A 1,045,000-nucleotide genomic window follows, 5' to 3' on the forward strand; every position below is an offset into this window, starting at 1 on the left:
TTATGTTGAGGTATGTTTCCTCTTATGTCCACCTTCTGGGGAGTTTTTATCATACATGGATGTTGAATTTTATCAAAAGCTTTTTCTGTATCTATTGAGATGATCATATGTCTTTTATTCTTCAGTTTGTTAATGTGGTGTATCACATTGATTGACTCGCGTATATTGAAAAATCCTTGCATCCCTAGGATAAATCCCACTTGATCGTGGTGTTTGATCCTTTTAATGTATTGGATTTGTTTGCTAGTATTTTGTTGAGGATTTTTGCATCTATGTTCATCAGCGTTATTGGCCTGTAGCTCCCAGCAAACAGAAGTCCAGGACCAGATGGCTTCACAGGTGAATTCTACTACACATTTAGAGAAGATTTAACACCTATCCTTCTGAAACTATTCCCAAAAATTGCAGAGGTAGGAACACTTCCGAACTCATTCTCTGAGGCCAGCATCACCCTGATACCAAGACCAGACAAAGATATCACAAAAAAAGAAAATTACAGTGCAGTGCTTTGGAACAAACATCTCCTCGACTCCGTTCAGGATGCCTTTCTCGTACGTGTTGGTAACTACTCCCCAGCTCAATGCTGTGCTTGAGTTCTATTCCAGTTAAATACCCGACACTCACCCAGTTGCAAGGGAAACCAGGGAGCTCCCTGCTGGCCTCCCTCTGCCCACTGCCCACCCAACATGCGTGCATTTCCATCAGTTGCCAAGTCCTCGTGCCGCGTCCCAGATATCTCCAGACTTTGTCCGCTTCCCCTTGCCCCCGCCTGCAACGACTCCAGACCGCACCCATCAATTCGGTCACAAAAACTGAGTCAGGCGTGGGTGCCCCGCAATCCACCCTGGACGGCAGGTCAGGTTCACCCGAAACTGGCACCAGCTCTGCTGAATCCTCTTCAGCAGCTCCCTTTGCCCAGCGGGCATCATTCAAACTGCCCAGCACGTCCCAAGGGGACCTGCACACCAAGGCCCAGCTGATCCTAAGGGCCCTTCGCCTCTAACTCCCCAGCCCCGCACATGCCCTGGCCTTCCAGCCTCCAGCCTCCCTCTGAGTCCTGCTCTTCCTCTGCATGTGCCCCCTGCCCCAGCAAGATGCCTCCTCTGCAAGGCCCTCACCTCTCTGTGACCTGCAGCTGTCAGGGCTCCGGATGCAGCCGCAGAGGCCCGGCTGGCACGGCGACCCCGGCCGCGGATGAGGCCGTATCCCGGCGATTTCCCCCGTGCCCACTCCCGCTCCCTCCCCTCTCCTCCCCTCCGTAGTGTGAGCCCCCTCCTCGGTGAATGTCCTGCGTGCAGCCGGGTCTATCAGGGAATCCTACCTGGCCAGAGGCTGAGGTCACGGGCGCAGCTGGGTGCTGGGGGAGGGGCAGCAGGTGTGAACCAGAAGCGAGACCGTAGTCCAGTCACCCTGGGACACCAGCGCGCAGGGTTCCCTACCCTGGGCAGAGAAGAGGCCGCGAGCCTTCCTCGGAGGCTGTAGGTGGAGCAATGGGAGGGGAAATTAGGATGTACACCTGTCTTCCTGCGATTACGCAGCTCCTGCCCACAGGACGCCCTGTTCTCACCTTTGCGCGTTCACCTTACAGGTGTATTCACTTATCTTGTATTGTCTGTGTTCTGAGGTTTTCACATCCGGGGCCTGGCTGACCCCGCTGGGACTGCCCCCCTCCCAGGGCAGCCGGGTCCTAGAGATAGTAAACAACTCACCTGTGAGCACACCTTTCCAATACAAACCAACCAACCCAGAGCCCACACCCCACCCCCTCCTCCATGGGGCTCCCTCACTCCGGGCCACTGTCCCCCTGCTCTCATCGCCCAGGGCAGGTACCAGACAACCAGGGACGGACCCTGTGCCCCAGAGCCCGCTGGAATGATCCAGACCAGCCTATCCTAAGCCTGCTCACCCTGGTCAACCCTGAGGGGCGAGCAGATGTCTGACTGTGCCCGTTAGACCAGCAAGCCAAGGACCCACATGCGGCAGCTGTCCCAGAGGGGGACGTGGCCTTGGGAGACACAGTTCCTGAAGGGCTCACAGCGAAAGGCTATCTGCCCGCAGCACTGCCGGCGGCTGGAGAGACAAGTTCCTCCCTGAAGGGGCGTCTGGGTGGCCCACAGCACCCGTCACGGCCCCATTCCCCCTCCTCTCAGACGACTCTTCCATCAGTAACCCTCCATTATTAAAACGTCCCCTTGTTCATTTTATTTTGCTAAATCTTATCTGCATTCACTGCGTACCTTTAACATATTATTTTGCCATTTGCTGATATCGCAGGGTACGTTCATTGCAATAAAGGAGAACAGTACGGTTGAGTGTGCACACACGGCCCCTTGAGTGAGTGCACGGAGTTAAATAATTAGGCTACTGATGGTTTTTTTTCCCCTGTTCACCTTTTACTTATTTTTTTAACATCTTTATTGGAGTATAATTGCTTTACAATGGTCTGTTAGTTTCTGCTGTATAACAAAGTGAATCAGCTGTATGAATACATATATCCCCATATCCCCTCCCGCTTGCGTCTCCCTCCCTATCCCACCCCTCTAGGTGGTCACAAAGCATCAAGCTGATCTCCCTGTGCTATGTGGCTGCTTCCCACTAGCTATTTTACATTTGGTAGTGTATGTATGTCAATGCTACTCTCTCACTTCATCCCAGCTTACCCTTCCTCCTCCCCGTGTCCTCAAGTCCATTCTCTACATCTGTGTCTTTATTCCTGTCCTGCCCCTAGGTTCATCAGAACCTTTTTTTTTTTTTTAAGATTCCAAATATATGTGTTAGCGTATGGTATTTGTTCTTCTCTTTCTGACTTACTTCACTCTGTACGACAGACTCTAACTCCATCCACCTCACTACAAATAACTCAATTTCGTTTCTTTTTATGGCTGAGTAATAGTCCATTGTGTATATGTGCCACATCTTCCTTATATTGATGGTTTAAATGCCTGATATTATAAATACTCAGTGGATTATTTCATGATTGTTGGAGAGAGTTTTAGTAATTTGGGGGACCTTGGGCTTTTCGAATGGGCTGGGGATGCATTATGATATTACACCACTTAAAATAATGGAATATAGTTTCCTATTAGCTAAAATGTTGCTCTCTGACCCATTTTAAGGAGCAGCTTAGGTTTGTTTCTCACTCAGCAATCCAGCATGTAGAGCTGTAATTTGTTCTTTAAACTGTTGCATGATATTCTGTAATAAGGATTATAAAATTTATTCAGCTCCTCTCTATTGATGAAAATTTAGTTTGTTTCCATTTCCCCCCATTAAAAACAATCCTTTAACATCCTTGAATTGTTTTCCTTTTTTCTCCGTTACAATGTCGGAATCCTTCATTCTCCCTGCCTTGAACAATGCTGCCACAAACAGTCTTGGACACAACTTTCACGCACTGCTGATCTGACTTGTGTAGGATAGGTTCCCCAAAGTGAGGTTGCTTGTTCAAAGGACAAGCATTTTAAATTTTAATAGCTGTTGTAAGGTTAATTCCTGTAAAGGTTGCAGCAATTGAACTGTTTCACATGGTGCGTAAACACCTGCTTTCCCGCAGTCCGCCAGCATTGGAGGTTATTGCCCTCTTAATCACCTGTTAATCTAATTGATGAAGAACGGTATCTCATGATCAATTTAATTTGCCTTTCTTTGGCGGCTTGTGAGTCTGAGCAGCTTTTCCTAAGCTCGATCAACAATTTTGATTTCCTCCTCTGTGAATTGTCTGTTTCTGTGTTTTTGGACTACTTTTCCCTAAAGTCTCGGTTTTCTCATCCATAAAATGGGGGAGTGATAGTACCTACCTCTTGGGAGCCGTGGAGATTTACTGAGTCAATGCACATGAGGAGCTTGGTGAGGCCCCTTGCGACAGAGGAAGTGCTCTTATTATCACTGCATGGTGGGCACCAAGCCTGGGTGGCTGTTCTGCTCTCCACCTGGTGGGTGGGGCCAGGTTAGGACGAAAGTACATTCGTGGACCGGTGGAAGGCAGGAGCCCGCAGTGCTGGGACCTAGAATAGGAGCCCAGTCTGGAGAACTGAAATGGGGAGCAGCATTGGTGGGAAGTTTTGGGGTCAAGAAAAATGGGGGGCTGATCCTGAGCAGTAGCCATGGGGAAGAGTGTGCATGGAGCACCTACCGCAGTCCAAGGACTTTGCCTCAACAGCATCCCAGTGAGATGGGACCAACTGTTTATCCCCATCCTGAGGCTCAGAGGCGCTAAGTGATTTGCCCAAGGTCACACAGCATATGAACGGCAGGGCAGCAACCTGAACCCAAGATTGTCTGGCCCCTGACCCCTGAACTCCCCGCTGTCCCGGCTTAAGAGATTGAACTGACTGGTTTCCAAGTGACCCTGCTCTTAGGGGAGGGACCCCGACCACCTGGGTCTGGCCATAACACCCTTATGGTTGCCTTTTCTTGCTTTCTTGGCTAGAATTTTAGGAAGAAAATCGAAAGCTCCCAAAATCGTTGTGCAGCTTCTGCATTTCTATATCAAGCAGGCGATGCATTTGTTACCACACTAATTGGAGCAGAAATTAACCGAAATGCTGAGTTTTAGTAGAGAGTGATTCTGCTGCAGGTGTCAGTAATTAGCGAAGAATGAGTCATTTGATGTTTGTAGACACAGCCTTCTCAACTTTCTGTTCAAAAATAAACTTTGTGGGCATATTGTTCTGAACGGCTCCTGCTAATGCCTGTGTCTATCTGATGCTGTAATTCAGTATAAATATTTTAAATAAATCAATAATGTTGTTCTCCAGTGGCAGTACACAAATGAAAATTTCAGAAATGAAGGGAGAATGAAATATTTTTCAGTGAGAAAAGCAACACCTGCAAGACAGCAGTACAGAAATTACCGTTTTCTTGCTCTTTCTTATTTTCTCTCTCTCTTTTGGTTTCTTGGGGGTATAAATAATTCATCTCCAATATCCTGTCCTGAGCGGGGGCTGAGCAAATAAAGAGAATGCCAGTGGAGATCTGCAGACTTTGGAAATGGCAGAAGAAATTCCACTTAGACTAGACATTCACTGGGAAGTCCAGGATGTCACTGATTGGCACAGCCCGAGTTCTGAGATGGGAGGAGAAGAAAAGGAAACTTACATAGACATTGAGGTGCTTTAAAAAGAGAATCTGCCCCTTTATCAAACCAAGTGAGTTGGCCAACTCTGAGATATGAGAGCATCTGTGTTTTCAGCAGGTGGAAACGGAGCCTGGAAAGGATTTTCCCTCATGAGCAGTAGTTCTGTGCATTTGCTAGGGTGATGTGTGTGCATGTGTATGTGCAGGTGTGGTGTGTGCATTTGCAGGCTTAGAATCAGTGTCTTCATCAAACATAACCCAACAAGGCACACCCCTCACCATGGGCATCTGGGTCCAGGTTTCTCACTCTTGACCATGAATGGTGCCTGGCCCTTCCTACCACCTGGCTGGGTTCTAGAACATTCTCTGCTTATAGCTGCTCTGTGAACCATGCATCTGCACATGGACAGACCGTGGATTGACCAGGTGGGATGCTATAGCCTGCGGCAAGATGAGGGGATCCCATCCTTCCCCAACCCTGTCAACCCTGATGGCTCTTGTGCTAGAAGCTGCCAAAAGCATAGGGGGAGTTGGTCCAACGGATCCCCTTCAACAATTCAGCATCCTTAAGGATAACTAGCACAATGGATCAAAACACATGGAATATGTTTAAATCCATGAATCCATGATTCCTAAAGAAAAAAATCCCCCACTGACCACCTTTGGAGGATGTTAGTGTACCAACTCATTATTTTTAAAATTGACCCATGAAGCGGGAAAAAAATCAAGCATTTATCCTGCCTTTCCTTAGCAACTATACCTCAGGCCAGGTGGCCAAATGGCGGATGAGAGGAGGGTCCTCACTACAGAAGTATTCCAGCAAATTAATGAAGAGGAAGGTAGAATTCAGATATGACCATTTTGCAGCCTCGAATGAATTAATGGATCTAAGCAATGACCATTAAAGTCCATGAACACTCCCCCACGCCCCCAAAAGAGACACAAACCAAGCATTCTGTGCCCCAGTGGAAGAGCATGGCACTACATAATGAAATATTCTTGCCCCAAATCAAAACCTGAATCTCATTAACCCTCTAGACCCAGCTACCAATTTACATAAAAAACAGAGGACAGAGGAACTCCTTAAATGACACCACGGGGATGCAGTCATCAAAATCTAGACTATGGCAAAGTCTATAGGACAGATGACTCATTTTCATTAAATAAATTAAATAATTATTTAACTAAATAATTGCATGGAAAAGGAGAGGCATATATTGGAAGAGACATAGCAGAAAGATCAACCAATCGCAATGGATGGGCCTTATTTAGATACTAATTTACATTTAAAAACAATAAAAGAAAAAGTATCTCAGACAATTAGAGGACTTTGATGATTGGCGGGATTTTTGAGGATATTAAGGAATTATTGTGAGTATTTTTAGCTGTGATAATAGTATTGTGTTTACATTTTTTAAAGATGCCTACCGAAATATTTACCGATTAAATGACAGAATGCCTGGGACTGGCCTCAAAAGAATTCAGGGCCCACCGGGAATGGGTTGAAGAGTGTGTGGAACAGGATAAACCGTGAGCTGGAAATTGTTAAAACTGGGTGAGGGGGTCACAGGGGTTCAGCGAGTGTTCTCTGTACCTTTGTGGATGTTTCACATTTTCCATAATGAAAAGTCTGTCTCTCTGGAAGGTACTCATTGCTATCATCCAGGACTCCCCCAGGAGGCAGTAATGCACAGTGGTTGGAACATAGGTCTTGGCTTCAGAAAGACTGAAGTGTACCCATCTATAAAATGGGTTGGTAACAGACCCTCTCTCACATAACTGTCAGGAAGATTCTGCAAGATAATGTCGGTCTGTGCTTGGCATAGGGATCAATACATGATTGTTGTATGGTCTCTGGATTATTTCACTCCAAAGAGTCCTGTGAAGTTGATCTATTAGGACAGATGTGATGTCTTCCAGCAGCTAGAACAGGCGAGGGGGTGGGTGGAGACAGAGCAGGAATAAAGCTGCTAAGACGGAACAGAAGGAAGAAAAAAACCATCCTGTTAGTAAAAGAACTACACTTCTTTTCTGGAAACACACACAGGCAGGTGTGTTCAATGGATCCCACTAACCGGGAGAAGAGAGAGGAGGGATTTCTGTGGTTTGAGATCATTCTGGGCCTCTGGATGATACTGAACAGCCCTGAGTGGAACTAGAGATTCAGTGTCTTCTAACGCAGGGATAGGCAAAGTTTTCTGGGAAAGGACCAGATGTTTAAGGATTTGTGAGCCATAAGGTCTCTGCTATGCTTGGGGCATGAAAGCAGCCCTAGGCCATGAATAAAGGAATGGGTGTGGCCGTGTTCTGACAAAACACTGTTCACAGAAAACAGTCAGGGACTGCATTTGATTTGAGGGCTGTGGTTTGACCAGCCCTGTTCTCCTGTCCTATTACTGTCCAGCAGGACTTTGTGACCATGAAGTGTTCTTTCTGTTCTGTCCAATATGGTAACCACTCCTTGGAGATGGAGATCCGGACTCTGGTCCTAACCACACTTCCCAGGCTGTGGGACTTTGGGAAAGCCACTGGACCTTATTTGTGTCTTGTTTCTCTATTGGTACAGTGGGGCCCTTCACCTTAAACTCCTGTTACCGGCCTCTCCCATTTGCCCCTAGGGTTGCCCAGAAGTTCGCAGGAGACAAGGTAAGTAAAGGCCCTTTGAAAACTTCAAAGCGCCCAGGAATCTAAGGATGTTTTGCATCCATTTATCTCACCCAAGGTAGAAAAGGGAAACGTTGGATATGAAAGGCTGGAGAGGAGCTGGGTGATTCATCACCTCATTGAAACCCTCCCAGGTTAAATCTCTTTTTCAGAGAATTTCCTGGGGAGAATTCAGGGCTGTGTTCCAGCTAACAAATTCATTCCTTTGCTTTGACTCTGAACCAAAGTCTGGGACAGCATCAAAGCCAGCCTCCCAGGAGCCAGCCTGGGAACCATCTGGGCCCCTTGCCCTCCAAGCTGTCCCCAACTTCAGCTCTGCAGATGGTGCAGTTTCCCCCCTCCCCCCGGCAGACCCCCCTGTACCCCGCTGTGCTCCCCGCAGCTGAGCCTGGCTTGGCTAGGGTGGAAGTCTTGCTCATTAAATCAGGGAAGGGAAGCAAGTCCCTTGCCTCACTCTTTAGCCTGGAGGAGGGTGTAGGGGATGGGGGGTGGAGGGGGCAGAGCAGAGAGGCTGTACCTCCTGTCCTGAATTGGGTACCCTTAAGAAAGAAGAGAGTCAGAGGGAGGAGGAGATGAAGTGGGAGTGGTGAAAACATCCCTAAACTAAACAGGACAGTAAAACCTCAGCAAGCCCCTCAGGCTGACTCTCCCAGTCAATGGTCAGGCCTGAGGAGTATTCTTAAGAAGCAGGCTTTTATTTCCATTTCTCTAGGAGGTGGGTCGAGAAGGATCTTGCTGTGATTTATGTCATAGAGTGTTCTGCCTATGTTTTCCTCTAAGAGTTTGATAATGTCTGGGCTTACATTTAGGTCTTTAAAAAATTTTGAGTTTATTTTTGTGTATGGTGTTAGGGAGTGTTCTAATTTCATTCTTTTACATGTAGCTGTCCAGTTTTCCCAGCACCACTTATTGAAGAGGCTGTCTTTTCTCCATTGTATATTCTTGCCACCTTTATCAAAGATAAGGTGACCATATGTGCATGGGTTTATCTCTGGGCTTTCTATCCTGTTCCATTGATCTATATTTCTGTTTTTGTGCCAGTACCATATTGTCTTGATTACTGTAGCTTTGTAGTATAGTCTGAAGTGCAGGAGCCTGATTCCTCCAGCTCCATTTTTCTTTCTCAAGATTGCTTTGGCTATTCGGGGTCTTTTGTATTTCCATGGAAGCAACCTAAGTGTCCATTGACAGATGAATGGATAAAGAAGATGTGGCACATATATACAATGGAATATTACTCAGCCATAAAAAGGAATGAAATTGAGTTATTTGTAATGAGGTGGATGGACCTAGAGTCTGTCATACAGAGAGAAGTAAGTCAGAAAGAGAAAAACAAATACTGTATGCTAACACATATATATGGAATCTAAAAAAAAAAAAAGGTCATGAAGAACCTAGGGGCAAGACGGGAATAAAGACGCAGACTTACTAGAGAATGGACTTGAGGACATGGGGAGGGGGAAGGGTAAGCTGGGACAAAGTGAGAGAGTGGTAGTGTATATATGGACATATATACACTACCAAATGTAAAATAGATAGCTAGTGGGAAGCAGTCACATAGCACAGGGAGATCAGCTCGGTGCTTTGTGACCAGCTAGAAGGGTGGGATAGGGAGGGTGGGAGGGAGGGAGATGCAAGAGGGAAGAGATATGGGGATATATGTATATGTATAACTGATTCACTTTGTTATAAAGCAGAAACTAACACACCATTGTAAAGCAATTATACTCCAATAAAAACGTTAAAAAAAAAAAAGAAGCAGGTTGCTTCCCACTAGCTATCTATTTTACATTTGCTAGTGGGAAGCAGCCGCATAGCACAGGGAGATCAACTCAGTGCTTTGTGACCACCTAGAGGGGTGGGATAGGGAGGGAGGTAGGGAGGTAGGGAGGGAGGGAGACGAAAGAGGGAGGGGATATGGAAATATATGTATACATATAGCTGATTCACTTTGTTATACAGCAGAAACTAACACAACATTGTAAAGGAATGATACTCCAATAAAGATGTTAAAAAAAAAAAGAAGAAGCAGGCTATGATTCTTCTTTCGAGATGAGGCTGGTTCTGAGGGGAAAGGGGACTTGTTAAATGGAAGTAGGTAACGCCATGGGGACCAACCTGTGCCGTTTATACTCGGTCAAGTTCAGTGCTGGGGATATTTCATTTTTTAAATGGAAGGAAGCTCTGCATTCCACCAGGCTGCTCCGCCCCCTGATGTCATTAAACGAGAAAGAATTGGGACTCTTAAAGGGGCCGAATGAGGGCCGTGGTCACAGATGCTGGTCTGGAAATGCTTGGCTAGATGCCAAGAACCTAATTCAGGTCTAGGCTAGCTTCTAGAGATGATTTGATTAACAAGAGGGGATTAAACTCACCCTGTGGGCAAAGGAATTCTGTCGGATCCCCTGCAGGGAGAGGACTTGGAAATAATGTTGGAGGGATGGGGGGAGCCTCCCGCAAGGGTTTGGGGCTTCTGCGCGAGGACCTTTCTGGATCTTTCCTTCCCTCCTTGCCAACAGGAAGCCGGGATCACCCAGGGGACGGGTCCAGTTCTGACCTCCTTCTTGGGAGCTGCCATTTCGGGGGGTCGCTGGTGGGCATCCATGAGACTGGGCCCATCTCCATAGCCGGCTGCCTGGCTTCCTGCCTCAGAAGCCGAACCCGCCACCTTTGGCTCCAAGACATAGCTGTGGCCAGCGGGCTGTAACAACAGCTCAGACAGGAGAGCAGCTCGGCTTAGAAACGCACCGTGAGCAGGCCACCTGCCACCCGGAGAGGCAGTGGGTGGCCACGGGGCTTCCCGGGTCAGGTGCCAGCGGGAACGGCTCCACGTCCCACCTTCTAGAACTCTCCTGAAGCAACTGGGGTGGCTGCTGTTATTGCCACCAGCCTCTTTTTCATTTGAGGTTCATTTATTTCCAGAAGAGTACGAATGCTTGTGGGTCACGTTTCTCATTTCACAAAGGTTTTTGGTTTTGGTTTTGTTTTTTTGTGGCCACACCGTGCAGCTTGCAGGATTAGTTCTCCGACCAGGGATGGAACCCGGGCCCTTGGGAGTGAAAGGGTGGGGTCCTAACCACTGGACCGCCAGGGAATTCCCCACAAAGTTAATCTTTTTAAATTATTTTTAGATATCACAATAAACTGCATTTATACTTCGCCATGTCTATTTCCTTGAAGTAAAACACTAAAGGATTTTAGTTTAGTTTTTTTTTTTAATTAAAAAAAATTTTTTTTTATTCAAGTGTAGTTGACTTACGATGCTGTGTCAGTCTCTGCTGTGCAGCAAAGTGACTCAGGTACACACCTAGAGACGTTTTTTTCAGATTCTTTTCCATTAGGGTTTATCCCAGGATATTGAATATAGTTCCCTGTGCTCTACAGTTAGTTTAAGTTGGCTAATTACAAAAAGAAAAATACTTAACCCACTGCCTGACGTTCCTAGAGTAGTGAAAGTCATGGCCACAGAAAGCAGAAAATACATCCCCAGGGGCTGGAGGAGGGGGTGGTGAGTTTGCGTTAAATGGGTGCAGAGTTTCGGCTTGGGAAGATGACAAAGCTCCGAAGATGATGTTGGTGATGGTTGTGCAACAACGTGTATTAATGCCACTGAACTGTACCCTCAAAATGGTTAAAATGGTAAAGTCTATGCCCCATGTTTTGAGTTTTACTGCAAGGAAATAGGCACGGTGAACCACAAATGCACATATTACAATCTTTAAGAGATAATAAAAGTCTCACGGGGGGTTGTGAGAATTCAATAGGTGAGTATATAAAGACCCTAGAATAGTGCCCAGGACTGAGCTGTCCTCAGGAAATGTTGGCTATCATTATCCTGTCTTTGTTATTGAAATAATTAAGGGGTCTGATGGTTGTCCTAATACAGCTCCCAGTTGCATTTCTCATAGAGCCCAGCAGAGGGCGAGAGCTCAAGCTCGTCACAGGCTGGGGCAGGGGGAGTGGTATCCGTACGTGATCAAGGGAGCGTTTGGTTTCATCTTGTGTTCTCAGGGCTCTCGGTTTCTCTGCTGGGGTCACCATGTCCTCCCAGAGCTGTGGGGTACACCCTGCAAGAAGCCCAGCTCAAAACGCAGCTCTTTCTTTTCCATGTGCAAGGGAGGCTGTCTTAGTCCGTTCAAGCTGCTGTAACAAAATACCTTGGACTGGGAGCTTAGAAAGAGCAGACATTTACTTCTCATAGTTCTGGAGGCTGGGAAGCCTGAGATCAAGAGGCCAGCGGATTCAGTGTCTGGTGAGGGCCCTCGTCCTGTTTCATCTTCTCTCTGTGTCCTCACGTGGTGGAAGGGGCGAGGGAGCGCTCCGAAGTTCCTTTTAAAAGGGCACGGATCCCATTATGGGGCTCCACCCTCCCGACCTCATCCCCTCCCCAGAGGCTCCATCTCCCAACACCATCGCACGTGACTTGTGGGGGAATACAGACATATTTGATCCATACAGAGGCCATGTCCATGATCGGGTCCTTGTTTTCTGGACTGTTCCTTCAGACTCCATAGACCTGGAGATTTCTTCCCTCCTGCCGTCCTGCAGGGAGATCAAGGGTGCCGTCCAGGTTGGAGCACCTCAGAGAAGTGCTTCTCAAGCTGTGCCCACAGGGGGGCTGAAGACCTGGGTAAAATGACTGACTCAGTGGGCGTGGGTTTCTGCTGGGCCTTGGAACACCCCTCCAAGGAGCAAGTTCAAGACTCTGAGAACGCCATTGGCAACGGCCCCAGGGAACCAAGTGGCCTGGTGGAGAAAAGACTACAGCGGGATCTCCCTCCAGACACTATCCACAGGGCTGGTGGGGACACGTCCAGCCTTGCTACAGCTCTGGTCAGCGGAGAGACCACACTGGCCATGGCAGCCGCATGGCTCTTTTTATGGAGAGAGAGGAGCTGGTGACCAAGGAGGATGGGGTTTAGCTGTCAGTAGTTGGGGAGCAATTAGGAGCTCGCCTCAGATCCCACTGGACTTCACTGCCTGGGGCATCAATAAAGCCCCAGGGAGCACCCGGGGCAGTAGAAAGTTCCAGATGCACCTCCCAAAGACCCTTCTGCATCTCCTTCCGTGGAATGTTTTCCCTCCTAACAAGGAAGAAATAACGACTTGCCCTGTCTCTGCCCAGCCCAAGAATCTAACCAGAACTTTCTTAGGCACACTCCCAGGGGGAGCAGGGCAAGTTCTTATTTTCTGTGGGGAGGGGGAGGTCTGTGTGCTCAAGCCCAGCTCTGCGTGGGCCGCACCCCCAGTCCTGTCTCTCAGCCTGTCCCTCCCTGGCCAGAGCGAAATGGTGGATTCACTATGGCAGGTGATCACCACGATGGAGGGTTTGTCTCCCTACCCTTCCTGCACCTCTCAGCATACTCTCCCTTGGCTCTTCTAAGAAATCTCTGGAATTCACTGAGACCAGGGTCTGGTCACCGGCTCTGTCTGCCCCAGAGCAGAAATTCTGATCCCCTAACATGCAGGGGAGCTGGCTGGAAAGCTGCCGTGGTGCCGTCAGATATTCCACCCCTGCCCAGAGTGAAGGGTTAAACTCCCCAGGTAGCGAGCGAAATCAAAGACCTGCACGCTCTCATTATCTCCTAAGGCACAGAGCAGGGTCACAGCTGTCACCGCCGCTTTACATGCCGTCCTGTATCATTGTGTTTCCCGAACGCTGGCATCGGTGTGCTTTTCTTCCCCCGTATCTGTAACTTGACAGTATTAATAGCCGTTTGGTACCAGAAGTTTCTTTAAATGTTTTGCACACTCTCTCCTGTGTGCTGCCTCAAAGGATTTTAATAATTACCGTGTTTAATGGGAAATCCTTCCCCTCTTTTAATCCCCTCCTGCAGAGAACTTGGTGGAGGGGCCAGCATGCCTGGGGCTCGTCTGCGTCTTGGCAAGGCAGCCCCTTGACTCGTTTATTTGCGACAGGAATGAGCGCAGAACCACCCGAAGAGAGAACCCACGTGACCTGAGTGGGCAGGACACATGGGTGGGTTCCTGGCTCTCCGAGACCACCCCTCCCTCTGCCTTCTCCAGCCTCCTCTCTCTGGTTGGCACCGGGAGCTCCACCCTGCGCAGGATGGGCTGGGGTGACAGAGAAAGCCCTGGGAGGGTAGGGACTGACCATGGGGGCCCCAAGAAGGCACGTCAGGCCCCCTCTTCTGGACAAACCCTGAGTGATGCCAGGGTGCCTGGGCTGGCGCTCCCGGCCTCAGGACACCGGGAGGGTCTGAGAAAGCCTCTGATCCCGACGTCCTCAGGACACGGCCGGGGGAGAATCCCTTTGGCCTCACTTTGTTCTGCTGGCTGCCGCGGGGCCAGGGGTGAGCAGGGCAGCTGGGGGATCTGGAGGGAGGGGCTGCTGTACCAGGAAGAATCGCCCTGAAAACCTGCCCCTGGAGATTTGTTCAAACGTGCAGTGAGCCCTGAAATCCCACAAAACACCAGTGACACACGGAGACGGCAGCCTCCAGGAGAGAAGCGCTGAGGCTTGCTGTAGGCTCCGGCTATGCGTGGCCTGCCCCGCCTGCCCCGCCCCGGCTGGCCCCAGGACTGGGACACTCCTGGAGTCAGAAGCCCCCACATGTAAGACCTAGAATCTCCCCAAACAGCACTGCAGTTAGCCACCTGGCGCTGAGGTCGGGTCTGGGTTGTAAATCCAGCTGTCACACTTAGCAGCTGTGTGACCTTGCATAAGCTTCCAAATCTCTCCCAGGCCTGGTGATGATTCAACTCGTGTCCCCAGCAAGAGATGCTGAGGTCCTCATCCTGGTCCCTGTGACTGTGACCTTACTGGGAGGTGAGGTCTTCGCAGAGGTCATCAAGTCGAGATGAGGTCATCGGGGCGGGCCCTGATCCAGTAGGACGGGTGTCCTTATAAGAGGGGAAATCTGGACTCAGAGACACACAAAGAGGGAAGAGGATGTGAAGACGGATGTGGGGGACACAGTGTGAAGATTGGCCTGAGGCCACCACAAACCAAAGGACATCTGGGGCTTCCTGAAGCCGGAAGAGGCAAGGAAGGGGTTCTCTGCAGGTTTCGGGGCGAGCAGGGCCCTGCAGACCCCTGGACTTCGGCTTTCTGGTCTCCAGAGCTGTGAGGACATCAGCGTTGTTCTAAGCCACCGAGACTGCGGTACCTTGTGACGGCGGCCAGAGGACTGGATCCGTCACGGCTAAGGAGGTGATGATAGCGACTCCGGGGTTGTGGTGGGATCGTGTGAGACTCTGGAAGACACTTGGCAAGCTGCTGGCCAGCGGGGAGGGCTCAGAACTGGCAGCGTCTGTTCCCTGGGGACCCAGGGGCCTTTTTCCCAACCTGCTGAATATGAGCTTGACCTTGGAGTTGCACTACTTCCATTTTATTTCGTGATATTTTATTTTGCTGGCTGGGAGTGAGGGAAGGGCAGGCAACTCAGAGACCCTGAATGTAAACGTACGTAAACTTCCAAACGCAGTTTAGGCTGTTGAGCCAAGAGCCCTGGACCTCTCGCTCCATCTTGTTCTCACTCTGTCTCCGCCCCTCTCTCTGCCTCCGTCTGTCTGTCTGTCTCTACATGTGCACACACACACACACACACACACACACAGGCATGCACACACACAGGGATGTCTCTCTGGGCGAGAATCTGGCTGCCCGCCAGAGCTCCTAAGAAAAGGCAGAGGGACAGGACCGGGCACGTGGATCTGGCTCCTTTTCTGCCTCTTACCAGGGCAGGAGAGGCTTGCAGATGCCTTTGTAAATGAACGGTCCCCTCTCTATCTGTCGCTTTCCCCGCGTCCCTCTTCCTTCCCTCACCCCATCCACCTTGCCTTCCTAACAGTCCGGACTCCTGTGTACCTCCTGCAGCCTACTAATTAAATGTTTCAAAGGGTTCTTATCCATAGTTAAGTGAAGATAAAATTTTAATGGTTTAATTAGCAAGCTCAAGGAAAAAAAAAATCATAATGAAGAAAGGCGTTTGCAACTGTCCTGGGCTTTGAGCGTTTCCTACGATGCTGCATTTGAGTTGCAGGAGGCTGCGGCCTGAAACGTCCCCGGCCACCCTTCCCTGATGCAGAGACCCCCGCTCGTCCCCCTGCCAAGGAGGGCTGTTGGGAGCAGGGCTGGCTCTCATCTGTGTCAAAGGGGCCGCCCCCAGGAGTGCTGGGGAGAGGGCGTCCTGGAGAGGAGAGACAGGCAGCCTCGTTGGGCCCGTTAACGTGGAAACCACTGGAAGCACCTGATGCTGTTTTCCAAAGGACACTCTGGAAACCGGTGCATTTTCTCGTGCCCTTATGACTTTTTTCCATTTTCCTTTCGGTGTGCTGCTCTGTTATTTTCACCGAGGGACTGATTGACTTCCAGCCACGTTAATGTTCCAAGTTCGCTAAAAGACACCTCTCGTAGTTTGGGGATGGGGGTTGAACAGGAAAACTAATTGCCTTGTTTGAAAATGTTTGATGTTCCCTCTCTGGAGGCTCCCATATTTTAATGTGGAATATTATTTTTAATGCAAAGAAGCCAGCAACGAGAGCCCGCCTCCTAGAAAGATCTTCCTCCAGGAGGTGCTACCCCGTCCCGCCCACCCCGATGTCCCCCAGGGCACCCTTTATGCCCGCTTTCCCACCTCCCATGCAGACTCCACCGATTCCCCGAATGGCCTTGTAGTGGCCGTTCAGCAGAAAACATCGTGTACTGAAAAGCCAGCGGATATGTCTCCCTGGCCTCCTCTGGCAGAGGGAACGGCGGGGTGTGTGCTCAGCCGCTTTGAGAACTGGCTCTGGAAGTGGACCCCCGGTGCCCACTCCCGGCACTGAATAGCTATAGGACCACAGGCGTCCTCCCTGGAGCGGACAATGCCTGCACGCATGGGGGCTCACGTTCCACCCGCTCTGAGCTGACGTCCCCGTGTCCGCATCATACGCGTGATGGTGGCAGGTACCCAGTGCTTCCTGGAATTCTTCTGCGTTTAGCACAGGTCTTTATACACTGGAGGTTCTCCTAAAAAGTCGCTGTCACTACCTCCTCCCCTTCTGAACCTCTATTCTTCTTCTCTGGTCTCACCATTTATATTAATCATTTCTTTTATTTTCTGTTCTGATGCTTTGACATCTTGGGGTCTTGCTGACTCCATAGGGACTGTCCCTCCAGGGCTGGCTAATTCCTAAAGATAACAAACAACTCACTCATGAGCACAACCTTCCAATGCAAACCAGCCAGCCCAGAGCCCACACCCCACCCCCTCCTCCATGGGGCTCCCCACCTCTGGTCCCCTGTCCCCCTGCCCTCATCACCCAGGGCAGGTACCAGACAACCAGGGATGGGCCTTGTGGCCCGGAGCCTGCTGGAATGATCCAGACCAGCCAGCCCTCAGCCTGCCCACCTGCCTTGTCCACTCCTTCCACGGAAACTGCAGTGAAGTCTCTGGTCCACACTGCCCCTCCCTCTGCCTCCTGGCCCACCTGGTGCTTCCCCGTGTGGCCCTGCCTGGCATAAGCCTCCTCTTTCTGGGGATATGTGAGTATAAAATCTTCCCCTTTCATGACTGTCATTTCCATGTCTGCATGTTTCAAGTGCCTTTGAATCCTTCTCAGGATCCTTTGTACATAAGTACAAAGGATTAAGGATTCCATCGTACATAAGTACCACAACTTCTTTATCCATTTTTCTCTTTCCTGGGATATTTAAGGTGTAACCAAGTCGAGGTTATTGTAAACAGAGCAGTGCTAAACTTTGGGGTGCCTGTGTCCTGTTGATTTTTGGTTTTCCCAAGATATACGCCCATGAGTGAAAGTGCCGTATGCTCTGTAGCTCTGTTTTTTAGATGTTTTAGGAAACACCATACACTTCTCCATACTTTGTGGAGAAATCCTTCTCATACTTTGTGGAGCCCAGCCCTGAAGAGCGGTCCTGGGGTTTGCAGAAGAGCTACAAGTACCCAGATCCACTCTCCACTCTTGTTCCCATCACTCTCAGCCCAGGAGGCTGATCCGTGCAGATGATGTCAACGGACTAACCTGTCCTTGGCTTCCCGTTGGGAGTTCCGAGGGACAGAAGAGGGTAAGGCTGGTGTGTCAATCTCCCCAGCTCCCTTCTGTGTGGTTGCCTTGGGCCCGTTGGGCTCCTCAACTGAAGTTATAAGTCACCTCGAGGTGGCTCTGTAGGTGACTGTCGCCCCCTTGGTCCCTGTCGTCAGCTCCTCTCTGCCCCTTTGGGCCTGGACGTGGCGGCAACTCCAGTGTTACTAGCCCTGGGACGCTTCATTTCCCCTGTGGTTTCCCAGGAGACTTCTCATCTCTTTCCTTAAGCCTGCCTTGAGTCATCTTAATTGAGTGGCCGTCTTTGCTGTGAGGGTCCTGTTGGAGTCATTCCTTTTCCTTGAGTTACCCTGTGTGAGCCCCTGTTCCTTGCACCCAAATTGTGTGACTTTGGGGTTCAACAGACAGATGTGTGTCTGCCTCTGAGACCTCACACTCTGAAACAACATTGGCGAAATCCAGGATCTTTCCAGGGGGCGTTGGTTCTGTTGAGTCTGCTTCACCTCCCCACACAGCCCCATTCCTTCCTTTCAGAGAGGAGGACCCAGGGAGGAGTTCTTTCTGCCAAAAGCCTTTTCCCGTCATTAATATGTTAACAAATGCTGTCAAATAACAGTTGCAGCCGACGGAATTTGCTGTTGGCAGAGATTGCCTGCTGCCAGACAAGGCTGCGTCTGTTCCACAAGAGCCCGGCTTCTTCTGCCAGGAGATCTGGCACCGGAGGTCACCGAGCCCGCTGTGGGGCTTACCTACCCCATCAGCGGCGACAATATCTCGTGTATGAATAAGGCCTGCACAGAGTGTTTCTAAACGCCTTCCTGCAAAGAGGGCAGCAGAGATTCCAGGGAGAAGGTGAGCACCTGCCCAGTGCTAGGAGGCCGGGAGAGATGGAGAGAGCAAGAGGGAAGGGCAGGAATGGAAACCAAGTGCAGGGGAGGAGGGGACCAGGGCAGGACCAGCCAGCTCCACGTGCCAAAGGTGCTGCAGACCTGAGAAAGATTCAAACATGGAAACATCAATACACGGGAAACTGGTAGACTGGAAAATCAATGGTGGTGCCAAAGGGTCTTAGGGAGTCGATATTAGCACACAAGATGCAGGGCAGCAACTGGTGTGGGAGGCGTGAAGCTGCAGACGGGCTAAAATGTGCGGAATGGGGAGAACCGAGCAGTTCACGGAAGCGAGTGGGTCAATTAGCTGTTGATATAAAATCGTGGCATAACAAAAACGCCCCCAAGCTCAGTGGCGTAAAACCATCATTATTCATGCTCACGGGGCTGAGGGTCAGCCGAGGATTGGATGACCCAGACTGGGCTTGGTCAGGTTGGCTCTAATCCACAGGTCTCTCATTCTCCTCTGGAGACAGCAGGCTAGCCAGGCCCGTCCTCTCATGACGCTGGCAGAAGGATAAAAGGACAAACGCAAACGTGCAAACACTCGAGCCCCAGGCTGGGAGCTGGCTGGGAAGGAAGCCTCATACACTCCTCGTTCTATTGGGCAAAGCAGGTCCCACGGGTGAACCCATGGACAGGATGTGGGGAAATATTCTCCCCCGCTTTGATGCCAGGAACTTCAGCGTCCCACGGTGAGGGGCAGGGATACAGTGAGGGGCCGGTGGTGGGTGAGTGGCAGAGAGGCAGGTATGAAATAGGACTTGAGGGCTCCCCAGCAGAGCGTGGACCTGCCTGGTCAGCTCCGTCCCTTCTTTCCTCACCCTCTCTTTCTTTTTCCAGTCACCGGATTGCCAATTCTCTGAGGACAGGACTCAGTGATTTCCTCCATCTGGCCGGTTCTGCACTGGGCCGCCACCAGCCAGCGGTTCAGGGGGTCTGCAGATATTTACTATGAACCTTCTAGTGTCAGGTCCTGTGGAATGAGAAGACAATTCCTCATTCCTTTATTCACTCAAACATTTGGAATTCCATAAGTTTATAACTGGTCGAAGGAAGAGATGCCTGGAAGACAATTTTTAAACTATTTTAAAATTTGAACAGCAATTTTTAGCTAATCTGATGGTGAACTTTCCTCAGTGTCTGAAAAGGACTCTGATTTTAAAAACAAAACCAAAAAACTCTCAGTGTCTTTGGACATTAGGAGGCGGAGGATGCGAATCCAATTTCAAATTTAAACCTTCAGAGTTTCCCAGAAGAGGTTTTTAAAGCTTCTGCAATTTCAGTGAGCTCACCTATTACTCTCAGACTCTCCACGTGAAATATCTTGCCCCCAATGTGCATTTTCCCAGAAAGCATGGTTTCTTTTTTAGGGTCCTCTCTGTAATGCCTCTCTGAATTTGCAGTTGTATTCCAAGAACCAGAATGGCTCGAATCAGATGGGCCTTTAATTCCAGACCTCACAAGTCCAGAAGCCAGGAGGTGAAAACACTCTCTTTGCCCAGGTCCACACTGCGTACGACACATTTTTACCAGAATCCCGATGTGACCCGCAAAATGTAACTCAAGTAACCCGCCCCACAAGGCTCTGTTCAGTATAGGGTCATGTTGGCAGAAACAAGCCATCAAATAACACTAATTACAAATAATTCCAATATTGGATCACGTTTCTCTTGAAATATTAAAGGAAATAAAATTGTAAGCAGTAATAGCCTTCTTTTAAAAAAAAAAAACCTTAAGAAAATCAATAAACAACTTCCCTGATGGGAAACTCTGGCAAATCGAATTCCTCACCTTGGTACATTTATCAGGCACTGGTTGTGAGCCTTGATCGCGTTTGGTGTTTGGGAGGAACCTTGAACCCGCAGCAATACATTCTGCGGTGGGAGGACTTTTCTCTCTGGTCGTCTCTCTGGAGCAGGCAACGTGTTTGGGGGGTGACCCCCTGTTTTCTGAGCAGCGTTTGGAAGATTTTCACACGGCTTCCAGCCCCGTGCCGTTCCGGGTGGGAGACTGCCTGGGAGAAGTAAGTCAATAAATCAAGAAATGTGCACAACGCTTGCATTTGCTCCATGTAAGCTGACGTGCACTGGGGAGCCCACCCCGCTCCTCCATCACAAAGGCGCGTCTTTAAATATCATTTAAATGGAGTCAAACACTTAGGATCCTCGTTAGGAGACAGGATAATCGGATGGAGAGGACGGGGGATTTTCCCAAAGCAAATTCCCTCAGTCCATTACCTATTTCTTCGATTGGACGCGGGGTTCTCTGCATCTCTGTCAGAGCCCCGGGGAGGCTCTCATTTTTCCTGCCTTTATACTCCCCAAGTCACAGCCATCTTCCTGGACTAGCAAGCAGGGTGGGATGGGGCAGGATTCCCACAACCCTGGCCCTCACTTTCCCTCGACGTGAAGGTGCCGGCAAGGCTGAGGGACCCAGGCTAATCACCAGGGCGCTGGCCCCAGAGAAAATGGAAAGAGGGCTAGCAGGACTGCCGAGAGGGTCAGAGGCACCCTCTGTGCCCCTGGGGGTCACCAGTCCTCTTCCGGAACATTCATCTTGCTGACAGACTGCAGGTGGGGATTCCCTGTTGGCTGAGCCTGTGCTCCAGGCACTAAGCGCTTTCAGATTTTTTCCCTTCAAAGCTCAGCCGAAGGGAAGAGGGAGACTGAATAGTGCACTTCCTCTCCGGAGGCAGAGTTCATTCAAGGCCTTCCCTGGACGGGAGCATCCTTCCCTGAGGACAGAGAAGAAGCATCCCATCACCCCGTCACGCATAAGGGGGTGACACAAGAGGGGCTCCCAGCTAGACCTTGGCCTCCGTGGACCATTCTGCATTGCCAAACGCAAAGCCAAGCAAAAGTTGGGTAGTGGCTTTTGAACATCTAAGGGGCCTTTCCAAGCATAACTTTGACTACATGTCATTTTTACTTTGCAGAACTTTAGAATTTAAGCTCCAATTAAATGTGACTCCACTGGACCAGGCATCAGTATTGGCGAAACTCCCCAAGCGGTCCCAGGTTTGGGAGATGTGTGGGAACATCGTAGGACAGCACTCCCCATCCCCCCACCCCTCCCACCTCTCTACCCCACCCCACCCATGAGCGAGCTTCGGGACGCCTCTGCTAAAGGCAGACAGAGGACTTCAGGTGTCAATGGCGCTGAAAAGGCAGCCAGTAGGGTTAGGCGGAGCCGCTGACTTGTTGGGATTTCCACCACTGACTTGACTCTTTGCTGTAAAAATTGCCGGGAGTCTCTCACAGTGTCCAAGATGGAAACATTCCATCGTAATTCTGTTGCAGATTGTCCTCCCAAAAGGTACGTTGAAGTCTTCACCCCTGGTACCTGTGGATGAGACCTTATTTGGAAATAGGGTCTTTGCAGATGTAATCAGTTTATGACATGGTCATACTGGATTAGAGTGGGCTTTAATCCATCAGCTGGTGTTCGTAGAAGACAAGGGAAATTTGGACACGTGACCCGTAGGAGAGAGAGGTCTTGTGAAGACAGAAGCAGAGATTGGGGCGATGCATCTACAAGCTACAGCATGTTAGAAACGCCAGCAGCCACCAGAAACTAGGAAAGAGATATGGAGCAATTCTCCCTGGGCTTCCAGAAGGAACCAGTCCTGCAGACACCTTGAATCTGGACTTCTGGCCCCCAGGACTGTGAGAGAATGCACCTCTATGGTTTTAAGCCACAGCTTACAGTCATTTTTTTCAGCAGCCCCAGGGAACTGATACAACTTCCATCTGGGGAATGATGGCTCTCATACCCTGGGAGTCGTGGCATAGACACAAGCTCTTGGGAAGGCGATTTGGGGAGACCTATCCAAATGCCTAAAGCCCTTACTTCCTGACCCAGCTTTTCCTCTCCTAGGAATTTATCCCACAGATGTATTCACATAGGTACCAGAGCATTTGTACAGCATATTCTTTCCAACATTGTAGAAATTAGCCAAAAATGGAAAACAACCCAAGTCAATAGGAGTCTGCTTGACTAAATTATGGTACTTTCACTCTATGAAAAAGAATGTGCAAAACAAAACGAAAAAGAATGAGGAAGTTCTTTTTTTTTTTTAATAAATTAATTAATTTATTTATTCATTTTTGGCTGCACTGGGTCTTCGTTGCTGCGTGCGGGCTTTCTCTAGTTGCGGCGAGTGGGGGCTACTCTTCATTGCGGTGCGTGGACTTCTCATTGCGGTGGCTTCTCTTGTTGTGGAGCATGGGCTCTAGGTGCGTGGGCTTCAGTAGTTGTGGCATGCAGGCTTCAGCAGTTGTGGCTTGCGGGCTCTAGAGCGCAGGCTCAGTAGTTGTGGCACATGGCCTTAGTTGCTCTGCAGCATGTGAGATCTTCCTGGACCAGGGCTTGAACCCATGTCCCCTGCGTTGGCAGGTGGATTCTTAACCACTGCGCCATCAGGGAAGCCCATGAATGAGGAAGTTCTTTAACTGCCGAATTGGAACAGTATCCAAGTCGTATTGTTACATGAAAAAAAATCAAGGTGCCAAAGGAAGTATGATTCACTGTTGGTTTTGGAATTAAAGGGATTACATATATGCATGTGCATATAAAAAGCATTTCAAGGCAGAGTTACAGGTATGGCTCTCTCTTCTGGAAGGACACGTGAGCATTGGTAACAGCCTCTGCCTCTGGGGAGGAGGAATGGGTATCAGGAAGGGTGATGACTGACCTCTCCCTGAACCGCGCCCCCCTGCCTTGTACTGATGAAATCTTTCCTTTCTGTGAGTAGTACCTAATTTTTTTAAACTGACTTTTTTGTTTTTAAGTTCTTGCACTCTCTGGTTGGTAATATTATTCTTGGTTCATGAGCTGATTTTCAATTTGCACAATTTGAAGATGAATTTGGTGATTGTTAAGTGAAAAAGAAAAAGCTATTTCTTGCAAGTTGCTAGCCGCAGGGGCTGGGGCGAGGGTTTAGGGTGCTTTAGGGGGACAGTCCACAGAGAGAACACCACGCAAGCCATCCTACTTGTGAGACCTTCCCTGTTTAGCTTGACAACTCTCCTTGCAGCTCAACTCATGTTCCAGACACAGCCTCATGTGGGGTTAATTCAGATGCTCTGACACCACACCCTGTCTTGGCTCGAGCAAGGAAACATAAGGGCAAGGAGTGTTGGTTTCACTCCTGCCCCCCCCGCCCCACCCCCACCAAAAGCTGAAGAGCATCTTTACTTTCACAGCTTTGCATGTCTGCATTTCTGTAATCTCAGCTCATGCCAGTTACTAGTGAGGTGGGGAGGGCTGCCAGACTGTCCCCATTTGACAGATGGGGAAACTGAGGCAGAGCAATTTAAGTGGCGTGTCCACATCACAGAGTGAGGGCTTCTACCCGGGTCCCCTGACTATGACTTTGTGCTTTCTCTACGGGGTCCAAAATGAAATTGGAAAATCAAAGACTGATTTTCCAGCAAGAACTCTTTGAGTTCGATTTTTTTTTTTTAAATGTTGCTTTACCCTGTTACAGAATATTCTCCACACGGCAGACACCAAGGAGGTCAGGTCATGTTGCTGCTTTGCTCTGAACCCCCTCCCCCAAAGGTTCCTCGTCGCCAGGACTGAAAGCCAAGTCCTCCCATGCTCTGCAGGCACACACGACCTGTGCCCCATAGTTGGTCTGACCTCATCTGTCTTCTCTGAACTTGACTTGCCCGTGTGTCCACCTCTCCTGCCAACTGGCCTCCCTGCCACTCCTTGACATGCACCTGTGCTCTGCACCTGCGCTCCTGGTCTCTGCAAGGCTGAGTGGCTTGTTCCATTTAGGTGTCGCTTCTCAGCCAGGCCCATATGACCACTTTCATTAAATTTGCAAACCCACCCTGCCCTCCCTGCTCCCCTCCCCTGCTTCCTTTTTCTTCATGGCAGTTTCCTTCTAATATTTGATGTAATGGACTTACTCTTTTGTGTGTTTCTCTTCCCCTGTTATGGACTAGGTTGTGTCCCCCCTAAAATTTACGTTGAAGCCCCAACCCCCAATGTGACTGTATCTGGAGATAGGGCCTTTCAGGGGGTAATTAAGGTTAAATGAGGTCGTAAGGGTGGGGCCCTGATCCAATAGGACTGGTGGCCTTATAAGAAGAGGAAGAGATGCCAAATCTCTCTCTCTTTCCTTGCCCAGAGGAAAGGGCACCCAGAGGACACAGCAAGAAGGTAGCCGTCTGCAAGCCAGGAAGAGAGGCTTCATCAGAAACCAACCCTGATGCCACCTTGATCCTGCACTCCAAGCCTTGAGAACCGTGAGAAATAAATGTTTGTTGTTTAAGCCGCTAGTCTGTGGTCTCTTGTTATGGCAGCCGGAGCCGACGAATACGTCACTAATAATGCCCATCACCCCGTAAGAATGTCAGCTCCGTGAAGACAGGAGTTTGGATCTCCTGTCTCTTTTGTATGAATGACTCCTGCATGGGTGCTTAATAAATATTTCTCTTTGAGGGCATAAGTGAGTTTGTTTCTGGCTCTTACGGGGAAAGTAGGGACAGGTCTTGGGGCTCCTGAGTGTGTCTGGGCACCATGGGGACAGTGAGTCCACACCTGGTTGGTGACAATCACTGCTTTTCCCAATTCTTTCCTGAGCAGTGTTCGAGGTCTGGCCTGTGACCCCACATCTGTTTCCATGAATCTGTCTCCCTGCTTCCACCTGTGGGCAGTGGCTGAGTCTCTGGCTAATTCAGATACTCTAGGTCTGTGTCACCAGATGTACCAGTTACCTTTTTAGCGTTTCGAAGGTGAAAACTGCCGAGAACTGCCAATTACCGAACTGCTGGGTGCCCATTCCCCGGTCTGATTCCAGCAGCCCCACTGTGGGCTCCAGTACGTTCAGATGCAAACCCTGGGGACGCCCCCTCTGAGCTGGGAACCCGCCACATCACGTGAAGTTGAGATAGCAAAGATGCGCAGGTCACCCCCTGCCTGACCCTGGACTGCACACACCGTTTATGTTCTCTGTCTGGCCAAAACCTGAGACACACGCCATACGTCCACTAGTTTCCGAAGACTCTAGGATTCTAGACACCTGGGCGTGGGGAGGTGTGATCATCGCCGACACACGGAGCCTGTGTGCCAGGAAGCTCCACGATCCTTCGCGGCCACATCAAACAGACACATGGGGTGTTGGAGGTGTCATCATTCTAGACACATAGCATATGTCCTTGGAGCAGACAAGGCGCTGAATTAATTCTAAACACCGCTTGTAAGTTTCTGGCTGAAACGCTCCCTCACTGTATAAATAGCTTTCGCCTTCCACATTTCCTACCGCGGGCTCTCCGGAAGCCCAGATATGCAATTCTGGCTTTATTTTTATAGCGCTGAGCATTCTTCAAAATAGCCCCATCTCCATAAAGGGAAATTGGAAAAAAAGAGATTAAACGCTAAGCAAAGGGGCATTTGCTGTATCCAACTTGGAGTCCTTGCCTCCTGCTTCAGCACCTCGGCCCCTGAAGGATGCTCTTCCAAACCTTCTAAGGAGGGACATCTATGTCCTGATTCTTTCCTTCTCTTCTCCAGGAGAGGCTGCGTCCTCACTGAAGCCTGGAGTCTGGCCCAAGTCCTGCCTCCTGCTTCTCTTCTGAGTTGAAGGTTTGCTCCATGTTCATGTTGACCCATTGGTGACATCCGGACCTCCTCCGTGAACTTGAGGTGCACCGGATTTGGGACCACAACAAAACTAGAATCCTGGCCAGAGGATGACAAAATAAGATGGAAAATGACTTTCTGGGTGTGTGTGTTTGGGGAAGGGTCGGGGGATGATGGCAGAGGAGCACAGCCCCTGGTCTCAGCCTGGGTCTCCCCTCACCTCCTGTTCCAGCCTCTCGTTCTCCTGCTCACCTTCCCCAGGACCCCGGCCGGTCCATATGGTTATCTTATGGGTATTAAGAAAGTGTACCCCTCTGGTGCACACAACCCGGTGGGTGCTCACCTTAGCCAGTGGACAATGCCCTTGGAAAAGGAAAAGTCTGCCCTTCCCCTGAGCAGATGCAGCTTCGTGCATGAACACAGAGCTCATTGAATGGAGGACCGCATGGATTTCAGCTCCCACTTGCCCTCTCAGTTGGGCGCCTTTGTGCAGTGCACAACCTGCACGACAGTCCCAGTTGACCCAGGAAACATGTTCCTGGAAACATGTTCCCTTCCCCTTAGTCTAGAGGATACACTTCCTGTTTGCTCTGGCCTTTGTGACAGATTCTATTCCCCCCCAAAATGGCAGCAACGATATCTCCCATTTCACATGATCTTATAATGACAGTTCTTTCATCAAGAGGTGGAGTCTATGTTCCATGCCCTTGAATCTGGGAGAGTGTATGACCACGGCAGAGGTGACGCTACGTGACTTCTGGGGCTAGGTTGACAAAGGTGATAAAGCTCCCTCTTGGTTCTCTTGGGTGACTCTCTCTTGGGACCCAGCTGCCATGCTATGGGGAAGCCCAACTAGCCCATGTAGAGAGACCACAGAGAGGTCCTGGGTCAGTGTTCCAGCCGACAGGACAGCAAGGTCCCAGCCGACAGCCAGCACCGACTGCCAGGCATGTGAGTGAAGACACCTCCAGATGATCCCGATCCCAGCCATAGAGCCCAGCCTTCACGTATCCCCAGGTGAGGTCCCAGACACTGCGGAGCGGAGATGGCCCATGGATCTGTGAACACAATGAAATGATTCTTTTCTGCCACTAAGTTGGGGTGTTTTTTTAATTACACAGCAGTGGTAACTGGACAGCCTTCAAAACTCAACTCCCTGCTCCCTCCCTCAAGAAGCCCTCCAGGATGCCCAGGCTAGGTCAGATCATCCTTCTTCTGTGCCCCCTCCCCCTTGCCCCAGGCTCCTTGATCACAGCCCTTACACTGTGCATTAATCCTCACAGCAACTCCTCACAGCCAGGTCTCACCAGCCCCATTTTACAGATGAGGTAGCTGAAGCTTGGAAGGTTAGGGGACATTATCCAGGTCCACAGCTGCTAAACAGCAGGGCCGGGTCTTACAGCTGGAGGGGCTGTGCAAAATGTGGAAATACATAAAATAAAATACAGGAGATTACCCGGTACCAGGTTCTGGACCTTCTGACTTGTACCTGTGGAACTCTTGGTTAAGGACCCCGGACAGAGGTGAATGAAGCCCACAGCACCCCCTGAAGTCAGCACCCCTCCCACAAGGTAAGATGCCCCCCAGAGCTGTCAGGGGCCTCCAAAAGCAAACCTGACAGTGAGAAGGTGGATTTCCAGCCACGAGGCAGCCAACCAGGAACGTGGCTCAGACACGTGGCTGAGGCGGCTGCAGCCTTTGGATCTGGGGCAGCTGGCTCCAGGCTGAGGCCAGAGCTCCATGGGAGACACCAGGTAGGAAGAAATCGGGGGTTGGGGAGTGACTGACGTTTGCCCAGGTGGAGGCCTGGGGGCTGCAGACAACAACTCTGTTTTCAGGCTCCTTCGGGGCCCAGGCTGAGAAATTGGAGGCACTGGCTTTGCTTTGGTGGCCTCGGAGCTGCTGCAGTTTCCTCACTGGCAGGGAAACGCCTGCATCTGTGAAATGGGGTCAAGCATCGGAGGAGTAGGGGGCAGGCAGAACCACCCCTCTTACAATGAAACCCTTTCTTTCCATAACACAACCCTTTTATATATTGCTTTTGAACATCATGAGTGTCTTGCATTTTAAAAAAATCACACAATGCAGCAATACATTGTAATAAATGTTTTTCAAACAGAACATAGAATGAGAAGTTAAAGTTTCTTCTCATTCCCAGCTCTCCACGTTCTCTCTACAGAGGAACCATTGTTAACCCTGTAGCCTATTCCTTTATGGCCTTTTCTCTATGAATTTGTGTATGTATACACACACATACGTATACACGTTCAGCTACAAGGTTTGACCTAAATGCAACTATATTATTTGCATTATTCTGTGACTTGATTTTCACTGGACTTTTAAAATTGATTGTCTTGGAGGTTTTTCCGTGCTTGCACAGTTCATGGCAAAACTCATTCTTTCTACAGCTGCATAGTTTTCCACAGTGTGACTGTGTCATGATTTATTTAACCAAGTTCTTGGAAGCCATCGGACGGTTTCCTGTTTTTTTTCCTATTACCATTGCTCCAGACCATCTGCTTGTTTCTCCTTACTTCTTTGTGCATTTGTGCTAGCGTTCCTACAAAACAGGTTGGCTTGGCATCGTGAGATTAAAGCGTAGGTGCATTTAAATTTTTAGTGATACTGCGCACAAGGAACTTTTCTCAATACTCTGTAATGACCTATATGGGAAAAGAATCTAAAAAAAAGAGTGGATATACGTTTATGTATAACTGATTGACTTTGCTGTACACCTGAAACTAACACAACATTGTAAATCAATTATACTCCAATAAAAATTTTTTAACATCTTTATTGGAGTATAATTGCTTTACAGTGTTGTGTTAGTTTCTGCTGTATAACAAAGTGAATCAGCTATACATATATATATGTCCCCATATCTCCTCCCTCTTGCGTCTCCCTCCCACCCTCCCTATCCCACCCCTCTAGGTGGACACAAAGCACCGAGCTGATCTCCCTGTGCTATGCGGCTTCTTCCCACTAGCTATCTATTCAATAAAATTTTTTTAAAAAGATTTTAGTGACACTGAATTGCCCTCCCCAAACGCGGTTCTAGGGGCCACTTCCTCCACTCGTGTATAAGAGCGCCTACACTACAGCATCACCGACGTTACCAAGTATCAATCTTTTTACTCTTTACCAATCTGAAGGGCACAAACTATCGATGTATCAGTTATTGCAATTTGCATTTCCTGATGTAACTACTTAGGCCGAGCATATTTTCCTATGTTTATTGGCCAATCATACCTCATCTATAAAAGTACCTGTTTCTATCTGTAGTAATCAGGGTGCTTGCGGGAGCAAGGAACAGAAAACCATGACTCAACTGGCTTGGATGATAAGGAATTTATCTTCTCATATTAAAAGAGCTGGAGATGAGAGAATGTAAAATGGTGCAGCTTCTTTGGAAAGCAGTATGTCTGTTCCTCAAAAAAATAAACAGAGAATCACTATATGACGCAGCAACTCCATTTCTGGGTTTATACCCAGAGGAACTGAAGCAAGGATTCAGAGATCTTCGTTCACACACGTTCATAGCAGCATTATTCCCCGCGGCCAAAAGGTGGAAACAACTCACGTGTCCATCAATGGATGAATGGGTAAACACAATGGGGTCCATCCATACAATGGGATGTTATTCAACCTTAAAAAGGAAAGGAGGGACTTCCCTGGTGGTCCAGTGGTAAAGAATCCACCTTGCAACGCAGGGGACGTGGGTTCGATCCCTGGTCAGGGAACTAAGATCCTGCATGCTGTGGGGCAACTAAGCCCGTGCGCCACAACTACAGAGCCCACGCACCCTGGAGCCTGTGCACCACAACTAGAGAAGAGAAAACCCGCACGCCACAACTAGAGAGAAGCCGGCGCGCCGCAACAAAAGATCCCACGCGCTGCAACTAAGACCTGAAGCAGCCAAATAAATAAATAAATAAGTACATAAAACAAATTAAAAAAAAAGGAAGGGAATTCTGACACGTGATACAACATGGATGAACCTGGAAGACATTGTGTTAAGTGACATATGCCAGTTGTAAAGGGACGAATACTGTATGATGTCACTTACACGTGGTCCTTGGAGGGGTCAGATTCATGGAGACAGGAAGTTGGGGAGGGGGAGGGGGTGGGTTGGAGGGGAGTTAGTGTGTGATGGGGGCAGAGTATCCGTTTGGGAAGATGAACAAGTGCTGGAGATGATGGTGAGTGATGATTGCACAACAATGTGAATGTGCTTATCGCCACTGAACTAAACACGTAAAAATGATACACTTAATTACTACAGTACATTTTATGTTACATGCATTTACCACAGTTAAAAATAATTTTTTAAGTAAAAAAAAGCACAGACTAAAAGTAGCTCCCAGATTGGTGAACTCAGCAGTCCAGTGATATCAGGGTTCTTTCCCTTTTTCTGCTCTGACATCCTCAGAGAAATCCTCGCCTTCAGCCATTTCCTCTCCGAGTCCAAGACCTCTGCAGCCTCTTCAGGATTTACATCTTCACAACAGTGACTGCAAGCGGGAAAGGGGGCCTCTCTTTCAGCATCTCTTTTTAAGGTTGAGGAAGACCTTTCCTGGAAGCCCCCTTCCCGTCCTCCCCACGGTGCCCAGCAGATGGGACAGGTGACATCAACTGCCCTTTGCTCCTGTCTGGGGGTCACAGGCAAGGAGCCTAGCCCAATGCGACTGGCCATGATGAACCCAGATTCCAGGGCACTGGGGATGGGCCCTGCCCCAAGCACATGTCCACGTGCAGGTGGTGACCTGAGCAGCCCTGGGGCCCTGGGATGGGGACACAGGGGTGGCTGTCCCAGCAGGCGACCAGCACCGCTTGCAACAATGCTGTCCATTTTTCTACTGGGTCATTTGTCTTTTTGTTTTTGATTGGTAGGAGCTCTTTATATATTATCAAAAGTAATCCTTTTTGTGTGATGGGTGTTAACAATATTTTTCCTAGTCTGTTGCTTTTCTTTGAGTGGATTGTATATATGTAAGGCCAGAACTCAGCTGGAAGTATTATATGTTTTTTTTCTCCCCAAATCTTGACTTCATTAATGATACAGATGCTTTTCTCTTGCTGAAAATCAAAGTTGGAGGTAGCTGAGGTCGTGAGGTCCTCGTTATTGGCTTTCAGGCTTTAGATGTTTCCCACCAGAGCTGAGCTGAGTCATTTGGGGGCTGCAGGTAGCCTGGCACTCCTGCGTCACCTGCTGATGCAGGAGGACAGTGTGGTGACAGAGCCATTGCAGCCACACGAGGGGGGCAACACTGGAGAGGAAACGGCCCTGTTGGCCACTGTCTTCATCCCAGGGGTTCTCCTAGAAGTGAGGGGCCTTTTCCTTGCATCCTGGGGACACAGGTGGCTGAACCCTGTCCTGCACCTGCCCCGGGGCAGTGTCTCCTGCCTGAGCCCAAACACAGGACCTGGTGGGGGAGTACGCCCTTGGCCCCTCCTTGTGTTGCCAGTTTATTGATCACAAACAAACCAGTTCAATGGAGACCATTAAAGAACTTTAATTGAAAAAGAGAAAAACCAGGTGCAGCTGAGATTGTGTTGCTATATGGGGTCCACGTGGAAGGTTCCGCTGATGAGGTTCACTAGAGGGCAAAGCCAACTCCCAGGGGGTTGGCCACAAATATGCAGACACATCTCAGACCACGGTCGCGACCAGGAGCCACGCAGACCTGTGGCTGGCACGATGTCACGGAGAGCAGTGCCTGACCATGGCCGAGAGAACTGCCCTTCCCCCATCCCGGCCTCCTGGCCTCCGCACGCCCCGGGGAGGTGGAGGGGCGCACTTTAAGTGCATGAAGAATGAAGGGGATGCTTTTCTCTCTCACTGGTCTCACTCGACTTGTTTAGAGCCCAGGGGAAGGAGGGGCTGTTATTTAACAGGTATTCCCTTGCAACCCCAGGACCCTGTCACCTGGTCTCTGTGGACACAGGGGCTGGAGTGACAACAACTCCCGCGTATGTTGTGAGTTCTGTGCTCCAGGTGCTGTTCTCCGTGCTTTGCAGGTTAATGACTCTCTGAGGGTAGAATTACCATTGCCCCCATTTTACAGATGGGGAAACTGAGGCACGGGAGGCCAAGTAACCACAAGCAATGCCGCTGCTTTCTCCCCAAGCCCCAGCTCTCTCCTCCTGTTAGTGGAAGGCAGAAGGCCTTTTGCCGAAACCCAAGTGGGGTCTTCCACGTCCTGGCCCCTCTGCAGCTGGTGGCTCATCTTCCTTACCAGTTTTCTGACTCCAGGATGTTGACAACCAAGTTGTAGAATGGAAGGTCATGAGAGAGGGTCTGTGGGAAGAGAAGAGAAGCGGTCGTGTGATACCGAAGAGGAAAGGTCCTCTCCCGAGGCTGGGGGGTGACACACAGCCTCGGCCCACAGGGGTTCACCGAGCAAAGGTGAGGCCAGGTCTAACATGGGGTGGGGAGGGGGCACACCTGGAGGTGGGGAGCAAGCACATGAAACAAACACGTGACTCTCCGATTCCTTGTCCGGGGTCCCCTGTCCTTTGGTCACACTGCTTCCTCTCACAGTGGTCTATCAGCTCTCGAACCACAGGTGTGTCAACATATTACCTTGAAGGTGTTTGCAGTATACCAGGCTGGGGAGAAAGCGCTTCACCTGCAGCCCACAAGCTATACTTCCATCCCGGACACGCACAAACACCCTGAAATTGTGGGCGGAACCACGGTGCGTGTGCCTGCCTGCGGGCATGTGCACTTTTCTGCAGAAAGAATGTGCAGCTTTTACCAGCCTCCAGAATGCATCCACCATGAGGTCAAAGCCATTGTTCTTCGTTAATGGCCATCTTGAAAGTGGGCGATGGGTCTGGAGTGAGATGCCTTAATCTCAAGATCCCAGAGCTGCAGGCTGGGCCTGTCTGTGTAGGACTGCGGCAGGAGAAGGGGCCCTGGCTCAAAATCACCCACCCAAATCCTTTGTGATTCCAGGCTGGTTTCCTACCCCTTTTGAATCTTGCATCCTCATTTGTAAAGATGAGAACCTCCTTCCATTTGCGAAGACTAAATACAAGTATGCACTTAGAGCCTCTGCCCGGGTCTGAACCGCACGTCCGGTTCCTCTCCTGCCTCCAGAAAGTCTCTCTCTTCTCGTCGGCCTCCTCCTCCACCCGGTGTATCACCTCTGTGTCTCCCAGGGCAGGAGAAGGGAGGGGTGAAACCTTCATCATTTTACAACCTCTGGGCAGCTGTAGTTAATATTTGGGAGAGAAAGAAGCTGGAATTATCATCTCGTGCAGATCTGTGCTTTCAAGTATTCCCAATGCCTCTCTCCTCTGCTGAGCCCTCCCCGGCCATGAATGTTCGAGAGCCTGACCATGGTCAAGTTGTTTAATGCAACCACTTAAAGCAAACATCTGGGGGAAACTAGCTTATGGGTCCCAGAGACACCACATCCGGAGGATGTCAACAAGACAGGGTGGTAACAGACACACATTTCCTCTTTACCACATCCCAGCCTAAGCCAGCCGTCCCCAAACGGCCCCCATCTGCTTCTGGCCCACGGAGGTGAGAGCGGGTGAGCTCTCGGGGCCTCGGCCCGTTAATCTCACTCACGGCCCTAATGCCGGAGCACATTTATGGCCCAGTCAGTCCTTTGCCCCATCTCCTTGCAGTCTCTGCTTTTTTAACGTTCAGCTTCCATATTTTCTGGTGACAAACTAGGTCATATCCATGGCAAAGGGTACTCTACAATCACATCATGTCATCGTCATTAAACGGAATACATACTGACCTCAGATTGCTGATTCATTCCTAATGTGGAGGGGAAGAGCAAGACCAGAAGTGCAGAGAGTAACAGCCCCCCACCCCCAGGTTTCCCAGCCACACCCCCTGTGCCCAAGGGACACCACGTGTGTGACTGGCTCTGCCCAATGGGTGGTGAGCGGAGGTGGCCTGTGCCACTTCCGGCAGGAGTAGTGAAGAGCTGGCGCGCAATGTTCCTGCTCTCTTTTCCTTGCCACAGAACGTGGGGGCCGTGTGACGTGGTGAAGCGGTGGAGCTGTGTTGGGAGCACCCCGGAAGGCTGGGTCACTGGATGGAAGGCTGTTCTAAAATGTCGCGCACTGATAGAAAACTCGAGGTACAGGAAGGTCAGCGGATCAGGAGATGACTGCCTTGGAAAGATCGTTTGTTACTCACAGATCCCAAGGGGAGGGAGCACGTGATGCCGGGCAGGGCCACACGGGGAAGCACCAGGGTGGGTGAGGTGTCAGAGGGAGGGGCGGTGTGGACCAGAGACCTCACTGTGGTTTCTGTTGAAGGAGTGGACAAGGCAGGGTGGTCAGGCTGAGGACTGGCTAGTCTGGATCATTCCAGCAGGCTCTGGGGCACAGGGGCTGTCCCTGGTTTTCTGGTACCTTCCCTGGGTGATGAGGGCAGGTGGACAGTGGCCCGGAGTGTGGGAGCCCCATGGAGGAGCCGGGGGAGGGGTGGGCTCTGGGATGGCTGGTTTGCATTGGAAAGATGTGCTCACGGGTGAGTTGTTTACTATTTCCAGGAACTAGGTAACCGTGGGAGGGACAGTCCCTTGAGAGTCAGCAAGGCCCCAGATGTGACAGCATCAGAACAGAAAATAAAGGACACGGTTAATACAAAGACAACTCACATTGGGCTTTGTGGGAGGGAATTAACCTGCATTATGTTAAGCCATGGAGATCTGAGGTTGACTTACCACATCAGTGCACTGTTGTAGGAACACAAGGAGAAGCACGGGAACGTGGTTGTGGAGCTGAGTCTCAGCGCCAGTATGACATCTGTGAGGTTTGTTCATTCACTCACTGACTCATTCATATATTTAACCAATGGTCATTGCACACCAGCTGTGTGTCAGGTCCAGTGCTGGGTCTGGACTGACAGAAGTCAAACTGTAGCCCTGCCCTCAGTGGAACTCTCAGCCTTATGAGAAAGTGAGACACATTGAAGGATAGGGTGATAGAGGGTGAAGACTGCCAGGCAGAGGCTGGGTCCACAGTGAGTAAACAGAGGAGGGAGTGATGATTCAGGTGGAGGAATCAGGGAGGGCTTCTCAGAGGAAGTGATGTTTGCCTCAGGTCTTGATGGAGTTACGTAGGAGTTCCCCTGCGGAGACAATGGGCAAGGATGTTCTAAGTGGTCTAGGAAAAGCATAGATAAAGGCACATCCAGGCTTTGCAAAGAGTTCAGTGGTGCAAAAAATAAAAACCCCAGTTTAAAAATGGGCAAAGAACCTGAATAGATATTTTTCCAAAGAGACCTACACATGGCCAAGAGGTATGTGAAAAGATGCTCAGCCTCACTAATCATTAGGGAAATGCAAATCAAAACCACAATGAGATATCACTTCACACCTGTTAGGATGACTATTATCAAAAAGACAAGAAATAACAGGGTTGGCAAGGATGTGGCAAAAAGGGAACCCTTGTATTCTGTTGATAAGAATGTAAATTGGTACAGTCATTATGGAAAACAGTATGGAGGCTCCTCAAAAATTTCAAAATAGAACTACCATATGATCCAGCAATCCCACTCTTGGGTATACACACCAAAAGGAAATGAAATTAGTATCTTGAAGAGATATCTGCACTCCCATGTTCGTTGCAGCGTTATTCACACCATGGCCAAGATATGGAAATACCCTAAGTGTCCACTGACAGATAAATGTATAAAGAAAGTGTGGACTACCATTTAGCCTTTAAAAAGAAGGAAATCCTGCCATTTGCAACAACGTGGAGGAACCTGGAGGACACCGTGCTGAGTGAAATAAGCCAGACAGAGAAAGACAATTACTGTAGGGTCTCACTTACTTATATATAGAATCTGAAAAAGTCAAACTCACAGAACCAGGGGGTAGAACAGTGGTTACCACGGGAAATGGGAGAAGTTGGTCAAAGGGTACAAACTTCCAGTTATAAGATGAGTAGTTTCTGGGGCTCTAATGCACAGCATGGTGAGTATAGTTAATAATACTTGAAAGTTGCTAAGAGAATAGATTTTAAGTGTTCTCACCACCCCACACACAAAATGGTAACTATGTAAGGTGATGGATGCATTAACTTGATTGTGGTAATCAATTCACATTGTATATACATATCAAATCATTGCATTATACACCTTTTAACAATCACATTGTACAGCCTAAATATTTAACAGTTTTGGGTGTGTGTGTCATAATACATTGAAAAGCTCGGAAAAAAAGAGTTCCATGAGGTTGGAACAGAAAAGCACCAGGAGTATGGTCAAACACATGGCTGGAAGGTCAGGTGGGTTGACATCTGAGACAGCTCTGAGAGCAGGGACAGGGCTTTGGGCTTCCAGCTGCAGGTTCTGAGAGCCTGGGGCCATGGACAGACCAGGAGGTGACATGATGAGATTAGCAGTCTCAGCCCTTTCTTCTTACATCCCTCCTCCAGGGACCTCCCCACCCCCCATCAGATTTTCAGTGTGTGTCCAGCCCCTCCTGTTACAGCAGGGGAAAAAAATCCCTTAAGCTCCTCTGCCCTAAGGCAGGGAAAGTAAATACTCTCCTCCCTTCTTGCACCCATGGCAGACATAACTAATCAATCGACATTCTTTGCATCAGAGGCCAGATAGAGCCTCAGAGGTTTTCTCAACACAATGCTTCAGGCAACTACTACCCATGGGTGGTAGATTGGCCTGACAGATTGGCATGCATGTCAAATTATGTGTCATTTAAGAGATTAAGGCCATGGTATCCTCTTTCTGCAAGTATTTTCATTTGGGAAAAAAAGAAGAACTGGCCTAGGGAGGGCAACGTTTAATCAGAGGAATAAATCTCTAATGGTAGAATTTTAGCCAGCAGAAGTTTGGGGAAGAGAAGGGATGTCTACACGATACCATCAAATCAGACTTGCCTCTCCCACTCAGAACTTTGTCCTGTGTGGAAACCGAGGATGTCCTTTTTGTTTTCTCACTTTCCTGCCTCCATTGTCACCAAAAAGATTCCTTTTGTTTGTTTTCCTGGCCATGGTGAACACCACAGAGCAGACAGGACACGTTTCCATGGTAAGCTCCTCTCACATTGTCTCCCTTTGTGTCTCCACAATGCCCACGATCTGCAAGCAAACAATAGACTCTCAACAAACATTTATTGATTGGATCTAAATTGCAATTTTGTCTACTGCCCTCAGGGAAGCCGAGTGGAAACAAAATTCACCCCCATACCGTGCTGAGATGCATTGATTACCAAGAAACCAACATATGACAGCCCAGACTGCAAGATCGTAGTTTTCAAAAGCCACACGACTCAGGACTCATGAGGCCCCTCGGTCACTTGGGGATTCACACACTTGTTCATCTGTTCCCCAGCGTGAGCCCCGAGAGCAGTAACGGGTCATTTTCCCTGCTCAGCGTCCCATGACCTGACCCAACACAGAGAATGCTCTCAATCAACACTTGTGAATGAATGAGTGAGACAGTTACCAGCACAGCGAGGAATGAGGTGGGGTTCCCACCTCCCACCCTCCTTCCCAGTCAGCAGGCGAGGCAGGGACAGTGCAGCAGGGAGCGGGGGGCGGGGCACCTGGAAGGGCAGGGGGGAGGGGTGGGGGGGAGAGGGGGACATGATGAGTTCAGATCTGAGCTCCGTGAACTTGACTCGTGGGGCCTACTGGGGGAGCTCAGGGTTTGTGGGAACAGACATCGCTATCCTGGGACCAATAGGGTACCCCCAGGGGTGGAGACTAGCTGGGGAAAGAGCGTAAGGAGAGAGAAGGGAGGTAGCCCCGTCTGTTTCTGCGGCAGAGGAGGAAGCAAAGCTGGGGGGAGAGTCGGGGACGGGACCGCTGGAGGGGAGGAGAACAGGGAGAGGAAAGCAAGGCTTCCAAGGGTGCCTTCATCACAGAGCAGCGAGGAGGAGAGATGCCCACAGGGTGTGGACGCCAAGTGTGGACGCTGTGGCCTCGTCCAGCCGGTCCTCCCAGGCCAGCCTTCGCACAGTTAAAGTTGCTGAATTTCCACAGAGAGCAAGTGCCCGGAGAACCGAAGACTTTCTTCCACTGACGACCTCTTTCTTGGGGTTGTCCAAGGACCACCCCCTTCCACGTCCCACCCCCCAGCCCTGGGTCAAACCCTCATGGTGTAATTTTATCAGAGGCTCTGACGCCACCACAAACCCAGGCCAGCATGTGTGATTTCGGCTCATGCCTTCTCTCCACCCTGCGAGACCAGGTCAGAGGCCCCGCGTGTTTTCACCGACCCAGGGTGGGGAGGTGGATCCTGGACATATTAACTCACAGGCACGGGCCCAGCTGTAGCTGATCTGACAGGCTGGATGGCGGGGCCTCCGGGCGATGGGACTGGGGGCAGAGAAGGAGCCCCGGACTCTTCAGCGTGTAGAGACGCGGCTGAGGGCGCGGGAGCCTTGACACTGGGCATCTTGGGCCAAAAGCTGCTGAATGTTTCCACCCTTTGTGCTGAGAGCGGGCAAGCAGCCTTCCGCTGGGGGCCTGCTTCTCATGCTATCAACGTGGACGGGAACCTGCCCATGGGGGGTTCTGTCCTCCCAGCCCTGCAGGGAGATCCGGGAAATGACGCACAGCCCCTGCCTCAGATGGTCCTGGGCGCGGAGAGAGGGGCTGGGGTACTTGTACCCCGACATGGACGTAAAGGCTGCCCCTGGGGGGATATTGATTCCCGGCTAATCCTGGGAATTCGCTGCCATTTTCCAACCACTATCCAACAGCGGTGAGGTTCTAGCCTTTGGAAATCAGGCTGCTGTGCTTGGGACAGATGAGGGCGGTCCAGGCGCCGCTGGAGGTCAGAGAGCGACCCCAAAGCATTGCAAGGGGTCCAGGACAGCTGGGGGTTGAGAGTGGGAAGATGCTGGTAGGAGGTGGGAGAGGCTGGCAAGGGCCGGACCGTGGTGTTGGTGGCAGGCTGGATGCAGAGCTTTGTCCTGTCTGCCTGGGGAGCCGCGGAGGGTGCAAAGGTGGCCTATCTGAAAGCTCATTTCAGGCCGTGGTGGGGAAGGTATGGAGGGAGTGTGGAGAGTTTGCAGTTTCCTGGCGGAACTCTGTAGCCCGTTCCCACCCACCCCACCTGCTGGACTCTGGGCTCCAGTTCTGAGCCTGCTGTTATGTTGTGTGACATCCACCTTCTGACCCCAGGGGTGGGGTGGGTTTGATTGTTTGCAAAACTGTATACACCCTTCTTTGCAATGTGACTTCCAGGCTCTTCCCACCACGGGGGGAATCCATTTCCCCACCCCCTGAATCCTCCAGGACTTGCGTTGGCCAATAGAATTTGGTGGAAGTGACACGTGCTGACTCTAAACCTGAGCCTGTGAGGTCTTGCATGCTTCTGCCCTCAGGGCTCTGCAGCCTCCGTGTGAACAGGCCAGGGCTAGCCCGCTGGATGATAGACGTCACCACCTGTATTCGTTATCGCGTGCTGCATGACAAATGGCCCCCAAACTAAGCAAGACGACACACATTTCTGATCTCGCAGTTTCTGTGGATGGGGAATGAAGGCTCGGCTGAGCTGGTCCTTTGGCTTGGAGTCTTGTACAGCTGCACTCAAGAAGTCAGGGAAGCCAACGTCATCACGAAGTTCACCTGGGGCAGAAGCCGCTGCCAGCTCAGTTAACAGTTAATGGTAGATTCAGTTCCTCTCGGGCTGTTGGCCAGAGCCAGGCCCCAGGTTCTGGCCACGTAACTTTGCCATATGGTGGTTTCACAGCATGGCAGTTGGCTTTGTCAGAAGGAGAAAGTGAGAAAAAAGAGAGAGAGGTCAAGATGGCAGTCAGACTTTTGTAACCTCATCTCAGAAGTGACATCCATCACTTTTGCTGTAATCTAGTCATTAGAAGTGAGTCAGTGGGTCAAGCCCATTCTTACACTTGTTGAGAACTGCCTCTCCCATGAAGCTTCCTTGGACCTCCTGCCTTGGAGACCTCGCTTTGTGTGACCCCATCGCATCCGGAGCCTGTGCTACCGCGTGGCATCTCTCACGTCCCTCCAGGAAGAGCTGATCTTGTGTTTGGCATGGCCCGGTCTCGGTGGCTCCTTCTGCTTCCCGTGAGATCTTCCTCACCGACCAGGCCAGCTCCGCCTTCCCCGTGAAGGACGCTGGAACACAAGTTCTGGGCGTTGTTCCAACTCTGCGTCCGCTGGCTCACCCAGAATCATATCTTCCATTTCGCAAGAACATCGGGAATGACGTAACTTTGGGTTCCCTCTGTGTATTACGCAGGTGTGACCTTATAAAAAAACCTTATTTTGAGGTCATAGTAAATATGCAGATCGTTGTAAGAAACAAGCAGAAGGATCCTGTATACCCTTCACTTACTTTCCCCTAATGATACCAACTTGCGTGACTATATTACAATATCCCAACAGGAGATTGACGTTGGTACGATCCACCAACATTGTTCAGTTTTGCCAGTTTCACAGGCTCTCATTTGGGTGTGTATACGTGTGTATTCAGCTCCATGTGATTTTATAACGTGTGGATTGTGTGACCACTACCAGCCACAGTAGACACAGTTCCATCAAAAGGATCTCTCATGGGACTTCCCTGGCGGTCCAGTGGTTAGGACTCTGCGTTCTCACTCCTGAGGGCCCAGGTTCAATCCCTGGTCAGGGAACTTAAGACGTCACAAGCCACACAGTACAGCCAAAAAAAAAAAACCTCTTGTGCTGCCTTTTTACAGCCAGAGCTACCTCTCCTTCCCCCCTCCCCTGGAAGTCCCTGGCAACCACTAATCTGTTCTCCACCTCTAATTTTATCATTTCAAGCGGGTTATAAAAATGGAATCGTAAGCTATGTAATCTCTTGAGATTTGGCTTTTATCACTCAGCACAATTCTCTTGAGATCCATCCAAGTTATCGTATGTATCAATAGATTGTTCTTTTTTTTTAATTGCTGAGTCGTATTTCATGGTATAGAGGTATTGCCATTTGTTTAATCATCCACCCTTTGAAGGGCACTGGGGTTTTTTCCAATTTGGGGCTATTATGAATAAGCCGCTACGACCATTCCTGGATAGATTTTAGTGTGAACATAAGTTTTAATTTCTCTGGGATAAATGCCCAGGAGTACAATAGCTGGGTCGAATGATAAGCACGTGTTTAGTTTTATAAGAAACTGCCATACTCTTTTCCGGAATGGTTGTACTGTTTTACGTTCCCACTGGCGTTGTATGAGTGCTTCATCATCTCCACATCCTCACCAGCACTTCATCTTATCACTACTTTTCGTTAGAGCCATCTGATAGGCATGTAGTGATAGGTCATTGTGGCTTTAATTGCATTTCCCTACTGGCTAATCATGGTGAGCATTTTTTCTGTTCTTATCTGCCTTCTGTGTATGTCTTTGGTGAAATGTTTGTCTATGCCTTTTGCCAATTTTCTGATTGGATTGTTTATTTCCTGTGAAGTTTGAGAGATGTTTTTATACTCTAGATATGAGTCCTTTGTCAGATATGTGATTTGTAAGTATCCGCCCCCCCCCATCTAGAGCTTGCCTTTTCACCCTCTTAACAGAGTCTTTCACAGAGCAAAGTTTTTAATTTTGATGAACTCCAATGAACCAATTTTTCCTTCCATTAAATGTGTTTCTGGGGCTTCCCTGGTGGCGCAGTGGTTAAGAATCCGCCTGCCAATGCAGGGGACACGGGTTCGATCCCTGGTCTGGGAAGATCCCACATGCCGTGGAGCAACTAAGCCCGCATGCCACAACTACTGAGCCCACGTGCCACAACTGCCGAGCCCATGCGCCTAGAACCCGTGCTCCACAACAAGAGAAGCCACCACAATGAGAAGCCCACACACTGCAACGACGAGTAGCCCCCGCTGGCCGCAACTAGAGAAAGCCTGCACACAACAACAAAGACCCAACGCAGCCAAAAATAAATAAAAATTACACACAAAAAAGAAGCTTTAAAAAAAAGTGTTTCCAATAAACTCTTTATCTAGCCCTGTATCGCAAAGATTTTCTCCTATTTCTTTTCCTAAGAATTGTATACAGTTGACACTTGGATAACACAGGTTTGAACTGCGTGGGTCCACTTACAAGCAGATTTTTTCAATGGTAAAAACTACAGGACTACGCATCCTCAGTTGGTTGACTCCTCGGATGACAAAACCACAGATGGGGAGGAAACTCCTATACAAAGGGCTGTCTGTAGGTGGATATTCTATACATGGATTTTTAAATACATGGAGGGCTGGTGCCCCTAACTCCCCGCATTGTTCAAGGATCAACTGTAATTGTATTTTTACATTTAAGTCTGTGGCCCATTATGAGTTAATTTTTGTATAAAGTGTGAGGCTTAGATAGAGGTTCATTTTGTTGTTGTTATTTATGGGTGCCCAGTTGCTCCAGTACTGTTTGCTGAATGAACTGTCTTTTCTTCCATTGGATTGCTTTTCCTCTTTTTTCTAAAATCAGTTGGGCATTTGTGTGAGTCTATTTCTGGGTTCTCTATTCTGTTCCACTGACATATGAGTCTAATCCCTCTGGCAAAACTACACTGTTTTGATGACTGTAACTATATAGTAAGCCTCAATATTAGAGAAATTTCTCCCAATTTAATCTTTTTCAAGAATATTTTTGGCTATTGATATTTGAAGTCCTGTGCTCTTCCATAGAAAGTTTAGAATAAGCTTATCTATAAAAGAAAATCTTGCTGGGACATTAATAGTACTTGCATTAAACATTTAGATCAGTTTGGGAAGAACTGGCATCTTTACTATGTGGAATCTTCCAGTACATGGATGTGGTATATTTCTCCATTTATTTAGGTATTTTTCTATTTATTTTATTAGTATTTTGTAATGGTCAAGATACAGATCCTGTACATGTTTTGTTAGTTTATACCTAAGTATTTCATTTTCTTTGAAGCAATTGTAAATGTTTTCAGTTTCACTTTTCACAGGTTCATTGTTAGTACGTTGAAATGTGATCGATTTTTGTGAATTGATCTTTCATTGTGCAACATTGCTGAACTTCCTTATTAGTTCTGTGCGTTTTTTGATAGACTCCTTAGAATTTTCTATAAAGGCAATCATGCCTTTTGTAAATGGTGACAGTTTTATTTCTTCTCTTCCAAGCTATGTATCTATTTCCTTTTCTTGCCTTATTGTACTGGCTAGAACTTCCAGTACTAAGTTGAATAAGTGGTGAGAGAAGATATCCTTCTTTTGTTTCCAACCTCAGGGGGAAAACGTTGAGTATTTTAGCATTGAACATGATGTTAGTTGAAAGCTTTTGGTAGATGCTGTTTATCAAGTTGCGGAAGTTCCCTCTAGTCCTAGTTTTCCAGGAGCTTTTATAATGAATGAGTGTTGGATTTTACCAAATGTGGTGGGGTTTTTTTTGCATAAATTGTTAAGATCATATGATCTTTCTTCCTTAGCTTGTCAATATGGTAGATTACATTGATTTTTGAATATATTGAACCAGTCTTGCATCCCTAGAATAAAATTCCATTTCATTATGGTGTAAAATTCTTTTTTCTATATTACTGAATTCAATTTGCTAAAATTTTTGTTGAGGACTTTTGAGTCTAAATTCATGAGAGATACAGATTTGTGTTTTTCTTTCTTTTAACTGTCTTTATCTGGTTTTGGTGTCAGGGTAATATTAGCCTCATAAAATGAGCTGAAAGCGTTACTTTCTCTTCTATTTTCTGGGAGAGATTGTGTAAAATTATTGGTTGCTGTAGGGATTACACTATATGTAAACAACTTTTTGCAGTCTAGTACTATTGATGCTTTACCACTAGAGTAAAATGTAACCTTACTTCCACTTAGGTCCCTTTAACCTCCTCATTAAAAAAAAATATATATATATATATATAATATGTGTATATACATATACTCATATATATATAATTGCCTTAAGTATATTCTCTGCATACATGAATATCACTTCAGATGTTATAATTATGTTTCAATTATCAAATACAATTTAAGATACTCATGAGAAGTATAGTCATTATATTTATCCTTATTTCTATACATTCCAAAGTTCTTTTTTTTATCCTTTCTGAAGTTCCAAGCTTTCTTGAAACAAATGAAAAAAATAGAAATTCTCAGTAAAGAAACAGAAGTTATATTTTTAAAAGCTTCTGTTTAGACCACTTCTTTTACCCAATCTTTAAGGATATGTTTGCCAACAATAAATTCTCTTGGTTTGCCTTCATTTGAGAATGTCTCTCTTTCCCTTCATTTCTGAAGAATATTTTTATCAAATATAGAATTTGCAGTTGATAGTTCTTTTCACAGCACTTGGAAAATGTTGAACCACTTCTTTTTGGCCTCCATAGTTTCAGATGAGAAATCTGCTATCATTCCCATATGATGTTTCCCAAATAAGTAGTGTGCTGTTTTTGAATGCTTTCAAATTTTTGCTTTGTCTTAATTGGGACCCAGAAGATATAAACGTTAATTCTTTTCTTTTTGTCTCAAGGTCCCTGAAAATATTTTCTTTTTTCTTTTTTTTCCAGCTTATTTTTCTGTCTGTTATTGAGATTGGGAAATTCTATTGCTCTATCCTCAAGTTTGCTAATTCTATCCTTTGTCATTGCCACTCTACTGAGCCCATCCTGTGAGGTTTTGGTTTTTTTTCCTGGTTATTGTATTTTTCAGTTTTTAAATTTCCATTTGGTTCTTTTTAATAACTTCTATTTCTTTACTGAGAGTTTCTATTTTATTTGTTACAAAAGAATTCATAATTGCTTGTTGAAGCATTTTTACCACGGCTGCTTTTAAATTCTTGACCATTCCAAGCTCTGATTCATCTCTGTACGATGCCTGTCGACTGTCTTTTTTCATCCAAATTGTGATTTTCCTGGTTCTTGATATGAGGGGTGATTTTTCCATCCTATCCTGGACATTGGGAGTGTTATATTACGAGACCCTGGATCCTATTCCAGTTTTCTTTTTGAGCAGGCAGTCTCCCTGTTGAGATGTATTGGGTTGGCCAAAAAGTTCATTTGGGCTTTTCCCATAAGATGTTATGGATGAGGGCTGGACGGGTTGCATGATCACTTCCCACTGAGCCCCTGCCACCATCCTAGCAGAAGTGAGTGCTGACTCTTCCTCATTGCAGCCGCGTAGGCAGCAGTTAGCTTTCCCCTCGGCTCTGCTGACACCTTTCCAGTGAAAGTGGAGGACCACCTTGGACCACCTTGTTGTCTCTGAGCCCCCCGGCTAGGCTCCCCTGGCCCAGGGACGGGAGAGGTGGAGCTCTGAATCCCACTGCTTTGTTGTTGCAGGGTAGGGGGCAGAAGCCCTGCTCACACCAGGCAAGGGGAGAGGGGAACTCCTGTCTTCTGCTTCTTTGTTCTGTCATGTCTAGGGATTTTCAGTTGTAAGGAGGAGGACCTGGGAGGAATGGGCATATGCCATCTCGTCCAGAGCTGGAAGTTCAGGTGTGACATGACCCTTCTATTCTGTTTCTTTATGTGTAAAATGGGTGTAATTATACCTACTCTACCTGCACTGCGGAACTGTTTTGAGAATTAACGAAGATGTACAAGTGTATGCAAGTACACTGGTGAATCTGATGCTAGCAGAGAATGTTATTATAATGATCGTTATTTCTGACTCTAGGTTCTGGTAAGATGTAGCTTGAGAAGAGACAGGATACACAGTAGGGCTTCCTCCATCTCCATCTTTCAATTTAATGTTGGTGAGAGCAAACTTGACAGCCAGAAGTCAGCCTTCTCTTGCCCATTTCCCTGTTTCTTTTGAGTCTGCGACGACCTTTGTCTTGACGATCAATAACCCTGGAGGAAGCTAGAGGAAAAGTGAAGATTAAGGGTGTGGCAAGGAGAGAGCAGCAAAGTAGCTTAAAGAGCCTAATAAACCAGGGTAGCTGCATGTAGTAAGGACCATGGCTGGGACAAGGGCCGTGTCTGCAGCACCGTTACCAGGAAAACAGTCACAAAAGGGAAATAACGCCGGACCTGGGAGGGAAGAAACAAGTCATAAAGGGGACCCAGAGTGGGTAGGGATAGCCATTCAGGATGGCCAGGAATGGTCCTGCCTCACTTAGGGGCATGGGACAAGGGTGGGAGTGGCCGCAATATTATCAACCAGGATGACCTGGGTCTCGTGTGTCCTTGGTCCCCGTCCCAGGCAGGCGAAGAGCTGTGGACCTCCTGTGTTTGAGTCTCAGCTCTGCCACCTTGTGTCTGTGTGATTTGGGGTAAGTTCCTTAACCTCTCTGAGCCTCAGTTTCTCCTTCCATCAGTTCAAGTTGGCAAAGGTGCCAACTCCACCAGGTTGTGTGAGGGTCAAATGTGAGGGAGAGTATGAGTCATCCAACCTGCCCGTAGTAGGGAACCGACGTAGAAGGTAGTTCCCTTCCTGGCTCCAGGCCCAGGAGTTTTCGCCTCAGTCTAGGCTGGGCTCTAGCTCTTGGAGGCACCTCTTCAAGAGCTTACCTGCTCTGCCATTGTTTCTTCCATGGGTGGCCCAGATTTCTGAATGGCAAGCCAAGGTCATCCTTCCCTAATCTCCTCTCCAAAATTCTCTTCGTTCCAGACTCCTGGTTCCTCTTCCTCCCCTCTCCTGGTGGGTCTCCACTGACCTCACTCTGTGGGGGGCTCTGGAGGCCCAGTCCCTGGGGCTGCAACTGGGGAAGGGGTTTTCCTAGGCCAGAGTGGGCACCAGAGCAAACCGAGGGCCAATTTCATTTCCCACCCTCTGCCTTTAGTCTAAGGGAAGCTGGGTTTAATGAAGCTCAAGATCCCTCACTAAACTGTAAGCTCAGAAGATGGGGGCCACGTCTGCCCCGTGCGTGGTTAAAACCCTACCCGGTGCTGCATTGGAGGCAGCTCCTACCAGCTTGGGAGAGCCAACTGTTACGTTTTAAGGAATATTGTAAGCTGACATTATTAAAAATTAGATTACAAAAACAAATTATGCTGCAAAGATAATGAATACTCAAAACTCATCGCTTTCTAATGATTGTACTATTACCTCTGCTCTTGAGGTCGTTCGTGTCTATTTATCTGTAGAGGGGACACACCGTGTAGTGGTGTGCTGTGTGACATCGTGTTGGCATGGTGGCCACGGTGGGGTTATTTACACTGCAGGAATCAGCAAACACCACAAATCAGAGCTTGATTTACTGTTTGGTTGATTGCCTAGATTAAGACAGGTGGAGAAAAGGTTAATAATGTAGATTAAATTATGAATGTATGTATGTCATGTTAAATTGTAAATAGCACAAAGAATTAAAGAGATGTTCTTCCAATATTTGGTAACTGTTATCGGACTCAGCAAAGAAGTCGCTCAGGTCATTGGTGAAGAAGTAAAGTTCTAGTATGTGCCTTTGTTGTCTTACTTTCGTCTTAACACAAACGAAGATACTAACACCAATCATGATGGAATTCCTCCCCTAGAGCCAGTTGTTAAACATTAACCAGCACACCCCTGTGCCCCATGCCTACAATAGTACCTTGCTGAAAGGGCACACTCAATAAATACTTTATGGGTGACTGGAATCAATGAACACCAGCCGCGAAGGACGTGGGGGGCCGTCTCACCCATTCTGCAGCGGTGGCCCTGCATGTTTGGGATGCTGTGTCCCTCCCCATCCTTGTTCTCTGCCTCCTTCGCTCGCGTTCAACTGTACTCTGTCCCAGGGTTTCTCCAGCTGTAATGTGTGCACAAATCACCCAGGGGTCTTGTGAACGTGCAGGTTCTGACCCAATGGGCCTTTGGCAGGGACCAAGCTCTGCGTTTCGGACAAGCTCACAGGTGATGCCAATGCTGGTCACGACCTCTGCACCTTAAAAACTTCCCCAGCAACACTGCATTTATTAAGTCATAATCCATCTGTTTTCCTATGTTTTATTTATCAAAGACCTCAGTAACTGTCAAGCAGAACTTCTTATCAAGCAGGAACTGACAAATGGACAAGTGTTACCTCCCGGGCTGATTATAAATCGTGGGGAGCTGGGGAGCCCTGGAGTTTTAATTAGCTGGACATTCTTATCAGCAGTCAATCCTGAACGTGGCATTTCCCATTGTTTGTGAACCCCTAATTGGGAATCTCTGATTTGGTCCCTCCAGGGCCACTTCTTCACACGGGCTCCTCCCCGTTATTTCACTCTGGCGGCTGCCTTTATATTATTCAACAGACATACCGCCGACACTATCAGAGTGAGTGGGACCTCCTCCACATCTGTGCACGGTGTAGCATCCTGAGCTGCTGAAACTAAAAAAAGAAAAAAAGGGGCTTCTGTGTGCTGCTGCAGCACCAGCGAAAAAGAAAAACAGAATTTTTTTTTTTTTTTTACGTGAAACAAATAATTACTCCAGACCAAGCAAGCCAGTGGACAGATTTCCTCTTGTTTGGGCTCGTGGTGAAACTGCGGAATTTTGTAGGGGGGGGGTCTGTTCCGCGAGAAGTCACTTTCAGTTACTCTTAATGCACCACATAAAAGAGAAAAGGACGAAACAAGTGATATCCTGGGAAAGTGGAGAAATAAACAAATTAAGCAACTGGGGGTTGAGTTCATGCTCGCTTCCAAAGAATAGTCGGTTTTCAGTTGATAAGAGGCCTGTTGACTTTCTTGAAGCCTCCTTGCGGAGCTGGAGTGGAAATATCCATCATCGCTGGCCCCGCCTGGGCCCCTTTGAAGAGAAACGCCTCCTGCTGCCTGGGGCACGGCTGTCTGAGCATCTGTGGTTTTCATCAGGTGACCTCACCTGGCTTAGCAGGTGGGACCAGAGGTGAGGACTTGACTGCAGGCAGCCAATCCAGAGGGTGACCAGCCATCTGCCAGGTCGTGTAAGTTGATGACAGACCAGAGGGAAGCTGACAGCTGACGAGGGCTCCGCGCTGCAAGGCCGTGGGGCGTGTAGGCGGCCTGGCCACCAGGTTCTGGCTGAAGTTCTGGAGCTGCTGGAGCGGAAAGAGGCAGAGTCGGCGCGAGGCGGGAGGAGAGGATGGAGGAGCCATGCGGGAGAGAGAGACGGGAAGAGCAGCTGCTCACGTCTCAGAAGCCTCCTCCGTGGGGACTTCCCTGGTGGCACAGTGGTTGAGAATCCGCCTGCCAATGCAGGGGACACGGGTTCGAGCCGTGGTCCGGGAAGATCCCACATGCCGCGGAGCAACTAAGCTCATGCACCACAACTACTGAGCCTGCGCTCTAGAGCCCGCGAGCCACAACTACTGAGCCTGCGTGCCACAACTACTGAAGCCCGCGTGCCTAGAGCCCGTGCTCCGCAACTAGATAAGCCACCGCAATGAGAAGCCCGCACACCGCAAGGTAGAGTAGCCCCCACTCGCTGCAACTAGAGAAAACCTGCTCGCTGCAACTAGAGAAAGCCCGTGCACAGCAACAAAGACCCAACACAGCCAAAAATAAATAAATACATTTATAAAAAAAAAAAAAGACGGCTCCTCCGTGGAGACTGGGGGGCGGGAGGGATCCTCTGTTTCTTAAAGATTGAGAAAGCCACCAGGAGCAGAGAAAGAACTAAGCCTTCTAGAAAACCACGGCTCGGGAGGTCCCACGCAAAGGTTTTCCCCTCTGTCCAGTAAGAAACAAATCCAGATTTTGTAAGGCGAGGCTTTATTTGGCAGGATTATTGTGAGCAGGAAGGTGGGGCTCAGGGACCCTTGCAGTTTGCGGAACGCTCTGACCATAGATCTGTGAGTGTTGAAAGGTTAGGCGCAGGGTTCTTCTTTTATGGAAAAGAGTAAACAAGGCTAGGAAGAGTGGGTGTGGGGAAGTCGTCTGAATGGGAGTGGGAGGGAGAGGGTCGGGCAGCAGATCAGAGAACGTCTTACCCCAAGGCCAGCCTGTTCTCAGCAGGCGCTCTCCCCCCCCCCCCGCCCCCCTCACCTGCGGGTGGGCCAGGGTTCAGGGACCTGAGGAAGGAGAGACGCTTAACCCGAGTTCTGTTAACAGGGGTTCGTTCTGGTTGATCAGTGGGGACGAGCAATCCAGCAAATCATTTATGAAGCAAAAGATGGGAATTTGTGGGGGGAGGGTCTGAGTCTGGCCTTGTGTTTGGCAAATAAGGCAGCGGCATCTTTGAGTCTAATCCAGGTCGTATTGGGGGAGGGTGTTTCTTTTCAGTAAGCTGTTTCCGGAACACAAGAGGGTGGGGAATTTCTTAATCATGCTGTTTTCCCAGAACACAGGGCTCAGATAAAATTCAACATTTCCACCCCCAGGGGTTACCTCAAACACTTCATGGCTTATGAATACTTTAGAATACTGTCACCTTTGCCTAAAGCCACATGATGGTCCCCTGGGCCTACCCCTTCTAGAACCTTCCCTTCTACCCCGTCCCACCAAACAAGCTGGTCCCTCAAATTGTGGAAGAGTTTGGCAGTAGGAAGCAAGGGCTGAGCAGAGGGGCTGCCGGGAGTTTGAGGGAGGGTCCTCCTGAAGTCCGTCCATCCCTAACCCCATCTCAGGCCCTGTTGTTAGGAGGGGACCCTCGGTCTCTACCCCTCTCCTGACCTCTTTCATCCTAACCTCCCACCAGCTCTTTCCCCAACAGCAGACTCTGACCCTCCCTGCCAGGTTCTGTTGCAAACCTGAAAGCTTCTTGATTGTGCAGATCTGCCTGTAAAAATATTGCCAGGAGCTGGGTGGCCACAGAATGGTGGAGAGTTCAATAAAACCAATATTCATTGTTATCATTATTATGACAAATAATATAACTCCTGAAAGTCCCATGGGCGTGACTACATGCCAGGCGCTGCTGGAAGCACATTACACATGTGAATTGATTCATCAGATCCAAGCAACAGCCCTGCAGAGGTAGGGAGTCTTGTTATTCCCATTTTACAGAGCAGGAGACTGAGGCACAGCGAGGTTGCTACTGAGCTAGGGTTTCAACCCAGGCAGCCTGACCCCACGGTGGGCCTTTCACCACCACCCTCCACCACGCTCAGGGCTCCAAGGCAGCACCATCTGGTTTCCCATAAATGATTATTTTCCACTTCTTGGCAGCTGGAGCGAAAGGATTACCTGCTGTGAAGTTAGGGCCGGTGTTTGCTGCCGAGGCAAGTGGGCGGGTCTGTTCCCTAGAGCTGGCTGATGACAGAAGTGCTTGGTTACCCAATGCCCTCTTTCTAGACCAGAGTCGGGAACCTGGGTGCCTTTCCTTTCAAGAGGCTCTCGGATAGAGTTAAAGGAACTTGAGATTTCATTAAGATAGCTATTGCGTAAGGAAACCGGGCAGTCTGGCTGAACAGGTTTTGGTTTTGTTTTGTTTTGTTTAAAAGAAGTACCTATTTTATTTTTCATTTTTTTAAACATCTTTATTGGAGTATAATTGCTTTACAATGGTGTGTTAGTTTCTGCTGTATGACAAAGTGAATCAGCTAGACGTATACATATATCCCCATATGCCCTTCCTCTTGCATCTCCCTCCCTCCCACCCCACCCTCCCTATCCCACCCCTCTAGGTGGTCACAAAGCACCGAGCTGATCTCCCTGTGCTATGCGGCTGCTTCCCACTAGCTATCTATTTTACATTTGGTAGTGTATATATGTCCATGCCACTCTCTCGTTTCGTCCCAGCTCACCCTTCCCCCCTACCCGTGTCCTCAAGTCCATTCTCTACGTCTGCGTCTTTATTCCCGTCCTGCCCCTAGGTTCTTCAGAACCATTTTTTTTAAGATTCCATATATATGTGTTAGCGTACTATTTTAAAATAAGATGAGTATCAGTCGGGTGACCCTCTATCTGCAGGCGATTCACCTCTCCCCTAAACCTGGCTAGGAGGGGGTGTCACTGTGGCTGTTGCCTGCAGTGCCGTGATTTGGGGTTCGCCCTGGAGATGAGCAGGACCAGCGCGAGGACAGTAATCATAATGGCAGTGTTACATATTGATGATTGAGTCCTACTATGTGCTGGGCACTGGGTTGAGCCTTCAACATACATTGCATCTAATTTTTACAATAACCCTGGAGATGTATTATGATTAAAAGCCTTGCATTGGAGTTACCCCGAAACTGGTTTAAATCTCTGCTCTGCCACTTAATAAGCTGTGGCCTTTGTAGGTTACAATACCCTCTGTAAATTTCAGTTTCCTCATCTAAAGGTGGGCATCCTGATAGAATCTGCCTAACAGGGCTCTTGTGAGAATTAATGAAATCATGCATATAAATAAATCATGCATATAAAGTAATGACTAAATAAATAAACATTATTTTTTAAGTGGGCAGAGAGGACTGTGCACAGAGGACACCAAAGTTCAGAGAAGGGACATGACATGACATTTCCCCACATCGCAAAGCTAGTCGGTGGTGGAGATGAAATGGGCAGATCTGGATCCGAATTCTGGCCGCAGTAAGCAATTCACAAGTAGGAGAGTATTGGTGGTAATGGTGAGTATTATTATTACGACAAGCTGGTGGCTTGGGGTCCCCGGAACCTGAGCTGACACCCCACTGTGACTAACAACCTGGGAGAGTGAGGCTTATGGCTGATGGTAACAACCACCATTGATGCTCTGATGGGGATGGGGCTTGCAAGGTGATTATTAAAAACAATTTCCCCTCACGCCTTGCTTTGTTCTCTTTATGTGCCAGTGAACCAGAGGGTAGGCTAAAGCTCACTTGACCCCTCAGAGGTGACGATGCCCTCCCCGCCTGAAATTTAAAAACCCAGCACACGTACTCAGGGATACACGTCAGGAATCCATTAGATCTTCCAGAGATGTTGTGGGACCACTTGTCTTGATAATAATAATAATAATAATAACAACAACAATGACAGAGAGGCAGTGTGTGCACTGGTTACAAGTATAGACTGGGAGAGTCAGCTCCAGTCCTGGGTTCAAAACCTGGCTCCATCATTGGCTAGCTGTGCAACTTTGAGCAAGTTCCCTAACCTCTCTGAGCCTCAGTTTCCCCATCCATAAATGGGGACAATAAAAAGTAACTACCACTCAGAGTTGGGGTGAGGATGGAATGACTTACTGCTTGTTAAGTGCCCAGTACATAACAAAGCCCACGATAAAGTTTAGCCATTATTTGGAAAGACAGGTCCTTCTCGGTTCCCAGGGAGGCTGAGGTCATATTTGTGTGGGGGGGTGGGCTGATTCTGAGGCACTGTGTTTGTGTTGTCTTATCTTCGAGCACAGCATGGTGGCAACTTTGGCCTCACGCCCGATCTCTCAGGAGGAAGTAAATAAACGAAGACCTGGCAGGTCCCACAGACAACCAGCCAAACCACCACCCCTGCCCTTGCTCTCCCCTGCTTACCTGCCCCCAACACACATTTGACCCCTCTCTTCGGTGTGTCTGAATTCTACTGCATCCCGGGGAGAAAGCCAAGTTCTTAGTTGTGACATTGGCCTCTTTTCCCTTTTGTTTAAAAAAAAATGGTGAGAAATCTTCCCTTCTTGCATTCCTGCACCGTCTCCTCTTTCTCGCCCTCAATTTCTTAGGAATGAAATCACCCAAGATATAAATAAAATGTTCTAAATACATCTCTGCTCTACTGCAGCATAAGACATATCTGCGTATGTATGTGACTGTCAGCCAAGATAAATTAACCTCCAATAAAAGTCATTTTCACGTAATTAATTATTCCTATATCAGCTGAAAGAGACAGGTGCACCACTGGCCTGCTTTGCCTGGACTTCTCAATGAACTTTTAAAGAAGGTTACACTTAAACATGCTAAATGACTGGTATGCAGCTATGGCTTTTGTTCTGATACTGTTTCCTGACTTGGAACCTTCACTTCTCAAATACTGCAAACGAAAAACAGAAGAACTGACATCAGAGGCATTTTTAAAAAAATAAATTTATTTGTTTTATTTATTTATTTTTGGCTGCGTTGGGTCTTCGTTGCCGCGCGCGTGCTTTCTCTAGTTGCGGTGAGCGGGGGCTACTCTTCGTTGTGGCACGCAGACTTCTCATTGTGGTGGCTTCTCTTGTTGCAGAGCATGGGCTCTAGGCGTGCGGGCTTCAGTAGTTGTGGCACGTGGGCTCAGTAGTTGTGGCTCGCGGGCTCTAGAGCACAGGCTCAGTAGTTGTGGCGCATGGGCTTAGTTGCTCCGTGGCATGTGGGATCTTCCTGGGCCAGGGCTTGAACCTGTGTCCCCTGCATTGGCAGGCGGAGTCTCAACCACTGCACCACCAGGGAAGCCCGAGAGGCATTTTTGAAGTACAGGATGTGCTAAATTAAGCAGCAGGAATGCAGTATCCTCCATCAGCTGATGTTTTCCTTCTCCACCTTAAGAAAGGGGTTTGAGTTGTTTGGGGTTTTACAGCAAAACAGCTTGTGATGTGGTTAAGTCTGTTATTAGCGAAAGTTTTCTCAGTGTCTTGGTGGTCAAAGCCCTGGCATATTAAGATATCTGGATAAGCTGGGGAAATAGCAGGATGAATGAGAAGATGACCAGGTGACTTTGCAACTTCTAGAATGAAAGTGTCCAAATAAGGACTAGTAGGGAGTTGGTATCTCTAGTGGAGTGCCTTAGGGCTTTTTTCTTAGCCTTTTTCTAAAACCATTCAAGGCTGATCAAAGAGGGACATGTTATGAAGCAGGACAGAATCAGACCAATCAACCCCAACAGACTGGAATGATAGGCCTATTGAACAAACTGTTGTTTTCCAAAATAAAATTCTGTGCTGGGGGTAAGAAAAATAAAAGCAACTACAGGGTACAAAGAATTAACTTAACAGCCACCTTATGATCTTAACCTTTCTGAGTCGTTTGGTTTTAAGTGTGCCTCTTGTTTATAAGCAGCATGTAACCCTATTTTAAATCCAATTTGATATTTAATATGTGAGTTTAACCCAATCACATTTATTGTGATTACTGATACATCAGGATTTAATTCTGTCATCTTATTTTGTATCTTTTCTATTTGCCTTGTTTCTGCCCCTTCCTTTCCTTTCTGCTATGGATTGATAAATTTTCTTTATTTTCTTTCGTTTCTTTCACTGTGATGGAAATGATAGCTTATATTTCTGTTCTTTCTAAGTTACTCACAAAAATTTCTAACACAGATACTTTGTGTATTTTTCTCAAAAGCCTAAAGGTATACAGTGTCTCTGTTCTTCCCTCAAGCAAGAAAAGGGCTTTAGCAAATTCAGCCTCTTCCCTCCCATTTTCCATGTTACTGCTCTATAGAAGTTCATATCTATCTTTTGTAAACACAAAAATATCTTTTCTTAGAGTCAATAGTTAACAAGACTTATCAAATTACTTAATGATGTTTTTGTTTGCTCTTGTTTCCTGTGTCCCACTCCTTCATCAGAAGGTCATTTTCTTTCTTCTGAAGTACATCCTTCAGTAGCTTTCTTATGGGAGGGTGGGGCCATCTGTGGAAATAAACTCTTTTAATCATTTTGGTGTGTGAAAATATCTTTGTTTTGCCCTCACGCTTGAATGATAGCTTATCAGGGTGTATTATTCTAAATTGACATGTTTTTCCCTCAGCAGTTTTATGTTTCTTGGTATCTGATGTTGCTGATGAGATGTCTTCCTAACTGTGTTTGCTTTGTGGGCAATAAATATCTTCTCCCTGGCAGCTATGAATCTTTTTCTGTTTATCCTTAATACTCTGCGGTTTCACTAAAATTGTCTGTGTGAATTCGTTTGTATTTATCCTACTCAGCGCAAGATGTGAAATTTCTAATTAAGGATCCAATATCTTTCTGCAAAAATAAACTTGAGCAAATGGAAAGACATTTCTTATTCTTGTACAGGATGGCTCAACATTACGAAGATGTCAATTCTTCATAAAAACACCAAGAATTGTTTTGTTTTCTGCAGCTAGACAAGTTGATTTGAATGTTCAAATAGAAAGATAAACATGCAAAAAATAGGAAAACCACAAAAAGGGCAGTAAAGGCTAACTATTCTTCCAGATATTAAAACATTATACAGCCTCTATAACTAAGAATGTAGTGTTGGTGCATAAACAGGAAGAAAGATCAGTGGGAAATCTGGAAATAGACCCAAGAACATATGAATATTTATTATGTGATAAAAGTGGTATCTCAGATCACTGGGGATAGGAAAGACTTCTTTTTTTTTTGAAGTATAGTTGCTGTACAATAATTTATAAGTTACAGGTGTACAATATAGTGATTCATAATCTTTAAAGGTTATACTCCACTTATAGTTATTATAAAATATTGGATATATTCCTTGTGTTATACAATATATCCTTGTAGCTTATTTTATACTTAAGCTTTATAGTTTGTACTTTTTATTCCCCTACCTTAATACTGTCCCTTCCCCTTTCCCTCTTCCAACTGGTAACCACTAATTTATTCTCTAGATCTATGAGTCTGCTTGTTTTTTGTTATATTCACTAGTTTGTTGTATTTTTTAGATTTCACATCTAAGTGATATCATAAAGTATTTGTCTTTCTCAAGACAGACTTTTAATAATTTTTTTATTTTTTTAATTTTTATTTATTATTTATTTATCTATTCATGGCTGTGTTGGGTCTTCATTTCTGTGCGAGGGCTTTCTCTAGTTGCAGCAGGCGGGGGCCACTCTTCATCGCGGTGCGTGGGCCTCTCACTATTGCGGCCTCTCTTGTTGCGGAGCACAGGCTCCAGACGCGCAGGCTCAGCAATTGTGGCTCACGGGCCCAACCACTCTGCGGCATGTGGGATCTTCCCAGACCAGGGCTCGAACCCGCGTCAAGACAGACTTTTAAATAAATAGTTTTGTGATAGGTATTTGGACATAGAATCAAAATTTAATCCATTCCTCATACCATAAACTAGAATAAATTCAAAATGGATTAGAAGTCTAATCTAAATAATGAAACCACACAAGTGTTTTTCTTTAAATTATGGATGAATTCCTTTACAACCTGGCTGTGGAGAAACCCTTTCTAACTATGATGAAAAAATCTAGATGTAATAAATAAAAAGACTGGTACATTTGATTGCATGAAAAATATACTTTTTATGGTTAAAAAATCAATGTAAGCCAAGTAAAAAACAAACAACAAAGAGAAACCAGGGAACAGGAGTATAACCTGTATAACAGATAAAGGGCTAATATTCCAAATATATAAAAAAGCTTTTTTAAAGGGAGGGGTGAAGGACCACAAACTTGACTGAAAAATGAGCAAAAGTCATAACCACATACTTCATAAAAAGCAATACACAACTAGCCCTTTTAGACATATGAAAAGGTATTCAACTTTACCCTCAATAAGAGAAACAGAAATTAAAACTACACTGAGAAATGGTACTGAGGTACCATTTCTTACCTTTCATTTTAACAAAAATTCAAGAACAACTGAACAACACTCTATGGGAAGATGCAGTGGGGTGCAAAATAACTAAACCCTCCAGAAAGGAATTGGACTATATTCAACCAAATACCAAGCATCTACTCTTTGACCCACCAATCCTACTTCTAGGAATTCACCCTGAAGACACATCTCCACAAATATGAAATGACATATGATTTAAAGCCAGTTATTGCAGTCTTGTTTCTAATATTGGGGACAACCTACTTACCCATCCACAGGAGGCTGATTGAATAAATTAGGATACATCCATTCAATAGATTATTAGGCAGCTGGAAAAAACAATGAGGAAAACCCCCAAGAACTGATAGAGTGATTTCCAGAATATGTTGTTATGTAAAAAAAAGCAAAGTGCACAAGAGTGTTACAATATGCTTAGTTTTGTATGTATGTATGTATTTGATTTTTTTTTCCTGTAAGACAACACAGGAAATATAAACCAGAAATTCATGAAAGCAATTACTTAAAGGGTTTAGGGGACTGGGATAGGAACTGAGACTTCTCTGAGTATAACTTTTTACAATTGGGTTATGTAGCTACCCTATTTATAATTGTCTTCTTTTCACAGCCCTTCTTCTTTCCCTCTTTCTTTTTTTTCTTTTTCTTTTCTTCTTCTTCTTCTTTTTTTTGAGTCTTTGTTTCTTTTTCTGCCTTCGCTGACTTGAATTAAGCATTTTATGTGATTCAATTTACTCTCCTCTATTAGTATGTCAATTATATTTCTTTTAAGAAATGTTTTAGTGGTTTCAATATGTACTTACAACTAGTCCAAGTCCACTTTCAAATAACAGCACGTTGCTTCCTTATAACAAAGTATTCCCAATTTCTGTTATAACGTTGGTGACATGCATGTCACTTATCTATTAGATATAATCACCCAGTACATTTGTTGCTATTATTATCTTGAACAGTTACCTATCAGATCAATTAAAAAATTTTTTTCAAATTTTATCTTCATTTATTCCTTCTCTACTGTTCTTCCCTTCTTTATGCAGATCTGAGTTTCTGCTCTACATCATTTCCTTTCTCTCTGAAGAATTTCTTTTTAGCATTTTTTTACAAGGCAGGTCTACTGGCAACAAGTTCCTCACTTCTTGTTTGTTTGAGAAAGTATTTCTTCTTAACCTTTGAAGGATAACTTTGCTAGATACAATTTCTAGGCTGGAAGTCTTTTTTTTTTCCTTTCAACACATTAAACATTCCACTCCACTCTCTTTTGGCTTGCATGGTTTGTGAAGAGAACTCTGATGTAAATTCTCATTCTTGCTCCTCTGTAGGTAAGGTGCTTTCTTCCTCTGTCATCTTTCAAGATTTTTCTCTTTGTCTTTGATTTTCTGCAATTTGAATGTGATTTGCTTAGGTGTAGACGTTTTGGTATTTATCCTCCTTGGTGTTCTCCTAATTGTAGTTTGGTGTATATCATTAATTTTGAAAAATTCTCAGTCATTATTACTTTAAATATTCCTTCTTTTTTTTTTCTGTTTCTTTTTCTGTTATTCCCATTACACAAATGTTGTACCTTTTGTAATCGCTCCACAGCTCTTGGGTATTCTGTTCCTCATTTCCCCTCATTCTTCTTTCTCTTTGCATTTCAGTTTGGGAAGTGTCTATTGACATTTTTTAAGCTCAATGGTTCTTTCCTCAACCATGTTCAGTCTACTGATTTGCCCATCAAAAGCATCCTTCATTTCTGTTACAGTTTTTTTTATAGCATTTCCTTTTGATTCATTATTAGCATTTTCATCTCTCTGCTTACATTACCCATCTTTTATTACATGTTATCCACTTTTCCCATTAGATCCCTTAGCATATTAATCATAGTTATTTTAAATCCCCAGCCTGATAATTTCAACATCTGTGTCATACCTGAGTTTGATTCTGGCTCTTGTTTTGTCTCTTCAGACTGTGTTTTTTCCTTGCCTTTTTTCATGCCTATAATTCTTTGTTGAAAGTCAGACATGGTGTATCAGGCCATAAGAACAGAAGTGAGTAGGCTTTTATTATGAGTTTTCTGTTTACTGGCTGGAGGTTAGGCTGTGTTAATGCATGCTGCAGCTTCAGTGTCAGAGGCTTCAATGTCCTCTAGTGTCCTTGTTTTTTTCTCCGTGTTGTCTCTGGGTTTCCCTGGAAACTTCTTTTTAAATAGAGTCTGTGTCTTGCAGATTTCTCAGTTGTAATTCCCTATGATTATGCTGGAGCCCTATTGATGTGGTGGTGAGGTACGGGGGAGGAGAGACATTCTATCATCTTATATTAAATCTCAGGGCTTTTTCAGTTTGGGTTTTGGTTGTTTTTGTTTTTTAGTGGACCTGAGTCCCTGAGCTATGACCTTCTCAGAATTTCTCAGCCTTTTTCCCCTCAACTTCTGTAAGATAGGGAGGCTAGAATGGGATCCAGTTGTCTAACTGCCTTTCCCCTAGATTGGTGAAGGTTCTGGAAGTTTCTGTTGAGAGCAGGCCTGTGCTGCTGAGAACTGAATGTTCTCAGTGTATTTCAAAGTTGTTACTTTCTGCTTCCTCCTGAAGCATGGGGGCATTTTTCTCCTTTCTTCACTGGGAGAACCTGGTGAGTCTCCTGGAGATAAAACTGTGAAATTGGGGGCCTCCCAAAACTGGGCCCCCAGGAGTTTAAATTCTCCAGTGACTTCTGTTCTCCACAAGCTGTGATTCTCTGTATTCACCCATCTCTCCAAATTTCAAGGCAGAGGTTTGTCCTATGACCTCAGTTCTATGAGGAATCTAAGAAGAGTTGTTGATTTTCAGTTTGTTCAGTTTTTTCTCTTCTTGGGAGGATGGGAGCTGAAAGTTGGAAATCAGATTCCTATTTTCTTTTTCTTGCTTTCTTTTCACCATTTTTTTCTAATGCCATTTCTATTTATTTCCAGTGCCTTTGATGAATACATCTCTTTTATAGATTTGTTAGTTGTTGCTCTAGGTATTATATTAGGGTCTTTGCAAAACATTTAACAGTCTACTGGTGTCCATATTTTAGCAGATTGAGCAAAATGTAAAAACCTTATTTCTTTTTAATGTCCCTTTACCCTCCCCTATTTATAATATAATTACCATTGAGAATCACATCAGACGGTGTTATAATTTGTGCTTTAACCATCAAACATAATTTACAGATTTCAAGAGGAAAAGTCTATTGTGTTCTTTCTTCTTTCCTTGTGTTCCAAGGTTCCTTCTTTTATCATTTCCTTTCTGTTTATAAAACTTCAGTTAGCTATTCTTTTAGCATATTTCTACTGGTGACAAATTCACTGAGCTTCTATTCATTCCAAAAAGTCTTGAGTTTTCCTCCATTCCTGAAGGAATTTTCACTGTATATAGAATTCTGGACTGGCAGTTCTTTTAGTTCGGCACTTGAAAAATGTTGTGTCACCTCCTTCAGGCCTCTGTGGTTTCTGATGGGAAACCCACTGTTGTACGAATTGTTTTTCCCCTTTAAATAAGGTCTCATTTCTCTCTGCTTTCAAGATTTTTTTCTTTTTCTATTTTCTTTTTCAACCAAAGGGTTTTCATAAATTTGATTGTGATATGGATTTCTTTTAGTGTATCCTGTTTAGGGTTTACTCATCTTCTTGAATCTGTAAATTTGGGTCTTTTGTCAAACTTAGGAACTTTTTAGCCATTATTTCTTTGAAGACTTTTTCAGTCCCACCCATTTCCTCCTCTTCTCCTGGAACTCAGATAACATGAATATTAGATATTTTGTTATAGTGCTGCAGGTTCCTGAGGCCCTGTTCTTTTTTTTTTTTTTTTTTTTTTTTGGGTGTATTTTCTCTCTGTTGTTCAGACGGGGTCATCTTTATTATTCTTTCTTCACATTCACTATTGTTCTTTTCTCTCCATTCTGCTGTTAAGCCCATCCATTGAGATTTTTAATTTGGTTGTTGTATTTTTCAGTTTTTAAATTTTTATTTTATTTTAAAAAATATTTTCTATTCTGTGCTGAGACTTTCTATACTTTCATTTGTTTCAGGTGTGTTCATAATTGTTCCCTGAAGCATTTTATGTTGAGTGCTTTAAAATCTTTGTCAGATAATTCTAACATCTGCGTCATCTTTGTGTTGGCATCTGTCTTAGTTTTCTAGGACTGCCATAACAAATTACCTTACACTGGGTGACTTAAAGCAACAATACTTATTCTCTCCCAGTTCTGATGGCTAGAAGTCTCAGATCAAGATGTCAGCAGGGTTGGTTCCTTCTGGAGGTTTGAGGAAGAGTCTGCTCCAGGCCCCCCTCCCAGCTCCTGGGAGCTGCCAGCCTGCTTGTCATTCCCTGGCTTCTCAGTGCACCACTCCAATCTCAGCCTCTGGCTTTCTTTTGGTCTATCTATCTGTGTCATTGTTCCTATAAGAATAGGAGAGGAATCACCTAAATCCATGGTGATTTCATCTTGACCTCCTTAACTGATGACACCTGCAAAGACCCTATTTCCAGAAAAGGTCACATTCTGAGGTTCCAGGTGGGCATGGACTTTAGGGGGATGCCCTTCAACACAGTACAGCATCTGCTGATTCACTTTCCTCATTCAAGCTGAGTTTTGCTGGTTCTTCATATGATTAGTAATATTTGATTGAAATGACGTTTTGAGTATTTGTTATGAGATTTTGGATTTTATTTAAACCTTCTGTTTTAACATTTTTTTCTACATTTCTTCAGCTGAAGGAGGGGATCCTCCCCTTGTTACTTCCAGGTGTTGGGGTTGGGGGAGGGGATGCAGGTTCCCCACTTGGTCTCCAGGGACATCAGAGAGAGCCATGTTCCTCGTTAGTGCTGAGTGGAGGGGTGGCTTCAGGCTCCCTACCAGCCACCACTGATACCACCCTGGCTGGTGGGCACATGGGTACTTCCTTACTCCTTTCTACATGGTGTCCACTGTCATCATGTGAAGGTTACCTTGTTTCCACTGAACAATGCTGCGTGGTCTGATACTCCACTTGGCTCTTCGGACGCACTCCAGCAAGGAGGTGGATGGGCATGTTATCCTACCAGGCATGGGTGGAAGTCTAGCGCCAGCCCCCCCACCATGGTCTCCACTGACACCGTTGGGTGAGGCCTCATACCCACTCAGTGGGGATGAAAGTTCTGACTTTCACTCAGCCTTTGCTGGTGGGAGTGTAGGTGGGGTCACAGTATTTTCTGTGATGTTTGCCTGCAGCAGAGCGGCTATTGTCTAAAAGTTTCGTCTTTCTAGGCTGGCGCTTTCTTGGTTCATTAGTTAGAGAAAGCAGGCTTTCCTTGAGACTTTCTTTTTTGTCTGTGCCCCTTGGTATTTCCAAATTGCTAGCTTTTCTGATGGGATGTATGAGGAATAAATGAGGCAAAAGGAAACTAAAGAACTCAGTTCTGTCTCATTTCTTCTTTCCTAGGAACACTGCCATCTTCTCCGCACCTCTCAACATTTTTTGTGTTTGTTTTATGTATGATCTCCAGAGTTTTTAGGAAAAAGTACCTGAATTCCATCTTTCTGTGAGTGGAAGTTCTTATTTCCAGGATTTTTAATTTTTTAAAGTCTTGCTTTTTTGTTCATTCTTATCTGCTTTGTTTTTGTTTGTTATCTTGGTCTTGTTCAAGGGGTATTGTTCCTCCTTTTATCTTTGAGAATTGTAATCATACTTATTTCAAAACCATTTTGCATTACCCTAATGTTTTCATTTCCTTGGGATTGATGAATTTGTTGGTCATCTCATATAACAGCGGTCCCCAACTTTTTGGCACCAGGAACCTGTTTCGTGGAAGAAAATTTTTCCATGGACTTGGGGTGGGGATGGTTTTGGGAAGATTCAAGTGCATTACATGTATTGTGCACTTTATTTCTATTATTATTACATTGCAATATATAATGAAATAATTATACAATTCACAATAATGCTGACAGGAGGCAGAGCTCAGGCGGTAATGCGAGCGATGGGGAGCAGCTGTAGATACAGATGATGCTTCATTCTCTCACCGCTCACCTCCTGCTGTGCAGCCCGGTTCCTAACAGGCCACGGACCGGTACCTGTCCAGACCCCAGGATTGGGGAACCCTGTTGTAAAAGATGTGCTTTGGAATTTTAGTTTGAAAACTCATCTTGAATAGAAGTTCTGTGTGTATATGGGTACATTTCCCCTCCCTGGGATCACCCCACTGTGACCAGCAGTTTTGCAGGGGCCTCCACCAAGCCCACTGGGTTTCTAAGTAACAAGAAGGCTTATATTGGGGGCTTGGGGTTTTTGTCCCACAGGGACATTGACAAGGTGTGATTTGACATAAGTTCTGCAGGTGCCTATGCTGATTCCTACCACCTCAGGCAATCACCCTGGGCTACGGTTGCAATGTTTTAGCCTCCATTCATGGGTGGAAGAGTCCTCCCCAGACTGGACCCCATCCTGGGATAGGTGGAGACAATTTGCTGTTTTCTTTACCTTGCAGGATTTAGCTCCCAAAGAATCTATGTGTTTTTCAAAGGACGTTAAGTCTTAAAACATATGTTTACACTTTACTCATTATTTCTGTCATTTTGGAGATGGAAGGGGGAAGCGTTGTGTGAACTCATGTTGCCATTTTTATGGGAGGTAACCTCCTCTCCCCACCTACAGCTTTGAAAAAGCAGCTCGGCTTCATGGAGCATGGATTGCCATGATGTTTCAGTTGCTGTCTTAATTAGCTTGGAGTCAGGCGTTGGCTTGATAACTATATTAAGCCTGAATAATGATAACAATCCTTTTAAAAGATTATTGACTGATACTTTAGCTTTTTCAATCAAAAACCTTAAATTGCAAGATGACATATTTCAGGCATGTATTAACTTGGGAAACAGAAGTAAAGAGGCTACATAGAGTCTTTGAACACCACTGAAGTTCCTGCTCTGGTGCACGGTTATAGTATTTTTGTAAAATTACAAAGAAAGTAAGAGGATGTGCTATTTCTCTCTGAAAGGCACCTTCTTTTTCCGGCACAACCTCAGGCCTGTAATCCCCAAAGCCGGGCAGGGTTTCTGCTCCCTGGTCGTCCTGTCTGTTCACCTTCAGTCAAGGTGATCAGCCAAAATGCGTTTGAACAAAAATAGCAATTTTGCCCGCCCCCAATCCACTTTCTTTTCTGTCCCCCATCGCCACTCCAATTTGGCCATAATTGTACTGTTCCCATAACAACAGCCAAATAACTGGAGCTTTGTGGAGGGCTTATAACAGGGTTGTACACAAAGCTGCTGGCAATGCCGTGCAGACCCTGCATATCAGCAACTCACAAAAGAGACAGCTATCGGGGCGAACGCTTCTTGGCAGCTCCAAAGCCAACTTGCAGCTGATACTGCTGCTGCATTTCTGAACGGAGGCCCAGCACCCCATCTTTCTCCTACATTCCTCACATGCACAAAGGCTTCAGATCGCCATTCCCTTGTGGCCTGCCTGGGACAGTTAAAAATGCACACACAGAGAGAAACACACAACAAAAACTCCTCTGTATATATTTCACCAAACTGCAGCAAAAATCAAAGAATCACATTCTCCATGAGGTCTCAGGGGTGTGCTTCAGATAATGTGGTAGCACGACACCAGTGCCCAGAATCAAAACACCTTTATGTGCCTCTCTCTACAGATAGATGGAGATACACACACACACACACACACACGCACACACACACACACACACACACACAGAGGGAGCTTTCCTTTTTGTTGAGCCACTGTGTGATTTCAGGGAGCAAATTTGTCAATCAAGGTAGAAGAGCTGGCTGAATAGGAACTTTCTTGTCATGGCCTGCAGGTACATAAAGCTAGGTGAGATGTGTCTCTACCATCAGCTATCTCGCTCTCTCAGTAATAAACGAGACGACCACTGCTGGTAAACTGGGAGCAGAATCCCACATTGTCTGAACTTAGGGCTGGGACTTTGCAAATTGACAGCTCCCGTACCCTTGCTGGTGTGTTGCTGACACGTGAATTGGCTTCATCAAAATCTGGGGTGCAGGGAAGCAGCAAGAAGTTGTGAGTCCTGTTCATTTCAATTGCAGACTCTCAGGGTTTGGTTATAACGACGATGACACACCAGGAGCTGCAGGGGTAAAAGCCATTGGAGGGAAATTAAACAGACCCCAGGGTCTCCCTCCTACAGAACAAGATTGTGGCTGATGGCCTCTGGTGTCCCTGGGAGCTGGGGTGGGCAGGGCTGGGACAGAACCTGACACCTGGCAGCAAAGTGGGCTCTGGGAGCTTCAGGCCTCAGGTTGGGCCCTTCAGAGGAGGGTTTCAAATGCATCACTTTAGATGAAAATGAAGTTTGTAACCTGACCAGGGGCAATGCCAATATTTTCCCTTGGCAGGAACTATCTAACTTTCTAAGCAAGTTCTTGTGTTTTGTTAATGATCCAGTCGATCCCATGTGCATCGAAATATGCTCGGATGTTTGATCACAGATCAGCAGCGCTGGCATCACCTGGAGCTTGTGAGAAATGCAGACGCCCTGGTCCCACTCCAGCTGTCCTGACTCAGCACCTGCATTTTGACAAGGTGCCCAGGTGGTTCACTGCACATTAGGGTTTGGGAAGCACTATTCTGGGTTCATCCTTGGCAAGTCCTTTCCGATGCTCTTGTATTTGCATTTCCTTGGGAGGCATAAATTTGTTCATTGTCTTTTATAAAATGTATTTTGGAATTGCAGTTGAAAGCTTATCTTGAATAAGTGTGTGCACACACACGTGTGTGTATGTGCATGTGTGAGCATCCTATGTGCATGCATATGTGTGTGTTTCTTTTTCCCTTGAGGTCCTGGTGACCTCAGCTGAGAAGAACACAAGGTTCACAATCCACTCTGCTTGAGTGTGGCCCCTGAATGCAGAAGTGAGAAGGTATGTGGCCCTGGACAAATGGCCTTATCTCTTTGAGCCTCAGTTTGCTTAGCTGTTCAGTGGGGAGGATGGTACCAAACTCACCCGTTTGTTGTGAGGATGAAAATAATGTCTGTGAGGTCCCTATCCTAGTGCCTTACATGGTGAGTGTTTAATCAATGGTCATTCATTGTTACTGTCTTCAGTTTTTACTGAGGTGAAGTGTGAGATAGTAAAATGGACAAAGCTTCAGAGTAGAGCCCTGTGAATGTTCACACATGTTCACACCTATGTAACCACTGCCCTGATCAAGCGTTGAATTTTGCCAGCCCACCAGAAAGCTCTCTTACGTCACTGTTATTTAAGAGAAATGAAAGATGCAGTCTTTGTCCTCAGGAAGCTTTAAAATTCCTCTGGGACAAGAAATCTGAAATACCTGAAATTGTTAGTGAGCAATCATTAGTGAATGTCTACTCAATACTGTTTTGGGCTGGTGTCTTACTTAGTCCATTCGGGCTGCTAAAACAAAGTTACCGTAGACTGGGCAACTTAAATAACAAATGTTTATTTCTGTTGTGGAGACTGCAAAGTCCAAGGTCAAGGTGCCGGCAGATTCAGGGTCTGGTGAGGACCCAATTCCTGGTTCACAGACGGCTGTCTTCTCCCTGTGTCCTCACATGGTGGAAGGGGTGAGGGAGCTCTGAGGTCTTTTTTATAAGGGCACTGATCCCATTCATGTGGGCTCCACCCTCATGACCTCATCACCTCCCAAATTCTCCACCTTTTCACACCATTGCCTTGGGAGGTGGGATTTCAACATATGAACTTTGGAGTGACATAAACATTCAGTTCATTGCAGCTGGGGTTTTTCAATGATGGAAATGGGGGTTATGAGAAGCTAGAATTCAGGAAGCTTCGAGGAAGGCTATACGGGGTGAGAAGCTGAATTCTCTCCCTGTCAAGGTGAGGCAGGAATTCTTCCCCTTCTCAGATGAAGGTCCTGAGTGTTAAGTTAGGAAAAGAGGTGAGATTAGATTTTTTCATCTTTCAGTCCTTGTGCATCCTTCTCTGATTTAGGACTAGATAGTCATTAAGCATGGAGGATGGCTCAGAATTTCATGCTTGCTTGTCAGAAGTCCTTTGTAGGATCATCATGAATTTGAGAGGTAGGTAGTTTCACAAATGAGTTCAGGGAAGGCTTCCTGGAGGGGGTGACACTGACTTGCTTCTTGAAGGATGAGGTAGCAAAAGGAGACATGGGAACAGAAACAGTCTTGGTTCCTACAGAGCAGATCCATCATGCCCAACTCTGGTGAAAACCTTGATTTTGATCTCTATGTGTTTACGAGCTATGGGATGCAATACATTTAAACAGTCTGAAACTCTGGATCGCCCTTAGATGGGCATTGAGTATTGTGGGTTTGGTAAGCCCTCAGTGCTGTGTGCTGAGAAGACAACATGCCAGCCCGCTCCGCATTGCCAACTCCTGACAAAGAGATGATGGCTCTGCTGATGGAACAGTTAGTCCAACTCACTCATGCCTCTGGCAGTGTCACTGCTCCTGAGTTGGACCAGCCAGACGTACACACTAAGAACAGGGACATCTGTCTGAAGGCAACAGAGGAACTGCCTCTTCCCTCAAGCTTCTCCAAGCCAACCAAGACTGCTGGTTTACTGACAGGGCACAGACTGAGGAAATGGAGGTCCATTATTCAACAAATGAAATGCCACCAATGCAGACCTGTTTGATTCCATTCCACCAATACTTGGTGAGGGTCTACCTTGTGGTGGGCGGTGTGTTAGGCGGGAATGTCAAAGAGAAGATCTCTGCCCTCACAGACCCTACAGATTTTTCCAATGTTCTTGCTGTAAGAGGCTACCTTGCCAGTGGTTCAGTCACCCTCTGGCTTGTAACACCAGTATTTATTGAGCACCAGCTGTGTTCCAGGCATTGCACTGGAGTGTACTGCCAAAGCAAAGAGAGGCTGGGTGACTTATTTAAAGGAGTGTGAGATGCAAAGCCCAAATCTCCCAGAACTTTAAAAAAATTAATTAATTAATTAATTTTTGGCTGCGTTGTGTCTTCGTTGCTGCACGCGGGCTCTCTCTAGTTGCAGCGAGCGGGGGCTACTCTTCAACGTGGTGTGTGGGCTTCTCATTGCGGTGGCTTCTCTTGTTGTGGAGCATGGGCTCTAGGCGCGTGGGCTTCAGTAGTTGTGGCACACAGGCTCAGTAGTTGTGGCTCACGGACTCTAGAGCGCAGGCTCAGTAATTGTGGCACACGGGATTAGTTGCCCCGCGGCATGTGGAATCTTCCTGGACCACGGCTTGACCCCTTGTCCGCTACATTGGCAGGCAGATTCTTAACCACTGCACCACCCGGGAAGTCCACCCCAGAACTTTTTTTAAGGACAAAGATAGTAAATGTTGTGGATTTTGCGACTACTCAACTGGGTTGTTTTGGCATGAAAGCCACCACACGCAGTATATAAATGAATGAGCATGGCTGTGTTCCAGTGCAACATTATTTACAAAAACAGGCATCAGGCTGCATTTTGCCTTCTGGCTATAGTTTGCCAACACCTGATTCAAAAAGATCATACCCGCAGTACCTAGAACATACAGAATCAGAAGGAACCAGATAAGTCTTCAACTCCCTATAGTAATTGTCTCTAAGTTGCCATATGATCCAACAATCCCACTCCTGGGCATATATCTGGACAAAACTATAATTCAAAAAGATACATGCACCCCAATGTTCATAGCAGCACTGTTTACAATAGCCAAGACAAGGAGACAATCTAAATGTCCATCAACAGATGAATGGATAAAGAAGATGTGGTGTATATGTGTATGCAATGGAATACTACTCGGCCATAAAAAAGAATGAAATATGCTATTTGCAGCAACATGGATGGACCTAGAGATTATCATACTATGTGAAGTATGTTAGAAAGGGAAAGACAAATATCATATGATATCACTTATGTGTGGAATCTAAAATGTAACACAAATGAACTTATCTACGAAATAGAAACAGACTCATGGATGTAGAGAACAGACTTATGGTTGCCAAGGGGGAAGGGGGTGGGGGAGGGAGGGCTTGGGAGTTTGGGATTAGCAGATGCAAACTATTATATATAGGATGGATAAACACAAGGTCGTACTGTATAGCACAAGGAACTATATTCAATATCCTGTAATAAACCATAATGGACTCAGTTATATATATATATATAGCAGAAATTAGCACAACATGGCAAATAAACTATACTTCAAAACAATAAATTTTTAAAAATTGTCTCTGAGACATCTCTAAGGAGTAATTGGCTAGCTTCTGCTCAGGCATGGGGAGTGTAGAGTGTATTCCATGTGAAGCAGCCCATCTCATGTCTGGACAGTTCTAGTCATTAGAAAGTCTCTACTGAGTATAATTTGTACCTGAATATAGAGAAACTCTAGTATCTCTGTTCCATGTCTATCCCAACAGAGTTTGCTTAGTGAAAACTTGGAAGTAATCTAAATGACCATCAGTACAAGAATAGATAAATAAATTGTAGAATATGCATATAATGGAATATCATAAGCAGTTAATAAATAGATCCATGCTTATCAGAATGAATAGATCTCATAAAACAAATATTTCAGAATGATGTGAAATATATGATGCCATTTGAACAAAATTGTAAGATACACAAAGCAATACCTATATTATTTATGATTGCACATATATGTAGAAAAATATAAAATCAAGAATTTAATGTATTTATACCAAATTTTTGATGGTGGCTGCCTCCAGAGAGGGGAGGGAAATAATGGAACCAGTAAAGGAGGTAAAGCTAACTTTATTTTCACTTGTAATGCTTTCTTTCTTTATTAAAATTTTGAAGAAAATGATAAAAATACAGCTAAGAATGGATTGCTGCTTAATCTCTGTGATCAGCTAAGTACACACGGATTATAAAAATATTTAGATTATCCTATTTAGTTGATAAAAATATTCTTTCTTCAAGGGTTGTTTTTAGGAGTGCATCACAATTTAAAGTAATTTTTTACATGCTTAAAGTAGTTGAGTGTTAATATATATAACAAGTCTTTCAGTGGAGATATGAATACAGCAAGGGGACTGAGATATGAGTCTATGACTGCTTCGAGCCTGAAATGCAGTATATCATAGCCATTACTTTGTTCCAATTTTAAACCCTCCAACCAACTTCACAACCTGAAAGAGGTAAATGGGACAGTTCCTGGTGAACATAAGGTTCATTCCTTCCTTCCTTCAAGAAATGTTTATTGAGCGGCTCCTCTGGGCTGCCCCTCCCCAGGCTCGGGGGCCCATGTTGGTGGCATTCCTGTTACCAATATGGAGCTTTTACCATTTAGGGTGGTGGATGCTTGCTGACCAAACAGTCCCACCAGCAAACGGGAAAGTACACGCACGGCAAACAAAGTAAAGGAGCTGCTCTATGATTCTACAGTGGGAGTGCTGAGCTTACCTAGAGCAACATGAACTGAGAGTTACCTGTTCAAAGAGAGGAGGAAACAGCTTTTTGGCTGGAGGCCAGCATGTGGGTCGAGGAAAGATGGCAAGAACAAAAAACTGAAAAGATTGGTTTGGAGCAAAAAGAGAAGCTGATGAGAGATGAAGCTAGAGAGGTAGGCTGGGCCTTGTGCGCTGCGATAAATAACTTGGTTCTCATCTTGAGAGTGCCAGGAAGCCACTGGAGAGTTATAAGTGGGCTCTGGGACATGATCAGATGTTGAAATGATCACTCTGCAGTGGAACAGCTGAACTGGAAGGAGTCAGGGTGGGTGTGGCTAGAACAGTCAGAGGCTACTGTGGGTAACATGAGGGTAGGTTGGACAAATGCAGTGGAGGTGATGGTGGTGGAGGTGGTGGTGGTGATGGAGGTGGTGGTGGTGGAGGTGGTGGTGGTGATGGAGGAGGTGGAGGTGATGGAGGTGATGGTGGTGGAGGTGGTGGTGGTGATGGAGGTGATGGTGGTGGTGGTGATGGAGGTGATGGTGGTGGATGGAGGTGGTGGTGGTGATGGTGGTGTAGGAGATAGAGCTGATGGTGGTGGAGGTGATGGTGGTGGAGCTGGTGGAGGTGATGGTGGTGGTGGTGGTGATGGAGATGGTGGTGGTGATGATGGTGGAGGTGACGGTGGTGGAGGTGATGGTGGAGGTGATGGTGGTGGTGGAGGTGATGGTGGTGGAGGTGGGGGAGGTGATGGTGGTGGTGGAGGTGGTGGAGGTGGTGGAGGTGGTGGAGGTGATGGTGGTGGTGATGGTGGTGGTGGAGGTGATGGTGGTGGTGGTGGAGGTGGTGGTGGAGGTGATGGAGGTGATGGTGATGGAGGTGATTTTGGTGGTGGTGGTGGTGGAGGTGGTGGAGGTGATGGTGGTGGTGATGGAGGTGATGGTGATGGAGGTGATGGTAGTGGTGGTGGTGGTGGTGGAGGTGATGGTGGTGGTGATGGTGGTGGTGGAGGTGGTGGTTTTGATGGTGATGGTGGTGGTGGTGACAGTGTTTGTGCTGGTGGAGATGGAGAGAAATGGACATGTGCACAATATTTAGAAGGTAAAATGATCAAGATTTAGTGATTCTTGGAAATCACTTAGAAATGGAGAATGAGGAACACGAACAAATCAAATGTATTTTGTAAAAAGTCTGGTAATGACCTTAAGTTGCTCTTGGTTTAGTTGAACATGCGTCTTTTTGTTAACCTACTTTTCATAGTGCAGTGTGACAATGTGCCTCAAACAGTAACATTCAGTCTCCAGAACAGCCACCACCTTGCACGTGTTCTTGATTGCCATGGGTGGTTAAAGATGGCTGCACATTCTTTGACAATCTTTTCATCGAGAGATGGGGTCTCTTTCCCTTCTCCTGAGATCCAGGCTGGCCTTTGACTGTTCTGACGAACAATTTACGGGAGAAGTGATGTGCATAACTTCCTCCTGCAGCATCTTGCCCCTGAAAAGGAGTCAAGACTCCGGTGACTGATGTTCCATCCGATGGCCTGGTCCCTGAGGGTGCCATGATGCCTTGTCTAGTCACTGAGCGTATTTAAATTGCTCAACTTGAACAGTCCTCCCCATGGAAGAGATTAAATCCCAACGAACAGAAAGATACATGAGAAGCCAGGGGCAAGCGTCTGTCAACAGTGCTGTTCCTCATCAACCCTCAGCTCATGAGAACAATGCCTCTTAAGTGACTGTTCAGATTGTGAAAGCATGTGCAGTTTTAGAACTGCACAAAATGGGTAAAATAAGTTGATGATTTCACGTGGTAACTCTTAAAAAGTCTGAAGAGTCCAGTTATGTTATTAACATTTTCATTGTAAAATGGCATTTCTTCCCAGGATAAAAGCCCGTGGAAATGATCCCTTCCTAGGAGCATATGTGCAAAGTTTACACTCTGCTAATTTTATATCCGATTAAAACTTAAATGCATGAAGACATCCTTTGGAATAATTAAAGACACTTCAGTAGAGGCATAGAAATGGGTCCGACTACATCTGAAATCAGCGGAGATGGAGCCAGGGAAATCAATATGGCATTATGTCATTTTACAGTAATTTAGAAGAAAGCAGAATTTGGCTTTCAAAGGATATACTTTTTCATTTGAGGTAAAATAAGGTGCACTCTCCATTCAGAATAAGTGCCCCATTTGCGTATAGTTAATGTATGAAGTAAAATTCATCTCCAGGTTGTTGAGAGAAAGCAATCATTTAAGGGGCACTGCTGTTCCCTGGGAAGGGAGCCTCCAAGACAGTTTTGATCCACTGATGAGCGCTGTCTAATACGCTCCCCGAGGTACAGTTTCCCTAAATCTATTAGACTTTTACAGTCTTCCAGGATGTGCAGTCTGGAGATGTTCCATCACGCTGTATTAACTTGACAATGTAATGTACTGCTCTCTTTTTATTTTCATAGGAAGTACTAGGTTTGACCTTGAAACTCTTAACCACACTTTATAATCCTCAGCCCACCCTGGCATAGAGGGCCCCCTAAGAAAGATGCCCTGGCAAGATTTGAGTCTGTAAAGCTTCGGATTTGAAGGACTGAAATAGGGGAGGTATGGGAAAGTAGGGGTCCTGGTAGCTCTGTCTGGACGGACAGGGGCACGTGAAGTGGGGAATCGAGTCACAGGTAATCTAACAGCTACGGTTGACTGAGCTCTCACCTTGTGCCAGACACTCACTTCACAGGATTATCCTATTTACTCCTCATGAAGTTGACATTATTTTTGTTATATGGATGAGGAAACTGAGGCTCAGTTAAGTAACTTACCCAAGGACACCCAGCTACTAACTGGCAGAGCCTGGATTCAAACTCAGGTCTTTTTTTTTTTTTTTTTCTCATGGAAAGACATTTTATTTTAAATATAGCAGTGTGTACATGTCAATCCCAAACTCCCAATCTATTCCTCCCCCCAACTCTTTCCCCCGGTTAAGCTCATTCTCTAAATCTGTGAAACTCAGGTCTTTTTGACTCAACAGCTGGAGATCGTAAGCATGATGTTGTAAAGGCTCATGCTGGAATAAAATCTCTGCTTTTGAGGAAAGTAAGGTGGCTTGGGCTGTGCTTGTCCACTGAGTGCCTTTGTATATCATCCCTTAATCTTTCCTTCACTTGTCCAAAGCCAATGGCTGAGCATTTCCTTCCCAGGTTCTTCTCTAGGAAGACACAGTCCTTCCCTGGGGGCTGAGGACAGTCTGCCAGGTTTTATTTCCTGCGCTGGGGATACCTATATGTCTCCAGAGCAAGAAATTAAAAGGGGCTGAAATGGTACCTCCATGCAAACCTCCAGGATGCTGAGCCCATTCAGGGCCATCGTTTTGCTTCCCTGGACCAATCGGTCCAACTCAAACCCCAGGGGACACCTGAAAGTGCCTGAATGCAGAGAGCAGTGCCTTTGGATGGCTGAACTGAGATCCCAGAGACCACGTTGGTGAACCGTCAGCAGCCCATGGTGGATGTAGTCTTCGGCTGGCAGGAGTATTGCCCAGGCTCATGGTTGGTGCTCCCAAATTTGCTTCCTTCTGCAAGCCATAAAGTCTTTTAATTATTGAAGAATGATTTCTGCGTCTGGCCAATTTATCAGCCTCTGGCAAGAATAAAGAGTCAAGCAGCTATGAATCCTACCCGATGACTAATAAGAACTACCTAAATGACCCCAGTGCTGAGGAATGTTCTTGGTTGGGCACCAGCCAATGCAGTTGTGGGTTGGATGACCCCAGGTGAAGACAGCTACTGCTTTCCTCGGTGGCGGCCCTAAGCGGGCATGGAAGGCAGAGGCTCCCCAAAGGCGGATGTTCACAGGGACATGCAAGGCTGGGAAGCAGACAAAGATGGTTTCCAGTGGGTCCCCAAGTGGCCCCTCCCCATCTCAGGAGCAAGCTCACTCCCTCCAGGCAACAAGGGTAACCCTGAAGCCCTTATTCACCCCAAGGACCAAGCCCTGGCATTCTACAGGAGTCCACGGCAGGGACTTGGAGCCAGGATGCCTGGGCTCAAATCACATGATAAATAACCCAAATGCCCAGCAATGGATGAATGGACAAACTAATTGTGGTATATCCACACAACAGAAAATTATTCATCACAAAAAGGAATGAAGTTCTGGTACATGCTACTGCGTGGGTGAACCTCAAAAACTTTATGCTAAGTGAAAGATGCAAGATGCAAAAAGTCATGTATTGTGTATGTCCATTTATATGAAATGTGTAGAATAGGGAAATCCATAGAGACAGAAAGCAGACTGGTGTTACCAGGCGCAGGGGGTGGGGGCAATCAGGAATGACTGCTTGGTGGGTGTGGGGTTTCCTTTTGGGGTGACGAAAATGTTTTGGAACTAGATAGAAGTGAGGGTTGCACAACAGCGGTAATGTACTAAAGGCCACTGAATTTCTCACTTTAAAATGGTTATTTTGTGTTATATGACTTTTAATCCAAAAAAGAAAAAAGCAAAACAAATCAGATCATAACAATCCATTAAACAAGCTGGGGAAGTGTTTTGTCTCCCAGCAATGGCCAGTAAGACACCTTGGTTCAGGTTCAAGACCGGGGCTGGGTTCTAGGGAAGCCATTGCATCCCCGGTCAAGGTTCAGACAGCTGACCTTACATCTGCTCCCTATTTCTTCCTGCCTTGAACATGGCTGCACTGTCTAGAGTCACTGGAGCCATTATGTGGTGATGGGGCTTCAGCACGAGGGAAAGCCCGATAGGACCTCGGGGAGGCTGGCCCTGCCTCTGTGCTGCTGAATCAATGCTAGTAAGGACACCTCTTGTCTTTTTGTTGTTGAGAAGAATCAATTCTTATTTGTTTAAGGCACTCTTAAAAAACAACAGAAGCAATCATCTGGAGAGAGCTTGCTGTTGGGCCCTCAAGAAACTCACAATATGGCAGGAGATGGATCTATAAATGAAAACTGACTGAGGTCCCCCCCTTATCCGAGGGGGATATGTTCCAAGACCCCCAGTGATGCCTGAAACTGTGGATAGTACTGAACATTATATAGACTATGTTTTTTCCTATACATACATACCTATGATAAAGTTTAATTTATAAATTAAGCACAGTAAGAGAATATCCAAATTGCCAGCATTGCTACTCTTGCGTTTTGGGGCGATTATTAAATAAAATAAGGGTGACTTGAACACAAGCACCGTGATGCTGTGACGGTAGCTCTGATAACAGAGATGGCTACTAAGTGACTAACAGCAGGATACGCTGGACAAAGAGATGATTCGCATCCCAGGAGGAACTGAGCAGGACGGCGAGAGATTTCATCACGCTACAGAGAACAGGACGCGAATGAAAACTTAGGAATCGTTTATTTCTGGAATTTTCCATTTGGTGTTTTTGTGTTTTTTTCTTTTGTTTTGTTTTTATTTATTTATTTATTTATTTTTGGCTGTGTTGGGTCTTCGTTTCTGTGTGAGGGCTTTCTCTAGTTGCGGCGAGCGGGGGCCACTCTTCATCGCGGTGTGCGGGCCTCTCACTATTGCGGCCTCTCTTGTTGCGGAGCACGGGCTCCAGACGCCCAGGCTCAGTAGTTGTGGCTCACGGGCCCAGTTGCTCCGTGGCATGTGGGATCTTCCCAGACCAGGGCTCGAACCCGTGTCCCCTGCATTGGCAGGCAGATTCTCAACCACTGCGCCACCAGGGAAGCCCCCATTTGGTATTTTTGGATCGTAGTTGACCATGCAGTTGAAGCCAAGGAAAGCGAAACCAAGGAGAAGAAGGGACAGCTGGGTGGCAGTATCGCGTGGTAACCACTATACGTGAGTTATGGTCGGGGATGCTCAGAAGCCCAGAGAAGAGGTCCCTGAGCCTCTCGCCCAGGTGAAGGGGTGGGTCAATCAGGGAAGGCCTCCTCCCTGGGCCTGAGTGGGCAGTAGGGCTTGAGGAGGAGAGTCATGGGAGAAGGAGGCTGTTTGGGGCAGAGAGGACTGTGTGAGAAAAGACCTTAAGTGGCGTGGCCTCTGCAGGGAAGTTATCAGCAGTTCGGCTTTGCTGGAAATGCAGTGTGAATGGGATAAAGAAAAAAACTGTCATCATCCGTGTTTGCAATCTTCAGACCTCCCTCCCCACTGGGCTTTGCCGTGCTAACCTGGCAAGGAGTAGAGAGGACAGGGTAGGACGCCAGGGCTGGCCACACTCTTCCCTGGAGAAAGGAGAGCAGGTGCATTGTAGGGAGAGGAGAATAAGGGGGTGACATTTGAGAATTAATGAGGGAGAAAAGGAAATGAGATGAGCAGCTCCCATAAGGATGAGGGCTTGTGGTGAGAGGAAGGGAAAGTGGGTTTTTAGGACATTCCTCCGTGTGTTAAGACCGTCCATAAGATATTGCCAGTAAAGACTGTCATTAGAGTTCTGTGCTTTTGGGAGGTTGGATTTTCTGTTGGTTGTGCTGCTGGCTGTTGGAGCTTAGGCTCCCTTAAGGCAGGAAATAGAAGGCTGGATTTGCCTTGGGTTACAGTGAGGTACAAGGTAGGGGATGGAGATGAGGTGGATGGATAGAGGGTCACACCATGACCCTCTTGGGTCATCTTTTGGGTCTTTATCCCGGTGGCAGAGGGAGACTTTTTGGTCTTGGACCAATTATTTATTTCCCCTAAAGACATTACTTCTTCTGTAAAATGGAGATCATAATGATACCTGTCCTAGAGTTTTGTTTTGGGTACTATACAAAACCACACATAAGAATAGACCTAACAAATTTCCTGGCACATAGTAGGTTCTCTATTAATGCTTATTGAATCTGGACCTTTATCTGCCCTACGTCCTATTCATCTAAGACCAACCCTCTCTCTAGAGCTGTTCCAAATCTTGGATCACGGTATCCACAGGGTGTGAGTAACGTGGTAATATCATGTTTCATAGCAGCCTTTGCTCCTTGATCCAAAAGAGGGAGCAAACTGGACATTTTCGCGGGCAGAGGAGAAATACACACACGGTCTATTTCATTCCAAGGCTCTGATCCTTGAGCTGGCTCTTTATGAGATCAAGGGCCTGAAACGAGGAACAAAAGGCCCAAGGGACAGAGATTAAATAAAAGAATAGCAAATATGTTCTGCATGTTTACGTGTCTCTGCACAGTATTTCCCTTAATTTTTGCCATAGCCCTATGACGTAGATATTTGTTTCAGCTCCTCTTTACTGATAAAGAAGCAGCCCAGAGAGGTAAAGTAATTTGCCCAAGGTCACACAGCCAAGGAAGCAGCAGGTCCAAGACTTGCTGAGTCCAGACTGTTTGCCATCAGTCTGAGCTCTTGAATCATCTCTCTCAGGAAAGCCAGGAAGGCTCTTTGCAAATCCTGGTGGAGGAGTGAATATCCAAAAGTACATAAAGCACAGTCATAAACTGACCTTGAAGGGCCCGATGATGAGATTCTATAGCGTCACCATTAGAAAAAAAAGAGGTATTTATATGTTCATCCTCACCCTCATAAGCCATTCTGTTCAGATTAATTAACTGTGCTCAGCAATGCAGAGAGGCAGGGAGCAGCCCCAAATCAGACGGCTCTGCGCACACGCCATTTCTCTTGCAGGATCAGTCTTGGAGGGGCTTCCTGCAGCCAAATAACTTCGAGTGTGACCACTGCAAAGTGCAAACAGGATTAAAAGGAAAACATCTGTGTTTTGCAAGGCTGCTCTAACTCAAGACAAACAAGCTGTGTATATACCCAAATGCTCAGTGACTTTTGCTGAGGAGAGGGTTGATGACCGTCTGGGCTGGGTGTTGATTAGAAGAGATGCAGATAATACTCTGGCATCCTCATGCCTGAGTCTTTGGGTGGCCCAGGGCATGAAGACATATGTTCAATTCCATAATGTCAGAGGAACTTGGAGACCATCTTTTTTTTTTTTTTTTTTTTGGTTAAAGTCAGTGAGTCCTTATTACATTTCCCTCCTGGGATGAAGTCTTTGGGGTTGTAGAAATACTCCAAATATGTACTACTATCTTATTAACGAGCCTTGGATCCCATACAGGGCTCTGAACTTCAAACAAAACTAGCCAGGATTTGATCTTCAAAAGAGGAGACAGGTCCCTATTAAGAGGCTTACATGCTTCAAGCTATGTGTTGGGTCCAAAAAAGTCTAATTTTTGTGGGCGAAGAGAAAACTTAATTACCAGTGAATGAAGCAACTCTCAGAACATATGGTTTTCCGTTTTGCCAAGATTCAAAGCCAATTTGTCACTTTATTATTATCATTGTTGTTAATCTTCACTTGAAAGATGTGTTAAGCCACTCAGTAAGTCCCTTTCTCGAGGACGCAGAAGCTGGAGAGTCTCTGCAAGGCAAGGCCTAATGGCGGGCTGCAGATCAAAACAACATTTTTGTCATATATCAACATTAAAGGGTGACTGTCAAGTATGTCCCAGGATGGCTTTTTTCCCTCCTAACAAAGAAATAGCCACTCTCCTTTGTTTGGAAAACCTACTTTGATGCCTCGAAAACCAATTCGCTTTTCTGATTCTGATTTTGTTCTTTTCCTTTGGCAGCTGTGTCCTGCCTGCATCTGCACCACTATTTGGAAGGGGTGTTTTCCTCTGTTTACACTCCCATGTTTCAGAGAAGACGTCATGGCTGAAGGAGACGCAGTTTGAGAAAAGGCCTGTTCACGAGCCAAGGAAAACAAGTCTTTAAAATCTCGCTAACACATTAGCTTTGGCATCTTTAAAACTCATTTTTCTCCTCTTTTTGTCTTTCTCCAACATGGCTGTCCGTGACCTGTGTGGTCTTAAGAGTGACCGGGGCAGAGATGGGCCCTGGAGCCCTGCCACCCGCTGCTAGAGGGTGTCTGTTACAAGATGACTGCCCTCCGATCTAAAGGGGGTGGTTTGAGTTGGACGGGGGGCTGCCTGTGTCTAGAGAAACCGCCTGCAGTTGGGACTCTACGTGTGTGAGACCGGATGTTTGAGAATTGTTAGACTTGACCAGAGCGTGGCGAAACACAGCAGCCTACTTGGGTGTGGTGAGCAGGGTTTTAGGGCCGATGAACGGACTAAAGGCTTTATGAATGACCCTCTTACACTGTTGACACACAGGTGACCCCTTCATCCTCAAATGGTGCAGACCAGGCGTCTTTTCCGAGTCCTAATAGTTCCTTCTATTTTATAAATGGCTAAATCGAAGCGCATTAGGGCTCTCAGGGGGCTAAGTCTTTAAATGCCTCCTGTACCATGGCCTCAAAGGCCCCTACCTCCTTCCTAAATGGGCCTTTCTGCAGAATCCTAGTGCACTGTCCTCACTGACACCACAGCAGCAGCTGCTGAATATTTTATCAGTTGCTGTGCGAGTCCGTGCCGTCTGCATCTGGATGTCATCTTTCCTGGTGTGACACCCTTTTCCTTTAAAGGAGCCACCAGTGATGATGCATTGAAGTCCATCTAGAAAAGAGGACTCAGCCGGGCTCCCAGCTAAGCTGGAGAACATTCTCCTTTCTGTGAATAGATCTTTGAAAGTTTGTGCAGATTTGGTAAAAGGGAACACTCCCTTTCGGAGGAGGGTTTCGCTTTCATGAAAGCTCCTGTCTACTCCCAGTTCCCTTGCAGCTAACCCCAGAGAAGAAATTTCAAAAAGAAAATGTGAACCCAGGGGATTCCAAAGATTGCCTTTCAAAAGGCACTGATTTCTAAGACTACTGTCCTTAGGCTCTTGTTTTAGAACTAGGGTGAATTCATTTATTCCTTCAACAAACGTTTATTTAGTTACTACTGTGTCAGGCACTAAGCAAGGCACTGGGACTCAGCCCTGAAGAAGAAGACACCCACCTTGCTGTCAGAGAACAGAGGACCCAGTGAAGGATTCATTCATTCACTCATTCACTCATTGCACACTGTTTATTGAGTGCCTACTATGTGTCTGGCATTGCTCTAGAGACTAGGATACACAGTGGCGGACAAAACAAACAAAAATCATTCTGGTGGGAGATAGACATTTTTCAAATAATCACACAATGTGTATAATTATAAAATGTAATGAACACAATAAAGAAAATTTCTTTAAAATGCCTTCCTTGGGATTCTATACCCAGCTAAACTACTATCCAGCAGTCAAGGCTAAACAGAGACATTTTCAGACATACAACAAATAAGAGAGTTTGTTATCAGCAGAGTCTCAATACCAGAGGAAGCAAACAAAGAAGAAAGGCATGAAAATGAGAAACAGCACAAAAATTCATGAAATACATTGGAAAATGCAATGAACTACTGCTTTTTTAAAAATGCTATTTTTTTGTTTTAACAGAGAAAAATTAATAAATGTTTTAATGAAAATAAGTGAAATAGAAAACTGGGATCAAGGAGAAAGTATTTTTTTTAAGCTGCCTTTTTAATCAAACAAAATAGACAAGCCCCTAGCAAGATTTAAAAGTGGATCAAAAAGGCATAAATAAACAATAGGTATAGAAAGGGGTAAACAAACACAGATACAGTTGAGATATTTTTTTAATCAGGAGGATACAATGAATAACTTATGCCAACAAATTTAAAAACTGAAATGAAGTGAATCATTTTCTAGAAAAATATAGACTACCAAAATTGATTCAAGAAGGTTTAAATACACCAAAACTATTAAAGAAATGGAATCGACAATCAAGAATACTCCCACAAACCATACCCCAGACACCGTACACACAGGCAAAAGGCCTGGATTCTGTTTTACAGGTGAGTTCTAACAAAACTTCAAAGAAGAGAGAGCCCTCATCTCATAAAAGCTATTACAGAGACTAGGAAAAGAAGGTTAGCTACTGAAACAATTTTATAAACATAGAGTAATCATGATAGGCAAACAAGATCCTCATGATGTCACAAGCAAAGAAGGTTCAAGCACTTTTGTTCTACCAGCCAGTGCCCTGTTTGTTATCCTATAAAGGGAGGTGTCAGTTACCTGGTGTGTAAAAAGAGTCAGGAAAAAAAAGGTGGGTTATCATTGGTTGTCGCTCACGCTAAACCATGTGTTAAAGTGAGAATTGTGTTTACTGCAGAAAGACCCGGATTTCTCAGACGAGATGTAGGCAAGACCATTGCAGAAGCTGGAATTACAAAGATGAGGTCTACCGTGTCCATTCTGGTTCATGTAAATGCAATTGCTAATAATATCACATTAAAAATGAGGGACCTGACAGTCTATCTATCTCTTGTAAAAATAAAATACAGTGTGTGTGTGTGGAAAAAAAAAAAAAAAAAAAAAAAAAAAAAAAAAAAAAAAAAATGAGGGACCTGAGACTAATGCTAAACCCGATGGGATCCCAGGACAACAGGTATAAACCAGAAAACTTAGATTCCATACTAATAAGAGATCAGTAATGTTTGGGATATAAAATCAAAATGCAAAATCAATAGCATTTTTCTATAACGATAGAAACCAGTTAGAAAATGTCATAGAAGGAAAAGACACACAAAATGTAATAGAAGGGACTTCCCTGGTGGCGCAGTGCTTAAGAATCTGCCTGCCACGGGACACGGGTTTGAGCCCTGGTCCAGGAAAATCCCACATGCCCCGGAGCAACTAAGCCTGTGCACCACAACTACTGAGCCTGCGCTCTAGAGCCCGCGAGCCACAACTACTGAGCCCGTGAGCCACAACTACTGAAGCCCGTGCGCCTAGAGCCCATGCTCTGTAACAAGAGAAGCCACCGCAGTAAGAAGCCCGGGCACCACACCTAAGAGTAGCCTCCGTGCCGCAATTAGAGAAAGCCCACGTGCAGCAACGAAGACCCAAGGCAGCCAAAAATAAATTAATTAATTAAAAAGAAAAGTAATAGAAGGAAAATACAACAGCAAACAAATGACTTACACCAACTGTGAATAGATAAATTTTACAAAAACTTTATGAAGGAAGTACAAAACATGACCAGAGGAAAATTTTTTTTAAAAGCATGGATAAATCATATAAAAGGTTGGGAATATTTAATGTAATAAAGACATTAATTCTCCTCCAATTTAATTTATAAATTGAATTCAATCCAAACAGGAATTCTCAAAGAACTTTCCCAAACTTATTCAAAATGTCATGTGAAGGAGAAAAGGCCAAGAATAGTCTACAAATTTGTTGATGAAAGGAAACAAATAACGTGGAACTTGTCCTACTAGGTATCAAACAGAGCTTTGGGGTTTAAAATAGTGCAACAGTAACACAAAAATAAACTGATCGGGCAACAGAATAGAAAGGAAGAATAGAGACAAACCAGCATATGTGGAAACTAACTAATGTTCACATCAGTGGGGAAAGAATGCAGGCCAGTTGATAATCCACATAAAAATTAGTTGCCTCTCCACAATGTATACAAAAATAAAATCCTGATGGACTAAAGACTGATATGTAAAAAACAATATTAGAAAACTCTTAATAGAAAATATAGAAAAATATTTTTATGGCCTCCATGTAGGAAAGGATTTCTTAAGCAAGACACAGAAAAGTATAAACTGTAAGGGAAAATATGGATGGATAAATTTGACTACAATAAAACAAAATCTCTGGACAACAAGAGACAAAGTGAAAATATAAGACACGGATGAGGAGAAGTGATAACTGATTAAGATGAGGTTTCCAGAATATATGAAAAATTCCTACAAGAAAACAAAAAACTCAATAGAAGGATGGACAAAGAAAATGAACAGATAATTCACTGACAAGGAAAACTGAATAGCAAATAAATATATGGGGAAAGAAAAGGTCAGTCTCACTAGGAATCAGTGAAATGCAAATTAAACAAGATACTAAAAATATATATATATAAGACAATGTTTCATACCCATTAGATAGGCAAAAATTTTAAAGTTTGACAATACTCAGAGTGTCAAGAATGGAGAGAAACACAAACTCTTATATATGCTGTGCAAATATAACTTGGCATAAGCTTTGAAAGAACATTTGGCAGTGTCTTGTAAAACTGGATACGGGCATGCCCTACCTCCCTCCAGGTCTGTTTCCAGGTGTGTGCCTGAAATGTTTTCACCAAATGTGTGGTTTTTTCCCTCACACCAATCAGTTCTCCAACTCTCTGATACCAACTGGGTGTCCTACAATTCAATTCAGTTCTGACACCAACTACCCAGAGTTAGTGCAGAACCCCACCGGTGAAGGGCTGAGTCCCTCAAGACGGCCCCCACCCACTTCAGATGCCAGTCACAAGTTCCAGGTTACCACCTGTACTTCTGACCCACTGTCTATAAACCGGAGGTTCCCGTGATCCCCTCCTCAGGTTCAATAATTCACCAGAATGACTCACAGAACTCAGATAACAGCTTTACTTACTGTAACTGTTTGTTATAAAGGATACAACTCAGAACAGCCAGATGGAAGAGATGCACAAGGCAGCGTATGGGGGAAGGGGAGCAGAGCTTCCATGTCCCCTCTCTCTCGGTGCACTACCCTCCTCAGTGTGTTCTCCGAAGCTCTCTGAACCCCATCATTTAGGGGTTTTATGGAGGTTTCATTACATAGTCATGACTGATTAAATCATGGCTATTGGTGATTTGACTCAATCTCTAGCCCCTCTTCCCTTCCGGGAGGTCTGTACGTAGGGGTGAAAACTCCAACCCTTCTAATTACTTGATTGGTCCCTCTGGCAACCAGCCCCCATCCTGGAGTTATCGAGGGACCCACCCTGAGTCCCCTTATTAGTGTAAACTCAGGTATGGTTGAAAGGGGCCTGTTAGATGCTCCTATCATCCCTGTCACTCAGGAAATTCTAAGGATTTTAGAAGTTCTGCATCAAGAACCTGGAACGAAGACCAAATATGTATTTTTTACTGTATCACAATGCCTTACTGAAACTCTCACACAAGAGCACAGTAAGACAGGTCCAAGATTATTCATTGCATTATTGCTTATAATAACCCCCCAAATTCTACCAGTTAGTAATGACAATGAAATGTTCAGCTGGTAGCAATAGAGACCTATCTATGTAAGGGTTCATTTTCTCAGATTGAAAGAAAAGCTCAGGGTTGGGGTGAAGGCTACACAAAGTCACCAGCGACCCAGTTCTCTTGTGTCTTCCTGCTTTGTCAGACTTAGCAAGTGGTTTCAATCCTCACCATCACCACATGGTTTAAGGTGGCTGCTGGAGCTCCGGCTATTAAGTTCACATTCCAAGCAACAAGAAAAGGGAAGGGGAGGAAGAGCAAAAGGGCATGCCCCAGCTTGTCCCTCTTTAAAGGAGTCTTCTCTTAAGTACCACCCAGGAACCCCTGCTTATATTCTAGTGGCCAGACCTGGGAGCAAGAAACATGGGGAAATCTATCCTTTTAACTGGGCACATTGCTACTCTGAATAAATGTGGGGTCTGTTACTAAGAAAGGAAGAAGGGGCGTTGGGAAGCAACCATCAGCCTTTGTCACTCAAATGTCTATCTTTAGGAGAATGGACAAATACATTGCAGTATATTTTCACAATGGAGTACTATATAGTGGTTAAAATGAAGGAATTAGAGCTACATGAATCCATACGGATAATCCCCCAAACAAAACCTCTTGCCTGAAAAAAAAAGATTGCAAAATGATTCAAACTATGTGATAACATTTATGTAAAGTTTAAAAGCCTACAGAACAATACAATGCATCTTTTATGGCTATACAAAATACTTATGTTGGGAAGATATAATGAATAACACTACAGGCAGGATGGTGCTTACCTCTGGAGAGGGAGGGAGACAGGGGGATTAGAAACAGACATATCAGGGACTTCAGTTCTACCTGTATTGCTTTATTTCTTCAAAAAGAAAAGAAAAAGATTTGGAGGAAACAACAGAATATTAAGTCTTGTTAAATTGTGAATACACAGCATTTGAGCTATCGTTCCCCATACAATTCTGTATGTGTGACGTTTTTCATTGTATATGAACTAGAAGGAGAGAGAGATTATATAAAGGCATAACTAATGAGGTGTAACTAACATACAGTGAATTAACCCATCTCAAGTTTACAGCTTGATAAATCTTTACAAGGTAAATACAGCCAGAGCACAGTATAGAATCCAGCACTGCAGAAGGTCCTCCCAATGATAGACCACCTCAAAGAATAACCACTGTTGTCATTTCCATCACCATCAGTAAGTTGTGTTTGATTTTTTACGTTTGTATCAAGGAATCATGCCGAATCCTACGGGATATTCTCTTTAACGGCTGACTTCATTTTCTCAGCGTTATCTGTGAGGTTCATCCTGAGGCGTTGTTTTCTAAAATTCCTCGGTGCTGATCCAATCAGAAGGCAGGGCCTCCGTGTTAACGTGAGGAAGAACGCCACTGTTCCCTTCCTGGGCCCTGCAAAGCAGCGGGAGGTAGATCTAAGTTTGGGGTGGTTTTCAGAATCCTTCTGTACCTGTGGTGTTTAGGGAGCTGGTGTCCCGCCAAAGGCTGTAGGTGGATTTGACCATGCTCCCAAACCCCCTCCCGGCCCTCCGTTTCCTGTTCCCCTTGCCTGATGTCTGCTTTAAATAAAGTAACAACCAAGTGTCAAGGACTGAGGGAGAGGCTTGGGAGAGCTTCCCATCTCAGCCTTCAGACAGCTCACCAGGGATGTAAAAATAATTAAAGCTGCAAAGGGAGACGTAGATGTTATTTTTAGACATATGTCCAAGGTTTGCCTCTCTTCAGTGCCCCAATCAGATCCCTCACTCGCAGCCAGAGTTTTTAAACGTTAACCCTTCACGTCATTTTTGTCAAAAATGTTAACTTACACAACAGAACTCGGAGGTATGTTATTTTAAAAGGGAGAGGCTTCAGATGCATGCTGGTGGGGTCTCGCAGCTGGCCTGGAGGGATGCAGCACTTTGAAGTTTCCTGACACGTGATCTGTTTCCTGGTGTTGCACGTTGGCGGGCTGTGCTCCATCTACCTGCTTCCAGGTGTGCGAGGACCATCCAGATGCTCCCACTGACTGTTCGGTTCACTGGAATCTGTCATGGAAATTAATGGACTGATGGAAGTCTCTCCTTAAAACTAGAAAAATAATGGAGGTTGGTGTGAAACACACGTACACACACACTCGTGCGCGTGCATGCACGCACTACAAAGAGCCCAGCAGAATTCTACTTCTATTTTAAAGGAGTCATTTTTCACTTCCGTATTATCACTTTGCTTTGTCTGCAGCAGGGAGGTTAATCAGAGTTACGTACACTCTGTGTGATTTCCCTGGAAGATGGATCGCCAAGATGACAGTCTGAATTTGATCACCAGACCCGTTACCTACATGTTTAGACCCCATTCCTAACTCACCTAAAGAATCTATACCATAATGGTTTTGTTTTTGCACCAAACAAGAGCATGGCACTGATTATCTAGGTAAAACAGGGCATCTTCAAGCTCAGAAAACTCTCCCGGTGAGGACAGATTTAAGAGCCTCATCTGTGAGTGGGAAATGCCGAACTGTGATGTGGACCAGGAGAAAAAGGGCAACATTTGCTGCCTTGGTGAAGCCGATTTGCTATCTGTACAAGGGCGATATTGAGCTTATTTCAACAAAGCAAAAACGTGGTAGAGTTCATTCCCCATTCGGTTTAACCCAAACTGGATGGTGTCTATTGGCTTGTTATTCCTCTTCGACTCGAGGGACAGGAAAGAACCAGGACTCTGGAGGAAGGAAGGATGGAGGATCAGCGAGGCGCTGATGAGATGCCAGCTGAATTACAGAGAGTCTGTCCAGAAAAGCGGGGAGTTGGCGTGCTTGAGGATTCAGCCAAGGAGAACAGTGGAAACCAATAAATTATTTTGGCTGCTGAGAATAAAAATCTGTTGGTGGAAAAAGCACAAAACCGAGTGACTGGGAAGGAAGGAAAAGAGTGTCGAGTTAGATTTCACTTTGGTGCCAACACCTCTAAAGTTGTAGGAGATAGCTGGCGCGGAGGCTGTGCACGAATCCTCGTTGGCAGTTCCCTGGGGCCACCCGATGCAGTCCAGCTTTTGTCTTTGCCACCTGGAGTTCAGAGAGAAAAGCTCCTTGTTAAAACTTGAGCCACTTGTACATTTATCACATCTCGGATCTTCTGGTTTGTGCCCACACCAGGGATCAACAAACAACAAAATGCCATTACAAGCTAAAAAAAAAAATTTCTTTTTAAACCCTTGGAGGGATGCAGGCACCTTTGCAGAGTTCCCTCTGAAGGAAGTCCATGGACTTCCAATCTTGTCAAAACCACTACTAATTAATACCGTCTCACTTCCAGCTGAAAGCAAAACAATTCACAATTAAGTCAGGCGGCCTAGGCATAATCACTCTAACACCTTCTATGTATGTTTTGAAACGTGCTCTCACATTTCATGATCCATTTATTTTACAAGATGGGTAAACAGCAGACAATTATGGTGATAATATGGCTGAGGTGTTTGGTTTTTATCTCTTTGCAGTAAATTGTGGTTGTTCAAGCCTTCACAGTAACGGTTTCCAGGTCTCTCTCAATTTCTTCCTATCATCTGACAATAAATATGCATTTAAAAAAAAAAAGAATGTTAGTTTATTATAATCACATCACCTATTCAAATAGCAATACAATTTAAAAAATTACTTGGTAGGCACGACTGAATTAAATTAATTATACTAACAAAGATATTCTATGGTATAGGCCTCTGAAAATAGAATATTAAGCATATTAACTCTGTTGTGTATCCTGTTGCTCTGCATAGGCAGAAAGCGCTATCTGAACAACTGGGCAGGCAATTTTGTTTTTGAAAGATGCTATCAAAGGACACAAGGATTTAATTTCAGATATTTTATTAGAAGGCAGTGGTTCCACATGTGATTCTCGGCACAGGATCGGGACCGACAGGCTTCAGAGATTCCCAAGCAGTTGGAATGAACATTAAAAATCAAAGCCAGGGCAATGGGAAGAATTGGACCCACGAAGAGCTTCCTAGCATCTTAGACCTGTTCTCTTTATTGCTCCTTCCCTCTGAAATGTCCTTAGTCTACCTTTGCCAGAGGCATTCTCAGACTTCAGAAAAAGGAGCCTGGTAGGGCTGTTTGCAGAGGTCCAAAAAGGATTAAATTTGAAGGTGAAAGCCCTGTTAGGATAACCTCCCTCAAAACTCTCTAAACAGTTGACAGTAATATCCTCAAACCTTTTGCCCGTCGGCTCTCTCCTGGGAGTGGTCTCAAAACTTTCTTGAAAAAAAGTGTTTCAAGAAAATAAGCAATCTGTTAGTGTGATTTGGAGATTACTTCCCGAATTCTCCCCTCCGTACAGCGCATCGGGAAACTATGGTGATGTCACAGTGAGCCTTCCTCCACTGTGACACGAGTGGTCTCCCATTAATTAGGTTACAGAAATGCAGAACCAAACTGCCATTTGGGGAGAATAAAACGAAATACTCCATTTTTTCCTACATCCTGTATTTTGAATGCATTGAACATGGCCACAGCCAAAGCCATCCTTTAAGACACTCTGACATTTGAAAGTAAGAAATCTGGGGTTTAACTTTATTCTAAAGCCTGTTTCCCCTGTCCACCAACAGTACTCTAAATTTTACAAAGTGTCTTTGTAAATATTAGCTCATTTGTTTGTGACCGAGATCCTTAGCAGTTGGCAGTGGTGGTGGAGGGTGGGTGGGAGGCATGCTGGGCTTGACTTATTTTTTTCCACTGTAACAGGAATTGAAGCAAAGGGAGATCTAATCATTTCGCTTTGTAGAACTGTCTCTGCCCATCTCTCGTCCTCTCCATGAACTTCAGATCTGTGTCCAGCTCTTCAGACCCACATCATATTTTATTTGGGTGTTAGTCTTTATGGCTAATGAACTTTCCATAGCAGTTCTGAGAGCCCCCTCAGAATGCCAGGAGTTGACCCCTTCCTGCGGCTCTGGGGATCGCCCGTTCTGAAATGTGATCTCCAATCGTTAGCACTGATAGGGGAGCAGATTCACGCTGCAGAGCTAGCACAGCTGTTTTGTGACTCATGGGAATATCATATTTAGCATGTTTTCCCCAGTGAAATGTATTTATTTAGATGACACATAATACTGTTGAAAAGCCCAGCCTGCTTTGCTCTTACACTCAGCCTTATGGAAGAGAACGGAGGAGTGAAAAAGGCAGAAAGAGCTCATTTGGGAGAGCCAGCTGGCTGGAGAGTCCTCTCGGGCCATTCATGCAATGAGCTCACACTGGAGATCTAAACAACAGGGAACTCGACGCTGGGTACTGAACTCCAGGGCACAAGCTAGAGGAAGTAGCTTTGTAGCCAGCTTATCCAAAGCATTTGCGGCTCACAAATATTGCCACCGGGCCTGGGAGATCGCTGATCGCACACAAGCATCCTGGAGAGAAAAACACCGTCATCTACCACTTGAGTTGGTAGGGCATTTTGAGGAGTGATAGCAGCATTACGGCCTTTTCCTCTCTGTAGGTCATCCTCTGGAAGGTAACAAGGCTGTTAGCACTTGAACAAGCCAGATGGCCCACTCAGCAGATAGCGGACTCCCCCCTTGACCCAGTCCCCCAGTTCAGCTGTTCCCAGCCTTGGCATTACTGTGCTGGAGCTCAGAACGTCCCCCAAGCATAGGGAATGTGGGGGAAACGTGGATATGAAATTAACGTGTAAGTGACGGGCAACCTTCCCATGCTGTTTGTAAGGTTCCTCTTGGTGATGTCTGAAGCATGGTGACTTTTCTAGAGCAGTCCAAGACCTCCCATTTTATTAAGAGTATCACCTTGAATGTGCTCACGTTCCATCTCACCTCCTTCCTTCCTGCTCACCTGCACAGAGTCTTGAGATCTTCCTGTTTTCCTGCCATCAATTTCCAGCCCTTTTCCTTTTATCTGCTAACCCTGAGCTTTCTCTGCCGTACACCCTACCCACTTCCTGCAGGCCTTGCAAAAGAATATTAAACACAACTGGGGCTGGTGCTGATCTTTCAGGAGTCTTGCTGTTTACACCTCCCTGTGGAGAAAAGCCTCTGTCCCTTTATTATTGGCATATGTTCCCTACTCTCTATCATTCCCTGACTGTGTCAATATAGCCCCCATCTCAACTGGTCAGTGGCTCAATTATTTCAAAAGGTCTTTAGTGAATAAAATTCCTTGAAGTCTTGAAAGTTTATGTAGGTGTTTTTCGAACCTTTGTAGCAGCAAAATCCTTAATTACCCTACTGTTGTGCCACCACTGGACATCTAGAAGGGTGTGAGTGTATTGATCAAGACCAGAAAAGGCACTCAGTCAATGGGTAGCTGATTATGAATAGTAACAAGGAGCCCAGGGAACGGTGCAACACAGAAAACAGCCCTTTCCTGCCTGGGTCACCTTTCAGTCTTTGCAGAATTGGCCTCAGATATAGGCTATAGGGGAGCCTATCTTTTTCATAGGTCACCCTCCATCTTCTCTTTTCAACCCACTCCCCTGTCCAGAGTCCTGATCTCCAGCTTCTGGCTCCCTGCTCAAAGTCAGGGAATATCTGTTCTATCCTGTAGGGCAAAAGAGAGCATCACAGTTTTCTGTGGGTGTAGTGATGATGGTGGTGATAATGAGGAAGATGATGGTGATAATGAAGATCATGATGAAGATGGTGGTGATGGTGATGATGGTGGTGGGGACAGTGATGATGGAGATGCTGGTGCTTGTGATAATGAAGATAACGATGGTGGTGACGATGATGATAATGACGGTGGTGGTGGTGGTGGAGATGATGTTGATGCTGCTGATGATGTGATGATGGCATCAGTAGCTAAGAACGCAAGGCACTGTTCTTAGCAGTTTGTATTTATTAACTCATTCAATCCTCAGGACACCCGTATGAGCCAAGTATTTTTATTTATTATTATTATTATTATTTTTGACTGTGTTGGGTCTTCATTTCTGTGCGAGGGCTTTCTCTAGTTGTGGCAAGCGGGGGCCACTCTTCATCGCGGTGCGCGGGCCTCTTCACCATCGTGGCCTCTCTTGTTGCGGAGCACGGGCTCCAGATGCGCAGGCTCAGCAGTTGTGGCTCACGGGCCCAGCAGCTCCATGGCATGTGGGATCTTCCCAGACCAGGGCTCGAACCCGTGTCCCCTGCATTAGCAGGCAGACTCTCAACCACTGCGCCACCAGGGAAGCCCCGAGCCAAGTATTTTTTATGATCGATCCCATTTTACAGGTGAGCAAATTGAGGCACAGTGTTGTTAAGTAACTTGCTTAAGGTGACAACAGCCAGTAAAGGCAGAGCTAGGATTTAGACCTAGGCAGTCTGCTCCAGAGCTCCTGCTTTCAGCCACTGTACAAAAGGTACAGACGCTTCAGACTTTGGGGTGGTAAATCTAGAAGCAAATGAACTTGTATTAGTATTATGTTGAGCTATCATTAATTATGTTAAATGACCCCACAAGCAGTGAGGATGAGATGTGAGGAGAGGGGACAGAGAATCCCACTATGCCACACATTTTCTCAGAAAGAACCTTAGGTAGAAAATAAATACAAGCAGAGCTGTTTGGGAAGAACAGGTAAGGAGGCCTGGAGTCTTGTTAAAGACCTTCCCAAAGACCCTCCAAAGTGGCTCTGAAGTCTTTGCCCCCAGATATACTAGATGCTGTAGAACTCAGATGAAAAATCCCTTGGTTCCAGGTGTAGTCAATATACTGGCCACTGCTTATTACCTACCTGCTACCTGCCAGGTACTTTTTTTTTTTTTTTTTTTTTTTTAATTTTTTTTTTAATATTTTTAATGCTATTCTTGTCTGCTTACATTCTTTTTATGTATGTATGTATGTATGTATGGCTGTGTTGGGTCTTCGTTTCTGTGCGAGGGTTTTCTCCAGTTGTGGCAAGCGGGGGCCACTCTTCATCGCGGTGCGCGGGCCTCTCACTATCACGGCCTCTCGTTGCCGAGCACAGGCTCCAGACGCGCAGGCTCAGCAATTGTGGCTCACGGGCCGAGCCGCTCCGCGGCATGTGGGATCCTCCCAGACCAGGGCTCGAACCCGTGTCCCCTGCATTGGCAGGCAGATTCTCAACCACTGCTCCACCAGGGAAGCCCTGCCAGGTACTTTTTAAAAAATGCAACGTGTCTTGTAGCACAAATTCAATTCTACGGAAGTTGCAGTAAATTTTCTTTGGATGTTAAAGGAATCAATTTAAATCCTCAACGCTGCTTTTGGAGTGAGGTGTGATTATCCTCATGTTATAGGTAAGGAAACTGAGGCTCAGTGCAACCAGCCCAAGTTCACCTGGTCTAAATTGGTGGCAGAGCTGGGGTTGGAGCCAGGACGACGAGACTCAGAAAACGTACTCTCCCCCGGCTAAGTGGGCTGCTGGCTGTGCATCACCGAATGGAAATGAGAGCCTTCGGCTCTCTTTGCGCATGCGCCAACTCACCCCCTCGGCCCCGGAGGTCTGCAGCACAGCCCTCAGGTGTGATTTCTCTGGGCAACACCCGGTTGGCTGCCCTTTCTCCCACACCCCGTTCATTCCTTCCCCTGTGGGTTATTTCCGAGTCCACAGCCTTCTCTTCTTTATTCCAGTCGCCACCAGCTTGGTCCAGATGGAGGCTGAGGGCTGACTCCTCTGTGCTGTAATTCCCCGGGCCCTGCCGTGCCGCTCTGACGGCTGGGGTCACATCTGTGAGCGGCCATCCTCTCCAGCTCAGCGGTCCCACACTCCTGCCAACCAACCACTGCGATTTCATCCATGAGCTCCTGCAGCTCTCTCAGGTGGATGGCATCTGCTTGCAGTCATTCATCTGCCCTTACTTCCCTCCAATCTGGCTTAGAACTCCTGGTTCAATCCTGGTATTGACCACGGTTTGATCTAGTACCTGTCTGCTGTAGAAGCCATTCTAATAGCCTCTGTAGACCAAGGCTGGAAGTTCATTCAACCCGTTAGTTATTTTCTTTTCATCCTTTCCCCTGTCGAGAACATCTATTAGTCATTCCATCATTTTCAGAAACGAAGCGAGCAACGGGGTTGGTGGTTTGCACCGCCCTCCTAGCAGGGTGCTGTCCTTATCTGTGATCAGGAAGTTGTGTTGCCTAGTGACTGAGAGTATCAACTACGGAGTCATACTGACCGGGGCTGAAGCCCTGGTCCCATCACTTCCCATCTGGGGAGCTTGCCTGGCTAGTACCACTTCTCTCCCTTTAGGGAGCTACACCTCCACACTCCATCGTGGTGGCTGTGCTGGGGTCGCCAATCACAATACACAGTCTCCTTGGCTGCAGTGATTGGTCCAGCGATGGGTCAACCAGAATCCTTCCCTGAAGTTTTCCAAGTAGAGCCTGCTGGGGAGGCCATTTCTACACATATAATCTAGAGCTGCTAAGGTCCTCCTCTCATTTCTCCTGTAGGCGTCTGTTTGAAGCAGGTAAGTGTGCTGCCGACAAGCTCAGAGAATGAGAATCAAGAGATGGGGAGGAACTGGGAAACAGGGAGTGAGTAGGAGAGTCTGGCCCCCCTAGAGCTCAGTTTCTGAGGTCTCCAGAGGCAGCAGCGTCACCTGCCTTTCAGTTACATGAGTCAATGGGTCCTTCTTCCCCTCTTGAGCTGGTATGTGTTGGGGTCCTGCTGATTGCAGCCAATGTGTCCAGACTAATCCAGCCCCCAAATGAGTTTCCTACTGAGTCTCTAGAAGTCTTTCCTCTTTAATATCATTAAAAGGCCACTTTTCATGGGACTGGTATGAGAGTCTATTGCAAACTACACAACAAAATCCTGGAGGCCCAACTGTGCCTGGCTATGCCTCAGGGGATTCTCTACTTCCACCTGGGCAAGCTTTTCTTTCTCTTTCTTCTTTTTCTTTCAGTGATCCAAACTACTTACAAAGCACTTTTGTACTTTATGCCTCCTTAAAGGCTGTCAGCCACTTTTTGAGATAGAAATCTACTCATTAGGTCAACAAACCTACTACGTTCAGTCATTGTTCTTGGCACTGGGAATACACAGGTGGATAAGACAAAGCTCTCACCTTCATGAACTTCCATTCCAGTGGGAGAGACAAACAAGTGAATAAATACACAATATGATTTCAGGTGGCAGTAAGTCCTATGAAGACAAAATAGATCAAGTCAGAGAGCGACTGGGGGCTTGGATGCCATTTTAGACAAGGTGTTCCTAGGTGATTGTAGAAGGCCTTTCTGAAGAGTTGACATTAAACCAAAGACACGAATGAACTCAGGGAGCAAGCCACTGGGAAGAGGATTCCAGGGCTGTGTACAGCATGTCCATCGACCCTGAAGCAGGAATGAGATTCCTAATAATCTAAGAATGCAAGGCCAATGGTGTGAAAGTGGGGGGCAAGTCTGGGCATTTATTAGCCCATATAGTACCTTCATGTTAATTAGAAAAAGGCATCCTCTTCTGGGTAGCCTAACACCAGCCGTCATTGTGTAGGACACAACCTGGACAACTGTACCTGGCAGTCATGAAGGAAGTCTTAGGAGATAAGGTCACAGAGAAACAGGAACCAGATCATGTAGGATATCTCGATACATTGAATTTTACTCCAAGTCAGCACTACTCAAGAGAAATAAAACATGAGCCACATATTTAATTCAAAACTTTCCCATAATCACATTAAAAAAACAAAAAAGAAACAGGTGAAATCACTTTAATAACGTTTTATTTAACCAATCATACAGAATATTAACCTTTCAACATGCAATCAATATAAAAAAATAATGAGCTATTTGAAGTTCTTTTTTCATACTATTTTTAAAAATCCAGTATACGTTTTACACTTATACTTGCATGTCTCAACTCAGGTGCTGAATTTTTATCATAAATACTTGATCAGTGTTTAGATTTCATATGCGTACAGTGAGAAAGTAGATGCACATACCCAGGTTGTCCCAAACACGCTGAAAATGTTCTCTAATATCTGAATTGGGCATCAGTTTTTAAGCTTAAATTAATTAGATTAAATTAAAAATTGACTTTCTCAGTTGCATGAACCACACTTCACGTGCTCAACAGCCGCCTGTGGCTAGTGGCTGCCATACTGGACAAGGTAGGTCTAAGTGCTCTGGAAACCACTGTAGGCTGGACAACAGGCAGGGACATGAACTTCCTGACCTTTAAGAAGGATCTTTCTGGAAGCTATGTGAAGAACAGCCTTGTAAAGGGCCTAGAATGGAAACTGGGAGACCAGCTGTAACCGTCCAGGTGGCGGATGAGGGAGCCTTGCTCGAAGGTGGAAAGGTGGTGGTGAGAATGGGCAGGTTTGGAATACATTCCGAAGGTTGGGCTCATAGTCATCACAGGGAGAGATGAAGAACGACTGCAGGGCAGACATTCTGGGATATTGATGAAGCTCAGCCTTCAGGAGCCCTCACTTATGTGGGCTTCTCTCCAAGGTTCGGGTTTTGTGCTGTGTGTGGTATTTGTCAACTTTTTCAAATGTGCTAATTTGTGATGATTTATTTTTTCTCATTCTAAATAAATATTCACCTTTGTTCCTGATTTTATTAATAATCTTTTTTTTTTTCTTATTCCGGATTGAATAAGCTTCAAATCCATTAAGACCTGGATCAGCCTCCGCTCTAGGATGTACTAGCCCATTTTGAAGATGAGCAAACTGAGCCTTGAAGAGGTAAAAGTGACTTGACTAAAGCAAATTGATCAGCTCTGATTGCATGTTTTCCTGTAATGAGGCACTTTTCCTCCAGTAAGTTGACTTAAGACAATGCTCTGGATTTATAGAGTTATTCATTCTTTTTAATGTTCCCTTCAAATTTTCTGAAAGCCCACTTTTGACCGTATGATCTGTATCATCTTTCTGAAAGGAGCAGGTAAGTAGGCAAGCTAATTCTTGGGTATGTGCTCCCCCCACTTTCCCTCAGACAATGAATTTGTTCTATGATTAGGAAGTGGTCTAACCTGATGGCTAAAATGGGATTTGCAGTCAGGTGCCAGGTGTTTGAACCCTGACTCTACTGCTACCTCACTGTGTGACCCTGGGCAAATCACTGTCCCTCTCTGAGCCTCATGATGGTAAAACATGGATGGTGGCACCTACTGTACGGGGTAGTTATGAGGGTTAAATGAGATGCTCCATGTAAAACAGTAGCCATTTGCCTTACAGGCAGTGTACTCAGTAGTTAATTGCTGCTATTATTATTACTGTTTTTATTAGTCTATCTTTTGGTGCCTTTCCTCCATGGCTTCCTGGTCCAGTCACTGTAATCAAGGCCAGGGTCCTAACCCACCTGTACCAGAAAAGAGCCAGTCAGCCCGTCATTCCTTATAAAAACTTGATCTTTGCACCACCTTAACCAAGTGGTCAAACTTTGCATCACCAGCGGTGGGAGAGCTTGATGTTGTGTGCCCTGATGAGATGCACTGAGACACCTATATCATCTGTGTTCTTGTCAAAGTGTTTAACCTGAATGTCATCATGAGGAAACAATCAGCAAATCCAGAAAGTTCTAAAGGACAACCGGCCTGAACTTTTCCAAACAGTTTATGTCATGAGAAACAAACAAAAAGAGGTGGGGGACTATTCTAAATTGAAAAAGTCTGGAGACACAGAAGAACCACGTACCATAGGCTAACCCTGATTGGTCCAGGTTCAGGTGAAACAAAACAGCTACAAGAAAACATTCAGGGAACAAATGGGGAAATGTACTAGGTAACTGAATTAATGTTAGTTCTTATAGGTGTGAATTGGGATCAGGGCTATTACCAGTAAAACATGGACAGGAATACCTCCTGTACAGGGTGGTGGAGAGGATTAAATGAGATACTCCATGTAAAAAAAATAGGAGAAGTTACAGAAAGACAGAGAAGATGAAAAGGCAGAGGGCTATGTACCAGATGAAGGAACAAGAAAAAACCCCAGAAAAACAACTAAATGAAGTGGAGATAGGCAACCTTCCAGAAAAAGAATTCAGAATAATGATAGTGAAGATGATCCAGGACCTCAGAAAAAGAATGGAGGCAAAGATCGAGAAGATGCCAGAAATGATTAACAAAGACCTAGAAGAATTAAAGAACAAACAAACAGAGATGACCAATACAATAACTGAAATGAAAACTACACTAGAAGGAATCAATAGCAGAATAACTGAGGCAGAAGAACGGATAAGTGACCTGGAAGACAGAATGGTGGAATTCACTGCTGCGGAACAGACTAAAGAAAAAAGAATGAAAAGAAATGAAGACAGCCTAAGAGACCTCTGGGACAACATTAAACGCAACAACATTCGCATTATAGGGGTCCCAGAAGGAGAAGAGAGAGAGAAAGGACCAGAGAAAATATTTGAAGAGATTATAGTCGAAAACTTCCCTAACATGGGAAAGGAAATAACCACCCAAGTCCAGGAAGCGCAGAGAGTCCCATACAGAATAAACCCAAGGAGAAACACGCCGAGACACATAGTTATCAAAGTGGCAAAAATTAAAGACAAAGAAAAATTACTGAAAGCAGCAAGGGAAAAACGACAAATAACATACAAGGGAACTCCCATAAGGTTAACAGCTGATTTCTCAGCAGAAACTCTGCAAGCCAGAAGGGAGTGGCATGATATACTTAAAGTGATGAAAGGGAAGAACCTACAACCAAGATTACTCTACCCAGCAAGGATCTCATTTAGATTTGATGGAGAAATCAAAAGCTTTACAGACAAGCAAAAGCTAAGAGAATTCAGCACCACCAAACCAGCTCTACAACAAATGCTAAAGGAGCTTCTCTAAGTGGGAAACACAAGAGAAGAAAAGGACCTACAAAAACAAACCCAAAACAATTAAGAAAATGGTCATAGGAACATACATATCGATAATTACCTTAAACGTGAATGGATTAAATGCCCCAACCAAAAGACATAGACTGGCTGAATGGATACAAAAACAAGACCCATATATATGCTGTCTACAAGAGACCCACTTCAGACCTAGGGACACATACAGACTGAAAGTGAGGGGATGGAAAAAGATATTCCATGCAAATGGAAATCAAAAGAAAGCTGGAGTAGCTATACTCATATCAGATAAAATAGACTTTAAAATAAAGAATGTTACAAGAGACAAGGAAGGACACTACATAATGATCAAGGGATCAATCCAAGAAGAAGATATAACAATTATAAATATATATGCACCCAACATCGGAGCACCTCAATACATAAGGCAACTGCTAACAGCTATAAAAGAGGAAATCGACAGTAACACAATCATAGTGGGGGACTTTAACACCTCACTTACACCAATGGACAGATCATCCAAAATGAAAATAAATAAGGAAACAGAAGCTTTAAATGACACAATAGACCAGATAGATTTAATTGATATATATAGGACATTCCATCCAAAAACGGCAGATTACACGTTCTTCTCAAGTGCGCACGGAACATTCTCCAGGATAGATCACATCTTGGGTCACAAATCAAGCCTTAGTAAATTTAAGAAAATTGAAATCATATCAAGCATCTTTTCTGACCACAACGCTATGAGATTAGAAATGAATTACAGGGAAAAAAACGTAAAAAAGACAAACACATGGAGGCTAAACAATACGTTACTAAATAACCAAGAGATCACTGAAGAAATCAAACAGGAAATAAAAAAATACCTAGAGACAAATGACAATGAAAACACGACGACCCAAAACCGATGGGATGCAGCAAAAGCGGTTCTAAGAGGGAAGTTTATAGCTATACAGGCCTACCTAAAGAAACAAGAAAAATCTCAAGTAAACAATCTAACCTTACACCTAAAGAAACTAGAGAAAGAAGAACAAACAAAACCCAAAGTTAGCAGAAGGAAAGATATCATAAAGATCAGAGCAAAAATAAATGAAATAGAAACAAAGAAAACAATAGCAAAGATCAATAAAACTAAAAGTTGGTTCTTTGAGAAGATAAACAAAATTGATAAGCCATTAGCCAGACTCATCAAGAAAAAGAGGGAGAGGACTCAAATCAATAAAATCAGAAATGAAAAAGGAGAAGTTACAACAGACACCGCAGAAATACAAAACATCCTAAGAGACTACTACAAGCAACTTTATGCCAATAAAATGGACAACCTGGAAGAAATGGACAAATTCTTAGAAAGGTATAACCTTCCAAGACTGAATCAGGAAGAAACAGAAAATATGAACAGACCAATCACAAGTAATGAAATTGAAACTGTGATTAAAAATCTTCCAACAAACAAAAGTCCAGGACCAGATGGCTTCACAGGTGAATTCTATCAAACATTTAGAGAAGAGCTAACACCCATCCTTCTCAAACTCTTCCAAAAAATTGCAGAGGAAGGAACTCTCCCAAACTCATTCTATGAGGCCACCATCACCCTGATACCAAAACCAGACAAAGACACTACAAAAAAAGAAAATTACAGACCAATATCACTGATGAATATAGATGCAAAAATCCTCAACAAAATACTAGCAAACAGAATCCAACAACACATTAAAAGGATCATACACCACGATCAAGTGGGATTTATCCCAGGGATGCAAGGATTCTTCAATATACGCAAATCAATCAATGTGATACACCATATTAACAAATTGAAGAATAAAAACCATATGATCATCTCAATAGATGCAGAAAAAGCTTTTGACAAAATTCAACACCCATTTCTGATAAAAACTCTCCAGAAAGTGGGCATAGAGGGAAACTACCTCAACATAATAAAGGCCATATATGACAAACCCACAGCAAACATCATTCTCAATGGTGAAAAACTGAAAGCATTTCCTCTAAGATCAGGAACGAGACAAGGATGTCCACTCTCACCACTATTATTCAACATAGTTCTGGAAGTCCTAGCCACGGCAATCAGAGAAGAAAAAGAAATAAAAGGAATACAAATTGGAAAAGAAGAAGTAAAACTGTCACTGTTTGCGGATGACATGATACTATACATAGAGAATCCTAAAACTGCCACCAGAAAACTGCTAGAGCTAATTAATGAATATGGTAAAGTTGCAGGTTACAAAATTAATGCACAGAAATCTCTTGCATTCCTATACACTAATGACGAAAAATCTGAAAGAGAAATTATGGAAACACTCCCATTTACCATTGCAACAAAAAGAATAAAATACCTAGGAATAAACCTACCTAGGGAGACAAAAGACCTGTATGCAGAAAACTATAAGACACTGATGAAAGAAATTAAAGATGATACCAACAGATGGAGAGATATACCATGTTCTTGGATTGGAAGAATCAACATTGTGAAAATGACTATACTACCCAAAGCAATCTACAGATTCAATGCAATCCCTATCAAATTACCAATGGCATTTTTTACAGAGCTAGAACAAATCATCTTAAAATTTGTATGGAGACACAAAAGACCCCGAATAGCCAAAGCAGTCTTGAGGCAAAAAAATGGAGCTGGAGGAATCAGACTCCCTGACTTCAGACTATACTACAAAGCTACAGTAATCAAGACAATATGGTACTGGCACAAAAACAGAAACATAGATCAATGGAACAAGATAGAAAGCCCAGAGATTAACCCATGCACCTATGGTCAACTAATCTATGACAAAGGAGGGAAAGATATACAATGGAGAAAAGACAGTCTCTTCAATAGGTGGTGCTGGGAAAACTGGACAGCTACATGTAAAAGAATGAAATTAGAATACTCCCTAACACCATACACAAAAATAAACTCAAAATGGATTAGAGACCTAAATATAAGACTAGACACTATAAAACTCTTAGAGGAAAACATAGGAAGAACACTCTTTGACATAAATCACAGCAAGATCTTTTTTGATCCACCTCCTAGAGTAATGGAAATAAAAACAAAAATAAACAAGTGGGACCTAATGAAACTTCAAAGCTTTTGCACAGCAAAGGAAACCATAAACAAGACCAAAAGACAACCCTCAGAATGGGAGAAAATATTTGCAAATGAATCAACGGACAAAGGATTAATCTCCAAAATATATAAACAGCTCATTCAGCTCAGTATCAAAGAAACAAACACCCCAATCCAAAAATGGGCAGAAGACCTAAATAGACATTTCTCCAAAGAAGACATACAGACGGCCACGAAGCACATGAAAAGATGCTCAACATCACTAATTATTAGAGAAATGCAAATCAAAACTACAATGAGGTATCACCTCACTCCTGTTAGAATGGGCATCATCAGAAAATCTACAAACAACAAATGCTGGAGAGGGTGTGGAGAAAAGCGAATCCTCTTGCACTGTTGGTGGGAATGTAAATTGATACAGCCACTATGGAGAACAATATGGAGGTTCCTTAAAAAACTAAAAATAGAATTACCATATGACCCAGCAATCCCACTACTGGGCATATACCCAGAGAAAACCGTAATTCAAAAAGACACATGCACCCGAATGTTCATTGCAGCACTATTTACAATAGCCAGGTCATGGAAGCAACCTAAATGTCCACTGACAGACGAATGGATAAAGAAGATGCGGTACATATATACAATGGAATATTACTCAGCCATAAAAAGGAACGAAATTGAGTCATTTGTTGAGACGTGGATGGATCTAGAGACTGTCATACAGAGTGAAGTAAGTCAGAAAGAGAAAAACAAATACCGTATATTAATGCATGTATGTGGAACCTAGAAAAATGGTACAGATGAGCCAGTTTACAGGGCAGAAGTTGAGACACAGATGTAGAGAATGGACATATGGACACCAAGGGGGGAAAACTGCGGTGGGGTGGGGATGGTGGTGTGCTGAATTGGGCGATTGGGATTGACATGTATACACTGATGTGTATAAAACTGAAAAAAAAAAATAGGAGAATGTCTTTATTTTTAAGAGACGCATGATGAAGTAACTGATGGGGGGCAGGGTGATAGGAATGGTTGCTCAAGGAGAAAGACAGAGATGAGATGGGGAGGGAGAGAGAGAGTGAGAGAAGGAGGGAGGGCAAGGGAGAGAGAGTTAACACAGATAAATCTAGCAGAAAGCTACATGTGTGTGTTCATTGTACTAGTTTTTCAACTTTGCTGTAAATTTGAATTTTTTCCCCAAAAAGTAAAGCCGCTGACCTTCAAAGCCATTGACCTTTACTTTCTGTTCAATAAGATATTTGGCCTACCTATGCAGGGCAATGGAAGGTTTCCATCAATACCAGGTCTAAATTGGCTTCTTTGCTAATACTGTTAATGTTGCTCTCTAATCGTGGTCATCCCCATCCAGGGCATGGCTGTGTGTGGGTGGTGAGTGTCCCAAAGCGTTATCACGTGAGATGGAGTTTCCACTCACTGGGATTCCCTAGCACACCCTTTTCCAGGTGAGTCAAGGGGCCCCGCTGCTATCTGCGTCATCCTTCTCCAAGCAGCTTTTCTCCTCCCCTCTGCTGTCTCTCTCCTTCTTGTATCATTTTTGTCCTGGAAGCCCATCTCATCAATTGTTTCCCTGCCACTGGGTCTCCGAGATGCCAGCTACATTAAGATCTCCATTTTCTGCCAAGGATCCATATGAGCTGTCTTGTTATGTAGGCTCCTGGCATTGGGATATATAATCTGGCTTTGTTTATTTGGCTGCCTTCTGCCTATATAATGTCTCATTCGATGGGTCAGCTTCTGTCTCTTCCATTTATTCTTTTTAAGAAGGTTACAAGGCTTTGCTCCTGGCCTCTATAACAGAAGCCTCGTCAATCTTTATCACTTTCTGGCTTCCTCCCATTTTATTTTCAGTTTGGAAAATCCAGTAAAGGAAATGGTGGACCTTTTAAAACTCCTGTAATAGAACCTGTATTAGTTGAGCTGTGATAGCAGGAGAATCATTTGTATTATAATTAATTGTTTCTCTGTACGTATCCTACTCTAAGCTATAAGTTCCTTGAGGGCAGGGGCTGTGTCTTATTCCCTAACCCCAACCCTCAAATTGTGTCTGGTACATAGTAGGAACTCAACAAATGTCTGTTCAATAAAAGAAACATTCCTATAGCTATAATCATAACCCCTTGTTAACTGGACAGTCATTCAGAAGGAACAAGCCATTTTCCCTTAGACATCAAAAGGCTAACAATTCAGAAAGACCTCTCTGCCTTTTGAGTCTTCAACACCATCGTTAAGCAAAGGGAGTGTTTGCAGGGGATTTTTCTGGGCTCAGGGCTTGGGAAAGAAGAGTGAAGGATTCAATACAACGTATATTTATTGACCTGCTACTGCCCAAGGCCTCTGCTTTCATTCAATAAACCCTATTGGGAGCCAGTGTTCCAGGAACTCGTGAGGACCAATGAAAAAAAGATGAAGAGCCATTGACTGCTCTTAAGGAGCTCCCAGTATCTTAGGGAAGGAGGACCGAAGTACACAAATGCTAATCGGACAAGACAAAGAGAAATAAGTGCCACGAGAAGAAAGATGAAAACATGACCCAGAGTCCCGCTTCTGAAATGATTTCAAAAGCTCTCGGGATAAGAAATCGGCAAAACAGTAAGAACAACAATATTGGTGGTGGTTGTAATTACAGAGCATTTTGACAAGATGTAGATTCTCATCTACCATGAAGCATGAAACAATTCCTCATTTCGTAGAGGAGGAAACCAAGGCTCACGGAGGAACAGTGACCTGGCCCAGATCTCCCAGCCAGGGGGTGGCCGAGCTTGGACCTCTGCCACTGCTTTTCCTCATTTATCTCTGAGGAACTGGTGTGAGGTGCTGGTTCACAGTAGACTCACCTCTTTCTCCCACAGTCTGACTCAGTTGGCCTGGGGTCATTGTGTTTCAAAAGCTCCCTGAGTGATACTAATGAGAACCATTGTGTATTAATCATATATTTTATTCTGTCTTTTTGATGCTTTGCTATCTTGGGAGCTTGCAGACCCTGGAGGGACTGCTCTCCCAAGGTTAACCAATTCCTAGCGATGGTAAACAACTCCCCTGTGAGCGTGCCTTTCATGTGCAAACCAGCCAACCCAGAGCCCACACCCCACCCCCTCCTCCATGGGGCTCCCCCACTCTGGACCACCGTCCCCCTGCCCTCATCACCCAGGGCAGGTACCAGACAACCAGGGATGGGCCCTGTGCCCCAGAGCCTGCTGGAATGATCCAGACCAGCCGATCCTAAGCCTGCCCACCCTGCCTCACCTGTTTCTTTCCTAGACAATAACGATAAAGGCCTTTGCTACGTTTTCCCCTTCTCCCTCTGCCTCCTGAACGGCTCTGGTGCTTCCCTGGGCTCCCCCATCCCCCCTTGGCGTTGGTGTACCCCTTCTCTTGGGAACTGTGAGTATAAAAAACTGTCTCTCCAATAGCAGTTGTCTCTGGATCTGATAGCCTTGCCATACCTAAATAATAGAAACATCTCCTATATTTTAAGAACGGTGATATAAGGAACGGAACCAATAAGGGCTTTGCAGATCCCCGGGAGCTGGGGATCACCCCATTGAGAGGTCTCTTCTTCCTCTTCCCTCCAGACAGAGTGGCTTCCCTATTATCTAGTTTACAGAGTAACCTTTTCTAACATCATTCAGGTCATGGCTCTCTCTGGGTCAAAACACTGCCACGACTCCTCAGAGCCACAGTTGTTATGGCCCCCTCGCCCTGTGGACCAGCTGACCTCGCCCTGGCTCAATCTCTTCCACCAAACTGGCCTCTTGGCTGCTCCTGGAACCCTCCAGGCAGGCTCCCTCTTTATAGCAGTTCCCTCTGCCTGGAACACTTTTCCCCGGATAATCCCCACAGCTAAGCCCTCCCTCCCTGCAGTCTTTGCTGAAATGCCATCTTCAGGGGGGATACCCTGTCTTCTCCGTTCTACCTTTTTCCCCCCGTCACACTTACTACCCTTGAATATAAGATGTAATTTATTATGCTTCCTGCTTTGTCTCTCCTCTCCTCCCCTCCCTACCCTTCTGCGTGTCAGCCCCGCAGACCAGAGCTCTGCTGGCTTCCTTGATCTATTCCGAGGACTCAGGAAAGGGCATGGCACCGAGAAGGCACTAAAATGATTATTCGTTGAATGAATACATTTCCACCTAAGATTTTGTTGCACAAACTTCCTTAATTAAAAGAGTTGTCAAATGACTTGCCTGGATCTCTTTGACCATCTTCAGACTGAGAACCCCCTGGATCTGCAGGGCAGGGGTAAAGGGTGTTTGTTAAAATGTCAAGGTAGGGGGTGGTCTTCTAGCCAGGACTTTGAGGACAGCCAGGAGAATGTCACTTCTGCTCTGGGCAAGATGGTGTCTCAGTTATAAATAGTAATAATCTTCGAACACCAACCAAAGGAAATGAAAGATCCTGGGGGAAAAGCGTCATTATTTTGATGTAGGAAATCGAGCTGTTGACATCTCGGTTAGGGAGTAAATGAGTAGAAGAGGGTACACGTGGAAATAATATTTTAGATTTTCAAAGAGCCCTTGACAAGTTTCGGCACCAACATCTATTCTTAAATCTTTAGTTAGCGTAGGATGGGGTGGGCAGTGTGGGATGAGAAAGTGACTTAGAGACAGGGAGGAAAGAACAGTAATGAAGAGGCAGCTCTGGCAGGAACAGTGTCACCTGCTGGGACCCCAGTGAGGAGCCCTGGAAATGGTCCCTTGTGGTGTTTTTGCAAACGATCTGGAAGAAGACATGCCCAGTGAAGTCAGCTCTTGGCAGGTGACCTTGGACCTTCCTGGGTGGTAGAATGTCAGGCCAATGGAGTTGAACGGTGGGAGGTCTTCAGGGCTGAGTGCGTGGGCAGGGAAGTGGCAAATGAGCTTCAGCGGGGCAAACCCTGGTCATGCATCCAGGGAAAAGTAACGTGGAGCTGTCAGCCAGGGCCCAGGGAAAGGTCCAGGCAGGCACTGTGCACTATTTCTGAAACACATCAGGCAAGACACAAACAGAATACTGGATCTTCCCAGGAAGGGCATCAGGTCGTTGAAGGACATAGTTCATTATCCCACTGCTTCATGAAACCCCTCATTTCCCGCCGTTCTCCCCCGCTGTGCCCTACCCACCTTTGCTGGGGGTTCCTTTTAACTTTCCTTGCTCCTCTTTCATAACTCCATGCTTTGGAACGTTGTGTTGCCCTCCGCAGAGAGTGTAACACCATCTTGTGAGTTCCTAGTACCCCTGTAATCCTGACGCAGATGCCTTGAGACCTCCCCCGACTATGGGTCCCCCTGTCACTGCTCAGAGTTAATCTTGCCTTCTCTGTGTTCATTCCATTCTCTGCTCAGACCCCTGTTGAAAGTGTGTAAAGATGATCTGCTGAACGTTGGCCTCTTGCAAGGTGAGCTCCTTACAAGTGAGAAATGTTTTATATAGTAGGTGCTCAGTGACTATTTATGGGGTGCACAAAAGGAGAGCAGACCTATGCTGTGTATCTCAAGACAGACACATGGAGATGGGAGACGTCCCAAGTCAGCCACTCTGACCCTCGGGAGGGAGGGGCCGCGGTAGGGAGGCAGGTGTCTTCAGCCTGGAAAGATGACGGCAAAAGTGGACACCAGTAACACGTCGAAATCCTTGAAAAGTATACAGAAGATCAACAGGGCCCTGCTCACCAGATCACAGAATATTGGAAAGGGGAGGCAACCCTTGATGTTTAAGAAAATCTTAAAAATTTTTTTTTCACATAAAAGAAAGCTGCCTTAAATCTTTCTGGCTAACGAAGCATCCTATTTTTTAAAAATCAACTTTGTTTTGGTAAAATTTGCATACAATTAAATACACCCATTGTGATGACACAGTTCAGTGAGTTTTGACAAATGTATACAACCATGTAACCTACCTGCTTTCTATCACTGTAGACTAGCTTGCCTGTTCTAGAACCTCATATGTATATTTTAGTGTCTAGCTTCTTTCCCCCAGCTGTGTGTTTTTGGGATTCATCCCTGCTGTTGCCTGTATCAGTAGTTGCACATTTTCCATCGCTGTATAGTATTTCATTGTGGGGCTACGGTACAGTTTGTTTATCCATTTAGGTATTGAGGACATTTGAGTTGCTTCTAGTTTGGGTCTATTTTGCACAAAACTGCCGTAAACATTTGTGTCCAAGTCTTTTTGTGGATAAGACACAGCGTTCATAAGTAAAATAAAAGAGACAGAATCCCACAGTTGGGAGGGAAAGTTGATAGGAATCTTAACTGTTGCTGGATCCAACCCTCTGCCTGCCGCTTTTCCTTCTCTGTCACATTCCTGAAATCCACCTGCTTGGTCTTCACTTGCTCCATTGACAGGGAACTCACTACCTTTCAAGGCAGCTTATTCAGTGTGGGGAGAGCTCCAATTGCTAGGAAGTCCTCCCTTAACTGAATTTCGACTCACCATTGGATTGGCCCCCCACAACGGGTGCTGAAATTAAGTCCAATAACTTGTCCATACAGTCGGATATTTAAAAACAGCCACCAGATCCACGTCAAGTCCTCCCGTTTTAGTCTACATGTCCTTTGTTCTGCCAACATTTTCACTTGAGATTTATGGCTCTAGCTTGCGGCCATCCCTCTTCAGCTGCATCACCAAGAAACGAACACATTGCTGCAGCCGTGGCCAGGCTGACCCAGCTCTGGCCAGCTCGTCCTGCTCTCTGCACACCACACTGACCCCACACTAGCCCAGGACCACCACCACATGTTGCCCACCTCCCCCATAATGCTCACAGGCACCCAGAGAGCAGCCTGCAGCCTTGCCTCACACGTGTTGCTGTTAAACCCGTCCTCCCCATCCTCTCCAGTGGGGAGCAGATTTATGGAAACCATACACTTGAAACTACAAATAGCTTTGAAAATGATTCGGACAACTTCATGGCTGAGAGACTCATAATGGCTTATTATGGCAAACTGGGATGTTCTGTTGCACATTTCATGCTTTTCCAGCTGACAACAGGATAAATAACTGTGTTGAACTAGATGGTTTCTGAGGCCCCTTCCAGCTCTCAAATTCTGTGATTCTTGGTCCTCCCACCAAACGTTCTTCGGTGCCACTGTTGGCCCCAGAATGAAGCCGACTGGGCCAGGAAGCTGACTCAGTTGTAATGGTTTTTGAAAGGAAAAGAAGGGAGAGGAAAGAGAAAAGATGCAGAGGTAGGAAAAAGCAGCATTACTAAAAATTCCAAACATCTCCCAGTGTGAGTTGGACAAATGCTGTCCGCCCCTCATGTGGTAGGAGAGAGTTGCGGGTACCATCTCCACATTAAAACACAACTTATTTTCATTTACTTATTATTTATTATAAAGAGAAATGTATTCAGTCTAGAATTCCTAGCATTTTTAATGAAAAAGTCACCTATAATCCTCTACAGGAATGACCACCATTAATATTTTGGGGCATTTTCTTCCAATCGTTTTTTAGTATTTATCTGTCTTTACAGCCAGCCAGCCATCCGTCCAAAGTATACCCGTGTTTTCCACATTTAAAAAAAAAAAAGAAAAGAAAAATGACATAAACAATTTCCCCCACTTTTCCTGACCATTTTCCCATGTCATTAAATATTCTTTGAAAATATAGATCTAACAATTTCACAGTATCCCACGAAGTAGATAAGCCATAATGTATAATAATTTCTACTTTCAGACATTTAGGATGCTTCTGATTTTTTTCCCTATTACAAACAATGCCAAGATAAGCATTCTTTGTGCATGAATCTTAGCATTTTCAATTATTTTAAAGATATATTTACTGGAATGTAATCTTGGGCCAAAGAATATGAACTCTCTCAAGGATTTTCATATACATGTATTACCAAAGTACTTTCTGCAATCTCTATGTGACGCTGCAGTCATGCACCTCCTTCATTTAATAACTTTTCAGAATGATGGAGTTGATCAACTCTGAGCTTCACTTCCTAATTGAATAGAACACAGGAGAGTGAAAGGTAAAAACACATAATAAATGTCCCATTTGGGGCTGAGATGTCGAGGAGCACAGGTGGTCAATGATGTCCCTGAAGCAAGACTGTGCCCGTAACCATGATACCTAGTCATTCATTGTATCAATTTGCTAGGACTGCCATAACAAAATACCAGGTTGGGTGGCTTAGACAACAGAATTTAATCTTCTCACAGTTCTGGAGGCCAGAAGTCCAAGATCATGGTGTTGGCATGCTCCTTCTGAAGTCTCTCTCCTTGGCTTGCAAACGGCTGCCCACTTGCTACCTCTTCACATGGTCTTCCTTCTGTGTGTGCATCCCAGGTTTCTCTTTGTGTGTCCAAATTTCTCCATCTTATAAGGACACCAGTCAGATTGGAATAGGGCCTGCCCTAACGACCTCATTTTAACTTAATTACCTCTTTAAAAGCCTTATTCTCAAGTATGGTCACATTCTAAGGTACTGGATGTTAGGGCTTCACGTATGAATTTTGGGGGGACACATAATGCCTAGTAGTAGAAGGAATGGTTGATGTGGAGGGCTGTGTATTTCTAATCCGAAGCACGGCTTTCTAAGGCAGGACTTCCGGCCCTGCAAAGTACCTGTTTTCCAGGTATCTCCCAGAGTCCTCAGGGATTATCTCTGGCAGACTGTATTGTCCAAAATGGCTACACCAGTATTTCCCATCTTGCCTGCTCTTCTGCAATGTGACTTTGCCCCCCACCACCACCATCAAGAGGGAGCATCTAATTCCCCCTCCTCTTGAATCTGGACCGGGCTTAGTGAATCTCAGCCAACAGACTGCAAGGAAGTGACGCTGCATGCCTTCCAAGGCTAGGTCATAAGAGGTCATGCAGCTTCCAGACACGTGCTCTCAGATGCTCCCTCTTGGAACCCAGCCGCCATGTTGTGAGGAAGCCCAAGTCCTACAGAGGAGCCACATGTATGCAGTCTGGTTAACAGTCCCAACCGAGCGCAGCCTGCATGTAATCCCGACTCAGGTACCAGACACTGAGTGAAGAAGTTCCAGTCCCCAGCCATTTCCCGGCTGTACCCTGATTAACTTCCTGACCCTCAGAACCTGTGAGCAAAGTGATTTTTTTATACCACATTTTGGGACAATGACACTGAAGCCAAAAGAGGGGCTGTGACATATTCGAAGTTATTCCACTGGTAAATGATGGAACTCGACTAAAATCCAGCCTTCACAATTTTCAGTCCAGAGCTCCTTCCACGATTTACTCTTTAACAAATGTTTATTGTTTACGTGAACCACACACATCTTGGGGCACCAGGGAGAGAAAACAGTGACACTTGCATATAGCTCCTGGGTGCAGAACAAGGACCAGCAGATGGACATCACAGAAAGGCTGATTACAATTCAGTGCAAGTGAGACTAGTAACCAGAGCTTTCTCCAAATGGAATGATCTTGTGGGTTGACAGAGAGGCACTGAGTCCCTTGGGCAGACGACTGGACTTAATATGTGTTAAGGTCAGTTACAACTCTCCCATTCAGCTCTGAGATTCCATCACTTCCATGCCTTATTCCCAGAGGGATTTAGAGCTTTCTTTTATTTGACTTAAAACTTCCTCTTTTAAACAAGATGTTCTTTAAGGTCCCCTCTAATCAGTTTTCATGATGCTGTCTGTACAGTATTTGTCCTGCCTGCCCCCAAAGCAGGAGACAGCATCAGGACATAGGTTCAAATTCCAGATCTACCACTCATGGCTGGGTACCCCGGGCAAATGATTTAAGTTTACTTGGCCTCAGTAAAGTGCAGAAACACATTTCCTATCACACAGGGATTGTTGTGAGCATTAAATATAGTGCTTATGTGAAAACCAGGTGGAAAGATATCTATTGAATCTGTTGCTAAAGTCTCTCCCTTTCTCCAAGGTAAATATCTCAAAATTCCTACACTCTATACTCTCAAAGTCAGCCAATTCCCCTCCTCTTTCCATCCCTAAAATAACTAGGTCCCCTGTTGAAGAGAGTGATGAGAGAGAGAGAGAGAGAGAAAATATCAACTGTATCTTCCTTAACTTTCTCCAACTGCTCACCAAATAGGCTGTGCCCACTGCCCCGTCCCCAGTCTCTCTTTACAGAGGACTGGATGTCCCTTCCCTGTATAAGATCAAGTCTTCACTTGCCAGAACATTCCCAGGGGTCTTCAGGGCCCTGAGCTATTGATTACCACTCTCTCCTCCTGGGTCTCCCTTTCTACAGAAAAGAAACTTCCCCCAAGCCCAAATCTTCTTGCCATCTTCTGCCCGCACCTTCACACTAAACCCGTTGAAAATGTCACCTCCATCTCCCACTCACTCCTCTACCACCTGGGGCTGGCATGGGCTCCCAATGAAACTGCTGTCACAGGTCTGGGAGAACATCCTTGTCAGTAAATCCAGGGATCACTTTTCAGTCCTGAGCTTCTGGACACTGTCGTCTTTGCCATTGTTGATTCTGTGAAGTCACCCGTCTCCCCATCACTCGGACACCACCATCTTCTCCTGCCTTTCCCCTTACCTCTGTTGCCTCCTTCTCAGTTTTACCCCCCAAATCCACGTGTCTAGTGATCATATCTGTGTGAAGATGTCCCACAGACATCTCATATCTAACAGATTCAAAACTGAATCAGGTGTTCCTCCCACCTTCATCCCTGCAATTCTGTTCCTCTACCTGTGTTCGTCACTCTCTTAAGAAGCAAAAGGCTGTTTTTCTAGCTGCCAAAGCCAGAAAACAGGTGTCATCTTTGACACCTCCCTTTCTCAAGTACGGATCCTACCTTCTAAAAAGCTCCTTAATCTGCCTCTTCTCTCCCATCCCAACTGTCACCGTCACTTCCTATTTCAATTGCTGCAACTGTCTCCTTGCAGGTCTCCTGGCTTCCAATCTTGCCCCACTCCAATCCAACCCACCACCTGAATGATGTTTCTAAAAATGTGTCTGATTATGTAGTTGCCTGTTAAAAACCTTCAGTAGATGTTCGTTGTTCTCATGCTAAAGTTCACACTCTGGGCTTCTGCATGTGGTACTCCCTCTGCCTGGAACGCCCTTCCTTCTTCTCCTGGTTGTTGATTCAATTCCCACTTATCCTTCAGGTCTACATTTATTTGTTTTGTTTTTTTTTGTCATTTTTTTTTCTTTATCTTTTTTTTCTTCAGGTCTACATTTAGACTTGACTTCCCCTGGAAAAATTTCCCTGATTCTCCAAGGTGGTGAGCTCTTCTTTTCTCAGCTGTTCCCTTAAGTGCTTTCGCTTATCATGTAATTACTGTAATTGTTTGTTTCTCTCTTGCCTAGCACTGGGGCTGGCACAAATCAGGAATTTAATAAATACTTGTTGAGAAGTAAGAATGGATGGAATTACTTTCCAATGGGTCTCCAACTTGAGCATGCACCAGAATCACCTGGAGAGCTTGTGAAAACACAGCCTGCTGGGCTCACCCCCAGAGATTCTGATTGGAGTTTGATCTTGTAGTCTGGGGTGATGCCCCAGAATTTGCATTTCCAAGCAGGTGACGATAATGATGCTGGTTTAGGACCACACATTAAGAACTTCTGCTTCATACAATTTAAAGCAGTCTGAAAGGTGAAGGACAATTACTCTTAAAGAAGGCTGGTAGAAGTTTTTGGAGGCTTGGTACATTTCTGGTACCTCTCTTCTTTGCTGCTTTCTTAATAGGAGCATTTCATGAGAGAGTTTAGTCTCTGAACAGATTCTCAGGAAACTGGGTAGGCTCTAAGGTAACCAAAGCACACGCCCTGTAGGGATCAAAGGCAGCACCTGGTGGTTTGTTAATGGGTTGCTAGGCAACAGAACAAAGGTGAGGGTGAGGGTAGGATAAGCAGGTGGTGGAGATTTTCCAGTGATACTAAGACATTCAGAGGGTGTCTATCGGAAGACCATGGAAACCAGATGTAAGGAATCCCCTTGATCTTTGCCTTGATTTGCATGTGGATGGGCCCGGTATCCCCGTGCGGAGAAGTTCGTGCTGTATGTTACAGCCTCTAATAGGATCGGGGAATATTTTTCTCAGAAGAGCCACTGAGAACCCATGAGGGACATTTCTTAATGAATGATAGGAAAGAAATGACTTGGGCTCATCACCATCTGCTTTTTAAAAATAAGCTCTTTATTTATTATGAAATATATATTCACATTTGAAAAATTTTAAAGTAGAGAAAATCATATAATTCCATAACCCCTAAAGGAAACTTATTAAAGTTTGGCATTCATCCTTTCAGAAAAAAAATAAAATGAACATAAAAGGGATTATTCTATTTATACTTGTTTTATAACTTTATAAGAGAACACTTAACTGAATATTGTGGACATTTCTGTATTGATACTTTTCTTCATTTTTTTAACAGTCACGTGGGATTTTATTGTGTGGATGCACCGCATTGTACTTAACCTTCTTGGATGGGGATTAGGTTGCTTTCCAGTTTTGCTATTATTAGCAATGCTGCAATGGACAACCTTAAACACACACTTGTGCATTTGTGAGGTGGAATGTCTAGACTAAAGACAATTCTTATTTAAAGTTTAGCTACAGATTGCAGGTTTCTCTCCAGAAAGACTGTTTAATTTATATTTCCACCCATAACATGAGTACCCATTTTCACATACCTTCACCAACACTTGCCGTTATCAGTCCTTTAACATTTTAATAAGCCCTATTACTTTAATTTTTCATTTCTTTGGGCACTCTTCAAAAATTGATTTTCACTTTGTATTTCTCCCAGACTTGCCTGTTCATGTGCTTTGCCCATCTTTATATTAGGAATTGTTCATCAATTTTTCATACTGACTTATAAAAGCCATTTGTATAGAGTTTGTTGCTTGTTTCCCTTGACTTTTTTTTTCACGGTGTCATGAGTGTTTTTTGGTTTTTAATTTGTATACAGTTGAGGCTATTAATGTTCTAGGAAGATGCATATTTTCCTTTTAAAATAAAAAGTAAAATTATAATTCCATCTTTAAAAAAGCTTCCCTTTTATTTCATGGCCCATTATGGGCAAAAGAAGAAGGAAGAGAAAGGACAGAGGAAGCAAGGAAGGAATATAGGGAGGCAGATAAAGAAAAGAGAGCTGTATTCATCATGTTTATTAAATTCCCAGGAGACAGGGAGTGATTCTCAAACTTTAATTTACATGTGAATCACTTGGAGATCTTGTAAAACTGTAGGTTCTGATGCAGTAGGTCCAGGAAGGGACTGAGATTCTGCATTTCTCACCAGCTCCCAGGTGAGGCTGATGGACCATGGACCACACCTGGAGGAGCTTTTATTTATGACGAGTGGAAAACATCGGCCATCTCAGTGAACAGTCCTAACTCCACTTAAATTATCATTTGTTTTGAAAACCCCTTCTCTAAGCAAGCAGGGAAAACCCTAACTTCTTGTTCTGGAAAATAGTAAACCACCATAGCTCTTTTTTGAAAGAAAAATAACTCTGCTTTCATGGCGTAACATGCCTCCACTTCATGGTCCTTTAAAATACGTATACGGCTCAAGATTTTTAAACACGTATAAAATGTTCACTTCTTGAGACCTTCTCGTTGGGCTGGATAAAATTAAACTGAGAAATTAATTGGCCCTTTTGGGCAGAAATATTCCAGCTCTGCGCTGGCTACCTCCTCTCCCCAGCATTATAAAGGGGTTTCTCTGTATTATTTTTTTGAGAAAGAATACCTACAGTCTACACATACTCCCTAAGACCTAATGGGTCATGTAAGAGGCAACACCATCTGGTGTGGAAGAAGTCTTAGAATTGGACTCAGGAGAGCCGGATTCCTGCTCTGGCTTTTATCACATCTACTTTGCATCTATTAAACTTCCCTGGCTTGGTTCCTTCAACTGTAAAATGAGACACCATTAGAGCCTCACTTACCCAGGATGATATTGGAATAAAAAATTTCCCAGAGGTGTCTCCAGACCTTTTGGAGTAACGGTGATGTCAATGCTTCTGTGACAACCTACAGCATACTGGCTTGGCTTTCCAATTTCCAAGCAAGTTTCCATAAAGGTTTCTCTGAACTGCAAAATCAATCCCAGCAAAAGAGGCTCTGGGCATTTTTTGAGTGTCCTGATGTCAAGAAGTTGCCTGAGCCATATCCATGCCTATGCTGTAAGGGTATGTGGGCATGGGTTGCCATTTGCAAGGAAAGTAATGGGCATATGTTTCTCGATGAAAGGAAAAGGTTAAATGTGGACTGGACTCAACTGGTGGGCATAGCAAGGGTGGTTTGCTTCATAACAAGGTGGTATGAGGAAAGGGAAACTAGCATCTACTGAGTGTGAATTACCTCACTCCTTTGCAAGTACCCTGTGAGATGGGAATTATTCCTAACTTTTTACAGGAACATAGAGCCAGCAATTTGCCCAGATTTCACTACTAGAAAGAGTGGAGCTAAGACGTCAAAACCCTCACCCGCTCCACTGGTGCCTCACCCCCGTCTCTGACCAAAGCAGAGGTGCTCAGCAGTGAAGCCACTTCACCTCTTTTGTCCTGTTTCCCCCACTGCACCTGGGACAGCCCCTTTCACACAGCAGGGGTGGGGTGGGGATGAGTGTGACGCTACCGCACAGGGCTGGCCCACAGGAGGGTTCAACACACCGTAGGCATGGCTCATTTCCTCCTCTAGACTCTCATATAACCCTGCGAGTTAGAAGAGGCCAAGGGCTGCTGCCGTGGAAACTGCAAGAAGACCCCTCCCCCCATCCCCCTCGTCCACATGTCCTTAGGACACCACTGGCCCACAGGGCTCTGCTGTGTTGTTGGAGTTGGTGCAATACGGTCCCAGAAAACACGCTGGCTTTGGGTTGCATGTCACTTCCCGCCCTCCTGGCATGGTGTGGGAAGCAGGCAGAGGGCAGGCCCTGGGGTCAGATCCAGTTCAGAATCCACCTCCTCCAACTGGCTGCTGTCCTCGGTGCTCAGTTTCCCTATCTTTCCTCATCTTTCCTTCACAGGGTCATTGTTCAGACTTAGCAGAGGTTGGGTAGCGCACAGTAGGTGCTCTGGAAGCGGGAGCTGGCTCCCACTCAGGAACCTCGGGCCACAGTGACCCGCTGTCCACTCTCCCGCCTGGGGCAATAAACGGAGTAACAGCAAACCGGCACCCAGTGCTTCCTGGGGAGCCAGCACCGAGCGAGGCGCACGCCCTGACCCGCTGCCATCACCACTTAGTGATCTCACTCAATTATCACACGCCCCAGGGTCAGACTGTGTGTCACCTTCCAGGCCCTCCTCCCACAAAAATGCTGGCCTCCCAGCCTCCAGAGCGCTTAGTTCACCCCATAAACTCCGCTAATGCTTACCACATGCTGCTGAGCTCCGGGGACCGCCCCCACTGCCCTTCGCGGGGGCCCCAGGCCCTGCGCCAGGAGACTCTTCCCACCGGGAGATCCACCCCCTAGAAGACCCTCCCCCAGGGGACCCTCCCCCTAGGAGACCCTCCCCCTAGGAGACCCTCCCCCTTAGGGGGACCCTTCCTCTAGAAGACCCTCCCCCTAGGGGACCCTTCCTCTAGAAGACCCTCCCCCTAGGAGACCCTCCCCCTAGGAGACCCTCCCCCTTAGGGGGACCCTTCCTCTAGAAGACCCTCCCCCTAGGGGACCCTTCCTCTAGAAGACCCTCCCCCTAGGGGACCCTTCTCCTAGGAGACCCTTCCCCTAGGGGACCCCCCCTTAGGAGACCCTCCCTCTATGAGACCCTCCCCCTAGGGGACGCTTCCCCTAGTGGACCCATCCCCTAGGGGACCGGCCCACCCCACGGTATGAAGCGGCCGGCGCTGTGCTCCCCGCAGGCCACCCATGACCTTGGACACCCCTACAAAGCCTGCGTCCACTCCTCTCAACAGGCTGCGGGTCTGCACCCACAGGTGCCTTTTGTTGTTGGGAATTGAGAACCCGATCAGGCGTGTTTCTCGTTTGCAATCCCCGCAACTTGGCGCGTAAGCAGGCGAACACGGAGCCTGCCGGTGGGAGGGGCGCCTCCCGCGGGCGGCGGGGAGGGCGGGCCCGGGCGCCGGGAGGGGCTCGCCCAGTGGTCCCGGCCTGCAGCCTGCCTTCCGCCGGGCCCTCGGCCGCACGTGCGAGCCCACCTGCCCGCAGGCACTGCTGGGCGGGGCGACGCCGGAGCCGCCCCAGCGGGAGCAGCTAGGGGCTCGCGTGCCGAGCCGGCGCCGGCCTGCAGTGCCCGCCGTGCGTCCCTAGGGGGCGCAGCCGGCGCGGGAAGCCGCCCGAGTCGAGGCCGGGGCCCGGCGCGAAATTCCAGGCGGGCGGGCGCGGCGAGTTTGAAAACAGTCGAGGGAGTGGGGGCGGGACGTGGGCACCGCCGGCCGCCTCCCCTCGGCCAATCAGCGGCGGCGGCGGGCGCGGGCGGGCGGCGCGTGCGGCCGGGCTGTGAATGGGGCGCGGCGGCGGCGGGCGAGCGGCGGCGCGCGGGCGGGAGGGCGCACTTTCTCCTCCGCGCGCGGCGGGGGCGGCGGCGTCTCCTCAGCGCCCGCCCGACCCTTCTTGAGAGGCGGCGCGGCCAGGGCGCTCAGGCCGCGGGGGCGGCGTGACAGGTTGTCATCTCCCCGCTGACAACTTCTCCCCCGCCGCTCCCCTCAGCGCCCGGCGCCCCTCGTACCTGGCCGCCCGGCCGGGAGGCCACCGCCCGCCGTCCCGCTCACGGGGCCCGAGGCCGGGGGCGGCGGCTCCTCAGCATGGCCGGGGGCGTGCGGCTGGCGGCCGGCGGCGGCACGGCGGGCCCGGGGCGGCCGCGGGGGTCCCTGCCTGGCCCCGAGCGGCGGCGGCGGCGGCCCCGGGGAGCCCGCGCGGCGCCCGGGAGCCTCGGCGAGGACGAGGGGGAGCGCGCCGGGAGGCCAGCGACAAAGTTGAGCGCGGGCCGGCGGCGCGGATGGTGGGCGCTCGCGACGCTGCAGCTGCACTTGCTCCGGGCGCTGGCTCAAGGTAGGCGCGGGCCGGGGAGCGGGGCGGACCGGGGCCGGGAGCTGGGCGGACGCGGGCCGGGGAGCGGGGCGGACGGGGCCCGGGAGCTGGGCGGACGCGGGGAGGCGCGCCCGAGTGCCGCTCGCTGGACCTGAGTGGAGCCGGGCGCCGAGCCTCCGAGTTGGGAGCCCGCCGCTCCTCTGCGGGCTCAGTGGCTGACTCTCGTCGGGTTCCAGGTGCTGGGCACCTGGAGCCGCTGTCCCAGACCCCGCATCTCTCCGGTCCGGTGCCTGACCCCAGGGGGAGCCCGGCAGTTGCTAGAGCAGAACTTTGGGTGCCCGCGGCCTCTCCCCTCGGCTTTGTCCCCCCGCCCCCGCCGTGGTTTTTGTTGCGTCGGTGCTGGTCTCTGAGTAGATGCTGTCCGTCTACCGGTGCCAAATGGCCGTTTGAAAAGGGAGGTGGCATCTCTCCCGAGCCGAGCTGTCCCCGAAATCTGGGTTCTTTTAACGACCCGGCACGTACCCCCTGCCTCTGAGCATACCTCCTCGCTGAAGTTTGCTTGTCTGGAAAGAATAAAGGTGAAAGCAAGCAGCGAAAGGTGGAAGTAGCTAGCTCCACGCGTCCTTTTGGTGCGGTCTTTTAAGATCCGTGTACCTGCGTGGGCAGCTTCAGGGGAATTGGCTTTGGTGGTCCTTAGCGTCGTGGGATATGGAAGGAGACAGGTGGACGGCAGATGGGAGCCCTAAACTTAAATTAGCCGTGTTCAGTGTCCAGGGAAGGTGATGTGTGTGTGGCGACGGATAATGATTTAAATGGAATCACATCTTAAAGGTCTGAGCTCAGAACTGTCATCGATAGTTTAACAGATAACTCATCCTTCTTTTGTTAGTGTTAACCTAATCGATGTGCACTGAGGTCCTCCCCGCCCTCTCCCAAAGGCTTTCCTAAGTGCCCGCTTTCATGTTTTGCTACATGGAAGCAAATTGCCGTATTTCTGGTTAATTTAACTCTCCTCCATTACTTGGAAAATTTTCGTTTCGCTTGTTTGTGCTTTTTTGCTTAATGACAGACTTTGGTAGAAAAGCATTAAGTCGTTTTGTAAAATGGGATCTGTAGATTGCCAGAGAAGCCAGGTTCAAATGAAGAAATCTAAATCACTTAGGGATGACCTTTAAGATAGAAAAGGGTGTTAAGTTTTACTTTTTTGTTTTTTTCTAAAACAGTGACTTGCACTTTGCAATAAGCCCTGTACATTTATACATCTAAAGATTAGTGCACAAATTCAAATGGTGGGGAAAAAATCTGGCTTTGTTTTGAAGTATATTATGCAGATTTCAACTTTTTATCAGTTTGAAGGCTGTCTGGCGTGTTGCTTTTTACAATTGTGTTAATGAAAATTTTAAAAAAGTACTAAGGCAACAAACTTTGTTAGGCAGGAGTATTTTATTCCTCGTTACCAGTATAAAACATGGGTACCTATTTTACATTTACATGGTTTATAGAGTGAACAGATCTTTTAGTGTAAAATTTCAAATAGGTTGTAACAAATTCTGAATTCATTGACAGGTTTCTGTTCTCTGTGCTCTGTGAAATGTGTAATATATCCATCATTTTTTATATTATATTGAAAATTCATATTACAGGGGAGATGTCACCATTTCACAAAAGCTCATGTATCTTGAAAATGAAAATTCTGGTGCTGCTATAGAGATTTCTGATGGGATGATGAGTTGGTCATATGCATGGGGAAGTATTCTCTTGAATCTTATCAGATAAAATGTAACATTCTAAATGGAATACCTACCACTTGGTTGGAACTGGTCATAAGTACTATATTACTATGTAGCTAGGTGAAGCAATTACTAATTTCTCTTTGTTTCCTTCTAATGGCATTTCATGTGGCTAGGTTTGGTCATGATATCTTGGGAGAAAATAAGTGCAATATTAACCAGTAAAAGTTACATAGAGTTACATAGCCCAAGTTATAAGCAGAGTGCGTAATTGACCATTATGTGAAACAGGTTCACATCTTCCCAATGTAACTTTAATAGTCCTGGGTTTCTTTCTACATGGTAATGGGAATTTGAATTATATACTCTGCTTATTAGTGTGTTTGTAACTTTTCTAGATTGCTTTCTAATTGTGAAAGGCAGGTGGCAATGCATACTTTCGGTATGTTGTCCACTAGGAGCCAGACGTGAGTGTTGTAGAAGGGTGCCTTTTGAGGCGGAGGATGGCGGGATTGCAAGTGTCATGTGTGTGAGACCTGTGGTGCCTTAGCTTTACTGCTGGACCTTTACAGGTGTATTGATTCTGGTAGTGTTCAGTACAGCCTCATGTTAAGTTGTATTCATCAGGTGCAGAGGGGTAGGAACGCTCTCAGTTACTGCTTGGGGTGGTTCATAGTTCTTAGTTTCTCCTTTGGTGTTATTTCTAGCCACTTGGAACCATGGTTCTCCAACTTTGGTGTGTATCAGAATTACCTGGGGAATTGGGGGAACCTGTAGAGGGCCAGCTCCTTCTGTTCTTCAGTGAGCCACATGGAAGAAATGAGCTTGCTTCCAGGTGATTCTGATACACACCAAGAGTTTGAGAACCACCAACTTGGATTGCCTGGATTTTCCTCATTCCCTTCACCTGCTGATTTCCTGGACCCTCTCTTTCCCAGTGTTTCTCAAACATATTTGCACATTTGAATCACCTGGGAGCAATACTGAAGCTTGGATCTCATTCCCAGAATTTGTTTTAATTGACTTGAGGTTTGACCTGGGCATCAGGAGATTTAAAAACTCCTCAGGTGGTTCCAGTGTTCAGCCAAGTTTGAGAACCATTGCTGTAATCCTTTTTACGTAAGATCACATGACTTGATTTTTCTTTTAACCTTGTTTCTGGCTGGTCTTGTGGTTCTATAGTGTGTGTACCTCCCCCCCTCCCCCCAATTCCAGTGAGCTTTCTGCACTTTGAGCTGATTTTCACTTGTTCCATGTTCATGATCTCAAACTTTGAAATTTCTTCCAGACTTAATTAGCTTTTCAGTCGCTCATTCTGTTTATTCCTACTGACATTGTTGAGCTCCTGCTTCGTGCTAGTCTGGGGTTTGCATCAGCATCACCAGTGCAATTTAAAAATACACTCATCTGGGCTCTACCTCCAACCTGGAGGTCGTTGGAGGGAGAATTTGTGCATTTAAAAACTCCACATGTGATTCTTGTATCTTTGTGTTACAGTTTTATCCTTGTTGGCCAATCCCATAATCGCACCCAATTCTCTGTCATCCTTAGCCTGACTTGCTGTGACCTGGACTCCTACCTGGATCGTTCTTCTTGGGCCGATCTCAGCCTTGAGTAAGGTCTACTAATCAGGCTTCTCTGCCACTGGTTTGCTGGAGAAATCTCAAAACAGTGCTAATTGGGTTCAGTACAAATCTGGCTTCCTTTTGGGCCCTGGTTGCTTCCCATTCTCCCTGCAGTGGTTTGTTTCCCCTGTTCCTCGTACCCCTAGACCCCCTTCTCCTCACATCTTTGTAATTTGAGTTTCAAGTGGAACTTGAGTTCCAGGCTGGCAGCTTCACTAGAGAGTCTTCATAGAGAGTACTACACTTAGTAAGTGTTCAGGTACTTACTGATTAAATTTTATTAGACCATTGCATGTTTAACAGGTGGCAACTGGCCGCTTGGTTGGTAACCATCTTGTAAATCTGACAATAAGCGATCATCCTCTCTGCAGTCTTATGTATGGCCACCTGTACCTCACCTTTACTGAGCCCTTATTACGTGCCACGCACTAAGTGCGTTACAGGTAGGCTCATTTACTCGTCACAGCAACCCCTGAGAGGCAAGTAGCATTTTGTCCTCATTTTACCTGTGAGGAAACTGAGGTACTGAACTGTTAACTAATTTGCTTAAGGTCTCAGGACTAGTGGTGGAAGCAGACTGGAAAGCAGGCTGCCGAATCCACAGTTTATGCTCATAACCGGTGGGCTGGAGTGTCTCCCGTGCAGCCTGTGGCTTCATATGGGGAGGGAGAGCAATCTGGTCAGTACCAGAGGGAAGATGGCAGCTGACGTTTTCCAAATGCTGTATTGAGTTACATGACCTCAAGATTCGGGTTACCTAATTTACTGTTACCGTAAAACAATAAAAATTACGTTAAACGATTTGGAAAATACAGAAGAATATGCATAGCCCCCTGTATATAACTATCCCTCTCCCGTAAGAAAATGACTTGCCATTTTGGTTTTTCTTTTTGAAGAATTTTTTTTTTTCTCATAATGTAAATGTCAAATTCCAATTGAGAATGGGGTTGTGGCAGTCAGTTGGCAGATTTGAACTCCCCAGAATTGACCACTAGGAGCATACTAACCATTTCTTTGAAGAACACTTGGAAAATTCTTTTATTCTCACTCAAGTACATGCATAAGTCCTTTAAATGGAAAGAGAGGTGGGGTTTGTAAGGTACTGATCTTTTGTTAACATGCATTTTATCTAACGAGAGTTAAGTGTAGCTATATGTTGGGATTATATCTAGCCAGGAAGTTTCCTTTGTCGTCAAATATTGGAGTAAAACAAAGTCATTCTGAAAAGTTAAGTGGGTGATGGAGTGGAATCAAACAAGACATCGTAGTTAAATTCTATCTCCCAGTTGCCTTTATGTTCTATCCTTTCTTAAGAGTCCTTGTATTGTTTTTGTTGGGAGACTCAGGACCTTCCTCCAGGTGTCCCTGAGGTCAGAGACCATAATGTCTGCTGACTAAATCTAGAGGATAGAACAGACACAGAGTGAAAACTCAGAAGCTGGATTTTGCCTAGGTCATGACTTAAATTTCTGTAAGAAGTAAGAAAAGCAGCAGTTTTAAGAGTACACCGTTTAAGTCCAAATCAATGGAAGTTGAGTAAAACTGAGGGTGGGGAATGAAAATCAGGTTGAAAGGTATAGTGTAAAGAGGAGTTAAAGTAGAATTATCTTTAAAAAAAAAAAAAAAGTAAAGGTGTCGATGTAAGTTTTATGATCTGGTGAATACCGTAAGCGATGGTACATATTTACCTAATGTAACTGATCGTTTTAATACGTGTAGTCTCTTTCATTCTAATTAGTAATTTGACTTCATCAGTTCTATAAGGCATTTTCTTAAAATTTCTCCTCAATTTGGAAATCTCTTTTAACAAAACAGATCATAAATATTTGTACCTATGATCCCAAGAGAGAATATATTTTGTCAGCTGGGACTACAGTGATGGCCCCTCGTGTCATCCTTTTGTGGTAACGCATAGAAATTAGTCTTATGTCTTTTGATGATTCCCTGAACTACAAAAGTCTGTCATAGTTTGATAGATACCTACCTGCCAGTTATTGATCCCATACCTGAGACCTGTTCTGGAGAAATACATTATTATTAGTCTTACAGCTTCATTATTTTAACACTATTCTTACCATATCCAAATACAAAAATTAAAAATGTAGGGGAGCACTGCTTCAGGAAACTCTTGTTTCTGTTTGCTCTTCTAGTATTTAGGTGGTACGACTTCTGGCAGGCAGCTTCTAAAGCCAGAGATTCACTGCCTTAGCCTGGCTCCAGGCGTCCCATCCCCAGGGTCTCCTGTAGGTGTTGTGGGAATGAGAATGTTTACAAAGCTTTTCTAGAAACAGGGATGAGGTGAATGGAAGAAGCATTGGGATAAGTGTTACTAGACCTGGTTTCGATTTTATTCTGTAACTAACTTGCAATATAAGCAGGTCTGTTAGCTTCTGAGTTGATTTTTCTCACCTGTAAAAGTTGGGGGTTAGACTAGATCTTCAAAATCGTTCTGCTCTGATTCTTTGATCTGTATTTTGTCATATCCTTTCTGCCCTTCACCAAACTCTCTGTGTCTTCTACCTGGTGATTCTATAACTCCATATGTCTTGGCTCTTAGAACCTGATTCTCTTCATTTTACTTTTACCGTGGTATTTACAATGTCGAAAACAACGAAGATACAGTATAACATTTCTCCTTAGGGGCTGCCATCTTACACACGATATATTTACTCTAGCCTGAAAGTGGTTCATGCTCAAAATGTTAGGTTCTGTAAAATGAATTAGTGCCGTAATTTATCAGTGTAAGCCTGAAGTTTGGGGGAATAAATTTCTTTAAAATGCGAGATGCTTATTTATTTAAACGGCTGGAAGGGAAAGGGCAAGGCTAATTGAAATCTAGGAGGTACTTAATGCAGTGAGAAATTTTAGAACATATGAAATAGTGATATGAGAATGTTTATGTTTACCGGACAGTGACCATCAGCAATCGAAGAGATTAGTAGGTGGTGTTCTCTTGATGTTTCTGGAGGCAACCTAATGTTATGTTGGTTAATTGTCTTCATTAGGGACTTTCAGTAAATCAGAAGGTCCTCAAAATTAACAAAGTAATTACTTTTCACTTTAACAGGCTTAGCTGGCACTCTGTTGATATACAGACAATGTCTAGTGAAGGTAACAACTATCAATTAAATGATCCAATTTCTTGATAACAAATATGGCAGCCAGGTAAATCTATTAACTTACTGATCTTTGGAGATTAGCTTGTTGAACATGAGCTAAGACTGTAGTTTCTGCAGTGTTTTTGGGTTTGGTGTGTGTGCGCATGTGTGTGTTTAACTTTGGAGATGTGGACTTTAGAGAATTGGACTCCTGGGCCCATATTATTACATAGATAAATTCAGCCTTTGGTGCAATGTTTTGTTGCTTTTTCTCCCTTTCAGAACTCTACTCTGTATTCTAGACATGATTCTTTATTGTGAGAGTTTTGGAAGCTCTCAAATATGTAAGCTTGATTTTTATGAAGATGAATGATCTCTCCAAGAAAAAGAATACAGGGAGGTAACTAAAGAATGACTATGGCAACTGGAAGAGGAGTATGGCTACTCAGAGTGCCGTTAGTTGCCTTTATTAAGAATTTTACCAAACCAAGCAGGCTAGTAAGGAAGAAGTTAGATTTGGGGTAAGGAGGGATATCATAGCTTATATAACATAGGTATAACCTATTCATATGTAGATAAGGATGATTATATCCACAGGTGTCTGTGGGTTTTTCTCTTTAGTGTGATCCTTAATTTTGTGTGTGTATTTATGGTTTCGTGAAAGAGGGACTATTTTCAAAGCGAAGGTCAGTTCTTTCTTGCCTTCCCCCTAGGTGTTAAACGTGATGCAAAAAGAATAGGAGGTTTTGATTTTGTGGACTGAGCCCTTCTGTACAATGAGTGTCAGTGTTGATTTAATACATGAACCACCAGATGGCAACAGAAAAAGTATTTATATAGGATGTAATCTCTAGTTTCCATAGCTATTTTTTTCCCCCTTCCATGGTACACTGCTTTTCGGCACTTCATGCAATATATAAAATTCTTGTGTATGAGCAAGGTGAGTTTGTAATACCTTACAATGGAAATCACAACCAGGAAATAAAGTAGTGGTAAAGTATTACTAGAAAAAGACATTTTATTTACATGAGTGCATATATAAACTGTTCCCAGAGGGAGTGGGTTTCCAAGGATGCAAATTTATGATTTATATTATCGTACAGTCATGCTTTTACTACTAATTTTTAATTCAGTATTTAGCTCTACAGTAAGCTGTGATGATTTGCAGAACATAAAAGAAAACATGGCTCTTACCCTCCAGCATTTTATGTAACACCTTTAAAAGGCAGAGATACATGAGATTACAAACATTGAACATATTTATATATTTTCTGGCCAAAGGTATTTTTACTTTATGTGGAATTTGTTTTATTTTTGCCGTGTAGGTATGTCCCCTTTTTCTAAGTGTGTCTTCTTGGCTCTTCTAAGGTTTTTTGGTTTTTTTTTTTCCCCTTTGCTAAGACTCTCTTGGTTGCAAACTAGAAACTTAGTCTGAATGACGTTTTAAAAAAAAAAGACTTTATTGGAGGCATCTTGGGGTATCAGTGTAACAAGAAGAATACTTTGAAACTTGGCAGATGTAGGATTCAGCTCCATCTCAGGGATAACTAGAGCCAAGTATTTGAAACCTCTCAGGTGCTGTCCTCTTTGTCATCATCTCTGCTTCTGTTTCTGTGTTGGGGTCCTTCCTGACTCTCACTGAAATTGCCTTTCTCTTTGTGACTAAAATGGGGCTATTGCCAGTCTTTACATTCCTGTTGCTTCAGATCCTGAAATAAAGATTGACTTAAAGCTTTGGTTGTGAAATTTGTGAAATGGTTAGGTTTGCATTTTAAAAGCATTATCTTGAGAAGAAAAGAGCACTTTGGTTGCAAAATCGAGAAGGGGTTGGGAGAAGCCAGAATGACTATAGACAAGTTAAACTGTGTCATCTGTTGAGAGAAAGTAGTAGCTTGAGCCAGGGTGGTAGGGTTGGAGGTGGAGAGAGGAGGGCGGATGGGTAGGGAGAGAGACAGGGGAAAAGATGGACAGGACTTGGCAGTAGGTTGGATATGGAGGGTGAGTGAGAATATGTCACGGGTGGTACCCAGGCTTCTGACCTGCATGACTGGTTGATTAGGGGAGTCATTCACTGAGGTTAGACCACCTCAGTTTGGGCAGCAAGGTCATGATTTTGGTTTTGAATGTATTAATGTGAGGTACCTTTGAGGCATCCAGAGAGACCTGTCAAGAAGATGTTTGGATATATGCATTTTGCAATCTGGGCTTTTGGTATAAATACTTGTGGAGATAGTATAGCATGTTTACAAGGATGGGCTTGGCATAAAATAAAACTGAGTCATAAAAGCTAGCTGTGCTTCCTTGGGTGGGCTACTTAATCTTCTTTAGGCATTATTTCTCATCCCTGAAGTGTAATTGTCCAATTTTACCTTCTTAATAATTGTACCTATTTCATATAGCTATTCTGAGGATCAGTTGATACGATCACAGGTAAGGTATGTAGCACCTTGCCACGTACATAGTATGTATCTAGTAAGTGTTAGGTGGTGGTATCGTTGTTTACACTTTTGTGAACAGGAATCATGCCTCATTCATTTCATCTTTTCTCGTAGTACTAGGTATTAATAAGCCACTAGGACAGAATGAGGAGTGTGAACAGTTGATGTGTAGTCATGTTAATGTGGCAGTGACTTACTGGATAAATTGAAGGAGGAAGAGATTGGATTGATGAGAGTGAATTTGATATGAAGACCAAGGAAAGGCCATTGGATTTGTTGATAAGGTGGTAAATGTTGATCCTTTTTAGTATAATTTCACTAGAGTTGTAGGACTATAAAGCAGATTGAAGTTGATTAGAGAATGAATGGGCAGTGAGAAAATGGAGTCAGTCAACAGGCGTTTTTCTCATACTGTTAAAATTCTCAAGAAAAGAACTATGAAGGCATTTGAAGTGTGTAGTGACAAAATGATCTTGAAGTACCTTGGGAATATTTATTTTTTCCAATTTAAAAACTGTTCTTGAGGCTGAAAAAAAATATGGGCTGTTGTCATCTGGCAAAATTGTGAGTAATCATCACGATTCTCTGAAGTGATCATTTCACAGTTTCCTATTCTGCAACTCCTGGAGCCTTCTGGTGACACTGCTGCCAGAACTGTTAGAGAGGACTTCCACTCCCTCCCTGCTGCAGACGCATCGAAACTGCGGACAAAACAGAACAAGGAAAAGCAAAAGCATTCCTGAGCCTGGTAAACCAGGAAATCCCAGGTGCCACAGGTGAAAAGAGAATTCAAAGCGAGGCTGTAATTGGGAACTCAAGGCCTGTCGTGGTTTCAGATCTGAGTATAGGCCCCAAGGGCATGGACCTGAGGGTCTCATGGAGAAACAGGAAACGTGGTCTTAGGTCTGTGTAAAGAAGGAAGGTGGAGTTGGTGTCCTCCTGTACAAAATCTTGAAGCTGTCCCATCTGTGAAAAGAAGACTAGAAAAGCCTTGCCCACTGGTCTGAGGGAGTGCAAAGAAACGTGCTATCCTCCTGGGGCTGTGCATAATTAGGAATAAGAAAAGAGAAAAGCTGTACCTCACACTGGCGGTAGGTTAAAATTTAACACTTCTTGCAGTGCAACTAATCCTCAAGCTAAGAAGTTAGCACAAAATCTGGTCCAGAACTGTGGGAGCCAGTGGAGCCCTCAGACGTAAGTGTACAACTGTCCTGCAGAGCAGATGAGTCTGGGGACTCTGATAGAAGAAACAGCTCATGCTGAGGGTGAACTTGCAATAAAACATCGCAGCCACATGAGGAAATGAATCACTATGGAGGAGCTTTGGCAGATGTTGTAAATAGGAGAAAGGTGCTCCTGGGACATAGGACAGAAATCACTTGGTTAAAATTACTAGAGATAAAGGGGGTAAGACTGCAATGAAAAAACATCACAGGTTGTAAAAAGAACACATGGATTTGGAAAGGAACCAAATAGAATTTCTAGAAACCTCAAGTAACCTCAATGGACAGGTTAAACAGCTGAGTGGATATAAATGAAGAGAAAACTATTGATCTTTGAGGAGTTCCAAGGAAATTGCTTGTAATTCAGTACCGAGAGATAGAGGTGGAAAATGAGTGGATAAGACCCATGAACTTTAGTATGAGAAAGTTCACCATTACCGATTTCTGTGAGCTTCTTGAAAGAGGAAATAGAGTGGAGGAGAGAAACTCTCCAAAGATACAATGGTTGACAGTTTTCCATAATAAATGCAAGGCTTGAGTTCTTAGGTCCATGAAGCATAGTGAACCCAAGTAGGATAAATAAAAACAAATCCACACCTAGACACATTGTACATGAAACATTAGAAACAAGACAGAAACAACCCGAAGAAAGTCATTGTCTAAATATCTGGAAGACATTTTGTTGGTAGCAGAAGATGATAGAATAATATCTTCAAAATGCTTTGGGGGAGAAACAAACATCAGCCTGGCATTCTGTATCCATATGAAGTAATATTCAAGAGTAAAAGTGAAATGAAAGCTTTGTAGATAAAGACAAAATTGATCACTTGTAGACTTTTGCTGATGGAACTACTAAAAGATGTATTTCAAGACGAAAGAAATTGAAAGTCGAAGGAAGGAGTGGAATACAAATAGTGAAGTGCTGACAGAGGGTTCAGAACCTAGGAGATCAGCTTAAACAGAATCCTAGTAGGGCTGCAAGTAGGCAGGCCACGTTAGAGTCTGGGCATTCAGCTTAGCACTTGGGAACGCAAAGATGAAGGATTCAGGTAAAAGAAACTAAGCAATAGGAGTGAGGAATTCATTGTCTGGATAATAGCAAGATTCTTGCCAGATAGAACCAAATATCAAGACCTTCATGTTTAGCCAACACATTCCAAAATGACCTCCTTTACATTCCGAATTGGGGTCTTAGCTGTGGAAAAATAGGACTTGGATCTTAGCTATCAGAGATTCAGTGCACAAGGGTAAACTACGTTTAACAACATTTGAGGGAAAGCATACATATTGAGGGAGGACAGTGGTTAAGACACGAAAAAGCTCAACGGATGAGGGTAAATGGCAGATGAGAATGTAGACGTTTGCCGTTTTGTGTCAACTTGATATGACTGGCTAGTTGTTTTTGACCAACTCCTGGACTTTGAAAATTACTTAAACCTAGTATCACAGTAGTATAGTTAGACAACAGTCATCTGCATCTCTAACTTTGCTGTTCTCTGTGGGATCAAAAGTGTGAAATGTAAGTTGTGGTATGCCTCTATTTAGATGGATACTTTGTAGCAATTTAAAATCTACAGTTTAGCATTTTATTATCTGAAAATACAGCTTAAGAGGGTTTTTTTAAAACTGCAGTTCTTTGCGTTAAAACTTGCTCTTTCTTGGGTAAATAAACTGAATTTCATCATAGATACTATTGACGATAAAAAACATTAAAAAAAAAACCACAAACAGCCAAACCCCGTTTGCCCTGTGACTTCTCCCAAATCAGCTCTTGAGGAAACATTGGGAGTCTTAACCTCTGTGACGCCCATTCCCCCCTTTTAGGGGGCAAGCTGGTTTGGTTGGAGTCCTCTGCCCTGTGTGTGAGTTAGCGGCAGGTGACGCTGACCAAAATGGTGAGGGTCTGAATTTTTCTGACATCTTTTCTAGTGGCTGATGGAGCACATGAGAAAACTACTGTACTATGCTGGTATTAAAAAGATGTTGTAGATAGAAGTGGATCTAATTGACATGGAAGGCTGTTCAGAATATATTAGGTGAAAAATGAGGTTATAGCACGGTTTGTACAGTGTAATAGTGTGTCTTTATTGAGTGCTTCTCATGCATCAGGCAATGTGCTAGGGTCTTGCTATGCAGTATCTTATAATCTTGTGACAACCCTATTTTATAGATGAGGAAATTGTGGTACAGAGAGTTTAAGGTCACCTACTTAGTAAGTGGTGCAGCTGGGCTTTCAGTGCAGTGCTGGCTGACTCCAGAGCCTCTGCTCTTGGTCCTTACACTGTGCTGCCCATTGTGTGTGACATGAGCACATGTGGTGGGAAGTTTCTGACATAGGGTCATCCATATATAGGTCAATAGGAAAGGGTCTGGGAGGCAATGCACCAGGATATTGATAGCAGCCGTTTCTTGGTGACTTTTTTTCCTTTTCCTTTTCTCTAATTTCTGATTTTCTGTAATGGGCTTAGATTGCTTTTGAAAAGTGTAATAGACTAAAAAAGTATTGGGGATATAATTTTAAGTCAGAAATGGATAAGAAATTACTGTTTTATAATATATGCAGCAAGTATGGTTGAAGGAATAGACGAGCCTGCTTAAAGTGCTTATCTCTGTTATGGGAAATTTTTCTTTTTTTCTGAAAGTTCTAAGTTTCAAACAACAAGCATTTATAACTTTAAAAAAATTGTGAAAGCAATTGTTATTTACCATAATGTGATATTAGTGGATTTTAGGAGGAATATGGTATTAAAGTAGTTTAGTGGTTCATGCTGAGATTGCAGTAATGGGGACTTGAGATTTTGGTGGTTTTTTTCTGTTTGAGGAAACTTAAGTTACTGTTTTGGGCCTTATTTTGTTCATCTACTTGGAAAACGGCATGCAGTATCTAAAATACAGGCTCATTGTAAGCACAAAAAATCCTTTGAAAGATGGGTTGATAAACACATTTGTACCATCGATTTTTAGTTAGTGCTGTTTAATCTTTGTTTTATGATTCTGGTGTCACATTCTCCCAATAACAACTCTGATATCAAATAAATTTAATAAGTTCAAGTTTTAATGATATATTATGTACAAAAACTTTGAAGCATGTAGTTTATAAATGAAAATTAGTGATTTTAAATTTGTGTTTTACATAAATTATGAATTATTAATAAATTTATATTAAATATAATGTAAATGCAAATTAGGAGAGTATTATGTATGAATGAATGCAGTAGTGTACAGAAGGTTCCATTTTCTGAGAATGACCCTGCTACACAGCAGGGGCCCCCATTGGCCATTTCTCTGCTGTGTCATCTCTTGACTTGTTTTCGTGGAATTCTGCAAATCCTGCAGCCTCAGAGCTTCTCTGGTTCTCGCCCATCCCGAAGTGTGGACGTGCAGCTTTCCTCAAGTCTGTTTTCCAGTATGTCTCCCTTTTGCTTAGGCTAGCCAGACTAGCTTTTTCTTCGAGCAAACGATATCCAAACCTTTTAAAATGGGAGGGCTTAATAAGCGCTGCCAATAATTTTGAATTGTATTATAAATTAAAAAAAATTGTAGAAGTTCCAAAAGTAAATATTTCAAGACAAGTAAAGAAACATATATTGATTCTGAATGGGAGTATTATTCTTTGAATTACAATGAAGGGGATGGGTCTCTGCGTGTTTTGATCTTGTTTTCATCTTACCACTTTCCAGACTGATTGGGAAGTGAGAATGCCTTTCCCTTACCTTGCTTAAGGTGCTTATGTGCCTTTATCTTCTTTGCCCATTCCTATGGCTTGGCTTCGTTCACTGGCAGTGCTTCCTTGGGCCCGTCAGGAGTGGGCTTGCCTCCGCCTATTCCTGTCTCTCTTGGCTTACTGTTTTTGAGTGGCCGTTGTTCTTCCCTTCCTCACCAAGGTTTCCTACCTGCAGTCTCTCCTCCCATGTTCACCAGCATTTCTTTCTATGGGTGGCAACATGTGTGGTCCACATTTAGGATGTGAGCAGTGTTAATAGGTACCCTTTGCTTGTGGAAACATCTAGAAAAGATGCTTTATTAAAATCGATGTGCCTTTGTGGTTCTTAAGCCTCTTTATTTTATTTAGCTTTGGTAAACAGGAAGGCTTAAGGTATCCTTTCATGACAGGATTTTAGTCTACAGTTATATTTTATTATGTAGCACTTATTCTCTATGAAAAAATACATGAGTGGGTTAAAAAGTTGTATCATACCGAAGTATATGTATGAAAAAGATCTGCTTTCCTGATCCTCATTCCCCTGGTCCTTTCTACTTGAGGTCATCACTGTTCGCTGTTTTGAGTATTCTTTCAGTGATATGTGTAATGCAACCATATACGTGTATCCTTTAGCTTTATATAGATGGTAGCATACTGTTACATACTTTGGAGACTGGCCTCAGCACAGTTCTTTTTTCACTTAACAATGTATCTTAGATATCATTTTGTATTGGCAAATACAGATATATCTCGTTTTTAAATACGTACATAGAAAATGCGCTTTTAAGTCATTGGCTGTGGTGTATTGGCATTATAACATGATGGTGTCTTGAGTCTTAGAGCTGGATTCAAATCCTGGCTCTGCCATTTATAAGCTGTGTGACCTTGGGCAAGTTACAGAACCTGTCTGTTTCAGTTGCTCATTTATAAAATGAAAAGTTAATATCTCTTCACAAGGTTTTTGTAAGGATTAGAAGAGATAACTATGTAAAACATTTAGCACAGTGTCTTGCTTAATAAATCATAGCTGCTATTAGGTTCATGAATTTATCAGATCAAATGAACCCCTGATGTGTTTCTCCTTCTTCAGCTAAAATAAAATACACAGAAGGCATTACATGTTTCTTGACCTCATATCTTACCTTGGTTGTCCTTTTCTTCCAGTCTATTGTTTATAGTCTCTCCTCCTTTCCTCCTCACCCTCTCCCCAATAAATAATATTCTTTTACTTTTGAGGTTTCTTGGCTTGTTGATGACTTTACTGACCGATGATATCCTCCTGCCATTGCATTGGGTACCATCAGTTGTGGTTTAGTATAAACCTCAACAGAGAAGGAATATTTCTGTTGATGATACTCTGGAATGAATTAAATATTGGCAATCAAATTTAGTCAAGTCACTAGACAGGATTATTCTTTTTGTGGTTGGGATTTCAGCTGGGATAGAAATGAGATCTGGATACAGATGGCAATTGTCAGAGAGTATTAAGTGTGGGCCCAAGATGCCACAGGAGCACTTCAACTGTGGGCCTGTCTGGAAGCGGCCCTAGGAGGTTGGTCCACGGGGCTAATTATGAGGGGGCGTGTGGGTGCGTGGGTGGAGGGTGTGCATTGACACATTGTTCATTAAAAACTGTCAGGATAAGTCAGAGGCGGTGGGTCTTCATGGGGAATAGTACGCGGGGTGTGGTGTGTTTAAAAAATAAATTAAAAAATTTGGTGTGCATAAACTAGATGAGCTATCTTACTGAGCGGTTTTTTTTTTTTTTTTTTAAAGGATTTTCTTATTTATTTATTTATTTATTTATTTATTTATTGGCTGTGTTGGGTCTTCGGTTCGTGCGAGGGCTTTCTCCAGTTGCGGCAAGCGGGGGCCACTCTTCATCGCGGTGCGGGGACCGCTCTTCATCGCGGTGCGCGGGCCTTTCTCTATCGCGGCCCCTCCCGTTGCGGGGCACAGGCTCCAGACGCGCAGGCTCAGCAATTGTGGCTCACGGGCCCAGCTGCTCCGTGGCACGTGGGATCTTCCCAGACCAGGGCTCGAACCCGCGTCCCCTGCATTAGCAGGCAGACTCTCAACCACTGCGCCACCAGGGAAGCCCTACTGAGCGGTTTTAATGTTCTGCTTCAGGGTACAAGCAGTCTAGCTGTGGGAAGCCCCACCCTTTCCCACAGGGGAGGCGTGAGTCTCACTTGACGCGGTCTGCCAAGCTGTGATGCGTGGAGGACTCAGGGTTGGTGCACCTGGGAATTCTGGTGTAGGGCCTTTCCAGGGGGTTGAGCATCTTGAAGAGCATCTGGGGGCTTAGCTGGCTACTTGAAGGTTCATGTCAGTGTGATGTCATCTATACCTACTGGCTGGTGTGGCCTAAGCAAGCTGCTTACATTTGAGAGGTTTCTTTTATCCTCTCTTCAAGATTGTGTTTTCTGGCTTCTTGGCCTTGCTAGGTTTTCACTACTTGGATGATACATATGTGTACTGTTTGATCTCCTGAATGTTTTCGTCCCTACTGAGTTTCTATCACATGCTGTGGTGACGAGTGAGGATCTGTTACCTTCTCCCAAGGTGTCTGGTGATGGTCTGCATGTCCTTGGTCTGTGTATTGCCAACTCAGCCTTTCTGCCGTAGAACTGTAATCACTGAAGGAAATATATAGAAATGTGGCACATGAGAATACGTTTGAGATGTTCCGTTCAAGGAGTTCGTTTTTGTTACTGTTTCTTTATATTGTAAATCTGATTTCCTCCATTTGTCTAGATATCTCGCGTTCTTAGAAGTCCTTTTTTTTCTTTTCATTTAATTTTCTGAAAATTTGAACGTTTAGAGAGATGAGGGCTCAACTCCACACCAGTGTTTCCTGAGAAAGTGAGGAAATGAATCCCACCTCAGACTCGCTCAGAAGTGGTGGAGGGTGTGATGTGGCAGAGCCACAACTCTTCTGCCTTTTGAGGCAGTTCCTCCGGCTTCATTTTCCCTGCCGCCCCATTCTGTTCTGAGATGTGGGCTTAAGAAGCGCCAGAAGGTTCTGCTTCATACACAGTTTCCCCTCTCTCCCTCCTCACCCCTCATAGTTGCACGTGTACACTGGAAGAGGTAGGCGTTCTAGCTCCAGACATCTTTGCCCTCCTTTGCAGTTGGAAGTTTTCTCCTATCCCACCTTCTTACTTTACACACAGTACCTTGGACTCTATAGAGAAAGCTACAAGTAAAATTGAAAATAGGTATTTTTGGTACACAGAATAAGAACTCATGTTCCTGTAGGTTGCTGCTTAGCATTCAGTGTCAGAGTTCCTTCTTTAAAAAAACTGGCCTTGTTTTTCTGGCCACGCGGTGCGGCATGAGGGATCTTAGCTCCCCGACCCGGGATCGACCCTATGCTCCCTGCATTGGGAGCATGGAGTCTTAACCACTGGACCACCAGGGAAGTCCCAAACTGGCCTTGTTTAATATTGATTTTTTTGGGGGGGGGGGTCTCGGTTGGTGTATGAACACCCTAAAGATAGAGGAAGCCTTTTGACTAATTTTTGTTCTTTACAAATAAGTCATCAGAAATCTAACCGAATCTGTGGTGCCAGTCTATGGTTTTTGTAGATTTTTGTCAAATATTTTACATATTTTAAGCAATTTCTGTTTAAATAATAATTACAACCGTCCCAGAATAAGTCCTTCTTGAGGTACAGAATTTCTTCAACTTCTTATCTTTGTTAAGAGAGGAAATAAGACCTTTCATATATCTTTTGCTGCTTATAGAATAAGACCAAACTTTATATATGGTATTGAGCTTGACAAAATATGTTTAAAATAATTTTGATCTCAGGAATTAGAAAAATGAGTACCTTGGTACTGAAGGAACAGTGTGGCTTAAAAATATCAGCCAAGGCTAAGCAATCTTACTTTAAACCTTGTACTTGATAAAAATTGAATGTAGCCTATAGACTTTGACAGAGAAGATCACAAAGTTCTTGAAGTTTCTGTATTTTTCTTCTGAAATGTAACTTTTGCTAATGTAACATAGGGTATAGGGATATCTTGCTGTGCTAATATTTTCAGGTATATCAGAGCATGTCTACTGAAGGCTCTTGAAAACTATTAAGTATTTATTGTACATAAAAAATCTTTTATAAAACTCAAAAATCTTAAAAAAAATCCAGAAGAAAGATGATACTACAGAATTTTTTGACAGATTGCTTAGAAGCCTCAAAATCAAAGTCAAAATGAATTAGAAAATCATCTTTGATTTTCCTGGGTCATTTAATTTGTGTTGATTTCTTTGTCACATGTAAGCTTTCTTAGAGTGCAGTTCTAATGATGGGGTCCTGGGTGGTTAGGCTGCAGGCAGTGAGCTTTGGCCTGTTCTGCTACCCCTGGCTCTGGAGGCTCAGCCCAGGAATGTGAATCGATTGGGTGAGGATATCAGAACCTGTTGTTAAGAAGAACTCAAAAAAGCCGTTTTTTAAAAAGGTATTATAAAGATCTATGGTATCTGAAGAAGTTTATGCAAAGAAATACCCTTCATGTTGTGACAAAGGTTATTTTTTAAACCTTAGATTTAATAAAACGAATGTGGAGTTGTTTTTGACTACTTTGTGAGCATATTTACAGGATTCAAAGGTCAAACCGTGTAGGAGTGTATATAGAGAGGTCTTGCTTATACTCTTGCCCCCCAGCCTGTTTGCCCCCTCCCCCTGTCACAGGAAACCATATTAGCTTCTTTCTGTTAAAGATAATTTTAAACATTGAGGTAAAATTTACATAACATAAAATTAACCATTTAAAAGTGAACAATTCAGCGGCATTTAGTGCATTCACAGTGTTGGGCAGTCACCACCTCTACCTAGTTCCGAAACATTTTCATCACCCCCAAAGGAAACCCATACCCATTAGCAGTAGCAAACCCCCGGGCCCCCCAGCTGTCCCCTCCCCATTAATCCGCATTCTATCTGTATGCATTTATCTGTTCTGGGTGTTTCATGGAAATGGAGTCATACAATATGAGAACTTTTACATATGGCTTATTTCTCTTAACAGTGTTTTCAGGGTACTCCATTTCTTTTTATGGCTAAATAGGAATCTGTGGTATGCATGTGCCATGATTTGTTTATCCATTCTTCCATTGATGGACATTTGCATTGTTTCCACCTTCTGGCTATTGTGAATAATGTAGCTATGAAAATGCATGTACATGCGTTTGAGTACTTAACTTTCATTTCTTTTGTGTATATTCCTAGGAGTGGAATTGTTGGATCATGTGATAATCCTATGTTTAACTTTTTGAATATTTGCCAAATTGTTTTCCAGAGTGGCTGAACCATTTTACATTCTCACCAGCAATGTATGAGTTTTCCCACATCCTTGCCAATCCTTATTATTCTTTCTTTTCTTTGTTCCTTTCCATCTTTGAAGGGTCAACTAAGATGCATTCTCCTTGATGAAATCTTCCCTAATTTACCCAATTTAGAATAGTACCCCAACTTTCATAGCATTTTTGGCAACTTCCCTATAGTACCCATAAGTTCCATCCATCTAGTATTGTAGTTATTGTACATATAAATTCGTATTGTATTATGTAGACTCCTTGAGACTGGAGAGTGTATCTTTCAGAACTTTGAACTTACATCATGCTGAATCAATTGTAGCTGAGCATTTTGAGTGAATTAATGTGTAAGGTTTTATGCTGTTTCCTCTCCTTCCTTCTTAACTGCATAAGTGTAGATGTCCCCAGGGTTTCATCTTTGGCTTTTTCTTCCTTTTCATCTTATCTACTCTTTGTCAGCTGTCATTCCTAAACAAATGACTTCATCTGTATCTCCCCATTCCAGCCTCTGATCTGAGCTTTGGGTCTGATTCATCCCACCAGAACCTCAAATACAGTAATCCTTCAAGCCAGAGTTGACATCGCATTATCTAGCACCATATCTGACCTGTATATAGTAAGCATTTGTAGTTTTGGAATAAAAGCATAAATGAACACATTTTTTCATCTTTTCCTGACTTCCTTTTAAAAAATGTTACCCAGACCTTGCTTTGCCTATCTATAAACAAAATAAAAGTGAAAGAGAAATAACAACTGATACCACAGAGATATAAAAAATCACAAGAGAATACTATGAGCAGTTGTATGCCAACAAATTGGACAACCTAGAAATAGACAAATTTCCGGACACATACAACCTTACAAGACTGAATCATGAAGAAATAGACAGTCTGAGCAGACTGATTACTAGCAGTATTAATGAATTTGTAGTTAAAAAAACTCCCAGCAAACAGAAGTCCAGGATTGGATAGCTTCACAAGGGAATTCTACCAGACATATGAAGAAGAGCTAATATCTGCCCTTCTCAAACTATTCCAAAAAATTGAAGAGGCTGGAACACTCGCAAATTCATCCTATGAGGCCACCATACCATGATACCAAAACCAGACAAAGACACTATGAAAAAGAAAATTATAGGCCAATATCTCTGAATATAGATACAAAAATCCTCAAAATGTTAGCAAACAGAATTCAACAATATAGAAAAAGGATCATACACCATGATCAAGTGGGATTTATTCCACAGTTGGAAGGATGGTTCAGTATTCACAAATCAATCAATGTGATACATCACATTAACAAAAGGAAGGATAAAAATCACATGATCATCTTGACAGATGCAGAAAAGCATTTGACAAAATTCAACATCCATTTAAGATTAAAAACTCTCATTGAATTTGGTATTGAGGGAGCATATCTCAGCATAATAAAGGCCAGTTATGACAAAACCACAGCTAACATCATTCACATTTTCAGTGCTGAAAAGCTGAAAATTTTTCCTCTAAAATCAGGAATAAGGCAAGGATGCCTACTCTTACCACTTCTGTATAACATAATATTGGAATTCATAGCCACAGCAATCAGACAAGAAAAAGAAAGAAAAGGCATCCAAATTGGAAGGGAAGAGTGAAAATTGTCGCTCTTTGCAGGTGACATACTATATGTAAAAAACCCTAGAGTTTCCACCAAAAAGCTATTAGAACTAATTAGGTAAAGTTGCAGTATACAAAACTAACATACAGAAATCTGTTGCTTTTTTAAAAAAAAAATTTTTATTTATTTATTTATTTTTGGCTGTGTTGGGTCTTCGTTTCTGTGCGAGGGCTTTCTCCAGTTGTGGCAAGTGGGGGCCACTCTTCATTGCGGTGGGCGGACCTCTCCTGTTGTGGGGCACAGGCTCCAGATGCGCAGGCTCAGTAATTGTGGCTCACGGGCCCAGTTGCTCCGCGGCATGTGGGATCCTCCCAGACCAGGGCTCGAACCCGTGTCTCCCGCATTGGCAGGCAGATTCTCAACCACCGTGCCACCAGGGAAGCCCCTGTTGCTTTTTATATACACTAATAATGAACTATCAGAGGAAACAAAACAATCCCATTTAAGATTGCATTAAAAAAGAATAAAATACCTAGGGATAAACTTAACCAAGGAGGTGAAAGACCTATATTCTGAAAACTATAAAACATTGAAGGAAACTAAAGATGATAAAAAGAAATGGAAAGATGTTCTTGGATTGGAAGAATTAATATCTACACTACCCAAAGCAATCTACAGATTTAACGCAGTTCCTATAAAATATCTATGACATTTTTCACAGAGCTAGAACAAATAATCCTAAAATTTATGTGGACCCATAGAAGACCCCAAATAGCCAAAACAGTCTTGAGAAAAACAACAAAGCTGGAGGTGTCATGCTTCCTGACATCAAACTATACTGCAAAGCTACAGTAATCAAAACAGCATGGTACTGGCACAAAAACATGTAGATCAATGGAACAGAATAGAGAACCCAGAAATAAATCCACGCACTTATGGTCAATTAATCTATGACAGAGGAGGCAAGATTATACAATGGAGAAAAGACAGTCTCTTCAGTAAGTGGTGCTGGGAAAACTGTACAACTACATGTAAAAGAATGAGATCGGAATGTTTCCTCACGCCATATACAAAAAATAATACCACTGTTTCTACATGGAAATATTTCATATACATCCCCTGTTTTTCTACTGCCTCAGCCTGAATGTGGACTCCACCTACTGTCTGGGCTATTATAATGACTAAGAATTTTTTCAGTGAATACCTTGGGGATTACTTTTTAGTCTTCGAAACTTTATTCGGCTCTCCAAAGCTGACCAACTTGAGCCTAGCATTAAAAGCTCTTCACCTGCCTCTAGATGTCACTAAACACCTTTCCAGCCTGTTCTCTTATTCTTCTGTAACCTAGTCTGTGTTTCAGCCAGTATCTTCTGTGTTTTGGTGTCACCATCATCCACTGAGTCACCTCAGCTAGAAACCTGAGACTCATCTTGAGTCTACCTCTAACTTCCTGACCCTTCCCTTGCTATATCCAGTTAGTCAGTTTTGAAATCCTGAGGGTTTTACTTCTCTAATATTTCTAAAATCTTTCATCATTCTTACTGAATTTTCTGCCCAATTCTTTGTCGAATCCATCCTCCACATAGCTTCCAAAACATGAATCTCACCATGAGTCTCTGCTTACAGTGGCTCTTATTGAGGCATTTGGAGATCATAATCTGAGCCTTGTTTTCCTCTGCTGTGTAATCTCTTCCTGGGTTTCATTTGGCACTCTCAGAGTACTGAATTGCCAGTAGTTCCACTCCTTTGCTCCCTTCTCCCCAACACACTGTGTTGTTTTTACCTCCTTGCCTTTATTTTGCAAGTCCCTTTAGCCCTGAATGCTGTCCCCTAAGCCCCCTCTCTCATCCCACCTTTGGCCAGGCAAACTTCAGCTTATTCCTTGAGTCTCAGCTCAGGTATCACGGCCTCCTTGTAGCCTTTTGGATTTCTGTGTCCTCCACACAAAGAATCATCTTGATTTCCACAGTATCCTGTGCATCTCCCTATCTTTGTATCTTCCTCATTATTGTTTATTATGTCAGTCTCTTTCACCAGTCTGAGAACCTCAAAAGATATGATTGTTTTATTTTATTCATTGTTATATTCCTTGCACCTGGCACAGTGCCCAGTGTATAATAGGAACCTGATAGATACCTGTTGAATGAATGAATACATTGTGTAATTTTTCCTTTATCACCATTTATGCCTGTGCTTATTGAATTTCCAGAGCTTGCTATAAAAGATAAGAAGAAAAAATATGGTTAACATGGGCCAGCGTTTGGGTGGCTCATAATATAGTTGGAGATTCTAGAGGAAAACCCACTTCCAAGTTCATTCATCTGTTGATCAGGTTCATGTCCTTGCATTTGTAGGACTGAGGTCCCTTTTCCATGTTGGCTGGGGCCACTCTGCTTCTAGAGGCCTGCCTTCTCACAGAGCCCCTCCATCTTCAAACCAGTAACAGCACCCCACATCCTTCTAATGCTCTGAAAATCTTTGACTACTGTTTTTAGCCAGAGAAACTCTCTGTTTCTAAGGGCTCATGTGCCCAGATCACTGCCTCCTTGCAGGGATAGTCTCCCTGTCTGAAGGTTTAAATGTGCCGTATGTCACAGTACTCACAGGTTCCAGAGATTGGGGTGGGACATTTTTGGAATTCTGCCTCCTGCAATGCTCAAAGTTTTGTGATGTTTTGACAGATTGGGTAAAGGTTCTGCTTTAGCCAGTAAAATACGTCTTTCCCTGCCTTTTAACTTAAGGGTTTATATGACCTGTTTCCATTTCTTCAAGCCCTTGGTCTCATATTGCTGCATAAGGATTTTAATCATGTGATGTATCTCATAATGTGGAAATAAGCTCGAGAGAAGTGAGTTTAAATGGACTGTTGGTCCCCGTAATGAAATCTAGTATGTATTGTTCTGGGGAAATGTGATTCATGTTTCTCTCCTTCTTCCAATTGCAGTTTTAGGTTCAGATTGTTTTTCTTGCCTTTCTTCTCCTCTTTTATCTTAGCATTTGAAATCATTGAGATTGTTTTGATTATATGCATAATATTGACTATAAGCATAACACGGTTTTTCTAAAGTAAGCTTCTTATTGAAATAGACATACAGAAAGGTACACAGATAATAAATATATCACTTGATAAATTTTCACAAATGGAACACATGTAATTAATACCCAAATCAAAGCATTAGAACATGTATCAGTATTCCAGTAAGCCTGACTATCCTATGGCCCCTTTGAAAGCAGTGTTTTATTTGCCTATTAATTTGATGAGCTTTTTGTCTATTTAATCCTTTAAAAATCTTATTAAAGAAGCAGGTATAAAAGATAATCCTTAAACTGTTTGGAGCATGGAATATGAGTAGTTAGGAGGTAGCTCTTGTAAGTTTGTTTGCTACAGAGGATGGGACTTAGTGACCAAAGGTGATGTGGAGCTAGGTTCCTTATCTTCTCAGTAATAGGAAATAAACTCTCATTGTATAACTAACTTTTAGTTATAGAAATGGATTTTGCACTCAAAGCAGTAGTAGGCTCTTTTGCTGTTAAAATAGAAACTGGAAAACTGTTCTTTAGGAAAGTCAACATAATGGGGTCAGTTTGAAGTGGTGGTTGGTTTTATATTTTATTTTTAAGACCAGAGATTTTAGTTTTTCCCTTCTATAATTTTGTTAAACCTGTGCCCAGAAAATAGTAAAGGGCAAGATTACAGAATTTATATGTTTGAAAGTTCTTGGGGGCCAGCGTTCAAAAGGAAGTCCTTTTTCCATTCTTAATTTTTGTATTTTAATATACGGCAAGTTTTCCATGTTGAACTTTTCTTTTTTAAGAGAACAAGCTTTAGGAAGCTGTATTTAAGCCCCATATGATGTGGTAGACTTTGCTAATGGGATACCTATTCGTTTGTGTCCCTAGACACCATTACCAAAAGAATTATCATCACCATTACCAAAAGAATCCTACACCCTTTGGGAAGGACAGCTTCTTAAACTTCTCTACCTATCCACAGTTGGGTGATGCTTGAGTCTTACGGGTCCGTCTTAAAACACAGATTCTGATGTATTCTTATGTAGAAATTTGACAACTTAAAGCAGTAGACCATATCATAAATACTGATACTCGAGGGTTCATGATCTGAGCATCAATAGCCTATTTTTCTAATTACATATATTATAGCACTCCTAATCTTATGTATAATATCCTAACCTTTGTATGTATCATCTTAACCTATTACTCTGTATTTCTCTAACCTCATGAATTATTGCATATATCTATACATAAGTAACTTTACTTATTTTCATTAATATTCAAAGAATACTAACGTTAAAAGAAGAATATGGATACATTTTAAAATGTGAATTTCAACATTACACTTAAAACTCTTTATTAATATCATACGAAGAAGCTCTTTTTATGTAATCCTCGTTCCCAGGTACCAAAATGATTTTTATTGTAGATGATATGAATGTGAAAGTAACTATTTCCATCACAAAACCGTCTTAAGAGATTAAAGTGCATATCAACAAAATAAACCAGCTTCTCGTAAAATTATTAATATTGCTAAATAATATAGTTTTATATATCTTTGAAAGTGTACTAGAACCATTGCTGAGTAAAGTCTTACACATTTTTTAAAAAACTACACGAATAGTCTTCAGACTGCTTGAATTTCTCATGTTTTGTTCAACTAATTTTTCGTGAGCAGGAAGATCTTAGAGATTGGTGGTTATAATAAAAGTGGCAGGCTTTTAGAAATCATGACTAGATTGCATGAGTCAAGTATATCCCCTTTGAGAGACCTAGGAAAGGCCACCTCACTTGGTTGTATCCGTACACATTCTCATCGTGAGAGAGAGCCAGCCAAAGAAAAAGTTACATACTTAGGCATTTATATATGTTGTTAAATGTCTCTTAATATAATTCCAATAAGGTGATTAGTTTTTCCCTCCCGGTGGCTTAGGATTTGTGAAAATGTTACTCGTTCATTAAAAAATGTAGAGTGTAGAAAACTATAAAGAAAGTAAAAACTAAACTGGGAAAGAAATGGGTGGTGATTGGTTCAAGATGGCGTAGAAGAAGGACATGCGCTCACTCCCTCTTGCGAGAGCACCGGAATCACAATTAGTGCTGAACAATCATCGACAGGAAGACACTGGAACTCACCAAAAAAGATACCCCACATCCAGAGACAAAGGAGAAGCCACAATGAGACGGTAGGAGGGGCACAATCACAATAAAATCAATTCCCATAACTGCTGGGTGGGTGACTCACAAACTGGAGAACACTTATACCACAGAAGTCCACCCACTGGAGTGAAGGTTCCGAGCCCCACGTCAGGCTTCCCAACCTGGGGGTCCGGCAATGGGAGGAGGAATTCCTAGAGAATCAGACTTTGAAGGCTAGTGGGATTTGATTGCAGGACTTCGACAGGACTGAGGGAAACAGAGTCTCCACTCTTGGAGGGCACACACAAAGTAGTGTGCACATTGGGACCTAGGGGAAGGAGCAGTGACCCCGTAGGAGTCTGAACCAGACCTACTTGCTAGTGTGGGAGGGTCTCCTGCAGAGGCGGGGGATGGCTGTGGCTCACTGTGAGGACAAGGACACTGGCAGCAGAAGTTCTGGGAAGTACTCCTTGGCATGAGCCCTCCCAGAGTCCACCATTAGCCCCACCAAAGAGCCGGGTAGGCTCCAGTGTTGGTTCGCCTCAGGCCAAACAACCAACACAGAGGGACCCCAGCCCCGCCTATCAACAGACAAGTGGATTAAAGTTTTACTGAGCTCTGTCCACCAGAGCAACAACCAGCTCTACCCACCACCAGTCCCTCCCATCAGGAAACTTGCACAAGCCTCTTAGATAGCCTTATCCACCAGAGGGCAGACAGCAGAATCAAGAAGAACTACAATCCTGCAGCCTGCTGTGGCGGGGGGGGGGGTGTGTGGAAACCCCACACATTCACAGAAAGATAGACAAGATGAAAAGGCAGAGGGCTATGTACCAGATGAAGGAGCAAGATAAAACCCAAGGAAAACAACTAAATGAAGTGGAGATAGGAAACCTTCCAGAAAAAGAATTTAGAATGATGATAGTGAAGATGATCCAGGACCTCAGAAAAAGAATGGAGGCAAAGATCAAGAAGATGCCAGAAATGTTTAACAAAGACCTAGAAGGATTAAAGAACAAACAAACAGATGAACAATACAATAACTGGAATGAAAACTACACTAGAAGGAATCAATAGCAGAATAACTGAGGCAGAAGAACGGATAAGTGACCTGGAAGACAGAATGGTGGAATTGACTGCTGTGGAACAGAATAAAGAAAAAAGAATGAAAAGAAATGAAGACAGCCTAAGAGACCTCTGGGACAACGTTAAACGCAACAATGTTCACATTATAGGGGTCCCAGAAGGAGAAGAGAGAGAGAAAGGACCAGAGAAAATATTTGAAGAAATTATAGTCAAAAACTTCCCTAACATGGGAAAGGAAATAGCCACCCAAGTCCAGGAAGTGCAGAGAGTCCCAGGCAAGAGAAACCCAAGGAGAAACACGCCGAGACACATAGTAATCAAATTGGCAAAAATTAAAGACAAAGAAATATTATTGAAAGCAGGAAGGGAAAAACGACAAATAACATATAAGGGAACTCCCATAAGGTTAACAGCTGAATTCTCAGCAGAAACTCTACAAGCCAGAAGGGAGGGCATGACATATTTAAAGTGATGAAAGGGAAGAACCTACAACCAAGATTACTCTACCCAGCAGGGATCTCCTTCAGATTCGATGGAGAAATCAAAAGCTTTACAGACAAGCAAAAGCTAAGAGAATTCAGCACCACCAAACCAGCTCTACAGCAAATACTAAAGGAACTTCTCTAAGTGGGAAACACAAGAGAAGAAAAGGACCTACAAAAACAAACCCAAAACAATTAAGAAAATGGTCATAGGAACATACATATCAATAATTACCTTAAACGTGCATGGATTAAATGCTCCAACCAAAAGACACAGGCTCGCTGAATGGATACAAAAACAAGACCCATATATAAGCTGTCTACAAGAGACCCACTTCAGACCTAGGGACACATATAGGCTGAAAGTGAGGGGATGGAAAAAGATATTCCATGCAAATGGAAGTCAAAAGAAAGCTGGAGTAGCAATACTCATGTCAGATAATCTAGACTTTAAAATAAAGAATGTTGCAAGAGACAAGGAAGGACACTACATAATGATCAAGGGATCAATCCAAGAAGAAGATATAATAATTATAAATATATACGTAGCCAACATAGGAGCACTGCAATACATAAGGCAACTGCTAACAGCTATAAAAGAGGAAATTGACAGTAACACAATCATAGTGGGGGACTTTAACACCTCACTTACACTGATGGACAGATCATCCAGACAGAAAATTAATAAGGAAACACAATTTTTAAATGACAGAATAGACCAGTTAGATTTAATTGATATTTATAGGACATTCCATCCAAAAACAGCAGATTACACTTTCTTCTCAAGTGCGCATGGAACATTCTCCAGGATAGATCACATCTTGGGTAACAAATCATGCCTCAGTAAATTTAATAAAATTGAAATCATATCAAGCGTCTTTTCTGACCACAATGCTATGAGATTAGAAATCGATTACAGGGGGAAAAAATGTAAAAAACACAAACACATGGAGGCTAAACAGTATGTTACTAAATAACCAAGAGATGACTGAAGAAATCAAAGAGGAAATCAAAAAATATCTACAGACAAATTACAGTGAAAACAAAATGATCCAAAACCTATGGGATTCAGCAAAAGCAGTTCTAAGAGGGAAGTTTATAGCAATACAAGCCTACCTCAAGAAACAAGAAAAATCTCAAACAATCTAACCTTACACCTAAAGGAACTAGAGAAAGAAGAACAAACAAAACCCAAAGTTAGCAGAAGGAAAGAAATCATAAAGGTCAGAGCGGAAATAAATGAAATAGAAACAAAGAAAACAATAGCAAAGATGAATAAAACTAAAAGCTGGTTCTTTGAGTAGATAAACAAATTGATAAACCATTAGCCAGACTCATCAAGAAAAAGAGGGAGAGGACTCAAATCAATAAAATTAGAAATGAAAAAGGAAAAGTTACAGCAGACACTGCAGAAATACAAAGCATTCTACTACAAGCAACTCTATGCCAATAAAATGGACAACCTGGAAGAAATGGACAAATTCTTAGAAAGGTATAACTTTCCAAGACTGAACCAGGAAGAAATAAAAAATATGAACAGACCAATCACAAGTAATGAAATTGAAACTGTGATTAAAAATCTTCCAACAAACAAAAGTCCAGGACCCGATGGCTTCACAGGTGAATTCTATCAAACATTTAGAGAAGAGCTAACACCCATCCTTCTCAAAGTCTTCCAAAAAATTGCAGAGGAAGGAACACTCCCAAACTCATTCTATGAGGCCACCATCACCCTGATACCAAAACCAGACAAAGATACTACAAAAAAAGAAAATTACCAACCAATATCACTGATGAATATAGATGCAAAAATCCTCAACCAAATACTAGCAAACAGAATCCAACAACACATGAAAAGGATCATACACCACGATCAAGTGGCATTTATCCCAGGGATGCAAGGGTTCTTCAATATACGCAAATCAATCAATGTGATACACCATATTAACAAATGGAAGAAGAAAAACAATGTGATCATCTCAATAGATGCAGAAAAAGCTTTTGAGAAAATTCAACACCCATTTATGATAAAAACTCTCAGAAAGTGGGCATAGAGGGAACTTACCTCAACATAATAAAGGCCATATACGACAAACCCACAGCAAACATCATTCTCAATGGTGAAAAACTGAAAGCATTTCCTCTAAGATCAGGAACAGGACAAGGAAGTCCACTCTCGCCACTATTATTCAACATAGTTTTGGAAGTCCTAGCCACGGCAATCAGAGAAGAAAAAGAAATAAAAGGAATACAAATTGGAAAAGAAGAAATAAAACTGTCACTGTTTGCAGATGACATGATAGTATACATAGAGAATCCTAAAGATGCCACCAGAAAACCGCTAGAGCTAATCAATGAATTTGGTAAAGTTGCAGGATGCAAAATAAATGCACAGAAATCCGTTGCATTCCTATACACTAATGATGGAAAATCTGAAAGAGAAATTAAGGAAAACACTCCCATTTACCATTGCAACAACAAGAATAAAATACCTAGGAATAAACCTACCTAGGGAGACAAAAGACCTGTATGCAAAAAACTATAAGACACTGATGAAAGAAATTAAAGATGATACCAACAGATGGAGAGGTATACCGTGTTCTTGGATTGGAATAGTCAATATTGAGAAAATGACTATACTACCCAAAGCAATCTACAGATTCAATGCAATCCCTATCAAACTACCACTGGAATTTTTTACAGAACTAGAACAAAAAGTGTTAAAATTTGTGTGGAAACACAAAAGACCCCAAATAGCCAAAGCGGTCTTGAGGGAAAACAATGGAACTGGAGGAATCAGACTCCCTGACTTCAGATTACACTGCAAAGCTAAGGTAATCAAGACAATAAGGTACTGGCACAAAAACAGAAATATAGATCAATGGAACAGGATAGAAAGCCCAGAGATAAACCCATGCACCTATTGTCAGCTAATCTATGACAAAGGAGGCAAGGATATACAATGGAGAAAAGACAGTCTCTTCAATAAGTGGTGGTGGGAAAACTGGACAGCTACATGTAAAAGAATGAAATTAGAACACTCCCTAACTCCAAACACAAAAATAGATTAGAGACCTAAATGTAAGACCGGACACTATAAAACTCTTAGAGGAAAACGTAGGAAGAACACTGGTTGATAAAAATCACAGCAAGATCTTTTTTGATCCACCTCCTAGAGTAATGGAAATAAAAACAAAAATAAACAAATGGGACCTAATGAAACTTAAAAGCTTTTGCAAAGCAAAGGAAACCATAAACGAGACGAAAAGACAACCCTCAGAATGGGAGAAAATATTTGCAAATGAATCAACGGTCAAAGGATTAATCTCCAAATTATATAAACAGCTCATGCAGCTCAAGGTTAAAAAAACAAACAACCCAATCAAAAAATGGGTAGAAGACCTGAATAGACATTTCTCCAAAGAAGACATACAGATGGCCAAGAAGCACATGAAAAGCTGCTCAACATCACTAATTATTAGAGAAATGCAAATCTAAACTACAGTGAGGTATCACCTCACACCAGTTAGAATGGGCATCATCAGAAAATCTACAAAAAACAAAGGCTGGAGAAAAGGGAACCCCTTGTACTGTTGGTGGGAATGTAAATTGATGCAGCCACTATGGAGAGCAGTATGGAGGTTCCTTAAAAAACTAAAAATAGAATTACCATATGACCCAGCAATCCCACTACTGGGCATATACCCAGAGAAAACCATAATTCAAAAAGACACATGCACCCGAATGTTCATTGCAGCACTATTTACAATAGCCAGGTCATGGAAACAACCTAAATACCCATTGACAGATGAATGGGTAAAGAAGAAGTGTGGTACATATATACAATAGAATATTGCTCAGCCATAAAAAGGAACGAAATTGGGTCATTTGTAGAGATGTGGATGGATCTAGAGACTGTCATATAGAGTGAAGTAAGTCAGAAAGAGAAAAACAAATATTGTATATTAACACATATATGTGGAACCTAGAAAATGGTACAGGTGAACCGGTTTGCAGGGCAGAAATAGAGACACAGATGTAGAGAACAACTGTATGGACACCAAGGGGGGAAGTGGCGAGGGGGTGGTGGGATGAACTGGGAGATTGGGATTGACATGTATACACTAATATGTATAAAATGGATAACTAATAAGAACCTGCTGTATAAAAAAATAAAATTCTAACATTCAAAAAAAAAATAAACTGGGAAAGAAATGAATGTAGACATCAACAGAAATCTTCCTCCGCACAGATAATCGTTGTTAACATTTTGATGAACTGGTTTCTAGAAATCTCTCTGTACTTCCATTCATATGTAAAAGTATACATATCCCCAATGAAGTGGGATCAAGTTGTGTCCTTTTTTGTTACCTTTCACCCATCAATCTATTTTCAAATCTGTAAATATAGATATGCAACCGTTATTTTCAGTGGATGGATGCATACTCTTCCAGTGTGAGTCAGATTTTCCTTAACTCTCTGATTAATAGACGTTGAAGTTGTTATAGTTCTTCATTTTAAATCATGATGTGATGAATATGGTTAGGTATACATCTCTTCCTACTTGTCTGATAATCACCTTACTTAGGGTAAATACCTTGGAGTAGGTTTGCTGCACCCCAGAATATTTCCATTTTGTTCCCTATCACCTGGTTGCTCTTGAAAAAGGTAGTGTTAATTTATACGTCACTAAGTGAAGTCCTCATTTCCACATCTTCTCACCAACACTGCTTTGTGGTCTTTTAAAATTACAAATCAGAAATAGGCAAACTGACGGCTTCTTCTTTTACACTTTTTCTTTCTTTTTTTATTGCTTTAACTTCTTATCATGAAAAATGTAAACATGTGCAACATTAGAATATGCACCCATCACCCAGTTTTTTCACCTAGTGATTTCAGCTCATGGCTAATCTTGTTTCGTCTACATCCCACCTGTTTCCCTTCTGTCCATTCATTTGAAGCAAGTTCCAGACATTATCATTTAATCTGTATCAAATTATTATATAGTACCTCATTTTTATTTACATCTCTCTGTTACTGAGAATGAGTATCCTTTTATATACATATTGGGTACAAAGTGTTTATACATTTTAATTTAGTAGTGAATTAGTTGATCTTCTCTCTGATTTTATACCAATTGCATTAGTGTGATTTAGCACTTAGGTTTAATAATCTTAAGATGTTAGATGTAACGATAATACTCAGTTCCAGGAAAGTAACTAGATTTTGTGCTGGTCAGATAACACCAGCATTTGGTCCTGGGCGTGACATTTTCAGAAGGATATTGACAAATGAGTATATCCACAGGAGAGTGATCAGTGTGGGAAAATTAGGGAGTAGTGTCACACAGAGGATGGTTGAAGGAGCCTGGTGGGGATCTTTAGTTTGGAGAAGGCAAAACTGAAGAAAGAAGGTGATGAATGGGGGCAAGATGTGTCATGTGGAAGGATTTCAGGGAGATAAAGAGGAAGAAGCTGCTAATTAAGTAGCAATAAATTATATCTCCTCTCTGGCTCTCATACTTGAATTTTACTGATTTTGTTTATATACAGCTGATGAAAGCAAGTGATTAGTTATGTGGCGCAAATGATGCTTTTGTGTTTCCCGGAAAACCTGAGATGATCTTTGTCAGGTTTTACTCCACACACCCATCTCTCCAAAAAAGGATTTAACTTTGAGATTTAAAGTGATTTTGCCATACAAGAAAATACACTTGAGTAGAAAAAAATAATTTTCCAGCTAGAAAACTGCCCAGTATAGGCCCAGAATTTAATATCATATCACTTCAGAATAAAAGTTCTAAAATGTTTTTTATAACTCATTGGAGGCAAAACTTGACCTGCACAGATGTGTCTTTACCCCACTTGGTGTGAATATTCATACATTTCTTTGCAGAAATAGTAATGTGTTAGGGTATATTGTGCTTTGCCATACCCTGGGGGGTGTTATGTAGTGCTGTATTATTACTGTTCTAAAACCCAAAGAAGTCTGAATTCTCAAACACTTTTGGCCCAAAGAGTTTTCGTACCTATAATATAATGGTTGTTTTTTTCATATATTGAATGATATACTGTGTATTTTGATACCTGATCACTATGCATATATAAAAAGAGGATAATAGTTTCCCCCATTTATCCCTTTGGAGGCTGTGAAAATAAGGTTAAGATGTAGATAGAACATTCAGAATAGCATTACCTAAAAATAACATGTTATAAATATAGTATTATTATTCTGTACATGTTTAACATTCCTTCTGAAAATGGGAAGAATAAAGTTAAAATGTATAGTTGAAATATTACAGGTGTTGAGCAAAGAGATGTCTTCTAGAGGCAAATGACATATTTCAAAATGTTTTCACTTCGTCTTATTTGATTAGTGCATTATAATGTTATTTTGAATTGTTTGAAATGAAGTAATGTATCATAAAACAGAATCAGGCCTATTTTAAGGTCTACATTTATGAGCTCTTTGAATTTGCTTTTAGGCATATATATTGAAGTTACTTGTAAATGATGATGATGATTTCATTTTAGATCGTGCTAACATCGTAGTTCAAGTAATCTAGCTTGCTTGTATTGTAAGCCACATCCCAATGTCACACAGCAAGGCAGTATGGTTTAAAAATTTATTTATAAAAACAACAGCTCACTTGGTAAAAAAAAAATCAAACAGCCAAAAAACGTATTACGTAAAAAAATATCTCCTTACTCTAATCTTTCTACCCAAAGGTAACTGCTACTAAAATATTTTGTGTATTTTTAGCCCCCAAAATCTTTATTCATGTTAGTATATATGTGTATTTTTTAAAAAATGATACAGGGCTTCCCTGGTGGCGCAGTGGTTGAGAGTCTGCCTGCTAATGCGGGGGACGCGGGTTCGAGCCCTGGTCTGGGAGGATCCCACATGCCGCGGAGCGGCTGGGCCCGTGAGCCACAATTGCTGAGCCTGCGCGTCTGGAGCCTGTGCCCCGCAACGGGAGGGGCCGCGATGGAGAGAGGCCCGCGCACCGCGATGAAGAGCGGTCCCCGCACCGCGATGAAGAGTGGCCCCCGCTTGCCGCAACTGGAGAAGGCCCTCGCACGAACCGAAGACCCAATACAGACAAAAATAAATTAATTAATTAATTAAAAAGAAAATCCTTAAAAAAAAAAAAAAACTTAAAAAAAAAAAAAGATACAAATAGGATTATATATTCTCTATACTGACCATCGCTTTTTCACATGTGTCTTTTAAGATCTTTCTATAAGTGCACACACTGATTTTGTAGTCACTGTGTAGTGTTCCGTGTCTATCATAACTTCCATGACCAGTTCTTGAGGGACCTTTAGGTTGTTTCTTTTTTGTTATTAGACGTGATCATGCACTGGCTATATGTGTAGTTCAACATATTTTTTTTGCAAGAAAATCCAAAAAGTTGACTCCTACCATGGAAATGCTAGATATGTACATTTAAACATACTGATAGTGTTGAATTACCCAAACAAAATGTCGCACTGATGTATCTTCTTACTGTGTTCATGAATGCTATTTATCCCCTCTCTTGCTGCTGCTAGGTGTTATTTTTTTTTTTTTAAAAAGTACTCGAACTGTATTTTTTCTTTTCTTTTTTTTTTTTAAAATTAATTAATTAATTAATTTATTTTTGGCTGTGTTGGGTCTTCGTTTCTGTGCGAGGGCTTTCTCTAGTTGTGGCAAGAGGGGGCCACTCTTCATTGTGGTGTGCGGGCCTCTCACTATTGTGGCCTCTCTTCTTGCGGAGCACAGGCTCAGTAGTTGTGGTTCACGGGCGTAGTTGCTCCGCGGCATGTGGGATCTTCCCAGACCAGGGCTCGGACCCGTGTCCCCTGCATTAGCAGGCAGACTCTCAACCACTGCGCCACCAGGGAAGCCCCAACTGCTAGGTATTATTTATGTAGGTATGTTTTACTTTTTTCATTTAAATTAATTCATATTAATGCCAATTTGAAAAAATTTACATTATGAGCCATGTTGCAGACAATGGTTGGTACTCATGTAGGTTCTCAGCTCCCATGCCTTTGGACTACCTTCTTGAGGCACTCTTATGACATTGGGGAGAAACAGATTCTTTGTCCTCTCTTCGTTTTGAGCTCCTTGTTCATATACTTCTAAAATTAAACAGCTTTATTGAGATATAATTCACATACCACATAATTCACTCATTTAAAGTGTAAAATTCAACAGCTTTTTAGTATATTCAGAGTTGTGCAACCAATCAACAGTCAATCTTAGAACATTTTCATCACCCTTAAAAGAAACCTCACACTACTTAGCTATAATCCCTTCATCCTTTGAGTCCTGGGATGGGGGTGGGGTTAATTGTTTTAACCCCAATCTCATCTAATTAGCAGTTAGATTAGCCACTAATCTACTTTCTGTCTCTAGATTTGCCTATTCTGGACATTTAATATAAAAGGAGTCATGCAGTATATGTTTGGCCGTTTGTGTTTGGCTTCTTTCATTTAGCATCATATTTTCAAGGTTCACGTACCTTGTAGCCTGTATCAGTACTTTATTCTTTTTTTATAGCTGAATAGTATTCCATTGTATGGATATGCCACATTTTATTTATCCATTCATCAGTTGATGGACAAATATTTGGATTGTTTTTATCTTTTGGTGGTTATGAATAATGCTGCCATACAACTTTTTGTATGGCTATGTTTTTGTTTCTCTTGGGTATATACCTAGAAGTGGAATTGCTGGGTCATATGACTCTGAGGAACTGTCAGACTGTTTCCAAAGTGGCTGCATCATTTTATATTCCCACCAACAGTGTATGAGGGTACTAACTTCTCCAAATCTTTGCTAATACTTGTTATTTTCCATTTTTAAAAAATTAAATTATAGCCATCCTAGTAAGTGGGAAGTGTCTCATTGTGGTTTTGACGTGTGTTTCCTTGATTGCTAATAAGGTTGAGCATCTTTTCATGTGCTTATTGGCCATTTACATATCTTTAGAGGAATGTGTATTCAGATTCTTTGCACATTTTAAAGTTATTTAGTTTTGAATTGTAATGTTTCTTAACTAGTATATGATTTCAAAATATTTTTTCTCATTCTTTGGGTTTGTTTTCACCTTTTTTTAAAAATAAATTTATTTATTTATTTTTGGCTGTGTTGGGTCTTTGTTGCTGTGCACGGGCTTTCTTTAGTTGCAGAGAGTGGGGGCTACTCTTCGTTGTGGTGCGTGGGCTTCTCATTGCGGTGGCTTCTCTTGTTGTGGAGCACAGGCTCTAGGCGTGCGGGCTTCAGTAGTTGTGTCACATGGGCTCAGTAGTTGTGGTTTGCGGGCTCTAGAGTGCAGGCTCAGTAGCTGTGGCGCATGGGCTTAGTTGCTCTGTGCCATGTGGGATCTTCCCGGACCAGAGCTTGAACCCGAGTCCCCTGCATTGGCAGGTGGATTCTTAACCACTGCGCCACCAGGGAAGTCCTCTTTTCCCTTTCTTGATGGTGTTCTTTGAAGCACAAAAGTTTTGCACTTTGATGTCCAATTTCTTTTTCTTTTGTTGCATGTGCTTTTGGTGTCATATCTCAACATACATTTTTAGATGATGAATTTGCTTGATGAAACACCTTTCCTTTGGATACTGGTGCAATGTGTTATCTCAAACATTCCTTGAACATCTCAGGTGCAGGCTATTTTAAGGTGGCATCAACTAAGTTGACTTAGATATTTTACTTGGCAGTATTTTAAAGGCATTTTCATAAGAAAATTAATCTAGGTTTTATAATATGTGACCTTGCAATGTAGTTCTGCATATTTATGGTAAAACACTTGTTGTTACTTACTTTTATAGGTACTAAAAAAATCTATTTTCAGCTTAAGAATGTGGCTTTCTCGCACCTTGTTTTGATTAGCAGTAAGCCTCTTTTTTAAGCTAAGAAGATGGTGATTAATTTATTGCAGATTAAAAACCACTTTATCCAAACTATTACGTTTAAAGTTAATATCTCTAACTTTTTTGAGTAACACTAATTGATATTGAAATTGTTTGAGATTTTAAGTTGTTATTTTTGGTCATCCACAGAAAGTTAAAAAATTTTTTTCTTTATTGTAGTTTTAAATCTCTTTCTTCTGGATAATTAACGTACAGGGCATGGCTTACTGATAAGTATGACTAAAGTTGTACAAGTTAATGCTAGCAGGGTTCCATCCTTAATGTCAGTGCTGTAAATTGTTCTCACATTCTTCCTGTTATTCTGGCGTTATATCTTATGTAGATATAAATTCTTATTTTGTGGGTGTAAAGGGATATGGGTCAATAGGATTCAAGAAATTAAAAATTGCCCTCCTTCACATTTCTAATAAGTAATTACTCTTTTAAAGTGAAGTTAGAGTAATTATAAAGGATGATAATGGCATCTGTTACCTACTTGGAGAAACAAATTTTATAATAAATGTAAATGGCTTACCATTTATTTTAGAAATAATATATTTCTAGGCCCTAGAAAGACTCTGCATTTCATAATTAAAGTTAGTAGAAGCTGGAACAGTTTCTGGGAATGTCATAATATTCTGTAGAGACAGTAATACTTTTAAAGATTCTGACATTTAGCCAATAAGTTGTTTGTATTTCCAAATAACTCCCGCTCCCCTAAATAGGTAAGAAGTATTTTTGGTAAATCTGTGAAGCTTTTTTGTGGTACTCATTATATCATTGAAGGTGCCTAGATAATAATAACATTTTAAGTTAAACAGTTAATTCAGCTTACCACTTTGACATTACCACTGATTAGAACTGAAGGCTAAATTGAGGCTGGGGACTGGGTTTCATTGTCCAGAAAAGGCTCTTATATTTCTCCTTGTCAGTATGTCATAATCTTTTATAAGAAGAGAAGAAGAGGCTCCTACTTCAGGCAGTGTATTTGACTGTGTCATTCTCAGGGGTGGGCTCTCTGTGAATGAGTTCAGATTTCTTGCTTAAGAAATTGGGAGCCTTGGTTCTGTTGCTCTGAGGGTGGCTGATTCCTAATGAAGGTCAAAATGCACTGAGCCGATGGGGCCAGTTACTGGCAGAATCATGATGCTCAGAAACTACTTGTGAGATGTCTGGAATTTCTTATTTTTAAATCTCTCCTGTCATGCAAATCCCTAACCCAACATAAACTCACGTTATCCGCTCTTCTGGCCACAGTGCTCAGCACTTTGGGGTGAATTAGAACAACTTTGAAGACTGTGTTGGTCAGGGTTCAGTTGTAGAAAATAGAATCTAATTCTTTCTACTTTAAACAGAAAGGGATTTATTACAGGGAATTCAATGTCTTTCTGAATTGTTAGTAAGAAGACTGGAGTAGCTTTGAGTGAGTCAATCTACAGTATTCTCCGTAGGTGTTTGGTTTCTAACCATAGCTGGTTCTTCAAAATTGCTGTACTGTCCTCTCACTTGTCCTTGATTGGGTGATTCTTCTGTTCCTTAAAGTGGCAATTCCTACTCTACTTCACTCTGGTCCCTTTTAATCTTAGCAGATACTACAGCCCAGGCATGAAAGAAAAAGAAGCTGTGGTGTGAACTCTACTTAATCATTCTTATACCTTCTTTCCTGTCCCTTTCAAATTACTGTGAGTAGCTTGCAGTACTTAAGGAATGTAGGGAAAAGGAAGCAAGAGTCAGCAAAGTTCCTAGGGACACAGAGACTCTTGGAATTGGGGTCCAGGAAGTGAGAAGAGTAAGTATGAGGAAGAAAATAAAAACATTCTAGAGACTCCAAAAACAGCCTCTCAGGAGCATTTGATACCATCAGATTACTCTTTGCTTCTTGAAAACCTGTCTTCAGAGTCTAGGACATTCCACTCTCCTGTCTCACTGACTGAAACCATTTCTCTTCCCTTTGTTGAATCCTCTCCTTGCCTCAGGGCTCAGTCCTTTCTTTCTTTTCTTCTCTCTTTGTGGGTAATCACCTGCCTAATTTGTCTCTAGCCTCAATCTTCCCCAGAGGTCTAGATTTATAATTTCAGTGGCCTACACCGATCTCCTCTTAGACATTTAATAGGCTTCTCAAATCGGTCTAAGACCAAACTTTTTTTCCTTCTCCAGCTCTGCCCTATACCCAGTGTCCTCTATCTTAGTAAATGACATTATAATTTACCCAGTAACTCAGGCCCAGAACCTTGGCATTATCCTTTGTCTTCTCTTTCACATTCAGTCCATTAACAAATTCTGTTGGCTCTACCTTCAAACTAAATCCTGAAACTGACCACTTGTTTTTTTTTAAATTAATTAATTAATTAATTAATTTTTGGTTGCATTGGGTCTTTGTTGCTGCACACGGGCTTTCTCTAGTTGTGGCGAGCGGGGGCTACTCTTCGTTGTGGTGCACAGGCTTCTCATTGTGGTGGCTTCTCTTGTTGCGGAGCACGGGCTCTAGGTGCATGGGGTTCAGTAGTTGTGACACGTGGGCTCAGTAGTTGTGGCTCACGGGCTCTAGAACACAGGCTCAGTAGTTGTGGCGCATGGGCTTAGTTGCTCTGTAGCATGTGGGATCTTCCCAGATCAGGGATCGAACCTGTGTCCCTTGCATTGGCAGGCGGATTCTTAACCACTGTGCCACCAGGGAAGTCCCTGGCCACTTGTAATTGACCCTACTATTGAAACTTTCAAATATGCAATACAGTATCATTAAATATAGTCACCATGCCATACATTACAACTCCAGGACTTTTGACTGGCATTTTGTATCTTTTGACCACCCTCATGCCTTTCATCTACTCCTTATTCTCATAGATGTGTTTTTTTGGTGTGTGTGTGTGAGATTCCGTATACGGTATTTGTCCTTCTCTGACTTACTTCACTTGGACGTAATGCCCTCAAGGTCCATCCATGCTGTCGCGAACGGCAGGATTTCCTTTTTTTAATGGCTGAGTAGTATTGTATATATACCACATTTTCTTTATCCATTCATCCATTGATGAACACTTAGATTGTTTCCATGTCTTGCCTATTGTAAGTAATGCTGCAGTGAACATGGGTGTGCAGATATCTTTTTGAGTTAGTGTTTTCATTTCCTTCAGGTAAATATCCAGAAGTGGAATTTGTGGATCATATGATGGTTCTATTTTTAATTTATTGAGGAACCTCTATACTTTTTTCCATAGTGGCTGCACCAATTTACATTCTTGCCAGTAGTGCACAGGGATTCCGCTTTTTCCACATCCCTACCAACATTTATTTCTTATCTTTTTGATAATAGCCATTCTAATAAGTGTGAGGTTATATCTAATTGTGGTTTTATTTGCATTTCCCTAATGATAAGTGATGTTGAGCACCTTTTTCATGTACCTGTTGGCTGTCTGGTTGTCTTCTTTGGATATGTCTATTCAAGACTTCTGCCTGTTTTTCAATCTAATTGTTTGGTGTTTTTGTTGAGTTAAATGAGTTCTTTATATATTTTGGATATTAACCCCTTGTCAGATACATGATTTGCAGATATTTTCTACCATTCCATAGGTTGTCTTTTCATTTTGTTGATGGTTTCCTTTGCTGTGCAAAAGCTTTTTGGTTTGATGATATCCCACTTACTCATTTTTGCTTTTGTTGCCTTTGCTGTTGGTGTCAAATTTAAAAAGCCATCATTAAGACCAATGTCAAGGAGCTTACCACCTATGTTTTCTAGGAGATTTACAATTTTAGGTCTTATGTTTAAGTCTTTAATCCATTTTGAGTTGATTTTTGTGTATGATGTAAGATAGTGGTCCAGTTTTATTCTTTTGCATATGGCTGTCTAGTTTTCCCAATATCATTTATTGAAGAGACTGTCCTTTCCCCATTGTGTATTCTTGGCTCCTTTGTCGTAAATTAATTGTCCATATATGTGCAGGTTTACATCTGGGCTTTCTATTCTGTTCCATAGATCTATGTGTCTGTTTTTGTGCCAGTACCATACTGTTGTGATTACTGTAGCTTTGTAATATAGTTTGAAATCAGGATTCATGATGCTTCCAGCTTTGTTGTTCTTTCTCAAGATTGCTTTGGTTATTTGGGTTCTTTTGTAGTTCTGTACAACTTTTAGGATTATTCTATTTCAGTGAAAAATGCCACTGGAATTTGGGTAGGGGTTGTGTTGAATCTGTAGATTGCTTTGGGTATTATGGACAGTTTAACAACATCCTTCCAGTCCATAAGCATGGAATACCTTTCCGTTTATTTGTGTCTTCAGTTTCTTTCATCGATATCTTAGAATTTTCAGCATACATGGCTTTTACCTCCTTGGTTAAATGTATTCATAGGTATTTTAATTTTTTGATGCAATTGTAGATGGGATTGTTTTTTAATTTCTCTTTGTCATACTGTAGTTGATTAGTATATAGAAATGGGACAGAATTTTAATATTTTTGTACCCTGTGACTTTACTGAATTTATTAGTTCTAACAGTTTTTGGTGGAATCTTTAGGATTTTCTGTATATAATGTCATCTGCAAATAGAGACAGTTTTATTTCTCCCTTTCTGATTTGGATGCTTTTTATTTTCCTTGCCTCATTGCTCCATCTGGGACTTCCATTACTATAGTGAATGAAGGAGGTGAGAGTAGGCACTTGTCTCACTCTCCATCTCAGAGGAAAAAACTTTCAGCTTTTCACTGTTGAGTATATTGTTAGCTGTGGGCATGTAATATATGGCTTTTATTATGTTTCCTATATACCCAGTTTGAGAGTTTTTATCATAAGTGGATGCTAAATTTTGTCATATGCTTTTTCTGCATCTATTAGATGATCATGTGATTTTTATCCTTGATTTTGTTAATGTGATGAATCACATTGATTTGCAGATGTTGAACCGTCTTTGCATCCCTGGAATAAACTCCACTTGATCGTGCTTTTAACGTATTGTCGAATTTGGTTTGGTAATATTTTGTTGAGTATTTTTACATCTATGCTCATTAGGGATATTGTATAATTTTCTTGTAGTGTCCTTGTCTGATTTTGGTACTGTATTAGGGTAATGCTGGCCTCATGAAATGAATTTGGAAGTGTTCCTGTTCTTCTGTTTTTTGGAAGAGTTTGAGAAGGATTGGTGTTCTCCTTCAAATGGTAGAAATCTCCAGTGAAGCCATCTGGTCCTGGACTTTTGTTTGTTGGGAGATTTTTTGATTACTGACCCAATTAGCTTTTGAAACCTCAATCAGAATTTAAAAATTAATAATATTAAAATTTGTGGAAGTTCTGCATTTCTAGAGATGGAGCCCGAGGTCACCTTTGAGGACAAAATGCTGCTTTGGGAAATTCACTTAAGTAGGTCTTCTGGTTACATAGAAGAACACAAGATCTCATACTGGAATGTGGAGCCAAACTGTTTCGCATAGTAAAAGCCAAGGGCTTTCCTCCCAATTCCCCCACTGGAAGAAGTGTTGCCCTTCTAGATTGTTTTCTGTAGGTCTTTAGGGATGTCAGAGTACTGGGTTTCTGGAAGATAAACATTCTTAGAGGTTTGGTAAGACTGGGCTTCCCATAACACGTGGAATGTGGACTGTGAGCAATTGCTTGTCCATGGCAACATTCTGGTCTTTCAATGGGAGTAGAAGAACTAAAAACATGCATCATAGAAGAGCAGCAATATTATTGAAGTAAGAGACTGTCTTCAAAGAAAGAAACCTAAGAATAGTGAGTACTGGTAAAGAACAACCAAGCCATACTAAGTAAGGCTAGTTATATCTTTGTTAGAGATTACATATGGCAAAAATATTAAAGGAGAACATTGATAAGAACATCAGAATCAGTAAAAAGAAGAAAGCTGGTGAGACCATACATGGAAAGAATTAGGGGTGAAGCTGAGAGAAATCTTTGTTCTTCTTTACTGAAGAAACTGGAGAAAGTTTCACTTTAGATACCGAAGTCTACAGTTAAATTTTTTACTTGCTACTCCCTGAAAGACTGTCTTCTCATTCTGTTCATTTGCTTGTGCCATTGCTTCTGCTCTCTTTTTGTTATCTCCATCATCTAGATGTTAGCCTGTTTTTTTTTAAGTTTTACTTGTCCTTATGGACCCACTCCCTCCAAGAATTCCTCTCCAGTTGCACAAAACAAAACTGATTTTTTATGTTCTTGTTTTTCTTATAGCTGTTTTGTACTACTCTGATAACATATGAAGTAAGTAGTCTGATGTTCTATAGTATATGGAGCAATCACTTTGTAGGTTAAAGAGTGTATTTAATGTGACATTAGTAGTGTTTATTTTGTCTTGAGTATACAGTATATACAGTGAGATTTAAATTGCTGGAGACTTAATGCTGATGTGCTGTTACCGTGAGACAGTGACAAGGAGAACTATTGCTGGAAGACAGACTGTGATAGGTTAGAACCCCCAAATGAGGAAGCTGTGAGAGAGAATGGGAAGATAGTGGGGCCAGTTGGAGACCTGGCGATTCTTCCTAAAGCCACTGCTCTCACTCTGTCTCTCCCAAAAGTACCTGATGAAACAGGAGCAAGATAACTTTTTCTGTCATCTGCTCTCTGGTGACTATAGTCAAGTCTAGCCATTGGGCCCAGATACTGTGTCCAAGGTGGTTTCCTATCCAAAAGACATAGATATTTCCAACCTCCCTTTAGTTTCATTTCTGCCAAATTCTTGAGGGCCAGGGGTCAATTCACTAGAACAATATTTCCCTGTAGCTTGTTTTTTTAATTGTATTCTAAATTTAGCTTATATTTCTAAATGGCTTTACAGGTTTTTTTCTCCCCATACCCTCAGAGGAAGTTATGTTTTTCTGAACCTCTTGGGTACCATATTAGTAAATTAAGAATTCAGTTCACTGAATGATACGACCTGAAAGAGTTAATACAAGTTTCTTAAGTACTGTATTAATTCCTAGGGAACAATTTATGCATTAGAGTGTAGCTTAGTATCTAGCCAGTTACACACACACTATGGAATTTTTTTCCCGTTTTGGAAAGTAGATTTAAGTCCTTGAAAACAAATGGAGATTGAGTTTAAATCTAGGAATCCTGCTTTATAAGTAGCTAAACATGTGTAATGTTTCAGTGAGAGAAGGGGTATATTATAATAATAAAGATGAAGCAAGTTCATATTGTAGTTCAGCACTGTACTTCTGTGAGACTTTGGTAGATTAACCTGTCTACTTTTTTCTCACCTTTAAAGTGGGGGATGATGCTGTGTCAGGGACAGCATAGGGCAGTTGTTAAGCACTTAGGTTTTAGTGTATAACCCAGGTGCACTGAGTTCAGTTCCTGGCTTTACTACTTGATAACTGTGTGACCTTAGGCCAATTAATCTCCAACTCAGCCTTTTTCACTCATAAACTGGAATAATACTAGTGTCTAACTCATAGAGTTGTTATGAAGATTAACAACTCGGTAAATGTGATCTGCTATTTTTATTACTCATCATCATGACTTGGTAAGTGATAAAAAGCGCCAAGTCCTGTGCCTGGGACATGGTAGCAAACACTGAATAGAGGATAGCTTTTGCTGTTAGTATTATTGATTGCAGAAGGTTCATCTGCAGAGAGTTCCAGTTTTAAGGTACAGATGGAGTAAGCCACTCACAGAACAGAACATTTTGATGCTCTGCCCCTTGTTTCTCATGTTGTTAGCCTCTGTCCTATCTCTGGAATGCACTTCTCACAGTTTTGTACACGTCACTGTAGAGTTTGTGGCTGGCTTGCTCTTCCACCTCCTTTTTGCCCCCTAGGCAGAAGTAACTTGAAAGTGAACTTTAGTTCTGGCATTTTCTTCATTTCCCTTCTGTATCCTTGTGCCTCCACTACTTCTGCTGCCTCTTTCCTCAGTCTTCAGCTGCCCTGTGATTGCAGTTAAAAAAAAAGAAGATCCCATTTGTATGTGTGTGACTTTGACTTCATGAGGGCTGTGGTTCTGTGATAAGGGTGTGGGCTCACTCTTATCAGACTGTGGCTCATTATCACTTAAGGGGAAAGTCATTCTTGGAGTTGCGCATCTGAAAAAGAGGCTAGCTTCCCAGACGGGAGAGTGGCACAGGGGCTGGAGAGCAGGGCGGTAGGAGGAATTCTGGGTTTCCTCCAGGTTGAAACTCTGCTTGACTCTTGGACCTGAGTGTGACTGACCAAGATGTCCAGGAGGGAGCTGCCCTGGTGTGTGTCTGGAAGGGACTAGCTACGTGGAGGCAGATAGAGGACTAAGAAGTGAGGAATATGGGTACACAGCCTGTGAAGGTTTACCTGCCCTTTGGGATCTTAGAGAGCACCCTGTTGGTAGAGCTAAGGAATTTACTTCTTGAGCATTGCCAGGCTGCTGATAAAGCAGCAGGAAGAGGATGAAGTTCGACTTTTTGTCCTTTATGTCTCGTGTTTATGCCATTTTTTTATGTAGCACAACAACGTAAGTTCATGATGTTGGTGCTATATGGGTGAGGTGCCCCAATAACAGTAAGTTTGGTTTGCGAGGAGTGAACTATTTGAGTCAACCAGTATATAACGGATCAAAGGGGAGAGTGAGAGACCCCCAGCCTGGCAAATAGCGTGATCTAAAAGTAGTAACAGGATGAGTGCGCCGTAAAGGGAAGAATGGGCGTTCAGCAGTGGACGCTGAGCCTAGAGACTAAAAGTTGTTAGCATCTGTGCGTAGTTTTCTTAATGTCCAATTTTTTTATAATCCTGTATTCCAGAGATCTCCAGTATTTTTGAAAATTTTCCTTTCCCTAGAGGCTAGTGATCCTCTAAATGGGATTAGGAAGTAAGTCTCTGAGCTAAAGGGGGAAAAGATCATTCCTGCTGGTGGCAGGAGAGTGTACCTTGACCAAGAAATCTGTGGATTTACCAGAAACAGGGTATTTACATGAAGGTTTAAGTTCACAGGCCGTGGTCCCTGTTTTCATTTACTTAGAGCTCTGGAGACCAGCTGAGCCTATAGTGTGACTGTGGGCTGGACATTGAAGGAAATTTGAGGCTCAGACAGGCTGAAGTAGATTATTTCTAGTTCCATATTTAAACGATGGTAGCAGAGGCACCTGTAGGCCTTCACAGATGCACGAGTTTGGGATTTAACCATCCCTTCCCATGTCCATTTCTGAGGATAAGAGAGAAGAGGCATTTCAGATTATTACTGATTGTTGGTGATCTGGAGAAACTCCCCCATCCCCCCTTTTCTTTTTAAAAAGAAAAAGAGTAGCATGAAAAGATTCAGGCATTCACTACTTCTTAAAAGGAAATGAGTTCTGGCCTATGTTTTGAGAGAGTAAGGATCTGAAGTAAGACAGACACCAGGCTGAAGAACTAATTTGTCATGTCATGGATGCAGGAGCACACTATATATGGAAATAGCTTGTTGAAATAGGATTTGCCTTGAAGAACAAGGCATAGAAGGGTAGGTTAAGTGTCAGGTGGATACATGTGTTTTTCTGGTGATCATATCCCATTGGCTCATTAGTTTTTTGTTTTTTAAAAAACTTCCACATTATCCCAATTTACAGTTTCTTTTCCTGAGGCAGTTTCTCTAATTTGGATCCTGTTATTGTTACCTTTTTTGAGTAGAGGCTGGATATCTAAGTGATGCAGATGATGGCATGGAAAAATTCAAGACCATGACGTAGATTACAGTTGATCCTTGAACAACACTGGTTTGAACAGTGCGGGTCCACTTATATGCAGATATTTTTCACTAAATACATACTACAGTACTACACAACCTGTGGTTGGTTGAATCACAGATGCAGAACCACATAGAGGGCCAACTAGACTGTAAAGTTAAATGCAAATTTTCAACTGTTTGGGGTTGGTACCCCTAATCCCTGCATTGTTTAAGGGTCAGCTGTATATCCTCTTTTACTCTTCTTAAGGTGCCTGGCTTAACCTCGGATTGGTGCTTACACATTTTAGTGAATATCTTTCATTTGGGGGTTGTTTTGAAAATTGCTGGCATTTAGAATAAAAACTGATATAAACTTAGACCACATTTGGATTTATAAAATGTACTGACCATGACTCCCAATTTTTGAAATACCCATAATTTAAAAAAAACACAAATTGAGAGAAGTTAAATTTTACTACTACTTGGAATTAACAGCTTAACCCATATTCTGTTTCTACTCCATAAAATTCAAAAAGTATGTAGCTCTAATTAGTTGTGCCCTTTGTGTAGTTTCCTTAATGGTTCACACAAGAATTGGCTATAGTCCATTTCTGAATGCCCAGTGGGGCTGCCCACCACTCCCAGACCTATTGTAAATATTATCACTCTGTCATGAATAGAAACCACAATAACTAGGTTAGCATACACAGACCATGTGATTTGTAGTTACAGGGGCCATGTTTGTCATTGTTGGGTGAAGGACCATTCACAGTGGACTCCATACAAATGATGAATGGAAGCATCAGTCTAATGTGCTTGAGCAGATCCTGTGTCAGCCTCTGTGCAGAGTGCTTTCCGTAGGGTGGAAAGGGCATAGGGTGCCTGTGTAGTCCTCACATTGATCCCATGAGGTTGAAGATAGGGAACCAGCCCACAGCGAGGTTGACCAGTTGCCCAAGTAACACATTTTGCGGTAGAATTGGGTTCTGAATCAACATTTTAGACCACTGTCCATTTCACCAAGGTTCAGATTATTTTTTTAAGACAAAAAACCAGAGCTGTGAACAAATCGGGAAGGTATGACTTCATTTTAGGTCTTATGTTTATGCCTGCATAAATGAATATAAGGAAGAGATCTTTTAAAACAATGTTTTTCATTGGTAATTATCATTTTAGAAATTAATTTTCTGGGGAAAATGTTGGTAAAAGCAACATCAGAAAAGTTAAATTTAACAGTCCTCACATTTCATTTGCAGGAACATTTTTTGTATCATTTAATGCTTTAAAAGCTCCTGAAAAGAATTAACTCAAATGATCAATCTGTATTTTTTCATGCATATCAAAACCACACATTTATTAAATCGCATACAGTTAATTACATTTCATTGGCTTTCATATTGGCTTTGTAAGGCTGGCGTACACTGTTTAGCTCTGCTAGCTAAGGCATTAACCCTTGCTCTTATGAAAAACATATCCTGAAGGATAAGGGCAAAATGTTATTGACTATATTGTGCTTAAATATCTCAAAATGAAATAGAATGAAGCAAAGTTAAATGAAGAAACTGTTGAACTTAACTATATTTAGTTGACTACGTTAAGGAATTCTCTCTGCTATGTAACTATAGATGCTTAAAATAATTAACCAAGCAACACTTAATGTATGTGGTAGTGGTTTACTTTCTTGTATCCATTGGGAAGTTCTAATTATATGATTATAACTAAGTTTCAGTTCGTTTATTTCCTCATTTTCTCTGATTTAAATTGGAAGGGACCTATCTGGCCAAATCTAGTCCTTTATCAGTCATGTTATGTGATAAATCCATTGATGCATTTTATTAAGATATAAGGTTTTTAAAAATACTAAGGTAACTGAAGATTTCAGAATATCTCATATCTAAAATTTGATTTTGAATATTCTCTGAAATTAGGGCTAAAAATCTTTGTTAAAATATAAATGAGTCATTCATATCAATAATGGAGTTATTTTTTAATTTTTAATTTAGTTTTATTCTTAATTTTCATTGGGGTATAGTTGGTTTACAATGTTGTGTTAGTTTCAGGTGTACAATAAAGTGAATCTGTTATACATATACATTACTATATATAAAATAGATAACTGATAAGGACCTACTGTATAGCACAGGGAACTCCACTCAATACTCTGTCCTATATGGGAAAAGAATCTCAAAAAAGAGTGGATTTGGAGTTACTTTTAAAATATAGACATCCATTGGTGAAAATGTACTCTTTGCCATTTGCAAATTTAAATCTTAAAATTTCCACTATGTTTCCAGTCAGCCTTCTCTTCCATTCTCTGCATCAACTTTACCCCGTCCTTCTCAGTCCCCTGGTGTCTCCCTCCTCACAGGTGTCCTTCATAGAAGAAATAGAAGCCATTAGTGGAAACACCCTCGACTTCCTACCCATCTCTCCACATGTTTATACTTTTAGGCATGCATCCTTACCATCTGAATTTTAAGGGCTTCTGGTCCTAATTTCAGAAACCATCCCCTGAATTCATCTATCATGCCCAAGTTCATTATCCGTGAAATCTGCTGTTGTATGCCTTCCATATTCTTACCTACACATCTTGAGAGGACAGGACATAGACCTTTGCAGCACATCCCAGAGTCCTCTCTCTAGAGTGAATTTGATCCGGTAATTAATTCCCTTTATGTCTGGTTCTTCAAACTTAGGAAATTACACAACAGTTCTAACATTCAGGGCACTTCTCCATCTTACCTTGCCCCACTCCCTTACCATGAGGGCTGCACTGTGTGAGTAGGACACCTCATAGCTCTTACAAGCTATAGTTGCTGACAAGTAACACTGTTGAAAAAGGAGGGTTTCATGGCCTTGTAGTGTATGAATTCCCATGACATCTTCATTAGCTTTTACAAACTATTCTCTTAGTTTGTAAGACTCTTGGTAGGGATTCATATTAATTATGTCTGGCTATAGTTCTTGAAACATTTGCCCTTCCCCAGCCATCTGGTACCTCTTAAATTTTTTAACCTTTATTTTGTGTGGAATACAGCACATAAAATAGTGCATAAAGCTGATGTGTACAGTTCATCCAACTGTAAAATAAACACCTGTGTAGTCACCACTGAGATCAAGAAGTAGGACATTGCCAGCTCCTAGAAGCACTCATATTTGTTACCTCTCTTGAAAGATTAAGGCAGGTATTCCATGAGCTCATCCATAAGTTCCTACGTAGTAATTTGTGCAAGTTAGGAGGCTGCAGTTTATTTAGAGTATCTAAGATTCACTAATTCACTGTCTTCACCAATCTTTGGATTTTAGTTTACCTTTTTCCAATGTTTAGTTTTCTGTATGTATTCTGAAGATTATTTTCTTTGACCAAGAAAGTATTTGTAGAGTTATGTTTTCTGTAATTGTTAACAGTGTAGTATAACTAAATGGAACTTCATTTTTTACAAACCTCATTTTATTCTGACATTGTTTCCTGATAATAATTCTAGAGATTCATGCTATTCTTTTATACACGACTTGTCTTTGTCTTTTGAACATTTCTGAGCTTATCAGAAAAATACCTGCTTGATCATGTTAATCTCTTTAAGTATCTCTTCCATTTCTTTCTCCTTGAAATCATGTGTTTGTAGTCAGAATGTAGTCTCTCTTTGAGAGACTCGGGGCACTCTTGTAGTTGATGTATATGTGGATACTCGTGGTCTTAGAAAATGTGATGTTTTTAAGTTTTTTTCTCTTGCTTCACCTCTTTATCGGGCTCTTTCCTCTTTCTGTTTTTTCCCTGCCTCCATGTCTGTCCACTTTTCTCTCCTACCTCTTTCTTCCTCTTACTTCAACATGATACAGAAACCAGAAAACACAGAACCAATTTTTAAAACATAGTGGCACAGGTGCTCAGATGACATAGGTGTCACATAGCTATGACCTGAGGGACTGAAGAGAAAGCAAACAGATATTAATGAGTTAAGTGTTAGCATGTTGAGGATGGTCTGAGAGGTGCACATACTATTATCTGACCCCTGGGCATATCTTCTGTGATGACAGTACCTTCTTAAAAACAAAATAGATGAGCTGAACTTTCTCTGCTGCTGTATTTATGATTTGTAATTAAGTGTATCTTTTTTTCCTCTTTCACACTCTGTTGTAGTTATGGACAGATGTACTTCTCAATTATATTTGTTTTAAAAAAAACTATAGTAACACAGAATGTAGCTTAATAAAACTTTAAATCATTAGTGATGTTCATGGATTGATGTGTAAGCTGTACCTATTCATTTCTGGTGCTAGAAATGATAATTTTTGACAATGTGTTTCATTACTAAGTTATTTTAATGAGGGAGGACATTTGGAGCAATTAGCTAATCTGATCATTAAAATGTTCTTTCAGGCTTATGGCATAAGCTAAGGTATGACTCATAAAAATTTTTTCTATAAAAGCAATCTCAAAATGTTGTCTGGAAATACTATGCAGCTAGAATTTTCTGTAGGTTTGAAGGTTTTAGTAACTCTGAGCATTGATATTGATCTTGACAATTAAACCAATTGGCAGTCATCCCTGGAGGACTTGATTTCTGAGACCTTTATATGTGCTTGCACTACAGTAAATAAGAATGCATCCTAGATGGAGCCAAAATGTGGTGGGTTTTAAGCATTTAATAAAATCATTAAACATTTTAACTATTTAATTTCTCTTTGCAATTGCAAATAAGGATTAAATAATGATCGTTATAGAAAGGAATATGGTGCAACATTTCTAAGGCATGGTTTGGGACATTAGTGCAGCTTTTCCCCAAAAACATCTAAATTAGAGCCCTGGTTTTAAGACTGCTCCTCAGAACTCCAGGAGTTATGGGAGTTCCCTCAGGTATCAATTTGGGGGTAAGGGAGGTATGTAGTGGTGGGGGGAAGACACTGTTCCTCCCCACTTTCCATCCAGCTCTGCTTTTCTCTCTTTGTTTGCCCTCTGTACAAAAATAAAATGTAAGATTTAACTTAAAGAAAGGCTTACTTTTGTAAAGATGAAAAGTTGAAAAATTTGGTACAGTGGGCTATGGCAACTCTAGTTTGCTATCTGGAATGGTTTTCCTTGTGTCTAGTTTTTTTGCAAGCCCCCCTTTTTTCCACACTGCGTGCACATGCCGGAACACAGTTCTTCGGGGGAAGCTGTTAGTTGCTGTCCCCTCACCCCGGCCCCCTCTTCCTCCCACAGAACTCTACAGCATCATCTTGGAGAACAGCGTTAGTTCAGGGGATGGGCATGGGATCAACTAGGCCGATTGGCATCCCGTTTGGTACTTTTCTGCGGGACTAGCAAGGCAAGACTGCCTTTTCTTTCTGGATTGCTGCTTGTGTGTGGGCTGCCAAGAGGCTGCCTTCTTGGCTCTGTGGGAGAGCTCCTCTGAGGAATGCAGCACTTGGAGGGAGCAGAGCCCAGGGACTCAAGCCCTGATGACACTCTAGGAGCCTGGGTCCCTTACAGGTAAAAGCCTTCCACTCCAGGGCTACTTACTTGCATTGTGGGTACATTCTCTTTTTTGTTTAAGCTGTGGGATTTTTTTCCACTTAGAATTGAGAACTATGAGCAGTACTACCTTAAGGAAGATGGCAAATTAGGAATGATACTGTCAGGCCGCTGTTGTCGTTTTCTTGAAGTGGGGTTGATTTACAAGGTTGTGTTAGTTTTAGCTGCACAGCAAAGTGATTCAGTTATACATATATCTATTTTTTCATGTTCTTTTCCCTTATAGAGTATTACAAAATATTGAGTATAGTTCCCTGTGCAATATAGTAGGTCCTTGTTGGTTATCTACTTTATATTTAGTAGTGTGTATATGTTAATCCCAAACTCCTAATTTATCCCACTCCCCTCTTCCCCTTTGGTAGCCAGAAGTTTGTTTTCTATATCTGTGAGTCTATTTCTGTTTTGTATATAAGTTCATTTGTATCTTTTTTTTAGATTCCACTTATAAGCGATATCATATGACATTTGTCTTTCTCTGTAGGGCTTACTTCACTTAGTATGATAATCTCTAGATCCATCTGTGTTGCTGCAGATGGCATTATTTCATTTTTTTTTTTTACAGGCCATTGTTATTAAAAGAATCATAGTCTAGGCTTTTAGGTTTTAATTTTTAAGTTTATCATTATATTTTTCTTGCTCGTAATGAGTGACTTTACATCTGGCTAGGAATGCATTTAAATAAAACATTTTGGATACCTTCTCAACACAAGATTACTATGTGGTCCCTTAGTGCTGACATTCTACTCCAGAGGATTTGGGGGCTCCCTGTTTGGAATACTGTGAGAACCATAGAGAAGAGACACCAGTTCCACAGCAGTTCCTGCTGTCACTCTTCAGTTTAGGAACCTCACTTTCAGGAGTTTAGCAATTTCAAGACAGTATCTTTAGGCTTCATGGAACTCTTTGGGGGATGCTACTATTCAGGGCATTCTGGAGGTTACTGTAAAAAGGAATAATACTCAGTAATTAAGCCCTGGAGATAGGAATTTTTACTGCAGCCCTGATTCTTTGGGTCTTAGGGCAAATCGAGGAAGGCTCTTTGGCTGAATGAATCTTGAGGCTCCCGCTTTGCCTCTGGAGTTATTGCCCTCATTTAGAGCAATAGATACTTTCATAAAGAAATTTTATAAGCAAGATATTACCACACTTTCTCCGTTTTACTTCTGGCTCTGCCATTCTGCTGTCATCTTTGCAGGCCACATAACATCAGGGGCTGGAGGAGAGGTGTTCCTTCCTCTTTCATGGCCTTCTTAGAATGAAGCACCCTTTAACATTCCCACCACTTGTTAGTTTGTTTCTTCAGTGTTAGAATGTAAACTTCAAGAGGACAGGGGGCCAGTTAGTTTTGTTCCCGATAACGTTCTTCACTAGACCCAGTGGAGTGCCTGGCACAGCAGGTGCTCATTATACAATCTGCTGAATAAATGAATGAAGCTCCTCAGTTACCTAAATTTCAGTGGCTGGTGGGGCTGATTCTCATCAGACCAGTGCAGAAAACAGCAGGTATTTTAAAGCAGTTAGACCTTAGAGGAACACTGTCATGCAAATGTGTAGCTCCGGGTAGCCTACTCAGATGCCAGGCCCATAATGTCAGTGAATGAAGGGGGGGTGTGTTCTGGGGGCAAAACAGATTTTACTCTCGATTCTTTATCAATATTAGGTCTCGTTAGGGTTACTGACATTCTTCAGTGGGAATAACTGCTGAAGATTCCTGTTGAAACATAAGCTTTTCTTTGCTATGTGTTTTAGAACATGTCAAGAGTATGTGACAAGTTAGTGTTGGCTTGATTGTCCCAAGTTTTGTAACCCTGGCCCAGTGCTCCCTCCGCAGCCCCAGTCACCTAGGCTGCTGTTTCTGGAGCAGTGGGAGGAGAAGCTGCCAGGTTAGCTACATGAGAAGCCCCCGAGGAAGGGAAGTCTGTCCTCTGCTGTCAAGTTGTGAGCCCACTGGGAGGAGGGGCGAGTTTTACTTTGGGGAATTTCCGTACTGGAAATGGTTCTGCCTATGTGTTACTCCATGTACTTACTTACACGGAGTAGCAATTCAGCACATTCGAATAGTAAGACCTGCAGTTGCCATTTATAGCATATGTACTGAAGAAACAAAATGATGGGTTGGCAATCATATCTGCTATCTTCTCGCTCTGGTTGAATTTTAAAGTGACAAATGTTAAGAAATTTAATAGGATCAAAAGATAATCTTAAACATATACCAAAGTCTTAGAAAAAATATGTGGTCAGGTATCTCTGATACCGTCGTTATTTCCATAATTACTTAATTAAAAAAACCTTTATTGAAACTAGTGCTAATTTTCTGGATGTTTGTGGTAAGAATATTTGTATTTCTCTTGTTGTACCTCTGTGTTACTTATTCTTTGAGTCCGTTTTATGTCTCACCTACTAGTAGGTTCTCTTCTCTTTTTTTCTACTTCAATGTCCAGGTCTGGTCTTTTCTCCATTTCCATGTATCTCTTTCTTCCTCAGGTTACTTCTCTCACATCTTCATTTCCTCATCTTCTCTGTTTATCTTTTGCTTGATTCACTCCATTTAAATATACAGTTTGACTATCTCTCATTTATTTATTTTTTAAGTTATTCATGAGTGTCAGTAGGAGGTTTCAAATAGGCCAAGAGCTAGCTATGCTTCCTGACCACCTACCCTGTGGTTGCTTCCTTCTTAGAATTAACTGTTGGCTAGAATTCTCCTTTGGTCATGAAAAGTATTTAGGCCTTTACTTAATATTTATTAGAGGAAAGATATGTAGCTGGGCAGGTTTCTAATCTCAATCAATTAAAAATAACTAGTGAATTTTTCAGGGTGATTATTTAAAGTGCTATACTGATAATAGATACTGAAACTAAGCCATATGCACAACCTGGCATCTTAAAAAATCTGTTTTACGTATTCTAGATCTATCCCTTGGAGCAGATTAATTTTTCAATGGCAGGCCTCATTTTCTCTACATTGAGTTATGACTTGGTACCACGCTTTATTGCAAAACTCTCAGACCTAAAGGATTTAAAGTTGATTATTGTAATTTTAGAGCAGGATAGAAAGGAAAGAAAAATAATTTTCCTGAGTGAAAGGACCTAGTTCTCACAGTAGCCTTTTGATCTGAGGACTATACTGTGATAAATAACTCTCACTGTAGAACCTCGATGAAGTTAACCTTGAGAGAACTTATATACCCCTGAGGCATTAGGTGGCTGATTATGACTTTGTATAATCTGTTTTCACACAGCGTAGTACATAAATATGTGTGTGAGCTGAGTGTAAATGCAACCTTCCTTTACCTTTTTTTTTTTTTTTTGACTCTATGGTGACTCCTTTTAGAGAGGATTTATCTAACACTGCTTGAATCTTCTCTTTTTGTCATTGTGGTAATCTTATTTGAGTAGGATTTTGGTGACTGTGTTTGAACATAAATATACAGCAGTAGAAAATTTATACACCAAATTCAAAATCATTCTTGGATTTATTATATCTAAAGAAATGCCCTTTTTAATATTTTCTGGTATCTTTACAAACTCCATTAGAATACTAAGGTTTAAAAAATTAAGTATAATTACTTTTTTCTTTTCAGACTATTGAAGGAATACACAAGATTTAAAATTCATTAATTTTTAGAAAATAAAAAATTTGCATTTATTTTTTAAACTAACACTCTGCAGTGTAAATTATAGTGTTGAAATATATAATTAAGAAAAACAGTACTTATTAACAATTATATGCATACACTGGTTTTTCTCCCTGGGAGACTTTTTTTTTTTTTTTTAACTTTTCATTTTGTATTGGAGTACAGTTGATTAACAATGTTGTGTTAGTTTCAGGTGTACAGCACAGTGATTCAGTTATACATATAAATGTATCTATTCTTTTTCAAATTCTTTTCCCATTTAGGTTGTTACAGAATATTGAACAGAGTTCCCTGTGCTATACTGTAGGTCCTTGTTGGTTATCCATTTTAAATATAGCAGTTTTAAATATAGCAATATGTACATGTCAATCCCAAACTACCTAACTATCCCTCCCCCAACCTCCCACCCTTTCCCACTGGTAAGCATAAGTTCGTTCTCCAAGTCTGTGAGTATTTTTCTGTTTTGTAACTAAGTTCATTTGTATCATTTTTTTTTTAGATTCCGCATAAAAGCAATATCATGATATTTGTCTTTGTCTGACTTACTTCACTCAGTATGGCAGTCTCTAGGTCCATCCATGTTGCTGCAAATGACATTATTTCATTCTTTTTTATGGCTGAGTAATATTCCATTGTCTATATATGTGCCACATCTTTATCCATTCCTCTGTCAACAGACATTTAGTTTGCTTCCATGTCTTGGCTAGTGTAAACAGTGCTGCAGTGAACATTAGGGTACATGTATCCTTTCAAACCATGTTTTTCTTCAGATATATGCCCAGGAGTGGGATTGCTGGGTCATATGGTAGCTCTATTTTTAGTTTTTTGAGGAACCTCCATACTGTTCTCCATAGTGGCTGTACCAATTTACATTCCCACCAACAGTGTAGGAGGGTTCCCTTCCCTCCATACCTCTCCAGCATGGAAGACATTTTCATGTACTGTCTAAAAGGTACTTTAGGGGATTATTTATAGTTTATACTTTTCTTTTACAGTTCTCTATGCTTGTTTTACTAGACTTCTAAGAAAAACTTGGGTAATTTTAGGAAATAAACATTTGTGTCTCATTTATTTATTTAATTTTTTATTTTGAGATAATTATAGATTCCTATGTTGTTCTAAGATACTGTATAAGGGAGATCCTCTGCCCCTTTTACCAGGTTTCCCTCAATTGTAGCATCTTGACAACTATAGAACAATATCATATCCAGGATATTGGCATTGATACAGTCAAGATACAGAACATTTTCATCACAAGGATCCCTCTTGTTGTTACCCTTTTATAGCCACACCCATTTTCCTCCTGCTGACCTCAGTACTACCCCTGGCAACCACTAATTTGTTCATTTCCATAATTTTATTTCGAGAACTATAGAAATGGAATAATACACTATGTAACTTTCGGGATTGCCTTTTTTCACTCAGCATAATTCTCTGAATATTCATCCAGATATCACCAATTCATTTTAGAAATGAGTAGATTGTTTGCTAGAGAATGGTGGTAGTAGAAATGCCTCTTGATTTTAAGGACCTTTGAAGACTTTAAATATTTCATTTATTTTCAGTTTGGATATATTCTGTTTTCATCTTGTTCTTTTCCAAGACCTAGAGCCAGCCTTCTCTCCAAGAAGCCCTGGTTTCTTTTAGGGGAGAATGATATTTAGAAACCAAGATCTGGGCTCTATTGTGACAGGTGGCCATTGCTTCAAAATAGCTAGAAAAAACAGTGGTCAGAGCTAGGAAATGAAAATAATTATGAGTTCACATTGATATTTCAAAGTCAAATTTAACAGCAGATGGTTTTTAACTTTTTAGCTCCTTTCACTTTAATATTTCTGTCCTTTTTCTCTTACATTGAAAATAATTGTTTCTTAATAATAAGTTATTTGCTTTATCCTACAATATACATAAAACATTTTTTTTTATAGATTTTTTTTAAAAATATTTATTTATTTATTTATGGCTGTGTTGGGTCTTCGTTTCTGTGCGAGGGCTTTCTCTAGTTGTGGCAAGCGGGGGCCACTCTTCATCGCAGTGCACGGGCCTCTCACTATCGTGGCCTCTCTTGTTGCGGAGCACAGGCTCCAGATGCGCAGGCTCAGTAATTGTGGCTCACGGGCCTAGTTGCTCCGTGGCATGTGGGATCCTCCCAGACCAGGGCTCAAACCCGTGTCCCCTGCATTGGCAGGCGGATTCTCAACCACTGCGCCACCAGGGAAGCCCTACATAAAACATTTTAAAATTACAGTACCAATATTATTAAGAATAAAACTACTGAATAAAGTTCAAGATTTTTTGCAGGTGTTTTTTTAAGGTTGGAGTCCTTTCAATGTATACTACCAAGGATGTACAGAGAGAGTACTGAGTTGAAAATTTTCTTCAAACAATTCTGTGTGTAGATGTTTTACCAATTTGATATAAATGTTGGTTTATTTAATTCCATTTCTTTACATATTATGTGTTTTGATTTAATTCTGTATATATATATCTATATGTATACATATATACCCAAGTACATAGATGTATATGTATTTGTATATATGTATGTATAGATATATACACACGTATATATCAGTACATTAAGTTCAAAAGTCAAAATTAAATAAAAAGCTATCTTTAGAGATGGCTCACTTCCATCTCTAACCCCTTCACCCATTCCCAGTGTCTCCTCCATTTTTATTAATTTTTTTCATAAAAATAAGTACATATTTTCTTATACAAAAGGTAGTATTGTATACTCTCTGTTCTCCATCTTTTTTTAATTTCACAGTATATCCTGCAGATTACTCCATAATAGTACATAAAGATATTCCTTACTCCTTTTTATGGCAGCGTAAGTACTGGATAATTTTGCATGTGTAATTTTATTAGATATTGTAGGATTCCCCTTTATGGGGATTTTATTTTGTACTTTTATCAGCAGTGTTTGCCATTTTCAGTTACTTCTCAACCTTGCCAGGAGAGAAGGTTTTTGCCAGGTAGGTGAGAAGTAGTGTTTCAGTGTAGTTTTACTTTACATTTCTCTTATGAGTATAATTGAGCATTTTAAAAATATTTAAGAGCTTTCTTTTCTGTAAACTGTTGGTTCATCTGTTTTGCCTATTTGTCTATGAGATTTTTGGTACTTATTGCTTCTATTTTTGAAGAAAAAGAAAGATTCTCTCTTTGGGAGATGAATTGTGACTATTGTATTCTGGTTTTCCATTTGTTTTAGGATGATTTTTTTTGGATGTATAAGTTTTTTTTAAGGCTTTTTATTTATTTATTTTATTTATTTCGGCTGCGTCGGGTCTTAGTTGCGGCATGTGGGATCTTTCGTTGCGGTGCGCGGCGTTGCGGTGCATGGGCTTTTCTCTAGTTGTGGCGTGCGGGATTTCTCTTCTTTAGTTGTGGCACGTAGGCTCCAGGGCACGTGGGCTCTGTAGTTGTGGCGCGTGGGTTCCAGAGCACGTGGGCTCTGTAGTTTGTGGCATGCAGCCTCTCTAGTTGAGGCCCGCAAGCTCAGTAGTTGTGGCATGCGGACTTAGTTGCCCCACGGCACGTGGGATCTTAGTTCCCTGACCAGGGATCGAACCCATGTCCCCTGCATTGCAAGGCGGATTCTTTACCACTGGACCACCAGGGAAGTCCCATGTATAAATTTTGAAAAATATCTTTTTTAAAGTTGTAATTTCATGTGCTCTAGATCTTTATGCATATGTTCTACATAGATGGGATAGAGAAGTTAGAAATTTCATGTCTGCATTCTCTAGCTGCTCACCTTTTGGGGGTATATTTCAAACCACCTTGTCAATAACAATGCATTATTCCAGCTCCTTTGTTGATTAATCTTCTCACCATATACCAGAAAACCACAGAAAGCCTCTACTGGCTTTTTTCTATCATAAACTTGTCATTTGTGAAACATTTGCCTAGTGATGTTAATTCTTTTTGTGGAACGACATTCATGCCCTTTTCCCCCTTTATATTTGTTATACATTTCCATAGTCTTGTTCCTTACATCTCTTGCCTAAAACAGGGGTTTACAATACCTTTCTGCAAAGGGCCAGAAGTAAGTGTTTTAAGCTTTGCAGACTATATAGTCTTGGTCACAATTACTCAAATTTGTTTTTGTTATGTAAAGGCAACCTTAGACAATACGTAAATGAATGTCGTGGCTGTGTTCTAGCAAATTTTTATTTGCAAAAACAGGTGATGGTGGAGGGAGAGGGAGAAGAGTGGGCAGATTTGGCCCATGGATTACATTCTGCTGACCCCTGCTCTAGGCCATTATAATTAAACTCCCCTTCAACGTGTTTAACTGCTCACTTCCTTGCCATCATTTTGAGTAAGTGAAAAGCTATTAAAAAAACTTAACTATAAAATCAGATAGTAGAGTCATCAACCTCCAGGGAATTTAGTATAGTGTTTGGATGATGATGGTGATAAGATTTTATTTATTTTTGATACACTATTATTACAGGACAAATATGCAGAAAAATTTTTAAAGAAAATCAGAATAACTAGAAGATGCTTTAATTCCTATTTATTGGACGCTAATGTTGCTGACAGTACTCCCTTTGAGGATGAACTTTGTAGAAAGACAAACAGTGATACCATCACACTGTCAGATCTCTCTGTAGAAGTGATAATTCTAAGAGGAAATGATCTGCATCGGGAAGGAGTCCTGTCACATTATTGCCAGCGTTATTGTCCTCAACTAAAAGTAAACTTAATAATAATGGCTTCTATGAGTAAAAAAAAAAATCTGAAACAGATAAAATACATAAAAGTTAGTTAACTGTTGAGTCAGTTGTGTAAGTCCTGATCATTTCTAGGTATTACAAAGAAGAAAGTGTTCCCAAGCCTCTCCTTTCCTGAAAGAGTGTCTTGTGTACCTGCTCTTGACAAAGATATTTGTCCTCTTGTTAGGCTAGTGTTTAAATGAACATTTAAAATCACCTACTTCCCAACTCACTTTTGTGGGAAACATTTATTCAGTTCCAAGTCTTATCAGAGGGATTGCAAATCCGGTGTCTCTTACTACCATGTTTCCATCCAATTTTCATGGTGTTGCAGAAGCACGGTCAGTAATAGGGTATTAGGGGATTGAGTGAAATTGATAATTTGAGAATTAAAAGCAGTATGTAAGGGTTTGGATCATGGGATGGTAGAGTTGAAGGGATAAAGCAGTAAGGACGGCAGGAGAGAAGACCCACTGGAAACTCTCTAGGACTTTGACAGTCTGTTATTTGAACCCAAAGCATGTGGCATTTGGACCTTGCCATCCCAATCTTCCCTTCCATTCATTTCCACTCCTAGAAGTGAAAAGGAGCCTGGTATGACCTGGCATCTCCTCTATATCATAACACCCTGATTCAAACTTCTTCGTGTTTTTATGAGAACCAAATGAGACAGTTAATGCAAAGCACTTAGAACAGTACTTGACACGTAGTAAGAGCTGAATAAAAGTTAGCTATTACACGTAAAATTTGAATAAATAATAAATAATATAAATATTGCCCCTTGCTTTCTCTATTTTGTATATAAAAGTCAAGAAGTCTGTAATTCTTTGAAATCGTGTTGTCCCACATTTTTATACGTCATTGCACTACCTCCTGCCTCCTTTAATAATGTAAATAGTTTGATTGAAGCACACTGATGCTCATTTATTTATGTATTGTCTACATCTGCTTTCACTCTACAGTGGCAGAGTTGAATAGATGAGACAGAGGTTATGTGGTTTGCAAAACAAAAATTATTTACTCTCTGTGCGTTACAGGAAAAGCTTGCCAACACGTGATACATAGGGTATTCTGATCCAAAGTAAGAGTAAATAGAAAGAACTCAATTATAGAACAGCTTTCTGAAACCAGCATTTAGTCTTCATTTCTCTTAATCTCATATTGAAACAAATGATGTTGTATAAAAGAGGATAGCACAAAGTAAGATGTTTATTCAGGTTTTCATTTATGTTGCTATCAAAGAGCTGGTCTTGAATTACTGTAAATTATTGAAACATTACCAATTGCAGTAAACTATGTGAATTAATTTAAATGCTTGAAGTTCCTTTTTTTTCCATAATAGATGAAAACCTGAACCTATAAAATTTGTGGTACATTTCTTTCCACTTACTAAGAATAAATACTTATATTTATGCTGTTCAGTAGTTTGCTTTCCTAAGAATTAGTATTTCAAGGCAGCACTGAGCCTCATCAGCTCACAGTACCAACTCAAAACATTACTCTAAACATGGGGAGTCAGTGGTATCACCTTCATCCACAGGAGACAGCATGTTGCTACCCATTGAGAAGGACTTTTAAAACCAACCTTTGTTTTAAAATGTGTCTTTACTATTACCTGAATCACTTAGATTCAAGCCATAATAAAGAGTACGAACATAGGCCTAAGACAAAATTTGAATTTAGATCTGACTTTAAATTGAAATGTGTATATGACTTTAGAGAGTATGGTTTTGATAGTGTGATCATTAATTTCTCAAAAGTGAATCTGCTTCTTGAATATGTGGGTTTTCAGAGCAGTCTCCTTACTGGCAGGGGAATATCAGACAAGTGGTGTTTTTCAGACAGCAAGGCAGATGGCTCTTTTTCTTCAGTACAGGGTGTGCCAACCAAAGGAGACAGCTACACGAGTGTTAACCCCTGAGGGAGTGAGAAAACAGTTGCTGTCAGTTGTTCTTTATAAGTCTGTAGCTTGACTTCAGAATGATGTGGGAAAAGAAACCTTTTAAGCAAAGTAGGCATTAGATGCACAAGTGCAGCCTGTAATCTCAGTTCTCACCAAAACAGTGGAAGATGATGTAATTTAAAAAGGAAACAAACTCGTAGGTCTGACGTTTCTGAGATAATGTGGTGGCATACTACTTGGGCCTGATGGATCGCTTCCCGATTCCTGTTAAAACATCCATGCAGATGGCAAACACGGGCAATGGCGCTATAAAGCAAATGCCATATACTAAGATCTGGGTAGAAGCTTCCTAAATGTGGTTGGTGGGATGGATTGAGACTAGTTAGGGATTATATAGCACGTGTTCTGCTTCTGAACTAGAATAGGGCATATGGCCCCACCCAACGTAGGACACAGTGTAAAGGCTGATTTGCACAGCATGCCTAACTTCAGGAAGCATGTGGGTTACGCTGAGTGGCAAAAGTTTGCCATTGGTAGACTTTTTTTTTTTTTTTTTTTTGCCTTAAAAAAGAGAAATTTATTTTCTCACAACTCTGGAGCCTAGAAGTTTAAGATCAAGGTGTTGGCAGGGCAGGTGGCTGTTTTCTCCCTATGCCTTCACACGATCTTCCCTCTGTATGTCTGTGTCCTCATTTCCTTTTCTTACAGGGACACCAATCATACTGGATTAAGGCCCATCTGAATGACCTTATTTAACCTTAGTCTCCTCTTTTTTTTTGTTTGTTTAACGTCTTTATTGGAGTATAATTGCTTTACAATGGTGTTAGTTTCTGCTTTATAACAAAGTGAATCAGCTATACATATACATATGTCCCCATATCTCTTCCCTCTTGCATCTCCCTCCCTCCCACCCTTCTTATCCCACCCCTCTAGGTGGTCACAAAGCACAGAGCTAATCTCCCTGTGCTATGCAGCTGCTTCCCACTAGCTATCTGTTTTACGTTTGGTAGTGTATATATGTCCATGCCACTCTCTCACTTTGTCCCAGCTTACCCTTCCCCCTCCCCGTGTCCTCAAGTCCATTCTCTAGTAGGTCTGTGTCTTTATTCCCATCTTGCCCCTAGGTTCTTCTTCATGACCATTTTTTTTTTTTTTTTTTTTAAGATTCCATATATGTGTGTTAGCATATGGTATTTGTTTTTCTCTTTCTGACTTACTTCACTCTGTATGACAGACTCTAGGTCCATCCACCTCACTACAAATAACTCAATTTTGTTACTTTTTTATGGCTGAGTAATATTCCATTGTATATATGTGCCACATCTTCTTTATCCGTTCATCTGTCAATGGACACTTAGGTTGCTTCCATGTCTTGACTATTGTAAATAGAGCTGCAATGAACATTTTGGTACATGACTCTTTTTGAATTATGGTTTTCTCAGGGTATATGCCCAGTAGTGGGATTGCTGGGTCGTATGGTAGTTCTATTTTTAGTTTTTTAAGGAACCTCCATACTGTTCTCCATAGTGGCTGTATCAATTTACATTCCCATCAACAGTGCAAGAGGGTTCCCTTTTCTCCACACCCTCTCCAGCATTTATTTGTAGATTTTTTGAGGATGGCCATTCTGACTGGTGTGAGATGATATCTCATTGTAGTTTTGATTTGCATTTCTCTAATGATTAATGATGTTGAGCATTCTTTCATGTGTCTGTTGGCAGTCTGTATATCTTCTTTGGAGAAATGTCTATTTAGGTCTTCTGCCCATTTTTGGATTGGGTTGTTTGTTTTTTAATATTGAGCTGCATGAGCTGCTTGTAGATTTTGGAGATTAATCCTTTGTCAGTTGCTTCATTTGCAACTATTTTCTCCCATTCTGAGGGTTGTCTTTTCGTCTTGTTTATGGTTTCCTTTGCTGTGCAAAAGCTTTTAAGTTTCATTAGGTTCCATTTGTTTATTTTTGTTTTTATTTCCATTTCTCTAGGAGGTGGGTCAAAAAGGATCTTGCTGTGATTTATGTCATGGAGTGTTCTGCCTATGTTTTCCTCAAAGAGTATGATAGTCTCTGGCCTTACATTTAGGTCTTTAATCCATTTTGAGTTTATTTTTGTGTATGGTGTTAGGGAGTGTTCTCATTTCATTGTTTTACATGTAGCTGTCCAGTTTTCCCAGCACCACTTATTGAAGAGGCTGTCTTTTCTCCACTGTATATTCTTGCCTCCTTTATCAAAGATAAGGTGACCATATATGCGTGGGTTTATCTCTGGGCTTTCTATCCTGTTCCATTGGTCTATATTTCTGTTTTTGTGCCAGTACCATATGGTCTTGATTACTGTAGCTTTGTAGTATAGTCTGAAGTCCAGGAGCCTGACTCCTCCAGCTCCGTTTTTCTTTCTCAAGATTGCTTTGGCTATTCGGGGTCTTTTGTGTTTCCATACAAATTGTGAAATTTTTTGTTCTAGGTCTGTGAGAAATGCCAGTGGTAGTTTGATAGGGATTGCATTGAATCTGTAGATTGCTTTGGGTAGTAGAGTCATTTTCACAATATTGATTCTTCCAATCCAAGAACATGGTATATCTCTACATCTGTTTGTATCATCTTTAATTTCTTTCATCAGTGTCTTATAATTTTCTGCATACAGGTCTTTTGTCTCCTTCAGTATGTTTATTCCTAGGTATTTTATTCTTTTTGTTGCAATGGTAAATGGGAGTGTTTTCTTAATTTCACTTTCAGATTTTTCATCATTAGTGTATAGGAATGCAAGAGATTTCTGTGCATTAATTTTGTATCCTGCTACTTCATTGGTAGACCTATGAGCCAGTCAATCAGTGTCCTTAACCTGCCCCGTTCTCCATCTCCACTGGTTCATTTCCGTTCGTTGTCCTCTGAAAGCTAACTCCCAATGTGCAACCCAGTAGCAGGAGCTAGAGGGAGATGGCTGAGGGTGCCCTACACCCTTGAATGCATGTCACTTAAAGAAAAGCTTTTTAAGTAGGAAAAGCCGTGGGTGCCCATGTGTTTCATGTATTATGTACGGTGCGTGTGACAGCTGACAGGAGTACCTGTCAGAGCAGGAAGAGTTTCTCTCTCCACATGCTCGCATTGGAAGGAATGTCTGTCACACATCAGCAGTTGAGCTGAGAGTAGAACGCATCTCATTTCAATCTGAGTTTCATTCTGAGAGGGAGAACCTGCCAACATTTAGTGGACATTGAGCAGACTAAAGACAAGTTACCTTGTCTGCAAAAACGTTAGATTTAAATAGCCCTCTCCTCTACAAAACTACGTATAGGGAAGATGTCTATCATGTAGCTTTGAAAAGATTCTCGAAAATAAGGGAAACGAAATAATGACTTTGAAGACACAGTGTGTCTCTCCAAAAATGATTGCATTTAAGAAACACATTTAGTATAAATTTACAACAAATTTAGTGTAAGTCTCCTGGGATCTTAAAAGATCATGGCCTCGGGCAAAAAGGAAACCAGAGAGCCCTAAGGAGAAACAGGATGAGATGAAAGCAGAAGTGTCAAAGCTGGTTGAAATAAAAGAATGCAAGAAAACCAGAATTGGAATAAAATTTAAAATTAAGGCAATCAAAAGAATACTTGATATGCCAAAACAAGGAAGTGTATCATGGATGACAAGCTTGAGAACAGAATGCAGAGAAGAAAAGGATAAAGGTATGTAAGTATGAAAAGTAGATATGGAGGACAGATAACACCTCTTCAACCCAAGAGGTGTTCCATAGCAGGAAACTAAAGCAGTAGGCAGGGAAATCATGAGTGAACTTTCCCATGCCAGAGAGAGTGTGAGTAGAGATCAAAAGGGTGTCCTGAGAACCAGCCAACAATAATGACTAAAGGTTCTTACTTAGGCCTATTCTGGCAAACTATTTGAACTTTAAGGATAAAGCAAACCCAGGAAATAAAGCAGGTACCTACAAAGGAACATACTAAGTCTGTGGCTCAGTAATTGTGTTCAGCTGAGTTTATATATATATATAATCTTGTTTGTAAATGACTGTTTTCAGATGTAAAACAACAGCATTCATGTTCCATCCCTTAAAGAGCTGCTTAGATACATATTTCATCCATGGAGGAGACCACTCTTGGGTTTTAGCTTATTTCTCTGACTTTGAAAGGAGAGCATGGAGTTGTATAGCTTCCTGACCTTTTGGGAAGTTGGAATATATTTATGTGTCATGTCCTTTGATTGGAGTTTAGCAGTACAGGCCATCAGACTAGTCTAGCTCATCTGGAAACCCACCAACCAAACACAAAACCAAAAACAATTCAGCTGTATTTCCTTTGTAAAAGCTATGTGTCAGAGGCTTTGAGTCATAGCCTATGTGTCAAAGACTATGACTAAAAGGCTTTAAGGAAAGAACTTGGTAAATGCTAACAAAGAGAATATAAGTTCTGTTACCCTAAGACAAAGCATTAAAATGGGACAAAAGTAATCATGAAGATGAAAAGTACAAGCCACAATAAAGTAATGACATTAATTTTTATGGGATAAATTACATCACAATAAACATTAATCACTGGGAATGCAAAGGAAAGCAAAGAGTAATGAGACACTAATGTTTCTTTTTGACAGATCGTTAGACAAGAAGTCAGGATGATAGAGGGCATGAATATTCTAAGGGTGATCTAAGATGCGTGTTGAGAGCTTTACCCTGAAAATAGAGATGATTCCTTCTTTTCCCAGGGCCCCAGGGAATTTTTTTTTTTTTTAGATCATAAAACCTAAACTTCCAACAAACTGAATATAATAGAAAATGCATTCCCTAACCACAATGAAATTTCAAAAATGTTGTACATGAAAATTTAAAACAAAAAGTGCTGATTTCCCCTCACCCCACTTCAAGCCATCTCGTAAATAACTCTTGATTGGGTCAAAGAGAAAAGCAAAACTAAGATTAAAAAATATCTAGAAAAAAGTATAATGGAAAGTGCATATTAACACTGAGATATGGTCAAAGCAGTACATAGAGGAAAATTAATGTCCTTAAATAGTGACATTTCTTAGCAAGAGGGAATAAAAAGCATTTCAGCACAGACATAAAAGAAAAAGAAGTTATTAAAAAATATGCGCTAGAAAACAGACAATTGATAAATTTATGTTAGTTCTTTGGGAAAAATGCTCCAGTATATAGGTAAGTCTTTAGGTAACCTAATTGAGACAGAACAAAATATGAAAAAGGGGAAAAATATATATATTATGACTATATTCATAAATTTGAAGCCCAAATGAAATGGATGCTTTTCTAGTAAAGTGTAAATTACCCAAATTGACTAAAGTAGAGGAGAAGAACCATAAGGATAACAATATTAATAGCAGTAAGTGAGGGTTGTTGGAGAGCTAGCCCCATGTGCTCCCAACACAGAAATCTATACCCAAATAGTTCCACTGGTGAATTCTTCCAAACAAATCATACTTATGGTACATAAATTGTTCCTAAACATAAAAAGATGGGAAACTTTTTTTAAACCTCTTTACTGCCCTATTGGTTGCCTTTTCAGCATCTACTTGTCCTTGCTGCCTTTCTAAAAAGTTTTCTGATTTTTGTCAGGGATCCATTCCATCTTCAGCTCCATGGGGTGGTCTGTGATTAGTGTTAGAGCCAGTTGATGGGAAAGTAATTGTCCCAGTGCCATTTGTTATAAAGATTGTTCAGTGGGAAAGAAATAGGCTTTTCAACAAGAGGGACGATTGGATATCCACATGCAAAAAGATGAATCCAGAGCTGTGCCTTACACCATACACAAAAGTTAACTCAAAATGTATCACAGACCTAAATGTAAGAGCTCAAATGACAAAACTCTTAGAAGAATACATAGCTAAGAAAGCATTTGCCTAATCCTATGTCATGAAAAGCACAAGAGATAAAAAAAAATTGATAAATTGAACTCCATAGAAATTGAAAACTTTCATGCTTTGAAACACACCCAGTTGCGTCTTACTACCATTTTGAAACTGAGTTGTTTTTTTTTCTGCTGGAAATTTTTTAAAATTAAAAAATTTTATATAATTTTTAAAGATTACTTTCCATTTACAGTTATTACAAAATATTGGCTATATTTCCTGTGTTATACAATACATTCTTGAGCCTCTTACACCCTGTGGTTTGTACCTCCCACTCCCCCACCCCTGTATTGCCCCTCCCCCTTCTAACTGGTAACCACTAGTTTGTTTTCTGTATCTGTGAGTGAATCTGTTTTGTTATATTCACTAGTTTTATGTTTTTTAGATTCCACATATAAGTGATATCATACAGTATTTGTCTTTCTCTGTCTGCCTTACTTTACTTAGCATAATGCCCTCCAAGTCCATCCATGTTTCTGCAAATGGCAAAATTTCATTCTTTTTTATGGCTGAGTAGTATTCCATTGTGCGTGTGTGTGTGTGTGTGTGTGTGTGTATATATGTGTGTAATCACATCTTTATCCATTCATATATTGATGCAAACTTAGGTTGTGTGCATATCTTGGCAATTGTAAATAATGCTGCTGTGAACATTGGGGTGCGTGTATCTTTTTGAATTATACACCCATATACCCAGGAGTGGAATTGCTGGGTCATATGGTAGTTCTATTTTTAGTTTTCTGAGAAATCTCCATACTGTTTTCCAAGAATCTGAGTTCTTGAGAACGTCATTTGGCTCCTGAACAAAAGAACCCTAAAACTAGCTCTGCCTCTGTAGTGATCATTATAGGAGATGGTCAGTTTACTTTTCGTGAAAGTTTGAGTTGGAGTTTTTGTTACTTGCAGCTGAATACATCCTAAGTGATAAACACTGAAATGAAATAAACTAACCTCCAAAGATAGCACATGATGTAGGATAGTATACGTTGTAGGCTGTATTGGCAGAATTGCAAATGTATTAAGGTGATGGATTTTATTTCAAAATACAGAATTACCTAAATTCTAACATTCTGGAAATGTCCTTTTATGTTTTGGTTACATTCCCAATTGAAAAATACTATAATAAGGAAACACACGAAAAATAAAATTGCAGGATTTTGATGATGAAAATTAAATTTTAGAAACTAGAATTCAGCAGTTAATTTAAAAAATATCAAGTGGAATTTATTGGTATTAAGAATATAATTGAAGTTATGAATAAATCAATGGAGGAAAACCATATGGTCTAAATAGATGTTGTGAAGTTATTTGATAGTTTCACATTTATTCCTTATTTTAAAAAGGAAAATCTTTAGTAATAGGAAAAGAAGGATTGAAGGGTGCTTTCTGATCTTAACTTAAAGATGTCTCAAAGTAATAGTTTAACATCATTTATTATAGTGGAAATTCTAGAAACACTTATTTAAAAAACCCAATTAAGGGTGTTATCAATTCCATTAAAAAATGTTTCCTTTTGGAAGTGTGACATAATGTTATTTGACACTGAAAAATAAGTGGTAAATGACAGGAGGAAGCAAAATTATTGTAATTTTGAAGATATGATTAGGAAAAAAAAGGTAAACTGACAAACTATTAGAAGCACTTTACTAAGGTGCTTATTTACAAATTAAGTGTGTAAATTTCAGTAACTTTCTTTTACACCAACAATAACCATTTAGAATAAATAACAGAGAAAACCCCATTCACAGTCACAAACCCCAAAACTTGAAATACACTTGATAAGAATTGTATATGATTTATGTGAAGGAAACCATAAAACTTTTTAAAGGGACAAAAAGACTTGGAAAAAAAAGTCACACCTTGTTTTCACATGAGAATAGCCAACTTTGTAAAATGTCAGTTTTCCCTTGGTCTGTAAATTCAGTGTAACCCCAATTCAAATTGTAGTAGAATTTTTTTTTTAAAACTTGATGTTATGATACCCATGGAAATTGGAATGATGGAAGTCTTTAGATTCATGTCCACTTATTATCGATAACTAGAGGCTGGATGATTGGGGGAGATTATCTGAGTCTGGTATCAAGAATCCACTATTGCCTTAAGTGGTTCACTCTTTAGGAGCAAGGCCACCTATTAACTGGTCTTAAGTTCTCTACTTGGGACTTGTTAACTCTCTGGAAGGTGTATGACCTTTTCCCCCCTAGTTGTGTACAGGACAGATTGTCATCAGCTACTGTGGCTACCCAAAAGATTTTTTTCCACAATTGACTTTCTACCTTCATCCTACTCTCTTTGGGGAGTTTAGCTGCCTTACTTTAATGTCTTAGCCAGTCATAGCCCTGGCACCAATACAGTCTAACTCTTTGTCTGAAAGTTGAGGCAGTATGCCTCAACATATTACCTGAGGCAATATATGATCTTCCTCTCGCCTACTTCCTTGGCCACTATACTTCTCAGGTCACCCCACTCTCCCTACACTATAGCTTTACTGGCCTTTATTTTCAGTGCTTGGAACAAGTCAAGTTCTCTCCTCATCCCAGGCCCTTTACTTACGGTGTTCCCTCTGTCTGGACCAACTCCTGACCATTCTCCTCTCCCTGTCTCCCCACTCCCCCCACACACATCTGGTCAACTCTAATTCACCCTTCAGGTCTCTGATTAACTCTGCAGAGAGACTTCTCCTGACCTTTTAAAATTGATTTGATCCTGTTGTTACGCTCACTGTTTCGGCCCCTGAGCTTTTCTTTCATAGCACTTAACACTTAATCATGTGTTTATTTTGTTTATAGTCTGTCATGCTCATCAGAGGACAGAGACTATGTCTGCTTAGTTCACCATTGTAGGTCCAGCACCTAGATGGTTCATGCCATGTAGTAGACATTCAGTACATATTTGGTGAATGAATAAGTGTACAATAACTTAAAACGTGTTTTCTGAGTAGCATAACATGTTTAATGATGCTGTATAGGCATTTTTCTTGACACAGCTTCTACAACAACTCTTAACACTATTTATCACAGAGGCCAATCTGTCTCTCATGTCTAATAAAGTAAATTGGAAGTTCATTTTCAAGAATAGATATTTGTGAGTTGTTGAAAAAAATTTTAGAAAATGAACAGTAATGAGGGCAGGCTTGCCTTTACATGTAATAAAATTATGATAAGGCTGCGATTATTAAATCACTGCAATATTGGCCCAGGAATAGACAGAAAAATGAAATAAAGTCTAGAAGTAAACCCAAGTATATATGGGGTTTTAGTATAGGTCCAACATATTTCATTTTAAATTAGTGGAAAACTGAAAGGTGGTAACCAGCTTATAAGATGGCCCGCAGTGATCCTTGTCTCCTAGTATTGTCATCCTTCTTAGGCCCTCTGACATTGGATAGGGCTGACCTACATAACCTAAAGAACATTATGAAAGTGACAGTGTGTGACTTCCAAGGTTAGGTCATAAAAGACATTGCAACTTCTGTCTTGTGTTCCCTTGGATCATTTGCTCTGGGGGAAGCCAACTACCATGTCATGAGAACACTCAAGCAGTGCTATGGGAGGATCATGTGGAGAGGAGCTGAGACCTTGGTCAACAGCCACCATCAACTTGCCAGCCATATGAGTGGGCTCTCTTGGAAGTGGATCCCACCGCCCCAGTCAAGCCTTTAGATGACTGCAGATCTGGGTGACATCTTGCCCGCAACCTCATGAGGATCACCAAACCAGAACCACAGAGCTAAGCTGCTCCTGAATGCCTGATCTAAAGAAGCTGTGTGAGATAATGTTTATTGTTGTTTTAAGCCACTAAGTATTGGGGTAATTTGTTATACAGCAATAGGTAACTGATCAGATGGATTCTTAAATAAATGGTGTTGGGATAACCAGTCAGCCAGCCAGTATTTGGGGAAAAAGATAAGCTGGATTCTTACTATATTTTTTTTATCAAGAAAATTCCAAGTGGATCAAAGATTTCATTGTAAAAAATGGAACTATTAGACAGCAGAAGCAAGAAAAACTACAATCCTGCAGCCTGTGGACCAAAAACCACAGTTAGAGAAAGATAGACAAGATGAAAAGGCAGAGGGCTATGTACCAGATGAAGGAACAAGAAAAAACCCCAGAAAAACAACTAAATGAAATGGAGATCGGCAACCTTCCAGAGAAAGAATTCAGAATAATGATAGTGAAGATGATCCAGGACCTTGGAATAAGAATGGAGGCAAAGATTGCGAAGATGCAAGAAATGATTAACAAAGACCTAGAAGAATTAAAGAACAAACAAACAGAGATGAACAATACAATAACTGAAATGAAAACTACACTAGAAGGAATCAATAGCAGAATAACTGAGGCAGAAGAACGGATAAGTGACCTGGAAGACAGAATGGTGGAATTCACTGCTGCGGAACAGACTAAAGAAAAAAGAATGAAAAGAAATGAAGACAGCCTAAGAGACCTCTGGGACAACATTAAATGCAACAACATTCGCATTATAGGGGTCCCAGAAGGAGAAGAGAGAGAGAAAGGACCAGAGAAAATATTTGAAGAGATTATAGTCGAAAACTTCCCTAACATGGGAAAGGAAATAGCCACCCAAGTCCAGGAAGCACAGAGAGTCCCATACAGGATAAACCCAAGGAGAAACACGCCGAGACACATAGTAATCAAAGTGGCAAAAATTAAAGACAAAGAAAAATTATTGAAAGCAGCATGGGAAAAACGACAAATAACATACAAGGGAACTCCCATAAGGTTAACAGCTGATTTCTCAGCAGAAACTCTGCAAGCCAGAAGGGAGTGGCATGATATACTTAAAGTGATGAAAGAGAAGAACCTACAACCAAGATTACTCTACCCGGCAAGGATCTCATTTAGATCTGATGGAGAAATCAAAAGCTTTAGAGACAAGCAAAAGCTAAGAGAATTTAGCACCACCAAACCAGCTCTACAACAAATGCTAAAGGAACTTCTCTAAGTGGGAAACACAAGAGAAGAAAAGGACCTACAAAAACAAACCCAAAACAATTAAGAAAATGGTCATAGGAACATACATATCGATAATTACCTTAAACGTGAATGGATTAAATGCCCCAACCAAAAGACATAGACTGGCTGAATGGATACAAAAACAAGACCCATATATATGCTGTCTACAAGAGACCCACTTTAGACCTAGGGACACATACAGACTGAAAGTGAGGGGATGGAAAAAGATATTCCATGCAAATGGAAATCAAAAGAAAGCTGGAGTAGCTATACTCATATCAGATAAAATAGACTTTAAAATAAAGAATGTTACAAGAGACAAGGAAGGACACTACATAATGATCAAGGGATCAATCCAAGAAGAAGATATAACAATTATAAATATATATGCACCCAACACAGGAGCACCTCAATACATAAGGCAACTGCTAACAGCTATAAAAGAGGAAATCGACAGTAACACAGTCATAGTGGGGGACTTTAACACCTCACTTACACCAATGGACAAATCATCCAAAATGAAAATAAATAAGGAAACAGAAGCTTTAAATGACACAATAGACCAGATAGATTTAATTGATATACATGGGACATTCCATCCAAAAACAGCAGATTACACGTTCTTCTCAAGTGCGCACGGAACATTCTCCAGGATAGATCACATCTTGGGTCACAAATCAAGCCTCAGTAAATTTAAGAAAATTGAAATCATATCAAGCATCTTTTCTGACCACAATGCTATGAGATTAGAAATGAATTACAGGGAAAAAAACGTAAAAAAGACAAACACATGGAGGCTAAACAATACATTACTAAATAACCAAGAGATCACTGAAGAAATCAAAGAGGAAATAAAAAAATACCTAGAGACAAATGACAATAAAAACACGACGACCCAAAGCCTATGGGATGCAGCGAAAGCAGTTCTAAGAGGGAAGTTTATAGCTATACAAGCCTACCTAAAGAAACAAGAAAAATCTCAAGTAAACAATCTAACCTTACACCTAAAGAAACTAGAGAAAGAAGAACAAACAAAACCCAAAGTTAGCAGAAGGAAAGAAATCATAAAGATCAGAGCAGAAATAAATGAAATAGAAACAAAGAAAACAATAGCAAAGATCAATAAAACTAAAAGCTGGTTCTTTGAGAAGATAAAATTGATAAGCCATTAACCAGACTCATCAAGAAAAATAGGGAGAGGACTCAAATCAATAAAATCAGAAATGAAAAAGGAGAAGTTACAACAGACACCGCAGAAATACAAAGCATCCTAAGAGACTACTACAAGCAACTTTATGCCAATAAAATGGACAACTTGGAAGAAATGGACAAATTTTTAGAAAGGTATAACCTTCCAAGACTGAACCAGGAAGAAACAGAAAATATGAACAGACCAATCACAAGTAATGAAATTGAAACTGTGATTAAAAATCTTCCAACAAACAAAAGTCCAGGACCAGATGGCTTCACAGGTGAATTCTATCAAACATTTAGAAAAGAGCTAACACCTATCCTTCTCAAACTCTTCCAAAAAATTGCAGAGGAAGGAACACTCCCAAACTCATTCTATGAGGCCACCATCACCCTGATACCAAAACCAGACAAAGACACTACAAAAAAAGAAAATTACAGACCAATATCACTGATGAATATAAATGCAAAAATCCTCAACCAAATACTAGCAAACAGAATCCAACAACACATTAAAAGGATCATACACCACGATCAAGTGGAATTTATCCCAGGGATGCAAGGATTCTTCAATATACGCAAATCAATCAATGTGATACACCATATTAACAAATTGAAGAATAAAAACCATATGATCATCTCAATAGATGCAGAAAAAGCTTTTGACAAAATTCAACAGCCATTTATGATAAAAACTCTCCAGAAAGTGGGCATAGAGGGAACCTACCTCAACATAATAAAGGCCATATATGACAAACCCACAGCAAACATCATTCTCAATGGTGAAAAACTGAAAGCATTTCCTCTAAGATCAGGAATGAGACAAGGATGTCCGCTCTCACCACTATTATTCAACATAGTTCTGGAAGTCCTAGCCACAGCAATCAGAGAAGAAAAAGAAATAAAAGGAATACAAATTGGAAAAGAAGAAGTAAAACTGTCACTGTTTGCAGATGACATGATACTATACATAGAGAATCCTAAAACTGCCACCAGAAAACTGCTAGAGCTAATTAATGAATATGGTAACGTTGCAGGATACAAAATGAATGCACAGAAATCTCTTGCATTCCTATACACTAATGATGAAAAATCTGAAAGAGAAATTATGGAAACACTCCCATTTACCATTGCAACAAAAAGAATAAAATACCTAGGAATAAACCTACCTAGGGAGACAAAAGACCTGTATGCAGAAAACTATAAGACACTGATGAAAGAAATTAAAGATGATACCAACAGATGGAGAGATATACCATGTTCTTGGATTGGAAGAATCAACATTGTGAAAATGAGTATACTACCCAAAGCAATCTACAGATTCAGTGCAATCCCTATCAAATTACCAATGGCATTTTTTACGGAACTAGAACAAATCATCTTAAAATTTGTATGGAGACACAAAAGACCCCGAATAGCCAAAGCAGTCTTGAGGGAAAAAAATGGAGCTGGAGGAATCAGACTCCCTGACTTCAGACTATACTACAAAGCTACAGTAATCAAGACAATATGGTACTGGCACAAAAACAGAGATACAGATCAATGGAACAAGATAGAAAGCCCAGAGATTAACCCACGCACCTATGGTCAACTAATCTATGACAAAGGAGGCAAAGATATACAATGGAGAAAAGACAGTCTCTTCAATAAGTGGTGCTGGGAAAACTGGACAGCTACATGTAAAAGAATGAAATTAGAATACTCCCTAACACCATACACAAAAATAAACTCAAAATGGATTAGAGACCTAAATATAAGAAAAAAAAATGGAACTATTAATGTATTTAGGAGAAAATAAAGCTGAATATTTTTATACTTCTGGGGCAGAAAAGCATTTCCTGATTATGAATATGAAGTTTCCAAACCATAAGGTAAAATTCAGAACTTTTTTTTATGACAAAGAAACCTTATAAGCAAGGGTAAAAGGTAAACTATGAATTAGGGAAACATGTTAGCAACCTGTATTATGAAAGTTTTTATCTCTTAAATATTGACAGCTCTTGAAAATCAGCAGTAAGAAGATTCTCTCTGTAGATGGGTTGGCCAATAACATGAATGAGCAATTCACAAAGTAGAAATACTAATTAATGCATGAGCAGTAGTTATCTGAGAAATATAATTAAGAAAAATGAACAATCACATTTTACCTATCAGATTGGTAGAGATTAAAAAGATTGAGATTGAAAAGATTCCTTTATCTGCAGGAAGGTTAGAAAATGTGGGTGGGAATATAGATTTGTCTGACTTTTTTGGAGGGCAGCCTGACGTGTCTCAAAATGGAAATACAAAACTTTTCTACTTGCATGAGTTTATCCTCAGGTACAGAAGGATGTATATATTATGAAATCCCCAAGCCTGATTCTTGGCCTAGTCAAATTTCCTTCTGCCTTTGTCTCTGTCTTCCACCTCTATGAATTCTGTTTCCTATTCAGAAATTCCTGTTGAGCCCTCCTGTATCTACTCTGTTTCTCAACATTATGCTCTTATTTCTCAAATGTTTCTTCTCTATATTAGTAATTTCCTTAACTTTTAACTTCCATGTTGCCAACTCCTTTTTCTTCCATGTCTATTGTAACTTTCAACCCTGCTTTGAAAATTTTATTTTGGCAATTAGTTTTATCTTCCAAAAATACTTTATTGTCCTTGATAAATTCTTTTTTCTAGGAATCTATTCTGTGATGGGTACAATAGTTCTTGAATGTCTCTGAGGATGCCAATTAGAAACTTTTTAAAGTTCTCTTCAGATTTCTTGATTATGGCTGTTTGTTCCAGAGTTAATTGTGTGTATTCATCTTGCTCCTTTCTTCCCATGCTATTAGACTATCTCCAAGTCCTGGTGCTTCTTGGCTAACTACTTGTACTTACGAGTAAAGGACTAGGTGAATTGGTGCTGGAGCTGCTCCAGGTTTCCTCTTCAGGTGAATAGGTCTGTTTTCCTTTTGAGTGGGAGGGTTTACTGCAGCCTCCACGTGGAGTGGGGACTGTGCTGCTTGGCATGCTTCCCTGTTGGGTGCTGTGTGGGTGGGGAACCAGGCAGCAAGCTGGGTCCCCTCCAAGTTGTCACTGTAGGAAGGGCTTCACTGTGTCATGGGGTGTGTCGGTGTTTATGTTATGAGGCGGAGCTGCTGCTCTCCCTCCCCACTTTTCCTCACCGCCAGTCCCTGTCTTTTCCAGAGGTTCGGAGTTTTCTTTCTCTGTTCTTCTCTCTTACATTGTAACATCCACACTTGGATCCCTCCCCAGGTAAACCATCTACTTTGAGTTTCTCTTTCACTGCCACACGGAGGACGGGGGGTTATGGGTGGGGTGCTTACGAGTCCAGCTATTCTCAAGTCTCCTTTTTTTAAAAAATTTTTAAATTTATTATTTATTTATTATTTTTATTTTTGGCTGTGTTGGGTCTTCGTTTCCGTGTGAGGGCTTTCTCCAGTTGCGGCGAGTGGGGGCCACTCTTCATCGCGGTGCGCGGGCCTCTCACTATCGCGGCCTCTCTTGTTGCGGAGCACAGGCTCCAGACGCTCAGGCTCAGTAGTTGTGGCTCACGGGCCCAGTTGCTCCGCGGCATGTGGGATCTTCCCAGACCAGGGCTCGAACCCGTGTCCCCTGCATTGGCAGGCAGATTCTCAACCACTGCGCCACCAGGGAAGCCCCTCAAGTCTCCTTTTTAATCAACTTATTTGTCGAGCTACTCTTGCTTTTCTGTACTTGTTGAGTCTGAGCTGGAAACTTCTCTTGGATACTTTGGGAATCCTCTAGTCTTCTGTTTGGGGCCACAATGAACACTGCTCTGTCTTCGGGAGTCCCTCATATTTTTGGTCCTGCAATTTTTCTGATTTCCAGGCATCCTATAAAATATTTAACCTGATGGCACCATTTTTTGTGTCCAGGATTCTTTAATTTTAAAAACAAAAGTCTTTTCTGTCAGTGCATGAGGCCTTGGGTGGGAGGGGAAGTAGACACTTTTGCTCAGATGCCCTGGTTTTTGGGGTTTTTTATGGGTGTGTTATCTCCTTGAAGTTGTCTGAGTGTGATTATTTAAAAACTTTTTCTGCTTACTGTATTAACAGTTTAGTGAGGGGTTAGGAGTGTGCACGTATCCCTCTTACACATGAGGAGACACTGAAGTCACGGTTAGGATTCAGACCAGGCTGGCTGACTTCAAGGCCCATCCTTGTAACTGCTTCACTGTCTTTTCTGGGTGTTAGTTAGGTGCCTCTTTTTCATGCTATTTGATTACCTCAAACATCCGGTGCTTCTTGTATTTCTGTTCACATCTGTAGGTAAGGATCTATGATGGAGTGTATTTCTTCAGCTCAAGAGAGAATTCCCCCCATACCACTGGCCAATGTAGGTTTAGTATAGGAGCTTGACTTCAGATGACTTTTCAGGGGCAGGTAGGGGCATGTTTTGGGGCAGGGTATTCACTTAGCTGTCCTGCTGGGTGAGGCGGCTCTGCTCCATTTTGTTTGTCCCTTTGTGCACCTGGCTGTCTTCCCTGTTAGAAAGCTGTGCTCACGCCCACCCACCCCTTCCCTGGAGCAGACGTCAGAGTTCAGCAGTTGAAGTAGGGGGACTAACTCAGCACTCCCACCCTCTAGTTAATTATTTGGCCAATTGTCTGTGGCCAGCTCCCTCTCCTAGCCTGTGCTGTACTGATAATGGGATTATTCTGAGCTTCTGCTGGGGAAACTTGTCAACTGTCACAGGTTCCTTGTATTTCCTTGGATTTGCCACTGTGCTACCATCAATCTTAGTTTTTCCAGAAGTTCACTCATCTATTCCGCAAATGTTTATTGTGGAGGGCAGTGTGCTGAGCATTAGAAAATAAAGGTGAACAAAAAGAGAAACAGAGCGCATCATGATGGAGTTTATACATAGTCATGTGGGGAACATAGACATTAAACAACTGCCTCACAGAAAAGGTCATGTTCTGTGAGGAAAGTTGCATTGTGCTTTGGGAACATATGGAAGGGCTACTTAGTGGAAGAGGGATTGTTATGGAATTCTACCTGGAGTAAGTGACAGTTGACCTAAGCAATGGGAAGAGAAGGAAGGATAGGAGATGAGAGTCAGGACATGTGGAGGGAACAGGAGGGGAGGAGGCCTTACAGATGAAGGGGAACATGGTCTGCTGGGTGTTTACTGTTGCTACGGGTTTGTTTTCATTATATATTTATTCTCCTATTTCATGGAGTTTGGGAGGGAGAAAAAGTTAGATCAGCTGTCTTGATTGAACCAAGAAGCCTCAAAGAATAATAACCTGGGAAAAATGTATGATATAAGCAATAAATGAAAAAGCATAAAAAACTTACATATTATATGTGTTATGCCATATATATATATATATAAGTATGAAGGCACTATACCAGTACCAAAAATGTTATCCTTGGGAGGTGGGATGGCATGATTTGATGACCTTTTTTATACTTCTATTTGATGTTCAAATTTTCTAGGAGTGTGGATTGCTTTTAAAATCAGAAAAAAATTTTCTTAAAAGAAACTGTTTAACTTACAGTTTGGCTTATAATGATATGTAAAAAAAAAAAAATGCAGTTTGTGAATAGGTCAAGGGAACATCAACTGCAGTGTCATGAAGATGTTAAGAAGGGATGACTGAGAGTGATCACCTGGTGGGTGTGGTGTTTTCTAAGCCTGAGGAGAGGCAGGAAGACAGCTTATATTGCCATGTGTGCTGGTGAGTCCAGTATGCCAGGAACTGAGGCAGGGACTTGAGGTTTGGCAAAAGCAAGCCATCGGTGGCCTTGGAGAAAGCAGTTTCAGTGGTGGCCGTGGGTTGTGGAGTGAAGAGGGATTAAGTAGTGACAGTGAAAGTAAATGACACTCAAAGGGTTCTAAGTGAAATGGAGGGGCAGGGAAGGGAGAGGAGTGATTGGAGGGAGATGTGCGTTCGAGAAGTGATGTGATCCTAGAGCATGGTTAAAGGTCGAAGATATTTAGAAATATTTTCCATGGAAGAATTATATTTCTCAAGGGACGTGGAAGGTGTTGAGATCCAGAGCCCAGGGGAAAGGGTAAGCTTTGAAGGAAGGAAAGGTATATGGACACAGAGGGACTTTCATAGTTTGGGGGCAGGGATATGCGAGAGAACCTTCTGATGGCTTCTGTCTTCTCTGGGAAATGAGAAAATACATTATCCTCCGAGTTAGGAGAGAGATGGCAGACATGGAGACTGAGGAGGATGGACAAGACCATTGATAAATGTTGTAGAGAATTTGGGAGAGTGAAATGTGGGTAGGTGGGTTGCATTAAGAGCCCAGTCATGGTTAGGGAACCTGAATTAAATTGAGTTCAGCACTACTGACCTGTGCAGTGCCGTTATCTTACAGGGAAAGTATTTTTAAAAATCTAGCTGACGTTTCTGACTGATAACCTACAAGCACTTTAGAGGTATAGAACCATAGATTTGTACAAAAAGCTGTTAGAACATGTTTAGTAGTTTTCTTTGTCTCTAAGACAAGTAATTTTTAATAATAATAACTAACATTTATTGAGGGCTCCACTCTGTCCCACATGAAAAGGTAAGCACGTTACCTGCATGATTTATGCAAACTTCACAAGAAAAACCTAGGAAGCCGGTATATTATTGTCGCCATTTAAAAGATGACAAAACCTAGGCTCAGATAATTAAATAACATGTCCTAGATCACAAGGCTAGTTAGTAGTAACAACAGGGTTTGACCTGCATCTCATTGACTCCAGAGTGGTGTTATTAACTACTATTGTGTGGATTGAACCACATAAAATTGCCTGTTTTGTAGGTTAAAAAATGACAGAAGATTGGCAATTTTATGGTTCAACCCAGTACTCAGTACTTACCCAAATAATTGCCAAGGTCACTGGACTGCTTTGTTCCAGGCATTGCCCTAAGTATTTTAATTGTCATAGTCTGTAACATTCTGAACTATTTATAATCTTAATTATCCTGATTTTTAAAATCATCACATTAGTGCTAATTTTTGAATAACATCCTTAGTTTTACTTTTTTTTTTTTTTTTGGCCACTGCACACGGCTTGTGGGATCTCAGTTACCAGACCAGGGATTGAACCTGGGCCACGGCAGTGAAAACACCAAATCCTGACCACTGGACCACCAGGGAACTCCCCAGTTTGTTTTACTTTAAATGAGTACGTTTTGATAGTGATGTTACATAAATGGTATTTGGTGGTGTTGGGGATCTGCTGGGAATATTGGCAAAAATATAGAAGAAAACAAACATTACAAGTTTACTTTCTCACAACATAAAAGTTGACTAAATTGGAATAGGTGTAAGCCTGCTTATTTAGTATTCATTTCTATTTATTATCTATATCCATAATTTATATATTGTATATGAATGCATATAAAATCATTATAAGCCAAACCACAGGATAAATATCAGTTTAAGAGTTTTTAATTATAAAAGCAATCCATACTCAATAAGTTAAAAATCAAATATAAAAATTATATATAATAAAATACATATAAAGTATATATAATCAGATATTATATATATATAAAAGTCAAATAATTATATATTTGTGTTCTCCACAACATCTGATTCAGTGAGTGGCAGTCACTCAAGAAATGTGGATTAGTTTTTAATTCAGTAGGTTTCCGACTTACTGTGTATTTGTTGACTGATCAACCTGATTCTTTATGAAGCTTGTTTTGGGTAAAGGGAAGGAATTCCTTCCTAACTTCTCGCTTCATCTCCAATTTGCAAACACCCACAGGTACCAATGATACTAATTAAAAGTAAATCACCCACTCTCTCATACTAATAAAATATTAGTTCTTAAATTGTATTGTTATACTTCAGTTAAAAATTCCAATTTAAAATTATGAGCTTAGAAATTGGATGATTACTTTTTTCAAATTAAAGTCTTAGTCAAAAGGATAAAAAGTTATGCTTGTTGGCAGTGTTTGGTTTACCAAGCTAGTGGAGGATATTCGACCTCTTTTATCCGCTTCCATACATAATCAGTTAGATTGCATGCATATCGAAGCACTTTAAGGTACTATTTGTACTCCATGTTGGAGACCTGATCTTAAACTGTATAGTCTTAGTATTTTCATATAACTTTTAGTTCAGGTACAAGAATTTTTAAAAGATGGCATGGGAATTAATTATGTGACTGAGAAAAATAATTTCCCCCAAGTTAATTGCACAAATTACTGTAGCCATAAAAGGTTAATGATTGTCAAATATCTTTGATGCATGGAACCTATTAAATGCCAGTATCATTTGAATAAGTAGCTAGACTAGTCCTCTTGGGCAAATGGTCTTAGTCAAAAGGACAACAGTACATAGTGCTTTTTTTTATGTTTTAGAGAAACATTTTTTAAACTCTTCAGGTAGAGAACTTAAGTCAATCTTATGAGCCACAATAGACTCTTATATTTCAAATTAAGACAGTTTACATATCAAAAGGTAATTATGATCATTTATTATCCACACTGTACTTCATAGAACTACTGAGTTATTACTTGATGTTTATAAATAAATTTATTTTATGCAGACTCAGCATAGGCCTTAAAGAATTAGATAGAATTAATGCACAGTTATTAAGGTGGATATCTGAAATGAAACTTCCTTTACGGTTATTTATAGAAGAAAACTTTAATATTATATGGTTAATACTTTAATTTTATTTTAAAATGCCAAACTTCATTATGTGTTTCTTAATCTTTGCCTGTTAATCTTTCCTTTTAACGTATACTTTTTAATGTTTTGCAGTCATTAGCCAGTTCCAAAGGAGTTAACTGGAATGTATTTTTATTTTCAATAGCAATATATCCTAAAGGACAGTCTGAAGAATACTAATTCCTTTAAGAGATGCTTTTCCGGAAATGATTCCATGCTTTAGTAACTTTGGGAAAGACTGCATACTATATCCTCTCCTTAGAAAGGTCACAAGGTACATTAACATACTGAAAGATCTGAGAAAATCTAGAGTAAATAAATAAATAAATTTAGCACTGTTGAATTAAGTGTTTCCTAAACTTGATGACAGAAACTTCTCTTTTGTACAAAAAAAAAAAAAAAATTTATTGAAGTATAGTTGATTTACAATGTTGTTAGCTTCAGGTGTACAGTAAAGTGATTCAGTTATACATATATATATCTATTCTTTTTCAGATTCTTTTCCCTTATAAGTTTGTTTTCTGTGGCTGCGGGTCTATTTCTGTTCTGTATATAAGTTCATTTGTATCATTTTTTTTAGATTCCACATATAAGTGATGTCATGTGATATTTGTCTTACTACACTTAGTATAATCTCCAAGTCCACCCATGTTGCTGCAAATGGCATTATTTCATTTTTTATGGCTGAGTAATCTTCCATTGTATATATGTACCACATCTTTATCCATCATCTCTCGATGGATACTTAGGTTTATAAATATAGAATTTTTAATAGTTTGCATGCTACACATATATTTGTATATCATATAAATATAATGTAATATTTATGGAATATAAATATATAATTAAAGGGAATTCTATCATATATTCATTCAACAAATATTATTGAATACATACTATGTGTCAGGCACCGTGCTGGATGCTGGAGTAGAGAATGATAAAGAGAAGGTAACTTGCCCAAATGGAGTTTATGTTCCAGTGGAGAAAGCAGAAAATCAACAAGTAAACCAATGAGTAAATAAAATCAGTAGAAGGTGTGATACCTCCTGGGAGACCAATAGCAGCATGCTGTGATAGAGAATCACTGCTGTGGTAGAGATGGGTCAGCTTTTAGATCAAGCAGTGTGGAAAGGCCTCTCAGAGGAAGTGGCATTTCAGTGAAAAGCTAACAGAGGGACGGGGGGAGCCAGCTCTAGGAGAAATGAGGGCAGAGGGAGCGGATCGGGGGAGAAGAGCTAGGTGAGTGTGGAAGGCTGAATAATGGCTCCCAGGGGTATCCCGGTCCTAACCCCTGGAACGTGTGAATATGTGATTAAGTTGAGGATCTTGAAATGGGGAGATCATCCTGGATTATCTGGGTGGGCCCCAAGTATAGTGTCCTTATAAAAGGCAGATTTGACTTCAAAAGAGAAAAAGGCCACGTGACAGAAGCAGAGGGAAGTAGAATCAGAGAGAGAAGACGGTACACCCCTAGCTCTGAAGATGAGTAAAGGGGCGGGGAGCTAAAGAATGCAGATCTAGAAGCTGGAAAAGGCAGGGAAATGGATCCTCCCCAAGAGGCTCCAGAGAGAGTGAGGCTCTGGCTGACTTTTGCCCTTTTTTAAAAAATTTATTTATTTTATTATTTTATTTTAATTTTTATTTTTTGGCTGCGTTGGGTCTTCGTTGCAGTGCACAGGCTTCTCGTTGCGGTGGCTTCTCTTGTTGCAGAGCACAGGCTATAGGCGCCAGGGCTTCAGTAGTTGTGGCACGCAGGCTCAGTAGTTGTGGCACGTGGGCTCAGTAGTTGTGGCTCGTGGGCTCTAGAGCGCAGGCTCAGTAGTTGTGGCGCATGGGCTTAGTTGCTCCGTGGCATGTGGGATCTTCCTGGACCAGGGCTCGAACCCGTGTCCCCTGCATTGGCAGGCGGATTCTTAACCACTGTGCCACCACGAAAGCCCGACTTTTGCCCTTTTATACTCATATTTTGGACTTCTGGCCTCCAGGACTGTTAAGAGAATAAATTGCTGTTGTTTTAAGCCATCAGTTTGTGATAGTTTTCCACTGCTGCTATAACAAATTAATACAGATTTGGGTACCTGAAAGAGGGGTGCTGCTGTAACATATACTTAAAAATGTAAAAGTGACTTTGGAAATGGTCAGTGGCTAGAGGATTGAATTTTGATGTGCATGATTGAAGAAACCTAGGTTGCCTTGAACAGGCTGTTGGTAGAAATACGGATGTTCAAGGCTCTGCTGCTGAGTGCACAGAAGGAAGTGAGAAGCTTGTTCTTGGAAACTGGGGGAGGCAGATTCTGGTTATACAGTGGCAGAAAGCTCAGCTGAATTATGTCCTGCAGTTTTATGGAAAGCAGAACTTGTGATGAACTTGAATATCTAGCTGAGGACATTTCCAAGCAAAGTGTTGGAAGTGCTGTTTGGTTTTTTCTTGCTGCTTATGGTAAAAATACGAGAAGAAATTCTGCCTGTGGACTGCAGCTTCAGTGCATGCCCTAGAGTTCCAGCCTGCCCTTTCTGACAGCCTGCCCTAACGACCACACTTTGAATAGCAAGGTTGTGGAGAACCATGTTTGTTTATTTAGAGTGTCAAACGTGTCATATGTACAAGAGTTTGAATTTGCTCATCAGTTTTCAAAATGTTTACCACTGACAGTAACTTAACTGATCTAATTGCAGTGATCTAAGCCAGTATATAAAAACTATGCCTTCTCTTATTTTGAGAAGCTTTTTGGCGTCTCTCCTGTACTAGGTTGAATAGCGCTCCTCCCCCCACCCCCCAATTCATGTTTACCCTGGAACCTGTGAATGTGACCTTATTTGGAAATAGGGTCTTTGCAAATATAATGAGGTTGAGATGAGGTCATACAGGATTAGGTGGGCCCCAATCTAGTGACATTCCCTTATACAATGAGGGGAATTTGGACCCCAGGGACACACAGGGAGAATACCACATGAAGACAGAAGCAGAGAGAGAAGTTATGCTGTCACAAGCCAAGGATTGTTGGCAACCACCAGGAGCTAGGAGAGAGGCATGGAGCAGATTCTTCTTCTGAGCCCCCAAGAAGGAACTGACCCTGCCAACAGTCTTGATCTTGGCCTTCTGGTGTCCAGAACTGTGAGAGAATAAATTTCTGTTGTTTTAAGCCATCCAGTTTGTGGTATTTTGTTATGGCAGCTCTAGGGAACAAACTCATCATCTAACAAGTAAAAATTAGATAAGGGACTCTAGCAAATTAATTTAAAAACCCAATAGAAAATGTCACTCTTCCACAGAGCCAGTGCCTACGATGGCTGTTTTCCAAATTTGGAATTCTGGAGGTTTAAGTTAGCTATGATAGCTCCTTGGGTACTTCTTAAACCTTTTGTACCAGGTGAGATTTAGAATGGAGTGAAAAGACCTTGATGAACACAAAATCAAACTTAATATCAAACTGAGAAAGGGACAAGAAAGAACTAGAAGGAAGGTTGCATAAAGTGGCACCATGTCTTTTGCAATTTGTTTCTTGTAATTTTTGCCCTGGGCCGGCCAGGGAAATAACAGGCTCTACGGAAGTCAGCTCTTAAAATGTCTTTCCTGTCATTCTTTTCCTCTGTCCTGTCAACTCCCGCATGACCTTTATTCCTTGTGCAGGACTTAGAAATGCACTTTGAATAGAAGCAGTTTGCTTATAGCAATGTTGGAACTAAAAGGATGCCTCATTTTGTGGAATAGAGTTGTCCCTTGAAATTCTGCTTTAAAGTACATTCTATGAAGTGAAGCTATGTTTTCTTCTTTTTAGTTTTTCTATTGTAGAGTAAAAGATTTCTTCCCACAAGGAAATAATTGCACCCAATATGTATTACAAAAATATTTAAAAGCAGTTATGTCTCCAATAAACAAACAACAGAACTATTTTGTAAAGAATATTCTATATTCAAGATAGCATAATATATATATTACCTAAGGCTAAATTAAAAAGAAAAACTTGCAAAGCCTTCACAAAGACATAAAAGGAGACATCAGTAAGTGCACTGATGTACCATATTCACCATGGAAAGTATAAATATTACAAAGATGGTAGTTGTCCCCACATTAACCCCTAAATTCAGTTCTAATCGATAACTGAGCAGTTACAACATTTTTCATAGCAGACATTTTCAAACTTCACAGAAGAGAACAGTATAGTGAACCCCCGTGTACCTATCATCCAGCTTTGATAGTTACCAGCATTTTGGCAATATTGTTATAATTGCAGGAATTTGAGGGTAAGAGTGTGTTTTATTTTCCTGGAGAATTTTAAAGCAGGACTAGAAATCATCATGCCATTTTGCCTGTAATTACTTCAGTTTTCATCACTAAGTACTTATTTTTTAAAAAACATAACTACTATTCCATTATCATACCAAAAGAAATGAATAGTAACTCCTTAATATCATCTAATTTTCCATCCACATTCAGATGTCTCAGGTTGTATCCAAAGATGGCTTTTTCCACTTGGCTTATTTGAATTAGCATGTAAACAAAAGTCCTTACATTGTATTCGATTATGTCCTTTAAGCCTCTTTGGTTGTATAATGGCTTCCCACTTTTTATTTCCTGCAGTTTATCTGTTGTGTGTGCTTTTGTGTGTGGGGTCGTGGGGATGTGTTTGGCGGGTGTGCGTGTTCTGGTGGTATGTGCCTAATCCTTCTCTTAAAAACCTTCCACCTGAGGTTTTATAGTCCGATTATTGCCTAGAACCATGATTTCCTCAGGGGTTGAAAAACAGTGCATTTCTAATGATATCATTCTTTATGCTTTTATTAGCTAGAATTCTTCCCTCATCAGCTATATAGTTACCCTGAAATAGTTATACTAGAAGGGCAGGTAAATGGCTTGATTTTTTTCCTTTATCAGTTTTCAGAGTAATAAGCTGATACCTGCTTGGTTATCTGCTGCTGCATAACAAATTACCCCAAAACTCAAGGGGCATAAAACAACAACTTTTATTAACATCGTTATTTGATAGGTCAGGTATTTTGGAGGGCTTGGCTGGCAGTACTGTTATATGTGGAAGAAGGTGGATGGGCTGATCTGGAGGGTCCAAGACCGATTCACTCACATGTCTGGCACCTTGGAGGGGATAGTTAGAGGGGTAGGCTCACCTGGGACTACTTATCAGAGAGCCTAAACATGTCCCCTTAGGCATGATGGTCCCAGGGTAGTGTTGGGCTTTTTCCATGGTAGCTCAGAGTTCCCAGAGGGAATGTTCCAAGAGTCCCCTGTGTAAGCTGCAAAGCTTCTTATGTTTTAACCTTGAAGTCTCAGAGTTTTACTTCTATTGCATTCTATCAGTCAAGTAAGTCACTAAGGCCAGTCTGGATTTAAGGGTAGGAGCAGGAAAGAATTTGCAGCCATCTTAATCTACCACAATACCCTAGCAAATTCTACTGGTGACCAATGATTTTAAAAAATTTAATAAGATTATTGATTCATGAATTTTTATGTACTTGGTGTTTATTCCATGTCACTCATTAGTTTTTACTGACACTCAAATTGTCACATTTTTGGCTAGTTGGGCCCCTTTAAGTTGGATCTTGTGATCCAACTTTTGGCAAGACTCAATTAGTTTTTTAAAAAATTATCTTATGGTTTAAAAAACATATATAAAATATAAAATTTGACATCTTAACCATTTTTAAGTGTGTAATTCATTGGCATTAATTTATATTCACAATGTTGTGCAACCATCACCACTATCTATTTCCAAAACTTTTTCATCACTCCAAACAGAAACTCTATAGCCAGTAAGCACTAACTCACCATTCCCTCCTTCTTCAACTTCTGGCAATCTCTTATCTATTTCCTGTCTCTGTAAATTTGCCTATTCTAGATATTTCATGTAAGTGGAATCATACAGTATTTGTCCTTTTGTGATTGGACATAGCATAATGTTTTCAAGGTTCATCCATATTGTAGCATATGTCAAAATTTTGTTCCTTCTTTGGCTGAATAATATTCCATTGAATGGATATACCACATTTTGTGTATTCATTCATCTGTTGATGGATAATTGGGTTGTTATCGCCTTTTGACTATTGTGAATAATTCTGTGAATGAATATTGGTGTACAAATATGAGTCTGTTTTCAGTTCTTTTGAGTATACACCTAGAAGTGAAATTGCTCAGTCATATTTTAATTTATTTATTTATTTATTTATTTATTTATGGCTGTGTTGGGTCTTCGTTTCTGTGCGAGGGCTTTCTCCAGTTGTGCAAGTGGGGGCCACTCATATTTTAATTTTATGTTTAGTTTTATAAAGAACTGCCAAAACTGTTCTCCACAGTGGATGCATGATGGTAGTACACTCCTACTAGCAATTTTTCCACATCCTCTCCGCTTGTTAATTTTCTTTCTTTTGTTTTAAACTATAGCCATTCTAGTAGGTGAAGTGATATCTCATTGTGGTTTTTGACTTGCAGTTCCCTAATGACTAATGATATTGAGTATCATTTCATGTGCTTATCAGCCATTTGCATATCTTCTTTGGAGAAAAGTCTATTCAAGTCCTTTGCCCACTTTTAGATTAGGTTGTTTGTCATCTTGTTTAGGAGTTGTTTAGATATTGTGGATATTAAACCCTAATCAGATAGTGTATTTGCAAATATTTTCTCCCATTCTGTAGGCAGTTTTTTCGCTTTCTTGATAATATCTTTTGAAGCACAAATTTAAAAATTTTTGATCAAGTCCAGTTTTTTCTTTTGTTGTTTGTGCTTTTGGTGTCGTGTTTAAGAATCCATTGTCAAATCTAAGGTCATGAGGATTTACCCTTATGTTTTCTTCTAAGAGTTTTATGGTTTTAGCTCCTATACAGTATTTAGGTTGTTGATCCATTTGAGTTAATTTTTGTATGTTATGTGAGAGAGAGGTCTAACTTCATTCTTTTGCATGTGGACATCCATTTGTGCCAGCACCATTCGTTGGAGAGACAGTTCTTTTCCCATTGAATAGGATGTGGAAACCTTGTCAAAACTAACTTGGCTGTGGAGGTATGGATTTATTTCTGGACTCTCAATTCTATCCCATTGGTCTATATGTCTGTTCTCATGCCATTACCACACTGTTTTAATTGTTGTTGTGTTGTAGTAAGTTTTAAAATTAGGAGTGTGAGTCCTCCAACTTAGTTCTTCTTTTTCAAGATTGTTTTGCTATTTTGGGCCCCTTGCAATTCCTTATGAATTTGAGGATTGACTTTTCCATTTCTATAAAAGACTCCTGGCATTTAATAGAGATTACATTGACTCTCCAGATCACTTCAGGTAGTCTTGATATCTTAACAATATTAAACTTTTTGATCCATGAATATGAGATGTCTTTCCTGTTATTTAAGTCTACTTTAATTTATTTCAGCAATATTTTATAGTTTTTAGTGTACAATTCTTGCACTTTCTTGATGAAACTTATTCCTAGGTATTTTATTCTTTTAGATGCTATTGTAAATGGAATTGGTTTCTTAATTTCCTTTTCAGATAGGTTATTGCAGATGTATAGGAATGTAACTGATTTTTCCATGTTGATTTTGTACTCTACAACTTTCCCAAATTAATTTGTTAAGTTCCAGTAACTTTCTTATGTATTCTTTGAGATTTTCTGTATACAGGATCATGTCATCTTTGACTAGAGAGAGTTTACTTCTTCCTTTCCAATTTGGATCCCTTTTTTTCTTGTCTAAGTGCCCTGGCTAGAACTTCCAGTAGAATGTTGAATAACTGTGGTGAGAGTGGGTATCCTTTTCTTATTCCTGATCTTAACGTGGAAAGCTTTCAGTCTTTCACCATCGGGAATAATGTTAGCTATGGGTTTTTTGTAAATGCCCTTCATTATTTTGAGGAAGTTTCCTTCTATTCCTACCTTTTAAAGTGTTTTTTATCATGAAAGGATATTGAATTTTGTCAAATGCCTTTTCTTGTCAATTGTGATGATCATGTGGTTTTATTCCTTTGTTCTATTAATGTGGTATTACATTGATTTTCTTGCGTTGAAGCACCCTTGCATTCCTGGATAAATCCAATTTGATCATGGTGTGTAATCTTAATATGCTGTTGGGTTCGGTTTGCTAGTGTTCATTTTGAGACACCCATTAGTTTTTGGTAGTTTTGTGGATCGCTGGAATAACAAGTGTCTTAGTCTCATGTACATTTCGTCACCTCACTGTGGAATCAAGCATTTTGGAAAGTAGCCCTTGTTCTCTTTAGTGGAAACAATATTTAGAAACCACAGTTTGGGTTATTGCTTTTTGGTGTTTACAGTGGTTAGATCTAGGAAATACACACAAATATACACATACCTATCTCTGAGGTCATATATACACACATACATATTTGTAGTAATATGATAAGCATATATTTATTTTAAAGTGAAAAACTTATGCTTCTAAATCAAACGCAAGAGTACTAGCTCTTCTTTGATTTTATATTGGAAAGTCTGATACTACTCATTTGATTTATCCTATGATATAACTATGATAGTTAAAAAATGATGATACCACAGTATTTCTATTTACAAAAAGACTATAGAATGCTATTTGATATTTCTTTGCAGTTCTCTTCTTCCCCACACCCGCTCCTTCTCCTCCATCCACCCCCCACCCCGCCACCCCCCACCCCACCACTGCCTTAGGCTGTATCCCTCTGGAGAAATGTGTAATCAACATTCAGCAATTTTTTTGGCCATATCACACTGCTTGCAATCGCGTGGCTTGCAGGATCTCAGTTCCCTGACCAGGGATTGAAACTGGGCCACGGCACTAAAAGTGCCACATCCTAGGTACTAGACCACCAGGGAACTCCCCAAATTCAGCATTTTAAAGTAACTTGAAGGAATTATTTTCTCTGTGTGGTTATGCCACCAACCTGTTGTGCAGTTTAGTTCATTTTCTATTCAGTGACTGCCTTTTGCTTGTTTTTGTTTAATTTTGTTTTTAAATTACATAATAGGATTACATGGTTTCAGTGTCAATGTTGTAAAACAAGACATATCCAAAGAGATCAGCCCATGTTCTCTTCCTGTTTGTATTATTTTTACTTTCTCATCTAAGTTGTTGCATTTGTTGGCATAAAGTTGTTCATAGTATTTCTTCATAATTCTTTTAATTTCTGAAGGGTCAGAGGTAATCTTTCATTCCTGAATTTTGTGGTCTGTATTTTCTCTCCTTTTTCTTGCTAAGGGTTTGTATACTTAAGGGTTTGTCAATTTTGTTGATATTTTTAAAGAACTTACTTTTGGTTCTTTAAATTTCTTAGAAAATTTATTTTTCTGTTTTATAGTTCTTTAATTTCCACTCTCATCTTTATTATTTCCTTTTTTATGATTGCCTTCAATGTGTTTTCCTTTTTTTTCCCCTACATTTTTTTTTTAAACATCTTTATTGGAGTATAATTGCTTTATCCCCTACTTTTTTTTTTTTTTTTTAATCCCCTACATTTTTAAGGGAAGTGCTTAGATTATTGATTTGAGGTCGTCTTCTTTACTAATATAGGCATTTAACACTATAAAGTTTCCCTTAAATCTTGCATTAGCTGTGTCCCATGCATTTTGACCTGATGTGTTTTTATTTCTGCTGATATCAAAATCCTTGCTAATTACCATTGTAATTTTTTTCTTTGACCTATTGTTATTTAGAAATGTGTTGTTTAATTTCCAAATATTTGTGGAGTTTTCTAAATTTTCTTTTATTGTTTATATCTAATTTAACTCCATTATGGTTGGTGAATATACTTTGTATAATTTCAATCCTTTTAAATTTATTAATGCTTTTTTTTTTTAATTGGCCTAGCATGTGGCTTATCTTGGATAATGTTCTATGTGTACTTGAGAAGAATGTCTCTTTTTTTGTTGTTGAGTGGAGTGTGCTATAGATGTTTGTTCAAGTTAAGTTGGTTGGTAGTGTTTTTCAAGTCTTCCATTTCCTTGTTGATCTTTCTGCTTGTTTCTATCCACTGTTGAAAGTGGAGTATTGACATGTTCCACTATTATTGTTGAATTGTCTATTTCTCTCTTTAGTTTTGTCAGTTTCAGTTTCATGTATTTTGGAGCTCTGTTATTAGGTTCATAAACATTTATAATTGTTATCTTTCCTTCTGAATTGACCCTTTTATCACAAAATTTCCCTCTTTTTTTCTAGTAACATTTTTGTCTTGAAGTCTATTTTGTCTGATATTAGTATAGCTCTACTTTGCTTACTGTTAGTGTGATTCATTGTTATCCTTTTGTTTTCGACTTACTTGTGTCTTTCAATCTAATTTGAGTCTCTTTTGATAGCATGTAGTTGAGTCATTTTTTTAAAAAATCCATACTGTTAATCTGTTTTTTGATTTTAGTGTTTAATCCATTTACATTTATTATAATTACTGATAAGGTAAGATAAATGTCTGCCATTTTATTTGTTTTCTACATGTCATCTTTTTGGTTCATCCATTGCTCTCATGCCTTTTGTGTTAGATTTTTTTTTCTCCCATATATATGTTATTTTCTTAGTTGTTATCTTGGGGATTACAATTAACATCTTAATTTAAAACAATCCAGTTCATATTAATCCTCACATAATTTCAGTAGTACAGAATCTTGCTCTAATGTAGCTCTAACCCTTTCTCCCAACTTTATGCTATTTTTATTTTACAAATTACATCTTTATACATTGTAAGCCCATTAAAGTCTTTATAATTGTTGTTTTATACAGTTGCCTTTCAAATCAAATAGAAGAAAGTCATTACACCTTCTATCCCCCCAAAATATAATTATCATCTTTTATATTTACCTTTGTAGTTTCCTTTACTGGTGTTCTTTGCTTGGATTTGAGTTTTCATTTAGTTTCATCAATGAAACTGCCATTCCTCCCCCCCTGCCATATGGGTGAATTTTAATAACAAGTGAAACAATAAGTCCATGAATATTACATATATCATGTACCCATTTTATAAACTTAGAAACAACTAAAAGAACATAAATGCACATAATATACGTAATACACACACACACACACATATATATATATAAAATATTTGCATCACCCAGAAATACATGAGTAGTTCCAGATGGTGGTCTCCTAAGGTGGAGGCAGGCCTAGGAATGGGATGGGGGTACATAAGAATATGTATGTTATAAATAAGGGCCAGTTTTATTTTGGAGTAATGAGTTCATGGGGTTTTATTACATTATTAAAAACATGTACACAAACAAAAAATTTTATGGTTGTGGTTACTTTCACACTAACACATGAGATGAGGAATCTATCAATATTATGTAATAGAGTTTTATGAAAGAGTTTGACCTCAGCTTTCAAAGCCATTTTTATGACCAGAGGAATTACTTAGGGAGGATATCTCTGCCCAGTCCCACATGGGGCTGCCTCAGCTTGCCCAGACTCCATTATCAGGACAAGATGGGGTAATGATGAAAGAATTGATGGCCATACTGCTGCTTTGAGACAAATGGTTGTCTCACACTGCCCCTCCCTATGTCCCTGCCACCATCTGCAATCTCACAGCCCTCATCTCCATAATGTGCTCTGAGGGCTTTAATAAATATACAGGAGCTGTCAGCAAGAGTCCGATAAATATACAGGAAATTCTGCCCTCACTAAATCCATATTTAAAGCATGATGTTCTCCAGTTGCTCAAGCATTCAAGAGATTTTTTAGAATAATCAAGTGGAGACTTTGGGAGAATACCCAAAACTGCCATCAAGATGACTTGAGCATAATATCATGCAGACAGGATCAGAAGGGAAAGGAAACTAAGAAAATGAAAATTTAAACAGTTGTAGTTTTTCTCTTTTAAAGAATGACTTTTTAAGATAGAAGTGTCAGCACAGAGTGTTGATAATGGGAGTACCGCCGCTGGGTAATTTATATTACTGGAAAACTTTTTTGAGAGGCAGTATAGGTAGAGTCAGATGGTACTCCCAAACCTTTTCATGTGGGATGCATAGAAAATGGCAATTTTATGGTTTGTTGGGAAAAATAGCAAGGCTGCTTATGGGCCACAATAGCTTGAACCAGCCACAGTTCACTGGTTGTGAAGACCCAACTTTGATTTCTGGATTTACTTCCTATACTTTGGACAGTTACATTACTCCTCTGAGCCTTAGTTTACCTATCTGAACTATGGGAATAGTTCTGCCAATTTGTAATGATTTTGTATCTACTAGTTTTAGAATATAAAAATTACCCCTTAGTTTCTCAAATACTTAAAATGTAAAATAACATTTGAATATTGACCAAAGTCAGAGCAAATGGCATTTGTACAAATGCATAGCCATTCAATTTTTATTTAACTATCTGGATTTGAAAACCAGTACATGGTATTTGCTAGGAATTGTTATTGATGCTGTCATATATTTGTGTGGCTGTTTTTACCGCTTTTGTCAATTAGGAGGTATGAACACCTGCTGTACATGTACCTTGTACCAGCTATTGTGGGAGATATAAAGAAACAGAAAACTGGGTCCTACCCTCATGGACCTCAGTCTGGCTCATGATCTATTGCTTTTATGTGAATCATAAATGACAAAGTTGTGTCATTTACAGAAAATAATATTCAGAAAATAAATGTAAAAAGACCTTAAAGAAGGGAAAGCTCCATGTGGCTTAGTGTCTTGCACTCAGTAGGATATGCAAGGGATATGTGTAAGGTCTAACTGAGATTCTTAGGAAAGGATTTAATGAGGACTGAAGAACTGAATGATCAGACATAAAGGATGGTGAAGTCTGCCTATGCAGAGAGTTTTTATTGTGTCTTCCCAAGAAATTTACTTGGAAGCACAATATTCATTTCTGAAGAGACAAAGAGTAAGTTTTAGAAAAGAAATTTCTCCTAGATACTCTTATAAAGTTTGAGTGTTTCTATTATGATTTTATTACTTCCCATCTGTGGTAGATGTTTTATTGAAATTATTTGGTTGTTATCAAGCTGTGACAATGATGCTTTAAAGGTCATACATGAAACACAATTAAATTTTCCAAGTGAAATAAGAATATGCATTGTGAAAGGCAAATAATTTGAAGTAGTTTTTTTTTTTATATGGGCCATTTTATGATGACATTTTGAGGTGTTTAAATAGATCACTATGTTGTTTTCTTCTTGATTGCAATTTTCCCTTCACTATTTGTGTAGCTTAAAAATAGAAACCAATGTGTTTAAGTTTCAACATTATTGAGTCTTATAGTTAATATAAACTTTATTCTAAATTCAATACTAGATTTTATTATAACTCTGTGTGGAAACTTACTAAAATTATTTTGTTCTTATGTAAATGTGATGGCTTCTGATTGATAGAGATTTAATTATGTACACTTCGGTTTATTATAAATTAGGTAAACCAACATTTCTGTATCTCTGTCATTAACTTACTCATTAGGAGATCCCTAAGATTCCCTCTGTCTAAAATTTTGTGATTTTATTTTATTTTACTTTTTTCCCCATAATAGTAATGAATGATTGTTTCTTTCAAATGTTTGGAAATTAATACTGGAAAATTTTTAGTTATTATTGCCTACTGTAGGTTATTTTAATTTTATGACTATTTGACAGTGTTTTCTGTTTGATTTGTGGTGCTGACTCATAAATGCCACTGGAAAAAAGGTATTTTGGTTCTAATATAAGGAGGAATTATTTAGGTAACAGCAAAATGACTTAGGTAAACAAAAATTTCTTTGTACTTATGAGCAAAATGACAGATGACACCTAACTCTCTGAGTAAGTGTGAAAAGAGCACAGGTATATTAAAAAAGGGAGACTCAATATTATATCAGTTTTTTTGATGTAAAATAGCCCAGTGGTTACTATCTGTTAAAATAGTCTGATACTGTTGTGTGTTTCCATATGGGATGCTCCCTGGTGTGCTCTTTCTGAGAGAGCAGGAGTACTGCACATCTGTGTGGGTTCTGGAGGAGTATATTTCAAGTTGAATTAAGGTGATATATGTGTGTGTGTGTGTGTGTGTATCTATATCTACCTGTTTATCTCAGGTAATAGAGAATTGATAGCATTACTGTTAACAGAGTCTGTTGACTTTTCTTTGTTTATCTAAACAACTGATTAGGCTGCTCTTAGGCTTGGCATTATTACAGGGATACAGTAATATTCAGTGGAAAAGGAGTTTGAAATGATTAAAATTATTAAATACTTCTGAACTGGTTTTGAAAGCTTCTCTGGGCTGAAAGCCAGTTGATTCTTGTCAGCGTTTTTACATGACTGAGTTCAGTTACTTCAGAGCTAGAACAATTGCAGCCTTGGTAAATGGTTTAATTCTGCCTGGTGGTACAATATAGGATCCTTTTAAATGCTGCTGTAATTGGTGTTTAAATAATGTGTTTTGACTGGACAAGAATGGAAGAGCTATTTTGGAGTATTTTCAAAGGTAGAAATTTAAAATAAAGTAACTTGTTAATTTAGTGTTCCGTAATGTATATAATAAGATTGAGGTTTCAATGTTTGTCTTAAGTAAATGAAAATATTCAAATGAGCCTTTTATATAAGAGGAATTGTCTATATGTGAAAGATTCTGAGCAAAAACAGTTGGATTTAAAAAATTGAACTAGTTGATAAAAGGCTTGGGTTCTGATCATGGCCTACCTATAAGCAACCTTTATGACTTTGGGAAGTTTTAATATCCTCACTGTTAAAGAGGATCTGTTCCAACTCTCTCATTTGTAAAACTTTCCTTAGTCCTGGAATTTCTTTTTGAAAGAAATAAGTGTGGTATTAGTGGCTGTATGAGTATTCTGCTATCACGGGAGCTTGAAGTTTGAGGGAGAGGGTAGAGTAATTGGGAATAAAACTTGGACATGCCACATCCAGAGGACCCAGAGCCTTATTGCTAGACAAGGCTGTACAGATTTTACGCCATAAGTGCACAAATTAGAAACAAGTAGCCAGTGGGCTGACCACTGGTTTTAATGCTTATCCTGAACATTGTGTATCAAAAACACCCTTACAGGTGTATACCCTCTCCATTCCCCACGATTTCTACCTTTTCTTAGTCTCATACTAGACTGTTGTACCTGCCTTTTGCCTTTGAAATTTTTTGAGTTTATCCCATGTTGGGGTAATATGTAGACATAGAAGGGTTTTGAGAGGAGAATGACATCATCAGATATGCTTATAGGAAAGCTTACTTTAGCGAAACAGTGCAGGGTTGGTAGAGCAGACTCAAGGGTAGTGGCTGGGTAGCTAACCCTGTAAGAAAGTTAATGGCAGTATTTTTGATTTTGTTTCATTACTGTTTTCCTCAGAATAGTTTTGAATGTTAAAATTTTTAAACAAAATATAGAACAATTTAATCCAAAATTTTTTTGCTCTCATTTAAAAGCTGATGCATTGAAATACGAACTCAGTCAATTACCATCTCACTTTGCTTATCTTGGCATAGAACTTGGATGTGTGTATTACACTGAACTCTTGGCTTAAATCTCTATTAGATATAGATATATGTATAGATATATCTATATAGATATATCTGTGGGAAAGCTTTTCAGATAGCCCAGACAATATAAATAACACTAGATTTGTACTTAAGTGGCAAACGTGTTTCTCTCTCTCTGTACTGCTTGTCTCTGAGGAGAACTTGCTAGGTTATTTTTTCCTCTCCTACTGCACTGCCTTGGTGTATTATTGTCAAGTCAAGATCAGATACTCTGGAGTCAGACAGACCTTGTTCAAATCTTACCTCTCTTTCTTCTTTGGGCCAGTTCATTAACGTACCTAAGTTTTGGTTTCTTACTTGATTTGGTTTCTTACTTGATAGATCGTTTTGTGGACGTCGTACTAAAAACATTCAGCTTTACCATCCGGCCTAGGGTACTAAACAAGGATATAAGCCAATCTCCTAGTGTATGGATGTGTTTCATAAGGAGGGATATTTAAGGGAAAGTCATCAAAGACTTTTTGAATGATTGAGAAACCACACACAACATCCACATATAAACACACACACAGAAACATAAGGAGATTTATGTGTGCATGAATACAAACATTGATATAAACACAAAAAGAATTTAGAAAGTTAATGAATGGAGGAGTTTCCATTTTGTAGAATAAGAGCAAACAGGACATTTGTAATGTAATACTAACACAGAAAAGCAGAAAATACCCTCTTCTAATTTTACCTCTTTGTGGGCAAGATTGAGTAAACTGCAGAGTTGGTGAGGCACAGAGAATTGGTTGCCAACAGGATCAAGAATCCTAGAGGAAAGGGCAGAGATTATCCTTTCACCTGAAATTGCTCTCTCTCTCTCCATATGGGTAGAAAAAAACAAAAACAAAACACACAATGAACAGAGACAGGGATACTGTCTGCACTAATGACGCTCAGGGTGAAAGAAGTCCTTACAAGTTGGCTTTTGTTTCTCCCTTAGTTTTTGACCTACTCAGAATTCACTGGGCTTCCTGGAACTTCATATTAAAATTTTCGTAGATCACAGAAGGAATCTTCAAACAGCATAATCTTTGCTGATAGCCATTACCAAACACTTGTTCTTTCAATGACTGATTGAAAACAAAGCTTCTTTGAGCCCTCTTGCACAATGCCAGTCTTCACAGATTTTTGCATCCTGCTAAGTGGTATTTTTTTGTGCCCAGTGCCATGGTTGATTGGCTTCAGCAACCTGCTTAAGTATCTGTGATTAAAAGATGCGAATGAAAGAACAGATAAATGGAGGAAAAAATAAACATAGCAACAGTATGATTACATACAGAAATAAGTTTATCCCAGTGTGTGACATTGGTCAGTCTGTCTCCTTTAATAAAGGAGATTTATTTTCAGGAAACCAGCTTTATGTGAGTGATGTATATCATAATAATTTATTTACCTATATTATAAAATTTCAAGCTGGATATAAATTGAAAATGAAGATTCTTCATTTAGCAAACATTTCTTGGGTGTTTATATGTCAGGCACTGTTCTAGCATTGGATATACAGGGATCTGTAAGAATTGGTTCTTCCCTTCAAGGAGCTCCTACTTTTGTGGCATAATTGTAACAAATCCTACAACTAGTCCTTATTGAGTGACTACCATGGGCCAAGCATGGTACCAGGCTCTGGAGAAAGAGGCAGACATAGTTGTGCTCTCAGCCAACACTATCAATGTTCTGAGAAAGGTAGAGGCAAGGGGATGGGAAGCACAGACAGAACCTACAAAGAATCAGCTAAAGGCCAGTGTACTGTGATGACTTGGAGAATGCCGTAGTTCATGTTTTGGCTCAAATAAATTCACTTTATGACTAAAATGTTACTTTTCCTCTATTTAATATTATTACTTATCAATCCTCAGTCTTTAATTATGAGCATTGGCTTTATTGATTTTTAAAAAATATGTACACTCTGGTTATTATTTCTAAAGGAATTTATGAACAAATTCCATACAGCATGCCATTTGACAAATTACTGAAAAAATAATATTTAAATAATATATTTGAGTATCTCATTAATCTTGGTATTCAAGGAGGTTTTAGCCAATTACTCTGTTTCCTATATGTTGAATTGATCATTCTTTTTAATCACCTGTTTGTATAAGCTTATTAATTTGACCTGTACTTGAATTAACTGCTTACATTTAATATGTTGGACAGACAGTACTATGTATTGCTCTATTTATGAATTGTGAGTTTTATTTTAATAGCATTTCTAAATTCTGCTTTTAGAACTTTATTTGCTTTTGCATACTCAACTATATTCACTAACATTTGATAATAGTAATGCATTATAGAACGGCAGTGCCATTTATTTACCAAGGCTTTACAATATTTATTTTGCAGTTTCGAGTTTTGAAATAATTAAGCAGTGCTGATGTACAGTTCCCATTGCATTTCCAAGACCTAGCTAGTTAATTAGCTTAAGTGATTCTGTCAGCCCTAGTGGCAGTTGGAGGCACATAGTGCTGGCTTGTCAGGCTGCTAAAATGGAACCTGTAAGAATGGAATTCCCGTGGTTAGCTCCGTTCCCTCCCTACCCTTGAGAGATGAGTTGGCTTTCCTTTTCATGACATAAAAACAGAACCAGATAATGTAAACTGACACTTTTGCTCATGATTAACATGGGCCTTTTCATTCAATGTGGGTTGGTAGTTTTCCAGTTCTTTGCCTGGCTGAGGTTTCACCAAACCTCATGTCCTTCATCCCACCTTTCCCATATGATGGTCTCTTTTAAGATTTTATTATGTGTTTGTTTTGGATGCATTCAAGGCCATTTGAATAACACTCATGGTTACTCCAAGAGCATGAGTGTTATAATAATATTCAAGGTTGTAATCTGATCACATATTTGCCCTGCGTGTGCCGTCTGGTCGCCTGTACAGTCAGGTGGGTGGTCTCGTTCTGCTTCTCCTGCCGTTGCCTTTCAGGCATCCTTTGTGGGTGGGGTTTGAGGTGTTGCCGCGTCCTGTTTTCATCAAACTTTGTATAAATTATGGAATTCCACAGCATACATTTAGTACAGTTTGATTGGCTTCAGGATCTAGCACTTTGGCAGGACAGAGGTGAAGGAAGTTGAAATGGAGGGGAGAGGAGGAGTACAAGTAGGGAGAAACCCAGACTGGCGCTGGACTGAGACAGAGCAGGACAGCAGAGCGTCAGGGCGACTGTGAGTTGAGCCCCGGCAGCTGCCGACGTGAAAGGCATGGACAGGAGAAGGGGGCTTTATGTGGGGCTGGGCCGGGAGGAGGGGAGTGGAATGTGGAGTTTGATTCTTGATACTCTTAGGTTTATGTTGGTGAGACACCGTGTGCAAGTCCCCTAGCAGAGTTTAAGTGAATGAAGGTATATATTTCGTGGGACGTGTGTTTGAGAGTCACAGCCTAAAGGTAATCATAATAGCAGCCCCTGTTTATTGAATGCTTGTTAGCTACTGTGATAAGGGCTATGTGAACATGCTCTGTGAGCCTAAATTTTCTCATCTGTAAAAGGGGTACAATAGCATTCTTGTGAGGTTTAAATGAGTTAATATGTGTAAAGTGCTTAACAGTGTCCAGCACATAATAACTAATATTTAAATGCTAGTTAGTTATCATCGTCATCACAAGTTAATCCATCATTTGCTTGGAAAGGTATTTTTATCTAGTTGACCCTTGAACAATGCAGAGGTTAGGGGAACTGAACCCCTGCTCAGTCAGAAATCTGCGTATAACTTTTGACACCTCCCCCAAATTAACTACTGATAGCCCACTACTGACAGGAAGGCTTACCGATAACATAAACAGTCGATTAACATATATTTTGTGTATGTATTAAATATTGTATTCTTACAATAAAGTAAGCTAGAGAAAAGAAAATGTTTTAAGAAAATCATAAGAGGAAATACATTTACAGTACATATATGTACTTACCGAAAAAGAAATCTGTGTATAAGTGTACCCATGCACCTCAATCCCATGTTTAAGGGTCAGCTGTACATATTGTACAGAAGAGGGATCTGTGGCTCAAGCAACTTAACTACTTAACTGCTCTGCTAGAGGTCACATAATTGGTAAGTGGTAGAAGAATTTGAACCCAGGTCAAACCGTATTCCTAACTTCGCTTGTCTCTCTCCTTCCTTTGTGAAAATAAACTCTTCAACAGAGGCTGTATGGTGTAGAGAAAAGATAGAAGACAAAATACCTAATGCACAGAAAGTTGTTTTGAGTATTAAATGGACAATGCCCTTCCAAAACACTATAAGGAGAGCTTTTTAATAACAGTTATTGTAAGGGAGAAAATCTTACAGAAAGATGCAATTGAAGCTTGGCATTTGAGAACTGCTGGGGAAGAATGAAAGGGGAAAAGGGAGGAGATCGTGTAGGACAAAGCAAAGTCAGAGAGAACGAGAGAGTAGAGGAAGTTCATGTAGTTTCTGCATTTAGGGACAAGAGAGCTTAAAAAGTACCTGTTGGTTGACATTGTCAAGTGCTGCATGGAGGTCAAGGAGAATGAGACCGGAGAAAAGGCAGTCTGAATCACTTTTTGGTGTTAACAGATTAAATTTATTTCCATTTGAGCTATAAACAATTGACTAAAAATACAGTGATAAGAAACAAATATAGGATCCAATGATGTAGATGAACCAGCTAAAATTGGGAGTTAGATTTATTCTTTTGACCCCCCCCCTTTCCAGTTCATAAGTTTTATCAATAAAATATTCTAGTAGCATGCATTGTCTGACATGTATCAGCTTAATTAGAGATCTAGTTGGAAAACTCAGCTATCTCATGCGTCTGTGATGCTTCTCCACAAATCTGAAATGCAATAGATACACTGCCATGAAATGATGAACATTGTGCTAATGGTAACCTGGAGAATCTCCCTTTTAATGCAGTGATTACTCTTATTCATACTAATTCTTCCCATTTTTTCTTAATTCTTTGTGTCTGCTTTCTCCACAATCAAAAAATTGTGAGATGACTTGACCATGTTTTGAGAGCAACAGGCTATGAACTCTGCAGTTTGACTTGTCTAACATCTGTGAGGGATGGATGGGGCTGGAGCTTTGCTCACCGTGTATGAACCCATTGCCTAGAATAGTGCCCGGAACATAGTAGGTCCTTAATCAATGTAATTTAAATAAGGAATGAATGAACTCTCCTTGGAGCTTCATAGTCACAAAATTTACAAAAAATTTATGACACAATATAATGATGTACATAATTGGTGTGCTTCAAAATTAACCAAAAATAGAAAACAGACTATGTAATTTGCCAGTAAGTATAATTTCTTTTAATATAATAAAATCAGGCTTTTCTACAGTTGAGATTGTGCATGTGCGTGGGTGGTATGTGGGAGGGTTCTGGAGCCAAGCTCAGGACCCTGGGCAGGGGAGGGATTGTAGACCCCCAGCCTGACTGAGCTCCCTGAGATCCGTTCTTTGCAGATTTTCAGACACTGTTCCTCAAGAATTATAATTTGGCACACTGTGACCATTCACTTGACTTATGATAGCATGGCCTCCACCCTCTTTAATAAGAACTACATGTCATCTTACTGAAAGGCAAAGATTAGATAAGAATTGGTATAGTCTAGGGATGAAGTTTCCAATGAACTTCGAGTGATGAATGCCTGTAATATTCCTGTTGCCCATAATATTGATGTAGCAAATATAACTTGAGAACCTACTGTATACAAAATATTTTGGGGAATGCAGAGATGTGTAATGCACATTTTGTATCCTGGGGAAGTTTATAGCTTTGAACTTTTTTTGAGATATAATTAAAATACCATAAAATTCACCATTTTAAAGTACACAGTTCAGTGATTTTTAACATATTCACAAGGTTATGCCAACACCACCGCTATCTAATTCCATAAGATTTGCATTACCTCAGAAAGAAATCCCATACTGATTAGAAATTACTCTCCATTTTCCCTCCACCCCCCTCACCCAGTCCCTGGGAACTACAAGTGTTCTTCCTGTCTTTATGAATTTGCCTATTCTGGATATTTCATATAAATGGAATCATACAATGTGTGACATTTTGTGACTGGCTTTTTTCACTTAACATAATATTTTCAAGTTTCATCAATGTTGCAACATCTTTTGCTACTTTCTCTCATTTTCATTGCTGAATAATATTCCATTGTATGGATATACCATTCCACATTTTATTTATTCATTAGTTGATGGACATTTGGGTTGTTCCTACTTTTTGGACATTATCAATAATACTGCTGTGAATATTCGTGTACCTGTTTTTGTGTGAACGTGTTTTCACTTCTCTTGGTTATGTATCTAGGAGCGGAATTGCCGGGTCACATGGTAACCTGTGTTTAACTTTTTGAGGTTATGTAGAACTTTACAAAGTGCTTTGTATCCTTTATTTATCACAGTGACTGAGAAAGGAAACTGAAGATCTGAAAGATTAGGTGGGCTAGAGAAAAGCTTGCATGTGTCACAAAAATATATTTAAAATGAGGTTCATCGATGTATTGGTTACTTTAGGGCGGAACTGAAACCTAAATATTGGTCAGGAAGGGTAAATAAAATGTGTGCTATTCACATAGTAGCAGACGGTTGCATCTAGGTTTGTGTGTACAGCATTTATGTACATAGCAGAAGAACATATGCACACATAACGGCTCAACAGGAATAGATTTAAAACCATAGAAGAACATAATGCCCAGTGAAAAAATGAGTTGCAGAGTAATAGATACAGTATAACATCATTTACTAAGGTAAGGAAACCATAGAGAAATACTATACATTGTTACCCACATGCAAAAGTATAAAAATGGGTATGGAGGACATTCATCAGTCTATGTAGTGGTTGCTTTGTGTCCCTACTTCTGAGCTTTAAAATTCCTGCCATTACTCCTTCCTATATATTTAACAAATTATTTCCATTACAAGACTGTCGATTTCTTTAGAATAGGGGCCATATTTTCTTCACTTTTTTATTTCCATTGTCTAGCACAATGTGCCTAGCACATGGGCGTAAAAACAATTTTGAATGGCTAAGCAAATGAATATGAAGCCACTTAAATTATTTTGGGAAGAAGGTAGGGCAAGACAAATTAAATTCGCCCTTCTCCCTTTCTGCTTATTGTCTCTTCTTTACCTTCATATTCCCCTAGTGTTATAAAATGAGGCCTGCAATTACAAGAGTAGTTCTTTGTGACATGACATGCTAATAAAGCAGATGGTGTGTGCAAATAAGCAGGATAAAAGATATCTTTGCTGCAAAAGTCATTGCTGTCTCCTTTAACGTATGGAGTATTTTATGATATCTCAGTAGATTTTATCTTCCTTGTCAAGGTAATGATTATGTATCCTGTAAATCTTGATGGCTTTGTTGTATCAAGTATCGGGTTACACAGCTTAGTCAGGTAGTTGTAGAAAGAAAGATGTCTATGATCAGACTTGGATGTAGTATTACTAATATTTTTGCCTTTCAGGAATATGTTGGTTTCACGTCTTTGTGTTTATATGGAGGAAGAGAACTCCGCTTCCACTTAGGGTCTGTACCTCCTTCTCTTTTTTTTTTTTTTTTTTATAAATTTATTTATTTATTTATTTATTTATGGCTGTGTTGGGTCTTCATTTCTGTGCAAGGGCTTTCTCTAGTTGTGGCGAGCGGGGGCCACTCTTCATCGCGGTGCGCGAGCCTCTCACTATCGCGGCCTCCCCTGTTGCGGAGCACAGGCTCCAGACGCGCAGGCTCAGTAATTGTGGCTCACGGGCCCAGCCGCTCCGCGGCATGTGGGATCTTCCCAGACCAGGGCTCGAACCCGTGTCCCCTGCATTGGCAGGCGAACTCTCAACCACTGCACCACCAGGGAAGCCCCCCTCCTTCTCTTTATTATCTTCTCCCCACGGGAAAAAGAAGGACAAACTGTAAAGTTGGGAGCTTGACAACAATATGGGTGAAGTTTGTGGTCTCCATGTCTCTGTTCTGACTCTCTTTCACCGAGTGCTTCATGGTGGTAAAGATGTTCTCTTCTCCCTGCCTGCTTCACAGTACTGAAAGCAGAACAAGGGGTCGGCCCTGTGAGGCCTAGCCTGATCTGCACATGTCCGGTCCTGTCTCAGCCTTCCCTGGGTGAGTGAACCCATTAAGGCTCTCTCTGTGAATCAGGTCAGGAGCAAGGACAATAGGGAGCCTCGTTTTGACCTTAGGCTCAAGCTACGTTCTCCAGCACGGTTCACCCGAAGCGGTGAGGGTACTGAAGGTAGCTGACGCTGACACTTATGCTTTGATCCCCATCTGTCTATCTGTGGTTATGCTCAGTTGTTTAGAACCAGGAAAGGTGGTGGAAGTGAGCCACATGTTTCCTATGTATACCCCCTCCCCCTGCCCCCGTAATGATGGTAGTCTTGATTTTCTCCATCCTTTACAATTGTTGAAACTTTTTTCTTTATGTCTCACAGAACCTTCAGCCAGCATCTTGGCATTATAGGAATTTACTCAGCTTTTTAGAAGCAATTTGACCTATCTGAACCCATAAAAGCAGTTAAAATCCTAAGGGATCCTGACAGAGCACATTGTTGATAGTTGCTTTTATAGGTGGTGAAACCTTTTATTTTTACTTGTGAAAGTACCAAAACAGTCTATCTTCCTTCAGACAAATACCTACTTAGCACAGGAATATTTTACTTAAAAAATGTAGCTTTTATATTTAATTAAATCTAAGATGCCAATGATTAAAAAAATGCACTGTTTTATGTCTCACTAAAAAAGATGCTGCCAATTAACGGTATGACGCCGCTGGGTATCAGATGCTCCCCCCACTCCACAGTTACTACAGTACGAAAGAAAAAAGGGGTATGGGATAAATGATTTAAAAATGAGTGACTCGGGCTTCCCTGGTGGCGCAGTGGTTGAGAGTCTGCCTGCTAATGCAGGGGACACGGGTTCGAGCCCTGGTCTGGGAAGATCCCACATGCCGCGGAGCAGCTGGGCCCGTGAGCCACAATTGCTGAGCCTGCGCGTCTGGAGCCTGTGCCCCGCAACGGGAGGGGCCGCGATAGAGAAAGGCCCGCGCACCGCGATGAAGAGCGGTCCCCGCACCGCGATGAAGAGTGGCCCCCGCTTGCCGCAACTGGAGAAAGCCCTCGCACGAACCGAAGACCCAACACAGCCAAAAATAAATAAATAAATAAATAAATAAATAAATAAAAAAGAAAATCCTTTAAAAAAAAAAAAATGAGTGACTCTTCATTTGCAGAATAGTTCCATAGGGGCAGGTTGGTGTGAAGAAACATTGAATGGTGAACTGAATGTCTGGAGACTGAGATTCTAGTTTTGGCTACAGGAGAAAATATGTATAATTTTACTTTTAAAAGGATAGAGCTCATAGAGTTTGGAACAAGTCTGGCCTCTCCCTGCCTCCCCAGCATCTTCTCGTGACACTTAGTTTGACCTTCTTTTAGTTTTTCAGGCTCACCAACCTTCTTTCAGCCTGTATCCTTCGCATATGCTGTTTTCTCTGCCTAAACCCTTTCTTGCTCCTTCCTCTGGTCAAGTCCTACTAACTCTTCAAGCTTACCCTTAAATATTACCTTTTCTGACCCTCCAGGCTAGGTTTTCCTGCTTTAATATACAAAGGCAAATATACTGAGTATAGGTACTAACTGCCCCTTGTATTTCTTGTTAGTCACATTTGTCACGATGGTAACAAAATATCTATGCAGTTATTTTCTTGTTGCCTTTCTGCCTTTCATGATAGTCTTGCTCATGCTGTGTCCCCCATGTGTCTTCAATGCCTGGCACGTATCCCCGTGCCTAACAGAGATACCTGGAGTTAATAAAACGGCAGCGTCCAACAGTGACATATACTGCTGAGGATGGCAAGTCAAAGTCTGAAAGGTGTCCATTGGGTTTGGCAAGTAGAGGTCACTAGATATTTTAGAAGGCATAGTTTTAGTAGAATGTGGTGGGGGGGGGTGGATAGAAGCAAGATTGCAGAATATGTTAAAAAGAAAAGCAAGACTATTCACTATAAAACATTGGAACACTTGCAAATAATTTCTCTACTGATAGCACCTTTTCTTGAGTTTTTCTAATTCAGCAAACACTGTCAGAATCCTCCAAATTATAATAAGATAAAAAATAAATCCCAAGACATCCTACTATGATTTCCTTTCTCAGTGGATAATGGATAGTATGGAATATTCACTTCAGTGCAGATCATCACAGGCGGGCAGTTCAGAGCATTCTGCTCCAGAGAGCAAGGAGTAACCCAGATGTTTCTCATCCCCTCTGCTTATCACTGAGCCAAAAGTACAGTCTTTTTTTTTTTTTTTTTTCCAGTACCACTGGCATTAAAAAATCTGTACTCTTTCATTGCTGTGCCCAATAGACCTTGAAACAGAACCTTAGAAGACCAACTCTTCACATAAGCATGAAGTAATTTGAAAATTCTTGTATGATGGAAGTGGCCTTGTGAAGACATTTATTGTGAAGGTCTTGCAGACTGTACTGTGCAGGGTACTGTGGACAGACCCATGGGCAGTGCTGTGCACAGTCCTGGTGTGTTCTACTTTGAAAAGTAGTAAGAGTAACAAGTACATGCAACACTTTGGGCAGGTCACCTGTTCTAAGCACTTTACATATATTTACTCATTTAATCTTCACAACAAATCCTATGGGGAAGCTGCCCTTATTCCTTTTTTTTTCTTTTATCCGTCAGGAAACTGAAGCTCAGAGAGCTTCAGTAGCTTGCCCAGGAGGTCAGAATTGGCATTTGAACCCAGGCATTCTGGCTTCCGAATCCACGTTCTCCCCTATTGTAATGTGCCTCTGAGGGCACTAATTATGAAGTCAGGACCTAGAGTTGACTGCCCTTCCCTTTTCTGCCTCCGTCCTGCCCTCTTGCTGAGCACATGTTCCTTCTTCACTTCTAGTGTGAGTGTCTAGAGAAACAGCAATGCCATGCTCTGCCACCAGGGCAGTTGCTGTTTTGGAACGTATCAGGCTCCCTGGACACCGTCACTGACTCTGTATGATTCTTTTGCACTAGGAGCTTCATTGTGGATTCAGTCGATTTTTGAATGCTGGTCACGAATCCTAGTCAACCTTCACAATGTTGATCATATGGGAAAGTATATTCCTAGTTCTGTTTCTAGTTTTACATGTACACTTTTGGAACATAATCTGTTTTGAAGTTGATAACTACCTGTGTATCCATTAAGTACTGAAGTTCCCAGTGTTCAAGAAATGTACTACGCTATTAAAAAAGAATTAACAGCTTTCTCTAAAGAACAGAACTAAGCTCAGTGTGGTCTGGTATTAATCCCTGCCTAGAAGTTCCACAGTCAAAAGGGCAAAATGTGCAAAAGCAAAGATAAATAAATAAAATTGGAAAATATGCGAAGCTGTTAGAGATGTACCAGTGACTCAGAAGTAGATGATACAGAGAGACGCATCCAACCCCTGGGCTGTGAGCGTGCCACCAAAGCGTTGGGCGTTTGAAGTATTTCTGTGACGTTCAGACCTCTTTGTCAGCGGCGCACTGTAGAGCCTTCCAGAGGCTCTATTATTGCAAAGAAAAACAATGCCCTAGAGTGAAAACAAAACAGAATGCTATTTAATATTCAATTTGGTGTTCTTTACATTTAAAAGTGTTAGTAGTAATATTATAGCTGGATTAACAGTATTGTCATATTAGTGTTAAAATTTTCCCATTATTTTTTTGGCTTGGTGAATTTGAAAGTATTGTTTAACCTAAGAGATTTTTAAAGGTTAGGTGAAATAGCATTTATTTTGCACAGTTTGATGGATTGCCAGCAGCAGGGAAGGCTTTACAGCTCAGATGTTTTCAACACCCTTCTGATCCTCTTTTTGCGTTTTTCCTTTCTCATTAATTTTTCTTTCAGAGCAGTGACCATATTTCACTTTATGTAGAAGAGATGCTTAAGTAGTTAGGTGTTAATGAACTTCTGTGCATTTTATGTCTGTGTGTCTGCTTTATCATAGCTCTTAATAGCCTTGCTAATGTTTTGGGGACGGATGGGGGAGGTTTTGCTTAATTTTGTGATACACTTTGTCTTTTACACAGAGTTTGGTATATGGCTCAACAATAAGTAGGATTATAATAAATTACTGTTTTAGAGAATCTGAATGTTATCTCATTGTATTTGTTTTAATATAAAGAGAATCTTTATGGAAGAATTTACCACATCTCAGGAACAATTATTTTTTAAGCATAATACTTGGATTGCTTTACTGCATTGTTGCTTAAGTGGTAGTCCAAAGGAGAAAGAGTAAAACCTTTTACCAATGATTTTTTTTTTTTAACAACAAATTTCCTTCTCTGTACTCCCACCTTTAGTTGTTACAATGTTAAATTTACTGTTTGTCACTAAATAATTGTGATGTTCACAATTACTAAAGCTCTGAAAATTGCATTTTCATATTTGCTACTTTATGATAGAAAACCTTTTGACCTAAATATTTTACAAATACTTAAAAATTTCATATTATTGATTTTAGTTTAGATGTGTAAAGTTTTAATTTTTAGTATTGAGCTACCATATGTAAATGGATTATGTTGTGAAATGAAATCAATGGAGAATTGACATCTTCTACTTTACGTGAATGTCCAAAGCTAAAGAACACCTCTAGGCAATGAGGTGTAGCTTTCCATGTCTACACCTCATTTAAATTCACCTTGAAATTAGGGGAAGGGAGTTGTCTTTTGGTATAACATCCATTGTCAAGTTGTGAGAACCTGCTCTCAACCTTAAATAATAGAACTGCTCCAGGAGCTGCATCTTTCCTTTCTGATTTCTGGGTACTTGAGACTATTTTGGAAAGTGAGCAAAGTTTTTCTTAAGGTAAGTTGACTGAATTGGTAAGTTAAGATTCCCTAGGGTAGTGGAGCTTCTCCTGTAGAATCTAAGTACTACTTCCTTGCCTCTGTAGAGCGTCCCTAGTTTTTTTATGACTAGCCTGAAATAAAAACTAGATAGCTTAGGTCTTAGTATACAATGTAGATCTAAACTACAGGAATAACATTTAAGCTGAAACCTGATAACTAAGTTTTTAGTGAAATTTTCAATGTGCTAAATCTACAAGAGACTGATATGAAAAATAATCTGAGCATGGAAGAGAATTCTTGGAGATGTAAAGTGTGGTTGCTGATTAGAGGAATTAAATAGACTGCATGGTGCTCAAAATCAAATAGTAAATCAGAAGACATAATGCCTGATTAACAATGGTAACAGGGATATAATGAGATATATGTATATATTATATTGAGATTTCTGAATTTCAAAACAGAAAATTCTACAAGTATCTAATCAGTATAAAACATGTTAACTTCAAGTGTTAGTCAGACAGACCCAAGGATTCTATACCCAGGCAAACTACTATTATTTAAGTGGTTAAAGGATCAATATTGGCAGACATGCTGTTCTTTTAACTATGAATCATTTCAGAAAAAATTAAGAAAATATTGAAGGCAGTGGCAAAATCAAGGGTGAAAAATGCACACACCATTGTAGAAAAGAAACAGTGGCTTGTATGCAAAGAACTGAACTTGATTTAATCTAAATAATTGTTAATAGGTTGTGAAGCTAAGTGGATTCATTGCATGCAAAATACTGTAGAACATAGCCAGTTTTATTTTCTTAATAACACTGGAGTTCTTTTACAAAAGTCAAATTATTCCTTTCTATAGCTCTGAGTTCACATGCATTTCTAATTAATTGACTGAAAAATCTACTCTGGCAAAACCTGGGACCAAGGGGTTGAAAGATGGGGGTAAAATGGGGATATTTAGAATGTGGGAGAGGAAATGATACAAATATGATAGACTGTCAATTCCAGGGAAAAATACCAGAAACGATCTGATTTTCAAAAGTAATCATAAAAATAGATAGCATTTATTAAGTGTTGCAGGGTCTTGTTTTAAGTACTTCATTTTGTTATCTCATTTTACCCTGCATATTATCAGGGTTATTAATGGACAGGCCAATCTTATATACCTGCTAAAGTGTAAAAAGCATTCATTAATATTATAGACACCTTAATTTTAAAGTCTTTTTTTTTTCTTTTTTTTACTATTTCCCCTTTACTTTTTTTCAATTAATTAATTCTTTTTATTGGAAAAAATACATAAGATATACCATCTTAATCATTTTTAAGTACACAGTTCAGCAGTGTTAGCTATATTTACATTGTTGTGAAACAGATCTCCAGAATTTTTTCACCTTGGCGGAACTAAAATTCTGTACCCATTAAACAACAGTTCTTTTGCTCCCTCCCCCCAGCCCCTGGTAAGCACATTTTACTTTTATTTCTATGAATTTGACTACTTTAGATACCACATGTAAGTGCAATCATGGAATCATACAGTATTTGTCCTTTTGTGACTCAATTCTTTCTCTTTTTTTAAACTGTCAAGAGCTAATCATAATCAATGAGGAATTGAAGGAAACTATTGTAGATGCAGCATGTAAAGAGAAAATAAATTGGTTGGTGAGAGCTGCCATCCTTTCCATGAGAAAATTTAAGCACAGACGATGCCAGTAATTTACATTTTTTATTATGGCACTATGGTTGGCTTGGTTTACATCAGATGGCAGAGAAGAGTAAACTTTTTATTGAGGAACCAAGACCCGAGTTTTCTGCCTTAGGAAAAAAAGAATATGTAGTTAATCTTCGTGATCCCTATCAAAAGAACAATGAACTTTTGAACAGATTGGCTGAGCAAAGGGAGTACAGAGCAAGGCTAATTGAATCTTCAACAGGGAGAATTTCTGGAGATAAGTAGGTTTCTGTGATTTCATATGATGGTTTTTTTTTGGGCAGTGAGAACATAAAAACAGTAAATTCCGGAATGAAAAGTCAATCGATAAAGACCCTGAATTGTGTTTTAATCATGGAGTCAATTGCTTTCTATACTTTTTTGCTTTTATTTTCCATACAGAGAATCCCAAATACAAAGGAAATATATTTCTAGGTGGTATTGTATTATAGAACTCAGTAACTTGAATTGAATTTACTTTTGCTTTTGATATCTGAATGGATTAGGAAAATTCATTTTGAGCAACCAGGGACCAGATGATCAGACACCATATCGTCTTCTTTGCTATGAAAATTATAATTCAACCTTGTGAAATTTTTCTAATGTTATATTTTCTGTAAGTAATATAGAGAGTAAAAGTAAGTAAAACCATCACTCTGTTTTTCTCCCTACACATTCTGAACAATAAGCAACTGGTTCTTGGCAAATACATATTAATTTAATTTTAAGGATGTTATTTTATAGTTCATTTTGATCAAAGGTGTAAAAAGATTCATTGTTTTACGCTCGAACGTGTGCTAACCGAGGTTTCATTTATGCATCAAAATTTAATTTTTCTTTTTGCTGATAGTCTGACTGATAAGCAGTTTAGTTAACCTTTCTAAGAATTTCCCTTCAAAATTAATCAAACCTAAAATGTTTAAGATGAACAGCCAAATATTTTTCACTGTTTGAAATGGCCATGGCTGATTAAAAGTATTTCTAGCTAAATCAACTGTATATTAATTTACTTATTACATCCTCTATATGGAAAAAGTATCAAAACCTTGAGGTCTTTGATTTTCCATTCTTGTCAGTTGTAAAATTGTCAGCTTTTTGCAAGCGGTAGAAGAGTTGTAGGAACTATGGAACTAAGAATTACCTTTTCTTTTTACACATAAGCTGCTGCTCAACAGCTGAGTGACCTCAGGGAGGCTGGCCTGTGTTATCTTCGCGTGGCAATGATGTACACTTTCATAGAGAGCAAATTTATGGCCTTTTTCTGTGGAAGACTTTTATGAATGACTGGTGTAAATCAAGAATTGAATGACTATTTTTCTCTTTGAGCATAAATCTATGATTTGGAGATTGATTTCTGAGTAACTTTTTTGTAACCCATTTGAATTACCATTTTCGACCAATTTTCTATATTTTGGCATAAACTGAAAATCTAAAATATAACTTAATACCAGTGACAGGTCTGTTTTTTTTTTGTTTTTGTTTTTTCTGTTAGGTATATGTTTTCTCATATAACTCAATAAATAATCTCAGCTAATAGAGTAGAAAACAAATTTATAATATGAAGTGGGAACCCCATGTATGGGATTGACCAAAGCAACCATATCCACCGTTTAGGTGGGAGAGGGAAAATGAAATGTATGTTTAATTTTAAAGGTACTTATGATAAAATGTGCCATTAATTAGGGAAAATAAGTAGAAAGAAAAAGTCATTTCTGGGACATTTGCAGAGTAAATAACTTCTATTGAAAGTCCTAGAAAAGTGTAAAAATATGTTAGCCCACCATCTTTTGAACACACTTTCCCAAGCGGCTTTCCTTCAGGAAGATGAGTCTTTCTAAAAACAAGCTGGGAGACGTAGGAGCTCACATGGAAGGGAAAGCTAGAAATCAGGTGGGTTAGAAAACGGTTTCATGAACACTATTGTCCTCACAAAAAATTTTGATCTGTAGATGGTAACCTGTAGATGGAGGGATTACAAACTTTGTGAAATTATATTATTTTCTTCTCAGATAAATGGCCCTTTCTTTATCTTCCTCTTGTTCCATGCAGTTGTATGACTTAAACAGTTAACAACATGGAAGAAATGGTTGGTCAGGAGATAAGCAGTTGATCTTGGCTGTTTTAAAGGGAACTTTCGTTACAGTAAGAAGAGAAGGGCAGTGCTAGTCACACAGTGGGTGCTTAATAAGTATTTGATGAAGGACAGAAGGAAGAGAAGCAGCCTGGTGGGAGGGATGACACCAAGAGAGGGCTCTAAGTGCAGTGACGGCGCCCTGGATGAAAAGAGGGTGACCCACGGGGTGAGTGGGTTGAGGATATGTTCAGATTGGCTCTGGAGTTGGACAGCCTGGCCCCAGATCCAGCCACATCACTTATTACCTGTGTGATCCTAGGCAAGTTACCTTCTCCATACCTCATCTTCCTTTCTCTAAATAATGGTAATAAGAGAACTTACCTCCTGAATTTGTTAGGAGGATTGACTGAGTTAATATGTAGTTGTAAAGCCCCTAGGATAGTACCTGGCACATGGCATTCAACAAATGGCAGCAAGTATTACCTTGGTTAGACCTGTGCAGCCATCCTCAACTCCTGTCTCCAGTTAGTCATCACCTTTGGTCAGTTCTACATTTAAATATTTCTTAAAGATGGGTTCTCCATCCAAGGGCCATAGTCTTAGAGACTCTTAATCTCTCATATTAATTCAGTTACTTTTTTTAGTGAAAATTTCCTAAAATCCATCCTGCTCAACATGGCCAGTTAAATGCAGATCTTGCCCTAACAATTCCCTCAACCCTTTCAGTGGTCCCTTGTCATACTTAAGGAATTTATAATTAATCTTTAGCATGCAAGATTCTTCAGAATTTGCTTTGTTTGCCTTTCCAACCTCATCTCCCAGCAGATACTTTATGAACGCCATATGATTTAATTTTACTACAACCTCCCAAAGGTTGTGCAGGCATCGTCACTTTGCAGGGCAGTGCAGGGCTGTAACAACAGCAGTGCAAGCTGGACCCATGCAAAGCAATCTTAATAACCAATGGGAGTGTATATATGTCCATTATACACTGCCAAATGTAAAATAGATGGCTAGTGGGAAGCAGCTGCATAGCACAGGGAGATCAGCTCGGTGCTTTGTGACCATCTAGAGGGGTGGGATAGGGAGGGTGGGAGGGAGACGCAAGAGGGAGGGGATATGGGGATATATGTATACGTATAGCTGATTCACTTTGTTATACAGCAGAAACTAACACAACATTGTAAAGCAATTATACTCCAATAAAGATGTTAAAAAAAAAAAACCAATGGGAAAACTTACAGTGGTTTCAGGACCTTTAAAACTTTTTGTTAAAGCACTGAAAACTCTTACTCTCTGTTATAAATGTGTAGGGAAGTGAAAAAATAGTAAAACGAACATTGATTTAGTACACTGTAATGTAAAACATTAGAAACATTGAGAAATAAAAACTTATCAAGAGCAGTGTGAACAGTTTCTCCCTCCTTCATCTTGTTGTGTGACATATGGAGTACCTTTTCTGTGCCTTGGTAAATTGTCATACTCCTTTCTAAGTTTGGATCAGCTTCCAATATTTTCTCCTTTGTGGTTTCGTGGTTGTGAAGTATCTCCTGGAGTTCCTTCAACCTGAAGTTTTTCACTGGTATTACTTCCTCTTGGGCATCTTCATCCTTTTGCTTGTTTACCTTGATAAGTTGCCTCCCCAGCTCCCTGTGGCTGCACATCCAGAATCTTTCAAACAGCAGTGGTGCCAATACTTCCATGGTCAGCAGCCTCTCTATAACCCCCATTTACACTAGATTTAAATTTCACTTCCAGCTTTACCACAGTTTGTTTCTTTGCTGCACTTTCATCTTTGTTTTGACCAATACTCTGGTTGGGTTACCAGTTTTTGTAAGATGTCCAGCGCATTTATCGTTGGGAGACAAGGAGGCAAAACAGCGACGCACTTTGCTGTCTGTGCGTGAACGAACAGATGCACAGTGACCAATCACTGACAGGCTTTGAAGGAAGCGACCTAATTGGTCATGGACCATGATACACATCTGTTACTTACTTGACGATTCGTGGACTGAAGAGCTAGTGCAGAAGTTTGTGCTTTATGTAATTATTCATGTTAACATGGTATGGTAACTGACATTTGAACCCTGTTATTAAAGGAAATGGTGTTATTTAACTAAAATGTGGTAACTGAAATGTATGCATCTTAGAACCGTGCAAAGCAAGGGCTGTCTGTATGTTATAATCATTCTGCAAGCAAAGAAACTGAGTTTTGGAAAGATTAGGTAACTGCCTAAGGTCACATAGCTAAGAAGTGTCAGAAACCCATTAACAAAACTTTTTAATGTCTCTGGATTTTAATGCTATAAGGATGCACAGCCTGTCTATTGATGTTTCTGTCGACTACTGATGGAGCTTGTATTACTAATGGATTGTCTTCAAAAACTCATCTGCACATCTAATCAGGCCTGCAGCCCTCTAGGGCCTCTGTCCCTGCTTAGCTGGGCTGACCATGTAATATTGCCAGGGCTCGCCTGAAAAATGGAGTATTGTACAGTGATTGTGCAAAGCTTCTGCAAGCTAGTGACACACTTGACCTTACATGAGATTGTTTCTTGGAATGAATCAAGAGTCCTTAGTCTTAGAATGAAGGAGAGACCAGCCTAGAACAAATGAAAAATCCCTGAGAAGGAAAGGAACATGCCAGTAATTGAGTGGAGAAAAGTGGGCTAAATAGTTAGCAGTTGAGATCCCTGGTTAGGTTGGGAGATAAGCAGGGTGGGTAGCGATGTTAAGTGACCGACCTCACCTTCAGCTCCTGGCATTCAGGGATGGCTTCAGCATAGTCTCTGCTTCATTCATTGGCCCAGCTGGTAGTAGGAGCTCACACTGAGTAGTTAAATCTGAGTGAGTCTGATTCTGAGATACAGTCCAGCTTCTAAAACTGAGGAGGTCCTGTTTGGAGCATTTAAAATTATTCAGGGTAGAGGAGAACTATGATACAGAGATGGACTAAAAGGATTAATACTAGGCCTGGAAAGATGAAGGCTGAGAAAAAATTTGATTAAAGAAAAAAAGTGACATTATTTAGTGCCTCTAAAATGCCAGGTCTTGTGCATGGCTTTTACTTATTAATTACATAATTATAAAAATCCTGTTAGCAGGCATTGCAGAGATAAGGAAACTGAGACTCAAAAAAGTTAAGTAACTTAAGTACTAGAGCTAGTAAGTGGTAAAGCTGAGGTTTTCTTTTTAAACCCAGACCCATTTTAATATATCACATAGTTCTTAAGTAAAAGATACCAGACTAAAACATTATTAAAAGTAAGTAAGACATTTAGGGAGCATATGTCTCATCTTTGATCTTTTTTTTTTTAACATCTTTATTAGGGTATAATTGCTTTACAGTGTTGTGTTTCTGCTGTATAACAAAGTGAGTCAGCTGTATATATACATATATCCCCATGTCCCGTCCCTCTTGCGTCTCCCTCCCACCCTCCCTATCCCACCCTTCTAGGTGGTCACAAAGCACCGAGCTGATCTCCCCATGAGATGCAGCTGCTTCCCACTAGCCATCTATTTTGCATTTGGTAGTGTATATATGTCAATGCTACTCTCTCACTTCGTCCCAGCTTACCCTTTCCCCTTGCCGTGTTGTCACGTCCCTTCTCTATGTCTGCATCTTTATTCCTGTCCTGCCCCTAGGTTCATCAGAACCAATTTTTTTTTTTTTTTAAGATTCCATATATGTGTGTTTCAGCTTTGATCTTGAACGAAGCCTGTTGTAGGGACCTCATAATTCATGTTTCTGTAGAAATAATGTTTTGTGATTTGTTACGTGGACCATACTGCAAAAAAATATTTTATATGCATATCTCTATGTTTCTGTGTCTCAATATGTATATTTCTTTAAATATAGCTTTCTGTACTATTTAAAATACATGTAATTATTATATAAAACAGTACATCTTTGAGGTACAACTTAGGAACCCTGGGAACTCGGCCCCTCGCCCGGAGGGCAGCCCTGCCTGTCAGCAGCACTGTTGAGGCACAGGAGCACTGGTGACTTGTCAGGTGTTCACACCTGTGCAGGAATGGCAGCTGTCTTCAGCGCTGTGTTCATAAGAGAAGCAGCATTTACAGTGAATCACTTCTCAGGTGTTCTGAACTTGAGAATAAACGGCACTTGATACATTCTATGTTCCCTTTTTCTTATCATGGGCGTGTTCTTAATAAATTGTTTTTGTGTATTGGGACTTGTCTTAATTAGTAATTAAAGTTCTTTTGATAGCAAGTAACAAAAACAGACTCTAGCCTACTAAGAAAGACACTGATTCTAAGGCTGCAGTGGGTATTTTCACATTTGGAATCGCAAGGTCCCCAAGGACCAGCGACTGGAACTCAGCCACGGAGGAGCTTCTCCCTTCGTCTGGCTCTGCTCTGTCTCTACCTTCGCCTCTCTGGCTTTAACGTCACTTGAAGCAGCCTTTCCTTTGCGTGTTGACTTCCTTCTCTCTCCGTTCACTGGCTTGCTGAAGGCCTCTGAGCACACGGTCCTACGTGATTGCCTCCCTGCTCATGGTTTTATATCTCCTCAGTTTCAGTGATGAGTAGATTCTAACCAGTCTCTGAGACCTGATTCCAGAATCCCAAAGACAGAGTGACTTTGATTGGCCCACCCTAAGTTAGGTATCCATCACTAGATAGGTGATGTCCATGTGATGTCCACGGTCTGGGGGGCCGAGTCCTGCCCTCCCCAAGTGCTGCTGTGGCTCGGGCCTCTACTGGACGCGAGCAGAGGGCGATTGGGAGGTGCCTCATATGGTGCGTGACTCATTAATTGTATTTGGCTTTTTTGCTTCTGGCTTTCTGTAGTTTACTACTTTTAAACTAAGGAAACAGTTACCACCACACATTCTGTATTTTCAAATTAAAATTCACATCCAAAGTATGCCCAGTAATAAAGGGCTCCCAAAGAACTGTGATAGAAGAAGGACCAGGAGCAGACTTATTCCGAAAACTAGGGAAGATACTTTAAAGCAAACTTGTCTGTTTTACTTCATCAGAAACCTGCTAGCCTGCTGATTGTTTAGATGAGTAATCTGAAGACACATACAGTGGTTTGGTCTGTGAGTAAGACTATGCCTTTTAGTCACATTCTTTACTGCTTCACTGCAATGAAAAATACCAAAGGTGAATGCCAAATCACCTTTTCAGTATCGTACTTGCAAAGGCAGTCCATGAAGTGGTCAACGGAAGAATCAAACTTTTATGGTAATCTTTTATTGTAATCTATTTTCAGTTCAGTCAGAGAAGCAGCATGGCCCAGTGGACTAAGGGGAGGCCGGGGAATTTGGAGCTCTGAGATATAATCTGTTTTGCAACTGACTAGCTTTGTGACCTTGAAAAAAAAGCACATTAACCTCTGTCTATTTCCTCATATGTAAAATGGGATCTACCTGATAGAATAGATCAGAATATAGGTACATTCTGATTTGAGCAAACTGAATAATAAGAAAGATTTTATAAAAATCAGGAGTGACTTTTTTCATATCAGAAGACTGTGTTTTTTAAAAAGATTCTCCCTAGAATTCATTTAAGATCCAGCCTTTTCTCAGTCTTTTAAATTGTGATTAACTGACAAAAGTTAAGTTTATATATATGAGTTTAAAAAAAAACACCCATTGGATAGAGTGAGAAAAAAAAAATTCTGGTAGGGTTATGATAAAAACTCAGTAAATCTATGTGAAATACTTCAAAAAAAAATGTTTTGCAGGCAGCAGTAAACAAAGACTATTCTCATAGCTTAGATTTCAGGGTGATTTTTTTTTCAGTATGAGAATGACATTAGTGCCAGTTCTGCCATGTTTTTGCTAACTGGTTGACATGGGCATCACCGTGTTGGTCTTGGCATTGTGATGCCGGTGCTGAGTCGACATTCACACTGGCACCATGTCATCTTGCTCTAGTCGGGAACGGCTGTAGGCAGTTTCAGTTTTGCTGCTGCTACGAGAATTTTGATGTAGCAGGGCTGGAGGTTTGATTTGTACTGTGGCAGTCTTATGCCTGCTTGTGAATTTATTCTCCAGAGGGCAAAGTATCCTAAAAGGTAACATGTAAAACAAGCTCAAAGGATTAAAGTAGCAGGAAGAAATAAATAACAGATTTTTATATATTTACGTTGAATTTACATAACAGTCTTAGTTATTTAGAAGTATATTTTGTAAAAACTTAGTTTGTAGTATCACAAAAGCTTGTATATACTTATTTAAAAGTATATTTTGCCGGGTTTCACATAGAGAAACTCCTGAAGTTGAGAGATTCAGTGGCTAGAGACACAGTATCCGAATCTTATTAAGAACCCAGGTTTGTTACCTTTCCAGTCCAGACTGCACCCTGAACTGTCTGTCACAGAAGGGTGCTGGTGGATTGGTGTGTGAAACAGAATGATGTTTGCATTTGAGTTGCTTTGGAAGGGGTCGCCTCCCCATAGGGTAACAAAATTTGCTTATAACTCCCAAATAAAATTGTTTCCTCCAGCTAAAAGAGACTCTCCCAAACCAGCCTGAAGATGAATACTGTGCTGCCACCTTTTCCAGAAAGAATTTCATGGCTGAGCCTCACTGTTGTATGGATTCATAGCATGTTATCGCTAATGTGTAAATATTCATTTACAGGAAATAGTGACTAGAATCTTGGAGTTCTTTTATACCGTTGTTGAGATTTCTGAGTTAAAACCAGTTTTCCATTCATTTTAGAGGAAGGTTTTCCACAAAGTTTCATCTTGGTTGCAAAACATATCCCCAGAGATTCCAGTCGACATAACTCCTGCTGACTGGTTGATTCCAAGTGTGACAGCACAGTGTTCAGCAAGTCCAAGTGAAACCAGGTGGAGGCCAGAGAATATGTCTGCTTTTGCCTAAATTATCTGGTTAGCTGCTTTGATTCTCAATTTCAGCTGGTCTCAGATGAATGGTAAACCAGAGATAAATTTTGTAGCCTTTTGTGATACTACAAATGTTTTGCCATTGCAGTTATTGGTTCATAGTCACACTTCAAAAGGTGCGTGCCAGTTGATGTTTGGTTTAGTCATTTTAATACATGGGAGAAAGGGTTAGTTGGATTAGATTTCTGTTATTTCTTTTCTCTTGAGAGAAAGGTGAGGTAGGTTCTCAGATTATTGTATTCGATTAATAAACTCCCCTCTCCCAAGAATCCCATCACCATCTCTGTCTCTTTCTATCTCTGCCTTCATTTTTATTTTTTTAATTTATTTTTATTTTATTTAATTTTTTAATTTATGGCTGCATTGGGTCTTCAGTGTTGCATGCGGCCTTTCTCTAGTTGTGGCGAGCAGGGGCTACTCTTTGTTGTGGTGCGTGGACTTCTCATTGGAGTGGCTTCTCTTGTTGCAGAGCACGGGCTCTAGGTGCGCGGGCTTCAGTAGTTGTGGCATGCGGGCTCAGCAGTTGTGGCTCACGGGCTCTAGAGCGCAGGCTCCATAGTTGTGGTGCACAGGCTTAGTTGCTCCGCGGCATGTGGGATCTTCTTGGACCAGGGCTTGAACCCGTGTCCCCTGCATTAACAGGCATATTCTTAACCACTGCGCCAGCAGGGAAGTCCCAAATATGGAAAGACTTTGAATTGCATCCAAAAAATAAGACAGATAGATGAAAGGATAGAAGAACGTGTAGATGAATAGAGATGTGTTAAAGCAAATATAGTAAAATGTCAGTTGTAGAATTTAGGTAGGGAAACCCTCTGTCTTCATTTTTATCTTTGTTGCTTCTTTTTATCTCTTCTTCCCTATTTCTTCTCCCTTTTCTTTAGGTGTATATTAAACAGAAAAAAAAAAATTTCCGGCACAATGACTGAGTGAATTGCAACATTAAAGATTGCTTGGCCAAGAAACTATTACTCTTTGTATGAAAGCCTTTAGGGACCAACATCAAATACAAATATGTTAGAAATCTTTTGCCATTCCAGCTCAACTGACCCAGAAAAATTTTAAGAGCAATAGTCAGTGCTTAGCAGAAAAAAAGAGATACTATTGTAAATTTGAAAAACTCTCATCTTTAACACGGCTTTTAGGTATCACAAGCTTGATAACCTTATAGATTACATGCATGCTCCAGTTGACTTCAAAAATTTATGTTTTAAACACAATTTTACATCAAAGTTTTCTGTGTACTTAGTGATTTATTCATAAGTTTAACTTTTGTTAAATAGGTTACTTTATATATAAATACTACAGCGCATTAAGGAAGAGTTAAGAATTGTTACTCCACATATCTGACAATTTAAAGCAGTGTTCCTTTTAAGCAGTCAATTGAAGGCAGTTTAATAAAGGAATAATAACAGAAAAGAAGCAAAAACCATAGATGTGGGTCCATCTTATAATTTGTTTTTTGCTGGTAATTTTGGCCTATTTTGTGATGGACTGTTTTTTTCACTTTGAAGACCTAGAGTTAGAAACTATGCATGCTGTGCTACTCACCTTACCAGGAGAGAACCAGCATGATGGAGAGAAGATAAGGAAATCACGTTTTCAAAGACTCATTTCATGAAGATTAGTATGTTAATTTGATTTTTCTTTTATCAAGGATCTGTAAGAGAATTTGCACTTTGTTCCCCTTGATTTTGGTGTAGGAGGTGGAATTTTTACTCAAGTCCTCTTTTTGTTAATTTTCTTGAGGGATGAGTGGCCCGGCTGTGCCACCTTGCGCTTACCTTGAGGACGTTTGCTTAGCCATGAGTGCCGCCCAGTTCTCTCAGAGAGGGTGGTGTGCTGTAACTAGAGCTACCGTTTATTGAAGATCACATGTTCCCCCATTTTATTTCTTAAAACAACAAAAGTATTTCCATTTCATAGATGGTGAGTAGCTTATCCAAGGTCATTTTTCCAGTCAAGTGACCAAGCTGGGATTCCATCCTGAGTCAGCTGACCCAACACAGATGGTCCTCCCCATGAGGACCATCACCAACCCAAACTGGCTGCTTTGGGGTTCTGAATTGCAACTCCTTCTGGGCGGTAGTGATGGCAGCAGAGTAGATGGGAATCAAGCACATCCTGGTGGAGCCTCCCATTGCTTCCATGTTGACCCTCAGCAAACTCAGATACAGGTTAGAATTGACCCATTTCATAGCACTGATTATTTTATGTTCTCTTGTTTCATAGCTGATTTCTCTGTAAAGATGATGGGCTAAAATTCTAGATCAGTTTTTGAAGACTTTTCCTAATTGTTAAGTCTCCACCTAGATCCCACTAATAAGATACGAAGTTATAACCCAAAGAATAAAATACCAAATTATATAATTCTTACTCTGATCAGTTAATTGCAATCTATTTGGCTTCACGTGAATTAAAGATTTCTAACTTACAATCAGTTTATTTTTGTGATTCTTAATATTTTTACAAAAGCCTCTGTATTATTATTGACATAAATATTTTGTTTTTCTCACTATTTTATGGAAGACAATCACTGGGAGAAAACCAAAGCATTACATTAAGAATCTTTTCCAGTTTGAGTTCCAATTCCACATACTTTGACACTTACTAAGGGGGATACTGTTCAAAGAGGGACTAAAGGGTAACTGATCTCTGTGCTATTCTACATGCTCCCCACCCTCATACTTGTCTCTTCTGTAGGTGTTTTCTGACTAGTTCTCTGTTTCTCTGTTTGTTCCCTCCCCTCCCTTAACCTCCCCTCTCTCTCTATTCATTCTCTGGGGACCTCATCCTTTCTCATGGATTTATGGTGATTACTCCCAAATTTAGATTTCTAGGCTGTCTCCCCTCTATTTACTTGTTAGCCACAAGATTGTATAGTGAAAGTGACAGAGTTTTCTCTCCACTAGAAATATGAAAACTGGACTGTTGCTCTTGACTAAATGTTAGCTTTGGAAATTAGGTCTGAATTTTGTTTCAGGTCGTAAATGAGGTTAGCATCATGTGGCTTGCACGCTAAGTTATTTTAAAGAGTTAGTCCCGAAGGAATTATAGATGGCGGAGTAGAAGGACGTGCTCTCACTCCCTCTGGTGAGAGCACCGGAATCACAACTAACTGCTGAACAGTCATCGACAGGAAGACACTGGAACTCACCAAAAAAGATACCCCACATCCAAAGACAAAGGAAAAGCCACAATGAGATGGTAGGAAGGGTGCAATCACAATAAAATCAAATCCCGTAACTGCTGGGTGGGTGACCCACAAACTGGAGAAGACTTATACCATAGAAGTCCACCCACTGGAGTGAAGGTTCTGAGCCCCACATCAGGCTTCCCAACCTGGGGGTCCGGCAACGGGAGGAGGAATTCCTAGAGAATCAGACTTTGAAGGCTAGTGGGGTTTGATTACAGGACTTCAACAGGACTAGGGGAAACAGAGACTCCACTCTTGGAGGGCACACACAAAGTAGTGTGTGCATCAGGAGCCAGGGGAAGGAGCAGTGACCCCATAGGAGACTAAACCAGACCTACCTGCTAGTATTGGAGGATCTCCTGCAGAGGCGGGGGGTGGCTGTGGCTCACCATGGGGACAAGGACACTGGCAGCAGAAGTTCTGGGAAGTACTCCTTGGCTTGAGCCCCCCCAAAGTCCGCCATTAGCCCCACCAAAGAGCTTGGGTAGGCTCCAGTGTTGGGTCGTCTCAGGCCAAACAACCAACAGGGAGGGAACCCAGCCCCACCCATCAGCAGTCAAGCGGATTAAAGTTTTACTGAGCTCTGCCCACCAGAGCAACAGCCAGCTCAGCCCACCACCAGTCCCTCCCATCAGGAAACTTGCATAAGCCTCTTAGATAGCCTCATCCACCATAGGGCAGACAGCAGAAGCAAGAAGAACAACAATCCTGCAGCCTGTGGAACAAAAAGCACATTCACAGAAAGACAAGATGAAAAGGGAGAGGGCTATGTACCAGATGAAGGAACAAGATAAAACCCCAGAAAAACAACTAAATGAAGTGGAGATAGGAAACCTTCCAGAAAAAAAATTCAGAATAATGATAGTGAAGATAATCCAGGACCTCGGAAAAAGAATGGAGGCAAAGATCGAGAAGATGCCAGAAATGTTTAACAAAGACCTAGAAGAATTAAAGAACAAACAAACAGAGATGACCAATACAATAACTGAAATGAAAACTACACTAGAAGGAATCAATAGCAGAATAACTGAGGCAGAAGAACGGATAAGTGACCTGGAAGACAGAATGGTGGAATTCACTGCTGTGGAACAGACTAAAGAAAAAAGAATGAAAAGAAATGAAGACAGACTACGAGACCTCTGGGACAACATTAAACGCAACAACGTTCGCATTATAGGGGTCACAGAAGGAGAAGAGAGAGAGAAAGGACCTGAGAAAATATTTGAAGAGATTATAGTCAAAAACTTCCCTAACATGGGAAAGGAAATAGCCACCCAAGTCCAGGAAGCACAGAGAGTCCCATACAGGATAAACCCAAGGAGAAACACGCCGAGACACATAGTAATCAAATTGGCAAAAATTAAAGACAAAGAAATATTATTGAAAGCAGGAAGGGAAGAACGACAAATAACATATAAGGGAACTCCCATAAGGTTAACAGCTGAATTCTCAGCACAAACTCTGCAAGCCAGAAGGGAGGGCATGACATATTTAAAGTGATGAAAGGGTAAAATAGATAGATAGTGGGAAGCAGCCGCATAGCACAGGGAGATCAGCTCAGTGCTTTGTGACCACCTAGAGGGGTGGGATAGGGAGGGTGGGAGGGAGGGAGACGCAAGAGGGAAGAGATGTGGGAACATATGTATATGTATAACTGATTCACTTTGTTATAAAGCAGAAACGAACACACCATTGGAAAGCAATTATACTCCAATAAAGATGTTTAAAAATAATAAATAAATAAAGTGATGAAAGGGAAGAACCTACAACCAAGATTACTCTACCCAGCAAGGATCTCATTCAGATTCGATGGAGAAATCAAAAGCTTTACAGACAAGCAAAAGCTAAGAGAATTCAGCACCACCAAACCAGCTCTACAACAAATGCTAAGGGAACTTCTCTAAGTGGGAAACACAAAAGAAGAAAAGGACCTACAAAAACAAACCCATAGGGCTTCCCTGGTGGCGCAGTGGTTGAGAATCTGCCTGCCAGTGCAGGGGACGCGGGTTCGAGCCCTGGTCTGGGAGGATCCCGCGTGCCGCGGAGCAGCTGGGCCCGTGAGCCACAATTGCTGAGCCTGCGCGTCTGGAGCCTGTGCTCCGCAACGGGAGAGGCCGCGATAGTGAGAGGCCCCGCGCACCGCGATGAGGGGTGGCCCCCACTTGCCACAACTGGAGAAAGCCCTCGCACAGAAACGAAGACCCAACACAGCCATAAATAAATAAAATAAATAAAATAGTGTTAAAAAAAAAAAAACAAACCCCATAACAATTAAGAAAATGGTCATAGGAACATACATATCAATAATTACCTTAAATGTGAATGGATTAAATGCTCCAACCAAAATACACAGGCTGGCTGAATGGATACAAAAACAAGACCCATATATATGCTGTCTACGAGAGACCCACTTCAGACCTAGGGACACATTCAGACTGAAAGTGAGGGGATGGAAAAATACTCCATGCAAATGGAAATCAAAAGAAAGCTGGAGTAGCAATATTCATATCAGATAAAATAGACTGTAAAATAAAGAATGTTACAAGAGACAAGGAAGGACACTACATAATGATCAAGTGCTCAATCCAAGAAGAAGATATAACAATTATAAATATATATGCACCCAACATAGGAGCACCTCAATACATAAGGCAACTGCTAACAGCTATAAAAGAGGAAATCGACAGTAACACAATAATAGTGGGGGACTTTAACACCTCACTTACACCGATGGACAGATCATCCAGACAGAAAGTTAATAAGGAAACACAAGCTTTAAATGACACAATAGAGCAGATAGATTTAATTGATATTTATAGGACATTCCATCCAAAAGCAACAGAATACACTTTCTTCTCAAGTGCACATGGCACATTCTCCAGGATAGATCACATCTTGGGTCACAAATCAAGCCTCAGTAAATTTAATAAACTTGAAATCATATCAAGCATCTTTTCTGACCAAAATGCTATGAGATTAGAAATCAATTACAGGGAAAAAAACATAAAAAACACAAATACATGGAGGCTAAACAATACGTTACTAAATAACCAAGAGATCACTGAAGAAATCAAAGAGGAAGTCACAAAATACCTAGAGACAAATTACAATGAAAACACGATGATCCAAAACCTATGGGATGCAGCAAAAGCAGTTCTAACAGGGAAGTTTATAGCAATACAAGCCTACCTCAAGAAACAAGAAAAATCTCAAACAATCTAACCTTACACCTAAAGGAACTAGAGAAAGAAGAACAAACAAAACCCAAAGTTAGCAGAAGGAAAGAAATCATAAAGATCAGAGCATAAAGAGATGAAATAGAAACAAAGAAAACAATACCAAAGATCAGTAAAACTAATAGCTGGTTCTTTGAGAAGATAAACAAAATGGATAAAGCATTAGCTAAACTCATCAAGAAAAAGAGGGAGAGGACTCAAATCAACAAAATTAGAAATGAAAAAGGAGAAGTTATAACAGACACTGCAGAAATACAAAGCATCCTAAGAGACTAGTACAAGCAACTCTATGCCAATAAAATGGACAACCTGGAAGAAATGGACAAATTTTTAGAAAGGTATAACCTTCCAAGACTGAACCAGGAAGAAATAGAAAATATGAACAGACCAATCACGGTAATGAAATTGAAACTGTGATTAAAAATCTTCCAACAAACAAAAGTCCAGGACCAGATGGCTTCACAGGTGAATTCTATCAAACATTTAGAGAAGAGCTAACACCCATCCTTCTCAAAGTCTTCCAAAAAATTGCAGAGGAAGGAACACTCCCAAACTCATTCTATGAGGCCACCATCACCCTGATACCAAAACCAGACAAAGATACTACAAAAAAAGAAAATTACAGACCAATATCACTGATGAATATAGATGCAAAAATCCTCAACCAAATACTAGCAAACAGAATCCAACAACACATGAAAAGGATCATACACCACGATCAAGTGGGATTTATCCCAGGGATGCAAGGATTCTTCAATATATGCAAATCAATCAGTGTGATACACCATATTAACAAATTGAAGAATAAAAACCATAGGATCATCTCAGTAGATGCAGAAAAAGCTTTTGACAAAATTCAACACTGATTTATGATAAAAACTCTCCAGAAAGTGGGCATAGAGGGAACCTACCTGAACATAATAAAGGCCATAGAGGACAAACCCACAGCAAACATCATTCTCAATGGTGAAAAACTGAAAGCATTTCCTCTAAGATCAGGAATAAGACAAGGATGTCCACTCTCACCACTGTTATTCAGCATAGTTTTGGAAGTCCTAGCCACGGCAATCAGAGAAGAAAAAGAAAGAAAAGGAATACAAATTGGAAAAGAAGAAATAAAACTGTCACTGTTTGCAGATGACATGATAGTATACATAGAGAATCCTAAAGATGCCACCTGAAAACCACTAGAGCTAATCAATGAATTTGGTAAAGTTTCAGGATACATAATTAATGCACAGAAATCTCTTGCGTTCCTATACACTAATGATGAAAAATCTGAAAGAGAAATTCAGGAAACACTCCCATTTACCATTGCAACACAAAGAATAAAATGCCTAGGAATAAACCTACCTAGGGAGACAAAAGACCTGTGTGCAGAAAACTATAAGACACTGATGAAAGAAATTAAAGATGGTACAAACAGATGGAGAGATATACCATGTTCTTAGATTGGAAGAATCAATATTGTGAAAATGACTATACTACCCAAAGCAATCTACAGATTCAGTGCAATCCCTATCAAATTACCAATGGCAGTTTTTACAGAACTAGAACAAAAAGTCTTAAAATCTGTATGGAGACACAAAAGACCCCAAATAGCCAAAGCAGTCTTGAGGGAAAACAATGGAGCTGGAGGAATCAGACTCCCTGCCTTCAGACTCTACTACAGAGCTACAGTAATCAAGACAATATATTACTGGCACAAAAACAGAAATATAGTTCAGTGGAACAGGAGAGAAAGCCCAGAGATAAACCCACGCACCTATGGTCAACTAATGTATGACAGAGGAGGCAAGGGTATACAATGGAGAAAAGACAGTCTCTTCAATAAGTGGTGCTGGGAAAACTGGACAGCTATATGTAAAAGAATGAAATTAGAACACTCCCTAACTCCATACACAAAAATAAACTCAAAATGAATTAGAGACCTAAATGTAAGACTGGACACTATAAAACTCTTAGAGGAAAACATAGGAAGAACACTCTTTGACATAAATCACAGCAAGATCTTTTTTGATCCACCTCCTAGAGTAATGGAAATAAAAACAAAAATAAACGAATGGGACCTAATGAAACTTAAAAGCTTTTGCAAAGTAAACTACAAAGAAGACGAAAAGACAACCCTCAGATTGGGAGTAAATATTTGCAAATGAATCAATGGACAAAGGATTAATCTCCAAAATATATAAACAGCTCATGCAGCTCAATGTTAGAAGAACAAACAACCCAATCAAAAAATGAGGAGAAGACCTGAATAGACATTTCTCCAAAGAAGACATACAGATAGATGGCCAAGAAGCACATGAAAAGCTGCTCAACATCACTAATTATTAGAGAAATGCAAATCAAAACTACAGTGATGTATCACCTCACACCAGTCAGAATGGGCATCATCAGAAAATCTACGAACAACAAATGCTGGAGAGGGTGTGGAGAAAAGGGAACCCTCCTGTACTGTTGGTGGGAATGTAAACTGATACAGCCACTATGGAGAGCAGTATGGAGGTTCCTTAAAAAACTAAAAATAGAATTACCATATGACCCAGCAATCCCACTACTGGGCATATACCCAGAGAAAACCATAATTCAAAAAGACACATGCACCCCAATGTTCATTGCAGCACTATTTACAACAGCCAGGTCATGGAAGCAACCTAAATGCCCATTGACAGATGAATGGGTAAAGAAGGTGTGGTACATATATACAATGGAATATTACTCAGCAATAAAAAGGAACGAAATTGGGTCATTTGTAGAGGCGTGGATGACTCTAGAGACTGTCATATAGAGTGAAGTAAGTCAGAAAGCGAAAAATATTGTACATTAACGCATATATGTGGAACCTAGAAAAATGGTACAGATGAACCAGTTTGCAGGGCAGAAACTGAGACACAGATGTAGAGTACAAACGTATGGATACCAAGGGGGGAAAGCGGCAGGGGGCGTGGTGGTGTGATGAATTGGGAGATTGGGATTGACATATATACACTAATATGTATAAAATGGATAACTAATAAGAACCTGCTGTAAAAAAATAAAAATTCAGAAAATAAAAATAAATTAAATATAGAGTTAGTCCCACAATGGTTCCAAGTGATTACATCATTTTATTTTCTGTATTATATGGATTTTAATTGTAACACTATTGAGCACTGAAGACACTTTGCATTCACTCACGTAAAGTGATTTGATGAGTTGAAGTGAGGTGACATTTGATGGATTCATTGGAAGTTTAGATCAATTTGCATGTCAGTTGTATTTTATGGCTGACTTTAGAAAACTTTTTTAGATAGCATTTCTTGGTAAGTTAAAGGATTTAGGGCGATGATTATGAAGTAATTGAATAAAAAGTATGCAATATTACTTTTCACTGAACTTAAGTTTGTATGAGTTCAATTTAAAACCTAATTCAGTACTTTTAAGGTTTTATATTTCCCTGAACTTCTTTTGAAGTATTAATTTTGTCATGCTTGTCATTCTAACCTAATGATGATTTAATGTTTGCAAACCTGAATTAATTTGTATGCAAGGAGTTCTGTGGTTTTAATCAATGAAGATTAAAATTTGGCAACTGAGATGATAAAAAATGAAAAATTTTAAATAGAAAATGAAAATAATGATTTTACCTTAGAAATTATTTTATTAATATTCTTGTCTATGACCCACATAATACCTTTCTCTTCTTTTAATTGAGTAACATTTAGAAGGTGATTGAACCTTAAAAGAAGTAATTACTTCTAAATTGCGAAGAATATTTAAATTAGAACAGAATCTTTGTGCTCACATTCTTCCCCCTTTCCCTGAAACCTATAATCTAGAGTTGCAAATAAAAACCAGGAAAATGCTAGACTACTTTTAAAAAGTCATCTACCCCCCCCCCCCCCAAGGAACCTGCACAGACAATAGAATGTTTTCTAAGGAAAGTATATCTTTTTTTTTTTTTTTTTTTTTTTTTTAATAGCTACTTTATTTATTTATTTATTTATTTTTGGCTGTGTTGGGTCTTCGGTTCGTGCGAGGGCTTTCTCTGGTTACGGCAAGTGGGGGCCACTCTTCATCGCGGTGCGGGGACCGCTCTTCATCGCGATGCGCGGGCCTTTCACTGTCGCGGCCCCTCCCGTTGCGGGGCACAGGCTCCAGACGCGCAGGCTCAGTAGTTGTGGCTCACGGGCCCAGCTGCTCCGTGGCATGTGGGATCTTCCCAGACCAGGGCTCGAACCCGTGTCCCCTGCATTAGCAGGCAGATTCTCAACCACTGCGCCACCAGGGAAGCCCTATCTTTACTTCATTATTACTTATTGATAAAAAATGTAGAGCTTAGAATGTCTATTAGATCAGTTACATGAAAAAGTCCTGGGTTAGATATCCAAGGGGCAGCAGCCCCTCTTCCAGGAGAATCCAGGAAGAGAATCCCCTCTTCCCCAGCAATCCAGGAGAGCCCAGTCTGGTTTAACATTGCTTTTCTTTCTCAAAGATCTCATGACACTAAAAGACAATTAATACAATCCTTAAAAATGCATACAAGACATTTTATTGTAGTCCTTCACCTTTATTGCTCATTGCCCTTCAGGGATGAAAGGAGATATTCCAATGCAAAAAACAGATCTAAAAACCTAACTGAATAATAAGTAATAAATGATTCTTTAAAAAAAAAACTTCTCACATTGTTATTTCTCAGAATTGAGAGGTGGCTTTTGAGGTGGAATAAAAGATGAATGTGGTATTTTCAAGGCTAAAATTTGACTTTTTAAAAAGGATGATTTAGCATAAAAACACAAATGTTTAATAGTATATGAAAAGTAAAACTTAAATATGGAAATTTATGAAACCTGAAGTTCCCTATCAGATGTCAGCAGTTAAAATTACATATGATTAATTCAAAAAGAGACACGTACCACAGTGTTCATTGCAGCACTATTTACAATAGCCAGGACATGGAAGCAACCTAAATGTCTATTGATAGAAGAAGATGGAATATTCCTCAGATGGACTATTACAATGGAATATTACTCAGCCATAAAAAGAAATGAAACTGAGTTATTTGTAGTGAGGTGGATGGACCTAGAATCTGTTATACAGAGTGAAGTAAGTCAGAAAGACAAAAACAAATATCATATGCTAACACATATATATGGAATCTAAAAAAAAAAAAAGATACTGATGAACCTAGTGGCAGGGCAGGCATAAAGACGTAGACATAGAGAATGGACTTGAGGACACGGGGAGGGGGAAGCTGGGGTAAAGTAAGAGTAGCATCGACATATATACACTACCGAATGTAAAATAGATAGCTAGTGGGAAGCAGCAGCATTAGTACAGGGAGATCAGCTCCATGCTTTGCGATGACCTAGAGACGTGTGATAGGGAGAGTGGGAGGGAGGCTCAAGAGGGAGGGGATATGGGGATATATGTATGCATATGACTGATCCACTTTGTTGTACAACAAACTAACAGTATTTTGAAGCAATTATACTCCAATAAAGATCTATTTTTTTTAAAAAAAGTAAAAATTGGATATGATTAAGCAGAACCAAAAGTTATTCACATAGGTTTGAGAAGCTTTGGCTGAATAGAAGCTTCATCTTTTGTAGTACTGGAAGTTACTAGTGAAGAAACCACATAGTTGACACCCCTGAAAGAGGTAATGTGTTGACAGTTGAGAATACCCCCTTACAAATGTGTGAGAGACTTGACAGTTTTCTTTATCATCTCATTTGATCTTCTCAATCCTGAGATATTGTTAGGGCAGGTGGAATTATTCTACATTTTACAGATGAAGAAATAGACTTAGAATAATTGTTATCCAAAGCTACATGGTCAACATTTGCAAATTACCTTCCCTCCAGATCTTTTGAAACCCTCCTTTTCCCCACAGTGCTTTTAAGGTGCTGCATTGTATAGTCTTTTGATTCCTTTGATTTATGCATCATTAACACTAAGCCAAAAATTTGCTACTGAGATCTATATGGCATTGTTATTTCATTTTCTCAATGAATAATGACTTCTGCCTAAAACATGTAACGAGGGTTATCATTTTATAGTTATCTGTCTTCCAGCTAAATTGGACGCCTTCATTAAAAGACAGAAGATAGAATGTGCCACGTATTCTGAATAATTTCTTTAGTCATAGCATATTCTAGACCCTCAGGTTTCTATATGAAAGAAGCCTCGTAAATGTGTGTGTTTCCTATTGTTGCTGAGTGTGTCCTTGCTGCCTGTGCCATCTGTACAATGTGGTCAGCTACAGAGACAGCGCCAGCCTCATGAAATGTCTGTTGGGAAGGCTGCTAGCCCATATGTTGGTTTAGTGTCGTGATCAAGAGTCTGGCTCTGGAGCAGGCTGTGTCTGGGTTCCACTCCTAGCCTGTCATTTGGTTGGTGCGGGGCCTCTCATCTTCACTGCCAACACTCATCTTTGATTCTTTATTTCCCCCCTCAAATTCTTAATCTTCCTCTCCAAAGAATCTTCTCCTCCCCCCTCAGACAACCATCATATCCCCGTTCTGAAAAGTTTATTCTTCACTAATTCCCTCTTTGGCAGCAGTCCTGTTTCCCCTTTGCAGTAATTGTTGAGCCTTTTGAATGTGTAGTTTTCAGTTGAGCCTCAACTGGTTACATACAATATAGTGAACCCATTTTTTCAAAAGATAAATAACGTTAAATTTCCCCTGAGTAAACATTCCATCCAAAACATATGCCACTTTCTTGCTTAAAAAACGGTAAAACCAATGTTTCTGCAGCCATGATTATACGTGAGGAACATGCAAGCTCCGGATCCAGCTTTACACTAGAGACCACTATTACACTCCTTACAAACCTGTGGAGAAAGTCATGAATAATATCAGATTGTTTGGGGGTGTAGTCAGTCTTTCCCAGGACTGACTCAGTGGACAGAAATCAGTTGTGTGCCAAGATACGTAAGTGAAATCCAAAATTCCACATGTCAATACTCATACTGAATCTGTACAGGAATGCTACTGTGAGTCAGTGTGGCCAGGAATGTCCTGTATTGGCTTAGTTAATACTTTCCAGTGGGGTAAAAAAAAAGTCTATCCTACTTTTTAATTTGTTTCTTAATGATCTCATACACTTCTGGATGAGTTATCAGAGTTTGCTTTATAGAACAGAAAAAAAAAATTTCATTCATACATTATTTTTATTATCATGACTTAAACCTGTCAGTTTCTTGAGAAGAAGACTGTCAGAATGGCCAGCACAGCTCTAACTACACACATGAAGACCTCCTTCCCCACCAGACGGCCCTTTTCTTGTGCCAGAAGCATCTGAGGTGGATCAGAATGGGACATGAATTAAAATAACTCCCAAACCTATAGTGTACATTTTTTTAAGTTACAGCTCTATTGAGGTGTAATTGGCATACAGCAAGCTGAAAGTATTTAAAGTATACAATTTGGTAAGTTTTGATGTGTATACATCATGAAATCATCACCACAATCAAGGTGGTGAACATATATATCCCTCCCTTCAAGTTTCATTGAGCTGAGTTGTAATCCCTCGAGCAGGTTCTTTGCACATTCCCCCATCATCAGACAGTCACTGATCTGCTTTTAGTTACTATAGTTTGCATTTTGTAGAGTTTTATTTAAAATGAAAGCATGTGGTATGTCTTCCTTTTGTCTAGCCTGATTATTTTTAGATTCATCTCTCTTGTGTGTATCAACTGTTCATTGTTCATTTTTATTGCCGTGTAAATATTACACTGTGTGGGTATACCACAGTTTGTTTATTGGTTCATCTGTTGATGGATATTTGGAGTATTTCCAGGTCTGGGCTATTATAAATAAAGCTGGTATGAACATTTTTGTATAAGTGTTTATTTGGACTTAGGTTTACATTTTTCTTGGGCAAAACGTAGGAATGGGTGGTGGGATCATATGATAAGTATACTTTTTAAGGACACTGTTTCCAAAGTCTAGTTTCTTCACATCCATGCCAACACTTCATATGGGCAGTCTTTTTAATTTTAGCAATTATAATAAATGTGTAGAGGTATCTCGTTATGGTCTTAATTTGAATTTCCCTAATGACTAGTGATTTTGAGCATCTTTTCATGTGCTTGTTTGCCATACATATATCTTCTTTGGTGAAGTATCTGTTCAAATCCTTTGTCCAGTTGAAATTGGGTTGTTTTCTTTGTTGAATTTTGGAAGTTCTTTATTTATTTTGAAAGCAAATATATCAGGTATGTACTTTGCAGAAATTTTTTTCCAGCCTGCACCTTTTCATGTTCTTATTGTCTTTTGAGGAGTAGAAGTTTTTAATTTTGATGTGGTCCAGTTTTCCAATTTGTCCTTTATAGATTGCGCATTTGGTATCATATCTAAGAAACCTTTGTCTAACCCAAGATCACAGATATTTTCCCCTAAGTTTTATTTTAGGATTTTTTTAGTTTTCGGCTTATGATCCATTTTGAATTAATTTTTGTATACGGTGTGAGGGATAGATCTCCTTCCTTCCTCCCTCCCTTCCTCCCTTCCTTCCTTCTTTCCATCCTTCCATGGGTATCTTCTCGTTCCAGCACCATTTGTTGAAAAGGCTCTCTTTTTCTCCACTGAATTGCCTTTGTACTTTCTGAAAACCATTTGTCCATGTGTGTATGGGTTTATTTTGGGACTCTCTATTTTGTTCCATTGATCTATTTGTCTCTCTGTATACCACTACTACAGTGTTTTGATTACAGTAGTTTTACAATAATTCTTGAAGTTAGGTAGTGTTAGCCTTCTGGCTTTGTTCTTCTTTTGTACTCCTTTTCCAGGGTTGTTTTGGCTATTCCATATGAATTTTAGAACCAGCTTGTCATTTTCTACCTAAAGTTCTGCTAGGATTTTGATTGAGATTACACTGAATTTATGAATCAGTTTGGGGAGGATTGACATATTAACAAATATTGAGTCTTTCAAACGATGAACAGGGTCTCTGGATCTCTGAAATTTAGAACAGGTATCTGAGTTTAAAATGTAAAACACTCAGGATCACTGATCAGGAGACAAAGCAAAGGGATACCTCAGGTGCCTCATAGTTAGATTAAACAGGACATTGGGAATTGGTCTTTCTTCACCTTAGTTTTGTTAGATATAATTGACATATAGCACTGTATAAGTTTAAGGTGCATAGTATAATGACTTGATTTACATCATGAAATGATTACCACAATAAATTTAGTGAACATCTATCATTGCATATAGATACAAAATTTAAATAGTAGAAAAATATATTTTTTTCCTTTTGATGAGAACTCTTAGGACTTACTCTTAACAACTTTCATATGTAACATATAGTAATGTTACTTATATTTATCATGTTGTACATTATATCCCTGGTACTTATTTATCTTATAACTGGAAGTTCATACCTTTTGACCACCTTCATCCAATTCCTCCTCCCCACCAGCTTCTGGTAACCACAGATCTGATCTCTTCTTCTGTGAATTTGTTTGTTTGTTTTTTGAAGTATAATTGACCTACCTCACTATGTTAGTTCCTGGTACATAATAACACAGTGATTTGACATTTCTGTACATTTCAAAATGATCACCATGATTAGTCTAGTTACCACCTGTCACTATACAGAGATATTACATAATTGACTGTATTCCCCACACTGTGCATTTCATACCCATGACTCATTTATTTTATAACTGGAAGTTTGTACTTTTTAATCTCCCTCACCTCTGGCAACCACCTGTTTGTTCTCTGTATCTGTGACTCTTTCTGTTTTGTTATGTTTGTTCATTTGTTTTATATTTTTAGATTTCACATGTAAAGTGAAATCATATAGTATTAGTCTTTCTCTGATTTATTTCACTTAGCATAATGACCTCTAGGTCCATCCGTGTTGTCACAAATGACAAAATTTTGTTCTTTTTTTATGGCTGAGTAATATTCCATTCTTTATCCTTTCATCTATTGATGGGCACTTAGGTTGCTTCCATATCTTGGCTATTGTAAATAATGCTGCAGTGAACATGAGGGTGCAGATATCTTTTCAAATTAGTGTTTTCATTTTCTTTGGATAAATGCCAGGAATGGAATTGCTGGATCACATGGTAGTTCTGTTTTTAATTTTTTGAGGAATCGACATACTGTTTTCCTTAGTGGCTGCACCAATTTACGTTCATTTATATTTACATTCCCATCAACAGTGCATGAGGGTTCCCTTTTTCCACATCCTCACCAACACTTGTTATTTGTTGTCTTTTTGATAGTAGCTGCTCTGACAGGTGTGAGGTGATATCTCATTGTGGTTTTGATTTATATGGGAATTGGTCTTTTTGCTTGATTTGCTTAACCAATTCTCCACAAAATTTTAATTTAATATGAAATGTCTAAATATTCGACGTCTTACTCAATAGAAACCTCAAGCCCTCCACAAGCATCCTTGTCCCACAGATGCCAGTCAACCATAAATAGGTATACTCAACTAGCCTGCTGATACCACACCAGATGGTGAGCACTTTGGGTGAGATTAAGAGGGATTTAAGCCAGAGATCCAAGAATATTCAAATCCTTCCTTGATCAACTACCTCTCTTGGGAATTTCCTGCAGGAAAGGCAAAGGAATACATGCAACAAAGATTAAGCCATTAGTAATAAGAGCAACATAATTCTGGTTATGAAAGAAAGAGGTCAGATACCACAAGTATTTAGATAACCGTGCCTTTTATAGAATATAGCTTTTCATATTGGGGCTTCACATTTTTCTGAAGGAGTGTTGACTATAGTATGAGGCTAAGCTGTGACTCAGGTAGTGGGATTGTTTATCACCACCATAACTGGTACCCACAATCCTGCTTAGTCAGTTATATAAAGATAACAAATGGAATGGTGACTGGTCATTGCAAGTTAACCACAAGTTCTTCAAGGACAAGTCAGAACCTATTTGTTGTTGAATATGTGCCTATGCTGTCCTCTTACATGTAGAATACATCTTTTCGAACTAAGGTAGTGTTGTGGTTGAGGGCATGAAGTTAGCTTGCCTGGGTTCAAATTACCATTCTGCCTTTGCGCATTTGGGGAGTCAGTTTCTCTATGCCTCTTTTCTTTAAAGGATACAGAAAATTGTAATCATAGAATGGAGAGTTTAAAAGTGAATATTTGGGTTTAGTGTGCTTGGTACATTTTGTGTTTTTAGCATAATATATTTTTTCAACTTTTTATCTTTCATTTTGTATGTTCTTGTTGCCACTGACTACCTGTGAAAATGTGAACTGCGTGTTCCGTGAACGGCTTTTGCTTTACTTTCTGTAAATTATTTGTTCTACTCACCCTGTCTCACCTCTTATATACCCTCTTACTTTTTTGATCTTTTCTTTTCACCTCAGTCAGCCTTCTCTTTCACTTCAAAACTAATTTCTTCCAGGAAGCCTGCCCTCCTGCACCACAAATGACTTATAGATTAGAGTCTATGCTATTACTTACATAGCCACACGAACAACCTATCCATATCTAACCTGTAAAAATAAAAAGCCAAATGCTTTTTTCTACTCCAAAGCAAAGAGAAAAGTTTTAGGGTTCTATCCTTAACATGTAACTTAGAGTTCAAAATATTTTTTGTCCTACATAGTAATGCTGAGAGTATTTAATAAACATTGACAAAAAATTAACCATGTGGTAGATAGCTTTCTGCCAATTAATAATTTATTTAGCTGCAGAATGAACTGTCAGTTTAAGAGCTAACAGTACTTATTTCTGACAATTTTAAAATAGGAATAAGACAAAATACTAAACAGAGATAAGAGTAGCTTGAAAACCCTTGATGTCAAATATGTTAAATTTGAAATAAGTTGAAGGCTAGAATCCAAATTCAGAAGTAATTAACCAAAATAGTTGACAGATAATCAGCCATGCTAATAAAATTTGTATACCCTGAATATTTTCCAGCTTGTAATTAACTGTACAGATGATGTGATCTGATTTTGTCACTAACTGCTTATTAATGAAGGAGATAGTGACTAGTTACAAAATCCATAGTGCTAAGATGAATACCAAGTTTAAATATTTCCCATACAGCTGGCATAAGTAAGAGCCTTGATACTGGTTTGATTTGTGCTTACTTTCTTCCTCTGTGATTGTCAAGGGGAAAACTGAATTTGTTAAATTCAGCTTTGAGTGACCTTGAAGATAGTAAATCTACTTCTGTTTTTTGCTCAGCAAGCATAATGACTTTTATTTTTAGATTCTTTGTTATAAATTTAATGTCATCAGGCTAGGGATATCACCATTGGGAGTTTAAAAGAAAGTGCAAACAGATAATGTCAAGTTCAATTAAAGCTAAGCAGAACATGATCTGCCAATATGACTTGAAGACCTGAATGTAGAATGCTATTAACATAAATAGTTTAATAACAAAAGAGCATTATTCATTATCTTCATATAATGTGGCATTTACTTTTAACACAGAAGAGAAATACTATTCGGATGGTGAGTGAAATTCTAAGCATAAACAAAAGGCTGTATTAGGTGTTTCACTTCAGGGCACGTACTCGCTAGCCATCATGAGCCCTTGCTTTGGGTGTCATTCATCTCTTCTATCAACCAGTGCTTATTGAGAGCTCACTGTATGCCAGGCACTAAACTAAGTGCTGGGGATACAGTAGTGAGCCAGAGGGTTCCGTATCTGTAAGCAGCTAATACTCTAGAGGGAGGTAGGGAAATAGTCACTCCAGAGATGCTAACTGTGGTGGGTGTTGTGAAGGGCTGGAACATTTTATTGTCATTGCTGCTGGAGGTCAAGAAAGGGTTTCTTGAGGATGGACTGCTTAAATTGCAATCTGAAGTGGACCAGGTGAAAAGGGAGGGAAGAGTGTGCAGGAGAGGGAACAGCTCACGTGGAGTCCTGTGGTGGGAGAGAACAGCCAGTGCACTTAGTATCCGAGGCACTTCTTTGAGGCCCTTAGGGAAGACCCGTGAAGCTCGGAGCAGAGAGCAGGTCAGGTGCAGATGGTTCTGGGGGGTTCGGTAAGACCCTCAGCCTGCAGGGCCCAGAAGGCCAGTTTCAGGAGATGTGTCTTTATGCTGTAAGAAGAGCAAAGGGAATCCATTGGCAGGGTTAAGGAAATGAGGGAACATGATCAAACTTCAGTTTTGATAAAGATCTCTATGGCTGCAATTGGAAAGTGGATTGAAATGAGCTAAAGTAGACGTGGACCAGAGCAGTCAGGAAGCAATTACAGTTGTTTTGGCAACAAGCATGGAAGCCTGGCAAGAAGCAAAAAGGTTCAGGAGATACCGTGGTGCAGCCTTCCCATCCGTGTCCTCTGTCTCTCTCATAGGCTGCTATAGCGCTCTCACCTCTGCAGAAATCTGTACCCTGCACTGCTATTCTCCTACATACTTTTTCCCCTGGAAAGGACAACTTAGTCTAGTTCTGTCCTGATTTATAAGATGGAGATGATTGATATCGCCTGGGCCCAGGCCCCAGCTCTTTGCTTTTTCCTTGGATGGGCTCTCTCTGTCTCTGCAATAGAGTAGTTCCTCCAGTAGTTATGCTTGTCTGCCAGCGAGTTTTGCCTGTTTGACATCTCCACGTGGAGGTCTCCCTGACCTCTCCAACTTCACATGTGCTTAGTGCCCCTTTGATTTTCCTTTTTCCAAACTGGTTTCTCTACCTCCTCCTCATCTTTTCTCTCTTACTCATTTTTGTATCCCTGTGTTTAGGGTAATACATATTCGTTGAATGAGTGGCTGAATTCAACATATAATTTCAGTAGTAGGTAGTTCTAAGAAGAGGGAAGGCTCTTTCCTTACTCCATCCAAGAATTAGAAAACCCCATTCATTTTACAAGAAAACTGTAGTTTTTCAAAGTTCTGTAAAAAGTGCGCCACTCCGAACTGGGCACACTCTTATTGTCCCCTGCTAGTTCTCCTTAGATGATCCCACTGCCATGCTCCTCTCCCTAGCTGGGTATATTTCTATTCTACAGTCAGTTGTTAGATTGCTATCCTTGATTGATATTCCATTTTTTGATAGGCCAATATCCAGCTTGATTGGGGGGAGGTGCCTTATGTAAAGCAATGATCCCCATTTGCACAGATGACTCATTGAGGGGAGGCTGGAACTTGTTACTGCTGAATGGTGATGAAAGTCTTTTGTCTTCTCTGAGATCACCCCAGAGGGATGGGAGGAATGGTACCATGGTACAGGGCAAGGGTGACAATCTAGGCAGCCCACTTGGCTTCTGCTTACAGGAATGTGGTTTTTTTCCTGAAGTATTTTGCTGGAGTAGAGTGGTTATTGTCTAAAGGTTTTCTGTATTGTTAGGTTGTGTCCTTCCTTGTGCTTTGGTTATTAGAGATAAGATTTTCTTGGAGACTTTTTTGCCTACTCCCATCGGTTTTTCTAGGTTACCATCTTCAGCGTCTGATCTGGGATGAGGAGAAAAGAAAACCAAAAGAATATACTGCTGTGTCATTCTTTGGGTCCTGGGGTCCCTAGCCAATCTTACTTGTTCTTTCCACCTTTCTGAGGCTTTTATGATTGTTTTCTATATTAGGTTCAGAGTTTTTAGCTGCACTTAGCAGGAGGAATAGGGAAAAGTATGTGTGCTCCATCTTGGTTTGGAGCTGGAAGTCAGGAAGCTTTCCTTAATGATTATATTTCTTTTAAATAAAGTTTGCACATTAAATCAGAATATACTCTTAGGGTAAAGGAATGTTCAGCCAGTTTAACTTATACATGTTTTATGCATATTTGTGTGTATTTTGTTTTGTTTTTGGAATTTTTAATAGCCTTGGTATAAATCTGAAATTTTGCTAATAATCACAGTATCAGTTACTATAATTCATGGTGCAGCTGCTCTGTGCTTGACATGCTGTGTGCTATTTCTAATCTTCTCTAGACCTCCATGCATTAGGTTGTATTATCTTTGTTTTGTGCATGAAGAGCTGAGGCTCATGGAAGTAGATTAGCTTAGCCGAGGTCACAAAGTGAAGAAATGGTTGCATTAGGTATGGACCAAAGTTTGTCTAATTCTAAAATATTTGCCCATTGCCTTTATCATACAGTTGCAGAAAATTGGATTAAAATCTTAGAGTTAGCAAAATTTCCACTAGCCTTCCTCCCCCTCGAAATTAAAATTACTTTCTCAGTGCTTTGTTTGACTTACAATTAAAGTAGGATTTAAAAAGGAGTAAAAAAGAGAGTATGAGTGAGAACAACCAACTTTCAGAAACTTTATCAAGTTAAACATTTTGGATCCGTTCAACTCTATCAAGTCTCTGCTTTTAATTTTCTCTAGTAGATTCCTGACATTGTATTGTAAAATAGCATTTGTAGAACAAGTTAACAATGACTTTAAGCAATACCTGTTTTCAAACAAGATTAAACTGTATTTGAATTCAATCCTTGAGGAATAAATAATATTAAATCAGTGGCACTGTGTAGGATTAGGTTAATATCCCAGGGTATTGTTTTAGCCACAAGTACAATATTTTTGGATGTTAAACTCTACCGTCAAGTGCATTTGCTTATGAGATTATTGCTTTACCATGAATTTATTCTCTTCAAATTCTTTTTCAGACTTTCAGAAAGTCTTTATGTGGCTCATCTTTTTAGAGACCATGTAATCAATAGAACAGCTTTCAAGAAAAAAGTTGAGAAAAAGATGAATTTCTTGAAGGGACAGTTAATGAAGTGATGTGAAATATGAATAAATCTGGTGTGCTGGGTTTTAAGTCCCCTTTTTGTGCAAGTGACAGGTTACAGAGCTCGGAACTTGAAATCTTATTGAAATCTTAGAGGATGGAGATAGACTCAATCTCATTTTAAAAGTGTTCTCAGCAGGTTTGTAATTCACTATTAGTTATATCTGTTTTAATATATTAAATATTATACATTAAACTACATTAGAGGAAACAATTTTTATACTTAATATTTTCTTTAATTGCAAGAGTAAAATAATTGTAACATTTGAAGCGATTAACATATAATGAAGGAAAAGTTACTTTTCCCCAGCAGCCTCCTCTTCATCCTCTCTCCCTCTCCCCAGCTAATGTTAACATTGGAGGGTTTATCTTTCCATATCTTTCTCCACGTTCAAGTACACACACACACATACTTACTTTCATATACCCATATACATTTCAAATGTACTAGACTTCATTAATAGTAATATGTGATCCATAAATGGGATCGTTCTCTATACTTGAGTCTTTAAATTGCCTTTTTCCTCTCCTTCTTCCAGGACAATAGCTATACATCAAAGTTATTTAAAATTAACTACAGTATGTAGTGTCTGTAGTATGGATGGCCAGTTTATGCAGTCGTTCCCTATCGTTGGGCATTTCAGTAGTTTCCTGTGAGATTTTCATTTTTGCTTTAAGTGACATTTTCTGACTGTTGGTCATGTTGAACATCTTCATTTTTTATTGGCCACTTTAGTTTGGTCTTCTGTGAATTTCCTCTTTATGTTATTTGCCTATTTTTACATTGAGTTTTTCTTTTTCGTTTGTGGGAGTGCTTTCTGTATCAGGTATTAACTCTTTGATCATTTATTTTGGAAGTATTTTTTACCAGTCTATACATTTTTGAAGTGGTTTGTTATTATTTTGCTATAGAATAAATACAAAAAATATGTTATCACAGTTATCTATCTGTATTGTGGAGAGTTTCCTATCTTCCCTAGTTCTACAGATATGCTCCTAAATTCTCCTAGTCTGAACGTTACTGTCTTATTTTTTTTGGTATGGAAATCTTTAAGTCATCTGGAATTTACTTTTTAAAAAAAAATTAATGTATTTTTGGCTGTGTTGGGTCTTTGCTGCTGCGTGCAGCAGTTGTGGCGAGTGGGGGCTACTCTAGTAGTGGCGAGTGGGGGCTACTCTTGTTGCGGTGCATGGGCTTCTCATTGCAGTGGCTTCTCTTGTTGTAGAACACAGGCTCTAGGCACACAAGCTTCAGTAGTTGTGGCACGCAGGCTTCAGTAGTTGTGGCTCATGGGCTCTAGAGCACAGGCTCAGTAGCTGTGGCGCACGGGCTTAGTTGCTCCACGGCATGTGGGGTCTTCCCGGGCCAGGGCTTGAACCCATGTGCCCTGCATTGGCAGGCGGATTCTTAACCACTGTGCCACCAGGGAAGTCCTGGAATTTACTTCTGTGTATGGTGAGATACAAGGGCCAAGCTTTGCCTTTTTCTTGATAGCTAGCCATTTATTATGCTAATGGCTTTTAGTAAATAAACCATCCTTTCCCCCTCTAAATTTAAATGCCATCAGTATTCTTTTAAAATACTTAAATGATTACATTTCTTCTCTAGCTTAACCCATTTTCAGAAAGGTAATGACTTTTTAAAAGCAGGATTTAGTAAATTGGAAAGGTTATTTCTCTGTGCTCAAATGTCAAATGCTACCTGATAACTCTTTATTGTTGCTGACTAAAATTGCAAGCACAAGAAGGATTACTGCTGTGAACAAATCCACCAATCAGGATGTAACTTAACAATTTTAAGACCCTGGGTAACAAAGGGAAAATTTGAGATACTCATTCAGTGCCTCTACAAAAGCAGTAACATATAAGCACTGTAAAGAAAATAATTTATTAATTATAAGAATGAAATCTCTTTTTTTCTTTTCACACATACACAGAGAAGTTAGGTTCACAGAAGCCTTTCTCTTCCTTCATGGCGTAAGCTACGTAGGGATGGCTCTCCAAGAAAGACGGTTGCGGTTTGGGCTCGGGGCACCTCAAAGCTGCTCCTCCAGAGGGTTCTGAAGGCAAACCCTCTACCCCCAGTTCTATTTGGGCTCATCTTTTAAGTGTGCGCTGCACAGAGAGGTCAGATCCGGGCATCTGTTACTTTTATTCATTGTGGAAATAAGTCCTTGGGCTTGGTGCTACAACATCATGCTTTCTAAAATCTTCCTGCTGAGGAATGCTGATTGGATTTATCCACCATCATACAAGGAATGAAAGAGAGGCGAAGGTGACTTCAGTATCTCTAATCAGGAGGCAGCAGCAAGAATCATATCAATTACAGATTTGAGAAGATTTGGTCATATATTACATTATTGTGATGATAGATCATCTTTAATTAGAAATAGGCTATTGAAGTCTGTTCAGAACACTTTACTGAACAGCTTAACTATCTGACAGTAAGGACCTAAGTAAATAGAATACGCTATATTCCTAGGATGGAACAGTATGTAAGTATTAAATATTATATTTTTGATGAATATTTATAGTCGATAAATATTCTCACATTATGTTTTATGATAAATTAGTATCTACAGTAGATATCCAGCATTTAAACTCAAAAGATACCAAGTAGCAAAGAGACTTGTGTGACTAATTTGTTCATTTTCATTTACTAAATAAAACTGACTGAAATGGAATAGTCAGAAAGGTAAGAAAACAGGAGGAGAGCAGTTTTGTGGAAGCCAAAGGAGGAGAAAGTTTTCTAAGGGAAGCAGTAGTTAGTGTGGTCAGTTGACACAGGAGTTCACGTCAGCTCAGTCCTTAAAGGTGTCTGTTGGATTTGGCAACAAAGAGGTTATCAGTGGTGTAGGCCAGACCAGGTTCCTGAAGTGGCACTGAAAGATGGTAGCTTAAAGGGACTGAATAGAGGATGGGAGATGAAGTGGAGACAAATACACTAGTATTTTATTTCAGTAGGTTGGCTATAAGAAAAGTAGACAATACAATAGCTAGAAGGAGATGATGTAGGGCTGAGGGAGGGGTGTGTGTGTATGTGTGTGTGTGTGTGTGTGTGTGTGTGTGTGTGTGTGTGAGAAAGATGAACAAGACTTGAGCAATGTCCTAAGTTTCGGGAATAGAGAGTGAAAATAAAGGAGATGACGGAGGTAACTGACACAAGGTCCCTAAAGACATGAGGGAGCATGGAGCTCTATTAAAAAATAGGGGCCTCTTTCCCACTGTGTCTGGAGAGACGGATGAAAAGATGAGCACGTAAGGTGCAGGCAAGTTTGAGTCAGAGGCGAAGTAGGCAGGAGGAAGAATGAGGACAGCTGCATTTTCTGTTGTGAATTAAGAGATGCCATCTGATGCTTGGGGACTCTGGGGCAGCGAGGGGAGCTGCCTGGCAAACGCGCCTCAGCACAAGATCGGTCTCCTCGCTCCTGTTGATGTATTGACGTGGAATTGGAATTAAGTAGATTTAATTTAATTTCCATTATCTTTCACGGCATAAGATGTTTGATACTGAGAATTTATGTTTAATGTAGGACTGAGTAATTTACTGAAATTTAAGCTAAAGTAAATATTTGATGAACAAAACACATAAAATTAAATAGTTCCATCAGAGTTCAGGAACTCTGCTCTACCTGATTACTTTCCGTTTTCCAATATTAACAGTTTTTCTCTCTAACTATGAACCAACTGTATATGGCCAGTCAGACCAGTGCAGTAGGGAAGAGACTTGGGGCAGTATATGGAAGGCATTGCTTTGGGCAGTTGCCAAGAAAATGGGCCCCAAGTAGGGGTGTTAACACAGTGTATAGGTGTCTCTGCTTATGAGCTGTGAATAATATTGATTTTTTCGTATATAGTAAAAATAATTTGTTCAAAACTCATTAACATTAGTAAACTGGTGTCTTAGAACCAGGAACAGAGGACTAAACTTTTTACTGAGTTAAATTGTGTAAATTTGTCAAGGGTCATTGAAACAGACTCACATGATTAAAATTAATTAAGTTACAGACATTTTTGTATCTATCTGTTTAACATATTTGGGGCCTTTGTCATGTCAGCTTTCTTTAGAACAGGTAGAATGTCATCTAAGCTCTTCAGAATAAGTAGTTACTTTCCTAAGGATTCTAGAATGATGTTGCCATCTCAGAGTCTTAGATGCTGGCTGTACGTTGCCTTTGCTAGGCATCTGGTTTCTTTCTGCCACTCTCTAGAAGCAGGTGATTGATACTAGAAACTGGCAGGTTGGGAGTTATGTACCTACGTATCAAGAACATGGATTTATTAATTCATTTTGAATCATAGGGAAATTCTTAAAATAAACATCCCTGGAATAAAGTTAACCTTGTGATTGTTGTATCAAAAGTAAAAAGCAAGAAAGTTATTTGGAAAAGGCATAAATAACAAAATAAAACATTTACTACTAAAATGTCACATTAAGAAAACTCTTAATTTTGTGTATATTTGCTTCAATACTTAGAGCTCATAATGCTGTCTTGCAAATATTAAAATAATGAAAATATTTGCCAACCTGCTGTGTTATATTAGAGAAACACTTCCTACAGTATTGTCCTATTTATGGTGACATTTAGAATTCAAAGGAATACATGTAGTTATGTGAATTATCCTTCTTGTGGGAATTTCCCTTTCTTCATCCATCACCCTGTTAGAACTTCCCATTGTTTACTTTTTCCAAAAGTCTTGTAAGCTTTTTGATGAATCAGATTTCTGTTGCTGTTCCTGCTGAGATATCCCTTTCTTCTCTCCCTGTTTTTGTTTTCTGGCTCTTTCTGTTTTTGTTTGTTCCCAGCACAGAGCACGTTCCATTGTGAAGCCCTTATTGATGTCAGTTGCCCCATTCCACCTCATTCAACCATGAGAAAACTACACGCGACTGTTATTTTTAATGCTACCACTCCCTTTGTCGCAACATTGCTTCCTCAGCTCCATCCTGACCCCATGATAGAACTGATCCTGCATCACTGCCCCTCTGTCCACATCCTACTACTGGTGTCTGGAACTGTGGCAGAGCTTAGACCCAGTGTACTCTGCCCACTTCTTCCAAACTTGCTGAAGCCCCTGTACCAGCGCCTGAGTAGGGTGAGTGCCTTGGCCCTGTGGGAGTCCCCTTTCCTAGTACTTAGGACAGTGGCTCTGAAACTTGACTATGCATGAGATTTGCTGGCATGTAAAGAATGCAGACCCCTGTTCCCCACAGCCAGAGATCCTGATTCAGTAGCTGTGATAGGCTGAAAAATGTCCCCCCCCAAGATATCCCACATCAAATCCCCAGAATCTGTGAATTTTACCTTATTTGGAAAAAGGGTTTTTGCAAATGTGAATAAATTCAGGATCTAGAGATGAGGAGATCACTCTGGATTATGTAGGTGGGCCCTAAATGCCATCACAAAGTACTAATAAGAGAGACATACAGAGAAGACAGAAGAGGGGGGTAGTGTGACCAGGCAAAGGTTAGAATGATGCTACCACGTGTAAAGGGCTGAGAGCCGCCAGAAGCTGGAAAGGGCAAGGAGCAAAATTTCCCTTAGAGCCTCCAGACGGAGGGCAGCCCAGCCAACACTGTGATTTCAGACTTCTGGCCTCCAGAAATCTAAAAGGGTGCATTTCTGTTGTCTTAAGTACCCAGTTTGCGGTATTTGTTATGGTAGCCACAGGAACTGATATGATAGCTTTGGGTAGAGCCCAGGAATATGCATTTTTAAGCAAACACCTGGGTAATTTCAGTGCAGGTGTTCATCTCACTACACTTGACACATGTTGGCTTAGGAAGGGCTATCAGCTTGTGTTCTTTGACCTTCAGCTAGTGTAAGATGATGCCTTGCATCTCAGGTGGACATTGGGACTGTAGTATTTCTTAATAGAGCTGAGAGACAGTGGTATACTCTACAGTTCTAGAACTGTAATTCAGGTACATTTGGATTAACTTATTTTGGATTAGTCTAGATCTATAAAGTAATTTCATTCATTATTCAATTTTGCTACGAAGCATGGCTGTGAGATAGGAGAGGAAGAAAGGGAAAATTTAAGAATTTTAGGTTATGTGGCTTTTTTATGTTGAGAACTTCATCATTTTCATTAAAATGCTAACTTTTTCATTGTAATTTACTTCCTATTTGTAGTAATTAACAACTGCTTTCTTTTTTCTTATATAAACCTGGAGCGAAGGTTGGTTGGTTGTCAATTTATTTATACATGTTTTTCTGCAAAACTTTGAGGCAGTGTGCAATAAGAATGTGTAAATACAATATGCATAAGAGAAAACCAAGTCCCAAGATAAAATTGATATAGCCAGATCATAAAAATCAACTCACTTTCTGGAGTTTCATCTTTATCATGCTTTTTAATGTTACATTTTATTGTTTTTTTCTTTTAATTTTCCCTTTAAAAATGAACTTTTGTTGGTATTAATAAATGTATTTAGATTTTTTTCAAGTTACCCCAGATTTACTTGTCATTTGTGTTGTGTGTGTGTGTGCACACACATGCACACATTCTATGCAATTTCATCACAGATGTAGGTTTGTGTTTCTGTAGTCAAGATACAGAGTAGTTCTACTACTACAAGGGTCCCTTGTTGTGCTTTCATAACCATCCCCTCCCCAATCCCTAATCCACGGCAATGATGAATTTGTTTTCCATTTCTATAAGTTGTCATTTCAAAAATGTTATAGTATGTAACCTTTCAGGATTTTCTTTTTCAGTCAGCATAATTTTCTTGGAAGTCATCTAAGTTGTTGTGTTTATCAATAGTTCATTCCTTTTTATTGCTGAGGAGTATCCCGTGATACTGATCTGCTATGGTATGTTTAACCATTTGCCTGTTGGAGGACATCTGGGTTATTTCTAGTTTTTGGCTATTGCCAGTAAAGCTACTGTGAACATTTATGTGCAGGTTTTTGTGTGGACGTAATTTTTCATTTCTCTGGGGCAGTGCCCAAATGTGCAGTTGCTGTGTTGTATATAATTGCATATTTAGTTTTATAAGACACTATCAAACTGTTTTCCAGAGTGGCTGTGCCATTTTAGTGTTCCGCCAGCAATGTGTGAATGGCTCAGTTTCTCTGCGTTCTTGCCAGTACTTGGTATAATCATTTTTTAAATTTAGACATTCTGATAAGTATGTAGCAATATCTTACTGTGATTTCACAGTGCTCTAATGGTTATTGATGTTGAACATCTTTTGATGTCTGTTCATGTTGTTTGCCCATTTTATGATCGGGTTGGCTTTTTTTCCTTTTTATTGTTGAGTTTTTTTTTGTTTTTTTGGTTTTTTTGGCCCCATCGTTCAGCTTGCAGGATCTTAGTTTCCTGACCAGGGATTGAACCTGAGCCCTCGGCAGTGAAAGCGCAGAGCCCTAACCACTGTGCTGCCAGGGAATTCCCTACTGTTGAGTTTTGATAGTTCTTTATATATTCAGACACTTGTTCTTTATTGGATATGTGGGTTTGCAAATATTTTCTCCCAGTCTAGTTTTTTTCATCCTCTTAACAGGGTCTTTACAGAGCAAAAGTTTTAAATTTTGATGAAGTCCAATTTACCGGTTTTTCCTGTATGGATTTATGTATTTTTAGAGTCAAGTCTAAGAATTATTTTCTTACCATTAGTTCCAGAAGATTTTTCCCCTATTTTTTCTAAAACTTACAGAGTTTTAAGCTTTATACTTACATCTGTGATCCATTTTGAGTTCATTTTAGCATAAGATGTGACACTTTAGGTTGAGGTTCTTCTTTTTTTTTTTTTAAACCCATGGTTGCCCAGTTGTTCCAGCTCTATATATTGAAAAGACTGTTCGTTCTTTCATTGAGTTGTTTTTGCATCTTTGTCAAAAGTAAGTTGGGCATAGTTATGTGTATATATTTCTGGGTTCTCTATTTTGTTCCATTGATCTGTGTATCCTGCTGCCAATATCACACAGTTTTGATTAATGTAGTATCATAGTAGGGCTTAATATTGGGTAATGTGATTCCTTTCATTTTGTTTTTCTCTGTCAAGATTGTTGTAGTTATTCGCCTTTTCATGTAACTTTTTGAATAATCTTGTCTATGTCTGCAATGTCTGTTTGTACTGGGATTGTGATAGAAGTCATGTTAGACCAATAGACCAGTTTGGGGGAATGATTGACATTCTTCAAGAAAAGGTTTATTAGTCATGAATACTTTCAGTTTTCCTTTGTCTCAGAATGTTTTTATTTTTTCTTCATTTGTCAAAGATAATTTTGTTGATATAGAAGTTATGGTTGACAGTTCTTTTCTTTCAGCACTTGAAAAATGTGTCACTTCCTTCTGGCCTTCATGGTTTCTGCTGAGAAATCTGTCATTTGAGTTGTTATCCCTCTGTAAGTAAGGTGTTGTTTCTCTCTCACTGATTTCAGTAATTTTTAAGTTTTCATTAATTTGTCTTGATACGGATTTTTTGGCATTTATCCTTTTTGAGATTCATTCAGCTTCTTGAATCTGTAGGTTTTACGTTTTTTTGGCTAAATTTGGAAAATAGTCATTATTTCTTCATATACTCTTTCTGCCCCACTAGCTTTCACCTCTCCTTCTGGGATTCCAATGATACAAATTTTGTATCTTTTGTTATTTCACTACAGGTCCTGAGTCTCTGTCATATTTTTCCCCTGGTGTATTTTTTTCTCTCTTGTTCTGATTGGTAAATTGTACTGTTTTATTTTCAAGTTCACCAGTTCTATCCTGTGATCTACACTGTCCTATTAAGCACTTGCAGCAAGTTTCTTTTTTCATTTCTATTATTGTATTTTTCAATTCTGTAAATTTTGTTCAGTTTCTTTTTTATAACTTCTATTTTATTTTTTGCTGAGATTATCTTTTCTTTTTTAAAAAAATTTGTTCCAAGAGAATTTGTAATTGCTTATTGATGATGCATCTTTATGATGGCTACTTAAAAGCTCGTTAGGTAATTCTAACAAGTGCATCTTAGTGTTGGCATCAGTCAATAGTCTTCTCTCATTCAAGTTGTGATTTTCCTGGCATTTGGTGTGATGTATGATTTTTAATTGTGTCTTAGACATTTTGCCTATCATGGTGGGAGACTCTTGGTCTTGCTTAAACCTTTTATTTTAGCCAATAGTCACCTTGTTTAGGTTCAGCATTCAGATTCTAGTCTACTTTTTTTAGTGGTTCCAGTGACACCTTACTTTTTAGAGCCTTGGTCTTGCTGTTTCGATCTGTTTTGTTCTTCTGGTGCCTGCAGGACTTGCACTGATTCCTGCTGGTGCCTACTGAGGGTACAGAAGGTGTTTCCCCAGTCTGGGCTGCATGGTTGCTTTGGGGAAATTGAGTCTCAGACCTGGTAGGGAAGAGGAGCATTGCTTCTGGCTGCTTATTCTCAGTGAGGTTCTTAGTTGAACCCCCTTTCTGGTGTTGCTGTGCTTGCCTGGTGTCATTGCTGAGATTCTTACTGACCAAGGGAAGGAATGAACCCACCTTAGCTGCCTTCTTTGCTAGTTTAGAGATTGGGAAACACCAGGCCTGGTTTGTTTTTATCTGTTAGGTGGGTGTTCATAACATGTACTGCCATTTTGCTGTTCCTCCAATCCTGGCATCCCTAACCAATTCATTTCTTCTTTTTATCTTTCACAGTTCTTGTGGGGTGAGGATTTAACTCTTTTAGCTGATTCTTGTGCCTTTCCCCAGCCTATTGCCACACATATTATACACATTGTCCTCTCCCCTCCTTTCATCCTCCCAATTTCACAACTTTTGGTTGAATCTGAACATGGTGCTTACATTGTTATGACTATAATTATTGTCCATAGCTGGCCCACACAGTGTACTATGGAGGATATTTCTTTTCTTCACAGGTTTTCTATATACCTGTTACTGGTTTATTCTTGAACTCTATGAAATTCAGCTTAATACAGTCAAACACATCAGGTGGCTTATCAGTTCCTTTTTCATCTTAGAGATGTTCCCCGAAGAGCCAGACTTCAACCTGAGCTGGTTGTTTTCTGGGCCTTCTGTGCAGCTCCCATCTTAGAACTTCACATTACCACCACTCCACCGGCTTCCTTCACTGGTCTCCTTTGTTGTCTCTAGTTCACGGGATTCCACGTCTCCTTTGTTATTTTGCTTCTTGCTTGTTAAAACATACCCTCTAGGAGTTCCCTGAGAATGCACGTGTGAGATGTTCATTTTTAGACCCTTTTGATCTTTGAAAATACCTGTTTTACTCTTACACTTGTCTAGGTATGAACTTCTTAATTGAGAATTATTTTCCTTCAGAATTTTCAAAGTGTTGCCATTGCCTTCCAGCCTCCAGTGATTCTCTTGGGAGATCAAATGGTGTTCTGATTCTTGTATTTGACATATAAGAAGATTAATACTTTAAGATGTCTCTTTATCTTTGATGTTTTGAAATTTTTCATTGATATACCTCAGTGTGGTGTTGTGGCATTGGGCTGGGTCTTGGTGGGCTACTTTAATCTGGAAACTGTTTTTCTTCCCTGGGAAAATGTCTAATATTATCTCTTTGGTAATATCTTTCCTCTTGTGTCTCTCTTCTTACTTTATACAACTCGGCTAGAATATAAGCTCTAAAACTAGAGAGAGTTTTATCTCTTTTTTTCATTGTTTTATCCCAAGTGCCTAGAACACTGTCTTTACAGTATAAGTACTCTGTACAATAAATATTTGTTGAATGAAGGAATAAATGAACTTCTTCTATATTTCAGTTAAATCTGGATTTATCTTCTAGCTGTTTTTCCCCTTCTTTTGTACAAGTCTTTTCCTTTTTGTTCTGTATACAGGGAGGTTTTCTTAATCGATCTTCCCACTTACCTGTTCTTTTGTCTGCTAATATAGTATTATTTTCAAGAGCCCTCCCTCCTGTTTTCTTCATTTTTTTTTGTTTTTGTTTCTGTTTTGTTGTAAATCACCTTTATGGTCAGAGTACTGATGGGAAGTAGAATAATCTACAAGTATACGGTCTGTCTGAAGTTTGTTTTTATATATGGTATGAGGTAGAGCACAAGATGTGTTTTTTTCCACATGTATGTCTGTTTGGCGCAGCATCATTACGATCATCTCGTCTCCAGTGCACTGCAGTGTCACGTTTGTCCTAAATCAAACGACTGTATATGTGTAGGACTCTTTCTTTTTGCTCAAGCAAATAGGGATTCTGTTTCATTGTTCTCTTTTGTCTGTTGTTGCACTGTTACCACACTATTTTAATTACTGTAGTTTAATAAATAGGATTTACACTTGAAAATGAAAGTCTCTAAATTTGTTCTTTAATTCTTTTTTGATCATTATTGACCTTTCTGTATTTTCATATAAGTTTGTAGAATCAGTGTGTCAAGTCACACACACAGAGACATACACACACACACACACAAATACTCTGCAAAGATTTTGAATGGGATTGTATTGTCTACAGATCAACTTGGGGACAACTGACATCTCTACAGTACTGTATCTTTTAATCCATGACTTTTGTATATTATTCTTTCTATTGTAATTTTCGCATTTAACAGTGACTTAGAAACCTGAACTTTGACATATTCCAGGTATGTGGGCCCCATAGTTCCTCTTTTATACCACTCCAGGCATCTGAAAACTCAGGGCCATTTTCCCCATCTTTGGAGCTTTTGGACTCAGAGGGCCATGCAGATGTAAAATGTTCCTCTCTTTTTCTGGTAGCTTTAATCTAAAAACAAACAAATGCCTTTTAGTATGTTTTAACTATGACTTTTTTTTTTTTTTACCAATTGTAAAAGTCATTTAAAAATATTTTATGTACTTATTTCTGTGTACTGTTACACTGATACATTTTTCTCTGAGTGAAATACATAAGTGCACATTTCATGTATATAAAGCAATTTTTGGGATAGAGAAACTGTTTTCCTATGTTAAAGCAAGATAGAAAAGTTAAAACTTGAAATGTCTTTTCCTTCTGTCAATTACTTTTTTTAAGAAAAGTTGTTTTTTAAGACAACATTTAGAATATGATAATAAGTATTTGCTTAATACCTGCTTCATAGTACATTTTTAACATTCATTGTATGTGTACATATGCATATACTTATACACATCAAGTATTCTGGCTGAAATATATTTCAATTTTACGACATATTTCTCAGTTCAAGTTTTTTTTTTTTTAAATTTTATTTATTTATTTATTTATTTATTTATTTATTTATTTTATTTATGGCTGTGTTGGGTCTTTGTTTCTGTGCGAGGGCTTTCTCTGGTTGTGGCAAGCGGGGGCCACTCTTCATCGTGGTGCGCGGGCCTCTCACTGTCGCGGCCTCTCTTGTTGCGGAGTACAGGCTCCAGACGTGCAGGCTCAGTAATTGTGGCTCACGGGCCTAGTTGCTCCGCGGCATGTGGGATCTTCCCAGACCAGGGCTCGAACCCGTGTCCCCTGCACTGGCAGGCAGATTCTCAACCACTGCGCCACCAGGGACGCCCTCAGTTCAAGTTTTTAATAGCAGATTATTACAAGATAAGTCTTGACTTTATATTGTACATTAAATTAGTCCTTATCTGGAGAAAATATACATTTATATGATTTTCCTTTAGTATTTGACACTGAACTATAGTATCTGTTGAGTATTTTAAAAATAATATACTTTGTGTCGCCAAGTCTAACATTATTACTAACTGAAGGTACACTTAGAGGAAGACTTTGGAAAGGAAGGGCACAAACTCCTACAGAAATCGAGTCAGAAAATTTGAGTGTGGTGGAGACAACTGTATAAGTGAGGCTACAAGTAGGGAGCTCCCCAAAGCAAATTGGAATTGGGCCTCCAGTTCAAAGTGATTAGTGGAATTCTAAGGATGAACTCTGTAGTGGACTTTTTGATTTGTGATATGGTTCGGCTTCTGAGATGAAGCAGAGGCCCTCATGTCCAGTTTGTCACTAGTGACAATGGATGGCATTCTCTAGAGATTATCATAATTTTTTTCAACATTTTTATAACACATGCAAATTCAACTATGAATAAAACTATTTAAACCAAAAATGAAAATTAGGAGAAGTAGGTACATAAAACATAATGAGTAACCTCAGCATAATTTGAGATCTCAGCAATTGAAGCCTAAGTTTGAGAGGAGATATTTCTAGTAGAGATACTCTGGTGTCCCTGACCATTGTTTTTCCTGTCATAGGTATTACTATGAACAGTTTCCTTTCTTCTTTGAATGGCTTTTCATCGCTCTAATTGCTGAAGTTTGTATACTGTTAGGTTGTTGGTGGAATCAAGCCCCCCCATACACTGAGAACATACTCTTCCTGTTTAACCATTTAATGGAGGATGGGAAAGACCCACAAAGGGAGATGGACCCATTTTTTCTTATCATTCACTTATCTGACCATTCAGGCACAGGACTTGGAAGGTCTGGAAGGAGTGCCTGGTGAGCCAGCTTAGAGCACTGTGTTGGTGGTTACTGAAGCATTTTACATCCTACGACGGAGCATTTCAGGGAGTCAACACTGAGTTAGCCATAGGTCTAAATACCCAACCAACCATAGGGACATGTTGAGGAGAATTTTGTATTAACCACACCTGAGACATGTTCACATGGACCAGTCCTTCCTGAATAAAAGTTGTTGCAGTAATTTTCCATCACTCTTTTTTTCTTGGACTGATAGTAAAGCATAGACATGGATCCCTTTGAATGAATTCCACTTTCAGGAGGTGTGCTGGCTTTTCTCTCCTCAAATGGACAACTGTGTTAGAAGGTGAGGTTTTGCTACCGGCTATGCCTTGACTTCTGCCTCATAGAACGGGACTGTTGGACACATTGGCAGTCATGATTTGACACATGGAAACTCATGGGAAACTAACTTTTGTTTAGTTCTTGGGATACGGAGAGAGCCTGAGGGTCCTCAGGCGGATTCTTCGCTTTATATGCCAGTTCTGAGAGCTGTGTTCTGCAGGGTATGAAACAGACAGTGAGATGTTCCATCATAGATGCTTCTTCCCAGAAGAGGGACTAATGGGAAGCACGGCGGTATCACATTACACTTTCTCTCTGATAGTGGGTAAATTCTGGGTGCTCACCCGCAGAACAAAGTGAATGTTTTTCTTTCACAGACAGGATTCTTATCTAGCTTGTGTCCTAACCTCAAGAATTCAGTTGGGTTGTGTCTTGTCAGTTGGATTCTTTAGCCTGGGCCATGAGCTCAGCCTTGCACTGTTTCTGGCAGGTTTACCCATCTTCATCCACTCTTATCTCAGAATGAGTATATCTGTTTTTTGAGCCATGTTCCGTATCCACAGTTCATATGAAATTGCTTGTCATTCTTGCTTATTACATAAAATAATAACTGGCTCCTTTTCTATTGTAGCATTTGTAGTAATGGCAGAACTATCCAAATGATTATGATAATCTGTCAAGAGGATTACACAAAGTATTCCCCCACCCCCGTTCTCCATAGCAGAGTTGAATTGAACAACATAAAGGGAATTTTCATAGCTTAGGATTTTGACTAATGATTTACTGTGTCTTTAAATTGATGTGAAATGACTGGAGGCGTTGAGTTTTTTAAGTTGGAAATACTCACGAATCATCCATGGTAAACATTACGTACCATTAGTGTCTTTAGTTCCTTGATAAATATGCTGGTAAAAATCTGTCTCTTTCTCTCTCTCTCTCCATATATATATCTGTGTGTGTGTGTGTGTGTGTGTGTGTGTGTGTGTGTGTGTGTATAGTCAGCTATGTGAAAACAGCAATACATGTAGTCAGTAAGGAAAGGCACAAAACGTTGATAAATGTGTTTATACCTGGGTGGTAGAATTTAGGCTACTTTTTACTTCTTTATACTTTGATCTATGCTTCATGGAGACCATGTGTTATTTTTAGTGAAATCAGTAAAAAAAATTTTCTATAAGCACATGTTACTTTCACGGTAGAAAAAAATACTTTTAAAAATTGCCAATAATTGACAACAGTAAAATTTGTATATTGAGCAACATTTGAATTGAAGCTAAATACCACTTACATTCCGTTAAAAAGGAGAATATTTTTACTCATGAATTTAAGAGCCATATTCACAGGCATTTAAGAATTGTTGCCCATTGTACTTTTGGTATAGATAAAAACTATACCTGGTAAAACAACAGTCTTATTGGTGTTTGGAGAGACGGGCTAGATGTTCCTTTCCTTGAGTGAGTTTATTTGCTTTTAGGTAATTCTTTATTATAGTAAGTTTTTAAAAAATTGTTATCTTTACTAAAATACAATGGAAATCATAGCGCACATTTTGTAGCTATCAAAGAACAAAGAACAAAGTTTGCTGAAACCTTTAAGAATTTGGCTTATAACCAGTTTCCTTATTAGTGATTTTTTTCTACTTTTTTTGGATTTGTAAATAGAGGTAGGATTAAAGATACATCTAATTTTACAGTAAAATTAATTGGACAGTGTTTAATTAAAACTTATTCTCCAAATGAAAATTTAGTTACTTTTCCTTAGTATTAGATTTTGTTTATTAGCTTATGCACTGAAACAGTGCTTGGAAAAATCTGAAAATGCATCACAGGTTTATTAGAGATCTTGCTTTTGCATAATTTTTAGGCTTCCTGGCTTTCTAATTGTTATACATAGATGACGTTATCATTACTGTTACTGTATTTGTTGAGGATTTTAAGCAGTTCTTTGCCTCAGACATTTATAATGATGTATATCCAAGAAATGAATAATTATCTTAATATTTTAGAATGGAAAAAATAAAGCATAGAGAATCGTTGTTCAAGTTGTGAAAAAGTTCAGATAAATGTTCAACATTTTTTAATTCTTAACCTCATGTGATATTCATGTTGTCCAAGAGAAGAATGTTTTCCTTTAGTACTAGTGAAATATGACTTTCTCATGCCCAATGATGTGTTTTCTGGAAGGATATAAACAGAAATTAGTTTATGGAATTTTGGGGGCTGTTTACACAATTTGGGCTTTTCTCTAATTACATGAAGTTATGAAATAGTAACAATATGTTGTCAGGTTTAAAGACTGATTTTTCTGATTATGTGATTATGTATAGGCTGATTTTAAATTTGGAATTTTGTGTCAATTAAGTGATTCCATCAGAAATTCTTTAGAAATTAAGACTTTCGGTAAATAGCATCAGGTTACTGTATGTAACTGTATGTATGTAACTGTTACTGTATGTATGTTACTGTATGTATACTTCTTTAGTATTTTTAAATATTTATGAAGAGCTTGTCTACTTAATTGTGACTAGTTTCCCAGGTAGGGCTTATTTCTAGGTTGGTTTTCCAAGGAAAGTTTTTTGTGTGTGTGTGAATGCCATGCTTTTCCTTATCCATTGACATTTCTGAAGAGCTTGTATTCTCTATTTAATGCCTAATTGTTTAAGGATTCTCTGAGCAGTTTGTTTAAAGTCTGTTTTTCCCCCATAGCCATTGAGAGCAAAACACATCTGCCTGAGTGAGGCCCCTTTGATCTTCAGAGAGCTTTATCTAAAGGGAGATTAAAAAGAAGTCTGTCAGGCATATTCCCAAGGAAATTGAAAGTGCTTTCTAAGATTTCAGATCAGGTGAAGCTTCATCTCTGAATTAAGACCTAGGAAAATAACTGTGCTGATCAATGGTTTAATCATTGGTTAGAGATTTCAGAGATTTGCTTGACTTGGTATGAGAGAATATTTTAAATTTCACCTCAGGCACAAAATTCATGCAATAATATTGACGGCCAGAAGCAACTTCTTTTCATTAATTTTACCATATTTAACACTACTCATGTCCATGGGGAAGAGACTAGCAAGGTTGCGTTTGTTTTCAGCCTTGTCGGGGCCTGGTGTCTTTGGAAGAATTTGCAACTGGGCTTTTCTGAATCTCGTTGATAATTTTCAAAAATGTGTATGCCAGCCCCCCTCCCTCCTTTTAAACAAAATACATATAGAGTGCTTATTTTGTGCCAGACTCTGGGTTTGTACTATTTACCAGGATCTATAGGATCTAATAGGCAGTGGGCTTCAGAGAGAGTCAAAGTACTGTCCTCAAAACACTGTGTACGACTATTTAAAGATCTCTTGACGGGCCTCAGTTTTAGTAAAGAAATATAAAGTCTGTAATCAAACTAAATTTAATTTCTGACTTACTATTAATTTAGCCTTTTAAAAAGTTAGAGCTAGGGACAGCTAATGAGCTGTTAATTTATAATATAAAACATGTCCGTAAAAAGAAGTCTGCTTTGAGGCTCTCATTCAGTCAGTAAGAAAACCTTGGGGAGGAAGCCATAACTGTGTATAATGGAAACTTTTTATTGAGTTTAGGATTGTGGAAGGAGAGGAAACAATATGAAAGTCTAACGAACGGTTACAGTCTGATTTCTGAAATGAATGGTTGAAAGGACATGGAAAATAGGACTGACAGGAGAAACAAGCTTTCCAAATTTCTTTTCAGAAATTCCAGGCTTTTTATGAACTTTTGAGAAAATGGCTTAGCCTTATGTTCTTCCATTTTGAGCTGCTTGGAAGAAAGTGTCATATAAATGCAAATTTCTACTATAATAATTTGTTCACCTTGTATTATGTGCCTAAAGAGTTGGGAGAGTCCAGAAGCTGTTTAATATACAAAGCATTGCCTATAAAATATTCCTTTATCACATAAATAGTTTGCTGTATTTGATAAGCAACTACCTCTGCTTCCTTCTCCTCACTTCATCTCCTCATTCCTTCTCCTCATAACCTTCACCCCAGGTTAGTCTCTGAGTTGACCAAAAAGAACCTGTCAACCTCTGGCAGCTATTATATCTGTTTGAGGACTATTGGTATATGGGACTTTAGTTGCTATTAGTTGATAACATTTTGATGTCCTTCATTTCATTTATCAGTTTAGGAAAACAATATGGATTTCATATTCAAGTGCATGCTAATTATTTGAGTCATGAGAAGACTGAGAGAGGTCCAAGTGTCCTATTAATTCCTTTGAGTCCAAAAATTTCTCATAATTGGTTTGGCAAGAAGAGTAAGTGAGATTAGTTGCTAATGAGACAAGTATGTAATTTTAGCATGATATAAAGCTGTGATTGTCAGTAAGTGGTATTAGGAATCTAGATTATTTTTATTAGACCTTGTTTCTCTCTACAAAATCATTATCATCTCCTGATATTGTAAATTGGGTTATTTCACACTGTTATTTTTAATATGTGTTAATCCTCAAACTATAGGTACTTAAAACCTTGCTGATTAAGGAGTCATTAATAAAGTTAACCATATGAGCAGTCAATTTAGATTCTCCAGCTAATTCAGATGAAATTCAATTTTACATATTTACACTTTGTTTTCAATTTGCCTGAAATGTTTGAAGTAAGTCAAGAATAAGAAATGTTGTCAACTTACTTACATAGACCAATTTAGTTTGTGTTCAAGTGAAGGACTGGTAACATTGCTAAGAATCAGATAAAATACTACTTTTACTAAGTAGTACTAAGAACAAAATGAGTGTTGTGTGGTTTTACTTTTTATAGTCCCTTTGGCTTTCTGTTTTTAATATAAAACTTCCTGATTATATTATAGTAGTTTAAAACACTCTGGGACTTTAAACTTCAATTATAACATGAAATGTCTCTGAAACAAACATTGAAGTGTTTTGCATTTGATTTGTGAAAAAGGCTTTTTTTCCTCTTAAAAAATATCAGGCTCTTCAAATTATTCATAACCACAATCACTTTTACTTGAAGCATGTGTTGTAGTCTTGAGCATTTTTTCAGTTTTTCACTTTTGTAATCTTTATATCCTTCTTTTGTATTTCGGCTTATGTAAAAGTAGTGTTACAGTGAACATGAGTGCTTTCTTATCCTTTATCCATGTCTCCTTCTCTACTGTGTTTTGAGTTAGTAAATTCATACTTCCCTCCACTACTTTTTGTTGGCAAAAAGGATTGTAAAAATATTTGCATCTCTTGTTTTTTAGATATACACAGAATTCCATTTTTAGCTATTATGTTTTCACAATTTTGAGACACCTTTTGCTGAGGGAGGAAGGATTGTAAAGAACAGTTGAGTTTCTACATGTTACACATTTTGCATAAATTTTACTGAGTGTCTGGCATATGCCCAGTGTGTTACTAGGTACTGTGAAGGACATGAGAAGAATTAATAATCTTTCTTACCTGAAGAGCTTTTTATTATGTTGTTAGAGGGACAAGGCTAATAAGTTAGAAAACAATACAAGCTAAAGATAATATATAAGTATGTTTTGAAAGAACAAATAAATAAGATTATTTTTATATCTTAGCAGAATAATTGTAATTGATAATGACTAGTTCTTTATTTAGTTAAAAATGGTTACTTCCCCATCACAGGGCCTTGAAATGAACAGGATACTACCATTCGAATTTTAAAGAAAATGAATCACTACCTTATTGAAGTGAAGTTTGTGGAGAACCAGAAAGCTTTGAAAACTTAGAACTTTAGCTTAAATTACTCAATTTACATTTGAAGAAATTAAGACCAGTGACTTGCCTAAGTTACACAGCTACCTAATAGTAGTGTCAGCATTAGAACATGGGCTAACATATGAGTTTGAGTTGTTGGCCATACTTACAGAAGAAACTCTCATAAGCATTACTGATGTAATAAATGAAAGGTCGTTATATTTGACCCTTTCCCTCCCTCCTCCTTTTCTTCTCCTTCTTCCTCTTGCTACTGTTCTTTCTCCATCATTGTCAACATCAGTGTCATTATGCCTTCTATTTGAATGGCTCCTTATGGTTTAAAAAATATTTTTATATATACCAGTTTACCTGAGCATAACAGAAACCTGTGAGGTATGTCAAGATTGACTGATCTAAGGTGAGAAAACACACCTGCAAATCAGTGAAATAATTTGCTGAAGCAAGTGAAACAAGACCTCAAACTCAAATGTCCTTCTGCAAGCCTTTCCCACTGCTTCTCAGAAAGCTGGTTCCATCCCAAATCCTTTCCCAAACCAGGGAATCATTTAGAACATGTGGAAAATGAGGAGTGAAATTGTGATTAAATGCTTATTGTAATTACTTGGCTTGTGCCTTTTAAAAATGCTTTATAAATTTACTTCTTTAATAATCCTTGTAGATTTGTGTTATATGTACTATTAGTAGTTAGATAGTATAAACAAAAATCTAGGCTGGTTTGAAGAATAGCTTTGTGGAGTTTTTAAACCTGAGGAACCATGTATCTCTAGATGGGATTCTTGCATGAAGTGGGATGTTTGCAGTCCTAAATGACTAGAAAAGCCTTTTGAATTCAACCGTGTGCTTCCATGTGCTTATTGATTACTACATTTTTCCTCTAGGTTCAGCTGCTAATATATCTTCAATTATTGCTTTTTTTTTCATTTTATCTTTTTTTAAGAATTAATTTATTTATTTGTGGCTGCATTAGGTCTTCGTTATTGCGTGGGCTTTCTCTAGTTGTGGCGAGCGGGGGCTACTCTTCGTTGTGGCGCGCAGGCTTCTCATTGTGGTGGCTTCTCTTGTTGTGGATCACGGACTTTAGGCTCACAGGCTTCAGTAGTTGTGGCACGTGGGCTTCAGTAGTTGTGGCTCGCGGGCTCTAGAGCGCAGGCTGAGTAGTTGTGGCGCATGGGCTTAGCTGTTCTGCAGCATGTGGGACCTTCCCAGACCAGGGCTCGAACCAGTGTCCCCTGCATTGGCAGGCGGATTCTTAACCACTGTGTCACCAGGGAAGTCCCTCATTTTATCTTTCTAGTTACCTTCATTCTACTTCTAGCTTCTTCTTCCTAAACCCTGGCTCCCAAAATAAGGTGCTAACTTATAATGTTTAGGAGTGTGATAGAAACTAGGTGATCATTTTAGACCATTGTATTGTCTTCATTTATTTTTCTTAGGCTATTTTTCCAAATTCGTATGTGTTCTGAGCTAGCACAGCAGTGAAGGGTATTGGAAGGATCTGGTCTTTCAAGTCAGACTGGTTTGGGTTGAAAGATTCTCTCCACCACTTGCTAGCCATGTCATGTAGTCACAGGGTCCCTTGAATGTTGGGATAGGGAGGCAGGAGGAGAGGTCAGAGTGGTGTGGCGTGGGAAACACTCCATCAGCTTTGCTGGCTTTGAAGATGGAAGCAGACATGAGTCAAAGGAGGCAGGCAAGGCAGCCTCTAGAAGCTTAAAAAGGCAAGGAAATATCTTCTTCCTACAACCTCCAGGAAGGATGCAGCTCTGCTGATTGTAGCCCAGTGAGACTTGCATCAGGCTTCTGGTTAGTATTTCCCCGGTGTATCTTTTTTCTTTATCTTTCTACATTTCACTATGTTTGTGTTTTGTGTCTCTTGTAAGCATTATGTATGTGGATTTTGAATTTTTTACCTAGTTAGACAATATTTGTTTTTAGTTGGAGAACTCAACAATTATACTTACTATGATTACTATACATTTGGAACCATTTTTACCACTGTATTTCTATCATTTTATTTTGTCCCCATTTTGATTTAAAAACCTTCTCCTTTTCATATTTTCCTCCACTACTTAAGATTTAATAAATTATATTTATTAAACATGTATTAAACATGTATTAAACATATTATTACATGTATAAACATATAAAGGTTTAACATGCATATTTAAAGTCTAAAAACTTTGCCCTAACAATCCAAGGACCTCTAAATGACCTCTTAATTCTGGTCATTTCTCTTCCACATTCTTATTTTCCAGTATATTTAGTTCTGTCTCTTCTTTCTTAATCCCAAATGCAGTATCCTTATTGTTATTTTATATGGTAATATGTGTTTGGGATTAACCACATGTTTACTCTTTCCTGTGGCCAGCTTTTCATCTTGCATTCTCAGACCATCCTTCTGGGTTTGCTTTCTTTTTCAAGTATATGTCATTCAGAAGTTCCTTTTCACATTGTTTGGTTTTGTTTGCCTGAAAAAATATTTTTATTTTTGCATTGCATTTGAAAGACAGTTTTATTTGCTATAGAATTCTAGGTTAACAGTTATTTTCTTTCTGCATCATAGAATATTCTGTTGTCTTCTGTCTTCCCAATATTGCTGTTGAGAATTCTGTGTAAATTGACATGCTGTTGCTGAGATGGTCTGTCTTTGATGGTTTGTAGTTTCATGGTAATGTGCCAAAGTATGAATTCTTTGTAATTATCCCAATTGAATTGGGATTCATTGTGCTTCCTGAATCTGAGGATTTATGTCTATCATCAACTCCGGAAGATTTTTAGTCATTATTTCTTCCCTCTTATCATTTTCTTTGGGAATTCCTATTACATGTGTTTTAATACTTCTCTATCTGTGTCTCTTCACCTTTTTTTTTTTTTTCCTGACTATTTGCCTTATGCCACATTCTAGTTACTTTTCTATCTCCTACTTCAAAAGTTCTCTTTTCAGCTATATCTAATTGTCTGTTTAGTTAATTCTATTTATTTTTAGAAGGTGTATTTTTTACTTTGTAAAATACACTTGTTCATACTTTCATTGTCTCTTGGTGCTTTCCTGTGACTTTAATTGCCTATTATTTTTCAAAACGTATTGAGTACCTTACTTTGTTTTCTATATCTCAATGTTATGTGTATCTTAAGTTTTTTAATGAGTCTCATCACATTTGCTCTTTCTATTGACCCTCACTATGATGCTTTCTTTTCTTATATGTTATCATTTTTATTATGATCTCATGTGTATGGAGATTTTAATTGTAAAAATTCTGTGAGGGTTGTGTCATGGGGAGACTTTCTCTAGAGGCAATTATGTTTTCTGTTTCTTTGGAACAGCTACCAAGATGGGACTACTTCAAATTAATTTCTCTATTTGGAGTGCTTTGGACTGTACAGATAGGATAAAAGTAACTTTCAATCATTCATTAAGGTCAATTTGTGATTAGAATTCAGACTTTTTTTCCCTCCTTTATCCAGAATTAAGACCAAAAAACGACAAGCTTTTTTTATCTTTTCACAGTAAATGTAGGGACCTTTAATGGCTCTGTCTTTATTTTAGTTTCCCACCCTATATAGACCTGAGGTCTTGTCCTTGTTTTTTGTGCAGTCATTGAAAACAGAAGCTCTAGTTCCTGGGACCACCAATTTAAGCTGCTTGGGGTCTGTGCTCCATCTCTATGTTTCATATTTATTTGTTCTATCCTTTGAAAAGGAGTTCCCTCTCTTCTTTGCAAGCTAAGCTATGCACATAAAAGGAGTTCAAATATTCATCTTTCTTTGTGTATTTCATTGCAACAAAAAGCTTTTGTTGAGGGGTCTAGATTAGTTTATTTTCTATTTTTTATAATATACACAGTTTTAGAATGTGAACATTTATGAACAGTGTTCACTACTTTTTGAATGTGTTATTTAAAAAAATATATAAACAATATAGTATGTTCTTAAATGCTGTTTTACTAATCATATTTTTTAGATTTATCCATGTAAATACATACAGATATAGTATATACCTTTTAACTGCTACATGAAATTCTGTCTTATGAATAAGCAGTGATGTGTTAGTTATCCATTCCCTATCAATAAGCATTTGGGTTGTTTTCACTTTTTTGCTGTTATAAACAAAAATATTCTCATGCATTTATTTCTTTGTGCATATTTGGGAGAGTTTCTCTAAGGTCTGTAATTAAAAGTGGAAATGAAAACAGTTAAGTTGGTAAGGTGAGCCATTCCATGTTTCAGCTGGTTTGGTCTCTTCATCAACTCTGTCATGAAAAAAAATGTTGGTGACTACTTGAGATTAAAATGAGATTAGCTCACATGTAAGAGTGAGCTAATGACTGAATGCATTCTGTTGCCTTTGACTGGATCCTGATGTGAACTAACCAGCTGTAAAAGTAATTTTTTTTAGGCCTCTGTAGAAATTTGAATATGGACAGAGGGTAAGATGAAATTAAGGGATTATTGTTAATTTTGTTAGCTGTGACAATAGTGTGATTATGTAGGAAAATATTTTTTAAAATGCATGCTGGAGTATGCATGAGGCTATGTCATGATTTCTAGTATTTACTCAAAAATAATTCAACAAGATATTGATAAGACAAATATACCAAAATGTTCATATTAAACCTGGACGGTGGGTATATAGATATTCATTAGACTGTTTTTTTAAATACTTTATATTTGAAACTTTCACAATAGGTAAACAAATGAACAAACAAAAACAAATTATTCTTCGTTCTGTATTAGGGGTTGACAAACATAGCCATACTCATTTATGTGTGGTCTGTGGCGGCTTTTGTGCTACATGGGTTGAGTTGAGTTCAGCACACCTCAGAGATATTGCAGGTTCAGTTCCAGACCACTGCAATAAAGTGAATATTGCATTAAAGCGAGTCACGTGAAATTTTTTGGGTTCCCACTGCTTGGAATAGTTGTTTACACTATCGTCTATTAAGTGTGCAGTGATATTATGTCTAAAAAGTGTACATACCTTGATTAAAAATACTTTATTTTTTAAAAATGCTAATCATCTGAGCCTTCAGAGAGTCGTTATCTTTTTGCTGGTTGAAGGTCTTGCCTCAGTGTTTTTGGCTACTGATTAATAAGGGTGGTGGTTGCTAAAGTTTGGGGCGGCCATGGCAATTTCTTAAAATAAGACCATAATGAAATTAGCTGCATCGATTGACTCTTCCTTTCACAAACGATTTCTCTGTAGCGTACAATGCTGTTTGATAGCATTTTATCCACAGTAGAACTTTTTTCAAAATTTGAGTCAATCCTCAAATCCTGCCACTCCTTTGTCAGCTAAATTTATGTACTATTCTAAGTCCTTTGCTGTCATTTCAACAATCTTCACAGCATCTTCACTAGGGGTAGATTCCATCTCAGCAAACCACTTTCTTTGCTCATCCATAAGAAGCAACTTCTCATCCTTCAAGTTTTCTCATGAGATCGCAGCAATTCAGTCACATCTTCAGATTCCACTTCTAAATCTAATTCTCTTGCTGTTTCTGCCAGATCTGCAGTTACTTCCTCCAATGAAGTCTTGAACCTCTCAAAGTTACTCATGAGGATCGGAATCGACTTCTTCTGGACTCCTGTTAATATTGATTATTTTGACCTCTTCCCATGAATCACAGATGTTCTTAGTGATATCTAGAATGGTGAATCCTTACCGGAAGGTTTTTGATTGACTTTGCCCAGATCCATGATAGAATCACTATCTCTGGCAGCTATAGCCTTATGAAATATATTTCTTAAATAGAAAAATTAGTTGAAATTACTCCTTGATCTGTGGGCTGCAGAATACATGTTGTGTTAGCAGGCATGAAACTACATTAATCTCATTGTCCATCTTCATCAGAGCTCTTGGGTGATGAGGAGCATTGTCAGTGAGCTGTAATGTTTTGAAAGGAATCCTTTTTTTCCAAGCAGTAGATCTCAACAATTGACTTAAAATATTTAGTAAACCATGTTGTAAACAGATACGCTGTCATCTAAGCTTTGTTGTTGCATTAACAGAGCACAGACAGAATAGATTTAGCATAATTCTGAAAAGCCCTAGGATTTTTGGAATGGTAAATGAGCACTGGCTTCCACTTAAAGTCACCAGCTGCTAACAAGAGGGTCTGCCTGTCCTTTGAAGCTTTGAAGCCAGATATTGACTTCTCCTTTCTTGCCAAGAAAGTCCTGGATGGCATCTTCTTCAAATGTAAGGCTGTCTCATCTACATTGAAAATCTGTTGTTTAGTGCGGCCACCTTCATGAATTATCTTTTCTGGATCTTCTGGATTACCTGCTGCAGCTTCTACATCAGCACTTGCTGCTTCACCTTGCACTTTAATGTTATGGAGATGACTTCTTTCCTTAAACCTCATGAACGAACTTCTGTTAGCTTCAGTCTTTTCTTCTGCATCTTCCTCATCTCTCTCAGCCTTTATAGAATTGAACAGAGTTGAGGCCTCATTCACTGGAGTAGCACTTATAATTTTCTTCAAGAACTTATAGTTTGAGCTCACAACTTGGCTAACTGAGGCCTAGCTTTTGGCTTATCTCAGTGTTTGACATGCCTTCCTCACTAAGCTTAATCACTTCTAGCTTTTAATTTAAAATGAGAGAGGTGCCACTCTTCCTTTCACTTGAGCTCTTAGAGGCCATTGTAGTGTTATTAATTGGCCTAATTTCAACATTGTTGTGTCTCAGAATAGGGAGGCTCGAAGAGAGGGAGAGGGACAGGGAAATGGCTGGTCACTGGAGCAGTCGGAACACAATGGGCGTTTATAGATGAAGTTTACTGTCTTATGTGGGCATGGTTTGTGGCACCCCAAAAGAATTACAGTAGTAACATCAAAAATCACTAATCACAGATCACCCTAACAAATATAATAATGATGAAAATGTTTGAAATAGTGTGAGAATTACCAAAATGTGACACAGAGACACAAAGTGAGCAAATGCTGTTGGAAAATGGTGTAGATAGACTTGCTTGACTCAGGGTTGCCACGGAGATTCAATTGTAAAAAACACAGTATCTGTGAAGTGCAATAAAGTGAAGAGCAATAAAATGAGGAATGCCAGTAGTTTCGACTGAGGCTGTTTGTCCTGTACATCCTAAAATATTTACTATCTGACCTTTTACAGAAAAAATTTGCAGACCTCTGCTCTATATATTTACCCTAATTTATTTTTCTTTATAACCCTTAACTCTCTGCCCTTCCCTCTCCCCTTAACATATAATTGTTTATTACTTGGCTCTGGTCACTATAATATAAGCTTCAAAACAGACTTTATGTTTTCACCAAAATAATACCAGGTATACTTAGGAGCTCAATAAATATTTTGTCGAATAATGAATGAGTTAGCAACATGTGAGAGTTCAGTTTTCCCACATCCTTGTTAGCACCTAGTATTATGAGATTTATAAATTTTGCCAATCAAGTGGGTGCGGTGGTATCGTGTTGTTGTTGTTTTTTTTTTTTTTTTTTAATTTTATTTATTTATGTCTGTGTTGGGTCTTCGTTTCTGCGCGAGGGCTTTCTCCAGTTGCGGCAAGTGGGGGCCACTCTTCATCGCGGTGCGCGGGCCTCTCATTATCGCGGCCTCTCTCGTTGCGGAGCACAGGCTCCAGACGCGCAGGCTCAGTAGTTGTGGCTCACGGGCCTAGCCGCTCCGCGGCATGTGGGATCTTCCCAGACCAGGGCTCGAACCCGTGTCCCCTGCATTGGCAGGCGGATTCCCAACCACTGCGCCACCAGGGAAGCCCCGTGTTGTTGTTTTTATTTGCATATCTCTTGCACCTGGTGAGATGATGCATCTTTTTCTGTGTCCTCTGTTTATTGACGATGTACACTTTATCTTGTGTGAATTGCTTGCTAATCCTTTACCTGTTTTTCTGTTTGCTGCCTTCAGTAATGCTTTGAATCCTGGGTTGAAGCTGCTTGCCTCCAGAGAGGATTTGTATTTGCTTTTGCCAGTTGCCTGGGGGCACAGCTACCTGAAGGGTACATTTAAAAATTGTTAGCTTAAGGTTGTTTTGGCCTTCCTGGTAGTGTAGTGGGAAGTTGGACCTCAGACCTGCATGAGGCCCCCTGGTGGTTAGAAATTCTCGGGGAAGAGCTTTCCCTTCTAAACCAGTAAGTCAGACCTGTCTTTGCCTTTTTCTTCTATACAGGGGTTTATTCCTCATTCACCTTTACACTGTGGGTGAAGGACTTTGTGATTCCAACTTTATTCAGAAGTCTCTTTTGAGCTTCCCACCTTGTAGAGACCATAGGCTTTATTGCTTACCTCTGATGCCCCATGCGGTCCTCAAATCAGAGGCTGCCGGCCACCAGAGTTCAGAGAGATGGTGAAATCTCACTGCCGTCCTAGAGTACAGCTTTCACTTTTTTTCCCTGACAATTTCTTACCCTCTTGCCTGATCAGAGATACATTTTGCAATACCTTTTAAAAAATATTTCATCTAACATTTTAAATTGCTGTCAGTAGGTACATAGTTTAGGGCATCTGATCTGTCATAATACTGTAAAATAAAACCTGTCTCTTTTTTACATTTTATTGCTGTAGTTTTACAATATGTCTGGTAGAATATGTTCTTTCACTTTACTGTTGTGTGGCTCATCATTTTTATGGGTGTTTTGACATCCTTTTTATGCCTTAATTATTAATCTTTTCTTATAAGTTCTGACTGCCAAATCTGTTGCTTTTTTTTGTCACACAAAAATTTTAATTTTGATGTCATTAAATTCATTAAGTTTTTCTCTTATGTGTTTTGAGTTTTTTGTCTTTTTAAAGAAGGAATTCTTACCCAGGGTTATAAAATATTTATTTTCCTGTACCTTCTATTAATATTTATATAGTTTATTTTGAATATATTGATCTTCAGTTTGTCTATAATTTTTTTGTGTGACTGATATGAGGTAGGCTTTAACCATTATTCCCCCCAAAGATTAGCTGATTTGATTAACTGATCCTTTCTCAGTGTATCAGTCAGGGTCCTGGCAGAAAACAGATTGGTCAAGTAAACAGGGATAGTTTTTGAAGAGTTTAATAAAAAGACTTTCACAAACGTGTGGCAATTGAGGGAAACCGAAAGGAATTCTGCCATACTCTGGAGCAAGTGACAACTGCTTTTTCCACTTTAGGCCTTTAGGGATAATGTCAATGGAAGTGGAAAATAGATGTTGAGAGGGCTGAGTGGAGAGGCCACCTGATAGGAGCTGTGACATTTTGCCGAGGGATGTAGTGAGCTTTGTGGCAACCCTATGGAAAGGGAGCTGATGTGTATGTGTGTGTGGCAGGGGCGGGCAGTTGGGGCTCAGGGGCCAGAATAAATATCTTGACCTAATTATTTACCCTTATTCCCCATTGGGTGAAACCAACTGGAAGTCATAGGAGCCCACTAATATAGTCCAAACAGGCCAGCGTCTTGTGCACAGAGCAGGGTATGCTGCAGAGGTATGTGGAAGATGTTAAACGTGTCTGATGTTTGGAAATTTTACCTTTTAAAATTCTCAACCTCCATAAACGATATGGCACTGTACCAGGATAATATGGTGGTTACTGTAGTCGGATATGCTGGATTTGAATCCCAGTCTGCCAAGCATTAGTTGTGGGACCTTAGACAACTTACTTAACCTCTCTGAGTCTTAGTTTCCTCAGCTATAACGTGGGAATAATAAAAGTATACCTACCTACAAGGATTGTTGTAAGAATTAAATGAACTAATCTATGCAATAAATTTAGAACCATGTCTGGCACTTAATAAGTGCCAAGTAAATGTTCGCTATGATGATGACGACGACGATGGCAGCAATGATGACATTCATGATCTCAAGGCTTTTTAATTCTCTGCATTGCTTCCTCTCTTCCTGTGTTACTGTCACACTCTTTAATTAAATACAGCGCTATTTTGTTTTGTTTATTATTTCGTATAGCTCAAACTCTTTCATTGTTCTTTCTAAAAATTTTCTTCCATATGTTTAAATTTAATGTAAGTTTTAGGATTAACTTGTCAAGTTCCTGGAGAATCATGTTTGAATTTTGATAGAGATAGGGATTACATTTATCAATGAATTTGTTAAAAAGTGACACTTTTATAATGTTGAGTCTCACCATTTCTTGAACAGAGTGTGTCTTTTCATTTATTCAGGCTTCGTTTATGTCCTTTAGTAAAGTTTTACAGTTGTCTTCATAAAGATCTTGCACATTTCTTTTAGTTTTATACCTACTTTAGTGTTTATGTTGCTTTTTTCTATTAGATTCTTAAACTGGCTGTTTTGGAGGTGGAAGAAAGCTATTGATTTCTGTGTTGATGTTGTATGTGGTACACTTGCCAAAATTTCTTATTTTTCTATTGCGTCTGATTTTCTAGGTGAATAATCATACTGTTTATGCATTATGATAATCTTATCTTTCCCCTTCCAATATTTATAGTTCTAAATTTTTGTTTCTTATTGCAATACCCCAATCAGGTATTGAGATGTGGAATATTAGCAGGTAGAACCCAGCTCCTTGTTTTACTTTTCCTTTAATGGATGCTTCTAATATTTTACCATTACATATAAAATTTTCTCTAAATTTCTGGTATATACCCTTTATCCGAATTTGCTAAGCATTTTTGTTAGGAATTAGAGTTGGATATCATCAAATGGTATTGCAGCGTCTATTTGATAATTATATGATTTTTCCCCCCTTTAATACATTACTACAGTAAATTCATTGGGGCTCTTTATTTCTTTTCCTTTTTTTTTTATATTATTGAAACATATTTATATACCTTGGAGAAATGCCACATGGTCACAACACTTGCCTAACTTTTACACTTTAAGATAATAATACTTTATTTTAAAAATGTTACATCTATGTTCATAAATGTTATTTCCATCTAAGTTTCCGTTCTCATATTTATTGTGTTTATGAATTCAATTATGTTGGCCTCTTAAAATATGTTAGGTAGCTCTTTAAAAAATCTTTTTCTTTGTCCTAAGACATTTTATATAACATGGGAACTATCTGTTCCTTGAAGATTTGGAAAACTCTTCCAAAAACCATCTGAGCTTAGTGCCTTCAAGGAACTCTTGGTTTAGTTTTCCAATTCAGCTCTTTCCCATATTCATCTATTTATATCTTTCATCTTTATTTTGCTTGTTTTTCTTTGCTTTCTAATATCCCTAATTGAATGATTACTTTGTTTTCTACTTCCCCTCCCCCTAGTTTTATGCTGTATCTTTTTTTCTGATATAAATCTGGTTATATTTCTTTTTTTCCCCATCTTTTCTTTCTCTTTTTGGTATGCAGTATTCTTGAATTATTTTCTGAAGTTTTTATAATTGCATCTTTAGCTTCTCGTTTGTTTGAGAAATGATTTAGTATTTGAGGAGAATTTAAAATTTTTCTTTTCCTTATTTAGCTGTTTTTGTTTTATATTTTTGTCATGAATTTCAGTTTTTATTACGTCATCTTCAGAGAATGTGATCTCTGTAATTTATGTGCTTTTGAACTGAGGCTTAGTTTGTGGCATAATATGTAATCAAGTTTTATAAGGGTTCTATGATCACAAAATGATTTTTGAAGTCTATCACAATGATCATCAGTTAGGGTGCTTTCAGCTACAGGTAATGGAAAACCAGCTGAAAATGGAAAACCAGCTGAAAATGGCTTAAGCAGAAAGGAAATTTATTATTTATGTCGGGGTCCCTAACCCCTGGGCCACGGACTGGTACCAGTCCGTGTCCTGATAGGAACTGGCTGCACAGCAGGAGGTGAGCGGCGGGCGAGTGAGAGAAGCTCCATCTGTATTTACAGCCACTCCCCATCACTCTCAATACCGCCTGAGCTCCGCCTCCTGTCAGAGCAGTGGCGGCATTAGATTCTTATAGTAGCATGAACGCTACTGTGAACTGCACATGCAAGGGATCTAGGTTCGCGCTGCTTATGAGAATCTAATGCCTGATGATCTGAGGTGGAGCTGAGGTGGTGATGGTGATGCTAGTGCTGGGGAGCGGCCGCAAATACAGGTTGTCATTAGCAGAGAGGTTTGACTGCCCAGAGACTATATAAATCAATTGCTTGCAGACTCATATCAAAACCCTATCAGTGGCTTCCCTGGTGGTACAGTGGTTGAGAGTCTGCCTGCCAGTGCAGGGGACACGGGTTCGAGCCCTGGTCTGGGAAGATCCCACATGCCGCGGAGCAACTGGGCCCGTGAGCCACAGCTACTGAGCCTGCGCGTCTGGAGCCTGTGCTCTGCAACAAGAGAGGCCGCGATGGTGAGAGGCCCGCGCACGGTGATGAAGAGTGGTCCCCACTCGCCGCAACTAGAGAAAGCCCTCGCACAGAAACGAAGACCCAACACAGACATAAATAAACAAATAAATAATAAATAAATAAATTTATTAAAAAAAAACCCTATCAGTGAGTGGCAAGTGACAATTAAGCTGCATCTGCAGGCTTTATAGTGGCAAATGAGTTGATGTACTTCAATTGTATAGCTGCATCTGGTGCAGGCTTTAAGTCAGAATCCGAAACTTATTTTAGTCCACAAGTGGCCCACCCATTATTTTATTTACCACTTCCATCCGTGCCTCTTTCCCACACTGCACACTTGTCTCAATCACAGTTTTGGTAAGCCCACAAGCTAAACCTAGACAAAATGAGTAAAAAACAAACGTCGCTGGAGAGCTTCTTTGAAAAAGGGAGAAAGACCCAATGATGAGACAGCAGAAGACTCTGACTGCCAACAAAAAGAAAGCTGCATTTAAAAGAAGACACCAAGAGTCCTACTTAATTACAGGTTCATTGCAACAGGTGATTCACATTCTCCAAGTCTGCTTTGTGTAACATGTGGCGACCGGCTATTCAACGAAGCTAGGAAACCTTCAAAACAGCTTCGCCACATGGAGACCAAGCACTCTGCATCAAAAGACAAGCCCTTGGAGTTTTTCAAAAGAAAGAAACGTGAACATGAAGAGCAGAAGCAATTATTGAGGGCCACCACTTCATCACATGTGTCTGCACTGAGAGCATCGTTCTTAGTGGCTAACCGCATTGCTAAAGCTAAGAAGCCCTTTACTATTGGTGAAGAGTTGATCCTGCCTGCTGCTAAGCACATTTGTCATGAACTTTTAGGAGAGGCTGCAGTTCAAAAGGTGGCATGTGTTCCTCTTTCGGCTGGCACCATAACTAGACGATTTGATGAAATAGCAGAGGATATTGAGGCACAATTGTTAGAATTAATGAGTCACCATGGTATGCAATCCAGGTTGGTGAGTCTGCAGATGTTGACAACAAAGCAACAATGCTTGTTTTTGTGTGATATATTTTTCAGGAGGATGTGCATGAGGATATGTTATGTGCACTTTTGTTGCCAACCAACACCACAGTGGCAGAACTATTCAAGCCTTTGAATGATACATATCAGAAAAAATGAATTGGTCATTTGTGTTGGTGTATGTATGATGCAGCAGCTGCCATGTCTGGATGGCTTTCTGGTTTCACTGCTCGGGTCAAAGAGGTGGCTTCTGAATGTGAATCTATGCACTGTGTCATCCGTAGAGAAATGCTGGCTAGCCGAAAAATGTCACCTGAAGTTAACATTTTGCAGGATGTGATTAAAATTATCAACTGCATTAAAGTGCATGCCCTTGACTCACGTCTGTTCGCGCAGCTCTGTGAGGAGATGGACGCAGAGCACACATGTCTTCTCTTATACACAGAAGTGAGATGGCTTTCTAGAGGTAGATCACTGGCCGGAGTTTTTGAGTTATGACAGCCGCTCCAGAGATTTCTTTTAGAAAAACAGTCACAGCACATTTCAGTGACACAGAATGTGTTGCAAAACTTGCTTACTTGTATGACATATTCAACCTGCTCAGTGAACTCAATCTGTCACTTCAGGGGAGAATGACAGCTGTGTTCAAGTTGGCAGATAAAGTGGCTGCATTCAAAGCCAAACTGGAATTATGGGGGCAACGAGTGACCATTGGGATTTTTGACGTGTTTCAAACATTAGCAGAGATTTTGAAAGAGACTGAGCTAGGGCCTTCTTTCTCCCAGCTGGCGCATGATCAACTATCTCAGTTTTCAGAAGAGTTTGAGCGTTACTTCCCAACCACAAAAGACCCCCGAACTGGGAAGGAATGGATCTGCGACCCATTTGTGAATAAGCCAGGTGAATCGACTTTGTCCGTGCTAGAAGAGGATCAACTGCTTGAGACTGCAAATGAAGGTGGCCTTAAAAGTATGTTTGAGACAACTTCAGATCTCCATACGTTCTGGATTAAAGTCAAGGCGGAATATCCTGAGATTGCCACAAAAGCACTGAAAAGCCTGCTTCCATTTCCAGCATCCTGTCTTTGTGAAGCAGGGTTTTCTGCAGTGACAGCAACCAAAGCGAGATCACGGAGTAGACGGGACATAAAGCAACACACCTCGGGGGTCACTGTCTCCCATCACCCCCAGATGGACCTTCTAGTTGCAGGAAAACAAGCTCAGGGCTCCCACTGATTCTGCATTATGGTGAGTTGTGTAAGTATTTCATTATATATCACCATGTAATAATAGTAGAAATAAAGTGCACAATAAATGTAATGCGCTTGAATCATCCCAAAACCATCCCCCCCCCCCGCGCCCAGTCTGTGGAAAAATTGTCTTCCACGAAACCGGTCCCTGGTGCTGAAAAGGTTGGGGACTGCTGATCTATATAATAAGAAGCCCTGAAGTAGGGTAATTCTAGGGCTTGTTAACTGCGGGCTTCAATAGCATCATCAAAAACCTGAGTTCTTTCCGTTTTTCCATTCTCCCCTTCTCAGCTTAGGTTTATCCTCTTAGGCTGGTTCTCCCCATGGTTTCAGGATGGCTCTCACAGATAACGACCAGATAAAGAATAAATGCCCTCATTTCAGTGCCTGTGGTGTGTGGGTGGGTGGGGGGAAGGCCTTCCCAGAAGCTTCCTGTAGCTCCAGCAAGCTCTTTGAACGACCGGAATTGTGTTACAGGCCCATTCCTAAAGCAGTCATCGGGAACAAGACCACCATGGGTAGTAAGTGCAGTAATAATTTGCTGCTTGAGGGTAAGTCCGGATTGGAGGCACGAAAGGACAGCTGCCTTTCCCAAAGAACCTGAGCCAGAGTGAACAAAATCAGGGTTCCACAAGTAAGTTTAAAGGCAGGTGTGGCAGGGAGTGCAGGGAAGGTGGTTGGGTGGGAAATCAGTATTATGGTCTCCACAGTGCAATACTGTATCAGCCGTAAGATTGCACAAACAATCCATATGCTTCATTTGGAATGTTTTTTTCGGGTGTAACTTAAGCATCTTTTTGGCTATAAATAATTGAGTTTATCCTGGAAAGTTCGGTGTGATTTTTTTCTTTAATAAGTAATTGCTGCCCCCGAAAAATGATTACTATAAAATTCTCTTTCTATTACTATGAGTATGTCAGATATATATATATATATATATATATATATTTTGCTATTTTGTTTATAATTCAGAACCTTAGGATTTTGAGCAGACATTGTGTCTTCTTTATTGTTCATTCAGCAGTGAGCACTGGATTTCCAGAAACTCATTATTAGTAATAATAAAAGATACATATCTGGAGATGGATTGAAATGTAACTCAAGATGTGATTAGCTACCTAGTTTGTTATTATTAAAATGTTATTTTTTTCCTGCATATTTGTAATCCAGGGAAAGCTTCTAATATGAAAAATAAAGTAGATTTATTTTAAGGCAACATAAAAAATAATTGGTTTAACAACATTGTGTGAATACAGATGAGATAGTCCTATTAAAATCTGGTCACAAAGTGTATATGGTAATGCAGCAAGATTCATGCCAAATAATTACTAGTTCAAGTTTGTTGTAAAATGCTGAATTGATGTGAAGTTGTAGTGTCACTAAATGAGTCCTGTCATAAAGAAGTGATGTTGCCAATTACACATAAAGTAGTCAAAGGCTAATATATTTGAATAACTAAATGTCAGGATGAGCTTTTTTACCCCCCTTGTGCTTACTGTTCATTTGTTTATTTTCAGTTTTGTTGAGAGGATACAAAAAATGATATATGGTCACTTGCCTTCAACCTGGAATTATTTCTCTTGATGTTTAGATGTAGGTACCAATTAAGTAAAAAGAAATCTGTCTTTAGTAAAAATTATTACAACTAGTATAGGTATCTTGTAACTGTTTAATCTTGTAACTGCTAGGTTCTTTACTTTGCATCCAAGGTATCTTGTAACTGTTTAATCTTGTAACTGCTAGGTTCTTTACTTTGCATCCAGGTAATTTAATATGAATGATGGATTATTAAATTCTTTTTATAGGAAATAGGCATACTTTAAGTTAATAGTCCTTATCACTGATACTGATTAGGAAAAGAGAAATGAATTCCGAGGATTTATATTTCATAATAGCTCTTTCAGGATTGTTTTGTTACTCTTGGGGAAGGTGTATGAAATTTGGCCTAGGAATCATATCTGGCATAGAATAAATTTATGTATTAATTCAACAGTACTTATTGAGTATCTGTGATTGCCAGCCATTCATGTGTTCTGTACATCATTTTATAGGTTGCTATTCCTTGTCTTCTTGTATTTCTTTAGAGATCTTATTTTGTGTTAAGAATTTACCACGTAGAAAGCTAGGACTTCCCGTCACCTCCATTTAACTCTCTGTCAGGAATACAGTTCAGTGTGAACATATGCATGAAGCCCTACCTGCTCAGACACTCAACTACGTGAAACGGCTGGTGAGGGGAGAACACTGCCTGAGCCCACATCCCTGACTCGGGGGTTCTGTGAGCACTCCTTCTTCAAACAGCTTCAGGATATTGCAGGAACCCTTGTTCCCTGCAATTTGAGGGCAGTCTCCCAGATTTTTGCAAGACACGGAGCTTCCTTTAGGCTTTGATGAAGTGCATTCTCCCTAACTTCTTGGGGCATTCTTGGAACTTCAGGAGAAGACTAGGTGAGTAGTGGACTCCCCCTGTCCCTCGCTCCCACAGGCAAATTTTCTTCTCTTTGGCATTTACTCCTGTGTAGCATTCATCCTGGGGCCACAAACTGCAGATGTGAGAATAGCCACCATCACCAGGTTGATCAGCTTCTGCACACCTTGTGCTCTATGCACTCTCGCTCTCAGCTGCACATTACCCCCCTTTATAGATTGCAGGACAGAAAGGACGAGGATCTTGTTTGGATTGCCTCATAGAAGTTCAAGCATATGCTCATGAACTTCATTTTACAGGCATATGTAGCCTTAAGTGAGCAGGACGTCTCCCTGGTTGCTAAGGGGCCCACATTGGCTTCTGTTCATGTTGACACCGTACAATGAGACTGCGTCATGGTGGGTCAGCATATCTTCACATCATAATACCACAGTATGGAGTGCTGTATGTAGATCCCTGTCAGAGCCTCTGGGGTGGAACCCAGGCCATCAGGATTTTGAAAGTGTCCAGGTGATTTCAGTATGCAGCCAAATATGAGAACCACTGGTTTAGAGCTTTGAATAATGCAGTTGTTGCAGTTTTAGGGTAGATGTTACTGAAAAATGTTGAGTTGTCTATAAAATGAATTAAAGATTAAAGCATTTCTTTTCCCCCATTCATAAACCATTGTGATAACAGTCTTCTGCAGAATTACCTAATTTTGCCTGATGAGATTTACTTATAAAAAGAAATAAACATATAGCTGTATCTCTCCTGAAGTCTTTTTGCAGCAACTAATTAAGGCAATAATTAGTAATAATTAGGCATTCTTAGCTGAGGTAGAACTTTAGGTATTGTCTCATTGTTCTACTGAAAGTTACCTGAGTGTTATGGCTTTTTAACTGGATCAGAGCAATAAATCCAACATTGTTTGCAAGCCAACTACTATGTGCCAACAATTATGTAATCAAAGTATAAAGTAGCCATTTAAAGAGTTCTTACTCTTGAACAGAATTTAAATTTAAGAATGAGAAATAGTAATTAGCATAGATAAAAGTATCTTATTGACCACCACTTAGTTGATGCAGTGAATACAGGTCCTCTTATGAAACATATAGGCATTTAAAATCCTCTATCCATATGGAACACATTACCTTTTGTTCCATTTTACATTGACCCCCTGTTGGTTTCTGGATACAACTCAAGGTGTTGATTTCATTTTCAAAGCCAAATGTGATTTGGACATTTGGTGGGATAAAACTTAAATTTTCTCTAATAGACGCTTTTTAGGAACTTAAGACATGAGGAGAGTATAATAACTGCTTATTTAAATCCTGAGCATTTCCAAGAGTCTTTTCTGTTCATCTCAGACTTTCTTCCCTGCTAAAATTTATCATGTGTGAGGGCAGATTTGTGAGTTAAAGGGTAATGTCTCTAATTAGAAAGCTTGTGTCTGACAGATGTCTGTGAACTCGGGTGATCTTACCAAAGGGATGGGTGGACAGCAGGCGTGCATTGAGTAGTTCTTCATCAATGCTCCTCCTCCTCCTCCTCAACACGGCAAACTTCATCCTGTATCTCAACAGTTCACATTTAACAAGCGCCCTGTTGCTTTCTGGTTGACTGATGTTCTGTTAGTTACGTAACATCCTGACATCCTATTAAGACTGTAATTATAAAACAAAGTTCCAACTCATTGACAGAAAGATGCAGCTGTTTAGCCTGCTCTTCTTGATTGAACATAGAACTTAATTCGGCCTTTAGTTGCCTAATGACTAAAATTTTTATGTTTTAGATGAGCCAGGAAAACACTGGGAATTTAATGGGATTCAAATAATAAGTAGTTTATGCATGTACTGTGTTCCAAGAGAAGATTTAAATATGTGTCTGTCTACCTGCCTACTTAATATCTATTTATGCATCCTTGACATTACTTGAGAGCTAAAACTGAGTTTTTAGTCTTCAAGTCTAGAGCTGTGTTCATTCAGTTAGTGTAATAATCGTATTTTAATGATGCTTATGGATTTTGTTCTCAAAAAAGAAAAATATTTCTTGGGTAGTGTGCTGTTCTCACTACAGAATATTGTTTCCTTTATTTCTAATTTATACATATTTACAGGGAAGTGCCACACAGATAAAATAGTCATAATTAATCAAGAAATTTGATTTTCTTGGGATAATTCTTTTATTTAACTAAAGACAAGGAGGGATTATAGGAAGAATTTTATGAATTTCATCTTCATGAATCAGGGCTTTTGTATTGTTAGGGCTTTTCAGTTTGTTTCTCTCTTGCAAGGTTAAGAGAATTATTCTTGTGTTAGCTCACAAATCCTGCATTTGATCATCCTTTCTCACTTATGACATAGCCTCTGGCTTATGGAACATTATTTCCTATAGTAGATCAGTCTGAATCTGTCTGTACACGGAATGACCAGATTGAATTGGCACCAAAGTTCCATTACAAATCTTTCATCCAGCCTTCTAGTTTGAATTGGAAGTATCAATTCAAGCTTCGGTATTATCCTTAGGTGAGTTTTGAAAAGTTAGATTTTTTGCTGAGCTTTAATCCCATTTACTTAGAATTCAGATATATTTCAAGGACCTAGGAGAAAGCAAATAAACACCTCCTTCTCACTTCAACATTCAAAATAGCTATTATAAAATCTTTTTTTCTTATTGCGTAAGGAAGACTTTTATGCTTTTTTATCTTGAATCAGTATACTTACCTTATATACGATTTTAACGAGCTTTGCTATATGTTATTCTATTATAGTCCAGATTAAAGATAGGAATTTGGAGGGAGGTGATAAGTAGTGCAAGATGGAGCAATGAGAAATGATGGGGGAATCATATCTGGAAGAGAGGGAAGGAGTTACAATAGTCCAGGGATATTTAGGGTGGTGCTAAATAACTCCGAGCCAATAATAACTTATAAGAATATCATAATATTATGTTATAGTAAGAATATTAGTGTTAGAAATTATAAATTTATGAAAAAGGGTTAAGTTTTATGTACTTTATTAAAGAAGACAATATATTGGGAAGGCCACCAAAGTCATTAAAATTTTAACCTAATGTTTAAAACGATAAGAGCAAATGTTTGTACAGTTCACCTATTTGGATTACCTCATTCACTGATTATGCTGCATAATTCAGAGATTACTGCATATACTTTATTTGGGAAACATTTATCATATGCAGGAAGTCATGTGGGGATTTCTCCTCTCACCAGGTGCCCACTCCTTGGTCCTGTGGTTTCATGTGTGTCTCTCTCTCTTCATCTGCAACCCAACCTCTTGCTTGAGTTCCAGACTATTGTTTCTTATAGGTTAATGTTTAGCGATGTTTCTCTCTTGTGAGAACCTGAAACCTTAATGGCACTCGAACACATTTGTGTAAAAAGAGATAGAGAATAATAGTAGTATGTATGGGGAGAATACCAAGGGCCAGTGGGACAGAAAAACTCAGTATCACCTCGGGTGGAAAACTTGGGGACTGATACAGGAGTGTCTTTTGGAAATAGTTTTTTCCTGTTGAACCATATAAATTTTATCCTTCCTTGTTAAGTGTAGGAATTAGCCCATAAATTCTGGATGGTGAGGCAGGCTTACTAGCTTTGGTACTGTGCACTGCCTAGTAGAAGTTGGACTGATGGCTGTGAGTGTCAGCTTTTACCTATTCATAAACGATGTTTTAAAATACAGAACTTGCTCTGCTGTCTCTATTTATGAACTCTTTGGGTGGGAAAAAGGACTTCCCCAGATTTAAAATTTGTAATAAAGGCACTTAAAACAAAGAACACAAACTTCTCCTGTCTCCCTGAAGTGCTACTACTCAGGGGTGTTTCGTGATTTGGTTAATGGGGACACCACCATCGGTCTCTCAAGTTTGAAGCTTTAGGGTCTCTCAATGCTTTTCTTACTATCCACAGCCTGTTGATCACAACATTATGTTTTCCTCAGAACTGTCATCTCAGTGAGACCCCTTTCTCCCTTTCTGTTGCCTTAGTTCAAGCCAACAGCTGGAACATGTAACAGTTGTAAATGTTTTCCCTTTGTTTCGGCTTTCCACAGTGTTGACATAACTATTCCCTTTAAAATGATAGTGATGATGTCGTGCTTCCCACAGAGACCCCCACTAACTACTCTGTCGTCTGGTTCCTGCATCCCTCTTTCGCTCTGGCTCCCTCCACTGCCTTCCCCCGCCGTGCACCACCTTGGTCTCTGCAGTGGGCTGTGTCCTACCACAAACCTGTGCCTTGGCACCTACTGTTCTCAGTGCCTGGAGGCTCTTTTACATACTGAAGCCCAGGAAGTAACAGACCACTGTCTCTCGAGTTAACATCTTCTTCTAGTGTGGATGTAGTAAGCTATACTTCTCAAAATTTCAATTCATACATTCCAGGAAATTTTTCTACACAATTAGAACATACTTATCATATTTTCTCAGTGGACTGTTGCTGTGAAGATCAAATAGGATCTCAACTGTAAAATAAAGTTATTGATAAACTTTTCCCAAGGAATAGAGACAGTATAACATAGTGGTTAAGAGTTTGGACTCTGGAGTCACACGGCTTGGTTTTCAATTCCTGCTCTAGCACAGAGTAAGTAGCTGCATGACTTCAACCTCTGTTAGACCTGCTTCCTCGTCACTAAAGTGGGGGTGATATGGTACGTATCTCACAGGGCTGCTGCAGGAACAAACAAGTTAGCATTTCTGGAGCTTCAAAGATAATGTCTGGTATGCAGTCATGTGCTGTATATTTTAGCTGCTGCTGTTACTGTTTTCATGGTTGTAGCTGTGTTTGTAATCCCCACAGTTTATTTATGGGAATTCCGAATAAAGCTGTTCTATCTTTTTTCAAACCGACACTTACACGTACATACTTTTTTAGTTTCTATAACTTGTCAGAGTATCAAGTCCTATTTTTAACATTATATTTTCAGCATTATAGAAGGAAGCTGTCTTACCTACTTTATCTTGTTTTGCTTCCTAATTATAATATATATGGAAAATAATACTGTTTTACATTAATGAATGAGTTAATTGGATATAGGTTGCATGGTGAAGGTGAAAATTTAAAATAGTGAGGATTCAGGTCAAGTATAATACATTGGTTTATGCTCAATAAATTTCAAAACAGTGAATTTTCACATGTTGAATTTCTCTGTTTTGCGAAGAATATCTGTGCTTTAAACATTTTGCTTTTCGATTCCGTTTCATTTGTTACATTCTGAGAGCATAAAGAGTGGCCCATTGGTTAATTCATTTCTTGTAGTGAAGGTATACAGATCCAAGCTAAATGTGGCTGATTTCTTCTACAGGCTGGAAGATAAAAATCCTTTTACCTCTCACAGTTAGCTTAGTAGTGCCTGACCAGACTCCTCTTCAGAGGTCACCTGATCTAACTGTGGGTGTGAAGCAACCAAGCAATCTGAGTACCCGTATTCGTATTTCTGTCCCTTTATGTTCTCAGCATGGAATAATTAAATAATTATTGGTGTTGGTCATGCCATTTTTCCAGTGAAAAATGTCCACAACAAATATGTGAGAGTTGAAATCATTCTAGATAAGAATGTTTATTAACAGACAAGACAGCGCTTATTCTTGAGGCTTTATTTTAATCTATGACTTAAAAGAGAGATCCTGAATAATGCTCCTGTAAGCACGTTACCTCTACATGAGCGCAGTGGTTACTCTTTTATTTTTTAGATTGTTTTGCCCCGAAGATAGGCATCCCTAGGGCGGAAATTGTGAAATAGAAACGAACACAAGGGGACTGGGGCTATAGATCTGTGTGAAAAAATATAGTATTTGTGGGAAATGTCAAGCTACCTATTCTTCTTTACATTTTATTTTTTGATAGATGATGTTTAACACTCTATTTGTAACTCTCTGCTACAGACATCATTGCACCTTTATTATGAAAGTGCTGTAGCTTTCCAGTCATTGCTATTCCAGAGTGAGTTTCTGAAGCAGCAGGAGTGAGATGATTTTGCAAATTGCAATATAATAATACTACATATGATCTTGTCTCAACCTGTAACACACATATCCTCACAGAAAAAACGTTTAATTATGGTAATACCCTTCCTGATATCAGACACAGTGTGGCGCCTGTTAAGATTATATTGTTTGTAGTAAGATGGAGTAAAAAGTGGCTTTAAGATGAAGGAATAAAATCACATACCTTGATAATCCCCTTAGATGCTGTTTAGGCTGTGGAGAGCTTTTGATTTTGTTTCCTTTCTTTATTCCCAAAATAAAAATGCAAACAATAATTTGACAGACAAACACTGTCAAACGCTGTAACCTCATCTAATCCCCTCACTGCACATCTTAATCCCTGATGGACTTTTCTCAGATATATGGGCTGTGAGGTTTTTGAGTTTCTGGATGTGACACTTTTTCCAAAGTCTCCCAGTGACAGATGCAGTGACCTTATCATGCAGACAGCTCTATCCAGTTTGACAGTCCAGCCATCTGGTTTATATCGATCATAATTGATTTAAAGGAACCAGCGCTCTGAAAGTTGGTCATTTGAAACCCTGAGGCTAAACTGGCCTACATTTAATTTGAAGTTTTAAGTCATTATTCTTGAAACTTGTTTTGAACTGATTTGTAAAATTAAGCCTTGTTTCTTGTCTGTGTGAGGTTTGGGGGTGAAAATACTTGTGGCCGGCCTTGAAAAATGTCAGCTTTTGTGAATAATAGTTTATACTCTGCAGACTGTATATGAATGTGCGCTTATAGTTTGAATTTATGTCTCTTTTTAGATTTTGCAAGAGCTGAAAACGTACGTGGAGTTTGGTGTTAGGGTCGGCTTCCTTATTTACCAGCTTTCTAGATTTGAGCTCATTACTTAACCTCCCTGAGTCTCTTCAGTCTAGAACGTGGGGTGATGATAGTACCCATTTCATTGCATTGTTGGGAGAATTAAGTGAAGTAATATGTCGTGTGCTTAACGTACTGCATAGCGCAGTGTGAGGAAAACATTTACTTTCCTGCTGATTACCATTACCGATTACTCCTTCCTTTCTTGAGCTTCTCTCCTCTGTTGCTTCTGAAACCTTCCTCTTACCTTGTTTTCCTCCAGTATCACTGACACAGTGGCTCAGTCTTTTACCTGCCTCTTCATCTGTCTGCCTGCTCAGTACTGGAATTTCTCCTGTACGCATTATCTTTTGTTTACTTTACATGCTCTTGATAACCTGAGCCACAGCCAAGACCTCAGCTGTCACTTGTTTGTGTGCTGGCAGCTTCCACATGGTTATCTCCAACCCAGACCTCTCTTTTGGGCTCCTCTGAAGGGCACTTCTTATCCTGCTTCCAGGGCATATCAGGGGACCCAGTGGCCATAAGGGCAGGTAGAGATCAATTGGGGAATGAATACCATTGATCTGGAGCCAACTTTTATTGATTAATTTAAAATATGTGGAAATTCAAAGTTTAATTAAAATGCAGGTGTTCTGTACTTTGTTTTTTAAAATCTTTTTAAGATGTTGCATGTCACACCATAAAATAAGTAAAATTTAGTCAAGTGTTCCATTTCTACAGTTCCTGGTTACGATGATGCCTCTGCAATTATTTTGGAAAACCTGGTTTTCTGAATTGCTGAAATTGTACCCATTGCAGCACTAAATTGGTTCTTTAAGATGGACATCTTTTCAAATTTATCTTAGGCCTTGATTTAATTCAACAGTCATATATACAACATTAACTTGGATAAATGCCTTGTCAAGCTACCTACTCTTTTTTACATTTTGTTTTTTATTTTTTTGGTAGATATTTATCACTCTTTTTGTAACTCTCTGCTACAGACATCATTGCACCTTTATATGAAAGTGCTCTAGCTTTCCAGTCATTGTAGCTTTTCAGTCATTTTAATAAAGCACTAACTTGCTTTGTTAAAATGGGGTTTATTAACCAATTATTCTTTAATGTCTTAGCCTTTTTTTCTATTTTTACTTTCTTTTTTTTTTAAATTGTGAGACGTATACTATATGAGGAAGCATGTGTAAAATGTGTATTATAGTTTAAAGAGTAATAGTAAAATGAACACCTAAGTAATCAACTTCCAGTTTAAGCAAATAAGATTATCAATGTCTTAGAAGCCCCCTGTGGACTCATTCTCTGTTGCTTCCCTTTCCCTCACACCCAGAAGTAAACCCAAGCTGTTTCCTTGCTCTTCTTTACAGGTTAACCACCATATTGTTATTTTGCATAAAACAATTTATTGTTGTTTTGAAAAATTGAGTAACTTTTGTACATCCAGCTGTGTAAGGGAAAGGCAATGTTGCCACTGTGGTCTCCATAATTAGGGAAACTGAACTGAGTCTCTGGGTCATAGCTGCGCTTCATTTTTCCTGGGAGTTTACAGAGCCCCTTCTGGGGAAGTTAATGCTCAAGGTCATGAACGAGTTCTGGGAAACATAAGGTTTACTATAATCAGAAAAATTGGCAGGGCTGATGTGCGAGTCATGTGTCAGATGCCTGGCAGAAATATGGTAAGAGAGGATGCGTGCTTCTCTATTTTCTGTTTCTAAGTTCACCATGGCCACCACGGCTCTCCAGAGTAGATGAACGTAGCCATCATAGGGTGAAAAGAAAGTCCTCAGTGGATAAAGGCTTCAAGGTGGGATTGGGAGTTGGTGGGAAATTGAGTAGGAACTTCATTAACATGTGGTTAGGATGAGCCAAAGTACAGATAAGAGTCTGGGTCTGGCTCACCTGGGCATTTTGTATTCAGGTTGAAAAGGTAGTTAAAAAAAAGGGGGGGTGGGGGTGGGGAGGGAGTGGGGTTTGTGGTGATAGCCCTCAGCATGTCTATCGCATTAGTCACGTTGCTGAAATTGGATTAGTTCTCTGTGTATTTGTTTCACGGTTCTGATCCAATGATCATTCTTCACTGTGTTTTGATGTTTCCGTTTGCTTCTTCTCTGTGCTAGATCTTGTGCTTCCTGAATCCCACATTTCCCTCTTCTTTAGATTACTTTCTTTTGGTGGAACATATCCTCCAGTATTTTTTGAGATAAAGCTGCATGGGAGATGACTTTTTTGAGATCTTATATATCTTAAAAACGTCGCTATTCTACCCTCATTCTTAGATCGAAGGATAGAGAATTCTCAGTTGGAAATAATTTTTGTCAGTAGCATGAAAGTGTTGCTCCATTGTCTTCCCACTTCCATTGTTACTGTTGAGAAGTTAAAAGCCATTCGGTTTCTTAATTCTTTTGATGTGATCCTGTGGTTTTTCGTAGGCTATTTGTAAGAACTTCTCTTTTCCCCCAATGAATTGAGATTTCACAATGATATACCTAGGTGGAATCAGTTCTGAGTTTTCTTGAAAAATTTCATTAATGATTTTCTCTCCATTTTTTTTCTTTCCTGTTCTTTCTTTCTGGGATTCCTGTTATTTGGATGCTGCACCTCCTGGACTGGCCCTCTATTTCTTTTCTTTAATTTTGCATTTCTTTGACTTTTTGCTCTACTTTCTGGGAGATTTCTTTAACTTCATTCTCCAGCTCTTCCTTTTTTCCTGCTATCATGCTGTTAATTTTTAAGAGTTCTTTTCCTTTTCATAGCAGCCTGTTCTTATTGGTTAGATGCAATATTTTTTCATATCTCTGAGAATTTTAATGATAGATTTTTAAAGACGTTTTCTTCTTTCTCCATAGCCTTTACTTTCCAAAAGTTGCTTTTCTTTTTTTAATGATTGTTTTGATTTCTAACTTCTCTGTTGAAGTCTTTCCTTAGATGACTGTTAATCCTATATATGTGTTTATAATGCCAAATAGCAGGCTAAAAAAGTTGGTTGAAAGTGCTGAGCATGTGGGTGGGACATCTTAACTTGAAGTTTCATTGCAGGGTGATCTACTTGAGCTCTTTTTGGGTCACCTTTGACATTAGTATCTTTAGAGAATTCCTGTTGGACTGATTAGATTCCCTAGAGAAGATTACTTCAATCACTTGCTTGGAGTTGAGCTGTTGTCACTTTTTCTTCCTTTCCCTTTCTCTGATTTGCTGTTTGCAATTTTCTATAAGCTAGGGAGTCAGGGGGAAGAACCTGATTGTTTGAAATTATAACAATTAAATCCTGAGTGACAGCCTAAGGGACTGGCCTGTGCATAAAATGCTTTAAATGTGTGGATTTTTTGGCATCTATTTTGGTAACCTAGAAACATGTTTTTGTTTATTTTGTGTTCTTGGATGTATTCTGGAAACATGATGTATTCATGTAACAGAATTCTAAGTAGATGAAGTATTAATGCAAATTGTTCTGGAGTAATTTGTTTTTTCTTAACCATTTCAGTTGATCCAGTATGTGTACTTTTCTAGCTGATTATAAAATGATTTATTTATTAATGTGTTCTCTAATCTTCCTAGTTACTGAAGTAAATACTACTGGTCCATAATTATCATAATCTTCCTTTTATTTTTGTTGAAGTAGAACAGTCATTTGACTTTTTGCAATTATAAACTATCTACAAGTTCTCAAAAGTAATGGGAGACTGTGTTTGAGAAATACTTCTTACTTTTGATGTTCTCTAAGGTTCATATTATGATTTCCTTTTGATTTACAGACATTTGGAAATTTCAAGTATTCTGTAACCATTTTAACTTATCCTTATTCTTGCTTGTTGTTTTGCCCTCCCAGGCCAGAGATGTTTTTTCTTTATAACTTTATATGTTTTTATATAGTTGGATTTCTAGTGATAGAAGAACCTTTAGTAAAAATTCCATTTATGCATAAGCTCATTGTCATTTGGTTACTATGAATTAACCAATTAATGTTAAAATTATGGTTTAGTCACTGCCATTAAAACAAAACTATGAAATGAAAATTCAGGTGTACACAAGGATCATTAATTGGAGATTGCTGCTTCAGAATTTTAACATTCATTGTTTTAATAAATTTTTTTAACAAAATGTTTCATAAGATGATTTATTTTAATAGTATCTTTAATACATTTAAATCCTGATTATATATACAAAATTTGGACTCACATGCATTTTCAGGACAGCATATGTTGCATGAGCATACACCTATATTTTTTGACAAATGAAGGGGCTTTTTAATAGAAATCAGCTCCAGCTTCTGATTTTCTGAGAGGCCTTGAACAAATTGTTTATTTGTTCTATAACACACTTTTCTAGGCTATAAAGCTGAGATGAAGATGTTAATCCTGATTCTACCAAATCATTGCAGTATTGTAGGGATTCATGAACTAATGTTTGTGAAATATTTTGTTCTTCTTAGAATTGGAATTACCTAAATAGATGATAGTATCATTAATATTATGTATTATGTTCAGTACAGTGGACTAGATAATTGTATCATCCAATGTTTTGGATTTCTTTTCATTAAAATTACATGGAGATAGTGGCATGCTTGCTGCAATCTTGTCCTCTGCAAATGGCAAGTGAATATGAACATAAAATATTTAAATTATACATAATTACAAGGTTCTGAAGAATTTATCAGCTCTAGGGAAAAACAGGGAGTAAGAAAATGTTAATTAAGATTCAGGAATTGCAGCAATTGTATTTGGAAAAATTGGATTATTTGGCCTATGGTATTCATAATATTTCAGTACATTCATTTTCAGCCAGTGATGATTCAATCTTGTCAAACACAGTATACAGCAGTGAATAATCCACAAATGAAGTTAAGAAAACAGTTACATTTATGATAACAATAAAGAGTGAAGTACTTAAGAATAAATATAAAGAAGTGTAAGACTAGTACACTGAAAATTATAAAGCATTGTTAAAAAGCAATTAAAGAACATCTAAATAAATGGAAAGGCATGACATGTTTATAGATCAGAAGACTTAATATTATTAAAGTGACATTATTTCCCAAATTGATCTACAGATTAAACACATTCATATCAAAATTCCAGCTGAATCTTTCTGTCAGTGTTGCAGAATTCACAGGCTGATCCTAAAATCACATAGAAATACAAGGGATCCAGAATAACCAAATAATATTGAAAAAAAAAAAGTTGGAGGATTTGCACTTCCCAGTTTCAAACACTGCAAAGCTACAGTGATCAAGACAGTGTGGGATTGGCATAAAGAAAGACATGTAGATCAATGGAATAGAGTTGAAAGTCCAGAAATAAACCTTTACATTTATAGTCAATTTATTTTTTAAAAAATAAATTTATTTGTTTGTTTATTTATTTATTTTTGGCTGCGTTGGGTCTTCGTTGCTGTGTGCGGGCTTTCTCTAGTTGCGGCGAGCAGGGGCTACTCTTCATTGCAGTGTGCAGGCTTCTCATTGCGGTGGTGTCTCTTGTTGCAGAGCATGGGCTCTAGGTGCACAGGCTTCAGTAGCTGTAGCTCAAAGGCTCTAGAGCACAGGCTCAGTAGTTGCGGCGCACGGGCTTAGTTGCTCCGCGGCATGTGGGATCTTACCGGACCAGGGCTTGAACCCGTGTCTCCTGCATTGGCAGATGGATTCTTAACCACTGCGCCACCAGGGAAGCCCTAGTCAACTGATTTTTAACCAAAGTTCTAAGACAATTAAATGGAGGAAAAAATAGTCTTTTCAGGAAATTGTGCTGAGACAGCTGTATACACATGTGTAAAGAATGTTCAGATCCCTACCTCACACCTGTACAAAAAATAATTCAATATTTTTCTTATAGCTATAAAACTCTTAGAAGAAAACATAGGAGTAAATCTTGAGACCTTGGGTTAGGCAGTAGTTTCTGAAAGCAAAGGAAACAAAGGAAAAACAATCTCTCATGCATTGCTTATGGGAATGTCACTTTGGAAAACAGTTTGACAGTTCTTCAAAATGTCAAAGATACAATTAGCGTATAACCCAGCAATTGTACTCCTAGATGTGTACCCAAGAAAAATGAAAGTATACATCCATTCAAAAATCTGTGCACAGATGTTCCTAGCAGCGTTATTCATAATGGCTTGAAAGTGGAATCAATCCTAATGTCCATCCACTGATGAATTGGTAAATAAAATGTGGTATATCCATACTGTTGAATATTACTCAGCAATAAAAAGGAATGAAATACTGGTACATTCTATAACATGGAAGAACCTTGAAAACTTTATACTACGTGTAGAAAATAGACACAAAGACCACATATTGTTTGATTCCACCTATATAAAAGGTCCAGAACAGGCAAATCTATATAGAGAGAAAGATGCTAGTTGCCTAGGGGTGGGAGTGAGGTGGGGAATGGGAATTAATTGTTAATAGAATTGAAGTTTCTTTTGAGGTGATGAAATATCCTAAATTGCATTGTGATAGTGATACAACTCAGAGAATTTACTAAAATCCATTAAATTGTACCCTTTAAACAGCTAAAATTTATGGTATATGACATATCTCAATAGTACTTTATTAAAACCCGGCTATTTCGTAGTTGTCAGTAAAATGATGTAAAACAGAAGTTTTTGGACTGTGCTTCATGGGCCAGTTTTGTTTCACAGAGATGTATTTGGGGTTGCCATGGGTGATAGGGAAGATAAGTGACAGGGACCTCAGGTGCCCCCAGGCCTTCTTCCAACTTCTAACGAAGTCCCTCTTCTTTTATTCATTATATAGGTTGTAGTTCCACATATGATTTTGTTTGGAAAATGTATTGTACTGCTTTAAAAAATAAATTAATGGGGAGTAGATATTTAGGGCATGAACCACCATTTATAAGAATTTGATTTATTTGTTCAACTAGTATTAATTGAGCACCTCTTATATGCCTCACATAATAATATAAGTAAATAAATAAACAAGTAAAATATATAACATTTCAAGGGGTGATACACCTCTAGATGTTTAATTTGGCTCTTTTTCTATATGGTAAGACCTTTGACCATTAGAATAATTTTCTTTAAAAAGCACAGGTTATACGTAGTTGAAAAAAATAAAGTAGAAATTTTCCTTTTTGCTTACCTTCCTTTGGTTTCAGAATTTTAAAGTATTACCTGTTCTCTTTTGCCTTATTAACTAATGCTCTTTAATTTTTACTGGTTAATCTAGGGTTTACAGTACACATATTTAATTTATTGTCTATCTTTAAATATTATATCCCTTCATGTAAAAGATAATAAACCAAAGCAGTATACTTTTATTTCCCCCTTCCTGCCCTTTATGCTATTACCATCACATATTTTTTACGTATGTATAAGCTCTGCAATTATTTTTTATTTTTGCTTTTAACTCTGTCTGTTTAAAGAAATTGAAAGAATAAGAAAAATTCAATTTAAATTTATCCATATTTACCATTTATAGTGCTTTTTATTCCTTTTTGTAGTTCCAAGCTTTTATTTTATAACATTTTTCTTTTACCTGAAGAACTTCTTTTAGCTTTTCTTGCAGTTCAGGTCTTTTGAAATCAAATTATCTCAACGTTTTTTTGGTTCTATTTTTGAATGACATTTTCATTGGATTTAGAATCCCAAGGTCATGGTTTTCTTTCTTTCTTTATTTTTCTGAAAGAGAAGGATTTTCTTCCATTGTCTCTGACTTGTGTTGTCTCTTATGAAAAGTCAGTAATATCTCTTATCTATTTTCTCTTTTTTTCTTCTGGCTGCTTTGCAAGAGTTTATCTGTCACTAGTTTTCAGAAATATAATTATTAATGCCTTGGTGTGTTTTCTTGGTTTTTATTCTGTTTGGGGTTTATAGGCATTTTGGATATGTGGATTTATGTTTTTAATTTCCCAAATTTAAATACTTCACCTTCTTCCAGGACTCCAATGACAGGTAGAGCATATTGCTTGATTACTGTGACTATGTCTTTCATTCAGGCTCTTTTTCTCCCCGTGCTTCAGTCTGTACAGTTTTTAATGCCCTGTCTTCAAATCTACTGTTCTTTTCTTCTCCTAGGTTTATGTGCTTTTAAGCACAATCAGTCACTTTTTCATTTCAGGTGTTGTATTTTTCAACTCTTTTTCCCTATATTTTCATATAAATTAATTATGTTTGTTTTCCTTTAAATCCTCATTTGAAGTCCTTGTCTATTAATTTCATCCTCTCTGTCATTGCTGCATCTGTTTATACTGTTTGATTTTTCTTCTGGTTAATTACATTTTCCTTTAAAAGCATTTATTTATTTCTGGTGGCAAGCTAAATTACACATGTGTCAACTTGACCTCTTCAAGTCTGGCTTTTGAGTTTTGATTGGTGGGTGAACAGTAGTCTGTACTATAGCAGTGTTTTAGCCCTAATTCTAATTCATGGTCTTCAGAGGTCTCTACTTAATGCCTCTGGTGTTTAAGGAGGTTCCAGTGGGACTCCGATGTCGTCCGACCCTGTGTGCACTCCAGTGGTGTCCAGCTTACTGCTCCCCAGTTTTTGTTTTTTGCCTTGTCTCTTCTAACCTCGCCCTACACATGCACAGTTTTGTATTCGGACACGGAGTCAGGGGGATCGTAGGCAGATTTCTGGACTTCTTTCTCTGTAAATCTCCTCCTTCTTAGTGTTCTGCTCCACAGACTCCTCTCACCTCTGTCTCCTCAGCTGACAAGACCAGCTTCTTGGGCTCCCATCCGCCATAACGTAGTCCAATAAACGTCTCCAGGCAGAAACCTAAGGTGACTATAGGGCTCACTTCGTTTCCTTTTTCTGGGGCATCATAGTCAGAAAACAGTCATTTCTCGTATTTTGTTTTGTTTTCTAGTTTTTTTTACTCCAGGAAGACTGGTCCAATGCTAGTTATTTTGAAATGTTTAGCAGTCCCTTTATTATTACTATTTAACTTGCTAATATCTTGTCACCTTGATTAATGCAGAGACTTTCTCCTGTCTTTCTTGTATCATTGAGTCTGGAATAAAGCCTAATACACAGTAAGTGCTTAATAAATATTTGCTGAATGTTTTATTGAATAGATGATCTCTCCCTTTCTCCCGTATGTTCTATTTCTCCTACAGGGCTGATGTCCTCCAATTAGCATTTAGATATGCTTTAATCTCCCCTTGTCTTAAACAGCCATATCTGGACCTGCTGTCACTTAATTCTCAACCTATTTCATTCTTGCATTCACCTAGTAGTTCTCCTGCAGTAGCATTTCGCAGGGTTACTCATGGCTCCCCTATTGCTTAAACGAGCAGACTGTCTCAATACTAATCTCACTTAATTTCTGGTGGCATTTGACACTCTTGAAATTCTTTCTTCCCTTTTTTTGATATCATAAGTTCCTACTTTTCTTCTTCCCTTTAAGGCTATCCCTATCTTGTCTGATTTACTTTTATCAGGCATAAAATTCTGGTGATTATTGGAGTATTGTCCATGGTCTTTGTCTTTTCTAATTCTGCACACTCCTCCTTAGCAATGTCACATAGTTCCGTAACTTGAATTATCATCCATAAGCTGGTGTTCTCCAAATATTTTTTTTCTGGCCATACTTTTTTCTGAGCTTAACTGGCTGTTGCCTTCCCTGTCCATCAGACTTTCAAACTTAGTGTACCCCAAATTGCACTAATCATTGCTCTTGCTCCTCTGACATTATCATTCTTGAGATTGCAACTTAGATATCTAATTCCAAGAATCCTTTCTTAATTCTCCGAAGCATTCTGTACTTTTTCTATCTTAACACATAGAGCTTTTGTATGGGAATTGCCTTGTATTGCATTGGCCTTTCCCCAAACTAGTTTGTTTCCCAAATTATGTTGTAAGTAAGAACTGATTCTATAAGTAGGTACTTAGTGAGTATATATTCGGTGAACAAAGGAAGAAATAAGATTTATAGGAAGTGATTATTTCTTTTATTGAATGTGGCATGTAGTTTATTCTTTTGCTCTTAAAGAGTAAACACATCTAAAATGTTTTAGTAAATCGAATATTCTAGTAATAGCTGTAGCAGTGATGGCAGTCATAGCAGGCCAGGAGCAGTGATGAACTCAAAATTTTATGGTAGCCTAAGGAATGAGGTCTGTGTGCATGTGTGTACATTGTGTTTGTGTGCATGCTTGTGAGATAATGTGCACACATACATACACAGTCCATCCTAAAGGAGCAGTCAGTATATTAAGTAAGATTAAGTCGTATTAAGTAATGGAATTGTGCCCAATGACTTGACCCCCAAGGTATCAGCACTGGCACATATGCTTGGGGATAGATTCTCAGGCTTTCCTAATTGTGCTGTATTTCTAATATTAGTGATGGGAGCTTCTCAGGCTGACCCTGGAGCCAGAGCTACTTGGGTTTGAATCCCAGCTCTGCCAAGATGTGACCTAAGGCATTTCTTCACCTTTTCGTGTTCAGTTTCCTCACATGTAAAAATGGGAATGATGATTTGTAAAGCACTTAAGGGTGCCTGGCACATAATCATTGCTGTTTAAGGGTTTATTAAATAAATGCTTAAGCCCACAATATTAGGGGTTATTCTGTCATCTTTGTTTTACAGATCCAAAACTATGGGCCAGTCAGCCGAGTGTTCCAAGGGTTCCTCAAGGAGCAGAGCTGATCTGTCTCCAAGTCCTTTTTCCCACATCATGCCTGCTTCTTCACTCACCACGTGACCCTCCATTTAACAGTGCGGGCAGGCTCCCACAGCAACCGTCACACAGGGCATGTGTCCTCTGCCGTTGGCCCTGGGTAGGATTTCTGTAAGAAAAGGAACAGGACGGGTAGAGAGCGCCCCCAGTACAACTGGGGAGTGAGCATGTAGAGTCTAAATCTTAGAGAGTAGAATGAGTTAGATCAACGCAGGCTGCACATGAGGATCAGGACCTCCAGCACTTGTCACAGCTCCCCAGGTGGCCCCGCGGTGCAGGCATGGTTGAGAAGAGCCACTGATGTAGGCTGGGGGTTGGGGGGGGCTCAGTTACAGCTTGTGCCTCCAGGGTTTTCAGGAGACAGCCTTATCAGAAGTAGATCTCACAGTGTTTTTGCAGTGTTTGGACCTGGGGATTTTTTTTTTTTTTTTTAACTGCAGCTTGAATTCAACTTTGCAGACCACTATGTGTTGCTAGTCCCGAGGTGAGAGAAGAGCAGTGTGTGAGGTAGAGAGGAAGCCAGTGTATCAAGGAGTGTAAAATTTCACAAGGAAGCAGGGCCTGAATGCTCAAAGTGTAATCGATTTGCACAGAAGACTGTTGCACCATAGGTGTCACTGGTCATGTCTTGGCTGCTTGAAGTTTTCACTTCACCTGTGTTTGCTGACCATGCAGTGCTTGGTTTTTTATGTCCTGTGACAGTATTGAAACTGGGCACTGATATTCTGATGTTTTGCTTAAAAAAAAAGAATTAACATGGTAGATGGAGGAATAAGTGAAAAACTGAATGATTTCCATGCTTATTTGTATGAGTAGTTGAGATTTGGGCTAAATATAATTTTGTGACTATTTTTTTCCCCACTTAGCATCACAATAAAAGCTTCTTTTCCTGTGTTGTTGAAAATGCATCATGTCATTGTAAGAGCTGTGTAATTGTAATGAGATTTAATATTCACCTCTTCTTAGAAATCTTGGTTGTCTTCACCTTTTAAAAATTATAAATAGCATTGCCATTAAAATAATTGTGCATAAAAACCTTTCCTGTATTTTGGATTATTTTCTTAGAGTACATTCCCAGAAATTAAGTAACTGGTTTGGAGAATAGAAACATTTTTGAGGGTCTACATACACATTATGATGTTGCTTTTCAATAGTTATACTAATAAAAATGATAGCAGTTAACATTGAGCCCTTTTATTCCTAGTTTTTCTGATGTTTTATCTCATTAAATCCTCTTAAACACCCTGTTGGGGGGGTTAACATTGAGCCCTTTTATTCCTAGTTTTTCTGATGTTTTATCTCATTAAATCCTCTTAAACACCCTGTTGGGGGGGTACCTGTGATAACCCTGTTCTGTCCCTGGGGAAACTGGAGCCCAGAAAGATGGCAGAAGCAGAGCCAGGATGCACACCCAGGCGGCCTTTCTCCTCCAGAGCCCTTGCTTTTGCGTCCTCCTAGCTGTACTGCTTTGCACGGCAAGAAGACACTGCGCTGGTTTTCAACCCTAGATTGCTAATACTATAAAGTTTCTGTTTTTAAAATCGCACTAATTTTATAGCTGAGACATGGCTTCTTGTTTTGGTGTACTTTGAAAAATTAATGGAAAATTATTCAAATATGTATTATCCATTTGTATTTCTTGTTTTCTTCCTTGTCTTTTCATGTCCTTAAATTGTTATTAACTTGCTATGAAATTAACCTATCTATATTGTGTCATATTTGTTACAGATATTTTGTCTAGGTTTGTGATTTGCTTTTGGATTTTAAGTTGACTTTGCAAATTTTCAGTTTTAAAAAATATGGTCTGAGTAGATAAACTTGTTTCTTTTATGGTTTCTTCTATTTCTTTGAAACGTAGAAACATCATCCAGAAAGCTGATAAATATTTACATCTACATTTTCCCTTAATTCTGGGATTTTGTTTGGAATTGTGCTAATCTTATAAATCAATTTGGGACTGACATTTAAAAAATAGTCTTCCTATACATAGCAAATCTCTTTATTTAAATCTTTGTCATGTTTAATGTCTCTTATTGAAGACTTAAGACTCATGTGACTGAAACATGAAATTATGGTGTACAATATAAAGAAAACAGTATTTTAGAAATAAGGAAAAAGAAGACGGACAAGATAGGTTTCAGAGCAAATGTTTACAGACTTACTGTCTGGAGTTTTTTTTACCAAGTGTGACTTTTTTTCTGCAAGAGATTTACAATTGACATTTCTGCATTTTATAAGTTGAATATGTTGTATAATCTTCTGTTGTTTCTTGGTCATGTTTTTATGTGTTAATGTGTATTTTCTGCTAATGCAACAAGGAAACAAATACGTGGTTGAAACTCACAAATATATTTGTAGAAAATTTACATATCAGGTAGATTACCTTTGGTTGCTTTCAATAGACAATCCATGTGGCTTAAACAAGAGAGAGGTTAATTTTCTCTTACACTGTGAGAGGTAGGTAGTCCAGGGCTGGTGTGGTGGGTCCACAGTCATTAGGACTCAGGCTCCATGTGACTCACCACTCTGCCACGAATAGCATATCGTTGTCATAGATGGATGCTCTCATCCAGCTCTCATGCATTTCTGCTTGCAGGAAGGAAGAGAGCCAAGGAAAACAGAGCAAATGGTATAGGCTTAGCTTTCTGTTAAGGAGGTGTCTGGAAGTTGCTGTACAGTACTTGCACTCTTTCTCACTGGCTAAATGTTAGGCCTGTGGAACAAGATACGGTGTTTTGTGCCCAGCTGAAAATCAGGAGCCTGTTATTACTAAAGAGGAATGGAAGAATGGATATTGGGCTAGATAAGTAGCCATCTCTGTTCCACCTTATTTACATTTCTTTTCTTACATACATACAAAGAAGCATTTATTTCATGTGTAATAAGAGCAAAGGAAACATTTCTAATCCTAATAAGAAAAATAATCCCTTAGGCCATTTTCACCAGTGAATGTAAAGATTCAGGATGAGACATTATCAGGCTTGGAAGGTACCTTTAACACTGTTGTTCCCTTGACATCTCTGTATATCTGGGGGTTCAGGGGGCAGGTGAGACAAGGGGCACACTGGACTGGCCAGGAGGAGACTGGAACTAGAGGTGTAGCAACTTCTCGTTCTGCTGTGCTATTGAATGATCTTGGGAAGTTGAGCACATCTTGGACTGAGAGCTGACTCTTAACTCTTGGGACCATCCTGAGAAATAGTCCCATAGGAGGAAAGACTTCTGTATTTTAGGAAAAGAAGAAAATTTACTATTTTTTTGTTGTGTCTAAATTTAATTCAGAAGGAGAGGTACCCCTAATCAGCAAAATTCTGGAAGGCAAAAATTGCATCCTTATGAATTGCTTAGCACAGGTCCATGTGCATAAGGCCCAAATTACCAATTACTTTAAGTTACAAATGCATTATTAAGAAATCCCAATAGTATAGTCTCAAAGCTATAAATCACAGTATTTTGATCAATTTTTAAAGATTGAAACAAAACTAATGAAAAATAGTCTTCACTAAGTATAAGAAACTTAGCTGAAATTTTTCATTTTTGACCTTTGGAAATATTCATGTAGTGTAATTAGAAGGGCTTTCTGCACATGTAATTATTTCATTACTCATTGTTATTTTATACCTGTAATTCATTAGATGAGAACTAAAGTATTAAGTCTTCAGTGATAAAAGTTGGAAAAATGTAAGAAATTTTAGAACTCTCCTTTGTTCTTACCCTTTCCTTAAATAAATATTTATTTATTATTTATTTTTGGCTGCGTCAGGTCTTAGTTGCGGCACACAGGATCTTTCGTTGCAGCACACAGGCTTCTCTCTAGTTGTGGTGTGTGGGCCCCAGAGCGTGCAGGCTCAGTAGTTGTGGCGCGAGGGCCTAGTTGCCCTGCGTCATGTGGGATCTTAGTTCCCTGATCAGGGATCGAACCAGTGTCCCCTGCCCTGGAAGATGGATTCCCAACCACTGGACCACCAGGGAAGTCCCTGTTCTTACCCTTTAACTCAAAAGATATATTCTTGTTTTTTGGTCCACTCTCAAAATAGGTATGTGTGTGTATAATGCTTAAGATATATATACAAACTCTCTCTCTATGTACATATACACCTATATGATATATTTATGTACCTATATACTAAAGTTATATAGCTTATACATATTATATATGTACATATTATGTATACTGTAAATTATATATATAATGTTTATACATACATGAACCTATAAATAATCTCTCTCTCACACACACACACATACACACACACACACAATCTATGTCAAACCATCCTGCTGGATGATTCTATATTCTTTTAACCAAAAACTGACTTTTATGTGTTGGAATTATTTGCCACAGGCTAATAATTGAAAGTACAATAAGAAATTTTAAAGTATTTTACTTAAAAAAGCTATTTTATATTTTAAGAAATAATTTGACAAACATATTTGTCAAACCTTTAATGAAAACATTCTCCTGATTTCTGAATGAAGTATTTTTAGAGCTTCCCTGACCTCTTAAGGAATTCATTTTTTAGTGTACCAGTAACAATACTTTTGCAAAGTGTTCTAAAAATATATTAATTAGGGTGTAATGGCCTTTCAAGTGAATTATTGTGGGTTTGTATAAATGATAATTTGGGAAAGTCCATGGAAGACTTTTGTGAAAAACTCTGGTTATCTTCTGACAGTTAACAATTTGAAATATATACAGTATTATATATTTTTACTTTAAAAGAAATGGATACAAAAATCATTCAAAGAAAAGTGCTTACTTTCTTAAGAATTCATTAATTTTAACAGACTTCATTACCCATAATTTGGGGACATGAAGAAGTACTCACTTAAAGAGCTGTGAAATGCTGTGTTGGGTCAGATCAGCCTGCTAGTAGCTCTCTGATGTTGAGAACCAGACACTGTTTTTTGGTATGTTTGCCAAAAACAAACATATGGATTATGTCATCTCAGAAGATTAGGGTTATAAGCAAACAGCCCTGATATTTCTCTGTGACCTGTATTGTATACATCATTCATAAATGTATGAAAACTCTTATTGAGCCTACTTACATTTTTAGTCTGAACCATTTCTGGAAGAAACTTATTCCTAAGCAATTGCTTCTGAAAGAATATCAGCAGTTGCTCTGGTGGTCAGGAAATTACAACTTTTAGGTTTATGAGAGTGCCCCATAATTCAAGCATCTTTACATAAAAACTTCCATTATGCACAATTTACTCTTCCATTTTGTAGAGCACTAACGTTTTTAGTCTATCTTTATGTGGGTCTCTTTTGCCCTCTTTATTATTTTAGCTTACTTTTGTTTTATTTCCTACGTCTCCTCTTGATTTGTACCCATGCAAATTCAGTACAGTGTCAGAGGCAGAAATGCATCATGGTTCCACAGAAGAGGAAGTCAAGTGATGTTCTGGGTCTCAGATACTCTTCCTGATGATACTTGTCACTTGTACATGCTTTCTGCAGGAACTTACTGAGCCCTTTTCATTATAGGAAATGCCCAGGACAACTTAGGGAGCCACGAAAATGTCACCCTCCATGATTCCTAGCTCAGAGCCTATCACCTCTGGAGTAGGTTGTTCTTATCTGGACTGTGTTACCTGCAAGTTGTCCACGTTGATACCCACCACTCTTCTGATAAAGCTGTCAGCTTTTTTGTGTTGCATGATCTATTAGCCTGGAACTTTACTACCACCCAGTGCTTTCTCTTCCTAGCTCATCTAGAGAATTTCTTGTGCATTTCTTCTCCTAGGTCATCATTAAATAAGACCACTTTTCTAGCACCTGACACAACAGTTGAGATTGCTCTTTCCAGAAAACAAATTTCTTGTTATTGTGCTACCTTTACCCAGTGGCTAAATATTTTTTCTTAATCTAATGGGTAATTCATTTTGTATTTTGTTAGTCTGTTTTAGTGCCCTCACTCTTTTTGGTGCAGAAGCCTAACAGGGTATTTAAAGAGCCAAATTAAAGTTATAGTTTTAGGCCTTTGCTTTGTCAAAGCATAATTAATATTTCAAAGTGTTTTGGTGAGGTATTTATGCTTATACTTAGAGTATTGTTTTTGCCTAGAAGATGGGCTGAGTTTATATAGTTTACCCAGTGTTGATATGAGGCAAGAGAATATAGTTCTTTAGGTGAAAGTTTATTTCATACTATCCTTTCTGGGAAAAAATTAGTAATACATATTAAGAATTCTTAAAGTGTGAGCCTGTCTACCCAATAATTATACTTCTTGGAATTTATTGTAGGAAATAATAACAATAAGAGCTAACATCTCTCTACCACTTGCTGTGTTTTAGATGCTGTTTTAAAGCATTTTACATATATTAACTTATCTAACTCACCATAACCCTAGGAGGTAGGAACTGTTGTTATATCCATTTTTTAGATTAAAAAATTGAGGTACAGAAAGTTAAGTAACTTGTCCAGTATCACTTAGATAGTGAATGGTGAAGCCACTGTTTTATTTTGCCTCTGTTACTCTCAGAGGTGTGCATTAAAGTATGTGTAGAAGATGAAAAATTTTGAATCCACTTGTATTTCCACAAATAGAGGTTATTATTGAATAAAAGAATCATACAGTAGAATTCTATGAGGAGATTAAAAATTCAGTTTGTGGAAAATGCCTTCCATAATGCTAAACCTTAAAGTATGATACTGTTTTTATAAAAAGGGTATTAATACACATAAATTTGAATAAAGATATTATATAAATAAACTGGGAAATCATCTAACAGAATATTAATAATATTGATTACCTCTAGATATTGGGATTATTGATGATTTTATTTGTGTATGTAGTTTTTCTGTTTCCCAAGTTTTTTCCATTGAGCATGTTATTCTGCATTTGGAGAAAAAAAAGTTTACTTAAAATTGAAAAGGTTTTTATTAGATTAAAAGTTACTACCTTTGATTATATTTTTGCCATTGTGCCAGTTAACTTGATACTTAGCATTTTTTTTTTTTAACATTTTTATTTAGTTATCAGACTCTTCTCTAGAGCCCGCCTGTGGGGGTTAAGTTCACACTCTACCTGCATTTGACGCAGTGACCTTGTAAGTTACACGCTGTCAGGATTTGACCACCAGGTTCATAGTTTCACTGTCTGTTCCTCTAGGGCTTCTAGATAAATGCTTTGTGGCTCCATTGATTTATCTATATCTATATCCAGTTTGTGTGTTAAGAACATCAGGTGCAGTTATCTGTTTGCTCCATTGAGCCTTTGGATGGTTATCTCGTTAGTATAGGATTTATAATAACAAAGCTGTGTGAACAATCTCTCTGCAGGCTATTTAACTTTGCTGTGTTTTGTGTTACTGTACTCCTAATCCTGTCAGAGAAAAGGGTTTTGCCTTTTCTTTGAAACATTTTACCTGAATGTTTAGAAATTTTGTATAAACTTCTCACTTTATTTCAAAAGCAATTGGAGCAAATAGCCTTATCATATACTATAGTTCTAATATATTTGACCCAATTATTTTAACACCCAGTTTGACTATGGGGATCTCTCCAAGTTTTCCTTAATAAAAACTGAAATACTGTCTGCTCTTTACTTTTAGCTCTGTTCAAGTGGGCATGTTTATCTTTAATCAACTTACCAGCATTTAGCTTCTGTTTGGATAGCTTGTCTGAATTTGCATTTTGGCCTGTGTTTGACCTTGAGCTGCCATATTTGTTTGACCTTGTGCTGCCATATTTGTGAGCTGATTAGTTCCTTATTGCTGCCATAATAAATTACCACACATTTAAGAACTTGAAACAATGCTCATTTATTATTTCACAGTTGTGTAGATCAGAAGTCTGAGTACATCGTGGTTTGACTTACTCTTCTGCTTAGAGTCTCACAAGGTCAAAATCAAGGTGTCAGCAGAGCTATGTTTCTTTCTGCATGCTCTGAGGATGAATCTGCTTCCAAGCTCATTCAGGTGTTCCCTGAAATCAATTCCTTGCGGTTGTGGGACCGAAGACCCCGTTTCCTTGCTGGCTCTCAGCCAGGGGCTGATCTCTGCTCCGAGAGAGGCCACCCACATTCCTTCTCTTGTTTTCCATGTGCCTCTCTCCAGGGACAGCAGCTTGAATCTCCTTCCAGGGAATGTTCTACTTCCCTTCTGCTACACCTCTCTGCTTTAGGAGCTCATGTGATTAGATTGGACCCATCCAGATTATAATCCAGGATAATCTTCCCATTAGATCTGCAGAGTCCCGTTTGCCTTGTATAGTAACATAAAGGTTCTAGGGATTTAGGGCGTGAACGTGTTTTGCGGGCTGATCTGTTTTCCACAGTGAGCCTGTTTGTTTTCATGGCTGTAAACACATTCCTTCTATGTGTTAACCATTGTTATCCAGAGTAGTGAGCACCCAGAAAATAAGAGATAGAGTCCTAACACATGAGTTGGTAAAAACTAGTTGAGGATTTGTGATAAACACTTATACTGGTATTTTAGGATTTTAAAGGAAAGTAAATTCAGTGAAGATGGAAATAAGGAAGGCTTTATAGAGGAGGAAGCCGCTGAGTGAGCCTTTAAGACTGTTTGAATGTTCACGCTCTAAGGACTGTGGAGTTGTAGAAGACGGGAAGAACTTGATCAACTTGAACAAATATGATGTCGGATTGGACATGGTATATTTATGCGACAGCAAAGAGGCTCCATTGACTATGTTAGAAATACTGGTAAATAATATGTACAAATTGTATAAAGTTTGGAGAGTCATGCAATGGAATTTAGGTATGATTTCTTAAAATGGGAAGCCACTTTGTTTTGAGTGAGAGAGTAGTATAAGGAAATGAGTTTCCGAAAGATTATTCTGGCAGCAATATGCAGGATGGACTTGACGGTGGAGGAGGTGGAGTTCGGACAAGTGGGGCACAGGATCTGGACCATCGTCATCAAGCACCTTGCTTACTGAGCACAGTCTTGAATACTGACATCGTAGGACTTGTTATGATTTTAAAGCTTTAAGAGGCAACTTCATTAACTCCTTCACTAATGATGCTATCTTTTGGTTTTACTGTATACAGTAAATCTCCCTATCTCTTTGGCTGCTTTGATGTCAGTAAGAGTGATAAACTTTTCTCCTGTGTCAGACCTTTAGTGCTTCACATACTTTTCTGATAATAGTCTTCAGAATGCGTTTGGGATAGGAAGAATTGCTTTTTCTATTTGAATATGAAGAGGTGAAATTCAGAAATCTGAGGTTACTTTATCAAGATCATTCAACATGTCAGTGTCATAAGTAGAAGTAAAATTCTGGGCTTTAATTCTGATCCAGTGCCCTATCCTGGCAGCTGTTCTTGGAGATAAGTTGAGAGAATCTTCAGATATGCAGTTTGAACTAAACTGAATAATTTTCCTGCTAAATAAATATATGTATTTAGTTACTGGTTTTTAAGCAGATATCTTAGATGAGGCATATGATAAATACTTAGGAGCTGGTTGGATGCAGAGACTTGATCATTTTGTTGCTTCAGGGCTTATTATGGGGCCTGGCTCATAGAAGGAGCCCTGAGATGCTTATTAAATTAATGATTGATAATTGGGATCACCTCGGCTCACCTTTGAAAAGCTTCTTATTTCTTTTCTTCCACATTTCCAGAGGCCTGAAGGCCAGTTGACACCCTGGCCAGATCAAACCCTGAGTGCTCGATGCATGGGCTCCAGCTTTGAGGCTCACAGCACCCTTTGAAAAACACAATCTTGTTTTAAAATAATTTCCATGTTGATCCTTTTGATGGGAAGGGAATTCACGAGTATTCACATCAGAGAGTATGACTAGCCTTTTCTAAGGAGATCTCATTAGTTTGTTAAATTCAAACTAGCATTTTCGACATGACTTCAGTAAAGGTTACAGGCACTCTTTGGCTCTAAAATTTCATTTCAGAGTAAGAGGTCCCTAAGGGCTAGTTTGACTTATTTAATTATACCATATAAGACTTGGGTAATAGTTTTATAAAAACCCTCTTCAAGGCAAATTTGTAATTTAATACAAAGTGGTAAATTGGTATACCTTTAACATTTGTATCATGAGACAGGTGATGTAGGTCAGGATTAAATAAAGGGGAAAAATTTAGGTATCACATTTGAATTAGAAATGATAATATTTGTATATTTTTGAGAAAACTTGGAGTGAAATCTCCTGAAAAACACTAAATGCAATTGACCTGAATGCTGTAATTGTTAAAGAGCCACCAAAATTTGCAAAAGCATTTGTAAATCATAAATGAAACAGCTTATTTTCTTCTCTGTTAACAAACGGTTACTACTGTGCTTGGCACTGGGTCCTAGAGATGTAGCCTGTGCTGTCCCAGGGCTTCTAGTCTGGTGGGGAATGAGACACAGACTCAGGCATACGTTTCCAAGGCGGTTCACTGTGGGTGCAGAGTGATCATGCAGTAAGTACTCAGTACAAAGTAGGGTATCACTAAGTATTGGATTAGTGAATGAAAGTGACCCTTCTTCTAAACGTGTCTGCCTGGTGAATGGCTACTAAGCTTTTGAAGTTTAGCTAAGACCCATAAGTGTCCTGTAGAGGGTCTTTTTTGACCCTTTACCACCTTTATGCAGTGTGTGCTTCTGTCACAGAATTTATGATACCCCAACAGGTATAGCCACCAGAATGAGTGCAACATGGGGAGCCCGGAGGGGCCCAGTCTCCCAGAGCAGGAGGAAAACTTGTAACTGTCAGAAAATCAGAATCATCAAATATTAAATAAGCGGTGACAGTTGTTAACAACCAGTCAGACTTTTGATTTGCAGCAATGTGAAAACTTTTTCTTTCCATCAAGCTAGAAAAAAACAAACGAAAATTAGAATCCCTTAGCTCACACAGGAGTCAGCTGTGCTCCAGGGATAACACATCTGCCTCCCCACCCTTCTCCCTCACCCCGCCACGTGCTGTGCTCTCGCAAGTGCTCAGTAAATGTTGAGGAATATTGTGGGGGGAAAGCATTCCAGTTCGAAGGAAACTTTTTATTGTGCTTATTGTTTTTATCATAAGTGATTGGATTTCTTAGTTTTCATTTCCTTTTTTGTATTCTGTTGCAGAAGTCTACTTCCGTTTCACTAGCTTTGTCTGATGGTAGGCATGTGAATTTCTGGAACAAAGCTCATTTACGTGCACCACTCAGAGTCGTACCATTGTGTTGTGTCCTCTTGTTTAGGAAACATGTACTTCTTTCTCCTTTTTTCCAGTTGATGGCCTCCAGATTTTCTGTCACCTATAGTTCACTTACCTATATACAATGAATTCATTCATTTATTCAGTAGATGTTTATCGGACAACTACTGTGAGCCAGGAACTACTGTAGGTACTGGGGATAAAGCTATTCTAGAATTCAGACGTAGTGCTTGCCCTTACAGATGTTACAGTCCAATAGAGAAAACAGATAATTAAACCAATAATTATAGTGTAATGAGATGGGAACTGTCTTAGGGGACATACGGAGTATTGAGGGGTCTGGGAAAAGAGATTATAATGTTATAATAGAAACTCTTTGATACCGGAAATCTCTCTGAAAAATGGTTAGTAGAATCTATATGCCAAAGACAGGATTGTTGATCTCTAAGAAAAATCTTTAGAAAGTAGTCACCAGGAAGTAGTAAACCTATCAATATCAGTTAAAAGAAAAACTTAAAATTTCCAAATCACGATATGTTATGGGTATATGCTGTCAGGAGAAAATTGAATAATTTGACGTAAGGAAAAAAAAGACGGAATGCAAGTATTAATATTTTTGTATATATTTAAAGGAAGAAATATTATCCAGTAGGTAATCAGGCACGTGTTATAAAGGCACTCCTTATAGTGGTGCTTCTCAAACTATCTGTGGTGAAGGAGCAGTGTTTTCTTTTTTATAAAGTTCTAATCCATTGTAGACTAATGAATGGCCTTTCTGCACATGAGTAGGATGTCGCTCACACCACATGGAACCCAAACGATGTGTACCTTGATCACATTCATCGACAAATCACAGCCAAGTCAAGTTGCCTCAAAGTTGAAGCGCTTGCTCTTTCTGTCCTGACAGTGTGCAGACCAGCAGTGCTGGGTCACGTTTGAGCAGCAATTCTACAGTGTGACTGGATGATTAATTTTGCCTGTATTCTACTAGATAATTTAAGTCTCTTTGTTGTAATGTTATCATCACCAAGCAGTCTTGTAGTTGTGTGTTTGGTTTTCTACTTACCTTAGTGGCAAAATATTGCTGTGATTGTGGGTGCAGACCCCGCTGTTGGCTAACGACTTGGTGTCTATACAAACCTGTCTCCTTTGGGTCTGGATTCTCACCCCTGGCCTGTGAGTCCATCACTGGGATTAGAATCCTGTAGTTCGTGGCCTGAGTCAGCACATCAGCTTTGTGAACAGCATTCATTCATTCATTCATTCAGTAAATATTGCCTGAGAAGATGACATTTGAGCAAAGGCCTGCAGGAAGGAAGGGAGTGAACTAACCAAATATGTGAGGGAGAGGCTTTCCAGAAGGAAGGAACAGCAAAAGTAATTGCTACGAGATACGAGAGATGAGGTCAGGGGCACCGGATCGTACATGATCCTACAGGGCTTTCTGGAGTACTTTAAAGACTTTGGCTTTTATTTGCAGTGAGTTGGCAAACCATTGGAGAACTTTGAGTAAAGGTAGAAATGACAAGATTCTACTTACATTTTAACGAAGTTACTCTGGTTGCTGTGTTGAGAACAGTTGAAGGGGGCAAGAATGGCAGCAGGGGGACCAATTGGGAGGTGATTTAAATGATCAAACAAAGGTAATGAGATAACTGGACTAAGTGGTAGCAGGAGAGACGGTGGGGAGTGTAGGATTTTTGTATATATTTTAAAGGTTGTGCCAGCAAGGTTTGCTGACAGATTGGATATGGAGAGTGTGTGAGTGTGTGTGTGTGTCTACGCCCACACGTGCATGCGTATATGTGCCCATAAAAGAAAGGAAAAACAGAAAACAGAGCCAAGGATGACCTCAAAGTCTTTGACCTGAGAAATTATGTTTCTGTCCACTGAGATGGGGTCACTGAGGGCAGCAGGTTGGAGGATGAATTTCAGGAGCTTAGTTTTAGGCATGTTCACTTTGAGACGTCAATTAGATGTCCACGTGGAGTTGTCGGATAGGCAGCTGGATGTACAAATCTGGAATTGTGCTCTGGAGAGGTCCAGGTTAGAAATAAAAATGGGGGTTTATAAAGGCCTGAAAGTCACGGGATTGGATGAGATCACTAAGGGAGAAAGTGTAAGTAGAAAAGAGAAGAGGTTGTTTGAACTGAACACTGGGTTCTCCGACATTTAGAGATCTAGGCAATAAAGAGGAAACAAGCAGAGCAGCAGGAGGAGACCAGGGACCATGGCGTCCTGGAAGCTGAGGGAAGAAAGGAGGTCAGCCGTGCCAGCTGCTGCTGCTGAATCCAACAAGAGGACACTGACACTTGAACACTGGGTTCAGCCACTTGGATGTTATTGGAGACCTTAGAAGAACAGTTTCGATGAAGTGATACTGATGAAAACCTAACTGGATATTGATGAAAACCTAACTCTCTCTCCAGAGAGTCATTGGGAAAAAAGAAATTGGAGAAAGTGAAGATGGAGTTTATTGTAAAGGAGAGGAGAGAAAAGAGGAGGAGAGGAAAAAGAGGAGGGAAAAGTTAGTGACAGGGAGAGACAGGGCAGGATTGCTGGAATGAGGTCCTTGATCTAGTGTGCAAATGCAGGTTTGGTCTTAGATGGGAGTATGGCCCATAGTAATAGGTGACAGGGCAGACTATACAGGTACAGAGACAGGTGGGAGGGTAGATGAGGTGGTGGTGTTTATGCAGAGCTCTTCTGATCACATGTGTTCTTAGAGAAGCAGGAGCAAGCTGAAAATGAGGAAGAAGGAGGTGACGTGGGAGGTCTGGGGAAAGGTGTATGAAATTGTCGTGTAGGGGATTGGGAGAGGGAACGGAGCAGACAGTGGGACTGCCAGACGGCAAGAAGGGCCCCGCTTGAGGCTTGCGATCTTGAGTTTAAAGGGGGCCCAGTCCATATGATTGTGTGTCTGTGTCCAAACACAGTCGGTTGCCTGGGAGTAGAGTGGAGTTCACACATGCAGGAGAGTGGACTGCTTCTGTAGCGATGGCGGGCCTCTCTCCATGGAGTCAAGCCATGAGGAGGGGGTTCTGGGTACAGCGGGGCACTTTCTGCCTCCTGCCCTTTCCTTATCTAGTGAGTTTATATCAGGCAGTTTGTTCACTTGTACTTGGGGAAATGCCTTTTCGCTCCTAATTTTGTTTAGACCCCACGTCTCCCTTTTCTTATCTTCTGGAAGGTTGATGGCACAGTACGTTCACTGTGAGTGTGGCTGGTTAGTAAGAGAGCAGAACCGACTCAGTAGTGTCCCCTGCACCCCAACCTGGAAAATGCTTTTGTAGCTGTTGTGTGTACAATATACTTCTGATTGCAAAAGCCTCTATCCTTGTATTGGGTCAGGCTTTATTCCTGTCACCTCTGTTTCTCTTAGAGGAACGTTTCTGATGAAGGGATGGCTTGTGGACAGGTGATATCAACATGGAAGCCATATTTACAGTTGGTCTTCCAAATGGCTTTCCCCACATGCCCTGTTATTTTCTGTCTCAGTTGCTTTGTAGATTTCTTCTGCCTGAAATTCCCTAACTCCCTATTCCCTGACCAATAAAAAACTATCACATTTAAAGTGATAACTTGTTGTATGTAATTTTGTTCACTTAAATAAAATTCAGATTTTACCAAGGACTTAAGATGGGGTTGGGATAGAGATTAATGAGATAATATATCCCTGCTATCAAATAATTCACATTTTGGCCTTTATAGGATTTGTTATTTTTACCATCCAATTTTCCATTGTAGGATTTACCATGGATTTTTATTATGGTACCTATTTCACTGAAACTGGCAGTATTTTTCATACATTGGAGAAAATTTTTAAAGTCAGTGTTTTCCCCTATGATTTTGATATAACTTCTATTTAATAATCATTGTTTTTAGATTAAAATTTCTCAGCCACCTTTTATATTATATATTTTCCTTATATGTTGTCATGTGAGTGTATGTATTCCATATATATGTATATATATATGGAATTTTTTTCGTTGTCTGCAGATAGTTTTTAGGTTGAATTTTTCTTTTTAGTTGTTATACTTTCCTCTATCACTTTGCTTGGGAATGCTGGATGAAATGGTTGCTTTCATTTCTCTTTTTCACTATCATGATTGTTTCCTGCAGTCCCATTTATTTTCGTCAAGTTCTCCTTCATGCCATCAATCTGCCTCATTTGTGTACCGGTTCAGTTTCTTTTCCTTTTTTTCACTGCCATGCAGAGCTATGGATGGTCTTTATTTGCTTGATTTTCATTCTTGATGCATATACAAACCACTGGAGTATGCAGTTTTGAATCCTATATATGTCTTCCAGATTTAACTTTATATTATTATGAAGATATTTGTCATTTGGGCAGCTCTGAAAGGCTTCTTCCTTGAGCCTCTCTCTACTTACCTTTTCTAGTGTTCACATGGCAGGTTGTCAGTTGAATTGCTATAAATCTATTTTCAGTTTCAGTATTCTATAATCACGTAAATTCTATTATGAACCGCACACCTCTGGTTTGGTGGTCTGTCCCTGATGTTGCTAGTGGGTAGTGTCACTAACCCTGTTACTTTCCCATTTATAGTGAATCCACATCTTCAGATGATTGTATTTCTCTTTTGTAAACGTTTGTTATACGTACATTTCTGTTAATGTGTCAGTTTAGCAAATATTTATTAAACGCCCACCACGTGTTAGGCACGTAGGTAATGGGGATACCATGATGCGTAGGATGCCCTTGTAAGAATTACACCCTCACGTAGGAGGCAGACAGTAAGCAAGTAAATACAAACCTTATGGAGTAACAGGTAGTGTTAAGTGCTTCAAAGAAAACAGAGCAGGTGCAGGGGTGGAGCTGAAGACATTTGGTGTGGTCAGGGAAGGCCTCTTGGGAAGGGTGACATTCAAGCCGAGTCCTGACAGATATGATGGAATGAGGGCAGTTTAGAGAAGGGAGCAGCACACGGAAAGGCCCTGAGCAGAACTAGCTTGAGTGTCCTAGGGAAGTGGATGGTAGTAGCTGGGGTGAACGGTTGGAGCTGAGGTTGGAGAGGCAGCAGGGGTGATCCAGAGGCTTTAAGGGGCAAAGTAGAGAGTTTGGATTTTAAGTGGAGGCTCTGTCCTCCTTAAGTAATGGAGGATTTTTTTGTAGGGAAGGGCGGTGAGCTTGCATTTGTTAAAAACAACAACAACAAAAAAAACCTGAAACAAAAAACAGGAACACTCACCTACATCAGCACAATATAACCATGTGAATCAGGAAGTCAGTGTTAACGTAACAGTGTCAGTCCTGTCCACAGAACCTATGCACATTTGACCAACCATCCTACCGTCTCTTTCTGCTTCCTGCTCCAGTATCCATGTTACCTTTAGTTGCTATGTCTCCTGTCTTTTAGTCTTTATTGGTTTTTTAGTCTTTTCCCGTCTTCATAATGTTGACATTTCTAAAGAGTTCAGGTTTATCATCCTCCAGGATGTCCCTCAACCTGAGTCTGTCCGGTGTTTCCTCATATCCAGCCCAGGGCTGGAATTTTGGCAGAAATATCACCTAATTGATACTGTTCTCTTTTCAGTACTGCTCATCAGGAGGCACGTGATGTCACCATATCCCACCACTGCCAATGTTTGCCTTGATCACTTGGTCACCAGTTTTCCCTTTGTAATTTAAGTATTTTGTCGGGAGATAAGCCAAGACTACTCCAATATTCTGTTTCTCATCAAACCTCCCCCACCAACGTTAGCATCCATTGATGACTCCCACCTCAATCAATCACCACTACAGTGGTTGCCAAATGGTGATTTTGTTTTTTTTTTTTTACTTCATTATCCCTTCCTCATTTATTAACAGGCATTCTGCTGTAAGGAAGAACTTTCCTTCTCTCCCATTTATTTCTATGTTTATTTGTATCTATTACCATCATTATTTATTTTGATGATCAAATTGCCCAAGATTTGGACAGTGAGAGCCCCTTCAGGCTGGGTCCTGTAGCTTTTGGACATGCCCCAATCATTCTGAGTACTTTCTTGCTTTCTGACACAAATACATTTTCCAGGATCATCTTATGTTTATGCTGGAATCAACTATTCCTTCAAGGAGCCGTGGTTTTCTTTTAGTGGAAGATGGAATTTAGAAAATAAAACCTAAGCACTTGGTGTACTCATTGCATTTAGGAATCTAGATTTCTAGAAATTATGGCTGGAAATAATTTTAGGATTTATCATTGCAAAGATGGCATTTAAAGTGAGATTGAGCCAGCCTGGTTTTGTGTTTTTCACAAACCATGTTCAGCTGTTTGTGTGCAGCTGAGGAGGGGGTAGAGCATTTGGTTTAATTGGTATTGGGGGTTTCCAGCTGTCTGGGATACAGGGCGAGAGGACAGGGAAGTTAGGAGTGCTTATTAGGGCATGATTATAGTGACGGACAGTGGGATCTAAACTGTGTAGGGCTGAGGTAGGACATGAACAGAGGAATGACCAGTAAAGATGTTCTAGAGGTCAATGGCTTGAAGGTCTTGATGGAGGTCAGTTGTTTGGCAGTGTATGAGCAGGACTGCCTTATTGCACAGCTCCAGTTGTACTACAAGGAAGAACTCTCAGGGGCCCTGATAATGAGAAAGTGAGCCTGGGACATAGCAGGATACTTGAGGTTGAGATTTTGTCAAGGTCTCTAGAGTATAATCATGGAAGGAGGTGATCAAGTTGGGATGGAGGAAAAGTTCTTCAGATATGATGACAGCAAAGAAATGAGAGATGAGTGTGAAGGATGGATCATCTGTGTGCATGTTGAATGATGACAGAAACTGTGACAGTATGCAAAAGACAGTTCCTCAGTGCTAACATTTTCATCATGGAGAGGAAGGGGTGGCCAGGAGGTAAAGTCAGAGAAGGAGATGTGATGATGGGGGCAGAGTCTGGGAGGTTGAAGATGCTGTGCTGCTGGCTTTGAAGATGAAGGAAGGGGCCCCCAGCCAGGAGCACAAGAGGCCTCTAGGAGCTGGAAAGGCAAGGAAATAGATGGGCTGCAGCCCTGCCGACAATCTGATCTTAGCCCAGTGAAACCCTTTTTGAACTTCTAACATCCATAATGGTGAGATAATAAATTTGTGTTGTTTTAAGCCACTGATTTTGTGGTAGTTTGTTATAACAGGAATAGGAAAATAATACACATGATTTAAGGCTAATTCTTTAAATTGGCTGAAAGTTTGAGTGAGGAAATAAGTCTGGAACCAGCCATGGCATATTGTCTTCAGGGCAATGGCATATGGGGTGTGGAGAAAAAAACGGCTGCCACCTACAAGGGGCTTCTGGGGACAGCCTGGTTTCAGTTAAAGGAAGAGGTGATGGGGCTATTCAGAGAAGAAGTTGAGGGTGTAGAGGCATGGCAGATGGTGAATTCCAGAGGGCATAGTGGTAGGGTATGGAGGGCAGGGCAGGTAGAATTCGAATACATTTACTGCATGGAGAGGGTTACATGGGGTTAGGAACTTGCATAATGTCAGATAACTAGAGTGCTTGAAGTTCTTTTGTGGGCAGAAGTTTACAATGAAATAAGCAAACCAACCAAACTAGTAATTTAGGGCATAATGGGATCGCTCCAGAGAAATGTAGGTAATCAGTGCTTAATCTGACCCCTGTGTTGGGATTGGTCTGTCGGGCAGTGCATGGTGGTGAGCACCTCATCAAGGCCCAGGGCAGCAGCAAGCCCTCCTCCAGCAGTGCTTCATTTGCTCTGACCTGGGGTCTTCACCTTACAGACCTGGAAGGCACTTCAGCGGTTACAGACGCATGAAGGTACTTTTCCTAATCACAGCCATTCAGGTACTCTGTTACACCACCAAAATAGAAAATAAAAGTCACTAATTTTTTAGCAATTATCTCTATTTTTTCCCCTAAGTTTAAAAGAAACCTTATAGAGATTATAGTAACGTATGAAGAAGAAAAGAGTGATTCACTCACATAATCAGCATTCCATTTTGGTATACTTCTTTACTTTTTATTTGTAGTTTTACATAGTTGAAATCATGCTATATATACAACTGTATGTCCTGCTTTTTAAACATAATTTACCTCATAGCTATTTTACCTTCTTTTAAACATTATTTATAAGCAGCTGTTTAATGTCAAGACATAGTATTCCATCATATAAATGAGTCATAATTCAACATTGTATAGTTTGAGTTTTAACTTTTCACTATGTGATGAACACTTTTATGGGTAGAATTCTATACCTAAGAGTATTCCTTGGGATAGAGTTCTGAGAATGTAATAACTAGAAGAAAGAGTAAGAACTTTTAAAGACTCTTAAAAAGTATTATTAAATTATATTCCCAAACCTAGCATCAGTTTATGCTCTCACTAGTGATTTGTATGTAAGTACCAATTATATCAGCTCAAAATGGCAATGAGTTTATTTACATGCATTTGAAAATAATAGTACAATAAACCATAGTCTTTTTTTTTGTTTGTTTAGATTTATTTTTTTTTAATTAATTAATTTATTTTGGCTGCACCGGGTCTTAGTTGCGGCATGTGGACTCTTAGTTGCAGCATGCATGTGAGATCTAGTTCCCTGACCAGGGATCGAACCTGGGCCCCCTGCATTGGAAACGTGGAGTCCTACCCACTGGACCACCAGGGAAGTCCCTAAAAATAATAATACAATAAACCATAGTCTTAGAATGACCATTTTGACTTGCCTAAGAGCAAGGATTAGATCTTTCTGTTTAAAAACATTTTCTATAGTATCCCTTACAGATGTTCATCACCCTCCTGCTTAAACACTTCCAATGAAATATCACGGATTTTGTTTCTTTTAAGGCTAAATGCTTATTAAAATTTTAGGCCTTTATAAGTTACTAAGAGGAAATTTGTCTTTTACCATATAATTAACCTATATTGTAGCTTATAGAAGACATCTACTAATGACTAGTTCTTAGAATGACTGTGAACCATGAGAGAAATAAGAAAACCAAGTCAGAAAGAATAAAGAAGGGATAGATAAAACATGAGTGAATCTTTAAGTTCTACAAAGGAAAATAAATGGATAGATTGAACAATAGAGGGAAATAGTATTTCTGTTGTTTATTTGTGATATTATTGACAGTGTATTACCTGTTTTCAAATAGACAGATCTATAAGGTCAATCATCTATTTCAAAATTACCTTGAATATGAAGTTAGCATATGTGCATGAATGAGAAATAAAAATGTAAACTATGGTAGCTAAATTCATACATGGAATATTAGGATTCATTTACTTCATGAGGAGTACTAGTGAGTCTGTGAAATTACATCTATGAACAAATTTGTGTGATAACATAATTTCTGAAAGAATTATTTGCTTGCTTTATTATTTCTCTATGTATAAAAACATAGACAACTATCCAGAAGGTCAAATCTAAATATTATTAAGATTTGTTTCTCAATGAAAAACCTTATTGTACAGTTGATCATCTCTGTTGGAAACATATGGCTGGTATTTGGAATTATGCCGTTAGAATGTTTTACCAAGATAGCTCTGCTTCATGTACCAGTGAATGAGTGATTCATTTAAGAGTCTAACAAGATTTGACTAATGTGAACTCTACTCTGAATATTGGATCTGCTCCTGATTGTCAGACCGAAGTGCTTACCCTCAAACTACATGGTTTTCAGTTGATATTAAATGTGGATCTTTTGGTAAGCCCACGTTTTTACTTGAATAATTCAAGGGCACATTTTGGAGTGATCTTAATCCATTCCCTATTTTAGTGCTTTGTGTAAGACCTTTATTTACCCTTAATTTTGTATTGAAATGTTCATGATTATTTTGACTTCAGTTACTTAACGGTAGTGAGAAATGTGATAGAGATTTAGTCTTTATTTGAATAATGGGTATTTGGGAAGGCTAAATTGAGGATAAATTTAACTTTTACTTTCTTAAAATTAAAAAAAAATGAATTTACCAGCTATTTGAGCATTAATCTGTCTTTTGAATTTTTTTCATAGAGACTCAAATTTTCCTAGCCATGTTCTGAGTCTAGCCAAAAGGGAATGTAGGTTAGTTAAAACATACTTAGTGTGTAAGTAATTAAATTTGTCATTATCTGAGTTTGTCTCAGTCAAATATAAGTGATTTTAATATATTTAAAATTATTTGGATCATCCATACTATTTTATCCCTGTTAGTGTAGATAATTAAATTAATTTCATTATTTTGATTCTTCCATTTGTACTGGGTATTGACATTTGTTAGAAGTGATACATGGCAGAGTTTACTCTTGAAAAAGAAATGATTTTGGCTTACTACTTACGATGTTTATCTGAACAATGCAAAGTGTTACACATTAATATTTTAAACATATAAGGAATTCACAGGAAATACTTTGCAGTTCAGGTAAAATAAGCTGTCTAGAAATTAAGTAGGCTTTTGTTTTAAACTTGATTCATTTATTTGTACTAAAGTAGCACATTCAGTAACACCCCATTTATCTGGTCATTTTCCGTAATAAGATGGAATTTTCCAGGTAACTGATCATAAATTAGTTTTCCAGGTAACTGAATCTTATACCTTCAAGGACTAAAATCTTTTAAATTTAACCATTTTTGATGGAAATCTTTATAAATTTATTATACACTTTCTACCTTCTTCCTTTCCTATGTTTTCTTAGTCAGAGGATACTCAGTGTAATTCAGTCTTTTTTTCTAATGACTCAGGACCACTATTTAATTTAATTAATTTATTATTATTTTTAAAATCTTTATTGTAGTATACTTGCTTTACAATGGTGTGTAAGTTTCTGCTTTATAACAAAGTAATTCAGCTACACATATACATATATCCCCATATCTCTTCCCTCTTGCATCTCCCTCCCTCCCACCCTTCCTATCCCACCCCTCTAGGTGGTCACAAAGCACCGAGCTGATCACCCTGTGCTATGCGGCTGCTTCCCACTAGCTATCGGTTTTACATTTGGTAGTGTATATATGTCCATGCCACTCTCTCACTTTGTCCCAGCTTACCCTTCCCCCTCCCCGTGTCCTCAAGTGCATTCTTTAGTAGGTCTGTGTCTTTATTCCCGTCCTGCCCCTAGGTTCTTCATGACCTTTTTTTTTTTTTTTTTAGATTCCATATATATGTGTTAGCATATGGTATTTGTTTTTCTCTTTCTGACTTACTTCACTCTGTATGACAGACTCTAGGTCCATCCACCTCACTACAAATAGTTCAATTTCATTTCTTTTTTATGGCTGAGTAATATTCCATTGTATATATGTGCCACATCTTCTTTATCCATTCATCTGTCAATGGACACTTAGGTTGCTTCCATGTCCTGACTATTGTAAATAGAGCTGCAATGAACATTGTGGTGCATGACTCTTTTTGAATTATGGTTTTCTCAGGGTATATGCCCAGTAGTGGGATTGCTGGGTCGTATGGTAGTTCTATTTTTAGTTTTTTAAGGAACCTCCATACTGTTCTCCATAGTGGCTGTATCAATTTACATTCCCACCAACAGTGCAAGAGGGTTCCCTTTTCTCCACACCCTCTCCAGCATTTATTGTTTGTAGATTTTTTGAGGATGGCCATTCTGACTGGTGTGAGATGATATCTCATTGTAGTTTTGATTTGCATTTCTCTAATGATTAATGATGTTGAGCATTCTTTCATGTGTCTGTAGGCCATCTGTATATCTTCTTTGGAGAAATGTCTATTTAGGTCTTCTGCCCGTTTTTGGATTGGGTTGTTTTTATGATATTGAGCTGCATGAGCTGCTTGTAAATTTTGGAGATTAATCCTTTGTCAGTTGCTTCATTTGCAAATATTTTCTCGCATTCTGAGGGTTGTCTTTTCATCTTGTTTATGGTTTCCTTTGCTGTGCAAAAGCTTTTAAGCTTCATTAGGTCCCATTTGTTTATTTTTGTTTTTATTTCCATTTCTCTAGGAGGTGGGTCAAAAAGGATCTTGCTGTGATTTATGTCATAGAGTGTTCTTCCTATGATTTCCTCTAAGAGTTTGATGGTGTCTGGCCTTACATTTAGGTCCTTAATCCATTTTGAGTTTATTTTTGTAGGTGGTGTTAGGGAGTGTTCTAATTTAATTCTTTTACATGTAGCTGTCCAGTTTTCGCAGCACCACTTATTGAAGAGGCTGTCTTTTCTCCATTGTATATTTTTGCCTCCTTTATCAAAAATAAGGTGACCATATGTGTGTGGGTTTACCTCTGGGCTTTCTATCCTGTTCCATTGATCTGTATTTCTCTTTTTGTGCCAGTACCATACTGTCTTGATTACTGTAGCTTTGCAGTGTAGTGTGAAGTCAGGGAGCTTGATTCCTCCAGCTCCGTTCTTCTTTCTCAAGATTGCTTTGGCTATTCGGGGTCTTTTGTGTTTCCATACAAATTGTGAAATTTTTTGTTCTAGTTCTGTGAAAAATGCCATTGGTAATTTGATAAGGATTGCATTGAATCTGTAGATTGCTTTGGGTAGTATAGTCATTTTCACAATGTTGATTCTTCCAATCCAAGAACATGGTATATCTCTCCATCTGTTTGTATCATCTTTAATTTCTTTCATCAGTGTCTTATAATTTTCTGCATACAGGTCTTTTGTCTCCTTAGGTAGGTTTATTCCTAGGTATTTTATTCCTTTTGTTGCAATGGTAAATGGGAGTGTTTCCTTAATTTCACTTTCAGATTTTTCATCATTAGTGTATAGGAATGCAAGAGATTTCTGTGCATTAATTTTGTATCCTGCAACTTTACCAAATTCATTGATTAGCTCTAGTAGTTTTCTGGTAGCATCTTTAGGATTCTCTATGTATAGTATCATGTCATCTGCAAACAGTGACAGCTTTACTTCTTCTTTCCCAATTTGGATTTCTTTTATTTATTTTTCTTCTCTGATTGCTGTGGCTAAAACATACAAAACTACATTGAATAATAGTGGTGAGAGTGGGCAACCTTGTCTTGTTCCTGATCTTAGTGGAAATGGTTTCAGTTGTTCACCATTGAGATCGATGTTGGCTGTGGGTTTGTCATATATGGCCTTTATTATGTTGAGGTAAGTTCCCTCTATGCCTACTTTCTGGAGGATTTTTATCGTAAATCGGTGTTGAATTTTGTCGAAAGCTTTTTCTGCATCTATTGAGATGATCATATAGTTTTTATCCTTCAATTTGTTAATTTGGTGTATCACATTGATTTGCGTATATTGAAGGATCCTTGCATTCCTGGGATAACCCCCACTTGATCATGGTGGATGATCCTTTTAATATGCTGTTGGATTCTGTTTGCTAGTATTTTGTTGAGGATTTTTGCATCTATGTTCATCAGTGATATTGGCCTGTAGCTTTCTTTCTTTGAGGACCACTATTTTAAAGAAATGAGGTTGTTGAGTGTTACGCCTACTTTTAAGTGTTTTCTTCTTGGTTAGATTATTAATAAGCTGCCATTTCCTCTGCTCTTGTATAACATCTAATAACTTTTCTTTTTCTCTTAGTGGTTTTGTGTTTTGTTCTCCACGGCTTGTGAAACCAAAGTTGTTAGGAATTACTGTTGATGGTAAATCAGAATCCAGGAGGATCAGGGTGAGGACCTCAGCTGGTCGGGCATTCACACTTCCGCAGTGCTTCTGGACTTGGAGCTCTGTCCTGAAAGGTTGATTACTGAGAGGTCACTGACTCATGGTATGTTAGGGCCTACCTGGTACCTTCACCTTTCCTTAGAGGTGAGTAAACTGAGCCCTAAGTGAGTATCCTGGGAATCACCCCAGCTTACACACACTAAATAGTAACAGAACTCTGGGTTTAAGTCTCAGACTCTTGTCTCCAAGCTCAGTGCTTATCTACTGTAACTACAACCTTAACTCCAGGTAATTAAGAGCATTGTCATCAGTCTTGATAAATAAAAAAGCCTGTGTTCTTTCTTTTTTTTTTTTTTTTCCACACACACACACTGTATTTTATTTTTACAAGAGATAAATAGACTGACACCAAGCATTGTACATGGATGACCACAACAAAAGCAACAATGATTGCAATTACCAAACATGAAACACACTCATACTATGTCATAATATTGACATTCAGTCCAGTAATCCTCCACTGTAACAGCTCCTTTACTTTGCAGTGAAAATTGATTTGTATATTCTTTGCCTCTGAGTCCTTGTGGGATTTTTTTTTTTTTAATTCAGACAGAAAGTCACAAAAATTATACTCATCCTCATCAGTTCACTCAGTCCCATGTAATTAATTTTTTTTTTCATCTTGATCTTTTGTTAGCACTTTTATGAGTTCATCAGTTTTTCATTAGAGTTCTGAAAATGCTTATTCATTCAGTTCAGCAGTACAGTCAGTTACCAGAAACCTGTACTTGTCAGAGTCTTTTCCATGAATTTCTTGAAGATGAAACCCTTTTATAGGAACATACTTGCAAAATCATCAGAGTACACCCAGAACTGTCTGTAAATGACAGAAGACTTAAAAATGACCATGGTTAAAGATTTGATGAAAGTTCATAATAATGCAGTTGACAAGAAAATTAGTTATTTCTGAGATATACATTTTAAAGTAATAACTAGGATTATTACTTATAACCTTATACCAGAACATATAAGATTTTTAGAAGTTTCCTGTAATGTCTGAAACATTTATATTAACATATTTCCATGCATATTTCCATACAAATACAAATATAAGATTTTTAGAAATTTCATGTAATGTCTGAAACATTTATATTAACATATTTCCATACATATTTCCATACAAATACAAATATAACATTTTTAGAAATTTCATGTAATGTCTGAAACATTTATATTAACATATTTCCATACAAATAACCCAATGAAAGTTTAGTATTAGTTGTTTTGTTTGTTTTTTTATACTGCAGGTTCTTATTAGGCATCAGTTTTATACACATCAGTGTATACATGTCAATCCCAATCGCCCAATTCAGCACACCACCATCCCCACCTCACCGCAGTTTTCCCCCCTTGGTGTCCATATGTCCATTCTCTACATCTGTGTCTCAACTTCTGCCCTGCAAACTGGCTCATCTGTACCATTTTTCTAGGTTCCACATACATGCATTAATATACGATATTTGTTTTTCTCTTTCTGACTTACTTCACTCTGTATGACAGTCTCTAGATCCATCCACGTCTCAGCAAATGACTCAATTTCGTTCCTTTTTATGGCTGAGTAATATTCCATTGTATATATGTACCACAACTTCTTTATCCATTCGTCTGTTGATGGGCATTTAGGTTGCTTCCATGACCTGGCTATTGTAAATAGTGCTGCAATGAACATTCGGGTGCATGTGTCCTTTTGAATTATGGTTTTCTCTGGGTATATGCCCAGTAGTGGGATTGCTGGGTCATATGGTAATTCTATTTTTAGTTTTTTAAGGAACCTCCATATTGTTCTCCATAGTGGCTGTATCAATTTACATTCCCACCAACAGTGCAAGAGGGTTCCCTTTTCTCCACACCCTCTCCAGCATTTGTTGTTTGTAGATTTTCTGATGATGCCCATTCTAACAGGAGTGAGGTGATACCTCATTGTAGTTTTGATTTGCATTTCTCTAATAATTAGTGATGTTGAGCATCTTTTCATGTGCTTCGTGGCCGTCTGTATGTCTTCTTTGGAGAAATGTCTATTTAGGTCTTCTGCCCATTTTTGGATTGGGGTGTTTGTTTCTTTGATATTGAGCTGAATGAGCTGTTTATATATTTTGGAGATTAATCCTTTGTCAGTTGCTTCATTTGCAAATATTTTCTCCCATTCTGAGGGTTGTCTTTTTGTCTTGTTTATGGTTTCCTTTGCTGTGCAAAAGCTTTGTAGTTTCATTAGGTCCCACTTGTTTATTTTTGTTTTTATTTCCATTACTTTAGGAGGTGGATCAAAAAAGATCTTGCTGTGATTTATGTCAAAGAGTGTTCTTCCTATGTTTTCCTCTAAGAGTTTTATAGTGTCCAGTCTTATATTTAGGTCTCTAATCCATTTTGAGTTTATTTTTGTGTATGGTGTTAGGGAGTATTCTAATTTCATTCTTTTACATGTAGCTGTCCAGTTTTCCCAGCACCACCTATTGAAGAGACTGTCTTTTCTCCATTGTATATCTTTCCCTCCTTTGTCATAGATTAGTTGACCATAGGTGCATGGGTTAATCTCTGGGCTTTCTATCTTGTTCCATTGATCTATGTTTCTGTTTTTGTGCCAGTACCATATTGTCTTGATTACTGTAGCTTTGTAGTATAGTCTGAAGTCAGGGAGTCTGATTCCTCCAGCTCCATTTTTTTGCCTCAAGACTGCTTTGGCTATTCGGGGTCTTTTGTGTCTCCATACAAATTTTAAGATGATTTGTTCTAGCTCTGTAAAAAATGCCATTGGTAATTTGATAGGGATTGCATTGAATCTGTAGATTGCTTTGGGTAGTATAGTCATTTTCACAATGTTGATTCTTCCAATCCAAGAACATGGTATATCTCTCCATCTGTTGGTATCATCTTTAATTTCTTTCATCAGTGTCTTATAGTTTTCTGCATACAGGTCTTTTGTCTCCCTAGGTAGGTTTATTCCTAGGTATTTTATTCTTTTTGTTGCAATGGTAAATGGGAGTGTTTCCATAATTTCTCTTTCAGATTTTTCGTCATTAGTGTATAGGAATGCAAGAGATTTCTGTGCATTAATTTTGTAACCTGCAACTTTACCATATTCATTAATTAGCTCTAGCAGTTTTCTGGTGGCAGTTTTAGGATTCTCTATGTATAGTATCATGTCATCCGCAAACAGTGACAGTTTTACTTCTTCTTTTCCAATTTGTATTCCTTTTATTTCTTTTTCTTCTCTGATTGCCGTGGCTAGGACTTCCAGAACTATGTTGAATAATAGTGGTGAGAGTGGACATCCTTGTCTCGTTCCTGATCTTAGAGGAAATGCTTTCAGTTTTTCACCATTGAGAATGATGTTTGCTGTGGGTTTGTCATATATGGCCTTTATTATGTTGAGGTAGGTTCCCTCTATGCCCACTTTCTGGAGAGTTTTTATCAGAAATGGGTGTTGAATTTTGTCAAAAGCTTTTTCTGCATCTATTGAGATGATCATATGGTTTTTATTCTTCAATTTGTTAATATGGTGTATCACATTGATTGATTTGCGTATATTGAAGAATCCTTGCATCCCTGGGATAAATCCCACTTGATCGTGGTGTATGATCCTTTTAATGTGTTGTTGGATTCTGTTTGCTAGTATTTTGTTGAGGATTTTTGCATCTATATTCATCAGTGATATTGGTCTGTAATTTTCTTTTTTTGTAGTGTCTTTGTCTGGTTTTGGTATCAGGGTGATGGTGGCCTCATAGAATGAGTTTGGGAGAGTTCCTTCCTCTGCAATTTTTTGGAAGAGTTTGAGAAGGATGGGTGTTAGCTCTTCTCTAAATGTTTGATAGAATTCACCTGTGAAGCCATCTGGTCCTGGACTTTTGTTTGTTGGAAGATTTTTAATCACAGTTTCAATTTCATTACTTGTGATTGGTCTGTTCATATTTTCTGTTTCTTCCTGATTCAGTCTTGGAAGGTTATACCTTTCTAAGAATTTGTCCATTTCTTCCAGGTTGTCCATTTTATTGGCATAAAGTTGCTTGTAGTAGTCTCTTAGGATGTTTTGTATTTCTGCGGTGTCTGTTGTAACTTCTCCTTTTTCATTTCTGATTTTATTGATTTGAGTCCTCTCCCTCTTTTTCTTGATGAGTCTGGCTAATGGCTTATCAATTTTGTTTATCTTCTCAAAGAACCAACTTTTAGTTTTATTGATCTTTGCTATTGTTTTCTTTGTTTCTATTTCATTTATTTTTGCTCTGATCTTTATGATATCTTTCCTTCTGCTAACTTTGGGTTTTGTTTGTTCTTCTTTCTCTAGTTTCTTTAGGTGTAAGGTTAGATTGTTTACTTGAGATTTTTCTTGTTTCTTTAGGTAGGCCTGTATAGCTATAAACTTCCCTCTTAGAACCGCTTTTGCTGCATCCCATAGGTTTTGGGTCGTCGTGTTTTCATTGTCATTTGTCTCTAGGTATTTTTTTATTTCCTGTTTGATTTCTTCAGTGATCTCTTGGTTATTTAGTAACGTATTGTTTAGCCTCCATGTGTTTGTCTTTTTTACGTTTTTTTCCCTGTAATTCATTTCTAATCTCATAGCGTTGTGGTCAGAAAAGATGCTTGATATGATTTCAATTTTCTTAAATTTACTAAGGCTTGATTTGTGACCCAAGATGTGATCTATCCTGGAGAATGTTCCGTGCGCACTTGAGAAGAACGTGTAATCTGCCGTTTTTGGATGGAATGTCCTATATATATCAATTAAATCTATCTGGTCTATTGTGTCATTTAAAGCTTCTGTTTCCTTATTTATTTTCATTTTGGATGATCTGTCCATTGGTGTAAGTGAGGTGTTAAAGTCCCCCACTATGATTGTGTTACTGTCGATTTCCTCTTTTATAGCTGTTAGCAGTTGCCTTATGTATTGAGGTGCTCCGATGTTGGGTGCATATATATTTATAATTGTTATATCTTCTTCTTGGATTGATCCCTTGATCATTATGTAGTGTCCTTCCTTGTCTCTTGTAACATTCTTTATTTTAAAGTCTATTTTATCTGATATGAGTATAGCTACTCCAGCTTTCTTTTGATTTCCATTTGCATGGAATATCTTTTTCCATCCCCTCACTTTCAGTCTGTATGTGTCCCTAGGTCTGAAGTGGGTCTCTTGTAGACAGCATATATATGGGTCTTGTTTTTGTATCCATTCAGCCAGTCTATGTCTTTTGGTTGGGGCATTTAATCCATTCACGTTTAAGGTAATTATCGATATGTATGTTCCTATGACCATTTTCTTAATTGTTTTGGGTTTGTTTTTGTAGGTCCTTTTCTTCTCTTGTGTTTCCCACTTAGAGAAGCTCCTTTAGCATTTGTTGTAGAGCTGGTTTGGTGGTGCTGAATTCTCTTAGCTTTTGCTTGTCTGTAAAGCTTTTGATTTCTCCATCAAATCTAAATGAGATCCTTGCTGGGTAGAGTAATCTTGGTTGTAGGTTCTTCCCTTTCATCACTTTAAGTATATCATGCCACTCCCTTCTGGCTTGCAGAGTTTCTGCTGAGAAATCAGCTGTTAACCTTATGGGAGTTCCCTTGTATGTTATTTGTCGTTTTTCCCTTGCTGCTTTCAGTAATTTTTCTTTGTCTTTAATTTTTGCCACTTTGATTACTATGTGTCTCGGCGTGTTTCTCCTTGGGTTTATTCTGTATGGGACTCTCTGCGCTTCCTGGACTTGGGTGGCTATTTCCTTTCCCATGTTAGGGAAGTTTTCGACTATAATCTCTTCAAATATTTTCTCTGGTCCTTTCTCTCTCTCTTCTCCTTCTGGGACCCCTATAATGCGAATGTTGTTGCGTTTAATGTTGTCCCAGAGGTCTCTTAGGCTGTCTTCATTTCTTTTCATTCTTTTTTCTTTAGTCTGTTCTGCAGCAGTGAATTCCACCATTCTGTCTTCCAGGTCACTTATCCGTTCTTCTGCCTCAGTTATTCTGCTATTGATTCCTTCTAGTGTAGTTTTCATTTCAGTTATTGTATTGGTCATCTCTGTTTGTTTGTTCTTTAATTCTTCTAGGTCTTTGTTAATCATTTCTTGCATCTTCTCAATCTTTGCCTCCATTCTTATTCCGAGGTCCTGGATCATCTTCACTATCATTATTCTGAATTCTTTTTCTGGAAGGTTGCCTATCTCCACTTCATTTAGTTGTTTTTCTGGGGTTTTTTCTTGTTCCTTCATCTGGTACATAGCCCTCTGCCTTTTCATCTTCTCTGTCTTTCTGTAACTGTGGTTTTTGGACCACAGGCTGCAGGATTGTAGTTTTTCTTGCTTCTGTTGTCTGCCCTCTGGTGGTTGAGGCTATCTAAGAGGCTTGATGGGAGGCTCTGGTGGTGGGTAGAGCTGACTGTTGCTGTGGCGGTCAGAGCTCAGTAAAACCTTAATCCTCTTGACTGTTGATGGGTGGGGCTGGGTTCCCTCCCTGTTGCTGTGGCGGTCAGAGCTCAGTAAAACCTTAATCCACTTGACTGTTGATGGGTGGGGCTGGGTTCCCTCCCTGTTGGTTGTTTTGCCTGAGGCAACCCAACACTGGAGCCTACCGGTGCTCTTTGGTGGGGTTAATGGCAGACTCTGGGAGGGCTCACGCCAAGGAGAACTTCCCAGGACCTCTGCTGCCAGTGTCCTTATCCCCACGGTGAAACAGAGCCACCACTTGCCTCGGCAGGAGACCCCCCAACACCAGCAGGTACGTCTGGTTCAGTCTCCCCCAGGGTCACTGCTCCTTCCCCTGGGTCCCGATGCACACATTACTTTGTGTGTGCCCTCCAAGAGTGGGGTCTCTGTTTCCCCCAGTCCTGTCACAGTCCTGCAATCAATTCCCACTAGACTTCAAAGTCTGATTCTCTAGGAATTCCTCCTCCCGTTGCCGGACCCCCAGGTTGGGAAGCCTGACGTGGGGCTCAGAACCTTCACTCCAGTGGGTGGACTTCTGTGGTATAAGTGTTCGCCAGTCTGTGAGTCACCCACCCAGCAGTTATGGGATTTGATTTTACTCTGATTGCGCCCCTCCTACCGTCTCACTGTGGCTTCTCATCTGTCCTTGGACATGGGGTATCCTCCTTGGTGAAGTCCAGGGTCTTCCTGTCAATGATTGTCCAGCAGCCAGTTGTGATTCTGGAGCTCTCGCAAGAGGGAGTGAGTGCACGTCCTTCTACTCCGCCATCTTGGTTAATCTCCTGTGTTCTTTCTTGAACGGACTCATATTACTCACCCTCTTACATACACTAGAAACCAGAGAATCATCCTAGACTTTTCTTCACTCTCCATTCCAAGAGTTACTGAAACCTTGTTTGGTTTAAATCTCACTGGAATCTTCCCTCCTCTCCATCTCTGTTACATAGGCCCGGTCCATGCCTTGTCATCTTTTGTCTTTTTTCTCTCTTTGTTCTGCACCCTGCTTCTGGAGCCATTGTCCTTAAAAGTATCATCCATTCAGCCAGTATAAACAGTCAATAAACGGAGAAAATGTGGGAGAAGGAGGGAGATGGAGAGACTCTGAACAGACATAGGCTGAGGACACCTGGAGGGCAGAGAATGAGTTCCAATGGGTAGAAAAATAGAAATACCCAAATACAGGTAGAAAGTAATTGAACTGTGTATATAGAGGTGTGAGAGGAAATGATTCGCGTGTCCCAGCCAACCAGAACTTTGTGGTAAATGTGGGGTAAGACACCATGAAAACCCCGGATGCATAGTGGCACGTAACATTGACCTCTTGCTTATCAAATACAGTACTTAGAGATTAAAGTTACTGCTGTTCAGGCTCTGATTAGAATCCCATTTCCAGTACAGGGTAATGCTAAATAAAAAGTGTAGACAGGCCTGAAGAATGTGAGCTCTAGTAACTAAATCGAAAAGTAGAATAAGAACACCCATTGGTAAAGACTTAAGGAAACGGAATTACTATGACTTGAAAAGGAAACGTTAAGGGGTGACTTATATGTGACTTAAATATATAAACTTTGTTATTCTGAGGGTGATGCCAAAATAAATTCTATATATTCCCCAGACAGTAAGGGATTATGGTATAAGCAGTGTTTTGAATTTTAATATTTTAATTTTTTTCGGCCTAACACATGTACTATATAAAACCAATTAGCACTGTAAGTCTGTAATGAAAACTAATGGTATCAGGTACTCTGTTTATCCTTAAAATGTGGAAATTCATGTTCTGGGAATTTTTTTTACTTTCGGTATTATTTCTTAGATAGTTTCTCTCTTTTTGTCTTTTATTTCTTTTTAGAACTCTTGCTAGTTTACTGTTGGACTTGCCAGGGTAATTAATCCTATTTTCATCTGTTTTTTTTCCTATTGTCCATCTCTTTGGCTCTGCACCCCCCTCTGCCCCGTTTCATAGCAGTTTTTTCTTAGCTATCTGAGGATATTCATTTTTTCCTTTTGCTTTCTTCATTGCTTCTGCTGCTAGTTGCGTCCTTTTTTACATTTGTTTGTCTTGGTCTCTGTCCTTCGTGTGGAGGCTTTCCTCAGATGCCTGTTGGTCATAAATTCCTTGCACATGGATGGGACCCAAATGCTTTTTTATAAGGTGATCTATCTTAACTCAGTGGAGTTCTCCAGGTGTCAGTGTACATAGTTCTCTTATATAAAGTTCTCCACATTTAACTAGCAAACCTAGAAAGCTATTTGAATTAAGAATAAGAAAAACTTAAATTCTAGGGATATTAGATATTGCATTGAATTATTATGGAAGGCTTTATAACTTCTGAAAGCTTATTGTTTTGGTTTTTAAATATTAATGTTATCTGTTTGCAGTGTGTTTAGTGTGGGAGGTTTTGTTGGGGGAATCAGGAGCAGGGTCCTCGTCTTTTTGTGGGTGAGGAAGGTGTTGTTTGCAGGAACATTACAATTCTACTTCCCCAAAGTGTACTGTAATTCAGTAGTAAAATTGGGTTTACACTAACAAATTACAACACACACTTCTTCTTCTGGTAGAATTGCTAGCCACTTATGTGGTTCAGAACTCCTCCTAAGTGATACTTTATTACTATGATCCTTAATTAGGATAAGATAATGTTTTTTTTTCATTCTTAAATACTTAGTTGTTGAGAAATTATTTCATGTGAAAATAATTTAAATATTTTAAACCAGTGTAAAAAAAAATAGGCAGATATCACAGAGAAAGTTCAGTGTTTTCATAGAAAGAGCAGTGATAGATATTTTCTCAAAATCATTTTACTAATAGTTGCTAAGGGTCTTGTAAAGTGAGAAAAAATGCATTTAGCCTTACAGTTTAAATTAATAAAATGCACCAGTTTATTTCAGAACTATCAAAGCTAATAAAATGTAAAAGCTTGGACATTAATTTTCATTAGTATGAGTGGGTTTAAGTGTGGGTAGTTCTTTTATTATGTTAAAACAAACTATGGTAGGCTATAAAGAATCCCTTTGCTTATCTCTTGGTTTAATTTAAAAGAAAAACATATATTATTCTAATTATATGCATTAGTGTTGAATGTCACGTTCATAAATTCATGACTCTCATTCTAAATTTTAAGAACATTTGATTACTTTATACCCTATGGCTACAGTATGGAAAGAAATCTGGCCTGGGAACCAAGAGAACTGTTCTCCAAGTTGAGTTTGACTACTTATTTAGCTGTGTGACCTTCTGCAAGTTACTTAACTTCTCTGCTTTAAAGTTTTCTCAGCTGTGAAATGAGAGCCCTTGGGTTTCCTCTATTTGTAATACTCCCTTATTGTATGACAAGTTATGTCATTATAGGTCTTTCTTATTAAATTAATGTATAATCAACTAATGCAAACAAAATTTTTTATATACATACACACACACGTACATATATATGTATGTATGTGTATCATGGTGAAAAATTAGGACATTATCAAAGTCTGTAAAACAAAAAGTGAAAGTCTGCTCCCACCCCCACTCAAAACAAAACAGATTAAAAGTCTACAGTGACAGAGCTAATAATTGCTAACAGTCTCTGTACATTATTGAAGAAATTTTTCATGTGTTTGTCAGTGTATATACATATAAATCATAATACAGGTACTATTTAGTACCTTACTTTTTTCCCCATTATATCTTGGAAATGATCTAATGTAAACATATTCCTGTACATATTTATTTTTAGTCACTATCTGGTAGCTATACTTTATAATTTAATAAGAAATTTAATTTTTAATTCTTTACCTCTTCTTAAATCTTAATTTTCCCCCTGCATGTTTGAATTGTGATAGCAGAATCATTTTTAAAAACCTGTATATAGAAAAATGTCTGGAGATAGGAACCAAGATGGTGGAGTAGAAGGATGTGCTTTCACTCCCTCTTGCGAGAACACCAGAATCACAAGTAGCTGCTGGACAGTCATCGACAGGAAGACACTGGAACTCACCAAAAAAGAAACCCCACATCCAAAGACAAAGGAGAAGCCACAATGAGATGGTAGGAGGGGCGCAATCAGAGTAAAATCAAATCCCATAACTGGTGGGTGGGTGACTCACAGACTGGCAAACACTTATACCACAGAAGTCCACCCACTGGAGTGAAGGTTCTGAGCCCCATGCAGGCTTCCCAACCTGGGGGTCCGGCAACGGGAGGAGGAATTCCTAGAGAATCAGACTTTGAAGGCTAGTGGGATTTGATTGCAGGACTTCGACAGGACTGGGGGAAACAGAGACTCCACTCTTGGAGAGCACACACAAAGTAGTGTGTGCATCAGGACCCAGGGGAAGGAGCAGTGACCCCATAGGAGACTAAACCAGACCTACCTGCTAGTGTTGGAGGATCTCCTGCAGAGGCGGGGGGTGGCTATGGCTCACCGTGGGGACAAGGACACTGGCAGCAGAAGTTCTGGGAAGTACTCCTTGGCATGAGCCCTCCCAGAGTCCGCCATTAGCCCAACCAAAGAGCCCAGGTAGGCACCAATGTTGGGTTGCCTCAGACCAAACAACCAACAGGGAGGGAACCCAGCCCCACCCATCAGCAGTCAAGCGGATTAAAGTTTTACTGAGCTCTGCCCACCAGAGCAACAGCCAGCTCAGCCCACCACCAGTCCCTCCCATCAGGAAACTTGAATAAGCCTCTTAGATAGCCTCATCCACCAGAGGGCAGACAGCAGAAGCAAGAAGAATACAATCCTGCAGCCTGTGTGTGTGGGGGAACCCCACACATTCACAGAAAGATAGACAAGATGAAAAGGCAGAGGGCTATGTACCAGATGAAGGAACAAGATAAAACCCCAGAAAAACAACTAAATGAAGTGGAGATAGGAAACCTTCCAGAAAAAGAATTCAGAATAATGATAGTGAAGATGATCCAGGACCTCAGAAAAAGAATGGAGGCAAAGATGGAGAAGATGCAAGAAATGTTTAACAAAGACCTAGAAGAATTAAAGAACAAACAAACAGAGATGACCAATCCAATAACTGAAATGAAAACTACACTAGAAGGAATCAATAGCAGAATAACTGAGGCAGAAGAACGGATAAGTGACCTGGAAGACAGAATGGTGGAATTGACTGCTGTGGAACAGAATAAAGAGAAAAGAATGAAAAGAAATGAAGACAGACTACGAGACCTCTGGGACAACATTAAATGCAACAATGTTCACATTATAGGGGCCCCAAAAGGAGACGAGAGAGAGAAAGGACCAGAGAAAATATTTGAAGAGATTATAGTCGAAAACTTCCCTAACATGGGAAAGGAAATAGCCACCCAAGTCCAGGAAATGCAGAGAGTCCCATACAGGATAAACCCAAGGAGAAACATGCCGAGACACATAGTAATCAAATTGGCAAAAATTAAAGACAAAAAAAATTATTGAAAGCAGAAGGGAAAAATGACAAATAACATACAAGGGAACTCCCATAAGGTTAACAGCTGATTTCTCAGCAGAAATGCTACAAGCCAGAAGGGAGTGGCATGATATACTTAAAGTGATGAAAGGGAAGAACCTACAACCAAGATTACTCTACCCGGCAAGGATCTCCTTCAGATTCGATGGAGAAATCAAAAGCTTTACAGACAAGCAAAAGCTACGAGAATTCAGCACCACCAAACCAGCTCTACAACAAATGCTAAAGTAACTTCTCTAAGTGGGAAACACAAGAGAAGAAAAGGACCTACAAAAACAAATCCAAAACAATTAAGAAAATGGTCATAGGAGTATACATATCAATAATTACCTTAAACGTGAATGGATTAAATGCTCCAAACAAAAGACACAGGCTTGCTGAATGGATACAAAAACAAGACCCGTATATATGCTGTCTACAAGAGACCCACTTCAGACCTAGGGACACATTCAGACTGAAAGTGAGGGGATGGAAAAAGATATTGCATGCAAATGGAAATCAAAAGAAAACTGGAGTAGCAATACTCATATCAGATAAACTAGACTTTAAAATAAAGAATGTTACAAGAGACAAGGAAGGACACTACATAATGATCAAGGGATCAATCCAAGAATAAGGTTTAACAATTATAAATATATATGCACCCAACATAGGAGCACCTCAATACATAAGGCAACTGCTAACAAGCTATAAGAGGGGAAATCGACAGTAACACAATAATAGTGGGGGACTTTAACACCTCACTTACACCAATGGACAGATCATCCAAAATGAAAATAAATAAGGAAACACAAGCTTTAAATGACACAATAGAGCAGATAGATTTAATTGATATTTATAGGACATTCCATCCAAAAACAGCAGATTACACTTTCTTCTCAAGTGCGCATGGAACATTCTCCAGGATAGATCACATCTTGGGTCACAAATCAAGCCTCAGTAAATTTAAGAAAAATGAAATCATATCAAGCATCTTTTCTGACCACAACACTATGAGATTAGAAATGAATTACAGGGAAAAAAACATAAAAAACACAAATACATGGAGGCTAAACAATACGTTACTAAATAACCAAGAGATCACTGAAGAAATCAAAGAGGAAATAAAAAAATACCTAGAGACAAATGTCAATGAAAACACGACGATCCAAAACCTGTGGGATGCAGCAAAAGCAGTTCTAAGAGGGAAGTTTATAGCTATACAAGCCTACCTCAAGAAACAAGAAAAATCTCAAATAAACAATCTAACCTTACACCTAAAGGAACTAGAGAAAGAAGAACAAACAAAACCCAAAGTTAGCAGAAGGAAAGAAATCATAAAGATAAGAGAAAAAATAAATGAAATAGAAACAAAAGAAAACGATAGCAAAGATGAATAAAAGCTGGTTCTTTGAGAAGATAAACAAAATTGATAAACCATTAGCCAGACTCATCAAGTAAAAGAGGGAGAGGACTCAAATCAATAAAATTAGAAATGAAAAAGGAGAATTTACAACAGACACCACAGAAATACAAAGCATCCTTAGAGACTGCTAGAAGCAACTCTATGCCAATAAAATGGACAACCTGGAAGAAATGGACAAATTCTTAGAAAGGTATAACCTTCCAAGACTGAACCAGGAAGAAGTAGAAAATATGTACAGACCAATCACAGGTAATGAAATTGAAACTGTGCTTAAAAATCTTCCAACAAACAAAAGTCCAGGACCCGATGGCTTCACAGGTGAATTCTATCAAACATTTAGAGAAGAGCTAACACCCATCCTTCTCAAACTCTTCCAAAAAATTGCAGAGGAAGGAACACTCCCAAACTCATTCTATGAGGCCACCATCACCCTGATACCAAAACCAGACAAAGATACTACAAAAAAAGAAAATTTCAGACCAATATCACTGATGAATATAGATGCAAAAATCCTCAACCAAATACTAGCAAACAGAATCCAACAACACATTAAAAGGATCATACACCGTGATCAAGTGGGATTTATCCTAGGAATGCAAGGATTCTTCAATATACGCAAATCAATGTGATGCACCATATTAAGAAATTGAAGAATAAAAACCATATAATCATCTCAATAGATGCAGAAAAAGCTTTTGACAAAATTCAACACCTATTTATGATAAAAACAGTCCAGAAAGTGGGCATAGAGGGAACCTACCTCAACATAATAAAGGCCATATATGACAAAACCAGAGCAAACATAATTCTCAATGGTGAAAAACTGAAAGCATTTCCTCTAAGATCAGGAACAAGACAAGGATGTCCACTCTCACTACTATTATTCAACATAGTTTTGGAAGCCCTAGCCACGGCAATCAGAGAAGAAAAAGAAATACAAGGAATACAAATTGGAAAAGAAGAAGTAAAACTGTCACTGTCTGCAGATGACATGATACTATACATAGAGAATCTTAAAGATGACACCAGAAAACTATTAGAGCTAATCAATGAATTTGGTAAAGTTGCAGGATACAAAATTAATGCAGAGAAATCTCTTGCATTCCTATACACTAATGATGAAAAATCTGAAAGAGAAATTCAGGAAACACTCCCATTTACCATTGCAACAACAAGAATAAAATACCTAGGAAAAAACCTATCTAAGGAGACAAAAGACCTGTATGTAGAAAACTATAAGACACTGATGAAAGAAATTAAAGATGCTACAAACAGATGGAGAGATATACCATGTTCTTGGATTGGAAGAATCAACATTGTGAAAATGACTATACTACCCACAGCAATCTACAGATTCAATGCAATCCCTATCAAATTACCAATGGCATTTTTTACAAAAGTAGAACAAAAAATCTTAAAATTTGTATGGAGTCACAAAAGACCCCGAATAGCCAAAGCAGTCTTGAGGGAAAAAAACGGAGCTGGAGGAATCAGACTCCCTGACTTCAAACTATACTACAAAGCTACAGTAATCAAGACAAAACGGTACTTGCACAAAAACAGAAACATAGATCAATGGAACAAGATAGAAAGCCCAGAGATAAACCCATGCACATATGATCAACTAATCTATGACAAAGGAGGCAAGGATATACAATGGAGAAAAGACAGCCTCTTCAATAAATGGTGCTGGGAAAACTGGACAGCTACATGTAAAAGAATGAAATTAGAACACTCCCTCACACCATACACAAAAATAAACTCAAAATGGATTAGAGACCTAAATGTAAGACCGGACACTATAAAACTCTTAGAGGAAAACGTAGGAAGAACACTCTTTGACATAAATCACAGCAAGATCTTTTTTGACCCACCTCCTAGAGAAATGGAAATAAAAACAAAAATAAACAAATGGGACCTAATGAAACTTCAAAGCTTTTGCACAGCAAAGGAAACCATAAACAAGACAAAAAGACAACCCTCCGAATGGTAGAAAATATTTTCAAATGAATCAATGGACAAAGGATTATTCTCCAAAATATATAAACAGCTCATACAGCTCAATATTAAAAAATCCACCCAATCCAAAAATGGGCAGAAGACCTAAATAGACATTTCTCCAAAGAAGACATACAGATGGCCAAGAAGCACATGAAACGCTGCTCAACATGACTAATTATTAGAGAAATGCAAATCAAAACTACAATGAGGTATCACCTCACACCAGTTAGAATGGGCATCAACAGAAAATCTACAAACAATAAATGCTGGTGAGGGTGTAGAGAAAAGGAAACCCTCTTGCCCTGTTGGTGGAATGTAAATTGATACAGCCATTATGGAGAACAGTATGGAGGTTCCTTAATAAACTAAAATAGAGCTACCATATGACCCAGCAATCCCACTACTGGGCATACGTGCAGAGAAAACCATATTTCAAAAAGAGACATGCACCCCAATGTTCATTGCAGGACTATTTACAATAGCCAGGTCATGGAAGCAACCTAAATGCCCATTGACAGACGAATGGATAGAGAAGATGTGGTACATATATACAATGGAGTATTACTCAGCCATAAAAAGCAATGAAAGTGCGTCATTTGTTGAGACGTGGATGGATCTAGAGACTGTCATACAGAGTGAAGTAAGTCAGAAAGAGAAAAACAAATATCGTATATTAACGGATATACGTGGAACCTAGAAAAATGGTACAGATGAACTGGTTTGCAGGGCAGAAATTGAGGCACAGATGTAGAGAACAAATGTATGGACACCAAGCGCGGAAAGTGGCGGGGAGATGGAGGTGGTGGTGTAATGAATTGGGCGATTGGGATTGACATTTATACACTGATGTGTATAAAATTGATTACTAATAAAAAAAAAGAAAGTAAATAAAGCAGATGTTAACAGTGCTTATGTTGTGTGCTAAATTTGAAGTAATTGTTTTCCTTTATGCTTTTCTGTATATTTCATATTTTTAACAAATGACATTTTATTGGGGGAAAAATCTATTTTAATAAAAAGTACCATGCTATTATGAAGTAATTAGCAATCAGTAGTTGTTTAATTGAATTATAAAACCATATTCTTTATTGACTATTAAATAGCACCTCATTAGAATATTTTTTGTCATTCTTCCTATTTTTATTTTTTAATTGAAGTATAACTTACATATAATAAAATGCATAGATTTTAACTGTACATTTTGGTGAGTTTTTTACCCACTGCACTTAAAATATAAAACATTCCAACAATCCCATAAAAGTCCCTTGAATCCCTTTAAAATCAACCCCTCTCCTCCATCCAGGCAATCACTGGTCTGGCATCTATCACTATGGATTAGTTTTTTTCTGTTTTGAGCATCCTTTGAATGAAATCCCACTCTCTGTACTCTTTTGTGTCTGACTGTTCTGTTTACATCATATCTTTATGTATCTTCATCACTATTTTAAAACACCTATTCTTTTTCTCAATGTTAAAGTAACTGGGCTAAAGTTGCAGAGCTAGGAAGTGTTGGAACCAGGGCTTGGTCTCAGGTTTGTGTGACCCCAGAGCTCTTTTCTCTGACCCTATGCTTGTGACTTTCCTAGGCTTGTGATAGGAAATAAAGTTGGAAAGGAGGATGGTGTCAAATTGTGAAGTACCTTGAATGTTATGCTAAGGAATGTGCATTTTATTCCTTATAATGAGTTCTCCACTACAATACCATGATGCTTCGGGATTGTGAAGTACAACAAACTGCATTCATTTCATATATATAAATATATATAATATATATAATATATATATATATTATATATTTTATATATATATAAAATCCCAGTTTTCCTTCAGTAAGGATTCGAGTCACTATTGTTCTAAGTAGCTTGCTGACCCCAAGCCCTGGCTGTAGGGTGACCTGGTGACCTGCTGAGTCAGGGAACTTGATTTTAGATGTTGGCATTTTTGTTTCCCCCTTGAGCAGATTAGTTTCTCCAGGGAAGATTCTATTTGTCGCCTGCCTAGAGGGTGATAGCCTGGCTGCAGCATTCAGGAAGGTGAGTTGGGGCAGATATGCATAAAATCAGATCGTCTCCCTGATTTCAGGAAGGTACTCGGCTACGTCTGTCCCAGAGTCTGAGTCCATGTACCCTTGTGTTACCCCCTCCAGAGAATAAACCTCCAGTGCTTGCCCAGAATGGCAGAGGGTGGCACCTGGTTATGCATAGTGGGAAAGAGCATCGAGATACTGGTTGTTTTTAACTACCTTTCATGTAATCTTCCTTGTCTAGCTCCTTTTCACTCCTTTATGGGGTAGCTCAGGCTACCCAAAATCCTTTGGGGATTTTGCATTATAAATCATCATCTCTGCTGTTAGTTTCCGTTTTGCCAATTTTGTATTCAGGCTTCTTTTGTCATCTATAGCATTTCCCACTGCTATAACATTTTCCAGCTGTCCAAATTTTGTATTCTCTCCTGTGTTCCCTTTACTTCTAGAAGAAAATCCTTTTACTGTCATTTCATGAAGTTTCAGAAGAGAGTTAACTATGTACTTTCAATCAGCCATCTTTACCTTGGAAATCCCTTTTAAAAAAAAATCAGTCTAGGAACAGATCTTTTTTCATTAATTTTTAAATTAATGTTTCCTTCTGTTAATTCTGAGGCAGGTTCAGAAATACTGAATTTTTGTTTTTTCCAAAAATCAATGTAATTTTGACTCCAAGCACCTTCCTGTTGCCCTGTCAGCAAGTTATCTTTATTCATTCTTAAGGTACATGCCCCCTTACCTGGAAAGGAAGATGGTGTTGGACTGTGAAATACTTTGGATGGCATGCTAAAGAATTTCTGCTTTATTCCTTTTATGTGGGAATCGACTAAGTCCCCATGGTCCCCTCATATCTGCCAGCCCAGCTACTTCTGTGCTAGGCTGAGGACACAGGATTTTAAAACACTTCTCACCCCAGAATGTGATGAACTTGGAGGAGGGCAAAAAGGCTCATTCGAGCCCTGATCAAGAGTAAATTACTTTGGTGGCTGGATAATGTTTTAAGGAACACAAGACGGGGGAAAAAAGAGAGACTCAGAGTGCATTATCCTGCTGGCATGATTTTATGGTTGTAGGAACCAAGAGACAGAAGGGATTCCTCTAGAGGTGTTTTTGCTGGATTCTTTTTCCTGTTTCTGTCCTGTCTCCCAAATTGGTATCATCTCCCTCTGCCTTTTCAACCTGGTCGCTAACTGGTGTGTCTCAGCTTGTAAGAAATGGCTCTGGGTTTGTTGTTTGTGAGTTGAATACTCCCCACCACCATTAGGGGGACAAGAAGACCCAAGGGAGAGGTTTTTCTGTAGGTCCTTTCTCTTTGTTCAAGTCACCTACTTCCCAGGTTGGTAAGCATTTTTCCGCAAATTAGGGCCTGTATGGGAGGGGGCCGCTAGGGCATCCTGTTACTTATACTTACCAAGAAGTTGGAGCTTGGCTATGAAGACCTTATCCAGTTGGTGTTTCATCTTTAGAAATTGCTTCCAAGACTTGATATATACATGATTTAAAACATTATTTGAGTGTTTATATGTAATTTTAATGGGAAAGTGAAAGAGGAATGTTGGGCCTTTGCCCTTGCCGCCTGCAATGCTCAGAAGAGGGCTTCTTGTGGGAGTTTTAGGCAGGACAAGCTGAGTTCGTGCTGGCTTTGGAGCATCCACGTGAGAGGTCCCTGGGGTCTAGAGACTGTGGGCTGGAGCTCAGCAGAGACTGATTTACTTGCCTGGCTCCCCACCTTGGACGGCAGGCTCATTTAGAGCAGGGCCGCATCTCATTTGTTGTTGAACTCCTGAGAACTGGCATAGTTCATGGCATGTAATAGGTGCTCAATAAATTATTGTAGGCTGATTGATTAGATGAGGCCGTTACCATCACGGTGATCATCCACACCGAGATGAGTCCTAGGAATGCGCTAGGTTACAAAGAATTATTGCGTGCGTCTCCATCACAGGACTCGTCAGCTCTGTGCGCACAGTGTCCAGACGAATGAGTGCAGGGCGGCCACTCTAGGATGATCGGCTGCAGCTCCGGCTCAGCTCAGTGTCGGTAGGCAGTGGCCGCTGGAGAGCACACACCTTATCTGATGGGGGCAGTTGCTGCTCAGCTGTAGCCAGTAGATATGATGACAAACCTCCCAGTTTTTCAGAAGACAACATGAACTATTCTGATTTTTAAATTTAAATTTGTAGTATGTTGAGGAACAAATAAAACACACATATAGGTCAGATTTGGTCTGTAGACTTTCACATTGCGCTCTCCAGAAAACCAAACAAGAAGAGGGCAGGGCGCCAGGAACCCTTAAGGGGCAGGCGGAAAGAAAGGAATTCCCAGCAAGCTTGAGAAAGGGCGATTAAAGAGCTAGAGGAGAGCAGTGAACTTGAATCTTAAGAAGGGAAGACTCTCAAGAAATCTGGGCAAGGTTGATGGATATCTGCAATGATATACGCTATGGAGAAGTCAAGTAATTAGAGAACACAGTGAATCATTCATGAATGAAGGGAGAATGCATATTAATATTATGCAGCTATTTTTGGTCTGCATAAATATGGTCCAGACTGTGACTTAGGTATCAATTTGACCAAAGTTGTTTTTAAAGTGATTTCCTTAAAGCTTTAACAAAAAATGAGTCCAAGTTCATATAAATTGATATTTTGAAAACCATTATTCATGTATCCATAATATAATACTTTAATGGAGTATTTAAAATATTTCAAGCAATTTACATGAAACTGTCAAAGGAAGCATTCTTTTTATATCTTCACCATGATAGGATGGGCCTTCGTCTTGTCTGTCTGGGTAAAGTTATGACAGTAGATCCTATTCCAGGAGGTTTTATTTTATTGGAGGGAAGCCCAGTTAAAATCTCAGTATTAATTTTCTGTCATGTTATCTACCAAAGAACAGATTTCCAAAGTCTCTCAAATATTTGACACAATCATTTCCATTTGTTGAACTTCATCAATGTTCTTCAAGTGATATATGCATTTTAAACCAAAATTGAACAAGGTACATCCTTGAATATAACAAAGTGTATCCTATCTAAGGTATTGGACTAATAGAAGGTGTTTTCATTTTTATTTGTTGAAATAGAAAGTTTATAATTAATTATAAATTACTCTAATGAGTGCTTTCTGCAAGTTGGAAATTGTCTCACGGAACAAACAAAACCCGTTTACTGAGCTCCCTCCATGTACTGCCATATGCTCAAAGCCATGGAGATTGATCTGTTATCATAATGCTAAAGAGGGTGTGGTCTAGGCCACACACTGATGATTCTCTGTACTTCCTTACCTCCATGACTTTTTCTAATGTGTTGCCCTCTGCCTGGAATGTGCCCTCCATTTCCAGTCTCCTGTCCTAATCTTTTTTGTGAATTCCTACTTACGCAGCAGGGACAGTTTAAAATGTCAGTTACTCTAGAGCTATCCTTAACGCCTCCTTATCATTATTCCCATAACACTTTGTATAAACTATTTCTGCATCTAGGCATGTATCTGACATGGGGTACTTTTCAACAAATGATTGTTGACTTGGATTGAATCCATTTATTAGGACAGGTATCACTCCAGTGCATGACTCAGGCAAATAAACCATTAACCCAATGTGTTATTAAATATTTAGCTTAACAGTGTGATGAACTAAATGATCTCACATATTATTATTATGTAATTCAAACGAAGGAACAAAAATAAGAATTTTCAAGGGAAGAAGGGCTAGATATATGTTTAAGCCTTCATAAACTAACTCAAAAACCCGGCCCTATTTTATTTTAAGATGGTTCACATTGATTTAAACATTTAATTGTTGGTTAAGAAGTCAGTGACAAAGCAAACTCTAGAATTTTCATTCAGAATGATAGGGATTTCTCTAATAATCTGCAATATATTTCTGTTATATCATAGCTTGATATTACATAGTTTAGATATGCCACAAGTAAACTCATCATTCAGAAATCTAATGATTGTGAAGATCTCACATAAGACAACTTAGAACATTATTTTTCTCCCAATACCAGTGTTGGAAAGGTGATCCAATATATCAAAATGATCCTTTTTGACCTCTGCTTTATGTAGAGATCATGAACATGACTCGTTTTATAGAGACCTGTATAGCCAACATGGCCCTAGCTCCCATGCTCCAGGGCAGAGCACTGGGTCTATAAGAGAGAAGGATCAGTGTATAGGGGCCGTGCTGGGAAACATCTGGGAATACCCAGCTCATATCGTTACCCAGCCTGGCGTATATATAGTAGGTTAGCATTTAATAAGTGTTTATGCAGTATTGCTTGATTAAAGTGGCATTGATATGGTAGTCAATAAAAATATTTGAAATATTTAAGGTTTTAAAGTAAAAGATATTTTAATTTATAAAAACACCTTGCAGTAGCTATTGGCAATGTGAAATTGTTTCTCTTTAAACCTCTCTTAGAAATGACATGGTAGGCTTAGTTTTATTCTTTGTTTACGAGGAGTACCTTCAGAGAAGGCATAGAGCTCTGAAAGGGGCCTTTTTTAAGAGTAAATGGAGAAATGAAGAAAAAACATCAAGGACAAAGGAAAATTTCTAAGGAGAGTAAAAATGGATTTACCCTTGCTTCAGAAGCTTCCCAGAAGGGGGGAGCAAGAAAAAAGGGGGGCAGACCTTGCTGAGGGCATCCTTCATTCCCTCTGTTGCTTGTCTTGTTCCCTGACGCCGAGAGCCTCTCTGGGGGAGATTAACCTTCATGGTAAGTTTGCTGCAGTTGCTCTCATCCCCCCATGCTGGGCAAACCTAGACGTAGTTCCTATTTGTGTTTCACAGTTCTCTGCCAAAGCATCTATGTCTCCAAGCTAACTGAGCTTATGCTTCATTTTTATTTTATTTTTTTAAATTGACAGACTAATGTTTCTACCACTAGCAAGAAAAAAACTGAGATATCACCATAGAGGAATTGTCATTGAGATGGCATTTGTGATAAGATTTGACCTTTTGAAGAAACAGATCCCATTTCCCTTGGCCTCCTGTTCTACCCTGAGTGTTTAATTTGATCATTATCTGTTGTGATTGTGAGGGTAAAGCCACAAGGCCAGACTCCTACCCTGTAGGTGCAGCCATTTTACTGACGAGATGAGCTCTCCAGTCTGAAAGGAGTCTGGGCAGAAGGGGCCCCAGGCAGGTCAGGTGGGAGGCTACTGCACTTGACTGATACGCTTTCCAGGGCCCACTTCTAATAGTGAGTAATAAAGATGACACATAGTCACATAAAGGCAGGTCTGGAAACATATAAGATGGTCATTTGCTTACTTCTCAGAAAAAGGTTTGGAATGGCATTCAGTATGTTTCTGTGTTATGCATGTTTATAGACACGGGCAGGACTTATAAGGACTTCATTGTTATAATGTGTTTTAAATTCTATTGATGTTTATTTATATGGTTTGAATTTCATTTTTGGCTTATTCTGTATAAGAGGATGATTTTTTTCAGAACATTTAATAAATATTAGCGTCTGTATTACCTCAAAATATTCAATTATTGGTTACCTGATAATAAAAACACCAATAGCAATCTGAGTTTTATAAACTTTTAGTTTTTATCATTAAGATGGGCTTGATTTTATTTTTGAAAAATGGTCATTTTTTGAATGAAATAATGCCATTTGCAGCAACATGGATGGACCTAGAGGTAGTCATACTGAGTGAAGTTAATTTAAGTCAGACAGAGAAAGAGAAATATCATATGATATCATTTATATTCGGAATCTAAAAACAATGGATACAGATGAACTTATTTACAAAACAGAAACAGACTCACAGGCTTAGAGAATGAACTTATGGTTACGGGGGCGGGGAAGTGTGTGTGTTGGGGGAGGGATAGTTAGGGAGTTGGGGATTGACATGTACACGCTGCTATATTTAAAATGGATAACCAACAAGGACCTGCTGTATAGCACAGGGAACTCTGCTCAATATTCTGTAACAACCTAAATGGAAAAGAATTGGAAAAAGAATAGATACATGTATATGTATAACTGAATCACTTTGCTGTACACATGAAACTAACACAACATTGTTAATCAACTATACTCCAGTATAAAATAAAAAGTTAAAATCGTTTTTTGCTCATAGATTGTTACTACTAGCCATCTGTGCTGCTGTTCAACTTGTTTAATTCCTTTCTCAACCATAACAATTGTATGGTTTTTATGTTTCCATTATTTTCCTCATAAATTATGTTATCCTTGGCTAAAGGCTTTTCTCTTTAGTAAATGCTTTTGACTATCTGGCCTTTATAGCATCAGTTTCATTTTTAAATGCCTACAGAGACATGCTTGACTGCTTATAAATTTTGTAGTGTAGTTCTGTAAGAATTCTTCACTTTCCAAGGACCATATGTATCCATCTTGGTTCCCAACAGCTTGACTGCCAGAATAATTTAAAAGACATTTTTCCTTTGCAACTTACTTTAGAGTAGAGTGCATTTTGTCAGCAAAGGCAGTGCAGGAGATGGCGTGGATCAAGCAGCACTGGACCTCGAGCAGCCTCAAAGGCAGGGTGGGGCGTCCAGGGAATGTTGCACTGGGAGTCTGGCTTTTTAAATTCCAGTTTATTTCATGCTTAGGCTACCCGTCCAGTGTGGGTAGGCTGGGGCACTACTGTTCGGCACGGTCCTAGGCTGGTAGAGGAGCCACCCTCTCAAATGCCGACACCTGCCGGAGTGGGAAGGCAGTGTGGCCCGTGTGTGTGTATACAGCTCACTGGGTGCTAAGCGTCTGCCTGGAGGTGAGCCTCCTGACTTCTGCTTGCATTTCATTGGCTGAAGCAAAGTGCCATACCCAATTCAGGGGGCAGGGAAAGGCAGACCCACCAGGGCCTGGGGGAACTGGGAATGTTTGCTGGGCAGCAGGATTACCACCCCACTTTACAGAGGCGAACTTCCAACCAAAGCCAACTTCAGGAGAAAATTTTGATAGGCAACAGATCTTTGCTCAAGACATTTCCACATTGTACAGAGTGAGGATGATGGCTGGTGAAAAAGGCATTAGACAGGAAGCAGAGACGTGTCATGGGATTGATGAAGGGTTAGAAAAATAGTTGTGGTGCACCAAATAAACAGAATGCCAAAAGGGGCTAGTGTTAACAATCAATTTTAGGCCAACGTGACATTGCACATTTGGGGGAAGAAAGATGAATATGGAGTTGTTTCCAGAAAGGTAGGGCTGTAGCCTTCTTCATAGCTCTTTGCTTCAAGAACTCTCAGCATCCTTTACTCCTCATCCTACATGGCTTAATTCAAATAGTAGTCATTTATTTGCATATATTTTTTCCCCACTCAAATACGAATTCCTCAGGGACAAGGGGCCATTTTTGTATACTGTGTTCCTAGCACATGGTTTACCGGCACTGCGAGATTATTGAATGAATGAATTAGAACCATCTGGCAACCCTCTCCCACGGTGCCAGGTACCTGCAATCCCTTTTGGCTGGCTCAGCATTTCACACACCTACACCGGGGTTGCCGCTGGTGGGAGCGGCTAGGGCAGGATGGCATTTCTGAGCATTCTGGCCTCTGCTCTATTCATCTTGGTAGGGCCAGTGCAAGTAGGAGGGGTAATAAAGTAGTATTTGGAGAGCTGAAAAGTGAAAGGGAAAAAGTAAATTTGTACCTAATACGTAATTTTTGTTTCGTTTTTGTTTCCTACTTTTGAGTGTATCAAAATGTATTAAAAGGAGGAAAACCTAAATTAATATGATCTAGTCATTTAAAGACTTTATAACTTGTGGTATTCTTGGCTTCACATTCTTTTATTATTACAAAATTACTAAACATAGTTAGACATATAATTTAACTTTTAATCCTTGTGATATAGAACAGCAGTTCTCCAGCTTGAGTGCATCAGGGTCACCTGAAGGGCTTGCTAATACCCAGATTGCAGAGCGCCAGCTCCCAGAGTTTCTGGTCCAGTTAGTCTGGTCTGGGGCCTGAGAATCTGTAGTTCCCAGGAGGTGCTGAGACTGCTGCTCTGGGGACCACAAGTTGATAAGCAGTGATGTTGAGGAAAATGGAGTAAAAAAATGTATGTGCTTGAGTCTCTGTGATGCTACTTAACAAATGTTTGGCTTTGTGTAAGTTACTCAGCCCTGTATTTCGGTTTCCTTCTTGTGGAAAATGAAGGTCATAATTGACCTCACAGAGGATCAGATAAGATTGTATAACAGAACCTTTTTTTTTTTTTTTTTTTTAAAGTAAGGCTCTGTGAAAATACCACCTTAGAATATCCTATATATTATGAACCATAGACATTTAATTTACAGTCAAATGTATACAGGGCACACTATGCAAGGCAGCAGAGAGTAGGACATAGAAAAAGAGAACAGCAGAAGTGTGAGCTATCCCAAATGCTAAATATGCGAAGTGGCTGTTAAGAATTCAGAGAAGGAGAGGTTGCAGTGGGCTGTTGCGGGTGACCTTTGCCCATAGTTTGCTGTTCAAAGACCATCATTTCACAGGAAAACACTGGGTGTTCTTTACTGTAGAACTGTCTTATCACAGAGGTAATGTCCCGAAGCCTGGAAATCTGTAATGTTGGCACATTTTGAGTAAAGTTTATCCTTTCAAGGACTCAATCTCAGGTTACCTACTTCTTAGAGTTTGGTGAAATTAAGAGTATAAAATTATTTGTTTTGCCTGCATTTAAAACTCTTCTTAGTAAGATAGTTGTAAATATAAATATCAGAAGATATATAATGTCATTTTCTTAGCCCGTTCAGGCCGCTGTAACAAAATACTGTGCACTGTGTGGCTTACAGACAACAGACATTTATTTCTCACAGTTCTGAGGCTGACAAGTCCAAGATCGAGGCACTGGCAGATCCGGTGTCTGGTGAGGGACCCAGTTCTGGTTCATGGGTAGCCACCCTTTTGCCGCTGTGACCTCACATGATGGAGGGTACAAGGGAGTTCTCTGATGTCTCTTTTATAAGGGCACTAAACCTCCACCCTTGTCACCTGTAACCTCCTAAAGCCCCCACCTTCTAATACTGTCACACTGAGGCTTAGATTGCAACGGGTAAATTTTAGGGGGATGCACACATTTAGTCTGTAGCAGTCTACCGAAACTTTTGATTTAGCCAAATGGGGAGGGTGAGGAAAATCCCTGAAAATCTCAATTTAAAAACTGTAGCTCATAATAGTTGATCAGCACTAGCATTTTTCTTTTATGATGTGTGACCTCGTCCATTCTTAGAGTTTCAGATATTTTTATTATGGTTTAACTCTAATTTTTAAACTTATACTTAATAGTAGGTTTAGAAATTAATATTGAATACAGAATATTAATGTATTTACTTTAAGTGGTTTAATAGCCTGATATTTAAGTTTAAAGTGATAATTTATCATTAATAATATTGATTTGAGTAGAAAATATGGACTAATTTTATAGGTCAGAGCAATTTATCTGGTAAATGAAAATTATTTTTGACAATAAAATTGAGATTTTAAAACTTATCTTGGGCAAAGACAGTATCTGAGCAGTAGATTGAGCTCTAGACAGTGAAGCGTAACTATATATGCTGGCTACCATTATGATTAATATGTTTATATAAAAGCTTGACTGCAATTGTAATAGATTTTATTACATATTTTTCAACCAGTGGATACCAAAAGGCCAGTTACTACCATATGGGTTCAGTTTAAATTCTTGGCATTAAAAGGGGGATCCTCATACCAAAAAAAGATTGGGAATCCCTGACCCAGTCCATGATACTATTCTGGCCCTTCATCTTGACTTGCTGTTTGGATCACCTTGTAGCATATGTTTCTTACATATTTCTTAGCCTTTTGGCTAGAACTATACCTTCTCTAAAGGAAGCAAGGATGGAAAACCAAGAATATTAACTTAGGATGTGAAGATACTTCAATACTCTCTTAAGACTCAGATACACCTCAGCCTTAGACGATGGCTTTTTGCTTCCCTCCTTTCCCTCTGCCTGGCTGTCTCCTCTCAGAACCTTTTCTGATCATGTCAACCCACATATTCTTGTTGAAGAACATATTAGAAAGTGTAACCAATTTTTCCCGCCGTCCTCTTTCCTTTTATTCTTTTAAAGATAACTTTTATTTCTAAAGTACCAATGGAAGAATAGATCCAAGAATTTGCCCCCCAAATTCTTAAAACATTTCAGTGTGGGGCAACTATAAACCATGTACTATGTACTATGAATTTCTCACAATTAAATTAGTATAAATTAACATTGAAATAGATCTGTAGAATAGATTAGAGGTCCAAGTATATATAAAGATCTGATATATGATAGAGCTGTAAAAATCAGTTCAGAAAATATGGTTTATTTAATAAATGTCATTGACACAACTGACCATACTTCCGGAAGAAAATAATTTTAGACATCCTTCTCTACTGTGTGCAAAAATAAATTTCAGTTACATTATTATTCTAAACATTCCAGATATAGAAGTTGTAGAGGCAGGATTTGAACCCAGGTCTGTCTCATGCTTGTGTGCTAACATCTTTAATATTGACAGATGTTGTCCTGTTACATTCCCTGAAGAGAGACACGGGAGAGAAATGTTTTCTGTTGCTCTTCATTTGTTTTTATAAATAATGCTTATAAATTGTCTAAATTGATAAGTGGATCCATGATTATTTTCTTAGAACCATTTCCTAGATGTGAAGTAGTTGAGTCAAAGGATACTCAGATTTTTGAAGGCTTTTGAAATGAATTTCCAAATTGCTCTTCAGAAAGACCATGCCAATTTAATGATTCAGCTCTTGTGTTATATTCAATATCTTACTATTTTTCTATTCCTAGACCATCAATTGTTATAGAGACGTACTTTTCCCCCATCTTCTTTTTATATTGGCAAGTTTTTAATTAACTTAGGGCTTCCTGTGAAATCTGGAGTTAATATTCTTTTATCCTTTTTATCATCTATTGCAGAGTAACATATCAGTAAGGTCAGGAAGAAAATATCACTTCTTTGACCCCAAATATCTTCTCTAGCATTAATCAGAGGCCTCTGTTATGATTCAGTCACATAGAACAGCAGTAGTAGGGTTTACTTTGCATAGTATCAATATATAAACGGTGTGGTGGCCAGAAACCCCTCCTCCTCACACTGTCAGTGAATTACATCCCTGGTAGAGCTTGCTGCTACACGATTTCTGTCACTCTCCATTATCTATTCAGTGGAAGTGCAGTATATTTCCGAACTGTATAAAAACATGTGCTGTATTAAGACTTACCCCTATGTTTAGTTATCTTTCATGCATACACTTCTTTTTCATGGAATCTAGAATTTACAGAGTTAATTCTGAAGGCCATGAAATGTGATTGGTATGAGTTCTGGTCTTCCTGTGTGGATGCATTCTCTTTGTGGAAGCTGCTACAGGGTTGATACAGTATTATTTATTTTTCTTCCATACACTTTTTGTACTTTTTGTACAAAGTAATGACATCTCACCAATTATTTGATGACATAAGAATTCCTTGTGTGTTGCCATTTTACTTAAAAATTTTAAATAATATATTGTGCTAAATATTACCCCTTGTGCCGAAGGAAAATAAAGTTCTTTTCAGAGCAGGGAGTTTTATGTCTTGCAGTATTCAATGTGAAATAGGATGGGAGATGTGTCATCAATCACAGTGCATCAGGCTGAATTTAGAGCGTTTGTGTCCTGTGATCAGAGTTACCGGGTCTCCATGCAGGTAAGAGGGGGTTTTGGTTTTGGTTTTACTCTTTAGCACAGACTTAGACTGTTATAGTATTAAATAAGGTGAAAATTATAGGAATTGTTTAAATTGACCCTGCAGAGTACCACTGACATCTTTCTGTAAATGGCTTTACTAACGCACATAGAGGCACTGCTCTTTGCTCTTGCCCTTCTTCTTACTGCAAATCATTTAATATGTAAGCGGAGATCTGAGTCATGACTCATTTTTCTTTGCATAGTCCAGTTCTTTCCTCAAGCCAAGTTTAGCCAGAAAGGAAAAAAATCCTATTTTGGTGCATGCAACACTGAAATAAAACAATGAGGCTTCATTTACAGTCTCCTTAAATCTGCATCTAAAAACATATATTTAGATATATGAGGTATATATGTTTATTAAACATCAGCACAATTATCACAATGATATTTGTAAAGTCAAGGTGAATTTTTAGCTTTACATATATATACATATGCATTCATACGTATATATCTCAATATATTTATGTATTTTGTATATCTCAACATATATATGTATATCTTAGTATATCTGCATATATATTGAGATAACACAAATAAATGATTTATCAAGGGGGTTACAAATTTTAGGTATCTTGTGATGTTTAAATAAACTCACAGTATTTCAGTGCCTGGAATTTTTTTAACCTTTACATTTTAGTAATTTGCACTTTCTTCCCTTTTCTCAAGTACTCTTCAGATGAATTAATATACTCAAAATCAAAGTATTACGGCAAAGTGAAAATGATGGATATTACACACATTACCAAGGATTGGCTCAGAGTAGTCCTGACGACCCCTTAAAACATCTCATCTCCCCTCTACCTTTAAAACCTCCCCTTAGTTATTATTGGATACTTATAGTTATTCCTTCTCTGATTTTATTGGAGTAGTATAAATTAGAATACTTCTTTGCCTGTCTATCATATATTAGTTTGGTTTTTCTCCATCCTTAACACTTGATGGATGACTCCTAAAAGTGGACTTTTAGGACATGTAGAAAACAAGTCAGCAATTTTCTTGTGCTGACTATATCCACTTGACAGATGTATTCTGAAACTTTCTTGTAGTCATTAAAATATGAAGTAAAATTTGAAACGCTTTGTGTGATATATTAGTGCTGTGACAAATAATAGTTTAAGAAGGAAAATATTTCTCATAAGAGCTCTCATCATATTTCCTTCTATCTTCATGTTTTGGTATTTCTAGGAAATGTTTTCCTCTATTAAAGATAAGTACTTATAATTTTTTTGCAGTACTGCTCTGGAGCCTAGTTGAGATGCACATATTAGCTTATTTTAAACCTTCCTTTATCATTTGTGATTGTTAAAAGAAGTAAAGGTTAAAATAAATTGTGTAAGTGTTGGGTAAACTCAACCAGCTTTTGATACTTTTTTTTAGCAGGATAGCAAGAAAGAACAACCTATTTAAGGACCTCACCTACTTTTAAATCACGCACACTAAATTTTCTTTTTTTTTTTTTACTGGTTTAAAAATCTTTTTCCCTTTTATTCTTTTGCATTTTATTAATATTTATTGTAACGGTAGTTTGCCAGGAGTAGATGTTTTTAGGGGGTACAACCCAGTCAAAAAAAACCCACAACTGTGTTTATAATGCAATATTTATTAATATAGGTCATATTACTTTAATACATCAGTACCTGATGGGTATGTGAATTATTTAAAATGAGCATCTGTGTACTATTTTATGGTATTTGAAATAAAATGAATTTTTAATGCTCCTGTGTAATAAGATCTGCCAAGATTATTCCGGTAAAAGTTTTCAAATCCATATGGGGAATCAGCCTCAGTGTTGCTCCCTCACTTTGTAGCAAGCCTAAAGCTGGACTCAACCTTCAGTGACGTTTTCCTACTTTAAAATGGGCTAATTATGTATATATGTATACACTATTATGTTAATAATTTTTGAGTCAGTTAAACTTCAAGCTCGCTTGCCTGCCTTTTCAGTCTTTTTTTTTTTTTTTCTGGAATTAAAGCTATCCAAAAATAAAAACAGAAATATCAGTTTAGCTGATCTCACTTTGCCCCTGAATTTAGTAGTTTTATATAACAGACAACCTTAAAGGTTTTCTTAAAGAAACTTTTTCTCAAGGGAATTATTTAGACCTAGAAATGCTGATTCATGTTATCAATCTTTAAAAAACTCTTACTGTAATCGAGAGCATTAAGTGCTGGTTTCACTGAGGTTTCAGTTTGGCAGAGCTCCTAAACGTGAGATCTTGCGCTTTCGGACCCCCTGGTTACTGAAGTCAGGGTCCCAAGCACTCAGCTGATGTCTTTTGAAGGAACGCTCACTGAGCAGCTCCATCCTCCAGAGGCTGCTAGCTTTTTACCTACCTATGCTCTCCCTACATCGAGGCTGACGTAGTCCGAAAGGAAGGCAGAATTTGCTGCTGTGTTAGTTTGTGGTACCTATTTTTACTTTGGAAGAAATTATTTTCGTTTGGGTGAGTCACACTGTAGAGAGCTCCTTGCAGTGAAGTGGATTCCGAGCAAGGTTTCTGAGCTGGACTAGCCACAGAGAAGGATCTTACGTTACTCGTGGCTGCGAATCATGTTAAGCCACTTACCTTAGCTGTCATGCAGTTTGCTAATTAAGTCATTCTAGGGGTTAAGGGAAGTGGAAGACTTTGAAGTAATCATTACATTCTCAGAACAAAGCAGCAGTGGTCAGTGCTCTTGCCCAGTCATTTTATTCTGATGTCTCATAAACCCAGAAATGAAAGATAAGTTTGGATCTTATTGTTGTATTCATCATCTTCCTCACTTTATCTGAAGATTGTGCAGAAGATATTTAAACAAGAAGTGATAAAGTATAGATTTAGGTTATAGTTATTTTAAAATTTTTATCATCAAACGAAAACCTGTTAATTGTAGAACACTTAGAAAATACAGAGAAATATAAAAGAAGGAAAATTTAAAATACCCATGATCCTACCATCTAGAGGTATAATTATTTAATGGATTTCACTCTGGCCCTTTCTATTCATATCTTTTCACAAACTTTAATTATTGCTTTATATTTTGTAACAATAGCTGACATTTTCTGAACGCTTATTTCATAGAAGCGGTGAGCTGAGAGCTTTATGTGTGTTATCTATTTAATGTTCACCACAGACTATGAGACAGTTTTTAGGAATGAATCTGAGACTTAGAGAGATTTTACTCAATGTCAAAAAATTAGAAATTTGAGATTCCCAGTCTGTACAAGATGGCATAGATCTGTTTCTCCCTCCTCCTCCCCACTAAGTACAACTATAAACCTTAGAACTAGTGCAAGGGGCCAAAAAGGAGAACTCTGAAAGGTGGTAAGAAGCAGGCCAGCTGGTTTGGGACCTCTGGAACGGAGGAACCGTGTACTGGTAGGACCTGTTATTCACACATTCCCCAGCCAACACAAGAGCTGGCGAGGCCTGGCGTCTTCTGACTCCCCACACTAGCAACATAAGCAGCTCCAGTAGGCCCTTTCCTTCCCTGGATCAAACAGGAGCAAGCCTGGCATCAGCAGCAAGCGGGATCAGTAGAAGCCCCTCCAACAATTGTTGGCCAGGGTATGCACTCTCCTTCCCTGACGGGGCTGAGAGGTACCTGGGCATTTAGTAGTTCCTGCTACAGGGGTCCTGCCACAACAAATGGCCCAGCCAAGTAGCTCCTTTGTCACTATGGGTCTGAGACTACCCTCCCCTATCCAGAGACACAAGGTAGCCAGGACACAGGTAAGGGGGATTCTGCCACAGTAAGTGCTAGGCCTGGGAATCCTCTTCCAGCCTGTAGGCATTCTCCCTCTTCCTCTGAGAGACAGCAGGCAGCCATACTTGGGGAAACCCCTTCCATCCTCTCAGCACCACTGGGAACCTCACTGGCACCAGATAAATGAAGCAGACCAAAAGAACACTGCAAAGCCTCTGAAAATTAGACTGTCATTGAAGCCACAGGCCGTAAAGGTAGACCATGACCTGTATGCTGAACCTAGACAGGGTGACTGCCTAGAGAGAAGATCAATAAGGGTATAGAAAGGCTGGACAACACAATCAGCCAATGACCCGATTGGCATTTCTAGAACATGCCACCTAACAGTGACAGAATGCAGACTTCTCAAGAGTTCACAGAACATTTGCCAGGATGGGAGACATCCCAGGTCTTAGAGCAGACCTCAGCACGTTTAAAACAATTGAACTCATGCAGAGTGTGTTCTCTGACCACAGTGGAGTAAAACAAGGACTCAGTAGCAGAAAGACAACAGGAAAACCTCCAGGCAGGTGAAAATGAGACAGCACACTTCTAAGCAATATGTGGATCAAAGACATCTTAGAGGAAATAATAATATGTAGAATTGAATGGAAATGAAAACAAACATATCAAAATATGTAGGATGCAGCTAATGCAGTTCTGAGAGGGAAATGTATAGCACTAAATTTTACATCAAAAATGAGGAAGAGTCTCAAATCAATAACCTAAGTTCCTACCTCAAGATATTAGAAAAAGAAGAGGAAAAAACCCCCGAAAGCCGCAGAAAGAAGGAACATTAAAGAGCAGAAGTCAATGAAATTGAAAATAGGAAAATAATAGAGAAAATCAGTGAAGCAAGAAGCCAGTTCTTTGTTAAAAGAAAAAAAAAAGAATAAAATTGATAAACCATTAGCAAGACTGAGAAAGAAAAAAAGAAGACACAAATCACTAATATCAGGAATGAAATGGGATAACACTACAGATCCTGAAGCCATTAAAAGATGTAAAGGACAACTTTATGCTCATACATTTGCCAACTAAGAAGAAATGGACCAATTTGTCAAAAACTACAAACTACCAAAACTCAATCAAGTTGAAGTAGATAATTTGAAGAGTTTTATAACCATTAAGGAAATTGATGCAGGGTAGTGGTTGTGGTTACAAAAGGGCAACACCAGGGATCCGTGTGGTGATGGAAATACTCAGTATATTGGCTGTACTGATGGACACACAAACCTACACATGTGCTGACATTGTAGAATTACACACACACACACACACACACAAGAACAGGTTAAACTGGGGAAATCTGAGAAAGAGCAGTGGATTATATCCATGTCAAATCCTGGTCCCAGTATTCTATAGTTTTGGAAAATATTACTGTTGCAGAAAACTGAGTGAAAGGTACTAAAAATATAATTTCTTACAAATGTGTGTGAATGTATAATTATCTCAATATAATTTTCAATTGAAAAAAAAAGCTAAGAACTTGTTACTTTGAGTTGACCCCTGGCAGTGTAAGTCCAGAACATGTGTCCCCAGTGACACATTTACACTGCCACGTGATTTGAGACATTGCATTACTAGTAGTTTTATGCAATCACATGGATTCATACTATGTGTAAATTTAAAAACGTGTATGTATATGTATAGCTGTATATATGTATTTGCATATATATCTTTATCTTTACTAGCAATGGTTAATACTAGATAATGTAGTTTTTTTTTTTTTCTATCACGTAGTTTGAAAATTCCATTCAATATTGGCAGCTGTGGTTACCAAAGACTCTTTAAGTTCCAAGTGGCATAAATTTGACATGACCTGTTAGGCAGATCCAATTGAAATTGCAAATATGGTTGTCAAATTAGACAATTTTGATTTACAGAAATGGCAGTTTCATATGGTTCAAAGAAATTGCTGGAGCACAGAGGATTTCTTGGAAGGATCTTGTAGTAGGTAATAGGATCACAGGAATTGTGGAGGGGACAAGAGAGCTCTGGGGGTCTCAGACTGGAACCTGGGGCACAATCTCTTTACCCATTTCTTATCTTTTCTTCTTAAATATTGGGTTCTACTGCAGATGAGCATTCTCCATACTGCCTGCAGTGGGATCATTGGTAGCCTCTAGGGTCTTATCCTAACAGTCCTTCAGTCAGAAGGAAAGGGAACCTCCCTCTTTGAGGATTTCTTTGAAAAGATCCCAGGGAAGATTGAGATTAGCCTGGTTTGGGTCATTCCCAACCTTCTCCAATCACTGGGGAAGGGGCAGTGATTGGCGAAGCAGCGTGGGCAGCGTGGACCAGGAGATAGAGATTGTTGCTGTATGAAGGGGGTGGGAGAAGGGAGGGCACTTGAGGGGCAGCCCAGACATGACCACTGGGAACCAGGAGCTGCTGCAGTCCATGGCAGTAGTTATCAGGGCAAGATATCTAAATGATAGTTAAATCGTGACTGTAAAAATAATTTCTAAAATATGCTTAATTGTAATAGCTTTTGAGTGCAGTAGACATTTCCCCTTCTGTTAATGACAAACCAATCTATATTAGGGATTATCAAAAATATTTTTAAAGTAGCATTTAAACAAGGAATATTGGTATGTTTTTAATATGCATTTTTATTAGGCAAATGTATATTCCACTCTAAATTCATATAATCACTTTTTCCTACTGTACTTGAAGTCACATATCTAAGATTGTTTGAAAGCAGGCTTTTGACTAATGGGTATGAGAAGCAACAGCTGAATGTTTTAAATTTTCCTGTTACATACAGGATGTATGTTTTTGAAAACTTAAGAATGAAAATAGAAAGCATGCCCTCTCCAACTGAAGGTGTTTTCTTTGAAGCTTTCAGTCTGTAATTGAGATGCTGAACCTAACTATGATATATAAATAGTTATTTTTAGTAATATTACAAAAGTCAAATGTGTACTTGGAAACAAAACCCCAAACAGTACAGAATAATGACTCTTGCAAGGATAATTTACTATTACGAAGTCTGACTTTATAACTCATCAGCACAGGAAGCATCAATTTGAACAATGCTGTTGTCTCCTTTGTAAAATGGTAGTGGACAGTCTTCTCGTCCACTCTGTTATCCAGTATGGCTTACATGAAGACCCATGTGAACCCCGCTGCAGTCTATTTCCAGGAAAAATATTTTCTCTGCCAGTGAATTTTTATGTTTCTTTTGCCAGAAAACGAAAAGATACATGCTTTAAGTTTTTCTTTAGTGCCAGGGCACTTAGGGGACCGATTCAGTGCCCAGATGTAGTAATTGGCATCCTCAGATGTAAGTCATTCATTTGTACTCCATTCTGATTCATTCCTAAGTGTCTTGGCAATAGCTTTTACTTTATCTGTCTGAAGTCCTGTTGTAAAAGAAGTGTCGATTCAATTTACCTGCATGTCTGTTTACAATTTCTAAACTATTTTCACAATCATAAATATTTGAACCTCCAAAATAACCCTGCATAGTTTAAATAGAGATGACACTGTGTTTTCCTTTAAAAACTCACCAAAACAAAAACAAGCACAGATGAACTTAGTATCAACATAGACTATAGACTTCACAAGGGCAGGGACTCTTGCCTTCGCTGCTGTATCCCTAGTTCCCAGTATAGTGTTTGACACTCAATAAATGTTTCAAGATGATTGATGTTGAATAAACTTAAAAACTACTGAGCTCCTCAGAACTTGAAAGAACACAGAAAAACCTGTATTGGCAGAAGAGAGAAATGCACAGCCCCAGGAGACCAGAGCATAGCTCAAAACAACCTGTCACAAGTACATTTCTTTGAAGTCTGTGTTTTATCTTAAAAACTCATACACATTTAAAATTCTACTTCATATTAGGAATGTTTGCTCTATTGCAAAAATTATTTTAAATGTTATCTATCATAAAATAATATCATGCTTCTGGAAAATGCACTGTGTGTGTCCGAATACCCCTAACTAACACATCTCTGTTGCTTTTGAGAAATACAAATGTCCAATTAATTACATTCTGTTTGAGCACTATCTGTATGCAGATGACATTCAAATGTATGTCTTTTGTCTTTACCCCTCAGTTCATCTTAGTTAATTGCAACTGTCTTTCCAGTTCATTGGACAAAAAAATTGTTGAGTCATCCATGACTTGCTTCTTTCTCTCACCGTCTACATCCAGTCTATTTGGAATTACTTTTGTCTCTGCCTTGAGACTATATTCTGAATTAGATCACTTGTAACCACCCCTACTACTACCGTCATCTGGCACCATTATCTCTTAAATTAATTGAACAAGGAATCCATTAGACTGAAGTGGCTCTAATGCTGGTGGCCTTTGTAAGCAAACCAAAACCTAAGCTTGTAAATACCTCAAGGTTACAAAATCAAAACACTAAGGACAGCTGATCACAAACAACCAGCTTGGCTTTACTGTAGCCAATCAAATGATTTCCTTTGCTTCCGCACTTTCTTTGTATAAGTTTTTACCCTGGCTCCTTTGGGGTGGTGTGCTTCTAACCACTTCCTCTTTGGGCTGCCTAATTCAAATTGATTTTTGCTCAAATAAACTTAACATTTTAAATATTGTCTCAGTTTGTCTTAGCATCTCTCACCTGGGTTTGTGCAGGAGCCTTGTAACTGGTCTTGCCATGTCTACCCCCCAGCTCCCTGCCCGCCTTTCTGCCCAGTGTCCATATGGGAACCGCGTGACCCTGTAAACACACAGGTCAGGTCATGGCCACACTTGACACAGCACTCTCTGGTGGCCGCCCCCTGTCTGGAGTGACCCTGCACCCCCTCTGTAACCTACCTCCTACAGCCTCCCCATCCTCCTGGCTCTCTGCCTAAGCCAGTCTGGCCTCCTTGCTGTTCCTCCAGCATGCCTGAGTTGGTGCTTCTTCAAGGCTTTGCAGTTGCTTTCCCTCTGCCGGACCAGCTCTCCCCCAGATATCCAGATGGCTGGCTCCTACTCTTCAGTTAGGTCTATACTCAAAAGTCACATTTGCAGTGAGGTCATCCCATCCATCCTATCTAAAATTTCACAGCTACCACCAAGCATATCCCCCTTTCGCACTTTATTTTTTTATACTTATCATATCAGCATACTATATATATGTTACACGTTGAAGGTACTTATTATCTCTTCTTCCCTCTGCTTCCCTCCCCTGCAAAATACAGTCCTGGACTGTAAACTTGGTGAGGGTAGAATAAGATGGTACCTGCTACATATAACAGGCATGCCAGGAAATCTTCATTTAATCCTGATCTGCCTCCAGAGTTAGCAGAATGCTCCCTTTTAACTCTCTCTCACTCATTTCTTGAGTCAGATCCCTAACACTCACCCTCAAAGTCTAAAGCCTACATCATGTCTTTAGGATATTAGGCCAGCTTTGTGTCAGAAATACTTCCAAGCCAGCTGTCTAATTGTCTGTGCTTGCTGCTTTCTTCAGGCATCAGGGACAGAGCTTCTAGTGGAGAAAAGAAAGACTCTGTCTCCTTTCTGGTCACTTCTTTATTCCCACATGCATATCCCAGTGTGGTTCTATATGTTAGAAACAGTAAGCGTGGTTGTGAAAGTTGGAAGTCCCCGAGAGGATAACTGTTCTCCTGATGACTTGTTTCCTAAAGAGACTTGCTCATCAGGATGTGTATGTGTTTTCCTAAATGGTAGTTATTGGTCAGACATAATGTCCAGCACATAGTAAGTGCTCAGTAAATCATTTATAAATCAAGACAGGGCCAAATGTGAATTTGATGATTTTAGTTTGTCCCTATATAGCTTACACGTGGTCTTCACATATTTACATTCTGAAGCTCCAGGAGATATTGTCAGAGGCCAGGCTACAAAGAGCATGTTTCCTTCCAGAATGCACTGTTTCTAACAAGCAAACTAAATAGGTTTTTCTGAATATGGATATAAACGAGATTCATTGTAGGGCTGGCCTTGCACTGGGAACTTATTTTTATAAGGAACCTGTAAGTTATGAATATTTCACTCTCTTTTCAAAGTTTTCTTCTTAAATTCACATTTGCTTTCATTTTCTTGTTAAAATGGATTGAGAAAGATTAATTTTAACAAAAAATGCCAGTGGGGGGAAATACAGAGAAAATATGCAGTCATAATAAATATTTTAGGTCTCTGTCTTTTACCAACCCACGGCTACGTTTACATAGTTGATCTAGGACAGAATGCAATGTCATATCTCTACAATATGCTGCCTCAGAGCCAGCGTTCACCTGGGGAATATAATTTTATGTTTGGGAAGCTGCATAGTGCCCTAGTGAAAAATGATTCCAAGTGCGAGGCAGATCCTATCACTCAGGATTTCAGACCATCGTGTAAAGTTTCCAAAAATAACTTGCCATTATCAGCTTTGACCCTTACCTTTAAAATAACATTTTCTGTTTGTTCAAGTAAAATGCGCTCATTGTAGAAAATACTTTGGCATAATCTTCTTTAGGTTTGACATCCAAGAAGCGGTGTATGGGCTTTTAGTGCGAGCCACAGGGTAAACTAGCATAGACTACTGACTTCCTCTTCCCACAGTAACTTCTGAGAAAGCACAGAAACTCAGGGAAATCCCGGCGCTGAGAACTAACTAACAACAGAACATGAGGACCCCCTCGCGGAGACCGAAGGCTGCTTGAACTTTTGCGTAGCTGGGGAGCTTGTGACTGCAGCCTGTGCGGGAGGCAGCCGGAGGTGTCACGGAGGAAAGCTTTCTTAGCTATTCTTTCTAACTGTGGTAAAATATACATAACATAACATTTGCCATTTTAACTGTTTTTCAGTGTACGGTTCAGTGGCATTAAGTACGTTCACGGTTAAGTTTTGCTTTCACCTTTCCCACTGCCTTGAATTATATTTTCAGCCAAATTGTCATGCAAATATGAGGGCATAATAAGTACCTTCAGCTGTACAAGGCCTTATAAAACTTTCCATATGAAGACCCACATTGAAATATTTTGGGAGAAGTATCTAAATATGTGGGGTAACAAACGCATGAGCAGCTCCAAGAGATAAGGGAAGTGAGGAGGAATCAGATGCCCTGGGAGAGTTTATTGAAGCTGTAAATGACAAAAAATGATATAATTTAATAGTGAGTTGGATGTGCTTTATTCAAGGAAAGACAGTCCTTGGAGTCAGGGAGTACAGTGCCCCACAAGCAGGGGAGTGTCGTTGCTGAGGGATACAGGGTAAGAACGAGGTTTTATGGAGCGTTAGAAGCAGCAAAACAGGAACAGGACAGAGGGGGCTAGGAGGCCGCAGAGTTCCTGGTAAGGCTAGCAGGCCCTGTTTTCTAGGGTCAGGGGAGCTAGCCAAACCGAGCTGGAGGATTGTGCTTGGTGTGCGTTAGGTTCCTTGACAGGTGTTTCCTGTAAGCGCAGGCTGATGTACGTTTTGATTTGTGACGTGGGCTGGACCAAAGTGAAGGACCAAAATTAAAAGAGAGAGAAACAGGCAAAATAACCCAGGACTAAAATTCTAGACATTATCTGCATTATTTGGTCGAGGGGAAACCAAAGGGACTTGACAGTAGGGGTAAATAAACGTAAGAATGGATCTTAAAAGCAGCCACTGTGCATACGGAAAACAGAAGGTGCAGCTTTTAAACCAGCAGAAGAAAACTTGATTTTTCTAATCAGAAATAGGAAGGGGAAGTGGGGTGGGGGAAGAAGACAAAAAGAAAGAACATTAAGTGGAAAATGTGAGAAAAGTGATCAGAGTCTAATATGACATTAATCACAATATATGTTACTGGCTTATTCATTATAAAGAGAAATCCTTAGACTGAATAGAAAAACAAGATGCAGAAATGAGTTATCTACAAGAAACATACTTCAAAAAAAAAGGCAGAGAAAGGTTGAAAATGAAAGGATAGAAAAGAGATATACTACACAAATATGATCGAAGAGAAAGTAGCAGTAATTTAAATATAAGGGAGAAAGGAATGTTATACACTGATAAAAGGAGCATTGGAACATCAAGACTACAAGAAGGTATAGTAATCAAAAGCACAGGTATCTAACAATACAGTCTGCAAGTATACCAAGCAGAAATGGACACAACTGCTGAGAGAGAAAATCAACAATTGTATTTGAAGATTTTTAACACACTGCTGTCAGAAACTTAAATCCTGAAGTTAAAAAATAAGCAGACATGGAGAAGTCCTGAACAACACAATTAATAGGCTTGAGCTATTAGAAATATGCCTAAGACTATATGCCTAACAGAGAAATGTGATTTTTGGGGGGGGGGGGTGTCTCATGTGGAATGAGTATATATTATGCTATAAAGGAAGCTCAGTAATTTCCAAGAATGTGATACAAATTACAAGAAGTGATGCAAATTAGGTTCCCTCAATATGTGCAATGTAATAAGAAATTACTCACAAAATGATAGCCCTCCCCCCAATTAAAAAATCCCTTATGATTACAAATTAAATAGCATATTTCTAAATAACCCTTGGGTTAAAAAGGAAATAAAAATGAAATTATGGTATATTTAGAATTGAAAGGTAGTGAAAACATTAAATGTCAGAATTGTGGGCTATAGTTGAAGCCGTGCTTAAAGGGATTTTATAGTCTTAAATACCTTTATCAGTAAACAAGAATGGTTAAAAAATAAGTGAGCCAAGCATTCAACTCAAAAGTTGGTATGTAAAAAAAAAAAAAAAAAAAAAGAACAAAGTTCAGGGAAACTAGAAGGAAGGAAATAAAGTACCGAAGGCAATAAAATACAGAACAATGATAATAATAAATGATAGAGAAGGTTAAGAAAATCCAAAAATGGATCTTTGAAAGATAGACCTCTAAGAGACTAAACATGAATAAAATAAAATGCAAACAGAAGATTAGGCTATAGACCAAAGACATTTTCAGATGAAAAAAGTATTGGAACAAATATATGCTAATAAATTTGGAGGGGGGAAATTAAATTAAATTAATAAATTTTCAGAAAAAATATAAAAGGTCAAAGTTGTCATGAGAAGAATTAGAGAACACGGTTTGACCAATGTATGATTAAACCAGGCAAGGAAATAGTAGTCAAAGGCCTTTTCTCCCAAAATCTCTAGGGGAATTTTTACAGGTGATTCTGTTAAACTTTTAAGAAACAGTCCCTTTTTCTCAGTTGTCCCAGAAATTAGAAGGTAAAGAAAAAAATGCTCAGCTCATTTTATGAAGCTACTGTAATCATTATCAGAAAATCTGTGAATGTAATACTGCACATTTAAAAGAATGGAGGAAAAAAATATCTCAGTGCAGCAAAAACATTTGATAAATTTCAACACCTATTTATGATTTTAAAAACACACATGCACGTAAGAAATTAGTAATGAAAGGGAACTTCTTTAAGGTTACATACCAAAAACTATATCAAAGATTGCACTTAATGGAGAAATATTAGATACATTTCCTCTGATACTGGGAACAGGACAAGTATACTGCTGTAAGTCACAGTTTAGCGTAGGAAATAATGTGTTGTTCCAGGTTGTCAAGTGGAAGGAGAGGTAGTATTCCGGGTCAGATACTTAAAGTTGCTGGAAGGGCTCGGAGGAGCAGGTTTGGGGGAAAGAGTTCAAGATCACATCACTGCGTTTACACTCAAAGGACAGAGGACAGGAAGGTGCTCTGCTACCACTGCTGCCACTGTCATTACATTTGCTCCTGGGCGAGTGTGGGGAACGGGTGGAGGAGGGAGTCTGTACATAAATCAACCCATACATATAAACGGTGGTTATATGACACTCCCCTCATGAATGTGGTACAGTTTGTGAAAGCTGCCCCTTACTGTTAGGTATTTAGATTGTCTTAGGGTTTTAAAAAAGCACTGTAATGAACATCGTTGCAAATATTTATTTGGTCACATTTGAGGTTATCTACTTAGAAAGAACAGTGCTCTGGCATTTACTAACTGTAACCTCAGCCAAGATATTTCTCCCCTTTGCCTTACTTTCTTCGTGGGTTATTGTGAGACCTGTAACAGGATTAGAAGAGTGTCTGACACATAATAAATGCTTGGTAAATGGTAGCTTATTACCATGGTGTTGTTCCTAGAAGCAGAAGCACTGGGTTAATTGGTGTTAACTTTCTTTTTTTAAGACTCATCATTCATTTGTTCATTCAATAAATATTTATTAAGTGCCCACAGTATGTCTTGGTACTTTGACAAAAGTGGAACTAGATTACCACGGTAACAACAAAAATAAATAAATATAGCATATATTACGTGGTAATAAGTGTCACAGATGACGATAAAGCTGTGGTTAGTTTTCATGGTACTCTGATTCAAGTGGGCTCAGCACTTGGATCATCTACTCATCACTTCATTCTTCATTTTGTCATTCCACAAGTATCAGCAAGAGATGGTAACCCCCTGAGGTTTTCCTCTTATTCATCATTGGTTCCTAGTCAAGGTGGGGGTTAAAATGCTTGGCCACCTGCTACCTGCTGTCACATGCTCCATGGTTCTCAAGCGGGTAAGAGATTTGCTGTTTGAACCAGTGTCGTAAATGGCAGCATATGGGCCATTTATTTACTATGTTAATCTTTGTTAGTCAGCGACTTTAGACAGCTCTGATAGACCATTCCTAATTTCTGGCTTCTTTCCAGAAGGAAGTGCATTCCTTCGTGGTGCTTCCATAACTCTTTGTACCTCTGTTAAAGCGATAATCACCATTCTTCTTTGCATGTAGTGTGCATATTTTTTTTCCCTCACTAGACTTCAGATTCTTCTGGTCAGGGACTATGGGTGGTTCATCACTGATTCCCTGAAGTGGTGAACATTCAAGGAGTTTTTGTTGAATTGAATTTTGACCTTCCCCCTTGGTATCCTTTGGACTTCTTTCTGGTAAATATTCAGCACGTCCGCCAAGGTTATTCATTACCACATTCCAAAGGACCTCAGAAATGATTTGCACCGACAGTTTATGACAAAGAGCAGACCCTTGGCAGACAGAGCCTTTATGATTTATGACCCCACCTCTGGTGACATATGGATATGGCCTTTGGCAGGCTCCCTGATATGAAATGACTTTTTCCTAAATTTACCTCATCTTGGAGTGTCTTTGATGCGTACTGTTGGTCACCATGTCCCTTCAAACACCATATTCCAACAGGTTTTGCTCCTACATAGGAGCATATATCCATTTTATGTTGTTAATAAAATAGAAAATATTTTCCCAAAGAAATTATAGACAGGGCTTCCCTGGTGGCGCAGTGGTTGAGAATCCGCCTGCCAATGCAGGGGACACGGGTTCGAGCCCTGGTGCGGGAAGATCCCACATGCCGCGGAGCAACTAAGCCCGTGCGCCACAACTACTGAGCCTGCGCTCTAGTGCCCGCGAGCCACAACTAGTGAGCCCACGAGCCAAAACTACTGAGGCTGTGCTCTAGAGCCCGTGCTCCGCAACAAGAGAAGCCACCGCAATGAGAACCCTGTGCACCGCAACAAAGAGTAGCCCCTGCTCACCGCAACTGGAGAAAGCCCGCACACAGCAACAAAGACCCAACTCAGCCATAAATAAATAAATAAGTAAATAAATTTATATAAAAGAAATTATAGACAAATTGATTTATTATCTTTTTTCACTATACAAACAGTTTACCTTCTCTAATTTATTACTGAATATTTTAGCATGGCATATGTTTTTTCTAGTACACATTACTGTTGGCAGTTCTTTAGACCTTAATTTTCTTACTGGAAAAATTAATGTTTGTATTTTTTGTACTTATTTACTCATTTAAAATTTATATCTTGTTTAGTTCTAAAATGCATTTAAAGTTGGTGAAAAGGATACAGAGAGTACAAAAACAAATGTATCAGTTAGAAGTGAAGACGAACAAGGAAAAAGAAAAGTAGGCCCTCAAACTAGACCCAGATGTGAGGCTGACAGAAGCGCGCGCAGAGCCCGCACGAAGAGCCTGGGTCGTTCGCCATGACTGTGCCTGATTTTAGTGATATGCTGTGTTGCAGCCAACAGGAAAAGGGAATCCTAGCCAGTTGCGTGGTTCCCAAGGCTCATCAGATAAAGCAAGTTCTTTGTTTCAAAGAAGCACAGATACTCAGGATGCTAGGACCCGAGGCTGTGTTTCTTGAGAAGTTGGAAGCGGAGGACACGGAGGCTTTTAGTGAGCAGTGTCTCGGTGGCGCCCTTGTACAGCCTCGTGAAGGGTCCCAAGGGCATCCAGTGCAGCCTCCCTCCACGTGGGCAGTGAGGTCCCCCTGACACAGGAGCCAGGATGAGGAGTGAGGGCTCTTCACTGGATGGTCTCTCAGGCCCGGCAGTTCTCGGAGATCCTCTGCCAGAGAGGCCAGGGTGCCTGTGCACCCAGGGATCATTGGCCTCTGCTTTGCACTTACGGAAGGAAATTTTCACTCTGTCAGCATGCATTACAAAGTTGTTATTTTCGGAGGAACAGTTTCGCCTTAGACTTGTTAGGGTCTGTTCTGTTCTTTGTGCCATACGGTTGACTCTTGGTTTACTGTTTCAGTGGGACTGTGTCCCCTTGTGCGTCTTATGTGCGGTATGCCACCATCTTCCTTTGCTGCTGCCTCCTTGGGGCTCAGAGTCCTTCTCTGCCTTCGGCCTTAGGACTGTTATTTTCTTATCACTGTCTTCTTCACAATTCTAAATCATGGACAACAGCTCCATCATTTGAGAGAGGTGGGGACGGAAACCATTGGCTCTTCATTTTCTGTGTAGCACTAGCATCCAGTTGGTTTGGGAGAAGCCTTAGGCTGCTTCTTCCCTGTTTTGTTTTGTTTTTCCCCCAGTATCACTTAATTAATGGTTCCGTTTCCCCAGACTACTCTCTGCCTCTCACTGGATGGTGAGGATTCCCATTTAATCCATCGCTCTCGTGAGGATCTCTCAAATTGTCTCTTATCTGGGGATAGTTCTTGTTTTCTAATGATGGTTTTATTTATAACAACATGGTCATTAACTTATGTCACAGTCACAGATGGCAGTGGCCTGGCCGTATCCTGCAGCATGGCGTGCTGTGGCATGTGAGAGCGGTGTGATTTACTGCGTCAGTGGGTCCCTAAAGGCATTTAAAGCTTTGCTCCACAAAGTGCTGTGTTTTAACACAAATTAATGTTCTTTATTTTGTTCAGTGATTTTTGTTAATACATAAATAGTTGGAATTCATTATAATCGCAGTTTGCTTGCTTTTCTTTCATGCTTCTTTAATCTATGGTGATTTATGTGTTTACCATCTGTAGTATGAATTTCTCTGTCAGAATATGTACTGAGATATTTGTACTTACAGTACACTCATTTGTTTTACATTTCCCCAGGGAGCTAATATATTTTTCTCAAATATATTTATTTAATGAAATTAGGATCTTCCCATTGAAATATTTATTTTAAAAATTCCAGTTAAGTATTCTATGTTATGCAATTTAATTTAGAGTTGGATTATTGAAGTTGATTATTTACTTAAAAGTAATTTCTGGAGCATCTTTATCTCTCTGTCTCTATATATAGAGAGATATATAAACTTATTTTAGATATTTTATATTACTGATCTACAAAATATTGGTTTTGATGGTATTGTTCTTATTATAGGCTATCTTTGCTGTTAATGAAGTAGCTTTTTGTTTTAGAGTTTGTTATAAGGGAATTCCCAAATTCACATCTTTTAAAAAGTATTAGCTCATTAAGACCCCTTTTTAAAATCAGCTTTGAGGAGTGTACGGAGCTCACTGAATACAGCATTCTTGGTAGTCAGAGAAAAGGGCCAAATTTTTAGCTTGGACAAGCAATTCCAGCATGAGTTATGAGGAAGTGTAAATTGACCTGTTTTCTTAATGTTAAGTTAAATCTGCTGTCTGTGTTTTTTAAAGCTAATCGGTAAACCTCTACCTAGCCCTTAAAAAGTCATCATTCTCTCTTCTCATCCTATTATTCCCTCCTCTTACCCAAGTAATTCCCTTGCTATTCTATTAGGAAAATCTTCAAAATCTACTTGTTGAACATCTAAGTACATAGGATTTACTGGCTAGCTACCAATGCCTAACCATCAAAGAAAGGGCACTCGACCCATTAAACTAAACCTTTAGATCAGCAAGAAGTGACTAATTTTTTTTTATTCAATTCAACAACCATTTACTAGGTACTTACTATGTTCAAAATACTGTGGATAATAGGACTAATAAGTCAGTACTTTCTAGTTTCAAGTAACTTTCATTCTTGCTTTTTTCTATTCCTTTGCTAGAACTTGTTGACCTAAAACAGCCACTTATTTTTACCAGCAAAATGGGTTCATTCAGAAACAGCAAAGAATTGCAATCGAGGACATGTGATCTCTGGGGAAGCACAGGCAATTCCAGAGACAAAGGAGAGGAACAGTCTTTTATAGAGGAGAAGGGGGAGTTGGGAGGGGCTGTTACAAACAAAAAGGCGGAATTGGAGGAAACTGGGAATTTTCATTGGCTGAGTTGTGACAGTCTCTCATTGGCTGGGCTGTTGCTGGGCAGGGAGAAATGCTTCCTTCCTCTTGCTGAGTGGTAAGGTAATAACCTTCTTTCTGTTGGAGATGCAAATGTACATCTCTTCCTGTTGTTTCTACAACTGATGTAGAGTAGTAAGGTGTGGCAGCTCTCCCTTATGGTCTCCTGACTCCAATTTAAAGAAGTTTCTGGGGCTTCCCTGGTGGCGCAGTGGTTGAGAATCTGCCTGCCAATGCAGGGGACACGGGTTCGAGCCCTGGTCTGGGAAGATCCCACATGCCGCGGAGCGACTGGGCCCGTGAGCCACAATTGCTGAGCCTGCGTGTCTGGAGCCTGTGCTCCGCGGCGGGAGAGGCCGCGATAGTGAGAGGCCCGCGCACCATGATGAAGAGTGGCCTCCACTTGCCGCAGCTAGAGAAAGCCCTCGCGCAGAAACGAGGACCCAACACAGCCATAAATAAATAAATAAATAAATAAATAAATAAAAATAAATTTAAAAAAAAACAATAGAGCTGAACACAGATTTAAAAAAAAAAGTTTCTGTTTATTGTTTAATGGTATTTCATGTATTTTTGTAAAGAAGTTTTTTTACTGACAGTCGTGGGCAAAAATGCCTCATTGGAGAGGATGTGGAGCTTATTTGGGATTAGGATCCTCTAGACCCTCAGAGGGCAAGATTATGGGCATAGTGGGTGGGCATCAAGACCTGGGCTTGGTGTAGACATCAGGTCTGACCGGACTGGAGTAATGTCTCCCTATGCTCTATAAGGTGCATGGACCACTGAATGAGCATAGGGGAGACAGCTGGAATGTGCCAGAAAGAGCACAGATTAAATGAGACACACATATAAAAGGGCCTAGCACATTGCCTCACAGCTCAATAAATGGTGGCTCTTATTATTATTCTGTTATTATTATTTTTTATTCTGATGAATATTCTTCAGTGAAGAGAGACAGCCATTCATTAATGGCTGCTTATCGAGTGCCTGTTATGTGATAGGCACGGTCCCAGGTAAAGAGGATTTCATTGCGAACTAGACAGACCAACTTATTGCCCCCATAGAACTTGTAGTTCTGTGGGGGATTCAGACGAGTGCACGGGCTGAACAGCATGTGTGATGGTGGCAAAATACACGGTGCCGTTTGGCGTGTGTTCTCCTGAAGGGGGTACGGGGAGAATTCCCACTGGAAGGGGTGTTTCAGCTGGAAGGTGGGTAGCAGTTGGTGAGGGGAGGAGGTGAGGGGAGCACTGTTCCAGCGGAGGCAGCATCCAGCGTGACCACCCAGAAGTGAGGGGGAGCACAGAGCACCCCGGAACTCGTGTGCAGCCCAGGTCAGGGGCCAGGCGGGCCCTGCGCGGGCAGTGCCTCTAGCTTGCTCTGAAGGAGCCTGCACTTTATCCCAGAGCAGTGCGGGAGCTATAGATTAAATATTGCTGGGATCTGACAAAATACTTAGAAAAACTTCTCTGGTCTCAAGGTGGAGAATGGTTTGGGCTGGTGGAAGAGCTGCTGCAGAACCAGAGGCAGTGGCAGAACTAGGGCTGGAACTGGGCCAGGGGCCGACACTGAGCAGCGGTGACCAGGAGGGGCAGAAGCGTGCACATTGTCCCACAGAGGTGTGGACAGTGGGAGAGTCAGACTCAGAAGAGGCTGAGCAGAGGGCCCTTCTCGGGTGGGCCGGTCCTGGGCTTCTGTATAGTCTTCGGCAGTGGGGAATGGGGTGGATCTGTTTGCTCGAGGGTCCAGGGAAGAACTGGCATTAGGGAGCCAGTGTCACTGGACAACAGAAGATCAGCTGTCCACGGCAGAACGGAAGAGGTGCAGTCACAGGGCGTCTTTCAGTCCCACCCAGCACCTGGTGAATGAGCGCTTCCTCCAAAGCCAGCCTTTGAATAGGAAGAACAATAATCAAGTGCTCCTCTCCCCAGGGGATGGTGCGTTATCACGATTTGCTTAGGGCCAAAGCTAAACCAAAAACCAAGGGCTCTCTGGGAACGCAGCTGCCTGTGGTTGCTGCGGCCACGGGCACTGTGATCTCTGCTCTTCCGTTTCTCTAAGGCGGCCAGGCACCCGTCAAGCCCCTGCAGTTCCTCCCATTTGCCCCCGTGCTCATTAAGGAGAAAAAGAGAGACAGAGAAGAGAGAAAGGAAAGGAGAAGAAACCTGAATGTGTGACCAGGTCAAACCTAGACGCTGCGTTTTTTATCTTTTTTTTTTTTTTCCTGATGGCTTCATCAATTCTACATGCATTTATTGAATATTTACTAAAGACAGGTTGTATTTTAGGTGCCATTCTTTGCGGAGTTGGTGCTCTGAAGATAGGGTGTGTTGCAGGATTCCTAATAGTTTACGTTGAAGAGTGGACAGACTTGGCTTCACAGTGAGGGCTCAGCGGTCCTTCCAAAGCAGACTCTGTGGTCCCTGAATTGACCTGGTTTGTGAATTTCTGCCGTGAACTGTTGCCAGAACCTGGGTTTAAGGAACCGGTGGGGCCAGTGTGCTGTTGCTGAGAGTAGATGAACCTGGGAAGGTTCCCGGCCTCCTCCCTGCAGCCTTGACCCTCACCAGCGCTGGCTTCAGGGTCCTACCATTTGCAAAGCGCGACCTCCATTGCCCTCCGTACCATCTCCCTCCACGCACACATTCCACGCAGCTAAAGCAGCTTATAAAGTAGTTAGTGCAACACAGTACTGCCTGGTTTCATGAAAATCAGGAGGAAGACATTTCACTTAAAGTTACGAAGCAAACCAATTACTAAACCAAATAAAGGAATAACGAAGGAACATGTGACAAAAGGTGAAAGAAAGCTGGAAAGAAAGTCTACTGAGATGAATAAGTTAGACTTCTAGGATTGAGAAAAGAAGCAGTTATCAGGCTCACTAATAATGTGAAAGGCACTTTCTCTGGATTATAGAAAACGTCTGAGTGTGAGCTGTCGTGTTGGAGCCACTTGGCATCTCAAAGTGCAGGAGGGCAATTTTCTGAGTTGCTCCTCCAGCCCCCTCCAGGTTGTTTGAATTATCACTGCTTTACATTCATGAGGAGCCCAAAGAACGCCCCTTTGCCTCTCAGAAGACAAATCCTTAAGTTTGGATTGACATTTGTCTTAGCTCTAGCTCCATGACACAATACCATAGATTGGGAGGCTTAAACAACAAATTTCTCACAGTTTTGGAGGCTCGAAATCCAAGATCAATTTTCTGGCCAGTATGGTTCCCAGTGAGAGTTCTCTTCCTGGCTTGCAGACGGTCACCTTCTTGCTGTGTCCTCACATGGTGGGGAAGGAGAGAGAGTAGAGAAAGCACAGGCTCTCAGCTGTCTCTCACGAGGACTCCACTCTCACGACTTAATCTAATCGTAATTACCTCCCGAAGGCCTCATCCCCAAATGCCATTGCGTTGGGGGTTAGGACTTCAACATACGAATTTTGAGGGGACAGAAACATTTAGTCCATAGCAACATCTCATTTAATATGTTTATTTAAGCTAAAAGAATACATTTATACATTTTCTGGAGGAAAAAAAAGCACCACATAGGCTATAAATAGTGGCTTCAGCTGGCTTTTGATATTTCAAGATCAAGAAAAATCTAGAGAGAAACAATAACATTCCATTAAGTAGGAGCTTCAAAGGGACCGTCTTAGTAAAGGCAATAACTCTGTTTAGAGAAAATTTGGGGGATCAGCTTATTAATAGCATTCAAACCCATCAAGCTTTCTTTGTTCTTTAAAGTTACGGGAATGAATTAAAAACAAACTTCCCAGTCTATCATGTATCATTGAAACCCAAAACACAATAGCATTTGTCTTGTTACAAACCAGGAGGCTGTAAATCTATTACTTATTTTTTATTAAAGGTGCAAGCTCCAGAGCTAGGCCTGTGAATAGCCAAGAGAAATAGGAGATGAAGCCTTTCATCTCTGCTCAGTTGCACCCCATGTGACCCAGGTCAGCAGTGATTCAGTGTTCCTGCTCCTCTTATGAATGTGTTTGTTTACCTGGATTATGTTCAAAGGTAAAGAAACAAGAAAGGGAAAAATGAGGAAAATCACAAATCTGACTTTACATTTAAGAAGAGAGTTAAAATTGTAATTAGAGACAGGTACCCTACCATTTCCAACTCTCAGCAAAATTTTTTATCAAACCAGTTGTGCTTTGGATCGCTCACGGATCATTGTGAATAATGTAGAACGGTAATGCTGCGCTATTCAGACTTCTCTTTTATGTCCATCATCCCCAAGTAGGTAGGTCTCTTGGGGTCACCACTGTTTACAGAGTAGGTGGTGTCCTGCCCCAGGTGAGGGCTTCTGAAATTACACCAGACACCTGGGTCTGACTCTGAGCTAGCTGGGGGCATCTGGAGCAGGTAGGCAGCATGTTGCCTGGTTAGAGAAAGCCTGCATCCTCCTTGGGGGACCAGTGAGCAACACAGAAAACATCGAGCAGAGGATCCCCACTGGGCAGCCGGGTGGCAGTGGTGACAACGGGAGATCCCTGGTGTCTTAATATGGTGGCCTTTGAGGGAACTGATCCAGTTAATGGATACCATGCCCTCAGCTATCCAGCAAATAACTTCTTTACTTGGATACTAGGGTTGCACTGTAGTAAAGCAGTCAGTATCTTTTAACTTGCTAGAAAAGAGCAAGTCATAATCAATTCTACTAGTTTTCTCCAGTGTAGGAGACGTTACTTATACCTGTGTGAATTATGCACGGTCATGCATGTGGCTGTGTTTTGTCTGCTTTAAGCCCATGTGAACAAACTAAAAACTGTTTTTTTATTGCCCCGGAAACTAGAGCTTTACATTTTGTTCCTGATGCTTCCTTGATTCAGGTGGAAGGTGTGTACTTAAGTTATATACATAGGATCTGCAAAGCTGAAGTCAGCTGCTGTTTGTTGGAACTGTCTAAACCTGCCTCTGGGGAAGGGCACATGAATTGCCCAGGTGGCTGGTGGGCATCTGAGCAGAGGGTAGACTTGGTGTGCATCTGTCTGCACGTGCCCGCTGCGGACAGACTTCCTCGTCTTCCCTTGGTGCCTCTGTAGCCACCTCCTGACTTGAGTCCTCGTGTCCAGTGCGCCTCAGAGACGGGGCCGCATGTCAGTGTCCCCGGAGACTGGCTGTGCGGGAGGGTTTCACCCGCCCCGAGCCCGTTCCATACCAAGTCCAGAGGCTTCTGCGTCTGGAATCCTAGATCCTCTGCAACACCCACAGACCGGCTTGGCATTTGCTTTCCTTACGCTTCTCTGCAAATCATCATCTAGTCCTAGTAGCAATCACGGCAGTAATAACAGAGCTCCAAGGCTGGTGCTGTTACTTGCACATTTTACAGACAAGGAGAAGGAGGCTGGGAGAGAAGGGTGCCCAGCCCAGGGTCCCCGACCAGCAGGTCCTGGTGTCAGCCTGATCCAGGCTGTCTGACTGCAGAGCTCTTCACTGAGGCACGGCGCGGTCCCTCGGGCTCCTGGGGGTTGGCGTGCGGGGTAGGGTCCTTCATGCTCTCCCGGCTCCCACACTGCAGCCACTCGCGCCTCAAGTGTAACCTTCTGTGCACCAGGTCCTCTTGGAGGTTTCCGTCCCTCTGCGTAACCCCCATGGAAGTCTTTCATTTTCCTGCTATTTACTGATCTCTCTCTGTGGCAGACCCCGTGCTAAGAGCTTTCCATGTCTGTTAAGTTAAATTGAAGTAAACTGAGCATTTCATTCTTGCAGCAGCAAGGAAAGCGTTCCCTATTTTACTAATGAGAGACCTGGCTCACGTTAAATTTTCATTTGGTTGTATCGTCCCACAATCATGTTACAAGCTTCTTGAGGGCAGAGTCGATAATTTCCTCATTTTCCGTGTTCCCAGGCAACCCCTAATATGTCCATACAACAAAGAGGCTTGCAGTGAGTGCCTTGATTAATTCAGTTTAAAGGAAATCTCAGGCTATAGAGAAATGATCAGAGGACGAAAGAGCAAGAGAAGTGGTCAGATGGATCCTTTTGACTCACCTTACACCGACCCGGGAGGTGGTGAGGTGCCTTTCTTCTCCTTCCCCTCCCTTTTTCTTGATTTCATCTTGTTTTCTTTCCCTGTAGTTTGCATTCTTTTCTGCTAGAAGGGAGGCTGTATGAAAGTAGTCTCAAGGCTGGTCCTTCCGTTCTGGTCGTTGTTCTGATTGTGCCGTGAAGGAAGCAGAGTCCCTTCCGTCTCTCGTAGGCCTTTAGCCGTGCCCAGCCCACCCCTCCCTCCCGTTTTCCCAGCGTCCTCTTTCTTATTTAGCTCTGTGGCCTGAGCGTGGCAAGGACTTTATTATCCAGGACCTCCGCCGCGCTGGGGAGGAAGACACACATGGCAGGTCGTGGCAGGTAATAAGGGACTTGCGTGGGTAGTGGGTGTGCGTTCAGGAATCCAGGAGCCTGAGGGAGACTGTACTCCGAGGCCCCGCTTCTGTTACTCAGGCCTAAGGAGGGCGTGCGGGTGGGAGTGGGGGATCAAAAGCATTTTGATAAAGAAACTCAAATTGGAGACTGTGGACAAATGGGTGTATACGTTCTCCAAGCCTCTGGTTGTTTCTTCCATTTAGGCCCTGGCCGTAGCCATGTGGGCCCTACATCAGCATGACCTTGTTTATAGTTCTCAGTCTAATGAGGATTATCACTTATGCTTGAGGGTGTGTAAATCTGGCAGTTCTTGCTCTAAAATAACAGTCTCCGTCTTTCGAGGAGTAAACTGCTTTCTCAGTAAACAAATTTTCAGTTCATTATGTTACCATTTAGAAACTTTCCTCTTCTTGCTCCAAATTGCTCTTAAAGGCGACTGATTCATAAAGGATATTTTATTTACCTTGAAATAAGATTCTGTTTAGAACAGTTTTAAAACACAAGGAGAGTCGGCAATCCCTGGCTAGAAGTATGCGAGGAGCTTAAAACACTGGAATCCACCTCTGTATTTGTCTTTGAGAGGTTGTTTCTATCCAGATCATGACACTTCTTTCTGATTCATTCACTGAGTCGCTATTATGTGCAAGACCCTCCACTTGGGGGTCTCCTTAAGATACAGAAATGAATAACATACAACCATTCTCTGTCCCTTGAACCTCTACACTTTGAAAGGGGAAATAAAACAAGTACTAAAATGAGAGGCGGAGAGTCCTCAGTGCCCTCTGAGAGGTATGGTGTGCAGAGGAAGGCACAGGTAGGAAGGCCACATCTACCTGCAAGATCAGAGGAAATGGCACAGAGAAGGTGGCGTCTGGGACAGCACATTTATTCAGCAGTAGATAGAAGGTGGGGCAGGCATTTCCGGTGGAGGGGCTGTTAGGGACAGAGGAAAGCATGGGGCCTGTGGAGCCCTGGGAAGTCTAGTCTGGTTGTAGTGAAGGTTAAATGCCAGCCGTCTATTAAGTAACAGGCTGGAACCCTGGTTTGGGGTCAGATACCAGCCACCCTTCACCATCCCGGGAGGAACCAAATGGTGGTCTGAAGTGGTTGATGGTGGAGAAGTTCCTAAATTTTATAGAGCAAGTAAAGTAAATTGATTTGAATAATTTTTCCAAAGGATGTTTTTTGAACGTAGTTTGGAGTGTTGTGAGGAAAAAAGGGTTCTGTGCTTTAATTAAGTGTGGGAAATAAGCAGGTCTTTATTATAAGATTGCTTAGTGCCTTCAATATGCTTTGTGACTTTCTGGATGGAGGATGTATTTTGTGCCGTTTCAAATGTCTTGGACCATAAACCTGAGTGGGACACAAGCCAGGAGCACCTTGTTGGTTTCCCTTGGCCCCCTCCTTCTGTCTTCTGCCAGGCACTCCCTGCCCCAGCCCCCCCTGGCCCTCTGTCTGGGCTGCATTCTGATTCAGTTGCCCCTCCACTCCTGGGTAAAATGCTTCATGACAGTGTTCCTGATGGGGCGACCAAGGGGTGGGGGTGATGCAACCTGGACTTCCTGGGGGAGTTAGCTTCCCAAGAGGTGACTCTTGATCAATAGGCGTTGGGAGGGAGCTGGGCTGGTAGAGTTCCTGTCCTTTGTCTCTTCACAGTCTGTTCTGTGGTATGCTTCTCCTGAGAACTTTTCAGAGAAGTCACACGTACCTGGCCATGTCTGCCAGGTGAGCTGGTGTGTCTTTGCGTCTGTGCCATCACAGCCTCTGGGGCGACCCAGCACTTTACATCTCTCCTTGCCTCAGGTCCTCTGACCTAGCTTGCACTTTGCAAATAAAATGTCAGCACTTAATCCTTGCCTCAGGCTCTGCTTTCTGGAGGACCTGGGCAAAGGCAGAATCCTGTTTCTGTTGCACATTCGAGACCAGTGTTTCACAGGGCTCACTTTGGGAAACAGTGTGACGGCTGCATGGGCTGGGCTGGGGCAGCACGCACCAAGGATGACCAGCCTCACAGTAGTCTAGACCAACAGAGCACAGGAAGGAGGGAGGAGGAGAGGATATGCCCAGCAGGTAGTTGATGAGGTAACTCAGAACTGGGACTAGAGGAGCCAGAGGAAAGGACTGGGGGGAGGTCTCTCAGAGACGACTAATAAAAAGATGGTGGTGTAGACTGCATACGGGGGTGGGGCGAGCAGAAAACGGTGAGAGATGGGACTGTCTTGGCATGGAAAGGGAGAGGATGAGACGCTCTTGAGAGAGAGAGGATGGCCGCAGAGCAGGAGTGGGGTGTGAAGCCCCTGAGAACACTGAAGAGCACGTGTCCTGACGACAGAGGGGACCAGGGCCCTGGACTCCGGGGGTCACACAGCGGTGGAATCATGGTTCCCGGCGGGTGCAGTGGGTGCTGCCAGGGGTGGCATTAAGACTGGAAGTTGGGTAGTGGAGGGGAGGAGGGTGGTAGCTAGAAGGTACATCTGGGTTGAGGAAAGGGAAGATAGATGAAACAGGGGAAAAAGCAAACTAAAAGCAAAACAGATTATAGCCACTTTTGCCTCTAAAGATGTGGTATAATTTTCGTCATTGGAGAAGTCTATTTTTCTCTACCTTTAGGTATTGGTGGCTCAGGGATTAGAGGGAAGGCTGCCATTGCAGGGCCTCTGCCATTTCCTGAAGGAAATTGCTGAACTGTTGCTAAAGGAAACAGAGTTTGTGGCTCTTTGTTTTAGAAGAAACAAGAATGAGCTTTTGGATATGCAGATATGGGCTCCACAACTGATTGGGTGGAAGAGAGCTATATTGCTGTCCTAAAGAAAGTGGGGGGAATTGACTTTGGAGGTGGGACTGGCCTGGAAGAGAGGCTTGAGTAAAATGGAAGCAGAGTCATTAGGGAGGGAGAGGGCAGAGCCACTGCTCTGTTGCCCTAACTTTCAGTGACGTGAGCCACGCACAGTAACCTTGGGCCAGTGTCTTGGGCAGGATGGAGCAGGGAGAGGAAGAATTTAAGTCATACCGGAAAAAAAGGGCTGCTTTCTACTGGGTCAGCATGGGTCAGCAAAAGAACCCAGCTGTGGGCCAGCAGCTGTGAGCAGGCGCAAGTGTGCCCAGCTGACGTGACCTCGAGAGCCTGTCTCTTAGAGATTAGCAGCAAAATCGAGGAGGGATTTGGACTTCCCACAGTACGTGGGGGAGGACAGCAGAGGCACTTTTATTACAGTGTCCGAGGACAGAGTAACCTTAGCTGTCATCTGGATGTCACGGGGGATTTCTTGCTGTTTGTGTAGGCAGCGGGGAGGCACTCGGTGGAGGCAGCGACGCTGCCACTTCTGCAGAGAGGGGACACGTGCTGGAGATGCTGCTGGACAGTCAGTGTGATAAGGGTTCCAAAGGAGATTTGTTTTTTTAAAGCAGTGAGGGTCCAAGTAGGGTTAGCTGGCCTTGTGGCGAAGCAGTCGGCATAACTGCTAGGTGTCGTAGAGGAAGGACGAGGAGGAGGAGAGGATGGGGGGCCCAGTGCAGAGGGTTGGGGATTGGCACGGTGGGCGTGGACTGAGGTTCCATCAAGGGGGGATTCTTGGACGTGTGTGAAATCGTGTCGAAAGGGCTGGTTATGGGTCCAGACCCAATGGCTAAGTCCTAACACACGCTCTGCTCGTGGACCTAGGTAAGAGGAAGTGATTGAGAATTTAGCAGTCAGACTGATGCCAAACTTAGAGAAGAAGGGAGGGAGCAGAGGAAGGAGATGACAAGGAATGGGTGTCAGAGGGGGTTTAGAGGGCTTGAGACTTTCAGCATTTGCTGCTTGTATTAGAGCTCTTCATAGAAACAGAACCAATGGGATATAACAATAGGAGAGAGAGAGAGAGAGAGAGAGACGTGAATACGGAGGCTGAGAAGTCCCACAGTGTGCATCTGCAGGCTGGAGACCCAGGAAAGCTGGTGGCAGTTTGAAAGCCTGAGGGCTGATGGTGTAGATTCCAGTCTGAGTCTTAAGGCCTGAGAACTAGGAGTGCAGAGGACAGACGATCAATGTCCTGGCTCAGCAGTCTGGCAGAGCGAGGGTGAATCCAACCCTCCTCTTCCTCTTTGTTCTATTCAGGCCCGCCATGGATTGGATGATCTCCGCCCACAGCAGGAGAGGCCATCTTTGCTCAGTCTACCGATCCAAATGCTCATCTCTTCCCAAAAGACCCTTACAGACACACCCAGAAATAATGTTTAACCACCTATCTGGGCATCCTTTGGCCCAGTCAAGTTGACACATGAAATTAACCGTCACATTGCTCCATGACCTTCCTTGGATGGTGACCTAGCTTTCCATGTGTGCACATCAGGTCTCCACATTCCGGTTATGAGTGAGCTCCTCCAGAGCAGGGTCCCTGTCTTCTCCTCTGTGTTCTCTGTAGCTGACACAATGCTTTCCATGTACTAAATACTCAATAAAAATGTGTTGGGTGGTTCATTGATCCAATAAACTTATGTCTATGCCAATGTAGAATTGCTCTTAAAAAGCTGTGGGTAAATCAATTCTTTGTAAATTGAATCTTATTTCAAATGTACAAGGGATCTTCAGCATTTAAAGGAAGCTTAAGTCAATTTTTAGGAATCCAAGGGTCCTTTACTCTGTTATTCTCATTTTACAGATAAGGAAGCTGATTTGCAGAGAAATTAAGTGACTTGTCCCAATCTGATTTGCTGGCCAAATATAAGGTTCCTTCAAGCAAAGTATACCTGTTATTTAGGTAGAGACTCGGTGAAAAGTCCAACTATGGGATTTATAGCATTAGATTAATAACATCATGTTTCCAGCATTATTTATCTTTAGTCTTCAGATACTTAGTAGATTTGTTTAAGGTAAAACATTATTTCAGTAATACACTAATGAGTGAAATCTATATTGAACAGTTTTGTATTTTATGGCAGGTTAATTAGAAAAGAAAACACACAGGAAAAGCTTCTAGCCAAGAAAATTCACTTATAAAAGGTCCCTGACTCAACACACTGAGTTTTTCTTTGGTGACTTGTGTGAGGAGGTGGACGTGCTGGGCAGGTGCATGGCCTGGGTCATGAGCGTGTGTTCCTGGGTTCCCTGTTGAGGTGATGAAAGTCCTTGCAGCCATGACTTCATGCTAAGTGTGAGAAAGATGTTGAAAAAGGTTTAGTGAAACGTTTTGGACACCTCACTGATTGAATTATTCATTTAAAATTGATCAGGTTTTATCAACATCTGTGTTGCATTGATTTAGTTTCTTCTTGCTGTGTTCTAGAATAAAGTAATTTATTAGATGAGAGAAACTTGAGAAAAAAGCAGAGGTACTGTGGATCGCTCTTTTGGATGATCCAAGCAAAGAAATAAAGGAATCAAAGCATGCATTTGATTTGCTCTCCTTTCTCTTCATGGTCATTTTCCCATGGCTTCTGCTTGTCAAAAATGCTTTTGAAGTTGTCACTTAACTACAAAAGAAGCTTCCTCTTCATTTGGGGTTTTAGTTTCCTGACACGGAACAGTGAATCAGATGTGAAGGACAGGAGTTACTTTGTACTGATATTCGATAGCAGTTGTTGTGCAGATATCACCTCACTTAATTCTCACAACTCTGCCGGGTGGAAGTTGTTAGCCCCGTTTTGCAGATCCCGAGACTCAGGGATGAACAGACTTGCTCATCCAGTTAGCGTGGCCTTTGGACATCAGTGCCTGGACTCTTGTTGGTCATTAACACTGTCTCCACAGCCAGAATGTCTTCTTCCAGTTTTTACATATACTATTAGTGTCAGGTGCTATGACCACTGTTTTTGGAAGACAATGTGGTATTATTTGCATCAAAGTCTCTTGAATAACTGCACTGTTTGGGCAATACAGAAAGTGTGGATAAATGGAATTCTTTGATTCTCCACACTCGCAGTCTTTGTGCCCATCACAGTCTCCACTTAACCAGAATTGGATGCTTCTGGAACTAGTTATACGGTGCTAGGCCAGGATGTGCACAAAAGTGATAGGGAGTGGAAATTTTGTTTTCATGTTGGCGTAAATACGTTATGGGATAGAGGGTAAATAAACTGTGCATGCGTTTATAAAATCGAAGACTAAGGCTGCCATGTAGAGAGCTTGCAGCAGGTAGCTTCAGGTTCTGCTCCCAGAACCTTGAGGGCACTTGTTCAGTTTCTTCACCTGTTATGGGTACTCCTGAGTAAAACTTGAACTTCAGTGGATTTGAAGTAGAAACAAATCCTGTTTCTTGAATTCTGAATTCTGGTTGGTTTGAAGTAAAAAAAAAAGAAATTAAAGGATCGATTTAGACTTTTTTACCTCCTTCCCTGTTTGTTTCCTTTGCCTTTCTTTTGAATAAAGATTTATATTTTTAAATTATATAACAAATTTAATGAAATTTAATGACAAAATTAATTGATAATTTAAACTATTCTGTTTAGCTTCTAAAAAATGAATATTAATAAGTTTGAAATCACTAAATCACAGTGATTTCTTGCTTTGAACAACGGAGTTCTATTAATTAAAATTGAAAGTCTAAACATATTTTGGGGAAGACCGCTAGTGTCAAATAATGGTGTGTGATATCCTTCACTTCCTTTAAACTGTTCTCAGCCTCAGCTGCACAATAAAATCACAAGGGAAGCTTGGAAAATGCTGATGCCTGGGCCCCACTCCCAGACATTCAGATTTAATTGGTCTGGGGTGTGGCCTGGGTATGGGCATTTTTTTAAAACTCCCCAGGTGATTATAATGTACTTCCAAAGTTGAGAACCATGGTTGTATTATAATCATTCTTTAATCACATTTGGTTATTTTTTTAAAGTTAGAGCTCTGTATTTTAATATTTTGACTTTAGGGTTGTACAGTTCTGAGGAAGGCAGCTCAGACCAACTTACAAGCAATTCAAAATCTTGACCTTTATCCTTAAGGTTTTTATATTTTAGTTGGCAATTACCGTAAAGATTACCCTTTTCCTTTTGCAGCGTCATAATACTGAGTGCCAGGACCTAAGTTTTTGAAACCTCCCAGTAGACCCTTTTTAAACTGTTCTGAGCCTGCCGGGTATGGCAGGACCTGGCTGTTAATTCAGTGCTTTCATCTGATTGACATGGGGAGGATCCCTGACCACCTAGGGGAAGCCTTACCATTATTAATTCCTTTCTGGACGTCCTTTATGTGTTTGCCCAGAGGCCTTGGCATTGGGCACGTTGTGAAAGTCATAAAATTAAAGGAGTATTTTGCACTGGCTGCTCGTACTGACATTCAGAAAAACAAGTCACAGTAATGGCTGGGGCTTCCTCTGTTGAAAGAACGTGCACTGAATGCCTTTTTGGTGTATATTTCTTGGTAGAATTTGCAGTGGGCCTACTGTGCGCTGATGGATAAAAAAGGGTGCATGTTCATGATGAGGCCACAGTGCTGGAAGCTATTTGTAATCTCTGCATCCATCTGTGTGTGTGTGTGTGTGTGTGTGTGTGTGTGTGTGTGTGTGTGTGTGTGTGTGTGTGTCCCCGTCCGTGCGCACATGGGCATGCTGGGATGTATGTATATTGCTGGGTTTTTTAAAAATTTGAAACATGAAGCTCAATTTTTAAATGTTTGCAAAATTTGTGCAAAGGGAGAGAAACCTTTAAATGGTTGATTCTCAAACTTTTGTAGGCATATCAGGATCAGATTTAGTATCAGATTTGGGGTCCAAAGTTTGAGAGGCAACGATTTAAATGAATTTCCCCCCAAAGCTGTTTTTCTTAGATGCCCTGACACAGATTACAAACAAGTCTATTGATGGTTTCATATAGAGACAAGTGAGTGTATTTTTACCATTTGTGGAAATTATAGTTTTGGAACTGGGAAGGCCTGTGTATCACTATCTGCTCTATTTTTGGAAGTAATGGAGGAAGTATTTCAACCTGATTACTGCCTGTGGAGTGAGGAACTTAGTATTTGACTGACCACCTGCTGATACTTTATTTCCTTAGAGCTCCTCAAGTCATTATAAGAATCACCCAACAGTTTGAAATCAAAATGATGTCTCACTATAAAATGTCAGCTATCTGTTGTAAAAAGATTACATGCCATTTTAAATATAATTGCCATCCCCCCTCCCCTCCCCCTTACATGCAAACATTTGAGAATAACAGAATCCTTGCAAAATGAGGAGGAGCGTTCAAGGTTCAAGCTTTGCAAATCTGAGAAACTGCCTTCTATTTTAAGGCTGTTAATAGTCCAGATAATTATAACTCCACTTACTCTCCTTTTCTTTCTCTCTACCTCCTGGTCATTCTTGCGCCATTTTCATGATGCTGTTTGTATATTGCTGCTGATGAATTCTGCCCAGTGAAGGTTATTTATTTTTTCCTAAGCTGGATTTTATCCTCTGTTTACTTATCTTGGTATTCTGTTTCCTTTCTGAACTGCTACCAGACATTCCTTTCCATGCCATTGTGTAATGCATAGCAGGCTGGTGGAGCTTGGGGACTCCTGCTGTGGAAGCCCTGTTTAGGTAAATGTCACTGCTTTAGACAAAGAAGAACTTGGCTAAATCGCACCTCTAGAAACAGCTTAGGTTGCCACCATTTAGATGTTTTATCTGGCAGTTTGAAAGCATCTGCTTACTGTGTACTTTGAAACACTAGCTGGTTTGGCACGGGGTTTTTAACTCATTGCTTATCAATATCCTTGGGGTGAAGGTGAAAAGTAGCCAATGGGGGTGAGCAATCTAGAGTCTGTTCCCTTCTGCCCGCCTTCCGTCCGCAGGCAGTTGGGGAGTTGAGACAGGCACCTAGGGAGAGAGAACTCGTCTGTAAAACATTGCTGGAAAGCAGTGTTGCAGCTGGAACTTTGTGAGGCTGCAGTAGAGAGTCCTACCTCGGTCTTACTGTTGGGGAGGGTAGTTTAGTTGATTCAGCATCTGTGACAGCAGGCTAGGGTCTAGGTACTATTTTGAGAAGTCTTACTCATCTTAAGGCTTATTTCTTGACATTAAGAACATGCTTGTGTAGTAATGCTTTTTTCTCAGCACCTCAGGGCTTTTGAAAGGGGCATTTGCCTTCAGTTATTTCTACCTGACAGCCGTTGCCCCTGGGCCTCCCTGTTGAGTGTAGAGGACCCGGGGACAGTGTAGACCATCTCCACCAGGCCATGCCTCCCTTCTTTTGCCCTTCAGGTCTGGGAATGGCACATGTTCCCAGTGGGCAATGGCCATGGGTCTGCTGCCCCTTTCCTTGAATCTTGCTTTGTTTACTCAGGGACCTTGGAGGCTCTGAAAGTACTCAGCTCATTTTTTCATAATTCTGCTTGTTTAGAACATGATTATTTTGAAGAAAACTTTGAAGACACCTTCTCATGATGGTTTTCCTTCTTATTCTCAAATTGAATCCATCAGCCTTGCCCAAGATCTTCTTACAAAGAGGCCCCCCTGTCTACAGGGGAGATCCTTCTGGTTTTCAAGAATGTATGTCCAAACTTAAGCCAACTGTCCTTCCATCCTTCTCTTGTTGTCCTCTCCTGTGTCCCCTCCAGTTTCCCTCCCCCTCCTTCTGCGCACTGACCACTGCTGACACCCACAGACAGAAACTGGCTCTTTTCAGGAGACTGTAAGGCAGAGTGGGTGAGAGCACAAACTTTGCATGAAGTTCCCTGGGCACAAGCCCTGCCTCTGCCACTTCCCAGATGTGTACCTTGGGCACATCCTTGCCCCTTCTGTGCCTCAGTTTCCTCATCTGTAAAGCAGTGAAAATAATAGTACTTAACATGCTTAGCACAAATAGCTATTATTGTTATTTCCTAAACATGCTACTTTAACAGCTTCGTTCAGATAATTTAAGGCCATAAAATCCACCTATCTATTGGGGTTGTTGTGGGAATACCTGAGATATTATTTATTAAAACATGTCTTCCTTGGTATGCAGTAAGTACTCAATAATTGGTAGGTAGTAGTCCTAGTAGTAGAAATAGAACTATAATCTTGTTGACTCATCCATCTGACTGAGAGATAAGATACAACTGAAGAGGTAAATGGCAATAGAATCAAAAGTTCAGTAACACATGGGCAATCTTATTAGCATAATAGTAGAGGAGAGTGTGTCTTAAAGTGCCAGTGACCATGCGGGTAGACGCCAGTAATTGATCTAAAGCAGCTGGAGGCCGTGACTGACAAAGGAGTGTCTCTGTTTCTGAGACAGTGGGCACATGTATGCCTTAAGGACTTTTGGTTGAGGTAAAATTTGTAAACTGTGAAATTCACAGATGTTAAGTGTACAATTCAATGAGTTTTGACAACTGTATAAACTCATGCAACTACCACCTCGGTCTGGAAATGGAATATTTCTGTCACTCCATCAAATTTCTTCATGTCCATTCCAGTCAATCTCTATCCCTGCAGGCAACCATTTTTCTGATTTCTTTTCACATAGATTAGGTTTGCCTGTGTTAAATTTCACATAAAGGGAATCACATAATATGGGCAAAGTTTCTTTCACCCAGCCTAATGTCTGCGAAATTCCTCCACGGTGTTGAGTTCATCAGTTCATTTTTATTGATGTCATCTCTGTTGTTTTCAGTTTAGGGTATTATAATTAATGCCACTGTGACTATTCATGTAAAATTATTTGCATAGACATTTGCTTTCTTTTCTCTCAAAGAAATATCTAGGCCTGGAATTTCTGGGTCATTGAGTAGGTGTTTAATTTTATAAGAAATTGCCAAACCTTATTCTCAGGTGGCTGTACTATTTTTACACCCTTAACGGTGATGGAGGAGGATGGTTGCAGTTGCAACACATATTTGCCCACATTCAGTGTTGTCTGTCTTTTTCAATTTAGCCATTATAGTCCCTAATGTCAGATGATATTAGCACTTTCCTGTGTGCTTGTTAGCTGTTAGTATTTCTTCCTTTGTGAAGTGCATGTTCAAGTCTTTTGCTCATTTTGTTTGTTTTCTTTGTCTTATCATTGAGTAGTAGGCATTCTTTATATAATCTGACTTCAAATCTTTTCAAGATACATGTAACCAGAATATTTTCTCCCACTTTGTGGCTTTCATATTCATTATCAGTGCATTTGTTTTAATGAAACTTTTTGAGATAATTTCATTATTTTGTTGATTAGGAAACTCAAGCGTAGGCGGTTGAGTTACCCAAGCTCACAGAGCTGGTCAGGGTAGAGCTGGGGTTTGAGCCTAGGCAGTCTGGCTCCTGAGCCCTTGCTCTAAGCTGCTATGATGTACGAGTGCTTCTCTTTGAGAAACCTTTATGGTTTGTAACTTCGCTGAAATCAATAGGCCTTATCTATTTGAATTTAGATATTCTTAAGAAGTTATTTTCCCATGTAATTTTCCTGGTCTAAAATTAAACCTTCACCATTTAGGTATCTTTTGAGTCCCAGTTTTTATGTCAGTACACATGTGACAAACTCAGCAGTCTGCATTAATCAGGGAAAGAAATCTCATCTGAGTTTCTTTTCTTGGACCTTTTGGCCTTTTATTTAACCTGAGTTGGAGTTTCAGGGTTATTTGAAAGAATATTTGAGAGAAATATTGTACCATATTCAAGAAAAACGTTGGTTACTTCTGATAACTCTTCTCCTTATTTTGGTTGGTCATACTTTTTAACGGCAAACCATAGAAATGACGATTCAGTGTGATTGTACTTTGAAATAAAATATTGGAGAGCTGGAAGCTTATTGCAGTCTGGAGAAATAGGGGAATTGCTTTTATTCCACTGCCTCTTATTATTAATTTATATGCTGAAATAGATTAGCACAGTGCAGGATCAAACCAGTACATAAATACAACCATTTATGTTTCTACCATCAGCTTCACTGTAGATTAATCTCACTGAAAGCTTGAATGGTTTCTTAGGGGAAAATATTGGAAGGGTAGTTTCACCCCATGAGTTCCCTTAAATATGCTGTTAATTCACATTGATTTTAGAGAAAACAGAGATAATCAGTTTGACTTCCCCCTGACTAAATGCATTGGCAAGCTGTTCACAGTACTGTTAGTGGAAATCTTAGGGACCCCTCTTGCTTTCCTCTTTTCACACACACAGATCCAAATACCAAGAGAACACTGCAGACCAGCTACTTTCCCACACTTTCTAGATGAACTTTTGAATAGAAAATGATGACTTTACCATGAGATCTAGGAATATGCGGTGCATGGTTTGATCTTCTTTCTCCCTCTGATTACGGTGCCCCCAGAGGACAGTGGGACAGACACTTGGAAGAGGGATGAACAGTTAGTCTTTTCCTTCCTCTTACAGGGTACTCAGGTGTCCTGTCCCCTGGCTTCCCAAACTCTGTCCCTAAGCAAGCTTAGTCGTCGCTGCCACTGTACCAGGCCGTTCCTCATCCGCAGAGGCCCCTCCAGGCATGCGAGGACGGCCTGCAGCCCTGCTGCTTTTCACAGCCGGGCCCAGGCACAAACAAACAAATGACTCATAAAAGTTCCCTTCTGAGTTGGGATGGAGGAGTGCATTTATCTAAAACAATTCTCATTTGTCATAAGGGATGAGACAGTTCCTTAACAAGCCTTCAGAAACCTTGGGAAGCCACTGTGTAGCTGCAGCAGCGCGCAGAGGTACCTGAGCCCTCATGGTTCCCTACGGCCTTGGGGCCTCAGCCCCTGTGAAGCCCGAGGCTGTCAGGTTGCTCTGGGCACTGGCGCCCCTTCCGCTTCTGTCCTGGCTGATATGCGGACCCTCAGCCGGGGAGGTCTTCGGTCCTGAACCTCATCAAGGGCCCTCTCAGGCAATGGCTTCCTGCCTCTGTGCTCTCACCTCCTGTATTGCCCTCGGCTCGTTGACTAGCCCCTTGCTCCCTGGGCTGTGCCTCCTCAGGGCAGGGACGAGCTGTATCCGCAGAGCAGCCAGGAGACGCTCAGCAGGTGCTTGAGGGAGGAGGGGGAACCTTGGTGATGTGGGGCAGGAACCACCGTGGGCCTCAGGCTTGTGCCTCCTCTTCGGTGCGAAGCTCCGCCAGCGGGGAAGGGCTGAGGGTCTGGCTGCTTGTTGCTCAGAGGTGCTGCAGCGCAGAGTGGAAACCGGGCGTACACCCCGGCCTCCTGTCCTGCCCCGTCGGAAGTGCTTAAGAGAGAGCGGGAACTGCAGAGCACCCAGTCCCTGGGCCTCGTGGTCACCGTAGTAGGTTATGATGCTTGAAATCGGGTCTGTATGTATTTGTTCAACTGTAGCTACCTTTAGCCCTGAAATGTCTGATTCTCGTTCATTTTACAGGGCAGTAGTAGAAATGTATAAAGTGGCATACAGAGAAGTTGGCTAACTTTTTTAGCCCCAGAATGTGATGGTACATCCTACTATATTTGACAGTCTAGCACTGGAAAATATTTACAAATATTTCTGATAAGCTAGAAGAATGAAGCTTGAGAATTAGCTGGGATGATAGAGCCACTGTCTCTTCCTCTTCCTCCTCTGTCTCCGCCTTTCCTTCTTCATTTCAGCTTAACCACCAAAGGGTTTACATTAGGTGGTCACAGGAAGTGCAGGTTGAAACGGCTTGTCCTAAAGCACGTAGAGGACTTTGTCCTGAGACTGTTATCTTCTAGGATCATCTTTCTGCATTGTAGTGAGACCTTTCCATATTTGCATATTTAACTATAAGAGAAAATATCTAATCATACATTTAAATTTTACCTCAGAAATACATTTACAATGCACAACAGTTGTTTTAAAAAGATTAACACTACTATTATGAAAAAAGCACAACATACTGTGAGATTAAATTCCCGGCTGCGATGGGTGTACATTATGACCTGCCGGCAGCTGAAATTTGAATGACTGTATTTACCAGAAAAGAATCTTCTACCCATATTTTTCAGAATAGCTGTTCACAAATGATGCATTATGCCCTGTGCTTTTGTTTTTCACTGGGGTTTGAAAAATTAAACTTTCTGCTAGTGGTAAATTCATAAGCTTGGGGCATGAAAATGTTTGAATTTGATATAAAAGAAGTTTTGAAGGGAAGATTAGTGGTTCAAACCAAAAGATTAGTTGCCCTGGGAGATTCAGTTGTCAAGAAAGCAGAGTTCAGTAACACAGGGCCCTGCTCCAGCTGACTGCGCCCCACATGCCGTGACTCCTAATCCTGCCCGCTGGACCCTCACCTGACTGACGGCGCCGATGATGATTGCTTAATAAATCTTACTGTCACCAGAACATGTGGGGCTCCTCTGCTTTAGACACCCCCCTTGTTTGTGGTAGGTTGATTCCTCTACTAAGTGGAAGTGATTATTATTATTTCTTAACTCGTTATCACTTTAAAATGGAGGGGAAGTTACGGAACAGATTGCAGTTATCGACTGTCATGGCTGAAGTTCTCTCATTGGCAGCCTCGCCAGAATCGCTTGAAGTTTGACTTTCCTGACACCGACTAGTTGATTCCTATCCATTCTGCCATGAAAGAGTATCTGGTAATAAATCCTCCATATTCCACTGGGAGCAGATAATTGAAACGCATGGCAAGGCCACTCTTCCTCGTGGTAGGAAAGCCTGGAACCCCCGGGCGTGGTCCTGCTTCAGAACATCTTGTCCTCTGGCTTCCCCGTGGAAATGACTTTTCCTGTGGCAAATGGGTCATGGTTCCTTTCTGGATGAGCAGAAGACTATCTTCATATTGGACAGGTAAAGTTAAGTCCATTTACACTATATCTGAAAACCTTAAAAATCCATTTAGGGAAGTGACTTATACATCATAAAATTATGATGTTGTCTTGAGAGAACATGAAGTCCATTCCTCTCCTTTGGATGGACCTTAAATCTGTATTATCCAGACAGACGAGACTCATTCTTTCATAAATGATTTATGTTCTATTTAATTGTATGTGAAAATGGAAATTTCACAGTTTTTCTTAGTAGTTCATTCAGGGTTCTATGAATGTTCATTATAAGAATACAGAAGCATACTTAATCTCTGCTCATTTTTCCTATTAGTTATTATTTGGGAAAACCACACACACATACACCTCAAAGAGCATCAGGTGGACCACTGACATGTCCCCAAATCAGAGTCTCATAATCTTATCTCAGAGTTACCTCAATCATTTTTGTCTTTATGGATCTTTTCAAACTCTTTTCTGTTCCATTTAAGATGTATAAAGATCACATGCTTTTGTAGGGGTCTGTGCAGACCTGAATACTATTCCTTCTGTTTCTCTTTCTCTCCCCAGAGCTTTTATGTTTTGCTACCTTTAAGCCCTCTTAATTTCATGATCTACTCTGTATATTTCAGTGGTAAATAGTTCTGGGCTCAGAGAGCTAACTATGTTATTCTGCACACTGGCTAATCTATGTTAAAATACTTGTGGCAGTAATTTTAACTTAGACCCTTAGCATTCCAGAACATTGACGTAGTTACCTCCCTCCTTCCTATAATGAACATCAGAGTCAGTGCCAACCGTGACTCTACACTATGGCAAGGTATTGGCTTGCCAGCCCTATGAAACTACTTTTTTTGAAAATAGTTTTTCCTACTAGATCACAATACCCAGCATAATTTGTACACGGTATAGGCATGTTTAGTAAACTATGAAGTCTAGGAAAAATTGAATTATTATGGTATTATTTACATTCGGAACCATCATGTATTAAATCGGTGATGCTCTGTCAACTGTAAAACCAAATTCAAATTCTTAAGCATCTGTCTTGAAGCCTTTTTCTTTCAAAAAGATCTATTTTTTTAGTGACTCACTCTTGTAGGACACTGGAGCCATATGAAGGCATTTCTTTTTCTGTTGTTGAATACAGTGCAAATGGCAGGGCATTAATAAAGCCAGTAGCTCAGTCAGTCCCAAGGTGTCAAAGCCGTATCCACCACAGTTCAGCTTTATTAGACTGCTTGGGTCATGAGAGTGCGTGATTTTAGCACATAGCAAAAAGGGAAATTGGACACACAGTTGACAATCAAAACCGAGGAATTCACTTGAATTGTAACTTAGAGTAGGTGATGTGTGGCAGAAGCGTTTGGAACTTTTGGGGTAGGACAGGGGGTGACTACTTCCTGCCTTTGCGTTAGGGCTGGGGTCACAGCACCTGACACTTTACTGTTTCTATTCCTGTGCCAGACTTAGACTCTAACCTCTAAAGGGACAGAAACTATGTCTTACTCTTGCTGTATTCCCCATGCTGATTACAGAATTAAGGTGTGTTTCTCGAACAGAAAGTTGTGCATGTCAGAGATCTAAGAATCCTTCTTGAACCTCTCAGTCCTTTACCCCCGTATTCGGTCCATCATTAAGTCTTTTTTGCCCCCTAGATCTTGTTTTAGAGCTATCCTTTTCTCTCTGTCTCCACCACCACGGTCACTACTCTTACCTTGACCCAACCCACTGTCACCTTTCAGAGCATTTTCTTGGGTTACTGCAGTGACCTCCTAACTGGTCTATTCCCACTACTCTGGCCCCTCTTAATTCCTTCTCCATGTTGCAGCCAAAATGAGCATTTAACTACATAGCCCCTTCAAAGCCTTTCTGCCGTCCTTTTATAATAATAGCTAATCATCATCATAATTATACTGACAGTACTTTTGACCAAGGCCTAGAAATAGGGTGGTCATATAATTTATCATTCACATGAGAAGAACGCTTTTGAATGTGAAGTGGGCACCATTGAAAATCACACAGGGATGATGTGGAAAGAAGACTTGTGTTTGCCTTGCCTGCGAGGCCCTGCTTCCAGTCATTCTCTCTGAACCTACAGAACTGCTTGTGTTTCAGTCTTTTGTGCTTTCCAAGGTTATTCGCCATGTTTGCTACCACCACAGGGCCTTTGCACGTGGTATTGTTGGAGTATTGACAACTACTGATCTTTTAGCTCTCAGCTCCTGCGCAGCATCTCATTGAGGTGGTTAAATCTCCTTATTATAGGCTCTTACTACACTCACAGATACAATTTAACATTTATTTATTTGGATAAATACTAGTAAGAGACTGGTAACATTGTATTACCAATATTACCAATTATGGAATACAGTGATCAGCACAATGGCAAAATAAACTATATTTAAATTCTATATATTCAGTACAGAAGAAACCAGCTATACGTACAATTTAATGTAAAAATATAGTCTCAATTTTGGCACTGTTAATGTGCTATTTGATTAATTTGAAAAATACATAATTTAAAAGTCCAGTTTAGTAATTCTACAAATTTATCAAAAATTTGAAGTTAAGATAAGGATTCTTTTTTTTTTAAATGTATATTTATTGATTTATTTATTTTTGGCTGTGCTGGGTCTTCGTTTCTGTGCAAGGGCTTTCTCTAGTTGCGGAAAGCGGGGGCCACTCTTCATTGCAGTGCGCGGGCCTCTCACTATCGTGGCCTCTCTTGTTGCGGAGCACAGGCTCCAGACAAGCAGGCTCAGTAGTTGTGGCTCACGGGCCCAGTTGCTCCGTGGTATGTGGGATCTTCCTGGACCAGGGCTCGAACCTGTGTCCCCTGCATTGGCAGGCAGATTCTCAACCACTGCGCCACCAGGGAAGCCCAAGGATTCTTTTATTCATTCATTCATTCATTCTGTGCTGGGTCTTAGTTGCGACACATGGGATCTTCGTTGCTTCATGTGAGATCTTCGTTGCCACATACAGGATCTAGTTCCCTGACTAGGGATCGAACCCGGGCCCCTGCATTGGGAGCGTGAAGTCTTAACCACTGGACCACCAGGGAAGTCTCATTAAGATAGGGATTCTTGAGAAGAAAATTTCTCTATTGAGAAACCTGTGACATTTAGAGTCATATAGGATATCTGGATTCTGGAACAGATTATCTGGGGTTTAAATCATGATTGTACCACATACTGTCTCGGTGGCCTTGAACAAGTTAGTTTCCCTATGCCTCTCTTTACCCATTTGTAAAATGGGTATAATAATGGCATCTATTTTGTAGGGCTTTCGTGAAAATTAAATCAAGTAATACATATAAAGCATTGGAACAGTTTCCAGCATAGTAGATACTCAGTGAACACTAGCTATTACTGTTAATTTTGTTATTATTATATTTACTCATTGAATGAATATTTATTCAGTATCTACTTTGTTCCTGGCATTGGTTTAGAAATTCAGAAGTGATTGAGATCGTGCATGGGAATCCACTGGGTATAAGTCACGGTTTGTTAGGGCGTGTTGGTGGGAGGAGCTTGGTGAACCTGAAGGATGGGAATGCATCAGCTTGCAGGGAGCTGGGGAGGAGCGCCCAGGGTGGGGGAGGAGCATAGGCAAAACCGCCCACCCCACCGGGGAGAAAGGGCTTAGCCTGGCTTAAGAGTGAAAAGCAGAGTGTGCTGGAGTGTTTATTCCTGAGTCGAGAGGGTAGGAGGCCTGAAGGATAGACAGACCTGTTTATGTGGGTGTGCCCTGGGGATTTTATTAGAAAAATGATAGAGCTAGAATTGGAAGTGTCTCCTATGTTCATATACTTTTTAAAAATTAAGGAAGCATCCTACAAAAATTGCACCAGTCAGATACAGAATGATTTTCTTTGAATTTTCACAAAGTGAATGGCCCCGTGTAACCATATTGAGAAATGGATCTTGATGTGCTCTCCACGAGCTGCCCTGTTACACACCCGCCACCATCCCCATCCCCCAGAGGTAACAACGCTCACCCTGACTGACCTCTAACACCACAGACTAGTTTCGCCTGGTTTTGAACTTTTCTGAACTTTTGCATGGAAGCATATGCTGTAATTTTTTCCTGTCTGGCTTCTCTCACTACACATACGTCTGTCTGTGAGAGCCATCCGTGGTGTTGTGTGTTTTGTGTTGTGTGTTGTGTGTAGCAATAGTTGGTTCGTTCCCGTTGCTGCAAGCTGTTCCACTGTATGAATACACATGGGTTTCCAGTGTGATAGCCCCCTGGATGTCACCGAAAGAGGCAGTGTGTGTGTGAGATGAAAGCTGGATTGTGATTCATGTCATTTATGTATATATGTTAATCTTGCTTATCCTAGTCACCTTTTTTTTTTTTTATAACTAAGTGAAGGTTATATTTTTCTTTTAGAGTCAAGGTATAGACCCTTGATGGTTACTTTAAGAATATAATGCCTAGTTAAAACCAAGGCTTGCATCCGCAGAGATTGCCCAGTATGCGATAAGTAAGTATTAATCACAAATGGAAATAACTTGGATGAACTTGTCCGGTGCTTTCACATGGTGCTGTCATAGAGCATTCAGCCTTTTGAAATATTGTCTAGGGTATTGCAGGTTTCTAGGGGGTCAAGGATAATTTGCTACTTAATTGGGCCAAATAGCCATCATTTCTGCTTTTTAAAATTAGGTCTGTTTAAATAAGTGATTGATTAATTGGATGAATGACGTATTTTCACGTGCACTTCATTCAGTTTTTTTCCTTTCTCTCTCTTTTCTCTTTCGTATTTCAGACGACGTCGCGCCATATTTTAAAACGGAGCCGGGCCTTCCGCAGCTGCACCTAGAGGGGAACCGTCTCGTCCTCACCTGCCTCGCTGAAGGGAGCTGGCCCTTGGAATTCAAGTGGATGCACGATGACAGTGAGCTCACCACCTACACCAGCGAATATAAGTAATTGATTGCTCGAAAATAAGATTCCGTTTCAGCTTGATGTGTTTAGAATATTTGCCTCTTGGCCATACTAGCGCAAGCGGGGGCGGGGGGGGGGGGAATATTGGATTTAATTTGTCATGCGTTAAGGATTAAAGGCATAGATTTGAACATATAATCAGAATGTGATTTACTATGCTGATACAGGTCGTATTCACACTTAGGAAGTCTGTCGTTATATTTGTAAAAGGAAGCCCGTTAGTGAAATCACCAGACCAAAGAAGCTATAGTTACAGAGGAATGCGAGTAACAGCTTTAGCCTGATAGATTTGATTTCTTGTGGCAGCCGCCCCACCCACCAGTATTGTTCCTGTCTGAGGAGCGTAAATGCTTAAACAGATACCTTTAGGTCATAGCTTCTGGAGCTCTGATTAGTCAACAAACACCTTCCTGGCTAACTTTCAGAGTTGGGATGGGAAAAAGTGGAACTATGGGAGGATGGGCATGAGTACAGCATCTACACTGAGCAGCAAAAATGAGTATTTATTGAACACCTGCCGTGTGCTAGGTACTGGGGGCTGAGTACAGAGGACTGAGATGGGGGAAACGGGAGGTCGGGTCACGTCTGAGGTGCAGCTTCGCCCAGGAGGCATCAGGATCAGCTTCCCAGCCTCATCACCTCCTTGCAGTGCTTGATGCTTTTCTGGTTTTGTATCTCTTTACCTCCTGTTCTGTGGGAGGATTATGCTGGGTGCTCCAGTTCTGAGTGGGACGGAGAATTAGCAGCTGCCTAAACCAGTCCCAGAGGCCCCCAAATCAGCAGAAACCAGCAATACCATGCTCTTATTTAAATGAAATAAGAAAGAGAATTGGCTGTCTAGAGAGATTTTATTTTTATTTATTTATTTATTTATTTAAACATAATCTTCCCTCTTGATTTATTTTTGGCTGCGTGGCATGTGGGATCTTAGTTCCCCAACCAGGGATCGAACCCGTGCCCCCTGCAGTGGAAGGGCAGAGTCTTAACCACTGGACCACCAGGGAAGTCTCTAGAGGTATTTTATGTAGAGTAATGATCTTCTCAACATGGGGCACAGCCCACCATGCACACTTTACCTCAGAAGTTATAATATGGTGGTCCATGAACCACATTCAGCCTGCCTGGAACATGGTGCGGGTATTTTAAAAATCAGTTTAAAAATATGTGTGGATATATGCACAGTAGATATTTCTTAATTGATTGCCAGCATTTAACACTTGTAAGACTTCACATAAAAATCTGCTTTTCGGTCCCTCTTGAAGAGTCAGCAGGCATGGCTTCCTGGGTTTGCAGCCCCACACAGAAGCTGGCCCTGGCAGTGCTGCCCTGGGGTACAGGCATGGATACCAGTTCTCAGCACTCTCTGGTCCCTGCCTTGTGCCCCACTTGCTTTGCCCAGTCCCATTATCCACCTGCCCTGTTTAGTCAGAGGAGTTTGTGTCCTCCTCTTTCATCATTAGGCCTGTACTGTCAGAGGATCTGCTGCTGTGAGAACAATTTACCCTAATAGTTAAGAGCTTGTTGAAATCAAACAGACCTAGGTTTGAATCTCAGCTCACCACCAATTAGTGTTAGCGGTATGACCTCGGGCAAGCAGCCTGTTAGCCCCACTTTCAGAATCTGCAAAATGGGAGTGATCAAACCTCATTTGTGGTGGTGTGAGCATTAAAAGGCTCTAATGTATGTAAAACAGCATATTTTCTGGCCCACGAGCAATCAGTTAATAAATTCTATTTTATCATAATATGACATGGGGATTGGTTTGTTAGAAGGGGTATTAGAAAGCACAAAAAAAAAGTGAGCTTAGAAATGAGAACCATTATGAACAGTGGGCTTTGATGGCAGATGACTTGAGTTCAGATACTTCTATTCAACTTATTATCTGTTTGACTTTGGACAAGTTATCTAACCAGCTTGATCTTACTTCTCCCATCTGTAAAATGGGTATAATAAAACCCACCTTAGAGGGTTCTCATAAAAATTAAATGATACCATGTTTCATATGCCCCAGGAGAAAGGAAGTGAGGTTTCAAAAGAATCCATATTTTTTTCCTCATAAAAAGAAGTAGTGATGTGGGTGATCTATAACAGTGGTCTTAAAACTGGGGTATATGCCATGGAGAGTGGCAAAGGAATAGTTTTCTAGATCTTCAGTTTCTACATGCATGTTTTCTGAAATTGAGCTACCTGAGAACGTGCCTCTGTGTTGGCACCTGCCAGTTCCCTTTTCATACCTGCTTTGCGTTATTTCTTCCACTTCACAAAAGAAGGACACACCTTTCCCAGTGAGTCTTCTGTGAAACCACACCTTCAGGGTGCAAGACAAGCACAGTTTAAAATATTGGGCTCGAAGAAGCCTCTTTTAAACATTCCATAGAAGAGCTCCTTGCCTTCACTCTATACGTACTACTTTTAAGGACAGAGTATGACACTAGAAATGGGATCTTTTGACCAATCTTGGGGTTTTCTTAGTTCAGATGTATAGGTGGTCAGCAAGAGCTGTACCATTTTTTTGTGAACAACCTTCCCTTTTCCATTCTCCATCCATCATCAAAGTATATATTGTGCCTCAAGGAACGTTTATGAGAACAAAGCAGAGAAACATCTGCAGGAATTACCGCAGGCAAGGCACCTTGTTTTATCCAGGCTGCAAGCTTAGTGTAATGCTCTGTGGTGTACACACTTACACATAATAGAATTAGAATTTTCAAGATTTGTTAGAAATAAAAAGCCCTTTGAGAAATACTCTTCTCTGAAACACACTTGTCTTCGTTTCACCTACCCAGAAGTGAAAAGAGCTCGGGGAGGCTTCAGTGATAGATCTCAACGAGGAGGGGGTGAAAAGTTCTGTTTACTTTCATCAGATCAATGTGCCCTCCTGATGTAGAAGGACCATGCACTATAGGAAAGTTTGTGCTTTATATTTTCTCATTCATTCGGAAGACACTTTCGTTAACTTTTGCAAAAAGATATCATTTGATATTCTAAATCCATATTCATTTTTATTACTTCAGTGTGTTTTGCTTGCTGGTACGCATCAGCCTCTTCTCTACTTGTCTATGTCTTCGTGTACTCATTAGATTTAAATTAACTGTATGCAAATATGTGGTCAATACCTTCTTTTCTTTTTGTAGTAAATTTCTATCCAATTCTGTTCATTCTGATAGTAAATAACTTTCCATTCAATAAAATGTGAAGTAATTGGATAAACAGCCACTTTCAAGAGACATATCTCCTTTCTAAGTTTTTAATGTTTAATAATTATTTTTCAAAATTCGTAATACATTGATGTTGTTTTCATTAGCTGTGTGGTAATAATAATTACAATCCACAAGTAATCCAGATGAAATTTTTTTTAAGTGCTTAGACTATTTTGACAAAAGGAAATTCTTTTTAAATTACCATTTATTTGTATATTTTTATTTCAGAGAAGTATGTTGGGTAATAAACAATAAGTATCTTTCAGGCATAGAAAAATGTTACATTAGAATAAAATTCTGTGGGATAAATGGATTTAATACTCAAGTTCAAAGAGTAAAAAGAAACAGTATGAAAGCTCTGTCAGTTCATTTTTAAGCAATAGAAAGTGTGGCTATCAAAATCATTATATTAACTTCCATTGGATACATTTAAAACAGTGTGTGACAGTTTTATTTTAAAATGCCAAAACATATACTATGCCATTATTGTATATGCAACTATTTAAACTTCTATATGACAGAAAAATTTTGGTGTCAACTTAAAAATATGCGAGGAGATTGAGCTCTGTTTTGCATTGCTCTTCGCACCAGCTAATTTACCTGTTAACCTGACACACCCTGGATAGTCCTCAAGAAGACAAAGCATTGTTGCTTGATTGAAGCAGGATTGAGAAGGTGGTTCATTATATATGCACCATTAAAACAGGGTAGATGCTTCACTACCATTTCACCAGAAACTCGTTAGGAAGATATGGGTTATTCTGAAGCAAAATCGGTTTAGGTTAGACGTGATAAATTATATTCTGTTCACTGAGGGCTTCAGACACTGAGATGGGTTATCAAGGATCCATTGTATTTTGTCATCATTTTTTTCAAGATATAAAACCTGTCTAAAAATCTTACGCTATTTTTTCAAATTACTCTTTCATCTGCTTCCTTCCAATAAGCACCTTCAGCTGTCATATGTTAACCTTCACGAGGCTGCTGTAAGTCTCAAATTGGAAAACATACTCTATAAAAACGGTAGCTGTTTCCTAACTCCACCCTTTGGTGTCAGTTATGAAAGTGCTAACCCTAAAAAAAGCAAATATTTAATATAAATTCAGCTTTTCCATCTTTGACTAAAAATAACATTTTCTTTGCTGCTTGTGTTATAAACTGAACAATGAGTTTTAGTAAGTTTCAAATGTTATATTGTTCATAGTGATGCTTATATCCATGTTTAGGCACAGATGGCTACACTGGGAAAATGAGAGTAGTTCAGTAATTAAACAAAGTTGCTTAAGTGTCATAGGCAGATTTGTCTCCATTTTTTTTTCCCCAGAAAATATTTACTGTAAATTATTTTTTCTACTATGGGATAAAAAATATTTTGTAATTATATTCAAAATATATATATATGCCCAAAATTTCTAGTGCTAGGCACAATACTCGTTCCAGCAGGAGGAATAATTGGATACTCTAAATAGTCTCCTTACATGATCTGCCTCTGGTTCAATTTCTGTTACAGTATAAACAGTAGAAATTTGATGGATATTTATCTTTTTATTTCAGTAAAAAAATAGGAATGGTTAAGGGAAAATTTACTTTTTCTTATGTCCTATAAAAGAACGAAAATTCTACAATATCAGTAAAATTTATTAAATACCTGGGAATAACCTTTATAAGAAATGAGTAGAACATGCAGAAAAATAGAAAACCTCACTGAGAGAGTTGAAGGAGAATTCTAGATAGGCAATCTAAACAACCATAACACTGGACGAAGTATATAGAATAATTGTTTTCAAGATACTGGACATCAGGCAACCGAAGGTGTGATGGCTGAGAGATGGAAAACCAACAAGGTGAGCCCTGTGATTGCTCGGCTCACTGCCCTGAGAGAATTTCCAGGCTGTGGCACAGAGAGGGAGAACACAGGTGAAACCTGGAGGGATCCCTGCGGTGAAGGGAGCTGAGAGTTCAGAGAGATCAAGGCAGAGTACTGGAGAGGAGAGAGCTGTGTAGAGGGTGAACTCTGGAGATCCTCAGAGGTTCTTTGTCTAGTATTTAGCAGATTATTCACTGGCACATTCATGTAAGGAGACTGCCCAGGGACCCAAAAAGTGGAGGCAGTAGTTCCCCAGGTTCGCACAGCATGGGGTTCAGTGCCTCTTCTCAGCAGCCAGACTGAAAAACCTTGTAATCCATGGGGTTATTGGATAGGGTACACAGAAGTGTCCTGGGTCTGTAGTGGGGGTTACTAACCCCGGACCAAACACAGCTCTGGTCCTGCCTAAGAAATCTTAAAAGCAAGACCAGAAAGGATCAAACCATTTCCAGGTATCTTTGCAGCACTGGAGAAGAAAGCTCAGGAATATTTATAGGAGTACAAAAATATCCAGCACCAAAATTTACAATGTCTAGAATCCAATCAGAGATTATCAGGCATGTAAAGAAGAAGGAAAGCGTGACCCAAAATGAGAAAAATCAATCAATTGAAACCAAACCAAAGCTGACACAGATGTTAGAATTAGCAGAGAAGTGCGTTGAACCATCGTAACTGTATTCCATGTGATCAGATGAAACATATAATGTCTGAGATGAAAAACACATTGGATGGGACTAGCAGATTAGATGTTGCAGAAGAAAATATTAGTAAACTTTAAAATATAGCAATATAACTCTTCAAAATGAAAGGCAGATAGGAAAAAAAAGAAATCAAACACAATGAAAAGACCATTAGTGAATTACAGGACAACGTCAAATGGCCTAATATATGTATAACTGGAATCCCAAAGGAGGCAGGGGTGGAAAATTATTTGAATAAATAATACTGAAAAAGTTTTACATTTGATGAAAACTACAAACTCATCAATGCAAGAAGCTCAACAGATCCCAATAATGGAGTTACCAGCCAGTGCAATAAGAAAAAGAAATAAAAAGCATCTAGATTGTAAGAGAAGATGTAAAAATGTATTTTATTGAGGGTTACATGATTTCAGAAAATGATATTATCTTTAAAAAGCTGCTAAAATTTATGTGTTTAGCAGTGTTACAGGATGCAAGATGAGCATACAAAAATCCGTTATATTTCTGTATACTAGGAAAGAATAATCTGCAATTTATTAAAATCTATAATTTTTATTAAAACTATCTTATAAATATATTTTTAAAATATCTTCAAAAATCTTAGAGATAAATCTGACATGGAATTTGCACATTTTTACACTAAAAACTATAAAGCGTTGCCTAAGGAAATAAAAGAAGACCTAAATAAATGGACAGATATTCCATGTTTGTATGTCTGAAAACTCAGTATTACTGCCATGTCAAACTTTCCCAGATTGATCCCTTGGCCGTACCCTTTAGGCTTGAGACCCTGAGACAGAACCTCATCACTAAGCCATGAGTTAGACTCCTATACCTGTTTTTATATTTTGTTTTGTTTTGAATCTGCTGAGGCCCCTACTCATCAGGCAAGGTCCGTTTAATTGAGAACCCTTTTCTTAAGTGAAACATAACCAGTTGGTTTCTTCATCAGCCAGCCAAACTGAGTGCGACTCCCACCTACAGCTTCCCACAAAGGGCTGAGTTCCCCAGGTTGTTGAGCTTCAGTTTTCCTAACCTTGTTTACAGTCATTCTTTTCTCCTGGTTCACTCTTCATTGGTCCTGTCCTCTGGGAGCTGCCCAGCTCACAACAACAACAGATTGTATTTTGGTTCAAATGAACTCGTCTTGCCCATTTTGACTAAAATAAGTATTGGGTTGGCCAAAAAGTGCCTTCAGTTTTTAAGTAAAAATAAAAGACACATTTTTCATTTTCACCAAGAACTTTATTGAACAACATATTCACACATTTGTTCTACTACCTTCTGCCATTTTTCAGGCAACTTCATAATTCCATCTTCCCAAAACTTTCTATCTTTTTGAGCAAAGAACTGTTCCAGGTGCCTTTTATAGTCTTCCAAGGAATTGAAATTTTTTCCATTAAGAGAATTTTGTAAAGACCTACATAAATGGAAATCCAAAGGTGCAATGTCTGCTGAATACGGCAGATGAATCAGAACTTCCCAGCCAAGCTGTGACAGTTTTTGCCTGGTCATCAAAGAAACAAGCTGTCTTGCATTACCCTGACGGTAGATTATGCGTTTTCTGTTGACTGATTCTGGACGCTTTTCGTCAAGCACCGCTTTTAGTTGGTCTAATTGGGATCAGTCCTTGTTGGCATTAATCGTTTGGTTTTCCGGAATGAGCTCGTAATAAAGGACTCCCTTCCAGTGCCACCATACATACAACATCACCTTCTTCGGATGAAGACCGGCCTTTGGTGTGGTTGGTGGTGGTTCACTTCGCTTGCCCCACGATCTCTTCTGTTCCACAGTATTGTACGGTACCCACTTTTCATCGCTCGCCACAATTTGTTTTAAAAATGGAATGTTTTCATTACATTAAGTAGAGAATCGCATGTGGAAGTACAGTCAAGAAGGGTTTTTTTCGCTTAACTTATGTGGAACCCAAACGTCAAAGCGATTAACATAACCAAACTGGTGCAAATGATTTTCAACGCTTCATTTGGATATTTTGAGTATGTTTTGAGGCTGTCTCCCACATGGTATAGTGTTGATTGTTCTCAATTAATGTCTCAATTTGATTGCTATCAACTTCAACTGGTCTACCGGACCGTGGAGCATCTTCCAGCGAGAAATCTCCAGCACGAAACTTCGCAAACCACTTTTCATATGTTCAGTCAGTCGCAGCACTTTCTCCATACACTGCACAAATCTTTTTTTTGCATTTCAGTTGCACTTTTACCTTTCTTGAAGTAATAAAGCATAATATGCCAAAAATGTTGCTTTTTTCTTCTATCTTCAATATTAAAATGGCTACACAAAAATTCACCAATTTTGATGTCTTTTTTTAGTGCATGCTGATATGACAGCTGTCACATACAATCTAACAAAATTGTTTCAAATGAAGTTAAAGACAACTAAGTGCTACTAGAGCCATCTTGCGGAAAAGACCAAATGAACCTTTTGGCCAACCCAACCCAGTAGAACCCCTTATAGTTCCAAGCTGCTTAAGGCTTGGGGTAACTTTCTTATTTCCTAGTGCCCAAGATGCGAATGGTTGGGCACTTAGTGTAAAGCTTTCAACCTAATTTTGGCCTTTCTTCTATATCACATGGTTATATTTAGGAGCCCTGGAATTAACAAATGAATTTTTCATTCCTAAGGCATCCAGTCCTTTTGTCTATTTGTTTGTAAGGAAGGGGAAGATAAACTTTGGCAGGTAAAAGTGGGTGGACTATTCTCATCTCATTCCTAGTCGAAGTATCTGACATTGATTTCCAAGGCTTAATTAAAGTGCTATGAGTCTGTGCTGTCTTGTTCGATTTTGATCTCTAATATTAATATGGTGTGTCCCAATGCTTATATCTCTCCCACAAAGTTGCGTATCGTTTGTTTCTGATTTTAATTGACCGTCTTTTCAACTCCATGTGGTCATAGCAGATATGATTGTTTCCGGAGAATTTCTGAAGCGGAGTAGCATTGAACTTTTAAAAGTTCTTACTGGAGATGACTTGGATTTGAAGAAGTGATTCCATTTGACTCATTCATCTCAGGATCATTGTGGGTTCTAAGTGGAGAACTTTAGCCAGAGTGACCAAACAACTCTGTAACATGATTGTCGACAAGTGCTTCCATGAGACAAGTGAAAGCTTTTTCATTTACGTTTCTAATTCACTTGTGCTAATATTGCAACACTTAATAGCTTAGGTCTTCTTTCCATTGTGTTTTGGTGTGGATCATTTTGACTGTGTAGAAACTAACATTTCCCCTCATATTTTAGCCCTTCATATAACGGTTCTAGATTTTTTTAAAAAATATTTCTAGAGAACCTGGCAATATAAAGAATTAAGTAAACAGAGATGAATAAAGGACTTTTAGCTCTAAAAAAATCTCTGTCTTTCACAAAGATTTTCTGAAACTCCATTCTTACTGACTTGAGAGAGCATTGTCTCCTAATGACAGATCTGACAGACTAGTTCCGGTCATGTGTCCATGTTTACCAAAATGTGAATTTCTCCTTGACTGTCCCTGGTTTGATAATAGAAGGTAGGAATGGATGAAGAATGAATGATCCCAAAACATTGTTACTGTTAGAGAAAATCACATAAACCACAATCCCAGAAGAAGATTCCTGGGAACTTTTCAATGTTAACTCTAGAAATTTTGAATTGGCGTTTATAAGTGAATATAAAATTTAAATGCAGTTATTCCTGGTATGTGGATACTCAGCATCCACTTGGTCCCTGGAGGGTTTTCAATCCCCAGATTTATATTCCCAGACAGATTCCGTAGATGCTTCCTTAGCCCATCCCCAGCAGGGACCTGTTTATTGCCTCTTTCAACTTAATGCAGAATTTTCAGTAAATGAAATAGAGATTAAAGAACTTTAGCGAGTATAATGTTCCTATCGGCTAACTTCTATCTCTATTATGCTGTTTACTTTAACTTCATACTGATTACTGTAACTCTTTTGAAAGGATTCAAAACATAACCCTCAATTTGCTTAACGTCTAAGACCTATTAGTGAGCTGGACACACCTTCAAAATTTTGTGTCCGTCTCTTTGTTAACAAGTTTCAGTCTGGATTTCTCATTTCACTCTTTGCTTGTGGCGAAAGTCAGCTATGGACTCATTCCACTTTCGACTGTTGCTGTATTTTAAATGTTCATATAGGAAATTTATAAAAATAAAATTGAAAATACAATTATTTGTAATCTTGTTTCCACAAATAGAATGGAATTAGTTCCAAGAAGGATATAAATGGCTTAGTTTTGTTTTCGTTTTTTTTTTTCCTAAACCTTTTTTCACTTTAAAGATAATAATGGGCTTTGGGCCAGGCTATAAAAGTTTATTATAGAACTTTGTTGTTTATTTTCATGCAGAATAGATACTTTCATACCAGATACTTTCATACCAGAATAGATATTTTCATACTTTAATTTTTAAAAAATTAAAGCTGTGGGGAATAGTCTTGTCTGGAGTGGCATAAAATGAATGTAGACCCCCCCAAAAAGAAAAAAAAACTTTTATCTAATTTTAATGGGTATGAAAATTCTTTCTCATGGATCGAGTTGTGTCCACTGACCTTAGAGGGAGAAGTATGGGTTTTCTCTTCTATATCAAAGATGTGGTTTCGTTATTCTGAACTGTGATAGGTCTCTGTAGACCTGTGTGCTTAGAGCATTTAACTCTTGTTGGGAAGAACTGCTCAACAGTAACTGTTCCAAAGCAGATAGTATTTTGTCAGACATTTTCTAAAATTTTAGTGGCTCATGGCAGGAATACTCCTTATAAAAGATTAATTAGTCTCAGTTTTGGGGGGACTATTTACCACTTAATGATTCTTAGTGGTTAGCTGGGAAGCCATGATTTTTTAAAAAGAGATGATTCAGTGAGGCATTATTTAGGTTTTTCTGTGACCATGGTGAGTACCTAGTAACTTCAGAAGCCTTTTCAACCAAAATTATTTTGGCTACATTCTGGGGAGTTCTAGGACAAGCCAAACAAACCCTCTCTCGTTGAAACAAAAAAGGAAGTTGTCACCTGGACATTCGGTTGCTCTTACAGTCACTGGACTGACTGGACATTGGGCAGGAAGAGAGGGAGGCGAGCCCATCAGAGCCAAATTGCCCCAAGAGCCAGTCCCATAGGGTCCTGCTGCTGGTACTGCTGCACCCTGCTTGCCACTGCTTGAGCCACTGCCCCTATGGGCACTGGACACTTGCACCGCTCCCCTGATCCGGGGCTCCATTGCGCCCCACCGCTGCTGCTGTTGGACAGATTCTCCTTTAGCCCTGCTCCTGTGCATTGCCAGCCCCAGATCTGAAAGCCCAGAGCATGTGTGTGCAGTGGTCCTGTGGTATCTCATTCCTGTGCCCTGCTGATGTAGGGGTCTGCCTCCACCAGGACTCTTGGTGGAGAATTCCCCAAATGCAAGAACATGGTGCAGACCCTGGGCACACAGAAAATGTCAGGTATCCTCTCCAGGCAGGGCTAGTCAAGCAGTTGTTCACGGGCGGAAATGGACCTAAAACTGCTTCTTGGAGAAGTTCTAGGGTTGCTCTTGTTGCCCATTCCGAGTGGCAGTTTGGAGCTGAGGTATTCTCCTACGTAGCAGAAGTGAATGTTTAAACCCTGGGGTTTGTTGTGGTTTTGTGTTTGATTTTCTTTAATTTGCTCCTCCTGATAATGAACTAGCCCTGGAAAAGGTTCTGTTAGTCTAGTAGATTCTGCCCTGAAACAGTGAACACAAACATTCCCAGCTGTGCTTATCTGAAATAGGAGCAGTCATTTTCTATATGTTAGTGGCATATGGTGCTAGGATTTTATCATATTTTCTTATAAGGAGCCAGGATACTTTCTCTGCTTAAAAATGTGTGTTTATAAACAATAGGCTTGCAATGAATATTCCCATCTGTTGGGTAAACATAATTTGTGTAGGAATTCCTGTAATAGGTGGAGTACTTTGCCACTTTTTTGTGTATCTTTTCCCTGGTGAGACATTAGACTAAAGAGACAGTACAAAACAGCATATGCCTAATATTCAGTTTTGTATCTGGTTTTCCCAGTTGTTTGAAAGCAGTGCTGTTTTTGTGCATTAGTACACAAGATTACTATAGAAATTTGTAAGAATATAAAATCTATTCAGGATACTGCAAAAAAGGAAAAATGAAATGAATAACAATCATATAAATGTGGTTAGTTTGCAATGATAAAACTGCTCTTGTAGCTTTTCAAATATGTACTCCAATAACTTGTGTTATTTCTTTTCTGAAAACTTTTATTGACTTTGTTTTAACCTAATCTCAAAACCCCTCCTAATTATAATCATAGTGTATAATAATCAAAGCTGCTCATCCGTCTAGTCTTGATTTGTAATTTAAATAAATGGCGTTGACTCTTTGTGTTCAGTTTGGTATTGTTCTGATTGTCTTCACTAATTAATTTTTTGTTTGAGATAAACCATTCCTCAGAATAGAATAAAATTTTGAAGACTGAGATTCAGCAGTATTTTTTCATAAAATATTTTATTAATCTTGCTGTAAGATCTCAAGATGGTTATCAGAGGGTAAACACACTCTGATTAATATTTGCTTAATACTGAATTACCTGTATTGTCCAAATGTTTCATTCACTTAAAAATTATGCCTATCAGTTCCTTTTTCCAGTTGACTAATTGGACATACTTGAATAGAAAGATGAGCAATTAGTTGAATATAAGTGATTTTAAGGTATGTGTAAGAGCTGAGCAAATAAAGCATACCATACTTGGTGCCTTTAACCTGATTTTTTTTTTTTTTTTTTAGGTTTCTCTGATTATACTTTGTAAGAGGAAGTATTTTTAAATTGAAGATAACTATTACCAGAACATGTTTTTAGAAAGGATAGCATCACTGTGTTTTCTCTTTTTTTGGAAAGTAGGCTTCTATTTGATTGGGTTTTAGCTCTCTTATTCTTTCTTAGGATAGGCACCCTCCCATGTGTGAAAATCAAGCCTTATTCTTGATTTTTAGTGAACATGGCTTAGAAACCAATTAAATGCACTCTTCTAAGTAGCATGAAAGGTTTGAGCTCCGGAGCTGCAGAACTCACATGAAGTGTTCCTCGGTTGTACCTCCTGCTTGTTCGTGGATTTAAAAATATCCTGAATTATAAAACTAACCATAAACCTAAACCAGGACTTTTATGGAAACCGTATCTTCTAGCTACCTTTCCCCCCCATAAAATTTACTGACGTTGTTAGAAAGGCATTGATTTGAGGGATGGTTACTTATAGTCGCAGGAATGGAAAATACAAATGAAATAACCTCTCAGCCAATCAAGAAAGTTTTAAAAGTTAGTGTCAAGCCATATGTGAACTAAGGAAAGTGTGTAAATGGTGTTGGGAGATGTCTGCTCGCTGTGGGGACTGGAGAGGGGAGTTGTGCCCTGATGTCACTGCTTGCTTTGCCTGAATGACACCTGTGTCTCATCCTGCATTGTTTGAACTTTGATGCGGAATGACACAACACATTATGTTAAGACCATTGCCAGTTGTAGAAATAATTTTTAGAAATTCTGAGAGACAGAATTATAAAAAAAATTGAAAGGTCTGGTTTACGTGTAATGATTTTTAGCTATTTAATACTTCTTATTCATTCAGGCAGTTTTGAGTGATATCTTTTGATACTACGCGATGGCACGTACACGTGATGGTACAATGGTGAACAAGACAGTTCCAGAACTAGCTTCATGTGATATTTACAGCCTAGTTGGAGAGACAAATAGCAATTAAATAATCTCACAAATAAATTGCAGTTGCAGTAAGTGTGTAGGTCAGGGAAGGCTTGCATAGATATTAGTTTATCAAAAATTAAATATTTTTGGTACTAGATACCAAAATATACTAGATGAGATGCCAAGGCTGGCTGCCTAGGTACGGAACCATTAACACTGCTTTTTGGTGTTTGGCAGGTATGTTATTCCATCTTTACAGAGGCTGGATGCTGGGTTTTACCGCTGTGTGGTTCGAAACAGAATGGGAGCCCTCTTGCAAAGAAGATCAGAAGTTCAAGTCGCATGTATGTGAACACTGAAAAGATCTACAAATGTTAAATAACAAAACACTAATCAAAATCACCTTTAACCATGGTGGGAGTCGAGTTTCTATCTTGGGTTCTATTTGGAATAGTATAATTTCTAAGATCGGTTGAGAGAGAAGTAAATAGCTAATGCAACTGGTCTGACAATGATCTGGGGCTAATGAAGTAAATGCCACTGTTTTCAATTCAATAGATAAGGCTCTGTTGAGGATTTAAAAAATGAGCAAGATGCCTTCTGTTTTGTGAGTTAGCTGCTCTTAGCTTTTATCATATCCAGGTTCAGATATTTTTAAAATAAAAGATTAAACCCAATTAGTTAAAATTTTATCAATTCATATTCAGTTCTTTCCAGTGATTTGTTTAGAAATCCTTCAGCTTCACAACAAAAAGTACGTGGATAGCATGTATTAATGCTGTAGTGAATTAATTAATTCTCTACTGGGCAGGCCATTTTGGAGAACGAAACCTTTAAAAGTAACTGGAGGGGATATCAGAATACAGGGGCCTTGAATTTTGGTGTAGTCTTTAGGAGGATGTGGAGAGGGAAGTTGGCTGATGCAAAACATTTAATACTTTCCTAGTCCAAAATCTGTGATGGGTAGGGTCCATCTAAAATGGCCTGTAGGCGTTATTATATTTTGAATTTACTACCAAAATGTCTCTTCATTTAAAAGAAAGCAAAAAGTGTTAAGAAATTTTAAATTACATATAAATATGTTGTAATAGATTTAGAGAACTCTAAAAAGCTCCTAACTTGGGCTGTGTCAACCAGTGATGACAATATTTTCTCATATGTCATTTTGACCCCAGTTAAGGCTTGTGGTTTTCAGTGTTACTGTATAAGATAAAATAATTTCTAGTTATTCTACTTTTCTACGGTAATTACTAGTGACTGGGTAAGGTGCTGTTGCTATACGTGTTTAGTTATAGTATTAATTACCAGGGAGGCTTACATTTTTCTGAACTGTGGTGGTGAAGTCACTCAACTAAGCCTGTCTGCAGAATAATTCAGAACTTTTATTCAATTGAATAATTGAAAACATAATTCATAAATAAAAAATTAAGGTCAATACCCAAAACATATTTGAATAAGCTTAGAATTTATTATATTTAATAAATTGTTTCATGTAATATCCTTGTTTCTATTCTTTACCTCTAGCGCTAGATTTTATCTCTTTTCTCCTTCTCTTTGATAACAAATTTCACTTTACTTTAAAATAACCGTGCATATTTTCCTAATCTGTTTCATTTGTTTCATCTTTTCCTAGACTATTAAACACTGCTTGTAACATAGTCAATAATTTCTTCTGAATCACAAATCCGTTGATAATAGAGATCTTTTATGGACTGTTCCAAATTTATATGCATTCAGACAAAATTGTATATATGCCATGTGTGTATACATATATCTGTAGCTAATCATAATGTGGAAATTTTTAAAAACTTTGAAATGGTACTGATTTAAAAATTGGCCACATATACCCACATTCTAAAGGCTGGGTTTTTTCCTGTGATCTCATTTTTTAAATGTTGTAAACCAGTAGCCCAAAGACTGGAACAAAACCTACCTGCCCCAAATTAAGTCAGTAGTATGGGGTTTGGAGAACCCTCTAAAAATGAATCAATGGTTAAATATTTCTCCCAAAAGATCTTTTAGGGAGCATTCACCCCAGAAACAAAGAGAAGGAGAAACTGAGCAGGATAGCAGTGGGTGCCTGGGTAGAACCAGCTGGAGAGATCTGGGAGCCGGGGGATGTCTGAAATCATTTTATTATCATTTCTGGGAAAATGCTTCGTGTGGCTTGAGGATGCTTTTCCACAGTTTATTTCAATATTAAAATTGGTTGTAAACATTTCATTGTATTGTTGCAGCGACACAAAGACCCTGAAGTTCTGCTGACTCATGCACTTCGTGGGTACTTTGGAGGCACATGGCTTTGTCTCATGCTCCGCTTTACCACCCAGTCTGCACTCATCAGCATTACTGCACGTCTCTGGTCTTACTGCTTAATTATAGCAACATTGGTGACTTTGCAATAAAATATAGTTATTTCCATCTTTGACCTCCCGCCCCCTCAAAAAAGAATTTTCTGAAACTTAAAAGGTCTGATTTTTCTTTGCAGATATGGGAAATTTCATGGATACAGATCAGAGAAAAATGGTCTCTCAAGGACATGCAGCTGTACTCAACTTACTGCCCATCACCAGCTGCCCCAGACCTCAAGTGACCTGGTTCAGAGAAGGGCACAAGATTATTCCAAGCAACAGAATGTAAGTTGTTCCAAACTTTAAAGTTTAAAATACATCTCATTACACTTGTTGGTACCATTTACATATTAAGTGTACCAATTAAACTTTGAAAAGACTAACCTGGTCTAGTAGACCTACCTCAATCCTTAGTAAACAGCTATTTTAAGACTGGCTTGGAAATTTTTAAGCAGTTTAAGAAAATTGTCATGTAATATTATTCTTTAATATGCCGCATACCCTAACTAAAGCACCTTTACATACTCTTTATGGTATTTTTTTTTTCCTTTTTTGAATGCACTTTTTGAGATGTCATTTTCATCCTGAGTTGTGTTTAGCTCCAAGTACTAATTTAATGAGTGCTCGTATTTACTTATAGAGCTGTGGGTTTTCTTCCCTCTTCACTGAGCCGTGTTTTGATGCTACTTTCTCTGATGATAAAACAGTAATTACTGCTTATTTCTCTTTATCCTTTTATCCTACCATGACAGTTTTATTTCCTTTTGACTAATTAGTGGTTCACCCATCTATTGCAGAGTAGTTGCTTTGTGATTAGTTAAGCATTATTTCAAGGTGTTCTTGCCTATTTCACATTTAAGATGTTTATCTAATGCCAAACAGTTTCTGCATTTGGAGCTTTAAGTGATTAACATTTGGTATATATTTTATAAGTGGGCATTTTGCAATGTAATTTAAAGATAATATACCAAATATAAAGGCTTTGAGGATGGACATTTCTGAAAGAATTGTGAAATGCTATAAGCTTGGGCTAAACGTCAAATATTTATGCCATCAGATGGTTGCACTCAGACAAAAAAAAATTGTGAGAAGAAAATGCGCTTTTTTTCCCCCAAAAAGGATATGTAAAGGCAACTTGCTGAACAATTTTCAGATGTTCCTTCTCCCCGCCTGAGCGTCCATGCAGCCCCTTCTCTAAGCCCAGTGTCCCCGCTCTCCCACTTGGGCGTCAGAGCTCTGCGTGAGCCTACACAATTCTTAAGCTTATTTAGCAAATGTTTCTGTTTTGGTTATTGGGAACAGGAAAAATATTGAAATATGTAAAATCCATATTTTAAGATTCTAGTAAAAATATAAATTACCTTGGAAAATGGGATAACTTCTATCCTTTTTCTTTATTTTATTAGAAGTTGCTTAGGTATCCACCTTTATATTCATTCCAACTATAACAAATGCCTCTGGAGTTAGGGTGAAACAAAGACGAGGATCAATTTCTCATTCTCTTAGAAGACTGTTAGGCTGAAAAAAAAGGCAGCTGAGAGAGAGTCTTGTGAAATATTCTGGAAGGTCCTAGTGTTGATCAAGCACAGTGTGGCTGGGCAAAGGTGGGGTGAGTGCTGGGGAAGAGTTGGTACAAGGAGGGGCGGGTAGATTGAATTAGGCTTCCTCTCAAACACTGGAGCTTCTAACATGTCAATGGTGGAAGGATTATTTTAACTCAGTAGCAAACAACTACAGAGTAATTCATTTGTTAACCTATGGTCTAGCTATGTTCGTGAAACAACATTTACTCAAGAAGTATAAAAGGATACAGAATGAAATAACTCTTAATTTTATAAGCTTGTTTTTTTTTTAACCTGCAAGTTCTTGCTAAAGACTGTTTAATTCCTGGTGAGCTAATAAGGCAAAGACGCTAGTAGGGCTTTAACTTAGTGTCATAGCAAACAAATGGTCTGCTTACAACCAGGAAGCTACTGATGAATCTCCAGTCTCAGTGGAATAATATGCCTGTATAGCTTTTTTCTTAAGAGATGAGATGAGGCTGATGATGGGTATTTACACTTTCTCAAGGCCCTTTTTAGTTTCTTATTTTCCACCTCGTCATCACCCCCATATGTATTAAGTACCTGCTGTGCAAGATACCATAAATCAGCACTTGCATGGTTTTCTCCACAAGTTTATGCATCATTCAAAGATGTATTGCTTTACACATCTCATAAAGTTCAGCTTGGACATCAGATGGAAGGGCATGTATGCATTGCCTCTGCCCAGACGGTTGGCAGACAGAACTCAGATGGCATTAGATCTGTGCCACCAGGTATCATTTCAAAATGGAACGTCTGGCTCAAAGTGTTTCGCACCTGTCGAAACAGGTCAAGCCTCTCCTCCTCCTTTTAACCTGGTTGTCTGAGGTCAGCTCCCTAACACAGGGGAGAGACGTACCTTTGTCATGGGGAGGGAGAGCCTCATCTTGCCACCCCGCCCCCGTATTTTTTAATATTATCTCATGACCTTAAAACTGTGAGCTTTAGGCTTTTTTTCATTTTCAAGGGAAACAGTAAGTTTAATGTTCCTCAACTTGAAAAATTAGTTGAATAGTCTATTAATAATTTTAACAGCAGCTATTATTTATAGAGTACTACTTTTAAACATATCTTCTGTAATCCTCACATTTGCCTTCTGAGGCAGGTATAATTAGCTATCAGAACTGAAGATTGGAGATGTTAAATGACCCACCCAAGGGCACACGGCTGACAAATGGCAGAGCTGCGACTCAAACCCAGGCCTTTCTGGCTCTAAATCTCATGCTCTCTTCTGCATCAGGCTAATTCTTCTTTTCACTTTATTTTGCTGAACCTTCTTCGTGCTTTTGATTTACTTTCTCCTTACACTGCTTTCAACTTTTTTTCTCCTTTTTTAGAACACCAGGTTTCAATTTGAAATGCTGTAGGTTAACCTGCGTTTGCCATGAGCCACAGACACACACACACACACACAGACACACACACACACACAGAGACACACACAGACACACACACACACACACACCGTCAACAGTGAGCATCCCTGCGTGTGCATTGTTTATCCTTTCTGTATTAGGTCTGTTGGTCCCTATCTTCAGAAATTGTTGGCAAAGAGAAGGCAAATGTGGCCTTCCAGTTAAGGCATGGACTTTATTAAATTCAGAGGTCTAGTGGGAGATGGAGACAGACATTATCTCGATCCAGGGATCATCAGGTACCTTAGCGCAGGGCGGAGGGCAACAGGAGACGCAGGGGTGATGACCACGTGTGGAGTCTGGCACCCTGTCCGGGGCGGCCTCCTTGTTCTTCAGCTACATATTGCTGAACGAAGAATAGACTGTGTAGGAAAAATAGCAGAAATTCATCATCATTTCCAGAAGAGTAGTGGTACCTGCTGGTGGTACCTGAGCTCCTTCACATTCACATGAGAAAGGATGAATGAAAAACTAACACAGTTCTGACTGCAATTGGGGCACTTTTTTTCATTCATTCACCAAGTCTTTGTGCAGGGCGTACTCTGAATAGACAGCAGTAAACAAAAGAAAGATCCTGTCCTCAGGGAACCTACATCCAACTGGAAGGAAACAGATGCCAACCTGATGAGTGTATGATATGCCAGCTCATGATACGTAGTAAGGAGAAAACAGAGCAGGGTGACAGAGTAGGGGTGCAGGATGGGGAGGTGGCCATTTTAGACATGAAATCAGAGAAGGCCTCTCGGATACTAAACTATGAGCAGAGCCCTGAATGCATCCAGGGAGTGAGGCATGGGGGTGTATTGGTGAGAAGAGCACGTGTGAAAGCTCTGAGGGAGGACCGTGCCAGGGTGTTTGAGCAGCAGCAGGGAGGCCAGTGGGGCTGGTGTGAAGCCAGGGAGAGGGCTGCAGATGAGGTGATCAGGGCCGTGGGGCCAGATTCCAGAACCAGATTACTTAGCCATAGCGAGGAGTTGGGCGTTTGCTCTGAGGATCTGAGCAGAGGAGTGATGCAGTCTCACTTAGGGTTCTTCTATTAAGAATTATATTGAGAACAGGGACTTCCCTGGGGCACAGTGGTTAAGAATCCGCCTGCCAATGCAAGGGACACAGGTCCGATCCCTGGTCCGGGAAGATCCCACATGCCGCGGAGCAGCTAAGCCCTTGCGCCACAACTGCTGAGCCCACGAGCCACAACTACTGGAACCCACGTGCCTAGAGCCTATGCTCCGCAACAAGAGAAGCCACTGCAGTGAGAAGCCTGTGCACCACAACGAAGAGTAGCCCCCGCTCTCCGCAACTAGAGAAAGCCCGCATGCAGCAACAAAGACCCAACACAGCCAGAAATAAATAAATAAATTTATTAAAAAAAAAAAAAAAGAATTATGTTAAGAACAGGCTGTAGGGTGACGGAATCAGAAGCCAGGAGGCCTGTGAGGGGTTTCTGCAGTAATTCAGGTGGCTCGGATCAGGGTGGTGAGAAGTGTCAGATGCTGATATATTTTGAAAGTAGAAACAGTGGGATTTCCCATTGGATTGGATGAGAGGAGAGAAGCCATGGGTAACTCTTAAGAATTTTGACCTCAGCAACTGATAGGATGGAGTTACCATTTTCTGAAATGGGGAGACGATTTGGGGTGAAACAGTGTTGTGTTTGTGTGTGGGGGGTTGGTGGTGGTGTCTGAAATTCGTGTCGGACATGTTAAGTGTGATGTGCTAGTAGGCGGCCAAGGGGGTCCAGTCGTTAGATAGTTGTATATATCAGACTCAAGATTAGCAAAGAGATCTTGGTTAAACTTGGGGGTTGTTGCTGTATTGATATTTATAGGTCTTTAAAGCTGTGTATGGACTACATAAGCCAGTTAGCGAAGCCCAAAGAGTTCCATCGTTTCACGTAAGATGCCTTTGGCTGCAAGTTACAGAGGATGGCTCTGGCTAAGCAAAAAGAAAATATGTTGGAGTATTTAGAGAACTACAGAACCAGACCACCAGAAGGAGAGGACAGGGTGGAAACCAGGGCTGCTCCCGAGGCCCAAGGAGCAGGGAGCAGGGCGGCACTTCCATGGCCTCCCAAGGACATCCAGGTCCTAATGCCTGGAACAGTTGAATTTGTTAGGTAACATGGCAAAGGGTGAAGGTAGCAGACTCCATAGGGAACTAATAAGGTGGGGAGGTGGGACAAAGGCACAGTCTCAGGCCAGGAGCTTAACAGTTAAGCTGAGGGTCTATACCCACGACCTGCACATGCCAGGCTCGGCAGCTCTTTCTCTCAACATCTCACCTTGAGACTAGCCTAGTGAGAGTCATGAATCCCGTACTGTATACGTAGGTCCTGTCTCCACCAAGTGATTTCCACCTCCCCTGGGTATTGACCCTCTAAAACGTCTTTGTTTTTATAACTCTTGTCGGGCCTGGTGTTATGCAGAGCAGAAATGCAATATTGGAAAGTCTGAATGAATGAATGAAGAAATGTGAAGAAAAATCATGTAATATCTGTAAACATCCTCATCAAAAACCAAAAAAGGGGAAAAAATGGCACAACAAACCTCAGGAGAAAACGGTGCTGATGAAGGAGAAATATATCTTGGGAAAGCAAACAGTATTTTGAAAGAATTGAGAGTAAGTTATACTCAGAATTATGAATTGGTAATTATAGGTTTTATGTATCTGAGAAGATGAAAAATGTGCATGTTTATTTTTCTGGTTTACTGAATCCGAACAGTTAGTTTGCTGTCTTTGGGTATCAAAGATGATTATAGCCTTGTCTTACAAATATAGTCTAATTTGATAATAAAATTGTTCTGTTATTTCAGCTTAGATGTATGTTCTTTGTTTCCTTATATTTCTCAGAATATGAAATGTGAATGTTGATGTTGTGCAGTATTTCTCTGACCTCCGGGAGGTAATTTATGTCGGCAGTTATCAGATTAGGACGCAGAAACTTGTCCTGTGCAATTCCATTCTTCTGCCTAATTGCAGGCTCTTGTGCTCAAACTGCATCCTGTAGCCTACCTGACAGGAATGTGTAAGCACAAGTGTCCTGGCATGTGTTTTCCTAGGAATGCGTGGTTTATAGATTAAATATTTCAAACCTCCAGTCAGCTTTGTGAGATGACTTGCCAGGAGTGATCTGAATTGTGAAGTATGGGCAGCAAACAGCATCCCAGGTGACTTAGAAATGGTCTGACTCATGATTGTCCATGCTTAAATACTTGAACATCCATTAACCTACTACAATTTCATTTCAATTGCTGCAAGAAAGATTTGTTTAAATTAGCACTTGTATTGGAAGTCACAACTTAATGCTTGAATGAAGTAGATCTGGTTGTAATAATATTTTTATAGTTAACTGGGTTTTCAAAATAATATGCTTTTAAAATTTTTATATTATGTTTTGTAGGCATTTTGTGAATGTTTATAGAGTATGTCTTTACGTGTGAATTGAGCCATATTTGGTATAAGTAAAAAAGACTAGGAGATAACGGGCTCCAGACTTGCTTCCACCATTAATTCTGACCTTGGGAAACTTACTTACTCTCCTTTGCCTCCATTTTCTCATGTCAGAAATGAGGAAGGTGACATGAAAGACCTCTGAGGTCCTTTCTGGTGTTCACACCAGCGATGCTCATGGGAGGGTGCTCAGGGCCAGGCACTGTGGTAGCTACTCGGGACAGGACGGGGCCTGAGGACATCGAAGTTTCTGCCTTCACTGAGTTACGGCCCAGTGTGGAAACAGCTTAATAACCAGGGCTCTTTTGGGGGTGATGAAATCTATGAGGGAAATGGAGGGCGGGACAGGAGAGAACTGAGCGGGAGGGGAGGGAGGTGGACACCCTGCCTCGAGTGGTCAGGGACGCCTCTCTATGCAGGTGACATTTTAAGGTGACACTTTATTGAGTTGTCATTTACATACAACACAATGTACAGATTTTAAACACACAGATTGATGAATTTTAACAAATGTGTACGCGGATGTAATCACCATCCTAAGCAAGTTTCCTAGGGCAGTTCTTACCCCTGGTCCCTGCCCCGCCCCACCTGCTAATCTCATTCTATTACCGTAGGTTAGTTTGCTTATGCTAGAATTGCTTATAAATAGAATCATGGCATATGAACTCTTTTGTTTCTGCCTTCTTTCATTCGACATAATTTCTGTGATATTCTCGAGGTGGTATTAATAATGATTGTTATTAAATATTTTTTGAGTACCAGGCACTGTTTTAAGTGTTTTCTCTATAATGATTCATTGAATCCTCACAGCAGCCCCATGGGTTGTACTGTTATTATCGTCACTTTGCTGAAAGGAACAACGACAGAGAGAGGCCAGCCGCTGGTTAGTGTTAGAGCCTTTGATTCTTGAGCCCGCACTTTGCCTCTGTGCTGCACTGCTCTCTCGGGCTCATGTCTGAAAGATGCAGCCGTGCACACATCTAGAGGACGAATATTCTGAGCACCGGGGCCACATACATGCAAAGGCAAATACAAAGCCTGTTGTACTTGCTAAACTGTTGTCTGGCGCTTAGGGCCTCGTGAACAGCGGGCAAAGAGAGTGGAAAGAGAAGGGGCCCAGAAAGGAAATGGGATCCTGGAGGTGCCAGAATCTGGAAAGAAATCTGAGTTTTATTCCATATACAGTGGGACGTCTTTGGAAGAGTTGTGGTTTTATTCTTTGGAAAATTTTTCGAAATTGTGCTAAAATATATGTAACATGAAATTTACCATCTTAACTATTTTTCACTGTAAATTCAGTGGCATTAAATATATTCACATTGTTGCGTGGCCATCACTACCACCAATCTTTGGAACTCTTTCATCTTGTGAAACTGCAGCTTTGTCCCCATTAAAGGATAACTCTCCGCTCCCCCCTCCCCCCACTCTTGGCACCCACCCTTCTACTTTCTGTCTCTCTGAATTTGACTCCAGTGGGTCCCTCATATAAGTGAAATCATACCTTATTTGTTTTTTCCTCATTTTTAATTAAACTTAGTATTTTGAGCTAATTATAGATTCACATACAGTTGTTAAGAAGTAATACAGGGAGATCCCATATGCCCTTTAAACAGTTCCCCTACATGGTGAGGTCTTGTAGAGCCGTAGTACAGCATCACAGCCAGCTCGCAGAGCTGTGGTGCAGCATCACAGCCGGGTGAGACCCTGTAGAGCTGTAGTAGAGCATCACAGCCATGTGAGACCTCGTAGAGCTGTAGTAGAGCATCACAGCCAGGTGAGACCTCGTAGAGCTGTAGTACAGCATCACAGTCAGGTGAGACCTCGTAGAGCTGTGGTGCAGCATCACAGCCAGGTGAGACCCCGTAGAGCTGTGGTGCAGCATCACAGCCAGGTGAGGCCTCGTAGAGCTGTGGTGCAGCATCACAGCCAGGTAAGACCTCGTAGAGCTGTGGTGCAGCATCACAGCCAGGTGAGACCCCGTAGAGCTGTAGTAGAGCATCACAGCCAGGTGAGACCCTGTAGAGCTGTGGTGCAGCATCACAGCCAGGATATTGATGTTGATACACTCAAAACACAGAACAGTCCCATCACCACAGGACATTTTGTTTATAAACACATTGCCTATTTATACCAACAGCTACTTTCTGCCAGCCTTTGTCCCCACCCTAAATCCTGGCAGTCATGAATCTGTTCTCCATTTCTGTAATTTTATCATTTAGAGAATGTTCTATAAATGGAATTGTGCAGTCTGTAACCTTTTAGGATTGGCGTTTTTCACTCAGCATAATTCTCTGTTTAGTTCAGGTTACTGCATGTGTGAGTGCTGGGTTCCTTTTTATTGTGTAGTTTTCCATGGTGTGGACATACCACAGCTTGTGTAACCCTTCACCAGGTGAAGGACATTTGGACTGTGTACAGTTTTTCACCCTTATGAATAAAGCTGCTGTAAATATTCTTGTACATGTTTTGTGTGAACATGTCTTCATTTCTCTGGGATAAATGCCCAGGAGTGCAGTGGCTGGTTATATGGTATTTGCATGTTTAGTTTTTTTAAGAAAATGCCACATTGTTTCCAGAGTTACTGTACCTATTTATAATCCCACCAACGATGTACAAATGATCCAGTTTCTTTGCTTCCTCACTAGCATTCAATGTTGTCACTATTTTTTTATTTTAGCCATCTCAGTGGATATTTAATTACAACTCATTGTGTTTTTAATTTGCATTTCCCTAATGGCTAATGATGTCGAACATCATTTAATGTGCTGATTTTAAAAAGAACCAAATAGGGAAAAACTAAACTTGTTGAAGTGAAAACTACAATCATTTATTTATAAAACCAATTGAATGGGTGAAAGAGCAGACAGTATTGCAGCTAAAGTGAGAAATATTGTTCTGGTAGGTCTGAGGAAAATACTCAGAGTCAGGCACAGAGATAAAAAGATGGAAAGTACAGAAGACAGGCAAAGAGATATAGAGGATAATCAGTAGAAACCTAAGACAGGTCCCAGGAAGAAAGAATGGAGAGAGTAGGGGCTAGATAATGTTCAAAGGGATAATTGTTACAATATTTCCTAACATGAGGAATCCTCAGAGTCAAGAAGCAGAAAAAGCTGCAAATAGGATAAATAAAACTAAATCCAAATCTAGGCTTATTATAGTGTAACTGTGGAACCTCAAAGACAAAGAAGAAACCTTAAAAGCAACAATACATGTAATTCAGATTTCCTCAATGGAACAGCAATTAGATGACAGTTGACAGCAATAATAGGGAAGATGATAGTACCTGAGGATATAACTGTCATCACAGAATTTCATATCCAGCCAAACTAATATCCAAAAGTAAGGGAGAAAGGAAGACATTTTCAGACTGAGAATTTACATTTCTGAGAACTAGCTGGAAGATCTACTAAGAATGGGCTTGAGGAAAAGGAACATTGAACCTAGGAGGAAATAGAATGTTAGAAATGTTGGTCTTCATTTTATTATTTTTCTCTAGTTAGGAATTGTTGGTCTTCATTTTATTATTTTTCTCTAGTTAGGAAATGTTTGGTAATTGCAATTTCAATACATTTAAATAACAGAGAAGAAAGTGAAGACAGCAAGATGAGAACTCTTTGGGAATTTTTATTGAGAACGGGTGCAGAGAAATGGTGAGGATCCGTGAGGTCAGGGGGTTGGGTTTTCTCCTTAACGTGGGAAACAGCAGAGAATGTTCCTGTGCTAATGGAAATTCTCTCCTAGAGAAGGAGAGTGTGAGGACGCAGTAGAGTGTGAGTGAGGGGCAGAGCCCCGGAGAAGGTAGAGGCTGGGTGGTATGGGCACCCACATCACCAGCATGTGCACGAGGGCCCCGGTGTGGTGTGGTCCACAGGCTTCATCACTCTGTATGACAGCCCATCAAGGGACAGCCTTTGATAGAGTCAAGGGCAGCTTCCACTACAGAACAGGGCCTGATATGGGTTTGGACGCATGTTGTCTGGCAGACATGCTTGTGGAAAACTGAGGGTTTTCTTGTGGATTTTTATTTCCTCTGTGAATATTGGGACGAGGTTATAAGTTTAGAGTGAAGTGTGACACAAGAGAGGTGAAGGTATTCAGTAATTATCTGGAGAGTCGAAAGCAAATTGAGCAACACGCTAGACTTAGGGGACCATTTGAGCACAGTGGCACCTTTGCGATTTGTGGTCATGGATTGTCGCAGTAAAGTTGTAGAGAAGGCAGCTGTACAATGAAGGATGAAGTGTAGCCTGTCACGTGGGACCAAGAAACAAGCACGCGGAGGGTTTGCAAATGGGAGGTGGCTCTTGGTTGTCTGGGAGTCGCGTAAGGGAGGAGGTGATGGGTGGTCCAGTTCGGCAGAGGCAGGAGACTGCAGCCTGTGAAGTGGAAGAATACCTGAATGGGGGACTGAGAGGAAGTGGGTGCTCTGGGCCCCTCAGATCCTCCGATCCCCACCATGACTGCTCTAGCCAGTCTCTTCCATTGGAAGGATCAGGTGATGCCGTCCAGGAGGGTGGCCAAGTTAAATTCCTGGGGGGAGACTTTGGCCCTTAGTGAGTCAGGATGGGTGTATGCAGGTGAGGGGTGCGGACCAGCAGATGGACCTCTCCCAGCTGGACTCTTGAGGGACACAGCTTCATGCAGCTTCTTGGAAGTCCTCCTGAGGGTCAAGCACAGCTACACAGCTGGAGTCAGTGGGATCAAGCCCTCCTTGGTCTGTGCTCTCTCCTCCTGCCCCTCCTTCCTGCTTACCTGTGATGACACACACATCAGGAAGGGCTCTGTTTCCCAGAAAAACTGGGCTGAGACATGGGGCATTTGAGGGCTAGACTTCAGAATGGAATTTCTGCAGGGGCTGGCAAGGTTTAGGGGGTGACCGTGAGCACGGGGCTGAGACGGTGTGGAGGAAATGTCAGTGGAGGACTGAGGCCACAGTGTGAGAGTGGACGGAGACGTGGATGCTGAGCCATGCAGGGTGACGGCAGGAGAAGGAGCTGGGGGAGATGGAAAGCCAGGAGCCTCCTTCCTCAGTCAGTGGGCGGAGGAAGGGGACACATCGGGAATAAGCAGCGCGGCAGCTGGGCCACCTGGGCTGCAGAGGAGCTGGGGTTTGGAAGGAGGAAGAGAAGACGTGGTTAGACAGTGCCTGCTGGTGGCACGGAAGGGGCTTGCTCTGGGTAGACCAGCACAGCGAAGACCTCCTTGGACTGCTTCTCTGGGCGTTGGGCTCCAACATCTGCAGCTGGGAATCCCACCGCTGTAGACGGAGCGTCTGTGTCCCCTCAGATTCCTGTGTTGAAACCCGATCCTCACTGTGATGGTGTTAGGATGTGGGTCCTTTGGGAGGCGCTTAGGTCATGACGGTGGAGCCCCATACTGCGATGAATGCCCTATAAAAGAGACCCAGAGAGCTCCTCGCCCCTTCCGCCACATGAGGACACAGCGAGAAGGCGGCCGTCTGTGAACTGGGAAGTGGGTTCTCACCAGCCCCTTGATCTTGGACTTCCCAACCTCTAGAACTGTGAGAAATAATGTTTTTGCTTATGAATGACTTAATCTACGGTATTTTTTTATAGTGGCCTGAATGGACTAAGACGCCCACCCAGGGGCATCTCTCTATCCTGGGGGCAGGTCATGTAACCTCACGGTACCTCTGCTTCCTTTAGGAGCAGGAGAATGGTCTCTTCCTCCTGGAGTTGTCAGGAGATTTAACCAGAGATAATGGAGTGAGAAGTAATTTACCACCTAATGTTCAAGGATGTGAAGACAGTACATGCTACATGTCACCTGCATGACATTGCATGTAGCGATCATATCCTGATGCTTGCTTCAAAAAAGTCCTGTATAGATGTGGCTGAGTGCATACCTGTAGGCGTCTTCCGGGAGTTAGAGCCAGCTGGGAAGGAGGGACCCAGGGGAAGAGAACGTGCTGGAGCCCTGGGGCGCAGCACCTCTGCCTTAGCTCCTATACATGCTCCATGGGCTTTTCCAAGTGCTGATTTCTAAAGCCTAGAAAGTTCTTTTTGTTGTGGTCGTTCTAACCACACCAGGAGGAGTCCCATCCTCTGAGCTGATATTATCCTGGAGACTAGTATTAATGTCCATAGAAGCAGGTAAAAGGTTGGAAGCACTGCATCTCTTTGTTGAATGGTGTACAGAATGCCGACCAAGGCTCCAGCTCATTGTGCTTTATCCTGGAACCTCACTGTGCATAGTGAGAGGACGGCTAAGGTCGTTCTGAGAATTTCACATTTTCTTTCAGGTTGTTAGTCATTGTGATGCTGTTGTGTGAAGGGTTACCTTATAAACACTAGGAGACCAGGTTATGGGCTACACCTGGCAGCAGCCGGGTATTTAAGTGTGAGGCCTGCATCATGATGCAATGCAGATGGACGTAATGAAGGTCACTGGGCATGTGCAGGCAGCTGACACTGCACCTGCTGCTTTGGCATTCAGGGTACATCACAGCCAGAGGACCATTCCCATGCAAAGGGAACAGCCTGAGGGCTGGGCAAGGGCATCTTACAATTACTTGGTTCCATCTGAGTTGGCAATGTAGTGTTTAACTTTAATGACAAGAGTTTAATATTCTATGTACCAATTTTTCATTTGAAAATAAAATACCACTTCATTTTACATGAGCAGATCTAGTGACAATAATGAATTTCTTTACAAATATTAGCCTATTATACATCTTAAGTCAGTTGCACATAATTGGATCTCACCAACTCTACATAATACTTTAATTAAAACTAGGATAATGGGCTTCCCTGCTGGCGCAGTGGTTGAGAATCTACCTGCTAATGCAGGGGACACGGGTTCAAGCCCTGGTCTGGGAAGATCCCACATGCCACAGAGCAACTGGGCCCGTGAGCCACAACTACTGAGCCTGCGCGTCTGGAGCCTGTGCTCCGCAACAAGAGAGGCCGCGATAGTGAGAGGCCCGCACACCGCAATGAAGAGTGGCCCCCACTTGCCGCAACTAGAGAAAGCCCTCGCACAGAAACGAAGACCCAACAGGTACAAAAATAAATAAATAAAATTAAATAAAATTAAAAAAAAAAAGACTAGGATAATGAAAATACAGTTTCTTTTTAATAAATTTATTTATTTTATTTATTTATTTTTGGCTGCATTGGGTCCCTGCTGCTGTGCGCGGGCCCCCTCTAATTGCGGTGAGTGGGGGCCACTCTTCGCCACAGTGCGTGGGCTTCCCACTGCAGTGGCCTCTCTTGTTGCAGAGCACAGGCTCCACGTGTGCGGGCTTCAGTAGTTGTGGCTTGCGGGCTCCAGAGCACAAGCTCAGTAGCTGCGGTGCACGGGCCCAGCTGCTCCACGGCACGTGGGAACCTCCCCGACCAGTGCTCAAACCCACACTGGCAGGCAGACTCCTAACCACTGTGCCACCAGGGAAGCCCGAAAATGTAGTTTTAATGAACAGTAAATGCTGAAGTTGCCAAGCCTGGAATGTGTTAATTCGAATCATACCTCACTCTTTAGCTCTTAAATCTGTATCCACATTATGTTTTGAAATGGCAACAATTATGAGCAAGAGGCTTTTTTTTTTTGAATTTTATTTTTTTTATACAGCAGGTTCTTATTAGTTATCCATTTTATACATATCAGTGTATATATGTCAATCCCAATCTCCCAACTCATCCCACCCCCGCCCCCCCACCCCACCACTTTCCCCCCTTGGTGTCCATACATTTGTTCTCTACATCTGTGTCTCTATTTCTGCCTTGCAAACTGGTTCGTCTGTACCATTTTTCTAGATTCCACATGTATGCGTTAATATGCGATATTTGTTCCTCTCTTTCTGACTTACTTCACTCTGTATGACAGTCTCTAGGTCCATCCACATCTCTACAAATGACCCAATTTCATTCACTTTTATGGCTGAGTAATATTCCATTGTATATATGTACCACGTCTTCTTTATCCATTCATCTGTTGATGGGTATTTAGGTTGCTTCCATGACCTGGCTATCGTAAATAGTGCTGCAGTGAACAATGGGGTGCATGTGTCTTTTTGAATTATGGTTTTCTCTGGGTATATGCCCAGTAGCGGGATTGCTGGGTCATTTGGTAATTCTATTTTTAGTTTTTTAAGGAGCCTCCATACTGTTCTCCATAGTGGCTGTATCAATTTACATTCCCACCAACAGTACAAGGGGTTCCCTTTTCTCCACACCCTCTCCAGCATTTGTTCTTTGTAGATTTTCTGATGATGCCCATTCTAATCTGTGTGAGGTGATGCCTCATTGTAGTTTTGATTTACATTTCTCTAGTGATTAGTGATGTTGAGCAGCTTTTCATGTGCCTCTTAGCCATCTGCGTGTCTTCTTTGGAGAAATGTCTATTTAGGTCTTCTGCCCATTTTTTGATTGGGTTTGTTTTTTTAATATTGAGTTGCATGATCTGTTTATATATTTTGGAGATTAATCCTTTGTCCGTTGATTCATTTGCAAATATTTTCTCCCATTCTGAGGGTTGTCTTTTGTCTTGTTGATAGTTTCCTTTGCTGTGCAAAAACTTTTAAGTTTCATTAGGTCCCATTTGTTTATTTTTGTTTTTATTTCCATTATTCTAGGAGGTGGGTCAAAAAAGATCTTGCTGTGATTTATGTCAAAGAGTGTTCTTCCTATGTTTTCCTCTAAGAGTTTTATAGTGTCCAGGAGGCATTTTAAAATACGTTTATTAGTATGTACTACTAAATAATATGCTTCTTTATGGCTATCATATATCTGTCTATCCCCCTTGCATATATAGTTGGTTGTTTGCTGCTAATTACAATCTGTAGAAGTAGATTAAGGTTTTCTATGTCTTTTTTCTCCCAGTTTTATTGAGATATAATTGACATATAACACTATTATTATTATTATTATTATTATTATTTTTTAATTTATGGCTGTGTTGGGTCTTTGTTTCTGTGCGAGGGCTTTCTCTAGTTGTGGCAAGCGGGGGCCACTCTTCATCTCTGTGCGCGGGCCTCTCATTGTCACGGCCTCGCTTGTTGTGGAGCACAGGCTCCAGACGCGCAGGCTCAGTAGTTGTGGCTCACGGGCCCAGTTGCTCCGCAGCATGTGGGATCTTCCCAGACCAGGGCTCGAACCCGTGACCCCTGCATTGGCAGGCGGATTCTCAACCACTGCACCACCAGGGAAGCCCCAACACTATTATTTTAAGATGTGCAACATCATGATTTGATATATATACATATATATATATATACACATATATATATATATGTATATGTGTATATATATATATATATACATATATATATATATACATATATATATATATATATGTATACGTATATATATATATATATATATATATATACTACAAGAAGTTTAGCGAATACTCCTCAGAGCACAGTTAAAGTGTTTTTCTTGTGATGAGAACTTTTGGGATCTACTCTCTTAACAACTTTCCAATACACAATATAGTACTGTTAACTGTAGTCCCCATGCTGTACATCACATGCTTGGCACTTATTTGTCTTATAACTGGAAGTTCATACCTTTGGACCACCTTCACCCCTTGCCTCCCACTGCCCCACTCTGGTAACCAACAAAATACTAGCAAACAGAATCTAACAATACCTTTGCCCATTTTGTATTGGATTACTTCTTTGTCTTTGAAGGCCCAGCAACTTAGCACAGGGCTTGGCCATACTTACTTAATGTTTATGGGATGAATGGATAAGTACTTCTTGGATGAATAAATAAATAGTAGTACTTGGCTCGTTCTGGGGAGATGGTGTGGGACTGCGTACACTTGGCTGAGACTCAGAAAATGAAGGTCTCAGTCTCGGCTTTGTCCCTTAGTAGCTGTGCGACCTTGGGCAAGTCTTTTGACTGTTGCCAACAAAGATGATGTAATGGGATATCTCAAATGGAAATAAGGCTGCCTACCCCGCCACGCTCTTGGAATTATTACGGGGAGCATTCATTTGATGGATAGAATTACAGACGTGAGAACACTTGCTGACCTGTAAGTAAATGTAATGTAGTGGTGTTATTATCGTCCTCTCTTCTGCTCGTTATCCTCTCTAATTATATAAATGAACATGCATTAGTATTCACAGGCAACTAACTCATCATCACCTCATTGGAACTATGGATTTTTTAGGGTTTTTTTTTTTAATATAAATTTATTTATTTATTTTTGGCTGCGTTGGGTCTTCGTTGCTGTGTGCAGGCTTTCTCTAGTTGCGGTGAGCGGGGCTACTCTTCGTTGCGGTGCGCGGGCTTCTCATGGCGGTGGCTTCTCTTTGTTGCGGAGCATGGGCTCTAGGCGCACAGGCTTCAGTAGTTGTGGCATGCGGGCTTCAGTAGTTGTGGCTTGCGGGCTCTAGAGCGCAGGCTCAGTAGCTGTGGCACACGGGCTTAGTTGCTCCACGGCATGTGGGATCTTCCCAGACCAGGGCTTGAACCCATGTCCCCTGCATTGACAGGCAGATTCTTAACCACTGCACCACCAGGGAAGCCCCCTTTAGGTTGTTTTGCAGTGAATTTTCAGCCCTTGGTTAGTGGCACCTGTAGTATAGAATACAAGGAGATATGCCCCTTCCATCTTCCCTTCCTTCCTTCCTCAGTTAAAATGTCCTTGGGAAATTTAAGCCAGTCTTAATATTGGCTGGGTAATTAGGGAGGCATTTCTACCTGTGCATGTAATGTGTAGTTTATTACACAGTCAAATATAAGTGACTTTTATTAGCTTCTCTTTTAGATTAGCAATATCAGTGTTACTCTTCCTAAATACAGGTCATTTATTCATTCACTTATCTGTTCACTGAACAAGTACCAAATTGCACTGGTGTCATCCATGGAAGCTACTCCTGAAGCACCAAATTCCCTGTGAAGGAAGTACGCTCTGGGCTCTGGCCAAGGGCTACTGCCGGAGTAAGTCAAGAAGACTTTGTAACACTGTCCCATTCGTAACCTAGAGGCAGGGCCTGGCCCGTGAGGGCAGCGTCTGGTGATGCTCCAGGATGCACCTCGCCTGCACACCCGTGGAGAGCCAACCATCACAGTGTGACTCAACTTTCATGTGCACCTGGGGACTCTGTATCCCGGCAAGCCTGCTCCCATCTGGTCTTATCCCTGGGTCTTTAGGCAGAAATATTGCATACCAACGTGAAGTTCTCCCACACAAAGAAGGAGGGGAAAGGAACCCCAGGAAGGAAGGGATGTTCTTAGAGCTCAGAGAAAGTCGCAGGATGTGTGTCCCACTCCAGGGCCTTCGTGCACCTCAGGCCTGGGGCCGTAAGGAGCTGAGAACTGGAGAGATCAAGGCAGTGCGGGCCTGGGGAGGGTCAGAGGTCACACAGATGGGCAATGCCAGCTGAACTTGGCAGAAGGTGCTGGTACGGTTGGCAGCCTGCGTCCACTGGGTGCCCTCTTTGTGGGAGGAGAGGCAGCATTTGCGGAGATCATGGGTATGGAAGTGGTCGAGGAACGTTAAATAGAAGCAGGAGCGGTCCTGTGTGGGTGTAAGGTGTTTGAGGAGCAGGATGGGCTTTGGAAAGCACTCTGGGTTTAAGCGAGAAGAGCTGACTTTGAGAACCAGCTATACTCTTTGATCATTTTCTGATTCTGGGCGGGCCTAACTTAACGTTTGGGGGACTCAGCTTTTTCACACATAAAATGGGGTAAAGCCAATCCTGTGAATGTCTGATGTGAAAACGTTTTGCCCCCCCCCATTTGTTGGCTGGGATTCTGACGGGGAGAGGAGGGAGCTGGCTGTCCTAGGGGATGAAGGTCTGCGGGGCAGGATAGCTGAAGTACAGCCAGTGCAGATGCTGCAGAGGGTCCTGCATATCTCTTTTCTTTCTGCAAGACTGCTCTAAATCTTCATGGCATCCAGTAAAGAAAGCAGAGGAAGTCTTATCACACCAATTTTGTGGATGACTGCATGGGGGAAGAAAGTGGCTACGTGATTTAAGGTCAAATCTACTTTAGTGATGGAGCCAAGGATGGCGTTGAGCACCCGAATGATGCCTTTCTGGTTATTTTTGTGAATGTTGATGGCAGAGTTGATCTCAGCTTGCCCAGAAGGGCAGTGGTTTGCAAAAGGGGCCCACAGTGGGCATTTGCCACCCGTTCTTTGACTCCACGATGCCACGTGTAGCCAGGTGTCCTAGGGCAAGTCTCTAACTTCTTTGAGGTTCCCTTTGTTCTTCTGGAAAATACAAGTGATGATATAGCAGCCTGCCCACCTCACAGGACTTTTATTTTTGTGTGTGATATTCAAATATGGTAACAGATATAATAGCCTTTTGTGAATTACAAAGTGTCATGTCTGTGTAATGTGGAATCATTTTCTCATGAGGGCTCATTCTTCGCTGTCATCAGATCTGACCAAAGCCTAGTTAGATCTAATTGCTGGAGTATTTGCATCCAGATGACAGTCCCTAATGTCAAGGTCATCATTCATCCATTCAGTCTGTCCACCAGTCAGCACTGTGCTAGGATCTAGGGATAAAAAGATCAATACAATGATTCTGGCTCAAAAGGGCTCACACTCTAGTGAATGGATTGTAGCATTTGATTGTAGTTCATCCTGTATAGTCTTTAAAAAAAAAAAAAAAAAGCTGTATTGAGATGTAACTCACTTATCATTAATTCTTTTTAAAAAATGTCTTTTGGGACTTCCCTGACGGTCCAGTGGTTAAAACTCCACGCTTCCACTTCAGGGGGTGCGGGTTCGATCCCTGGTCAGGGAACTAAGATTCTGCATGCTGCGCAGCGCGGCCAAAAGGTAAAAATTAGAAAAAAGTTGTTTTAAAAGAAAGAATATATCTTTTGAACTGTATAATCAGTGGTCTTTAGGGTACAGTCGACCCTCCGTACACCTGCTTCCTCTGTATCCATAGTCAACTGACCACGGACCCCGCATAGTACTGTAGTGTTTACTATTGAATAATATCCACGTATAGGTGGACCTGCGCAATTCAAACCTGTGTTGTTCACGGGTCAACTGTATTCACAGAGTTGGACAGTCATCACCACTGACGGAATATTTCCATCACCCCGAAAGAAAGCCCCATACCCAGTAGCTCACCATCCCCCTGCTGCCCCCAGACCCTGGCAGCCACTAATCTACTTTCTGTCTCTATGCATTTGTCTGTTCTGGACATTTCATATAAAAGGAATCATATACTCTGTGGCTTTTTGACACCTGACACCATGTATAGTCTTTACTCAGTTGTTTCTTTTCTTTTTTTTTCCCTTTTTTCTTTTTTGACGTTTCACTGATAATCATTAAATATTTCATTGAATCTTCTTTTTTATTTTCACTGATCATCATTAAATATTTCATTGGATCTTTTTTTCCCCGTAACTTTCTTGAGCTAAGTTCTATGTGGGTAAAGGAAAGACATTCCTTCATGTCTTTAAGAAATATTTACCAAATGCTTCCTTTGTGTCAGACACTCTGGCAGGTTATGATGCCACATGGGTCCCTATTCTCACAGAATTTACAGTCTGGTAAGGGTAAACAGATGCAAAATGGGCAAATGAACAAACACATCAAGAGAATCAACCCTATCCAAGGACATAACATTGAGAACAAAATTTGAAGAGAGAGAAGGAGCCAGTGACATGAAGAAATGGGGCTGGATGTTCTGGGTGCAGCATTGGCAAAGAAGCTGAAGTGGGAAAGAGCCTGGTGGTCTAAGACCTGAAAGGAATCCATCCACGTGGCAATAGTGGGTGGAATACCCCAGATGACATCAGGGCCCCAGTCATGTGGCTATGGAAAAGGGTTTGGGTTTTATTCTAAGTGCAGTGGAGGGACATGGAGGGTGTCATGATCTGATTTGCTTTAAGAAAAATCTGGGTGCTTTGTGAAGACTTGATGGTAACAGTGGAAGTGGAATCCTTAGGAAGTTTTTACAAACATCTTATTTTGCAAATGAGGTACTGGTAGCTTGGATTAAGACAGGGCAGAGGAAATGGAGAAAGTGGACAAAATAGAGCTATCGGTCAAAAGTATAATCAACAGTTATATTCAACAGTGTGAATAAGTCATAACAAAATAAGGATTAAAAAATTAGAATCAATAGGGCTTACAGATGAATTGGGTATGCAGTGGAGTCAGGCTTTTTGTTTCTGATTTGAGCCTTGGTTATATATTTACTGAAATAATGACAACTGGATAAGAATGCTTTTGGGTCATGATAAGTTTGAGAGAGATGCCTATGAAGAATCAGCATAGAAAGATCAACTTTTGGATCAACAATTGGATGTACACAAGTGTGGAGCTCAAAGGAAAGATCTAAGCTTGAGATACAAAATTGGGAATCATCAGTATACAGGTGGTATTTTAAAACCGTGAGAAGGGTGAGCTCTTCTGGGGAGAGAGATACTAGACTGAAAAGAAGAGAAGCCAGCTCTGAGAACATTATTTCTCAACATTTAGAGAAATAAAATGCCCACAGAAAGATAGAGACAGCAGGAAGGGAAGAGGCAACCAGGAGTGTCTGATGTCATGGAATCACCAAGAAAAGAATATTTTACCTGAATCCAGCCCACACGTAGTCTGAGTCAAGAGAACTTGAATTCCAGGACAAACAAAATAAGGAGGGGCAGTGGGGGAGGAGGAGAAGAGGAGGAGGGGAAGAGTAGATCACAGGAAAAGCTCTAGCAAAGCAGAGGAGGAGAAAAGGCAGTGTGAGGCAGAAAAGGGAAAAGCAGAGAAAGAGGGAAAGGCCTATCATTTTATAGCTTTCATCACCTTTCGGGTAAAACCCGCACATAATGGACTCAGTTCTGCAGTCTGGTTGGGAAGAGGTCCAGTTTTCCTCTCTGCCATAGCCGTAAATTAGAAGGCCCTCTGGAAAAAATGTGTTGTGGACAGATTAGAAAGTTTGGGATCAAAACAACCATAACAGCCTAGTTCATGCTTCACCCAGGATGATTTTTCTTGGTGTTTTAGTTCTCGGTCTTTATCATCGCTGACGGAATTGTACTGTTTTTCCTTGAAAGATTATAAATGAGGAGGAATCCTTAGAACTTATTTATCTTTGAAAGCATGAATCTTTCCTTCTTCAGTCTAGACATGCCCATTCATTATTAGGCAAGGTAAAGTATTATATCCAAGACATAAATTATGTCCTTTGGTTATATGTACAATGTGTATACTTTATTTTTGTAGTCAGAGTCTATAGTTTAATGCATGAAACAATTTTGTGTATTACCTATGCTGAGTAATCTTGGGTATTTAGAAATTGCCTATGTGAAGTCTACCCATTTTAACACATGCCTTTCATTCAGTAAAATCATTGGGAAATCATTATTGCCTACTCCGAAGGTCTAGATCACTATTTACCTGTGCTCTGTGGAGCTTAGTATTCTGTCTGAAACCTGTGTCACACCAAGTACTTTACACAACTAATTTACTGTCAATAGTCTTATTAACTTTTTCTTATTTTAAAACTAGATATATATGGAGAAATCATAGTCTGTTTTGAAACTACTGTGTATGGGTTAATATTATTGAATTAAATTCTAGTTAAATTTAAGAATTTTGTCTGTGGAAATGGATGTAAAACAGTACTTGTGTTAATTAAAGTTGGAGAGGAAGGAGGAATTGGCAACCTGCCGATGGCTTATCTCTGGTCTTTAGTTGTGAGTGGAACATCTAGCTGTTTAGCGCCTGGCTTTCATCTAACACACTCTATATGAATTTAAATAAATTGTAAATGCCCCAGATAAATTTTAGTCATTTCTTTGATCTAATGATGAAATAAGGAATTGTGGCAATGATGGAAAATTTGAAAAGCATCTAATGATAAAAGTTTTTTAAAAATACTGCTTCTAAATATTTAGTGGAAAATGTCCTTAGCATTTTCTGTTATCTTCCTGTTCTTCTTAACATGGTTAGGAAGGATAAGAGCTGCAACTTGAAAAGAAAAAATGTAAAATGGTGGCTAAGAATATGAACTCTGAAATCACAAGGCCTGAGTTCAAACCCTGGTTCTGCCGTTTAATGGTATGTGACCGTGGGCGCATACTCAGCTTCTCTGTGACTCAGTTTCCTCTTCTGTGTGGCTGGAATAACAACAATCCCTGCCTCACAGGACTGTGCAAGCACCTGTCCATTTAGAGGGCTTGGACCAGCTCCTGGATCATGTAAGAGCATCGTAACTGTTAGTGGTTCTTATTTCACTCATTATTATTACTTAATTGAGAGTTTCAAATAGAGGAGGAGGCAATGGTTGTATTATTCTCTTGGTGTTAATTCCCTTCAAGTAAATCTTGCAAAGCAAAATTGCATTTTGTATTTCTGATTACTTTCATCCATCTAGAAGCATGAAAATCATTTCCTTAATCCTTCATGTGAACAAACGTCCAAGTTCTCAATAGCAATAGGTAAGATGGAACTGATGAAGCAGTAGTGAGGTAGATCCTGTGGGGTTCACTGTAACGAAGTAATGCAGGCTTTAGGGGTGTGATCCGATGTGTCACAGTATCTCCAAGAAGATATCCTCTTCGGTTACAGGAAATAGCCCCAGAAGGTTTCGCAGGGTGAGACTTGGAGTAAGGGACACATCTCTTCCTAGCCCCCTTGCCATGCCTTGCAGCTTAGTCCTGAAAGGAGCAAAGCCATCGCTGCGGACAGCTCTCTAAGATTCCATTTGTCCGTGGAAAGACCCTATTTTAGCACGGCAGTGGTGCTGCCAGGAAGTACACGTCTCCCGGGCCCTGAGAACAGGGGTACTGATGTGGACACTTGAGGTCAGGAGCCCGCAGGCTCAGGGTCGGGGCGGGCGCATTCGTGGAGAGACGGCAGAGCGGCAGCCAATGTTCAGGGTCTTGTGTCCTCCAGATGTGTCTCACAGGTGTAAAGGAGTACATGCCTGCATCCACACACACATGCATGCTCACACACGCATATCTAGAGAGACATGCATGTATAAAATAAATATATAACACGTATAAACATATCTGTGCATGGTGGTCGAGATATGCATGTGTGTATAACATATACCTTATATGTATCAGACAGCTAGTACTATGCATATTTGATTTCATTTTGGACTTTGAAGGAATGCCTAATTAGATTATTTTAAGTTAGTATTAATTAATATACTCAGACTAAATATAGTTGAGTCAAATATTTCCATATTTTTAAATCTATTACAGTGGTAAAAAGATTTGACTTGTCCACATTTGAACTGAGTAAGACTGTGATACTGACATTTAGAGTAAGATTTGTAATGATAATAAAACATCCTAGAGCAGAGAAATGAACATCCATGTTTCTGTCCTCGAATGGGGTGATTTTAGGGGGATTATACGTGCATTATAACTTTCATTGTACAAAATGAAAGTTTATTTCCTGCATGGTATTTTTTTCTCTTTGAGTGTTCAAATAAATAAAACATTTAGGGAAGTTGAATTTACGCTTGTAACATCTCTACTTGATTTGGGGCTTGTTCTCATGGTTTCGTTTGTTTATTTTCTGTGATGTTCTCTTCTTAGAGGTTTATACTGGAATTGAGGGATTTATACAACAAAACATTGGGTAAGTTGAGCAAATAAACATACTCTTTAGACCACATGTCTGGTGGAAGGGTGTGTGTGTGACATGTAGGGTAACCAGCTCGTGCTGGTTTGCCCAGGTCTGTTCTGGTTTTAGCACCGAGAGTCTGCAGGTCCCCGGGCAAACTCAGATGGTTGGCCACCCGACCTGTTGTTTGTGGCTACTGTGGTTATAAAATTTGCCATATTATAATTATGTGTTTTCCCGACTAGTGCCAAAGGCTCCACATCTATAAAGAAGCATGGACAGTAGAAAAAGAAATCTAACGTTAGCTAACTATCCTGTAAATGCTAAGCAAGGCTTATTTTCATGAACGGAACTTGCTTTGAAATATGCTTTGAAAATAAATTAAGAGATCATTGTCACCATGGGAAGAAGTTGATATGCTTCCACAGTATGCTAGGCATTGTCAACTGAGAAAAATGAACCATAAGATACTCCCTGACCCCAGCATCTCATTTTAGTCTCACAGAATGACTAAATGACTAGTCATACCTTTTAACAAGCATTTTGGTTTACTTCCCCCTTTGTTCTCTGTCTGAACAACATCAATGCTTAAAGAAACGTACCTGTCAAAATTAGCTTGGTGAGCATTTCCCAGTTTGCCACAGGGAGACATTTTTCCTTCTTCTTGGTGGAATGCTTGTCAAAAACACACGTGCCTTGAAGGGGACGTAAACTACAAGGTGAGTAGGAGGGGTGCCAACCAGCTGCGTCACTGGGACACCCTGAGTCATGGCAATTGTTATGATGAGAAATGCCAGGCTGTTAATTGCTCCCACAACTCAGGGCAACTCCAGCTAAAATGCAGTCGTGTTGTGAGAAAGTATTATGAGAAAATCTAATATGTGTACTCTTTTCTCCTAGGCACATTTCATTCTGGTCATCTTAACGCATTTGCTGTTGTGCTCATAAATTTGAAAAATAGAAATGGTATAATCTAGCTTCTGGTGTGCTTAAATCTCTTTCTAGGGAAACTTCCTTTTTTTTTTTTTTTGCTCTCTTGAGGAAGTAGATGACGTCTGCAAGAGTTCTAACAACTTGGCATCTTACTCATGGCTCTCAGACAAAGGAACACTGCCTCCAAGAAATACAAAATGTTACTTTCATATCTTCATGTTTGAAAAATAGCAGTGATTTTCAAGGGCAGTTTATCATTTTCAGGAAGAATAGATATGAGCCATATCAACAGTGGAATGATTAAGACCTTTGTAACTTTGAGTAGATTCTTTTGACTAACTTGGAGATCTTTGAATTTACATGAAAGTAGAGAAGTAAATTAATGATATAAATCTCTGAGAAAGAATGGACTTTCTCTCTGACGGCTGTTGTTCTTCTCAAGCCTGTGAGAGCCTGTGGTTGGGCCCTTCCTCTGTGAAGTAGATTCCAGGTATTAGTTCTCTATAGTTTCCCAGCACGAGCCTGTGTGCGTGGACACCCTTTCTGTGCATCCACAACAGCCTCCAGCGTCTCTTCCTCCTTATAATGATACCTCGACCCCCTTATCACCACACTTTATGACTGATGGCCTGACCTTTGGGAACGCTTGAGCAATTTCTGCAAAGCTCTCTTTACCATGAGGAATAACTCACCTGAATTTGCACATCAACTAAAACAGTGACTAATTCTGCTTTTATTTCTGTTCTATTCCCTGCTACCTTAAATCAAGCTAGGCTGAAATTCTTTGAGAACAGGGACAGATTTTTCTTCACCTTTGCATCTCGTGCATACAGCACAGTTCACCACACATACTCGAGAAATATTTGTTGGTTGAATGAATGAATGGAGCTTGTCTTGTGCTTGATATCCCAGAGGTAACGGATTGTCCTCCTCCCTCCCTTGACATAATGCAGCAGCAAAAGGCAGCAGGAAGTAAGTAGTGTTTGAGGTTGTCCCAGGATGTGCAGTGTGGCCCATGGAGAAGTGGCCCTTCCCTGACGCTCACACCTCAGCAGCCTGCAGTCTGTTTAGTGCCCCCCAGAGTCAGAGAGAAAAGTGGTAAACGGTTTATTCACTTTTGAAATATTGAGTATTATTTGTGTTGTTTTTTTTCCTCCCTCTATTAACAGACTTGGATTGATTTTTAGTGATAAAGGCAGTTTCTCAGTTGGTTTCATTAATGAAGGGGCAGAGGAAGTTAGAACACTCTGTACCGTCTCCCAGGATTCCTCCCTCACCTCTGCCTTCGAATCCCAGGTGTCAAAATGTTCTCCTCCACGGCCCCTGCCTTCCTTCAGGCCATCGGACTGTGCTGCTTAGGTCCCTGCACCAACTCTGACCCATGTCCAGGTCTCCAGCTTTGTCCTCCCAGCTCAGTCTGTACCCTGGAGGGTGGACACCCTCTGCAGGTCACACGCCGCCCCTGCCCCCCACTCCCCGCTTGAGTGGTTTCCCACGGTCTTCAGGGTGACGTCTGAGCCGGGGTCCTCCCGGCGGGTGCTGCCTGCCTCGGCCTCCTCTTGCCTCTCCCTTTCCCTCAACAAGACGCCACGTGGAAAGCTTGCCCCACCTGCGCTGGACCCTCTTCGTCGCGGGACCCTTGCACGTGCTATTCCACTGCTTAGAATGCCCTTCCCCTGACTGGCTTTTGCTTTGGGCTTTAGATTTCATCTTTCTCTGAGAACACCTCCCCGGCCACTTTCTTCAGCCCAGCTGCCCACTGAGACCCGGTGCAGTGAGGTCTGTGTGGTCCCGTGTCTCCTGTGTTTAGTTCGTGGTCGGTCCTGGCAGCTCTGAGCTGTGACGGCCTGATGGTTGGTTTCTCTCTGCACTGTGAGTGCCTTGACGATGGACACCATGTATCAGTCACTTGTGTATCCCTGGCCCAAAAGCAGCACCTGGTGCATAGCAAGCAGTTGGATTTGTTTGGGTGAATTGGTTGATTTATGACTAATATTAATTTTCTTTTCATACTTATCTGTCTATTAAAGTACATTTGTGGAGATAAAAAGATCAAAGAGTGACAGTGTAGTTTAACGATGTCAGTGGGTAGGTAAGTTGGTTTATTCTTTCCTGTCTCAGGTCTTGTAGGATGAAATGAGGGATAGATGCTCACATTTACTCTTATCTGGTGGTGCTGGCCAATGTAATCACATCACTCTCTTTTTGAACTTGGAATTGAACTTTTCTCTTTAAGGACTTGTGCTTTGTTACTTTGGGTGCTCTTATAGTTTGGGAAATTGTGTGGTAAGGATTTGTTTTTTCCATTAAGTGCTCTTAGAAGAAAAATAAATGATAGGAGAGACCTTCAAGATGGCGGAGGAGTGAGACGTGGAGATCACCTTCCTCCCCACAAATACATCAGAAATACATCTACATGTGGAACAACTCCTACAGAACACCTACTGAATGTGCAGAAGACCTTAGACTTCCCAAAAGGCAAGAAACTCCCCACATACCTGGGTAGGGCAAAAGAAAAAAGGAAAAACAGAGACAAAAGAATAGGGACGGGACCTGCACCTCTGGGAGGGAGCTGTGAAGGAGGAAAGGTTTCCACACACTAGGAAGCGTCTTCACTGGTGGAGATGGGGGTGAGCTGGGGGAAGCTTCTGAGCCACAGAGGAGAGCGCAGCCACAGGGGTGCGGAGGGCAAAGCGGAGAGATTCCCGCATGGAGGCTCGGTGCCGACCAGCACTCACCAGCCCGAGAGGCTTGTCTGCTCACCCGCCGGGGCGGGCGGGGCTGGGAGCTGAGGCTTGGGCTGCAGAGGTCAGACCCCAGGGAGAGGACTGGGGTTGGCAGCGTGAACACAGCCTGAGGGAGGCTAGTGCGCCACGGCTAGCCGGGAGGGAGTCTGGGAAAAAGTCTGGACCTGCCTAAGAGGCAAGAGACCATTGTTTCGGGCTGCGTGAGGAGAGGGGGTTCAGATCACCGCCTAAACGAGCTCCAGAGATGGGCGTGAGCCACGGCTATCAGCGCGGACCCCAGAGACGGCCATGAGACGCTAAGGCTGCCGCTGCAGCCATCAAGAAGCCTGTGTGCAAGCACAGGTCACTATCCACACCCCCCCTCCCGGGAGCCTGTGCAGCCTGCCACTGCCAGGGTCCCGTGATCCAGGGACAACTTCCCCGGGAGAACCCACAGCACACCTCAGGCTGGTTCAACGTCATGTTGGCCTCTGCCGCCGCAGGCTCACCCCGCATTCCGTACCCATTCCTCCCCCCACGCCTGAGAGAGCCAGAGCCCCCGAATCAGCTGCTGATCTAACCCCCTCCTGTCTGGGTGGGGGAACAGATGCCCTCAGGTGACCTACATGCAGAGGCGGGGCCAATCCAAAGCTGAACCCCAGGAGCTGTGTGAACAAAGAGGAGAAAGGGAAATCTCTCCCAGCAGCCGCAGGAGCAGCGGATTAAATCTCCACAATCAACTTGATGTACACTGCACCTGTGGAATACCTGAATAGACAATGAATCATCCCAAAAATTGAGACGGTGGACTTTGGGAGCAACTGTAGACTTGGGGTTTGCTTTCTGCATCTAATTAGTTTCTGGTTTTATGTTTATCTTAGTTTAGTATTTAGAGCTTATTATCATTGGTAGATTTCTTTATTGATTTGGTTGCTCTCTTCCTTTTTTTTATGTATATATATTTTCCTTTTTCTCTTTTTGTGAGTGTGTATGTGTATGCTTCTTTGTGTGATTTTGTCTGTATAGCTTTGCTTTTGCCATTTGTCCTAGGGTTCTGTCTGCCCATTTTTTGTTTTTTGTTTTTAGTATAGTTTTTAGTGCTTCTTATCATTGGTGGATTTGTTTTCTGGTTTTGTTGCTCACTTCTTTCTTCCTTTCTTTTTTTTTCCTTTTTTAAAATTACTTTTAGATTTTTTAAATTTTTAATAATTTTTTTATTTTAATGACTTTATTTTATTTTATTTTTTCTTTCTTTCTTTCTTTTTTTCTCCCTTTTCTTCTGAGCCACGTGGCTGACAGGGTCTTCATGCTCTGGCCAGATATCAGGCCTGTGCCTCTGAGGTGGGAAAGCCGAGTTCAGGACATTGGTCCACCAGAGACCTCCTGGCTCCACATAATATCAAATGGCAAAAGCTCTCCCAGAGATCTCCATCTCAACTCTAAGACCCAGCTCCACTCAATGAGCAGCAAGCTACCGTGCTGGACAACCTATGCCAAACAACTAGCAAGACAGGAACACAACCCCACCCATTAGCAGAGAGGCTGCCTAAAATCATAATAAGGTCACAGACAACCCAAAACACACCACCGGAAGCGGTCCTGCCCAGCAGAAAGACAAGATCCAGCCTCATCCACCAGAACACAGGCACCAGTCCCCTCCACCAGGAAGCCTACACAACCCACTGAACCAACCTCAGCCCCTGGGGGCAGACACCAAAAACAACAGGAACTATGAACCTGCAGCCTGTGAAAAGGAGACCCCAACACAGTAAGTTAAGCAAAATGAAAAGACAGAGAAACACAGAGCAGATGAAGGAGAAAGGTAAAAACCCACCAGACCAAACAAATGAAGAGGAAATAGGCAGTCAACCTGAAAAAGAATTCAGAGTAATGATAGTAAAGACGATCCAAAATCTTGGAAATAGAATGGAGAAAATACAAGAAACGTTTAACAAGGACCTAGAAGAACTAAAGAGCAAACAAACAATGATGAGCAACACAATAAATGAAATTAAAAATTCTCTAGAAGGAATCAGTAGCAGAATAACAGAGGCAGAAGAACAGATAAGTGACCTGGAAGATAAAATAGTGGAAATAACTGCTGCAGAGCAGAATAAAGAAAAAAGAATGAAAAGAATTGAGGACAGTCTCAGAGACTGCTGGGACATTAAATGCAACAACATTCGAATTATAGGGGTCCCAGAAAAAGAACAGAAAAAGAAAGGGGCTGAGAAAATATTTGAAGAGACTATAGTTGAAAACTTCCCTAATATGGGAAAGGAAATAGTCAATCAAGTCCAGGAAGCACAGAGAGTCCCATACAGGATAAATCCAAGGAGAAACATGCCAAGACACATATTAATCAAACTATCAAAAATTAAATACAAAGAAAAAATATTAAAAGCAGCAAGGGAAAAACAACAAATAACATACAAGGGAATCCCCATAAGGTTAACACCTGATCTTTCAGCAGAAACTCTGCAAGCCAGAAGGGAGTTGCAGGACATACTTAAGGTGATGAAAGGGAAAAACCTACAACCAAGATTGCTCTACCCAGCAAGGATCTTATTCAGATTCGATGATGCAGAAAAAGCTTCTAACAAAATTCAACACCCATTTATGATAAAAAACCCTCCAGAAAGTAGGCACAGAGGGAACTTACCTCAACATAATAAAGGCCATATATGACAAAACCACAGCCAACATCGTCCTCAATGGTGAAAAACTGAAACCATTTCCAGTAAGATCAGGAACAAGACAAGGTTGCCCACTCTCACCACTATTATTCAATGTAGTTTTGGAAGTTTTAGCCACAGCAATCAGAGATGAAAAAGAAATAAAAGGAATCCAAATTGGGAAAGAAGAAGTAAAGCTGTCACTGTTTGCAGATGACATGATACTATACATAGAGAATCCTAAAGATGCTACCAGAAAACTACTAGAGCTAATCAATGAATTTGGTAAAGTTGCAGGATACAAAATTAATGCACAGAAATCTCTTCCATTCCTATACACTAATGATGAAAAATCTGAAAGAGAAATTAAGGAAACACTCCCATTTACCATTGCAACAAAAAGAATAAAATACCTAGGAATAAACATACTGAAGGAGACAAAAGACCTGTAAGCAGAAAATTATAAGACACTGATGAAAGAAATTAAAGATGATACAAACAGATGGAGAGATATACCATGTTCTTGGATTGAAAGAATCAACATTGTGAAAATGACTATACTACCCAGAGCAATCTACAGATTCAATGCAATCCCTATCAAACTACCACTGGCATTTTTCACAGAACTAGAACAAAAAATTTCACAATTTGTATGGAAACACAAAAGACCCCGAATAGCCAAAGCAATCTTGAGAAAGAAAAACTGAGCTGGAGGAATCAAGCTCCCTGACTTCAGACTATGCTACAAAGCTACAGTAATCAAGACCATATGGTACTGGCACAAAAACAGAAATATAGATCAATGGAACAGGATAGAAAGCCCAGAGATAAACCCATGCACATATGGTCACCTTATCTTTGGTAAAGGAGGCAATAGTATACAGTGGAGAAAAGACAGCCTCTTCAATAAGTGGTGTTGGGAAAACTGGACAGCTACATGTAAAAGAATGAAATTAGAACACCCCCCAACACCATGCACAAAAATAAACTCACAGTGGATTAAAGACCTAAATGTAAGGCCAGACACTATCAAACTCTTAGAGGAAAACATAGGAAGAACACTCTGTGACATAAATCACAGCAAGATCCTTTTTGACCCACCTCCTAGAGAAATGGAAATAAAAACAAAAATAAACAAATGGGACCTAGTGAAAATTAAAAGCTTTTGTGCACCACAAAGGAAAAACATAAACTAAATGAAAAGACAACCCTCAGAATGGGAGAAAATATTTGCAAATGAAGCAACTGAGAAAGGATTAATCTCCAATATTTACAAGCAGTTCATGCAGCTCAATATCAAAAAAAACAAACAACCCAATCCAAAAATGGGCAGAAGACCTAAATAGACATTCCTCCAAAGAAGATATACAGATAGCCAACAAACACATGAAAGGATGGTCAACATCACTAATCATTAGAGAAATGCAAATCAGAACTACAATGAGGTATCACCTCACACCAGTCAGAATGGCCATCATCAAAAAATCTCCAAATAATAAATGCTGGAGAGGGTGTGGAGAAAAGGGAACCCTCCAGCACTGTTGGTGGGAATGTAAATTGATACAGCCACTATGGAGAACAGTATGGAGGTTCCTTAAAAAACTAAAAATAGAACTACCATACCACCCAGCCATCCCACTACTTGGCATATACCCTGAGAAAACCATAATTCAAAAAGAGTCATATACCACAGTGTTCACTGCAGCTCTGTTTACAATAGCCAGCACATGGAAGCAACCTAAGTGTCCATTGACAGATGAATGGATAAAGAAGATGTAGCACATATATACAGTGGAATATAATGCAGCCATAAAAAGAAACGAAATTGAACTATTTGTAGTGAGGTGGATGGACCTAGAGTCTGTCATACAGAGTGAGATAAGTCAGAAAGAGAGAAACAAATACCGTATGCTAACACATATATATGGAATCTAAAAAAAAAAATGGTTCTGATGAACCTAGGGGCTGGACAGGCATAAAGATGCAGATGTAGAGAATGGACTTGAGGACACGGGGAGAGGGAAGGGTAAGCTGTGACAAAGTGAGAGAGTGGCATACACTACCAAGTGTAAAATAGATAGCTAGTGGGAAGCAGCAGCATAGCACAGGGAGATCAGCTTGGTACTTTGTGACCACCTAGAGGGGTGGGATAGGGAAGGTGAGAGGGAAACACAAGAGGGAGGAGATATAGGGGTATATGTATACATACAGCTGATCGACTTTGTTATACAGCAGAAACTAACACACCACTGTAAAGCAATTACACTCCAATAAAGATGTTTAAAAAAATGATAAAAGAAAAAAAAAACTCAATGAATTATGACACATGTGATTTCTTGTGCATATCTGTACAGCCTGCAAGTTTATTCTGACCTCACCATGGGTAAATTCTCATTTGAGAAGTGTATATCCATGAAGTTTATATAGTTGTTCAAATGTAATTTTATTATAACTATATTATTATCAAAAATGCATCCTTGGGACTCTGCAGCTTCTATTTATTCCATTATTAAAATGATAACATCATTTATTTCTTTTTCATATAAGTAATATGTAGAACAACATTTTGGCCTGTAATGATCTTTTAAAGCTAGTTTTTGAAAAATTGGGGCTAAATGAAAATCTGTCAATAGCTGACTCACAGGAATTGGTAATTCTGGTTTTACACAGATAGAGGCAAATGGAAGTGTCACTGACAGTGTAGCAGTCACATATCCTGCATTAACTTTGGGGGGTTCCATGTAAGTAAAAGAAGTTTAAGGTTTAATGTTCCAACAAGATTTAATCCATTACTCTCATTATTGCTTTTTCAGTTCAGATATAAAGGCACATTGCACTGAGATGTTAACAATCAACATATGTAAAGTGTCACCTGCTTAATTTTATATAAACTAATTTATTTTGGAAAACCACCCCTGTGGAATTAAGATAAACACAATACAGCAATATTAAGAGAAAAAGTTAAACGTGCATAATTTCTAGTGGAACTCCCATATCTACATCTTTGTTTTTCCTTCAGCGTTTCTAAATATCAACAAGTATTTTACAAAATAAATCACTGTCATCTTGAACTTGTTACTTTGAAATCTACCTTCTTCTGCAGGCCAGCTATACTATTAATGTCCCTCTTCAACTGATGCCACCATATTTAATTATGAAATATACAGAAATGTGGAAAAGTGCATAAATCGTAAATGTACAGAATAAAACATGATTATAAAGCAAACACCCTTGTGCCCACCTCTCATTCCAACATTGAACACAACCGGTAACCCTCCCGTGGGCCCCCTTCCAATTCATTTCCCCTCCATTCCTCCCCCAGAAGACTTGACCTTTATGGTAATACTTTCTTGTTGTTCTTAGTTGTACTGCTTATATCTTTTGCTTCTTTGGGGTTTTTTTATACAAATGGAATCAAACAGAATGTATTATTTTGTGTCTTGCTTCTTGAATTCAATGCTATGTTTTTTTTAATTGAGAATTGATTTAATGGTTATTGCAAGGTCTTCTTAAAAACATTATCATCATTATCGCCATTGCTTGCTTTTTTTTTCTTTTTCTTCTTATTAGTCAACTATTTTATCCACATCAGTGTATACATGTCAATCCTAATCTCCCAATTCATCACACCACCCCCCCAACCCCCACCACTTCCCCCCTTGGTGTCCATACGTTTGTTCTCTACATCTGTGTCTCAATTTCTGCCCTGCAAACCTGTTCATCTGTACCATTTTCTAGGTTCCACATATATGCGTTAATATACGATATTTGTTTTTCTCTTTCTGACTTACTTCACTCTGTATCACAGTCTCTAGATGCATCCACGTATCTACAAATGACTCAATTTCATTCCTTTTTATGGATGAGTAATATTCCATTGTATATATGTACCACGTCTTCTTTATACATTCATCTGTCGATAGGCATTTAGGTTGCTTCCATGACCTGGCTGTTGTAAATAGTGCTGCAATGAACATTGGGGTGCATGTGTCTTTTTGAAGTAAGGTTTTCTCTAGGTATATGCCCAGTAGTGGGATTGCTGGGTCATATCGTAATTCTATTTTTAGTTTTTTAATGAACTTCCATACTGTTCTCCATAGTGGCTGTATCAAATTACATTCCCACCAACAGTGCAAGAGGGTTCTTTTTTCTCCATACCCTCTCCAGCATTTATTGTTTGTAGATTTTCTGATGATGCCCATTCTAACCAGTGTGAGGTGATACCTCATTGTAGTTTTGATTTGCATTTCTCTAATAATTAGTCATGTTGAGCAGCTTTTCATGTGCTTCTTGGCCATCTATATGTCTTCTTTGGAGAAATGTCTATTTAGGTCTTGTGCCCATTTTTGGATTGGGTTGTTTGTTTTTTTGATATTGAGCTACATGAGCTGTTTATATATTTTGGAGATTAATCCTTTGTCCGTTGATTCGTTGGAAAATATTTTCTCCCATTCTGAGGGTTGTCTTTTCGTCTTGTTTGTAGATTCCTTTGCTTTACAAAAGCTTTTAAGTTTCATTAGGTCCCATTCATTTATTTTTGTTTTTATTTCCATTACTCTAGGAGGTGGATCAAAAAAGATCTTGCTGTGATTTATGTCAAAGAGCGTTCTTCCTATGTTTTCCTCTAAGAGTTTTATAGTGTCCGGTCTTACATTTAGGTCTCTAATCCATTTTGAGTTTATTTTTGTGCATGGTGTTGGGGGGTGTTCTAATTTCATTCTTTTACATGTAGCTGTCCAGTTTTCCCAGCACCACTTATTGAAGAGACTGTCTTTTCTCCATTGTATATCCTTGCCTCCTTTGTCATAGATTAGTTGACCATAGGTGCTTGGGTTTATCTCTGGGCTTTCTATCCTGTTCCATTGATCTGTATCTCTGTTTTTGTGCCAGTACCATATTGTCTTGATTACTGTAGCTTTGTGGTATAGTCTGAAGTCAGGGAGTCTGATTCCTCCAGCTCCGTTTTATTCCCTCAAGACTGCTTTGGCTATTTGGGGTCTTTTGTGTCTCCATACAAATTTTAAGATTTTTTGTTCTACTTTTGTAAAAAATGCCAGTGGTAATTTGATAGGGATTGCATTGAATCTGTAGATTGCTCTGGGTAGTATAGTCATTTTCACAATGTTGATTCTTCCAATCCAAGAACATGGTATATCTCTCCATCTGTTGGTATCATCTTTAATTTCTTTCATCAGTGTCTTATAGTTTTCTGCATACAGGTCTTTTGTCTCCTTAGATAGGTTTATTCCTAGGTATTTTATTCTTTTTGTTGCAATGGTAAATGGGAGTGTTTCCTTAATTTCTCTTTCAGATTTTTCATCATTAGTGTATAGGAATGGAAGAGATTTCTGTGCATTAATTTTGTATCCTGCAACTTTACCAAATTCATTGATTAGCTCTAGTAGTTTTCTGGTGTCATCTTTAGGATTCTCTATGTATAGTATCATGTCATCTGCAGACAGTGACAGTTTTACTTCTTCTTTTCTAATTTGTATTCCTTTTATTTCTTTTTCTTCTCTGATTGCCGTGGCTAGGGCTTCCAAAACTATGTTGAATAATAGTAGTGAGAGTGGACATCCTTGTCTTGTTCCTGATCTTAGAGGAAATGCTTTCAGTTTTTCACCATTGAGAATGATGTTTGCTGTGGTTTTGTCATATATGGCCTTTATTATGTTGAGGTAGGTTCCCTCTGTGCCCACTTTCTGGAGAGTTTTTATCATAAATGGGTGTTGAATTTTGTCAAAAGCTTTTTCTTCATCTATTGAGATGATCATATGGTTCTTATTCTTCAATTTGTTAATATGGTGTATCACATTGATTGATTTGCGTATATTGAAGAATCCTTGCATTCCTAGGATAAATCCCACTTGAACATGGTGTATGATCGTTTTAATGTGTTGTTGGATTCTGTTTGCTAGTATTTTGTTGAGGATTTTTGCGTCTATCTTCATCAGTGATATTGGTCTGAAATTTCCTTTTTTTGTAGTATCTTTGTCTGGATTTAGTATCAGGGTGATGGTGGCCTCATAGAATGAGTTTGGGAGTGTTCCTTCCTCTGCAGTTTTTTGGAAGAGTTTGAGAAGGATAGGTGTTAGCTCTTCTCTAAATGTTTGATAGAATTCACCTGTGAAGCCATCTGGTCCTGAAATTTTGTTTGTTGGAAGATTTTTAATCACAGTTTCAGTTTCATTACTTGTGATTGGTCTGTTCATATTTTCCATTTCTTCATGGTTCAGTCTTGGAAGGTTATACCTTTCTAAGAATTTGTCCATTTCTTCCAGGTTGTCCATTTTATTGGCATAGAGTTGCTTCTAGTAGTCTCTAAGGATGCTTTGTATTTCTGTGGTGTCTGTTGTAACTTCTCCTTTTTCATTTGTAATTTTATTGATTTAATCCTCTCCCTCTTTTTCTTGATGAGTCTGGCTAATGGTTTATTAATTTTGTTTATCTTCTTAAAGAACCAGCTTTTAGTTGTATTGATGTTTGCTATTGTTTTCTTTGTTTCTATTTCATTTATTTCTGCTCTGATCTTTATGATTTCTTTCCTTCTGCTAACTTTGGGTTTTGTTTGTTCTTCTTTCTCTAGTTCCTTTAGGTGTAAGGTTAGATTGTTTATTTGAGATTTTTCTTGTTTCTTGAGGTAGGCTTGTATAGCTATAAACTTCCCTCTTAGAACTGCTTTTGCTGCATCCCAGAGGTTTTGGATCATCGTGTTTTCATTGTCATTTGTCTCTAGGTATTTTTTGATTTCCTCTTTGATTTCTTCAGTGATCTCCTGGTTATTTAGTAACGTATTGTTTAGCCTCCATGTGTTTGTGTTTTTTATGTTTTTTTTTCCCTGCAATTGATTTCTAATCTCACAGCATTGTGGTCAGAAAAGATGCTTGATATGATTTCAGTTTTCTTAAATTTACTGAGGCTTGATTTGTGACCCAAGATGTGATCTATCCTGGAGAATGTTCCATGTGCACTTGAGAAGAAAGTGTAATCTGCTGTTTTTGGATGGAATGTCCTATAAATATCAGTTAAATCTGTCTGGTCCATTGTGTCATTTAAAGCTTGTGTTTCCTTAGTAATTTTCTTTTTGGATGATCTCTCCATTGGTGTAAGTGAGGTGTTAAACTCCCCCACTATTATTGTGTTTCTGTCAATTTCCTCTTTTATAGCTGTTAGCAGTTGCCTTATGTATTGGGGTGCTCCTATATTGGGAGCATATCTATTTATAATTGTTATATCTTCTTCTTGGATTGATCCCTTGATCATTATGTAGTGTACTTCCTTGTCTCTTGTAACACTCTTTATTTTAAAGTCTATTTTATCTGATATGAGTATTGCTACTCCAGCTTTCTTTTGATTTCCATTTGCATGGAATATCTTATTCCATCCCCTCACTTCCAGTCTGAATGTGTCCCTGGGTCTGAAGTGGGTCTCTTGTAGACAGCATATATATGGGTCTTGTTTTTGTATCCATTCAGCGAGCCTGTGTCTTTTGTTTGGAGTGTTTATCTATTGACGTTTAAGGTAATTATATGTATGTTCCTATGAGCATTTTCTTAATTGTTTTGGGTTTTTTTTTTAGGTCCTTGTCTTCTCTTGTGTTTCCCACTTAGAAAAGTTCCTTTAGCATTTGTTGTAGAGCTGGTTTGGTGGTGCTGAATTCTCTTAGCTTTTGCTTGTCTGTAAAGCTTTTGATTTCTCCATCAAATCTGAATGAGATCCCTGCCAGTTAGAGTAATCTTGGTTGTAGGTTCTTCCCTTTCATCACTTTAAATATGTCATGCCCTCCCTTCTGGCTTGTAGCATTTCTGCTGAGAAATCAGCTGTTAACCTTATGGGAGTTCCCTTGTATGTTATTTGTCGTTTTTCCCTTGCTGCTTTCAATAATTTTTCTTTGTCTTTAATTTTTGCCAATTTGATTACTGTGTGACTCGGCGTGTTTCTCCTTGGGTTTATCCTGTATGGGACTCTCTGCGCTTCCTGGATTTGGGTGGCTATTTCCTTTCCCATGTTAGGGAAGTTTTCGACTATGATCTCTTCAAATATTTTCTCTGGTCCTTTCTCTCTCTCTTCTCCTTCTGGGGCCCGCATAATGTGAATGTTGTTGCATTTAATGTTGTCCCAGAGGTCTCTTAGGCTGTCTTCATTTCTTTTCATTCTTTTTTCTTTATTCTTTTCCATAGCAGTGAATTCTACCATTCTGTCTTCCAGGTCACTTATCCATTCTTCTGCCTCAGTTATTCTGCTATTGATTCCTTCTAGTGTAGTTTTCATTTCAATCATTGTATTGTTCATCTTTGTTTGTTTTTTAATTCTTCTAGGTCTTTGTTAAACATTCTTGCATCTTCTTGATCTTTGCCTCCATTCTTTTTGCAAGGTCCTGGATCATCTTCACTATCATTATTCTGAATTCTTTTTCTGGAAGGTTGCCTATCTCCACTTCTTTTGGTTTTTTTTCTGGGGTTTTGACTTGTTCCTTCATCTGGTACATAGCCCTCTGGCTTTTTATCTTGTCTGTCTTTCTGTGAATGTGGTTTTTGTTCCATGGGCTGCAGGATTGTAGTTCTTCTTGCTTCTACTGTCTGCCCTCTGGTGGATGAGGCTATCTAAAGCCCCAATTGTTATCCTTTTCCTTATTGTGGACTCCTAATGTGTAAAATGTGATGTTCTCCCTTTTTTCTCAATATATATGAGAAAAATATATAGTCTATATGAATGTGCTTATAGCTAATAGAAAAAAAAGTTATTTTTATTTAAAGTAAACTTGTCTTTCTCCACGTGGTTAGCCAATCAAAAACCCTTTTTTGTTGCCGTTGCCCTTCAGAAGAAAATAATCCGTGAGGAAACAGTGTTGTGGAAAATCTAAAGCATTTTCACTGAATTTTATAATGAAATTAAGTAGAAATTAAGAGCAGAAAATAAAATCCATAGTGGGAAATCTTGAAACTATTTTATAAGGTTTTTTCTTTTAATTTAATTAGGTCTCACAGTATGTCTGTGAGGTTGTTAAACTTTTTGTTTGCTTGACTTCTTGCTTGTTATTTGTATTTAATAATATGAGGAAATCAGCTGATTGTAACTGCTCCCTTTCCAACTCATAAAGCCATACATAGCAATTGCTTAGAGCCTAAACCTGGAAGATCCTGAAAACTGAGAAATAGCTAACCTGAAGTCACTTTGGCTTCTGGGAGGATTTAACAATGCTTTAGGACCTATGGTCTTCTGAGATCTTTGAGAGTTTTCTTGGTAACTGAGGAATGGTGGGTCATGGTTCAGTGACTTTTTCTCTGACCTGTAAGATTGAGGGGCAGGGAGAATTATACAGAGGGGGTCTGTCTATGAGTGTTGGCAATAATGGAAGCATCCCCCAAGTGGTTTCCACACCAGTTCTGTTTCCATAGTGCTGTGCTGTCGTGAACACCTACCCTGCATTATTCTATCATAACAAAGTAGTTCATCTACTCCACCCAACCCTCAAAACCTCGACAAGAACCTTCTATTTCTTGGCCTTATTGGAGATAGGCCAACATGAAAAACTAAATCTAAACTTATCCTTCTACAGAGAACTCTTGAGGAGAAAAACTGAGGTATCATCTAAAGAGATAGGATATACAGATAAAGAAGAGAGATGAACTGGAAACCAGTGCCTAGATAAGTCCAGAAGTAATCCCGTTTATAGGCTCTAGAACTGCCTCAAAGAAGGAGATGATGTGGAGACAAGAGAATGATTGAGAAAGCTCTAAGTGTGTAGAGAGTGCACTTGTGTCCAAACAGGCCCCATCCTGAGGCCCTGCCTTTGAGTGTGTGCAGTGGTGGGGGTAAGAGCTCTATTCCAGCTCTTGAAACAATTGAACGTATTTTCTAGGGGCATCTTTCAACATCCCTTTGAAGGATTCCAAATGATTTCCTCTTATTCCTCTTATTTGCTTTTTTTCCTATCATTTTTAAAGGATAAATATCTTTTTTGTTTCCTTCTTTTGGCTCTGGGGCAGCTTTTACTGATAGTAAACAAATGCTTAATGTACTAAGATAGTTTTTTCTAGCATGTGACCAATTTGAAAGGTAGTGGTTTCTACATTTCAGTGATACACCAAGCTTTTCAGAAAATGAGTTCCAAAGGGAATCGTTTTTATCTGCAAAACTCTCATACTATGGACAGAATATTGACTACACTTGATAGAATGGACGTGTGAAACTAGAATGAAGCATTGCAGTAACAAATCTTGCGGGAGCAGTTCATGATCAACAGGATCACTCATTAGATGGAAATAGCCGAGGGCTAGACAGTATCGGTAGAGAAAGAAAGATGAAATGAAAGCATTCGTTTTCCGAAGGAAGCCTTAGCCTTCTCCCTGGTTTCATATGCTGTCATGTGGCTCTTCTTTTCAGGATGCTCTCCTTTCCTAGTTGCTCATCAGCTCATAGGAGAATGTTAAACTCCTAATAATTTATAACCAAATATTTCAACTTGTCAAAATAAAACTACTGGCATACCACTGTCCTGCCGGCATGTTACCACATCTGAGTTGATGCACATCATTTGTGAGATGCCTTGGGATAGTCTTACTCTTTTATCTCTGTCTCCTGTGATTTTGAATATTATGTTTTCCTAATGCATCAAGGTAGTTTTGTCTTACTGTGGGAAGACAAAAAGTCTATCGTCAACACCGAGCTTCTCTTCAGGCCCACATTCTCTGCTGTCGGCGTAGTGACTGCTTTACATCGTGGACGATAGTTTTCACTCCAAGGGAGGAAAACATAAATATTGGTTTCATTTGAGAATTATATCATAAAACTGGGTTCTAAGTACCTCTTCTCAAATACTGATATCATTAACAATAAAATGATTATAAATTATTCTTAGAAACAAGAACAAAGCAAGTTTTATCTCATTAAAACTCACAGTAGAAATGTTATAAAGAATAAGGGATTATTTCAAGGAGGTTTTTTAATAGGTAACAATTGGGAGATTTGTTTGATCATGGAATTTTTAAGTACTGTTGAAGGTTTGAAATCCATTAAGGCACAGAAGAGAGAATGAGGAAATATCTCTGGATAGCACAGACTGATCATATGTTGATTGGAACACTGTCAGTGTACATATGGGAATTTGTGAATCAAGAGATATATCATCAAAAGTAAGGGACGGACAGCATCAGAAGTTCACTACAATGATGAAGGGATAGTGGGAAATAAAGTCGGATGACATGAGATTCAAAATTAGGGATGGAGGCAGTTGGAGAAGAAGGAGGTGGAGTGGACTGGCTGTGGCAGTGAGAAGCTAGGAGGACACCTGCTCCAGCTCCAAGCCCAGTGGTGGGAGAGGTCTGGGGGGTCTAGAGAGAGCTGCAAGGGTCAGAGTGCCAACAGGGGAGAGCCAGGTTTCCAGTGGAGCAAGATGAAGAAAGAAATATTCAGGGAAGAGGTTAACAATACAGGGGCTTTCGCTGAGGCTGGGCTGTGATTCTCAAAGGCACAGTAAGAGTGGTTAAGGAGTTTGGGATTCCTGAGGGATGCAGTGAAGCAGGAGATGTTCAGAGATGTCTGGGGATTGAGTATGAGAGATGAGAGATGAATTGAGATTCTGGGACTTTACCCATAAACAGGAATAAAGACAGTGATGTGCTGTTAAATGTTTAGTTAAGTGGCTCTTTCAGGAAAAGTCTTCATTTGTGGTATTTGAATTTCTATGTTGTAAATACGCCCATCAAAGCAGATTTCAACTACCAACATGGCATCATTTTATAAGAATTTGGACAGAAAAGCACAAAATCGGTTCCTGTGAGTCAACAGGCACCAACTTTGGCCCACACTGGGTAAAGGGCATGCTAGAATTAGTCCTGGTGGACAAGGCAGGTAATCGGGCAAGACTGTGAAAGTATAGGGAGCGTTTGGTATTCCCTCTTGACTAGTGTGGATAGATGCACGGTGACCTCAGTGTTCTTAGCTCGTGGGCCATATAAAAACAGGCTTGGACTGGATTTGGCCCACAGGCCATAATTTGCCAGTCACTGCTATAGACTTTATCATGCCTATGAAACAGCTCCAGTTGGAAATCTAATATATAACTCACATTCAATTGAATTGGATAAGTGATTAATATCCAGGATATATATTTTAAAAAATTCCTACAACTCAGAAGTGGGTAAAAGATTTGAATAGATATTTCCCCCAAGAAGATATACAGATGGCCAATAAGCACACGAAAAGATGCTCAACATCATTAGTCATTAGGGAAGTACAAATCAAAACTACAGTGACATACCACTTCATACCCATTGGGATGGCTATCATTTAAAAAAAAATTGATGAGGATGTGGAGAAATTGGAGCCCTTGTGTATTGCTGGTGAGAATGTAAAATGGTGCAGCTGCTGTGGAAAACAGTTTGGTGGTTCCTCAAAATGTTAAACATAGTATTACCATGTTATCCAGCAGTTCTACTCCTGGGTATATACCCAAAAGAATTGAAAATAGATACTTTATTTACACACCCACGTTCATGGCAGCATTATTCACAGTAGCCAAAAGGTGGAAACAACCCAAGTGTTTATCAGCAGATAAATAATCAACAAAATGTGATGTATACATACATCGAAGTACTATTCAACCATAAAAGGAATAACATTTTGAAAAATGCTACTACATCAATGAACTTTGAAAATGTGCTAAGTAAAAAAAGCTGAACACGAATATTGTATGATTCCACTTATATCAGGTATTCAGAATAGGCAAATTCATGGAGACAGAAAGTAAAGTAGAATTTATCAGGGGTTAGAGGGAGGAGGGAATCGAGAGTTATTGTTTAATGAGTTCAGAGTTGCTGTTTGGGATGATAAAAAATAGTGGTGATGGTTGTATGACTGTGAATGTATTTAATGCTGTTAACCTGTAAACTTAAAAATGGTTCAAATTATAAATTTTAAGTTATATATATAATATAAATATGTATATATAATCACAATTTTAAAGAAAATTCAGTGGAGGAAGAATAATCTTTTCAACAAATGGTGCTTGACCAATTGGACATCTATAGGCAAAAAAAAAGAACAAGAACTTTAACCTGAACCTCACACCAAAACAACAACAAAAACCAAAAACCAGAAACACAAAGCTAAAAGCATACCATAGACTTAACTGTAAAGTAGGAGAAAATCTTCAGGGCTAGGGAGTAGTGAAGAATTCTTAGACGTGGCACCAAAAGCATGAGTCATAGATGAAAAAAAAAAAAAAATCAGTAAATTGGGTTTCTTGAAAACTGAAAACTTTGCAATGTGCATGATGCTGTGAAGAGGATGAAAAGATAATCTACAGATGGGGAGAAAATATTTGTAAATCACATATCTTTTGAAGGATTTGTATCTGGAATATATAAAGAATTTTCAAAACAACAGTTAAAAAATCCAATTACAAAATGAACAAAGGAAATGAATAGACATTTCACCAGAGGATATACAGATGTCAAATAAGCATATAAAAATATTTTCAACATCATTAGCCATTAGGAAAATGCTAATTCAAACCACAGTGAGATTTCATTATACACCTATCAGAACAGCTAAAATTAAAAGTAGTGACAATGCAAAATGCTATCAAGATGTGAAGTTGAATCGCTCATACATTGCTGCGAGGTGTGCAGACTGGCACAGGCACTTGGCAAACATAAACTTATCAGAGGACCCAGTGATCATTGGTACTTCTTGGCACTTATTCCAGAGAAATGAAGTCCTATGTTCAAGCAAAACTGTGTACACAAACATTAATTGCAGCTTTATTTGTAATAGCCAAATTTTAGACATTTCTTTGAAATCAGCCAAAAATTAGAAACAAAACCAGTTGTTCTTTGGGGGGTGAATGATTAAACCATGTGTGGTACATCCATAACCGTGGAATATAACTAAGGATTGAGCTATTTATACAGGCAACAACTTGAGTGGATCTCAAGGACATTATGCTGATAGAAAAATATCCAGTCTCAAAAGGTTCTATACTATATGACTTCATTTATATAACATTCTCAATACGGCACAATTATGGAGATTGGGAAAAGGCTAGTGGTTGTCTGGAGTTAGACATCCAGGAGAGTTTGGGAGGGCAGAGGACAGGAGAGGGAGGGATGTGCATGCAGAGGGTTAGCACAGGGACCTCTGTGGTGACAGAACAGCTCTGTGTCTTGATTGTGGTGGTTACACAAATGATGTACACATGCTAAACTTGCATAAGACTCGGGAAGTCTAAATAAGTTCTGGAAATTGTACCAATGGCTATTTTGGTTTTGAAATTGTAGTATAGTTATATAAGACTTTTTTGCATCTTCCTATGAATCTATTATTATTTAAAATCTATGATTGGCTTTAAAACATAGTTGTGAAGCTTAATAAATTATTACAAAGAAAATATTTGCAGAAACAATGTTAATAAATAAAATATTGCAGCCCCTGAGAAGCCTAGGCTTGCCCTTTCCCAGTCCTACCCCTTCTCTTCCCTTAAAGGTAACAGCTGTCCTGACTCATAAGTATGTTAACCAGTTCGTAATACTTTATAATTTATAATAATTAATATAGTTAATAATAAGTGTGCCCCCTAAGTGCTATAATTTAGGTTTTAAACTTTATATAAATGAAATCTTATTGTATATATCCTTTTTGTGTCTGACCTCTTTCACTCAACATTTTATGAAATTCATGCTTGTTCTAAAAAGTAAACATTCATTTTCATTACCTTTTAATTTTCCATTGTCTGCACACAGCACAGTGTGTTTATCCATTCTAGTGTCAATAGACTTTTGAGTTTTCTCCTGATTAGACTGTTATAAACCATCCTTATACATGTTCCTTGCTATATTTGCACACGTTTCTGTTGGTCTTTGCTTAGGAATGGAATTGCTGAGTCACGTTCATGTAGGCATGTTCTCAAATTCACGAAGAAATGCCTATTTTTCAAAATGTTTCTGTCTAGTCCAGTTTTTCCTTTAATGACTTTTAACATAGTTTACTTATTTATAACGTCTAGGTATGACTTTCATCATTAGAATATAAGCTCTCAAGATAGTGTTGTTGTGGGACTTCCCTGGCAGTCCAGTGCTTAAGACTCTGTGCTTTCAACGCAGGGGATGCAGGTTCAATCCCTGGTCAGGGAACTAAGATCCCACATGCCACACGGCCAAAAAAAAAAAAGATACTGTTTTGTTTTGCTTTTTTTATTTTGTATCCCCAGTATCTGTATCAGAGCCGGAGACATGGCAGGCACAACAAACATAGCAGATTGTTTGTTGAATGAATAAATTGAATTCATGGCCGTTACATCCCAAAGACAGCTTTTCTTCCCTGATTAACCCTCCCATCACTTGAAAAAGATTAAAATAGAGGTCCACAGTGTTTTTCTGAACCCCTTGAGACCAGATGTATTTTGGAATTCAGAGTTTTAAATTTATCCTTTTGTAGAAACGTAATACAGTTCATACGCTGTATATTACCTAATACCCCAAGTAGGCGCTGGGAGCATTGCATAATCAAACATGCTAATGTCTCTGCAGTGAAACTGTGACAGACTAAATGGAATAAGAACAGACTCTAAATAGACTTAGAGCAGTTAAAGTAATTGTTTGATCAGTAGTAGAATTATAAAGGACCTGTCTGTCAGATCACTTGAAGATTACGATGTTAAAAATTATACAACAAGGGGCTTCCCTGGTGGCGCAGTGGCTGAGAGTCTGCCTGCCAATGCAGGGGACACGGGTTCGAGCCCTGGTCTGGGAAGATCCCACATGCCACGGAGCAACTGGGCCCGTGAGCCACAACTACTGAGCCTGCGCGTCTGGAGCCTGTGCCCCACAACGGGAGGGGCCGCGATAGTGAAAGGCCCGCGCACCGCGATGAAGAGTGGCCCCCACTTGCCGCAACTAGAGAAAGCCCTCACACGAAAACTAAGAGACCCAACACAGTCATAAATAAAAATAAAAAAAATAAAAAAAAAATTATACAACAAAATTTATGAAACTGTTTTACCTTTCACTACAACTCTGTGAGATGATAGGCCACATAAGATTATACTCACCTCCCAGATGAGATAATTGAGTCACTAGGAAAAAAGGATCTCACCCCAGGGTCTGCTAAACAGCACAGCTGAAACACAAACCTTGTCTTCTGATTCTAATACTTTTTCAACAATGCCACAGCTGCTTCTCATGAAAGTGGCAGTTTCTGTGATTCGTCAATTAACATTTCCAGAGGGGAAAAAGCTTCTTCATAATGAAGCTGTCATAAATCATGCAGAGTTGTACTGAGATGTGGAACAGAACTAAGGGCGGTGCTCCCACCGAGGCACAAGTGTGCGCTGGACCGTCAGGGTGAGCATTCGTTTGTCTGCTGCAGTGAAGGCGCTGACCCTCCGCACCGGCCCGGGGTGCTTGCCTTCCTGTGCTCCCGCTTCCCTCTGTGGAGAATTCTTCTCCCACATCAGCTCCACAGTGCCGCCCGTTACACTCCAGCCTGCTCTCCCCTCTCAGAGCAGAGGAGGATCTGAAGTCAGCCATCCAGAATTTATAAATTTAGTAGCAAATTTTACTGGGAGTGATTTTCAGGCAAGGCTTTGCCTGGTAAGGCATTGACACTGAGTGAGCTGAGTGACTGAATGAGTGCAGATTTCAGTCTTCTTGTGGATTATGTTTATTGTGTTTGTCTACTCCAGTAGCAGGGAAGCTGCGTCAGTGCAAGGCTCTTTGTTATTTTGTTTTCTGATGCTTTTCTAGTACCTCTAACAGGACCCAGAACATGCTCTGCACTTGCTAAATATCTACTTATAAGTAAATGATTATTGACCCCTTTCATTTTTAATAGCTATATGCCTTTGAGCTCTGTTAAAAACAATTTCAGGCTGGAAGAAGCAGATAGGAGCATTTTTGTGGAGAGTCGGTAGATTTTGACATGCCCTGTGGGAGCACTCATCATAAATTATCATGATTTTTGTGTAATCTGTCCATTAAGATTTAGGTAGCTTCATGAGGACAGGAAACTCATCTGTGCCTGGCACATAGTAGCAACTCAGAAAGTATTCATTGACTTCAGGTTCTGCCAAGATGGGGTAGCTCCACTGCTCCCAGGGCCTTCCCTTACAACTAAAATTCCCTGGACATGACACAACAAAAAAGCATAGGATGTCTCTGAAAGGTAGAAAGAGGAGGTAGCCTTCTTGGGGACTTGGCACTCAAGGATCAAGGTGTTGGTAAGTTCCCTGAGTTTCCTCACTGCCACCCATGTATCCTGGACAAGGAGCTGCAGAAAAAAGATGGTTCCTTCCAGCCAGAGCACTGGGAAAAGTCTCCACAAGGGTTATCCTTGTAACTCTCTCCTACTCTAGCCAAACAGGAATATGAAGGATGTCCCCCTCCCCCCCCAGCCCCTACTCGTGAGAAAATTGATGTTTCACTGCAACCCCTGCTCCACCCAAATAGGCCGGTGCTCTTTTCCACCCACTGGGTGGTGTTGGCAGGACTGAGCAGGGAGTTGTTCCTCCATCCTGTGCCCAGAAGAAACAGGTGGTGCTCTGATTTCCCCCACCAAGGTGCTGTTAGTGGGCTCTAGAACAGAGCTGAGCATCCCCTTAACTCAGCAGCCAAGAAGCCCTAGGGAGCTGGGGTGGGGGGGACCAGGCACACTCAACACTTGTTTCATCTGGGCCCAGTGGGAGGGGAGCTTCAGCCCACCCTGCAGAAACAAAGCAGTCAGCCTCGCCTCCCCCTTCCTGGTGGCTATGGGGCCCACCATGGAGCTGATCTTCACTCTCACTCAGGAAATGAGGTAGTGGGAGTTGGTGCCCCACCTGTGCCAGAGTAGTGTTGGAGGGGCCGGTACAAAGCTAAACATACGCAAGTGGTCCTTATGCTACATACCAGCCATGGAACTGCCTGCTCAAAAGATTACATGTGCTGCAAAGTCTTATGTACGATCCAAAGTGTCTAGGACGTAATTTAAGAGGACTTATACTAAGAACCAGGAAAATCACAACTTGAGTGAGAACAGCCAGTCAAGAGACACTAATCCAGAGATAAATCAGATGCTAGTATTATCTGAAAAAGATTTTAAAGGAGCCAATCATAAAAGTAATTTAACAAGTAGCTATTAACTCTCCTCAGATAAATGGAAAAAATAGAAAAATAGAAAAGCTCAGCAAATAAGTTGAAGTAACAGAAAAGAAAATGGAAATTAAAGAACTGAGAAACATGATAACCAAAATAAATAACTCACTGGATGGACTCAGTGGCAGAGATGACAGAAGTGAATCAGTGAACTTGAGGACATCAAGAATTTGCCCAATCTGAGCAACAGAGAAAAAATAGAATGGAAAAAAAAGAACAGACCCATAGGGACCTGTAAACAATGACAAGAGCTAATATTTGTATCATCAAGGCTCAGAAGGAGAGGAGAATGAAAGTGGGGCTGAAAAGTATTTGAAGGTGTAATGTCTGAAAACATCCCAAATTGGGCAAAAAACATAAACCTATGAATTCAAGAAGCTGAGGAAACCCCAAATCACATAAACGTAAAAAAAAAAAATCACACCCAGCCACATCATAATTAAACTTCTGAACACTAAAGAAAAAGGAAAAGTCTGGAAAGAATCAGAAATGACACATTACTTATAGGGGAACATAAATTCTAATGACAGCAGTCGTCTGAAACCATGGGGCATAGAAGGAATTGGCATAACATTTTTTTTTAACTTTTTTTTTTTAATTAATTAATTATTTTTGGCTGTGTTGGGTCTTCATTTCTGTGCGAGGGCTTTCTCTAGTTGTGGCAAGCGGGGGCCACTCTTCATCGTGGTGCGCGGGCCTCTCACTATCATGGCCTCTCTTGTTGCGGAGCACAGGCTCCAGACGTGCAGGCTCAGTAGTTGTGGCTCACGGGCCTAGTTGCTCCGCGGCATATGGGATCTTCCCAGACCAGGGCTTGAACCCGTGTCCCCTGCATTGGCAGGCAGATTCTCAACCACTGCGCCACCAGGGAAGCCCTGGCATAACATTTTTAAGTACTGAAAGAAAAGCACTGTCAAAAGCAAATTTTATATCTGGTGAAAACATCCGTCAGGAAGAAAAGGAAATCAAGACATACTCAAGTGATGGAAAACTAAGATAATTTGTTGCTAGCAAAAGAACAGCTAAAGGAAATTCTCTAAACAGAATATGATAACAGAAAGAAAGCTTAGAACTCCAGAAAGGAAAGAAGAACATTGGAATGCATAAGAAGAGAGGTGAATGTTACAGACTATTCTACCTCTCTTAAATTTCTTAAGTCATATTTGATGGTTGAAGCAAACACTATAACACCATCTGAAATGGTGTTCAGTATATATAGGGGAAATAATTAAAACAATTCCTTTTTAAAACTGGAGAAGGTAAAGGGATCTAAATGGAAGTAAGGTTTCTAAACTTCATTCAGAATGGTAAGTTTTCTATATACATACAGTACCTACATCAACCTCTAAGAAAACTACACAAGATACTGAAAAACACTAGAAATAAATCATTTAAGAAATGTTTAAATAACCCATAGGGAGATAAGAAAAGTGAAACAGACTAATAATCAGAGGAACCAAACAGAAAAATAAAATGGCAAATTTAAGCCATAACATATCAATAATTAAATGTAAATGATCTAAGACATAGATCTGTAGAGTGAATAATAAAAGCATGATCCAACTATTTGCTGTCTACAAGAAACTCACTTCAAATGCAATGACGTGGGTGGGCTGAAAGTAAAAGAATAGAAAACCATATATGATGGAACCATTAATTTAAAAAAAAATTAGGAGTGTCTGTATTAATATCAAACAAAGCAGTTACATTAGGTTACAAGGACTACTGCAAGAAAGTACCACAAACTGGGTGGCTTGAAACAAGAGAAGGTTATTTTCTTATAGTATGGAGACTAAAAGCCTGAAATGAAAGTGTTGGTATGTCCATGCTTTCTCTGAAAATTGTAGGGGAATCTTTCCTTGCTTCTTCCTAACTTCTAGAGGTTTTTCTGGTATTCCTTGGCATTCCTTGCCTTGCAGCTACATAACTCGAATTTGCCTTTGTCCTCACATAACATTCTTCCATTTGTCACTGTATTCATATGGTTATCTTCTTATAAGGACACCAGTCATATTGGAATATCATACCCTACTCCAGTGTGACCTCATCTCAACTAATTACATCTTCAGTGACCCTATTTCCAAATAAGGTTGCATTCTGAGGCACTGGGAGTTAGGACTCCATTATATGTGTGGGGAGGGGTTGGTTGGGGTGGGGACAGTTAACTACATAAGTTAACTACATAAGAGTAGTCTTCAGAGCAAAGAAAATTACTAGAGACAAAAAGGGACATTACATAATGATGAAAGATAAATCCACCAGGAATGAATGATTTTAAATGTGTATGCACCAAACAACAGAGCCTCAACATACATGAGGCAAAAACTGATAGAGTTGAGAGGAGAAATAGACAATCCACCATTATAGTTGTGAATTTAATCCAATCTCAGCAATTGATAGAACAAACTAGACAGAAAATCAGCAATGATACAGAATAACTAAACAACACAATGAACAGAACTTAGTTAAGATGTATAGAACACTTCAACAGAAACAGAGTAAACATTCTTCTCAAGCACACATGGAACATTCACAAAGATAGACATTATCTTGGACCATAAAACAAACCTCACCAAATTAAAAAAATTGAAATCATACAGAAATCTTCTTTGACCATAATGGAATCAAAGTAAAAATCAGTAACAGAAAGATAACGGGAAAATCCCCAAACACTTGGAAATTAAACAACACACTTCTAAATAATCTTTGGGTCAAAAAGGAAAACTCAGAGGAAGTTAAAATATACAGAAGTGAATGAAAATAAAATACAACATATCAGAATTTGGGAGATGCAGCTAAATCAGGGCTGAGAGGAATATTTGTAGCATAAAATGCTTACATTAGAAAAAAAAGTTTCAATCAAGCCAAACTCCCACCTCAAGAAACTAAAAACAGGAAACTAGAAAAAAAAAGCAAAATAAATCCAAAGGAAACAGAAGGAAGGGAATAATAAAGAGCAAAAAACAGTGAAATTGAAAACAGAAAAATGAGGAAAAAGTTGATATTAAAGATGTTTTTCAATAGATTATACTCCGTTTAAAGTTATTATAAAATATTGGCTGTATTCTCTGTTCTGTACATTCCATCCTGTATCTTACTTATTTCATATATAGTAAGAAAAAAGCTAACTTTTAGAATCTTGATACCATTCAAGAGTCTTTGATTAAAGAAAAATAGCTTAGCCACTATGCAGCACGAAACACGCCAAAACGTAACCCTACTAATATAGGGTCTAAGTGCCAATTTCAAGTTACTCTAAATTCTAACAGAAAATTAATTCACAGCTTTTACTCCTGAAAGAAAGAAAACACTTCTTTTAAAAAAGATTAATAAAATTGACAAACCTGTAGGAAGACCGACAATGAAGAAAGAAAAGGTACAAATCACCAATGTCAGAAATGAAAAATCTGCAAAAATCAAAATGATAATAAGGAATAATAAGTTTGCACATATACATTTGATTACTGAAATGAAATGCACCTATTCCTCAAAAGGAAAAAAACCAGCAAAACTGAATCAAGATGAAATAGATAACCTGAATAGCCCGATAACCATTAAGGAAATTAAATTTGCAATTAAAAAGTTTCTGAATGCAAACTATTATTTATAGAATGGAGAAACAACAAGGTCCTACTGTATAGCACAGAGAACTATATTTAACATCCTGTGATAAACCATAATGGAAATGAATTTAAAAAGAATGTATCTGTATATCAGTATGTATAACTGAATCACTTTGCTGTACAGCAGAAATTAACACAACATTGTAAATCAACTCTACTTCAACTTAAAAAGTTTCTGAAAAAGAAATTTCCATGCAATCTCTAATGTCGTTGCATTTGAAGTGAGTTTTATTAGAGAATTTAACCAAACTTTTAAAGAATTAACACCAATTTTACACAGTCTCTTCCAAAGAAATGAAGAGAACACTTCCCAGTTCATTTTATGAGGATAGTATTACTTTGATGAGAACACTTCCCAATTCATTTTATGAGGATAGTATCTGATACCAAAACCAAATAAAGACATTAAAAAAAAAACACTGTACACCAATATCTCTCATAATCTTAGTCATAAAAATTCTTCACTAAAATATTAGCAAATCAGTTCCAGCAGTGTATAAAAAATTATCATGACTAGGATTTATTCCAAGTATCAACATTTGAAAATCAATGTATGTAATCCATGTTATCAATAGACTAAAGAAGAAAAATGTATCAATTTATGCAGAAAGAACGTTTGACAGAATTCAACACCTATCTATTCCTGGTAAAAACTCTCAGCAAACTAGGAATATAGGGTGTTGGCCTGCATTTGCCCAGCTTTAAAACCGACGAAAGAGCCCAGAGTCAGTAACAGAGGCATCAGTGGTTTAATAGATGGGGAAGCTTACAGGTCTGAAGCAAGGTCCTGGAGCAACATCCCACCATGTGAGGCGGACTGTGGGCAGGACAGTTATAGGGGAATTGAAATCAGGTGGGCTCACTAGTTACCAGGGAAACCAGCAGAGGGGCACACACCCTCACCACCCCTTTAAGAACAGTCACCCGCTGAGCCTGGGGCAAGTACTAGGAGGGTCAGTCGGGTGAGCAGGCGCAGGTGAAGCAGACCCTGGTCGGTCAGGGATGTACAGAGAGCGAGAGAACAGCCATCTTGAGTGGCCTGACCGTAGGCTCCACCCCTACACACCCTGCAGGACCCTTACAGTCTTGGTCCACCCCTCTTCTGCGATATCCCTGGGGTCAGATATGTAGGGGGCACTGCAACCAGATACTACAAATACAGTACAGACAGGCCAACAACCCAGAGTAAACCAAGAGCCACTCCCATGGGGAGGGCTGAGCCCTGGCTCTAAAGGAAACATCCTGTTGGCCTAGTCAGGGGTCAGCAGTCATGGTACAGGTCTGCCACCCCATGTTATGTTGAGTGCCCTTAGGGGTGAACCCATTAGGTCTTTCCAAACAAAACACAGTTCATCCCACTAGCTGGACTCGTGTGTCCAGAAGCCAGCCTATTCTACTCCACACAGCATAGCCCGGGGGGCTCAGGGGCAGTCAGTGGTATAGTTAATGTTTCCCGACGGGGTCCTCCTGACCTGTTGGCTTATGGGGCAGGAAGATGGTGAGTCTTTTTCCCCATGGTCAGTAGTCCCCACATAGTCACCGTAGCCCAGCCAATTGTTCATGGAAGTCAGAGGAAGACAACAAGGCCATCTCGCTGGGGACCCAGCAGTTAGACTCATTTCGCAGAGAGGCCAGTGTCGCTGCTCAGTCCTCACACAGGTTTCCTCCCTCAGGCTAGGGATGAAGTGTAAGACACCTAACAGGCACGACACAGCGGAGATCATGACAGCTAAGCAAAATACAAGCAGAGACTGCAATCAGAGACAACACCACACTGACCTGTGGCTTTTATCCTGGTCTGCAATACAGTTCAGAAAACTCAAGTTTTCCGTAATACAAGAGCATGTCCAAAATCACGTCTACAGTGGCCACCTAGTTGTATCTTGGATGTCTGAACCACAGCTACTCCATTTTAACTTTCAAAGGCATTCCCTTCCTCAGTGGACAAAGCAGATGTGCTATGCACGTCTGAAACACCACAAAACAGGCTGCTCTGGTCAGTAAAATTTAAGTTAAACCATAGATAAGCCAGAATGACTTCCCCATACCTCAATCCATGCAGAGTTTTCCATCATTTCCTCTTCTGATTGCAAATATTTCAGTAGAAAGCATTGATGATCAAAATGTCTATCCCTCAGTGCTGGGGTGCTGGCTCCTACTGAAACCGCACAGCCTTACAACCCAGATTGGGACTTGAACCCAAGGTCTTTTAATTGAGATCACACACCTGGTCTCAGGACTTAATGAAGCTCAGGTTCTTTATGCCTCGTAGCAGAAAGAATTCAGTGAGAGAAAAAGTGATATGTAAGAAGTGGATTTATTTAGAGAGAAACACACTGCAAAAACAGAGTGTGGGTCATCTCAGAAGGTAAGAGGCCCTGAAATATGGGGTGGTTAGTTTTTATGGACTGGGTAATTTCATAGGCTAATGAGTGGGAGGATTATTCCAACTATTTTGGGGAAGGCGTGGGGATTTCCAGGAATTGGACCACTGCCCACTTTTTGACCTTTGATGGTTGGCCTGGGAACTGCCATGGTGCTGGTGGGTATACTATTTATTTATTTATTTATTTAAACATCTTTATTGGAGTATAATTGCTTTACAATGGTGTGTTAGTTTCTGCTGTATAACAGAGTTAATCAGTTATATGCATGCATATATCCCCATATCCCCTCCCTCTTCCGTCTCCCTCCCACCCTCCCTATCCCACCCCTCTAGGTGGTCACAAAGCACCGAGCTGATCTCCCTGTGCTATGCGACTGCTTCCCACTAGCTATCTATTTTGGTAGTATATATAAGTCCATGCTACATCTGCGTCTTTATTCCTGTCCTGCCCCAGGTTCTTCATAACCATTTTTTTTTCTTTAGATTCCATATATATATGTTACCATACGGTATTTGTTTTTCCCATTCTGATTTACTTCACTCTGTTTGACAGACTCTAGGTCCATCCACCTCACTACAAATAACTCAATCATTTCTTCTTATAGCAGAGTAATATTCTGTTGTATATATGTGCTACATCTTCTTTATCCATTCATCTCTTGATGGACACTTAGGGTGCTTCCATGTCCTGGCTATTGTAAATAGAGCTGCAATGAACATTGTGGTACATGACTCTTTTTGAATTATGGTTTTCTCAGGGTATATGCCCAGTAGTGGGATTGCTGGGTCGTATGGTAGTTTTATTTTTAGTTTTTTAACAAACCTCCATACTGTTCTCCATAGTGGCTGTATCAATTCACATTCCCACCAACAGTGCAAGAAGGTTCCCTTTTCTCCACACCCTCTCCAGCATTTATTGTTTGTAGATTTTTTGATGATGGCCATTCTGACTGGTGTGAGGTGATACCTCATTGTAGTTTTGATTTACATTTCTCTAATGATTAGTGATGCTGAGCATTCTTTCATGTGTTTGTTAGCAGTCTGTATATCTTCTTTGGAGAAATGTCTATTTAGGTCTTCTGCCCATTTTTGGATTGGGTTGTTTGTTTTTTTGATATTAGGCTGCATGAGCTGCTTGTAAATTTTGAAGATTAGTCCTTTGTCAGTTGCTTCATTTGCAAATGTTTTCTCCCATTCTGAGGGTTGTTTTTTCGTCTTGTTTATGGTTTCCTTTGCTGTGCAAAAGCTTTTAAGTTTCATTAGGTCCCATTTGTTTTTATTTCCATTTCTCTAGGAGGTGGGTCAAAAAGGATCTTGCTGTGATTTATGTCATAGAGTGTTCTGCCTATGTTTTCCTCTAAGAGTTTTATAGTGTCTGGCCTTACATTTAGGTCTTTAATCCATTTTGAGTTTACTTTTGTGTATGGTGTTAGGGAGTGTTTTAATTTCATTCTTTTACATGTAGCTGTCCAGTTTTCCCAGCACCACTTATTGAAGAGGCTATCTTTTCTCCATTGTACATTCTTGCCTCCTTTATCAAAGATAAGGTGACCATATGTGCATGGGTTTATCTCTGAGCTTTCTATCCTGTTCCATTGATCTGTATTTCTCTTTTTGTGCCAGTACCATACTGTCTTGATTACTGTAGCTTCGTAGTATAGTCTGAAGTCCAGGAGCCTGATTCCTCCAGCTCCATTTTTCTTTCGCAAGATTGCTTTGACTATTCGGAGTCTTTTGTGTTTCCATACAAATTGTGAAATTTTTTGTTCTAGTTCTGTAAAAAATGCCATTGGTAATTTGATAGGGATTGCATTGAATCTGTACATTGCTTTGGGTAGTAGAGTCATTTTCACAATGTTGATTCTTCCAATCCAAGAACATGGTATATCTCTCCATCTGTTTGTATCATCTTTAATTTCTTTCATCAGTGTCTTATAGTTTTCTGCATACAGGTCTTTTGTCTCCTTAGGTAGGTTTATTTCTAGGTGTTTTATTCTTTTTGTTGCAGTGGTAAATGTGAGTGTTTACTTAATTTCTCATTCAGATTTTTCATCATCAGTGTATAGGAATGCAAGAGATTTCTGTGCATTAATTTTGTATCCTGCTACTCTACCAAATTCATTGATTAGCTCTAGTAGTTTTCTGGTGGCATCTTTAGGATTCTCTATGTATAGTATCATGTCATCTGCAAACAGTGACAGTTTTACTTTTTCTTTTCCGATTTGTATTCCTCTTATTTCTTTTTCTTCTCTGATTGCTGTGGCTAAAACTTCCAAAACTATGTTGAATAATAGTGGTGAGAGTGGGCAACCTTGTCTTGTTCCTGATCTTAGTGGAAATGGTTTCAGTTGTTCACCATTGAGATCGATGTTGGCTGTGGGTTTGTCATATATGGCCTTTATTATGTTGAGGTAAGTTCCCTCTATCCCTATTTTCTGGAGGGTTTTCATCATAAATGGGTGTTGAATTTTGTTGAAAGCTTTTTCTGCATCTATTGAGATGAGCATATGGTTTTTCTCCTTCAATATGTTAATATGTTGTATCACATTGATTGATTTGCATATATTGAAGAATCCTTGCATTCCTGGGATAAATCCCACTTAATCATGGTGTATGATCCTTTTAATGTGTTGTTGGATTCTGTTTGCTAGTATTTTGTTGAGGATTTTGGCATTTATGTTCATCAGTGATATTGGCCAGTAGTTTTGTTTTTTTGTGACATCTTGGTCTGGTTTTGGTATCAGGGTGATGGTGGCCTCCTAGAATGAGTTTGGGAGTGTTCCTCCCTCTGCTATATTTTGGAAGAGTTTGAGAAGGATAGGTGTTAGCTCTTCTCTAAATGTTTGATAGAATTCACCTCTGAAGCCATCTGGTCCAGGGCTTTTGTTTGTTGGAAGATTCTTAATCACAGTTTCAGTTTCAGTGCTTGTGATTGGTCTGTTTATATTTTCTATTTCTTCCTGGTTCAGTCTTGGAAGGTTGTGCATTTCTAAGAATTTGTCCATTTCTTCCAGGTTGTCCATTTTATTGGCATATAATTGCTTGTAGTAATCTCTCATGATCCTTTGTATTTCTGCAGTGTCAGTTGTTACTTCTTTTTTCATTTCTAATTCTATTGATTTGAGTCTTCTCCCTTTTTTCTTTTTTTTTTTTTAAATTTTTAAATTTATAATTTATTTATTATTTTTTTTATTTTTGGCTGTGTTGGGTCTTCGTTTCTGTGCGAGGGCTTTCTCCAGTTGCGGCGAGTGGGGGCCACTCTTCATCGCGGTGCGTGGGCCTCTCACTATCGTGGCCTCTCTTGTTGCGGAGCAGAGGCTCCAGACGCTCAGGCTCAGTAGTTGTGGCTCACGGGCCCAGTTGCTCCACGGCATGTGGGATCTTCCCAGACCAGGGCTTGAACCCATGTCCCCTGCATTGGCAGGCAGATTCTCAACCACTGCGCCACCAGGGAAGCCCCTCCCTTTTTTTCTTGATGAGTCTAGCTAATGGTTTATCGATTTTGTTTATCTTCTCAAAGAACCAGCTTTTAGTTTTATTGATCTTTGCTATTCTTTCCTTCATTTCTTTTTCCTTTATTTCTGATCTGATCTTTATGATTTCTTTCCTTCTGCTAACTTTGGGGTTTTTTTGTTCTTCTTTCTCTAATTGCTTTATGTGTAAGGTTAAGTTGTTTATTTGAGATGTTTCTTGTTTCTTGAGGCAGTTGTATTGCTATAACCTTTCCTCTTAGAACTGCTTTGGCCGCATCCCATAGGTTTTGTGTCATCATGTTTTCATCGTCATTTGTTTCTAGGTATTTTTTGATTTCCCCTTTGATTTCTTCAGTGATCTCTTGGTTATTAAGTAGTGTATTGTTTAGCCTCCATGTGTTTGTATTTTTTACAGATTTTTTTCCTGTAATTGATATCTAGTCTCATAGTGTTGTGGTCGGAAAAGATACTTGATATGATTTCAATTTTCTTAAATTTACCAAGGCTTGATTTGTGACCTAAGATATCATCTATCCTGGAGAATGTCCCATGAGCACCTGAGAAGAAAGTGTATTCTGTTGTTTTTGAATGGAATGTCCTATAAATTTCAATTAAGTCTATCTTGCTTAATGTATCATTTAAAGCTTGTGTTTCCTTATTTATTTTCACTTTGGATGATCTTTCCATTGGTGAAAGTGGGGTGTTAAAGTCCCCTACTATGATTGTGTTACTTTTGATTTCCCCTTTTATGGCCGTTAACATTGCCTTATGTATTGAAGTGCTCCTGTGTTGGGTGCATAAATATTTACAGTTGTTATATCTTCTTCTTGGATTGATCCCTTGATCATTATGTAATGTCCTTCTTTGTCTCTTGTAATAGTCTTTAGTTTCAAGTCTGTTTTGTCTGATATGAGAATTGCTACTCCAGCTTTCTTTTGATTTCCATTTGCATGGAATATCTTTTTCCATCCCCTCACTTTTAGTCTGTATGTGTTCCCTAGGTCTGAAGTGTGTCTCTTGTAGACAGCATATATACGGGTCTTGTTTTTGTATCCATTCAGCCAATCTGTGTCTTTTGGTGGGAGCATTTAATCCATTTACATTTAAGGTAATTATCGATATGTATGTTCCTATTACCATTTTTTAATTTGTTTTGGGTTTGTTATTGTAGGTCTTTTCCTTCTCTTATGTTTCCCGCCTAGAGAAGTTCCTTTAGCATTTGTTGTAAAGGTGGTTAGATGGTGCTGAATTCTCTTAGTTTTTGCTTGTCTGTAAAGGTTTTAACTTCTCTGTTGAATCTGAATGAGATGGTTGCTTGGTAGAGTAATCTTGGTTGTAGGCTTTTGCCTTTCTTCACTTTAAATATGTCCTGCCACTTCCTTCTGGCTTGCAGAGTTTCTGCTGAAAGATCAGCTGTTAACCTTATGGGGATTCCCTTGTATGTTATTTGTTGTTTTTCCGTTGCTGCTTTTAATATTTTTTCTTTGTATTTAATTTTTGATAGTTTGATTAATATGTGTCTTGGCATGTTTCTCCTTGGATTTATCCTGTATGTGACTCTCTGTGCTTCCTGGACTTGACTGACTATTTCCTTTCCCATATTAGGGAAGTTTTCAAGTATAATCTCTTCAAATATTTTCTCAGTCCCTTTCTTTTTCTCTTCTTCTTCTGGGACCCCTATAATTCGAATGTTCATGCGTTTAATGTTGTCCCAGCGGTCTCTGAGACTGTCCTCAATTCTTTTCATTCTTTTTTCTTTATTCTGCTCTGCAGCAGTTATTTCCACTATTTTATCTTCCAGGTCACTTATCCGTTCTTCTGTCTCAGTTATTCTGCTATTGATTCCTTCTAGAGAAATTTTAATTTCATTTATTGTGTTGTTCATCATTGTTTGTTTGCTCTTTAGTTCTTCTAGGGCCTTGTTAAACGTTTCTTTTATTTTCTCCACTCTGTTTCCAAGATTTGGGATCATCTTTACTATCATGACTCTGAATTCTTTTCCAGGAAGACTGCCTATTTCCTCTTCATTTGTTTGGTCTGGTGGGTTTTTACCTTGCTCCTTCATCTGCTGTGTATTTCTCTGTCTTCTCATTTTGCTTAACTTACTGTGTTTGGGGTCGCCTTTTCACAGGCTGCAGGTTCGTAGTTCCCGTTGTTTTTGGTATCTGCCCCCAGTGGCTAAGGTTCGTTCAGTGGGTTGTGTAGGCTTCCTGGTGGAGGGGACTGGTGCCTGTGTTCTGGTGGATGAGGCTGTATCTTGTCTTTCTGGTGGGCATGACCATGTCTGGTGGTGTGTTTTGGGGTGTCTGTGACCTTATTATGATTTTAGGCAGCCTCTCTGCTAATGGGTGGGGTTGTGTTCCTGTCTTGCTAGTTGTTTGGCATGGGGTGTCCAGCACTGCAGCTTGCTGGTTGTTGAGTGGAGCTGGGTCTTAGTGTTGAGATGGAGATCTCTGGGAGAGCTTTTGCCATTTGATATTACGTGGAGCCAGGAGGTCTCTGGTGGACTAATGTCCTGAACTCAGCTTCCCCACCTCAGAGGCACAGGCCTGACACCCGGCTGGAGCACCAAGACCCTATCAGCCACACAGCCAGTGAACAGTTTCTGCTGGCCTCACTGTTTCATCACACTCTCCTCTGTGCTCTTGAAGTCGGGTGTGTCATTTAGATGCTAATGCATTACAATGAGCATATAATGAGGCTCAAGGTCTACTGGAAGTCGAATCTTCCGCCATCCTGGACCTAGTTGATTCTAACCAGTTTATGTCTGTCCTCAAGGGCTATGTCATTCTTTTAGAGGTTGTGCCCTGCCCCCTTCCCTCCTGTTTTACTACCACAGCTTCAGACCTTGTCCCTCGGTTGCTAGGCCTTCTTTACATTCACCTCGTCATTCACGTTGGGAGAAAACTAATCAGATCTCATGAACAGGCTCAGGGTATGTTAATGGGGAAACACTTTATAGGCTATATATTTTATCACTTATACCCAATTGTCACACAAACATTGTACACGTACTTTTAGCAGCAGACTTAAAGCAAGCATCGTTACACTTCATGAGTAGTTACACTCTGTGACAATTTCACTAGATGATTTTCTTTCCATCCAGAACATCAGGGCAAAAGTATGGCTAACATAGTAACTTTCATAAATACCTCAAGAACTAGAATTTAACATCCACTGAAACATAATATTGTTCTCTCTAAAATTACCCGTATCTTCACCAAATACAGCCAAATCAAGACTAATTTGTTTGCAAAACAAGTCTGGTAATTGACCATATAGGCTCCTCCAAACTGGCTGTGGTGGAACTTCCCAGAAGGAGTGTCACACTGAATTCCCAATAGGCCTCTCAAGGCCAGGAAAACCATGCCAGAGGCCTTCTATCTGGCTCCACCTCAGTGGACTTCCCTCTTCTAGAGGTCCCCAAAGTATCAAGATTCCTGCACAAGGCAGGAGACAGTTTTTCCCATTCACCTGCTAAGGCTGCTCAGAACCCAAGTCTCTAATTTCTGGAGGGACCAGTCAGAGAGAAAAGAAAAATGCTTCAGTTCTACCCACAGGTGTAGTTTACCAAATTGCTGTAAGTCATAACTAACTTGGAGGGAAGGGCTTCCCTGTGTCTGGAAAACACAGATCAAAACCAGTAACATTCCAGACAAAACCCATAAACATTATAACCATATTCATTAGTTCACTCAGTAGTCAATCCTTTTGTTAACTTTTTGTGAAGCCATCAGGTTTTCTATTAGGATTCTTTCATTTTTTTACCCATTTTGGCAGTATGATCTGAAATTTATCAGAGGCCTGTACTTGTCAGAAAGTGCTTCCTATGAATCAGCTTGAAGATGAAGCACTTTTGCAAAAGCATCAGAGTAAAACAAAAACTGTCTATAAATGACAAAAAACTTAAAAAGTCACAGTTAAACACCTGACCACAATGTAATCGATAAAGAAACTTGGCTACAAGAATAATGACTGATTATAATCTTAACCCTTGAAAACAATCTCTGGCAAAAACCAAGAAGCAAGTAATTGTGCATTTCCTGATTGAAAACTTAATGCTTTAGTCTTCCTCTCTTAAGCAGGAAAAGGTAGATTAGCTTAGACCCACCCAACAATTAATGTTCCAGTTTTCTATCCTGTTTGAAATGGCCCATGAATTCTCTTCTTTTGTTACCGAGTCCAAGCTCGTACTGCTTGCCACACGACAGGCCAGTACTTGAGAGACGAGTTGTTGGGACAAGGAATAATGACTTTATTCAGAAGCCAGCAAACCAAGAAGACGGTGGGCTTCCGCCCCAAGGACCCATCTTGCCTGAGTTAGAATTCAGGCTCCTTTTATACTAAAAGGGGAGAGAGAGTAAAGTCAAACATTTCCTGGTTCCCATCAGCCTCAGAGGGGATGTGTTCATTTCTTCCTCCCTGCAGTCATTCACAGGTGGGCCTGGTCAGGATGTTTCCTGTGAGCTAAACAAAGGTATTTCAGCTTAATGCTCATTACCTGGGAAGCAGGGTTCCCAGAGATGGGCCATTGTGTATCATTTAAGCTTACAGGCAACATCCCTTTAGTGATTAACTTGTAGTAGAACACAAAAGGTTCTTCCCTATTACACTTTCAGCTTTAGTTTCAAGTTACCAAAATCTGGGGAGACTATTTTAGATAGAGATTCCCAAAACATAATTATTTCTATAGAGTTTACCTAAAAGCTCTTTTTTTCTCCTTTACTCTTAGAGATCACATAAGATTAAAGTTCCAGAGAGGCCAGGTAGATCGTTTATATCTCAAAGGCACAAGAGAAATACCATTCCTTCTAGATAGCTAGCTTAACCAATTACAAAGGCTCCTTTGATACAGTAGCAGAGCCATTAGGGACCACTGTTCTCCAGACCTCTTGGCAGCCCCCATTCATCAAGGACAGTCACCACAGGGCCCCACATACTAGTGGACGGCCACCCTGGGATTACACCTGCAACTAGTGGACGGGCCCCTGAAACTTTCCATTCCCCATCCTGTGTTTCCTGACATCTCTGTGCTCACGGGATTTTCCTCGGTCTCCTGGCTGCTCCACCGATTGTTGGGCTGCACCCCACAGGCCTACAAGGCTTGCCCTTGCCCAGCTTTAAAACCGAAGAAAGAGCCTGGAGTCAGTATCAGATACACCAGTGGTTTAATGGATGGGAGAACTTACCTGTCTGAAGCAAGGTCCTTGAGCGACACCTCACTGTGTGCGGCGGACAGCACAGGGTGGCAGTCTTCGCTCCACAGGGGGAGGGGAAGCGGCGATTACCAGTTATAGGGGAATTGACGTCAGGTGGGCTCATTAGTTACCAGGGAAACCAGCAGAGGGGCACGCCCCCTCACCGCCCCTTTAAGAACAGTCACCAGCTGGGCCTGGGGCAAGTACTAGGAAGGTCAGTCAGGTGAGCAGGTGCAGGTGAAGCAGGCCCTGGTCGGGCGGGGGATGGACCAAGAGCGAGAGAACAGCCATCTTGAGTGGCCTGACCATACAGAGGGGAACTTGTAACTTCCTCAAATTGACCAAAGCATCTGAAAAAAAAACCCCAAACCTTCTCCTATCACTAATCCATACATTGCTGGTGGGAATGTAAAATGGTATGGCCACTATGGGAATAGTCTGGTAGTTTTTTAAAAATCTGAATATGCAATTACATACAACCCATCAAACGTACCCTTGGGCTGTTTTATAAGATTCAAAGATTCGATTCATGGCAGGACACAACACACTGACCCTGGGATAGGTGAAAGGCAGAACTCTTTGTTACTTACAGCTCTAAAGGAGAAGGCCACACAGGGAGTTGTAGCCTAGGACGGGTATCAGCAAGGGGGAGCTTGAATACGGCAGCTAGGTTTCTTGCCCTCCTTGTGGATTGGTTAATTTGAACAATTTCAGTGAGCTCTGGGGTCTAGGGACCATCCCTGGTGGCTGGTCTTGGAGCAGTTAGGGCTAGTGCAGGGTGGTCTGGCTTGTGAGAGCCCCACAAGAGAGGTGATGGGGTGTGGACTTCCCACTGCTCAAGGAACGGGCACTGACTGGCCTTTAGCCAGGGCCTCAAAACTAGGTCAAGAGAGCATATTTTTAATAAGAAAACTCTTTCATATGGACGTTTTTTCCATAGAAATGAAAAATTATTTTCACATAAAAATCAGTACATGAAATATTCATGATCAACAAAAATTGAAAAACAGAAGTCCCAGGACTGGTTAATGAATAATGAAGCTGTGGTACATCCACAATGTGGAATACTATGCAGCAGTAAAAAGAAACAAACTGTTGATACATGCAGCAACTTGAGTGAATCTTCAGGGAATTAAGGTGAGAAAAAGATTCACTCCTAGGAGGTCACATTTATATGAACATTATTGAAATGACAAAATTACAGGAATGGAGAACAGATTAGAGGTTGCTAGGGGGTCAGGGAAGTAGGGAAGGGAAAGAGGTGGCTGTGATTATAAAAGGGCAACACAAGGGATGGTGGGGCGATGGAAATGCTCTGTATCTGGATGGTGAGGTTGGACTGTAGTTTTGCAGGCTGTCACCACTGGGGGAAGTTGGGTAAGAGATGCCCGGGTTTTCTCTGTATTATTTCTTACAATTGCATGAGTATCTACTATTATCTCAATATGAAAAGGTTGATTTAGGACACTATTTATTGGATGAATAAAGGAAGGAATGCTCATGGAACGTACCTCACGGCATGTGTTGAATTTAATTTGTATGGAGTGTCTTGCATCGAGGCATCAGAAAGCCACAGGAAGGAATTCTGCCTTCTAGATGACTCTCCCCTTGGCGACAAAAAGGGGCTTTCTACGGCTTCTCGAGGTGTATGGAAAAAAGGAAAAAACAGTAATTAATGTTTCTAGTTTCAAATGCTCTACAGAGACCACCTCTTCTATCTGTGAACTGGGTCAGCACATTCGTAAGCAGAATAAAAGCTCCTAAGAGCTTAGAGTAAGGGAATGAGAGGGGAGCTGTGTCGCCTTCAGAGATCGTTAGAAAAGGTCTTACTTGCAAAGGTTAGAAGATTCCCGAAAGGAAACTGCTCTGGAAACCGTTTTTTAACTGCCTTCAGGGCAGCCCGTGTATTAAGAGCTTTAAGACAATCAATGCTTAGTGCAGTCATCATGCGGCCACTTTCTAACTCCTTCCTGAGTGCTGTGTACACAAAAGTAGTAGTATTGTTACTACTTCAAAACAGCTGAGGCTTTCTAGATGTTTCTTAGGAGCGTTACAAACCTTTCTAAAATCCTGGAGAGTGATGCAGTTCACAGGAGGCTGCAGTCAGTTCAGCCTGGTGGTTTGAGAATCAGACCTGGATTCTCATTCTGGCCCCAGTTCCTGGTTGCGTGACCTGTGGCAAATTGGTTGATCTTTGGGCTTCAGTTCTTACATGTAGAATGAGAACTGAGCAGTGAGAGTTGTATCCCTATTGAAGGGGTCTTTGAAGGATAAATGAGATACTTAAAGTAAAGCAGTTCTAACTGCTCTGCAGATGTGAGCTTTGCTGCTGCTATTGTTAGTGTTATTAGAAGCAGGAGCAGTAGTGATGGTGCAAAGGAATCAAGAGACAGATTTCTTCTGTGCTTCTAACTAGTGGTGTGACTTCTAGAAAGTCGCTTAACTTTGCAGACCTTAGCTTCCTCTTCTATTTATAGAATCTTTGCAGAGCAGAGTAGATAATATGCAAAGTATCTTCCAGTTTTCACCTTCTTGGATTCCAAGGTGAACTTGTTGGAGATAAAATGATAAAAACAACATTGTGGTTAAAAAAAACACAACATAGTGGTTGAAAGCACTGGCTGTGGAATCTTCTAGGCCTTAGATTTGAGACGTCGCTCTGTTCTGTATGTGCACTGCTCATGGCCAGACATCGGCTTTCCTAACGCGACTGTGATCTTGTTCGAGACGGTGCTGTGTGCTTCCCACCCTGACCTGAATCACGATTGCTCTATGACAGGTCAGCAGACTGCAGCCAACCAGGGGCAAATCTCTGTCCCTCCCCCCACCCCAGCCTGTTTTGTGTTTCTGTAAATATGGTTTTATTGGAATATAGTCACCTATTCATTTGTGTATTGTCTGTGGTCGTTTTCCAGCTGTACTGGCAGGGTTGGATAGTCGTGACAGAGACCACATGGCCTGCAAACCCTCAGCTGTTTACTCTCTGGTGCTTTGCAGAAAATGTTTGCCAGCCTCTCCTCTAAGAAAGCGATGGTACTTGCAGCCCGCGGTTTCCTAGCTTCGCTTGCAACTGTAGAAAGATGGAAGGGCAGAATTCCTTATAGACTTCGCTGAGCTGCTAGGCTAGTCCTGGACCCTCTTCCCTTTAAAACATTTTTACAGTTGTTGTTGTTCCTACTTATGACTCAGTGCAATCCAATATTATAGGCTTTTACTATTTGTGAAACTTTGGACAAATTACTTAACTCCTCCAGGCCTCAAATTTCTTATATGTTTCTCACACTTAATAACAACAAAGATTAAATTAGATAATAAGTATAAAGCTCTTGCTCAGTTCCTTCCATAAAATAAGCAAATAATTGGAAGTTATTATTTTTATTTCTGATGAATTAATACATAATTTTAAAGTACTTTGAGTCTGTGTCTACACAGGCACATATTTGCCAAATTAAATACCTTTTGTAAAAACCATGTTTTATCTAGAAATGTTTTGACAGCCAGAACATGTGTTTCTATTGCAAACAAAAATATTTCCAGTTTAAAAATACTTGTTTTGATCATCTGTGTGGAAATGAATGTTTTGTAATATTTGAGTTAAGCTACAAAATATTTTTGCCAAATGCTTTTGCAAATATATTTGTCCATTTCTTAGAATATTGCCTTGGAGAAGCAGCCAGGGGCAATTACGCTCTTAGATGAGATTTGCAGTTTATAACCCATAGCAGATCTAACCTTTTGAAAAAAGTAGGGAATGGCAGCCAGGACAGCTTGGTTACTGTCAGTGCAGTGGTTGGCGTTCGCGCCACGGCTCCAGCATTATCCCCAGTGCTAGCTGGATGGACTTCCAGCGATGAGTGCCACGAATCCAGAATTAAGGGATGTGTTATACTTATGTCTCAAGCATCGTACAATATAGATCTGTTTATTGTAACTATAATTTTTTGAGGGCTGTGAGTAAATAACATTGTTTTTTGGGCCACAATTATAGTAATTCACTTGAGGCTTACTGTTACTGTTCAATGATAGTGGCAAACGTTTATTCTTTTATAATTCTCACATTGTGTCTCTTCCAGATTTTGCACGTAGTAAATGAAAAAGTAAGCCCACTGGATAGCCTATGCCTTTTGCTGGCATTTAAGATAAAGAGAAATCCAATAAATCATGCATCGAGCAGTTCTGCCAGTATTGGATTATGAGATCATTGTGTGACTTTTACAGATAAATCACCAAGCAAACGTCACACAGTCAACCTTGTTTAGAAAGTAGGAAAGCACTTCTTCGTTTTAAGATTCCACGTTAGTTTTAACCCCATATAACATTGTACCAATATTTTTTCAAGTTGATTATACTCTCCACTGCAAGGTCAAGATAAACTTTACATTAATACAAGCCACATGACTTGTCTTTGAGTTCCAAGAAAATTTAATTTAAAAGTAATACTTTGCATTTATATAACACCTTTCCTAATGTGTAGTCTCGAAACACTTCAGGAAAAGAACCACACTAATATTTTAGCCTGGATTTACAGGCAATTCACTGGGCTAATGTTTCCTTACAAGACTCTGTGTGACCCACCAGAAATACTCAAATACAGTGGTTTGTCTTTGTCAGATGATTTTGTTCTTCAAGGAAGATTATTTGGAAGAAAATTTCTTCAACTTCTGTTAGAAAAATACTTCCCTTATTTTCTTATCATTTAGCAGGAAGCTCACCAGTTTCTCTCAGACAATTACACTAATGTTTCATACCTTAGAATTACCTTTCAGCACGAATAACTTCAAATGTATTTGAAAACCAATTAGAAATTTCTGAATTTCAGGCTTGTGAGGGACAAAAAACGGCTTGAATTTTCTTAAGGTTTATGATTATTGCAAAGTAGAGTAGAAATGCCGTGGAAGCAGAATGTCTTCGGACGTGAAGAGATCAGGCTACTCCTTGGAATGCAAATGAATCGCAGGCTTAGTTTTGCACTGGAATGGACAGCTTACCCCACTTGGCTGTAGGAACCCACAAACAGCAGCTTCGTAGAACTGCCGCATGTTGGAGATGGCTCAGAAAATAGCCTACCCTCTTCTCTTTTCAGGAACCTATGTAAGGAGGCAGTAGTATTCACAATAAAAAGTAGAAGATAGATGTTCTCTGGTGGTATGATATTTTAAAAAGAAATAAAAAGATTATTATCTGACATGATCCATGGGAACTGATCTTATTGATTTTCCTATTTTGACCTTGGTCATCCAACACTGACCTAGATGCATATCTATTACTGTCAGGTCTGCTTTCAGTGGTGTTCAGAACGTGTCAGAGAAGAAAAAAAATAGGGGCTTGTAGTATTTGTTCTTGCCTTAACTAAGCAGTAAATCTTGGTCTGTCTGCTTACTCATTTCCTCAACATGTGTTTGGCATGTGTTATAAGGCAGGTAACATGTTGTGCGGTGGAGACGTCCTTGAGAAGTTGACGGTTAGAGGGGCTCCTTGTCTGCCAGATTCACCATGACCTGGCTTTCCCTTCCTCTCTTTCCTTCCTTTCATTTATTCGTTCATTCATCCATATTTTTTTCAGTTCCTACAATGTGCCAGGCCTTCAGACTACAGCTGTTGAGCACCATGGCTGTAGGTCCTACTCTAACTTAACTGCTAATTCAGTGGGGAGACAGACATTAAATGAGTAATTGTATAAAGAACTTTTGTTGCAATTAAAATTCCTGTTCAGAGACCCCAAATAATTTCTGATTTCCTTTTTTTTCTTAAAAAATTATTTCTGATTCTAAAACTTTATGGACAACTTAGAAAATATAAGACTATATCAAGAAAAAATAACCTAAAATAACCCACCAACCCTAACAAAAGAACAAATAACTGTTCTTAACATTTTGATGTATTTCCTTCCCCTTATTTCTTCTCTTTGTGTGTGTGTGTTCACATGCATATGTGCCCACATGTGTGTGCATTTGGGATCACACTATATACTCAGTTTTGCTATTTGCTTTAAATGATCATTAAGTAGTGAGAATTTCTCATATTATTAAATACTCTTTTAAAAATATATTTTAGTGTTGCTGAATAATTTTTTATTTTATTTGTGTACCCTAATTATTTAACTATTTTTCTCTGGATACATTTTGATGATGTCCACTTGGTTTTTGTGTTATGTTAACTGATGTGATGATGAAAGTGTAAATCCTTGTCTCATTTCTTGTTGCTAGCCTAGAATAGAATCTAGAATTGGAATTACTGGGTCAAAGCATATATTTTTGTAATGCAACATATACATATCACATCATCTGTGAAGCATTATAAGAATATTATGCCTTTGGACCCAATTTATATAATATATAATGTGAAGCACACTCCTATTTTCTAGAATTGTATCAATTTACACACCCCATCAAGGAGTAAGTATCTAGTTTACATGTCCTTGGCATTGAGTATTTTGCAGATTTTAATTATATGTCAATTTGATGGACAAAAGTAGTATCCTAATATTTTACTGTAGTATTTCCAGTTATTTGTCATCCTGTTGTATTTCATGTGTTTGTGTGTGATTTCCCAATTTTCTATTATTTTAGTCTTTTTTATTAAATACATGAACATAGTCTAGATAAAATTATTATAGATGGTATTATATATTACATTAATATGACAGTATATTTCCTATATAGTATATTAATATAGATATATTGTTTCTTAAGGATATTGGCAATTTATTATTTTCTACTAATAACAAAATATCCCACACTAATTTGTAATGCTACTTATAGATCATGCATTTATGCATGCATCAGAATCTGTTTCTTCATCTATGTTCTTTTATGACCCTGTCTCCCTTTTACTAATTTCCTTTTTCTGCATAAGAAAATGTCTTAATATTTATTATTGCAAGTTACTTCAATTACTCAATTTTTTTGTATCATAGTGTTGCCTCTTAATTCTTCCGATCAGTTTCAGAATCACAATGGAATGTTCGAAAAATTTTCTGAAAGATTTTGGTTAGAACTACATCAAAAATACAAGCTAAATTTGGGAAGAACTGACATCTTTACAATATTACATCTTCTCCTCCAGAAATATTGTCTGTCTCTCAACTAATTTCTATTGTCCTTTATATCTTCCAGTGATGTTTGGTAAAATTTTTTTTTTCCTGGGTGCCACACTTTTTAATTTTGCTGGCAATTTTGTATATATTTTTATTGTTAAACAGTTTGTTTTTATTTCTTTCCTGACTATAATTGTTATGTTTCTCTCTTGGAGACCATCTTGAAGTAAGTTGTTTAAGAACGGAACATCCTCTAGATTCTGGCACTGGCCTGTACTTTTCACCAGCCTGGTCTTCACTCCCCCATCCCCGTAGACCCCAGCCGGGCAGCTGAACTGGACAAACACCTGGTTTCTGTGAACACTGCTCTTCCCTTCCCTTCCCTTCCCTTCCCTTCCCTTCCCTTCCCTGTCTGTACCTCCTCCTGGTTCCTTCAGTGACCTGCCTCCGGCCCACCTGTGCCTGTCAACACTGTTCATCCCCCACCGCTCGGCTCCGGCTCCCAGGCCGCCCCTTTTGCTTGTCCCGCCTGCACATGATTACTGCTTCCTCTAGACCTTCATCGCATTTTGTTCATACCTCTTTGGAGAGTATTTTTCGTATCTGTGTTTGATGATTTATGTGTATACCTATCCTTTCCCAAAAGTGTGACAGCGTGGAAAGCAGGTTGTGAAAGCCTAAGCTCTGTGACAGTGCACACATCATTTAAATACCCCTTTGCTTCAGTTTTCCGACTTATATGGGAATAGTAAATTATGTCCTGCCTACCTCACAGGATTGTGTGGAAGCACTTTGCTGTCTGGAAAATGCAAACTTAGGAGTTGATAACCATGCCAGTCATTTCCCCTCCTAGATTGGGAGGTCCCTAAGGCAAAGCCTGTTTTTCACACCAGTATTTCTGGGCAGGTTTAGTTTAGCATGATGCTGTCCTCCTATAGACACTCTCAGTTAGACTGACTCAGTGGGTGGCCAACCTTGGCAAATGGGGGATAGCACTTGGGTTCTAGCAGACTTTGGAGTGTGCATAGAAGCTGCCGGGTAAGCAAATTTGAAATTGCAACTAAAGACCTGGGGATTTCTGGTTATCACTGGCTGTTACATTGGTCTGGAAAGGGTGTGTGTATATTGATGAGAATAGTTGCAAAGGGAAAATCTGAATTTGGAAAAGTACATGATTCTTTAGATGCTCTAAAACACTCTCAGGAAAATAATACTTAGTTCTCAGTGTGTTGGTGTCCTGGGAAAGTTTTTTAAAATACAGATTTCTAATCCACATCTCTTGAGATTCTGCTTCTATAGGTTGGGCCCAGGAGCCTACATTTTTACAAACATCCTTGTAAGTCACATTATCAGGCAAGTTTGTGAAACCGTGCACTAGGAAGGACAACAGGATTCTTGGTAGTGATACTCAGACCTTGTGGAAAGTCATTTCTTCTGTGAAACAAAAAGTTAAACACATGTACAAACGCAAGCACATACCCTAGAATAATAGGCATGTAAGTGCTCTGGTGTATATCCATGGGTTTTCTTATTGATCCACCAAATTCTGAAATACTTTTAGTATATAAATGCCTTCTTCAAGAAAGCAGATACAGAGGTGGCTCACCGGGAACTGTACATATTAGAGACAAAGGGTTGTTATGTTAATGCAACTTTTCTGTATAACTCACACTTTATTGATTGCTAAAATATTTATCAGCACGTGATCTTAGAGTTCTTATAAGGCAGCTCTCCTAGAAGGCAGTATGGTCTATATTAGCTTCTTCACACAGCAAATTAAACAGCTATTTCCCTCCAAGAACTTGAATACTAAACATAATTGCGGGAGGATAGGAAGTTGATTGTCTTTATAACAGGATTTAATTATTGTTTTTCATGATTTTTAAAATTATACAAAACACACACTCGTTGTAACAGGTAAGTACAGAAGAGATTGAGCAAGCAGAAAAAATCGCCCATGACTTTATTAACTTTATTTTATAGAAAATTACAAGCATTTGTCATGTTTCTACTTTCTTTTATGTATGTTTTTCATTATCGAGATCCTACTTGATAAGTTGTTTTATAAACATTTTTAAACTTAGATTATATCATAGATGTTTTCCTTTATCAAAAACCTTGTAAAAATCATTTTAATGGTGGTATAATAGTTTGTCATACTTGAGTGTGAGGTACCATACTTTTCTAGGATGTGAAATTCCTAGAAAATCAGAAATACAAAACATGGAGAAATGCATTGCCAATGCATTAAGTGTTTCAAATAAATAATTTAGTTAACTGAGATTTATATCATGTATACATTTTCCTTGTAAAATGTATTTATTAATCTGTGTAGTATAAAGCCCTGAAAGAGAAGCAGATAGGAGGCAGTAGCCAGTGTGTGCTGTGGAGAGCCCTGAAGAAGACGGGCTTAGCCCCCAGGAGACACCAGTGGAATTGCTTTCTCTTGGTTCCACAGTGACAGCCTGGTTATCAAAGCTGATGGACAATTTCCTCCGTTTACATTATTTTGCTTTTTGCAGGCTTTGGAGCTGTTATGACTTTCAGCTTCCTGACATGCCTCTTTTGCCTTCCTCAACGCTATTCTTTCCTATTTCTTCCTTTGACCGTTCCTCTTAACTACTTTTTCACCTTGTCGCTAAACCGCTGGTGTTTCTGTGCATTCTCTATTTGACGCTCTTTTTTTCCATTCTAAACAATCTCCCGGGGTGGTTTCTTCTTGCTCTTGTGTTTATAACTGCCTCCGAGGAATGATGGCCCTCCATCCTGCATCCCATCCTCCTCTCTCTGCCTTGGGACTCACTTAACACCTGCCATTCATTGTGGTCCTGGCTCAAGTCCACACTCCTCTATATGACCTTGACTATCCCTTCTCTTCTCAGATCTATGTGACCATCTAATGGTGATGAAAATCTCCTCTTTTCTATTTCTACATGCTTCTCCTTTTCTTTACCCAAGATTTGATGATGGCGTTCTCTCTTCCTTTGAATCATCTTCCATATTTAGGGTTATTCAAAAAGCAAAGATGATTACATTTAATGTAATCATTGTCTAAATTTCTAATGCTTTGTAGGTGCTAACTTCTAAAATAACATTAAGAAAATTAATTAAAGAATGAAAGAAATAATATATTTGGTTATTTTCTAATTTATTGATTCTCTAATTATTTTATTAAATAGTATATTGAATTTAGAGACTAAAATCTAATTATAGGAAAGTGATTAACTGTAAAGGGAGAGCATTTCATTGCTTCTTATTCCCTAGGGTTTCCAACACTAGTTGCTAGGAGACCTCTAATATTTATCATTGTAATTTCTTAAAGAAAACAGAGGTAACATGGTATGTGTGATAAATTCATTTCATATATAGAATAGCAGTGCTGAGTGAACCTTTAGTCTGAAAATCTTTCGAAGACCTTGAAAGGGATATACACTCTCAGGTTCTTGTGAGAGAATCTTTCGTTTTCTAGATTTTCCTTCTCTAGCTGTTTTGACCAGTTCTTATAATAAAACTAGATGGAGTGAATGAAGGGAATTTAAACCTTTTCTTGCTAGGTTTTTTCTTTTACCTCTGGAAAATAACAATAATGATTCTGTGCAGGGCTCTGGTTTTTAAATTGCTTGTCTGCTAATTATAAGGAAAGCCAAGATATTGAAATTTGTGTAGTGCTAATTACTCATTCCTTTCTCTCCCACTGTAATTTACAGTGTGTCTTTAGGATGTCAGTTGCTGATTTGGAGCTTCTGCCTCTGCTTTTTTTCTCAGCAATTAGGTTTCATCTTCAACTAATGGAATTGAGTGACATTTGGCTAACATGGAGAATCTCTCTTCAGCTCTGCTTCATTAAAAGTTGACATGAGACATTAAAAAAGGTTTTCTGTTTTTTGTTCCTAAGGCCATGTGTATTAACATAACTTTAATGCTCCCTTTTTTTCTTAAGTTATTATTTTCTTCCTACTCTTTGCCCTGCACAGTTTTTGACTGTCCGCATCTCCAGGTCATTATCTTTTGCCATAAAGCAAAACAGACGAGGGCCTTGTTTCTACTTCTAAGGTTTGTGTACAGTTCACAATTTATCCATTTCTTCCTCCCACTTCACTCCTGTGGTAGGTTTTTCTGTTGTTCCTTCGGCATTTCTACGTGCTCATGATCCTTGAATCTTATTTTGCTGATCATCAGTCTGTCTGGAAGGGAAAGAAAGACTGTTAAAAGAATCTTCTCAACTCATGCTTTTGGAAAGAGGGAATAGATGTACTTTTCCCTATTTTTCCTGCTAAGTACAGCTAAAATCTGTAACTTTTATATGAAAGACATAAGAAGAGCCTGAAAGGTGGAAAGCAGAAGGCAGATTGCCTAGGGACCTTGGGACCCAGTGAATGGCAGTGGTGGGTCCCTGAGCTTTCTACTTGCTTCATATATGTTGAACTGGATGCCAGAGAAGGTGGAAACCCAGATTCCAGTGGGCACAGAGAAAAGAGTCCTCAAGAAACCCTGCCCTTTCTAGGTAAAGGACCACAAGAGGGATAGCCTCGCAGGACAGAACACCTTTAACCAGTCTCCATCCAAATGCCACGGAAAACACGGTGGCCACCCTCACAAACTCCACCAGCAAAGCCAGTGGGGAGCCTGGACTTCCAACCTTGCCAGGCTGTCTTGGGTGGCTCCACTCCCCTACCCCTGACCAGCGTGGTGAGAAAGAAGGCGGAGTGTGTAGCCAAGACTTACATCCCCTCTGAGTAGTCATGAGCTCCCTGCTTGGCTTCAGGGGAGACCTCCTGGGGATCCTGGACTTGTATTTGCACATAGGGCTGTTGAGGTGCCCTTCTGTCTTCTCACTAGGGCCTAGTGGAGAGTCAGGACTTTTCACTTCCACCAGTGGTAACAGGGCCCCCTCCCCGACAGAGTCAGTGGAGGCTCTGTAAGGAGCAGCAAGAAACCCCCTCCACCTCTCAGCCAGGGAGGTGTCAGCAGAGGCCCATGGGGAGCCTGAACTCCCACCCCAACCTAGCAGCAACGAGGAGCCCTCCACTCCAACTCCTGGAATCCCTAGAGGCCGAGTGGGAATCATGGACTTCTCTCCACAGCTGGCACCAATGAAGGGCACTGCTGCCCTTCCTCTGCGGGAGCAGTGTTGGAAGAGCCCTGCTTAAATAGATCTGCTTAACATCCAGAGTCTCATAGCATGACCCTCAAAATGTCCAGGTTTCAAGTGAAAGTCATTTGTCATAACAAGAGCCAAGAATACCTCAACTTGAACGAGAAGAGACAACGCACACTAACAACAACATAACACAGACGTTAGAAATTGACTAACGTTTTAAAGCAACAGTCATAAAAATGCTTCAGTGAACAATTATGAGCACACTGGAAACAAATAGGGGAAAAAAGAGAACATAAATCTCAGCAAAGAAATTTAAGAGATAAAGCAATATCAAATTGAGATTTTTAGAACTGAAAAATGTAATAGCTGAAATAAAAAATCTCAATGGATGGGCTTAACAGCAGAATGAAGACAGAGAAAAGAATCCATGAACCTGAAGACAGAACAACAGACATTACTTCATCTGAACAGTAGAGAAAATAGACGGAAACAAAGCCAAAACCAGAGCCTCAGAGAATTGTGGGACTACAACAAAAGATCTCACAACTGTGTCATCAGAATCCCAGACGCGGGAAAGGAAGAAGGCTGGGGTTGGGAAAAGTCTCAGATTTGGCAAAACCCGCAAACCCACAGTTCCAGAGGCTGAGTGCATCCCAAGCAGCGTGAGTCTGAAGACATGCCTACTAAGAAACGCAACTGCCCAGCTGTTGGAACTAAAGACAAAGGAAAAATCTTAAAAGCAGCCAGGCAGAATACACCTTACTTACAAGGGGAAAACAATTCAGATGTCATCCGATTTCTCGTCAGACACCGTGAAGACCACAGGAAGGTTTCAGAACATTTTTCATGTGCTGAAAGAAAAGAACCGTCAACCACTAATTCTATATCTGGTGAAACTGTCTTTCAGGAATGAAGGGGAGGTTAAGACATTCTTAGATGAAGGAAAACCATGAGTCTGTGTTGTTATAATACCTACCCTTAAAGAATGGCTATAGGGAGCAGTTCAAAGCCCAGAAATGATAAAGAAAAAAGAAGGAAAGAAAAAAAAGACGAGGGGACTCTTGGAACATCAGGAAGAAAGAACAAAAATATGGATAAATAAGATAGATTTTTCTTTTCCTTATGAGTTTTCTAAATTATGTTTGATGGTTGAAGTAAAAAGTATAACACTGTAAAATGTTATTCACAGTGAATGTAGAGGAAATATTTAAGATGATTTTATTGTACATGGGGAAGGGGAAGGGATTTAAAGGAGGTGAGATTTCTATACTTCACTCAGACTGTAAAATGTTGGCACTAGCACACCATGATAAATTTATATAGATAAAATGTAATGCCTAAAAAGCTATGCAAAGGGATACACTCAAAAACACTAGATACAGCAGAATAGAATTGCAAAAAAAAAAAAAAATTCAAATGACAATCAGGAAGGAAGGCAGAAAAAGAAATCACAGAAATTAAAGAAACAAACAGAGAAGACAAACAGCAAATAAAAAATAATAGTAGACTTAAGCCCTCAAATCGTATTTACAGGTAAATGGCTTAAAACACCAGGAATGGCTTAAATACACCAGGAAAAAGACAGAGATTGGTAGAGTAGATAAAAAATCATGACCCAACTATATGCTGTTTATAAAAAACTAACTTCAAAATAATGATATAGGTACACTGAAAGTAAATGTAAAGTAAAAGAGTAAAAGTAAAAGATATGCCATGCAAACATAAATCAAAAGAATTCAGAACTTGCTATACTAATATCAGATAAAATAGACTTCAGAGCAAAGAAAATTACTAGAGACACAGAGGAACATAATGAAAAAGGGTCTGTCTACCAGGAAGACATGGCAATCCTAAAGGATTGAGGTTTTTTCTCTGGGATGAATGCTCAGGAGTGCAATTGCTAAGTCTTCTCATCAGTGTATGTTTAATTTTTTTAAGAATCTGCCAAACTATTTTCCAGGGTGGCTGGACCCTTTAACCTTGCCACCTGCAATATATGAGCAACCCAGCTTCTCCAGATCCTTGCCAGCATTTGGTTAGGGCCACTACTTTTTATTTTAGCAGTTCTCTTAGCTCCTTAGTGATATTTCAACATGGTTTTAATTTGCATTGCTCTCAAGGCTAGTGGTGCTGAATATCTTTTCATGTGCTTATTTTCCATCTGCACACCCTCTTTCATAAAATGTCTCCTCTTGTTTTTGCCCATTTTATAATTCAATTTTTTATTATGGAGACTTAGGAGAATTCTCTGTGTATTCTAGAGAATATTGGCTTTCAAGTATTTTATTACAGTCCATAGCTTGTCTTTTCATTCCCTGAACAGGCTCTTTGGCAGAGCAAAAGTTTTAAAAATTTAAGAATTCCACTTTATTGATTTTTATGGACTGTGCCTTTGGTGTCATGCCTAGGAACTCTTCACCAAATACTAAACCCCAGAGATTTCCTTGTATGTTCTCTTCCGAAAGTTTAATAGTTTTAACATTTAATCCAGCACATTTTGAGTGAATTTTTATATAAGGAGTAGGGTTTAGGTCAAGGCTTATTTTTTTTCCTCTGGATGTTTAATCCCTTCAGCACAATTTGTTGAGAAGACTATTCTTCCTCCACTGAATTGCTTTTGTGCCTTTGTCAAAAATTCGTTGGCTGTACCTGTGTCGGTCTATTTCGGGGCTCCCTGTTCTGTTCCACTCATCTATGTGTCTTTCCCTGTGCCAATACCACAGAGTGTTTATTACTTTAGCTATGTAATAAGAATTCAAATTGGGTGGAGTGATTCCTCCGATTTTATCCTTCTTTTTTCAAACTTGTTTCAGCTTCTTTGCTTTTCCACATAAGTTTTAGAATAATCATTTCTAAACCTAAAAAAAATTTTTTCTTAGGATTTTGATAGGAATTGTATTAAACTTATACATCAATTTGAAGAAAATTGACTTCTTTCAATCCATGGAACATATATTTAAATCTTTGATTTCCCTATTATATTGTGTAGTTTTCTGCATCAGGCGCTGAACGTGTTTTGAATATTTCCTTTTTTAAAGTAATTATAAAAAGTATTGTATTTTTAAATTTTAATTTCCATATGTTCATCACAAATGCAGTTGATATCCACATGTTGATCTTCTATCCTGTGACCTTGCTAAATTTACTTATTCTATGAGCTCTTTCAAAAATAGATTTCTTGAGACTTTCCAGGTAGATCACCCTGGAAAACAGGAACGGTTACTTTCTTCCTTTCCTATCTGTATTCCTGTTATTCCTCTTCTGCATTATTGAGCTTGCTAGAAATTCCACTACCGTGTTGAAACAGAGTGGCGAGGGTGGACATCCCCGCCTTGTTGCCAAGCCTACAGGAGAGCATTCGGTACGTCACCAGGAAGTATGATGTCAGCTGTAGGGTTTCTGTATGTGCTACTTACCAAGTTGAGGAAGTTCTGTTCATAGTTTAGTAATAGTTTTGGTCAGGAATGGCTATAGAATTTTGCCAGATAATTTTCCCACATTTGTCATTGGCTTCCCAAGTGGTTTGCTTTAGTTGTTGTCTCATGTTATAGTTTTGTTGTTTTTGTTTATTCATTTGCATCAACAAATGGCTTCCTGTTCTTTAGAGTAAATTATTTGTCATGAAATTGGTCTTTTGCAAAACTTTTCTTAGCTGCTTTGCAGGGTGAACTAAACTTCTAATATCAAAGGAGAATTTACAAAGGTTAGAAACTCCAGGCCCTCTCCTCTTGATGTTTGCCATCAAGGACCTTAGTGATGAGCTCCATCCCAAGCTCAAGGGAGCATGTGCCAGATGCCCCAAGACTTAAAAATTCTCCTTAGTTTTGTATTTTCTTTATCTTTTGATACATAGTTTTAAAATCATTTGATATATTGAGTATAGAGAAGGAGATTTTATTAAAACTCTTTAAACATTTCTTATTAAACTTTTGATGTTGCGTATAATGCCTTTTACGTTTTAAATCCTTTCAGGACGGTTAGAGAATTGATTTTTCTCTAATTTTTCAGTGGCAGATTCTGTCATGCTTACGGCCAGTAATATGCTGCAATTAGCTGTTCTACTGTTCCACATGTATGCATTTTGCTTTCCCACCTGGCTTTCTTATAGAGGCGTCATATGAAATACCTCTGCATCCTTCAGAATGACTAGCTTGATGCGAGGTTGTCACATACTGGACACACAGTTAATAACTTGTTTGTTCACTGGTTACTCAATTATGCCATGCTCTTTTAATGAGACAGGAAAAAATCCATTGCCCAAATCTGATTGTTTTCTATTAAAGTTCTCATGTTAGAATTATTAAGGGCAGAGATCTGATTGGAGTTGTTTCTAATTTTAATATACGAACAAGCTGTTAGGGAAAATCTTTCTCTTCTGTCTTAGTGCGTCACAGTGTACTTTTTCTTAAACAGAGTCTTTATATACTTACTGTTTTTTCTCATCTCCTAAAACAGAGCAGTAGCGTCTAACGCAAATACTGTGAGAGTGCTTACACACCCCAATTTAACTACAGCTGTGTCACTGCTTGAACTAAAGGGGCTCCCAGGTGATTAGGAAAGCAACAGAGGCTAATGTTTCCACAGTCTTAGCAGCCAACCCCCATCTACCTTTTAGAAAATATCCCAGTAATGTTTGCACACTTGATTATTTCTATTTTCAAATTACCATATACTATTACATAACATAGTGAATACTGCATCATTAATAAGTACCTGGTTGATATCTTTATTACTGTGGCTTCATGTAGTAATACAGACGTTTTCCTCTAAAATATAAAGTGCATTTGAAAGCTATTCTTTTACATTTATGTCAGTTTCAAACTTTAAATTTTATTTCCAGGGAACTCTCAGGAAGTACTTTCGTGAATTCATGACCTATAATTTGATAGCAATTAATATTATTGTTCAGAAGGTAGAATAGCTTTATGTTGAGAAGTCTGAATTATGTAATTTAAGAAAGTTGATATACTTTCTCTTTTATCACAAGAAACAGTATGATTTGAATTTTTAAAACAACACAGAGATATTTCTATATATCTTTGCAGATATCCTTTTTTTCTTTAAAGTGAGAATAATCTCCATTAATTTAGGAGACTGTGCTATCCATCATCTTTGCTATTAAGGACTCACTTATTCTGTCATTAAATATTTATTGAATACTGGACTTACACTCCAGGGATACATCAGAGAGTAGACAAATAAGGTCCCTGACCTTGTAAAGTTTACATGGGAGAGACAGGGAGTTAACAAGTAAACAAATGAATAAACAAGATAATTCTAGATAGCTATAAATTATATGAAGGGAATTGAGTGATTTATGTACTAGGGGTGGTGGGTAACTTTGGTTGGTGGTCAAGGAAGTCTGCTGTAAGAAGTTGACATTTGCACTGATTCCTAAAGTATAAGAATGAGCCAGCAAATACCTGTGGTTAGAGCGTTTCTGGCTGTGGAGATGGCGGGCTCAGAGAGCCCGAAGCGGAAAAGCTGGGTGCATTGAAGAAGCAGGAAGAAAATGCGCGTGGTGGGAAGAGTCTCAGGATGTGGATGGAGGGTTCAGCAGGGACCAGATCCTGCAGGGCTCTTTAGACCATTTCCGTCCTTGGGAATTTTATTGTGAGCACAGAGGGACACCTTTGAACTCCTCTGAGCAGGGTGCGACCTGGTCTTCTGTGCATTTGTATGGAAGCCAAGACCGGGGAGAGGAGACCTGCCATGGCTGGCCCTCTAGGAAAGTTCTCCTGGGCTGTTGTCTTGTGTGAGTCTGTCTAAAGTTCAGTTCCCTCATTTGTAAATGAGAGTAATGGTAGTATCTGTGTAATAACGCTATCGTAAGGGTTCTATAAGAAAATGTGTGTGAAAGTCTTATGGTTAAACAATGCCAGTGCTCAGTAATATGGCAGCAGTTGTTATAACGCATTGTTATCAAGATGAGTAAGACATTTCACTGCCTTTGTGAAGCACACGGCAGTGGGCACACAAACAGACAGGTAGAGTACAGTAGTTCCATTGTTCGAAATACATATCCAGGGCATACCTGGACACAAAAGAAAGAAGTTTATTCTGGGGGAAAATTCAGAAAAGACTACATAAAATTGTTGTCTAAACGTGACTAAATACATGGTGACTGGCTCTGTGATTTGGCCCAGGTGCCTTAAAACTTCTCCCCCATGGACCTTCCCTGGTACCATTGGATTCCCTCCTTTGGGTTAGAGCACTATTTCCCAAAAGCCCCTGTGAAGGTGCAAACCCACACACTTGACTCTCTGTTAGTCTTGACACTGTCTTAAGGGGATTGAACCAACCAAGGGGATACCATGTAGCTGGGGTGAAAGGATGCCATGGCACAGGCTGCGTTCCCTGGGACGGTGGCAGGGGTCCACATCTGGAGGAGGAGGAGATCTTGGACTGCCAGAGGGTGCAGGGAACCCTCCAGCAGTCTTGGGAGAGGTGAGTGCCTCCCCGAGATAAACACCTACTTTCAAAGCCGAGTCTGGCTGGTCGACAGACTGATGGTGAAGACGTTGTCTTCCTCTGTTAGGTTAAGAAAGATCATGCTCTTCTTACTTCAGAATCCTCTGGGAACTGAGGTTCTGTGTAAAGTACAATTGGGGGTGTTTATCTCTCCATGCCTAGAGAAATCCAATTCCTCAATAAAAAGGGTTTCCAAAGAGTTTGAAGTAAGAAAGGACCTGGGGTGGGGGATAGATGGACTGTCATACATCTTCTCTTTGCTTCCCTCAGGAGTTGCTTCATTCATTGCTCTCGTCATCTTAGATATCTCCTATTGGTTTCTTCCCAATACAGTTTTCTACCATTGAATTGGGCCTCGTCTAGACTTTAGTATTTGTAACAAAAAGGGCAAAAAAGAATCTTTTCAAACATATGTCAACTCCATTAGAATAAGATCCCATCAGTCATCAGAATCTTTCAGCAGCTTTCTGTCCCACTATTTGGTCATTGATCGTGGAATCTGAACTAGAGCTTTCATCTGGAGAATGTACTAGCTTTGAAAGCAAAGCCAGTCAGCAATTTAATTATTGTGTAATTTGTTTATGCTAAGGTATTATAGTCACAACCTGTCACTTGTCGACGAGTCATATATCTAGTAACCTTTGTGATTAAGAACTAAACTGAGACCTAGGAATCAGCAAAGCAGGCTTTACACAGCCAAAATAGACATAACGTTAATTCATGGCTGGATTTAAAGGAGAGAGCTCCTCGGACCCTAATTCAAAGGCTGCTTCATTCTTCTCAGTCCGCAAACATACTTGAAATATCAGGTTAGAAACAGTGAGAGGCAGGCATACAGGCAGCATCAAGGGGAGAGCCAGCAGCCTAGCGGCCATGGAGGAGGCAGAGGAATGCAAAATGTGGAACCAGAATCACAACACCAGCCATGTGAAGCCAAGTCATGAAGGTGTAAAGAACCCTGCCAACCTGGTGCATCAGGGATAGCTCTGGACTCAGATTCAGGAGGGCTTTAAAAACCCACGAGCTACAGGTAGCACAGGACCCAGAGGCAGAGGCCTTGACCGTGCCATCTGTGGACAGACAGTTGCTTAAAGTCTCTGAGCTGCAGTTTCCTCACTGTGAAATATGAAGGGTGATAATTATCGTTCTTAGGATTAAATGAAATAATATGTGTGAAAAGGGCTTTGGCACTATAAAAGTACAATGTGAAGCTTAGCCTTTTCAAGTCCTTTTTCTTTTGATTAGCCATTTAATTATTGACTAGTCATTCAACCTCCCTGAGACTCAGTTTCCTCCTAAATTGAGAAAATAATTATACTTTACTTGCCCATTTCATACCAGCAAAATAATGTCCGTAAAGTGCTTTGCATTCTGTAAGCTGTTACAGAATTACAGAATTTTGCAATGCTGTAAGCTTTGCATTCTTATGTAAGTGGCTGATATTGTCATTACTACATTACAGAACAACATACAAATTGTGAAAATGGTCCTGAGGCCTCAAGAAAAGGTTAAATGTCATTCAGTATGCTTTATTTAAGAAGGAAAAGAACTACTGTGTAATTTCAGAAAATTTTCTCTAAAATGTGACTGTAAAACAAGTTACCATGCTTGAAGCATTGAGCATCAAATGTCTGGGAAATTTGCTTTTGTAGGATATCTCGTTTCCCAGTTATGCTAGAATGAGTTGTTTTTTGTATGTCTCAAATACGGAGAGGTTCTAATTAAGTGCAAATTACAATGAAATTAATAAATGACACCAAATTTTTAGACTTTAAAATGGGCTTTGAGAGAATGCAGTGCAGGCTTAGATTGATTGTAATTGTAATCTTTTAAGTTGTGAATCAATATTATGTAGCATTAAAAGTCAATTAAATAAAAAATAAAGGAAGAATCAAGTAGAGAGCACTCATCTCTCAGTCGGTTCAACCTCTCAAATGATGACTTAAAAATCTTTTAAATGTTAAGATTGTAATTGCCCTTATTGTTCACTATATACCAAAATAATTGCACGTATAATTAGCATCCATTAATGAGAGATATTAAACTACCCTAACCACAAATATACGAGATTGTCATAAATTGTTCAAATATAATTGCAAACTTAAGGTTTTATTTCACTTTTTGCAGATGAACTGCAGACTATAAGTGAATTAATGACATAACTACTTATCAGAAATTTTGTTAAAAACTATTTGATCCAGCATTTTCTTTCTTTTTTTTTTATTAAAAAATACTTTATTGCTGAAAAATGCTACCCATCCTCTGAGCCTTCAGCGAGTCGTAGTAGTAACATCAAAGATCACTGATCACAGATCACCATGACAAATATAATAATGAAAAAGTTTAAAATATTGCAGAAATTACCAAAACGTGACATAGAGACGCAAAGTGGGCAAATGCTGTTGGAAAAATGGCGCCGATAGACTTGCTCAACACAGGGTTTCCACAGACCTGCAGTTTGTAAAAAAAACACAGTATCTGCAAAGTACAATAAAAAGAGGTCTGCCTCTTATTCATTGTACCACTATTGACACCCCAAAATCAGCTGAATAAGTCATTCATCCTGATTCCTCAGAAAGTCTGCTGCGGAATATAAGTACATTGAGGGCAGAGACTAATTCCTGAGCTTTGAAACTCACAGAGAAATTGCTCCATAATCGTTTGCTAATTTATTTAAAGATATTATGTCCCACCCATGGCTTTGCTACTGAGTTCTCACAGGCGTCCTGATTAAAGTCAGCCTTGAGGCACTGAAGTCACACGCTTGAGGGCCTCCAGTTTCATTTGTTTGTTTATGGTGTCATGGTCAAGTGCTTGGTCTCAAGCTGTCTGGAGCGTGTTGCTACAAGAAGGAGGAGGGGACTCAGGCTGACTCCACTGTCCAGCCTACTTGTACTAAGGGAAATATTTAAAGAGCTACCCCTCTACTATTTATGTTATTTTGGTTTGGTTTGGTTTTGATCATTCAAACTGTAGCGAGCAAGCCCAGAATGTAACACTTGGAAGCTTGGAAATGGAAAGAGTGGTGACCCAGCATTTTCTGATCCATTCCCAGCATTCTCTGATCCTCTGGTCCTGGAAGATAGACCAGGTGGGTGCTTCCCTCCCTGCGCGGCACCAGCCAAGACTGAGCAAGAATCTCACCAGTACCTGATGGCCCAGAGGAACTCGCTCAGTCCAGAGGGCCAGGCATCCCTCACCTCACACCCAGTGACACAGGGAGGCCGACCTAGGGAAGTGCCTTCTGTCCCCACAGGGTTACAGAGCAAGAGCCCCAGCAGACCCTACAGAACAAAGGAGACCGGAATAGCTCTGAAGAATAAATTGTCATTGGAACCACAGCCCACAAAAGTAGGCTACATCCTATACATGAAATTTATCAGACACCTGCCTGCTAAAATGAAAGATTTAAATAGGGTTAGGAGCCTCAACATACTATCCAAAATATCCAGGATACAATTGAAAATCACTTGCCGTACCTAGAACCAGGAAAATCACAACTTGAATGAGGAAATCAACTGGGACAACATTGCAATGAATCAGGTGTTGGAATTATCTGACAAGGACTTTACAGCAGCCAGTATAAAAGTGCTTCAACAGCACATTCTTATTTCGGTTTAAATGAATGAAGAAATAGAAAATCTCAGCAAAGAAGAAGAAATTTAAAAAAATATATCAAGTGGAAATTAGCCATTTGAAACACACAATAACTGAAACAAGAAGCTAGGTGGACGAGCTCAGTAGTAGAGTGGAGGTGAGAGGTTGGAACCACTGAATATGAGAACAAATCAACAGAATTTACGCACTTTGAACAATAAGGAACAAATGTACTTAAAGGAAAAAAAAGAGAACAGAGCCTCAGGGACCTGTGAGACCATAACCGAAGATCTAACATTCATGTCATGGGAATGCCCAGGAGGAGAGGAGAAAGAGAAGAGGGCTGAAAAAGCATTCAAAGAAATAATGGCTGAAAAATTCCCAGATTAGGAAACAAACAAACAACAACAACAACAACAACAAAAAACCAAACCTGGAGATTCAAGAAGCTGAGTGAATCCCAAATAAGATAAAGAAACCTATTCAAAGATACATCATACTTAAACTTATAAAAAGTAAAGAAAAGTGAAAACTCTTCAAACTAAAAAAAAGAAAAGCAAAAAGAACTGTCAGCTGCTAATTCTATATCTGGCAAAAATATCATTCAGGAATGAAGGGGAAAATTTAGAGTAAGGGGAACTGAGAGAATGTGTTGTTACAACACCTACACTTGGAGAATAACCAAAGGAGGCCCTCTGAACAGAAAGAAAGTGATCAGAGAAGAAGGTTCAGAACTACAGAAAGGAAAGAAGAACAAAGAACTGGAAAATGAAAGTAACTAAAATAGACTATCCTTCTCAACGAATTTCTTAAATAATATTTGAAATTTGAAGGAAAAACAACTGTAAGACCATCTGAAGTGGTGCTAGATGTGTGTAGAGGGAATACTTAAGACAATTATATTTAAAACATGAGGAAGGGAAAGGGGAATCTCAGGACATCACTTGCAGGAGTAGAATATTGATATTGTGGTAAGTTATAAATGTATATTGTAACGTTAGAGCAACCACTAAGAAAACTATACAAAGCGAGTCACTAAACAACACCATAACTAAATCAACATGGAATCCTGAAAACCTTCAAGTAACCCACAAGAAGGCAATAAAAGAGAACAGAAGAACAAGAAACAATAAATTAAAAGAGTCTAAGTACACCCATTAAAAGAGAGAGAGATTGGCGGAGTGGATTTAAAAAACTTACAAAACTCACTTCAAACATAATGACATATATAGGTTGAAAGTAGAAGGACAAAAAGTTACATCATACAAGCATTAATTTTTTAAAAAGCAGGACTGGCTACATTAATATCAGATAAAGTAGACTTCAGAGTAAGATAACTACAAGGGGGAAAAATGGCCATTACTTAATGATAAAAGGATTATTCCACTGAGAAGACATAGAAATCCTAAATGTATATGCTCCAAAAAACAGAACTTCAAAATACATGACACAAAAACCGATTGACCTAAGACAAATTCACAGTTGTATCTGGGGACTCTCACCAACTGACAGTACCAATTGATAGCAAGGATTTAGAAGGACTGAACAATACCATCAACCAGTAAGAGCTAACTGACGTTTATAGAACAACTTTACCCAACACACATTGTTTTAAAGCATCATGAGACAGTATCCAAAATAGAATATATCCTGGGTCATAAACCAAACCTTATTACAAATTTGAAAGAATTGAAATCATACGAAGTATATTCTGTGAACATAATGGAATCAAATTAGAAATTAATAAGAAAGAAAACAGGAAAATCTCTAAATATGTGAATTTACAACATCTACATAATCCATGAATCAAAGAAAAGATCTTAAAGGAAATAAAAGAAATGCATAGGACTAAATGAAAATGAAAATAAATAAACACCAAAATTTGTAGTATGCTAAGGCTGTGCTGAGAGGAAAATTTATAGCCTTATGTTTCTATTAGAAAAGAGGAAAGATCTCAAATCAATAATTAAGAACCTTAGGGACCTAGAGAAAGAAGGAAAAAAAGACACAAAACTCTAATATTAGGAGTGAAACAGGAGATATCACTACAGAACCTGCAGCTAGTAAAAGAATGTTAAGGAAATACTACAGGCAACTTTGGGCTCACAAATTTGAGAACTTAGATTAACGGGACCGAATTCTCAAAAACTGCAAAGTACAAAAACTCAACCTTTGTGAAATAAATAAATGTAGCCGTCTATAGCTATTAGAGAAGTGTAATTTAAAATTAAACCCTCCCCCCTCAATCTCCTAGCCTAGATGATTTTATTAAAGAAATTTACCAAATATTTAAAGAAGAATTAAAACCAATTTTACACAATCTCATCCAGTAAACAGATGAGTAGGAAACACTTCTCAGTTTGTTTTATGAGGCCAGTAAAAGAGCACAAAACAGACACTATTGACCAATATATCTAATGAATATAGATGTAAAAATCCTGAATACAACACAGGCAAATTGAATCTTGCAAAGTATGAAAAGAATTCTACACCATCACCAAGTGGATTTTATTCCAGGTATGCAAGGCTTGTTCAGTATTTGAAAATCAATCCATGTAACCCACCATATCAACAAGCTGAAGGAGAAATCTTTAGAGCATATCCATGGACACAGAGAAAGCATTTGAAAAAAATCCAACACTCATTCATGATAAAAATCCTCAGCAACCTTGTTATAGGGAGTAACTTCTTCAGTTTTATTAACAGCATGTACAAAAACCTACAGTTAACCCTGAACTTAATGGTGAAAGACTCACTGCTCTCCCCTTAAAGTAGGGAGCACAGCTAGCATGTCTGCTCTCCCACTTGTATTTAACGTTGTATCTAGTATGATAAGGCAAGAAAAAGGGCATAACAGTTGGAAAGGAAAAGTAAAACTGTTCTTATTTTCAGGCATTATTGTCTTCATAGGAAATCTAAAGAAATTCACCAAAAAGTCCTAGATGAGTGATTCCAGTAAGATGGCAGGATACAAAATCAACACACAAGAGTCAATCACTTTTCTACATAGTAACAAGCATGTGGAAACCAGAATTAAAAACACAATATTACAATTACAATTGCTCCAAAGAAAATGAAATACTTAGGTATAGATCAAACATGAGGTATATGCTGGAAATTAGAAAATGCTGAGAAGTGAAATAAATCAAAAAATACCTCTCCTCCAGTTGAGAGACTTACTTGTTCATGGATTAGAAAATTCAGTGTAGTAAAGATGTTAGTTCTCTTCAAATTAATCTATTGGGTTAACACAATTCCCATTAAAAAACTAACAATTTTTTGTAGACATAGACAATCTCATTATAAAATTTGTATGGCATGGCAAAGGACCTAGAATAACTAAAACAATTGTGGGGAAAAAAAAAGGATAAAGTGGAAGGAATCACTCCGTGCAGTGTGGTCTTACTATATAGAGACAGTGATCGTGATGGGGTGGCATTGGTGGAGGGACAGACACACAGATCAATGGGAAGAAACGGAGAACCCAGAAATAGACCCACACCAATATGTCCACCTGACTTTTGACAAAGGACCACAGTGATTCAATGAAGGAAATATGGACTTTACAGTAACTGTAGTGAGAATAATTGGACATCCATAGGCAAAAAAACCCACCACCAACAACAACCTTGAGCTAAATCTTTTACTTTATTTTAGAAAGTCAATTTGGAATGTATCACAGATTTAAATGTAAAATGTAAAACTTTAAAACTGTTAGAAAAAAGTCATCAGAGAATACCTTTGGAACCTAATACTAGGAGAAGAGTTCTTTTTTTTTTTTTTTTTTGCTGTGCCACATGCCACGTGGGATTTTAGTTCCCTGACCAGGGATCAAACCTGTGCCCCCTGCATTGGAGGTGTGAAGTCTTAATCACTGGACCACCAGGGAAGTCCCAGGAGAAGAGCTCTTAAACTTGATGATACCAAAAGTGTGATCCACCAAAAAAAAAAAAAAAAAAAGATGAATTAGACCTCATCACAATTAAAAACTTTTACAAATAACCATGTTAAGAGTATGAAAAGACAAATTACAGAGATGGAGAAAATATTTGCAAACCACATATCTGACAAATGACTAGAGTATATCTAGAATATACTAGGATATATAGAATAAATAAACTACTCTCGGAACTTGACATTTAAAAAAAACTGCTATTAGAAAATGTGCAAGAGACATGCATAGACGTTTTACCAAAGAGTACGTCAGATGGCAAACAAGCACATGCAAAGATATTCAGTATCACTAGCCATTAGGGAAATGCAAGTTAAAACCACAATGAGATATTCCTACAAACCTGTCAGAATGGCTAAAATAAAAAATGGTGATAACATCCAATGCTGGTGAGGATGCAGAGAAACTGGATCACTCATACATTTTGCTGGTGGGAATGTGAACTCGTGTAGTCACTCTGGAAAATAGGTTGGGAGTTTCTTCTAAAACTGAAAATACGCTTTCTATGTGACGTACCAATTGCACGCTCGGGCATACCCCAGAGAAACGACAGCTTTGTTCACACAAAAGCCTATACGTGGATGTTCATAGTTGCTTTATTTGTAATAGCCCCAAACTAGAAACAACCCGAATGTCCTGCAATATGTGAATGGTTAAAAAAAAACTGTGCTACCATAGAATACTGCTCAGTAATAAAAAGCGATCGGCCATCGATACATACCACTTGGACAGACTTCTAGAGGATTCTACCTAGTGAAAAGAGCCAGTCTCTAATGGACACATACTGTAGAATTCCCATTTAGAGAACATTCTTTTTTTTTTTTTTTTTTTTTTTGCCACACCATGCAACATGCAGGATCCTGGTCCCCCGACCAGGGACGAACTTGCGCCCCCTGCAGTGGAAGTGCAAAATCTTAACCACTGGACTGCCAGGGAGGTCCCTAGATAACAGTCTTGAAAGGACACAGTTGTAGAATTGGAGATGAGATTATTGCGTACCAGGAGTTAGGGACTGAGGTGGGGAGCAAAGGGATGGGTTTGGGTGTACAGAAGTGGCTGGAGGGAGTCAGGTGATGGTGGAACAGTTTCGCATCTTGGCTGTGATGGTAGTTACACAAAGCTGCTCATGTGATAAAATTGCAAAGTGTATTTACACACACAAACAGATGAGTGCATACCATACTGGTAAAATCTGAATAAGCTCTGTGGATTGTACCGTGTCAGTTTCCTGATCTTGATGTTGTGCTGTGGTTATGCTGAAGATGCACATCTTCTGTGAATCTATAATTATTTCGGAATCAAAGTTTTTAAAAAATTAATTAAAAATACAATTAGAATGTGCAAAAATCAAATAATGATCAAGCTTTCAAAGCATAAGCTTCTAAATTTTGGAAAGAGGGTCTTACAGTGATTTGGTAGCACTTCTATTGGTATTCCCTTAAGATGCAAACGACTCTCAGTTGTCTCTTCTGCTCTAACATCTGCCACAAGGGGTGTCTGGTATTTCCAGAGGAAGATAGGACATGGTTTGGGGTGCATTGTGTTCTACCTGAGGGGAAGAATGGGAGGAGAAATAGCCCATAAGGAGAGAGAATCCAGAGCTGGAAGCTACTAGAAACGTATTCTGCTTCATTTTACTAGGACTTAAGGACAGGTGGCACAGTAACATCATGAACTGTCTGCCATCCTTAAACTCTCCCTTCTGTGTCCTTTATCTGCTGATTTTCTCATCATTCTTAGCAATAAATCTTGCTAAGAAGATTTACACAAAAAGAACCTCTGGCTGGTAGACTTCCTGAAAGAAGAGGAGGCCCGGGGACCACATCCTATGCCATCGCCACCCTTAGGGAGACAGGGACCCCAAGAACAGAGAAGGTAGCTGAGCTGAAGAAACAAAGCAATCTCTGTCCCCTGGCAAGTCAGCCACATGAAAGGGGCTCCCTGGGGAGTCCGCCCAGGGCAGAGAAGCACATACAAAGCTTTTAATACAAGGGCCACCTGGCTGTCCAGCTCACTGCAGGGGACAGCACCCGGGGTGGGCACACAGGAGCAGTCGGCCTGTGCATTCCTCCAGGCCTTTATCTCCGTCCACGTGCTCTTTCAGAATCGGGAACTCCTTATGGGCACACAGTGTACACTCCACAGCACACCACACACTTCTGGACACACAGGAGGTGCTTATAAAGGGCCGAAGTGTGTTCAAGAGCACCCCACCCCAAGATGCCCAGACACATATGTTGTGATATCAAGTACCCCTCACCCCTGGTTCAGGGTCCTCGGAGGCAGGGACTGAGCTGTGGTAGGTCAGCACACACCCCTGCCTGTTCTTTGGGCCGTGCCCAACCCTGGAGCAGAGTGGGCTTCTGACCTACAGGGCCACACACACGTTCCCCTCCTGGCCTTTTCCCTTCCACTCTCAGGAGATACTTCCCAAGGTAGAGTGGAAAATCAGCCTAAGTACTTAGTATGGATAAACTCCTTTCACCTTGAAATTGCATTACAAATTTTAAACTTCACATGACTCTATGGGAATAGAAAGAAGTAACATGTAATATTCAATTTCACACTTGGGAAACAAACAGTGAGGTTAAGTAACTTTTGCAAGGCCCGATAGCATATCTGTGTTAGGAAGGAATTTGTGACTATATAATTCCGTTCTCAGACCTTTCTCAAGTAAAAAGCTTCCATACTCAAGATTTAGCTTTGTCCCTATTGAGTAATAAATTAAGAATTCAAAATGAGACAGTACATAAGACCAAATAAATAAGTTACCTCTGTGTACCAAGATGTAGATGTAAATTCAGATGATTACTATAGAACTCAGAGAGCGCTTTCCTAAAATATTAGAATAACAGTTTTTATATCTTAAATACAAGCTTTTGAAAAATATGATATTTGTTGAAAAAAGGAAACTTCTAGGTGCTGCTACATGTCTTGATGATTTAACAAATAGGGAAGTTGAAAGAGGTTACGTCTTCAGTTTTCTTTATTCACACGTTAGTAACAAAATTAGGAAAATCAGTGAGAGAATTTTATCTGTTTTTTGACCTAATGATAATACGTTTCATTGTAAAACCTGAATTTCAAACATAGACGCTTTTCATGAATGAAATTTGAGGAATTGGAAGAAGACGATTCATGCATTTAGAAAGAAACATGTGGCAAACTAAGTAGTTGTCATTATACTGAGCCATCTGCTTATTATGCCTGAGCAATATTTAATTGTTGTGTGTTGAGGGGTGAGATTAAGAGAAAACTTTTTTATTGAAGTAGAGTTGATGAACAATATTGCATTAGTTTCAAGTGTAAAGCAAAGTGAATAAGTGATATATATATATATAAAAAAAATGTTTTCAGATGATTTTCCATTATAGGTTATTACAAGATATTGAATATTGTTCCCTCTGTTATATAGTAAATCCTTATTGCTTATCTATTTTATATATAGTAGTGTATAGCTGTTAATCCCATACTCCTAACAAACCGTAAGTTTATTTTCTATGTCTGTGAGTCTGTTTCTGTTTTGTAAATCAATTCATTGGTATTATTTTTTAGGTTCCACATATAAGAGATGTCCTACAATATTTGCCTTTTCTGTCTGACTTACTTCACTTGGTATGATAATCTCTAGGTCCATCCATGTTGCTGCAAATGGCATTATTTCATTCTTTTTTATGGCTGAATAATATTCCACTGTATATGGCATCTTCTTTATTCATCTGTCGATGGACACTTAGGTTGCTTCCATGTCTTGGCTATTATAAATCATGCTGCTATGAATGTTGGGGTACATGTATCTTTTTGAATTAGAGTTTTCATCCTTTTTGGATATATGCCCAGGAGTGGGAATCCTGGCTCATACAGTAGCTCTATTTTTAGCTTTTTAAGGAACCTCCATACTGTTTTCCATAGTGGCTGCACCAATTTACATTCCTACCAACAGTGCAGGAGGGTTCCCTTTTCTCCACCCCCTCTGCAGCATTTTTATTTGTAGACTTTTCTATGATGGCCATTTGGTTTTGATTTGCATTAAGGGAAAACTTTTTATGTGGCTGTGTTTATACCTTCTGAGGGTCCTAATAGTGCACTGTGTAAGACAAAGCTAGGGTAACAAAGAGACTCAAACACAACAGAAGTGGTTTTCATTCCCAGAAGAGCCCAGGATGGGCTCCTGATCCTGGAATTGCTGTCTTCCTTTGGGGATTCAGAGACGCAGGCTTTCGCTTTCCTGTCATCCTGCCTTCCACCACTGCTCTGCGTCTGGTCGGAAGGAAGAAAGAGCAAGGAGGAGACACACCTCCCCGGCCAGAGCCTGGCCTGGAAGTAGCACACGTCATTCCTAACAGCGTTCCACTGAGGGAGCTTGGGGCCAGGCCACGCCTGCAGAGGGGTGGGGAATACAGTTCTGGCCTGGGGGGCTGCTTCCCAGGCATAGCTGTGCATTTTAGAGACAGAAAGTGGATTTTGGTGGACAGTCCACCCAACTGCTGGAAGCTTTCTTTCTTCAGCTGTATTGGCTTAGACGTCCCTCCTTAGCCACATTCCGTTTCCAGATATTTGGGCCTCGACAGGTACTTTTAAGAGAAGGATAGTTCTAGAGAGTTGAATCCATCTTCACTTGATACAGGAATTAATTTTTCTGATTAAGATTTAGTTAAGCAAGAAAAATTTCTGAGCATTCTGAAAACTACAAGAAAATCTACCCTTAGTCTGACTGGAGAGGTGAACGAATGCAGGGTTTAAGGAAGAGAGTCTTTCAGGCATTACTTCTAGGAATTTCGCAAACTGAGATTCAAAGTGTGTATGCCTGGGCCTTGAACTAGAAGGAACTGGCTATCTCAAGTCTCAAGGCCTTATTATATGAGGGAGGGCTGGGGAAGGTCCATAAATGTACTTTCTGTTAAGTAAGTCTCTGTTCTTTTCTCCTTGAAATCCAAAGATGACTTAGGTTTTGACAAATTCTGTGTTTAAAAAAAAAAAAAAGAAGTTTCCTAATCACAATGACAGAAGAAGGTGTAATAAAAGATCCCCTTAAGACAATATTCATACTGTCATTAAAATTACTGTTATTTCAGAAACTTTAGCTCATCCTTGCTATTCTTTTGCTGTCTACTTTATAATATAAACCATACGTAGAGAGACAGCAGCCCCAAGAAAGGAGAGGATAGCCACACCAAAGAAATAATCAAAGCAGTCTCTGTCCCCGGGCACTCAGCCATCTGCAGTCAAGCTTCACAGTTGCCCAAGGCCAAGACCATTAGCGAGAAGAAAATTGCCCGTGCCACTGTGAGGGCATACTGTCTTCTCCTCCTCCGCAAGCATGGTCGTGAATGACATCTGATTTGAAACCACAATTTACTACCGTAATAAAGTTTCTAAGATTACTGCAGTCGGAATTCAATTGTATTGAACAGTCAATTGATTCTGGGCTAAAACATGCTTACATTACAAAATAATGGCTGGTTTGAGAAAAATAAGGTTGTATTCAGGCACCGGTATCTCAGAGCAAGAGGGACACTATTAAAATTCTTTAGGGGAAAATAAATTGCAGATTTGCTAAGTATGCTTGAAGTCACATCACCTTACGTTTGCCTGATGCTCGGTCCTCCCAGAATCCCAATGAGATGAGGGGAGCAGGAATTCCCACTTCATAGAGAAAGAGTCTCCAGATCGGAGAAGTCCTTGCCGAAGAGCGTTTTAGCCTAGTGCTAGAACCCAGTTTGTAAGAATCGTCACACTACTCCAGGCAGAATATGATAGCCGCTGAGTTGACAGATACTTTCTTTTTAAAGAGTGGATTTAGAGGCATGCTTACTAAAATCCATTAATTCTAATCAGCATGAAGAACAAAGTTAATGCTTTTGGCTATTAAGATAGATGATACATGCAAACAATGAAATCGGGAGCAGTAACTCAACTGTAGGTATTTCTCACTTTTAGGAAATTAATTTCTTGTAGCCTTAATGGCGAGTTTTGAGGCCCAAGTGTCATCCCTTTACGTGTTTTCCTTTAAGGGAGTAAATGAATTCTTTGTCTTAGTAAGAGCTTTCTAAACTATTTGATTTACGATTTGGTTTTATCCATTGCAATGCAATTGTTTCTGAATTTATTCTTTGTCATTGAATCTGCTCCCGGATTACAAATCAATTTTTTTTTAAATCTAAGCCTTTAATGCTTCAAAACCTTTACAATGTGGGTAGCGGGGCACATCAAGCTCTGGGCTCTCTCACATAGTCAGGAGCTGGGGGAAATCACAGCTCACGACAGCAGATTTCAGCAGTGACCTCACAGCCAGCTGACCCTCTGGTTTCCACTTTTCTAGTAAATTCTCTACTACCAGCTCAATTCTTCCCTTTACTCAGTCCACTGTGTAGTCTGTAGGGGTGTAAATGCCACCAAAAGGTTTTTGCTCACCCACTTTGCCAGAGATATTGTAAAGAAACAGCATTTTATACATGCTAACCAAACTGTAATTGCCTGTCTCCATGATAAATAGATCATGAACAAGGTAGGTCTCTGAGTGACGCTCTGGAGAATGTATCTTTCAGTCTTTACAGGCATGACATGCTTGTGACAAGAAAGCAAGCTTGTGGTTAGAGAGACAACAATGTGTTCCCCTCTATTAAAGGGAATTAATTTTTAAAATTTCACTTGCATCATAAGTAGGCATTGGAAAGAGTGTCCCTCACTGATTGTTTACATGGCAGATAGAGGAGCAAGTTACTTTTAGTTTTAAAAGCAACCTTGTTGCCATATTGATTTAATCAGAGTTCTGTTTGTTTGTGTCTGCTCATCTAATGTGTAATCAGAATCCCTAAGTAGGAAATGGTTTCATTCCATTGCTCTCTATTCTGGAAACAAAGTGTGATGTTGGATTTACCACTAATATTTGCCATCAGCTTGTCATCACCAGGCACCATTATTTCTGTGCTCTCATAAGGCCGGTTCTGCCCTACCCATCCTTCTCTTTTTGCCAAGGACAACAGTTAAAAAAATGACTCATCAAGAATAAAATGCATTAACTGAAGTTCATACTTTTTTCACATTTCCTTAGTTTTTACTTAGTCTCTTTTCTGTCCCAGGGCCTCATCCGGGGTCCCACATTACCTTAGTCACCATGCATGTCTCCTTTAGGCTTCTGCAATCTGTGACAGTTTCTTAGATTTTCCTTGTTTGTGATGACCTTGACAGTTTTGCGGGGGAGTGCTGGTAAATATTTTGTAGATTTTCCTTCAATTTGGGTTTTCCTGATAGTTTTCTCATCGTTAAACAAGGGTTAGGATTCTTGGGGAGGAGGAGTGCAGAGGTAAAATGCCATTCTCATCACAGCACATCTAGGGTACGTGCTATCAACATGATCTGTCACTGTTGATATTGACCTGTTCACCTGGCTGAGGTGTGTTTTCAGGTTTCTCCACTGGAAAGTTAGTCTTTTCTCCCCTTGCCATACTACTTCTATTTTAATTCTGCCTATACGGCAAAGACTGCCTCAGGATTCACCTCCTTCTAGATATCTTCCCTTGAATCTGACCAGTCTTGTGGATTATTAGACCATAGGCTTACTATTTGAGACAAGACTTATTTGTTGAGAACTGCACTAGGAAGGCAGGTGAGACGTGCTCACCACCTCTTAGCTGAGCGACCCAACTACAATTCCATAATATATCAAAATTATAGTTTGTCTTTTATACATGGGTAAAACCTCAGAACTCCTCTAAGAATTGCTTTGCAGTCAACAGTGGAGAAGGGTCTGGTGACACTGAGGTGAGGGGTGAGGAAACCACGTAGTCATGAGTTAACAAACTCCAATGGCTGTTTCTAAGAGTGAAAATACATACTTGAAAGGAAGACAGTGTTTCCAGAAAAATATCCTGGATATGTCACTTTGCTGGGATTTTTGCCTGCTTTTGCCAGCTGGCAGGATACATGAAAGTAGCTCTGTCTGCCATAAAGTTTGACTTCCCTGGAATCCCTCTCCTCACAACTCTGAGCTTTTAATTATTCTTAACCTCTGGTGTTCACTCTTATTTTATCTGAAAAATTTCCCCTGCATTAACTTTCAGTCAGAGACCATGTATTTTATCTCTTCTGTAACTTCCAAGCTTTAGCACAGAGCTGAGCTCTCACGTATATGTTCCTAAAGCTCTCTCTTCTTTTTCCACCATGTGTCATATTATATTATCCTTAGTTCTGCCTGTGCATGAAGGACTGAGTATTCTTGATCCCTTGAACCAGCAAAACAGGCATTCTAAACAGAAACAAAAATCCTTATAGCTCATAGAAGAAATTCAGTGTAAAACAACCACAAGTTCCCATTGAAATGAATACATTCAGTAATTAGTGTCAGCAAGATACAAAGAAAATTTTGATTTAAAAATTATGAAGGAAAATGACTTGAGGGAGAGTATAGGGTGCCCCTGGACCTCTTGACCTCAGCCTTTGGGATTAGCTGCTGACAGCATGGATCCCGCTTGACAACTCAGTTCAGCCTCTGTTGGCATCGCTCTCCTTGCCTGGGTGGTGTTTGTACTTATTTTAACATGACATCGCAATACTTGGGGTATTAATGAAAGTTTGGTTGTAAGGTCCAATGAAATTAAGTGTTTTTTATCTTAGTAAATCATTTAACTATTTTGTTTTCAATTTTGAAGCAAAATTAACATTTATATATTCAGGTGTAAAATTGTTCATTGACCCAAATGAAAATAGACTTTCACAAAGGAACAGTTTAATGGCTTGGCATTGGAAGTGTTCACTCTAGCACTGCCTTCAGATGCTCACAATAGCCTTGATTAGTGGTTCCAGGGTCGGGGGAGGAGTGTATCCCTTGGGATACACCTGACAATGTCTGGGGACATTTATTTATGGTTGTCACAGCTGGGTGGAGGGGTGCTACTGACATCTTGTGGGTGAAGCCAGGGACGCTGGTAAACACCCGGCGATGCACAGACGCCCCCACTGCCCCAGCAAAGAGCTGTCTTACCCGCAGCACCAGCAGTGCCAGCGTGAGAAACTCCCATGACTGGCTGTGCCGTCTCCAGTTCTTGTCTGCGGCACGCCTCCCTAGACCCTGAGACGTATTGTGTGTTTGGTTTGGTCCGAAAGGTGTTAAATAACCTCAGAGAACGTCTGTGACCCTAGGTCCACCTAAGAATGAGCCTTCTAGAATGTTCTAGAATGACTTCTAGAACAGTGGTTTCCACTCAGCCTGTTTAAATATGAAGACCTTTTTTAATGACCAGAGCTTTCAAGGAGTCTCACATAATTGTCGACCCCTTATTATTCAATAATGGAGAAAACGTATCATAACGCTAGCACACACATTCACACTCACAAAGTGGCTGTGGGTTAGTGAGATATTTACAGTAACTTCTGTCTTGGCAACACGACATTTGAAAAACAATTATACCTGTGTGTCTGTGTGAGACCCATTATTTGTTCAGTCTCCAGCTAGTGCTTGGGTGCATATGGATTTGATGGCCCCTGGAAGGAAACCTTTGTCCTCACAGGGGGAAAATGGCCCACAACCTGGGGAACCATCGTTAATGAGGATTCCTTTGAGACAGAGACGACTTGGAGAATCCTTACATTTGGAACTGAACAAACGGTCAGTCTAGGACAGAGGAGGAGTGTCTTAGCCCCACATACAGTGACCACTCATTAACTGTCTGCTAATGGTGGGGGGCGCTCTGCCGTACTTTTCATGCCTTATCACCGTGTATCGTTAAAGGACTCTGACAGCCGAGGCACCAGGCTGCTTTCTGTAGCCCCAGTGAGGGCAGGAGCCCTGGAATGGAGCCAGTGGCTAGAAGAGACTGTTGCCAAGACGCTGAATCTTCTGGGACTGTCTGTGTCCACTTTCTCAAAGAGCCGATTGTGAAATGGCGGGAGGGTAGAACCTGGAGTTAACAGAGATGTGAAGGAGACAATTCTAGGAAGGCAGCGAGAGGACTGGTGCCAGTGGGAAGAGCCCCTGCAAAGAGTAGGTGTGCTGGCAGCAGGTCTGAGAGGATGAGGTGACAAATGTCCTTTTTCTCTGGGAAGGAAGCCGAAGACATGCAAGAGTTGTGGCTTGGGTTCCAGATCTTAGATCACCTTTTCTTACTCACAAAATTAAGGTCCACGTTCCTTCCAGGAGACTAGCTAAAGCAAACAGATCAAGAGGCGGCCAGTTGGAAGAGCCTCAGATGTAGTAAGAGGGTGGAGGGGAGGGAGAGGACGCATAATCGGCTACTTTGGCAACTGTACTGTACCAAACTCTGGCCTTGAAGATTTTGCTTTGTCTCCCAAACTAGAGGCCTTTTCACGGCTGCCATCAGTCTTTGAAATACAGCATCAGGCTTAAGGTCTTAGGTGAACCTCAGGACAGGTTTTATTTTGATGATTTTGGTTCTCAGTTCATATTCTCTACATTTCCATCATGTAGTGTGTCAGTTAGCTATTGCTGGGTAACAAACCACCTCCAGACTTAGTGGTTTCAAAGAGTAACTTTTTATTATTTCTCACAAGTCTGTGGATTGGCTAGGCGGTTCTGCTGATCTGGGCTCGCTTATGCATCCATGGTCGCGGATGGGGGATGACTGAGAGCGGCTGGTCAGGGGCAGCCTCAGACGGGGGCCTCATTTCTCTCCCACATGTCACCAGCATCCTTCTGTAAGGCTCAAGGGGCACATTTTCCTAGCAGTGTGTCCAGGAGAGAAAGAAATTCACGAGTGCTTTTTCAAGCTGCTGCTTGTATTATGTTTCCTATGGAACCATTGTCAAGCAGGTCACACAGCCAAACTCAGAGTCAACGTGGGAGGGCGTTAGTCCAGAAAGTGGATACAGGCAGGTGGACGTGGGACTAGTGATGCCATCACTCTACCCGAACTGGTGACATACAAGTAAGTCAGTTGGTAGGTACCAGGTGTCAGAATGACTTTTCTCCTGCATATTCTTTTATGTTTGGTATTGCTGCTTTGGAGCTAAACATGTCATGTATTTCAGTCTACTTTGTGGTTGAGATCCACCTCGGCAGGCATCTTGACTAGGTGGTTTAAGTAGATAATTTTTCTATCTCTGAGTCATTCTGTCAGCTACACGATGATGATAGAAACCCCAGGAATACAAATACCACTCTAACAGGGCCTGTTCAGAGGAACTAAATAAAAGAAGCGTGTGGATTTAAGAAGAAACAGAATGGAATCCCCATGGAGAAAAACTTCCTGGTAATTTTATCTTTAAGATAAAATGATGAAGGAAGAAGTGTTTGTTAGCTGTGACGACATAAAGCTCCAGTTAGCCTTCTCTTTTTGTTGGAGTAGATGGTGCAGAATAGTGAAGTAGGGCACTCCAGCCATGTGTGAGTTTTGTCAGTAGGGCATGTAACTGCTGGATTTCAAATTGTTATGATCAAATGAATATAGGAATATTTATAAACATATATGAATAATAAGAATACATTTTTGCACTTTGTCAGGAGAGAGCTGCCATATTATTTGGAGCTTATTTAGATAGAATAAAGTGGAACTTTATAAAATTCCAAGAAAAGATAGGGAAGATTTTTCTAAAACTTTGTACACAAAGTTTTTACTTTATACAGTTCGTATTTACAGCATCGCCCTCGGTCTTCTCTCAGTCTTAACTATTTCTATTCATATATTTCCTTTTGTTCAGTGCTCATAATTATACTTTTGTTTTCTTTTTGGCAACACGTTTCTCTGCTTTCTCCATGTGATGCATCAGAGAGACTAAGTGGTGAACACTAATTAATCTTTGCAATGTGTCTTTTTATTTGATTAATTGAGGCACAGAGTGTCTCGGAACACGCTCAGTGACATGGAATCTAGTGGCAGACGGGATGGGGAACCTTCAATTCAGGCTCCATGGCTGCTGCAATAAGCATAAGGCAGTGCTCATGAGGCAGTTCAAAGTTTACATTTTACTGGAACGTAGATGTGGGAATTAGTGTATTTCCATGTGATAGTCACCTTTCCTTAAAACGTCTATCCTTATTTGCGTGGGGAATGAGTTTATCTCCATTGGAAGTTTTCCTAGAGTCTAGGGAGGCAACCCAGTTTCCAGCAAGTAATCTCAGAGGTCCCAGGCTTGCATTTTGGTCATTTGTCTGCACATTGGCAAGTGAATCCATCCCTTGAGCTCTGTGTTTTTTTTTCCCAATTAATAAAACAGACATTAGGCAGTTCAATGATAAGCATAAAAGAATTTGACAGATTTCTTGAAAAGGGGGTTTATATGACTAGGAACGGCTCCCTATGTGATGTGTTGGGTCTTTAAGGGATATGCTAATTTATCAGCTTGTGTCTTTCAGTAGGCCACTTGAATCAAATTCAGTTTCCAAGAAGATACTTCCCTTGAAGAACTTTAACAGGTTGACATGAAAATAGTTACTACCTTGGGAAGACATCTAAATGTGTGCAGTTAGACAGCCATTGTAAATTATAGTATTTCATTCAGGAGAGGCTATCTTATGAGTTATTTTTCATGATTGATACATAGAAACTACAAGTAATAGAAGTGCCCTCTTTGCTTTGATTCGATTCACTGGGTCTTCCCTCCAGAGCTGGAGGGTCTCAGTTTCCCTGCTCTGCTGGTCAGAGTGCTGAGCGGTGAGTGACTGCGGCTGGCAGGCCTTCCTGGGTGCCTTCTCTAGCTCCTCCCCCTTTAATTTGCTTAAGACCTGTGCTCACCTCTACCGGTGAGTTCCGAAAGCTGCGTCTGTCTCCTGTGCCTCTCAGCCCCTAGTACAGCGACTGGCAGTGAGGTGACCGGTCCATACGGTACTTGGACGGGAAGGAACGAAGGAAGGCGTAGTGGGGGCTGGAGGTGACTTCTCTCTGAGGCATTTCAGAGGCCTGTCATGTCCCTAGCCTTCCCTGTGGGAGGTGTGTTCCATCCCGATTCTCATAACCGGTAGTGACTGTTCTCAGGACAGACGTCTCAAATCTGAATGCACATCGGAATCACCCAGGGCACTCGTTCTGGAGTCCCAGCCCTGAGCTACTGACTCAGGATCTCCAAGGAGTAGCCCCAGGAATTTTCTTTTCTAAAGGTTCCAAGATGTTTCCAATAAAACTGCCCTGAGAATCCATGCCGGGAACTGTTGGTCCAGACCTGCTCAGCCTTGGGTGTGCCCTTACTGAAAGCTCCTTCCTCTTGCCCAGGTTCCCAGTAAGATGAAGGTTCCTACAACCCATTTCATCTTCTTCATGGAAGGTAACTGGAATTAAGGGGCAATAGCTCTCTTCATCACCTATAGTATCATGCTGCTATTTAGCTATAGTTGTTTTTAAATTTAGTTGTATCATTGGACACTCCACTGCTCCTGGAGCAGAGGCCTTAATGCTTAACTGGTGCCCTGTCATCAACAGAGGGAGGGTACCCACGTTCTGTGAGCTGTGCAAGAACGACATGAACCTTGGCATAACTAGATCAAAGGAATGTGAAGGTCCTCTTTACGCAAATCAGCATGAGGAAACGCGTCTATCCACATTAATCACAGGTCATAAAATCTGTATTCAGACTTTGACTCACCTATGGATGATGTTAAAGGTGATAACTCGAATAGACATACCTTTTAGAATTTGTCTATAAGCAAGCTTCTCCTTAAGTATTAAGTCAGTAATTTGGTAAGAGGGCTAAACATTTCAGCTAAAGATATTATCTGAGATTAGTTACCATTTGCAGCTTAAATAATGTTTCCCGGGCTTCCCTGGTGGCGCAGTAGTTGAGAATCTGCCTGCTAATGCAGGGGACACGGGTTCGAGCCCTGGTCTGGGAGGATCCCACATGCCGCGGAGCGGCTGGGCCCGTGAGCCACAACTACTGAGCCTGCGCGTCTGGAGCCTGTGCTCCGCAACGGGAGAGGCCGTGACGGTGAGAGGCCCGCGCACCGCAATGAAGAGGGGCCCCCGCTTGCCGCAACTGGAGAAAACCCTAGCATAGAAACGAAGACCCAATATAGTAATCAATCAATCAATCAATAAAAATCTTTTTAAAAAAATAAATAAATAATGTTTCCCTTCCAAAACTTGATCAAATGAAATAGCCATTAATTAAACACCACTTCCTTTGCAATTGGAGGAAGTGAATGTAAATAGCAAAGGCTGGAGACCAAAGTGTGTTTGAGATGTATGGGGTATTTGTTATGAGTGCAGCTGATGTATATCTAAGCCACTTCATCTCCTACTGCATAGTTTTTTAGTTGAATAGCCTCTCTCTTAAAAACAAATTATAATATCTTTAGGATCAGCCTTATTTGGGGGGACAATATTTCCCATGCCCCATATTCTTTGTTTTCTGAGTTCAGCATGTAGCAAGCTCTTGCCAGAATTATGAAGTAAGCCATATGGCTTTAGTGAATGTGTCCCTCATTCTCATTTTTGTGTGCATGCTGGCTAGGACTCTGGTAGTTGCATGACACACTCTCAATCTGGTTTAAGCCCAATGAAAACTTTGTAATTAGACTATTGAGGTATCTTTGGAGTCATAGGGCAGGAGTCCAGCTGGGACTCAGGAGGGCTTGGAATCAGAAACCTCTAGATTTTTCTCTCTTTTCTCTTTGCAGCTCTCTATAAATTTGCTTCATTCATTTCTTTCAGTCAATATTGGCTTTTGTTTCTTTTTCATTTATTTTTTAAATTGTGGTAAAAACCACATAACATAAAATTTACCATCTTAACCATTTTTAAGTGTATAGTTCACATTGTTGTGTATCCAGTCTCCAGAACTGTTTTGTCTTGCAAAACTGGAACTTAGTACCAGTTAAACAACTACCTGTTTCCCCATCCTGTCAGCCCCTGGCACCCACCATTGTACTTTCTGTCTCTATGAATGTGATGCTCTAGGTGCCTCATACAAGTGGAATCCTCCAGTAGTTGTCTTTTTGTGACTGGCTTATTTCACTTGGCATGATATTCTAAAGTTTCATCCACGTAATAGCATGTGTCATAGTTTCCTTCCTTTTTAAGGATGAATAATATCCCATTGTATGTATATACGACATTTTGTTTATCTATTCGTCAGTCACTGGATACTTGGGTTGCTTCCACCTTTGGGCTACTGTGAATAATGCTGCTATGGACATGAATGTACAAATATTTCTTCAAGACCTTGCTTTCCGTTTTTTGGGGATATGTACCCATATTTTTGGGTCATATGATAATTCAATTTTTAATTTTTGAGGAATTGCCATACTGTTTTCTATAATGGCCACACTATTTTACATTCCCATCAACAGTGTACAGGGTTCCAATTTCTTCACATCACTACAACACTTGTTATTTTCTCTTTTTTTGATAGCAGCCATTCTCCTGGGTGTGACGTGGTCTCATTGTGGTATTGATTTGCATTTCCCTAATGATTAGTGATGCTGAGCATCTTTTCATATGTTGTTGGCCATTTGTATGTCTTCTTTGGAGAAATGTCTGTTCAAATCCTTTGCCCATTTTTAAATTGGGTTATTTGATTTTTTTTGTTGTTGAGTTCTTTATATATTCTGAATATTAACCCCTTATCAAATATAGATTTGCAAATATTTTTCCCATTCTGTGGGTTGCCTTTTAACCCTATTCATTGTGTCCTTTGGTGCACAGAAACTTTTAATTTTGATGTAGGCCAGTTTATCTATTTTCACTATTTTTGCCTGTGCTTCTTGTGTCATATACAAGAAATAATTACTAAATCCAATTTCATGAGGCATTTCTTCTATTTCTTCTAAGATTTTTACAGTTTTAGGTCTTACATTTAGGTCTTAGATCCATTTTGAGTTAATTTTTTTATGCGGTATAAGGTAAGGGTCCAACTTCATTCTTTTGCATGTGGATATCTGGTTTTCCCAACACGATTTGTTGAAAAGACTGTCCTTTCCCTATTGAATGGTCTTGGCACCCTTATCAAAAATCATTTGATTACAAATGCAAGGATTTATTTCTGGGCCCTCTATTATATTCCATTGGTATATATATGTCTGTCTTTACGCCAGTACCAAACTATTTTGATTATTGCAGTTTTGTAATAAATTTTGAAATCAGGAAGTGTGAGACCTCCAACTTTGTTCTTTCTTTTCAAGATTGTTTTTACTATTTGGGGTGCAGTGAGATTCCATCTGCATTTTAGGATAGATTTTTCTATTTCTGCAGAAACTGCACGGGGAATTTTATAGTGATTGCATTAAATCTGTAGATCACTTTGGGTAGTATTGACATTGTAATAATAAGTCCTCAAATCCATGAACATGGAATATCTTTCCATTTATTTGTGTATTCTTTAATTTCTTTTAGCAGTATTTTGTAGTTTTCAGTGAAGAAGTCTTTCACCTCCTTGGTTAAGTTTACTGCTAAGTATTTTATTCTTTTTTGATTCTATTTTAAACGGAAATGTTTTCTTAATTTCCTTTTCAGATTGTTCATTGTTAGTGTATAGAAATGCAACAGATTTTTGTGTGTTGCTTTTCTTTGCAGCCTTGCTGGATTTGTTTATTAGTCCTAACAGTTTTATTTTTGGAATCTTTCAGGTTTTCTACTTATAAGATTATGTTTGCAAATAGAGATCATTTTACTTCTTTTTCTATTTGGATGCCTTCTATTCCTTTTTCTTACCTGATTGCTCTGGCTAGGACTTCCAATACTGTGTTGAATAGAAGTGGCTAATGTGGCCATCCTTGTTCTGTTTCTGGTCATAGAGGAGAAGCTTTCAGCCTATCACCGTTAAGCATGATGTTAGCTGTAGGCTTTTCATATATGGTCTTTATTATGTTGGGACAGCCTTCTTCCATTCCTACTTTGTTGAGTGTTTTCATCATGACTTTCAACACAGAGTGAGCTCTGAGTCAGGTCAAATAAAGGCAAATACTAAGAATGAAGCTTTTCAAGGGAGCTCCTTGACAGACCAAATAATAACAATCCTGTTTTATCCCACTTAGTGGCTTCAAGGCGACTTGGTTTTCATGGCTACTGTAGTTGCAAGGCTGTTCAAGAATCCTGTGGAATCGAGGAGAGGGATATGGGAATAGGCCAAGTTAAAACACCCAAAGTTTTCTGTTCTTAACAAGAGTCATCTGTTTTTCTTTAATAAACACTCCTTGGATTGTTGCAAGCCTCTAATTCCCAGAGTTCTGAAAAAGTTGACATTACAGTTTTTGCCAATGGTCTCAATTGATTTTATGGAGGAGTTGAATTTCTGAGGTTTTTACTCTGCCATTCCAGAGGTGCTTCTCTCCTCAGGCAATGTCCTGTGGTTCAATCAGATGTGGACACGGGGAGAGGCCCCTTTGTGTAGAAAAGCCGTCAGGGACCGACCTTGTGGTCCGTGTGCCTGTGCTGCTCCGCAGACCTCCCAGAGTGGAACGAGGCTTATGGAAGAACACTGGCTGCTTCGGCCACATCTCCCTGAACATCCACCCCTCCCTGCCACCTCCTACACGCCACGTGGATGTCCTAGGTACTTGCTGAGCTGCTGAGGAAGGTGTGACAGAATTTCTGGGACAGTCCTCCCCCCACCAGCCATGGGACTGTCTGCAGGGTTTTAAGTTTATCCAGTCAGAGTCTTAGAGCAACCAGAACTCTAGGAAGACCCTGTCAGCCCACCTGCATCACTGGAGCTCTGAAAGGTGCGGCAGAAACGTGCAGCTCCTGGGAGGCTCTCCCTCTTCCCCTGCTTTCCTGCAGTGGTGTGTGTGGGCGTTGTACACCCCACTGGCAGTGCCATATGTGTGTGGAGCTTATTTTAGCTGTCCTAATCAGGAAATGATTCAAACAACTGTTTTTTTTTTAAACTACTCTCTATTTCATCTGTGTTATTCTTGAATATTGGATTTATATTAAATAGTAGTTTGCCCTTATTAACTTTAATATTACAGATTTGTGCCTTTTGAACTCAGCATGCAGATTTATGCAAATTATATGAAGCTTTTAAGCTAGGAGTCCTAACATTTACATTTATAATCCCATTTATCCAGGACTTCCCTGGTGGTCCAGTGGCGAAGACTCCGCGCTCCCAATGCAGGGGCCCTGGGTTCCATCCCTGGTCAGGGAACTAGACCCCACATACCTCAACAAAGAGTTTGCATGCCACAACTAAAAGATCCCGCATGCCACAATGAAGATCCCGTGTGCTGCAACTAAGACCCAGCACAGCCAAAAAAAAATCCCATTTACGCCATGTCACTATATTACTAACTCACCAAAGAAAGAGATGAACTATTGGGATTGCCATGCTTGATTATTTTAATTTTACTACTGTGTAAACCAGAAAACATAGAGTAAATGACTTTCCAAAGGCATATGTATATATAGCTATTGACTTAGAGAACCAACCAATATCCAGGCCCAATACCCCATCCATTTTCTTGAGCTGTAGTTTGTATACCTGTACTCTAGTGTGTATACATGTATGCTGTATTTATAGTGATTTAAGAATTAGTGCTTTAAATAGCAGGGACAGAACACTAATTTGGGGGCAGTTTTAATTATGTTTTCATATATCTGGTTTCATTAAATCTTCTGACAGTGCCTTCTTTCCCTTTCCTTTTCTTCCTCTTCTTTCTTTCTCAATCTCTTCTGTATTTGTCAAAGTTCATGACATAAAAGATCAATGCCCTTTTGATCAGAGTTTACAGGGATTGGTTAATGGGAAGAGATCCCTGGAGAAATAGTCTAGAAAAAAATGTGTTGCAAACAAACAAAAAAATACCAGCAAACTGTATGTATTAAACTGAGATTGGTTTTCTACAGGATGATTCGTCTTCATCAACATTAGTAATTTGTATTGAGTTTTGGTATGACATGACTTTTACTTATTGAAAGGCATAGATTTGATTGTACAGGATCAGATTGATCCCACATCAGTGCACATGGCTTGTGTCAGGAAAGGCTCTATTCAAGAATAAGAAAAGTCCTGGGTGCCTTGAATAGGAGAGGAGTACTTAGACACACAGATGGGGAAAGTCTCAATATAAGGGTGAGGGGGTAACTCCTGTGAGGGATAGTTTAAAAGCGGTGCTTTGTTAAGTCTATGCCTGGAGGTGACAGCGGGGTGCATTTGGAGTTGCAGTCTGTCTGGCCTTCTGGGTGAGCTTTGACTCAGCTTCCGTAGCCGGGCACACCTGACTGATGGGGACCCCGCTCAGGGCTCTCTGAACTCTGAACATTCAGCCTGTTCTCCCTGCCACATTCCCTCCACCTTTTTCCTTTTGTGGCCTTCTGTTTACAGAGCTGGAATTATCAGAGCAATTAGAGTTGACCTTTTTATTTATTTAATTAATGGAGAGGGGCCAAGCAGCCCCAGAGAAGACAGAAGCTTTCTTAAAACACTCACACCCCCCAGTCTTGCTTTATTTTACTAGAACGGATGTGCTGGGATACAAAATACCCTAATACCTCAAAATAACCTCAACTATAAACAGTTAAAATAGTTAACATTTAAGAAACAATTACCATGCACCAGGAATGTGCTTAGTGCTTGATATGTACTAGCCATTGTAATTAGATGGAGGAGGAGGAGAAGGAAGAGCGGATATATCACCATTGTGTGTCATACAAAGAGATGAAGACAATGGCATGATAAGGAAACCTTCCTGCTTGGATATTATTGTATGTGGTGCAATGTCTGGAACTATAGTAGCCATAACTTAGGAGCCATCTGTAGCCATCTGAGTGGATCATAAGATGCGTCTCCCAAACAGTGACGTTGTTCAGCAACAGCACCAACCCTGGAATCAATTCTTCCATATTTATTATTCTGTGTGATTAGTAAAACAGTGACAGTAAAACTATTCATTAAGCACCTTTCTTCAAATATTCTGTAACTTGCATCCAAAAATCATCCTACTGGATGTCTTGAATCATTGCCATCTCTTACCTTGTTTATTGCAATGGCCTCCTAATTTGTTGCTGCCTCAAGGTCCTTCTTACTGTTTGTCTGCTTTGAGTGCTGTTCCAAGATTTTTCCATAGCTCAGTCCCTCACTTAATTCAGTTGTTTTCTCAAATGTCATCTCCTCAGAAAGTTCCTCCTTATCCAAAATAGGTCCCTTTCATTTCTCTAATTGCTGCTAAACCCCTTACCTTACCCTGCTTTGATTTTCTTTGTAGCACTTGTCACTACGTGTCCTTATGTTTGTCTCCAGTATCTGCTCTATTAGAATGTAAGTCTCATTTGGGCATGGGCTTCACCTGCCAAACATTTAATAGGCATTCAGTACATCTGCTAAATGAACTAATAGTGTAAATACAATGAAGAATCAGTTTCTTTTTGGTGGTTGTATTCTTTTCTCTTCATGAACGCTAAATCCTCTTGTATGCTTACATAGCAATCAGTGACAAGGAAGTAGTATCAGGTGTCAAGTTAAGTAATAAGCCTTCTTATTATGATTGTTAGCTTTACTGTTGTCTTAAAAGCAAAAATTTTTATAAATCATTGATTCTACTCTTTGCTCTGAAGTTCCCTGCCGTTGCTAAATATAACCTTGGGAATTTTTTTTTTTTAAACTACCATTCCCCTCCCCACCGCCCCGTCCTTCCTCTGCACTCCCATACCGCCCCCATTATGGTGCGTTTTTTTTTTTTTTTTTTTTTTTTTTTTTTTTTTTTGGGCTGTGTTGGCTCTTCGTTTCTGTGCGTGGGCTTCCTCTAGTTGCGGCGAGCGGGGCCCACTCTTCATTGCACTGCGCGGGCCTCTCACTGTCGTGGCCTCTCTTGTTGTGGAGCACAGGCTCCAGACGTGCAGGCTCAGTAGTTGTGGCTCACGGGCCCAGTTGCTCCGCGGCACGTGGGATCTTCCCAGACCAGGGCTCGAACCCGTGTCCCCTGCATTGTCAGGCGGACTCTCAACCACTGCACCACCAGGGAAGCCCTAAACTTGGGAATTTTTTTTATCCAGTGTATAAGTTATATCAGATTAACTTAGATGAAGATCCTGTGGTATCTTGACGTCTCTCAGTTCTGTGTCTCTGTTTTGTTGGAATATTACTCTTTGGGTACATAAATAATATGTATCTTAAACCAAAGTTATGCTATCAGTAAAATCCTAAAGCATTACCGTTAATGTGCAGAATAAGATGAAGATATCTTCTTTTGCCACTACTCTTTATTTTAAGATAGTCATAGACTCACAAGAAGTTGCAAAAATAATACAGAGTCCAGCTTCTCCCATGGTGACATCTTGTATAACTGTAGTAAAATATCAAGACCAAGAAACTGACGTTCATGCAATACTATTAACCAGGCTACAAACTTTATTCAGTTTTCACCAGTTTTAACATGCCCTCTTTGTTTTAAAATTTCTAGCCAACGTAATTAGACCTGATAAGTAGTAATAACACTATTGGAAAAGAAAAGAGAAAAGAAAAAATGTATCGTTGTTTGGAAATGATATATTTTTCTTTTCAGAAAAATCCGAAGTAAATGGTTGAAAACTATTAATTTGGAATCTGTTAGGTTGTGGTGATTAAGAACATATACTCTGCAGCCTGGCTGTGTGGGTTTGGATCTCAGCTCCACTGAAAACTAGCTGTCATTCTTTTAGCAAATGACTTAACCTCTCTGTAAAGGTTCTCTTCATCTGTAGAATAGGAATATAATAGTAGCTACCTCACTGAATTGTTGTGAGGATTAAAGAAAATAATATACGTAAAGCATTTAGAACTATACTCAACATATAATAGGTTAAATTATATGAAATAGCTGTTTCTGTAGATCAGAATGGCTAGATATTGGCAACATCATATAGTTTGACCTAAAAGTAACGTATAAATGTTTTCTCTTATTAGTGTTACTACCACCATTAAGAGAAGTCAGTAAGGGCAACTAGTCAAAAATTAGATATTAAAAAAATCAGAGGATATCAACTTCTAACATCACAGTATGAAGAGCTCCACTGACCCTCTCCCCAGTGAAACTGATAAAATTTTTATTTTTTTTTTAAATGTAGTTTCTGGAAATGGTCATAAGGGCAAGGGACAAATGTAGAAACATCTATTCAAGAAAATATACAAAAACTCTGTAAGAAAGGTGAGAGTCTGTGGAATTTGAATCAAGATTGCTCCTTCCTCCTCCCTCCCAGCTTAACAAGGTAGAGACTCCATTCGAGACCCCTCAGCCTAGAACAGGGCTCCTTATGCCTCTGCCTCCCCGGTGAAGGGCTTTCTTCCTGTGAGACAGCGTGGGCGTTTCTCATCCTGCCTCAACTACCTGTTGCTGAGTCTCAGCTCCAGCAACTGCAGTAGAGAGGTGGAGGCTCCCTTCTTCCACCAGCCTCCACTTGTGGATGGGACACTCTACCTTGGATTCAGCACGTGAAGAATACTGGGGTCCTGACCACCTTTGCTTCAACTCATGAGGCAGTGGTTCCAGGCCAAGAGAGGCAAGCTGAGAGGACCTCAGGCTTCTCCCCTGCCCCCCAGCACAGAGCTCAGCTCCTAGAGGAGCAGTTGGGGTGTGACACTGAGAGAAACTTGCCTTTGTCCCGACACACAGCTCCAGAGCCCTGGCTCAAAGATTTTTGCCTGGGCGGGGGAGGGGGGAGTCCTCCTGAGGTTAGAACAAGTATCAAACACTGGCCTCAAAAACCATTCCTTCAAAGGAGGCAGGATTTGATTGCATTCACTTGTAGAACAACTTATGCCTCAGAGCATTATTGAAAACAATAGAGCAGTTAGTTGGCAGTTAATAGAGTTTAACAGCTGGGCGTGTTCAGGGAAAGAAAGGAAGAGAGCCCTACCAAAACCACTGTTACGCCAGGTGACTGTGAACATATCCAAAGAGCAACATTGGAGGCTTAACATTCTGGAGGAGAAATACACTTTACTAAAATAATCCAGCCAGTCAATAAACAAACAAACAAGCAAATAACAGGAAGAAGCTCCATAGTTGGGGGAACCAATACCCAGAGTTGTTACAATATATGTTCAGTTTCCAGAAGAAAATTATGAGACATGAAAAGAAACAGGAAAGTATGAGCCAAACACTGGAGGTGGGGGTGTGTGTGGGGGAAGCAGGCAACAGAAACTGCTTCTGAGAGTGACCAGATGTCAGATTTATCAGGAAAAGACTCAAAGTAGCTATTAGGAATATAGTCACAGACTAATGGAAACCATGATTAAAGGAGTAAAGGAAAGTATGATGAAAATGTTGCATAGAGAATGTCAATAAACAGAAGTTATAAACAAGAACCAAATGGAAACTCTGAAGTTAAAGAGTATAATAATTTAAGTTTAAAAACTTACTAGAGAAGCTCAACAGTAGATCTGAACTGGCAGGAGAAGGAATAAGCGAACTTGAAAATCTGTTGGTCGGTTATGGGGTTATGCAAGCTGAAGAGCAGAGAGAGTAAAGGAGGAAGAAAATGAAGAGAGCCGAGAAATGTCGGATGCCATTAAACACACCAACATATGCATAATGGGAATACCAGAGAGAAAGAGAGAGGGAGATAGGGGCAGAAAAAGTATTCGAGGACACAGTGGCTGAAAACACCCCAAATTTATTGAGGAACAGTAACCTATCCATCCAGCGTGCTCAGTGAACTCAAAGTAGGATAATTGCAAAGAAACCCATTATATCTTTATAAACAGGTACATCATAGTAAAAATGCTGAAAGTCAAAGACAGGGAGAAAATCTTGAAAGCAGATAGCAGAAAGAATAAATCAGTGAGCTTGAAAATATGTCAATAGAAAGAAAGAAAAATGGCTCATTACTTGCCAGGAAACCCAAATAAGATGAGCAATTGACTTCTCAACAGGAACAGTAGAGGCCAGAAAGCAGTAGGATAACATGTTCACACTGCTCAGAGGAAGAAACAAAAAACAACCCTGCCAACCAAGAATCCTATATCCCACAAAACCATCTTTCAAAAATGAAGGTGAAGTAAAGACTTTCCCAGATAAAAATTGAGAGAATTTGTTACTAGCAGATCCTTATAAGAAACACTGAAGGAAATTCTTCCAGCCAAAAGTAAATGACTAGGTGAGTTGAATCCACATGAAAAAGCAAAGAACACTGGTAAAGATCCATCAGAGAATTAAGGTCACAGGGCAAACCTTAATCCCAGAAGTTGGAGAGACAGGTGAATACAGAGAATCATAGCTGAGATCAGCTACCTAAAACAGAAGCCACTGACCCACTAATTCACAGGAATATTTAAATCGTAATTCTGATGAATTGCTGGAGGCTAAGTGTAGACTACCTGAGACTTAAAACTCCTGGATGCCCAGTCTTGGGAGGACTCCCACAATTTTGTGAGTTTTATCTCCTGGAATTCCACAAGATTCTTACTGTAAAAATGGGGAGGAAATCCTTCTTGTCCTAGGCAGGGAAAAGGAAAGTAACCATTCTGAAAAATATACCCAGAGCATTCTTCATACAAAGGCCAGCCCTCCATGGGAAACTAACTCACCAGAGCCTTATCTGACCTGAGAGCAGGGCAGCTGGCCAGCTTTAGCCCCATCTAGTCTTCCTGTCTCATCTAAGGGAAGGAATATTGGCCAAGATGTGCTTCTGAAGGTCTCTTCATAATCAGATTTAACTGATTAAATCTGTTTTTTAGGCCCACTAAAAAACTGAGATTTAATCATAAGATTATAGAATGTTTTCCCTCCCAAACACCTTACCACCAGGTCAAGAGGGCTCCAGTCTAATAATAGTGGGTGGCAACTGAGAGGGCTGCAGGACACAGACTCTATTTAAGGAGGAGTTCTTAGGGAAACCCAAAGAAAACAGGGGAGGAAGATAAACCAACAACAAGGGAACCGAGGTTTCTGGCACCTGCAGCTACGGCAAACATTAAACACAGCCCAGCTTCTAGCCAAACTAACATAAAACCTCACACTAAATGCCTACTTACATCAGTTTCTATTACCCCATGCATCATGCCTGGTTCTCAAAAAAAAAAAAAAATTTACAAGGCACGCCAACAGGCAAGAAAAATCAGAGTCAGAACCAGAATCAGGAATGACACAGATTTTGGAATTATCAGGTAGGGAATTTAAAGTAACTATGACTGATATATTAAGGGCTCTACTGAAAAAAAGACAACCTGCAACAGCAGATGGATAATATAAGCAGAGAGATAGAAACTCCAAGAAAGAATCAAAGGGCATAGCAGGAAAAAAAATTCTTAAAAAAATAAAAAGTGTCTTTGATGGGCTCGTTAGTAGTCTGGACATGGACAAAGAATAAATCAGTGAGCTTGAAAATATGTCAATAGAAACTTTCCAGACTGAAACGTCAGGAGAAAAAACAATGAAAAAGGTGGAGCAGAATATTCAAGAACTATGGGACAATTACAAAAGATGTAAATATGCATAATAAGTATATGAGAAGGAGAAGAAAGAAAAGAAATATTTGAAGTAATAATGGCTGAGAATTCTCCAAAATTAACTACAAACACCACACTAATCTTCCAGGAAACTCTTAGAACACCAGTGAGGATAAATTATAGAAATCTACTAGTAGGCAAATCATATTCAAACTGCAGAAAGCCCAAAGACAGGGAGAAAATCTTGGAAAAAAGAAAGAGTAGGGAAAACACCATGCTTAGCAGGAAACTAGAATAAGAAATACATCAGATTTCTTGCTGAAAATCATGAAAGCAAGGAGAGAGTGGAGTGAAATATTTAAAGCATTAAATAAAAAACCCACCAACCTAGAATTTTGTATCCAGTAAAAATTACCCTTGACAACTGAAGGAGAAAAAGTGAAGGAGAAAGACTTTCTCAGCCAAAAACTGAAGAATTTGTTGCCAGTAGACCTGCCTGGCAAGAAGTGTTAAAGGAAGCTCTTCAAAGAGAAGGAAAACGATACAGGTCAGAAACTCTGATCCACATAAGGAAAGGAAGAGCATTATAGAGGGGACAAAGTAACATGAGATATTTTACTTTTTGTACTCGTAATGTAAAAAATCAGTATCTTAGGATAGTTACTGTGTAATTCCAGTTTTACAAAGTTCAAAATATAGGCAACCTAAATTATGGTGTGTAGAGATGAACACATAGGTGGTAAATGTTCATTGTGGTGTGAAGACAGGTGATGACCCCAGGGGGCGCCAGGCAGGAAAGTTTCCAAGGCTCTGTATTTTGATCTGGGTGATAGTTTATATGAGTATTTGTGTTTGTTCCATATATATGTGTGTTATTTCACAATTTAAAAATTCTTTTAAATAGCTTTCCTATATAGTTAGCAGTAACCATATAGAAAACATCATGAAAAGAAATTCTCAAAACAACCTAATATTTGGAACAAATATAACAAGAAGTGTAGAAGACCTTTATGAGACAAACTAAAACTTTACAAACAAATATAAATAATACCTTGACCATGTGATCAGTCATACCTCCTTCCTGAATGGGAAAACTTGACATTGTGAGAACATCATTTCTCTCTAAGTTGATTCACAGGTTGACTTAATGCAATTTCAGTCACATTCCTGCAAGATACATGTGGAACGTTGACAAAATAATACTCAAGTCCTAAAGATGATAAATAAACTAGACATAGTAAGAAAAAAGTTGAAAGTAAAGTAATCACTGGTGTTCAGAGAGGACGATCTAGAGGGATGAGTGCCTTCACTGGAGGATTTCACCTGGACTGGGTGTGGGTGCTTGTGTGTGTGTCGGGGGGGACGGTGAATGGGAAGCTTTCCCTGGGGAAGTGGTAGAGGCTAAACGAGTCCACAGTACGCGTCAGGGAGAAGAGGATGGGGGAGTGGCGTGTGCGAAGGCCAGCAGAACTGGTACCAGGGAACAAGACGATGAAACAGAGACACAGGAGAGGAGCTTGTGGTGACGCTGGTAAGGTAGGAAGGGAAACAGCATGCCAGACCTGTCAGGCAGTTTAAGGTTTGAACCAGGAAAGTGATACGAAAATAATGTTTCCAAAGAAGACAGTGATACAATATTAAATTATATAATTTATGATACAATATTAGTATGTCATAATTATATTGTATACCATGACTATATGATTATACTGTGTAACATTACTTATGCAATCATTAATATTAAATAATATAATTTTAATGACATAATGATACAATATTTAATGATATGAAATTATAAAAACGGGGACACAAAACAGCATGTACAGTTTAATCTTAATTTTGAAAAAGAAAAACTGTATGTATATACATGCAGAAACTGAGAAATTACTCCAAATTGTTACTCCAGTGGTTTTCTGGGTGGTAGGATGAAGGGTGCTTTTCATATTCTCCTTTATTTTCTAAATTCTCTAAATGAATAGGTGTTACCATTTACTTAGGAAAAATATGTATTATTTCAGAAAAATAGATTCAGTTTTATCTTGGAACACTTAAATGAATAGTCTATATATATTAAAATGGGCTTATGACATGACATGGGAAATACCCATTAAATGGGGTGGAGTCAGGGCTAGTGCTGGCTTTGTCCCTTTGAGATCTTCAGTGTACACTTTTCCTCTAAGGACCCTTAAGCTTCAGTGTTTTTTATTGAAATATATTATTCAGACATATGGATCTGGAGGAGAAACTGAAACCAGCTAGCCTTGGGCAATTGCTTCCGAAATTCTAATACGTGTTCAGTTTCTTCATGCTTCATGTATTGAGCTGTAAAAATTCTGGTTTTGTTACCATAGAGTATCGTAGGGTGAATTAGATCTCATCCCTGTTTTATTTGACTGGGAACAAAAGCAAATCTTAAAAATTCAAAAAAGTACTTGGTGCAACCATATAATGACTTTATATAAATTTAGAATCTCAGCTACTATATGCTTTTATTTTCAATATTATCCACAGTATCGCAATTGTTTGGGTATATATGATTTGTCATATCTAGACTATTTTTTCTGTTCTATAGAAATTCATTAATAATAATAATATTCTGGTTTAAAATAAGTTTCAGTATAGCAGGGAACAAAAAAATCAAGCCACAGATAGATGGAAACATACCAGTAATGAGAATATTTTAGCAGATCATATTTTCACTATTTCTGAGAATCTAATCAGATGGTCTGATAGATGAATGCATTAAAGAAGGTTAAGGGGAACACCACCTCTTAAACTGAAATAGGAAAAGAAATAAAAGTCCTTTCCCCTTTCCATGCTTGCTGCTCATAGCTAAACCCTGGTTCCGGCAGAGAAAAAGTACCTTGTATCCTTCTTTCCTCCTTGCTGGACCAGGAGCTGGGGATAAGGTTCCTCTTTGGCTTATGCGTTGGGCGGAGTTCCAGTCTCCCATTTCCCTCCCATTTCCCTCCTGGTGGTGGTAACGTACCCTACAGCTCCCAAGGCTGGAGCTATCCTGGTGTGAAATAACAGCAATGCAGATTACTTTGGACCAAGTCAGTACTACAGAGGAGAAACAAAACTGAAAACAGAACCCCGCCTCTCCCAGTTGCACACCAGTGTACAATGGTTTGACTTTCATTCTTGTTGGCATCCAGGCATTTTTCACGCTTTTTAGTACAAAGCTCACGCAGGCTTACAGACCATGGTAATGTGTGTTTAGGGACCAAGATGTGATTTATTTGCCTACCACAAAATTGACTAAGTTATTGAACAAAATTGGCAAAAATGTTTTACTCTCAAAATACATGGTGATTTTGACTGCTTCAATTAAAAATCGCTTAAGAGTATCAGTTTATCATTGCCAAGGGGGACCAGAGATTTAATAAGATCTTACAGCCATCTCTAAAAGAAGGTGCTTGATTCAAGTGATTAGATAGACAACAGTGAATGAGAAAGAGGTGTTAATTGCGTCGCAGAAGAGTGAAAAGTAAGGTGAACCACTTAACTTTGACATCTACTATCATGTCAAATCAACAAGTATAAAAATATTTAAATATATAATTTATATGTAATGCTGTCTATAAATAAATACTAGTGAAACAAAAGATACTCCGTAGAGTCATGTCATGTGGGATAAAAGATTTCAGTTTTTGGGCTTCCCTGGTGGCGCAGTGGTTGGGAGTCTGCCTGCTGATGCAGGGGACACGGGTTCGAGCCCTGGTCTGGGAAGATCCCACATGCCGCGGAGCGGCTGGGCCCGTGAGCCACAATTACTGAGCCTGCGTGTCTGGAGCCTGCGCTCCGCAGCAAGAGGGGCCGCGATGGTGGGAGGCCCGCGCACCGTGATGAAGAGTGGCCCCCACTTGCCACAACTAGAGAAAGCCCTAGCACAGAAACGAAGACCCAACATAGCAATCAATCAATCAATCAATTAATCAATAAAAAAAATTAAAAAAAAAAAAAAAAAGATTTCAGTTTTTACCATCTATTCACACCTTTCTCTTCTGTACTTTTTTCTGCTTAAATTGTGGGAAGATGCCTGAATATGGTGATGACAGCAGAGCAGAGGAGATACATGTCAAGGCTGCCCTTCTTTGCATAATAATCTCATGTACCTGCATGTGCAGAGCCTTTCGCTTCTGAGAATTTGCTTCTTCCTTCCAGCGCAGGCCTGCCACCCCCAGCAATACCTGAGGATCCACCTTGCAGCTGCGGTTGCAGAGGAAGGCTGGGGGCCCCTCGCTGTCTTGGTCCGTAGCCCTCCCTCTGGCCCCTGTGCGGCTACCAGCCTGAGCGCTTGGCTTCTGGTATTACGGGGCATGTAGGCTCTCACTAACGTGGAACTTAAATTTCAGCAAGTGGTTTTCATGCACACTTCAGTCTTCTGAAGGTCTGATAGTTCTCAAGGTATCGAATAAGAGGGCTGTAAAACTAGGATGATGCCCCTTTTTACTTTCTGTCCCATAAACCTTGAAGTCAGCGCCTGCATTCATAATCCATCACTGCTGCACATTCACTCAGCCCAAGACGCTGCATGTAGCAAACAAAGCGTGAGAGTAGGGCCAGAGATGCCGCTGCAAGAAGGGGGCCATGGGGGCGGGGGTTGTGGTCAAGTGCCTGAAAGCCCGGGTGCGGTTCAGTCATTAATCGTCCAGGTGGACTATTTCCAGAGGACTGAGCCTCAGTCAGTGATGGTTCTCTGGCAGCCGTACAGACTTCCTCTTGAAAGGTCCTTTTTCTCCCAAGAAAGTGTTCAACATTTCCTTGCTGGCAGCGCTGAGCTCTGATCAGACGCAGCTGACAGGCGCTGGGAAGGGGCCGAGGCAGGACGCTGACTGTGGCCCCTGAAGCGGCTTTACCCAGCGCTGGGCTTGGGCTCCGGACAGCTCTCCTCCTAAGTTTCCTCTGAGGACTGCTGTCTTCTGAAAGCCCTGGGAAAATTGTTTTCTGCTTCCATTTCCTTTCCTGGTTCAGCTGCTGAATTTGTGTGGTTATGTCTAATTTTCAAAAACATCACTAATGATGGTCTAGAGGCTAAAGGTAGTATTTCATGTGAGGCATATTTCCAATGAGCAGAGAATGAAATGAGCTCTCTACCAGTAGAAACAGTATTTCTTTTGCCTTCTATGATTTACATTTCAAAACAGCCTTTTGGGAGAAAGTTAACTAATAAACACTTTCTAAGTCTCTGCCTACATGATTGAACATATATCACAATTTTTGTTTTTATCTTGCCCTATCTGATGGTTGAGGCTGAAATGGACTCAATATTAACTTGTCTTCCATATGCTCTTATTCACTGTTATTAAGGACTGCAATCTATATGATGAATTTATTAGATCAATTATTTTCATCTTAATGCATGTTTAGGACTTCAAAGACCCTTTTCTTTTGATTTTCATTCATTTAAATAGTTTCCTGAACATCACAGTTTCCGTGCCTTCACTTTAATATATAATTACTATTCTGCAAGAGCTCCCAATACTTCTAATGTCATTTGACCTTAGGATTTTAATAGAATTAAATGCAAACAAGATGAGAAAACAAGGGTCCTGGAGAAACTTTGTTACTGAGCATTCAAAGAAGTTTTAAATTCTTGGTCAAAGTGTGATTCTGTGTTTAAGAAATCAAAAACAGGGCTTCCCTGGTGGCGCAGTGGTTAAGAATCTGCCTGTCAATGCAGGGGACACGGGTTCGAGCCCTGGTCTGGGAAGATCCCACATGCCGCGGAGCCGCTGGGCCCGTGAGCCACAATTACTGAGCCTGCGCATCTGGAGCCTGTGCTCCGCAACAAGAGAGGCCGCGATAGTGAGAGGCCCGCGCACTGTGATGAAGAGTGGCCCCCACTTGCCACAACTAGAGAAGGCCCTCGCACAGAAACGAAGACCCAACACAGCCATAAAGAAAGAAAGAAAGAAAAATTAAAAAAAAAAAAAAATCAAAAACATGCTGGGAGATGCCTTCAGAAACATCTACAGAAATTGTTTTGATTTTAGAATTCTAGCATGCATTTATATCATCTGGGACTATAGTCATCCCTCAGTATCCACAGTGGATGGGTTCCAGAACCCCCTCCCTAACCTACCCCTGACCGCACAGATACCAAAATCCAAGGATGCTCGAGCCCCTTGTATAAAATGGCGTAGTATATGCACATAACTTACACGAATCCTCGCTTATGCTTTAAACCGTCTCTAGATCACTTATAATACCTAATACAATGTAAATGCTGTGTAAATAGTTGCCAGTGTGTGGCAAATTCAAGTTTTGCTTTCTAGAGCTTTATGAAATGTTTTTCTTCTGAATATTTTTGGTCCACAGTTGGTTGAATCTGTGGGTGCAGAATCAGCAGATATGGAGGGCTGACTGTATGGTATACTCTTTTCCTCTCATCCCCAATTCTTAAAACTCTGTGAATCCATTTCTTTCTTTGCATCTTTATTATTATGAATCCTGAGACCCATCTTCCAAGGTCAGAACCTTATTGAGAAACAATGTACGAAAAATTCAGATTTGTAACTTGTAAATAAGTAGTGAGTCAGTTATCTTTGTTGGAAGTCCCAACAATTTTTTTCTATCTAGTTTTTGTTATTATCTCAGCTTTAAATTCTGGCTTTCCCTAATTGCTCTCTCCCCCAGTCTAAAAGGGTAGACAACATTGGTGCTACTAGTTCTGTAACCAAATAAAAGGAGAGGCACTGAACTCCCAAGGAGTCTTTGAATTCTGTTGCTTTCAGATCAATAAGATGTCAGGGGTGATGATCAAAAATGGAAAGAATTAGAGGGTGTGGGGCAGTATTTCCAGATATGGTAATTTATAAACTAGTTATGATATCAAGCTTATGAATTACTGTATCTAGAAATATTAGAATTTCAATATTAATTTCATAGTAATTTCTTTACTATTTTTATAATCTGAATTTATGAAAATGAAAAAATCCAAACTCTGTGTCATCTTGTGAACTTGGTTTCTGAATTCTCCTTAGAAACTTCGACTGTTCAAATCATATTTCATTATAGTAAATCATCATCATCAATAAAAAGGAAAAAAAATCACCATCAGTATTAGAGAAACAAGGAATGCAGAGTCAGAGTTGGTGCCACTTAAAGTATCTTCATCGCAAGAGAGAAAGCAGGAACGAACCTGGCCAGGTTGCAGTGACCCAAGGCAGGAATGTTCTTGCAGGTTATTGCAGTTGGCTCTGGAAAGCTGGGGCATTAAGCGTGAGAGGCCATGCTGTAGACCTGTTTATCACAGGGAAGGTCTGAGAAGCCCGACTGCACGCAGTTTTCTCGTTAATGAAATGCATGAGGTGACACTCATAAGTTGGTGAAGTGGCATTTGGGGGCTGAACAAGGCTGTGATCGGCAAATAAAACATTTAAAAAGGCATGTTTTGAAGTAGCTAGAACTGGGCCCTTTGGTATTATTGTCCTTTTTTTTTCTTTTTACTATATTTAATAAAACATGTTGATGAGAGTTCAGTATCACCTATAAAATAAAATGTTGAAGGAAAGTAAAATGCAAAAAAAATTAATGATTTGATGAGGAAAATCTTTCTAAAAGAGACTTGATATTTCTAGGCATTGCTCTTGGCTTTCCATTCAAGACTTCTGTCCAAACCATAAACATAAATGACTAGGCCATATGGAAATGGTTGTAAAAGTTGTTTTAAATTAGCTGGTCACTCCAAGAGTCTTGGACGTTATGCTGGCTAATGAAGTTGGCCCTTGGAGAGTTTATTCAACCAACCTGAAGTTCTTTTTCTGAGAAAATTCATATTACTTTTTAATACAATTGTCTTGGTTCATACCCCAAGGATTTATTTAAGTTTTAATTGAATATTGCATTTTTAAGAAGGTTTCTTAATTTATTAATTCCTTCATCAAATTTTGCTTGGTGTTGTTCTGTCAGAATAATTTAATTTTACACCATCTAATTTAGCCTATATAACATTTCTCCTGAAATTCAAATAGCTTGGCAAGCTGTTACAGGTAGTAAGAAAGAAAACACTTTTATAGGAAGCATTAAAATGTTAAATTGTGGAGTGCAATCATTTTATCAGTCCTTGGAAGCATTCCATTACTAATTCTACTGTATCCTTAAAAGAAAAGTTATCTTTTACTAAAAAAGCCAGTCTTTTCTTAGTTTCCCCTCTTCCCCTGCATTCCCTAACGCCCCTCCTTCCTTCCTGTCTCCCCTTATCCCAGGAAGTTCTTCCAGGATTGCTGACTGGAGTAACAGCAGGACCTGGTTTCTGAATAACCAAGAAAAAAGAAAAGAAAAAAAAAAAATCCCTTGTCAGTGGTAACAATACGCAGTGAATAATTCAGACACGATGAAAGAAAGTCTCATTTGACAAGATTGTACCTGTTTCACTGAACAGCTAGTGTGCAGTAATGATGGCATTAGCTAGGGGAATACGAGGGGTTCAGAAGTGGTTTGGTGGTTCTGAAAGAGCCTTGCAGCACCGGGAGCCTTCAACAGCTTCCCTTCTGCTGTCCATTTGTTCCGCACAGAGCTTCTTACCTTACTGGTTACATAGCACCTGGGCAATGTTTTATCTAATGTCTGATAAGGCTTTCTTTTATAAAGTAGGTTTGCTTCTGTGGAAATAAACGAAAAGCAAAGGAGAGCAAACAGAAGCTGTGGATTCGGAGCTCACTCTAGCCATGGAGCCTTGCTTTTGGCAGAGACTCAAAGGCAGGCCGAGGAGTGGGAGAACTTCACAGGGAAAGAAGAGAGGGCTTCGGGCGGGCCCTGACTGGAGGCCATTGCCCGGGCAAGCCGAGGCGGTTCACGAGTCTGGTCCTGCGCTGGGAAGGGTGTGGGAGCCGTCAGTGACCAAGTCCCGGCCTCTCCAGGCCCATGGTGCAGGGGATGTGCGCGGCTTGTCTCCCCAGGCTTCTCACGTGGGTGGGAGTTCTGTTGTCGTCCATGGTCTCTCTGTGTAGTCAGTCTCTCATTTTGTACTGAGGGATTTGTCGAGCCATGTGTGAACTGAATATAGTTAAGTGGGAAATTTTAAATTAAGAAGGCTATTGGGATATTTTTTAAATTTACTTTTTAATTTGTATATAGTAAAATTCACTCTTTTGGAAGGACATAGAATCTGATCACCAACACCACAATCAAGATACAGAACGTCACCTCCCAACGTCCTTGTGCTTTTGCTTTGCGGCCAGCCCCTTCCCTCACCCCTGACCCCAAGCAACCACTCATCTATCTTCTGACCCTATGGTTTTGCCTTTTCCAAAATGTCATAGGAATGGAGATACACAGTATGGAGCTTTTTGATCTGGCTTTTTTCACGTATCGTAAAGCGTATGACACATTCATATTGTTTTATGTGTATCAGTTGTTTATTCTCTTTAAAAAAAAAAAATCTAAACTTTAGGCTTTATCTGCATTCCACCAGCTTTTCCTGATATCCTTTTCCCGCTCCAGGATCCCATCCAGGGTCCCACGTTGCATTTAGACGTCATGTCTTCTCAGTCTCCTCCAATCTGTGATAACTTCTTGGTCTCTCCTTATTTTCTCGACCTTGGCACTTTTGAAGAGTACTGGTCCAATGTTTCGTGGACTGTCCCTCCACGTATGTTTGTCTGTTGCCTTGTGATTAGCCTGGGGTTGTGGATTTGGAGGAAAGCCACAAGAGATGAAGTGCCCCTTCCGTGACATCATACCTGGGGCTACATGATATCACCATGCCTTGTTCCTGATGATGGGGACCTTGATCACTTGGTGCAGGTGGTGCTTGACAAGTTTCTCCAAGGTACAGTTCCTAGTTTTTTTTTTCCTTCACTCTACTCCTGAAAGATTTTTTCACATACTAACCAAATATGTGATGTTTTTCCACACCAGTTCTCCAATTCTCTGGCACCAAAAGGGTGTCCAGCAATTCAGTTGGGGGGCCGAGCTTCTATGTCCTCTCTGGGTGCACCACCTCCCAGCACTTGCACGTGTTCACCAACCTGGAAGATCTAAAAAACCCTCAGTTTAGGGTTTTATGGATGTTTCATAACACAAGCACCATTGAGTAAATCCTTGGTCATCAGTGGTTAAGTCAATCCCCAAACCCCTTCCCTCCCCAGAGACTGGGGGAATGGAACTGAACGTTGCAAGTTTCTGATCAAGGCTTGGTCTTTTTGCAACCAGCCCCCATCTCTGAAGCTATATAGGAGCCCACCAACAATCCCATCTTTAGAACAAAAGACACTCCTACCATCCTTATCACTCAGGAAATCCCAGGTGTTTCAGGAACTCTTTTGCCAGGAACCCAGACAGAGACCAAATGTGTATTTGCTATTGGATTCCGGTTCCTTAGAAGTAAGTCAGTCAGCCCACACTCGGGAGGGGAATTAAACTCCACTTCCTGAGAGAAGAGTATCAAATAATGTGTGGGCATGTGTTAAAACCACCACAGTAATCCGTTGATATTCTGGGGGAGATACTTTGAAGCTACACAAATACCTGTTTCTCCTTAAATTTTATCATCAGGGGATCTTGCTGTAGCAGTTATTGTGCTGAAGTTCTGTTTCCCGCATTCCTTCTACATTTATTATTTGGAATTCTTCTGTAACAAAGATTTGTCCCTTCTCCCCATGTTTTGTTTTGTTTTTTTTTTCTGGTTATACGCCATCTTTTTTTTTTTAACATCTTTATATCATTATGGACATGGGTATTTATGTCATTTCTTGGGTTATAATCTATTTTTAATTTGTAGCTTAGATTGTTCCAACTTTGGCCTCGGGAGCTTTTTCAGGTTGGCTTCTGTGTATCGCTTTAATTTTTTTGCTTAGCACTTCCTTCCTCCCTGGCACCATGAGATCCTCCAGGCTCATTTTGTATATTACCCGCACTGGCCCCAGAATCGGCCATTTCTTAAAAGATCACTGGTTTCTTTTATTGGAAATGGGATTAGAAAGATGTGGGTACTGGGTATGCTTGTTGCTGCTAGATTGTCACACTTCTAGGCCTCTCAGTGGACAGAGCTAGGAAATCAACACAAATATTCTAACCCATATATACACCCAAGTCTATATTCCTATATCTGTCTGTCTGTATACATTCTAAAATAAGCATGGGGCTTCCCTGGTGGCACAGTGGTTAAGAATCCTCCTGCTAATGCGGGGGACACGGGTTCGAGCCCTGGTCCAGGAAGATCCCTCATGCCGTGGAGCAACTAGAGTGCCTGCGCTCTAGAGCCCGTGTGCCACAACTACTGAGCCCACGCACCTAGAGCCCGTGCTCCGCAACAAGAGAAGGCACTGCAATGAGAAGCCCGTGCACCGCAACAAAGAGTAGCCCCCGCTTGCCACAACTAGAGAAAGCCCGTCTGCAGCAAAGAAAACCTAATGCAGCCAAAAATTAATTAATTAATTAATTAATTTTAAAAAACAGTAATTCTAAAAAATAATAAAATAAGCGTGAGTTCATGCAGGCATCTCTGACCGTAATCCGGGACCGTGGGTTCATTCCATTTTCTTCTGTTCCTTATTTGTAATCTCGCTCTTTCTCTAACAGTGAGAAACCTAACTTCTGTTACCTACAGTTCACTTACTTATTTAACCCCAGTGTACACGTACGCTAGTTTCAGAATTAACTCATGTCCCTGTGAGAAACAAATTCACCAACTGAGCACTGTTTATGTACGGCTCCCTTACCTTTAGCCTTGAAATAACAGTCGAAACACTGTTTTCCAAGGCTAGTCAGGGTGCCTTCTTTTTCCTCACTCCCTTCAGTGAGGTTATGTCACACATTTGTACTTCATTCATCAGTCATTCATTTATCACAGTTTGAACCCCATTCTGGGATCTTCCAGTATCCTGACTGATTTTTTTTTTTTTTTTTTTGGCTGCGTTGGGTCTTTGTTGCTGCGTGCGGGCTTTCTCTAGTTGCAGCAAGCGGGGGCTACTCTTTGTTGCAGTGCGTGGGCTTCTCATTGCAGTGGCTTCTCTTTGTCGCAGGCTCTAGGCACGCGGGCTTCAGTAGTTGTGGCACGTGGGCTCAGTAGTTGTGGCTCGCAGGCTCTAGAGCACAGGCTCAGTAGTTGTGGCGCACGGGCTTAGTTGCTCCGTGGCATGTGGGATCTTCCCAGACCAGGGCTCGAACCCGTGTCCCCTGCGTTGGCAGACGGATTCTCAACCACTTCCCCACCAGGGAAGTCCCCTGATTTTTGTTTGTTTCTTTTTAGTTTGCAAACGGTGAACCTTTCTGTGGGAGGCACAGAAGCACAGAGCCGTGTATCCACCACCGTAGTACCTGCAGCACAGGTCCCTGTGTGATCCCATTGTGCTCAGACCTTCCCTCCAACCCCTGGCAACCACTGAGCTGTTTCTGACCCCACAGGTTTGCCATTTTCAGTATGTCATGTAAATGGGATCTTTAGGTCTTGCCTAGCAAAATGCATTTAAAATTTATTCATGCTGTTATGTGAATCAACAGTTCATTCCTTTTAATGCTGAGGCGTCTTCCATTGTCTGAATGTATCACAATTTGTTTATCCATTCATCTGTTGAAGGACGTTTTGGTTGTTGGGGTGATTATGAATAAAGCTGATATACACATTGCCTACCTAATCTTTTGTAAATATACATTTTCAATTCCCTTGGGTAGATACCTAGGAGTGGGTCAGATAGTACATGTTTAATTTTTATGTGAGTGTTTGCAAAATGTTTGTTTACCTAGAACATAGAGTGAACAGCACCTTTCCTTTGTGAGCATTTTGATTGCCCAATTACATATGGCTTTTTAAAGCTGACTGATTTTTTTCCCCCTTAATTTCTTTGAAAAAATTCAGTATCTATTCTGTTGATCAAGAACATTTTTCTTTCGGTCCATACTTAGTGATCTATTTAATTATGTGGTGACACCTCTTCTAAACAAACAAATTCACGTGTCATTTCATCTTTTCTTGCTTAAAAAAAAATAGGCCTAATCTTTGTACAGGGATGATGGGGAAGAACAAAAAAAAGAAAAAGAGAGAAAGGAGGCGGCGAAGGCAGAAGGACATCTAGGATGCCTGGGAGAATGGGGAGGACACAGGAAAGCCTCGGGAGCGCTGGTGACACCAGCCTGATTGGGGTAAAAACACACAAGTACTGCAGTGGCCAAGTGACACTTGGAAGTGGAGACAATAAAGCCATGAAGTTACACACCACTGGAACACCGAGCTTGGATAACCTGAAAAATGATTTAAAAATCACAAGAATAATATTTAAGTATGAAGTTTTTGTATTTGCTTCGATTTTTAAATAGCAGAATGTGGAGCTTTTCACTTCTGGCTCAGTGGTTTAAATTCCTAGGCAGGAATAAGCAAATATTGTTTCCATATGACAAGTCTTTAGCTACTATTTGAAATGCTTTCTTTGTAGTGAAACTATAGCCACAAAACATCAGCAGAGGACTGTGTATCTGAATATATCTCTGGGGGGTTGTGTTATTTTTAACCACAACTTGGCCATGAATTGTTTAAAGAAATTGAAAGTATTTTTGCATTGACTAGTTTAGGAATGAACACATAATAGTCTGCTAATTCTGTTTTGGGGAATATGTTTCTGCTGTTAAAATATAAAATGTTCCTCAAACAATCCTTTAATCACCTTAGATCTGTGGCTTCTAGTGGATGTGGGACTGCCTCCTACAGGATGTTTGTGGAGCATTTCTGGTCCCAAGGACAGCAGCCAGTCCCAGAGAGGGCAGGGGCCAGGCTAGACTGCCTGCGGTGCTCGGGGTGGCCCAGCATGAGGAAGAATGGCTCTGTGCCCGCACATGTCTTTCCCATGCCTCCCTGGATGTTTACATGGGTTAAAAAAAAAAAAATGAACATTATGATCTGAGCCTAGTACTCCATTTTTTAAATAAACACATAGTATTTTGCAGGGTTTTAACGTACACTGAAATTTTCCACAAATGCAATTACTGAGTAAATTGAGGGAAAATAGTACTTTGTTTTGTTGGGAACTTTACCAAGAGCTGTTCACCATTTCGGCAATGCCCTTGTGGTATCTGAGCTGCTGGTAGGCACGCCTGTATCAGTCTTCATTTGTAGCCATAGCATGCAAATATATAACAGAGGGAATTGGGGATTCATTGCAAGAGACTTAGAACCAAATGTTTTTTAATTAGTAGAGGAACATTAAATGTGAAGCTATCACACTTTAATAATACAAGTTTTCTTTAAATGTCATTTATTGTCATCCTCTCTATATTCTTTATTTTTGTAATATGAACCTACAAAATATAATGTAAAATTACATATTTAATTATTGATTTGGAGGGTTGCCTGCTGCTTTTTAGTCTTATTCTGATACTACCCCCAGTGTTCTACAACCTGTGTTACAGCCTCTTGGTTCTTTTCCTCTTAAGTTTCAGAGCCCGGGTCTATCACTTGGCATGTGATGGCGATTTGAGATACAAGGTGTATTTCTGGGATCCTTTGTCAGTACCCTATCCCATGTCAAGGTAGCACATTATTTTGATACAACATTTAAAAATAAGCCTCATTATTCCTAAGAATGTCATATATTTCTTTTTCTTCACTTTAATCATGTATAATTTGTCTTGAAACTTTATTTCAATAAATATTATTTCCTCTTTCTCTTATCATTTACCAATAAGCCATCTGTTACTATTTAGTCTAAATTGTGTAATAGTTTAAATTTTTTTTTAATTTATTTATTTATTTATGGCTGTGTTGGGTCTTCGTTTCTGTGCTAGGGCTTTCTCTAGTTGCGGCAAGCGGGGGCCACCCTTCATCGCAGTGCGCGGGCCTCTCACTATCGTGGCCTCTCTTGTTGCGGAGCACAGGCTCCAGACATGCAGTCTCAGTAGTTGTGGCTCACGGGCTCAGTTGCTCCGTGGCATGTGGGATCTTCCCAGACCAGGGCTCGAACCCGTGTCCCCTGCATTGGCAGGCAGATTCTCAACCACTGCGCCACCAGGGAAGCCCAGTTTAAATTTTTTATTGAGGTATAACTTATATATAGTAAAGTACACAGATCTTAAGTATACAACTCAATGAATTTTTCCAACATTTTATTATGAACATTTTCAAACGTAGAAAAAATAAAAAGTGAACACCCTTATACCCACCGCTAGTTTCTGCAGTTAATGTCTTGCTGTATTTGCTTCATCATGTGTCTCTCCATTGACCCATCCCTCTCTTTTCCCACCAGTCCATCTTATTGCTTGATGCTTTTTACAAAGTAAGTTGCAGACGTCAGTACACTTACCCCTAAACACTTCACCATGTATATCATTAACTAGACTTCAATATTCCTTTACTTTCTTTATGTAAAACTTGCATACAATCAACTACATAAATTGTAAGTGTACCGTGTGATTCCTTTTTACAAATGCATACATCTGTGTGCAAGCCTGGACATGACGGAAAATCACCATCACCCTGAACAGTTCCCTGGTGACCCTCCCCAGTCAAACCTGACCTCCACCCCTAGAGGAAACCACTCTTCTGGATTTTTTTTGACATAGATTAGTTTAGCCCTGGTCTAGGATTCATGGGTGACCTTGGAAACCTTCAAGGGGGACCATGAGGCCAAAACTGTTTTTGTAAAACTACATAGATCTTATTTGCCCTTTTCCATTTCATTCTCTTAAGAGTCTGCTGGGATTTTTCCAGTTCTCCATTAACTTTTTGCATTGTAGTGTTACTGCTGCCCGGTTTCATATTTCAGTGAGGATGATGAGCTAGGAAGGAAAGAATAAATACTTTAAAACATATTTTAAGGCAGTGTTATTCTCAATCCTACTGGACAAAATCACCCTCCCCTTTTTTTTTTTCTTTTAAACGTCTTTATTGGAGTATAATTGCTTTACAATGGTGTGTTAGTTTCTGCTTTATAACAGTGAATCAGTTATACATATACATATGTCCCCATATCTCTTCCCTCTTGCATCTCCCTCCCTCCCACCCTCCCTATCCCACCCCTCTAGGTGGTCACAAAGCACCGAGCTGATCTCCCTGTGCTGTGCGCTGCTTCCCACTAACCATCTATTTTACATTTGGTAGTGTATATATGTCCATGCCACTCTCTCGCTTCGTCCCAGCTTACCCTTCCCCCTCCCCGTATCCTCAAGTCCATTCTCTAGTAAGTGTGTGTTTATTCCCATCTTGCCTCTAGGTTCTTCATGACCATTTTTTTTTTTTAGATTCCATATATATGTGTTAGCATACTGTATTTGTTTTTCTCTTTCTGACTTACTTCACTCTGTATGACAGACTCTAGGTCCATCCACCTCAATACAAATAACTCAATTTCATTTCTTTTTATGGCTGAGTAATACTCCATTGTATATATGTACCACATCTTCTTTATCCCTTCATCCGATGATGGACACTTAGGTTGCTTCCATGTCTTGGCCATTGTAAATAGAGCTGCAGTGAACATTTTGGTACATGACTCTTTTTGAATTATGGTTTTCTCAGGGTATATGCCCAGTAGTGGGATTTCTGGGTCGTATGGTAGTTCTATTTTTAGTTTTTTAAGGAACCTCCATACTGTTCTCCATAGTGGCTGTATCAATTTACATTCCACCCTCCCCTTTTATTACAACAAATATTTAATCATGCCCCCTTACTCTTCTGCAATGCAATTCATAGATTAAAAAACCAGCCTACACATATAATTTCAGAAAATCAATATAATGCCCTAGTGCTGCTATAAAGGAGAAATAAAAGAAAGTAATTCATAATGAATATGTATTTTAATATGAGAATTGAATGCAGAAGTGGCTATTAGAATCCAGCTGTCTTCTATTAAGTCAGACATTAAAGAGATTTTCAAAGATATGAAAACAATGCCATTCTTTTAACATTTTTTTTTCATTTTTGGAAAATATAATTATTTTTCATAAAAATTATGTTATATATGTTAATATGTAAGGCTTGCTATTACCATTTTTAATGAATTAATGAAGTGTCTCAGTTTAAAATTTAATATGAGAAATAGAAATTGATATAATCAACATAAATCAAAGCTTTTGGGGGTTCTCAATAATTATAATTTTAAGATTGTATGAGGTTACTGAGACTAAAATCCTTGTGAACCACAGGTTTAGCCTGTACTAGAACTTCATATAAGTGGAATCATACAGAAGGTGTACTTTTTTGCCTAAGGTTTATTTTACTCAAAATAATGGTTTTGAGATTCATCCATGTTGTTTGGTTTACCAGTAGTTTGTTCCTTTTTATTGATAAATAATAGTCCATCATATGAATATACCACAGTCAGTGAGTTTTTTAATATATGTGCGCCCATCCGGATGGGGATATAAAATATTTCCATCATTACTGCCCCCTAAAGGTAACTGTGATTCTGACATCTACAAATCTTATGTAAACAGTCCGTTAAGAGTACCCACTTTTATGCCCGGCTGCTTTCACACAACGTTATGCCTGTGAGAGTCTACTGTGTCGTGTGTGATATCAATTTGTTCTTTTTCTTCACTTCTAACACCAGTTCTTGTTCTGGTGTCCACTTATACCTCTACTCTTCCATTTTCCTATATCGTCTGTGGAATGGCGTTTAATCCTATATTTCCACATCCAGACGTGTTGATTAATAAGAAGGTACAAGCATCTAACAACTTCATTATGCCTCCAGTGTAGTCAGGCTTAAGCTTCTACGTATTGAAATGCATGTCTTTATAAACTGTTTTCTTTATTTCTCCTCTGTATCGTTGATTTTTTGAAATTGTATGTAAAGTGTGGTTATTTTATCTATGAATTTCACTTCAGAAGAGTGAAGTGGGCATTATTAAATATTTGTTGTTTAAAACGGGCTTAGGGCTTTCCTGGTGGCGCAGTGGTTAAGAATCTGCCTGCCAATGCAGGGGACACGGGTTCGAGCCCTGGTCCAGGAAGATCCCATATGCCACGGAGCAACTGAGCCCGTGAGCCACAATTGCTGAGCCTGCGCATCTGGAGCCTGTGCTCCGCAGCGGGAGGGGCCGCGATGGTGAGAGGCCCGCGCACCGTGATGAAGAGTGGCCCCCGCTTGCCGCAACTAGAGAAAGCCCTCGCACAGAAACGAAGACCCAACACAGCCATAAATAATAAATAAATAAATTAAAAAAAAAAAAAAAAAAAAAAACGGGCTTAGATCCCAAGGGGTTGAGAATACTTCTTGGCTCATGTTTTAAAGTCTTTATTTTCTTCTTAGCTCATCATTCTTAGTGAAATATAGAACCTAGTAGCAATAATGTTACAATGCAAAGAATTAATCATTTGTTTCGTAAGAACATGTTTTTATTAAGTGTATCATTTACTAAAAAATGGCATTTTTCCAAGAGATGACATTTCTGGCCAGTTGGCCAAGATTTGCAGTGATGGATAGAAACATCGTGTTTAAGGATTGGCATCCTGAATTCTATGCAAGATTCTAATATTGATTTATAGAGGGCATTATTCCTGTTGTATATAATTATATTTATCTCCTTGGTATCTGATTTGCATTGGTTAATGTAAAATAAGCAAACTAGCTATTCATTTTTTTCTCAGTCTGAACATTTTATAAATTCATGCCTCAGGAAGATCTTTTATTCCAAGAAAATAACCCAGCCACCATGAATTGCAACGTGTATTATCTTATTTTTCACCTTGGGAAGTAAGTAGAATGGTAGCTACAGGTGAAGTCTCTGCTGAAGTCAGACTACCTTGATTTTAATCCTGGCTCTACCAGGCAAGTCATTTCTCTGTCTGCCTCAGTTTTCTTATCCATTAAATGGGATAAATTATACCTACTATGTAGCAATTGTACCTACTTAATAGGGTTATTGTAATTATTAAATGGAATAATAGAATGTGAAACATTTAGAATACTGCCTGACTTTTAGTAGTGATAAATAAAAAATAACTTTTGGTTATTATTAGTTTTTATTATGAATACTAATAAATGGTGAAATTAGGAATTGTGTTCCTCTGATGAACATTTTGGAATTAGTTTTCTCAGTAGACAACAAATATAGATTAACCTGTTATGTGTAGACACTTGGGAATTAAAGATATGAATGAGGGATGATTACTCCTCAGCAAGCGCATGTCACTGCCTTCACAATAACATACCCAAAGGTGGTTGTATCTAATGCCGCAGAAGACCAGTAGCCATATGAGGGGGCGCCTTGGGTTCCAGTTGCTGTTTGGATTTGGATTCCAGGATCCTTTTAGTAGTCTAAGTAGGAAAACCCAGAGCAGTGCAGGGGTAGAAAGGAAGTAGAAACAGTGTGTATCCTTTTTGGGAAAATCTGGATAGGATGGAATAGCAGGGGCATCAGAGAGGTCCCTTCTTAAGGATGGGAGAGGAGGGGCCTGGGCTGCGCAGGCTGGCGGGGTGGCTTGGGGAGACGATGTGGAGAGGAGGGGCCTGGGCTGCGCAGGCTGGCGGGGTGGCATGGGGAGACGATGTGGAGAGGAGGTTGGGGGGCTTGCTGGTGGCCTCATGGGACCAGTCGTAGCTGCAGATGGACACCTGGGGTTTCCGAGCCTGGCTTCGAGGAGCTGACCTGGGGTCTGGGTGGAGAAGGTTTAAGATTATTGCTGAGAATGAGAACAGCCCAGAAAGATGTTTGAAAGAAAGTGCCGGGTGGTGCTGAGGCCCCTGGGATGGGAGACTGACGAGGGTGAAAATTAAGGCTTTTTCTCTTTTTTATTTTTCATTATTTTATTGCAATTACTTGTTTTAACACAAAATGAAATCCACACTTGCTAGCAGGTACTTAGTGCTAACTGTATGCAGGCTCAGTTCTGGTCTAAATATTTTACATGTACCAACTCATTTGAACGCCTGGCCACCCAGAGAGGCAGGTAACATCCTTCTTGTCACGTTACTGAGATGTGAGGTGACAGACCCAAGGAAACATGGTCAGGAGGAGGGGCTAGGATCTGACCCGGGCAGATTGAGTCTTGACTCTCTGTTCTTAATTATGATGTGTTGCCTCATAATACAAAACAAAACAAGAAAACAAACTTTAGAATTATCTAGAAGACAACAAAACATAGAGTAAGACAAAGTTATAGTTTTCCTCCTTTCAGGTCATTGATTGTCATGAATGACTTCTTATCAAAAAAAGGAGAGGTGATTTTATTGAACACTTATTTTGAGCCAGTTACTATTTTAAGTCGTTTGTGTTGCTTGCCCCCTTTTAATCCTCACAACCCTAAAAGGTGGATATTCTGTGCCTAACTTGCCTGAGGTCACACCTCAGGAAGGAAGAGGGGAAGGCCTGGAGCCATCTCAAGCTCTGGATGGCCATTCTGACCGTCACTGATGCCCCATTTATTCTTCGGGTTGTCACTTTAACAACCAGCTTTTTAACTGCATTTACTGTTCTCTTTAAAACAGCTGTGAATGTAGTAGAAGCAAAAATTCTTCTCCTCTATCAGCTGTGTTTCAACTGGAAAACTGTAGCTTTGAAGGATATGCAGCAGCACAGATTTACTCTACAGAAAGCAGAGGGTAGAAGCCCCTGAATTCAGGAGGACATTGTACTGGGCAAAGGCAGTCGATTTAGCATGCTGATGACGTATTTCACTATCACTCCTGAACCTTAAATTTCAAGGAAACTACATAAAAATCAATAACTTCAAAGACAGCATTTCATCAACTAGCAAGTCTTTATTATTAGACTCTGAGTACTTCTTGGCCCAGCAGCAGTTTTTGCGGCTGAGTCTAGTAATTTGATTAGATCATGCGGGCATGTGCCACACACTTGGAATGTCTAGAGTTGCTTCCTGAAAAATCCAGTGCCACTGGAAGTCTGGAGTGAAGTATACACCGGTTCTCACATGCTGACAGAAGTTTTCGCACTTCGCATCGCCTAGAGCCTAGAGCTCTAGCACACAGCTGTAGGAGTACTGAGAAATCGACCAGAAACAGTGACCAGTGCCTGCAAATCCCTCGCAGTCTGTTCTTCCCTCTGCTGTTCTACCCGCTCCGTGACCCAAATGGTCCTTGTCTGCTTTTTCCACTCAATTTTCCCTTCCCCCTCCCTTGGATCTTGTTTGGCTGGCAGAACTGCTGTGGGAATACAGGACAGAATGAAGCACTTTGTCAGGGGCCATACGTTCCTCATGGGTTTGTTATGTCACGACCACAACTGTGTGTATGCTGAGTAACATCTGCAGAATGGTTACAGTAATATTGCTTTCTCTTGGTGCCCTAATGTGGCTTCCATTGAATTTTGAACAGTACAGCTTTTTAAATGAAACTTTTTATTTTGAAATAATGGTAGTTTCACATGCACTTGTAAGAAATAATACAGAGAAATGCCATGTACCATTGACTCGGCTCCCACAGTGGTGAGATCTTGCAGAAGTGCACTGCAGTATCACATCTAGGTTACTGACATTGATTAAAACAACACAGCAACTCGCCCATCTTGTTCAGATTTCCCGGTTTACTTGTACTCATCCTGTGTGTGTGTCTGTGTACTTAGATCCATGTAATTTTATCATGTGTAGGTTTGTGTATCTCTACCACAGTCAGAATACAGAGTAGTCCCATCACCACAAGGGACCGTCCTGTTGCCCTTCTGTAGCTACGCTCACCTGCATTGACTCTACCTCATCACCCCGACCTCCAACCCCTTGACAACCACTAACCTGTTCTCCGTTTCTATGATTATGCCATTTCAAAAAGGTTATATAAATAGAATCATACAGTATATAACCTTTAGATATTAGTTTTGAGATTGGACCTCAGCATAATTCCCTCGAAGTCCATTCTAGTTGTTGTGTGTATCCGTAGTTCACTCATTTTTATGGCTAAGTAACGTTCCATGGTGTGGATGTACCTCAGTAAGTTTAATCATTCACCCACTGAAGGACATCTGGGTTATCTACAGCTATTGGCTATTATGAATAAAGCTGCTATGAACATTTGCGTACAGGTTTCTGTGTGAACGCAAGCTTTCATTTCTCAGAGATAAATATCTGAGTGCAATTGCTGCATTGTATGATAGCTTATGTTTAGTTTTACAAGAAATTGCCAAACTGCTTTACAGAATGGTTGTACTATTTCACTTTCCAACCAGCAATGTATGAGTGATCCATTTCTCTGCATCCTCATCAGCATTTGGTGTTGTCACTATTTTTTATTTTAGCCATCCTAGGTCTGTAGTGATATCTCATTGTGGTTTTAACTTACATTTCCCTGATGGCTAATGATGTTGAACATATTTTCATCTGCTTATTTGCCATCTATATATTCCCTTCAAATATCTCTTCACAGCATTTGCCCATCTCCTAACTGAATTTTTGTTGTTGAGTTTTGAGACCTTTTATATATTCTAGATACTAGTCCTTTGTTGGATATGTGGGGTGCAAATATTTTCTCCCAATCTGTATCTTGTCTTTTCAACCTCCTAACAAGCTTTTTTGCAGACAAAGGTTTTAAATTCTGATGAGTTCTCATTTATCAGTTTTTCCTTTTATGGATGTTGCTATCAGAATCAAGTCTAAAAATGCTTTTTTTTTTAAATTCTAGTTTTGAGGTGGTATTTTTTTTTTTTTTTTTTTTTTTTTTTGGCTGCACCTCGGCTTGCAGGATCTTGGTTCCCCAACTAGGGACTGAACCCAGGGCTCCGGCAGTGAAAGTGCTGAGTCCTAACCACTGGACTGCCAGGGAATTCCCAAGTCTAAAAACTCTTCAACAAGCCCTAGGTCCCAAAGAATTTTTCCTGTATCTTTTTCTAATAGTTTTGTAGTTTTACATTTTATTTTTAAGTCCATGATCATTTGAGTTAATTTTGTATAGATGTGAGGATTAGGTCAAGGTTAATTTTCTTTTTCCCTATGAATGCCCAATTGTTAAAAACACTGTCCTTCCTCTATCAGCTTTTGTGCCTTTGTCAAAGATCAGTTGTTCATATTTCTATATTTCTGGGTTCTCTTTTCTGTTTCATTGATCTGTGTGTCTGTCCATCTGCCAGTACCATATTGTCTTGATTACTGTAGCTTTATGGTAAGTCTTAACATAGGGTAAAGTGATTTCTTTTATTTCAATGTTCTTTTTCAAAATTTTTTAGCTATCCTAGTGCCATTGCCTTTCCATATAAATTTTATAATAATCTTGTCTCTGTATAGAAAGAATTTTGCTGGGATTTTGATAGGAGTTGCACTAACCCTATAGACCTGTTTGAGAGAACTGACATCTTTACTATGTTGAGTCTTGCAGTCCTTGAACAGTATGTCTCTCCATCTGTTTAGGTCGTGTTTGATTTCTTTCATCAACATTTTGTAATTTCAGCATACAGAGTCTATACATGCTAAGTTTTTAGTTAATTATTTCATTTTGTTTGGAGTAAGTGTAAATGGTATTATGCTTTTAATTGTCATTCCCACATGTTTGTTAGTACATGGAAATAAATTTTATTTATTTATATTTTTGCATGTGTTTATCTTGGTTTTTTTTTTTTTAATTTTATTTTTGGATGCTTTGGGTCTTCGTTGCGTGCGGGCTTTCTCTAGTTGTGGTGAGCAGGGGCTACTCTTCGTTGCGGTGTGCGGGCTTCTCATTGTGGTGGCTTCTCTTGTTGTCGAACATGGTCTCTAGGCCTGCAGGCTTCAGTAGTTGCAGCACGTGGGCTCAGTAGTTGTGGCACATGGGCTTAGTTGCTCTGAGGCATGTGGGATCTTCCCGGACCAGGGATCAAACCTGTGTCCCCTGCATTGGCAGGCTGATTCTTAACCACTGCCCCACCAGGGAAGTCCCTGCATGTGTTTATCTTGTATTCTGTGACTTTACTCAACTCATTTATTGGTTCCAGGAGGTTTTTCTTTGTGGATTCCTTAGGATTGTCTACATAGTCAATCATATCACCTGAAAATAGGAACGATTTTACTTCTTCCTTTCCAATTTTTCCTTATTCTTTCCTTATGTGGTGGTTGGAATATCCAGTACTATATTGAATAAGAGTGGTGAGAGCAGATATCCTTGCCTTATTCTGAACCTTAGGGATAAAACATTGGCTTCCATGCTTAACAATGATGTTAGATGTAGGTTTGTTGTAAATATTCCTTATCAAGTTGAGGCAATTGCACTCTATGCTAACTCAGAGTTTTTATCATGACTATTAGACTTTGTCAAATGCTTTTTCTGTATCAATTGATACGATTGTATGATTTTTCTTCTTCAGCCTGCTTATATGATGGATTACATGGAATGATTTTCAAATGTTGAACCAGCTTTGCATACCTGGTATAAATCCTACTTGGTCATAGTGTATATAATTCTTTTTATCCATTGTTGGGCTCAATTTGCTAATATTTTTTTGAGGATTTGTACACTACGTTTATGAGAGATATTTATCTGTAGCTTATGTTTTTGTGCCATCTTTGGTTTTGGCATCAGGGTAATACTGACCTCATAAAGTTAGTTTGGAAGTGTTCCCTTCTCTTCTCTCTTGAGGAGATGATTACATAAAATTGGTGTTAATTACTCTTTAAACGTTTGGTAAAATTCTCCAGCGAAATCACCTCATCTGGGAGCTTTCTATTGGGGAGCATTTTTTTTTATTTTTCAAATTTGATTTCTTTAATGATAGGACTATTCAGGTTATCTGTTTCATCTTGGTTGAGTTTTGGCAGTTTCTAATTCAAAGAATTGGGCCATTTCATTTGCATTGTCAAATTTACGACATTGACAATTTTCAGAGGCTCTTTGATGCTCTTTAGGCCTGCTCTGTTTATCTGGTGCGTTGGGTTTCCTTCCAGTCCTCTGTTGCTCTAGAAGGGGGCGGAAGTTTCCCCAGGCAGAGGTGCCTGGTACCTCCAGGGAGGGAGGGCATCCTCAGGCTTGAGGGGAAGGACAGAGCTTCTGGTACTGGGCTCTTACTTTGGCTGGATTCCCCTGCCTGTGGGGAGTAGAAAGCACGTCCCAGGTTAGTGACACCTGGCTGCCTAGTGAAGTCTCAGGCCTGCAGAAACAGGCTTCCCAGCCTGGGCACTTGTAGAGAGATCCCCTTTGCCATGGCTGCGAGGCATCTCTTGGTGAGGAGAGGAGTCTCAGGCCAGTGGGGAAAGAAAACCCTTCTTCTGGCTGCTTATGTGTAGCGGACCCTGGATTGATGAGCCCCCTTGTCTGTGCTGCCGGGCTCACGTCTTGTTGTTCAGTTCAGGTGAGGAAGGAGCCTGCCTTGACTCTCCCGCTGCTGTGCTGGGCCCGAGTCCTTCCTTCTGTTGGTTGGGGGTGGTCATGAATACCCCATGCCGTCTTCCTCCAGTTCTGGGGTCCCTGACCCGTTTGCCTGTTCACAGTGATCAGTTATTATTGCTCATGAGCCTCTGGGTCAGCTAGGTGCTTTTCCTGGTCTTGGGTGGGCTCAGCCATGTGCTTGTGATCAGCTAAGGGTCTCTGTTGAGCCACACGGGGCTCTCTCACATTTGGGGATCAGCTTTCTCTGGGCGACCAAGGAGGGCCTCAGCTTGGACCACCGTGCTGTCCTCCATGTGGTCTCTGACCCATCAGCAGGCCAGCCGGGGCTTGTCTGTGTGTCAGTTGCAGTGTTCCAGGAGAGTGGGGAAGGGCACAGGGCCCCTGGGACCTCGGCTTGGAGCTGGTATGCCATCCCTTCCATCAAAGCGAGACATCTGTGGCATTTCTCTTTGCTTCATAGGATGGATTTGGTTTTGAACAAACCCAGCTTAAGCCAACCCCCTTGGAAAGCAATATGCTTTAACTTCTCAGAAATTTGTATCTTTGCCAGAGTATTTCTTGACATTTTCCTGCATTTTCCAAGTTTCCTAAGAAAAGTGTGTATTATTTTTATAATCTAAAAACAATTATAAAATTTGGAGATTTTTTTCAGGATTTATGATCTTCTTCTGAATTCTACCCTTTGTCTACCTTTTCTAAATTAATTTGTGGTATTAGTCTTCAGGTAACTCTGATTCTCAGAGTCTGGCAAACCATGATGGGACTCCTTCTAGATGAGATTGTTAATTACCAAACTCATGCTTTCTTCTCTGAGGGACACCTTTACCTCTGTGGTCCATCTTCTCTGGAGGGTCCACTGGTTGAGGGCTCGTGGAGGCTGGGTGCCCAGTTGCTGGTGGGCAGCGGGGCAGCTCCTCCAGGAGCCCTGTCTATTCCCTTCCACTTTTCTCCTGGAGAAAATCACCTTCACCAATCTTCAGTCACAGTTGTTTTGGAATCACCTGGGTGTTTGCTCTGCATGTGCTGGTTTTCAGAAAATACAGGTCAAATAAGAGGTTTAGAAATAGTTCAAGGCGTTTGTTTTCATGATCTCCCCGCAGTCTCTCTTCGCTGTTTTTGCCTTTTTCAGGCCGTCCTGATCTCTGTTAGGTTGAACCGCGTGCCGTTGCCATTTGGTAGGTCCGAGCAGTTCAGCGCTGGCAGCGGCACTCGGCTCGACACCCTGCGTTGCTGTGTCTGCTCAGCGGCCGTCCCTGCTCCCGGGCGGCCTTCCTTCCCATCCGCAGAGCACACGGCCTGAGGGTCCTGCATCCGTGACACGCACACGTGTGTCCTGCTCATTCAGGCCGATGTTTTTAATTTTCAGCCTTCCATAACATTTTTACTCTTTTCATGTTTTTCCTGTTTAATTCTTGTGCTCAGTTGTTATTACCTCTTTAAATGTTATAATCTTTTGGTTAATGCCTCTGACTCTCCCTCTCCTACAACTTAATTGCTCGTGACCAGTATTTGCACCAGTTCACTAAGGGAGTTCCCGTTTGATGTCCTACTCAAGTGTGATCTATTTCCCACCCTGTGTCCTCCACAGCGCCCTTCATTCAGCACCTGCTGTGCCCCGGACTGAGTGCCAGGCCCTCGGGTCATGGGTATGATGGTGGATCCCGTAGAATGTGTGTTCAATAAATGTGTGTTGGATGAATGCATAGGAGAGAGAGACTGAGAGAGTGAGTGGTATTAGCTTTGGTGGAGCGTCCCGTCTTCGGGAGACAAGAGTTTCAGTGTGCGGAGGACAGTCATGGATGTATGTATGAGGGGCTTTGGGAAAACCAAGGAGACTTTTGTTTTTCATACGTGCTGTGTCCACATTCTGCTTCCCAATTATATCCTGAAAAGATATTCTGTCAGATTTATGTGCGGGCAATTTAGAGCCTGTATCACTATCACCTGAGCAAATTGTGCCGGTTTTTCCACTTCATCCGACATGTCTCGCTCCGTGTAATGAACCCGGCCAGGCCCGTTGCTGTGTAACGTTTCTCTGCTGGGTGCTCCCCTCACCCATCTCGCAGAGATGTTGCAAGGCTTAAATGGGAATAATATGTGACTGTATATAAACCACTATTCAAGCAGCATGGATTTTAAACATGCAGTCACCATGTACCATAGTTAATAATCATTGCAAAGTATATGAACGGCCCACAGTAAATTACCTGAGAAACAATCACTAGAAAAGGAGATACTTTGCTAAGATTTTTTTCTAGAAGAATTAAAGCAGAGACCTAAATAATGTACCAATAAGATGGTTTCCTGGACAAGGATGAATCTGGAAAGAACATATGACAGAAATTGACCTTGATTTTGTTACAGAGACTTAAGGATGTCACGCAGTAGCCTTTCCTAATCTGCCATGTAGTGAAACTTCTCGAAGTCTCCATGGTAACCTGCAGAGAACTATAGCACATAGAGCAGTGAATACGTGCATGAACTCTGATCCAGCAGGAGATCTGCATCCTTCCCCACATCCCACTGGCTGTTTCGCCTCTGTGCTTTCCCAGTGCCTCAGCCACCTGCTTCTTCATTGCTAATCGTGATGATCTTTTCCTCCAAAATCTACTTCATAACTCACCCTTTCTGCTTTTACTCTCTACCCCCCTTGGCACTTAACACGGGAGGAGATGAAGGTGTCTCTGTAAGGGGGCAAACTTTGCGTTATGATAAAGACACTCAAGACATAAAATGAAAGTTTTAACTGCAGACCTGAATGAAACACGAGTTTGATCTTCAAGTGACTTTTGTCCCACCCTTTATATTCAGATGGCCGTGTACTAATTTGCCCTCATTCGTATGCTGCTTAATAGATATCCCTAAGCCTTTTTACAAATAGTCTAATGTTTGAATAAGACGTTATGGCTGTCAAAGTGTTTACTCATATAATCCAACTTGTTCCTCACCTTGTGAGGTAGTCAAGGCAGGTAGCAAGATTGTCATTTTACAGACGAGGAGACATCCTCTGATGTGATATTTAGCCTGAGCTCAGAGTGGACTTTCTGAGATTTTTGATTGACCACCAGCTTGCAGCTTTTCATGCCATATTACAATGTGCATTTACATGTTATTTTGCACTAATTATCTTAATCTTAGGGACTTTGCAGGAAGTTGCTCTAAAAGCATTGTGGCAATTATGAAAGGAGATGTGGTCTCCTCCCCAGTTCCCACCCCAATTCTAAGCATTAATTCTGTAGCACCAGCTTCCTGGAGAGGAAGGGTCAGCAGGGGATGACGGACATTGTTATTTGGTAGCTGACATTTCCTAACATGATTTTACTTTACATAAGTAGCGTGAAGTCTTTTTTTGATTATTCTCTCATCTACCTTTAGGCAAAAGAGGTGTTTTTGATCTGTGCATGTAGAAATCAAGTGGTGCCTTGCATTTTCTGTGCCATTGTTGTCACCATCTTGGTAACAACCAGTGGTGTGTAATATGACAGTCTTTCTACTTCTAAGCAAATTTTGTTTTTCCCTATTAAGAACAAAGGTTAATAAGAAGCTGGAATTTTCTGTACTAACATTAGTCCATATTTTTATAGCATTTTCCTAAAGAAAATCATGAAAAAAACAAGGTGATAATATATTTTAGAACAGCCCTCATGACTTAGATGTTTTAAATAATGCCTTGTTAAGTGTTTTGGACTTTGGACAAAAAGTCTCCTTGAGAAACTCCATTTCCCATTGCATCATGGTTCTTTACATGGCTGGGCTACAGTTCACATTTTTATATCTGAAAAATATAGTCAGAGAATGTTTTTGTTTCATCTAACAGTTATTTCTACACATGAGCATGTGGCTAGCCTGCGTCTGTGTTTATGCTCTGACGCTGTGAGTGTGTGTTTTGCATTTCATCATAGTCAAGTACATCACGTGTTTTTAGTCGGTTGAAGTGTATTTAGAGCAACCATGAATCTAGCATGATCCATAAACTAAAATACATTTCATCTTAACAGAATAGACTTGGCAGAATGGCTGACGTTAAACGTAAGCTTAAGCAAAATGATGAGTTCATAATCATTTAATGTGAACTGGATAAGGTTGAAGGGCCCTGTGGGGTCCATTACTTCAAAGTGCTTCTATGATTACACATTACAGACTGCCTTCCTGGTAAAACACTGTTCAGGTGGGAGGCAAGCTGGTTTCAGACTAAAGAATCTGTTAGTTTTCTAGGTTTAACATCCTTGACACTTGATAGGATTTGGGATTCCAGTGTAGCTGCAGCTTTTATTGCAGACACTTAATTGAGTGCCTCAGAGCAAAATGAAATTAACAAAGACAGTATTAAATTATGGATGTTCCTTTTTTATCTGTTGGCCAACAGTTGTGCCCAGTTTCTTTTCTAATTATATTATTTCAAATTGGTTGATATAAAAAATAAACACACTGTCTTTAAGACTAGGTATATACCATCTGGTCCAAGAAACTCTGAATAGAATGAAGATGGAGTTGAAGTTGCCCAGGCTGCTTCTCCCAGGCTTCCGAAAGGAGTCCCCTTAGGCCTGGGGTAGTTTAATAACGGCCTGCAGTAAATCCCCATTCCTGAGTGGGCAAGGACAGGCAGATCCGTCTTCTGTGTCGCAGCTCCCAGAGCTACACATGATTCTAAAGACAGATGGGAGGCACTGAGCAGTAGTTGGTGTTTGCTGGTGAAATCATGTTCTTTTTTGTGCGGCAAAAACAAGCATCCTGTACATTTTAGGATCACAGGCAGAGTTAGCCGAATCAGACCTGAATTTTTTTTAAACATCTGTGAGTGAAAAATAGTTTTTGAATTTGGTCTTGATACTGCATCTCTTTTTTTGAAATGCCATTTAAGATGAAAGGAATCTTCTAACTGAAACAGAATCTGGGGGGAACAGTGTATAGTTAAGAAGCTGAGGCCAGTTTGCTTAGAAAATGTGAAAACAGAAAACAAAGCGCAGGAAAACATTACAAATGAAATTATTTTTTTAACAGACTGTTGATATAAATTCTTCATAAAGTAGTTGTCTCCTAGAGGGAAAAGGGAGAAGAAAGCAGAACACATATGGGAAATTACCCAGTATGTACAGGCATTTAATTTGAAAAATACAATTGCCCATGGTTGTAAATGCCCTTCCAAGCTCTAAGTCTGAAGAGTGTAAGGAAAGAGGAGACGGTCTCTTAAAAGTTTCCCAAAGCGTTGCAAACTCAGACGCTGCTGCCCACAGTTGTTGAGTCTTCACCCTGTCAGTCACATCACAACCCTGTTCAGAGCGCCCTTATCTTATTTCCCCACGCAAACTTGCCAGATATATACGTATGGAGTAAAGTAAAGGTGTATGTTTCAGATACACACAGTCTTAGAGAATTGCTTACTTGTGTCAGGTCATGGGTCTTGTCATCTGTGTCAGATGGTACAGTCGTGGTCATGTATGTTATATGCGAATGTGAGCTCTTTCAAAACAGGACAAGCTAGTGCCACCATGGAGCAGAGAAGGCAGATTGCGCTCCTTAAGCACCTCTCGTTTTTGTCTTGTTTCTCTTCCTTTGAGTTCTGTCTGTCTGTTGGCTTCTGTCTCTCTCCTTCCTTCCTTCCCTCCTCCTAGTAAACAGCATTCATGTGCTGGACAGAGCATCTCTAGCTGACTTAAAGCACGGTCCTCTTTTACCACTGCCGTCATTATGCATGATCAATAATTGGTGCTGTCGGCTTGCTGCAGGTTGGACAGGCTTTTCCAGTGAGTGCTGCCGTGCTCGGACAGAGGACGAGACCCCTGAAACAGGCCGCCTCTTCCACAGCCACCACTTCGGAGTCTTTCTCCTGTTTCCCACCTAAAAACATACCAGATAGTTTTGGATTCAGGGTCTTACATTCTGGCCTAGTGACAGTCATGTATGTGAAACACAAAAGAAGGAGAGAGGGTTCTATAAGCCTCTCCATATGAAAGAATGCAAATAGAAATGCAAAGGATACCATCAGATGTCTTCCAAGCGGCAAAGCTATTTCCGTGTCACGTTCTGGGGTCCGTGACCATCTATTTGCCCTGATAACAATGAATTTTATACAATAAATACTTTTACTGGTCTTTATCTCTCTTACGTAGTGAATGTTTGCTTGCATTAGGGGTAGAAGGACAGAAGAGGGAAGCTTAATGGTGCCTGAGTGCTTTACAGTTTGCTTTTCCTTAAAAAAAATTTTGTTTTGAACACGCGCGAGTCCTGCTGCCCTACGACTAGTACCTGCAACTCCTGTGGCTCTTTTTGCTCTCCTCCACCCCGACAAGCATGCTAGTTCAGTAAAGGTAACATCGCTGGAACTTCACGTCAACTTATTTAAAAAATAACAAAGAAGGTAGAAGAAACGGGACAAACCTTGTTCTCTTCCGTTGCTCAAACCGGATTGGTTGATGCTATTTCCCTTACACTTTAGTGGTGCTTGACATAAACATTGCTTTTGTTTGCAGGTTGCAAATAAGAAATGCGACTTCTCTTGACAATATATTCATTATCATTAAAACTCTTTCATCCCAGGAAAGACTTATTATCGAAATCATTTTTTTAAAATCCCATAAGGAGGGCTTCCCTGGTGGTGCAGTGGTTGGGAATCCGCCTGCCAGTGCAGGGGACACGGGTTCAAGCCCTGATCCGGGAAGATCCCACGTGCTGCAGAGCACCTAAGCCTGTGCGCCACAGCTACTGAGACTAAGCTACTGAGCCCGAGTGCTGCAACTACTGAAGCCCACGTGCCTAGAGCCCCTGCTCTGCAACAAGAGAAGCCACTGCAATGAGAAGCCCATGCACCGCAACGAAGAGTAGCCCCCGCTCGCTGCAACTGGAGAAAAGCCCGCGTGCAGCAACAAAGACCCAAGGCAGCCAAAAATAAAAATAAATAAAATAAATAAATTTAAAAAAAATCCCATAAGGAAAACTTTTCTGCCATAGAGTATAGTCCTTAATCTTTGTTCTTCTTTTGCCCACTTAATTTTAATTTTCTGGCATTGTTTGGATGCTAATTATGATTGGCAAAATTCCTTTTTCTAAATATATTCATCTAAATTCTGATTAACTAGGGAAAACACAAAGAAAATAGTAATTTCAGTCACAGAAGTGAAGTATTTATTTCATTTGTAGAAAGGCAAAGTTGACAAAGCGCAGCAACAAAGTAAAAATTATCACATTGAAGACAGACCTTGTGCTCCTCCTGCTATTTCACTGGTTTGAAGAGCCTCTTCTAACGCTAGAGATGAACCTATGTAAGAAGAAGAAATAAATACCTGTAGAAACTAGTTTTAAAACATTCGTTTTTCTAAGGCATTGTTGCAAAATCTCTTCTAGTTCCCTCAATTTCTGTATCTCAGGGATTCCCGAAGTACCTTTGTATACATACTAAGAGTCATTCCTCTAGATGATGACTCCTTTTTTTTTTTTTTTTTTTAAGCTGGCCCAATCCACAGGTGTCCTTTTTTTAAATGTAACACTGGCCAGTTCACCATAATACAGTTCACTCAGAGATGCACTCTTAAAACCCCTGTGTATCTGACCCACTGGCAGAGATGTAACGTATCTGCTCTCTCTGCTGTCCCTTGTACATTTAGTAGCTCTGTGAACCACTGCATCAAAGCATTCCTAAACAGAAGAGGTCATTTCATTGGGGCCTGCCTACACCTCAGGAGCACTGGAGTTCTTTCTGCCGTCAGTGTCAGAGGCAGGTGGCACAGGGCCTGCTCTCAGCAAGTCTGCAGACGCAGGAGCGGAATGTTAGCTGTTGCTCACAAAGCCATCGGGAGGAACACAGGGCGGCTCCGGACCGAGCTGGGGAATGGCTCCCGGAATAACGCTGAGGAATTGGCCCGCTCTCAGGAGCAGGGTCCCTGGAACAAGCAGGAGGGCAGGAGGTGGGCAGTCTCAAAGCTTCACCACCGGTGCTGGCCCCAGACGCCACTCCCACTGCGGGGATCAGAAGCAGGAGGCCACCTGTGTGACTGTTGGCTTCTAGGTAGAACATCACTCGTGCTATCACAGGCAGCGACATACCCTGCCACTTGGCACTCGGGAAGTAGAGGACGCGGTCACCGGAACCCCTGTGATCACTGCTGCCCACACACCAGACACCCCCGTGCCTGTGCTTGACGGGAGAAATGGCAGACACGTGGACCCTCAGCTCTCCCTCCCCTGCCTCAACAGTGCGTGCAGTCAATGTGTGAAACCCCATGCGGGGTCTGCAGACATGGCCTTGAGCTTTCTAGCTTCTGCCGTCCGGGATGGTCTGCCACAAGGGGGTGGACGGAGGTGAGCAAGCCGTGCTGTGCTGTCAGCCACACTATCTGCATTTGCATGCAGCTCGCTCCTGCAGGCAAATGTGTCATATTTTGTAATGTTTTCTTTTTTGTTTATTAATTAATTAATTAATTAATTTTTATTTTTGGCTGCATTGGGTCTTCGTTGCTGTGCGCGAGCTTTCTCTAGTTGCGACAAGCAGGGGCTACTTTTCATTGCGGCGCTTGGGCTTCTCATTGCAGTGGCTTCTCTTGTTGCTGAGCACGGGCTCTAGGTGCGCGGGCTTCAGTAGTTGTGGCACGTGTGCTCAGTAGTTGTGGCTCGCAGGCTGTAGAGTGCAGGCTCAGTAGTTGTGGAGCACGGGCTCTAGGTGCGTGGGCCTAAGTAGTTGTGGCACGAGGGCTCAGTAGTTGTGGCACACAGGCTTAGTTGCTCCATGGCATGTGGGATCTTCCTGGACCAGGGCTCAAACCCATGTCCCCTGCATTGGCAGGCGGATTCTTGACCACTGCACCACCAGGGAAGTCCCTGTAATGTTTTCTATTAGAATTCTGCGTGCTGCACTGTTCTACTGTCATTATTTCTATACCTTTAGATCAATTATATGGTGTATCAAACAGTCCTCCCCAAGGGCCCCTCAGTAAGCATCGCTTTATTAGGACATGGCATCTCCCAGTGTGAGGTGAGGAGTTGGAACTCAGGCCTGAATCCTTAGGCTGCTTGGGTCTCCTGGTCTGTCCTTGGAACAAGGCCTGGGCTCAGGCGGGGTTTGGAGGTAGAGTGGAGCTATTGCCAGGGCTTTCTCTCTGCTCTCTGAACATGGCTTGTCACCGGTTGGCTATGTACCACGAGGTCTTCTCTGAGGGAGACAGAGCTTGGCCATACACTAGATGTGATAATACTGTTTTGTAGGGACAGATCCTGAAAGAATGAAATTGATTGACCCTTGAGAAGTCTATTGACTACAGAAGTTAATTCTGCTTCTGGCTGCTTTTACTAGTTTACATATGTGTGAATACGTGTTCTTAGGAAATCCCTTTCAAAACTAATCATTTTAATAGTACTTTTGTGTTGGGTATTTTAGAAGTGTTGATGAAGCCATTTGTATGTACTTTCTGAATTAAAAAGGAAAGTGATAATGGATTGAAAAAATGTACCATCTAGTTTCTGGTTAAACATGGAACATTAACTTTACACCTTTATCTCTCCTCTTCTTCTTGAAACCCCAAGAAAATGTCAGTGAGAGAATAAGAAAGTATAAACTACAAGGGAAGGAGTGGGAGAGACAGCAGTGTTCCACAGATGTGGGAGCTGCAAAGACCTTTGCAGGATAGAAAGCGTTTGGAGGAGCCGGAGCTGGATTAGCAGAACTGAGGCTGTTACGACAGACTGAGCGCAGTTTGTCCACACACCCTGTGAAGACTGCAAGACAGGTCTTGTGGATGCCAGGAGGTGCAGGACGGAAGTGGCAGAATTGGTAGAAAGTTCATAAGTAGGCTTTTTACTAATTTTCCCACCACTGCCCACCCCACTCCCCAGGACCAGTTGTCTTTTCAGGGGGAGGTTGACCTAGAGAGAGACCCGCACATGGGGATACTAGATGTAGCAGAGGGTGGGGTGAGAGGAGATGGAGTGACAATGTGCATGCTGAATGCTGGACCCACTGCCCATTTTCCCCCAAATACCAGCAACCAGACATTTACATCACAGTCTAGAAGCCGGGGCTGGGAGGGTGGTTGTCTCTGAAGAAGCTAAATGAACTCAGGGGAAAGACTTTCAGATGTTGATATTTGTCAGTCAGGAAAATAGAAGTCATGCCAGGTATTTCAGCAGAGGGGATTTAACACGTGGTATTGATTATTACATAGGTGTTGGAAGGCTGAAAGCAGAAAGGTGGTAACCCAGAGCTGGCAACTGTAGGAGCCGCTGCCACTGCTAGGGCTGGGGGGACACAAGGGACAAGGCTTAGACCATGGAGCCCAGGAGCTGCGAAGACCACCCCTCAGAGCTGGCTCAGAGGGCTGAGGGGGAGGCGCCACCTGGCGGCTTCTGGGGGCTTGGACCTGCCCTGAGCGTGCGAAGAAGAAGCTGGAGGCTGGAGCAAAGTCTGCTGCTTGGCACATGGCCACAGCCAACAGCCCGGTGTCCTGGCACAGGGTAGGACAGTGGCTTTGGAGCTCAGTGCATGGCCCACGCAGAGGCAGAGGTCAGGTTACAAGCCTCAAAGACTTGAAAGTGATTGCGCCTGGGAGTGGGGCTGGGGAGATACGCAGGGGTGGCACAGGGACTGCTGTGCCTTTGGAGAGAAATTTAAGCACAGTAGACGCCCCTCAGCAGTGGCTTCACTTTGCTCAGTTTCAGTTAACCTGTGGTCAGTTGTGGTCTGAAAATATTAAATGGAAAATTCTGGAAATAAATAATTCATAAGTTTTAAATTGAACGTTCTTCTGAGTAGTATGCTGAAATCTTGTGCTGTCCTACTCTGTCCCACCTGAGACATGAATCATTCTTTTGTCCATCATATCCCAACCAATAGTACTTAGTAGCCATCTTGATTATCACATCAACTGTCATGGTGTCGCAGTGCTTGTGTTCAAGTCACCCTTATTTTATTTAATAATCGCCCCCAAAGTGCAAGAGTAGTGATGCTGGCAATTTGGATATTCTCTTGCTGTGCCTAGTTTATAAATTAAACTTTATCACAGGTATGTACGTATAGGAAAAAACATAGTATATGTAGGGTTTTGTACTATCCACAGTTTCAGGCATCACTGGGGGTCTTGGAACATATCCCCCACAGATAAGGGAGGACCACTGTGTGGGTACGTTAGCTTGAGCTTTCACAGTGGTCAAAAGAGCTTTGATTCTGGAGTCCCCCTGCTTAGGTTTCAATCACAGCTCCACTCTCACTAGCTGTGTTACCTTGGACAAGTTACTTAACCTTTCTGTGCCTCAGTCTCTAATAACAGTGCCTAGCTCCCAGGGTGTTATAAGGATTATTTAGTAGTTGTAAACGGTAAAGTTGAACAGTGTCTGGCCTACAGTAAACATTCGATAAGTGCTTGTTAAACAAAAACACCTGGACTGTGGCTTGTACCATTCATGGCTGAGCTGCTGAGCAAAACCAGAATTTAGCTGAGTAGGAACATAATGTTGTGAGATCAGGCCAGCTAGTGGAACTACAGCTGGTGAAATAGGAGTCCAGAAGCAGATTTAACCCCTGGGAACTGGTTGGGATGGTTTAGATGCCAGAGCTTCAGATATTATAAGGGAACTGTTGCAGAAACCACGTCATGTGGACCAAGTCATGGTATAGACATGAGGAAAGTCTGACTTGGTGGCAACTGGTTGTTCTAAAGCTTCCCCAAGCCCATTGGTCATGAGCCCAAAGCAGCGCAATGTTCCAGATCCTACTAGCCAGTGGGAAAAGGCTGCTGGTATGATTCCTGCCTGGTCTTCATTCCTTCAGGACCCAGTCCGAGGCCGAGTGGGATGACGCCAGGAGCTCTCCTGGGTGGGAAGGGAACCTGGGGAAGGGGTGGCTCACACCAAGGGCCCTCTCCGATGCAGGAAGCCTCCAATTCTCTATCTCTGAAAGGAGGATCGATTTTGCAATAGACCTTAATCAAGGGTGATCAGCCCGGGGTGTGCTCTAGGGATGCAGTTCAATCTGGGATCCTTTGGCCAAACATGGAACAAAGCTTCCAGACACCTGGCATTGCCTGGAAACTTGCATGGCCCCTACAGCAGGGTCCAGACCATCCTGGACACCCACTTCCACATCCCTAGTGGCCTTATCCCGACCGGCAGCAGCCTGTGAGCGCGGGAGTCCTCCTCCTCTTAGCCACAGAGCACCTGAGTACTGGCCTGCGTATGTGTTTATTCCTCCCCTTTTTGCTTTCTTTTTTCCTTTCTTCTTCAGTCATTTCTAGTGAACACTGAAGAATTAATTTTTAAATTTTCCTAAGATGTATGTCCTTGAATGTATGCAGTGTATCTTATATGTCTTTATATTCACTGTTCCCCTGACAAGCAGGCCCCACAAAGAGCTGACCCTTGTTATCTGACAAATAAATGAATCACACAAACCAGGCCTTTTATGCTCTCACTTTCTTTCCCACTGCCTCACTGAACGTCTTTCATCAGGGACCTGAATATCTCTTCTCTCTCTCCCATCCATCCACCATTCATTCATCCACCCACTTAGCCATTCATGCATCAGTTTATTCATCCACCTACCCATCCTTCCATCCATCCATCCATCCATCCATCCATCCATCCATCCATCCAACCAACCATCCATCCATCCATCCATCCATCCATCCATCCATCCATCCAACCATCCATCCATCCATCCATCCATCCATCCATCCATCCATCCATCCATCCAACCAACCATCCATCCATCCAACCATCCAACCATCCATCCATCCATCCATCCATCCATCCATCCAACCATCCATCCATCCAACCGTCCGTCCATCCATCCAACCAACCATCCATCCATCCATCCATCCATCCATCCATCCATCCAACCAACCATCCATCCATCCATCCATCCATCCATCCATCCAACCAACCATCCATCCATCCAACCATCCATCCATCCATCCATCCATCCATCCATCCATCCATCCAACCATCCATCCATCCATCCATCCAACCATCCATCCATCCATCCATCCATCCAACCATCCATCCATCCATCCATCCATCCATCCATCCATCCACCCATCCACCCAACCACCCATCCATCCATCCATCCATCCATCCATCCATCCATCCAACCATCCATCCATCCATCCATCCATCCAACCATCCATCCATCCATCCATCCATCCATCCATCCATCCATCCATCCAACCATCCATCCATCCATCCATCCAACCATCCAACCATCCATCCATCCATCCACCCATCCATCCATCCATCCACCCATCCATCCATCATCTGTGGGTCTCTATATATCTCACTCTAAGCTCATTTACTTAACATCAGGGCCACTGCTGGCTCCTGCTTAGGATCTGATTCTCTGTAACTTCTAGCACACATACCAGCCTAGCTTTTAACATAGAAAGCTTAATAAATGCATTTATTGTAGCTTCTACACAATGAAATGTTAACATTGTAATAACTCAAGGCTTTTATACATGGGAGGGAAAAAGATTCATTTCACAGGGATACATAGAATTGTGTGGGTGATAATGGGAAGAAAAAAAAAAAAAAGGTCAAAGGATTCCAGAATCCTCCAAATGGGACAATGATAAAATTAGCACCATTAAGAAGAGTGATGTGCTGTTATGAAAAGTACCTACCCAAATGTCCCTTTAAAAAAATTATAGTAACATGTAAGGGTTATAGGTTCAATATTTTGGTCTGTTTCTATAAAAGACAAATAATACATTTCTAAATTTGAAGGCAACCCCTCCACTATTATAAGGTCCTGTAAATGATTCATTTACTTAGCTTTAAACCATGTCTTCTTGTATTCCTCTGAAAAGACATCATTATTAATAATGAGCTACACATCAGATGCATTTTCTAATGGACAGAAAAGCTGTGTATTTGAAGATCTTCATGCCCCACAAAGAAAAGCCTGCCCAGTGATCAACATGACTCACCCTGAATATTCCGCACAGTGGTGGTCACGTTAGATCAGGGAAGGCTCCCGGGCCTCGGGTAGTCTTCCGGTCTCTTTCTCTGTGCAGACTTTCAGCAGACCCTGCAGCCTCTGTCTGCCCTTTCCAGCTTTTGCATCCTCTTGTCAGTCAATTCTATGGCTACTGTCAGCAACTAAGCAATCTTGTTTTTTCTTTAGGTTTGGGAAGCCATAAATTGTACCTTTTCTAACCTCCCACTCCTCTGCCACTTAGCTATTGGAAGTGAGATTTAAAGACTAAATGGGGTGTCAGCATTCAGCATGCCGATTCTTTAATGGCTGTGCAGTGGGGTTATTCTGGAGTCACAGGAAGGGAATGTGCTGAGCCTGGGCGGGGGTTGGGGAGCAGGGGGCAGCATTTTTGCACAATTGCAGTCACCTTGGGAAAGGTAGCTGGATCTGCCTGAGCCTGATTGGGGTCCGTCCCCATCTCTTGAAAGGGGTATCTGGGGCCAGGGTCCTCCTTGCCTTCTCTCTGGAGAGTCCTGAAATCCTCTGTTTCCGAAGCCCTCTCGCTCTGAGGGTGTTCCCCCAATCCCTTTGTTTGGGAGTCACATCCCCCGACTTAGCACAAGCCAAATTTGTCTTATTTTTAATAAACACGCTATCTTTATAAAATTACTCTAATATGTTCTTTGAGTTCATTTGACATCTTATAATTTTTACCTCCTTTTTAAAAAAAAGTATAGGGACTTCCCTGGTGGCCCAGTGGTTAAGAATCTGCCTGCCAATGCAAGGGACATGGGTTCAAGCCCTGGTCCAGGAAGATCCCACATGCCACAGAGCAGCTAAGCCCGTGCACCACAACTACTGAGCCTGCACTCTAGAGCCCGTGAGCCACAACTACTAAGCCTGCGTGCCACAACTACTGAGCCCGCGTGCTGCAGCTACTGAAGCCCACATGCCTAGAGCCCGTGCTCTGCAACAAGAGAAGCCACCACAATGAGAAGCTCACGCCCTGCAATGAAGAGTGGCCCCCACTCGCCACAACTAGAGAAAGCCCGCGTGCAGCAGCGAAGACCCAACACAGCCAAGAATAAATAAATGAATAAATTTATTTTTAAAAAGTATAAATTATTTCATATATACAAAAAAGTTTAAAGGAGAGTGTCCTGAATGCCTTAACTACCCAGCTTGCAGCTGAAGGCTTAGCGCATTACCCATGTGCTTGAAGGGCCCTTCCTGCCTATCCCATCCCACAAGTTGTAGACAGTGTCCTGAATTTTATATTTCACATTCCTGTTTTAGCTGCTGCTGCTTTTTTTTTTTTAGTATGATTTTTCAAAATAAAAAGAAAGATTTTAATATACCAATCAGATGTCAGTAAGGCTGGAAATTTTTAAAAATAAAAACAAAGTAAGTTATCAAAGCAAGAAAATAATACCCAGCAGGGGGACTAGCTTTGGGTGCACCCATGCTATTTCAGAAGTCGACATCGTCCTCTCCCCCACTTGACTGGCCAGACATCTGCTTTAGGTCCTCTGTCTATTGCCTACATGAATTCTTGGACACTAAATATGTCCTTTAAGAAAAGATTAATGGGCTTATTATAAAAAATTATGATAGATATTGCTATTGTCGTTACTATTACACCATTAAGAGTGAACTCTGCCAGGGAGTCTGCTAGAAACTTTTCGTGTGTTCCCTCTTTCACTCGCTGCGCCCATCCTGTAAAGCATCCTTCTTCCTCTTCTCCCATGGGGGATGGAGCTGCCGTTAGGTCAGGGAGCTTGTCCAAGGTTAGTGGCATAGCTGACTGACCCCAGAATCTGTCAACCACGCTGTACCGTCCTAGCACACGAGATGGGATTTATTAGCCGGGACTTGGCTAGCTCAGTCCTGCATCGTCCTTCAATGGGACAATGTCCTCTGGCTGTGATTTTTTTTTTTTTTTTTTCTGTACGGGAGTGCTGGATATGGTCATCTTGTAAATTGATGCCACCTCGCATGCCAAGCCAAACAAGACTTGGCTCTCAGTGTACTGCTAGCACCTCCTGGGGTGCTGCCGGAAGGGGTCAAGTCTTATAGATTATTTTGTGAGTTTATGACAGAGAGGGGAATAGAAACAAATATAAAGTGCACAGAACTCCTTCAGAAATGGGACCTGAGGGCTTCCCTGGTGGCGCAGTGGTTGAGAATCTGCCTGCCAATGCAGGGGATACGGGTTCGAGCCCTGGTCTGGGAAGATCCCACATGCCGCGGAGCGACTAGGCCCGTGAGCCACAGTTACTGAGCCTGCGCGTCTGGAGACTGTGCTCTGCAACAAGAGAGGCCGTGGTAATGAGAGGCCTGTGCACCGCGATGAAGAGTGGCCCCCACTTGCCGCAACTAAAGAAAGCCCTTGCACAGAAACGAAGACCCAACACAGCCATAAAAAAATAAATAAATTAAATAGATTAAAAAAAAAAAAAGAATGAATGAAGAAAATATTGCTAACTGAAAAAAAAAGAAAAAAAAAAAAAGAAATGGGACCTGAGAGGAGTGCTGGGGTCTGTAAAGCGCAAATGGAGGAGGATTGGCTGCACTCGGGACATTTTTCTTTTGTGCCTCACCATATCTGGTTGTTAAATGTCTGTCTCTCAGCTGGCATTCTCTCCCTTCATGAAAAGTTAAATTACATTAAATTGAAAAGTGACACTGATGTGTTACAACCCATCATGTTAGACTGAGAGCTGAGATCTAACCTCACATGTGCCCTTTCTGAAGTATCCACTCTAGAAAGTAGTTGGTGTTCTCCCCATATTGTAGAGTTATAGGATAAAGTCACAGGAATGGGTATGTACCCATTTGTATTCTTCCTTGAGTCAGGCAGTAAAATCTGTGAAATTGACTGATTGTACTCAGAATAATATCAGTGAGAACAATAAATCTAACTTTAGCTCTCATAAAATGTGTTTCTGGGAAGGTGATGATTCATGATCAGATGCACACACCGACATCACGAGAGAGCTAAGAAGTAGAAGTCATAACCTTTGGCTTTAACAATCATGGACTGTCCTGTGAGCTCAACCAGCCTGCTCTGGAAACCAGTAAGCTGGAGCCCTTCCGTGGTGTGCAGTCTTTTTCTTTGCCTCTCTCGATTTTCTTAGAGGTGTAAGTGCTGCTTCTAGTGTTTTGGAGAGGAAATTTAAAACAGGAAAAAAAAAAAAGATAAAAGGGATAGAGCATAGTTCTGTAAAATGAAAGGGAGACTTGAGTTAGTACAGGCTAATAGAGGGAAGACTAATGAGGTCTTTAAGGGTGAGTGAGTGGGATGCCTGAAGAGTTTCTACCAGCGCCCACAGATGGCCAGATAAACACGGAAGAGGCTTAAATAGAGAGGGGGAGGCTTCCTTGACTGTGAAAAAGAATTTCTTAGACAAGAAGGTAACAGAACGTAGAAGTGGGTCTCAGAGGGAGGCTTGGAGGCTATTTTCCTGTTTGCATGTTGCTGTCCTTCCCTGGAAGCAGAGCTCCCTTTTAAAGACCGCTGCACCTTTATGCCTCCTGTCCTGTGTGGTGCAGGTTCCCTTTATCCTTGACACACAGCACAGAGGTCTCCTGTCGACCCTGCCTGCTGTAAATATCCAGGGTGCAGCCACTTCTCGCTGTCTCCCCGTGACCACCGTGGTCCAAGCGCTTGGGTTACTCTCTGCACCTCTGGCTTTGATAAAAACAGCATTCGTTGCTTTTGTTTGTTTTCTTTTGGCTACTGATAATGCTGAGCTTTTTTCAAATGTGCATTATTCAGTTTTAATTCTTAAATGAATTTTATGGTTTGTTTTTTTTTTTTACATTTTTGCCAGTTTGCCTTTCAGTTTTCTTGTCTTTTAGGTAAACTAAAATTATAAACGTTATGTAGTCGTTTATTAATCTTTGTTTATTAAACTTTGTTATTTATTACATAGTTTTCACATTTAGGAAAGCACATTTACATTTAGCAATTAGACATATACTGACCTAAATTTCATTTTTGTTTTATAATGTTTAATTCTTAAGATTTAATTTCTTTAAACATATATTCACATTTACTGTCATTTTAAATATGTGTAAATGTGATCATATACATCTTTTTTTAAAGTTCCTCTTTTCAACATTTTCCTTTTGCTTCCTTCTCTTCTCCTTTTTAACTTTTCATCCAACACATGTTAATAGCCTAATATGTATCTTTTCTTATTCTTTTCTGTATAGTCATGTGGCTCTATGTAGACAGGTACAGACAAACACACACGCGCAGTTTTTATTGCCACCATTTGTAAAAACTGGATCACACTTTATATGCTTTTCTATATCACTTTTCGTATTCAACGACACCTACACAAAACCATTGAACTCAACTTCTTGGCTCTAATTCATTCTTTTAAGCAGTTGTGTGATATCCCATGTGCGTTTGTCATAATTTATAGTCTTTTCCATTGGAGAATCTCATTGGAATTTTATATTGCTGTGTGGCATGCAGTAAGGATCTAAATTTTTTTTTTTTTCTGACAGGCTAGCCAATATTTCCCTGATGTTCTGTTGAATTATCCCTTCCTGTCCTATGATTTATAGCTCTCCTTTTATTTCATATTAATCGTATATATTCCATGGTCTGTCTTGAGGCTCTGTGTTCAGTACAGATGTCAACTTCTTGTTGTTGCTTTTGTTCAATTTCTTTTTAAAACACTTTGTATTTAGGAATAACTTTAGAGTTATGAAAGAGTTGTAAGAGTGTGCCTGCGTTCCCGTCACTCAGCTTCCCCAAATGTTAACATCTCGTATGACCACAGTACATTTATCAAAACTAAGAAATTAATATTGCTTCAGCGCTATTTACTAAGCTAGAGACTTTATTCACATTTTCCCAGCTTTTCTCCTAATGCCTTTCTTCTGCTTCAGGATCCCACATTTCATTTACCCGTCACATCTCCTTAGTCTCCTGCAACCTCTGACAATTTCTCAGTCTTGCCTTGTGTTTCATGACCTCTACACTCTTGAAGAGCACGGGTTACTTGTTTTGTAAAGTGCCCCGAAATTTGGGCTTGTCTGATGTTTTCTCATGATTAGGTTGGGGTTGTAGATTGGGGGAAAAAAATCCCAGGGAGGTGAACTTCTCCTCATCCTATCAAGGCCTCGTAATGTCAACATCAGTCACAAGGTGACATTAGTCTTGGTCAGTTGGTTAAGGTGGTGTCAGCGGGTTTGTCCACTGGGAAGTTAGGATTTTTCCTTTTCCTTTTTCTGTTCTTAGAGGCCAGTTACAGCCTAGCCCACACCCAAGGGAAGAATAAGCTTCACCTACTGGAGAGAAGAGAATCAAAGAATTTGTGGACATAAGTTAAAACCACCACAAAAAATTGATAAGTATTTTGGGTAGACACTTTGAGGTTTTACAAATACCCTGTTTCTTCTTAAGGTTTTGCTCACTAATTTTAGCTATTTTCCATTTTCAGAAGGTTCAATTGGGGTGTTCTTTAGAATTTTGTTAAACTTTACAACTAAACCTGGAAAGAAATGTTATCTTTAGGACCCAGTAATCCTCTTACGTGGAAGTGTGTCATTCCTCTCTGTTTTCCTAATCACTGTATTCTCTTGAGACTTCTTCTGGCTTCTCCATTGCTAAAGGCATATGAATATGTTAGATACCATTTATTCTGAAATTGACAGATATGGACCCTAAACTTATCTCTACCCTTGCCTGAGTTTACATGTTCTTCAAAATAGAAAATTTGGAATTCTTTGCTTTTGGTATTTGTTTTAAAATTTACTTTAAAGTTACTATAACATGGATGCTTGGTTCTTTTTTTTTTTTTTTTTTCCTAGTTAATTCTACACTTTCTTCCTTTTCTAGGTTAGATTTGGTTTCTTGTCTGGATGTGATGGAACAATATACCTTTCCAAAACTGTGTAACTATTTGGGTCCCTGCACAGGATTCATTGTAACCTTCAAATATATACAATAAAAACCAGATGTTTCTTGTTTAGCACCCCGTCCCCAAGCTTTCAGTTGAGCAGGCCTTCTCCTTTATAGCCTAGTGGACTCTCTTAGAAAGCTTCTAGCCTGTGTGTCTAATCTTAGAAGGGAATGAAGCAATTCTACTTTCTTATTGCTTTAAATCTCTTGGTATTTGGATAATGACGTGTGTGTGTGTGTGTGTGTGTGTGTGTGTGTGTGTGTGTATATAATTCATCGAGGACAATTTCTAGCTGTATTGATGTGCTCTTCACTAGACTTGTAGTTTTCTTCACATCCCAAATGACTCAAAAAGTACAACAGCATTCAATTTTTCATGTGTGTCTTTCCTACATACACGATCACCCTATTCCTGCATCAAAAGAGAAGAGTCCTTTGTACCATTTGAGTTATCTTACAGACCTGCACAGGCGTGTCAGAAGCCTGGCTATCCCAGCAGGCCAGCCTGGTTCGTTCTTGGTTCGGCAGAGTTGTTACTGTCAGAATTCTTGGTTCTCGTTGAGCTAACTCCCTTTAACTTTCTTTTCGTATCAACTGACCGCCTTGTTCTTAACTAACTGAAATGTCCCAAACTCAGATATTTGCACAATGAAGTCTAGTTTTTAGCAAATTCCTTTTATTTTACTATTATATCCCAAAGCACAGTTAAACTAGCCATACCAAGCTGACCGTTTTTGAGCAAAGGAAGACAGAGATGCAGAAGATAATATAAGACACATTACTATTTCATTTATGAGGCATTATTATGTAATTAGCTATTTCATGTAACAGGTTACTTTTTATAGCTTGAAGTAATGTTTTATCACCATAACCTTTTTTGTTTGTTTGTTTTTTGTTTTTTGCTTTTTACTTTGTGGTAGCTTTAATGAAAACGTTTCTAAAGCATCTCTACTTGTATTTTAGAGAATAGAGTATATAATTTATTCTCTTCTCAGCATCACTGCAAGGTTATAATTAAAAGCACAAATTCCTGTTCCCTGATCCTTAGAATCCACTGAGTTGTTTCATCCTTCTTTGTAAAATTCCCTGACTCAGCTCTGCATTTTAGTTCTTGGAGCTACATTTATAGAGATTATCTATTCCCACTGTGCATTGTCAATGTGTCGTCAGTATCCCCGTCTCCTTCCTCCTTCCTCCTCAACCCTGAGGCTCTGGTCACCAAGCTTGACCAAAGGAGGAAGAAGGACCTCAGAGCAATAAACTGCAGGCCCTTCCCACTGGTAAGCTTTCCTGAGTAAGGAAGGTCTGCAGAGTCCAGACGACATGGCTGCTTCCATCACGTCTCCTTCCCCGTCTCCCTGCTGTGTCTGCTCCCGCCTTCGTGGCTTCCTTCGCCGTGTGGTCACACACCACGCCTGTCCCCTCCCAGGGCCTTTGCACGTGGTGCCCCTGTCTGTAGCCTCTTGATCTATGTGTCTTTTCATCTGTCAGTACCACACTGTTCCGATAACTGGGTTATGTAGTAAATCTTAACATCAGGTAGAGTGATCCTTCATACTTTTTCGAAATTGTTTTAACCATTCTAATTTCTTTACCTTCCGTATTAATTTTTAAAATATCTCTCCTACATCCACAAAAAATATTTCTGGGATTTTGATAGGAATCAAGTTAAATCCATAGACCTGTTTGGAGAACACTAACATCTTTACTTTGTTGAGTTTTCCAGTCTATGAACTCGGTATGTCTTTTCATTTATTTAGAGTTTTGTTTTCTTTCTTCAGTGTTTTTGTAGTTTTTCACATAGGAGTCCTGTTTCTATTTTCACCTGAGTATTTCTGTTGAGCCATTATAAATGGTATTGTATTTTTAATTTTGATTTTTGCATGCTTGTTGCTGCTATATAGAAATACAGTTGGTTTTTGTATACCTATCTTGTATCCTGAAACCTTTGCAGAACTCACTTATTAGTTCCATGAGTTGTTTTAGGGTTTGTTTTTTGTAGATTTCTGGGTATTTTCTGTGGAGACTATGCTATCTGGAGGTTGAGACAGTTTATTTCTTTTTTTCTGATTTGTGTGCCGTCTTATTGATGCCAAATTGTTGCCCTTTTAGGGCAGTGGGAGCTTCTTCAGGTTGATTCCTGAGTCCTTTTGATATGACCTTGTCTTTGATTGTTTCCTCCCTATGTGATACCAGATGTTCAAGGCTCATCTTGTACATTTCCTGCCCCAGACCCAAAATTAATCATTTCTCCAAAAGGCCCTGATTCCTTTTTGTGGAAACAGCATTTAGAGACCACAGTCTGGTGTTAGGGTTGGAGCCAGCACTTTAAGCCATTGTGATAGACGCCTGACCTCACAGTCCCTACTGGAGTGTGGAGACTGATGAACCCCCCTTATACTCTCTGATCTGTCCCAACACTTTCCAATAAGGACTCAATAGTTGTTTGTCACACGATTAAATGAATGAATGAGTGAATGAATGAACATGTGAATGAAACAGATCTTGTGCAATCCCTGCTTGATGGCAAAGCAAAAAAAATATAATACAGCCCATCCAAAAAAGAAATATTGTCAAAGCAATTGAAATCACTACCAGTCTCTCCAAGAATTACAAAATTCAGATGAACCGCAGTCGTCACTTCACATCCTCTCTCCTCGTAGCCAGCCTGGCCTCTTCGCCCCTCCCCTTCCTCTCTGGGTCAGTTCTGGATTTTAGTTTCTCTTCTCAGTGTGAATCCCCGAGGCCCTCCTCCTTCCTAGATCTCTGCTGTTACCCCAGACTGCTCACTAGGGCCCTAAAGTAAAGGAACAGGAAGATTATAAATGCTTTTGATTAAAAATCTTCTCATTTATTCTTATCACAAATAAATGAATAAATGCTGCCAACAGTCTGTCAGAGGAAGCTCTGAATCAGTTTTGCCGTAAATTTGAATTTGTGTCATATTGGGAAGTACATTGTTGAATATTTATAGTGTCAGGCCCTATGCTTAGCACATATACATACCTTCCACTGATTTTTTCAGTACACACAACTCTGTGAGCTAGGTAGGGAATCCCTCATTTCAGAGGTGAAGAAACTGGAGCCCAGAAAACTGAAGTTTTTCAGGAGTATTAGTTTTCCATTATTGCTATAATATATTACCAGAAACATAGTGACTTAACACAGATTTGCTATCTTACAGTTCTGGCTGGGTGTCAGAAGTCCGAAATTGGTCTCACTAGGCTAAAATCAAGGTGTCAGCAGGGCTGTGTTTTCTGGAAGATGCGGGGAGAACCTGTTTCCTGGCGTTTTGCAGCCTCCTGGGGCACCTGCACCCCTGGGCTCCGGCCCCTCCTCCACGCCCGCCCAGCACCTTCAGCCATCTCCCTGGTCCTGACTCTCCTGACTCCTCTCCCTTCTAAGAGCCCTTGTGATTATGTGGGCCCAGCCAGCTGGTCCACGAGCATCTCTCCATATCAAGACCCTTAACTTAGCTGCATGTGCAGAGCCCCTCTGCCGGGTGAGGTAATGTGTTCACAGGTTCTGGGGGCTAGGACGTGGCCGTCTTCGGGGGCCACTGTTCTGCCGACCCAAAGAACGTTCATCCACCAAATACGTGGTAAGGGTTAGGCTGCGTGTTCGCCCCTTCTTAACTCTCCTCCCAGCAAAGGTGGCCTCTCCTTCAGGAAATCTCAAAGGTCTTTACCTTTGTGTCACTCGGGTAAGGGTTGGCCCGGGTCTTTTATTCTTCAAAACCTGGTGCCTGGTTCACTAGTGTCGCTCTGAGCTGGGGTGCTTGTGACACACCTGGGAGGCCGTTGAGCAGCGCGGCCGGGCCCAAGAGCAGATGCACTGCCACCTGCGGAACACAGTGCGGCGCTCTGCAGAGACGGAGGACGCAGTTACGCTCATGCTGCTGTGTTACGTTGGTCATGGAAATGAGCTGCGTGGTCAGTAACAGCGGCAAGAAGTGGGGGCCACCGGGGAAAGCAGCTGTTGCCTTTTTTCTATTTTTACCCACTTTCCTCATTTTATTTCCGTTGGGGTGTCTAGGCGCTGTGAGTGATAACTCCCTAAAGAGGCACACTGCCTGTGTCTCACAGGTGCATGTCACGTCATGGTCGATGATGCTTCCAGTACCCTTAGACTTTCCCAAAACGGCCCCCTTAAATTATTTATGGCTTTATTTTGGGCATATCGCCATTTACCCAGGCAAGTCTGAAGTCACCTGCTCATTTTCTCGTTGTAGACACATCCTAATGCCCCCAAACACAGGGTAATATAAGCTTTTCCAGGGAAAGTCCAAAGTTGGTAGTTATTGAGAAAAAAATATTCCCTCTCTCCAAGGGAGAAACCATTTTTCACTCATTGTCATGACCCACCCCCGGTCTCCTGTTCCTGACTCCCGTTTCCAGGACCAACAGCCGGGACCCGGTGGAGACAGCCTGGCTTTGGGGTTCTGCCGGGGGGAGAGGGGGCCCGGACCTCCGGCTCGCACACCTCGGAGGTGCGGGGCTCCCCACGGGGGTCTGGCGTGTCGTGGAGCCGCCGTCCTCCCGACAGATGTGGACACACGGGTGTCCTGACACCCAGGCCCACGGCGCCGCTCCTTCACCGCGTCTCGGCTCCCACCACCACCGCCACGTGCCAGGCGCCCTCTTAGCCCCCCTGGGGCCAGACGTGAGTCCTAGAGGAGTGGAGGGGAGACAGAGCGAGAAAGGGGCCCGACGCAATGCTGAGCAGCCCATGGTGCGGCTTGCCCTGAGGACGGTTCCTGCCTCCCGGGGTGGGGGGGAGGGCGTAGACTAGGGGGTCTAGACCGGCCCGCAGAGAATACACTAGGGGTGGGCAGCGGGGAGGGGACTGGGCGGGAGTCTTGAGTCTTCCCTTTCTTGGGGAAAGTTCTCTCACCTCTGAGAGCCTCAGTTTCCGCCCGTATAATGGGAACAATAACCATCGTGGAGTGTGAGGTATGTGCCACGTGTGGTTCTCATGGCTTTTTGTGCGTTGTCTCGCTTGTTTCTCACACCAGCACGAGGAAGTGGGTCCCTTTGTTCTCCCCGTCAGCAGAGGGGGCGTGAGCACTGTGCCACCCCCAGGCGGGCAGCTTGCTCGGGGCCCCCAGGGGGTGTTGGAGGAAGCCCCGCTCTGCTCCCACACCCTGGCTCTTCACCGCTGGCTGCTGGGAGGACCCGGGGACAGTCCTGCAGGGGCTCAGTACCACGCCAGGTGCCCAGAAGCTGGCTCTTACCATCCCAGAGCAGGAGATTCAAAGGGGACTTCCGGCTCCTTCCAGGAGCTGCAGGCACCCAGGGAGAGGGATGAATGGGGGAGCGGCTCGAGGCTCAGTCCTCCGGGAGATCGCCCCGGACAAGCAGGCTAACCCCTGGACGCGGAGAAACCTGGCAGAGCTCTGAAAATACCAACGTCCGTCTCCTGGCTGCGGCTCGTGGTGCAGCTGGCTCTCTGTCCAGCGCCTTTGGACTCACCCTGGCCCCAGGGCCCCAGCTGGCCTGCGAAGGGGGCGGCGCTTCTCCCTGGAAGGGGGTCTGTCTCACATCGACAAGGGCTGTGGTGACCCTTACGGAGAGTTCGGTTTAGGGGCCCAGGGTTTTAAATAATTTCCAACCTTGCTTATAAATTAGTTTCCCATTTCCCTGTGTGTGTCAGAGCCTGTGTGTAACCACAGATGGCTCGTGGGCCCCCAAGAAGGCAGAGAGCCAACAGACATTCTGCTTACACACGAGGGCCATGCCCATAGTAGTTTCCAGAAGGAAAAGAAGTTACAGGAAAATTGTGTTGCTTCTAGATTAATTTTCCCCTTCACTGTCAAGGGAGTCCTGTCCTTGAGCGTGAAGGTCTCTCCCTGGAGTCTGGGGAGCAGCGTCTGGGGGCCCCGTCGCTGAAGATCCGCTTCAGCACTTGAGGCTGTGCCCTGGTCAGCTCCATGCTCCCAGCTCTGCGGGCACAGCTCTGTCCCTTAATAATCAAAAAGAGATGAACAAAGAGGAGAACGCCTTTGTAATAAGTTCGTTTCTTTAAAAAGGAACTAGTACGGGGCCCGACTTGAAAGGTGGGTGGAGACCTTTAGAAAAGCCTGGGCCCCACTAGTGACTGTCCTGGATCCCTCGGCCATTGCGGGCTCTTGAAGGAGAGCTCCTCTTTCATGGCAGCTACTCCACGCGCTTGATGCTGCCGTGCAGACATGGTCCTGCACAGGGGACACCACGCCGAGACAGGGTCAGGTGCTCTGCCCGCTCTGCGTGCCTTACTCTGAAGAGAGTGGGATACAGAGAGGAACTGCCTTGTCTGGAAGCTTGAATCGCCAGCCTCAGGCTTTGCTGGACCCCACCCTACACATGAACGGCTGGGTCCACCCCCTCTCCCCACCCTGCCTTGGGAATGACCCAACTCACCGAGGCGCAGGAGGGTCACTACACACCGTGCAGAACCCTTCACCGGACGCACGGACCACTGGGTTGGCCGCCGCCCTGGTCTTGGTGCTCTTTTACTTTGGGGGAAAGTCTTACTTGGCCGTGGAAATACTCATTAATTTTTGGATGAATTCAGTATTGTTTTTATTAGCTCACTGTATAATGTGGACTTGCATCAGCTTTGCCCTCTGTTTTCAGAGGATCTCAGGGGTGGAGGGACTCATGGAGAGCCCACCTCCAGAGAGGTTCTCACTGGTGCCCATGTATTTTTAGACGCCTTTCTGCCATCTCTTCAAATGGCTTTTAGTTTGAGTGGATGTTACATTCTGTTCAGAGTGTAAAAATGGGGTTTAGGTCACTCTTTGGACCTAAAGACCTGAAAACACATATTCCACACATTTTATTTATTTAAGTCTTGTTTCTTGTTCTTTTTCAAAATTTTTGTTTGTTTGTTTTAGCAGAGAAAAAAAGCTTGGCTGGAAATTTTTATGCCTCAACCTCAGCACTGTCGAAACCTTCCTGTTTCACTTCATTCTTTGGTATATGACCACACCAGAAATTTGGCACAGCCGCTTCCTTGTGCCTTATGCTGACAATTAGTTAAACAGCAAAAGGCCCCTGAGTATAAATTGACTAAAGAATAAATTGACTAAAATGCTTTCAAAAACTAGCTAGAAATTTTAAGAAACTGCTATAAATAAATATATTTCTGCTGGGCACAAGTCCCTGATGAAATAAATCCTTCGCCAGTTGTATCAAGCTACCCTGTAATTTCTGCATTTCTTTTCCATCCCTCACATTGTTCGGTATCTTTTCTAGAGGAAAGGGGTCGATTCTATTTGTGACACATCAATACATGTTGAGAAGATGCCAGGGATTTTCCAGCATTAAAGTCTTGTAAAGTGGATTTTGCCGTTTGTGTGTTAGATGGGGGGACGTATCTGAAAATGAGTTTTTCCTGGGCTTCTTTGCTAAATCATTACACTTCGGCTCCCTGAGCAGATGACTTTTAGGTAGTAGCAGCGTCAGATCATTTATGACTTTAATCTGATAATTCAGTCACCTGGCTGTGTGTGTGTGTATGGAGGTCTGTCAACTAAAACTCTAGAACATACTTGCTGTTTAGCCCCCAAAGAGGACAGTTGTCTACATTCCTTATGTTATTGCTTATTCACATGTACCGCACCTGGGAGCCAGATTCAGATCCAGCGCACACTGAATGAATGGCTGTGTGTTGGCCTCAAGTATTTCATTGCCTGATTTGCGCTTTCTTCTTGGTGTAAGTACTGTTATCCTTCTTTCACAGATGAAGAAACCAAGTAAGGAGCCTCAGAGAACAGACTCAGGGCCAGCTCTGGTTCCAGGCCCTGCTCCATCCAGGTCACACTTGCCTGAACATTTTAAGGGCCTCTCTGTATAAACCCCGAGCACCAGGATAAGTTCGTCCTCAGTTTATCTGTGGTGTTACTTCCTATCGCTGTAATCACCTTGTTCTGGTAGAAAAAGGAGGTGTATTCTCTGTGGACCCCGCTAGATCCTAACGTGAAGGCAGGCCCTGCTCTGCCTCAGGCTCCAGGAGCGGGGCCTGGAGGAGATGAGTGAACTCTGAGCGCTGGCTCCTGTCTGCTTTTATTCAGAGACGGACACTGTCACTCAGGCGGGGAGTCCCTCTTTGCTTCCTTGTGGTCCACTGTAGTCTCCTCTCTGCCGCTGTCGGCTGCGCTGACCGGGACACACGTCCAGGCCCGGGCCCTTCGAGAGCAGTTGGGGAAGCCCCAGACCAGGCCCACAGGTTGGGAGAGAGTTGGATGTGCTGCCTTCAGGGGAAGCGCTGCCTCAAAGGAGCCCTTGGCCAGAGCCTCGGGTGGAAGTGGGGACGTGCGGGTAGAAGGGGCCGCAGAAGGGTGCGTGTGTCTCCTCCCGGGTCGCCTCCTGAGCAGCCCTCCGTTCCTGAACAGTCACACCTGCTCTGGGCTAGCGATCCGGCTCTGGGCTAGCGATCCGGCTCTGGGCTAGCGGTCCGGCTCTGGGCTAGCGAGAGATCCGGCTCTGGGCTAGCGATCCGGCTCTGGGCTAGCGGTCCGGCTCTGGGCTAGCGAGAGGTCCGGCTCTGGGCTAGCGGTCCGGCTCTGGGCTAGCGATCCGGCTCTGGGCTAGCGGTCCGGCTCTGGGCTAGCGGTCTGGCTCTGGGCTAGCGAGAGGTCCGGCTCTGGGCTAGCGGTCCGGCTCTGGGCTAGCGATCCGGCTCTGGGCTAGCGGTCCGGCTCTGGGCTAGCGGTCCGGCTCTGGGCTAGCGAGAGGTCCGGCTCTGGGCTAGCGGTCCGGCTCTGGGCTAGCGATCCGGCTCTGGGCTAGCGGTCCGGCTCTGGGCTAGCGGTCCGGCTCTGGGCTAGCGATCCGGCTCTGGGCTAGCGGTCCGGCTCTGGGCTAGCGAGAGATCCGGCTCTGGGCTAGCGATCCGGCTCTGGGCTAGCGAGAGATCCGGCTCTGGGCTAGCGGTCCGGCTCTGGGCTAGCAAGAGGTCCGGCTCTGGGCTAGCGAGAGGTCCGGCTCTGGGCTAGCGGTCCGGCTCTGGGCTAGCGATCCAGCTCTGGGCTAGCGGTCCGGCTCTGGGCTAGCGAGAGATCCGGCTCTGGGCTAGCGGTCCGGCTCTGGGCTAGCGGTCCGGCTCTGGGCTAGCGAGAGATCCGGCTCTGGGCTAGCGGTCCGGCTCTGGGCTAGCGGTCCGGCTCTGGGCTAGCGAGAGATCCGGCTCTGGGCTAGCGATCCGGCTCTGGGCTAGCGGTCCGGCTCTGGGCTAGCGAGAGATCCGGCTCTGGGCTAGCGAGAGATCCGGCTCTGGGCTAGCGGTCCGGCTCTGGGCTAGCGGTCCGGCTCTGGGCTAGCGGTCTGGCTCTGGGCTAGCGAGAGGTCCGGCTCTGGGCTAGCGAGAGATCCGGCTCTGGGCTAGCGAGAGGTCCGGCTCTGGGCTAGCGAGAGGTCCGGCTCTGGGCTAGCGGTCCGGCTCTGGGCTAGCGGTCCGGCTCTGTCTTTCTGATTTCACGCTCTGCTGTCAGGAAGCTGTCACTGGCACGTCAGTGCGGTCAGGCCTGCGCGTTTCGTGACCTGTTCGGCTTCTCCCGTCCTCCCCTAACATTCTGTAAAACACGCGGACAAGTTGCACGCGTTCGGGGCCTCACGCAGCTGCCGCTTGTCTTCTCAGGCCTTCGGGGGTCTTCTTCCCGTGGAGCGAGCTCCGTGGTCCAATGGCCACATCTCCCAGCTGCCTTCCCTGGATGGTGGTGTACACGTAGCGGGCGCTCCGTGCTCGTTTATTAAAAGGTTCAGTTATTCCTCTCCTTGCCTGGGTTCTGGCGCCAAAATGTAGTTGCAAGCTCAGAAGGGAAGAGAGCAAATATGTGAATGTGAGTACCTGGATGTTTTCACCTTCTCATTCCTTCAACACCTGTTTATCGATTACATGCTATTCGTCAGGCTCTGTGCTGAAATACTGGGGTCAGTTGTGTATAAGGCAGAACACGTGTGTATCTGAATATTTTTGAAATCCAGATGATTTTAAGGGAGTTACCATTTTAGAAACTCCACCCTACAACTTACCCCCATTTGTATCTGTTATTAGGAGTTAACAGTCAGTATAGAGGAGTTAGACTGAAGGTTAATTTACATCAGTTTAATTGTATGTTTGCATATACTTACCATTATGAGATTAACTGTACCTGCCATAGAACAGGATCCCTGAAGGGACTGAAAGGAGGGAAGTGTTTCACAGTCATGCACGGTGGCAGTCGCTGAGCTGGTGGCGGTTTTGAACGGCCTCTTCCTGTCTCTAGCATCTTCCCTCTCTGGTCACCATTGGTTTCTCTCCTACCACACGAGGGCCTTACTGCACAATCGTAGCTCTCAAATTTAACAACTGCCTTTCTCCGCAAGCCTGCAGTGCTGGGTGCACTAGCGCTAAATTGAAATCCCATTTACTTCTTGTCATCTCTCCTGGGTGTTCCTGTGTTCTGCGAATGAACACGGCTCAACTCAACTCATCACTTCTCTTGGTTTGAAATTTTGAGAAATAGGTTTCCCAGATTCTTCTTCACTTGCTTTTAAAATATTCTTCTTGGACTTCCCTGGTGGCTCAGTGGTTCAATCCGCCTGCCAATGCAGGGGACATGGGTTCGAGCCCTGGTCCGGGAAGATCTCACATGCCACGGAGCAACTAAGCCCGTGCGCCACAACTACTGAGCCTGCACTCTAGAGTCTGTGAGCCACAACTACTGAAGCCAACGTGCCTAGAGCCCATGCTCCGCAACAAGAGAAGCCACCGCAATGAGAAGCCCGCGCACCACGATGAAGAGTAGCCCCTGCTCGCTGTAACTAGAGAAAGCCCACGCACAGCAACGAAGACCCAACGCAGCCATAAATAAATAAATAAATAGATAGGTAGATAGACAAATAAATAAAATGTTCTTCTTGCACCCAGAACGAATGCTGAGCAACAAGTGTTTACTTCTTGACTAAGTAAACGTGTCATTCCAGTGCCTTAACATTTACTGAGTATCCAGAGACTCATTATGGCCAAAACTACTGGGAAGCAATTTTAGTTCTTGTAATTACACAAGTAGGGGAAGTTCATCAATTTTGAAGTTGTCTGCTTTGATCTTGCTATTAAACTGTGAGGCCTGAGATCCAGATTATCCTCAGAACACTAAACCTTAGAACTAACCCATTAAAAAGTTGTTTAATTAAAATGGGGAATATTTTAAATGTTTTGTTTTTATTTTTTAAGGGCTTAAAAACTAATGTTCTACATTTTTCTGCACTCTGATTTTTTTAAAGATGTAATCAAATGACAATTGAAACTAATCAAATGCTGCGTTAACATTTGTAATAGTAAAACCACAGACCCAAATTATACTTTTATATTTTATGGGCAAAGTTCTTATTTTACTGAACCCTTTACTTAATTTTCATCATAATGTATGTATCAGTGTTTGTATCACCATCCTGCTGTGTGTTAAAAGTGTCAAAGATCGGGACTTCGCTGGTGGCGCAGTGGTTAAGAATCCACCTGCCAGTGCAGGGGACACGGGTTCAATCCCTGGTCTGGGAAGATCCCACATGCCGCGAAGCAACTAAGCCCATGCGCCACAACTACTGAGCCTGCGCTCTAGAGCCCACGAGCCACAACTACTGAGCCTGCAAGCCACAGCTACTGAAGCCCGTGCTCCTAGAGCCCGTGCTCTGCAACAAGAGAAGCCACCGCAATGAGAAGCCCGCACACCACAACGAAGAGTATCCCCCGCTCGCGGCAACGAGAGAAAGCCCGCGCAGCAACTAAGACCCAACGCAACCAAAAATAAATAAATAAATAAAAACTTTTTAAAAAGTGTCAAAGATTAAATACCAAAGACACTTTATTTTTTTATGAAAACAAAAGGACGGGTTACACTGAAAGTTTTGATGTACATCATGGAAATTTGGGGTGGTACCCCCCGGAACTCCTCCCTTTGGGCCCAAAACTGCTCTTAAGGGAAAGTTATTGAGTGTTTCCTGTTACTTCTCATGGTTTGTAAATACATCACATCTAAGTGCCATGGAACATGGGCAGTGTGTACCTGGTTTCAGATTGTATTCCCTCCACTCAAGTCAGGCCTGGGGATGCAGATAGTTGCTAAAGAGTGAATACAGTTATTTGGTTCTGTCCTCATGGCAATCCAAGGGAACATACACCCTGACTTTCCCTTCGTCATCTTGAGCAGGCACACCCTGGGCTGTTTTCATCAACCGTAAATCTGGTGCTTCAAGAATTAATATGTCAGCGTCACAGCTCTGAAAGCAGATGCTCTGCATGGCACGGGGAATGCCTCGCCGCCTCAGTGTTGGCTAGTGTTGGGGGAAGCACGCTTGACCGTATCCCAGCTGGGTGCCGACTCCCCTCCCCCCAGCCCCGAACACCAAATGCATAAGCTTTGGAGGTAGAAGCCCACCTCCCAGGGGTCTTTTCCCCCACAGGTGTTTTTTTTGTTTGTTTGTTTTTTTATTTATTTATTTTTGGCTGTGTTGGGTCTTCATTTCTGTGCGAGGGCTTTCTCCAATTGCAACGAGCGGGGGCCACTCTTCATCGCGGCGCACCGGCCTCTCACTGTCGCGGCCTTTCTTGTTGCGGAGCACAGGCTCCAGACGCGCAGGCTCAGTAGTTGTGGCTCACGGGCCCAGTTGCTCCGCGGCATGTGGGACCTTCCCAGACCAGGGCTCGAGCCCGTGTCCCCTGCATTGGCAGGCAGATTCTCAACCACTGCGCCACCAGGGAAGCCCCCCACAGGTGTTTTTGATCAATGCTGATGGTCAAAGACCCCCAGTAGCTCCTAGGAGGTTTCATCTTTTCTGAAACGGAGAGTTCTTATTTTGCCCACTGCCTCAAGAAAGCACTGAGAGAATCAAGTGTAAACCCAAAGCACTTAGAGAATGTCCATTCGAACAAGTCTTCTTCTGTGGAACTGCAGTGTTTCCTTGGTCAGGAATTTCCACTATTAAGGGCAACTGGCCACGTGAAAACCCCCCTGCGCTCACAGCCAGTAGCTGGTAACCCTCAAACTCCCTCTTTATGGATCCAGCGTTCTGGTTTCCTGAGCTGCAGCACATTTCACCCATACGGGACTAAGTGCTTTCATTTTTTTTTCTTTATTATTAGTCCATGGAATTAGAAGTTAGAATTATAAGATTTCATTTTGAAATGTAGAATTAAGATGGGAAATACTAAGGAAATAATTTTACATAAAACCATACATACAGTTATTTTAATAACGTTAAAAGAAAATCTCTGGCTTAATACTGTAATTTTCCTATATAATCAGTGTAAGTTTTAAATTAGTACTTTGGAATTACATTATAGTAAAAGCCACGTAGTTCATAAATACGGACAAATTATTAAATTTTGCTACCATAATTACTTAGCATACCCTTGCACTCAATTTGAAAATTTTTCGTTGGATAACTAAAGTGATACTTCTTATGGAAAAATCGGAAAAATATTTTAAAAAACAGAAATTGAAAGAAAATAACTTGGAATCTTTCTACTCAGAGCTGGCCACTGTTAACATTTCATGTATTCATATAGATAGACTGATATATGGGATTATTTTCCTATGCACAGAGTATACACATGTTTTAGGTTTTCTTTGGGTTTTTTTTACCCTAAATTGATGCTATTGTGTATGCTGTTTTGAATCTGTATCAGGATGTATTTCACTTCTAGTAAAAGAAGCCCTAACTTAACAAGTTTAAGCACGAGTATAGTACATTACCTCGTGAAATGAGAAGTCCAGAGACAAGAAGGCCTGCAGGACAGTTCACTGATCCCACCAGGTTCTCAAGGTCAAGGACCTGGGTGCTTTCCATTCTCTTTGTCCTGCCACTAACATTGTCAGCTTCATGTTAAGGTTGTTCCCCTCACAGCCATAAAATTGTCACCATGAACATCTGGGGCAACATGCTTCCTTGTTCACATCTAGTGGAGGGAGAAAAAGCCTGAGCCCCAGCCGTGGGATGGAGATCCTGCCCATTGATCTGATGAACTAACTTAGGTGTGGCCACCCCAGACCAATGACAGTCCCCAGGTATATGCCATAGGCTGATTGGCTTAAGCCTTGTTTCCTGTGTTAGTCACTAGCAGGAGGGATTGGATAACCTTGACCCCCAGGTGGGGTCAGTTCTCACACCACAGTGCTGCTGTCATAGGGTGGGATGTGGGGCAGACGTTGGAAGTCAGCCCCAACGTAGTAACCTAAAGTTATCACTGAATATTTTATGAACAAATATAAAGGTCGTCTTAAAGGATCTCTTAGCTTACTTCTCATCATTACATTCAGGCTGTGGTCTAATTTGTTCTGATTCTCAAAATCCTGTCCTTCCTCCTCCTTTTGTTTACACACTGCCTTCCCTCAGGGTTGTAAAGGTGGCCACCAGCAGCCCACAGGGCAGCATGTGTCCTGACTGGCCCCAAGCACGGTCCTTCCTGTTGGTCTGACTGGGCAACTTGGGTCCCATGGCAGTTCCTCACTGTCTTGAACACTGCTGGGGTAGCAAACCTGGTGCTGGGAACGGGGCCTGCTGACTTCCTCACATCACGTGGCTGCCTGGGGAAGGCATGGGCACCACAGCAAAGTCCGGGTCTCTTGGGAGAGAAGACTGAGAGCACGGATGCTTGGTACCTCCTTCATTATCTTTAAAAATTGTTCTTCTTAAGCGTTATAACAATCACCAGAATTTTGAATTTGATGAATGTTTTTAGATATTTTAGTTTTCATTAAAAAATCTGTTTCTTTTGTAGAAATGCCCTGTTCAGAAAGAGATGGATAGGAAAAAAGAATAAAGTCTTCTGGGGAATTGATCCTCATTAATCTAATGTTCTCTAAAGTTTGGGCATTTTTGTGGTGTTCTTTTTGGCAATAGATAGGTTTTTCTTCATGACTTTTGACTTTACTACTGACATTTAAAAGAAAAAATGAGCTTAACTCTATAAATTATAACAGATGTAAACTTTAATATTTCTATTCTTTATGTACTTATTAATTTTCAATACCCTTGAAACAACATCATAAATAATACAGAGAATTAATGGACTTTTTGGAGAATAATTCTGAGGAATAATAGGCATATTTGAAATTACTATGGCAAAAATCAGATGTTAAAGAAAAAAGTTATGATACATTCAGTTTTTAAATTGCACTATTAATGTGTAACTTCATGTGTAATAAATATTGATATTTAATTTTAGGTGCCAGTGTAACATATACTAAAATAAAATGGAACAATTTCTATGGTTCTATAAAGGAATCATAAATAATTATAGTAAAGCTTTTTTGAAATATTTTTATGGGACTAAAAATTGAAAACTTCTTAATAGGGAAATTTTCTTAAATGAGAAATGAGGTAAGTTAGTCGTAGAGACCTCAAACTGTAATATATCCTGAGGGAACCCTGAATAAGCAGTAACTTCTTAAGATAATCTTATAAAATGTCTGAAAATCAAGAGGTTTTGAAAAAGGTTTTACAAGGTAGCAGGAAGAAAAAGTTTTATTATGTTAAAATTTCTCATGAGAAGTTATTTATCTTGCATGTTTTTTAACATCTTTATTGGAGTATAATTGCTTTACATTGTTGTGTTAGTTTCTGCTGTATAACAAAGTTAATCAGCTATATGCATACATATATCCCCATATCGCCTCCCTCTTCCGTCTCCCTCCCACCCTCCTTATCCCACACCTCCAGGTGGTCACAAGCACTGAGCTAATCTCCCTGTGCTATGCAGCTGCTTCCCACTAGCTATCTATTTTACATTTGGTAGTGTATATATGTCAATGCCACTCTCTCACTTCGTCCCAGTTAACCCTTCCCCCTCTCCATGTCCTCAAGTACATTCTCTACGTCTGTGTCTTTATTCCTGTGCTGCCCTTAGGTTCATCAGATCCATTTTTTTCTTTTTTTTAGATTCCATATATATGTGTTAGCATACAGTATTTGTTTTTCTCTTTGTGACTTACTTCACTCTGTATGACAGACTCTAGGTCCATCCACCTCACTACAAATAACTCAATTTCGTTTCTTTTTAGGGGCTGAGTAGTATTACATTGTATATATGTGCCACATCTTCTTTATCCATTCACCTGTTGATGGACACTTAGGTTGCTTCCATGTCCTGGCTATTGTAAATAGAGCTGCAGTGAACACTGTGGTACATGACTCTTTTTGAATTATGGTTTTCTCAGGGTATATGCCCAGTAGTGGGATTGCTGGGTCATATGGTAGCTCTATTTTTAGTTCCTTAAGGAAATTTCATACTGTTCTCCATAGTGGCTATATCAATTTACATTCCCACCAACAGGGCAAGAGGGTTCCCTTTTCTCCACACCCTCTCCAGCATTTATTGTTTGTAGATTTTTTGATGTTGGCCATTCTGACTGGTGTGCGGTGTTACCTCATTATAGTTTTGATTTGCATTTCTCTAATGATTTGTGATGTTGAGCATCTTTTCATGTGTTTGTTGGCCATCTGTATATCTTCTTTGGAGAAATGTTAATTTAGGTCTTCTGCCCATTTTTGGATTGGGTTGTTTGTTTTTTAGATATTGAGCTGCATGAGCTGCTTGTATATTTTGGAGATTAATCCTTTGTCACTTGCTTCGTTTGCAAATATTTTTTCCCATTCTGAGGGTTGTCCTTTCGTCTTTTTTTATGCTTTCCTTTGTTGTGCAAAGCTTTTAAGTTTCATTAGGTCCTATTTGTTTATTTTTGTTTTATTTCCATTTCTCTAGGAGGTGGGTCAAAAAGGATCTTGCTATGATTTATGTCGTAGAGTGTTCTGCCTATGTTTTCCTCTAAGAGTTTGATAGTGTCTGGCCTTACATTTAGGTCTTTAATCCATTTTGAGTTTATTTTTGCGTATGGTGGTAGGAAGTGATCTAATTTCATTCTTTTACATGTAGCTGTCCAGTTTTCCCAACACCACTTGTTGAAGAGGCTGTGTTTTCTCCATTGTATATTCTTGCCTCCTTTATCAAAGATAAGGTGACCATATGTGCGTGGGTTTATCTCTGGGCTTTCTATCCTGTTCCATTGATCTATATTTCTGTTTTTGTGCCAGTACCATACTGTCTTGATTACTGTAGCTTTGTAGTATAGTCTGAAGTCAGGGAGCCTGATTCCTCCAGCTCCATTTTTCTTTCTCAAGATTGCTTTGGGTCTTCAGGGTCTTTTGTGTTTCCATACAAATTGTGAAATTTTTTGTTCTAGTTCTGTGTAAAATGCCATTGGTAATTTGATAGGGATTGCATTGAATCTGTAGATTGCTTTGGGTAGCATAGTCATTCTCACAGTGTTGATTCTTGCAATCCAAGAACATGATATATCTCTCTATCTGTCTGTATCTTTAATTTCTTTCATCAGTGTCTTATAGTTTTCTGCATACAGGTCTTTTATCTCCTTAGGTAGGTTCATCCCTAGGTATTTTATTCTTTTTGTTGCAGTGGTAAATGGGAGTGTTTCCTTAATTTCTCTTTCAAATTTTTCATCATTAGTGTATAGGAATGCAAGAGATTTCTGTGCATTAATTTTGTATCCTGCTACTCTACCAAATTCATTGATAAGCTCTAGTAGTTTTCTGGTGTCATCTTTAGGATTCCCTATGTATAGTATCATGTCATCTGCAGACAGTGACAGTTTTACTTCTTCTTTTCCAATTTGTATTCCTTTTATTTCTTTTTCTTCTCTGATTGCCATGGCTAGGGCTTCCAAAACTATGTTGAATAATAGTGGTGAGAGTGGGCAACCTTGTCTTGTTCCTGATCTTAGAGGAAATGGTTTCAGTTTTTCACCATTAAGAATGATGTTGGCTGTGGGTTTGTCATATATGGCCTTTATTATGTTGAGATAGGTTCCCTCCATGCCCACTTTCTGGAGAGTTTTTATCATAAATGGCTGTTGAATTTTGTCAGAAGCTTTTTCTCCATCTATTGAGATGATCATATGGTTTTTATCCTTCGATTTGTTAATATGGTGTATCACATTGATTTGTGTATATTGAAGAATCCTTGTATTTCTGGGATAAACCCCACTTGATCATGGTGTATGATCCTTTTAATGTGCTCTTGGATTCTGTTTGCTAGTACTTTGTTGAGGATTTTTGCATCTATGTTCATGAGAGATATTGGCCTATAATTTCTTTTTTTGTGACATCTTTGTCTGGTTTTGGTATCAGGGTGATGGTGGCCTCATAGAATGAGTTTGGCAGTGTTCCTCCCTCTGCTATATTTTGGAAGAGCTTGAGAAGGATAGGTGTTAGCTCTTCTCTGAATGTTTGGTAGAATTCGCCTGTGAAGCCATCTGGTCTTGGGCTTTTGTTTGTTGGAAGATTTTTAATCACAGTTTCAATTTCAGCGCTTGTGATTGGTCTGTTTATATTTTCTATTTCTTCCTGGTTCAGTCTCAGAAGGTTGTGCTTTTCTAAGAATTTGTCCATTTCTTCCAGGTTGTCCATTTTTTTGGCATAGAGTTGCTTGTAGTATTCTCTCCTTTGTATTTCTTCAGTGTCAGTTGTTACTTCTCCTTTTTCATTTCTAATTCTGTTGATTTGAGTCTTCTCCATTTTTTTCTTGATGAGTCTGGCTAAAGGTTTATCAATTTTGTTTATCTTCTCAAAGAACAAGCTTTTAGTTTTATTGATCTTTGCTATCATTTCCTTCATTTCTTTTTCATTTATTTCTGATATGATCTTTATGATTTCTTTCCTTCTGCTAACTTTGGGATTTTTTTGTTGTTCTTTCTCTAATTGCTTTAGGTGTAAGGTTAGGTTGTTTATTTGAGATTTTTCTTGTTTCTTGAGGTAGGATTGTATTGCTATAAACTTCTCTCTTAGAACTGCTTTTGCTGCGTCCCATAGGTTTTGGATCATTGTGTTTTCATTGTCATTTGTTTCTAGGTAGTTTTTGATTTTCTCTTTGATTTCTTCAGTGATCTCTTGGTTATTTAGTAGTGTATTGTTTAGCCTCCATGTGTTTGTATTTTTTACAGGTTTTTTTCCTGTAATTGATATCTAGTCTCATAGCATTGTGGTCGGAAAAGGTACTTGATACAATTTCAATTTTCTTAAATTTACCAAGGCTTGATTTGTGACCCAAGATATGGTCTATCCTGGAGAATGTTCCATGAGCACTTGAGAAGAAAGTGTATTCTGTTGTTTTTGGATGGAATGTCCTAAAAATATCAATTAAGTCCATCTTGTTTAATGTGTCATTTAAAGCTTGTGTTTCCTTATTTATTTTCATTTTGGATGATCTGTCCATTGGTGGATGTGGGCTGTTAAAGTCTCTGACTATTATTGTGTTACTGTTGATTTCCCCTTTTATGGCTGTTAGCATTTGCCTTATGTATTGAGGTGCTCCTATGTTGGGTGCATAAATATTTACAATTGTTATACCTTCTTCTTGGACAATTGTTATATTTTCTTCTTGGATTGATCCCTTGATCATTATGTAGTGTCCTTCTTTGTCTCTTGTAATAGTCTTTATTTTAAAGTCTATTTTGCCTGATATGAGAATTGCTTCTCCAGCTTTCTTTTGATTTCCATTTGCATGGAATATCTTTTTCCATCCCCTCACTTTCAGTCTGTATGTGTCCCTAGGTCTGAAGTGGGTCTCTTGTAGACAACATATGTACAGGTCTTGTTTTTGTATCCATTCAGCCAGTCTATGTCTTTCGGTTGGAGTATTTAATCCATTTACATTTAAGGTAATTATTAATATGTATGTTCCTATTACCATTTTCTTAACTGCTTTGGGTTTGTTTTGTAGGTCTTTTCCTTCTGTTGTGTTTCCTTCCTTTAGCATTTGTTGTAAAGCTGGTTTGGTGATGTTGAATTCTCTTAATTTTTGCTTATCTGTAAAGGTTTTAATTTCTCCATCGAATGTGAATGAGATCCTTGCTGGGTAGAGTAATCTTGGTTGTAGGTTTTTCCCTTTCATCACTTTAAATATGTCCTGCCACTCCCTTCTGGCTTGCAGAGTTTCTGCTGAAAAATCAGCTGTTAACCTTATGTTATTTGTTGCTTTTCCCTTGCTGCTTTTAATATTTTTTCTTTGTATTTAATTTTTGATAGTTTGGTTAATACGTGTCTCAGCATGTTTCTCTTTGGGTTTATCCTGTATGGTACTCTCTGTACTTCCTGGACTTGATTGACTGTTTCCTTTCCAGTGTTAGGGAAGTTTTCAACTCTAATCTCTTCAAATATTTTCTCAGACCCTTTCTTTTTCTCTTCTTCTTCTGGGACCCCTATAATTTGAATGTTGGTGTGTTTAATGTCCCAGAGGGTCTGAGGCTGTCCTCAATTCTCTTCATTCTTTTTTCTTTATTCTGCTCCCTGGCAGTTATTTCCACCATTTTATCTTCCAGCTCACTTATCTGTTCTTCTGCCTCAGTTATTCTGTTATTGATTCCTTCTAGAGTATTTTTAATTTCAGTAATTGTGTTGTTCATCACTGTTTGTTTGCTCTTTAGTTCTTCTAGATCCTTGCTAAATGTTTCTTGTATTTTCTCCATTCTATTTCCGAGATTTTGGATCATCTTTACTATCATTACTCTGAATTCTTTTTCAGGTAGCTTGCCTATTTCATCTTCATTTATTTGGTCTTGTAGGTTTTTACCTTGCTCTTTCATCTGTAACATATATTTTTGTTGTTTCATTTTTTTCTTTTTTTTAATGGATGGTGCTGTATTCCTGTCTTACTGGTTGTTTGGCCTGAGACTTCTAGCAGTGGAGTTTGCAGGCAGTTGGATAGAGCTGGATCTTGGTGCTGAGAGGAGGACCTCTGGGCGGCCTCACTGCAATTGATATTCCCTGGGGTCTGAGGTTCTCTGTTAGTCCAGCAGTTTGGACTTGGAGCTCCCACCACAGGAGCTCGGGCCCGACCTCTGGCCTGGGAACCAAGATCCCACAAGCATGTGGCAGGCGAAGTAATGGTCCCCCAAAGACATGGACATCCAGATCCCTGGAACCACCTAGCTGGTACGTGGCAATGGGGACCCAGAGCTGCCGGAGGGGCAGGGTGGCGGCCTGGTGTCCTCAGGGTCAGAGCTGGGCCATCTGTGCCGCCCGCACCACCCAGCGTGCCAGGGACTCTGCCTGGGCTTGACAGGCGTCTGTGCCCCAGATTCACATCCAATCCGAGGTCGCAGATTTACATCATTGACCCCAGTTTTACGTCTGAGGCCCCGAATTTACATCTGAGGCCCCGGTTTTACGTCCTGCATGTTTTTTTATGTTACTAGAATAGAGATCTTAGTTTAGCTGACTCTGGAAGGGCTATGACTATCTAGCATTAAAAATGAACAAATAAAACTATTTGTCCGTAGAGTGACACATTTGTGGGACTCCAGGGTCCCAGGAGTTTCCTAGTGTTTTGAAGATGAGAGTGTAGGCTAAATGACATTTTGGTGCTCAGAATGTGTCTGACCCTCAAAGTGCACTTCACCAGCCAAGGAAAAGATCACTTACCTTTGTTTTTTTTGTTTTTGTTTTTGTTTTGTTTTTTAACAGGTTCTACCCCCCAACCTCCTTAACTAGTAAAAAGAATATAGAACTATAACATGAGCAAAGGATACTGGGTCACCCATTTAAGGAAAGGTTATTTGGATTTATGGAATTTGTGTTTGTTGTTTTTCTTCTTCTTCTTCTTTTAAATAAGTAAGGGTGAGAGTCTGTGTATGGTATCGTTGGCAGAGCACCAGTCTACATGTGAGAAGACCTAGTCCTCCCTCTGGTACTGTTACCTTGCTGTTTTACCTTGGAAAAACAACTTAACCTCTCTGATCCTCCATTTTCTCATTTCTTAAGAGAAGCAGGGTGGGCCAAATGTACGGACGTGGCACCTGGAGCTCCCAGACCCCTGGCAGGAGCCAGCACGTCATTGGACCTCAGCAGGCTCAGCCACCAACTCATTCCTCAAGTCGGCCTGGGGATTTGTTTTTGTCCTTCCAGATCTTTTTTTAACCTTTAAAACAACAACAACAACAACAATAACAACTCTGGACATTCCCTTATGGTCAGCCTAGTAAATTAATCTGTCTTACAAATACAAAGTTCCATGGACCGGCCTTGACACTCTCTTCCCTTCCCTGATGCAGAGCCATCACGCTGGAGAACCAGCTGGTGATCCTGGCAGCGACGGCCAGCGACGCAGGGGCTTACTATGTGCAGGCCGTCAACGAGAGGAATGGGGAGAACAAGACCAGCCCACTCATTCACCTGAGCATAGCAAGTGAGTGCCAAAATCCCACATGGTCATTGTGAAAGCAGTAACTTCTGGATTTAATTAATAACCGCCATCTCAAGGGGCATTTTGCAATAAATCTTACCTCTCTGGGTTAGTGATTATGGTTCAGTATTGATCCAGTGTCTATAGCTGCTTTCTTTGAACTGATAGGCAGAAAATGTGAATCTGACCGGTAATTCTAAATACAGGATCTTATTTGTTTGGGGGAATTTAAAATAACATTTTTGCTTTTGTACTCTGTTAATGTGTATGGTTTTTAACAACAACAAAACATCTTTTGCCTTATAAGGAGTTGTATCCATGAAACTTGAGACTAGATTTGGCCACAGGTTATGTCCTTTTACTTTAATTTAAAAAAAAATCTTTGAGAAAATATATATACTAAGTTGTGTTAAAATTAGGAGTATATCTTAAGAATAACTAAAAGCCCGGATCATGAAGAAAATACACACACATCACAGTTAAATGTTCAGTTAATTAAGGATGCTTTAGTTTGAGGCAACTTAGTTTAAATATTTGGCCTTTGAAAGAAGGCTCCAGAAATTCTACTAGGAAGAGTTGGTTGCCGGAGAAGGGGGAAATGACCAGAAGCAAGAACTTGGAGCTAAAAGAGAACAACAGGTGCATCTCAGAGATGCCACCAAATGTCTGCAGCGTGAAGCTTCATGGTATGAAATGCAGTGATTATGCTGTTGAGAAAATACAGTTGGGAAATGGTCATGGTAGATTTCAAAATATTATGATCATGTCATACAAGAGCGAGTTAAGTGGATTTGTCTGTATAGTGGTAGATTTCATCTTTTTAAAAACCACCTTGAAGGAATGGCTTTCCCGTTCGGGTAGTTTGAAAAGTTTTGTTTCATACACGGGATAGACCGTAGTGTTTGCTACTCCTGGTCCTTGAGGAATCCAGTTGCTTTAGGCCTAACAGAGTTTACTGGGTGAACAGCACCACAGTCAGGAGACGGTGGGCATTAACTGCGTGTGCTCCCACATGCCCCGCACATGCCCATCAAGTGCTCCTAGGTGGCCACCACCCTGCCACCAGCTCCTAATTTCTAGGAATTGAGTCCTCAGCTCCAGACCACAGGCAGTGCAGATCTGGCCATCAGCGGGGCCTTTGTGGTGCTTTGGAGAGTTGTGTCCATTGATTAAGTGTAGGGCTCACAAGGTCCAGTGCATGTTGTACTGCTATTTAAAAGGACCCTATGAATCAAGAATCATAGTAGAAAAAGAATGATTTATGGAGATTTTTCAGTATTAATAATAAAAGATGGAAATTTTGTTATTAAATATATTGTGATAATTTTAATGACTTCCAACTTTTATAATTAGAGCCGTTTATTCTGTTTAGCAAATCTGATTCAGCACTCAATTGTAATATACATACTAGGATAATAATAGGTCAAATTGGTGGAATTCTGAGTCAGAAACAAAAAAATTGACATTAGTCTATTAGAAGAGGGGGGAAAAAATTCCACAAATATTCTGGTTAACTTGATGCTAATAACATCACGAAGGTATGAAGTAGTCCGCACCTAGTAGTTTCCTACATGCCCACTCTACAAAGCCAGTAGAAAATAAAACGAATACAGTGAATTTGTAAGTTGCCGTACTAACGCCATACCATGCGTTAGATAATTGGAATATGTAAATTTTTAAATAATTTCAGTGTCTACTCTAACCAAGAAGCATATTGGAAGCAGCTCATAAATATTATAATTAACTGCCTTGCATTTCGTTCCCTTGTGTAGTTTTATCTTTTCATTAGCACTGGGTAAAATGTGTAGAAGGTGAGATATAAGGAAGTTGATGGTATGGACGGACTTATTTTAAATCTTAGGAGAAAACCTGCATTCTGTCCCCATCTGTGTTCTTTGCTTTTTATGGGGACCAGGTAAAATGTGACAAGTAAGGAGGTTGAGGAAATGGCCTTATTTTAATTCTTGGGTGAACCTCACTGTTGATGTGTTAGATTTACCTAAAATTTAAAGGGCACCCAATCATGCATTTTCTCACTAAAATTCTATTTTGAAAAGCTCTGAAGATCAGAAGTCTTGATAAATCTGCAGAAAACCCCAGAATTGATTGTTTATTTATTTATTTATTTATTTAAATAGTCTCTTTTTTTAAATTCTATTTACTTATTTTTGGCTGCGTTGGGTCTTCGTTGCTGTGCGCGGGCTTTCTCTAGTTGCAGCGAGCGGGAGCTGCTCTTTGTTGCGGTGCGCGGGCTTCTCATTGCGGTGGCTTCTCTTGTTGTGGAGCACGGACTCTAGGCGCGCGGGCTTCAGTAGTTGTGGCGCACGGGCTTAGTTGCTCCGCAGCATGTGGGATCTTCCCGGACCAGGGATCGAACCCTGGCAGGCAGATTCTTAACCACTGCGCCACCAGGGAAGTCCCTGTTTATTTATTTTCATTTTTATTTACTTATGTTTTAATCTTTTCGGCCATGCTAATTGGTTTGTGGGATGTTAGTTCCTCCACCAGGGATTGAACCCTTGCACCCTGTAGTGGAAGCTTGGAGTCCTAACCACTGGACTGCTAGGGAATTCCCCAGAACTGATTGTTTAAATTTGCTCCTTTCTGGACTGCAACGAACGCTGTAAGGGGAGAAACTGCAGTTCAGGACTTCCCAGGCAGCACCGTGTGAGGCTGTGAAATACAGAGGGTGTACAACCCCACTGGATTTATTATGGAGTTAGATACTCTCAAGACCTATTCATGCAGGTAGTAAGATGCAGTGTGTTCTGCAGACTTAGACATCTTTTTTCTTTTTCCTAATGTAGGCTTCGTAAAAACGCCAAACAAGATTGATGAAAAATTTTAAAAACTTGCCAGCCAGCAATTCTGAAGAATCTAAAGATATTACAGCCAATTATCATTTAACGATGATAAATTTTCCCTTGGCATCAGGAGAATAAAGTAGGGAACCTTTCTGTAGTGAATATGATCAAGGTGGTAGGGTACTGGAAATTAAATTCCTGGTGGATTGCACTGTAATTAATTTAAAAGTGGAAAGTGCTATGCGGCCCACCTCTTGTTTGCAGTCATCATAATAAACTGTTCCTCCTGCAGGGACAGCCTAGTGTCAAGGTGGAGTAGCACTCAGGGCCAGCCTTGCCTCGAAACATCAAAATGCGTGATGCGCTCTCCCCCAGCTAACAGGAGGAGGTGACATATTTTCCCAAACAACTGTGTACTTGAGAGTTCAAAACCTCACCACCTTTTCAGTTGCTAAATATTTTGGCTGCACTTGAAGCTTATGGGAAGCAAAAGATAAAGACGGTTGAGATAAAAATAAATAAAATTTTTAAAAAGCATGACAATTAGAAGTGAAATGCAGTCCCGTCATGGTACCGCCTGCTGTTTTGTGCATTATTATCCCTTAACTACCCCCCCCCCGCCCTTTTATATGGTTAAGAGGGTAAGTTACAGCATGTTCTGCACAGGTATTTCCTGTTGGGAAGGAGAGGACTTCTCTGAACTATCCATTCTCCTGCTCCCAGTGAAAGCTTGCCACCATCTCAGGGGTGGATTCACTTTGAAGTTTTAATGTGACGTGAAGCCAGCAGATGTTAAGGCCATAGGTGGGACTGCTGAAGTGCCCTGCATGAATTTTTCATCGCTGGCTCCCGTGGCTCAGCTGCACACCAGAAAAAGAATGGGCTGAACTCGCCTGAGAGTGCACATTTCCATTCTGAGGTCAAACTCAGGCAAGCTTTATACACCTGTCAACCTGTTTTTGGTTTTCACTTTGAAGATTTTACATTGAGTTAACTTGTGTGGATCAGGTCTTCCGAACTGAATTAATATGTAAATGAGAGTTTCTTTTTGAAGATGAGAAGAATTCTGTACAGTGATTAACTAATTGTTTAAATGCCATTGTACATACCTTAGACACATGATCAGCTCTGACCCAATCTTCAGAATGTCCAGCGTAATGAGATTCTCTGCTGGAGATGAAGCTTAGATTAGAAAAGAAATGACTGCCTCTCTCGCCTCTCTCATTTTAATGTCTGCTCCTCAAACAACATTTGCAGATGGGGTATCATTTCAGCTGATCCTCCTTCAGGCTGGCAAACCCTTGCTTTTAATTCTGACGACCACTTAACATTCTTTTGTCCTCTATAATTCTAATTTGACTGCAGACCTCATGTATGGTTAGTAGTTGAAAGTGAATTCCTGAGAATAATGTCTAGAAACAGTCGTCCAAGAGGACTGCCCTGTAAAACATGGCTTTTGTGTGCCCGGATAAAATTCTGTCTTATTTTCTTCATGCTTCTAACATTATAGGGAGAGAAGGACCAGGCATAAGCCTCTCAGTTGTTCTTTGACATGAATTGGATGGCCGAAGCCGTAGGACCGGTTTGAAATGTTATTAAAGAGCAATCCTGAGGCAGTGTCTATATTATAAATGACCGATTTCAGATCCAGCTATGGCTTTATAGGGTAAATGGTACTTGACTGCCAGAATTTTCAGAAACATAAACAGGAAGTGTACTTTACAGTAGAATGATGAGTTTAATCGTTTAGCATGTATGGACCTGCTAAGTAGGGTATGTAATGAAGCATACGACATGCTCTGCCCAGACCTCCCGGAGCTGGTTATGGAAGGAGCTAAGTCTAGGCTATGGTCTCTGAAGCCTTTTTATAGGCACACCATCAGTAAGGAAGCCTTGACATTCACCCCTGGTATATGCATACTGAGCTGTTTATAAAGTACGAGTATTTAGCTGTCGTACAAAAAGGTGAAATACTGAAAGGTGAAATAAACGGTATCTTGCTAATCATGAAAGTTTCATTCCATCTTTAGTTCATGTCTCACAGCACAATATACCATTTGTGAATGAAAATCCATACTTTACTTGGTCTTCCTGATAGTTTGTTCTCTGGACGAGTTCTTCCGACATCTGATTACAGAGGACCGTTTGTCCTGGAACGTGGCTGATGGAGAGCACAGGTGTCAGTGTTGCCATTTGTGTCTGTGTCGCTCCTTTGTGCCAGACTTGTGAGTAACTCACATCTGTGATTTCTTCCCAGGTGTACTTTTGTATCCAGTTACCTACCCTGTGAGAGTTAGTTCAGTTAAAACTAAGTACACAAATACGTAAATCCACCTACCGGGCAAAGGTGAAACCACAGCCCATTGGAAAGTTCTGACAGCAAACAGATATAGGAAGGCATGCTGTGCACCTTGAAAATGAGAGTTTTTAGATCTCCCTTGGGGCAGCTTGCATGCAAAGTGTGACGGACCCATCCCACTGATTGACCCCATCTGCACAATAGCATTAGGGGTTTGTTTTCTTCTTATGGTTTCAGTTCAAAGACACAAATGAAAATGCCAGTCCTGATAGTTTGTTTCCGAACCCAATGTATGTATAAATGGTGGTGAATGAGGTTTAGAAGAAGCATACAGCTGGGGATTCTCAACCAGACTTGAGAAAAAAAGGACAAAGTGATTAAAAAATAATGAGGCCCTAATTCTCTTCTCACCTCCGCAAGACAAAACTGGGTTATTTTTGTTATCTACTCATGTTCTTTCCATGGAATTCCCATCTCTCCTCATCCCAATCTGTCTTTCTTTTCCCCTTTGTGACTTATTTCAGCCTAATTTCACCCTTGGGAAATCTTAGGGCATTGGGTTAAACGATGAATTGTAATTTGCCCTCAACTTTTGAACACATTTGAGATGCCCAACGTCCTCACTCTCCCAAAGCAACACTCTTCAGATCGGGCTATGAGTACCTCTCAGGGTGCCCACAGGTCTCCAAGAGGGTGAGCAAGCATGTATAATGCTCAGGACATCTGTTTCCAGGTGCTTTCTTATACACTTTCCAAAAATCAGATAATCCTGGGAATTCCCTGGCGGTCCAGCGGTTAGGACTTGGCGCTCTCACTGCTGAGAGGTCCAGGTTCGATCCCTGGTTGGGGAACTAAGATCCCGCAAGCTGCAGCGAGGCCAAAAATAATAATAATAATAATAAAATAAAAATTAGAAAATTTAAAAAATTAAAATCAGATCATCCTGAGGATGCCTGTGTGTCAAGGGGCTCTTCTCTTATGGGCACGTGTCACATCCATCCCGACTCTTTAGTACAGGCATTATCTGAGGCTAGACACTTCCAGGTGCCAAACAAAGGGGTAACTAAATATCAGTGTCAGAACTGGGAAAGTGAAGTGCTCTAGTAACTGGGAAATAAATCATTTTATAAATCAGGAGTTTTCAATTCCCTGCTGTCTACAAAATGAGGCAACACCCAAATGCATTGTCAGCTGACATTTTATTACAAATAATTTCTGGTGATTGATTGCTGAGTGATAGGAAGTCCCCTTGCTCTTAGGACAAGAAGACATTTCCAGCCCACCTGCAGCTTGGAGCCACTGACTAACTCCACTCAGTGTGGAGTAGAAGGGAGTGTGTCACTTCCGGGCCATGTGTTTAAGAGCCAGCAAGTCACCTTCATGCTCTGCCTTCCCCCTGGGGCCCACAGTGGCCGGGCCACTCATGGAGATGGTAGAGCCGCCAGGTAGAAGCTGCCCAGAGGCTGAATTAGTGCAGGGAAAGAACAGCCCTGGAGAATCACCCCGGCTGAATGGGACTCAATATAAGTGGGAAATAAAACTTGGTGTGCTAAGCACTGAGATTTCAGGGTTTATTTGTTATTGGAACAAAAAGTAGTCTATCCTAACTAATAAATTACCCTGTGACTTTTGGTATACTCAGAGGTGTTTAAACAATTGAGAGATATTTCTATAACAAAATTCCCTCCATTCTCATCTACTTTTTTCTATGAGCAAAATTTCCCAGCAGTTATTTTTACAAAAAAGAAAAGTAGGATTAGAATTAGGGTAAACCTTGCATCCATCTCTTGGAGAGATGCATTTCCAGTGATTTTTTTTTCTTTTATATATAATATTCATCAAAATTTGTTATACATGTATTTATCTTTTACAGACTGCAAGTAATAATTGTAGCAATAACTCAATCCAAGAGGGTTTTTTTAACCCCAGAGGCATATGGTTGCTGGGAATTTTTAATTTATATACATATTTTTTTCAGAGGCTATGATAGGGTGATCAGTAAAATACTTTGAATCATTAAATATAGTAAATTAAGATAAAATTTTGTGGGAAGAGTAGAATGGAAATACCAGTTCAGGAAGAAAAATAGAAATGATGTAAACTTTCTGATATTAAAAATTAGTGCTTGTTCATGTATTGTTTAAATGGGTGATGCTGTGTATCAAATCCTTAGACCTACTCTATCAAATATTTAGGTTCCTTTGGATACATATAAAAGAGTGCTGCAATAGTTGATATTACTAAAATACACTAGAATATTAAAATATTAAAATACACTGGAAATTATATTCTTTGCAGTTCTTCAAATCTGTGTTGAAAACCTTTAGATGTCAACTTGAATTGTGGAAGTGATAGTTTTAGGAGATATAAGAGCAAAGCTGTTCTAAGCTATATCAGATTTGATGAGAATTTACAAATAAGCTGTTAAGTGATTCCCCAAGGGCATAGGTAGAGGAAGGGCACTGGTGCTCCTTGAGCTGGTGACAGGCGTTCATGTGCACCTTCCTTCCGTATTCGCCCTGCTCCTTAATGACCAGCCTGTTTCAAAGCTGAGGGCACCGAGGCCCTAAGTGTTAGGTTATTGATGGAAATCACAAGAATAGTAAATGGGGAGTTGAGAATTCAAGTCAAGGTTTATTTGACTCCCAGCGCCCCCCGTTTCTCCTGGAAGGAGGCTGGGCATGCCCTTGGTGCCAACATATGAACAGATGAGGGAAGCCCAAGGAAGAGGCCAAACTCGGGGAAAGTAGCCGTCCTCCGAGTCAGCCCTCCTTTTGCACTGGAGATTCTCCGTCAAGAGCTCTTACACACCCGACCTCAGAGGAGCTTGGCTGTGTTTTAAAAAGCGAGAGCTTCTGTTTTGATGCCAGAACTCAACTTTAATAATTTCTCCAAACCACCTCTCCTCCTGCCCCTTTGTTAACCATACCAATTTAAATGATTATATTCAGATATTTAAACACAGGACTCTTTTCATTGTGGCAGTTTTAGAACTGTAAATAGAAGTAACCCTAATGACTTTTACCCTTGGCTTTGGATCCAGTGTCTTCAGACACATCCTGAATTTAGGTGACTGAGAATTTAAGATCATTGCACTATAGGCTCATACTATGGAAGCATAACATTTCAAAACTTATATGGAGAGCGACTCAACATTTTAACTTACTCATGCAGTCAGTATCTTCCTAGCTCTCATCACTTCAGATATTACATTCACTGAAGTGCTTTGTCTGATTTCTCTGACGCTATAATTGATATGGAAAGATAAGAAATTTTTAGAGGGCACAGACAAAGGGGATAGAAAACTGAATTTTCCTTACAGTCATTTTATGAACTCTAACATCTATTCATTATACATCTTGTTTGGGGAAACCTCAAGCAAAGTAATGGTTATCGGCTGAGATGAGACCACAGAACTAGTTGTTAGTTGTAAATACAATTTTCTCAGTCATTGAATACAAATGACGCACACTTCCCAGTACTCTTTCCTTTTATGAATGAGTTCAATATTCTGAATCTGTTAATTCAGAAACATCTGGTTAGCTTCTCTTCCTTAAGAGTTTTTGAGGTTTTCAAACTCCAGCTTGTAGATTATTTATATTGCAGAATTGTTTTCAATTTTTAAAACCATGTTGAAAGTCCTTAACCTGGTTGCTGCTTTGTGTATGCAGCCTAACATTTGGTCACCTTCTGATGACAGCTCAGATCTACCTTTACCACTTAGTCATAATGTTTTATTACTGATCACAATAAATGATGTTCTTTTGGCTCTTATAGAAGGCAATTACAGCAGGTAAGTAAAACTGTAGATCTTTGCATGGTAGCTGAGAATATTAAATCAAGCCTTAAGAAAACTGGGTAAAGTATTGTTAAAGTGAAAGGCCACTTAGCTCCTGTGAAGACCATTACCAGATCCAAGGTGCTGGATTCCCCACTTTTCCAAGAACACTTTGATTCTGAGATATAGAGGGGTGGGATGGGGAGGGTGGGAAGGAGACGCAAGGGGGAAGAGATATGGGGATATATGTATATGTATAGCTGATTCATTTTGTTATAAAGCAGAAACTAACACACCATTGTAAAGCAATTATGCTCCAATAAAGATGTTAAAAAAAAGATGGAATTTATATCAGAAATAATAGAAGCCAGGAATTTATCTTAAGATGTAGACTCTTTGTGTGTTCCGGTCAGTGAGTTCTTAGCAATGGTCTCTGCCTATGAGTCTCTGTTATTTCAGGTAATTATTCTGCCTATACCCTCTTACCTTTTATGATCTTCAGAAATATCCTCCTTGGCACAAAATCAGTTCCCACTCTCAGAGCCTAGTGTAGATAGCTGTCTTTGTGGCAAAGCAGGTCATCAGAGAGTGTAAGAAATGTGACTTCTGATTGTCAGTGTAACTTGCTGTTGGCCCAGGAATATCTGGCAAGTGTAGCTTCTTAAGGTGGATTCTGAGGACTATTATTCTGCATAGTTTTATAAAATCATAAAAAAGTGAGCTGGGGATTTTCTGGTTCACCTTAGTTATAGACATGAATGACCCTCCGGTGAGTCTGAAGGCTGTACTGTGTGATTTTCCGAGGGAACAAGATACAAGCAAAAACCCAGAAGTACAAAAACTCTAGTGAAAGACTTGAAAGAATGACTGTTTTTTTAATTTTGGTCCCCAACTTGGACTTAGGAGTAGGAGTTAGAACTTGAAAAGAAATGTCAGTGGTGGCAACCCATTCAGCTGACCCCGTGGAGTGGGCTGTTTGTTTGTTTGCCTGTTTTACTGATAATGGAGTTTGTTGAGCTGCATCCCATCTGGTATTAAGTGTCCCACACTATGCTTCTCCCTTCACTTTCCTTGAAAGATTGTTGCACACGCTAGTATATCTCCCTGTCAGTGTGTCACTCCATGGCTATATTAATTCAGACAGGGCTGAATCACACAAAGATTTGCTCTCATTTGGGAAGGTTTCTAGCACAAATGTGCTCCAGAATTCAGCCTTCTGCCTTTCCTTTCCTTAAGACTTTGGGAAGCACACTGATTAGTCAGAATGATTTATGTATAGAAGCCATACAAAGAGGTTGACCTTTGGTTATTAGCTCATTTAAGAGAGTTTCAGGAGTTTCACATGTCTTTGGTCTACTCAGGAAGACCAAACCTAATAGAGAAAATGGCCTCAGGAAAAAATTATGCAAAAATATTACTATCATAAAGAAATATAAAATGAATAGGAAATATTTAGAGCCTTTCATTTCTTTGTTCATTTGAGTTACAACTTTAAAAAAAATTATGACAGAAAGCATGTTCTTGATGAAAATCAAGGCAGCAGTTCTGCTTCCTTGAACTCTGTACTGGCATTGAGATTAGCTGGATTGTATCCACCTCTGAAGTCTGCACCTGAAGGACTGGATATGAAACCATTGTGCCTCCACTGGCTTCGGTGCTAATTCGTTGGTACCACTGCCATGTGGGCATGGTGGTCATTAAGTATTTTGAGTATCGCCCTAGCCTGGAAGAACACTCGATGCATAGAAAAGTAGCCTTATCATCATTATGGGCACAGCTTGCATACTTTGCTGTTCTGGAGTCACCCCTACACCATGTCTGTGTTCGTCCCTGTATGTCTGAGGAAAAGCAGTCAGAAGTGCTGCAGGGTCATTTCCTTTGACTTTTAGGGTCGTCTTGTCTCATTTTTGTTCCAAAATGTATAACCCCCCCATTTAAAAAAAATCAGATTTCCTTTCTGGTATTTTGTTCAGAAACACTGAGCATCTCATATCTACCAGGCATTATGCTTGACACTGAGGAAACTGAATAAGACACATGGTCCTTGCCTTTCCTGAGCTTGCTTTTTCTTGAGGAGAGGCAGATCCATGAACAAATGACAAGAATACAGTGTGTTAAATGCCAAATGAAACGGACTTCGGTAGAAAATGTGGAAGCACAGGCAAAGGAGCAATTAATTTTGCTTCCGAGGTCAGAAGAGCATTGTTAGCAGAACTTTCACCTTCCCTTTCGTGTATGGAGAGGTGCGGCACCAGTGAGATAATTAAGAAGAGGAGATTTGGGGTAGGACGGTGCTCGGTGTGACTGCGGACCATTGTAACTGCTGTCCTGTTGTCTGGTCCCCTGGTCTGCACTTTGAGTGTCGCCCAGCACATCGGCATCTCCTACAGCCTCATCTCTTTATGTGTACTGTCTTATCTCCACCAGAACGGAAGTTCCACGAGGCCAGGGATTTTTGTCTGTTTTCCCTTGCAGCTAGAAGTATACATGAAAAGTCATAGGGACTCCGTAAAGACTCATTCAGTGAATGAATGAAGCAATTAGGAACCAAATGCATTGCTCTTTCTCCTGTCTTTGTTCTTCGCCCTGTGCAATGGACCACTGTTTGTACTCTCCTTTTCTTGATCTCTCTGCAACTTTGGCTTCTCAGGTACCTTCTCACGGCCTGTGCTCTTGTTCTCCCTCCGGCTCCTTTTCTTTGGGTGTTTCTAGCTCTTTTTGGTTCCCCTTACCCCCACGTGTGCGGACTCTCCATTGTCTAGTCCTTGGGTGCAATGTTTTATTTGTTTTTCTGCTGTTTACTTCTCCTTGGAGGACTCATTGATTCTGTGACTTTAAGTATCACCTTTGGTCAAATGTTCTCTCCAGACATTTCTCAGTGTTCAGTCCTTGCTAAGTGGAAAGTTGGATGAATCATTTTAAGTCCATTATGACTCTAAAATCCTGATTATCTTCTAATTTTTTAACTTCTTTGCCCGTTTTAGTAAAGATGCCCTAAAATGGAAGACTTGCCCCTGTGCATGTCTTCAATTATTGACGTTTTTCTGTTTAGTGACTTTGTTTGGTTCACTGGTCTCCGGCTTCCCTCTGTGTCTGTCTCTCCCTCATCCAAGAGATTATGCAGCTCCTGGTGACAGGGGACAAAGCTTGCCCGTCTGACCCAGTGATCGGGACGTCGGGCCCTGAGAACAGAATCCGTGGTGTTGCTGGACATTTTCACTTGGAAACTAAATTAGCCTGTGCCCTTGTACTCCCTACCCCAAGGCAGGTTCTTCCTCTCAATTCCATACAAAGTTATCTCACTCCCAGCTCTCACCTATCCCAAAACATGTACTAAGTCCCGGATTCTTCCAGCATGTTCATCCATCCATCCTCCATTATTTCCTTCACTCAGTATAGACTTATTGAGTACTTGGTAAGTGCCAGCACCATGCTGGGCATTGAGAATATACTGGGGGTCAAGGCAGACTGGGTTCTGCCTTCAGAGCTGACTTTGGTGGGAGGAGAAGGCAAGCAAGCACTTTTAATATGGGGAAGTTGGGGAATGGATGTTTTCCCACACATCCTGAGTTTCTGCCACTTCCATTTCTAATCCTTCACCTGCTATAAAAATAGGGTTGGTAAAGATAAAGTTAATATATGCAAAATGTGTGTTGAAACCACGCTTTTTTTAAAAAAATAATTTTATTTATTTATTTTTGGCTGCACTGGGTTTTCGTTGCTGTGCACAGGCTTTCTCTAGTTGCGGTGAGCGGGGGCTACTCTTCGTTGGGGTGTGTGGGCTTCTCATTGCGGTGGCTTCTCGTTGCGGAGCACGGGCTCCAGTAGGTGCAGGATGCGGCCTCAGTAGTTGTGGCTCGCGGGCTCTAGAGTGCATGCTCAGTAGTTGTAGCTCACAGGCTTAGTTGCTCCGCGGCATGTGGGATCTTCCCGGACCAGGGCTCAAACCCGTGTCCCCTGCATTGGCAGGCGGATTCTTAACCACTGCACCACCAGGGAAGTCCCTGAAGCAACACTTTTTTGAGAAGAGTTCACAGTGGTTCTTATTTATATAACTATTAGTGTGGGCTTTTACAGAGAAAATATGGAAAATTTTCAAGAGATGGATTATGTCGGAAATACATAGAACAAGTCAGTGGAATTATAGCCTTCAAGCCATAGGCGTCATTATTCTCATGAGTGGGGCCCTTCTGCGGGCAAAACTGACTGAGCTGTGTGAAATAATGCAGCGCCCGTGTTCTGCAAGCCCCGTATGTCAGACGGTAATTTAAAAAACGAGTTGCTTTACAAATGGACTATTAAAATAAGTTCTTCATCTCTAAGCCATTCAATATGTGATTTGTAGAAATTGATTTCCTCACAACTTATGTATAAGTTATATACATAACTTATATACGTATACATAAAGTAACTTAGATATATAAGTTAAGACTCTTGTATTAGCTTGGGCTGCCATAACAAGATACCACAGACAAGGCAGCTTAAATAACTTTTATTTTCTCATAGTTCTGGAGGCTGGAACTCCAAGAGCCAGGTGCCAGAGGGTTGCTTTCTGGTGAGACCTCTCTCCCTGCTTGCAGAGGGCCGTGTTCTCGGTGTTCTCTGGGCACCCATGGGGAGAGGGAAAGGGAGGAGGGTAGAGAGAGCAAGGGATGGAGAGATGGCTGACGTCTTTTCCTTCTCTAATAAGGACACCAGTCTTATCAAATTGGGGCACAACCTTATTACCTCATTGTACCTTAATTACCTCCTTAGAGGCTCTGTCTACAAATCCAGTCACAGGGGGGTTAGGGCTTCCACATATGGACTTTAGGGGGACACAATTCAGTCCATAACAACTCCCCATTCCTTCTTCCTCTTGTGGCTTCTTTCCTAGGGTATTACTCTAGATCAGAAGTCCAAACTACCCATTTGTGGGATATGTTTACTCCTTGACTGTGTTGCCTTTAGCCTGCACAATACCTTAAAAATACATGAGCCGGTATTTAAAAGTGGAGAGAAACTTTTCTGGCTTCGAAAACTATTTGACGAATTGGCCACCTCCCCCGTTTGAACGGCTTATTCAGTTGAGCTCCTCCTCCTGAGGCAGAGGCTCTAGTCTTCCTGTGGAGCACACTCATCTTTGTTTTGGGGAAACATTCATTGTGGAACGTTAAATTATTGCAGATTTAGAACTATGTGAGGGGCAGGTGTTTTAGAGGAGAGATTAAGGTTCTTCGTTCTTGAGGTAACTTGGGTCTTTGTGTTGACAGCCCTCTTCTTTGGAGAGAAATGTTTCTGAATCTTATGTTGGTTCTTTCACATTAGCTACTGAGCTGGGAGCATTTGCGCTGTGACCTATGAGCCAGTAGGAGTTCCTGTGATGATGGGGACCTTCTCTATTTGAACTGCACAGTGTGGTGGCCAGCACCTGCATAGGGCTGTTGAGTACTTGGAATGTGACTAGTGCGATTGAGAAAGTGGATTTTCAATTTTATTAATTTCAACTTATTTTAATTTTAATACCCCATGTGTCCAGAGACTACCATATTAAACAGGACAGTTCTGTACGAATGCCTAACACTCTGTGTACAAAAAGAACTCCCATTGAAACTACCCACATGACCCATCTTTGATCTCTGCGTGCTCCTGGACTTGTCTAGAAGTGGTGAGGGCTGGTCATGACCAGTAAGACTTTGACTCCAGGCCCCCTTGTTCGTATGAGTGGGATACATACCTAAGGTTCAGTTACCGAAGGTCTGTGGCTGTGCAGCAGTTCGCAGGGGGAGAATTTCCTTTAGCAAATGTAATTGGTCAGTCATTCCTTTGGGGCAGCTGCACTGCACATCGCCAGGGTCTATAATAATCTATAGTAATGGTGCCCGAAAGACGTGGTCAGTGCAAGGCCTGCGTGATGTACACGGCAAATGCTGATGACCATTCCACAGTGATTTATAGAATACCTCTTACGCACCAAGCCTTGTGCTAGGCAATGGACAGTTAGGGAAGCCAAGGATGAGAGGGTCATCTCATTAAATAAATGATTAAAATAAGCATGTGAGCCATGATAGAGAGAAGCACAGATCACTATGGAAACCCCAGGGTGGGGCACCAAGCCACGTCTGGGGGAACTGGGAAGGTTTTTCCTGAAGGTCTGGTGCTGAACTGAGATCTACGTGTTGAGTAAGACTCAGATGGCTGAAGAGTTGGGGAGGAGGCGGCCCTGAGGGGGGAACAGCAGTGCCTGGAGTCAGCAGACGCTGCTCTGTTCACAGACGGAATATACCAACTTCCAAGACGAGAGCAAGGCCCTGCCCTAGCGGAGGCCGAGAGAGGACTGTTCAGGAAATGGGAACAACCTCTCAGAAGCCGGGAGAGTCCATGTAAATGCTGAAGAGCTGGTGGCGCGGGACGCACATCCCCCTCAGGACAGCGGTGGGTGAGCTGAAGCTGAGTAGCTGTTGCTCACGCCCTGGGTGCCTTTACTCACCCGCCAGTGTCTCCGCTGCCCCGGACTGTGGCCCCAGCAAGGACACCCGCCAGGCACCATTTATTATAGTGTTCGCCCCGTTCCCTTTCTTACAGCAGAGAAATCTTTTGCTATGCCCAGTCTCTACCAAAAAGAAGTGAACGAAAGGTAGACAAAGACGTTGGAGAGCATCTCACACCGCTCAGTGAAGTCGTTTTTGCTGCCTGGCTGCCTGGGCCCTGCAGGCATTAGTTTGGGCAAAGGCACGTCCCCTCTGCTCACCACTAACTGATGGGGTTAATCTAGATCCGGGATCTTCAGATCAGGGTTCAGTTACTCCAGGGACCCTCAGAGATGGATGCTTTTCCGGGAATCAGTTTCTACCCACAAACTCACACATGTACTGTCTCCCAGACTGATCCGCCTGAGGAACGTCAGCAATAGAGGGGCAGACCCTTCACCTTCCTTTCTCAATTGCTTTTCTCCCACCGTGCAAAAGGAGAGCATTCCTCCCACCAAATGCTAACAGCCTTTCTTTGGTGCATTGCTCTGGGCTATCAAGCCCTCCGCCTGCCAGACAAAGGATCATTTCAAACATTGGGGTCAGTGCTGAGAAAGTGGATGACTTTAATAATTGGGTAAGAAATCCTCTTGCAAGTCAGGCGGCTTACAATTCGTAACTTTCAATAAAATGGAAGGAGGACCTAATCAAGTTGTCAGCCAGTAGATCATTAAAAAAAATGTTTGATGATAAATTACTATGTGACTTTGGGCATAACCATAGGAATAATGTCAAAGAAGTGACTGACACTGTTACAAAAAAACTTCCATTCCCATCTACTTATTTATGAAAATAAGTTTTCTCAGTGCATACATTTATAAAAACAAAAAATAGAAATAAAATTGATGCTGAACACTTTCTCATTTTAGCTAGAAGTAATATTCATCCATGAGTACATGAACTAATTAAAAAGAGAACAGTCTCATACATCTCATTGAGATGCATTTCCACTAGAATTTTACTTTTTATATTCAGTATTTTTCAAAATTTGTAATGATGTATATTGGCTTGATTATTAAGTATTAATAATAATTAGAATGGATAACCAACTCAGGAATTTTTTTAACATTTAGAGTTTCAGGATCACAGGAATTTGAAAAAAATGAAATAGCTATCCTTTCTTATGTAGAGAAGTGTGGTGTGGTACAGTGATAAAAGACTTCCAAACATAATACATATTACAGTGAAAAACAATTCTGCCGTGGATTGAAGGATGTAAAATTTCTAGGTATTAAAAGGAGATTTTTAAATGAATGATGGTAGGTATCATTTCACAGTAGAATCTAGGTCTCTTTAGATTCATTGAAAGTAGTGATCTGAAGTTTCGTTTAAAATACGCTAGAGGGGGGCTTCCCTGATGGCGCAGTGGTTGAGAATCTGCCTGCTAATGCAGGGGACACGGGTTCGAGCCCTGGTCTGGGAAGATCCCACATGCCGCGGAGCAACTGGGCCTGTGAGCCACAGTTACTGAGCCTGCGCGTCTGGAGCCTGTGCTCCCAACAAGAGAGGCCGCGATAGTGAGAGGCCCGCACACCCGTGATGAAGAGTGGCCCCCGCTTGCCACAACTAGAGAAAGCCCTCGCACAGAAACGAAGACCCAACACAGCCATAAATAAATAAATTTAAAAATGGTCCACATCAAAAAAAAAATCTTTAAAATACACTACAGGGCTTCCCTGCTGGCTCAGTGGTTAAGAATCCGCCTGCCAATGCAGGAGACACGGGTTCGAGCCCTGGTCCGGGAAGATCCCACATGCCGCGGAGCAACTAAGCCCATGGGCCACAACTACTGAACCCGCACGCCTAGAGCCCCTGCTATGCAACAAGAGAAGCCACCACAATGAGAAGCCCGCACACCGCAACGAAGAGTAGCACCCGCTCGCTGTGATTAGAGAAAAGCCAGTGCACAGCAATGCAGCCAAAAATAAATTTAAAAATTTATAAAGTACACTAGAAATTAAATTTACCTATTTAAATGTAAACTTAAAATATGTGAAGGGGATATAGTTTTTCAAAATTCTTTTATGGCTGATATGGGCAAAAATATATAAAGCCCATGTTCAGTGAAAGTGGTAATGAGAGGTCTATACTTAGTTTGGAAATGAAAGTTGAAACGGGAGGAGGTGGCGGAGGGGTGGAGATGAGGACCCCTGGCTGCCCTACTAAGGGTGCCTGGACAGTGAGAAAATGGGAGATGCACTGACAGAGGGCAAGTAGCATGAAACTCGGAAAAGTGCTGGGCCCGTATACTTAACGTAATCATAGGAAAAGTAACAACATAGAATAAAAATATTTTAAGTATATTTTAAGTATATGACACTGTTTCTTAACCCTAGATGCCCATGAAAATCACCCAGGCTGGTTCAGGACTTTTTTTTAAAGCACAGATGATGTTACTGTACAGCCACGGCTGCAAATGATTGGGCCAGACGTGAAGTGTGGTCCTTGGTCCAGTAATCGTCACATCATCTTGGGAGCTTGTTAGAAATGCAAAATTTTGAGCTCCATCTCATTGCTACTTTATCAAATTCTGCATCTTAACAAGATACTTAGGTGATTCAGATGCACAGCACAGTTTGAGAAAACCAAGATTTCTAACAAGTTCGCAGTTGGTGCTGCTGGTTGAACAGCAGGGTTAGAGAGCAGTGCTCTGCAGAGGCTCTAGAGCACAGCCGCTCAGAGTACGGTCCGGGGACCAGCAGCACCGGCGTCACTGGGGCGCCCGTGAGACGTTCAGAGCCTCGGCGTCTTAACGCTGTCCTACTGACCGAAGTCTCTGGGAATGGGGTCCGTGAGCCTGCGGTTCGGCCGGCTCTCCAGGTGATTCTGACACTAAACTGGCGAAGGACTGCTCTAGAGAGAATCCACACGGACCTCAGCAGCTGTGAGCCTCCAGTTAATTCAGGGAGCTGGCTGGGAGTTTGTGAAGACTCGGAGGTGCAGCTTAATGAGCGACCCGCTGCTGAAACTGGGATCACGAGCCCGTGGGCCCCTGTGCTGCCATGGGCCCTGAGTGTATGTATTACACATAACAAGCAGGGAAAGTCGCCTAACACTTGGAGGAAGGTCTCGGTTACCCCACCAGCCCAGCAACCCAGTCCAGCTGACGTGCTGGCCAAGGGTGCGGAACGCACCCCATCTTCCTCACTCTGCGTCGTTGGAATTGACCCCCTGACAGCCCTTAACCCTGGCTCAGACAGGGTGTCTGAGTCTACATGGCAAAGAGAACGTGGTGTCACCACAGGTACAGCCAAGAAATTACCGCAGTGTTTGTGGAGGCCCAACTCAGAAAAGCGCGTGTCAGCAAGGGAGGAAGGTGGCCCAGCTCGCGTACCTACGGGGTGGAGGTGCACTGAGCACCTGCGTGAACCCCTCATCGTCATGGGGGCTTCGGAAAGCAGGGGTGCAACCAGGAGCGGCCTGTGGGGCTTGACAGTGGAGGAACTGGTGCAGCCGGGCCGTCCCGCCTCTTGACTTCTGGGACGCTGGGCTTAGAGTGGGGCGCGGTGCCAACCCAAGAGGGAGAACTGAACCACTTCCCTGCACTTTCTGTTGACTTTTATTTACTTTAGAATTCTGCATAGCGTGGGCTCATCTTGCTTTGTGTTCTGGACCAAGTTGAATACTCTGGCTTCCAATTGTCTTCCTTATGACTACAGATGGGATGTGATTTATTAACATGGTCTCTAGCTATTTTTTTAAAAAGGAGCTTTTATTGTGGAGAAGAAATTGTTAAAATTCTGCAAAATAGAACTTGGCTCTTCTCCGAATTAACTAAAATCGACCTGTTTTCAATTGGTGATATTCCTTCATTAGTTTTAATTCATTTTTCAGCACATCTGAATTTTTTATTCATAATGCTTTTGATGAAAATTAATTAGTTTCTTTTAGAACTGAAACAATATTATCACAGGCACTCAGACATTGTTATACCAAAAAGGCCTTATTATAAAGCTGACCTCCGGCCTGAGGACGTGAGTCTGTTTCATAGAGAACGCGCCTCACCATGAAGCTGTGCAGGCGTTTTGGCTTTTTGGCTGCTGAGCATCTGGGCCTCAGTTTTTCCATCTGTAAAATGAGGAGGAGTTTGAACCAGGTGAACTCTAAACTTTTGTTTTATGAGCCCAACAAAACTAAGTGAACTTTATTGTAGAATGGATATGGGAGGAATATATACAAAGGTTTATGTAAATATTATGCTGATTAAACATTTTCTTAGTTCAATGTAGAGTACCAATCAAAATTCTAACTAGTACCGCCCTAGGGAAAGGGGGAACTCCTCAAACAGAGGGGGAGGAGATGGGGGGGAGGGGACCCCGTCAGGTGTCAGGTCCTAGACCTCGGAAGCCTCGCACATGCTGACCTGGCTCTCAGGACACTGAAGCTTGGCGTCTACACCTTTGCTGATCTTCCGCAGATATTCAGCTTCCTACGCTGACTGTCTTTTGCAACAGAATACCGTGAAACCAAATTTCACCAAACCAAAGAAAAATCCACTTCTTCAACTATAATTTCAACAGTGAAGAATTTGGAGGGAATCACTTTTGAAAGACCACTTACTGCCAACAGCAGCTCCGCAGCATGAGTCCCACACATAGGACATCTCTGTCCGTCTAAAGCCTTGGAGACAAAAGCCAACCCGACTTACCTACCATGTTTCTGATTTGGTCTGATTAAACAAGAGCCTTAATTCGTGTAAAATATGCAGTTGTGTGTTCAAAATCCATTAAGAGTAAAACCTCCTGAATGAATCCAATTATTACTCAACAAATAAGTGTGCTTTTTTTCCCTCAAGCAAAAGGCTTTTAACATAATACTTTATCAGCCAGAATATGTGTTTCAGCAGAACATCTGCTGTCACACAAGATACGGAGAATGAATACCTGGGCTTAGCGGCCTGGCCCGGGGATGCAGGGCAGCTTCAGAGGAGGGAAGTCCGAGAGCCGGGGGGTGGCAAGAGAGGTGGCCCATGAAGTTCTCGTGGATGTGCCCAGCTGGGGACAGTGGTGGGGGAGAGCTGGGGGGCAAAGCTACTTCAGGCTGGAGGGTGCGTGAGAGTGAAAACGTCATCTGAGACTGTAAGTTGTCGGCCAGACCCTTCAAAAGGATGGAGGGAAGCTCGAGCTCTGGAGCTGGTCAGATGGCCTGAAATTTGCTTGTGCAGAAAACAGGTCACAAACTTGCCCGACAGGAAACTAGTTCTTGACTCAGTGTCCCCTAGGCAACGGGCCTCCCTTCAGCACTCAGATGCCATTCTCTCTATGCACAATTTTTTCTTTTTAAATTTTTTTACAAGTGCAGACTAGTCAATTAAAAAGAAATTCCATTTGCAGTGAATATTTATTTAACACTGAACAGGCTGCTTGCTGTGCGAGTCCCAAAATAATAAAAGTAAAATAACATATTTGAGTGAATAGGTAAAATAACTGGCTATGTTTAGAAAGTGACCAGATCATCAGTATGAACAAATTGAAATTGTGGTTTCTGGAATAAGTTCAGTGGAAATGATATTTTATTTGGCGTGCTCCCCTATATACAACTTTACAGAAATCCAATTTAATAATTTTAGACCATACTCCCAATTACTTGAAGAAAGTTGCGTTTGCATTTCTTGATAACACGTATATATTTCTGTTTGAAGTAAATGAGAGTAACTTGCACATAGCAGGAGGAAAGCAAGCCCCAGAAATTTTATTAACGGTAGGTTTAGGTTGCTGATAAATGACACTTTCTTATTTCCATGAACTGAATAATAAAAGGGCTCATGGGGGACACACACCCAGCCACATGTGTGTGCGTGCGTGCACACACACACAGGAAACGAAATATGCACTGGCACAACCCTCAGGGTATGCAGTTAATATACTGTTTAAAGGGATCTCAATAAAGATTTCCTATAAATTATGTTTATTGCATAAAGTAAGTAGAGTATAAGGTGTGAATTCTAAATGTGCTCAGGGAATTCTGCCCTCTGATTTTAAAAAGAGAAGGACATTTGTTTAAGGAATTTGATTACCTACTGATAGGTCATTTCGGGAAATTACATAACGTATTCATCTTGGATCGCGGCTGATGTTTTCACGCGAGCCGCTCTCCCCAAGCCCCAGCTCCCTGCATGCCTCACTCTCAACACACTCCGGACTCTTTGAGGGAAAGGAAGCCAGCTACCACTCTATAAGTTCCCTCCAAGCCGGTGTATGTCGACTTGCTCTTAGCTTGCCTCCCTCCTGTTCAGAGGGGTCTGCCTGCTTCTGTTCAAGCCTGAAATTCCCCCGCTTCCCGGGGCCCATCTTCTGCAGAGGCTTGGCCCTATTTTCTCCTTTCCCCCTCGGGGGCCTCTCGTGTCTACTGCTGCTACCACGCCCCGATCAGCTCACCTGGATGGGACTCTGCAGGGGCTTTTGCTACGCTTCCTATGGAAAGAAGTTTAGAAAGCTGGCTACCTCCTTGCATACTTCTTTAAAAGATATTAAAACTTTCATAAGGATAAACAGTTTCAAGAAATATCTATTATAAACACTGACATTTAAAAATAGAACTGTTACATCATTCTTCTGAATGGATCCACTTGATTATATAAATGCCATAGTGATTTAATATTGTCATCTGTTTCAAAGGTATGTGAAAAATATTTTCTTTGCTATCTGGAGGTAGTGCTGGTACATTTTTGAATTCTGCTTCCCTGCCCCTCCCTGCCACCACACACACACAGAATTTTATCCTAATGTAATATTCTTTTATGCTTCAAAAGTTTTCATGATTACCCTGTCATACTTTCCTGCAACACAGATACATGTAGTCATCCATACATGTGCACATGTGTGTACACACATGCACACAAACACGCATGCACACATTTATAAATCGCATTTGAAACTTTTATTTCCAGTGACCGCAAACTTTGTTAAAAAACTAATTCTGTATTGAGTTATTATTATGGTTGGATTATTGGATTATGACTATTATGAGTATTTAATTGGAAACACATCCCTTAATGAGATGGATTCAGGGGCATTTATGTTTTGGTGCCCTGATGAAATGAACTCAAACTGTGTTTTCATTTTGACACCAAAAGGGTTTTATCCAGTGTGGAAAGTCCTTAAGGTTCAGCGTGGTGAGAGGTATTCCGTTCTTGTTTAAAGCAGGGGAAGGACGATTGTGAAAGGGAAGGCGGGGCAGGGAGGCCTGGAGCTGGGGAGACGGCTCAGGAAGACAGGGTTAGGGAAGAGTATGCGTGGAAACTGAGGGTCTGGAAATTGATTCTTTGCACTGTGCGTGCTCAGAGCAGCCCTCCTTAGGTACCCCTTCCCCAGCGCACAGGTAGCCCCCTCAGGTCTGCTGCAGGGGTCTCCCCTGCAGTCCCTGGCAGGTACCTGAGCCACCACGTCCCCCCCAGGGGACTTTCAGTAATGACAGTAGAGCCCTCCTGCTAAAACGTGCCACTCCCCTTCAGAACTTGAAATCCTCACTGCTTGGCCTCCTATTTAAGACATTTCAGGGCTTCCCTGGTGGCGCAGTGGTTGAGAATCTGCCTGCTAATGCAGGGGACACGGGTTCGAGCCCTGGCCTGGGAAGATCCCACATGCCGCAGAGCGGCTGGGCCCGTGAGCCACAACTGCTGAGCCTGCGCGTCTGGAGCCTGTGCTCCGCAAGGAGAGAGGCCCGCGCATCGCGATGAAGAGTGGCCCCCGCTTGCCACAACTGGAGAAAGCCCTCGCACAGAAACGAAGACCCAACACAGCCAAAATCAATCAATCAATCAATCAATCAAACATACGCATCTGATTCAAGATCCTCATTAAAAAAAAAAAAAAAAAAAGACATTTCACACCTGTCCCAGCCTATGTTTAGAGTGTCAGTTTTCCATCCCAACTGTTCCCCCCACCGCTCCCCCGCTGTCCTAATCTGAACAAATCCCCCGGCCAGGAGTGCCCTCACTGCCCTTACTTCTGCCTCTCCGTCTGCAGGGTGGTTTTCTGAAGCCGTACCGGGCCCCCGGGGCTTTGGGTGCCTCTGCCCTGGTGCCTGGCTCACGCTGTCGGTGCTTCCGCCTCACCGGCAGAGGTTAGAACCCCTTCCAGATAGCCCCTCCCTCTGACCCTGTATCCTCAGGTTGAGCACAATGCCCTGTACAGAGCTGGGAGTGGAACCCAGAGTTTCAGATGCTGAGAAATTAAACTTCTTGGATATTTGTAGGAAATTGGCTTATTAGTCTTTAGAAAGATCATTTTTGAGGAAAATTTGTTTTGTTTAGTTTGATATTATATTCATTTATTGAGAGTAAATTTTGACTTCAGAAAATATCACAAGAAAATATGAATTTGGAAGATCTTTTGAATCTTAGGCTGACCGGTGAATTTCAGTTTAAAGCAGGATGCAGAATTCGTTTTGATGGACGATTCTGACAGGGCGGCACGTTTTGATAATAGATAGGAATGTTCTGACAGCGGCCGTGACCTGTATTACAACTCACAGCCCTTTGGGTAGCGGGATCGTTTGTTTCTTTCCTTTTCTTGCTATTGTACCGATCTATGTAACTTTCAAATATCATAAATAAATCTTTTTTAAAAGATTTATTTTAAAAATAGGGAGCACATACTAGAAAAGCCGACAGACTTCAGCTATGAATGCAGCGCTTGGCACCACGGTGACATATTAGCTTTAGTGGAGAGAGAATTCAGACGTTTGGAACGATAACGTGCATTTAATCCACAAGTTGACGCGGGCCTGGAGGCAGAGTAGAACTTCCGGGCTGTTGTCTAGCAGGGTAAACGATGGAGGCATGCCCTTCCACATATGTGTGCTGCTGTCCTGTGAAAAAAGCCAGTTAGGAGAGACGGCCCTTGCAGAGTGAGGAGCGCCAGCCTGGGCACGGGCCGCCTGCCTCCGAGTCTGGCTGCGCCGAGGGCTGCGGTGGCCCCGAGCCGGCTCCTGAGCCTCTGCCTGCTCTAAAGGAAGCAGCACGACACCCACCTCGCAGGAACCTTTTCAGTATTAAATAAATACGTGTGAAGTATGTATAAGAGTGCCTGGCATGTTGGAAGGTGATACTCATTTTAATTATTATGGTTATTTAATGATTATTGCCTTATTTTATTTTTTATTTTTTATAAATTTATTTATTTATTTATTTTTGGCTGCGTTGGGTCTTTGTTGCTGCGCGGTCTTTCTCTAGTTGCGGCGAGCAGGGGCTACACTTCCTTGCGGTGCGCGGGCTTCTCATTGCGGTGGCTTCTCTTGTTGCAGAGCAGGGGCTCTAGGCACGCAGGCTTCAGTAGTTGCGGCACACAGGCTCAGTAGTTGTGGCTCGAGGGCTCTAGAGCGCAGGCTCAGTAGTTGTGGCTCACGGCCTTTGTTGCTCTGCAGCATGTGGAATCTTCCTGGACCAGGGCTCGAACCCGTGTCCCCTGCACTGGCAGGCGGATTCTTAACCACTGTGCCACCAGGGAAGTCCCTATTGCCTCATTTAATAATTAATTAAGTAAACTGACACTTATTATATTATTGTCTTGATTATCACATATTTTTATTATTAATAAGAACAAGACATCTTTTTTAATTTCTAAAAAGTGTCTGAGTTCTTGACCAAATCTGATGGACTAACTGAAAAAAATCCCACATGTGCATGATTATAATTCATAATTACACATCTTGGAATTTTCACTTGTTAGAGTGAAAATTATCATTTTATTAAAATACATTTAAAGCTTGTTAAAAGCAAAGATACTATCTACCACAAATAATAAGCTTTTAGGAGACAATGTCTCTCTTGAAGGCATGATATCGTCTTTTTTTTAATTGAATTATTTGGTGATATTAACATTTTAATGAAGGAATTATCCTATTTTCATATTTCTTAAGAAATCGATATTTAATTTCTGATTCATGTTAATAATAAGTATTTAACATATTTTAAATCTCAGTTAAAACTAACTTATACTTCATATTTCCATAAAGATAGAAGCATAATATGCTTCACTGTATTATGTGTTTATATTCTTGCTTTGTCACCAGCATTCCCTTTAATGGAGCTGTATTTTGATCATACTAATCCCTAGAGCATAATAATTTAGATAAGTAATATCTTTGATGTAAGAACTTGCTAATCGTACAGGTGTCGTGAGGATGTGTGTTTTAAAAAAAGAGCCTCATTCACTAGGTAAGCTTTGCTGGCGTTAGGCACTTGGTACAGGTGATTTATGGGAAGGTCTCAGAGTGACCGCCCACAGCCCACCAGTAAACCCTCCTCACCGGGAGCCACTGTGAACCCAGAGGATGTACCCTTTGGAAAAAAGACTGGACATTGAAGCAAAATGGCTAAATGGCCTTGGACACCCCCTGCGGGAAGAAAAATAGATTTAAAGTATGGTTGTTGAAGAATGAGACCTGTAGATGAGGTAGCGCATTCTCATATCCCTGACAGATTTTGACAGATAAGAGAAATACGTGTTTCTCATAGGAAGTATGTGTTTGAAGTGTATTTTAAACCATTTAATGCTGCCAGTGCGTTGAGAGGTTGCTTGTGGGGTTGAAGGTGAGTTAATCTGAGTGGACGAAATGAGAAGGAAGGGTTGGATCAGAGTCTGCCTTTTTATAGACCACGTAGAGGACAGGCCCCACTGCTGGTCCCCAGGCCTCATGTTCATGATGAACTGTGTGCAAGGGTGTGGGTCTACTCTTGTTTGTTCTTGGGATCGTTAAGTCATCTTGAAATTTTGATTACAAAAATGGTTCTAGCTAGTGTCCTGTGGAAGCATAGACAGCTGACCAGCCCCGAGGGCTGGATGGTATAAAGTCTTTGAAGGCCAGCGCATGTGTTTGGAAGATGTGGTTATGGTGCTGTCATCAGCCATCCCAGTTGGAAACACATCCATTTTATGAGTCTGGCAAAATGTGAGAGAGGTGCTATTTGTTTAAAAAATACGTTTCTTGAAATTTACTTTAAAACATGCTATTTAAGGAGAGAAAAACATACATTTTCTTAGTCTTTAAATACCATGTGCCTTTGTCATAGAAGTCACCCACCCCCAGAGGGTCAGCCCTTGTGAAGGCAGAATGTTCACTTGTGGTTACACTGATTGGTTCTGTCTTCCTACAAAGCAGCCTGGATGAGGGCGTGTTTCCATTTGGATGATGCCCAATGTGTATGTTGATTTTGCTGATTGGAAAGATGGAAGGAAATCTCTTCTTCAGACTAATCTTGGCAACAGTTTGCAGTTCTGAGTGTAGATTCTGGAGTTTGCTCATTTATTTAACAATTCTGGATGGCGTTTATGAAGTGTCAGCTCTTGAGGATATAGCAATAAATATGACTGTCCTTTAGGACCTCACAATCTAGTCTGTCTTATGTTTTACAATCCTTAGATTTTTTTTTAATCAACTGAATTTAAATATTGAAAGCTATGCTATAAAAATTTTATAATTAGATTTTGAATATGTGCATGTGCATGTATGCATTCCATTTTTTAAAATAAAGCTTAACAAATTTCTTAATTTGAGAATATGGAATAGGGATTAAAACTCTGAGGAATAAAGTACTGGAGGATGATACAGTAAATCTCACTTTCTTAGAAAACTTGTTGGAGCCAAATATGATGCATGATACATGATGTGCTGGGAGCAGGGGTTCAAATCTCAACTCTGTTCCTTCCTCATCTTGTGTCTGTGGGAAGATTTCCTCCAGACTCCTGCTAAGCTAGGAGAAAAGGCAAGAACTCTCTCCAAAGGTTATCTAGATAAGCATCCCGGTCAGCAGCAGACTCATTCCCTTCTCTCACTGCAGTGAACAGATACAGCCTACATTCTAGCATGAATTCTCAAATACTAAGATGAGCACGCCACCAAGAGATCCCTCATCTGTAAAATGTGAATAAACACAACAGTCTATACCTTACAGAGGGTTTGTGCAACTTAAATCAGATAATATAAAAAGAGCTCCTAGAACATGGCAGACACTCAATAAATGTTAATTATTTCCTCTTCTTCTTTCCTTACCCACATTCTCAGTATGTACTTATTACCAGTATCTGTTATTAGCTGCTAGAGATGATCTGATTATTATCGGGAACATAGCGACCATATTCCATAATGCTGACAAGAAGATCTTTCCATGAGAATGGAATGCAAATTCAAGAAATATTTTGCTCATGAAATTTTATGAAGAGTCACACAACTGTACGTGAGGGCCTGTATTTATTAGAATACATAAAAGTGACAACTTGGATTTATTCTACAATATTTTCTTCTGAAAATGTAAGAAGAATATTTGAGGGGTTTCAGGTCAAATGGCAGACTAAGATTCTGCCATAGCCTTTTCCTCGCACTGTAAGTAATAGAAACAAGAACAGAGATGGACAGATGATAGATAGATGGACGCTAGATAGACAAATGCATGATAAGTAGATAGGTAATAGATAAATAAATAGGTAGACAACACAGAAAAGAGGAAAAGGGATAGATTATGAGGAATTCCTAGCAACCAAGAGTGGGTTGACAGGAAACTTACAGAAGGTGGGAGCAGCACTAGAGGTGGGTGACGCTGAGCGCAAGACGGCACCCAGGTGCAAACGGAGGGTGACTGATGGATCTCTAACCGCTCCATCTATGGTATTCTCCACATACGCGGTGCTTCCTCACTCCTCCTCTGCTGTGGCAGCAGACGTATTTGCCTACAGGTGAGAGCTATGAGTACTGGGATTCGGGTGAAAGAGAGAGGTCAGTCCTCTAGAAAGCCAGGAGGAAAGGCGAGAACTCACTCCCAGAAGGTTATCTAGATAACCGTCCTGGTCAGCAGCACTTGACTCCCTCCTCTCACTGCAGTGAGTAGATGCTACTGTGGAATCTCAAATACAAAGATGAGCACACCACCAAGAGCCACTAGACAGCCAGGAAACACCATGAAAGAGAGACGCCAGACTCAGCAAAGGATATTTATGCAAGGAAACATTGAAGAGAGCAAGTGAAAAAGAAGATAGATGTATTACTTTGGGAAAGATACAAGAAAACTTTCATCAGTAAAAAACTAGAGATCCTGGAAAGTAAAGATTGACTGCTGAAATAAAAATTCAATAGACTGAAGAAAGAAGTGAACACAACTGGAAAACAAGCTTAAGGACCCTCCGAGAATATATCAAAAACAAACTATGAGATATTGGGTGGGGGGTGGGAGCTAATGGTTATAGAAGATAGAGCCAGCATTTATTCAATAACAGGAGTTTTATAATAAGATAATTCGGTGTAGTTATGTGTAAAGAAATCTTAGGGAACTTTAACTGTAGAAAGACAAAGGAGTCATTGGGTGCCAATAAAAACAGAAACAAACAGACAAACCTCCCAACACAATATCCTAAAATATCCCATAAAGAAAAATAAAATACTTCTAGTCAAGGTCCTGAGGGAAAATAACTTTGACTGTAGAACTCTGTACTGTCTTTTAACTGTCAAAATAAAAAGACATTGCAAACATTCAAGGTCTCAGAAATTCCCCACCTACACAGACTATGAAAGAATTAATAAACGATATACTCCAGCAGGAAGAAAACTATATACAAATGAAGTAATAATGAATAAAGAATTTCCCAAATCTTAAGTCTAAGTAATGTTTATTGTTGATACTATCAACATAGAACTAAGATTCTAAGAGTTATCAACACTAAGAGGTATTGGGAGTTTGGGCCCCAGAAGCGAGATGGTGTCGGGGAGAAATAAAGAAAAAGTATAATAATTCTTTAATCTTGTTCATGAGAAGGAGATTCTTACTAATTTAGTCTAGATATAAGGAAAAAGTAAGTTTAAGTAAATGTTAAAATTTTAAGGACAGTCACTAAAAGAATAGAAATTGAATGCATAGCTTTTCCAGGAGAAAAAAATACTGGAATCAATTGGATAAATCCAAGAAAGGACAGAAAAGAGAACTTTTTTTAAAAAACAAGCAACTAAGAATCATGGCAAAATAAATATGTAAAATATCAGGATTAGTCCAAAGATTAGTAATCTCAGTAAATGTGACTAATTTAAACCCACCTGTTATAAAAGACAGAGCCTTTCAGATTGGGTTTTGAAAAAGCAGTTAAATTATATGCTACTTACAGGAACTATTTTCTCAAATAATGTTAAGAAGCTTAAGATAAAAAATATAAAAACATATCAGACAAATGTTAACCATAGTCAATTAGGTTTAGCAATATTAATTATAATATATGAGATATTAGATAAATTAGAATTCAAGGCAAATTGTATTATAAAGGACAAAGGGGGATATTTCATGTTGAAAAGAGAAGCGTGTACCCAGACATTATGACAATCACAGTTAATATATCATCACCAAGTAGTGATGTAAGAATATAAAAATGTAAAGAAGGTTTAGAATTACACTATGAAAAAAATTCAGCTCCCATTCACTGTAAAAAGTATTCTTAGCCAACTGGGAATAGAAAAAGAAAATATTTTTAAATGATTGATATGCAGATTTAAACTTTCTTAATGATCAAAATTACTAAAACCAGAGTTCTTTCTTTAATCAAAAAAATAAAATGTATCTAACAAAAATCTACTAGAAACAACCTACTGGTATATTATGAGAAACTTTGGGTTTAAAGTCTGCATCTGGACAAGGATGCCCACTGTTACATTATATCAATACTAAGGGCACAGTAAATGAAATAAGACCAGAGAGAGAGAGAAATGGAGGGAGAGAGATGAAGGGAGGGAGAAAAGAGTTATAGATATTGGAAAGAGGTCAAAGTATCATTTCAGGCAATGTAATTGCTTACACAGAAAATCTGAGGTAATCAATTGACTATTAGGATTTATAGGAGAGTTCTGAAAGATGGCTGGATACAAGATCAACATGGAAAAAATTAACAGTTTTTCTGTTCATTGGGAGTAACTACGTAGAAAAATATCATAGAAATGTAATAAAAATTAACATATACCATTCGCTATAGCAGGCTAAACTTTTAAATATTTTGAATAAACCCAATAAAAAATACACAAGAATCTGTAGAACTTTACTGAAGATTCTAAAAATAGGAACAAATAGAGTTATGTAACATGTTCATGGATGGAAAGACTCAATTATGTGAAGATATCAACTGTCCTCAAATTTATAAATTCATTACAATCATGAAACATATCAAGTTGATTTTAGAATTAATATGTAAGCCTTCAATGAGGAAATGACTTAATAAATCTTAGTATATTCGTACTGTGGAATGCAATGGATCAGTTAAGGATAATGAGGTAGATTTGTGCATATGAGTATAGCTAGACCCCCAAAACATATTTCTCTGTGGGAAAAAAGAAAGTTTCAGAACAATACATATAGTATGATACCACTTCATTAGAAAACACAAAACAATACTTTATACATTTTATTAGTACACGAATATACAGCTAATTCAATTGAAAAACATACAAAAAAGAATCACATTAAACTGTTTATTAACCATGGCTTTCTCAGGAGAGGGAGGATTGGGACAGAATGTAGAAAAATGTCCTAAGGTTCGTTTCACCCACCTTTCAGAGTCTTATGTTTGCTTTATATATAAAACCCAGAGGGGTTAGTTGTGCTTAAGTGGAGGAACAATGAAAATTATGTCTATGCCATCTTCTGGAAATGGAAGTTCAAAACACAAGTTTTATAAGGACTAAAAAAAGAGGAAAATTTTTCCCTGGAGTCTCAAGGCATATCATAAAGATAAAGTAATAAATTTTCAATATTGGAGCAAGAATGAACAAATGTACTATTTTTGGTTATCTAGTTTAACAACTCCCCCCAAATTTACTTGCTAAATACAACCATTTTCTCCTTCTCCCTCCCTCCCTCCCTCCCTCCCTCCCCCCCCCTCCCTCTCCCTCTCCCTCTCCCTCTCCCTCTCCCTCTCCCTCTCCCTCTCCCTCTCCTCTCTCTCTCTCTCTCTCTCTCTCTCTCTCTCTCTCTCTCTCTCTCTCCCTCTCTCTCATGATTTTGTGGCTCATGAACTGGGGAAGGACTCAGCTAGAGGATTTATCTCTGGTCCACCCGTGGTCAGCTAGGTCCTGGGCTAGAAGTCTCCTTCCAAGGTGGCTTTTCCTCATGGTGACTCATTCTCCAGGACCTTTACTTATGGTGTCTTCAGGGTAGCGGCACTCTTATGTGGTGAAACCCACTAATCAGTTAGGTTACTTTGGACTTCAGGGAGCAGAAAAGTCTCAGCTCAAACTGGTTTTTAACAGTTAGGTGATTTATTATCCCATGTGAAGTCCGAAGGCAGAGCAGTCCCCGGTGTGGCCCATGATGGCATCAGGGCCCCAGATTCCTCCTGCCTTCCTCAGCATCCTCAGCATCACCTTCATCCCACATCTGGTTTTCCTTGAAGTTGCAGGGTGACTGCTGGTGGCAGTTTGGGCTTCATGCTTCCTTGCTACATTATCAGGAGAGAAAGAGAGTCACACCATGAAAATTCCTTCCCTTTTGTCTCATTCAGTCAACTGCAATTACAGCCGCCAGGGGAGAGCTCATTGGCTTGGACCGATTTCCAGGGGTCGAATCAGCATTGATGAGTCAACCACAGTGGCCATGACACGTCTTACACTGTACTTACCAAAATTCCAAATTGACCAAACACATAGAGGTAAAATATAAAACTGTTAAAGCCTTAGGAAATGTTGGTGTAGGGAAGGCCATTATAAGAGCCAAAAACTTAAAGCAATAAGAGAACGGATAAAATATTTTATTGCATCAAAATTTAAAATCTCTTTGTAACAAAGGGCCCTATAAACAAAGTTAAGAGACAAGAGACAGACTGGAAGAAAATGTTTGCAACATAGTTAATCTACAAAGGCCTAATATTCTAGAGGTAATCAATATTAAAAAAAAAAGACAACTCTGTGGAAAGAATGGACAAAGCATATGACAAGGCAGTTGGGAGAAAATGAATATATATTGCCAGTAAACTTAGGAAAACATGGGCAAGCTCACTTTTAATTTAGGAAATCCAAATGAAAACAAAATACAAGTTTTCACTCATCAAATTGCCGAACGTTTGAAAAATTTGATAGTATCCAGTGTTGAGCAGGGTGTGGTATAATGGAATTTTACAAATGCTGTTAACTAATGTATAAGTTAAGATAGCCATTTTGGAGAGGAGGGTGCTGATATCTGTTAAAATGACTAAGCCCCTGCTCTGTAACCCTTCTTTTCACTGCTCTGAGAGATACTTGCTCGTGATCACAAGCAAGTACACAGGAGGATGTTTGTACTGGTGTAAACTGGAAACAGTCCTGACGGGGCTGGTTAAGCACCCTCTGTGTGTCCAGTGTGCCGTGTTATGCATAAAGGTCAAGGCAGCACCCTGCATAAGGATCAGGAAAGAATACTGATTAAATGTCTTTCCACTAGCTACTTAAGTCATTTTTTGTTTGTTTGTTTAAATGGAATCTACCCATTGTTTTCTTTGATGTCTTTGTAAAATCGGAGCGTCTCCTGTACGTCGTCGTTCCCGTGCTTACAGGGGGGTAGGAATACCACACAGGCGTTTTTGGGTTTGGGGAGTGCTTGTGTGCTTCAAGCTGAAGAGTTTTAGTTGGCCCCTTGCCGCTTGGGTGCCACCAAAAGAAATCGAATGAGTAATTTGAACACAAATGGGAGAAAGCAAGACTCATTTCCATCCCATGGAGAACTTGAATGTCTTCACCAGAAGGGCTGTCTTGTTAACTTGGTACTCGTTCAAAACCTTATTTGGGGCTAACGCTTTTTCATAAGGTGCCTTCATGTGCCTGAAATAATTCACAGAGATTGATTTGTAAAGCATTCTGAATCAATTAAGGCTTTAATCAGCAAAGAAGCAAACTTCACATGGCTTGTGGACTAATTTTACCGTCTCCCATCAAAGTGAACCTAAGCTGAAAAAAGAAAACAATTACGAGGGTGCAATTATCTGTCCTGATTACTGCATTAGAAGGGTTTGTGTTTATCCGTCCCAGTGTAAAGGTGGGTATCTTCTGTGGAAAACAATCCCAGCAGCTGCTGGGGTACAGGAACCTCACTGTGGTTACAGACACTCCTTCATGCAGACCTCCTGGGAGTGAGGATTGACTTGGCATCCAGGAGACTCAAACTCTCAGCTTTATTTAGTGACTCAGCACAGAACAAAGGCTCCTGGGTATTGCTTTGTATAAACATTTTTGAGAGCAAGTTTCCAAAAACTCCTTGCCAATGGCGGTGGGAGTTTCCTGCACAGACATCTCATTTGAATGACTACATCTGCAGATCTATCTGCTTACGCAATGATTAGGAAATTGGTTTCCTTTATTTAGACAAGCGCTCAGCTGTCGTCTGCGTATTAGAATAACATGGGGAGCTTTGGAAAGTCCCAGAACCCACCCAGACCTATGCCGTCAGAATGTGAGGGCAGGACGCCAGGCATAGGCACTTTTTAAGTCTTCCCAGGTAATTCCAGTCTGCAGCCAAGATCGAGAACCCCTGATTGAGACAGCGTTCGCAGGGTAGTGCAGTCTCAGTCTGTGTTGCTATGATATAGCAGCCGTATCTTTTTAGAATAGAATAATTTTTGACAATTTATTCTTTTCAGTAAAGGCTATGTGTTAAATATATAACTAAAGGTAACTTTTGTGACCTTATCAGACTTCTTTCCCCCATATTTACGAATCAGAGATTCCTTTCTCAGATACTTCCTAATTCTCGGTTTGGAAAATGTGGTCACCTGAATTATTTGTTAGGTAAAGCTTGGATAATCAGCGACTTTCATTTAGTCTCTTCCTTGTATTTACCAGAAATGTCATCCTTTTTCTGACAAAACTAGGATTTGAGATACTGGTGGCTCCTTTGGGGCAGCTTCTCTTAGCTCCGTATTCCAGAGCTCCTTGGGGGTGGGGCAGGGAAGTGCTGGTGAGAACGTCGGGCCAATTCATTGTCATTCTCAACCATTCACCTCCGTCTCAAACTGGAATGTTCCCCTTGGCAGTGTGACCCAGACACCTTAGGAGGAACGCAGGGAGTAGATAGTATCACTCCTGCTCGTCTCCAGGGCGCCTTGCCTCTCACATCAGTGCACTTATCAGACAACTTCCTCTGAGAGAAGTTCTGGTAGAAACTTTTCTCAACATTTCCATCGATGTCTTAGTGCCCCTTTCGGCACCCCATGGCCAGCAGGTCCTTTTGTTAAAAATTGTGATAAAGTATGCATAACATAAAATTTACCATTTTAACCCGTTTTGAGTGTGCAATTAGTGGCATTGGGTATATTCACATTGCTGTGCAACCATCACCACTATCCATTTCCAGAGCTTTCCCATCTTCCCAAACTGAAACTTTGTACCCATTACACAATAACTCCTGTTATTCCCTCCACCCATAACTTCTCTTCCACTTTCTGTCTCTGTGAACTGGGTTACTTCAGGTACCTCATCTACGTGGAATTATACAATATTTGTCCTTTTGTGTTAGACTTCTTTTGCTTTTTAGCATAATGTTTTCAAGCTTCATCCATGTTGTAGCAGGTGTGAGAATTTCCTTCCTTTTCAAGGCTGATTAACATTCGAGTGTATGGGTGGACCACATTTTGTTTATCCATTCATCCGTCAATGGACACCCGGATTGTTTTCACCTTTTGGCTACTGTGAATAATGCTGCTATCAACATGGATGTGCAAATATCTGCTCAAGTCTCTGCTTTCAGTTCTTTTGGTCATATACCAAGGAATGGAATTTCTGAATCGTATGATAATTCTATGTTTAACTTTTTGAGGAATGCCATCTTGTCCTCCTCAGTGGCTGCACCACATCACATTACCAACAGCAACGCCCAAAGGATCCAGTTTCTCCACATCCTTGCCAACACTTATTTTCTGTTTTGTTTTTTATCCCAGTAGACATTCTAATGGGTGTGAAGCAGTGGGCTTGCCCATTTTTAGTACAACTGTGTCTGGAATGGGCTTACTTCTAATATTTTCACACACAAAAAATGATATTCTTTTTAGGTAAAATTTGGGGAGGGGCTCCAATAGCTCTGTATAGAGATAGGCAACAATTCTCCATTTGCACCCTTAAACTCAACCAAACTTTCTGTGATACCTGCAGCCTCCAGGGCTCTTTTTCTGGGTTCTACAGTATTCACTTTTTAAAGGTATCTTTTTAAACAGGCACTTGAGTTGTAACTTGCCATCAATTCTTTTCTTCCAAGAATGTGTTGTATCGCCTCTTCTGTTTGCCTTGTACTTAGAGAGCAATAATTTTTAAAAAATCTTTTACTGTCATTTTAGAAGCATTTGGGGAGGGAGAGAGAGTAAATAATACGCTAACATCTGTGATGGTTTGAGGAGCCCAATAAACAATAACCCCTCTTTCCTGCCTGAGTTCTCAACCTATGGAATAAGACAAAAGGGCAAGGCAGATAGGAGGTTAAAATATTATCTTTATGACTAATAAAGCAGATTTTGGAGGCGTGGCTGGGATCTGCAGGAAAGTGGGTTTGCTAACACCAAAACCAGAGTTGAATTTAGCCACTCAGTCCTGGGCGGCCCTGGGCAGCACGCGTACAGCTCCAGGAGGAGCAGGAAGGAGCAGGGCAGGTGCACCTTCTGTGGGCTGGGTAGCCTGCCTAGGAAAGAGGAAGAGGGGCAGCTAAGCTGAGCACACCCTGTCTATGTATTTTTCCCAAATCCCCTAATTAGCTAAGTCACACGTCTCCCCAGTGAGGGAAGGAAGGACAGGGCAGAAAGAGACAGAGGAAGAGATCAGGAGTAGACGTCTCTCTACAAACAAGGAAGCGGAAGTGAGCAAGAAGCATTTTCCCCAGAAGGAACCCTCCAAATTTATTTTTTTTTATTTATTTTTTTAATTTATTTTTTTTTTTTGGCTGTGTTGGGTCTTCATTTCTGTGCGAGGGCTTTCTCTAGCTGCGGCAAGCGGGGGCCACTCTTCATCGCAGTGCGCGGTCCTCTCACTATCGCGGCCTCTCTTGTTGCGGAGCACAGGCTCCAGACGCGCAGGCTCAGTAGTTGTGGCTCACGGGCCCAGCTGCTCCGCGGCATGTGGGATCCTCCCAGAGCACGGCTCGAACCCGAGTCCCCTGCATTGGCAGGCAGACTCTCAACCACTGCGCCACCAGGGAAGCCCAACCCTCCAAATTTAGCAGTCTCCTTTGCTCCTACTTGAACTTCATCTCCTGCTGCTGGGGTTGCTAGCGTTTTCCAGACATTTATTCAGCTTTCCATCATTCAAACCCCTTCCCCTAGACATCAGACAGGAATAGAAAGAATATACCCTGGCCGCTGGTCTTGGAGAGTGAAGTATGTCCAAGGAGATGAGATTTACAGGAAGCCATGTTGGAGCCATGAGAGAGAGGGGAGGAAAAAGAGGGGTGAAAGTGGGCGTTTGGGTAGACAGAGCCTCCTGACAAAGGGAGGCTGGAATTAGCCTTAAGAGAGTGAGTCTGACAAAGAGAGAGAATGGGGAAGGGCAGTTCGTCCTTCTCCCTTTGAAGGGATGTTGGAAGGTGGTAGTAGTATGGCCACAGGCTCAGGAATTTGTGTTACATGTGCTGTGCCCTTTACCCAAATCCTGTCCGCGGGAAGAAATGATGGGGCAGCCCCCGGCTCGAAGCGAGGCGGCTAGTCACCTCCGTTCTCAGCACATCAGTTTTACGGGTTTTCTTCTGTGTAACCCACATACAGCCCAAGATCCCTACCACTAACGTCTTTCCAGAAAGTATTTTGAGGTTCACAGAGAAAGGAAGCCTTTGCAGTCCTAAGTGAACAAGCTTTAAATATGCATTTGGAAAAACAAAGAGAAGAGCAGTGGACACGGCACTGTATACACCTGAAAGGAGATTTGATACCTGCCTGAAAGGAAAGGGGACCACAGTAACAGAGCAGAGGCAAAGGGAATAGAACATCATGATTGTACGTTATTAGTTGAGTCAGATAGTTTACAGTGAATGACGTGAGCCCTCTTGATTATTGGGAAGCTGATTGCCCTCATCTAGCACAGCCACGTCAGAACCTCTGTTAGGTCTGAAACCACTTCGAAAGGCTGATTCACTCACATATTCATTAATTCAGCAAATATCGATTGGGCCTGTCTCTCTCTCTCTCTGCCTAGACCTGTTCCAGGCTCTGGGAGTTCAGTGGTGACCCTGCTCTGATGAGCCCCATTCCGAGGGGAAGACAGACAGCAAATAGGTGCCTCTCTGCAGCCCTTCCAGAGGCTGATGTGTGCTGTGAATGATGAAAGGGGCACAGAACAAGCACAGAAGGTTTAGGAAGGAAGGGATTTGTTAGGTTTAGGAGAAGGAGGCCAGAGTAGCTGGAGCGTCACTGCCAAGGGGGAGTGTAGTGTGAGATGGTGAACGCCGCGGACCAGCTCTCCGAAACAATGCACACACTCACGCAACGGTTCACGCGATCCCGGGGAGCTTATGGACGCCCCGCACCTCCCACCCAGAATCCATGGACCACAGATGAGTGCAGGAGAGGACCGGGGGCACGCAGAAACCAAGCTGGTTAGAGTGAGGAAGCATACCGTCCCCTGCGTGGGAACCACATGATGCGTTTTAAGGGCAGTGACGATGGAGAAGCAGTGTGAGAGAAAGGATTGGGACCCACTGTGAAGGACTCAGTTTCCCAGCTGAAGAGCTGGAATTTGACCCCATTGGTCATGGGAGCTGGGTTGCCAAGAGAGTGAACGGCCTTGAGTCCACAGCACTCAGCTCAGTGGCCAGTGTGGTGGCGAGGCTGTGGGTTCCCTGAAGGGTTCAGGCTGGAGGACGCAGCCATCCCCTTTCCTCTGCCCTCCTGGCGAATTAACGAGGAACAGTGGGAGATTATAGAGCTGGCTGTTGTAAGTGGGTTTTCATCCCTGGCACTGATGGAAACGTCCTACTTCTCCAAGTGATGACATGAGAACTAAGGGAAATTAAGGTTCAACCAAACACAGAAAAACCATGTTTGGTGATTTTATTGTGTTGGATTAAGATGAAATAAGAATTGGTCTTGGTTGTTCAGTCTGAGGAGATGAGCTCAAACTGGCTGAAGGGAAAAAAAGGGCCTTGAACACAGGAGAGAAAAAGAATTGAACTCTTAATTGAAAACATATTTTCCCCAATCACGTTCAGAAATTAGACTTTGATTATTTTGGTGTGAAGATATATGAAAACGTAGGTCCTTTTGATTAAAACATGTTAAAGAAAACCCTTGAGATACACTTTTGGATCTCTAGGTTATTTTCCAGCTTTGAGATAGTGGGGTCTTTATAATTAGAATTTTCTTCGGAAATAATGGTGTGTTTTATTTCTTAGCTATCATCTATTGGCTGTTCATGGTTTTCCACTGCACTGTGTGTTCTCTTTTGTGTTTGTTTTTCTTTCATGGAAGAGAGAAATGCTTTCTGGCGACCATTACTTATCCTTTATATCTTCCCAGAGATGATCCAAGTTCACAGATTACATAAAGTGTCTCATAAAAACCCTATTTCATAACTCGAGAGTCATTTTGGTTTGAATGTTTAGCAGAATGTTAATTCTGTCATTAGCTTCCATGACGAAGGATTGCGACTCTGTGGTGTGTGAAGTTTAGAAGAAATGCCCAAACTGATAAGTCATAGGTCAGCCTTATAAATTGGAAGGAAATGTAATCAAGTAACTTGACAATTACCCACTAGGAATGTTATCGTTTATTGTTTATTAATGAACAATAAACAAACCTGTCACCAATCATTGATTCTGAAGAAAATACACTGCTTGGTTTATTTCAGTGACTGGTCTCATCTGAGCAAGGAGATTTGTCTCAGGGAAGCGCTGTGGTTATTAAATACCATCAAGAAGGCCCTTGATATAATGAGATTAAAACTGTCTGTACAGGGGAACTAGACTTTATTAAAAAAGAAATAGGAAAAGAAAGCCACCTTATCAAAGTTGGCTTTACAGACTGGGTGACATCTGGTTAATAAATTTGCTCTTTTTGTGGAAAACACAATTTGCATTACTATTAGATGAAATAAAGTATGTGGAAGTCTTCACAACCAGGTGATGTAATATGCTCTGCTACTCTGGTCAAACCCTGTTCTTTCCTCTATACTTTTCTTCCACAAGAATTTACCAGTATTTTAATACTGCATTCTATCATGATAAACAGCTTGGACTTTCATTCTAATTTTAGAATTAGCATGAATATAAATCTATACTCTTGTTTATTCTGTTTCTTCAGAAACTAAGGGCACCTCTAAGTGCACATAAGTTACATGTAGTATAGCATATACCTTTTTCTCCATAACAGAAGTTAAATTGCAAACATATCTGTTAATGTATGTTCAAGAGCTACTGTTTATAAAAAAGGTATCCTTTTAGCCTTCAGAGTGAGAAACATCTACATTGCTTGCTTTTGTTGCCTAATATCCTGAGATGAATAAATGATGTGTACAGTATCATTGCTCTGTTCAAGAAAATGTAAATTACTGTATTACATTGTCGAAAGGCAGTAATACAGAAGGGAAATATGAGGTTGATTGACATTTCTCGTTGGGGAAAAACAAAGCTCACTCTGGTGGTTCTTATAGGGGATTCTGATTGGCTGCAGAGCATTGTCAGTTGAAGATTTCTTTAAAAAACATAAGTGGGAACTAACACGGTGTGCATCTTGGCACAGCTGCATTTTTCATTTCTCTAAGATTTCCACCGGGGGAGCAAAGCCCAGAGGGAAGTGGGGCGGTAGGAAGTCAGCGTCGGCTCTGAGCTTTTCAAAGCCCCATCTCCTCTCCTGGATAACTCCTCCTCCTTCTCCTGCATGCTCCACACTCCACAGGCCAGGTGCGTTTTCCTTGCCTATGAGAAGATGTAGGCACGCTGCTTTTGACTCTTTGAAATTGAAGATTTTGAGACCTTACCAAGAGGAGGATGTGGGCTGTCTCGGGCAGTCACCTGGGCGTGGGAGTGCCATGCTGCCCAGCAGAAGGGAGAAGGGCTCACATGGACAGTTCAGACCAGAAGCTACCATAGCGCATCGCATGCAGCCTTTAACAAATCATACATGGATTCCTTTGGTCCCACAGGGTAGAAGAAGAAAATGCTGTTTAAATAATTTTATTTGAAAGAAATGCCATCTGATATTTAACATTCCCTGAGTATTACAACTTAAGTGTCTCATGGATTTATTCTGGATCATCCATCTGAGTGTAACGTGAAAGCTTCAGTGTAAATGGAGTACATACTGTCGTTGTGTCATTAGAGGTAAAAAAGATCAAAATAATAGAGGGCATTTAAAAATGCATTATTCTTTAATACAGAGCCTTTGTCAGCACTCAGAAAAGTTTATGTAAAGCCGTATAATGCTTTGCTTTGAAGATTCCATAAAGATATTACAATCTAGAGGCCAGAGTTTCCATGAGTTTTTGATATGTTAAACTTAACCCTCTTATTCTATAAATTTATTCTAATATATCAATTAATGGCCACTTCTCACTTTTACAGCTCTTTGCCCCGCTTAAGCTAAGGCAGCTGACCTTATGTGCCAGTCTCTGGGGGAAGAAGTTGACAGCTATCAGGAACAAAATAAGTGCTCAGTGAGGGCGTAACTGTTACACTGAACAGGTTGGACATAGAAGGATGCAACAGCTTTTAAATAAATATCTTTACTTCTTGTCTCTCACTGTCATTTCAAGACATTCTCCTTAGACCAGTCTTTCCCTGACCCCTTGGGGGAAATCTCCAGCAGGTGCTATTACCTTTTTTTAAAAGAAAGTAAACTTTTAATTTTAAATAATATTAGATTTATAGAGGAATTACATAGTTAGTACAGAAAGTTTTGTATACATTTCATCTAGTTTCCCATAACATTAACATTTTTTGTAACCATAATACATTTATCAAGACTAAGAAATTAACATTAGTACAGTACCATTAACTAACCTACAGAGTTTATTCAGATTTCACCTGTTTTCCCACTTAGGTCCTTTTTCTGTTGCAGTATCCACTCCAGGCTGTCATGTTACATTTAGTTGTTATGTCTCCTTATTCTCCAATCTGTAAAAGTTTCTCATTCTTTCCTTGTTTTTCATGACCTTGACATTTTGGAAGGGTCAGGTATTTTGAAGAGATTATTTGGTATTGAATTGAATCTATAGGTCAAACTTGAGAGAATTCGACATCTTCACCACATTGATCTTCCATGAATATGGTGTACCTCTCCATTTATCTAGGTCTTCTTCGATTTCCTGCATCAGTGTTTTATAGCTTTTAGCATACAGATCCTGCACAAATTTTGTTAGATTTATACCTATGTATTTCTTTTCTTTTTTGTTTGTTTTTGGTACTAGGGTAAATGGTGGGTTCTTTTTTTCCCACAAATTCTCATTGTTTATTGCTAATATACAGGCATACAATTGACTTTCATAAATTGATCTGGTACCTTGTCATCTTGTGAAACTCACTTATTCTAGGAGCTTTTTCATAAATTCTTTAAGAGTTTCCACATAGACAAGTCATCTCATTTGTAAATAGAGACAGTTTTCTCTCCTTCTCTTCAATCTGTATTATGTCCTTTTCTTGCCTTCTTGTATAGGTTAGGATTGAATAGGCTGTTGAATAGGAGTGGTGGAGAAGACATCCCTTCCTTATTCCTGACCTTAAAAGTCCTCAGTCTTTCTCTGTTAAGTATGATGTTAGCTGTAGGTTTTTTGTGGATATCCTATGTTTGGTTAAGAAACTTTCCTTTTTTTTTTTTTTTTTTTTTTACCATTTGTTGAGAGTTTTATCATGAATGAATGTTGAATTTTATTAAATTCTTTTTTTCTGCATCTACTGAGATGTTCATATGGTTTTTCTTATCTAATCTGTTAATAAGATGAATTACATTGATTGTTTTTTTTTCAACATTGAACCCACCTTCCAGTCCTGGGATAAACTCCACTTGGTAATGATGTATGTTTCTTTTGTACACTTTTTATATTCCTGTATTCAAATTTTTAATATTTTGTTGAGAATATATACATCTGTATTCATGAAGGGTATTCATCTGTAGTTTTCTTTGCTTGTAATGTGTTTATCTAGCTTTGGTATTAGGGTAATGCTGGCCTCATAAAATGAGTTGAGAAGTATTCCCTTCTCTTCTGTTTTCTGTAGAGTTGGTGTGTTTGGAAGATTTCACCACTGGTACTATCTGGGACTGGCATTTTGTTTCATTTTATTTTTAAATGTTTCAACTACAAATATAATTTTGTTAATACATATATGACTTTTTTGATGAATTAATACTTTTGTCATCATAAAATGTCCACCTTTATTTGTGATAATATGCCATGCCATGCTTTGAAGTACGCTTTGTTTTAAGTTTTAAATGAAATTAATATGATAAGCATAAAAAAATAGATATATATGACTATTCAGGTTATGTTTTTCTTCTTGAGTGAGTTTTGGTAACTTGTTTCTTTCAAGGAGTTAGTCCTTGTCATCTGAGTTATCAAATTTATTGGTGTAGAATTGTTTGTGGTATTTCTTTATTATCTTTTTAGTATATATGGTGTCAATAGTAATGTTCCCTCTCTCTTTTCAGTATTTGTAATTTGTGTCTTCTCTCTTTTCTCAATCATCCTGCCTAGACGTTTATTACTTTTTTTATATATTTTTTTAAAAAAACAACTTTTGGTTTCATTGAACTCTGTACCTCTTTTCTGAAAACTCTTATCATGACTGCTAAAGAGTTTATAATATACATTTTAAAATAATTTGAATCTACCTTCAAATGGTCTTATACTGTTTCATGTATAGTATAAAGATCTTTTGACAGTATATTGCCAATTCTTCCCTCTCATCTCTTTTACTATTATCATCATAATATTACTTTTAAATATGCTATCAACACACAATACATTCTTACCATTACAGCTTTAAACAGTCAGTAGTCTTTTACATAATTTAAAAATAAGAAAAGTATTTTAGGACTTCCCTGGTGGCGCAGTGGTTAAGAATCCGCCTGCCAATTCAGGGGACACAGGTTCAAGCCCTGGTCCAGGAAGATCCCACATGCTGCGGAGCAACTTAGCCCGTGAGCCACAACTACTGAGCCTGCACTCTAGAGCCTGCAAGCCACAACTACTGAGCCCACGTGCCACAACTACTGAGCCCGTGCTCTAGAACCTGCGAGCCACAACTACTGAAGCCCGCATGCCTAGAGCCAGTGCTCCACAACAAGAGAAGCCATCGCAATGAGAAGCCCACGCACCACAACGAAGAGTAGCCCCCGCTCGCCCAACTAGAGAAAGCCCATGTGCAGCAAAGAAGACCCAACGCAGCCAAAATTATTCAATTAATTAATTAATTTTAAAGAAAGAAAAGTATTTTAATTTACCTTCATTTATTTCTTTGTGTGTATTCAAGTTCCAGAGAACTGAAGCTGCAGGGAAAACAACTAACTCCAAATCTAGAAAGAGATAGGCACCTCCAGGGAGAAACAGGACCTGAGCATTGCATTGCTTACCTGGGACAGACGCCACTGGGCAGGACTGAAGTCCACAGGAAGATTCAGCTGCAAGTTGTAATAAATTGTCTAAGGTCAAGTGTGGGCTGGTGTGACTGTGCAGCCCTAAGGGCCACGGGCGTGCAGGCACTCATAGCCTAGCGCAGAGCTTCCTCCAGAGCCCTACAGGGCGCTCACAGGGAAGGTCGACGGGAGTCTTAAGAAAGCTCCCCTCCTGGGGCTGGCTGGGGGAGAACAGCAGCCACTGCTGAAACTCTGCCCAGACCCATCTCTTCTGTTCCCTCAGGAACAAAACCCCTCACCTGCAGGGGGAAGGACAGCACAACCGCAGCCTTTAGGCACTGGTGGAAACCTACAGCAGCTGGAAGGGGCAAATGGCAGTCACCATCAATGCTGCTCATACCCATCTCCTCTAATCCCCCTGAAAAACAAAAGCCTTACGATTCACGTGAAAGAGCAACAAAAGTGTAGCAGGAGAACACTGTGGAACCTAGTCGGGTGGGGGGCTCTGCCTCTGGGGGAGAGACAGAAACACATGCCAGGCCAGCATGGCGCATAGGGGAGGAACGGGAACGCCTGTTAGGGTCACAGCCCTGAGCCCCAGGTTCACAGGGCCCTGCAGCTTCCGTTCTCTGGCAGTTCCAAGAAGAGGCATTGGTTTGCGCTTTGTCCGGCATTTTTCTGTTCTAATCGTGGAGGTGGTGCTCTCTACAGGTAGGAGCTGACACCAGAGCTGCACGATATCCCGTCTCTACCGTTTACCTTCCAAGTCACTCTCAGAAAAACAAACACTCCTTCACTCCCTTTAATACCCCACATAATCCCCAGTTCAGAAATTACACTGACAGAACACACAGGAGAGGCTCTGGAAGCTGTTCATTCCCCCTGCTCTTTTCAGGCTTGTGTGGAACAGGCAGCCTGCAGCGGGGAAGGGGCTCGTGGCTGGCTTCTCCCATTTCCCCACTTCTGTTTCTCCTCTCTCTGTCTCCCAGCTAGCTCAACCCTCCCCGTCTGCAGACTTGCGGACAGAGGAAGGAAAGATTGACTAGAGGTTGGGTTGGGGAAGGGATATAAAGAGGATGCAGGAAAGTTCGTATTTGACTAGTACTTTCTTGAATGTGCATAGGTGTTTAAAAGCGAAGTTCTCCCGTGAGAGCCCTTGTGAATCCTGAGACCAATTCATGTTGGGAATCTTCAGCTACAGATCCCTTAATATGGAAGAATGCACCTCCTCCAGCCTGCAGGTCCTTGTGTTCCCTTCCTTAGCCCCTAGGTACCGGGTGCTACCTTCTTTCACTTTCCAGGCAGTTCTCTTGGGCAAGGTCCAAGATGATGCCAAACTGGCTCATACACGATCCATGGGAAACTTCCACACTGCCATGGGTGGGAGGGTAGTTACATTCCCAGGGGCGGCTCTTGTACTGTAGGCACTTTCTCCAGTCCTTTTGCCTGGTCTGGTGTGAGTTGGACACCAGCTTGTTGTTTACCCTCAAATTGCCAGGGACACATAACCAAACTCTGCCAGGGGTCTGCTGCAGCCCCAGTCGCTTGACTTGAGGTGAACTGGGATAAAGGTTAGATTCCCAGCATTCTGATAACTTTCTCCAAAATTTTTTTCTAATCTCCAGCTTTTTTGGTGCTACTTTCCCCAGTCTCCTTTAGGTTGCAAATTTGCAAAACAGGTTTCTGTAGCTGAAAGTTGCAGAACAGATTTTTTACATCCAATGTTGCAGGTCTGGTTTTGAGATCTTACACTGTGGGATATGGAAGGAATCATTACTTAAATTTCTTGGGGCCTCAATAGAACTAAGACAGGAAGAATCCAATATTATCATCCTCTTATCAGCACTTATTCTATTTAAGAGAATGGATGCTTTCAATAGCTGGTTGCAGGACATTACTTTTTCTCTGGATGTTATTTTTACAATTTTAAAATGTGAAATAGATGACTCATAACATCCTAAGATACTTCAAGTTTAAGATACTAAAGATTACATTTCGGATTTCAAACCTCAAAATACAATGCTATAGTAGATCTTCAGTGGCCAAAGGAAAAAATTTTTTTAAAGGGACATGGATACTTACTTTCTTTTGACATGGTGGCACTTTTAATCAAGATAAGTGACCATGCTTCCACGTGAAGTAGCTAAGGTGGGATATAGATACTGAGCTGCATTCACCAAGCCTTAGCATTTTAATACTTTACTCTGTGTCCCCAAAACAATTTTGGGGGGTTGAAATATATCTTAATATTAACAGGGATTGGTAAAAATAAATTATACATTGTTCTTTCTGTAAAACAAAGACCTATTGGATAAGGTAAATAACCTCTCTCTCTGTCCTCCCATTGGTCTTATGTATAAATTTTAATTCTTAGATCGAGAGGTAGCATGTTCATAGATGAAACGGCACAGTTAAAAGGTCCAGCTTCAGAATTAGAGAGAACTAGATTCAAATTCCAGCCAGGAACGGATCCTAACCAATCAGAATGAATTCTGACTAATCAGAATGGTCACACCTGACCTATCAGAGAGCCCCTAACCCTGGTCACCTGACCTATCAGAGAGCCCCTAACCCTGGTCACCCGACCTATCAGAGAGCCCCTAACCCTGGTCACCCGACCTATCAGAGAGCCCCTAACCCTTAGGCTAGTGTGGCCTCAAGCCGCTGGGCATCACCCCTTCTCTACTGTCCCTGCGCTCAGCCTCTCTGAGCCTTGGTTTCTTCCAGATGTGGGGACAGTCCTCTCTGTCTGGCAGAGCAGTTGTGAGGACTCACTGAGGGAACAGCGCCTCCCTGCACACAGCAGGCCCTCAGCAGACGGCAGCTGTTACGACGCTGCGAGATGTCAGGTGTCTCAAAGAGGCGAAGAGCATACGCTCCTCAGCTGCCTCCTGCTTCTGAGCCTGCCCCGCGTCCGTGTCATCTGGGGGGTGGTTAATCCATCAGAGATGTGAGCTATATGTGATGGAGGCTTCACTCTGTTTTCCAGTTAGGAATCTTTAGGTGATGTTCCCATTTTAATTATGGCTATAAAAGTATGAAAAAATGAGAGAATACAGAAAAAGTAAGAAAAAGAAATGTAAAATCACCTGTATGCTATCATAGAGAATTAACCACTGTCAACTTTGGAGGTATATCCTTCCAAATTTTTTTTGAAAATATACAAATATGTACAGGAATGGTATTATATGAAATATAATGTTCTATAATCTCCTTTTCACTTAATGCTATATCATAGACAGGTTTCCATGTCAGTATATAACATCATCAGTATTTTCATCATCAACATGGAAAATCGTGGATTTTCCAAATTAAATAAATTTGGAATAATGTCCATCAGTGGACATTTAGCTTACTTCCAGTGAACTGCAGTGATCTCCCTTATACGTATGTCTTTTCATACATATATGGTTATTTTCTTAGAAAACAGTTTTAGAAATGGATTTGCTGGACAGAAGGAAAGCATATTTTAAATGCGACGTATTATCAAATTCACTTGGAAAGGCTGTTGTAAGTTACACCCCATTAAAGCATATATAGCATTCAGATCTCCACATTTGAGAGTTTTAGAATAAAATATTTCTATATTCTTTGATGAGAGCATTTTCTTCACATTTTCTCCCTAAAATCAAATAGTATATTTAAAAAAAATTTTTTCACATTAAAGTTTTTAAAAATTCACTTATCTAAAAAATAAAAGCTTTTAACTGCAAACCAAATCCTTCGGTCATAGTGACTATTAAAACTGTACTCATCGGAATCATAGTGGGGTCTTCAATTCCATCTTGGAGAAGCGTCTCTCTTTAGAGATGAGCAAAGGGAGACCTGAAGTCAGAGGGCGGGAGAGTGTCCTAGATCCTCTTTGTCACTTCCCGTCACCTGCCTCCTCATCTTGGAATAGTCATCATTTCTACTCCTAGATGAAATATTATTTTTCTCTTAACCTCAGGGCTGCCCTGTGACATTTAAGTTGTTTTAATAGAAGAGTATAACATGCATACAGAAAAGTATAAAAATCTCAGCTGAATGAATTATTACAGAGTAAACACACCTGTGTAATCACCACCCAGGTCAAGAACAAAAAAATTTTTTATTAACATTTTCTAATACAGGTGACCATAATGAAAAATGTATAATTGTCCTGCATATTCCTTTAACTGTGACCTTTACATCAGACTGTCAATAATTTCTCTTTGAGAGAATGTACCCAATTGGTCTCCCCTCCTCTATGCTTCTCTGGGGGCGATTAATTCTCAGTATTCTGTGTGTAGTAACTTGCCTGGTTTTTAGATTATCCACAGCACTGAAAAAGCTCTCAATATTCTTACTCTTTGACAGTGAAACCAGACCACGAAATTGTAAGGGCAAAACACGGCGGTATGCAAAAGCATGTAATTGAAGGTACATTGCTGTACATGCTGGCCAGAAACCAGATATGGACCGTTTAGCACACGTTATTGTTTGGATGAAGGTGGAGGTACGATAAGGAATTGTGCACTTTGCATCAGGGAACGTGGCAGGGAATTAGAAGTGCCTGTGAGATTATATGGTGCGGCAGCGAGCAACACAGGCCTGGGAGCTCAGCCGTTTGCCTGCAGCCGCAGTGCTCGATGGATGCAGAGGCCATAGCCTGCCTCCTGGACCGGGTGCCAGGCTGTGCCTCACAACTGGAGCGGAGAAGATTCGAAGTCGGCCTCACCTCCCAGCTCCTCCAGCCTCCCCTCACCCTTCCCTGCCTGTTCAGGATGGACACCCGCGTTAATCTTGTTGTTCAGTCAGTAGCTTTTGCATTATCTTTCTTTTTGTGGTGAATGTACCCTTTTTCTTCTCTTTTTTCCTGCACGAACACCACCTTGCCTGCACTGCTTCCCCTGCCTGTAGAAAAGTTACAGCCTGGTCTGTAGCGGAACAGTGCTCTGATTAAAGTGATTAAAACTATATACAGCATGCATAATTAACCTTTGCGCGGCTGTCACCGCGAGCTGATGCACGGAGCTGATACTGTGTCTGTCTGTGGCAGCCGGCGTATGCCACATGACCATTTTTTTTTTTTCCTGCAGAATTTTAATCACTTGAGATAAAGAGCCAGGAGAGAGATCAAGGCTGTATTAATCCTCTCAACGGCTTTATAATTTCCCTTCTATTCTGCTGCTGGTAATCAAGAAAAATAATGCAGCCTTAATCCTAGATGCCAAGGTCAATCATCTCCGTGCCCTTTGATAGCAAGGATGTCATTATGAAAAGATCTTAATGAACGTAATTCTTGCCGTGCTTCGCAGAGAGAAGGGTGTGTTCTGCGACCCCAGGATGGTGAGGTGGGCCTTCACTTCTGGCAAAAATAATTGTTAAGTGTTAGCCCTATTAGAAATGAATGCCTAATAGCCGGTGAGGGCTGCAGCCCGGCCGCACGCAGCAGCGGGCGGGCGAGTGAAGAACTGGGGAGGGAGTGGCGCCGGCCGCTGGGTGCGGAGGGCCTGGCCGGGTGACGAGCTGTCGGCCGCACCGCCGGCTGGCTGCAGGCGCAGGGCAGCAGGGACACGGCCCTGCGTGCGCTCGGCCACCTCCCCGGGGGGCTGCCAAGATCCAAATACAAGTGCAGCAGCGCACAGATGCATCTTAAGACAATGCCCTATTGTTCTTTTTAAGAACATGCAGACAGGTGAGAAACAGATCCTTTCAGCCCAGAAGCACCCGAGCTAAATCCCCAGACGGCCTCTTGCGGCTCCACCCACACCCCCTCTTATTCGGTTTTCCCCAAAACCCGTCCCCCCGGTGGAGGCGACAGGAAGGGAGCTGACACAGCCTTGACAGGAGGTCACAGGGCAGGCGGCTGAGCGCAAGGCCAGCGCGAGGGCTTCAGCTCCGCCGCAGGGGCAGGACGCCTTAGGAAGCCTCCGCGGGGCGGTCGTTCATCCTGCTGGGAAGAGGCGGAGGGAGGCCCCGAGCGCAGACTTCAGACTCGCACGAGGCTCCCGGGAGGGGATCGGAAAGACACGGGTAACTGGCTGCCACTCACCCTCGAGAACGAAAGAGAGCAGCATGTATACACTACCAAACGTAAAATAGACAGCTGATGGGGAGCGGCACCTCGGCTCCGGGCGCCGGGATCCCAGCGTGGCTCGGGGAGATGGTGGAGCGCGCCGTCACCTGCGCGGTTGCTGTACACGGCGTTGCAACGCGGCTCTGCAAACGTTCGCTTCGCCTTCTCCTGGGAGGTCGCTGTGCGGTCTCCCTCCACGTTAGGGCTGGGCCGTGGACGAGCCGGCGGCGGAGGGGGCAGTACAAGACCCTTCCTGGGGTGGAGCAGGCAGGTTGACAGGCCAGCGTTAACCAAGAAACGCCGTTCCCGTTCCGTCAGGGCTTCCGTCTTTCTACTCTCCTTCGTAATCTGACCCCAAACTCTGACTCTGTCCTCCTGGAATTTGTGCTGGGACTCCGTAAGCCTCACGTTTAGGGTTTACGATCACCTGGCCTGGCCTGGGGTGACACTTCCCCTTGCCCCATCTGTGAGACAGAGCCAGTTTGGACTGTAGATAAAGTTGCAGGGGCACCTATTGCCTACTTACCCGGACACTCTTTTTAAGGGCTTAGATACCACCGAGGTCACTATCACCGCTGAACTTCCTTTTTTTTATTGAAGTGGCCTTGGCAGGGCCTCTTTTTGGAACCACTTCGTTAGCAATGCATTTGAGCCGTTAAAATGAATGAAACTAATTTAAAAGAAAATACTCTGTAATTTAGACTTTCTCTGCATCCTCTGAGTTACTGTACTGTATTGATGCAGAAAACAATTTAGTCATGCATACCTAAGAGATCGTTCTGGCTTTTGTTCGCTTCAAGTGTAATTTCGGTAATGGAGCTTTTGCCCCATTTCCACAGGTCAGTACAGGTGTTGGCTGGAGGGGCCGCACAGATGTGATCCTCGTCTGAGCTAGTGGCGTGACTGATGGAGCCCAGGGGCTTTCCTACGGGCTTCTGCAGAGCCCAGGGGTCCTGGGAAGGCGCCAAGAGGCCCCCAGGCATAAAGCAGATTTCCTGGGTGGCATCGGGCGGGGCTTCAGGCGTGTGCAGCACACACTCTTAATCTGGCGTAGCCCCCGTGTTCCTCTGTTTTCTACGTTGAAGTTCCTCCTAAGATTTTTTTAGGAAGAAAAAAAATGTTTCTTAAAAGTTTAAGAGCATGCGCAGCCCTTTTTGTATCGTCCCAAAGGAATTTATAAAGGACAACAGGGTGGTCTCCTTCCTGAGAGCCTTGGGGAAGGGGTGTAAACGAAGGACAGAGTTCTTTGGGCAGACTCCCATAGGTTGATCCAGGGGTGTGTGTGTGTGTGTATATGTGGTGTGTGTGGGGGGTGTGCGTGTGAAGATCTGCTGTCCAAGGCTGTCTCATTGCAAAAGTGAGTTTCAGAAATTCCCCCGAAGGCTAACCAGGGCTCCTGGGGGCCAGTGGAAGGCTTTGAGGACCCCGGATTACGAAGGCCTTTCATCTCCCTTCTGAGGAATGTAGACTTTACCATGAAGACAGAACCAGCCGCCTGAGAGCTATTCTCCAGACCCCGTTCGCATCGTCAGCCCCGTTAGTAATCACTCTGCCTCGTGATCCAAGACGCTGGGTCTAGAATCTGGTCCCTCCTCTCTGCTCCAGACGCCCTGAATCTGGTCCCTCCTCTCTGCTCCAGACGCCCTGAGTCTCATCTTCCTCAGGATGTGAGCTTCTCATCGTTCTACCATCCCAGCCTCTTCCCTCTCCTCAAGCTCCACGTGGCCTCAAGAATCCTACTTGTAAAATAGATGCAATCAAGTCACCACCCTTAAAAAGAATATTGCCAGATACTGTCCAAGCCCCTTAACCAAGGGTGCAAAGCTCTTCCCAAGGTACACAGTCTTCTTCTGAGGGCTTCCTTTGTTGACAGCTTTTGTTGGCTGTGCGTCTTTTATATCCCACTAGGCTGAGGCTCCCTGAGGGCCTCCTGCATTTGAATCCCTTGTGCCGTACACAGAAAAGGTGTTCAGTGTGTTTGAAGGGGATTCACCGCTGCTTTGTTGTTGCTGCTGTCTCCTGGCATTCCTGTGAACTGGCCTCTGACGTAGGGACCTGGGCCTCTTTTTAACTCCTCGCGAGAACCCTGAGCGGTGGAGTGGCTGACTCCGTCTCTTAGATGAGGGAACATCAGTGCCTGCCTGACTTTTTCGTTATTTAACATCCTTTCATTGAGCCATTTGGCGGCACCGATTGTGCGCCAGGCCCGTGCTGGGGACACAGGAGGCTCACAGGCTGGCGGGGGGACAGAGGGAGACGCTCTGAGGCAGAGGAAGCACAGGGCACGTGGGGCGGCCGGGACGCTCCCCACTTTATGTGACGCAAGATGCTTAGTCTCCGAAAGTAAGTGCACCTGTGCTCTGGTTCCTTCGGACTTCCAGAGGAAAAGGCGACCCCACCCCGAGTAGGTCATTACAGATGAGGCTTCCGTGCTGATGAGCGGGCCTGGGCGTGAGGCCTGGGTTTGGGCAGGTGAGAGCTGGTCCCCTCTCCTTGCCATTGGCCCCTGTCACTCCAGGCGGGAAAATCAGAAAGGGCGGGAAGGAAGGTGCTCTCCTTGACCTCCTGCTCCCCCAGGCTTCTCTGACAGCAACCCCGGGGGCGGCTCTGGGGGCGGTGGGAGGGGCGGGTCAGGTATACCTGAACCTGACGTACCTGAGCCTGAACCTGCCCGCAGGTGAGCCGGCTGCAACTGGCCGGAGTGCAGTGCGTGTGCAGCACAGGGAGTGTCGGTAGGGTGGCCTGACGTGCTGGGGGAGAGCTGGAGATGCAAATGACCGGCAGGTCCTCAGGGCTGGCCGCTTCCTGAGTTACCACATGCAAAGCGGCCGGTGCCCTTCGGGCTGGTCCCCCGGGGCAGTTAACTGGGGCCGACGGCGCCCCTGTGGGGCTGGAACTTACGACACGTCCTCGCATTTCGGGCTGGTCCCCCAGGGCAGTTAACTGGGGCCGACGGCGCCGCTGTGGGGTTGGAACTTACGACACGTCCTCGCATTTTGTGCGGAATGCAGTGCAGACCTCTGATGGTTGTCCCCTTCACGCTGGGGGTTTCTTATTCATAAGCTTTCTGTGCACGTGTCACTTACTGAGAACCTGCGACGGCTTTTATATCAAGTCAGCGCGTGCCTCGCACCCTGGCCATTCGTCCTGGCAGCCACTCCCAGCCCTCCGTGGAGCTGGGGCATTTTTGTGTGCCCGTTTTCTCTCCTAAGTTGGTGGATCCTATAGCGTGTATTATCATATCTTCCAATAAACAGGACGGATGCTGCTAATTATTTAGTTGCTCCTGGCCTGCTTCATTCCCCGTCTTTCCACAGTGCCGACCTTCATTGCTTGTACAGTTTCATTGGAGCCTTTCCTCTCTCTTATTCCCTCCCAAAGTTCATAGTAAATAACGATGACAGTGATAAATGCTGGCTCCTAGTAAGCACTTTCTGGAGACAGGACACAGGACTGTGCGTTTTGTGTGTTGTTTTATTTTGCATTCTCCCTCTTACACCCTAAGCTGAGTTCTGAGTTTTAATGTCCCAGAGGCATCCCCTGAGACAAGGATTTCAATGCAAGTGGTTTATCCAAGAGGCAGTCCTAGGACAGGGGTGACATATGACACAACTAAGGGAAGGCAGCCCGACAGAGGCGTATTATCAGGCACAGTAGCAGGTAGTGCCGTAGACGAGCAGAGCTTAATCCCTCTGGGGGACTCTGGAGTCAGTGCGGAACGTGTACAGGGGAGAGGGAGGGGGCCGAGGTGTGTAGACGACTCGTGATCGCCGGATTGACAGCGGTGCATGGGGGGAGCGAGTTCTCTGGCTCGTCTGGCCACTGTGGGTGAAGGCAGAGCAGGCTCTGGCCCCCAGAGAAAGCTGGCAGGGATGGATACGGACACTGGCCTTGGGAGGTTGCCAGTGGGCACTGCCGCGGGGGTCGCAGGGGATGGACGCAGACAGAGATCCACAGCGTCTGCTGCACGAGGCCGTCATGTTACTGTCATTTGACAGATACAGTGAGTCCCCTACACACAGTCCTTCAAGTTGCGAACTTTCAAACGTGCGCACGTGCGTTCCATCAACGGCAGGCGTGAGTGACATTGCAGGTCGCCCTCCGTCTCCCGTTGCTGACAACGCTTCAGCTCTACCCTCTCCCACCTCCTCTCCCCACTCCAGTCAGTAACGCTTCTTTCCTGTTCCCTCGATGCCAGCCCCGTGTGCCAGCTGTTGTACTGCACTGCTGTACTTGTCGGTACTGTACTGTAAGATTAAAAATGTTTATTTTTTGTGTATGTTTTTTATGTACTATTTGTGTGAAAAGTATTATAAGCCTATTGCAGTACAGTACTATGTAGCCGATTTTCTTAGTTGGGTACCTAGGCTAACTTTGTTGGACTTACGAACAAACTGGACTTAACGAAAGCGCTCTTGGAACAGAACTCGTTCGTATGTATGGGACTTACTGTAATAAAACTGAGTCTTAATGGCCTAAGTGACTTGCTTTAGGTGACACTTTAGGTCGTTCATGTCCTTTTCTCTGTGGAAACTCCCCTTCCTTCCTGCCAACCCAAGGATTTAACTAGCAGTTCAGCTCAACAGTGGCTTCATGGGCTTGGTACCTCCTCCATCTGGGTTGGGGGTCTTTTCCACCTGACTCTGACCCAAAAGTTGGCTCTTGAGATGCCGAGCCTACTTGCTTCCGTGAAGGAGTGTATCTCACCTACTCTGAAGAGAAACGGGTGAGGCTGCGGAAGTACTTCTGTTGGAGTGATGTGTTTTTAATTTCAACTTCGAGTAGTAAGTAGGCTAGGTTCCACTGCTGTCACAGACAACCCCGTGGTCTCAGTGGTTTGACAACAGCACTGGTTTATTGCTCACCCACACAGAGTCCACTGCGGGTCCATGTGGGGACTCGGGGAGCTGGGCGGTGTTGATCCTGTGGCTCCTCTGCCCCAAGCTCATCGGGCCTTCGCAGGTCACAGGAATGACCGGACACTCCCACTTGGGCCTCTCACTGATTCAGCCCTGAAATGAAGATGCCGCTTCTAGTTCCATTGTATTCACCACACCTTGTCACGTGGCCCAACTAGTCACAGGAAGGCTGGGAAGTGCAGTCTTCCGAGTGCCCAGGAAGGGCAGGGGAGGGACTGCTGGGTCTTAGTGAACCCCAGAAACCCAGAAACGTCTTCCCCAGTAAGAGAAGTACCATTAATTAAGCAGTCATGATCGAGGCCCGCCTAGGGCCTTTCCTGGGGATTTCTGAAAGGCTGGAAGAGTTTTGCCCTGGGCTGTGTCAGTTGCTCATTAATTCCTCAGAAATGCCCAGAGGCAAGGTTGCTGTTGCTCATAAGCTATATTTGTTTGGTTATTTAACAAATCAAAAAAAGCATGTTGTTATTTAAAACTTCAAAAGAGCATGTTGTCATTTCCCTGGGCCTGATGGTTCTTTAAGCAGATGCGTTCTCTTCATTTTACACATCGTAGTAGTTGTAACATCTTTTTCTCTCCTATCCCTCCAAGTTATGCTTGGAAATAAATCTTCTTGGCATGAAATATCATCGTGGGGTAGTAATCAACAGTTGTTCTCACAGCTCTTTTGAAACCTAAACAACTAAAAAATGCATTTTTTAAAAAAGTTTTTATTGGAGTATAGTTGATTTACAATGTTGTTAGTTTCAGGTATACAGCAAAGTGAATCAGTTATACATATACATGTATCCACTCTTTTTTAGATTCTTTTCCCATATAGGCCATTACAGAGTATTGAGTAGAGTTCCCTGTGCTCTACAGTAGGTCCTTGCTGATTATCTATTTTACATATAGTAGTGTGTATATGTCCATTCCAATCTCCCAATTTATCCCCCTGCCCACCCCCGCCCCCGGTAACCATAAGTTTATTTTCTACATCTGTGACTCTACTTCTGTTTTCTGCGGACATGCACAGATTCTGTCTGCTGAGGGAGGAAACCGTATTTTTACAGCTGTTCCCAGGCTGTCCTCACTCAGCGATTTGTTGTGAAAACTGTGGAAAGAATAACTTGCTCTGAGGGAGAAGGGCTCCTCACACAGTCTGATGCTGTTTCCATAACTGCGCCCCATCCTACATCCTACAGCCTGGTCTCTGGCCCCTGAGAGCAGGACAGGACAGGAACCACACCCCACTCTGGAGGGCTTGTGCTATTACTTGCCCTGCTGTAGAGTGGATTTACAAAGGCTTCTGAGGACCCAAAGAGAAAATGTATCCAATAAATCAATGGTGATGCATTAACAGACTGCTACTGAATTCATTGTTCACAGAATGTAATTCCTTGATAATGGCATTTTGTACAGTATATCATCACAAAACAATGGTAATATCACCACAGTGGAAATGACTCTGATAAATTATACACAAATAGGATCTTAGAATTCTAGTGTAGATCTAATTTGGGGTTATCAGGATTTGTGGAGCAGTAGACTTCATTTTTGCATTGTACGGAGGCAAAAAAATCTTGCGCATATTGTGAGAAGCCAGTGCTTTCCATAATAAGGTATTGGTGCAGAATTGGCAAGGTTTTCATATCTTTTGAATCATTCTCTTCGTATTCTATATGATAAGCTATGTTCACTTTAGTTCTTTCATTTTATCTAAAAATGAATCTGTGAGCACTCCTGATAATTGCAGGAATTTTAAAAGGAACGATGAAATTTGATTTCTTTTAAGTAGAGATATGGGAATAGCATAATCTTGTTGCTCTTAATTTTTTTTTTTTTTTTTTTTTTTTAATTTTATTTATTTTTGTCTGTATTGGGTCTTCGGTTCGTGCGAGGGCTTTCTCCAGTTGCGGCAAGCGGGGGCCACTCTTCATCGCGGTGCGGGGACCGCTCTTCATCGCGGTGCGCGGGCCTTTCTCCATCGCGGCCCCTCCCGTTGCGGGGCACAGGCTCCAGACGCGCAGGCTCAGCAATTGTGGCTCACGGGCCCAGCTGCTCCGCGGCATGTGGGATCTTCCCAGACCAGGGCTCGAACCCGTGTCCCCTGCATTAGCAGGCAGATTCTCAACCACTGCGCCACCAGGGAAGCCCTGCTCTTAATTTTTTAATGAGATGCATTGATACGACTTCAAGGATCCTGACAAAACTGTCCACAGCCCTGTTGTCCTCTAGGACCTGGAAATTCAAAAACCCACTAAATGATGTCTAATCAATGCCTCCAGGATCCTTGAGGATAGAAAATATGTAATTGAATTTTTGCATACTTCCTAATACTAAGACAAGTGCTTTATGTCCAAAAACACTTGCATTGGTGAAGATGGCGGTGAAACCCAGTAGGGACGTGATGTTCCCATCCTGCCACCTGGCACCCGGGAACCCGGCTCTCCCAGGACACGGGATAGCCTGGGTGACACAAAGACAAAGGGAGGGCTGGGTTCCTCTGCATAAGGCGCTGTAGCTGCTTTAGAACTCACCGTGGTCGTGTCCAAAGGCGGCAAGTCCTAGAGCAGTGCCAGTGACATCCTCACCAGACTGTTCCCACTAGAAGGTGTTGACTGTATGACGTCTTAGAGATACCTTAGCTCCTGTTGGTCTGTCTTCTAAGACTGCCTGGCCAGCCTCTTATTGGTTTTGTGAACTCCTGAGAACCTTCCTGGAAACCTCCCACCGCTTGCTTTACATAAGTTAGCCTGAGTTGGTTTCTATCGTTTATAACCAAGAACTCCCGAGTGATTGAGCAGTCAGTATTGCTTTGACATTTCCTAAGTGCTCAAAGCAGAGAGAAACTTGGGAAATGGTCTAATCTCTCATGTTAAGATGACTCCCAGACATATTCCTTGCTCAGAGTTCTGTAGAGAGTTGGCAGCTGAGCTGGTGCTGGATTTCTCTTCTTTTCACTCGTGGAAGTTTAGGAAGAAGAGTCATTCTGGAGACCTGTACTGTTCAGTATGGCAGCCACTAGCCACGTGTGGCTATTGAGCACTTAAAATGCGGCTCATCCAAGTTGTGACATGCTGTACCAAAATGCTATCAGGTTTTGAAGGCTTAGTGTCAAAAATAGGAGACTATCTCAAGTTTACATTTTTGTATTGATCACATTTTGAATGATTATATTTTAGACATACTGGATGAGATAAAATATATTTTTAAACTTCTTACCATTTAATTTTTCAGTGTGGCTGCCAGTAAAATTAAAGATACATGTGTGAGTTGGAGTATATTTCTCTTGAACAAAGCTGCTGAGTACAACCATGAGAGAAGATGACATGTGATTCTCTGGGGGTAGCCTTGGGTCTGTGGTTATTATGCTTGAATATTAGTCAGTTTTTGCCGTGGTAACTAATATTGCACAAATTTCAGGGGCTTATAGCAACACACACTTGTTTCTCGCTGTGGGTCTCCCAGCCAGCTGTGGCTTGGTCGGGCCGGGCCAGGCTCGGCTCCTCTAACCCGGGCTGCACGTGCTCCTACTTGGGACCCAGGCTCTGGTGGAGCACCGGCTCTCTGGGGCACGTTCTCCTCACTGTAGAAGCTCCAGCGCGGGGGCAGAAACACCCAGTGCCTCCTGAAGCCTCTGCTGGGAGCAGGTGCGCTGTCACTTCTCTCATGTTCCCTTGGTCAAAGCGGCTCGCGTGCCCAAGTCTGCAGTAAACGTGGCAGGGGTGTGTACCTGCTCCTGGAAGAACACAGCCAGAGCAGGAGACCCCGAGCGGTTGTGAGCGTGTGATGTACCGTGCCACATTCCGCCGTGTCGGTCACACGTGTTCACTCCCCCCCCCCCACGTGAAAGACTATCACACGTTTATGGCATCAGGCTGTCAAGGGCCACTCTGTGTCCAACCAGCCCCTCCTGACGTGGGGTCTCGTGAACCGAAAGGCAGGTTCATTGCTTCCCCAGTGGTGGCGCAGAGACCACCACTTTGGAAAGAGGAAGGGCGGGAGACCCACAACAGCCCATGCCGGTCCTGATGTCCTGCTGGGCAGATACTTCAGAGCCGAGGCAAGGGTTCGGGTGTTCCTTGATTAGGAGAACGCCCCAGTCTGCCGTTTGCATGACTCTGGATCACCCTCTGGAAGTTACACTCTTCTCTCATCCTCCCCGGCTCCCTCTGAGGAAGGCACTGGAAGAAATGCCCTCCCCGATGGCAAGCAGATTTCTTAACTTGTCTCCTACCCATAGGAAAGGTGGGAGCTGAGGATCATTTTAGTTGGCAGATGGTCACAGTCTGTTTGCATTCAGGTTCAAAGTGTGTTCGGCGCTTCGTGAAACCATTGTTTGTTTTTAATCTTTGATCCCAGGTCCTCTCTCTACACTCAGTCACAAGTACTTTGAGCTTTTGGTGCTTCCAAGAGACCAAATTCCGGGTCTCTCTCCCGGGGCCATTTTGTGCAACTGAGAAGATTCCACTGAGGGATTTCGACAAAGGGAGTTAACAGTCATACATTTGATTTAGTCTTTACCAGGAGGCTGTGCCTTAATGGCCAACCTTGATTTGGTGAGAAATATAATAGTTCCATTTGCAAATCCTTCAAGTCCTGGAATTTTTGGATTTTCTATATTCCCTTTCAGTTGCAAAGCAGTGGGTTGTTTTTTTTGTTTGTTTTTGTTTTGGGGTGGGGGGCTTCCTTCCCTGCATAGGATGTAAAGGTATCCTGTAACAATCAATTCACACTGGTAACATTCTGAAAACAAGCTTAGTAGGTGCATGTTTTACCTTCTGAGTTATCACAGGTGCTATTTGTTGCCAGATGTTTCAGTGCTGCGTACCTTGGGTTGCCGTTTTTCCAACTTCCTGAAAGAGTTTTCTGGCACCCTATCACCTAGACCCAAAACCAATGTCACCGATTTCGGCTTTCTGTCATGGCAGCCCCTCCTTCCGTGCACCGGTTTCTGCATTAGTCAGCTTTTGCTGCGGTAACTAACAGCCCCCAAATCTCTGTGGCATCCAGCAACCAGCATTTATTTTCCACTTAAGAATCCTGCAAGCCAGCTGCAGCTCTGCTGAGCCTGGCCGTGCTTCGCATGTCTTCTCGTGCCAAGACCAGAGCGGAATGAGCAGCTGCCATCTGGGCTGTGCTCTTCTCCTGGTGGAGGGCGGGACCTCCAGGGGGAAGTGGAAACCCACACTACCTCGTAAAGCCTCTGCTGGGACCTGGCACACTGCCACCTTCTCCCGCAGGTGACCTGGGAAGTTCAAAGTTAATGGGGCGGGATGTACCCTTCCCCTTCTGGGAAGTCATGCGAAGGCCAGGGGGGGAGGCAAAAGATTTTGAACAAGTACCACTGTGTCTCACAGGTACAGACTCCGTACAGAAACCCAAGAGTGAATCAGCAAGGACAGCGGTGCTGCATTTTTATAGCGGGAGAAGCGTAGGCCTGATGTAAACCGCAGGGCCTCTGACTCAGGTGGTCCTCCGGCCGTGCACCCGGCTCCAGGCCGCAGAGAGAACCCTGTGGGGAGTTGCAACACCACCACTTACAAGCGTACCTTAGGCTAGAGGCTTTTCCTCTGTGAATCTCAGGTTCCTCTTCACTAGTAACAAAGGTAATAGCTACCTTTGGATTAGATGATGCCTCGAGTTGCTCTCAAGGATGATGCTTTGATTCTCGGCCACTCCATCTGGCAGGAGTTATTACATTATGAGGAGTCTGGGCTGTGGTGGGAAGAGCATAGGCTTAGGAATCAGGCTGATTTGAGTTTTAACCCCATTCTGCCATCTACCAGATGTGGAACACGGACCATCTTAAACTCCCTGGGTTGATTTCCTTGTCTGTGTAGTGAAGATAATAGCACCCAACTCACAGGGCATTGTTAGGTTTATTGCAGGTAATTCCTATTGTGAGAAAATTCTTCATTATATTGAGTCAGAACCCGACGCCCTCACCTGTGAACTTTGGCCCCAGTTCTCCCTCTGTCAGGGGGCAGCGAGGCAGTTAGGAGCACAGGTGCCGGGCTCCCTGGGTCTGAGCCCAGCTCTGCCAGCTCCTCGTCAGTGTGGCTTTGGGAAGGATGCTTAGCGCCTCTGTGCCTTAGCGCGCTCATATCTACGTGAGCCACTCGTCATATCTGCTCACAGCCTGACCGTGAGAACAGATGAGCTAACGGGTGCAATGCTAGCTGCTATTGTTGCTGTTGCTGTTATTGTTTCAAAAGGCAGCTCTTCAGGTACCTGAACCAGTTTTCATGCCTTCGGTATCCTCCCGCATTTCTCCAGGCTAAACCACCGGGTCCCCTCGAACATCCTGTAGGTGTCAGATTTTCTGCACTCCTCACCAGTCTAGCTCTCCTCTCGGGAATCAGCTTCAGCAGCCGTTGTCACGGGGTGGAGGAACGGCAAGTGCATTCAGAGGTGGGGTCAACGTCCACAGGGCCGATGGCACGCCAGGTGTCTCTAGACACGTCCACGGACACGCAGAGTCCGTCCCAGCCCCCTCCTGGGGCGTCCTGGCCTCCTCACTCAGCTTGGGCCTTGCCCTGCCCTCTCCCGAAGGTGGTGACTTAATGCTTATCTGACCCTGTCTCCAGGACCACCCACTTGCCGCTTGAAATTTTTTGCCTGACTTAGATTTTCCTAGGCCAGCACTAAGGATTTTTCAGGTTTGCCTTTGACAGGCCTTCTAATTCTAGCATCATAACCATTTATTTATTCTTTGCTTTAGGGTTCATTTCTTATTCTCCAGCATTCTACTTTAATGGTCTGGAATAGTTATCTTGCTGAGTGGATCTCTGAAAGTGTTAATTTAATCAAACAGCGGGAAAAAAGGTAACAATTTCCTGAATTTCCTGGTCTTTTCAAGTAGAGAATAAGAGGGGAAATATATTATTTTTGCGAAATGTGTGAAATGGTCACTTATATTTAAAGTGGAGATTGATCCTCTAGCATTTATACCGATAACATCGAGTCAACTAAGACTTCTTAAAAAATTCCTATCTTTAGATACCAAGCACACCATATTAGCATTTGGAATGAAGATAAAATACCCACAGTATTTGAATAAAACTCAGTTGTCTTATAGGAAGCACAGTCTACCCTAGGAATATAGGGTTTACCTGAGAGAGGGTCGTAAGGGCAAATATTCTCTGAGCACCAGCTGGGTCACACCCCTGAAGAGGTGAAATCATGGCGCACAGCCTGCGTTTCCTTTCCGCACCTCTCTTAGCTTGACTGCAGTGACAGCCCTGCTGGTTTCTCAGCAGCCAGGCATTGTGGTGATGTTTAAGAGTCGGGAATAAGGGACTTCGCTGGTGGCACAGTGGTTAAGAGTCCGCCTGCCGATGCAGGGGACATGGGTTCGAGCCCTGGTCCGGGAAGATCCCACATGCCGCGGAGCAACTGAGTCTGTGCGCCACAACTGCAGAGCCTGTGCTCTAGAGCCCGTGAGCCACAACTACTGAGCCTGTGCTCTAGGACCCGTGAGCCACAACTACTGAGCCCGTGAGCCACAACTACTGAAGCCCACACGCCTAGTGCCTGTGCTCCGCAACAAGAGAGGCCACTGAGGTGAGAGGCCCGCGCACCGCAACAAAGAGTAGCCCCCGCTCGACGCAACTAGAGAAGGTCCGCGCGCAGCAACAAAGACCCAGTGCAACCAAAAATAAATAAATAAAAATTTTTTAAAAAAAGATTCAGGAATAAATTCACTAAAAGACAGGGGAACTTTCTTAAGCAATGTCTCCTGAGATTCCTCTCTAGATAGCGCCAGGCGTGTTTTAAGTACTTTAAGCTGGGAACTTTCCATGCTTTCCACCATTGGAGTTGGACCAGTTTGGGAAAATGTGTGCTATAAATAATCTTCAGAACATTTTAATATACTGCCGATAGTATTAAAAGTCAAAGCTTTCATAAAACTTAGCTTACTTCTTCCTGTAGCTTAAATCTGGAGCGGTTTAAAAACGTTCATGGCTCCTGCTAAATTACGCATTCCGCTTTAGCCTTCTGGGGCTGGGAGCTGCCCGGCCTGGGCCTGGAAGCTTGCTGGCTCCGGCCCCGTGAAGCTCCGTGCTCCACGCTGTACTGACACCTCCTCACAGCCCTGCAGAGCCAGTGGCTCCCAGCCCCGCCCCGCCCCACTTCCCGCCCTGACCTTAGTGTTCTCTGTTTCTGAACTTGCATAAAGTGGATCTTAGGTCACTGATTTGAGACCTTTCTTCTTTTCTAACGTAAACGCTTGATGCTGTGAATAGCTCTCTAAGCACTGATTTAGGTGCATCCCGGATTTTTGATATGTTGGGTTTTCATTTTCATTCATGACAAAATATTTTCTAATAGCCTTTGTAATTTCTCCTTTGACCTGTGGGTTATTTATGTGTGTTGTTAAATTCCAACTGTTTGGAGATTGTCCAGATTATCCTTCTGATTTAATTCTGTTGTGGTCAGAGAACATACTTTGCATGATTTCAGTCCTTTTAAATTTATTGACATTTGTTCTATGGCCCACAGTATTTTGGCAAATGTTCTGTGTGCACTTGAAAAGACTTTATATTTTGCTGTTGTTGTGTGGAATGTTCTATAAATATCAATTAGGTCAAGTAGGTTATAATGTTGTTGAAGTCTTCTATATCTTTACTGCTTCTCTAACTTTTCTTTCAAAGAAATTTTTTTAAATGAGAAACAAGTCTTTTATATCTGCTCACATTCTTACCATCTCGGGGGTTCTTTATTCTCTTGTGTACATCCAACTTTCTGTCTGGCATCCTTTTCCTTCTCCCTGAGGCATTGCTTTGACCTTTCTGGTGGAGCTGGTCTGCTGGTGATAAAGTCTGTCCAATGCCGGGAGTCGTGGAGCACAAACTCTTTCTGGCCTTGTTGGGCTCCTGGGAGTGTACTGCCTACTCCTCCCTCCCACCCCACCCTGGCCTGGATGGTCTCCTGACCCGGACCACAGATGCACAGGCCAGCACTCAGCAGAAGATGGGAGGGGACTCCCCTTCAGATCTCTGGACCTTGTGTCTGTGCTCTTACCTCCTCTCCGGGGTTCGGGCCCACAAGCTTTAGCCTCCTTGCCTCCCCAAAGTCTGGAGTCTGTCTTGTCAACTCAGGAGACCCAAAGGGATGTTTTTGGGTCCTTCGCCCTGGGACGGACACGCTGGAGGCGGTGAGCTGGGGCAGCTACACACCGTCTCTCCCTCAGGGATCAGCGCTCTTCGCTGCCTGGGGGCCAACATCTGAAAATCATTGTTTCATACATTTCATTTGGTTTTCTAGCTGTCTAAGGTGAGGAAATAAATTTGATTCCTCTTACTCCTTCACAGCTGAAAGCAAAAGTCCTTTCCATCTACTGTTTCAATAGAAGAATTTTAATTGTGGTAAAATACACATAACATAAAATTTACCATCTTGACCATTTTAAGTATACAGTTCAGTAGTGTTAACTACATTCACATTGTTGTGCAGCTATCACCACCATCATCTGCAGAACTTTTTCATCTTCGAAAATTGAAACTCTGTCCCCATTAAACACTGACTCCCCATTCCGCCTTCCCCAGGCCCTGGCACCCACCCTTCTACTTTCTGTCTCTATGAATTTGATAACTTCTAGATCCCTCATATAAGTACAATCGTATAATATGTGTCTGACTCATTTTGCTCAGCATAATGTCCTGAAGGTTTATCCATGTTGTAGCATGTGTTAGATTTACCTTCCTTTTAAAGGCTAAATTTCCATTGTATGGATGGACCACATTTTGTTTATTCACTAATCCGTCAATAAACAATTGGGTTGCTTCCACCTTTTGGCTATTGTGGATAATGCTGCTATTCTCTAGGGACCTGTAATATGCCACAAGCTTGTTAAAACTCTTCGAATATTGACAGCCATCTCACCAGATTGTCCAGTTTGTTTTTACAGGTGCATGTGAGTGTGTATATTTTTTTATATAAAATTCTCATGGGAAGAAGAGATAAATGGATATAGTTCCGTAGCCAACTTTGATCAAATTCCCTTTCCTTGCCATTTTCAGCTTCTTTTTTCTTTCCTTTCCATTTTCTCTTTATCACCTTCTCCCCTTTCTCCCTCCTTTTTCTCTTTCCCTCATTCTTGGCTTTTCCTTTCCTCTTCTGCTCTGCTTAGCCCACCTCTTTCCCCTCTCTCCCTTCGATGGAGGTGTGGTCGCGGCTACATGAAGCCGCTTTGTGTGCGGAGACCAGTCAACACAGTTAACAGGCCGACGTGCTAACAGGAAGCAGCTCACACGCCAGGAGGGAACAGCGGGCATGAGCTTCCGTGACTGCAGCCTGAAACGAAAAGAAGCACAGACATAGCAGTTCAGTCATTCAGCGAGGGAGGTTATTTTTGGCTTTCGGTGATCCAGGAAGGCTTCACTGAAGTACTGACAGTTGACTTGAGTCCTAAGAATTGGGCGCACTCGGGCTTACCGATGATGGCAAAGCTGTTCTAGGTTGAAGAAATGATGTGAGCAAAAGCTAAAAACCTTCTGCCTTCTCGTACAATGTTCTTGTCACTATGTCATTCGGCTCTCTTATCCCAAGAATTCTTTTCAGCTAACTTTTTAAATTTCAAAGCAATATATGGGAAACTATATATGTATGCGATAATTTAAATTGGGCAATGAAAATTAAGTTGTTTCTTCTTCATGCACTTTGCCCATTTTTTGAATGGTTTTAGATGTTGTGCATTGCAAATATTTGTTCAGTTTTATCATTTGTCTTTTGCTTTTTACATCCTATTGTTCTTAGGAAAATAATTCTTAAGAAACTAATTGCTCCTGAAACAAAAGAGCAGCCTCGCAGTAATTCTGACTAATGATAAGTCATCTGAATGAGTAAAAAGTTAGAATGACTAATTTAGAGTTTTAGTTTTATTGTTTTGAAGGCATTTTGTCACCCTTGGTTGTCAAACTAGGTCTTAGCAATTAGAGCTCTTTGGGAACATGTTTTAATAAATAGATGGTAATTTTATCACAGCGAACATCCTTCATTTGTAAGTGCAAAGAGGTTATTCCCGACATCTTGTTTATATTGTTGATTTGCTGAGAAAAACTTTTATCTTTAAACAAATGTCGATTTTTTAACCCAATCCCTACTAAATGAGTTATCATCAAATCTGAATTAACGGTTTTCCAATAATATAGTGAGATAAAACAGCCCATATGTACCTCATTTTATTATTATATCAGTAGAGTTCTAGGTTTCTTTTTTTCTTTTTTTTTTTTAAGAAATTGGTTAGGTATCAAGGGGAGGTAGAAAGGAACTTGATTAGATACCAAGGGTGGGGAAATTCTTTTTTTTTTTTAGACACCAATTGTACTTGAACATTTGTTATTTTATTTTATTTTATTTTTAATTTATTTATTTATTTTTGGCTGTGTTGGGTCTTCGTTTCTGTGCGAGGGCTTTCTCTAGTCGCGGCAAGCGGGGGCCACTCTTCATCGCGGTGCGCAGGCCTCTCACTATCGCGGCCTCTCTTGTTGCGGAACACAGGCTCCAGACGCGCAGGCTCAGTAGTTGTGGCTCACGGGCCTAGTTGCTCCGCGGCATGTGGGATTTTCCCAGACCAGGGCTCGAACCCGTGTCCCCTGCATTAGATTAGCAGGCAGATTCTCAACCACTGCGCCACCAGGGAGGCCCTCTAGGTTTCTTTTTGATTTCACCTTTAATCATGAGAAATTTATTAAAATATATTTCCTGCTATCCTCCCAGATTTACTGTCAATGTCAAGTGGGACAGTGTGTGAAAATTGTCTTGGAAAACAAAGACACTTACCTCCTTGGTCTGGTGTTGAGAGACCTCCAAACTAGCCTGGATTTTTTAACATCTCACCCTCAGTTCCCCTACAGTGATATTCTGCTTTAAAACTTTCACAGGGCTGTTCCCATGGCATATCTGTCCATGCCCTCCTCTGTTTAAGGTTCTCTCATATCTCCCCATCACCTACAGGTTAACATCTTCTTAAGAACAGAGCTCTGAAGTCAAAAAGACCTGTGTGCAAATCCTATGCCTACCCCGTACTATGTGACTTACAGGAATGCTCATCTTCTCGAAGCATCAGTTTCCTTGTCTGTAAAATGGGAGTAACTGAGGTTCCCATATAGGATTGCTGGGGAGACTGAATGAGAATGCAGGTGAAGCCCTCAGCTCATCTGGTCCAGACGCGGTGTCACTGCCTCCACACTCCCCGCCACCTCCCTCACAGGCCGATCGGCAGCCCCCTCCCCTCTGCACCAGCACTTCCGTCACACTCAGCCGCGCCACGGTCCAAATGCCCGGCTCTGTTGCATCTTTGTGTTTCTGCCACCCTGTTTCTCTGTCCTGGACACCCTTGTCTTCAATGTCAGTGTCTTCAAGTGGCAGTGCAGACTGACACTCCTCCAGGGGAAGTTCCCTGACCCCGAGTGCCCCTGCTCCCCGGCCTGTGCACATCTCAGCTGCAGGAGTTGTCACAGCAAATCGCAGTTCTTCCCTTGACTTTTGGTTCCCTTCCTCACATGGTGCCTCACCATATAAATTGTTATGTATTCGAATGGATTCTTTTACAAAAAAATTAACCGTAAATATCACTCTCCCCTGCCCCCTCTTCCTCTCTTTGCTGAGGGAACCATTAACTTGAACTTGGTGTTACTCCTTCTAATGCACGTTTTCCTATTTTCTTACACATTTACTTCCCCCAGATTCTATAGAATATAGAATTTGTGTATTTTTAAATTTACATAAAGATTTCCATTTTATAGTGGTTACCCTCAAATATCTAACAGGCATAACTGACCTAACAGAGATCAGGCAGCATGTTCTGAACAGAAAGGGACCGACTTCAGTACCGGCCAACTTCTCCACATCTCACATCTGTGTGGCCTCCTGTATGGATTCTGTCTTGTTTTTAATCCCCAAGTAAGTTATAATAATGACACAAAATTCCTTTTCCCGGTTAGTGCTTATTTAGATTACTCATCATTTCTTCTGCTACCCTCTTCCTCCTGGGTTTGGTATCCTTCTTACACAAGTACTGTCTTCGGTAGTCATTTTCTACTGAAAGTCTGAAAATATCTTTATTTCATTTCACTCTTTGGTTCTCCCACTTTCATTTTGGAAAATTGTAACCTGCAGAAATGTAAGATGATAAAATGTGTATCTTACACCCTTCACCTAGATTTACAGATTCTTAGTGTTTTCCACTGATGCTTTCTCTCTCTTTCATACACACACACACTTATGTTAGACTAAAGCATCTCAAAATCTGTCACGCTATTCCCCCTTGATACTCCGACACCTATCAACTGTAAGTAGGAACGTTCTCCTTCACAATCACAGTAGAAATATCACTCTTTAAATTTTAACATTGATTTAGCACTATTATCTAGTATATAGTTCATATCCAAATGTCCCTTATTATAACCATAAAGAACTTCATAGCTCTTTTCTGTTCTGACATCCAATTAACGATTATTCATTGCGTTAGTTCTCATGTCCTCTTCATCTCCATATCCTTAATCTAAGAGTTCCTGGCCTTTTGTTCGACTCAACATTGACATTTTTGAAAACTCCAGACTAGTTGTTTTGTAGAATGTTCTTCAGTCTTGAGTTTATCTGACTGTTTTATCTTTATTAGATTCAGGTTAAACATTTTGGTGATATTATGCCCTTCTCAGTGCACCACCTCAGGGGGCACTGGATGTCTGTTTGTCTCATTGTTGATGATTTTTGATTAAGGGATTATTTGGTTAAATGGAGGCCAACAGATTTTTCCACATGTAAAGATGCATTTTTTTTCCTTTGTAATTAGTTAAAAATCTGTGTGGCAATACTTTGAAACTATGTGACTATTCTGTTTCCCAATGGTTTTAACATTTATTGATGACTCTTGATTCAGTCAAATGCTAGTGATTTTTTAAGCTTCTACCATTCTATGTTTTTAAAGTTAGCATTCTTCTGTAAAGAACTGCTTTTCCTTCTCCATACCTCCGCCCTTTAAAAAAATTTTTAGAACGGACTCATGTGCTCTCTGTATTAATTTAACATGTTATATAATCCTTCAGTTATTCATTCTGATGCTCAAATTGTTCCACATTTGGCTGGCGAGGGTCCATTCAAAGTGTGTCCTATATCCTTTCAACATGTTCTCATCTGATTTTGAGAGTTTCTCACCTGCTGGCACAACAGGTGCTCACCTTGTATTTTCCCTGCCCACGGCCCTGGAATCAGCCAAGGTTCCAAGAGGCGATGGTTCCTTTAGTAGAGTATGGTATTTAGAAACCAAGATCTGGGAACTAGGTGTGCTCATTACTACTGAGGTATTATTGCTTTTAAGCTCTTTCAGTGGACAGAGCAAGGAGATATATAAGATATATATAATAAGATAATATAAGATATATAATAAGACATATTATATAACATATATATATATCTCCTTCCTCTATCCACTGAAAAAATATATTTATATTTTTATATATTATATATATGTTATATATAAAATCATGCACTTATACTGGCACTTCTGAATTTCAATTTAGTACTGATATCACAGGGTTCTTTCTCCCCTCCCCATATTACATATTTGTATCTCCCTTATCCCACAGTGAGAACACTGATTTCCAACAAAATTAATATATTTTTTTATTTTCTCACGTCTATAATTCACACTAAATTGTTTGCAATTGCTATACTAATACCACTACCTACTTTACAGTCATTAAGTACAATTTAGGATTTCGTTCTAGGTTTTTTTGTGTGTGTGTGCATAAAAGATATCCCACTGAGGAGGGAGGGATAAATTGGGAGATTGGGATCGACATATACACACTACTGTATATAAAATAGATAACTAATAAGAACCTGCTGCACAGCACAGGGAACCCTACTCAATACTCTGTAATGGCCTCATGGGAAAAGAATCTAATAAAAAAAAAAGAGTGAATATATGTATATGTATAACTGATGCATTTTGCTCTACATCTGAAACTAGCACAACATTGTAAATCAACCACACTCCAATAAAAATTTTTAAAAAAATAGATATCCCATTGAGAGCTACAATCAGTTACTGGGTTCCAAACTTTCTTGGATTAATTCTTTTTTTTTCTTATGCATATTATAATTAGCTATTTGATGTAGAGTTAGGTTGATTAGTTTCTGTCTGAATCAACTGTAGGAAAATTTTCTATCTCTGTTGATTTAGTAATATATTTTTGGATATGTAAATCATTAGCATAGTTCAAAAGTTAAAACTCCATGAAAATATACACTCAGAGAAGCCCAATCCTGTTTCCTAATCTCTACATCGTACTCCATTCTCAGCTATGCCCCATAAACAGCCATTTTTCTAAGTTTCTGTTATATCCTTTCTGTGTTTCTTTTTGCAATAATAAGCATGTACCACAGAATGGGAGAAAATATTTGCAAGTCATATATCTGGTAAAGTCTGTTGTCCAGAATAGGTAAAGAAGTCTTACAATTCAACAATAAAAGTACAAATAACCTAATTTTAAAAGGGACAAAGTGTTTGTTTGTTTGCTTATATCAAAATATAATTGACCTGCAATGGTGTTAGCTCCACGGGCACAACATAGTGATTCGATATTTCTATATGTTACCAAATGATCACCACGATAAGTCTTGTTACTATCCATCACCGTAAAAAGTTCTTACAATATTATGGACTAGATTCCCCATGCTGGACATTTCATCCCCATGACACATTTATTTCATAACTGGAAGTTTGTTCCTCTTAATCTCCCTCACCTATTTCACTCATGCCCCAAGCCCCTCCCTTCTGGCAACCACCTGTTTGTTCTCTGTATCTGTGAGTTTGTTTCTGTTTTATTTGTTTTATTTTTTTAATTTCACGTCTGAGTGAAATCATATGGTATTTGTCATTCTCTGACTTATTTCACTCAGCATAATACCCTCTGAGTGCATCCACATTGTGGCAAATGGCAGGATTTCACCCCTTTTATGACTAATATTCCATTTTACATAAATAACACATCTTCTTTATCCATTTGTCTATTAGTGGACGCTTAGGTTGTTTTCACATCTTGGCTATTGTAAATAATGTTGCAGTGAACATAGGTGTACATATGTCTTTTCAAATTAGTGGCTTTTTTTCTTCAGAAAAATACCCAGAAGTGGAATTGCTGGATCGTGTGGTAGTTGTATTTTTAATTTTTTGAGGAACCTCCGTACCAATTTCCACAGAGGCTGTACCACTTTATGGTCCCACCAATAGTGCATGACAGATCCCTTTTCTCCACACCTTCTACAACAATTATTATTTGTTGTCTTTTTGGTAATAGCTGTTCTGACAAGTGTGAGGTGATACCTCATTGTGGGTTTTATTTGCATTTCCCTGATGACTAGGGATGTTGAGCATCTTTTCATGTGTCTGTTGGCCATCTGTATATCTTCTTTGGAAAAATGTCTATTCAGGTCCTCTGCCCATTTTTAAATTGGGTTATTTGTTATTTTGAAGTTGCATCCTCTGAGTTCTTTGCATATTTTGAATATTAACCCCTTATCAGATATATAGTTCACATATACCTTCTTCATTCGGTAGGTGGCCTTTTCATTTTATTGATAGTTTTCTTCGCTGTACAAAAGATTTTTAGTAGTTTGATGTAGTCCCATTTGTTTATTTTTGCTTTTGTTTCCCTTGCCTGAGGAGATATATGCAAAATAATATTGCTAAGACCAATGCTGAAGAGCTTACTGCCTATGTTTTCTTCTAGGAGTTTTGTGGTTTCTGGGATTAGGTAGTATTGATTGTTGCAGAACCTTGTGATAATAAAAACCACTCAATTGTGCACTTTAAAATGGTGACTTTAATGGTATATGAATTATATCAATAAAAATCTAAGCATTTTTTTATATATTAATGAGCACCTTGCTTTGTTTTCAGTTAATATCCTGGAAATCAATTCGTAAAAACCTTCACCATTCCTTTTTTACAGCAGCTACAAATTCATTGTACCATAGTTTATTCTACAGTCTCCTGTATATTGACATTTAAATTATTTTCATTATTTTTCTATTATAAGTAATGCCACAATGAATATTTGTGCATATGTTTGGGTATCGTTGGGGGTGATTTTCCCTTCAGTCTTGAATGAAGTCTGGATGTGTATAAAGTTCTAGGTTGATAGTTTATTTTCTTTCAACCCCTTGATGCTATTATTCCATTTTCTTTAGCCACCTTATTTTTCCGATAAGGAATCTCCTGCCAGTTCAATTATTCTTTTGTGGGTAATCTTTCTCTATGGTTGTTTTTAAGATTTTTCCCGTCGCATTTGCTGTCTGCCATTTCACTAGGTAGTTTATTTCCTTCCGCTTAAGATACACTACTACGTTTCTTAAGTCTGAAGAATCACGTCTTTTATCAATTCCAAAATTCTTAGGGTTTTTTTTCATGGACATTGTTTTTCTTTTTCTTATTGTAGTCTCTCTTTCTAGAACTCCTATTTAAACATATATTGAACCTTCTTCTTTTACCTTACTTTCTCTTAAGCCTCATTTTCATAGTTTCTATCTCTTCTGTCTTTGCTATATTCTGGGAAATTTTCTTGATCTCTCTTCCATTTGATTATTTTCACTTTAGCTCTGTCTTACTGATATTTATCCTCACCTCTGAATTTTTAATTTCAATGACAATATTTTTCATTTGGAGAAGTTCTATTTGCTACTTTTTAAATCGGCCTTTTCTTTTCATAATATTTTATTATTTTGTTAGAATTTCCATTTTTTCTTTTATGTTTAATAATTTGAAACTTTCTTATTCTATAGGCTCTCTCAAATTACTCTCTTGCCTCACGTTCAGGGGGTGTAAAGCTTATTTTTGAATATACTGACTCTTCCTAATGGTGGCTGTATTTTGTGTGTGTGAGAACTCATCTTCATTAGTACTTAATTCTCCTATTCATGAATTGTAGACGTGTTATTATGGAATGTTTTTGCACTGTGTGTGTCATTGTCCCACTGGTTTCATTGTTCTGGAAATGGTTTAAATTAATTTTTTAGATTAAGGAGTCCTACAAAACACAAGTAACTTTTCTTTGTCTTTTTGATATTTCTTATTTTCTGGCATATACTAATTGTCTTCTTTTTTTCTATCAGGCTTAGCTCTGCATTTTAAATTTCTTTCTTATATTTCACCTAGAACTTTATGTGCTTATAGCAGGAATGGGTCCATGATAGCTCATTCTGCCAGGTAGCTAAAATCAGAAATCTTTAAATAGGTATTTTTTAATTTTTATTTTACATTGGAGCATAGTCTATTAACAATGTTGTGTTAGTTTCAGGTGTACAGCAAAGTGATTCAATTATACATATACATGTATCTATTCTTTTTCAAGTTCTTTTCCCATTTAGATTATTACAAATACTGAGCAGAGTTCCCTGTGCGATACAGTAAGACCTTGTTTCTTATCTGTTTTAAATACAGCAGCGTGTGCATCATGTCAATCCCCAACTCCCAAGGTATCCCTCTCCCCCACCCTTCCCCCTGGTAACCATAACTTCAGTTCTCTAAGTCTGTGAGTCTGTTTCTGTTTTGTAAATAAGTTCATTTGTATCCTTTTTGTTTTAAGATTATGCATATAAGCGATATCATATGATATTTGTCTTTCTCTGTCTGACTTACTTCACTTAGTATGATAATCTCCAGGTCTATCCATGTTGCTGCAAATGGCATTATTTCATCCTTTTTTATGGCTGAGTAATATTCCATTGTGTATATGTACCACATCTTCTTTATCCATTCATCTGTTGATGGGCATTTAGGTTGCTTCCATGACTTGGCTATTGTAAACAGTGCTGCAATGAACATTGTGTGCATGTATCTTTTGACACCATGTTTTTCTCTGGATGTATGCCCAGGAGTGGGATTGCTGGATCTTTAAAATAGATCTTAAAAAAAATAGATCTTTAAAAAAAACTTTAAATAGATTTTTTATTGTAGTAAAATATGTATAACATAAAACTTGCTATTTTAACCATTTTTAAGTGTACAATTCAGTGGCATTAATAATATTCCAAAATATTTTCATCACCCCAGACAGACACTCTATACCTATTAAGCATTAACTCCCCATTCCCTCCTCCCCCACCACTCCTGGTAACCTCTAATCTACCTTCTACCTCAATGAATGTGCATATTTTAGATATTTCATCAAAGTGGAATCATACAATATTTGTCATTTTGTATCTGGCTTATTTCACTTAGCATAATGTTTTCAAGGTTCATCCACATTGTAGCATATATCAGAACTTCATTCCTTTTCTTGGCTGAATACTATTCTATTGAATGAACGTCCCACCACTTGTTTATTCATTCACCTGTCAATATGCTTTTGGGTTGTTTCCACCTTTCTGCTGTTGTGAATAGTGCTACAGTGAACACTCACTGTGTGTTTTAGTCCCTGTTTTCGATCCTTTGGGGTTTACACCTAGGAGTGGACGTGCTGCATCATATGGTAATTTTATGTTTTTTAAATATATTCTTAGCAAAATAAAATAAATCACAAGAGATGTAGCACTCAAACAGCAGAGATAGTGAGGGTCTTCTAGCAAGCTTCCTCTGTCTAGGTTAACACTTATGATATTCAGGGTTAAGACCAATACTTTGTAGCTCTGGAATCGCCCAGTTACTGTTACATATTACCATGTGCATCCAATGTGATTTTCTGTGGAACTACAGTAATCTGATTGAGCGAGTGCTTGTGTACATACTGCTCGTTTTTTTATTCTTATTTCAGGAGGGGTGGTTTGTTTGTTTAGGGCTTGGGGTGATGCTGAATTAGCGCTATATTCATTCCTGCTTCACAATTATCCCCTGGCCTTTCTCATCACTTCTCTGCTGCTTAGCTTTCCTTTACTTAAACATGTATTGAGTGTCTACAATACACTCGATCCTGTGCTATCAGTGAGATAAGACGTGGGTCCTAGTGAGTGAAACAGAGGCAGAGAGAGAAGATTATAGTGCAGTGTGGTGAAGGCTGTGATAGAAGAAGCATGGAATGTCCGTGGAACTGGATTTCTAACCCAGATGAAACACTCATTTGGGTTCCAGAGAATGACAGAATTCACTGCTCAGGACCATGTGGAAATAAGGAAGGCAGGGTTTGAGGGAAGTCACCCAATCTAGGTGAAGATCTTCTTGGTCTAGTTCCCCACCGTGACCTCGTGCCCAGGTGACACTGGCAGGTCCCTTCATAGACTGCTGGCCAGATGCCCACCCACGGCCCAGTCAGCTGTGAGCAGAAAGGGTGGGTCACATGGAAACAACATCGTGACTTTAGGGGAACGACCCCTAAAGCGTGTGGTGGATGTGTCAGGGTGTTCTGACCCTTAGTCCGTCTGCTACAACTGGCCACTAACAATCCCTTCCTTCCTTTAAGTACCCTGGCATCTGGTCGTCTCAGCTGCTTATCACCCCTAAGCTTATAGCGATAGTTGTCTTCTTCTTCCAAATCACTTTTAATATATTTTTGATGTCAAAGAGGAAATCATGCTCTTCTGTAAGAGAATACATAGTTGTGTTTTACCTGTGTCTTCCCTCGTCTCTAGAGCAGGGGTAAGGAAAAGGCAGCATTCTTTGGGGGATTCAGGAGGAAAAGAAATCATTTTTTGGATGCCTTCGAATAAAGAAGGAATAAGCCATATTTGAAAGGCACGGGTTGAAGTCCCCTGCATCTGTAGGTGTTCTTTCCACCAACATAGGTAATCTTGGGGTTCTAGGATGTTCTGTCAGGAGATGAAAGTGAAGCCACATCTAGATGGTCTTTCTCTACTCAGGTGAACGAGGGGGCGGGAAGGAGATTAGGAAGGTGGCCCCTTTGACTGTGCCTCTTGGCCCATTTTCCTCCTGGCTCCCCTGAAGGTTATTTATTCCTGGAACCGGCTGTACAAATGAATAGGGAATTTCTTGGCACAGGTAATGGAGGGGTCCAGGGGCAGACTGTCTTCAGATACAGCTGTACCCGCATGCTTGACTTCTCAGACTGGGTTTCCTTCCATGTCTGCCTCTGCTGTCCTCCAGTTTGGCTGCATTCTCAAGCTCTCAGGTGGTGACCTGACGTCCACCAGAAGTCTTAACTCCTGCCTTGGCGCTGGGCCGGTGCTCCAGCTACTGTGTGGGTGGCGCTGTGGACTGTGTTAGGGGCAGCTGGTGGAACGGGCATGGGCCTTGATCCTCCTGTTGTGGCCTCTCCTGAGGGTGGCACGGCCACCGACAGCACTGATTGACCCTTAATACTTCAGTGTGTCCCCAGCCCTCCCGGAGGTGATGAGCCTGGGAAACGCCTGGAGGGCAGGGACCCTCTGTGCGGTCCCCACAGAGCCTGGTACAGTGTCTTCCAGGCATCAGGTGTGTGCGGGTGGATTTGTTCTGTATGCGCTGTGCAATGTGAGGCTTCAAACAAATACACACTTTCTAAGTACAAATATTTTAAAATTTACTACAGAGAAGCTCGATGATTAAAGAATCCTCCCTTAATGCACATGATCTTTGGCTTTATCTTTTTGTATACCTCACTTGCTTAAAGTAAAGTCCCTCTTAATACATAAATCAGCCTCTTTTGGATAAACGTTAAATGCAACAGGCTTGAAACACAGCCTTGAAAACATAAATGAGCACTAAGGATCATTATGCATCGACACCCAGGGGGAACTAAATCTTTTATAGGAGAAGAAGTAGAGGCCGAGGGTAAGGTTCATTGAAAATGTATAAAAATAATAAAAGCGCCCGTGGATTGAAAGGCCATCTGAAGGGACTGCTAACTTTTTGGTGATGCCGATGTGGAAGCATTGTGTTTCTTTGCAGGGGAAACAATGACACAGTGTACGACGCTTCCCCTCTTGCTGCATCAGCAGACAGTCGCATTATTTTCCGGTGGAATGTGCAGAGCTCGGTACCTCTGTTCTCTCTGCAGCTCACAGAGCCTCAGCAGAGAGACAACCGGACATTTCAAAGAGAGACGAGAGAAAAACAGATTATTCTGCTGTGCTGCCACATTGCCACAGCACAATACTCTGTTCAAAATTGTCTCTCGTGAGGCACATTTTAAAAGCCGTATTCTGTCTATAAAGGCTCTCTGTGTTGGAGAATTCACGTGCAACATTCGCTGCATGTTGCAGAGTATTGCCTCAGGAGGCCAGATTCTTCTGGCCAGGGAATCTGTTTCCTTAGCATTCTGGAAGGTGCCTGAGCTTTCCAAGGTCACGAAAAAGTATTAACTGACTGCACTGTTCCGTCACACTGGTGCTACCATCCTGGTCTGAAGCCTCCCTGGGCCACTATGAAGGTCTGCCCCAACGGTGTTTTCTGCAGACACACACACACACACACACACACACACACACACACACACACACACACACACACACACACACACACACACACACACACACACACACCTCTTCCTGCACTCAGGGTATATGGTCACCATTGGAAGATGAGAAGATTTAGGGCTCAGGGATTCTGAGCAAAGTCTCAATAAAGCAGAAACAGCTTCTTTTTTAATTCTAGTTTTCTGTTTCAGGGCCCAAGAAACTCAGTTTCATGGGCCTCCTAAGGAATCCGTAGTTTTGTAGGAGTTCCCTTTTAGGCAGAGATCACGGCAATATTTTACTTGACTGAGTCTCAGATCAGCTGCCCCAGGCACTGCCTTCCCAGCCCAATCTCAGGGGACGACTGGGAACCCCAGAAGTAGCGGGGGCCCCTGTGTCCCCCATTTCCACACCATGCTGTCTGGGAACACTCGGGAAGCATCTGTGGGTTACTCAAGTTTGTCTGTAGGAAAGGACATTGGATATTAGTTCTACTGAAAACCTTCCTTTTTTAGCTGGCCCAATCTATCCTCTAATAATTTTCCACATACGTGGTTTCTCACACCCTTTTTCTCATGAATACATCTGTACCACTTACAGTGTTATATTCTACTTCTTTTCAGATTGATCTGTTGGCATAGAATTATTCTTCTATGCATTATTATTACAACATTCAATGCAATCATCATTAGCCCATTAGTTCATAACTATTACTATCAATGCTAATATAATGACTATTAACTAAATATGAATAATTCAAGCTATCACTAATATAATTACTATTATTAACGATATTCCATCTCACACGATCTGTCTTCGGCGCCTCACCTCCCTCTACTCCCTTTTACCTTCTCCCTGCCTTGCCTAACAAACGAAACAACCCAGGGTTCCTAGCAGATCCTGAGAGTCAACCTTCCCTCCCCGGGACATAATGATGTGTGTCAGTGACCAGTGGACAGTTAGTTTGTCCGCAGAGAGGCAAGACCTAGGGTGAACGGCTGGTTGTGCGGCCCGTAGGTGTGCACCTTGCCTTCACGTCGGATTTTGTCTTTGCTGAGGCCAGGGGGCCCCCCTGAAGTTGCAGGTCGAGAAGCAGAGACGGGTCATGTGCCCGGCCCTTCCCACCCATCCAGTGAGGACAGAAAGGAGGGCAGCTGGAGGGGGAGGAGTGGGGGGCAGAGGAGCTAGAGTGGCTTTCTCACTCTTGCTGGTGAACTGAGAGAGTTAGCAGAGAGCACTGATCACGTCAAGGCGTTGACCATCGCCATGTGTTTCTCCCCTGTGGAGTCAGCCTCTGAGCACAGCATTGGCTTTCAGAGCACTTAAAGATCCTGAGTGGTCACCTGACGGCGAGCGTGCTGTCGCGTTGGGCCCTGTGGGGTGGCTAGGGGCTGCTGATTCGACGGAACCTACAGTCTAGTCGAGGACCTGACGATGTCATTCACTGGGACCTGCTGCACGTCAGAGACTGCACGAGACCCGGGCTGCACACACGCCTCACATCCCAGACGCAGACTGGACCTCAGAGAGGCCTCAGTCCCCCCGGGAAGAGACCAAGCAGAACCACAGTTAGACAGGTGATCAGCACTACTGACCACTAGAGCAAGCCCCAGGGGCTCTGAGGTCACAGGGGGGCCCCTAGTTAGCCTGAGGGGGTGCCAGTTCTGAGGAAGCTTTACCGAGGAGAGGACAGTTTGCTGACTTTCAGGATGAAAAGGAAGCAGTGGGGAGGACCAGGCGAAAGGACGGTGCTGGCAGGGAGCCGCCTGCAGAGGCAGGGAAGACACCCCGGGAATGGCAGTCACTCCGCCGTGGCTGGCGGCCAGTTTGTGTTCAGGGAGGTGATGGAATATGGGCCTGGGGGTCAATGCGGGAAGATCGTGCTGTGCATACTGAGACTTTTGGACTTTACTCCGTAGGTCGTGGTAACTCATTCAGGACTTCGGCGCTGTGAGCGTCTTAAGACCATGCTGGCTGCAGCACGTGGGCAAACTGGAAGAAGGCTTTTGCAGTATGTCGGATGAGATAACACGAGGGCTTGCACTACGAGTGGCAAAGAGGGTAGAGGGAAGGGATCATACTTGTGAGTTTGGGGGAGAATGTAGAGTCAGCAGGATTTATGATACACTAATTTATGGGGCTAAAGAGAGGGAAGTGTCTTGTATGACTTTCTAGCTTGAAACTTTCTCGTTATTATTAATGTGTTATGGTGATCTGCCATCAGTGATTTTTGATGTTACTATTGTAATTGCTTGGGGGCACCACGAACCACACCCACATAAGACAACAAACTTAACTGATAAACGCTGTGTGTGTTCTCACCGCTCCACTGATCGGCTGTTCCCCCATCTCTCTCCCTCTCCTCGGGTTTCCCTGTTCCCTGAGACACGACAGTATTGGAATTAGGCCACTTAATAATCCTACAGTCACTTCTAAGAGTTCAAGTGAAAGGAAGAGTGGCACCTCTGTCACTTTAAATCAAAAGCTAGAAGTGATTAAGCTCAGTGAGGAAGGCATGTCAAACACTGAGACAGGCCAAAAGCTAGGCCTCTTGCACCTCTTGCTTTAATTTTAAAGTCAATTCAAAGTGCTACTCTAGTGAACACACAAATGGTAAGGAAGCAAAACAGCCTTACTGCTGATATGGAGAAAGATTTAGTGGTCTGGACAGAAGATCAAACCAGCCACGACATTCCCTTAATGCCAAAGCCAAATCCAGAGGAAGGCCCTAACTCTCTTCAATTCTATAAAGGCTGAGAGAGGTAAGGAAGCTGCAGAAGAAAAGTTTGAAGACAGCAGAGGTTGGTTTAATGAGGTTTAAGGAAAGAAGCCATCTCCATAACATAAAAGTGCAAGGTGAAGCAGCAGGTGCTGACGTAGAAGCTGCAGCAAGTTATCCAGAAGATCCAGGTAAGATGATTCATGAAGGTGGCCACAGTAAACAACAGATTTTCAATGTAGATGAAACAGCCTTATACTGGAAGTAGATGCCATCTAGGACTTTCATAGCAAGAGAGGAAAAGTCATTGCCTGGCTTCAAAGCTCAAAAGGACAGGCTGACTCTCTTGCTAGGGGCTGAAGCAGCTGGTGACTTTAAGTTGAAGACAATTACCATCCGAAAGTCCTAGGGCCCTTAAGAATTATTGGGCTTCCCTGGTGGCGCAGTGGTTGAGAATCTGCCTGCCAATGCAGGAGACATGGGTTCGAGCCCTGGTCTGGGAAGATCCCACATGCCGCGGAGCAACTAGGCCCATGAGCCACAACTACTGAGCCTGCGTGTCTGGAGCCTGTGCTCCGCAACAAGAGAGGCCGCGATAGTAAGAGGCCTGTGCACTGCGATGAAGAGTGGACCCGCTTGCCGCAACTAGAGAAAGCCCTCGCACAGAAACAAAGACCCAACACAGCCAAAAATAAATAAATAAATAAATAAGCTCATTTGTATCATTTAAAAAAAAATTATAATTAATCTACTCTGCACGTGCTTTATAAGTGGAAGAACAAAGCTTGGGTGATAGCACATCTGTTTCCAGTGTGATGTGCTGAATATCTCAAGCCCACTGTTGAGACCTACTGCTCAGAAAAAAAGAATCCTTTCAAAATATTACTGCTCAGACCACGCACCTGGTCACCCAAGAGCTCTGACGGAGATGTGCAGTGAGATTCATGTTTTCATGCCAGTTTCATGCACAACATCCATTCTGCAGTCCATGGATCAAGGAGGGATTTCAAATTTCAAGTCTTATTATTTAAGAAATACATTTTGTAAGGCTGTAGCCGCCATAGACAGTGATTCCTCTGATGGATCTGGGCAAAGTCAACTGAACACCTTCTGGAAAGGAGTCACCATTCTAGATTCCATTAAGAACATTCCTGATTCATGGCACGATGTCAAGATATCAACAGTAACAGGGGTTTAGAAGAAGTTGATACCAACCCTCACGGATGACGTTGAGAGGTTCGAGATTACAGTGGAGGAAATAACTGCAGATGCAGTGGAGACAGCAAGAGAACCAGAATTAGAAGTGGAGCCTGAAGATGGGACTGAATTGCTGTAATCTCATGACAAAACTTTCACGGATAAGGAGGTGTTTCTTATGGATGAGCAAAGAAAGTGGTTTCTTGAGCTGGAATCTACTCCTAGTGAAGATGTTGTGAAGATTGTTGCAGTGAAACAAAGGATTTAGAATAGTACACAAGCTTAGCTGATAAAGGAGCAACAGGCTTTGAGAGGATTGACTCCAGTTTTGAAAGAAGTTCTGCTCTGAGTAAAATGCTGTCAAACAGCACTGCAGGCTACAGAGAAATCCTTCGTGAAAGGAAATCAATCAGTGCGGCAAACTTCTTAGCTGTCTCATTTTAAGAGATCGCCACCCACCTTCAGCAGTCACCACCCTGATCAGTCAGCAGCCATCCACATCGAGGCAGGACCTTCCACCGGCAAAAAGGTTGCAATTTGCTGATGGCTCACGTGATGATTAGCATTTTTAAGCAATAAAGTATTTTCTTATTAAGGTATTACATTGTTTTTAAGACATAATGCTATTGTACACTTAATAGACTGCAGCATAGCGTAAACATAACTATGTTTCATATGCTCTGGGAAACCAGAAGATTCATGTGACTTGCTTTATTGTGATAGTCCCTTTATAGTGGTGGTCTGGAACCAAACCAGCAATATCTCCAAGGTCTGCCTGTATATGTTTCATACAAATAAAAAATAGACATTTTTAGTGAAATCAGATGATTATGTACTATTTTATAAACTTGTTCACTTAATATCTTATTACTTATACAATATTAGCTATCTACCTTATCATTTTAAATAGCTGCCTAGTGTTCTTTTTTTAAGTAAGCATCATGATTCATCAACCTAATTCTCAATCATTGGACATTTAGATTGTTTCCAGATTTTCACCATTATAGACAGAATGATGAATATCCTTTTAGCTACATCTATGTGAATATCAAAATTATTTCTTCACCCTAAATTCCTAGAAGTGGAGCTGTTATTTTAAGGGTGTTCTAGTAGAGCTTTTTAAGTGCAAGAAATAGATACCCATAAAAACCTGCCGGCTCCAGTGTGAAAATGGGGTTCATATGAACAAAAGGAATGAGGGAATCTCATGGAGCTCAAGAACAAGATACCTCCAGGCCTCTTGAGAACTGAAAGTACAAACTCCCTGGATCCAAAGCACGTTCCAGCTCCTCAGGAACCAGCTGGCCTCGTCTCTGCTCCTCTGTGCCTCTTGGCTCCCTCCTCTGCTTCACCAGCCTGTTTTGCTTACTTCTTCTGCCAGCAGACTCAATTTTACATCATGACCGCTCAGATTCAGTGGCTGACAGTCATCTCCGTTTCTTTGCTAAAATTCCTGAGAAGGTAAGTCTGATGGCCAGATTCCTACCCGTTGTAGGCCTGTTAACTTGGGGCAACCTTGGGTCGGGGGCTTGAGGGTGGGGTTTCAGTCAGTCTTGTGCTGGTGAGTGCTGACTGTAGGCGTACATGTAGCCTGAGATATGCCAGGGTGGGAGTCATTGTCGAACACTGCAGATAGGGCCGGCTGCTAAATGTTTATCAGAAAACCACTGGGTGTGACATGGAATAAAACTGTCAGATTCCTTGAGAAAGGTATGGCCCGTGATTGACATCTTTAGGATATTTGCGATACAATTTAACTCCATTAAAACTCTGTAGATGTCACTTCATCCTCTTCTAGCATTTAATGTTGTAGAGAAGAAGTCTGGAGGTTTTTGGTTTTCGTTTTTGTTTCCTCTGGGTTGATACCTTGCTTTATCTTTCTTGACTCTTGTAAGTTTTGTTTCTCCATGAAGCTCCAGCATTCTACTGAGACATGACTGTAGTGGCTCTCTCTTTCCTGGTACTCCGGAAGCCGTTTTATTTTTTTGAAGATGCAGATCTTCTGTGTTCATGTCAGGGAATTTTTTTCCACACTGTTAACATGATTAACATTTTTCTTTCACTGACTCTACTTCTGCCATCTGGAATTTCTGTTGTGCTTATAGTGGAGCCCTTGGATCAGTCTTCCGTTTTGCTTCTCTTCTCCTCCTAGCTCGTTTAATCTGTCTTCTCTGAATTCTAGGAAGAACTCTCAATCCCAGCCAAATTCACTGATTTGATTTTATGCACTATTTTGATCTGTTCTTCTGGGCTTCTATTGCATTTTTAATTTTGGCAATTGTATTCTCATCTAAAAACAATCTTTCCTGACCTCAGATTATTCCATTTTCAAATTTATAGTATATTATTGACTCTTCTCAATGAGTTTTTTATTCGATTCAGATTTTCTGACTCATCTGAATCAGTGTGGTTCAGAAATTTCCTGAAGTGTTCCGTTTCATAAAGGAGATGTTCCTCCACATGCTTTAAAATGAAGACTGCTCATTCTGACCTTGGCCACACTTATGCAGTTCCCCAGGGGGTGAGGTGGGAGTCCCTTTGACTTTTCTTCTGCAGATGGGAGTTCAGATCAGTTAAGCCTTTGCCCCCTCAGAGCTCATTCATACCACCTTGCAAAAACTCTCCTGTGGATGGAAGCAATCCTGATTTTCAGTATTAATACAGTTATTTCCCTATTTTGTTCCTTTGGAAATTTCTGTAGGGATTTAAGAAGCACAAAATGGGTGAGTTCAAATCACCTAGGGGCAGGGGTTTGATTTTTTTTTAATGGCAGCATTCAGGGTGACCCAAGGGCGTGTAACCACAGAGACTCACAGGACCTGGGAAGCTGCCGTATCTGCCAGGGGGTCAGTGAGGCCGGCCTGTGCGGCAGTGAGAGATGCCGGTGGCGGGGAGAAGTTGGGCTCCCACGTGTTTCTGAGCCACAGTGGCTCAACTTGACGGCAGTGGCCTGTGAGGAGTGTGCGACAGGACGGAGCTGAGGATGGCTACGTGTGCTAGAAAGTGCAGTTTGGCTCCTGGATGATTTCTTGGAAGACACTCAGTTGTGCTTGGCTTGGACAGAATGATGCTCTGCATGTGGGAACGGAAAAAGGAGGCCCTTCCTGACCAGGGGCCCGTAGCCGGGACAGCAGGATAGGCATCCGCCGGGCGTGGAGACAGGGTGCAGCCTCCCCGGCCAGCGGTGCATCCCGGGCCACCCCGGCCACGTGCACAGTCGCTGTCGGGCAGCAAGCGGGAGGCACGCGGACGCAGGCCGATGCCGGCACGTCCCTTTCAGTTGTGTTGCGTGCAGCCTGTTGCTGATGAGGAGAGCGCTCAGGGCGCTTCTCCAGGGGCGCCGAGATGACCGAGGCGGGGCGGCCCTTCCCCTTAGGCGCGCGCTCCCTCCGCTCTGTTGATCAGCTTGCAGCGTCCCAGCAGCCATCCCGCAGGGAGCGGCGGCGTGTTAATTTTCAAGTTTACCACGTGGCACTAAAGATAATAATGAATTTCTTCACCCATCGCCCTCCTCCTGTCTGTCGTAACTCTTGCCACTCAAAATGTTTGTTTCCTTGTCACCGTGTTTGTGACCCTTTATGGGGAAGGGGCCGGCCTCCACCGGAAACAGCCCCCTTGTCCGGGACCTCAGGTCCTGGATTCTCACTCCGCATTCCAGCCGTTGTCGTTTCCCCGCTGGTCTTGTGGGGACAGGAGCTGGGGTCTGTCTCTTGCTCCACGACCTGCCAGATCCTGCCTTCCAGGCTGGCCCTCGAGGTCTGGTCCGTCAGCCGCCTTTCCCTGCCTCCCCGCCCCGCTGCAGCTCAGCGGCCACCCGCCCTTCCTGAGCGTGGGACGGAGCAAAGCGAGCAGCCCGGTGTCGCGGCGCAGGGCCGGGGGCCTTCGGACCCAGGTGAGCACGGGAGGCGCCACCCGCTTGCCTGCAGCAGAGGACTGACCCCTCGAGATCGGTTCACCCTCTCTTAACACGGCTGGCACCAGACGTGGGCAAGGGCGCCGCGGGGACGCTGAGCAGGGCCGGATGGCGGCCAGTGATGCTGCAGCAGCGCTCCAAGCGTCGGCGTGTCCCCTGAGCAGAAGCCCCCGCGGCCCGACTCCGGTCGCCGAGGCGGCAGTGCTGATCGGGGCGGAGCGGAGGGGGCCTCCCTGCGCCCCGCGGTCCCACCCCGCAGACCCCGGAAGGGCCGGCCCGCGTTCCTTGCAGGGACTCTTCGGGCACGAGGACCCCGCTTCTGTCTTCAGCGAGGGAAGGTGGCCTGAGGGCTGTCGCTGTGTCGGAATAGCAGGTGATGGGGCGGAGCGCCCGCTGGGAGAGGCCGCGCGGGGGATGCCGTCCCGGCTGCTCAGGGGACCCCCGCGCGGCCTCCCTGTGCGCGGACACGTCACCCCCGCTTCCTCCCTTCCGGGCCGTCATCGCGCCACCTCTTCCCGTTCATGATGTGGAAATTCTTTTAGGAATTGTGTTTTCAGCAGTCCTCTGTGTTTCCGCGGTTTTAGAGGTTTTTACGGTAGTAAGCGGTACAAACATCTTACCCCTTTCGGCGTCCTCAAGTACAGGGGCCCGAGACGAGCCTGTGACGAGTATTCGGAGCTTCTGCAGGGGGAGTGGATCAGCTCTACCCGTGCACAGTCACGGCGTCTTTTCTGATCCTCCAGACCCCGAATAAGCGCTCCTTAAACACACACGAATGGAGGTCACAGGAGCCCGAGTTCCAGCAGAGGGAACACGGGCCGTGGTGCTCGGCAGCCCTGTCCGCGGCACTCCTTCCTTGCCAGCAGAGGACCCTTCGCTGCTCCCAGGAGCCCTCGGAGGCGGGGAATGCGGTTGACGTGACCTCATCAGCCTCAGGCTTGATTGATCTGAGCGGTGACCGGGTGACGTGTGCATAGACACGCAGCCTAAGGCCTGGCAAAGAGTAGGCGCTCCACAACGGTGCTCTGGGGCTGGTTCCAGGGAAATGGCACTGAATTGTTTTGACTTCAGACTCACCCCTTAGAGCACAGGCTGTCACATGCAAGCCATGTGTGTCTCCGGGGCAGTGAGGCGTGGTGGTTAGGGACACGGGCTGGGGGGTCACACAGATCTGGGTTCACCCTCCATCCCAGCCACCTCGTAACTCGGTGGCTAGGCCAACTTGCCTGACTTCTCCCCTTATGTCAGGCAGGAACCATAATCCTTTCAGGATTAATCCGTTTAGGGAGAGAGTGGGCAGAAGCCACATTTCCCACAGGACTTGTGGGGACCTGAACTTAAATAAAGGTCAGTCTCGAGCCTGGTCATTCCTAGGACTTAAGCGGGGTCCTCAGCCCTGGGCTTCAGGCCGCAGACAGGCTCCCGACCCGTCCACCGATGGGTTTCCATCGGCTCACGTTCTGCATGAGGGGCAGGTAGGGGCTGACACCGTTTTGTTCCTCAGATTTCATAGTTTGGATTTGGGAGGCTCAGAAATTGAGGTCTTAATGAACCAGGTCTGACTAAACATTATATGGAAAAGGTGATAAACGTGTTGGTATTTGAGAATCTTTTAAAAAATGTATGACGTTCTAAAGCAATCACATGACTTAGCGGAAAAAATTTTTTTTAATCCAGTAAATGTTGGGTTCTTTAGTTTTTCTCCTGCTTTGTAGTTAGGTATTTTGAGGCACTCGCTTTATTGAGCACCTACCGCGTGCTAGCCGCTGTTACAAGCACCTGCATGCGTTCTTTCACCCAGTCCTCACAGCAGTGCAGCCCCATTTCTCCTGTAGTAAGAGGAAGCTGGAGGGGGGAACAAGCTGGCCAGGGTCAGAGAGTGGGCAGCAAAGCCCGAACAAACCACAAGGCCCTTGGAGGCCAAGCGTGAGCTCTTTCCGTGACACCGTCATTCAGCGGGCGTGTGGTGCACCAGGGCTCAGGCTGAAGCTCAGCCACTGGCTGGCACAGGCAGTACCCCATCTGCACCGTCTTCTGCTGTTCTGTCCAATTTGCTTGTCTGGACGTGCCTTAGGTCACTGTAGAGAGATCTGCTCGGCAGTAAAAACAATACCCTCTAATTTCATAAGTAGGTGGGACCTTGAGGTGTATTTCTTTGCAGGAATCTAGCTTCATTTAATGTCTTTAGATGGTGGAAATCGTGGTTGTGACTGAGGCTCTTACCTGAGTTAACAAATGACTGTTCCTCGCCGCAGAACTACAGCAACGACCCTCCTAAACGAACACATGCTTTGTGTGTCCTCGATTGCTGACAGCAGCTGCCGTGAGTCCTGAGGAGAAGCGTATCTAGTGACAAAAGCCAGCCTAGTGTTGCAGCAGGGGGAAAAAATAGGAAATTGATGAATTATCTTTCTATTTGCACCTTCAGAAATAAGTTAATTGTTTCGGTGACTGGCTCTGTCTTGATTAGGAAGCATTAATAGCCATTAATGATATAACTTCAAAAAAGGTATAGGAAAATTAATAGAATTCTCAGCTAACATAAATTATAGTCATCATCTACTGTATCCAGAGCCATTAGGGCTGCTAGGCTAGCTGATTAAAGTGCAAGTGGATTTTTTGGTCTGAATTCGCTAGATAGTTGAACAGATCTTTACTTTTTCAGTATAAAATTCCCTGTAGTGAGCTAATACTATTACTTAGTTTAAGATGCCTCAATTCTACGACTTAATTAAAAACCTTTCACAAGTTAATTTTATCAATATATGCACATTTTATCTACATGTGCAAACATTATTTGATTATGATGATGAAACTTTTTTTTAGTAAAAAAAGGAAACTGCTCAAAAGTGACAAAGAACAGTTCAGGTCCAAAAATATAAAGCTGCAAGACAGTTTTATGTACCTTTGGTTCTACCCAGCAGCAGAAGCAGACACATTTTCTTCGGAAAGACCAGTAATCCAGAGAATGACGGCAGCAGCAACAGCAGTGATAGAAGTGCAGAAACTCACACTGAAAACACCCTCAGTCTGTACCTGGGACTGGATCCCATGCTTCGCGTGCCCTTTCATCTTCACATTTACAGCAACCTTTGAGGCAGGAGGTATTGTTCCACTTTACAGATGAGGAAACTAGGACTTTGAGACGGTCGGGAACGTGTCCACGTTCACACAGCTGAGTGGGAAGCTGAGAGTTAGACTCAGGTGGGGTGTCCCCACCTCCCCCTGCGTGCCCTCTCAGCCACTGGGCCAGACTGCCGTGTGGAGGGTGACTTCTTTTTTTTTTTTTTTTTAAGTAATAATAAGTTGCTTTTATTTATTTATTTATTTATTTATTTATTTATTTATTTATGGCTGCGTTGGGTCTTTGTTGCTGCGCGCGGGCTTTCCCTAGTTGCGGCGAGCAGGGGCTACTCTTTGTTACGGTGCATGTGCTTCTCATTGCAGTGGCTTCTGTTTGTTGTGGAGCACGGGCTCTAGGCGCGCAGACTTCAGTAGTTGTGGCATGTGGGCTCAGTAGTTGTAGCTTGTGGGCTTAGAGCACAGGCTCAGTAATTGTGGTGCACTGGCTTAGTTGTTCCATGGCATGTGGGATCTTCCCGGGCCAGGGCTCGAACCTGTGTCCCCTGCACTGGCAGATGGATTCTTAACCACTGCGCCACCAGGGAAGCCCTAACTTCTTTTAAGAAGATAAAATTTGCCTTGCTGGACCCAACTCTGTCCCATCTGATGCTCTTTCACAGTGTCATCAGGAGACATTAGATATAGCTGTCCTTTCCAGTGTCAACTCTAGACATATAGGAGTCTTCCTCAAAAGAGTCTAAGCTGCCTTAAAAGTTGATTATGGGCTAGGAACCACTGTGTTTATGTTCACTCTTGGTCAAACTATGATCTGGGCAGAGTTGGCCTCTATTTGCCCTCTTATTTGTCCTTAAAGTCCAGACTTGCCACCGAATTCTGTCACTCGTTACTGAGACTTGACGGCGCCGTCCCTGTTGATCTTGTACACAGGCTTCAGGGTTTTATGGATGGTGACCATCTGCCCAGCCTGCATCTGCCAGGTTGAACGCAGTGCCCTTCACAGACCAGACAACCCCGCCTGTGCCACTGCCCTGGCTGTTTTGTGTGTCCTTCTCAAACCGTTCTACCCTTCTTTTCTGGAGACCAGCAACCAGAAGAGCATTCCAGATTTGTGCCTTAACCTGTAAGGAACATACAAGCAGTGCCATGTTTCCCCCACTCCCAGGGATGTTTTGAAGGTTAATCTCAGGATTCTGTTGGCGTTTTTAGACAAGGCAGCAGAACTGGTCTTCTAAATTCCTTTGAACAAAATGTTTATTGAAGTGTTACCTTGTGTAATGTGTTCTGTGAGGGTCTTATGGATTTGGAAGAAGGGGCCAGAGTGATTAGGGAAAATTTCAGAGGTGGGGGAATTTGATCTGGCCCTTGAAGGATGTCTGTGGAACTAGATGGCCTATGAGGTCATTCGTAGATCGGTTGGGAGGGGTGGAGGGTTGGATACGGGCCAGGAGCAGAGCAGCAGACATAGGCCAGGTGTGAGGAAACCAGCATGACCAGAGTTGAGGAGGGATGTTGGGGAGAAGTGGAGAATACAGTCGGATTATGTGGGAGGAATGGATTAGAGGGGTTCTTGGAAGCCAAGTGAATCCGTCAGGGTAGACAGAGGAACACTGCAATAAAGACAACCTGAAGGTCTCAGGGGCCTAAACAACACAGTTTATTTCTCACTCACGTTGCATGTGCAGCAGAGGTTCTGTGTGGGAGAAGAGGCTGCTCACTGCTCAGACCCGGGCTGTCAGGTGTGTCGCTGCTCTAAGATGTGGCGTGTCCGCAGCTTCACTGCAGGGGCACAGGGGGTCGCACAGAGGCGCTTGAATGCATCTGCTTGGAAATGACGTAGATCCCTTCCACTCACATTTCATGGGCCAAAACCAGTTATCAGTACATGGCTAACTGGTACCTACACCTAACTCATTGGGAAAAGAGAAGGATCCTCCCCTTATATCTAGAAGGAGCAGAGAGCTCAGCATACTGTGAACCATGATAATGTCTCCCACCCAAGGTAGGGGTGTGTAGACTCAAAGTGTCAGGTCCTGGAGCAGTTATCAGTGTCTGCGTGTGACGAGCCTGGGTTCTAGGAAGATTGGCCTGAGTTCAGCATTTGAAATGACCACTCTGGCTGCAGGATTTCTCGGTCTTCTCTCTATGGACTTTTATCTCTGCTACTTGTGTGTGGCCACACCTGGGACCTCCTCACTGGGGTTAGGATGGGGCAGGAGTTAAGAGCACAGATTCTAGTCATGAAGCCCTGGGTGTATATCCAGCTCTGTGCTGTGACATTGGGCAGGAAAGCTACCTTGTGAGTCTGTTTCCTTGTCTGTCAAAATGTGAACAATAGAAATATACATGATAATGGACGCACAGTGAGTCTGGCCCACACTAAGCAGTTAATAAATGTGCTGTAATCCTTATAATCTCTGAAAATGGTCTGCCTTTGGGATCTTTAACTCTGTTCATGGTCATCCTTCCCTTCCACTTTTCCTGCCCTTTGTCCCTGTTACTTCATCAATATCTAGCTCATCTCTCCTGCCCAATTTGTTAGCCCTCTCCTAGCATCCTTTCCTTCCTCCACACCACGGTGTCCGCATTTTAATCATTCCCTTGTGGTATCAGTCCTGTCTTGACCTTCCAGCGTACCCAGCTTGCCGAGGCTCAACCCACCTTCCACCTGCTTCCTCCTCTGCAGGACTGAAGTTCCACCAGACTGGTAGCTTCTAGAATCTCTGGAGATGCCAGTGCTGCGCAGAAGTCCTCGGACTCAGCCCAAGTTTCCTCCTGCCTCTTTTCCCCTGGTAGTTGCCCCAGACCTTGCGTCCTTCCACCCCCAGCAGGACTACTTCCTGCTGAGTCACATTCATGAAGACAGAGTATTTTTACGTGTTTTCTTTTATGTAATTGATAAACATGTGAAAATAATCCTAATTGAAGAGTAAGATCACCTAGCACAGAGCTTCTCAAATTGAATGAGCTTACACATCACTCAGAGAGTTTAACATTTAGGTCCTGATTCAGTAGGCGCAGGGTATGGCCCAAGACTCTGCCCCTCTAACCAGCTCCCAGAAGAGGTCTGTACTGCAGGTCCCAGCTCCACTCTGAAGAGCAATGCGTTGGTTGATATGTATTGAAAACTCACCATGTGCTGAAAAGCATGATCTTTTCCTTCTAACTAGTGAGAGCTCTGCTGCCAGAGCGTGGGCAGCAGGACAGGCTTCACCTGGGAGCTGAGTGATGTGCAATCTAGCTCTACCCAGACGTGCTGCTTTAGAATCTGCTTTTGAACTGGCTCCCCAGATGACTTGTGTGCACGTGAAGGTTCGAGAAGCACCAATTTAGAAGATATAAATAAAAAGGTCTTAAGAATGTTTGTAAAACTGTATGTGGTTTTTCAGTGTTTTGGAAACTGAAAATATTGATGTCAAATTAAGCTAATTAGTGAGTGGGTTGAAATTAATTAATCAGAAAAGACACTCTGAGGAAAATAAATTCTGTACCAGGTTTAGAAGAGGAAAAGTATGTTTGTAAATATATTTGATTTGTATTTTTATCATCATTTAGAAGGTCTTATCTATAACCATTTCTTAGAAAAGCCTAGTTGTAAAAGAAAAATGATTCCTGCATCTGTCTTACTGAATTATTTTTATTTTTATTCCATTATTTTTCTTTATGTAAATAACAGCAAATATGCATGCATAGTCTTATTTCTTCCTTCTCTCCTACCCCAAAAGGAACATGTCCTATTTGCTGTTCAGTACTTTGCTTTTTCGTTTATTAGTACATCTTGGAGGTCCTTCTATATCAGTCTATAAAGAGCTTCCTCAGCGTTTTTTAGTGCTGGGTGGCATCCAACAGTGTGGATGTACCACATGAACATTTTGCTTTTCCAAATGATATTTAAAAGGCCTTTCAGAACAATAACCAACACTTAGAAGTGAGAGCATAATTACTAACCCTATGTTAAATTTCCACATCTTTCTGAAAACTGACTCCTTCCAGGTAACCACCACATGTTTCAATTGGGGTTATTTTAGGCTAATGTGTCTTTCCCAAGCAGTAGTTAATTTTCAAAACAAAGAAATAAAGGGAGCATTTGTCATCTGAGAGACTTTTAAAGGACTCAACCAAAGGCAGCTCCCACTTCGGGGGGAAGTAATTTGGGGGAAGACTCTTGCCTATATTCAGGCATGTGGGGTGGATTCTGAGCTCCGTAAGCTCCCGTCTGCCTTCCTCCGTGAGTTCCACCCCACGTCTGTGTGCCGGTTGATCCCATGCTGGTTAAAGAGAGCACTGTCCTAGCTCCAGTTCCATTCTGTCTCCCCCTCTGTGCAAGCTTGTGGGGGCATTTCACTGCCAATAAATGAGTAGTTCCATGGATTGAACAGACACTAAGGTAAATTTTTAAATAAATAGATGGATCCTCTTATTGGAAGCTTTGGGAGAGGTTTGGTGGAAGTGCCTATTGTTGAAAGATTTGCCATCATTACTTTTGGGTTTCCTATAAATTCTCTATAAATCTGTTATTCATGCTGTCGCACAGAAAGCTGAGTGCCCATGCTGCTTTAAAACTACAACAGATTGCTAAGTGTGTGAAACACCCTTAGTGCTCATTTGTTTGAAGTGATAGTTTGCACTGTCCAGATTTGCTGAGTAATCATCAACCTTCCACATTTTAAATAGGCCCACAATGACCAGCTTCTTTCTTAATATATCTGAACAATCACATAAATGGGATTAGGAGTTTATTTTTTATTCACCTGCCTTCCAGGTTATGTGAACAGACGTCTTATGTTTCTACCAGCAGCGCACTCCCCTCTCATAACACCTGCAATAATTAATTTTAAGTATATATCTTAGGCGGGATCTTAGCTGTGTTTTGTAGGCTTAATTCTTTATATACACAGCTTCTGCTCTTTATACACTCTCCCTCTTTCTGTCATCAACCTTAGATTTATTGTCGGTGTTGATTTTAGACCAAAATATAAATGAGGTTGTGTTGACATTTAAAAAAAAACAACTCCTTGCTTCCTAGCAGATTGAGTAGAGAACCAGTTGGTTTAAACAGATAACCTTGGGTCATATCAGAAAATGTCTTGTTCTTGCTGAATACTCTATTCTTGCACTGTGGGACTGACTTTATTCATTTAAAGGAAGCTAGGGCAGACAGGAAAAGAAATATTTTCTTCTCTTAAGATTTCCTGATTTGTTTGTACCTCTGTTGTGACACCCAAGGGTAATTCTGATATAGCAACGCTAACAAAAAGAAAAGAGATAGGAAAACAGAAGGGGAACTTCCTCCACAGTTATGAGCTGTCATCCGTCACTATCAAAGCCTCCCTGTGCCCCGGCTCATTCTGTGGTCTAGTTTGCTGTGCTCCCCATCAATGACAATGACCCACCTAATTTCCAGAGACGGGGGAGAGAGAGCGCACACACGAGCAGGAGGGAGAGGGAGAGAGAGTTAGACCAAGAAACAAGCCAAGACCCCCGCTCCTGTCTCACCTGTGCGCTCAGACTGTGTGTGGCGCTGCTCTCTAGCTGAATGTCCCCAGCCTGATTATTTATTCTTCTTGGGGCCAGCGTTCTCCACTCAGGCTGATGAATCTCCAAATAGGCCGAGCCCAGAACCTGCGCTGGTGCGTCGGGAGCAGTCAGCCCCACCACGTTGGTAGAGACACAGCCCTGCCTGGCCCACCTAGAGATGAGCTGGGGTAAAGTGCTCACTCCATCCTCCAGAGACAAATGCTCCTTGATCCTAAGGTCAGGAAACAGAATACGGTTCTATTCCTAGAATTAGCTTGGAATGAATATGGTTGATGGCCATGGTTATCCATCAGGTTGTTTACTTACTGTTCATTGCTTTGGAACATGTCGTACTCTCAGTTGCTCTGTGCTGGTTAGGATACCTGCAAGATTTCCTGCCTCAGAGTTTGCTCTCTTCTAAGATGAAATAAATAAGAAATTGATTACCTGAAAACACAGCAGAGGAAGTGTTCATCAATATATTTGTATGAACATTTGCATTTAAGGTGGGAATACAGAAGAAAACACCACACGATCGATAAAATATTTCTTCAGTTCTGGGTATAACCACCTTTCGGCATTTCAGTTTTATGAAACACTAAATATGTGAGAGGTTTTATTGGTCTTGGATTTCTCATTTGAGAAGCTCTGGTTTTATTTAGGATATCAGTCTTATATGAAAAAAAAAAAAAAGAAGGTCATCTGTTGGTCTGTGGGGTGCCCCTTCTGGGAAGGAGCTGAAACGTTGAGAAACCTGTTTCTCAAAATATTGGCCCCTCAGCTCTTTGTGTTTTCACATGGCTGGGGGAGCTGTAAAATACAAAGCTTTCAATTTTATGTTGTTCCAGTCAAACAAAGTCTTCCAAAAGTAACAGCCCTGGGAGTGTTCACCTGCGGTATGGCTTCCCAAGCAGGCATCTTTATAACTAGACCATGAATTTACCTTGAGCTTCAATTGCCATAATTTCTAGTCTGTGAGTTGAACAATGGTGTCTGTAGCAGGGAAAATAACTTCAATTTAGTCTGGTTTTCTGAAGATCTTTATTGTATTTTAAGGAGGGGGGCACAACTGTGGTTTTCCTGATATACTCTGCCGAACATACTGTGTGACCCCTTTCTCTCTTATTTATCTCCTTTTTTTCTTTTTTTCTTTCTCTCATGTGCTCACAGCGTTTGTTAAGATAACATTCTGTTTTCTCCAGGGACTCAGGATTGCATTTCTTTATTCTTGGTTTTATCTGTGAGACACTTTTCTAGTTACAGATTCTGTTTGTGATTCATGCTATGTAAAGACAATCTGATTTTCAGCAGGATTTGAGCCTGACAGAGGGTCATAAACATGTCTCAGGGGCAGGGCTGTGCTGCTCTCCAGAAACTTATGTGCAAAACTCTTGTCTTCAGAAGAGATTTGATTATTTTAGGAACAGATATTGATGTCTATATGGAAACTGTAAAGTTAGATTTATTCGATTTGACAAGCATCTGTTAGGCACTGACTGTTTGCCAGAGGCTCTGAAGGCTAAGAATCACACACCTTAAGGGGTTTACAGTGGATGGGGCAGATATGCGCTTGTACAGGTGCCCTTGTCTGAAGGAGACCAAGGTTTGTCTCATTTTCCCCCAGAAGCAGAGCGTGTGAGTTCAGTGAAAATGTGGGTGCAGGCGTTTATTTAGAGGTGATCCCAGGAAGTATGGGCAAAGGAGTGGGCAAAGGAGACAGAGAAGGGAAAGACACCAGTGCAGGTGCATCAGTGAGTGAGCCCATCCCCTCAGTGAACATCTGGCCTGGGTCCCCCAGGAGCCTCAGGGAGACTGGATAGAAGCCACTGTAGTGTCGCTAACTGAGGGAGAAAGTGCAAGGATTTATTCATCAGCTCCCATGCTTTATTCCTTGAGAACGACTTCCAGGGACATTAACGTCCAGGCATGCAGGCTTATCTCTCCACCTCACCCTTGTAGGCCAGTCATACCCCTGGCCAGAGAATGACCTCAGATAGGAACTGGCAGGTGTTTGCAGAAAGTCATGGGTTTGTAAGTAAGTGGAAAGTGACAGAGACTGCGGGCAGGGCATGGGCAACACCAGCTCCAGAGCGATACTAACCAAGCGTGAAAAGTGCACTGCATGCTTTACACCGCATACCCCAGGTCCAGGGTCAGAGTGGGTCAAAGGACCTACAGCTAAGACCTAGAACTGTCAAACTCCTTGAAGAAAACATAGGGGGGAAAGCTTGATGACATTGGATTTGTCAGTGATTTCGTAGATATGACACCAAAATCACAGGCAACAAAAGAAAAAATAGATGAATTGGACTTCATCAAAATTAAACACGTTTGCGCATCAAAGGACACTATCAACAGAGTGAAAAGGCAACCCATGGAATAGGGGGAAGTACTTGTAAATCCTACACCTGATAAGTGATTAATGTTCAGAAAATATAAAGAACTCCTGCAACTCAACAACCAAACAACCTGATTTAAAAACTGAGCAAAGGACCGGAATAGATGTTTCTCCAAAGATGATATACAAATGGCTAATTAAGCACATGGGAAAATGCTCTACTTCACTAATCAGTAGGGAAATCAAATCAAATGATACACTACTCCCACCCATTAGTACGGCTACTTTGAAAAAAATCTAAACAAAGAGAAAACAACAAGTGTCAGTGAGGATGTGGAGAAATTCGAACTCTTTTTTGCCTTGCTGGTGGGAATGTATAATTGCACAGCCATCGTGGAAAATGGTATGATGTGTCCTCAAAAACTTAAACGCAGAATTACCATATGATTCAGCAGTTCTACTTCTGGATATATACCCAAAAGAACTGAAAACAGAGACTTGAACAGATACTCATACACCCATGTTCATAACAGCATTATTCACAACAGCCAAAAGGCAGAAGCAACAACCTAAGTGTCTATCAGTGGGTGAATGGATAAACGAAATGTGGTCCGTCCATACAATGGACCGTTATTCAGCCTTAAAAAAGAATGAAATTCTGATACGTGTTACCACATATATGAACCTTGAAGACATTATGCTCCGTGAAATAAGCCAGTCACGAAAGAACAAATACTGTATGATTCCATTTACGTGAGGTACCTGGAGTCAAACTCACAGAGACAGAAAGCAGGAGAGGGGGAGGGGGCTGGGGAGAAAGGAATGAGGAGCAGATGTCTAATGGGGACAGAGTCGCAGTCTGGGGAGATGAAGTTCTGGAAAGGGATACTGGTGATGGTTGCACAACTGTGTAAATTGATGCCACAGTACTTTGCACTTAACAATGGTTAAAATGGTAAATTTCATGTTATGTATATTTAGCCACAATTTTTAAAAAGCATGCAGCAGGTACCGAGAGGGAAGGGCACTTTAACTGAGGGTCTGGGAAGCCTTCCTGGAGGAGGTGGCATGCTCCCTGGCCCCGATGGGTGGGTGGACTTCAGCAGGCAGCAGTGCAGGTGGGGGGTAGGAATGGGGAAAGTTGTTGCAGGCGGAGGTGCTCAGGTCAGAGGAGGGCGGCTGGGATGTTTCAGAGAGCGCCTGCCACGTGGCGGGTGAAGCACAGGAACCCAAGCCCTTCTCTCCATGTTCAATCAACAGATACCTACTGGATACCTGCTGTGCACGAGGCACTGTTGTAGGCCTCGAGAGAATGGCTAGAACAGAACAGACGAAAGTGCCTGTGCCCCTGGTCTTCTTCCTGCAGGGAGAGACAGACACAAACCAAACAAGCATAGTGAGCGGAGGGTCCCGTGGAGCTCGGAGCGAGGGGAAGAGCACGGCTGGGAGGGATGGGCTCGCCATTGTCAGAGGGGCCCGCAGCCTGCGGAGGCAGAGGCCCCCGTCCGTGTAGCTCCGGTCCTCCAAATGATGGCTTTATGGTCACTAAAGAGACCAGATGTGGTTTTGATTTCTCTGCTCGAGGTTGCTCAGTGCAGTGCTGTTCTTCCTGCAGATGTACCAGCCTCTAAATACTTTGTGTCTCATGGGAACTGTGAGAAAAACTTTTGCCTTGGAACTCCTCCAGCTGCAGATGGAAGGGACCAAGGCTTCAGAGGCCCCTGCCAAGGGGTCCTGCAGTTCCCCATTGTCCTTGCTAATAGCCTCAGACGGGCATCAATTGCCCCGGTGGGCTTGGGCTCCACGCCCAGGTTGGCATGTTTGGTAAAATTATTCAAGGGCATTTCTCACTGAAGCTAAAAGTGATCTGCTATTGTGCCTAGGTACCTTCTCAATAATTTCAGAATGCCATTTGGAAAATTGACCTAATTTCCTGAAGAATACCCTGTTACTTCTCTATCCCACCCAAACTACATATGGTCCCAGTTTCTCTGTTGGTTGTGGTTCTTTTGCATTAAACGGTAGGTTATGCATTTATATGCTTAAATAGAAAGCTGTTGTCTGTATATTTGGATCACTTGAGGGTCCAACCGTGCGGTTCCTAAATCCACACTCCTGTTCTGTGGTTTACCAATTTGGGCCCATCCCGAAATAAATAAACAAACGAATAAGCCTGCTGCAGAGTTGCCTTTTATCACCTTCATTTTTCTCTGTCGATGAAAATACATTCTTTGTAACATTCCATGGATTTCCAAATGTGCAAGTTTTCAAACATGTTATAAGTGAGAAGAATAGAAACTGCTGGATTGTGTGTCAAGCTGTCACATTATTTTATTTATCCTCTCTTGTCAATAGAAAAGTCCAGAAGTGTATTGAGATAAAAATGGAAGTACACGTAAAGATAAAATTGTAAATGGGATATATGGCTGTATTCCCTCCCATTTTTCTTTCCCTCCCACTGTTGTACAGTAAACAAGAAGTGAGTCGGCCGGTGCGGACCCTCCTCCGGAGGGAGCAGGAGGGCTTCTGTAACTGGGCTTGTCCAGCGGCACTGCCCGCAGCCCCGCATGCCTCCTGCCACACTGCCCAGCACCTTCGCGGCTGTGAGCGTGTTCTCGCTAACGAGCAATTAAGGACACAGCATTTAGAAGGATAGGAGAGTCTTCTTCGGCAGCTCCACACACAACGGATTATTAATGCAGAAATTTACACGCCTGCTTCACCTGTTCAGGAGCTGGGTGGGCAGAACCTAAAAAGTGAGTTTGGGGAAAGTGAAAGGTGGGAGGAACTTTCTATTTAGTGAACAAGATTTTTCCAATCAGGAGAAAATTCATGCTGTTTATTTCAGTTTTCACAATAAAGTGCGTCTTAAAATTGCCCAGGTTCTGCCTTGAGAAACTCAGCTCTTGGAATTTGAGGGAATGACCTGGTTTGCCTGTTGCCTATACACCTTTTACTGTAGCACATGTTAACAAAAAAAATAATAATAATAATTTCTGTGGGTTCTTGGAGATTATATATATAATATATATACGTACACACACATATATCTCCTAATCTCTTAAAACGTATGTGCCCTGGAGGGTTCAGCTCTACAGGATATGAGCTATCAAGACGCCAGCTCCCATGGTGGCAAGCGATCAGACACGCCTGTTGAGATGCTTCTGCAGGCAGGAGAGCACTTCATCCCTTTGCCAGGCCGTTTTAATAATGCCGAGAAGGATGACAGACTCCGAAGGTTGCAAAAGCAACTGATGAATGGAAAAGCCACTTGAGCCCGCCCCCCGCCCCCCGCCCCCCGCACCCCCGCGAAAGCCGGGCTCCCGGGCGCGCACTCGCCCTCCTTGCGCCACGTGCTCGGAGGAGGGCGGTGCCGGGGGCCGAGCCGAAAAGATGTTCCTGCGGCTCTAACGGCTGCCGCGGGGTCGCCCGTCCGACGTCTGAGCGGGAAGCGCTCCTGGGGACCCGGTCCAGGCGCCGCGGACAAGACGAAGGGCCTTGTTTTAGGAAAGTGTGGCAAAGAAAAAGAAGGTGACGTGCCCCAGTTGACAAGCGCAGGAGAGAATTTTAATAAACTGGTGTCTGGAAAGCTGAGAGAAATCTTGAACGTATCTGGACCACCCCTGAAGGCAGGCAAAACCCAAACCTTTTATGGTCTGCGTGAGGACTTCCCCCACGTGGTGGTGGTGGGCCTCGGCAAAACGACGGCCGGAGTTGATGAACAGGAGAACTGGCACGAAGGCAAAGAAAACATCAGAGCCGCTGTTGCAGCGGGGTGCAGACAGGTTCAGGACCCGGAGATCCCGTCCGTGGAGGTGGACCCCTGCGGAGACGCCCATGCGCACGGCGTGGTGCTTGGGCTCTACGAGTATGACGATCTGAAGCAGAAAAAGAAGGTGGCCGTGTCAGTGAAGCCCCATGGAAGTGGGGATCAGGAGGCCTGGCAAAGGGGAGTCCTCTTTGCTTCTGGACAGAACCTGGCATGCCACTTCATGGAGACGCCCGCCAATGAGATGACGCCAACCAGATTTTCCGGAATTACTGAGAAGAATCTCAAAAGTGCTAGTAGTAAAACAGACGTCCACATCAGACCCAAGCCTTGGATTGAGGAACAGGAAATGGGATCATTCCTCAGTGTGGCCAAAGGGTCCGAAGAGCCTCCAGTCTTCCTGGAAATTCACTACAAAGGCAGCCGCAATGCAAGTGAACCTCCCTTGGTGTTTGTTGGGAAGGGGATTACCTTTGACAGTGGCGGCATCTCCATCAAGGCGGCTGCAAACATGGACCTCATGAGGGCTGACGTGGGAGGAGCCGCCGCTATCTGTTCAGCCATCGTGTCTGCTGCCAAGCTCGACCTGCCCATCAGCTTCGTGGGTTTGGCCCCTCTTTGTGAAAATATGCCCAGCGGGAAGGCCAACAAGCCTGGGGATGTTGTTAGAGTCAAGGACGGGAAGACCACACAGGTGGATAACACTGATGCTGAGGGGAGACTCGTCCTGGCCGATGCACTCTGCTACGTGCACACTTTTAACCCAAAGGTCATCGCCGATGCCGCCACCCTGACAGGTGCCACGGACGTAGCTTTGGGGTCCGGTGCCACTGGGGTCTTTACCAATTCTTCCTGGCTGTGGAGCAAACTGTTTGAGACCAGCATTGAAACAGGAGACCGTGTCTGGAGGATGCCTCTCTTTGAACATTACACAAGACAGGTTGTAGGTTGCCAACTTGCTGATGTTAATAACGTTGGAAAATACAGATCTGCAGGAGCACGTACGGCTGCAGCGTTTCTGAAAGAATTTGTGACTATCCTAAGTGGGTGCGTTTAGACACAGCAGGTGTGATGACCAACAAGGTGAGGTTCCTTATCTGCGCAAAGGCGTGGCTGGGAGGCCCACGAGGACCCTGATCGAGTTCTGCTTCGGTTCCGTCAAGACAGCGCTTAGTTCAGATGCTCTAAAATGCCTCCTTTCTGTCTTAAACGGGCACTAGAGCTTCGGAATACTTTTGAATGAATAGATAAAAATCTTTTAAGGGAAACAAAGGATGGTATTTAAAAACATAGAACAAAATGAAATTTGTATGCCTTGATCTGTTTTTCATTTTATGCAGAGATTTATAAAGGTAAAGCTAATATCTTGCTTGGCAAAGATTCTTAAGATATTCTATCTTAAATGAATAATGATGATTTTTTAAAAGCTACCTAATCACTTTTCAGAGTATATGTTTGTAATTGAGGAGCAAAATTGTATTTCGGATTTGTGATGCTGGGAATAATGAACAAACTAAAAGTCGCTCTGCAGTTGTCAGAAACAATAAATCCAACTTTTTGTGCTCCCTGGTGTGGCTCTGACATTTACTTATATATTATTATAAACCCAGTGATGCTATAATATAACTTGTCTCTTCTGGCTGTGTTATATGAACTAAGTAATTAAGTTGGGTCTCAATGTTAATAATCACTTTGGGGCACTCAGTGATGAGCTTGAGTTTGTGAGGCGGTACTATTATCCCCACATTACAGATGAGGAAAATGAGGCACAGGAGAGGGTTAGTAACATGCCAACGATGTCACCAAGCTAATAAGTGGGAGAGCAGAAAGCAGTAGAGCTTTCTTCTTTTTTTTTTTTTTTAATAAATTTATTTATTAAAAAAAAAAAAAAAGAAAAGCCACTTGATTTTCTTTAAGTAAAATGTCTTGGAGCTGTTTTCACCCATCCCCCAAAAGGGCACCAATGTACCTGGCTATGCATGGAAGAAGGTCAAGAATCATAAGAGACGGACCAATTAAATTGTGTTTTTTACCGCCGGAAAGCGGTTGGGAATGGCCCTAGGCAGGCTGTTTGCAGAAGCTGAGCTATAGCACTGAACAGAAGAGTGGCTCGAGCTCTGCAGTGTCTGCTAGTGTGCTCCGTGGCACAGTGAAACGCTTCTTGGGGAAGGTCAGGATTTTCACTTACATATAGCTCCGCCTTCCTTAGCAATTGTCCTACGAGACGAACCCAGAGATTCATTTTCAGAAACTGAGCAGAGCAGCCTTGACCGCCCGTGTGAGAATTCCTGTTCATCTGGAAGGAACAACAGCCTCTCTTTCCCTAGTGTCAGCTCGTCTTTCTCCTCCTTCCTCCGCTGCCCCGACCGCCAGCCATCCCGGTCCGCGTGCACGTCCTGTGCCTGCGCCCTAAGACTCCGCGCCGCCCGGGGGCTCGTCCAAGTGCTGCCTTCCGCGCTCATCCCCGAGCTCTCGTGCCGCAGACCAGCCGGTGCCCCTGCCCACGTAGACACCCCCAGGCCTCCTTGTCCTCCGGCTTCACACGCCCACACCATCACCCCAGCCCGTTCTTGCTCCTGAGCTTTCACTCTTGCGAGCTGCTCCGCCATCCATCAAACCACTCAAGCCAGAAGCCGGGAGAGCTTCCGTGCCCACACACAGCTGCCGCCGGCGCCTCTTCTTCCCCCGACGCCCGTGACAGCCCCGCACGGTCTCCGTCACCACTTTCCTCCTCAGGGTCCTTCAGTGGCTCTCCATTCCCTACTGGATAAAGTCCAAACTCAGCAGCATGGGCCCCCTCCCCTGACAGCCTCCTCTGGGGTCACCCCCAGGCCCCAGTTTCCCCTCAACCTTCAAGAACCACTTGACAGTTTTCCCAACAAGCCAACCCGGTTTCCACTTTCCTTTTTCCTGTTCCTGGAATGCCTTTCCTTCCCTCCTCTGCCTGGCGAATACTGCCCATCTTCCAAGGGCCGGGCTCAAGCCCTTCCTGATTCCCCTGGGAGAATCAATCTCGCGGCACTCCCGACCCCGCATCCTGCTGCGTCCCTCCCCTCGGCTCTCCTGACCCCACCACCAGCTGCTTGTTCTTCCCACGTGACTCTCTTCCTCTGCTGAACCCAGACCTCCTTGACGTCGCTGACCTCTGACCCCGTGCAGTTAACTCTCATATTCCCCACGCTCGCGCAGTGCCTGGAAATAAGAGGTAGTTGCTACTGTTCGTATCATCCTATAGCGATAAAGAGCTAATAATAATAACCAGCCGTGCTCTATTTGGACAAGACTTAATTCTTCCTTCAACAAGTGCTCACAGAAGGGCTCTTATAAGCCAGGCACTTTGCTTCGTGCAAAGATGAATAACACATCCGCCGCTCCTTATTCCAGAAGGTGGACAGATCTCCCCACAAATCGGGACACTGCAGTGAGGTGAGAGCTGGCACCAAAGGTGCCAAAGGAGCCCAGCACCCGTGGCCCTGGCTCGAGACGGGTCACTTCTTGCTCTGCCCAGATAGCCAGTTGCCTGAATTGTAAAGCATGTCTATAATTGTTATGTCATCTGGTCAACACAACCAATAAATATTATCATTATTGGATGTTGAAAAAAGCTTTCAAATAACACCGAGGAACCTGTAGCTCAGCACTGAGAGCTTTCCTAAGGCCTTTTACTCCCCGTGTGTGTTCCCAACCTTATTTTTCTCTTTTGTTCCTACAAATTTTAGACCACTTGTTTTGGAGCAGGAAGATTTGGAGGTTTCGAAAGGTCCTGTAGGCCCCATTAGCTGCTGCTTCTGGAGGGGATCTTCTTTTGACCAGCATGAGAACCCTGTACATCTGGACCCACTAGGAACTGGAGAGCCGAGGTCCTTTGGAGTCTTGGGGGCCGTGGCCTTTGTCGTCGCCCCGTCTTTCCCTGAACGGGGTCACCTCTGGTTGAACACGTGTGCCCGTGTGGTCGGCTCATCTTGCATGTTTGTGTGTCTCCGGGCAGATGTGCTTCAACATCTCCCGGTGGAGGTGGCCTTTGAGCTCGTTATCTTCTGGGTGACCAGGGCGACACCCGGCTCCACGGAGGGAACAGAGGGGAGAGCCACAGCCTCGCCAATTTGGACACGAAGATCCCCTGAGGCGCGTGGCCGGTAGCGCTCGCCTAGGAAGCAGGACGCGCAAGGTGACGGTTCCGACAGAGGAAGCCCAAACGAGGGATTTGCTTTCTCAGGTGTTCTGGAAAATTCCACTTTTAGGGCATAGGCTCTTTTTTTGAAAGAAAGAGGCTGTGTTCTGAGTGAGCTGTGGAGACCTGCATGAGGAGGCGCGTGGGGACGAGTGGGCCCCCAGCCTGCAGGCGGGCTCGCACCTCCCGGGCTGCGAGCAGGGCTGCGGGCCTCCCCTCGAGGTCCAGCCCCCCGCAGCCTCACAGCCAGGGCGCACAGGCCTTCAGAGCGCCTGCGGGGAGGCCGTCCTGGCAGAGAGACGGGAAACCCCGGGGCAGAGCAGGGACTGAGGGCCTCGGTCTCCCCTCACCGTGGTGCTACGGCCTCGAGTTCCGTGGCAAGTCCTGTGCGCCACACGCCGTCTGACGTGCGCCGTGTACACATACAAACACACGTCGAAAGGGAGAGTGTCAAATGTGTACTCCTGGTTTTAACGGCCCCGTGAAACGGGCATCATTTTACAAATCAGGAAGATTAGGCTCGGAGAAGTTGAGGAACTTGCTTCCCGTTGGGAGCCAGAGTATTTCCACCGGATTCTAAACTCAGTTCTCTTCCTCACAACCCCCAGGCTCCTGCCGTCACTTGGCTGAGCTCCTGTGTCCTCCTTTGCCCACTTCTGTCTCCAGAGTTTGACTCTCTGACTCTGCCCCCAGATGTCCGCGGGGCTGGTTCCTTCCTTCCCGGTCTCGGTCACCACCTCCCGCCCCTCCTTGTGCTCCTGACCCCGGGTCCGTGTGACTTGCCCTTTATCCGTACGCTGCTCTCCCACCACAGGCACTGTCTTGATTGCAGGGAAGCAGGCTGTGTGCCACTCATCCTGCTTTATCTGCAGTAATTCCACAGCTTAGCGGTTCTGGTAGACTTTGAACTTTTTTTTTTTTTTTTTTTTCTGTCTGAGAGATTTGATGTTCTTTAAATGTACTTTTTAATTAAATGCGACCTGGGCCGCTCCTCTCTACTCAGCCCCTCCAGTGATTAAGGGGTTCATGTGGGAAACTGACTAGGAGTGGGCCCCATTTCCCTCTGCAAGGAGCCTGTCTTCCCGTAACTACAAAGCATTCACCTTTCTGCCTTTGAAGCTACCTAGCACCCACTGTTGCTGACCTCGGCAGAAATCCTCTTTTGCTTCGATGCCTTCACCTCCCACCCACCTAAACCAACCTGGGAGATGCTCGGTTGAAAATGCTACAGTGAAGTCTCAATTAAGGAAATGCTTGGGGGAAGGAGTGTTCTAGTTCATTTAATTTTTGGTTAACTGAGCACAACCAAAGTTTTTATTAGGAGGAAACATCATTATATAAAAGAAAGATTATGAACTTTGGATGAAGACATTCCTCTATTTAAAACCCATTCTCTACCATGTTAGTCATGTGACTTTGGGGCTCAATTTTCTCATCCATAAAAGGGGGATGCTAATAGCTATCTTAATAGCTTGTTGTTAGATTAAATTGGGCAACATTTGTAAATGTAAACGCGTAACAGAATGTTGAGCGGCTGTGTGGGAACTTGGTGAAGTACAGTTTCCCTCCTGCTTCCCATTTTGTTTTCGTTTTTCTTGGCAATAATTCTTAATACATTGGCATATGGTATTTTAAAAATGTTTTTTAATGCGGAACCCTGAAGGAGAGGGTAATTTTCCTGGTGGTGGTAGTAGTGGCTCATTATTGTAGAATATTTATGAAAGATTAACCAATCATTGAGTATTTGTTGAGTGCTTATTATATCTTAGACACCGTGGGAGTACCAGAAATGAAGAGGTCGTTTTATTCTTTTAAAAATGCCCAGATAGTCTTCTTTGCATTTTTCTTCTAAAAATTGAACGTGGGAAAAAAATTGGTAGAAAAGTCAGCTTGGCAGGTTAAAAATGCACATCCATGACCTCCTCTCACTTAAAAGAGAAGTAAAAACCCCCTAAAATGCAGTACAGGAAGAAGAGACGGATGTCCACAGGAAAAGAAGGCGCTGTTAGTGACTGAGAGATGAAACAAGGGTCTGGATGGAGGAATGATGACCGTGGGGGTGGGCGGAGGTCTCGGCTTGGGGAGCGGACTTGGCCACTGTGGGGCTAGTTATGACCCAGAGCTAGAGCCGGGGTAGTTAATGGTTTGTGTCTGGGACAGTCTGCTTCCTACCTCCCACTGTAGAGTACTCGGCAGCTAAGGCGAGTAGACAGACAGACAGACAGGTAAGGAAGGACCCCCCCGTCTGAGAATGAATGGCCCCAGAGGAAAGAGCTCTGCACTCGGGGGTTCAGGGTCCCTTCGGGACAGCACTGAGCCTCCCGCCTGATGAAAGCAAAGTTGCCCATTGACAAGTTAAAAGTCACATTTGGGGGAGGGCTGGGTTGTTACGTTTCGTTTTAAGCCTCTCTCTGCTGTGCTTTTTAATCCACGTGCTCATACGAATTTGACTGAAATTTTAAAACATTTTTCTTTTTAATGAAGAAAGTATGCCAGCATCGTGTGCTACAACGAGCGCCACCCTTGCTACCGAGAGCTGGGCAATCTGGGAGCGTACGCGAAAGTCGGCTGAAATGTTAAGTTTCAGTAGAAAACGCACAGCCTCCTCAATCACAGGACCTTGCTTTGATCTTTCTGTTGTAGTTTCCAGAAGTCAGGGTCGCTTTGCCGGCATGTGTGTTAGAAATGCACTTTTTAGGAACCGTCACGTTTTATCTGCATCTCTCGGACCTACTTCTCCGAGCGTCATGTGTGACTCCCGCAGCACCAGGAAGAACAAAGAGGCCGGGTTTGAGGGCAGGCTGACATTTACCAGCCCCGAGCCGAGCTGCTCGCGCGCCTCGTCTGTCGACCCCATGGGTGAGGGCCCTTGAAATCCTGTAATGGTTTGGGCCACGAGAGCAATACAGATAGAAGTTGCTGTTCCGTGTGAATCACAATTACGAACGACTTCCGCTGTCCCCGAGGCGGCGGAATCACCGCGGAGCGCGGAGCAGCTCGTGCGTCCTGCCGTTCGCTCGTCCCCGGGGCTGTGAACTCGGGCCTGGCGCTGACCTGTCTGTCGCGTGCGGGTCTCTCGGGGGCAGCGCGCAGGCGAGGCTGAGCCGCCCGCCGGTGGGGGGGTGGAGGGGGGGGGGGGGACGCTGCCCTCCGGGCGGCGACAAGTGCTGAGCGCGGGCTTCCTCTCCGGCGCCAGGCGGAGCGCTGATTCATGCCAAATTAGCACCTTGCTCGGCGACCTCTGCGCGCCCCGCTGCTTTCCCTCACTTCACATGACTGTTTGCAAATATTAGCTGCTCAGGTCATTCCTCCTCATCCGCGGCTTTCACAGATGACAGGCAGGCATTCGGCCTTTGTCACGAACGTGTCTGTACTCGGGCATCCTCGGCGGTCTGATAACCAGCCCCACCATCCCCAGTCTCACAAGCCGAGGGTGTCGGCGGCAGGAAGGTCCCCGGGAGGCCCTGCCGGGCGTGGGGAGGGGAAGGCTGCCCGGCGCTTGCCAGGAGCCCCGAGGGCCTGAAATGGCCTCGCAGTAACTAGTCGATACGTAGGGTTAAAAAATTGATTAGTTGGCTCTGTCCGCCTCAAGCTGTTTGTTTTTTTTTAATTCACATGAACCTTTAATTCCAGAATCTCATGCTGCTTAGGCAGTGAAAGCAGGACTCAGAGCTGTGGGAAACTGACTAGAGGCCAGCCCTCTTTTCTCCCCCTGTTCTCTCTCCACGCCCTGACCACATTGCCGGCAGCTGGAACCTTCCACGGCTCTCCTCAGCTGCTCGCAGTGGTGGCGGGTCTCTGCAGCATGAGGTCCTCCAGGAAGCACTGGGCATTTGCTGTGATGTCAAATTATTTTTATTTCCAGCCTCTTCCATCTCCACCCTTTACTGAAAGTCCTGTTCTCGAAATGTTTGATCGGTCTTCATTTTCCCTAAATAAACAGTAGTAATGCACACGTAGTTTAATTTTGGTATCACTTGTATTTGAGACAAAAGCGGCAAAAACATCTCGTGTTTTTTTTCTCCCTTGTCACCAGAGGTATGAGCTATATTATTTATAGTTTGATACTCACACAACAGAGATGGAGTCGGAATAGTTACTTTTCAGAGAGAAGGGATTAAACATGCACCCCCGGAACTGAGCCCTTGGTTCATGGGATGTCTTTGCTCTGGGGACCATGTTCGGGCCCAAGTCAGAGAGCAGCCGCTTTCCGAACACACACGTGCCCAGCAGAGGGCCTGGTGCGTGAGATATTTGTGGAAGTGAACAGATTTGAAAGTAGTGGGTAGACCAGGTAACTCAATCAGCAAAGTCTAAAATTGATAAAGTCAGCAAGCATTTTGGAAAATGCACAGCAGTCTAAAGCCCTTTATGGGCACGATGTGTGGAGAAGAAGCGGGAGCGCTCGGTGCCCATGGTCCCTGGGCGGGACGTGTGTTTGCGGACCAGGACCACACCGAGTGCCCCTCGAGGGCTGGGGTCGGGTCCCGCGGTGCTGGGTGCCCTGTCAGAGCAGCTCGACAAGACTCTCGTGTCATGTTCCAATCCTCATACCTTCTGTACTTCAGAGAGTTCCACGGGCCTCTGCTCTCTCTGCCACAGGAGATGTTGGCACGCCTGAAGCCGTGGCCCCCGTCATCGTGATCCCCCCGAGCAACAGAAGCGTGGTGGCCGGGTCCAGTGAGACCACCTTGGAATGCATAGCCAATGCCAGGTGCGTGCCAGTCCCCCACGCGGGGAGTAACAACCCATGACAACACCTCCTGCGTGTGGCTGGCTCTCCCAGCAATGGTGGCCTTGTTCGTCCAGCTGGGCTGTGGGCACAGTGCGTATGGGAAGATAGGACGTGGGTGTGCTGACCTGTCCCGGGCCTTGTTCTGCAGTATTTATATTGAAGGTAATATTTGTATTGGAAAGCAGCGCTTTTTACTTTAGCTCTGGGTCATGGTAGAGGGTCTCTTCTTAGATTCTGGCTGAGGAGCAGAGAGGAGCTTTGCTCTCCTTTGGGTGCAAAGGAAAGAATTAATTCTCTTCTCCTCTGTCGTCGTAGGTGTTCTCAGCCCCATTAGTGGTCGCTCCGGAATGGAGTCCCCGTGATCACGCCTCCCATGTAGCGTGTCCCCTAGCAGTATTTGTTTTAAACATTCTTTTCCTGAGCAAATGGAATCATTAGCACTTATGGTCCATCGCTGCTGCAATTAGCTATCCTTGCTCAATAGCCCTTGAGCAGCCTGTGTCGCTGACGCGTGCCTTAAGGGAGTAGAGTTATATCTGGATTGATTTTTAAATGTCCACTGTTCAACCCACCATGGTTCCTGGTAGAATGATTATTATTGCCATCTACATGATCCACAGTTACTGTCACTAAAGCCCTTCGTTCTCACAGGCCCGTCGAGGAGCTGAGTGTGACCTGGAAGAGAAACGGGGTGAGAGTCACCAGTGGGCTCCACAGCTTCGGGAGACGCCTCACCGTCAGCACCCCGACCTCCTCGGACGTCGGGGAGTACGTGTGCGAGGCGGCGCTGGCAGGGAGCGCTTTCGAGCCCGCCACCGCCAAAGCCTTCCTTTCTATCGTAGGTAAGGCTCAAACTGGGAGTGGTGGCGTCGGCATCCTCGGAGGGCATCCTCGGAGAGCGGCGGCACACCCCAGGCCGTGGAAACAACGTAACTAACACCTGTGTTCCACCGACTGTTTTTAACTCAGCACATGGAAGTGAAGTTGAGTTTATCTCCCAGATTCAGCCTATTCTTCTTTCGCAAGAATATCAATGCATTAAGTCCAAAGAGTTGATGTTCTGAATACTCCCAAGAACCGTTCTTCTGAAAACGTCCAATCGTAAAGCTTGGGAAATAGAGCGTCGAAATCCTTGGCATGTTTATCACTTCCCTGTGCTGACCTTTCTGCCATGAGGCTTTTCTATAACTCTTATTTGGCCGTTAATGATCAATGTTCAGAGATTAATCTATGACCATTATTTTTTTATTTTTTGACCCAGAAGCAAGTCAGAAAGTCTTGGGTGTTACCTTTTGTTAAATTAGAAAGTGAGAACAGAGAGGCTTCCTAGAATCATGTGTTATTCCTAAACCAGGGAGAAAGGAGACAAAATTAGGCACATTTGAGCTGCTCTAAATGCTGGGAAATCTCGATGTTTAGGAAGGTGCATTGTACACAGACTAAGGGAATCCTCAGTCTATTTTCAGATTATGATAAGATTACATTAAATTGTGAGGCAAAGGCCTTTATTTCTCTCGTCTCTTCAGCTGCTATAATACGTTTAGGCCTCTGCAGTGGCTGTGGTCACTGTCACAGTGACCTGTCTAGTGGCCACTGCTGATGAGAGGTGCCTTCAGGGTCCACTCCAGGTGGGAGAATCTCTGCTTCTCTCCTCTCAATCCAAACAAGGCAGATGGAGAACAGGAAGGATCACATAAGCAGAAAGCCCTTTGAGAGCAATCGCCCCTCACGTAACATACTTTGCAGTTTGCCACTTTGCAAACTAAGGAAAACTAAAAGCTTGTGTTTTCATAAAAAATTAGCAAGAGTGTGAAGAAATGCTGCATAAAAGGCAGTTTGCCTTGAGTGTGTCACATTCCTTTAAATCATTAGGAAACGGCTCTGTGGCCTGAAAATGACTGCCAAACTCAAGTGATGCAAACCTGTCAGCCCCTCTGAAAGATGTGCACGAATTTTAAAAGCATCAGAGAAGGCAGGTTTTGAGTCACAAATCATTGCTGATTCTCCACTAGGGATCAGAGCTGGTTCTCTGCTCCCTTTCTCATCCACACTTAGAGATGTCAATACCCCATCCCCATTCCCGGCGAGGACCTTTCTGTCAGGGGTGATCTACAGCTACATGAGCACAGCGCATTATAGATTGAACCCAAATTAAAATTGTAAACGTGTAAATCTCCAGCAGACAGGACTATATCGTGTTAAAACATTTCAAGGTAATTTAAGCAAGAGAAGAAATTTATCTCCCTGTAAACTAGAACGTTTGTTTCCATTATAATTCCCTTTTTAAAATATTTAAGGGCTTCCCTGGTGGTGCAGTGGTTAAGAATCCAGCTGCCAATGCAGGGGACACGGGTTCGAGCCCTGGGCTGGGGGGATCCCACATGCCGCGGAACAACTAAGCCCGTGTGCCACAGCTACTGAGCCTGTGCTCTACAGCCCGTGCGCCACAACTACTGAAGCCTGCGCACCTAGAGCCCGTGCTCTGCAACAAGAGAAGCCACCGCAATGGGAAGTCCGGTGCACCACAACGAAGAGTAACCCCTGCTTGCCGCAACTAGAAAAAGCCTGCGCACAGCAACGAAGACCCAATGCAGCCAAAAATAAATAAATAAATCTATTGAAAAAAAAATTTTAAATCTGTCACGTGAACTTGGGTTTTGCACTTCCATCTGGATTCCAGAGCAGGTTGTTTCTGTATTCTCCTGAGTTGCCATCTCTCCGTGTTCTGGCTTTTAAAGGTACACAGACACACTCGTGTACCTTTATGCTGTTCATTTAAATCCCGTTTATTCATAAGAATTTGCTGTGACAGGTAGGATTTTGTGGTTGAATCATCCTGGGAAAGCCCTCAAGAGCCTCTGTCAATTCAGAGTGATTTGGGAGATTATAGCCCCAAGCCCGGCGATCATGGAGGGAGGGATCCCCAGGAAACCCTGGTCCCGGTTCCACGGCCCTGTCACTGGTGGGACCGTGCGGTGAACTATCGATATGAACATGCAGATGAAAGAAAGCAGACACAGATTGGCTTCCATTTACTCCTGTTTCTTACTGATGAGACAAGACAGGCTGTTCAGCCCACCTGTCAACTCCGCTGCTGCACTGCTTAATTTCTGAGGTTTAAACAGGAGCTCGGGTCTGACTGCAGACGGCGTCACACACGCGACTCTGCACACGGCAGGGAAAGCGGCCTCCTGGGTTTGGTGGTCCACGGTCTCCTCCACCTGCCCTGCGGTGGGTCTGCGGCTGTCGCTTCACCGCTCGTTTCCTTACCTGCCCACACACCGCACACCCCACGCGATGAGGCAGGCGCCTCAGGGCCCGTTTCCTGACTGCGTCCCCTGGCCTCTGGAGCCAGGGCTGCCCCAGGGTGAGGCCAGGGCACCCGCCGTGTGACAGGTTGGAAATGCTGGCATCCACACCCCCCGGCGTGCGTGAGTCCAGCACCATGTGGACCGCAGTATCATCGGCCAAGCTTCCTCACGCCTGAGGTGGGGACGTAACTTGGAGGTTGTGGTCTTCACTGGCCTCCAGAGTTTCCCGGCGGCGTAAGCTCAGTCACCTACAGCGGAAGCTGCCTTGGTAACGTGCTCTTTTTCAGCCGGCCTCCCGCCCTCCTGATGGTGTTCCCATCGCCTCCCAAATAAACCACGGGCAGGGAACCCTGTCTAAGGTCTGCTTCTCAGGGAGGCCAACCCAAGACTTGGACCGTCGCCCTTCAGATCCCCGAGCACCTGTGCTTAGGATGAATGGCCTTTCCCGCCCGGGTCCCACCTTACCTGCCTTGTGGATCCGCATGTCCCTCAGGACTCCCTCAGTGGTCACCACTTGCCTCTGTGACCTCTCAGACTGTGCACCAGGCAGAGGAGTGACGCTCTGCCAGCTGTTGTCCTGCAGAGAGTGGACACTCGAGGGGTCACTGATGCTCCGTGCGTGATGGGACAGGCTCTGGAGGCGGGGCTGCGCCCAGGTCCTCACTGCACCACTTGCTGGCCTCTGGGGGCCTCAGCGTGCACGTCTGTGAAATGTGGATGCTGCAGAAGATGATTCCGGCTCGTATTGTGAGGATCGTATGAAGTAACGGACACGGAAGGACTGAAATGGCAGCTTTGGGAGCTGTTGGTAGGACTCCGCGGTGACACACGTCACCCTTAGTGCTTTACCTACAGCGGTGACATGACACATGTTCCACGCTTGCAGCCTCCGAAATCAGGATGTACCTCACAACCCACGGAAGCATTTCTTCTTTCTTGGGTGTAAACAAAACGATGACGCCTCTTACCAATGCTGCAACGTCTCAGCCTCCGTCCAGACTGACGGATCTGGTCCCACGCACAGCGCGGCCACGTGTACGCGTGTCCTGCCCGAGCCGCGATGCCTCCTTCAGCCCCCGCTCAGAAACTCGGGTGGGTGGGCATGGCAGTTGTACAGAGCTTTCTCTGGATACCTCAGGTCTCTTCTGATTTTTTATACATGCATCACGCAGAAGCCCCAATATCTGAACTACTATTAAAATAACAAGTTACCTGTGACACCTCTCTGCTGATAGCAGTGCCGCAGCTGAGAAGCTGCTCTCCTAGAGCTGAGACTGACCATCCCTTAGATGTTTGTTTGCAACACAGATTCCTTCCTCCCTTCCTTGTTCTCTTCCTTCCTTCCCTCCGCTCGATACAGAGGTCTTTACTGGTCGGCCCCCCCGATGCTGTGCTGGTCCCGGCGTCCAGGGTCTTATTATGCGGAAGGCGGTCCCTTCACGCGGCAGTTATGGTTCCACACAGTGAGTGCTAAGACCCTCGCAAGGCAGGGGGTGAGGGGGCACCCCTGGGATTGGCAGGGAGGGGCTTTCGCGGCAATTCGGGCCGGAAGAGAACCTTGCAGGGGGCCTAGTCCTCTCCTCCCGGATATCTACAGAGCTCCTGCCTGGTAACTCGTCACATCGGTGTAAGAAAAGCCTAAGATGTCTTTTTTATAGTTTTCACATACGACCCATAGTAGAAGCACCCAAATTATCGGCATCCTGTCACCAACTGTAGAACTTATCCGTATGGCATCTTATCACTGATTAAAGCTCAGAAAAGAGCTATTACAGAACTATTCCTTAAACAAAAGGAAAAGTCGTGTGAGACAAACCTCAGACGATGCTGGGGTGACTTGCTCCTGGATGCAGCATGGGCAGCTCCTGGCGCCCCGAGGTGAGCAGGAATTCTGTCTGGGGAGCAGGGTGTGAACTCTTCCACACGCCGTCCAGTTCCAGGCTCCCCCGCCATCCTCTGCTTCTCCGCTCACCGCCTGTCATTCACCAGCGCAGAGCTCGTGCCAGGCACCCAGCGGGAGCACCAGCCTGGGTGGGATGAAGACGAGTTAGATGCGTCTCCGCCCCTGAAGGAGTTTCGGGGTCCTAAAGTCTGTGGGCGTCTCCTCTCTCTCTTCTCCAGTGGGCGGTTTCTAAGTGTCTTCCCAGAGATGATGGCAGGTGCTAAAACACAGAGATGACGAAGCCACGCCCTTCCCTGAAGCAGCCGCCAGCGTGGTGGCTGCGTCACACAGATGTGGGTCATCGGTCCCAGGGGGTACGTGGGTGGGGCAGACCCAGCCCGAGGAGGGCAGGGAGCCTCTGCTGGAGAAGGAACACGAGGACTGGCCTTGAAGATTGGTCTGAATTTGCCAACGAGGCGACTTGAGAAAGGCTGGTCCACGGGGAGGAGCCAGGACCAGTGACGGCCTTTGTGTCGCTCTTGTGAGAAAGGACCACAAACTCAACAGCTTAAAATAAGACAGATGTGTCGCCTCACGGTTCCCGGCCTCCCAAGGCTGCAACCAAGGCTGTGGCTGGGCTGGGTTCTTCTCCGGAGGCCCCGGGAAGATCCACTTCCCGGCTCACCCAGGGGCTGCAGAATCCAGTTCATGCGGTTGTGGGACTGGGCCTGTTTCCTTTCTGGCTGTTGGTGGGTCTTTCTCAGGTTCTGGAGACAACCGGCATCCCTGGCTACGGCCACCTTCGCCTTCAGAGCCAGCAGCTGGCCGAGTCCTCCTCACACCGCGGATCTCTGACATCCTCTCCTGCCGTCGCTCCCACCGTCGCTCCCGCGGCCAGCTGGAGAAAGTTCTCTGCTCTTAGGGGTCCCTGTGATGAGATTGGGCCTGCCCAGCTGCTCTGAAATCATCTCCCCATTTTTAGATCGATGACCTCAGTCACATCAGCAGAGTCCCCCTGCCGCGTAGCATAGCATGTTCACAGGGTACCGGTGATTGGGGGTGGACGTCTCCTGGGGGCATTCTGCCCACCCCAGTGGGCAAAGGCACCCAAGTGTGGACGACGGTGGCGAGTCAAGGGCGCACCACGGGCTCTGCCACTTCCCGAGACGGTCGCTCTGGGAGAAGGGCAGACGGCAGAGAGGGCATCTCCGGGCTGTGCCGTGAGCCGGGGTTGGGGGGTGGATGGTGCAGGAGGCAAAGCCCAGCATCAAGGGCAGGAGAGCCTGAGGGATCCTAATTTGGGGGCTGCCTGGGAGGTAGCCCTGCCTCCAGCCGTGAGGTCGGGGGGCTGGAGGCTTGCTGTGCTGACGGGAGGAGCTGCCCGCGGCCCCCAGGGTGTGTGGATGACAGCCTGCGTGGCTGGCCTATCCTTAACACGCCAGTGTCGCGCGGGATGAGAACGTTCTCCTGACGGCTTCGTATTGTTTCAAAAGAGGTCAAAGTGTTAGTTTCAGTCCCCGGTTTTATCGGCTGCAATTGCCATAAATCTTTGAAAGTCTAGTGTGCGCCTGCGTTGGCAGGGTACCCTTTCCAGACAGAGTTGCTGCTGATTAGCTAAGACGCGCACTTGCCCTTTGAAGATTAAGTGGTTGAAAAGTCCACAGCGGGGATGACTCGTCCATAGCAGGTTTTCCCCACCAGTCACCTCAGTCTTTCTTGGCTGGTACACCCGGTACTTTCCCCCACTGTTCTCCTTATAGGCAACTGTTCACAGAAGTAGCTGAGGGCGCTGTTGAGCTGGGTTGGAATACGGGGTCAGCAGGGAGAGGAGTGGTAACACGTGGATGTGGGAGAGATGACGTTACCGTCGGAAGCCGCGTGGGCCTGTGAGGGCTTCGGCAGCCCCGCGGCTGCTCTGAGCGCTCAGCACCTGGAAGACTTTCTGAAAAACGCAGGAGAATCAGTAAATGAGTGAGCAGACCTGGCCTCCTGGCTCCAGCCACTAAAACTTGCCTGGGTGTCGGCTGCAGAGGAGACAGACAGCGCTTGGCCAGCTCTGGCAGGCCGCCCGACGGGACGCCCCAGGGAGCCTGGCGGCCCTGAGCTCAGGGCCACAGAGGGTACAGAGCCGTGAGCCCGTGCCGGGCGCCCCGGGGAACTGGCCGGGCGGGGATGACGGCGCTCGCGGAGGAGCCGCCCTGAGCAGGCCCGGGGGTCCCTAAGGCACCTGCAGTCCCAGAGCCGGGCCTTCAGTCAGCTCGGTCCAGCCTCAGGTCACCATGTGAGGGGGGCCCGTTGTCTCTGGCCCTGGGGGCTTCCCCCCCAGCACTTGGGGAAGACCTGGGCACTGCAGGGCAAGGGAGCGCAGCCCCGGGACGTCGGCCAGGGTGCCCAACAGCACCCGCAATCAGCACCTCGGGAATTGTCTGGCCCTGTAGATGTTGAGCATCTATAGGTATGGATTCTTCCCACCAAAGTGTGACTCCTCTTGGAAGAATCTCGGGGGAAGTATGCTGGGTGGAAAAAGCCAGTTCCAAAGGTTACATACTGTATCATTCCATTTATGTAACATTCTTGAAAGGACAGAATTATAGAGATGGAGAGCAGATGCGTGGTTGCCAGAGGTTCACGATGGGACCTTGGGGTGGGCATGGTTACAGAAGGGCAGCGTGGAGGAGGCTGGTGGTGGTGGACCCGTTCTGCATCTTGACCGTGGTGTGGGTGCACAGACCTGCACGAGTCGTACACACGAGTACAACCAAGACGGGGGGGCGGGGGGGGGGGGACGTTGAATACAACAGACTACACGTTTCCCTGTCAGTATCTTGGTTGGACTATAGTTTCTGCAAGATGTCCCCGCTGAGGGAAACTGAGTAAAGGACACGAGAGATCTCTATTATTTATTACAAATGCGTGGGACTCTCCACTGATCTCAAAATAAAATGTGTAAGTTAAGAAAGGAAAACTGTAATCCGTCATAGCAGATGTTGATGCTTTAGCTTAGTTCTTTTCCTTTCCCCTCACATCCCTTTAACCAGACCACAGGGTAGATATCAACTTCAGCATTTGCTGATGAAAATGGGGCGTGACCTGCACACCAGGGCCTTGGCAGGGTGCCTCTGCTGTGTAGTTAGAGCATAAGCAACGCTGTTGTCGTTGTTATGGACGCAGGAGACGCGGCTGAATGTGCACGCATGAGTGTGCACGCAGCAGTGTACGATGAAGACCAGCTTGAAAAAGAGACATGGGCTCTCTGCAGTATTTCTTGAGGCCTGGTCTCTACACACACACAACTAAGTGGAGAATCTGCCTCCGTCTAGTGAATTTGCAGCCGTGGCCTCAGCCAGACTGGTTCCTTCAGCAGATTGTTTCTGCTTGAGCGATGCAGGTTATTGCAGGATTGATACCTGACCGCTTCCAGTGAGGAGCCTTCAGCCTTGTCTCCTTAATCATCTCCTTGAAATGCTAAGTTTTCATTTCTCTTTTTCGTCTTTTAGGTCCCACCCTGTTTTAAAGATATAGTCAATACAAGAGGCAGGCCAAGCTATAGTATCCACATTCAACACAATTACAGTGGAAATAAACCACTCTGGAAGACAGCGCCTGGAAATTATGACACGGAAAGTGAATACAACGGCCCTTTGTTATCATGATAATGAAATCACTACTACCTTAATACTCCTCCAACTTGGCCATGCCACCGTTGAATTCCTGCTGAATAAACTGAGAAAAATATTGCAGTTTAGTCTCCAAGGAAATTCATTGTTTAATACAACCACTGCTTTTTTTGCTGTTGAACAGGCGGGCTAGCAGGGTGTCTGGAGATATGCAAGTGGTTGGGTTTCCTTTGCTACTGAAGATGGATGAGAGGCCCATTTTCTTTCTTCTCTTAGTTATAATTTTGCATTCCACTGAAGTATTAAATCTATATTTTGGAGAAGAAGAACTGCTAAGACTTTAAAAAATATGTTAATAGGCTGCCCTGTTCCCTGAAACAGGCCGGGTGCCTGTCTGTGGTGCTTTATTTGACATGCTTCCTGAGTTGTTGTTTAGTTTAGATACTGAAGCAAACTAGACTATAAAATACTGTGCTGTAAATATAAACCTTTATGAACCTCATGGGATAGTCCTTCTAAAATGCGAATTAAGATATTCCATTATTCAAGGCCATAAACTGAAAAGTAGCCATTGCCCTGAGTAGTAATTTGCTTTCCAAAACCTTAGACTATAAATTGCCTTTGGCCTCTACGCACCGAATTCTGAGTCTGTGTGCACGACGGTAACTAATGAAGTTTTCAAAAATAGTTTTTAAAAGGAGCTCAAACTCTTGTAGGCTGTAAGGGTCTTCTGAAATATACCTCTTCGGCTTACGGGCTGTTTTGGTTTTTTCTGGTTTAAAGAGCCACCGTATTTTACCGAGGAACCCGAGAGCCGGATTTTAGTGGAAGTAGAAGAAACCGTGGACGTCGCGTGTGGAGCCATGGGTGAGTTCGGGGAGCACCAGGGCAAGCAGCGACGTGGTGGAGGAACAGAAGTGGCATCTCCAGGGCAGAGCCGTCCTCTGGATAGCGACAGGTGGACTGTGACGATTAGAAACGGGGCCGCTGGCGTGCAGTAGAACTCAGTTGCTGGGCGTGTAACCTGCAAAGCAGGGGTAATAATATTTCCCCAAGGGAACAGCAAGGAGGCCTTACCCTGTCCATCCCAACAGAGAGAGACGAAGTCCTGTCCCCTTGACTCCCTTCAAAGGCTCTGATTCTGCAAGCGTGCGACCCCTAAGACTTGGGGCCGGAAGTTCATTCTCATCCATGGGGTGAGCGGGACTGGTGGCTACGCCCACTTGAGAGAAGAGAGGTTGTTTTAACTTCTTGGATAGGAAATCTTCTGTTTTTCCTTCCTTTCAGCTTTGAGTCGACTTTCCCTTTGTCACTCAGGGAATTCTACCTCTCGTCCCGAGAGCCTGGAACCCTCGTTGCCCACTGTTCCCATTTCGTGGCCAACATGCAAGTAGTTACGCTAAACGCCCCAACAGAGACAGGCTCTCCACGGCAATTTCATAAACAAAACTTCACGAGTCCTCTGGAGATTGTCAAGTGAGGAAAAGGACCCTTTATGTTAACACCTGTTCATCTTAAGGGTGAGGTTTTTCTTCTAAGAGCTTGGCGGGTGAGGATTCGTAACAGTTCTGTGAATCTTCAGGACAGCTGCGTAAGAGAGAGATCGTTACGTCCCTCTATACATGGGAAAACACCCCTTAAGAAGCAAAGCTAAGTAACGCGCTCAAGGCGCAGTCAGGACAATGAAGGAGACACCTTCCGCTCCGCCTGCAGTCTGGCGCCAGGGCGTTGCTCACTGAGCCCTGGACAGGCGGCCTGCCTCGGGCCACGTGTTGGTGGAGACGGGATCCAAACCCACAGGCACCAGCTCCAAAGCCAGTGCTTCAGCCTGGACCCTGAGAGCCAAGGCCCTGGGACTCGGAACAGATACCACCGATCTGCAGGTCACTTTCCATTTCTGGGAAGGAGTGGGAGTGCCGCTCAGGACCGTGCTGAGGCTCAGCGTAGGGAGGGGCGTCCGGCCAGGAGCCCCCTCCCCTCCCCTCCATCCACGGAGCCTCTGCAACAGCTGCTGCCGCCCGGAAGCGTCATTTCCTTAGTGGTTCTGGTTCCCAGTCCCGCCAGCTCCCAGGGTGCAGTCTCCACCCCTGCTCTGCTTCTCTTCTCCGCTGCTCGGGCTCAGGGCGGGAGAAGACAGCAATGAGAGGAGTCCTGTGAATTTCAAGTGGAACTCTTTGCCTTACTGTGACTGCATTGTTCTCTCTTCCCTATAAACACCTGCTTTTTAAGGCCAACAACTCTGTGAAAGTGAAGCTACAAAATATTTAGAGTGCTTATATTTTAGAAACGAGAATCTGCAATACTGTGGGGATAAGATTTCTGTTTATGACATTAAATTGCCCCAAAATAGAAATACTCCTAGTTCCCTATACACTAACAATTATTTTTCAATAAATGACAATGTTAGGCTCTCCCCTTGACAAGAGGTTGCTTTTCTGGCATGACTTCTGCAGAGTAAACTGTTTGTTAAGTACACGCTTATAAATATACACTGAACGGGTCTTTCAGCCTTGCCTTGCCATCATATAATTTACTTCTTTCTTTTGACAATGCAACTATAGCAGCATGCGAAGTGGTTATTCTTTATGAAAGCTACATCATGTAATTGCTATTATGAGATTTTACGTGGATTGCTTATGCTTTTACCTTGCAATGGATTTTTTTTAATTTCCTGATTTAATGAAAAGTGACAGGAAACATAATTTAGGCAAAGAACAGAATCTGAGAATACATTCTCTTGAAATATTCCACGACATTAACTTCATTTATTAAAGAAGACATCTTATACCTACATAGCATCTTAAGTCAAGGGATTTGCGTGTGCCTTTCAACATGAATCACATCAAGATATTTTATTGAAATTCATTTTCTAATTAGGGAAACTGAGGCACAGCGCCATCTGAGATCTAGAAATAAGCCCAGACGTTCTGCACTTCCCGCAGAGCCACAACAAACACACTGTGCCCCCCAGAGCCCAGAACTCTTGTCTTGAGTGCCGTGGTCTCGTTCCTTGGACAGGCTCTCTTGTCTACCCCCCTGGGTAACCTGACCCTGCTCAAGTTTAGGAAGAAGGAGAACGGAAGCAGTCTTCCCTCAGCTGGTTCCCCAAGGCTCCCGGAAAAGCCACCAAGAGGAGGAGCCCGGTGTGTCCCACGCAGCGAGGCCACCAGGAGACAGTGCGTCACCGCCTGGTTACCTGCACTGACCACACCCAGTTGGGGGACGAGCAGCAGAGGCCCTCGTGCTCCCAGGCTAAGGACAGTCCCTTCGTCGCCAACCTGGGTTCTGCCCCAGTGACCTCGTCCGCTGCCTACGCCGGAGGCGTAGGTGGCGAGACCGCGAGCAGCTCCAGTCTCACAGCCTGGAGGCCTGGGTCTTCCCTGTAACATCATCAGGATGAGGAAGGGGCACCCAGGCGGGGCAGCTGGGCACGGAGCCTCCGCGTGACCCTCGCCCTCTTGGTCGAAGTCTTGGCTGTGATCTCGGCTCACTCCGCTCTTGGGTACAGGGTTGGGGGCGCCCTGCACCCTCCTCCTCATCTGCTGCACCCGCGCTGGTCTCAGGGGCCAAGGTGACTTTTCCTGCAGCCCCAGCTTGGACCTCTCGTGTCTCCTCAGCCTGCACCAGATGCATCTCCTGTGCTTATGCCTTTCCCTAAGCAATCGCTCCCCCAGCACAGCGCACGCGCGGGTGGTCAGCGATAGCCCGCTCCTTGGACGGAGGCGTTGCCAGGGCGGCGCGCGTTAGTGCTGCGTTAGTTGCGACGCGGAGCAGCGAGCGGTGCCGTCCCCTGAGCTCGCGCCATGGGCCGGGCCCCAGGCGGGACCCAGATCCTGACCCAGTTACCCTGCACGGCCACCTTTGAGGCCGCTGTGACCCTTGCTCCCTACAGGGACATGGAGGGGTTGAGTGCTCTGCCCAGTGGCGCAGTCGGCGGGGGGAGGGGGCCCACTGTCTCCGCCTGGTGACCCTTCCCCGAGCCCGAGTGCAGAGACCTTCCTCCCAGCCCTGTCTGAGGTCAGTCGCAGCCAGAACCGTCTGGGCAAGAGCACGGGCCGTGGGAAGAGCCGGAAGGGTCTGCAGCCGCCCCACGCCGCTCCCTTCGGGCCTCTCCCTCCCCATCTTCACATACGATGAGAAAAATGACGCCTCACGGGGTGCTTGGAGGGACGACTAGATGAGAAAATGCCGGTTGAAATACCGCCATTTAGTCCTCACGTAAGGAATTCTCGAAACTTAATGATTTTTGTTTCACTTCTACCCAGGGGCCCCTCTTCCCACCCTCCGGTGGTTCAAGGACGCGGTCTCCATCAACAAGCTCCAGAACCCTCGATACCAAGTGCTGTCAAGTGGAGGCCTGCGCATCCACAAGCTGCGTCCGGAGGACTCAGGAATCTTCCAGTGCTTCGCCAGTAACGAGGGCGGGGAGGTCCAGACCTACACCTACCTGGACGTCACCAGTGAGTACTACGCCCTGCAGAGCCGGGCTTCCCAGTCCTCGGCCCATGGACATGTCAGAAAATGCCAGTGTCTGTTCAGCCCGAGCTCCCTGGCCCTCTGGAGCCTTGATTTCCCCAGCCCTTGAACACGCTGCTTTATTGAGACATAGGGACAAACCCCCACCTTTCTGGACGGAACTAGAAAGACTGTTAAGTGAGCACCTCGTCCCTAGTCCTTTTCTCTTGACCTTTTTTCCATTTTTTATATTCATTCTCTATTTTAGTTTTATCGAACAATTGTACTACTTTTGTGACTTTCTTTTATTGTCCCAGTAACAGAAATACTTTGGCACTCTGAAAAATAAAGTAAAGGTAAAGGTTTGTATTATATTTGTGGGTTTTCTCTTTAATCTCCCATAGTCATAATGTTGTTCTTCTAAAATGAAGTAGAGTTTAGTGATTAGGGAACTCTACCTCTCACGTCTGCCCTTTTGGAAGCACAATGCTGAGAGCCATCAGAGAAAGCAAACTGGTCAGCGTGTGCGTGGCCAGTGGCTCTTGTCAGCCAGAACTAGGAAGGGACCGACCCAATCCTGAAATATTCATGCATATGTTTTGGTAAACTAGGGGTCATTTCCTCCAATCTTGGCCGGGGGTCAAATTTCCCCTGCGTTGTGGAGCTTAGGAAACCAGTATCACTTCAAGCAGCAGAAATAATACTGAGGACTTGAGCCAGAAACTGAGTTTTGATCCATTAGCATTATTTAAGCCTGTTTGGAATCGTGGGCCAGGGTGCTGTAGGGCAGGGATGGGCAGGCTTTTTCTGTGAGAAGCCGGGTGGTGCCTGTTTTCGCCTTTGAAGGCCGTGGTTTCTCTTGCTCCTCCTCACCGTGCTGTCGTAGCCTGCAGGCAGCACACACGATTCTGAGCAGACGTGGCTATTCCACAGAACTCCGTTTACGAAAGCAGGGACGGGCTGGATTTGGCCCGGGCTGGTGGTTCGCAGACCCTGCTCTCGGGGGAGACCCCGGGCAGATCACCTGATTTCTCTCAGCCTCAGTTTTCTTTTCAAAATGGAACCAACCCAGCCCAGTTCACAGGGTTCTTAGGAGGATCGGTTTGGAAATTTAAATGAAAGTGCAACTTAACCTGGTTACCATGACAACTGGAGAGTGAACAAATAAATACGTGATCGTGATAATGCTGCATATCTGTTTTGTAAGTACAGGGTTTGGCAAAATGGATTTTTTTTTTAAATTAAAGTACTTTTGATGAAAGAAAAATAGTGTGTAAAACAATCAATATTTATTTGTTCACTTAACAAACGTTTATTGAGCACCTGTGTCAGTTACTCTGGGCCCGTGAGGCTCGGGGACAGAGCTAAGAGGACGCAGTGAAGAAGAGGTTCTCGTGCTTCCAGGACGGAGGGTCCTGGGGGAGGGGAGAGATGGCAGAGGGCGGTGAGGGCCCCACAGAGGAAGCCTAGGCGAGGCCCAGAGCGGCCAGGGAAGCCCCTTTAGAGGGCGGGCGGGGCGGGGTGGGTTCTCTGAGTTGAGAGGTTCTTACTGGAGTGAGGCCTGCAGGTGGGGAGGGGCCTGCCCTGCGGAGCCTTGGAGAGGCGAGAGCCCCGGCGGAGGTGGGTGCTGCAGGTGCCCGACAGACGCGTGGGGGGACAAGCCGGCCCCGGTGTGTGCGGCACAAAGGGCGCTGACGACGAGCACGGGCGAGCGGGGCCTTCGCGACTCTGAGGTGGGCACTGGCCGGGCGTCGTCCGAAGCTTTCACAGGGCCTCCGCACCTGGTGTAGGGGTGACAATGAGGGGATGAGAAGAGACCAGTGGGGGCCCCCAGGTCGTCCCGGGGTTCGCACCAGAGGTGGATGCCCAGCGGGGAGGGAGGGCAGAGGCGGGCGGCTGCCCCGGGGTCCACTGGGCCTGCCCGCTTCTGCCCCGGGGGCATGGGCCCAGGCACCCCAGGGGCCCCTACACAGGATTTGGGCGACGAGGGTCACGGCTGGGACTCAGGGGTTCCGGCTTAATCTTTCGCGAAGTAGTGCAGAGCCAGCGGAGCCCTCCCCGAAGCCGGCCCGAGCTGCCTCTGTCTTCCTGGCTCTGACTCGGGGCTGCTGGAGCCGGAGGCCCGGGCGGTCCCCCGTGAACAGGAAGACCCAACGCTCCCCCCAGGAATTCTTCTCTGAAGCCCTTGGAATCTGGTTGTTTTAACTTTCAGAACGGATCCTAGGAAGTGTCAAAGTGTCATCTTCAGGGCGATGTAGGATATTCAGAAATGAGCTTTTTCTATTTTTTTTACATAATGAAAGCAGCTTGTTTGATTTATCTAAATAAACATCTCTCTCCTCTTTAACGTTGGTCAGAAACAGTTCTTCCTGCTCTTCCCCACTTGTGTGTCCATTACGTCACGAGACCGTATTTCTCTTTAGGCTGTAAACAAAGATAGGTGCTTCCTGGGAGATGGGTAGTGGAGGGCTGTAGTCTTGCTGAAAGGTTTTCATTTTTTATCGCTCAGTCATCTCTGTGATTAGTTCTGTAAAAGCCCAGGTGGCCGACTCCACCAGGCTGGCTTGAGCGTTTCCAAGGGACGACGCACTGAGTGTTTCACTGTTCACCTCCTCTGCCTAGATGTCGCCCCAGCCTTCACCCAGCTTCCGGCGGACACCACGGTTACCGACGGGGCGACAGCCGTCCTGAGCTGTGCGGTGTCCGGGGCTCCCAGGCCGGCCATCGCGTGGAGGAGAGGTAGGCGCTCGCACCTGCTGGAGGGCGCGGCCAACGCAGGAAGCGAGCCCAGCGGCCCCGCCTTGTGTTTGTTATTCTCACTCATTCGTTCGGTAAAGAGTAAAAAACCATTGACTGAGCACCCACCGGGGCCGATGCTAGGGGCACGGGGAGGGGTCAGACGACCAAGACCCCTTATTGTGCAGCTCACAGCCTAGAAGAGGAAGCACATTTCTGTACACCGTGCGAACGGCGCTTTCCTCCGTCAAGCCCTTCACCGGGTGCCCCGGGCCTGACGGGCTCTGGATTTCAGCTGCAGCTTCCCCTTTGTGAATGAAGGCGTGCTTCCTTGGTAATATTCACAGTTAAGACTACATCCGCCTTCATTTCTAAGAAAGCTGCTCTAGCACAGGATCGCTTGCATCCTCCGCAGTTTGACGTGTGTGGCGCTCTTAATCCGACTGTAGTACCAGTTCCTGTGAAGAGTGGTGTCACATCTCGGGCTCTTTGCAGCTCCCCTGCAGCCCTGTCTACACGTTCAGCACACCTCCCATTAAATGAACAGCACACATAGTCTGTCCTTAACAAACCCCGGCTGAGTTGGGTTCATCCTCATAGATTAACTGGTCATGCTTAGTGGGCTGTATCTGGGTGGAAACTTCAAAACTTAACATCTTTTTTCACTCCCAGAAAACCACTCGGTGGCTTCCCAACTCTCAAAGGTATGACTCGTGCACTGGGGCCGTGGCTTGTAGACATAAAGATCTGGGAAGCTACAGATTAATCAGAAAGAAGGGTTCTTTCATTTTATATATTTTCTTTTTGTCTTTCCTGATTTAGAATGTAATAATGGCTTTGTAGAGAAATTTTTCAAATGCATACACATATAAAGAAAACTCAAAATCAGTCACCCAAAGGAAACAATCACATACATGGATCATAATTTGTGTAACCAAATCTCTCAATATTGGACAATTAGGATGTTCTTGGTTTCTGTTATTCTAATTAACGCTAAAGCAAACTGCTTTGGTTACTTTTGTGCATAAAGTTTCCACTTTCTTCTGATTATTTCCTCACATTATTTTCTTGGGTGCGGCCAGAGCATTACCTTCTCTCGAACGCTGCAGTCCTCACGTTGCTGTTTTGTCTGTCGTCCTCAGGAAACCGCATTCTGGCCAGCGGCTCCGTGCGGATTCCCAGGTTCATGCTCCTTGAGTCTGGGGGTCTGCAGATCACCCCTGTCTTAATCCAGGATGCTGGTAACTACACCTGCTGTGCAGCCAACTCCGAGGGTTCCCTGAACGCGTCTGCCACGCTCACCGTGTGGAGTAAGGACCACAGCCCGTGCGGAGCTCTCTGTTAATAACGGTTTAATCAGCGTGTCGTCTGTGCTTGGGGATGTCAATATGCCCTTGGACTCGCTAATCCAATCAAAGGGGAATCATTATTTTTACAACTAATTTGGAGAAATCTGTTGAGTAATTAATTTTTCAGCTTCTAAAAGAATAATTAGAAAATGTATTCAAAGATTTAATGGGGGCGTTTCAGGAGAGAGAAAAGATTAACTTTTTAACCTCAGTAGAGTAGGGATATTACCCCAAAAACTAGCTCAAATAAAAAAAACTGATAGGTTGGCTAATCTTATAAGCATCACATAAGAAAAGTGGACCAAGAATGAAAATCCCAGAGAAAGCATTTTTTCTATACTATCATTATAGCCCACTAAAACATTCCTCATATATTAAATATGGATGTTTCCTGTATGTTAGGCGTGAACTGAAGGATCTTTGTGGTTCCTCCAGCTTTTGTTTCTCTTTATTTTATCTATAACACGGGTTTCTGAAATGCAGGATAAATTGTTTTCCAGAACATAAGGATTGGATTACCAAGTGTTTAGCTTCACTGGCTGATAAACTTTTCTCTCTCTGCTTCATCCATATCTATATTACTAAAAAATTATTGTTCAAAAAAGCAAGAGACAGTCAGTGCTCACTAATAGATTTTTGTAAAGCCATCTATATGAGGAGAGAAATTTTTAAATTGCCTGAGTGAATAATTTGTTAAAATACCATCCTTGAGGAAAGACTAAATTGTTGTGCTTTATTTCGTATCTGCTTAGCATTTCCTATGATATAGTTGGTGTCCGCTTTGATAAATGACCCTTTCTCATTTATTGGGTGTTCTAAAAATATCACAAGTTTAAAAGGAATGAATCCAAATCCTCCCAATATTGTGAAGCACTAAAAAAGAGGTTTTGTTCCATTTGGTGGTCTATTCTATCAACCACATCTGATTCATCCAGTGTCCCCAAAAATTAACCATAAATTTAAAATCTTGTGGAAAACTGATGCCTGCATCTCTGTAGGTCACTCACCGGAAAATTCTGTGGATCTGCTGAGATTCAGAATTATAATAGCGCTAGACTGGTTGGTGCAGTGCTGTGTGGCCTGCAGGGGTCTTCCCAGGCGTCACCTACTCTGTTCTGTCCCAGCGTGAGTGATCACAGCACCCCCTTTCATAGACAAGAAAACTAATAAGCTCAGAGGCGTTTCTCTGGATGCCCCCCTGGTAAGCCGTCGGGCTGGGCCCTGAACCCAGTCTCGTGGCTCCAAGTTCCGTCTCCTTTCCTGGTGCCAGAGCAGCGCCCTCCTGAGAGGCGTGCAGCGTGGGGACACACACCACAGGGCCGTCTCCGGGGCCTTGGCTCTGGCAGCTGTGGAGTGTCGGGCGGCTGCAGGTCTGGACGATCTTGCAGGCCTGCACGTAGCACCAGGCCCCGCTGCTTACTGGCCCCGTGGCATCAGGCAAGACCCTGTACTTCTGAGTATCGGTTTTCCTTCCTGATCTCTGGGAGAAGGATTATCACAACCCTCACAAGATTGTTGTGAGGATTAAGTAAAACAGAATAAATGAAAGCACTTTGCAAAGTCATGACGTACTGTGTAGACAGTAGAAATTACCAGAATGTTGATAATCTGGGGAAAGAATCCAGACTTCTCCTCAGGATGTAGAACCTGGTAACCATCTGCATACGATCTTCCTTCTTGTTTCCTTCCAGAGTGTCCGAGGTCCGGGGGTGACCTGAGACGGGCTGGGGGAGGCCCGTCTCCCTTAGCTGAGAGGCGAACAGGCTTGCTTTCAATTCCCTGAACGTTTCTGTGTGCTTCCATGTACACTGGTTTTGCCGAGATAAGAGAAAACTAGGAGGTTTTGATGTCAGATGACCGACTCGTCACCCCCTGAGGGAGGAAACGCTCAGGCACGCCATCTTGTCTGAGTCGCGACTTGTGTCTTTCCAGATCGAACGTCCATCGTGAACCCTCCAGAGGACCGCGTGGTGATTAAGGGGACCACGGCCACGCTGCACTGTGGGACCACCCACGACCCCCGCACTTCTCTCCGGTCAGCTCGGTCAATTACAGCATTTGGGGCTCATTAGTATTCTGGGAGCTGGGGAACTGAAGTAGAGATGAGAAGGGAGAATTTCAAGAACTTTGATTCCAGCCACAGATCCCTGATTACGGCATCTTACAGTTCTGGGCTCCATCATTAATCACACAAATCCCATTTTCCACTCCAGCCTTATGTATTATTTACAGTGAGCTATGTTCCACTTCATGACTTCAATACAGCTTTTCATGATTTTTCTGCCAAGGTTAATACACTATCTGTAAAACGTACTTGTCAGAGGCTGATACTTAATGAGAGAAAAATCCAGAGGGATCGAATGGGATTTCAGCAGTGTTTGCGCTGGGGCTGTGCTAGACTCGAGGGATTTTCTCTACTCCAAGGATGGCTCCACTGTGTAATGGAGGGAGGGAGCTCCGCATGGAAGAAAGGCAGCCGCGGTTATCTAACGCATTTAGAGGAAACTGCGGGGAACCAAGGGACCCAGAGGACGTGAAGGTCCACGAAGTGGGTGGTGGCACCTGTCTTTGTTTGACTCAGACGGGGACGGTCATGATGAAGAACGTGACAGCCCAGGTGGACACACGGCAGCATACACAGCTGGCTGTCGGTGGCGAGCTTCTTCCCAAAGGGCTGCCACTTTCAGAATAGTTTCTAATTTTCAGAACCAGCCTTGAAAATGAATCTAGAAAGAGAGATGCAGTCATCCTAGTATTTTCACTCTGGCCTTTGCCCCAAAGGCATGCAGTTAGCCAAATGACAGAATCAAGATGCTCTCCTTCTTTCTGGAACATTTCGCGCTGAGCAGAGGGAGGTAGCTGTTGACGTATAGACACGTTACTAACTGGGTTCAGAGACCAAGCTGTGTTCTCACTCTTCTTGGGCAGGTGTTTGACAAATCGTGAATTTCCACATCTCTACCTGTCTCTCTGGAGTTTCCCCAGAGCTCAGAAACCAAGTTTGCTTTTGTTACAAGAATGTTGAATGCAAAACAAAGAAACGAAAGCCAACAAGTTAGAGATTACCTGGAGAATTCTAGGATTCTAGGAAAGAATTCATTTCGTTTCTAAAGGACTTGGGAGTGTCACGGAACAAAGGACAAAGGAGCCAGTTTTCTGCTACCCTAAGGGCACACCAGAAACCCCCCTCAGATCTTCGTGATTTTCTTATAGCTTCTTTAGTGTGATTAAACAGACAAAATTGGAGCTTCCTTCCTGAGAAGGAGTTAGGCTGCTGACTCTGGGGCACCCCTTGTCCTGGGTCCCTGTGTCCCGAGGAGCACCTGACCCTAAGGGACACTGGCCGCTGAACGCTGCTCCCCAAGTGAGCAGCTGATTCACTTCCTTCTGGTGGAGACAATCCTGCTCTGTCTGGGGGTAATTCCAGAGGAGCAGTTTGTACATGTCTGTGCTCTGTGTGCATTAAGCCTTTAAAGAACTGGGTGCATTCTGGAAATCCAATCCAGTACTTTGGAAAGGAAAGCCAGCACTTTGATCTCATCCAGCCGTGACTAGTGAGGGGCTGGACAGGCTCTTAGTGGAGTCTACATTTGAAAAGAAAAATGTGCTAAAATGTCATAAAGAATTAAAAGAGAAAGAAATGCAGTTTTAAGGACAGTCTGCCAGAATGGTTGGATTTTTTTTTAAACATTTTTATTTTATATTATATTATATTATATTATATTATATTATATTATATTATATTATATTATTTATGGTTGCACCGGCTCTTAGTTGCAGTACGTGTGCTCCTTAGTTGCAGCAGGCAGGCTTCTTAGTTGTGGCATGAGAACTCTTAGTTGCGGCATGTGGGATCTAGTTCCCTGATCAGGGATTGAATTCACGTCCCCTGCATTGGAAGGCGGATTCTTAACCACTCTGCGACCAGGGAAGTCCCCAGAATGGCTGGATTTTAAGAAAATGTGTACGGGGACACCCTGGGGACCTTGCTCCCTGCCTAGGCTATGCTCTTGTCCCCCAGGGACCTTCCTGCAGGAGCAGGAGGTACAGTTGCAGTGGTGACACGGGTGGTCAGGACCCCTCAGACTCCCCGTCCTGAACCCAAAGACAGACGAATGTCTGCACTTGTCTTTTTGTCCTGTTTTAACTTCAGCATCTATCTTTGTATTGTGACCAAGACATCTGGTCGCTTTCCTTTTTTTCTTTTAAGATGTAATTCACATAGTATTAAATATCACCCTTTTAAGAGCACAGTTCGGTGGTTTTTACTGTACTCACAAGGTCGTCAGTTGCTTGCTTTTTTTTTTTTTAAATAAATTTATTTATTTATGGCTGTGTTGGGTCTTCGTTGCTGTGTGTGGGCTTTCTCTAGTTGTGGTGAGCAGGGGCTACTCTTCCTTGTGGTGTGTGGGTTTCTCATTGCAGTGGCTTCTCTTGTTGCGGAGCATGGGCTCTAGGCGTGCGGGCTTCAGTAGTTGTGGCGCGTGGGCTCAGTAGTTGTGGCTCACAGGCTCTAGAGCGTAGGCTCAGTAGTTGTGGCTCACGGGCTTAGTTGCTCTGCGGCATGTGGGATCTTCCCGGACCAGGGCTTGAACCCATGTCTCCTGCACTGGCAGGCGGATTCTTAACCACTGCGCCACCAGGGAAGTCCCAGTTGCTTGCTTTTTAACAGACAGGGAAGGATCAGCGACCGGGGTCCTAACTCAGGACTCTCTGCTTGACCCACAGCTACGTGTGGAAGAAGGACAACGTGGTCATCACCCCATCTGGCAGCTCCAGGATTGTGGTGGAGAAGGACGGGTCCCTCCTCATTAGCCAGACGTGGTCGGGCGACATTGGAGACTACACCTGTGGAGTCATCTCCGAGGGCGGGAACGACTCCAGGACAGCCCGCCTGGAGGTGATGTGAGTATCGCGCTGCTCCGTGTTCACAGTGTCAACCCTCCCCACGTGAGCATCACGTAACACGCGTGACGGGTTGCAAGCCAGCGGTCAGAGGCCACTGCCGTGGGCCTCAGGCACGCACACTTACCGGGTGGGGGTTTCTGTGGTAACCTTAAAATTGCAATGTGTTCAGCCTCGGTTTAGACGGTTTAATTATTGGTTTAATTATTGGTTTTCCTCCTCATTGATCCCTTTTATCCCATTCTCCCCATTGAGCCCATATCGTGATAGACTGTTTGCCACACCATGTGTAAGTAATAGTAGGTCCGCTTTTCCACGTGATGCCCCTCAGAACTTCCGGTCAGTGTCAGGGTGCCCCAGTTCCCAGGAAAGCCAGCTGCCTCTCTGTGGGCAAACGCGCCCTTCCCGTTATGTCTGCTGAGCTCCTGGGAGCGGGGAGCCGCCGCCCGTTCCCTCCACCTGGGCCTTGCTGGGGGCGGGGGCCGTGGGACCCCTGCTTGCGTCCGCCTCTGTGCTTCGAGCGCATCCTCCCACAGCTCCCCCCTCACGGGCAGGAAGCTGAAAAGCCTGCTGACCCAGTGTGTTTTTCCGACATGTATTTACCTGCTTTTTAAAAATGGTGCCCCCCCCAAGATGCTCCCCCAGCCCATACGCACAGAAGTAAAACCCGAAACTAGAGAAGCAGGGCAGGGCTGGCAGGGCAGCAGCCAGCGCTGGTCGACAGGGGCACGCTGGCCATCAGGAAAGGCCTTGGAGAGGCTTGGGAGGTCTTTTCCACTGGACTCTGCCCACTGCGACCCAGGAAGGCTTCTATAGGCAAAAATCGTTCCCTGAAACAGGCTGTGAACACTCTGAGTACAGGGGCATGTCTCATTTGCCTTTGAATCCCCAGGCCCTGGCTGAGGGAATTCAAAAGGAAAAAGAAAAACGCTTGCTCGGTGCTGCACCCAGGGCCCCCCGTGTTTGTTGCACACACACCTGCACGAGCGGCTCTCCTCCAGCCCATGCGTGGGACTTCACGGGTTAATGACGGGCAGCTGCGAGTCCAGAAAGGCGGCTGCTGGGCCTGCGGAACCTGGGAAAGCGCCCTTCTGCCTCCAGGCTGGCCTCTCCCCAGGACGACCTTGTTCTCCGCAGGGGTTAGTCACCTGTTGTGATCGAAGGTCACCCAGTTGCCTTTCAGCCCTAGAAGATCAGTGGGGGTCTCCCCACCCTGCCTCTCGCCACTGGACCCGCTGACCCTGGGCTCTTCCTGCCCTCCTGGGCCCCCGGGCCCCCATCCAGGGCACCTCAGCCTCTGCTGCCTCCACGGCTTGGCCTGGCTCTTCTGTCACCTCCCCCTGAAGGGCGCGCCCGTCCTCTGGGAATCAGCGCAGGATCCCTTCCTGCCCCCGGGATGCAGGCTGTCTCTCCCCTGCTTCCCAGCACCTGCTCCACCCTCGTCAGCACCGATCACGCGGGCGACTTCTTCCCTCTTGAAGTAGAAGGGTGGCACAGCTCTGCATTTTGAGTGCCTGGCAGTGTTTGGCATACCTTAGGCGTTCAATAAATACACGTTGGTTGGTTGAATGAATGTGTGTTTGTTGCAGGCCCCCGGCGATCCTCCCGGACATTCCACTCACGCCCCTCACCTTCCCTTAGATGTTCACGTGCCCTGGGCTCCCCCCACCGTCGAGAGCTGGGCGGCCAACCCTTGCTCAGCTCTGGTCAGCTGGCTTTCCTCCTCCATCCGTAGCTCACGTGGGGATCTTTTTAAAAATTGTTGATGATGTTGGCATCCATGACCAGTGAATTCACATAATGCACTGTGCTATTCACAATTTTTAAACTACCTTTGAGAACTCTTAGATCATCCATCATTGGTACTACATAAATAAGTGTTAGCATTTCATAAAGACTCTGTCAGCAGAAGCCAAATGGTGTGCTTCCAGTATAGCGAACTCTTTCTCTTCTGCACAATGTTTATGTTCTCCTGATTTGCACATCTCCCCTAGTATTTGCTTATTTGATTTCCTCTAAGTGAAATACATTTTTCAGCAAACGTTGCTGTATCTATAAAATAATAGGCTTTGTGTAATGCTAAGACACCTCCTCTCTAAATATAGAAATACTTGCAGATTCGTGATTCAAACCGATTTAAGTACAACTGGTTACAGAGCTGATTTGGAAGACAGTGGTTCCTTGTGAATTGTTGGTGTAATAAGCACTCCACTCTTCCAAATCAGAATGAATGGGGAAGGTTGTAGGTTAGAGCACGGTGTATCTTTACATCCAATAAGGTCTTAACTCTGAGACATCAGTGATGACGATAGCAATAATGATAATCGCAACTCAGGACTGCAGGGTGTTTTGTGCTTCTCGGAGAACTGACAAATCCAGCCCAGTAACATTTCCCTGACTCACTCAGATGACAACAACAAAAAATCTCCCCATTGCAGGAGTGACTGAGAGGTACTTATGGCTAAACAGTGTCCTTCCGAAGAGCCTGAAAGCCTGCTTCCCCAGCCTCCCCACTTGAGGTAAAAGCTACTTCGTTAAATGTAGAAATTAGGAGCACCCAAGTGGGCTTTTCAGAAGCAGGCCGCCTGCTGGCAGCTCTCCTGTTGGTTTGCTCGGTAGTTGGTGCTGTGCCAGCCGGGGGGGCGGGGGGGGGCGCCGTGCGGGCAGAAGCCACAGGCCACGCAGGGCCACCGGCTGTCCGGAGCGAGGCTGGCCTGGAGACCCCTCCCCAGTTCTCACTGACTGTGTGACTTCGGGCAGGTCACCTCACACCTCAGTCTCAGTTTTCTCGCCTGTAAACTGGGCACGTTGCCATTTACCTTAAAGGGTGGCGGTGAAGTTTGAGTGGACCGCTGTTTGTAAACCCTGGCCGGGAGCCTAGCTTGGGGCAGACACTCAATCAGTCACACAGCCCTTACCGTTCCTCACCATCTTATAAAAAATGTTCCTCTTTTCATCCGCGGCACCCTCCCCGTCACCCAGGGCCAGGAAGTTTCTCTCTTTCATCCTCTGACACACTAGGTGTGTCTGTCTGCTGCGGAGCCAGCCCTCCGTGCACGGAACGGCGCCGGGTGCGTAGCAGGTGCCCCGTCAGTGTCTGAGGCAGCCCTGCTCCACTTACCAGGTTGAAATGGGTTTGGGATTTGGTACCGCCGAGGAGGACTAATTTCTGAGGGGTCTGCCTCATCCCCTCCCCGAGAGGGGAGGCGTCTGCAATTCCAGGGGGTCTCCTGATGCGTCTGGTAAATTAACAACACACAGTCATCATTAACGCCGGTCACCAGTTGTGTTAGCTGTGTCTCTCCTACTAGTTTGCTAGGGCCTTACAGGAAGGAACTGGTTCTGGGATGACTCCGGACCCCCAAAGCTTCTTGCTGTGAGGGACCAGGCGCGAAGGCTTTTTGGATTGATTGTTAATCATTTAAAGACCCAATTAGCATTGCATCTTTCCTTCTGAGATCAGAGACTAATTCTTCTGAGCCCGGAGTGCAGAGAAAAACCTGATTTACAGAGCGACTGGAAGACTCGGACCCCGAGACAGTGGGAGAGGTTTCTTTCAGTAAAACCACTTCCAACAAAGCCATAACAAGGAGCGAACAATTTAATACCATCTCTCGAGAGCTATCAGGCCCCCATCGCCTTCATCCTCAGCATGAAGTCAGAGAAGATGGGTTTGACCAAGGTGTCATTTGTGCGTTAGAGGGACAGCGCTTTTACGGAGGAAATACTTATCCGACCCTCTCCCACCAGAGCAGCTCCCTACGGCCACCACTGTACCAACTGCCTTCTCTCGAGCCTCTCCCCAAGCCGTTCCTCTCAAACACACCTCGCTTCATCGCCGTCCCCTGCAGCCCAGGTTTTGTTGTCGTTCATTTCTGACATTATGGCGGTGTCATTTTCCTGATGGTGATTCCTCTTTAAATCACGAAGTGACTCAGCACTGGCCTCGTCCCCCGTTGTCCCTGATGTTCTCAGAGCCTTTCTGCTGTCGCCCTGTCTGCAAATCACTGTCTGTGAGTCACTGGCTGATCATTTATCTCCTTTCAGACTTGGCGGAGAAGGTGGCAGGACACAATCTCCCGCTATTAGATGAGCTTCTCTGAGATGGATTCAGAATATATTAAAGCCTCATTTATCGGCTATTGATGGGTTAGTCAAGTATCTCACAAAGCTTAATTTTCCAGATAACCGAAACATCATTTAAAGAAATAGTGTACATTTCCAATGCATATTAAAAAGTTCTTTGCATTGTGAAACAGGTGATATTGGACACGAGGTACGCTAGAGGGAATTTCCATGGAGGGGAGAGGCTGGAACTAGGGGGAAAAAAATCTAAATTTCCTTCCAACTCTGAGTCCTGTGATGTCTGTAAAGAACACACTTGGCGTGGGCCGTCCTCCAGGGGCGACCACGGACTCTTTGGGGGCAGCAGTGGACGAGGGCTCGTTATTTCTAGCTGCATCACGGACAGCGATGTCCGTGGCACCACTGGGCTTTAGATCTCGGTTCCGGTTCTAAATGTCTCACGGCCACTTTGCCTTAAGTTCCTAAGTCTCATCAATCTTTTTAACAGTCTTTTCTCACCCCTCCACACCAAGCTCAGGGCTGCCGTTGTTGCTGTTCAGTGTGCCTACTTCTGGCACGCCCTGTGGTATTCTCCTTGCTGGCCTTTCAGTGCTGGGAGGGGGGACGTCAGAAACCACTCTTCCCAGACTCACACCCTGGGTGAGCATCAAGCTCTGAGGGCTGGATAGAGGGACTTGCCTAAGCTGGCTCCAAGGACTTCCTGAGCTCAGGCCTGGACGGGGGGCTGCTGTGGAGTGACCTGTAGATACGGAGCAGTGAGCAGCCCACCGTCTACAAAGCTCTCCAGCCCCAGAGAAAGAGCTGTCCACTCACCTGTTGGATCGGTCACTGCTAAGTGCGTGTGCTCTCATGTAGGCTGAGAAGCATGATCTGAAATCGAGTGTAGACCCTGGGTTTTCCTGGCTGTGGGAATTTGACCACTGGATCCCGTGGAGCCCCAGGACAGAGATGTGTGCAGAGGTGCAGAGATCAATAGATGCAGAAAAAGCTTTCAACAAAATTCAACACCCATTTATGATAAAAACTCTCCAGAAAGTAGGCATAGAGGGAACTTACTTCAACATAATAAAGGCCATATATGACAAACGCACAGCCAACATCGTTCTCAATGGTGAACAACAGAAACCATTTCCACTAAGATCAGGAACAAGACAAGGTTGCCCACTCTCACCACTATTATGCAACATAGTTTTGGAAGTTTTAGCCACAGGAATCAGAGAAGAAAAAGAAATAAGAGGAATACAAATCGGAAAAGAAGAAGTGAAACTGTCACTGTTTGCAGATGACATGATACTATACATAGAGAATCCTAAAGATTCTACCAGAAAACTACTAGGTCTATATCAATGAATTTGGTAAAGCAGCAGGATACAAAATTAATGCACAGAAATCTCTTGCATTCCTACACACTAATGATGAAAAATCTGAAAGAGAAATTAAGGAAACACTCCCATTTACCATTGCAACTAAAAGAATAAAATACCTAGCAATAAACCTACCTAAGGAGACAAAAGACCTGTATGCAGAAAACTTCACGACACTGATGAAAGAAATTAAAGATGATACAGACAGATGGAGAGATATATCAATGTCTTGGATTGAAAGAATCAACACTGTGAAAATGACTCTACTACCCAAAGCAATCTACTGATTCAATGCAATCCCTATCAAACTACCAATTGCATTTTACACAGAACTAGAACAAAAAATTTCACAATTTGTATGGAGACACAAAAGACCCCGAATAGCCAAACAGTCTTGGGGGGAAAAAAATGGAGCTGGAGGAATCAGACTCCCTGACTTCAGACTGTACTACAAAGCTACAGTAATCAAGACAGTATGGTACTGGCACAAAAACGGACATATAGATCAACGGAACAGGATAGAAAGCCCAGAGATAAACCCATGCACATATGGTCACCTTATCTTAGATAAAGGAGACAAGAATATACAATTGAGAAAAGACAGCCTCTTCAATAAGTGGTGCTAGGAAAACTGGACAGCTACATGTAAAAGAATGAAATTAGAACACTCCCTAACACGATACTCAAAAATAAAACTCAAAATGGATTACAGACCTAAATGTAAGGCCAGACACTATAAAACTCTTAGAGGAATACATAGGCAGAACACTCTATGACATAAATCACAACAAGGCCTTTTTTGACCCACCTCCTAGAGAAATGGAAATAAAAACAAAAATAAACAAATGGGACCTAATGAAACTTAAAAGCTTTTGCACAGCAAAGGAAACCATAAACAAGACGAAAGGACAACCCTCAGAATGGGAGAAAATATTTGCAAACGAAGCAAGTGACAAAGGATTAATCTCCAAAATATACAAGCAGCTCATGCAGCTCAATATCATAAAAACAAACAACCCAATCCAAAAATGGGCAGAAGACCTAAACAGACATTTCTCCAAAGAAGATATACAGATGGCCAACAGACACATGAAAGGATGCTCAACGTCACTAATCATTAGAGAAATGAAAATCAAAACTACAATGAGGTATCACCTCACACCAGTCAGAATGGCCATCATCAAAAAATCTACAGACCATAAATGCTGGAGAGGATGTGGAGGAAAGGGAACCCTCTTGCCCTGTTGGTGGGAATGTAAATTGATATAGCCACTATGGGGAACAGTATGGAGGTTCCTTAAAACACTAAAAATAGAACTACCATATGACCCAGCAATCCCACTACTGGGCATATACCCTGAGAAAACCATAATTCAAAAAGAGTCATGTACCACAATTTTCATTGCAACACGATTTACAGTAGCCAGGACATGGAAGCAACCTAAGTGTCCATCGACAGATGAATGGATAAAGAAGATGTGGCACATATATACAATGGAATATTACTCAGCCATAAAAAGAAACGAAATTGAGTTGTTTGTAGTGAGGTGGATGGACCTAGAGTCTGTCATACAGAGTGAAGTAAGTCAGAAAGAGAAAAACAAATACTGTATGCTAACACATATACATGGAAACTAAAAAAAAAAAAAATGGTTCTGAAGAACCTAGGGGCAGGACAGGAATAAAGACGCAGATGTAGAGAATGGACTTGAGGACACGGGGAGAGGGAAGGGTAAGCTGGGACGAAGTGAGAGAGTGGCATGGACATATATACACTACCAAACGTAAAATAGATAGCTAATGGGAAGCAGCCGCAGAGCACAGGGAGGTCAGCTCGGTGCTTTGTGACCACCTAGAGGGGTGGGATAGGGAGGGTGGGAGGGAGATGCAAGAGGGAGGGGATATGGGTATATATGTATACGTCTAGCTGATTCACTTTGTTATACAGCAGCAACTAACACACCATTGTAAAGCAATTATACTCCAATAAAGATGTTAAATAAATAAATAAATAAATAAAGTCGCAGTCTATTTTAGAAATATTAGTTTGCTTATAAATGGTGTGGTGGGTTAGAGAGAGCTGTGTTTCATAGGTAGCTGCAAGCACATAACAGCTTAATAAATTTCAAAGTGTAATGAGTACATTTTTTAAATTAAAAATATCAAGGATAATTATGGCTTTTTGTGCTGACCTGTGTGGGTTAGCAATCATTGATGTCTAAGAGAGACCAGAAGCTAGTTAGTGGGTGAAGCGGGTGATACCCGGCCTCCCCTTTTCCAGCACTCCTTGTAGGAGGAGAAGCCGTTCTTAATGGCCATAGAACAGAGTCTTGCTCCCGGAGCATGAGATATAAAGGTTAAATACGGGCTGGGCCGCTCATGATTGCAAGGTTGCTGACCCGTCGGTGGTAGAAACTATGCAGCTGGATTTTGACGCTTCGTCACCAGTAAATCCCAATGAAGACCCTTTCTGTTAGTAACTTCTTTCCAGAATTTATTTGCTTTGTGTTTCCATTCTATAGCCTTGCTGATGCATTGTTTACTATTTCTGTGGGGTTCCGGTTAGTGTTTGTACCACATTTCCCTTCCAGTGCTTTTCCCAAATCTCCATTATCCAACAGAAGACAGAACGACAATATAACCTCGCAGGCTCAGTAATGGGGCTGCTCCGTTGTCCAAGAATACATATGGGCATTTTGGCTGGTAACTCCAAATGGCTGGTGTCGGAAACTTCCACAGTAAATTATATTTCCCAGGCCTTTTCCTATCCTATGGCTTGCTGCCTTCCCACTAACAGCCTCTAGCTGTAAAAACAAACTGTTGACCAAGTTTTCTCAATTAAATAGTCTACTGTATAAAATTGGCGCTCCCCACTCAATTTAAGTGAGAGTCATTAGTTGTTTAATCCCTACTAGAGGGATTAAATCAAATTATGTTTGGAAAATAAAACACGCTGTGAATGCTGAAGGGTTTTCTGGGGGCAGGGAGTAGTTAGTATTTGTGTTCGGGGCGTGTTTGATGTTCTCCATTTTCAAAACATCGCACACAAGGACCAGGCAACGTAAGAGCCAGGAGGCTAACCTGCAATTCTGACGTGCGTTTTCTTTTCTTTTCTTTTTTTTGTTCTTTTGTATCCAAGTGAACTGCCTCATTCACCCCAGAACCTCCTGGCCAGCCTGAATTCTTCTCACAGCCATACCGTGATGCTCTCCTGGGTCCGACCCTTTGATGGAAACAGCCCTGTTCTTTATTACATTGTGGAGCTGTCTGAAAACAGTAAGTAACGAAGCAACATTGTCGCCGTGGACGGTAATCAGATTTCTCCCTGTGCTCTTGATGTCCTTAACCTTTACTTCTGGCTCAGACCCAGAACAGCTAGTAAAACCTTACGATGCTTTACGGAGTTTCCAATGAAAACCACAGCTCGGGCTTTGGGAAAATTAAAGGGCGGCGTGGGAGCCTAGGCGGGCAGCGGGAGGAGTGGCTGGAGGGCCTCCTGCGGGAGCCTGGGTTTGGGCCGAGGCCCCAGATGGCTGTGCCCAAGGGGCCGCCCTGAGCAAGGGTACCCGATGCAGCATGGGACGAACTTGGAAACGCATGAACAGTGCCTCCACCTGGAGCTGGTCTGGGGGTCAGCAACAATGACAGTTAACCTGTTTTGACGGCTTGGGCGCAGACGTCCTGCTCAGGGCTCAGTGGGCCCTCTCCTTCCTCACCTTCCGCGGCCTCTCAGCGGCCGTCGGCACCATCCTTCACCAGACAGTCCCCTCCTTCGTCGGACTTCCCTCCAGCCCCACTGGCCACCTCCCCTCCTCTCCTCTGCTGCTCTCTCCTCTCCGCTCTCCCAGGACCTCTTCCTAGGACATCTCGTGCATCCCTGTGATTTCCAGTGGCATCTTTTCCTGATCTTTGACCCCCAGGACCACAGATGGAAACCCACACAAGCAGTTGGCATCTCTAATCTGGTTGTCTCACAGATGCCTCCACTTAGGTTCTTCAAACTGTGTCTTTTGACATTTTAACCCTAACTGTTCCCACATCATCACTGCAGCCATTCTAATCTCAGTGTCTGCCCCCTTGGTGACTCCTGTATCACTCAAGCCAGAAGCCCAGGAATAGTCCTGGGTTTCTTTTTCCCTCTCCCGACCCCGCGCCCACCCCAGTGCGTCAGCAGCCCTGCCCGTCTGCGTTCTAGGACGTAGCAGGAACCTGCTCTCCTCTCTCTGTCTCTCCAGGGCATGATTCCCTCTCACCAGGACAAGTGCCACAGCCTCTAACTGGTCCCCTCCTTCCACATTTGTTCTCTTCCAAACCGTGCTCACACAGGCCGAAACATCGACCTTCCTAAAATATAACTGGACGATATCCTCCCTCCCCCGTATGCATTCAGCAGGGCCTGGAGCAGAACCCACCCCCCTCGGCCCCCAGGCAGCCTCCCAGGCCACTGCGTTTTGCTCTGTGCCACCCACCGTGTTTCACGATGTCTCCCTAAGGGCCAGGCTTCCCCTGTCCTGGCCCCTTGCCAGGGTGCTCCACACACCAGCTCCGTTGAACTGCTTCCTGCCGCAGCTGGCTTCCTGCCTTTGTCATCCCACCGTTACTCCAGGCTCCTTCCTGGGGCCTCCCCCAGGGAGGAGCTGGCCAGACCACAGGTCGCTGGGCTCTTGCGATGGTCACCTTCCCTGGGCTGGCAGCTGGTCTCATCGTGACGTTATTATAAGTGGGTCTCTGTTTCAGGACAGCTGGGAGTGCTGCTCTCCCAGTGTCCCCCCAGCCACACCGGCTGTCCTGCTGAGACCCCACAGGGACTCGGCGCTGCTCACTTCCTCAGGGAGAGCAGCCTACGGTTCTGCCACAGCTCTTCCCAAGCTCACTCGACCTGTGCACTCTCCGTCTGGTTGTTGACGGAACTCACGTGTTTCTCCTGATTATCTTCTGTTCTCCCACCTCCTCTCACACGATGGGTCCCCCTTCTGATCATCACATGCTCAGACCACAGCAGGCCCTGTCACTCAGTGACGTGCGGAGCGTAAACCCCTGGCCCAGGGTCGTAGGCAGTCATAGGTGAGGAGGGGACTCCGCCCAGCTGTCAGCCTCTGGAGCCTGTGCTCTTCCTGATGGCCAGGCCACTGCAGAGAAGTTTTAGGGGGCAGACCCCTCCCTCTTGTGCTTTAGCGGCGACTTTGTGGTGAAAGTGGACCCAGGATGGCACTTTGGTGTCAGTCTCTGCGGGGATTAAAGGAAGCCGCTCTGTGGACCTGCCTGTATTTGAATTGGGCTCCCCCAACCCCTTCAGTATTCTACTTCCATGTCCTGGCTTTCTAAATGTTCACCCTTGACTGCAATGGCTTCGGTTCCAAGCATATCTTAGACTGAGGTGCCCGGGGCCCAGGCCCTCGTTCCCTCTCCATGGTCCTCTGCGTTGCCTCATCTGGTCTCTTTCCTCGAGGAGAGGGTAGGGTGTGAATGGAAATCAGCCAACACCCATCTTAGTTTTAGTTCAACAGCTCTGATCAAAGAGGGGAGGGATTGGCAGTATTTATTGATGTAACTTTTCCGGGCGGTTAAGGTTTTCCCGAGGATGTCAGGGCCACGTGGCCTGTAAGCAAAACGGGACCTGACGTGATCTGTACGGAGAGAACTGTCAGGAGCAGGCTCTCCATCAGGGCTCTGGCAGAGGTGACCCCCGCTGGGTGTCATCTCCTTGAGACCAGGACCGTGTTTTACTCGACTGTCTGTGTGCCCTTGAGAGGCGCTCACCAGATGAACTGGGTCAGTCCCCGGTGGAGTCCCCAGTGATGGACTCAAGTTACAGTTGCCATTTGCCAAAAGGGAAGTGCTCTATGGCCCCCAGGTTACGTAAAATAAGGCATTGTTTCAAAATGCCACACCAGCTATTTTCTTAACAACTTGCATGATCGGCTGGTTCTTTGTCAGACATCCTGCCTAAATAAGAAGCAGGTCTTACGTGCAGTCATTTATTCCATCCATCCATCCATCCATCCATCCGTCCATCCGTCCATTCAGCACCAAGTCCTGATTGGGCGTCTGCCCTGCACCAGGCACTCTGCTGGGTGCTGGGGCGCAGAGCTGAAATGGTCAGTCTCAACCCACCGACCGCAGGGACCTGGTCAGACACATCAACACATCCTGCCACATACGGCGCTCCCGCTGAGGTACGTCCCGAGTTCAGTAGGGGGACGGCGTGTGGAGGCCCCAGCTGGGAGGTGGGCAGCGCCCTCAGAGGGGCAGGCATGCCAGGAGACCGGGGCCAGCAGACGACAAGGGGCAGCATCAGCAAAGGCCCCAGAGCATAAGCCTCGAGGCGTTTAGAAACAGCCGGCTTTCAAGGTGACGCCAATGTGGGGGACCAGGCCAGGATGCTGAGAAAGTGACCGAGGGCGTCATTAGTCCCTCATCAGCCTCTGGCTCTCCTACTGGACCCACCTGGAGCTGGCTGATGCCCAGATGCTTTTCCTTCAGGGGAAAGGAAGTGTAGAAGAATCTGGAGTACTCTACACTATTGTTATGATCGAACCAAGTGTGATTATTACACAAAGAATCTAAAGTGGATGAGATGGTTATCTCCGGGCTGATACTGATTTCAATTGTATAAAACATGTCTGCGGCCTTGGCTGCATCACTTGCTATCAGTGGATTAGCCCACGTCTCCCTGATGTGCGGACAGCAAGACCATCACTGTCTTCTGGGCCAATGATCTGGTTCTTATTTTTATTAGGAGCCAGTGCCCTTAAGAAGCAGCTGAACATGCTGGCTAATTAACGGTCAGAAAAAACAGCTTAGCTGCAAGTACACTAAAATGGAGATGGTATTTGGCCTACACTCAGTGGCGTGCAAGTGGACGGTTCTAAATAGCTCCATCCAACAGCCCACTCATCCAGCTACCCAGGGTACTTGCTGCCGCCAGCGCCTCCTGGCAGGCTGAGTAGGATGCCATTCTCCTGGAAACCGTGGATCCTGCAGGGACCAAACTGGCGGGGTTTAGCGGCGGAGGCAGGCGCTTTGTAACACCTGCCTTCACAACGTGCCAGCCATTGCGAAAGGGCTTCTTTAGAGCTTTTATGGAGCAGAACTGTGGAGCTTGTGCCGAGTGTTTGTCCGTGCGCTGACTGGAGCTGAAGCCCGTTATGGAGAGCGCGGGCCCCTGCAGGCATCCTGTAGTTCCTCTCCGTGGAGCCGGTAGTTCTCTGGTCCCAGGCGTCTCTGTGGGAGGCCAGGGGCTGGAGAGGGCAGCATTGTCCCAAGGCCTGGCCCGAGGTACAAGCCTGCTGGGCTGAGAGCAGGGGTCAGGCCCAGTGGTGGCCAGAGGAGCCTAGGGGCATCCCTGTGTTAAGAGAGAGCAGGGATTCTTGATGTCTTCATAACAGGGACCCTGTAAACAGGCTAAAAACTCAGTTGCATAGCAAAAGGATTTGGCCCATTCTCTAAAATATTTGTTGAGTTTAATTAAGAATAATCTTTCTTTAAGATTATTATGATCACAAGGGGGAGATTGCCAGAAAAAACTTGTGATGGACTCTGAAGTGGACCCAAAAGCAGGTCACTGGGTGTCTCATCAAGCAGCCTTCAGGGTTACCTGATGCTTTGGCGGCCTGCACTTTTCATTGTTTTTGAGCTATTTTTACAACTCTAGATTATAGAAAACTTGTAGTGCTGCAAATAATTCTTGTCCATAGAGATGCAAATGAATTGTGTCCTGGTTATAAGTGGTTATTGCAGTAGTTAGTTATTGCTCTGTAGCTATTGGTCAGTTTTGCATCTATTTGTAAATTCATTTTGGCATTCCTCATTGTCGTACGTGTGTGTGTGGTTCAAATTCTCTTTTGATACATTGTAACATCTTACTGGTTCCCTCATTAATTAATGACAACTAAAATCTTTGACACATGCTCATTTTATATTTGGATGAGAACCATGATTTTCCCTTTTTAAAAATGTATCCTTTAACACGAGTGCATCAGCATCCTATAGTGTTAGCAACCCACAGACTCATCTAAGGCAGCACGTGCCACAAGCTTCCACGATAACTGACATTTGGGGAGGGCCATCTCTGTATCTCAGACTAATTCTCAAACCGAGCCCTTCCCTGTTTTCATGAGTTTAACTAAGGCATTTTACTGCTAAAATAGAATAAGCTTGGTCTTTGACCACTTAGAAAAAGTAGGTCTTTTCCCCATTAATTTATTTAAATCTTAGCACGTGACTCCTGTTAAGTCATTGCAGGTAACAAGCATACTTACATGAAAATTTCAGAATATTTCATCTTGTTTAGTTCTACTGTTAGTTTTTAACAGATATGAGTGTTCACAGCTTTATACCTTATAATATTTAAATTTAATTAAAATATTAAAAATACCTTTGTAATTTGTTATTAAAGTTATATATGCTCATTAATAAAAAATTTAGAAATTACTTACAGCACAAAGAATAAAAATACTCCCTATGATCCCACATGTGTGGAAAGCAACGCGCCCCCCGTGTGCTTGGTCCCTCCGCGGCCACATCCTCCAGGACTTGGGTCCATCGCTGAATCCCTCGGCCCTCCGTCTTCAAGCTCCCCCTCTCTCCTGCCTCCTTCTGCCTCAGAGGAGAATCATCTCCACCCCTCATGCCATCTGCTCCTCTCTGCCAAAGCCGTAGCATCATTTCCACAGGACAGACCCAGCCAGCGCTTTTCGGTCCCCTCCTCCTGGACGTCTCTTCATCCCATGCTCTCTTCACCCCTCCAGTTACAACCCCGCTCCCTGGGCTTGACTTCCATCTCCCTCCTCATTCTTACGTCTCAGTCTTTTGTCTCTTGGACCATTTTCTCTGACTCATCTGACTTCATTTCCAGTCCTGCCCTTGCAGTGTTGGTGTCCCTTGGTTTTCCTTGCTCAGGACACTGGTCTTCTCTCCCCACGTTTCCCCCAGTGATCCCTTCCCCGAGGGTCACCTCCCACCACGGGCTGCAGCTCCCCGTCATGTGCTTCCAACCCAGACCTCAGGTTCATGTAGACGGCTCCACCTAGACGTCCCCACCTAGACGTCCCCAGGTTCACCAAACTCAAACTGTCAAAGTAGACCTCATCACCCTCCCCCGAAGTTTCCCAGGTTAGAGACAGAGACGTCATTCCTGTCTCCTCACCACTCCCCGCCCCCCTTGAAGACATCAGTACGTCCCTTTGGGTTGGTTTTACCTCGTAAGTGTCTTGTCTCGTCCACTGCCCCTCCGCATTTCAGCACCCCTGTCCCTGACTGGCTCTGGCCCGTCATGCAATCCCACCCACCTGGCCTCCTCAGACCCTCCGCCCAGGAGTCCCCACATTCTCTGCACGTCTGTGGAGTGCACACCCCGCGTGAAGCCCTGCAGAGGCCCCAGAGCAGGCGTCGCATCCGGGCTGGGCAGGGAGCCTCGGGTTCCCCCAAATGTGCTTGTGCTTCTAACAGCCCGGAGACGAGTCCCAGGCCACCTTCTAACCAGATTGCCAGCCCTAATTCCTTCTTGCATAGAAACCCTTATTGCTTAGAGAGTAGATTCCAGGCTTATTTGCACACATATAGCGCCATTGATCACCTGACCCCCGCCTGCCTCTCCAGATTTGTCTCCAGCCACTCGTTGCTGTGCTTTTCGTGCTTCAGCATCAGGGCTCTGCTCGGAGCTCCCTGAGCGCACCCAAGGGCGCCACTGCACCTTTGCTCGGCTCCCCAGTCCTGCCCTTCCGTCTTCCGCCGGCTCCTTTGTAGCACCTCCTCTGGGAACTGTCCTCGGTCATCTCCAGGAAGTGCTGTCCCCAGACTCCTGCTTCCACATTCAGGGCAGCTGTGCTGATTTGCCCAGCGGGCAAAGTGGGCCCTTAGAGAATCAGCACAGGCAGGATACCAAAACTAAGCAAAATATCTGGAAGGAAACTCTTTAATAATTTTTTCCTATGCCAAGTTTGCAAAGATATTTCCCTGTGTTTTCATTGAGAAGATTTATGGCTCTCAGCCTTGGGTTCAGGTCTTATGGTTATTTTACTTTCATTCTTTGATTTCTGGTCCTGCTGAACACATTTTTCCAAGTTGGTTGCTTTTTGTACTTCCCCTGCTATGATCTGTCAGTTTCCTTTCCTCTATTTTTCTATCAAGGCCTTAGGGTTTTTTCCATCATTTGTGACAAGAATTTTTTCAATTTGTTTTTTTTACTCTTAATTTTTGTGTATTACTTTTTGACATACAGAAGGGTTTATTATGTAGTAAATCTACTGATGTTTTCCTTTATGATTTCTTTCATCACTTTTATGTTTGGATATTTCAACACTATCAAGCATAACATATTTTTATAAGTTTTCATCTTGTTTGTAAAGCTTTAAGGTTTAATACATTTAACTCTTTAATTCATCTGGAATTTAGATGTAAGTAATCTGACATGTGACCTTTTATTTTTTCCAAATGACCCCATTTTTTTCAGCATGACTTATCAAATAATCCATTTATTTATGAAGTGCCTTTTTCATATATTAAGGGGACCTGTTTACGTAAAAGTCTGTGGAGTTTGTTTGGACCCATTGATTCATCACCTGATTATCTGCCAGTTCTATAATATTTTGATTGCTTTAGTCCCAAAATATGTTTTAATAACTGATAAAGCATTCCCCTCATCTTTTCAGAATTTTTGTTAGTTCTTGTCACCTATTTAGTCTTCCAGAAAAAAATTGGAATTATTTTGTCAAATTTTGAAAATCATCACATTGACTTTTTAATCATGTTAAACCTGTGATAAGTTTTATGAGAACTGACTTCTTGTTGATTCTGTATTCCCATCCAGAAAAATAATATGCTTCTCCATTTCTTCAGCTATTTTTTTATATTGCTTAGTGAAGTTTGCAGGTTGATACCCATAGGTTCTATACTTTATTTGTTACAGTTACCCTAAGATTTTGTCTTATTGCTACTGTAAATAGGATTTTCTTTCTATTTCATCTTCTAAAGAATTATTCATTGTTGAAACATAGGAAAGCTATTGATGTTTAGGTATTTATTATTATTATAAATATTTTTTCAGTTGATCCTTTTAGTTTTCAAGGTAGACAATCGTATCTTCTCCAAATAGTAAAAATGTTTTGTTTCCTTTTGCTTTTTTTTTTTAATAATTTATGTTAATCCTCTTATTTATGTACTTATTTTGGCTGCGTTGGGTCTTCGTTGCTGTGCATGGGCTTTCTCTAGTTGCGGCGAGCGGGGGCTACTTTTCGTTGCAGTGTGAGGGCTTCTCATTGCGGTGGCTTCTCTTGTTGCGGAGCGCAGGCTCTAGCCACGCGGGCTTCGGTAGTTGTGGCACACGGGCTCAGTAGTTGTGGCTCGCGGGTTCTAGAGCACAGGCTCAGTAGTTGTGGCGCACAGGCTTTGTTGCTTCACGGCATGTGGGATCTTCCTGGACCAGGGCTCAAACCTGTGTCCCCTGCATTGGCAGGCAGATTCTCAACCACTGCCCCACCAGGGAAGCCCTCCTTTTGCTTTTATATCTTACTGGGTTGGTCAGAATAATTTTAAAAAGTAAAGGTAATTGGCATAGTCGTTGTTTATCTGATCTCAGTGGGATGTCTACAAGGATTTTACTGTCATGTATGATATTGATATTTCTGTTGTTTATTGAGTTTTGACAAATATATACAGCATGTAGCTCATACCTTAAACAAGATACAAAACATTTTCAACATTTCAGAAAGTTCCCTGTGTCCCTTTCCAGTCTTCCTCCTTCAAAGGCAAGCACTCTTCCAACTTCCATCTGAACTTTATATAAATGAACACGATACTGATTTGAAACAGCCGTTTCTCATCCTGTAATACGTTCCTCCCATGCCTGGTTCTTAGGGTTTTTAAAATATATGTAGGATTGTTTCTTCTTTCTAAGCAAGTTTGTGTTTTTTTTTAACTCCACTTAGCAATACCCTACAATTTATGCAGGAGAATTCACTATATGAATACCCTGTAGGCTCGCAGCTCTGCCGTGAACTCCCAAGGTCCCGCCTCTGGACAGGTTTCCGAGCTGACTCTGAGGGACTTGGTCATCATTATGAGGTTCCTGAGCCTCAGACTTGAAATCAATGTCTTTTTCCTTAACTTGGAAAGAAACACTGTCTTCCATAAGCTAATACCTTTCTTCGTCTTTTCCAAAGATGTGCGAGGACTGTCAGGTTGGAAGGACGTTTCTGCGTCCTCTGCACCTTGGCTGCTTCTGACACGTGGAGAAGTCCACACCGCAGGCAGCGCGGCTGTCAAGAGGCGGCTGGTTCTCCCGGGCGACTTAGCGGCTTCCTTTGAAACCCCACATCCAGAGCGTTGCTTTGTTCCCTTAGTCAACAGGGAACCCAAAGCTAAACCGAGCGCTTAGCTGAGCTTCTGAAGTCACCCAGGTGTTAGAACGTCTCTCTGGCTCCTTCTCCTTAGTGATTTTGGATTTGTTTATCTTTCATTTTCATTTCATCATCCAGTTTTATGCATATTTCACTCTAGAAGGTCTTTAACAGCAGGAGGTCTCTCTTTCTGTCTCGCCACGCACACACACACACACACACACACACACACACACACTCACGCAGGACAGAATGCTGCCAGAGCGAGGGGCGAGCGCAGAGGGCCGTGCAGCGCCACTGCAGCACCGCGTGGAAGCGGAGCCCGGCAGCTGGACCCGCGGAGCCGGGCCAGCGGTGCTGTGCGGGCAGCTCTCGTCCTGGCGGCAGAGGGCAGGGGCCTGGGGCCCGGTGCGGGGAGGGCCCTCACTCTGAACCGGTGAGTGAATTTCCGGGAAGAGGGGGCCGAGAACGGCCGGGAAGCCGGGCGCAGGAACGGGAAGCGCCCTGCGAGGCGGTGGTCCGGGCGCTTGCTGAGTCTGAGATGATGTTTGGGGCTTCGGGTAACGACGGCCCAGGGCAGTTTGTCTTTCCTGGAGCGTGGAACGTTCTGGTGCCGACACCCTTCTCGAGCAGGGCTTCTTGTGTCACCTGCTGGTCCAAGACTGGCTTCTGGAGAAGGTTCTCGGAGGCCCCGATGCCTGCGCCCCTCCGGGCGTCCTGGGGGAGGTGAGGAGGCCCCCCGCCCCAGGGAGACCCTGCAGCTTGGCTCGCTCTCCTGCCGTCAGCCCGCCAGCCCCCTCCCCAGCGAGCATGTGAGACGCCCTCTCCCGCCTCGCCCTTAGGTGCTTCAGAGCTGACGCTGGGCTTTGTACTGTTTTGCTTGCCAAAGTGGCAAAGAGACTTTGTTCTTTATGCTTCAAATCGTTTTCATCCGTCTTTGAAACACATCTCACACAGGTACTGGCTAAAAGCCTCAGAGTGTGAGGAAGTGGTTTCGGCCTTCGCTCACTTTTCTGTGGGTTTTTGCATGTTGAACCTCACGTTAAAAGCACTTGCTCCCATTTTAAAATCCATCCAGGAAGACAGCGCGTGTCACAGACGTTCCCTGTCGCGTTGCTGTGTCATAGGCCCAGAGAGGGGCTGAGGCGGGGGGTTGAGGTCCTGTCCCCTTGGCTCCCTGCCCTCGGGCAAGATGAGGAGGTGGGTGGGGCAGCCCAGGGGCTGCACAGCCCCTGCGGGTCCTTGCCTTCCCAAGCCCGTCCCCCAGACGGACGCGGCTTCCTGCGTGGGGACGCCCGGTGCAGAGCAGAGTGGCCCCTGCCGCGTGTCTTCCCCGAGGCCGGCTCAGCTGCTTCCACCAGGTCGCCGGCCAGCCAAGGTCGGACCTGTCCCCAGCCCACCACCTGGGGCTCCCTGCCACCAAGACTTGTCTCCTGCCCCAGGCTGAGTTGCCCTCCGCTTCTGCAATCGTCCAGTGCCCACGTCCAACCTCTCTGGCCAGTGTCTCCTCTGATGCAAACGGCTTCTCCAGTTCAGGGACCACACTCCTCCCAGGACTGTGTCGCCGCGTGAGCCCACGCCTGGGGCACGTTTGGTGTCTTATCAACAGCTCAGGAGGCCCAGTCCCTTGGATGTGAATAGCCGAAGGTCTCAAAGCCTGTTCTTGGCATCACTCGGGCCACAGTCCTTAGCAGAGAATTTCATTTAGTTCCTTAAAAGCTCAACTCTTTTGTTCTTAACTCTTAAGGCAAAACTTGGTACATTGTAACTCTAACCCCACAGACTTTTATTGTTTCTCTAAAGACAGATACAGCAGAGAAAGGAAAGTACCCGCCCACTTCTCCTGCTCCTTCTCCTGGTCCAGTGACGATGTCTGACTAGTCTGAGTCTCTCACCCCATCCATCCTTAGCGGAGTGGCCTGTCCCTCCTGTGACCTCAGTCTTCTCCCCCAGGATTCCATGAGTAGGTCTGGGTCACAACATCCTTTCAAAATTGTGTTTCGATTCGCTCATTTTGGGTATGTTTAATGCCTCAGCAGAATCATGGAAGACCTCATGGTCTTCTCTCAAGAGTACGGTCTATTCTAAAAATGTTATTTCTGCCAGCTCAAGCTTGAAATTCTAAAGTGTCACTACAAATTATATTCCTTTCATTCTTTTTTTTTTTTTTTTTCAAACATCTTTATTGAAGTATAATTGCCTTACAATAGTGTGTTAGCATCTGCTTTATAACAAAGTGAATCTGTTATACATATACAATATGTTCCCATTTCTCTTCCCTCCTGCATCTCCCTCCCTCCCACCCTCCCCATCCCACCCCTCTAGGTGGTCACAAAGCACCGAGCTGATCTCCCTGTGCTATGCGGCTGCTTCCCACTAGCTATCTATTTTACATTTGGTAGTGTATATATGTCCATGACACTCTCTTACCCTGTCACATCTCACCCCACCCCCTCCCCATATCCTCCTTTCATTCTTTTAATAATTTTTTATCCAGAATCCTGCAGAAGGATCTCATTTAACCTTGCAGAGCTTGCTATTATCTGGGCTTCTCTTTTTAATGTCCAGATGAGCTATGAATAAACCAAGAGAGGCTGCTCTGTAGCCCTGGGTGTGCTTGCCTCTGGGTTTTCCCGTCCGCGCGGAGCAGATGAGTGGCTGGGAGTGGCGACCCAGTCCACAGCCTCCCCCGAGCGGCCTCACTCTGTGGAGGTTGAGGTTATTTGTGTGTCTGGGCTGTGACACTGTGTCTCTGTTGACACGATGACAATAATCTGAGGGTGCTTTAATATAGAGAAGCAAATGTTATTCATCCCGCCAAACTAATTTCAATAACTCGTTCAGCTGAACACTGAAGTATAGGTCAGAGTCTCTGAAAAACTTGAAAATAATTACACAAAGCACTTGAAAAATCATGAGAATGGTTTAGAACACAACTGTAATATTGACCTGTACTTGTTTTGTTTCATGTTTCTCTCCTACTCTTTATTTGCCACAGAAAATTTTTGTTAATGAACTTATATTACTTTTTTTGTGAGATACATACAGATATATGTGTGTATATGTATGAAAATAATATTTACCTTTTTGTATTACTCTATGGATGTACAGTTCTCAGGACAGACCCAGGTTTTATAGCTTATGTAATTTTGGAGCTTTGGTTAAGAAAAACCATTCAAACCTGAAAGTACCCCTGCTGGGACCTTGGGCAGGGCCAGCGCAGATGGGGGCCAAGGGCTCAAGGTCCCTCTGGAGGGGGCACAGGGTCCACCGGGAGGGCATTGGGTGACCGCTGTTTGCAGCCCGTGGAGGTCCCGGCCCCTTGTTTTCACTCCACCCAAAGGCAGCAGGTCCCCAAACACGAGAGGTTCCCGTGAGCCACGTCTGGGACAGCCCGCCCTCCAGAGCTCCGACCCCAGAAGAATCCCAGTGGCTTAAATCCGGGCTTTCCGCGTCCAGCTGGTGAGCGCCATGCACGCCTGGTGTCCTCATACACCAGCCCCGATCTCTTCTCGCGCAGGACACCAGGGGTCTCCAGTGCAGGCCCCGCACCTGCCCCTCTCCTCCTGGTCCCGCTGACCCATTAACTGACTGGCCTTTTCCCCCCTCGATAAACGTTTTATTTAGAACACTTTTTGGTTTACAGGATAATTGTGGAGATAGAGGGCTCCCTGGACCCCGTGCTCAGTTGCCCCTCTTATTAACATCTTGCCTTTGTGGGGGACAGTTGTCACAATCAGTGAACTAATATTGGCCTGTGGTTATTACCTGAAGGCCGTGCTTTATCCGGGTTTCCTCAGCGTTTCGCACGTGCCTTTCTCTGTCCCAGGCTCCCATCCAGCACCACATCACATTCCGGGGCCGCGTCTCCTCGGGCTCCTCTTGGCCGGGCAGTTTCTCAGACTTAGCCTGGTGTTGATGACGGTGGCAGCTCTGAGGAGGCAGGCCAGGCGTTTCGTAGGCTGCCACTCCATTGGGGTTCGTCAGCGCGTTCTCTCACGGCTGGACTGGAGTTGGGGTTTGGGGGAGGGAGCCCGCTGAGGTGAAGCGCCCTCCCCTCACGTCCCATCCCGCCAGGCGCCTGTTCTCAGCTTGCTGCCGTTGACGTGGGTCAGGCTTGGTAAACGTCGGCGGCTGCGACTGAGCTTGTGCCTAGGGTCGCGTTCTCTGTGGCCCCTGTCCTGAGGGTGCACTGTCGGCCTCAGAAACCCAGAGCACTTGCATTCAGCGTCTACACAGCCAGCCCGGGGCGGGAAAGGAGAGCGTCTGATGAGTGTGACCTTGCTGGACCCTCGAAGGCCACGGTCCAAGAGAATAGCTCCTCTTCTGAATCATCTCTGTGACCGAGCCCTCGGCTCCCTTGCTTTAATGCGAAGCAGCTACAAGAAGTCAGAAGAACAACATTGGGCTTATCCGGGAGTTTCCACGAGGTGGAGAGATCAGGCCATAGTCCGTGCCTCCGTTTCTCGGCTGGGAATGGGGAAGCTCGCACCTGCCGCAGGTAACTGTGGAGGTTGGACGCGCCCCGACGGAGGCATGGCCAGTGCCTGGGGCACAGCAGGTGCTTCCCCGGAACAGGGAGAAATCCAGTTCCTACGGTGGGTCACGCACCCTTCTCTGTGCTGGGGATCCAACAGTGAATTAAATGCATTCGCATGGAGTTTGTCTCGTGGGTGGCTATTTAAATGGGTAGCCATTATTATTATAATACTTACGATACTTATATTTCAGGAGACACAACATGCAGACAGTTGTAGCCAAATCAGCAGTGGAATTACAATTAGGAAAATTAATTTGCATCTTAATTTTCCACTTAACTCACTCTGTAACCTGGGGGAAGTTATTTTAATGAAAGAATGTTCATTCTCACCCACGTGAAAAAATACAAGGTGCAGCATCAGTGAAATCATATATTTTCATCTGTCAAATGTGCAATTTAAGACAGTTATAATGCTCACTGCTGGCAATGTAGTGACAAAACAGTCACTTTCTAAAAACTTTTTGTTAGGAAAAGTACTAAATACGCACAAAGGTACAGAGTATTCTTGTCTTTGGTTTCAAAAACCATTAATATTTTGCCACATTTGTTTCATCAGTTCCCCACCTTTTTTGCTGAAGTATTTTAAAAGAAATCCCAGAGATTTTGTCATTTCATCCTTAAGTGATTCAGTAAATAGCTCAAAAGAGAACATTATACCTAACAAAATTAATGGAATCTTTAATATCATCTTATACTCAGTCTACATTTAAGTGTCCCTCATCTTTTTTTAAAAAAAGTCTTTTCACAGTTGATTTGCTTGAATCAGGATCCAAACAAGGTCCATCTGTTGTGTTGGTGGTTTTGTCTCTTTCGTCTCTTAACCGACTTGCCCTGCTTTTAGCCCCCGCCTGCCTTCCTCCCTGCTCTCGCCTGGGGTACAGGCCAGGGCACTTGCTTGTTGAATGTCCCAAGTCCGGGATTTGGCTATCCGCTTCCTCCTGGTATCACTTAATTGGTTCCTGCGTCTTCTTTATTGCCCAGACACATTCCGCTCTTGGTTTTGTGTGCTTTCTTGGGGTGTGTGTGAGTGTCAGCACTTTCCGGGTGCTTCTGGGTACCCCATACCTCGTCTCACAGGGCGACACTGGAGGCCCGGCTGCTCTGTCCTCAGTGATGTTGGACCATCCAGGAGCCTAGGCGGTGACAGCCCGTAAGGCTTGGGAGAAGTTATTTAAACTTCCTGAGTCTTGATTTCTCTGTCTGTTGAGAGGAGAGATAATACCTCCTTCCCAAGAGGACTCGTGTGGTTACAGATGTGAAAGCACTTCCAGACTTCAAACAGCTGCACAAATGTTAGGTATTAATAATAATAATGGTTCTTCTGGCAATTAAGAAAATTTTCTTTGAAAAGTATTTTCCTTCCTCAAGTACCTTTAATTGAGAAAATGGTGATGCTCTTTTTTTTTTTTTTAATCGAAAAGAGCTTCCAGTACATTTGGGAAGATTGAAAGCCACCAGCTTTTTAACCAACAGACAGAGTGGAGGAGTGATTAACGCCTCGTGGTTTCTGGGCGCTGGAAGCCAAGAGGAAGATTAGTGATGCCCATCTGTGGAGCAGAGGTTTGTTTAATAGCCTGGCTGGGGAAGCCTAAAATTCCTTAGTCTTCTAGATTAGAGGAGCAAGGGGCATCCCTGGAGGGGTGCAGAAAAGCTATTGAAACTTTTATGGGATGGGTTCCTTTATCAAAAGATTCTTCTACATTCCAGCCCTAAGACAAGCATCTTGTAATACTCTTTTGTGAGGACTGGGAGAAGAATCTTTTAAAGGGATTTTGCCTGTTGATTGTCAGCAACAGACTCGGTATTTAAATTTTAACGCTTCTCAGCAAGTCTGCAATTCCAAAGCCTGTTAGTGAGCAAATCCTTCCTAAACCACTTTTCTTTTTTTTTTTTTTTTGGTACAAATCAGAGTGCCCATGAGATGGATTGGGTTCATTTGTATTAGTTTTCAGTTTAATCTCTCTTCCTGCCAGATCTTTTATCTTCTAGTAGGAGAGGAAAATAAATAAATAAAAAATCCTATAGATACAACCAGAGAACTGAGCAGAGCCCCAGGGTCTAGAGCAGATTCATAGGCCCTGTTGTCAAATCAAACTGGGCAGCAGCTCCTACGACTCGGGCTACACCTTCAGGAGCTGTTTACACTCTGCATGAACAAATGGCTGAGAGTCAGGGAATCGCGCGTGGGGCTGAGTTTGGGTGGGAGGGAGGGAGGGCGCTTGGGGCGGGAAGGAGGCGTCCAGGGCGCTTCTCTGCCCCTTCCCTGTGCGATTAATCGTTTCAGTCCACGGGCTCAACCACTGTCCTTCTGACTTTGCCTCTTTCTGAAATTGCCACGGTTCACTCCGTACCTGGTGGGGCAGGTGAGCTTACAGACCCTGTAATCTGCAGGAAGAGAGGGATGGGAGACGTGTTTTCTTCAGCGCGTGTCAGGCAGGGCCCCCGCAGGAGCAGGCAGCGCTCATGACTTAGAATAATCAAGGGGGAGTTTACGAGGGGAGGTGGCCGAGCCGGGATCACCCGCGGTCACAGGGGCGAGGGGAGCCGCAGAGCCGGGGAGAGAGACTGTGCAGGGCTGCACCGCGAGAAGAGCAGGGACCTTTGGGTGAAGAATGCAGAGAGTCTGGGGCAACCTCCAGTGAGTAGGGAAGAGCCCTCCCTGCCAGGCAGGCCCTCCAGGGCACAGGCAGGGTGGGCAGGGTGGAGAGGGGGCCTGGGGTGAAAACAGGAACGTCCGGCAGAGTCTCTGCCAGGGCCGGGCCTACGCCAGATGCAGCGGCGCCCTTCCCTTGTTTCATACTCATCGGTCTCAGGAGTCATGTGTTATCCCCCTTGTGTTACGTGCAATTCCCACCATTTAAACTTTTTAATTGTGGTAAAATGCACATAGCATGAAATTTTCCCTCTCAGCCACTTTGGCGTGTAGAGGTCGGTAGTGTTAAGTACATTCACGCCGTCGTGCAACCATCACCACCATCATTTCCAGAAGTCTTTTCATCTCGCAAAACTGAAACTCTGTCCCCATTAAACACTAACTCCCATTCCCCCGTCCCCTAGCCCCCAGTGTACTCCAGGTGTCTCATTTCACTGGAATTATATTACATTATCTGTCCTTCGAGGACTGGCTTATTTCACTCAGCATAATGTCCTCAAGGTTCATCCATGTTGGAGCATGTGTCAGAATTTCTTTTCTTTTCAAGGCTGAATAATATTTCGTTGTATGGATGGACCATATTCTGTTTGTCCATTCATCTATCGATGGACACTTGGGTTGAATCACCTTTTGGCTGTTATGAATAATGCTGTTATGTTCATAATGCTTAGCACCACTTCCAAGAAATAAGAAAGACAGTTTGATTTCCTATGAGTCAGTCCCCAGCACCCACATTTCACTTCACTGATAACTTGAAAATGTAGTTCAGGGTCATAGCAATTCTGAGTGGAACTGACAGAGGGCACTTGTTCATCCCAGGGCATCACTGCACGAAATGATCGGGCCAAAAAGCCTGTTTAAACTCTATAGAGAAAGTCCCACTAAAGTGTAGGAGCCGACAGAACCTTCTGAAGCCTTGCAGGCAAGAGCCCACTTGGCTGACAGAGTCAGTCTTCCACGCCTGCCGGAAAGCTGGGAGCAAAGATATTCTAAACTCGCTGTGAATTTCATTCCATGTCTCTCCAGCCAGAGCCGCTCAGGGGTGTGGCAGTGTAATGAGTTGCCACGCAGATGGGTTGCAGAATGCACAGCCCATCTGTCTTTATCATGCTCATTTCCTCTTTTATTAAAATGTTAATGAATATAGGTTTTATTTATCATTTGGCGACATGTGCAGCATCCTTTTCTGGGAGACAAATCTGCAATCTGCCATGTGAGCTGACAGAGAACTTCTTCCCGTTACATATTGAGCACAGGAATGAGGAATATTGGGTTCCATTTAAACTGCCATATGCAGGTTGAACCAAAACATCCCTTTACTTGTTGACAACAGCATGGGGTTAACAGGAGGCACGCTGGACCCGGCGTGGGAAACCCGAGTTCAAAGCCGGGCTCGCTGGTTGCTCACCCCGGGACCATGAGCCTCGGTTTGCCCATCTGTTCAGTGGAGGCAACCACTCCATCTGCCTTGGTAAGCAAATGAGCTAATCCATGGGAACGCACTTTGCATTCGCTTGTTGTCATTCAGACATGCGCTTGTAGAGGCTTGACCTTGTTTTGCTCCTTCTTTCAGACTCTCCGTGGAAAGTGCATCTGTCACACGTCGGCCCCGAGATGACAGGCGTCACCGTGCGTGGCCTGACCCCGGCTCGTACCTATCAATTCAGGGTGTGCGCCGTGAACCAAGTGGGCAAAGGCCAGTACAGCGCAGAGACGAGCAGGTGTGTGACACGCACCCCTTGGAGAGGCACGGGGAGCCAAGGAAGCATCGAGTTAGGTCATCAGTCACCACCCCTTAGTCACACTGGGGGAGACAGAGAGGAAGCACGGTGGCTCGCCGGGCTAGCCAGCGGGTCCTTAATTGCCGAGGGGAGTTTCTTAGGCTTCTGTGGTGCTCTGGCTGTGCCAATATAAATCATTCCCCACCGCACGGCCCTCTGTATACATGAGATTAAGAGCTTGCGGTGTTTGCATGCCCTTTGCGTACCTGGCTGCCAGCAAGCTGGGAGCTGGTGCCACCGTCTTGACAGGTAAGCACTGAGCAGGTGTCGGCAGGAAGCCACGTGAGCTCTGGCGTTTCCCTGGCGGTCCTGACGCCGTCCCCCCCACCGACCCCACCTCCCCAGGCCAGGCGGCTGCTTTCAAGCCTGTTCAGACGTGACGTGGGGAAAGGGCTTCATCCCGTTTCAGTGTGCCCTCCCCAGCCAACCTGAGCTCTCAATGGGCTTGTGCTATAGAAGAGCTGAGAGATCTAAATGACTTTTTTCAAAATGTGGGAGTTTGATATGAGAAATATTGAAAGAGCCGAAGGAAACAGTTGGGAAGGAGCCTCGGACTACGGCCTGCGAGCTGCCTCACTCACACTTGTGATCCTCTAAAGAGCGGAGGTACCACGGGCCGTTCAGACAGAAAAAGGTCATCTCCCACATCTTTCTTGTTGCTTGCTGAACTGATTTTCTATTATGTTGATTTTTTGTAACTATTTCATGCGTGTCCTTTCAGTTCGATCGGCTGTGCATTTTGCTTTATTCATTGCTCGATTTGAGTAAACAGTTAGGCTCAAGATTCATCAGGCTAGAGAATGTGGGCGAGGACTCTTGGCTGCTGGGGCTGACCTCTCTTCCCCTCCCTGCCTTCTTCTTCTTAGGCTGGTGCTCCCTGAAGAGCCGCCCGGTGCTCCCCCGAAAAACATAGTGGCCAGTGGGCGCACCAATCAGTCCATCATGGTCCAGTGGCAGCCGCCCCCCGAAACAGAGCACAATGGGCTGCTGCGTGGGTACATCCTCAGGCAAGTAGCCAGTGGTTGGCCGTGTTTAGACTGTCCTTATAAAGAGTCAAGTGTCTGTTTTGCTCAGGTCGCAAACTCACATGTCTGTAGGAGCCCATCAGTAATCGAGAGACTCAGGCCAGCAGCGAGACTCTAGGGAGTGGTGGAGACTGCGGCAGACCAGTGAGAACAGGCGCCTGTGGGCAGCCTCACGGGACAGGCTCTGCAGTCCAGCCGTGAGGCGCACATGCAAGAAACCGCTCTCAGGGGTCGCATTTTGGCAGAAGGATGGAGGAGAATATTATGGATTGGGAGCAAGGTGTGCTTATTCATTGTAAATCCTTTCACTCTTAAAGTTTTTACCAAGGGTTAGTATAATAATTTTTAATTAGTAATAATGTGGTTGATTTAATTATAAGCCAGTTTTTACCATGCTAGTATGTTGTTCAGAATTGCCAGGTTTTCCACTGTTTCAAAGAAATTTTAAAATCCAGCTTTTTACACACATTCTCAGTTTTTAAAAATTGGGAATGAAATCAATATATTTTGAAACACAGGGCAGGCCAGACCCTCACAGCTACAGAACAGATGTGGCCCAAGAGTGGCCGGTTTGCCGTCTCTGCCCCCATGGGGAGGGGGTTAGGCTTCTGAGCACATTGAGTGAACTGTACCAGTCCTGGCTATAGGTTGACAGAAGGAACCTGCTTTGCCAAAACTACTGCTGATTTTAAGATTGCAGCAAAAGTGATCATCTGAGTGGTTTGTTGACACAAGTAAAAAGAGAAAGTAAAGCAGTATTAAAAGGATAACTATTAAACCTCTTCTAATGGACCGTGCAGCTGTGGCCGTATCTGTTACCAGCCTTACGGGGCAGGGACCATGGGTGTCCGTCATTACCGTCCTCCAGATGACCAGCCCGTGCCCTTTCTAAAAGTGTGATCAGAAAATGCCGGGTTAACAAAGGTCTTAAGTGGAGAAATATAGTCTCTTAGATCAATGTAAGAAATTATGAAAGAGTTGCTTCTTTAACTCCGTATCTTTGCCTGTGGGAGATAGCCCATTCCCTATGTATTTATGTAATCACCCACTCATGGTTTCATACATGTTTATCTTTATGCGTGTAACGTTTACCTGTCACAACCATTTCACCGCTATTTTGGAGTTTTTCCTCGAGCATATGAATTATCCTCTGAACACAAGCCAGATCGTCATCTGCCTGAAGAGGTTCAAGTGCGGCCATCCCCAGGGGCGCACGAGGGCTGGGGGTCTGATCAGCGCTCAGGGCCCCCTTGGCCTCTGTGCCCCTGGCCGTCCTTCCCCGTTTCACAGGGGATACCGCGGATCTGTCCCCTGCGGGCGGGGGCGCCTGTGGACTCTGGTCCTGTGGACTCTGGTCCTGTGGATGCTTCCAGACAAGCCCGTTTCCCTGGGGAAAGCAGCCTGGTGCTTCCCCCTGCTAGAGGCTGGGGTTTTCTGTTGCGTTCCTGCCCCTCGCTGCTCACCCCAGCTGTCGCCCTTGTTCCGTGCTTATCAACTAATGAAAATAATTGGCCTCCCCTCCCGGACCAGCCCTTCCTTCACGTGCTTGTCATCCAGGCCGCCTCTGTCTTTTTTTGAGCACATGGAGGAAAAGTTTCCTCTGGCTCCGGCTGCCAAGTAAGGACTTCAAAAGTCAATCCACAGAACCAGGCCCGGGGCATGGAGTTTAAGAATAAAATCTCTCTGATGTTACGAGGCCCCGTCAGGGACCGCACATTTCTCTATTTTGTGGAATTATGACTGTTAAAAAGACTTTCTGTGATGGCATCAGTAGAGTCGAGCACTGGAAAAGAGGGCATCTGTGTCTGCAGGGGCTTAAATCAAGAAAGCCCTAAGATGAGGGTGCACTACCCAAGGCCTGTGAATATCCAAGTTTTCAGAAATTGAAGACCCATGCCAAAATGAATTTGCTTGAAAACATTTCCGAATAATCCTCCCATCTGCAAATCAGCTCTGTTTGCAAGTGTGTACCCTCTGGGGCACAAGTCTCCGTGTCAGATAAACAGCACAATCCACGGAAGAACAAAATGGAAATAAATCACTGTTGTGGCTCTGGCCATAAGAATTAGAGTGCGTCACAGTAATTAAATATTTATAATAATGGGCAGGGTGTTGCTTTGAGAGGAGCATAGGGGTTACGTCCTTTAAAAACCTTCTCCTGCTTATTTCTGTGTAAAAAATCATCTCGTTCTCTCTGAGACAGTCTCCTGGGCAACGTATCCGGCCAGTCAAAGGACGATGCCCTGCACTTCTGTTGTTAATTACGACCTTCCCAGACATCCCATGAATATTACAAAAGCACCCGGAGCCGCTGGTCAGAGTGGACCAAGCTGCCTGCCTCGAGGGGAGAGCCGCCGTCTCCAAGATGGGGATTCTGCAGCTTGTCACACACAACCTCATACAGAGGGGCCTGGGAGAAGGTGTGCAGCAGGCTTGGTCTCTCATAACTCAGTGTTCTCTCTTCGGATACTTCCTACAAGAGCAGTGTTTCCAAAAGAGAAACGTTTAGGGGGTGCTTTACACTGTCATGCCTCCTGTGCACCCACTGTTTCATTTTATTCTTACAACAAGCCTGTGAGATGCCATCATTATTATGTCAGTTTAGGGAGGAGGGAAGCAAGGCTCAGGGACGTTCGGAATTTGCTTGAGGCCACCCAGCTCGTAAGTCTTCTTCCCAACCTACGTCTTCTGAGCTGATTGCTTTGCTTTTCCCTGGAATGTGTATCAGATAGTGGAGTGAGCTCTTCAGCAGCCGTGCCCGGCTTGCGCCATGTTGGTTACCCATGATCCTGGGCACCGGTCACGTGCCAGGTTACTCTGGGGTCCGGTGTGGGTGTGAAGCCAATATTTACCTGTTTCAAAATGGCTGTCTGATTGTCTCAGTGCCATTTATTTTCAAAGTTTATGTTCCGTAGATGGGAGGTATCTGGTACGCGGGTTATTCCACACCAAGCCTTCCCCCCGTTGTCCCCTGCCTGGAAGACAGGCCGCCCTGTTACGTGATGAACTTCACAGGCTGTGAGTGGCACCTACACTTGGTGCGGGTAGTTCAGAAAAGGAACGCCAGCTGGGTAGGCTCAGAAGTTGATGGGCTGTGAAGCACACACGGGGTTTGATACACCACCTTCCCTTCTGGCCCGTCGCAGAGCGCCGCCGACCGTCGCTAGGGCCACTGCAGGGCCCGCATTCTGCTGCTCCTTTCAGGCGAGAGTCGGGGAGGCCTTGGGCCTTTGTGCTGTTCGCAGCCGGCCTGCTCTCCGGCACTTCTGCTTCCTCTCCACGGGCCTCACCGCGTACAAGTGGCCTGTAGCAGGAAGGCACAAAAGACTAGTCTCAGGAAATCCTGATTTTCATGGCGTGCCTTTTCAGCCATTGTTCTCTTTGGAGGGCTGTTCTCCATTCCACGCCTGAACCTCGGGGTTCCTTCTTTCCTCCGAGGGCGGCAGCCTTGCTGGTGCGCTGGTCCGCCTGCATCCAGACGCTCCGGCCTGGGGACAGCGCAGATGACCGAGCGGGACTCCGCAGGGTTGCTTAGCGTCCGGGCGGGGCCTGAAGACCCCAGCCTGCTGCGGAGAGTGGGCGATCTCCTGCTGCCACTCTGGGCTCGTGTTCTCCTCCTTCTCTTCCCTCCCCCACTGAGCGTCAGAGCCGTGTCTTCCTGAGGCAAGAACCAGCTCTTGGATAGAAATCCGTGCTTTTGGAAGCTGCCCGATGACTAAGGAAGTTACGCCCACTGCATGTGCCCCTCAGTTTACCCAGGGGAACTGATTCACTTCTTTTACACATGCAATCGTGGAAAACACTCACCACTCAAAATAACACTACAACAGTCCTTTCATTGTACAAATAGCAATGTCCTAGCTAATACATTGTCTGTGTCCAGAGCCGTGTATGTCGCTGTTTTGAAGAAACACAACTTTCAATCTCTGTCTTTAGTCCAGTAAGTAGCATGCACACCACGCTCTTACAGGTCCCCTAAAAAGCCATTTGTCATACTTAGCGCTGGCCTAGTATTTTCGGCGCGTGAACGCCTTTGAAAAGCACCCATTCTGACTCCGGGACTTCGTGAGCAAGCCCAGCGGGGAGCTCAGCCCTGGGCACCGAGGGACAGAGCACTGCTCACTTCCTCCCCTCCCTCGTCTCAGAGTCACAGGAGGATGGGGTCGCTCAGGCTGACTTATAGCCACACCCGCTAGAAATCATGTCTGGGATTCTGGGCCTTAAGTCACTGTACTCCTTGGACAACTGGCACTGAAAAAGCCATCATCTTCCCTGAACCCTAACATAGTTGAAATGTCAGTTCTGTTGGCCCAGAGCTTATAATCACTGTGAGATTAGGTTATACCTTTTCAGTGGTTGAAGTAGAAGCAGTGTCTTCTGGGGCCGACCTCTTGGCTTTACTCTTGTGTTTACTTCCGCTTTCCTCTAACCATGTGGAGTGGCTTCAGGTAAACCCGGTTCCTTGCTCGAGTCGTGTCCCCTGGGTCCGCTGCAGGTACCGCCTGGCTGGCCTGCCCGGAGAGTACCAGCAGAGGAACATCACGAGCCCCGAGGTCAGCTACTGCCTGGTGACGGAGCTCATCATCTGGACGCAGTACGAGATACAGGTGGCCGCCTACAATGGGGCTGGCCTGGGCGTCTTCAGCAGGGCGGTGACCGAGTACACCTTACAAGGAGGTAAGCTTGCTTGCCCCCGAGGCTGCAGGATCTTCGCTGGGGGGCAGGATTTGCAAAGTTCAGCCGGAGCATGTTCGAAATAAAAATAGTGTGTCCGGTCCTCTAGGGAGTAGTTAGAAGGAGAGTAACCACATATCGAATTTAATCTCTCTGTCCATTCCAAAACTATAGCAAAACCACAGAAGGGAAACAGATACGGTTCTAACTGCTTTTTTCTGGTTACTGAGGACAGGACGTGTCTACACACCTCCTTTAACTAGTCCGCTGATTCTGTGAAAGGTCGGTGGGGTCGGCTTTTCCTAAATGGGATAACAGTATATTCTGCAGTAAAGCTGGCGGTGGAGTCCTGTGTGAGACTGTGAATGTTTTTCCAAGAGGATGAGTATTTAGTATTTTGCTTTTAATGATGTAATACAATTATTAGTAATGGAATTTGCAACTTGGTGCTCTCCACCCCCCCACCCTGGTTTACTTTTTCAGTTACACAAGCAAACAATTTACTAAATCAATAAAAACTCTTCCCCACACCCACCCCCCCAAAAATGACCAGGCAGAATGTCATAAAGCCAGTGGGTCTTACATTTATGTGCTAAGACCCAACCCCGTTATTTTCAGTTATTTCCACTGGTTTTCTGGAGGATCCGGGTCTCAGCGCCAGGAAGGGCTGGGCACTCAGAAACCTCCTCCACGTCTGCATTTCACTTTCAGAGCTCTTAGCGGGAATAAATAGACCCTCTCTCAACACAACCACGTGTGCCCCAGAGCAGCCCAGAGCCTGGCCCAGGGAAGCAGTTTTCCCACAAAATCTGAAACCCTTTTTTGTTCAGCAATTTTACCCTCTCCTGACTCACAGGTGTGATTTTATTTGCTTAGGCATTTTTATTGCTACCAGGCCTTGACCTTTTTCAAACGATAAGGTTTCTAACTGCCCACTTCTTTCCCCAAATCATGCCTGGGACCTAATGTTCCTTGATATTACATGCTGTTATTACCGTCCCTTATTGATCGGCTGTCTGTTGTCATCCGTAAGTCCATAAATCCTCCTTTATAAATTAAGTGCCGTCACCTCTGTGTTCACAGTGACTAGGAGAAATATTTAACATGCAGGACGACCAGGAAGGGGCTGTTTATCTGCTGGTGATTCTTGATCACGCATTGAAAAATGAAAATAGCTGAAACCCTGCACAGTTCATGCTTGCTTTAATTAGTCTATTTCATAAAATAACAATAAATTTGGAAACACTTAAAATGACAGATATTGCTGTTAGTAATCCCCATGGCTATTTACTGTGACTGCTTCCTCGGGTTACCGGTGCGTTTGCATTCTGTGCGGCCGCAAGCTCCGCTGGATGGAGAAGGACTGGGAGGCTGTAGAGTCTGCCCTGGGGACCCGTGGAAGGTTTAGGGCTGTGAGTGACGTGATCAAAGCGCCGTATCAGAAGAGGGGCCTGTCGGTGGGTGCGGGCGAGGTGGAGGGGAGCTGAGGATGGGGCGGCAGCTCCGGAGACAAAAGAGCGATAGTGTGGCTGTGAAGTGATGAATTCCCCCATCTCTGGCGCTGGCCGTGAGAGGGGCGAGGGACGTGTTCAGGTGCTGCTTCATGGTTTTCAGAGCAGCTCCACACGCCTCCCCTCTGCAGCGCCCCCGGAGCCCCACCCAGACTGCAGGGGGCCCCGCGAGCCCTCCCCCAAGCCACCTGTCCGGTGGGACCGGGGCCAGCCCCTCCCTCAGCTTGCCTGCAGTGTATGGCATAGAACAGGACACGTTCTGCTCGAGCTGAGCTGGTCTGAGGTCGCTCGGCTAACACACGGCGGAGCAGCACTAACGCTGGGTCTTCTGAGTCAAGAGCTCTGGTTTCTGGGCGCCGTCGACAGCCTCTGCTGTCAGTGGGACCCACGCTCACGCGGGGCTCGTCGTCCTTGCTCCTTGTGGCCTCCCGGGCACCCACAGCGCAGCAAAAGGGAGCAGGCGCGTTAACTCTGTCCTTGAATCCCTGCTCCCGCCCAGGACAGGACAGCCAGAGGAGAGCTTCCGACACAAGGCCGGGAAGAATGGGGGCAAGCGCGGGGGGACGGGCGGCTGGCCTGGCTCTGGAGCAGATGACTTGGTGAGCCGGATGAAGAGCCGTCTGACTAGAAGGTGGGACGTCGGGAAGAAAATGGCATGAGCGAGGGGCCTTGAGTAACTTAGGGAGATGGAGATGAGGCTGGGCGCTTGTGAGATGTCTGCACATGCACGCACACACACACAGGCACGTGCACCACATGCACGCATACTCGCACGCACACACACACATGCACACACGCACGCACAGGCATGCACGCATAGGCACGCACACACACACACACAGGCACACACACAGGCACGTGCACCACATGCACGCATACTCGCACGCACACACACACATGCACACACGCACGCACAGGCACACAGGCACACACACACATGCACACACGCACGCACAAGCACACAGATACACAGGCACGTGCACCACATGCACGCATACTCGCATGCACACACGCACACACGCACGCACAGGCACGCACACATAGGCACGCGCACACACAGGCACACACATGCATACACACACACGCAAGCTCGCACACACACATGCAAACACACGCACACAAGCTCACACACACACCCCTTTCTGTACACGTGGCCCCAGAAACGGCCCTTTCCTGGAGTCTGTAAGGCCTGATTCTTACTATTTATTCCTTATCTGCCTTCGAGAAGCACAATAACTTTTCTGAGCCTCTGCTGTTTTCATTTGTAAAGTTGTGACGTGTCTACCTGCCCTGACTGCTTGAAGGGCAGTTGTGAAGCGAAAACAAGGCAATGCACGTGAAAAGGCTTTGAAAACGCTGAGCTATGATACAGACTCCCGTGTTGTTGTCTGTATTCCGCCTTCCACCGTGGCAATGACCAGTATCTACTGCGGTATTTGAATGTTTCTGTACTGGTAGTTGTACAGAAAGAAATTAGGGGTTATTCTCTCTGCTAATAGTAAAATCAAGAACACACATTCAGGAATTGATGTGAGTGCCTACTGTGTGCTCAAGGTTGTGCGATGGGCCAGGGCAACGAGAGTGGAGGGGACACCTGTCTCGTTGTCAAAGCTGCGGGCTTGCAGCCTCGCCTGGGAGCAAAGACTGACATTTGTGAGACAAGATCAAGAACTAGAACAGAATCCAGCCTCATTCACAGGCAGTCACTCCCCCATTTGCCCACAAGATAGGCATTACTAACGTGCTGTAAAGGCTTTCCAGCCGAGATGCCCCAAGGAGTATGCCATCGGTGGGAAGGCATCCCTGAGAAGGGGCTTTACTGGGACTGCACCAGGGAAGTAAGTGCAGCCGTCTGATTTGGTTAGGAATAGAGTCCAGCTGCTAGAAACAGACCCAAGAGAACAGTAGCTTAAATGAGGTGGAGGTGTGTTTTTATCTCTCTCATACCAAAAGAGTGGGCAGTGGGGTCTACAGAGTCATAGTGGCAGCTTTATGGTCACCAGAGAGTCAGGCTCCTTCTTTTTGCTTTGCCATCTTTAGCATTTGCCTCATGGTTACAAGCTGACTACTGCGATGCCAGCAATCACGTCCACATCCTAGTAGGAGGAAGGCATGGGGTGTGCCTTGTGGCCTAGTAATCAAGTGTGCCCACCTCTGAAGAGCTTTCTTAGAAGTCCCATCTGCCGCAGATGTATGCTTACAATTCATGGACCATCTCTGTGCCAGAGAGCCTGGAAAGGGTCTTTCAGCTGGGTACATTTCTGTCCATTATGAAGGAAGGAAGAGGGAGGGGAAAGTGGAGGGCAGCTAGCAGTTCCTGCCCCACTTTGTATGGCGACTCCTGCTGAGGGGTCAAACCCAGAGGATGTATTTACAATTTCTAGATATAAAATTGTGGGACAACCTGTCTCATGGCTGCTGCATGAAGAGCACCTCATGATCCTGCATAATCGCCCACATTGGAATTAGCAGAAACTGCAAACCCACAGCCCCTCCGCACCCCTCAGCCTCAGCCCTAAGCTCGGTGGGTCTGCTCGGGCAACAGCCGAACACGTGGATTTGCCACCGGGGACCCTTCCCAGCGCCTTGCGTGTCCCAGCGCTCTTAGCAGCCATTGCTGAGAAAGCCTGGGGGCTGAGTTGGCCCTTGAAGCTGAAAAGGGAATCATTAAAATGCTTGTATATTAAGGAGGAAAAAATAACTCATAAGATTAATTGTCAGCCTAATTTGGGAAATTATTGGAATGTATAGAAACATAATTCTGGAGTCAATCAGGAGACCGTGGAGGAGCAGGAGGTACTGGGCCGTGGGAAGAGTGAGGCTGCGGTCCAGCCAGCCTGATTTTCCCTCTCCCTTCAGCCGCGTGGCAAGCTTGAGCCATCAGGCGAAATGAGATGTAATTTATCTTGACCTTAATGAGGCTCCTCTCGAGAAGGTATGGGAATGCCAGGAGAGCTGGTGCAGCTCCGCCTGCCATTAGGGGGGCGTGTGGCGTGTTAGACCATCACTTGCAAAGAGAACTTATAACTAATGCGGGGTCGGCCCAGGTGCAGGCACGCAGCGGCAGGAACACGGGGACGGGAAGGCTGCTGCCCAGGAGACGCGGTGGCCTCGTGCTCCTGGAGCACGTGGGCTTGGTCTCAGAGGCACTTTCTTCCAGGAAGCTCCTAAAGGAAGATAAGTGAGTTATTCCTCCCCTGAGTTCAGCCGAGTGTGATATTGATCCCTGAAGTGATTTGAACCCACTGTTCCGCCTGTCACACACCCCGGGTTTCTCTTCAGTCCCATTCATTATTAAGATACAATAAAAACTTCTGGTTTGTCTACTTTCGTCCTTTAAGGTTTGGACACGCAGGGATAATTTTAACACAAACTTTCTCACCTCCCAACTTTTCATATCCCCCCTCATCCCCCGCCCACCATGATCTTGCCTGCCAATCCCATTTGATAGATTTTATTAGCAGGGCCTCATGACCTTCTCTGCTCTAGAGAAGAATTTTAAAATGTGAGAGATTAACTTACACATGGAGCTGCAAAACTCCAATACAGCTCCAGCCACGCGAACTTTCTGGGCGGGGTCGGGGGAAGACGGGGCGTGGTTCGTTCGTCACAGTGGCCGTGGCCTAAAGTTCCACAATACGGGGAACCCACTTGTCAAACTTCCATTGTGATTACCCAAAATGAATGAAAAACAACTTAAGTTTACTCGAGAATTTCTTTCAAAACCCTTCCAGAAATCAATATGCTTTTAGTTTCAAGTAGAAAAAGCCATAGAGTCTAAGTTCTGCATGACTAAACGTGCAGTCTAATTACAAGCATTTTTCTTATTGCCAATGTCTACTTCAGCAACTTCCTAGTCATCTGGTATGGGAGGAAAAGCACTGTAGTCATCTGACGCGATCAGTGGTTCAGATCTGATGCTGATGCAGTGTTTGGTTCCAGTCAGTTTCTGTTAAAAATTGTTCGACTAATGGTGAAAGACACATGAAGAAGTAAGGTGACCACAGAGGTCTGAGGTGAGCCTCAGTGTGGAATCCTACATACTGTTAGGATATGGATGTAATAGGTGATGGTTCCCTCCTAAAATAAGCCAGTGAGGTTAGCAAACTCCTATCCCTTCCTTAAATGTATCCATTAAGATGCAGATGTTGGTTTTTCTAGAAAAGGTCCAAAGACAAATTATACTATAAATCATCATTTTTTGAGCATGCCAAGGTTTTAATTTTTTCTGGTTTTATTTCTTTATCATTTTTCTTCTTGTAACAGGTAGTTTTGTGCTGTAATGATTTATTCTGGTTTCAGAACATTACCTTCTAATGAAAGAGAAATATTTCATATTTAAAGAGAAATGGAAAAAAACATTTGGTTATCCACATTTCTAAAACATTAGTAAAAGCCCTTAAATGTTCACTTGGGCTTTGCAAGGTTTTCTAAAGTAAGGATTATAAATGAACACTTCATTTGCAAGCTCCATTCTTATCTCCTCTTGGGAAATTCTCAATGTGGCATAAATGACATTGCACAAAAGATTTGTGCAATCCTTAAGACTTTCTAGACCTCAAGCTGCGCCTACAGAACAGGATAATGTTCAGAATCTCCCAGCATCACCTAAAACACTAAGTAGGAACTGAACAAAGTGATATGGGATATTCCATTAAGTATGGGCTTCATTTGGTCTTTTAGAACTTTCAGGAAAGGAAAGGATAGGAAACGAGCATTTTAGGGGAAGCCGCTCTATGCCAGTTTTGCTGTGGTATGCTCTCCACTTACACTCATTATCATTTCGTCGGTCATCCCCCAGCCATCACGTGAGAAAGGCACCACTGTCCCTATTTTACAGAGAAAAAATGGAAGCTCAGAGAGGTAACTAACTTTCCAAAGGTCACATAGCTCGAAAATGCTGGAAAATGCTAGAATTTATGCTTTTGTTTTTCATTCTGCATATACCAAACATGGACATAAATTACTTCCAGATTTTTGGTGCTTATGTTCACATGGCAAGTGGGTTTGCAGTAGCTCGTGGACATTTTTTACTGCAATCCACAATAAGAAGTCTGTTTTACATGGACACCCAGGACACACACACACACACACACGCACACACACACCTGAAACAAAAGGCTCGTAGAACAATAGTCGCCCTGACGGTGTGTGATGTTCTTTAATATTTTCTGTTCTATTCCATTCTGTTTCACTCTCTCCTCCTTTAACAGATGCAGGCTGTGATCACTAAATTGACTTCCTGGGCTGCTGCTAATGCATTTGTAACCTGCAGTTTTGAAAAACACTGAATTCAAGCAATACAGGATGTTTGGTTCAGCTGATCTTGAATCCCTTTCAGAACAGGCTTCTACTGGCCTGTAGGACACATCAGGGTCAGGGCTGAAGAAGGCTTCCCAAGGGAGATACTGCTAAAACCAACACTGAAAGACCAAACAGGGGTCTGAGTGGGGCTTTGAGCAGGGGTGACAGGCCTGGGCACAGAGCTGAGATTTGGGGGCTGGAGGAGGCTGAGTCCAGCACCTGTATCTGTGCAGATGACCTCATGGGAGAGAAGGGGTTTCTGGGGTAAGACTTGCCCTTCAGCTGCCGCTGGAAGATACAAGGAACGATCAAACCCATCTTAAATTACTGTGACCAGCACATTATTTTGTGATGTACGGACTGGGCTTCCCTACAAGCCTGTGAACGCTTCAAGGGCAGCGGCTGCGTCTGATTTGTCTTATTTATATCTGTATCCCTAAATCCAAGCACAATGCCTGATGCGTAAATAAACAGAATGTAAATAGCTATCTGATTACAGACAGACCCTTGCTGTTCCTATTTCAATTTCCAACACTGCACCGATTGAATCTCCGTGTGCAGCACGATGCCCGGCCTTCTCTCCCGAGTCTTCTGCTTGTCTCAGAAGGCGAGCCGGGTCCCTGCTTGCCTTGCCCCACACATTGTACCTCCCCAGCCTAAAAGCTGGTCCCAAATGCTTTCTCCTCAATGCCTGGCGCATGAAGAATTGGGAAAAATAAGTTCATAAAAGGACGCACAAAACTTTTTAAGTGTTAAGATATTTTCTTACGCTGGCCGTTGAAAAAAGATTCTTGAGCTTCTTTATCCAAGATTTGTTATCCTAATAATGTGTTAAGAATGTTTAATGCAGTTAGGACATTCAGGTGTATCAAAACCGCAAGAACCGGGCTTCCCTGGTGGCGCAGTGGTTGAGAATCTGCCTGCCAATGCAGGGGACACGGGTTCGAGCCCTGGTCTGGGAAGATCCCACATGCCGCGGAGCAACTGGGCCCGTGAGCCACAACTACTGAGCCTGAGCGTCTGGAGCCTCTGCTCCGCAACAAGAGAGGCCGCGATAGTGACAGGCCCGCGCACCGCGATGAAGAGTGGCCCCCACTCGCCGCAACTGGAGAAAGCCCTCACACAGAAACGAAGACCCAACACAGCCAAAAATAAACATAATAAATAAATAATAAATAAAAATTAAAAAAAAAAAACCGCAAGAACCGTCACAACACAAGAACTCAGCCGTAGCCTATAACGATCTGGAATTAACAATAACGCCCAACGCACAAATTGTAATATATTCGTCCCCACAGCAAAGTGTAGCCTGTGATTCTTCCACATAATGATCTGCTTCTCCCCTCTCTGAGAGGCATTTAATTCTGTGGGATCACCTGGAGAGGGAGATGCCTGTGAATTCTGGGTAGACACCTCAGTCCCTGGTACTAGCGATCATATGCTTTTAGGATAAGGAAAATCAGGGTGTGTGGTTGTGGTGGAGACCTGAGGACCCACGCTCCCTTCTGTGGTGTGGACGTTGCTGGGAGCAGCTGTCCTGCCAGCGGCTCCGTCCCCAGGGAATGGAATATGAGCAGAAGTGAGGAGATGCTCTTCTAGGCAAGGCGGGGGGTGGGGGGGGGTGCCCTGAATGCTCACATGCCAGGCTCCTCACAACCAGGAAAACTGACCTTGCCCTGTAGGGCGATGAGAGATGAACTGCTATTGTGTAGACACTGAGATTCCACAGTTTATCTGTAACAGAGAAGGTAGAGAAGGTATCTCAGGGAGATACAGCCAAGCATGTTAGCATATAGAAATTTTGTCGGGCAATGCACTGTAATTTCATTCTGTGCTAAATTCAGCTAATTTTACAGCATTATCAGTGGGCCGTTAGCATCTTTAGGTTGGGTTTTCACCCGTTGATACGGGGAACAAGCAGGAAGCAGAAGTCAATCACTTTCCTACTACAGAGGCCATGCCCACCTGTCCCATGAGACGTTGTGAATTCCCTGCTGGCATGTCACAGCCTCAGTTTATTAATTTTATTTGACATGTTGTGAATCTCCCAAACACCAAGTAGCTCCATGGTCAGTGTAGGTTTCTTTCGATTAACTGTTACTTTAAACTGATTCTGCCGTTTACGTAGATTACAGAGAAGATGAATTTTAATGATCGTCTAGAATTTACTCGGGGTCCTGCAAATAAGCTTTACGTAATCTGCATGATATTGTTTGAGTACTTGAATGAAAGAGCAAACATGAAAACCACTGGTGTCTCTCTTTTCAGCTGCAGAGACTGGTTCAGGAAAAGTGCTGGCCCAGCAGTCTCAAATTCTGTGCACTGTAAATAGCAGTAGACATTCCTGGAAGAAAAGGTGGAAAAGAGTCACTAGGAGTCACCTTTGGTCACTGAGAAGGGGCCACATGCTACCAACCTCATTTCCTTTTGGGGGAGGGTTACCGAGTCGATGGATCCAAATAGTATATTCATTCTGTGGCTTGATTTCCACTCGTTCATTCATTCATTTATTCACTGAGTCAGCACCCCGTGGCTAAGATGGGGAATGTGGATTGGGTGATAAAGTAACTAGATGGACTCCAAGGGCTCAGCTTTGCCCAAAGAGTGTCATACACTTGATGGACCACCGCTGTGAGGGTGACTCCAGTTGCAAAGCACGTCACTCTTCTGGGCTTTTCTTGGTCAGCACTTCTGTCAGTGACTCGGAGGGGATGGAGATGACATGCCTATCAAACATGCAGGTGTCACAGCTGAGACGGGTCATGCAGATATTCTGTCCCCAAATCAGAAACAAAAATAAACTGCTGTGTTAGATCAATGGCTGAAATCAGGCTGAAACATAAAAGGGATAAGCCAGACACTGCATTTACATACACACGACCAGCCATGTGACAGAGGGAGGGAAGACGGGACTTGCCAACAGTTACCATAAAAAGAGTCCGGGAGGTGAGTTGAGCACAGATCCAGGGAGAGTGTTGACCGTAATCTTGTAGATGACACACTTCCAAATCAAGGCAGATCATAATGCCACAGAACCCTGTTTGGGCTGGATGCCACCCTGAGGGATGGTGAGAAATCGGGGCCTCTGCAGAGGGGGATGACCAGCGTGGGCAGTGCTCTGTCAATCAGGTTGTGTGGGAAGCGGGAGAGAAGCGGGGTGTTTACTTGGCCCATGGGAGCAAAGCCCAGCTGGATATTTTTGTGATTTTCATATAGTCTAACAGCTCTGTGGGCAAGGAGACAGACAGGCAGCAATAGGCAGCAATTGTGGAAGGAAGGGTTTTAGTTCCGTGTAAGGAAGGTCCCTTTACAGCGTACGGCCAGGGCGCAAGTTGACTGAAGAGCAGCGAAGGTGTCTAAGAAGCTGTGCGGGCAGCAGCTGAATGGCTGCCTGTAGGAGGAGTGGCGGGTGGGCTCCCGCAAGGACAGGTGAGTGAACCCCAGGACCTCACGGTGCTGGAAGTGTACCTACAGGAAAAGGAGGGTACAGAAATAGAAATTAGGCTTCTCATTGACTTTGAAACCATGTAAATATTGGGTTGGCCAAAAAGTTCATTCAGATTTTTTCCGTAAGATGTTACTAAATTATTTTAAAACATTTATAAAAGAAATTCTGAAAAACTGAAGGCAAAATGAAACAAATGGTCATAGCGGTATTTTGAATTGGTGACTTAGCCAAATGGAAAGTAACTATTTCAGGTGACTTTAAAACATGATAATTTGATTGACAATCGCTAGCACAAAACCAAAATCAAAAGCTGGAGGAAAAAGAAAAAGGTCAAAAGCTGTTTTCAGCAGTCATGTTGGTAATGGTAGTGCTGGGTTTGGTTTTTTAAGGTGCAACTGTATGAGTATTGTGATATAAAGCAAATAAGGATTATGTGGATGTTAGGAACTGAGATTTTTGGCAAAGTTGAAGCCCTACATTGGAATTGGCAGTACGATGATTTTATCTTCAAAGAAAAAAAGAATTTCTTGTAAAAAGGCCTGGAAATAAGAACCAACCTAGTAGCACTGAGCTTCCCAGTAACCCCCAAAATAAACAGGCTTTCTTGGGTAAATGGATGATTCCAAGTCAGGGACAGGCAATAAATAATATATAATATCACATATAATTCCAAAAAGTAAAGAAGCTTATCAGACACTAGTGAGGGCTTGTCAGGAAGACTCCTTTGCCACCTTGAAGAGGCTCCCACTCGTTAAAGGTGGGATAATGTGAAAAGCAATAACAATGACTGCAATGAATTGAAGTGTTCCAAATACATTTCAGTCCATGGATTCATAACAGTATATATGTTAAAAGCCTCATTAGTCATCTTTGGAGAATGCTAGGGAAACTATTACATACTGAATTTGTATAAAACTTTCCAATCAAAATCTCAAAATTTTTAGTGAGAAACTTGACATTGGTGGGTGAACATAACTTACTCACTGTCTGGTTTTATTCTTGAGATGGTCCCATTCAGATACCATCAAGACTTTTCATGATAACCTCTTCAAATATTTGAAAGTAACCATTGACAAGAAAGTATTTGCACAGGTGGTCGCAAATGCCTGAAGATTATTTATTGCCTTTTCCCCAGTTGAGAGAAACTTCTTTCTTGCCATTAACCAGAATGTAGATAATTCAGCCTCTTTAAATTATACTTTAAGCGTGGTGTTTCTTTAAGTTAACAGTTCTTCCTTTGATTCCTTTGACAAATGTAATGTCAAACGGTTTTTGTGATAATGTGAATGGATTTGGAATCTGATCAAATGTTTTTCATATCAAGTATTTAAAAATAATGAGCATTTCTGTATATCTACACAGATAACTGCTGCCAGTCTTAATAATTTTTCTTTAGAGTTCAAACACTGATTCCTTTAGAATTATAAAACTGATTATATGTCGCTAGTGAACAATTTTTAACCCTGTAAGGAAGTTGAAGTTTTGCTTTGAATCCGTACATTTTATACATACATGTTAGTATACAGTCACAAGGTCTGGGGAGTTCTCTGTTGTGTCTATTCAGGTGCTGAAAATGTCACTTAATGGCCATTTTTGGTACCAGTAACTTTTCCTTCAACAAACCTTCAAAGTGAGACCCATTCACTAAAAACACTAACAACGATAATAATAATGCTTTGCTCAGTTCACAGACTCTTGCAAAAACTCTTGTAGACTTCAATTTGAAACTGAAATCGGAAATAGGAAAGTTCCATTTATGAATAATACTGTTAGAAGATAAATGGTTGGCATGGCAGATGACCCAGAGACAGACCCAGTTCAGATCATTACATCAACATTTCCATTGCAGGCCGATGAGTACTGACTGATGTACAGCACCAGCTGGAATCCCTCAAAAGAAGTTCTTTTGTCAAAGTGGTATTCTGATTCCATTTCTTTCACAAAGCGAAGAACAGGTGGGACTACAGTGTCTTGGACTTTGTTAGATTTACCTCCTGATAACGTCATTTAATGAGGAGTTCAGGTGTACAGGCTACACCTTACAGAAGCGAACTTCTCTGTGAATAAAACAATGGATTTCTTCAATCTCAGGCTTTTCAGATTGAATTTTGCCATAAAGTCTTTTTTTTTATCCTTTGCATTTTTTAATGTAACTATAATTGATTTACAGTATTGTGTTAGCTTCAGGTGTACAGCTTCAGATTCTTTTCTCTTATAGGTCTATTATAGGTCAAAAAGCATAATCACACATGCCCTGTATATATGACTAGGTGAAAATACTAACCAAATTAATTGAAAAAAATACCCACACACAACAACAACGATTCACTAATGAGAAGCAACTTGCAGCTAAAGTAAAGCTCACTAGATATACTCTGATAGTGCAGGCATCATTAAAAAGGAAAAGAAAAAGCTTGAGATGCTTATTAACTCTCTGTTTTAAGGAAGCAGGATTTTTGACCAAGTAGCTTAAAAGCCAGCAAAACAGGCATCCAGTGATGGCAACTGTAGTGTATGAAGTATGAAATGACAAACTTACAGGATACCTGTATTGAATATAGTTCCCTGTGCTATACAATAAATCCTTGTTGTTTATCAATTTTATATATAGTGGGGTGTTTCTGTTAATCCCATACTCCTAATTTATCCCTCTTCCCCACCTTTCCCCTTTGGTAACCATAAGTTTGTTTTCTATGTCTGTGAGTCTGTTTCTGTTTTGTAAAGAAGTTGACTTGTATTATTTTTTTAGATTCCACATATGAGTAATATCATATGATATTTGTCTTTGTCTGATTTACTTAATACGATAATCTCTAGGTCCATCCATGTTGCTGCAAGTGGTGTTATTTCATTCTTTTTTATGGCTGAGTAATATTCCGTTGTGTATATGTACCACATCTTCTTTATCCATCGATGGACACTTAGGTTGCTTCTGTCTTGGCTGTTGTGAATACTGCTGCAGTGAACACCAGGGTTCCTGTATGTTTTTGAATTAGCGTTTTCTTCTTTTCAGGATATATGCCCAGGAATGAGATTGCTAGATCATATGGTAATTCTATTTTTAGGTTTTTAAGGAATCTCCAGACTGTTTTCCACAGTGGCTGCACCAATTTACATTCTCACCAACAGTGTAGAGGGTTCCCTTTTCTCCACACCCTCTCCAGCATTGATTATTTGTAGACTTTCATCATGGCCATTCTGAATGGTTTGAGGTGATATCTCATTGTAGTTTGATTTGCATTTCTCTAACAATTAGTGATGTTGAGCATCTTTTCATGTGCCTGTTGGCCATCTACATGACTTCTTTGGAGAAATGCCTATTTAGGTCTTCTGCCCATTTTTTGATTGGATTGTTTGTGTTTTTTTGGTATTGAGTTGCATGAGCTGTTTGTATGTTTTGGAAATTAAGCCTTTGTTGGCTGCATGATTTGTGAATATTTTCTCTCCATAGGTTGTCTTTTCATTCTGTTTTTGGTTTCCTTTGCTGTGCAAAAGCTTATGGGTTTGGAGTTCGGGGTTTTTTGGAGCATGAGCCACCCATCTCCTTGCGTGGCCCTGCACCTTGCATGGCCCTGCACCTTGCGTGGCCCTGCAATAAACCTTTCTCTGCTCCAAAAAAAAAAAAAAAAAACTTATGGGTTTATTAGGTCCCATTTGTTTATTTCTGCTTTTATTTCTTTTGACTTGGGAGACTAATCGAAGAAAATATTACTACAATTTATGTGCGCAAATGTTTCACCTATGTTCTCTTCTAGGAGTTTTATGGTGTCCTGTCTTATGTTTAGGTCTCTAAGCCATTGTGAGTTTAATTTTGTGTATGGTGTTAGGGAGTGTTCTAATTTCATTGATCTACATGAGACTGTCCAGCTTTTCTCCGTTGTATATTCTTGCCTCCTTTGTTGAAAATTAATTGACCGTAGGTGCGTAGGTATATTTCTAGGCTGTCTATTCTGTTCCATTGATCCATATGTCTGGTTTTGTGCCAGTACCATGCTATTTTGATTACTGTAGCTTTGTAGTACTGTCTGAAGTCTGGGAGGGTTATGCCTCCTGCTTTGTTCTTTCTCCTCAGGATTGCTTTGGCACTTCTGGGTCTTTTGTGGCTCCAAATAAACTTCAGGATTATTTGTTCTCGCTCTGTGAAAAATGTCACGGGTAATTTGATAGGGATCACATTAAATTGGTAAATGGCTTTGGGTAGCATGGCCACCTTAGCAATATTAATTCTTCCAACCCAAGTCTTTATACCTTTCTGTCAGCATTGGTATACAGAACTTATAAATTTGTTCTCTAGTATCTTGTTTATTCCCAGTGTCCATTTAGCTTTGACGATTTCATCCTTAGCAGCCTGTCTGGTATGGGGTACACTGTGGTGCCCCCGTCCAGAACAGTTCCTCTAGGTGACACGCCCATCCCCAATGCCAACACCTGGTTGTCGAGGCTCAGAGCCGTGGCCCTCCTGGGCACTGCTACTGCCAAGGGGACATGCCCCTCCCAAGGGGACCCCCTCCCATGGGTCAGTCTATGACCAATGGCTGGTTGCTGTGGGCACAGAAAAGTCCAGTCCCTTGGCCTCAGTTTAGGACAACTCGAAGGGGCATCCCTGCTCTGGAACTCCCTGTGGGATCCATGAGGTATCACTGGAAGCCTCTCCTTCTGCCCAGCCCTGGCCTCTTCTCTTCCTTGGCAGAGTGTCTACGGAGCACCCATAAAGCTTATACAGAAAACTCTTCATGGCCAGAGTCTGTTTCCAGGGCACTCAGTCTAATACACATATGTTTTTGAAACATAATGTTGTACGCATTTCTTTTGAGGCAGTCAAACTACTGCTACACATCAAGTGCAGTTACTAACATCAGTACCCATCAGTCAGCAATGGAAGCTTTTCTGATTTCATAATCTTCCAGACTGAGTGTGTCTCCGGGTCATCTGACATGTCATCCGTGCAGCTTCTAACCGTGTTCTTCAGAAATGGTACCTTGCCTGTTTCCTGTGCTTCATTGGTCTCAGACTCATTGCTGACAGTTTCTACACAGCCTGGCAATGTGAGTGATTCTGCAATTGCAGGAGGAGTTTGGCTTTAGCTATTAAATGCAGGACTTTGTAACTAGCTTCTTGTACTCAGACTGGTACAGTTGTAACCAGACTCATAAATACTTGTCCTTCTTACTTTGTACCTGTAGACAATTTTCCCAGTTCTAATATTTTTGTGTAAGAGTGATGTTTTGGGGAAAGGTGCTGGCATAATTTTCCTGGTATCTTTGCTTCCATCAAATACTACATTTAGGCTGAAGAGGAAGATTATTGGAACACACAAGTCTGCGTTCTAGATCAGCCTCATTATAGTCCCTGATTAGAAAACGTTTCTACTATTCTGACTTGGTATCCCTGATGATGTTCCTTTAACCAAAAAGTTGTTCATTATGGTGAGAAAATATGTCTTTATAAATATAAAATAGTATTAATAATATTGACCTAAATAATTTTAATAAGTATTTACATATTTAAATATCAAGTACAGTAAAGTGGACTGTATGTATGTACGTAGTAACTTCAGAAATCAACTTTTCAAAAAGTTTTGGTTGAACAAATTCTTAAGAAAGTTTTCAAATAAATCGGGTTGGAAAATCCAAAAAAAATGCATGCAGTAAGCAATATTGATACATTCCTTTTTATTTAATTAAAGGATTAAAATTCTGAAATATTCATGACATATATAAGTTGTGTAATCTCTTATCCAAAATATTTCAAAAAGTAAGTTATTTGAAGCTGTAAAGCCCTGTAGTCCTTTCTAATGAGTTGATTTAATTAAGTAGGGTTTTTTTTCCTTTTTTTAAATTTGAAGTATAGCTAATTTACAGTGCTGTGTTTCAGATGTATAGCAAAGTGATTCAGTTATGCATATATATACACATATATAGATAATCTTTTTCAGACTCTTTTCCATTATAGGTTATTACAAGATATAGAATATAGTTCCCTGTGCTATACAGTAGGTCCTTGTTGTTTATCTGTTTTATATACAGTAGTGTGTATCTGACACCAGGTTCTTAAAGGATAATCTTAAAGGTGAGAAAAAGTGGCTCATGGGATTGACAAGGTATATCATACAGAAATCTTCCTAGAATCCTCTTTAGACTCTCTCTTTATCAGATCTTTTTCACTATCAGCAACTGCCAAAAATCATTCTCTTTCCCTCTCTCTCCTCACACATACACATGTACACACACACACATGCACACACACAGTTCCCTACCTCCCTGCCACACCACTTTCTCTGCCCTTCCTCCTTCATCACTGGCTGTCACCTCTGTGGCCAGTGACCCTCACTGCCTTCCAAAGCCCCCTGGGAAGCATACCCTTGCATCCTTCTCTGATTCCTCTTCTTCTGTGGGAAGCAGACGCTTGGAATTCGGATGGACCCATTCATTCTCCGCTTCGTTACTTACTAAGCCATGATGGCCACCCTTGCCAAGACCAGTATCATGTACTTTCACATATTTGCTTTCTTTTCTTCAGATTCTACAGTTGAACACCAAGGAATCCTTTTTTTTTTAATAGATCTTTATTGGAGTATAATTGCTTCACAATACTGTGTTAGTTTCTGTTGCACAACAAAGCGAATCAGCCATATGCATACACATGTCCCCATATCCCCTCCCTCTTGCGTCTCCCTCCCACCCTCCCTATCCCACCCCTCTAGGTCTTCGCAAAGCACCGAGCCGATCTCCCTGTGCTATACTGCTGCTTCCCACCAGCCAACTATTTTACATACAGTAGTGTATATATGTCGATGCTACTGTCACTTCACCCTAGCTTTGCCCTCCCACCCCATGTCCTCAAGTCCATTTTCTATGTCTTCTGTAGGTTATTATTTTTAAACATGTTTTAAAATTTCTAAAAAATGATTCATTTTGAAATTTCATCAAGAATCAGATCTTGCTGAGTTTACATCACTATCCAAGATGAAAGGAAGGGAATGAGGGAGAAGAACAGATTTTAAATCATTCATGTGTTATTGGGGAACACTTAATACCAGAAAATAATCGTAAGCATTATCACACATGCCCTGTATATATGACTAGGGGAAAATACTAACCAAATTAATTGAAAAAAATACCCACACACAACAACAACAACGATTCACTGATGAGAAGCAACTTGCAGCTAAAGTAAAGCTCAGCTTGACAAGCTGGACCAGTGGGCATCAGGGAAGGCGTGGCTTAGCCACTCCCAGCCCCCCTGGCCGCAGATACTATATATTGGAGGAAGTGCAAAATAGTGACGGATTCAGGAGGTTTACAGAACAAGTCTATGTATAGTTTCACTTTTTAAATAGACTTTAGAGGAATTTTAGGTTCACAGCCAATTTGAACAGCGGTGCAGGATTTCCCATCTCCCCCTGCCCTTCCCACAGCATCCCTCACTGTCAGCATTCCTCTCTAGATGGTAATTCTGTTATCATTGATGAACCTATTCTGACGCCTGTTTATCACCCAGAATCCGTAGTTTGCTTCAGGATTTACTCTTGGTGTTGGACATTCTATGGGCTTGGACAAATGTAGAATGACATGTGTCCACCATTACAGTATCACACAGAATCGTTTCCTCACCCTAGAAATCCCCTGTGTTCCATCTATTCATCCCTCCCTCCCCACCCCTGACAACCACTGATCTTTTTCTGTCTTCAGTTTTGCCTTTCTCAGAATGTCATATAGTTGGACTCTTAAGGTATGTAGCCTTTTCGGATTGCCTTTTTTCGCTTAGCAATGTATGTAATGCACACGTATGGTTTTCAAATGTAATTTCAACAGTTGTAAATTTTTGAGTGGCTGTAAACAATGGTTTACTACTGTGAAAAGTTGACAGACATCACTATCTCCCAGCCCAGGTGCACCCCGTGGGCGGCACCCTGACGGGACCACTCTACCCTGCAGTGCCCCCTACTCGCCACTCTCCAAGAAATCCATTCTCAGCTCCCAGAAATGGCCCTTCTTTTAGGTTGCAAACGGTTTTCCAAAAGGAAAAAGACTCCTGTATCTGAAACCACTCCTGTGGTTTTCCTTTCACATTACCTGGTCGTTAGGTGTCCTCGAGCGCTGGGTGCTTCACCACAGAGCTCCTTGTCCTCGGCTGTGAGAATTGAGACAGTATCCAGTGAGCTAACGCTGTATCCAACTTAAGACCGAGGACACACTGGGATCTATGCTGGGGGAATTATCTGGTGAAAATGAATTTTTTTTTGAGCAATGAAAATCACAGAAAAGCATAACACCTGTCACTTTACCAGGCCTCTTCAAGGCCTGCAGTTAGAAGCTTGGAAAGATTGGCACTTCAAATGCTAATTATCTGGGGAGAAAACATCCCTGGAGGCCTTACTCCCAGCAGCAGGAGGCCACAGCTTCCAGCTGGGATCCTGGTGAAGACGGAACCCGGCTCTGGACACATGGGCCTCCACCTTTCTGCAGACGGATGGCAGCTCAGAGCCTAAGCCCGGCCTTTCCCAGAAGGGCAGGGTTACGTAACCGTCGCTAATTAAGACCTTTCAGCCATAGTGACGCGTTTGTTTGAAGCACTGTCGAGAAGGATTTATGGGCTGTAGGTCTTCTTCTCACTTGAGGGAATTTTTAATCCCGTTGTCCGCAAATCTGTGAGTCACTTTTGATGACAATAATTAGGAAAAAGAGAAGCTGAAGGATCTGAGAGAGAAGAGGGCTGAGAAAAATTGGCGATTTTTGGAGTAAAACCCAGGATGGGTAAGAGAAAGGAATCTGAGGCTTCAGAACCTCTATCCCGTGACTTTGGGGTGGAGAGTGTGTGCAAAAGGGCCGGACCATGGGAGCTCTGATGCGAGGATGGCACAAGCAGAGTGGTTCTCGAGTCTCATGGTTGTGTGCCCTCTTGGGAAATGAGAAGGGCGGGGGAATTGCCTTCTTAACCGGGTCAGCCAGGGCTGGAGGGCTGGAGGCCTGGGTCCTGGGTCCTGGGGTGGGGTGAGGGGCACTGACTTTAGGGTGAAGGGCCAGAACCAGGCAAGTGAGTGCCTCTCAGCATGGCTGGTACGTGACACCAAAGCAAAGCAAAGCAAAGAACAGCAGGAGATATTGCTCATTTAGTTTATGCAAAATGCCATTTTATCAAAGTGTTTGATCTGTATGGTCTTAGTTTAGAGAATATAACAACATTTGACTGGAAAGTTGTATGGAATTTCGGAGTCAGTGATTGGAAATGAAATCCCAGAGCTAAGCCTGCAAAGAATGAGAGCATGGGTTCTAAGAGGAAAAGTCACAGCTCTTTTCAGTCCTTTCCCAACAGCTCTTGATATTTTTCCTTCCCCTTCCCTTTCCCTCTTTTTCTCCTTCCTCCCCTTTTCCTTCTTTCTTCCGAGGGAGATTGTCCCGGTTATCCATTGCTGTAGAATAAACTTAGAGGCTGAAGGCAGCGCCGTTGCATCATATCTCATGGTTGGGTGGGCTGGGAATTTGAGCCCAGAGGGGCAGTGCCTTGTGCCCGGTCAGTTGGCAGATGGGCTGGGCTGGCGGTTGGGTGTTGGGAGAGGGGAGATGGGTTCACTCACGTGTTGGTGCCTTAGCAGGGAAGGCTGTGAGGCCAGGCACCCTGGGACTGTCCACCTGGGCCCCTGCACACAGCCTCTCCAGCATGGTGGTTGCAGGGTCGCCAGACTCCTGCCATGGCCTCTCGGGGCTCCCAGAAAGGACAGTTCTAGAGATAAGGAGTAGAAGCTTCTAGTTCATTAAGGCCTGGGTTGTATTCTCTCGGTCAAAATAGTCACAGAGCCTGCATTCAGGGGGTCCAAACACAGACACCACCTCTAGATGAGAAAAAGCATCAAAGAATCTGCAGCATTTTTAAAGTCAGATTTATTGCGGTATAACTGACATACAGTAAAATTCTACCTCGAGGGTAGAGCTCGGCCCCTACCCTCAGCCCTTGGCAGCCATGCGTGTTTTCTCTCCTTTAGCTTTTCCTTTTACAGAATATCATAAACATGGGAAAACCCGGCATGTAGCCTTTTGAGTCGGGCCCCTTTCCCTAGTGTAATGCATTCGAGGCCCACCTATGTTGTTGGTGAGGGTGAGACGTTCCTTCCTGCTCACTGCTGAGCAGTGTTCCATCCCGTGGACGGACCATAGTTCGTTTTCCTCTCCACCAGCTGAAGGGCTTTGGGATGTTTCCAGTTTAGGGTGGTTATTACTAAAACTGCTATAAACATGGCATACGGATTTTTACGTGAACTTAAGTTTTCACTTCTGTTGCATAAATACTTAGGAGCAGGATTGCTGGATTGTATGGCTAGAGCATGTTTAACTCCGTTAAGAAACTACCAAACTGTTCTCCAAGTAACTATTACCATTCTGCATTCCCATTAAAAGTATGAGAGTTTCAGTTGCTTTGCATCTTCACTAAAATCTGGTCATTGTTTTATTTTAACTCTTCTAGTAGGTATATAGTGGTATCACATCACGATTTAATTTCCCTGGTGGCCAGTGATGTCGATTGAGGGCCTTTTCATGTGCTTATTTCTATCGTTATATTTTCTTTGTTGAAGTAACTATTTAATTATTTTTGACAATTTTTTGAGTTTTTGGTTTTCTTATTATTGAGTTTTGAAAGTTTTTTGTGTATATTCTGAATAAAAGTCCTTTATTGGATATGTGTCTTACGAGTATTTTCTCCCAATCTGAGGCCTCTCCTTTCATTTTCTCAACAGGTGTCTTTCATAGATCAGAAGTTTACTATTTTGATGAAGTCAGATTTATCAGTTTTCCTCTTTCGTGGGTTGTACCCTTGCTGTCATATCCAGAAATCTTTGCCTAACCCAACATCACAACTATTTTTTTGTAGAAGTTTTATAATTACAGATTTACATTTAAGCATGTGATCCATATCCATTTTGCGTTAGTTCTCATATACGGTGTAAGGTATGGATCCAGATTGGTTTTTGTGGGTTTTTTTGGCATATGAATGTCCAGTTTGTTCCAGCACCATTTGTTGAAAAAACTATCTTTTTCCACAGTTGGCCTTTGTGCTTTTGTCAAAAACCAACTGATATGTATGTGAATAATTTCTGAACTCTGTTTTATTGATCGATGTGTTCCTCCTTTCTCCAGTAACACTTTGTTTTAATTACTATAGGTTTATAGTTAGTTTTGATATCATGTAGTAAAGGTTGTCCAATTTTGTTCTTCTTTTTTGAAATTGATTTTGCTATTCTAATTTCTTTGTTTTTCCATATAAATTTTAAAGTCAACCTTTCAGTTTCTAAAAAATGCTAGCTGCAATTTTGATTGGGATTACATTCAACCTATAGATCAATTGGGGGAGAATTGACATCTTTGTTATGTTGTCTTCCAATCCATTAATATACGACTCTTCATTTACTTGGGACTTTGATTTCTTTCATCAGTTTTCAGCATACAGATCTTGCATACAGTTTGTTAAATTTTATCTATTTCATGTTTTAACTGCCATGTAAATGGTACTGAATTTATTTTATTTTATTTTATTTTATTTATTTATTTTTGGCTGCATTGGGTCCTCGTTGCTGCTCGTGGGCTTTCTCTAGTTGCGGCGAGCAGGAGCTACTCTTCGTTGTGATGTGCGGGCTTTTCATTGTGGTGGCTTCTCTTGTTGCAGAGCATGGGCTCTAGTCACGCGGGCTTCAGTAGTTGCAGCACGTGGGCTCAGTAGTTGTGGCTCGCAGGCTCTAGAGCGCAGGCTCAGTAGTTGTGATGCGCAAGTTTTTAGGGCTTAGTTGCTCCGCGGCATGTGGGATCTTCCCGGACCAGGGCTCGAACCTGTGTCCCCTGCATTGGCAGGCAGATTCTTAACAACTGCACCACCAGGGAAGCCCCAGTACTGAATTTTTAATTTCAATTTCCAGTTGTCCATTGCTCATGTTTCAAAATATAATTGACTTCTGTGTTTTGATCTTGTATCCTATAACCTTGCTAATTTCAGTTCTAGGAGTATATAGTTGGTAGACTGAGGAATTTTCTACATGGATGATCATATTGTCTGTGAATAGAGAGAGTTTTTTTGTTTTGTTTTGTTTTGTTTTCCTTTTCTATCTGTATGCCTTTTATTTCTTTTTCTTGGATTACTGCACCAGCTTGCCCTTCCAGAATAGGAATGGTAAGAAAGACACCTTTGCTTTGTTGCTGATCTTAGGGGAAAGCATTCAGTTTTTCATCTTAAATAAGTTGTTGGTTATAGGTGTTTTACAGATGCCCCTTAGCAAGTTTAGTAAGTTCCTTTGAATTCCTACTTTGAGAGGTTTTTTTTAATCACTATTGGAGGTTGAATTTTGTCAAATTCTTTTTCTAAATCTATTAAGATGATGATATTTTTAAAATTGTATTGATAATGTTGAATTACCCTGATTGATACTCAAATATTGAGCCAGCCTTATGTTTATAAGATAAACCCCACTTGATTAGGATAAATTGTGATTTTTACATATTGCTGAATTTGACTTTCTAATATTTTATTAAGGATTTTTGTACCTGTGTTCTCAGGGATATTTGGCCTGTAGTTTTCTTTTTTTTTTTTTTTTTTTCAGCATCTGTTTCTTATTTTGGTGTCAGGATAATGCTTTAGAATGTCTTTATTTCATTCTTCTTCAAATGCTTGGTAGAATTAGCCAGTGAACCTTATGTGCTTAGAGCTTTTTTTGTTGGAAGGGTTTAATTTTGTATTCAAATATTTGATAGCTGTTTGACTATTCAGGTCATCTATTTCTTCTTGAGTAGATTGGAAGTGTGTTTCTTTTAAAGAATTTGTTCATTTTGTCTAAGTTGTTGAATTAATGAGCATAAAGATACTCAGAATGTTCCTTTATTCTTTTACTCTCAGTAGGGTTTATAGAGGTGTCTCATGATATTGGTGATGTTGGTAATTTGTGATTTCTGTCTATTCTTGATCAGTCTGGCTAAGAGTTTATTGATATTTAAAAGAACCAGCTTTTGCATTCATTGATTTTCTCAATTATTGTTTATTTTTATTTCATTGATTTCTGCTCTTTTTCTTTACTGCTTCTTTCCATAGGTTTAATCTACTCTCATAGATTCTTAAAGTAGAAGTTTAGATTCTAATATAAACATCTAAATGCTATAAATTCCCCTCTAACACTTCTACATCCCCAAATTTTGATATGTTGTGTTTTTCACTTTCATTAAACTGAAAATGCTTTCTAACTTTCCATGTGATTTCCTCTTTAACTCATGGGTTATTTTGAAATGTACTCCTTAATTTTGAAGTTTTTAGGGATTTTCCACGTATCTTTCTATCATTAATTTCAAGTTTAATTCTCTTGGGTCATAAAACATACTTTTTGTGATTTCAGTTATTTTTAACTTGTTTAAGTTTGTTTTATATGACGTATATTTCAAATATGTCCATCTCAGTTAAGTTCCATGTGTGCTTGAAAAGAATGTGTATTATGTTGTTACTGGGTAGATTTCGAAAGAAATATTATGTAGGTCAAGTTACTTGATGATGTGATTCTGGTCTTGTAGATCCTTACTGATATTCTTTGTCTACCTTTTTTTTTTTTAAATAAAGGAGTGTTGAAGTCACCAGCTATACTAATAGATTTGTCTAGTTTTTACTTTCAGTTTTTTCAGTTTTGCCTTTCGTATTTTGAAGCTCTGTTGCATCCACATTTAGAATTGCTGAGTCTTCTTGGTGAATAGATCACGTCATCATTATATAATATCCCTCTTTATCATTGGTTTTATTCCTTGGTCGGGTATTTACTTTGACTGATATTAATATAACCACTCCAGGTTCATTTTAATTAGTGTTTCATGTATTTTTTTCCATTCTCTTACTTTTAAGCTATTTGTGTCCTCATATTCAAAGTAGGGTTGTTTTAAACACCATGTAGTTGGATCTTGCTCTTCATCCAACTGATAATCTCTCTTTTATTGGTATAGACAATAAAATATATTGATAATATATTACATTATATATTTGATGTAACTGTTGATAGGATGGGATTAAAATCTGCCATCTTGTTAATTGTTTTCTATTTGTTCTCTCTCTTATTTTTTTCCTTTTCTCTTCCTTTTGCCTGCCTGCTTTCTGATTCATTAGATATTTTTACAATTACATTATTTTTCCTACTCTTGCCTTATTTATATCTCTCTTTCAAATCTGTTTAGTGATTACTCTGGAGTTTAAAATATATATCATTCATTAATTACAATGTCTCTTGAAATCCACTGTATGTATAATGTAGGGACCTTGTAACAGTATACTTTCAATCCCTTCTTCCCACCTTTTGTGCTATTGTGGTCAGTCATTTTATTCTTACCTATGTTATAAGCCCACAATAAATTGCTACTATTTTTTGAGAGTGAACCAAAATAAGAAAAAAATACATTATATTTACTTCATTTTAACCATTTCCAGAAGTCATCAATTCTTTGCATAGATCTAAAGTTTTGGTGTCTGAGATCATATTCCTTTAACATTTGTCATAGTGCATGCAGGTCTGCCAGTAATGAATTCTCTCAGTTTTTGTCTTTCTGAAAATGTCTTTATCTTGCTTTCATATTTAGAAGATATTTTCACAGAATATAGAATTCCAGGGTGATAGATTTTTCTATCAGTACTTTAAAGATATCACCCCATTACCTTCTGGCTCACATAGTTTCTGATGAGAAAGGCTGTTATTCTTGTTTTTGTGTCTTACATGCATTGTACCTTTTTGTGTATCTGCAGCAGAGACTTTCTATACTCCCTTGCTAGCCTACATTCAGCCTTTAACAATTCATTAAGAATTTCAGCTGAATTTTCCCAATTGTGTGGTGTCCATTGCTCTTTCTCTCATGCTCTGTCACAAGCGAGCCCATGTTCACATTCCTACTCCTTGGGGAGGTCCATCTTTTCTTATATTTCAGACACTTCGTTGCCCTGTGACCTCAGCTTCCTTACGGGCTCAAGAAAAGTTAGGACTCTATCGTTTGTTCAGCTTTTTCTCATGCTTAATGGCTGCGATGTTCTTTCCAACTTTCTACAGCCTAGGCAAAGCAATCCCCGTGGCCATTTTTAGTCCACAAATGTTGGATGGGTGCTGCGTGAGAAGTGGGACAGTCTTCTTGGTGACTTACTGAGGGAGGGACCCAGAGATAGCACAGCCAGAGCAGATGGGAAAAGACAGGTGGCTTGGAGCGTGACTGAAGGGGCTTGGATGAATTCTCTGTTTTTCACCTCTGCCTAATGAGATGAGCTTCTGAAGAAGAGCGTAATGAAAGGTGTAGTAATTTGTAACAGGACCGTGCTCTGTCCTCACGTGTCTTGTGCTAAGAGACTCTTGTCTTTGTTTCTGTACCTTAAGCCAAAGGGCCCTTTGGGATTCAGTGTCTTTCTTTTGGAACAAGCTCCTAAAGAACCAGGACCTTCCTTTGCGTCCTGCAGAACGTTGTGTGGCATAGCCAGTGGACTAGTGCCCTCTCCAGAGGCCACTGAGGTTGTCGTCCTAAAAAGCTGCCCATGTCACGTCACTGCTGTTTTCCAAGGCTTTTGATTCCCCCCTGCCTACCGTCTACACTGTTGCCCGCTGTGTTTGGCATGTGAGGCCATCCCCACAGTGACCTGTCTACTTCCTCCGCCCCTCTCACCCCCTGGACCCCACGTCCAGCCACGCTCACTGTTTTCTCACCGTTCACCAGGTTTTTCATAATACCACGCCTTTGCTCACTCCGTTTTCTCAGGTGCGAATGCCTTTCTCAAGGCCTTTCCCTCCTCAAAGTTCTATCCCAGACCTAGTGCAAGTGTCTTCTGATGTGAGGCCTTCCATGCTTTCCTAGGGCAGAGGCTCTGCCCTGTGTGTTTTCTAGAGTCACTTGCCTATTTCAGTTCTATGAGTGCCTCCCCTAGAATATGACTTCCTTGAAGACAGGCCACTGGGCAGGTATATAATTGGGTTCAGTAGCTGTTCAATAAAAGAAGTGGAAAGTGGAAATTTTTTAAATGGTAATTTCTATGGCAGACAAAGAGAAATTTAGCCTACAAATAAATAAATAACAATACCTATGAAAAGGGATTTTTTTTTTCATGTGAAGGATAATTGGGCTTGAAACCCTGTGATATATAACAGGGAATGCAGATTTCTGGATGAAACCTTGCCTTGATCTCAAATATCAGGTAACTGAAAAAAAAATCAGAGAAAGCTTTTGTTTGCTATCCATCCTGGGATCCCTAGGAAAGGCTCGCCCATGGGGCTAAGGTGATCCGGTCCACTTTTCTGCGTGTGCCTTAAAGAATTCCCCAGCAGAAAATGAGAAGTCGCCCAGTTCTTCTTCTTTGTAACGTCACGATTAGCTTCACCAAAGGTCCATCACCCTCCCCGTTCTCAGTGCTGCGATCACCGGTGAATCGTGAGCAGCAGCTAAGAGTCTCTTCTCCTCCCCCTGCCCCGCGCCTCTGGCCGCGTGTCCCGCTGTCTCCCTCGGCTGCCCTGGAGCAGTGCCGACCTCGCCCCCGCAGAACGTGCAGGCGGAAGCCGTGAACTCCACGACCATCCAGCTCCTGTGGAACCCTCCACCCCAGCAGTTCATCAATGGCATCAACCAGGGCTACAAGGTAGGCGCCTTGGGCCACAGCCTCCGGGCGGCTGTCGTGGTGTGTCACGGTCTTGTGATGAGTGAGGGGACTGCCCGCCCCTCATTTCATCGGGAACCCACGGCAGCCGGTTACAGAGCGTGTCGACCTGCTGGGGTCACCTTGTATCCAAGGTCTTTTCATCAGCTATACTGCTTCAGACACTCAAATTATCGGTTATCAAGAGGATGGTGCACGGGAATTCCCTGGCGGTCCAGTGATTAGGACTCGGTGCTTTCACTGCCGAGGGTGCAGGTTCAGTCCCTGGTGGGGGAACTAAGATCCCACAAGCCGCGCAGTGTGGCCAAAAACCAAAAAGAAAGAAAAAAGAGGATGGTTCATATAGAACTGAGCAATGTTATGAGAAAAGCCGTCCATTTTAAAATGACCAGTGGGAGACTTATCCCTGTTGATTGGAATCAGCACGTGTACAAACCACTTCTTCCTGGAAGGGCGTCCTCTCAAAGCGCACTGGGTGCAAATGAGTGATGTTTCTACCAAGTAAGGATAAGTAGGTCCCCCTCTCGCTACTTTAGGGAAAGTTCTGTTTGTAGAACTGGGACCAGCTGACTCGGGGCACCTATCCGGACTGAATTAGAGACAAGGACAGACTCCTATCTGCCCTTTGTCTGAGTACCAGAATATGTTACCTTCAGAGATGTACCTGGATGCAGTTTCCAAAAGTACAGGTTACCTTTCCTTTTAGATCAGCATCTCCTGGCTGGACTGGGAGACCACTTGAATGTTACCTGCAGTATGTTCGCAAATCTTCTGTGACAGCAGGTGAACTCAGGGAATATCTTTATAGAGAGTTTGCTTGAAAACTTGGTCATTTCAGATTCACAGAGTGTTATTTCCTCAGACACACAGTTAATTTTTTTTTTCCATTTGGATTCAACTTACTAAAACACTTGTTTTTCTCTAGAAAGGCAGACGTAGCTAGAAATTTGTCCTGCCTTTTTTTTCCCCCGCAGAGGTATCTACAGTCAGAAGCTTCTTAGAAAGGAAATCATATTGATCAACGAAGTTGATTCTGCCTTCTTGACTCTCCCGTCAGGTCTTATTGGCAAGACTGGGGTGTTCATTTGATGGCTTGGTTGTCAGCCTAATGGATATAAATATGCTCCTTGTCATGTAGAGTGTCAATTTTCAGACCTAATTAACCCTAGAAATGTTTGGTGTCAGAGGAATTAAAAGTCACACTCATACATAATGTTGCCAAAACATTAAAACAACTTTCCTTGGAATGTGTATATATACTATATTTCTTTAAAGTTATAATCAATCTCCTAAAATCCTTTTTAGAAAACTGGTGTCATATAAATTATAAATAATTAACATTGTTCCCATTGAACCAGGGGCTTCTTTTTGAGTCAGCATAGGTGCCTAACTAGAAAAATATTTGTATTGATGTTCGACTGTACTGATGCAGTTGAGTAACAGTAATGTCATCATTATTTCTAAATGTTAAAAAATAAATATGTTCTGTAACATGTTTAAGTGAACAGAAGGTGAAGGTTTGAGGAGGTCCATTTTCCCAACATGAGTTAGAGTAGATATTTTATTTATATACACATGTATAAAATATATATATAAATATACATATCTGTACTCAATAATCTATGAGATATCTTTTAAACTCAATATTTTTCAGTGAGATTATAAGATGTAGGATGTATGGGGCTTCTTAATTACAACTTTGCTTTCTTTGAAGACATTTTAATTGTGCAATAAAATTCTGGTGCAGACTTGAGGGTGAAGACATGCAATTAAAAGGATCTCTTTTTCACCCTGTTCCATCCCAGCTTCTGGCGTGGCCAGCCGATGTCCCCGAGGCCGTCACTGTCGTCACCATTGCTCCAGATTTCCATGGAGTCCACCATGGGTACATAACGAACTTGAAGAAGTTTACTGCTTACTTCACATCAGTTCTGTGTTTCACCACTCCGGGGGACGGGCCTCCAAGCACGCCTCAGCTCATACGGACACATGAAGACAGTGAGTACTCCTTTCCAAGTGTCTTATCAATAGCCTTTAGTCAGTTGTCAAAGAGGTTTGGGCCACTGTCGTATCCAGCACAGGGCAAGAGCAAAGGTGGGTCACTAGCAAACTCCATGTTCTCAGTGTGTTCACAGTCTGCTCGCCCTGGAGAGATAAGTCATTGAAAGTAGTAACAATGTTTGGCAGAGGTGGTCTGTGGAGTATGGAAGGAAGCCTGGCTAGAGGAAGGAGCTGTGAGGACAAGAGGGACAGTCCAGTACCAGCTGTACAGTCAGCCTTTGGTCTTGTCTTGCTAGACTTCTCTTCACTCAGATTTCAACTTCCAATCCCCTTACCTTCTTCTTGAATCTCCCCTTAAAGCCTCCCAGCCCATGTCTTCCCTGACCTTCCCCAGGGGAATCTCACCTGCGCCTCTCTAAGACCCTGGACTTTCCATTGTCTCCAGCTGGTCAATTCAGATCAGCTGCTTCTCTGCTCCTGGGCCAACTGATGCTTCTGGAAAACATTTTCTGAGAAAATGATCACAGATGTGCACAAAGATTTATATGCAATGAGGTTAATTACAATTATTAGTAATTGGAAAAAAAATGAAAAACATTCAAATGTTCCAAAGGGGGATAATTTAAAAACTATGGAATGACAATATACTAAATATTTTGTAGTTATTAAAAAAAAGTTTTGTGAGGAAACGGTCTTGATCTAATGTTACGTGGAAAAAAAAACAGTATACAAAACTATATGAGTTACAAATTTTATACAGATACACTTGTATAAGACCATATTAGCTGAGAAAAGACCTTGAAGGAAATATATCACAATTCCGACAGTTGTTATCTCCATGTGACATGATTATGGGTATCTTTTACTATTTTCTTCTTATTTCTCTGCATATTCTCCTTGCGACAATGAGTATGTACTCTTTTATAAGGAGAATTAAAACTTAAATAAGTTGAAAAGGGCTGCCACTTGTCTCTCCTCCAGCTTCCTCCTCTCCCATCTCAGCTGGGCTCTGGCTGTGGTCCGACCTTCTGTACTTATCTCTGCTCGGTGCTGTCATCCACTGCTCCGCTCTGCCCTGCCCCCTGAGACCCAGCTTCACTGTCCTCCCAGCAGATGACATTTACAGAGGTCAAGGCCGTGCAGGATGAGCTTCCTCGCTTTCCCCCTTCCGTCTGAGTTTCCCTATGTTCTCACTCTTGGTCCTCTTCCCTCCTCTCTCAGAGGATGAAGACTCTGACCTTTCCTCAGCCCACAAATATGCTCAGGTCTCCCTCACCCAGAAGTGCCAACTCCCTGACCGTGCTGCCCACTGAGTCACCCAGCTCTCAGTATAAACGATTACTCTGACTCCTAACCTCTCCCGTTCCCCATAACCCATAGCCACCTGGCTTTCACTCCACTACTCTGCTGTAACTGCCTTGAATTGACTCAAGGTCTGTGTCAAAGTAGTGACACGGGAAGAATAGAAATGGATTTCTTGACCCTCTGAGACCACTGATATTCCTTCCATTAAAAAGATAAAAAGTAACTCTGCCACTATTAACTGATCCCTGATGTTCTTCCCATACTCTGACTTTGATCTGCTACCTGCTTTTTGTTTAACTGAAATTTTATTGAGATAGTTATAGATTCACATGAACTTGTAAGAAATAATACTAAGATCCCATGTACACTTTACCCAGTTTCCCTCAATGGTAACACTTGCAAAAGTATAGTACATCACAACCAGGATATTTACATTGATGCAACCCATCAGTCCAATTTAGATCTCTGCAGTTTTATTTGTTCTCATGTGTGCGTGTGTGCGCGCGCACGCATGCGCATGCATGCGTGTATGTGTGTTTAGTTCTATGCAACTTATCACATGTATAGATTTGTGTATCTACCATCACAATCAAGATACTGCATGGTTCCAATACCACAAAGATTCTTGTTTTATAGGCATATCCATGTCCTACCCTTTCTTCCTTTCTAATCTATATGTCCTTTATTTCTTTTTCTTGCCATGTTGCAATGGCTAGAATTTCTAGTACTATGTTGAATAAGGGTGGTGAGAGCAGACATTCTTGCCTTGTTCTTGATCTTAGAGAGAAAACATTTGGTCTTCCACTGTTAAGTATGATATTTCTTATAGCTGTTCTTTATCAAGTTTAGGTAATTTCCCTCTGATATTAACTTGCTGAGAGTTTTTGTCATGAATAAATGTTGAATTTTTTCAATTGCTTTTACAGCATCAATTGATATGACCGTATCATTTTACTGTTTAGTTTGTTAATTGATAAAGTGGATTGATTTTCAAATGTTGAACAAAGCTTGCATGCTTGGAATAAATCCCACTTGGTCATGGTATATAATTATTGTCCACGTTGTGGGATTCAGTTTGCTAATACCTTATGGAAGATGTTTTACATCTAAGTTCATGAGAGATATTGGTCTGAAATTTTACTTTACTGTATTTATCGTCTTTGTCTGGTTTTGGTATCAGCATAATACTGGCCTCATAAAATAAGTTCGTACTCTTCTGTTTTCTGGAAGAGGTTGTGTAAAATTGGTATTAATTCTTCTTTAAATGTTTGGTAGAATTTTTCAGTGAAATCCTCTGTTCCTGGAGAGTTCTTTTTTGAGAGTTTTTAAATTATAAATTCAGTTTCTTTAATGGTTCTAGTACTGTTCAGTCGTCTATTTCATTTTGGCAGTTTGTGATTTTCAAGGAATCAATCCACTAAGTTGTTGAATTTCTGAGTGTAAAGTTGTTGGTAGTACTTCCTTATTGTTTTTCTAGTGGCTGCAAAATATGTAGTCATATTCCCTATTTCATTCTTTCTTCTGTTTTTTTGTGGAGGTTTTTGGTCATTCTTCCTAGAAATTTATCAATTTTATTGATTTTTTTGAAGAACCGCTATCTTGTTTCATTAATTTTTCTCTATCGTTTTCTTATTTTCAATTTCATGGATTTCTGCTCTTATTATTTCCTTCCTTCTGCTTGATTTGGGTTTATTTTGCTTTTCTGTTTTTAATTTCTTGGGGTAAGCACTTAGATCATTGATTTGAGGTCTGTCCTCATTTCTGATGTAAGCACTTAGTGTTATAAATTTTCCTCTTCACACTGCTCTAGCTGCATACCACATATTTTGATATGTTCTGTTTCATCTTCACTGAGCTCTATATATTTTTATTTCCTTTGAGACTTCCTCTTTGACCCATGGATGATTTAGAAGTGTGCCACTTAATTTCCATGTGTTGGAGATGTTCCTGTTGTCTTTCTGCCACTGACTTCTAGCTTGGCTCCATTACAGTCAAAGAACACACTTTGCATAATTTCACTTCTTTTAAATTTATTGAGGTTTGTTTTATGGCCCAGAATATGATCAATCTCAGTTAAGGTTTCATGAGTTCTTGAAAATATAATGTGTATTGTGCTTTGGAATCTGCCTTATAATTATACACTTTATATAGCCCTCATCAGATTTTAGGATTAAAGGAGACAGTTGGTCAGATTGTAGCCTTCTCTCTTTTAAAAAAAATATTAAGGCTACCTCATCAAGTTCTGTGTGTACTGGGCCTGTCATAATTACAGGGGATTCATTCATCCATCTATCCAACATACAAACATGTATATGTACTTCCATCCCGAGGTTTGTAGAATACCTATTATGTGAGAGGTAGCCAGCTGCGTGTGGAAGGGGGAGCAGAGATAAGTAAGCACAGCCTCTGCCTTTAGAGCTCCCAGCCTAATCAGATCTGAGGTGGACAGGACTGAGGTCAGTGCCGCTGAGGAAGGAGGTCGTTAGCAGTGGCTGTGGCAGCCCAGTGAGGAGTGACAGAAAATACCTGGGAGAGTCAGGTCGGTCTTGTGGAGGAGCTGAGAACTGAGGTCAGCCCTGATGGATGAGCTTTTGATGCCGAGAATGGTTGAGAAGAAATAGAACCCGTAAAGGCAGAGAGAGTAGAAGAGAGTGTGAGAGGGTATGAGGTATTTAGCTCAGCTTCAGTGTAGCCTGTGGGGGTGGGGGTGACCCTAGAGAACAAGTTGGGAGCCGACCCAGAAGGGTCTCAACTGCTAAGTTAAGATGCTTGGACAGAGATAGTCTAGGCATTGGGGAACCACAGAGGGATTTCCCTTAGGGCTATGACTTGAGTGTTTCAACAGCTCTGTCTGGAGGTTTTGTGATGATGGGCTAGAGATAAAGGTGATGCAGTCTGGGAAGAAGGCAAATAATTATGTGCACCTCTACACCAGCGGTGGAGCCAGCAGTAGGGGAGACGCTAGAGGCATGTCACAGAGAAATGGGGGCTGGTTAGACTTAGGGGGTGGGAAGAAGGGGTTCTCCGGGATCACTCCACATACTTCGGCGTAGGTGACGGGGCAGATGGTGATGCCCGTGAGTGAAGGGTGGGAAACGGGTCCAGGGTTAGGACGCTGGGTTTAGTCGGATCACACCCACATGGAGGCAGGTGTGGCCAATGGGCAGCAGAGAGTCTGAAGACGTAGATTTGGGAGCCCTAGCAATTAGCGATCGTGACCTTATTTTCCGAGCAAAATAATTGAGGGAATATAATTGAGCACGTGGTCTAACCACAGATGGAAATATCTGAAATCAGTGCCATCCACCTAAGTGGATGCAGTCGCTTTGGGAATCAGGCGGGCGTAAGAGAAACGGGAGACTCACTGGGCTCTGGCACAGTCGTGTGCGGGGAGGCTGGTCCGGGGACAGTGCAGGGGGTGGCGAGCAGAGGGGCCTCTGGAAGAAGAAGGGAAGCTCTGCTTGCTCGGAGGGTCCGTGCTCCACTCCTCTGTAGGAAAACACAGCCTAACAGCTTTACGTTTGCAAGCGGGGTGGGAGGGGAGAGTCCCCATAACTAAGGAAGGTGGTAGTGAATTCTAGGAGCGGCTGTCAAGCACCCCTCATGGCTCTTCATCATTTGGACCTTTTCCTCTCTTTCATTATTGAAAGACGAGGCCAGGGCCGCATCTCAGCTCCAGCCACAGCCAGGTCCAACTGGATATCAGGTTTTACTTTCCAGAGGACATTTGTTAAAAATAAAAAGTGGCAAAAGCAGGGAACTTCTTCAGATAAATGAGAGAAGACTCCTGGCTGAATTCTTTACTAGAAAAGCCCTACTGTTGCCAGTTAAACAGACAGACACAAACTATGGGGAAACATCCCATAATGCTGTGCAGCCAGGAAACAGAACCTTAAAGGCAGCCAGGCCCACCATTAGTAAGGAAAAGAGAAATTAGGAATGTCTTGGGAATTGAGAACAATGGCAGTGATGTCATCTTTTTAGAATTTTCTAACTGAGCCACCATTCTGTTGATAGGCAGGGAGCCTGTTCATCCTACTTAGAAAGATAGAGCATCCTTGTAAATAGGGACGATCTCACTGACACGGGGGAGGTAGGGCTGCTGTCAGCTCTGGGGGGGCGGCCTTTAAAAGAGGACGTGTGACTCTGGGTGCTGGAGAAATGGCCCCCATCGCTCTGTAGTGACAGCGCGGATAGCGCCATGGTTGGGTCCACACCCGGCTGGCCTCCTCCTCCAAAGCTCTGAGGAAATAAGAACTTGGGGCCAGGGTGGGGGCAGCGGGAGGCACAGTAGAGAGGAAACAGAATATAAATTCAAGCCTAGACATTGCCAGCTGGTTCCAGCAGAGCTAGAGGACAAGAATATTTGGGAAGGAATCCAGGAAGCAGAAACACTGAGAATAGAAAAGGAACAAAAAGCTTTCTTTGCTGCTCTATCAGTTGAAAAAAGAACAAGTCATTTCAAAAATCCATCAGAATGTCTTTCTGGAAACTCAAAATTGGGGGAGGATGAGATGGTCTTGACAGCCGTTCTATTTTACCATGTTCCACACTCAAAGAGTGAAATGTGGGCTTCCCCGGTGGCGCGGTGGTTAAGAATCCACCTTCCAATGCAGGGGACACGGGTTTGAGCCCTGGCCCGGGAAGATCCCACATGCCGCGGAGCAACTAAGCCCGTGTGCCACAACTGCTGAGCCCCCGGACAGCCCTGCGGTCCCTCCAGAGCAAGCAGGAGGCCCCCGTGCCAGGCCCAGCTCTGGGCTTGGTGACTCTGCATCCTCGGGCAGTTACTTCACTGCCCTGGGCCTGGCGTTGAATTTCACGGCCGCAAAGTCGGGGAGGGATCCGAGCAGATTCGCAATGTCCCTCCGGCTCTGAGAATCCGTGATCTTGGATCTGTTGAACTCCTGTTGTGGCCTCTCAGGCCTTTTCTCTCTGGTGCTCTTCAAAGTGACAGCAAGCTCATCTTAGAAATGGTTTTATATTCTGATGGTACTATAATGTACAACTGGTAACAATAGCAGCCAACGTCGATCAGCATTTTTGTGGTGCCAGGACACGCTAGGCGCTTCCGTGTTTTATTCCATTTCCTCTCACGATTACCTTGCAGAGTGAGTTATTTTTATTTGCCCTATTTCACAGATGAGCAAACTAAGGCTTAGAGAGCTTAAGTAACGCACAGCCAGCAAGCAGAGGGGCCAGGCTTGAACCCCACTGAGCCCAGTGTTAAATCGCAGCTCCGCCACCCTGCCCTCCTGCACTAGGAGGGGCTACGGTCAGGGAAACTCCAGGGAAACATGCCGTTTTGCTGGAAATTTCTCGCACCCGCCCTGCCCCTGGGGCCCCTGGGGAGAGTAAGGGTGCAGCCTGGAATTCTGGATCTGCAGCCAGGTGTGGCCGGGACTGCCTCCGGGCCAGGGCTCCCGGCTCTGTCCCCACACAAGCCAGACACATGACACGGCTGCAGAGGCCTCTGGGGACGCCGGTGCACGCGGTTGCTTTCAGGATCCAGCCACCTGGTTGTTCCAATTAGATCAGATCAGGGGAAAGACAGAGAAGGGATTGTGTCTACCTCTCCTGCCGCCGGTCTCTGCAGTTCTTGGCGAGGCCGGCATGAGGCCGAGTGAGATAATCTATGTGACCGTAGCCGGGTCACCTTCAACACCTCGGACGCCCTGTCCCTTCTGGGTTTTCTCTGACACTTCCCGCGGGCTCTGGCCCAGCTCCCTGCCCCCTTCCACAGTGAGAACGTTCCACACAAATCTGACCAGAGAGTATTGGGCTATCGTGCTAACAGGTGTCTTTGTGTTTAATTGCTAGAACCGGGACCTGTGGGACACCTGAGTTTCACGGAGATCCTGGACACGTCTCTCAAGGTCAGCTGGCAGGAGCCCCTGGAGAAAAACGGCATCGTTACAGGTAAGGGTCTCCGTCTTCAGGTAGAGGAGGAACACGTTTGCCCCAACACAGAGCGATGGACCCAGCCCCAAACACGGCGGCTGGCAGCGCACGGGTGCCTGCGGCCCCTGCAGGGTGACTGGCCGCGGGGCCGAGGGCAGAGGGCTCGCCCCCCCCCCCCAGGCGGTGCCACCGAGAGCCCCTCCCGGCTGGGCTGCAGCCTCGGAGTTTGGAGGTTTGGTCTCCTCGCCGTATCCGAACACGCCTCTGGCGCCTCCGATCAGCCGGAATCCGTGCTTCTGGTGCGCCTCTCGTGGGCCTTTCTCTACCTTAGTTCTCACGGCAACTCGGTGAGGCGACTGCTGAGATTACGACCGTTTCACAGCTGAGGAGACTGAGGCTCAGGCGGGTGGGGCGACCTTTCCTCGGCAGCTGTGCCCTGGGCGCCTGCATGTGCGGGAAACGCTGCCGCCACCGCCGCGCGGCGGCCCCGGTGCCCCGGCCTGCGAGTGGCCAGGCCACGCCTGTCGCCTGCCCCCGATGCCAGTGCCAGGCCGCCGGCCCCCTCGGGACCCTCGGGGGACCTCGGGGTGAGCAGCGCCCGGGAGCCAGGGGCGCGGGGCTGGGCGCCGGCCGCCTCTCCTCTCCTGCGGCGGGGTCTCTGGGGAACAGTTCACCTTTGTAGGGCTTTTCATGATTTTTTGTTGTAGAAGAGTTTTCTGAAAGACCTTTCAGGTTAAAGCTGAATTTAAATCTTAGTTTGGGGAAAATGCAGACTTGATAAAATCCGCACGGGCTTCCGCCTCAGGGGAAGCTGGGGAGGACCGCGTCCCAGCGGGTTCAGGGCTCCCCTCGCAGACCCCTTCCCCTCCCCACACACGGGCATCGAGACACCCTCACGGGGCTGCGGGCGACCCCGGCGCTGCCTGGCGTGGTCTGCCCCGGGTGGCCCTTTCCATTCAGCAGACGGCACTTGGAACGGCCCGCCGGCCGCGAAGCGTTCTCACGGCGCGGGCCCCCTGCTCTGGCAGCCCTCTCTGGGCACCTCACGTCCGTCCGCCGGTGAGCCCGCGGGAGCCGGAGCTGTGCTGCCCCTCAGCGAGTGGCCAGGAGGTCCAGCCGACCACCGAAGCCCCTGGGGTCCCTCGTGAGCCCCGTGGCCCAGGAAGCGTGCTCGCGCCGGCTCCGCGGTCAAGAAGACTGTCCGGGAGTGAGCCGCGTGGACCAGGAGCGATCGGCTGTCCCCGGCCTGGCCGCAGGGTCAGGGTCCCCTTCCTCCCGCCCTGTGTCCTGGGTGGCGGCACCCCCCGCGTGCAGGCCCCCCCTGCGTGCAGCCCCCCCCCCCCACCGCGTGCCGGCTCTTGTTTAGTTTCCGAACAGCCAGGCAAGGTGTGTCTCATGACCCCGTCTGAGACCTTGGGCGCTCATGTCCCAGGGTCACGCGGCCAGCAGGTGGCCAAGCCAGGGCAGGGATGCCGCGTCCTCTCCTCCACATCATCAGCCCCCGGACGCGGGTCCGACCCACGCTCCTCACCCCAGCCCAGGGCGTGCCTGTCTCGGGGCCTTGCTCTCGGTGACTCGCTGGATTCCTCGGCGTGCCGCCGGCCAGAGACACACCTGACCATTCTGCTTACCAGGTGGTCAGGTGCAAACAACTTAGTGAGTATTTCTATCCTAGCACCTTAATAGCCATTTGAAAAGAGAAGACACATTAATTGAAAGAAAAGAATATTTGCATTTCCTTCTCAAATAACCAGTTAGTTCCTGAGGGGACGTGTGCACCCCCAGGTACTGCCCAGCTTCTCCAACTTGGAATCAGAGCGGACCTGCCTCCCGAATCTCCTGTTCCGCGTCGGTTTTCACATTGTTCCTGTGTCCTTATCACAGCAACCACCAGAAACTCAGCTTTGCAAAGACGGGGTGCATCCAAAGGAGTGCGGTGCGCTCTGATCCGGAATTGTGACGCGCTCAAGCTGGAGGGTTGCGGAGTCCCACAGACACAGGCGGAGGGCCGGCCCCACTGTCTCCCTGCAGCGCCCCGGGGGACCATGTTCCTACACTAAATGCCCCCTTTCTCTCCCGTTACTCAGAAAACCTCCCGGCGTCAGCCCCGCCCACTACTTACCTGCTGGGTGCCCTCTACTCACCTGGACTCGACCAGACCCCCTCACAGCGTGGAGTCCTCGGGTCCAGGTGGTACCTGAGAACTGATGCCGCTTCTAACCCTCACTGTTAAATAAAGTAAATTTATGAATTTAGTTCTGCCCTCAAGAAGCTGATGTTTTGAAATACCCACTTTAAATAATGTTAAGCCCAGGAATGGGGAAAAGTCACTATTGAAACTGGACCTCAAAACCCCAATCTGCTGCACATTCTGAGGTCTTCTTGGTAGAGGATTGCAGTGCTGAGTATGTAATGAAGAAGCCCTCCTGTGGCCAGGAACGGAAGGAATTAAACCAGGTGGGTGCAGGGGTGGAGGAGGGAGGTTGCAGGCAGCAGGATGTCACCTTAAGGTACACAAAGGGAGGAAAAACAGACTAGTGAGAGGGAACGCAAACCCAGAAGCACCGAATGCTTAGCAGGAGGCTACCACTTGGAAGAAAATGGCTTTCTAGCTCAGGCCCCTTGGGGACCATCTGTGGCTGAATTAGAGTGAATTAGAGCCGTACCTACTGCTGATTTCAGAGGGGGCTGAGGTGGGGAGAGGCAGACCATTCGCCTCCGTCAGCTCAGCCTTTAGGATTCACCTAAGTGTGCTGCGTTTCAGAAAGCTGGCCAGGACCCCTTGGTGGGCAGACCCCCCAGGCCGGCCGCCAGGCCTTGCCCCCTCGCAGACGCACCCTCAGCCCCACCCTGCCCTTTGGGAGCACTGAGGTCTCCCCTCCAGTTTCCAGTCTTGAAGGAGACCCCCGGGCGTCATCGCCCGAGTGGAGCGACATCCCCAGGCTGAGCGGCGGGCACCAGAACTCCCGATTGATGGTCACCCGTCGCACCAGCTAATAGAGCTTAATGAACCCAATTTCGTGTTTTATTAAACAAATACCTGTAGTTACAGGCAACAGCTATTGTTTATTGTGGAACTCGGCCTTCGCGGCTCGGGCTTTTCAGAGCCGGGTCGCCCTGGCCCTGGGCTGGGAGCGAGTCCGCGGTGGCAGCTCCGAGGGTCTGGGTCGGAGCTGCAGGCAGACGCTCCGCTCTCCTCTCTCGGGGCCGCGTTGTCCCACCTCGTCTGGCCTGTGCTGTCGCCTTTGCCGCCCACCCTGTAAGACGGGCTGCGGGCGAAGAGGGCCTCCCCAGAGGCGGGAGCCCGGCGGTGGTGTCCCTGCAGTCACCTGCTGCCACCTGCCAGGGACCCCTGCCCTCCGTGGGGCTCGCCCTGCCCTGGACGCTCTGCCCGGGCACGCAGGGCGGCGCTCCCCAGGTTGACTTGGTTTCCCGTGGGGCACGCCGGCAGCACCCCAGAGGCCTTTTGCAGGCTGGAGGGAGAGAATTTTACCAAGTACAGCAAAAGAAAAACCGTACTTGTGGGCACACCTGGCCTCCAAAAGCCTCTTTCAGGAAACGTCCACAGGGCGCCAGCGACCGTCCCTCTGAAGCCGCTCCATCAACGCCGGAGGCGCTCCATCAACGCCAGAGGTGCAGAATCAACGCCGGAGGCGCTCCATCAACGCCGGAGGCGCTCCATCAACGCCAGAGGCGCTCCATCAACGCCGGAGGCGCTCCATCAACGCCAGAGGTGCAGAATCAACGCCGGAGGCGCTCCATCAACGCCGGAGGCGCTCCATCAACGCCAGAGGCGCTCCATCAACGCCGGAGGCGCTCCATCAACGCCAGCCGGCACCATGACGTCGGTCCCGCGTGCGGGCCGCTCTGGCGCAGTCGGCCCTCGGGAAACTGGGTGCCGGGAGCTTCCCTGTGCCGCCGGAAGGAGAGGCGAGCGGCAGGGGCGCCGGGCGCCCGCGCGAGCTGCCCGCGAGTGCTCCCTGTGAATTCCAGCGTCCTCTTCTCTCCCTGCGGGAGCTCTGGTCTCTGAGGGCCGGGATGTGGGCAGACAGCTTGGGATTGGATGCACCGCCCTCTCGCAGAGAGTTCACGTCGGATCCACACAGAATTAGTTCTGAAGCTCCTCCGGTCGCTGGTCTCAGCTGGGCAGCTGTTTGGAGCAGGTAGGGCGCCAGCTGGAGGCCCCCACTTCCTGCACCGGAGCCAGAAGGACGCTCACGGCCAGGAGCGCCCGCTCGGGGCCTTGCCCACCGCGCGCCCCCGCGTGGCCCCTCTGTGCGCGGCCTCCAGGCCGCCTCCCTCTCGCTGCTGGCGTTTGTCACAGCCTTTCCTGCGCACACGAGCGTCCTCAGTTGCCCGCTTGGCGGTGTTTGTCACAGCCTTTCCTGCGCACACGAGCGTCCTCAGTTGCCCGCTTGGCGGCGTTTGTCACAGCCTTTCCTGCGCACACGAGCGTCCTCAGTTGCCCGCTTGGTGGTGTTTGTATCCACAGCGGCAGCACACTGGACTGTCAGTCCTGATGCCGGGAGATCCTAGTAATTCTCTTCTGCTAAAGGTGCTGGAATTGCTGTGCTTGGGCTCCAGGTTGCCATGCAGAACAAAAGGCTATATTTTAGTAAATCTTGATGAAGAACAGCTTTTAAACAAATAAAATTGTCCGACAGACAAGGTTGTAACATGAACCACATACGTAACAGCAAGCGTGTATAACAACATTACGACAGCCTTCTCCTCCTGCGTGTTCAGGGAAGACCCTGAGTGTCACCACTCCACGTAGAGGTTTATCAGGCTAACCCACCAAGGCCAGGGCTGGCTTCCAGGTTTACCTGTGCACGGCAAGACTTCCGAGGGAGGGTCGTGTGGAAGGAGGCCCCGTGGGGGATGCAGAGCCTGGGCCGTTTCTCGCCAGCTCAGGAGACTCTGGTGGCCCTGGCTTCCTCCTCTGTGAGGCAGGGGTCGTGACGGCTCCAGCCTCAGAGCTCTGCCACGAGGCTGAGTGAATTAATGCAGGTGAAGTGCTCAGAGCACCACAGGAACATCATAAATACTCCATGGATTTGAAGTTATTCATCCTCACTGCCGTGAAGGTTTCCCTTTTTTTAATTGTACAATCAGTTCCAAAAATCTGAACTGGCAAAAAAGACAGAACGGGTTGATTTTAGGGCATCGTGGTGTTCGTGCCGGCCCACTGAGAATGCGGGAAGCCAGAGGTCAGGACGGTCCCTGGGAGGAGGGAGGGTCTAAGGTCCGGAGTCGGGAGATGGCGCGTGGCTAGCCCCCCGAGAGGCAGCCGGAGCCGCGGGCCTAGTGGGCTTTAGCGGTCCCCGCGGGCCAGGAGCGCAGCTAGGGGCTTCCGACGTGTGGTAGGGCCCCCCGCTTCCTCCACTGCCGGGTGCCCCGTCCGGCCCACCCTAGCACAGGAGCCCCCCAGCACACAGAGGTCGCCAGGCTGTGGGGCAGCAGACGGGCAGCGGCTTCTGACACTAAAATTTTATTGTTTTCAAAACACTGACGTCCCGAGACGCTCTTCTCTAAATCCTTGTTTACCCGCGAGTGCGAGTTTCTCACTCTGTTTATTGCTTTCATCAGAGTGAGAGGAACGAGAAGACGCCTCCCAGTGCTTTTGTCTCCCCAGTTTATCGGCCGGGAAGACGGAAGAACAAGCATTTTCAGCGCTCTGCCTTTGGCCCTGGGAGCGCCCTCCGTCACCACCTCCCTCTTTAGGAGACACTCTTAAATGTTCTCTAATCACATAAGCCCCCTCCAAGGGGGCTGACCCAGGGGCTGGCAGGGTCTTTTTTCGCTGAGCCCCAAACTGCCATGGCTGAATAAATTGTGATCATGAGGCCCCGCCGGACGATCCGAGTACAGAGGAGATCAGATGTTGCTCGGAAAACAGGCTCGAAGGGGAAGGCAGAGCTGGAAGCGACGCTCGTGCCCTGGGGGAGAGAAACTTTAAGGCAAAGAGTGTTTTATCCATCATTTTGTAAAGGGAAAAGTGGCAGCGTTTCCACAAATTAGTTGCAAGCCGGGAGCGAGCTGCTGATTTAGGGTACCATGTAATGAAAATATGAGCCTCTAAACATGGAAATACGGACGAAGCGCGTCTGCCATTTGACGAGAGAAGGTTGCACCGAGCGCCGCAGGCTGCCAGTCCTCCCTCGGCCCCTCCGTCCACGCGCCGGGGACCGAGCTTGCCGAGATCCCAGCCCCGTCCTCCTGCCGCCCCTGTGGGGCCAGCGGCCGGATGGAGGGGCCCAGCCCGGGGTCTCGTCTCCGTGGGCTGTGGACGCACAGTGGACCTCAGTGGGCCCGGCTGAGCTCCCTGCCGTTGCTCAGATCCTCCGAGAGAACGCGGTGGCCCAGCCCCTGTCCCCGGGACTCCGGGACTAACCCTGTGCCCTCGCTTGCCTTCCAGGCTACCAGATCTCCTGGGAGGTGTACGGGAAGAGCGACTCGCGGCTGGAGCTCACTCTCAACAGCTCGACGCACGAGTATAAGATCCAAGGGCTGTCCTCTCTCACCACCTACACCATCGACGTGGCGGCCCTCACCGCCGTGGGCGCTGGCCCGGCCACCTCATCCACCATCTCTTCTGGGGTGCCCCCAGGTCAGTGCGCTCCGGCCCTGGCGTCCCTGCTGCCGCGTTTCCCTGGGCCGTTTCTCACGCTCGGAGTTGATGGGCATCTTTTGTGCAGAAGTCCCTGGGGGCCTTTAAAAGAGGGGTGTCAGCTCCTGGCTCGGATGGTCGGGGGTCAAGGAACATTACAGTTAAAACCACCAGGAAGCACAAAACTGTATTCACTCAACACAACAGTGAAAACGTGGGTTTGAGGGAAGCAGTGAGGAGAAGGTGGGTGGGGAGAGAAGGTACAGAGGGGGAGGAGAGCGGGGATGGGGCGTGAAGGGTGAAGAGTGCATCCGCACACGGCACGGCCGAGGTGACCCTGCTCTCGGGCTTTCTGGAAGTCAGAGTGTCCTCCTGAACGTTCACCCTCATCCAGCTTTGGAAATTGCACTCAACTTTTTCTCTCCAAAGTTTATGTTTAAAATGAAAGTGTTTTTCCAGGGAATTCACAGAATACATGTGGGTGTGAGAGGATGTCATGGGGCCATCAGTTCAGTTCTGTAATTAAAGCCAGAGGTCTCTGGCTCTTTAAAAATGTCAGTTGGCCTCGTTCTGGTCTTTGAGAAAAGCACAACGGCTTTGTTCATCAGGCCCCGAGAGGCTGAAGCCAGCATTTACCCCCATAGCGCCCTCCACACCCAGTTAGGGTTTTGTAACCTAATTATTTTCTTGGAAGCCTGGTGCAGGGGACCTGAAGAGAATACAAAACAAATAAAATGTATACAGTTTTTAAAACTCCCCAGAAGAATAAGTGCCTCTCCGCACAGGGACCGTGTTTCGTGGGAAGCCGTGGAGTGGCAGAGAAGGAGGGAGTTTTTCCTGTCCTCTGAGCACTGTGACCCCATGGGGCACTTCCTACCTTCCTGGCCGTCAGGGGACCTTGAGCCCCCAGCGTCCCGAAGCAAGGCTTTCTGTCTACTGATAAGCAGTCAGCACTGCCCTGCCCCTCAGGCAGTGGTTCTAATGCTGTCGCGAGCATCAGAATCATGAGGCTTTCCCCCCAGATCCGTGCTGGGCCCGCTCCCGCATGGCCGACCCCTGGGTCTGGGGTGAGGCTGGAGAGCTTGCAGTGGGACAAGCCCCAGGTGGTACCCGCGCTGCTGGTCGGGGACCGCACTGGAGGCAATCCGATGTTTTTTTTTAAGATATTTTCAAAATACATGTATCCTTTCTCAAGAAAGAAGTCTTTGGCTTCCAGAGAGATTCATTTATTGTACGTGGACAGCCAGCTCCCAAAGCACACATTTAAAATGTTGTTAGTACTTTAACAGCTAGTGATGATGAGATGATGACAGCCCATGATCCGACCTGTTAGACTCGGCTGACGCACAGCGACCGGGGTGGCGCTGGGGGCACGTCCCTGTGCGTGACCAGGTCGTTCCCTGGACGGTTTGGACAGCGTCCAGCCGGGGCTGGGAAGTGGGCGAGCTGACCTCACCTCCGCCCCCAGCGTGACTGTGACCAGCTCCGCCCTGGACGCAGAGAAGCGCTGGAGGGGACACGGGCCCGGCTGTGCCGAGTGAACCTGATACCCGGGCTCGGGGGAGCCCGCGGGGCTGCTGTTGCTTCCCTGACGGTTCGGGACACCTGTAGCCGGGGGTCCGTCCTGGGGCAGGCCGCGCAGAATCACGTGATGACGATCGCTTTGGGGGCTGTGTCCCGTTTGCCGTGCTTAAAGTTTACATCCATCAGTGACTGAAGAGCCAGCTGAAGAATCCAGAGAGCTGAGAAATATGCAAAGAAGAGTCACTTGTCCTTCGATTTAAATATCTTCCTCTTCAAATTCATTAGACGTGATGTGGAAAGGACCCTTGAGAGCCTAGCGACGCTGCCTGTGCAAATACTGAATCGATCACCAAAGAGGTCTTACTGTCCCTGCGCGAGACCTGGTCTTAAATACCCCAAACACGGGCGAGTTCGGAAGCTGTTCCTCAGATACGGCGCGGCCTGAGAGCCTTTCTGCTGTGCGCATTGCATCTTTTTCGCCTTCATTTCATCCTGCTGTCTTTCTCTAGAGTTTTTGTGTCACCCGATAACGTAAGAGCTCTCATTTTGAACTCACAGTATCTCACTTCTGAGTGGGACAGGCTCCTTGGGGAGAGTGGGCCACCTGCCCAAGGGCCTGTGTTCAGCAAGGAGGCTTAGCCGCAGGCAGCCTGAGGGGGGGAGCCTCGTGCAGAACCCACCCGCCCCTCGTTTAGCTACCAGAGCAACTGAGCGCCGGCAGAGCGGGAAGAGTTCTGCGCTCTCACCTGAATCCAGTTGTCTTGGAAACCAGAGCCAGGAAGCCTACGGCTCAGGACCTGCACACCTCCCCACGTCAAGCTGCCTGGAGACGCACGGGGTGCACGCTCCCCCCGCCTCTTTCGAAGGCATCAAGGTCATTGTCAGAGGGAGGAGGGACAGTCGGTCCTTTGGGTTCTTTGAGGATCCTGGAAGAACTACCTTCGTCCATCCTTTCTTCACTCAACAAGGTCTACTGATCACCTGCTGTTCAGGGAGACGACGGGTGAGACATGCCCCGACCTTCATGGTTTGTCATCTGGGAGCCACGTTCACAGGTCTCCAGTGACACGGCACGTGGCCTGGAGCCTCACGGGCCACCCCGTTGGAGTGGCAGTCATGCTGCGAGCACATCCCTGGAAATTTGTGCTTCTCACCTTCGTGGTTGTGAAAACAAACCCTGTTCTGATATTAAGGCATTTTGGAACTGTTTACTTGCTGACATGTTGCTACCTCTCCTAAGCTGTGACAGAATTTAAATCTCCACCTTTCCCCTCTCATTTATCCCCAGAGCTCCCTGGTGCCCCGTCCAACCTGGTCATTTCCAACATCAGCCCTCGCTCAGCCACCCTGCAGTTCCGACCCGGCTACGATGGGAAGACGTCCATCTCCAGGTGGATCGTGGAGGGACAGGTACGGTCTCCTTGAAGCCGAGAGTTGCAGTTGCCACAGAGTAACACTGGGGCCTGAAGTTGAGAGACGGTTGACTGATGCCTTTGCAGAGTGATGAATCCGTAGCTGGAGCTGCCTCTGGGTGGTTTGGGAGGTGGCGATGTTTGGAAGAGGAGAACCAGAGACTGGAGGCGGCTGGGATGCCGGGGTTAGGGTGTGGGAAGACAGGGGGAAACGGGATGTTAGGCTGGGCTCTTACTGGAGGGTGGAAGAGGTGATCATGGGGTGAACAGTCAAGTTGTGGTTCAATATATAGTAAGTTCCCCCAATCTGATGGCGTCGTTGGTTGAGATTCTTCTTTTAATTCTATATCACCATTAGCTACCGAACAGACTAAGAGGATTGTTTGGTACAACTTTTCTCTCAGATGAATGAATGAATATGCATTTACTCAGCAATGTTTGTAGAGCGTGTTTATTTCCAGGCACTATTCTAGGCACAAGGGGCACAGTGGTAAACAAAAACAGACAAAGTCTGTGCCGTAAAGGAGGAGAGTCCTCTCTCAGGAGAAGGACCCTCAGGTTGCTGGGAGAGGAACATGCACTTTACCTGTGAGGACGGCAGGGGTGTCGGATGGCTGGAGTGAGGGGGTGTAGGGAAGAGCCGGGGGCAGGTCACGGGGATCCTGAGGGTCGACCTTAGGGAGAAGTTTGCCTCTGACTCAAACCACGATAGCAAGATAGCAAGCCCACAGGGCTCGTGCGTCAGAGGGAGGGTCACAGGGCCCTCGGTGAATCCCACCCACCCAGAAGCGCCTTGTTCTAAGAGCCGAGAAAACAGATGAAGAGCTGCATGACGGGGGTGGTAACGTTTCCAAACAGTTATTGTCTGTAGCAAAACCCTCGTGATTTTCGTGACTGTGCTTGTGCTCTATCGCAAGACAATTCGCTCTTGGAAATTGGCCATAAATCAGGGCACAAATTCCATCTACATCTTCGAAACTTTCATTAAGCAACTGTTTCCAGAAACCTCTGCAGGATTCTGACCATGGGAGCCAGCTAGTTGGAACTGATCAATCAGTGGGGCTGGAACAATTATTTACGTAGAAAAAAATCACCGTATGCCCCTACTTCCCATCAAACTGAAAAAATAAACCCCCTGGAAACGAAAACCAAAAGAATAAAAGCGAACTTTAAAACGCATCGAAGAAAATCAAGGAGAAAAATTGTGGTATCTCCTGGAAACCAATCCTGGCGTCTCAGAGTCTGCCAGATGGAGCCGGGCGAGTGCTTGGAGGGACACAGGAGCCGAGAGTCTGTCCTTGGTGTCACTGGACAGCAGTACAGCTGGGCACGGTGAACGCCAAGGACACAAACTCCGAGGGCTTCCGAGTGGGAGTCAGGCCAGGCGGGGCCACAGGGGTGGAGACGCCCACCCCTCCGTGCCTCACCTCGAGGTCTGCGTCTTGTGCTTCCAGAGCCAGACCTGGGAGCGTCCACACTCCTTCTGCCGGGGTTCTGTTCGCCAGGACAGTCACGGGCTCCAGGCAGCCGCAGGGGGTCTGGGAAGGGTCCTTCCGTCTGTCTGTCCGAGGAGAGGAAGTGATGGGGGAACACATAGCGCTCCTCTCCACACTACGTTTGCTTCGTGCTTCTGTCCCACAACTGATCTATTTATATTTTTAATCTAAAACATTTTAAACATACCCAAAAGGAAGCGGCATGATCTAATGAGCTCCCACACACCCATCACCCAGGTTCGTCTCTTCTCTTACCTAGATCCATCTAGTCCTACTTTTTATTGTTGCTGGAGTGTTTGGGGTTTTTTTTTTTCAATTAAAAAAAATTTTACTGAAGTATCGTTTATTCATACGATTACATTATTTTCAATCGTAAAACATAGTGATTCAATATTTTTATAGATTATACTCCATTTAAAGTTATTACAAAATATTGGTTATATTCACTGTGCTATACATTAAATCCTTATATCTTATTTATTTCATGCCTATTAGTTTGCACCTTTTCTTTTTAAATTGAAGTATAGTTGCTGTACAATATCATATAAGTTACAGGTGTACAGTATGGTCATTCACAGTCTTTAAAGGTTGTCCTCCATTTATAGTTATTATAAAATATTGGCTCTCTTCCCCGTGTGGAACAACACATCCTGTGGCTTAGTTTGTGCCTCGTACTCCCCCGCCCCGTATGCCCCCCCTTCCCTCTCTCCACTGGTGACCACTGCGTATCTCAGACCACACGTCATTTTATTCCCACGTATTCAGCCCTGAATAGGCACAAATTTCACAGCACAACGTCGAGCAGGAGAAGCCAGACGTGTGATTGGAGTCCCACAGGTACAGAGTCCCAGAGGAGAAAACAGGATCTTCGGTGTTAGAGCACTGGTCCCCTCTGGGGTCTTGTACGGGAAGGCTCTGGAATGTTGTTAGGAATGTTGTCTCTCCGTCTGGATCTGGGTTGCACACGTGTTCTCATCCTGTGCACTTGTCTTCCTTCGATAACTTTACGTTAAACTATGGATGCTTTTTCTCATAATGAGAATGCCATTATCACACCTGACAAAATTAATAAACAATCCTCAATATCATCTAATAATCAGCACACATTCAAATTTCCCCAGATTTTCCAAAAACGTCTTTTTACTGTGGCTTTGATGAGAACAGGGTCCACACAAAGTTCACATTATGCATTTGGTTGTCATGCCTCTTAAATCATTTTTTTTTTAATTTTAACAGCTTTTTCAAGGTATAGTTGGCATATAATAAACTTGACATTTCTAGAGTATACGGTTTGTTAAGTTTGGACCCAGATGTGCATGTCTGTATGCCTGTAAGGCCCGCGCCACAGTCTAGATAGCGAGCGAGCCCATCGCCCCCAGAAGCTCCCTTGCGCCCTGTGCAATCCTCCCTAGCCCCCCTCAAGCCCGCCCTATCCCCGCCCACCACTCAGCTGCCTTCTGCCGCTAGAGATGATGCCCTTCTCACCCAGAGCCCCTTCTGTTCCCCTGCCACCGCCTTGTTACAAACCCCAGTCCCCTGTCCCGTGGAATGCCCTCCGTCGGAGAAGTCCCATCTGCATCCTTGTAGCGTCACTTCACGTGTCCCCCTGCCCCCGTGTTTCCTGTAAACAGGAAGTTCATTCTAAAACCTCCATTGGATCGTTCTCACCTTGTCGTGGTCACTGTGGTGGAGAGTAATTCCTGGGCGGGGCTGGGGGCTTCATACGGCAGCCCATCAGGACACGTGGGGTCTCAGGGTCCCACTCTAGGGGACGTAGGGACACTGCACAATCGGTGCAGTCTGGTCCCTGCCTTGTCCTCCCATCAGCTTTGTATCCAGTGGTCTCACCCATCGGTGACCTTTGCCTGAATTCAGTATTATCTTCAGATACTCAAAATGGCAACTTTCTATCAGTCTTTCCGCACTGAGTAGCTGGAACTCTGAGAAGGAGCACTTCCCTCCTCCCTCAGGTCAGGTCGTTGCCCTGAACACAGGACGGCAGGGCATTGCAGAGTGAGGAACCGCTTCCCAATCACGCCCAACGTTAACAGGTTTTTCTTTCTTCCTTTTCTGCCCTGCTCTCTCTTTTCCTGAGTGTCAGTAGGACAGGACAGGTTTTTTGTGTATTTGGTCTGTTTCAGTCACCTACAGTCATCCTTTTTGAACCTAACACTGACCCGTCTTGGCTAGTGGACAACCCTTCATGTTCTAGGTGTTTTGACTTCACGATAACTGATCTTGGATGATTTCCTCGCTTCCTGATGCAGGGGGGATTTCCCGGGAGCATCTTGTGCCTTCGAGCGCCAAGCTCAAGCTCAAATTGACCCGCTGCTACCTGGTTTCGTTTAGTGTCAGATCGTATTTAAAGGCCATAATCTGGGCACTAAGGGGAGGGGGGAGGGTGCTCGTTGCTGCCGACTGGTCATTGTTTCTAGACTTTTCCAGCGGATAGAGGGAGGAAACGCATATTTTTGGAAACATCGTGAGTTCGTACTGATATTTCCAATTCAAATTTAAGCTTACTTAACTTTGAATTTATGTTTTCAGTAACTTTTATACTAAAAGTGTGCTTTCTAGAAATATTAACAAAATTACTTATTTTCTTTATCCTATTATTCTATAAAGAGTTTCAAAATTGCAATATCCACGATACTGCTAACGAGCCTGCTGAATGCAACTTATTTGTCCTTAGACCGTATTACACTGTGGATGTACAGTCAAAATACTGAGTCTAAATTCTTCTCTGTGTGTTTTCTATCACCAACCTAATACAGATTAGCTTCATCCATTTCAGTGTCTTTGTTTTGTTCTTTTGCTTCAATTTTTAGAGATTGCTTTCTTTAAATATCATTTTTACTTTTTAAAAAACTGTTCAAACATTTAAAATTTAATTTATTTTTGGGCACGTAACTCATTTGCATGATCTCAAAGCCAAAACTACTAGTTATATTCAGGGAAGCTTGTGTTCATCTTTCTCCCTTTACTCTGTTGCCTCTCTCCCCAGAAGCCGCACAGTAGGTTTCTGGCTGGTCCTCTTTTGTCTTTTGCAGTGTTAGCGATATACGTACCCATGTCCCCCTTCCGTATGTGGAAGGTGCTTTGCTTTCTTCAGTTGAGGACATGTGAGCATCACGTGCCTGGCGTGTGCTCTTCCCTTGTGTGGACGTGCAGGTTTGTGTGTTCAGCTGGTCCTCTGGACACCTGGGGTGTGCGTTCCTCTCCTGCTGCTGCCACAACAAACAGCCAAAACCCAGTGGCTGGAACAACACAAGTGTGTTATCGCACAGCTTTGGGCTCCACGGGCTGAAGTCCAGGTGTGGGAAGGTTGCATTCCTGTCAGAAGGCTCTGGAAGACCACCGTCTCCTGCTCAGTCAGGCTGTTGCCGGTGGTCCTAGGACTGAGCTGGCTGTCACCATCCCCAGCTTCTACGGCCACCACGTCCCTCCCTCCACCTTCAGAGCCAGCCGTGGCAGGTAGGTCCTTCGCAGGCTTCAACTGTCTCCTTCTGTCTCATCTCTCTGACCCACTCTGCCGCCCCACTCTCGCACTTTTCAGGACCCACCCATATAATCCAGGATAATCTCCCTATTTCAAGGCTCTTAACCTTAATCACGTCTGCAAAATCCCTTCTGTGTGGAGTAAGGTACCCACAGGTCCCAGGGATTAGGGTGTGGACACCTGGGGGAGGTGTTTGGGAGGATACCTGAAGGGGCATTATTCTACCTAAGGGTGTTTTCAGCCTTTTGCATACTCATTTTGTACTTTTGCCACTGAATCTTTGGGATAGATTCCTAGGAACGGGATTTCGAGATCAGGCAATGAATGTATATGTAAATTTCCTAGACATTACCAAATCCCTCTGATATAGGTTGTACATCTTGCATTTCCATCAGCAGTATATATAATTTGTTGCCATGCCAAAAAAAATTGAAGTCTAATTTATCAATCTTTTCTTGCAAGGTTTTGCACTTCAAGTCTTAGACAGAAAGGTTTTCCTCCTTCTCAGGTTAAAAAGGAATTCACCCAATTTTTTTACTACCAGTTTTGTGGTTTCATGTTTGCATTTAGGTCTCCATCCATTTGGAATTTGTTCTTTTATATGGAGTGAGGTATGAGTCCATTTTTTATCACTTTGCAAATAGCTATGCAACTGTCCCCAAAACATCTATTAAAAAGTCCATTTTTTCCTCCTCCTGATTTGTAGTATTAAATTCCCATATGCACTTGGGTCTGTTTCTGAACTGTTTATTCTGTTCTATTAGTCTGGCTGTTCATGCACTAACTCTATACTGTTTAATTATAGAGGCTTTAAAATTTGTTTTAATGTCTGGTAAGGTCTTCCCAATCCCCACCAACACACACGCATGCACACACACACAGACACACACACACACGCACGCATGCGCACTGCTTTACTCTCCTTGCTGTTGTCTTATGATGTCTAGTCTTTCTATCCAAGAACATGATACGTCTTTGCATTTGTTTAAATCTACTTTTGTCAGCTCTTTTCTTCCTGGCAAAAGCACTGGGCTATCTATTCCTACCTTCACTCTGCTCCCAAAAAGGCAGGCAAACTGAGGGGCCATCAGCGTGCCTCAAAAACTGTGATTGGAAAAGTATGGACTGTGCACCAGCGGCCCTGGCCCCCCTTCTTCTTGCCCCCCCTTTCCTAGCTCTGTGGTCCTGGACACATTTAACTTCTGCGCAAGCCCCAGCGTCCTCGTCTGTAAAACAGGGTCAGTAGTGCTGTGGCAAGATGGTCGGGAGGATTAATCAATGTACGTACATTTTGTTACGTTTTCTGACTCTGTTGCTGGCATATAAGATCACAGTTGATTTTTGAATTTTTTTTTTAATTTAATGAACTCTCCTGTGTTCTAAGTGCTTTTACAAACATTAACTCATTTAATCCTCTTACTGACCGTGAGGAGGCTGCTGGGACCCACTCCTGCAGGCAAGACCCGAGGGACTCAGTGACGTCCCCGGACCACACGGCTCAGCCCGGGAGGGCATCCGGCTTGAGCGGCCTGGCCCCTGGTCCACACCTGAGGCTGCAGCGGTGCCACCACCCAGCCTGGTGTGAGCGCCTCCCGGACAGAAGCCTGGAGAGTCTCTTGTTAGTCTGTTAATTCTTCTGTAGTTTTCTGTAAAGAAGTCACACCACCTGCTGCTAGTGACAGTTTTACTTCTTCCTTTGAAACCTTTCTTTCTCTTTTCTGTTTCTTTTTATTTATTGTTCTTAATGGGAGGGCTAGATCATCCTGTATCATGTTGAATTGGAGCAGCGTTGGAACAACCTTTGTTTTATTACTAACTTTAAACAAATTCTTTTAAGATTTTATTATCAAGTGTGACATTTACAACACTTACGGGAGGTTTTGTGGGGGATTCTTGAGGCTTTGTTTCTGCAGCTAGCTTGTATTGGGTTCAGACGATGCTTTTCTAATCCTGGTTTGCTAGGAGGGGTTTTTTTTGCGTTTTTTTAGGATTAAAAAAATCATAAAGAAGTTTAATTTTGTCAAACTGTTTTTTGCATCTACTGAGTCGTTCATGGTTTTTCTTCTTTCATCTGCTGGTGAGATGATTTATGTTGATATTCTAATGTTCACCCGTCCCCGTGTTCCTGAGATAAACACAATTTGATGTTTATTTCGTTTGGTTTGGTTTGGGTTTAAGATTTTTGTATTCATGTTCATAAGTGAACTTGGCTTTTCTGGTTGTTGGTTTGGCTTTTAAGACCAAGAGTTCACTTTCTCACCAGTTTTCATAAATAAAGCTGTGATTGCTCTGAGGGGAGCTGAGAGGGAGGGGTGCTGACGCCCTGGCCTTGCTGGCACAGACAGGAGCCTCGTGACCATCTTCCTAAGGTAGCCAGCATTCTTCATCCCAGCCGCGGGTCAGTGCAGATTCTGGGACACACCAGCGCTCGGACCCCACCTCAAATCAATTCGTCGGCCTTTCCGGGTGTGGGGTCCGTCCTGTTTGTATGTACCTTCCCAGGTGACACAGGGGGTTGAAAAGGTACCATATCTGCTGCTCTGGTCCTGCCTCGGGGGCCCTGTGCATGGGGCCTGGAGTAGGACGTGTCAGTGATCCAGCCTCTGCCCACGTCTCTTTCCAGAGGTTCCGAGGCTCCGTTCCCCGGGGAGGGTGATCTGGGCAGGCTCTGTGCCTTTCCCCAGAGGTGGCCGTGCCCCTTCCCCAGGCCTGCACCTGGTGTCTCAGAGCGGCCAGGGCACTGCAGGTCCATAGCACGGGGCCCGCGGGCGATGGCAGAGACTCCCCCAGGGGTGCAGCTCCTGGGCTGCCATGCTCACAGCTAGCTCACCGCCAGCCTGTAGCCATTTCTTAAAAGTTTGAGATTGCCCTGAAGTTCATTTTTACCTTTCACCTTGAAAGTATTTCAAAACCACAGAAAAGTTGCAAGAATACTACAAAGAATGACCCTTCACCCAGACATCCTATCCAAGTTTTGTCAGTTGTCCCCAAATGTCCTCGGTAGCAAAAGGATCCAGTCCAGGACCACACATTGCACCTGGCTGTCCTGTCTCTCCATCCCCCTCACCTGGATTAGTTCCTCGGCCATTCCGGTCATTTCATGACCTTGACAGTTTAAGAGATCACAGGCCATTCATTTCCTAGGATATCCCTCAATTTGGATGTGTATATTTCTTCATGATTAGACCCAGATTACGCATTTTTGGTCAGAATGTCACAGAAGTGATGCTGAGTTCTTCACACTGTGTCTTGTTGGGTTTAACATGATATTGAAATGCCCCATCTTTGGTGGAGTTAATTTTGCTCACTCGATTAAAATGGAGTCCACCAGGTTTTGTCCACTGTAAAGTTATTTTTCTCCCTTTCACGATGAATAAGTATTTTGTGGGGAGATACTTCAAGATTATGTGAAAATCTCATTCTCCTTTCCACTCACATCCCTAGTTTGTCATTCACCGACTATGTTTTGCCAGAATTAAGTAGTATAATGAGGCACCCACTTGTGACCTTTCTAATTCAATCATTTCTTCTACATTTATTGATTGGACTTTTATTGCTAAAAAGCACAAGAGCTTTCTCTTCTCACTTATTTATTCATTTATTTGTTTATATCAGTGTGGACTCATGGATTCCTATTTTATGTAACAGATTGTAATCCATTGCTGTCATTATTTATGTTGATGCTCAAACTTTCCTACATTTGACCAGTGGGAGGCCCTCCAGCCAGCATCTGTGTTCTCTTCACATGTTCCAGTTACTGGGAGTACCTCCTTACTTTCTGGCACAAGATGTTCTTGGATTATCTTATTCTTTTACCTTCCTTCCCAGCCATTCTCCAAGGAAACTTGGATCCTTTCAGTGGAGAGTGGTATTTAGAAACCAAGATCTGGGCACTAGATGTGCTCCTTGCTCCTAGGGTGTCATTGCTCCCAGGCCCTCTCAGTGCACAGAGCTAGGAGACACACGTGCTCACGTGCATGCAAGTCTGCATCCAGGTCTGTCTCTATATCTGTCTGCATACACTGAGAAGCATTAGTTGACACCAGCACCTCCGAATACAATTCAGTACCATCTATTTACTCAGGCTACCCCCTTTCCACATTTATACTAGCCCTACTTTGCTCCCAGTATCCTCATTCTGTTTACTTACTTGCTGAATCCCCCATATGTGGCCAGTCCTTTGAGCTGAGTGGACACCTTCTTTGCACAGGTCCTGATTCAGCTCCTTTGCCTTGAGCTTCTGGAAGGAAAGATGAAGGCTGCCCTAAAACTTTTAAATTGCAAATTTAAGTTATCAAAATCTAAAGTTAATCATTATCTCTATCTTCCTCCCAGTGGCACAGGATCCTAAAATTCCTTAATTCCAAGTCATGCTTGTTATTGTGTCCAGTATTCACTTCTGCCTTGTTTCCTATATCCGCAAAGGCTACAATGACGATTACCATCTTTTCTTATAGTCAGTGCTTGCTTAGATTTCACGGCGAGTTTGGCTGCGGTTTCACTTCCCACTCTGTTGGCCTCCAGGCGTGGACCTTGCTTCCCCATGCGCCCAGCCATGCATCTGTTATGCGTCTGTTACACTCTGTCCAGCTCTGCTCTGGCTTTGGGGTCGGAGGCTTTTCGGGTTAGCTAGTCTGCCATATCTCCAGAACTGGAAGTCCCTTTAAAATAGTCTTTCTAAAATATTTTAACATTAACTCAGCAAGTCTAAAAATTCTGGTAGTGGTGCAGACAGTTGGAACTTCAAAACCAAAAAGGTAATTTTTTCTCCTGAAACTCGTTATTTGAACCATTTGTGTTTCAATATTCCTGGAGAGTAAATGTGCATCTATAAAAAGCAGCTTAGTTCCAAACCCCAGGGGTGAGGGTTACAGACGTTTCCTGGCCGAGAGGAGACTAGAGGATGTGTCGATCATTTCGTCACTCGGCGGGTAGGGGCCCGAGCCGATCCCGTGCCAGAGCTGACACGCACGCGGCCCCTGTAACGACTCCTCCTGCCACGTGGACGAGGTGCCCCTTTCCTCCATCCTCTGCCCTGACTCCACCGACAGACTGCTACCTGGTTTATGTTGTACTAATCCATTCTCTCGGTCAAACTCGCTGGAACTGGTTTTCAATCATATACTAAGTTATCCCAAGGAAATATCACGATGATGTGGCAAAGGTTAGCATGAATATCCATTCTGGGGCAAACGGATCCTGCTTTTATTTGTGAACGGTTCCTACTAACCTCGAAGGCGTATTACAGCAGGGTGTCCATTCAAAAATCAATGAATGGGCATCTCTTTAAAGGCCTTGAAAGGCACTTCATTGCTAGGCCAGTGTTCAGTTATCTGCAGACTCAAGGCAGAACATACTCCGACCCGCCCCCATCATCTCCTAACACACACGTGGCCCCGTCCAGGTAGAGAACAGACCTGCGGCCTCTGAGAGAGATCTTTCCTTGTGCCACCCTCCTGGCCTTCATCGCGTTCCATGCATCGCCCTCTGACTCACCCCCAGGAGGGGCCACGGACAAGGTCCCTGAGGACATGTGGTACGAAGAACGACACTGTCAGTGACACAGAGACAGCGCAGGCTTTGGGGCCAGAAAGACCCGACCTTGAGCCCCAGCGCTGCCCCGCCCATTCAGGTCCTTCAGCTGCAGGACAGGAATGATAGCACCTGTCCTGCAGGCTGCCGGAGCACTAGAACATTTGGTTATATGTATGTGTCTAAGATGCGCATGGCTCTGCGTTCTGTAGGCACGAGGTACTTTACAAGTAAAATCTCCTCTGAGAAGCGCGTCAGCCCCTCAGGGCAGTGGGAGGCCATGTCCATGTCATGTGGTCCCCCAGGAAGCCTCAGTGCACCACCGCTACTTCTCTGAGGGTGTCTTGGCACATTGCTGGTCCAGGCAGGCTCCAGCCTTCCTAGACTCAACACGATGGGGCCCTAGAGACCGTGAGTGGCATAGGTGACGTCTTCTGGAATATTCCACACCTAATCCCCTTCACATGGATGCAAGCCACGCCCAGGCAGGCGCTCTGTGCTGCAGTGCGGTCCCAGCGTTCGCTCACCCAGCGTCTCGCCCAAGAAGTGGTTGTGGCCTCCTGCCCCGTGCCTGGCCGCGGGCTGGGATCCTCGGGGGAGTGGCTCGGGGGCACCCAGGCCGGCAGGAAGTCGGCCGCTTAGCGATTAATCACGTAGAAAGTGAGGAGGTGATTATAGAGGTTCGCTCGGGGTGCTGGCGGACGCTGAGGAAGGGGGAACGGAGTCCTTCAGGTGGCCGTAGAGGCCCACAAAGGGGGTGACATCTAAGCCCCATCCCCAGGGACCTCGACAGTTAGCCAGGGCAGAGGACAGCTGAGCGGCCCCCGCGAGCGAGGATTGGGCTCCTGCCGAAACGTTCTGTGGCGGGACAGCGTTTGCTTTCCTCCCCTCTGATCCACGTCTTTGCAGAAAAGTTTCCTTTGAATCCTGACCGCTTGTTGAAGTGCGCTGAGGAGGCTGTGTTCCTGCAGTTGTCGTCACTGGATTATGGAATCAAAAGACCCTCATCATTGGAGGGGCCCCTTGAAAGGCCCTGTGATAAGCTGATGCTCAGACGTGGGTTAAAATTTTAAATAGTGGCTTTTACGGGTATTTCTGGTTCCGCAATGCTTTGCTTAATTAGTGACCTTTGACTGTAGAGTGAGCAAAACCTCTCCTCCCACACTTTCATGGCGTGCCGTAAAAGGGGAGATCGCAAGTGTGCCGTGTTTTCCTTCGCTCCTGCTTGCCGGCCCGGTGCGTCTGGGAGCCCCGCCGTTCGCAGCTGTTGGCTGTGTCTAATAGCCAAGATAACACCCGGGCTTCTCCAAAGGCTGCTCTGAGCAAGGTTTTCTGTAATGAAGATGCCGGTGGTAGCACTTGGGTGCAGATAAAACTGGTTCCATCCCAAAATGGAACGAAAAAAGAAAAAGCCCATTCAGTGCTTATTTGTGCATAATAGTAGCCATTTTCTTAACAGGCACTGTTTCAGGGAGTGTTATGGGCTAATAACACGCAGCGCGGGCTGCTGAGCGCTGGTCTCTAGGTAACTACAGAGCCGCGGAGGTGGCCGGCCAGTGCCCAGGAGCCGCGGGCGAGGCGCTCACAGATGCCCGAGGTGGCCCAGCAGTGTCTGCGGCGGTGGCATTTGGAGACACACCTTCCGCGGAGAACTTGGGGTGCGGGGTGGAGCGACGCTCTGTCTCCCAAGTACACGTCCCCCCAAGGGACCGGATCAGGGGCTGAAGAGTGGAAGGCCGGGCCTTGCTTCCTTTTCTTTTTGCTGACGTGCTCCCCCGAGAGAAAACTTTCGGGGTGTATGGGGCCCCGTGTTTCCCCATCAGCCCCTGGTCCAGGCCTCTCCCAGTAAATCTCTCCTGGCAGTGAGGTCTTGGGAAAACATGGTCCTGGCAGGTGTGTGTCCAGTTCCTTTTGTCACGGTTGAGGCCCAGGCTGCTGGGCTTGCAGCCAGCGCGCTGCCTGGGGGTTCCGGGCTGGGACCCCTTCCTGCCCCTCCAAGGCCTCACCTGTTCCATCCACGCCTGCACCCGCTCCCCACGTGCCGAGGGCCGGGGGGGTTCCTGTTCCGAGCTGACCTCTGGGTGCCCCCGTCTCCCGCGCGGAGGCAAGAGGGCCTCACGGAAGAAACAGGGCACCGGCACCTCACGGCAAGTGAGGGAGAAGCAGACAGCCGTGGGCCTCCGGGGAAGCTCCGTTCACGACCCTCCTTTAGAACGAGGGCAGGAGGTGCCCACCTCGGGGGAGCAGCTCTCTCAAATGTTGTTCTCAGCGGTCCACTTGGCTGTGTGTGCGTTCCCAGGGGTTTTTTTCTCTTTAACAGTCCATGAAAATGTTAAATAGCGAGTTGGGAAACATCGAGGCTTAGGAAGATCGGAGGTTCCCCGGAATAAGGTACTCAGATGCCCGGCTCTGCCCGGGATCGTCCAGTGTTCTGTCCTCAGCTGGGCCCAGTTGTTCGCAGGATGGGACCCACTGGGACCTGCCGGGAAGTGCGTGGCCCCAGGAAGGCGGGGGAGGGACAGGCTGACCAGCGAAGACGGTGCCGGAGCGGAAACCGGGCACACCGGGGAGGAGCCGTCCTCAGCACGAGGCTGCCAAGGGCACAGGGGCGGGGACCTGGCACACAGAACGAGTCCTGCGGCCTCTCCTGGCCTCGCTCCCTCGGGAGGACGTTGCGAGAGGAACAACGCCTTGAGAGCCTCAGCGCCGGACTCACACTTATTAAGCACTTAATAAACACAGCACGTAATAAAAATATTGAAGTCAAGGCAAATGTCTGGACTCAAAGAGAGCTGCTTGAGTAGCTGTGGCTCTGAGGAAGGACTGTCCTTGCACTGGGAGTGTTCCTGGGCCAGGCGTGTGGAGACAGCGCAGGGTCCAGCCCCGGGAAATACTGCAGAGTCAAGCCGACCACCAGGCCTGCCCCAGGCTGGGCCCGCCAAGGTCAGCGACCCGCTGGTGCTCAGGACACCAGCCCCAGGCTGGGCCCGCCAAGGTCAGCGACCCGCTGGTGCTCAGGACACCAGCCCCAGGCTGGGCCCGCCAAGGTCAGCGACCCGCTGGTGCTCAGGACACCAGCCCCAGGCTGGGCCCGCCAAGGTCAGCGACCTGCTGGTGCTCAGGACACCAGCCCCAGGCTGGGCCCGCCAAGGTCAGCGACCCGCTGGTGCTCAGGACACCAGCCCCAGGCTGGGCCCGCCAAGGTCAGCGACCCGCTGGTGCTCAGCACAGGAGGCACTGGGGTTCCATGCGGGTCTCCAGTCAGGACCAAGGTGGGCCGCGTCCCCGGTGGGGGCAGTGTGGGGGCAGCTCGGGAGGAGCAGCTCGTGCAGCCAGAAGCCAGCTGGGCGTCCAGCTGCTGGCGGGAGAGCTTAGTCACACGGAACCAAAACCATCCCGCGGCCAGCCGTCCCTGGTCCCCTTTCCCAGTAGAGACTTTCCATCCTTTGTTTATGTATCTTCTACCTCTGACGGTGTGCTCCGTCTCTGGCAGGGTCGCAGGCCAGATGCTTTTTATCTCATCACTTCGAGGTCTGGAGTTGGAGATTTCTGATTGCTAATTATCTCTCCTCCTTCCCTCGTTATGGGTGGATATTAGGGCTGTTTGTGGCCCTTTTGATAAGTGTCTGTCAGCATTTCAATTGTAATAAGCCTTGACTGTGGTTGAATTTCTTTTTCATAATAGGAAGAAAAAGAGTGACATTTTTTCTGAACAGTCTGTCACGGATGCATAAGAGGGCTGTCACTTCTCTGATGGCTCCTTCAGCAATGGCCCAGCCATCTGGGTAAATCTGCCGAGACGGGCTTCAGCTCTGTTCTGGTGTAATGCCTCTGCCTGAGTGCTTAGGTACTGAGGGGATAGGTGACAGTGAAATATACACCTGGATATTTCAAAATGTTTATTGTTTGCTTGATTGTCCATAATAACACCCTTACGATGACTTTTCTCTTTTATTTCTCAACTTGCATAGGAAATCTGTACAAGATGAACAGTTTGAAGTGGCTTTTTTGTTCATTAGTCTGTCAGATCCTTTTAGGTCCTATTATGGGACTTTTAAAAATAACACAGAAGAAAATACTGCAGAAGAAAATACTGCAGTGTAAGTGACAACTCAAGTACAACCGAGGGATGCGTTTTACTACAAATGTCATTTTCAAGAAATAGAGGTCAATGCACATATAAATCACAACTGTCAAACTAAATTAAATTTTACGAGAGTAATATTTTCCTGTTCTTTTTGAGGACCACTCAAATTCTTCCATCCTAATTCTCTTGTTGGAATTTTAGATTTGCCTGTATGTTTCATTTTTCCGGTCATTAGGTTTTATACTTGTTTCATTTAGTCATACATTCATCCAGCAAACATTTATTAAGCATCTACTGTCATATAGGTTTCAGGATTCATGGTATATACTAGATTACAAAGATGGAAAACTTTTAGTCCTCACCTCCAGAAACTCACAATTTGGGGGGAAATGTGGGAGGGACGATTGAGATGTAATGTAATAATCAATAAAAATGAGGCTTGTGAGAATTGTTATAAAAGGTGTTGCCAAGACAGTATCAGAAAGAAAATGGGTAACAGAATAGGGTAATCAAGGAGGGCTCCATGTAGGAGGTGAACTTTAAGTTGGGCCTTGAAGGCTGCATAGTGTTTTGATGGGGAGCAGGACGTTCCAAGCAGAGAGAATAGCAGAGTGAAAGGCATGGCACCTGCTGTTTTAAAATGTGAATTTCATTTCTATTCAGGTAGAGTGAGGCCAATGGATCAGGAGACAACTCCCTGAAGAGATCATTTATTACTCACAGATCCCGAGAGGAGGGAGCACATGATGCCAGGCAGGGCCACACAAGGAAGCACCAGGGTCTTCCAGGAGGCAGAGGGGGGCAGTGTGGACCAGAGACTTCACTGCAGTTTCCGTGGAAGGAGTGGGCAAGGCAGGTGGGCAGGCTGAGGACTGGCTAGTCTGGATCATTCCAGCGGGCTGTGGGGCACAGGGCCCTTCCCTGGTTGTCTGGTACCTGCCCTGGGTGATGAGGGCAGGGAGACAGTGGTCCAGAGTGTGGGAGCCCCATGGAGGAAGGGGTGGGGTGAGGGCTCTGGGCTGGCTGGTTTGCATTGGAAAAGCGTGCTCACGGGTGAGTTGTTTGCTGTCTCTAGGACCTGGCTGCCCTGGGAGGGGCAGTCCCAGCTGGGTCAGCCAGGCCCCGGATGTCAGGGCATGAAATACAGAAGCTAGAACTGTGGTTGATACAGGCGTGGTGAGGGCTGAGCAGCTGCGTGGCCGGGCCTCGTGTGAGCAGGTGGTGATGGGAGCCGAGACCGGAGGGGAGGCAGGAGCCGGTGTGAGCAGCCTGCAGCGCCTTTACTAAGGGCGGAGTTTGTTTCTGTCTGAAAACGTCAGCGAGAATCTGCATCTCCTGGTCTCCGAGCATGTGCCAGGGTGTCTCGGCACTCCCCACGCTTCACCCCAGCACAGTCTCCCGACGGCCCTTCACTTCAGAGCCCCAAGGCCAGGTCCCCGCATCACGCGAGCATGTGTCGGGCCGGTTCTGGTGTTCCAGTCCCTTTCCCGACCCTCCACGCACACCCCACTCCGTGAGTGATGGGGCCCAATCCTCGCCGGCACTGCAGGATCTTAGATAGAAAGTGGCACGAAATCCCGCCACGGGGTGCAGGAAGGCGTGGGCAGTCCTGTTTGTCCTTGAGAGGGTTCGTGTCTGACGGGAGAGAAGGGACAGACACAAATGCCGTGCCCCCAGCATTTGTGACAGACACGGAGGAGGCCAGCTTCACTTTCGAGGTGAGCAGGGGCCGGGGGTCTGGGGTCCCGTGGTAGGACTGCGAGACCGCGGCTGGAGGGCGGGCAGGGTGCCGAGACCGGCCCCGAGCCGCCGGCGTCGTGGAGCGGCTCTTGGGTGCGGGGCTTGGGCCAGGCACAGTGGGCCCACAGACTCGAGGAAGGCAGGCCCCCAGGGGCCCCCAGTGCAGGGACAGTCGTGCGTCCACAGGTGGCTTCCAGGGGAAGCCTCTTCTTGGGTGGGGGAGGACTTTATGGAAAAACTGGTTCCTAGAAGGATATTTCAGGGGGGCTGTGAATAAGGTGGCAAAAACCCAGGGGCGCGTGGGGGGAGGTAAGACTGGGGGGTCGGCCTCGAGTCTATGGACAGTGAGGGCCGTTCAGTGGAGCCTGGGCCGGCGGGTAAAGCCGTGTGCCACCTGAACTGGATGATGACCCGGTCTCTCACTTATGGCCACAGCAGGTGAGGCCCAGAAATTCCGGAGCCCTGTGTGTTGTGGGCATGGTGGGCTGGGCTGTGTAGGGTGACCGATGGGGAAGGGAGTCCTTCCCGAGGTCCACAGCCGGGGGCTCCATTTGACCTGTGACTTTCTAGCTGCTCATCAGGGAAGCGGACTCGCTAGGCCGGCAGCCACGACTGGACCCGAGGGCAGGCTAGCCGGCAGCCCTGAACCTTTGGTCTGTATTAAGGAAGAGAGGCTTTTCCAAGAGATGTCATTCTTTTCTTTTAAGTCACTGAGCTTGACTATCCAAATAGTTCAAGCGACCGGTCAGGAGCTTCTAAACTGGGGTCCCGTCAGTGAAATCAAGGGAAGGTAGAGAGGCCGAGGGGCCTCCCAGCATCGGGCAGGGGGAGGGAGGGGGAGCGGGCGTCGGGGGTGAGGCCCTGGCTCAGGGGCTGGAAGCAGGAACGTCCTGCCGGCGGTCAGGAGGCACCAAGGCCGCGCCGGGGTCTGAGACGTCCTCATGGAGGGGCCCCAAATGCCAGGAGGAAGGAGAACACTGCCGAGGCGAGAAAGGAGGGGCCGGGACAGACCCAGGAGAGACGTCATTTAGGGGTCACTGCAGGCAAAGGAGGAAGCAGAGGACAGGTGGCTGGAAAGCCAGAGGGGACCAGGAGTACCCAGGGTCACAGACCCAGGAGAGCAGCATATGAGATCAAGGGAGACCAAATGGTCATTTCACATCCTCCTGCTTCCGAAGATAAGAGGAGTGTTAAATAGTTTAAAAGTAAATGAATAAGCAACTGGCAAGGTGCTGAGGAGGAGCGGGGAGGGCGGGGATCCGGCTTCCGGCTGTTCCGGAGCAGGAAGCCTCCTCGCGAGCTGACGCCAGTCAGTGCCAGGGGCGCCCCGCCCCGCCCCCGCCGGCTCATGAGGGTCGCAGGCTGTCCGGACCCTTCGGGAACTGGCCTCCAGCCCTGTCCACCCTGAGTCCCCTCCTGGCCCCATCTGTCCGGGACTCCCTGGGAGGCTCCCCTGGCTCAGGCGTGGGGACGCGGCTCAGAACCCGAGGGGACTCGGGAGCCGTGCAGGTTGCTCGGCAGGCGGGTTTTCCTGCTGACACCAGGGCTTGGCAGGTTTCCGTAGGGTGGATTCTCGGAGCATCTTTTCCCCCCTCCTTAGCTCTGGATGAAAGGCGAGCTGCTGCCTCCCGCCCTCCCCGGCCTGCTGCGCCTCTCCCTGCCGCACGCTTCCTCTCCGCCTGCAGTTACCTTGTGCACGAGGCTAACGCCTGGCCTCCGGGTGCTGAGCTCAGCGTGGCAATGGCGGCCGTGGCAACTCGGGCCCTGATGGAAAAACCACTTGGCAAGGCTGGCGGGGTCTGGGACCCCAGGAATTAAAAGAGAAGGCGTGTCCGAAGGCGCCAAGTGCAGGCCGGCCGTGGGAGCAGCGGCCCAGAGCCCTGCCGTGGAGGTGGGCAGGGGGCAGCCGCCCCTGGGCTTTAGCAGAGGACAGCGGGCTCCCCGGCGGGTCCTAATGACCACCCCCCGCTGAGTGACATTTGAAATGTGTGGCATTTCTGCTCTTGTAATAAGTATTGTGAAGTGCTGTTGCTTAGCTTTAAGAGAAAGAGAAGGAAAAAAATGTGTTAAAATCCCAGCCTCCCCACGGAGCTCTGGTTTGTTTTATCTTTAAAGAATCCTGCCACGCTCTCTGCCCAGCACATCGTTAGGGAGCGACCGCTTGCTTCTAGAAAGTCCGTCGTGGTGATGGTCTTGAAATCCAACCAGAGAGCCCCGAGGAGCCCAGCAGAGATCAGAGGACTCCTCTTCCTCACTGAGAAGGATCCTGTCTCTTTAGATCCAAATGTAAACCTTTTATTATAGAAATGTAACCCCCGCCGCCGCTGAGGTCTAGAACTACAATCATGTTTTCAGTAGTAATTTGTTTCTGGAGCTCAGTGCCAGGCAGCCCGTTTGCAATACTGCCTTGGAAGTCACACACGTGTTTGTCTGTGTATTCATTCGTGTATTAAACCAACGCGTCGGGCCCTGAGTCTGGGCTGGACCCTGGGGGAGGTGCTGGGGCTTCAGTGGCGAGTCAGACCCTGAACCCCCCTCGGGGGCTCGTGGGACAAGTGACAGCAAGCGTGGAAGACGCCTCGGGAGGAGGCGGAGGACACACCGCGTGACCTGTGGCGGGACGCGGGCAGGGTGGGTCGCGTGGTAAGCACGTAGGTTTGGGGGCCAGGGGGTCTCTGCTGCAGCTTCGCGGCTCCACTGTGAGAGCATGAAGGTGGGGCCGGCCGTACACAAACCGGTGAGCGAGGCCGTGTGCCAGTGAAACTTTATTTACGAAGCAGGAGGTGGGCCGGGTTCGGCCCGCGGGCCGGAGGCTGCAGGCGCCAGCCAGAGCTAGAGCCTTGCTGAATAAGTCTGACTAAGGCTCCTCTGCCTTAAGGAGTCTGACTGACTGTGTTTGACTTACTGTTAGGGTTTGGCCCAGACCCTGTAAAGTGAGGCGCAAGCCTGTAGAAGCCGCAGACCCACAGGTTGCCGCTGTGCTGCCCTTCTAACCGGTTTCACGTCTCGTGTCGCTGTCTCCTTGCGGCCTCCTTCCTTGCGCTGACTCAGACTCCGCCTCGGGTGCTCTCCTCTGAACCTCCTTCGCGCCTGCTGGTTCCCTCGTCCGTGAGCAACGTAAACCTTCGACACGCGCTGTGTGTTTGCGTGAGAACTGGGCGGGGTCAGCCCTGCGCTGGGGCACGTGCAAGGTTCCGGCACAGCACAGAACTAGAACATCGCCTCTGGCGGCCGGGGTGGGGGGGCGGGATAGAGGGGGGCGAGGGGGTCCCGTTCATGGAGGCTCCCCAAGGGCCTGGTGCTGCCCAGACCCGGAGGAGCTTGCCGGCTGCGTGGAGAAGGAGCAGAGGCCTGGGTGCGTTTTGCGGAGGTTCGGGCGTCTGGGACTATATGATGCCATGAGGTCATGACGGCTGGGCCCGCAGGGAGAGTGGCAGGCGGGGTCCGCAGAGCCATGCCGCACCCACCTGAGCCCCCAGAATGTGGCCTCCCTTCAAATCCAGGTCTTTTAAAAAGGGAGCCAGAGCACTGCTGGGGGCGGGGGTTGTGACCTCGGGTGTCCCCGCCCTACACTTGTAGGTTACACTCGTCAGAGCAAAATGCCCCACAGCCAACCCGCAGCCCCTTCTGTGGGGTCCCGCGCTGAGGACGCGGAGAGCTGTCCCCCTCGGTGCAGGGCCCTGGACTCAGGCCGCCTCCTCCCGATGTCACTTCAACAGCTCGCTGCTTTGCTGACTCCCGGGCTCATTAGCCGCTCGGACCTCCTGCCATATGTTTTTGGCTGGTCATCCCATATTTTATTTTGATGCTTTCTAACCGAGGTGAAATCCTGATAAACATAAAGTGAACCGTGTTAGCGTGTACGGTTCACGAGTTGGCGCCTCTGCAACATGCACCCACCACCTCCGTCTAGTTCTGAAATCTTTCCCGGGCTCCCCGCCATCCCCCGTGCCCGTCAGGCTGCCACTCCCCTTCCCCACTTCCCCCAGCCCCTGGCGCCCATCAGTCTGCATTCTGTGTCTATGGGTTTACCTATTCTGCATATTTCATGAAATGGAATCATACAATACGTGGCCTTTGGGGTCTGGCCTCTCACCACCACGCTTTCGAGGCCCGCCCACGCTGTCACGGGTGTCAGTGCCCCCCTCCCTTCCTGGGCTGAGTAGTGCCATCCTGTGTCTGCACCGCGGTTTGCTTCTCCATCATCCCTTGATGGGCGCTCGTGCTGCTTCTTCCCTTGGCTGCTGTGAGCAGAGCGGCCGTGAACGTGTGTGTCCAAGGACTTGTGAGAGAACCAGTCTGCACTTCTTCTGGGTGGAGACGCAGCGGTGAAGCTGCTGGGTCATGTGGTGATTCTAGGTTTTTGAGGAGCTGCCAAGCCATTTTCACGTGTTTAGTCAAGGGTATTTGGAGTTTTGCGTTCAGTTTCTTGGGGACTCATGCCGCCCGGCCCCGTGTTTGCCATCCCCCTCTCGTCCTCCGCGTCCATTTCTCCAGTTTACCAAGGTCGTTTGAATTCTCGTGCCACCCTCCCATGACCACCTCCTGCCAGCCTGGTTTCTCTGCAGACTTTATGAGCATGTTTCCCGTGCTGTCCGTGGCGTCGTTTCCGAAGTGTTACAGGCACGGGGCCCTGGCCGACCTGCCTCGATGCCGCCTGTTTGGCCTGATGCTCTCCGTACTCACAGCCCTCCCTCTGCAGGTGTCCCCCGGCCCCCCAGACCCCCAGAGCCTGCACAGGCCCCGAGCCTGCCTGGGACAGGGATGCAGGGACCTGCAGAGAACTCAGAGGCTTCCCTGGCTGGTGGTGACTCGTGTCCCCCGTTGTTCTCTCGCTGGGACAGGCCCCGGGGCTCTGCAGGGCGGCATGAGTGGGACGGAGAGGCTGGGGCAGGAAGAATTAGAAGCTGCCTCAGGAGGTGGCGAGAATCACGAGAGGTGTGGCTCGGGGGCAGGCTGGGTGGTCCTGGAAGGGTCAGAGCCACGTGAAAATACCTCCAGGGCAGCCGACTGGATGGGAGGTTCACGGACGGGAATGAAATCAGCAGGAGGCGGATCACTGGGCAGGGCCAGAGGGCAGGCAGGGCGCCCCACGTGGAAGGGGGTCAGCCGTGCCCCGAAGCGGGTCTTTACCACCTCAGCTGGTTCCCAGGGCAGCGGCGAGTCCCCTGCGGAAGGGCCTCCAGTGTCCCGGCCAGCGGCGGTGTCTTTGGTGTGTGTTTGGGCAGAAGGGGTCAGGGTGGGGGCGGGAGAGGTGGAGCCCCCTGCTCGGCCGCAGTGGAAACAGCTCTGAACCCTCGGTGAGGACACCCAGCCACCCAGGTCCCGTGGGGTCCTGGGCAGGTCTTCTCTGACGAGTTATCCTCTCAGCAGGAATGAAGGACCCGATGGCCAGGTCCTCTCCTGCACCTGCGGTCTCAGAGCGCTCGGGCAGTTGTGCCCAGGTCCTGACTGTGAGCTGGTGACTGAAACCCCCCAGATGCAGTGACAGGGACAGAGGAGCCCACGTCTCCGAGGCACACGTTGGGGGTGTGCACACACAGGACTCAACTCGCCCCACTCGTGGGGGACACTGGGCGGCCGCACATACATGAACGGCAGCCTCCGCCCTGTGTCGTCCAGCCGGTCCCAAGACCTCCCTTCCCCAGGTTGGAGCCATTGGCGACGAGGAGGAGTGGGTCACCCTCTACGAGGAGGAGAATGAGCCTGACGCCCAGACGCTGGAGATCCCGAACCTCACGCCCTACACTCATTACAGGTGAGAGCGGCAGGCCATGAACCCCACACAAGGAAGGGGGCGCCCCCCACAGGTGGCCCCTGTCTGCGGTAGTGAAACCTAGCTGCATGAGGGTAAGCGAGACACTTCCAGGTGGCCATAACAGTAAATTGAACCTTTCGGGGCACGAGACACGGTCGAGTGTTATTCCAGGGAGATGGTACCCAATGCGAGGTCAGCCACGTCCCTGCCACCAACGTCACTGGCCAGGCAGCCGGCAGCATGGCTGGCATATTAGGCTTAGTAGCCAAGACCCACATGGTTGGAGATGTGGTGCTTTTCTTTACAAAACTCCACGACCTCTGTGTACACAAAGCAGACGTCCTCAGAATACCCTCTGCCTCCCCCTCCCCGCCCAGGTCTAGCACTTAATGTGCCGTTTAACCTTTGCTTCTTGATCCTGAAACATCTCCAGGCAGTAAATCCTTGGCCTAAACAAAGGGTAGGGTGATCACGGGCTCTTAGAGACATCGTGACTTCCCATAAGGTCACTGAAGGAGGTGGAATTTCCAGTTTATCACCAGATGCTGAGTTTGATAAAGTCACTGTTCTGCCAGGATGGATACATTTCATAAGATCGGGGAACAAAAGACTAAGAATGACTAATTCAGGGAGTAAAAGGTGAAATTACATCTTTGCGAAGAACACTTTCTCAGTACAGTACCAAACTTAGGATTTTTTTAAAAAAACCTAATGAGAGATGCTGTTTAACTTACATTCATTTTAACATCCTTCCTAAGATTAGAGCAGATGAATCAAGATACACTTGTTTTTAGAGAAAAACATTCAGCATAAAATGACCTGTTGGGATGTAAGACTTGCCACGTGAAATTAGTATAAGCTATATAGTTATTTCAAAGATCAGAAAGTGTGATTAGAGATCAGTGTCCCTGTCTTAAAATCACGTAAATTTAGGAAGCCCCTATAATTAATATGTGTGTCTACTTAGGGTATTTTTCTGGTGTATAAGTTCAATTCACATAATTGTACATATTAATAAAGAAGAGATAAAAACTGAGAACATTAACATCGACTTTAAAGAACATCTCATTCCACCCTGGTTTTACAGATAAGGAAAAAGGCAAGTCAACGATGGGGTGAGAGTCGCAGGGTGTGGATTCTGGGGCTGTTGCTCCTCTCCTGAACCAACAGAGGATGGGTTGCAGGGCACTCTTGGTCATTAAGAGACGCTGGAATTTCAAAGCTGTCATCTGGTAGCGACATTCTGACATTCCACTTCCGTTAAAGAGCTACTTGAGCTCTAATCCCCTGGTCTCGCCCTAAACTTGAACCAGCCAAGGGCATCTGATCGCTCAGATTCTGGCCACGTAACCCATCCAGTCATGCTTCCCTTGGAACGGGAAATTGCTGAGTTGCGGTGCATTTACCATTCTGTGGAGGCTTTTAGGGAAAGAGGCCGTATATGTAATACACATTTTTAATGAAACCAGGTGGAAAGAGAGCGGCCTTGAGCAATGGCCTCTGTGACACGGGCAGACACATATCTGCCCCCGCCCACCCCATACCCTTGGAAGTTGTGGGCGGGTTTCCATCCTTCCACATTTCCTCTTGTGCAGAGTAACTCCGGTCGTCGGCTTTGCTTCCAGGTTCCGAATGAGGCAGGAGAACGTCGTCGGTGCCAGCCCCTTCAGTCAGTCCTCCCGGGTCATCCAGACCCTGCAGGCCCCCCCGGACATGGCCCCCACCAGCGTCACCGTCCGAACCGCAAGCGAGACCAGCCTGCGGCTCCGCTGGGTGGTGAGTTGGGAGGCGGGGGGCCTGCGTGGGAGCCCAGAGCTTAGTCATTTCCTACTCGTGCCTTGTCCTGGTCAAAACTAATCTCATCATTAAACCAGGAGGTATTGCATTTTACAGTCGGTGTTGGATCTCAGACCAGCCCCGGCTGTCTTATTAATTAGTAGCATGACTCACTGGCTTCTTGGAACTGAGGAATATTCTTTGGGGAGGAAAGCCGATGGCCCTACAGGCTGAACCTGTTAAGTCCTTAAGCCAGGATGACACGGAACCAATACTCAGTATTTGTAAGAGAGCCAGGTTGATATTGAATCCGAACATTTCCCCACAAAATTAAGCTGAAATGTATTAAAAGAAATTATGTCCAGCCAAAGTTACTGACAGGACTCCATTTAATTAGCAGAAGAAAAGTTCCAGGGGAAAGTAGAATAAAGGTCCTAAGACTATTCACCCCAGAATATCTTTTCCGTGGACTTGGCCCCCTAAGACAGGCCCGTGCATGGAGACCCTCGTGGGGGGCGGCTCCGAGACCTTGGCTCACCACGGACTGTTGTCCACTTCCAGCCACTGCCCGACTCACAGTACAATGGGAACCCCGAGTCCGTGGGCTACAGAGTTACGTGCTGGCGCCCCGACCTCCCGTCCACTGCGCTGGCCCAAGTCATCAGCGACCGGCTGGAGAGGGAGCTCACGGTTGAGGGGCTGGAGGAATGGACAGAGTATGAGCTGCAGATGCAGGCCTTCAACGCCATCGGGGCCGGGCCCTGGAGCGAGGCCGTCCGGGGCCGGACACGGGAGTCAGGTGAGACGATGGCTGGCCGGGCCCTCCCCATGTCTCCCTGGAGACCGAGCTGAGCGTCCGCAGTGTCACTGGCATCTCGCTGGCTCGTCCCCCACTCCCCTGCCATGTCTGTGTTGACACTTTCCTGAGTAATTAGAACCCATGACGCTGCTTTGAAATTGATGATGAATTCTACCAGGGGCTAGACTTGCATTATTATCTTTTTAATTAGGGGTAATTCTCACCACCAATGATGAAAAGTAGGAATGTACAGAGACTCTAAGGAGATCTTTATAATGCAAGGTTTTCAGGACCTCCTCCTGATAAAGTCACGTGTGTGATGTGTTGAATCTCCCCTGCGCTAGAAAATAGACCCTCAAAAGTTCGATTGCTTTAGCACAATGGTAGTTTATTTCTCTCTCATCACAGCCTAAGATGGGTGTTTTTGTTGTTGGGTGGCTCTCGTCCATGAGGTGATTCAAGGACCCAGGCTCTGCTGTCCTGTAAATTAACTGTCATCTGCATGCAGCTGCCAGAGGGGAAGAACGAGCAAAGGGTGGGCGCACCTGTGTCTTAACACCTGCCCAGAAGTGGCACACATCCTCTGCTCACGTCTGCCGGGCTCGGGGTACCGCTCATGGTCAGGAAGGAAAGGAAAACTTTCAGTGGTCTCTCTACAGAATGCTCATCTTCTAGGCTTTGTGGTCAACAGTGGTTTGCAGGACCCTTACTGGCCTGGTTCGAGTTTGTAGAAACACAGAAAAGAGTGTTGCTAACACTCTTTAAGGACGCACAGGCCAGCTCTTTCCACTAGTCGGAAATAGTGAGGTTTTCTCCTGAAAAGGAAGAACGTCTCTGCTGCTCTCACCATCCCCTTACCCCGTGACGCTCTCCCAGTGCTTGATGTATCCGGTGGGGGGGAGGGGCGGGGGGGGGCGCTGTTCAATTCCTTCCTGACCTCCGCCCAACGAGGGGTGAGGAGAAGGTAGAAAGTCTGAGACGGTGAACTAGCTCCATCGTGACTTAGCTGTTTCCCCGGAGGCTTCCTGAGCCCAGGGCGTGTCCTGTCTTCTCAAGGCTCCGCAGGTACAAAAGCTGAGCGGTCACCCTGGAAGCCCGTGTGGGACGGGAGGGCAGCCAGAGGAAGCCAGCTCCTCCCAGCAGCTGTTTCCACGCTGGACACCTCAAAATGTAATAAGTACATTTAAAATTATTAAAGACTTTCAGTAAGAAGATGAATAAGTTCTGAGTAACCTTATGTACAGCATAGTGATTATAGAAAGTTGTTAAGAATTGAATCACTGTGTTGTACAACTGGAACCAGTATAATACTGTATGTCAGTTATAATTCAAAAAAAAAAAGAGAGAGAGTCACTAAGAGAGTAGATCTTAAGCATTGTCACCACAAAAAAGAAAAATAAACAGTAATTATGTGACCTAATGGAGGCATTAGCAAATGCTATGGTGGTAATCATCTTGCAGTATATGAGATTAAAATGTGCAACATGTTGTATGTTGTACACCTCAGTCTTACACAATGTTATATACAAATCATATCTCAATAAAACTGGAAATAAATATTGAAGTCTTTAATTATTAAAGGAAAGCATGAAAACTTTAAGTAGAGATTAAAATAAACAGTTTTTTTTTTTTAGGAAAAACAAATAAAACACAGTCATTGAATAAACCACTCTGATTGAGGTAAAAAGTAGGTTAGACACTGATAAAGAGGGAATTACCAAACTGGAAGCTGGAAATGAGTAAAAAAAAAACCTCAAAATACAGTGCAAAGACATCAAGATTGAAAGTATGATAGAGAGGTTAAAAGACATAAAGAATAGAATGAGAAGGTCCAACATACACTTAATAAGACTCAGAAGAGAAAGGGGAAGGAAATGAGAGGGAGGAAATATGTGGAGATTATGGCTGAGAAATTCCAGAACTGATATAAGACATTATGTATCAGACTGAAGACATGAATCCTGAACAGAATAAATAAAAATAAATCTGCACCAAAATGCACTGCACTACAGCTGCAAATACAAAAGCCAAAGAGCAATCTTAAAAACATCTGGAGCAAAGGCATCTTACCTACAAAGACCATTTGAAGCCAACTTCTCAAGAACAAGAGAGGCCAGAGGACAATGGAATCATAATCTTGAAGGAGCTGAAAGAAAATAACTGTCAACCTCAAATTGTACCCCTAGCTACACTTTTCAAGGATATTGTTCAGAAAACAACAAACTAAATGTTATGTAAAGATGAAGAAAGTGTCATTAAAAACAGAAAATAATATTTGGGGGTAAATTTTCAAAGAACGAAGTAAACCAGTGGCAAAATTGCTGCACTGAGACTATATTTTTGTAAAAATCCTTCCAGCTGATGAACAGCCATCTTTACAGTGGTCAGAGGCCATCACTCTATGTGTGAACTCACTCCAGTGTTTTCTTCTACCTCTGCTCTCCTCAGACAATCTTGGATCGTCTCTTACGCGGACTCTGAAAAGACTTTGCTGAGCAGTGTCGTGGTCTGAGGTATAGATTTTGTACCCAGAAAAGCACTGTGGGCTCGCTTTTGTCTCGGTTGGCGAATGTGTGTCCGTGTGGCCGGAAGAGGGCCGTGTGCAGAGGCCAGCGGAGCTGACGGTGGCCGTGCTCATAGTTCGCTTGCTGAGAAAGCCTCCGATCTCGAGTGAGAATTGTTCCTACAGCTTACACTTGGCTTTGCCAGCTATCCCGTTCTTTCTTCTTTTGAGGGTTATGGCTTAACAGAAAATTATCTTTCGTTTTCAACTGAATGTTTGTTCAGTGAGAAATTTTGGTTCAACACATATCTCTTGGAGAAGAAGAGAACAGTTTTGGTTCAGCAGGTGTTTCCATTACAACTTGATAGTAGGGTTATTGATCTTTATTGCAAGATATGGGTGGTTCAGATTTCAGATATTTTTAATACCAGAAGAGTGGGCTCCTTGGGACCCCTTATGGGCTGTTCTCTCCTCTAGGGAAACTGGTGCTGTCATGTTGGCCCCTCCATCTGGGGCTTGTCCTGGAGGGGTTCAGTACCCCCACCTCCAAATGGAGCTTCCAGAACCTTCTGCTGCAGGAAGCTTCTCACCTCTGACCCACAAGCCCCTCCCAGCTGTGGCAGCTTTGATGTCATGTCTTCCCTGGTGCTGCCGAGGTTGGACAGGTGGCCTCCCCAGGGATAAATCAGCCCCTTCAGCGGACTGGTCCTGCCGATCACCGCTCAGCATTTGGCGAAGAGCGTGAAGGGGCTACACGGGCCCACTGGCGGAGTGCTGCCACCACCGCTGATGGGGACGGGGAGGGGTCGGAGAGAGCTGGGGAGGAGAGGAGAACTGCAGACCCACCTCTGGAACCCAGCATCACCTCAGTGAAGATAGCCGTCCACCGGTGCTTAGAAACGGCACGGTGCGCAGACGTGCTGAAAGCCAGCGATGGAGGCACCGAGCAGGACATCTTGAACCACGTTTAAATGAGGTTTCCAGTTTTGAAGTGCGATCGAGCTGGTTTCATGACACCTTATGATATATTGTGATATATTATAAGGGTAAATGAGGCCCTAAAAATCAAAGAGACTACGTGAGGAGTTGCTGTGAGCTGAGGAGTGAGAAGCCCTGTAGAGGAGAGAGAACAACTGAAGGAAAAACGCATTTTAAATGGTATTGTTTTTAATGAAAGGGGAGATTCTAGGATGGTCTCAAAACTCAAGATATCAGGTTGGGAAAGAAGTTGAATCTCCTTCAAGTTAGGTAATGAATAAGATTTTTTTTTCAAATCTTAAAAACATGAATACTTTGTAATTAGATGGCAGAGTTTATCCTGATGGGACTCGAATCAGCTGAAATGTTCATCCTGAACACTGCGATTTTCTCTGCCTGTCTTCTCGTTAGGAAACCAGCTGTGTTCTAGGCGCCAGGGCTGAGTTGCTGTGATCACGGGGTTGCCCTCATTCTCTGGAGATGTGGATGGCCTGCCAGTAAATGGATGCACATGTCACTGCATCTTAGAAAATCAGCTATTATTTGTAGATCTACAGTGAGAATTGGGCACTTATGGTTTCAAAGATTAACCCGAAGGAAACAGTTAAGGATTGAGAGGTTGACCATTTGTGTTGCTATGACAATGGCTTCTCTCTTCACAGACAGGGACGGGAGTTTAGAACATAGCACTAGCATCTTGGGCATAGAGTATATTTTCTGCTCTCACCTGATTCTAGATAAAGTCAGAAAACGAAGTCAGATAAATGGTAGGCTTACCGTCTCTTTGAATGATAATGACTCCTTTAATTCACAGTTCATTCCAGGTGCCAGCTTATCACTCAGTTTTTTATAAAATAAGCACGGGTGTAAACAATGTCCTGGTAACTGCCTCGGAAGTTACGACACCCGGTGGGAGCCCCCAAGGCACAGAGAGCACAGGTAGCGCCATGGGAGCCACCGCCAGAGGCAGGGGGACACAGGTGGCATGTGTGGCAGGCATGCTCCCCTTCAGGGGGCTGAGTTAACCGGAAACCATGAAGATTCTTTTCCTGTAACACTTATCTGCTCTAATAAATTAATATTATTTTGTTGAATGACTGAATAATGGAATGAATGACTCTCAACTGACATATTTGGGAAGAAAAAGTTTTTATCGACCCGGTGGGCTGACTGGCATCTTCTCCCTCCAGAAATGTCAGGAGGGCCCCTGTGCTTGGGACTAACAGGCACCAACAGCGGCATCTCTGTTTTGTGGGCGCGTCGGCCGACCCGCACTGGCAGCCGGTCTGGTGCCTGAGCTCTGAGGACAGTCAGTCAGTGTAGCAAGTGGACAAGAGGAGGGGGGCCACTGCCTCCTGGGCATCAAGCCAGGGAAGTCGCCCTTTCCTGGGGCTGGCAGCCCTCCCAGGACAGAGGTGGCCGAGCCCAGGTTCAGTGTCCCCCAGAAGCTCGCCCTGTGAGGTGGCAACCTGTTGCTGGGCCTCCTCTTCTCTCCATCCCAGACCTGCCAGTTGTGGGAACGACCAGGTCAAGCTTGCAGACAACGGAGCAGCACCTCTTCCAGGCCCAGCATGAATCCTGGCATTTTTTCTTAAAGCCTGTGTTCATTTCCTGGGGCTGCGGTAACAAAGGACCCACACTGGTGGCTTCAAACAACAGAAATATATTCTCTCGTAGTTCTGGAGGCCAGAAGATGGAGAGCGAGGTGTCAGCAGAGCCGTACTCCCCCTCTGGAGGGGCCGGGAGGGTCTGTCACAGCCAGCCCCCAGCTTCCAGAAGCTCCTGGGCTGTGGCAGCGCAAGCCCGGTCCTGCCAGGGGGTTCTCCCCACGTGCACATCTGTTTCTTCTCATACGGACACCAGTCCTATTGGATTAGGACCTACACTACCCCCGTGTGACCTCATGTTATTAATTACGTCTGCAACGACCCTGTTTCCAAATAAGGTCACATTCTGGGTCGTGGGGTCAGGACTCCAGCACAGGAACTTGAGGGGACACAATTCAACGCATAACAAAGACCAAATCACTTCAGTGTAGGAACTCTAGGAATCATAGGTTGGGAGCACTGTCGTCGTGCAAACACACGTTACTTTCCGGATTCAGACCAACTGACTGACAGAGTCACCTTCACAGTGGCTGTGCCACGAGGAGGAAGTACTTATGCGTGAGTGAGCAAATGGATGGATGAGTGAGTGGTTGAGTGAGCGAATGGATGGATGAGTGAGTGGATGAGTGAGTGAATGGATGGATGAGTGAGCAAATGGATGGATGAGTGAGTGGATGAGTGAGCAAATGGATGGATGAGTGAGTGGTTGAGTGAGCGAATGGATGGATGAGTGAGTGGATGAGTGAGCAAATGGATGGATGAGTGAGTGGACGAGTGAGCAAATGGATGGATGAGTGAGTGGACGAGTGAGCAAATGGATGGATGAGTGAGTGGTTGAGTGAGCGAATGGATGGATGAGTGAGTGGACGAGTGAGCAAATGGATGGATGAGTGAGTGGACGAGTGAGCAAATGGATGGATGAGTGAGTGGACGAGTGAGCAAATGGATGGATGAGTGAGTGGACGAGTGAGCAAATGGATGGATGAGTGAGTGGACGAGTGAGCAAATGGATGGATGAGTGAGTGGACGAGTGAGCAAATGGATGGATGAGTGAGTGGACGAGTGAGCAAATGGATGGATGAGTGAGTGGACGAGTGAGCGAATGGATGGATGAGTGAGTGGACGAGTGAGCGAATGGATGGATGAGTGAGTGGACGAGTGAGCGAATGGATGGATGAGTGAGTGGATGAGTGAGCGAATGGATGGATGAGTGAGCAAGTGAATGAATCAGTGAGTGAACGAATGAATGAGTGAACCAGCCCACAGGGCGGTCCTGAGGGGTGACTGAGAAGATGCCAAAGCCCCATCATGTGTTATGTACCCATGAGATTCGTGAACTTGACGTGTTCTCCTTTTTGACTGTGGAGGCTCTGGGGGGTGCTGAGAGCTGCCCTTTTCTTGGTGCCTGTTACCCCCACACAGGGATGTGCACTTGGTAAACCTCCCCTCCCCTCCCCTCCCCTGCCCTCCCCTCCCTCCCCTCCCCTCCCCTGCCCTCCCCTCTCCTCCCCTCCCCTGCCCTCCCCTCCCCTCCCCTCCCTCCCCTCCCCTCCTCTGCCCTCCCCTCCCCTCCTCTGCCCTCCCTTCCCCTCCCCTGCCCTGCCCTCCCCTCCCCTCCCCTCCCCTTGGTGCAGATCAGAACCTCACCTCCTCCCCTCTCCACCCATCTGCCCCCCACAAAGTGCCCCGTTTAGAGATGTCAGTAAACAGGTGTCTGAAAGTGAGGATTTCCATCTAAGATGAAAGTTGCAGTTCTCACAAGTTAATAGAAGAATCAGACGAAGCTTATTTTCTTGCTGGGTGGACTCAGGTAAAACTGAGCTCCTAAATACCCAGGATTTATGGAATTTGTTGCTAATATTAAAGAGATTTACATTTCTGTGCAGGTTTAATCTGATCACTGCAGGTTTAATTTGATCACTGCAAAATGTTCAGAATACATTGCTGTTTCAAGGACAACTTGATTATGTGGGTAAAAATTAGACCTTTATTTGTAGAAGCCTTTAGACTTTGGGTGCCAATCTATTTAACTCATTCTCTGCAGTTCCTTCAGCCGCCCCTGAAAATGTGTCAGCCGAGGCCGTCAGCTCCACCCAGATTTTACTGACGTGGGCTTCGGTGCCCGAACAGGACCAGAATGGGCTCATATTGGGCTACAAGGTATGTGCTCAGGTGACCTTCCTCTGCTCACGCTGTGAAGGTGCTGTCACCCGTCTCCCCAAACCCGTGAGCTCATGTTTTCCTGCCGATCTCCAGCTCTGGCCTGTTTCCTGATTCCACATCGCTTGTCTCATCTACCTTCATCACGGCCTGGAGATGAGGCATCAGTGTACCGTCTTCATGTGGGCCAAGACAAGGCACTAAAAGCTCCGAGCCTGTTTCCTCACTTGTAAAGTGGGAGGAATGATGGTAGCTCCCTCCCAGGGTTGGTGTGAGAAGTGGCTTATTCTGTAAAATGCTAAGGACGTATCATTAGATCCCTGCACGTGTGTCTGCACGTGTGTCATCAGCGGTGAGGGTTCTCTGGAAGACGTTTCTGGGTTTAGCCTTGTGTGTGTTTACCCAGACCCTTAAAAACCTACTCTGTTTTTGTTCTGTCCCCTCCCCCAAGAAGCAGGACAGATCTTCCTGGATTTGGCAACAAGGCCACGCTTGTCTCATGCGCTGCTGCCTTCTCCTCCCTGCTTTCCATCATTTAGATCCTATTCTCCGTTTCCCCCACCTGTTCTCATGCCCTCCCCCAACCCCGGCATTCTGATGGCTCCCTTCTGGCCCCTTTAGACATGGCGATCCCACTGAGTGGGTTCAGTGACCAGCACTCCACACCCCCTACCTGGACCCTGGAGAAAAGCGCTCACCAAGCCCTTTTCAAAGTCCTCCCTGATGACCCCCTCTTTTACGGCCTTCTGGTCCCTGATCTTAGGGACCAGTTCCGAGAGGGTGAGCTTAGGGAATAAGGAGGAACAGGCGGGCCGTGGAGGGGGCATCTCAGGGTGCCGTGTCTGCGGCGTGGGCAGTAAATAGCCCAGGGGCGGGGCCTCGGGTTCAGGGGGAGAGCACAGGTCTCCTGAGGCAGGAGCCTAATCTCCCAGTAAGCCGGGCAAGCGAGTGGCTGCTGGCTGCTTGTACAGGAAGCAGAATGTCTCCGTGTTCCTAGCGAGCCCTGGTTCTAGTGGCTGCCGTTGGGCACCTGAAACCCTGTGAATCACAGCGGGGCGTCTGGCTCTCCCAGTCCGGCCGTGGCTGGGGCACAGCTCCAGCTGCCTTCCAGTCTGGAGTCCGGTTGCTTCATCTCCATCTTTCCCCCACAATGCCAGCGGATAGGAATTAGATCCCTAAGCCCTCAACACAGCTGCCCAGGGGGAGGACCCTCAGTTGCCTGGTCCTTGCCACGTGGTCCTGAGACCCAGGCCCGCCGAGGCCCCTCCTTGCACACCGTCCTCCTGACCGCCCCCCTTGTGTGTCACGCTCAGATCCTGTTCCGCGCCAGAGAGCTGGATCCTGAGCCCAGGGGTCACGTGGTCCGAGGGAACCACACGCAGTCCGCGCTCCTGGCGGGTCTGGGCAAGTTCGTGCTGTACGAGCTCCAGGTGCTGGCCTTCACCCGCATCGGGAACGGGGTCCCCAGCTCGCCCCCCATCCTGGAGCGGACCAAAGATGACGGTACGTCGACGGCTGCGCCTTTGCCCATCTCCCAGGTTTGCTGTCGCCATCCAAACCCTTTGGATGGTTGTCATTTTTAACTTAGTTTTCAAAACACTCTTTTTTCTTCGTCTCAGCACAGGAAAACAAAACAAAGTTGTTTTCTGGTCGCTGAGCGCTTCTATGGCCAGTTTCAGCCGGAGTGAATGTTCACAGCCTAATTATCAGCCTGAGCACAATTTCATTGTAGCTCTGCTGTAGGCAGTACAGTAAAGTCCGGGCAGGCTGGGCCAGGAAAAACCTAAGGCCTGGTGGTGTTGGCACAAACCTGGCTGAAAAACCCCACTGCAGACCCCATGCCTCGATTCTAGATTCTCTGGGCTTCCCGCTCTCGTTTGCATAGTAAGGGATCATTAGAGGCCCCACAGAGTGCGGTGTGGGATGGGCTCCCAGGATACCTGGGGTTCGCAGCCGCAGTAACAAGTACACCTTGACGGCATTGTCTAAATCATCAGGAAATACGTTTCTCCACTTTGCAGATGTCAAACACTTAAAGGTTAGCTCCTTTACATGATCTTCGTTAAATAGACTGTGATGAATATTCTGGGGGAAAATGCCAATCTCCCCCCAAAAAAACCCAGGCTCAGAAGCAGCTGACAGAAGTGAAACACCCATAGATTTTCTTAAGCATCTTTACTGAAGTAATTAAATCAACCCCCCAACGCACTCTGACCGCTGAGTTGACAACATTCTCTCCGTGTTCCTGGGGGACACCCGTAGCTGGGCCTCCCCTGGGTCAGAAGAAGGGGTGCCTTGAACCTGGTCCTTCCCTGGGAGCTGGTCTCAGGGCGGCTGGGGTCTGAGAAGGGACCCTGTGACCTCAAGGTCATGTCTTTGCAAAACTATGTAGTCTGTCGAGGGCCACACACATAAAAAGTAACAGGGACTTTTAGTAACTGTTCCTCAGACTCGGGCAGTTATCATGGTTTCTTCCCAAAGTATAGGCTGGGGCATCATGGACTGATTTCTCTTTTTCTCTCACAATCCCGATATAAACGTGTTTCTCCTTCCCCTCATTTCATTGTGATACAAATGATCAGCCTGGGGGACAGCGAGGGGGCAGAAACCACAGAAGACAGACGTCAGAGTTCCCCATTCGTGAATTGGTCCCAGTGTGTGAGCCCGTGGCCTCCTTCTTTCATTTATTTTACCCGAACACAGGGGTCATAACACGTGTTTATAATTTAAAATACTGTTCTCAACTTAATAGCTCGAGGCGGAATTCAACAGCCCTGCAATGACTGTAACGCACGTCATTTTACTTTTGTATTGATTGCTGCATGCTCATTGCCTCTTCCCTGGGAACCAGTCAGTTCTTAAGTTCCAACGAGAAGTTCCCATGCTGGCCACACACTTACTCGCCTCTCCATTTAAGTAAATATATTTTACGATGGCCGTGACCCTATTATTCAATGGTGCCGGGATACATAGCTGGTTTTTGAACTACTGGTGCATCAGACCACACAGAAGCACTATTACGTGTGTTTGTGGACACCAACTCTTAATTCTCTGGGACAATGCAGGAGAGGGGTCGTGTGCCTAAGAGAAAAATCATTGGTTATAGCCATGTTACTTGGTCAATAATTGTAACCTCCATTTGGAGGTGGGAGGGACCTTCGGCCACCTTATTTATCTGACACCTGCTTGGTGGATGTCCAGCCCAGGAGAGGAATCAGCTCCGATTGGTGAAATCTCTCCTGTGACTTGACGTACCCTCTACGATGCTGTTTAGCGACCGGGCAGCTAGCCTTAGGTGACACGCTCACAGGACTCGCAGCATAGCTCATGAGCACTGCTTACGCTGCTTGGAAAGCAGATGAGCTGGATTCAAAATGAGGCGTTTCCTCAGAATCGTTAGGGAGACACACAGAGATTCCAAAAGTCACTCTCCCAGAACTTAGAGGAATTCACCCATGAATGGTGTCATCAGCAGTCATGCCTGTCCTCGGCCAGCCCACAGAATCCTCCCCCATGAGGCCCCGTCGTGTTCCCACATGACATCCCAGCTGTGCCTGGATCACCGGTCTTTTTTTCCCTTCAGCCCCAGGCCCACCCGTGAGGCTTGTGTTCCCAGAGGTGAGACTCACGTCTGTGCGGATCGTGTGGCAGCCTCCGGAGGAGCCCAACGGCGTTATTCTGGGTAAGGGAGCGGCAGTGACTAAAGGGATCACAGCTTAGAGAGAGAGAACAAATAGATCGATTTCGTCTATTTTTATTAGATGTCTAAGAGGTTAAAGAAAAAAATCCTGTCTACAGCAGCCTGGCATCTTCTGAACGGAGAGACAGCAGCCCTCTAACTGTGTCCTGCGCTAAGGTTTCTTTGCAGAATGAAATTTACATTTTGTTAGCCCAGAATTTCATGTTCGTTCGTGGTTCGTGGCAGTACCATCTGCAGTTGACCTTCCGTCCGCTCTGAAATAACCCAGCTATTTTGATGTGTGTTTGGAAAACCACGGGCTTGTTTTTAATGGAAGATTCACTCCCGGGCTTTGCTCCGAAGTCCCAGAAACGTCTGTCTTCTGCTGCAGGGCCTGCACCTAACCCTTTGAGGAAGTTTCCCGAGTGAACTGCATGCTTAGGTCTCAGGGAAATGGTTTACTCTGAACTTTTCATTCAGAGCGCCAGCTCTGATAACTTTGATGAAAAGCCTTAATTTGTCCTAGTTTCCCAAAGGCAGCAAATTTTATTTTAAAAAATCATCAGTCCCTTTATTTGTTCACCCTTTCACCAGGACAAATTAAGGGCCTCGGATATGCCAGGGCTCTTGCTCAGAGTGGTAGGTAAGGAGTGAATAAGATGCAGGTGGGCCGTCCTCGCGGGGTAGACACCAGCGACACTACCACGTGGTCGCGATGCAGTAGGGGTTCCAGGAAACGCCCTGCAAGCCGCGCCTCCTGGGCCAGGGGGCTCAGTGGGTGGAAGGCATGGTCGGGCTTTATCTTGAGGATGAGTCATAGCAAACCACAACTTGGGTCCGCTAGCCCGCGCCCACCCAATCTACTGACATTGGGTTGCGGTGAAGGAAAGCGCGACCTTCATTGCAGGGCAACAAGCAAGGCGTCCAGGGCAGCTGGTGCTCAAAACACCCCAACTCCCCAAAGCGTTTCAGCAAAGCATTGTTAAAGGCCAGGCGACGGAGGGGGGTCGCGGGGTGTGTGATCGGCTCACGCGCAGCTCTCTGAGTGGTTGATGGTGAGGTCACAGGGCAGTGTCACAGGGGTTCCCGTGATCAATCCTCAGCCTCCAGCAGGTCTGGGGGCTACGTTACGTGCTCAGGGTCATCGAGTAGTTAACGTCTTCCACGTGGTGGAGGTTTTAGCATCTGTAAAACAACTCGGGGTAAGCGCATCAGATACTGTTATCTGGGTACCTCAGAGAGGAGCTGCAGCAGAGGGTACGGGGAGGGTCCATCCTGGGAAGGCCCCGTAGGATCCCGCTCAGTTGCATAAGTGGTTTCCAAATCCTTGAACAGAGTGCTGCCTTTTGCCTGTGGGAGCACAGACCTCCCGGAGGGAGACGCGGGCTGGGCCGGGCTGTGAACCGCTGGGAAGGCCGTGCTTCGCGTGCAGGAGGGGCCAGAGGCCCAGACCTTGCAAAGTGGGCCTTTAAAGGCCAGGCACGAGGCCCGGCGTACGCACCCGACATAGGCCAGCCCTGAGATGCAGTGTTAACTTCCTGCCCACCCACGGCAGACCCCGCGTACGCCTGCTTGTGTACCGGGGATTGACAGTAGGACCACAAACACGGCTTACAAACAGCAGTAAAATGCACCATTTAGACCTGCTTTTGAGCTGAGGATTATAAGATTTGGTTTAGAAAAGGGTTTCACTTCATTTTTTTTAAAAAATTTGCAAATCTGTGCTGAGGACCATTGGGAGTCACCCAAGGACCTTGAGCAGCGAAGTGACATGATCGGATATGTCTTTTGGATGATATCTGGCAGCCGTGAAAAGGGTGAACAGAAAGGCAGATATTTATTGAGTTCCGGCTTCATTAAGACGGCGCCTGGGGCTCCCGAGTCATCTGCACAGCAGGCCAGGGGCCCTTCGGCTCCACTCTTTCCTTCCGCAGTTCCTGCAGCCACTTTGCTGTGACGACAGTGTTTCTGAACTAGGTGACCTCTGGAACTGCAGGTTCTTGCTGTTAAAATCACGATAAACAGCCGGAGAAGGCTCTGTTGCAGTGTGCATTTCGGCTCCCGCCAGCTGGGGGACCAGTGCAGGCCGGTCTCAGGCCCTGGGGCGGGAGTGCTCTGCGGAGCCGCTACTCGCCGGCTTTCCTGGAGCCCGCGCGCCGGCAGGGCCTGCCCCCGGCTCAACGCCCAGCCTGCAGCCTTCCCTGGAGCAAGCAGGGCGAGCCGCCTGTTTACCCAGGGGATGCCCCAGCACGCTGTGGAGCAGGAAGCATTTTCAGAGCACAAGATGTGAAATTCCACCTGTCACTTCCAGCCCTAGGAGCCTTCCAGAGCGGGGTTCTCTGTGAGGAGCGGGGGCCCCGGCTGCTGGGGAAGGAGGCCCTGCTGCCCCAGGCCCCCGCCACTGCCTCTGCTGACACCCCGGCTCGTCCCGATTCTGGGATCATCTCTGGGCTCTCCACAGCTTTCCTGGGCCGATAAGAATTAGTTCTGACAGCAGGGCTCCACGGGGATGTGCAGAAGGAAAGTGTGCCCTTCACGTGGGATTCCCTCTTCGCACAGACAGCCGTGTGCTCTGGTTTTGTTGCTGTGGCTTTGAAGTGCTCATCCGAGGGCTTCCCTGCCGACACGGCGAGGTTCCGGCCCCAACCAGCTCTGAGCCGTGGTACCCGCCTGGCTCTTTGCCAGGAGACACCCCCTTCCCCGGGCCGCTGCTCTTCCTCTGACAGTCACATCAGGTGGCATCTCTGCCTGCGGCCTACCCCCTCGCCCATCCCGACCTGGGCTGGGCTCTTCTCCTCTTTGCTCCCAAAGCACCTGCGCTCACAGTCACAGCACGAATCCTCCGTCCACAGGAGACCGGCGGCTCACTTTAGAATCGTGTCACCTACTTTTAAGGGTGTCTTCAACATCAGTTTTTCTGACCATAAAAGCACGTGTACAATGCAGATAATTTCGATAGCGTTTCACATTCATCCAGTTTAGAACCACAGAAAGTCTGGCGATCCCCAGCAGAGGGGAGGGTTTGGGGACGCAGCGTCACACACTCTTGTTGGGAGCGTGACCTGGCACAGATGCGGTGGGGCGATCCGGGCATGGGTGCACCCCGTACCCCAGCTGCTCCCCCTCCGGGTCTTAACCCTGGAGAAATCCTCACGCCTGTTCACAGGAAGAAACGCACAAGGAGATCCACTGCAGAGCTGCTTTAAAGAACAGAAAATTTTAAAAAAGAAGGAACTGGAAACAATCCAAATGTCCATCAATAAGGCAATGAAAAGGTAAATTGCAGGCTATTCATTACAGCAGAAATCACGGTAGCAATTAAAGTAATGAACAAGACCTACATGTGTCAACATGAATAAGTCTCACAAACATCTGTTGAGTGAAGAAAAGCAAATTGCAGAAGAACATATCCAGCTTAAGAATGTCTCTGTACATTTGAGCACCCCACAGACATTACCATGTATCATTTATGGCTACACGTATATAGTAAAAGTGTAAAAACTTGGCAGGAATTTGCAGTAAGTTGAGAATAGGGGTTACCTTTGAGGAAGAGGATCCAATAAGACCACCAGAAAAGCTTCAACTTTTTTCTGTCATATTTTCTCTCTTATAAAAACAAAAACAAAACATAAAAATTTGGCAAAATCTCAAGATTTGTTCAGTGTGTGATGAATACATGGGTGTGTGATCTATATTATTCCAAGTATTTTTCTGCATGTTTGAAATACTTTATAATTTAAAAAGGACAACTATAAAATAAAAATAACATATTCACTATAAAATTCTTAAATAAAATTCACAAAAGTAACAAGAAGAAAATGGAAGTCACCCACAATTCCACCACCTAAAAATAATGTCAACTTCTTTTCTCCCAGTCATTTTCTAGTATTTGAACTATAAAATAGTTCATACTTACAAAGGAATCTCTTCATGCTAGTGTATTTATGTTATAGTGAATAATAAAAAGACGCAGATGTCCCTGCCCCCAGTTGAAGACGTAGAACACCACCAGTACCGTTGAAACCCCAACAAGAGGTAGACACGCCCCTGAATTTTGTGTTTGTCATTGCTTTCTTTTCCTTTATGATTGTACTAGTGTTATGTTGAAGCCCAAACAACTTAATATTAGCATTGCACGCTATACACTTTGTATAAGTTCCCGTTACATATTTTTCTGTGACTTGCTTTTTCTTTCCACCTTGTGAATCTTGGCTTGTCTCTGTGGCGGCATCAACGTGCTCCCTGGTGGTCCAATCCTGCGTACAGCAGGTCACGCCTCCGTTCTCTGACGTGGACATTCGGAGGCTCCCCTCCTGGTGCACCTGTGCCCACCTAGGCACAGCCTCGTTGGGTCATAGAATCTGCACATTTTCCACTTTACACAGTGACGCCAGACTGTTTTCCTAAGTGGTAACCCCAGTTTACACTCCCATCAGCAGGCACGTGGGTCCCCATCGCTTGATACACCTTTGCCAACACTGGGTAGACTCAGACTTTAATTTTTTGTGCCATCCTGGAAGGCTCAGTGGTGTCTCCTTGTGGTTTTATGCTGGATTTCCCCGACAGCAGATGAGCTGGGCCTTCCTTGTTCATTTATCCCTGGGCTGCCCTGGGCATCTTAACATCTCTGAAATGCTGTTCCCATTTCCTCTCCAATCCGTATCATGTCTCCTTCCCTCTTGCCAGTTCAACGGTGCACTTAGAAGGTTTCCTTTACTTAATATCATGTTTATTATTTGTTTTCCTTTCTATTATGGTTTATTACAGGATATTGAATATAGTTTCCTGTGCTGTACAATAGGACCTTGTTGTTCATCCACTCTATATGTGATAGTTTACTCATATTTATTATTTTTAAATGCCTTGACAGGAAGGCTTTTCATCTGAGACTACCATCCTTAGAGATAAATGTTTGTAGCATTTCTGGTGATTTCCTCAGGATATAGTCCTAGAAGTAGAATAACTCAGAGCAGGTGTTAGGACATTTTTAAGGATCTTCACACACATTTCAAATTTTCAGAAACACTGTGTTAATTAGCCCATGTCACCCCACCCTCACCAGCACTGGGTGTTAACTTGGCCAGTTTGATAGGTAAAGTATACTGTTTATATTTTGAGGGGATATTTTCAAAGTTTCTTGGCCACAAGTATTTTTCTTCCTCTTGGGAATTTCCAGTTTATGTCCTGTATTAGTTTGCTAGGACTGCATGAAGTACCACAAAGTGGGCGGTGTAAACAACAGAAATTTATTTTCTGTCACTTCTGGAGGCCGGAAATCCAAGATCCAGGTGTTGGTAGGGTTGGTTCCTCCTGAGGCCTGCTTCCTTGGCATGTAGACGGCCGTCTTCTCCCTGTGTCCTCACATGGTCTGCCCTCTGCGTGTGTCTGTGTCCTGACCTCCTTTCCCTAACACCAGTCCTATTGGATTAGGGCCCACCCACATGACCTCACGTTACCTTAATCACCTCTGTAAAGACCCCAGTTCCACATACAATCACATTCTCAGGTGCTCATGGTTAGAACTTTAACATATGAATCTGGGGAGGGGACACAGTTTGGCCCATAACATGTCCTTTGACCATTGTTTCTTGAGGATTCACCCTTTCCTTGTTGATTTTCACATACTCTTTACACACTGGCAGCAACATAAAGACCCAGTGACTGAGCGGCCTGGCCCTGAGGTCGCATCTGGGCTGGAGACCTGGCTCTGGGGTCAGGACCTGCAGTTCAGTAAATATTAGCCCATATGATCACTAAGAATATTAAGTGTCACATCTGTTGCCAAAGTTTTCCCTCTTAGTTTCGGTTATAGTGCTTTTCACATAAACTTTAAAAGCTCACGTCATCGAATCTGTTTGGCTTTTTCCTGGTGGGTCGAGCGGTCGCTCTCACATGCAGACAGGCCTCCTCTACTGGGGTTCAGAGCGCACCAGGGTCCCTCCGTTCTTTGCTCTCAAGTGACAGTCCTCGGGAGTTCCCTGGTGGTGCAGTGGTTAAGAATCCACCTGCCAATGCAGGGGACACGGGTTCGAGCCCTGGTCCGGGAAGATCCCACATGCCGTGGAGTGACTAAACCCGTGTACCACAAATACTGAGCCTGCGCTCTAGAGCCCACAAGCACAACTACTGAACCCACGTGCCACAACTACTGAGCCTGTGAGCCGCAACTACTGAACCCATGTGCCACAACTACTGAAGCCTGCACGCCTAGATCCCGTGCTCCCCAACAAGAGAAGCCACCGCAATGAGAAGCCCGCGCACCACAACGAAGAGTAGCCCCCGCTCACCGCAACTACAGGAAGCCCACGCGGCAACAAGGAGCCAACGCAGCCAAAGATTAATTAATTAATTATTTTAAAAAGTGACGGCCCTCCCCTCTCCTCCCCACCCCGGACTCGCAGTGACATGGCCTGAAGCCCCACCACGGGCACTGGCCGGGCGTCGCGTCCGCGGGGACGTCAGGGCAGGTGTGGCACGATGGAGGGTCGCGCGCGGCCCAGCCTCTTCGGGCTGCAGCGGGCGAGACGCAGAGGCAGGAACCAGGCCCGGAACCGCTCGTCTCTCAGGACGCGGCCCCACGTACACAGCCCGGAGCAGCGGGCCTCGTCCTCCCGTGGACCCCCAGGCAGGCACGGTCTGCACGACTTCCCGGCAGGACCACGGGCTGCCCCCTTTGAGCCTCCCCTGTGTTTTAAACCCTGCGTGGCGGACAGGCTGGGTGGAGGGGGCAACGCCGCAGCCACGTGGCCGGGCGCCGACCTCGGCGAGTGAATTCACACCAGTCACTTAGTCTCCGTGTGCCTGGGCTTCCCCACCCTCAAGGGGGGCGGCGTGTACCTCCCTGATAGGGCCAGTACACAGTGCACAGAGAAGCCAGAACAGGGCCCGCCTCCCAGCAAGTGCCTGGCCAGCGCCAGCTGGAACGCTGTGGCCGTTCGGCGTCTCACCCCGTCTCTCGGACCGGGGAGTGTTCTGCATCGCTGTGTATTTACACTCGGTACTTACTCCACACCCACCAAGGGTGTGTGGCACGGCTTTGCTCTCCGCCACCCTGGCGGCTGGAACGGAGGGTTTATGCTGGAAGGCAGCATGGGGCCGGGTTACAGGACGCCCCCGAGGCACTGAGAAGTTTGGGTGTGGATCTGTAGTCCCTGGGGGTCACTGAAAAATCACAAAACTCCAGGTAAGGAGGGGGTCGTACTTTAATCCTTTGACGGTCCCAACTGTGGCCAAACAGAGGCTAAATGAAACAGTGCTCCGCGTCCCTCCAAAGCGGGAGACATCACACGTGAGCCTGCGTGGCTGTAACGGCGTTGAGTGGTCATTGTAACGAACGCTGTCTTGGGTAACCTGTCACCTGGATATCATTACAGCCGGCGCACTAAATGGCAGATGCTGTAGGAAAGACGGGAAAACAATTTCTAAAGATTCAGACTGGTGTCCACAGGGGACAAAGGAAAACATCTTTCTTCGAGACTCACTTTGCATCCAGGGGCCTTGAATCAGTGTTCCCGCTCCGGCGGCGTGGCCTTCTGAGTACATAACCACCTCTGCAGCGAGTGCTTTTGTAATCTATACCAAAGCGTGTTCTTGCATTTCCAAAAGAGATTAACAGCGTGAAACACTGGAGGCGCCTAGAAGGAAAAACACTTGCTTATTTGTGTCAGTATTTTACCCGGGAGAGCTGGCGGCATTTAGAGCCTTGCTTTGGGGGGCGTGGTGGGAGCCACCTGAGAGCGGCCATCCCTCCCCCACTTGCCAGCTGCCCCACAGTCCCTCAAATGCTGTTACGCTCAAGTGATGCACGTGCTCTTCAAACCCACGGGGGTCCGCCCTGCCAGACACGCCAGACCCTCCCCCTCCGCCCGGTTAGAAGTCAGCTTGCCCACGAGGGCTGCACCTTGACCTTCAGCTTATCACATGAGGGTGAGCGAGAACTCTGCTGGGAATTAGGGGCTCGACAGTACGATCCGAGTTCGCAAATGCATCGTTTCCTCCACTGTTGGCATCTGTCTGCCCCCAGCCCTGAAACGGATAAGCCATAAAACCAGCGAGCCGGGTGGCATCTGGGCTAGGCTGACGCTTGCCCGCAGGGAGACTCAGCTGCTGTGGGTTCTGCGAACCAGGAATGGGCGCTGGTGGGGCTGTCACCAGCCACACCCCGCAACAGTGCCTGCAGAGGGGCCGGCAGCACCGGACCCCACTCGTGGCCTTGGCCTCGAGGCCCCGGGGATGGTCACCGCACAGGCGACTCTCAGATTGACGCCTTTTGTTTGCCCAGGAAGCATCCAGTCTTTATAAAAGCCTGCCACCACCTAAAATGTCTACACGATTCTCTCAAAATAATTCTGGGGCCCTTCGACAGCCAGCTCATTGAACTGAGGCAGCCGAGACCACCGCCGGCCCCCGCCAAGGCCTCCCGTCCTCCGCGGCGTCTCTCAGACTCTCCTGCTTGCGCCTCCCCAGAGGGCGGCCCGGAACCTGCCTCCTGCTTGGAGCCTCGTCCTCTCTGGGTCCTGATTTTCTAGACGAGCCACGTTTCCTCATCTCCCGGGCACTTCCGAGCTGCTAAGCCTTCTCTTGCCCACGGTTTTCATCTTCGCCTTGGGGCCCCGCGGCTCGTACGTGGCCTTGCTTCTCCGAATGCCTGTGTCACCACGACTCACCGTGACCTTCACCAGCGGGCTGCTCTGGGCGCCTCTCCTCCCGCCGTGGGTCCCTCTCCCTGTTCCTTCCTCACGTGGCCGCGGCCTCTGACCTCACGTCGCTGACATTCAGCTCGTGTTTCTGTGCTTCCTGGACCCAGAATCACATAACGAGCCTTGTCCCCCAAATGCCCTCATCCCTCTGCTCTCCCCTCCTTGCTCCTGACCTGCGAGCCAGCGCTCGGCTGTTCCTCTTGGCCGTTTCTGTGTAGAAGCCTCTCCTCCGTTGTTCATCACGTCCGTGTCAAGGTGAGGTGCGGGTATTCATCTCTATCGACACACCACAGAACGGGGACAGCAGGGATATTGTCTCTCTTTTAGGGCAAATAACAGGAAGATACAAGTATATCCCTCGGGCCGAGGAATTTTCTCCCAGTGGCTCCAAGTGGGACCCGGATCAGGTAGAACAGCCCAGATTTCATGCGGTTCTCTGGGTAGACTGGAGCCCTCGGGGCTCAGGCAGAAATACCCATCGAATGGGAAGCATCCCGTGTGGGGCAGAGCCCCAGCCTCTCTACCCCTGCCACCCTGCTATGCAGCTCGGTGCTCATCTCCCGGCAGCTTGGCCACGGTGACCCACAGCAGGCCTGTGGACCGGACATGCAGGGCAGCCGTCCTTTGTGTCACTGTGCTGTCCCGCTGCACACTTTACTGTCCTCGTGTCCTGGCTTTACAGCCGGCACAGCGCCCTGGCTGCGGCCGGGCCGAAGGCTGGTCTCTGCAGCCGTGGGTGAGCCCGCCCGCTCCTCGCCGCCTGTCTGTCCCCCGCTCAGACGTGGCGGCTTTGGCTCCAGGCCTTGCCGCGGGGGACCTGACCCGCCCCTCGCCTGAGCCCCTCCCTGCACAGGCACCCTAAGGCTCTTCCAGGCACCCCATTTCTTCGGCTGCTTTCTGAAACAACGCGTCCCCTCCAGAAGGGACGTCGCCCACGGGGGTTCGTGCTGGAGTCCAGCCTCTGGCCGGGCGACGTGCTTCTTGCTGCGTCTGAATGCTCTCTGATTTCTCCCGCTCTTCCACAGTCACCTTGAAAATATCCTGTTGGGTGGCCAAGTTGTTTTCTATTTTGTCCCCCTTTCCTTGACATCATCAGGATCCTATCATTTTAGAGCAGGAGGGAGCTCTGTCCTGTTTACTGGATGCCCTGCGCCCCCGTCCTCGGGTGTGACATGGAGACGCTGTCATGTGCCCCATGGACCGTGGACCATAGACCACTGCGAGGTCTGCACGTGGCAGGGGTGACCCGCCTGGAGTACAGGGGCCCTGATGAGCGGGGGCTGATGTTTTTCTTTATTCTTAGCTAGAAACAAAAAGTCGAGAGTTGACACTTGCCCGAGGTGAGAAAAGCTAGGCTGGGTTAGGACCCGGGTCTCCTGACGACATCCTGCTACGTGGTCAGGGGCTTCTGAGAGACAGACAGACAGACAGGCAAGAGACCATCTAGAAGCATTACAACACGCCATCCAGTGCCAGGATGGCGAGGAGGCCGGCAAGAGAAAGGACAAGGAGTGAGCGAGGGACCATGGGAAGGCACCGCCCAGGTGGAGGCGAGGTCGAGGGTCACCCTAGGGTCGTGCTCTGGGGACGGGGGAGGGCAGAGGTGGAGCCTTTGCTGGAGAGCAGACCTGAGCCAGCCCAGGAAGGGCAGGGGAGGGGAGGACCTTCAGGGAGACCGGTTCCCATTTCGCTCCCAAAGCCCAGCTCACAAAGATACGCCTTTGAACAAAACCTGAGTTTCATCCCAGGATTTTTAACTCCAGTGGCAGATAATCCGAGAAGAGCTGAACCCTCACAAAGAATAGAGGGTAAAGAAGGCACATGTGTAATCATGCCCTGTTCCTAGAAGTGTATACATCCTCATTAGTTCAGGCTAACTAGGTGAAAGGTGATTTGAATTAATGAGGAGTCTTAATGACACACACATGACTCTCCGAAATACGAAGGGACAAGTTAAGGGACCGAACGCTGGCTGGTGGGGTCGTGCGGGGAGCTCCCTGACGGGTGTCGGGGGCCCCCGGGACGCCGAGTGTTAACTGCACGGCAGCGGCCGCCCCGGTGTTCCCGGTGCCTGGGCGTGCTGGTCGGGTGGTTTCTGCTCGTCCCGCCGTCTCAGGTGTAGGCATGCTGTCTCACACTCTGAGAAAGAAACCTGGTCAGCTCAGTCCTACGCAGAAATTCAGTGTGTACGCAGACAGGGCCCGGGTCTCAGACATACATACATTCATCTGTTTTTAACGCAAAGTTACTTCTTTGTTCTTTGGGGAGGGTTGGTATCTCTTCATCACTAGGAGTGGTATTCGAATGGCCGTACTCACTCACCCTGGGCCACACCTCCCTCTTGAGATTTTTAAAGTATTGTGTTTGATCATCTCCTTATTGGTGGTCTGTGTCTGCCTGTGTAGTCTTTGTGCTGGATTGTAAAGTTCGTTTTGTCTGTGCAAGATACCTTTCCTTAGTTCCTTGCTTTAGTTTGGGAATGTGTGTGTGATAATGACATTGGTCAGTTGCTTTCATACGGGGCACAGACAGACTTTCCTCCAGTGGCCAGGGGGACATAGAGGTCCCCAGTCCCCTGTGAGGCTTGCTGCAGCCTCTGTGGATGAACCACGTGCCCAGGCGGACCACGCCACCCTCGGACAGAGGCTGCCTCCATGCCGTCTGATCTCCTCCTGTGCCCCTCGAAATCTGCCGATCATGGGCGTCGCTTTTCACCTGCAAATCCTGACAATATAAAAATAATAATACGACACCTAAAAGCCGGCGTAGATGTACTGAGGTCAGAGCTGGTGTAAAAACATGGATTTATATCACTCTCGTAGCAGTGGGTGAGCTTCAGAAGAGAGCTGGGGGTTAATACATCAAATAACAGAGAGATGAATGGATCTAAAGTGTAAAGGCCCAGGCCAGGGAAGAATACAAGCAATAATGTAACTAATCTGGATGGATGGTGTGAGAGACAAGGGGGAGGTGAGCGCTTCCACCACGGGTCATGGTGAGGAGCCAGCGGGTGCTGTCGAAAGCCGAGTTCATCGCATCACCTGGGACTCTCAGGGGTGAGGACCAGAAGGACCAAAACAGACACAAACTCCCCAGAGGATCGGAAGGGAAACCGACTCTGACAAAGCAAATGCCGACCGCAGAGGTGTTAACGGTGAAGCGGAAATGAACAGCAGGACCTCCAACGGGTTACAGGGAGCGGCACGTTCCCCCGGAGCCTGGAGCGCAGCCCGGGCACGTGCTCCCACATCTAGTGGCTGCCGGGGCACCGTCGTCCCTGGGAGACATGCTCTTCTCGTGGGGCAGGACACCAAGGGCCCCACTCCCTTTGCTGGGAGCCTGGGGCGGATGCTTTCGCTTCTCGGGACAGTGTGACTCGGTGGAGAGTAAAGGCTTTGGAGCCGGACGGATGCAGGGCTCAGGCCAGCTCTGCTGGTGACTTTCTGTGTGACCTCAGGCAGACTGCTTACCTCTCTGAGCTCTGCTGCTCCCTGGCAGGACCACCGGAGGCTCGGGGGGCGAGGACCGTCAGGCGTGCAGCAGGAGGGCTCTGCTGCGGTGGCCACGCTGACCACATTGCCCTCGTTCTCAGGACGCTAGGTGTCTGGGAGTCTCAGAGCTTGGGCTTGGGCTCCCGATGCACCCGAACTCCAGACGCCCCCTCCCCGAGGACCAGGCAGGGGCGAGGGAGGTGCTAGGGGGGGTCCAGGAGAAGAGCCCCTGGTCGTCGGTCAGTGGATGGGAAAGGACAGTTGTCCAGCAGGACACCCCGGGACAGCTGGCCACCACGGCTGGGAGGATGGCCATCGGAGGCAGAACAGAGCTGTAAGAGCCTGTCCAGGGTCCTGCAAACACGCTGTGACGGTGCTCACTGTGGACAGGGCTGGGCTGCCGGCCCCCATCTGCGTGGCCGTGGTAGTGACCCGCAGTGGTTAGGGGCTGAGTGCTAGAGCACACTCTGCGTCTGACACCACGGGATCGTCCTCCCGGCCCCCCACCTGGCGGGCGGGCTGAGGCTCCTTACGCAGGCGGGCAGGTGCCGGGAAGCTTGGCCACTGATGGGGCCAAAGGCGGTGTGAGTGGGAGGACCGCAGGAGCAGGGATGCCCACCCGGGGCAGGAGGCCACGGAGACGCAGGCTGCTTGAGGCCCGGAGGCCCTGTCCCGAGGGCCAGCAGCCCATCTCCACAGGGGCCGTCACACCCACGGGACGCCCTGCGAAGGCAGAGCTGGGTTCAGCGCTGCTGCCCTGGTCCCCTGAGGGTCCCTGTTGAACTGAGTGGCTTGGCTGTCATTAGCGGTGTGGAGGTCGCGGCACTGCCACTTCTGGTCTTAGCGCAGGACTCAGCGGATGGACCGCAGTTGTCTGGGAGCCCAGGAGGCTCGGGCCGGGTCTGCAAGCCCACTCTGCCTCTTCAGATGCGGGCAGAGGGGCCCCAGCAGGGCCTGGTGGGGGAGGCCTGGTCCTTAATGAAGTCCGATCAACCATGAACCCTTGATGATCAGGGGACTTTGAGAGACGGTCAGAGCTGGGGGCCTGCCCCAAGCTGATGTACTCCCTTCTGCTTCCTCTACAGTGGGGAGAGCTGTTTCAGGGGAGCCCCAGGCTCAGAGCCGCAGGGGTAGGGCTTCTGGGAGGGGCGGGAGTGCTGGGCTGGCGGGAGGAAGCGAGGTGTGCAGACAGACAGACAGACAGACGTGGTCTGAGCACAGGTGTGAGAGCCTCCGGGGCAGCCCTGGAGAAGGGCGCTCCAGGCAAGAAGACCCTTGGGGGTTGAGGGCAGGGCCCCTGGAAGGCGGGCGGGGGGCAGGGACAGAGAAAGCCCCCGCTGTCCGCGCTGCTCCCTGGGTCCTCCGGGCGCCGAGGACCGCAGGGAAGAGGAAGCTGTTTTCACATCCAGTTCCGTGAAGGAAGAAGAGGGGGCCTGGCGCCCCGAGGCCCTCCCTTCATCACTGAGCCTGGCTTCTCTCCCAAGAGCCCCAGCCTGCAGCTCAGATGCTGGCCTGGGAGAGGGAAACGGTGCAGAAACACGTGGCTCTGTAGGGTTTCCCGGGTGGCGGGACTGGGGGCTTCCCCGTGAGTGAGGGCACAGCTGACCAGCAGCCCTCGTGCCCCCCCAGGGTACCAGATCGCCTACCGCCTGGCCAGCAGCAGCCCTAACACGTTCACCACCGTGGAGGTCGGCGCCACTGTGAGGCAGTTCACGGCCACTGAGCTGGCCCCGGAGTCTGCGTATGTCTTCCGGCTGTCGGCCAAGACCAGGCAGGGCTGGGGGGAGCCGCTGGAGGCCACTGTCATCACCACCGAGAAGAGAGGTAAGACCGTGAGGCCCAATTCCCTGCCGGGCCGGGGGAGGGGAGGTCCCGCGTGCCTGGGGCGGGTGGCTGCGCGAACTGCGCGTTCTTTAAGCACCGTTGAGCCTACCTGGAGCTGGACGCACAGCGGGTCTCACGGCCCAACACTCGCCCAGGCTGGGCTCTCAGGCCTGATCCTCCCAGGTTCAAAGATAGAGAGCTCTCCCCCTCCCCCGCCCCTCCCCTTCCCCTTCCCCCTCCCCCCTCCCCCTCCCCCGCGATACCGGAGCTTCCTGCAGGTTCCCCCCACGGGAACTCAGTCAGGCCAGCGCTTTCAGTGTGCGGGGAGCAGCCAGGGCTGAGTTTCTCCCCCAGGCAGCTCAGAGCCGCAGGCCTTGTTTCTTGCCATCCTCCTTAGAGCCCATGCAGCCCCTCTGAGGGAGGGGGAAAGGGTTTTGCTCAGGGTTTGATGTGACTTAAACCAAACCCGAGTGCAAGTACTGACGTGAACTCCCTTAAGGAGGCAGCCCTGTCCCCTGCCCGCCACGTGCCCCCGCCTGCACCCTGTCCCACAGCTGGAACACCTGCACCGCCAGGGCCTGCAGGGCCTCGGTCCGCGTGGCTCAGGGAGAGGGGGCCCAGGAGAGCTTTGTCCCTTCCAGTGGGTCCGGGAGGGGCCTGAGAAGCAGGGGCAGGACTCGGGCTGCTCGGGGCGAGAAGATACCACCCGGCTGAAGTGTGTGCTTCAGCAAAGGATGCTGATTAAGTTAGATGCAAGGGCCCCTGGCAGCCCATCCCCTGGGGCCGGCAATCAATTGCTGCTTTACCTCATGCCACACCTAATCAGAATTGATACTCTTCATGATAAACAGTTAAAGAATGATTCCTCCCTCTGTGGGGCTTCTCTGTTGAAATCAATGGGGTGAGGAGACAGGGCGACAGGCGAGTGACCCCCACTCAGAAGCCAGGTCCCGGCCCCGCTCCCCGCGTCCCAGTCCCATTCCTGCAGGCACGGAGTGGCCAGTGACAGCCCCCAGGCACCCCTGCTCCACACGCCTTTACAGTTGCAGGCCCAGGTCGACTTCCAGGGAGAGGAGATCAGTGTTAAAGATGCACTCATCCCAAAATCAGAAAGCGGGAGAGAGTCCAAAGGAACCTGGAGATGCTCGGGGCGCCCAGGTGTCATTGAAGATGCCTTACATGGCGGTGCCGTCGGGGAGCATGGGTGGGTTCACCTCCTGTCTGTCTGTCTGTCTGTCTTTCTCTGCTCTGAGGATGGAACATTCCAAGAGCAAGCAGGGGTCTCCGGTCAGATCCAAGCTGGGCCCCGGCCGAAGTCAGAGACCCCCACGTCCCTGCGGAACCAGGAACAGTCTGCAGATCATCTAATCCGCGCAGCCGGCTCTCTGGGCAGCCACTGTGCCTCCCCCTGCTTATTTCACTGCGAGCCTCTCGCGTGCCCCTGACCTGTCCTCTTTTGGTTGCAGAGCGGCCGGCGCCCCCCAGGGAGCTCCTGGTGCCCCAAGCGGCAGTGGCCGCGCGCAGCCTGTGGCTCCAGTGGGTCCCGGGCAGCGACGGGGCCGCCCCCACCCGCTACTTCACGGTGCAGCTGCGCGAGCTGCCCCGGGGGCAGTGGCAGACCTACTCCTCGTCCGTCAGCCACGAGGCCACAGCCTGTGCCGTTGACAGGTACCCAGAGAGGGGCTTCCCGGGTGGCGCAGTGGTTGAGAGTCTGCCTGCCAATAATGCAGGGGACACGGGTTCGAGCCCTGGTCTGGGAGGATCCCACATGCCGCGGAGCAACTGGGCCCGTGAGCCACAACTACTGAGCATGCGCGTCTGGAGCCTGTGCTCCGCAACAAGAGGGGCCGCGATAGTGAGAGGCCCGCGCACCGCGATGAAGGGTGGCCCCCGTTTGCCGCGGCTGGAGAAGGCCCTCGCACAGAAACGAAGACCCAACACAGCCATAAATAAATAAATAAATAATAATTAAAAAAAAAAAAAAGACAGGTACCCAGAGGGCCAGGAGGACCCTCCCCCGGGGTACGGGGGCCCTGCCCGCCCCAGCCAGCTCCTGCCCACCGAGCAGGGAGTCTGTGCAGGACGCGGGGACGCGCCAGGGAAAGCCCAGGTCTCCTCCTCTAGTCGGCGCTCCCGTGCCAGGACCCGGAAGTCCTCGCGCCCTGCGTCCGCTCCCGGACGCCCACCCGGGCCGCTTCCCCGCCCGTCCTTCCGAGCAGCCGGGCACAGACGGTCTGCCCACCCCAGGCCCCGGGGACTGACGAGGCACAGGTGGACAGGCGGTGGGGCCCTGAGCCCGGGAGTGGGACTGACGCCCCCCAGTGCCCGAGAGGCAGAAGTCGGGAGGGACGGAGCGGGGGGCGGCGGGGAGGGCAGCCCAGCCTGCCACTGTCGCCGTGTCACAGGCCGCAGAGGGGCCCTTCTCTGTGCTGTCTCTGCGTCAGCAAGGTGGACAGATCCCGCCGGGGCCGCCGTTCCTTAGCGACGGCTCATGGGGCAGGAGCAGAGCCCCGCGCCCCGAGCCAGCTGTTCGGTGAACTGCTGGGCAGGGGGGAGGGGCTGCACCGCCGGCCGCAGCTGGACCCGCTGTGTCGTGATCCCACCTGGGCCTCTTCCCTTGGCCGCCCCCCTCCTACGGTGAAGGAGCCTAGGGCTGGGAGGGGTTACGTCACCCGCCAGAATCCTACAGATGGAACCGTCTAGACGGGCAGGTCTACGAAGTGGCCTCGGGCCCTGCGTCCTCACGTCCGCCCGCGTGGAAGCCCCCCGCCTGGGAGGGTGATGGCGGCAGCCCGGGGAGACACCTTGGCGTCTTCACTGTACTTCCCGCCCGGCCCCGGCGTTGCCACTTTCTGCCAGGCTCATGCTCCGCGGCTGGGGAGGGGCTACTAAGTAGTGGGTCCCACTGTCCCCCGTGGGTGCTAGAACCCTTGCCAGGACCTCCTAGGAGGACGGAGGAGGCCAGGACCATGGTTTCCTAGGCGGACCAAGGTCCCCTCATCGTTCAGAACGAGCCGCGTGCCGGGTACCGTGCCGCATTCACGTCCACCTGCTCGTAGAATCCCCACGACAGCTCCGGGCACTGCCGTCCCAGTTCCACGGGTGAGGAACAGGGTCAGAGGTCGGTTTGGTACCTTGCCTGCAGCCCTGCCCAGCCAGCAGGGAGCACGTGCGGCCCCCGGGCCCCCCGCCCTCCCCTCGCAAGGCCGCCAGTCTGCTGTCCGCTGAGCAGAGGCCGTGAGCTGCGGCATCCTCAGAGACCCCCGGAGGCGCAGCTCAGGGCTGGGCTTGGAGCGTGGCGCTGTCACTCTCTCCTACATGTGCCAGCAGCGGGGCTGAAGGAGAAGGGGACCAGCCCCCTGGTCCAAGGAGCCGGCACCGACGGGGGTGAAGCTGGTGCCCACGGCGGGTGCTGTCGGCTCCGGGCGGTGGTGGCCACTGTCACTGCCCGCCCGGGAGGCTGTGTGGCCAGCCTGCATCCTGACGGGATGACCATGAGCAGCCCGGGCGGCTCACAGGGACCTGCCGGCAGCTCTGCTTTGGCGCACGCAACGGGCGCCCCCTTTGGAGGTGACCTTCAGCGGCAGCCACAGGCCAGGAAGGAAGGCAGCTCACCACTGACAGCTGCGGCCTCCTGGGACCCCAAGTGGTGTACCTGGTCTGAGTAACTCCGTCATCCCACGATCCAAGAAGCTGTCAGCTCTGCCTGAAGATGAGGGATGGACGGTCCCCACGCACACGTTCTGCTTCCGGAAGAGCCGAGGTCACTGCCTGCTACTTAAAGGCGACATTTGTTCAGGTCCGTCTGCTGGCGAGTAGGGGTTTAGAACACTAGTGACAGTCACGGCAGCTGTAACCGCCCTCCTCGTGGTGGGAAGATGAGGCTGGAATGGCATCAGTGTGGACGCGCGCCTCCGAGACGCTCCCCACGGCGACCTGGTGGTGAAGCCTCCCGCGCCATCTTCCCTGCCGTCAACGTCATCGCCACCATCACTGCCTCAGCATCACGCAGCCCTCCGTCAGTTCCAGAGCAATTCCCACGTGTTGTCCCACAGCTCGTCCACGTGGAGAGAGAGGCCTGTGGGGTACAGACCAGACTTTTTATTATTCGGTCGTGCAGATGAGGGCGTGGGGCAGTAGACGCGTCTTAAGCAGCGAAGGGGCCTCAGCTTCTCTGAATGGGGCAGGGGATCCCTTTGTGGTTCGGACATTCCCTGGGCCTGTAGCTCAGAGCCTCACAGATGCAAACCAGCACCCAGCTAATTAACGCGGGTCCAGATGTAGTGAACAGTGTTTTTCATCTACACCCCAAGCTCTCAGCAGTCCGTCTACCCCTGAGTGGCCACGGGGCCTTGGAGGAGTGAAACACGGGGCTGGAGGAACCATCCTGGGGTTCCTCTCAGCTCCAGGTTGAAGATTTGCCTCAGTGACTGACAGCAGTGAACGGACGGCCAAGTAACAAGGCCCCCGGAGTAGTCAAAGCCTGTCCCCACGGAGCCCGCCAGCCTTACGTCAGCCGTGGGGCCCGCAAGGCACAGCTCCCCCTGCAGAGGAAGGCACTCTGGTGCGGACACACCCCCCGGGCCAGGATTCTCCTGTGCCGGGCGAGCGTGGCCAGGATGCCCAGCTTACTTCGTACAGCACACTCCAGCGCGCTGGGCGCCCCGCTTACTTAGAACGTGCCCTCGGCCGTAAATAACCCCACCTCCTCGCGTAACCATGTGAAAGAAAGAAGAGCAATAAAATCCAACTGCCTCTCCTGTCATGGAGCCTCCAACCGACCAGTGGTGTGCTTGGGACTTCGCGTTGGAAAGGAGAGGTCCATGTTTCAGGACAGACGGTTTAATTTGGTGCAGGAGAGACTGTTGTCAGTTTCCTAATGGGCCAGAACCAGGACGCATGGTTCCTCCCGTATCAGTAGGAAACGTGTCGCGGGCAGGATTCCGGGAAAGCGATGTCTTGCACACTGCCACCGTGTCATCTCCCTTCCTGCTTCATAGTCCTGACAGCTACATTCTCCTTTTTTTTTAAACATTCTTTTTACATTTTACTTCTGCCAGTTGCATGAAGTCTGCTAGTGGCCAAAGAAACATAAAACGTTTAAACAAAAGTTTAAAACAAAAAGTTTAATGATCCACATCTCGTGCCTGTACCTACCTCTGGTGAATGTGGGTCCAGGGCACTGGGAGGGGTTGGGTCTGAGGGACCTATTTCAGCATCACCGGTTTCTGGTTGATGGTTGCATCCCATAGAAATGCAGTGTGGCTGAAGAGAAGAGGTCTGAGCACAGAGCCACGTGGGCGTTCTGGATGTCCCTTTAGGACAGAGCAGTGATGGCGTGGGCTCCGGTGACGGCTGTGTGTCCAGTAACCGTGGGCCCTGCTGTTCCTCTGAACCTGCCCTCTCTGGCAGCCTTTGGGAAGACAGGAAAGAGAAAGTAACATTTATTAAGCACCTACTCTGTGACAGATTGCCAGACTTCATGAGGTGGGTTGTGTCATTTAACTTCCCCTGGAAGCGTGGGTATCGTTACCTCTGTTTTCATAGATGAACTGAGTGAGACTCAGAGAAATTAAACGGCATGCCCCAGTTAGGAGTGGCGGGGCCAGAATTTAAATTCCTGCTTGGCCAACTCCAAAGTAGAGGCTCAAGGAGGCCTGGAAGAGTGAATGAGGGCAGAACTGGGGGAAATTGGAGGGCTTGTTCCTTATTCATTTGTCAAGTAATCATGGAGTCCTGTTGTGCCCAGGGGCGAGCCCGGAGGGAGCGAGGGGCTGGGGTGGATGGGGCATTGAGGGTGTGCTCAGGGTAGAAGCTAGACCAGTAATCCAAAGGAGCAGCTCCTGCAGAGGATGGAGACCAGGAGGCGGACACGGTAACCGTGGTCACCTCTCCAGGCCGATGAGCTGGCCGCTCCCTTCACGGCCTCCGAGTCGCTCTTTGCCTGTTTTCAGGCGCCTGGCAGGGCTTCCTACTGAGAGGGTAAGTCCTGCAGCTCAGACTCCCGGGGACAGTCATCGGTCCTGTGAAGGGGAAAAGCCTGCACAGCGCAGGTCTGATGCCGGGGGCTCCGCTTCCCAGTCTCCTCGTTCCAGCCCATCTGTCACAGACCTGTCATCAGATGTCATCCAGCCATCAGCCATCCTTTACTGCTCCCCTGCTGTGCCCCCGACTCCTGGAGACCCCGGGGGTCAGGAAAGAAAGGGTGGTCTTCAAAGAGCTTGACCTTCGGCCTCAGATTCCGAAATCATTGGAGAACAGTGGAGTACTGAATATAATGTAATAAATCATAGGCACTACTGTGTTCTAAATGGCAGTGTACTAGATAATAAAAGTGCTACATATAAAGACAAGGGTCATTTCCGGGGCACCTACCATGTGCCGGACCTGTGCTGATATTCACGTGTCCTCTTATTCAACCCTCCCAAGAAACTTCAGAGACAGATAATGTCACCCCAGCCATTCATCCCTTATGCGGGTATTCACTGAGCACCTCCTGGGTGCCAGGCACTGCCATTGGTGCTGGGGACAAGGCAATAAATGAGGCCTTTGTCCCTGTCCCCAAGGAGTCCTGAGTCTTGTAAATAAGACAGTCGTCAAGGAAACAGTTAATTACAAATTGCGTTGGAGGAGACGAGGAAATGAACGGGGTGTAGGGGACAGTGGGCAGGGGACAGGCGTCGCCTGGGGCTGGTGAAGCTGACACCTGCAGGGCAAGAGCACTACGGCCCCTGCTCTGTCCCGAGCGCCGGCTGTGGGCCAGACTCCCCTCCGCCCATCTGCTGAACTCATCCCGGCAACAGCCTCACGGTGTGGGCGCTGCTGTTCAGCCCAGATGGGGAGACGGGGTGAGATGGAGACCAGGGGACGAAAGACGTGGTCACCTCCACCGTTCATGAAATCCCTCCTAGGAAGCTTGGGACAGATGGGAACTTACTTGTCTGTTTTAACTGAATAACGGGTGTCGCCCAAAAACCAGACTGTCCTTCAGGGTGGGCCTTTGGAAGCGTCTCCCCTAAAGCCAGGGCCGAGATGGGGTTGCCCGTCGCCACTTTTCCTGGCTGTGGCATCGGGGCGCGGACAGACCAGCGAGCAGCAGGGTGCGGTCGGCTCTGGGGGGCTGTGAAGCGGGAGCAGACCTTGCGGCGTCAGCTCACAGAACCGCTGCCATCGGTCTTACGCAGGAGGCGATTTGAAAACAGAGGTAGAGAAAACTTTTCTGATCATGGTTTCCAGAAATGGTTGTCAGTGTTTCAAAAAGCAGAATCCTTTCTCTAAACAAAGTGTTACCCAGAACCAATTACAGACCAGATGGAAGTGGAGCTGCTGTTGCTTGATACAGGGGGAACGGAGGCCCTGGACGCCCAGAGGGTTCCTCGGAGTCTAAGGGGTTCCTCAGTGCCCAGTTTGAAAACCACTGGTCTACAGGCTGGATCAGAGCCAGGGGAAGGGTTGGTTTGAGGCAGGGAGGGCTGTGCTTAGACCGAGTTGAGGAAACTTGGAGATGGTTTGGACTCGAGGGATGGGGAGGGAGCGTCTAGAATCATGTCGGATCTTCGGGTCCGGGAAACGGAGAGGACAGTGGGGCCACTGCCTGAGACACAGCCGCTGCTGGGAGGGAAGGGAGGACGCAGGGCCCTCATCTGCTTCTCTGGAAGTAAAACCCGAAGGGCGGTGACCGCGGCCGGCCAGCCGGGTGCTGAACGGGGCTGAGCAAGGGAAGCGCTGCCGGGGGACTGGGTGAGGGTCTGTGTGTCGTCCACACGGCGGAGTTTGTCTGCAGCCTCAGTCGTCGGTGCGGCTCTGCGCTGGGCACACGGACCGTCTGGGTGGGTGGGGGGATGGATGGATGGGTGGGGGGGATGGATGGGTGGGTGGGGGGATGGATGGATGGGTGGGGGAATGGATGGGTGGGGGGGATGGATGGATGGGTGGGGGGATGGATGGGTGGGTGGGGGGATGGATGGGTGGGGGGGATGGATGGGTGGGGGGATGGATGGGTGGGGGGGATGGATGGGTGGGGGGGATGGATGGGTGGGTGGGGGGATTGGATGGGTGGGTGGGGGGATGGATGGATGGATGGGGGGTTGGATGGGTGGGTGGGGGGATGGATGGGGGGATGGATGGATGGATGGGGGGATGGATGGGTGGGTGGGGGGATGGATGGATGGATGGGGGGATGGATGGGTGGGTGGGGGGATGGATGGGGGGATGGGAGGGAGGAAGGACGGAAGGGAGAGGGGAAGCCTGCAGTGGTGGCACCAAGGAGTGCATTAATGTCCCGAAAATCTCATCCGTGGGCCGAGGGGGACATCTTTTCGCATGGACAGCCAACATTGTCTTGGCCTTGCTTAAGGTGGGAGGCGGTGTTACTTCAAGACGAGACCCCTCTTCCAACCTCCGCCCCCCAGCCACTGACCCGTCCTCCAGCGGAGGGCGAGGGCCTCTGCCCCCTCACCGTGAAACGGGAATCGTGACGGCTCTACCCTGCAGAGCCGCCCTGCGGCTTACGTGGGCTGTGCTGCTCGGCACTGGCACCGCGTCTGGCTCAGCGAGGGGGAGGGGGGGGCAGGGGCAGCCCCTGGAGCCGGGCCCCGGCTGGTGCGGAGCTCCGCGAGGGAGCGCTCGGGCTGAGGGAGGAGGTGGGCCGGGCGAGCGCCTGCCCTCCGCGCTCCGGATGCTGCGTGCCGCGCTGGTGGGATTAGCTCCTGCTGAGAGGTTCTCCGAGCTGCTAGAGAGCAGTGATATGCTACACACAGGTGTCTCTGACTACGGGAAGTGGTCGTCCCTCCCCCAGGAGCCCCAGGCGAGAGCTCCATCCCCCCGCTGGGAAGTTCTGGGCTCCCCCCGCCCCAGGAATCTCCTGTCTCCCAGAGCGGCCAGTGAGCCGGGGTCGGGTGTTGGGGAGCTGCTCCCCAGACAGTCCCGGGGGCCCGGCTTGCTGCCACCGGGAGGGATTCAGCCCCAGCCCCAGAATGCCCCCTCGTCGCCGCCGCCGGGCCCGCGGACAGGCGGAGGTCTCCGGGGTCACTGGTCTCTTCCGTGTTTCAGGCTGAGGCCCTTCACCTCCTACAAGCTGCGCCTGAAGGCCACCAATGACATTGGGGACAGCGCCTTCAGCGCGGAGACAGAGGCGGTAACCACGCTGCAGGACGGTGAGCAAGGGGGCCCACTTCCCGCTGCCGCCTCTGCGCCCCGAAACCCTGGCTCCTGGAGAGACCCACTCTCGTCTTGAGCCGGGAAGGGGTCACCCCGGGGAGCAGGGGGAGTGGCCGTGGGCAGTGGAATTCAACCAGCAGCAGAAGCTGGGCGCTCCTGTACAGCCCAGGGCCGTAAATCAAGACTTCAAGGGCTTCCAAATGGAGGGAGGTTTCTTTGATTGGCTTCCAAACCCCAACCGTCCATTAGCACCCCTGAGATTGAATTATTTATAGGGTCATTAAAGATAGATGTCGTGGGGTAGCTGCGTTTTAAGAGGTTTTCCCCATTTTTCTCATTCACGAGCCACCCAGCTTTGTCACTTGACAGAAGCACAGTTAAGTGATGGAAGTGAGACCCCCTCACAGCTCCAGGTGGCTTTTCACCCGCCCTGTCCTGCTCAGAGGAATTGGGCCCGAAGGTCTGTTGTGAGTTTGTTTGGCAATCGATAATCAAACCAGGCTCGGAGGGAGCCCGGAGACGGTGTCCTCAAGTCCACCCAGCGGACAGGCAGGTGCTTGGCTTGGAAAGGAAAGCTGCTGCGTAACAGCGCTGGACTCTGATCCCGGACTGCAGACCCCAACCCTTAGCTGGCCCAGCGGCGCTTTATGACAATCCGCAGACCCGCCCCGAGCACCCGCTCCCCCCGTGAACGCAGTAGGGGACCAGGCTCAAGCCAGCCCATCTCTGCCTGCTCGCCCCGGGACCCCCCCACCTTCAGCTCTGCTCTTTCTGTAACCTGGGAGGGCAGCTTCTCCAACACCAGGCCGCCAGTGACCTGAAGGACCGGCTCAGGGGTTCCGGGGACCCTTCTAGCTCTTCAGGAGCACGCAGAGATTGTTTGCAACAGAGCAGAAGCCACCAGGGCCCCCGGTGATCCTGACCGGGGACATGCCCACCGAGCTCATGGGAGGCTGCAGCCCCGACTGCGGGGAGGAGGGGCGGGACCTGGCCCTGGAGAAACTGAGGTTGTCTTTTGTGGCTCCCACTTTAATCCTACGTTTAACACAACCAAGGTTCCACTTCAACTAAGCACTGATTGTTAGAAGAAAGAAAACGCAGCACGCTGGTTTGGGGGGGAGTCTCTGAGAAGGACTGTGGAAGCAGGACGCCCCCTCCAGCCTCCCTCCGCCCCTCACGGGCTCAGTCAGAAGAGGGCCTCTCTCACCCCTTTCATATTCAGATCACTCCTTTTGATGCATTTATCGTGTCATCTTCCTTTTCTGAGATTTGCGATTTCTCTTTGCCGTGGAACGGCCTTGTGTTTTCATTGCATCGTCCCAAAGTCCAGCTCTCAGCAGAGACCGACTCCAGGGGTGGGCAGCCTTGTGCTGGGGGAGGGGCTTGGGAGCCTGTGGATGGTTTGCTGATAAACGTTTTCTTAGAACAGTGTTTAGGGTACTGAGACCGCCCTGTAATTGTAATCCTGTGTGATCAGGAAAGCTGGATCAGGGCCTTAAGATAGAACAGCAGGAGGTGGGAGGGCGCAGGGTAGAGAGCTGTCCCTGGGCGGGACGGGGAGGCCGGGCAGGTGCAGGGGAGACTCACAGAGCAGGGACCCGGGGCCACGTGGGGATGGTGAGTGGGGTGGGTGTGCCAGACACACCCTGGGGGCGGGGCGGGGAGAACTCCTCAGTCATTCTGCGCAGAGCCTACTGCTGAACCTTAACTGGGTGTCAGGTCTCAGGATGTCACAGTGGGGCAGCCGAAAGGAGGCCAATCCGTCTGCTGAGACAGGGCCGCCCAGGCCCAGCGGGAGCAGAGGTGGGGAAGGGGTGTCGGGAAGGCCTGCTGGGCATGGCAGACACCCCAGAGAGCAGGGCAGGGCTGTGGGCAGGGGTCAAACCGACCTTGTCCCCCCAGGGAGCAGAGCAGAGCTGCCACCGAGACCCAGACCGGGGCAGACGTCCCTTCAGCCCCCAGAAGTCAGCCTCCGTCCCTAGCAGTCACGTCCATGTGTAAAGCCAGGGGCGCTGTGGCCTGGCTTGATCATCTGTCCTGTTCAGAAGTCGCTCCGACCTGAGCACCTCAAAAAAACTGATACCCCTCCTCTGGGGGAGGGGTGGCCCCCGGGGAGACCTGGGAAGCGCAGGGGCTCTCCGGGCACCTCCTCTGGTGTGAGCAGCTCCCCGTGGAGAGATCCAGACTCGCGTGTCTGTCTTGGGGGTCCGCCTGGGGGGGAAGGTCAGGGACGTGAGCTGTGATCGCCCGACCAGGATGAGGTTCCTTCTCTCCTGGACACAGGATGGCGGGTGGGGGAAGGGCATCCCCAGGGAAGAGGGAGGCTGGACGCTGGCTGGCCAGCTTCCCCGGGGGCTGGGCCTGGCCCTGCCTCCTGACCGGGACCGGGAGAGAGCTGGCCCAAGCGGCCGCCGAGCACAGGCAGGACCGCCTAATCCTTGCCTTCTTCATTCTCGTGTTTCAGTTCCGGGAGAGCCTCCGAGCTCTGTCTCTGTGACGCCACACACCACCTCGTCTGTTCTGATCCAGTGGCAGGTAAGGGCCCCAGAATCCCACGGTGTTTGGTAAAACCGTTCATGCGACCGCGTGGTCAGCTGGCACCTGCCGGGCCCCGGCTCGGGGTGGAGTGGGACAAAGGGGACACGCCAGTCGGGCTTAAATGCTGTGCGGGGAAATGGTGAGTGTAACTTCCAAGACGGGAGATGCAGGACTGTCGTGGCATGCATGATGGACTCGTGCTCAGCGCCCTGAGGGGACCAGCAGGACGGCAAGGGGGGTGCCCAGAGCACAGACGGACTGAGCTTTGGAGAAGGATGCAGACAGAGCAAGGCTTCTGTGGCAAAACTGGTTCACGTCCTGCTGGGTTGTCGTTTGTACAGAAATTGTTTCCAACCAGACAGAACATCAACAGGATGACACGTATCTTTGTTAGTTCCAAGTCTTTAGTCAAACCAAGGAACCTTCTCCTAAATAATCAGATAGTCCCGTGAGCTGTTAACAGTGCTCTAATACAGCATCGAAAGGACCTGCTGCCCTCTCTTTGCCTTATTTCCACTTCTGGATCATTTTTGCTAACAGTGAGGTGCCTTGAGGACAGAAGTAACGAGGGGCAGAACCGCCAAGGACGGCTGCCCTGCCCGAGGGCGAGCCCAGCGGAGGGCGAGGGATCCAGCCAGGGCCTGGGGGGCTAATTCAGGAGCAGGGCTGGAGCTGGGCCGGGCAGGCACACAGACCGATGGGCAGGGGCCACGGGCAGGGATGAGCATGGGCACAGCATCTGGCCAACAAGGGAAGTTCCTGAGTCCAGAAGGGGGGCTGCCGTCCTGGGCGGGGGCAGTGCCTACAGCCGGCAGGCCGTAGGGAGGGCAGACAGAGGGCAGGCGCTGTGGTCTGGGTTCAGAGCCACGGGGAGCTGAGGTCTGCCTAGGAGTGGCCGCTGTGGGCTGGGGGTCCAGAGGGTGGTCTGTGTGGGCATGAGAGTCTTCCTCCGGGTTGATGATAATCGTCTAGATGATGCCGGAATCACAGCCAGAATCAGCGGGAACCAAGCACAAATAATGGTCTGGACGTGGCCTTGGAGAGTGGAGAGGGCTTCTCTTGGCCGGGTGCACTGCACTGGCACAGGAAGGGCGGGACGGGAAGGGACGGGGAGCCCCAGGAGAGGTCCAGGGCCTGGGCTCGGTCTGCGGGCCCCAGTTTGCCATCGCGTGACTCTGATCCCCAGAGGCCTCTCTGGCCCCAGCTTCCTCCTCCGTACAGACAGGAGGTCAAGGGTGACATCTGACGTCACTGCAAGGTTGCTGATCCAAGGCCCGTTAGACCTCTACAGCCCTGACTTCCATCAAGGCATTTTGAAACATTCAAAATGGAAATTCAAGGTCCCAAGCCCTTCTGTTTCCCACCCTCCACTAACATGATCAACCAAAAGCAGATAGGTCCTTCGGGCTGTGCTGAATTCTGCCAGGTTTGTGCTTTGTTTGTAGGCTTGGGGTCTGGCTGCCTGGTAACTAGGTGAGCTCCTTTTCTGTGAAGGCAGCGGCTCAGGGCTATGTCACCTCACTGCCTCCGAATACATGGCTGTGGACGAGGTGCTGGCTGTCAGCCCGGCCATCCCGCCTCTGGCCACTGGGCTGCAAGCCCTCAGTTGAGGTTAGAACACTCTGTGAAGTGGCGAGAGCCACACCAAAGGTGCTTGGCATGTGTGTCTGTCAGCTGTCCCCCTTCAGACCCCAGCAGAACAAACTAATTCCAGGAAGCCTGAGCAGGAGGTGGTCAGTATGATGCATTGTGGAAATAAATGCCTGTCAACTGCCAGGAAATTGAAGTATAATTAAAATTACGAGTAATTTACTAAATCAGAGTGAGCAGAACAAAGGAACTACGTTTAAATATCGATTTGCATTCCAAATGAAATGTTTCACCTGTAAACTTTTTATTTTTTGTAATTTGTTTAAAAATGCAAACACTGCCTGTAATTTCAAGGCCGTTGACCCATTTGAATGGTCTCTCTGTCAGATTTGATTCCTCTTAGTAGGATGATCAATCTGTGCCTTTCACGGGTGGGTCCAGTGCTGTTTGGAATCTAAGGATTTGCGTGTATATTCTAGACAGTGGTGGCTCTGTGTCCACACTGAGTGCAGCTCATACTGGGCATTCACATCTCTGAATTGATCACAACATTTAAGCTGGCTGTTCTGAAACCTCCAGCGGGTCACACAGTCTGTCACTCAAATGCATTTCCCCTCGTGTGGCTGCAGTGGATTTTGAGGCTGTTTTCTATCAAAGAAAACGTCCTAAGGGACAGATCACATCATGCACAATGGACTCGGGGGAGGGGGGCTCAGTGCCGTACCGGGCGCCTTCCTAAGAGGAGTGTTGCAGCTGCCTGGGCAGAGGGGACGGGGCGGCGGGGCCTCTTCAGGACAGCTCTTGGCCTGTGTTCCTTTCCTCACCACGTGCTCTGTTGTCTGCAGAGGACCAGCTCCGGCGTGGGGTGCTGAGCACCTTGAGGTGAATGGGGACAGATTCCAGACCTTGAAGAGCTGCCGTTTAGTGCGTTGAGCTCTACACGCATTAGTGCGAAGGCAGCAGAGGGGAACAGCTGACTCTGGCCAGAGGGAGGTGGGAGGTGACAGGATGAATGGTCCTCCTGATCTCAGGTGGCCTCGGCCTGTGGCGGCCTGAAGCAGCAGTTCAGTTCCCCAGCCAGAGATTGAAGTCACGTTGCAGCTGTGAGAGTCCTGAATCCTAGCCACTAGACCAGTGACCAGGGACACGGCCCTGGCCCATCGGCTTTGTAGAAGTGAATTCCCACAAAGAGATGGAAAGTTGTGAAACAAGTAAAGTGTTTATTAGGAGGAAAAAGGATATGTGTGAATAGACTCACACGGCTGGACTCAGAGAGAGTTGCGCCCTCGTGGCAGTTTGAATCACTTACATGGGGCATTTCTTCCGGGTTCCCTTCGGCCAGTCATCTTGCTTTGCCTGGTTCTGAGTCCGTATTTGGTTTATCTCAGGGTCCTCCCATGTGTGCGAGCGCATCTCTTAGCCAAGATGGATTCTAGCGAAGAGGCCTATGGGTGGGTTGACATCACCTACTATAGGGTGGCACCCTGTCCCTTTTGACCTCCGAGGGGCCTTTCTGCACGTGTGTAGTCGGGGCAGGTCTCCTTGACCTCAAGAATGAGAAATACGTGGTCTCTTTATCTTTCATCTGGGCGGGGCTCAGCTTCTCTCTGCCCTTGTCCCCCCACAGGGGACAAACTCCAGCTGCTCAGCCTGGGGCCCATCTATCTCCTGCCTCACTCCCCCCAGTAAAAGGTAGGGAGACGGCTAGCCAAACATCACGTACAGCCAGAGCAAAGGCTCGGAGGTGTGACGGCTTCTGGGCTTCGGTGCTGTGTTTCAAGGGAAGGCACGATGGAGCTGGGTTCTCTAGGGCCTCCTGTGCTCCACTGAACCATCGGGACTTAATCCCACAGGCGTCAGAGGGAATCCCTGTTCTGTGCTCCAGGAAACGGAAGTCATGGGCTCAGGACTCAGGACGACAGCAGCTGAGTTCCAGCTCTGTCTCATACTCGCCATGAGGCCTCAGACTCTACGTGGACCCTCCGCAAGCCCAGGTCCCCCAAGACCTGCCCGGTCTGGGAGAGCCTGCTGCACCGGCCCCAGCCCGTCCCTGAGCGCTCGGCCAGGACTGAGGCTCGTGGTGGGAGTCCTGCCCCCTCCCCGCCCGGGCCCTTCCCTCCGCTCAACCCTGCCGCCTACGAGACGCCGGCCCTCGTCCTCCCGGCCGTCCCCAGCTCTCGGTTCCCTTGCCACCCGCCGGAGCGGGCCATCAAGGCCAGTGCATTCTGACCAGCTCACCTGCATTTTAACGGGGGCTTCGAAAACTGAAAAACCGCTCTGGCCCCCCAGAGAGCCTGCTGGTAGAATTTCTGACGTGCAGAAGGCAGAGTGAACATGTTTTTAGAGGGGACCCCAGTCCCTTCAAGCGTCTTCCCGTACAGATGGCTGATCCAGGATGAAGTCAGCCAGAGGTGGTGTCGCCTTGACTTGAGCAAACCCGGCGCACCTCCACAAGCACTGACTAAGCACCTGCCGTGTCCCAGGCCTGGCAGAGGAGCTGTGGGAAGACAGAAACGAACACGACCCCAACCAGGCCCGGCCTCCACGGGCACGTGCTAGATCAGAAACCACAGGAATGGCGTCGCCAGGGCCAAGGGCTGGGAGAAAGGTCTGCACGTGCGAAGGGAGACTTCTGTTCAGAAGCCCCCTAGAGACCACCTAGGCCGGCTCCACATGTAGCAGGTACAAGGTTGAGCCCCGGAGGTTGTGCACCGGCCTGAGCCTGCCCTGCAAGGCCATCGCAGAGCCAGGACTTGAACTGGGCCCACTGCTTCTGGAACTCTCTGTGTGTCACATGGAGCTGCCCTACTGGGACCTCCCAGGACACCCGGAGTCATAGAGGCCTCTCACAAATGACAGATGGTTTATTCCAAGCTCGAGGGATAGAAAGTGTGGTTGAACCCTGTTCAGGATCCTGCGCAGGCAGGCAGGCCTTGTGCGTCGCCGTGGGTCATGAGATTCTCACTGAGTGAGACCTTCAGAGAGCCCGCCCTCCGGGCTGTGCGACCACCTGCCCCTCCTCCCCGGGCTGGTACGGCTCCTGCTGGGAGGGCATCACGGGGGGCGCGGCGGTTTCTGGTGGGGCCAGATGTGGACCTGCCTGCAGCTGCAGCAGGTGTGCCTCGGGACGTGGGGCTCAGCCTCTCCTCACACCCCTGCAGCATCCTCTCCTCTCGGCCTCTCCTCACACCCCTGCAGGATCCTCTCCTCTCGGCCTCTCCTCACAGCCCTGCAGCATCCTCTCCCTCCTCGGCCTCTCCTCACACCCCTGCAGCATCCTCTCCTCTTGGCCTCTCCTCACACCCCTGCAGGATCCTCTCCTCCTCGGCCTCTCCTCACACCCCTGCAGCATCCTCTCCTCTCGGCCTCTCCTCACACCCCTGCAGGATCCTCTCCTCTCGGCCTCTCCTCACACCCCTGCAGGATCCTCTCCTCTCGGCCTCTCCTCACACCCCTGCAGGATCCTCTCCTCTCGGCCTCTCCTCACACCCCTGCAGGATCCTCTCCTCCTCGGCTGCAAGGGTTTGCGCCCGGGATCGGCAGCCTCCGCCCCTTCCCCCGGCCCCCGCACCCCAGCCCCCCTAGGTGTGGACACAGGCTGGTGACTGGGTGTTTGCCGCTGGTTCCAGAGCCACATTTGGTCCCCAGGGAGGACGTTGTTATTTTCGCAAACTCCCAGCATCCTGCCTGTTTGATATTTTGGGTGACTTGAATCCAGTCCTTCCCATTCCTCCCAAGCTCCCCACTCCCTGAAAGTCAGTTTCTCTCACTGTCATCCCTTCTCAGGCCTGTGTGTCTGTAGGGTCAGGCCTGGGCCTTTGCAGGCTCCCTGCTGGGGTCTGGGTGCCTGCAGCTGCCATGACCATAATCTGGGCCTGGAAGGTGACCAGGGTGACATTGCTGGGCTGGGACTTGAGACGGCTCTGCCCACCTGCCTGTCCTCAGCTCAGACCCCAGAGAGGGAAGCCTGGGATTTCCCATCGTCACCGCCTCTCCCTTCCCACCTCCTCCGCAGCAACGATGCCCCGGGACCCTCAGGCAGGGTGCTGGCGTCCTGTGGGTGGCCTGGGGCTCCCCGGGTGCACAGCCAGTGCCGCATATGAGCCTGGATGCGGGGCACAGTCTCCCAGGAGAGGGGAAGCAAAAGCCCCCGGGTCCTGTCTCTCATACCCAGGCATCTTCCCGACCCCTGATTAACAGGCTCCTGTGGACTTGAGGACTCTCCGTTCAGGCCCGTCTCCTGGAGATCAGCTCCAGATGGGCCTGGGAGGGCCGCCCACGTGGGGAAGGGCGCAGGACCCAGCCTGTCCTGGCTCAGTGCCGATCGATGCCCTGGCCGGCTGCTCCTAGTGACCCCCCCCGCCGCCTGAGCCCCACCCATCCCTGCACCTCCACTAGGTGGGCTGCCTTTTCTCCCCCATCAAACCCCTCCTCCCGCGAGGGCCAGCTCCGCGGTTGCGTGCCCTGCATGTTTCTCTCTGATGCTCCAGTCTGCGGCGAGCCCTCCCTTTCTGGCACTGCGTGTGTCATAACTCAGGACGTGTCGTCGACCTGCTGAGCGGGTCGGTGCTAGAAGACGGGGCTGGGGCGGGCGCTGTGCTCCCCGGCCGTGGCGCAGGGCTCGGCGGTGCAGGCAGGTCCCCCCCTGCAGCAGAGGAGCTCTGCTGACCACCTGGTGGGCCTCAGCCTAGTGCCTCCACTGCAGGGGACTTGTGGGGTCCAGGCCTCCCTCCTCCCTCAGGGGCCGCATCTGTGAGCAGCCTGGGGTCCCCAGGGTCAGAGGCCCTGGAATTGCTTGGCCTTAGTCGGCAAAGGGCCATGGAGAATACATCGCCGTGCCCTGGACCTTCTCTGTACAACTTAGGTGTTGGGTGGAGAAACGTCTCTCCTTTTATTCTCACACGTAGACTTTTCCAACTTTTCCATCCGTTGCATTTTTTAAAGAAGGGGGTGAAATAAACGTTCTGTCACATGTTATAAGAGTTGTGTTTGAAGGGAGCCCTACAGAATAAGGATTGTAATTTGTCTCCGCTGTAGCCAATAAGAAAACAGGACTAGAACTGACGTGGCAGATTGCCGCCTTCCATCCTTATGAATAGATGTGTGTGTGATGTACACACACACACACACACACACACACACACACACACACGATTTGCGTCTCAGCCTCTGTTGTGATGCATTAGCACCGACCCTGTCTCTGGCATCAATTAGCGTTAAACGCTGAATGGTGTCTGCCTTTACCACACGGAACCAATTTTTAAATAGGGGAGGGTGGTACAAAATAAAAACCCTAAAAGCGATTCTGAAAACAATTCTGTGAACTCTAAAGGGAGAAATCTGGGAAAAAAAAAAACAAACAACACGTCAGCAATGCCCCGTATTAAGGGAAGGATCTGCAACGCTGCAGTCCTCAGGGTGGGCCAGCAAGCAGAACAGGAGCCCGGAGGCTGGGATGGCTGGAGAGAAAGCGGAGGGACGTCCCAGGACGCCCGGTGGTGGGCCCTTTCACAGGGATGCTTCCGCATCTCCAACACTGAGGTTTTGTCCATCAGAATTGGTAAGAAAGAAAAGGACAAAATGTAGGAAAATAAAATAAAATAAAAACCATAACAAGAAACAGAGCCTCTCTCCTGCCCCCCAGTCAGACCCCCGGGCTTCACCCCTGTTCTCACCTCCCTCCCTGAGAGCACTCAGCTTCCCGAATTCCTCGCTCTCTGTCGGTTTGGGCTTCGTTTTGGGAACTGCTGAGGGAGAGGACAGAAGGCCCAGTGCTGGAGAAAGTGGTCAAGGTCGTGGTTCAGCCACCGGGGACGGACGGACAGGCATGTGTCCCAGGGACCCTGTGTGCCCTGCTGGTCACCCGTCCACACACGCCATCCAGGAGACACCAGGTCTGTGCTGGTCCACCTTGCCTTTCATGTCATTAACTCTGTGACTGTGAGTTGATTTTAAAGACATTTCCACCTGTGGGTGTCAGTGGCCGGCACTCAGGCAAAGGGGCAGCAGCGGTCACACCTTGGAAATGTTGGGGGTCTGGTTCCAGACCATCACAATGAAGAGATTCTGGCAATAAAGCGAATCACACGCCTTTTTTGGTTTCTCAGTGCATGTAAAAGTGATGTTTACACTATACTGTAGTCTGTTAGGTGTGCAATAGCAGTATGTCAAAAAAGACAATGTACTTGATTGAATGAAAAATACTTTATTGCTAGAAAATGCTAACCATCATCTGAACCTTCAGTGAGTCATAGGAGTGACACCAAAGATCACCCTAACAAATACAACGATAATGAAAAAGCTTTAGCTATTGTGAGAAATACCACAGTGTGCTGCAGAGACACGGAGTGAGCAAACGCTATGGGAAAATGGCGCTGATAGACTTGCTCGGCTCAGGGCTGCCACAGACCTTCAATTTGTAAAACACACAGTATCTGTGATGTGCAGTGCAGCGAGGTGTGCCTGTAGCCCCCCTCCGTGTCCCGCTAACGTAAACTTCACGTCGATGACGGTTCTGAGATTCAAATTCAGCTGGGTGCCCGGTGTTTGCCTTGGCTACATCTGGCAACCCTGTGAGGGAAAAGCAAAACGGGGGAGACTCACCTGACCTGGCAGTCCCTGGGCTCTGGTTTTGCGGTTCTGGCCTGACAGTCCGCAGCGTTCAGAGGGGGCCACAGGGTCCTGCTAAGGCGGCCAGAACCAGAAGGGAAGGGGCTGGAGGCGAGCCAGCCCCCGGGTCCTCTGTGCTGGGTGTGGTGGCTGAGAAAGGTCAGGAGGGAAACGGAAACAGAAAAGTCCCGCCCCGGAGACCAGCTCCCCGTGCAGCCGCAGAGGGTCCGGAGCCAAGGCCCCCACGTGTCCAGCAGCCCGGCCCCACCGGTCCCCGGGCAGGCAGAGCCTGGACAGGCTCCTCAAGGAGACATGCTCAGGGCCATTGGCGGCCCCGACGCGGCCCTCCTGGTGGCTCTCTGCCCCTGAGCTCACGCTGGGGTCTGTCGCCCCTCAGCCAGGAGGAGTGTCGTTCGATTGGATTTGCTGGGCTCCTCCAGCAAGATGGACACGCGTGGATCGTCCACGTGGCGAGTCCACTCAAGTTTCCCAGGCACGCGTGTCTGCGTCTGATGGGGAAAATGACCTGCCGAGGTGTTTCTCACGAGGTGAGGGCGTCACCGAGGACCCGGGAAGCCCCGCGAGGACGTCAGGGCTGCAGCAGAGCCTCAGCGCAGCGCCCGGGCTCGAGCGAGCACGCGGCAGCTCTCGCTGGTGAAAACGTCGTGACTCTGGCACGTGCACGCGTGTGTGCAGGGCTCGCTGTGTCTGGGGAATCTCCCTTGCTGTCTGTGCTGTCCTGCTGGAGAGTTTGGGGCGCAGAGGATCCTGCACTGCCCACATCCACTTGGTTCCTGGGTTTGGGACCGAGTAGCAAGAAGTCACAGAGAAGGGGCTCATCTGAACAGCCAGATCCTCGTGGCGCCTGGGTTCAGGGCCTAGGGTTGAAGGGTGAGAGCTTGGACAGCAAAGCATGCGGGCGTCCCGGGGCTGCCGTAACAGGTCACCGCCAACTGGGCACCTAGCACAGCAGGGACCTACTCTCCCACGGTTCTGAAGGCCAGAGTCCAAGATCAAGGTGTCGGTCAGCTCTGAAGACACGGGGAGGCATCCTCCCTGCCTCTCCCCAGCTGCCAGCGGCCACGGCAGTCCTCGGTGCTCCGTGACTTCTAGACGCATCCCTCCAACCTCTGCCTCTGCCTTCACATGACGTCTCCCTGTGTCCAAATGTCCTCATCTTATAAGAATCTTTGGGTCTTTTTATAGTCTCAGCATTTGTCAAATAATTGCTAGATTGTATATTGCCTTTTAAAATGTGCTTTGTCTTCATGGATCCATCACGTTGAACATTTAGGTGCCCGTGTGAATTAACTATTATAATACCTGATGGCGTTCACGAGTCCAAAGTCTGCGATTATGTTTGCAAGCGATTTTGCTGTCAGTGCCCTTCAAGCTGGAAGGCCGTCCTGTTGTCTTTGTGTCACTGGAAAGACCCAGAGAGGACTGGTTTTGGCGTTGTTGTTTTTTTTTGGGGGGGGGGTGGGAGTGGGCGGGGGTTAGTCCCGAGCTTGTATTTGTAGGACTCAGGACTGCACACCTGCAAATGTTTGTGTAGCATCGATTTCCAGATGTGTAATTGCTGGATTAAAAGGCAAGTGCATTAAAGACTTAGACAAATAAAATGGATTTGCCCTCCAGGAAGAAGCCAGTCATTGCCTTAGGGCCCTCCCTACCACTGTGTGACCTCTTCCTAACTTGATTACATCTGCAGAGACCCTGTTTCCAGACGAGGTCTCACATCCACAGGTACCGGGGGTTAGGACGTCAGCGTATCTCTTGGGAGGACACAGTTCCACCAACAACAGAGGGGCTTTCCTACCAAAGCTGTGGCCTCCGTTCAGGCACCAGGACGCTGTGTACCAAGGCGCAGGGGCATCACTTAGGCAGTGGCCTTGTAGAGTCACAGGAATCCAGGGGCCTCGTGACCCCTCCAGCCAGGGGTCACGGGCATGCTCTTGGTCCGTCTGTCTGGTCACAGTTTGGGAGGTTTGGTCCTTTACTCGCTGAGGATCCCAGAGGGGAAACTGCAGCCCGAAGCCCCTAAGACCGGGGTCGGCACTGCGGCCTCACTGGGATTCCGTGTGGAATGAGACGACCTTTCTTCTCCCGACAGATCTGTCAGCCACAGGGAAAGGGACGGTTGGCTGGGCCCTGCCTGACCAGCCCCTGCACCCAGTGTGGGTGTGCACGGGTCCTGGGCTTACATTCTCCCTCGAGCTGACCTCATCACCGAGCTACCTGTCACCTGGCTTCCACCGGGTTCTTAAGAGTCAGACGAGCCCGGCCGTCACGCGCTGACATGGAAGAGGGAGGTGTGGGTTCCAGCCCTGCGCCTGAGTCGGGCAGAGTGGGGGTGACCGGGCACGCAGAGGGGTCAGTGAGACGGCCACGGCCTGGGTGGACAGAAGGGACAGGGGCTGAGGGGACGGGGTGAGGCCAGCGGCGGACGAGGCGGAGCCAGGCCACATCCACGGTTCCCTTCAGGTCCTGGGTTGGCCCGCTACGGGCAGCTTCCTCGCCCGTCTGTGACCTGGGCCACGGTCTCCAGCCTCAGCCCTGGGGCTCGGGGGTTTGGGCTGGACGTGGATGAGACGCCCGTGCCCGCACTCAGGCGCCAGGAGCCCCAGGCTGCGGGGAAGCAGCCGCACAGCAGGCTCTGTCCCCGAGTTCCCCGCGCTCCTCATCCGTGTGACGCCTGCCTCTTTGCTTGCAAACAGCTGAGGGCCCTCCGTGTGGACTGGGGAATCCCTCCTAGCCAGGCGGCCACACGTGAATCCAGGTCCCCTGACTGTGGTGTCTTTGCAGCCCCCGAGGGACGAGAGCCTGAACGGCCTCCTGCAGGGATACAGGATCTACTACCGGGAGCTGGAGAACGAGGCGGCCTCGGCCACTGAGTCCAAGACGCTCAAGACCCCCTCCGCTCTGCGGGCCGAGCTCACAGGTGAGCCCTCTCCTCGCCCTGCACGGGCCCGTCAGCAGGGAGGTTCCTGTGACCACGGCGCATCTGCTCCCGCCAGGCCTGGGCCTCGGGGGCTGCAGGAGGTGCGGCTCTGCCCCCTCCCGCCGACGGTGCGCACGGCCCAGGGCACAGCGAGGTGCCGTGAGCAGAGGCCCCCAGCCGGTGGGGGACCAGGGAGGCTGCCTGGAGGAGGAGCCATCTGAGGTGATTGTCGGGGTAACAGGATGTCACCGAGGATGTGACGGGAAGCGGGGGATGCAGGGCCCAGCGCAGCTCGGTGCGGGTAGGCAAGCAGAGCGGCAGGGGCTCAGGTGGGGCAGGGGTCAGCCGGCCAGCGCAGGGCCTGTGCCGCGTGGGGCCTCTGGGCCTCAGGAGGAGGCGCAGCCGGGGCTGCCCAAAGCGGAGCAGGTTTGGGGTGCACGGGGCAGCTGCAGGGAGCCCCGGCTTCTCTCCCGGCTCATCTGCCTGCTCGCCTGCACCCCGCCAGGCCCCTCCGCGGGCTCTGACAGTCCTTCCAGCGGCCGTCGAGGGAGCTCTGGAGCTGCTGGGGAGGCCGCCGCGCTCCCGCCTCCTCTCTCTTCCTGGCGTCCCACACACCGTCAGAGGAGATACTTGAGCCTTAACGCCTGCGCGCCAGGGTCGGGGGTGGGGGGCCGGCCAGGGAGCCAGGGCCTGCTCGGGCCTCGCGTCTCGGCGAGGGTCACACGTGCTACGGGCCGCTCCTTGTGCCCCCTCCCCAGCCCGCCTTTGGGGTCTCGGGGCTGCAGCTCGGCCCCGGCCCCCCCAGGAGGAGGACTGGCTCAGTCGTGACCCCCAGTCTCAGCGTCACCCCGGGTGTCCCTTGCTGACGTCCAGACCACAGCGAGCGTCTCCCTGGGCTGTGTCACAAAATCAGATCCGTGGAGTAAGAGGGCGCGGTGGGGTCTGTGCCCCTGGTCCCTGTGTGTCGTCTGCTCGCCCCCTTCAGCCCGGGGCCCCACCTGAGCACAGGTAGCCCGACAAGGTGCCTGTGAAGGCGTTGCCCGGGAGACGCCGCTCTCCATCTCCTCCTGCGCTGCTTACGCCGCCTCACGCCAGATGCGCACTTGACCCGATTAACCTGAGGGGTGAGCACACGCCACCCCCTCGCGGGCCGGGGGGCCTGGCTGGTTCGCCAGGCGGCACGGGGGCCCCGGCGAGCGGACCCCGCCACGCGGGGGGTGCAGAGGCTTCCCGGCCAGGCCCCTGCTCCGCGCCTGCGGCCCATCATGGCAAGAGCTGTTCCCTGCGTGCTGACCGCCTTTCTGCTCTGCTTGCCCCTAATAGCCCAGAGCAGCTTCCAGACCGTGAACAGCAGCTCCACGTTAACGACATTCGAGTTAACAAGTAAGTGACGCCGCCCTCAGCGGGAGCCGTGTGACCACATGACCGGGAGCAGCCGCTCAGCGCGGACTCTCTGGGGTCTGCGTGGAAGCCAGCTTGGACTCGTGGCTCTCGTTTCTGGAATTCCCCCACCAACACTGCCTCGCAATATGCCAGAACCGCCAGGGAGACAGGAAAGGAAACTTCTAGAAGCAGAGGCTGGGAGTGGGGGTACCGGCAGCTGGTCTTCGAGTTTGGGACAGGAGGAAAGGCAGAGTGGGCAGATCTCCTCTCTGGCTCCTTCGACGTATTCTTTAAGCCCCTTTATTGTTGTGGTAAAGTACACATAACACACAGTTTACCATCTTCACCATTCTTCAGTGGCATTAAGCACATTCACACTGTTGGGCAGCCATCCCCACCGTCCGTCTCCAGAACTTTCTCATCTTCCCAGACTGAGACTCTGCCCCCATGAAACACGGACGCCGCTCCCCTCCCCCAGCCCCTGGTCCCCACCCCCTACTTCCCATCTCTGTGACCCTGGCTCCTCCAGGGACCTCACAGAAGTGGGATCACACAGTGTTGGTCCCTCTGTGTCTGCTGGGTTCACTTCTAGTTTCATCCATGCTGTAGCGTCAGGGTTTCCTTCCTTCTCGAGGCTGGGGGACAGTCCACCGCATGCACACACCCCATTTATTTATCCATCCGTGCGCCATTCCTCTTTAACCAAACTGCTTCCCCTTGGATTCCTGGCGGGGGATGGGTTTCAGCAACCGAGTGCAAGGCTAAGGGGCCCCGATGCGATTCACTTCAGCACAGAGAAGTGGCTGGATTAGAAAGAGGATAAACGGGGGAGGGGGAGCCGGCCCTCCCCCGGCCCCAGGTGTGCAGGCCAGCTGACCAGCCGATGCCCTTTCATCCCGCCACCACCTGGGCCAGCTGACCAGCCTGGCAGCCGGGGCGGGGTTCACGGACCTGTCCCACCTCCCCAAGCATCACCTCGTCCATCCGTCATGTGCTCGCTCACCCCCCACCCATCGCTCCCTGGTTGTTTCCTTGTCTCTCCGCCAAGTCCCTCCTGGGCCGGGCGCTCCCCCAGACGTGACCTCCCTGAGGACCCAGGTGAAGAGTCCAGTGCGGGCCCGGCCCCAGTGAGGAGGGCTCCCTCCCGGGGTCTCGTCCAGGCCCTCCAATCATGGTTATGAAGTGCGGGGCGGGGGGGGGGGGCGGCCCCGACCACGCAGCAGCGTCCACTCTGGTGTGTCTCCGTGGATTCCCGGGCCACACGAGCCCCGGGGTTGAGACGAAGCCTGGTTGTGTGTCTGGCAGCACGGCTGGACCACGTGGACAGAACCTTGACCATGAAATATACACGTATCGGCAAACCGAGGCCTTTGAGGTTTTAATGGCCGTGTCCTGGGAGGAAAATGGCGTGTGAATCCAGACACCTCGCCCAGGCCAGGTAGCCAGGCACGAGCTCTGTACTAGCCAACGTGGTGAGAGCAGCTGACCTCTAAGCCAAAACATTCTGGAAGGTTCTCCCCATTGTGTGGCTTTCCCGAGCCCCAGGTGCGTGCCGGACCACCTGGGTGCATGGTTCCTGCAGATCGTGCCTCCCAGCGAGTGGCTAGCTCAGCAGAGGTGCAGCGGATCCGACCCCCAGGCCCTCCCTTGAAGGTGGTCAAGGTTCTGCCTGCCCTACTGGGCCAGGGTCTCACTCCATCTGTCCCTACGCTTACGGAGAGATTCTGGACCAAAAGGCAAGCCCGGGCCAGGCCCTGTGTCCTAGCTTCTTTCCCTCAGAAGAGGAGCCTGCCGCCGCCTTTCCCTGAGTGCAGGATGGGTTGCGTCTTTGCCTCACGAGTGTCACTAGTGCCGGGACAGAGGGTGGCAGGCCCCTCGCAGACCTCTCTCTGCAAGAAAGAGCTCTTCCCCCGCGTCTCCTCAAGGGGCACTGGTCCCCCAGCGTGGCTCACGGAGGGAGTTTTCTAAGAAAGGGAGGGGGTCCCGCCAGCTGACCCCTGTCCCCTGGCCCTTGCAGATCTGAAGAAATACCGGCGCTATGAAGTGGTCATGACAGCCTACAACGTCATCGGCGAGAGCCCGGCCAGCGCGCCCGTGGAGGTCTTCGTCGGCGAGGCCGGTAGGTCCCGTGCCCACCCCCAGCCCGGAGCTCAGGCGCCAGCAGCGTCCGCCTCGATGAAGGTCACTTTGCTGGCGGGGCAGGAGGCTTCCGGTCATGGCTGGAAAGAGGCCGAGGGCTGGGTGTCCCGACGGGGGGAGCGGCCAAGTCTTGCTTTTGAGATTCAGGGGTGTTTGACGTCTGGATTTATCAGGACCTGCTCTAGGGGAGCGATGCCGTCACCTCCGTGGGAACCTAGGTGTGTGGGCACCTCCGTGTGTGGAGGGGGGATGTTTGTCACCTGCCGTCTCTGGCTGGGCCCGGGCAGTGGCCCTGGCACTGAGTCAGCCTGACCATCTGTAGCAGCCCCTTCCCAGGTCTCGAAAAGCCACGTGGATCCATGTTTGTACCCCTTTTAGGTAAGAGGTGGCCCCTGGGTTTGTTTCCAGGACCGTCCCTTCTGTGGGGCTAACCCACAGGGAGACGTCGTGCCCTGTGTGGAGGCCAGAGTGTGCCTGCCCCCAGCTGCCCTGCAGCGAGCTCTGCCACCTGCCCTCTGGCCCACAGAGCGACCCCGCCCCTGACGCCCACCGCCCCGCCGACGGCCGTCTCCTCTGAGCTTGGCAGATGGCCTGGGGGTTCTGCTCAGATCTGCTCGTGCGGAGTTGGGAGGGTGAAGGATGGTTGGAATCCCTCTGAGGACAGAGACCCAGGCTTGCAGGAGGACAGAGGTTCTGGTCACTCGGCCGGCGCACAGAACACATCAGGTGACCTTTTGCAATTTGGAGAGGTTATCATTGTGAACCAATCAGCACTGAGGGCCTAGCTTCGCAGGACTTTTCTGGAACGGTCCCACAGTATTTTCGTGTAAGCGAGGATAAACCAAGTGAGCCACCAGGAGGTCGCATTGGCCTCTACACGAAAGTCTGTCTGGGGGGCACGTGGAGGTTCCTTGGAGCAGGTGGGGCAGGGGCCAGGCGTCCCAGGAGGACGTGGGCCTGGCCACAGAAGAGCCCACGTGGGCAGAGGGGGGACGTGGCAGGGAGGGGACATTTCAGGGAGGGGACATGGCGCGTGCCATCCGTCAGAGCGGGCGCTCTGGGCCCTCGCTGGGCATCGGTGGGGGCCTTCGTGCCACTGGGTTGAGGGGCGCACGGCCGGCCAGCTGGGACCTGCAGAGCTGCCCTGCCCACCACCAGCCTGCGCTCCAGGGAAAGGACCCAGCCTGCGGGGGCGCGGGCACTCCGGACAGGGCCTCAGGCCCAGGACCAGGGCAGACGTCCAGAGAACAGGGCTGGAGCCTGGGCGGGAGACCCAGCCGGCACTGGGGCCGCAGCCAGCCAGCGGGCAACCGTGGGGTGTGCCCAGTTCATGGGTCTCCTTCTGCGTTTGCTTGTTTGTTGTTTGTTTGTTTTGTGGTAAAGCACAGGAAACGTGCCGACCTCATCACTGGCAAGCGTCCAGCTCAGGGGCATGAAGCACATTCCCCTGTTGTGTGGCCACTGCCCCCCGCCCCGTCTCCCCTAGGCTCCTTCATCTTCCCAAACAGGAGCCCCTCGCCCGTCGGCAGACCCTTCCCTCTCCCCTCCCCCGCCCCGGACGGCCTCTTGTTTACTTTCTGTCTGTGAGTTTGCCTAGTCTAGGTACCTCCTAGGCGTGGACTCACCACATTTGTCCTTTGCACCCACCTTCTCTCGCTCAGCGTGTTTTCTGGGTTCATCCGTGTTGTAGCAGGGGTCAGACTCTGTTCCTTCTCGTGCAGTAGGCATGTCCACTGTGCGCAGACACCACATTTTCTTTACCTGTGGGCTCGTCAGTGGACACCTGGGTGGTTTCCACCTCTCGGGTTTGTGATGGAGCTGCTGTGAACTCGGGGGGACCAGGTGTTTTTCCCAAGTGCTGAGCTGAGGCCGAGCCCGTGTGGCCTGGCCCTGATGCAGGGCACCGGCTGCTCCCGCCCCTTCCATGGGGGCCCCTCCCCCAACACACACCCGCCCCCGTGCTGACTCTCCGGGAGGGGGGGAGGGGGGCCGCGGAGAGGGATGGAAGGAGGTCGTCCATTGGCTCTGCCACCGCGGCGTGGGCGACAGCCTCCATCAGGGACACGGAAGGCAGGGCCAGGGCACAGAGGCGGGTGTTCGGCCCTCAGCGCATTAATGGCTCTGCCGTCTGTGTCTACGCTGCAGAGAATGTTCTGAAAGGAGGATGGCAGTGCCTCCAGCGTGGCTGCCACGTACCCTTTGCCCTCCCAGTCTCCGCCTCTCACAGCCCAAGGGCCCCTGTCACGGTTTTGTTCCGCTGCTGAGCGGTGAGGCTAACCAGGCCTGCAGAAGATGAAGTTCAGCAGGACCACTTTCCACCCACGTGGCCAGACGCTTCATCATGTCGCACACTGGTCGGCATGAAACGCTCAGACTTGTGTGAAAACAGCTTGGAAACAACACGGTTTCCCGAGTTAGACCGCCCTGAGCGTCTGACTGTCGACTCGGCCGGTTTCCAGCTGTGTGATGCTGGGCCAGTTACTTCACCTCTCTGAGCCCTGGCCCTGAGGACCGTGGTGCAGAGGGGAAAGCTGCGGGCTAGGAGTGAGGAGACTGGGGTCCTTGTCCCAACTCTGCTCCCAACTTGCCTGTCCCACCTGCGGGATAAATGTCTAGGACACGCCTGGACTGGTCAGTCAGTAAGTGGTGAGTGAGTGACTGAGACCCTGTGTGGTTACTGGATTGGTCTGGCCCATCTACAGAACAACGAGAGGTTGAGAGTTAATGATCTTTGGGTCCCCTCCAGTCCAAATATGTAATATGTAAATCCTTTTAACCTCAGAGAGAAAGCGTAATCTTTAGGAGATTTCTCACTGAGATTGATTTGAGTCCAGGCATTTCAAATTGGTAAAAATAATACATTAGTAAGGACTCCAGTTTGCAAGAGTTAGAAACCCAAACAGGCTTAAGCTGAAAGAATCAATTATCAATTCACATAACAGAAAAGTTGAAGAGCCTGGATACAGCTTCAGGCATGGCTGGATCCAGCACCCTAACAGGCTGGTCCCGTGTCCCCCCTTGGTTCCAGTCTCGTCTCAGCTCACTCCTGTCTGGGGCGGGCTCTTCATCCAGGTGGCCCTGTAGCTTCAGGCGGCAGGAAGAGAGCCTCCTTTTTTTACGGTGCCTACAGTGGCAATCCACTGGCCCCCGTTAGCCTGCCTTACACGCCCATCTGCTGCGGCCAATGGCCTGAGGTCCCAAAGCCAGGGGATTATGTCGTCTCTACCTGGACCACAGGGACCGCATGGGAGGAGGGATCCCCAGATCCCCAGGGGAGATCTGGATGTGCTGCCAGAAGGGGACTGGGTGTTCGCTCTAGCTGTCGGTGCAGCACTCATGGCAGAGTTTTCCACGGGGCCGGAGCTGCTTCTGGGAGGTGTGTCTGTGGGTTCCTCAGCAGGACTGCTGCGCCAGCCACCCCCGCCCCCGCCCCTGTGAAAGCTCCAGGCCCAGCTCTGTGTTCTCGGGGTTCTACAGCGGAAAGGAGCCCATATCCTGGCCTTCAGGACACTTACTACTGGAGGACGGGCCCCACCTTGAGGATAAGGCTGCCCTCCTGCCTGGGGCACATCTGTGTTTCCAGACCTCCCAGGCTCCTCCCCCCGACATACGCCATCCCACCCACACCGCGCCGCATCCGCCGGGAACCCCTGCCCTTCCCTCCAGCCCCTGGAAAGACCCCCCCAATCTTCCGCTCAGCCCAACTTCAAAGCCAGCCCCTCAAGCCCTGGCCGCCCTGACCCCAGCCTGGGCAGAACTAGGGACCCCTCTGCTCCGGAACACGCCGCCCGTTCTGCTCTCTGCACCTCCTGTCTGTGATGCAAAGACCCCTCTGATTCACCCCAGTGTCCAGGGTCCTCGGGGCTCTGTGGTTGCCTGGAGCACAGCAAACACTCTGAAATGTTGGGGGAGTGAAGGAGGAGGAGAACAGATTTAGACAGAAAGGAAGGAGGGAAGCAACGCAGCCTGGTCGACACCAGAATCACACAAGACAGCAAGGCCAGAGCTCTTAGTGCCCCAGAGGGAGGAGACCCCCCCGGGCCCGGGGAGATGAGGGGAGATCCCAGAGGGAGGAGACCCCAGAGGGAGGAGACCCCCCAGGACCCGGGGAGGTGAGGGGAGACCCCAGAGGGAGGAGACCCCTGGGGCCCGGGGAGGTGAGGGGAGACCCCAGAGGGAGGGCTCCTGCCCGAGGTGCCTACAGCCCCAGCTCCCGCCTGCCCTGCAGCCTCTGCCCTTTCAGGGGGCGTGGTGGCTGAGAATCCCCAGGGGCTCTGACCCCACGAGGGGCCCCGACAGCAGCAGAGCAGACCCAGCCCCTCCTAACAAAGCCTGAGGCTTCCATCTGGGCTCTTGTTCCAACTGGGTCAAAAACGGATCCTTCCCTGAGCGCCTTGTAGGGAACATGAGGGCAGAGCGTGTGTTGCCAGCTCCGGGGGTGGGGCCCATGGAAGCAGACAGGGGCCACCCCCCACCCTGCTGGCGTCTTCTTCACCCGGGAAAGGGCGTGACAGCACCCATCCTCATAGAGCAGGGACCCCCTCCCGGACCCCTTCAGCAGCTGCCCTGAACCGCACATCCCAGCCGCTGCAGAGGACCAGCAGCCCCGGGCTTCACCCTGCGCTCGTCCGTCTGCTGCTCGCGGCCCCTGCTCCGGCCACGTGCTCGGTCCCTGGAGGTGCTGCTACAGCCCCCGTGAGTTGGGGTTGATTCCCTGAGGCACGGGGCCCGGGGCCCCCTGTCACAGGTCACGGCGAAGATTGTTAGTGGATTCCCTTCCCGGCCACCTGACCTAAGAGGGCCGGGGTGGAGGCCAAGGTGAGCGGTCCCTGGCCCCGTTCATCCCGCTTCCCCCTGAACCTCGGCCCAGTTTTAAAGCCAGAGCGGATGGACTCTGTCCACATTCAAACCATGCCACCTGCAGAGCTGAGACGCACACGATCCAGGCAGAGGAGAAGGAACCCAGGGCAAACCCAAGGTGGGTCTGGCCAGACAGGCTGCTGTCGGGCAGGAGCAGTTCCGGGCCAGAGAGCGACTGAGTCAGCCAAGTGCTGGGCCTGGGCCGGACCTGACGCCCCGACACACCTGATGTTCACAGACTGTCGTGGGACCAGGACTGCGGGTCTGGGGTGTAGGGTGAGGGAACTCCGCACAGCCCAGCAAAACGCGCGTGGGCTCTGCGGCCCGGTGTGCGGCCGCGTGGCTGTGTCAGGCTCCAGCTCTCACTGGACACACGGGACGAGGGGGGCCGGGGCCCCGGCGGGCTGCTAGTGGGGGTACCTGTGCGCGAGCCTCACAGGGGAACAGCCTCGCTCCAGAGGGGGAGACTCCCAGGCCAGTCTCGGCCATCACCTTCCTGCCGTGGATGTCACCATCACGAAGGTCCCCGTGCAGGGCCTTCGGCATGGCACTGGCCCGTCTCTCCCTTCGCATCTCTTGCTGGAGTTGGTGGGTCCCTCAGTGCAGTCTGAGCCCCAGCCCGCAGTTTCCTTGTGTTGTTCTGTGATCCCAGATGTCCCAGCGGCTCGTCCCTGACTAGACCCGGGGCCGAGGTCTGCCCTGTCCCTGAGACCCAGAAGGGGGGAGGACGTTGTCGGTTCTTCAGCGAAGGAGCCAGGACTCGCTCTGCGTCCGGTGGGACGTGCCCGCGGAAGCTCAGGTCGGCAGTGGAACGTCCGGACTGTGTCGCTGGGCCCACGATTTTCGGGAAAACAGGCAGACATGCAAACTCAGTATTTATGACCTTTCAGTCATTTCAGAGCAGCGTCCGGGTTGCCTTTGGTGTACGCGCTGCTTCGGAAGACAGGAAAGTATCTTGAAACTCTTGGTTTGGTTGTCGTTCAAGACTCAAAAAACTGCTCGAGGGTTGCAGGTTCTACCTGTCTTGTACGGGCTCCAGGTGTGTGATTACTGTCGGTTGGGACGAGGGGAAAATCCCATGTGTTTCTGCCCCCCTTCGTGGCAAGCGAGGGCAGCCCTCGAGCCTCGGGGGACAGAAAAGGGTGTTGGAGGCGCGCTGGCCTGAGACCGCGTGTGACGCACCATGAGCGGCGCTCGTCTGAGAGGCGTGAGCGTGGCTTCCCTTCCCGCAGTGCACGGGGCCTGTCCCCGGGGGTCCCCCGGGCACTGCTCGTGGAGCACAGGCCACGAAGGGGTGAAACGCGCGGGCAGGTGCTCTCCGTTTCAGTGGCCAGCCTCACCTGCGGGCTCAGCGGCGGTGCTGCGTGCGGGTCGGGGCGTGGACTCGTACCCAGGCCATCGCCGGGTGGAGCGGCCAGGGGACAGCCTGCCGTGTGCCGGGCGTGTGTCGGCACCACCGCTTAGGCGGGAGTCGCTGTCGCCATCTCCCAGAGGAACAGGGGACGCTCCGAGATCATCACCCGGTCTCCCTGGGGCTCTGCCCCCTCGGCGCGCACACCCAGGAGCCAGTGCCTGGAGCGCAGCCCGGGGCTCCCGCGGAGGGGGCGTCTCCAGCACCCAACCCAGGGCCGCGGGGCCCGGAGGTGGAGGATGGGTGCAGAGTTTGCCCGTCCCCTCGCCGTGCCGGGGAGAATAGCAAGATACCGCTTGGGCCTTTGCCGCCTCTCCGGGCTCTCTCCCCTGCACCCCTGACCCCAGGACGCCTGCTCTGGGGCCCGCGTGGGGAAGGAGACAAGGAGCCCAGCGTCCGCGTTGGTTTTCAAGCGCTCTGCAAGCGCAGTGGGGGCGGGGTACCAGGAGCAGATGCGCCGAGAACTCGGGGTGCCCCCGGGACTAGGCCAGTAGAGCAGTCAGACGCGGCCCCAGGGGCGGGCAGGAGGGAAAGCGACCGGCCCTGGTAGGGCCTCGTTAATGCTGGGACAGAGGGCGGGGCAGGGCCCCCCCGGGGGTGAGCTGACCCCCAGGCCCCTCCCGCGGGGGCCCTAGGGGCTTCTGGAGCCGCTCTCCACCCGTCCTCCACGCCCCGCTGGACTGATCCTTCCTGGGCCCAAACCCCACCCCGTCGCTTCTCCGGTTCCTCCCCTCCGTGCATCCCCGTGTCTGTAGGGAAGCACGATGTGCTCCCGTGAGTGGCCCATGGGAGCCCCCGGCCCCGCCCCAGTCTGCCCCCCAGCAGCACCTCGGCTGCACCAGGCCCACCCTGCGTTCTTCCCGCCACGGTGGGGTCAGCCGCTCCCCCAAACCCGGGCATCCCTCTCATGCCCCCCGGGCTCCCCACGACGCCCTGCCTGGGTTCCGGCCTTTCCTAGCAGACACGGGAGCCCAGGAAGCAGTGGTAGAGAAATGACATTATTCCTAACTTTATTTCCATCAATGTAGGAAGGTTATAGGGAATATTCTAACGCGTAGCACTTTGTTTGGAAAGGATCGCAAACGCCACACAATTTGGAGTCCGTGTCCTCGGCCAGAGTCTCCAGAGAACCCCGCGGTTCACCTGACCGGTGGCTCGCAGCGCACCCCTCGCTAGGCCCCTGAAGGCGGGGAGACCCCAGTCCTGCCCTGGACGAGGGCGCCCTCTGGGCAGAAGGGAAATGGCCTCCCGTGGGTCCTGGAAGGGGCTGAGGCCATCCAGGGTCAAGCCACACGGGGTGGGCCTCTGAGTGTCACAGAGCTCGGGGTGAACAAGAGCGGGGCTGCAGCTGAGCTTTGCAGGCAGAGTGGACACTGGATCGTCCACCCCAAGGAGGCACCGTCTCCATGTGGGCAGCTGGGGAGACGGCCACCCAGAGTCAGGTGTTCACACCGCCCGCTGGGCTCCCAGCAGCACGGACGGAGCCGGGGATCCAGACGTGCCGTGACCCCGTGTCCCACCCGAGCCCAGGTCTCACCCCAGACACTGGCCCAGCTCTTGCCTCTCCTTCCCAGTCCAGCTCTTCGTGAAAGAACCTGCTTGCTTTCGTTTGCCTTATGTTGTTTAACGTGGGGAAATGAGGGAAGTTTGAAGTAGACGGACTAGGAGACAGAAGGCTGTGCGCTCAGCACCCGACTCAGCCGCCAGGCACCGTGACCATCTTCCCCCATCTCGCCACCCACCTGCCTCTCTGCTCCCCTGTTCTCAGACATCATGTCCTTTTTTGTAAACATTGTATCGTTTTATTCAAAAATACCTTAATGTGTCTCTAAAAGAACTCTTTCAAAAATATGTGTATATAACCACAAAGCCATTATCACACCCAGAAAAATTAATAAGTTTCTCAATATAATCCGTATCCAGTCAGCACTCAGACCCCCAGGGAACTGCCTACTCCTCCCAACCCCAGTTCTCTCCTCCACGGCCGCCCTGCCAGCTCCCGCCCCTCCGCCCTTGGAGCTTCTTATCACCAAGTCGAGTGGGTGCTCCTCAGCCCTGGTCTCGGTCTGACCTCTGACCCTGGCTGACTCCGGCTCGGCCTCCATGGCACCTGGACGTGGGAATTGGAGGGAGACCCCCTCCACCCCCGCTTGTGTCCTTTGCCTTGGCTCACAGACCCACCACACCTGAGGTGTGGGGCTTAAAGGTCACCTTTGTTTTACAGATGAGAAAAACAAGCACCAGAGTTTCCAGAGGGTTCTCCAGGAATGCTTAGCTGGCCAGGGGTCCTGGGATGCACCGGTGTGGCCACTGCATCCAAGGCCACTGTTTTTCTCTTAGAGAGCAAGGCCCCTCTGGAATCAGCATCAGAGCGGAGAGACACGGGGTTCAAAAATGTGGAAGATCAACGGGTTAACCAGTCTGTACCCTAGTAGAGCGGGGTTCAGACCAGGCCCTCAGGCCAAACCTAGCCAGTGCCTGTTTTTGTAAATAAAGTTTTATTGAGACGCCCATTCCCTTACATACAAAGGCAGAGTTGAGTTCTTGCAACAGAAACCTTCTGTCTCTTGAAGCTTAAAATGCTGTCTGGCCCTTTATGGAAAGCTTCCCAACTCTGCCCTGGGGAAGTAGCTTGGGCCCTAGAGTCGGCAGACCCAAGTTCAAATCCAGTCCGTCCTGGGACAAGTGACTTAACTCCTCTAGGCCTCAGTTTTCTAAGGGGGAAAATGAGAATAAGATCCTTTCCCTACAGCTTGAATTTTGTGAATACAAACTGCATGGGATGCACTTGGTTAATTAGGGACCGTGAATTGTGTTATGCGGGCCAGGTCGGCTACAATACAGTTGTGGTCTGTCAGGACCTGGATCTTGCCGTGATAGGAAACTCACTCTACAGGCAAAGAGGAAAAAAAGAAAACCCACAACAGTCGCGAGCAATGTAGCTGGTTTGCTTGAATGGCTTCTAACTTTGTGTCTCTTAACGGTGGTAGCAGTGATTAAGCTGATAAGATGGTGTGAGCAGTGGTGATGATGGGAAAACAAAGGTCATTGCTGGATGAAACCAAATGCTGGATTTGTTCGGCACTAACCTTTATCACGGAAATATCTGTAAGAAAAATATGCTTGTTCTTATGAGTCTGGAACTCTCTGGCCTCCACCTCCTTTCATATTGAAACCACTGTTTTTAAAATACACTCTTTGGACGCTTGGCGTCCTAGGGCTGCCGCTGCCTGGTCCGCGGCTGGAGCACCCCTAATTCTGTCCACACGTGTGAACGTGCTCTGTCAGAGCTAAGAGTCCTCGTTAACTCACCCCGTCCTTGGTCCAAGGCACCTGTAAGCTCCTGCACTGCTCCAGAATTCTGTAATTCTGCCAGGACATCCACCAGTGAAAAGGCCAGGAGCTTATCCTAGATTTCCTGTGCAAACTCATGGGGCCAAGGCCACAGCTGGGTCTGGGCTGGTTAAGAGGACATGTTGACCTTAACAGAGGGTGTTTCGCTGGAACACCATGAAATCCTGCATTTACAACAGGGGCCACACCAAATTCCAGCCAGCCTCTGGCAGCCCAGAGCGTGCAGTCTAGCCTTGGGCTGGGTGCTTTCCCTGAGGAGCTTGCACTGGTCGGGGTGTATTAGTTATCTGCTGCTGCGTAACAAATTGTCCCAACGTAGCTGCTCAGACAGCACACACCTGCTACCTCGCAGAGTCTGTGGGTCAGGAATCCAGGCTCAACGTAGCTGGGTCCTCTACCTTGGGTCTCTCACAAGGTGTCGCCAGGCCTGCAGCGCTGTCCAAGGGCTCGACCAGGGAGGGCCCCTTTCTGAGCTCACGGGTGGTTGTGCGCGGGACCCCGTTTCCTGGGCTGATGGGCAGAGGCCTCCCCGAGGTCCTCGCCTGGCCACCTCTCCGTGGAGCATCACCATACAGGCTGGTTTCCTTAGAGGGAGCTGGTCGGGGTGAGAGGAGCCAGGAGGGGGCACCAGCAGGAGGGGCGGCTCAGGCGCCCTGACCTGCCTGCAGGAGACTGCCCACCCCACCGCGTCTGCCATATCCTACGTGTCAAAAGGGTCGCGTGAGGCTGTGAGCACCGGGAGTGGGGTCCCTGGAGCTGCGACCAGGATCCATGGTGACACACCTGGGCTGCTCTCGGTTCATACGGGAACCACCAGGGAGACGGACATCTAGACATGTCAGCGCATGGTGACTCGATTACCTACCGTCTCTACAGGGACAGAGCCCACATAGGAGCAGTGCCCTATGTGCCCAGTGCCCAGATAAACCCTCGGGCGATTATCTGGACAGAGAGGTCACCTCGGGGACGAGCTTGAGGGCACCACGCGCCCCTGGCCGGACCTTGCTCTGCTCTCACACCACCCATTTCATTTCAGCTCGAAAACCCTTTACGTCTGATATTTTCTCCAATCTTACGAACAATGGAACTGCAGCTCAGAGATTGAACAGAGTCCCAAGTCCCACCAGCTGAGCCCAGACCTTAAACTCGCCAGTCAGGGCTTCTTCCACAGCCTCCCAGCTATGGTTTCTATAGCCTGGGGTACATGGCATTGATTTTTTTGAAAATAGTTTTTGTGACCAGTTTCCGGATTCTTCTTGCTAAGCTTCCTGAGAGTTGTTTTTGGTCCTGGCTCAGCAGTGAGGTGATGGAGGACAGGCTGGGGGCCGGAGCTCGGAGGGGAGGACGGCAGCAGGGGTGAGATGTGCTGGTCCAAGAGGGCTGCTCCAGGAACCCAGGCACGTGGGGCTGAATGCCCTGCCCCCCCTACCCACCCACCCCACCCACTACCCCTGCCCCAGCCCCAGGAATTCCCCTGGGAGGGAGGGGGTGAGGGAGGCTCAGAGCCAGGCTGTCTGGGTTTGTACGAGGCCAAATCCACACGCTTGCTGAGTGTGTGACCTCGGGCAGGTTACCGGATCTCTCTGGGCCTTAGTCTTCCCGTCCGGGTAATGGGCAGTGACTTGTACCCACCTCCCCAGGTTATGAGGATGAAGTGAGCCCAGATGAAGGGTTTGGAAGAGATGCCTGATCCCCTGGTATGAAGGGATCACCATCGGTATCGGCGTCAGCGCCGTTCACATCCCACTGACGGATCCCTACGTTAACCAGGAGTTACAGCAGACGTTAGCACCACTGTGTTTGTCTTCACAAGTCCTGGGGGTTCTGGAAAGATGGGGGCTGTCGGTTGAGAGAATGGTGGTGTGTGTCCCTCATGTTCATTACAGATTTATCAGATATGATCTCACTTTTGTCTGTTGTAAGCTCTGTTAAAAATTACTTTGTAATGTCAACGGAAATGCTCATTTATGGACCTGAGTTCCTGCGGGCGGGGCTCACAGCTGCCTGGCGTCCTGGTGACCAGGCGTTGGACGTCCCGTTTGGTGGCAGCAGTGACTCACAGCCTTCTTCCGGAGGAGGAGGGGGTTGCACGCCTGCCCAGACGTGGCTCCTTCCTGGGTCCTTGCGATCCGCCCCCTCCTTCCTTCCTGGGCCGAGTCGCTGCTTGTGCCTCGGGGCCGAAGCCCCGCCACCCACGTAAACCTCCTTTATGGACCGAGGGGGCCCAGAGGCCACACAGTTACCCAGACCTGGAGTCCCTCCCCGCCGGTTATCCCCGCTTAGGGGAACAGATGTGTTGGCAAAGTTTGCTGAGAAGGTGAATTACATTCGAGCATTCTGTTTCCTACTCACTTTGACAGGAAATCAGAAAGAGTGTTTGACCAGAGAAATGTTGGTGTAATTAAAGTGAACTGATGAATGTACAGTTTTTTAAAAATCACATAAAGAAATACTTATTTCATTATATTAAAACATTAACAATGATCCTCAGATTATCAGGTAAAATCTTGCTCTACCCAAGTAATAAATCACTGGTTTACAAAGAGTGAAAGTCAAAACCGAGCATGGTCTGGCCTGGTCCAGCAACAGCAGTTCCAGCCCCTGGACGCCTGTCTGTCGAGTCGCCGGCAGACACCCTGCCCCCCAGCTCTCCACTGCTCCTCCATCCCCGCCTCCCCGGCCCACGGTCCCATGTTAGATCCCCCCCATTCCTGAAGAGCCAGCTGGATGTTCTATTTCCAGGAATGACCCCGCGTCCCCCAGCCAGAGGTGACCCCTTGTGGCCCTTTGACCCTGTCCTCACATTCTACCTGGTACTATGACTGCTGTGAATGATGTCTCCTGTTGAACCTGTCTTGTGCATCCTTGTGTCCACCTGCCCCTCCGAGCTAAGCCGAGGGCCTGGTTGATATTCAGGAAAACATCAGCGAAGTTGCTCTGTGGCGACAAATCACCCCCAAGTCTCAGCGCCTGAAACACCACCCGTGTGTTTTCTCTCTCGCGTCCCTGTCCTTCACGGTCAGCTACGTCTCTCGTGCTCCCAGACACAGATGGGGATCAACCCCCCTGGGGGCCCCGCTGGTCTGGGGGTGGGGAGGGGTCGGCGCCATGGAACGCTCTGGAAGCTCCTGCTGGGAAGGGCCCTGCATGTGACTACTGCTCCCCTGTCGTCGGCCAGACCAGTGTCAGAGGCAGGCGTGCAGCTCCCTCGCCGCGCCACGGGGGCAGAGTGAGCGGGCGAGCGGGGGCCGGATGGTGAACGGTCCCACCCGAGCAGCTGACAAGCCCCTGCCCTCCCAGCCTCGGCTGTTTACCGAATGCCCTTGAGGCGTCGTTTCCTCTCCTTGCCGTGGTCTGAGCGCACAGCTGCCTGTGCAGCTGCCTCCCTGGAGCAGAGGTTCTGAAAGGTTGACGTGGGGGCCCCGATGAGCCCAGGGCCACCCAGGGTCTGCGGGACGCAGAGCCAGGAGCCCGTGAGCCCGCGCCCCCCTGTCAGCAGCAAGCCTACACCGGGTCAGGGCAGCCGCCGTGTGTCCCTGACGCCTGATGGCCACGTCGGGGCCGAGCGAGCTGGACAAAGTGCTGCCCTCCCTGCTCCGCGGGACCCGCCCGCCGAGTCCAGCCCACAGCACCCAGCTTTGCAGGGCCTCTCCCAGCGCTCAGCCAGAATCCCAGAAGATTGCAGAAATCGCTGGGATTCCACTACTGTGTCAGGTGCAAGGAGCCCCCAGAAGTCCAGGAAGCTTCTCTATCACCGCCCTGCCCGGCCCTCTCTCCGGGGCCGGGGTGGCAGGAGCGATCCCTCAAGGCCGGTGGGTGACAGCTGTGGGACAGCGTCGTCTGCCTGGGCCGAGACGCCGGATGGAGAGAATCTCCGCTCTGCGCCCTAACCCTGCACCCACCTTCCAGCGCTGTCTGAGGGCAATCTGCGTATCAGCAAACGCCAGGGACTGCCAGGCCGGGCCAGCGTGCTTTTAAAAACTAATTTCATGCCTTTTAACACAGCATTCTGAGCTGATGTTCGTGGGCGCCGTACTCCACAGATGCTGAGGGTGGAGAACAACAGGATCACGACCCATCAGACACGCCATCGGTTTCCAAACTGAGCACCTTCACGACAGAAGAGGGTTGCACTGGGGGTGTAGACAGACGGCCTTCCTGCAAGTCAGGGTCTCCCGTCAGGGTGGAGACCCCGAGGATCTCAGGAGCCAAAAAATTAAGTCTTGAAACCGGCGTGCTTTGCTCTGTGTTCACGTGGCTTTCTCCCTCCCCTGCTGTGTTAGCATCACAAAAGTCCTTGTCACCTGCAGCATTTTTGTGACCGGAAGGGGCTCTGCTGTAGGACAGCTGGGGGGCATGGAGACAGCGCGTGGGGCTCAGCCGCCCAGGACGGGACCGGGGGTGGCGGTGGAGGGAGGCTTTGCCCAGCCCGTGTCAACCCCAGAGCCGTCGTGCGCCCTGGGTTTGGCTGTGCTTCGAGAGGGAAACTTGGGGCACTGGGGCGACCACACACAGATGGTCCTAACCCACCACCAGGGTAATGGCTGTGCTCAATTTTGCCTTTCACATTTTAATCGTACAACAGTAATTTTGTGATCGAGTCGCCCATGGCAAACAGGCAGAAGACATTAACTTTATTTATGTTGTGGATTATTAATGTGGCTGTTAAAATTCCTCCAGTTAGTTTTGATTGAATTGTTTTTTTGTGTGATTCTGTTGTTTAATGGAGCGGTAAATAAGAATTTCTGATAATGAGGCCAAGCATCTGTCACAACACCCTGGTGTGGGTTATTAACATTCCCATTAACGGCAGGGTGGGCAGCGATAATACAGGAGCCCCACAGTTAGAACAAAATAAATAGTTGGTGTCAGGCTGAGTGGGTGTTAATTACTATTTTATTCTACACTGGTTGGGGGGGAAGCAGGGAGGGGAAGACGCGGGGGAGGGGTGCCTCAAGGAGGTCATCCTCTCTCCAGGAGGCCTCTCCAGAGAGACTGTGAGCTGGGCTGCCTCCCTCCGACGCTGACGTGTGGTCCTTTCCATTCATGGCCCTAAATAGACTTGAGGCAGGAGGCAGCGCCCGGGCCGCAGGCGGGGCCGCGGAAGGCGAGGGTGCTGGGTTGGCGCCCTGCCCCTGCAGCCATGTCCCCGACAGCTCCGTGGAGTGCCCCAGGGTCCAGCCCAGCGTGGAGTTCACCGGGGGAGGGGTGACCCAGGTGGGAGGAAGGAGTAGCTCCTGGGAGGCAGAGGACAGACCGGCCGGCGGGGAGAAATGTCCCCAAGTGTACACGTGCGTCCTCTGCGTCGTTCCCAACCTACCCGCGGCTGCCTGCAAGGCCACGGCCACGGCGTCCTGTCAGTCACCTTTCACCTTTGACCTGCACAGTGTGGCCCTGCTGACACCCACACAGCGCCCGGGGGCCCTCGGGGTTGGGAGGGAAGGAGTGGGACCGGGTCCTCCTGGGGGGCGCGGAGCTGTGGCCTCTGCGCTCCGTCCCCGAGGAGGGGCGGCCCCGGGTCTGCAGCCGTCAGCTCCACCTGGAGCAGGGCTTCGTACCCCAGGATCCGGGACTCGTGGTGGGAACACAGATGCCTTTCTTTCTTTATTTTTGGCCGCGAGGCCTGTGGGATCGTAGTTCCCTGACTGGGGATCGAGCCCAGGCCCTCGGCAGTGAAAGCGCAGAGTCCTAACCACTGGGTCGCCAGGGAACTCCCACAAATGCCTTTATTTTCTCCGAGTTCCACCTGGAACTTAGCATCTCCCTCGGTTATGAATGTGGCGACGCACCAGTGCCGCATCAGTGGGGCCTGGGACTCTCTCAGCGGCAGGGCCCCGGGTGTGCCCCCGTCGCGGCGAGGTTGGCTGTTACCGCGCCGTCTCCGCTCATCCCGCTTGACCTCAGAGCCGTCGCTAGAGCAGCTCTAAGCCTGACTTCAGGGCTCAGTCACAAGCACGTGGGTTACTGTATCACACCTTTGTTTTCCAAAGCTCTGCCGTGTCTCGATATAATCGGTTTTCTTTGGGATTCTCCAGATTTCATTTCCTGCATTTAAAAGCGTGGTTCTGAGAAGGGTTTGTGGTCATGCTGGCATACAAGCTGGGTGGTCCAGGGCAGGGTCTCGGGACTTCTCAGCGGACCCCGCTGCTCTCTCCGCAGCCCCGGCCATGGCTCCGCAGCACGTGCAGGTGAACCCACTCACGGCCAGCCAGCTGGAGGTCACGTGGGACCCGCCGCCGCCCGAGAGCCAGAACGGAAACATCCAGGGCTACAAGGCAAGGCGCTCTCTTGCTTGGTTTGGCTCTTCCTTCCAGGTCACTTGTGGGCCAGGGTCAGCGGCCTGAATCCCCAGATCTCCCGAGGGCTCCGCTGGGACCCTGGCCGCCCTCAGCTCACCCTGCCCTTCTGCTTCCCGTCCTGACTCGCACCGACGGACCCTCGGCCCCCAGAGCCTGGGCATCGCCAAGCGGCTGGAATGGGCTCAGCCTGACCTTGCCTCTGGCCTGGGAGAGCGGGGCGCAGTTCCCCGCGCAGAGCTCCCCCTGCACCCCCTCTGGGAGTCTCCACCGCCTTTGCTGACAGTAAAAGGGAAGCACTCAAGAGAACAGGTCCCCCCCACAGCTCTGCCCTGGGTCCGAGTCTCTTGTTCAGTAGGTCCAGGATGGGGCCCAGGGATTTGCATGCTCCTGGGAACCTCACTTTGAGAACCCTTACACTGACCTGTCATGATTCCCCATTAAATATCCCAGAGGTGGGATCCAAGAGAGGCAGCAGCCCGTTGCAGTCCGAGCATCAGGTGATGAACAGTGACACAGAGTTGGTGGGGGCACGAAGCCCCCCGCAGTGTTCCACCTCCAGTATCTCCCCTGCGTAGGGGGCTCGGACCCCGTGAGACCAGCTAAAACCGTCCTGAAGTGCCGTCCCTTGAAAATTCCCCACCCTCCTCCGGAGTGAATTTCCTTGTCTGGTCTATTGAGCCCAAGTTGATCATTCATCAGACTCGATGGGCTAGCCTACCCTGAAGACTATTGGACCAATTAAATGTCCCTTTAAAAATGACATTTGTAGGTGTTTTGTGAAAATAAATACCATCCTTCATGGCAGGCCACCTGCAGTGATTAATGAGGTAACGGAAAGTCCCCTGAGCCCAGAGGCAAGGTGCTATTTATGTATGTCCAAAACATGTTTCCTAATTTCCTAATGATAGAGACGTTGAACTTGGATATTGATCTCAAGTTAGTAAGGCCTGTTCAAGCAGAGCGTCTCATCTGGTCAGTTCAGAGAGCAGAAGCCGAACTGCGTCTTGCAGGTGGATATAGCGAGGCTCACCCGCCAGCTCCGCTCCGGCCTGGCCAGGCGTGCGGTGCGGGAAAGCAGGCCCCGGGCCCCGCGCAGCCTGGCAGCTCTGTGCGTGGGCCAGCGGCTCTCACGGCCTGGCCTCTTGTAGGCCCACAGAGCCGAGGTGGATCCGTGGATTGGGGTTGTCTTTGGGTGGCCTGGCTGGCACTGGCTTGGGCAGTGGTCCTCGGCCAGCTGTCTAGGGGAGCAGTTCTGATGACCCAAGCAAACCTTTGTGCGCGGCATCATGTTCGCCCGCGAGCGCAGTAAAAACTAGACAAGGAGAAACGGAACCCAGGAGAAACAAGGGCTGCTCCAACAGGGCTGAGCCCTACGTGGTTCATCTCCACGTTATTTTTGGCTGTTTTAACATCCAGAGTATTGGGTCACATTGATCCAAGCCTTCGATCTCAGCCTTAAAGAAAATGTGGGAGCGTAGGGTAGAAGCTGGGGGCTTGTTCTACCCACAGGCTGGAGCAGGGGGTAGATGGGTCTCCCTGCTGTCCAGAAGCTTGGGGGGAAGGGGCAGGGCCCCCAGAGTCAACCCTGTGAGAGAAAAGGCACTTTCCTGGCAGCCGAAGGAGATGCCACCGAAATGCCACCTCCATCCTCAGGTCCCGTCCACCCTGGCCTGGCCTCAGCCACCCCCGACTCTGCAGAGCACAGCTCGGCCCCCGGGAGCACTCAGGTCCCCTCTGGCTCAGTGGCCACCTGTCCCCAGGCTGAGAAACAGAGGGGGCGCCACCCCTCCCCCCCCACGCTGGCCTCCAGCCTCTGGCTCTTTCTGGCAGATCTACTACTGGGAGGCGGACAGCCAGAACGGGACGGAGAAGATGCGGGTGCTGTTCCTGCCCGAGACCACGGCAAAGCTGAAGAACCTCACCAGCCATACCCCGTACCTGGTCAGCATCTCGGCCTTCAACGCCGCTGGAGACGGGCCCAGGAGTGACCCCCGGCAGGGCCGTACCCACCAGGCCGGTAGGAGGACAATGTGTTTCCTTTCAGCAGCCTGGGTCACCCCCCTGCCCTGCAGCTGTTCCCCGACCCGCCCTCTCCATTCCCTCGGCGCTCCGCTCTGCCTGTCCTGTGAGCCAGATCCCGCGTAGCTGGGAATTTCTGGGTCCGGTTCACGTGGTGTCCCCAGCGCCCAGCCCAGGCCTGCTGTGTGGAGCTGCCCCGTAAACGTTCACCAGTGTGAGCAGCGCGGGGCACTGGGGGGCCGGCCTTCCATCTGCACAGCGCCTCATCTGTCACCGGCAGGACTTGCTCCAGGCCCCCGGGGGGTTCTCTCAGGGTCCAGAGCCCGGGGCCGGGGGAGGTCCTTGTGTGCTGACGTGCTGAGCCCAGGCCGCAGTGTCGGCCCCCCGGGCCTCTGGGCCCCAGAGACCCCTGGAAGCAGTTGGCAGGCTGTCTCGCAGACACACGCCCCGCGCGGGTCCTGGGCGTGTCCGGGCTGCCCTGCCGGGGTCACGCTGCCTGTGGCCCGCTCTCCCCATCTGGGGTGCGTTCTGAGCCGCTCACTCACTCTCCTGGTGACTCTCAGAGTCCCTGGCGGTTTGGGGCGCTTCCTGAGGCTGACCAGGCTTCCCGAGGGAACGGCGGCTGGGCCCTGGGTCCCGGGAGCTCTGGGGCCTTCTTGAGACGCAGGGAGTGGAAGGCTGGCAATGTAAGTTAGGGAGCCCATGGGGCACAGACCCACCGGCTCAGGGCTCCCCAGACTTCTGTGGGTTCAGCCTTCCCGGGAACAGGGGCTGCGAGCGTCAGGCCCCCCTGTGAGATGCCCATGACCGGATTGCAGGGGCTGCGTCCTCGGGGCCCGTCCAGCAGCCCGGGAGGGGCTGTCTGTGGCCTCTGAGCGGGAAGGGTCTGGGCGGACCTGTGGGGCCGAGGGTAGGAGGTGGAGGCCCTCGGGCGCTGCGGGCCTGGCGGGTCACAGGGCCAAAGGGCCCCCAGGGACGGGGGAGGACGGAAGGGGGGCAAGTGGGGGCCGACTCAGTGGGCGTTTCTGAGCACAGAGGGGAACCCGGCTACGGGGGGGCGTCAGTGCCCACCGGGGTAGGGGCAGCTCTGGGTGCCAGCACCCACCCGGCCCCCCCACGGGGCCCAGGCAGACGGGAGCCACGGGCGGGGTCGGCGTCCTCCGTGGCCCCACAGCCTGCCTCTGCCTCTGCCAGGAGCTTCTTCCAGCTCAGGGTGGCGCGTGAGCTCCCCCACCTCCAGACCAAGGGGGACAGTGAGGTGGCCGGGCGCCTGTGGGCTGTCAGATAAGGACCAGTGTGCGGGGGTGTCCTCGGAGGCCTCAGGGACCCCCAGGAGGGGAGGGGAGAGCCCACCCCTCCCCAGAGGAGCAGGACTGGAGCCCGTGGAAGCCTCCAGCAGGTGCTAGAAGATGGCGCTGTCTGCACTTCATTTTCTGTTTCCATCCATTATTCGTTTTTATGCCTTTGCCATTGCATCTCTCAGACTCCTTTGTGTTTAAACACTGCCGTTTTCTCTCCTCTTCTTGGGAGGGTGTGAGTTTCTGATTGACGCTGGGAAGTTCGGAGATGATCGATAAATCTCCTCTTCATCCACGGCATTGCAACTTCACTAAGTTGGAGACACCGTCTAATAAGATCTGTATTCCGCGCGGAGGCGCAGACACGTACGTAGGTGACGTAAAGGGGCTTCGGCGAGCGTCCTCTCTGTCCTGTCCTCCAGCTCCCGGGACCCCCAGCTTTCTGGCATTCTCGGAAGTAACCTCCACCACGCTGAACGTTTCGTGGGGGGAGCCCACGGCAGCCAATGGCGTCCTGCAGGGCTACCGAGTGGTGTACGAGCCCTTAGCGCCTGTCCAAGGTAAGCCTCCCGGCTGCGTGGCGCCCACCGTCTACCCAGCGCGGCGCCGGGAGGGGCGGGTGAACCGGCTGAGCGCGTCCGGGGTTCCACACGGCCCTCTCCGCAGGGCCCCTGACCCGGCCTCTTTATCACCCAAGACCCGCCTCTCCTGCTGCGCCTGGGATCTCAGTGCTCGTCCCACCCTGGGTGCCACGAGCCGGAGCCACGTGGGCAACGGGGCCCGGACGCTTCCCTCGGGTGCTCCCCTGGGGCCGCCTTCATTCTTCCGTTCACTCGGCGAGGTTTTTGTTTGTTTTTTGTGTCGGGGGCGGGGGTGGGCGGGGTTTGGCCCACACCTTGCGGGATGTTTCCCCACCAGGGATTGAACCCGGGTCACCGCAGTGAAAGTGCCGCGTCCTAACCACTAGACTGCCAGGGAACTCCGCTCAGCAAGTTGGTTTTAAGCGCCTGCTGTGTGCCGGGTGCGTTCTAGATGCTGGAGTCTGTGGATCCAGGGAAGCTGGGATCTGAGCTGACCTGTTCAACGAGATCCTTGCTTTCCTGAGTGCAGTGAGCTGTGCTCCAGGGAGGAGAGAGCAACACGCGAACAGACACACACACACACAAAGTCTGGTAGTGATCAGCGCCATGAAGAAGAGAGCGGAGCCGCGTGAGAGCGTCGGGCGTGGAGCGGGGGCAGGTGCCGAGAGACAGGAAGGGCCCAGGCGCCCAGCGTCCGAGGCGAGACTGGCCCACAGAGGCTCGGTCACGCGGGGCCTGCAGGGAGGGGGCGATGCCAGTCGTCCGGGCGGCCGCAGGGCCAGTGACATGGGGCCGAGGTGGAGCCAGGGGCACAGGGTCTGAGTTACAGGAGACCGGGATCCCCGGCTGAATAAACCCCAGCGCCACCAGGGGGGCTGGCAGGGGGCTCTGGGCGGGGATGATGGACAGGAGAGGAGAGGACAGGGGCAGGGGTGGACAGGGCAGGTGGGAAGGAGCTGGGCCATGACGGCATGGCTCTGTCCCTGCGCCCCTGCTGTAGCTGGTGCCGCCGGCTCTGTACTGATTTGATTTCTGATCCACTCGTCTCTGCCCGCTGCCCCACTTCCGGAGCGCACACTGAGGGCCGAGCGGGCATTTCTTTCTGTTCCCACTGTGTGCCTGGCACTGTGGTGCAGAGGAGGGAGATGAGGCCCTGGTCATAGACACAGACAGACTGTAGAAATTATAGATTATTTAATGTCTGGGAGGAAAAGATATCACCAACACATCAAATCATATTGGCTCTCCATTTAAAGCCGTGAAAAAAGTTTCCTTTTAAAACAAGCACATTCAAGTAAAACAGGGAGTTGATTTGAAGAAGAAAAGTTAAGCCCTAGATTTTATTTCATCGAATCTACACTGCCATGGCCTGTGAGATTCATTGTTATTTTATGAAGTGCTGAGAAAGAAAAAATGCTTCCACTAAACCACGGCCTGGTCCTCTTGAAGCATCAGTTCCGAGCTGCATCCCAGATCAGAGATGTAAAAATGCGAGGGGGAAAAAGTGCGTCTCAGAAAATCGATGAACTTAAGTAAATAACAGTAGAGGTGACAGAGGGTCCTTCCTGTCTCTCAGTGAACTTAGGTAAATAACAGTAGAGGTGACGTGTGGATACAGGTTTGTAAAACAGCCAAGAGGCTGGGGACCAGCACTGATTTAGCGTGCTCTGCTGTATCCTTTCAGGACCCAGCACCTGTCTGGGGACAGGCAGCCTGGGCGTGGCTTGGGTTGAGGTCCAGAAGGAGACGGGCCACGTTCTTGCTCGTTCAGTAGGGAGGGAGGGCCGAGAATTACTGGAGACTTTCATTTTGCTCACCAGCGTTCCCTGCACACGCATGCATGCACGCACGCGCACACACGCACACAGATTCCACGAGCCCAGGTCCCAAACACCTTTTCAAGGGTACTAACCCACGAGTGTCGTTCAGACGAGAGAGGGTTGCCAAGAATGGTGCCTGACAGGCCTCCGCCTCCTTCCTCACCCCAGACCGTGCGTGAGGCTTCCCACGCTTCCGCAAGTAAGCGACTGACTGCTGAGCAGAGCATCTGTGTGGGTAGGTTTGCACAGTCTTTCCAGAAACCCCACGGCCCACACCTGTCTCCTTGGCCTCCAGGCAAGGCCATCGCCCGGCCGGATTCCGCCGCGGGGCCTGGCTGTGCCCCCCGTTACCCTCCTCCGCACGGTCAGGCGTTCGAATTGCTGCCGCGTTGCCGCAAGGCTTCCCCACGCCTGCTCCCCGCCACCCCCCAGTCCTCGCCTCATCGCCGGGGGGCGCAGCAGCTCCGGTTTCCCCGTGTCCTCGGGCTTGAGCTTGCTTGTTTGTTCCACATTGTTTGGACACTCAGGGTCACCACGAGCAGCTCACAGGGTTCCCCCTGTGCGCCCGTCAACGCGACCCCACCGAGCACACCGACCAGCAGGGGCTGTCCCTCCCCTCCGGCACTGCCTACGCACCAGGCCGCACCCACCGCTCTCGAGTGTTCTCCCCTCGGCCTCACCACAGCCCTGCGGGGCGGGCCGCATCTATCCTCAGGCTACAGACAAAGCAGTCGGGCTTCGGGCCCTTAAGACGTTGTCCGCGGCCTACCGAGGGAGGACGGGGGGAGAGGAGGGATTCGAACCCAGGCGCGCGGGTTCAAGAGCCGAGGTCTTATCTGTCACATGATGGGGAACGTCTGGAGCACTTGTGTCTCTGAACGTAGACGTGATGGTGAGCGGCGGAGACAGAGCCCGAGGGGCAGTCAGGAAAGCATTTTGCTTCGCGGCCGCGGGTGGGGCTTCTTGTTCCCTGGGGTGACAGCAGGTGGAGTCACTTCGGTCACAGCCGTCTTGGCCTCGTTTCACAAGCACTGAGACGCCCGCCGTCCGCAGCAGCGCCCCTTGTCTGTGGGGAGGGCCGCTGCTCTCAGCCTGGGTCTCCGGCCAGCGTGCCAGCCGTGCCGTCGGAGCAGGGACGGGGGCTCAGCCCTGCGCTCACCCAGCCGCCGCCCCGGCCCCTGCGCCCTCAGCAGCAAACTGCCCAGATGCCAGGTTCTGACCCACTGACGCCTGCTTGCCTGTCAGGTGGCCGGTCCAGGCCTGGGGCTACCCCACGTGACAGTGACGGCGACAGGAAGCGTCCAGTCCCGCCTGAGGTGTCGCAGGGCTGCCTCCAGCACCAGGCCTGCACTAAGCCGGCTCCCAACCGCAGACCACCCTGCCCCCCGACAGCTCCGGCCCTGCTCCCGCTGGGGTGAGGCTGGCCACAGGCCTCGAGCCTCCCTGGCCTCCCTGGCAACGAGCAAACACCCCTTCCCCAGGAGCAGAGCTCACCAACTCACTGCCCTGGTGCCGCCCTGGTGACCTTCCCGAAGTACCCCACTCACTGCCAACCCGGCATCACGTCCCAGGATCCCACCACGAGCCCTCCTGGACCACGGCCTCTGCCAGAACCCCTGACTTAGCCAGATGTACACTAGTCCTGAGCCCTTGCAGCGGCCACGGCTGGCAGCCTCACAGGCCAGAGAGGAGCACGGCCCGGCCGAAGTGGGGCCGTAAGGAGGCCGTCACGCAGGGCATGGGCAGTGGCTGCCGGTGGCGGTCCCCCTGGTGGTGGGTGTCACGGGTCGAGCACAGGAAGGCCCCAGATCGAGCCCCATTGCGCTCCTCCGGACCTGGCCACGTGACTCGCAGTGGCCACGGGAGCAGCAACCGCCGCGGGGCGGGCGGAGGCGTGGAAAGCATTTGCACGCGGGAGGCACCCTGTCCTCTCGCTGCTCCGGCAGCCCTGCCGCCTCGTGGACACGCCTGAGCCGGCCCTCGGGGCGATGACAGGGACGTGACCCCTCCGTCCTCTTGCCTTGGTGGACATCCGGCCACCTGCCGGGCATGTGAGGACCAGCCACAGCTGCACTCAGGAGCCCGGCCGCGATTGGCCACGCCAGCCGCCTCCCAAGGCCTGCCCAGCAGGATTGCGGGCTGAGCTCCACGGTGGCCGCCACAAGCCCCTGGGTGCTGGGGCAGCGTGGCCACCCGGAGTGGGAGAGGTGCAGCCGCGGACCCAGGTGGATTGCAGCACCCGGAGTTTAATGTGCTTTCCAACAGTCACTGCAGGGTCTGGGATCCAGGCCTCCTGACACTGCTGTGAGGTGGGTACTGCCCACTCAGGACCGACAGGAAACGGAGGCCTGCAGAGGTCAAGTGCGTCACCCGGCGTCACACAGGGAAGAAGTAACAGGCCTGGGACAGGCTCCAAATCCCAGGGCGTCCGCACTCCCCATCCCGCTGGCCGACCCTGCGAGTTTCAGAGGGAACCTGCCCTCGACCGATCCTGGAGCAGCGGCGCTCGCCCTGGGCGCCTCTCTGCCAGGGCTCTTTGGGGCATTCTGACCTAAGACCGCGCCGTTACCTAGCTGAGCAGGCCCGACACCGTGGACAGAGTTGTGGGTGAGAACAGAGAGGCTGAACACCAGGCTGCGGCTGTGAAAGCACCACACAGCTTCCCGGACCCGCTGAGGGCAGGCTGCCCAGCACCTCGGGCCCTGGTCCAGCCCTGGCTGCCCTACGTCCCCACACCTGGGCCCATCCCTCCCCAGCGGCCCCCAGTTCCCCGATCCTGTATCTCCTCCCCTTAGGGCGGCTGGCTGATGTGATGGGTGTGCAGGCCTCTTGGAGGTCATCTCCTGGAGAAGCCTGGCCCTCACCCCCTTCGCTGTTGGATCTGGGATTTACGCAGGGAACCATGAAAGTAGTAAGCGGGACTCCGAACCATTTCAGTACTCTCATATGCCTCAGAGGACCCGTGCATCTCCCAGAGATATGGCTGCAAACGTAGGGAGAACCTCAAGCATCTTTATTTTATGTTAACTCTCTGTGGTAACGCCGGTTCCCTTGTGAAGATCACCGAGGATATATTTTTGTTGATATACACATACACAAGTTTGTGGTAAAGACAGTAAAAAAGCAGTTGTAAAGCAGTGACCTCACCCTGGGGTGACCCTTCTTCGTGCCCCCTCCCCCAGGCCCGGGCAGCGTCTGGAGGGACACCTGCAGACCCCGGTCAGGCAGCCTGCAGCCCAGGCCCCGGGAACAGGGGCGTCAATGTGGTACTGCAGTGCTGTGGACCCCGGGTCCCCCAACCAGGAAAGTAAGCCTGGCTGCATGGGGAGCCCCCAGACCCTCGGAACACTGATTCGTGTTCTTGGGAATCTGATTCCGTAGAAGAGCTATTTTTATGTTTTCTTACATGTTTGAAATGGAAGTATTTCAGGCGATTGCACCCCGAGGTTTGGAGTGCAGGGCATGGTTTTAAAATTGACTAAATAAATAAGATGCTGACGTGCTTGGGATGGGGTGGAGGGAGGGGAGCAGACTAGCTCTTCCTCCTGGTGGGACAGAATTCACAAAATCTGTGCACGGGGTTGGTTTTGCTCTGAGGAGAAGGAGGCCATTTTTTAACAAAAAAAGGGGCTGCTCTCCAGAAAAACTTTATATCTGGCAGGATCCCGTGTGTTCACTGGTGACAGTCAACCACGTGTGCAGATTGTCATCCCTGAAACCCCGTTCTGGAGCGAAGCAGCTGAGGGGCGGCCTCTCTGTGCAGAAATGGCCCTGCTTCTCTACAGAAAAGCTCCAATCACGCAAGAGCAGCCCAAGTTGCTCCGAAATAACTTGGAAGAGAATCATTTAGCTGACCAAATGTTTTATAAAAGGCGCAATATGAAGACAGTAAACCAACTAGAAGGGGTTCTGGAGACCTGTAGGATCAGAGGAATTTGCTTTGATGACTTTGAAAGCTGGACCCACTTTGTAGCGAGGACTCACGTTGTTGGGCTCTTCTGAGGTCAAGGCCACCCTAGGGTTCAAGGTGCAGATAACACCGGCCGGTCGCAGCAAAGGCAGGTGGCCCCTTGGTCTTAGGAAGGATGGCCGTTCTCTGTGTGTGGGACACGGTGGCGCGGACGCTGGACCCAGGACAGCAGGCACCCGGCGTGGCTCTTCCACACGACCTCTGCTGACTAACAAGTCCTGGAATTGCCCCAGCCTGACATCCTCCTCCAAGAGGTGCCCGACAGACACCGGTGTGTTGAAGGCTCTGAGAAGTCCTACAGTCTAGAGCTTATGTAACTTTTTTTGTTTGAATGCTTCATTTTCAGACTTGTTTTACCAGAGAACCCTATTTTCCCTTCTGGAAAATGCTGCGTTTGTGTAATTTTCAGTCTGTATCCCCCTGCCAAAGTGTCCCACCTCTATTTTCTAATTAAACCTAGTACACCCAGCATCACATGTGCTCGGTGTCTGTGTTTGTGCGGGAAGCGTCTCTGTGCTGGCGCAGGTCTGTGGAGCTGTGTCACCACCGCTCTCTGTGGTGACAGGTTCGTCATGTTTCAGGGTCTGTGGATGAAGTTGTCATGCGTCGCCAAAGCCTTTAGGCCGCAGGGTGGTCCCTGCGGGGGGGCCGCCTTCAGCCCACGCAGAGCCTTGCTCCGTCTTCCTCCTCCACGTTCTCCCCCCCGACTAAGTTGGGAAGCCCGAGGTCGCCTCCGACGTGACACAGGGCTTTGTGCAGCTCCGAGCCAAGTGGGGAGGGACCCTCCAGACGTCGGGGGCCTAGCCCCCCCTTGGTGCCAGTCGCTGGGGTTCTCTCCCCCCGACGTGGCCAGTGAACCGGGACCGCCTCCCGCGTGCTGTGAGGGGGGCTCTTCCCTGTGTCGGCACCCGCTTATCAAGCTTAGACTCTAATTGCACTTATCCGTGCTGAAAACCGGCCATTACCACCACTTAACGTCCCAGTGGTGAGAAATGCTTCCTCAGCAAACCCCGCGGCCCCCTCGGTGCTCAGGGCCCCTCTCGCCCTTCCCGGCGGCTCTAGGGGTGAGCAAGGTGGTGACGGTGGACGTGAAGGGGAACTGGCAACGCTGGCTGAAGGTGCGCGACCTCACCAAGGGGGTGACCTACTTCTTCCGAGTGCAAGCGCGGACCATCGCCTACGGGCCCGAGCTGCGGGCCAGCGTCACGGCCGGCCCGGCCGAGGGTGAGTATCCGGCCTCCTTCGTCCGGTCAGGGGTCTCAGGACTCTTTTGGCCCCGCCTTCCAAGGCGTGTGTTACCTGAACGTCTGCACGTGGACGCATTCAGTGCGGGCGAGCAAGTGCTTAGGTGTTAAGCATGTCCAGTTTGTGTTTGTTTTCTGGAAAAAAATTAAGAGAAAAGAAGTGCATTCAATTTTTGAAATAAGATACATGAGAAAAATTTAAAGTTTTCTTGTCATGAAGAGGAGCCACGCGGTTCGCACTGCACAAAGGCCCTTGGCCTCTGTTTAAGCGCTTTCGGAGGAGAGGGCAGTGGATCGAGCGGGCACCTCCACGCCTCAGCTCTCTTGATGCTCTGACGGACCCTGTGAGGCCAGTGTCAGCACCACCCCGACTTTCAAGATGAGGGACCGGGACTGACCCCACCTGGAGACCTAGCAGCAGAGCTGGCCCCTCTGCGGGCCCAGGAGTCCCGGGCCAAAGCCCACCCGCTCTTTTCTCCTCTGTCCACAGGTTCCCCGGGCTCCCCTCGAGACGTCTCGGTCACCAGATCCGCCTCTGAGCTCACCCTGCAGTGGACGGAGGGCCGCGCGGGCAGGACGCCCACCACGGGCTACGTCATCGAGGCCAGGCCCTCAGGTAGGGCGGGCGAAACCCCGAGACGGTGTCTCTGCATCTGTAAAAGAGGGGACGTGTCAGAGCTTGGGGCCTCCCCGGCCCAGCATTTCCCTGATGATGTGGAGACGGAGGGCATTGACTTGAAATGAGAGGCTCCCTCTCACTCCCCAACCCCCCGTTGTTGTTTTTTTTTAATATTTATTTATTATTTATTTATTTATTTTGGCCGCGCCGGGTCTCAGATGCGGCACGCGGGATCTTCGTTGCGGCCTGCGGACTCTTAGTTGCGGCCTGCGGGAGCTAGTTCCCTGAGCAGGGATGGAACCCCACTGGGAGCGCGGAGCCCTACCCACTGGACCAGCGGGGAAGCCCCCATCCCCCCGTTTTCATAACCACGGCTGCGCTAGCGGCCTCATGGGCATCAGACCCATGGCGTTCTGGCCACGTTACCCAGGCTTAGGGGGAGGATGAGTGTCACTCGGATACACGTGCGTGAGAACTTAGGGCCCCTTAAGGAGGTCCTCAGCTCACCGGTGAGACCCGCGCGTGTTTTCAGAGGCTCCGCTCGAGATCTCGGTGGAGGGCGACCTGCTCATTTCGGATCATTATGAACCTTCCTGTTAGCAGTGAAACCCACACGCCATCCACTGAGAGCGGGTTGAGATCCGCCCCGACCCCATCCGCCCTAAGAGGGCTTCCGCCTTCTCTCCGTTCAAGTAATACCTAAGGGCGGACATCACTGGAAAGTGAACGATGGTTTGAGTCGGATGTTACAGCTGGAGCTGGGGGGGTATCACCCTCGCAGGAGCCCCGGGCACGTTCACCGCAACCTTCAGACGGCCGTACGTCTCAGCGTGAACATCCGAGCGTGAAAATACGTGCCAGGGACACACTTGGAAAGCGAATCGCCAGGCCCCGCCGCCAGCTGGACTGCGGCGCCGCGAGCACGTCAGTGTGGTGTTTAAAGAAGCTGTTAGACCAAGAGGGAAGGTCCCCAGAGCTGCAGACGCCACTGTGTCGCAGGCCTCCCTCCTCCCACCAAATGGCTTTTGAAAGATTACTGGTTAGAAGTGCCTTCTAGAAACTTCCAAGGAGAAACCTAGTACATAAAACCGAAACAGTTTCTACGTCAAGGCGATGTGAATACTTCTTTGGCTCAAGAATGCCCACGTTCAGCCCCGGGCCTGGGGCATCCCGGAAGTTTCTGATAAGCAGGGCATTTGGCCTTTTCTGGAAATGGAGGGTCCCAAATCCGTGATGGGGCTGGACTCGCCAGAGGCCTCTGTGGTCATGTGTTCCCCCCGTACCTCTGAAAGCAGTGGCCCCCAGAAGAGCCAGCCAGCTCTCTGCTGGCGACATCTGACCCGGGGCACTTTCGGAGATCAACAAGTGCCGTGGCTGAAAGGCCCTGTGAGGTCTGGGCCCAGACTGAGGCAGTGGAGGCTGCACTGACCTGAGGAGGCAAAGCCATTTGCTCCCAAATGCAGGGAGAGCGTTTATTGCAGAGGTTGCCTTGCTCAGGCGCACCAAGGGGCTCCATCAGCTTCGACGGGAAAAAATACGTTTTTATCTTCACTAGCCTCTAACTGAAATTTAGCTTTCCCTTCACTTATAAACACGTGTTAGTTTGCTCGGCTACTGTAACCGAGTACCAAACACTGGGTGGCTTAGATAATAGAACCGTGTTCTCTCTCAGTTCTGGAGGCTGGAACCCCAGATCGAGGTGTACGCAGGGTTGGTTCCCTCTGGGGGCCATCGGAGAGGATCTGGTCCGGGCCTCTCCCCTGGCTTCTGGCGTGTCGCTAACAACCTTTGCGGGTCCTTGGCTTGTAGCAGAATCATCAGCCAGACCCCTACCTTCCTCTTCATGTGGCCTCCTCCCTGTGTTCCTGTCTGTGTCCAAACTTCCCCCTTTTAGAAGAACCCCAGTCATACTGGATTAGGGCCCACCCTCATGACCTCATCTTAACTAATTACGTCTGCAAAGACCCTATTTCCAAATAAGGTCGCATTCTGAGATACTAAGGATTAGGCCTTGAAGGTATGAATGATGAGGGGACCCAGTTCAACCCATAACCGTAGGTGAGAAACCACGTAAGTAATTGCAGTACCTGTGAAACCGCCAGCAGTAGAAATCACAGCTACGTTCACATCACGTGCCAGCTGTGCAGAGATTTCCCAAGGTCGTTCACACTCATCACGGCGTTGAAATTCCGGTCGTCTGCAGACCCTGCTAGACCTTCTTATCGAAAGCGTTCATGAAGAAGCGAAGACTTCTGAGTTCCCTGGGATAAGGGTGTCACCTCAATGCACGTCTCTCCACCACATCTTCCAAAGACCACGTAGCTTAACAAGGGTGCAAAGAAAACCCACGTGATCCAGACCTTCCGCGTAACCAGGAGACGGACGTGACTGTGAACTTGTGGTTACTGCTAGGCATTTAGGTGCATCACCCATATAACTGGTTTCCTTTTCAGTTTTATTTTATGCATGAAAACCATTCTGAGATGGGGTCCTTCAGAGTCAGCAGGTTGCCAGAGGGTCCACGGCACCAAGAAAAGATTAGGACGCCTCGCTCTAGAGGACACGCACCCAAGGCTCCCGCCGAGTCATTTCCTTCTACCTGAAAGCTTGTCTCCCCGACAAGAGTTAAAGATCCCAGTGGACATGTGGCTATAAAAGGGCCACACGAGGCACCCTTGGGGAGATGGAAACGCTCTGGATCAGTGTTACCGACCAGGGTTCTTGGCCTCCTTCCTCGGTAGAAATTGATCAGAGGCCAGACGGAAATTCAGGCAAGGCTTTACTGGGGCCCCTGCTGCAGCAGGGGGTGCGAGAACAAACAACAGCTTCCCTTGCTTGCTCACTCCCTGACGGGGGCGGGGCGGGGGGGGAGTGAGCTTGTTCCTTATACGGGGTGAGGGTAGGGGTGTGTCCAGGAGTCGGGCCAGAGGGGAGGCTTAGGTGCTTTGCCCACCTCTTAGGTGGTGGTGCGTGCAGGGGGCATGCTCAGTACCCTGCTTTTGCTCCAGTCTCTTCAGAAGTGGCAGTTGGGTTTTTGCGTCTCTGTATCTTTTGGGTCCAGAATTTGTCCCAACTGGGCAGGCACGTAGTTGTTTTTAGTCTCATACAGTTTCTTTGGTTTTTGTTTCTCGAGGAGAGACGTGTCCAGGTGCAAGCATTGCAGCAAAGGGTCCCATCAGGACTGTGTCAACATCAGTTTCCCGGTTGCGCTGTACTGTAGTTTCCCAACACGACACCCTTGCGGGGGAACGGGGGGTTGGAACGCTGGATAAAGGACACTTGGGATGCCTGTGCTATTTCCCACAGCTGCGTGGGAATCTACAATTATCTCAAAATAAAAAGCTTAAATTTTTTTTTAAATCTCCACGGATGGTCTGCTCACCCTGGTCACTCAAGTGCACCGTCTCTCTGAAACAAGCACCTTCGCGTCAGGGATGGGCCTGTGGGGAACGGACCTCCCCGCCAGCCAGAAGCAGGCGCGTGGGCCTGGGATCTTAGCCCTGGTGAGCACCCAGGGCCGTCCAGGGTGCGGAGGGTGGGCTCTCAGGCTTCCTGGGGAGCTGGTCAATCTCCCCTCGTGCCACCTTCGCTCATCCGTCTGCTGTGATGAAAGAAATGGGGTGCTCGGTGGTGACAAGTGCAGCTCCAGGGCGTCTGGAAGGTGGTGCAGCACTGATGGGGTGTCGCCCCACACCCGAGGGCCTCACCCGGACGCGAGCCTTCGGCGGCCAGCCGGCGGTCTGACTCACCGGGTCACTACCAGAAGGTGGAAGGAAGCTGACCCACAGGGACCAAGACATGCCAGGAAACTGACCTGGAGGACGCTGTCATTTTCAGTGAGCCCCGAAGATTCTGCTTCACTTTCTCAACATTGGAAAGCAGGTTGCCAGCGATTTCGACTGGACCAGAGCAGGCTGCCGGACTCACCGTCCAGCCACTGAAAGTTGAGAGAGACGCCCTCTCCCCCCGGCCCTCCCCGCTTAACGGAGGCCTGCGGCTGCTCGGAGTCAGATGAAATGCATTTATGGATTGTCAATATTTAAACACCCTGCCGGTACCTTGGGCCTTGGATCTCAGCTGTCATCTATTACAGGCCTCATTACACAGAACAGTAAATGCTGCATCATCTTACTCTCGCCCCGAAGCTCTTTGGCAACACTCTCTCCGGGCAGGGCAGTGGTGTCTGCAGGGAGCTTGGTAGTGCTGTGGGGCCCTGGGAGGGGTAGTTTTTAATAGGGGGCCACCCAGGTTCCCGTCACCGCGGGCGTCTGGAAAGACTGAGCCACTTCGTTGGGTGGCCCTGGGGGCCCCAGGCTGCCTGCCATCTCCCCACCAGGCCTCACCTCCGTCTTGCCCTTGGAAGGCACGGAGCTCGTCCGCTTGGCTGGCGCGGGGCGGGTGGCCAGCAGGCTCCAGCGGCCCGGGCAGGTGGCCCTGCAGCCTCGTGCATCTTCACTTGAACCCCTGCAAATTCTGCTGATGCCCTAACGTGAGAACACCGAACTGAACAGCAGCTGGTGAAATTCACATCGGACTAGGACACACCCCCCCCCCTCACTCCTGGAGAAGGGCGGTCAGCGAGTGTGGACGCGGCCCCAGACGCCACAGGACAGCCTTGCCGAAGGTTCATTTGTCCGGTTAGGCGAAGGTTTGTTTCCTCCCGGTTGCTAAGCTCCCAGGAAGGCGGTGGAAACTATGCAGTGGGCATATGCAGATGATTTATTTGCACAAATTGTCCTGAGGCATTTTACTGTATAGATCAGGGAACCTAATTTACATATTTACACAATAGACCAGCATGGCACTAAAGGAACTATAAATATATTTTCCTCCCCACAGCAGCCGTGAAATACATATTTAGGATGTACCCAACGCAAGGCAGACATTGTGTTGCTTTTTTCACGTGTAGTGTATTTAGCCCAGAGAGGAGAGGGGGTGAGATGGAGCAGGGCCCCTGACCCCACGGGCCCCTCCCTGCCCACTTGCAGTCCTCCTGGGGGCCCCCCAGGCCCCTCCCCGCTCACTCTGTCCACTTCCGATCTTTGCCTGCGGGACTTTTCAACTGAACAAAGGAAAAAAATCCGTGCTTTTCGGAAGGTTTAACATCCACGGAAGTTGCCAAGTCAGCGTCCTCTGCCCGAGGGCTGCGGCTGCAGTTCTGACTCTGTCACGGGCCTGTGTTCACTGCTTCTCTCCTTCACGACCCCGAGTCGACAGCCTGTCGGCTCTGCAGCCCTTTCTCTCTGGGCTGGGTCCTGGTCCCGGGCCATCCTTTGCATTTCGACGTTCATCTCATTGTGCGTCCTGCCTTCAACAAGGATCGGATAACATACAGTTATTTTATCATCAGGTGTATTTAGCCTCGGGTGTAAACCCCACCTGTTTCAGTTCAATTTCCGACCCAGCCCAGTTACACCAAGAGAAGTGGCAGCGTTTAAGACATAAGCAGCTGCCAGGCTCAGAGCTGCAAGCCGACGTCATGGCGCTGGTTATGTGAGTTAGTGGAACCAGAACCCTTGGGCCGTGAATGACAGTTTCACTCAGCGTGGAGACCCTGCTGGACTGTCCACGAGGTCAAACATCTTTCTTGGCATCTGCCTTGAAACCTGCCACAGACACACGCTTCTGGGCGTCGGCAGGGTAAGTGGAGCGCGGACCCTGGGATTCGGGAGGGCGGTGTCCCTGCTCCCCGGTTACGAGGGCACGGCCGGGAGCAGGTGTGCCTGGGCGGCGAGGTGCTGGCCCCGCGGGAGAGAAGCTGCCTTGCGCCAAGCGCCAGAAACAAGTGCGGTCGGGGCAGCGACCCGTGTGGACTGGAGGCGCTTGCTCTCCTCGAGGATATTCAGTATTAGCCGTTCTCCTTTTTTAGTGAACAAATACTGCCATAGGGCAGCCAGGACCGAGAGCTCCTATCTTTAAAGGAAACCCAGCCAGTGGGGCGCACGTGCGTGTGTGGACCTTCACGCAGCTTTCCTTCCGAGCCCGGCAGGGATGGAGCCGTGGGACCGGAGTGCGGCCTATCGCGCAGCATTCTGCCACGTTTATTTCTCCACGGTTCCCCCACCTTCATACCTCGAGGTGGCGTCTTCCCAGCAGTGTCACAGTAAGGAGAGGCCAGGAAGGCGCTGGGCGTCCAAGAAGGGGAGCCAAGCCCAGCAAGATGCCACGGACACCCCGCCACAGACATCAAGAGGCCCGGGCCTGAAGGTCGACGGGACTCCCAGGAGGGTGGAAGTCCCGGCACCGCCCGCAGGGCTGGTCCTCAGGCCTGTGGCATCGGCCACCCAGGGATGTGGCTTTGGGAAAGACGAGCGACTGCTCCCCTCGGGCCAATCACGAGGTCCCCACGCGAGGGCGACGCAGGAGTAGGAGCGCCCCCAGTGGGGAGGGGAGGCAGGCTGCGGTCTGCCGAGCACCCGGTGGGGTGACCTCGCCTGGAGTCTGGCAGCCGGTTCAATGCATCCCCAGAAAAGCACACGGGCCCGCACTCCCCTCAAGTATTGATTGAGAATGTAAATCCAGGCCCGGGGATTATCCTGGTGCGTGGAAAATCAGTTGCACAAATCTCATTATGCTTAATAGTTCTGTAATGTTATTTTCCCCCCTAATTTGTAGACATGCTTTTCTCCATCATTGATTTATTGAGACATTTAACAACATAATACCAGCGAGGAGAACAGTCCACAGTGGAGAGACAGAGTGGAGGCTTCGGCAGCCGCCAGGCTTTTCTGCCCGCCGTGATCGCAGTGTGAACATTAGTGTGGATAAATAGCCCAGGGAATCACAAGCGGAGCCTGAAATGCTGAGTGTGCTAATTTTGGAAAGGCGGAATTAAGCAGAATAAAAGTGCGAACTTCCTTCAGAAGGAAATTCTCGTGGTATGACTCCTCCCCTCCCAGCGTTTTTCGATGTAAAGTAAATCGTGTGTTGAGATTCTGTATCAATATTTTAAAATGTTTTTATGAAAAATGCAAATAGTTCCTGGAGCTATGACAGAGCGCTTAAAGTAAAATGTGGACTTTAGGTGACAGTAGAGGAAGGGGAAGTAATTCTTTTTCTTCAGTAGCAGGAAAGCATTACAGAAACATTAGTGTAAAAGACATCCAGAGAACCCACTGCAGCAGTGTTCAGGGCTGCTGCAGATGGTCTGGGAATGCCTTTCACACTCTTAAGTCCCTTAATTTCAATGGTTTCAAGCAGTATCCAGTTTACAAGAGTCTGTATTTTTTCTTCAGTCTCTTTCACAGCATAAAATTATCTGTTGTTTTAGAGGGAAAACATTGCACAATTTATTCAATGTTTAAAGCCCTTAGCACAGTGACTTGCTCATAGTAAGTGCTAAATCAAATGGTGGTGGTTATTATTTACTGAAAGCTTGCCTGTGCCAGGCCCTGTGAAAGGCTATGGGGGCACAAAGATGAATGGATGGAAGGACAGATGGAGGGATGGATGATGGATGGATGGGTAGATGGAAGGATGGATGGAAGGAGGAAAGGGAAGGGAAGGGAAGGGAAGGAAAGGAGTAAGGAAGGGGAGATGAATCATGTCAACTGATATTTATTGAACTCTTGAAAAATTCAAGAGCCCAGTGGTGCAAACAGACAGGTAAATGCAAAGAAAGAAGTGTTCTGGAGGCCCATTGGCAGAAGCTGCCATCTCTTCCTGGAGTGTAGGAGTGGGTCAAGGCTGGCCTCAAAAAGATGAATCTGAAAGGGTGCAATGACCTTGTTGATTTTCCTCCATCCCCCCCTCCCCCATAGACTGATAAATAGCTCACTGAGAACAGAAATCTCATCTGATCCCCTGTTGGCTGGAACAGGGCCTGACCGAAGAGGGAGCACTTAAGTATTTGTGGATCGAATGCGTGGATGAGTGAGAGGGGGTGGAGGGGGAGGATGCCCGCCACCGCACCGGGGTCTCCAGGCAGAGGGAGTGGCACGTGCAGAGAAAGCGCACCCTCCGTGCCTATTATTCCCCGATCATTCTTGCCAAAGCAGAAATAAATCACATATGACAATCATGAGTGTAAACCTTAATATTTTTAGAAGGAAAAGAAAGGCTTAAGCTATGACTTGCCATTTGGACATTATTAGTGGTAATGGGTAACTTGGTGAGAAACTACTATAAATGTGAATATTTAGAAAAAAGTAATCATCGTACTCCCTTTTTGCCTGTACAGAGATTTATGCCTTTAAAGTCTCATTCACATCCATTCCTTCATTAACCTGTGACTACAAGGGCTTAATTGGTGCAAACTCTAAACCCTATGCAAATACAACTTACACACTAGCGGTCTCTTTCTGTTTACTGTGGGGCTGATCCTCTCAAACATATCTGGTGTTCCAAGGTGTGTGATAAGGTTGGTTTCCAGATAACCCCCTCCCCCGTTAAGCTGTCAGCATGTATGCATGCATATTCAAATGTGCATGGAGATTCCTCTCCAGATCTCCTGCTGTTTTTAAAAGATCACAAACCTGTGCCTATAAAAGAATTTCTAATTCATGAAGGATCACTATTTCAAATGAACATTTTGGGCCCTGAGCCCACTTTTTACTGAGCAACCTCCTTAGAACTTGGATTTATATTTTATTTTGCAAACACTCACAGAGTGTACTGCTTACTAAGCACTTTATCAGTATTAACTTGTTTAACCCTTGCAACACACCTGTGATGTAGATGCCCTTTGTTGTCACCGTTTTACAGATGAGGCACAGAGAGGCTAAGTACTCTCCCTAAGGTCACACAGCTAATGTGCGGTGAGGCAGGCTTCACACCAAGGCTGTCTAGCTTCTTCCTTTATCTCTGCACCTGATTTTCTGGCTTTAATTTCAATTTTATTAATGTTTTCCTACACGTCAGGGCTTAAAGAAATTCAATATGTATTTTTATGGTGGTAAAATACATAACATAAAATTTACCATTTTAACCATTTTTAGGTGTACGGTTCAGTAGCATTAAGTATATCCACGTTGTTGCACAACCATCACCACCATCCACCTCCAGAACTTGTCCATCTTCCCAAACTGAGACTCTGTCCCCATCAAACCCTAACTCCCCCTCCCCCTCCCTCGGCCCCTGGCGCCCACCCTGCTACTTTCTGTCTCTATGAATTTGCTCTAGGGACCTCCTATAAGTGGAATCATACAGTATTTATCTTTTTTGTTTCTTACTTACTTCACTGAACATCCTGTCCTTGGGTTCACCCATGTTGTAGCAGGTGTCAGAGTTTCCTTCCTTTTTAAGGCTGAATCATATTTCATTGTATGGATGGACCACCTTTTCTCTATCCATTCCTCTGTTGATGGACATTTGGGTTGCCTCCACCTTCTGGCTACTGTGAATAATGCTCTATGAACATAGGTGTATCGGTGTCTGTTCAAAATTCAGTATATGTTTTAAAATTTATACTTGTATTCGGTAGCACCTGGGCATAGATTAAATACCTGCTGGTCTTAGGGCAGGTTTGATGCTGCAGCCCTTCCAAAGGATGCTCAGACTCGAGGTTGGCACTTGGGGAGTTCGGTTTGGCAGGTTAAGGCCGGGTCCCCAGGTGAGGGAACTAGGCCCCGGCAGGGCTGTCCCAGAGCACGTGCACCTCCATGCCAGCTGCCACTCGGCGCCTTCACCCCACGAGAGCACACGACCCGTTATCGATTATGGAAAATTGCGCCGAGCACACTGCAGCGACCGCCCCAGGCGGCGGGGACAGTGTGACGGCATCACCGCAAGGCTGGCAGCCGGCTGGCAAAAGAGGCGTTGTTCAAAGTTTTCTCTTTGACCCGCCGGCTGGATTGTCGTTTGCGGTTAGAAAGCGGTGGGACTGAGAACTCGGTGGCGCAGGCGCCACTGGGCCAGCGGGTGTCCTCGGAGAGCCCGGAAGGGGGGGTTAGGGACACGTGGCCGGAGGTCTGTAGGGAGCCGGAACCCTGCACCAGAGGCGAGATGCAGTGAGAAACCAGAGGCCCGGAGAGCACTGGGGGAAATGCCTCCGCCCAGCTTGCAGCCTTAGTAGAGTCTGGTCACCAGGGGGAGGCCCCTCTCCCGCCCGTGCCCCGGCCCCCAGCAGCTCACCCAGCCTCCGCTGCTCACATCCGCCCCCCGCGGAGGGAGCCGGGAGCTGAGGGCGGGGTGGGCATCCACGCGCGGGCGCCCTGACCTCTGCTCTCGCTGCCCTGCAGATGAAGGCCTGTGGGACATGTTTGTGAAGGACATTCCACGGGGCGCCACGTCCTACACCGCCAGCCTGGACAAGCTCAGGCAAGGAGTGACCTACGAGTTCCGGGTGGTGGCCGTGAACCAGGTGGGCTACGGGGAGCCCAGCAGCCCCCCTGCTGCCGTGTCAGGTAGGAGCCCTGCCCGGGAATCCCGGGGCGATGCCCCTCCTTCGGGGGCAGGGAGGGTGACCTGGAGCCACGGGGGCGGAAGGAGAACCGGCGCGCGTCTCCCGCGCGCTCCGCGCTCCCGACCATGCTGTGCTCCAGCCGTTCTGAGTTCTCGTCTCTCCCTGAGCGCTGGAGCCAGCAGCTCCGGCCGGGCGGGGTCCCCCCGGGGAGGAGGCTTCGCCGGCAAAGTGGAGCCCAAGACCCTCCATCAGGGGACGCGTCCTCACCGAGGAGCCACGGGCCGGTTTTGAAAAGCAGAGATCGCCCCCAGCTGCCACCGGGGAGTGTGGTAGCCCTTGACACGCGGTCGTGTCCGACGGGGGCCCCGCTGAGCCCTGCGCCTGACGTTGGAGGTGCCCCCCCCGCCCTGCTCTGGGTGGAGCCGTAGACACGGGGGAGGCCAGGCTGCCTTTCCCAGAGCTCGAGTGTCAGTGGCGACAGACTCTGTCCTCACCAGTGACGTGGCAAGCGGTGTAACAGCTGGGGGACAAAGTGACCGCCCGAAAATCAGGAAGGGCTTCTCGGAGGAGGGAGCCCGGGTCTGGGTCTGGAAGGGTGCAGGGGGACAGCTGCAGGGAAGGGAGAGCCTGGGATGAGGCAGAGGAAGTAGCCGGTGAGGAACCTGGTGAGGACCAGCCGGTGGGGAGGGGAGGGCAGGTGAGGCTGGTCCCAGGTGCGGGTGAGAAGCGGGTCTCCACCCCGCCTGCACCTTAGGGTCACCCCTCGGGAATGCTTAGAAAACAGCAGGGCCCCACCCTGGACAGCAATTGCATCGCCGGGGGCGCGGGTCTGGGCTTGATGATCGTCTAGCTCCGCAGCGGTCCTTACGTGCAGCCAAGATTGCGAGCCGGGCTCTAGAGGGCTTGAGTGAGGGCTGACCGCTGGAGGTGCCCTGGAGAAGGGAGCAGGCCGAGTCCAGACCAGAAGCCAGGAGAGCCTTCCTTCCAATCAAGACAAATATGTTTCCCTTCCCTGCAGTCACGTTTGTTCAAGCTGCTGACTGCACTTGTTTAAATTGAAGGCATCCTTCATCCTTTCCTTGTCATGAGTCTGGAGGAAGGGTAGCGTCTTGGGCGCTCAGGCCCCTGGTCTAGGAGCAACATGAATCCCAGGGGCGCTCGGTGAGAGGGGCTGCAGGAAGGACCCGGGCACCACTCGCTTGTTTAACGAACAGTGCGTAGAAAAGTCAGATTTTCCTCGCTTCCTTCATCTTTATTGAGAAAATTGTAAACATACCCCAAAGTAGAGAGAATAGAATAAGGAACCCCCATCACCCATCGCCCCAGTTCAGCAATTCAAGATATGCCTCCCTTCGTTCGTGAACAAGAAATCATTAAAAGCAATTCCAAATGCACAGAGCTTTTAATTCCACACACGCGTAGCCGGTGGCAAAGGCTAGTTCCTACGTAAGCACACGGCTCCCGGCCCTTGAGGTCATGGGGCACCGTGGCTGGACCGTTCCTCTGAAATCCGTCGCATCCCCGCGCTGGCCTTGGCTGCCAGCTGGTGGGCAGTCCGCTCCTCTCATGGTTTCGAGAAGCCAGCAGGCCGTCACCTGCCGGCACCCCTCAGGCTCCGCTGTGCAGACGGGGGGCGGGGAGCCCTACCCGGGGCCGGAGTCCTGTAGCCCAGCCCAGGCCTTTCTGCCCAGGCCTTTCTGCCCAGGCCTTTCTGCCCAGGCCCGCTCTGCGCCACTGCCCAGCGGTCGGCTTGGATGTGTTGGCCTTATTAGATGGAAGACTTAACGTACAGCCTGAAATCCAGCTCATGTATTTTGGATTTAAAGTGCTGTCATCTGTCAAGCCTCCCTGTGCTGTTACACGATCCAGGGCAGACGTCCCCCTCGTTCCCAGGGTGCACACGCTTCGCATCCAACCAGTGAGGTATTTAGCATAAGGGAGAGGTCTTCTCTGCGGGTTTCTGCTCCTGGGAGCCAGACCCTGGGCTCCACCTGTAATGGGCTTCCTGTTCCGCCCCTCACGTCCGATGCCCCGAAACAGGGAAGCTCGTGGAAGGCACGAGTGGGACCCCAGGGCCATCCGACACCTACCGAGAAGCAATTCCCATTTTTCTCCTCTTAGTAAACAGAATAAAACATGAGGAAGACAATCCTTCTTCAAAGCAACTTTCAAGTGAAACCTTTTCTGTTCGTTCTGGGAAAACGTATCTAAGGGGGGCCCGTTGTTCGGCTCAGTTTTGCTGGAGGATCGAAATAAATAAAACACGGCCCAGCCTCCGGGGCTGGGGGCCCTGATGCAGCGGAGGAGGCCGACAGGTAGTCAGGCTGGCCCACCCAGCCGGAGGGTGCGAGCAGAGGTTTCTGGGCAGGTGTGGAAGGGTCCAGCGCTCGGCACAGGCAGGGCTCGTGTCATGGGGTTCCCAGGTTTAGACTGACCACACCCCGAGGCCAGTAGGGGCAGCACTGAGGGCTTTTAGGAGGGGCCGACTTCCCACCTGAGAACGCTCTCTGTGACGTCAAGGGTTTGAGCACAACGGGAAGAGGCGACACATTTGAGCAGTGGTTCCGGTGGCCTGGGCGGCGGTGGTGGCCCGGGGGGTGGCAGCGGGGATGGAGGTGGCCAGGGGACTTGGGGGCTGTCTGGGAGGGAAGCCCCGGCCCTGGGAGAGAGGAGCAAATCCAGGCGGTTTTGTTCCTCCCCCCCTTTAACCCAGACAGCATTTGTAAGCAGATGAAATTGAGAGAATATAAGCACGATGGCCAGGGTCCAGGACAGCGAAGTCTCTGGGGTGGGAGCAGTGGGGGGGGGGGGGGGGGGACAGGACCCTGGGCCCAAAAGAGCCGGTGGAACCAGAGCCTGGCCTCTGGGTCGGTCTGCCCACGACAGCCCAGACCAGGCAGGGGTTTCACCCTCCCCGTGCCCGGGGCTGCCCCTCGAGCCCTCCCCTCCCCCGTTCACGGCAGGGACTGAGCTTCTGCCCCACGTGACCGCGTCCGTGTGCCGTGTCGCCCTTCAGCTCAGGTGGAGACCCCGTTCTACGAGCAGTGGTGGTTCCTCCTGGTGGTGGCGCTGTCCAGCCTGCTCGTCGTCCTCCTGGTGGTGTTCGCCCTGGTCCTGCACGGCCAGAACAAGAAGTACGGGAGCTGCGGCCCAGGTGGGACGGCGCCTGCCTTTCCCTGTCTCCCCACGGGGGAACTCTGGAGCTGAGACGTCTGGGGTTTCGCTCCTGGATCCGGGGTGCCCACATCCACGTTCCATTTCATTCGATAAAACACGCACAACAGACATCCCTTCGGAGGCAGCGGGTGCGGGGAAACAGGAGCTCTGGACCTCGGCCACCAGATTCTGTCCCAGCTCTGCCCTCAAGTGGGCCGTGTGTCCTTTGGGTCATTTGGCCTCTGTGAGTCTGTTTCCTCATCTGCACTGTTGCTCAAATGCAGGAGTATTTTGTTAAGTGATGATTAAAAAGCGGAAAGCGTTAAACAGATGAAAAATCGCACTCGTCAGTGTCATGAGAACAGTGAATGGGGCATGTCTCCGGCATTCCGGCGTGGCTCGGGGATGGTGCAGAATCGTGTCTGTGGCCCAGCCCTTCTCACTAACAGGGTGAGCACCTGCCTTAGGTCCCGCGTCGCAGCTCTGAGCCCTCTGTGGGCCAGGTCCCCGGTGTTCCCAGCACAGCCTGGCCTGGCGTGTAGTAGGTGCTTAGTAAGCGTCCGTTGCTAAAGGAATCACCATCATTAGAGAAATGGACAAACTTGGGCAAAGCCGACCACAAAAGGGCACATACAGTGTGACTCCGTTTACAGGAAGGTCAGGAACAACCTAGTGAATGGATGTTTCTAGAAGGCAGGATGGTGGGTGTTCTCAGTGGAGAAGTATAAGCAGCGAAGGTCCGTGAGGGAACCTTACGGGGTGCTGGAAACACTCTGATACCTCTGTGAAGCGGGGGCCAGCAGATCCCCCAACCCCAGCCCCCAGCACCATTGTCACGGCACCAAAAGGGTTCATAAAACCAGGCGCCTAAAGTGCCTGCCATTTGCTTTTGTAACATTAAGCCATTCATCCCTCCAAGAAAGGATTTATTTTTTTCTGTATAAATTCACTTCTAACAAGTGTTCGTAAATCAGATTTTATTCCTACGGGATTTACAGTGTATGAATGGCATGTCATTTTACTGAGTTAATGCTATTACAGAATCCGATGTCTGGCGCAGAGAAAATCTCCCCGCTTTCGCTCTCCTTCTCCATCTGGGAAACAGACCTGAAAAGTCCGATCTGACCTGCAGTTTCTGATACTCAGCCTCACCCTGGAGCATTAATTTAACGTCATCGTTGAAGCCCAGGGGAAAAAAAAAGAGAAAAGAAACACTTGTCTACCAGAATGTCTCCCTGCCTGCCCAGGAGACACACACAACCTAAACCTTTGCTGCTGCAGTCTCATTCTCACCCTCCCACTCGTGCTCCCGTGTACGCCGTCAGATTCCCCTTCTGACAACAGTTTCCACCTGTCCTCCTCCCATCAACCCAAATCCCTCCTCGCAAGCAACTTCATCTTTCATTCACCACTCTCTGTGTTCTGCTGGCTTTTTCCCGTTGCACACGAGTAGAGCATTAAGGTGAGCTGAGGGCTGTGGGATCCCCAGCAGAGAGGACCCTCGCGGTCTAGAAAGGCTGATGAATTTTACAAACACACACGGAGCCCCTGGTGTGTGCTCGGGCAGTGTCCCGGGGGCTGGGATGTAACTACGAGCGTAATTGTGTGAGCGTAACGGGGTCTGTGCTCCAAGAGCTTATGGTCTGGTAGGGAAGACAGACAGACGACCACGGGGAACAAGCCAGCACAGGAAAAAGGCAGACGTGGTGACAGCACCACGGAGAGAAAAAACACAGGGCGAAGACTTCAGGGTCCGAAAGTTCTCTCTGGTCTCACGACCCTCGAGCTGTGATCTGAAGGAGGGGTGAGTGATAAGTCAGGAAGGTGGCTGGGGGAGGGGCTCCCAAAGTGGGGGAGGGAAAAGGGAGGGAGACCAGCCCGAGCAGAGGGGCAGCTGTGAGGACACCAGCTCTCGTGCCGAACGAGGGCGGAGCCACCAGGACCTCTTCATGTCCTCGGGTTACTTGTAACTGTGGCCGGCTAATGTATTTTAGAATATGTTTTGATATGTATTTACAGACTTATTTTAAGTGGTTTTCAGTTACGTTCACAGACATGTGTGACCATCACCACAGTCAGTTTTGGAGCTTTTTCATCACCGCAGAAAGAAGCGCTGCACCCTGTAGCTGTCACTCTTATGCAGTTAGTCTCCACTTACTGTTTCGTTCCATGACTGTGAGGCTTTTATTCTGAAACCTGTTGAATATTTAATTTCCTCAATGGTTTAAAAAGTTCACGTATTCTGAGTACTCTTTAATAAAGTACTGATCAAAATACTCGTATTTTAGTGTCAAGCAAAATGAACACCAAAATCCTAACGTTGCCAATTTGCTGCACAGGGTTGACGTGCAGCCTTCCTCCCCAGCCTGACTCTGCCTGCCTGGCTGGCTGACGCAGGCCGGCCCGGCCCTGGGCTCCGTCCAGCAGGCCGTCGGGGAGCAACTTCCTGAAGCATCTGTGCTCGTTTCCCCGCCCGGCTTTAGGTAAGAGCATCTCCAACGTGGAGGAGTCCGTGACCCTGGACAACGGGGGATTTGCCACCTTGGAGCTCAGCACCCGCCACCTCAACGTCAAGAACACCTTCTTGAAGAAGAACGGGACCAGGTAGGGCTGCAACAGCTCCAGCGCCCGGTGCCGCCTCCACCTGAGGACCCGCTCGGCCGGGCCCACGCCCACGGGCCCCCCAGTGGGGCAGCGCCGAGCGGGGGGTGGGGGGCAGGGAGGTGGGGAGTTAGGGATGTTTGAAAGACATTTCCAGAGACAGAAGAAGAGGGCAGGTCTCAGGTGCAGGGACGTGGTCTCGGGAGAGCTCCCGGCCCCAGATGGGGCAGGCGTCACGCGAAGCTGCAGGGGGACTGCAGATTGTTTGCACTGGGGCCGAAATGGTGCCGGAGGCGGCGGATCTCTCCCACTCAGCCTCGAAGCAGGCCAGAGGGGGGGTCGGGAGGCCTCAGTGGGGGGTAACTGGTGTCCCCGTCCCGCCCAGGTCCCCGCCTCGGCCGAGCCCCGGCGGGCTACACTACTCAGATGAAGACATCCGCAACAAGTACAACGGTGCCGCGCTGACCGAGGGCGGGACCCTCCAGGAGAAGTCGGGGGACGCCACGGAGTCTGAGGTGGGTGCCTGTTACGCGGGGCCCCCGCCCACCCCAGGGGCCCCGCGACCGCACGGGGCAGGCAGAGCCGGGGACAAGCGGCTCCCCTTCCCGGACGAGGAAGGTCCTCGCTCGTCTCTGGCCCCCAGGTCCCTGGCTCGAGGCTGGCTCCTAGGTCAGTCACTCGCCCAAAGTGGACGTCGGATCTGCAAACCATCCTCGTTCCATTTGTTTTCAGAAAGAGACCCGGAGTTTTCTAGAGGTCACCGTGGAACTTGGTGGCCTCTAGACCCCGGCTGGGTAAGGGGGGCCCCGAGCCTGCCCGACTGGTACAACCTGGGACCCCCGCCCCGGGCATCGGCTTCCCCTCCCGCCAGCCTCCCTTCTTGCGTCCTTGTGCTTAAGAGGGAACTTTGGTCACAGCGTCGCTGGGTCAGTTGACAGGGTCAGGTGAGCAGGACGGGAGCCCTGGGACCAGGGAGACCCTGCCCCGAGGGGCTGTCAGCCTCCCGCCGAGACCCCCCGGACTCTGCCCTGCACGTCTCAGGCCTCCTTCGCGCCTGGGCACTCTCGTGGAGCTGAGCGAGTCCTGGGTGAGGCCTCCATCGGGGGTGGGCGGGGGGCATTCCCTGGAGGCAGCCGTGGCCGCGTCTCCGGGAGGGGCTCCGCTTCCCCCACAAGCGCCCTAGTCAGTCTCGCACGTTCACAAACAAAACCGGTCGAAGCAGCCGGTAGAGAGCTGGGCCCCGGTCAGTCCTAGACTGTTCGGTTTCAGAGGTGCTGAGCCTTGACAGGCATGAAATTCACCAAGCTCTTTGATGGACACGCAGGCCCGCCGCACCCCTTGGCATTCACACTCTAAATCAATGTTTAATCTAAAATAAGTCTCACCTTCATTCTGATCTGAATTCAGGCCTTACTGAGCCCTGAGGCTCAATAAAATGGCTTCTTTTAAATTGTGGCTTGCGTATGAGCTCACAGTGGGACCGGGACAGCGGGGGGATGGCAGGGTGGTACCAGCTCGCTCGGCCTCACGTGCTCTGTTGACAAGGACGCCGGGCCCCCCATCTGTACCGTAGCCGTGGGCACGGGGAAAACAGCAGGCAGCACTGCAGATGTTCAGAAGGAACATTTGTCTAAAGTTGAGGGGCTTTAGATTTTCAAGTGAAAAGCTGCAGACACTGACCTGCCCCCTCCTGATAAGGAAGCCGCAGCTTGTACCAAAAGCAGCACATTGGGAAGGGGCAGGCCCACCGTCCAGTGCGTTCTGGGTCAGCAGTTAGAGACAGTCAGCAGCACCTGCCTTGATCTGTCCTTGATTCCTGGGCTTGCTGCTCTTAGAGCGTCAGGCCTCATGGGTGGTGTCCACAGCGACCGGGCATTAGCTCTGCGGGCTGCGCTCTTCACGGTTCCACATGTGCTGAGCGCTGATTGAGCGCCTGCTCTGGGCCGGGCACGCTCGTTCAACGCTCACACCAGCCGTGTGAGGTAGAGCAGTTCTCGTCCTTGTTCACACAACAAGCCTGAGGCCAAGGCCGTCCCACATGCAGGTGCTGAGGCTGGACGCACCCCTCCCCCTGCCAAATGTGTCCAGAGCTTACTGGCCCCCGCACTCACCATCTCCTGCAGCCCAACTCCCAGGCGCCTGTGGCCATTCCCAGCGCTGCCAGGACTGGATTCATCAGTTCTGGACTCTTTGTTCATGAAAGCATTCTCAGAATGGGTTGACAGGAGGCATTCAGTCTGTTTCTCCTCTCACACAGGCGGGTGTTTTGAGATTCAGATTCAGCTGATTTGCATGGAGGATTATTAAATGCATGCAGGCACTGAGCTAGGCATATACACACATGTCTACGTGCACACGTACACGCATTCCTAAGTACATACACGTGTACACATGTGGAGGAAGAAGGCAGGGAGGGAGGAAGGGAGGAGGGCGGGGGGAGGAGGGGAGAGGGACGTGGAATCCACGGTACATCCTGCAAGGAGGTTGTTCGGACCCTCCCGTAATAGATGAGAGAGCCGAGGCTTGACAGACACACCCTGATGGGCCTCGGGCTCGCAGTTCCATCCCTCCCGCCAGACCTGCTGTGCAGAGCTGAGCTGTCGTAGCCCCGGGACGTGTGGCTGAGTGAAGGAGGGGCCTTGGCCAGCCCTGTGCCTGGAGGAAGGGGTTCCTTCTGTGATTCCCACAGATGCTTTTTGGGTCCTAATGCTTTTTGGTTCAAGAAAGTTGATCAAAGGTGTGGGTGCTCTCTCCACCCAGGAGTTTCACCTTGAATCTGGGGCTCCAGGCCCCCCTGAAGCCTGTGGTAGTCGCCTCCAGCGAAGGCCCCGTGGAGTCCAGGCTAAGAACTCGCATGTCTGGGCCCTCTGTCTGCTCCTGCGTTCTCAGGTAGATAGGATGAGGCCCATCTTTCTTCCAGAATTCTGTGCTCTTATAATCTTGCTGGGTCCCGACGTTGACCCTTACAATTTGGGAGAGTTGTAGGCAGATGCATGGGATCCCAACACAGGGATCTTGGAAGTGCCAGCTCCAATGGGAACATTTCCTTTGAACCACATCTTTTAAACAACCAGATTGAGTTGTAATTCACATACCGCACAAGTCACCCATTCGCCATATTGGTTATTTAGGTGTGTGTGTCTTAGTTTCCTCAGGTTTATGAGCTTCTCAAATCTTCTTCTGTTACTGATTTTTAATTTTATTCCATTGTGGTCAAAGAACATACTTCATATATTTTCAATCCTTTCAAATTTATTGAGTCTTGTTTTATGGCATAGCATCTGGTCTGTGCTGCAAGAATTCACTTGAAAAGGGTGTGTTGCTCTGCTGTTGCTGTGTGGTGAGTTCCGTGTGTGTCTATTATGTCTGGTTGATTTATGGTGCTGTTCAAGTCTTCCACACTCTTGATCTTCTGCCATCTGCTGTATTGAAGTCTCCAACTATTATTGTTAACGTTGTCTATTTCTCGCTTCATTTCTGTCAGTTTTAATTTCATGTATTTGCAGGCTCTGTTTTTAGGTGCATATATGTTTATAACTGTTGTACCTTCGTGATGGATAGACCCTTTTTATTAGTACAGAGTGTCCCTCTTTGTCTCTAGTAACAATTTTGTCTATTTGGTCTGATATTAGTACAGCCAACTCCAATTCTCTTTTGGTTCCCGTTCGCATAGTGTATCATTTCCATCCTTTCACTTTCAACCTATTTGAATCTTTGGATCTAAAATGTGTCTCTTGCATGCAGCATATAGTTGGATCATGTTATTTTATTCATTCTGCCAATCTCTACCTGTTCACCAGGTTGTTTAATCCATTCACATTTAATGTAATTGCTGCTAAGGCAGAATTTACATCTGCCATTTTGGTGTTTGCCTTCTATAAGTCTCATATCTCTATTTCTCTGTTTTTCCTTCGCTGTCATCTTCTCTCTTGAGTGGATATTTTCTAGTGTACCATTTTAACTCCCTTGTTTTGCTTTTACTATATATTATTTCAGTTATTTTTTTATAGTGATTGCCCTAGTATCAGTATTTGCTTCAGATTTATACTAAATCTCTATATTTCTGTATAGATCTATTCCCTCCTCCCCTCTTTGTGCTATTATTATACATATTACGTCCATATATGTGGCAAACCCAAGAATGCATTTTTATAGGTATCATTTGATAGAATTTTGTCTTTTAAAGAAGTTGAGAGAAGAAAGGCGAGCAAGTATCTATTTAGAGTTTATCATTTTAACCTTTTTATTTACTATTTCTGGTTCTCTTCATTTCTTTCTGCCTCTTCGCACAGCTATTGTTAAGTATATTACATTTCTATATATTATAGGCCCAACGATACAATTATATACATATTATTTTATGAAATTGCTATTTAAATTAGATAAGAGAAGAAAGGAGAACAAATAGGTAATTATACTATTTTTTATAATTCCCTATGTAATTACCTTTGTTGGTACTTTTTGTTTTTTCATGTGGATTTGAATTACTCTCTGGTGTCACTTGCTTTCAACCTGACAATCTTCCTTTAGTATTTCCTGTGAGGCAGGTCAGCTAGCAATGAATTTTTCTGTTTTTGTTTATCTCAGAATGTCTTTATTTCACCTTCATTTTGAAAATAGTTTGTTGAATATAAGATTCTTGGTTGACAGTTTTCTTTCAACATTTTGAATGTGTGACCCCATTGGTCTTCTGTCCTCCATTTTTTCTGATTAGAAGTCAGCTGTTAATATTATTTGAGTTCTGTTGTACTGGGTGAGTCATTTTTCTCTTGCTGACTTCAAGAGTTTCTTTTTGTCTTTGTCTTTCAGAATTTTAACTATGATGTGTCTGAGTGTGAATCTTGTTCCATTTATCTTACTTGTGGTTTATTGAGCTTGTCAGGGCTGTAGACTTTTTTTTTTACCAAATTTGGGATGTTTTAGTCATTATTACTTCCAGTATTTTCTCTGCTTCTTTCTTTCTCTTCTCATCCTGGTACTCTCACTATGCTTATGTTGGTACGCTCGGTGCGTTCTTACATTTGTTGGGTGCTCTGTTCTTTTTTTTTCCTTTCTCATTCTTTTTTCTCTTTGTTTTTCAGATTGCATAATCTCTATCATTTCTATCTTCAAGTGCACTGAGTCTTTCCTCTGTCAGCTCAAATCTACCACTGAGTCCCCCTAGTGAATTTTTTATTTTAGTTATGGTATTTTTCAACTCCAGAACTTCTCATTAGGTTCTTTTTAAATCATTGCTGTCTCTTTATTGACATTCTCTACTTGGTGTGGTAGTGTCAGCATACTTTAATTCTTTACACATGGTCTCCTTCAGTTCTTTGAACATATTATAATAGCTACTTTCAAAGTCTTTGTCTGCCAATATTTGGGGCTCCCCAGAGGCTGCCTGCCTTTTTTCCTCTGTATGGATCACACTTTCCTGTTTTTTGAAAACAGCTCATTTTTGATAGCATATTGTATCAACTTAGAATACTGATATTCAACCCCCGCTGGTTGTTGTCATTGTGGTTAGCTTATCTGCTTATTTGTTTAGTGACTTGCCTGGACTAGTTCAGGGAAGTCCGTTTCTTCAGCAATGTATACCCTCCAATGTCACCCCTCAGAGGGGCAGCCTTGGGCACACGTGCAGTTTCCCTGACAACCAGGGATGACCGGTCTTAGCCAGGATCCCCTTGTCTCTTGTTCTTGCCTCCCCATTAAGATTCCGGATTGTCTACCACCACGGGTATCACACCCAGCTGTTAACTTCCACTACCTGCTAGCTCTATTATTTTTGACAATGCTCCAGGGTATAAATTACTCCATAGTTTGATCCAATTACAGCCCAGCCCTTTTGCAGTGGCAGGATGTTGTTAACCTTTGAATTTTTCTCTAACCCCCAAGAGGGCTCTCCTTAGCTGTCTCTTTGCCTGGTTCTCGCTGCTAAACTTCCAGCCAGTTTATTATTACTTCACTTGTTGCTATCATGGAGCTGCCAGCTTCTTCTCAATTTCTCACCCCTGAGGTCGCCATTGTTTCCAACAATGCCCTTAGGCCTGCTCTGGTCCAAATACAGCCATTCCCCTTGGGCAGAGCAGGGGAGCTCTCTCTTCTTAAGGACTGACTCTGCCCCTATCAGGACCTCTGTGTCACAGCACCAAAGCTGGAGTGGGGACAACAGCCCTCTTCTCCATAGTGACGCACTTGCTGAACCAGTGGGGTGCTGGGTGGAGACGGTAGCCCCTGGTCTTCTGGGCAGTGTGGAACTTCTTCCATATTAGCCAGCTGGGGTGGGGGCAATCAGGGCTCAGTATTCTCAACCTGCTGTGCCTGGTGCATATCATCCAGCCTCCCAGCAAAGACTGGGTGAGGAAAGGAAGCCCAGTTCTCTTGGCCATACCTGCCTGGAATAGAGTTCTGTCCTGTGGAGCTGGGGGTGGGCAGTTGGATGAGAGATGCCAGCAGCTTCCTGCTCCAGGTCAAACCAAATTGCTGGACTAGGAGCTGGGTCTTCTTGGCCACATGTGCTCAGAGTGGAGCTTCTGTCACCCTGGGCTGAGGGGCAGGGGGAGCAGGTCATAGGTCAAGTGGCTCAGAGTCTTGCTATTCTTAGTGATTTTAGATTTTCTGGAATAAGTCTTCCCCCCTTTGCTATATGTCCTTGGCACCAATTCCAGGGACTCTAAACGTTTATAAGATAATTTTCCCCAGTTAGATCATTGTTCCACTAGGGAGAGGACCTGCTGGCTCCTCCAGCCATTCTGGAAGGATCTTTGTATTGATGATTGGCCGACTGGGGCGGGGTCTCCTGACCTCCCGTCCTGCCCACCCGCTCCTCCAGAGCCAGAAACCCTATGAGGTCTTGGCCGGAAGAGCTCTTTTGCAAAGCCAATATTCCACTAAAAAAAAAAATAGTGATGCCATCCTTTTCTCCCAATTTTCAGAAATATTGCTCAAGTGAAAATTGTAAGAATCCGTTCACAGGTGCACAACAACCTGCCTGATGAGAGTTGCTCTGAATTAGGCCATCAGCGTCACATGACACGTGCTGTGGCTCTTTATGTCCCTCTGTTTAGAAATAAGAGGCTTTGTCTCTGTTTTATCGCACAGATGCTTATGAATTACATCAGGGCTACTGTTCAAATCGCATCTTAAAAATTGTTTTCAAAATCCAAAGAAACAGTTTTCAAGATCTCTCCTGCTCCAACCAACTTAGACCAACCCCCTCATGCTTAATTAATTCCCTAATAACATTTGAGTCTTTCATCTTGCCAATATAGTACCAAAAGTGCTGAGATTATCTCTATTAGCTGCTTGCCAGGCGTCCATGCACCTGTAGAAACTCTCACAGTCTGTCTGCCAGCACATCCAATCACAGGCTGGCCTTCTACGGTTTCCTGGGAAACCAACACACATCGCTATTTCATATCACACAGGAAACTTAAAAAAAAAAGACCCTGCAGTGTTTCCTTTTTGTCAACAATTCTAAATCACTAAAATACATCCTCATTAAAAAATAATAATGTCATCTAAACAATAAGCAGGGCAGGCAGCAGAAGGACGAATGGCATTTTAATTCGGTGCTTTCTTGTGAAGGCAAAGGCAAGACCTGAGCAGGAGCCAGGAGGCCCTCGCCCTTGCACTCACCCTCGTGTGTCATGAGACCTGCGTACGCTCTCACTCTCCCTAAATGAACAGCAAGAAGCTAAAGGAGCAGCTCTTAGTCTCTCCTCTCCTTTCTGCACGATGGTTTTGTTCTCTCACAGTGGCTTTTGGGACCACTTGGCTGGCCCTGCAGCCCTGCCACTCAAGGCTGACAGCCGCCCAGCTTGGTCCCCACATGAAGCACTCTGCTCTTCCAGATACAGTGGGAAAAATCCCAGGACAGGTTCTGACTGGCTCAGCTTAAGCCACATGCCACCCATTAGCCAATCACTGCTTTCTGAGGGTCAAGCCCTTCAGCCCATGTCACAGGGAAAGGTGGGACAAGGGTCACTTCCTTCAAAGGGTCACAGTTCAGACACAAACACTGGGACATCACTGTGAGCTGGACAGCCAACCCCGACTGTCTCCTGCCAGGCCCTCTTCTTAGTGCCCACATTTGTCACAGGCCTAGAGGACACTGAGATCTGTGGTTGAGAAAGTGCATAATGACACATAGCTATTAAGAGGTCTCCAGTGAAACTACGTTTTGTTAATCACGTGAACACACACATGAGTGTGGGACACGTGATGTGTTCATTCTCGAAGCAGTGCTGGACATACTCTGAGAAGTACTGGCTCCTGCAAGAACTCAGAGCCCCCTTCCAGGCTGCCCCTCGGTCCCATCTGGTGACTGTGAACCCGGCTTCCCCGCATCCTGAACAGCTGCAGGAGGGGGGACAAGGGTAGAAAGAGGCGAGAGAAGTGCCCCGGGCCACCCCCTGGGTGTGGGACGTGTTTATAAAAGGAGTGACCGCCGCATATGATGGCCTCCATCACCGGAGAGACCTGGTGTGAGACCCACCCATTGAAGTGTCTCTAATCTTTTATACAGCTGGAGTTCAAGGCAGCCCCGAAGGGTTACTGAGAAGCCTCTGTCTCTGCCACCTGGGCTGCGATGCCAGAGCTGGGTCTGCCCCCACTCTGTCCCCAGCCAGTATGACCCTGAGATGGTCACTCGCTTCTGTGGGCCTCCATTCTCTCCAACACAAAATGAGATGGAACCCAATCGCGACTTCTCACATTCGTCCTCACGTGGTTGGGACGGTGGGTGGGGAGGACCCCGAACACTGAAGGGTGAAATCTTGAATCCTAACGTTCAGTCTTCAGATCATCATAAAACCTGACCCCGTCTGTGAAACCAGGAACCATATTGCTGTCGTCCAATCCTGAACGTTCCGTAAATTTCTCATGAGGAAAGAGGGCTTCGGTGTCTTCCTTCCCCTGAGCTTCAGGAAATTTAGAACCAAAATCAGTGTCTGAAGAAGTGACAGACCCAACTCAGGGACTGATAACAGATTCCTCGGCTTCCCTCGATGACCTCTGTCCTCCCTTCTCTGAGTTCACACGGAGCTTGGCCTCGTAAGCCCCTCAAGGCCTCTAGAAAACAGATGAAGGATAAATCTTAACCACCAGCTGCAGAGGCAGGCGCCTGATCTCTTATCTGAAAAAGATACACTTTCAAGAACTGGGCGTTTCTCAGGTTGGGGCTGAGTCCTGTATCGGGTCACATCCCCAGCAGGGCCAGGGGGCACTCTCGCGGAACCCACTCGTGTTTCTGCAGCAACCCCTGAGGACGTCCACACCAGCTGGCCTCCCAGCAGTTCAGCTCAGGGTCCGCGGCACCTTAGCTCAACGCAGGTCAGGCTCTGCCTCCAAACGAGTTGCAAACACAGCTTTTGGTTTTCAGAGCATCATGGGCTTGGGACTGACGACTAGGGGGTGGTGAACCTGTTCAGGTGCCGTGGAGGAGGGGCTTGGAGCCGGGAGCCGCCGAGGCCTGGGTGGCCGGGCTCAGGGGAGGCTCCCGCGCCGCCCGGGGCCTACACAGCCCTCTTTCATCCATAAACCGGGAATCCGAACTCCCACCTCCCAGGGTCACGGTGCAGCGACAGAGGTGGCACGAGGCTACTCTGTCGTGAGCAGTGTCCGCAGGAAAGAAGCCTGGGCTGCCTCTCGGCATCGCTGTCCAATGATGGAGAAGCTGTCCTCCGCCTCTGGGGTGCGTTGGGGGGGCACGTTTGTCAGCCCCCGTTTCCAGGAGCTCTGCCTCAGCCGTGCACGACGGCACAACACGAACGGTTTACCTTTAACGTCCTGAGGATTCCCAGCTCTGTGACTCACCGTCGTTACTTTATGCAAATATTCCATTTAGAGCAAGGGTTTCAGCCTGTGTCCAAAAAATCCCAGAAGTCTCGCTCCACCGTATGTACACGAGGGGTGTCTGCACAGCCAAGAGGCCGTCGCTCTCACAGCACGAAATGCTGCTCCCCGGGTGCGGGACAGCGTGAGCCCTCGGGTCCGAGCTGCCTTCGGGGGCGGCCGTCACCCCCAGACCGCCAGGTGAAGGCCGAAGGCGACTGTCCCCTCCTCCCCTGCCCCCACCCCAGCCTGGCCGCTGCTCAGAATCCTCCCAGAGCCTCCAGGGAATACACGTTCCCAGGCCCCATCCCGGACCCACTGAGTCAGGAGAGAAGAGCGGGAGCCGCCGCCGAGGAAGCTGTGCTCTTCCAAGACCTCCCCGGAGATTCTGAGCCAGCATTCGCGGGACACTCAGTCCTTTATACCACCCAGGCCTCCGCCACCCTCCGGGGAGAGGGGGAAGGGCAGCTGTGGCTGGCCCCTTGCCGGCTCGGCCCTGGCGCCCAGCGAGGAGGCGCCGCGCCCGTGGGCGGCTGGAGTGTGACGGACCAGCCAGTCACCCGCCCGCGGCCCACGGGGACCTTCACCTGGCAGGGTGCCCCGCAAGGGGAGGGGCTTTACTCGGCCATGATTCCTGTCCCCTCCCTGAACTTGAAAGGCCGGAAGCCACCGTGCCTGCAGGCCCATTTTCGGCACATGGCAGTTGGCCTCTGTGAGGTCCGGGGTAGCGGGCGCGGGGAGGAACGCCTGTGCTTTCAGGGTCTGGGGAGCGTCTTGGGCGCGGGTCCTCACAGCAGGGCCCGGGCAGCCTGGGTGCCATCCCCACCCACCAGGGGGCAGGAAGCCCCGAGCACTCAGGGGAGGGGCCCCGGGACCACCTGGCAGGTCTGGGACAGGGGAACCGGGAGCCCCCCCGCTCTGGGAGAGCACTCCGGCCTCCACTATCCGGATCTGCAGACCCTCCAGCACTGAAACCCCGCCCCCAAGACCGCACAACACACGGCATGGAGCTTTACTTCAAGAAAATGAACATAGAAACGGTGCAGGCTAAATGCTCTTACTAGAAACTGCTGCTTTGTTTTGTAGAAAGAAAGGGGGGAAAGACCCTCAGAGGGACTGATCTTGAACCATCAGTGGGCGGCCCACTTCCTCCAGCAGCTGCTCTGGGGCCGCATGGCGAGGGGTCCGGTCGCTCAGTGCCTGGAGAGGGAGGGGCCGGTAGCACTTTAGACACCACGACACCGCGTTCATTTAGGGTGTCTTTCTTGGCAACCTCCCCTCAGAGATCGGCATGGATGTGACATTCCCTGGGAATGTGTGTCCCATGAAGGACAAACCTCCTCGCCCCCTCTCACGCTCAGGATCGGATCCCATTGGTCTGTGGGAGCCTGCGTCATAGTCTTGGGCAGGCTACGGCCCCTAGGCCTTCCACACCCCCGTGCTCTTCTGTGTTCTGCACTGCGAGGATACACACCATCCCCTTGAGGCTGTGTAGACCTCTCCTGGGTGGGAGTGCTGTGTAGACCTCTCCCGGGTGGGAGTGCTGTGTAGACCTCTCCCGGGTGGGAGTGCTGTGTAGACCTCTCCTGGGTGGGAGATGGAGTGTAGACCTCTCCTGGGTGGGAGTGCTGTGTAACCCTCTCCTGGGTGGGAGATGGAGTGTACACCTCTCCTGGGTGGGAGTGCTGTGTAGACCTTTCCTGGGTGGGAGTGCTGTGTAGACCTCTCCTGGGTGGGAGTGCTGTGTAGACCTCTCCTGGGTGGGAGTGCTGTGTAGACCTCTCCTGGGTGGGAGTGCTGTGTAGACCTCTCCCGGGTGGGAGTGCTGTGTAGACCTTTCCTGGGTGGGAGTGCTGTGTAGACCTTTCCTGGGTGGGAGTGCTGTGTAACCCTCTCCTGGGTGGGAGATGGAGTGTACACCTCTCCTGGGTGGGAGTGCTGTATAGTCCTCTCCCGGGTGGGAGTGCTGTGTAGACCTCTCCTGGGTGGGAGATGGAGTGTAGACCTCTCCTGGGTGGGAGATGGAGTGTAGACCTCTCCTGGAGCACGAGTGCAGTGTAGACCCTCCTGGCACCGGCCCAGGCACAGTGATGGGCTGGGGAGCAGAGACTCATGGGCAGTGAGACAGCGCATTGCCCGGCTTGGTGCAGCTCAGCCCGGGTCTCCTGGGGGAGGTCTAGGGGGTCCGTGCGCGCTTGTGTGGAGTGTAGGAGGTCTGGGGCGGGGCAAGCGGGAGGAAACAGTTGACCTGCGCACATCCCACCCTGGGCGGCCAGTGCTGGTCCCCTTCCTGGCCCTTCCTGTTCCCCGCTCAGCCCTGCTGCCCACGGCCGCCCTCCCGCGTAGCTCCCCCCACCCGTGGCCGCCCCCCCGTGTCCACGGCTCCCCTGAGCTCCGCCCCCGCCCCCCCGGCCGCCTGGCTGACGCCTCGCTGTCCATCCGTCTGTCCGCAGGGCACCGAGTCCGAGTCCGAGGACGCGCTCCCCCAGCACTCCTTCGTCAACCACTACCTGAGCGACCCCACCTACTACAACTCGTGGAAGCGGCGCGCGGGTGCGGCCCCGCACAGGTACGAGGCGGTGGCGGGGGCCGAGGCCGGGCCGGCCCAGCGCGCGGTGGTCACCACGCAGAGCGCCGTGTTCGCGCCCGCCGCCCACGGCGCCCGGACTCCGCTCACCGGCTTCTCGTCCTTCGTGTGAGCGGCGCCGACCCCGCGGCGACCCTTGTTAAGACAATCACCTCCGGGAACTGGGCTCCAGCTTGGGTTTAAGAGGATCTGACGCCTGATGATTGATTTTACCCACTTGTGAATGCGAGATTTCAATTAGGAAAGTTTTTTTTAACTGGCTTTTTGTAACATCGCTGCAGGAAGCGGGTTTCTTTGTTTTCCTTTTCTTTTTACGAGAAGGTGTGTTTCACTGGTGCAAGGGCTCGTCACCCCGACCTGGGAAGACCTGAGCCCTCGGGTCCTGGGCTTCTCCATCCTGCGCCGACTAGGAAGGCTGGTGGGGAGGGAGATGGGGGTCCAGGGAGGCCATGCCTCTTGCAGGCCGCGCCGTTCTCTTCTCTAACCCCTGCCCGAGAACCAGCGGCCCGCCCGGGGCTCCATCCCACCGTCTCCGTCTCCGGGGTGCGAAGAGCATGTGTGTGACCCAGGCTCAGGGCCTGCGGACCCAAGGGCGTCCATCTCTGAAATGTCCTCACTCGGCAGTCTGTAGGCGAGGAATCAGCTGTAAGGTTCCTGGCCGCGGGGCCACAGATTCCAAGGTTCCGTTCGGCGTCCTTCCAGGGGTGAAATATTCGGGGCTCCCCCTTCCTTCCTTTCGACCTCGCAGCGCAGGAGCAGGAAGCACCCCTGCTGGGAGCCACCCCCGTGGCCCTCGGCGAGCTCGCTCCTTCCCTGACCGCACAGCACACGGCCAGCCCGCCAACCCGAGCGAACGAGGCAGCGGCTGCAGAATCGCTCGCTGTGTAAGAGGTGTGCATTGTTAACCAGAGTATTTTTTAAATCTTTTTATCTTTTTTTAAAATATGTCACATGAAATGAATGAGTCTCAGCTGTCTCCAGGTGCCTTTTTATTAATTGTTTAGCTTTGTACGTGGGAAAGACGAAGAGCGACAGTGTCTCCAAGTATAGCAAAACGGCTCTGAGAAGACGGGGTCCCCAACCCCTCCCCCCGCCCCCGTGCCTGCCAGGCCCCGCCGTGCGCGTGGCCCGCGGCTTTCCCTGGAGCGCGCGCGGCCTGGGGCCTCCGGGTTCCCGCCGCTGCTGTGACTGTGGTGTAGCTCTCCCTTCCCCTGACCCCAGGCCAGCTCTTAGCCTTCATGGGTTTTCTGGAAACCGTTTTTTACTTTGTTACTGTTTTGTTTTCGTTTTTTAGCTAAATGGTAATAGCATGAACTATTTTGAAACTCCAAACCGCAGCTCTGCCTCTAGCCCATCACATCATTTTTTGCAAAAGGTGTGTGAGGTACAGGTGGTCAAGCCGTGGTCCCAGGGCCAGATGTACCGGGAGTGCTGCTGCTGTCAGCGGGGTGTGCCCCGCCCACCCCCCCTGGGGGGCACTGCAGAAGGACCCCGCCGGCTGCCCGGTCAGCCGGAGCCTGTCCACACCCCCCAGGGCACAGGACGGGCCTGCAGGTCCCCAAGGGGGGGAAGGGCTGGGCCACCCACGCCACGGGGAGCCGGTCTCGTGGCCACCCGTGGGTCACGTGGTCTGTGGGGTCCCTTCTTCCCACGCCTCCTCCGGGCAGAGGGCTGTCTTAACCCTCTGATTTCAGAGTTGCTGGGTGCAGTCTCCCCAGGAGACCAAGGAGAGTTTTGTGTTGCTGAAAAAAGGCCTCTTCTGTTTGAGAGTTTTGTGTTGGGTAAAAAAAACCCTTTCAGTTTCTCTAAAAGTAGAGGTAGGAGGTGTGGAAAGGTTCCTTTCTCTCTCTCCTCCTCCTTCCTTCTCTCTTTCCTTGTTTCCTTCCTTCCTCCCTCCCTCCCTCCGTTCCTTCCTTCCTTCCTTCCTTTTCTGTGTAGAGGGGAAACGTTCTAAACCAAAAATCCTAGATGCTCTGCCCAAAGCCTCTCCTGCATGAGAATCGCTCCCTGGACAGGACCCGCCCAGGGCACGGGGCCAGCCACCTCTGTCCTCTCGGCCCCAGACGGGGAAGTGGACAGAAAGCCCCAAGGCCGCCCCTCGAGTTTCTCGGAAGACGAGCAATCGACAGAGAACGAGGACGAACACTGCCTTCCACGCTCTGCTCTCTGAGCCGCACGTCCGTTGCTTTGTATACGCGAAAGTGCTGAGACGTCCTAGCGTGGGGATGGCTTGGTTTGAGACGTGTTTCTGGCTTTTGGGCTTTTGTGACAACATGACGCCTTTTTCCCCAGGCTCGTTATACTTCCTGTGTTCTCTCTGCTTTGAGCGAACTTCTTTGGGACGGAACAGGCGGTCCGAGGCGGCGATGGGCGTTGGCGTCTGCGCTCCGCCCGGTGGCACCGGCGCTGTGGGCCGTGGGAGCTACTGGACCAGAGGGAGAGCGGGGGGTCTCTGGTTAGGTTTCAGCCTCCAGGTAGTGTGGGCGTTGAGAAGCGTCGATTCCTAACCTCTCGTCTTTAGGGAGGAAAAAAGAAAATCACAGGATAGGAAAATGGATACTGGATTTTAATCTCGGTTCTGAAAAAAAGGACGAGCACCGCTTCTCTCACCGAGGCAAGGAGGAGTGTTCCATCCTGCCGCCTTCTGAGCCATGATGCCCGTCAGGTGTCTCGCGCTCAGCTGTCGCTGAGTCCCCCGTCGAAGGCCCCGTGACGGGCAGGCGAGCCGCCCCTTCCGCGTGGGGACCCACAGCGAAGCAGCCGCAGGGCCGCGCTCTCTGTCTGAGCGGCAGGGATGGGTTTGCGCGGGGCTCCCGTCCCCACTGGGGACTCCGGGCACAGGGTTCCAGGCCAGTGAGCGGCAGGGCGGGGCTGTGGGCAGGCCCTGTGGTCAGCGGGCCGTGGAGCACATCTCCTTGCTCTACTGCACCTCCTCCCTCTGAATAAATCGGTCCAAACCAAGGCCTCCCCTTCCCGGCCATGCTTTTTTAAGGAGCGCTCGGTAAATGTCGTCGCGGAAGAGACGTGACGTGGGGCAGCTTCGGGGGAGACCGCGGAGGGTGGCGCGCGCTCCGTAAGCCCCTTGTGCCTGCCCTGGGCCGCGACGGGACTGAAGCATGGTGTTTGCGTAATGTTGCTAATGGTTTGTAGCGTGGTTTTCGGTTTTTACGAGTTCCTGGCGCACTGTAGCTCTTCCCCCGGTGAGCAGTCAGATCCACGTATCCAGATGCAGCTCTTTGATTCCGCGTCCCTGTAGCTCCGAAAGGTGGGAGCAGGTGGAAATCCAGGAACTGAGCTGGCCTGCTGTGCGCGCCTCATTTCCTGTCAGCCTCGCCTGCTGGTCTATCAGGGGCTTAGGTCAGTCCTGGAGTCTTCCCGGCAATTTTCTGGAATTGTGCAGAAAACTAGATCTCCTTTAAAGAAAAAAAAAAGAAAAAAAATGTAGGAAGACAGAGAGGTGCTATGGGTACGATTTTTAATAAAAGCATCATTTTGTTCCTTTTGCGCCTGTGATTTTCTTCAGCAAGTGTTGATGAAGTGACTCATGAATTCTAGGGCTGTAGGATCGAACACTGAAACGTCAGCCCAGTGCTGTGCTGGCCCCTCCTGGAAATGCACGTGTGGACGCACAGCGGAGGTGAGGTCAGAGGGGTTCAGTTTTAGATCTCCCGGGGAGAGGCACGCCCGGGGAGCAGCCCGGCCGGGTGGCCAGGGGCCCGAGGCGAGCAGCCTGGGGCCCGCACTCCCCGGAGTGGCCAGCAGCCATCCTCAGTACCAGCCCCCCACCACCTGGAGCACCCCACAAAGACTCCACAGGTGCCTGGAGGGGAGACTGCTCATTGCCAAACTTAGCCTTGACTGGGGGGAGACTGCCCGCTCCGATGGACCCTCCCCTCCCCTCTCCACGAGGGCCCAGCAGGTTCCGGGAGCCTGAGGCCCTTCCCACCCCTTCCAGCTGGGCCCGTGTGCCCCGGGGCCAAGTTGCCGTGGGTGCCAGCGTCCACCAGGAGGGGCTCGGCTTTGCCCTCAGCCTCAGGTCCTCCCAGCCTCAGAGCGTAGCTCTCCACGTGGTGCTTAAAAATCCCAGTGCCCGGCCACACCCGGGCCCAGGAAGACAGAACCTCTGGGGGTTGGGCCCAGGCATCCAATTTTCGGAGGAATAGCTGCCCAAGTGATTCCAGGTGCCACCAAGGAGGACATGCGCTGCGAGGACAGGGCCCGGGGGCTGGGTCGAAGGAGGGAGAAGGGGGCCTGTGCTTCCACCTTGGCCCTTTTGCTCCGGAAGCAAACACTGACAAGCCAGAGGTGAGAACATTTCATTTTCTCTCTTTTCCCCACATTGTCTGCCAACATTCCGCCCCCATAAATATGCACTTAAGGTCGGCCCACATTCCAGTATTTTGGACACCGCAGCTGCCGTGTGAAGGGTACCATTTCCGGGTGGCGCTGTGTGTTCTGCTTTCGTCCATCTGCAGGGTCCACCATGCCCTGTGGGTCTGTCAGGGTCCCGTTTTGCAGGCGAGGAAACATGCCCAGGGTGAAGCCATTTGCCCCAGGTGGACACAGGACAGAGGCAGGGTCCAGACCAAGCAGTCAGGGGCTGCAGAGCAGGTAGAACCACTGCACGGCCCGCCTTCCCAGAGGCCATCTGCCTTCCCCAAGCTTTCCTCCCGTCGGGGACAGCTGGCCTCGGGAAGGCAGGGGCCCTGCACACAGCGCAGGGTCCGGCGTGGCGACCACACCTGCACAGAAAGGCACCTGGAGCTCAGAATTTATTCTCCCCGGCATGGTTCTCTCCTTTGTTAGTAAAGAGAAAATGCAGGAGTTCACTTGCACAATCTGGCCTGTTCTAGGCAAAGCCTGGCCGTTGTTACTGTTACTGTTGTTATTACTGAAAAGTTAATGTAAAAACTTCAGACATGCAACCAGTGGTCACAGAGAAAAGAAATCTCCGTTACCTTGCTAGATGACGGTTAGATGGACCTCCCCAAGAAGGAACAATGACTCGGGGGGAGCCCTCACTGCACCCAGCCGGCTGGGGAGCAGTGGTGCCCCAGCTGTGGTCTCCAGAGCTCCGTGTGACCTCTCCATTCCCTGCAGGAGGGGAGGGGGCCATCACCTCGGTGCCTACACCTTCCTGGGAGAAGCACGTTGTTCCCGGGCTCTGAGTCCCGCGGAGCCCAGCCCAGACTGTGGAAGGCGGGCGTCACGGGCTGGTGGGCCCTGCGTCTCCGCGAGGTCGGGTTTCTTCCGGAAGGAACTGGCGGTCTGGGTCCTCTCCTCCACAGAGAGCCCAGTCCGTGACCAGGTGAAGACCCGGGCATTGCCCTCAGCAGGGCACCTCTGAGACGAGCTGGGCCCCCAGGGCAAGCTCGGGGGTGAGGGGGCCCTAGGACGTGTCTCTCCTGCCCCATGCACCCTCGCTGCCCCTGGGGCGTTGCCTGTCCCCTGAGTGATACTGTTGGGGCAGGACGACCTCCCAGGAGACAGGTGAGCCAAGCGGGGCTGAGGGGGCAGGTGCCCTCCTGGGAATGAGGCCCCCAGGCAGGGGGAGAAGCAGAGGCGCCTCTGAGGTTCCTCCCGGCTGCAAGAGCAGCCCTGCTTCCTGCCAATTCCGGGGCTCCCAGCAGCCTCTCAGTAAGTGCCCCTGTTTAGCTTAGCTGGAGACCACGCCCCTGCTGGCAGCTGGAGGGGTCCTGGTCCCCAGGCCGAGCTCTGGGCGCCTGTAAGGCCACCCCGGGGGCTCCGGCGGCAACGCCTGGGGGCCCTCAGCCCCAGGGGAGCGGTCACATCCTCGGCTGCCTGGGCTCAGGAGCAAATCAGAACGGCCTGGTTTCCAGCTGGGACAAAGGGACGGTCCACGTTATAGACAGGATGCACCAAGCGGGCAAGGGCTAGTGCACACCTAGCTGTGGATGTCGCCTTACGTGTGTTTTCCACAAAACCAGGCATTTCTGGGGGGGAAAAAAACACTCTGTGAAAATCATGAACTATATTTTATCTTGTTTTTTTTTGATTGATTGATGTTATTTTTTTTTTGCGTTCCTTTTTTTAAATATTCTTTTCCATTATGGTGTATCAAAGGATATTGAATATAGTTCTCTGGGCTATATAGTAGGACCTTGTCGGTTATCCATCCTATATATAAAAGCTTCCATCTGCTAACCCCAACCTCCCAATCCATCCCTCCCCTAACGCCCTCCCCCTTGGCAACCATAAGTCTGTTCTCTATGTCCGTGATTCTGTTTCTGTTTCATAGATAGGTTCATTTGTGTCGTATTTTAGATTCCACATATAAGTGATATTATATGGTATTTGTCTTTCTCTGACTTACTTCACTTAGTATGGTAATCTCTCGTTGCATCCATGTTGCTGCGAATGGCATTATTTCATTCTTTTTTATGGCTGAGTAGTATTCCATTGTATATATGTACCACATCTTCTTTATCCGTTCCTCTGTTGATGGACATTTAGGTTGCTTCCATGTCTTGGCTATTGTGAATAGGGCTGCTGTGAACATAGAGGTGCATGTCTCTTTTGAATTAGAGTTTTGTCTGGATATATGGCCAGGAGTGGGATTGCTGGGTCATATGGTAGCTCTGTTTTTAGTTTTCATGAACTATTTTTAAATGGCCCAGCCCGAAGTGTCCTCTAAGTCAGCATCACTGTGCCCACCCACCCAGAACATCAGGTAAATGGTAACAGGGACCAGTTGCCCCCTGTGTACACGTGCCCCCTCCTCCACCACAGCCGAACCCTTCTCCCCCGACAGAGGCAGTGATTCTCTCTGCCTCCACCAGTGATGATCTCCCAGAGCACCCGCCTGTGGGCACCAGAGACCCCCCAGCACCAAGAACAGGCAGAGTGACGAGGGGCTCTGAGATTGGTAACGAAGCCTCCCCGGACATCCCGGGAGAAAACTGAAGTTTGACATGGTTGTTGCCAATTTCTGTGACATTGGCACGTAAATTTTAGAGGTTTGGTTTTGTCATGAAGTGAAACCATTTTCAGATACTTTATTCGGGAGCCGCAGAAGCTTTTGCAAACCTTCTGATCAACCGGCCTGTTTTCCGAACACGATCGGTTCGCCAGACGCCTATTTTAAAATGATTTGAACATGTCCATGGCTTTGCTTGTACAAGGACCTGAGGGTTTGCCAAAATCTCTTTCCCTTTAATAGCTGGAGTCAATTAACAGCCAGCATGGGCGAAAATTCCAAGCTGTTAATTTCGGGCTCTGCAGTCTTAAAAATGTCCTGCTTCTCCTCAGATAAGACAATATTCTCCAGTCATTAGGCAAATAGCGACATTATGGGGTTGAATCTAATCCAGACTCAAATATTTTAATTAAAAAATGCATATTTCCAAGGCATCCTGAAAATGTTTCTGTGGGATTCTCCAACCAGCAAACAGCATAATTGGGCTGCTGACTTGGGGGTCCAGACAGCCCCATGGGGCCCGCAAAGGGAGCCCAAGAAGAAACCTGATGGAGCCCCAGAGTCTGTGGGGGACAGTCCTGTGCCCCTCTTGGTCTTCAAGAACATTTTTTCAAGAACGTCGAGGGCAGGAAGATTGGGGACTTGCAGCTCCAGAGATGAGGGGTGACAGAAACCCAGCAAGCCCTCCAGGGGCGTCTGTGATGGAGAAAGGGGGCCACACAGCCTCCTGGGGACCCCAGCGAGGGGGACCTCGTCTGCATCTCAGGGAGCCCCCCTTTCGTCATCCACCTCGGTGGCGCCCACTCACCCAAGCAGGAAATGAATCCTGCTACGTCCACACATTGGAGCCTATGCAGCTGTTTCAACAAGATGAAATTACACACACAGGTGCAAAGCAATCTCCAAGTTATACGATGCTGTGCAAAAATAAGTATGCTCCACTTGAGTGTGTGTGTTTGCACACGTGCAGACGTGCACATACGCCGGTGCAGAATGTGGAGAGACTGTCTCCAGAAAGATGGACAGGCACTTGGTAACAGTTACCTCTGGAGACGGGACGAAAACGGGGGGGACCAGGGTGGAGTGAGGCCAACCTTGGCACCCTCTGTATTTTTCACCAGGTACATGTATTATCTTTTCATGTAAAAAAGAGAAAACTGGAGCAGTGCTGGAGCTCTGAGTTGACTGGGCCCCTCCCCATCCCCGCTCCCCAGAGCCCATCCTCTCTCTCGGCGTCCAGGGCACCGGACGTCAACAGGCATTGAAGACAACGGGCCACTTCCTAGCTGTGTGCTCTTGGGAAACTCACTAATCCTCTCTGGTTTTTTGTTTTTGTTTTTGTTTTTTTCCTAATATAACTAGGTTATTTTGAGGCTTAAGTGAAGAATGGGTGGGAAGATGGTTTGCGGACTCCAGAGATATGTTAGTGTCGGTTTATTCCTGTGGTCACCACCGCCACCATCTCAGGGCACCTTGAGTGAGAAATGGAGGCCAACCCCAGGGCATGCGAGCCGTCCCGGCCTGGCCGCCCAGTGTTCACAGGGGGACCGAAGCAGAAGACAGGCCCAGGCTCCCCACCTCAACCATGCCATTCCTGCTTGTAGGTTTTAGAGAAAAATAGCCCCATTCAAAACAGAATTCACTATGCCGGTTTCAGCCAGTTCACACTGAAACTGAACCGTGGTCAATGTTTCATTTCGGGGCAACTTACAGTCTTCTGGCTAAGAAATTGTGCCTTGGGTCAGTCCCATCTTCCATTCAGCATCCTGTCTGTACTGGGAAGTGTCATACATTTTTAAAAATTATTTTTGAAGTTTTGGAAATACATACGTATCTAACTCGTGAGTTGAAAAGTAACTCGTGAGTTGAAAACTTAAGGGACTAAGCCCCTGTCTCTTCTTTTGCCCCATCACTTCCTCCTTGTCCTGGCTTCCTGAGTAGCATTTCAATTCTGATTGTCTTTCATCATGTCAAGGACAATCAGCACTGAATTTGGTGTCTGAATTTTCTGTTGCCTTCGAGTGAATCAGAATCCAGCTCGTACTAACACTGGAATCACAATGAGACTACGGAGAGTCCGGGTGGCTGTCAGCAGAGATGACCGGAAAGCAGGAAGATGAATGTCGGGCGGGAGGAAGCCCATGTTCGATGAGGTCACGGTCATTACAGCTCCCGATGCCCGTGTCTGGTCCCGGAAAGGCGGCTGTTTTGCCACATCTACCACCCGCCAGTGTGTCTGCCCTCTTTGATGTGCTGCTTCCATCCAGCCGGCGGGAAGAGAGACTGAGCACCGTGCCAGGGCTTAGGAAAGAGACAGCTGAGCAGGAGGTAGCTAAACAGAGGACAGTGGCACGGCAGGCTGTGCGGGACTGTGTGTGTCCCTGAGAGGCACGGGCTTTGCATGGCTGTCTTCCCAGTTTACGGATCTCCTGGAGCTAAAATCCCACATCAGATGCTATCAGAATCCCCCGGGCTTGCACCAGATGATTATGAGGGTAGACTGTGAGCATGCAGATGATCTGTTTACATTTCTCTAAATCGAAATGCACCTGCATGTTAAGCTCTGTTTTCCGCAGCCATATACTCTCACCTTCCAGCAGAGCTTCTGGAAGCTCTACTCACCAGTCTGACCAGGGGTCCAAAGAGGTACCATGAGGGGATTTCGCAAGATATTTTCAATATTTCAATATGCCCGACAAAAAGTCATCTATTTTCCCTAACTTCGACTGTGCAGTCTCTCTGCTTTCCACTGAAATAACATTGGCGTGAAATTACAGCCCCGGGTTGGGGCCACTGCCTTGGGGCCTGCAGAGGCCACTGCAGAGGATTCACACCCAGAACCCATCCTTACTGGCTGCATGACCTGGGGTCAGTTCTCCCATCTGTAAAACACTTATAATACTCAAGAAATGGTAGCTAGTGTTATTGTACCTGATTCTTAAAATATTAATGAAAGGAAAGCTAAGTATTTCTTAGTAATCATTCATTCATTCAAGAGATCAGTGTTGAGCCCTTTACCATGGTCCATGTACTTGGGATCCATCGGTGAACAAACAAGACCAACCTGCCCCCCTCTTGGAATTGACTTTGAAGTAAGGGGAGCGAAGAATAAGCAGTAGATGTAATTAAAAGTGAAGTGTGTAGGCTGCTCGGTGGTGATAAGCAGAAATAGAAGTAGAGCGGGAGAGGGGAGATGGGGGGCAGGCGGGGGCAGCTGTAAGGTTGTGAGTGTAGGCCTCAGTGAAAGAGTGCTTTCCCACCAACAATTTGAAGGAGCCAAGCCTGCTGTTATTTGAGGAAAGGTAAATGAATCCGCTACATAGATACAGTCTTCCAAAATACAGAGTTCAGGAGTGGGGAAAAGATAAATATGGCTCTTTAGAGAAAACCTTTGAAAATCCAGGGCATAGTTCATTGTGCTAGTTGGTTTGTACAACAAACCCTCCCTGAGAATTTGAGAGACAGGGGTTTCTTCCGGGAAGAATGGAACACAGGCTGGACCACTGCCCAGTGGGGTCAGGGTGGCCCCAGGAGTGTGCAGTCAGCAGCCACGGGCCACATGCTGCCCACTGCCACTTAATGTTTTTCTAAGGGCTTTACTGAGACATCATTCACGTGGGTTTAAAGTGTGGAAGTCAGCGATTCTGACTTGTGCCTTTACAGAGCCACAACTATCACCTTACTCAAATTTTAGAATGTTTGCCTCGTCCCCAAAGGAAATCTCACGCCATTAGCAGTCAGCCGTCATTTTCCCCAAGCCTGCCCCGCTCCCAGCCTGGGCCACCACAGATCTACTTTCTGTCTCCACAGATTTGCCTATTCTGGACATTTCATGTAAGTGAAATCATACCCTGCATGGAATTTTGTGGCCAGTTTCTTTTGCTGAGCAAAATGTCTTCAGGATCCCATGCTATAGCGTGTATTAGTGTGTCATTCCCTTTCTTTGGCCAAATAATATTCCACTGTATGTATATCCACATTGTGTTTATCCACTCAGCAGTTAAGGGACAATTGGATTGTTTTGGGTTTTGTCCATTATGAATAATGCTGCTATGACCATTTGTTTGCAAGGTTTTGTGTGGACATAGGTTTTCACTTCTTTTGAGTATATACCCAGAGGTAGAATTGCTGGGTGATATGGTACCTCTACATTTAACATTTTGAGGAACTGCCAGACTGTTTTCCAATGTGACTGCACCATTTTACCTTCCCGTCACCAAAATATGAGGGTTCCAATTTCTCCACATCCTTGTCAACACTTATGATTGTATGTCTTTTTTATTCTGGCCATATTAATGGGTATAAAGTGGTATCTTGTGGTTTTAATTTGCATTTCTCTAAAGACTGATGGTTGAACACCTTTTCATGTGCTTATTAGACACTCATACATCTTCTTTTGAGAAATGGTTATTGAAATATTTTGCCCAACTTTAAATTCAACAAGTTCTCCTTTTATCACTGAGTTTTAAGGGTTCTTCATGTTTTCTGGATACAAGTCCCTTATTAGATATAGGATTTGTAAATATTTTCTCCCAGTCTGAGGTTGTATTTTCACTTTCTTGATGGTGTCCTTTGAAGCACAAAAATTTTTAGTTTTGATAAAGTCCAATTACCTATCTTCCCTTTATCATTTGTGGTTTTGGTGTCTTATATAAGAACTCGTTGCCCAGGGACTTCCCTGGTGGCGCAGGGGTTAAGAACCCGCCTGCCAATACAAGGGACACGGGTTCGAGCCCTGGTCCGGGAATATCCCACATGCCACGGAGCAACTAAGCCCGTGTGCCACAACTACTGAGCCCACACGCCACAAGTACTGAAGCCCATGCGCCTAGAGCCCCTGCTCCGCAACAAGAGAAGCCACCACAATGAGAAGCCCATGCACCGCAATGAAGAGTAGCCCCCGCTACCACAACTAGAGAAAGCCCACGCACAGCAACGAAGACCTGATGCAGCCAAAAATAAATGAATAAAAAAATTAAAAAAAACTCGTTGCCCAGCCCCAGATCACAAAGTTTCTGAGAAACAGTAAACAGGAAGAGCCAGTTTAGGTGTCTTCAAGACATTATATAGCTGCAGTAATCAAGATGGCATGCTACCCTGGTGGTCCAGTGGTCAGGACTCTGCACTCTCACTGCCGAGGACCCGGGTTCAATCCCTGGTAGGGGAGCTAAGATCCTGCAAGCTACACAGGCATGGCCAAAAAAAAAAAAAAGACGGTGTGCTATTGGCAGAGGTTTAGATACATAGATTCATGGCACCAAATAAAGAACCCGTAAATAACTCCACATTAGTGTGGCCAACTGATTTTTGACAAAGTGCAAAAGCAATTCAATGGAGAAAGGAAATTCTTTTCAAGAAATGGTGCTGGTGCAATTAGACATCCACACGCCAAAATGAACTTCAACCTCCCTCATCCCCACTCTCGCCTTCCTTCCCTCCCTGGGGGTGTCCCCTTGGCATCAGCATGGGTCTTAAAAAGTTACACATACACCTACAGTGTAATTTAGCTCTTACACTCGAGGTATTTACCCCAGAGAAATGAAAGGTGGTGTCTATACAAAGACATATATAAATGTTAATCACGGCTTTATTTGCATTTGCCAAAGTAGGAAACAACCTGAATGTCCATCGCAGGTGAATTGATAAAGCAAATTATGGTCCATTCATACAGTGGAAGACTACACAGCAACAACAAAAACAACAAAATGGACTGCTGATACAGGTGACCTCACAAATGAATCTCAAAAGCACCGTGCTAAATGAAGAAGCCAGACAAAGCAAGGAATATACCATATGATTTCATTTTATATAAAATTCTAGGAAATGCAGGCGAGTGACAGAGGCAGGTCCTTGGTTGTGGAGGGCAGGTATGAGACACTTCGTGGCGGGCAGAAGGGAGTGATCAGAGAAAAGTTTTGGGGGCAACAGATAGGTTTCTTATTTTGATTGTGGTGATGGTTTCATGTGTATGTGTATATATCTCTCACATTGTCCTCTTTAAATACATGCAGTTTATTGTCTGTCAATTATACCTCAATAAAGCTGCTAAATATTGAAAAAAAGAAAATATCTTTATGGATTATATGTGTCATGGTAAAAAGTGGGGGAAGAAGATATGTTTTAGGGAGAATTGATGCTAGATCAGAGTTCAGGGTGACATCCACCAACCCCCCTGCTCCCACCCAGGCTGCCCACCACAATTCTGTGGCCCGAGGCATGGCCCTGAGGTCACTGTCAAATTGTAAATTGGGTAGAGGTTTGAATTTCACAGTGGCAGCTGCAAAGGACGGGGGCCACAATGAAACTTTATTCTCTGTAACTGAATGGAACCCTCAGCACCATTCCTCCTAATGCTGGGGTGGGTGGCCGCCCCCATGTAAGCTCTGCCTGTTACGGGCCACTTCCACGGCTCTCAGGTCCTTGGTGCATCTCTCTCCCCTGTTTTCCGAGAGCCAGTTCCATGTGGCCAGACCCCTGATCCCTCTTCAAACCTCCCCACCTCTGAGAGCCACTCTCCCCACGGACATTCTGCCCACCCAGCTCTTGTGTCACGATTGGCAGCCGCTGTGAAAACGGGAGAAGATGCAAGGTGAGGAGGGCGCATTTACGTGTAAGAACATCACTCTTACCGCACAGACCCGCGCTGATGCCCAAGGGACACCCCCAGGGAAGGAAGGAAGGTGAGAGTGGGAACAAGGGAGGTGGGTTCCACGCTGCCCACGAGATGCTGTACGTGGTCCTGTTAGCGGGGAACCAGCGACAGCGGGTCTGTGCAAAGCCTGGTCTTCAGGGCCCTGTGACCTGCGGGCCGGCAGGAGGCGCGTGGTCCTCATGGGACTCGGGGGTGTCCCTGGGGTGGGCTGTTGTCATCGAGCGCTTCCTGGCTCGGGGACAAGCCCAGCGTATTGAAACCAGAGCACACATCCCACCTGTGAGAGGGTGCAAACCCTCCCCGTCTTCTTGTTCGGCAGGGAGATTGTGCAAGAGATGCCTTTTTTCATGGTTTTTTCTTTTGTCGTCCCAGCGTTCACATTTTTAAGTGATGTGGCTGAAGTCCATCTCGCTCCCCAGCCCTAGATCGTGTCATGAAGTTGGCAACTTCCAGCGCATCGGGGAGTTTTCACTCCTACCATATTCTCAATTCACGGTCCAGGCCTCGGCAGACCCCAGCCCTTCCTTCCGGCTCCCGGCCCCGGGGGACCACAGTGGTCACGGGGTCCTGATTTTCAGAGCCTGTGACCCACCTCCAGAGAAGTGGACCGACTCGCTCCCTGGGAATGGTTACCTGCCCGGGAGGAAGGAGGACGGCCGAGCCCAGGAGACCTCGAGGGACGCGCCTCTCTTTCAACACACAAGTAATTTCCCAGTTTCTCATCGATGGGGCCGAAAACACAGATGAAGGCGGAACGCCTCTTTCTTCAAAGGACGTCTGAGAGGCAGTTTCAGTTGAAAGACGGGACACATTCTGTCTTTGAAATAGAAAAGATGACCAAACTTTGAATGTGGCTTTAGATGTGCGAGAGACCACCGTTCTCAAGGGACAACACACCTGAGAACATCCACCTGCCTCTGCGTCCCGTGCCTCCCGGGCACCGGCTCGACAGCAGCACGTCTTCACCTCCACATTCATCTTTCTAATGTGACGTCTTAGGGGTTTTTCTCTGTCAGGTGTACGTGGGCTTCGCTGAGGGCTGAGAAAACCCTCCTCGTCGTGGGCAGGCTGATGAGTTTCGACAACTGGCCACACCCCTCCCTACTTTTGGTTTCATGCCCCCTCCCCACGCACCCACCCGCTAGACAGAACTGGCTTTCCTTCCTCAAATCCCACTCTCTCTCTGCATCCATATGACACTACCATGTCCACAAGTCCCCCTGATTCCTCACTGCTGAGGAAGAAAGGGGGCAGATGGACGGGGGGCGGGGGTGCCTTGACCCATTTCACTCTTTCACTGGCCCTTAAATGCATGCAGGCTGGAGCTGTGCTCTCCAGTACAGAAGCCACCAGTCACATGTGGTTACTTAAATTTAAGTTCATCAGAATTTAAAATGTGCTTCCTCGGTCACACTAGTCGCCGTTCGAGGGTTCCGTATCACACGTGGGAAAAGGCCACCGTATTAGCACAGATGATGGTACATTTCCACCGCTGGGGAAATTCTGTTGGACGGAGCACCTTTTTAACAGCCTCTCTCTCCATCACAGGTGTGGGATATGGGCGAATAATTTGTTTAAGAAACTGGGTATTCCTGGACGCAGGCCTCTATCGTTCACTGGGACATTTTTGGAACATTGAAAGGTAAATGTGTTTCAGAGTCATTTTCCCCCGGTGGTTGGGACCCTTTGGCCTGTGCACCTAATTCTAATTCTTTGGTCCCCTGTCTTGGACCACTCTGAAATGGGGAGGTGGGCTTAGGAAGGCAAAGAGGAAAGAAGGCCATAACTGGGACCCGAGGCAGTTACTGGGTCTCCGCAGGGGAAGAAAGTTTGACCAGCTGGAGATGGAAACATGATGCCTTTCCAAGCCCTTGGCCCAGGTGGATTCACACCCTGGAATTCCAGGGTTTGTCTTTTCTCATTTTCTGAAAGCAATGTCTGTCCTCTGTGCTCTGGGGAGACAGCATTTTGTTTCCATCCAAAGCTGTCTCAGCACCAAGAACGCAGAGGCACAGCCAGGAGCGTGGAGATTGTTTCTAAGATAAATCCATCCACTGCAGCTCAGTTCCACTTCTTGGACTAGTTTGCAAATGCAGATGCCAACTGGTGCTAATTTTTCAGGTTGAAAAGTGGCCAAACCTCACAGACAACTGTTGGAGAACACTTCCTTTCCAGTCCCTGGGTAGGAATCTGATGATTTCCGTTAATGCCTGAGCTCCTTCTGGGCATGATAGGGGCTTTGGATAGTCCAGTGTTTTTCCAAATTTTTGACATTCACCTACTATCATCACTATTTTTGCCCATCTCCAAATACTATCTGTACTATAATTCACTACATGATTTTCTTTAAGTCAACCTTTAATTTTTTAAACCTAAATCAATGTAGCTTTATCTTATGAAATAATAGCTTAGAAATTCTGGACTACATGTACTAGCTATATGTTTTTCTAACTTACCTTAAAATAGTTACTATTAACCTAACGGATGTTAGTCCATGTACCACCCAAATCATCTTGCGGCCACTTTGGGAAACAGTGGATTGGGAGATGGAGAAGGGTCCCCGAGTGTCTGACAGGTCTTTCTTCTTCTGTGGGGGATTTTGGAATCTGAACTGTTTTAAGAAATACGGCAAAATATGGGGTAAGCCTCTCACCGTGACTCCTTCTCCCTCCATTGCAGCAAGATAAGGTGGGCGGGGCCTTGTCCAACTTGCAGTGCAAGCGCAGTGGCCACTGTCGGCTCTGCTATGTAACACCCTGGTCTCACTCATACAGGGAATTCAGAGGCATTGCCATGTCCTCCTCAGTTTGAAAATTAATCAGCCGGTATTTGGACCACAACTGCATGCAGAGCCCTGAATCAGGTACAGGGCAAGGGCTCATATTTCCAGAATCTTCTTGGACTGGGTGATATCTGAGTAAGGTCTTGAGAAATTCGTAGGCGTGAGTAGAAGCTGGTTACATAGAAAATTTTGGAGTGCATTGGGGAAGATGGCCCGATGCAAATACCACGCTCGGAGGCGGGATACAGAGGGTGCTGAGTGAGCCAGGAACCCAGCTGGCCCCGGGTGACCTCAAGGATGATCAGGAGCCGCCACTTCCTGCAGCCAAGAGGACCCCCCTTCTCCAGTGTGCATGCCCACGTCCCGGCAGAAATGTCCTTATGCAGGTTGATTTCTTCTTTAAAATCCTTCCCTGTGAGAGCCACAACCGAGGCAGCGTTTTGTATGCTGTGGCTGGTCCTGCCCCGGTTTCACATTCTCCCTCTATCCGCTCAGGATTCAAGCAAAACAAATTTTAGTGCTGCTGCCCAATGTTTTCTGCTAAGAAATTTGAGGGCAGGGGATATGATATAGGACACCATCCGTCAATGTCTTGATAACACTTTTATGCAGTTTAACCTCGATGTCTCTTGAAATTCCCATTTTAAAAGAATCAGAAATGCCAAGATTTCAAAACCAGAAATCAGCTTCGAACCCCTTCTCTGCTTCTCATTCATTCATCAGACTCTTTGGGGGCTTTTGCTGTGGGTCAGACACAGTGCTAGGCACTAGAAGGGCAGAGACACATGATGCACAACTTCTCTCTTTAGGGATCTCATGGTTCTGTGAAGGAAGGATGATTCAAAGTCAACACGAAGCCCATTCTAGTTCTACAGGGAACACAGACAAAGCCAGAAAGCCACATAGAAAAGGTGGTGTCTGAGCACTTGAAGGACAAATAGGAGTTGGTTCAACAGAAAAGGACAGAACCCACTTCTCACCCATTAGAATGGCTAAAAATAGAAAAGATTGGCATCATCAAATGTTGGTAAGGATGTGGAGCAACTGGAACGCTCACGTTATCGGTGAGAGTGTAAATGGCTCCACTGCTTCGAAGAACAGCATCTTATAAAGTTAATCATACATTTACTCTGTAACCTGGCAGTTCTTCACCTAGGTATTCACCCAAGAGAAATGAAAACATGTCATAAACAAACAACTTGCTCAAGAATGTTCACAGCAGGCTCCTTCATAATCCAAATGTTCATCAATACAAAATGGATAAACAAATTATGGATTCGTTTGGAAAATGGACACATTCCATACAATGGAATCCCACTCAACGATGAGAAGAAATAAACTATTGATACACTCACCAACGTGCATGAATCCCACAAACATCATGTTGTGCAGAGGAGGCCAGACACAATAGAATACGTATAATATGATGTCAGCCTTGTGAAGTCCAAGAACAGACCAAAAAAATGAATCTATGGTGGTCAAAATCAGAAGGTGGTTTTGGGGTAGGAAGTTGAGTGGCAAATTGACCATAACTTTCTAGATCGTGGACATGTCCACATCTTATTTTGGGTGGTGGTGATCACAACCCAAAAGTCTCAAAACTGAACTCTTCAGATCACATGTCCCAAAACAGAATGGAGGGGGAAAATCCCAGGAATGTTCTGGATACAGTAAAGACTAAAGATTTCAACATGACTGGAGACATGATGCCTGATAAAGCACTGGGGAGGTGAGTGGAGGTAAGATCATGGAAGAAACCCTATCAGGCTGTGATCTTAAAATTCATACTCAGGTTTTTTATACTGTAAGGGGGAAAAGAAATGGGGGACTTGCATAATAATAAAGTTCTCAGAGAGGAAATGCCAGGCTCGCTAACCAGGACATCTCGGCTTCTTAAATAGCCGTTGCCCGTTTTGTTTTGTTTTGGCCTTGCGTCTGCAGCAGTATCTGTGAAGGCAGACAGCCCGTCCTGGTCGTCCTGGGTCATGTCCTCATCAAGTAAGTTCTCCTGCAGGAGTTTTGCACCATTTTTACCAACCGAAGTGTAGGTTCCGATGTGCGGTTGCTCCTCCCCTTCGTGTTCTTGACCAGAAGTGAGTTCAACGCGGGCTTTGTGAGCTGGCAACTTCCTTTCCCTCCCTCTAGACCCGAGACAGGAATTAACCATCAGCTAATAGGCTTAAAGCCCTTTTTCATATTCATTGTTCATGTCATACTCAGATGGCTCTTTGAAAAATATGCTGTTTGGCTCTTTGCGATCATGCCAGCATCTAAGATGCGGAAAATTTGCCTGTGAATTGGCGATCATTTTTGGAAAGTAAAGGCAAGTTAATGTGGAAATGACTGCACCCAGTGGTGGCACCCAAAGTAACACGATTTATCTCTTTGCTGAAGTTAAAATAGTCATATGTCAAGGCAGCTAGGATCTGAGTGGTTTCCATGTGTAAGATTACAGGCCTTCACCAGCTGGCAGCCTCCTATACAGGGGACGTGAGAGGTCCCAGGCAGACTTCTCCCCAGACTCTCTCTCCTGTCCACTGGTCATGATAGCTACATTTCTACCTTTGGCTGTTAACTTGTCCCATTTCCCACCCACCCCCCAGCAGGGACATGGGGAAGTGGTGTCTTGGGAACCCTGCCGGTGGGTTCCAGTGACACAGAGCCTGGCAGCCTGGAGGCCCCACGTGGGACCTTCTCATCCCTCAATTTTTCACCTGCACTTGCCTTTTAGGCAAAAGGGGCCAGAAGATAGCAGAGTAAACACATAGCTGAAATTTTTTAAAAGTAAAACTAAAAGGTCTCCTGGGAGTGTAACCGCTGGCTTGTACCCCCTTTCAGAGCCAATTGTGCCAAACTCGCCCCCATGTCACATTCAGGGATGTCACACTGCAGCCTGAGGTCATCCCCGAGGGAGGACTCACACCGTGGAAACTGGTGAACACCCCAAACCAGAGCTTGTTCCCTGGAGAGTTAGTACCTGCCCAGCAACAATATCCCTCCACCTCGAATTCAAGCCAGTCTCCTCTCCTGCACGGTGATGACTTCAACCAGCATGATCTTTAAGTTCTAGAAGGATTTATATTCAGAGGCCGGACCTGCAAAAACAGGAAAGTCAATTCAAGCTTCAGAAACATTTTTAGAACCATCGTGAAATGAAAGTCCTTTTCTTGCTCCATTTAAGTGATCAGAGTATCTCCTGCCTCTTTCAGTTCACCCCCGAACCCCAGCCCCTACCCCAGCCCCCGCCCCCCGTGCTTCAGCAATGCTGGTCCACAGAGGTTTTGTACTAGATGCACCCAAATGTCTTTTGGGCACTGGTTGCAGCAACGGCTAAACACTGAATGGCCGTGACTGTGCTTCAGACGTTTCCCCTTGTCCAACGCCAGGGAGACTTTCTGCTGCAAAACGTTGGGAAGGAAGGGGCTTGGAAAGAGTTGGAGAGGGTGAAGGGTCGTGTGACCACTGGGGAGGAGAGAGGCAGCATCTGGGTCTTTCCAGCGTCCTGGAGCTGGAGCACGTGGATGGAACGGGCTCTGGTCCAGGAGCCCGGGCATAAATGGTCACGATTTTCTCTTCCTCTTTTTATAGACTATCACGGGAAGCCAGATGAGCCCCATTTGCCTCTTCCCAGTCCTGCACATTATTAGGATGGCCTAAAAGGCCCAGACCCCACGTGAATTGAGAACCGGTATGAAAATATGGAGCTGGAAGTTACGACCCGAGGCCTCGGTCATCTGCGGCTCTGTGCACCTGCAGGCCAGGCCGCGAAGCGTGGCGACACGTCCCGCTGTGCAGATGGGCATCGTGGGCGACTGCGGGAAAGCTGGGGGGGGGCGGTCAGGGCTGGGAGACCCCGGGGGACTGACTAAACACTTAGGGATCACGTCACAGGGCTGGATCCCGCTCCGGCTGCCACACCGCGCTAGGGGGTCTCCTGATCGTGGCCTTTTTCCATTCCTTCTGGGGCGTTCCCTTGCCTTGTGCCGCCGCTGGTCCAGCGGCGGACAAGCAGGACAAGGGCTGTGGCCTCAGGATGCTCGCCTTCCAGGTGTGATGGGCGGAGACGGGCTGGCTTCCAGGGGGGAGGCCTGAGCAGGCACACGGGGCCACATGCTTGATTCACTGTTTTGCTTAAAATTCTTATTAATTTTTGAACAAGGGGACCTGCGTTTCCATGTTGCCCTGAGCCCTGCAAATTGTGTAAATGCTCCTGGCTGGGGAGGTGGCAGAAGGGCAGCAAACAAGTTGACCAACAAAGCAGCAAGATAAATGCGAACGGTGAGACGTTCGGTGAAGGCAGCACGCAGGACCGCAGGTTAGGGACTGGGGGCTGGGGAGGGGGTGGGGACGGGCTTGGCTGGAGGTTACACTTGGGGTCAGGTGTTCTGGGAGGCACCTCCTAGGAGGCAGCCTTAGGATAGAGGGTCCCGGGTGGAGGGGCAGGAGGTCCAGAGGCCTTGGGGCAGCAATGGGCTCCGTGAACCCAGGGTGAAGGCCAGGGTGGCTGGAGTGTAGGAAATTCAGGGGAGGCCGGGGAGGAGGGCAGGGTCCAGATCCTATAGGGCTTTGTAGATGGGATAGAGCTGGGCTTTTGATCTCTCTGCAGTGGGAAACCACCGAGTGGTGGGGGGGATGGGATGGGATACATGCACGGGGCAAAAATGGAGGCAGGGAGGCCAGTGAGGATGTTGAGGTCCAGGTGGAAGAGAGGACAGCAGTGGACACTGAGAAGCTGATTGGATTTGAGAGATTTGGGAGGTGACATGGATGAGATTTGTTGTTGGACTGGACAGGGTGTGTTTAAAAATAAAGAATCAAGGGCACGTTTAGGGTTTGTGTCTGAGCAAGTGGGTGGAGGGCAGGACCATTGACAGAAAGACAGGAGGGGAGTCGGGAGGAACCGTCTGGTGGGGAAAGAGAATTTTGTTTGGCCACGTTGAGTTAGCCATCCCAGGGAGACACTGAGTAGACTTCGGATATCCATACACATATAGGCACAGTCTATTCTGAGAAACGAAAGGTCACACCAACCCTAAAAGAAGCCTAAAAGTAACCACCCCTAACCCAGTGCAAGAGACACGATGGTAAATACATGATGACAGCCAATGACATACAGGACGGTCCAGCCCGATGTCACTGCAGCTCACAACATCTTCTCTTGTGACAGTCATTCCGTTGGCTCTGAGCAAGCAGAGGTGCCTAGTAGAATTCTGAAAGACAGAGTGATTTTTCTTAGTATCCAGCCTTGGACGCATTCCGTAACCACTTAATGAACACCTTTCTTTCCAGCAGGTGGACCCCTGGAGGTGAATGAGTCCCTCAGGCTCTACTCCTCAGCGGATGTCTCAAGAGGGTCTGTAAGAAAACTCCAGAGATCCATGGGGTGACCCTCTCCAAGGGAACACTTGTTGATGATCCCCCATCTGCATTCTGCACCCCGATCCCAAGCACTGGCCAGAGCCTGAGGAGTTCCATTCTGAAAGGTAAGCGGGCTGGACACTCAAATTTCTGGTAATTCTCGGGGGTGTATCATCTTGGAACTTTTTTTGATTATGAGATAACACCTACATACAGTGAAATGCCCAGGCCATAAGCGCAAACTAGGATGCACTTTGATAAACATATATACCAATGGGACCACCGCGCCACTCAAGATATGGAATATTTTCATCACCCTGGAAAGTTCCCTTGTGCTACTTCCAAGCCAGGCTGCACACCCCCGTGAGGAACCACTGTTCTAATTTCTGTGACTATAGATTAGTCTTGCTGGCCGTTGAATGTCAAAAAAATGGAATCATCCAGTCTGTACTTTTCATGTCGTTTGTTCCCTTTTACTATTGAGCAAGAGTCCCTTGTATGGACGTAACCCAGTGTGCGTATCCAGGCTCCTGTGGGCAGACGCTCGAGTTGTCTCCTGTTTGGGACTAAACCCAATGATGCTGCTATCCTCATTCTTGAAAAAGCCTTTTGTGGACCTATGTCTCCATTTCTCTTGCGTTGATCTCTAAAAGTGGACACATCGTAGAATTTTTTAAAGGAACGTACAAGCACCACTTCCCACCCAACCCCAGATGGCCTCTGCCCACTCTGTGTTGACACCATTGTAAAAAGATAATTCGAACGTTCGCCCAGATGCATCCAGCCCACTCTCTCCAGCCGAGGAGTTTTATCATCTCCATTTGCATGCTGTGCTCGCAATTTAATTAACTGTGTTGAGGAAAGTGACACCAGGACCAGCTTAGAGCGGCTGTAACACTGAGGGGTTTATCGCCACATATTAAAACCAAAGCCATGGGGAGATTGGCTCGTAGCCAGACAGATCAGCAGCAAGAAGGGTAAAGATGTGTCGAAAATAAAATTTAAATTTCCAGCTGTGGTTATGAGCAAGCCATTTTCCGGATTCCCTGTGGGGTCACAGCCTAACGAATGAGGCCGGCCTGCAGGATGCGTCAGAGCGGGGAGGACTCAGCGGCCCCCGCGTGGCTGGATCTGTACTGAGCGCAGCCCCCAAGAAGTCTGCGTCCTTTGCCTAAATCCTCACGGGCACAATCAAGGGAATCAGAATCACCTGGAACCCATTTAACTAGATGGCTTTTCACCACAGCTCGGGCACAGCAGGAGTTAATCCTGTGTCCACCTGGAGTAAGGATGGGGCAGAGCCTGTCCCTGGTCAGAGCAGACATGCAGTCAAGCACGTGGCCCCTGCAGGACGCAGCCTGACCCCGCTCCAGCCTGTTCCTGGACGCGTACCCCCTTCTGTCAGCTCCGTGGCCCAGGCAAGTCTACACATGAGTTCTGCCTCGTTTGTAGTTGAGGCCAAGACTCATGGTAAAGACAGAATTGCTAAGTGTGGTCTTTGGCAAACATGGCTCTCCTCCCTCTGTGCTCCTGGGCAGTAATGGGTCATGACAGGTAGGGAGATATCCCTCCTCTCTACCTTGAACCCCAGGATGAGGAGACTTCTTTTGACAGCTCTAGTGGAGAGAGGACAGGCCCAGGAATTCCCTGGCGGTCCAGTGATGAGGACTCCGGGCTTTCACTGCCAAGGGCCCGGGTTCAATCCCTGGTCGGGGAACTAACATCCCGCAGGCCACATGGCGTGCCCAAAAAGAACAGAATAAAAAAAAAATAAAAAGCACATTTTAAAAAGAAAGAAAAGAAAAGAGGACAGGCCCAGAAATCTTGAGTATATACCTAGGAGTGGAATGACTGGGTCACATGGTAACTCTATGTTTAATTGTCTGACGAACTGCCAGACTCTTTTCCACAGTGTCTGCACCATTCCCACCAGTAGTGTATAAGGGTTCTGATTTCTCCGCATCTTTGCCAACTCTTGTTTTTTAGGATCTGCCTTTCTGATCCTAGCCATCCTACCTGGTGTGAAGTGCTGTCTCATTGTGGTTTTGATTTGCATTTCCCTGATGGCCAATAATGTTGGTTTCTAAAGTTCTTCCCAAATTCCAAAGTCCTACGATTAGGGGCATGATGTATCCAGATTCTAGACCGTATTTTTAACGGGTTTACCTTGCAATGTGGGGTATGAAACAGGAGTCTTCCAGGTTAATTTCTAGGAGATCTGTACGGGTCCCTCAATGTGTCATAAAGACTTTAACCTTGCCCCCAAAGAAGTCTGGCCCTTGCCCTCAGCTTTGGGAAGTGATTTCAAAGCCCTTGGAATGTCATGGCTGATAGAAGTGTTTGTTTTGCTTGGGGTCTTGGGTCACAGCAAGTAGTCAAAATGTGAATTAGGCCTGGGGCTTTGGGGTTTGCGATGTTAGTCCAAGCTCCAGAGGGGCTGGAGGCTGAGCTCGGCCACACGGGGAGTCGGAGGCCCACGTGCTGGAGCCCAGTGAAAACCCTGGCTCAGAGGAGCCTTCCGGGCTGTGTGTGTTGTCACAAGAAAGTAATGCTGGCGTTCCTCGAAGGGCCATGTTGGAACTTTCCTGGCCTCTGCCCTGGGCACCTCTTCCCTTGGCTGATTTCATCCGTATCCTGTCACTGCTACACCATGACCATAACCAGAGCTCAGCTTTCATTGAGTCCTAGAGAATCATGGAACCCGAAGGTGGTCTTAGAGACTCCTGAACTTGCAACTGACGTCAAAAGTGAGGGTGTCTTAGGGACTCTTCCCTAACCTGCATCTCCAAAGTGGCTGGCTTCTTGCAGACACAACCCAAAGACCATGGTTCTTTTGAATCAAACTGGGTTGAAAGTGGAGAGAATGCTTCTCCCCAGAGCACTCAAAACATATGCCCACACAAAAATTGTCAGGAATGTTCACAGCAGCATAATTTACAAGAGCCAAAAAGTCGGAACAACTCAAAGGTCCATCAGCTGGTGAACAGATAAATGAAGTGTGGTCTGTCCATGAAATGAAATGTTACTCAGCCGTGAAAAGGAATGAAATACTGATACATGCTAGAGCCTGCACGAACCTTGAAAACATGCTTAGTAAAGAAACTAATCAAAAAGACCACCTCTTGTGTGATTCCATCTAACTCTCCACAATAGGCAATGCTATAGAGACAGAAAGTAGGTTAGTGGTTGCCTAAGGGGTGTAGGGTTTCTTTTTGGGATGATAAAAATGTTCATGGCGCTGGATGCACAGCAATGTGAATATACTAAAAAACCATTGAATGGTATGCTTTAAGTCAGTGAATTACAGGTATGTGAATTACATCTGAAAGTAGAACTGTTTAAAAATAGTAATTTAATGCTTAAAACAAGTTTACTATTCTCTGCATTTTAGAGGTTGGGAGACCAAAGCACAGAGAAGTTTCAGGAGATGAAGCCCAGATTCTGTTTCATAATTTCTGTTTCTCCAAGAGCATTTCACACCACCCACTCCTCATTGAGGAATGAAGCAAGATTATTAACTAACTGAATAAAAAGAGTTTCCTTCCTTGCATTATATATTTTAAAAAATTGCATGCTTTAAAGACTTAAATCTAAAAACCAAGCCAACAACTAGAAAGAAATACAAGGAGTCTCAAGGTAGAAAGGACTTTCTAGGCATAAAAGCATGAAAGAAATGGCAACAGAGATGAATGAAATTATACTAAGATACTGAAAATAGAAAAAAGAAACCTCACAAGCAAAGTTAAAAGTGGAAAGGCAGAGTAGGAAAAATATTTGCAATGTATATGAAAAACTGGCTTTGAAAGCAAGTTCTGACACTAAAAAAATAAACAGCTATCAAACATACACAATATCTGACTTATTCATCAAAAATTTAAAACATTGCAAAATAAGGTATTAAAAATCCAATATTTGAGCCCCCCCCCCTCCGCAAATAGCATACAGTGTTGGTATAAGAACTATGAACTAGACATTTCCATTCAACTTTTCATAGAATAGAAAATCTCCCAGTATTTCTGGAGCACCATTTAGAAATAAGCATCCAAAACGTACATAATATTTATACCTTTAACCACAAATCTTACTTAGCAATTCATTCTCAAAGAGCAATTAAATAAACACACAAAGAATTATATACAGATATTAATTTATAACAGCCAGAAACCTCCTAAATATGTACAAATAAGTAAACAGTTAAATAAACCATGATAAATTTGTATAACAAATTATATGTGCCAGTTAAAAAGCTACTGAATGGCATGGGGAAATGCAAGAACTGAAACATTAGGTAACAAAAGCAAGATACAAAATTAAAAGTGCAGTACGTCTTAATTCTGAAATATGTAAATACAGAGACATATAATCACAGAAAAAAATACTGAAAGGAACAGTACTTGACATATAGTCAGCTCTCAGTAATACAGTGGAATGTTTGAAAATTCTAATGAAACAAATACATCGAGATACGATGCCTGGCTTTTGGGGGGTGTGATTTGGGGTAGTATTTGTTTTGTCCATGATTTTTGTGCATTTCCCAAAGTTACTACAATCCACATGAATCAACCTTATAATCAGAAAATAACAGTAATTCAAGTACAAAAGCCTGTAGAGATGTCAAGTAAAATATTTAACAGCGAGTTTAACAAGGAGGTGAAAACAGTCAAAAATCCAAACGAAACAAAAGCAGAACAGAGAGAGGATGGGGCGGAGGAAGGAAACTCACTCTTTGTATCTTTACCCTTTAGATTTATAATAAATTAGTTTCGAGTTAATTTTCAGTCCGTTGTCCCTGTGTGGAATAAAAGCCAAAACTGTTACCCACAACAAAAACATTTTAGTGGGTTTTCTTTACTGTTTGAGGCCCAGCCCATAATTGACTGTCCCTTTCATCAGAACAGGTTGTCACTACTGGCTCATAAGAGGTGGGAAATTGCAGTTGCTTTGTCAGAAATCACAGGAGTGTTTCAGAGGCAGGTGTGCCCCTGTGTAAAACACGGTGCAGGTGCTGGCCCTCCGAGGCCAATTGCCTTCGACAGAGCCCTCTTCCTCCACCTGTGAATTTGGCTGGATTCCTTTGACCACCAGCATAATCACAGCAAATGAACACGGACAGTGAAAGTCCTTAGTAATGCACAAAATGACCCAAATTTCCAGGGAGTAGAGATGTAAAAATGTAACAGTGAAATCCTAAAACCCTCTTAGGTAGGAGAGCCAGGCTCTCATAATCTGTGTATGAGAGCAGCTAAAATGTTTCTGGAGAGCAGCTGAGGCACAGATAATAAAGAAGATCTGGGATCATTTGTGAGCCAAACAAAATAATGTGATTCATATTAACTAGCTGCTTTATGAACCCAGAGTCATTCTGTCTCGTTTATCCCAATACCTACTCCAGAAGATTATTTTTTCCACTCAGATTTACATTCACGGTCCTAAAACTACGGTTTCAAAGTCTGGATATTTGGGGAAATGTAAAACAGCATAGCGACGGCAGCCTTCTTCCTAGGGGGTGACAAATCAGGGTCATTCGCTAGACCCACCCTGGGGGAGGGCTGTGTCAGAATTAAACTTCAAAGAGATGGTTGATAGACCACTGGCGTCTCACCTCTTTGTAGCTCCCACTCAGGCTTGCTGGTGGGTTGCAATTCTTTGCAAGGTGGCGTTTTTCCTTCTGCCCCAGGTGTTTGTGCCCCTGAAGATCAGGACCTTGAACCAGATGTGACACAAATACTGGTGCTGAAGTAGGGGTTCCCTACGTCCCTTTGCGCACGTCCCCCCGGGAGGAGCCCCATATGACATCCGGAACAGAGCATTGCAAACTGGCCACCCAAATTCCCCTGGGCCTTGGTCTTCCGTCTGCCTGCTTCCCACGTTCACACACTCGGTCCAGCCCCGAGGGCATTGGTGAGCTACCTGGTGGGGACTGGAGCGCCCCCAGAGGGAGGTGCACTCAGTACATTTCATGCTGTCCATTCTTTGTACAGATGAGGACCCTTCACGGAGGAGCCCCCAGCACTGCGGGGCGACGGCAATCTGGGGAATCGTCCTCGGGAATCGTCCGTTTGGAGAGGTTCCCTGAGCATTCACATAGTCTCCCGTCTTCCTTTTTTCAGTGTGGAACGGCCACCAGAATATCAGGAATAAGTAAGTGTCCCCCATTGCTGGCTGTGAGAATTCATGGAGAGTGTGTAAGAGCACGGCTCGTGAGCTTCTGTGCCTTGCACCACTCCAGGGGGAATTATTCACACACGAGGGCACCCTCTGCATAGATCACACTGTGAACACTGCCCCCTGGAGTTGTGCACCAGCACAGCCCGAAGATCTGACTCCTGTATTTCAGCTGGCGTCTGTTCTCACGTCCATCTCCAGGGGTGGCACGTCAAACCAGGGTAGGGTTTGGGGTTGTTTGGGGCTTGACTCTGGCTCTCAAATTGATTGAGGCGTCCACGCTGATGAGTACATTAGGCCAAAGCCAACATCACACACGCCAAATACGAGCTGACCGAGAAGAACTTACCCCAGAATATCACAGTCTTTCAACACTCACAAACAACAATGTCAAAGACGACAGCAGTAGAGTGATATGTGAATCAGCCAGAATCATGTGCTGAGTCTTTTTTTTTTTTTTAGGAGCCTTATTGAGATATAATTTATGTGCTATATAATTCACCATTTAAAGTGCACAATTCAGTGGGTTTTTTTTTAACATTTTTATTGAAATATTGTTGACTCACTATGTTGTGTTAGTTTCAGGTGTACAGCAAAGTGATTCAGTTATACATATATATATTCTGTTTTTACATTCTCTTCCATTGTAGGTTATCACAAGATATTGAGTATAGTTCCCTGTGCTATACAGTAGGTCCTTGTTGGTTATGTATTTTATGTATAGTAGTGTGTATATTTTAATCCCAAACTCCTAATTTATCCCTCTCCCCTCCGCTTTCAGTGGTTTTGATTATAGGCACAGTTTTGCAACCATCAACAGATCTAACTATAGAACAGTCAAATCACCCCCAAAAGCAACACTGTGCCTGTCGGCAGTCACCCCCATTTCCCTTCCAATCCCACCCCTAGGCAAGCACTAATCTACTTTCCAACTCCATAGATTTGCCTGTTCTGGGCCTTTCATATAAATGGAATCACAATATGTGGTATTTTGTGACTGAATTCTTTCATTTATTATAGTGTTTTCAAGGTTCATCCATACTGTAGCACGCTTCAGTAATTCATTCCATTATATTGCTGAAAAATATTCCACTGCATGACTATAGCACACATTGTTTAATACATCATCCGTTGATGTACATTTGGGTTGTGTTCACTTATTAGCTATTACAAATAATTCTCCTATTAGCGTTTATGTACTAGTTTTTATGTTTTCATTTCTATTGGGACTGTATCTAGGAGTAGAACGTCTGAGCTATATGATAGTCATACGTTTAGCATTTTGAGGATATGCCAGGGTGTTTTCCAAAGTGGTGGGACTATTTTATGTTCCCACCAGCAATGCAAGAGGGTTCCAGTTTCTCCACACCTTCACCAACACTTGTTATTGTTGGTCTTTTTGATCATCGCCATCGTAGAGGGTGAGAACTGGTATCTTGTTGTGGTTATGAATTGCATTTCCCTGATGGTAAGCGTCATCATGTCATGTGTTTTTTGGCCATTTATATATCTTCTTTGGAGAAATGTCTATTCAGATTATTTGTGCACTTTTTCAAACTGTGTTATTTTTTTAAAGCATAATTACTGAGTTGTAAGAGGTTTGCATATTTGGGATACAAGTTCTTTTTCAGATGTAGATTTACAAAGATTTTCTCTCAGCCTATGGGTTGTCTTTTCACTTACTTGATGGTTTCATTTAAAGCACAAAGGTTTCTAATTTTGATGAAGTCACATTTATCTCTTTTTCCTTTTATTGCTTGTGCTTTTGGTGTCATGTCTAAGAAACCATTGCCTAACCAAAGGTCATGAAGATTTACTGCTGTGCCTTCCTCCAAGATTTCTATAATTTTAGCTCTTACATTTAGGTTTATAATCCGTTTGGTTTAATATTTATGTATGATGGTGAGCAAGGGTCCACTTCATTCTTCTGCTTGTGGCTATTTAGTTCTCCCAGCATTGTTCATTGAAAAGACTATTATTTCCCATTGAAATCATGGGGCACCCTTTTCAAACATCAAGTGATCATAAATGTAAGGATTTGTTTCTGTACTCTCAATTCTATTCCATTGAGTTATATGTCTATCCTTATGCCAATACATTATCTTGATTACTGTAACTTTATAGTAAGCTTTGAGATGAAAAAGTGTTGCTACTCATTTTTATTCTTTTTTTTCAAGAGTGTTTTGACTATTTGGGATCCCTTGAATTTCCATATGAATTTTAGGATTAGTGTGTTTATTTCTGCAAAACAGAGTAACTGGGATTTCAATAGGGATTGCACTGAACGTGTAAATCAGTTGGGGGAGTACTGCCATCATAACAACATGTCTTCCAGTCCATGAATATGGGATGTCTTTCTATTTATTTAGATCTTTTAAAATTTTTTCAACAATGTTTTATAGTTTAAAGTGTACACATTTTGCACTTTTTACTAAATTTATTCATAAGTATTTTATTCTTTTTGTGCTATTGTAAACATAAATGTTTTCTTAATTTTATTTTAGAATTGTTCATTGCTAGTATATAGAAATACAAGTGAGAAAGTGGAATAGGGCAGAAAACTCATTCAGGTGATTATTGCAGTAATTGGAGGAAAGTGGTAAGAATATGAACTAAGGCTGAAGTAACATTAATAAAGAACAATAGACTTTGACATATTTAGAAAGTGGCCAGTTCTATGATGGAAATTTTTAAAAATGAAATGATTCAGAGGCTTGTTTGGGCAACTGAAGGAATAGTCACAACATAGAAGTACAAGTGATTTTTTGTGTGTTGATTTTTATCCTGAATCCTTGCTAACCTCATCATTCATTCTAATAGGTCTCTTTTTTTTAAGTGCATTCTTTGAGATTTTGTAAATACAAGATTATATCTCTGCAAATAGAGATACTTTAACTTCTTACTTTCCAACATGAATGCTTTTGGTATCTTTTTGTTGCTTAATTGCCCTGCCTAAAACTTCCAGTACAAAATGGTAGAAAAGTGGTACAAAAGTGAAAGCAGTCATCCATGTCTTGTTACTGATCTTAGTGGGAAATCATTCAATTTTCACCATTAATTATGATGTTACTTGCAGGTTTTTCGTAGATGTTCTGCATCAGATTGAGGAAGTTCCCTTCTATTCCTAGTTTGTTGAGTTTTTTCATCATGAAAGGGTGTTGGATTTTGTCAAATGCTTTTTCTGTGTCTATTGAGATAATCATATGGTTTATGTCCTTGTGTCTATAAATATTTTTATTATGTTGATTTATTTTCACTTATTAAACTACCTTGCATTCCTGGGGATAAATCCCAGTTGGTGAAGGTATATAATCTTCTTCATATGTTATTAGACTTTATTTACTAATATTTTGTTAAGGACTTTCACATCCCTACCCATAAAGAATATTGGTCTGTAGTGTTGGTCTCCTTTTGTGATGTCTTTGTCTGGTTTTGGTATCAGGGTAATACTGGCCTCACAGAATTCGTAAGTGTCCTTCCTCTTCTGTTTTTTGGAAGAGCTTGTTAAGCATTAGTGTAAATTCTTCTTTAAGTGTTTGATAGAGTTAATCAGTTAAGCTATTTGGTTAGGAGCTTTTCTTCATGGGAAATGTTTTTATTGCTAATTCAATCTCTTTACTTGTTACAGGTCTATTCAGATTTTCTATTTCTTCCTGAGTCAGTTTTGGTAGTTTGTGTCTTTCTAGGAATTTTCTATTTCATCTGTTATCTAGGTTATTTATATAATTATTCATAGAATTCCCTGTAATCCATTTTATTGCTGTGAGGAACTAATTATATCCCCTTCTTCATTCCTGATTTTAGGAATTTGACTTCTTTTTTTTCTTGGTCAGCCTAGCTAAAGTTTTGTCAATTTTGTTGATCTTTTCCAAGTACCCACTTTTGTTCCAATGATAATCTGTATTGATGTCTAGTCTTTATCATATTTCTACTCTAATCTTTATAGTTTCCTTCTTTCTATTCGCCTTGGGTTTTGTTTGCTTTTCTTTTTCTTGTTTCTTAAGGTGGAAAAGTTAGTGATTGATTTGAATCTTTCTTCTCCCCCTGACCCGCCCACTACTGTAAATTTCCTTAAACACTGCTGTAGCTGCATTTCATACATTTTGGCTGGTTGTATTTTTTTCTCATTCATGTTAAAGTATTTTCTAATTTTGCTTTTAATTTCTTCTTTCACCCATTGGTTATTTAGGAGTATGTTTTTAATTTCTAAGTCTTTGTGAGTTTCCAAAATTTTCTTCTGCTATTGATTTCTAGTTTGATTCTATTGTTGTTGGAAAGTGTACTCTGTATGAGTTCAACTTTTAAGTGTATTGGGGTTTGTTTTATGCCCTAGAACAGGGTCTGTCCTGGATACTGCTCCATGTGTACTTGGGAAGAATGTCTATTCTGCTGCTATTGGGTGCAGTGTTCTATAGATATCTGTCAAGTCTTGTTGATTTATGGTGTTTTTCAAGTCTTACAGATCCTTGATCTTCTGTCTAGTTTTCTATCCATTTTTGAAAGCTACTGTATTGAAATCTCCAACTATTATTGTTGAATTATCTATTTCTCCCTTCAATTCTTTTTTTTTTTTTTGGCTGTGTTGGATCTTCACTGCTGCACGCAAGGGTTACTCTTCGTTGCGGTGTGTGGGCTTCTCATTGCAGTGGCTTCTCTTGTTGTGGAGCACGGGCTCTAAGTGTGCGGGCTTCAGTAGCTGTGGCGCACAGGCTTAGTTGCTCCTCGGCATGTGGGATCTTACCAGACCAGGGTTCGAACCCGTGTCCCCTGCATTGGCAGGTGGATTCTTAACCACTGTGCCACCAGGGAAGTCCCTCTCCCTTCAATTCTGTCATTTTTTGCTTCATATATTTTAGGACTCTGTCTTGTTAGAAGCATATATGTTTATAATTATATATATCTTTCTAATGGATTGATCATTTTATCATTATAATATGTCCCTATTTATCTTTAGTAACATTTTTGGTTTTAAAGTCTATCTTATCTATTAGGATAGCCACTCCAGCTCTCATGCTTGCTGTTTGCATGGTATTACTATTTCTATCCTTTTATTCTCATTCTACTCACATCCTTGGACTTGGAATATGTCTCCTGTAGAGAACACAGCTTGTTGTTTGTTTGTTTGTATATTAGTCTGACAAGCTCTGCCTTTTGACTGGATTGCTTCATCCATTATCATTGATATGATTGGGATACATCTGCCATTTTGATTTTTGTTTTCTATATATCTGTTTTTTTGTTCCACTAAACTCCTTTACTCCTCCCCCCTTTTTTTTGGCGTTAAGTGAATATTTTCAAAAATAATATTTTAATTCCTTTGACAAATTTTTACCCAATTTTTTTAGTTATTTTCGTATTGGTTTCTCATGGGCTTACATCTTAACCTATCAGAATCTACTTCAGATTTATACTAACAATTCCACTGAGATACAGAAATGTTACTCTTATGCAGTTCTAATCTCTCTCCCCTCTTTTTGCACTATTATTATATACACTATGTCTATATGCGTTATAAACTCCACAAAACATTGTCATAATTTTTACTTTCTGTGGTTGTATGTCTTTTAAAGAAACTTAGAGAATCAATAATATATTTATGGAGATTGTGATAGTAACCTCCTTATTTATCACTTCTGAGTCTTCATTTCTTCTGCAGTCTCATAGTGTCACCTGATGTCATTTCCTTACCCCAGTACAGCATGGTTCCCACTGCTTCCCCTGTGCTACTATTGTTAAATACACCATATTCATATATATTGTAGGCTCAGCAATACGCCTTAAAGGTGTTGGACCTTTCTCCTAGCCTCCATGTTTTCTTATGAGAAATCTGTAATCATTCAAATCCTTCTTCCTCTATAGGTATTGCATTGTTTTATTGCTGGCTTTCCTGGCTACTTTCAACATGTCTTCTTGTTTTCAGTTTTCAGGGTTTTTTAAATTATGATGTGTCTGAATTCCTTCAGGTTAATCCTGTTTGGGGCTCACATAGCCTTTGAATCTGTAGGTGTTTGTCTTTCTCCAAAATTAGGAAATTTTCAACCATTAGTTCTTTAAATATTTTTTCAGCACCAACCACCCTCTTTCTCCTTCCTTCTGAGACTCTGATGACATGAATGTTAAACATGTTACTATCCCAGAGGTCCCTGAGGCTGTATTCATTTTTTTCAACCCTTTATTTTGTCCATTGTTGGGATTAGATTATTTCTGTTGATCTATCTTCAGTTCATTAAGCCCTCTGTCATCTCCATTCTGCCACTGAGTTCACCCAGTGAAATTATTTCAATGATTGTAACTTTTTCATTTCTAAAATTTCCATTTTTAAAAATATCTTCTATCTCTTTACTGAGACCTTCTATTTCAATATATATTCCAAGAATACTTGCGATTGCTCATTTGATGATCATGAGAGTTGAACTTTCTGTGGTTCTTCATACTCTAAATAACTCTGGATTATATCCCAGACATTTTTAACCGTAAGCTGTGAGACTCTGGCTTTGTTCAAATCCTATGGAGAATGTTGATATTTTCGCTCAGTGAACAACCAACCTCACAAGGTTCAAGCTGCAAGTTCCAGGGGCCACAGCTCCAATGTCGCTCAGCTTTCAAAGCCTTCACCATGCTCTTCACATCGTCTGTCTGTACTGGGTGTGTTCCCCCCGGGTGGTGAGTCTGGGGCCTGAAAGGTGGCTTATCCACCAGTTCACGTCTCAGGTTTGGGGTATGCTAATTAGGACCCGACATGCCCCCACAGATCCCGAGGGGAGCCTGGGGCTCGCAGTGTACTGGAGACACTTTCCCGGCTCCTCTATCTGCCTGCTGCTGCCTTTGTAGGTCCTCTGTCCAGAGCTTAAGGCTCCAGGCACAACCATCTGCTGGGCACTTCTGTGACCAGGTCTGCATCTGGGCCCCAGTGGGGAGGACAGAGAGAGAAACACATAATCTTGGTTGGTTCCTCCTCTTAGGAGCACACCTCCGTGAATGTAGAGGAAGGTGAAGCTGTGAGTAATCATTAGCCAAATCCATCTCACCCGCCTCCACCAATCAGGGTCTTCACGATGCACGTCCTCCAAGCAGCACGGAGCCTAAACGATAAGGCGTTTGCCCGAGTTGTGGTCCAGGAGCTTGAAGTCAGCTGTGTCTGCTTCTAGCTGAGCAGGTTGAGACTGGATAGGACTACCGGCCCTCCAACTGGGCATGCGCGAGTGTCCGCTCCGTGACCTTTTGACGTCAGAGGACCGAAAACTCCACCCTCAGGTCGTGCTGAGGGCAGTGGCTTAGTTACGCCTGCGCAGGATGACCTCGATCACACCTTTTCCCATCACCTCTCCCCAGGGTGCTCACGCCTCCACTGCCCTGCTGCTTCATTCTTCATCCCACAAACACCCCAGCCCCTCACTTTCGGGGCGCTGATCTGAGACCTGTTCTGTCCCCTCGCTTGGCTGCCTTGCCAAGAACCCGTCTCTTTGCTGCAAACCTGGGCAAACCTGGGCATCTTGGCATCGGGCAAAACGGAGCTGGTTCTGTAACAAGCTCCCCTCTCCGGGAGTCTTGGCTCCCGCTGGGGCTGTCTGAGAGCTGGGGTGTGAGAGGATGGAGAAAACAAGAGAGAAGGAAGAAAAGGAAACCCAGGGGATTTATGTTCTCTCTCTGTCTGAGGATAGGAGTTCCTGTTTTGTCTTTGAGCTGGAATCAGCCGCTTTTCCTGGGTTTGCGTGCTCTCTCTCGTCTCCCTCTCCCTCCCCCCATCCCCCTCTCCCTCCCCCCATCCCCCTCTCCCTCCCCCCATCCCCCTCTCCCCACAGCTCACTTCTGGGTTTCCAGCTGCATTAAATTCAGGCTGGGGACAGTGGAGGGGGAAAATGGTAAATCCACCACCCCTTTGGTGGTACTTTAAATTCTGGTCTTCTTCCCCAATCTGACCACTACTGCTTTCTCTTCAAAGTCCTCCAGTAGCTGCTCTGTGCATTCTGTCCACGTTTTATAATTACATACAGTGGGAAATAGGGGTGAGATATTATTCCATCTTATCCAGAACTGGAATCCGAATTGGATTTTAGAAACCAAAACTAAAAAAACACAGATTAGCACAAATCCACTGTTTTTACTAGAAAGATAATTAAGCGCATTGTTTCCTGGTGGTAGGTTAACAACGTCATCTTCACCTGCAAAGGACAGCTTCGTTACCATCTAAATTTTATGCCCCAAGCATAGCTTCATCTATTTTTGCTTTATTTGAAAGAATATTCAAATTCATTGAAATTTCCAGCTGCTCCTAGACTAGGTTGAATAAATGAATAAATGACTCTTGGAGACTTTCTTTTAACAGATATTTCATAGCCCGCATACTCTAGGATTCTTCTAATTTCTACGGCTGGGGTTCTTCGGGGATTATCTCAACACACTGTCTTAAATATTGAGCTCCATGATTGATAAAGTTGATGGCAAGGCTAACTCCACACACATGAATTAAAACACTAAATCACATTGATTAGAGGCATATGGATGATACTCCCTATTGATTCTTTAAGAGTTGGCCTAGCAAGACACAAGGAGAGGTCGCTCACCTCGCTCAGCCCTCACCTCGATGAAATGCAGAATTCATATGGCGGAGACCATAGTTCCCCCAGTCAAACATCAGAGAATATTGTATAAAATACTGATTTGCTCCCCTTATTGATGCTATCAGCATTGGAAGATTTGGGTCAGGGAGGGAGACAGGAGGTGTTTGCCAGATACTTTCTTTCTGTACCTGGTTTAGTTTCAAAAGCTTAAGCTCATTGATAGTATAGTTTGAAGAGAGAAGTGAGTTTCTGGGGGAAACACAGAAGCAGAGGGAGAGTTTCTCTCAGATAAAAAGGCAGCATCTCCTGGGCATGTGCAGGAGTGACTACAGTTCCCCTCAACAGCGGGGGCCTGTGTCAGACCTTTATACCCCAAATGGTGCCCAGGCCCGAGAGGCATGGCCTCACAATGTCCCTGGGGTGTGGATCTCAGCCTGGACCACCAGCTTCCCCAAACCTGGTTCAGAGGCAGCAAAGAGAGCTCCGGACTTGGAGGGTCCAGAGGAGCTGGTACTTGGGGGTCTCTCTTCTCACCCACCTCTGACCCAAGCAACACCCCAGCTGTCTTTGCCCCACCTGGAACTCCAAATCCTAGGCTCAATTTCCAGAAGAAGCCAGGGTGGGAGCGTGTCATCAAAGCGCCTCTTGTATTCCCACCCAGCCAAGCAGGACGGGGACTCAGAGACAAAATTAAGTTGATGTAAAGACCCTGAAGACATAGACATTTCTGGCACACCTGAGTGGTGGAGATTCCCCTCCACCAGGCTCCCACTCCCAGCCCCACCTGCACAATAATAGATAGTAAACAGAGACATAACCTTTGTGGAAAGAAGAATTTTTAGCAGATGTACAAGGCTGCCAAAGCCAGGGAGCCTTATTCAGCCAAATGATTACAGCCTGGGTTTTATTTCTAAGCGTCTTTTTAGCATTATGCTGTCACCTATAATAAGTGGCTTTGCTTGAGCAAACAGTGGAGGATCCTAATTGGCCCCGGCGAAGGGATTTTTCATACGTTTCAGGAGGGGAAGGAGGAGTGACATATGCAGTTACACTAATGGTTTCATTTTTTAAGACACTGAGTATTGTTTATGTGTGGTTCTTATCTTATTGTGTGCAGATGAACAATTGCTCATCCCAGGTGGAGGGCCGCGTACGGGGGGCTGGGAGGGTCCCTGCATTCGCTGGCTGCCACGAGCCCCCCTGATTGTTTTTTCTCTCCCCTGCTGAGGTCAGTAACCAGCTCTGATTTCTGCTGAATCAGTTTGCTGTGATCTGTCTTGTCCTCCCTCCCCACGTTAATTATGTCTCCAGATGAGTGCGGGACTAAAATACAGAGCTGATTCCAATAGCGGAAAAATGTATTTCTCCTTCTTGGACCTTCCTTCATTTTGACTTTCAGCTCCCTCCCCGTCTGGCCAAGGTCTGTAATCAGTAGTCACGTGGCTCCCGGTCCTTTATCTGGGAGAGATGGGGAGACCTTGGCGGTACTTTCTTTTCAGACTAAAGAATCTAGAGTAAATGTAAAGATAAAAGGACTTTATTCTCCATCCCTTTTCAGTGAAACGCCCTCCTCGTTTTAAAATAGCCCTCCCTTCCGGAAATCTGCTACATGTCTTCTATCTTCTGGGAATTTATATGGTTCATCTTATGGAAATAGAACGTTGCCCAAAAGTAAGAGTAAAGTTCAAATAAATAACTTCCCCCCAAAACCCCGTTTCTTAAAGAGAAAATAATTTTTTGTCCAATTTAGAAAGAGAATAGATGTCAGGTGCCTCCACTTTCCCAGAACTTCAGGTGTTTATTCCCCAAACGTACTATGCGGTGCCGTGGGTTCGTGGCCACCAGAAAACGAAGACGGGCCCGCCTCCAGCCTGGCACAAGAGCCTTCCCCCACTAATGGTCATTAGGAGAAAATGAAGGCCACTAGGTAAGCCCAAAATGTTGATCATGGGACTTAAGACTTCATGGGGAGGAGGGGGAAGTTACCATCTCTGTTGTCCGTGGCCGTGAAGAAAGGGTGGTTGATGAAATCAGCACAGGGAGTCGAGAGATGCCCCTTGATCTCTCTTCTAATCCTATCTCCACCTTTTGAGGCCCAACTCCCAAAAAACCATTAAGTAGAAGCACCCCCAAGGTGCCCCTCAAATCCTTGCCCCGTTAGCATCTTACCCACTTAGCCTAGAAGCATCTATAGCCGATTCTCATCATTCCCAGTAGTTATGTCCTGTAAAGTCTCCGCCAGTATGGAACCGTTGCTCCCAGGGGCAATACGCCGTCCCCAGGGAGCCTCTGGGCACAGCATATGCAAAACAGATCAGTGCAAAACCTAGTGTAGGTGCCTCTCCGTTTAAAGACACGTTATTTAATCCACATATATTGTTTATTCATTAACACTGAATAGAGGGCCAACAGCCCTCTATCTCATGCCTGGATGAAGCTCACCTAACATATGCATCTTGCGTTTAGGAACACGGGACAAGCACTAAGGTTTGGGCCTTTTTATGACCCCATGAATGTGCCGCAAGTGTTGACTTTGGGGTTACAAATAAATTATAAGGAGTCGGTGAATTTGTAACTGTGGAATCTGTGAATAACGAGGAGGAATTCTATATTCTAAACCTCTTTATACCTTTCTTATCCAAATCTCTCCATCTTGAGTCTCCGTATTGGTTTGCTGGGGACACCATAACAAAGCACCACAAACTGGGTGGCTTAACGACAGAAATCTATATTCTCACAGTTCTGGAGGCTAGAAATCTAGGAGCAAGGTACCGGCAGGGCTGATTCATTCCGAAGCCATCGTCCTTGGCTTGTAGACGACTGTCGTCAACCTGAGTCTGCACGCCATCTTCTCTCTGTGTGTATCTGTGTCCTAATCTTCTCTTCTAAGGACACCCATGTTACTGGATTAGGGCCCTCCCAATGACTTCATTTTACCTTAATGACCTCTTTTAAGGCCCTATCTCCAAATACCAGTGCATTCTGTGATACTGGGGGATTCAGACTATAAAATGTGAATTGGGGGAGGACAAAGTTAAACCCATAACAGTCCCTTCCCTCAAGTCCCTGCCAAGCCACATGGATTTACCATCTCAATTTCAGATGTCAGCATCTTAATATTCCCCCTCTCAGAGCTACTGTGTTGAATTTTAAGTGTGAGCAGAACAGACTTCCTTCTAATCAGAGTTGGGATCAGGGTACCAGGTTTGGGCCCATAATGAAGATGAAGATCTCAAGCAAAGCAGACAAAACAAACCTCCAAGCAAAGTGTCGAGCATCTTCTCCCGTGCAAGTCAGTCACTGGGGAGACCAAAAAAAGCAGCCTCACCCCAGGCTGGACCAGAACAAGGCCATGTCCACTCGGAAGACCTGGACCCCGAGTCCTTGGGCAGCCCTGCAGGTGATGGATATTGACCTTGATAGGCCCGATCTGCTCGCAGGAGCCTCGTAACCTCAGCCTGGGGGTGAGGGCGCCATGGGGATGCCCACAGCCTAGGGCAGGGACTCCGCCCACCTCTGGGCCTCAGACCCTGGAGGAAGGGAGGAGAACTTTCTCCGTGAACTCAGTCAGTAGTTCTCCCTTCCACTCTTGGTCCCAAACTCACCTACCAGGCAGCCCCAATGTTACAGGTTGAATTGTGACTTCTTCCTCAAAAGATGTTACAGTCCTAACCCCGGTGCATTTCCTCATTTGGAAATGGGTTCTTTGCAGAGGATCCAGTTAAGATGAAGTCATTAGGGTGGGCCCCAATCCAATATGACTGGTATCCTCATAAAATGGGGAAATTTGGACTCAGATTCACACACAGGGAGAATTCCATGTGAAGATGAAGGCGGAGAGCAGGGTGATGCTTCTACAGGAACGCCAAAGACTGCCAGCAAAATCCCAGAAGCTCAGGGAGGGGCCTGCAACAGACGGTCCCTCACGGTCCCTCCGCCCCACCCACACCTTGATCTTGGACTTGTAGCCTCCAGAGCTGGGGGAGATTAAATTTCTGTTACTAAGCCACGCAATTTGTGGTATTTTGTTACAGCAGCCCTAGCAAACTAATACACCCAGGGAAACGGTTTTTAAATCAGATCCCTTCTCCCTGCCGCTTCATACTTACCATTTTACTTAGGAATTAATTCACCCTCCCTACAAAGGCAGACAAGCCCCGCAAAGCCTGCCCTTTGCTGACATCTACCCCATTTTATGTCTCTCCCTGAAATTCAGTACACTCCAGGCTCACCAGATGCCCTATTCATCCACAGCCATACCAGATCCTTTGCTACCTCAGGGCCTTTGCACCAGCTCACACCTTCCTCTGGACCGCTCTTTCCCCAAATCCTTTGCCATTTTGGTTTCAGTAAAAACATCACCCCCTCTGGGAGTCCTCTCCAACAACCCCATCTAAGCCAGTGCATCCCAAGACCCCAGGCCTGTTCTAGCCCTTATCCTGTTCCATTTCTTGCATAGAACTAAGTGTGATCTGAAACTAAAAGAACTGAAATACAGCCACTGGTAACATGGTGGCTTATCTCTGATGAGATGATATATGGCATGATTTCAAGTTTCTCTCTGCTTTCCAGAGCTCCTACCATTAACATGTATTATTTTCTAATCAGCAAAGAGGCAATAGCTGCTCAAAAAATGGTCAACAATTTACTGGCATCTGTACCTTCAACACAACACTGGTGGCTGGCAGAACGCTGCCCTTCTAGGTGGTTCTCTAGCAGGATTTCCTTCCAGATGATTGTGGTGGTTTTAAAACACTTCATTAGAATTCTTTGATTCTTGTCCCTCCAGTAAGAACGAGGCTGACGTTGGTGAGTTCTTTGTGACGGAACAGAAGTGATGCTGGGTGACTTCCAAGGTCAGGGCGGAAAAAGACCATTCTCTTCGAACGTTTGCTCTGGAGGCATCTAGAGGAAACCAGATGCCATGTTAGGACAAACTCCACCAGGCTGGAGAGGCCACCGGCCCCGACGACCACCAGCCCATGGGCGAGCCGCTTGGGTGCACCATCCCAATCCAGGTCCAGACAACTGAACATCCCCACCATCTGATGGCAACACATGAGCAGAAAGGGCTCAGATAACTCTCGCTCAGCGAGGTGAGACTCAGCATCATGCACGTGAATCCTTATGCCCGACCTCATTGCGTGACATGTTTGCTGTATTCCATTGGATTTGGGAAACCTGTTTCAGAGTCTTTTGCCAAGGAGCTTCCATGGTAAAGTGACAACCACAGGACTTTGGAGGCACACAGCTCTGAAAACATTTTAGCTCTGCTCTGCTACTTTATCAGGCGTGCATTTTGGCTGCAGTTAAGAGAAAATTTGAATAACCAGGGTGTTTAAAAGAGGGAATTATTTTTCTCACAGAAATCTGGAGGTAGGCTTTTGCTGGCATTGCTTCAGCTGCTTTAATAACGTCATCAGGGGTTCAGGCTATGTTATCTCCAAGACTCGTGATTTTTTTTTTTTTTTTTTTGCCTCAGGGTCACAAAATTACTGCAGTAGCACCAGATATCACTTCTGCTAACAAGGCAGTGAGAAGGGAGGAAGCATGAGAAGTCATGCTAGCCACATCTTTCCTTTTTTTTTTTCTCTTTAACACAAAAGCAAAAGGTTGCCCAGGTGTCCATGTAGCAGTCCTCTCCTTAGGTTTCATGGGTCAGAACTGGATCACATGGCTTCCCCTAGCTGCAGGAGAGGCTGGGGAATTGGGAAACAGCTGATTCCCATGATTGTCTTAGCTAATCATAAGTCTCATAAGTCATCACTTGGGGCTGGGTGCATTGCAGTATTAAACTGGAGTTCCTCTGAGCAAGGAAGCAGGGGATGACGAGCTTTAGGTGTCCAGTGAGCAGTGTCCACTCGAGCCACCTGACCAGGTTATGGCTTAGTGACGTAGAACAAGACCCTTGAGCCCTGTGAGCCTGTTCTTTGTCCATGAAATGGAACAACACCATGTCCTTAGCCCCCAGCAGGGTGGCTGGGTTTCGAAGGATGTCCTGAATGAAGGCATCCCTGGAAGAAAGCCTGGCCGTGTCCTCTGTCCAAATACATCACACACCATCCAGAATTAACCTGGTGATGGGTTACATTGTGGGGACACAGATGTTCACAGTTCTGGCTCTGAGACCAGCAATCTGCTTCAAAAGGGAAAAAACAACAACAAAATTGGATGCTCCAGAGAAACCTTAGTGCTGCAAGTCACAATCATGTAAGGAGATGAAGTGAGCTGCACTTTCTCTGTCTTCATTGGGCTGGAGACCCCAGATGGAGGCAGACTTACAGCCCTAACAGCACTTCTGTCAGCTCTCTGTGCTCCGTTCATTTACATCCCGCGGTTACAATGCCCAGCAGGGGACAGCGGTGCCCACCGACATCCCTCTTTGCATTTACTCAGTGGCACTTGCACATTGATTTCCTTGGAGTTTTTCCTTTTTTTGTAGAATCATTACCTACCTCCAAAGTGCGTCTCGGCCATTGTCTGTGGAGAGCCCAGGCTTATATTTTGCCCAGGGCAATATTATCAAGGCTGTCCCCGGGGCTGGCAGTCAGGAAGGCATGAACCTAGACTCATCCTCTCCTCCTCATCTGCTCTTGTTGTCGTCAATCAAGCTGATTTTCAGTCACTGGCCTAAATTGCTACTCGCCACCGTCTCTTTGCCCTCCAGAGAAATCCCTTCTACTGCCGTTTCTCAAGAGGCCAAGACCTTGGCTCCTTCTAACCAGAATAAAGTGACTCGTTAAACTATCCCATCGCCTTTCAGAATGAACATGGCTGCATAAGAACATTTTTCTACGTCTCCTCCTGGAAATCATGCATAAGGAGCAAGGAGAATTAAAAAACCCCATAAACTCCATTTTCGGAGAAACCAGAAAATAGATATAGTCCACAGACTTCAAAGTACGTGTACAGACTGACAAAGCAGCCAGGGTTGAGCAGGACCTGACAGGAGGGAAGGAAGTGAAGAAGTGCAGGGGCACCAGTGGCAGTGGAGGAATGCACCAGTTGTGCAGAATGCACCCCTAAGATGAGGGGTTCACCCTGAAACACAACAGCTGCACCAATGTCGGCAACAGTGAGCGTGGGAGCTGGGGCAGGAGGCGGTGGAGGAAGCTCCCTCAGCCCCAGTTTGGTTCAGAGAAGCAGAGGAGGCAGGGCTGTAAAGGATGGGTGAGAAGCAGGGAAATGCAAACCAAAACCACAGCGAGACAGGATCTCCCACCCGTCAGAATGGCCATCATCAAAAAGAACACAAATAAATGCTGGAGAGGATGCAGAAAAAAGAGAACCCTCTTGCACTGTTGGTGGGAATGTAAACTGGTGCAGCCACTGTGGAAAACAGTATGGAGGGTCCTCAAAAAACTAAAAATAGAGCTACCATATGACCCAGCAATTCCACTCCTGGGTATATATCCGAAAACAAAAACAAAAACTCTAATTTGAAAAGATACATGCACCCCAATGTTCACTGTAGCATTATTCACAATTGCCAAGGTATGGAAACAACCTAAGTGTCCATCAACAGATGAATGGATAAAGAAGGTGTGGGACATACACACAATGGAATATTACTCAGTCATAAAAAAGAATGAAATGTTGCCATTTGCAGCAACATGGATGGACTTGGAGGGCATTATACTTAGTGAAATAAGTCAGACAGAGAAAGACAAATACTGTATGATCTCGCTCATAGGTGGAATCTAAAAAATACAACAAACCAGTGAATAAAACAAAAACGAAACAGACTCAACAGATAGAAAAAACTAGTGGTTACTAGTGAGGAGAGGGAAGGGGGAGGAGGAATATAGGGGTAGAAGGAAAAAGGGGTTGTTATGAGATTATATGAAATCATCTGGGTGAAACTTTTGAAAATTGTAAAGCACTGTAGAATTTAAAGAATCTTTAGTTCAATTTAAAAAAAAATGGATGAGAAGTAGCCTCACTCTGGCAGGAGACAAGAAACACTTGCCTGGGGCTGACATCGTTCATTCATCCCTCAAGGACTTCCTGCAAAGACCGCTGCCTGTCTCCCCAAATTCTCTCTCCTTTTCCCGTGTAAACGGAGCTTTAGCCATGAGCACATGGCCACCCGCGGAGACTACATCTCCCAGCCTCCCTTTCAGCTCCATGTGGTCATGTGACTCTGAGGGGCCAATGGGGTGTGAGCAGAAGGGGCGTGCAGGGCTCCGGCCTAAGGCAAAGCACCTGTTTCCGAGGTCGGCGTTTTTCCTTCTTCTCCAAAGGCAGGAAGGCAGACGTGGGAGCAGTGCCGCTTCCACGGCATTGGAAGTGGACGGAATCTGAGGGGAAGGGAGCAACAGAACGGAAGGACCCTGGGTCCCGAGTGACGTCGTGGACCATGGAGACCCCTCCCACCCCCCAGCAGCAGCGAGGGCTGAGAGCCACGGACTGTTGTGTAAGAGAGACCCTCACGGAAGCCATGCTTCCTGTATCCTCAGCCCACACCCTACGTGATACATGCTTGATATAAATGTGCACCCAGAAGTGGGGTGTGGCCATGGCAAAAACCTCGGATAGTGCCTGGGAGGTGCCCCAGGGGAGTGGGGCGAGCCGGGGCCTCCTTCCGGCCCTTCTGCATGGAATCCCCCCCTTCCAGGGGCCACGGAAGCCCAGCGTCTCCGGGTCCTGGAGCCCGCCTCTTCCCCCTGCACGATTAGGGGAATCTCTCACCCTCTACACAGTTGCCAATTAATTTCCAAAGCTTGTTCTTATTCAGGATCCCATGTTTCAGAGATGTTTGCCCAGAAAGCCTCAACATTGTTTTGAAACGCGCAAGTGTTTTCTCTGCGACACCCCCGCTGTGAACACTGCACTGTCAGCTGCCTCTAATCTCCCCGCCTTTCCTATCTCACAGCTCCGGGAGGGCTCCTCAGGCTTCCAGAATGTTCCGCGAGACATGAGCTCTCTGAGCAGGACGAGTGCAGCTCGCCGGAGACAAGCGGCGATGTTCCGGGCAAGCGGCGTCACCAGCCGGACCGCGGCCCCTGCAGGTACAGCCTTGTGCTGGGGTCTGGGGGACCTTCCGCTGAGTCTCACGGGCTTCTGCGCCCACGCTGGGCGGCCAAACGTTTGTTCGTTGATTTTCTAAAATCTCAAGCTCTTGACTGTGAAATGGTTTCTAGCTGGAGGATGTGCTTGGTTCAGAGAAAAAGAGCTGACCTGACATTTCCAGCCCGTGTTTCTCAAATGATGTTCTGGAGAAGAAACTCTTCTTTTTCTCCCGAAACACAGTCTTAGCCAAAGCGTCACTGTGTAAAAAGAGACGAAAGTAGGTCTGATTGTAATGGGTTTGGAGGGCACAAGGGCCCCCATCCCCCGTTCCTCAGCCAGTCTCCGGGATCAGAAAAATCCTTGTTCAAAGCAGTGAATTTCCCAGCCTCTCTGTGGGTCCATTATGGACCCCTTGATCCAGTCGCAGTGAGTAGAAGTCACAGACGAGTTGCTAATGATCACAGCAGCAGGGATGAATCTCACTTACGTCTTGCTAAGTGACAGAAGCTAGGCACCAAAAGTACATACTGTTGCATCCACTGATGTGAGATTCTGGAACAGGCAAAAGAAATCTTGAGTGACAGAAGTAAATCAGTAGTTCCTTCTGGGGGTGGATGGAGATGGGGAGGGACCTGAGAGAATGACCGGGTGATGGAAAGTTCTATGTCTTGAGAGAGGTTTGGCTCACACAGGTGTGTGCACTTGTCAGTGCTCCTCAAATCCTAACACTTAAGACCTGTGCGTTTCACTGGATGTAAATTTTACCTAAAAAAACAAGCAGCATCAGCAAACAGGGAGCGTGAGGGCTGAGGGTGGGCAGAGCAAGTGGCCTGTTGTAGCCGAACAGAGTGAGGGTGGGAGGTGAGAGCGAGAACTGAGCCCCGACAGACCGGCTGGAGCCCACCACCGAGCCGTCACCAGGTGACGGGACTCTGGTTTGCATGACACGGGATGCACTGAGTTTTAGTGTAAGAGCGTGACGCCACCGACGCTGCACAGGCACACCCCGTCCTATTGGGCTTTGCTTCGTTGCACTTTGCAGATACTGTGGGTTTTTACACACTGAAGGTCTGTGGCCACCCCAAGTCCCGGAAGTCTGTTGCTGCCACTTCTCCAGTGGCATGGGCTCACTGTGTGTCTCTGCGTCCCATGGTGGTAAATCTGGCAGTATTTCAAACTTTTTAGTATTATTATACTTATGGTGATCTGTGGTCAGTCTTTGATGTTACCATTGTCATAGTCTCGGGGCGCCAGGAACTGTGCCCGTGTAAGATGCTGACCTTAATCCATTGTTGAGATGACAACTAAGGATTTAGAATATTACATAAACTTAGTTGATAAGGCAGCAGCAGGGTTTGAGAGGACTGAATTTTGAAAGTAGTTCTGCTGTGGGTAAAATGCTCTCAAACGGCACTGCAGGCTACAGAGAAATGGTTCGTAAACGGAAGAGTCAATCTATGCGGCAAACTTCATTGTTGTCCTATTTTAAGAAGTTTCGGCAGCCACCCCGGCCTCCAGCAACCCCCCGACCCCAATCAGTCAGCAGCCACCAACGCAGAGGCAAGACCCCCCACCAGCAAAAACTTTAGGACTCGCTGAAAGCTCAGATGATGGCTGGCATTTTTTAGCAGGGTTTTTTTTTTGTTTTTTTTAAAGTTTGTTTGTTTGTTTGTTTATTTATGGCTGTGTTGGGTTTTTGTTTCTGTGCGAGGGCTCTCTCTAGTTGTGGCAAGCGGGGGCCACTCTTCGTTGCGGTGCGCGGGCTTCTCATTGCGGTGGCTTCTCTTGTTGCAGAGCCCGGGCTCTAGGCGTGCTGGCTTCAGTAGTTGTGGCACACAGGCTCAGTAGTTGTGGTGCATGGGGTTAGTTGCTCCGTGACATGTGGGATCTTCCCGGACCAGGGCTCGAACCCGTGTCCCCTGCATTGGCAGGTGAATTCTTAACCACTGCGCCACCAGGGAAGCCCTGTTGTTTTTTTTTTAATTGAAGTAGAGTTGATTTACAATGTTGTGTTAGTTTCAAGTGTACAGCAAAGTGATTCAGTTATATATATGTATATTCTTTCTCAGAGTCTTTTCCATTATGGGTTTTTACAAGATATTGAATATAGTTCCCTATGCTGTCAGGAGGTCCTTGCTGTTTAGAGTTTAGGGTGTTGTTATCAGCAAAGCAGCCTCCAGGGCGTGAACCAGATTCCGTCTCTGTTGCTTGTAAGTCAAACCCCTCACCCAGAACACTCTTCTGCTTTGAGGGTTGGTCCCTTGGGTTTGAAGGTAGCCGTGGCACAGATGTCAAGAAGAGGTAGAGGCTGGGATTTGAAACCCAGCTCCCTCCTTTGCACAGGGTCTAACCGTAACGAGAGCCTTGTTTTTACGTCTCTGGGCCTCCTCACCTAAGAATGCGGGAGTTCTAGCAAGTGATCTGAAGGTCTCACCTGGCATCACAGACGTGAAAGTCATTCCTTATAGTACTTGATGCCTCCACTTGGATGGCTGCTCTGGGTTGAATGGTGATGTCATTGTCCCCCTGCTGCAGGGCGCCTGCACTGAGGGGGTGGGGGGCCCCTGGGAGAAGCAGTATCCCCGAGGATCCGAACAGCAATGCCACAAAGGCTATCTGTTACCAGCCTTCTCTTTGTCTAACATGCCCACCTCCACCCCCCGCCAAGACTTTGGCCCAGAGAAGGGAGGTCAGGATGCCCATCTTGCCCCTTTGAGGGCGGAGTCCATCTCTAGGCCCTTGGCTGAAGTATCAGAACTAAGAACTGGGACTTCTTGCTCAGCCGTATGGCTGTGATGCAGTAAAGGACCTCACCACTTGCTTCAGGAACTTCTTCAAAATCGACTTATTCGAACCACAGATTTCCCAAACCCCCTGGAAGGGGTCTTCCAGGACACGCGATTGCTCAAGTGGGCAGAGCATTTGCCCACCAAACAACTGTGTCTTTATCAAAACTCCTCCTAGATCCTTGCCTTACTGTGCCCGTCAAACCTGTGCTGTTACAGTGAGAGCTTTGCCCGATCCCGGTATGATCTCCCTGTTGAAAGACCCGCCTTAAACCACTGGTGACACGTAGTGGGCTGAAGGGTGCCCACACCTCAAAAATATGTCCCTGTCCTAATCCCTGGACTCTGTGAGTGTGGCCTTATTTGGAAAAAAGGGCTTGGTAGGTGTTATTAAGGATCTTGAGATGAGGAGATCATCCCGGATTGTCCCGATGGGCCCCAAATCCAATGACGAGTGTCCTTACAAGACACACAAAGGAGAGACACACAGACAGAAGAAGAGGAAGCAATGTGACCACAGAGGCAGAGACAGGTATGGGACCGGCACAAGCCCAGAAACACTGGTGCCACCAGAGTCAGAAGGGGCCTGGAACAGACCCACCCCCAGAGGGAGCGTGGCCCCGCCGGACTTGGACTTCCGGTCCCCAGGACTGTGAGGGAAGAAATCTCTGTTGTCTTCAACCTCCTAGTTTGTGGAAATTTGTTAGGGCAGCCACAAGAGGCAAGTATAACAGCTAACGGTCAACTCACGTTGACGTGTGCAAAACTGAGCCCCAGGTCTTCCTCTGAGGCCCCGGCACCCAGAACCTTCCCCTCTGTGTTGATGTTGACTCCTCTTTGCAGCTGCTCAGGATGAAACCTTGGAGACACTCTTGACTCTTTCTCTAAGATTTCACAGCCAAACCATCAGGAAATCTTGTAGCTCCCACTTGGAAAGTATGAACCCAGAATCTGAGAGACAGAATCTCCACCTCCACGTGCTGGATTACCAGGTCCGCCCGCTGGTCTATCTCTCTCTCTCCCTGCCCTTTTTCTCCCATGTGCTCTCATTCATCCCATTCCAGCCTCTTCGCTGTCCCTCTAACACCCCGGGGCCTTTGCACAGACCACTTCATCTCCCTAGAACACACTTCCTTGACAGCTGGATGGCTCGGCATCTCTCCCCCTTCAAATCTTTGCTCAAATGTCACCTCTCTCAATAAATTCTCTCTTGACCACTCATTCCAAATACCAGCCCTGCCACCAGTGTTCCCCGTCATTTTTATCCTGCCCTATTTTCCCCGTAGCCCTTAACACCTTCCGTCATGCTCTGCCCTTTATTTGTGTGCTGTGCTTGTTTATTGTCTGTGTCTCCCCTGCTAGAATGTAAACTCAAGACCAGCAGGAATTCTTACTTTCTTTATTCTCCCATCTATCACCCAGAAGTGTGCCAGACGCAATAAATACTTGTTGAATAAATAAGTGGAGGGAAACAGTGTCACCTATTTCTTTCGTAATAGAGTGCATTTGTGGGGATCACAAAATAAATGGAAATCATGTGGTCATCAAAACGAATTGTCTGTGGTGTATTTGAAATATGAAGATCTTCAGCGTTGCTTACCTGGTTGTCATTTTTTCCCTCTTATCAGCTACATTGAGAAGCCTCCCCAGTTTGTAGAACAGCAGCATTTTTCTCCCGAGTGTGGGCCAAGATAACCATTGTCAAAGGCAAGAACGTCTGTAGCCCCTGCACACACTTCCGAGGATAGGCCAGGTTAGGCTGCGGCAACAAACAGCCCCAAAACTTCGGTGGCTGAAGATGGAAAGGGCTGGTGTCTTGGTTGCCCCAAAGTGGGCCTGGGGGACCTCGGTGACCGTCCAGGCAGCTGCCCTCCGTGTGATGGCTCATTCTTGTGCCTCCGTAGTAAGTGTGCTGCCACGTTCACATGGGTGGGGAAGAGGGCCCTGGAGCCGCTCCTACAGGCATTTAAATGCTGCCACCTGCAAGTGACATGTTTCACTTCTGCCAGAGCCTGTCCCGTGACCTCAAAGGCACCTGGGCCAGAAAGGAGGGGACCCACAAAGGCCGACAAGCAGCATCGCCCATCCCACGGCGAGTGAGGCTGAGTGTCATGTAAACGATGTTTTAACTCTTTCTTCGTATAGTTTGTCAGTTTTTCTAATAAACAGCTGCTCTGTTTCTTACTCATCTGGAAGAACTCTTTATACAATCAGTCAGCCCTTTGCTTCTGATATAAGTTGCCAACATGGTGTCACAGTCTGACTTTGACGTTTGACTTGCATGGTGTTTTATGCCATGCAGATTTCAACATTTTTATTGTAATATAAAACATGGGCGCAGAAAAACACACACAAGAGCTGCACAGCTTCGTGAAAGACTTTAAGGCCAAGGCCCTTGTGCGGAACACCCAGGTCAGGAAGAGCCTCCTCGGAAACCCCCCATCTACGTGGACTGCAGGTCCTCTCTCTCCCCACAAAGCGACCACCCTCCTGGCTCGTATGGCCATCACTTCCTTGCATTCCTTCTTTTTTTTTTTTGATCTCTGTCAAATCCTTTTTGCTGTGTGTATTTCAGGTCTTTTCATTTTTAAAGAGATAACATTGTATGCCTGTAACCAAAGCCCCCCACATCTTCCCCCTGACCCTTCTCCCTTCCCCTCCCCATAGGCGGACACTCTCAGAAATTGGTATGCGTCATTCGGGGGCCTGTTTTTATGTTTTTTGCTATTAATACACAGAGATATTTCCGTGACTTTTATAGGGTATTCTTTTTCCATTTTTACAACCCCATCTATTGAAGGTAGCCTTCTGTACACACCTTTCTGCGCGTTTTTTCATTCTGTACTGTTTCTGAGATTTATCCATATTGACATGTGTGGCTCTAGTTCCTCTGTTGAATTGCTACGTAATATTCCACTGGGTGAAGAAGCTGCAATCCGTTTATCGGTTCTCCCATTGATGGGCATTTAGCTCATTCGCAGTTTGAGGCACTTACCGGCAACGCGGCAGGGAGTACCCCCACACATGTCTGTCTCCTGGGCTCGTTGGCAGGGGTTTCTTGGGCCTGTTCCTAGGGCTTCCTTGCATCTCTGGAAAAGACTGATTCACCCAGAGTACATCCCCAGGACCCTATAACTCAGTCTTGTCCACTTTAAAAATTATGTTTAAGTCTCATTTAACCTCGGGATTTCCCTTCCCTCCCTTTTTCCTGCAGTTCCACTGCAGGAAACTCCAGGGTGTTTTTGGCCGATTGCATCCCTGCAGTGCCCTTCAGCAGGACGCTCCGGTCTCTGTATCTCCCGCAAAGTGGCAGCTGGATCCAGAGGCTTGATTAGACCCACATTTGATCTCTTTGGCGAGACTCTAGGTGGTGTCTCCCCCTCTACTTGCATGGGCTAGAATCTCCAGTGCATTGTGAAATCACAGTAACAGTGGAAGCAGCCATCATTAATATGTTACTGACTTTAGTGAAAATGCTTCTGGGGGATTGCTGTTAAGAATGACCCTGGAAAAACTAAAAATAGAACTACCATACGACCCAGCAATCCCACTACTGGGCATATACCCTGAGAAAACCATAATTCAAAAGGGTCATGTACCACAATGTTCACTGCAGCACTATTTACAATAGCCAGGACATGGAAGCAACCTAAGTGTCCATCGACAGATGAATGGATAAGGAAGATGTGGCACATATATACAATGAAATATTACTCAGCCATAAAAAGAAACGGAATTGAGTTATTTGTAGTGAGGTGGGTGGAGTTAGAGTCTGTCATACAGAGTGAAGTAAGTCAGAAAGAGAAAAACAAATACCGTATGCTAACACATGTTTACGGAATCTAAAACAAAAAAAAGTGGTTCTGATGAACCTAGTGGCAGGACAGGAATAAAGACACAGACGTAGAGAATGCACTTGAGGACACGGGGAGGGGGAAGGGTAAGCTGGGACGAAGCAAGAGAGTGGCATGGACATATATACACTACCAAATGTAAAATAGATAGCTAGTGGGAAGCAGCCGCATAGCACAGGGAGATCAGCTCGGTCCTTTGTGACCACCTAGAGGGGTGGGATAGGGAGGGTGGGAAGGAGATGCAAGAGAGAAGGAATATGGGGATATATGTATAGGTATAGGTGATTCACTTTGTTATACAGCAGAAACTAACACAACAACGTAAAGCAATTATACTCCAATAAAGATGTTTAAAAAAAAAAAAGTATAACTCCCAGCATACATGTTTCAAAAAAAAAAAAAATCTGCTTTTCTAGAGCAGGGGTTGGCAAACTTGTATAATGGGCCAGAGAGTAAATATTTTAGATTTGCCATACGATCTCTATTGTATCTACTCAGCTCAGTCATTGTAGCCAAAAAGCAGCCACAGTAAAATGTAAATAAAGGAGTGTAACTGTGTTTCAATAAAACATTATTTATAGACAAGGGAAAAAATACAAATAAAAAATAAAATAAAAAATCTTCTTGCTATTTAAAAAAAAGAAAGAATGACCCTGGATTTTTTTTTTTTTTAATTTTTGTCTGCGTTGGGTCTTCGTTGCGTGTGGGCTTTCTCTAGTTGCGGCAAGCAGGGTCTACTCTTCGTTTTGGTGCACGGGCTTCTCATTGCGGTGGCTTCTCTTGTTGCAGAGCACTGGCTCTAGGCACGAGGGCTCAGTAGTTGTGGCTCACAGGCCTAGTTGCTCCGCGGCATGTGGGATCTTCCTGGACCAGGGCTCAAACCTGTGTCCCCTGCATTGGCAGGCGGATTCTTAACCACTGCACCACCAGGGAAGTCCCTGACCCTGGATTTTGAGCTGGGGTAAATATGTTTTATTAGGTGTCTGTGGTGGATAAGGTAGTATCCAGCTATCACTATTTCTTTGGATGCCTTTTATAAAATTAGAATGGATGTTGAAAATTTTTAAATACCCTTTTAGCATAAAATGAAGTTGATCTTTTCCTTTCCCTTTAAATTATTTTGTTAGATTTCTTCAAATTGGATTGTTTTTATATTCCATAATAAAGTACTTGGTCATGATGTATTTGAAAATGTTACTAGATTCATTCACCAGTATGATATTTTATTTAGAAATTTTGCATCTACATTCATGAGTGAGAGTAGCTGATAGTTTATTATTGTTGTTACTATTATCATTCGTGGTAACTAGTGATGGTTGTATCATGTCTGCTACTATTGCAGTCTGTTGGGTATTAATATCAAGCTTATGCTCTTTTCATGAAAAGAATTTGAAACATTTCCTTCTTTTTCTGGTCACAAGCTGCTTGGCTAAAGTAGATCTGCTAGTAATTGCCCCAAGAAGGACTCATAGAATGATATTTTCTTAGCGAAAAGCATTTTTGTGGCTAGTCTTTACACTTCAAGGATAGTTTGGCTGGATGTAAAATCATGGCTCACACCCTCTTTCCATGAGAATATTGTAAGGATTCCTCCCCCTCCCCCCTCCCCCTCTCCCCTCCCCCTCTCCCTCTCCCTCTCTCTCTTTTGCTTTGAGTGTTACTGTGAAGACATCTGAAACCTACTTGGACTTTTTCCTTCTAAGAGTCTGCCTTTACTTGCATGGCTGCCCAAAGGAATTTTTTCTTTATCTTTGAAGTTTAATAACAAACTAGAAATGTTGCAGTGTTGACTGCTTTGAGTCATGTAGTGTGTTCTTTCATTACATACATTCAAGTCTCCTTTTATTTCAAAGAAGTTTTCTTGAATTGTATCTTCTAATAGTTCTTCTATTCCTTTCTGGGTTTCTTCCTCAGGGACTCCAGTTACCTGGATGTAGGGGTCACCTTACATAGCTTGTGCATCATTCCCTCCATACTCTATTTTAAAATGGTCTCTTCTTGGTTTTTCCTTTTTTTTTTTTCTTTCTGCTTCTCTATGTCAGCTGTAGACTACAACTTTATTATTTTTTATTATCTTTATTTTGGGAAGTATTTATTTTGGCAGTCTCCCCTTTCTCCTTCCGACTCCATCTACATTTCCAAGATGGTTTTACTCTTTTCTTCTACTTCTTTCCCAAGTGCTGTCAGCTTTTGCTTTATCCCTCTTTCTCTCTCACTGGAGATTTTGAATATTTTACTTATCGTCTTCCTTAGTTGCAGTTGTTTCATGAATTTTTTGAAAAAAAATGCCTGGTGAAATGTTTGTTTGCAGTTTTCATCTGTATACTCTGGTGTGGTCCGCAGGATAATGACCCCAGCCCCCACCAAAGATAGTCACGTCCTAATTAGTGGAAACTGTGCATACGTTATGTTATATAATAAAGGGGAATGAATGTTGCAAATGGATTAATGTTGCTAATCAGATGACCTTAAAATGGGGCGATTACCCTAGATTATCTGGTTGGGCTTAATGTACTCACAGGGGTCCTTAAATGTGGAAGCAGGAGGTAGAAGAGGAGGTCAGGGTGATGCAACATGATAAAAAACTCAACTGGCCATTGCTGGCTTTAAATGTGGAGAAAGAGGCCATGAACTAAGGAAAGCAGGCAGCCTCTAGAAGCTGGAAAAGACAAGAAAACACTTCTCCCCTCAACCCTCCAGAAAGGAACACAGCCATACTGGCGTCTCAATTTTAGCCCATTTTGTGACTTCTGGCCTTCAAAATAAGCCACTTATTTTGTGGTAATTTGTTATAGCAGCAATAGGAAACTAATACACATTGCAAAATATCTGAGTACTCTTTGTAAAAAGTTTTCCTGCTGTTTTTCTCAGTTTTTCCTCTTAATACATTTATGTAGATGTTGTGCTGCTTATATATATTTTTATTACTCATTACCAAATGAGTTAGGGCTTTGTACCAACCATTGTCAAGACAATCCTGTAGGTGGGAAGGGAAGTTCAGGTAGCATTCTAGCCTTGCAGGGTTTCATGATGCAAAGTCTTGCTTTTTGTCAACTGCAGCAAGAACAGATTTCTTCCTTTCACATGGCTTGTCTTCATGATCCTTTGTGTAGACTTCTCTAAATTGGAATGGTTCCAGTGGGAGCGTTTGTCACCCTCCATTTCTCTGTCCACACTGCAGCAGCAGGTGAAAAGCTTTTGCTCATCCGTTCTCTTACCTACAGAACTGCATTTTTGCTGGTATTTCCTGAGATTGGCAGCACCTGCGCTGTCACCATTTGGATCTCTCCTCAGCGTCTCTGCATTTCCTTCTGCCAGCTCTAGGAGGAGCTCAGTTGCTTTTGGCAGCATTTACCTATATGCTAGAGTTTATCTTCATTGGCTGAAATTGAAGTGTGCATTTTTTACTTTTTTTTTTTTTTTGGAGTATGGGGGAAATTGAGTTTCATAGATATGTTCATAAGATAATTCTCATCTGAATTTTTAACAAGTGTCTCAATGGACTGAAAGAAATCTTTGGGCCACACTTTGAGAAACATCTAGAAATTTTTCACCATCGAAGGGAGAGACTTGATCTGGAATCAAAGATAAGTTCCAGCCAAGCCGGCACCTTGCACCATGCTTGGCAAACACAAATGGCTCCATAAACTGAGTGGAAAAAATGGGGTTTTTTTCTAGTTCTTCTGCTAAGGAAAATCCTACAGGCAAAATTTTTTGTTTGTTTATTAAATCAAAAACTAACAACAGGACTTCCCTGGTGGTGCAGTGGTTAAGAATCCACCTGCCAATGCAGGGGACGTGGGTTCGAGCCCTGGTCCGGGAAGATGCCACATGCTGCGGAGCAACTTAAGCCCGCGAGCCACAACTCCTGAGCCTGCGAGCTGCAACTACTGAAGCCCGCGCGCCTAGAGCCTGTGCTCCACAACAAGAGAAGCCACCGCAGTGAGAAGCCCGCGCACCGCCACGAAGAGTAGCCCCCCGCTTGCCACAACTAGAGAAAGCCCACGTGCAGCAACAAAGATCCAATGCAGCCAAAAATAAAATTAATTTTTTTTAAAAAGAACAATTATTATTAAAAAAAAAAACTAACAACATGTCAAGTAAGATAGTTTAGCCCCAGCCACTAGCCAGATGAAGCGCTATTTATGAAGGCAGCTCTTAGGATCCTGGCGAGAAAAGATCAAAGGCAAGTCCATTGGCCCTGTTTGCCCAAAAATATCTCTTAGTCAATCTTCAGGACTTGAAAACTCTCACCACTCAGTGGGCTGAAAAGTAAGGGGGGGAGGAATTGTCTCCAAAAGTACATGAGGATGCCTGATCAAAAAGAACAGGACTGCATCAAGCCCTACCATAAGATGAGAAGCAGTCTTTGTTTATAATAGCATGAAACAACTGCTGATGAAAAACATCTTTGATTAATTCGTTAAAGGACCAAAGACTGAAATGTAAGACTTGATACCATAAAGCTCCTAGAAGAAAATGTAGGGAAGAGCTCATCAATATTGGTCTTGGGAATGATTTTCTTTAACATGATTCCAAAAGCACAAGCAGCAAAAGCAAAAATCAACACATGGGACTACATCCAACTCAAAAGCTTCTGCCCAGCAAAAGAAACAATTAACAAAATGAAAAGAGAGCTTACAGAATGGGAAATTTTTGCAAACCATATATCAGATAAGGAGTTAATAGATAACTATATCCAAAATAGATAAAGAACTTACAGAACAATAACAAAAAACAAAGTCTGATTAAAAATGGGCAGGAGGGGCTTCCCTGGTGGCACAGTCGTTAAGAATCCGCCTGCCAATGCAGGGGACACAGGTTCGAGCCCTGGTCCAGGAAGATCCCACATGCTGCAGAGCAACTAAGCCCGTGCGCCACAACTACTGAGCCCGTGAGCCACAACTGCTGAGCCTGTGCTCTAGAGCCCACGAGCCACAACTACTGAACCCACGTGCCACAACTACTGAAGCCCGTGCACCTAGAGCCCGTGCTCCGCAACAAGAGAAGCCACCGCAATGAGAAGGTTGCGCACCTCAGCGAAGAGTAGCCCCCGCTCGCCACAACTAGAGATAGCCCACGCGCAGCAATGAAGACCCCATGCAGCCAAAAATAAATAAAATTTTAAAATTTTAAACAAACAAAAAAAAATGGGCAGGAGAATGAAATAGACGTTTTTCCAAAGAGGACATCCAGATGGCCAACAGGCATATTAGAAGATGCTCAGCATCACTGATCATCAGGGAAATGCAATGAGGTATCACCTCACACCTGTTGGAATGGCTGTCGTCACTAAGCATCTATGTTGTACCAGGACTGTGTGGTCAGATTTATCAAAACTGTGAGAGCTAGTCTCAAATTTGTTTAGACAATAAGTAAACGTGATACTGATAAGAGAGCGTGTGCCTTGTGAGTAATGGTGGTTTTTCTGTACTTTTGATCAAAATATCATTCATGGAATATCTAATGTTGGCATTACTACTCTGAAAAGAGTTACAAATGCTGAGTCCTCCTGAACTTGTCCTTTATTCACATGGATGGTGTGATGGGCTGAATTGTGTTCCGCTCCCACCTCAAAATTAATATGTTGGCGTCCTAACCCCCAGTTCCTTAGAATATGACTGTATTTGGAGACAGGGTCTCTAGAGAGGCAGTGATGGTACAATTAGGTCACTAGGATGGGCCCTAACCCACTATGACTGGTTATAAGAAGAGATTAAGACACAGACACAAAGAGGGGTGACCATGTGAGGACACAAGGAAAAGACGGCCATCTGCAAGCCAAGGAGAGAGGCCTCAGAAGGAACCAACCCTGCTGACACCTTGACCCTGGACTTCCAGGCTCCCGAACAGTGAGGAAATCAATTTCTGTTGGCTCAGCCACCCAGTCTGAGCCCGAACAAACAGGCGTGGACCCCGTCACAGAACATCATTGATAAGCATCACCTGACTTCATCCTTGGAAAATCTTGTTCTCCTCACATCAGTCTCCCACTGTCATGCTTTTCTTTGACCTTCTTGTAACAAACCCCTAAAGAAATAATAAATATCTTGAAACCCAAGACGACATGAGCGGACAACTTGGATAAATTTATGTCAAGATACCGACAGAGGCCTGCCTTTCAGACAGGATAATGAAGGTGGATATTCCCAAGTTCTGTCTGGGTTTCTACGAAGCTTCTGACTTAATCCTCCCCCTCCCCCCAACAGCAGGGGTTTATAGACGAAAGGTCAGCTGGGATTATGGGCTTTTTAACCTATGCAATCAATGGCAGCGACCTCTCCGAGTTTACTTCCAACTCAAAAAAGATGGGCAATTATACGAAATTTATGCTCAGCTAAGAAGAAAAGCAATTATAATGATTTTTGCATGCATTTGAAGAATATTGATGCATTCCCCACAGGTGTATGGAAGCTAATTACCATTAATATTAGTTAACGTGATTAATATTTACTTCTCCATGCCAGGCACCGTGCTCGGTGCTGCAGACAGAAGAGATCTGGTGCGGGGCTTAGTGGAGCTCAGGGTCTCATGAGAGAACCAGATGCTGATGAAACAAAAGCAAAGATGCTTCACAAACTGTGATAAGCATGATGAAGGAAAAGGCAGGGCACCCTGAGAGAGCGGGGCTGGTTGGGGGAGGGGCAGACCCGAGCAGAGACCCACGTGAGCTGCATCTGAGAAAAAGTATGAGCACAGAAAAGCATCGCAGTGGGGAGACAGCCTCCCCTGGGTCACTCTGTAGCCATTCAGTGTTCCATAGCCTGCTGGAAAGACTCCTAACTTGATAGTAAAAGCAATGGGATGGTGTGTGTGTGTGTTTATATAAATTCATCTATTTATTTTTGGCTGAGTTGGGTCTTCGTAGCTGTGCACGGGCTTTCTCTAGTTGTGGCGAGCGGGGGCTACTCTTCATTGCAGTGTGTGGGCTTCTCATTGCGGTGGCTTCTCATTGCGGAGCCCGGGCTCTAGGCGCATGGGCTTCAGTAGTTGTGGCTCGCGGGCTCAGTAGTTGTGGCTCACGGGCTCTAGAGCGCAGGCTCAGTAGTTGTGGCGCACAGGCTTAGTTGCTCCGTGGCATGTAGGATCTTCCCGGGCCAGGGCTCAAACCCGTGTCCTCTGCATTGGCAGGCGGATTCTTAACCACTGCGCCACCAGGGAAGCCCTGTGTGTTTTTTTAAAGCAGCTTTATTGGGCTACAGTTCATCCATTTAAAGTGTACAGGATGAATGGCTCTCTGGATATTTCCAGACATGTGCAGCCATTACCACAGTCAATTTTAGAACGTTTTTATCATCTCAAGAAGAAGTCCCATACATGTAGTCATCACCCCACTATTCCCCACCCCCATCATAGCCCCTGGCAACCACTAATCTACTTGCCATCTCTATGGGTTTGCTTATTCTGGACATTACATGCGAATGAAGTCGTACAGTGTGTGGTCCTTTATGACTCGTTTCTTTCAGTGAGCATCATGTTTTCAAGGTTCATCCATGTTGTAGCACGTGTGTCAGTTCTTCATTCCTTTTTATGGCTGAATAATATTCCATCATATGAATAGACCACATTTTGTTTATCCTTTCATCCATCAGTGGACACTTGGGTTGCTTCTACCTTTAGGCCACTGTGAATAATGCTGCTGTGAACATGGGTGTGCAAGTTTTCGTGTGGCTGTACATTTTCATTTCTCATGAGTATCTAGGAGTGGAACTGCTGGGTCCTACGGTAACCGTGGTCAGTCCTACAGCCACCAGACTCTTTCCCTCAGCGGCTGCACCGTGTTACGTTCCCACCAGCAGTGGATGAGGGTTCCAGTCTCTTCACCTCCTCGTGGACACTTGTTGTTGTCAGACTGTTTGATCTACGTGTTCTGGAGGGTGTGAGGAGGTATCCCACTGTCTTTGAGTGCTTTTAAGCTCAGAGACGCCAGGACCGTCCAGGGCTGTGGTTTAGTGCTACAGTTCTCAAACTTGAACGTTCATCAGCATCACGCAGGGAGATTAAAATGCGGAAGACGGGCCCCGCTCCACTGTCCGACTCGGCGGGTCCGGGGTGGCCGGGAATCGCATCTCTAATGAGTTCTCAGGTGACGGCTGCTGCTCCAGAGACCACACTTCGCTGAACTACTGACGCTGTGGGTAATCATCACTCACATCCATTTCCCCCGCCTTCACTAATTAAGGTCGTCTCCCGAAGACTTGCACGTCCTCCCAGCAGCACGGAGCCTAAACAATAAGGTGTTCGCTGGAGTTGTGGTCCGGGAGCTTGGAGTCAGCTGTGTCTGGTTCCAGCTGAGCCGGATCAGACCCTCCAACTGGGCATGCGCGAGTGTCCGCTCCGTGACCTTTTGACGTCAGCGGGCCGAAAACTCCACCCTCAGGTCGTGCTGAGGGCCGTGGCTTAGTTACGCCTGCGCAGAAGGACCTCGACCGCACCTGTTCCCATCACCTCTCCCCAGGCTGCCCACGCCCCCACTGCCCGGCTGCTTCTTTCTTCATCCCACAAACACCCCAGCGCCTCACCTTCGGGGCGCGGATCTGAGACCTGTTCTGTCCCCTCGCTTGGCTGCCTTGCCAAGAACCCGTCTCTTTGCTGCAAACCCGGGCACCGCAGCGTTTGGGCTTGATGTGCGCGGGCAAAACAGACCTGGTTGGGTAACAGCTCTGAGAAAGGAAGCAGGAGTGGGCTGAGTTGAGAAGCGAGTGGGAGGTGAGGGAAGAAAGGCGGAGACAAGGAAGGAAATGGAGAAGGAGCCGTAGGGAACGGAACGAGGCGTCGAGACTTGCCCGTGTTAAATGCAAAGACCTGCCCCTGGATGCTCGCAGCAGCTTCACCGAAGTCGCCAGGAACTGGAAGCAGCCAAGGTGCCCTCAGCAGGCGCATGGATGCACATGGTTCATCCAATCGACGGATTATTATTCAGCACAGAAGAGAAATGAGCTGTCACGCCGTGGACAGGCGTGGCGGAACCTTCAATGCATATCACGGAGCGAAAGCAGCCAGACTGAAAGGGCCATAGACTGTGAGGCCAAGCGCATGACGTTCTGGAAAAAGGGAGACTATATAGACAGTCGAAAGATCAGCGGTTGCCGGGGGCTGGGAGAAGGAAGGAGGGAGGGATGAATAAGTGAGCGCAGAGGATTTTCAGGGCAGTGAGAGGACTCTGATGCAGGCACGGTGGATGCATTTGTCAAAACCCATGGATTGTTTGATGCAGAGTGAAACTGTGGGCTCGGTTAATGACGAGGCAGCAATATTGGTCCATCGGTTGTAGCAAACGTCTCGCACAGATAAGATGTAAACAACAGGGGGGAATGAAGGAGGGGCTCAAGGGCACAGGGGAGGGTCAGGCCCTGATCTGGGCTCCCGCCACACCCCCGAGCAGCAGGTGGAAAGGAGGAGGCAGCCCAGGCGTCGGGGCCTTGTGGGCACAGCCTGGGAAAGTGAACGAGTCTCACACTGGCGGCTTCCGTTTTCTAGGTGGAGAAGGATGCGAAGTCATTGTCTTAAGATGGGGCGGGGCGGGGGGCAGGAAGGATGAGGGGTTTGAGAGTCAAAGCAAACATGGGATCACACACGGGAGCTGATGAGAGGACCTGGTGGGCGTGCTGGGGGCACGGAGGGCCTGGCCCTGAGCCGGTCATGCTGGCCGCCTGCAGACGCAGGAAGTCTGTTCCCCACACCCTCTCGAAACGGGCATTTTTATCTGCATCTTTTTTTGTTGTTTTTTGGCCGTGCCGTGTGACATGTGGGATCTCAGTTTCCCGACCGGGGATTGAACCCAGGCCCCCTGCATTAGGAGCGCAGAGTCTTAACCACTGGACCACCCGGGAAGCCCTTTATCTGCATCTTAAAGGTGCCTTTAGGCTCTTTCCTTCTGAGCTCCCCTCCCCTGTCGGGGGGTAGGGCCTGAAAGACCCACCATCTCAGGGATGTGCTTCTTTTCGACGTTTCCCAGGAAGGTAGTCCTTCTCTTCTTTGTGTTTTCCCAAAATGGTAAGCATCCTTCTGGCACTGATTTACCACATATTAATGATTTGTTTTGGGGACTGTTTCAACTCCGAGAGGCCCTGAAGGCCAAGTCAGTGCCTTCTTCATATTTTTCTACCAAGTGTCTGGCAGAGTTGAGTTGTTACCTTAGCGTTGTGTCTCAAATCCAAGTATTTGACTTTTGTCAATTAGGAGTGAACATTTTCCCACGTCCTTGACAGCAGACATGCACTTCGTCAAGGGGTCATCCTGGCCCTGGTGTCATAACGAAGAGTCGTTTCTGGAGGAACAGATCTGGGCACTTGTGCTCACGGTTGATTCCGCCTGGTTCTCGGAATAAGTGCTGCCCTACTTTTTTAAAATTTATTTTTTATTGAGGTGAAATTCATATCACATAAAGTTGCCCACTTTAAAATGAACAGTTCAGTGGTATTTAGTACATCCACAGGGCTGTGCAGCCACTACTTCTAATTCTAGAACTTACTCATCTCAAAAGGAGACCCTGTACCCTTAAGCAGTCACTCCCCATTCCTCCCCGACCCCTCCGCCCCGCAGATCATGACAAATGCTAATCTGCTTTCTGTCTCTACGGATTTACCGATTCTGGACCTTTCATATAAATGGAATCATATAATATGTGGCCTTTCGTGTCTGGCTTCTCTCACTTAACATGTTTTCCAGGTTCATCCATGCTGTACTGTGAATCAGTATTTTTTTTTGGTATGAATGAATAATATTCCATTGGGTGTGTAACTATATCATCCATTCATCTGTTGGACACTTGGGTTTATCTGCCTTTTGGGTTGTAAATAGCGATGCTGTGAACACACGTGTAGATGCCCTACTTTGGAACAAACACTGGCCTGTGCCACCTCTCCACTCACCCCCGCCCTGTCCTTGTATCCCCTCCAGACTCCCAGCCCGGTTACCAGCAAAGCCCTCGCCAAGCCCTGAGGAAGGGGAGAGTGGAGGCACGGTGGCCCTGCCGCTCGCAGAGAGTGTTTCCAGACCTTTTTCTATGTACTTCTGTTTACATACACAAACATGCAACTGAAGGAAACACTGTGTTTATATGAGAGAGAGGGAGTGAGAGGGAAACATCAATGAAATTATTCTGGACCTTTCATCTGGTAATTTGCTTTTTATTTTCCTAACGCTTTGTCTCAGTGGTCTGTCCACAGTAGTACACACAGATGCACCTAATTATTTTTAGCTGCTGCAAAATAGCCCCGCATCGCAGTCACTGCTGCTTAACGAGCTCGTCTCCTGTTGATGGGCACATAGGAGGTTTTCCGCTTTTCACTCTACCAAGTCATTTTGCTACAGACATCGTTTAAACGCTTCCTCTTGTAAAAGTGCCACGATTTCTGCTGGGTTGATACTGAAAGAGGTCTTGGTCACTGGAAATGTGCATTTTTAGTTTGAATAGAATCTAACAATTGCCCCCCTCCTCCCCAGTACTTGTACCAACACTCCACTAGGAGAACCTGTCTCCCTGTTCTTTTGCCAACACCCTGCATTCTCCAACTTGACGCTATTGCAAAGCTCGTGAGGAAAACAGTACTGAATTGTTTTCATCTCCATTTCCCTGGATGACAACCACATAATTGTTTGTGGATTGGATGAAGGCGGTGGTTCTCAACCAGGGGCAATTGTATCCCCTCCAGCAACAACGTAGCAAAGTCTGGAGACATACTTGGTTGTCATGCTGCATGAGCAGTGCTCCTGGCATCTAGTGGGTAGAGACCAGGGTTGCAGCTGAACATCCTACCGTGTACGGGACACCCCACAACAAAGAAGGTCAGTGGGGCCGAAGCTGAGAAACCAGGGAGAAGGCACATATAGTGTACGAAACCTATCACTGAGCGCGGCCTAGAACAACGCATGTGGTTTTTGTAGAAAATCATGATGAGACATTTCTCAGCAAAACCTCATCTCCATACACGAGCGTTGGAGAGCTGCCCTCTAGTATGAAGTACACAAGCCACAATGGCAGTGAGGACTTCCTATCAACGGTGATTAGCAGTACGATTGCCCATGTGTAATTCAGCATCTCCAGCCTCAAGTGATAAGAACCAGGTCAATGGGATTTGCAGACCACAGCCCCTCACTGACCCACAGCGCCCTTCTGTCATTTCCTGTCCCTCTCCTATCCCCTCTGTGCTGGGCACATGTCCCTACCTGAATGATTCCAAGCATCCCTTCACTTTTTGTGCCTTGCCTTTATTTCACAGGCAGGTGTTCGAAAATGCCTATTAAATTATTCAACATTTTCTGCTACATAATGAAAATTTATTCCCCTCCACTTTCCCAAATCATCTTAAGGGAAAGAATTAACTGTTTAGGAGACATATGTATGCATATTATTCCTGACCTCTGCCTCTCTTCAAATGTTAAAGGAAAATTCTGCACCAACCTGACAAAGACGAACCTTAAAAACAAATTTCACTGCATAAAAATCCCCAGGATTAACTTCCATGGGCAAGAGCTTGGAAAGGGCCCATCTGCCTCGGGTTTCTGTAATGAAATTCAGCAAATAATCAAAAGAACAAACATTAGGAACAATAATGGGCCAAAATATTTTCTCCTTCATAAGCTTTGTTAATAATTCCCGTATATACGCCCGCACTCACCCTACAGTGCTGGTTTAATAAAACACGACGGTCGACAAGAATTTCATAAAGTTTCAGCCTTTTGCTCCCTTTTGACGCGTGAGTGAATGTTAGTACAGCAGACGGAGATGGGGACCGGAGGTGGGTTCACCCAGATGGCCCCGTGTTGCCTCAGTTCACGAGGGAACCAAACATCCCAGTCAAGGCTGCTGTCCATTTATGACATGGACCCTCCAGGTGGATTTGAAACAGTCAGTGCTGCTTTTAAAAATGGGTGGGGTGATGTAGAGGCACATTTGGGAAACAGCCTCCCAAAGTTCGTTCTCCCATGTGGGTAAATGTGCAGTTGCTAAATTCTACACAGTTAATGAGGAATCTTTCATAATTTCTTGACTAGACCATATTTGCTGATTCCACAAATATTTACGTACCCTGGGGTAGACTGAATTACTGGGCAGAGTATTTCCCCACCACTGGACACTGGCCTTGGCCGTATGTCATGCTTTGGCTAATGGGGTGTTAGCAGGCGAGATGCTAAGGCTTAAAATGTGCTCATCCAGTTGGGCTACCCGCTGCATGCCTCTGGTGTCCCACTAATCCCAGAATAAGAAGCACAGAGCAGGCAAGCTCTGACTGAGCAGAGCCAAACCCAGCCTAGATCAGCCAAATCCCCACCAACTGGCAGACGTTTGAGCCAGAAATAAGTGCTTGTTATTGTTAAATGCTTGCCATTGTTCACCAGTGAGTTTGGGGTTGATTTGTTACACAGCCTTATTGTGGCAATAGCTGACCAATACACTCCTATAGTACTCTCAAACTCAGGGTGCAAAGATGAAAAAAGTTTTATAAAAGAAGATCCCAGTGTTTAAGGGGCTTGAAGTCGAGTGAGGGGTGAAGACTTGTAAACTGATGCAAAACTGACAGAGGTGCTGTTACAGATATATGAGCCAGGGTCGTAGGAACCTAGAGGCAGGGCAGGGTGCCGTGCTCCTTCTAAGAGATCATGTTACCATGTCCAAGCTCGTACTACTCACCACACGACAGGCCAGTAAATCAAGATACGAGTTGCTGGGGCGAGGAAGAGCGACTTTCTCTGCAAAGCCAGCAGACCGAGGAGATGGTGGGCTAGTGTCCCAAAGAGCCATCTTAGCCAAGTCAGAATTCAGGCTCCTTTTATACTAAAAAGGGAAGGTGATGTGGCTGGTCGAGGCAGACTCCTTGGTGTCAAGAACCCTTTGTTCCTGCAGCTGTGCACGTAGGTCAGGTCACCGTGTTCCTGTAAACCTCCAACAGGACAAATGTCTTTCTCTGTTCTGCCACTTTTTACCTCTATCTAAATGGAAAAGTGTTATACCCTGAAAGGTCAGAGCCTTGAGAATGGGCTCTCCTGTGTATTTCAGGCTATAGGCAACATTTTTAACTGGAAGCTAAAGCAATAGGGTACAAAGGTTAAAGTAAAAGAAACAGATCCAGTATGGAGTCAGATTTATTCTTCCCTGTTACAATCAGGGTACCCTTCCTTGGGAAGGCAGCGCAAACTGAGGTTTATCAGGCAACTAAGGGAGGGGAAAGAGCTTTTAAGCAAAGAGAAAAAGTGGGTGCAGTGTCCGTGGGTCTGCTGGCATTCAGTCTGGCCAGAGTATGGGATGTTAGGGGCAGGTAGATTGACAAATGGGGCCAGAAATGGGGCCCTGTACCCCACTGCACCCCACTGCAACCAGACCAGTAGCCGCTTCTAAAGTCCTGTGGAAAAAATCTGATGTAAAAACCTGAAAATGATTAAAAAGAGACTTTGAAATAGTGAAAGAAAAATTCAATGTGAAATGAGTATAATAATAAATGAAATAGCAACCTTAGACAATGCTGGCATCTCCAGATGAGACTTGATTTTTCAGCTATGCCTGATAATGGACAAACTGAGGGTCATGGAAGCAGAAAATATCATCCAGACTGACAGGCTGTGAAAGTCAACAAAGAATTGGAGAGAAACACCAAAAGGATAAAAAGCTTATAAGTGGGCTGAAATCTCCCAGACAGAAGAAATGTCAGTTGACTGAAATGCAAGCTTCTGCACGCTGGGTGCGATGTCCCCTGCTCACCCTATCTCGTCTGTGACAGCAGTAAGTATCTGAAGAGCTCCCAGGGCTGGTGGCAGGACAGTGTGTTGAAGGATCCTGCAGCCCAAGAAGAGCACCTTGCAGCTCACTATGTCCAGGGTCAGTGCCTGGAAAGGTGTCCATGGGAAGGACCGAGGCACAGACTCACCACCCACGAGGGGAGCCTGGCAGCCAGAATAAATGCAGGCAGCAGGCTCAGGGCAGGACAGTAGGGGTTGGTGGGGAGTGGGGCTCACAGCCCAGAAGGGCAGCTGCTGCTCAACCCCACCCACCTGTGGGCAGGCGAGTTTGAGGGCCCTGTAATGCTGCACCTTCTGATTGTTTTCGGAGGGGTCAGAAATCAAGATTTTTGGAGGAGTCAGAAATCAAGATTCACTTAACGTGTAAAAGCTGTTAACAATTCAAATTAAAAAACAACCAAACAAAAAACAGATAAGTACTGCATGTGTCAAATTAAAAACCTGGAAAGATTAAGTCCCAACTGCTGGCCAGCAGTTGAAAGTTTTCATTTAAATCCCAAGGGGAATGGAAAGGCTCGCTACCAGCATAGGATTTCAAGAAGAGCCAGATTTTACCTGGAATCCAAAAGCCTCCTTTGCATTAAGAGTCAGACTAGGAAAGGCTTTGTAAAACCTTGGGAGGAAGAACACAAAAGGCAAGAGCAGAAAATATCAGCTGGCTTCAAAGTATTTGTGAAGCATCTGTGCCAGGTCTTGAGAATAAAATACAGATACAGTGACCATGTTTTCCTCCAAATGTGGCTTTGTGGGATCTGGGGGGCATGGGAGTTGTTGGTTTGGGGTTTGTAGAAGTATGATACAAAGGAATAAAAACAAAATCACATTTAGTTATGAATTTACCTGAGGGTTTCCCTATGTATTCTGAATACCAGCCTTTTTCACAGTATTATGTCATCGTGAGAACCATTGCAGGGGTCTTAACCATTGCATAACTTTTTCTTGGTGTATCTGTCAGGGTTCAATCAGGGAAGCAGGGCCACTATGAGAATTTTGGAACTAGGGGTTTATTCTAGACATTGGACCTTTACACACCGGGAAGTGAAGGCTTGGAAGGTGCTTCTGGGAGATCATAGAAAAGTCATTCAGCAGTTTCCACGGAACATGGAGCAGTGGGCAAGGTGGGTCCTTGGGGGAAATAAAAGAAGTCAAGCACACACGGCAACTTTAGCGGACTTGGCTGGGAATTCCATGGAGAGGATGGTGGGACGCACACCTGGGTGGCTACTGTCCCTCTGGACCACGGCCAAGCGTCTGCAGGTGAAAAGAGTAGAGGGTGCTGTGACGTGGAGCCCAGAGGATGTCCGCACCCGCCCCGGGCAGAGTGGAGAGGGTGAGGACCACTGGCCCCAGCGACACCTTGCGTCTAAGCATTCTGACGTCCAACCAGGATGTACTGGGAACGGCAGCCGCTGCTCGTCCCTCCCTCAAATCTCCCATAAATTCCTCTTCCCACCAACTCTAACCAGAAGCTTATAGGGCGGAGACTGGGAAATGTAGTTCTCAGCCTCTGCCAAGGTGGTCAGGTAATTCTGCATGCATGGTGAATGATAAAGTGAAGTTAAAACACTTTATCTAGGTCAGTATAATTTTGAAAGCATATTTAACACAAGTTATTATATAAACATTTATTTCATAAAATGTAGGGAAATAGGTGGGGTTTTCCAATAAGCTATACAAAAAACTTGATTTGTTTACTTAAAATTTTTAAATAAAAAATGAATATTGGGGCTTCCCTGGTGGCGCAGTGGTTGAGAATCTGCCTGCCAATGCAGGGCACACGGGTTCGAGCCCTGGTCTGGGAAGATCCCACATGCCGCAGAGCAACTAGGCCCGTGAGCCACAACTACTAAGCCTGCGCGTCTGGAGCCTGTGCTCCGCAACAAGAAAAAGGCCGCGATAGTGAGAGGCCCGCGCACCGCGATGAAGAGTGGCCCCCACTTGCCGCAACTAGAGAAAGCTCTTGCACAGAAATGAAGACCCAACACAGCCAAAAATAAATAAATAAGTAAATAATTTTTTTAAAAAATGAATATTGAAATCTACATTGAATTTCAACTACCTGTTGCATCCTAAAAATGGACAAAAGTTGGCTAGGTGTTTGAAACTCTTGAATCTTGGATTTCAAAATCATTAACGGTTTTAAAAACAAGTTTCGTGTTTTATTTTTAAGTGAAAAGATGAGAGAGATGGTTTCAAGTGCTTACTGCTGGCTTCTCTTCGCAAAGAGCACAGCAGAGAGAGATGGGTAAAGACTCTCCCGGGAAGAGTCAAGTCAAGCGGGACTATTGCTTCACTCTTTGTGACATGTTTTTAAAAGAGGAATCTCAATGTGTCATTTTCGATACAAAGACAGCAATTTATGGCTCTTGTATAGAGCTACTGAGTGTCATCTAGAGACAAATCTGAAGTCTCCCTATTTCTTTTTTATTCTCCTATTTAACTTGTATTTAAAATTCAGCATTCAGTATGCTTCCCATCTTTGAACAATGGTCTGGTCCATGTATGCTCTAAGCTGTGACTAAGGATGACAGCCATGTAAAATTACACAATTAAAACTTTTAAAACCGTTTAAAACTTTATAGTGGTCAAGCCTGCCTTGGTGGCCTCAGTCATTCCACGACTGACAAAGCAGACGGAGGAGAGATGGCCACAGTCATTCGAGCTCCGGTTGCCCATCAGGGGACCTGAGGGGCCAGTTTCTACCTTGCCTCATACGGGGCACTGGCCAAGCTGGCAGTTGGACACCAGCCAGAATGAGAGATTATAGGCTCCCCCACCTCAAAAAAAGGACGGGACATCTGGGCGGTGAGGAACAAAGGCCCAGATCTCTACCAGGCTGACTGGTAAAGGTCTTTCCAGTCAAAGCCAGTCCATAACACCTGAGGTAGGCGGCTGTTTCTTCAAACACGCAGACACCAATGCAAAGCTACAAGCAACACAAAGAATCAGGAAAACAAGAGAACAAAATAAATCTCCGGTATCTGACCGTGGATGTCCATGGGCCGTAACATGTGCCCATCATGAAGTGGCACTCAGTGAATGGTGACTGAGAGGATGGGGGGGGGTGGTTATTCCCCGAGTCACGGGGGGGGGGGGTTATTCCCCGAGTCACAGGGGAAGATTTGGGGCCAGATGACTCAAGCCAAACTGGTTTCTTACAAAACAGTATTTATTGCTTTGTATAACCAAAAAATCCAAGGGGAGACCTCACCTTGATCCAGGGTTGGTGTCATCAGGCCCAGCCCGGATCCATTGCTAAGCTGTACTATCACCATGTTATCTTCTGTATTGACTAGAATCGTCTTTGACTGCAAATAACAAGACATCTGAGCAACAGCAACTGCGTAGCACAGAAGGAGCCTCCAAGCACACTTCTGGCAAAAGCGGGGCCTTCCCTTGTTTGCAGCAACATAAATCAGATACCTGCCCTGGAGACAGAGGCCCCCCTGAAAGGGAAGGCTGAACGCGAGAAGCAGGGCAGGTGGGACAAAGTGGAAATCACAAATAGAAGAGAGACTTTTGCTTTGTATAAAACTGCAGGCAAAAGGAAAAGAAAAAATATTAATACATAAAAAATGTCTTAACGTATAAAACAACTAATTAGAATATATAACAGAAGAAGTAATTCCCTAAAAAAAGGCAGGAACATCAACAGCAAAGATAAAATACCTAAGAATAAAATATGCAAGGTCATTATGAAGAAAACTTTAATATGCTCCTGAGGGGCACAAAATAAGCCTAGAATAAATGGGAAAATATATCACATTCTTACACTGGAATATCTACATAATAAGATGCCCATACTTCCAAAATTAGTGTGTAAATCTACCATAACCCCAATAACAATACCAAGAAGGTGTGTGTGTGTGTCCAATGTACACAGCTGATGTCAAGTTGATGTGGAAAACCAGTTAAAAACTGACAGGAACATCTGAAAAAGAAGGGAAAAATCAGTCCTACCAGATATTAAAACATATTTTTTAACTTACCTTCCCTAAAACAGTATGGCACTAACATGTGAATGGACAGAAAAATCAATGGAACAGAATAAGAAGTCCAGAAATAGACTCAAACATTTATGAGAATTTCATTTATGACAAGGTTGGCATCTCGATCAATGGTTTTAGAACAACTGGGCAGCCATTCTCACATCCACATAAATAATAAGTTAGAACAAAGGTTTAAATTATTTTTTAAAAGGAAACCACAAAAGTAATAAAGAATAATACATTAGGTTTAAAAAATAATCTTGGATTTGGGGAGCTGTATATCTATGATACAAACTCAGAAACTGTAAGAGAAAAAAACAGATTTGATCACATAATAATAATCACAACTTCTGTATGACAATCCACCCTAAGCAGACCCATGAGACAAACAACAAACTTAGAAATATATTTGCAAGTTGTATCACAAAGGTCTAAATTCCCTAATAAGAAAACACTAGTCACAAAAACTTTAAAAGGACAAAGGCTATGAAGAGACAGTTCAAAGAGGAAATTTAGTGCAAAGAAACCAGTAGACGCTTTTGCCACTCTGCCTGGAAATCTTAGCCAGATCCATCCGTTCATTACAGACATTTCCTGTTTCCCATGTTACCATAGCAACCATTCAGCTAAGCTTTCTGCCACCCCGGAACCAGGGTCTCCTTCCCACCAGCTCCCACCAGCATGTCCTCAATGGCAGCCCATCCCCTCTGCCCACCACTATATGCACACGTGTGTGCATGTGTATATATATCTCTATGCACATATGTGGATACACACATATATACGTATACACATATATACACACACATACACCTGGTTGGTTGTACATAGAAAATATGTCTGGAAATATATACAGTTGTCCCTCAGTATCCACGGGGCATGGGTTCCAGGACCCCCGGAGGTTACCAAAATCCACGGATGTTCAAGTCCCTTGTATAAATGATGTTGTACAGTCAGCCCCCTGTATCTGTAGTTCTGCATCTGCAGATACGGAGAGCTGACCATACACGTGTATGATGACAAATAAGATCAGTTGCATCTGGAGAAAAGAACTAAGTAGCATGAGACAGGGGTAGAAGGAAGATTTTCACCATGTCCTATTTTGCGGCTTGTGAATTTTGAACCACGTAAATGTATTATCTATTCAAAAAGCTGTTATCAACTTCGAAGAGGAAAAAGTTTTAACTTTAAAATATATATTTAAGGGCTTCCCTGGTGGCACAGTGGTTGAGAATCTGCCTGCCAATGCAGGGGACACGGGTTCGAGCCCTGGTCTGGGAAGATCCCACATGCCACGGAGCAACTGGGCCCGTGAGCCACAATTGCTGAGCCTGTGCGTCTGGAGCCTGTGCTCCGCAACAAGAGAGAGGCCGCGATAGTGAGCGGCCCGCGCACCGCGATGAAGAGTGGCCCCCGTTTGCCGCAACTAGAGAAAGCCCTCGCACAGAAACGAAGACCCAACACAGCCATAAATAAATAAATAAATATTTAAAAAATATATATATATATATATATATATTTAAGGTTGTTGTATCTCCATGATTGTAAAACAATTGTTGTTCATAATGATTTCCATAAAACAGACCCTCACTAAATGGATGAGAATTCATGAACTTCCCTGAAATGCACAATAATCAATTAAAACATTAGGTACCATTCTATCAAAAATTGGTGTTAAGAGGTGTTGTCAGGAGGAATAAAGGAAAAGCCTCTTCACTTTCTTGGGACATGTAATGGTCAGTTTTTGCTAAGGAGGGATTCTGTCTGGGCCACACCCTTGGTTTTACAGCATGCTGCTAATGAGGCCAGTGTCATGAGGTCAGTATTTCGGGGAATTGTAAGAAGGACTGCTCACCCCTTCCAGCCATCCTTTAAATCGCAGCCAGTGATCCAAGGGGTTGCCTGTTAAGAGGGCAAATGTCTCAGTGTAAATCGTTGGTCATTACTGGCAAAAGAACAGAGGCTCCGGGTCCCACTGATGTGGGTCAGTGCTGTCATGGTTTTAATGGGCTTTGCTTCATCCTGTGATGGCAGCACTGGTCTATCACAGGGCACCAGTTCACACAGCGAGGCAGCAAAGCCCGGGCAGCCCCAGTGGGTTCTGGTCATCCTCTCTGCTTCCGTCAGCCTCTGCAACGTGTTCAGCGCTAAAACCAGGAGTCAGTGAAACTTGTGTAAGGGATTTGAGATACAACTGAGCTGAGAAAAAATCGGCCCACAGAGCATGAACAGAGCTGGGTTCTTGGTGAGACATCTCACTCCTCCGTCTCCATTTTACCCACTTATGCCTCTGAGATCCAGGGCCTGTTCTCTTCAGGGTGGGGCTGTGATTCTATCAAAATCTGGATATTTGATTGTAGACATGAGGAATAGACCAGACACAGGCTTGGTGACAGCCTCGTCACCCTCCGCTTCATGGATTCAGTATTTGGGAATTTGCCTGCTCGCTGAGATGCGTGTGAAACCCCAGGCCAGTACTGTGCTTTCACGGCCATCGTGGACACATGCATAGCAGCAAAAATTTGAGTCTCTGTATTAGTTTACTAGGGCTGCCAGAACCAAATACCATAGACTGGGGGCTGAAACGACAGAAGTCTGTTGTCTCACAGTCCTGGAGGCTGGAAATCCAAGATCAAGGTGTTGGCAGGGTTGTTTTGTCCTGAGGCCTCTCTCCCTGGCTTGCAGATGGCCACTTTCTCCCTGTGTCCTCACATGGGCTTTCCTCTGGGCACAAGTGCCCCTGGAGTCTCTCTGCGTACTAATCTCCTCTTCTTCTAAGGACACCAGTCCTGTTGGATTAGGGCCACCCTAATGACCTCATTTTAACTCGGTCACCTCTTTAGAGACCCCCATCTCAAAATACAGTCACGCTCTGAGGTCCCGGGGGTTAGAGCTTCAATACGTGAATTGGAGAGGACACAGTTCAGCCCAGGCTGGTTACCTGGTGACACGTTTCCAGCTGAGGTTGAACAGGTGATGCTCTGCCTTCTCAGTTCAGCTCACACTTCAAACAAGCATGCTTCCCACGGTCTACCTAGTGAAGCTTGTTCACATTTCTGTGCTTTCTGGTGGTGATTTTGCTGTTGAAAAAGGCCCCAAGCCTGTTGCTGAAGGGCTGGCTGGTATTCCCAAGCCCAGGAAGGCTGTGATGGGCCCCATGGAGGAAACACACGTGTTACATGAGCTATGTTCAGGTGCACGTTACAGCACTGCTGATCGTGAGTCCAATGTTAATGAATCAAAAATGTCACTGAATTAGGTGTCCTGAAAGAGAAACACACATAAAACAAAGGAACGTGTTGATTGTTTGGCGAGAGTGTTGTGACCAGAGGCTCACAGGAACCTGACCCTGTATTTCCCCTGTGAGAAATGGTTCCATATTCACTAATTCCACGTTCGCGGCGAGTTTATAGGACGTAACTACCATGAGTAACTAGAATCAACCGAAGCTTGATCCCAGTTTGGTCTGAAGGAGATGCGTTGGCCTGTCTTCAGCTTATTTATTCTATTAGTTGTTTCCTCCCCCGCCCCCTGAGGTAATTCTCCTCACCATGGGGTGGCCTGGATGTCCAGATGTTTTCATAACTCTCTTCATGGAGTTTGCAAAGCCTTCTCTACAGTCATTCGGGTGCAGGTTGTTTCTTCAGAAGAGAGACCACCAAGGAAAGATGGGGCTTTAATTCTAGATATTTTAGAATCTGTCTCTTGAGCTCATGGTAATTATGCATCAAATTGTCATTCAGATTGGAAGATCTATATGTACTATTTCTTCCATAGAAAAGAAAGAAAAAGTACATGATGTATTTGAAAAGAAAGAGAAAGAAAGAAAAAGGAAGAAGGGGAGGGAGGGAGGAAAAAGGAAGGAAGGAAAGATGGAAGGAGGACTGTCCAACAAATAATCCATAACTAAGCCTCCTGTGGATGAAGCATCTCTGAATGCAGTATTTCAACCAAGTTCTCATTGCGAGTCTCCTGGAAAAGGAGGCCCCTCAGTGCATCAGGGTGACCATCCAGAAGCCTACTTAGTTAATATTATCCCTGTCTTAGTTTGGATTGTCCCTAAAGCAGACCTTGAGACAAGGACGTGGGTACAGGCATCCTCCTTGAGAGGAGTCCCAGGGAGCACAGTGAGGGAGTGGGGGGATGAGACAGGGAAGGGAGGAAGGGGAATGAAGGGTATCACCACGAGAGACTGTGTAGGATACTCAGAACTGCCCTCTTACGTGGGTGCGGGAGCTGGGGTATCTGTCCTTCTAGCCCCTTTCTGCACTGGTGGGGGGTTCTCTCCTGGGGTATCAACTCCTTGGCACTTCCAGCCTGGCCTCCACGCACGGGCCAGGGATGCTCCCGTGGCCAGATAATGGACTCCAGCAGGAGACATGGGGAGCTGCTGGTGTGTATAAGACCCCCTTTCAGGGACCTCTGGAAGAATCAAGGGGATGGGAGTGGGCACTGACTGCCCAGTCCCCGTCTTACAGATGAAAAACGGGAAGTAAGGTGCCCAAGGTTACCGAACAGAACCTGGGAGAGATGGTGTAGTAGTCACGTAGCAAATTATCCCCAAACCTTGAAGCTTTAAGCATCGTGCATTGATTATCTCACACAGTTTCTAAGGATCAGAAATCTGGGAGTGACTCAGCTGGTTGGTTCTTGCTTGTGGGGGGTGGGTCTCATGAGATGCAGTCAAGCTGTCGGCTAGGGCTGAAGTTGTCTGAAGGCTTGACTGGGTTGGAAGATGGGCTTCCAAGTTCTTGGTCATGGCTGTTGGCAGGAGGCCTCAGCTCCTCACCAGGTGGGACCCTCCAAAGGGCTGCTCAAGACAAGGCAGCTGGCTTTCCCCAGCGTGTGGGATCTGAGAGGGGCAGGTCAGGATGGAAAAGGCAGTGTCTTCTATAACCTGATCTAGACAGTGACAAGCCATCACTTCTGCTGTGTTCTAATCCCCCAGGCCAGCTTGGTGCAATATCTCTCTACTGTAGATAGAATTTGAGCCCGAATTTTCCTGACTGCAATGACCATATTCTTTTTGTTATATGTGGTCAGTGTTCCTGCAGTGGGGTGAGGTAAGCCCTTTGAAAAGGCAATATCTAAAATTTATATCTCCATGCTCTGAGGGAGTTTTTAATAAGATGTGATGGTGTGTCCTCTTTCTTTGCTGAGCTCACACGTGCAGACCCTCCGCCCACTTCCTGCAACCTTCACCTGGTGGGGGCAGAGGGCAGGAATCTCTCCAGCATCTAAACTTCTGCTGTCTTTCCACGTGTCTCCTCCTCCACAAATGCAGGGAAGATTTATTTCCTCTGGAGTGACATGAAGTTTGGGGGTGTTGATGCCACAGTGCTTATGCCAGATCTCTCTGTCTTATATATAAGCCTTGGTTCTTTCAAACTTCAAATTCAGTGATTTGATTTGATGTTCCTGCCCCCCCCCCCCCACCTTGGACTGAGGGCTGCAAGGGAAGCCCTCTAGTTACAAGTGACAACATTGAGGGTTTAACAGAAGAAGTAAAAGAACATGGTAAATTCTTCACTATATCGCCCCCAAACTTGGATGATCTCCTTTCCTCCCTACTAGTTACCATCCTTACTTTACAGGTGAAGAAATGGGTGCAGAGATTGGTGAAGTGACTTGCCCAAGACCACGGGCATTGTGGTACCTGAGTTCAAAATCTGTGATTTTCCACTTTGTGTCACTCAGCTATTTCTTGAATAGATGAACAGATAGTTTTCATGGTTGACTGGGCTTGTTCCTGTAGCTCAATGCTCAAATTATAACACAGAATCTGAGCAGAAAACAGAATATTTGAAATCAGAGCTGTCGTGTAAACTCTGGGGCATGTAGGTACCATGCTGAGCTTTATCAATACTAATACAATTGCATCCGTGTTGAGTACTATTAAATGTGATTTTTCTTCCTTTTCTATGTATTTTTAAGCATGCTGTAATTCTTTTATTGTTTGGAGTGACTGCTGTTAGCAGGAACTGACTCCATCCTGGGTAAAGCATCAATACGAATACAGTAGTGGGGCAGTAAACACTCATAATACACATTTTAGATGTGTATTTTCTTCCCACTTAATCTATTTTATTTCAGTGTTCCCCACTCTACGCACTATCAACAATTTTTCTGCACTAACTCTTGTTTCCCAAAGACCTTGGTAAAAATATTACGTAAACAAAAAAATATACAGTAAATGCATAAAGAACAAACAAATGAATTAATTCATCAGTTTTCTGGACCAAGATGCCACAGAACAAATGCAACATATTCCCAGAAGAGAATCCTTATGAAAAAGTGTGACCCTAAGGCATTCATGCTTGCTCGAGAGAGAGAGATGAAGAAAGATAGAGAGATAGAGACAGAGAAGGAGGAAGAGAGAGAGAGAGCCCTTCACACCACTATTGGGTATTTTCTTTGCAGAATCTGGGGAGACACTGTAACACAGTGCTGAAGAGAAAGAGTCTGACATAAGAGCAGAGAGGTATTGACTGTCAGCTCTCCGGAAGACGACTTACCCATTGGCCAAGCAGAGCTGAGTTTCTCACCCACAGCAGCTAAGTCTGACCCCAGCTCATCGGAGTCTTAGTACTTCTCAGGGGAGAGGGTCAAGGGTTGACGTGTGTACGGTTTTGAGGTCTAGGCTTGTATCGGTTTCCTGTGGGTGCTGTAAACGAACCACCACATACTGAGCAGCTCAAAACAACAGAAATTTCTCCGCTCACGGTTCTGGAGGCCAGAAGCCCAAAGTTAAATGTTGGTAGGATCACACTCCCTCCGAAGGCGCCAGGGGAGCGTCCATATGTTGCCTCTGCCAGCCTCTGGTGGCTGCCGGTGCTCCTTGGCTTATGGTCACATCACTCCTGTCTCGTCCTCTTGTCACACTGCTCCCGCCTCTTCTGTCTCTGTGTCTCTTGGATTTGGGGGGCCACCGAGATAACCCGGGATGATCTCCTCATCTCAAGATCCTTAATAACATCTACGAAGACCTTTTTTCCAAACAAGGCCACACTCACAGAGTCCAGGGATTAGGACGTGGGCATATCTTTGGGGGCGGCCACCCTTCAGCCCACTACGTGTCACCAGTGGTTTAAGGTGGGTCTTTCAACGGGGAGATCATACCGGGATTGGACAGAGCTCTCACTATAACAGCTTAGGTTTGACGGGGCCACTAAGGCAAGGATCTAGGAGGAGTTTTGATAAAGACACAGTTGTTTGGTGGGCAAATGCTCTGCCCACTTGAGCAGTCGCGTGTCCTGGAAGGGGTCTGTTTGGGAAATCCATGGTTCGGATAAGTTGATTTTGAAGAAGTTCCTGGAGCAAGTGATGTCAAAGGGAGATGCTGTTAGGATCCAACATCTGGTGAGGGGTCTTGGCCACACGTCTGGGGTCCTCAGCACCAACACCACTAAGGCGGGACCCTGCTAGTAATGGCCAAGCTTCCTGGGGACAAGAAAACAAACCATGCTTGTCCTAATAGGAAGGAGCTTCACACACCTAGGAATGGGACAAGGAACCCCACTTCTCAGTGGACGGCAGCCAGAGGACCCACAAAGGACAAAGCAGCCCCTCTTCTTGGAGACCGGCAGGTATGAGGCCAGGGGCTCTCCCGGACCCAGTGCCCTGAGGACGTGGATGCCCCCGGACCCACAGCTGCCTCCTTGGGGAGGAGATTGAATGCTGGGAGATTGAATGTTTGCCCCAAAGATGGTATTTGGGGTGGCAGAGGCTGACTGGACAAATATGTCTCCCTCCCACCCTTCCATCCTCCAGGGGGGCACCTAATAAGGAAAATGAGACCCGTGGTAGGAAACAAAGAAGCTGCATCTCATTTCCACATCTGAGAGGGGTCACACCTGAGACACTGCAGGTTTTACATGGTAACAGCCCATCTGAAAGGGGTGAGAGGAAGGGATGGGAGCACCCAGAGTCAGGGACAGGGGACTGTCCGAGTGACCACTGGGCTTGGCTGGTCAGCTAAGCAGCTTTGACCCAATGGTTCCTTGAAGGCTGCTTCCAGGGGCCACTCAGCGTTCGTACTGCAGATGGAGGTCTGCCGGGGAAACTGGCTTTACAGTGTGTAACTGTTCCTGCCTACATTCATTTCCCCTCGGATTTTTTTCTTTTGTTGTGGGATAACCAAGGTTGGGGATACCATAACCAAGGTTGGGGGATACCACATAACCAGAGCAAGAAGAAAAGAGATCCGAGCCCCAAGCCCTGGGCAACACCAGTGTCTAAGGGATGCACTGCAGAGGAGGGACGGACAAAGGCACAGAGATGCAGTGGGAGATGCTGTGGAAGATGCTGCTGAGAAGCCAACAGACAAGGAAGCTTCCAGGAGAAAGCGTCTCTGTTGTTCGACCACGGTTGCCATCGCTCCAAGGAGCACTTCTGCAGGAGGGTTGGAAACAACTGTGCTCTGTTGAGGGGTCGGTGGGTCAGCGTGCCCTCTGTGCTCATAGGCACCGGCCCCGGCCCCCAGCACCTGTCCTCTGCCACCTCCCACGAAGGACTCTCTGTCTTCGTCCTCTCGGATGTTCAAGACCCAGCTCACGATGCCTCTGTCTTCCGAGCCTCAGAGCTTCCCTGGCCTTTCCAAGTCCACTTCCCCCGGCTCATCAGCGAAGGGGTTTCTTCTTGGAAATGCAGGATGGCATTACCACTGCCCACTGAGCTCTCTCTTGCGAAGTGGATGGTGGTGTCGCCCTGGCTGCTTCTGGAAACCAGAGGGCAGAAGGGCAGGGCTGGCAACATCCTTTGCCCGCCGTGTCTGAAGCTGGAGTGGTCCTGCGCATCTCATCAGACTGTGCTCCCAGATGAGGCGGCACGCTCAGCCCCGGGGTAGGGGGCGTCCTCGCTGGTCTCCCCAACAGCTGCACCGCCTCCTCTCTCCATGTCTGTCTCGTCCAGCAGGTGGAGGGGCCATGCAGAGTCTCGACAGCGTCACTTGGGTTCCTATCTCGGAGGTAGGATTCCAACACCTGAAAGAGAAGTCAGCGACCAGTAGATGCATCTCTTCACCCAAAGCAACTAAAAGTTTCCACCTAGACTCACACCTCCTGACGCTGCCAATCTCTCGACAAGGATTAATTTACCTCCATAGGGCTTTGTTCACAGTAACGAATTTTCCTGCAGAGGCAGCCAAAGGAGCAAGGCTGGGTATCCAAGCATCAGATTCTGTCAGGATTGAAAGAACAGTTACCTTGTCAGTGGGAGGGCTCTAACGGGAACTGTGTTTCAAATGCATCGCTTCCTCGTAAGCCTAAACGTTCAAAGCAGCGTGAGTCACAATAGACAAAAGGTTGAAACAACCCAAGTAACCAAGCTGCAGATGAACGGATAACCAAAATGTGGTCTATATGTTTTATATATGGTATTTTATTAATAGTGTATTCCATTTACACATAAAGGTATACATAAATGGAATATTACTCAGCCTTAAAAAGCAGTGAAATTCTGACACCTGCTACAGCATGGCTGAACCATGAGGACGTGATGTTCAGTGAAATAAGCCAGACACAAAAGACAAATCTTGTAGGATTCCACTTCTGTGAGGTCCCTAGAGGAGTCAAATTCATAGAGACAGAAAGTAGAAGGGTGGGTGCCAGGGGCTGGGAGGGCAGGGGCAGTCAGTGTTTAATGGGGGGCAGGGTCTCAGTTTGAGAAGATGAAGTGAGTTCTGGAGATGGACGGTGGTGATGGTTACACAACAGTGTGAATGTGCTTAATGCCACAGAACTGTTCACTTAAAAATGGTTAAAATGATAAATTTTATGGTGCATATATTTAACCCACATTTAAAAAAAGTTAAAAGCAGTTATCTGTGAAGAGTAGGACTTGGGGATGGGAGGACTGATTTTCCTTATAAGCCTTGTGATACTATTTGATTTTTTAATACATGCACATGATACTTTGATAAATATTTTTAATTAAAAAATCAAACACAATAAGTGATATCTTTTAGTTGGAAGAAAAGAAAATCTGTATAAGAATATAAACTGTCATCACTATTCTATGTCTCTTATCTCGCCAGAAGAAGAAATAACATATTTTTCTTCCCTGATGGAACTGGTAGAAACATGGAAGCAGTTTGGGATGACTTGAGTTTTACATCAGAGATCCTTCTCTAATGAAAAGACAATGCTTTTAGTTCACATTTTTCAAAGTGTGCTCCCAGATACCACCTTATTCAATACCACACGTTTGTATTATGAGCCAGAAGTGCTTGTTATTCTCATTTTTAAAATAAGGAAACTAAAACTTAGATTAATTCTAAGTTCCTAGAGTAGAAGGCTTCTCAGTACACAGTCAAACCACACTGCGCTTAACATTTCACAAAATAGTAAATTTGCCAAATATTAGTGGTCAGATTGAGCACAGTTGGCTCTAAAATTCATTGACAATTAGCAAAACAATCAATCAGTCTATCTTCATCTATCGTCTATCTATCTGTCATCTATCACTTAACTATCATCTGTCTATTGTCTATATCTATGTGTCATCTATGAATCATGTATTTATCATCTATCATCTATGTGTTATCTATCATTTATTTACCTATCGTCTATCATTATTTTTCATCTCTCTGTATCTACCTATCACCTATCTATCTATCTATCTATCTATATATCTATCATTTATCTATGTATCATTGTTGTTGAACCCAAGTTCATGTGCCTGATGCACAGTGAGACCAAACAAACTGAAACATCAGAGTTTGGAGCAGAGAAAGGTTTATTGCAGGACCAAGCAAGGAGAATGGGTAGCTCATGCTCAAAAGACTCGAAATCCCTGATGGGTTCAGGGAAGAAGTTTTTATAGACAAAATTTGGGGGGGAGGGCTACAGGGTGTGTAACCCTCCTCTGATTGCTTGGTGGTGAGGTAACAAGGATCTCAATCATCAGCCTTCTGGTTCCAGCCAGGCTGGGGTCCCTGTCTTTGTGCTCAGCCTGAAGCGACGTCCTCCACCTGGGTGACGGCCTTCGTTGCTGTGTAAGAGCTCAGAGACACGTATCAGATTGGTATGCACATGCCCACAGGAGGAACCAGGAAGTGCCTCTTTCTGCATTTCCCTAATTGGTAACTGAATCTGCCCTTTGGAGCTCAGAGAAGGTCTAGGAGGCTGAAAGTCTGTTCCCTACAAACAAGAAACAGGGGACGTGGAAAGGTTTTTATGCCAGGGAGGGCCCCACAGTGTCCTGCTCAATTTCAGTCCCCAGTTTTCTTTGATTCTCCTCTATCTAGAGGGGAACAGGTGTTGGACAAGAAAGGGAATAACATTTTGGATAGAGAGGTTAATCACAACCTCAGCAGAGGAGCTCGGCTTTAGGGGGACTTGGTTTCATTATCTGTCATCTGTGTATCTATCATCTATCACTTATCTATTTATCATAGATAGAGATAGAGATACAGATATAGATCAGTCTCTTACCTATCATCACTAGAGTGACCCAACTTCCCGATTTGCCTGAAATATTATCAGTTTATGCCTGTGTTCCAGGTCAGCACTTGTCTAGATTTCTCATTTCTGAGCACCCAGGGCTGTAATCGCCACATTAGCATAAGCCCAGATGGAAAGCACTCTTTGTGTACATGGAGCTTCAGCCCTCACCTCGTCTGGTGGTGTGTGCGACATACATGCAGGAGATGGAGTTTTCACTCTCACATGTGATGAAATCTGAAAGCTGAAGTGAGATCATCCATCCCTTGTTTCCCCATATTTCCAACAGAAACTGATACCTGTCTTTCAAGGAGAGCATGTAGGGGACCCACTGAGAAAACAGAGCAGGCTTGCTGATCAATGGAGTGAAGTCAGGAGAGGCTGGACACGGCTAACTCCTTCCAGTTTGGGGATGAGGGGGAAGTATTCAGTATAGCTGCCTGTGCTTTGACCTGCAAAATGTATGAAACTACCAGGCCAGCGGTTGGTGAGGCTGGTAAGTGACGGGGGAAAATATATATAGGTGCGTGTGGAATTTACGTGGGAAATAGAGACTGAGCCCCTGCTGGTGAGTGTGTTAGAACCATCTGAACACTCTTGCTGTAGTAGTACGGACATTTATTGCATGGAGTAAATCAACAACTAGCTATGTATTTTATGGCTGGGTAATGCCTTTTTATTTCATAACAAACTCCTACCGTAATAATAAACTGGAAATGAAAAGCAAAAGTGCATGTTTAATAAAAACTAAGGACTGAATTTCCATTTCTCCAGAAAATTGATGACAAATGCATAATTGACACAAAATGCTTGTTGACATTTACCACTCACCCCGGAGGCCATGGGGATAGCACTCCCCCCAGCGAAAACCAGAAAAAGGCCAACCTGCTGAAGATGCTTCAGTATCTACTTCAAAAGTTAATTGAGGGACTTCCCTGGTGGTCCAGCGGTTAAGACTCCATGCTCCCAATACAGGGGGCCCAGGTTTGATCCCTGGTCAGGGAACTAGATCCCGCATGCCACAACTAAGAGCCCGCATGCTGCAACTGAGAGCCCACACACCACACATAAAGATTCCACATGCCGCAACGAAGATCCTGGGTGCTGCACCTAAGACCTGACACAGCCAAATAATAAAATTTTTTTAAAGTTAATTGAGGGACTTCCCTGGTGGCACAGTGGTTGGGAATCCGCCTGCCAATGCAGGGGACACGGGTTCGAGCCCTGGTCCGGGAAGATCCCACATGCCGCGGAGCAACTAAGCCCGTGCGCCACAACTACTGAGCCTGCGCTCTAGAGCCCGTGAGCCACAACTACTGAGCCCACGTGCCTAGAGCCCGTGCTCTGCAACAAGAGAAGCCACTACAATGAGAAGCCCGTGCACCACAACAAAGAGTAGCCCCCGCTCTCCGCAACTAGAGAAAAGCCCGTGTACAGCAACAAAGACCCAACACAGCCAAAAATAAATAAAAATGAAAATGGCCATGATTTTTTTAAAAAAATTTTTAATAAATAAAGTTAATTGAGCACAGCCTTCTTAAGATGACAAAGATGACAACGAAACGTGCAGCTGCAGAAGGTCCATTTCTATGGCACTCCATGGAGCATGACTTTTCATTTAGATCAAATGACTGTTCTTCTAAATCGGTGTTGCTAATTTTACTCCCAGATTTTACTGCATATGTATAAAAAGTGAAGGAATAGCTGTTAAGTTGTCAACTTCATTGGCAGAAGAATTTCACAAACAGTTAAATGATGCCAGTATTGTATCAACATCGTGAGATGTTTCTAGTAGAAAATCAGTTCATTCCAGTAATAGTGTGATCTTTTTCATCCAATTCACATTATCAAAGTAAAGCCTTTGAAAATTCATCTATTTGAAGGTGAAACCTCTAAAAGTATTATAAATACTACTGAAAATTCAGTTTAAAAGTTCAACATTGAAGATAAAATAATTTAGGGGACTGTAATCTTATAGTACAAAATTTTATGAAGAAAAATGTTGAGGTAAAAATAGCATTCTTACTAAATTATTAAAATCTGTGGAGCAAAAACATACTTGGAACTGGTTGTGGTGCCCACATAATTGTTTCCAAGTTTGAAGTAAGATTCTAGCGATAGAAACAGAAACCGTGCCTGTCACCATTTACAGATAGTTTTTTTATGCACAGAGTAACTGAACTACAACATTATTTAAATGATGTTGATGCTAAATTTAAAAGAAAAAATTTCAACACTTTCTATCTTTGCTTCCCATCATCAATGCATTTTAAAAGTGTTTCCACTGTTAGAGAAAGCTATTTCATTTAAGCATCCTACAATGGTAGTGACTTTTTTTTTTTTTTTGCCTTTTTATAAATGAATCTTCCAAATTTGGGGCCCATTTTTTTCCAAATACGTTGGAAATTTTAAAGTAATCATAGACTGCCAAGAGATCTTCAGCACTTGAAGATCTTAGCCAAATGCAATTATTGAAAATAAAGTCTGCAATCAGGAAGGTATTGAAATTTGTTCCCACAAAAGTAAGCAAGGAAATAAATGATGTGAGAGTTCAAACCATGTACAGGATTTAATTTTAAAATTCTAAAATTGTGATTGGGAATATCTAGACTTGCAGAAAGAATCTTCTGATGGAGCTCCTATTTTTCATTTGATAAAGTGACAATACTTACAATTTCTCAACATTTTTGATTAGTGACACAATTAAGAGAGTCATAAATAGAATAAACTTACTTCACAGAAATTTTTTTAATTTTTATTTTATATTGGAGTAGAGTTGATTTACAATGTTGTGTTAGTTTTTGGTGTACAGCAAAGTGATTCCATTATACACATACATATATCCATTCTTTTTCAGATTCTTATCCCATATAAGTTATTACAGATTATTGGGTAGAGTTCCCTGTGCTATACAGTAGGACCTTGTTGAATATCTATTTTATATATATTAGTGTATATATGTTGATCTCAAACTCCTAATTTATCCCTCCACCAGCCTTTCCCCTTTGGTAACCGTAAGTTTTCTATGTCTGTGAGTCTGTTTCTGTTTTATAAGTAAGTTCATTTCTGTCTGTTTTTAGATTCCACATATAAGTGATATATGATATTTGTCTTTGTCTGACTTACTTCACTTAGTATGATAATCTCTAGGCCCATTTATGTTGCTGCAAATGGCATTGTTTCATTCTTTTTTATGGCTGAGTAATATTCCATTGTATCTATACAGCACATCTTCTTTATCCATTCATCTGTCGATGGGCATTTAGGTTGCTTCCATGTCTTGACTATTGTAAATAGTGCTGCAGTGAACATTGTGGTGCATGTATCTTTTCGAAGAATGGTTTTCTCTGGATGTATGCTCAGGAGTGGGATTGCTGGATCGTATGTTAGCTCTGTTTTTAGTTTTTTAAGGAACCTCCATACTGTCTTCATAACGGTTGTACCAATTTACATTCCCACCAACAGTATAGGAGGGTTCCCTTTTCTCCACACCCTCTCCAGTATTTATTGTTTGTAGACATTTTGATGATGGTTATTCTGACTGGTGTGAGGTGATACCTCATTGTAGTTTTGAGTTTCTTTTCTCTAATAATTAGCCATGCTGAGCATCTTTTCATGTGCCGTTTGGCCATCTGTATGTTTTCTTTGGAGAAATGTCTATTTAGATCTACCCATTTTTTGATTGGGTTGTCTTTTTTTTTAATTAATTAATTTATTTATTTATTTTTGGCTGTGCCAGGTCTTCGTTTCTGTGCGAGGGCTTTCTCCAGTTGTGGCAAGCGGGGGGCCACTCTTCATCGCGGTGCGCGGGCCTCTCACTATCGCGGCCTCTCTTGTTGCGGAGCACAGGCTCCAGACGCGCAGGCTCAGTAATTGTGGCTCACGGGCCCAGCTGCTCCGCGGCATGTGGGATCTTCCCAGACCAGGGCTCGAACCTGTGTCCCTTGCATTGGCAGGCAGACTCTCAACCACTGCACCACCAGGGAAGCCCCTGTCTGTTTGTTTGTTTTTTATTGAGCTGCATGAGCTGTTTGTATATTTTGGAGATTAATTCCTTGTTGGTTGCATAGTTTGCAAATATTTGCTCCCATTCTGTGTGTTGTCTTTTCATTTTGTTTATGGTTTTCTTTTCTGTGCAAAAGCTTTTATGCTTAATTAGGTCCCATTTGTTTATTTTTGCTTTTATTTTTATTCCTCTAGGAGTGGATCCAAGAAGATATTGCCGTGATCTATGTCAAAGAGTGTCATGCCAGTATTTTCCTCTAAGAGTTTTATAGTATCTGGTCTTACATTTAGGTCTTTAATCCATTTCAAGTTTATTTTCGTGTATGTTTTTAGAGAATGTTCTAATTTAATTCTTTTACATGTAACTATCCAGTTTTCCCAGCACCACTTATTGAAGAGACTGTCTTTTCTCCACTGTACATTCTTGCCTCCTTTGTTGTAGATTAATTGACCATAGGTGCATGGGTTTATTTCTAGGCTTTCTATCCTGGTCCATTGATCTATAAGTCTGTCTTTGTGCAAGTACCATATTGTTTTGATTACTGTAGCTTTGTAGTATAGTCAGGTCAGGGAGCCTGATTCCTCCAGCTCTGTTTTTCTTTCTGAGGATTGCTTTGGCTATTCAGGGTCTTTTGTGTTTCCATACAAATTTTAAGATTTTTTGTTCTAGATCTGCAAAAAAAAAGTGCCGTTGGTAATTTGATAGGGATTGCATTGAATCTGTAGATTGCCTTGGGTAAAATAGTCATTTGACAATATTGATTCTTCCAATCCAAGAACATGGTATATCTCTCCATCTGTGTCATCTTTGATTTCTTTCATCAGCGTCTTATAGTTTTCAGGGTATAGGTTTTTGCCTCCTTAGGTAGGTTTATATCTAGGTCTTTTATTCTTCTTGATGTAATGGTAAATGGGATTGTTTCCTTAATTTCTCCTTCTGATCTTTTGTTGTTAGTGTATAGAGATGCAACAGCTTTCTGTGTATTAATTTTGTATCCTGCAACTTTACCAAATTCATTGAAAACTCTAGTAGTTTTCTGGTAGTGTCTTTAGGATTTTCTATGTATAGTATCATGTCATCTGCAAACAGTGACAATTTTACTTCTTCTTTTCCAATTTGGATTCCTTTTATTTCCTTTTCTTCTCTGATTGCCATGACTAGGACTTCCAAAACTAGGTTGCATACAAGTGGTGAGGGTGGTCATCCTTGTCTTGTTCCCGATCTTAGAGGAGATGCTTTCAGCTTTTCACTGTTCAATAACAGAAGGTATTCTGAATGGAAGCAAAAAAGACAGGCTCTGTAAAATTTTGGACTGAAATATTTACACATTTTAACACAAAAATAATAAAATTGATAATAACCTCCATTTATCAGAATTGTTCTGAGCCTACCAGATACCTCAGCACCTGTAGAGAGGAATGTTTTTGTAACTTAAAATATTATGATTGACTGAGAAAAATCGATGGGAGGTGTCAGCGATTTCAAATGCATTAGTCATAAAAACCACTCTGAGGAAGATTGCAGGCAATTTTGTAAAAAATAAAATAGAACAACATTGAAAAACTTTCTTTTTCAGAAAAATACCAATGAGATGGTGTTAGAAGTAGAGATAGCTAAAAAAAACTGAGGAAATACGTGAATAGCTGCCAAGAATAATTATTCTTCCCATGTTACTATCTAGTGTTCAGATGATTAATATAAACATTTTTAAATTCTTTTTCCTTTAATGCATGTAGATTTTGGTACTTTTTTAAAATATTTGTTTTTGAAAGAACTACTTTAGAGCTGCACCAATATCATGAAAGCAATTTGTAAGTCAATAAATAAATAATTTTAAAATTATTTATATTTTAGCATCACTTTTTAGCTTCAAAATTTTTCCAGTCGGGACAAAAAAAAACTATATGGTAATCCCATCTTGTAACCTTTCTTGTTCTGGAAGAGATTTAAGGCAACATAAAAAGATATGGAACATCCCAGCTTTTAACTTTAGTAAATCACTAAATCTCACTAGAGATTTTGGGAACTTAAAGTTCTTTTCAGGGTTTATCCTGCTTCTAGTTAAAGTAACCAGTTTCAAGCTAGAATAATTTTACCTTGATTAGCTTTTATGGTAAATAAAATTAGGGTGACTAAATAGTTTTTATGTTATTTCGTATTTAATCATTTATCTGACTACTCCTTCCTACCAAGAAGCAAATTACAAATATGGCATAGAGAACGTCCATCTTCAGGTGCCATTCAGGTAGCTTACTTTATACATTTTTAATATGAAAATCAATCAACCCAGCAGTTATCAATCAACCCCGCCCCGATTTGTGGGGTAGCATGACCTTCCAGAATACGATGATGGGGGAGACAAGTGTATAACAAAGTCCTTTATCAAAACGGTTGGGTAGAATTGTGTGATTTTGTTCAGAAACAAGTCCAATTTGTTCTAAGGTATCTCATAGTCTGAGAGTGGGAAAGGGAATCTTGTCTCTCATTGTCCTCTGGCTTGAGTTGTGTGAGAAGGACAGCAGGAGCTCCTGAGATTTAGCAGAGGCATTTTATGGGGATAAACTTTATTCAGCATGGTCAGTGAGAGTTAGCCAAGCCATTGGGAAACTGATGAGAACGAATCCCAGAGATCAGAGCCTTTCCTTCTTTCCCATGAGCCACAGAGAAGAGGGTACAGGGAGTCAGCTGAGAGAAATGAGTGAATTAAAGGGACAATTCATGCTTCTTGCTACCACTGGAGGGATGGCAAGCCTGCTGGGGCACTTACAAAGAATTTGGGGAATGTTCCCAAAGATAGCTTGTTTCAAGCCAAGTCTTAGAGTTGGTTTCCCCCAAAGCCTAGCCCTGAGGCAAGGACTGGGGCACACATCATTTTCCTGGAAGGAAATGTGAAAATAATAATAATAGTAGATAATAAATATTAAATAATAATAAATATCCCTTTGCTTCTTCGGGCCACCTCCAAATAAACAGTGGAAAGGAAAGCAGCTTACATCGTGGACCCCGGGGCTCCATCCCACTGGAGGACTGTGGGAGACTGCCTGGAGGGGGAGTGTCCTCTCCTCCTGGCTCTGGGAGAGGCCTCGGAGGGATCATGGAGCCAGAGTGAGTTACCCACCAGCTTCCACCAGTCATTGTTTGAAGATGGCTCTCAGGGGCTGGGGGCCGTTAACACCCCAGAACTTCCAGCCTTGCTGGACAAGGGTTGATTAGGCTCCCGTCACAGGTTCAGTTGGAAGCTGGGGGTCCATGCCCACAAGAACCACCCGACAGCATCCATTGTGTGGCATAGTGCATTCATCTGGTCTCCTGGTGACAGATGTTTATGTTATTCCCATCATTTTGTCTTTATAGACACTGCTGCTATGAACATTCTCAACCACGTCCTTGTGAATATCTGTGCAAAGTTTTCTCTAGGATCTGTACCTGGGATTGGAGTTGCTCTCTGGCAGAGTGTGGGTGTCATTAACAGCACCAGATATTGCCAGATCATTTTCCAGGATCGTTGTATCTTACTGTCATCGTCTTGGCAGTATACGAGTATTCCTACTGATTCACATTCTCACCAATGTTTCCTAGAGTCAACCTTTCTAAGTACTGCTAACCTGGTTAACTGTGGCTTTCATTTGCATTTCCATGATCACTAATGAGGTTGATCATGTTTTCATGTGCTTTTTGCCTAGCAGATGCCTTTTTTTTTTTTAAAGTCTGGTGTTGACAAAAATAAACTCAAAATGGATTAAAGACCTAAATGTAAGGCCAGACACTATAAAATTCTTAGAGGAAAACATAGGAAGAACACTCTTTGACATAAATCACAGCACGATGCTTTTTGACCCACCTCCTAGAGAAATGGAAATAAAAACAAAAATAAACAAATGGGACCTAAGGAAACTTAAAAGCTTTTGCACAGCAAAGGAAACCGTAAACAAGACAAAAAGACAACCCTCAGAATGGGAGGAAATATTTGCAAACAAAGCAACTGACAGAGGATTAATCTCCAAAATACACAAGCAGCCCATGCAGCTCAACATCAAAAAACCAAACAACCCAATCCAAAACTGGGCAGAAGACCTAAATAGACATTTTTCCGAAGAAGATATACAGATGGCCAACAAACACATGAAAGGGTGCTCAACATCACTAATCATTAGAGAAATGCAAATCAAAACTACAATGAGGTATCACCTCACACCAGTCAGAATGGCCATTATCAAAAAATCTAGAAACAATAAATGCTGGAGAGGGTGTGGAGAAAAGGGAACCCTCTTGCACTGTTAGTGGGAATGTACATTGATACAGCCACTATGGAGAACAGTATGGAGGTTCCTTAAAAAACTAAAAATAGAACTACCATGTGACCCAGCAATCCCACTACTGGGCATATACCCTGAGAAAACCATAATTCAAAAAGAGTCATGTACCACAATGTTCATTGCAGCTCTATTTACAATAGCCAGGACATGGAAGCAACCTAAGTGTCCATCATCGGATGAAGGGATAAAGAAGATGTGGCACAGGGCTTCCCTGGTGGCGCAGTGGTTGAGAATCTGCCTGCCAATGCAGGGGACACGGGTTCGAGCCCCGGTCTGGGAGGATCCCACATGCTGCAGAGCAACTAGGCCCGTGAGCCACAATTGCTGAGCCTGCGCGTCTGGAGCCTGTGCTCCGCAACAAGAGAGGCCACGATAGTGAGAGGCCCGCGCACCGCGATGAAGAGTGGCCCCCACTCGCCGCAACTGGAGAAAGCCCTCACACAGAAACGAAGACCCAACACAGCCATAAATAAATAAAACATAAATAAATAAATAAAAATTAAAAAAAAAGAAGATGTGGCACATATATACAATGGAATATTACTCAGCCATAAAAAGAAACGAAATTGAGTTATTTGTAGTGAGGTGGATGGACCTAGAGTCTGTCATATGGAGTGAAGTAAGTCAGAAAGAGAAAAACAAATACCGTATGCTAACACATATATATATATGGAATCTAAAAAAAAATGGTTCTCATGAACCTAGGGGCAGGACAGGAATAAAGACACAGATGTAGAGAATGGAGTTGAGGACACGGGGTTGGGGAAGGGTAAGCTGAGACGAAGTGAGAGAGTAGCATTGACATATATACACTACCAAATGTAAAATAGATAGCTAGTGGGAAGCAGCTGCATTGCACGGGGAGATCAATTCAGTGCTTTATGACCACCTAGAGGGGTGGGATAGGGAGGGTGGGAGGGAGATGCAAGAGGGAGGGGACATGGGGATATATGTATATATATAGCTGACTCACTTTGTTATACAGCAGAAACTAACACAACATTGTAAAGCAATTAAACTCCAATAAAGATGTTTTAAAAATAAATAAAGTCTGGTGTTGAATGCTTAATTCCTTAAGCCCGTGTGTCCATGTGTGTGGTCTAGGAAGGTGTGTGTTGGTTTGGGGGAGTCTTTGTTCACTCTCAGGATTTTTGTCAAGCAAAATTCTTCAAGCTCCCTAGGGAATATATTTGTGACAGTTATTAAATAGTGTTTTTATGGAGAACCTCATAATGACTTGAGCCACTGTAATACTAAAGTTATAAATAATAACATCCTGATAAAAATAGTCACATCCCCCAATACCACCATCACGATTCCTTCACATCTACTGAAATTTCATTCTTATTAAATATTATCCTACATTTGTATTCGTTAAACCATGCAATTACCTAGGGAGTCTAAACAGTACCGGTTCTACATGGTTCCATCAGATTCTGAATGGTTACCTTATACTTTGATCACAATCCAAGATTTTTCTTGTCATACGTAGCTAGCATTCCCTTTTAA

The 1,045,000-nt window shown here is 44.3% G+C and overlaps 2 protein-coding genes and 2 non-coding genes across 12 annotated transcripts; 2 read left to right on the forward strand and 2 right to left on the reverse strand.

The window, feature by feature from the left end:
* The first annotated feature begins 117,895 nt into the window (after positions 1 to 117,895).
* Positions 117,896 to 956,604, forward strand: SDK1 (sidekick cell adhesion molecule 1). 9 transcript variants are annotated; one of them, XM_057528492.1, is made up of 45 exons: positions 117,896 to 118,437; positions 414,264 to 414,423; positions 428,146 to 428,252; positions 430,397 to 430,544; positions 611,863 to 611,996; positions 720,433 to 720,544; positions 721,217 to 721,407; positions 730,159 to 730,242; positions 733,641 to 733,835; positions 736,453 to 736,569; positions 737,709 to 737,876; positions 739,848 to 739,950; positions 742,644 to 742,820; positions 751,410 to 751,546; positions 769,375 to 769,522; positions 770,449 to 770,589; positions 775,103 to 775,284; positions 802,040 to 802,155; positions 803,979 to 804,171; positions 811,300 to 811,398; positions 817,799 to 817,990; positions 820,803 to 820,924; positions 842,929 to 843,038; positions 844,664 to 844,814; positions 845,376 to 845,613; positions 852,746 to 852,861; positions 854,175 to 854,364; positions 856,445 to 856,543; positions 870,360 to 870,554; positions 872,021 to 872,222; positions 879,606 to 879,709; positions 882,178 to 882,248; positions 893,256 to 893,391; positions 894,715 to 894,774; positions 896,792 to 896,893; positions 912,698 to 912,813; positions 914,668 to 914,854; positions 916,577 to 916,714; positions 923,588 to 923,749; positions 924,260 to 924,385; positions 934,567 to 934,731; positions 937,747 to 937,884; positions 940,370 to 940,490; positions 940,873 to 941,002; positions 952,760 to 956,579. In XM_057528492.1, the coding sequence occupies exons 1-45, from the start codon at positions 118,191 to 118,193 to the stop codon at positions 953,003 to 953,005; spliced, it is 6,576 nt and encodes a 2,191-aa protein (XP_057384475.1). In that variant the 5' UTR covers positions 117,896 to 118,190; the 3' UTR covers positions 953,006 to 956,579. The 9 variants fall into 9 exon arrangements, with proteins under 9 accessions (XP_057384475.1, XP_057384476.1, XP_057384477.1 ...); XM_057528493.1 differs by lacking the exon at positions 916,577 to 916,714 and having other exon boundaries at positions 952,760 to 956,580; XM_057528494.1 differs by lacking the exon at positions 923,588 to 923,749.
* On the reverse strand, positions 336,296 to 336,368 carry TRNAW-CCA (transfer RNA tryptophan (anticodon CCA)). The gene has a single exon. It is a non-coding gene; the product is annotated as a tRNA-Trp (tRNA).
* On the forward strand, positions 710,992 to 712,833 carry LOC103004491 (cytosol aminopeptidase-like). The gene is given in 5 exon segments (XM_057530247.1): positions 710,992 to 711,088; positions 711,206 to 712,693; positions 712,696 to 712,740; positions 712,743 to 712,802; positions 712,805 to 712,833. Coding segments are annotated over 5 exon segments (1,719 nt in total).
* Positions 956,605 to 1,014,760: 58,156 nt separating the features above from the next.
* TRNAR-CCU (transfer RNA arginine (anticodon CCU)) lies at positions 1,014,761 to 1,014,834 on the reverse strand. The gene has a single exon. It is a non-coding gene; the product is annotated as a tRNA-Arg (tRNA).
* Between the last annotated feature and the right edge of the window lie 30,166 nt (positions 1,014,835 to 1,045,000).

Source organism: Balaenoptera acutorostrata, chromosome 15 (genome assembly GCF_949987535.1).
Source record: "Balaenoptera acutorostrata chromosome 15, mBalAcu1.1, whole genome shotgun sequence".
NCBI lineage: Eukaryota > Metazoa > Chordata > Mammalia > Artiodactyla > Balaenopteridae > Balaenoptera > Balaenoptera acutorostrata.

What these genes read in the sequence shown, in the direction of transcription:
- SDK1 (XM_057528492.1), top strand. Translation starts at nt 118,191, where the DNA reads ATGGCCGGGGGCGTGCGGCTGGCGGCCGGCGGCGGCACGGCGGGCCCG. An exon ending in CGAGTACACCTTACAAGGAG is followed by an intron (nt 775,285 to 802,039) that starts GTAAGCTTGCTT and finishes GCCCTGGAGCAG; the next exon opens with TGCCGACCTCGCCCCCGCAG. An exon ending in TTGAAGAAGAACGGGACCAG is followed by an intron (nt 940,491 to 940,872) that starts GTAGGGCTGCAA and finishes CGTCCCGCCCAG; the next exon opens with GTCCCCGCCTCGGCCGAGCC.